We start from the raw sequence: 892,229 nt of genomic DNA, 5'->3' as shown, positions 1-892,229 counted from the left end.
AAAACAGGGACAAAACATGAAAGCTTCTTCATATAAACCTGCAGCACAGGAGCTGAGGACACGGAGATAGGTGTAAGGTTTCTGTGGAGAAATTGTGGAACTGGCAGCATTCTGTGTACAAATGTATGTATACTCGTGTGTATATATCTCCATACACAACCACCCACTCTGCCATGTATGTAATGTGTGTCTATACATGCAGAGAGATATATAACCATCTATGTGCAGTATGTATACAGTATCATACAATAAGTAGGGGGCTAGAGACCCCTCAGCACGGCCACAGACATTCCCTGCTCCTCTGATTTATGCCGCTTCCTCCGTGTCCCTCCATCATGTCTCAGCTCATTACTTGCCATGTTTTCATAGTGCGGCCCCTGATGTACTCGGGCTGTGCAGCAGGCAGTGTCCGCAGCAAGCAGGCAGTGTACGCACAACCAGATGTACACAGCCATCCGCACAGTCCGCACCACCAGGTGTACGCAGCCTTCCGCACCACCAGGTGTACACAGCCATCCGCACAGTCCGCACCACCAGGTGTACGCAGCCATCCGCACGACCAGGTGTACGCAGCCATCCGCACAGTCCACACCACCAGGTGTACGCAGCCATCCGCACAGTCCACACCACCAGGTGTACGCAGCCATCCGCACAGTCCGCACCACCATGTGTACGCAGCCATCCACACAAACAGGTGTACGCAGCCATCCGCACAGTCCACACCACCAGGTGTACACAGCCATCCGCACAGTCCACACCACCAGGTGTACGCAGCCATCCGCACCACCAGGTGTACGCAGCCATCCGCACAGTCCACACCACCAGGTGTACGCAGCCATCCGCACAGTCCGCACCACCAGGTGTACGCAGCCATCCGCACAGTCCACACCACCAGGTGTACGCAGCCATCCGCACAGTCCGCACCACCAGGTGTACGCAGCCATCCGCACTACCAGGTGTACGCAGCCATCCGCACCACCAGGTGTACGCAGCCATCCGCACCACCAGGTGTACGCAGCCATCCACACCACCAGGTGTATGCAGCCATCCGCACAGTCCACACCACCAGGTGTACCCAGCCATCCGCACAGTCCACACCACCAGGTGTACCCAGCCATCCGCACCACCAGGTGTACGCAGCCATCCGCACAGTCCACACCACCAGGTGTACGCAGCCATCCGCACAGTCCGCACCACCAGGTGTACGCAGCCATCCGCACCACCAGGTGTACGCAGCCATCCGCACCACCAGGTGTACGCAGTCATCTGCACAGTCCGCACCACCAGGTGTACGCAGCCATCCGCACCACCAGGTGTACGCAGGCTCCTACATGTGTCCCGAACATGTCTCGTACATTAGTAATTGCCCTCTGTGATCCGCCAGTCACTGGTTGGGGGGATACAGGGGGGATACAGTGACAATCGCTTACATAAGAGCCGGCGCCCATTCACACTGACAAGGGAAGATTACATCGGAGAAGTCAGTTTCAGATTATTCCCAGCAGATTTTCTGTGTATTTATCACAAGGGCTCAGGACTGTAATCTACTCAATCCGGTGTAATGGAGGACAGACTGAGGAAGGCCAGGGACGTGGTGTCCCTATAGTCAGTGCTAGGGGGACTCACAGGCAAAGGTGGAAGGAGCTGGGGACAAGGTGCATTAGTCCTCACACCCCATAAAATACATGTTTACACAAACATTTCCATCTACTTTTTCCACTTATTGCAATAATACCTTCTAAATACAAAAAAACAGCCCAAAAGGGTATTATTCATTACTTCTAGCAGTGATGTGTAAAATATAAATTAATTATTATTATTATTATTAATAATAATAGTCCCTGTCCAATTCTTCCTACTAAACTACATTGCAGGGACATGCAAATTTACACCTGAACAGAACTATAATAATGGCAATAATATAATTATCCATCTGAGGTATAAAACATTTTGTAAAAAACAAAAGTTTCTATTTATATACATACATATATATAATTATATATACACTAATGATTGCACTATTAGCCAGTGTAAATAGAAGAAACTTAACTATTTCAATTATGATTCATAGAATATTTATTGTTCCTGTACAGAAGTGATATTTATGTGTCTGATCATCTATTAAACTGTAAAGCGCTGCGGAATATGTTGGCGCTATATAAATAAAGATTATTATTATTATTATCATCTAGTGCTCACACACAGGTTTTGTTTTTTAAGGTCATGTGCACACGTTGCGGATTTGCCTCAGGAATATTTTGTGAGGCTTCTGCATCTTTTGGCAAAAAACACAGGTGCAGATGTGACGCATTTTTTATGTGGATTTTCTGCGGAGTTCTTGCCTTTTTACCCCTGCGGATTTCTATAATGGAATGGGTACAAAAACGCTGTAGATCCGCACAAAAGAAGCGACATGCTGCTACTTTTAATCCGCAGCGTTTCTGTGACGAATTCTTCACACCATTAGCACAGCAATTTTTTTTTCTCATTGATTTACTTTGTACTATAAATCACTTGCGGATCTGCAGCGTTTTTGCACGGGAAAAAAAGCTGCGGATCGACAGGAAATCTGCAACGTGTGCACATAGCCTCACCCTGACGTACCAGTAGACTCTGCACCAAAATCTACAAAAACATTTTTAAAATACATGTGAAATAAGCTAATTGATTCAATGGAAGAACATGCCTAAAGTGCATAAAGAGTATTTTTTTCTAAACAGAAAATGCCCCAAATTTGGTTATGGAATCAATTAGAAGCAGAGAAAAATGCCCCTCACACAAAAACTGCTTAAAAAACAGCACTTATTGTAAAGATATCTGTCAGACCCATGACAAAAACAACCCTGTGTGAACATCATTCTATATAAATCTTAGTGAAGATCACATACTATTTAGTATACTCAGAAATATTTTTATGGAAAATAGGTTTGTCTACACGGACACTAAGGCACAGTTCATATGTGACGTTTTTGTCGCTTTTTTTTCTGCAGGCAAAATCTGGCAGTCTCTTGGCAGAAGCTGCTTACAAGAAGCAGGTTTGCTGCGTGTTTTGCTGTGTTTTTGTTGTCTCTTGTGCACGCTGATAAAGTTTAATGTCCTCCCCAAAAATCATGATGCAACTTCCCGAAGACTTTTGCACCAAAAATGCAGGAAAACCTGATACCTGCGTTTTTTTGCACTTACTCATTGCTTTTTATGGCTATGTTCACACATTGCATTTTTGTAGCCTTTTTTTTCCTGCAAATTATAAGCTGCGTTTTACAGTACCAGTAAGTCTGTGAGATTTCAGAAATGTAATGCACACACATTGGGTTTGTTTTCCTGACTGAATTGGAAAACTACTGCGTTTTTGAAAACTGCACAGCATGTCCCTTCTTCACCCATAGGAAACAATGGGTAAGCGCAAAAACACAGCAAAAAACTCAAGTATAATTTTTTTCTGTGTTTTTGTTTCAAAAACCTAAAAAAGTTAAATCAGTATTTTTGGGGGTTCCACTAAACTTTATCAACATGCACAAGAGACAGCAAAAAAAAAAGCATGAAAATGCAGCAAAAACACAGCAAAATGTGCATTTGTAAGCAGCTTAAAATTTGCATTAAAAAAACGCAGCAAAATTGAACTTGTGTGAACAAGGCCTATAGGTAAAAAATTCTGCAAAAACACTGAAAGAAGTGACATGCTGCAGTTTACAAAAATGCAGCACTTTTACAATTCAGTCAGAAAAAACCCAATGTGTGCGCATGAGATTTCGGAAATGATAGACTTTGCTGGTACTGTAAAACACAGCTTAAAATTTGTATAACAAAAAGCAGCGAAAACGCAACATGTGACCATGGCCTAAAGACTCTTTCACATTAGAGTATTTGAGTCATTTAATATCGATTGAAATAAGGTGCTAGTTAAACCAATGATAATCTGCTCACATGGACTTTTTTCACTTCTGTTTTTATAAAATGCGGCATGTGCTATTTTGATCAGTTTTACAGACAGACTATGGCTATTAATTATTATCATGCAGATGCTTAAAATATGGATTTACCAGCATCTGATTAGTTTTTGCATCCATATTTGCATTTATTGCTATTATTTTCTATTGGGCAAAAACTGATCAAAAACTGGTGCATCTTATTAATTGCTCATCCATATTGCACGTATGTATTATGAATGTATAATAACGTTTGAAAGAGGCTTTACGCTACGTTCCCATGATGAGTTTTTGATGTTGCAGATTTTCTGCAGCGTTTCTGCATAACTTAGGTTACTTGCTTTTATCATCTTGTTTTTTAGTTTTTATTTTTTTTACATGCGTTTTTATCACATATTTGAGAACGCATTTTTCGTCTCATCATGGTTTGTTATGCTTTAAATAAAGCTGCTTTGTTGTTAAAACTTCCTGGTATTTGCATTTGACAAAGTTTTCTTGACATATGTGCAGATTACATGTGTTTTTGATATGTTTCCACCACGGGAATGTACTATAAAACATGTGTTTTTTTACTTTACACACACACCACGTAGCTTATTATTACCTGCATTTTTGTTCAATTTCTGACTGCATTTGAAGCATTGCAAGTGATCTCATTTTTAATGATTTGCAATATCAAAAACGCAACCAAAAATACAAAAAAAATGTTAACACAAGTTAAAAAAAAAAGACACCACCAGAAAAAAAAACACACACAGAACATACAGTGCAGTGCATTTTTCAGTTTCAACATTCATCACACTATTATGTCTTTTGACAAAGATGCAAAAAAAAATATTAATAAAAAATGCAATTTTTATTTTGAGAAAGAATTCATTGTTAATGTTTTAAAAACTATGGGTTCTGATTTATAATTTACGTTTTTTTAAGTCACGTTTCTTTTTTATCTTGTGGTATTCGTTGAGGTTTTTTTGCATCAAATCCATCAACGTGGTGCATGAGGTAATCATGCGTTTTGTACAAAATTAAAAATAGTATTTTTTATTTAGAACAAAAAATTGTGCAAAACAATTCTGGCGTAAAAAGAATCCCTCTAGAAGGGACTGGAGTATATTTGCAACAAATGTTGTGTCTTTTGAAAAGTCGCGAATGATGGATCAGGCGACAACATCTGGAAACGCTAAACTCTGCCCACAATGGCAAACTTAAAAAAGACAGACTTGGAAAGATAATTATGGATTTAACAAAAAAAGGGTGAAAAAATGGCAAAAACTCAACAAAAAACAGTAAAAAATGCAACAGTGAATCTGGACTATTATTTACAGAAGGCATAAATAAGAAGAAAAAGAATTTCTCAAGTTTAATTTTGTCTGAGAAAATGTCCCAGTTATTTACCATATGTGTAAAGAATATTTTGTGGTGAAAAAGGAATAAGTTAAACATTTTGCCAACGCATTAGTCAACTAATTAATGTGTTTTTCCATCCAAAACATTGAGGACAGATGTTTGTCCCTTCATCCAGACCAGATTTCCTAGGACAAATGTTCACTTCCACTATGTATATATTACATGCTGGCTATGTTCTCCGAGAAGACCAATCTGCAATTCGAGTCTTCAAAAGCTTTATCTGTCAGCACCCTGCATCCTCAGCTTATGGCATTTTCATCCATAGAGCTCAATATGATCATTAATATGCCTTAAAATGCATAAATACCCAAGAAAAAACTTACTTTACCATAAAAAAGCCACTAAAAGAGTCAGAAAACAATTTTAGAAAACTGCAAGCATTTTACATGTGTTTCTTGATGAACGTCTAATTATGGTTTGACAACATGTATAACATTTTGATGCATATTTCCGGTCATTGAAAAATGCAGAAACGTGTACATTTATGCCACGGTTTTGCTAAAGTCAGTCACTAAATAATATTTAAAAAGTTTAGTCAGGAGTGTCACAACAACATAAAATCTCTAAAACCGTTTGGATGCACATGAAGCAAGTCGATAAATCTTTTCTATCTGACCACTTTTTCCATATTGATTTTTTTTTAACTTGCTGACGTTTCGAAACTTTCAGCTCCGTCACCTCTGACCTGAATTAATCCCCTATCCTTGTTGATGGGGTCACAAAGCTGATGGTTTAATCAGCCCAGAGAGAAGTTATCCAAGTTCTCTCTGTGAAATTACGAGTACAGACACCTTGTAATGTCCTTCTCATCACAGTCCTCCTTCTCCAGACCATCATGTGAACAGTTCATATATGATGCTAGGGTTAATCGTCTCTCCTCGATTACTGCAGCTCTGAGGAGCTTATATATTTAGCAAGAAGACGCTGCACTGTGGACCCTGCAGAACCGTGGGCAATGTGGATTGGCACCCATCTAGTGGGAAGATGAATGGTGTTTTCTATTTACCCATCTAAATAAACAGAGCCGCCGTCCCGGGGCGAGTGTGTAAGGGCAGCTCATAGAGAGGTTGGTGCGTGGCGTAGAACTTTCTATTCTGCTCCTTTCTTTAAGAACAGTCCTGGGTGCTGGGGCCACAAAGCCTCATGATTTAATGAGGAGCAGAAACAAAATGTCTGATTGTTGCTGTTTGAAGCTTCATTCGAGGCCTCTGGCACCACAAGCTGATCCTGTGCAGCTTCAATACCCCTGGCCCTGAATATAAGAGTACACACTGAATAGGGGACAATGGCCGCTTGTTATGTTTATTTACCCTCACTACAAGCTGGGTTAACCTCTCCAAAACAGCTTGGCTAAGCCAGTTAACAAGACGCAGCATATGACCTGTGGTGGTATCTCCAGTGTCATGTAAATGCGGCTGCACAAGTTTATGGCAGTTCAGCCCTTGTCATCCTCTCTTACATTTTTATAGGAGGAAAGCAGGATAAATGGCGGTGCCCAGAAGAAAGTCAGGACTGAGAGCTCCTGGAGGTGACTTTTATTGTAATTAATGACATACATGTACAGAAAAAAATACAGCATGATCATTCTAGTATCAATGGCTTCCACTGTTCCTCAGAACATTTCTCAAGTCTCCCTCCGTCTTCTAAGACAAGCGCTGTATGGAGTGGGCTCCCGGCGAGAGCTTCATTTAACAGATGATTCGTTCTTGATGGCTGTGGCAAGCGTAACGATGTTCTGTGCCTGCTTAAGCAAGGGCATGTCTATCATACTCCCATGGAAAGTGAATGCCCCCTGCAACACATCAAAGGAAAAAGACCACAAATCAGGACTTAATATATCTCTTTCTGTAGACTACAGCAGCAGCCTTCAGGTGATCAACACATCCAGCTACCTCTATAAACACGCAACATCAGGTACATGGACAATAGGCCAGTAATGTAGTGCTTACAGGTCAGCAGGAGAAGACATGTCTTCTAATATTAAGGCGTTGAGCCATTGTGTCACAACTAGTCCCAGCATACCCTCCCAATAACATATTAGAGAGCCATAGATTGCTACACATATAAAAAGCTTTCATCTTGTACCAGTGACGTAACTTGAAGTTTAAGGGCCCCAATGCAAAATCTCCCACAGGGCCCCCAACTCTTAGGATATACTCTAGTATTGGTCATTTCAAATTGGTCAAAATGAACTTTTAGGCCTTTCCTTGGCTCCAGGTCCTGGGTGCAACAGCAACACCTGCAACCACTACAGTTATGACCCTATCTGGTACCAGTACCTTTAAGAAAAAAATAATAATCTGCACACACATTTCAATGTTTTTTTTAATTTAGATATTAGATTAGCAATGTAGGAATTTATGGAAAAAAATTGGATTACATTATGAATCACACTGGAAAAAGACAAATTTATAGTATTCCCACCAAAAAAATTCAGAAACATATAAAGCAATGGAAAAATAGCAGCAAAATCCTAATGTTGTTGGTATGATACTTTGGCAAGCAACCAGCCAAAAAGTCTCCAAGCATAGAAAAAATAGATTGGAAGCACCACTCCAATGGAAATAAGTGGAAAAAGTGGACCTAATTCACACACATACAGGCGACATTTCAGCTCCTCATCTGAAGCCTTTGTCCTTTATTTCCATTGGAGTGCAGATGCTGCTTCCATATACACAAAAATATATATATACATACAAAAAAAGTTCTACATATGGAGAAAACAACCACTTCAATTCGATATGCCACATGGCTATCTTTATTTTCAGGCTTTATGAGGTTTTCAGTAGTCGGAACACTACTGAAGACATTTCTGGGATAAGAAACCACTTGTAAAATGAACATGACAGTTGAAAAATGCTTCCCAATCCATGCACATGTAGGCAGAGACCCTACATTCTAGGTCAGCGGGTGGGGACCCAACTGTCCAACTAATCTACAGCGTGGTCTCTGTCCCCGGGGGCTTTTTTTCTGAAATGCTACAGTGCTTCAGTGTCAAACAGTCGTTGCCTGATACATGCTGCCCGTGGACTGGGCAGCATGTATCAGCTGTCAGGTTCCCTTTAACACACCAGCGCCACGGCAGTTCACTTTCCTGTCTATGGTGGGGTTATGTCAATCCCATTTCCCCTCTACAGTACACAGTTGCAGATGCCACATGCTTGGTTTGCCGAAATATTTGCACTTATTTCTACAGGCATAAAGCAGGCACAGCTCAATTTAATTGCATATTGCCTGCAATATTCTTCCTAATCACCATATTAATTTGTACGACTCATTCACAGGCAGACAATATTCATTCCTATTCATTCCCTGGAAGTTGCCTGTAACCGGCTTTAGTTTAGCCCAGTGACCATGTTTTGGGATGAAGTTGCAGGGGAGCATTATGTTTTCTTGCGATAACCGGCTTTGATCTGTCTGAATTTTTTTTCTCGCCAGTACATAAAGCCAATTTGTGAACAGGCTTAACGTATTCTCCAATCTCCTGTTATTGTAGAGGGTACACCCTATACCCTTAATACAACGAAAGCAAAGTCTTATTCATTTTCAAAGTGCCTCCTCAACTACATATATCTGAAAGCAATTGGTGTCAGCTGGGGTTTATGTAAAAATTAAACAATCTGAGGCCATGCCGCCTACAATAGTTCAATAACTTTGATGAGCAAGAAGCCGTTATCAATTTTCAGAACAGGATTACAGTCATGGCCAAAAGTATTGACACCCCTGCAATTCTGTCAGATAATACTCAGTTTCTTCCTGAAAATGATTGCGAACACAAATTATTTGGTATTATTATCTTCATTTAATTTGTCTTAAATGAAAAAAACACAAAAAGAATTGTCCTAAAGCCAAATTGGATATAATTCCACACCAAAAATAAAAAAGGGGGTGGACAAAAGTAGTGGCACTGTTTGAAAAATCATGTGATGCGTCTCTAATTTGTGTAATTAACAGCACCTGTAACTTACCTGTGGCACCTAACAGGTGTTGGCAATAACTAAATCACACTTGCAGCCAGTTGACATGGATTAAAGCTGACTCAACCGCTGTCCTGTGTCCTTGTGTGTACCACATTAAGCATGGAGAAAAGAAAGAAGACCAAAGAACTGTCTGAGTACTTGAGAAACCAAATTGTGAGGCAGCATGAGCAATCTCAAGTCTACAAGTCCATCTCCAAAGACCTGAATGTTCCTGTGTCTACCGTGCGCAGTGTCATCAAGAAGTTTAAAGCCCATGGCGCTGTGGCTAACCACCCTAGATGTGGACGGAAAAGAAAAATTGACAAGAGATTTCAACGCAAGATTGTGCGGATGTTGGATAAAGAACCTTCGACTAACATCCAAACAAGTTCAAGCTGCCCTGCAGTCCGAGGGTACAACAGTGTCAACCCGTACTATCGGTCGGCGTCTGAATGAAAAGGGACTGTATGGTAGGAGACCCAGGAAGACCCCACTTCTTACCCCAAGACATAAAAAAAGCCAGGCTGGAGTTTGCCAAAACTTACCTGAAAAAGCCTAAAACGTTTTGGAAGAATGTTCTCTGGTCAGATGAGACAAAAGTAGAGCTTTTTGGGCAAAGGCATCAACATAGAGTTTACAGGAGAAAAAAAAGAGGCATTCAAAGAAAAGAACACGGTCCCTACAGTCAAACATGGCGGAGGTTCCCTGATGTTTTGGGGTTGCTTTGCTGCCTCTGACACTGGACTGCTTGACCATGTGCATGGCATTATGAAGTCTGAAGACTACAAACAAATTGTGCAGCATAATGTAGGGCCCAGTGCGAGAAAGCTGGGTCTCCCTCAGAGGTCATGGGTCTTCTAGCAGGACAATGACTTACAACACACTTCAAAAAGCACTAGAAAATGGTTTGAGAGAAAGCACTGGAGACTTCTAAGGTGGCCAGCAATGAGTCCAGACCTGAATCCCATTGAACACCTGTGGAGAGATCTAAAAATGGCAGTTTGGAGAAGGCACCCTTCAAATATCAGGGACCTGGAGCAGTTTGCCAAAGAAGAATGGTCTAAAATTACAGCAGAGCATTGTAAGAAACTCATTGATGGTTACCGGAAGTGGTTGGTTGCAGTTATTTTAGCTAAAGGTTGTGCAACCAAGTATTAGGCTAAGGGTGCCAATACTTTTGTCTGGCCCATTTTTGGAGTTTTGTGTGAAATGATCAATGTTTTGCTTTTTGCTTCATTCTCTTTTGTGTTTTTTCATTTAAGACAAATTAAATAAAGATAATAATACCAAATAATTTGTGTTTGCAATCATTTTCAGGAAGAAAACGAGTATTATCTGACAGAATTGCAGGGGTGTCAATACTTTTAGCCATGACTGTATGTGTTATGAAAGGCAATTCAGTACCACAATGGACATAGCGGTCAGAGCACATACAGTGATCTGACAATAACCCAAAATCATAGAACGAGCTCTGAGACGTGGGAACTCTGCAGACCGCAATCCCTAATCCTCTCCAAACAACACTAGAGGCAGCCGTGGATTGCGCCTAACTCTGCCTATGCAACTCGGCACAGCCTGAGAAACTAACTAGCCTGAAGATAGAAAATAAGCCTACCTTGCCTCAGAGAAATACCCCAAAGGAAAAGGCAGCCCCCCACATATAATGACTGTGAGTTAAGATGAAAAGACAAACGTAGAGATGAAATAGATTCAGCAAAGTGAGGCCCGACTTTCTTAACAGAGCGAGGATAGAAAAGGTAACTTTGCGGTCTACACAAAACCCTAAAGAAAACCACGCAAAGGGGGCAAAAAGACCCTTCGTACCGAACTAACAGCACGGAGGTACACCCTTTGCGTCCCAGAGCTTCCAGCAACAAAATAGACAAGCTGGACAGAAAAAATAGCAAACAAATAGCAAAGAAGAACTTAGCTATGCAGAGCAGCAGGCCACAGGAATGATCCAGGGAAAAGCAAGTCCAACACTGGAACATTGACAGGAAGCCAGGATAAAAGCATTAGGTGGAGTTAAGTAGAGAAGCACCTAACGACCTCACCAGATCACCTGAGGGAGAAAACTCAGAAGCCGCAGTACCACTTCCCTCCACCAACAGAAGCTCACAGAGAGAATCAGCCAAAGTACCACTTGTGACCACAGGAGGGAGCTCTGCCACAGAATTCACAACAGTACCCCCCCCTTGAGGAGGGGTCACCGAACCCTCACCAGAGCCCCCAGGCCGACCAGGATGAGCCACATGAAAGGCACGAACAAGATCGGGAGCATGGACATCAGAGGCAAAAACCCAGGAATTATCTTCCTGAGCATAACCCTTCCATTTAACCAGATACTGGAGTTTCCGTCTAGAAACACGAGAATCCAAAATCTTCTCCACAATATACTCCAATTCCCCCTCCACCAAAACCGGGGCAGGAGGATCAACAGATGGAACCATAGGTGCCACGTATCTCCGCAACAATGACCTATGGAATACATTATGTATGGAAAAAGAATCTGGAAGGGTCAGACGAAAAGACACAGGATTAAGAACCTCAGAAATCCTATACGGACCAATGAAACGAGGTTTAAACTTAGGAGAGGAAACCTTCATAGGAATATGACGAGAAGATAACCAAACCAGATCCCCAACACGAAGTCGGGGACCAACACGGCGTCTGCGATTAGCGAAACGTTGAGCCTTCTCCTGGGACAAGGTCAAATTGTCCACTACATGAGTCCAAATCTGCTGCAACCTGTCCACCACAGTATCCACACCAGGACAGTCCGAAGACTCAACCTGTCCTGAAGAGAAACGAGGATGGAACCCAGAATTGCAGAAAAATGGCGAAACCAAGGTAGCCGAGCTGGCCCGATTATTAAGGGCGAACTCAGCCAAAGGCAAAAAGGACACCCAGTCATCCTGATCGGCAGAAACGAAGCATCTCAGATATGTTTCCAAGGTCTGACTGGTTCGTTCGGTCTGGCCATTAGTCTGAGGATGGAAAGCCGAGGACAAAGACAAGTCAATGCCCATCCTACCACAAAAGGCTCGCCAAAACCTTGAAACAAACTGGGAACCTCTGTCAGAAACGATATTCTCTGGAATGCCATGTAAACGAACCACATGCTGGAAGAACAATGGCACCAAATCAGAGGAAGAAGGCAATTTAGACAAGGGTACCAGATGGACCATCTTAGAAAAGCGATCACAGACCACCCAAATGACTGACATCTTTTGAGAAACGGGAAGATCAGAAATAAAATCCATAGAGATATGTGTCCAAGGCCTCTTCGGGACCGGCAAGGGCAAAAGCAACCCACTGGCACGAGAACAGCAGGGCTTAGCCCGAGCACAAATCCCACAGGACTGCACAAAAGCACGCACATCCCGCGACAGAGACGGCCACCAAAAGGATCTAGCCACTAACTCTCTGGTACCAAAGATTCCAGGATGACCAGCCAACACCGAACAATGAACCTCAGAGATAACTTTATTGGTCCACCTATCAGGGACAAACAGTCTCTCCGCTGGGCAACGATCCAGTTTATTAGCCTGAAATTTTTGCAGCACCCGCCGCAAATCAGGGGAGATGGCAGACACAATTACTCCTTCCTTGAGGATACCCGCCGGCTCAGATAAACCCGGAGAGTCGGGCACAAAACTCCTAGACAGAGCATCCGCCTTCACATTTTTAGAGCCCGGAAGGTACGAAATCACAAAGTCAAAACGGGCAAAAAACAGCGACCAACGAGCCTGTCTAGGATTCAACCGCTTAGCAGACTCAAGATAAGTCAAGTTCTTATGATCAGTCAATACCACCACGCGATGCTTAGCTCCTTCAAGCCAATGAAGCCACTCCTCGAATGCCCACTTCATGGCCAGCAACTCTAGGTTGCCCACATCATAATTTCGCTCAGCAGGCGAAAACTTCCTGGAAAAAAAAGCGCATGGTTTCATCACTGAGCAATCAGAAGCTCTCTGCGACAAAACAGCCCCTGCTCCAATCTCAGAAGCATCAACCTCGACCTGGAACGGAAGAGAAACATCTGGTTGACACAACACCGGGGCAGAAGAAAAACGACGCTTCAACTCTTGAAAAGCTTCCACAGCAGCAGAAGACCAATTGACCAAATCAGCACCCTTCTTGGTCAAATCGGTCAATGGTTTGGCAATACTAGAAAAATTGCAGATGAAGCGACGATAAAAATTAGCAAAGCCCAGGAACTTTTGCAGACTTTTCAGAGATGTCGGCTGAGTCCAATCATGGATGGCTTGGACCTTAACAGGATCGATCTCGATAGTAGAAGGGGAAAAGATGAACCCCAAAAATGAAACCTTCTGCACACCAAAGAGACACTTTGATCCCTTCACAAACAAAGAATTAGCACGCAGGACCTGAAAAACTGTTCTGACCTGCTTCACATGAGACTCCCAATCATCCGAGAAGATCAAAATGTCATCCAAGTACACAATCAGGAATTTATCCAGGTACTCTCGGAAGATGTCATGCATAAAGGACTGAAACACTGATGGAGCATTGGCAAGTACGAATGGCATCACTAGATACTCAAAATGACCCTCGGGCGTATTAAATGCAGTTTTCCATTCATCTCCTCGCCTGATTCGCACCAGATTATATGCACCACGAAGATCTATGTTGGTGAACCAACTAGCCCCCTTAATCCGAGCAAACAAATCAGATAACAATGGCAAGGGGTACTGAAATTTAACCGTGATCTTATTTAGAAGGCGGTAATCTATACAAGGTCTCAGCGAACCATCCTCTTGGCTACAAAAAAGAACCCTGCTCCTAATGGTGACGATGACGGGCGAATATGCCCCTTCTCCAGGGATTCCTTCACATAACTGCGCATAGCGGCGTGCTCAGGCACGGATAAATTAAACAGTCGACCTTTTGGGAATTTACTACCAGGAATCAAATTGATAGCACAATCACAATCCCTATGCGGAGGTAGGGCATCGGACTTGGGCTCATCAAATACATCCCGGTAATCAGACAAGAACTCTGGAACCTCAGAAGGGGTGGATGACGAAATTGACAGAAATGGAACATCACCATGTACCCCCTGACAACCCCAGCTGGACACCGACATGGATTTCCAATCTAATACTGGATTATGGGCTTGTAGCCATGGCAACCCCAACACGACCACATCATGCAGATTATGCAACACCAGAAAGCGAATAACCTCCTGATGTGCAGGAGCCATGCACATGGTCAGCTGGGTCCAGTATTGAGGCTTATTCTTGGCCAAAGGCGTGGCATCAATTCCTCTCAATGGAATAGGACACTGCAAGGGCTCTAAGAGAAACCCACAACGCTTAGCATACTCCAAGTCCATCAAATTCAGGGCAGCGCCTGAATCCACAAATGCCATGACAGAATACGATGACAAAGAACAGATCAAGGTAACGGACAGAAGAAATTTTGACTGTACAGTACCAATGGTGGCAGACCTAGCGAACCGCTTAGTGCGTTTAGGACAATCAGAGATAGCATGAGTGGAATCACCACAGTAGAAACACAGCCCATTCAGACGTCTGTGTTCTTGCCGTTCAACTCTGGTCAAAGTCCTATCGCACTGCATAGGCTCAGGTTTAAGCTCAGGTAATACCGCCAAATGGTGCACAGATTTACGCTCACGCAAGCGTCGACCGATCTGAATGGCCAAAGACATAGACTCATTCAAACCAGCAGGCATAGGAAATCCCACCATGACATCCTTAAGGGCTTCAGAGAGACCCTTTCTGAACATAGCTGCCAGCGCAGATTCATTCCATTGAGTGAGCACGGACCACTTTCTAAATTTCTGACAATATACCTCTATCTCATCCTGACCCTGACAAAGAGCCAGCAAATTTTTCTCTGCCTGATCCACTGAATTAGGTTCATCGTACAGCAATCCGAGCGCCAGGAAAAACGCATCGATATTACTCAATGCAGGATCTCCTGGCGCAAGAGAAAACGCCCAGTCCTGAGGGTCGCCGTGCAAAAAAGAAATAACAATCAAAACCTGTTGAACTGGATCACCAGAGGAGCGAGGTTTCAAGGCCAGAAATAATTTACAATTATTTTTGAAACTCAGAAACTTAGTTCTATCTCCAAAAAACAAATCAGGAATAGGAATTCTTGGTTCTAACATAGATTTCTGATCAATAGTGTCTTGAATCTTTTGTACACTTGCCGAGAGCTGATCCACAAATGAAGACAGACTTCTAATGTCCATCACCACACCTGTGTACTGAACCACCCAAATGTCTAGGGGAAAAAAAAGGCAAAACACAGTGCAAAGAAAAAAAAAATGGTCTCAGAACTTCTTTTTTCCCTCTATTGAGAATCATTAGTACTTTTGGCTTCCTGTACTGTTATGAAAGGCAATTCAGTACCACAATGGACATAGCGGTCAGAGCACATACAGTGATCTGACAATAACCCAAAATCATAGAACGAGCTCTGAGACGTGGGAACTCTGCAGACCGCAATCCCTAATCCTCTCCAAACAACACTAGAGGCAGCCGTGGATTGCGCCTAACTCTGCCTATGCAACTCGGCACAGCCTGAGAAACTAACTAGCCTGAAGATAGAAAATAAGCCTACCTTGCCTCAGAGAAATACCCCAAAGGAAAAGGCAGCCCCCCACATATAATGACTGTGAGTTAAGATGAAAAGACAAACGTAGAGATGAAATAGATTCAGCAAAGTGAGGCCCGACTTTCTTAACAGAGCGAGGATAGAAACGGTAACTTTGCGGTCTACACAAAACCCTAAAGAAAACCACGCAAAGGGGGCAAAAAGACCCTCCGTACCGAACTAACGGCACGGAGGTACACCCTTTGCGTCCCAGAGCTTCCAGCAACAAAATAGACAAGCTGGACAGAAAAAATAGCAAACAAATAGCAAAGAAGAACTTAGCTATGCAGAGCAGCAGGCCACAGGAATGATCCAGGGAAAAGCAAGTCCAACACTGGAACATTGACAGGAAGCCAGGATAAAAGCATTAGGTGGAGTTAAGTAGAGAAGCACCTAACAACCTCACCAGATCACCTGAGGGAGGAAACTCAGAAGCCGCAGTACCACTTCCCTCCACCAACAGAAGCTCACAGAGAGAATCAGCCGAAGTACCACTTGTGACCACAGGAGGGAGCTCTGCCACAGAATTCACAACAGTATGTTACAGAAAGAAGAAAAAAATGACATTAACTAACTAGTGGTCAAAAAAATCCAATCTGGCAAAAGTCCATAGCTGTCACTAAACTGAATCTATGAGAAGGGGCAACAAAAATCATCCTGAAGATTTTAAGAGCTTCACTGCCAGAGGCAGGACATTTCCCAGCAGACAACAGGCAGAGTCTCATCTTCCTGCTCTAAGCCAGAGAAACCAAGGAAAAACCTGCTCACAGGCCTGCCAGAAACACAAACATGTTCCTCATCATAGAGACAGACTGTTTGTACTTTGGGGCGGCCTGTGGGCAGGAAGATAAGACTCTGCCTACAGTCCCACCCCAGAACACAGGCATCTCATTAACTGAAAACGAACACTAATTACACAAGAACCACAAGACGGACTTCATCACCCCATGTATCATTTTAATAGCGACAACATGACAGTGCCTGTAGTTCACTTAGCAATTCTGCTGACAGGTTCGCTTTAAAGGGTTTTCCAAGCTTTCAATATTAATCTGTCATTCAATATCAGATGCTTTGGAAGCTCCTTTAACCCCTTCATGACCCAGCCTATTTTGACCTTAAAGACCTTGCCGTTTTTTGCAATTCTGACCAGTGTCCCTTTATGAGGTAATAACTCAGGAACGCTTCAATGGATCCTAGCGGTTCTGAGATTGTTTTTTCGTGACATATTGGGCTTCATGTCTGTGGTAAATTTAGGTCAATAAATTCTGCGTTTATTTGTGATTAAAATGGAAATTTGGTGAAAATTTTGAAAATTTCGCAATTTTCACATTTTGAATTTTTATTCTGTTAAACCAGAGAGATATGTGACACAAAATAGTTAATAAATAACATTTCCCACATGTTTACTTTACATCAGCACAATTTTGGAAACAAAATTTTTTTTTGTTAGGAAGTTATAAGGGTTAAAATTTGACCAGCGATTTGTCATTTTTACAACGAAATTTACAAAACCATTTTTTTTAGGGACCACCTCACATTTGAAGTCAGTTTGAGGGGTCTATATGGCTGAAAATACCCAAAAGTGACACCATTCTAAAAACTGCACCCCTCAAGGTACTCAAAACCACATTCAAGAAGTTTATTAACCCTTCAGGTGCTTCACAGCAGCAGAAGCAACATGGAAGGAAAAAATGAACATTTAACTTTTTAGTCACAAAAATTATCTTTTAGCAACAATTTTTTTATTTTCCCAATGGTAAAAGGAGAAACTGAACCACGAAAGTTGTTGTCCAATTTGTCCTGAATACGCTGATACCTCATATGTGGGGGTAAACCACTGTTTGGGCGCACGGCAGGGCTTGGAAGGGAAGGAGCGCCATTTGACTTTTTGAATAAAAAATTGGCTCCACTCTTTAGCGGACACCATGTCACGTTTGGAGAGCCCCCGTGTGCCTAAAAATTGGAGCTCCCCCACAAGTGACCCCATTTTGGAAACTAGACTCCCCAAGGAACTTATCTAGATGCATAGTGAGCACTTTGAACCCCCAGGTGCTTCACAAATTGATCCGTAAAAATGAAAAAGTACTTTTTTTTCACAAAAAAATTCTTTTAGCCTCAATTTTTTCATTTTCACATGGGCAACAGGATAACATGGATCATAAAATTTGTTGGGCAATTTCTCCCGAGTACGCCGATACCTCATATGTGGGGGTAAACCACTGTTTGGGCACACGGCAGGGCTCGGAAGGGAAGGCGCGCCATTTGACTTTTTGAATGGAAAATTAGCTCCAATTGTTAGCGGACACCATGTCGCGTTTGGAGAGCCCCTGTGTGCCTATGCATTGGAGCTCCCCCACAAGTGACCCCATTTTGGAAACTAGACTCCCCAAGGAACTTATCTAGATGCATATTGAGCACTTTAAACCCCCAGGTGCTTCACAGAAGTTTATAACGCAGAGCCATGAAAATAAAAAATAATTTTTCTTTCCTCAAAAATGATTTTTTAGCCTGGAATTTCCTATTTTGCCAAGGATAATAGGAGAATTGGACCCCAAATATTGTTGTCCAGTTTGTCCTGAGTACGCTGATAGCCCATATGTGGGGGTAAACCACTGTTTGGGCGCACGGCAGGGCTCAGAAGGGATGGCACGCCATTTGGCTTTTTAAATGGAAAATTAGCTCCAATCATTAGCGGACACCATGTCACGTTTGGAGAGCCCCTGTGTGCCTAAACATTGGAGATCCCCCAGAAATGACCCCATTTTGGAAACTAGACCCCCAAAGGAACTAATCTAGATGTTGGGTGAGGACTTTGAACCCCCAAGTGCTTCACAGAAGTTTATAACGCAGAGCCATGAAAATAAAAAAAAAAATTATTTTCTCAAAAATGATCTTTTAGCCTGCAATTTTTTATTTTACAAAGGGTAACAGGAGAAATTTGACCCCAAAAGTTGTTGTCCAGTTTCTCCTGAGTACGCTGATACCCCATATGTGGGGGTAAACCACTGTTTGGGCACATGCCGAGGCTCGGAAGTGAAGTAGTGACGTTTTGAAATGCAGACTTTGATGGAATGCTCTGTGGGCGTCACGTTGCGTTTGCAGAGCCCCTGATGTGGCTTAACAGTAGAAACCCCCCACAAGTGACCCCATTTTGGAAACTAGACCCCGAAAGGAACTTTTCTAGATGTGTGGTGAGCACTTTGAACCCCCAAGTGCTTCACAGAAGTTTATAATGCAGAGCCGTGAAAATAATAAATACGTTTTCTTTCCTCAAAAATAATTATTTAGCCCAGAATTTTTTAATTTTCCCAAGGGTAACAGGAGAAATTTGACCCCAATATTTGTTGTCCAGTTTCTCCTGAGTACGGTGATACCGAATATGTGGGGGTAAACTACTGTTTGGGCACATGCCGGGGCTCGGAATTGAAGTAGTGACGTTTTGAAATGCAGACTTTGATGGAATGCTCTGCGGGCGTCACGTTGCGTTTGCAGAGCCCCTGATGTGCCTAAACAGTAGAAACCCCCCACAAGTGACCCCATTTTGGAAACTAGACCCCGAAAGGAACTTATCTAGATGTGTGGTGAGCACTTTGAACCCCCAAGTGCTTCATAGAAGTTTATAATGCAGAGCCGTGAAAATAATAAATACGTTTTCTTTCCTCAAAAATAATTATTTAGCCCAGAATTTTTTATTTTCCCAAGGGTTACAGGAGAAATTGGACCCCAAAAGTTGTTGTCCAGTTTCTCCTGAGTACGCTGATACCCCATGTGTGGGGGTAAACCACTGTTTGGGCACACGTCGGGGCTCAGAAGGGAAGTAGTGACTTTTGAAATGCAGACTTTGATGGAATGGTCTGCGGGCGTCACATTGCATTTGCAGAGCCCCTGGTGTGCCTAAACAGTAGAAATCCCCCACAAGTGACCCCATTTTAGAAACTAGACCCCCCAAGGAACTTATCTAGATATGTGGTGAGCACTTTGAACCCCCAAGTGCTTCACAGACGTTTACAACGCAGAGCCGTGAAAATAAAAAATCATTTTTCTTTCCTCAAAAATGATGTTTTAGCAAGCATTTCTTTATTTTCACAAGGGTAACAGGAGAAATTGGACCCCAGTAATTGTTGCGCAGTTTGTCCTGAGTATGCTGGTACCCCATATGTGGGGGTAAACCACTGTTTGGGTGCACGTCGGGGCTCGGAAGTGAGGGAGCACCATTTGACTTTTTGAATACAAGATTGGCTGGAATCAATGGTGGCGCCATGTTGCGTTTGGAGACCCCCTGATGTGCCTAAACAGTGGAAACCCCTCAATTCTAACTCCAACACACCCCTAACCCTTATCCCAACTGTAGCCGTAACCCTAATCACAACCCTAACCCCAACACACCCGTAACCCCAACACACCCCTAACCCTAACCACAACCCTAATTCCAACCCAACCCTAGCCCTAAGGCTATGTGCCAACGTTGCGGATTCGTATGAGATTTTTCAACCCCTCAATTCTACCTCCAACACTAACCCCCCCACACCCCTAACCCTAATCCCAACTGTAGCCATAACCCTAATCACAACCCTAACCGCAACACACCCCTAACCCTAATCCCAACTGTAGCCACAACCCTAATTCCAACCCTAAACCCAACACACCCCTAACCACAACCCTAACCCCAACACACCTCTAACCCTAACCACAATCCTAATTCCAACACTAACCCTAAAGCTATGTGCCCACGTTGCGGATTCGTGTGACATTTTTCAGCATCATTTTTGAAAAATCCGTGGGTAAAAGGCACTGCGTTTTACCTGCGGATTTACCGCGGATTTCCAGTGTTTTTTGTCCGGATTTCACCTGCGGATTCCTATTGAGGAACAGGTGTAAAACGCTGCGGAATCCGCACAAAGAATTGACATGCTGCGGAAAATACAACGCAGCGTTCCCGCGCGGTATTTTCCGCACCATGGGCACAGCGGATTTGGCTTTCCATATGTTTACATGGTACTGTAAACCTGATGGAACTCTGCTGCGGATCCGCAGCGGCCAATCCGCACCGTGTGCACATAGCCTAATTCTAAAGGTATGTGCACACGCTGCGGAAAACGCTGCGGATCCGCAGCAGTTTCCCATGAGTTTACAGTTCAATGCAAACCTATGGAAAACAAAAATCGCTGTACACATGCTGCAGAAAAACTGCACGGAAACGCAGCGGTTTACATTCCGCAGCATGTCACTTCTTTCTGCGGATTCCGCAGCGGTTTTACAACTGCTCAAATAGAAAATCGCTGTTGTAAAACCGCATTGAAATGCGCAGAAAAAACATGGTAAATCCGCCATAAATCCGCAGCGGTTTAGCACTGCGGATTTATCAAATCCTTAGCGGAAAAATCCGCAGAGGACCAGAATACGTGTGCACATACCGAAACCCTAACCCTACCCCTACCCCTACCCCTACCCCTAACCCTAACCCTACCCCTAACCATACCCCTAACCCTACCCATAACCCTAACCCTACCCCTAACCCTACCCCTAACCCTAGTTCTTACCCCAACCTTAGTGGAAAAAAAAAATATATATATTTTTTTTTATTGTCCCTACCTATGGGGGTGACAAAGGGGGGGGGGTCATTTACTTTTTTTTTGTTATTTTGATCACTGAGATATAACCTATCTCAGTGATCAAAATTCACTCTGGAACGAATCTGCAGGCCGGCAGATTCGGCGGGCGCACTGCACATGCGCCCGCCATTTTGGAAGATGGCGGCGCCCAGGAAAGAAGACGGACGGTCCCCGGGAGGCCAGGTAAGTATAAGGGGGGGGGAGATCAGGACACGGGGGGGGCGTCGGAGCATGGGGGGGTGGATCGGAACACGGGGGGGTGGATTGGAGCACGGGGGGGGGATCGCTGTGCGGGGGGGGGATCGGAGTGCGGGGGGGTTTGATTGGAGCACGGGGGGTGTGATTGGAGCACGGGGGGAGCGGGCAGGAGGACGGGGGAGCGGAGCACAGGACCGAGGGGAGCAGACCACAGATCGGGGGGCTGGGGGGGCGATCGGAGGAGTGGGGTGGGTGCACATTAGTGTGTCCAGCCATGGCCGATGATATTGCAGCATCGGCCATGGTTGGATTGTAATATTTCACCATTTTTTTAGGTGAAATATTACAAATCGCTCTGATTGGCAGTTTCACTTTCAACAGCCAATCAGAGCGATCGTAGCCACGAGGGGTTGAAGCCACCCCCCCTGGGCTAAACTACCACTCCCCCTGTCCCTGCAGATCGGGTGAAATTGGAGTTAACCCTTTCACCCGATCTGCAGGGACGTGATCTTTCCATGACGCATATGCTGCGTCATGGGTCGGAATGGCACCGACTTTCATGACGCAGCGTATGCGTCAAAGGTCAGGAAGGGGTTAAGGCTACGTTTCCACAATGCGTTTTTGATGTTGCAGATTATCTGCACCTATTATGTAAATTAAGTTACTTGCATTTTTCATTGATTTTTGAGTGTGTTTTTGACATGCGTTTTTAATAGCCTTTTTTTACATTGCGGCTTTTGTCAATTCTTGAATGTAATGTTTTAAATAAAGCTGCTTTGTTTTAGATACTCCCTGGTATTTGGCTATGACAACATTTTATTGATACAGTTATATGCAGATTACATGCTTTTTTAGAGCTTTTGTAAAGCAGTTGTAGAGCAGAGCAAAGTACTGCAGTGCGCAGGCGCCGGGCCTCTCTGACCTTTCAGGCGCCTGCGCACTGCAGTACTTTCCTCTGCCCTCAACAGGGCAGACAAAGTACGCCTGCGCCGGAGCCGCGGCATGAAGACTAGAAGAGGACGTCATGGAATGAAGATGGGAGGCGCCGGGAGCAGACCTGAGACACCCATTTGACCAGACCTCAGCGGGACCGCCCCCCCAGGTGAGTATAATGTCTTTTTCTCCTCTTTCAGGTTACATCGGGGCTTATCTACAGCATTACAGAATTCTGTAGATAAGCCCCTGATGCTGGTGAGCTTACCTCACCATCGATTTTGGGGGTGACAGGTTCCCTTTAATGAGGCAAAAGGGAGGTTATTTGAACTTTTACTTTTTTTAAAATATTTTTAAAAACTTTTTTTTTACTTTTTGCAGTACTCTGATCGCTTCTGCTACATAGAGGTGATGATCAGATCGCATGTGTGTAGCAGAAATGCTCACTTGCTATGACAACCATAGAGGTCTGTTGCAGACTTCTGGTTGTCATCCAAACCCATCGGTGACCCGCAATCATGTGACGGGGTCACCGATGGGAGGATTAGTGACGCGCTTCTGGTAAGCACACGTTAGATACCGCCATCAGAGATTGACAATGGCATTTAACTGGTTAACAGCCACGGGTAGGGGATTCGGTTGTACACATGCTTGGGTAATTACCGCTCTATAACCTTTTCCTACCTCTATTTGAATTTGCACTTTACCATGCTACTTATCCAGCACATTTATGGAGTAGTAACTGTACTTTGTTTTCAGGCTTGCTGTAGGTACCATTACTTACTGTATTATACCATTACAATACCAACACACATAAGCTGGCTCATCATTCTTATACATATTGTTGTCCTATGTACTGCATCTATGTATTGAAGTATTATTACTATTTAATGCATGCCAAGCACTAGATCTGTGTTGTGCACCGCTGCATTGGTTCAGCTGGTCGACTTTTACTTTTAATTATTTTGTTACTTATTACATAACAAACTTTTGCATTTTATCTTTACACATGGTTTTGTTTGCAGATTTTTCTTATATGATTCACACTCAGACGTCGTAGTCTGTGGCCCAGTCGGTGCATATGTCTGGATCCCGTTTTGTGTGGGGTTCGGACGTATGCCCTGACAGGATCAAATAGCATGTACTGAACACAATTTGAAAGCACCCTAAGGGTATGTTTCCACGTGCAGGAAACGCTGCGTGTTTGACGCTGCATAGAGACGTGGCATCAAACACGCAGCGTCCAGATGTTACAGCATAGTGGAGGGGATTTAATGAAATCCCGTCTCCACTATGCGTGGTAACACGCACGCGGAGGCCCAGCGACTACGGACATGCGGCGCGTCTTTTAAGATCACAGCATGTCCGTATACCTTGCGGTGACGCTGCGTCGCCGCAAGGTATAACACAGGGCTCTATGCATGGGGTGCGATGATCCCGGATGTGTGCTATGAACACATCCGACATCATCGCGTCCCAGAAGGGGCGGAGCATAGCGCAGAGCGGGTTTGCCGCTCCGACTAAACCGCCGGCCATCCTGAAGGTGGACACATACCCTTGTATACATGAGTCACAGTGCCTCTGCAAACAATGGGAAGCAGTGCTCCTCGAATTTGCAAAACTGTGGCCTCTATTCAAAAAGGGTGGTCTTTATGTTTACAACCTATAAACAACAACAGCAACAGGAACTATACATTCTCAAATGTCGACATGCTATAATAAAATAAATTAATATAAATAAAAAATGAAAACAAAGCAAATTTGCATGAACCATTTGAAAGTCATGAAGTCTGAATCGACAGAGTTTTTAAAAGGCAACGCAATTTTTTTTTCTTCTAAAACTGTTTCGCCATGAACAAAAAATTCTTGTAATATTATATATATATATATATATATATATATATATATATATATATATATATTGTACAAATGTTCTGCATTTTTATTTTGGATCATTTTCTGTTTATTAAAATCCGACAACTCCTCTGGAAAAATGCCATCCCCTTTGATCGGGGTTTGCTTGCAAGATTCTGCCACATTTTCAATAAGCCACATTTTCAATAACAAAAATATATAACCAATGCATCATGTCCTATAGACTGGAATTTGTGTTTAACCCCTTAATGACCAGAGGTATTTTTGTTTTTTGCATTTTCATTTTTTGCTCCCCTTTTTCCCAGAGCCATAACTTTTTTATTTTTTTGTCAAAATGGCCATGTGAGGGCTTATTTTTTGCAGGAAGAGTTGTACTTTTGAACGACACCATTGGTTTTAACATATCGTGTATTGAAAAACAGGAAAAAAATTCCAAGTATTGTGAAATTGCAAAAAAAGTGCAATCCCACAGTTGTATTTTTTTTAATCATGTTCACTAAATGCTAAAACTGACCTGATTTTCCAGGTCATTATGAGTTCATAGACACCAAACATGTCTAGGTTCTTTTTTATTTAAGTGGCAAATTTTTTTTCCAAATATTAAAAAAAAAAAATTGCCCAATTTTCCGATACCCGTAGTGTCTTCATTTTTCATGATCTCGAGTTGCGTGAGGGCTTGTTTTTTGTGTGCCAAGCTGACATATTTAATGATACCGTTTTGGTGCAGATATGATCTTTTGATCGCCCGTTGCATTTTAATGCAATGTAGCGGCGACCAAAAAAAGTAATTCTGGCGTTTTTACTTTTTTTTTTATTGTTACACTGTTTAACGATCAGGTTAATTCTTTTTTATATTTATAGATCGGGCAATTCTGAGCTCGCGGTACCAAATATGTGTATGTTTGAATTTTTTTATTGGTTTATTTTGAATGGCGCAAAAGGGGGGTGATTTGAACTTTTAGATTTTTTACGCTTTTTAACCCCTTCATGACCGGGGGATTTTTCGTTTTTCCGTGTTCGTTTTTCGCTCCCCTCCTTCCCAGAGCCATAACTTTTTTATTTTTCCATCAATTTGGCCATGTGAGGGCTTATTTTTTGCGGGACGAGTTGTACTTTTGAACGACATCATTGGTTTTAGCATGTCGTGTACTAGAAAACGGGAAAAAAATTCCAAGTGCGGTGAAATTGCAAAAAAAGTGCAATCCCACATTGGTTTTTTGTTTGGCTTTTTTGCTAGGTTCACTAAATGCTAAAAATGACCTGCCATTATGATTCTCCAGGTCATTACGAGTTCATAGACACCAAACATGACTAGGTTATTTTTTATCTAAGTGGTGAAAAAAAATTCCAAACTTTGCTAAAAAAAAAAAAAAAATTGCGCCATTTTCCGATACTCGTAGCGTCTCCATTTTTCATCATCTGGGGTCGGTTGAGGGCTTATTTTTTGCGTGCCGAGATGACGTTTTTAATGATAGCATTTCGGTGCAGATACGTTCTTTTGATCGCCCGTTATTGCATTTTAATGCAATGTCACGGCGACCAAAAAAACGTATTTCTGGCGTTTCGAGTTTTTTTCCCGCTACGCTGTTTAGCGATCAGGTTAATACTTTTTTTTATTTGATAGATCGGGCGATTCTGAGCGCGGCGATACCAAATATGCGTAGATTTGATATTTTTTTTATTGATTTATTTTGATTGGGGCGAAAGGGGGGTGATTTAAACTTTTATGTTTTTTTTATTTTTTTCACATTTTTTTAAACTTTTTTTTTTAACTTTTGCCATGCTTCAATAGCCTCCATGAGAGGCTAGAAGCAGGCACAACCCGATCGGCTCTGCTACATAGCAGCGATCTGCTGATCGCTGCTATGTAGCAGAATTGCACGTGTGCTGTGAGCGCCGACCACAGGGTGGCGCTCACAGCGACGGGCAATCAGTAACCATAGAGGTCTCAAGGACCTCTATGGTTACAATATACAAGCATCGCCGACCCCCGATCATGTGACGGGGGTCGGCGATGACGTCATTTCCGGCCGCCCGGCCGGAAGCGGTAGTTAAATGCCGCTGTCTGCGTTTGACAGCGGCATTTAACTAGTTAATAGGTGCGGGCAGATCGCGATTCTGCCCGCGCCTATTACGGGCACATGTCAGCTGTTCAAAACAGCTGACATGTCCCGGCTTTGGTGCGGGCTCACAGCGGAGCCCTGCATCAAAGCAGGGGAGCCGGCATCGGACGGTATAGTACGTCCGATGCCGGTAAGGGGTTAATATTTTTTAAAATATATATTTTTTTTTTTACATTTTGCATGCTTCAATAGTTTCCATGGGAAACTAGAAGCTGCACTTATCCGATTGGCTCTGCTACATACAGGCAATGATCAGATCGCCTGTATGTAGCAGAAATGCTCACTTGCTCATAACAATCTGCCTATGACAACCATAGAGATCTGCTGAAGACCTCTGGTTGTCATGCCAACCCATCGGTGACCCACAATCACGTGACTAGGTCACCGATGGGCGGGATTTCTGGCGCACTTGCCGGAAGTACGAGTTAAATGCTGTCAGAAATTGACAGCGGCATTTAACTAGTTAACAGATGTGGATGGATTGCGATTCCACCCGTGGATGTTGCAGGCACATGTCAGCTGTATATATCAGCTGTCATGTGCCCGGAAAGGAACGGGCTCAGTGCCAGAGCCCACATCAAACAGAGGGAGTCTGACATTGGCGTAGCATTACCGCACATGTCGGAAAGGGGTTAAAAGCGCATATGTAAATTCAGAAAGCTTTTTAGACTAAGCTGTCATGTTTATTTCTGGCCATTATGTGACTTGCATCCTGTATTTTCACCAGTTTTCTTCTGCAGGTTCGTTCTGTAATTTTCATTTATTTCTGGGCTAGTAGGCAGAGGCTAGCTGCTATGATGTCTCACTTACACACCACTCAGAGAGAGATTTCTGCTCTTCTTCATCTATGTAGCACACAGACAGAAGCAGTAGTAGTGAGGACAACATGCAGCAATACTGAGCAGTGTAGCACTGAACTGAAAATCCTCCTTCTTTAACCTCGCTCTATAAACATAAAAAGGATACCCCATTTTGCTGGTAGTCTTATTTTGACCAAGAGGGATTTTTTTTTCTTCAAAAGAACCCCCACTGAGTTTAGGAAGCAAAGGGAGAAAAGAAATGGCTCTTAAATGGAGAAAGAAAGAGAATTCTATGATAGTAGATTGATTTTAGTCTATAAATTTGCATAGTCATGCCTTTTTTTCTGTCTACATCAAACCTCCCTTCTTTACGTCTGTGTTTTAATTTTCAGTCAACCACCAAATTTAAAGTCACTTATTTCAGCAGAGTTCACTTTTCATTTAAAATCTGGCACACGAGGTAGGACTTTTTGTGAGCCCTGCTTGATTGTTTAAGGGAGTCCAGTAACTATTATGAGGTACCGTGACTATCACTGGTAAGCAGCACACTGACAGCTCAGCCACAATGCCCCATTTTTATACCACACTTCTGCACTGTCTACATTCGCTGAGTAGCCAACTTGTGACAGGATCTCTGTCCTTAGAAGAGCAGCTATTGGTTGCTGGCATCACTTGTCACAACGCCGCAAGAGAGTCCCGGGAAGAGCGAGTGCCAACACCATGGGAACAGTGGTGGCATGGAAGGTTAGTATAGGCTTTATTATTTTATGGGGGCCAAACAATTAGATCAAGAAGGGTTTGTCCTGATAGTGAACAACCCCTTTAATGCACAGGGGTTACTGACTACATGGTGAAGGTAACCATATCCTATGCATTTACCTAATGTTTAGGTGATACGGAAGATAAAATGTCTTCAAACTATGAATATTGAACTGTATGCTGTATTGGTGGTCTTCTATATTAGGGTACCAGTCCTGTAAAATGTGCACTTTTAGATATTTGCTTACATATAAGTTATTAAAACCTGAAATTAGTCACTTTCATCATTTTTATTTTTTGAGCAACTGTTTGAAAACTGACTGACCAGGATAGTTTGGGGTACGGTGTATCTGAAATGATACATTGGTTTATTTTTTTTATTTTACACCAAGTTAAGGTATTTGATTTTTTTTTTTTCAATAAACTTTTTTATTGAAATTTTTCAACAGTTTTTTTTTAAATAATACATTATCAAAACTGTACAGAATAATAATAAAAAATATATATAGGATGGGAAAGGGATGGAAGGAGGAAAGAACACAAACAATCGTCACCTTATTGAGAAAACCTAACAAAGAAACATCTTTCTTTGGGTGTCATTGCAATATATACAAACTTATTACACCTGAAATATGCATAGTACCGATACCTAAGAATCTTTCTTCTTATCCATCCCAATCTATACCTCACCAGTTCCCTAGACGCTAGCCCTGACTCATCAATCCATGGAGCCATTTTGTTTAAATTTATTGATAGTCCCTCTTTTCTTGTATACCCCCTTTTCCATATTTAAAAAACCCAAACCCATTTATTGTGTTGATATCTTCCTTTTTTTGTTGAGCTCTTAGTAACTAACCAATATTGTGCCATTAGTTTACATGCCAAGTATAGCATACGCCCTATTGCTACTTTACCCCGTTCAGCTATCTGAATATCTCCCACATACCTACACAGATTAGTGGCGTTGTTTAGTTACGGTATTTGATTTTTATTGCATAAGCAACTCCTTGTTTTAAAATGGATTCACCAGGACAATGTGCGGTTCTGTGTATCTGGCTGTTCAATGGCTCAAATCTTTTAGGCAATATTTATCTGATGCGTTTGGGATCATCCTGCTGAAAAGGAACATTGCTCAGGTCCACTTTCTACAAATGATAGGGGGTATCATGGTTACGGTTACTTATATTCTACTATATGTTTCGGTAAATAAAAAAATAAACAAAAAACTTGCTATACAATTAAAAACTGATTAAGACCACGTTCACACATTCAGTACTTGGTCAGTATTTTAATTCAGTATTTGTAAGCCAAAACCAGGAGTGGGTGATAAATACAGAAGTGGTGACGTGTTTCTATTAAACTTTTCCTCTGATTGTTCCACTCCTGGTTTCAGGGCCGGCTCCAGGTTTTTGAGGGCCCCGGGCGAAAGAGTCTCAGTGGGCCCCCCCTTTTACACATACCCCGATTCATGATCGCATATAAACACAGCCATGTAGTATATAACACTGCCCACGTAGTATATAGCAGCCCATGTAGTATATAGCAGCCCACGTAGCATATAGCAGCCCACGTAGTATATAGCAGCGCAGCCCACATAGTATATAGCAGCGCCACTCACTCATGCACTGGTAGGACTAGGAGCTCCTCCTGAATCTGCCTCATAACTTCAGCAGCACGGCAGCCATCCAGGGGCGGAGAGCAGAGAACGTGCTCTCTCCCCCCACAAACAATGTCACGCTGGCTGCCTTCTCTTAACCCCTATGTGTGCCTGCCTGGCTGCACTCACTGAGTGATAAGATGCTTGTGTCAGAGCTGGCACATAGGGGTTAAGAGAACGCAGCCAGCAGTGACTTTGAAGGCGGAAAGAGCATGTTATCTCCTGCTCTGCTCTCCCAGCTGTGTCTATGACAGCATGACTGGGCCCCCCTCTCTCCCCAGGGCCCCGGCATTTGCCCGCTGTGCCGGGTGCTGACGCCGGCCCTGCCTGGTTTTGTCTTACAAATACTGATGTAAAATACTGACCAAATACTGATGTAAAATACTGACCAAATACTGATGTAAAAACTCCCCAAACCCTCATTGTGAGCGTGTGGCCTTATAGATTCTCCTCTGGCTTTCAGAGTGAGAGCGATACTTTGTATCATATGTCCACCCCGGCTCAAAGAGTAGCTAAGAGAAAAACATACAAGGAAAACCATTCCTGGGCAGTAAGTGAAATATGGACTAGAGTCTATTACGAAATTTATGCAATAACTTTCCATCCACAGAAACAGGCTGTACTCGAGCCTGCAGAAATGTGTTTGATCAAGTATTTTGTTTTATTTGGCCATCCAAGGGAATGTCAAAATTGTCCATTTGTCATTTCACTGAACTATGGAATTGATCAGCTCAGATGGTTTTATGGAGTGAAAATGTGTAATAAGAAAAGAAAATATTAGTCGCTCACACAATAAAGTGACTTTAGTTTGCATGTGTACTCAAATAAATAGCAACTTTCCTCCAAAAATACTTAAAGAATATCAAAAATTAAACTTGACTCAAATGCAATTACCCAGGATGAGAATGTGCACAGCTCTCTATATTATAAAGCTCCATCTCCAAATTCTCTTTCAGCAAGCATCAAGCGTCCTACTGGGAGAACGCAGGTGTGCACAGTAGCTAATACATATTTTGGCTAGAAAAACCATTCACTCTAAAATTTAGCCAGAAAAGAATCAAATGATGAAATGATGACCTAGATACATTCCGAGCAGGCTAGATTAGATTACTTGCTAGTACAATGGAAAACACACAGAAAACAGTTCCTATTCTAAATTCTGGATCTATAATGTTTTGCCCTAGAAACTATAAAATGCTTTACATAAAAAGGAGACAAAGGCATATGAATAAGCCAGAAAAATACTGGCAACCTCAAGGAGAGCTTGTAGTCCCACTTAGTACAAATTACGGCAGACTTAAAGAAAAATTCCTTTTTCCAAGGAAATATGTAATAGATGTAATAATAATAATATTGGCAAATGCCTTCATTTAGAAATGTAGTACAGTTCTTCTGATTTGCTATGTCGTTTACCCCATGTGTAGGACATTGCAGTAGCGTAGGTATCCATGGTTACAGCCATTAACAGCTAACCCACTAACTGTCACTATATGACTGGATACAACCATGGAATCCTAATCTACTGCAATCCCCTGCACATGTGGTAAACGACATGGCGAATCAGAAGAACTATACTATATTTCTAACTGGAGGTATTTTTTTTAAATATTATTATCATTACACCTACTACATATTAACACATAGAATCTTGGAGATGGATATACCCCTTTAAATGAGCGTTACAGACAGAATCATTACACAGGTGTACAAAAAAAATATTTTTTTTCAGTTGCCAAGGTTTTTTGAGAGGATTTTGAGGGTGATCAACAATAAAAGTTGTGGGGAGCGGTTCGCTGATATTCTTGGCCATTGAGCTATTTTATGGATTACTACTCAATTCAGCTAAATATAAAAAACACAAAAATCGTCTTCCCTATACAGAAAAACAGATCAGCTTGTGCCATCCTGCTGGTGGCCAAAAGAACACTTTTGGTTTACAATGGGTGAAAGGGGCCTATGGATATAGTCAGCTTATGTACTGGACCCTTTCCTGGCACATACACCGAGCATGTTCACCCACATGCGGTGTGAACGTAACCCTGTTCAGTATCCCAGTACTACTTGCCGGGATCAAAGGTATTTTTGTTATCTCTACAGAACTCTGATCCAGGGCATTTATTCCATTTACTGGCTTTTTCGGTAAAAACAAATCTCTCCAGAAAGGCACACGGTGAAACAATACATAGCATAAAGAAATTATGGCAGAATTGCTGTTTATTATTATTCCCCCTTATGAAGTAATACAACTTCAAAACAGTGTCATAGAAATAAACATGAATTTGGAAATAAAAAAGTTGCTTGGTACATTTCATCTTAATACTATTTCTTCCTTGTTTATTTAAAACTATATTAAAAAATGATTTGCAAAAATAATGAAAAAATAATGAAAAAAAGTAAAATGTCTTATTTAGTGCCAAACTTTGCTAATTATGACTTTTTATTTTACTTACAGAAACATTTTATATATCAAACTCACTAGGTACATGATAGTGTTAAGGTCGACAACAAGTTAATGAAGCCTCTCTCATTCTCGTAAAAATTACCATTAGCACCATCAGCAACACAAAATAATTAATTGATTAATCCCTGAGGAAGCAAGAGGGATTAAGTGAAACGCGCGTCAGGGCATAGGTTTCTTGGTCACCTAGCATAGCGCACCTTATGATTGATAAGACTGATCTTGTTGGGTTTAAATATTACTGATGAAATCACTGATTAAATTACTAATGACATTTTTTATGTAAACCGCCCATTGTTCTTACTCCACAGTACTGCACTGCTACTAATGAACTGTTGCCATTTTATGGCTTTGTAGCCTTTTTTATTATCTGTAAAATAAAATGTATTTATTTTTGGCTTCAAATCTCTGGTGTTATGTTTAATTTACAAAAAGTCTGCATTTATTTCAATCAACAGAAAAAGTCATCTTTAGCAAGTAACAATGGGAGGTGAAGCCATATTGGTTGTCACTTTCAATTTAACATTTTTTATTGTTAAGACCATGTTCACACGTTCAGTATTTGGTCAGTATTATACATCAGCATTTATAAGCTAAAACCAGGAGTGGGTGATAAATACAGAAGTGGTGCATATGTTTCTATTATACTTTTCCTCTGATTGCTCCACTCCTGGTTTTGGCTTACAAAGGCTGCCGTCACACTGTCAGTATTTGGTCAGTATTTTACATCAGTATTTGTAAGCCAAAACCAGGAGTGGGTGATAAATGCAGAAGTGGTGCATATGTTTCTATTATACTTTTCCTCTGATTGCTCCACTCCTGGTTTTGGCTTACAAATACTGATGTAAAATACTGACAAAATACTGCTAGTGTGAACGTGGCCTAAAACTGTCATTTTGTCAGTACAGTCAATCAATAGCAAATTATAAGAAGCTCATTCAAAAGTGACAATCAATATGGCTCCACTTCAAGTTGTCACTTTTGCAAAGATGGCTTCCACGAATAACAGAACATGTCAATATGTTTGTATGTAAATCATTTGATTATTATTATTTTTTTTTATTCCTTGGTACATCTCTAATTCTCCTAAAAGTTTGTGAGCGTACGGGCCATTTAATTGTAACAGAAGACTCTGTATAATATACTTCACACAAACAATCAGCCATATAAGAGGTTACCTTCTAACACTCTCGCACCCCTCCAGTCCATCCTTAACTCTGCTACCCGACTAATTAATCTCTCTCCTCGCTACACTCCTGCTTCACCTCTTTGCAAATCCCTTCACTGGCTCCCAATTTCCCAGCGTATCCAGTTTACTAACACTGACCTACAAAGCCATCCATAACCTTTCTCCTCCATATATTTCCACACTAATCTCTCAATATCTTCCCTCATGTAATCTCCGGTCCTCCCAAGACCTCCTCCTTTCCTCCACGCTTATTCGCTCCTCACTCAATCACCTCCAAGACTTCTCCCGAATATCACCCATCCTCTGGAATTCAGTGCCCCAACACATCCGGTTATCCACTACTTTTGGATCCTTCAAAAGAAACCTGAAAACCCACCTCTTCAAGGAAGCTTACTACCTGTAATGACCACATGGCCACCTCAACACCATTGGAGCTACTGCAACCCTCGACCTACTGTCTCCTTCCTCATAATCCTGTAGAATATAAGCCCACAAGGGCAGGGTCCTCTTCCCTCTGTACCAGTCTGTCATTGTTAGTTTTGTTTACTGTAAGTGATATTTTTTTTTTGATGTAACCCCTTCTCATGTACAGCACCATGGAATTAATGGTGCTATATAAATAAATAATAATAATAATAATAATCTGTGGGCCGTCTGCCTTTAATTTCATGTGTATTGCAGCTCACTGCCTACCAATCATTGGATGAAAAATGATTATATTAATGACTAGCATTGCATACTGGGTTTTTCAATACATAGAACACTCTCAAATTTGCTGTTGTTTCCATGAACGGCTACTTATTTAGGCTCAGTACAATACAATAGACCTGTCATTCTCTTATTAACCCTACAGCATCCATTATCACAGAAGCTTCTATATTTAATTAAAAAAAAATCTAATGGCGTATATTGGCCTACGACTTTGACCATTTACAGCTTGAAATATAGTTGGTACCTGCCTATTTGATTTTCTAAACTTCAGAAAAAAATAATTCAAGATTTTCATTTGAGGTCAATTTCATCACTGCAATCAATGTGAATACTTTTCTGCCCAATGATGACAGAAGTATTCTAGGAGTGATACCTTTATTGGCTAACCAGAAAATATGTTTGCAAGCTTTCAGAGCACATAGGCTCCTTCTTCAGGTAAGATTACAAATAGATTAATAAGAACAAAGCACAACATTTAAAGAATAGTACAGGAGGACATTTGTTAGGGGGTGGGAAGTGTGATGAGTCCATAGATAAGCCAAGGTAATCAAATTAGGCATTTTCTTACAAATGGAGAGGCAGTGGGAATAATGTTCTTAAGGTACCGTCACACATAACGATATCGTTAACGATATCGTTGCTTTTTGTGACGTAGCAACGATATCGTTAAGGAAATCGTTATGTGTGACAGTGACCAACGATCAGGCCCCTGCTGGGAGATCGTTGGTCGCTGAGGAAAGTCCAGAACTTTATTTTGTCGCTGGATCTCCCGCTGACATCGCTGGATCGGCTTGTGTGACGCCGATCCAGCGATGTCTTCACTGGTAACAAGGGTAAATATCGGGTTACTAAGCGCAGGGCCACGCTTAGTAACCCGATGTTTACCCTGGTTACCAGCGTAAACATTAAAAAAACAAACACTACATACTTACCTTCAGCTGTCTGTCCCCGGCGCTGTGCTTCTCTGCACTCCTCCTGCATCCTGTGTCAGCGCCGGCCAGCCGGAAAGCACAGCAGTTATGTCACCGCTCTGCTTTCTGGCTGACCGGTGCTGACAGTGCAGAGGAAAGCAGAGCGCCGGAGGACAGACAGCAGAAGGTAAGTATGTAGTGTTTGTTTTTTTAACGTTTACGCTGGTAACCATGGTAAACATCGGGTTACTAAGCGCGGCCCTGCGCTTAGTAACCCGATGTTTACCCTGGTTACCGGGGACCTCGGGATCGTTGGTCGCTGGAGAGCTGTCTGTGTGACAGCTCTCCAGCGACCAAACAGCGACGCTGCAGCGATCGACATCGTTGTCGGTATCGCTGCAGCGTTGCTTAGTGTGACGATACCCTTACTTATCTGGAGTCCCTCAGGTGGAGGTGAGAATTGTATCCATGTAGTGACTCATAAAGCCAGGTGTTAAATTGAGTCCTAGTGTCAACGTATTAAACATATTCATTAGTTTGTACTCCCAAATTTTTCTTTCCCTGTGGTCCTTAAAATTACCTTTTAGTATTAAGACTTTTAAATCTGTCATACTGTGTCCAAGTCCAGAGACATGTTTTCCCACAGGTGTGTCCACTTCATTCCTGATTGTGTGTCTGTGTAGATTCATCCTAGTTTGTAGTCTTTGCATAGTTTCCCCAATATAGATACTTCCAGGGCACCTCGTACATTGTATCACGTACACCAGGAGTGTCAAACTGCATTCCTCGAGGGCTGCAAACAGGTCAAGTTTTCAGGATTTTCTTGTACTGCACAGGTGATAATTTAATCACCAACTCATTATTTGTGTAGGTGATTAAATTATCACCTGTGCAGTACAAGGAAATCCTGAAAACATGACCTGTTTGCAGCCCTCGAGGAATGCAGTTTGACACTCCTGACGTACACCACATTGGAGGATGTACAAAAAAACAAAAAAAGGAACCCATGACCTTATAGTCCTGATTTGTGTTTGGTACACGGACTATATTTGTTGGTAATATGTGGGTATAAGTTTTGCATTTTTTATTGTTACAGGGGAATGTGCCAATCAAATATTTTGCTCTAAATTTTGCGGTCTTCAAACTTCAATAAAATTTCTACTTAAAGAAATCAAAACAACCAAGTGATCATAAGAAAAATAAAACTTAAAAAAGCATCAAAAAACAAAAACAAAGGCAATACAAGGATATTGTGCAAGAGCCCGAGTTTCCCAGACACACTATATGCGAGGAGGAAGAGCTACAGATGGAGGAGCCTCAAGACCAAGCAGACACCAAGACATTCTGAAAAAAATATTCATATGGTTGCCAAATCAACTTGGCACTTAGTAGTAATAATAAAGATAATAATGAAAGGAGTAAGGCATACAGTGCCAAAATGTGTGACATATGGATGGCTGTTAGCAGAGACCACCAATCATGTACTGCTTTGACAAGGTTAAAGCCAATTAGATCCATCTCAGCTTTGAAAGACGGCACTCCACTTTGAAGTGTAAAATATTGCTGTTTTAAGGTACTGTCACACTAGACGATATCGCTAGCGATCCGTGACGTTGCAGCGTCCTCGCTAGCGATATCGTCCAGTGTGAGAGGCAGCAGCGATCAGGCCCCTGCTGGGAGATCGCTGATCGGGGAAGAAAGTCCAGAACTGTATTTCGTCGCTGGACTCCCCGTAGACATCGCTGAATCGGCGTGTGTGACACCGATTCAGCGATGTCTTCACTGGTAACCAGGGTAAACATCGGGTAACTAAGCGCAGGGCCGCGCTTAGTAACCCGCTGTTTACCCTGGTTACCAGCGTAAAAAAACAAACAGTACATACTTACATTCAGCTGTCTGTCCCTTGCTGTCTGGTTCCTGCACTGACTGCTGGCCGTAGTGAAAGCAGAGCACAGCCACAGCGGTGAGTCACCGCTGTGTGACTCACCGCTGTGCTGTGCTTTCACTTTCACTTTACGGCCAGCAGGCAGTGCAGGAACCAGACGGCAAGGGACAGACAGCTGAATGTAAGTATGTAGTGTTTGTTTTTTTACGCTGGTAACCAGGGTAAACATCGGGTTACTAAGCGCGGCCCTGCGCTTAGTTACCCGATGTTTACCCTGGTTACCGGGGACCTCGGGATCGTTGGTCGCTGGAGAGCTGTCTGTGTGACAGCTCTCCAGCGACCAAACAGCGACGCTGCAGCGATCCGGATCGTTGTCGGTATCGCTGCAGCGTCGCTAAGTGTGACGGTACCTTTAGGCTTGTCTGGTTGGACTCTAAACGTTCTAAGGGTTTGTTCACAGTTAGCTTTTTCTCACTTTTTTCGTGCAGAATTTTAAAGTAACAGTAAAATGAATGAGATTTCTAACATTTCATTCACACGTGGATTTTTTTGTTCCATTTTCTGACTTGTGCATATTAAAAAAACAAGGCATTTCAATTCTTTCAAAGTCTTCACTGGAGATCAAAATTGGATAGCACCAAAATGCATAACGATAATGCATGAAAACCGCATAAAAATGCACCAAAAATGCATGTAATTTCTGACCATAGGCTATATTTTTCATGGAGAAGAAATAAGCTTTAAAAAGAAATGTGAATGAACCTTGAATATGAAAAAAAATAATTAATAATGTTCACCCTATACTTTCACTATTTCCATGAATTCACACTAAAAACTTAAAGTCTGTTAAGAAAATATACACAATCCAAATAAAAACATTGGAGCTAGATAGCATAAATAGATCTTAATTTCTAAGATTGGCAAACACAAAGCAAAGCAAGAGGGTCTCAGTGGTTAGCGCTACACTTGGGTCACATTACTAAAGGTACCGTCACATTAAGCCACGCTGCAGCGATATAGGCAACGATGCCGATCGCTGCAGCGTCGTTGTTTCGTCGCTGTGTGGTCGCTGGAGAGCTGTCACACAGACAGCTCTCCAGTGACCAACGATACCGAAGTCCCCTGGTAACCAGGGTAAACATCGGGTTACTAAGCGCAGGGCCGCGCTTAGTAACCCTATGTTTACCCTGGTTACCATTGTAAATGTAAAAAAAACCCAAACACTACATACTTACATTCCGGTGTCTGTCCCCCGGCCGTGGCGGTGATGTCACCGCTGTGCTTTACGGCCGGCCGGCGCTCACAGTCAGTGCGGGAAGCTGACGGCGAGGGGACAGACACCGGAATGTAAGTATGTACTGTTTTTTTTTTTTTTACATTTACAATGGTAACCAGGGTAAACATCGGGTTACTAAGCGCAGCCCTGCGCTTAGTAACCCGATGTTTACCCTGGTTACCAGTGAAGAGATCGCTGAATCGGCGTCACACACGCCGATTCAGCGATGTCTGCGGGAGATCCAGCGACGAAATAAAGTTCTGGCCTTTCTGCTCCGACCAACGATGTCACAGCAAGATCCTGATCGCTGCTGAGTGTCAAACACAACGATATCGCTATCCAGGACGCTGCAACGTCACGGATCGCTAGCGATATCGTTGTTAAATTGTTCAGTGTGAAGGTACCTTAAGAGACAGGAGAGACCTGTTAATCGAGTACATACTTATCTTAGCTCACCATAATACACTAACAGTATTTAAGAATTATTTTTAAAGGATTTGTCCCTTTTTTCCATAACTTGTATCTTTCTAAACCAGATGAAGTGATTTTTCTTATCATTTGTCTGCGTGTCTTCTTTGCTACTATGTTTCCATGTTTAAATTGATTGTTCGACAATGACATTTTTTTTGTAGAAAGGGATGTTGTCAAAATATCAAACAGAGGCTTACTCACCTACCATTACCCCAGTGGATCCAGCACAACCAACTTTGGAGGTCTACGCCAGCTCCAAAAATGCTCTCAATACTGTATGCATATCAACAGGACCACTGAAACCTGTGATTGTCTGCAGTAGTGAGCAAATACAATTGCACATCAGATGTTTAGTCAGCTGACCGCTGCAGCTATTCACAGGCTTCAGCGGTCCTGATAAAATCCAGATAGTACAGACATCATTTCCACTGCTGCTGCAGACATCTGGAGCAGCCAATGTTGGATCCACTGATCTTGATTATATTATTATTATTATTATTATTATTTATTTATATAGCACCATTGATTCCATGGTGCTGTACATGAGAAGGGGTTACATACAAGTTACAAATATCACATACAGTAAATAAACTAACAATGACAGACTGATACAGAGTGATGGTCATCTTAAAAACATCCATGCCTAAAAATGTATATATTTTTTAATTCTGCAGCCATGTGTTGCTCTTTTCTGTCTGTGTTCTTGCTAATTTACGTCCATAGAGTGAAGTTAGAAGTGAAGGACTAAACACATGAATCCAAGGTCAGACTGCATACATCATCTCTTTCCAGTAGCCAGGGAAACAGATCAAGACACTTTGCAAAGTTGCTCAAAGTGGTTGACCTCAGATCTTTTCTAATAGGCCTATGGAAAAAAAAAATTACTCACCAACCACACTATCGCTGTCCCTTGATACTACTGCTATTTCTGCTGCCGGTCTCTTTATTCTGTCATGTGTTGGAAGATCCTGACATCTTGCTTTTCCCTCTACTTTGGATGGCATGTGACGCTGCAGCCAATCTGTGCCTGCAGTGTTGACTTTGGATGCAGAAGCAAGGAGACTGGTGGAGACATTGGCACTAATATTGAGTAACTGCAGTGGTCTGCTAGGTATGGTTATTCATATTTGCAGACCATCATGTGACATTTTTTTAAAAAATGGCAACCTCTTAGAAAAATAAAAATAAACAGAGAAATACCCAGATAGTTGTCGGCGCTTCCGTCACAAGGTTCTCGTGGAAATCAAATATGATCATTTATTTAGGAGTTACAGGATAAAACAATGCTATTCGACTCCAACATCCCAGAGTCTTCTTCAGGTTATTTAAAATACATATCATATATAAAAAAGTGTACCACATTCTCTTTATATATATACCTTGCTTTACAAGAAACCAAAGGAGCAGAATGTTGAGGGAGCTCTATAGCCACACCCAACCAGATGAAAGGGAGGCTAATACTCCATTTAAAAAAAAAAAATCCCCAAAAATTTAAATCTTTTTTTTTTCCTTTTTTTATTTCCTTTTTCCTTTTTTTCCCCTAAAATTCAACAACAATGCATGATCCAGTTGGAATTATTAATCAAACTTTTTCAACCACATCATTCAGACCATTGGGAAATAAAGTCTGGAGTTGGTAAATCCAAAAAGATTCTTTCCTATTCAGCACTTGATTGCGATTCAATACATTTTCAGGGATGGATTTTAGAGGAATGACTGTGATATTAAATGTTTTTTGATGTTTAATGAATAAATGTCTAGATAAACTGTGTTGGACAAAACCAATTTTAGTATTATGGTGATGACCATTCATTCTAGCTCTAAGGCTGCCGTCACACCAGCAGTATTTGGTCAGTATTTTACATCAGTATCTGTAAGCCAAAACCAAGAGTGGGTGATAAATGCAGAAGTGGTGCATATGTTTCTATTATACTTTTCCGCTAATTGTTCCACTCCTGGTTTTGGCTTACAAATACTGATGTAAAATACTGACCAAATACTGCTAGATTGACGGCAGCCTTAGCATTTGGGTCGTACGACCGACATATTGAGCAAAATGAACAGATGACTACATAAATTACAAAAGTACTTTCGCAGGTTAAACGTTGTTGGCGGAAGCGCCGACGACTATCTGGGTATTTCTCAGTCTATTGATCCTTTGGTTTCTTGTGAAGCAAAGTATATATAAAGCAAATGTGGTACACTTTTTTATATGTGACATACATATATTTTAAATAACCTGAAGAAGACTCTGGGATGTTGGAGTTGAATGGCATTGTTTAATCCTGTAACTCCTAAATAAACGATAATATTTGATTTCCATGAGAATCTTGTGATGGAAGCGCCGACAACTATCTGGGCATTTCTCTGTCTATCGATTGCTTTCACCACGGTTGTCTGAAGCCTCCCGTGAGCCCAGCTGGTCGAGCTGCAGTCCGCCTCATCGGGATTCCGGTGGGATCCTGTTTATGCCTCATTTCGCCTGTTTCTGGTGAGTGCAAATATTATAGCATGCAATTTAGAAACAGTTTTTACTACACTTAGATCATGTGCGGCGCCTGTTCCCCTTTTTTCTACCTATCTCTTAGGGTCAGATTGAAAAAAAAAAAAAAAAAAGTTTAGACACATGTTTTAGGGTATGGTAACACAAGGTGGAAACACTATGGAACTTTTCAACTGGATTTTCCCAAATCTCGTCTGCATGACGAATAACAAAATCAAGATGCCATGCAGGCGGAAACTGACCAACGTTGCGGATTTTCAATCCATGTGAATTTATGTGGCAGATTTGTTGGTAATGTTCCATACTAAGTTTAAAGGGAAGTCAAAATCTGCAACTATTCCCATTTACTGTGAATTTAGGGACATATTACGCTCAGATCTGCAGCAAATCTGCAACGTCTATATGAAAAGAAAAAAAAAAAACTATTTTCACTTACCCTGACATTTCAGTGGTGCCCTGGCCTAGTTTTCTGCTGGTCTCTATTCAACCCCATGTGACAGCTGCAACCTGTAATTGTCCGCAGCGGTTGCATGAAATGGGACAACATTACAGGAGGCTGGTCTGTACAGAGACCAGCAGAAGGTCAGGCAATGAAGCTTTAAAAGAGCTAGGATGTGAGAATCAAGTATACATATTTTGTTTAGAACTATCTGCAGAGGCAAATATTGAGAAAAATCAGAAGTAAAATTGGTGTCGATTTGCTGCTGTAGCTGTTGCTGCAGATTCTAGAAGAATTGCTGACATTTTCCAAAACATACCTTAAAATTTTGAGTGTCTGTTTGAACAAATTATTTGTCTATTTGTATCCTTTCCATATCTTTTTCTTCTGATATGATATTGTAGAAAAATATATATTTGTCACCTTTACACATAGGACAGTGCCTACTATTACTCTGTGAGGATTAGTTGTCCAATGGAGAAAAATATATAAAATAACATTGTAATGTCTTATCTTCACCTTAAACACAACATAGTGATTGATATGGAAAGCAAACGATTGACGTTTACCGCAGACCTGTGATCACCGGGCTTTGTATGCCAAACACCACAGAGACAATTTACCTGGATAAAGACATCTCGGGAATATGGAAATCTATCCAGGTTTGCATGTTTTATGGGATTTTTAATATTATACTGTAAATAACAGGTATATCTTAATAATAGCCCCCTATGCCCCCAAGAGCGCTCCTTACATGACAGTCCGCCGGCAACCAATATGGGCTAAATACATTGCCTTGATTGGCATACTTAGCCAGTCTCTTTCACGAGCTCAGGCAGCCTAGCTGGAGTGCATACAGCGGTGTATTCCTATTTTTATAGAAACCCATTACTGTAGATACAAAGAGTTGTCGTATTGTGCGAAAGGAAATTACCGATGTGGTCTAAATTGTGATTCTTCGGAAATGATAGAAAATTGTAAAATAAAAAAAAAAGTACATTTAAGCTTGTGAAAACCTAAATTGTTATCTGGTACAAGTGGATAGTCTTTTGAGTACATTCTCTTTTGAAATCAGACCCCATATGCAACTAATTACTATACACAGCATGATGATCCACATTTACTAGCAATTTCTGTTTAACGATTTAAGGTATGAAGTAAGATACACTATGATGTGGATTGTAGTGCATTAAAACATGGCATTCTCCTAGTTTTTCATAAAGGGAAGCAAACTAGATTATATCAAATAAACTAAGAGATAATTAGCAGACGATGCTAAAATTGGCATAAAACCTTCCTTCGGGCGACTCCTAATTTAAGTATTACTGGCACAAAGTGGCGACAGATTGTGCTTCAACACTGCAATATTTACATAGCAGAAACCCACAGTGCAGAAAACGTGAGGCTCAATGATGCACTAAATTAGCAACAACCATTTTCCAGTGTTAATTTACTTGGTTGCATATATCTAAATCTCTGACTTTAAATCGCTATTCTGCTTAGACTTATTTCTTAATCATCACAATTAAAAAGAATTATACGGCCATCAAATCCTGACCTGGCATAACACAGGATTAATGTATCTAGCTGCCTCAAATGTTCTTTTCTTCTTTCAGAGTAGATTTCAATTTCATGAGCCGGGAACACTAATAATTTTACGTAAGCAGAATGCATGCTTTCTCTGCTTGAGAAGCAAGCAGCCGCACTAAAGACGCGTGGAAAGTTTCCAAGAAGGCAAAAAGAGAGAAAATGAAGGAGAAATAACAAGTGGCATATGAAAAGGATTAGAAAAAAAAAATAAAACAAGCACAAAAAAAAAAAGAATGGACTTAAACAAAAAATAATAATGAAAAAAGATTTTATTTAGCTTCTAGTAACATCCTAAACAAAAATGATTGATCATGTGTTCGTGTCACGCAAATGATCTGGGGAGATTTACAAAGTTATGTAGATATATATATATATATATATATATATATATATATATATATATATGTGTAAAAATTGGAACAGCATCTACAAAGTACCTGATAAAGTGCAAAGCTTCCCCAGTCAGTAGTCCAATGACTTCTAGCAATATGAAGAAAAAAAAGTGAAGCAGCACAAAAAATAAAAAGAAATGTGGACTTTATTGCCTGGATGGCGTGGCGACGTTTCGGATGCAAGATCCTTTTTCAAGCCTAAATATATATATATTCTTTTTACCTTTCCTAATCTCTGGTGTTCTTGAAAAGCAGAAATCAATTCGTAGGCCCATTTTATTTTGTCAGCACTCGGAGTAAACTGCTCCTGGACAATAGGAATCTGGCTTGGGTGAATCACCTGCTTACCTACAAGAAGATTAATAACACCAGAAACATGAATCAACAACAGATGTTCACGCAAAATGTGTCAAACATTCAAAGATGGAGAATGCCTCCCGGACTAGACATTAAATAATAACAAATAATTACTGTAATAGCGTTCTTTTTTTATCCCTGGCACTCCAGAGCAGCGTGAATCCTTTCCTTGTGCTCAGGCGGCATGGAAGGATAAATGCCGCCTTGACTCAATTCAGAGCGCTTTAAAAGAATACAAATAATCAGTTCTGTTTTAAAGCAAACAAAAAAGCCCCATTTTTTTTACTTTATTGTCTAGCTGGCAAAAAGGGGCCGAGAGAGCTGGAATAAACCCGAAAAGAAGCAGAAGGACCCTGGGCTATTAAACAAGCTAAATGTGAAGCCTGCAAGTGAAAAAAAATATATTACCGTATTTGTTTTTTTTTTAATTTAGGAAAGAACACAAACTAGTGAAAACCTATCATGCGGTTAAACAATGCAGGGCTCTGCGTCGTATGATGTCCGTGCCTCTCTTACGATGATCTTGTATAGTAAAAGTTACATTGTGTCTTCAAAAGTAGAAACTCTACAGCTAACATTTTCTTCGTTAACATAACAAAGATGCAACTTTATTGTCTACACCCTTTCAACATCTAAATCTGTAATCATTACATCTTAAAATATTGGGGGAAAAAAGACATGGTATTACTGGCACAGATGCCCTGCCAGATAAAAGTGTTACAACAGAAATATAAAAAAAAAGTCATGTGTTCTTCTAGCTATCTAATCTGTTCTTGCTATTTATTATTGTCTTTACTAATCTTTTATTTCTGTAGAAAAAGAAGGCAATTAACAGAGTTGGTGTATTATTATGTTTTTATATACCTGTTTTGTTTTGTTTTCCAAATAGTAAAATTAAATTCTAAATTTCATTACTCCTGCTTCAGTAGCCATTACACTGTTACTAAGAAATATAGTTTGAGCTTTTATTTGGTGTTCGCTGGTTTTCTAAGATTTTTGGCAAACTTTTTTGATCTATACTATTTGTAATATTTAAAAAAAATTCTGATAATCTACAATAATAATCATGTCAAAAATTTAAAAAAGAACAAAAATAACAGTTAAAGCTGTGTTATATTGGAAACATTGTAAGGCCATACACATCAATACCTTTCGGAAAAAAAAAATTGTCAGAGGAGCGATTCACCCAAATTAGCAAAATTTTATAAACAACCTTCACCCGGTCGACAGTAACCACTGCATGTAAAAGAGCTAAAAGAAATGTGACACTTGACAAAGGCTGCGTAATCTGTTTAAACTGAAACACTATATTGTCTGCTCAGGTATCCAGCAACACTTGACATATCATTCTAGGTCAATTTGTCGGCTATGAAGGGATTATGGAACATAATGCAAACCCTTCATGTGAGGGTCTCTACTATAACAAAGCAAGGTGCGCCAGTGTGATGCTCAGCGTCTCCCTCCATATAATGACCTTAAGTAGCTGTGGTATTTATTGGCATTTTGCAAATAAAACTTTAATGATTCTTTTGTGGATTTCTCTTAGTACAGCAAGGTAGGGATTATAATCATAACAAACTATTAAGAAAGTTTACCTGGAACAGCATTGTACTTTTGCTTAAGAGGATTAAACTCTCAGTTTTAAGTCCAATTTCGCACATTTTAACATACCTTGACAAACCTTTATCACAGCTCTAGGAGCAGACACCAATGAACTAAGCTTCCTATTGTTGGATTAGGATATGCATGAACTGGCCAATTAATTTACACAGAAGTAGCAGACCACCTGAGTTATAGCTATGCAGCCAGGCACGCTAGGGAGAGTCTCTGCTCTCTTATCACTGCCACACACTGGTGCTTACCACATGCTCGGCACTCTTACGTATTAGAGGTGTCTTACGGTAGCATTAGAAGATGATTTATAGAACTTTTACAATAAAGTTACTATATAGAGATGATTCGTTATCCTGTTACTATTGATATGATATATTCACAGATATTTTCATTCAGTTATCAATTGTTTTCCTTTAAAAAATGGCATATAATATATTTACTCGCAAGAAAGGCTACATTCACACAAAAGGGTGAATTTTACCATTTATGAGAAAAGGACTCATCTGTTATTCATATTGCCTCCATGGGCATCTGTTTTTATCTCATCCGTTATTTTCATTGAAGGAGTGTCTTTGTTCTCAAACTAATAAAACACCCCCTCTAAGGTCACGTTATTATTAAAATTGATAAATGAGCAATAGTTTGATGAGCAAAGGATGTAAATTGGCATCCTTCCAACTTTCATCCTTGTTTCACTGATCCCCGTAGACTTTTACACTGTGTGCACAATTATTAGGCAAATGATTATATTCTCCATATAATCTTTTTCATACATATTTTTGAACTCCAAGCTATGTAAACTTGAATGCTTATTGAACAAAGCAGATCAGGTGATGGGTATTTGTGTAAGGCCGGTTTCACACGTCCTGATATTTCTGGTACCGGAAAAAACGGTACGGGAGATATCCATGTCCATGTGTGTAATACTTGCAGCGCACGTGTGGTAACCGGGTGCCGCATCAGTACTACACAGATGGCAGCCGAGGAAGAAGAGCTACAGTAAGCGCTGTTCCCCAGCGGCAGGTGCTGAAGACGGCTCTCATCATTCTCCCCTGCTCTGCCGGCCATCGGCGCGAGCAAAGGAGAATGATGAGAGTTATATTAAAGTCAGAACGATGACAGCAGGTGGGGGCTTTTGAGACTCTTTCTCCCATCATCTGACACCTGCTTCCCCTAATAACAGTGACAGCAGGATTGGATGATTGGGGTATTCCTCAGCTGCCGCCTGCGATATAACAAAATAAATGAATGAAAAACCCGGCGTAGGTTCCCCCCTATTTTCTTGAACCAACCAGGCAAATCTCACAGCTGGGGCTGTAACCCTCGCCTGTCATCTTTAGAAAGGTTGGTTATCAAGAATAGAGATGTCTCCATGCTGTTTTTAAAAATTATTTAAATAAATAATTAAAAAACGGCATGGGGTCCCCCTCATTTTTGACAACTAGCCTTGCTAAAGCTCACAGCTGGGGGCTGGTATTCTCAGGCTGGTAAGGGGCCATTGATACAGGCCCCCAGCCTAAAAACAGCAGGCTGCAGCTGCCCAGAAAAGGCACATCTATTAGATGAGCCAATTCTGGCACTTTGCCCGACTCTTCTCACTTGCCCTGTAGCGGTGGCAAGTGGGGTTAATATTTGTGGGGTTGATGTCCCCTTTGTGACATCAAGCTAACGGCTTAGTAATGGAGAGGTGTCTATAAGAAGAATGAAGACACAGACAGAATAAAATCCTTTAATTGAAAAAATGACACAAACTCCTTTAATAATCTCAATTAAACCATACTTATAACCTCGCCTAAGTCCACCAAAGCCCCCGATCTCCTGTAATAAAAGTAAAATAAAAAAACAACAATATACCATACCTGGCAGTCGTTATGTCCCACCCTGTAATCCATGTCTGGGGGCTAGATTTCAACCTGGATGGTGCCAACATGCAACCGTCCAGGCTGAGAACCACTGGTGAATTAGCTGCTGTGAGCGCAACATCATTGACCAGTGGAAATAAGGGGGAACCCATGCCGGGTTTTTCATTCATTTATTTCGTTATATCGCAGGCGGCGGCGGCTGATTAATATCCAGATCATCCGATCCTGCTGTCACTGTTATTAGCGGCAGCAGGCTTCCGATGATGGGAGTAAGAGTCCCAAAAGCCCCCACCTGCTATCATCGTTCTCACTTTAGTATAACTCTCATCATTCTCCTTTGCTCACGCCGATCGCCGGCAGAGCAGGGGAGAATGATGAGGGCCATCTTCAACACCTGGCACCGAAGAACAGCTCTTACTGTAGCACTTCTTCCCCATTGCCGATGTGTGTCACACGGATCATGTCAATTTGTGTTCTCCGCGTGCACATGTATAAAACGGACATATAGAAGTGTGGGTCACTCGGACACACGGTCTGTGAAAAAACTCAAATATGTGCACAGACCCATTCATTTGAATGTGTCTATGTGTGTCAGTGTCTCCGGTACAAGTGAAAACTGTCACCAAACATAATGGACACACTGACATGTGAAAGAGGCCTAATAAAGGACGGTGTGGCCTAAGGATAACACCACCCTTTAACAGGATGTGCAGAATTATTAGGCAGCTTGGTTTGCTCAGTCAAAAGGGGCAAAAAAGATATTTAACGAAATCTGAAAAGTAAAAAATTGTTAACAGTCTTACAGAACGATGCAGCACTCTTGAAATAGTTAAGATATTGGGGTGTGATCACAGAAACACCAAAAGTTCAGTGGCTGGATCAGTAATGAGCACAGATCTCCACTTCAACCCAGTTGCCAGCAGATGGACTCAAAATCAACTCCTAAACCTACTGCCAGTTTTCAGAAGACCCTTTCTTCAAGCAATGGTACGGGAAAAAGCCTGCATCCTTCAATAAAACCATGATCTTTATGAAGGACAATGCTCCGTTGCATGAATCAAAGTTATTGAGTGCTTAGCTAGCCAGTAAAGGCCTTAAAGATTAAATAATAAAGACATTTCCCCTTTTGGACTCATCGTAACAAGGAGCGTTATGGTGAAGGAAAACCGTACACCTCTCTGAATAGTGTCTGGGAAGCTGTGGTTGGTGCCGAAACAAAAAGTGGATTGTTAACAGATTAAGAAACTGACAGACTCCATGGATGGACTGCTTATGACTGTTATTGAAAAGAAGGGTGGCTATATTGGTCAGTGATTTTATTTTTTTGAGATGTCAGAAATGTATTTTTGGACATATTGAGTTGTTTGGTTATAACCCTACTTTAACAGATGAAAATAAACAAGCAATTGAGATGGGAAAATTTACATTTTTCATGCAGTTGCATAATAATTCTTCACACAGATATTCTCCTAAGAAAGACAAAATGTATTTGGACTTTCTTATATATTCAGGTTCCAGATTTATTAACCTTTTGGATTAACTGACAGCACTGTAGTTATTCATCAATAAAATTAATCAACAAAAATACAAATTGCCTAATAATTGTGCACACAGTGTATGGCCAATTCTGATCTGGAAACATAGATCAAAATAGGACCTGCTCTCAGTCTCAGGAATCTCACATACAGATCTGTGATTTTCATGGATATGAGTATAGATCCAAGAAACTCTATGGGTCCATGTGCTGCTGAATGAGTGAATCCAGACATTTAGAGTATGTTTCCACGTTCAGGAAACGCTGCGTTTTTGACGCTGCGTTGTGCCACAGTGTCAAAAACGCAGCATCCAGATGTTACAGCATAGTGGAGGGGATTTCATGAAATCCCGTCTCCACTATGCATTAAAAGACACATTCAAGAAAAAACACCAAAAAACAGGCAAAGATGCTTACCTGTCTAAATAGGCCTCAATACAAATGCACAAGCAGGGTGCAGCGGACCCAAACAAAATAGCAAGTGCACAGGTGCAATACCTAATGAAACAGCCATCCTTCAATAAGGGTTTGGCCGTGTGGTACACCAATGCACTAAGATAAAATACTCTGTATGTGGCGTGTTCACACAAGGAATACAAAGCGTCTGGCTACAGCCTATTAATGACGCCATATGGCGGGCTGCCCAGTGCTAAAATGCATCCCGTGCGAACAGAGGCCACAGTGTACAGAACAATTTGGGCCCAGCTGCACCCTGCAAAAAATATACGTGCAAAAAAACATATAAATATATGTAAGATGAAAATAAACAAGCAATTGAGATGGGAAAATTTACATTTTTCATGCAGTTGCATAATAATTCTTCACACAGATATTCTCCTAAGAAAGACAAAATGTATTTGGACTTGCTTATATATTCAGGTTCCAGATTTATTAACCTTTTGGATTAACTGACAGCACTGTAGTTATTCATCAATAAAATTAATCAACAAAAATACAAATTGCCTAATAATTGTGCACACAGTGTATGGCCAATTCTGATATGGAAACAGATCAAAATAGGACCTGCTCTCAGTCTCAGGAATCTCACATACAGATCTGTGATTTTCATGGATATGAGTATAGATCCAAGAAACTCTATGGGTCCATGTGCTGCTGAATGAGTGAATCCAGACATTTAGGGTATGTTTCCACGTTCAGGAAACGCTGCGTTTTTGACGCTGCGTTGTGCCACAGTGTCAAAAACGCAGCATCCAGATGTTACAGCATAGTGGAGGGGATTTCATGAAATCCCGTCTCCACTATGCATTAAAAGACACATGCGGCATACCCGCGAAAACGCACATGCGGTGCGTCTTTTAAGAACGCAGCATTTCCTTACATTGCAGAAAAAACGCAAGGACAGCGCAGGTGACCTGCCAGTGACCTCAGGTGCAGATTTGGTCAGGATTTTACCTGCATAAAATCCTGACCAAATCCTGATGCAATCCTGAACGTGGACACATACCCTAATAAGTTGCAAACCTTTGGAAGCAATATGTTGGTAAACCAAGCACTACATTTATGGATAGAGATGAGCGGTGTTCGAATCGAACTGTTAGCCAATTTCAAATTCGAGTTGTTTTGGTCGGTGTTCGAGTCGTTCGACAAACTCGAAAAATTTGCTTAAAATTCGGCTGTTCGATAACTGTTCGTTCACCAAAAGCCTAACTTGATTTGCACATTGAAACGGTTTATAATTGTTAATAGACTGTTTCAGTGTATAGTGGGCGGGGGATAGATCAGTGCTGAAATAACGCCGATCTCCATTTTTTTTCTCTATCCCGCATTTACAGTGGGGCGGTGCAGTCTCTCAGCCTATCAGCAGTGCACACACACAGCAATGTGCATGTGATGCACACAAGCAAGGGCATGTGTCATTGGCTGTGTATGTCACATGACCTTGCCCTATAAGAACCAGCCATTTACCCTGTTGCCACCATTTCCTCACTGCTGCAGCTTAGTGTTAGACGGCACCGCTGCTGCTGTGGGCGCTATACAGTCTAAGAGTGTTTTTTTGGAGCGAATTTTCAGAGAGATAGGTTTAGGGAGTCGGGACTAGTTGTAATATCAGCCCTTTTCAGGGTAAGCTACAGCAGTTCCTAGCACTGTTTGCCAGGCAGGTCTGTGCCAGTGCTGTGCAAGTGTTTGTCACAGCATTTGGTGTAATCTAGCTCAGCCAATCCTTTTGGGCTAGTAGCATTGTCTGTTAGTCATCTGAGTAGCCCGCCTGTCAAGCTAGCTACACTGCCTGTGTATCTCAATTTTTACTGCATCTAATCCAGTTAATAGTTTTGGGCCTAGGAGCACTGTCTACACGTCAGCAGAGTAGCCCGCCTGTGAAACTAACTATACCGCCTGTGTATCTCAATTTTTACTGCATCTAATCCAGTTAATAGTATTGGGCCTACGAGCAGTGTCTGCACGTCAGCAGAGTAGCCCGCCTGTGAAACTAACTGTAACAACCCTGCCGGCATCACTGCATGGCCTTCCATTCCCCACCTGCCTGTTACATCAACTCACTCACCTAGTGCCATGCTGTGAGGTCTGTCTGCTGCCGGCTCCATGCCATGTGCTTCATGGTGGCTTGCTCTGTGTACACTTCCTGGCTGTGTGCATAGGGGGGCAGTGCCAGCCACTCCGGATTCTTATTGAGACTGTGTGCACCTCCCTTGGGTGTTCCTGGCCAATAGCCTTGAGGCCTCTGATACTTAAGGCATCCTCACCCATTGGAGGATGCCTGTGCAAACTATTCCCCTCAGTTAGCATTTGCTACTGAGCTGCCAGGTCGTGTCTGTTTCCTGTCTCAGAGGGCTGCAATACTTCAGGCCTTCATCTGTGTTCTGTTTGTGTATCCGTGTCCGTTCCTGTCTGAACTCTGCTCTATGTCCGTTCCTGTTTCTCCTTTGTCATTTCCCACTCTGCTGTGTGTACCTCCACATTATCTTTCTGCTCTGTTTGCCACTGTCTGTGGTTCTGCTTCTCTCTGCTCAGTTCTACTACAACCTGTGGTTCTGTGTCTCTCAGCTCTGCTCTCTGTAACTTTACTCTGCACTCTGACCTTGCTTTACAATCTGTGGCTATGCTCTGCGGCTCTGCCCTGCTCTCGCTCTGCTCCTTGCGGTTCTACCTGACTCCGCTCCTTGCATTTTTACGTCTTGGCGTTACCTCCTGCGCTTCTGGCTCTTGGCTCCGCCTCCAGCGTGTCCGCTCTTGGCTCCGCCTCCAGCGTGTCCGCTCTTGGCTCCGCCTCCAGCGTGTCCGCTCCGTGTCCGTTCCTGTCTGAACTCTGGTCTATGTCCGTTCCTGTTTCTCCTTTGTCATTTCCCACTCTGCTGTGTGTACCTCCGCCTTATCTTTCTGCTCTGTTCGCCACTGTCTGTGGTTCTGCTTCTCTCTGCTCAGTTCTACCACAACCTGTGGTTCTGTGTCTCTCAGCTCTGCTCTCTGTAACTTTACTCTGCACTCTGACCTTGCTTTACACTCTGCGGCTTTGCTCTCAGCTCTGCACTCTGACCTTGCTCTGCACTCTGTGGCTTTGCTCTGCGGCTCTGCCCTGCTCTCGCTCTGCGGCTCCGCTCCTTGCGGTTCTACCTGGCTCCGCTCCTTGCGGTTCTACCTGGCTCCGCTCCTTGCGGTTCTACATCTTTAGCTCTTGGCGTTACCTCCTGCGCTTCTGGCTTTTGGCTCCGCCTCCAGCGTGTCCGCTCTTGGCTCTGCCTCCAGCGTGTCCGCTCTTGGCTCTGCCTCCAGCGTGTCCGCTCTTGGCTCTGCCTCCAGCGTGTCCGCTCTTGGCTCCGCCTCCAGCATCTCTGCTCTTGGCTCCACCCCCTGCGGCTCCGTCCTTGGCTCTGCTCATAGCTCTGCCTTCTCCTTCTCTTCTCTTAGCTCCACCTCCTACTCTTACTCCGCCTCCTGTGATTCAGCTTTGCTACTACTCTTGTTCTATCTTCACTCTGCAACTTCCATACTGGTCTCTACCTGTTTCTTTATATTCTCCAGTCTGAACAGGTTCTTACCTGTTTCCATACATCCACCTGAATACCAGTTCCTACCAGAGTATCAGTCCTGTCTGCCAGTGCCAACCATGCCCGCCTGTCTGCCTGAGTGCCAGCCGCGCCCATCCGCCTGCCTGTATCTCCATCAAGCCAGTCCGTCCGTCAGGGCCTCTGCCATACCTGTCTGTCAGCCAGTGTCACAGCCATGCCTGCCTGCCCGTGTCTTGTCCCCAGTGGGATCAGCATCCACAGTCCGACTCCACCCTGGAGTGGTACCTGGTAGCTTCCTATTGCACAAGTCTGACCTCACCATCAGAGGCTCCAGCGAACACCTAGGAAGCTACTTAGTTACGCCCCTTCCAGGGAAGTTCGGTCTGTGGTCCAGTGGGGCCACACCCCCAGGCGCCCGCGCCAACCAGTCTCGGCGCGAGCGTTACAGATTGCACAGGCCATGGTCCCCGCTGAGTCCCAGGAGCCGCTGCTCTTAGAGCGAAATTAACTCTCTTCTAGTCTGTATCGGCCCCCGGATGGTTTCGTTGGTCGGTTGAGTGATTGGCCTTGTAAAGATCTGCCTACACCTACTCCAGGTGGTCCACTCATAATCTCTAGAGAGTTGTATGATTACATTGCCAGTAGAGAAAAACTCCTTCCGCCAAGATACTATGGGGATCCAGAGGAGTGCATGGAGTTCCTGGAGCGTAGTCTGATGTATATCGAAGCAAATCCTTCCGAATTTTCTTCTGACAGGTTCAAGGTAGGATTTATCTTGTCCTACCTAGCAGGAGATGCATTGAATTGGAGGAACCCTCTCTGGGAAGCAAGGGATCCGATCCTCTCAGACCTTGGGGCTTTCCTGGAAGCCTTCGTTAAAGCCTTCAAGGCGCCTAAAACCTGCTCCTCCTGCAAAGTCTTCCCTCACCAGATCCCAGAGACGGTCTAGACGAGCGAATCCTCCAAAGAAATCGTCACGTCTGACCAAGTCCGTCCAAGACCCACCTGTTCCTCTACCTGTCCCAGCAGCTACCCAAGCAAAACCCCAGAAGCTACTTAGTTACGCCCCTTCCAGGGAAGTTCGGTCTGTGGTCCAGTGGGGCCACACCCCCAGGCGCCCGTGCCAACCAGTCTCGGCGCGAGCGTTACACTAACTATACCGCCTGTGTATCTCTATTTTTACTGCATCTAATCCAGTTAATAGTTTTCGGCCTAGGAGCAGTGTCTACACGTCAGCAGAGTAGCCCGCCTGTGAAACTAACTATACCGCCTATGTATCTCAATTTTTACAGCATCCAACCCAGTTAATAGTTTTGGGCCTAGTACCACAGTTTGGCCACTCAGTTCTGCTCGGTTTTAATCCATCGGTTGTTGTGCCAACAACTACAGATACAGAGTTGCCAATTAGTTAAGCACGAAAATGAGTGGCAAAAGGCCTGCTGCTGATGGAAAAGGGAATAGGCGTGTTGGAAAGGGAAAAAAAGGTTGTGTCCGTGGGGTAGGTGGTAAAGCAACAGTGACATCTGCAGAAGAAAGACCATCTTTCAGCCAAAGTAAGATGTCCACTTCTTTTTGTGGACAATCTGATATGATCCCTTTCTTACGACCATCGCTACAAGCATCGCCAAAAATTCCAGATGAGGCACAAAAACAGCAGGTGCTTCAACGGATATCAAGTGCTCATTCAAGTGGACTCTCCTCCATGTCAATCACAACATCACAACTACTCCAGTCCTCAGAGTTGTCACCCCAATCGCACTTGCTTCCTCACAGCTCCCAAGTCTCCAGCCACCCGTCTGAGCATGGGGTAACACACATGGTTGAGTCTGTAGAGCTGTTCACGCATACTATAGCCTGGGAATCAGAGGTCTGCTCCAGAGCTTCTGTGAATCCAGATGAGGAAATGATCTGCACTGATGCCCAGAATCTTTGTGAGTTGGATCCAGGCCCAGATGAAGAAGATTCTGAGCAAAATGTAGACCCTCGTTCCCAAACTGTAACTCCTGTTGGTGGAGACAATGAGGAAGATGATGATGAGACTGAGATACCTGATTGGAACGAAAACTGACTTTTCGGTCAGGGCAGGAAGAGGTTGGCTCTGAGGACGACGGGTGTGAGAATACACAGGATGATGATGACAAGGTTGGAGACCCCACTTACTGTCAACCGCCAGTCCATGAGGTCAGCAGAGGAGGTGGAGGAGGATGCTAGTGACGAGTCTGATGACAAGGTTACGTTGCGCCTTCCTGGACAGAGAGGGAGTACTGGAAGCACATCGACAACTGCATCCTCAACCCCAACTGTACCTCAGACCAGAAGTCGTGGTGGCTCTTCAGGTCGCACGGACTCTAAGCCTTGCATAGCCTGGGCATTTTTTGACATTGCAAAGGATGACCCAACTCATGTTATCTGTAAGATTTGTCAACAAAATCTCAGTAGAAGACAAAAAAATGAGCTTGAGTACTTCATGCATGAACCGTCACATGGATATGAGGCATAAGTTGCAGTGGGAAGCTCACTGTGCTACAATGCAAGTGGGCCGGCTCAACCACCGTCTGCCCCATTAAGTGCATCCGCGTCCTCTTCATCCTCTGTGACTGTGGGGACAGCAGTCGCATATGGTTTTGGATGCAGACCTTACACCTTTTTACCCGCAACAGCCAGTGTGATTGGCAGGTTGTCAGGACATTTGCAAGTGGAAACACCTGCTGTTGCTGAGCGCTCTCCGACATCGACACCACATTTTGATCAAGGCAACATAACATCTCCGCCTGCACCTTCCTCACAGACCAGCAGTTTGCCGGGGACACCCTACTAAACTCCGTCTAAGCACGGCAGCCAGCCCTCAGTCCCCAAGATGTGGACAAGTAAAAGACCATTTCCTCCTAGCCATGACAAAGCTAAGAGGTTGAATTTCTCCATCTGCAAGCTGTTGGCTACAGAAATGCTGCCTTTCCGCCTGGTGGACACAGAGGATTTTCGAGACCTTATGTCCGTCGTAGTGCCCCAGTACCAGATGCCCAGTTGCAACTACTTCTCAAAGAAAGCTGTGCCTGCGCTACACCAGCATGTCACACACAACATCATCGCTTCCTTGAGAAACTCTGTGTGTGACAGGGTGCATTTCACCACAGACACTTGGACGAGTAGACATGGACAGGGGCGTTACATGTCTGTGACTGGGCACTGGGTAACTACGGCGACATCAGGAGAAGGGGCTGCTGTCCAGGTCTTGCCATCCCCACGAAGCAGTGTACTTCACCCATGAAGCAAGCTACACTGCCTGTTTACCGAAGTACTATTTTTTTAACGGCATCTGGCCCAGGAAATCCCTTTGGGCCAATTTCTGCTACTCAGCAGAGTACCCCACCCATGAAGCAAGCTACACCGCCTTCTTTCTTTCTCAATCTAACCCCTCGGCTCTGGGGTGTCCACTCTCCCTCCAGCTCTCTCCTTCTCACAGGTGGACTATCACGTGTTTTCACACTGTGGCGAGTCTTTTGGGCCCAGGCATAAGAAGTCGTTGAGGTAATGGATAATATGTGCCGCCTTACAAAGGTCCATGACGACACATTCGAGGAAGCAACTAAACACCTCAAATAATGAGCAGGATATGGAGCACCCCATGGGCAAACAGCGATCTATGTAGCATGCTCCTTCACAGAAGCAGCCCAATGGGAGGGCACTATTCGGAGGCACAGGTGGTAACCGGAACGCCCCCTCAATGTCTATTTTGGCCATTAGGGCGCCCCTTACCAACTTCTTGACCCGCCTGATTGCCTCATCAAAGGAGGTACACTACATAGTACTGTACTTGGTTCCGCGTCGATGTTGTCCTTTACTGACCTGCACCTTGGATATGACAAATGGTGGATTAGTCTGAATGTATTGGGTTCATTTTTTGGCACAACTCCCAACGGGGGTACCACTACGTCTTCTAAGGAAAGTGTTCTGAATGGACCCGCCGCCATTCTACCTAAAGATATTTCTTTTTTAATTTTTTTTGTCAAGACGTCTGGGTGTTGGTAGAGTGATTTTAGATTTTTACTCCAGCCTTTCTTGATTTTAGAAGGGCATGACATGCCTATATCTGTGTCTCCTCCTCCTTTTACTCCTCCACCTCTTTTCTTTTCGCATGACTATATGTAGTTGTGACTTTTCCATGTATTTGTTGTGTCTTCTGAGCAGTTTGTCAGCTTTTGGACACCTTTTAAGGTGTTTTCTATGTGTTTGTATGTGTTTGTGTTTGCCTGCCATTGGTTTCAATGGGGTTCGACGGTGTTCGTCGAACACGTCCCTGTTCGACGAACCGAACTCGAACACTAAGGAGGTGGCTCAATGGATACAACTCATTACTCTATACAATGTAAAAAATCCTAATAGCATTAGCTCAAGAACCACGTTAACCAAGAAAAATATACATATGCAGAATTTTAGACCTGCTTTTTCTATTTAGATAAAGTTTTGTTTTACGTTTTATACTGCATTTTTGTAAGGATTTTTTTTTCTAGCCAATAGATACTTTAGTTGTTAATAAGTACAATATTATTTGGATCATTGTTTTTTATTTTAGAATTTCATTGCATGTAAATATTCTTGATTAATTGTTTCCTACTGATTTCTGTACGCAGCTCCTATACAGACCTGGATATATTAAAAAAACGCCTGTCTGAACCAGGTATTTAGCAAACACAGTGTAGACAGCTTTTAAAGAGAACCTTTCTCCTGGGAGATCTGGGGTAAAAAATCATTATGTATTGTTAATCACAGGTCTTCCATTTAGCCTGTTTGTTTTGTGTCCCATATAAATTCGATTTAGTATCCTTTGGTGCTGAAGAGGTTAACGACCCTTTCTATGCTGGTTAGAAACATGCAGCTCCATCTTATGGCTGCTCCTGACCTGGTCATTTCCTCTCTCTACAAAATCTGGCCAGACCTTGTCTTCCTCGCCGGTGGATGTTTGCATCCTGGATCCCTGGAGTTGCTGTGCAGAGTTGGAGAATGTTTTTGCTGCTGGAAATTTTTGTATGCTGTTTTGGGTGTATGGTTTCCTCATCGCCCTACTCCCATTTGGTTTATACATTCCTACCCTTCCCTATATACCTCACTACCTTTGGTGATTGATTATTCGATGACCTGCCTCCTTTTTGAAATTCCATGCAGCCATGATTGGGGTGGGAGACAAATGCACAGTGTGTAATTCTATGGATGGTCTTCACTAAAATGGCGCTGGAGGTGGGGTATACGCAGATCGAGATTTCAGCTCAATGACTTCTTCATTAAGCTGAAACCTTGTTCTGCCCATTAATAAAATCATGCTGCGCACGTGCTGCCCACCTCAATGATGGGGGCGGCACAGAATTTTAAAAAGAAGGAGGTCACTGAATAATCAGTGACCTATAAAAAAAACACAGGAGGCTGATGGAAGGACGAAGAAGCAGAAGACGACCCTACCCCCAAGGCCCAGACCGATGCACAGAAGATGTCAGAAGAAAACTTTAGAGGATGATTATTCACAGCAGGTAATAGATTAATTAGCATCACAGTGCTGATTACATAGCCAACATCTGCCTCTAAAGGCCCCTTCACATTTAGCGACGCTGCAGCGATACCGACAACGATCCGAATCGCTGCAGCGTCGCTGTTTGGTCGCTGGAGAGCTGTCACACAGACCGCTCTCCAGCGACCAACGATGCCGGTAACCAGGGTAAACATCGGGTAACTAAGCGCAGGGCCGCGCTTAGTAACCCGATGTTTACCCTGGTTACCATGCTAAAAGTAAAAAAAAACAAACAATACATACTTACCTACAGCCGTCTGTCCTCCAGCGCTGCGCTCTGCTTCTCTGCTCTCCTCCTGTACTGTCTGGGAGCCGGAAAGCAGAGCGGTGACGTCACCGCTCTGCTTTCCGGCTCACAGCCAGTACAGGAGGAGAGCAGAGAAGCAGAGCGCAGCGCTGGAGGACAGACGGCTGTAGGTAAGTATGTACTGTTTGTTTTTTTTTACTTTTAGCATGGTAACCAGGGTAAACATCGGGTTACTAAGCGCGGCCCTGCGCTTAGTTACCCGATGTTTACCCTGGTTACCAGTGAAGACATCGCTGGATCGGTGTCACACACGCCGATCCAGCGATGTCTCCAGGGAGTCCAGCGACGAAATAAAGTTCTGGACTTTATTCAGCGACCAACGATCTCCCAGCAGGGGCCTGATCGTTGGTCGCTGTCACACATAACGATTTCATTAACGATATCGTTGCTACGTCACAAATAGCAACGATATCGTTAACAATATCGTTATGTGTGAAGGTACCTTTAGGCTAAGTTCACACTTACGTTTGGCTGGTCTGTGTGTGGCTGCGCACTTCCTCCCTTAAGCTCCGCCTAAGCTCTGCCTAATTCCGCATGCATCCTGCGTACTGATCTTTAACATTTGGTATGCAGGGACGTGCGTTGCCTGCGGATGCGTCCACATGCGGCGTTTTGATGTGCCCGCCGACCGCAAGAAAATGCAACATGTTGCGTTTGGCGGGCACATCAAAACGCCACATGCGGATGATCCGCATACAACACATGTTCCCTGCATACCCAATGTTAAGGATAGGTACTCAGGACAATGCAGGATGCCTACGGAAGTAGACGGTGCTTAAGGGAGGAAGTACACAGCCATACGCAGACCAGCCAAATGCAAGTGTGAACCCGGCCTAACAGCAGCGAATGGAGCTTGCTCTGATCACTGCTGTTTATCCATTTAAATGCCATTGATTATCACTGAATATGGCATTTAAATGAAGCAACTGCTTTTGCCAAAAGTCTGCTTCCTTTGTTCCCTCATTGATATCCTTTGAAAAAAAATATTTATTTTTAACTCCAATTGCAGAAGTCTCATTTATTAAAATATAAGATTTATTAACCCGTATGATAGACATAGTAAAAAGAAAAAAAAACCTAGAAAGACAAAATTGTGGTATTTCAATCACAACTCGCTCTAAAAAAAAGTATATGTACCACAAATTGGTATCAATACAGTTCCCTAAAAAAGTCTCAGAAAATGAAGTTACAAACCAATTTATTCTTTTATATATGCAAATGACTAAGAGGACTTGGAAGTCTAGTGCCTCCTATTGGATGTAGCAATCCTAAAAGTCCATATCAATCCTTTAATGAGCTTTGCCACAAGACTCAAACCAGAAACTCCATTTGCAGACATGTGTTTCAGGGTTTTTGCCCCTAATCAGTGCAATGTTCATAGCTTAATCCCCTTCTGCCATCGGACGGAATAGTATGTCTGATGGCAGAACCCCCGCTTTGATATGGGCTTCGGCGGTGAGCCCGCATCAAAGCTGGGACATGTCAGCTGTTTTGAACAGGTGACATGTGCCCGCAATAGGCGCGGGCAGAATCGCGATCAGCCCACTCCTATTAACTAGTTAAATGCCGCTGTCAAACTCTGACATCGGCATTTAACAAGCGCTTCCGGCCATCTGGACGGAAATGCGCGCAGCGGTGACTCCAGTCACGTGATCGGGGGTCATCGGCGCATTGGCATGACAACCAAAAGTCTCCTTGAGACCTCTATGGTTGTTGATGCCGGATTGCTGTGAGCGTCACCCTGTGGTCGGCGCTCATAGCTGTCACGTCACTGCCGCACTCCGCACCCTGTCATACTTACCTGTCTTCAGCATCCCGGCGTGTGTCCTCCTCTGCTGCGTCTTCCTCTCAGCGCTCGCCGCCGTCCTCTGCTGTCCGTCGGGCACATGCCAGGTTCAGCTCTGCGCGTGCGCACTACTAAACTTACCTGTCGGTGCTTTTCTTCTTCCTCTCTTTCACCCTGGAGGACTGTCATCCGGAAGTGCTGCATTGTGCCGGTATATTAATCTGTTTCCGTGCTCTCTTCCTTGCCTGGTGATCATTTGTGTCTTCGAATGCTCTTGGCCACACGCTTGTTTTGGTGTTCTCCTGTGCCTAACCTCGCTTCTTCTTTGGTTTCTTCCAGCGTCAGTTCCCGTATTTCTGCAGCTCTGTGTCTCCTCGTGACCCTGCAGTCCCAGTACCTTTGCAGCCCTGTGTCTCACTCATCCCACGGCTCCGCAGTCTCAGTATCCTTACAGCTCTGTGTCTCAGCCTTCCAGTGTCTCCGCAGTTCCAGTATCTCTGCGGTTCTGTGTCTCTACCCTTCTCGCCACTCCGGTGTCTCTTTTGTTTCCTCTGGTTCCTTGCCTCCATTTTGTCTCTTTGTTTGTCTTGGTCCTCCAGCTTCCGTGGCGATAGTCCTTCACGGGCCTGCCCCTAACTCTCCCTGTATAGGCGGCAGTCCATCTGGTCAGCTCGTCTGTGAGGGGATCGTCGTCACGGTCCAGAGGGTCCACTATTTCATTTTCTCTTGTAGAATAGTCACAATAGCAATGCTGTATTTCTACTACATAGAGGTGATCTGAGCATCGCCTCTATGTAGCAGAGCCAATCGAGTTGTGCCAGCTTCTAGACTCCCATGGAGGCTATTGAAGTATGGCAAAAGTTAAAAAACAATGTTTTTAAAAATATAAAAAATAAAAATTTCGCCCTATTCAAAATAAAATAAATCAAACATACACATATTTGGTATCGCCGCGTTCAGAATCGACCAAACTATCAATAAAAAAAGAACCTGATCGCTAAATGGCATAGCGAGAAAAAAATTCAAATCTCCAGAATTACGTTTTTTGGTTGCCGCGACATTGCACTAATGTAATAATGGGCGATCAAGAGATCGTATCTGCACCAAAATTGTATAATTAAAAATGTCAGTTCGGCACGCAAAAAATAAGCCCTCACCCAACCCAAGGTCAGGAAAAATGGAGACACTACGGGTATCGGAAAATTGCGCAATTTTTTTTTTTTTTAAGCAAAGTTTGGAATTTTTTTTCACCACTTAGATAAAAAAGAACCTAGACAGGTTTGTTGTCTTCATAATGACCTGGAGAATCATAATGGCAGGTCAGTTTCTGCATTTAGTGAGCCTAGCAAAAAAAAACAAACGAAAAACAAGTGTGGGATTGCACTTCTTTTGCAATTTCACCGCTCTTGTAATTTTTTCCCATTTTCTAGTACACGACATGGTAAAACCAATGGTGTCGTTCAAAAGTACAACTCGTCCCGCAGAAAATAAGCCCTCACATGGCCATATTGACAGAAAAATAAAAAGTTATGGCTCTGGGAAGGAGGGGAGCAAAAAACAAAAACGCAAAACCGAAATGAGATCCGGGGTTTAAGTGGTTAAATTAAAAAAAAAAAAAAAAACTTTTGAAAGATTGTTATCTTGTTATAATGTTATACCTGCATTTTTTTCATCATTTCATCACTTGCTGTTGTAACTCATCTACTGTTATGCAGTTTGAACCTCACGGTATAATATAGTCACAAAAACACTAATCATTTGTTCTGCTATGTTACAGGTGCATTTATTGCAGGTTTTCTATATTGTTGCTGTAACAACCCTGCCGACATCACTGCATGGCCTCCCATCTCCACCTGCCTGATACATCAACTTACTCACTCTGGACCATGCTGTGAGTTCTGTCTGCTGCCGGTTCCATGCTGTGTGCCTCATGTCCGCCTGCTCTGTGCAAGCTTCCTGGCTGTGTGCATAGGGGCGGCGCTGGCAAATCCAGATTCTTATTAGGACTGTGTGCACCTCCCTAAGGTGTCCCCAGCCAATTGCCTAGAGGCCTCTGATACTTAAAGGCATCCTCATTTATTGGAGGATGCCTAAGCAAACTATTTCCCTCAGCCAGTATCTTGCTACTGAGCTACCAGGTCCTGTCCTGTTCCTGCCTCTGGGGGCTGCAATATCCAGGACTAAATCCATGTCCAGTTCTTGTGTCAGTGTCTGTCCCTGTCTGACCTCTGGTCTATGTCTGTTCCTGTTGTTCTTTGCTTGTTTGTCTTTCCCTCTCTTCTGTATGCACCTTTATGGTCACTCCCCCTGCTCTGCTCAACCAGCTCGACACAACCTGTGGCTCTGTGCGCCTCTGCTCTGCTCGCCACCACTTGTGGCTCTGCGCCTCTCTGCTCCGCTCGCCACCACCTGTGGCTCTGCGCCTCTTTGCTCGCCACCACCTGTGGCTCTGCGCCTCTATGCTCGCCACAACCTGTGGCTCTGCGACTCTCTGCTCTGCTCGCCACAACCTGTGGCTTTGCGCATCTCTGCTCTGCTTGCTGTAACCTGTGGCTCTGCAGCTTTGCTCTGCTCTCTGCTCCACACTCTGTGGCTTTGCTCTGCTCTTGGCTCTGCACTCTGTGGCTTTGCTCTGCACTCTGTAGCTTTACTTTCTGCTCTGCACTCTGTGGCTTTGCTCTGCTCCCCCCTCTGCGGCTCTGCTTCTTGCTGTCCTGCCTTGCTCCGCTCCTTGCGGTTCTGCCTTGCTCCGCTCCTTGCAGTTCTGCCTTGCTCTGCTCCTTGCAGTTCTGCTCCTCTCTCGTTCTGCACATCGTGGGCCTTTGTCCTTCCTGTCTGTACAGGTTCCTACCTGTTCCCATACACTCTCCTGTCTGTACAGGTTCCTACCTGTTCACATATACTCTCCTGCTTGTATTCCGGTACCTACCTGTCCTGCCAGAGTTCCAGTCCTGTCTGCCAGTCCTGCCCGCCTGTTCTGCCTGTGTGCCAGCTGTGCCCGCCTGTCCTGCCTGTGTGCCAGCTGTGCCCACCTGTCCTGCCTGCCTGTCAAGTCCTGCCCCTTGACACTTGCCCGCACCCGTCCGAGTGTTCCATTCCCCAGTGGGATCAGCAGCCACAGCCAGACACCACCCCCGGAGTGGTACCTGGTAGCTACCTGCCGCACAAGCCTGACCTCACGATCAGAGGTTCCAGTGAACACCAAGGTAGCTACTTAGTCACGCCCCTTCCAGGGTAGTCTGGTCAGTGGTCCAGTGGGGCCACACCATGGGCGGACATACCACATGAGCAGCCTGTCCGGCTGCACCGGGGCCCGGAGGTGGAGGGGGGCCCCTGCAAAGTGGCTAATAATGAATGCAACCTGGCCCCTGGCCAGACTGACCTCATGTGCGGCGGGCAGGGAGAAATCTCTGCAGCTTCGCTGCCTACAAGAGAAAATAGCAACAGAGCTACAGCGATCTGTACTGCTTCCTGCCAGCGCTTCTTCTCACACAAAGAGCAGCACCGCTGGATGACGTCATTATTCAGTGGCCGGCTGTGCCAATGAGAGGAAGGTGACGGCAGAACACGCGGAGAGGTGGAAGGTGCTCTGTGTGTGCGTGCATGTCTAGTGCTGCAGGGGAATGTGCAGGGAGGTGAATGTTGCTGTGTGTGTCTGTGTGTGTAGGGGAGGAGAGGGCAATGATGGGGTGATGGAGAGGGCAATGATTGGGATGGTGGGGGAGGAGGAAATGGTGGAGGTGGTGGAATAGGCATTGATGGCGATGGTGGGGAGGAGGAAATGATGGAGGCCGTGGAATGGGCAATGATGGGGGTGGTGGGGGAGGAGGAACTGATGGGGTGATGGAGAGGGCAATGATAGGGTGCGGAAGAAGGCAATGATGGAGGTGGTGGAAATAATGGAGGTGGTGCAATGGGCAAGGATGGTGGAAAGGACAATGATGGTGGTGGTGGAAAGGGGAATGATGGGGATGGTGGGGGAGGAGGAAATGATGGATGGGAAAGGCGACTTATTATGGACTTAGGAACAGGGGGAGGTGGAGGACGACATTGTTATCACTTATTATGTCTAACAGTCCCTTAGTATATAGTATACTCACTAATTCTGTATAACACCATCCTTAGTTACATAGTTTCCTCTTTTATTATGTATAACATCGTCCCTTATTACGTACCATCCTATCTAGTTATACAGCTCTAGAAAAAAGACCACTGCAAAATGTTGTGTGTCTGATTTTTCGCTTTATAGTATATTTTTGAGTAAAATGTTAATTGTTCTTTTATTCTATAAACTTCTGACAACATGTCTCCGAATTTCCAAGCAATACATTTTGTATTTTTTTCTGACAAAGAAAAATGGTCAAAATAAAAAAAAAACAGTGCTTTCAGACCTCAAATAATGCAAAGAAAACAAGTTCATGATCATTTTGAAACAACGATACTAATGTTTTAACTCAGGAAGAGTGCAGAAATCAATATTAAGTGGAATAACCATGAATTTTAGTCACAGCTTTCATGCGTCTTGGCATTCTTTCCACCAATCTTTCACACTGCTTCTGGCTCAAAAATGTAAGCAGTTCTTTGATGGCTTGTGACTATGCACCATCCTCTTGATTATATTCCAGAGGTTTGCAATGGGATTCAGGTCTGGAGATTGGGCTGCCCATGACAGGGTTTTGATGTGGTGGTCTCTTAATTTTTGCCAGAGCTGTGTATGGTGCTGTCCCTTATTATATAGCTTCCTCTGCTGTTATATACAGTACTGTATCTTGCATACTGTATTCTTGTTAATTTTGTTATTCCTAGCGCCCTCTCTTTTTACCTATAAAATGACTGCTGATGGAGGAGCCGGTGACCAGATGACCAGTCCACCAGCTCCTCCATTAGAAAAGAAGCTTTCCCATGCTCCATCAGCCATCATTGCATTATACAGCCAACAAGACAGGACGGTATGCAATAAAAAACATGGCTCTATATAATCCAATATGTAAGGAACGGGAATGTACATAACAAGGGAGGGCTATATATATATATATATATATATATATATATATATATATATATATATATATATATACGGTATATATATATATATATACATATATACACATGTGTGTATATATATATATATATATATATATATATATACAGTGGGGCAAAAAAGTATTTAGTCAGTCAGCAATAGTGCAAGTTCCACCACTTAAAAAGATGAGAGGCGTCTGTAATTTATATCATAGGTAGACCTCAACTATGGGAGACAAACTGAGAAAAAAAAATCCAGAAAATCACATTGTCTGTTTTTTTAACATTTTATTTGCATATTATGGTGGAAAATAAGTATTTGGTCAGAAACAAACAATCAAGATTTCTGGCTCTCACAGACCTGTAACTTCTTCTTTAAGAGTCTCCTCTTTCCTCCACTCATTACCTGTAGTAATGGCACCTGTTTAAACTTGTTATCAGTATAAAAAGACACCTGTGCACACCCTCAAACAGTCTGACTCCAAACTCCACTATGGTGAAGACCAAAGAGCTGTCAAAGGACACCAGAAACAAAATTGTAGCCCTGCACCAGGCTGGGAAGACTGAATCTGCAATAGCCAACCAGCTTGGAGTGAAGAAATCAACAGTGGGAGCAATAATTAGAAAATGGAAGACATACAAGACCACTGATAATCTCCCTCGATCTGGGGCTCCACGCAAAATCCCACCCCGTGGGGTCAGAATGATCACAAGAACGGTGAGCAAAAATCCTAGAACCACGCGGGGGGACCTAGTGAATGAACTGCAGAGAGCTGGGACCAATGTAACAAGGCCTACCATAAGTAACACACTACGCCACCATGGACTCAGATCCTGCAGTGCCAGACGTGTCCCACTGCTTAAGCCAGTACATGTCCGGGCCCGTCTGAAGTTTGCTAGAGAGCATTTGGATGATCCAGAGGAGTTTTGGGAGAATGTCCTATGGTCTGATGAAACCAAACTGGAACTGTTTGGTAGAAACACAACTTGTCGTGTTTGGAGGAAAAAGAATACTGAGTTGCATCCATCAAACACCATACCTACTGTAAAGCATGGTGGTGGAAACATCATGCTTTGGGGCTGTTTCTCTGCAAAGGGGCCAGGACGACTGATCCGGGTACATGAAAGAATGAATGGGGCCATGTATCGTGAGATTTTGAGTGCAAACCTCCTTCCATCAGCAAGGGCATTGAAGATGAAACGTGGCTGGGTCTTTCAACATGACAATGATCCAAAGCACACCGCCAGGGCAACGAAGGAGTGGCTTCGTAAGAAGCATTTCAAGGTCCTGGAGTGGCCTAGCCAGTCTCCAGATCTCAACCCTATAGAAAACCTTTGGAGGGAGTTGAAAGTCCGTGTTGCCAAGCGAAAAGCCAAAAACATCACTGCTCTAGAGGAGATCTGCATGGAGGAATGGGCCAACATACCAACAACAGTGTGTGGCAACCTTGTGAAGACTTACAGAAAACGTTTGACCTCTGTCATTGCCAACAAAGGATATATTACAAAGTATTGAGATGAAATTTTGTTTCTGACCAAATACTTATTTTCCACCATAATATGCAAATAAAATGTTTAAAAAAACAGACAATGTGATTTTCTGGATTTTTTTTTCTCAGTTTGTCTCCCATAGTTGAGGTCTACCTATGATGTAAATTACAGACGTCTCTCATCTTTTTAAGTGGTGGAACTTGCACTATTGCTGACTGACTAAATACTTTTTTGCCCCACTGTATATATATATATATATACATGTATGTATATATATATATATATATATATACATACATAGTAACATAGTAACATAGTTAGTAAGGCCGAAAAAAGACATTTGTCCATCCAGTTCAGCCTATATTCCATCATAATAAATCCCCAGATCTACGTCCTTCTACAGAACCTAATAATTGTATGATACAATATTGTTCTGCTCCAGGAAGACATCCAGGCCTCTCTTGAACCCCTCGACTGAGTTCGCCATCACCACCTCCTCAGGCAAGCAATTCCAGATTCTCACTGCCCTAACAGTAAAGAATCCTCTTCTATGTTGGTGGAAAAACCTTCTCTCCTCCAGACGCAAAGAATGCCCCCTTGTGCCCGTCACCTTCCTTGGTATAAACAGATCCTCACCGAGATATTTGTATTGTCCCCTTATATACTTATACATGGTTATTAGATCGCCCCTCAGTCGTCTTTTTTCTAGACTAAATAATCCTAATTTCGCTAATCTATCTGGGTATTGTAGTTCTCCCATCCCCTTTATTAATTTTGTTGCCCTCCTTTGTACTCTCTCTAGTTCCATTATATCCTTCCTGAGCACCGGTGCCCAAAACTGGACACAGTACTCCATGTGCGGTCTAACTAGGGATTTGTACAGAGGCAGTATAATGCTCTCATCATGTGTGTGTCATATATATATATACATGTATATATCATATATATATATACATGTGTGTGTATATATATATATATATATATATATATATATATATATATATATATATATATATATATATATATATATATATATATATAGGTTTGTCGCCATAAAAAAGGGGGCCCCAGACACATTTATTGCACAGGGGCCCCAAGCTGTCAGTGTCCGCCCCTGGGCCACACCCCCGCATGTCCGCGCCAACCAGTCTGGGCGCGAGTGTTACAGTTGCCTTATCTGGTGGTTTGCTCTATCAGCACTTCATACGCTTGAGGTTTGTTTTTTATTCTTACACCACTTATTGTTTATCTTACATTTTTTAGATTGATTAAAAAAACCAACAAGCAAATTACTTTTATAAATTGTGAAACATTGTCACAGATTGTGTATTTTACACAATTTGACAGTTTCATTCTTGCTACCTACATCCGACCACACAACTTCATGGGTTGGTAGGCAATCTCCCTGCATACAGAACAGTGAATCTAATGAAATGGAAGGGCAGTGTTTTGGTAAACTCCGTCTTTCCATTGTTTTGATAGACCATCGTGTACAATATGGGCACATCGCATTTTCACTTCTGACATGAGCCTGTCCCACTCTTTGAGTGCATACTGTAAAGTCTAAACTTAAAAAAGAAATACAAATCAAGTAGTGAGATCTGTACTTATCTCGGCAACAAAAACAAACTGCTTAGATGTCTACACTTTTCCTGAGAAGGATTACACTCCTTTACTGTTTATAGCATAACCTTGTGGTCACCTGCCAACAATTCTTCCATTACCTACTGTATCTGTCTACACAGCTACACAATTCTTGCTCAATATAATAAAAGTTTCCCTCTAATGGCTACCAGAAGAAAACAAGGAAAGACAGAGACCAACCTGAAGTGTGAGTTGTGTTAAATAAGATCTACAGATAAGATATCACGCATAATGGATGCAACTTTTTGATTACTTTAATATGCCTATTGGTCACACTTTTTTATACTTTATTTCTAGCCAGTTTTTATATTGATATTTGATAGATTTATGATTTTTCTCATTACCGAATATTTAAGCTATGGTAACGACAGCAATCCACAGCTATTCTCCAACTAATCTAGAAGATTGAGCTAGGAAATGATAACGTAATTAATTACAAAAAAATGTGAAAACCTTTCAGGCATTGAAATAAGGATATAAGACTTGTATGATGGTTCAAAATATGGCAATATGGTTTATTTTTGTTGTGCACAATTAATAACGTGGGACATATTTGCAAGATTCACAGTGGGCTATGCTATGTGGTGTTTTGCCATTTCCCTTCATTACTGTACAACTGTCACTCATTAAACAGCAGAAATGGCTCTTTATATATAATTAGGAGTACATACCGGAGAATCCCATCAGGGCTCCTTCTTTTGCTTGTCTCTGCAGCCCATCTGCATCTTTGTAGTCTATGTAAACAAGATCAATTGCTTGCAGTCCAAATGCTTTGGCTACGACGACAATTTTCTGTCTGGCATATAGGACATCATGAGTTTCTTTGCTGCTTGTAGCACCTTTATTGTTAAGACATGACATCTTTATTAGTCATTAATTTCATCTTCACTTAAATTTCTTTCACATAATATAACTAGATTCTATAATAAACTGCATAGTACATCAATTACTGTCATATTATAAAGCCAATATTCAAGAGGTATCCAGGGTATTTTTTTTTTTTAATGAGTGGTAGCAGGGAGCCGGCACACTTCAAAACTTTTCAGTTTTCCTATATTGGGCAGAAAAATATCTTGAAACTAAATTTGAGTAATTGGCAATAGATTGAGGGCATAATTCCAAGGCTGAAACTGTGTGGTGAGTCTAGTACTAGTCAAGGCATCATCATATGATTTTTTTATATATCAGGTAAAAAATTGAAATTCACGAAACAAAATGCAGAATCTCTGTTGCTGTTGTTTATGATGTTAAAGCAAATCTGTCAGCTTAATATGCTGCTTTACATTGGCTTGAAAAAGTATTCATATCCTGTGAACTTTTCCATATTTTTTCACGTTACACCCACAAACATAAATGTATTTTATTGGGATTTTATTAGATATACCAACACAAAAGTAGCAAGTATTTGTGAAGTGTAAAGGAAATTATTCATGATTTAATCATTTTAAAAATATAAATCTGAAACTTGTGATGTGCATTTGTATTCAGCCCCCTGTGGTCTAATACCGCTAAATAAAATCCTGAGTGACCAGTTGCCTCCAGAATTCACATAATTAATAAATTGAGTCCACCTGTGTGTAATTTATTCTCAGTATAGCTACAGCTGTTGTGTGAAAGCCTCAGACGTTTAGTTGAGAGCATTTGGATCAAACAGCATCATGAAAACCAAAGAACAAGGCAGATAGGTTAGGGATAAATTTGTTGAGTAAAGTAAAGCAGAGTCAAGTTATAAAAGTAGCCCAAGCTCTGAACATCTCACGGAGCACGGCTCAATCCATCATCCAAAAATGAAAGGAGTACGGCACAACTGCAAATCTACCAAGAAATGACTGTCCACCTAAATTTACATCCCAAGCAAAAAAAGCATTAATTAGAGAATCAGGCAAGAGGCCCTTGGTCACTCTGGACGAACTGCAGAGACCCACAGCTCAGGTGGGAGAATCTGTCCACAAGACAACTATTAGCCATATGCTCCACAAATCTGGCCTTTTTGGAAGAGCAACATGTAGAAAGCCTTTTTTGAAAGCCATAAAATTCCCATTTGAAGTTTGCAAAAAGTCATGTAGGGCATACAGCTAGCATGTGGAAGAAGGTGCTCTGGTCAGATGAGATCAAAGTAGAACTCTTATGGCTAAATGAAAAACATATTGCCCTGAAAACACCATAACCTCAGTCATACATGGTAGTGCCAGCATCATGCGGTAGGGCTACTTTTCTTCAGAAGTGACTGAAAAGTGGATGAAGCTAAATACATTGCAATGCTGGAGGAAAACCTTTCAGAGGCTGCAAAAGACTTTAGACTAGGGTCTAGGTTCACCTTACAGCAGGACAATTACCCTAAATTTACTGCCAGAGCTACAATGAAATGGTTTAGATCAAAGCATATTCAAGTGCGTGAATGGCCCAGTCACAGTCCAGGCCTAAAACTCATTGAGAATCTGTGGCAAGACTTGAAAATTGCTGTTCACAGACATTCACCATGTAATCTCACTGAGCTAGAGCTAGTTTGTAAACAATAATGGGGAAAGTTTTCAGCCTCTAGGTGTGCAAAGTTAGTAGAGACATCTCCCAAAAGACTTGAAGCAGTAATTGCGAGAAAGGTGGTCCTAGAAAAGCACTGATTCAAGGAGGCTGAATACATAATTTTCAGATTTATATTTTTAAAATATTTAGAAAATCACCTCACAGCATGATGCTGCCAACCACCATGTTTGACTTTGGGGATGGGATTTTCCGGGTGTTGCGCAGTGTTAGTTTTCCGCCACACATAGTGTTTTGCATTTAGCCCAAAAAGTTCTATTTTGGTTTATTTTGACCATATAACCTTCTTCCAAATGCTAGCTGTGTCCACTACATTCCTTTTTTTGCCAAATGCAAACATGGCTACTTATGGTTTGCTTTCAAAAATGGCTTTCTTCTTGCTAATCTTTCAAAAAGGGATTTGTGGAGTATATGACTAATAGTTGTTTTGAGGACAGATTTTCCCACCTAAGCTGTAAATCTCTGCAGCTCCTCCAGAGTGACCATGGGCCTCTTGCCTGCTTCTCTAATTAGTGTTCTTCTTGCTTGAAATGTCAGTTTAGATGGACGGCCATGTCTTAGTTGGTTTGAAGTTGAGCCATACTTCTTCTATTTTTGGATGATGAAATAATCAATGCTCTCTGACATGTTCAGAGCTGGGCTATTTTTATAACCTAACCCTGCTTTACTCTACTCGACAAATTTATCCCTAACGTATCTGGTGAGTTTCTTGGTTTTAATGATGTGGTTTGCTCTCTAATGTTATCAGCAAACCATTGAGTCTTTTACAGAACAGCTGTAGCTATATTGAGAATTAATTGCACACAGGTGGACACTCAGGCTTTTATTTAGGGGTATCAAAGCACAGGGGGCTGAACACAAACACGTCACAAATGTTAGATTCATATTTTAAAAAGGATTATAAAACCATGTATCATTTCCTTTACACTTCACAAATATTTGCTACTTTGTGTTGGTATATCACATATTATCCCAATAAAAAAATTTTACATTTGTGGATGTAATGTGAAAAAATGTGTAAAAGTTCACGGGTTCTGAATACTTTTTCAAGGCACTGTAGTTAGCAAGTGTCAGGCTTGCTATAAACCTTAATTTCTGATCAGTGTATCCAACTGATTTTGAGGGGACTCACTGACAATTTAATTTTTTTGGGAGCTGTCAGACTGTTGGGTAAGCATGGATCACTCCATTGGGTATGATGTTTCCGATGCTATTATTACTCCTCTTTTTGGTTGGAAAAAGTCTTGCCTTGACAGATTTTAATTGTATTTCTTAGTAAATGATCAGTTCAGTATAAAAATAGGGTCATAATTGGAGAAAGAAGCATAATAATGATATTTTACATTTTTTTTGCTCGTACTGTCCATTTTGCGAAGTTTATTGAAACGAGAGTGACCCATGTACACATGAATTTTATAAATATTGTGGCTGTGACAGTTTACGAGTATTAAATAATAGAATATATCATCATATATATACATCAAGGAGTAAAACCTTTTAATAGATATAGTTAAAAAAAGCTGCAATGGCTTATACACAACAAGCAATAATAATGCTAATAATAAAGTGCTCTTAGTGCCAGTACTCATAAGTAAAGATGAGCAAACCTTTCAAAGTTCGGTTCGATTCGCTGACTGATTAGACGTTCACCGAACATGTTCGCCAAATGTAACTGAACCCCAGTAGATTCAATGGGAGGCCAAACCAAACGTATATACAACACCTTAAGGGGTGACAAAAAGCTACACAAACAGCTAAAATTAGGAGCAGACACCAGGAAAAGTGGCATCAATTGACCAACAGTAAAACTTGTTATAATGGCACAGAAGCAGTCAGCTATGGCCCATGCATGAGGTATCAGGGTCTGGCCCAGCATTTACAGGTTGGAACTTACGTGACGGTGTAAGCTTTCTTAGCTGGGAGACCTCACACCTTATGCAACACCTCCAATTTTTTTTTTTTATTTAGCCACACTTAGATAACACAAACATCAGTTTTATAGACTAATATTCACAGAAAAATGTAACAATAATAGCACAGGTAATTGACTGATCAATTGACCCACAGTAGAACTTGTTATAATGGCACAGAAGCAGTCAGCTATGGGCCATACATGAGGTATCGGGGTCTGGCCCAGCATTTACAGCTTTGAATTGAAGTTTCAGTTAAGATAGTGTCGAAGGGAGTGGTGTAAGCCTTCTTTGCTGGGAGCCCAGATACCTCATGCAACAGCTCAAATTGTATTAGTTTCCCAGCCACACTCAGATGGCACAAGCATCAGTTTTATAGACTACAATTGGTAGAAAAATGTAAGAATAGTAACAGATAGGTCACTGATCAATTGACCCACAGTACAAAAATTTAGAATGGCACAGCAGCAGTTAGCAATAGACCATGCCTGTTGTATAAGGGTCTGGGCCAACATTTAGAGCGAGTAATTGAAGTTTCAATTAAGACATGGTGGCTAAGGGAGCAGAGTAAGCCTTCTTATCTGGGAGCCCTGATATCTCCTGCAACACCCTTTTTTATTTTTCCCAGCCACACGCAGATGGCACAAACATCAACTTGGTAGAGGCCTAATATTAGAAAAATGTAAGGCTTGTAATACTGGTAGTTTACTAAACGTAAGCACAGGCCTGCCGGTCTGAAAACAATACTGCAACAGGCACCACACATGAAGGAGACCCAACTTGGAGTACAAATATTTCCAAAATTAGGGGGAGACAACAGGAAATGTGCCATCAATTTACCTACAGTAGAAATTCGATAATGGCACAGCAGAAATCAACCATGTGCCATGAATGTTGAATCAGGGTCTGTGCCAGCATTTAGAGCATTGAATTGAAGTTTCAATTAAGACATGATGACTAATGAAACAGTGTAAGCCTTCTTTGCTGGGAGCCCAAATACCTCATTCAACACCCTTTTTTATTTTTTTTCCAGCCCCACTCAGATGGCACAAAGATCAGTTTCACAGTACTATTGGTACACAAATGTAAGGAACATAGGTAGTTGACTGAAAGTGAGAACAGGCCTGCCTGTCTGAGCGCCCTATTTACATAGGCAACCCACCAGCTGGAGACCCAACTTGTAGTCCCCACATTTAAAACAATTATTATCACACACCATAAAAGTGGCATCGATTTCCACAGAGTAGAAACAGTATAATAGGTATCTGACACACCTCCCACTACAGGAAACACACCAGATGGAGACCCAACTTGGAGTCTCCCCATTTAAAAAAATAATAATTGTCAAACACTACAAAAGTGGCATCAATTTCCACAGAGTAGAAACAGTGTAATAGGCTTCTGACACATCTTCTACTACAGGCAACCCACCAATTGGAGACCCAACTTGGAGTCTCCCCATTTAAAAAAATAATTGTCAAACACCACAAAAGTGGCATCAAGTTCCACAAAGTAGAAACCGTGTAATATGACTGACACACCTTCCACTACAGCCAACCCACCAGATGGAGACCCAACTTGGAGTCTCCACATGTCAAAAATTGTATCCAACATCAGCAGCAGGACCAGAAGACACCACAAAGATGGTACAGACTTTTAGGTGTCGAGTTCCCGCCACTGCACAGGGGGAATCTTGAACCACCTCCGCTGTGGTCTCTCATTCTCCTCCAGCCGCAGTGGAGCCTGATCAGCAGAGATGTCAGTCCCAACGCCTGACTCAGGCAGATACAGTGCGTTTGGTTACTGCTGCCCTTCCAGGCTCAGTCATTGTAACCAGCACTGATCAGCGGTGAGCAGGCGCCCTTGGGACTAAATCCTGCTTTTCTTCTTCTGAGCATGCCCAAGGGACGACATCTCATTGGAGGTCAGGGGTACCATGCTCAGGTCCTGTGGCAGCTCCTATTGGACCACTAGGAAGGTCCCGGAGAGCTACATCTATAAAAGGTTCGCATGGCAGTTTTCATAGGTGAAATATTACAAATCGCTCCGATTGTCAGTTTCACTTTCAACAGCCAATCAGAGCAATCGTAGCCACGGGGGGTGAAGCCACCCCCGCCTGGGCTGAAGTACCACTCCCCCTGTCCCTGCAGATCGGGTGAAATTGGAGGTAACCCTTTCACCCGATCTGCAGGGACGTGATCCCTCCATGACGCCACATAGGCGTCACAGGTCGGAGTGGCACCGACTTTCATGATGCCTACGTGGCGTCACAGGTCGGGAAGGGGTTAAACAACACACAGAAATGACTTATGTCACTTACACTGCTGCTGCTAATGTTTTTTGTGATTACACCTTCACGTTCCTAGGGTTGGACATCTAAAACTGGGATGCACACTGTGTACCTCACTGCTATCTCGGGGAAAACCACTCTTAAGATAGTCTACAAGCGTGTTTTGATAATCAATCATGCATGCATCCCTTTCTGGGGAGAGGGAAAGCATCTGGCTAAATTTACTCTTGTACCGTGGATCTAACAGAGTGGCAACCCTGTAGTCATAATTAAGAATTATTTCTAACAATAAGAATACAGGCATCGATTTCGAGATAGTGCAGTAAGAAGTTGCCCATGTGTCGGGCGCTTCCATGAGGTCCAAGTCCATGGGGTGTTGGTGGTGGGGCAACACTCAGGGTTGCTTCTTTCGTCCCCTCTCGCCAAACCATGGACAACAGAGAGCAGATCATTATCCCCTTCATCGCTTGACTGTTGAGTGTCCATCACCTTGTCCTCCTCCATTTGTTCCTTGGCTCCTGCATCTTCACTATCAGATTATTTGATACCACGAGCCCCCCTTGATCGCTGTATAAGTCACCCTCACGTGGCATCCACCTGTGCGATGGCAGTCCAGAAATTTGAGATATTGTTATCCCTTACGCATCATCACCTTCTCATACAGACTGTTCAAAGTGTGCTCTAGCATGTAGATGACCGGAATAGTGATGCTGATGATGGTATTGTCAGTGCTAACCATCTTACTAACCATATCTGAACTGTGCAGAAGGGTGCAGAGGTCCTTCATCTGTGCCCACCCCACACCACAAGCGTCATTTGCACCACGTCCGGACTGCATTGGCCCAGGCTATGCAAATGGACATACTGCACCAGGGCTTGTTGCAACACGTGCAGAGTGGAAATACATTGTGTCAGAACTAGAGATGAGCGGTGTTCGAGTTGAACTGTTCACTAATTTCAAATTCGAGCTGTTTTGGGCGGTGTTCGAGTCGTTCGTTGAACTCAAACAATTTGCTTAAAATTCGGCTGTTCGAGTTTCTGTTCAATAACTGTTCGTTCACCAAAAGCCTAACTTGATTTGCACATTAAAACGGTTTATCATTGTTAATAGACTTTTTCAGTGTATAGTGGGCGGGGGAGAGGGGTGGGGGGAATAGATCTGTGCTGAAATAATGCCAATCTCCATTTTTTTTTCTTTCCCGCATTTACAGTGGGGCGGTGCAGTCTCTCAGCCTATCAGCAGTGCACACACACACAGCAATGTGCATGTGATGCACACAGGCAAGGGCATGTGTCATTGGCTGTGTATGTCACATGTCCTTGCCCTATAAAAACCAGCCATTTTCCCCGTCGTCACCATTTCCTCACTGCTGCAGCTTAGTGTTAGATGGCACCGCTGCTGCTGTGGGCGCTGTACAGACTAAGAGTCTTTTCTGGGAGCGAATTTTCAGAGAGATAGGTTTAGGGAGTTGGGACTAGATGTAATATCAGCCCTTTTCAGGGTAGGTTACAGCAGTTCCTAGCACTTTTTGCCAGGCAGGTCTGTGCCAGTGCTGTGCAAGTGTTTGTCACAGCATTTGGTGTAATCTAGCTCAGCCAATCCTTTTGGGCTAGTAGCATTGTCTGATAGTCATCTGAGTAGCCCGCCTGTGAAGCTAGCTACACCGCCAGTGTATCTAAATTTTTACTGCATCTAACCCAGGAAATCATTTTGGGCTTAGTAGCAGTGTCTGCACGTCAGCAGAGTAGCCTGCCTGTGAAGCTAGCTACACCACCTTTGCATCTAAATTTTTACTGAATCTAACCCAGTAAATCTTTGTGGGCTTAGTAGCAGTGTCTGCACGTCAGCGGAGTAGCCCGCTTGTGAAGCTAGCTACACCGCCTGTGTATCGAAACTTTTACTGCATCTAACCCAAAAAATCATTTTGGGCTTAGTAGCATTGTCTGGTAGTCATCTGAGTAGCCCGCCTGTGAAGCTAGCTACACCGCCTGTGTATCTAAATTTTTACTGCATCTAACCCAGTAAATAGTTTTGGGCCTAGGAGCAGTGTCTGCATGCCTGTGTATCTAAATTTTTACTCCATCTAATGCAGGAAATTGTTTTGGGCTTAGGGGCAGTGTCGGCATGTCAGTGGCGTAGCCCACCTGTGAAACTAGCTCCACCGCCTGTGTATCTAAATTTTTACTGCATCTAACCCAGTAAATCCTTTTGGGCCTAGTACCACAGTTTGGCCACTCAGTTCTGCTCGGTTTTAATCCATCGGTTTTTGTGCCAACAACTACAGGTACAGAGTTGCCAATTAGTTAAGCACCAAAATGAGTGGCAAAAGGCCTGCTGCTGGTGGAAAAGGGAATAGGCGTGTTGGAAAGGGAAAAAAAGGTTGTGTCCGTGGGGTAGGTGGTAAAGCAACAGTAATATCTGCAGAAGAAAGACCATCTTCCAGCTAAAGTAAGATGTCTACTTCTTTTCGTGGACAATCTGATATGATCCCTTTCTTACGACCATTGCTATGAGCATCGCCAACAATTCCAGATGAGGCACAAAAACAGCAGGTGCTTGAATGGATATCAAGTGCTCGTTCAAATGGGCTCTCCTCCATGTCAACTTCAACATCACAACTACTCCAGTCCTGAAAGTTGTCACCCCAATCGCGCTTGCTTCCTCACAGCTCCCAAGTCTCCAGCCGCCCATCTGAGTATAGGGTAACACAGATGGTTGAGTCTGCAGAGCTGTTTACGCATACAATAGCCTGGGAATCAGAGGTCTGCTCCAGAGCTTCTGTGAATCCAGACGAGGAAATGATTTGCACTGATGCCCAGAATCTTTGTGAGTCGGATCCAGGCACAGAAGAAGAAGGTTCTGAGCATAATGTAGACCCTCGTTCCCAAACTGTAACTCCTGTTGGTGGAGACAATGAGGAAGATGATGATGAGACTGAGATACCGGATTGGAACAAAAACTTGACTTTTCAGTCAGGGCAGGAAGAGGTTGGCTCTGAGGACGACGGGTGTGAGAACACACAGGATGATGATGACAAGGTTGGAGACCCCACTTACTGTCAACCCACAGTCCGCCAGTCCATAAGGTCAGCAGAGGAGGTGGAGGAGGATGCTAGTGACGAGTCTGACGACGAGGTTAGGTTGCTCCTTCCTGGACAGAGACGAAGTACTGGAACAACTGCATCCTCTACACGTCAACAACTGCATCCTCAACCCCAACTGTGACTGAGCAGAAGTCGTGGTGGCTCTTCAGGTCACACGGGCTCTAAGCCTTGCATAGCCTGAGCATTTTTCGACATCGCAAAGGATGACCCAACTCATGTTGTCTTTAAGATTTGTCACCAAAATCTCAGTAGAGGCCAAAAAATGACTAGCTTGAGTACTTCATGCATGAACCGTCACATGGATATGAGGCATAAGTTGCAGTGGGAAGCTCACTGTGCTACAAAGCGGCCTAGTGGGCCGGGTCAACCACCGTTTGCCCCATCAAGTGCATCCGCATCCTCTTCATCCTCTGTGACTGTGGGGACAGCAGTCGCACATGGTTTTGGACGCAGACCTTCCACCTCTTTATCCACAACAGCCAGTGTGATTGGCAGGTCGTCAGGACATTTGCAAGTGGAAACATCTGCTGGTGTTGAGTGCTCTCCGACATTGAGACCACATTTTGATCAAGGCAACATAACATCTCCGCCTGCACCTTCTTCACAGACCAGCAGTTTGCCGGTGACACCTTACTCGCTCCATCTAAGCACAGCAGCCAGCCCTTAGTCCCTCAGATGTGGACAAGTAAAAGACTTTTTCCTCCTAGCCATGACAAAGCTAAGAGGTTGAATTTCACCATCTGCAAGCTGTTGGCTACAGACTTTCCTCCTGGTGGACACAGAGGATTTTCGAGACCTTATGTCTGTCGCAGTGCCCAAGTACCAGATGCCCAGTCGCCACTACTCCTCAAAGAAAGCTGTGCCTGCGCTACACCAGCATGTCGTACACAACATCACCACTTCCTTGAGAAAATGTGTGTGTGACAGGGTGCATTTCACCACAGACACTTGGACGGGCAGACATGGACAGGGGCATTACATGTCGGTGACTGGGCACTGGGTAACTATGGTGCGATCAGGAGAAGGGGCTGCTGTCCAAGTCTTGCCGTCCCCACGAGTTGCTCGTCGATCCTCAGTATCTAGAAGTTCCTCCACTGCTTCTGCCTCCTCAACCTCCTCTCTGTCTTCAACCTGCACCCAAAGCCTGTCTGGTAATGCCACCCGCGTTGTAACTGCGCAGAAGGAATCCTGCACACCTCCTTACTATTCTGTCACCAGGGCTCAATGGCATCAGGCGGTGTTTACATTGAAATGCCTGGGAAATGTGAGTCACACAGTTGACGAGTTGTGGTCAGCTCTGGAGACCGAGTTCCATCAATGGTTGTCTCCACTCAACCTGCAGCCAGGGAAGGCCGTGTGCGACAATGCTGCAAACCTGGGTGCGGCCCTTCGCCGGGGCAATGTCACACACGTGCATTGTATGGCTCACATTTTTAACCTAGTTGTCCAGCAATTTTTATTCAACTATCCCGGACTAGACGGGCTTCTGCAGAGGGCACGTTCCCTGTGTGCTCACTTTCGCCGTTCGCATCCCGCAGCTCAACGACTTACATCTCTACAGAAGTCGTTGGGCCTGCCAGTTCACCGGCTGAAATGCGATGTGCCCACATGGTGGAATTCACGTCTGCACATGTTGCAGCGACTGTGGCAGCACCGACGAGCCCTGGTGCAATACGTTATTACGAATAGCCTGGGCGAACAAGATCCAGAGGTGGGGCAAATCACGCTACCTTGGGCCAGCTGTTTCCAAATAGACCGAAAGAGGGGTGCAGGGTGCGAGATATCCGTGCCTTCCTCGTGCGCCCCCTGCACCCCTCTTTCGGTTTATTTGGAAACAGCTGGTCCAAGGTATTTGATGATGCGTATATGTATATTGTACCTTGATTAAGGTTGGCACCCTTTTTTTGGGGACATGAGATATTGAATACAATATGCTGGGGTATATTTAAGACCCATGTAACCCATAATGGTGTTTACATTTTACATACTATGATCCCTAATGGTGCTGTAACTCTATAATACAACATACCATATCACCCTGGGTGGCTAAGTTGTTGTGGCCATATAACCCTCACTAGTACTGAAATTATATGAGATATTACAACATTCAAGTGTGAGGGTGTATTGATGCCTTAAACTTACCGTATCGATATATTTGTATCTTGGAGTGCGATTTATGGTGTCCTTCAGTAACACTCTGCTTTTGTGATGTCCTTTCTGTCTTGTGGAATGTTTTAATTTTGTGAAAATAAAGAATGGTAAATTTTATTTATGGTTCTCTTCTTGCGGCCAATATGATTTAAGTCCGCGGTGGTTGTGGAATAATTGTTTGAAGTGCCATAGCAGTGGATTAAGGACGAGATATAGAGGTTTTGAAACAGCGATCTATGTAGCATGCTCCTTCACAGAAGCAGCCCAATAGGAGGACACTATTCGGAGGCACAGGTAGTAACCGGAACGCCCCCTCAATGTCTGTTTTGGCCATTAGGGTGCCCCAACCCAACTTCTTGACCCGCCTGATTGCCTCGTGAAAGGAGGTACAGTACATAGTACTGTACTTGGTTCTGCGTCGATGTTGTTGTTTACTGACCTGCTCCTTGGATATGACAAATGGTGGATTAGTCTGAATGTATTGGGTTCCTTTTTATGCACAACTCCCAACGGGGGTACCACTACGTTTTCTAAGGAAAGTGTATTGAATGGACCCGCCGCCATTCTAAATAAAGATATTGGTAGGGTGATTTTAGATTTTTACTCCAGTCTTTCTTGATTTTAGAAAGGCATGACATGCCTATATCTGTGTCTCCTCCTCCTTTTACTCCTCCACCGCTTTTCTTTTCGCATGACTATATGTAGTTGTGACTTTTCCATGTGTTTGTTGTGTCTTCTGAGCAGTTTTTCAGCTTTTGGACACCTTTTAAGGTGTTTTCTATGTGTTTGTATATGTTTGTGTTTGCCTGCCATTGGTTTCAATGGAGTTCAACGGTGTCCGTCGAACATTCGACGAAGATTCGATGAACACGCCCCAGTTCGACGAACCAAACCGAACTCAAACACTAGGGGGGTGGCTCAACACTAGTCAGAACACAGGTAATCAAACGGTTAACCGGTAGGTCAAAAGACCTCTGTAGTGATGCATGTCAATGGCCTGCAATCATCAGAAGAAAGCACACAGCAATCGTGCTTTGTGCATCAGCGTATCCAGACTGGGATAGTGGCAGAGAAATTGCTTTACCACCAGGTTAAGGATGTGAGCCATGTAAGGCACGTGTAAGAGGTTGCCACGGCGTAGGGCCGCCACCAGGTTTGTACGTTATTGCACACGGCCTTCCTTGGCTGTTGGAATGTGTGTCTGATTAAAGGAGATGTTGAGGTCACAAGTGGAGGCCCTAGAGGAGGTGGAGGAGGCAGAAGCAGTTGAGGAACTGTTAGATACAGAGGTTTGTCCTGCAAGCCATGGGATTCAAAGACTTGTAGAGCAGCCCTTTGACCGCCTCCACCCACAGCAACCAGAATCACCCAGTGCTCAGTCAGTGAGATGTAATGCCCCTGCCCATGTTTGCTCACCCAGGTGTTAGTGGTGCATGCAGCCTGGCAGACATAGATTTTTTCAGGGAACAGTTGATGTTGTCGGCAACATGCTGGTGTACCGCAGGCACAGTTTTCTTAGAGAAATAATGGCAACTGGTTATGGGGACTGCGTTGCCCATCAACTTTCTGAAACAGTCAGTATCAAGCAGGCAGAAAGGCAGCATTTCTGTGGCCAACAGATTTGAGATGATGGAGTTCAAGCTCTTAGTTTTGGTATGTATAGGAGGAAACATTATTTTATGCAATCACAACTGTGGGACCGAGGGTTGGCTGCTGAGATGAGATAGTGTGGAGTACGGAGAACAGGACAAACTGCTGGACTATGAGTGAGGTACAGGCAATGATGTTATGTTGGATTGAGAAAGATGTGTTGTGCTAGGTGGCACAAAAACAGCAGTCATTTCCACTTCCGTAACAGCTAATGGGCTCTCACTCACCCCGACTGTAGGGGTAAACAAGTGTGGTTTCTGCGGCAGGAGACCTATGTGAGTAGACTTGGAATGGTGACGGAGGAAGAAGAAACAGAAGATTGGGTTGATGGGATGTCCGGTGATTCGTGAGGCCGGCTAGTCCGCAGCATACAGTTGTCAAACTATTGCAATTTTTTTTTCCAAATTTGACAGAAAACGTGTTGGGTTATCCTTTGTGGTATCAAAAAAGGACCAGGCAAGGTAACTATTGATGCCCCTGCGAACTGCACACTCATGACCGATGCTAGCCACAGCCAGAGTTAAGGCTGAGTGCTTGTCGAGGTTGAATCACTTCATGTCTGTGTAGGAAGCTGCAATGTAACCTCCTCATCTTCCGCCTCTGCTCAGCTATTCAGCTGCATACCTCTGGGTTCACACCACCTAGCCTCTACAACCTCATGGTGAACCTCTCTCTTCTCACATTCCTCACTCTGTGAGTAACCCTCCTCCTCTTTCTGCCCTGACAACACACTACAGTCCGCATGCACCTCTGGTATTGAAGTGTCATCAGAGTCACCTCCACCCTTGGTCGTTAACGTCTGGTAACAAGAGTATGGATTCTGCTTGGACCCAACTTCGTCCGGTTCCAGATGCAACATTAAAAATTTATTGTATTGGTGTTTGATGTTAAGGTGAAGGAAGTGGAGGAGAGGCCACTTGATGCAGTGCTTGCCATTCATTGTAGAACAAAATCTTTCTGAGCTTCATCTAAAAGGCATACCTCTATACAGCTGCCAAAGAAAGGGAATAAAGTAGCCCGACCAGCAACAGATGTCAGTGGTCTTTGGATAGGGTGAGACAATGCTTGTTGAGCTTTCGTTCACATTAACACCTAACCCATGTACACGTTGAACAATCAACCTATTCCCCCTTCCAACACGACCTCACTTTTTCCATACTCGTGTTGTAAGTAGCGTTCCCCTCTTGTAACCTGCTGTTTCACAACCTTAAGCCCACACTAAATGAACAATCACTATTTATTTTCTTAGATATCGTGCCTGAAGAACTCTGTTATACTTAACGATTTTTAAGTGGAAATCTGGCCTTCTGATTTGCCACTGAAACATAGTTTTATCACAAACGATTTGGAGTAGCAAACGGTGCCTCCGGAGACTACTACAAAGCTTTTTCACAATCTACTTCGATGCAGGAAGATCGATTCCACACAGGACATGATCTTATCTATTTAATCGAAAAGTTCACTTTCAGCAACAGTCCTAATGCAGGAGCGACCTCTCTGCACTGTGACACTGAGACAAGGGTGCCAGCAAAACAAGATGTCCGCTTTTTGTATGGCCAGGGACATGTGTCTTCGGCAGCCAATCACAGAAGATCTTGTGCCATGACGTTGTGGATGGTTTCTGCACCCTGATTGGCTGGCAGAATCAACACACAAAGTTAAGGGAAAAAATAACCTTTCCACACGCTCTTCTAACCTGTCCACACCCCCTCCCCTCATCAAATACTTCTCCCCATCCCATCATGCAGCACCACTATCCTAGCCAAAGTAATAACAAAAGCATTAGTGGAAATGCGATGATTAACCGAACTGTGATCGAATTTTGCAGACTTTGAGGAAAAATGCTTGTGAAAGTGAACACGAGTCCGAATGTGCTACATTTTTGCCAAATTTGAAATTGGCAAACTTTTTCCGAACGCGTTCGCTCCTCTCTACTCATAAGAAAATGTCACAGTCTCACCTAATTCGCTTATGGTGATTGAAGCAAAATCCCGAGCCTGTTTGTCTCCTGCCCAAGCAAGGGCAGTGCCCAACTCTTAGCTATATGCAGTACCCCAAGTACAGAACAAAAGAAGCCCACTAAACCCATTTCTGTCTCAATACCAAGGTCTCATCAGGAGAGTATACTTGTCAATGTAAAGACCAAAAAATCCATGAATCCATCCCATTTTCAGACGATGCAGCATTCTGCATGTTTGCCTGGAGGTGGTATCTGCCACTGCAGCGCCTTCCATCTCTATTCTTATAGTTTTTGATACCACCATATGATGGATTTTTGGTCCTTACATTGACAAGTACACTCCCCTGATGAGGCATCGGTATTGAGTCAGAAACACGTTGGGAGGACTTCTAATGCTCTGTATTTGGGGTACTGTATATAGGTAACATTTGGCACTGCTCTTATTAAGGCAGGAGACAAACAGGATATGACAGGGGTCTTTAGAAACATTTCAATTACCCTGTCTTGGACCATCTGTCTCTGTGCTCAGCATAAGTGAATTGGGTGAGACCATAACATTTTCTTATGAGCACTGGCACTATGAGCACTATATTAGTAATATCATTATTGTTGTTTGTTGTGTATAAGCCATTGCAGCTTTTTAACTATATCTACTAAAAGTTAGGTTTTATACTCTTTGCTGTATATACATCTATTTCTGAAGGAGTACAATCTGACCATTCCAACCGAATGGACATTTTTGCTGTGTAAATATAGTGGTTACGGAAAGTATTCAGACCCCTTTAAATTTTTCACTCTTTGTTTCATTGCAGCCATTTGGGAAATTCAAAAAAGTTCAATTTTTTTCTCATTAATGTACCCTCTGCACCCCATCTCGACTGAAAAAAACAAAAATGTAGACATTTTTGCAAATTTATTAAAACAGAAAAACTGAAATATCACATGGTCGTAAGTATTCCGACGCTTTACTCAGACACTCATATTTAAGATACATGCTGTCCATTTCCTTGTGATCCTCCTTGAAATGGTGCTACTCCTTTATTGGAGTCCAACTGTGATAAATTAAACTAATAGGACTTGATTTGTAAAGGCACATACGTGTCTATGTAAGACCTCACAGCTCACAGTGCATGGCAGACCAAATGAGAATCATGAGGTCAAAGGAACTGGCCAAGGAGCTCAGAGACAGAATTGTGGCAAGGCACAGATCTGTCCAAGGTTACAAAAGAATTTCTGCAGTACTCAAGGTTCCTAAGAGTGCAGTGACCTCCATAATCCTTAAATGGAAGAAGTTTGGGACCGCCAGAAGTCTTCCTAGACCTGACCGTCCAGCCAAACTGAGCAATCGTGGGAGACAAGCCTTGGTGAGAGAGGTAACGAAGAACCCCAAGATCACTGTGGCTGAGCTCCACAGATGCAGTAAGGAGATGGGAGAAAGTTCCACAAAGTCAACTATCACTGCAGCCCTTCACCAGTTGGGCCTTTATGGCAGAGTGGCCCAACGGAAGCATCTCCTCAGTGCAAGACATATGAAAGCCCGCATAGAGTTTGCTACAAAACACATGAAGGACTCCCAGACTATGAGAAATAACATTCTCTGGTCTGATGAGACAAAGATAGACTTTTTTGGTGATATTTCTAAGCGGTATGTGTGGAGAAAACCAGGCACTGCTCATCACCTGCCAAATACAATCCCAACAGCGAAACATTGTGGTGGCAGCATCATGTAATGGGGGTGTTTTTCAGCTGCAGGGACAGGATGACTGGTTGCCATTGAAAGAAACATGAATGCGGCCAAGTACAGAGATATCCTGGTTGAAAACCTCTTCCAGAATAGTCTAGACCTCAGACTTGGCAAAAGGTTCACCTTCCAACAATACAATGACCCTAAGCGGACAGCTGAAATAACAAAGGAGTGGCTTCAGAACAACTCTGTGACCATTCTTGATTGGCCCAGCCAGAGCCTTGACCTAAACTCAATTGAGCATCTCTGGAGAGACCTAAAAATGGCCATCCACCAACGTTCACCATCCAACCTGAAGGAGCTGGAGAGGATCTGCAAGGAAGAATGGCAGAAAGTCCCCAAATCCAGGTATGAAAAACTTGTTGCATCATTCCCAAGAAGACTCATCACTGTACTAGCTCAAAAGGGCGCTTCTAGTCAATACTGAGCAAAGGGTCTTAACACTTATGACCTTATGACCATGTGATATTTCAGTATTTCTTTTTTTAATCAATTTGCAAAAAATTCTACATTTATGTTTTTTTTTTAGTCAAGATGGGGTGCAGAGTGTACATTAATGAGAAAAAAATTTATATTTTTGAATTTACCAAATGGCCGCAATGAAACAAAGAGTAAAAAAGTTAAAGGGGTCTGAATACTTTCCGTACCCACTGTATATCATCATGATAATAGAATCTTCAGGATTATCCTCATAATTACTCTTCTGAATTTAGAATTATTCTGTACTTCCTATAATAGTCTACGTGCCCACGATCAAAAAGCAGTGTTTTGGACGCAGCTCACCTGTGCTGCATCCAAAACGCTACATTGCCCACAATGCTTCTATTTATCGCTGCATAAACTCCCCCGCGGTGTGAGTTTATGAGCCGCAGCATGTCAATTACCTGCAGTGGAGATGCTGTGTACTTTTGCTCATAGCTATTCATTAAATACGCATGATTCACTGAACACAAATGTTGATTTACCTGCGTGATTACAACGCAGCGTTTTGGATGCAGCAAAAATAAGCTGCGTCAAAATGCTGCTATTTCCTGATCATGGGCACATAACCTTAGAGATCAGCCATTTATATACACAGACTTCCTGATTAATTTATAATGGACTTGTGCTAATGCTCAATAGTCAATACGAACAAGCATAGCTGCAGTGTAAAGCCAAAGAACATATGTGAAAATCAGCATAATAGCCAACATTTAACAAAATAACATTGAAGACTTCCTCAAGTTAAGATTTGCACATATTTTTTTAAGATCACAATGTCAACATGAATTAACATTCTTGTACAAAATTTCAAACCTATGCTTGCTCTAAAATCTTCTGCTCCAAAGACAACTCCATCCAAGTGAAGACCGACCTTGGGTCCTCTTTGTATAGCTTCTTCACAAACATCCTGTGAGTGAAATAATATTGGATTTTTGTTCATTTTTAAAAATACCTCAAAGACTTTATACAATTAAATCGTGGCTTCTTTCAAGGCACAAGTAAGAAGGTGGTTTTACTTTCTGTAAACTATGTTGAAGAAAAATTGAGATAAACTACGGAAAGAAATTAGTATTCCATTTAGCTTTACATTTCCAAGAAGAACATTTTAAATAATTTTACAGAAAGGACTCAACATAAGAATGCCATAGATGTTAAATGTTTGTTCCCAGGTTTTGGTTTGAAATGCAGAAAATACAATGTCTATGGTTAGCCATAGACTGAAGCCCCATACAGAAGATAACTGTTGGCCAAACTATGGTTTGGCCAATTGTGCAGCAGGTAGCTATCATGACTCCTCCATACACAGCAGAGAGCACTCCTTGTACTATATTAGACACTGCTGCCAGACTCCTCAGGTGGCTTATCTCACCAAGGAAAAAACATGTTGGATCCTTATCTCTCTGATATAATCTATTGGGGGACAGTGAGGAAGATCTCATACACATTACATTGTCAGCTGTGCTCATTGAGATCTGTGTGTTCAGATGACATTAGTCTAAGGCTACTTTCACACTTCCGTCGTTTGGGCAACATTGCAATGCGTAGTTTTGGAGAAAAAACGCATCCTGCAAAGTTGCCTGCAGGATGCGTTTTTTCTCCATAGACTTGCATTAGCGACGCATTGCGACGTATGGCCACACGTCTCATCCGTCGTGCCACGGATGCGTCATGTTTTGGTGGACCGTCGGCACAAAAACGTTCCATGTAACTTTTTTGTGCATCGCGTCCGCCATATTTGACCGCAGATGCGCAGCTGAAACTCTGCCCCCTCCTCCCCGGACTGCAGAATGGGCAGTGGATGCGTTGAAAAGCTGCATCCGCTGCCCACGTCATGCAGTTATTTTCACAACGTCCGTCGGGACATCGGGCCGACGGTTTGCGACGGCCCCGAACCGACGGAAGTGTGAAAGTAGCTTAACGTGTATGTGGACCTTCAGGCTGGCTATATGATGGCACACATAAAGATAATAGTCTATTGAAGTTGCCAAGTTTGGTGGAATTGGCTGAAAATATAATGTGTGTGAGAGACCTCAGTGGCAGATATGGGTATAAAAGGGACTGAGCATGTTTTATTTTCAATATGCTACCCCTTTGTTCCTACAGGGGATATGCATCTCTGCTAAAGGCATTATTCTACTCTTCCAATTGAAATAAACATAAAAGCCCACCGCTGTGCTCTGCTTTACGGCCGGCTGGCGCTGACATAGTGCAGGGAAGCTGACGCTGGGGATAGACACCGGAATGTAAGTATGTACTGTTTTTTTTTTTTTTTAACTTTTACAACGGTAACCAGGGTAAACATTGGGTTACTAAGCGCGGCCCTGCGCTTAGTAACCCGATGTTTACCCTGGTTACCCGGGGACTTCGGCATCGTTGGTTGCTGGAGAGCTGTCTGTGTGACAGCTCTCCAGCGACCACACAACGACCAAAATAGCGACGCTGCAGGGATCGGCATCGTTGTCTATATCGCTGCAGCGTCGCTAAATGTGACGGTACCCTTAGAGTAGCACTTTATTTATTATGCACTTTAAAAGATAGTGGCATGGTTCCAATTTGTGGTAATCAGACACACTTCAATTTTATATGGTAACAATGTGTTATATATTTTGTAGTTCTCCCATCTACTATATAATTGTCTAAGGGTCACTTCCGTCTGTCTGTCTGTCTGTCACGGTTATTCATTCGCTGATTGGTCTCGCCAGCTGCCTGTCATGGCTGCCGCAACCAATCAACGACGGACACAGTCCGGAAGAAAATGGCCGCTCCTTACTCCCTGCAGTCAGTGGCCGGCGCCCGCTCCATACTCCCCTCCGGTCACCGCTAACACAGGGTTAATGCCGGCAGTAACGGACCGCGTTGTGCCAAGGGTAACGCACTCCGTTACCGCCGCTATTAACCCTGTGTGTCCCCAACGTTTTACTATTGATGCTGCCTATGCGGCATCAATAGTAAAAAAAAGTAATGTTAAAAATAGTAAAAAACAAAAAACCTGCTATACTCGCCCTCCGTTGTCCGGTGAGCCGCTCGCGCCTGCCGCCATCTTCCTTTCCCAGCGATGCATTGCGAAATTACCCAGAAGACCTAGCGGTCTCGCGAGAGTGCTAAGTCATCTGGATAATTTCGCAATGCATCCTGGGAATGCAAGATGGCAGCAGCCGCGCGCCGATCGGCACAGCACCATTGGATCACAGGAAGCGGAGAGACAGGACGCTGAGGAGCAGGTGAGTATGTTAAACTACAAGGGGCCCTCGGATCGTTAGGTGAGTATGTTTATTTTTTATTTTTTAACCTGTGACATACGTGGCTGGGTAATGTACTACGTAGCTGGGCAATATACTACGTGGCTCTGTGCTGTATACTACGTCACTGGGCAATATACTACGTGGCTCTGTGCTGTATACTACGTCGCTGTGCAATATACTACGTGGCTCTGTGCTGAATACTACGTGGCTGGGCAATATACTACGTTGCTGGGCAATATACTACGTCGCTGTGCAATATACTACGTGGCTGTGCTGTATACTACGTGTCTCTGTGCTGTATACTACGTCGCTGTGCAATATACTACGTGGCTCTGTGCTGTATACTACGTAACTGGGCAATATACTACGTGACTGGGCAATATACTATGTGACTGGGTAATATACTACGTGCCACTGTGCTGAACACTACGTGGCTGGGCAATATACTACGTGGCTCTGTGCTGCATACTACGTGGCTGGGAAATATACTGCGTGGCTCTGTGCTGAATACTACGTGGCTGGGTAATATACTACGTTGCTGGGCAATATACTACCTAACTGGGCAATATACTACGTGGCTCTGTGCTGTATACTACGTCGCTGTGCAATATACTACGTGGCTCTGTGCTGTATACTACGTAACTGGGCAATATACTACGTCACTGGGCAATATACTACGTGACTGAGCAATATACTACGTGGGCTGGGCAATATACAATATGGACATGCATATTCTAGAACACCCGATGCGTTAGAATCGGGCCACCATCTAGTCTATATATATAATTGTCTAAGGGTTTTTCCGTCTGTCTGTCTTTCTGTCTGTCTGTCCTGGAAATCCCGCGTCTCTGATTGGTCGAGGCCGCAAGGCCTCGACCAATCAGCGACGGGCACAGCGACGATGATGTCATAAAGGACGTAGAAATCCCACATTTCTGATTCAGCGACGGGCACAGTATCGACGTAGATGTCATAATGGTTGCCATGGCGACGATGATGTCATAAAGGTTGCCTCGACCAATCAGCAACGGGCACAGTCTGCCGCGAATTCTGGAATCATCATTGTCCATATACTACGGGGACATGCATATTCTAGAATACCCGATGCTTTAGAATCGGGCCACAATCTAGTCTACATATATAATTGTCTAAGGGTTTTTCGGTCTGTCTGTCTGTCCTGGAAATCCCGCGTCTCTGATTGGTCGAGGCCTCTAGGCCTCAACCAATCAGCGACGGGCACAGCATAGCGACGATGATGTCATAAAGGTTGCCTCGACCAATCAGCGACGGGCACAGTCTGCCGCGAATTCGCCTCAACCAATCAGCGACGGGCACAGTGTCGACGTAGATGTCATAATGGTCGCCATGGCGACGATGATGTCATAAAGGTTGCCTCGACCAATCAGCGACGGGCACAGTCTGCTGCGAATTCTGGAATCATCATTGTCCATATACTACGGGGACTTGCATATTCTAGAATACCCGATGCGTTAGAATCGGGCCACAATCTAGTTCATTATAATTGGCATCGCAGCCTTTGAGATTATTCAGATGAAATTTGTGTTTTTATTTATTCTATTTAACAAAATAAAAGAATCTTTTTAAACAGTACATATACTCTATTTCTTCTGTTGTTGCTCAATGTGATATTTTGAGTTGTGCAGGATTATCAACATTTGGGTGTTTTGTTGTTATCTTAAATGTGGGGTGTATTAAGAAGACAACATCTATAATGGCCCTTCAGTCCATCTAGACTGCTGCTGGGGACCTTTCTCCTTGATCTATCCAGTCTGTTACTAGTACACAACAAATAGGCAGTAAAAAATATTCATGCTCAAAGTAGAAGTAAAATGTTTATTGAGTCTAAGCATTTCATGGTCATACTGACCCTTTCGTCAGGACAAGACATTGACTTGTCCTGGTGAAGGAGTTGTTGCCATGCTGAAACGTGTACCACTCAATAGACAATGACCTTGAATGTCTGAAGATAGCAGGGCTACTACTAATCCCATTTTTCACTGCCTATTGGTAGGATAGAGCCATGTGACAAATTACAGGTGACCCCTTCATGGAAACTCCCTCGACTTGGTCTTCTCCCGACTTTGCTCAGTGGATGATTTCACAAACTCCCCTCTCCCGCTCTCTGACCACAACCTTCTTTCATTCTCTATCAAGAACTGCCATCCTGCTCAGGTCACCCCCACTTTCCACACTTATAGAAACATACAGGCTATTAACACCCAGAAACTTATGAAGAACTTGCAGTCCTCATTGGCCCCAATCTCCTCCATCTCATGTCCTGATTCTGCTCTGAAGCATTACAATGAAACCCTGAAAAGTAGCCTGGATGAAGCTGCACCTCCTATACATAGGACAACTCGGCACAGATGGCGACAACCGTGGCACACGCTGCAAACACGTTTCCTGCAGCGGTGCTCCAGGTGCGCCGAACGTCTGTGGAGAAAATCTAATCTACCCGAAGATTTCATCCATTATAACTTCATGCTAAAAACATACAACTCTGCCCTACACCTCTCCAAACAAAACTATTTCAACACCCGCATCACCTCGCTGTCCAATAACCCTAAATGTCTCTTTGACACATTCCAGTCCCTACTCAACCCAAGAGTGCAGGCCCCAACCACGGATCTCTGCGCTGATGATCTAGCCAATTACTTCAAAGAAAAAATTGACAACATTCGACAGGAAATCATCTCCCAATCTCTTCATACCATGCACTGTCCTCCCTCCCTCACTGCATCTAGTTCACTCTCTGACTTTGAACCAGTTACAGAAGAAGAAGTAATCAGGCTCCTTGCATCTTCTCACCCAACCACTTGCACCAGTGACCCCATTCCTTCACAGCTCCTCCAGTCCCTTTCCCCGGCTGTCACCTCTCATCTAACAAAAATATTCAACCTTTCTATCACTTCCGGTATTTTTCCATCCTCATTTAAGCATCCCATCATACATCCATTACTTAAAAAAAATCCCTCGATCAAAACTGTGCCGCTAATTATAGACCTGTCTCTAATCTACCCTTCATCTCTAAACTCCTCGAACGCCTGGTCCACTCCCGTCTTACCCGCTATCTCTCAGATAGCTCACTTCTCGACCCTCTTCAATCTGGTTTCCGCTCTTTACACTCTACTGAATCTGCCCTCACTAAAGTCTATAATGACCTACTAACAGCTAAATCTAATGGTCACTACTCCATGCTAATTCTCTTGGATCTCTCCGCAGCATTCGACATTGTGGATCATCAGCTCTAACTCACTATGCTCTGCTCCATTGGCCTCAAGGACACAGTTATCTCCTGGTTCTCCTCCTATCTCTCTGACCGATCCTTCACTGTATCTTTTGCTGGTTCCTCCTCCTCTCACCTTTCCCTTACTGTAGGGGTTCCTCAAGGATCAGTCCTAGGCCCCCGCCTTTTCTCTTTGTATACCGCCCCTATTGGACAAACAATCAGTAGATTTGGTTTCCAGTACCATCTCTACGCTGACGACACCCAATTATACACTTCTCCTGATATCACGCCAACCTTTTTAGAAAACACCAGTGATTGTCTTACCGCTGTCTCTAACATCATGTCCTCCCTCTATCTGAAACTGAACCTGTCAAAGACTGAACTCCTCGTGTTTTCTCCCTCTATTAACCTGCCTTTGCCTGACATTGCCATCCCCGTGTGCGGTTCCACCATTACTCCAAAGCAACATGCCCGCTGCCTTTCGGTCATACTTGATTCCGAGCTTTCATTCATCCCCCTCATCCGATCACTGGCTCGCTCTTATCTGCATCTCAAAAACATTTCTAGAATTCGACTCTGCAAAAACTCTTACTGTTTCACTTATTCATTCTCGTCTGGACTATTGTAACTCTCTATTAATCGGCCTCCTTCTTACCAAACTCTCCCCGCTCCAATCTGTCCTGAAAGCTGCAGCTAGGATCATATTCCTCACCAACCGTTACACCGATGCCTCTACCTTGTGCCAGTCATTACACTGGCTACCCATCCACTCCAGAATCCAGTACAAAACTACTACCCTCAACCACAAAGCACTCCATGGCTCAGCACCACCCTACATCTCCTCTCTGGTCTCAGTCTACCACCCTACTCGTGCCCTCCACTCCGCTCATGACCTCAGGTTAGCATCCTCAGTAATCAGAACCTCCCACTCCCGTCTCCAAGACTTTACTCGTGCTGCGCCGATTTTTTGGAATGCACTACCCAGGTTAATACGATTAATCCCCAATCCCCACAGTTTTAAGCGTGCCCTAAAAACTCATTTGTTCAGATTGGCCTACCGCCTCAACGCATTAACCTAACTATCCCTGTGTGGCTCATTCAAAACAAAAAAAAAACATAATCAGGTTCCTCGCATCATGTTCTCATACACATTATACAGTTATTAGCCCTCTGTGTCTGTACTGCTACATACTTAGGCAGTTAACTGGTTCATGCAGCTTTACATGAACATCCGAGCCTTACACTATGGCTGGAATAACTAAAGCAATTGTTATCCACCTCTCGTGACTCCCCTTTTCCTCATAGTTTGTAAGCTTGCGAGCAGGGCCATCATTCCTCATGGTATCTATTTTGAACTGTGATTTCTGTTCTGCTGTAATGTCAATTGTCTGTACAAGTCCCCTCTATAATTTGTAAAGCGCTGCGGAATATGTTGGCGCTATATAAATAAAATTATTATTATTATTACTTGACTGCAGATCTCCACGATCACTAATGGATCTGCTTACTGCTACCTTTAAATTGGAAAGCAGCTTAAAAACTGACCACTTCATGACCTGTAGCATGTAAAGGCCCCTTCACATTAAGCGACGCTGCAGCGATACCGACAACGATCCGGATCGCTGCAGCGTCGCTGTTTGGTCGCTGGAGAGCTCTCACACAGACAGCTCTCCAGCGACCAACGATCCCGAGGTCCCCGGTAACCAGGGTAAACATCGGGTAACTAAGCGCAGGGCCGCGCTTAGTAACCCGATGTTTACCCTGGTTACCATGCTAAAAGTAAAAAAAAACAAACAGTACATACTTACCTACCGCTGTCTGTCCTCCAGCGCTGTGCTCTGCTTCTCTGCTCTCCTCCTGTACTGTCTGGGAGCCGGAAAGCAGAGCGGTGACGTCACCGCTCTGCTTTCCGGCTCACAGACAGTACAGGAGGAGAGCAGAGCACAGCGCTGGAGGACAGACAGCTGTAGGTAAGTATGTACTGTTTGTTTTTTTTACTTTTAGCATGGTAACCAGGGTAAACATCGGGTTACTAAGCGCGGCCCTGCGCTTAGTTACCCGATGTTTACCCTGGTTACCAGTGAAGACATCGCTGGATCGGTGTCACACACGCCGATCCAGCGATGTCAGCAGGAGATCCAGCGACGAAATAAAGTTCTGGACTTTATTCAGCGACCAACGATCTCCCAGCAGGGGCCTGATCGTTGGTCGCTGTCACACATAACGATTTCATTAACGATATCGTTGCTACGTCACAAATAGCAACGATATCGTTAACGATATCGTTATGTGTGAAGGTACCTTAAGCCCGCAAGGGCAGGGTCCTCGCCCCTCTATATCAGTCTGTCATTGTTAGTTTGTTTACTGTAAGTGATATCTGTAACTTGTATGTAACCCCTTCTCATGTAAAGCACCATGGAATCAATGGTGCTATATAAATAAATAATAATAATAATCAGGCAGAGTACTGTTGAATATTATCAACAAGGGACCCATATAAAATCCATAGTAATGGATAAATGAATGAATAAAAAATATTTTATTAACTTAGGACACAAAGTATACAAATAGTAAAAGAACACCCAGAGGAGCATAGGCATATGTAGGAGGTGAAATGAATGAGAGGTATAAAATAATTATAACATGACCTCCTAAATATACTGTATCAGTTGGATATAGCTTTTCAAAACATATATAAAACAGAAGGGGGACTAGAGTATAAAAGTATCACTTATGGTACATGTCAATATCACCAGCTGCCTGCACAGTTTCCACAACCCCAGCGCATGTTTTGCTTATTACTTCATCACACATCTCCTGATGAAGAGATAAACGAAATGTGCGTTGGAGAGGTCCAACTGATTACATGCCACCAGTCATCAGGCTAGTAACATTAAGGCTGCCGTCACACTAGCAGTATTTGGTCAGAATTTTACATCAGTATTTGTAAGCCAAAACCAGGAGTGGAACAATTAGAGGAAAAGTATAATAGAAACATATGCACCACTTCTGCATTTATCACCCACTCCTGGTTTTGGCTTACAAATACTGAGCTAAAATACTGACCAAATACTGTTAGTGTGACAGCAGCCTAAGAAAAGGCAGAAAATAAAGTCCTTCTTACCTGTTGCAATAATGACCTGTTGACCTCGTGCACATGACTGCTGGAGCCAGTCACTGGCATCTTTGGTCACGCTGAAGCTAATGGCCAAGTGCCAGTGGCTGACATATCACCATTGCAGAAAGTTGACAGAGATCACAATTGTGGAAGGAGATTAAAGGGGAGAATATACAGTATATCTCTCTATTCCTCTTATTCCTCTTCTTTTTTTTTAATCTATTTTACCTCATTGATAAATTCCCTAAAATGCAAGAAAACTCCTTAGCTAATTATTGAAAATATTTTTTTCAGCAGTATTTATAAGCTGTTGTTTTGTTGCCTATTTCGAAAACTTGAACTCCCAAGTTCCTAACTTTCCCTTTCTATACAAAGTATTACATCTGACACTGTTCGGGGTCCTGAATATACGAATCCCTTCTATTACAGCCACATGACCCAACATAACATATGGATAATGGATTTTTCAAGAGCAGAAATGTATGTCCCATGGGAGGTGGTACCCACTGTTGCAGAAATTATAATCTATTCAAAGAAAAGCCACAAGGCTGTCATCAGAACCACTCATAAACTTCTTTATCTGTTGGCATGGATGACAGCCATTATATAGTCACACAAATAAAGAATGCAGATATATGGTTGTTTTAATAGCGCTGCATGTGAAGAACAGACTAAGGTACTCCACTATCCTATACCAGATGTAAGACCTCAGTCACACATCTTCAAAAAAATAAATAAAATAAAAACAGTGATTAAAGCAAGATAAATACACCCGTGTACACTGTTGTTTACGTTTCTTATCTCAAGATTTTGTCATCACGCATTTTTATTACATGTTTTGCAAAAATTATAGAAAAAAATACAATAAAAGCATAAACTGCAAATAAGCTCGAATAAAATAATCAGGTGAAAACTATTTAGAACATTATCCATTCATATAGACAGAAGGTAAAAGCCTAGGTTATTAATGACAATAATGCATTTGGATAGCTTTGTTATCTCTTAAACCCTCCGCATCTCCAAAACACAGAGTAATGTTGGCCTATTCCGTCGACAGCCTAACATGTAAGAGGGCCCCATAATTGTCGGGGAGTTTGGGATCAGGCATGTCTTATTTTGGACTGCCAATCCTTTTGTTTTCCGGGAGTAGCAGCACACTCATTGACAACAGTACAGTGTACGGGACAGACTGCCGAGATAGCTGCATGGCAAACCATTGGATAAACCATCATTTGCCCTACAGCCATCTAATGTATGGGGGTGACGCTTACAGAGAACATGTCAGCATCATTCTGTAATGTAAAACTAACACATGACTAAAATGGCGCTGTACACTAGGTCCTACCCGTCTGTGGTTCCCCTGCTCTTCTGCCGGTCTTTGAATGACAGGTCACTGCTAAAGGTACCTTCACACATAACGATATCGTTAACGATATCGTTGCTTTTTGTGACGTAGCAACGATATCGTTAAGGAAATCGTTCTGTGTGACAGCGACCAACGATCAGGCCCCTGCTGGGAGATCGTTGGTCGCTGAGGAAAGTCCAGAACTTTATTTCGTCGCTGGACTCCCTGCAGACATCGCTGGATCGGCGTGTGTGACACCGATCCAGCGATGTCTTCACTGGTAACCAGGGTAAACATCGGGTTACTAAGCGCAGGGCCGCGCTTAGTAACCCGATGTTTACCCTGGTTACCAGCGTAAAAGTAAAAAAAACAAACACTTCATACTTACCTACCGCTGTCTGTCCCCGGCGCTCTGCTTCTCTGCACTCCTCCTGTACTGGCTGTGAGCGTCGGTCAGCCGGAAAGCAGAGCGGTGACGTCACCGCTCTGCTTTCCGGCCGCTGTGCTCACAGCCAGTGCAGGAGGAGTGCAGAGAAGCTGAGCGCCGGGGACAGACAGCGGTAGGTAAGTATGTAGTGTTTGTTTTTTTTACTTTTACGCTGGTAACCAGGGTAAACATCGGGTTACTAAGCGCGGCCCTGCGCTTAGTAACCCGATGTTTACTCTGGTTACCCGGGGACCTCGGGATCGTTGGTTGCTGGAGAGCTGTCTGTGTGACAGCTCTCCAGTGACCAAACAGCGACGCTGCAGCGATCGACATCGTTGTCGGTATCGCTGCAGCGTCGCTGAGTGTGAAGGTACCTTTAGATTTCAAACAAAGGAGGTATGTCAATCAAAGACTGGAGGCAGGCCAGGGATTCACAGACAGGGAGGAGAAGACCCCCTGTACAGCCCAGCCACTTCCCCCCCCCCCCTCCGTGCACCGAAATCTAATTAGCAGAAATCTTCAAATGGTGTCTACAGAGGAACCACAAAGCAGATTTCTTCACCAAAGGCATCAATGTAATCAAAATATCAGCACCATTATAGCCAGGTCTTTACGTTATATTACAAAATCTTGCTGACAGGTTCTCTTTAATAAGACATCTGTTTAATAGAAATAGCTGCATTGCAATATTGCAATGTTACTTTATGAGTATTCCTGGATATGTTTGAATATTAAAACTGTGTCTTACTAGTTCACCAAGTAAATGGGCCATTGTCAAATCAAGTCTGAGAGTGTCAAAGGAGCACCCGATAATCAAGGAGAATTGGAACACCTAGTTGTTCATTTATCCAGGCATCCAGGAGAAATAACAAAAGAAAAACACAATACAGAGTTTTACTAAATTATGCATGTTTATAGAGCTCACAGAAACTGTTTTCCTAAGCAGAGGAAACTCAAAGGAAAATCTTAAAAGTTTTACATATCTGATTACTTGCATTAAGCCACTAAACCACTAAGATAGCGTCCAGGGACAAGATTACAAGACAATTAGCCACTGTATAATAAGCTAAAGGTACCGTCACACTTAGCGACGCTGCAGCGATACCGACAACGATCCGGATCGCTGCAGCGTCGCTGTTTGTTCGCTGGAGAGCTGTCACACAGACCGCTCTCCAGCGACCAACGATGCCGGTAACCAGGGTAAACATCGGGTAACTAAGCGCAGGGCCGCGCTTAGTAACCCGATGTTTACCCTGGTTACCATCCTAAAAGTAAAAAAAACAAACACTACATACTTACCTACAGCCGTCTGTCCTCCAGCGCTGTGCTCTGCACTCCTCCTGTACTGTCTGGGTGAGCACAGCGGCCGGAAAGCAGAGTGGTGACGTCACCGCTCTGCTTTCCGGCTGACCGACGCTCACAGCCAGTACAGGAGGAGAGCAGAGCACAGCGCTGGAGGACAGACGGCTGTAGGTAAGTATGTAGTGTTTGTTTTTTTTACTTTTAGGATGGTAACCAGGGTAAACATCGGGTTACTAAGCGCGGCCCTGCGCTTAGTTACCCGATGTTTACCCTGGTTACCAGCGAAGACATCGCTGAATCGGTGTCACACACGCCGATTCAGCGATGTCTGCGGGGAGTCCAGCGACCAAATAAAGTTCTGGACTTTCTTCCCCGACCAGCGACAGCACAGCAGGGGCCTGATCGCTGCTGTGTGTCACACTGGACGATATCGCTAGCGAGGATGCTGCAACGTCACGGATCGCTAGCGATATCGTCTAGTGTGACGGTACCTTAAGGGTCCCTTTACAAGGGCAGACCTGGGGCACAGAACAACTGTAGAACAGCTACTTATTTGCTGATCAGTGGTCATTTAGTGGCCTGTTGACACAAATCAGCCCACTCTTCTGCAATAAATTTTTTATTGTGCATAGGCTGCTATTGTTCTCGGCAGTTCACGTTCTGTTTGATGGGACAATGAGCTGCCAAGAACGTTGATCTTTTGCACAATCCAAAAGATAATTCCACCCAATAAAAGAGCATGTTGCTCTTAAGGTACCTTCACACTAAACGATATCGCTAGCAATCCGTGACGTTGCAGCGTCCTCGCTAGCGATATCGTTCAGTGTGACACGCAGCAGCGATCAGAATCCTGCTGTGATGTCGTTGGTCGGGGCTAGAGGGCCAGCACTTTCTTTGGTCGATGGCTCTGCCGCTGACATCGCTGAATCGGCGTGTGTGACACCGATTCAGCGATGTCTTCGCTGGTAACCAGGGTAAACATCGGGTTACTAAGCGCAGGGCCGCGCTTAGTAACCCGATGTTTACCCTGGATACCATCCTAAAAGTAAAAAAAACAAACGCTTCATACTTACCTACCGCTGTCTGTCCCCGGCGCTGTGCTTTGCTGTACTCACTGTGAGCACAGCGGCCGGAAAGCAGAGCGGTGACGTCACCGCTCTGCTTTCCGGCCGCTGCGCTCACAGCCAGTACAGAGAAGCACAGCGCCGAGGACAGACAGCGTTAGGTAAGTATGAAGCGTTTGTTTTTTTTACTTTTAGGATGGTATCCAGGGTAAACATCGGGTTACTAAGCGCGGCCCTGCGCTTAGTAACCCGATGTTTACCCTGGTTACCGGCTTCGTTGGTCGCTGGAGAGCTGTCTGTGTGACAGCTCTCCAGCGACCAAACAGCGACGCTGCAGCGATCCTGATCGTTGTCTGGATGGCTGCAGCATCGTTTAGTGTGAAGGTACCTTTATGTTGTGTGATCAGCAGATTATTTTGAATGGAACATTATCATGGAACGATCATTTTTAGGAATGCCGATTCATGATAACCATGAACTGTAAATGAACCTTAACCCCCTGCGTGACATATGACATACAGTTACGTCATTTGTGGGGTCCCAGATTTGATGCAGGGTTTCAAGCCGTGCCCGCATTTTTCCTGGCAAAAGAAAGCTGAATTATTCAACTTCTCTGGCAAAAAAAACCCTTATACAGCTACTAGATGGTGGCCCGATTCAAACGCATCGGGTATTCTAGAATATGTATGTATATAGCAGCCACACAGTATATAGCACAGGCCACGACATATTCTTGAATACCCGATGTGTTAATACAGGCCACGCAGTATATAGCAGTGGCCACGCAGTATATAACACATCCCAAACAGTATATAACACAGCCCACGCCGTATATAACATTGCCCACATGGTATATAACACTGCCCACATAGTATATAGCAGCCATGTAGTATATAACACAGCCCACGCAGTATATAACATTGCCCACATAGTATATAACACTGCCCACGTAGTACATAACGCAGCCCACGCAGTATATAACATTGCCCACATGGTATATAACACTGCCCACATAGTATATAGCAGCCATGTAGTATATAACGCAGCCCACGCAGTATATAACATTGCCCACATACTATATAACACTGCCCACGTAGTATATAACGCAGCCCACGCAGTATATAACATTGCCCACATGGTATATAACACTGCCCATGTAGTACATAGCAGCCATGTAGTATATAACGCAGCCCACGCAGTATGTAACACAGCCCACGTAGTATATAGCAATGTGGGCACTATATGCATGGTTATAAAAGACTTAAAATAAAAAAATAAACATATACTCACCTTCCAAAGGCCCCTTGTAGTCCTGGCGCCAGTGTGCGATGCACACAACAGCTTCCGGTCCCAGGGTTGGTATGAGCGCTGGAATGCTGTGGATAAGCCCCTAATGTCAGTGGGCTTAGCTCACCATCGATTTTGGGGGTGACAGGTTCCCTTTAATTTTCAATCCTTTGCCCCTGGGCTGTTTGTGGGACATCTTCACTGGCCACTAGTTCTGTTTAGTATCATCTTGTGTTCTGAAAGTTGGAGAATTCTCTTTTTTGTAATGAAACATATTTTACACAGAGTGAACTCTACAAAAGGTCTCCAGAAAGTAACACGAGGTATACTCATGACGAAGACCAGTGTTGGTGAAATACGTGTCGAGGTATTTGTGTGCCCTTCCCTCCTTGATTATTGTGCCTACATTCTTTTGTTATCATATTGCAAGGTATTGATAGATTATAGCCTTTATTGGCATATATCCCATATTATTTATCTGTTATATACTGGAAGATGTCTTTTTATACCACTTTTTCCTCATTTAACTAGCGTTATAGCTTATTATTTACTACCTACTCTTTGTTGCGCTCCAGACATCACCTCCCAGTTTGTGTAGCATATTTTGCTCTACTACTGTTGGAGACTAATATACCATCAATGTGTCTATATTGGGGTATATGCTTGTATTAATACTATATGTATATTACAGTTTTCCATTTTGCCTAAATACCATTGGGAGTGTTTTTCTCTGTCTCTGCATTAGCGGATTCTTCTTCTGAGGATGATTTGCATCCTATCCACTCTCCTATGCATGCCTTTTAGTCTTGTCTTCTCTGTACGATTCACTATTTTATTACTTCTTGCAACCACTTGGTGTGTGACCCAGCTTTCCACACTGACTTTCTCATACCTCAGCTTCTTGCAACCACTTGGTACGTGACCCAGCTTTCCACAATGACTTTCCCATACCTCAGCTTCCTGCAACCACTTGGTATGCTTTTCAACTGTCCAATGCAATACCCACAATGTTATTTATGACCTTGTTTCCTCTGCCTTGATCATATGCATCTGGCTCACTTAATTATCTAACCAAGATGAGCACAGACCACTCCTCTCTGCTTCACACCTGAATGCACTTTTTAGCACATTTATTGCAAACCATAAGTTTGCCAAGACATCAGTCTGCCCAGTGCATCATATGAGTGTATCATAGAAGTGTGTGGAGCTATGAAAGAATTAATACAGAATTTAACCAGAAGGTAACTGAAGGTAACTAGATAGTCACTGTAAACAATGTTTATGTTTGTTTTCAGTCTCACCCCTATAATCCTTCACTTTCTGCTATCAACCCTAATTCCTACACCTAGTAAGGAAATGTTCATCTCTTCTTCCATACTCCCCATAAATCTCACCTCAGAACTGTTCCTCAACATACAATCTTCTGTCTCCAAACACAGACAGCCCCCTCATGCCCTCTCCTGCTCCCACCTGCTATCACTTTCTCTGCTCCTCCTCACTGCTCGTGAGATTTCTCCAAATCCTGGCCCTCCTCACCATATCCCCACAGTAATTTCTACCTCCCATCCACGCTCTATCACAAATTTCCATAACCTCTCTAACCTTATACCCATTCACCCAGCCCCCGTGTCCCCAGTCCCACTAACAGGAGTTTATGGAACGCTCGCTTTGTCTGCAACAAACTTTCATACATCCATGATATTTTCATTACTAACAAACTTTCCTTCCTCGCTATCACCTAAACCTGGTTCAACCCCTCTGACACAGCCTCTCCAGCTGCACTTTCATATGGTGGATTCCACCTTTCCCATACACCCTGCTCCAGCATTAAACATGGTGGAGGAGTTGGTTTTCTCCTGTCAGATAGCTGCTCCTTCACCCACATCCCACTGCCTCCCTCTGAAACCCTCCCTTCCTTTGAGGTGCACTCTGTGCGCATCTACTCCCCCTCCAACTGGATGTCATTTACCACTCCCCAGGGCCAGCCATTACCTTCTTTGACCACTTCACCACCTGGTTATTTCCTCTCCACTGACATCCCCACTATCATCATGGATGACTTCAACATCCCCATTGACACTTCCCTCTCACCTGCCACTAAACTTCTATCTCTCACTTCCTCCTTTGGCCTCGCGCAATGGTCTTCTGCAGCCACTCACAAAGATGGCTGCACATTGGACTTCATCTTCACCCGTCTCTGCTCCCTGTCTAACCTCTCTAACTCACCTCTACCTCTTTCTGACCAGAACCTGTTTACATTGTCTTCCCTCGCCACTCGTCCACAATCCTCACTCCATAAACTTGCAAACCCTCACAGAACTTTTAAACACCTCGATCTACATTCACTGTCTGAATTCCTTCTCTCTCTTACAGACATAAGTTCCCTACACAATGCACATGCAGCTGCTGCTGCTCTATATAACACCACAATAGCTGCAGCTCTGGAATCGGTTGCACCGCTCACACATACCAAAGCTCGCAAAATCAACAGACAGCCCTGGCACACCAGCCTGACCAAAGAACTGAGAAGGGCTACCAGAGTTGCTGAGCAGAGAAGGAAAACATCCCACTCCAACGAGGACTTCATCGCATTCAAACAGTCCCTCACTACTTTCAAGAGACACCACCAACAGGTCATGTATTCAGGATTTCCTTAGTATTGCACCGGTGATTAAATTCTTGCCTTTCCAGGTAATGCAATGATTACCTGGGCAATACTAAGGAAATCCTGAAAACATGACCTGTTGGTGGCTCTTGAGGACCGGAGTTGGGGAACACTGCTCTACAGGATTGAGATCAGGGCTTTGTGATTGCTACTCCAAAACATTGACTTTGTTATCCTTAAGCTACTTTGTTACCATTTTGGCAGTATCCTTCGGGTCATTGTCCATTTGGAAGACCCATTTCTGCCCAAGCTTTAATTTCCCGGCTGATGTCTTGAGATGTTGATTCAGTATTGCTACATAATCTTCTTTTCTAATGATGCCATCTATTTTGTGAAGTGCACCTGTCCCTCCTGCAGCAAAAAAAGATCATATCATGATGCTGCCACTCCCGTGTTTCACAGTTGGTATGTTGTTCTTAGGTCTTCCAAGCTTCTCCCTTTTTCTTCCAAAAGTAATGATGGTCAAAAAGTTTAATTATAGTTTCATCAGACAACAGGACATCTCCAAAAATTAAGGTCTTTGTTCCTGTGTGCATTTGCAAACATTAATCTGGCTTTTTTATATTTCTTTTGGAATAATGGCTTCTTCCTGGCAGAGTGGCCTTTCAGCCCATGTTGATACAGTACTTGTTTCACTGTAGATATTGACACAATCTTACCAGTTTCCGCCATCATCTTCTCAAGGTCTTTTGCTTTTGTCCTTGGGTTGATATGCACATATAGGACCAAAGCACGTTCATCTCTAGGACACAGAACCTGTCTCCTTCCTGAGAGGTATGTTGGTTGGACATTCCCATCTTGTTTGTACTTGCGTATAATTGTTTGTACAGATGAATGAGGCACCTTAAAGTATTTTGAAATTGTACCCAAGAATGTGCCAGGCTTGTGCAAGTCCACAATTCCTGATATCTTGGCTGACTCCTTTAGACTTTCCCATGATGCTACACAAAGAAGCAGTGTGTTTCAGATGTGCATTAAAATATATCCACAGGTGTGTCTCTTATTAACTCAGATTATGCAAAACATCAGAAGCTTACAAACACAACACCATCATATGGGCAGTCCATAATTGTTTAAAGGCATAGTAATCTTAGTGTAAGTAAACTTTTGACTTTGCAGTAAGTAATACAAATGCCTTAAAACATTCTCTCTCTCTCATTATTCCGGAATTTGGCAAATAATTATAGTAATCCCAATTGACCTAAAATGGGAAAGGTTTATTCTGATTTAATGTCAATTGTATATATATTACCCCCTTTTTGGTCCGGGTCACATATTTTTAACTATTTGTGCAATTTCATGTATTGTGCACCCGCTGGTGCTATGCCATGTTGTTACCAATTCCATAAATAAAGTATTTTTACATTTTTCTCATTAACGTGTTGTACGTAATTGTGACCTCATGTTCGGTGTATCAAATACGTATTTTCCCCACTATTGCTGTATATTGTACCCTAAGTGGACTAACAAAGTAAAAAAAAAATAAGAAAAAAACAATAAAGGAATGTAAAAAAATAAAGAAAGATACACACTTGGTATCACTTTATCCAAAAAAAGTATGATGTATCAAAACATTAAATTAATTAAGCAGATTAGTAAGCATCGTGACGAGAGAAAAAGGATTAAAACATTCCAATTGCGTTTTTCCCGTCTCTGCAAAAACACTGAAAATGCAATAAGAAGTGAAGGTCCACTGTGTTTTATCAAGACCAAAGTCGACACGGCCGTCTACCAGGAAGTTTTAGAGCACTTCATTCTTCCCTCCGCCGACAAGCTTTTTATAGATGGAAATTTCATTCTCCAGCAGGATTTAGCACCGGTCCACACTGCCAAAAGTACCAATACCTGGTTTAAAAACAACAGTATCACTGTGCTTTATTGGCCAGCAAACTCGCCTGTTCTTAATCTCATGGAATATCTATGGGGTATTGTCAAGAGGAGATAGAGAGAGATATTGTCAAGATGAGAGACACCAGACCCAACAATGCAGACAAGCTGAAGGCTGCTATCAAAGCAACTTGGGCTTCCATAACACCTCAACCGTGCCACAAGCTGATCACCTCCATGCCACGACGCATTGATGCAGTATTTGATGAAAAAAGAGCCTCGACCAAGTATTGAGAGCATTTACTGAACATACATTTCAGTAGGCCAACATTTAGGATTTTAAAATCATTTTTCAAGCTGGTGTTATAAAGTATTCTAATTTAGTGAGATAATGACTTTTGGGTTTTCATTGGTTGTAAGCCATAATGGTCTGCATTAACAGAAATAAACACTTGAAATAGATCACTCTGTTTGTAATGACACTACATATATATAGGTGTCACTTTTTGCATTGAAGAACTGAAATAAATTAACTTTTTGGTAACATTTTAATTTTATGAAAAGTATACATATATATACACACACACACACACACACATATATATATATACACACACATACATACACACACACACACACACACACACACACACACACACAGTGGCTTGCAAAAGTATTCGGCCCTCTGGAACTTTTCAACCTTTTCCCACATATCATGCTTCAAACATAAAGATCCCAAATGTAAATTTTTGGTGAGGAATCAACAAGTGGAACACAAAACACAATTGTGAAGTTGAACAAAATTTATTGGTTATTTTACATTTTTGTGGAAATTCAAAAAATGAAAAGTGGGGATGCAATATTATTCGGCCCCTTCAACTTAATACTTTGTTGGGCCACCTTTTGCTGCGATTACAGCTGCAAGTCGCTTGAGGTATGTCTCTATCAGATTTGTGCATCGAGAGACTGAAATTCTTGCCCATTCTTCCTTGACAAACAGCTCGAGCTCAGTGAGGTTTGATGGAGATCATTTGAGAATAGCAGTTTTCAGCTCTTTCCACAGATTCTCGATTGGATTGAGGTCTGGATTTTGACTTAGCCATTCTAACACCTGGAAACGTTTATTTGTGAACCATTCCATTGTAGATTTTGCTTTATGTTTTGGATCATTGTCTTGTTGGAAGACAAATCTCCGTCCCAGTCTCAGGTCTTTTGCAGACTCCAATAGGTTTTCATCAAGAATGGTCCTGTATTTGGCTCCATCCATCTTCCCATCAATTTTAACCATCTTCCCTGTCCCTGCTGAAGAAAACCAGGCCCAAACCATGATGCTGACACCACCATGTTTTACAGCGGGGATGGTGTGTTCAGGGTGATGAGCTGTGTTGCCTTTATGCCAAACATATCGTTTGGCATTGTTTCCAAAAAGTTTGATTTTAGTTTCATCTGACCAAAGCACACTCTTCCACATGTTTGGTGTGTCTCCCAGGTGACTTGCTGCAAACTTTAAACAACACTTTTTATGGATATCTTTAAGAAATGGCTTTCTTCCTGCCACTCTTCCATAAATGCTAGATTTGTGCAGTGTACAACTGATTGTTGTCCTATGGACAGACTGTTCCACCCCAGCTGTAGATCTCTGCAGTTCATCCAGAGTGATCATGGGCATCTTGGCTGCATCTCTGATCAGTCTTCTCCTCGTTGAGATGAAAGTTTAGAGGAATGGCTGGGTCTTGGTAGATTTGCAGTGGTATGATATTCCTTCCATTTCAATATGAACGAATACACAGTGGTCCTTGGAATGTTTAAAGTTTTGGAAATAATTTTGTATCCAAATCCGGCTTTAGACTTCTCCAAAACAGTATCACGGACCTGCCTGTTGTGTTCCTTGGTCTTGATGATGCTCTCTCTGCATCAAACAGAACCCTGAGACTATCACAGAGCAGGTACATTTATTCGGAGACTTGATTACACACAGGTGGATTATATTTATTATCATTAGGCATTTAGGACAACATTGGATCATTCAGAGATCCACAATGAATTTCTGGAGTGAGTTTGCTGCACTGAAAGTAAAGGGGCCGAATAATACTGCACGCCCCACTTTTTAGTCTTTGAAAAAATTTCGTTCAACTTCACAATTGCGTTCCACTTGATTCTTCACCAAAACTTTACATTTGGTATCTTTATGTTTGAAGCATGATATGCTTGAAATAGGTTGAAAATTTCCAGGGGTCCTAATGCTTTCTCAAAGGCACTGTATATATATATATATATATATATATATATATATATATACACTGCTCAAAAGAATAAAGGGAGCACTTAAACAACACAATATAACTAAGTAAATCAAACTTCTGTGAAATCAAACTGTTCACTTAGGAAGCAACACTGTTTGACAATCAATTTCACATGTTGTTGTGCAAATGGAATAGACAACATATGGAAATTGTTGGCAATTATCAAGACACACTCCGTAAAGGAGTGGTTCTGCAAGGTGGGGACCACAGACCACATCTCAGTACCAATGCTTTCTGGTTGATGTTTTGGTTACTTTTGAATGTGGGTTGTGCTTTCACACTTGTGGTAGCATGGGGCAGACTCTACAACCTACACAAGTGGCTCAGGTAGTGCAACTCATCCAGGATGGCACATCAATGTGAGCTGTGGCAAGAAGGTTTGCTGTGTCTGTCAGCGTAGTATCCAGAGGCTGGAGGCACTACCAGGAGAGAGGCCAGTACACCAGAAGATGTGGAGGGGCTGTAGGAGGGCAACAACCCAGCAGCAGGACCGCTACCTCAGCATTTGTGCAAGGAGGAACAGGAGGAGCACTGCCAGAGCCCTGCAAAATGACCTTCAGCAGGCCACAAATGTGCATGTGTCTACACAAACGGTTAGAAACTGACTCCATGAGGATGGTCTGAGTGCCCAACGTCCACAGATGGAGTTGTGCTCACAGCCCAACACCGTGAAGGACGCTTGGCATTTGCCACAGAACACCAGGATTGGCAAATTCGCCACTGGCACCCTGTGCTCTTCACAGATGAAAGCAGGTTCACACTGAGCACATGTGACAGACGTGACAGAGTCTGGAGATGCCATGGAGAGCGATCTGCTGCCTGCAACATCCTTCAGCATGACCGGTTTGGCAGTGGGTCAGTAATGGTGTGGGGTGGCATTTCTTTGGAGGGCCGCACAGCCCTCCATGTGCTCGCCAGGGGTAGCCTTACTGCCATTAGGTACCGAGATGAGATCCTCAGACCCCTTGAGACAATATGCTGATGCGGTTGGCCCTGGGTTCCTCCTACTGCAGGGCAATGCCAGACATCATGTGGCTGGAGTGTGTCAGCAGTCCCTGCAAGATGAAGGCATTGAAGCTATAGACTGGCCCGCCCGTTCCCCAGACCTGAATCCGATTGAACACATCTGGGACATCATGTCTCGCACCATCCACCTACGTCACATTGCGCCACAGACTGTCCTGAGATCCCTCAGCAGACCATCCGCCGCCTCATCAGGAGCATGCCCAGGCATTGTAGGGAGATCATACAGGCACATGGAGGCCACACACTCTACTGAGCATCATTTCCTTGTCTTCAAGCATTTCCACTGAAGTTGGATCAGCCTGTAACTTCATTTGCCACTTTGATTTTGAGCATCATTCCAACTCCAGACCTTCAAGGGATATTAGTTGTCATTTACGTTGATCATTTTTAGGTTTTATTGTTCTCAACACATTACACTATGTAATGAATAAAGATTTACAACCGGAATATTTCATTAAGTGATATCTAGGATGTGGGATTTTAGTGTCCCCTTTATTTTTTTGAGCAGTGTATATACCATGTTCCAAATTATTATGCAAATGATATTTTTCTCGGATTTTCCTAAATGGTCAGTGCAAATGACAGTCAGTCTAATAAAAGTCATCACCAGTTAAGAGTATACATTGAATTGTATTGAAGAAACCTCCCAATGATAACAGTATAATTTCCAAAATGAATAAAAACTCAAAATGCTCTGTTCCAAATTATTAGGCACAAACTGAACTGAAAATGATCATTTGTTGAATTTGCAGCATTAGGAGGTCACATTCACTGAACAAAAAAGCTATTTAAAGGGAACCTGTCACCTGAATTTGGCGGGACCAGTTTTGGGTCATATGGGCGGAGTTTTCAGGTGTTTGATTCACCCTTTCCTTACCCGCTGGCTGCATGCTGGCCGAAATATTGGATTGAAGTTCATTCTCTGTCCTCCGTAGTACACGCCTGCGCAAAGCAAGATTACCTTGCGCAGGCGTGTACTACGGAGGACAGAGAATGAACTTCAATCCAATATTGCGGCCAGCATGCAGCCAGCGGGTAAGGAAAGGGTGAATCAAACACCTGAAAACTCCGCCCATATGACCCAAAACTGGTCCCGCCAAATTCAGGTGACAGGTTCCCTTTAACTCCAAAAACATCCTAACACACCAAGTTATGTGTTAACATAGAAACCCTTCTTTGATATCACCTTCACAATTCTTGCATCCATTGAACTTGTGAGTTTTTGGAGAGTTTCTGCTTGTATTTCTTTGCATGAAGTCAGAATAGCCTCCCAGAGCTGATATTTTGATGTGAACTGCCTCCCACCCTCATAGATCTTTTGCTTGATGATACCTCAAAGGTTCTCTATAGGGTTGAGGTCAGGAGAAGATGGTGGCTACACCATGAGTTTATCTCCTTTTATGCCCATAGCAGCCAATGACAGAGGTATTTTTTGCAGCATGAGATGGTGCATTGTCATGCATGGAGATGATTTTGCTCCTGAAGGCACATTTCTGCTTTTTATACCATGGAAGAAGGTTGTCGGTCAGAAACTCTATATACTTTGCAGAGGTCATTTTCACACCTTCAGGAACCTTAAAGGGCCCTACCAGCTGTTTCCCCATGATTCCAGCCCAAAACATGATTCCTCCACCTCCTTGCTGATGTCGCAGCCTTGTTGGGACATGGTGGCCATCCATCAACAATCCACTATTCCATCCATCTGGACCATCCAGGATTGCTCGACACTCATCATTAAACAAGACTGTTTGAAAATTAGTCTTCATTTATGTCTGGGCCCACTGCAACCGTTTCTTCTTGTGAACACTGTTTAGAGGTGGCTGAATAGTAGGTTTATGAACCAAAGCAAGTCTTTGCAGGATCCTACACCTTGAGGTTCGAGGGACTCCAGAGGCACCAGCAGTTTCAAATATTTGTTTGCTGGTTTGTAATGGTATTTTGGCAGCTGCTCTCTTAATCCAATGAATTTGTCTGGCAGAAAACTTCCTCTATGCCTTTATCAGCACCAACGCGTCTGTGCTCAGATTCAGCCAGAAATCTCTTAACAGTACGATGATCACACTTAAGTTTTCGGGATATATCTAATGTTTTCATCTCTTGACCAAAGCATTGCACTATTTAATGCTTTTCGGCAGCAGAGATTCTTTTTGTTTCCCATGTTACTTGAAAACTGTGGCCTGCTTGATAATGTGGAACATCATTTTTAAGTAGTTTTCCTTTAATTAGAATCACCTGGAAAACTAATTATCACATGTGTTTAAGATTGATTTCAGTGATCCATTGAGCCCAGAGACAATACCATCCACGAGTACATTGAAAAACAAAACAATCAAATCTTTATGACACTTAAATCCAATTTGCATAATAATTTGGAACACAATGTATATATCTAAATCTATGTCACCATAAAAGGAGGGGGGCCCAGACACATTTCTTGCACAGGGGCCCCAAGCAGTCAGTGTCTGCCTCTGCTCCAGGCTGCACCCCAATATTAGGCCTGATATTTAATATTTAACAATTTTTAAGTGGAAAATTGGCATTCTAATTTGTTAATGAAACACAGTTTTATTACAAACAATTTACAGTAGCGAATTGGGCCTTGCGGCTGCACCCCAGAATTGGGCCTGACTATTATTAAGTCGAAATCTGGCCCTCTGATTTGCTACTGAAACACAGTGTTACTACAAACTATTTGGATTAGCTAATTGGCTCTCTGGAGACTGCCACACAGTTTTTGCACAATCTAGTTCGATGCAGGAAGATTCATTTCACACAGGACAGAATCCTATCTAGCTAACTGACAAGTTCACTTTCAGCAGCAGAAGCATCAGTGACGGATTCTCTGTGCTGTGACACTGAGAAAATGGTGCCATCAAAACAAGATGTACGCTTTTTTTATGGCCATGGACATGTGACTTCGGGAGCCAATCACAGAAGACCCTGTGTCATGACGTTCTGGATGGTTTCTGTGCCTTGATTGGCTGCTGGAATCAAGACGCAAAGTTAAGGGTAAAAAAAAGACCGGGCTACTCCTCTAATCTTTCCATACCCCCTCCCCTCATAAAACACGTCACCCCGTCCCCCCAGCTCATCATGCAGCACCACTATCTTAGCCAAAGTAATAAAAGCATTAGTGGAAACGCAATGAATTACCGAACTGTGATCAAATTTTGCTGACTGAGTAAAAATGCTCTTGAAAGCGAACATGAATCGGAACGTGCTACATTTGAATTTGAGATTGGTGAGCGTTTTCCAAACAAGTTCGCTCATCTCTACATAGAAGGCAAAATGCAAGCACCGTTAGATGAAAGTGCGTGGATGGGGTTGAACAAATGATTGCCAATGCCCCAAAACACATCACAGACTACATTGATTAATACTGCAATTTTTTCTGCCTAATCATGGCCAAAAAAATCCAACACACCCAATCAGTGTTTTGAACAATTATGAATTTTCATTGTCTGGTCTTCATAAAAATTCAACACAATCAGCTGATGATTACTAATTGTGATTGCAATTGGCCATGTCGTTTAAACAAAACTCAATGTTTCTGGATTCCCTAAAAGTTTGGCTCTTGGCCCCTCTGCTGATTACTGGTTTGAAATTCAACGTAATATCCAGCAGATCGATACATACAGAAGTCATTGAAGAGCAGATGAGATTGGTTGGAGAGTGTTTGTTTACAAGAACCCCGGACACCACATGATTAAGGAATGCCCAACAGGTGCTTGGCATCACCAAGCATGATGCTGGTTTTATCTACTACTATAACCATCAGCACAGGTAGTTTTTTTTACTAGTTTCTATGTTACCCATACATTAGATGTATAAACCTATATATATATATATATATACGGTATATATACGGTATATATATATATATATGTATATATATATATATATATATATATATATATATATATATATATATATATAGATTGTGGCCCGATTCTAACGCATCGGGTATTCTAGAATATGCATGTCCCCGTAGTATATGGACAATGATGATTCCAGAATTCGCGGCAGACTGTGCCCGTCGCTGATTGGTCGAGGCAACCTTTATGACATCATCGTCGCCATGGCAACCATTATGACATCTACGTCGATACTGTTCCCGTCGCTGAATCAGAGACGCGGGATGTCTACGTCCTTTATGACATCATCGTCGCTGTGCCCGTCGCTGATTGGTCGAGGCCTGGTGGCCTCGACCAATCAGAGACGCGGGATTTCCAGGACAGACAGACAGAAAGACAGACAGACAGACAGACGGAAAAACCCTTAGACAATTATATATATAGATATACACACACACACACGACATGAGCATATTTGTCTATTTTTCTTGAGTGTGAACAAGTGAATACAGTAAAAATGCATTGGGTGTCTTATTGCAACATGGGTAAGTATTCATATATCTCTTCTTACCTTAAAGTTAAGGAGACCTATCGCAGTTTCCACAAATGTTACCAAGTTTATTGGCTGAGCTAATTTCCTGTTTTTCAAGTGGTGTAGGAATTTTTTTGCAAACTAAAATCAAAACAAATCCATAAATAAAGCAATATAATCAGTCATTTATCCCAAGATTCAAAAAACACATATACTAGAAATACATATGAAAAAAACTAAATGTAGAAACTTAAACAAATATTGAAAAATTCAATAAGCATAGTTATGTTGCAGGCTTTTTTTTATTGAATGCTTACGAAATACTTATGTGACGTGCATATAGTCTAAGGTTATGGACGTGCTTAAATGCAAATTAGCAAACGAATAGAAAACATGAATGATGGCGCAGAATGCATATCCTTGTAGCTTAATGTGTTCCGCTTGCTCATCCGTGGCACGGAGACAGTGACCCAGTCTATCATATTTAACAAAGTAGTTGTACTTTCCCCATTTGATCTTTTTACATACCTATAAAGGGCTTATGAAAGAAGTTACAGACTTTGAAGAGGACAGATGTCAGAGGAAGCCTTAAGCTGTAAAGAAGGGGTTAGTCCAAATTCTAAGTGATATCATCTAAGAACATTAAACAGCCTTGGTGCCACTTTGGCTTTGTCATGTAACAAAGTCTAATAAAGAAACAAGTAAACAGGATATATGTCAGATACACGCGTTTCACAACTTGTGGAAGATAATAAAATATCTCACAGGTAACATAATGCTATTTAAATGGGGAAAAAAAACACAAGCCAAAATGACAGGTTTGTCCAATTCATTTTTTTTAAAGAAATATTCTGTCATTGATGGATATCAAAGGAACTGGGAATTTTAATCATCTCTCTATTCAATCTCAGTTGGGTAAATCATATCTAAGAGATTTGCATAAATATAAACCATCAAAGACTTTTCATCTTCAAAGGGGGTTTCAAGACCCTATAAGCTTTGTACTGTAATCATCACAGGTCACAACCCTGCAGGAACAGGGCTGCTATGGCAACATAAAAAACTAATGCTTAAGGCTTAGCATAATATTCTGACTAATAGAAAGGAAACTCATTCTAAAAGCTGGCAGCCTATTTACCAGAAGCTGGATTAGAGGTGTTAGTTCTTCCCCTTTTAGCTTCTACCCACAGCCCCCTGTCCCCCACCCCAATCACTTGAACCCTCCCCTCCTTCACTACATCTAAATATCACATTTTTAAGGAATGCAAAGTATGACCATCCCCTTAAATAACATATGTTAAATAAAGCAAACCCCTATATATATTAATATATAAAACACTGTATTCATTGAAATATATATATCGAATGAATATGTGCTGAAAAATGTCACATAACAGAAGCACGTCACAAAGAACGAATATTCGTGAAAACTGCAAAAAGAGACATTTGCGTTTAATCAGTGAATTTTGTTACCTAGCACATAAACCTAAAAAAAAACGATAAATGTAGCACATGTTGTTTTGATGCTTTACAGTTTTGTTTCATGGTAGAAGGCCTCAGAAAGAACAAAATGGGCTCCTCCCTGCTGTTTTTAAGCCTGTACAACATACATTATCATACCACCTGGAAATACAAGAGCGGTTTACAGGAGGGAACATCTAAAATGTTACATTAGCCTTTCCACCAAAATCTTTCTACCTTACAAGTGATTTAACTCCTGCTTTCCTGTCACATAATATTTACTTAGTGAGAAAACTTAAAAGGTGAGCTCGGAGGCAACTTTCAATTAATATATTTTCTTTTCTCTGCAAAAAAAAAAAAAGGGACAATTAAATGTTTCCGGCCAAGCAAAGTGAGGAGGTGTTGGGGAGGGGGGCGAGGGAAGAAAAAAAAAAAAAAAACAAAGAGATTGGGGAGGGGATGAAGTAGCAGCCCTCAGCACTTCTTTCAATTCCAGTGCACACCCAATAGTGTGTAAGGAAGAATGCCCACTGTTCGGGATTTGTGGGAGAATTGTCCCATGACAAAAGAGGCCGAGTTACGCTTGTTATTCTCCAATAAGCCATGCCAGTCAAACAAGTACCCATACTTAGGACAAAAGCAATGCAAGGGATTGTAGCACAAAAGAAAACAAGTAAGCCCATCTTTCAGTTGTGCATCAGCTTCCAGGTTTTATGCTTTGCATAAATAAAAATGAGAAAGAATAAAAAAAAAAAGGATGTCTGGTGTAGTAGCAGAAAAAAAAAATCTCTTCACTTCAATAAAAAAAGAATTAGTTAAAAAAAAGGTGTTAAAATGTGTAACACAGTCTTTAGATGAAAGGCTTTTCATTGAAAAGAGTGGCGGAAAGAGAAAGGCGAGAGCATGGAGAGGAGGAGGCAGGCGCCCAAATGCTGATTTTTTTAAAATTTTCTTCACTAAAATCATCACCGAGAAAGAAGAAGGACATGTTTGTCTGTCAAGAAAAAAAGTGAGGATAAAGCTAAAAAAAAAAGGGGGTGGCTGATTTTTTTTTTTTTTTTAGAAATGCTAAATTAATTTCTAAACCCTTAACTACAACAAAAGGAGAACCATGGAAAGACACCGAGAGAGGCGGCAGGAGAACAGGAACAGGAGCAACCATGATAAAATTCTGTCAAGGTGAAAAATCTAAGCGATATAGTCTGGGAGTTCTGCAGTTAGTAAGTAACGCCATAGGTTGACTCGTAATATCTCCATATCAACTATGACACAGGCGAAAAAAAAAAAAGTATAGCGTCAAGAGTCCACTAAGCAGGAGTCTGTTATACTGATGACTATTATGTGTGCATTGCAGTAGGTTAAAGATGACAATGTAGCAAATGCTGCGATAGAAATAAGATAAAATCTTAGTTATGTTTAATGTATTTGTCTATATTTGCCCCGTATTCACATGTAAAGCGCCATGGAATAAATGGCGCTATAAAAATGTATAATAATAATAATAATAATAATAATGTTCTCAGGGACAAATATATAAATGGAGATGAACTCTTTATGTAGTGAATGGATTCTTGGTATTAATGAGTGAAAAGATGTTTAGTTTGTAGAATGACTGAAAAAGCTGTAAAATGAAAGGATTGTTAAGAAAAATAATAATAATAATAATAATAATGATAATAATGATAATAGGCTGTGTCAAAGTGTTTCCAATAAATGTGAAAATGCAGTTTTCCATAAAATATGATAAATATAAACTAATTTGCTGTTCCTATGTTAATGATCAGAACCACTGGCTCGTGGCTCATCATTGCACATTGCAAGTAGAAGCAACCAAGGAATACACAGAATTTCTACGTAAATGATATTTTAAGATCACTTTGATCATCAGCAGTCTGATTTTTTGTATAATTTTGACTCTATTAATATAAGAATAAAACTTTGTGATGGCTCAGTAAAACAGACTCGATGTAGGTCAAACTGCGCTCGTTTTTACGTTACAGTGCTCCATTACAAGTCAGGCTTTTTATGTCGAAATACAAAGACGTATAATCACCACACAGCACTTATTAATGTATCATTTCACAACAGGGATATTGCAAGCTATATGATGACATTATCAAAGACAGAATTTTACATCATTATCTTGTGATTAAATATTGGTAATTGTTTTTTTTTATAAAAATGTCACATTTTTCCTGCAATTTCGGCAGTGTCATTATCCATTCATCTTTCACACTAGGTGACTATTACATCATCCTGCCTAACAACCTACTTCTTATCTCACAAGCGTTCTACACTACAAGCAGAAGCATATAATGTGCAATGTACTATTTGCTGATAGACCCCGTAGTAATAGCCGCGGATGAATACAACACAAAAGAGGTTTTTTACATTTTCAATAGAAAAATGATGAACTATAAATGTAGCAAGATATATATTGAAACAATGACAATACACAGTAATATAGTCTATCTTAGAATCATAATATTTTACACTTTGCCAATGGTTTGGGAAATAATTTCATTTCTAATAGAAACCTTGTATTCATTTTAGTAAACCCAAAAAAAAATCTGGAGTGGTAACAAAATCTAAAAGCAAACCTGTATTCTTCCAAACCATATTGTAGAAAATAAATTACAATAAAATAAAAATAATTAATTACCTGGAAACTCCAGTGCCGGAGAGGCCACCATTTTACCCCTTGTCTTCAGTGCCCGGAAGTGCTGGTGGCATGTCTTACCAGCCCTACAGAAGCATAGCACAGAGACACATCCGGAGCTCCACAGGAGTGTGAAGACCAAGACGTGCCATCTGCTCCCTGTGGAGACCTTCAAAATTCAAAAGCCTCATCATATTTAGGCTACTAATAGCAGATACCCAAAAATATTTTTAAGGCCACGTTGACTGTTTGGTGAATTTTTTACTTCAGTATTTGTAAGTCAAAACCAGGACTGGAACAATCAGAGAGAAAGTATAATAGAAACACGTCACCTCTTCTGTATTTTTCACCCCCTCCTGGTTTTCACTTACAAATATTGAGGTAAAAAACTGATCAAATACTGACCGTGTGCACGACGTTTTAGATTGTGTGCCCACGATGAGTTTTTGGTGCGTTTCTGAAGTTGGGTATTTTTACCGCTTGAGTTCCAGCAAAGTGTATGGGATTTATAGAAATCTCCTGCCCCCTGTGCTATTTTTACTCAGCGTAAACTGAGCTGCGGTACGTGTATCAAATCCACAACATGTCATTTTCTCTTGAGGGTACGCTGAGTTTTATGTGTGGAATTTCCCCATAGAACTGCATTAGATGTGGAAAATCTGTAGGTAAAAAAAAAAACGCGTTGTGTGTTTTTAGTATGCACCCAAAAGCAAGTAATCTGCATATGATTGTATGACAAATGTTTTGTCAAAAACAAAACAGCTTTATTTAAAGCATAACAGAACAAGAAACAAAACACAGCGCCAAAAACGCATGTAAAAAACACACTCAAAAGCACAATGAAAAGGTGCAGAAAATCTGCAACATCAAAAACTCACTAAAACCTCATCTTGGGAATGTAGCCTTAATGATTCTGAAGGACTCTTTAATGAATAATATTACTGGGAAATTCCTTTTTTTTGTTGAGATTTCTTTGTAAGGCGCGTGGAGATGTCCAGAGTAATGATAATGGCTGAAGACTTGCACAGACAGGATGGACAAGGTGAAAATAATAGAATACCATTGGTAACTATCACTAACTTTACATTCTCCTAAGTGGTCTCGTTCAAAAAAGTGATTCTGTTTGAAAAAAGAACCATTCAGGATATTGAATAAATAATACATATTAAGTCGATCTACTTATACCTGTTATTTATAATACGGCAGTATTGCAGAATCTAGATATTCTTTGGTCCATGCCGCTTATAACTTTTTGAATCATTACGGACAACGTTTCACAAATGATGGTATCTGTATTTTCTAATAGGAGTTACTTATTATTTTGGATGAGGCCATCAGCTTGTCAGCATAGTCCCAATGATTACCCTGTAATACAACTGTAAGGTCAAGTGTGTAACGACGTATCTTGGTTATTCAAGAGTGCTCTAAATGCCTTAGATAGCATCATAAATGGTCATGCTGCAATTAATTCACTTTTCTATCATGCTTTTTATACAATTAGCTTATTTACAGGCCCGGTAAAGATATTTGACGTGCCACTTAACATTTCCAGGATTTTATTGGCTGAAAACACAGTCATGAAACACAAACACACCTGTCAGCAATTAAAAAAAAGAAGAAATAGAGAGCAGCTCAGGAAATAATATCTGTGCTAATTAAAAACACTAGTTAAACGCTTCCTGCTTGTTCTCTAAGGTGCCCTGAGAATTGACCTTATTCCTTTTTTCCTTTTTTATGGTCATTGATACTGAGCTGACTGTGATTATTATACTACAGTGCATACATCAATATTTGGGGTCATGACTACTGTAAATAAGGAAATCTGCTATGATAGCAGCTGAGTGATATTTAGCCATTGAATGTCTAGTCCAGTCGTGTGTCTACAGTAGTGTAAAGCATTCCATAGTAATTTTTGGTACCACAACCTGAAATCATTCATCAATTATATGGTTCTACCCTAGTGCTAGCAGTTAGTAACACGGTTCTGCTATGCAATGACATCCCTGGTGCAGTCAGTGAATGAAAGTAAGTACATCCGACAATAGCTAAGGTTTCACATGCAGTCGGTCAACACCGAGGGACACATTGGTTTTGGTTTAGAGGTTTAACACAGTCGGAAGTGGAGCTTGAGGAATACTAAGAGTGTGGAATATACACACCACTAGGATTCAGATTCGGGTCTGCTAGATGGTTTGAGCAGTTGTTTCTTGACCGCAAGTATGTGATTGAATTAATTACGGTCACATTTCGATTAACTTCTCATCCGCTTCTCTGAATAAAACACTGACTAGCTTTCATTCTTTCTCTCGATAAAACATTGAGAGAAGCAGATGAGTTGGTACGTGACCTCAATTACACAAATTGCATATTGGTGGTCAAGTAAAGACCTCTCAAACCAGCCAGCATAGCCTAAACCTATTAGTCAATGTTTACATTAAGCACTGCTTGCCGAAAGTTTACCCTGTGTATGGAAAACTCACATTAACATGGTTTGTAAGGTTAATCTCCTTAAGAGGTAATTATCAATGGTCTCAACAAGGGAAAGTAACAATGGATGAATGTTGTTCAAACCTGTTGATTGGAACTGGCCAATCACCTAATGTGTATGGGAGTGTCCCAGCTTTTCTATCAGTGGTAGATCTTACTGAAGGAACATTCGTAGTTTCCTATTAAATTCCCACACTGTCTGTGCCATATTAAAATTCGGCACCAATTTATTAAGGCTGGCATTTTGAACGCCAGTCTTGATGTTTCAGCTGCCATGCACCACTGCAATCCATGTACTCCAATCTTAGACTGGAGTAAGCATCTGTTAAAACTTTTGCCCGTTTTGTGGTGTTAATTAAGATGAATTTGTTGTCTTTTATCGGAGATGCATTCTGTGAATGACTTAAAAGCAGTTTATGACGTAGAACTTTATTAGGGCACTGTCAGACAGCCAAATAAATTGGACTGAGATTGGACCGCAGTGCACAGAATGGCCAGCAGTTCACCCAACCGGAGCGTGCATATATTTCTATGCAGCTGTCACACTCGTGTCAGTAGAGCCGTGGCCAGTCCAAGGGCTGCGGTCTGATCTCGGTCTGATTTATACAGCCGTATGACTGCACCATTAAGGGAATAGTCACACATCACAATTCCAGAACACAACTTCTAAAGTGGTTATTTTGAAGCCTCTCGGAAACAGCAATTCTCTTTGTTTTTCATCAATGCATTATGAGAGCCATAACTACTATATAATTGTCTAAGGGTCACTTCCGTCTGTCCTTCTGTCTTTCTGGCTCGGATATTCATTGGTTGCGGCCTCTGTCTGTCTTGGAAATGCAAGACGCTGATTGGTCTCGCCAGCTGCCTGTCATGGCTGCCGTGACCAATCAACGACGGCCACAGTCTGATTAGTCCCTCCCTACTCCCCGCAGTCAGTGCCCGGCGCCCACTCCATACTCCCCGCAGTCAGTGCCCGGCACCCGCTCCATACTCCCTGCAGTCAGTGCCCGGCACCCGCTCCATACTCCCCGCAGTCAGTGCCCGGCGCCCGCTCCATACTCCCCGCAGTCAGTGCCCGGCGCCCGCTCCATACTCCCCGCAGACAGTGCCTGGTGCCCGCTCCATACTCCCCGCAGTCAGTGCCCGGCGCCCTCTCCATACTCCCCTCCAGTCACCGCTCACACAGGGTTAATGCCAGCGGTAACGGACCGCATTATGCCGCAGGTAACTCACTCCGTTACCGCCGCTATTAACCCTGTGTGACCAAGTTTTTACTATTGATGCTGCCTATGCAGCATCAATAGTAAAAAGATCTAATGTTAAAAATAATAAAAAAAACAAAAATCCTGCTATTCTCACCTTCCGTAGTCCGACGATGCGCTCACGCCTGCCGCTAGCATCCGGTCCCAGAGATGCATTGCGAAATTACCCAGAAGACTTAGCGGTCTCGCAAGACCGCTAAGTGATCTGGGTAATTTCGCAATGCATCCTGGGAACGCAAGATGGCGGCAGCCGTGAGCGCATCGCCAGAGGTTTGCTGGATGTACGCTGGCTCCCGTGAGTATATAACTATTATTTATTTTTATTTTTATTTTTTAACAGGGATATGGTGCTCAGAGTGCTAAATACTACGTGGGCTGTGTTAGATACCGCCTGGCTGCTATATACTACCTGGCCAGTGTTAGATACTATGTGGGCTGTGTTCTATACTGCGTGGGCTGCGTCGTTATATACTACATGGCTGCTATATACTACGTGAGCAGTGTTATATACTACGTGGCTGTGTTCTATACTACGTGCCATATGCCACTGTTCGATACTATGTGGGCTGTGCTATATATTACGTGGCCAGTGTTACACACTACGTGGGCTGTGTTATATACTGCGTGGCTGCTATACACTGTGTGGGCTGTGTTATATACTACGTGGGCTGTGTTATTTACTGCGTGGCCTATATTAACGCATCGGGTATTCTAGAATATGTATGTATGTATGTATATAGCAGCCACATGGTATATACCACAGGCCACTTAGTACTCCTATATACTACATGGCTTGTGCTATATACTATGTGGCTGCTATATACATACATACATATTCTAGAATACCCAATGCGTTAGAATTGGGTCACCATCTAGTATACATATATATAATCAACTTAGTTTTATTAGCACTGCAGAAGTACATAAAACATATTAACTTTTATTCATTTTCTCTGCATTGTTGTTGGTTGCTGTAATACCAAACTTAACATATATTTTAACATTAACCCCTTTCTGACCTCGGATGGGATAGTACGTCCGAGGTCAGATCCCCTGCTTTGATGTGGGCTCCGGCGGTGAGCCAACATCAAAGCCGCGACATGTTAGCGGTTTTGAGCAGCTGACATGTGCGCGCAATAGGGGCGAGTGGAATCGCGATCCACCTGCTGCTATTAACTAGTAAAACGCTGACAGCGGCATTTAACTAACGCTTCCGGACGCGCGGCCAGAAAAGAGCGCATCACCGACCCAGTCACATGATCGGGGGTCAGCGATGCATCAGGATAGTAACCATAGAGGTCCTTGAGACCTCTATGGTTACTGATGCCGGCTTGCTGTGATCGCCACCCTGTGGTCGACGCTCATAGCAAGCCTGCAATTCAGCTACATAGGAGCGATCTGATGATCGCTGCTATGTAGCAGAGCCGATCAGGCTATGCCAGCTTCTAGCCTCCCATGGAGGCTATTGAAGCATGCAAAAGTAAAAAAAAAAATGTTTAAAAAATATGAAATAAATAAAAAATATAAAAGTTTAAATCACCCCCCTTTTGCCCCATTCATAATAAAACAATAAAAATAAAATCAAATATACACATATTTGGTATCGCCGTGTTCAGAATCGCCCGATCTATCAATAAAAAAAGGATTAACCTGATCGCTATATGGCGTAGCCGTTTTTTGGTCGCTGCAACATTGCAATAACGGGTGATCAAAAGAACGTATCTGCATCAAAATGGTATCACTAAAAACGTCAGCTCGGCACGCAACAAATAAGCCGCCACACGACCCCAGATCACGAAAAATGGAGACGCTAGGGGTATTGGAAAATGGCACCATTTTTTTTTCTTTTAGCAAAGTTTGGAATTTTTTTCACCACTTAAAAAATAACCTAGACATGTTTGGTATCTATGAACTCGTAATGACCTGGAGAATCATAATGGCGGGTCAGTTTTAGCATTTAGTAAAACCAGCAAAAAAGCCAAACAAAAAACACACATGGGATTGCACTTTTTTTTGCAATTTCACCGCACTTGGAATTTTTTTCCAATTTTCTAGTACACGACATTGTAAAACCAATCATGTCTTTCAAAAGTACAACTCGTCCCGCAAAAAATAAGCCCTCACATGGCCATAGTGATGGAAAAATAAAAAAGTTATGGCTCTGGGAAGGAGGGGAGCGAAAAACGAACACGGAAAAACGGAAAATCCCAAGGTCATGAAGGGGTTAAACGTTTTGAAAAACGAAAAAGGTTTTTATCGTCTTTAGAATTTTTTTTTACTTTAACATTTATTGAACTTTTTCTATTCCTCCAATTAGATATTTGAACTGTAAATAGTTTTATTGCTTCAATAATATACTGTAATATTCCTGTATTGCAATGCATTATGCCCGATAGGTCACAGACCAGCTTACTCCATCTGTGACAAAATGTTGATCAGAGTCATCTCTGATCCCAGTTGTATGCTAGCCAGAGGTATGCTTGCCTGTATATTATAGTCCTGCAGCTGATAGCACAGATGCAGCTACTGCACCTCTGACATTTATTCTCTCCCGACTGCAAATGTAAAGGATTAAAGAAATTTACTATTTTTATAACTATTAAAAATTACAGTTATTACAATTTAATTGGAAAGGCCTAACACAAAGGTGAGAAAATAAGAGATTTGGTTCAGTTTGCACTACCATTTTTCTCTGTGTGCAGCCACAGAAAGGAAAAAAAAGGCATGGCATTGAATTTTTTACCTTTTGTTGGATTAGAGTTTGAAATTAAGCCAGGCTTCACATAAAAAGAGGAAATAAATTGAATTCCAGGCCCATTGTGTGCTTTGTAGGAATGCTTAAAAGACTCACCCATTTCACTTCTTCAGAAGATTCAACCTTAGGCAGCATGACACAGGAAGGCAAGACTTTGGACTGTAGGATGGCTACCAGATCTTCTTCTGCCAGGCCACTGGACACAGAATTAATCCGAACACACTTTTCAGTTTTGCCAAGGTCATACTCTTCAAGTGCTTTGACAATAGTCTCCCTGGCTTGAACCTAACAATCCCAGAACAGAGAGATTTATGTTTACTAAAGTAGAATGCATAGCAAGTAATGAACATACACACTGAACACATCATCAAGGAAATTGTGTTAGTTTTTCTTTTAGAGAGCATTAAACACGAAAATTACTTTTTTTTACCAAAAAAATTATATTATGATCCTCTTAAAATTCACCTGCGTCAATCCATTGTTCTTGTGATGCAGATATGTCTATAATATGACACTCAAACATAACCAGTATATTTTCATCCCTATACATTTGATCATTTAAATTACTTATGAAATACACGAAAAATGACACCAAATACACTATATTCGGAAAAGTATCAGGGCACCTGATCATCACACCTATATGACCTGATTGAGCATCTCACTCCAAGTCAGTCATTAACATAGATTCTGGCTCTCTTAAGGTACCGTCACACTTAGCGACGCTGCAGCGATACCGACAACGATCCGGATCGCTGCAGCGTCGCTGTTTGGTCGCTGGAGAGCTGTCACACAGACCGCTCTCCAGCGACCAACGATCCCGAGGTCCCCGGTAACCAGGGTAAACATCGGGTAACTAAGCGCAGGGCCGCGCTTAGTAACCCGCTGTTTACCCTGGTTACCAGCGTAAAAAAACAAACAGTACATACTTACATTCAGCTGTCTGTCCCTTGCCGTCTGGTTCCTGCACTGACTGCTGGCCGTAAAGTGAAAGTAAAAGCACAGCACAGCGGTGAGTCACACAGCGGTGACTCACCGCTGTGGCTGTGCTCTGCTTTCACTTTATGGCCAGCAGTCAGTGCAGGAACCAGACGGCAAGGGACAGACAGCTGAATGTAAGTATGTACTGTTTGTTTTTTTACGCTGGTAACCAGGGTAAACAGCGGGTTACTAAGCGCGGCCCTGCGCTTAGTTACCCGATGTTTACCCTGGTTACCAGTGAAGACATCGCTGAATCGGTGTCACACACGCCGATTCAGCGATGTCTACGGGGAGTCCAGCGACGAAATAAAGTTCTGGACTTTCTTCCCCGACCAGCGATCTCCCAGCAGGGGCCTGATCGCTGCTGCCTGTCACACTGGACGATATCGCTAGTGAGGACGCTGCAACGTCACGGATCGCTAGCGATATCGTCTAGTGTGACAGTACCTTTATGGTGGCCATTCTTCTCAGGAGGCTTTACTCAAAGATTATGGAGTGTGTCTTTGAGAAAATGAGCCCAATTAGCCAAAAGAGCATTTGTGAGGTTCACCACTGATGTTGGATGAGATGGTCTGACTCAAAATTTACATTTCAATTTTGTTTGAGGGGCCCAGATCAGAGTTCTGTGCAGTCACTTTGGTTCCTTCACAACACTCTTACTAAACCATGTGTTTATGACCTCTACGTGAACAGTGGGCCGCTAGATTTTGTGCTTGGGTGCAGCTGCCCAACCATGGAAACTGATTTCATGATGAAGCTCCCGACACACAGATCTTGGCCTGATGACACATTGGAATTCTGTGCAGAGTGCTGAGAAATATGGTAGGTGATTTTCACCCACAAGGCACTTTAGCATAAAGTGACTTCATGGCAGCACTTGTTTGTCCTACATTAATAGCCCAAAAAACTCAATTTTTTTCACCTACCTAACAAATAAAATAGTGATTTATAAGTGATAATTGTAATTTATCTTTGGTAACAGTATTAAAATGAATTTCTGAATATCCATAGAGAAGAACATATTCAAGAAAACTGCTATAATTACAATTGCTGATAGCTACATATTTGTAAGATTTTGATTCCAATTCATTAAAAATTACATTTTATTTGCCAGTCTTAATGAAAGGACTACTGGAGTAAGATATGTCTCATTGAATAATTAGCACCAGTAACTTAATAAATTAGGCGGATCTTACAAATACTGCGCGTCTCTGCTAGTGATGTACTCAAGTCAGAAACTGGAGTACATTTATGGAATAATTCACATTACTAAATGGTGTAAATTTTGATGAATTTGCTGGTTGAGGTTTGCTCACTTTGGAAAAGCTGGCAGGGGCTGTCTGTACTTGGTTTGATTAGTCATCCTGTCCTGATGCAGCGCAGTCCATTTAAAGTCTAACTCAAGGAGCAAAAACAATTTTTTTTCTTTCAGAACGAATGATCAGTCCAGTAGGAAAAAAGTATTTTATATAATAAGATACAATACACATTTTCTTATCTTCAGTCCGTATTCACATGTAAAGCGCCATGGAATAAATGGCGCTATAAAAATGTATAATAATAATAATAATAATCTTCAGTTCTATTAATATACGAATAAACAATCAAACCATGTTTCACCAACTTGCATGGTCTTCAGGGGTCTATAGGCTAGGTCATTCACCCTCAGACCCTTGAAAATCCCACAAGCGTGATGTTATAAATAATAATTTATTCTCAACAATCACGACTCCATTGTTCTAATGGCTTATTCTGTTAGGTAAATTATTAAGAAGGCATTTAAATATATTAATTACATTTTATACTGAATTTCCCACAAAACTATTCATCAGTCTATTCAGTTATTTCTGCTGTGTAATAGCACACAATTCCAAAAAGAGAGGTTCCCTTTATGGAAGCAATAAAACTGGGCTTTGCATGGATATTTGAGTATAAGGCTGGAATCACACTAGCGATTTTAAAATCGGTCCGATTTTGATGCAGGAGAGTCGGACGAGTGTAATGCAAGTATCATGCATTTTTTTAAGCGATTTTAACATGAGCTTTTAAATAGAGAAATTCTCTATGTCATTTACACATCTTTTTCAAAGGAAATATTCTTAAAAACATATAGATAGATAGATAGATAGATAGATAGATAGATAGACAGAAAGATAGATAGAAGAAAAGCCGGCAATTCCTCTGTCGTGTACTGTAGGAAGGGGCCAGTATCCATGGCTATTTATATCAGCCCGCAGCTGTTTGCATAGACTTTGCTGGTTATTAACTATAGAGGGAACCCACATCATTTTTTTGGAGAGTCCCCCATTTTAATAGACAGTAAAGGCTAAGTATACAGTTGTGAGCTGATATTAATAGCCTGGGAAGCTCCATGGGTATTACCCCCTTCCCAGACTATAAACATCTGCCCCCAGCAGTCAGCTTTCCCTCTGCTGGTTACAAAAATTGCGCGGGAGACCACGCCATTTTTTTGGGGGAAAAATAATCTTTTAATTAAATACATGTACAGTAGTACAGTTAGCTGCACACACATTGTACTAATTGTATTTGACACAGACATCTATATATCTACTGTATTTGTATTTAGTGTATGTAATCCATCTCTTCTATCCTGTCGGCTCCTGCAGTGATTTTACATTACACAGCAGATGAATTGCCGGCTTTTCTTCTATGTTATATATTTGTATATATATATATATGTATATATATATATATATATATATATATATATATATATATACAGTGGGGCAAAAAAGTATTTAGTCAGTCAGCAATAGTGCAAGTTCCACCACTTAAAAAGATGAGAGGCGTCTGTAATTTACATCATAGGTAGACCTCAACTATGGGAGACAAACTGAGAAAAAAAAATCCAGAAAATCACATTGTTTGTTTCTGACCAAATACTTATTTTCCACCATAATATGCAAATAAATTGTTAAAAAAACAGACAATCAAGATTTCTGGCTCTCACAGACCTGTAACTTCTTCTTTAAGAGTCTCCTCTTTCCTCCACTCATTACCTGTAGTAATGGCACCTGTTTAAACTTGTTATCAGTATAAAAAGACACCTGTGCACACCCTCAAACAGTCTGACTCCAAACTCCACTATGGTGAAGACCAAAGAGCTGTCAAAGGACACCAGAAACAAAATTGTAGCCCTGCACCAGGCTGGGAAGACTGAATCTGCAATAGCCAATCAGCTTGGAGTGAAGAAATCAACAGTGGGAGCAATAATTAGAAAATGGAAGACATACAAGACCACTGATAATCTCCCTCGATCTGGGGCTCCACGCAAAATCCCACCCCGTGGGGTCAGAATGATCACAAGAACGGTGAGCAAAAATCCCAGAACCACGCGGGGGGACCTAGTGAATGAACTGCAGAGAGCTGGGACCAATGTAACAAGGCCTACCATAAGTAACACACTACGCCACCATGGACTCAGATTCTGCAGTGCCAGACGTGTCCCACTGCTTAAGCCAGTACATGTCCGGGCCCGTCTGAAGTTTGCTAGAGAGCATTTGGATGATCCAGAGGAGTTTTGGGAGAATGTCCTATGGTCTGATGAAACCAAACTGGAACTGTTTGGTAGAAACACAACTTGTCGTGTTTGGAGGAAAAAGAATACTGAGTTGCATCCATCAAACACCATACCTACTGTAAAGCATGGTGGTGGAAACATCATGCTTTGGGGCTGTTTCTCTGCAAAGGGGCCAGGTTGACTGATCCGGGTACATGAAAGAATGAATGGGGCCATGTATCATGAGATTTTAAGTGCAAACCTCCTTCCATCAGCAAGGGCATTGAAGATGAAACGTGGCTGGGTCTTTCAACATGACAATGATCCAAAGCACACCGCCAGGGCAACGAAGGAGTGGCTTCGTAAGAAGCATTTCAAGGTCCTGGAGTGGCTTAGCCAGTCTCCAGATCTCAACCCTATAGAAAACCTTTGGAGGGAGTTGAAAGTCCGTGTTGCCAAGCGAAAAGCCAAAAACATCACTGCTCTAGAGGAGATCTGCATGGAGGAATGGGCCAACATACCAACAACAGTGTGTGGCAACCTTGTGAAGACTTACAGAAAACGTTTGACCTCTGTCATTGCCAACAAAGGATATATTACAAAGTATTGAGATGAAATTTTGTTTCTGACCAAATACTTATTTTCCACCATAATATGGCGAAACAGCCGGTTCCTATATATAATAAAACTTAGCTTTTATTAAATACTCATAAAAGAAAAAATACCAAACACAATAGTGCAAAAAAGTGCCAGGTGCAAACAGACAGACACAAAATACGCTAAAAGATCACCGCCAAGAAATTATAACCGCTATAGTATTATTTTTCGGTTATTCCAATACCACATTTTTTTGGTAACTTACTATATATTTAGCAGGGTCCCCAGCCCTTAGTTTTCATCAAAATATATCTATATCTTTTCATGTAAGTACCAATAGGTCAAACAACCTTAATCTCATAAAAGGTATGGCCAAATGGGAATAAATCCTAAATCAACACTTCTAAACAACCTTAGTGGCGACGGTGATAATGATCAGTAGCAGCATGCTAATACAAAAAAGAGATCAAACAGTAACATATGGCAACCGTGCAGACTGAAGTAAAGTTTTTAGCACTCCTTTTGTCCTCAGATCCCAAAGGGTACATATCTTAATACATGCTGTCACGTGCACATTTTAAAATAAACATTCTATCATGTTATACTCATCTGCCTTCTACCGATCATTTGTCTGAACCGGTGTGGCCTGAGTCAGAAAGAGGACCTTCTTAGCGGTTTCTCCTTAGAAAGTATATCCGCCTTCTTTCTTATAGGTCCATCTGCATGAATAGTGCCTCCCAACGCGTTTCATTCTATTCCAAATCATCAGGGGATAGTGTCACCTTCATGAATCACACGTGAGCATTGTGCTGGCGCGGCATACATCCAGCCGGCCTTTTATGTCTTACTCACCGGCATCTCTAGCCATGTGCTTCCGGACGCCAGATGGCGAACTTCCGGTCTATTCCAATGTGTGCACCTTGAATTATGGCGCACACATTAGTTCCGGACCCCTAGACGCCGGCAAATCCTTCCGCAACGTCATGTCCGGTGTGTGCACCTCGGATTATAGAGCGCATATTGCTTCCGGACACCAAGACGTCGGCAGATCATGCCGTAACATCATGTCCGGTGGGCGTACACTCACAGCTTTGTACCGCCCCCTCTGAAGCAAAGTGCACTGAGCGTCTCACGCTCAAACAAATACAGACTTCCGATGGGACATTACTGTTATGGCTGGCAATCAGGCAACACAGCGTGCAGTAATCAGCGCACATACAGAGATCTGGCAATAACCTAAAACAATAGGACGAGCTCTGAGACGTGGAATCTCTGTAGACTGCAGTACCTGATCTATCCTCACACAACTGGAAGCAGCAGTGGATTGCGCCTATCAACTACCTATGCAACTCGGCACTGCCTGAGGAGCTGACTAGCCTGAAGATAGAAATACAAGCCTGACTTACCTCAGAGAAATACCCCAAAGGAATAGGCAGCCCCCACATATAATGACTGTTAGCAAGATGAAAAGACAAACGTAGGAATGAAATAGATTCAGCAAAGTGAGGCCCGATATTCTAGACAGAGCGAGGATAGCAAAGAGAACTATGCAGTCTACAAAAAACCCTAAAACGAAAACCACGCAAAGGGGCAAAAAGACCCACCGTGCCGAACTAACAGCACGGCGGTGCACCCCTTTGCTTCTCAGAGCTTCCAGCAAAAGATAATAACAAGCTGGACAGAAAAAACAGAAAACAACTAGAAGCACTTATCTAGCAGAGCAGCAGGCCCAAGGAAAGATGCAGTAGCTCAGATCCAACACTGGAACATTGACAAGGAGCAAGGAAGACAGACTCAGGTGGAGCTAAATAGCAAGGCAGCCAACGAGCTCACCAAAACACCTGAGGGAGGAAGCCCAGAGACTGCAATACCACTTGTGACCACAGAAGTGAACTCAGCCACAGAATTCACAACAGTACCCCCCCCTTGAGGAGGGGTCACCGAACCCTCACCAGAACCCCCAGGCCGACCAGGATGAGCCACATGAAAGGCACGAACAAGATCTGGGGCATGGACATCAGAGGCAAAAACCCAGGAATTATCTTCCTGAGCATAACCCTTCCATTTGACCAGATACTGGAGTTTCCGTCTAGAGACACGAGAATCCAAAATCTTCTCCACAATATACTCCAATTCCCCCTCCACCAAAACAGGGGCAGGAGGCTCCACAGATGGAACCATAGGTGCCACGTATCTCCTCAACAACGACCTATGGAATACATTATGTATGGAAAAGGAGTCTGGGAGGGTCAGACGAAAAGACACCGGATTGAGAATCTCAGAAATCCTATACGGACCAATAAAACGAGGTTTAAATTTAGGAGAGGAAACCTTCATAGGTATATGACGAGAAGATAACCAAACCAGATCCCCAACACGAAGTCGGGGTCCCACACGGCGTCTGCGATTAGCGAAAAGCTGAGCCTTCTCCTGGGACAAGGTCAAATTGTCCACTACCTGAGTCCAGATCTGCTGCAACCTGTCCACCACATAATCCACACCAGGACAGTCCGAAGACTCAACCTGTCCTGAAGAGAAACGAGGATGGAACCCAGAATTGCAGAAAAATGGAGAGACCAAGGTAGCCGAGCTGGCCCGATTATTAAGGGCGAACTCAGCCAACGGCAAAAATGACACCCAATCATCCTGGTCAGCGGAAACAAAACATCTCAGATATGTTTCCAAGGTCTGATTGGTTCGTTCGGTCTGGCCATTAGTCTGAGGATGGAAGGCCGAGGAAAAAGATAGGTCAATGCCCATCCTACCACAAAAGGCTCGCCAGAACCTCGAGACAAACTGGGAACCTCTGTCAGAAACAATATTCTCAGGAATGCCATGTAAACGAACCACATGCTGGAAGAACAAAGGCACCAAATCAGAGGAGGAAGGCAATTTAACCAAGGGCACCAGATGGACCATTTTAGAAAAGCGATCACAGACCACCCAAATGACAGACATCTTTTGAGAAACGGGAAGGTCAGAAATGAAATCCATCGAAATATGTGTCCAAGGCCTCTTCGGGACCGGCAAGGGCAAAAGCAACCCACTGGCACGTGAACAGCAGGGCTTAGCCCTAGCACAAATTCCACAGGACTGCACAAAAGCACGCACATCCCGTGACAGAGATGGCCACCAGAAGGATCTAGCAACCAACTCCCTGGTACCAAAGATTCCTGGATGACCGGCCAGCACCGAACAATGAAGTTCAGAGATAACTTTACTAGTCCACCTATCAGGGACGAACAGTTTCTCGGCCGGACAACGATCAGGTTTATTAGCCTGAAATTTCTGCAACACTCTCCGCAAATCAGGGGAGATGGCAGACACAATGACTCCTTCCTTGAGGATACTCGCCGGCTCAGATAACCCCGGAGAGTCGGGCACAAAACTCCTAGACAGAGCATCCGCCTTCACATTTTTAGAGCCCGGAAGGTATGAAATCACAAAATCAAAACGAGCAAAAAATAACGACCAACGGGCCTGTCTAGGATTCAAGCGCTTGGCAGACTCAAGATAAGTAAGGTTCTTATGATCAGTCAAAACCACCACGCGATGCTTAGCACCCTCAAGCCAATGACGCCACTCCTCGAATGCCCACTTCATGGCCAGCAACTCTCGGTTGCCCACATCATAATTACGCTCAGCAGCAGAAAATTTCCTGGAAAAGAAAGCACATGGTTTGAACACTGAGCAACCAGAACCTCTCTGTGACAAAACCGCCCCTGCACCAATCTCAGAAGCATCAACCTCGACCTGGAACGGAAGAGAAACATCAGGTTGACACAACACAGGGGCACAGCAAAAACGACGCTTCAACTCCTGAAAAGCTTCCACGGCAGCAGAAGACCAATTAACCAAATCAGCACCCTTCTTGGTCAAATCGGTCAATGGTCTGGCAATGCTAGAAAAATTACAGATGAAGCGACGATAAAAATTAGCAAAGCCCAGGAATTTCTGCAAACTTTTTAGAGATGTCGGCTGAGTCCAATCCTGGATGGCCTGAACCTTAACCGGATCCATCTCGATAGTAGAAGGGGAAAAGATGAACCCCAAAAATGAAACTTTCTGCACACCGAAGAGACACTTTGATCCCTTCACGAACAAGGAATTAGCACGCAGTACCTGGAAAACCATTCTGACTTGCTTCACATGAGACTCCCAATCATCTGAGAAGATCAAAATGTCATCCAAGTAAACAATCAAGAATTTATCCAGATACTCACGGAAAATGTCATGCATAAAAGACTGAAAAACAGATGGAGCATTGGCAAGTCCGAACGGCATCACCAGATACTCAAAATGACCCTCGGGCGTATTAAATGCCGTTTTCCATTCATCTCCCTGCCTGATTCTCACCAGATTATACGCACCACGAAGATCAATCTTAGTAAACCAACTAGCCCCCTTAATCCGAGCAAACAAGTCAGAAATCAATGGCAAGGGATACTGAAACTTAACAGTGATCTTATTAAGAAGGCGGTAATCAATACACGGTCTTAGCGAACCATCCTTCTTGGCTACAAAAAAGAACCCTGCTCCCAATGGTGACGACGATGGGCGAATATGTCCCTTCTCCAGGGACTCCTTCACATAACTGCGCATAGCGGTGTGTTCAGGTACGGACAAATTAAATAAACGACCCTTAGGGAATTTACTACCAGGAATCAAATCGATAGCACAATCACAATTCCTATGCGGAGGAAGGGCATCAGACTTGGACTCTTCAAATACATCCTGAAAGTCCGACAAGAACTCTGGGATGTCAGAAGTAATGGATGACGAAATAGACAAAAATGGAACATCACCATGTACTCCCTGACAACCCCAGCTGGTTACCGACATAGAGTTCCAATCCAATACTGGATTATGGGTTTGTAGCCATGGCAACCCCAACACGACCACATCATGCAAATTATGCAGTACCAAAAAGCGAATAACTTCCTGATGTGCAGGAGCCATGCACATGGTCAGCTGGGCCCAGTACTGAGGCTTATTCTTGGCCAGAGGTGTAGCATCAATTCCTCTCAACGGAATAGGACACCGCAAAGGCTCCAAGAAAAATCCACAACGTTTAGCATAATCCAAATCCATCAGATTCAGGGCAGCGCCTGAATCCACAAACGCCATGACAGAATATGATGACAAAGAGCACATTAAGGTAATGGACAAAAGGAATTTGGACTGTACAGTACCAATAACGGCAGAGCTATCGAACCGCCTAGTGCGTTTAGGACAATTAGAAATAGCATGAGTAGAATCACCACAATAGAAACACAGTCTGTTCAGACGTCTGTGTTCGTGCCGTTCTACTTTAGTCATAGTCCTGTCGCACTGCATAGGCTCAGGCTTACTCTCAGACAATACCGCCAGATGGTGCACAGATTTACGCTCGCGCAAGCGACGACCGATCTGAATGGCCAAGGACATAGACTCATTCAAACCAGCAGGCATAGGAAATCCCACCATTACGTCCTTAAGAGCTTCAGAGAGACCCTTTCTGAACAAAGCCGCTAGTGCAGATTCATTCCACAGAGTGAGTACTGACCATTTTCTAAATTTCTGACAATATACTTCTACATCATCCTGACCCTGGCATAAAGCCAGCAGATTTTTCTCAGCCTGATCGACTGAATTAGGCTCATCGTAAAGCAATCCCAGCGCCTGAAAAAATGCATCAACATTACTCAATGCAGAATCTCCTGGTGCAAGAGAAAACGCCCAGTCCTGTGGGTCGCCGCGCAAAAAAGAAATAATAATCAAAACCTGTTGAATAGGATTACCAGAAGAATGAGGTTTCAAGGCCAAAAATAGCTTACAATTATTTCTGAAGCTCAGGAACTTAGTTCTGTCACCAAAAAACAAATCAGGAATCGGAATTCTTGGTTCTAGCATCGATTTCTGATCAATAGTATCTTGAATCTTTTGTACATTTACAACGAGATTATCCATTGAGGAGCACAGAGCCTGAATATCCATGTCCACAGCTGTGTCCTGAAGCACTCTAATGTCTAGGGGAAAAAAAAGACTGAAGACAGAGCTAAGAAAAAAAAATGATGTCAGGATTTCTTTTTTCCCTCTATTGGAAATCATTGAAAGGCTCCTTGTACTGTTATGGCTGGCAATCAGGCAACACAGCGTGCAGTAATCAGCGCACATACAGAGATCTGGCAATAACCTAAAACAATAGGACGAGCTCTGAGACGTGGAATCTCTGTAGACTGCAGTACCTGATCTATCCTCACACAACTGGAAGCAGCAGTGGATTGCGCCTATCAACTACCTATGCAACTCGGCACTGCCTGAGGAGCTGACTAGCCTGAAGATAGAAATACAAGCCTGACTTACCTCAGAGAAATACCCCAAAGGAATAGGCAGCCCCCACATATAATGACTGTTAGCAAGATGAAAAGACAAACGTAGGAATGAAATAGATTCAGCAAAGTGAGGCCCGATATTCTAGACAGAGCGAGGATAGCAAAGAGAACTATGCAGTCTACAAAAAACCCTAAAACGAAAACCACGCAAAGGGGCAAAAAGACCCACCGTGCCGAACTAACAGCACGGCGGTGCACCCCTTTGCTTCTCAGAGCTTCCAGCAAAAGATAATAACAAGCTGGACAGAAAAAACAGAAAACAACTAGAAGCACTTATCTAGCAGAGCAGCAGGCCCAAGGAAAGATGCAGTAGCTCAGATCCAACACTGGAACATTGACAAGGAGCAAGGAAGACAGACTCAGGTGGAGCTAAATAGCAAGGCAGCCAACGAGCTCACCAAAACACCTGAGGGAGGAAGCCCAGAGACTGCAATACCACTTGTGACCACAGAAGTGAACTCAGCCACAGAATTCACAACACATTACATCCTGGGCTACTGTATCTAAATATAATTAAATGGAGCTATATATAGCTCCCGAGTCCCAAGGATTTATATGTGCAGGTAAAATAACCACATCATAAATTTATACCGCTACAGATCGAGAAACATTTAAAGCTAACGGATCAGGTCAATATCCAATAGAAAACCAACTTAAACAAAAAAGAGGACAAAAAAGAAAAGAAAATTTCTTGAGCTACAGTTCAGTGACACAGGGGACCTTCCGGGAAATGATAGGAAAGGGTGCAGCTGTAGAAACCCTAAACCTCCCTCTCTGATCTTTTACTCCTACCTAACGCGGAGGTTGGCACCCTATACCTGCGCAGTGGCGCCCCCACTCAACGACGGCTTTCCCTATGCTACCTGTGCCCTATTACCCCCTAGGACTACAGGAAGGAAGAAAAGCTGAGTTGGTCGTTTAGACCTTGTGGGGTCACTGTTTGAAGGCGAAAGATCCACTTGCTTTCTCTTTGCAGAATATTTTTGTCCCAATCACCCCCTCTTTGGGACTGGTACACTTTGTCAATACCCATGAAGTCTACCATTTTTAGATTACCCTGATGGATTCTGTTAACGTGGTTTGCAACCGGGGTATCTCTTTTATTTATAGTGTCCCGATGATGTTCTCCTACTCTTCTTCTCAGCTCCCTGCTCGTCTTGCCGATGTATTCAACCCCACATTCACATGTCATTTTATAAATCACACCCCTTGATTTACAGTTCATAAAGTGGTTAATGTGGAAGATTTTTCCAGTTACATTACTTCTGAACTCTTTTCCTTGCCGCATTGTCCCACAATACTTAGTTACCACATCTGTAAAAACCTTTAACCTGACTACCCAACCATGTGGGATGTGCCTGTGGGGGTGGGGGGGTAAAATGGCTGTGGACTACCCTGTCTTTTATGGAGCGGCCTTTCCTAAAGGTTATTTGGGGAACAGGGGTCAAAATTTTTTTCAAATCCTCATCCATTTGTAGGATGGGCCAATGCTTTTTGATGATTTCACGTAAATCCCCTGCCCCATTCGTGTACCTAGTAATTAGCCTTATATTGTTACCATCTTCCTTTTTTGATGTTGGAGTAAGAAGATCTTTTCTCTGTTTTAAGAGGGTTGATTTATATGCTTCTTTCAGGACCTTCCCAGGGTAACCCCGCTCAGTGAAGCGCATTCTAAGATCATCTGCCTGCCTTTGATACACGGCACTATCAGAGCAGTTTCTCCGTACCCGTAGGTATTGGCCCTTGGGGATCCCTCTCTTTAGTGGTACCGGATGGTTCGATTCCCATCTTAACAGTGAATTTGAAGCTGTTGGTTTCCTGAAAGTGCTTGTAACCAGCTGACCATCTCTCCCTCTCTCAATTAGTATATCAAGGAAAGGCAACCTTGTCTCGTTTACCTCAAATGTAAAATGTAAACCTAGATCATTACAATTGAGGCTTGCTACGAAGGAACCAAAACTAGCCTTACTGCCTTTCCAAATGATGAAAACATCATCCAAGTAGCGTAGCCACAGTATGATGTTATTCTCAGCCAATGAGGTGTCTCCAAAGATGACATTCTCCTCCCACCAGCCCAGGAGCAGATTTGCATACGAGGGGGCACAAGGGCTCCCCATCGCGGTGCCCCTGAGCTGGTGGAAGTACTTTCCATCGTATAGAAAATAATTCCTGGTAAGACAAAATTCTAGAGCTCGTAATACAAAACTATTATGTTCCTGGTATTGCCGTCCTCTCATACCTAGGTAATAGTCCACAGCCATAATACCTTTGTTGTGCGGGATTGAAGAATAAAGTGCCTCTACATCAATAGAGCACAGTAACATATCTGCATCCAAATCAACATTTTCTAATTTCAAAAGAAGATCCGCTGTGTCACGCGTGTAAGAACTCAAAGAGACCACAAAAGGTCGTAAAATCTGGTCCACATAGAGACTCAAGTTTTGGGTAAGACTTCCAATACCGGAGACTATAGGTCTTCCTTTAAGTGGGTTGGTGCCTTTATGTACTTTCGGCAAACAGTAGAAAGTTGCAACTACTGGATGTGCAGGTATAAGGAAATCTCTTTCATTCCCATCAATCAATTTTTTACGGAATGCTTCAAGTACAATTTCTTTAAGTTGACCAAGATACAACATGGTGGGGTTTGTCTCAAGTAACTCGTATCCCATCTCCTCATGAAGAAGGGAGTAACATAAGGTCCTATACTGTGTGACATCCATAACCACCACGTTACCCCCTTTATCTGAGGGTTTTATGACCCTTTCATGATCCCTTTCCAATTCAACCAAACCTTCCATCTCTTTTTTGGTCAAGTTACGTGGATATCTTTTACGATTTTTAAATTCAAGTTCCCTCAGTTCACTAGTTACCACATTAAGGAACACATCAATAGGGCCTAAATCTCCTGTAGTTGGGGGCATCCGTTTACTGTTATTTTTGAGTTTTGTAAATGGTCCCTCTCCCATATCATTAGGGTCAATATCACCTAAGTGGAAAAGGAATCTGACATCACTCAAAAGATCTTCATCTATACCTAATTCAGTACATCGTTTTTTATCCTCATTCATGAAAAACTTTTTCCATTTTACCCGTCGGACAAATAGATTCAGGTCTTTAACTGCTTCAAAACTTTCATAATCAGTTGTAGGGACAAAGGACATACCCTTACACAGAACAGACATTTGTTCCTCACTCAGTGGTTTTGAGGATAAATTAATAATATCTTTTCTTAATTGGGGTTCCGGGGGTTGAGCCTGTTCCTGAGGGGATAACTGAGGTCTAAAAAACGATCCCCCTGTGGTGAACCTCTATTTGCCCCTCTACCCCCTCTTGCACCCCCTCTTCCTCTTGATTTACCCCTCTGACTCTTATATCTAACTTCTTGGTCTGAAAATTCAGCCTCCGAGGATGATAAATCCGTATCCTGAGATCTGGGTTGTTTATGGTTAGGTGCAAAGTTTCGACTATCATAGGCTTTATTATCTCTAAAGTCCTGTAAATCTCTCACAAAGAATTTATGTTTCTTTTCTTTTAGATGGAATTGAAATTTTTCGATGGTATATTGCAGACTTTTTTCTTTTGCACTAAACTCTGGTTCCGTGGAAAATTTTTTTGTAATTTCTATTTGTTCCTTTAGACTATCGTTAAGTTTAGCAAGCATCAACTTCTCCTCCTCCAAAAGTAATCTCATTAATCTTAGTGAACTCTCAGTAACTTCTTTTTCCCATTTATTTAGAAGTTCTGTATTTTTATACCTGAAACCCGGAGGGATGTGTATTCTCAGATGTCTTGGTACAATCCCTGCCCTAATATAGTTGTCAAGACTTTGGACCTCCCACCATGAGGTAATCTGATCTTTATAAAGTTTGGTCAATTCCCTAAATGCCGAATTAAAAGATGGTGTATATTTCTTTTGGGTGAAGACCCCGTCCGAAAAAATGCTCTTAGCCTCGTTTATCCATACGCTAGTATCTAAACCAGTGGATAAAAAACCTGCCATACCAGATAATAAACAATTAACAGCTAGACTCTCAATGGTATAAGAACCAAAAATCTTTATAGCGAAACAGCCGGTTCCTATATATAATAAAACTTAGCTTTTATTAAATACTCATAAAAGAAAAAATACCAAACACAATAGTGCAAAAAAGTGCCAGGTGCAAACAGACAGACACAAAATACGCTAAAAGATCACCGCCAAGAAATTATAACCGCTATAGTATTATTTTTCGGTTATTCCAATACCACATTTTTTTGGTAACTTACTATATATTTAGCAGGGTCCCCAGCCCTTAGTTTTCATCAAAATATATCTATATCTTTTCATGTAAGTACCAATAGGTCAAACAACCTTAATCTCATAAAAGGTATGGCCAAATGGGAATAAATCCTAAATCAACACTTCTAAACAACCTTAGTGGCGACGGTGATAATGATCAGTAGCAGCATGCTCATACAAAAAAGAGATCAAACAGTAACATATGGCAACCGTGCAGACTGAAGTAAAGTTTTTAGCACTCCTTTTGTCCTCAGATCCCAAAGGGTACATATCTTAATACATGCTGTCACGTGCACATTTTAAAATAAACATTCTATCATGTTATACTCATCTGCCTTCTACCGATCATTTGTCTGAACCGGTGTGGCCTGAGTCAGAAAGAGGACCTTCTTAGCGGTTTCTCCTTAGAAAGTATATCCGCCTTCTTTCTTATAGGTCCATCTGCATGAATAGTGCCTCCCAACGCGTTTCATTCTATTCCAAATCATCAGGGGATAGTGTCACCTTCATGAATCACACGTGAGCATTGTGCTGGCGCGGCATACATCCAGCCGGCCTTTTATGTCTTACTCACCGGCATCTCTAGCCATGTGCTTCCGGACGCCAGATGGCGAACTTCCGGTCTATTCCAATGTGTGCACCTTGAATTATGGCGCACACATTAGTTCCGGACCCCTAGACGCCGGCAAATCCTTCCGCAACGTCATGTCCGGTGTGTGCACCTCGGATTATAGAGCGCATATTGCTTCCGGACACCAAGACGTCGGCAGATCATGCCGTAACATCATGTCCGGTGGGCGTACACTCACAGCTTTGTACCGCCCCCTCTGAAGCAAAGTGCACTGAGCGTCTCACGCTCAAACAAATACAGACTTCCGATGGGACATTACATCCTGGGCTACTGTATCTAAATATAATTAAATGGAGCTATATATAGCTCCCGAGTCCCAAGGATTTATATGTGCAGGTAAAATAACCACATCATAAATTTATACCGCTACAGATCGAGAAACATTTAGAGCTAACGGATCAGGTCAATATCCAATAGAAAACCAACTTAAACAAAAAAGAGGACAAAAAAGAAAAGAAAATTTCTTGAGCTACAGTTCAGTGACACAGGGGACCTTCCGGGAAATGATAGGAAAGGGTGCAGCTGTAGAAACCCTAAACCTCCCTCTCTGATCTTTTACTCCTACCTAACGCGGAGGTTGGCACCCTATACCTGCGCAGTGGCGCCCCCACTCAACGACGGCTTTCCCTATGCTACCTGTGCCCTATTACCCCCTAGGACTACAGGAAGGAAGAAAAGCTGAGTTGGTCGTTTAGACCTTGTGGGGTCACTGTTTGAAGGCGAAAGATCCACTTGCTTTCTCTTTGCAGAATATTTTTGTCCCAATCACCCCCTCTTTGGGACTGGTACACTTTGTCAATACCCATGAAGTCTACCATTTTTAGATTACCCTGATGGATTCTGTTAATGTGGTTTGCAACCGGGGTATCTCTTTTATTTATAGTGTCCCGATGATGTTCTCCTACTCTTCTTCTCAGCTCCCTGCTCGTCTTGCCGATGTATTCAACCCCACATTCACATGTCATTTTATAAATCACACCCCTTGATTTACAGTTCATAAAGTGGTTAATGTGGAAGATTTTTCCAGTTACATTACTTCTGAACTCTTTTCCTTGCCGCATTGTCCCACAATACTTAGTTACCACATCTGTAAAAACCTTTAACCTGACTACCCAACCATGTGGGATGTGCCTGTGGGGGTGGGGGGGTAAAATGGCTGTGGACTACCCTGTCTTTTATGGAGCGGCCTTTCCTAAAGGTTATTTGGGGAACAGGGGTCAAAATTTTTTTCAAATCCTCATCCATTTGTAGGATGGGCCAATGCTTTTTGATGATTTCACGTAAATCCCCTGCCCCATTCGTGTACCTAGTAATTAGCCTTATATTGTTACCATCTTCCTTTTTTGATGTTGGAGTAAGAAGATCTTTTCTCTGTTTTAAGAGGGTTGATTTATATGCTTCTTTCAGGACCTTCCCAGGGTAACCCCGCTCAGTGAAGCGCATTCTAAGATCATCTGCCTGCCTTTGATACACGGCACTATCAGAGCAGTTTCTCCGTACCCGTAGGTATTGGCCCTTGGGGATCCCTCTCTTTAGTGGTACCGGATGGTTCGATTCCCATCTTAACAGTGAATTTGAAGCTGTTGGTTTCCTGAAAGTGCTTGTAACCAGCTGACCATCTCTCCCTCTCTCAATTAGTATATCAAGGAAAGGCAACCTTGTCTCGTTTACCTCAAATGTAAAATGTAAACCTAGATCATTACAATTGAGGCTTGCTACGAAGGAACCAAAACTAGCCTTACTGCCTTTCCAAATGATGAAAACATCATCCAAGTAGCGTAGCCACAGTATGATGTTATTCTCAGCCAATGAGGTGTCTCCAAAGATGACATTCTCCTCCCACCAGCCCAGGAGCAGATTTGCATACGAGGGGGCACAAGGGCTCCCCATCGCGGTGCCCCTGAGCTGGTGGAAGTACTTTCCATCGTATAGAAAATAATTCCTGGTAAGACAAAATTCTAGAGCTCGTAATACAAAACTATTATGTTCCTGGTATTGCCGTCCTCTCATACCTAGGTAATAGTCCACAGCCATAATACCTTTGTTGTGCGGGATTGAAGAATAAAGTGCCTCTACATCAATAGAGCACAGTAACATATCTGCATCCAAATCAACATTTTCTAATTTCAAAAGAAGATCCGCTGTGTCACGCGTGTAAGAACTCAAAGAGACCACAAAAGGTCGTAAAATCTGGTCCACATAGAGACTCAAGTTTTGGGTAAGACTTCCAATACCGGAGACTATAGGTCTTCCTTTAAGTGGGTTGGTGCCTTTATGTACTTTCGGCAAACAGTAGAAAGTTGCAACTACTGGATGTGCAGGTATAAGGAAATCTCTTTCATTCCCATCAATCAATTTTTTACGGAATGCTTCAAGTACAATTTCTTTAAGTTGACCAAGATACAACATGGTGGGGTTTGTCTCAAGTAACTCGTATCCCATCTCCTCATGAAGAAGGGAGTAACATAAGGTCCTATACTGTGTGACATCCATAACCACCACGTTACCCCCTTTATCTGAGGGTTTTATGACCCTTTCATGATCCCTTTCCAATTCAACCAAACCTTCCATCTCTTTTTTGGTCAAGTTACGTGGATATCTTTTACGATTTTTAAATTCAAGTTCCCTCAGTTCACTAGTTACCACATTAAGGAACACATCAATAGGGCCTAAATCTCCTGTAGTTGGGGGCATCCGTTTACTGTTATTTTTGAGTTTTGTAAATGGTCCCTCTCCCATATCATTAGGGTCAATATCACCTAAGTGGAAAAGGAATCTGACATCACTCAAAAGATCTTCATCTATACCTAATTCAGTACATCGTTTTTTATCCTCATTCATGAAAAACTTTTTCCATTTTACCCGTCGGACAAATAGATTCAGGTCTTTAACTGCTTCAAAACTTTCATAATCAGTTGTAGGGACAAAGGACATACCCTTACTCAGAACAGACATTTGTTCCTCACTCAGTGGTTTTGAGGATAAATTAATAATATCTTTTCTTAATTGGGGTTCCGGGGGTTGAGCCTGTTCCTGAGGGGATAACTGAGGTCTAAAAAACGATCCCCCTGTGGTGAACCTCTATTTGCCCCTCTACCCCCTCTTGCACCCCCTCTTCCTCTTGATTTACCCCTCTGACTCTTATATCTAACTTCTTGGTCTGAAAATTCAGCCTCCGAGGATGATAAATCCGTATCCTGAGATCTGGGTTGTTTATGGTTAGGTGCAAAGTTTCGACTATCATAGGCTTTATTATCTCTAAAGTCCTGTAAATCTCTCACAAAGAATTTATGTTTCTTTTCTTTTAGATGGAATTGAAATTTTTCGATGGTATATTGCAGACTTTTTTCTTTTGCACTAAACTCTGGTTCCGTGGAAAATTTTTTTGTAATTTCTATTTGTTCCTTTAGACTATCGTTAAGTTTAGCAAGCATCAACTTCTCCTCCTCCAAAAGTAATCTCATTAATCTTAGTGAACTCTCAGTAACTTCTTTTTCCCATTTATTTAGAAGTTCTGTATTTTTATACCTGAAACCCGGAGGGATGTGTATTCTCAGATGTCTTGGTACAATCCCTGCCCTAATATAGTTGTCAAGACTTTGGACCTCCCACCATGAGGTAATCTGATCTTTATAAAGTTTGGTCAATTCCCTAAATGCCGAATTAAAAGATGGTGTATATTTCTTTTGGGTGAAGACCCCGTCCGAAAAAATGCTCTTAGCCTCGTTTATCCATACGCTAGTATCTAAACCAGTGGATAAAAAACCTGCCATACCAGATAATAAACAATTAACAGCTAGACTCTCAATGGTATAAGAACCAAAAATCTTTATAGCGAAACAGCCGGTTCCTATATATAATAAAACTTAGCTTTTATTAAATACTCATAAAAGAAAAAATACCAAACACAATAGTGCAAAAAAGTGCCAGGTGCAAACAGACAGACACAAAATACGCTAAAAGATCACCGCCAAGAAATTATAACCGCTATAGTATTATTTTTCGGTTATTCCAATACCACATTTTTTTGGTAACTTACTATATATTTAGCAGGGTCCCCAGCCCTTAGTTTTCATCAAAATATATCTATATCTTTTCATGTAAGTACCAATAGGTCAAACAACCTTAATCTCATAAAAGGTATGGCCAAATGGGAATAAATCCTAAATCAACACTTCTAAACAACCTTAGTGGCGACGGTGATAATGATCAGTAGCAGCATGCTCATACAAAAAAGAGATCAAACAGTAACATATGGCAACCGTGCAGACTGAAGTAAAGTTTTTAGCACTCCTTTTGTCCTCAGATCCCAAAGGGTACATATCTTAATACATGCTGTCACGTGCACATTTTAAAATAAACATTCTATCATGTTATACTCATCTGCCTTCTACCGATCATTTGTCTGAACCGGTGTGGCCTGAGTCAGAAAGAGGACCTTCTTAGCGGTTTCTCCTTAGAAAGTATATCCGCCTTCTTTCTTATAGGTCCATCTGCATGAATAGTGCCTCCCAACGCGTTTCATTCTATTCCAAATCATCAGGGGATAGTGTCACCTTCATGAATCACACGTGAGCATTGTGCTGGCGCGGCATACATCCAGCCGGCCTTTTATGTCTTACTCACCGGCATCTCTAGCCATGTGCTTCCGGACGCCAGATGGCGAACTTCCGGTCTATTCCAATGTGTGCACCTTGAATTATGGCGCACACATTAGTTCCGGACCCCTAGACGCCGGCAAATCCTTCCGCAACGTCATGTCCGGTGTGTGCACCTCGGATTATAGAGCGCATATTGCTTTCGGACACCAAGACGTCGGCAGATCATGCCGTAACATCATGTCCGGTGGGCGTACACTCACATCTTTGTACCGCCCCCTCTGAAGCAAAGTGCACTGAGGGTCTCACGCTCAAACAAATACAGACTTCCGATGGGACATTACATCCTGGGCTACTGTATCTAAATATAATTAAATGGAGCTATATATAGCTCCCGAGTCCCAAGGATTTATATGTGCAGGTAAAATAACCACATCATAAATTTATACCGCTACAGATCGAGAAACATTTAGAGCTAACGGATCAGGTCAATATCCAATAGAAAACCAACTTAAACAAAAAAGAGGACAAAAAAGAAAAGAAAATGGTAGACTTCATGGGTATTGACAAAGTGTACCAGTCCCAAAGAGGGGGTGATTGGGACAAAAATATTCTGCAAAGAGAAAGCAAGTGGATCTTTCGCCTTCAAACAGTGACCCCACAAGGTCTAAACGACCAACTCAGCTTTTCTTCCTTCCTGTAGTCCTAGGGGGTAATAGGGCACAGGTAGCATAGGGAAAGCCGTCGTTGAGTGGGGGCGCCACTGCGCAGGTATAGGGTGCCAACCTCCGCGTTAGGTAGGAGTAAAAGATCAGAGAGGGAGGTTTAGGGTTTCTACAGCTGCACCCTTTCCTATCATTTCCCGGAAGGTCCCCTGTGTCACTGAACTGTAGCTCAAGAAATTTTCTTTTCTTTTTTGTCCTCTTTTTTGTTTAAGTTGGTTTTCTATTGGATATTGACCTGATCCGTTAGCTCTAAATGTTTCTCGATCTGTAGCGGTATAAATTTATGATGTGGTTATTTTACCTGCACATATAAATCCTTGGGACTCGGGAGCTATATATAGCTCCATTTAATTATATTTAGATACAGTAGCCCAGGATGTAATGTCCCATCGGAAGTCTGTATTTGTTTGAGCGTGAGACGCTCAGTGCACTTTGCTTCAGAGGGGGCGGTACAAAGCTGTGAGTGTACGCCCACCGGACATGATGTTACGGCATGATCTGCCGACGTCTTGGTGTCCGGAAGCAATATGCGCTCTATAATCCGAGGTGCACACACCGGACATGACGTTGCGGAAGGATTTGCCGGCGTCTAGGGGTCCGGAACTAATGTGTGCGCCATAATTCAAGGTGCACACATTGGAATAGACCGGAAGTTCGCCATCTGGCGTCCGGAAGCACATGGCTAGAGATGCCGGTGAGTAAGACATAAAAGGCCGGCTGGATGTATGCCGCGCCAGCACAATGCTCACGTGTGATTCATGAAGGTGACACTATCCCCTGATGATTTGGAATAGAATGAAACGCGTTGGGAGGCACTATTCATGCAGATGGACCTATAAGAAAGAAGGCGGATATACTTTCTAAGGAGAAACCGCTAAGAAGGTCCTCTTTCTGACTCAGGCCACACCGGTTCAGACAAATGATCGGTAGAAGGCAGATGAGTATAACATGATAGAATGTTTATTTTAAAATGTGCACGTGACAGCATGTATTAAGATATGTACCCTTTGGGATCTGAGGACAAAAGGAGTGCTAAAAACTTTACTTCAGTCTGCACGGTTGCCATATGTTACTGTTTGATCTCTTTTTTGTATGAGCATGCTGCTACTGATCATTATCACCGTCGCCACTAAGGTTGTTTAGAAGTGTTGATTTAGGATTTATTCCCATTTGGCCATACCTTTTATGAGATTAAGGTTGTTTGACCTATTGGTACTTACATGAAAAGATATAGATATATTTTGATGAAAACTAAGGGCTGGGGACCCTGCTAAATATATAGTAAGTTACCAAAAAAATGTGGTATTGGAATAACCGAAAAATAATACTATAGCGGTTATAATTTCTTGGCGGTGATCTTTTAGCGTATTTTGTGTCTGTCTGTTTGCACCTGGCACTTTTTTGCACTATTGTGTTTGGTATTTTTTCTTTTATGAGTATTTAATAAAAGCTAAGTTTTATTATATATAGGAACCGGCTGTTTCGCTATAAAGATTTTTGGTTCTTATACCATTGAGAGTCTAGCTGTTAATTGTTTATTATCTGGTATGGCAGGTTTTTTATCCACTGGTTTAGATACTAGCGTATGGATAAACGAGGCTAAGAGCATTTTTTCGGACGGGGTCTTCACCCAAAAGAAATATACACCATCTTTTAATTCGGCATTTAGGGAATTGACCAAACTTTATAAAGATCAGATTACCTCATGGTGGGAGGTCCAAAGTCTTGACAACTATATTAGGGCAGGGATTGTACCAAGACATCTGAGAATACACATCCCTCCGGGTTTCAGGTATAAAAATACAGAACTTCTAAATAAATGGGAAAAAGAAGTTACTGAGAGTTCACTAAGATTAATGAGATTACTTTTGGAGGAGGAGAAGTTGATGCTTGCTAAACTTAACGATAGTCTAAAGGAACAAATAGAAATTACAAAAAATTTTTCCACGGAACCAGAGTTTAGTGCAAAAGAAAAAAGTCTGCAATATACCATCGAAAAATTTCAATTCCATCTAAAAGAAAAGAAACATAAATTCTTTGTGAGAGATTTACAGGACTTTAGAGATAATAAAGCCTATGATAGTCGAAACTTTGCACCTAACCATAAACAACCCAGATCTCAGGATACGGATTTATCATCCTCGGAGGCTGAATTTTCAGACCAAGAAGTTAGATATAAGAGTCAGAGGGGTAAATCAAGAGGAAGAGGGGGTGCAAGAGGGGGTAGAGGGGCAAATAGAGGTTCACCACAGGGGGATCGTTTTTTAGACCTCAGTTATCCCCTCAGGAACAGGCTCAACCCCCGGAACCCCAATTAAGAAAAGATATTATTAATTTATCCTCAAAACCACTGAGTGAGGAACAAATGTCTGTTCTGAGTAAGGGTATGTCCTTTGTCCCTACAACTGATTATGAAAGTTTTGAAGCAGTTAAAGACCTGAATCTATTTGTCCGACGGGTAAAATGGAAAAAGTTTTTCATGAATGAGGATAAAAAACGATGTACTGAATTAGGTATAGATGAAGATCTTTTGAGTGATGTCAGATTCCTTTTCCACTTAGGTGATATTGACCCTAATGATATGGGAGAGGGACCATTTACAAAACTCAAAAATAACAGTAAACGGATGCCCCCAACTACAGGAGATTTAGGCCCTATTGATGTGTTCCTTAATGTGGTAACTAGTGAACTGAGGGAACTTGAATTTAAAAATCGTAAAAGATATCCACGTAACTTGACCAAAAAAGAGATGGAAGGTTTGGTTGAATTGGAAAGGGATCATGAAAGGGTCATAAAACCCTCAGATAAAGGGGGTAACGTGGTGGTTATGGATGTCACACAGTATAGGACCTTATGTTACTCCCTTCTTCATGAGGAGATGGGATACGAGTTACTTGAGACAAACCCCACCATGTTGTATCTTGGTCAACTTAAAGAAATTGTACTTGAAGCATTCCGTAAAAAATTGATTGATGGGAATGAAAGAGATTTCCTTATACCTGCACATCCAGTAGTTGCAACTTTCTACTGTTTGCCGAAAGTACATAAAGGCACCAACCCACTTAAAGGAAGACCTATAGTCTCCGGTATTGGAAGTCTTACCCAAAACTTGAGTCTCTATGTGGACCAGATTTTACGACCTTTTGTGGTCTCTTTGAGTTCTTACACGCGTGACACAGCGGATCTTCTTTTGAAATTAGAAAATGTTGATTTGGATGCAGATATGTTACTGTGCTCTATTGATGTAGAGGCACTTTATTCTTCAATCCCGCACAACAAAGGTATTATGGCTGTGGACTATTACCTAGGTATGAGAGGACGGCAATACCAGGAACATAATAGTTTTGTATTACGAGCTCTAGAATTTTGTCTTACCAGGAATTATTTTCTATACGATGGAAAGTACTTCCACCAGCTCAGGGGCACCGCGATGGGGAGCCCTTGTGCCCCCTCGTATGCAAATCTGCTCCTGGGCTGGTGGGAGGAGAATGTCATCTTTGGAGACACCTCATTGGCTGAGAATAACATCATACTGTGGCTACGCTACTTGGATGATGTTTTCATCATTTGGAAAGGTAGTAAGGCTAGTTTTGGTTCCTTCGTAGCAAGCCTCAATTGTAATGATCTAGGTTTACATTTTACATTTGAGGTAAACGAGACAAGGTTGCCTTTCCTTGATATACTAATTGAGAGAGGGAGAGATGGTCAGCTGGTTACAAGCACTTTCAGGAAACCAACAGCTTCAAATTCACTGTTAAGATGGGAATCGAACCATCCGGTACCACTAAAGAGAGGGATCCCCAAGGGCCAATACCTACGGGTACAGAGAAACTGCTCTGATAGTGCCGTGTATCAAAGGCAGGCAGATGATCTTAGAATGCGCTTCACTGAGCGGGGTTACCCTGGGAAGGTCCTGAAAGAAGCATATAAATCAACCCTCTTAAAACAGAGAAAAGATCTTCTTACTCCAACATCAAAAAAGGAAGATGGTAACAATATAAGGCTAATTACTAGGTACACGAATGGGGCAGGGGATTTACGTGAAATCATCAAAAAGCATTGGCCCATCCTACAAATGGATGAGGATTTGAAAAAAATTTTGACCCCTGTTCCCCAAATAACCTTTAGGAAAGGCCGCTCCATAAAAGACAGGGTAGTCCACAGCCATTTTACCCCCCCACCCCCACAGGCACATCCCACATGGTTGGGTAGTCAGGTTAAAGGTTTTTACAGATGTGGTAACTGTAAGTATTGTGGGACAATGCGGCAAGGAAAAGAGTTCAGAAGTAATGTAACTGGAAAAATCTTCCACATTAACCACTTTATGAACTGTAAATCAAGGGGTGTGATTTATAAAATGACATGTGAATGTGGGGTTGAATACATCGGCAAGACGAGCAGGGAGCTGAGAAGAAGAGTAGGAGAACATCATCGGGACACTATAAATAAAAGAGATACCCCGGTTGCAAACCACATTAACAGAATCCATCAGGGTAATCTAAAAATGGTAGACTTCATGGGTATTGACAAAGTGTACCAGTCCCAAAGAGGGGGTGATTGGGACAAAAATATTCTGCAAAGAGAAAGCAAGTGGATCTTTCGCCTTCAAACAGTGACCCCACAAGGTCTAAACGACCAACTCAGCTTTTCTTCCTTCCTGTAGTCCTAGGGGGTAATAGGGCACAGGTAGCATAGGGAAAGCCGTCGTTGAGTGGGGGCACCACTGCGCAGGTATAGGGTGCCAACCTCCGCGTTAGGTAGGAGTAAAAGATCAGAGAGGGAGGTTTAGGGTTTCTACAGCTGCACCCTTTCCTATCATTTCCCGGAAGGTCCCCTGTGTCACTGAACTGTAGCTCAAGAAATTTTCTTTTCTTTTTTGTCCTCTTTTTTGTTTAAGTTGGTTTTCTATTGGATATTGACCTGATCCGTTAGCTCTAAATGTTTCTCGATCTGTAGCGGTATAAATTTATGATGTGGTTATTTTACCTGCACATATAAATCCTTGGGACTCGGGAGCTATGTATAGCTCCATTTAATTATATTTAGATACAGTAGCCCAGGATGTAATGTCCCATCGGAAGTCTGTATTTGTTTGAGCGTGAGACGCTCAGTGCACTTTGCTTCAGAGGGGGCGGTACAAAGCTGTGAGTGTACGCCCACCGGACATGATGTTACGGCATGATCTGCCGACGTCTTGGTGTCCGGAAGCAATATGCGCTCTATAATCCGAGGTGCACACACCGGACATGACGTTGCGGAAGGATTTGCCGGCGTCTAGGGGTCCGGAACTAATGTGTGCGCCATAATTCAAGGTGCACACATTGGAATAGACCGGAAGTTCGCCATCTGGCGTCCGGAAGCACATGGCTAGAGATGCCGGTGAGTAAGACATAAAAGGCCGGCTGGATGTATGCCGCGCCAGCACAATGCTCACGTGTGATTCATGAAGGTGACACTATCCCCTGATGATTTGGAATAGAATGAAACGCGTTGGGAGGCACTATTCATGCAGATGGACCTATAAGAAAGAAGGCGGATATACTTTCTAAGGAGAAACCGCTAAGAAGGTCCTCTTTCTGACTCAGGCCACACCGGTTCAGACAAATGATCGGTAGAAGGCAGATGAGTATAACATGATAGAATGTTTATTTTAAAATGTGCACGTGACAGCATGTATTAAGATATGTACCCTTTGGGATCTGAGGACAAAAGGAGTGCTAAAAACTTTACTTCAGTCTGCACGGTTGCCATATGTTACTGTTTGATCTCTTTTTTGTATGAGCATGCTGCTACTGATCATTATCACCGTCGCCACTAAGGTTGTTTAGAAGTGTTGATTTAGGATTTATTCCCATTTGGCCATACCTTTTATGAGATTAAGGTTGTTTGACCTATTGGTACTTACATGAAAAGATATAGATATATTTTGATGAAAACTAAGGGCTGGGGACCCTGCTAAATATATAGTAAGTTACCAAAAAAATGTGGTATTGGAATAACCGAAAAATAATACTATAGCGGTTATAATTTCTTGGCGGTGATCTTTTAGCGTATTTTGTGTCTGTCTGTTTGCACCTGGCACTTTTTTGCACTATTGTGTTTGGTATTTTTTCTTTTATGAGTATTTAATAAAAGCTAAGTTTTATTATATATAGGAACCGGCTGTTTCGCTATAAAGATTTTTGGTTCTTATACCATTGAGAGTCTAGCTGTTAATTGTCCACCATAATATGCAAATAAATTGTTAAAAAAACAGACAATGTGATTTTCTGGATTTTTTTTTCTCAGTTTGTCTCCCATAGTTGAGGTCTACCTATGATGTAAATTACAGATGCCTCTCATCTTTTTAAGTGGTGGAACTTGCACTATTGCTGACTGACTAAATACTTTTTTGCCCCACTGTATATATATATATAAATACACTGTATGTGTCACCGACATCTATTTATCTACCTATTCTATTTGTATTTACTGAATGTAATCCATCTATTCTATCCTGTCGGCTCCAGCTGTGATTTTACATTACATGGCAGATGAATTGCCGGCTTTTCTTGTATCTATCTATGTAATATAAATACATATACCGTATATACTCGAGTATAAGCCGAGATTTTCAGCCCACTTTTTTGGGCTGAAAGTCCCCCTCTCGGCTAATACTCGAGTCATATACCCGGGGGTCGGCAGGTGAGGGGGAGCGGGGGCTGTGTAGTTATACTTACCTGTTGTGAATTCTGTGGCTGAATTCACTTCTGTGGTCACAAGTGGTATTGCAGTCTCTGGGCTTCCTCCCTCAGGTGTTTTGGTGAGCTCGTTGGCTGCCTTGCTATTTAGCTCCACCTGAGTCTGTCTTCCTTGCTCCTTGTCAATGTTCCAGTGTTGGATCTGAGCTACTGCATCTTTCCTTGGGCCTGCTGCTCTGCTAGATAAGTGCTTCTAGTTTGTTTTCTGTTTTTTCTGTCCAGCTTGCTATTAACTTTTGCTGGAAGCTCTGAGAAGCAAAGGAGTGCACCGCCGTGCTGTTAGTTCGGCACGGTGGGTCTTTTTGCCCCTTTGCGTGGTTTTCGTTTTAGGGTTTTTTGTAGACTGCATAGTTCTCTTTGCTATCCTCGCTCTGTCTAGAATATCGGGCCTCACTTTGCTGAATCTATTTCATTCCTACGTTTGTCTTTTCATCTTGCTAACAGTCATTATATGTGGGGGCTGCCTATTCCTTTGGGGTATTTCTCTGAGGTAAGTCAGGCTTGTATTTCTATCTTCAGGCTAGTCAGCTCCTCAGGCAGTGCCGAGTTGCATAGGTAGTTGATAGGCGCAATCCACTGCTGCTTATAGTTGTGTGAGGATAGATCAGGTACTGCAGTCTACAGAGATTCCACGTCTCAGAGCTCGTCCTATTGTTTTTGGTTATTGCCAGATCTCTGTATGTGCGCTGATTACTGCACGCTGTGTTGCCTGATTGCCAGCCATAACAGTACAAGGAGCCCTTCAATGATTTCCAATAGAGGGAAAAAAGAAATCCTGACATCATTTTTTTTTCTTAGCTCTGTCTTCAGTCTTTTTTTTCCCCTAGACATTAGAGTGCTTCAGGACACAGCTGTGGACATGGATATTCAGGCTCTGTGCTCCTCAATGGATAATCTCGTTGTAAATGTACAAAAGATTCAAGATACTATTGATCAGAAATCGATGCTAGAACCAAGAATTCCGATTCCTGATTTGTTTTTTGGTGACAGAACTAAGTTCCTGAGCTTCAGAAATAATTGTAAGCTATTTTTGGCCTTGAAACCTCATTCTTCTGGTAATCCTATTCAACAGGTTTTGATTATTATTTCTTTTTTGCGCGGCGACCCACAGGACTGGGCGTTTTCTCTTGCACCAGGAGATTCTGCATTGAGTAATGTTGATGCATTTTTCCAGGCGCTGGGATTGCTTTACGATGAGCCTAATTCAGTGGATCAAGCTGAGAAAAATCTGCTGGCTTTATGCCAGGGTCAGGATGATGTAGAAGTATATTGTCAGAAATTTAGGAAATGGTCAGTACTCACTCTGTGGAATGAATCTGCACTAGCGGCTTTGTTCAGAAAGGGTCTCTCTGAAGCTCTTAAGGATGTAATGGTGGGATTTCCTATGCCTGCTGGTTTGAATGAGTCTATGTCCTTGGCCATTCAGATCGGTCGTCGCTTGCGCGAGCGTAAATCTGTGCACCATCTGGCGGTATTGTCTGAGAGTAAGCCTGAGCCTATGCAGTGCGACAGGACTATGACTAAAGTAGAACGGCACGAACACAGACGTCTGAACAGACTGTGTTTCTATTGTGGTGATTCTACTCATGCTATTTCTAATTGTCCTAAACGCACTAGGCGGTTCGATAGCTCTGCCGTTATTGGTACTGTACAGTCCAAATTCCTTTTGTCCATTACCTTAATGTGCTCTTTGTCATCATATTCTGTCATGGCGTTTGTGGATTCAGGCGCTGCCCTGAATCTGATGGATTTGGATTATGCTAAACGTTGTGGATTTTTCTTGGAGCCTTTGCGGTGTCCTATTCCGTTGAGAGGAATTGATGCTACACCTTTGGCCAAGAATAAGCCTCAGTACTGGGCCCAGCTGACCATGTGCATGGCTCCTGCACATCAGGAAGTTATTCGCTTTTTGGTACTGCATAATTTGCATGATGTGGTCGTGTTGGGGTTGCCATGGCTACAAACCCATAATCCAGTATTGGATTGGAACTCTATGTCGGTAACCAGCTGGGGTTGTCAGGGAGTACATGGTGATGTTCCATTTTTGTCTATTTCGTCATCCATTCCTTCTGACATCCCAGAGTTCTTGTCGGACTTTCAGGATGTATTTGAAGAGTCCAAGTCTGATGCCCTACCTCCGCATAGGAATTGTGATTGTGCTATCGATTTGATTCCTGGTAGTAAATTCCCTAAGGGTCGTTTATTTAATTTGTCCGTACCTGAACACACCGCTATGCGCAGTTATGTGAAGGAGTCCCTGGAGAAGGGACATATTCGCCCATCGTCGTCACCATTGGGAGCAGGGTTCTTTTTTGTAGCCAAGAAGGATGGTTCGCTAAGACCGTGTATTGATTACCGCCTTCTTAATAAGATCACTGTTAAGTTTCAGTATCCCTTGCCATTGATTTCTGACTTGTTTGCTCGGATTAAGGGGGCTAGTTGGTTTACTAAGATTGATCTTCGTGGTGCGTATAATCTGGTGAGAATCAGGCAGGGAGATGAATGGAAAACGGCATTTAATACGCCCGAGGGTCATTTTGAGTATCTGGTGATGCCGTTCGGACTTGCCAATGCTCCATCTGTTTTTCAGTCTTTTATGCATGACATTTTCCGTGAGTATCTGGATAAATTCTTGATTGTTTACTTGGATGACATTTTGATCTTCTCAGATGATTGGGAGTCTCATGTGAAGCAAGTCAGAATGGTTTTCCAGGTACTGCGTGCTAATTCCTTGTTCGTGAAGGGATCAAAGTGTCTCTTCGGTGTGCAGAAAGTTTCATTTTTGGGGTTCATCTTTTCCCCTTCTACTATTGAGATGGATCCGGTTAAGGTTCAGGCCATCCAGGATTGGACTCAGCCGACATCTCTAAAAAGTCTGCAGAAATTCCTGGGCTTTGCTAATTTTTATCGTCGCTTCATCTGTAATTTTTCTAGCATTGCCAGACCATTGACCGATTTGACCAAGAAGGGTGCTGATTTGGTTAATTGGTCTTCTGCTGCCGTGGAAGCTTTTCAGGAGTTGAAGCGTCGTTTTTGCTGTGCCCCTGTGTTGTGTCAACCTGATGTTTCTCTTCCGTTCCAGGTCGAGGTTGATGCTTCTGAGATTGGTGCAGGGGCGGTTTTGTCACAGAGAGGTTCTGGTTGCTCAGTGTTCAAACCATGTGCTTTCTTTTCCAGGAAATTTTCTGCTGCTGAGCGTAATTATGATGTGGGCAACCGAGAGTTGCTGGCCATGAAGTGGGCATTCGAGGAGTGGCGTCATTGGCTTGAGGGTGCTAAGCATCGCGTGGTGGTTTTGACTGATCATAAGAACCTTACTTATCTTGAGTCTGCCAAGCGCTTGAATCCTAGACAGGCCCGTTGGTCGTTATTTTTTGCTCGTTTTGATTTTGTGATTTCATACCTTCCGGGCTCTAAAAATGTGAAGGCGGATGCTCTGTCTAGGAGTTTTGTGCCCGACTCTCCGGGGTTATCTGAGCCGGCGAGTATCCTCAAGGAAGGAGTCATTGTGTCTGCCATCTCCCCTGATTTGCGGAGAGTGTTGCAGAAATTTCAGGCTAATAAACCTGATCGTTGTCCGGCCGAGAAACTGTTCGTCCCTGATAGGTGGACTAGTAAAGTTATCTCTGAACTTCATTGTTCGGTGCTGGCCGGTCATCCAGGAATCTTTGGTACCAGGGAGTTGGTTGCTAGATCCTTCTGGTGGCCATCTCTGTCACGGGATGTGCGTGCTTTTGTGCAGTCCTGTGGAATTTGTGCTAGGGCTAAGCCCTGCTGTTCACGTGCCAGTGGGTTGCTTTTGCCCTTGCCGGTCCCGAAGAGGCCTTGGACACATATTTCGATGGATTTCATTTCTGACCTTCCCGTTTCTCAAAAAATGTCGGTCATTTGGGTGGTCTGTGATCGCTTTTCTAAAATGGTCCATCTGGTGCCCTTGGTTAAATTGCCTTCCTCCTCTGATTTGATGCCTTTGTTCTTCCAGCATGTGGTTCGTTTACATGGCATTCCTGAGAATATTGTTTCTGACAGAGGTTCCCAGTTTGTCTCGAGGTTCTGGCGAGCCTTTTGTGGTAGGATGGGCATTGACCTATCTTTTTCCTCGGCCTTCCATCCTCAGACTAATGGCCAGACCGAACGAACCAATCAGACCTTGGAAACATATCTGAGATGTTTTGTTTCCGCTGACCAGGATGATTGGGTGTCATTTTTGCCGTTGGCTGAGTTCGCCCTTAATAATCGGGCCAGCTCGGCTACCTTGGTCTCTCCATTTTTCTGCAATTCTGGGTTCCATCCTCGTTTCTCTTCAGGACAGGTTGAGTCTTCGGACTGTCCTGGTGTGGATTATGTGGTGGACAGGTTGCAGCAGATCTGGACTCAGGTAGTGGAGAATTTGACCTTGTCCCAGGAGAAGGCTCAGCTTTTCGCTAATCGCAGACGCCGTGTGGGACCCCGACTTCGTGTTGGGGATCTGGTTTGGTTATCTTCTCGTCATATACCTATGAAGGTTTCCTCTCCTAAATTTAAACCTCGTTTTATTGGTCCGTATAGGATTTCTGAGATTCTCAATCCGGTGTCTTTTCGTCTGACCCTCCCAGACTCCTTTTCCATACATAATGTATTCCATAGGTCGTTGTTGAGGAGATACGTGGCACCTATGGTTCCATCTGTGGAGCCTCCTGCCCCTGTTTTGGTGGAGGGGGAATTGGAGTATATTGTGGAGAAGATTTTGGATTCTCGTGTCTCTAGACGGAAACTCCAGTATCTGGTCAAATGGAAGGGTTATGCTCAGGAAGATAATTCCTGGGTTTTTGCCTCTGATGTCCATGCCCCAGATCTTGTTCGTGCCTTTCATGTGGCTCATCCTGGTCGGCCTGGGGGTTCTGGTGAGGGTTCGGTGACCCCTCCTCAAGGGGGGGGTACTGTTGTGAATTCTGTGGCTGAGTTCACTTCTGTGGTCACAAGTGGTATTGCAGTCTCTGGGCTTCCTCCCTCAGGTGTTTTGGTGAGCTCGTTGGCTGCCTTGCTATTTAGCTCCACCTGAGTCTGTCTTCCTTGCTCCTTGTCAATGTTCCAGTGTTGGATCTGAGCTACTGCATCTTTCCTTGGGCCTGCTGCTCTGCTAGATAAGTGCTTCTAGTTTGTTTTCTGTTTTTTCTGTCCAGCTTGCTATTAACTTTTGCTGGAAGCTCTGAGAAGCAAAGGAGTGCACCGCCGTGCTGTTAGTTCGGCACGGTGGGTCTTTTTGCCCCTTTGCGTGGTTTTCGTTTTAGGGTTTTTTGTAGACTGCATAGTTCTCTTTGCTATCCTCGCTCTGTCTAGAATATCGGGCCTCACTTTGCTGAATCTATTTCATTCCTACGTTTGTCTTTTCATCTTGCTAACAGTCATTATATGTGGGGGGCTGCCTATTCCTTTGGGGTATTTCTCTGAGGTAAGTCAGGCTTGTATTTCTATCTTCAGGCTAGTCAGCTCCTCAGGCAGTGCCGAGTTGCATAGGTAGTTGATAGGCGCAATCCACTGCTGCTTATAGTTGTGTGAGGATAGATCAGGTACTGCAGTCTACAGAGATTCCACGTCTCAGAGCTCGTCCTATTGTTTTTGGTTATTGCCAGATCTCTGTATGTGCGCTGATTACTGCACGCTGTGTTGCCTGATTGCCAGCCATAACACTTACCTGCTGCGGCGCGGTCCCTGCAGTCCCTGGCTTCCCCGGCGCTGCAGATTCTTCCTGTACTAAGTGGTCACATGGCACCGCTCATTACAGAAATGAATAGGCGGCTCCACCTCCCATAGGGGAGGAGCCGCATATTCATTGCTGTAAATGATCGGTAACTGTGACCGCTCAATTACAGGAAGAAGCTGCAGCGCCGGGAAAGCCAGGGACTGCAGGGATCGCGCCAGGAGCAGGTAAGGGGAGCGCAGCGCTGCGCGATATTTACCTGCTCCTCGCTCCGGTGCGGCTCCATCTGCAGCATCCTCTAGCAGTGACGCTCAGGTTAGAGGGCGCGGTGACGTAGTCAGTGCGCGCCCTCTGCTGAGCGTCAGTGCTGGAGACGGAGCCGCACGAGGAGCAGGTAAATATTGAAAGCGCCTGCGTCCTGAGTGAAGAGAGGTGAGTATGTGATTTTTTTTTTTTTATGGCAGCACCAGCAGCATTATATAAGGAGCATCTATGGGGCCAAAAAGTACGGTGCAGAGCATTATATATGGCACAGCATTATATAAGGAGCATCTATGGGGCCAAAAAGTACGGTGCAGAGCATTATATATGGCACAGCATTATACGGAGCATCTATGGGGCCAAAAAGTACGGTGCAGAGCATTATATATGGCACAGCATTATATAAGGAGCATCTATGGGGCCAAAACGTACGGTGCAGAGCATTATATATGGCACAGCATTATATAAGGAGCATCTATGGGGCCATAAAGAACGGTGCAGAGCATTATATATGGCACAGCTTTATATGGAGCATCTATGGGGCCATAAAGAACGGTGCAGAGCATTATATATGGCACAGCATTATATAAGGAGCATCTATGGGGCCAAAAAGTACGGTGAAGAGCATTATATATGGCACAGCTTTATATGGCACATCTATGGGGCCATAAAGAACGGTGCAGAGCATTATATATGGCACAGCTTTATAAGGAGCATCTATGGGGAAATAATGAACGGTGCAGAGCAATATACCGTATATGGGGCACAGCTTTATAAGGAGCATCTATGGGGCCATAATCAATGGTGCAGAGCAATATACCGTATATGGGGCACAGCTTTATAAGCAGCATCTATGGGGCCATAATCAACGGTGCAGAGCAATATATATGGGGCACAGCTTTATAGGGAGCATCTATGGGGCCATAATCAACGGTGCAGAGCATTATATATATGGCACAGCTTTATAAGGAGCATCTATGAGGTCATAATGAACGGTGCAGAGCATTATATGTGGGGCACAGCTTTAAATGGAGCATCTATGGGGCCATAATGAACGGTGCAGAGCATTATATATGGCACAGCTTTATATGGAGCATCTATGGGGCCATAATGAACGGTGCAGAGCATTATATGTGGCACAGCTTTATATGGAGCATCTATGAGGCCATAATGAACGGTGCAGAGCATTATATGTGGCACAGCTTTATATGGAGCATCTATGGGGCCATAATGAACGGTTTAGAGCATTATATATGGCACAGCTTTATATGGAGCATCTATGGGGCCATAATGAACGGTATAGAGCATTCTATATAGCACAGTTGTATATGGAGCATCTATGGGGCAATAATGAACGGTATGGAGCATCTATTTTTATTTTTGAAATTTACGAGTAGCTACTGCATTTTCCACCCTAGGCTTATACTCGAGTCAATAAGTTTTCCCAGTTTTTTGTGGCAAAATTAGGAGGGTCGGCTTATACTCGGGTCGGCTTATACTCGAGTATATACGGTAAATGTATTCAATCCATTCTAACCTGTCAGTGTGATTTTACTGTACGCGGCATATGAATTACCGGCTTTTCAAATGAGATCGGTGTGTAAATATTGGACAGCATTCACATGATCCAAGCGCTGTGTGATTTTTTTCTCGCACCCATTGACTTCTATTGCAGGATGCGATCTCATTTCAGATTACAACCGCAACATGCTGAAACTGTTTATAGTCCGATAGTGATCAGATCCGAATTGGAAAAAAAAACGCAGATGAACGCACAATCATAGAATAACATTGGTCTGAATTCAATCCGATTTTTTTATTCGATTGAATTTGTCTGATTTCATCGCAAGTGGGAAAGAGTCTGTAGGCTATGTTCACATGTTGAGTTTTTGCTTCATTTTTTTCCTCAGGCAAAACATGCTCTCTTGGCAGTAAATAAGCTGCTCAAATCAGGTTTTGCTGATTTTTTCCTTCGTTTTTTTTGCAACGCTTTTTTTGTCTCTTGTGCATGTTGATAAAGTTTAGTGGCCCCCAAAAAAAGCAAAATTTCACTTCCTTAAGTATTTGCACCTGAGTTTTTTTCTGCATTTTTGAACTTATCTATTGTTTCCTATGGATGAAAAAATGCTGCAAATACGCTGAAAGAAGTGACATGCTGCAGTTTGCTAAAACGCAGCAGCTTTCCAAATTTCAAAATCTCATAGACTTTGCTGGCACTGCAAATATGCATAAAAAAAGCTGCAAAAACGCAACATGTGAACATAGCATAAGAAGACTTTCAATGCAAAAGATAGTTCCTGAAAGATAAATAGTTTTTTGTGTTAGTTTTTTTGTGCCAGGATGTCCTTCTTTTAATTGTTAGGAATTTTTTAAAGTACATATTGATTGAATAAAGTACAGCTGTTTCTCATATTTTCTGGAATTTGAGTGCCAGACTATCTACCCTTTGTCTCTTGGAATAAATTTTGTGTTTACCCAACTTTAATCCGGATTCTTTTGATCAACCACCATTTGTGGATCAGTCAGTCACTCATGGAGCTGCGAACCAGGTGAGCTGAACATGTATATATTTTTTTTTTTCAAGGAAAAGACGTATTTGATACTGGCCAGAAAAAAATATTAAGAAACAAAATAAAGAAATTGGATAGCTGGAAAGCATGATTGGAAAGATTACGTATAGTAAAAACTACAATGAGTGGAAATCAGAGAGAAGAACATTTGTGAGACACATTAAACAAGAAGGGCTATCACTCCATTTCTCATACTTTCTGGAAAGTAAGTGCCTGATTACAGCTATTTTTTTCTAACACAAAAAGAGCAATTACTTAGGGTCCATTTGCACAGGTCAATCTGGGAACTAAAAGACCACTGATCAGTTGGTTGTGTGCCGATTTGCGCTTAACCGCCTGTTTACACAGGCCTCCTCGATTTCAGATGAGCATTGAACGATCTATAATAGACCACTCTGTGTGAAAAGGCCACCATTGCTCTCAGCAAGGAGAGTCCAGTTTACACAGGATGATGTGCAGCTGTTGTAGCTGTTTTCGTTCTGACCAATGTCAGCTGATAGATCACCAGTGAGGGCCAAATTGTGGAATTACGCCCGTCATTTTACAAGCGCTTGGAGACAAAAGAATCGCACACGTTGTTCTGTGTGAAATTCACTTTTATCTGATGTAATGCAGCAAGAGGCAATATTTTATACCATTTACAACAAATGCATTTCAATGTAAGTCATGTAGCCCCCACCATCACCCAGGGTCATACTTTATTTACCATAACCCAGAACATGTTGTGACACTGACTATTAAGAACAAACATTGATAAAAAGTATGGTCTCCTTGAAAGGAGACCATCAGACTACTGCGTCAACAGATTCTAGCAATTCTAACAACTAAAGGCAAAAGGCACTTAAAGGCAAACTATTAACCCCCTTTCCCCCTTTTGTAAATGGTATAACCTCTGCTACGGGGTCAGCTGATATCCACAAAGGAGCTACTGTCTCATGGGTCTAGTACCCACAAGGGGACTTCCTACCTGCTTCGCCCATCCACCCTCAGTGTGGACACTCACCTCCCCCGTCAGCAGTGGCTACACGGGGCCTATGAAACACTACAGAAGGTTCAGCCTTAGATTTTTCACAATAAACAAGAAGGGCTATCACTCCATTTCTCATACTTTCTGGAAAGTAAGTGCCTGATTACAGCAATTTTTTTCTAATACAAAAAGAGCAATTACTTAGGGTCCATTTGCACAGGCCACCATTGTTCTCAGCAAGGAGAGTCCAGTTTACACAGGGTGATGTGCAGCCAAGATCAATTATCATTTATCCAGTCCAAAAGATCACTTCACCCGATGAACAAGAATATTGATCAAGTGGATGGATTGTTCGTCGGGTGATCAGAAGCCTGATTAGACTGCAATATTATAGTGAAATGAGCCTTCCCAAGCAGAGCCTGAAGCACTGAAACAAATCATACAAGACATATTTAGGAAAAAGTCAGTTGTCAAGTTGTGTGAGAATATTGAACATTTGGTAGGACAAAAAGTGCCCAGTAAGTAATTCCAACAAGTTGGAGTTCAAAAAGCATTGAATAAAATTCCTACAGTTGACTTCAAAATGGACATTCGAGATCTAATTCTGACATAGGGTATGTTTGGTATATCTTAATGTGCTGATTCTTAGTGTTACATTTTCCACTGCTCAAATGTAATCTACTCACAAGTTGTTAGAAATTCTTGTACAATGGCAGCAAACACCACTCCATACATTATAAAAAGAGCTTACTGTACTCATATACAAATATAACACAGGCAGTAATAAAATAGATGTACACAGATAAAAATGCAGTGAGCACACCTTGACATGGGCAAAGACACCACCATATTTGATATTACAGTTAATGTGTTCCAGGTATAATCTATATACATGTCAGACAATAAGCAATGAAATGTATATCTTGAGCTCTGAAGGACCTGTCACATATACAACACACACTTTTATGTCTCCCAGCATGTAAATGAATAAGATCAGCAGCAATATAAGAATACAAGGAAGACCCCACCAGATGCGTAAACAGGTAACACACAAGTCTAAACGTAACCCAAATTGAAACAAAATAACAGGAGATACATGACCAAAGAATAGTGCTTACCCACCCCAACATGTGTTTCTGCATTGCTTTCTCAGGGAAGGGGCGGTGTTGTCCACCAGATTTTGATAAAACAATATTTTTAAAATCCTTATAGAAATAATTTCCAGTATATTATTAAGAAGGTTGTCTGCTATTGGGACAAATTTTTCTTAAATGCCCATTGAAAATAAAACAGCTTATATTCACCTCCCAGACTGGCGCCGTTCCAGTGATGTTGGTGTCGCATCTGCTGGCACTCGCATGACACTGTTAGGTCACGTAAGCCCTGAAGCTAATCAGCGACAGCTAATGTACTGCTTAACTCACATTTTCCTTGGAAAAACCTCGAAGATCCTTTATATTCATTGTTTGTATATACACCAGGTGTTGATCATAAAGTTGGAAATCCTCTCAATTAGTCCCCTTAACCCCTTTGGTGATAAGTTATTAAGAATTACATATTTTAATATCTTTTGTATTGAGTGTGTCATTTGTTAGGCATGTTTCAGCTCTATTGTGGGTTGTTGTGTCATGTGTTTCTGACTTTTAAATGTTTTTAAGAATGGTTTGTGGTTCTTATGTACCAATAAAGCATTGTTATATTTTATGGTGATGCTTGGTTCAAGGCATGTTTCTTTTTCCTTCATTAATTTAGCTTTTGTCTGATATGCTACATGCTGATCCCAGCTTTCTGGTGGTGCCCTCAGTTTTGCTTTGTTATACTTCAAATACCATGCAGTTCTTCGGACCTATATGGCAAATGATGTTCTGTCAATGTTTATGTCACTCTGATGGCAAGAAAAGTACTGAATACAGCTCTATACTTGCCATCATATCTGATGGAACTGCCAGATCCAAGACTCAGGGAAATGGGCAAACCGTGCTATTGCCCAGGGCGCCCAACCACTTGGGGACTTCCAGCGTTTACAGTAAAAACTACGGTGATAATAGCAGTTCTGCATTATCAGTGTAATTTCTGATGTTGAGCGCGCTTCAGGGACTTTGGTGACATAATGATCATGTGACTATGATGTTACCACAGGTACAGTACCTTAGACTAGACTAGAAAAACTGAAGAAAAGGACGGAGACGTTTAAGTCCTCTGTAGTGTGTGAATGTATGCTCTGTGAATACATGTGTCTGTATGCATAAGCTCTGCATATAGACATGTCTGCATGTATGTGCTCTGTGTATACATGTGTCGTATGCATGTGATTGACGTATACTTATTTATCTGTAAGCACATATACATTATCTGTATGTACATACATGTCTATACATATGTATGTGGTCAGTGTATAAATGTGTCTGCATGTGTACTATGTATGCATGTGCCTGTATATATATGCTCTGTGTAAGCATATATGTCTAAATGTATGTGCTCTATGTATACATATACAGTGGTCTGAAAAAAATATCTGCCCCCTTCCTGATTTCCTATTCTTTTGCATGTTCATCACACATACTGTAAGTGTTTCACATCACCAAACAAATTTAAATATTAGGCAAAGATAACACAAGTAGACACAAAATGCAGTCTTTAAATGAAGGTCTTTATTATTAAGGGAAAAGGAAATCAAAACTTACAGTGCCCTGTGTGAAAAGTGATTGCCCATTAAACCTAACAACTGGTTAGGCCACCCTTAGCAGCAACAACTGCAATCAAGTGTTTGCGATAACTGACAATGAGTCTTTTACAATTCTCTGGAAGAATTTTGGCCCACTCATCTTTGCAGAATTGTTGTAATTCAGCCACATTGGAGGGTTTTCAAGCATGAACCACCTTTTAGGGTATGTGCACACGTCCGGATTTTTCGCGTTTTTTTTTGCGGAATTTCGCTATAAAAACGCTATAAATCCGCATAAAAAACACTCAAATTATGCATCCTATCATTTAGAATGCATTCCGCATTTTTTGTGCAGATGTATGCGTTTTTTTCCGCAAAAAAAACGCAATCCGCAAAAAGAATGGCCATGCTCATTCTTTTTGCGGATTTTTTGCGGATTTCATGCATTCAGGAAAAAAAAAAAAAAAACGCAAAAAATCCGCGCAAAAAACGCGCAAAAAACGCGAGAAATCCGCGCGGAAAAAAACGCGATTTTCTGGCAGAATTCTCCGGATTTTGTCAGGAAAAAAACCTGACGTGTGCACATACCCTTGAGCTCATGCCACATCATCTCAATCAGATTAAGGTCAGGACTTTGACTAGGCCATTCCAAAGTCTTAGTTTTGTTTTTCTTAAGCCACTCAGTGGTGGACTTGCTGGTGTGTTCTGGCTTATTGTCCTGCTGCATAACCCAGCACTTCAGCTTGAGGTCACGAACAGATGGCCAGACATTCTCCTTCAGGATTTTTGGTAGGTAGTGGAATACATGGTTCCATTTACCAGAGCAAGTCGTCCAAGACCTGAAGCAGCAAAACAGCCCAAGACCATGACAGTACCACCACCAAATGTTACTGTTGGTATGATGTTCCTTTTATGAAATGCTGTGATTCTCCTGATGTAATGGGACATGCACCTTCTAAAAAGTTCAACTTTTGTCTTGTCTTTTCACAGAGTATTCTCCCAAAAGTCCTGGGGAACATCAAGATATTTTCTGGCAAAACTGAGACGAGCCTTTATGATGATATTGTTCAGCAGTGGTTTTCATCTTGGAACTCTGCCATGCAGGCAATTTTTGCCCAATCTTTTTCTTATGGCAGAATCATGAACACTGACCTTAACTGAAGCAAGTGAGGCCTGCAGTTCTTTGGAGGTTATTGTGGGATCTTTTGTGATCTCTTGGACGAGTCGTCACTGCACTCTCGGGGTAATTTTGGTTGGTCGGACACTCCTGGGAAGGCTCAACACTGTTCAATGTTTTTGCCATTTGTGGAAAATGGCTTTCACTGTGGTTCGCTGGAGTCCCAAAGCTTTAGAAATGGCTTTATAACCTTTTCTATACTAATAGATCTCAATTACTTTGATTCTCATTTGTTACAGAATTTCATTGGGTCACGGCATGATATCTAGCTTTTGAGGATCGTTTTTGTCTACTTCACTTTGTCAGACAGATCCTATTTAAGTGATTTCTTGATTGAGAACAGGTGTGGCAGTAGCCAGGCCTGGTGTGGCTAGGGAATTTGAACTCAGCTTCTAAAGATGTGATAAACCACAATTAATTTATGTTTTAAGTGGGGGGCAGTCACTTTTTCACGCAGGGCCCTGTAGGTATGGATTTCTTATTCCCTTAATAATAAAGACCTTCATTTAAAAACTGCATTTTGTGTTTACTTGTGTTACTTTTGTCTAATATCTAAATTTGCTTGGTGATCTGAAACAATTAAATGCGACAATCATGAAAAATAATAGGAAATCAGGAATACTTTTTCACACCACTATATGTCTATGCACATATGTGTATGTTCTGTGTATACAGATATGCTTGTATGTACAGTACAGATCAAAAGTTTGGACACACCTTCTCATTTAAAGATTTTCTGTATTTTCATGACTATGAAAATTGTACATTCACACTGAAGGCATCAAAACTATGAATTAACACATGTGGAATTATATACTTAACAAAAAAGTGTGAAACAACTGAACATATGTATTATATTCTAGGTTCTTCAAAGTAGCCACCTTTTGCTTTGATGACTGCTTTGCACACTCTTGGCATTCTCTTGATGAGCTTCAAGAGGTAGTCACCGGAAATGGTCTTCCAACAATCTTGAAGGAGTTCCCAGAGATGCTTAGCACTTGTTGGCCCTTTTGCCTTCACTCTGCGGTCCAGCTCACCCTAAACCATCTCGATTGGGTTCAGGTCTGGCATAGCACCCCATCACTCTCCTTCTTGGTCAAATAGCCCTTACACAGCCTGGAAGTGTGTTTGCGGTCATTGTCCTGTTGAAAAATAAATGATGGTCCAACTAAACGCAAACCGGATGGAATAGCATGCTGCTGCCAGATGCTGTGGTAGCCATGCTGGCTCAGTATGCCTTCAATTTTGAATAAATCCCCAACAGTGTCACGAGCAAAGCACCCCCACACCATCACACCTCCTCCTCCATGCTTTACGGTGGGAACCAGGCATGTAGAGTCCATCCGTTCACCTTTTCTGCGTCGCACAAAGACACGGTGGTTGGAACCAATGATCTCAAATTTGGACTCATCAGACCAAAGCACAGATTTCCACTGGTTTGCTGTCCATTCCTTGTGTTCTTTAGCCCATACAAGTCTCTTCTGTTTGTTGCCTGTCCTTAGCAGTGGTTTCCTAGCAGCTATTTTACCATGAAGGCCTGCTGCACAAAGTCTCCTCTTAACAGTTGTTGTAGAGATGTGTCTGCTGCTAGAACTCTGTGTGACATTGACCTGGTCTCCAATCTGAGCTGCTTTTAACCTGCGATTTCTGAGGCTGGTGACTCGGATAAACTTATCTTCAGAAGCAGAGTTGACTCTTGGTCTTCGTTCCCTGGGGCGGTCCTCATGTGAGCCAGTTTCTTTGTAGCGCTTGATGGTTTTTGCAACTGCACTTGAGGACGCTTTCAAAGTTTTCCCAAGAATTCAGACTGACTGACCTTCATTTCTTAAAGTAATGATAGCCACTCGTTTTTCTTTACTTAGCTGCTTTTTTCTTGCCATAATACAAATTCTAACAGTCTATTCAGTAGGACTATCAGCTGTGTATCCACCAGACTTCTGCATAACACAACTGATGGTCCCAACCCCATCATAAGGCAAGAAATCCCACTTATTAAACCTGACAGGGCACACCTGTGAAGTGAAAACCATTCCCGGTGACTACCTCTTGAAGCTCATCAAGAGAATGCCAAGAGTGTGCAAAGCAGTCATCAAAGCAAAAGGTGGCTACTTTGAAGAACCTAAAATATAAGACATAATTTCAGTTGTTTCACACTTTTTTGTAAAGTATATAATTCCACATGTGTTAATTCATAGTTTTGATACCTTCAGTGTGAATGTACAATTTTCATAGTCATGAAAATACAGAAAAATCTTTAAATGAGAAGGTGTGTCCAAACTTTTGGTCTGTACTGTATGTTTGTGCTCTGTGTTTGCATGTGTCTGTATGCGTGTGCTCTGTGTATGAATGTCGCTGTATGTATTTGCTCTGTGTATGCATATGTCTAAGTATGTGCTGTGTTCTATGTATGCATGTGTCTGTGTGTATGTGCTTGGTGAATACATGAGTTTATATGTATGTACTCTGTATGATGGTCTATGCAAGTATGTGCTCTGCGTATACATATATGTGCTATGATGTCTGTGTATATGCATGTATGTGTTCTTTGTTTACATGTGTCTGTATGTATATGCTCTCGGTATGCATGTGACTATATGTATGTGCTCTATGTATACATATATGTCTGAATGTACATGCTCCATGTATACATGTCTTTATGTATGTGCTCTGTGTATGGATGCCTCTGTATGTATGTGCTATGTGCATACATGTCTTTATATGTATGTGCTTTGTGTATATGTGCTGTGTATGCATGTGCTCTATATATACATATGTTATGTGTATGTATGTGCTCGGTGTATACATGTGTCTTTATGCATGTGCTCAGTGTATATAAATATTTATATATCTGTACTGTATATATAGGTGTGTGTGTGTATGTGCTCGGTGTATACATGTGTCTTTATGCATGTGCTCAGTGTATATATATATATATTTATATATCTATACTGTATATATAGGTGTGTGCGTGTATGTGCTATGGGTATACATGTGTATATGTGTTTTGTGTATACATATGTGTGTGCATGCATTGTGTGTATCATACAATGTTTGTGTCGTACTGTGTCGTACTGTGTATGTAGCATCCACATTTATAAATATTGCACATACAAGAGTTCATAGGTGCGAACATGCTGGTAATCACCTAATGAACTAGCAAAATGATGCTCATTCATTGGGTGACTGGATTGTTTAGGCTGGAACAAAAATCACTGTTTTCAGCAGCACATCACCCTCTGTAAACTGGTTCTATGTTACTAACATGGAACTGTATGTGGACAGTTTGATCTACTAGTGATCGCTCTGTGCCCATCATTCTTCGGAAGCCTGTGTAAAGAGGCCAGTAAACCTGTGCCAAATGACTTGAATATTGTCGATCGCACTCATTTAACAGTATGAACTCAGCTCATGTAAAGCATTTAGAGCCCCACTTTAAACTTTTACCCAGGGACCCATTTTGTGAAAAAATTGGCCCTGTCAAGCCTCCATCGGTTGTGTGAACAGAACCTGAAAAACAAACATTAAAAAGTCAAATAGACTGCCTGGTAATTCCAAGGGAAAAAAAGGCAGGTGAAATAAAATCCAACTACCATACTAATCATCAAGACAACTCACATGACAGCAGATGTGAAACAGATGAACATAAAACTGGCCAGGAATAGTTTTCAAATGTGGCTCAAGTTATGAAGAGTGAGGAAACGGTAGCTTAGAGTTGTCAGGCTGAATCACAAAAACTATCCAAGATCAGGATCAGAGAACATAACAGCCTGCAGGGTAGCGATTAACAAGGCTTGACCTGCAAGCACTTACATTGAGAAATATGCCTTAAATGATCCTCAAGCATAATTCTTAAGTCCATAAAATAATAATGTCAAATACTTTGACTAAACAATAATTGTCTGTATGCCAGATATGTGGATCACTGAAGCATACAATCTTCCTCTGATTTATGTTAGAATTCATATTAGTATTTACGGGAAGAAAGTTAAAGTTAATTCCAGTGTCACAAGAGTATTCTCAGAATATCAGAAAAGTGGAGATCCAACTCTCAGCAACCCTATCAATTTCTCGCAAGAGACAAAGCTGCAATATGCAGTACATTTGCTATAAAGTGTATGGTGTACAGGTAGATGGAGAAATGTAAACAATTGAGGCACCTAAATGCTGCATAATGTGTCATTGTCATTAATGGAATCAAGACCCTACCTAATATTCCCTGGGGCGGAGGCGTGTTCTGGGAAGGTCTATCTACACTGCGGTGGGTACATGCTGATAATTACCCTATTTTTGTACATTTACTGTTGGGTAGATTGTCATTAGAATTTCTTATTGCTTATAGGGAATGGGGACTATTATCTGCAGTCTTCATTAGGGGTGGGATGTAGTGAATTCTTGCTAACCCCTGATTTGTAGGGACCTTTTGGTCGAGCATTAGGTATATGTGATTGCATGTTAGTACCAGTCTTTTTGGTCATTAAAATCAGTGTAGTATGATTATTGCAGAACATTGGTGTGCTTATGATTATATACTTATAGATTGACCTCCTGCCTACGTGCCTCTTGCCAACTCTTTCCTTACAGTACTGTTTTAGATTTTGCTCTGTGTATCACCTTTGTACACCTGTGGTCATTTTTTTTTAACAATAAAGTATTTATGTTTTATATCGTATATTTTGACCTAGTATCATCTGTTGCTTTAGTATATATTCTAATATTAGCCGGTTATTACCATCAGAAACTGTTTTTGTATATCAAAAATGTAAGCCATAAATGCCTGATAACAGTAAAGGAAATGGAACCTGAACCTATGTTGAGCATGGAGGGCCCTTTTTCTCCAGATTGGCACTCCAGAGAAGACAGATTAATGGTAGTCAAGGCCCCAAGCTGTTTAGAGCATGTGGGCTCCTTCAGCACCTGATGTATCACGTGACACATCACATGTTTTGGGAGGTCATGTGATAGGTCGTGCGATTAACACACAAAAGGAGAAGAGCGCATAGTGAGCCATTCCAAATTTTATCACTTACGTACATGCACAGAGCTATACACAACAATAGATTATACAATGAAATAAAGGACAGCGCTATACATAACAAGAGAGGACACTAAGTAATAATGGACAGCGCAATACATAAGAGGGAATACTATGTAATAAGGGACAGCACTGTACATAAGAAAAGGGGATAATATGTAATATGGGATGGCACTATACATGACAAGAGAGGACACTATGTAATAAAGGACACCGTTGTACATAACAAGAGGAGAAACTATGTAATAAGGGACAGCGCTATACGTATCAATAGAGAATACTATGTAATAAACGGCAGTGCTATACATAACAACAGAGGACACTATGTAATAATAGACAGCACTATACATAACAAGAGTGGATACTGTGTAATACGTGACATCGCTATACATAATAGAGTATACTATGTAATAAGGGACAGCACAATACATAACAAGAGTGGAAACTATGTAATAAACAAGAAGAGACACTACATACCAGTGATGGTGAACCTTTTAGAGACCGAGTGCCCAAACTGCAATCCAAAACCCACTTATTTTTCGCAAAGTGTCCTGAATACTGAGGTTTGGATTAGAAAGACAACTCATCATACATTAGTGTGCTATAGAGATAATATCAAAGAGCTTGTAAGGGCTGCAATCCAAGCCTAAGATACTAGCGACCAATTGTAGTGAAGGTCTGTTCTTGAGAATGGAGAGAATTTTAATCAAAAGTAAAATTGCAAAGTTGTTTGTTTTTACAACCTCTTTGCAATTGTAACCCTTTATCATGATGAGAACAAACCCTTTAAGGCAGGGATATCAAACTCAAATACACAGAGGGCCAAAGTTAAAACCTTGCAGAAAGTTACAGGCCAACCTTGATATTTGTTAAAAAAAAGTCTACAATTGAGGAAGTTTTTACTTATCAAATAAAGCGAGTAACTTTTGGAATTATAGTGGAAAAATGTAATATGTTATGTAACAGCAGTCAAAAGCATATGGTCCAATGGCCTAATTTAAATATGTAATAACAGGATAAAAAAACCTTCAATAAAACAGGTAAAGTATGATGCAAACAAAAGTGCTCCCAAACACAGTTTGATACCCCGACAGTGAACTCCTCCACACGCACAGTATGATGACCCTACTGTACCTCCCTCCCCCAGATCCCCCAACAAGGTATGGTGACCCTATTACAGCATGATTCTCCAACTGTAATCCCCACACAGCACTCCATACAGTATAACGGGCACATAAAGTCCTCCACACAGTACAATGGCTCCACATAGTCCTTCATACAGGGTAATGGCCCCCACATAGTGATCCAGGCAGTATAATTGCCCCACACCATGCTCCATACTATAAAATGGGCCCACATAGTGCTCCATACTGAATAATGGCCTCACATAGTGCTCCATACAGTATAATGGCCCCACACAATGTTCCATACAGTATAATGGCCTCACATAATGCTCCATACAGTATAATCACCTCCCATAATGCTCCATACTATATAATGCCCCACACGATGCTCCATACTGTATAATGGCGCTACGTGATGCTCCATACTCGAGTATAAGCCAGGTATGCATTGTCCCCTTATCCTCATCCTTCTCTGTATGGCTCATTAATCCCCATCCTTGTCTGAATGGCTCCTTATCCCCATCCTTGTATGCATGGCTCCTTATCCCCATCATTGTCTGCATTGTTCCTCATCCCCATCCTTGTATGCATGGCTCCTTATCACATCCTTGTCTGCTTGGCTCCACATCCCTGTCTTTGTATGTATGGCGCCCATGAGAAAAGCATAAAAAAAATCCCACTTACCTTCCCTGCGCGCCCTCGCAGCATCTTGTTCCTGTGCCAGCAGCATCTGCGGCTGAGCGATCACGTGTCCCCACTCATTAAGGTAATGAATATTCACCTCTATCTATGCCTATGGGAGTGGAGAGAGGTGAATATTAATTACCTTAATGAGCGGTCACCCGTGATAGCCCAGCAGCTGCTGGAAGCCGGCAGCTATGGCTGACACTGCGTGCTATAAGAGAAATGAATATTCATTGCCAGTGCAGTGAAAATTAATTTCTCTTTAGCAGCAGGCACAGACATTAGCTGCAGCCACTGGCTCCTGCCTCCTGTGACCCTGTGCTCCGCTGCTAAACATCCCCGCCGTCTTCTGGGACAATGACTCGTATAAAAGCCGAGGGGGGCGTTTTCTGCAGAAAAAAATGTGTTGTAAACTTGGCTTATACACGAGTATATATGGTAACTACTCACTTCTGCCCATTCCATCGCTGATCTGGTCTCTTCATATATCACAGTCCTACCTGTGGGTACTAGAGCAGCTACTCTCCTCAGCCCGCTCGCAGACTGATGGGAGGATGTGTGACCTGATGGTATGGAGCTCATGCAGAGGAGAGTGACCACATTGCTAGTGATGAGGGAGATGGCGAGGGGGCTGAGAAGAGTGGTGGTGGCACTAGTCCTGAGGTGATGGCACGCCTACCCACCGGGAGTGCTCTGGGTGCACACTCTGGTACATGTGCCATAGGTTTGCCGCCACTGCTATATCCTAAGAGTTGGTGCTATACATTATAAGGGAGATTGTTCTTCACAAACAAGAGATTAACTCACATCATCTCTCTATACAGTAAGTAAAGCTAAATTTACACTAAAAGATAACTGTAAACAAGCATTCCTATTGTAATATTCCTACTGCACGGTATTTTTTCCTTCAATTCATTATTAGTCACTTTCCTGTGTCCTTAGACCTCCACCTATGTGCTCCTCCAGTTCCCCCAATTCATTACAATTACATTTCCTCACCCCCCAAGTCTATACAATTACATGTCAGCTCCTCCAGTCAATTCTCTATAATTACATTTCCTCTCCCCCAGGGCCGTATTTAGAGTTTATGCTGCCCTGGGCACATTTAGTGCTGCCTTTCCCATTGGGGAGTATGACACTATAGGCAGTGACTTTGGCAAAAATCGCTGATGTGAGAATAGCCTTTTGCAGCAGATCCGGCAGTTTTTAAGCATCTGCCGCGTAACGGATCACTTACGGCAACACTGCGTTCGGCCTCATTCATTCCCTATGGGACTTGCAGACATGTGCGGCACTTGCGGTTTTGCCGCGATCCTGCAAATGCGGTACTTGCAGCAATGGAAAAAAATGCTGCTTTTTTGTCTCACCGCAAGTGCAAAACCGCAAGTGCCACACATGTCCGCAAGTAGCCATCACTACCTGTCCCTGCACCTTCCTAGCTCATCCCTAACCATCCGTCCCTGACCTAAAACTACAATGTAAATCTTTAGAAAAACAATTTATTACCTGACATATTCCTATGATAATGAGGGCTCCAGGCTACGGCGTAAACTGGGATGGGCAGTCTCCGGGTCTTCATTGTCTTTCTGTGCACACCCTCAGTCCTGCCTCACTGCCTGTGCTGCACTGTGCACACACATCCCTCCACCGGACCTGGTAATCACCGCTCGCAGTAGCATACCGGCAGAGGTGTATCTAGGTTTTCTGGCACCCAGGGCAAGAATTCAGTTTGGCACCCCCTCTTCCCAAGGACATATGCGATTTGCACACTTAGTCATTTACCCATAAGCTCCTCTCCCTAATGCCCTCAATGTTCAGTGAAAAACTGAGAGGAGCAGAAGAGAAGCTCATTGTCACAGGACCATAAATATGAAAATCACATATGAGTGAAGTGTCCATGTGATGACTACTGGAACCTGCAGAGCTGAATCCTGACATCGCAGGCTTCTGAATTCTCACAACTAATGCACTGCTCACTTTTAGGATTCTCCCTTGCCGGTGGACAGTCATGTCAGCCCAAGCATGTGATTTGTATACCTCTGACCACATTCCAACTAGACATGACGGCCTCACTCAGTTCATCTTCATTCAGTGAGGCCACACATGTCTAGTCAGCACGTGACCACATGTATGTAAATTACCGGCACGAGAGAATCCTGACAGTGTGCAGTGCGCACTGTGAAAATTCAGAAGTTTGCAGTCACAAAGAATGACAAACCTGGACATTCCGTTTAATGCTCCTAACATAAATAAAAACGTGCCCTACACATCTAACAGCATGCTGGGAATGTGACATGATTTTCCTGTAGGGTGGCAGAGCGGGCAGGAGCTACAGCTCGCCCACTTGGGCACCTTACACAACCTACAATCTTTGAGGAAATAGGGGAGACAAAATGTAAAAAGTGCTTGTAGTTTATGTTTCAGCCATCAGTCTAATAAATAGGAGTATTCAAATAATGGCTACATGAAACAGTCATCAGCCAGATTACATGTCCTCTCTCCCACCCTCATTTCATTTCATGTCTTGATTCAATAAAAAAAAAAAAAGAGGGAATCACTTGCCTCTACAGACTATTCCCGAGCAGCTCTGCTTTCCTCAGCAGTATAGGCCTTTTCTTCTGCCCAACGGGTAAGTGCTAAATTACATCATGGCATCTTCTTGCAGCTATACTGAGATTCTCTATTGTCGGCAGCGGAACTACAAGAATGCTCCCTACCCAGCAATGTACGCTGCCAATGGTGGTGAAAAAAGTACCGGAGCCTCAGACCTCAGGCAGTAGCCCAAACAGTCCTCATAATCTGCCCCTACTCACCACTGTAAACTAAAGCACCATAAATTACAATGGAGAGAGCCTCATGCGTAGACAGCCCCTTGTCACTAATATTCTAAAAACATCTATCTGTAGTGTCAAATGGTTCAAGGTACCCCATTCCACTATGGGGACACAGAGATAGCTGTATGCTACTTGTCTTTTCTCTTAAACTACATGTAAGCAGCCACTAACAGACAAGCATCTATGTAATCAAATAGGATGACTGTCACACAGAATGGTGCTTTGAAGGCAAAGTCTTACCAGAGATAGTGAAAGACCAGGGAGCTAAGGGCTCTCTGCTTTACCGCAGTTTATACTGTATCCGTGTCGTGTGAAAGTGGATAATGTTAAAAAGAGTGCCCGCCCAGGGGAGCCCTGTTTCTCTCTTTCCTGTCACAGAAGCAATCACTTTTGATCATGGTCATTACAATCCTGGCCCCCACAAAGCCCTCATTTTAACATCATTGAGTCTATCTGGATTCACAGTGTACAGACAAAAATTAATGCTCTCTGGAAGGCAAAGGGTCATCATTAGGGCTGATTGAATAGCTTTGGATAAATGCTTATCCAAATAGCCATAGCGCTTGCAAAACTGCTGCATCAGGAACCTCGATACCTGGAGCGCTCCCCGATAATCAGCTGTTCGGCGCTGCAGCTGCATGTGTCGTGGCTTTGTGGAGAGCCCAACAAAGAGGCTTTCCATGCATGGTTTGTGACTGTCACACAGCCACGACACATGCAGCTACGCACCGAACAGCTAATTATCAGAAGCGCTCCAAGTATCCAGATTACCGATCTACTGTAGCTATTCGGTAAGCACTATAGCTATTCGGATAAGCACTTATTCGAAGTTATTCGATCAACCTAAGTCGTCACATCCAATACTGATTTGATTTAGATTTTTCTTTTGTATGTTCACAATGTTTTGTTACTTGGCAAAAAAAAGTATTAAAATCCCTATTTTTTAAATAATTCTAATTTTGCAGTATTATACAGTATATATACACGCACATGCATACAGTACATACATACATACAATTGTGGACATGCTGCCACGAGAGGTGGTGAGTTCTCCTTCAATGGAAGTCTTTAAACAGAGGCTGGACTGACATCTGTCTGAGATGGTTTAGTGAATCCTGCATTGAGCAGGAGGTTGGACACGATAATAATAACAATAATAATTTTATTTCTATAGCGCAGACATATTTCACAGCACTTTACATTTTAAAGGGGACTTGTACTGTACATACAATAGACATTACAGCATAACAATAAACACATAGATCAAAACAGATACCAAGAAGAATGAGGGCCCTGCTTTCAAGCTTATAATCTATGAGGAAAAGGGGAGACACAAAAGGTAGATGGTAACAATTGCTTTCATTGTTTGGACCAGCCAAAGTGTAAGAATCGGATGTTCATGTAATGCTACATGAACAGTTTATCAGCCTAATTTTGAATGGGCCACACAGGGATAGTTAGGTTAATGCACTGAGATGGTAGGCCAGTCTGAACAAATGAGTTTTTAGGGCACGCTTAAAACTGTGGGGATTGGGGATTAATCATATTAACCTGGGTAGTGAATTCCAAAGACTTGGCGCAGTACGTGAAAAGTCTTGGAGACGGGAGTGGGAGGTTCTGATTATTGGGGATGTTAACCTCAGGTCTTAGCACAACGGAGGGCACGGGCAGGGTGGTAGACAGACGAGGGAGGAGATGTAGGGTGGTCCTGAGCCATGGAGTGCTTTGTGGGTGAGGGTAATAGGTTTGTACTGGGTTCTGGAGTGGATGGGTAACAAGTGTAATGACTGGCACAACGTAGAGGCATTGGTGTAACGATTGGTGAGGTATATGATCCTGGCTGCAGCATTCAAGACAGATTGGAGAAGGGAGAGTTAGGTAAGTAGGAGACCGATTAGTAGAGAGTTACAATAGTCCAGAAAAGAATGAATAAGAGAAACAGTGAGAGTTTTTGCAGAGTCGAAAGTAAGAAAGGGTCGAATTCTAGAAATGTTTTTGAGGTGCAGAAAACAAGAGTGAGCCAGTGATCGGATGTGGCGGGTGAATGAAAGCTTGGAATCAAGTATGACCCCAAGACAACGGGCGTGTTGCTGGGGAGTAATGATGGAACCACACACGGAAATGGCAATGTCAGGCATATGTATATTAGTAGAGGGAGAAAACACAAGGAGTTCAGTTTTAAACAGGTTCAGTTTTAGATAGAGGGAGGACATGATGTTAGAGACAGCGGTAAGACAATCACCGGTGTTTTCTAAAAAGAGAGACGAGATATCAGGAGAAGAAGTGTATAATTGGGTGTCATAAGCATAGAGATGGTACTGGAAACCAAATCTACGGATTATTTGACCAATAGGGGCAGTATACAAAGAGAAGAGGAGAGGGCCTAGATCCAATTCTTGAGGAACCCCAACAGTAAGGGGAAGGTGAGAGAAGGAGGAGCCAGCAAAAGATACAGTGAAGGAGCAATCAGAGAGATAAGAGGAGAACCAGGAGAGCACGGTGTTCTTGAGGCCGATGGAGCGGAGCATAGTGAGGAGGAGCTGATGATCCACAGTGTCGAATGCTGCGGAGAGATCCAAGAGAATTAGCATGGAGTAGTGACCATTAGATTTAGCTGTTAGTAGATCATTACAGGCTTTAGTAAGGGCAGTTTCAGTAGAGTGTAAAGAGCAGAAACCGGATTGTAGAGGGTCATAAAGAGAGTCATCTGAGAGATAGCGGATAAGACGGGAGTGGACCAGGCGTTCCAGGAGTTTAGAGATGAAGGGAAGATTAAAGACAGGTCTATCGCTAGCGGCACAGTTTTAGTTGAGGGATGGTTTTTTAAGTAATGGATGTATGATGGCCTGCTTAAATGAGGAGGGAAAGATACCAGAAGAGAGAGGTTGAATATTTTTGTTAGGTGAGCGGTGACAGCGGGGAAAGGCACTGGAGGAGATGTGACGGAATGGGGTCACTAGTGCAAGTGGTAGGGCGAGAAGATGCCAGGAGCCTGAATACTTCTTCTTCTGTGACTGGTTCGAAGTCAGAAAGTGAGCTACATGCAGTGGGGGAGGGAGGACAGTGCATGGTATGAGGGGATTGGGAGATAATTTCCTGTTGGATATGGTCAATTCTTTCTTTGAAATAATTGGCCAGCTCATCAGCGTGGAGATCCGTGGTTGGGGTCTGCACTCTTGAGTTGAGTAGGGAATGAAACGTGTCAAAGAGACGTTTTGGGTTATTGGATAGTGAGGTGATGAGGATGTTGAAATAGATTTGTTTGGATTAGTGAAGGGCAGTGTGGTATGTTAAGCATAAACTTAGAATGGATGAAATCTTCAGGTAGACTGGATTTTCTCCACAGACGTTTGGTGCACCTGGAGCACCGCTGCAGGAAATGTGTTTGCAGCTTGTGCCAGGGTTGTCGCCATCTGTGCCATTTTGTTTTATGTACAGGAGGTGCAGCTTCATCCAGGGCACTTTGCAGTGTTTCATTGTAATGCATCAGTGCAGAGTCAGGACAAGAGAGGGAGGAGATAGGGGCCAATGAAAACTGCAAGTTCTTCATAAGTTTCTGGATGTTAATGGCCTGTAAATTTCTACATATGTGGAAAGAAGGGGTGACCTGAGCAGGATGGCAGCTCTTGATAGAGAATGAAAATCATCCACTGAGCAAAGCCGGGAGAAGACCAAGTTGAGGGAGTTTCTGTCTTCATGCGTTGGAGAGTTAGTAAGCTGCAAAAGGCCAAAGGAGGAGGTTAGAGATAAAAGGTGAGTAGCAGATGGGGAGAGGGGAAAAGCAATGGGGATGTTGAAATCACCCTTGATGAGGGTGGGCAAATCACAGGAAGGAAAGAGTGGAAGCCAGGTGGTAAAGTGATTCAGGAACTGATGGGAGGAGCCAGGAGGACCATACACCATCGCCAATCGCATGGAGAAGGGGATGTAGAGTCTGACAGCTTGGACCTCAAAAGAAGAGAAGTGAGGGTACTTGAGGGATAACCTGAAAGGTACATTTGGGTGATAGGAGCAGACCAAAGCCTACACCTGCTCTGTTGTCCGATCTTGGGGTATGAGAGAAGTGTAGTCCACCATATGAGAGAGCAGCAGCGGTGGTGTCTGACTGCTGGATCCAGGTTTCAGTAAGAGCCAGAACGTTAAGAGAATTAAAAAGGAAGAAGTCATGGATGAAGGAGAGTTTCTTACACATTGAGCGAGAATTCCAAACGGCACAATTGAAAGAGACAGAAGGCATGCAGGGAATATTAATAAGGTTAGAGGGGTTTCTGAATGTAGCAGTTGGGGGGTTTGACTTGTTATATCAAGGGGGGCCGGGGTTGGGAGAGATATCTCCTGCAACTAGGAGGAGGATAGAAAGAGTGAGCAGATGGTTAAGTGTTTTGTGAGAGCGTCTCTTGTGTTGGATGGTGGGACTGAATAGATGTGTGCAATTTAGCAATATTAAAAGAGCATGAGTGCTATACATAGGAGAGGAGAGGAGTGAGGGGCTGATATGGATGGAGTATAAAGAGTTAATGCAAGGACAGTGGATGTGAGTGAATGCAGCAGCTATATATATATATATATACTAGCTATTGAACCCGTTCTAGGCCCAGGTGGCGAGCATTTATATTGGTATATGGTCTCCATCCTGTCATGTGCTGCTCCATCCTGCGTCCTCACCCTGTCATGAGCTGCTCCATCCTGCGCCCCCATCCTGTCATGTGCTGCTCCATCCTGCATCCCCATCCTGTCATGTGCTGCACCCATCCTGCGCCCCCATTCTGTCATGTGCTGCACCCATCCTGCGCCCCCATTCTGACATGTGCTGCACCCATCCTGCACCTCCATTCTGACATGTGCTGCACCCATCCTGCGCCTCCATTCTGACATGTGCTGCACCCATCCTGCGCCTCCATTCTGTCACTGGCTGCTCCCATCCTGCGTCCCCATCCTGTCATGTGCTGCTCCCATCCTGCACCCCCATTCTGTCATGTGCTGCTTCCATCCTGCGCCCCATTCTGTCATGTGCTTCTTCCATCCTGCACCCCCGTTCTGTCATGTGCTTCTTCCATCCTGCACCCCCATTCTGTCATGTGCTGCTGCCATCCTGCGCCCCCATTCTGACATGTGCTGCACCCATCCTGCGCCTCCATTCTGACATGTGCTGCACCCATCCTGCACCTCCATTCTGACATGTGCTGCACCCATCCTGCGCCTCCATTCTGTCACTGGCTGCTCCCATCCTGCGTCCCCATCCTGTCATGTGCTGCTCCCATCCTGCACCCCCATTCTGTCATGTGCTGCTCTCATCCTGCGCCCCCGTTCTGTCATGTGCTGCTGCCATCCTGCACCCCCGTTCTGTCATGTGCTGCTTCCATCCTGCACCCCCGTTCTGTCATGTGCTGCTGCCATCCTGCGCCCCCATTCTGACATGTGCTGCACCCATCCTGCGCCTCCATTCTGACATGTGCTGCACCCATCCTGCGCCTCCATTCTGTCACTGGCTGCTCCCATCCTGCGTCCCCATCCTGTCATGTGCTGCTCCCATCCTGCACCCCCATTCTGTCATGTGCTGCTCCCATCCTGCGCCCCCGTTCTGTCATGTGCTGCTTCCATCCTGCACCCCCGTTCTGTCATGTGCTGCTTCCATCCTGCACCCCCGTTCTGTCATGTGCTGCTGCCATCCTGCACCCCCGTTCTGTCATGTGCTGCTCCAATCCTGCGCCCCCGTTGTCATGTGCTGCTGCCATCCGGCGCCCCCGTTCTGACATGTGATGCTCCCATCCTGCGCCCCCGTTCTGTCATGTGCTGCTTCCATCCTGCACCTCCGTTCTATCATGTGCTGCTCCCATCCTGCGCCCCCGTTCTGTCATGTGCTGCTCCCATCCATATGCCCCATACGCTGCTCCATAAAGGTTTATGACCCCCATCAGGTGGCGTAAGTAACAAATAGCTGTGGCATGAAGTGCCACAGCCTCATGGCACAGCAATTTGTTACTTACGCTACCTGATTCTTTTCCGGCGCCATTGTCTTGCTCCTCCTGGTGCCGGAATCGGCGCCTGCGCAGTCCGCGCTTTCCGGCGCCATTTTCTTGAAGACACACTGCTTCCAGCACCGGGAGGAGCAAGACAATGGCGCCAGAAAGGAATGGCGTAAGTAACAAATTGCTGTGGCATGAAGTGCCACAGCCTCATGGCACAGCAAGTTTTTACTTACGCTATTCGTTTCGGGCGCCATTGTCTTGCTCCTGGTGCCGGAATCGGCGCCTGCGCAGTCTGCGCTTTCCGGCGCCATTTTCTTGAAGACACACAGCAGTGTGTCTTCAAGAAAATGGCGCTGGAAAGCGCGGACTGCGCAGGCGCCGATTCCGGCACTAGGAGGAGCAAGACAATGGCGCCCGAAACGAATAGCGTAAGTAAAAACTTACTATGGCGGCGGATTATTTGCATAATCAGGGCGCAAATATGTAGACGGCGTCCCCGTGCTCCCGACCCCTGCTCTCGGCGGCATTTTTTCTATAATGTAACGCTAGGAGCGTCGCACCTGCGCAGTCTATTAAGGCTTCGGACAGAGTGACGCTCCCAGCGGTATATTATAGATATATATATATATTATACAAATGCATATAGTAAATATTTGTTGCAATCCAAATGTACAGGGAATAGGTTTGTTTAATTGTCTTACCCGTCTCTTGCCCCGACTAACTGCCATGGTATAACTGCCAGTACTTTGATAAAATGTAGTTAAGATTAAGTGTACATAAATGCACCCCTGCATAAATGCGTCCCCAGACTATGTCTCAATATATAGGCTAGCTCTAAGATCTCTCACTATTTTACCTCGTTGGCAATCAAACTAAGTTGAGACAGCAGGACACAATAAATGTAGTGAACAGATAAACAAGTGTCCAGGCCTACATGGATCAAAAAACACCTACTTAACCTCACAGCATAAGGGGACAAGCAGAGTAAGTTGAAATAGCTTTATACCATTACATATGCTTGCTAAGTTGGCTAACAATGGCTGAACACATGCAGGATTCAGTGCAGGAGATTGAATAAGTTAAATACCAGTACATATGCTTGCTAAGATGGCTAACAATGGCTGGACACATGCAGGATTCAGTGCAGGAGATTGAATGAGTTAAACACCTGTATGAAGAGAATAGAGATGAGCGTTAGATTGTGCCATGGTATAACTGCCAGTACTTTGATAAAATGTACTTGAGGTCCCTTTCATCTCTAAAACTTCATGTATTCTGCATGCAAAGGTCATTGTGAAGGGAGGAGCAGGGTCAGGTGTAATATTGCCTATTGCGATTGGTGGATCCTATGTTATCAGCTGTGTATAGGGGTTACCTGTGCTCCCAATCCTGCCTCAGTTTCTTAAGAAAATACTGCAAACACTTCCTGAAAAAAAAAAAATAACAGGAAAAATGAACATAAAAAAGCCTTGGCTAGTGTGAAAATTAACCACCGCCCCATTCTGTCACAAAATGTCCCTGTGGTCAAATTATTTTAAATCTTTTATAGTGGTGCCCTCATTTTTGTTAGTTTGTTTTTTAGAATTTTTCTGTTGAACCAAAATTTAAAAGAAGGGGAGCAACATTTTTGGCAATGTCTATATATACAGTGCTCAGCATAAATTAATTTGCACCAATAGAATGGTCAGTGTCATGATCTGCTTAGCTTGTGGGATTAGGTAGTTCAGAGGTTAATCTGGACGGCCTCACTCTGGGATTCTGAGAGACTTCTTATAGCCTCATTGTGGGGTCATTCTTCGTCGCTTATACTTTGACCCTTGGCCGAGTGTGTGTGACCCTGTTGTGTCTTTGCCTGTGCTTTGTGCCTGTGCTACTTTATGCTTGTATGGTTCTGATCTGGTTCTGTCCCTGTTAGGCTGGAGTCACACTCGGCGTAAGACAATACGGTTTGTATATTACGGCCGTAATACGCCGAAAAGTCCCCAAAATAGTGGTCCGTAGCTCCTCCGTAGGCAGGGTGTGTCAGCGTCTTTTGCGCATGGCATCCTCCATATGTAATCCGTATGGCATCCGTACTGCGTGTTTTTCTCGCAGGCTTGCCAAACCAACATACGGCTATACAAGGGATCCATGTGTAAAAAATAAATAAATAAATATATATATATATATATATATATATATATATATATATATATATATATATACATATATATATATCAGTAGACACATATATGTATATATATTAATATTTATTCCAGCGCTAGATAGCTTAAAAGCCGGTAATTCAATTGCCGGCTTTTGCTATCTCCTTCCTAAACCCGACATGATTTGAGACATGGTTTACATACAGTAAACCATGTCATATCCCCATTTTTTTGCATATTCCACACTACTAATGTTAGTAGTGTGTATATGCAAAATTTGGCCGTTCTATCTACTAAATTAAAGGGTTAAATGGCGGAAAAAATTGGCGTGGACTCCCGCGCAATTTTCTCCGCCAGAGTAGTAAAGCCAGTGACTGAGGGCAGATATTAATAGCCTGGAGAGGGTCCATGGTTATTGGCCCCCCCTGGCTAAAAACACCTGCCCCCAGCCACCCCAGAAAAGGCACATCTGGAAGATGCGCCTATTCTGGCACTTGGCCACTCTCTTCCCATTCCCGTGTAGCGGTGGGATATGGGGTAATGAAGGGTTAATGCCACCTTGCTATTGTAAGGTGACATTAAGCCAAATTAATAATGGAGAGGCGTCAATTATGACACCTATCCATTATTAATCCAATACTAGTAAAGGGTTAAAAAACAAACAAACACATTATTAAAAAGGAAAAAAAAAGAGGCGCCCTCTGCTGGTTGTCCTCATATGAACTCAAGCCTGGGAGCTTTCTAGGAAAGTTCCCACGATCTAGGGACAACCAGCAGAAGGCGCCTCACCGCAAATGAAGGTAAATATAGGTCATTGACCTACTTTACCTTCATTCCCCGGGGTTTTGCAGCCAGGAACAACGCTGTATTAGCAGAGTTCGTGGCTGCAAAATATTTTAACCCCTTCAGATGGATTTACATTGTTGGACGTTACAGATCTGCGGAAGGTATGGATATTGTTGGTTTATTTTTTCTTTTTTGTTACAGATCGAGGGTCTTCAGTGATTGGATTGAGCGTAGAATAAATTATTACAACAACCTTTGTTTTTATTTCATTAAAATATTTTTAAATAATGTGTTTGTTTGTTTTTTAACCCTTTACTACTATTGGATTAATAATGGATAGGTGTCATAATTGATGCCTCTCCATTATTAATTTGGCTTAATGTCACCTTACAATAGCAAGGTGGCATTAACCCTTCATTACCCCATATCCCACCGCTACACGGGAATGGGAAGAGAGTGGCCAAGTGCCAGAATATGCGCATCTTCCAGATGTGCCTTTTCTGGGGTGGCTAGGGGCAGGTGTTTTTAGCCGGGAGGGGGGGGCAATAACCGTGGACCCTCTCCAGGCTATTAATATCTGCCCTCAGTCACTGGCTTTACTACTCTGGCGGAGAAAATTGCGCGGGAGCCCACGCCAATTTTTTCCGCCATTTAACCCTTTAATTTAGTAGATAGAACGGCCAAATTTTGCATATACACACTACTAACAGTAGTGTGGAATATGCAAAAAAAATGGGGATATGACATGGTTTACTGTATGTAAACCATGTCTCAAATCATGTCGGGTTTAGGAAGGAGATAGCAAAAGCCGGTAATTGAATTACCGGCTTTAAAGCTATCTAGCGCTGTATGAAGTAATAATATATATACATACATGTGTCTCACTGACATACATATATATATATATATATATATATATATACCTATTCTATGTGTAGACATTTATTCTACCTATTCTACTGTAAGCTGTCAGTGTGATTTTACTGTACACCGCACTGAATTGCCGGCTTTTCTCTCTAACACCGCTGCGTATTTCTCGCAAGTCACACTGCTGGTCCGTGTGTAGTCCGTAGTTTTCTGGCTTCCATAGACTTTCATTGGCGTTTTTTTTTGCGTAATACGGTGACAAACGCAGCATGCTGCGATTTTCTACGGCTGTAGAAAGCCGTATAATACTGATCAGTAAAATACGGCAGATAGGAGCAGGGGCATAGAGAATAATTGGGACGTATGTTAGGCGTGTTTTACAGACGTATTTTCTGCACTCATACGTCCGTAAAACTCACTAGTGTGACTCCAGCCTTAAGAGTTTTGCCTGTCCCTCTTGTACTGCGCTGCTATGTATGACCCCCGTTTGTACGACTTGAGTTCCCCTATCCTCTACTTCAGGGTCCCTGTAGCATCCTGCACTCATCTCCAGCAGCAGGACCCTAAGCCCCGCCCCCTGTGGTCACATGATCACGGGTCCTTCTGCTTTCTGCTATCCTCAGCATCTCTTCTCACTACGCTACCCATGTCCCGTCTGCCTGAGCTTTCACCGCGACATCTGACCCCGGGATCTCTACAGTATGGGTGAGTCACCCTGCTCAGCTGTGGCAGTTTGCCGCTGCCGACAGGATCCTGATAGTCAGAAAACCTTTAGTTTCTTTTCAGAATCAACATTTCTTATGGGATATCATACTATGAATCACTCCCATAAATATGGACACTTGATTGCAAACAAAAATTGTTATTTTACATATCCAAACAAGTAAATTTTCCTAGCAAACTAATTCAAGACCTTGCTGAAAAAACTTGTACTCCCCAAAGAAAGATTTAGAAGTAAAGCTAAATTTTAGACTACATGAACCTAATTAACAAGATTTCAACCACAGGTAAGACTAGTTATTCATTAACCATGTGTTCAGCAGAAAGTTGAGTATAAAAGGGTGTTGGTTAAAGAAAATCTGTTCCCACTTCATGCTGTTAGCAATGGCACCACATGAAAGAGAAAAGTCACAAGACCTGAGTAAGAAAATAACTTTTCGGCACAAGAATGGTATATTTATCAGTCAAAATACTGTAGCAAAAGTGATACAAACATATAACAAAGATGGAACTGCAACCATATGACAGACACATCCAGGCTGACCACGGAAGTTAACACCTAAACAGGAGTATCTTATGATGAGAAGAGTTGAAGAAAATAAACATGCAAGTTCACTGCAATTAGCTAAAGAAATAGAAAGCCAAATAAGCGTGATTATCTCCTGTGACATAGTACGGCATACACTACAAAGGAATGGCTTACATAAAGGAATGGCAAATGTACGGCCTACATAAAGGAAGTTTCTCCTAAAGCACATGCACAAAAAACCCCAACTACAATAAGCCGGGGATCATGCTGAAAAATATGAATACTATTGGGACTCTATACTCCGGAGTGATGAGACCAAGATAAGTGTTGTTGAAACTGATGGAGTCAAAAGTATATGACATCACAAAAGTGAGGAGTGCAAAGAAAAATGCATGGTACCTACAGTGAAACATGGTGGTGGAAGTGTTCTTATTTAATTGATGGTATAATGAATTCACAGATGTACTGCTCTATAGTGAAAGCAACGATGCTACCATCACTCCGTGCCCTTGGCAGACATTCATTTTTCCAACCTCACTTATGTAAACTATTCCAGTTCTGCCTTTCCAAAATTTTATCCAAATCTGGTCCCTTGTAAAATCTGCTTACACACCCTCCATGCACTTAATACCACCTTGTATCTGTACTGGTACTGAAACTGGCTGGTGACCGGTTCATACAGAAATAGCTGAATTCCCTATTATATTGATGGCTCAATCTTACAATGCAAGTACTTTTTACCTTCCACCTTTCGTGCCTCCCCTTTTCCTCATAGTTTGTAAGTTTGCGAGCAGGGCCCTCACTCCTCTTGGTATCTGAGTTATGTGTTACTCTGTAATGTCTTTAATGTCTCTACAAGTCCCCTCTGTAATGTAAAGTGCTGTGAAATATGTTGGTGCTTTTTTTTTACCATGTTCATGTAAAAAACAAAAAAAATTGTGTAACTTTCCGAGACCCATAGCATCTCCATTTTTTGGAATCTGGGGCTGCATGAGAGCTTACTTTTTGCACGCTGAGCTGACGTTTTTACTGACACCATTTTGGTGTAGATACAATGTTTTTATCACCCATTATTGTATTTTAATGAAATTTTGCTGCAACCAAAAAAAAACCGCAATTCTGACATTTTAATTTTTTTCTCATTGCGCCGTTTATTGATTGGATTTATTATTTTTATATATTGATAAATTGGGCGATTCTGAACACGGCAATACCAAATATGTTATTTTTTAACTTTTCTTACTTGTTTTATTTTGAATGGGGCAAAAGGGGGGTAATTTAAAATGTTCACATTTAAAAAAAAAAACTTTTTTTTTTTTTTTACTTTTACTTTCTTTAACCCCTTCATGACCCAGCCTATTTTGACCTTAAAGACCTTGCCGTTTTTTGCAATTCTGACCAGTGTCCCTTTATGAGGTAATAACTCAGGAACGCTTCAATGGATCCTAGCGGTTCTGAGATTGTTTTTTCGTGACATATTGGGCTTCATGTTAGTGGTAAATTTAGGTCAATAAATTCTGTGTTTATTTGTGATAAAAACGGAAATTTGGTGAAAATTTTGAAAATTCGCAATTTTCACATTTTGAATTTTTATTCTGTTAAACCAGAGAGTTATGTGACACAAAATAGTTAATAAATAACATTTCCCACACGTCTACTATACATCAGCACAATTTTGGAAACAAAATTTTTTTTCCTAGGAAGTTATAAGGGTTAAAATTTGACCAGCGATTTCTCATTTTTACAACGAAATTTACAAAACCATTTTTTTTAGGGACCACCTCACATTTGAAGTGAGTTTGAGGGGTCTATATGGCTGAAAATACCCAAAAGTGACACCATTCTAAAAACTGCACCCCTCAAGGTGCACAAAACCACATTCAAGAAGTTTATTAACCCTTCAGGTGCTTCACAGCAGCAGAAGCAACATGGAAGGAAAAAATGAACATTTAACTTTTTAGTCACAAAAATTATTTTTCAGCAACAATTTTTTTATTTTCCCAATGGTAAAAGGAGAAACTGAACCACGAAAGTTGTTGTCCAATTTGTCCTGAGTACGCTGATAACTCATATGTGGGGGTAAACCACTGTTTGGGCGCACGGCAGGGCTTGGAAGGGAAGGAGCGCCATTTGACTTTTTGAATGAAAAATTGGCTGCACTCTTTAGCGGACACCATGTCACGTTTGGAGAGCCCCCGTGTGCCTAAAAATTGGAGCTCCCCCACAAGTGACCCCATTTTGGAAACTAGACGCCCCAAGGAACTTATCTACATGCATAGTGAGCCCTTTAAACCCCCAGGTGCTTCACAAATTGATCTGTAAAAATGAAAAAGTACTTTTTTTTCACAAAAAAATTCTTTTAGCCTCAATTTTTTCCTTTTTTACATGGACAACAGGATAAAATGGATCCTAAAATTTGTTGGGCAATTTCTCCTGAGTACACTGATACCTCACATGTGGAGGTAAACCACTGTTTGGGCACATGGTAAGGCTCGGAAGGGAAGGAGCGCCATTTGACTTTTTGAATGAAAAATTATCTCCATCGTTAGCGGACACCATGTCGCGTTTGGAGAGACCCTGTGTGCCTAAACATTGGAGCTCCCCCACAAGTGACCCCATTTTGGAAACTGGACCCTCCAAGGAACTTATCTAGATGCCTAGTGAGCACTTTAAACCCTCAGGTGTTTCACAAATTGATCCGTAAAAATGAAAAAGTACTTTTTTTTCACAAAAAAATTTATTTTTGCCTCAATTTTTTCATTTTCACATGGGCAATAGGATAAAATGGATCCTAAAATTTGTTGAGCAATTTCTCCCGAGTACGCCGATACCTCATATGTGGGGGTAAACCACTGTTTGGGCACACGGCAGGGCTCGGAAGGGAAGGCGCGCCTTTTGACTTTTTGAATGGAAAATTAGCTCCAATTGTTAGCGGACACCATGTCGCGTTTGGAGAGCCAATGTGTGCCTATGCATTGGAGCTCCCCCACAAGTGACCCCATTTTGGAAACTAGACCCCCCAAGGAACTTATCTAGATGCATACTGAGCACTTTAAACCCCAAGGTGCTTCACAGAAGTTTATAATGCAGAGCCATGAAAATAAAAAAATAATTTTTCTTTTCTCAAAAATGATTTTTTAGCCTGGAATTTCCTATTTTGCCAATGGTAATAGGAGAAATTGGACCACAAATGTTGTTGTCCAGTTTGTCCTGAGTACGCAGATACCCCATATGTGGGGGTAAACCACTGTTTGGGCGCACGGCAGGGCTCAGAAGGGAAGGCACGCCATTTGGCTTTTTAAATGGAAAATTAGCTCCAATCATTAGCGGACACCATGTCGCGTTTGGAGAGCCCCTGTGTGCCTAAACATTGGAGATCCCCCACAAATGACCCCATTTTGGAAACTAGACCCCCAAAGGAACTAATCTAGATGTGTGGTGAGCACTTTGAACCCTCAAGTGCTTCACAGAAGTTTATAACGCAGAGCCATGAAAATGTAAAAAAAAATTTCTTTTCTCAAAAATGATTTTTTAGCCCGCAATTTTTTATTTTCCCAAGGATAACAGGAGAAATTTGACCCCAAAAGTTGTTGTCCAGTTTCTCCTGAGTACGCTGATACCCCATATGTGGGGGTAACCCACTGTTTAGGCACATGCTGGGGCTCGGAAGTGAAGTAGTGACGTTTTGAAATGCAGACTTTGATGGAATGCTCTGCGGGCGTCACGTTGCGTTTGCAGAGCCCCTGATGTGGCTAAACAGTAGAAACCCCCCACAAGTGACCCCATTTTGGAAACTAGACCCCGAAAGGAACTTATCTAGATGTGAGGTGAGCACTTTGAACCCCCAAGTGCTTCACAGAAGTTCATAACACAGAGCAGTGAAAATAATAAATACGTTTTCTTTCCTCAAAAATAATTATTTAGCCCAGAATTTTTTATTTTCCCAAGGGTTACAGGAGAAATTGGACCACAAAAGTTGTTGTCCAGTTTCTCCTGAGTACGCTGATACCCCATGTGTGGGGGTAAACCACTGTTTGGGCACACGTCGGGGCTCAGAAGGGAAGTAGTGACTTTTGAAATGCAGACTTTGATGGAATGGTCTGCGGACGTCACGTTGCGTTTGCAGAGCCCCTGGTGTACCTAAACACTAGAAACCCCCCACAAGTGACCCCATTTTAGAAACTAGACCCCCCAAGGAACTTATCTAGATATGTGGTGAGCACTTTGAACCCCCAAGTGCTTCACAGACGTTTACAATGCAGAGCCGTGAAAATAAAAAATAATTTCTTTCCTCAAAAAATGATGTTTTAGCAAGCATTTTTTTATTTTCACAAGGGTAACGGGAGAAATTGGACCCCAGTAATTGTTGCGCAGTTTGTCCTGAGTATGCTGGTACCCCATATGTGGGGGTAAACCACTGTTTGGGCACACGTCGGGGCTCGGAAGTGAGGGAGCACCATTTGACTTTATGAATACAAGATTGGCTGGAATCAATGGTGGCGCCATGTTGCGTTTGGAGACCCCTGATGTGCCTAAACAGTGGAAACCCCTCAATTCTACCTCCAACACTAACCCCAACACACCCCTAACCCTAATGCCAACTGTAGCCATAACCCTAATCACACCCATAACCCCAACACACCCCTAACCACAACCCTAATTCCAACCCTAACCCTAAGGCTATGTGCCCACGTTGCAGATTCGTGTGAGATTTTTCAGCATCATTTTTGAAAAATCCGAGGGTAAAGGGCACTGCGTTTTACCTGCAGATTTTCTGCGGATTTCCAGTGTTTTTTGTGCGGATTTCACCTGTGGATTCCTATTGAGGAACAGGTGTAAAACGCTGCAGAATCCGCACAAAGAATTGACATGCTGCGGAAAATACAACGCAGCGTTTCCGCACCATGGGCACAGCGGATTTGGTTTTCCATATGTTTACATGGAACTGTAAAACTTGATGGAACACTGCTGCTAATCCGCAGCGGCCAAATCCGCACTGTGTGCACATAGCTTAATTCTAAAGGTATGTGCACACGCTGCGGAAAACGCTGCGGATTCGCAGCAGTTTCCCATGAGTTTACAGTTCAATGTAAACCTATGGGAAACAAAAATCGCTGTACACATGCTGCGGAAAAACTGCACGGAAACGCAGCGGTTTACATTCCGCAGCATGTCACTTCTTTCTGCGGATTCCGCAGCGGTTTTACAACTGCTCCAATAGAAAATCGCAGTTGTAAAACCGCAGTGAAATGCGCAGAAAAACCGCGGTAAATCCGCGATAAATCCACAGCGGTTTAGCACTGCGGATTTATCAAATCCGCAGCGGAAAAATCCGCAGAGGAACAGAATACGTGTGCACATACCGAAACCCTACCCCTACCTCAACCTTAGTGGAAATTTTTTTTTTTTTTTTTTTTTTTTAATTGTCCCTACCTATGGGGATGACAAAGGGGGGGGGGCATTTACTATTTTTTTTATTTTGATCACTGAGATAGGCTATATCTCAGTGATCAAAACTCACTTTGGAATGAATCTGCTGGCCGGCAGATTCGGCGGCCGCACTGCACATGCGCCCGCCATTTTGGAAGATGGCGGCGCCCAGGAAAGAAGACGGACGGATCCCGGGAGGCTAGGTAAGTATAAGGGGGGGGTAGATCAGGGCACGGGGGGGCGTCGGAGCACGGGGGGGGGGGGGGTGGATCGGAGCATGGGGGGGTGGATCGGAACACGGGGGGTGGATTGGAGCACGGGGTGGGGGATCGCTGTGCAGGGGGGTGGATCGGAGCACGGGGGGGGGGATCGCTGTGCGGGGGGGTTTGATTGGAGCACGGGGGGTGTGATTGAAGCACGGGGGGAGCGGACAGGAGGAAGGGGGAGCGGAGCACAGGACGGAGGGGAGCGGACCACAGATCGGGGGGCTGGTGGGGCGATCGGTGGGGTGGGGTGGGTGCACATTAGTGTTTCCAGCCATGGCCGATGATATTGCAGCATCGGCCATGGCTGGATTGTAATATTTCACCAGTTTTTTAGGTGAAATATTACAAATCGCTCTGATTGGCAGTTTCACTTTCAACAGCCAATCAGAGCGATCTGTCCCTGCAGATCGGGTGAAATGGGAGTTAACCCTTTTACCCGATCTGCAGGGACGCGATCTTTCTGTGACACAGCATATGCGTCACAGGTCGGATTGGCACCGACTTTCATGATGCATACGCTGTGTCACAGGTCGGGAAGGGGTTAATAGTCTTCATGGGGGACTAGAAGCTGCGATCCTCCGAAAGCCCTGCTTTGTATAGCAGAACTGCTCACTTCCTTGAGCGCTGAGGAGAACTAGGTATGAATGCCGCTTAGCTGTCAGCGCTCAATGCCGCTGTCTGTCCCTCGGCGCTGTGCTTTCCTGCACTCACTGTGAGCACAGCGGCCGGAAAGCAGAGCGGTGATGTCACCGCTCTGCTTTCCGGCCGCTGTGCTCACAGCCAGTACAGAGAAGCACAGCGCCGGGGACAGACAGCGGAAGGTAAGTATGAAGCGTTTGTTTTTTTTACTTTTAGGATGGTAACCAGGGTAAACATCGGGTTACTAAGCGCGGCCCTGCGCTTAGTAACTCGATGTTTACCCTGGTTACCGGCATCGTTGGTCGCTGGAGAGCGGTCTGTGTGACAGCTCTCCAGCGACCGAACAGCGACGCTGCAGTGATCCGGATCGTTGTCTGGATCACTGCAGCGTCGTTTAGTGTGAAGGTACCTTAAGAATACATCCGGTATTTATTCTGTCTCTGTTGGTACTGTTGTGCCTGTGAATCGGGGCTTTTCTGTTGTTAGGAAAGATGCTGCTGTGGAGAGAACAGGGAGGCACTGAAGTGGGAGGCACCATAGTGAACAGCTGAGAGACTGAACGCGCCCTGACACATGCTGGGCGCCATCTCTCCCCGCCTTTCTGCTTGAGTCCTGCCACCAGCGATTACCTGTCAACGTCTGTCAGCGTCTGGGAGGCAGCAGCTGAATGAGTTGAGGAACTGGAGCTCTTCTGCTGCTGTGCGAGTGGTTGCCGTGGTGTGGAGGGGTGGACAGGAGCTGAGGTGGGAGGCGCTGAAGTTAATAGCTACAGTATTATTATTATTATTATTTATTGTTATAGCGCCATTTATTCCATGGCGCTTTACATGTGAGGAGGGGTATACATAATAAAAACAAGTACAATAATCTTAAACAATACAAGTCATAACTGGTACAGGAGGAATGAGGACCCTGCCTAGATGCGCCCCCTACCTCGAGGCTGACGCCATCTTTCCCCACCTTCCATTCAAAGCCTCAGCAACAGAGAATACAGACAGCTCCTTGAGAGACTACAGGTTGGTAAGAGTAAATTTGATTTAAACAGCGACTACTCAGTAACACTAAATGTGAATGCTGGATCTCTGCAGTATAAGAGCAGGTCTCCAGAGGAATAAATGACTCCTGGCTCTATCATTTACTTTCTCTTCCTATTCTTAATTGAAGCTACTGGGATTGTGTTTACCCATTGTACCTAAAAAGAAACTGGACTTTTCACAGCTGGGAAGCTACAGAGACTCACCAACTTGTGGAACTTGGATAATTTAGCAGTAGACATTTAAAGACCCTGGTTATATTAGAAGAATTACAGGACAATATTGCAAATTAAAATATAGATCAAGCTTGTAGATAGAGCTCCTTGATAACATTATATTAAGAAGGCACCGGAATACGCTACTCTCATATTGACATAGAGTGGGTAAGGTAATATAAGGTGCTCTTTTACTAAGTGCTGGTAGAAGACACTGAGTTCACTCTACTGTTGTTCTGGTGAATAATTTCTAGTTCCTTTTGCTGAAGGAGCTAACACCTAGGTGGACAAGAATATTGCAGATCATTTGGTACTTATGTGTGCACAGACGGAAAAGTGTATAATAATAATAAATAAATAATAATCTTTATTTTTATATAGCGCTAACATATTCCGCAGCGCTTTACAGTTTGCACACACTATCATTGCTGTCCCCGATGGGGCTCACAATCTAAATTCCCTATCAGTATGTCTTTGGAATGTGGGAGGAAACCCACACAAACACGGAGAGAACATACAAACTCCTTGCAGATGTTGTCCTGGGTGGGATTTGAACCCAGGACTCCAGAGCTGCAAGGCTGCAGTGCTAACCACTAAGCCACCATGCTATGTATAAGATTGTGTGAGTTTGCTAACAATAAGTGGTCTTAAAATAGACAGGAGATTTAACCTACTATATAGTTTAACAGCTCAGAGACCTGCCCTTAAGATCTAACATTTTTGAGTGGTGATATAAACAAAATACTAAGCTTCATTATGGAATCAGGTGGAGCCAAGCCTAAACCTTCTAATGAAACAGAGTAGCTGTAAGGCGGTCATTTAGGAGCGCTGAGGAGGCAGCCCCAGGGATAAGGGAAGTGCCAGGAACCACCGCAGCTGAAAACCTCAAAAGGAGGATAGACACAGGGTTAAAGGTAGAAATCAGTCACAGGAGCGCTGAAAGGAAACACTGACACTGGATGAAGTTTAGCCACAACGCATTTCAATGGACATGCCGTCTTCATCAGGTGGGAGTTACCACCGTATGAAGATGGCATGTCCGTTGAAACGCGTTGTGGCTAAACTTTATCCAGTGTCAGTGTTTCCGTTCAGCACTCCAGTGACCGATTTCTACCTTTAACCCTTCTAATAAAACAAAACACTCCACTAATAGAGCAAAAAACTCAAAAGGGAAAGAAACACCATGACAACTAACACTGAACCCTACTGAAGATGCACAAAATCTGCTTAGCACTCCAAGGTCTAAACCACTTCCTTAGAGAGAGGAATTGTTTATTAAACCAGCCAAATTTTCCTCAATATGAATCACATAGTGTCAAAATTCTGTCCTCAAAGTACCACTAATGGACAAAATGATGCTACTTTGGAAAGCAACACATCAGAAAGAATGGATCTCTCAAACACTACTAAAATGAAGGATTCAGACTCCAGAGCCCCAGATAAGAACTTCTTAAATGCTGATTCAGACAGCTTATCGGACAAGTTCTCCCCCAACATAAGTCCAAATAAACAATGTCCCAAAAAAATACGCTCATAGCTTAGGCTACGTTCACATTGGCGTTCCGCCAATGTGCGTCGCTGTTGCGCCGGCGACGCAGCGGCAACGCGCCCCTATGTTTAACATAGGGGACGCGTGCGTTTTTAGGGTGGCGTTTTTCAACACTTGCGTCGTTTCCGACGCTAGCGTCGGACGCAAGAAAATGCAACAAGTTGCATTTTCTGTGCGTCCGATTTTGGTCAAAAAACGACGCACGCGTCGCAAAGCGTTTTTTCGTGCGTCACGCGTTGCGTCGCCGACGCAGGGCGGCGCAACGCTAGTGTGAACGTAGACTTACTAGTCCACCAGACACTCTATTCCCTGTTATAAGGTATGAGGATTTTCTCTCCTCAGATAGACAAGTAACAGAAGGCTTTATGGCCAGACTATGCAAATCTTTCAATGACTCCATTAAGTTGGGTTTCGAAGCTCAAAACAAAACGCTCCAGGAAATGCAGGGTTTTTTCTCTCAAAGATTAGAAGATAACGAAAAAACAATCTCAGAGGTTGAAACAAAAACTAATTCCCTCTTAGATGAAAACACTGTCTTTTAACAAGAAATTCTCACTCTGAAGGTCAAACTTACAGACTTAGAAGACAGGAACAGACGCAATAATTTAAAAATAAAGGGGTTTCTGAAAGCATAATGCAGAACGATCTCTTTAGTTACATTAAAAATCTGTTTAAAAAAGCTATCCCAAGATTATCGGATCTAGACCTCATCATAGACAGGATCCATAGGCTCCCACGACCAAAGAATATTGCTCCAGACAAACCAAGGGACATAATATTACATATGCATTTCTTTGAAACCAAACAAAAAATACTGAATTATATTAGAGATAGGGGTACTTTGCAGGACCCGTATGTAAATATAAGAATCTTTGCCGACCTTTCCAAAGCGACGATGGAGGCTAGAAGGGATTTTAGAGAGGTTACCACAATATTGAGATCTATAGGAGTATTATATAGATGGGGATTCCCCACAAAAATCCTGGTTTGGCACAGGGGCAAAACTACCCCATTATACACTCCTGAAGAAGGAAAGTGTTTTATTTCTTTCCTTCAGGGGGTCCACAATAATAAAGATATTGGCTGAAGCTCTAAACTAATGGTTACCTTGTTTCAATAGGATTCCTCAAATAGTGGTTGCCATTTTAGATGGGTATGTCACAGGTTCATGCCCATTTTCTTTTTCCCCCAAAGTAGGAGAGACATCACTTTAGGTGATATCCTCCAGGGGAATTCACAAATTTTTGCTTTGTTCTGATTCTTTCATTTCATTTTATTTTTTTTTCTTAGTGATAAGTTTACTTTTCTTTATTCTCATTTTTAGCTGCTATTGTGTTATCAGAAGAGCCTAGAGTATTCCATATGAAACTAAACGTTCTCTCATATAATGTTAAAGGTCTAAATAGCCCATACAAACGATTTATCACCTGGAAGGAAATTAAAAATTACCAGGCTGATATCACTTGCTTGCAAGAGGTAAGATTTGCAAGAGATAATCATCCACTATTTCAACATAAGAACTATCCTCACATTTTCAAATCATTACGAGAAAACAAGAGGACGTGGGTTATCACTCTAGTTAATAATAATGTCCCATTCCAATTGATAAACGAAGTGATTGACCTGCTGGGAAGGTTCCACATCCTCATGGCCAACTTAAATTCTAAGGTCTGCACAATCGTAAATGTCTACGCACCAAATAGAAGACACATCAATTTTTTCAATAAGCTAATAAAAAAGGTCAATGAGGTCAGGAGAGGAGATTTGATAATAGCAGGGGACTTTAATGTGGTGGTAGTTGCTCTCTTGGACTCCTCCTCTTTGGTACGCCAACAGTCACGGTCCCTTAATAATTGGATCAATATAAATGAACTGTTCGATGTATTTAGTTGTCTCAACGCGTCTTCCAGGGAATTTACGTATTACTCTACAGTCCATAACTCATTTTCGAGAACTGACTTGTTTCTGACCAATATATTTTCGTTATCCAAATTTACAAAAATTGACATATTAGATAAATCCTTTTCGGACCACTCCCCAATTATGGGTGAATTTATCCTCGGACCCTCCCTCAATAATACCTTTCTATGGAAATCGAATCCAACCCTTTTTAAAATTCCTGAATACAAGGAAATCATAGATAAGACAATAGCCAATTATTTCAAAGAAATAATCCCTGGACCAGAACTGCACTGCTAACTATAGACCTGTCTCTAACCTTTCCTTCATCTCAACTCCTGGAACGCTTGGTCCACTCCCGTCTAATCCACTATCTCTCAGATAAATCACTTCTTGACCCCTTACAATCTGGTTTCCGCTCTTTACACTCCACTAAAACTGCCCTCACTAAAGTTTCTAATGATCTAATAACAGCTAAATCCAAAGGTCATTGCTCTTTGCTGATTCTCCTGGATCTCTCTGCCGCATTTGACACTTGAATCAGCCTTTCAAAATAGAAGAAATTACAAATGTCTTCAATAAACTCAAATCCCAAAAATCACCTGGGCGGATGGGTTCACAAACGACCATTTCAAGACTTTCTCTCACATTATCACACCTCAATTAAAACTCTAATTTGATCACGCTTCCACAACTGGATCCTTCCCTAGAGAAATGCTACAAGCCAACATAATTATGATTCCCAAAGATAAGGAAGATTCAGACAGGGTCCAAAACTACAGGCCTATATCCTTAACCAATGGGGATATCAAAATCTATTCCAAAATCTTAGCCGATCGAATGAAACATTTTCTTCCCTCACTCAATAAAGGTGACCAAATCGGGTTTATCACAGGAAGGCAGGCTTCAGATGGCACAAGAAGGATATTAAATATATTACACATAGTTAAATCCCTGAATACCCCCTCATTTTTTGTAACCTTAGACACAGAAAATGCCTTTGATAGAATTAATTGGAATTACCTCAAAGCAACTTTATTTAAATTCGGATTCAATGATAAATTTATATCTTCCATATTTGCACTATACTCAGACTCAAATGCCAAAATTTATACCAAAAACCATCTCTCTAAATTGTTCCCCATAACAAATGGCACAAGACAGGGGTGTCCCTTATCACCATTGCTCTTTGCCCTAGCAATGGTGCCATTGGCTGAAAAGGTTCGATTAAATAATTCAATTACAGGATTTAGGAATCACACTAACAAATAAATTCCACTTGTCAATCCCTACGAATAAAGACAACTTGACTAAAACCATATCAAAGACTTTGACTGCTTTAAATTCTTAAACTTGTCTCTATTAGGTAAAATCCTGGTGGTGAAATCCATCATTTTGACAAAAATTCCATACTTATTTTGAACCCTTCCTCTGATGATTCATTCCTCCTCCTTAATAAAGATATAAAACCTAATAAAATCCTTTATTTGAAATAACAGAAAGGGGAGGGTAGCTAACGACGTTCTTTATAAAAAGAAAAGCAGGGGAGGCATTGCCTTGCCAAATATCCTGGCTTATTACCAGGCTTCTATGATCAGGCATGGCCAAAACTGGTTTTGTGACAATTCCCAGGTAGTCTGGTTGGACCTTGAAATAACCCAAAACAATAACACGTCTTTGCAAAACTCCTTTTTTAGATATTTACTAGGACCAGCTCAAAAGGAGCATCATCAACCCATTTTTTCAAGAGGTTTTGTCAGCATGGAAGTCACTGACTAGGCCGGGGAGGGGAGGTTCGAGGCTAAGTCAAATTAAGAACTGTCCCATGTCTTTCATAGCTATAATTTATAAAATTTCAATCCCATCTATTTGGTCGGAAGCTGGAATAAACACTGTAGTCAACATTTACAAAGGTGAATCATTCTATTCATACAGCGAAATCAAACGTATTTATAACCTGCCTTCATCCCAATTTTTATTGTATTTAATCTTAAAAGAAAATATCCAAAAATTATCAAGTAGACCCCTAAACTTAGACATAATTTCTTCCCTATTCAAAAAACACCAATCATAAAAACAGATGGAGTCTTAAAAACCATCTATAGGCACTTCAATAAAGATAATAATGAGACTAAAAATATTTGATCTTCGAAGATGGAAATCTGACTTAAATAGAGTTTTTCCGACGGAAACATGGGAAAATGCTATCAAGCACACTTATGCGTCAAATATTTCCATTCCCCTCCATGAGTCCTTTTATAAACTGATCACAAGGTGGTATTTCACACAGATACGACTTTCATACATCAATGTAGATAACTCCTCCTTTGTTGGTGAGGATGTGGATCACCTGCTAACATATCACATGTTCTGGACATGCCAAAAAATATACTACATATCAATTCTCTTACACATATCAAACTCATAGTTACACCACACATGGCGCTCTTCTCGATAGGACTCGAGAGTGTTGACCCTTCAGTTAAATATATAATTATTCATATCTACCTGGTGATTAAAAATTCAATTGCATTGTAGTGGAAAAAAATCCCAAACACTAACATTTTCAGATATTATTAATACAATTCAACTCCACAACACCATTGAAAAAAGGTTCGCTTTGAACAACAATTTCCTCCATAAATACCATATAAAATAGGATTTGTGGAACGCAACATATCTTGCATTGTAGAATTGTAGAATCTTTAGTCGTATTAGACTTGTAATAAATTTTCAGCTTTATTTATTTTGTAACATTACGCTTGTTATAATTACTAATGTTCATATATGGTTATTCTTTGGTCTAAATAGCTATGTAAATAGTTTTAATTCTCTATTTTTTCTTTTAACCCCTTCATGACCTTGGGTTTTTTCGTTTTTCCGTATTCGTTTTTCACTCCCCTCCTTCCCAGAGCCATAACTTTTTTATTTTTCTGTCAATTTGGCCATGTGAGGGCTTATTTTTTGCGGGACGAGTTGTACTTTTGAACGACATCATTGGTTTTAGCATCTCGTGTACTAGAAAACAGGAAAAAAATTCCAAGTGCGGTAAAATTGCAAAAAAAGTGCAATCCCACACTGGTTTTTTGTTTGGCTTTTTTGCTAGGTTCACTAAATGCTAAAACTGACCTGACATTATGATTCTCCAGGTCAGTACGAGTTCATAGACACCTAACATGACTAGGTTATTTTTTACCTAAGTGGTGAAAACAAATTCCAAACTTAGCTAAAAAAAAAAAAAAAAAAATTTGCGCCATTTTCCGATACTCGTAGCGTCTCCATTTTTCATGATCTGGGGTCGGTTGAGGGCTTAGTTTTTGCATGCCGAGATGACGTTTTTAATGATAGCATTTTGGTGCAGATACGTTCTTTTGATCGCCCGTTATTGCATTTTAATGCAATGTCGCGGCGACCAAAAAAAGTAATTCTGGCGTTTCGAATTTCTTTCTTGCTACGCTGTTTAGCGATCAGGTTAATGCTTTTTTTTAATTGATAGATCGCGGCGATACCAAATATGTGTAGATTTGATTTTTTTTATTGATTTATTTTTATTGGGGCGAAAGGGGGGTGATCTAAACTTTTATATTTTTATTTTTTTCACTTTTTTTTTTTTTTTTACTTTTGCCATGCTTCAATAGCCTCCATGGGAGGCTAGAAGCAGGCACAGCACGATCGCCTCTGCTACATAGCAGCGATCTGCTGTTCGCTGCTATGTAGCAGAATTGCAGGTGTGCTGTGAGCGCCACCCATGTGACGGGGGTCGGCGATGACGTCATTTCCGGCCGCCCGGCCGGATGCAGTAGTTAAATGCCGCTGTCTGCATTTGACAGCGGCATTTAACTAGTTAATAGGCGCGGGCAGATCGAGATTCTGCTCGTGCCTATTACGGTCACATGTCAGCTGTTCAAAACAGCTGACATGTCCCGGCTTTGATGCGGGCTCACCGCCGGAGCCCGCATCAAAGCAGGGGATCTGACCTCGGACGTACTATCCCGTCCGAGATCAGAAAGGGGTTAACATACCCTGTCCTTGTCTTTCCTCTCCTTCTCCCATACTTCCCCTCCTTCTATACAACTGTTTGAAAAGTTAATAAAAAATATTTGAATAGAAATCAGCTGACGTGCTGTGGAAAAGATGTGGGCTCAGAACCGGAGCCCACTTCAAAGGGGAAATCCGACATGCGCCGTACATATATGGTGCATGACGTGAAAGAGTTAAAAGTCATGGAGGCAATACCAAACACTAGGTGTTGTAACTTCTTATTTGTGCATTCATTTTTGCATCAAAAGATTTAAGTAAAACTAAAGATTTAGCAAAGAAAATTGGAAAATTAACCTTATTTTCATGTTATGGGTGAAAAACATATTTTATGAAAATCAGTTTTCACTAAATCTTGGAAGCTATTTTTTTTGCTGAGGGACATACTGATTAAAATCTTACTTTTCAAAGAGTATAATATATATCTAACTATATATCTATATATCAATATATATGTGTATATATATATATATATATATATATATATATATATAATCTTTATTTATATAGCGCCAACATATTCCGCAGCGCTTTACAGTTTAACAGTTTCAAACAAAAACAGTAACAACGTTAACAATACAATAATTAAGAATTTATGTTTTTGGCATAAAAATGGGCACTGTAGGCGTTTTCCTGTCCTCCACTCACTACCGACTTTGATTTCCCATTGACTTGCATTGGGTTTCGTGTTTCGTTCGATCCACGACTTTTCGCATTAATCGGCCGATTTCACCCGACCCGACTTTTGAGAAAGTCGGGTTTCGCGTAACCCGACTCGATTTTTATATTCAAGAGCAGTATGGTCATCGATGTCAACTATGGCCATCAAAACTTTTCCTTGTTGTTTAGCAACCACCTTTTTCAAGCGCGTTCCCAAAATCTTGCATGGACCACACCATTGTGCATGGAACAATATATACATACACAGTACAGACTAAAAGTTTGGACATACCTCATTTAAAGATTTTTCTGTATTTTCATGACTATGAAAATTGTAACACTGAAGGCATCAAACTTGTGAATTAATACATGTGGAATTATATACTTAACAAAAAAGTTTGAAACAACTGGAAATATGTCTTATATTCTAGGTTCTTCAAAGTAGCCACCTTTTGCTTTGATGACTGCTTTGCACACTCTTGGCATTCTCTTGATGAGCCTCAAAAGGTAGTCACCGGAAATGGTTTTCACTTCACTGGTGTGCCCTGTCAGGTTTAATAAGTGGGATTTGCCTTATAAATGGGGTTGGGACCATCAGTTGTGTTGAGCAGAAGTCTGGTGGATACACAGCTGATAGTCCTACTGAATAGACTGTTAGAATTTGTATTATGGCAAGAAAAAAGCAGCTAAGTAAAGAAAAACGAGTGGCCATCATTACTTTAAGAAATGAAGGTCAGTCAGTCTGAAAAATTGGGAAAACTTTGAAAGTGTCCCCAAGTGCAGTTGCAAAAACCATCAATTGCTACAAAGAAACTGGCTCACATGAGGACCGCCCCAGCAAAGGAAGACCAAGAGTAATCTCTGCTTCTGAGGATAAGTTTATCCGAGTCACCAGCCTCAGAAATCGCAGGTTAACAGCAGCTCAGATTAGAGATCAGGTCAATGCCACACAGAGTTCTAGCAGCAGACACATCTCTACAACAACTGTTAAGAGGAGACTTTGTGCAGCAGGCCTTAATGGTTAAATAGCTGCTAGGAAACCACTGCAAAAGACAGGCAACATGCAGAAGAGACTTGTTTGGGCTAAAAAACACAAGGTATGGACATTAGACCAGTGGAAATCTGTGCTTTGGTCTGATGACTCCAAATTTGAGATCTTTGGTTCCAACCACCGTGTCTTTGTGCGACGCAGAACAGGTGAACAGATGGACTCTACATGCCTGGTTCCCACCGTGAAGCATGGAGGAGGAGGTGTGATGGTGTGGGGGTGCTTTGCTGGTGACACTGTTGGGGATTTAAAATTGAAGGCATACTGAACCAGCATGGCTACAACAGCATCTTGCAGCGGCATGCTATTCCATCCGGTTTGCGTTCAGTTGAACCATCATTTATTTTTCAATAGGACAATGACCCCAAACACACCTCCAGGCTGTGTAAGGGCTATTTGACCAAGAAGGAGAGTGATGGGGTGCTACACCAGATGACCTGGCCTCCACAGTCACCAGACCTGAACCCAATCGAGATGGTTTGGGGTGAGCTGGACCGCAGAGTGAAGGCAAAAGGGCCAACAAATGCTAAGCATCTCTGGGAACTCTTTCAAGATTGTTGGAAGACAATTTCCGGTGACTACTTCTTGATGCTCATCAAGAGAATGCCAAGAGTGTGCAAAGCAGTCATCAAAGCAAAAGGTGGCTACTTTGAAGAACTTAGAATATAAGACATATTTTCAGTTGTTTCACACTTTTTTGTTAAGTATATAATTCCACATGTGTTAATTCATAGCTTTGATGCCTTCAGTGTGAATTTACAATTTTCATAGTCATGAAAGTACAGAAAAATCTTTAAATGAGAAGGTGTGTCCAAACTTTTGGTCTGTACTGTATGTGTATATATATATATATATATATATATATATATATATATACACACACATATATACACATATATAACTTCAAATGACATTTAAAATTACATGTTAATGCTACATTTAAAGCTACCTATAATATGATATATATGTAGCTTTAAAATATAGCCTTAACATGTTATTTAAATATGTTGTTGGAATATATGTCTCATACCTTGTGTCCTAGGTAGGGTTTCCACGGGGAAAAATGATCTTTCCATATGGTTCTTTGTCATGATTGAGGTTTTTCGTGTATTTTAACACCAATTTTTTATGTTTTACTTCATATGCCATGGGACTCTATGCCGGAAGTAAGGGATCTCTTGCAATTCATTTATTTTATATTTAACTGTATTATTAATATTCCTAACATCACACATTAATAACATCTCATCTTTTAAAATTTTTTGTGTGGAATGTAATGTCCTTTTAAAACCTAGAGATCGACTCCCATGATATATGCGTTCTTTGAGGAACACAACCTTCATCTGATTGGTCACCATGGGACCATACGTTCCACTGTGGAATGCGGTGCTATATAATTTTGTCTCACTACTCATCATTTGTGTACGCCAGTGTTCATGTGATCATGAAGTCCACAGTGGAATGTTGAGATACACACTAACACCGCATCACTTATCAATGATAGGCCGCTGTCTTCTCATGTGTTCCAATGTGGAAAGCAACCCTAGACATTTCGGATTGTGAAATCATTGTGGATTGGTGTATGAGGCAGCAGTGGGAGGGTTTAATCTATTATTTTGCTGCTGATTGGTTCCATCAGAAAATACTCTGGAAATAACATGTGTCTGCGAATACCGGGAACGAGGCTCTTAATGGAGCAAGGTAACATTAGATACAGGTGTTACATTACAGTTTTGATTTGCATGGTGTGATATATAAAAAGAGGGCACTTGATAAATGGAAATTAACCCCCTGAAAAAGCAAATGTGCAAATCACGCATCAGGGAGTGTGTCTTTGGTGACAGGTTTGGGTAAATATGTGTCTGCTGTAATGGCAGTATGTGATATGATCATTATTTAAAACATTTATGTGATAAGTTACAGACCATATTTCTATCTTTGAAATTGTGCTATTTAGCATAAGGAAATAGGTATACCGATACATATTTATAACTTATGCACTTGCACTTTTACTCATATTGATTTATTTGTATACTTTAGCCAAAGTTATTTTATGATTAATTATATGATCTGTCAATTATCTATGCCTATATCCGTATTTATCTACTCTTTATATTAGTCCAATAACAGCTATGGCTAGGTCTATTATTCCTATATACCCATCCCCTCCCCCCATACCAGCTAATTTGTGCTCACTATCTCCCTGGAATCTTTTTCATATACATGAATAAAATGTATATTTTAAATTGTGCAATAAATACGTTTTTTTTTAATCTTCTTTTCAAGTGTGGTGCATCATTTTGTAGGTATCATATTTTTAGGATTTACTGTAGATACAGTAAAAACTGTGGTAAAACAAAGACACCTTGGCTTTCTGCTCTGTCACTAGCTCTGGTAAGACAAAAACTGCTTAAAAAGATTCTCCAAGAATTTAACAAAATGGCCCCTGTCTCGTATATAAAACATCAGCACCTCCTAAGGTACCTTCACACTAAGCGAGGTCGCTAGCGAGATCGCTGCTGAGTCACAAGTTTTGTGACGCAACAGCGACCTCAGTAGCGATCTCGCTATGTTTGACACGTAGCAGCGACCAGGCCCCTGCTATGAGATCGCTGGTCGTGTCGGAAAGGCCTGGACCTTTTTTTGATCGTTGAGGTCCCGATGGGTAGCACACATCGCTGTGTTTGACACCTTACCAACGACCTCTTTGACGACTCAGACACCGACACATAGGCGTGCATTTGTGTTGCCTTTTCCGCACCCCTCCGCTCCGATTGGTGGTCGCTACTGCGTTCTGATTGGCGGTCATGCCTTCAACAGAAGGTGACATAGTAGCGCTTCCATCCTAGGTGTCAGAAGAACCATTGAAGAATAGATAAATCGAAGAGGAGTCGCAGGCCGGAGAACTCTACAACGATCTGCAAACCACCACGCGGTCAGGAACAAAGGATGGAAGGGCTATTGTGTCGCCTCATAAGGCAAGGCCGCCACCAATCAGAACGCAGTAGCGACCACCAATCGGAACTGAATGGGCGCGGAAAAGGCAACGCAAATGCACGCCTGTGTGACTACAACGTCACATAGAACGTCCCTCATCGAGGTCTGAATCGTCATAATAGCTGCCATGTGACAGGGTCACAACGACCAACGACATCGTTGTACAGGTCGCTACAGGTCGCCGCATCGCTGCTGCGTCGTTGGGAAGATCTCACTGTTTGACATCTCACCAGCGACCACATAGCGACGCACCAACGATCCCTGTCAGGTCGTATCGTTGTCGGGATCGCTTTAGCGTCGCTAAGTGTGACGGGGCCTCTAGTCCCATGTCATGACATGCTGCATTCTGAATAAACTCTGCTCTCAAGACCTGGGTCTCAACTTACAGAGGAGCTGTATTGTAAGCACACACACTGTTAGCTGCTGAAGAAGGGCTGTGACAGAAGAATTTAATCTTCTGCTGTCATTGGCCTACTCCAGCAGCTCACCATTATGTGTGCTTATGATACAGCTCTTCTGTCATTGAGACCTGTATCTCAGGAGCATTGTTTCTTCAGACTGCAGCCCGCTTTGATACATGACTAGGATGGCCTTCGGTTTGAATTGCATCACAAGAATCATTTTATTACATTCTTGGAGAATGCCTGTATGGTATGTGGCCTACCAGACCCCAGAAGTGTACAAAGAAAGTCAGGCAACAGAATGACTTCACATCATTGTGCAGCTTATGCCTAGCATTGGCCTGCAGGGAGGAGTATCTTAATCATTTTGGGAATATATTGAAGCGAGTTTGAATTCATTTTTTAATTGAAAATTGGACATCACACTGATCCTACTCAAGTTATTATGGCATGGGGTGGTGGCATAATGTATGGTAACTGGACTCTTGTAACCTTCACTACAGGAACACTAATAGCTTGGTCTAACATTTATTTGGTAATTAAACCAGTAGTATGGCCATTTCTCCAAAGTGTCCCACAAGCTGTTTTCCAACATGGAAACACAATGTCAAATGCAGCCTATGTGGCCTAAACATGACTCAATGGCCTGCAACGCCTCCAGACTTGAATCCCATCAAGCACATCTAGGACGCCATTGTTCTACAATTGCAATGGGAGCTGTTAGCAGAAGGATCTAGATAATTTGTGTACTCAGGTCCATTCACTGTGGCAGAATATTTCTCAGACAACCATTAATAACCTCATTGATAGGATGAAATGTATGAATTTCTGTATGTGGCACTCATCCTCGATACTGAATAAGTTGAGAGGTTTTCAAATTTTGTTTGCATTTTTTCAGCATTTGCAAACTAAGAGGCCTATCAATCCTGTGATTTCCATAACTTCACAACTTTTCCTTCTCGGTGTTACAAATATACAAGCCCAATTTAACATTTTAAAATGCATTACAACAATTTTTTTTAATGTAAGATTTTTTTTAATTTAATTTCAAACTTTAAAACAAATTGATTTCTGTTGAATATATGGCACATTTTTAAAAGATAATAAAAATGCAATAAAACAACTGCATCTACATATAATACTCCATTTACTGAAAATAAAACTGGATCATTAGAGATTCTATCAAGATCAAAATAGAAATGTACATTATTGCAATGTAAAGTGTACACATACCATCTGCATAACAAAAATAATGGGAGCTTATTATACTAAATTAATAAAAATCACGAAAGAATTTTACAAAATAATATGCTGAATGAAATGTCAGTATTTGAATACATTTTATACACATACATTGTGTAAAATTTGTTCCACTTTCTAAAATACGTGCAGTGTCATCTTGTAATAACCTGCTTTCCCTAGCGAGTCATCAAGCAAGTGCAACCATTCAATGGGCACTACATACGCAGTAAGGTCCTGATGACATAGTGAGGGCCAGCCTATCAATCCGCAATGCACTTGCAACTCATTTGCATTAGATTTTGACTATGGATTTCTTTAAAACAGCAAAAAAAAGATTTCTAGAAGCAAAATATGGATTTTGGATTTATTCAGCATTACAGCGTCTTTACAGATATGTCTTTAGTTCTGAGTATAAAATCCTGATAACAGATTCCCTTTAAGAACATAAAAAGAGTTGTATAGTACAAAATGAAAAAAAAATCAACAAATCATTATCATGACTTCTGCATGCATGTTATAAAGTCACTAAGGAATCATTTCCCTCATAAGCAACATATACTGACGAGCAAAAGGCTCCATATCTCACCATCCACTACTGCTTTGAATGTGAGATTACCGATTACCATCATTTTATAGATAATCATCTTGGCTATTTCTTACATAAATTTTACTTGTAACTATTTAACATATGATTAGTTTTCTTCCTTGTGGTTGAAAAATCTTTTTCGTCCTGTATACTACAAATTACAACTGTTCACATTCCCTAATAGATCAGTGTGCTATTAGGTTGATTGCAGAGTGAAAGGTCATTGATTCGAATTGGGAAGCATTATCAAGTTAGTCGATAGCGGTCTATTGGCCATGAAAATTGCCAAACTGCAAAATCTGAGTGCCATGACAGTTGGAAAAACACAAAATAAAGTCTGTCCATCCATTAAAAAGCCAAGAGGTGGACATCCAAGCAAAATATTGTAGTCAACAAGTCAGCTTATCACAAGGTCTATCAGTTCAAGCGCGAAAATTGGTAAGTAGAAGATTGGAAGCAGATGATTTGGAGTGATCAGTCAAAAGTCAATAGACGAGGTACTGTTGGGTGCAAACAGATAGGTGTGGAGTGGCCCCCACAGTCCTTAGATCTCAAGCCAACCGAACACTTGTGAGTATAGTTAAAAAAACCTGTGCACATACCCAGTGTGCACCACCTTTAGGAACGTGTAGAAGAGACCTGGGATCAGATTTCGGTCAACACATGAATGTGATTGAGAGTATGCCAAGAAGGGTTCAGGCAGTGTTGAAAGCCAAAGGTGGATTTCCAAAATGTAAATTTAGATTTTTAGGAGCAAAACAGTAAAGGTACCTTCACACTGAGCAACTTTAGAACAATAACGGTAGCGATCCGTGACGTTGCAGCGTCCTGGATAGCGATATCGTTGTGTTTAACACGCAGCAGCAATCAGGATCCTGCTGTGACATCGTTGGTCGGAGCTAGAAGGCCAGAACTTTATTTCGTCGCTGGATCACCCGCTGACATCGCTGAATCGGCATGTGTGACGCCGATCCAGCGATGTCTTCACTTGTAACCAGGGTAAACATTGGGTTACTAAGCGCAGGGCCGCGCTTAGTAACCCGATGTTTACCATGGTTACCATTGTAAATTAAAAAAAAAAAAAAAACACTACATACTTACATTCCGGTGTCTGTCGCGTACCCCGGCGTCAGCTTCCTTGCACTGTGTCAGCGCCGGCCGGCCGTAAAGCTGAGCACAGCGGTGACGTCACCGCTCTGCTTTACGGTCAGCGCTTACTCAGTGCAGGGAAGCTGACGCCTGGGGACGCGACAGACACCGGAATGCAAGTATGTAGTGGTTTTTTTTTTTTTTACATTTACAATGGCAACCAGGGTAAACATCGGGTTACTAGGCGCGGCCCTGCGCTTAGTAACCCGATGTTTACCCTGGTTACCCGGGGACTTCGGCATCATTGGTCGTTGGAGAGCTGTCTGTGTGACAGCTCTCCAGCGACCACACAATGACTAAACAGCGACGCTGCAGCGATCGGCATCGTTGTCTATATCGCTGCAACGTCGCTTAATGTGACAGTACCTTAACAATGCAGCAATAGGACAAGAATCTGCCTACCTACAGTGCCTTGCGAAAGTATTCGGCCCTCTGGAACTTTTCAACCTTTTCCCACATAACATGCTTCAAACACAAAGATACCAAATGTAAATTTTTGTTGAATAATCAACAACAAGTGGAACAAAATTGTGAAGTTGAACGATATTTATTGGATATTTTTAATTTTTGTGGAAATTCAAAAAGTGAAAAGTGGGGCGTGCAATATTATTCGGCCCCTTTACTTTCAGTGCAGCAAACTCACTCCAGAAGTTCATTGTAGATCTCTGAATGATCCAATGTTGTCCAAAATGCCTAATGATGATATAGTCCTGTGTATAATCAAGTCACTGTATAAATGCACCTGCCCTGTGATAGTCTCAGGGTTCTGTTTGAAGCACAGAGAGCATCATGAAGACCAAGAAACACAACAGGCAGGTCTGTGAAACTGTTGTGAAGTTTAAAGCTGGATTTGGATACAAAATTATTTCCAAATCTTTAAACATCCCAAGGAGCACTGTACAAGCGATCATATTGAAATGGAAGGAGTATCATACCACTGCAAATCTACCAAGACCTGGCCGTCCCTCTAAACTTTCATCTCAAACAAGGATAAAACTGATCAGAGATGTAACCAAGAGGTCCATGATCACTCTGGATGAACTGCAGAGATCTACAGCTGAGGTGGGACTGTCTGTCCATAGGACAACAATCAGTTGTACACTGGACAAATCTGGCATTTATGGAAGAGTGGCAAGAAGAAAGCCATTTCTCAAAGATATCCATAAAAAGTGTTTAACCCCTTTACCCCCAAGGGTGGTTTGCACGTCAATGACCAGGCCAATTTTTACAATTCTGACCACTGTCCCTTTATGAGGTTATAACTCCGAAACGCTTCAACGGATCCTGGTGATTCTGACATTGTTTTCTCGTGACATATTGTACTTCATGATAGTGGTAAAATTTCTTTGATAGTACCTGCGTTTATTTGTGAAAAAAACGGAAATTTGGCGAAAATTTTGAAAATTTCGCAATTTTCAAACTTTGAATTTTTATGCAATTAAATCACAGAGATATGTCACACAAAATACTTAATAAGTAACATTTCCCACATGTCTCCTTTACATCAGCATAATTTTGGAACCAATTTTTTTTTTGTTAGGGAGTTATAAGGGTTAAAAGTTGACCAGCAATTTCTCATTTTTACAACACCATTTTTTTTTAGGGACCACGTCTCATTTGAAGTCATTTTGAGGGGTCTATATGATAGAAAATGCCCAAGTGTGACACCATTCTAAAAACTGCACCCCTCAAGGAGCTCAAAACCACATTCAAGAAGTTTATTAACCCTTCAGGTGTTTAATAGGAATTTTTGGAATGTTTAAATAAAAATGAACATTTAACTTTTTTACACAAAAAATTTACTTCAGCTCCAATTTGTTTTATTTTACCAAGGGTAACAGGAGAAATTGGACCCAAAAAGTTGTTGTCCAATTTGTCCTGAGTACGCTGATACCCCATATGTGGCAGTAAACCACTGTTTGGGCGCATGGGAGAGCTCGGAAGGGAAGGAGCGCTATTTGACTTTTCAATGCAAAATTGACAGGAATTGAGATGGGACGCCATGTTGCGTTTGGAGAGCCACTGATGTGCCTAAACATTGAAACCCCCCACAAGTGACACCATTTTGGAAAGTAGACCCCCTAAGGAACTTATCTGGATGTGTGGTGAGCACTTTGACCCACCAAGTGCTTCACAGAAGTTTATAATGCAGAACCGTAAAAATAAAAAATCATATTTTTTCACAAAAATTATATTTTTGCCCCCAATTTTTTATTTTTCCAAGGGTAAGAGAAGAAATTGGACCTCAAAAGTTGTTGTCCAATTTGTCCTGAGTACGCTGATACCCCATATGTGGCAGTAAACCACTGTTTGGGCGCATGGGAGAGCTCGGAAGGGAAGGAGCGCAGTTTGACTTTTCAATGCAAAATTGACAGAAATTGAGATGGGACGCCATGTTGCGTTTGGAGAGCCACTGATGTGCCTAAACATTGAAACCCCCCACAAGTGACACCATTTTGGAAAGTAGACCCCCTAAGGAACTTATCTAGAGGTGTGGTGAGCACTTTGACCCACCAAGTGCTTCACAGAAGTTTATAATGCAGAACCGTAAAAATAAAAAATCATATTTTTTCACAAAAATTATATTTTTGCCCCCAATTTTTTATTTTTCCAAGGGTAAGAGAAGAAATTGGACCTCAAAAGTTGTTGTCCAATTTGTCCCGAGTACGCTGATACCCCATATGTGGCAGTAAACCACTGTTTGGGCGCATGGGAGAGCTCGGAAGGGAAGGAGCGCCGTTTGACTTTTCAATGCAAAATTGACAGGAATTGAGATGGGACGCCATGTTGCGTTTGGAGAGCCACTGATGTGCCTAAACATTGAAACCCCCCACAAGTGACACCATTTTGGAAAGTAGACCCCCTAAGGAACTTATCTGGATGTGTGCTGAGCACTTTGACCCACCAAGGGCTTCACAGAAGTTTATAATGCAGAGCCATAAAAATAAAACAAAATTTTTTTCCCACAAAAATTATTTTTTAGCCCCCAGTTTTGTATTTTCCCTAGGGTAACAGGAGAAATTGGACCCCAAAAGTTGTTGTCCAATTTGTCCTGAGTACGCTGATACCCCATATGTGGGGGGGAACCACCGTTTGGGCGCATGGGAGGGCTCGGAAGGGAAGGAGCGCCATTTGGAATGCAGACTTAGATGGAATGGTCTGCAGGCGTCACATTGCGTTTGCAGAGCCCCTAATGTACCTAAACAGTAGAAACCCCCCACAAGTGACACCATTTTGGAAAGTAGACCCCCTAAGGAACTCATCTTGATGTGTTGTGAGAGCTTTGAACCCCCAAGTATTTCACTACAGTTTATAACGCAGAGCCATGCAAATAAAAAATATTTTTTTTTCCACAAAAATTATATTTTAGCCCCCAGTTTTGTATTTTTCCAAGGTTAGCAGGAGAAATTGGACCCTAAATGTTGTTGTCCAATTTGTCCTGAGTACGCTGATACCCGATATGTGGGGGGGGAACCACCGTTTGGGCGCATGGGAGGGCTCGGAAGGGAAGGAGCATCATTTGGAATGCAGACTTAGATGGATTGGTGTGCAGGCGTCACATTGCGTTTGCAGAGCCCCTAATGTACCTAAACAGTAGAAACCCCCCACAAGTGACCCCATATTGGAAACTAGACCCCTCAATGAACTTATCTAGATGTGCTGTGAGAACTTTGAACCCCCAAGTGTTTCACTACAGTTTATAACGCAGAGCCGTGAAAATAAAAAATCTTTTTGTTTTCCCACAAAAATTATTTTTTAGCCCCCAGTTTTGTATTTTCCCAAGGGTAACAGGAGAAATTGGTCCACAAAAGTTGTTGTCCAATTTGTCCTGAGTACGCTGATACCCCATATGTTGGGGTAAACCCCTGTTTGGGCACACAGGAGAGCTCGGAAGGGAAGGAGCACTGTTTTACTTTTTCAACGCAGAATTGGCTGGAATTGAGATCGGACGCCATATCGTGTTTGGAGAGCCCCTGATGTGCCGAAACAGTGGAAACCCCCCAATTATAACTGAAACCCTAATCTAAACACACCCCTAACCCTAATTCCAACGGTAACCCTAACCACACCTCTAACCCTGACACACCACTAACCCTAATCCCAACCCTATTCCCAACTGTAAATGTAATCTAAACCCTAACCCTAACTTTAGCCCCAACCCTAACTGTAGCCCCAACCCTAACCCTAGCCCTAACCCTAGCCCTAACCCTAGCCCTAACCCTAGCCCTAGCCCTAGCCCTAACCCTAGCCCTAACCCTAGCCCTAGCCCTAACCCTAACCCTAGCCCTAACCCTAGCCCTAACCCTAGCCCTAACCCTAGCCCTAGCCCTAACCCTAGCCCTAATGGGAAAATGGAAATAAATACATTTTTTTTTATTTTTCCCTAACTAAGGGGGTGATGAAGGGGGGTTTGATTTACTTTTATAGCGAGTTTTTTAGCGGATTTTTATGATTGGCAGCCGTCACACACTGAAAGACCCTTTTTATTGCAAAAAATATTTTTTGCAATACCACATTTTGAGAGCTATAATTTTTCCATATTTTGGTCCACAGAGTCATGTGAGGTCTTGTTTTTTGCGGGACGAGTTGACGTTTTTATTGAAAACATTTTTGGGCACGTGACATTTTTTGATCGCTTTTTATTCCGATTTTTGTGAGGAAGAATGACCAAAAGCCAGCTATTCATGAATTTCTATTGGGGGAGGCGTTTATACCGTTCCGCGTTTGGTAAAATTGATAAATCAGTTTTATTCTTCGGGTCAGTACGATTACAGCGATACCTCATTTATATCATTTTTTTATGGCTTGGCGCTTTTATACGATAAAAACTATTTTACAGAAAAAATAATTATTTTTGCATCGCTTTATTCTCAGGACTATAACTTTTTTACTTTTTTGCTGATGATGCTGTATGGCGGCTCTTTTTTTGCGGGACAATATGACGCTTTCAGCGGTACCATGGTTATTTATATCTGTCCTTTTGATCGCGTGTTATTCCACTTTTTGTTCGGCGGTATGATAATAAAGCGTTGTTTTTTTGCCTCGTTTTTTTTTTTTTTTTTCTTACGGTGTTTACTGAAGGGGTTAACTAGTGGGACAGTTTTATAGGTCGGGTCGTTACGGACGCGGCGAAACTAAATATGTGTACTTTTATTGTTTTTTTTTTTTATTTAGATGAAGAAATGTATTTATGGGAATAATATTTTTTTTTTTTTCATTATTTTGGAATATTTTTTTTTATTTTTTTTACACATTTGGACAATTTTTTTTTTACTTTTTTACTTTGTCCCAGGGGGGGACATCACAGATCAGTGATCTGACAGTTTGCACAGCACTCTGTCAGATCACTGATCTGACATGCAGCGCTGCAGGCTTCACAGTGCCTGCTCTGAGCAGGCTCTGTGAAGCCACCTCCCTCCCTGCAGGACCCGGATCCGCGGCCATCTTGGATCCGGGGCTGGAGGGAGCAGGGAGGGAGGTGAGACCCTCGCAGCAACGCGATCACATCGCGTTGCTCCGGGGGTCTCAGGGAAGCCCGCAGGGAGCCCCCTCCCTGCGCGGTGCTTCCCTGCACCGCCGGCACATCGCGATCATCTTTGATCGCGGTGTGCCAGGGGTTAATGTGCCGGGGGCGGTCCGTGACCGCTCCTGGCACATAGTGCCGGATGTCAGCTGCGATAAGCAGCTGACACCCGGCCGCGATCGGCCGCGCTCCCCCCGTGAGCGCGGCCGATCGGCTATGACGTACTATCCCGTCCAGGGTCAGATAAGCCCAGGGCACCTCGACGGGATAGTACGTCTAAGGTCACAGAGGGGTTAAAGTTTGCAACAAGCCACCTGGGAGACCCAACAACTATGTGGAAGAAGGTGCTCTGGTCAGATGAAACCAAAATCAAACTTTTTGGCAACAATGCCAAACGATATGTTTGGCGTAAAGGCAACACCGCTCATCACCCTGAACACACCATTCCCACTGTCAAACATGATGGTGGCAGCATCATGGTTTGAGCCTGCTTTTCTTCAGGAGGGTCATGAAAAATTGTTAAAATTGATGGGAAGATGGATGGAGCCAAATACAGGACCATTCTTGAAGAAAACCTGTTGGAGTGTGCAAAAGACCTGAGACTGGGATAATAATAATAATCTTTATATAGCGCCAACATATTCCGCAGCGCTTTACGGTTTAACAGACTGGGATGGAGTGTTGTCTTCCAACAAGACAATGATCCCAAACACAAAGCAAAATCTACAATGGAATGGTTCACAAATAAAAGTATCCAGGTGTTAGAATGACCAAGTCAAAGTCCAGACCTCAATCCAATCGAGAATCTGTGGATAGAGCTGAAAACTGCTGTTCACAAACGATCTCCATCAAACCTCACTGAGCTCGAGCTGTTTGCCAAGGAAGAATGGGCAGGAATTTCAGTCTCTCAATGTACAAAACTGATAGAGACATACCCCAAACGACTTGTAGCTGTAATCGCAGCAGAAGGTGGCGCAACAAAGTATTAAGTTAAAGGGGCCGAATAATATACTGCATGCCCCACTTTTCAGTTTTTGAATTTCCACAAAAATTTTAAATAACCAATAAATTTCATTCAACTTCACAATTGTGTTCCACTTGTTGTTGATTCTTCACCAAAAATTAACATTTGGTATCTTTATGTTTGAAGCATGATATGTGGGAAAAGGTTGAAACGTTCCAGGGGTCGAATACTTTCGCAAGGCACTGTAATAATCAAAATATTGCTACCTCTTTGTTCATCATGTAGTGTCTAGCTTCGTGTGTTGAAATTGCAGGAAAAAAATTATGTTGTTGTATGTTACTTTATCTCTACTATACCTGTATTTTTAGCAAAGTGAATATCAAGAAACAGAGTTTGAATTTGACTTTAATATTGATACTAAATCAACTCTATCTGTCCGGGAAAGCATTCCATTAGCAGGGGCATTAAAAGAGAATTTAACTGAAATAACAAGAAACAGATAACAAGTCATTCGGAACAAGTGTTTATGAGAGAACACCAAATTCTCTGCATGTAGTATATGTCACAGCTTTCACATCAAGTGCATTTGGTAATAACAATAGAGCCAGAGCATGCAGCAAAGTCAATATGTGGGAACATAAAAAGTTACCAAGGCTGAATTGTTCATTAAGATCAGAGGGGGAGCATCTAAAGATCTGGATTCACCACAGTTCACACCGGGGTAACCTTATGTCACTGTAACTACTGACGGATGCTCGTGTATATCTACAGCATAAGCTTTTTCCATCAGTGTTTTGTGAAAATCTTGCACAACAGACAAAAATGGTTCCTCTTTGTAGAGAATTGTGCAGATTATTGTTGCCATCAGTGAATTATTTCTCTTTGAGCCTAAACTCACATTCTTTCATGTATCTCTACTAAGCGATCCAGCAAATATAATTGGACAAGCTTCTATCAAATATTACATTAGGCCTTATTTACATTTTGTATCTGCTTTTGTTATTCTTATACATTGGGCAATCAAAAAAGGCAATTTTCAGATTATAGGCTCTGTTTACATCAGCGTTATAACTTTGGTTTTAAACGAAGCCATGACTACTGCAGGGATCTATTTTCAAGTGGATACAAGAAAAAAGATTGACCTAGTTAAATATCATTGGGTAGGCTGAAGTGCTATTCTTGATGTCCTAACTACTCGAAAACAGGAACAAAATCTGTTTAATGTAGGCCGGAACAGGGTCAAAAGATGGCTAAACCCTTAGGACAAATTTCAGTCTGAATCTCATGACCCTTTCTGATGTCTACAAAGATTTCACTGCTTTCCACATATGACTAAAGTTCATTGGAACGAGGATCAATCGTGTTGCTTATTAAGAAGCCCGATCCTTTGTTCAAATGGGAGCTGAAATTGCCGATGATATCTGATGGGGATGGATTTCCTTATTCCACTTAATTGAGTTCTAATATTTTGATTTCCAACTTACATTCAAAAGCAAATATATATGTTTTTTTAATACATGTACTGATGTCTTACTCCAATGACTTCAATAGACCGGGGTTTCCCCAATTTCTCATTTTGATTGTTGGACATGCCGGCAGTGACTGCTGAGATGGCTGAAGATGCACATCTCCACTTACCGCTAATGAGTTCCAATCACAGCCAAGCTGAATTTGTCGCCTGTGTTTGGAATTGTCATAGAATCCAATTAAGAAATACACAACATGCTGTCATGGCTGCCTCAGTGCCACTTGGAGAGATAGTGCCAATATAGTCAGTACTAGACCACTGAGCTCACTGATTGGTGTTAGGGCTGGCGGAACACACTGAGTAAATAGAGGGAGGTTATTTGGTGCGTTCGCAGCCCGAGGTCCACCGTGCAGGAGAGAACCTGCTGCTGGCAAATGGCGGCCCTATATGGCGGTAGAAGCGAACTCTTACTTCACAGAGTCACCTAAAGAAAGCACTGTGTCCTGTTTAACTCACAGGAGTACACAGCAACTGCCGAGCAGATAGCAGTTTGTGGTTACGCAATCAAAGAAGCAATCATACAAACTACTCACCGGAGGAGCCGGTATTCTAGGGGCTTATTTCAGACAGGGCCCTGAATCCATACACACAATCTCCTCACCGGAGGTGCCGGTATTCTAGGGGCTTATTTCAGCCGGGTCCCTGAACACATATACATGTAACCACACTGGCGCAAAACACATCACTTAGATTTGATACTTGCGTACGTGCGGCCTTGTGAACCTTTTATAGCTGCAGCAAGTACATGACCTTCCTAGAAGGACCAATGAGAGGCTGCCACAGAGCCTGAGCAATTTCAGGACCTTCCTGGAGAACCAATGAGTTTTGCTGCAGTATCTAAGCATGTGACCCTCGATCTCCAATGAGAGAACTTTCCCCGGGCATGCTGAGAAGGGAAAAAGCAGGACTTAGTACCAAAAGCGTCTGCTCGCCGCTGCCCAGCACTGGCTTCAATGGCAGAAGCTGGAAAAGCAGCAGTAACCCTTTGCACAGAGTGAGACTGAGCAAGACGCTGGGACTGACGTCTCCGCTGAGCAGGGTCCACTGTGGCAGGAGCAGAGATGGCTCGAGATTCCCCCTGTGCAGAGGCAGGAACTCGACCCCTAACAATTGGCTGCAGCAGTTGTGATGTCACTAATGTATCGGTGTTAACAAAGACCAGAATAGTGGCAGAGGCAGCTGCAGTTGAAGGGGGTAAGTACCACTCATTTTATTACTTTTACTAAGGCAATTCCAAAAGAAGTAATAAAAAAACCTTTTCATAAGAACGAACACAAATTTGGTAAAAAAGAAAAAAAATTGCCAAATGTTCCACTATGATAAATTCTTCTATGGTAGAATACCTGTTATACAGCACCTTATGGAGCGTGTACAGCACCACATGGAGTCTATACAGAGATACATTTTATACAGCTTTATTAGAACAGACTACTGAACAAACTACCACTGCTTTCCTTTCATTGGAGCAGACACGCTTTTTTGCCAGGCTGACGATACACATACACAACATGTAACAGGTTCTACACATAACTAAGTCACAATAATTCAGAAACATTTTTTTTCTGGTCCTATTGTATAATGTACATGATGCATGTATGCTGTTGCTCCGGGTACAGCAAAGTGCAAGTCCGGTCACATGCACACGTGGTGAATTTGTTGCATTTAGTCCAAGTGTACAAAAAATCATCAAGAGTTTCAACCAGAAAATGTGGGTAATTTTTTATCACTTTTCATTTATGTGCAATCCATTTTTTACAGCAGCTGTTAATAATTTACAAGACCTTTTTAATTTTCCTAAGAATTGCAATGTATCCATAAAGAACGGATATTATACTGTGGCTCCGTATGGCATCCAATTTTTTTTTGCGCCCCTAAAGGTTTAAATGGGCCATTGTCATCCGACAGAAGGAAGAAACTGCAATTTATTTTCACACGCAGATTCAGTCACTGATAAAAAAAAAATTGCTAATCTGCACTGCCCCATTTAATGACATTGATCCAAGTGCTGCACATTTTTTCATAGCGAGCACTCGGACTGAAAATACGGTTGTGTGAACTTCACCTTAGTCTGGCTGTAGATGAGCATAAGAAAAATTGACCAGGTTTCATACAGAACATTGGTACGATTTTAAACTAATTTTTATCTGATTTTCATCCCTGAGCCATCCATGTATCTGTCTTTTTACATCTGTGTGTGATCCGTTTTCGTACAACTACATTAAAAAATGTATATGATCAAATAGAGTTTGTAGGTTTATAATAGAAATAAATCTGTAAAAATCGGATACCACTCGGATGTCCTGTGTGGGATTCAATTTTTTTTATGCACCCACAGACTTGAATAGAATACAGCATGCTGCGTTTTTGTTCTTGCGAACAACCGAACCGAAAGAACAATCATTCACCTGAACAGGCCTGTTGAATAAAATTGGTCAGTGTGCTATTCGATCCCAAAACGGACAGCACACGTCCAATTTATATGCTCATCATTTACAGTGGGGAGAATAAGTATTTGATACACTGCCGATTTTGCAAGTTTTCCCACCTACAAAGAGTGGAGAGCTCTGTAATTTTTATCGTAGCTACACTTCAAATGTGAGAGACAGAATCTTTTAAAAAATCCAAAACCTCACATTGTATTATTTTTAAATAATTTGCATTTTATTGCATGAAATAAGTATTTGATACAATAGAAAAACACAACCTAATATTTGGTACAGAAACCTTTGTTTACAATAACAGAGGTCAGACATGTCCTGTAATTCTTGACCAAGTCTGCACAGACAGCAGCAGGGATTTTGGACCACTCCTCCATACAGATCTTTCAGGTATTGGGGCTGTTGCTTTGTTATCATTGAGTTACAGCTCCCTCCGAAGGTTTTCTATTGGGTTCAGGTCAGGACAAGGCTACCAACAGGAATTTCATGGACCCATACTGGTAAAATGTACAGGCTGCCCCCGGAGACTCTGGCCAGGCTCCAACCCAGCCCCGCCTCCAGCACTCAAACGTTCCACAGTCCCACTGCCCACTCTTGGAAAAACTCCACTTTTGCACCACGTCCTCACCAATCACTCATTAACAGTTCCCATGACCAGATCACAGACATAGCCAGCAGCTTTTGTTTTGGCCAAAAGATTTTTTTAATCTGCAACCATGACAAGATAGACTCTTTTGGCCGGGCTCTACTCTATCTACTATATAAAGCTGAATGTGTGTGTGTGTGTGTGTGTGTGTGTATGTGTGTGTGTATGTCCGGGATTGGCATCTGCACCGTCGCAGCTACAGCCACAAAATTTTGCACAGTCACACGTCTGGACCCCGAGAGCGTCATAGGCTATATTGTGAGGCGAAATTTTAACCCCGCGCGTTCCAATTCACCAAACAATTTTGCCCCTATCTACATAATGGGGAAAAAAGTGAAAGGAAAAGTGTTGGAGGAGTCGCAGCTACAGAAACAAAATTTTGCACAGTCACACGTCTGGACCCCGAGAGCGTCATAGGCTACGTTGTGGGGTGAAATTTTAACCCCGCGCGTTCCAATTCACCAAACAATTTTGACCCTATCTAAATAATGGGGAAAAAGTGAAAGGAAAAGTGTTGGAGGCGTCGCAACTACAGCCACAAAATTTTGCACAGTCACACGTCTGGACCCTGAGAGCGTCATAGGCTATATTGTGAGGTGAAATTTTAACCCCGCGCGTTCCAATTCACCAAACAATTTTGCCCCTATCTACATAATGGGGAAAAAAGTGAAAGGAAAAGTGTTGGAGGCGTCGCAGCTACAGAAACAAAATTTTGCACAGTCACACGTCAGGACCCTGAGAGCGTCATAGGCTTTGTTGTGAGGTGAAATTTTAACCCCGCGCGTTCCAATTCACCAAACAATTTTGCCCCTATCTACATAATGGGGAAAAAGTGAAAGGAAAAGTGTTGGAAGCGTCGCAGCTACAGCAACAAAATTTTGCACAGTCACACATCAGGACCCTGAGAGCGTCATAGGCTTTGTTGTGAGGTGAAATTTTAACCCCGCGCTTTCCAATTCACCAAACAATTTTGCCCCTATCTACATAATGGGAAAAAATGAAAGGAAAAGTGTAGGAGGCAAATTGACAGCTGCCAGATGAACTCACCAGGGATTCAAGCTTCAGGAGGCTAATTTGCATATTCCAGGTGCCTTCTGGGAGAAGCGAAGTCTCCCTAAGCTAGAAGATCGTTGGGTACAGCCGGGACCAGCTGCTTCGAAAGCATCACCAAACCAGGGATTCAAGCTTCAGGAGGCTAATTTGCATATTCCAGGTGCCTTCTGGGAGAAGCGAAGTCTCCCTAAGCTAGAAGATCGTTGGGTACAGCCGGGACCAGCTGCTTCGAAAGCATCACAAAACCGCGCGCCGTAAGAATTTTTGCCTGTAGGACATTATTGCAAGAGAGCTTGGCTGAGTAGATTACACAAGAAGGAAAACACACAGCAAGTCAGCAGGATCTAGGAGCAACATGGCAGATGTGACAACCTACATGGTGAGCTGCAGCATGTGCTACATGTTCACAGATCGACCAGAAGAAGAATCCAATTTCACCTGTCAGAAGTGTAGACTAGTGGCCCTTTTAGAAGAAAAGGTGCGGGGTCTGGAAGAAAGAATAGCAACTTTGAAACTCATCAAAGAGAATGAAGACTTTCTAGACAGAACAGAAGCATCTCTACTGGTCACAGAAGGTGCAAAAAGTGTCAGAGAACCTCCAAAAGCAGATGAGTGGAAGCATGTGACCAAAAGAAGCAAGAAGACCATGGAGAAATCACCAACCACACAACTGAAGAACCGATATCAAATCTTTGTAGAGGATGAAGATGGCACACCTAAGAATGAAGCAATACCAGCAAGCAAAAAAGAAAAGGGCACACAGCAACAAGTGACAGCAAAAAGTACAGCCAAGAAGCAACGAAGAGTGGTGGTGGTGGGAGACTCACTACTGAGAGGCACCGAAGCAGCCATCTGCAGACCGGACATAACTGCAAGAGAAGTATGCTGCCTTCCAGGTGCGATGATCAAGGATGTGACCGATAGGATACCAAAGCTCTTCAGCTCCAAGGACGTCCACCCATTTCTTCTGATACATGTTGGCACCAATGACACGGCAAGGAAGGACCTACCGACAATCTGCAAGGACTTTGAAGAGTTGGGGAAGAAAGTAAAGGAACTGGATGCACAGGTAGTTTTTTCTTCTATCCTTCCAGTAGACGGGCATGGCACCAGGAGATGGAACAGGATCCTTGATGCAAACAACTGGCTAAGACGATGGTGCAGACAACAAGGATTTGGATTCCTGGACCACGGTGTGAATTACTGGTATGATGGACTCCTCGCCAGAGACGGACTACACCTCAACAAACCTGGGAAACACACATTCGCCAGAAGACTCGCTACACTCATCAGGAGGGCGTTAAACTAGAAGAAGAGGGGACGGGAAGAAAAACATTAGACTCGAACAAAGACGACCCAGGAAAACATACTCAGAAGGGAGGTAAGAACATTTCTAAAACAATCCACAGTGAGGAGATTGGAACAAAACAAAATCCTCTAAACTGCATGCTCGCAAACGCCAGAAGCCTGACAAACAAGATGGAAGAACTAGAAGCAGAAATATCTACAGGTAACTTTGACATAGTGGGAATAACCGAGACATGGTTAGATGAAAGCTATGACTGGGCAGTTAACTTACAGGGTTACAGTCTGTTTAGAAAGGATCGTAAAAATCGGAGAGGAGGAGGGGTTTGTCTCTATGTAAAGTCTTGTCTAAAGTCCACTTTAAGGGAGGATATTAGCGAAGGGAATGAGGATGTCGAGTCCATATGGGTTGAAATTCATGGAGGGAAAAATGGTAACAAAATTCTCATTGGGGTCTGTTACAAACCCCCAAATATAACAGAAAGCATGGAAAGTCTACTTCTAAAGCAGATAGATGAAGCTGCAACCCATAATGAGGTCCTGGTTATGGGGGACTTTAACTACCCGGATATTAACTGGGAAACAGAAACCTGTGAAACCCATAAAGGCAACAGGTTTCTGCTAATAACCAAGAAAAATTATCTTTCACAATTGGTGCAGAATCCAACCAGAGGAGCAGCACTTTTAGACCTAATACTATCTAATAGACCTGACAGAATAACAAATCTGCAGGTGGTTGGGCATTTAGGAAATAGCGACCACAATATTGTGCAGTTTCACCTGTCTTTCACTAGGGGGACTTGTCAGGGAGTCACAAAAACATTGAACTTTAGGAAGGCAAAGTTTGAACAGCTTAGAGATGCCCTTAATCTGGTAGACTGGGACAATATCCTCAGAAATGAGAATACAGATAATAAATGGGAAATGTTTAAGAACATCCTAAATAGGCAGTGTAAGCGGTTTATACCTTGTGGGAATAAAAGGACTAGAAATAGGAAAAACCCAATGTGGCTAAACAAAGAAGTAAGACAGGCAATTAACAGTAAAAAGAAAGCATTTGCACTACTAAAGCAGGATGGCACCATTGAAGCTCTAAAAAACTATAGGGAGAAAAATACTTTATCTAAAAAACTAATTAAAGCTGCCAAAAAGGAAACAGAGAAGCACATTGCTAAGGAGAGTAAAACTAATCCCAAACTGTTCTTCAACTATATCAATAGTAAAAGAATAAAAACTGAAAATGTAGGCCCCTTAAAAAATAGTGAGGAAAGAATGGTTGTAGATGACGAGGAAAAAGCTAACATATTAAACACCTTCTTCTCCACGGTATTCACGGTGGAAAATGAAATGCTAGGTGAAATCCCAAGAAACAATGAAAACCCTATATTACGGGTCACCAATCTAACCCAAGAAGAGGTGCGAAACCGGCTAAATAAGATTAAAATAGATAAATCTCCGGGTCCGGATGGCATACACCCACGAGTACTAAGAGAACTAAGTAATGTAATAGATAAACCATTATTTCTTATTTTTAGTGACTCTATAGCGACAGGGTCTGTTCCGCAGGACTGGCGCATAGCAAATGTGGTGCCAATATTCAAAAAGGGCTCTAAAAGTGAACCTGGAAATTATAGGCCAGTAAGTCTAACCTCTATTGTTGGTAAAATATTTGAAGGGTTTCTGAGGGATGTTATTCTGGATTATCTCAATGAGAATAACTGTTTAACTCCATATCAGCATGGGTTTATGAGAAATCGCTCCTGTCAAACCAATCTAATCAGTTTTTATGAAGAGGTAAGCTATAGACTGGACCACGGTGAGTCATTGGACGTGGTATATCTCGATTTTTCCAAAGCGTTTGATACCGTGCCGCACAAGAGGTTGGTACACAAAATGAGAATGCTTGGTCTGGGGGAAAATGTGTGTAAATGGGTTAGTAACTGGCTTAGTGATAGAAAGCAGAGGGTGGTTATAAATGGTATAGTCTCTAACTGGGTCGCTGTGACCAGTGGGGTACCGCAGGGGTCAGTATTGGGACCTGTTCTCTTCAACATATTCATTAATGATCTGGTAGAAGGTTTACACAGTAAAATATCGATATTTGCAGATGATACAAAACTATGTAAAGCAGTTAATACAAGAGAAGATAGTATTCTGCTACAGATGGATCTGGATAAGTTGGAAACTTGGGCTGAAAGGTGGCAGATGAGGTTTAACAATGATAAATGTAAGGTTATACACATGGGAAGAGGGAATCAATATCACCATTACACACTGAACGGGAAACCACTGGGTAAATCTGACAGGGAGAAGGACTTGGGGATCCTAGTTAATGATAAACTTACCTGGAGCAGCCAGTGCCAGGCAGCAGCTGCCAAGGCAAACAGGATCATGGGGTGCATTAAAAGAGGTCTGGATACACATGATGAGAGCATTATACTGCCTCTGTACAAATCCCTAGTTAGACCGCACATGGAGTACTGTGTCCAGTTTTGGGCACCGGTGCTCAGGAAGGATATAATGGAACTAGAGAGAGTACAAAGGAGGGCAACAAAATTAATAAAGGGGATGGGAGAACTACAATACCCAGATAGATTAGCGAAATTAGGATTATTTAGTCTAGAAAAAAGACGACTGAGGGGCGATCTAATAACCATGTATAAGTATATAAGGGGACAATACAAATATCTCGCTGAGGATCTGTTTATACCAAGGAAGGTGACGGGCACAAGGGGGCATTCTTTGCGTCTGGAGGAGAGAAGGTTTTTCCACCAACATAGAAGAGGATTCTTTACTGTTAGGGCAGTGAGAATCTGGAATTGCTTGCCTGAGGAGGTGGTGATGGCGAACTCAGTCGAGGGGTTCAAGAGAGGCCTGGATGTCTTCCTGGAGCAGAACAATATTGTATCATACAATTATTAGGTTCTGTAGAAGGACGTAGATCTGGGTATTTATTATGATGGAATATAGGCTGAACTGGATGGACAAATGTCTTTTTTCGGCCTTACTAACTATGTTACTATGTTACTATGTTACCACACACGGGGATATGAACACACACAAAATGCGCCACACACTACCACGTGCTTGAACACATATTACCCTCAGCACACATTTCACCACAAATACACCAACCTCGCCACATAAAAGTCAAAACACAAAAGTCGCCACTCAAAACTCGCCACGCGCAGAACTCGCCACATGCAAAAACTAGGCTCTTGCAAAACTCGCCACAAGTGCAAAATTCTCCTCATGAAAAACTCGCCACACGCAAAACTTGCACACGCAGAAAAATTGCCACATGCACAAAAGTTGCAACACATGCAAAAGTTGCCTCACACAAAACTTGCACATACTCAAAAGGCACCACACATAATACTCGCAACGCGCAAAACTCGCCATGCGCAAAACTTGCTGCACACAACTTGCTACACTAACCTGTCACATGTAACTCGACACACAAAAAGTTGCTACACGCATGTTGCTACACAAAACTCATCTCACAAAAGTCACTACATGCATGTCGCCACACGCAACTCAACACACACAACTTGACAAACGAAACTCGCCCTAAAACACACACAAGTCTGGTATTATCCTTCAAAAATAAAAATCTGATTAATAAGCAGACAAACTACAACAATTGCACCATATAGGAAATACGGCAGCTGTCAGTCACATGTCCTGTCTATTATGTGTATGTGTGAGCTAATATATACTGTCAGGGGGAGGGCTTCCTGTTGGCTGGGGATTTATCAGGATGCCAATTTAGCTTACAAATACTGAGGTAAAAATACTGAGCAAATAACGTGTGAACGAGGTGTAATACAGGAGGAGATGACACACAGGTATATACTATATACAGGGGAGATGACACACAGATATATACTATATACAGGAGAGACATATAGGTACATATACAGTTAGGGCCAGAAATATTTGGACAGTGACACAAGTTTTGTTATTTTAGCTGTTTACAAAAACATGTTCAGAAATAAAATTATATATGTAATATGGGCTGAAAGTGCACACTCCCAGCTGCAATATGATAGTTTCCACATCCGAATCGGAGAAAGGGTTTAGGAATCATAGCTCTGTAATGCATAGCGTCCCTTTTTCAAGGGACCAAAAGTAATTGGACAATGGACTCTAAGGGCTGCAATTAACTCTGAAGGCGTCTCCCTCGTTAACCTGTAATCAATGAAGTAGTTAAAAGGTCAGGGGTGGATTCCAGGTGTGTGGTTTTGCATTTGGAAGCTGTTGCTGTGAGCAGACAACATGCGGTCAAAGGAACTCTCAATTGAGGTGAAGCAGAACATCCTGAGGCTGAAAAAAAAGAAAAAATCCATCAGAGAGATAGCAGACATGCTTGGAGTAGCAAAATCAACAGTTGGGTACATTCTGAGAAAAAAGGAATTGACTGGTGAGCTTGGGAACTCAAAAAGGCCTGGGCGTCCACGGATGACAACAGTGGTGGATGATCGCCGCATACTTAATTTGGTGAAGAAGAACCCGTTCACAACATCAACTGAAGTCCAGAACACTCTCAGTGAAGTAGGTGTATCTGTCTCTAAGTCAACAGTAAAGAGAAGACTCCATGACAGTAAATACAAAGGGTTCACATCTAGATGCAAACCATTCATCAATACCAAAAATAGACAGGCCAGAGTTAAATTTGCAGAAAAACACCTCAAGAAGCCAGCTCAGTTCTGGAAAAGTATTCTATGGACAGATGAGACAAAGATCAACCTGTACCAGAATGATGGGAAGAAAAAAGTTTGGAGAAGAAAGGGAACGGCACATGATCCAAGGCACACCACATCCTCTGTAAAACATGGTGGAGGCAACGTGATGGCATGGGCATGCATGGCTTTCAATGGCACTGGGTCACTTGTGTTTATTGATGACATAAGAGCAGACAAGAGTAGCCGGATGAATTCTGAAGTGTACCGGGATATACTTTCAGCCCAGATTCAGCCAAATGCTGCAAAGTTGATTGGACGGCGCTTCATAGTACAGATGGACAATGACCCCAAGCATACAGCCAAAGCTACCCAGGAGTTCATGAGTGCCAAAAAGTGGAACATTCTGCAATGGCCAAGTCAATCTCCAGATCTAAACCCAATTGAGCATGCATTTCACTTGCTCAAATCCAGACTTAAGACGGAAAGACCCACAAACAAGCAAGACCTGAAGGCTGCGGCTGTAAAGGCCTGGCAAAGCATTAAGAAGGAGGAAACCCAGCGTTTGGTGATGTCCATGGGTTCCAGACTTAAGGCAGTGATTGCCTCCAAAGGATTTGCAACAAAATATTGAAAATAAAAATATTTTGTTTGGGTTATGTTTATTTGTCCAATTACTTTTGACCTCCTAAAATGTGGAGTGTTTGTAAAGAAATGTGTACAATTCCTACATTTTCTATCAGATAATTTTGTTCAACCCTTCAAATTAAACGTTACAATCTGCACTTGAATTCTGTTGTAGAGGTTTCATTTCAAATCCAATGTGGTGGCATGCAGAGCCCAACTCGCGAAAATTGTGTCACTGTCCAAATATTTCTGGCCCTAACTGTATATACAGGAGGAGATGACATACAGGTATATACTATATACAGGAGGAGATGACATACAGGTATATGCTATATATAGAAGATGACATGCAGGTATATACTATATGCAGGAGGAGATGACACTCAGATATATACTATATACAGGGGAGATGACACACATGTATATACTATATACAGGAGGAGATGACATACAGGTATATGCTATATATAGAAGATGACATGCAGGTATATACTATATGCAGGAGGAGATGACACTCAGATATATACTATATACAGGGGAGATGACACACAGGTATATACTATATACAGGAGGAGATGACATACAGGTATATACTATATATAGAAGGAGATGACATTCAGGTATATACTATATATAGGGGAGATGACACACAGCAGGTATATACTATATACAGGGGAGATGACATACAGGTATATACTATATAAAGGAGATGACATACAGATGTATACTATATATAAGGGAGATGACAAACATGTATATACTGAGGTGATGAGGTGAAAATGAGAGGTGTGAGGTGAAAATGAAAAGGTGTGAGTGCAAAATGAGAGGAGTGAGGAAAAATAGTGGAGTGATCAGAAAATGACAGATGTGAGGTTGAAATGACAAGTGTTAGGGGGGAATGAGAGGAGTGAGGGAGAAAATGAGAGGTGTGAGGGAGAAAATGAGAGATGTGAGGGGGAAAATGAAAGATGTGATTGGGAAAATGAGAGGCGTGATGGGAAAATAAGAGAAGTGAGGTGCTATAACTAACCACAGATATTTACTATGCCCAGGCAACGCCGGGCTCTTCAGCTAGTCCTATTATACATTTGTTAAAATAAAATATATTGTTTCTGCATCCTGCTAAGTGTGCATTTGTCATCAGACAGGGTTTTGGGAAGGCCGTATCTCTTGGTACCGTATATACTCGAGTATAAGCCGAGATTTTCAGCCCAAATTTTAGGGCTGAAAGTGCCCCCCTCGGCTTATACTCGAGTCACGGTAGCGGTGGGGTCGGCGGGTGAGGGGGTGAGGGCGCTGAGGCATACTTACCTAGTCCCAGCGATCCTCGCGCTGTCCCTGCCGTCCCACGGGCTTCGGCGCTGCAGCTTCTTCCTCTCTTCAGCGGTCACGTGGGACCGCTCATTACAGAAATGAATAAGCGGCTCCACCTCCCATAGGGGCGGAGCCGCTTATTCATTTCTCTAATCAGCGGTGCCGGTGACCGCTGATAGAGAAAGAAGCTGCAGCGCCGAAGACAGGAGGGGACAGCGCGAGGATCGCCAGGACTAGGTGAGTATGTTATATTCACCTGTCCTCGTTCCAGCCGCCGGGCGCCGATCCATCTTCCCGGCCGGCGCCTCCATCTTCCCGGCGTCTGCGCTCTCTGACTGATCAGGCAGAGGGCGCGATGACGCATATAGTGTGCGCGGCGCCCTCTGCCTGATCAGTCAGAGCAGAGACGCCGGGAAGATGGAGGCGCCGGAACGAGACGCTGGGAGCTGCAATCAAGGGAGGTGAGTATGTGGTTTTTTTTTTTTTATTGCAGCAGTAGCAGCGGCAGCACAGATTAATGTGGAGCATCTATGGGGCACAGTGAACGGTGCAGAGCACCGTATAAGGCACAGCTAGGGGGCACAATGAACGGTGCAGAGCACCGTATAAGGCACAGCTAGGGGGCACAATGAACGGTGCAGAGCACCGTATAAGGCACAGCTAGGGGGCACAATGAACGGTGCAGAGCACCGTATATGGCACATCTATGGGGCACAGTGAACGGTGCAGAGCACCGTATAAGGCACAGCTAGGGGGCACAATGAACGGTGCAGAGCACCGTATATGGCACATCTATGGGGCACAGTGAACGGTGCAGAGCACTGTATATGGCACAGCTAGGGGGCACAGTGAACGGTGCAGAGCACCGTATAAGGCACAGCTAGGGGGCACAATGAACGGTGCAGAGCACCGTATATGGCACAGCTATGGGGCACAGTGAACGGTGCAGAGCACTGTATATGGCACAGCTAGGGGGCACAGTGAACGGTGCAGAGCACCGTATAAGGCACAGCTAGGGGGCACAATGAACGGTGCAGAGCACTGTATAAGGCACAGCTAGGGGGCACAATGAACGGTGCAGAGCACCGTATATGGCACAGCTATGGGGCACAGTGAACGGTGCAGAGCACTGTATATGGCACAGCTAGGGGGCACAGTGAACGGTGCAGAGCACTATATGGGGCACAGCTATGGGGAAATATGAATGGTGTAGAGCACTATATGGCACAGCTATGGGGAAATAATGATCTATTTTTATTTTTGAAATTCACCGGTAAATGCTGCATTTCCACCCTAGGCTTATACTCGAGTCAATAAGTTTTCCCAGTTTTTTGTGGCAAAATTAGGGGGGTCGGCTTATACTCGGGTCGGCTTATACTCGAGTATATACGGTATGTATTTTTAAAATATCCAATACTCTTTAGGTATATTTTTATTTAATTTTACATTTTTTAAATGACCAATAATATCACATACAAGGAACAAATACCGCCACCCCATGACCAGACCACATATTACCACCACATTGTGACATATAATACCACATACAAGGGACAAATACTGCCACACCATGGCCAGACCACATATTACTACCACATAGTTACTGAATAATACCATGTACAGTACAGACCAAAAGTTTGGACACATCTTTTCATTTAGGCCTCTTTCACACTTTCAGGTCTTTCAGCTCCCGTCACAATCCGTAGTTTTTTGAGACTGCAGGATCCTGCAAAAAAATTTGCAGGATCCCTCATTTTCTCATAGAGTTGTATTAGCGACAGATTGTGACGGATGGCCATCCGTTTCATCTGTCTTTCACTGGATTCTGCATAAAAAATGGTTCGTCGGGCAGAGAAAACGTTCAGAGGAACGTTTTTTCTGCACGTCGGAAAATCGGTCAGCGACGCATCCTGCGCTGCCCGTCACTGGCTACAATGAAAGCCTATGGGCGCAGGATGCATCACTGCCTGTGAAAAGCAGGAATCCAGCGACGGGTCCCGCCTTTTCAAAGATTGCATGCGTGGAAGAATTTCCCATCAGGGAAATTCTCTCTCGCTCTCTTTCTCTTTTTACTATTGATGCTGCCTATGCAGCATCAGTAGTAACAAGATATAATGTTAAAAATAATTTATAAAAAAAAAAAAAAATCGCAATATTCTCACCTACCAGCGTTCCCGCGCAGTGTCACCGATGTTCCCGGCAGTTAGCATTACTTCCTAGTATTACATTGCGAAATCTCATGAGATTTCGCAATGTATTACTAGGAACGCTAGCTGCCGGGAGCATCGCTGCGTGGGAACGCCGGTAGGTGAGAATACTGCAATTTTTTTTTTAACCTGGTTTGTGTTGTGTATGTGAAGACGCATACACAACAGGTGCACATAGGCTCGACCGATCCGTCAGAAAGACTGGCCCAGTGCACATGTTTTCTACAATCTGCACAGGATCCATCATTTCAACGTCTTGACGTATCCTGTGCATATTTGGAAGACGGAAGTGTGAAAGAAGCCTTAAAGATGTTTCTGTATTTTCAGGACTATGAAAATTGTAAATTCACACTGAAGGCATCCACACTATAAATTAACACATGTGGAATTCTATACTTAAAGGGAACCTGTCACCCCGTTTTTTCAGATTGAGATATAAATACTGTTAAATAGGGCCTGCGCTGTGCGTTACTATAGTGTATGTAGTGTACCCTGATTCCCCACCTATGCTGAGAAATACATTACCAAAGTCGCCGTTTTCGCCTGTCAATCAGGCTGGTCAGGTCGGGTGGGCGTGGTGACATCGCTCTTTTCTTCCCCAGCTTTCCGTTGGTGGCGTGGTGGTGTGCGCATGTCTAAGTTCCGAATTCCCTGCGCGCACGTGAAGACACAGCGCGCGATCTGCGCTGTCATCCCTTTCATCGGTGGGGGCGGCCATCTTCCTGGGGCCGCGCGTGCGCAGATAGAGTGCTCTGCTGCACGGGGCTTCAGGAAAATGGCCGCGGGATGCCGCGCATGCGCAGAAGAGATTGCGGCGGCCATTTGCCCAAAGCCGAGATGGCCGCCCCCACCGATGAAAGGGATGACAGCGCAGATCGCGCGCTGCTTGTTCACGTGCCCACAGTGGATTAGTCACTTCAACATGCGCACACCACTACGCCACCAACGTAAAGCTGAGGAAGAAACAGCGCTGTGAACACGCCCACCCGACCTGACCAGCCTGATTGACAGGCGAAAACGGCGACTTTGGTAATGTATTTCTCAGCATAGGTGGGGAATCAGGGTACACTACATACACTATAGTAACGCACAGCGCAGGCCCTATTTAACAGTATTTATATCTCAATCTGAAAAAACGGGGTGACAGGTTCCCTTTAACAAAAAAAGTGTGAAACAACTGAAATTATGTCTTATATTCTAGGTTCTTCAAAGTAGCCACCTTTTGCTTTGATGACTGCTTTGCACACTCTTGGCATTCTCAGCGTACCCATAAGAAAAACTGACATGCCGCGGATTTGAAAAACACACCGCAGGTGAGTTTACGCGTTAAAAAGACGCACAGTGGTCATTAGCAGAACTTTGTACAAATCGGTTAGACTAAGTTCCCAAGATGAGTATTTGGTGAATTTTTAACACTGCACAAAAAATAGAGCATCTGACAGTTCCAGCAAAGTGGATGGGATTTATAGAAATCTCATGCCCACTGTGCTTTTTTTATGCAGCATTAACTGACCTGCAGTGTGTTTTTGAAATACAAAATATGTCAATTTTTCTTGTTCTAAATATGCTTTTTATCTGCAATTTTTCGTAATAAACTTGAATGAGATGAGCGGAATTCGCTCATGACTTTTTAAATATTGTTTTATCAAAGATAACTGAAAGTGTCCAAAAACAAAGCAGCTTTATTTAAAATGTTAGGTAACAATATGAGACAAAATACGCAGCTGAAAAACGCATGTAAAAACTCACTCAAAAATGCAATGAAAAAACGCAAGTAACCTAGTTTACCTAATAGCTACACTATCATAAACTCACCAAATAGTCCTTGCGGAAACATAGCCTTAGGACATGTTCACAGGTGGTACTTCTGCAGCATTGATCAGATGATTACAACCTCAAGTGCCCCTAGGGGAACTTTAAAAAAGTTAAAAAATTTTTAAAAAAAAAGTATTTACAACCTAACAAATTAAAAAAAACATATTTGGTATTGCCGAGTCTGTAAAAGTCCAGGCTATCAAAATATTAAATCAAACCACCAATATTGTAAAAGCCTTAAAGCACTACTCCAGCTACCTAAAACACACAATAATAAATGATCAAAACATACACTGCCTAAATTGTTAGCAAGAAAACTTTCCATTGATGTCAACCTACTCCACTGATGTAAAAAAAAAAAATAAGTCTCAGAAAATGTTTATCCAAACCCAATTTTTTTTTTAAAACCTTTTGAATTTTTTTCCACCACCTAAATAAAAAAAATACATGCAAGTTTGGAATCGCTTTAATCATACTTTTTTTTTCACGGATATAGCATGCATCCATTATAATCTATGGTATTATTCTCATATCCGTGTTTTTTCACAGACAATGTGTATCCGTGCAAACCATACAGAGAAATGCCGGTTTTTTTCCGGCCGCACAGATGACAATACCCAATACAAGTCTATTGGTTTGTGAAAAACACATACAACACAGAGATGGCATCCATGTGCTGTCCATGTTTAACATTGCAAAGTATAGGAGAAACTTTGTCATGAATTTATTTTCTATAAATTCTTGAAAAACACTGATGATACACTGATGGTAAAACTGGACACAATGATGACATATTGATTTAAAGAAAACAGACAGTGATGCACAACAGTGATTAACACCAGTACCATTTTTTCACTTATGTGTATAAACACAAATGTGTGATTGAGGCCCAACATGGAAAATCATGATTTCAGGGTATTTTTACAATACAATGACTACCATAAAAACAACCTCCCCCACCCCACCCCCCCAAAAAAAAAACCCCAAAAAACAGAACTGCATTTTTTACCACCATTTCATTCATATAATTTAAAACTACAATTTGTCTTACAAAAAAAAAAGTTGATATCACTGGGAAGAAAAGTAAAAATTAAAATTGGCCGTATAGTTAAGGGGCTAAAAGACTACTCCCTATTTTTTCGTATCCTTATGCCACTAACTAACCACCAAAAGTTTGACAAACCCCTACCCCCCCCCAAAAAAAAACAAAAAACTCCAGCCTGATTTCTGAAATTGATGATTGAAATTGAAAGATATACGACATATAATATTCAGCATAATAAAGATAGGCTTTATTAATTTTATAACAGTAGTTATTGAATGTCATGTGCCGTCAATATTCCTTATGCCATGAAGTCATGATATAAACAGGAGAGAATTGCAGATGTGTAAATGGTTGTGATCTTTCTCTTTTCTTACAACGACGGGGATTATTCCCGGGATGTGATTGCATTCTCTATAATGGATAAAGCCGTAAACTGATGAGAAACAAGGGCATATTATTGTGACTGGTTACCATGAGCTACTACCACCTGGGGAAGACTGTGACTATTGTGACGTACTAGATCACAAACAGCTTCCTCCCCCATATCTAAACCAAAGACCTGTCCTAGCATGGAAATTAGTAAGGAAAATATGCGTGCAGTTTGTTCAATTGGCGCTCATTATAGCTAATAACTAATCATCCTCAGAAGATCCGAGCTCAGAATGATCAGATCTGCTAGGAAAACAACATCCGTCCACTTTCACACTCCACTGGATGAGGTGGTCCCTCACGGCAGGGCTGCATGGTCTCACCATCTGGAGATTAAATCGAGTGTGAAGTACAGTATAGTGTAGGACCAGGCTCCGTGGCGGCAGCTCAGCAGTTACTTCATTAGTTCTAAACTTCCAGGGATTACAGTGGCATTAGGTTGACTGTTGGATGGGAGAAAACAGAAGAAGGAACTCCGGAAAAGACATAATAACTAAGGACTGGGCCACAAGCTTAATGAATTTCTGAATTATCTATACATCCCAAGCCATACACTGCTTACAAACAGAGAAAAAAGGCCTCCCAGTGTGTTAAGAAAATAAACTGTAGTTTATTGAAAAGATGTGTCTCCCTTGAAAAGTCCATTCAGAAAATTAATATAACTCCCATCATGTATCACGTAGCATTCTCATTTTTTGAAGAACTGAATTTGTAAAGCTTTAATTCATATTTAATTACTATAATTTGAACAACCATATTTATATCTATCTATATAAATACATAATTATAAATATACATATCAATGTATATATACATATATCAATACATATATACATATGTATACACACACGTATATATATATATATACACACACACACATATATACACACACATTATATTATACATACATACATATATATATATATATATATATATATATATATATATACATATACACACACCCATAAGTGCCACATTAGTATTGGAAAGCGTCAATCAAGCAGAACAATAAAACCACTGACATATGAAGTAACCCACAGTAAATTATCTTGTTACATTGGAAACGGTTAATTGGTGGGATATATTAGGCAGAAATTGATCTGTCAGTTCTTAATGTCGATATGTTAGAAGCAGAAACAATTAGAAAATGTATGGGTCTTAGTTACCTTGACAAGGACAAAATTGTGTTGTCTAAATGACAGGGTCAGAGCATCTCCTAAATGGCAGGTCTTGTGGAGTGTTCTCTGTATGGAGTGGTTAGTACCAGCTGGTGAACTAAAGACCATGTCAAGGGCACTCAAGGCTCATTTCGGTAGTTAGAGAGTGATAGCCCATCTGGTCTGACCTCACAGAAGAGCTACTAAAGAAAGTCTGATCAGATGTATCACATTGTCTTTCACTTCAAGTGCACGCCCGAGTCTGTGTGTGTTTTCTTCATCTGGGGAAGAGATGGCACCAGGTTACACTATAAAAGTATCACTGTGATGCTCTGGGCAAAGTTCTGCTAAGATACCTTTAGTTTTGGCATTTGTGTAAATGTTACTTCAACACATTCCACTGAATAAAAGTTTTTGCAGACCAAGTACACCTCTTCATGGTAATAATACAGTGGGTGAAATAAGTACTGAATATGTCACCACTTTTCGAAGTAAATATTTTCTAAGTTGCTATCAACATGATATTTTCACCAGCTCAGAGTTCAAAGGAGTCCACGGAAACTTCAGGATTTGAAGAGTGAGACTGTTTGTGTGAAAGGATAGAACAAAAATCACACCTGAGCAATGCTTACGACTAGTTTCTCCATACAGCAGGCATTTTGAAACTGTTGTCAACAACAAAGGCTTTTGTACGAAGTGTTAATTACATTTCAGTAAGGGTGTTCAATACTTTTTTCCTGCGTTATTTCTCATTATTACACATAACTTAATTTATGGACATCTATGGTATGATTTATTTTCCTGTTTGGATTGGATGGATTGTTACTGACATCTGGTGAGAATTTCATGTGAATAGCACCTTTAGAAATATATTTACTTAGAAAATTGGTGAGGTGTTCGATACTTGTTTCAACTGTTGTATACCCTAATGGCAGTGGCCTCTCAGCAAGGTAATGAATCTGGCCACACTGTAAAATTGTTTAGGCATGGTTTACAGACTATGACAAACAGCATGGTGTTGACTTGACCCTTAAATTGTTCACACCTCAGTCCAATCATGCATGTGTGGTATGTACTAGAAAAAAAGCCTCATCTCTAGTGGCCCCACCTCACAGCTTACATGATTTAAAGATTATGCTGCTAATGTCTTGGTTCCAGGTGCCACAGGACACCAATCAGGATTGCCAACCATCTAGGAATTCCAGGACAGTCCAGAAAAAGATTGAAGACATTTCATCTTTCCCCAAAACTATGATGGCTTTAGGGTCCCGTTTTGTACCATAGAATAAAACTGCTCCAATAAGGTAGAGATCTGGTGACTGTTCTAGCCAATTCATTATAGACGTAGTGTCAGCTAACTCTTTATTACCATTATTAAATTGGTTCCAATCAAGCCCCATCCAGAGAGTATATCATGGCAATGCAAAAAAAAGAATGCAGGCCTTTCTCGTTTAACACCTTCCCGGTAGGACACTTATCCGTTTCTGTTTTTTCAGGTTTTTTCCCTTCTTCCAAGAGCCATCTTTTTTTATTTTTCTGAAAACATAGCTTTGAAAACACCCACAATTCAGCAATTTTTTTTTTTTACGATATTCAATATGAGGTATAAATTACCTGGTAACACGATTCTCCAGATCATTGTATATGATTTTTTTTTAAATTTAAGTGGTGAATTTTTTTTTAGAAATGCTTAAAAAAATAAAATAAAATAAAAAAAAGATTGCTTTTGTCGTAATTTCCCGAGACCCGTAAAGCTTTCATTCTTCAGTCGGTGGAGCTGTGTGAGGGCTTATTTTTTGCTCGCTGAGTTGACATTTTTATTAATACCATTTTCAGCTACATGGAATGTTTGATTACTTCTTATTGTATTTTTTTGCAGTGTTGCAAAAACAAAAAACCTCTCTAATTTTGGCATTTTCTTTGTTTTTTTTCCAGCGAAACCATTAACAAATAAGTAAATTCATTTTATATTTTGAAAAATCTAACTTTTACAGATGGAGATACCAATCATAATTTTTAAATGGGGTGAGAAGTTAGGTTATTAAATTTTATGCTTTTTTTGTAGTTCCCTTATTTGACTTTAACCTGCGATCGTCTGATCACTTGTACTTGTACCACAGTAAATAGTGAAAATCTCTGTCTCCTATGGATGCGAGCGACAGGCTGATCCTCATATGTGTACCATCATAGCAAACATGGGGGTCTTCAGCAGATCCCCAGATGCCAAATAGCAATTCACAATTATGTCACGGGGGGGGGGGGGAGGGGGGAGATGGGATTGTGCAATGATGCCTGGCCCCCTTCCCTATATCCATGAACTGTAATTGCTATCTGAGACTTAATAACACAGCCATCATCTGCCAGCAATAATGCAGGCTCAGATTCTGAGCTAGTTTCAAAGACTACGACTCGACACATGACGTAATAGAACGTCATATGTCAAGAAGGGGTTAAGATTACATTTGGTCTGTCAAGTTCAAGAGTCTCTGTTTCTAATAAAAGATCAGTATTATGAATAATCTGTTACAGTTAAGGGGACACATTTTGCATTAAAGGGACTTTAATAGCACAGAATGACTCCTCCCCCCTTCTATGGCCCTATGAAGCCAGAGCTGTCAATCAAGGAAGAGTGGGGTGGAGGTTGAGGGAAAACAAGCAGGTGGGAAGGTGTATATAAATAATTGGCCCTGCCCTGAAGCAACAACCGGAGGGGCTTAATGTTAACAGTCATACTATTGCTAAGCATATATAGTGTCCTGTGATTTCAATATTTTGATTTTATAATTTATACATCCAAAATTACATTGCTGCCAGGACTCGAGTAAAACTGTATGTGTCACTTCACAATCACTAACTGAAAGCTTTTTTTTGTATCAGTGTTCACAAAGAATGAAGGTAAAGTACTTACTCCCTGTTCTCCAGGTGAAGGGAACCATTCATCATTCATCCTAGAGCAGGGGTGTCAAACTGCATTCCTCAAGGGCTGCAAACAGGTCATGTTTTCAGGATTTCCTTGCACTGCAACAGGTGATAATTTAATCACCTACACACATAATGATTGCAGCACCTTGTGCAAAGCTAAGGAAATCTTGAAAACCCGCATGGTTTGCGGCCCTTGAGGAATGCAGTTTGACACCCCTGTCCTAGAGACTGGGGGAAGCGATAACATTTTTTCTCCAATACATTAAGCATTTTAATATATAAAATAAACACGTGCATATTTTTATTTTTGTGAGTCATAAATTGGGAAAAATATACTAACCCGCTCCCCCCCAAAAAAAACAAAACAGTTTTTTTTCCATCTCCATCCTATTCTAATCTAATCTAAAAATTAATCAATTTGTAATGAATGGGCACTTTATTACAACCATCCATATAGTGTGGTTTTGAACTTCTTTTCGTTTTTATAAACGCAGCAATTCTTTGTGGTATAGTTTTAAAGTACGGAAATTGTTCAGCAGCAATATTGGCTCATGCGGTCAAGATTGTTCCTTGCAATTGCAGCAAACTAGATAAAAAACTGATATGCCAGAAGCGGAAACAAAAAGAAGAATGCCCCTGTGCAAGAATAATATATGTGTCTCTGAAAAAAGCTGCTTGCAGCTCTGGTGGTGGAAATGGGCTTCCTTACTCCTTGGCCCCTGTGCGGTTGCACCAACGGTATGTTAGCCCTGTCATGCTTGTAAAAGCCTGATCTACCTTGTATCAGAGATATTCTATAGGATTAAGAACAAGGGAGTCTGAATTCAAGAGAACCAAGGAAAACTTGCTGCTGTCTGTTCCATCCAAAGGTATGCATTTATTCTGACATCATCCATAATAAATTCTGTTGGTTCTATCTTATAAAATGGCTTATCAGACAATAGCACAGATTTTTACAAAGTATAACCTTAGGCAAGAAAGTCTTAAAATGTGTCCAATTAATCACAGTGCTTCATACCGGATGATAAATTTTCATTAGATGAGCTAATCTTTTTTACACCCATTAATTGGAAAGGCCCTTTTCCTTTAAACCACAATCCTTGAGTGCCGGGCCAAAAAATGTCTACAAATGCTTCATTTAATACATGGCTCGAGACATTCAAATTATTTCCGAATTCTGCCACATTTAGCTTCATACATCCCCCTTTGTTCTTATCCTGAACTACAGGCTCACATTTGTCTTTCTATTAGAACAGGCTAATCCTGTCCTGAGAAGGGAGTAGTACACACCTTTAAATGATGTCTGCACTGTTTTGTGAGACTGTTACATAGAATAGTCCTAGTTCTTTTTTGAACAGACGGATCAGTTTCAGAAGAATGCTTTATCTTTCTAGCCTGATTGAGAATCTAATCAATCCCACACATGCTGATGCTCTAAATACTCAAGCAGCCCAAAGAAGGCAAGTTTAATTACTTTTTAATTAGAATTCAATTTTTAGCTATGCGATGATAATTGTACAGGGTTTTTTACTAATGAATTATCCTTTTAACATGATAATTTAGGATTAGCTGTCACAATGAGTCACTCCAGCATGGGAGACAGGATTGATGTAAATGGCTCTACGTAGATACAGTATAATTCATTCATTTCCGAGACTCTATTCCGGATCAATTTAATGTTATTTTAATGTAGAGCAAAAGTGATTTTTCTTGCATGCACAAATTTGGTTTTACTGATGTGAGTGTCTGGAGGTTACCACAATCACCAGCACAGCTGGATACCACTAGATCTAGAAGGGGTAGAAAGATCTCTGTCTATATTGGCCTAATTCTTCTGTCTTCCCAGAGGAAGCGTGTGTGAAACATGCACGGGAGGGTGAAGAGGACAGCATCCAAGGAGTCTATATTGCCTATCATTATTTCTATTCCTCATATCACCTATTACTTGATACAGCCATTTCTGTATAAATTGTGGCAGGTACTTTCTTTTAACTTTGGGACAGCATACCCCTATCATGCACTTTATTGTTCGAAACATTATTATGAATTGCTCTTTCATAATATTCAGTTAGTGCACTTGTATATAACCGGCCTTGTTACACTGTGCACTGTACTTGTGTTTTATTACATTTATACTACTTGCTACTTTGACATTTATCTATTTTGACACGTGTGATATTAATTTATTTACATCATTGTTATTTACAGTGGGGCAAAAAAGTATTTAGTCAGTCAGCAATAGTGCAAGTTCCACCACTTAAAAAGATGAGAGGCGTCTGTAATTTACATCATAGGTAGACCTCAACTATGGGAGACAAACTGAGAAAAAAAAATCCAGAAAATCACAGTGTTTTTTTAACATTTTATTTGCATATTATGGTGGAAAATAAGTATTTGGTCAGAAACAAAATTTCATCTCAATACTTTGTAATATATCCTTTGTTGGCAATGACAGAGGTCAAACGTTTTCTGTAAGTCTTCACAAGGTTGCCACACACTGTTGTTGGTATGTTGGCCCATTCCTCTATGCAGATCTCCTCTAGAGCAGTGATGTTTTTGGCTTTTCGCTTGGCAACACGGACTTTCAACTCCCTCCAAAGGTTTTCTATAGGGTTGAGATCTGGAGACTGGCTAGGCCACTCCAGGACCTTGAAATGCTTCTTACGAAGCCACTCCTTCGTTGCCCTGGCGGTGTGCTTTGGATCATTGTCATGTTGAAAGACCCAGCCACGTTTCATCTTCAATGCCCTTGCTGATGGAAGGAGGTTTGCACTCAAAATCTCACGATACATGGCCCCATTCATTCTTTCATGTACCCGGATCAGTCGTCCAGGCCCCTTTGCAGAGAAACAGCCCCAAAGCATGATGTTTCCACCACCATGCTTTACAGTAGGTATGGTGTTTGATGGATGCAACTCCGTATTCTTTTTCCTCCAAACACGACAAGTTGTGTTTCTACCAAACAGTTCCAGTTTGGTTTCATCAGACCATAGGACATTCTCCCAAAACTCCTCTGGATCATCCAAATGCTCTCTAGCAAACTTCAGACGGGCCCGGACATGTACTGGCTTAAGCAGTGGGACACGTCTGGCACTGCAGGATCTGAGTCCATGGTGGCGTAGTGTGTTACTTATGGTAGGCCTTGTTACATTGGTCCCAGCTCTCTGCAGTTCATTCACTAGGTCCCCCCGCGTGGTTCTGGGATTTTTGCTCACCGTTCTTGTGATCATTCTGACCCCACGGGGTGGGATTTTGCGTGGAGCCCCAGATCGAGGGAGATTATCAGTGGTCTTGTATGTCTTCCATTTTCTAATTATTGCTCCCACTGTTGATTTCTTCATTCCAAGCTGGTTGGCTATTGCAGATTCAGTCTTCCCAGCCTGGTGCAGGGCTACAATTTTGTTTCTGGTGTCCTTTGACAGCTCTTTGGTCTTCACCATAGTGGAGTTTGGAGTCAGACTGTTTGAGGGTGTGCACAGGTGTCTTTTTATACTGATAACAAGTTTAAACAGGTGCCATTACTACAGGTAATGAGTGGAGGAAAGAGGAGACTCTTAAAGAAGAAGTTACAGGTCTGTGAGAGCCAGAAATCTTGATTGTTTGTTTCTGACCAAATACTTATTTTCCACCATAATATGCAAATAAAATGTTAAAAAAACAGACAATGTGATTTTCTGGATTTTTTTTTCTCAGTTTGTCTCCCATAGTTGAGGTCTACCTATGATGTAAATTACAGACGCCTCTCATCCTTTTAAGTGGTGGAACTTGCACTATTGCTGACTGACTAAATACTTTTTTGCCCCACTGTATATGCTGTGATCCTCCTCTTCCATTAGATTTAAATGTTTTTATTGCGTCATTTTTATTTGTCTATGACCAGGCCACTGTGTTCATTTATTTAGTGAGTATACAGAAAAAAAGTAAAATGCTCACTCACTGGTCTGTAAATCTGCTTTCACACATCAGGTTTTTGCTGTCAGGCACAATCCGGCAAATTTTTTAAAAACGGATCCGGCAAAAGTTGCTGCCGGATGCGTTTTTTTCTCATAGACTTGTATTAGCGCCGGATGGCCTCAAGTTTCATCCGTTTTTTGCCAGATCCATTGAAAATTCATTTTCCGGTGGCTGGAGAAAACGGACATAGGAACGTTTTTTTCTGTTCGTCGAAAAAACGAACAGCGACGGACCGGAGGAAAACAGATTAAACGTGTGGTCAAATGATGGAATCCGGTGACGGATTCTGTTTTTTTAAACAAATCATGCATTTTCCATTCTGGAGTCTCTCTCTCTCTTCTCTCTCTCTCTCTCCTCCCCAGAATCCAAGATTGCCGGCAGAGCCACAAACTCGGATCCGGCGAAAAAAACGGATCCGTCGTATCAATTTTTCACAATTTCCGACGGATCCGTTTTTTTCAATATTCGCCGGATTGTGCAATTGAGATGAGACACAATTATATAAATAACATAGAAAATGTTATTAATTGCTCACTCACATAAAAAAATAGGGGTGTAATTAATAACATTTTCTATGTTATTTATATAACTATGTCTCTTCTCACTTCATGTTCCAGCGCATTTCACTCCAGTTTTTGTAGGATTCTATTACGTAGGGAGTGGCCCCGTCTAATGAACATTGTTTATTCTTTTCCATGTAGGGATTTGTATATGTACATGTGTATCCGGTATATCAGTTTTTGTTAATTATAAATCTTTCATTTTGTAGGCTTTATAGAAGAAACCTAAAAAGAAAAAATGTTGTCATTCTATTCTAGTCCAAAAAAATAATGATTTTACAGTGAACAAAAGAGACACCATCTAGCAGTTTGAGGACCTCCTTTGGTTTTCAGAACTGCGGCCATGTCATTGTGGCTTACTTTTCACTATATGCTTGCTTGAAGAAATATTGGCCAATGTGGACAAGTACGTTTCTTGCGGTTGCAACAAATTAGAAGAAGGTGCTGCCATGCTTTTAACAACCTGTTCCACCTCGCCCTGGAGATGGTCTACTGGATTAAAATCTGGGGGCAGCGACGGAGAGAGAAGCAAGGAGAATGTGCTGTTGTGTTCCTGAAACAAATCTGTGAATATATGACTCGTGTCATGGTGTATTGTCCTTCTGAAAGTAAACTTCTGCCACTAAGTAGAACTGCATTGAATGTATGAAACTACTTTCCACATGTCCAAGCACAGGACATCACCCATATTATTTCTCCATCTCCGCTAGCCTGAAGTTTTGAAACCTTAGGCTAGGTTAACACTACGTTAGTGCAGTCCGTTCAACATATCCGTTAAACGGACTGCACTAACGCAAGTGCCGGCGCTTGCACAGCGCTAGCACTGATGGAGCTTCTGCTAGCTCCATCTGCGCTAGCAGTGACGGACCCAGAAACGCTGCAGCCCACGTCTCAGGTTCGTCACTCAAATGACGGCACATCGCTAGCGCTAGAGATGGGCGTGCGCTAGAGATGCGTCCGACATTGCAGTCTATGGCAGCGAAAACGGACTACGTTACACCGCGGTATGCCGCGGTGTAACGTAGTCCGTTAAACGTAGAGCCATAGCGCAATGTGAACTAAGCCTTATATGGAGTTTTAATTCTTTCAAACTTGCAACAAATTCTGTTTTAAAGGCAGGGGACGGATTGGTTCAGGTATATGCACTCGAGCACAGTCATGCTGATCAATTCAATTAGCAGAGGGGGGATGCGCATTGCCAAAAGCATGTAAATAACAGGCTAATACCATGGTGGCTCTGGGGTTTGCACTGTAGACCTACAGTGCAGGGGCCAGAGTTTCAAATTCCACCATGATAACATCTGTATGGAGATCTCCCCGTTTTTGTGTGGGTGTCTTCCCACACTCCAAAGACATACTGATAGGGAACTTGGGTTATGAGCTCCAAAGGGGACAGTGCCGATAATGTCTGTAAAGCCGTATGAAAATTAAAAGTGCTGTATAAGTGAGTAAAATATATAGCATGGGAATGAAACCATTAGCACATTCATTTACACAGGGGAGAAAATGCATTAAAATTGAATTTGGAGGTATAATTTTGTTTTATATAATTTAATATGTAATTATTGACTGAAGTCTGGTATTTTGATCCCACCAATAGCCGAACTGAATGGATTGTGGAACTTTTTCTACCATTATGACCTCCCACTGAAGAAAGAATTTTTTTTTAAAATGATACGTGACACCAAAGGGAACTTTACTTAGGAGTGCAGCTTTGGGATGCATTGAACAGTTGGAACATCATTCATCAGATAATTGTGGCATATGCAATAAATATGGCATACATTTATCAGGAGGAAAAACACTTTTCATGTTTTACTTTCATTATACAAATAGAAGCGACCCAACAATAATCCTGAAGGGCTATAGGGAATCTTAAACTGCCCATGGTTACGCCGCAGTAGCCGCCAGCAGTTGTCTCTCACCATTGCTTTTTTATAGGGTAATTTTGTGTTTTGGCATAATAAAGCAATGCAAACATTGTTATCTTTGTCAGACAAAACGTCAAAGTTTTGAACAGTAGCTATCTACAAAAGGAATGAAAGTATTCATAAATAATTCCATAGAATATTCACAAATTCTAGGTTATACCTATGGATGTAAGAGACACAAATTATAGACTCTTTGGAGGTCTTGTGATGGTTATTAAAGAATAACAAAAAGAAAGAAGACTCTTCTTCAGCATGCTTCTCGGTGACGCTGCCACCTCCCATTGTACCACTGCAGCTACTGCTGTTCTAGAGTCTGGTAGAATAGTGTTCATTACATTCACCTGTGGATAAAGGAAATATAGTGCTGCTGAAAATGAAGAATGACTTTTTTTATGCTTGTGGCAGGCTGCAAAAATCACACGAATCTCACTTGCTATCCTTATAGCACTGCAAAGTATATTATATATAATATATTTATTATATATAATAAAGCTTTTGAAGTTCCAATCTAACATTTCTGTGATTTGTAAAAGATCTTTTAGGGTATGTTCACACGTTCCTGATTTCCATCCTTTTTTTTTCAGGACTGTTTTTTAAAAAACTGCAGCTCTTGGCAGAAAACGCAGGTCCTTTTTTTGGTCCTTTTTTTGTCCTTTTTTGATGCGTTTTTTGATGCGTTTTTTGATCCTTTTTTTGATCTTTTTATGCAGTTTTCTATGCAGAGTCTGTGTGTTTTCTAGGAAGTTTTTTAGGGTTAAAATGGCTGAAAATACCCTAACCCTACCCCTAACCCTACCCTTAACCCTACCCCTAACCCTAACCCTATTCTAACCTTAGTGGGAAAAAAAAAAAATCTTAATTTTTTTTATTGTCCCTACCTATGGGGGTGACAAGGGGGGGGGTGTCATTTACTATTTTTTTTTATTTTGATCACTGAGATAGATTATATCTCAGTGATCAAAATGCACTTTGGAACGAATCTGCCGGCCGATTCGGCGGGCGCACTGCGCATGCGTCCGCCATTTTGCAAGATGGCGGCGCCCAGGGAGAAGACGGCCGGACGGACACCGGGACGCCGGGTAAGTATAAGGGGGGGAGATTAGGGCACGGGGGGGGGGCATCGGAGCACTGGGGGGGGCATCGGAGCACGGGGCGATGGGATTGGAGCACGGGGGGCGGGATCAGAGGCACGGGGGGGCAGCCACACTCCGCCCACGCACTTCCGCCCGCTTCCCCGCACTTCCTGCTGCAGCGGTTCTGCACCACAAACCGCAGTAAAACCCGCAGATATTTTTTTCATCTGCGGGTTTTACTGCGGGTTTGACCTCACAATGGAGGTCAATGGGTGCAGAACTGCTGCGGCTCCGAAAAAAGAAGTGACATGGTACTTCTTTTTTCCCGCAGCTATTCAGCGCGGCTTTTTTTTTTATTTTCCGCATTGTGGGCACAGCAGTTCCTGTTTTCCATAGGGTACAATGTAATGTACCCTGCATGGAAAACAGCTGCGGACTCGCAGCGGGAAAATCGCGGCAATTCCGCATAAAAAAAAGGATCGTGTGAACATGGCCTTATTCTGCAGCTTGTCAGTAGCCCTAACTTGGATCCTCTAAATCAGGGGTGCACAACATTTTTTGGTCCAAGGGCTGCATTGTCATGCTGAACCTATCCCAAGGGTAGAAAAAAAGATGTCAAGGGGTAATTACATGAATACATCACCAGAACCACCATGTACGCATGTTATGGACTGCAATATGTGTACAAGATCAGAACCGTCTGAACATGAGCATGGAACCAGAACCACCATTAGTTCATGAATGCAGCACCAGAACCACTGTCAGTACATGAATGCAGAACCAGAACCACCGTCTGTACATGAATGCAGAGTAAGAACCACCTTCAGCACATGAATGCAGGGCCAGAAACACCAACAGTACATCTAAACAGCACTAAGTTTTGTACAGTGATCAACTGCAATGTCAGGTCAGCCCCATAGACAGTTGTATGGCATGAACCTACAACTCGAAATATGTCCATGACCAATGGTAAGGAGATGCTTGGAGTTGCTGTCATACAGGAACCACAGTACTGATGAGACACAGGCAGTATCACAAATATTTACATCCAGCTCCCTTAGAGATGACATCAGTTCTGATTGAAGTCATTCTTCATTCCTTCTCCATTTTGTCCATGCTGCGTCCCTGAATAAATAATTGCTCCTCATTGTGCTTCCTGCACAAAATATCCCCCCATACTGCCCTTCTCTATAATATACCCCCTCACACTGCTCATTCTCCATAATTGAAGTAAACCAAGATCACCAAGAAAAGGGATTGCTAAAAATGAAAAAAAAGTTTATTAATACAGAGACACAATTCTACAACATAGATACAGGTCCAAAAAGTTGAAATGCAAAGTACAATGAGCAGGCAAGCAAAACCAAAATAAACTCAATTCTTTGAGTGTATATTATATATAGGAGTACTTCCCCTTTCTAACTCACGATACTATGTGGGGTGGGGAACCGTATTGTGAGGATATGCTTCTAGCCTAATTACTGAGCCTTTTGTGCTGTGACCTTCTTTTGATAAACCGTTTCTCTGTCATTTCCACTCTCACAGCCCCTTTACATAATATACCTCCACTCTGCTACCTCTATATAATATATCCCCCCACTGCCCCTCTCCATAATATACTCCCACAATGCTCGACTCCATATTATACCCCCACACTGCCCCATTCCATCATATACCACCACACTGACGCTCTCCGTAATATACCCCCACACTGCCCCTCTCTATAATATACCCCACACTGCCCCTCTCCATAATATATCCCACACTGCCCCTCTCCATAATAAACCCCACACTGCCCCTCTCCATAAATTACCTCCTCAACGCCCCTTCTCCATAACAAACCACCTCACACTGACACTCTCCATAATATCACCCCAAACTTGCCAGTTCCAGATTCCTAAAATGCATCTCTGCATATTGTCCCCACTGCCCCTCACTATACTAGTCCCCCTTTCTCAATCTGAAAATTGCCCCATAATGTTTTCCAATGACTCATAACGTATCCATAAAGTCCTCTATTGCCTCTTTATGTGCCCTCGCAGTAAACCCACCCTTCCCTCCCCCGACCCTCTCATCTAATATTAAAGCACATTCTTCAGCAAATCCGTGGACTGTGCGGCCCTGGCGCTGGCAGCAGTGTGACCTCATCACACTGCTGCATGTCAGGTGCAGGACTGACGTGTGCATGTTCTGCCCCAGTATTGGCGCTGCAGTGTTCAAATGTATTTGCATCTGAAAAATGCAAATATGTTTGGATAGAGGAAGAATGGAGTTGCATTTGCGGGCTGCACAACATCACATGTTGCAGGCCTCTTCTAAATCATTGTTCCTCAACTCCAGTCCCCAAGAGCTACCAACAGATCATCTTTTCAGGATTTCCTCAATATTGCCCAGGTAATAACTCCATCAGCTGTGAAATACTAAGGAAATCCTGAAAACACGATCTGTTGGTTGCATTTAGACCAACACTATTGTTGTAAATCATAGCTAACTTCCAGTAATAAGTACCATATCAAGCAGTGAAAAGCACATGCCTTAAAAATAAGATTCTACTTTATATGCTCGATAACACAAATAAGTCATTGTTGTGATGTGTGAAATGCAATACATTTCTCTCCCTAAAATTTTATAACAGCTATTTCAGATGAATATCTGGCATGGTCATCTTGAAGCATACATGGGCATAAAAAATGCTACGATTACAGAAAACTGCGGCATCCAGATGGTGGGCCAAAGAGAGACCCTTAATTGGCTGTTTGGAGACAAACAAAATCTCAATAGTGTCCAGATAAAGAGACTATTCTTAGTTTCACAACAAAAACAGATGTGATCCAATGGCCAAAACAAAACCTGAATTAGACTTTGACTTGGCAGCACAATTCAGAAATATATTAATAGTAAATATAATTCTGCACACATTTCATTGTTCATTTGTTTGGAGGAGAGGTTATCGACAAATACATTTTTTTAACAAAAACTATTTACATAACAGCCACAAGATCGGTGAACAGAATAACTGGTAAGTAGTCAGCTTAAATGGAAAGTCATCAGAAAATGGCCCTTTGTATAAATTAGGTTTTTTTATGTTATGTGTATTTTATAAAAAATAAAAAAAAGCAATGTTTCTTTTTCATTTCACAGCCTTTATAAAAATAAGCAAGATTAGTAAACTTGCAATTTTCATGCTGGCCATTGGGGCTTTTTTTACACTCATACTTCCTGTCCTTTCAGGAAGAGTTTTCAGCAAGGTTCCATATTGTCAGAGGCAGGATTACAATGACAGGTAACTCCTCTATATACAGCTGATAATAAAGGATCCACCAATCAAAGAAGGCTGAACCTGCTCCCCCTCCCTCCACAACACCTGTGCACATGCTCATTGAATGCGTCAATACAAAAGATAGGGTCGGGATCTGACTACTGTGTCTATGTACATGTGTTGTTTCCTGAAACAAATGGAAGTAGGAATCTAAAAAAGCCCTGAAGGCCATTGTAAAAATTGCAGGATGTAGATTTTATATATTTAAACACAGATTGTGCTATGCAAAAAAAAACACATTGCAAACATTTTTAACAAATACATCTAATACAAAAACCTGATTTAATCAGTAGGTCAATTTCTGATGATAGCTCCATTTAATAGTTTTTTGAGACTTCAATACTGATGACTTTCTTAGGGCAGGTGCAGAAAACTGCGCATTCTCTCATTTGAGAGAATTGAGTTGCTGCAAATCAAACCTTGTTCAAAGTCTGATCAGAGTTTGATCAGAGTGTGATTTGATTCTCTTGGAAATACATTTCTCCATCTCCTCCATTATGTCGTCTATAGAAATCGGACTGCACTCAGATGCCAGTCTGATGGTTTCCATAGACTCATTGACCTGCATGGCCGAGTGTGATCCAAATAACGACTATCATGTGCGCACGGAGGCTCAGTCGTTAGCAATGTTGCTTTGAAGCGCTGGGGTCGGGGGTTCAGATCCCACCATGGACAACATCTGTAAGGAGTCTATGTTTTACCTCTGTTTGTGCGGGTTTTTCCTCTGGGTTCTCAGTTTTTTTCCCACACTTCAAAGACATACTGATAAGGAATTGTGAGCCTCATTGGGGACAGTGATGATAACGAATGTAAAGCGGTGTGGAATATGATGGTGCTGTATAAGACTTGCAAAATAATAATAATAATATTGTAGTTCATGCTCATTCACTTAAAGTGAGTCTGTCAACCCCCAAACACATTTTAAACCTAATATATGGCGCTTAGATACAGAGAGTAGTAAAACCAGGTCAATACAAAATATACAGCGCTGTGTTTAGGAAAAACTGAAAATGTAGCACCACTCGCATCATGGCTGCGACTCCTCAATTCCGCTAATAATCTGTCATCATTGTATGTTTGAAAGGTTTGAAGACCATTTTCTAATATAAAAAGAAAAGAAAAAAAATCACTTAGTAAATACTGATGAGGATGAATTTTCCCACTATAAATTTTGTCACTTCTGTGTAGAGCAGGGATGTCAAACTCAAATACACAAAGGGCCAAAATTAAAAGCTTGGACAAAGTCACGGGCCAAACTTGATATTTAAAAAAAAAAAAAAAATCTGCAATTGATGAAGTTTTTCTTTATAATCAAATATAATGATGATCTTTTTCATATGGAAACAAACTTAAAGGGGCTGTCCCACAAAGTACATTTTAACCTTTTAAGCCCCAAGGGTGGTTTGCACGTTAATGACCGGGCCAATTTTTGCAATTCTGACCACTGTCCCTTTATGAGGTTATAACTCTGGAACGCTTCAACGGATCTTGGCGATTCTGACATTATTTTATCGTGACATTTTGTACTTCATGGCAGTGGTAAAATTTCTTCGATATAACTTGCGTTTATTTGTGAAAAAAAATGGAAATTTGGTGAAAATTTTGAAAATTTTGCAATTTTCTAACTTTGAATTTTTATGCCCTTAAATCACAGAGATATGTAATGTAATAGAATTAATAAGTAACATATCCCACATGTCTACTTTACATCAGCACAATTTTGGAACCAAAATTTTTTTGTTAGTGAGTTATAAGGGTTAAAAGTTGACCAGCAATTTCTCATTTTTACAACATTAATATTTTTTAGGGACCACATCACATTTGAAGTAATTTTGAGGGGTATATATGATAGAAAATAACCAAGTGTGACACCATTCTAAAAACTGCACCTCTCAAGGTGCTCAAAACCACATTCAAGAAGTTTATTAACCCTTCAGGTGTTTTACAGGAATTTTTGGAATATTTAAAAAAAAATTAACATTTAACTTTTTTTCACAAAAAATTTACTTCAGCTCCAATTTGTTTTATTTTCCCAAGGGTAAGAGAAGAAATTGGACCCCAAAAGTTGTGCCATTTGTTCTGAGTACGCCAATACCCCACATGTGGAGGTAAGCCACTGTTTGGGCGCATGGCAGAGCTCGGAAGGGAAGGAGCGCCGTTTGACTTTTCAATGCAAAATTGACTGGAATTGAGATGGGATGCCATGTTGCATTTGGAGAGCCTCTGATGTGCCTAAACATTGAAACCCCCCACAAGTGACACCATTTTGGAAAGTAGACCCCCTAAGGAACTTATCTAGAGGTGTGCTGAGCACTTGACCCACCAAGTGCTTCACAGAAGTTTATAATGCAGATCTGTAAAAACAAAAAATCATATTTTTTCACAAATATTATCTTTTCGCCCCCATTTTTTTATTTTCCCAAAGGTAAGAGAAGAAATTGGACCCCAAAAGTTGTTGTCCAATTTGTCCTGAGTATGCTGATGCCCCGTACGTGGGGAAGAACCACTGTTTGGGCGCATGGCAGAGCTTGGAAGGGAAGGAGCGCCATTTGGAATGCAGACTTAGATGGATTGGTCTGCAGGCGTCACGTTGCATTTGCAGAGCCCCTGATGCACCTAAACAGTAGAAACCTCCCAGAAGTGACACCATTTTGGAAAGTAGACCCCCTAAGGAACTTATCTAGATGTGTTTTGACAGCTTTAAACCCCCAAGTGTTTCACTACAGTTTATAACGCAGAGTCGTAAAAATAAAAATTAATTTTTTGCCCACAAAAATGTTTTTTTTAGACCCCCGAATTTTTATTTTCCCAAGGGTAACAAGAGACATTGGACTTCAATAGTTGTTGTCCAATTTGTCCTGAGTATGCTGATACCCCATATGTTGGGGTAAACCCCTGTTTGGGCGCACGGGAGAGCTCGGAAGGGAAGGACCACTGCTTAACTTTTCAACGGAGAATTGGCTGGAATTGAGATCGGACGCCATGTCACGTTTGGAGAGCCCTGATATGCCTAAACAGTGGAAACCCCCAATTCTAACTGAAACCCTAACCCCAACACACCCCTAACCCTAACCACACCCCTAACCCTGACACACCCCTAACCCTAATCCCAACCGTAAATGTAACCCTAAATTTAGCCCCAACCCTAACCCTAACTTTAGCCCCAACCCTAACTTTAGCCCCGACCCTAACCCTAACCCTAGTCCTAACCCTAACCCTAGCCCCAACCCTAACCCTAGCCCCAACCCTAATGGGAAAAAGGAAATAAATACATTTTTTAAAAAATTTTTATGTTTCCCTAAGGGGGTGATGAAGGGGGGTTTGATTTACTTTTATAGCGGGTTTTTTAGCGGATTTTTATGATTGGCAGCCGTCACACACTAAAAGACGCTTTTTATTGCAAAAAATATTTTTTGCGTTACCAGATTTTTAGGGGGGGCGTTTATACCGTTCCGCGTTTGGTGAAATGGATAAAGCAGTTTTATTCTTCGGGTCAGTACGATTACAGCGATACCTCATTTATATCATTTTTTTATGTTTTGGCGCTTTTTATACGATAAAAACTATTTTATAGAAAAAATGATTATTTTTGCATCGCTTTATTCTGAGGACTGTAACATTTTTATTTTTTCGCTGATGATGCTATATGGTGGCTCGTTTTTTGCGGGACAAGATGACGTTTTCAGCTGTACCATGGTTATTTATATCCGTCTTTTTGATCGCGTGTTATTCCACTTTTTGTTCGGTATGATAATAAAGCGGTTTTTTGCCTCTTTTTTTTTTACGGTGTTCACTGAAGGGGTAAACTAGTGAGACAGTTTTATAGGTCGGGTCGTTACAGACACGGCGATACTAAATATGTGTACTTTTATTGTTTTTTTATTTACATAAAGAAATGTATTTATGTGAACAATATATACATTTTTTTATTTAGGAATTTTTTATTTTTTTTAATTTTTTACACATCTAAAAAATTTGTTTTACTTTGTCCCAGGGGGGACATCACTGTATAGTGACAGATTGCTCATCTGACACTTTGCAGAGCCCTGTGTCAGATCAGCGATCTGGCGTGCCCTGCTGCTTAGTTACCAGAGCCTGCTCTGGACCCGAAAGTACTCCCTGCAGGACCCGGAAGTAGCCCCGTGGCCATTTTGGATCCAAGGCCTGCAGGGAGGAGACGCTCGGTACAAGGTGAGCACTTCGCCTTGTACCGATTATCTCAGGGAAGCCCGCAGGGAGCCCCCTCCCTGCGCGATGCTTCCCTATACCGCTAGCACACCGTGATCATGTTTGATCGCGGTGTGCCGGGGGTTAATGTGCCAGGAGCAGTCCGTGACCACTTCTGGCACATAGTGCCGGATGTCAGCTGCGATAGTCAGCTGACACCCGGCCGCGATCAGCCGCGCCCCCCCCCCGTGAGCGCGGCCGATCGCGTATGACGTACTATCCCGTCACTGGGAATTAAGTCCCAAGTCACCTTGACGGGATAGTACGTCATATGGGATTAAGGGGTTAATTAACCCCTTCATGACCCAGCCTATTTTGACCTTAAAAACCTTGCCGTTTTTTGCAATTCTGACCAGTGTCCCTTTATGAGGTAATAACTCAGGAACGCTTCAACGGATCCTAGCGGTTCTGAGATTGTTTTTTCGTGACATATTGGGCTTCATGTTAGTGGTAAATTTAGGTCAATAAATTCTGCGTTTATTTGTGATAAAAACGGAAATTTGGCGAAAATTTTGAAAATTTTGCAATTTTCACATTTTGAATTTTTATTCTGTTAAACCAGAGAGATATGTGACACAAAATAGTTAATAAATAACATTTCCCACATGTTTACTTTACATCAGCACAATTTTGGAAACAAAATTTTTTTTTGTTAGGAAGTTATAAGGGTTAAAATTTGACCAGCGATTTGTCATTTTTACAACGAAATTTACAAAACCATTTTTTTTAGGGACCACCTCACATTTGAAGTCAGTTTGAGGGGTCTATATGGCTGAAAATACCCAAAAGTGACACCATTCTAAAAACTGCACCCCTCAAGGTACTCAAAACCACATTCAAGAAGTTTATTAACCCTTCAGGTGCTTCACAGCAGCAGAAGCAACATGGAAGGAAAAAATGAACATTTAACTTTTTAGTCACAAAAATTATCTTTTAGCAACAATTTTTTTATTTTCCCAATGGTAAAAGGAGAAACTGAACCACGAAAGTTGTTGTCCAATTTGTCCTGAGTACGCTGATACCTCATATGTGGGGGTAAACCACTGTTTGGGCGCACGGCAGGGCTTGGAAGGGAAGGAGCGCCATTTGACTTTTTGAATCAAAAATTGGCTCCACTCTTTAGCGGACACCATGTCACGTTTGGAAAGCCCCCGTGTGCCTAAAAATTGGAGCTCCCCCACAAGTGACCCCATTTTGGAAACTAGACATCCCAAGGAACTTATCTAGATGCATAGTGAGCACTTTGAACCCCCAGGTGCTTCACAAATTGATCCGTAAAAATGAAAAAGTACTTTTTTTTCACAAAAAAATTCTTTTAGCCTCAATTTTTTCATTTTCACATGGGCAACAGGATAAAATGGATCCTAAAATGTGTTGGGCAATTTCTCCTGAGTACACCAATACCTCACATGTGGGGGTAAACCACTGTTTGGGCACATGGTAAGGCTCGGAAGGGAAGGAGCGCCATTTGACTTTTTGAATGAAAAATTATTTCCATCGTTAGCGGACACCATGTCGCGTTTGGATAGCTCCTGTGTGCCTAAACATTGGCGCTCCCCCACAAGTGACCCCATTTTGGAAACTAGACCCCCCAAGGAACTTATTTAGATGCCTAGTGAGCACTTTAAACCCTCAGGTGCTTCACAAATTGATCCGTAAAAATGAAAAAGTACTTTTTTTTCACAAAAAAATTATTTTCGCCTCAATTTTTTCATTTTCACATGGGCAGTAGGATAAAATGGATCATAAAATTTGTTGGGCAATTTCTCCCGAGTACGCCGATACCTCATATGTGGGGGTAAACCACTGTTTGGGCACTCGGCAGGGCTCGGAAGGGAAGGCGCGCCATTTGACTTTTTGAATGGAAAATTAGCTCCAATTGTTAGCGGACACCATGTCGCGTTTGGAGAGCCCCTGTGTGCCTAAACATTGGAGCTCCCCCACAAGTGACCCCATTTTGGAAACTAGACCCCCCAAGGAACTTATCTAGATGCATATTGAGCAATTTAAACCCCCAGGTGCTTCACAGAAGTTTATAACGCAGAGCCATGAAAATAAAAAATAATTTTTCTTTCCTCAAAAATGATTTTTTAGCCTGGAATTTCCTATTTTGCCAAGGATAATAGGAGAAATTGGACCCCAAATATTGTTGTCCAGTTTGTCCTGAGTATGCTGATACCCCATATGAGGGGGTAAACCACTGTTTGGGCGCACGGCAGGGCTCGGAAGGGATGGCACGCCATTTGGCTTTTTAAATGGAAAATTAGCTCCAATCATTAGCGGACACCATGTCACGTTTGGAGAGCCCCTGTGTGCCTAAACATTGGAGATCCCCCAGAAATGACACCATTTTGGAAACTAGACCCCCAAAGGAACTAATCTAGATGTGTGGTGAGGACTTTGAACCCCCAAGTGCGTCACAGAAGTTTATAACGCAGAGCCATGAAAATAAAAAAAAAAAATTATTTTCTCAAAAATGATCTTTTAGCCTGCAATTTTTTATTTTCCCAAGGGTAACAGGAGAAATTTGACCCCAAAAGTTGTTGTCCAGTTTCTCCTGAGTACGCTGATACCCCATATGTGGGGGTAAATCACTGTTTGGGCACATGCCGGGGCTCGGAAGTGAAGTAGTGACGTTTTGAAATGCAGACTTTGATGGAATGCTCTGTGGGCGTCACGTTGCGTTTGCAGAGCCCCTGATGTGGCTTAACAGTAGAAACCCCCCACAAGTGACCCCATTTTGGAAACTAGACCCCCAAAGGAACTTATCTAGATGTGTGGTGAGCACTTTGAACCCCCAAGTGCTTCATAGAAGTTTATAATGCAGAGCCGTGAAAATAATAAATACGTTTTCTTTCCTCAAAAATAATTATTTAGCCCAGAATTTTTTATTTTCCCAAGGGTTACAGAAGAAATTGGACCCCAAAAGTTGTTGTCCAGTTTCTCCTGAGTACGCTGATACCCCATATGTGGGGGTAAACCACTGTTTGGGCACATGCCGAGGCTCGGAAGTGAAGTAGTGACGTTTTGAAATGCAGACTTTGATGGAATGCTCTGTGGGCGTCACGTTGCGTTTGCAGAGCCCCTGATGTGGCTTAACAGTAGAAACCCCCCACAAGTGACCCCATTTTGGAAACTAGACCCCGAAAGGAACTTATCTAGATATGTGGTGAGCACTTTGAACCCCCAAGTGCTTCACAGACGTTTACAACGCTGAGCCGTGAAAATAAAAAATCATTTTTCTTTCCTCAAAAATTATGTTTTAGCAAGCATTTTTTTAGATTCACAAGGGTAACAGGAGAAATTGGACCCCAGTAATTGTTGCGCAGTTTGTCCTGAGTATGCTGGTACCCCATATGTGGGGGTAAACCACTGTTTGGGCACACGTCGGGGCTCAGAAGTGAGGGAGCACCATTTGACTTTTTGAATACGAGATTGGCTGGAATCAATGGTGGCGCCATGTTGCGTTTGGAGACCCCTGATGTGCCTAAACAGTGGTAACCCCTCAATTCTACCTCCAACACTAACCCCAACACACCCCTAACTCTAATCCCAACTGTAGCCATAACCCTAATCACAACCCTAACCGCAACACACCCCTAACCACAACCCTAACCCCAACAGACCCCTAACTCTAATCCCAACTGTAGCCATAACCCTAATCACAACCCTAACCGCAACACACCCCTAACCACAACCCTAACCCCAACACACCCCTAACCCTAACCACAACCCTAATTCCAACCCTAACCCTAAGGCTATGTGCCCACGTTGCGGATTCGTGTGAGATATTTCCGCACCATTTTTGAAAAATCCGCGGGTAAAAGGCACTGCGTTTTACCTGCGGATTTTCCGCGGATTTCCAGTGTTTTTTGTGCGGATTTCACCTGCGGATTCCTATTGAGGAACAGGTGTAAAACGCTGCGGAATCCGCACAAAGAATTGACATGCTGCGGAAAATACAACGCAGCGTTTCCGCGCGGTATTTTCCGCACCATGGGCACAGCGGATTTGGTTTTTCACATGTTTACATGGTACTGTAAACCTGATGGAACACTGCTGCGAATCCGCAGCCAAATCCACACCGTGTGCACATAGCCTAATTCTAAAGGTATGTGCACACGCTGCGGAAAACGCTGCGGATCCGCAGCAGTTTCCCATGAGTTTACAGTTCAATGTAAACCTACGGGAAACAAAAATCGCTGTACACATGCTGCGGAAAAACTGCACGGAAACGCAGCGGTTTACATTCCGCAGCATGTCACTTCTTTTGTGCGGATTCCGCAGCGGTTTTACAACTGCTCCAATAGAAAATCGCAGTTGTAAAACCGCAGTGAAATGCGCAGAAAAAAAAGCGGTAAATCCGCCATAAATCCGAAGCGGTTTAGCACTGCGGATTTATCAAATCCGCAGCGGAAAAATCCGCAGAGGACCAGAATACGTGTGCACATACCGAAACCCTAACCCTGTCACACCCCTAACCCTAGCCCTAACCCTACCCCTAACCCTACCCCTAGCCCTAACCCTACCCCTAAACCCTACCCCTAACCCTAACTCTATTCTAACATTAGTGGAAAAAAAAAATTTCTTTATTTTTTTATTGTCCCTACCTATGGGGGTGACAAAGGGGGGGGTCATTTATTATTTTTTTTATTTTGATCACTGAGATAGATTATATCTCAGTGATCAAAATGCACTTTGGAACGAATCTGCCGGCCGGCAGATTCGGCGGGCGCACTGCACATGCGCCCGCCATTTTGGAAGATGGCGGCGCCCAGGGAGAAGACGGACGGGACCCCGGCTGGATCGGTAAGTATGATGGGGTGGGGGGGGACCACGAGGGGGGGATCGGAGCACGGGGGGGGGATCGGAGCACGGGGGGGGGGATCGGAGCACGGGGGGGGATCGGAGCGCGGGAGGGGTGGAACGGAGCACGGGGGGGGCTGGAATGGAGCACGGGGGGGCTGGAATGGAGCACGGGGGGGTGGAACGGAGCACCGGGGGGTGTGGATCGGAGTGCAGGGGGGGTGATTGGAGCACGGGGGGTGATTGGAGCACGGGGGGAGCGGACAAGAGCACGGGGGGGAGCGGAGCACTGGACGGAGGGGAGCCGGAGCAGTGTACCGGCCAGATCGGGGGGCTGCGGGGGCGATCGGTGGGGTGGGGTGGGGGCACATTAGTATTTCCAGCCATGGCCGATGATATTTCAGCATCGGCCATGGCTGGATTGTAATATTTCACCCGTTATAATAGGTGAAATATTACAAATCGCTCTGATTGGCAGTTTCACTTTCAACAGCCAATCAGAGCGATCGTAGCCACGAGGGGGTGAAGCCACCCCCCCTGGGCTAAACTACCACTCCCCCTGTCCCTGCAGATCGGGTGAAATGGGAGTTAACCCTTTCACCCGATCTGCAGGGACGCGATCTTTCCATGACGCCGCATAGGCGTCATGGGTCGGAATGGCACCGACTTTCATGACGCCTACGTGGCGTCATGGGTCGGGAAGGGGTTAACAGATCTTAGAATAAAATATTTTAATAATATGTTATGTAAGAGCAGTAAAAAGCATATGGCCAATGGCCCAATTTAAATATGTAATAACAAAGGATAAAAAACCTTGAATAACACAGATAATGGAGTATGATGTAAACAAAAGTGCACCAAAACACAGTGTGATGCCTCCACCGTGAATCCCTCCACATGCACGGCATGAAGACCCTACTGTATCCCCTCCCTCAATCCCCCCGACAAAGACTGATGACCCCATCACAGTATGATTCTACAACTGTAATCCCCACAAAGCCCTCCATACAGTATAATGGCCACAAAAAAAGTGCTCCATACAATATAATGGGCCCCATATAGTGCTCCACACAGAATAATGGGCTCCACGAACTGCTCCATACAGAATAAAGGGTCCCATATAGCGCTCCTTACAGTATAATGGCCTCAAATAGTCCTCCACACTGTATAATGGTCCCCACATAGTGCTGCATACTATATAATGGGCCCTATATAGCATCCCGTACAGTGTAATGTTCCCATCATAGTGCTCCATACAGTATAATGGACCTCACATTAAAAAAACCTCTGCCCATTCCCTCGCTGCTGCAGTCTCTTCATGGCTTCTTTAAATGATTTGTGAAACTCGGCAAAGCAGGCATGTTATAGTGACGTCATTGCACCTGCTGTGCTGAGATGTCAGATGTAGAGGGATAGTGATGGGAGAGGGAGTGTCAGCTCCCTTCTCCATCATTGCTTTCAATGCAATCGACATCTAGTTATGGATCAAGTATACCCACCCTGAGGGCCAGATTTGGCCAGAGTTTGACATATGGGATACAGAATGAGTTATAGTCTCATTACATAGGTGAAAACACATTACAGGTCCTTAAGAGGCAGTAACTTTGCTTTTATAAAGATATTGCCCTCTCTGGGCTAACATTCACATTTTTGTCACACTTTCTGAAAGTGCGATATTAGATAAAGCAATGTAAAAGCTTATCAATTTTGATCTTCCTGTATAAAATGTCTTATAGCTTTCATGCACTGAAAACTACTGTATATTATCTTTTTTAAATGGAAATTTTCCTTTAAAGGAACAGTCACAGGGCAATGCAATTCACTGAACACCAAAGAGGAAATCCCTGTGCCATGCACAGCCCCCTGCACTAGACAAAAAGCAATGTACAGCTTTTACACCTGGAGTTGCTTAAAGTAAATTGCTAAAATGATGTTTGTAGCTTCATTTTTCTTTTTTTTCTAAATGAAGCAGCTTGCATAATTTTATAGTCCTTTAATTGTAGCAATGCTTTAAGAATTGAAAACATCCTGCTGACATGAGAAGTTGTTACACTTTATTATGACAATAATTCCCAAAGAGCAAGTTCCCAAATGTATCAGTAATATGTGCAACACTGAAATATATCATAGCCTGGAGGAGTGACTGCAAGCATGACCGCAATGTAATCATACACTGGAGAATATGCGCCTTGATCAACACTTTAAGTACTGAGCCTACCAGCTCAGTGCATAATCAAGGATGAATTCTGGGCTGCACACTTTATCCATACCCTTTACTTGTGGTCTTTTAATTAAAGAAACAATACCCTTGAAGGCATATTCTGATATAATTCTTTGGTGCACAATTAAGTAAGCCTACAAGTAAAATATGCCTTCAATATATCATTTGGGAAATTCTAATTTCTGGCAGGTTTGCATCTCTATTATTAAACTGCTCCCACATGTAGACATATTGCAGGTAAACGAGGATTAAACTTGCTTTCAAAAATTTACGACAGTTATTTTACTTGCTCCCTGCCTTTTATGCAGCTTAGACCTGAGTTGCCATCTCAAAGTCTGTGGCCAATCTCTGGAACCACAGGTACCACTAGGGACTGAGGAGTCAGAAGATCTAGTATGTACAGGAACCGGCAGGGTAAGTTGCAGTTTTTTAGTGTATAAGGCTGAGTTCACATTATGCTGCTGGCGTCCGTTAGCCGGACTACATTACACCAATGTCGGATGCATCGCTAGCGCACGCCCACAATGGGCGTGCGCTAGCGTTGTGCCGTCATTGAGTGGCGGACCCTGGGATGCGGGCTGCAGCGTTTCCGGGTCCGTCACTGCTAGCGCAGATAAAGCATCTGCTAGCTCTATCTGCGCTAGCGATGTGACACATCGGCACTTGCATTAACAGCAGCCCGTTAATGCATGTGTTAAACGGGCTGCTGTTAACGCAATGTGAACCTGGCCTTACTCATTTTCCCGAGTGATTTGCTATACAGGCAGAGCTATAGTAGGAGCTGTTAGGAGAATTCAGGGTGAGCCGCCGTTGAGCGGGGACACCATTACGTTATCTTAGGGTGCCAACCTCTGCAATCAGGTAGGGACAGTAAAAGTAAAAAGTAAAGAATAATTGGTCCTCACTATTCTTTCGGCACTGGTTTCATAAAAATCTATTCCACAGAAGGAATTGTAGCTTGTACCTCACATCTAGCAAACTGCAATTTTGAGAAAAAAAAAATATATATTTTTCTTGGGTGGGCTGCAAAAGAGTTGAGTTCTTTCCCTTTATAATAACAAAACATAAAAAAGCAAAAATATACAGAAGACAGGTCAAACTTCAAGCCGATAGCACCACTGACAAACATGGAATCGTTAGTCGCAGTGTTAAACGGCAAGCACAAAGAAAAACGAAAGAGGCGACATCCCACAACAGCTTTGCCATTTTCACTTTATACTTTTTGCATTGCTTCTTTAGAGGCAACATATTCTGCAGCAGATGTAAGTAAAGTATGTCACACTGGTGGCACAAGTCTATCAGTCTACAATGGTTACGCCAAGAGATTTTCAACTTCTAGAAAATAGTTATCTGAGGACAACTGCTTCCAAAACATGCAACTCTTCTCCAAACTGTGAGTCCCCACTGCTGTACTACACTGTGACAGCTCATGCAATATATTACTATGCTGAGCAATTGTCACACAAGCTTTAAAAGCAATCACAAATTAACATAGCTGGATTGAGGAAACTATGGTGCATTTCTGGGATCACATTTTTACTGAAGTCATTATGAGGCCTTTGCGTTTAGTATTCATCCGCATGGTTCATTTTATCTCAGCTTAGTATGGAAGTGAATAAAAAGACAGTAATTTTACTCTTTGCACATGAGATAAGTGAACATCAATAGAAAACTCAACAATGAGAAATGAAAAATGAGAATAAAAACACATAGGAAACCATGACAAAAGTAAATCAAAGTGGGAATGATGTGGTCTCCTTAGACTGATGGAAGAACACAATTAAAATACAGCTACCTATGACTGAATATGGCTCCAGTTGAAATAATTCTTTAAAGTGCGGTAAAATACCCCTGAGACGAAGAAAAAGGCTGTTGCAGATAGTCTCCTTTGGCATACTGATTAAATAAATGTAATATAGTCAGACAGATCAATATATACATGAGAAGACTGACAAAGGGGCGAGAAGAAAAAATAGAAGTAAAGATAGGGTATTGGCCTTAGAAAAAGTGACTTGACTGCATCTTCCAGCAATGCCAATGCCGGAGTGTGAGACCTCCTGAAAGACCCATTTACAAAAGGTTGATCTCATCACATTTCTATTTTAAAAGAGGCCCCTCAATAGGTAGTGTTCATATAGAAACATCCATTGTCCTATTTCTAGCTTGTAACAATTCTAGTTAGACAAGAGGTTGACTGTGTCCTACAGCTGTACCACAAAATGACAAACCAAAGACATAATCCTTCTTAACACTTTTGTGTTGGGTAATCATTTGTTCTGACCATCAATATTGTCAATGGCTTTCCCGACTCAAATAGGATAATCCAAAGAGCGCACATGGAAGATGAAAAGGGAAGAGCTGGCGTGTTCGGTTGTATGTTTGATTTTCTTTCTCTGGATTAAGTGTTTTTCCAGACAGCCTTTTTGTTTGCTTATGAAAAATATCTTTATTTCCTACAAAAGGGACACAGTTTATTTAAATGGACAGTAATAATTTGGTTAACTTGACATACTTTGGTAAAATGCAGAAGATCGGAAGATCTGCACTTACAACTTACACCTTAAAATGCAATTAAGGAATTGTTTTGACTGATTCAACAAAAGAGTTGTTCTTTGTAGGGGAGGGACACTAGAAACAAATGGATCATTAGAACTTTGACTTAATTTCAGACAGCGGGCTCTATAGATACACTGCGTAAGCTCGATCTCATGCTGGCCTAGTTTTTTTTTTTATAAGATAATTGCACATCTGAGAGATGCAACTGCCTTTTCAATAGAAAATGAATAAGTATACAAATAATATATCCACAAGGAGCTCAGAATATGGCAGTTATGAGGGCACAGTATGTACATGTGTATAATCTATTTATTTTTGTACCAAAGAATTAACCAAATGTGATACCCTGTGTGTGGAGTTGGTTACTATTCAATGACCAGTCTCCCAGCGGCTCCACAACCAACTTCTGCAGAGGTTTATATAGCAGAGCTGCTTTAGCAATCATCCCCGATGCAGAGTGCGAGTTGCCACCAACAAGACCGACGTCTTGGCTTTTGCGACTTGATGGTGGTCTCCAAGTGCAAATAAGAAAATTTAACTTTTGCCCAGCTGAAGTAAAGACAAACTGTTATTCTGCCTTCTGACATTATTAGCAGCTACTTCGATGGCCTGGAAGAGGGCACACATTTTGGATCGGACAAGCTGGATTTTATCATACCTGACCCTTTGTACACCTAAGAGATAAATAGTGCTGCATAAAATAGCCTTCTATGAAAAATAATGACATGAAAGAGTTGATGGCCAACACCTTCGAATACGAATACATATGAACTCGAGGATCACTGCATATCTTGAAGTGAACAAGTCAGCATGTTTTTTTAAATATGGAAGTAGTGGTATAACTGAATAGTTACCCTTCTCCCAATAAAGATATACCTTTTACCTACGTATCCATTGTGGTAGTCATGACAAGCCATATGTATGTCAGGCTGAAAGTGCATTGGAGTGTCTCAATGCACATGACTGTTTCCAAGAGAACGGACATGCCCTCACTGCACCTTCAGATTTGCATATGGTCACTACACTAGATTTACCATGACTAGCATTTTTGATTTCTGGAAAAATAAAACATTTTTATTGGGAAGCAAAGAGCATACACAGCCACTACTTAAGTATGTAAGTTGCTCCAACTTTTGCTGATATAAACTGGCCCCCAATACCCATATTTTTCTGGTAAAATTTAGACTTTCCAATACCTCTCACACACAATTATCATTGTTAACTTTCAAGTTCTAAATGATAATATTTGAAATTTTTTTATGCTGAGACTTTACTGGCCAACTCTAACAAAATTTAGCTAATGTAACAGTTTTCAAAACAAAGTTATAAAACTAAAATTCTAGAAAATAGGAAAAATTGGAGAGACTTAGCACATCATTTGGCCAATTCATGCATGCCCAGCAGCCAACGAAAAGGCGTCCTCTAGTTGCTGAAGACCTATCCTAATGTGAATCCTCTCCCAGGCTAAATTCTACATTTATATACAACCTAGGAGAGGATTCACATTAGGATAAGTCCACAGCAACAGGAGAATGCCTTGTTGTTGGCTGTTAGACATGCATGAATTGGCCAAATGATGTGCTAAGTATCTCAATTTTTCCTATTTCCTAGAACAGTAATGCAATTCATATTTCATATATCTAATGTTTACATGCTGTAGCGCTACAGAATGCAACTTTATTTGTTAATTATGTATAGAGATGGCTACTGTTAGTTTGTATCTGTACACACTTGTTGGAAGTGTAGTCAGTCTTCTGTCTTTTACACTGGCAGACCAAAGTAATCGATGTACACTGAGCAATCTATACCAGTGTGAGTCCTGATTACACAGGACAAAGCATTGCTCATAATTGTGATTTTTTTTTGTGCTGTGCAAAAGATTGTGTTTCCGCCATCAATGAGCGTTTTGCTCATACATCAGATGATCGCCAGCCTGTTTACACAGCAAGATAATCGTGAATTGAGCATGTTTAACAACACTCAGTCACGATTATCTTGCCGTGTAAATGCAGCTTTAGTTCTACTGGAATACAAACAGTTGCACCAAGACAACTATGTATTGTGAATACAGAAAGGTTTCTCTTGAATTATTCAGTCACTAAAGGTCATTTGACACAAGTAAAAGAACAATCTAAATGGTCCTTTGTTAAGTTACTAACCAATATTTACACGTCTTCAGGGTTTTTCTGCAAAGTACACTGGCTTTGAAAGAATGAAGCCTCACTCCGCTGTAACAACATTTCGTAGCAAGTTCAGGACAAGAATTCGTAAGTGATCCTTGTGTCGTTTCCTACTTGACTTAGGGTACCGTCACACAGTGCAATTTTTATCGCTACGACGGCACGATTCGTGACGCTCCAGCATCGTAACAATGTCGCTCCAGCGTCGTAGACTGCTGTCACACTTTGCAATGTACGACGCTGGAGCGATAATTTCATGACGTATGTGCGATGTAGAAGCCGTTGGTTACTATGCGCACATCGTATACGATATATGTTACACCATGCGATCATGCCGCCACAGCGGGACACTAGACGACGAAAGAAAGTTTCAAACGATCTGCTACGACGTACGATTCTCAGCGGGGTCCCTGATCGCAGGAGCGTGTCAGACACTGCGATATCGTAACTATATCGCTCGAACGTCACGAATCGTGCCGTCGTAGCGATCAAAATTGCACTGTGTGACGGTACCCTTAGTCATTTAGCGATCTACATTTAATTTCCATTGCTCCCCTTCACTTTATTCTTTCATTCTCCACAGTAATCAGAGCAGAGGTGCCCCATTTGATGGTTTAAAGGGACACTGTCACCTGAATTTGGAGGAAACAATCTTCAACCATGGAGGCGGGGTTTTTTGGCGTTTGATTCACCCTTTCCTTACCCGCTGGCTGCATGCTGGCTGCAATATTGGATTGAAGTTCATTCTCTGTCCTCCATAGTACACGTCTGTGCAAGACAAGATTGCACCTTGTGCAGGCATGTACTACGGAGGACAGAGAATGAACTTCAATCCAATATTGCAGCCAGCGGGTAAGGAAAGGGTGAATCAAACACCCAAAAACCCCGCCTCCATGGCTGAAGATTGTTCCCTCCAAATTCAGGTGACAGTGTCCCTTTAAAATATATCAACTGCAATATCAGTAATTGTGGTTGGTGAGGGTGCGAGACTCTGCTCAACTGAGTGAACTTAGGCTCTAAAGACATCATCCACAGGGTACCAATTTTTACCAAAAGTTCAGTATAGGTAAAAAAAAAAAAATAAAACTATCAAACATACTATAAAAGTTCCCAAAAACTCAAACTATATTAAAAATATTCTTGTTCTTTATTTGAATACACACTAAAGACAAATATATCAAAATCCAGCAGTCCTGGTCGTTTCAACTGATCTCTCTATCTTAATCAAGGCAAATATTGTTATCTTATAATCATATACATTAAAATAAATAAATAAATAAAAGTAGAGCTCGGGGAAAACCAAAGACATAAATAAATCGGAACCCTAGAAGAATTCTAAACCCAAACAAAAAACAAGGATCCCTAAAATGTAACTTTTAATCAAACAGTTTAAAAAGACTCTTTATCAATATAATAAAAAAAGTACGTAATGTACCTAGAGAACCCAATATCGGACTACCATGAATCCTGCCTGCCAGTGGAGGTTGGCACCCTAATTTTCCGCGGTAGGCGCCCCCACTCCTCGACGGCTCACCCTTTAAATCCCTAACTGGACCTGCGATACAGGAAACCTAGTGAGCCCTAAAGTACAATCCTATACTGTAAACTACCTGACAGTGGAGGTAGACACCCTAATTTACTGCGGGAGGTGCCCCCACTCACCGGCGGCTGACCCTAGGGTCCCTCACAATCCCTATAGTAAAGAAAGACAAAGGATAATGTCCCAAATACACCTCCGATACCCGTGAAAAAAAAGAAAAAAATAGAAAAAATAAATGTAAAAAATCAATAAAACAAAAAGAAAAAATGGTTATGAGTACAACTCAAAATAGTGATACAGAGTACTATGACTCTAATTCAAAGTGATAATACAGAGTGCTATAACTGAACCCTCAAAGATAACCGGGTAAACAGAGTGCAAAGATACGCTTTGTCCAAATTAGATTTTTTGAACAGCACAGGAGTGCATTAATATGTAGGTATAAATACTGTACGATAAATATAATTCATACGCACTCCCCCATCTGCCGAGAACATCCCATCTTTCTTGTCCTATGACAGAATCTCTAGTAGCATACAAGTGCTCAATGTCAAGATATAGCCACTCAGGTGTCACTGGAAAAACATACACCTCTGTGCATTGATTATACTCCAATAATTGACAATATGGCACTCAATCATATTCTCGCAGTCACAAGACAAGAAGTTCAAGATATTCATACATGGATCTACCAGGTAATACAAAAATCCCCTTTATGGGAAATGATTTAACAGGAATACACCAGGATAGCAGTTTCAAGAAACAAAGACACAATCGTCTTGCCCATACAGATAATCAAGAAAATGCCACCGCTATACTCATCTGTTTACTGAGGTGTTCCATAGTCTTTTCCAATATACCCAGAAGTCCATATAATTAAGTAGATGTCATGCTGACCACAGTCTGTCAGAAAATCCCCAGGTAATACCCGACGCGTTTCCCCCCCATTGAGGATGACAGGGGTTCATCAGGGGTTAGGCAGCCACACAGAAGATACAGGAGCTGTAGGGATACGAGACACTCACCATGTTCCCCTTATATAATAATGCCGTGGTTGAAAACACCAGCACTCTCCCCACGTGGAGCAAACCGGAAACTACGCAATCAGGCTGCCTGGAGCGCAGTATGCGCTTCACAGTGGTGAGCCGAGAGCGACAGTGTTAGGACCGGATGTAATATCCACACACTATATGGTGCGCAGTCATAGAACAGGTTACAAGAAAATGGCCGATGTAGCCGCACCTGCGTGCTTCAAATCACATCGCTAAGAAATGATGCCAAACAATAAACAACGCAGAAGAGTCTAGCGATGTCAAACAGGACGCTCATTGCTCCAGAAAGCACTAATAAAGTCTACGTGCTTTAAATCACATCGCTAAGAAATGATACGCAACTCACAAGAGTCTAGCAATGCCAAACGATAAACAACGCAGAAGAGTCTAGCGATGTCAAACAGGACACTCATTGCTCCAGAAAGCACTAATAAAGCCTGCGTGCTTCAAATCACATCGCTAAGAAAAGATACCAAACGATAAACAACGCAGAAGAGTCTAGCGATGTCAAACAGGACGCTCATTGCTCCAGAAGGCAACGGCTAAACAGCGGCATCAATAGATAAACGCCAATAAACAGGTAAGCAACCATAATAAACATCAGGTTACTAAAAAGGCGTATGGAGAACCACCAAATAACGGGGATATCAATAGTGAATGACCATATGGACAAAAAAGGAAAGACATAAAGTCACATATATAGAAAATATACCAAAAAGTCAAACAGTGTGACCCTCAAAATATGAAAAGTATATAAATATACATGGCTTACAAAAGATATCCAAACTGACAAACCACATAAGACGGAGAAATGAAGCTAACAAAGGACAACTGCTCATTGAGACCCAAGGGGCTCATAGATTTTAATAGATAAATCCACCTCGTCTCACGCTGCCAAATCCTCCTATCCCAATCCCCCAGTCTCACTGAGGAAGTGATAACCTCGATAACTTTAAAGGATAGACACCCTATATCACCCCCATGTTCGGTGTTGATGTGTCACGCCACTGGGGTGTCTCTGCGATTTTTAATATCCCCAAGGTGCTCGCGAATGCGAACACGAAATTCTCGTTTGGTTTTACCAACATAATCCTTGGGGCAAGAACACGTACACAGGTACATCAACCCCACAGTCCTACAGTTGGCAAATTGTCTCGTCCAGAAAATCCTGCCAGTAGCAGAACTCCTAAACGTCTTAGACACCTCCACATGTTTGCAGAGGGAACAGCGTCCACATCTAAAGGTACCAGTAGACCTATTCATCAGCCAGGTGCTCTGTTTCCCTGGAGGGATAAAATGGCTGTGGACAATAGTGTCCTTGATGGACTTCCCTCTTCTATAAGTGATTGATGGGTGTGGAGAAACAAACCCCCCAATCTCAGGGTCTGATCTGAGAATCTGCCAATGACGTTTAAATATGTCATAGACCCTACTTGACTGGTCATCAAAAGTCCCGATCAACCGTGTAATGGACGAGTCTGTTTTGGCTTTAGGTACCATAAGAGTCGTTCTATTAGCCCCGAGAGCAGCAGAATATGCAGAATCTATCACGTCATCCGGATAGCCCCTATCCTTGAAACAATGTTTAAGTATGATTATCTGTATGGGCAAGACGATTGTGTCTTTGTTTCTTGAAACTGCTATCCTGGTGTATTCCTGTTAAATCATTTCCCATAAAGGGGATTTTTGTATTACCTGGTAGATCCATGTATGAATATCTTGAACTTCTTGTCTTGTGACTGCGAGAATATGATTGAGTGCCATATTGTCAATTATTGGAGTATAATCAATGCATAGAGGTGTATGTTTTTCCAGTGACATCTGAGTGGCTATATCTTGACATTGAGCACTTGTATGCTACTAGAGATTCTGTCATAGGACAAGATGGGATGTTCTCGGCAGATGGGGGAGTGCGTATGAATTATATTTGTTATCGTACAGTATTTATACCTATATATTGATGCACTCCTGTGCTGTTCAAAAAATCTAATTTGGACAAAGCGTATCTTTGCACTCTGTTTACCCGGTTATCTTTGAGGGTTCAGTTATAGCACTCTGTATTATCACTTTGAATTAGAGTCATAGTACTCTGTATCACTATTTTGAGTTGTACTCATAACCATTTTTTCTTTTTGTTTTATTGATTTTTTACATTTATTTTTTCTATTTTTTTCTGTTTTTTTCACGGATCTCGGAGGTGTATTTGGGACATTATCCTTTGTCTTTCTTTATTATAGGGATTGTGAGGGACCCTAGGGTCAGCCGCCGGTGAGTGGGGGCACCTACCGCAGTAAATTAGGGTGTCTACCTCCACTGTCAGGTAGTTTACAGTATGGGATTGTACTTTAGGGCTCACTAGGTTTCCTGTATCGCAGGTCCAGTTAGGGATTTAAAGGGTGAGCCGTCGAGGAGTGGGGGCGCCTACCGCGGAAAATTAGGGTGCCAACCTCCACTGGCAAGCAAGATTCATGGTAGTCCGATATAGGGTTCTCTAGGTACATTACGTACTTTTTTATTATATTGATAAATAGAGTCTTTTTAAACTGTTTGATTAAAAGTTACATTTTATGGATCCTTGTTTTTTGTTTGGGTTTAAAAGTAGAGCTCCTCACGTGGCTGATCACCTGTACTTATGACATCCACACAGCATCACAATGGGAGCGGTGAGCTGCTATCTTTTTTTTTATGTATTTTTTTAACCCGTTCTAGCCAACGGCATATATTTTTTCCAGCTGGCACTTTTGAGGAATCTGTAATACAGGATCCAACGCGGGCACCTCAAACAAGGATTCAAACTTGTATGAATCTGTACATTAAAATCCTCAAAAAAGAAACATCCCAATGAAAGTATAAAATATAATTGTAATACACTATACACAAAACCTCCATGAATTGGTAGGTTTGAAACTGGATGTGTCATCAGTATTTTGTACCTGTGCTGCCCCCGCCTTTGTCATGGGGTCTGCTGTATCTGGTATTGTGACTTAGCGATGCTAAGTAAGGCTGCTTTTTCTGTGATGTTTTTCAAATTTTATGTCCTCTTTAGTTATTGAACACCCTTGGCAGGGAAATCCAAAGTGCATGTAAACAGTGGTTTGCAAAATTATTCACTTCCTTGGCTTTTAACCTATTTTGTTACATTACAACCTGTGTTTAAATAGTTTTGTAATTCGATTTGTGCGCACTAAGTAGTCTAACTTGGTGAAGTGAAGTGAGAAAAACAAAAGCATAAATTAAAATTATTGGATCAAATAACTAAAAATTGGCAAGTGTATATGTATTCACCCCTTTTGCTATGAAGCCAATAAGATCAAGTTGTTGAGAAGTACAAGTCAGGGTGGATTTATAAAAAAAATCCCCATCCCTGATGATACACGGAGCACCATCAAATCCATTATCACCAAATGGAAAGAACATGGTACCACAATAAACCTGCCAAGAGTGGGCCTCCCTCCAAAACTTTCAGGCCTGTCAAGGAGGACATTAATCAGAGAGTCAGAACAAAGACCACAGGTAACCCTGAAGGAGCTGCAGAGTTCCCAAGCAGAGACTGAAGTATCTGTCCATATGACCACAATAAGCCGTACACACCATTTAGGTGGCCTGTATGAAAGAGTTGGCAGAAAAAAGCCCTTAGTTACACACAAAAATTGTAAGGTTCATTTTGAGTTTGCATGTGGGAGACTCCTCAAATTCATGGATGAAAGTGCTGTAGTCAGATGAGACCAAAATTGAACTATTTGGCCAAAAAAGGTAAACACTACATCCGGTGCCAAACCAAAAAAGCTCATGACCCCAATAACACCATCTTTACAGTGAAACATGGTGGTGGCAGCATCATGCTGCCATGGTGTTTTTTGGCAGCAGAGACAGTTAAAATAGTACTATTTGGTGGTGAGATTGATGGTGCAAAATACAGGGATATTCTTGAGCAATAACTGTTTCAGTCTGTCAGTGATTTGAGACTGGGATGTTTCACGTTCCAAAAACAATGACCCAAAGCAAGACTTGAGTAGTTTAATAGGAAATGTGTTAATGTTTTGGAGTGGCCTAGTCAAAACCCAGACAATAATCCAATTGAGAATCTGTGGTCAGAGTTGAAGATTGCTGTTCACCAGAGGAAACCATCTTAACTTGAAGGAGTTGGAGCAGTTTTGCCTTGAGAAATGGGCAAAAATCCCAGTGGCAAGATTTGTAAAGTTCAAAGAAACTTATCCAAAGTGACTTGCAGCTGTAATTGCCACTAAAGGAGGCTATACAAAGTACTGACTTTAGGGGGGAATATATAATTATGCACATTGAAGTTTTAAATTATTTTGTCCTGTTTGTTGCTTGCTTCACAATAAAAAAATGATCACAGTTTTAGGCATGTTCCTTACATGGACTGATGCAAACCCTCAGAAAAAAAAGCGGTGAAATTCCAGGTTGTGAGGTCGCAAAACACGAAAAATGCCAATGCAGTTGAATTCTTTTGCAAGCCACTGTAGTCCAACTATCAAAACCACTGGATTTAATTTATCATTACATAACCAGCACACAGCTTTTTTATGTAGGATGCAGCCTGCCCTTTAGTGTTGATTGGATGAATTGGGATGTCTGTCCTTGTGAGGTGCACTTAGATAGTTTTAGGCACACTGTCTGAACTAATATTATGGGTATCACTGATCAGTTATGAGACACTCTCCACTTCATATACCTGTGAGAATGACGACCTATGCAAACCTCATCTGTGTTCATAAATTATAATAGGCCAACCACCCACTCCATGATTGGTAGATGTGCAAGTGGTTGTTTCATTAGTATTTGGCATCTGTTCTGCCCCTGCATCATGCAGTGAATTGGTATTGTGACTTCACAATTTTAAGTAAGGCTACTTTTTTCTGTGATGTTTTTCGAATTTTATGTCCTTCTCGGTTATTAAGCACCCTCGGCAGGGAAATCCAAAGAGCACATGTAATTCCAACTATCAGAACCATTGGATGACTTATTATATAACCAGCTCAGAGAATATCTAGATATTTAAAAACCATGCACTTTTTCTTGGAATAGAATGAATAACTAAGTGTAAAACAAAAAGAAAAATCTGACCCAGATAATAATACAGCATCAAGTATTTGTACTCTAACTACTGATATATATTTCCTAACCTAAACCAATAAACCTATATCATATAGGTGTTGGTTTTCCAGGGGTTATAAACTACATTCCTAGAAAATACTGTAATATTAGACCCTCATTCTAGGATAAAACTGCCTTTTACTGCGAAATCACCAAATCTGATGACCAATAGGGATGTTCTTTAGCTTGTAATATACACAATGTTATGACTCCGATAGTTAAGAGACTGGATATCGACTTAAAGTAAAGTGAAACCTTAAATCACGTAATGCTACAAAACCCATGTAATTAAATATACCGGCCTATTAAAGGAAGACAGTTTCAATAGAAGTCTAATCTCATCGAAGCAGAATTTAAAAGAAAAAGGCAAAATAAAACCACTTTCTTGAAAACCCTGTCTTATGATTCTTCCTAAGGCTCTACAGCTTAAAACATGAAACAAGAAATAATAAACAGCTTCAAAGTGACACAAACAACTATCACCCTATGACCGTTTCCTATTGGTTTTAATGTCATGAAGCACAAAGACTGCAAATAGCCTCTCAGCGGAGAAGCAGATTGGAAGTGATATCGGACACATACAATCTGGAATTGGATTTTATGCAGTCCTGGAGGCTAAAATTAAGTTCTGCTGTTTAGAGGTTTAGAAGTGACTGGACGGCAGCAATCAGAGGCGAGCTCGGAACAGAAGACGCTAATACTTTTTGCTTAACTATTCTTTCAGTGGACTCAGGTAGCTGCAAATTATTTCATACTCACACAGCGGTATATGTCACGAAGGTATATAAAAAAAATGAGTCAGGCAGTAGCAATCTAAAAAGATATTTTCTCAGGCAGTAGTGATCTATAAAGTTGCATTCTGTAATGACTGGGCAAATAATTAGATAGATAGATAGATAGATATGGCATGGATAGATAGATAGATAGATAGATAGATAGATAGATAGATAGATAGATAGATAGATAGATAGATAGATATGGGATAGATAATAGATATGGCATGGATAGATAGATGGATAGATAGATAGATAGATAGATAGATAGATAGATAGATAGATAGATAGATAGATAGATAGATAGATAGATAAATAATAGTCCATATTTGTACAAAAAAAATGTATATATTTCCCCTATTTCTCTTTCAATAGGCAAAAAGCCTATTTTTTCTTTTTTGCTCGCACACCACTAACTACTCATAGTGTTGTTTACCGGTGAGAGAGGTATATAGGAGATATAAGGCATGTTAAATGATAACTAGATGTTAATTTACAAAGTCCATAAAAATGATTAAGAGACAAACTAAAGAGGTTATCCAAAACAAACAGTGAATTTCATACTATTAGTCTATTTAATCTAATATTCAAATCACTTTTCTAATAAACTTCAATTTAAAATTATTTACCGCTCCCGCTCTACCGTCTTATCTGCTTTTTCCCCCAACTTCTGATGGCGATTCATTCAGTCTCTCAGTATACACTAGGTATTCTCAGACAGAGAACCACCAGCTGGAGCTGCCGTCGATCCTATGGCTTCCATTTCTGCCCTGGTATGGTATGTCATCAGGGACATCCTTTTTAGAAACTGGACAATGTCTTTTCTACTATGCATTAGCCGGTTTTCATTCCAATGCATACGCATGCTCATCACCTTCTCTCTAGGCTCTGCGATCAACTAAATGCGCATGTAGTGCTCCATAGTTCACCTGTAAGTGTCTTATCAGCACAACTTACTGTTCCTCTTGCCTAGTCATGCTGTGACATAATTTTGACCTACACATCCAGTAAAGTGAACATTAGGAGTGAGGACCTACTCGCAAGCTTACAATCTATACGAAACAGGAGGGACACAATATGTAAAAAGTGCTTGTCATGTTTGATCCAGCCATTACTACAACCCCTGGAACAAATTATGGAATCACCAACCTTGGAGGATGTTCATTCAGTTGTTTAATTTTGTAGAAAAAGAGCAAATCACAGACATGGCACAAAACTAAAGTAATTTCAAATGGCAACTTTCTGGCTTTAAGAAACACTAAAAGAAATCAAGAACAAAAATGTGGTAGTCAGTAATGGCTTTTTTTTTAACCAAACATAGGAGAAAATTTTTGGAATCACTCAATTCTGAGGAAAAAATTATGGAATCACCCTGTAAATTTTCATACCCAAAAATAACACCTGCATCAAATTAGATCTGCTCCTTACTCTGCATCTAAAAAGGAGTGATCACACTTTGGATTGACATGAATCATGGCTAAAACACGAGAGATGTCAATTGAAACAAAGGAGAGGATTATCAAACTCTTAAAAGATGTTGGTTGTTCACAGTCAGCTGTGTCTAAAATCTAGACCAAATACAAACAACATGGGAAGGTTGTTAAAGGCAAACATACTGGTAGACCAAGGAAGACATCAAAGCTTCAAGATCGGAAACTTAAAGCAATATGTCTCCAAAACAGGAAATGCACAACAAAACAAATGAGGAACGAATGGGTGAAAACTGGAGTCAATGTATGTGACCGAACTGTAAGAAACCGCCTATAGGAAGTGGGATTTACATACAGAAAAGCTAAACAAAAGCCATCATTAGCACCTAAACAGAAAAAAACAAGGTTACAATGAGCTAAGGAAAAGCAATCGTGGACTGTGGATGACTGGATGAAAGTCATATTCATTGATGAATGACGAATCTGCATTGGTCAAGGTGAAGATGCTGGAACTTTTGTGTGGTGCCGTTCCAATGAGATTTATAAAGATGACTGCCTGAAGAGTACATGCAAATTTCCACAGTCATTGATGATATGGGGCTGCATGTCAGGTAAAGGTACTGGGGAGATGGCTGTCAATACATGTTCAATAAATGCACAAGTTTATGTTGATATTTTGGACACTTTCCTTATCCCATCAATTGAAAGGATGTTTGGGGATGATGAAATAATTTTTCAAGATGATAATGCATCCTGCCATAGAGCAAAAACTGTGCAAACATTCCTTTAAAAAAAAGACACATAAGGTCAATGTCATGGCCTGCAAATAGTACGGACCTCAATCCAATTGAAAATCTTTGGTGGAAGTTGAAGAAAATGGTCCATGACAAGGCTCCAACCTGCAAAGCTGATCTGGCAACAGCAATCAGAGAAAGTTGGAGCCAGATTGATGAAGAGTACTGTTTGACACTCATTAAGTCCATGCCTCAGAGACTGAGACTGTTGTAAAAGCCAGAGGTGGTGAAACAAAATACTAGTGATGTTTTGGAGTGTTTTTTTTGTTTGTTTATTTTTCATGATTCCATAATTTTTTCCTCAGGATTGAGTAATTCCATAATTTTTTCCCTATGCTTGGTTAATAAAAGTAACCATTACTGACTACCACATTTTTTGTTCTTGATTTCTTTTAGTGTTTCTGAAAGCCAGAAAGTTGCCATTTGAAATGACTTTAGTTTTGTGCCATGTCTGTGATCTGCTTTTTTTCTACAAAATTAAACAACTGAATGAACATCCTCTAAGGCCGGTGATTCCATAATTTTTGCCAGGGATTGTATAATAAATAGCGGATTCCAAATAAGCTGCATGATCCGGTCATCAGCCAGTATCTGTCTAAGTACAGTTACCGAGTGTTATTGGGTGCTTGAGGATGTGTAGACAGATGGATAGGAGGGACCAGAGTAAGATTAGTAAGGTGAGCTGTGTTTTTAGATCATGATTAAAACTGTTGAGACTTCACATCAGCACAATTTTGGAACCAAATTTTTTTTGTTAGGGAGTTAAGGGTTAAAAGTTGACCAGCAATTTCTCAATTTTACAACACCTTTCTTTTTTAGGGACCACATCTCATTTGAAGTCATTTTGAGGAGTCTATATGATAGAAAATAACCAAGTGTGACACCATTCTAAAAACTGCACCCCTCAAGGTGTTCAAAACCACATTCAAGAAGTTTATTAACCCTTGAGGTGTTTCACAGGAATTTTTGGAATGTTTAACAAAAAATGAACATTTAACTTTTCTTCACAAAAAATTTACTTCAGCTCCAATTTGTTTTATTTTACTAAAGGTAACAGGAGAAATTGGACCACAAAAGCTGTTGTGCAATTTGTCTTGAGTACACTGATACCCAATATGTGGGGCTAAACCACTGTTTGGGCGCATGGCACAGCTCGGAAGGGAAGGAGCGCCATTTGACTTTTCAAGGCAAAATTGACTGGAATTGAGATAGGAGGCCATGTTGCGGCGCTTGGAGAGCCCCTGAAGTGCCTAAACATTGAAACTCCCCACAAGTGACACCATTTTGGAAAGTAGACCCCCTAAGGAACTTATCTAGATATGCGGTGAGCACTTTGACCCACCAAGTGCTTCACAGAAGTTTATAATGCACAGAAGTAAAAATGAAAAAATCATATTTTTTGGGACAAAAATGATCTTTTCGCCCCCCAATTTTTTACTTTCCCAAGGGTAATAGTAGAAATTGGACCCCAACAGTTGTTGTGCAATTTGTGCTGAGTACGCTGATACCCCATATGTGGGGGTAAACCACTGTTTGGGCGCATGGCAGAGCTTGGAAGGGAAGGACCGCTGTTTGACTTTTCAATGCAAAATTGGCTGGAATTGAGATCGGACGCCATGTCGCGTTTGGAGAGCCCCTGATGTGCCTAAACAGTGGAAACCCCCAATTCTAACTGAAACCCTAATCCAAACACACCCCTAACCCTAATCCCAACCCTAACCATAACCACACCCTTAATCAGAATACGCCCCTAACCCTAATCCCAACCATACTCCTAACCCCAACACACCTCTAACCCTAATCCCACCCCTAACTCCAACATACCCGTAACCCTAATCCCAATCATAACCCTAACCACACCCCTAACCCTGACACACCCCTAAACCTAATCCCAACTGTAAATGTAATCCAAACCCTATCCCTAACTTTAGTCCCATCCCTAACTTTAGCCCCAACCCTAACTTCAGCCCCAACCCTAACTTTAGCCCCAACCCTAACCCTAACGGGAAAATGGAAATAAATACATTTTTTATTTTTCCATAACTAAGGGGGTGATGAACGGGGGTTTGATCTACTATTTATAGCGGGTTTTTTAGCGGATTTTTATGATTTGCAGCTGTGACACACTAAAAGACGCTTTTTATTGCAAAAAAATGTTTTTGCATCTTCACATTTTGAGAGCTATAATTTTTCCATATTTTGGTCCACAGAGTCATGTGAGGTCTTGTTTTTGCGGGACAAGTTGACGTTTTTATTGGTACCATTATCGGGCATGTGACTTTTTTTATCACTTTTTATTCGGATTTTTGTGAGGCTGAATGACCAAAAACAAGCAATTCATGATTTTCTTTTGGGGAGGGGCGTTTATACCATTCCACGTTTGGTAAAATTGATAAAGCAGTTTCATTTTTCGGGTCAGTACGATTACAGCGATACCTCATTTATATTTTTTTATGTTTTGGCGCTTTATACGATAAAAATTATTTTCTGTAATAAATTATTATTTTTCAATCGCTTTATTCTGAAAAATAGTTTTTCGCTAATGACGCTGTATGGCAGCTCGTTTTTTGTGGGACAAGATGACGTTTTCAGTGGTACCAAGTTTTTTTATATCCCTCTTTTTGATCTCGTATTATTCCACATTTGGTTCAGCGGTATGATAATAAAGCGTTGTTTTTTGCCTCTTTTTTTTTTACGGTGTTCACTGAAGGGGTTAACTAGTGGGACAGTTTTATAGGTTGGGTCGTTACGGACGCGGCGATATTAAATATGTGTACTTTTATTGTTTTTTTTTATATTTAGATAAAGAAATGTATTTATTGGAACAATTTTTATTTTCTTTATTTAGGATTTTTTTTTTTACACGTGTAAATATATTCTTTTTTACTTGTTTACATTGCCCCTGGGGGGGTCATGACTATATAGTGTCAGATCGCTGATCTGACACTTTGCAGTGCACTGTGTGGAAGCTACAGTGGCAAGATACACAGCCGCAAAAGGGGGAGCCATGTCCATGTATGTACAAAGTACAAAACACTAAAGAAAAACCAAAGAAATGAGCTGGAGCACATTAGTTGTATTGTAATGTTTAGGCCTCTTTCACACTTCCATCTTTGTAGTTCCGTTGAGATACGTTGTTTTTTGAGAAAACAGGATCCTGCAAAAAAATTTTCTCATAGACTTGTATTAGCAACGTATTGCAACGGATGGCCACACGTTTCGTCCGTCATGCACTGGATCCTGCAGAATCTGACAGTCCGTCTTTTGCAAAAAACGTTCAATGAAACGTTTTTTGTCTGCAGTGGAAAAACGTTCCCCGACGCCTCCTGCGGCATACGTCGTTCCACAGAATGGGAGCCTATGGACACTGGATCCTGCGCACACTGTTAAACGCAGAAATCCAGTGACGAATGCAGTTTTTAAATCTGAGCATGCCTGGAAGCATATTCCACCCCGGTGAAACGAGACTCTCGCTCTCTCTTTCAAATCTCATATTATAAAATTTGGCCAGGAACTCAGACGACACATCCGTCATAATACTGGATGCGTCACACACATTTTCCTCTATTTTCACAACGTCCGTCGACGCGTCATTTCACTGCACTGACGCATAGCCAACGGCAGAAGTGTGAAAGAGGCCTTAGGTGCAAATTCACACTATGGCCATTTAACAGACATAACCTAGGATAAAAACAAAATGAGCAAATACCTTGCAGTAATAAAATAAATAGTAGTCATACATGTAAATAACTTAGGGTACATGTACGAATACTATTTATTTATTGTATTGTTCGGACCATAAGATGCATCTAGGTTTTAGAGGCGGAAATTAGAAAAAACAATTGAAGCAAAAATGTGGTCAATTCTGTACTTAATATTCCCTCTCCTTGTAGATATGGCCCCTCATTCCCTTTCTGATATGCATGGCCCTCTCATCCCTATTCTGAAATACATGGCTCCCTCATCCCTATCCTGGTATGCATGGCCCCCTTCATCCCTATCCTGATATGCATGGCATCCTCATCCCTATCCTGGTGTGCATGGCCCCTCATCAATATACTGGTATGCATGGCTACCTGATCCCCATCCTGGTATGCATGGCCCCCCTCATCCCCATCGTGGTATGCATGGCCCCCTCATCCACATTCTGGTATGCACGGCCCCTACATCCCCATCCTAGTATGCATGGCCCTCTTATCCCTATACTGGTATGCCTGGCCCCCTCATCCCCATCCTGGTATGCACAGCCCCGTCATCCCCATCCTGGCATGCACTGCCCCCTCATTTCTATCCTGGTATGCATGGCCTCTTCATTCCTATCCTGGTAGGCATATTCCCCTTATACCTAGCCTGGTAGGCATGGCCCCCTCATCCCTATCTTGCAAGGCCTCAATCGTTATCCTGGTATGATTGGCCCCCATCCCTAACCTGGTATGCAGGGCCCCATCCTTATTCTGGTATAATTGGCCGCATCATGTATGGCCCCATCAGAAAAACATAAAAAAAACGCATAAACTATTATTCTTACCTTCCTGCGCTCCCTTGCAGCCTCTTGTTCCGATGCCAGCAGCTGCTTTATGCTTGAAAGCAGCGCATGGCAGGGACGTCATGCACTACTTACAAGCCGTGGACAGCTGAGAGAATACTCACTGCTCTCCACGCCGAAACTATGTGCGTGAAGAGCAGTGAATAGTCATTGCTAATTAATAGCGAGCACAGTGTTAGCTACAGCTGCCGGGCATTCACAAGTGCCACTACTAAAAGGAATGAATATTCATAGCATTCCACACCTATGGGAGTGGAGAGCTGTGAATATTCATTGCCTCGGGCACACAAGAATGCCTGGCAGCTGCAGGAAGCCGGCTGCTGTGGTTAACAGTGTGTCCGCTATTAAAGAGAAACGAATGTTCAGTGCCCTACACGCCCATGGGCATGTAATGCAGTGCATATTCATTTCTCTTTAGCAGTGGGCACAGGAGCTCTTGCCTCCTGTGACCCGCTGCTCCGCCGCAGCCGCTCCCTCACATCCCCATCCACAGGAGGAACATCTGGACTATAAGACGCACCCCCCATTTTCCTCCACATTTTTGGAGGAAAAAAATGCATCTTATAGTCCGGAAAATATGGTACTTACTGCACAGTGTCTTTTCATTGTCTTTATCCAAGGTTATGTCCATTAAATGGCCACAGTGTGAATGTGCACCTACACATTGCATTTATATTAACATGTGTACCGGCTCATTTCTTTGGTTTTGCTTTAATCTATAAAAAATGACTGCTTTCCTAAGCAAGGAGCGGTTGCTTGCAAACTCTCTGCTTTAGAACTAGCAAGCACTGCTCTCAACCAGGCTGTTTTGTTGTATCCTGCCACCTTCAATGTCCCTTAGCTCCTCAGATATTGTAAAGCTGCCTCTGCAATCAGAATCGGATAGACCACAATTGATGTCAGCAGCAAACATGCCTCTTTCCTGACCCGTCAATCTTCAGAAGCGCGCCACCCCTCACCAAACAGGAAGCAGGTAGGCAGGGGAGCAGTGCGTTCCTGAGGAAAGAAGAGGAAAAAACCCTTTAGGAGCATTCATACAGTTTAGAGCATGTCAATTACTGTATGTTCTGAAGCACTGATAGAAAGCAGGCATATTTAATATACAGTATTTGCAGTTAATCCATAAAAGTATGTTCAATCTTAAATCATTTTCTCTACTAACATGGTAATAGGATTAGATTTTCAATTATCAAAAAATCTTATTTGGCAGTTAAGAAAAAAACACATTTTTACCAACAGCTATAAACTCTAATATAATCCCTGTTGGTTTTGACTAAATAGCCAAGAAACAAATTCAACCTAGCTGTACTTAACACCCTCAATAAAATGTATATATTTCTCTTTGAAGTTGTAAAATGAAAATGTTGAACAGGATAAGCGGGGTCTCATGAGTCCAATCATTTTCCATCTCTAAGGCATCACAAACGTTGTTTACATTTCAGGAAGATTAAGCGGAAAGTTTAAACAGATTAAGGCTTGTTTGCATGTATTAATCCCAATTTAAGAGCTCATCATTTCTAACAAATGAAGAAAACCACTTGCTTTAACTTCAATGTGGTCCTTTTCCCTCTCCCACTGTTATAATCCTGTTTTTTCCACATTGGTAAACAGTGATGCAGAATATAAATGAAATCACAAACCCATAACATATAAAAAAGACAAAACAGAAGCTGAACATGTTGTCAGCAGATAAAAAGCTAGTTGACTATCTGGCATAGACACTTCAAATAACATTTTATTCATACTGATCCAGCAAAAGATTAAATCTGCCTATATATAGGCTTATATAGCATTATCTACGATAGCTCACACCATTAAATTGGTGTTTCCTAAACACCATTTTACAGAACCAGTTGAAAGAAGTAAACTCTGACCTTCTGACACTTGTCTAATTTTAGAGGAGGTCCATTCACATTAGGTAAAACCTACAACTTATTTGTACCATAACATATAGGGATGAGCGGATCCCTTCATGCAACCTCGGTTCACGTTCCAGGTCAGTTCCTGATGGCCATTGACAGAAGCTGCGCAAAGTTCCTTACCCTCCAGGATCCCTGACTTGGCTTCTGATTATTCAGGCTGGTGAAATGATACCTGTGCTCCACACAGATGTCACACCATGTCGGCTAATCAAATGCTGTGCCAGGTAGCAAGGAAACTCAGGGATTGGGCAAAGTGATCTGCTTATTTCTAAGACGATCATTGACTGGTTCTGTGAAATGAACAATTATTCATTTAGAATGAAGACCGACCAATGATGGTTAGTATTCAAAATTTTGGTTAGGTGTGTTGTTTTTTTTTCCAGTCAATAATCAGCACTGGATCATCAATCAAAAAATATCCAATAACGGCCGATGTAGACTGTGATGTTCTTTGGGTCGTGGAAACACAATTGTATGGTAAGCCCATTTGCATCTATTGCGCAAGGGGGTCTTAATCCACACAAGGACACAATGTTTGAGAGTGTCATTTGTTTAGGCATGACAAGTCAACCGCACTAGCTAAGGCTGGTTTCACACTTGCGTTTTTGAACGCATTCGTTTTAAAAAAAAAAAACGCATGGTGCAAAAACGCATGTAAACGCGTGTAAACGCTGCGTTTTTTTGACGCACGCGTTTAACGCATGCGTCAAAAAAACGCAGCGTTTACACGCGTTTTTGCATGCGTTTACGTTTTTTACAGCATTTCCCCCCCCAAAAAAAATACAAAAAAAAGGTAACCAGACACAACCAATGGGAATAGAGAGGGCGTATATGGTTGTCTCTCAATTTATTGACCCTAGGGGTACAGAAATTTTCACAGCTTGCTACTGTTTCCGGTGTCATGATGGATCTTTCAATGGAGAGCTTTTATTTCAAACTGGAGTTCAGCTTCAAGATTTTCCTTGCCTGTGTTTTTGCTTGGGAGCAAGACCGAAACCGCCAAAGATGGAGAAGGAGACAGCGTAGGCGTTTTTGGAGGCACCCCATCATTGAAGTGCGTGAGAGCTGTGGAGCATATCACACGCTCTATGCGGAGCTGAATGCCAACCCGGAGAAATTCCAGGATTACACGAGAATGTCTCAAGAATCTTTCCGGGATTACTGTCTCGTGTCGAAGGATCCATACGGCGACAGGACACACGGCTCCGTAGAGCGATTCCACCCGAGGAACGTCTGTTAGTGACATTACGGTACGTTCCAAAACTAAACCAATGACCGTCAAATTTTTTGTTATGACATGTATTTTATGTTGTTTTTTTCTTTTTCTTATTTTTAAACACACCATTAAAAGAGCCGATTTTAAATGTTTTTTTTTTGTTTCTTTTTCTTCTAGATTTCTTGCCACAGGAGAGAGTTTATCTTCCCTCCACTTCCAATACCGCCTTGGAATCTCAACCCTGTCCGGAATTGTTGTGGACACTTGTCGTGCGTTATGGAATGTACTCCGTGAGGAGTTTATACCAGTACCCACCGTGGAGATTTGGCGTGAAATTTCTGATAAATTTTTGAACGTGTGTGATTTCCCCAACTGTATAGGGGCGGTGGATGGAAAGCACATCCGCATTATAAAACCTGCCAGAACCGGATCTGAGTTTTTTAACTACAAAAAATATTTTTCGGTAGTTCTCATGGCAAAAGCGGATACGGAGTGTCGCTTCATCGCCGTGGACATTGGAGCTTTTGGCCGTGGCAATGATTCCCAGACTTTTAAGAGCTCGGATATGGGCCGTCGTGTGTATGGCAACAATTTTAATTTTCCCCCTCCACAGCCTCTCCCCAACAGTCAAGGCCAACCGCTGCCATTTGTTATGGCCTTCCAGATGTGTGAAAATCTCCTTAAGCCATATTCTAGTAGGGACTTGGACCACACTAGAAGAATATTCAACTACAGACTGACCAGGGCCAGAAGAACCGTAGAGTGCACCTTTGGCATTCTGGTTGCTAAATGGCGCATTCTTGCAACAGCCATCAATCTAAAAGTGGAAACAGTGGACGAGGTGGTCAAAGCCTGTGTGGTTCTACTCAATTACCTCATTGCTAAGGAGCGACCCCACATTGAACTTGATGAACCAGTTTCACACCCATTGCCTGATTTTCAGCATCACCCGATGTGGTCAACTGCAGCCGTTGGTCTTATGCGGGACCAATTTGCGGCCTATTTTGTTTCCGATATTGGACGGGTGTCATGGCAGGACAATGTTGTGTAAATGTCCTGTTGTATGTTTATCTTTACCAATTATTAAATACTGATACACATTTTTCAAATTAATAAACTTGAGTGTTGGTTGTGTTGACCATGTCTCCTATCTTTTTCCTCTCTAAACAAAGGTTGACCAAAGATGGGCAGTAGATATGTATATCATATTTTGTAATCCAAAACCAGGAGTGGGTGATAGATGATGAGGTAATAGTTTTATTTTTTTATCATAATTGACCTCTTATATTGTTGCACTCCCTATTTTGGTTTACAAATAATGATATAAAACACAGGCCGCATACTTATAATAATGGAAAAAAATGTTGATTTATTGGTAATCTTCTTGACGTCATTGCGTCAAGACTGTCACGCTCTCTATACCCATCAAGTCAAGTGTAAGAAATAATGAATTCATGATAAACATATACATGCCCATGAATTCACAATTTCTTACACCTGGCCAGGTGAGCATAGATATGTAGCGTGTGACAACCATTGTCCCATCAGTTTGACAAACATTGTCACATAATGTGCTATATAAATAAGAGAATATGGTGAATATACAAGGCAGTAATCAACTAAATAGGTCAGGTGTCTATTTTGACATCTGACCGCTTCAGTTGAGTACTGAACTTGATTTCCACCATTTTCTCTTTGTACAGTGACACTACACTAGGTACAAAAATAAGAGTATGGAAATAACTAATATTTTTTTGGCCAACTCATATCTGTATACTGAAGAAACACATAGATGTAGTCTTGTATTTTATACTACTGGAGATATGTTTTGGCCAAAAGAATAAGTGTGTGGCGAAGTTTATTGGTGTGTATTGAGAGCGGTGAAAGACACAATAAACCAAGCATAATTGTTGCAAATAAACTTTTTTTTTATTGAGTTAACAAACAAATTTATTTTTTTGTACCGCGACGGCTTGGGGTAGAGTGACGTAACCGGGGGGTGTTGAGAACTGAAGCCTCGCTCACCGTGGAGGAGGCAGAGGTGGCAGGAGAAGGGGCAATAAAACTGGAAGGGTCTGGAAGTTCGGGGATGGGGCTTAAAACATGAGGGGCTTGAGACACACTGGAAGGGTGAGACACAACAGACAATACAGACACATCGGTAGGTGATGGGGGAGGAATACTCAGAGTTTTTGTTTTTTTATGTGTTTTGGGGGTTTTCCTTTGGGTTTTCCTGGTAGGGGGATGTCTTCTTGGGCTAATAGGATGTTGAGTGTTGGCGGGAGACACATCAGGATCCGGCTCCACAATAACACAGTCCGTCTCCATTGTGGAGCGCTCGGCAACGCCAGAGTCCAACTGCATCGTAGTGGGGGGGAAAGATAAAGCCCTGCCAGGGTCCTGGTGCCTCGTTGGGGGGGGGGAACATAAAACCCTCCCAGGGTCCTGGTGCATCATTGGGGAAGGAACATAAAACCCTCCCAGGGTCCTGGTGCATCGTTGGGGGGGAACATAAGCCCATACCAGGGTCCTGGTGCATCGTTGGGGGGGGACCTAAACCCCTCCCAGGGTCCTGCTGCATTGCTGGTGGGGGGGGAACATAAAGCCCTGGCAGGGTCCTGCTGCATCGGGGTGGGTCCTGCCCGGAAAGCTATGGCTTGGTCCTGCTGCATCGTGGGGGGGCCGGTGCGATACGCCATGCCTGGGTCCTGCTGCATGGGGGGGGGCCGTCCTATATGCCTGGCCTGGGTCCTGCTGCATCGGGAGGTGTCCTGCCCGGAAAGCAATGCCTCGGTCCTGCTGCATCGGGGAGGGCCGGTCCGATATGCCATGCCTGGGTCCTGCTGCATCGGGAGGTGGCCGGGCCGATAAGCCACGCCAGGGTCCTGCGTCATCGTGGTGTCAGTGGAGGAGGTCCAAGCCGGAGCAGCGGTTGTCACGGTGGTGGCGGTGGGATGTCCAACAGCACTTGTCATCGTGTTGGCGCTGTAGTGGAGTACACCTGTGGATGGAATAGAGGTGGCCGTGCAGTGGTATGCAGCAGAGGTAGGAATGGTGGTTAATCGTGACAGTGACGGCACAGTTGGATATGCCGCCACATTACGACTCTGACTCTGCTGCATAGCCTGCACAAAAGCAACATTGCAGGCCTGCATCACACTCAGCTGGAGATCAGGGCTAAGGTGTTCCGACATGCCCTGTTGTATTTGATTAAAAAAATGATGAGCTGGCTTCTGGAGGTCGGCTTTAACTTGATCAACGCTTTTGGCGACATCCTGGATGTGGCAATCTAAGAGGTTATGGGACACATCCATTCTGTCACCTAAAGCCTTGATTGCTTTGTGTAAAACCGAGCTCAAGTGCAAAAACTCGGGCATGAGTGACCTATCCGAAGCCCTCTGTCGCTGCCGGGATGAGCCTGCAAAAATGGGTGCAGTGAAAGAGGACTGCGAAAGGGGAATACCTGATGGGCCAGCTCCCTGGTCTCCAGTGAGTGTGGAAGGCCCACCTGCTGCTGCGCTGCTGGATGGCTGGGACGGGTCCGTGGCTGCCGGCTGAAGGACCGCTCCAGAACCTGTTGCGACAGTCGTGCAGTGTGTGCTGTGAAAAAAGAAAACAGAAAATTAATACCAAAATATAACAAGACGGTACATCCTGTGGAATTTAAAATTACAGATTATGTCAAGGCAATACAACCGGAAGCATGTGAGAAATACTTACGTTCTCATGAGAAGGACCGGTCTTAAAAAGGCCAGCACACGGTGGTATTTGTACAGCCGGTGCCTTGCTCCGGAACCACTTGCTGCACGATTCTCTGCACGAAGGTCCTTGTTGAAGCGGTCCTTCATGGAACGCCAACGTGTTCTTATTTTGTCCACTGTGAAATAACAAAAACATATAATGGTCAGAAAAAGTACTTTTGGGCGTGCTCTCTTGACTGTGTGTGATGACAGAAACTCCGAAAAGTTTCTTTCATCACACACAGTCAGAGCCCGGCCAAGGTCTCTGCTGCTTCACACTGCAGTGCAATACTTACCAAATGCATTATGGACCCGTGGCGGGGCATTCTCCCAGCCATCCCACAACGCTTGGGCCACCTCACTCCACAACCGACGGAGCGTACTATTGACTGCGTGCTGTGGATCCCGGCTGTCCCACAATGGGACTCGCTCCTGGACCAGGGTGATCAGGAGGTCATTATCGATCCGGTCGTCGTCCCGTTGTGAAACCTAAAAGTAAAAGAAAATCATATAAGTTTGCTCAATCACATTGGGAAAAAAAAATACCAGAAGATGAGAAAGGGCAGGAATATGAAAGTCAACTTTCAGAAAAGGATCATACAAGATAAATTAAAAGAAAATCAAGGTTACAGAAAGGAAGATTCAAGAATATTACAATGAGGACAGTCTGCCTTGTATACATACCCGCTGCCGTCTTCCCACCGGACCTTGACTCCGCTGCTCCGTCCCTCTCTGTCCCTCAGTTGAAGTGCTCTATAAAAAAAAAAAAAATCAAATTGTCTCATGTGTCGATGTGACAGTCAATACTTACCAAGCTGAAGGACAAAAAACTAACCTCACTGACATGATCCACTTCTGACTGACATGGCTCAAACTCCTCATCAGATGAAGACTCCGCAGAAGACATTCTGATGCATGTTGAAATAAAAAAAAAGAAGAAATTAGGACATGTAGATCCAAAAAATTTAAAATAAATGCATTGGCTAGGGCAGGGGTCCCCAACTCCAGTCCTCAAGGCCCACCAACATGTCATGTTTTCAGGATTTCCTTAGTCTTGCCCAGGTAATAATTGCATCACCTGTGCAATGCAAAGGAAATCCTGAAAACATGACCTGTTGGTGGGCCTTGAGGACTGGAGTTGGGGACCCCTGGGCTAGGATATACTCACATTGCTCTGGGTCTTGTCCACCAATGCGTCCGGGCAGGGTCTTGTCTTCTTTGGAGTCTGATGAGAAGTGACCAGAAACTTCCCCCAACCTTCCTTTTATAACCCTGCTGCTATGGGGGAGGCTTATCAGTGTCTAGACAACCTTATCTACAGTCTATTCAACCTTTGTTAAAAAAAACGCATGCGTAAAAAAAAACGCATGCAAACGCATGTACAAAAAAATGCATGCGTCCCCATTGTCGCCAATGTATTTTTGGTCCCAAAAAAACCGCATGAAAACGCATGCGTTTTTATGTGTCCAAAAAACGCCTCTCAAAATACTACAAGTTGCATTTTTGAAAATGAACGCATGCAGTAAAAAAAACGCATGCGATTGAAAACGCGACCAAACGCGTACACAAAGAAACGCATGCGTTTTCAATGTTAAATATAGGGAAAAAAACACACGCTTTTTTTGTGCAAAAAACGCTGCAGACAAAAACGCAAGTGTGAAACCACCCTAAGACGTAGAAATACTTTGCGTACCAGCAGCATTCCATTATTTAGAGAGAGACAAATGTTAATTTAATATAGTGATAGCAGTAAATAATGTTGATATTGCTGCTGTGTTAGTGTCTTAATGTGACTATTGTTTGTGTGTGGAAGATATAGTTTCATGGTATGCTTCAAACACGATTCAAAAAAGTTCAACTAAGGGATGGGAAAGAATAAAGGAAATGAGGTGTAAATACATACAGTACATCAGGGGTGTCAAACTGCATTCCTCTAGGGCTACAAACAGGTCATGTTTTCAGGATTTCCTTGTACTGCACAGGTGATAATTTAATCACCTACACACATCATGATTACAGCACGTTGTGCAATGCTAAGGAAATCTTGAAAACACGCATGGTTTGCGGCCCTCGAGGAATGCAGTTTGACACCCCTGCAGTACATCATACAAGACCCAGTTTGCACAGGTTTTTCACTCCTGATCCCCCAGTGTCTATCAACTTAGTCAAAATTCAGAAGAAGAATTTTCTACATGTACCTAAGTATTTAATTTACTTTTGTCTAAAAAAAATCTAAGCTCTTTTTTTAAACGGACTGTTCCCACTGTGACCAGCCCTTGAGGTAGGCTGTTCAATAGAACAATAGTTCTCAAGGTAAAGGCTTTCATTCTTTGGAAACTGAACCTTTCTGCCTATAGGTGAAGGTAGTATCCCTTTGTCTCGAGGTGGTTTTACATGAAATAGTTTTTAACCACATTTTGTTTATAGGCCATTTATGTACTCGTACAAGTTATCCCCCCTTAGACATCTCTTCTCAAGACAATATAAATTTAATTATTATTATAAGTCTCAATAAATAAGTTCCTTCATGCTCATTATAAGTTTTCCTGACTATTCTTTGTACCTTTTCTAACTCCAGGGCATCCTTTCTATGAACTGATGCAAGATGAACTGCAAGTTAATGTCAGTATTAAAGTGTGGCTGTTGTATCGAGGTGCGTTGTTGAAGTCACTGTAATGAGAAGCCGGTTACACATTCAGCTACAGCTGATCCCCTCAGTGTTCCACTTTGCTATGCTTGTTATTCTGTGTATGTCGATGCATACATTGATCTATATCCCTTGATTTTGAATATTTTGGAGAGACTCTTGTCTAGGAGTTTCAAAAGTCAAAAATATTCACATTGGCAATGTACCCACCCCACTGGGATTTTTCTTCCATGAAGTCGTGCACTTTATAATATTCATCATGTTCTTCATAGTATTAATAGTTAGGTACATTTAGCACAAATAAAACAACCCTTAATACCACACTTAATAATTATCTAGTGAACTGGTTATTTAATAGTACAAAAAAGTATTTAAAGTTTTGGCCTTAAAGAGATTAATACCCGTATATACTCGAGTATAAGCCGACCCGAGTATAAGCCGAGGCACCTAATTTTGCCATGGATAACTGGGTAAGCTTATTGACTTGAGTATAAGCCGGACATCCATTGTCCCCTCATCCCTGTCTTGCTGTACATGGCTCCCCCCGTCGCTGTCCTGGTATGTGGCTCCCCCATCCTGTCCTGGTATGTGGCTCCCTCGTTTTGTCCTGGTATGTGCGGCTCTCCCGTCCTGCTATGTGTGGTGACCCCCCGTCCTGTCCTGGTATGTGTGGCTCCCTCTGTTGTATGCATGGCTCCCCCGTCCCATCATTGTATGCATGGCTCACTTTCCCCCCGTCCAACTCACCCTCCTCGCGCCGTCGCGGTGTCTCCGTTGTCCCAGCGCGGCAGCTCTCCTGTGCTGAGCGGTCACATGGTACCGCTCATTAAGGTAATGAATATGCGCTCCTATGGAAGTGGAGACGCGTGCATATTCATTACCTTAATGAGCGGTACCACGTGACCTCTCAGCACAGGAAGAGTCGCCGCCGCCAGGACGGACATGCAAGGATGGAGAAGCAGCATCCACGCGAGGAGGGTGAGTATGATGTCTTCTGTTAGCCGGCTCCTGCCGCTGCTCCCCCTCCCCCCACGGCTTCCTGGAAAATGACTTGTGTATAAGTCGAGGGGGGGGTATTTTCAGTACAAAAAATGTGCTAAAAATCTCAGTTATACATGAGTACAGAATATATGGTAATTGTTTTGTTTTATTTTATTTGTTTCTGAGTTCTGAGTTCCAACAGTTAGTCATAGCTGAAAGTGTTAGCACCCTTGAAACTGTTCCAGAAAGTGAAGCATTTCTCCAAGAACATTATTGCAGTTTCACATGTTTTGTTATACACATTTATTTATTTTGTCTGCATTGGAACAACACACACAAAAAAGCTAGTTGGACATAATATCACACAACTTTATTTCAAGCATGTGATGCTTGTTCAAGCTCACCTGTGGCAAGTAAAAGAAATATGAAAATCACACCTGAAAACAGATAAAAAGGGAGAAAGTTGACTCAATCTTTGCATTGTGTGTCTGTCTGTGCCACACTAAGAATGGGAATAGAAAGAGGAGAGAACTGTCTGAGGTCTTGAAAACCAAAATTGTTGAAAAATATCAACAATTTCAAGGTTACAAGTTCATTCCCAGAGATCTTGATGTTCTTTTGCTGATGGTGTGCAACATAATCCAGAAGTTTAAAACCTATGGCACTGTAGCTAATCTCCCTGGACGTGGATGCTTATAACAAGCTGACAATGTTTTTCTCTTATATGAATACAGCCATTGTTTTTCCACACTTTTTCATGTTTATAGGTATATTGGTGTTACTACAGATTTCTTAAAAGAATGAGAGGAGGTTCCATTGTCATGACCTCCACTTTTCTTCACCCATTAGGTTGGGAGCACTTGACGCCTATCTTCGTGACTTCTATGCTCCTGTGATACAAAGAGTTCTCTATAGTTAATACTGCAGTATCTATCCTGTTGTGAATTCAGCTTTTGGGCTCCCTCCGGTGGTTGTAGAGGGTAATGCAGTTGTGCCTGGACTGCAGGAGTGGACAGGTGTGTCTACTGATTGCAAGACTGACTGGGGTATATAGCTTTGCTGGATCCTTTAGTCAGTGCCAGTTGTCCATTGTTCTTGAAGGATTCACTTCCCTGCTGGTCTTTCCAGTTTGCTGTGTTTTTCTACAAAGATAAGTCCTGGCTTTGTTTTTGCTGTCCACCTGCAGTGGACCTTATAGTTCTGTGCATTTTCATGCTTTTGTCTTGTCCAGCTTGGTCTGTGAAGGATTTTTTGCAGCCTAGCTATTTCTCTGGAGATGCAGATATACCCCCCATGTCTTTAGTCAGATGTGGTGATCCGTATTTTCTGCGGTGGATATTTTTCTAGTGTTTTTATACGGACCGCATAGTACTCTGTTCCATTCTTTCTTTTTAGCTAGTATGGCCTCCTATGCTAAAATCTGATTTCATATCTGCGTATGTTTTTTCCCTCTCCTCTCACAGTCAATATTTGTGGGGGGCTATCTATCCTTTGGGGATTTTCTCTAAGGCAAGATAGGTTTCCTGTTTCTGTCTTTAGGGGTAGTTAGATCTTAGGCTGTGTCGAGGGGTCTAGGGAGTGTTAGGTACCCCCCACGGCTGCTTTTAGTTGCGCTGCTAGGTTCAGGGTTTGCGGTCAGTACAGGGACCACCTTCTCCAGAGTACATCTCATGCTGCTCCAAGGCCACCAGATCATAACAGTACAACTGGCCAACAATGAGTTAATTGCATCTCAGAAGAAGGGTGGAAAGCTTTTGAGCCATTTTTTTTCCTTAGTCTGTTTGGTCTGTTCCTCCCTCTTTACCTCTGGGTGGCTACGGAGTCTAGTATTAACATGAATGTTCAGGAGTTAGTTTCTCGTGTGGATCAGCTTACTGCTAGGGTACAGGGTATTTCAGAATATATTGTTCAGACTCCTGCCTTAGAACCTAAGATTCCCACTCCTGATTTATTCTTTGGTGACAGATCCAAATTTTTGAGTTTCAAAAATAACTGTAAACTGTTTTTTGCATTAAGACCCCGGTCTTCTGGTGATCCTATTCAGCAGGTTAAAATCATCATATCTCTGCTGCGTGGTGACCCACAGGATTGGGCATTTTCCCTGGAATCTGGCAATCCTGCTTTGCTTAATGTTGATTCGTTCTTTCAGGCATTGGGGTTGTTGTATGATGAGCCTAATTCTGTGGATCAGGCTGAGAAAATCTTGTTAGCCCTGTGTCAAGGTCAAGAAGCAGCAGAATCGTATTGCCAGAAATTTAGAAAATGGTCTGTACTGACTAAATGGAATGAGGATGCCTTGGCGGCAATTTTCAGAAAGGGTCTTTCTGAATCCGTTAAAAATGTTATGGTGGGGTTCCCCACGCCTGCTGGTCTGAGTGATTCTATGTCTCTGGCCATCCAGATTGATCGGCACTTGTGGGAGCGCAGAACTGTGCGCGCTGTGGCGTTATCCTCAGAGCAAATTTCTGAGCCTATGCAATGTGATAGAATTCTGTCTAGAGCTGAACGTCAAGCATTCAGGCGTCAGAATAGGTTGTGTTTTTACTGCGGCGATTCTGCTCATGTTATTTCTGATTGCCCTAAGCGTACTAAGAGAATTGCTAGTTCTGTTGCCATCAGTACTATACAACCTAAATTTCTGTTATCTGTGACCTTGATCTGCTCATTATCATCATTTTCTGTCATGGCATTTGTGGATTCAGGCGCCGCTCTGAACTTAATGGACTTAGAATTTGCCAGACGTTGTGGTTTTCCCTTGCAGCCTTTGCAGAACCCTATTCCTTTGAGGGGCATGGATGCTACACCGTTGGCTAAAAATAAACCTCAGTTTTGGACACAGCTGACCATGCGCATGGCGCCAGCCCATCAGGAAGATTGTTGTTTTCTGGTGTTGCATAATTTGCATGATGATATTGTGCTGGGTTTTCCATGGTTGCAGCTACATAATCCGGTGTTAGATTGGAAATCCATGTCTGTGACTGGTTGGGGTTGTCAGGGGGTTCATGATCAGTTTCCTTTGATGTCAATCTCCTCTTCCCCCTCTTCTGAAATTCCTGAGTTTTTGTCTGACTTCCAGGATGTATTCGATGAGCCCAAATCCAGTTCCCTTCCACCGCATAGGGACTGTGATTGTGCTATTGACTTGATTCCAGGTTGTAAGTTCCCTAAGGGCCGACTTTTCAACCTGTCTGTGCCTGAACATACCGCCATGCGGAGCTATATTAAGGAGTCTTTGGAGAAAGGGCATATTCGGCCATCTTCTTCACCGTTGGGAGCGGGGTTCTTTTTTTGTTGCCAAGAAGGATGGCTCCTTGAGACCCTGTATTGATTATCGCCTCTTGAATAAGATCACGGTTAAATTTCAATACCCCTTGCCTTTGCTTACTGATTTGTTTGCTAGGATTAAGGGGTCTAGCTGGTTTACTAAGATTGACCTTCGAGGGGCATATAATCTTATTCGTATCAAGCAGGGTGACGAATGGAAAACTGCATTTAATACGCCCGAAGGCCATTTTGAATACCTTGTGATGCCATTCGGACTCTCTAATGCCCCATCTGTGTTCCAATCCTTCATGCATGATATCTTTCGGAGTTATCTTGATAAATTCATGGTTGTATATTTGGATGATATTTTGATTTTTTCCAATGATTGGGAGTCTCATGTGAAACAGGTCAGGATGGTATTTCAGATCCTCCGTAATAATGCTTTGTTTGTGAAGGGGTCAAAGTGCCTCTTTGGAGTGCAGAAGGTTTCTTTTTTGGGTTTCATTTTTTCTCCCTCATCTATAGAAATGGATCCGGTTAAGGTTCAGGCCATTCATGATTGGATTCAGCCCACATCTGTGAAGAGCCTTCAGAAATTCTTGGGCTTTGCTAATTTTTATCGTCGTTTCATTGCAAACTTCTCCAGTGTGGTTAAACCTCTGACCGATTTGACCAAGAAAGGAGCTGATGTGACGAATTGGTCCTCCGCGGCTGTTTCTGCCTTTCAGGAGCTTAAACGCCGATTTACTTCTGCCCCTGTGTTGCGTCAGCCAGATGTTTCTCTTCCATTTCAGGTTGAGGTTGACGCGTCTGAGATTGGGGCAGGGGCCGTTTTGTCTCAGAGGAATTCTGATGGTTCCTTGATGAAACCGTGTGCCTTCTTTTCTCGGAAGTTTTCGCCTGTGGAATGCAATTATGATGTCGGCAATCGGGAGTTGTTGGCTATGAAGTGGGCATTTGAGGAGTGGCGACATTAGCTTGAGGGGGCCAAGCACCGTATTGTGGTCCTGACCGATCATAAGAATCTGATTTACCTCGAGTCTGCCAAACGGCTGAATCCTAGACAGGCTCGATGGTCCCTGTTTTTCTCCCATTTTGATTTTGTGGTCTCGTACATTCCTGGTACTAAGAATGTTAAGGCGGATGCCCTCTCTAGGAGTTTTTTTCCTGATTCCCCTGGGGTTCTTGAGCCGGTCGGCATTTTGAAGGAAGGGGTGATTCTTTCTGCCATCTCCCCTGATTTGCGACGGGTTCTTCAGGAATTTCAGGCTGATAAGCCTGACCGCTGTCCTGTGGGGAAACTGTTTGTTCCTGATAGATGGACTAGTAAAGTGACTTCTGAGGTTCATTGTTCTGTGTTGGCTGGCCATCCTGGGATTTTTGGTACCAGAGATTTGGTTGGTAGGTCCTTTTGGTGGCCTTCTTTGTCACGGGATGTGCGTTCTTTTGTGCAGTCCTGTGGGATTTGTGCGCCGGCTAAGCCTTGCTGTTCCCGCGCTAGTGGGTTGCTTTTGCCATTGCCGGTCCCTGAGAGACCTTGGATGCATATTTCTATGTATTTTATTTCCGATCTTCCTGTTTCTCAAAGAATGTCGGTTATCTGGGTTGTCTGTGACTGATTTTCTAAGATGGTTCATTCGGTGCCTTTGCCTAAATTGCCTTCTTCTGATTTGGTTGCGTTGTTTTTTCAGCATGTGGTACATTTGCATGGTATTCCGGAGAATATTGTGTCCGACAGAGGTTCCCAGTTTGTTTCTAGGTTTTGGCGGGCCTTTTGTGCCAAGCTGGGCATTGATTTGTCTTTTTCCTCTGCATTTCATCCTCAGACAAATGGCCAGACTGAGCGAACTAATCAGACCTTGGAGACCTATTTGAGATGCTTTGTGTCTGCTGATCAGGATGATTGGGTGGCTTTTTTGCCATTGGCCGAGTTTGCCCTTAATAATCGGGCTAGTTCGGCTACTTTGGTTTCGCCTTTTTTTTTGTAATTTTGGTTTTCATCCTCGTTTTTCATCTGGGCAGGTTGAGCCTTCTGACCTTCCTGGTGTGGATTCTGTGGTCGACAGGTTGCAGCAGATTTGGGCTTATGTGGTGGACAATTTGGTGCTGTCTCAGGAGGAGGCTCAGCATTTTGCTAACCGTCGTCGGTGTGTTGGTTCCCGGCTTCGGGTTGGTGATCTGGTTTGGTTATCTTCCTGTCATGTTCCTATGAAGGTTTCTTCCCCTAAGTTTAAGCCTCGATTTATTGGTCCTTATAGGATTTCTGAGATTATTAATCAGGTGTCCTTTCGCCTGGCGCTTCCGGCCTCTTTTGCTATTCATAATGTCTTCCATAGATCTTTGTTATGGAAATATGTGGAGACCGTTGTTCCCTCTGTTGATCCTCCGGCCCCTGTGTTGGTTGATGGAGAGCTGGAATATGTTGTTGAGAAGATTTTGGATTCCCGTTTTTCGAGGCGGAAGCTTCAGTACCTTGTCAAGTGGAAGGGTTATGGCCAGGAAGATAATTCTTGGGTTTCTGCCTCTGATGTCCATGCCGTTGATTTGGTTCGTGCCTTTCATCGGGCTCATCCTGATCGGCCTGGGGGCTCTGGTGAGGGTTCGGTGACCCCTCCTCAAGGGGGGGGTACTGTTGTGAATTCAGCTTTTGGGCTCCCTCCGGTGGTTGTAGAGGGTAATGCAGTTGTGCCTGGACTGCAGGAGTGGACAGGTGTGTCTACTGATTGCAAGACTGACTGGGGTATATAGCTTTGCTGGATCCTTTAGTTAGTGCCAGTTGTCCATTGTTCTTGAAGGATTCACTTCCCTCCTGGTCTTTCCAGTTTGCTGTGTTTTTCTACAAAGATAAGTCCTGGCTTTGTTTTTGCTGTCCACCTGCAGTGGACCTTATAGTTCTGTGCATTTTCATGCTTTTGTCTTGTCCAGCTTGGTCTGTGAAGGATTTTTTGCAGCCTAGCCATTTCTCTGGAGATGCAGATATACCCCCCATGTCTTTAGTCAGATGTGGTGATCCGTATTTTCTGCGGTGGATATTTTTCTAGTGTTTTTATACTGACCGCATAGTACTCTGTTTTATTCTTTCTTTTTAGCTAGTATGGCCTCCTATGCTAAAATCTGATTTCATATCTGCGTATGTTTTTTCCCTCTCCTCTCACAGTCAATATTTGTGGGGGGCTATCTATCCTTTGGGGATTTTCTCTGAGGCAAGATAGGTTTCCTGTTTCTGTCTTTAGGGGTAGTTAGATCTTAGGCTGTGTCGAGGGGTCTAGGGAGTGTTAGGTACCCCCCACGGCTGCTTTTAGTTGCGCTGCTAGGTTCAGGGTTTGCGGTCAGTACAGGGACCACCTTCTCCAGAGTACTTCTCATGCTGCTCCAAGGCCACCAGATCATAACACTCTCCTACTGCTTATGCTTTGTATCTTTGATATTTGTATTTTTTATGTCTCTCCCCTCCCATTCTGTTTCCAATGTGATCAGTTTGAACACGCAGCAGGTGTCCGCACCGTTAGAACCATATATAAACTTATCATGGAGGACCTAAACTTCCTTTAAGGCAAAGGGACTTAATACCCCAGAAAAACAGGCTTAGATCCTCCATCATTTCCACATCCGCAAGGCAAACCTTATTTGCTTTCAGTAAACTCAACTTATCAAAAATAAACACTACACAACTTGGACCTTTGCTAACAATCCCACCTCGCGTTCAAAAAGAGTAGCAATTGCGATCCACAGATCCTTGAACCATCAAATACTTCATTTTTCCACTGATATAAATGCCAGATTCATCATTCTTACCCTTTCTATAGAAGGCCAAATTCTCACCATCATTAACATTTATTCCCCAAACCAAGAATAACCCACTTTCCTAAAAAAAACAGGGCTGTGAAGTTGGTAAGCCAAACCTCCAACTCAGACTCTTCAATTTCCATGACACCGACTCCAATTGCACCAAAATGGGCTCCGACTCCACAGCCCTGAAAAAACCTTCTGATTTTGCAACTCTATGACACATGGAGATTACAGCATCCTGCTGACAAAGACTATAGTTTCTACTCCACTACTCGTACAGTTGCATAGAGTATATATTCCTCCAACATAACGCTCTACTCTGGTTGACTTCATCTAGTATAGGAAACATCCTATGGTCAGACCGTGCCACAATATATTGTTCTCTTAAAATTCCCTCGCTCACAAAAGCATCATGGTCTTCATCTCAATGAGTCAGTGCTACAGGACTCTATTTGTAGTGTAGACATCCAATGAACCAATATATAATCTTCCTGGGAGAGACCCTATCTCATCCTCACCTGCCTTCTCATCCCTTTTAAAAAAAACTACCAGAGGATGAGGTAAGGGAAGTTGAGACTTTCTTCTCCCAGGAGCTAGCGCTGATAATAAAAGGTCTCCCGGGAAATAAAAGCCCTGGCCCTGATGGCCTAACCTCCCGATTTTATAAATCTTTTCAGACTCAGTTTGGCTGGTTTTACAGTTGCGGTTGTGTCCGCAGCGTTTGTGTCGCATACATCTGCATGCGTCTTGATTTCCTATGTTTGATATTGTAGACGCAGGTGCGTGCCTTTGCATGCGTTCACCGGCGTTTGCTTACGCATTTGTATTTTGGCGGTGTCTGGCTGGGCGCGGCTGAAGCACCATGTTAGAATTATTTTGCCATCAAATTTCCATCGCCATACGCATGCGGACGCTTGCGGAAAGAGTGCGTCAAAAAACCCATTACAGTCTATGGGAACACATAGGAATGCAAGGACATGCATTCCCTTGCGTTTGCACTAGAGTCTATATACAGAAATCCCATGAGCCACGCCCACTGGGCGTGGCTTGTGTCATGGAAATTCTCCTTGAAAAATGTTTTCATAACAAACATATATGCATAAACAACACGAACGCATGCAAAAACGTATGCAAACACTTGCAAACATTGCGTTTTTTTTATCCGACATGCGTAAGTTGATACGGATAAAAAACGCAGCGTTATCATGCATTTGCATGCGTTTTGCCATGCGTTTACGGTTGTGTACGAAACGCTGCGGACACAACCGCAAATGTGAACCTAGCCTTATTATCCCCTTTCCGACATCGGACATAATATTACTCTGATGTCGGACACCCTCCCTTTGATGTGGGCTCCTGCGCTGAGCCCACATCTTTCGCGGCACATAGCAGCTGTTTTGAATCGCGATCCACCCGTGACATGGTGGAATCGCAATCCACCCGCTGCTATTAACCCGTTAAATGCCGCTGTCAAACGCTGACATGCTTAACATGCGCTTCCAGCAATCGTGACGGAAATCTGCCCACCGTTGACCCCCCGTCACGTGATCGCGGGTCACCGGTGGGTTGGCATGACAACCACAGGTCTCCTGAAGACCTCTATGGTTGTCATTGCTGGCTTGCTGTGAGCGCCCCCCAGTGATCTGCGCTCATAGCAAGTGAGTAATTCAGCTACATATAGGCTAACTGATTATCGCCTGTATGTAGCTGAGCTGATAGAGTTATGGCAGCTTCTAGTCTCCCATGGAGACTATTGAAACATACCAAAAGTAAAAAAAAAAGTTTTTAAAAATATAACAAAAATAATAAAATATAAAAGTTCAAATCACCCCCCTTTCGCCCCATTCAAAATAAAACAATAAAAAAAACACACATATTTCATATCACCACATTCAGAATCGCCTGATCTATCAATTAAAAAAAAAAAAAGATTAATCTGATTGCTAAACAGCGTAGCGAGAAAAAAAGGCAAAATGCCAGAATTACGTTTCTTGGTCGCCGCGACACTGCTTTAAAATGCAATAATGGGCGATCAAAAGATCGTATCTGCAACAAAATGGTATCATTAAAAACGTCAGCTCGGCACGCAAAAAATAAGCCCTCAACCAACCTGAGCCCATGAAAAATGGAGACGCTACAGGTATCAGAATATTTTTTTTAACAAAGTTTAGAAATTTTTTTTACCACTTAGACAAAAAGAACCTAGACATGTTTGATGTCTATGAAGTTGCAATAAAGGCACGGATGACTGACCTCGTGGAGACCAAAACATCCAACACCGCGGAGACACCATCATGTGTTTCTCAACGCAGTGATCCAGAACACTGCCCCCATCCCTTATGGGAAATATGGAAATGCATGTAAATGCTGTATCCCCGAAACAGCTGTCTGTGGATGGATACCATGCTTGGCATAGGTGGTTTTCCTTTATTGGATGTTTTCCTTTATTGGATGCTGCCCTTCCCGTGGTTGTTCCTTCCCGGGGAAAGGCCTGGCTATTCATTGCTTGCCTTTATATGAACTTGCAATGACCTGGAGAATCATAATGACAGATCAGTTTTATCACTTATTGAACTTAGTAAAAAAGCAATACAAAAAACAAGTGTGGGACTGCACTTTTTCGCAATTTCACCGTACTTGGAATTTTTTTTCAGTTTTATAGTACACGACATGGTAAAACCAATGGTGTTGTTCAAAAGTACAACTCTTCCCGCAAAAAACAAGCCCTTACACGGCCATATTGATGGAAAAATAAAAAAGTTATGGCTCTGGGAAGAAGGGGAGCGAAAAACGAAAACTCAAAAACGAAAATACCTCCAGGGGTTAATAGGCTGAACTTTCTCACTCAGTAAAGTTAAAGAAGCTCACAGCTCGCCAGATCACACAGAGGTTACCGTGAGAACCTCGGCTTGTGAACTGCAGCAACTTTAATGATTTCACCACTCGTCACTGCAGCCGAGTTCTCAAGCTACTCTTAGTGTGTTTTGGCTGCCGTTGTGAGCTATAACGTTACTGATGTCACTGCTCACCACGGCATTTGGATGTCAGGAATCATCGAAGAAGATCCTTATTATGGATTTATGGCAGACCTCTGTGGATTACTTTTATGGTAATAAATGGGTAAATGAGTATAATTGTCGGGGAGTGATTCTTACAATTCTGTGTGTTTATTACTTTTGACTATGGGGCTAGTGTTTGATAGACAACTCTACATAATTAATCCCAGGGCTTGATGTCAGCGCACGTTACACAGCTAACATCAATCCCAAAACCATTACACCGATTGCTCACACACTAGGGCCATAGGGAAGAGCCAAGGCTAAGTGCCAGAATTGGCGCATCTAATAGATGTGCCATTTCTGGGGGAGCTAAGGGCTGGTGTTATTCGACTGGAGAGGTTCAATATCCTTGGCCCCTTCCCAGCCTACTAATATCAGCCCGCAGCTGTCTGTTTAGCCTTTGCTGGTAACAGTGAGCTATTATTAATAGGCTAGCAATCTCCATGGATAGTGGCCTCTTTCCAGAATAATAACACGAACCCTGAGCTGTCTGCTTTTTCCTCAGATGTTATTAAAAAGTAAGAGAGCCACCATGCCATTTTTTCCATTTATGTAATTATTAGATAAATACAAGTACAAAAAAACTACACACGCACAGCACTGATTATATATAATTCACGGGCATATTTTACAGTATCTATCTTTCTCTACCTTTGCACATCTAACACTTAAACATCTGTCATTTGTAATCTTCATTCTATTCCAGTACTTGTAACGCTGATGGCGCACATGAACAGCACACGGATGGTACACAAGGACATGGACACGCATACATATGTATACCACACGAATGGTATCACACTGACAGATGGATGGCACAAAAACACGGACCTCACCGATACCGGTTGTTCCAGTATCAGAAATATCAGGACATGTGAAGGGGGCCTAATCTTGTTTTTTAGACTTCTAAAAATATTTTTAGGTTTTAATGTATTGGTTTTTTTTTTTCTACACAACATTTCTAGCACACATAGTAATTGCTTATAGGGAAATATCAGTCTTTTAATTTCTGAAAAATAATTCTCAGTATATTTTTGAAGTGCAAACGATTTATCTAGCAACAGTATAGGTATTAAAACAAAGCATCATAGAGGATTTTGGGGTGAACGAATAATTATTTTTATGATTTTTTTTTCTTCTGTGTTATATTTTTTAAAGTTTCATTTAATTATTTCAAAAAATCAGATATGATCTTTCCACTACAAAGTGTGGAGTAAGGAATGTACAATTTAAAACGCTTTTGCACAGTATCTTATGAGCGGTAGGGAAATTGTAAAGCTGTTGCATATCTCAAAGATATCTTCTTAAGATTTTGCTACAGAAATACTAAATTATCTGCTTACCTTTTTATTGATGGCTACTCCATCTTCACAGTCTAACACTGCGCAGTCCACAGTGAGAGTGGCAATTTTTTGTATTTTCCTTTCATCATTTCCAGGTATATAAAGTACAGCTCTACGAGGGACATACTTATGAGCATCTCGACTCTGAGAATATAAACAACTGTTCCTCAGTAGCCTCGGGAAACCATGTGCACGGAGCAAAGAGTTTCTGAAAAAAAAATATAACAATAAATTTATAATGTAGATGATAAATAAGAAAATAGAAAAATAGACATGACATCAAGGGAGGTCATTTACATTATTAATATTAAAAGCCCAATATTAGTTCTTCCTAAAATATTTTTTTTTCACAAAGTTAAGTTCATAGAATTCTATAATTTACATTTTGGGTCTTTCTGATTATCCAGACTATGACAATCTGTTCTGTTAAGGAGAAGTTATCGTGAGAACACTAAATATTTAAATTCGACTTATTGTAATTGTAAATCCGACTTATTACAAAAAGAAAAAAGTTTTGCCACTATTATAAAAGTTTTTACAAAAAAAAATAACGTACATTAGTCATCTTAAATTTTCCCACTAGCCACTGAGGCTTTTTTAGATTCATTTTTCCTGTTATTTTTTTTTTCAGGAAGTGTTTGCAGTAGTTTCTTAATAAACTAAGGCAGGATTGGGAGCACAGGTAACTCCTCCATACACAGCTGATAACACAGAATCCACCAATCACAATAGGCAATATTACACCTAACCCTGCTCCTCCCTTCACAATGACCTTTGCATGCAGAATACATGAAGTTTTAGAGATGGAAGGGACCTCAAGGGATATCGTGTCCAACCTCCTGCTCAATGCAAGATTCACTAAACCATCTCAGACAGATGTCTGTCCAGCCTCTGCTTGAAGACTTCCTTTGAAGGAGAACTTGCCAACGCTCGTGGCAACCTATTTCGCTCATTGATCACCCTCACTGTCAAATAGTTTTTTCTAATATACAGTATAATCTGTATCTTCTCCCTTTTAGTTTCAATACATTGCTTCTCGTGTTTCCATGTGCAAATGAGAATAAGGATAATCCCTCTACACTGACATGCTTTCAGACATTTGTAGACAGCTATTAAGTCTCCTCTTAGCCTTATTTTTTGCAAGCTAAACAATCCCAGATCCTTTAATTGTTCCTCGTAGGATATACTTTGCAGTCTGCTCACCATCCTGGCAGCTCTTCTCTGAACTTGCTCCAGTTTTTCAATGTCTTTTTAAAAATGTGGTGCTCAGAACTGGACACAGTATTCCAGATGAGGTCTAACCAAGGAGGAGTAGAGGGGGATAATTACTTTGCGTGATCTAGACTCTATGCTTCTCTTAATACATCCTAGAACTGTATTTGCCTTTTTTTCAGCTCTGGGATAAGCTACATCACACACTAACTGAAGTATATCTGCCTGTCTTGTCTGTCTCTCTACTTATTTTCTCACTCTGCTCTCTACTTTTCATTACCCCTCTCCTCTTCATACAGTAGAATAGAAGACATAATCTGACATCTGACTGTGTTGGCAGTCTGTCTTGCTTTGATCAAGAAGAAATTGAGCATTTTTTTTGTTCAGGAGAAAGGGGACACGAAGAAGTGGCTCATAAGTGAAGAAAGCAAATATATTCTCTGACAAGATATATTACAAAGTTTCTTAAACTTGCTTGTTTAAAAGTTGGTTTTTTTTTTAAAACAGTGATTATTTAATAAAATTTATTCTATTTTGCTATAAACACTGTGCTGACAATTACTGAAGAATTCACATCTTACATGGTATGCCTGGGTCTGTATTTGTAAATAATGTAAAGTCATTTTACCCAGAATACTGAGCAAATGTTGTTGGTAGCGACATCTGTAATAGGCATTGTTCTGTAGCCTATCACTCACCGGGCGGAACCTCACTACTCGCCAATAGTGAAGATGTTCTAATGTTAACGTTGGATGTTTAAAAGCCACTAATTGCCAATGGTTTAAATACTCCTTCTGCGTAAATAGCCTCAGAGTAATATTAATGTATAACTGTTTAGCCAGCTGTATTATTGAGTGTGGAGAACAAAAGGGGTACGTTCATTCGAAATATCAATGTTCACAGGTTACATTTCAGTTTAGTGTGCAACAAAGTATCTGTATGTGTTCATGTTAGGGTAACAAGAAAACTAAAATACAATGGCATTAGAAATATAACTAATAGATTGTGGACAGGGAAATAAAGATGTCCTGATAAAGTTTAATTGTACTGGTGTTGTAAAGATCTATGAAGCACTGTGATATTGCTGTCAGCGATATCAAAACATGTTCATCAATACAACATCACTCTGTGATCATATATATTCTAGTTCCTGTGACATAGCTCTGTATTCATTATCCATCAGAGCGCATTTCACCTGTATTCTATTTTAATTGTGAAATAACTTTTTTAACACTCTTTTTAGTCATTGTAACCACTGGCATCGGATGAAATCCTTATCCGGGAGTAGAGATTAGGCTTTTATAACCAACTGCTTTTAATTATTTTACAGACACAATTAAATACTTACCTTCTTCTGCACTGATCGTGCTTAGACATTGTAATTAGGATTTTGCAATCATGGGAAATCCTAAATGCATCAGGACTGAGAATAAAAGTAAGCCTTAGTTATAGCAGCAGTGCCAACTGCCACGTAGATAAAAGCAATTAGTCTGCCAATTTTCTCTGTCTACATTTATACACAGACATCTATAAACTGGGGCCTATTTCATTACCAAGGTAGCCTTATCTTTCCCAGATGTTTTAGGCTCTCTCCCTGCAGGATACAAGCCTAACCTCTGTTCTAGCATTTTACTTTCTCTTAAACAAGTCTACTTTACCAAACTAGCTTAATGGATTTCAAAGTTTCATTTACACCCAACTTTCTTGACACCAAGCTATACACATTAGGTCTTTAAAGCCCTTTGAGATAAATAATGTCCTCAGGCACCATTAAAGGTTAATCTGAACAAGGTCTAAAACCATAACTAAAGGGATTCAAAGCAGAAAGGATGAATTTATTGTCCGCCACTGCCTCAGGTACGAAGCAGGTGCCCCCTAAGGTCACTCACAGCATACACTAACTCTCATAGACAAATCTCACAGAGTTGATTTGTTTTCAAAGAAACTTATAAAGGCAACTAATCAGATGACTAAATACACAAGAAATATAAACGTACTATAAGTAAGCGAAAAGAGAAATGCCAAAATCAGAATGCAGGTCAAATAGCCCAATACAACAAGTAGACAGATTGCTGTTTATTATGGAAAGATTGGGTCATATATACAGTATTATTTATAGTAAAGAAATGATTAGAGAGATCGCGAGAGAGAAAGAGCCAGAAAAACTGCATTCCTTATATCCCTTAGATCTGTAGTCAAAGATTAAACTATATTCCATTGTCTGTTCCCGAAGAAAGGGAGGTCAATCACTAATCAAGTAATGGCATCTAAAAAGCATTTGTGTTCATTGCCATTGTCCTCTAATAATATCTAAAATATGAATATAGTATCCTATACAGTTGTGGCCAAAAGTATTGACACCCCTGAAATTGTGTCAGATAATACTACGTTTCTTCCTGAAAATGATTGCAAACACAAATTCTTTGTTATTATCTTCATTTAATTTGTCTTAAATGAAAAAACACAAAAAGAATTGTCCTAAAGCCAAATTGGATATAATTCCACACCAAACATAAAAAAGGGGGTGGACAAAAAAAAATCATGTGATGCTTCTCTAATTTGTGTAATTAACAGTACCTGTAACTTACCTGTGGCACCTAACAGGTGTTGGCAATAACTAAATCACACTTGCAGCCAGTTGACATGGATTAAAGTTGACTCAACCTCTGCCCTGTGTCCTTGTGTGTACCACATTGAGCATGGAGAAAAGAAAGAAGACCAAAGAACTGTCTGAGGAAGCATGAGCAATCTCAAGGCTACAAGTCCATCTCCAAAGACCTGAATGTTCCTGTGTCTACCGTGCGCAGTGTCATCAAGAAGTTTCAAGTCCATGGCACTGTGGCTAACCTCCCTAGATGTGGACGGAAAAGAAAAATTGACAAGAGATTTCAAGGCAAGATTGTGCAGATGTTGGATAAAGAACCTCGACTAAAATCCAAACAAGTTCAAGCTGCCCTGCAGTCCAAAGGTCAACAGTGTCAACCCGTACTATCCGTCGGCATATGAATGAAAAGGGACTGTATGGTAGGAGACCCAGGAAGATCCCACTTCTTACCCGGAGGCATTAAAAAGCCAGGCTGGAGTTTGCCAAAACTTACCTGAAAAAGCCTAAAACATTTGGAAGAATGTTCTCTGGTCAGATGAAACAAAAGTAGAGCTTTTTGGGCAAAGGCATCAACATAGAGTTTACAGGAGAAAAAAGAGGCATTCAAAGAAAAGAACACAGTCCCTACAGTGAAACATGGTGGAGCTTCCCTGATGCTTTGGGGTTGCTTTGCTGCCTCTGGCACTGGACTGCTTGACCGTGTGCATGGCATTATGAAGTCTGAAGACTACCAACAAATTTTGCAGCATAATGTAGGGCCCAGCGTGAGAAAGCTGGGTCTCCCTCAGAGGTCATGGGTCTTCCAGCAGGACAATGACCCAAAACACACTTCAAAAAGCACTAGAAAATGGTTTGAGAGAAAGCACTGGAGACTTCTAAGGTGGCCAGCAATGAGTCCAGACCTGAATCCCATAGAACACCTGTGGAGAGATCTTAAAATGGCAGTTTGGAGAAGGCACCCTTCAAATATCAGGGACCTGGAGCAGTTTGCCAAAGAAGAATGGTCTAAAATTCCAGCAGAGCATTGTAAGAAACTCATTGATGGTTACTGAAAGCGGTTGGTCGCAGTTATTTTGGCTAAAGGTTGTACAACCAAGTATTAGGCTGAGGGTGCCAATACGTTTGTCTGGCCCATTTTTGGAGTTTTGTGTAAAATGATCAATTTTTTGCTTTTTGCTTCATTCTCTTTTGTGTTTTTTCATTTAAGACAAATTAAATGAAGATAATACCAAAGAATTTGTGATTGCAATCATTTTCAGGAAGAAACTGAGTATTATCTGACAGAATTGCAGGGGTGTCACTACTTTTGACCACAACTGTATAATGCTCATACAAGTCTGCCTCTCACTAATATAATGCTATTACTAAAAATAATATATCACTATGATTTTCAAATTATACCGGAAATGTGCTGTTAAATGGGTTGTCCACTACTCAGACGACCCCTTATCAATCCTCTTGTTTCCCCCTAGTAAAAACCCAAGACAGAAACAAAATGAAAAAAAAAAATTCTATGAGTAAAAACAATAGTGCATATAAATAAATTCGGTACTTCGCAAACACCATTTTTGATTGAAAAAAAAAGCATTAGAACCATCCCACCAACATCAGGGTATAACCATGTTCAGGATGGTTCTAACCTCCAATATTAAAATTTTACCATGTGTCATAGTGACATCATATGTGAAAAGGGGCTGAGCAAGATCAGGTCCCAAACATGGATACACAGCTAGTGGAGAGCTTTTTAAATGTAAAATGCAGCTCAAAGAAAGAGAGGTCACACCCTTACCTTCACTAAATGCAGCGATCTAAAACTAAACCGAGAAAAAAAATGAACTGGAGTACAAGGTTAGGACCATCCAAACTTGGGAACACCTTGACATTGATGGGCTGGCTTTTCTGCTTTTTTTTTTTTTTTTAAACAAAATTGGGGTTTACTTAGTACCTAATGATATATGCACTATTATTTTTACTTATTTACTTACAGCAGAATATTTTTTTCATTTAGTTTCTGCATTGGGCTTTGTCTGTTTTAAGGCAAGTGTGAACATGATCCTATTTTGCATGCATACCAGCATGTATTCCAGTTCATTTTTTTCGGTTTAGTTCCCCCTAATAAAACAATAACAATTATAATCACTTCTGATATTGGCGCCATTCTAGCGGCGGTGTCAATGACTCTCCTGGGGATCTGTAACATTGTTATATCATGCGATCCCTGAGATCAATCAATGCTGGCTTCACTCTCCCCTACTATAGACAAATCACATACATCTGGAGGTAGTAAGAGCTGCTGATCTCTCATTTCCTCCTGATATAGGTGATATATCCAAAAGTAGGAAGTGCAGAAATCGCGTGACATAAAATGTTACGTGAACCCTAGGAGAGTCACACACGACACTGCTGGAACAGTATCGAAGTCAAGTATAAGTGTTGCTATTTGTCAATGGGGAAACATGAGAACTGAGAAGGGGCTATCCGAGTAGTTGACAACCCCTTTAAATTGCAATAGGGATGGTAATAAGCCTGTAAGGAAGTAAACAGGAATAGCAATGTTGGCCATTGGTTTTTTTTCAATAACGTTTTTCAGTTGGTTAATTGTCAAGATACTCTACTTGATATTTTGCACTCATTCAACATTTTTTTCTCGAGATGTACAGCATCTGAAACAATGGATACTGGCAGCCTGTGCTAGCATTTCTTCTGTGGTGTTGCTATCAGTATGTCAAGAGTGGGAGAAGAGGGTTGCATTGACATTCCAACACAATGGGCAGTACTTTGAACACATTTTATAAGTGGTCATAAACTTGTAAATAACCCATGAAAGAATAAATGTTAAAACCAAGCACACCATTGCTTTTCTTGTGAAATTCTCAATAAGTTTGATGTGTCACATGACCCTCTTCCCATTGAAAAAAAATAAAGTTGGATGCAAAATGGCCAACTTCAAAATGGCCGCCATGGTCACCACCCATCTTGAAAAGTTTTCCCCCTCTCATATACAAATGTGCCACAAACAGGAAGTTGATATCACCAACCATTCCCATTTTATTTTGGTGTATCCATATAAATGGCCCTCCCTGTATTGGTCTGCCACAATTTGTGCACATCTGAAAAAGACTAATACTACCAGCATGGAGACCAGTCAGTATTGTGAGAGGCAGTGAGGGGGATCATATGCAAGGGTCGATATGTATCCCCAGGATGTAGACAGACTCCTATTAGACCCACTGGAGTGCCTTGTGTTCACAGCAGGACATCTGTGAGTCACAAGGCAAAATAAAAGTGTGGACGTGGTCAAGCTAGTTGGCCAAGCCAATGTTCAGGAATACCTGTTAAGTGCTTTTATTTTTGGAGTGTACTACAGGATGGTAGTCTGGCGGTTCGCTCCCTCCAGACTGGGCCTTACAAGTGGCCCATGGCCACAGCTTCCATTTAAAAACCCTGCAGTAAAGGGGTTGGGTTTGTCAGTTTTGGTTTGCAAACTGAAGAAAAACAGGAAACTGAGCCACAGTATGACTTGAAAACATGCATGATGTAAAAGCATGGAAACAAACAAAACCAAAGAAAAGACAATGTGTGCATACACGAGGTAGGTGTTAACATTAGAGAGTGTAGTTACTGTCCTAATTGGGTACACCTTGTCACGGAGGGACAGCTTTATGCTTTTTTTTTAAAATCAAAAACAGTGTTTACTAAGTACCCTATGTGAATTATTTAATGCACTTGCTTTTGTACTTATTTATTTTCATTAGGGTAAATGCACACATTGTCTTTTCTTTGGTTTTGTTGGTTTGCAAACTGCAGAGCTCTGCAGCGTTCGGCTGGTGTGAAGTAACACGGAGCCACGTGAAGCAAAAACAGCTGGCACCACTTGGCGTGACATGGTAGTGTAGTCGCCCACGGCAACAAGTCTCGGATACGAACTATCTTGACGCCCAGGCTGCGATCAGGAGGATACCATTTGTTTTTCATTTGTAAATTTTGGACATTAATAAAGACAACTTTGCTTTGAACTTTCCGGTTTTCTCTGCCTACCTGTTGCACTGCACCAACCCCACTGCATTACAGTATCCAGTGACTCCATCGGCTTCACTTAAGTCAATGATCCTATCTGCGTTCCCAATGAATTACAGTTATTACAGTTATTAGGGCATACCAACAGAAAACCAGAAGTAGTGCTCGGTGGAGAACACTGTATTAATGTGAACCTTGAATAATACACATCGAAGTCCGATGTGGTATTTTGAACACATACTCATCACATTAAGAAATAATTGTTTCAGTATTTCAAGTAAATCATATATCTACCAGGATGTAACCTTATTGTAAAAGTAATTTACTTTTGCGTTGCACTGTAATTTTCTCATCCTTGGATTTATACAATTACTACATACATTGTAGCATTAGCTATTCTACATGTCTACAAGTCACTAGCATTTTTGGATGTTCTTATATCTATTTTACCCTGATTTTGTGTTTTTCTTAATATTGGAATAAAAGTATAATTTGCTACACCACTGTACTCATATATATTCTTTCCAAGCTAGTGGGTTATGTATTATTATTTGACCCCTGCGGGTATAATATTGTAAGGTCTTGGCTCTGTTTGTAGGTTAATAATATGATCCTGAAAATAAAACCCACAATACAAGTTAAAATTCCTTGACAAATAAGTCGTTTCTTGTGTTTTTCTTGTTCCTTTTCTAAACATGGAGACCTGGAGCTACTCTTTTTAAGTATTATTGATCAATTCTACTTCCTGTTAAGACGCAGTTCCCTGGTGCTGTGAAATGCAAAAGCTGCCATCTGTCAGGTCTATAGACCTCACAGAATCAAACTGGTTATTACAATTTAATCAAAACATTCTTCCTCATCCCCTAACAAATGGTTTTAGTGGCTTTAATATTTCCTTTTATTCTATGCTTAATTTTACTATAAAAGTATTGTTTCTGGTGAGCATAATGGTAAAAACATTACAAAATTAATATATATATATTCTCCTGTATAAATAAAATAAAAGGTATTATATGTTTATGTGTAAAGTAAATTACCAGGCCAGCCTTAACATTAAATTGCAACCACCTATAGCGGTGCAAGCTATTCCCTACTTAGTTGCTGCCTAAATTGTACATCATTTTTTCACTTAGAACATTTAGCTACCAATACAGGTAATCATGGCAGTGTAGAATATCACTGGAAATGTATCTTGTAGCTTCTTCTTAATATTCCAGTTACTACTCCTAGATATGAGATTCAAACAGCACAAATAAGGGAGACAACAGGGGACTGAATATTCAAGACACTGCAAATTTGATAAATATAGCCAGAAATAAAGTTGACTAATAGCCAACTTCTCAGCCTTGCAAAAACACGCTTCCCTGTAAACCCATTAAAATACCCAACAGTATGCTTATAGTAAGCCACTGAAACATGATAAATTTGGAGTCAAGCAGAGTACACGGTAAGGGACATATTACTTGTCAGCATTTGCACATGATATCTTGCTAAGCTGAGGTTGCGTCCAAATGCTACAGAATAAATCAATGTCCTGATGTACTGAAAGATGCTGTTCGATGGCACTCAGAAGCACAGCTAAGACATATATTGCAAAAACTATGCTGCTCTTAAATTAGATGTAGAAATTGCAAAATATAAATCAGCAATTGAATATTTAATTAGCAATTTTGCAAAATGGTATTTTCAAACATCTTACCCGGCGGATAGTCAAATTTATGGCCGATTAATTATGAAGCTTTGGAACAGCAACTGTGCTGGTACTTCACATAATATTATTGCATGATGTGCCAAATGAGGACAAATGCTATTCATCAGGTTAAAGGGAAATTGATCAAACAGATCAGTTATTTCTTTAAATAAACAACGTTACATATATTCCCAAGTTATTATTTAGGTCAGCGGTTTGCATTGCATTGTAGCAAAGGGGTCCTGGACTCAATTCTGACCAAAGACATCATCTGGAAGGAGATTGGAATTTGGGAGGAAATCCCAAGAACACACAAAGACATATTTTGGAATATTGCTTGTGAGCTGCAGACTAAGTGATGACATGTCTGTTAAAGAGCTGCAGAATATGTAGGCACTGCATAAGCAATAGAGATAAATATGCATTATTTATTAACTTGTTTATATAGGATTCTGAGAACTAGATTACACACTGTCAGATTCACATAGTTTCCTATCTTCCAGAATGTCCAGTCTGCTTGGTATTGATACAGAACATTCCATTTGCTTGTCAAATCATGAAAATGCAGAAGATTAATTTTACAACTAACATGATTTACCCTTCAGCACCCTAGAAATGGAGGTTTACACCCTGTGAGACCTGCAGTAATGACATTATAAGATGTCAAAGCTTTCTAAAACTACATAACAAAAGGTAAAACTTTGAAGACCTTGACAGAAGAGGATATCTTCTAAATGTTTAGACAAGATTGTTTGCACATTACTTTGATCAGTTTCCATTTTTACATGTCCCACAGGTATATGTATTATAAAGCAATGGTTGAACATTGAGAACTCATTTTGGAAGTTTGGTGTGAATTCCGTAAAGCAAAGAAAAATGGAAGTAATTAAAGTTACATGTATGTAGAGAAAATATAATGAAGACCCATTTACACGAGCAATTGGCAATATGAGCTTTACAATTGCCCTTCTAGCTATTATAGGCAAACATTTACCTACAAAGATGTCATCTTAATAATTTTTCCAAACTCATCATTTGCACGTCGACTATTGATCCACATATTCTTGCTGACATACCACACCTATGATCTACAAACGATTTATTGTGAATAGTTCAATCTCTTTACTTTTTTATATTAGGCAATTATCGCGCACGCTCACTCGTTTGCATTCAAATTTTATCAATTATCTTCTTGTGTAAACAGGTTTTAGTCCAGCCTGGTCCATGGCCTTTTTTCTGTGACGTACAAATTGGCTCCCAATGTACCATGCAGATCATAGCTGCCACAAACAGTGGAAGTGCTATATAACTGTTGGGACAATAGTAAAATGTGGCAAAGAAGTTTAGGACTTCTTAACGGAGAAATTATGCTGCCCGAAAGCAGCAGTGTAAGAATAATATCAGAAGACTGAAATAACTATATGACAGTAATATAAAATACACAATACACTCCACTTACAACAGGAAAGCCATCTCTTAACGATAGTGGAAATTAAATAAATTTAAAACTAAAAAAATAAATAAATAAAATTCCCTACAACATGAATCATGCACAAAGAATTCTACACTTGAGTGGCAAGCACATATCGCCATTAAATGCCTTCTATAAAGCTTCCATTAGAAAATTTTGATAAATACAGTTAACCCTAGTAATGCATTTTAAAAAGTTGTTTAAATTATAATAAAATTAAAATAATTAAAAGAATGGCAGGAATAAGAATATTGGCGTGAACTGGAAAGCGGCAAAGCATTTTTATTACCTAAACATTTGGACACGGACATATTATACATGTATAGTCCAAAAACCACAATCCGTTTTCAATATTGATAAAACTTTTCGACTTGTCCTCTGTATCTACCAATTCTCTTGGCTGCATTACCAGCATTTTATTTATATTTAAATATATCTATTTATATTTAAATATAATATATACATATTATATATGTGTGTATGTATACACACGTACATACACACAGACTGGCATATGGTAATAATTAAATTGAAAAAAAAAAATAGAATTTCTGCTATGCATATATGACAATGTAATATGCCAGAACAAAAGAAAAGCACAGCAAGGGAACAACAAATGAAATTACAAAGCACCAGGATTTGCAGAATAAAGGCATCTAATTAAGAAAAAAAAGATACAAGTTGTTTATAACAAACACCAGCAGGTCTTGTGCAAACACAGAGCTCACAACAGAGGATGGACCAAGCGCGTGCCTAAAATCCACCGTCTGATGAGCCGCTCCAGCTGCAGATCATACATTTTATCACACATGCTAATAACCACAGTTATGGTCTTAATTTTAATCGTTTCTTCTGTAGGCTTGTTTCTCAAACAATTAGCACTAATGAATGGCCCAAATAGCTTGGATCATATATGTCTAATTGCCGTCAAGAGCAGTTGTCGTCTGAATGTACATTTCAATTTCCCTCTGCGGGTAATGTTTGTTAATTGTATTTCTTTATATAGCACGTGAAAAAAAAAACAGCTTGTTGAAAAAGGAGACCGAGTGTTCTCTTCTCCCCCTTTGTTCAGACAAAAAGCTAAAGTCACTTGAAGAGCACTTAATCCCATCATCCGCGGTTACAATTGCCTTACAGCATCAATCAAAAAGAATCTGAAGTAAGATGATGCAGCTATATTGTGTAATTAAAAGCAATTCAGGTAGTTATGGCTCGGGGCACTTTGCAGGTCCAAGTACTTAAAATGGCACTGCAGGGATCCTAAATACTGTAGTGTTTTAAAGTTGGTCAGCAACAATATCTCACAGAGAAAAGGGGAGGAATATGCAAAAAAAACATCCTCTCACAGTGCGCTTTGTGCAGTGAAAGAAAAGAGGAGGATCAGCCGACAGATTCATGGCAAAAATTACAACACTCTTATTGATGACCAAATGAGAAGAAAACAGAAGACAAGTGTGGGTGCGTTACCCTCCAGACGAATGTTCAGAAGTCGCGTGTATTATCCGCTCCTTTGTTGCACAGTAATTAAGAATCACAAACATGCATTGTTAATTCAGCTAAAACAACTATTCCGTCTTCTTCATCTGACTGCATTGTTTCCATTATCACAAAGTAAAATAAGGTTTTTCACAAGATGTCATGCTTGTGAGTACAAATGTGAAGGTATATCTTGATTGAGCGATATTACTCTGTTCTTTGGATTCCAAAAGTAGTTTATAGTTTCACCACTTCATACACAGATATCTACAGATCTAGGAAGTGTTTTGTTGGCTAATTGAGTTAAAATACATCTAAGCCGATATCTTTTTGATACAAATGTATAGTTAAGCACCTCCGCACTATAAGTGGAGATGATACCATACATTGCTTTGGGTGAAAGATTCACCTTTGTTTTAATCTGATTCTATCACACCATGGCCTGTAAAATGACAGATGTCTGAAGTTCTACAATATGAGATGTCATAAAAGGATCTAGGGTCCAAGGGGCAACGTTTCTCCTTATGAAGAGTGACATTCTGCTCTGAAGAGGCAATTTGCATATTATATAAGGATCTAGTCAATCATCAGCCTAAAGGAAGCAACATCACAACATTCCCTGTAATTCTATTGTTTTTTTTATTCAATGTTTAAATGCTTAATTATTATGAGCAAATCAAGATGCATTTTGTGGATTTTCAAACATTTAAACATTGAAGTCCTGCCCCTTTGGAAAGTTCAACCTTACTCTGCTATTTGGAGGGATCCAGACATTGACTTATCAAATATTAATGGCCATGTCATTCTAATATGACTCTGCCTGGGACTGCAGTTCAATCCCTTTCACTTAAAAGGGACACCAGATAATGTCACCTGTAGTGATGAGCTACTATGCAGGTGAAAGGCCTTGTTCCCACCTACTGTTTTAGGCCAGGCTTGCGGATTCAAGAATTGGTCCCACAATTTGCAATTGGTTTGTTCACATTCATCCAGCGCATTAGTTGTTGTGCCAGAAACTTTGAAAAAGCCACATATAAAACAGTAAATGTTCCATTTCTTGAGCTGGTTCACCAGATGCACATTATTCACCCACTTGATCACCAGTAATTAAACAGTCTATACCGATGAATCACAGGGCATCATATATTAGTTACAAAACTTCATACTTTGGGGACACTATTTGGCAAGAGCATAGCAGGCTATACAGCATATAAAGTGGATGCAACAATGCTAAGTATACCTCCAAATGAAAAAAAGAATGGCTTCGCAAGAAGATCAAAGTTTTGGAATGGACCAGCTAGAGCCCCGGCCGGAATCCATATGAAAAACTGTGGATTGAGGTGAAGAATGCTGTACCCAGAAGATGGCCTCGCAATCTGACAGGACAGATTTGGAGCTGCAAGGAAGATTATGTGTGTAAAGCGCTGTCAAATTAATGGCATTATACTGTAAGAGTAAAAATATAAAAAGGTCTAAAAGCCCGTTAAAATGTCAGGTTTTCGTCTCAAAAATCATACCAAGAAGACTAATTTAGAATTTCTTGCTCCTTTAACGTCACCTATAATCTGTAAAAGTCCATGAAGAAAAAACAAATAATTTTGAGGGGCAAATAAAAATAACAAAATTAAAATAATGTGGTTGGTTAAGTGTGAACATCCTTTTATAATGGAGCAAAATTAGCCAATCACATTTAAACTCATGTTAAATAGTAGTCAGTACACAGCTGCCATCATTTAAAGTGATTCTGATTAACCCTATATAAAAGTTAAGATGTTCTAGTGGGATATTTCTGAAATTTTCTTAGTTATATTTTACAGCAAAAACCATGGTTCGCAAACATCGTACAACATAGCAAAGAGATCTTATTGTTCAAATTTATCAGTCACAAGAAGGGCACTCATTTTTTTCCACAAGGCATTAAATATATCATGGAGCACTGTAAAGACAGTCATCAAAAAATGACTCACTTTTGGCACAACAGTGACATTACTTAGAACTAGACATCCGACAAAAATTGATTAAAAAACAAGAATAAAAGTAGTCCAGGAGGCTACCAAGAGGCCTACAACAACATTAAATGCGCTGGAGGAATTTCAGGCAAGTACCAGTTTTGTCCTGCATGTAATAACAATCTCCTGTATTCTTCATAAGTCTGGCCTGTGGGCCGGGCGGATGGAAGCCTTTTCTTACAAAGAATAACAATATCCAAGCTCAGTTATATTTTTGCCAATTTTTATTTCATTAGACTAAGATTGAACTTTTTGAACATAATGCCAAAAGTTCATTTGGCACAACTGCAACTCTGCACATAACCAAAAGAACACAACACCAGAGAACGAAGCAAAAGAATCCCAAATACCATGATCATAAAATCATACAAACTTTATTTAGATCAATAATCACAAATTGTCATGTAACATTACTGCAATAACAGGCATCTAGCCCAAACAGATAGAGTGTAGAGGAAACTAGTGGTATGCCTGGGGAATATGAGGGAGTACACTATATAAAGTCCAGGGTACAACCATAATAAATCAACCTATTACATTATTAACTCATAGAGCCGTTACAAAGTATCAAAAAGATCTCTTTATCAGAGTCCATAGTATTATAAAATGCAAGGCGCCATCATATCAAACAAAATGGACACTAATATACCATCAATAGGCTTACCCATAGATCAGGACGGCTCCCTCAGATACCGCAGGCAGCCCCCTGACGCGCGTTTCGCCGTCTGCTTTTTCAAAAAAAAAAAAAGCAGACGGCGAAACGCGCGTCAGGGGGCTGCCTGCGGTATCTGAGGGAGCCGTCCTGATCTATGGGTAAGCCTATTGATGGTATATTAGTGTCCATTTTGTTTGATATGATGGCGCCTTGCATTTTATAATACTATGGACTCTGATAAAGAGATCTTTTTGATACTTTGTAACGGCTCTATGAGTTAATAATGTAATAGGTTGATTTATTATGGTTGTACCTTGGACTTTATATAGTGTACTCCCTCATATTCCCCAGGCATACCACTAGTTTCCTCTACACTCTATCTGTTTGGGCTAGATGCCTGTTATTGCAGTAATGTTACATGACAATTTGTGATTATTGATCTAAATAAAGTTTGTATGATTTTATGATCATGGTATTTGGGATTCTTTTGCTTCGTTCTCTGGTGTTGTGTATGTTATGGAGCACCCTGAATTGTCCTGAGGATTTGGACTATAGTACTGGGGGAGATATACGAGTGTACTCCTGGCCACAAACATACTATAAGGTTTTTGAGTTTCTTGTGAAACATAACCAAAAGAAGCCTGTACCCATAGAGAGTCATGACAGGTGCTGTTTTTCAGCAGCTGGAATTGGGTCTTTAATCAAGGAGGAAGGAATTATGAGCAATTCAAAATACCGTATTTTCTGGTGTGTAAGACGACTGGGCGTATAAGACGACCCCCAACTTTTCCATATAAAATATGGAATTTGGGATATGCCCGCCGTATAAGACAGGGGTCATCTTATACGCCCAGTCATCTTATATGGCGTGTGGTTCCCAGGGTCTGGAGGAGAGGAGACTCTCCTTCAGGCCCTGGGATCCATATTCATGTAAAAAAAAAAAAATATGGATATACTCACCCCTCCGAAGGACCCTGGCTCTCACCGCTGCAAGCGTTTGCCTCCGTTTGCCTCCGTTCCTAAGAATGCAGTGAGTGAAGGACCTTCGATGACGTCGCGGTCAGGTGACCGGTCACCTGACCGCTTACGTAACCGCGACCTCATTGAAGGTCCTTCACTCACTGCAGTCTTAGGAACGGAGGCAGACGCTAGCAGCGCTGTGAGCCAGGGGCCGTCCGAGGGTGAGAATATCCATATTTTTTATTTTCATTCTTTATTTTTTTACATGAATATGGATCCCAGGGCCTGATGGAGAGTCTCCTCTCCTTCAGACCCTGGGAACCATCCAGGATCGCTCCCTGCAGCCGTACCCGGCGTATAAGACGACCCCCGACTTTTGGGACAATTTTTAGGGGTTAAAAAGTCATCTTATACGCCGGAAAATACGGTATCAGTGAATTTTGTAACAAAACCTTCAGGGTTCGGCTAAAATTATGAAGAGGAATTTCACTTTTCAATACAACAATGACCAAAGGCATACCTCCAAATCAACAAAAGAATGTCTTCACCAGAAGAAGATCAAAGTTTTGGATTGGTCCAGTCAGGGCCCAGACCTAAATCCAATTGAAAAACTGGGGGTTGATCTGAAGATGGCTGTATACAGGACAATGTCCGCAAAACAAAAAGGTTAAAAAATGGCCTTGGAGGAATATATAATTCATTATTGACAAAATGGTTAGAACCACATATAGAAATCCCTCTCTATCATCTAACATAGCTTTTATTCTTATTTATATGCCAGTATCCCATCGCCTGATGACGCCGCACATGAGGTGAAACATGTTGGGGGAAGCATGCTATAATAAACAATTGTCCTATTTAACCATTAATGGTAGCACATCGGGATGACATCATATGAATATACAAGTGGCCACTTTAAACAGAATGAAATAGGAAAGTCAGGGACAATATATTAATACCCTGTATGCATTTTAAATATAAATAAGAAAAAAAGCTAAGGTTTAGATAGAGATGGATTTCTAAATGGGGTTCTCTACAACCTGACAGATTTGGCACTGCATCTCTAAGGGTTCATGCATTACAAGCATTGGATGCTTTTCAACATTGGTGGCTATAAAATTCAAAATATAGGTAATTGCCAATAGGCTTAGTAGATCCAATCGTAAAAATAATCTCCAGCCTATATTCTATGATGACACTTTAATTTTTATTTCCATAGATTGTAGAGTCACCAATCAAATTGAAGCAGAATGTAGACTAGTCAATCTGATTCAACTTAGATTGATTCATTTTGCAAACATTGTAGCAGACTATCAAAGAAAAACCCCTAATATTGTTATTATGAAGGGGCTGTAGTGCTTTTAAAGAGTGACCTCTGGTCATTCAAAGAACAGAGGTAGACAGAGGGGTAGAGGAAGGAGGAGAAGGACCAGTGTACAGTCTGTGCACCGAAATTTCATTAAAAGAAAAAACTTCCAATGCTGATTAACCCCTTCATGACCCAGCCTATTTTGACCTTAAAGACCTTGCCGTTTTTTGCAATTCTGACCAGTGTCCCTTCATGAGGTAATAACTCAGGAACGCTTCAATGGATCCTAGCGGTTCTGAGATTGTTTTTTCGTGACATATTGGGCTTCATGTTAGTGGTAAATTTAGGTCAATAAATTCTGTGTTTATTTGTGATAAAAACGGAAATTTGGCGAAAATTTTGAAAATTTCGCAATTTTCACATTTTGAATTTTTATTCTGTTAAACCAGAGAGTTATGTGACACAAAATAGTTAATAAATAACATTTCCCACACGTCTACTTTACATCAGCACAATTTTGGAAACAAAATTTTTTTTTGCTAGGAAGTTATAAGGGTTAAAATTTGACCAGCGATTTCTCATTTTTACAACGAAATTTACAAAACCATTTTTTTTAGGGACCACCTCACATTTGAAGTCAGTTTGAGGGGTCTATATGGCTGAAAATACCCAAAAGTGACACCATTCTAAAAACTGCACCCCTCAAGGTGCACAAAACCACATTCAAGAAGTTTATTAACCCTTCAGGTGCTTCACAGCAGCAGAAGCAACATGGAAGGAAAAAATGAACATTTAACTTTTTAGTCACAAAAATGATTTTTCAGCAACAATTTTTTTATTTTCCCAATGGTAAAAGGAGAAACTGAACCACGTACGTTGTTGTCCAATTTGTCCTGAGTACGCTGATACCTCATATGTGGGGGTAAACCACTGTTTGGGCGCACGGCAGGGCTTGGAAGGGAAGGAGCGCCATTTGACTTTTTGAATGAAAAATTGGCTGCACTCTTTAGCGGACACCATGTCACATTTGGAGAGCCCCCGTGTGCCTAAAAATTGGAGCTCCCCCACAAGTGACCCCATTTTGGAAACTAGACGCCCCAAGGAACTTATCTAGATGCATAGTGAGCCCTTTAAACCCCCAGGTGCTTCACAAATTGATCCGTAAAAATGAAAAAGTACTTTTTTTTCACAAAAAAATTCTTTTAGCCTCAATTTTTTCATTTTCACATGGACAACAGGATAAAATGGATCCTAAAATTTGTTTGGCAATTTCTCCTGAGTACACCGATACTTCACATGTGGGGGTAAACCACTGTTTGGGCACATGGTAAGGCTCGGAAGGGAAGGAGCGCCATTTGACTTTTTGAATGAAAAATTATCTCCATCGATAGCGGACACCATGTCGCGTTTGGAGAGACCCTGTGTGCTTAAACATTGGAGCTCCCCCACAAGTGACCCCATTTTGGAAACTGGACCCCCCAAGGAACTTATCTAGATGCCTAGTGAGCACTTTAAACCCTCAGGTGCTTCACAAATTGATCCGTAAAAATGAAAAAGTACTTTTTTTTCACAAAAAATTTATTTTCGCCTCAATTTTTTCATTTTCACATGGGCAATAGGATAAAATGGATCCTAAAATTTGTTGAGCAATTTCTCCCGAGTACGCCGATACCTCATATGTGGGGGTAAACCACTGTTTGGGCACACGGCAGGGCTCGGAAGGGAAGGCGCGCCTTTTAACTTTTTGAATGGAAAATTAGCTCCAATTGTTAGCGGACACCATGTCGCATTTGGAGAGCCCCTGTGTGCCTATGCAATGGAGCTCCCCCACAAGTGACCCCATTTTGGAAACTAGACCCCCCAAGGAACTTATCTAGATGCATACTGAGCACTTTAAACCCCCAGGTGCTTCACAGAAGTTTATAATGCAGAGCCATGAAAATAAAAAATAATTTTTCTTTTCTCAAAAATGATTTTTTAGCCTGGAATTTCCTATTTTGCCAATGGTAATAGGAGAAATTGGACCACAAATGTTGTTGTCCAGTTTGTCCTGAGTATGCAGATACCCCATATGTGGGGGTAAACCACTGTTTGGGCGCACGGCAGGGCTCAGAAGGGAAGGCACGCCATTTGGCTTTTTAAATGGAAAATTATCTTCAATCATTAGCGGACACCATGTCGCGTTTGGAGAGCCCCTGTGTGCCTAAACATTGGAGATCCCCCACAAATTACCCCATTTTGGAAACTAGACCCCCAAAGGAACTAATCTAGATGTGTAGTGAGCACTTTGAACCCTCAAGTGCTTCACAGAAGTTTATAACGCAGAGCCATGAAAATAAAAAAAAAAAATTATTTTCTCAAAAATGAATTTTAGCCCGCAATTTTTTATTTTCCCAAGGGTAACAGGAGAAATTTGACCCCAAAAGTTGTTGTCCAGTTTCTCCTGAGTACGCTGATACCCCATATGTGGGGGTAAACCACTGTTTAGGCACATGCTGGGGCTCGGAAGTGAAGTAGTGACGTTTTGAAATGCAGACTTTGATGGAATGCTCTGCGGGCGTCACGTTGCGTTTGCAGAGCCCCTGATGTGGCTAAACAGTAGAAACCCCCCACAAGTGACCCCATTTTGGAAACTAGACCCCGAAAGGAACTTATCTAGATATGAGGTGAGCACTTTGAACCCCCAAGTGCTTCACAGAAGTTCATAACACAGAGCAGTGAAAATAATAAATACGTTTTCTTTCCTCAAAAATAATTTTTTAGCCCAGAATTTTTTATTTTCCCAAGGGTTACAGGAGAAATTGGACCACAAAAGTTGTTGTCCAGTTTCTCCTGAGTACGCTGATACCCCATGTGTGGGGGTAAACCACTGTTTGGGCACACGTGGGGGCTCAGAAGGGAAGTAGTGACTTTTGAAATGCAGACTTTGATGGAATGGTCTGCGGGCGTCACATTGCGTTTGCAGAGCCCCTGGTGTGCCTAAACAGTAGAAACCCCCCACAAGTGACCCCATTTTGGAAACTAGACCCCCAAAGGAACTTATCTAGATGTGTGGTGAGCACTTTCAACCCCCAAGTGCTTTACAGAAGTTTATAACGCAGAGCCGTGAAAATAATAAATACGTTTTCTTTCCTCAAAAATAATTTTTTAGCCCAGAATTTTTTATTTTCCCAAGGGTTACAGGAGAAATTGGACCACAAAAGTTGTTGTCCAGTTTCTCCTGAGTACGCTGATACCCCATGTGTGGGGGTAAACCACTGTTTGGGCACACGTGGGGGCTCAGAAGGGAAGTAGTGACTTTTGAAATGCAGACTTTGATGGAATGGTCTGCGGGCGTCACATTGCGTTTGCAGAGCCCCTGGTGTGCCTAAACAGTAGAAACCCCCCACAAGTGACCCCATTTTGGAAACTAGACCCCCAAAGGAACTTATCTAGATGTGTGGTGAGCACTTTCAACCCCCAAGTGCTTTACAGAAGTTTATAACGCAGAGCCGTGAAAATAATAAATACGTTTTCTTTCCTCAAAAATAATTTTTTAGCCCAGAATTTTTTATTTTCCCAAGGGTTACAGGAGAAATTGGACCACAAAAGTTGTTGTCCAGTTTCTCCTGAGTACGCTGATGCCCCATGTATGGGGGTAAACCACTGTTTGGGCACACGTGGGGGCTCAGAAGGGAAGTAGTGACTTTTGAAATGCAGACTTTGATGGAATGGTCTGCGGGCGTCACGTTGCGTTTGCAGAGCCCCTGGTGTGCCTAAACAGTAGAAACCCCCCACAAGTGACCCCATTTTGGAAACTAGACCCCCCAAGGAACTTATCTAGATATGTGGTGAGCACTTTGAACCCCCAAGTGCTTCACAGACGTTTACAACGCAGAGCCGTGAAAATAAAAAATCATTTTTCTTTCCTCAAAAATGATGTTTTAGCAAGCAATTTTTTATTTTCTCAAGGGTAACAGGAGAAATTGGACCCCAGTAATTGTTGCGCAGTTTGTCCTGAGTATGCTGGTACCCCATATGTGGGGGTAAACCACTGTCTGGGCACACGTCGGGGTTCGGAAGTGAGGGAGCACCATTTGAATTTTTGAATACAAGATTGGCTGGAATCAATGGTGGCGCCATGTTGCGTTTGGAGACCCCCTGAAGTGCCTAAACAGTGGAAACATCTCAATTCTACCTCCAACACACCCCTAACCCTTATCCCAACTGTAGCCGTAACCCTAATCACAACCCTAACCCCAACACACCCCTAACCACAACCCTAACCCCAACACACCCCTAACCCTAACCACAACCCTAATTCCAACCCAACTCTAAGGCTATGTGCCAACGTTGCGGATTCGTATGAGATTTTTCAGCATCATTTTTGAAAAATCCGCGGGTAAAAGGCACTGCGTTTTACCTGTGGATTTACCGTGGATTTCCAGTGTTTTTTGTGCGGATTTCACCTGTGGATTCCTATTGAGGAACAGGTGTAAAACGCTGCGGAATCCGCACAAAGAATTGGCATGCTGCGGAAAATACAACGCAGCGTTCCCGCGCGGTATTTTCTGCACCATGGGCACAGCGGATTTGGTTTTCCATATGTTTACATGGTACTGTAAACCCGATGGAACACTGCTGCGGATCCGCAGCGGCCAATCCGCACCGTGTGCACATAGCCTAATTCTAAAGGTATGTGCACACGCTGCGGAAAACGCTGCGGATCCGCAGCAGTTTCCCATGAGTTTACAGTTCAATGTGAACCTATGGGAACCAAAAATCGCTGTACACATGCTGCGGAAAAACTGCACGGAAACGCAGCGGTTTACATTCCGCAGCATGTCACTTCTTTCTGCGGATTCCGCAGCGGTTTTAGAACTGCTCCAATAGAAAATCGCAGTTGTAAAACCGCAGTGAAATGCGCAGAAAAACCGCGGTAAATCCACGATAAATCGGCAGCGGTTTAGCACTGTGGATTTTTCAAATCCGCTGCGGAAAAATCCGCATAGGACCAGAATACGTGTGCACATACCGAAACCCTAACCCTAGCCCTAACCCTACCCCTACCCCTAGCCCTAACCCTACCCCTACCCCTACCCCTAACCCTACCCCTACCCCTAACCCTACCCCTAACCCTAGTTCTTACCCCAACCTTAGTGAAAAAAAAAAAATTCTTTATTTTTTTTATTGTTCCTATCTATGGGGGTGACAAAGGGGGGGGTCATTTACTATTTTTTTTATTTTGATCACTGAGATAGGATATATCTCAGTGATCAAAATTCACTCTGGAACGAATCTGCCGGCCGGCAGATTCGGCGGGCGCACTGCACATGCGCCCGCCATTTTGGAAGATGGCGGCGCCCAGGAAAGAAGACGGACGGACCTCGGGCGGCCAGGTAAGTATAAGGGGGGGGAGATCAGGGCACGGGGGGGGCGTCGGAGCACGGGGGGGGTGGATCGGATCATGGGGGGGGTGGATCGGAACACGGGAGGGAGGATTGGAGCACGGGGAAGGATTGGAGCACGGGGTGAGGGATCGCTGTGCGGGGGGGGGTGGATCGGAGCATGGGGGGGGGGTCGCTGTGTGCGGGGGGGGGGTCGCTGTGTGCGGGGGGGGGGGATCGGAGTGCGGGGGGGTTTGATTGCAGCACAGGGGGTGTGATTGGTGCACGGGGAAGCGGACAGGAGGACGGGGGAGCGGAGCACAGGACGGAGGGGAGCGGACCACAGATCGGGGGGCTGGGGGGGCGATCGGTGGGGTGGGGTGGGTGCACATGAGTGTTTCCAGCCATGGCCGATGATATTGCAGCATCGGCCATGGCTGGATTGTAATATTTCACCAGTTTTTTAGGTGAAATATTACAAATCGCTCTGATTGGCAGTTTCACTTTCAACAGCCAATCAGAGCGATCGTAGCCACGAGGGGGTGAAGCCACCCCCCCTGGGCTAAACTACCACTCCCCCTGTCCCTGCAGATCGGGTGAAATGGGAGTTAACCCTTTCACCCGGCCTGCAGGGACGCGATCTTTCCATGACGCATATGCTGCGTCATGGGTCGGAATGGCACCGACTTTCATGACGCAGCGTATGCGTCAAAGGTCGGGAAGGGGTTAAAGAAGAACCACAAAGTGGATTTCTTCACTAAATGTATAAATATGATCTGTTTATCAGCCCCATGACAGCCATATTTTTAATCTTAACTTGTAAAATCGTGCTGACAGATTTTCTTTGATGAGCATACGGGTTGAGCTGCAGGATATAGGACATCAGTTTGCACAATATGTAATTAAATATTTCAGATACGATCTCTTATAGTTTTTTTTGGCCACGTTTGCCTTCAGTTATTCAAAATTAAATGAATGGGGTGCAGCAACAGCTACCTATGTAGTATCTGTGCAATAGTACTCAGCACATTCTTGACAGTTCCTTTATTAATAATTTCAAGGGAAAATCACAAAAATGGACAACTGTTTGTCAGGTTCACAAAATACATTTTTAGGCCATGTTCACACAGTGCGTTTTTTACTGCGGAACCGCAGCGGTATTGCCGCTGCGGTTCCGCAGCTGTTTTCCATGCAGGGTACATAACAATGTAACCCTATGGAAAACAGTCACTGCTGTGCACATGATCCGGAATTTCGTGTAAAAAGCCGCGCTGAATAGCTGCGGGAAAAAAGAAGGAGCATGTCAATTCTTTTTCCTGAACCGCAGCGGTTCTGCACCCATAGACCTCCATTGTGAGGTCAAAATCGCAGTAAAACCCGCAGATCAAAAATATATCTGCGGGTTTTACTGCGATTTGATGTGCAGAACCGCTGCAGCAGGAAGTGCGGGGGAGCGGGCGGAAGTGCGTGGGCGGAGTGTGGCTGCCCCCCCGTGCTCCGATCCCGCCCCCCCCCGTGCTCCAATCCCACCGCCCCGTGCTCCGATGCCCCCCCCAGTGCTCCGATGCCCCCCCCCGTGCCCTAATTCCCCCCCCTTATACTTACCCGGCGTCCCGGTGTCCGTCCGGCCGTCTTCTCCCTGGGCGCCGCCATCTTGCAAAATGGCGGGCGCATGCGCAGTGCGCCCGCCGAATCTGCCGGCCGGCAGATTCGCTCCAAAGTGCATTTTGATCACTGAGATATAACCTATCTCAGTGATCAAAATAAAAAAAATAGTAAATGACACCCCCCCCCACTTTGTCACCCCCATTGGTAGGGACAATAAAAAAATTAAGAATTTTTTTTTTTTTCACTAAGGTTAGAATAGGGGTAGGGTTAGGGGTAGGGTTAGAGTTAGGGTTAGGGGTAGGGTTAGGGTTAGGGGTAGGGTTAGGGGTAGGGTTAGGGTATTTTCAGCCATTTTAGCCCTAAAAAGCTTCCCAGGAAACACACAGTCTCTGCATAGAAAACTGCATAAAAAAAGGATCAAAAAACGCCTCAAAAAAACGCCTCAAAAAACGCATCAAAAACGCATCAAAAACGCATCAAAAACGCATCAAAAAAGGACCAAAAAAAGGACCTGCGTTTTCTGCCAAGAGCTGCAGTTTTTAAAAAAACTGTCCTGAAAAAAAAAGGATGGAAATCCTGAACGTGTGAACATACCCTTACTATGCTTCATTAGTGATCCTCATCTTTCCAAAGACTGTCACTCTGGACAACTTGTTGTTAATTACACAAGCAACCCATTGATTCATATCAACACTGTAAAAAGTTGAATTTCCCACGTGGTGAAAAAAAAGGTGTATTTAAGAGGCACAGAGAGTAATAGTGATAAATAATAAAGCCTTCCTTGTTTTCCAAAACCCAAAACAATAAAAACAATCATGAGCCAATATATTCCCTATAACTAACCTTTCAAACATCTCACCAAAAGCATAGGGAAGGTCCTATTTGTACCACCAAAATGTATATTTTCCTTCTAAAATTGCCAAGTAAAATTAATAATCTTTCTATATTACAAAACATTCCAGAAACCGAAAACTATTTTTCACTTCTCACTCCTAGTCATTAATGAGAAACTCTAATCTACTTCTAAATCCAGTTCTATAATTAAAACATATCACGTATGGCTGAAATTAGAAACCCAGACATTTGCTAGTAGACATCTAAGAGCATAGCAAGAATTGAACATTTGCATTGCAAATTTCACATTTTATTTTCTCTTTGTACTCATTTTTTTTTTAAAGTTAAATTATTTTTCCACTTCAGTAAAAGCAAATTCTTAAGCGACAAGAAAATACGCCACTGACAGATGGATGACAACATGTACAGATAACATTACACTTGAAATTATGGAAGAACTTCAACAAAAATCAAAGCAATATGATTTCTGTAAAAATAATAGCAGCATATGGATCAACAATAAAAAACATTTGCTGTCAGATAATATGGTGATCCTTCCAACAGAAACTAAGAGAGAGCTGGCCAATTGCCACGTACTGGTGCCAGCTATAAAAAGCAGACTGGTGTTTCATTTTTAGCTGATAATCCACAGTAGACAAGGGACACAGTAGACAATAAGTTTTTTTCCATTTTTTTTCTCCCTTTTGGTTTCAAAACATTATTTTGTAACTTTGAACCTATATTATGACAAAAAAGATTACTTTTCATTGTCTCATCATAACCAGAAAAACCTCTTTTGTTGTCATATGTATAGTGCACTATATTTCCATCACATACGGGAAACTTTTTTAAGCGCATTGGTTCAGGGATATATCTGTCTAAAACTAACAGGGCCACTGTGACAGCCGTTTCTTTGCCTTGAAGACGGATACATTTTATCTGTGTGCACAATAATAAAGCTTTATATTAAAGATCCCCCTAAACCTCAGATAACTGTTGGCCGACCGCTGTTTTTCCAGACTCCCCAATGCACATGAAAAGTCTGCTCGGCGTCCAGCTGTTCTTTGTCGGAAAATAGGGGTGCACTACCGGCAGATGACTCCTGACATGTTTATCTGCCTACATAACAATAATAGGATAGGAAGAAAAATGTAAAACTGCCCGATATTCATATTCTTGGACATCACGCACTTCAAAAATAAGATAGACCAAACAAGGCAAATCTTTGTTGTCCAACCACCACAACCCCTTTGTATGAGAGTCCAATGCCCAAACCCCATAACTTCACTCTCCAAAATCTCTGAAGGGGAGCTTGCTCATCTTCTCTCCAAATCACACCTCACCACTTGTGCACTTGACCCCATCCCATCCCACCTCCTCGCTCCTCCCCAACCTCACCACCACACTAATCCCATCCCTAACCCATTTCTTCAACCTATCACTAACTTCTGCTACCTTCCCCTCTGCCTTCAAACATGCCACAATCACCCTATCCTCAAAAAGCCATCCTTTGACCCAAGCGGTATGTCCAGCTATCGCTCCATATCTTTGCTCCCATTTGCTTCCAAACTCCTTGAGCAGCACGTCCATGCTGAACTTTCCTCTCACTTTGCATTTAACGCTCTCTTCAACAACCTACAATCTGGCTTCCGTCCCCACCATTCCACTGAGACTACCCTGACCAAAATTACTAATGACTTACTTACAGCCAAAGCTAACAGACAATTCTCTATACTACTCCTCCTAGACCTGTCCTCTGCCTTGGACACAGTTGACCACTGCCTCCTACTACAGATCCTCTCTTCCTTTGGGGTCAAAGGCCTTGCCCTATCTTGGATCTCCTCATACCTTGCCAACCGCACATTTAGCGTTTCCTTCTCCCATACTACCTCTTCATCTCACCCCCTCTCTGTTGGAGTCCCCCAAGACTCTGTCCTAGGACCCTTACTCTTCTCAATCTATACACTCGGCCTGGGACATCTCATAACATCCTATGGCTTCCAGTACCATCTATATGCCAATGACACTCAGATCTACCTCTCTGGCCCAGATGTCACCTCTCTGCTCTCCAGAATCCCAGAGTGTCTATCAGCCATATCCTCCTCCTTCTCCTCTCGCTTCCTCAAGCTCAATGTGGACAAATCTGAACTTATTATCTTTCCTCCATCACGTATATCTTCCCTACCTGATCTATTATTCAAAATAAATGAAATCACTTTCTCCTGTCCCCAAAATCCGCTGCCTCAGAGTAATGCTCGACTCTGCCCTGTCCTTCAAACCGCACATCCAAGCTCTCGCCACCTCCTGACGCCTCCAGCTCAAAAATATTTCCAGAATCCGTCCTTTCTTCAACCCACTCTACTAAAATGCTCGTGCATGCCCTAATCATCTCCCACCTCGACTACTGCAACATACTCCTCTGTGGCCTACCTTCTAACACTCTAGCACCCCTCCAGTCCATCCTTAAGTCTGCTGCCCGACTAATTAATCTCTCTCCTCGCTACACTCCTGCTTCCCCTCTTTGCAAATCCCTTCACTGGCTCCCAATTTCCCATCGTATCCAGTTTAAATTACTAACACTGACCTACAAAGCCATCCATAACCTTTCTCCTCCGTATATTTCCACACTAATCTCTCATTATCTTCCCTCACGTAATCTCCGGTCCTCACAAGACCACCTCCTCTCCTCCACGCTTATTCGCTCCTCACCCAATCGCATCCAAGACTTCTCCCGAATATCACCCATCCTCTGGAATTCAGTGCCCCAACACGTCCGGTTATCCACTACTTTAGGATCCTTCAAAAGAAACCTGAAAACCCACCTCTTCAAAGAAGCTTACAGCCTGTAAAGACCACACGGCCACCTCAACACCATTGCAGCTACTGCAATCCTCAACCTACTGTCTCCTTCCCCATAATCCTTTAGAATATAAGCCTGCAAGGGCAGGGTCCTCTTCCCTCTGTACCAGTCTGTCATTGTTAGTTTTGTTTACTGTAAGCGATATTTGTATTTTGATGTAACCCCTTCTCATGTACAGCACCAAGGAATTAATGGTGCTATATAAATAAATAATAATAATCATCTGTCGGGGGATTGGGAGACCTCTAAATAGAGTTGACGGCCATGCTGAAATGGTGGGTTTGGGTGACTTATCTAATGTGTATGGGGGCACTTATTTAGAACAAATTATCATTACACTCATGGTCTAGCAATACAAAAATGGTGGGTCAACATAATGTAAAAGCTCCGCTGACCTGGACACAATGGACAAGTTACTCTGTGATGTTTATACATAAAATAAAATCAGAAAAACTGCATAGGGAATATCTGGATTGCCTACAATAGGCTTAATTTATACATGACATTTTTTGGTTATTCTGTATTAATGTGGTGGTCTATTACTTGGACAACCCTTTTTCAGCCTGAATGTTTGCTCCCATTAAAGTAAAAACACGTATACTCACCTCAGGTTGTTATGTCACGTGAGCCCTACGCCAGCCTGCCTTCGGATGTGTAAGTAATCAACAGGAAGTGAGAGCTGAGGCTGTCCGCTCACTTCTTCTTGATTACTTATAGTCTTAACACTAGAAGTCCCGGGAATTTCAAGATCCCCCCTGAAGTCCTGAGAGAGGGTCAAATGACCCTCAGTCCATAGTGACACCTTAATTAGCATCCTTTCATTTGTAAATGAGCTCTTGCCTGAGGAATCTGCAGGGGGGATTATCTAAGACAAGAGTGTGTAAACAGAATAATGCAAGCTATTCCTGAGTGTGGGGGTTGCTGCTCACAAGAAAAACCTATTTTGGTTTCTCCCTGAGTGTGGGGGAGAAACCTATTTTGTTCACAGGAAAGAAAATGGAGAGAAGGTACACCATTGAAGAGACATTGGAAATGATTCTGAGCAACACAAACCCTTCAGACTCAGATGGAGAAGACATAGTCCTTCAACCGGCACATGTGGGGTCTGTGCTGACACATGCCGTAGGCACGGACATACGGGACACATGTTCCCCTATGGCCCCATTCCGCACGAACTGTGTCTCTGTGTGGAGCACATGCGTGTCCGTCTGCTCCACACAGAGACATGTCCGTTGTTTTGCGGAAGCACGGACCGCTTTTTGCCGAAAACATCCATGCACACAGATGTCATCCGTGTGACTTCCGTGTGCATGGACAACGGAGGAAAGTGAAAAGCCTAAAAATAAAGAATTTCATATTCACCTCAGTCCAGCGCTGACGGTTCCTCTCACTTCCGGTGCCGCTCATTAGGCTATGAATATTCACTTCACTGAGCCCAAGAGTGAACCGGAAGTGAGAGGAGAAGAGGCGCTGGAGGGAGGTGAGTATGTGGTGACAGCAGACAGCGCTATCTGTGGATTCACGGATAGCACACGGACATCACCCACGGTGCACGGGGGCCAAAAGGGATCCTGTTCTGCTTGTTTCAAAAACGGACAGAACAGGATGCCAAAAAAGGCAGTGTGAGTTACCTATTTTATTTTCTGACTATCTTTTTTATTTTGAACCAAAACAAAATGCTTATTTGAAATTATTTATCTTGCAGATGAGGAGACTCCTCCTCTACCAAAAAAGAGAGCTCGGTTGGCGAGTGAGCCGACAGAGACCGCAAAAGATGGCACAGTGTGGCATGAAGTACAAGTGGGGAAACATCTCCATTTGACCCCAATAGAACCGTACCCTATAGATGGAGAGCCAAGTGCTAAGGCTAGACGAAGTGTCCAGAGTCGCCTTCCGAGCTTCCTCTGTTTTATCAGTCTTGACATGCTTCGTAGCATTGAAGAATGGACTACTCAACATGCACGTCACACGGAGCAGGTGGATTGGTTCATGGGTCTCCCGGAACTAATGGCATTTATTTCAGTCATTATCTTGCGGGGGGTGACCAAGATTCCATCACTACGTGACAGCTGGTCAGCAAACCTGGGAAACCCAAGGATCATTGCCACTATGACCCGAAACCGCAGAACTGTAACCACGGACAATTTCTTTACATCATTGTCACTTGCACAACGACTGCTTAGCCGGGAAACCACTATCCTCAGCACAGTCAACAAGAGTCGCCGGGAAATTCCTCAATCCGCTAGACAGATGGACCGCACTGAATTCACCACTCAGGTGTTTTCAACCACTGGTGCCACACTGACAGTGTATGTACCTCATCAGGAGGTCACTCATCACTCATCAGGAGGGCGTTAAACTAGAAGAAGAGGGGACGGGAAGAAAAACATTAGACTCGAACAAAGACGACCCAGGAAAACATACTCAGAAGGGAGGTAAGAACATTTCTAAAACAATCCACAGTGAGGAGATTGGAACAAAACAAAATCCTCTAAACTGCATGCTCGCAAACGCCAGAAGCCTGACAAACAAGATGGAAGAACTAGAAGCAGAAATATCTACAGGTAACTTTGACATAGTGGGAACAACCGAGACATGGTTAGATGAAAGCTATGACTGGGCAGTTAACTTACAGGGTTACAGTCTGTTTAGAAAGGATCGTAAAAATCGGAGAGGAGGAGGGGTTTGTCTCTATGTAAAGTCTTGTCTAAAGTCCACTTTAAGGGAGGATATTAGCGAAGGGAATGAGGATGTCGAGTCCATATGGGTTGAAATTCATGGAGGGAAAAATGGTAACAAAATTCTCATTGGGGTCTGTTACAAACCCCCAAATATAACAGAACGCATGGAAAGTCTACTTCTAAAGCAGATAGATGAAGCTGCAACCCATAATGAGGTCCTGGTTATGGGGGACTTTAACTACCCGGATATTAACTGGGAAACAGAAACCTGTGAAACCCATAAAGGCAACAGGTTTCTGCTAATAACCAAGAAAAATTATCTTTCACAATTGGTGCAGAATCCAACCAGAGGAGCAGCACTTTTAGACCTAATACTATCTAATAGACCTGACAGAATAACAAATCTGCAGGTGGTTGGGCATTTAGGAAATAGCGACCACAATATTGTGCAGTTTCACCTGTCTTTCACTAGGGGGACTTGTCAGGGAGTCACAAAAACATTGAACTTTAGGAAGGCAAAGTTTGAACAGCTTAGAGATGCCCTTAATCTGGTAGACTGGGACAATATCCTCAGAAATGAGAATACAGATAATAAATGGGAAATGTTTAAGAACATCCTAAATAGGCAGTGTAAGCGGTTTATACCTTGTGGGAATAAAAGGACTAGAAATAGGAAAAACCCAATGTGGCTAAACAAAGAAGTAAGACAGGCAATTAACAGTAAAAAGAAAGCATTTGCACTACTAAAGCAGGATGGCACCATTGAAGCTCTAAAAAACTATAGGGAGAAAAATACTTTATCTAAAAAACTAATTAAAGCTGCCAAAAAGGAAACAGAGAAGCACATTGCTAAGGAGAGTAAAACTAATCCCAAACTGTTCTTCAACTATATCAATAGTAAAAGAATAAAAACTGAAAATGTAGGCCCCTTAAAAAATAGTGAGGAAAGAATGGTTGTAGATGACGAGGAAAAAGCTAACATATTAAACACCTTCTTCTCCACGGTATTCACGGTGGAAAATGAAATGCTAGGTGAAATCCCAAGAAACAATGAAAACCCTATATTAAGAGTCACCAATCTAACCCAAGAAGAGGTGCGAAACCGGCTAAATAAGATTAAAATAGATAAATCTCCGGGTCCGGATGGCATACACCCACGAGTACTAAGAGAACTAAGTAATGTAATAGATAAACCATTATTTCTTATTTTTAGTGACTCTATAGCGACAGGGTCTGTTCCGCAGGACTGGCGCATAGCAAATGTGGTGCCAATATTCAAAAAGGGCTCTAAAAGTGAACCTGGAAATTATAGGCCAGTAAGTCTAACCTCTATTGTTGGTAAAATATTTGAAGGGTTTCTGAGGGATGTTATTCTGGATTATCTCAATGAGAATAACTGTTTAACTCCATATCAGCATGGGTTTATGAGAAATCGCTCCTGTCAAACCAATCTAATCAGTTTTTATAAAGAGGTAAGCTATAGACTGGACCACGGTGAGTCATTGGACGTGGTATATCTCGATTTTTCCAAAGCGTTTGATACCGTGCCGCACAAGAGGTTGGTACACAAAATGAGAATGCTTGGTCTGGGGGAAAATGTGTGTAAATGGGTTAGTAACTGGCTTAGTGATAGAAAGCAGAGGGTGGTTATAAATGGTATAGTCTCTAACTGGGTCGCTGTGACCAGTGGGGTACCGCAGGGGTCAGTATTGGGACCTGTTCTCTTCAACATATTCATTAATGATCTGGTAGAAGGTTTACACAGTAAAATATCGATATTTGCAGATGATACAAAACTATGTAAAGCAGTTAATACAAGAGAAGATAGTATTCTGCTACAGATGGATCTGGATAAGTTGGAAACTTGGGCTGAAAGGTGGCAGATGAGGTTTAACAATGATAAATGTAAGGTTATACACATGGGAAGAGGGAATCAATATCACCATTACACACTGAACTGGAAACCACTGGGTAAATCTGACAGGGAGAAGGACTTGGGGATCCTAGTTAATGATAAACTTACCTGGAGCAGCCAGTGCCAGGCAGCAGCTGCCAAGGCAAACAGGATCATGGGGTGCATTAAAAGAGGTCTGGATACACATGATGAGAGCATTATACTGCCTCTGTACAAATCCCTAGTTAGACCGCACATGGAGTACTGTGTCCAGTTTTGGGCACCGGTGCTCAGGAAGGATATAATGGAACTAGAGAGAGTACAAAGGAGGGCAACAAAATTAATAAAGGGGATGGGAGAACTACAATACCCAGATAGATTAGCGAAATTAGGATTATTTAGTCTAGAAAAAAGACGACTGAGGGGCGATCTAATAACCATGTATAAGTATATAAGGGGACAATACAAATATCTCGCTGAGGATCTGTTTATACCAAGGAAGGTGATGGGCACAAGGGGGCATTCTTTGCGTCTGGAGGAGAGAAGGTTTTTCCACCAACATAGAAGAGGATTCTTTACTGTTAGGGCAGTGAGAATCTGGAATTGCTTGCCTGAGGAGGTGGTGATGGCGAACTCAGTCGAGGGGTTCAAGAGAGGCCTGGATGTCTTCCTGGAGCAGAACAATATTGTATCATACAATTATTAGGTTCTGTAGAAGAACGTAGATCTGGGGATTTATTATGATGGAATATAGGCTGAACTGGATGGACAAATGTCTTTTTTCGGCCTTACTAACTATGTTACTATGTTACTATGTTACTATGTTACCCAAACGAAAGAAGGCCGTCTACATTCTCAGCAGCATGCACAGCATGGTTGAGACTGAGGATACCAACAAAAGGAAGCCAAACACGGTCACACAATACAACCACACAAAGTGCGGTGTGGATGTAATGGACCAAATGGTGCGGGAGTACAGCATGCGTGCAGGAACACAGAGAAGGCCAGTCGCCGTGTTCTACAACATGATTGACATGGCAGCACTCTATGCTCATGTACTTTATCAGGCATGCACTGGCGTGCGGGAGAGACGGGTGGACTTCCTGGTTGAGCTTGCAAAAGAGTTAGGTGGCCGTCATGTGACTGAAAAGAAGGCACACAAGGAGAAACTCCTTTGGCAACTTCCTTCCACACCCAGCCCTGGCAAAAGGGTGAAGTGTCAGGTAAACCATCGATGCACGAACAATTGTGCAACTGAGAGATGTGTTGACTGCTACAAATACACGTGTGGCAAATGTACCAGGGACATACCCAGGCAGTGCCAGGTATGTTCCGACATGTTCAGACAGACTGCTGAGTGAGTGCTGAAATGCTAGTCACACAAGGACATGCCACTCACACACACACAGCCCCCCACTGCAGCCTATGGAAAATATGTGTGGAATTGTTTTATTCCTTGTATTTTTTTAACATTTTTATAACAAAAATAAAAAGCATCCTTTGATGCGTGCTCCTTTACTCCCCTACCCCCATGTATTTGTCTTTACCCTTTCCCCCCTCCCCTCTTCCCACTCCTCCACCAACATCCCTCACTGTTGTATAATTTGATTATATTGTTTTCTTGTTCACTGTTTTATCACATTTGTTTGGCCATGCCGCTTATACACTGCTCATCTTGAAAATGTGACTATTTGTTTGATGTTGGTGTGAAATAACCCTTTAGTGAAAAAAAAAATCTTATTGGTTTTTAAAAAAAAATTAAAAGCATCAAAACAAATAACAGTTGTTCTTTTGTATATTTTTCACACTAAAATTTCGGTCCTCTTGTGGGAATTTTTTTCGCGCCAAATTTGCACAAGAATGAACATGCTGCGATTTTTTTTCGTTAGTGTGATTAAGGCCTAAAGGTACAGTTACACGTTACGATCTCGATGATATTGTTTGAAAACATCACATGATCACGTCGTTCGTGCAATGTCGTTTTCACATCGTTGCGTGTAACGTGAAGATATCGGACGAACACATCGTTGGATCGCTGATCGCAGATTTGAGGTCAGGATCTCAAATCTGACGATCCTCGTCCAATTATGTGTCAGAAGATGTGCAGCATCGTTCAGTGTAACGCTGAGATGAACGATTTTGGTGTAAATTCTCCTATTCCTGCCATTGTGAAAAATCGTTCTGCAAACGTTTGCAATGAGGCTAACGCGGAGCCAAAATTTACATCGTTAACAAGATAGTTGCATGTGACGCCTCTTGGCCGATGTGAAACTGATTGCACGAACGATGTGATCACGTGACATTTCTAACTATATCGTCGACGAGATCGTAACATGAGTTTACAGTACAATGTAAACTTATGGGAAACAAAAAACGCTGTGCACATGCTGCGGAAAAATCCACGTGGAAACGCTGCGGATTACATTCCGCAGCATGTCACTTCTTTCCTGCGGATTTTCACCTGCTCCAATAGGAAACTGCAGATGAAAATCCGCAGAAGAAACCGCAGTAAAAAACGCGATAAATCTGCAGTAAAACCGCAACGGGTTTTCACTGCGGATTTTGGAATTTCGCTGCGGAAAAATCCGCAGTGGAATCCGCAAAGTGTGCACATAGCCTTAGGGTACCGTCACACTATACGATTTACCTACGATCACGACCAGCGATATGACCTGGCCGTGATCGTAGGTAAATCGTAGTGTGGTCGCTGGGGAGCTGTCACACAGACAGCTCTCCAGCGACCAACGATGCCGAGGTCCCTGGGTAACCAGGGTAAACATCGGGTAACTAAGCGCAGGACCGCGCTTAGTAACCCGATGTTTACCCTGGTTACAAGCGTAAAACTAAAAAAAAAACAAACAGCACATACTTACATTCTGGTGTCCGTCAGGTCCCTTGCCGTCTGCTTCCCGCACTGTGACTGCCGGCCGTAAAGTGAAAGTGAAAGCACAGCCGCTGTGCTCTGCTTTCACTTTACGGCCGGCAGTCACAGTGCATAGGTATTTTATTTTAACTAGGGCAAACATTCAGATTAACAAGAGGTTGTCCTAGTGGTGGACACCATTTAACCTTCGTCAGGTTGCATAATGTTACAACGTTAACAGGCTGCAGAGGTACAATTGTACCTTCATATATATTTTATTGAAATTTGGCCAATATATTCTGGACCAAAACTGCAGAGATGTCATGAAATTTCAGCCCTCTACGGCTTTTCGAAAAAAAAAAAAAGTTATTGCAATTTTAAAACGGAATAGTTACAATTGTACCTACTCAGCCGGACGAAGGTTAATATGGGAACAGAATAAAAACAAATGCTGTATGTTTCCATCATGGTGGTCACCATTTTCCTGGGAAAAAATAATCCAGTATGCTGCCCTATTTGGCTAAACCTTTTTGGCAAAATTTGTCATAGAGGCTGTAAACGGAGTATTCCAAAACAAATGTGAACAGTGCTCTTCATATAGACAAACTATGAGCCCATTGGCAAATGACATGTACTCCAATTGCCCTGAAAAGACATTTATAACATTAAGGTCTCCTAGGACTGTATTCAGTCTCTTTCAAGGTCTTTAGAATAAAACACCGCCTTGTGCCTCATTCATAGTCAGTAATTTTTATTGTATGTGAAAAAGAAGATCATTGTTCACATATGTTTTGGATCAGAGTTTTATCAGCATGTCAAAACTTGTAACAAAAACAGGCATGTTTTCCATGATTTGGTCAAAAGAAAATATGGACATGTAAATTGCACCAGAACTTTAATGGGTACCTGTTCTATCCGTGTTAACAAAAGCTAGAACACATACATGATTACAGAACATCTGATTGAAACCTTAGTAATGTCCAAGCGACCTCAATATACATGGCTATGGGTAAATGGATAGTAACTGTACTTCACTGCTGTGCTGTCACATTGTCTGTTTATTCACCGCTTATTTATTGCTTTCCCTTCGTATCTCTATTGCCTAGCTGTGAGCTCTGATGTCCTCTCACTATCCAGATAAAACCCAAAATAGCTGTATCATTCCCCAACTTTGCTTTTATGCATTGTTTGATGGTCTCTCCTGATTGTCGGTGCTAGAAAATGGGATGTGATAGCAGCAAGGAATTATGGGGAAGCCCACCAGGCCGCATTGACAATCATGTAAGCCTTCTCTGGCCAATTTATTTATTTTCATTTATTTTACTCATTTATTGTCATCAATTCCACAGCACTTTACAGATATAATCATCGCTGTCACCATTGGGGCGCACAATCTAGATTCCCTATCTGTATGTCTTTGCAGTGAAGGAGGAAATTGGAGTAAACCCACACAAACATGGAGAGAACATGCAAACTCCTTGCAGATGTTGGGCATGGTGGGATTTGAACCCAGGGCCCTAGTGCTGTAAAGCAACAGTGCTTAACACTGAGTCACTGTGTAAAATGATGGTGGCCAAATCGAAATGCAATCTGAATTAGTCAGGTTCAACAAGTAGTAAAAAATTTTAAACAAATTCGTTTTACATTAAATGGATTTGATTAGCTCTTCTCTAATGATGAATAATGGCCAGTTGAATAGGAAATGTACATTTTATGGTCTAACATACTGTAATTCCCCTTGTAGACTTCAACCCTTAATATGGTGCATGAGCTGTGTATGGTTTTTTTCTTCATTTTAGGATGACATCTGCTGACTACTAATTTGAAATCGCAATGCTGCAACTTTTTTGCTTCCCATTCTCATAGTGTCAGACTGTGGGATGAGGCAGAGTAACAGAGGATATATACATTTAGATTACTATGGAATGGCTTTAATTGACTATCTTTGCCCTTCAATGACATACTATTTTGGGTTTAATATCACAGGTCTACAAAAAAAAATTTTTCAAGAGCTGTTTTGGTTACTCCACGCAATCTTTATGTTTTTAAGTGCGCTGAATCCGAAAATGACCTCCGTTTTGTCATAGGACATCACATTTTCTGATAATTTAATTAACTATGTTAAATAAGACAATACCTCAAAATAAATGAAAATAGACTCATAAAATTATTTTTTATTACAAATGTTTCATGAAAATCATTTTTTAGCTGCAATGAGCTCACTAACACACACTAAAATCGATTCTTCTTCCCTGTGAGGCTTCTCTTGGTACATTTACGCTTTGTGAGTAGCATCTGGAATGTCTCTCTGAAGCGTCCAACAGTAGTCTGCCATCATTGCAATGCTCCATCTTCCCTGGTATCTTCTTTCCATCTCTTTAATGTCCTGGTGGAATCGTTCACCTTGCTCTTCACTCACAGCTCCCAAATTTTCAGGAAAGTTGTCAAGGTGGGAATGGAGGAAATGCACTTTCAAACTAATCAGGCAAACTAAAGCTTGAAATGCTTTCAGCATTCGTCCGACGATTTTTTGTAGTCAGGGTCTTGTATATCTTCAATGCATTGATGTGAATTAATTAATAGTAATTTTGACTTTCAAAACCCTAAGATAAAAAAAAATACCAAAAATTGAGAAAAATATACTAACTTTGAAGAGAATTTTGCATTTTGTGGCAAATCCTGGCGTCCAGGATTTTTTTCAATATTTTTTTCGTTTTCAGCACACCAAAATACATGGAAATTAGATGAAAATAATAAAACAGCTTTTTAGTCGCAGACCTGTGTATGGAACCCTGTTCTATGTGGATTAATTAAATCCATAAAAACATAATATTTCCTGAAGTTGATATAAACTTTTCTTTTGTAGTATTTCAAAAGTAGCTGCAACAGAAATGGTCATAACTTCCACCATAGGCAACTTAACTTCTCTCATATCGAGGTTCATATAGCTCAGTAAATCTATAGAGGGAGCTATGTTACTAACATAGTAACATAGTTAGTAAGGCCGAAAAAAGACATTTGTCCATCCAGTTCAGCCTATATTCCATCATAATAAATACCCAGATCTACGTCCTTCTACAGAACCTAATAATTGTATGATACAATATTGTTCTGCTCCAGGAAGACATCCAGGCCTCTCTTGAACCCCTCGACTGAGTTCGCCATCACCACCTCCTCAGGCAAGCAATTCCAGATTCTCACTGCCCTAACAGTAAAGAATCCTCTTCTATGTTGGTGGAAAAACCTTCTCTCCTCCAGACGCAAAGAATGCCCCCTTGTGCCCGTCACCTTCCTTGGTATAAACAGATCCTCAGCGAGATATTTGTATTGTCCCCTTATATACTTATACATGGTTATTAGATCGCCCCTCAGTCGTCTTTTTTCTAGACTAAATAATCCTAATTTCGCTAATCTATCTGGGTATTGTAGTTCTCCCATCCCCTTTATTAATTTTGTTGCCCTACTGATCTGATCTGCCATTAGTTTTTTCATGAGGCATGTTAGAATTTGCACATGGAGCTTTTTACTACTGTACCTAGTGGAAACCGCTACAGAAAAGCTGCATCTTTTTATTTTCCAGATGCAGTTATGAAGATTTTTGAAGAGTTTATTTCATGAAATGTTTTTTTATAAACACAAACTAAAATCAATTAAAATTGCAGCAACCATAACACTGATATACATGATAATGCTGATGATATAGCAAGCACAATAGTAATTGTGTGAGTTCAAACAACTTCCAGATCCCTGGGTAATCAATACAATTGTGTGTATATGGCTATATCCTAAAACCATCCGAACCTGAGAAAAAGAATATAATGAATAATAAAAATGGAGGATAGAAAACCAATATCCAGGAAATGTTAAAATGAATCAATAAAAGTGTAAATGCAGTATGCGTGGCATATGTAGATGTAACACAATGAGACAAATTAGTCTATACTGCGTAAGAAGATAATACAATACAGTCAAAGCTATATGATCAAAGCTATATGAATAAAAATAGTGCCTCCAAACAACTGATCCATATGCCATCTTATTTTAAATCAGGTCCATAACATGGAATCCAGAGTCTAGGGGTCAGTGATGGGGATTTCAGTGGAGACAAGCCCCATACATTTTGCTGCTGTGGAGCATCTTCATCAGGGGAAGCGCAAAGGTTGAACTTGTTGTATCCAATTTTTCACAGATACAATACGTACCAAATAAAACCTATGCTGCTGTTCACATGTCCATTTTTTCACGGACTGTGTGTCCATCATGTAAAACACAGAGACTTGTCCATTTTTCCATTAGTACGGAAGAAAAGGGCCAATACAAGTCTGTGAGTTCATGAAAAACAGGTACAGGATCTGCATGTAATATGTACAGTCCTTGTTTAATATTACAATGTATAGGAGAAACTTTGGAATTTATTTCTTTATCCATCTGTGAAAAACACTGATGACACACTGATGGTAAAAATGGAGATACTGATGGTAAAAAACGGACACACTTATGATAAAAGCTGACACATGGATGATACTGATGAGAAAAAACAGACACGTGGATGACACACTGATACACAACACTGATGACACTGGTATTGTTTTTTCACATTTAAGCACGGACCCATGAATGAGGACTTAGGGATTTTTTACACGTCCCGATATATCTGGTACTGGAAAAACCAGTACCAGACATATCCGTGTCCGTGTGTTTAATACTTGTGGCATAAGTGTACCACCTCTCAGTGGCATTAGTATCACACGTATCGGCGCCTGAGAATCAGTGGTACTGTTCGTTATGTTCCCCGGCGCCGGGTGCTGAAGACAACTCACATCATTGTTCCCTGCTCGATGGGGCAATGATGAGAGTTGTATTCAACTATTAACAGCGAGACCAGGCGGCAGCTGATAGGACTATTTATCAGCCGCCGCTTGGCCTATAGATACACTACCGTTCAAAAGTTTAGGGTCACCCAGACAATTTTGTGTTTTCCATGAAAACTCGTACTTTTGTTAATCAAATGAGTTGCTAAATGAATTGAAAATCTAGTCCAGACATTGTCAAGGTTTGAAAAAAAGATTTTTATTTTAAATAATAATTTTCTCCTTCAAACTTTGCTTTAGTCAGAGAATGCTCCCTTTGCAGCAATTACAGCATTTCAAATCTTTGGCATTCTAGCAGTTAATTTGCTGAGGTAATCTAGAGAAATTTCACCCCATGCTTCCAGAAGCCCCTCCCACAAGTTGGTTTGGCTTGATGGGCACTTTTTGTGTACCATACGGTCAAGCTGCTCCTACAACAGCTCAATGGGGTGGAGATCATGGGACTGCGCTGGCCACTCCATTACAGATAGAATACCAGCTGCCTGCTTCTTCCCTAAATAGTTCTTGCATAATTTGGAGGTGTGCTTTGGGTCATTGTCCTGTTGTAGGATGAAACTGGATCCAATCAAGCGCTGCCCACAGGGTATGGCATGGCGTTGCAAAATGGAGTGATAGCCTTCCTTATTGAAAATCCTATTTACCTTGTACAAAGCTCCCTCTTTACCAGCACCAAAGCAACTCCAGACCATCACATTACTTCCACCACGCTTGACAGATGGCATCAGACACTCTTCCAGCATCTTTTCAGTTGTTCTGCATCTCACAAATGTTCTTCTGTTTGATCCAAACACCTCAAACTTGGATTCATCTGTCCACAACACTTTTTTCCAATCTTCCTCTGTCCAATGTCTGTTCTTTTGCCCATATTAATCTTTTCCTTTTATTAGAAAGTCTCAGATATGGCTTTTTCTTTGCCACTCTGCCCTGAGGGCCAGCATCCTGGTGTCGCCTCTTCACTGCAGACATTGCAACTGGTGTTTTGCGTGTACTATTTAATGAAACTGTCAGATGAGGACCTGTGAGGCATTGATTTTTCAAACTACAGACTCTAATGTACTTGTCTTGTTGCTCAGTTGTGCAGCGGGGCCTCCCACTTCTCTTTCTACTATGGTTACAGCCTGTTTGTTCTCTCCTCTGAAAGGAAGTAGTAACACCGTTGTAGGAAATCTTCAGTTTCTTGCCAATCTCTAGCATGGAATAGCTTTAATTTCTAAGAACAAGAATAGACTGTCAAGTTACACATGAAAGTTCTTTTTTTCTGGCCATTTTGAGAGTTTATAGGTTCTCTAATCAGCCAAACTGTTTTCAGCTGTGCCAACATACTTGCACAAGGGTTTTCAAGGGTATTCTAACCATCCATTAGCCTTGTTGCACAGTTAGCAAACACAAAGCACCATAAGAACACTGGAGTGATGGTTATTGGAAATGGGCCCCTATATATCTATGAAGATATTGCATTACAAACCAGACGTTTGCAGCTAAAATAGTCATTTACCATATTAACAATGTATAGAGTGCATTTCTTAATCAGTTAATCTTAGCTTCATTGGAAAAAACTGTGCTTTTCTATCAAAAATAAGGACATTTCTAAGTGACCCTAAACTTTTGAACGGTAGTGTACATTTAAAAAAAATGATGTGGGGTTCCTCAGTATTTTTGATAACCAGCCAGACAAAACTGAAAGCTGCAACCCCAGCGGACAGCTTTAGCAAGACTGGTTATCAAGAATAAAGGGGTCTCCAAGCTGTATGAATTTATAAATTCAATAAATTAAAAAAAATGATGTGGGGTCCCTCCATTTTGACAACCAGCCAAGCTAAAGCAGACAGAATAAAGTCCTTTATTTGAAATAAAAACAAAACAAACTTCTTTTTTATTTAAAAATAACAAACACAGATATACTCACCAAAATCCCATTCCATTGAAGCCCTCGTCTGCTGAAAAAGACACTAAAAAAACCCATATCCCTCACCTGTCCATTGGTCTGTCCTACGCCGTAATCAATGTCCGAGTTTTCAACCTGGACGGTGCTAAGATGTGACATCTCTCCATTACTAAGCTGTGGGCTTGTTGCCACCGGACAATACAAAGGATCCCAGGTGCAGATGTGTGTCACACTGATGACACATGGATGTCATCCATGTGCACGTGTGCGGGCCGTTTTGCGGCCCGTGCTGTTAAAAAGCGAACATGTCAGCATATTTTGCCCATGGACATACAGTCTGTGGGAACACACTAACATGTGCACAGACCCATTCACTTGAATGGGTCTACGTGTGTAAGTGTCTCCGGTACGTATGAAAACTGTCATCACACGTACTGGAGACACTGACATTCCAAAGAAGAGATCTGCACATTTCTACCAGGCATTTGTCAACACCTGAAATGAAAGAAAAACGCACAATATTCTGAACATTGACCAGCAAGATGATTTTACAATACAAATGAATAGGAAATGTCTTTCAAGCTTTTTTTCAGGCATCTTTTCTGTAAACAAATTTATCAAAAAGGTGCCTTCCTTCTTGACTATTCTAATGTAGACCACAAACACTTGACCTGACCTCCACGACATTTTTTTTTAATGTAGAAAGTTGGAGGCTTTAAAAAACAAAAACAAGTTGTCTACTTTAATAATAACAATTTTATTTATATAGCACCAACATATTCCACAGCACTTTACAAATTATAGAGGGGACTTGTGCAGACAATAAACATTACGGCATAACAGAAATCACAGTTCAAAATAGATACCAAGAAGAATGAGGGCCCTGCTCGCAAGCTTACAAACTATGGGGAAAAGGGGAGGTGGATGGTAACAATTGCTTTCGTTGTTCGGACCAGCCACAGTGTAAGGATCGGGTGTTCATGTAAAGCTACATGAGCCAGTTAACAGCCTAAGTATATGACAGTACAGACACAGAGGGCTATTAACTGCATAAAGTGTATGAGAACATGATGCGAGGAACCTGATTATGGTTTAAGTTTTTTTTTTTTTTAATGGGCCACACAGGGATAGTTAGGTTAATGCGTTAATACTTTGACTTCAAGTATATGGCACTCTCATAGCTATGTTTTAAAATGTACTTATGCCAGTCTGACAAATGGGAAAGCCACTGTAATCCATTTACCTTCAGTGTAAAAGAATCTATACAGGTCCCAGTGAGCTAAAAGAAAACTGGACAATTTAATGCAAGCTATGCACTTTGCTCCAATAGTGGTGGCTGCAGGACAACGGTCTGAATTCACATTAGGAGGTAGAAGCTTGGAGTCTGACCTCTTCCTCAGCAGAGGCCAACCAGCAGTCTAGTGGGCTGCTTCTTTGGTGAGTATACCACTGAAGGAGCAGTCCCATCTTATAAAGTAACACATGGCTAATCTTCCTCCACATGTGGTAGATGCTATGTTTCATAGCAAACATCTGTTTCTAATAGCACTATCGAAGCTGAGCTCTGATTGCTGCTGTTAATCATTTAGGTGCCACTGTCAATCTCTGATAGAGGCATTTAAATTGAGCAGTTGACAATGTGCTCATGGACGACTCGCATCCACCGCCTGTGACATGATCGTAACACACCGATGGATTGCAATGAATACCGAGTGCCTGCAGAAAGCTACCATTGCTGCCATCTTGGAACTATTGTGAAGCTCAGCCATATGCTGAGAGTAATATATATTTGTATATATGAAAAAAAACACCTTGGGGAAAAAAAAAAACATATTTGGTATCAATGTGTCCAAAAAGTCCAGTCTATCAAAATATTCAATAAAGTAACCCATACAGTAAATTATGTAAAATTAAGCAACAATATTCTGGGGCTTAGATTTTTTTTTTTGCCATCATGTATCCCGTATATAATAAAAAAATGATCAAAAAAATGAAATTATATCAATTAAAAGGTCAGCCTCCCAAGCAAAAATATATCTCTTAAAAGGCTGAATTAAGGAAAAAAGAAACATTACAAGTCTTGGAAAATGGCAACACAAATAATTTTTTTTTCAACAAACTTTAGCTTCACTACTTAATAAAAGGAAAAAATCCATGAAAATTTGGTATCACCATAATCGTACTACCCTGAAAATTCATGTAGTCATGTCATTGCTACCATACAATCAGTAGCATAACAACAAATCCCAGAAAGCAATGGCAGAATTGCTTTTTTTCACCATTATATGTCACTTTAAATTCATTTTTCCATTTTTCAGTACATTGTATGATGAAATGAATGGTGGTAATCAAAACTACAATTTGCTCGGCAAAAAAAACAAGTCCTCGGCGGAAAAATGAAAAAAGTTATTGCTCAAGAAACAGGGGTAAAAAATCACAATCCTTATTGGGTTAAAATGTGATTTCTCCTTTTGCAATTTATCATATTGCTCAACTAATTTAATTTTATTAAATTTTTCACAATAGTATTACAGAAAAGAAAAAGGCAGAATCTCATCAATACAAGAACATCTTTTCAATTGTGCTTTATTAATAACTTAGTAAAAAATGAAATATATTTCTTACTCGTCTCTAAAAAAAAAAAAAAAAACACCTGTTCTGTACACAAACAAAAAATATAAACTCAATGTGCGGATATTAATTTATAGCAAGTAACATGTTAATTATCAACTGAATGGCAGAAAAAAATGCTCTGCTAAATATTTGACCAATAAAGCACTGATTTAATAATGCGAGCTTTTGCAACTGCATATTTCCAATGCTGACCACTGCTTGCGGTTTATAAAGCCTGGAGAATTATTAATCTTTCCCTTTAAATCTATGGATTTCAGCAGATACACACAATACTGCAGTGCATGCAGATCATGTTCTTTTACGATCAATCTTACGGCTGGCAACCATGGAAACTGGCACACGCTGGTAACTACGCCACTCTGAACATGGCAGGGGCCGGATGGCAGAAAGCACAGACCGCATTCTTTGCACTGCTTTACTTGTGAATGAAACTCATGACTGCAGAAATCTCCAAAAGCTTTCTGGGAACGGCTCCAAATTTCATTTGCATTATTAAAGGAGCATGGTGTCTAGAAGACGGAGAGCGAGTCCTACTTTGTCTGTAATATACAGCGGAAACAAAGCCAAATTAGCTGTAAACACGAACTTTACATTTACACGCCAGAATTATTTTACTGATCATAAACTTTAGAGAAAAAAAAACCTTCCGCTCAATAAAATTCCAAAGATAAGAAAAAACACGTAGAAATCGTCCCATACCACAGTACTGTGATAAAGCTAAAATAACTAATCTACATATATTTTAAGTGCAACCGTTGGTTTATTTTTTATTTCTGAAACTAATAGTTCACATGAAAATATGCAATAGTAATTTTTCTTCTCAGAGAAATATGTTTAGCTCTCCTTCAGGACTGATCTTTCTCAAAATTCTCAATTCTGGGGTAAAACCTGTATTCAGTGAAGACAGATTGTTACATTACTGAGATAAGAAATGGCAGTTAGTTCTCATAAGACTCGATGCAGATAGGAGGGGCCAGGGGGAGGAGCTGGAGGCAGAACTCCTCCTCTTTTCTACACAGAAACTCATAAAAACCAATTGTCATCTTCTATCTCAATGTAAAAAATGTGTTTTCACTGAATACAGATTTTACCTGGTAATTGAGAATGATCAATACTGGCAAGGAAACAAGCAGATTTTTCTGATAAGAGAGTTTTTATTTTCATGTGTACTATTGATTTATGAAATAAAAATGAAAACGGTGGTTATTTTTCAAGGGAAACCGGTGAGCACATTTTTTTTTTGGCTTGACCCTTAAAAATAGTTATCCAGTTTTGTAGAAACTTAATGTAGCAGTCCCAAAAAATATTAAGTAGAAGCTATATGCAAATCACGCTGGAAGTGCATTGGGGGCATGTCAGTGCACTTGGACTTCTTCTTCTAAGTGCATTGATACGTGCCAATACACTTCCAGCATACCTTGTTAGTTTTTCCATGACTGTATTGCATATGCATCATTTTAAAAGCAAAATGGAACAAGAGACAGGTTAAAAACACTAAGAAACACAAAAGAAAGATTTGCATAGAAAAAAACAGCGTCAGACAAAATAATGGTTGTGCACCCTCCACGTGGAGTTAAAATCCACGACAGGATGAGAGCAAATACTAATGATATGTCAATAATTGTCCAAAGATCCTGCATTATGTATCTGTATAATTTCTGAATGCGACTAGATGTATCAGGCAACGGGGGAATAGCTGGGAAAACAAAATATAATCAGTGTAATCACCACATACAACAAAGCGTGCTCATCCTTATGTAGTCCATGTGAAAGAACAGTCCCCCCCTCTCCCCGCATATCACTAGGGGTAAACTATCCATGGTTTTATCCAGGTAGATGTGATCCCATTCCATTTGTATGTTACATATCTTGAAGGTCCATAACGATCCACATGCACAGAGTACTGAACATCAGGGGTGGACATTAGTGATGAGCGAGTGTACTCGCTCGGGTGACCTCCGAGTATTTGTTAGGTGTTTGGAGATTTAATTTTCATCACGGCAGCTGAATGATTTACAGCTATTAGCCAGGCTGAGTACATGTGGGGGTTGTCTGGTTGCTAGGGAATCCCCACATGTAATCAAGCTGGCTAATAGCTGTAAATCATGCTGCTGAGGCGATAAAAACTTATCCTCTGAGCAGTCATAAATACTCGGAGATCACCCGAGCAACAAGTACACTAGCTCATTACTAGTGGACATACTATTGGTGCAATCTGTGCGCCGGCACAGGGTCCCAAAAGATAAGGGGGCCAGTACCAATTTCAAAGCAGGTGGAATTGATGAGCTTTATCATCTGTTATTGGACTGTAAAGGGCCCATAGATTGTTCTTGCACAAGGGCCCACTTCTGTCGGTGTCCGCCCCTGATGCAGATAGAATATATCCCACTCTCCAGGGCCATATCATCAATGCAACTCTTGGTGCACAAATGTAAGATATGCCCGTGATCAGCGCATGTACCAAAGCGGTGTTACAATCTGCATGGCCTGGCTACTATTTAGGTGTCAACATATAGCTAAATCTTTTTGTGGTGATTAAACCTTAAATATTGTTCCTTTCCACTACTATATATGATTCCAAGGACCCACTGCTGTGATAATAACCTTTGTACAGCACAGAGCAAAAGTTTGGACACACCTCATTTAAAGATTTTTCTGTATTTTCATGACTATGAAAATTGTAAATTCACACTGTAGACATCAAAACTATGAATTAACATGTGTGAAATTATATACTTAACAAAAAAGTGTGAAACAACTGAAAATATGTCTTATATTCTAGGTTCTTGAAAGTAGCCACCTTTTGCTTTGATGATTTCTTTGCACACTCTTCGCATTCTCTTGATGAGCTTCAAGAGGTAGTCACCAGGAATGATCTTCCAACAATCTTGAAGGAGTTCCCAGAGATGCTTAGCACTTGTTGGCCCTTTTGCCTTCACTCTGCAGGCCAGCTCACCCCAAACCATCTCGATTGGGTTCGGGTCTGGTGACTGTGGAGGCCAGGTCATCTGGTGCAGCACCCCATCACTCTCCATCTTGGTCAAATAGCCCTTACACAGCCTGGAGGTGTGTTTGGGGTCATTGTCCTGTTAAAAAATAAATGATGATCCAACTAAACGCAAACTGGATGGAATAGCATGCCGCTGCAAGATGCTGTGGTAGCCATGCTGGTTCAGTATGCCTTCAATTTTGAATAAATCCCCAACAGTGTCACCAGTAAAGCACCCCCACACCTTCACACCTCCTCCTCCATGCTTCACGGTGGGAACCAGGCATGTAGAGTCCATCCGTTCACCTTTTCTGCATCGCACAAAGACACGGTGGTTGGAACCAAAGATCTCAAATTTAGACTCATCAGACCAAAGCACAGATTTCCACTGGTCTAATGTCCATTCCTTGTGGTTTTTAGCTCAAACAAGTCTCTTCTGCTTGCTGCCTGTCCTTAGCAGTGGTTTCCTAGCAGCTTTTTTACCATGAAGGCCTGCTGCACGATGTCTCCTCTTAACAGTTGTTGTAGAGATGTGTCTGCTGCTAGAACGCTGTATGGCATTGACCTGGTCTCTAATCTGAGCTGCTGTTAACCTGCGATTTCTGAGGCTGGTGACTCGGATAAAGTGATCCTCAGAAGCAGAGGTGACTCTTGGTCTTCCTTTCCTGGGGCGGTTCTCATGTGAGCCAGTTTCATTGTAGCGCTTGATGGTTTTTGCAACTGCACTTGGGGACACTTTCAAAGTTTTCCCAATTTTTCGGACTGACTGACCTTCATTTCTTAAAGTAATGATGGCCACTCGTTTTTCTTTACTTAGATGCTTTTTTCTTGCCATAATACAAATTCTAACAGTCTATTCAGTAGGACTATCAGCTGTGTATCCACCAGACTTCTGCACAACACAACTGATGGTCCCAACCCCATTTATAAGGCAAGAAATCCCACTTATTAAACCTCACAGGGCACACCTGTGAAGTGAAAACCATATCCGGTGACTACCTCTTGAAGCTCATCAAGATAATGCCAAAAGTGTGCAAAGCAGTCATCAAAGCAAAAGGTGGTTACTTTAAAGAACCTAGAATATAAGACATAATTTCAGTTGTTTAATACATTTTTGTTAAGTATATAATTCCACATGTGTTAATTCATAGTTTTGATGCCTTCAGTGTGAATTTACAATTTTCATAGTCATGAAAATACAGAAAAATCTTTAAATGAGAAGGTGTGTCCAAACTTTTGCTCTGTATCGCATATTATAGAGGAGACAGATTTGTATCTTATGACATTTTCCGACAATGAGCTTTTGATTTTCTGCACCTATTAGATCACTTGTGCTTTTTCATTCCATTTTGAGTGCATCATTGAGATGCATTTTATCTCTATTTTTTGTGTCTTGTTGATGTGTCATGTTATAAATAAAGCTGCTCTGTGTTTTACATTTCCTGGTATTTGGCTTTGACAAACCTTTATTGATACAGTTATATGTGGATTACACGTGCATTTGATGCGTTTCCGCTGCGGAAACTAAAAACGCCTACCTGTTTTTAACCGGCGGATGTTCTGCATCCAATACAAGTCTATGGGGAAAATCCGCACAGAAAACTCAGCGTACCCACAAGAGAAATTGGCATGTTGCGGATTTGATATAAACACCTCAGGTCAATTTAGGCTGACTAAAAAAACAGTACAGTGGGCAGATTTCTATAAATCCCATCCACTTTGCTGAAACTGTATGACGCTGCGGTTTTGAATCAATGTCAAAGATTCATCAAAATCACTTGGTGGACACACAGCCTTAGAGACTTATTGTTACCATCTGCTCTATTTCTCACTCATATTTTGGTCCTATTTACCATCAAATTAGGCGGCACGTTTTCTACGCAAATCTCCCGTTTGGATTTTTATGTGGTATTAAGCAGTCTCTTAGAATGATAAGTATATTATGGAGGTGAAATCCCCATTTTTCGTGTGTCGTTTCTGACTTTGTGCCTATCACCTTTTGGAAAATACACGATCAAGAAATGTGCAGTAGAAAATTAAACCTTTTACTTCATATTCAGCATTTTCCCAATACAACACTAGGGCTATTGCGTTTCTTTACCCAATAGATGGCTGATTTCTTACTGCTAATTACCATTGATTCTGAAGATCTTGTTAACTGCTGTCAATTGGTGATTAGTGATTTCTTGTAAAAAGATGTTGCTGCCTGTGGAATATTATCCCCAGCCTGTTATTTTTCCAAGTAGACACTCGCTCTATGAACTGTATATTAGCATTTGCAAATCCCAACCATCTGCAGAGAGCACGTTCGGCAATGACTGAGATGTTAGTGAAGCTTCGTAGACAACGCAGAGCAAACAATATTTTTGCATTCAGTAAAACTAGTAATATCAAGCATGAACGTGTTTTTTTTTACATTACCTTACAATCAAGAGCAATGATGGACTAACATTATTATTTTTACTTTTTTACTACCACTTAATATTGCATATATTAAGAAAATATTAAATATTATTGCACGTCCAAACATTGCAATCAATATACATCAGTCATGATTATTATCTTTATTTTGAATGGGGGAAGAAGCAAAAAAAAAAAAAAAGAGTGATTTGAACCTGTTGACTTGTGCCATACATGTATGGTAGATGTTGGTAAGCGGTTATCCTGCACTGTTATCACATTGCTTTGTTGGAGGTTAAAGGGTTTGGCTATTTTTAGGTGATGTTCAGACAGTTTTATTAGAAATCAGGCCAGTAGCATCCACAAATGGTGGGGAAGCTCCATGTTCTCATTTGCATCACTGATGTGTGCACGAGATGCTTTTATGTTGCACGCATTATTGCATTATTCTGGTCTTTAAAACAGATCCAAGTAGATTTTTTTTCCCATGTTGAGAACCGGTCGCTGTTTAAATCTGGCCATGTGCAATGACACACTGGTTCTAATGGGTCCGCGTGACTTCCTTATGTGGTTCGCTGTGCACATGGACAGCAAACCTACCGACTATACACTCATCTGATTGAGCCCTTATTCTGATGAAATGGCTCTGAAGAATGGCTCTTAGGATATGACCACACAATGTCTTTTTGAGGCAGATTTCACCGGGAACTCGCCTGAAAAAGTGCTGGGTAAACGTAAAAGATAATGAATAAGTGCACAAGCTATGTCCAAACTACTTGCTGTGCATATGCTGCATCCAACTGATTCAGGCTTCAAAAGTCGTGTAGCGCCTATAAGAAGTGGCATACCAATTCTTCAGGCTTCCATCACTATTTTATTAATAACATGTAAAAAGCTCTAAAGATCCCTGAAAAACATGCTGTGTGCACATACCCTAATATGTGTTTTTTTTTAAATAGAAAACTGTATAAGGAGAAGGTGCATTAAAAATACATCTACAAATTCGGCTAAAAACAACGCAACAGCAGAAACACATCAACTCTCCATGCAACCGGCTGAAAGCATTGCTATCTAGTAAGGTGTAAAGCGGGCGAATTTGGGGAAAGTCATTGAGGGTTTTATTGTCTGTAGGAAGATTTGTTTTGTTAAGTACGCCTTGATTGCCTCTGCACTAATTCCACCCAGGTTCACAGCTGGAATGTAATGAATTGACTTTTCATGAATTCTCAACAAAGTGAAAAATGCTTTCACAGGAGGGAACAAGCTAATGAGGATTGTTGTGGCCACCCCTTGCACCCTAACATCTATCTCTGCACTTTTCATCATTCAAGCAAGTTGGCTTTTAAGTAACTCAGACAAGATGTAAATGTGAAGGGGGCTAATATGCTGCACAAATACAAGCACACGTATGTTTATAGAATAAGAGTTTGCATCACTTCAAAAAGAAAAAAAAATACAAGAAGAAGCAGTCTACCTTCCAGGAAATGCATACTGTACAATAATCAGCAATATTTTCTGTTCTTACATGGAAAAATATTTAATTGGCTGATGAAGGCAATCCACGGTTCAAGGTCTGCAGCTTTTTTTGCATTTCATTAGTCACTTGACCATTTAAATTAGTAACAGTGTCACATTGTGTAAGTACTTCATTACGCTTTGTTCCTAGTCCTCATCATATTCATCAAACAGCCATAAATAAAATGCCTTTCATTTATATTTGATGGATTTAATCAATTGCATATAAAAGCAGGAAGGAGTTGGTAATGGGAAATTATAAAATAACCAGTGCCTGAAAAATCATGAAAAACAGTGATGAATGAAACTCAATTTTAGAAGAATTCAAGACAATATTTAATGATAAAAAGGGTCTTCAAACACAACCCCCTTTAATGCTCATAATTTCATGCATACTCGTTTCAAGACTAGGACCAGTTTCTAACAAGGGAAGAAAGACAACTGTTTGGATGTAAGAATATGTTCACACTAATGTATTTTACGTGGACTTTTGAGATGTTTCAAGTCCAAAATCCAAATAGAAAATACTTCAAATACTTTTTATTTGTAAGCCAAGACCAGGAGTGGGTGTAAAACACAGAAGTGGTGACCTGTTTCTATTATACTTTTCCTCTGATTGTCCCACTCCTTTTTTTCGGTTACAAATTCTGATGTGCAAATTGCCTCTTCTGAGAAAAAGAGGACTTAAACTCTATAGCGCCACCTGTTGGAAGTAGCGATCCTACAAGTCACAATCAACCCTTTAACGAGTCGTGCAATATGACTTAGGATAAAAGCCAAATCAATATCTCAATTCGCAGACACGGTATTTCGGGCTGTTTGCCCTCGTCAGTGCGAAGCATGAGAACTAATTTGGCTAGGTGAGAGGCTCTGGACTGGGGTCTAAGGGGTAATGTTTCTCCTTATGGAGAGTGACATACCAGCTATGGCTTGTCAAGGTAAGGAGGCTTATTCGCCGTGCAATGCTCCTCTGGGAAATATAATATGCAAATTGCCTCTTCTGAGAAAAAGAGGACTTAAACTTGACCAAATACTGAACGTGTGCCAAGCTCTATTGCCACAATGAGTCTTTCATGATGCGTATTTTTGCTGTGTGAAAAATGCATCGTCTTACCGTCCCAGCAAAGTGGCAATATACGGTAAATGTTTTTAAAAAATGCACTAAAAAATTAAATGAAAGAAAAGTAACCTTATTTACTTGCAGAAATGCTGCAACATCAAAAACTCACCAAAAGCTCATCATGGGAACGTAGCCGAACAGTAACCAGGTTCATAGACCGTGAAAATATACCCAAATGCTTTGGATGAAAAGTTCATGGCTTGCCTATTTTATGGCATGAATTTCAAGTTTGTCTTAAGGTCTGTTTATACAATGCTGCAGTTTGCAGTACCACCAAAGTAAATGACATTTCTGAAATCACATGCGGTTTTTCTTTTCCTTGTGGATTTGAACCAAAGCTCTTTTAAAAAAAAAAAAAAAAATCTGCAGCATGTCAGTTCTTTCAGCATTTTTCTCCAATTAAAATGGATTGGAAAAAAAACGAAAGTAAAAATGCATCAAAAAATCATTTTACACAGACAATATTATTTTTTAGTTTTTTTGCAGTCCAAAGCCAATGGGCCAGTAAAAAATAAAACTGATAGCAATTGGATGGCGTCCGTGTTCTGTGCATCTTTCTTTGAATGGCTGCTAGAAGAAACTTGGGATGGCTCCAAAATGAAAATGGACGGCACACAAATGGTAAAAATAGACACAAAGACCAAACAAGTATGGAAAACGGACCATCACATGGCTGAACACCAGTTTCATGAAATGAGAGTGAAATCTGCAGAAAGGTCAGTAACCAGGTCAGGCTTTTTCCTCGTATTTGAAAAAGAACAATTTTTTTTCTATTTTAAGCCCTTTTTGGTGTTGGTTAAGTTTTACCATCCATGTGTTAATTGTGTCTTTGGCCCGCTTCACACGAGCGTATAAAACATTGTCAGGGTTTCATCCAAAAAACTCAGACGATTTTTCTAATTTTTTTTCTCATATGTCCTCAATGTGCAGTCCGTACGCAATCTGTTTTTTTCAGCAGCAGCTATTAATCATTTACAAGATTATTTACAGTTTTTTATGTTACAGAATTGCAATGTATCCTAAAAAAAAATTAATGCCATACTGTACTGTGTCTGCACACCCATCGACTAGTGAACACTGCAATTTTTTTTCACATGCGGATTCGGTCAGTTAAAAAAAGAAAAACAGCTCAATTGAATAACATTGGTCCTAGTGCTGTTTTTTCCTGGACAGCACACGTACCAAAAGTATGCTCGTGTGAACCTACTCTTTTTACTATAAGTTATATATTTAAAAAAAAAAAAAAAAAAAAAAAAATCGATGGAGGTTTCCCAAGGTTCCCCTAAACACAAGTCAGTGACAATGGCAAGCTAACATCCACTTAAATGGGCGAGTTTGCTGTTAAAGAGTCAAAAGACCAGAAGCTAATGCATTTGTTATAACACACAAGTCGCATTGGGAGAATGCATCATTTTCATGGATGAATTTTCTCAAAAACTAGAACAAATTCTGCAAAAATAATGGGATTTTTGAATTCAGCACCTTCGAAATACCCTAAATCAATTCAAAAAACCTTGGCACCTGAATTTTTATTTTTTTTGTAGACCTGTGTTATCAAAACTGGTTGTGAGGAACATAAAAGAGGAAAACACAAGAGCAGTTTATAAAAGTGGCACACACAAAATATTCACATGTGTATGTTCAACAGTGGATGGAATACATGTTGGAACAGGAAGTTAGTCTAAAATGCAATGGGCACATGGGTTATGTCTAATATCTATTCTTTTACACCTCTAGACATTTTTACAGTGTCAACATTAAGGGGCAATTCCTCTAGACCAATGTTTTGTACACCAGTATTAAGCTAAGTACACACGCTAAGTATTTGGTAAGTTTTTTACATCAGTATTTGTAAGCCAAAACCAGGAGTGGGACAATCAGAGGAAAAGTAGAATAGAAACACGTCACCTCTTCTGCAGTTTTCATCCAGTCCTGGTTTTGGCTTACAAGTACTGAGGTTATCAAAAACCTCACCAAATACTCAATGTGCAAACTTGGACTTTTAAAAGCACTTCCATCATAGATTGTATCCTCTTAAGGCTGGAGTCACACTAGCGTATTGCATCCGATGCGAGAGCATTGGATGCGATATGCTAATGACCGTCGGCTCCTGCTCTGCTGCGAGCAGGAGCCGAGTGTCATGTGTCTGTGCTCCGAGCCTCTCGCACAAAAAGAATAGGAGCACAGCTGTGAAGGAGGAGGAGAAATGACTTTCTCCATCTCCTCCATTGCCGGGGTCAGCGTTTAGCGCACAGCACTCGGATGATATCCGAGTGATGTGCGCTGTCTAACTCGCATCCATAGGCTTATATGGGTGCGAGTGAGACATTTCTCGGCCGAGTGTCGGTGACAATCACAGCATGCTGCGATTTCACTCGCACACTGAAAACGGCCGAGGAAAAAACTGGGGATGTGAGCTGCCCCATAGCAGAATACTGGTCCGAGTGCTATGCGATTTTCTATCGCATAGCACTCGTCCGTATTACAGACTAGTGTGACTCCAGCCTAATAACGTATATTGCAAGCATCGTAGAAATATTACGACTTAGTTCACACTGGGTGTTTTTCCTGCATATTTATTCAGCAGCAAAACCTGAGATATTGACCAAAAAGAAGCTGAGGCAAAAACGCAGGTTTTGCTGCATTAGTTTGCAGCATTTTTTGTGAGTTTTTTTCATGCGTTTTTTCCCATTCAATTCAATGGGTGAAAAACACTGAAAGAAGTGACATTCTCGATGATCAAAAAAACAAGCAAATCACAAAATACTGATGACAAACAAACCAATGTGTGAGCATGAGATTCCTGAAATCTCATAGACATAGCTGGCACTGTTAAATGCTGCTGAAAATTAGCATAAAAAGCATTAAAAAAAGCTGCAAAAACACACAGTGTGAACTTAGTTTAAGTCTCTTTTTCCTGCATGAATCATTCTCCTTTTTAACTCCTGACCCAGATAGATGCTCCTCCTCCCCCTGTCCAGGACTTTGGCAGTGATGACTTATACAGGGATTTATACCTCCTGTTATTACATAGAGCTTAGAAGAATTCAGCTAGTCTGTTTTTAAACCCTTACCGACATCGGGCATAATAGTGCACCGATGTCGGTATCCCCCGCTTTGATGTGGGCTCCGGCGGTGAGCCCACATCTTTTCCGGGACATGTCAGCTGTTTTGAACAGCTGACATGTGTCCACAATAGCCGCGGGTGGAATTGAGATCCACCCACGGCTATTAACTAATTAAATGCCACTGTCAAACTCTGACAGCGGCATTTAAATCGTGCTTTTGGCTATCGGGCTGGAAACACGTGCACCGGTGACTCCCGTCACATGATCGGGGGTCATCGGTTTGTCGGCATGACAAACAGAGGTCTCCTTGAGACCTCTATGGTTGTCAGTGCAGGATTGCTATGAGTGCCATCCAGTGGTCGGCGCTCATAGTAACTCAGCAACTCAGCTACATAGAGGAAATCTGAACATCGCCTCTATGTAGCTGAGCCGATCGAGTTGCGCCAGCTTCTAGTCTCCTATGGAAACTATTGAAGCATGGCAAAAGTAAAAAAATGTTATTAAAAATAAAATAAAAAAAAATATAAAAGTTTAAATCACCCCCGCTTTTGCCCCATTCAAAATAAAACAATAAAAAAAAAAATCAAGCCTACACATATTTGGCATCGCCTTGTTCAGAATCGCCCTGATCTATCAAAAAAAATTACTTTTTTTGGTTGCCGCGACATTGCATTAAAATGCAATAACAGGCGATGAACAAAAACGTATCTGCACCAAAATGGTATCAATAAAAACGTCAGCTCGGCACACAAAAAATAAGCCCTGACCCAACTCAAGATCACAAAAAATGGAGAGGCTACGGGTATCGGAATATTGCGCAATTTTTTAATTATTTTTTTTAGCAAAGTTTGGAATTTTTTTCACCACTTAGATAAAAAAGAACCTAGATATATTTGGTGTCCAGAAACTCGAAATGACCTGTAGAATCATAATGACAGGTCAGTTTTAGCATTTAGTGAACCTAGCAAAAAAGCCAAACAAAAAAACAAGTGTGTGATTGCACTTTTTTTTGCAATTTCAAAGCACTCTGATTTTTTTTCCCGTTTTCTAGTACAAGACATGGTAAAACCAATGATGTCTTTCAAAACTACAACTCGTCCCGCAAAAAATAAGCCCTCACATGACTATATTGATGGAAAAATAAAAAAGTTATGGCTCTGGGAAGGAGGGGAATGAAAAACCAAAAAAAGCTCCGGGGGTTGAATGGGTTAATCACATGATGTCATAGACCGAATGGAAAAGAGAAGAATTAGCTGGGTAGAAGGGCAAAAAGAGCAATTGTACGTACACAGTGCTATACAATGTGATGACTGCAGTATATTAGGATAAATACTTTGATGGAAGGAGGGCTTCTTTAATGAATTGTCCACTGGCATAAGATATGTCAAATTTGTTAAAAGGCATGAACATGTTAATAAATTTGGAGAATATTTCAGATGCAGTTAATCAGCATATCAAATGCCATCCATGTGCAAAATCCAGTACATTTCTGTTAGGGCTCCTACTCACTTGTGCGAGACTCGGATGAGTCTCGCACGTCAATACCCAGTGCTGCTGCCGGCACAGAGGAGCGGAGCGTGCGGCTGCATGTAGTATTCCTATGCGGCCGCATGCTCCGATCTGAGTGCCAGCAGTAGCAACAGATACTCATCCGAGTCTCGCACCTGCGAGTAGGACCCCTTATAATTTGCAACAATTTTGTAGCATTGTGGAGTGCATGCAACCATGACCCCTCCACTAAGTTTTCAAAAAGTTGAAAACTTGCTAATTTTTTGTGCTATTTTGCAAAAAGCTTTATATAAGAATTCTGGCGTAAACAGATGAATTGACACTTTAGGCTATGTGCACACATTGCAGAATTGCCGCGGAAATTTCCGTGGCAATTCCGCAACTCCCTGCCGTGGGTATATCGCATGCGGAATTGGCATGCGTTTTCCCGCTAAACACTAGCGTTTTGCAAGCATAATTAGCTTGCAGAATGCTAGCATTTTCCAAGCAATTTGTAGCATCGCTTGGAAAACAGATTGACAGGTTGGTCACACTTGTCAAGCATACTGCTTGACAAGTGTGACCAACTTTTTACTATTGATGCGGCCTATGCGGCATCAATAGTAAAAGATAGGATGTTAAATATTATTAAAAAAATAAAAAATATGGTTATTCTCACCTTCCAATGGCCCCTGATCTCCCCAACGGCACTCCCGGCGGCTTCCATCCCCAGGGATGCATTGCATTGCGCGAAGGACCTTTGTGACATCACGGTCACGTGACCGCGACATCATCCTAGGTTCATCACGCAATGCATCTCTGGGAACGGAAGCGGCCGCGTGCACCGCTGAGAGGCCGGAGGACTCCGGGGGCCATCGGAAGGTATGTATATCCCTATTTTTCATTTTAATTCTTTTTTTTTTTTTTTTAACAGAAATATGGTTCCCAAGGGCCTGGAGGAGAGTCTCCTCTCCTCCAGACCTGGGTACCACCGCACATGAAGCGCTCACTTTACGCATGGTGGGCATAGCCACATGCGTAAAGTGAGCGTTTCAATGAATTCCTATGTGTGCAGAATCGCCACGATTCCACACCAAGAATGACCATGCTGCACATTTTTCCGCGATGCGATTCCGCTGCGGAAAAATAAGCAGCATTAGCACAGCATTGCGGAATCCCAATGAATTTAATGGGCTGTGTTGTGCATGCATTTTAGCAGTGAAAAAATGCAGCAAAAACGCATATAATCCGCAATGTGCACATAGCCTTAATGTCTAGAGTTTTATGAGGAAACCAGGGTACAGTAAAAATGGAATCATGCAGCTGATGAATGCTGCCTGAAAATGCAATTTCAGCCATGCATGTTTCACTTTAAAAGACTATAGCGTTTTAGAAAAAAACCTACTTTGAAAATCCAGCAAGGGTTATGTGTACCAGATAACTAGCTGGAGGACGGCTGATCAGCCTAATCTGATGCAACTTCTCCATACCCCACACACTGACTGGGTACTCCCTACACATACACAAAGCAATTGATCTCTCATTAAAGGTAAGGGGAAATGCCACCACAGGCCTGCTACAGACTAGCCATATGAGATGTATAGCCCCTTGCCAGCTTTTCAAAGTATGATTTGTCTGAAAAACGAAATGTATTAACGTAAAATATACACGGCCACAATAATGCAGCCAGTGTCCGATTCATTTTGCACATGGTTTGGGCAACATAAATCAGTTTACAGATTCCAATAACTAAACACGTGAAGGATCAGTAATCTGTGGAGACCACAAAATTAATAATCCAGGTGACCTATCCTCATTCTCTTTCCATTAAAGTCAATAGGACATAGGAAAACCACCACCAATTTGACTCCATGTAGAAGTTTCACTTTCTCTTCTTTTTTAATCCCTTCACAACCTAAGACGTAAAGGTACATCATAGGTCATGTATCCCTCTTTGATGCAGGCTCCGGCACTGAGCCTGAATCTTTTCCGGCACATGACAGCTGATTGGATAACAGATCCACCCGTGGCTGTTAGAGGCACATGACAGCTGATCAGATAAAGGTCATGAATGGTTTAAATTAACTAACACAAATAATGGCATTATATTAAAAGAAGCAATATATCTCCTATATCATGTCTCGTCATGTAAACGTTTGGGCACCCTTGATGAAAATTACTGTTATTGGGAACAGTTAAGCAAGATGAAGATTAAATGATCTCAAAAAGGCCTAAAGTTAAAGATGACACATTTCCTTTATATTAGGCAAAAAAAATTATATTTTCATCTATTACATTCATGAAAATTACAAAAAGGAAAATGGGCTGATGCAAAAGTTTCGGCACCCTTGGAGATGTGTGTGCTCAGATAACTTTTACCAAGGTTTCAGACATGAATTGGCACTCTTAAAATGGTGGAGACCCATAAAGCAGGGGAAGGCTATGCAAAGATAGCAAAGCGTTTTCAAGTTGCCCTTTCCTTAGTTTGAAATGTAACTAAGAAATGGCAGTTAACATGAACAGTGGAGGACAAGATAAGGTCTGGAAGACTAAGCAAAATTTCAGTGACATTTGCTCGTAGGATTCTTAGAAAGGAAAATCAGAACCCCAGCTTGACTGCAATAGACCTTCGGAAAGATTTAGCAGACTCTGGGGTTGCGGTATATTGTTCTACTGTTCAGAGACACCTGCACAAATATGGCCTTTATGGAAGAGTCATCAGAAGAAAACCTCTACTGCATCCTCATCATAAAATTCAGCATCAGAAATATGCAATAGGACATCTAAACAAGCCTAATACATTTTGGAAACAAGTCCAATGGGGATAAAATAGAACTCTTTGGCCACAATGATCAATGGTATGTGTGAAGAAAAAAAGGCACAGAATTTCAGGAAAAGAACATCTCGCCAACCATTAAGCATGGAGGTGGATCAGTCATGCTTGGTTGTATTGCAGCCAAAGGCACAGGGAACACTTCACCGGTAGAGGGAAGAATTGCTTCAATAACATTTCAACAAATTCTTGATCCAAACTTAACACCATCTGTAAAAATGCTGAGGTTGAAAAGAGGATGGCTCCAACAAATGGATAATAATCCTCAACACACATCAAAATCCACAACAGACTTCCTCAAAAGGCGAAACCTGAAGGTTTTACAATGGCCCTCACAGTCTCTTGATCAGAACATCATTGAAAATCTGTGGCTAGACTGAAATAAGCAGTGCATGCAAAACGACCCAGGAATCTCAGAGAACTGGAAGAATGGATGAAAGACTTTTGGCTGGCTACAAAAAACATTTACATGCTATAATACTTGCAAAAGGGGATGCTTCAAGGTATTAACCATGAAGCGATGCTTCTCTCATGCGAAAGAATAAGCTCGATTATGTTAATGACACTCAGCTCAAACTCTTACATAGTCTTGTATGGGTGTGTGTGATCCAAATTCTGGTGCCACTCGCAGCATGCTGCGATTTTTTAATCATGCTGAATCAGCATGAGAAAAAAAATAGCAGATCTGCACTGCCCCATAGGACAACATTGGTCTGAGTACTATCCGATAAAACACTGGATAGCACTCGGCCATACTATACGGTCGCATGAGCAAGCACATACTCTGAGGCTGGATGTGTGGATCAGGCCAGCTTCAGTGCCCAAATGTTTCTCTGATGCAGCAGATGTAAGCTGCTTCGGCTGGCAGGATCGGCGAACACAGTTACAGCCAGAGACGCAACATCTGAACTGCCGGTCATTCAGGAGCGCACGGCTACAAAATCGCCTAACTCTGGCAAGCAGGAAGCATAATACAACCTTTTAAAGTTATGTTTTTAACGTATATCATACAATTTTGTGGAGAGAAGGACACTAATATAATGTGCAAATATGAATTTTGTTGTACAGTCCCCACATATTGGCAACAAACAAAACCGAGCAGCTCTAGATCCAGGTGGGTATTCCGGCACACCTCATAGCAGATCGCACGTAGATCTGTCCGCCATATCTCTTACAGGAACAGTCCACAATGCAGAGCACAATTTACAGAGATGCACACTTTTCTCCACATGTCCTTGGTTTTACTCGGTGACTCACGCCATGGAAGCCTCTTGTTTCAGTTGACAGCTCAATTAGTGTCTAAGGTAACAATATTACTGGCCATAGCTCCTCTTTCAGCCACAAGTTTCAGGATCATTTTGCACTCAGACCACAGTTTCTAATGCGACACTCTCTCACTACAGTGGACTCAGGGAATGACCGCTGGTGCAGTCAATGGCTGCAAGTCATTTTTTAGCATCTCTCATCACTTCTAAAGTAACCAACTGTTAGTAAACGTGCCATAGCCACTTGCCATTTCCAAAGCCAGCTTTACTTTGTGTGACCCAGTGTGAGATTGCGGAATTTAACAGCAGTCCTAAGTTGGTCGCTCAGCCATCACTGTGCTAAGAAGACAACAGAGGTACCCTTCAGTTACCTGGCCTTAGTCGCATACTTTACCCAACTAACAGTCACTGCACCTGACAAATGGGAGATCTCTCAATATATACTCCAGACCCATCTAGAATTGGGCTTGTGTGGAGCCTCACTTTGGGTATTCTGCACAGGTGATCTGTGACCTCAACCAGTCAGTGTACCAACTGCACACCAATGAAAAGCTCAGTGCCAAAAGTGCAAATATGTTAAACTGGTCACGCAACATATAAACCATACATGGCAGTTTTCCTGACTTACTCTATAAGCATTGTGGTTAAGAATAGCATGCAAGGTGCTCAGTCACTTAAACAGCTAGTGCTCAAATTAGTCAATATAACATGTAATATAACAATTAAAAAAGCAGGAAAATAACATGGTGTGACATAACTCCAGTTAGTTACCTTACTGGTCCAACTCAACAATACCGTCCAATGATGTCTTCTGTAAGGGGATTAGCCAGTATTTCTTGATTCTACCCCCTTTCGTACAATTTTCCATAAATTAAAAAAAAAAGCCACAAACTGTCTAGACAAGTTGACTGCACAATGTTGCCTGACCTCCTGGCCCTCTCTATTCATGAATAATGCCCTCTCAGAAGAGGCTGATGCTTTATGTACCCATGTATCCTCTTCTCATATCTGTCACTGTGCCGCTATCAATTAATGTGAGAAGCAGGACCTTATAGCGGATCATTATACATGCACACAGAAACCTATGTTCTCTGTCAGATGATCTGTAGAAACAGCTGAAGGTGCAATTTCATAGAGCTGAGAAAACATACTCCATGACATGTAGGAAACAGAAGAAAGTTAGTGGGAGGCTGACAGTATGGAGTGATGTTGTGCTGTCATGACACATAGCTAGCACATTCAAAGCAGACATATAATACAACAGTATATGAGTGATTAACTCTTTCATAACTACTGTGCAATAGAGAAAAATAAAAACTTGATCACAACTAACTTCCTCACAAAACAAGCAGTTATGAAAGATGGCTGGCAGTATAAAATTGGGCTATTTAACCTTCGTCCGCCTAAGTAGGTACAATTGTAACTATTCCGTTTTAAAATTGCAGTAACTTTTTTTTCGAAAAGCCGTAGAGGGCTGAAATTTCGTGACATCTCTGCAGTTTTGGTCCAGAATATATTGGCCAAATTTCAAGAAAATATATGTGAAGGTACAATTGTACCTCTGCAGCCTGTTAACGTTGTAAAATTATGCAGCCTGACGAAGGTTAATTAACATTTAATTATATCCAGCTATATCCAGCTTCTAATTAATTAAGATTTTAACATAGATTTTTATTTGCAGGAAAGAAAATTTAGGTTGTGATAATAATCAGAATTTATCATTTCTGACACCTGAATAACGTAAAATATAAAAGCATATTCAGAAAAAAACAACCAAAACAAATAAAAGTCATAAAATGTGGTCATGATAGCACACTGAAAAAAGTTACATGAATTTCATATGTACAGTGACGTGGAAATTCTTAATGCTGCTAAATAACCAACATCATAACAAATTCAACATTATAAAGCGAAGGACTGAACATTTTAAGACAAAAAAAAATAACCTGCAGAAAACAAGAATATATTACTTAACACAGCAAAAGTTCATAATAAGAGAATTAATTGGAATAAGACTAAAAGTGTAAGTTTACCAGTAAAAAAATTACAAGAAGAAGTTCCAATCCACTTCACAAGTAAGAACAACACTGAACTTTTACTTAATGCATTTCACTAATGCTTAATTTCAAGGCGGACAATACAAGAGCAAGGAGCTCCAGAAGAGCTGGAGTTGTACAAGTACCACTTGTTCCGTTTCGTTTTTTCATTTTATTACCTTATTAAGAAAGGCGTTGGAGAAAGTTCAAACACATGACACAAGAGTAGACATCCTTGGCCTCCATCTCTTGTCTATGGCTATTTTCTAACAATCATGAGCTTGGCACCTTAAAACACTTGAATGAGTAAACTAAATTCAGTCAGTGTCCCTTGGACACTGCTAAAAAAAAAAAAGTTTCGCCAAAACAAATCCAAGATCACAGATATCTCCCCCCCCTTCTTCTTTCTATACACACACTCCACATTAATTAGATCTGGCTGAGACTTCACACTCTTATCATGACTGGTAAAGAGTGCCAAGTCTTTTGGTGTGAAAGTAGTCAACTGCCAGCTCAACTGTGCTAACTACAAGTTAACAGAGAGCCAGAATTTAATGCTTAGGATTATACCTCACAAACTGAAACACGCAGATTTATGGCTACACATAAAAAAAGCAAGCCAAGTAGAGCGAATGTAGAGGTTTTATTGACTTCTTCAAGACAAAATAACCTGGCATATTAGTTTGTGCATTCTGCAACAGACATTCAGACCCATTGTACTACTCAGAAGAGTGTAAAAAGAAACCCTACTGTTTGAAATCCAGCGGAACATCCCCACAACAGAGCACAACTGTTCCCTCATGCATGAATGGGAAGGAGATGAAAGGAAAGATGGACTTCTGAGGTATAGCAAAAACAAAGACAACAAAAGTGCTGATCATGAGGGAATGACACAACTCATTGCTGAAAAAGGGATGAGAGAAAGGAGCACAGACAATGGGGCAGACAGCTAAATGACACATAGAAGAATTGAAAAATCTACAGAAGTGTCCTTTCTCCTCGCACTTCATGAGAAACAATTAGATGTTGGTACAGCTGTCATAAAAAGATCACTGAAACCTGTTACCATCGTCCAATGTACATGCCATAATCCACACCAGCTTTACATTCATTTAATAATGCCATCTACCATTAATGCCAATTTCCCAAAAAATAAAAGGCTTAGACCTCAATTATGCTATGGGAGAAACATTTGCATGAAAATGGCTAAAACACTGTTACCAGGTTTTTAGACTTTTTTCAGGGACTTAAAGTGAAAATGTCATCAGTCAAATGCTGCCCTACTATAGAACGAATGGCGCCGTGCAAAAAGATATATACAAATTAAGATCTTCTGTGCAAGATTTTACAGGAAAATTAAGTCTAGGACTAGATCCATCATTTGTTTCATCTTTTACACATTTATTGTATAGTATAAAACTCAAACAGATGTCCTTATTAATTTAAAGGTTTTCAATGTGCAATTATGAATTATGGAGGATATTTACTAAGCTACATGCTCCAGAATTCTGCCTCAATTTGCAAAATACATTTTTTTTGTTTAACTTGTTTGCACCACATTTATTACTGGCACAAAGTAAGCCGACTAAAGGGTGGAGTAAAGTAAGAGAACATTTTCTGAAGGTGCACCAAATGTAGTTCGGCATGAGCAAGACAATTCTAGGAAATTGACCTTATTGCTTTTCTGTTCGTGGTGTTTTAGGCTTCGCTTTCCTACTCAATTTCAATGGGTCGTGGAGAGACCCATTATGCCTATAGTTCTTTTATATGGTATGAGTGCAATTTTCCAGTTTAAACAGGATGTCCAGGACTGACCTACTGATGACCTCTCCATAGGATAGGTAAACAACATCAGATGGGCGATGTGCCATGTGTTGGCCCGCCCTACCATCAGGTGTTTTAATCTCGGTTGGAGGCCGATGAAATCAATGTATGGAGCAAGAACAGCACAGCTCTGCTTACATTGTAGTGGTGTTCTCATGTACTGCAACTCAGCTCTCACTCAGTACCCAGGAATGGCCACTACAGTGTGCCATGCTGGAACAGATCAGATCCAGCCTCCAATGGAGCTAAAAACAGCTGATAGTGGAGGTGTCAGATGTTGTAACCCCCTGTGATGTGATATTAATGATTTCTTGTATGGATTGGTATTCAATAGTTCAGTCCTGCACATCCTCATTAAGATCATAACTATGAGGTCATCTGCAACAATGGAAATGACTTTGCAGTTGGAAAATTTATCCTACTGTTGCAGATATTTTTTGTTCTGTGTCAATGGTGTTTTATCCTATGATAGCAACTTAATAGCTACAATAATTTCATAATCCGTAAAAACAAAAATTCAAACCATTTCTACACTTCCTGACTTAAGGAATGGATACTTATTGTTACGATCAATAACCTTTTATAATTGCATTTTCACTCTTCTGAAACTCTTGGCTGAAAACATTTAGTCTGGATAAAAGACAAATAGTAGAAATACTTTAAAAAAAAAAACAAAAAAAACAAAAAAAAACAGGTTTAAGTCCACATACAGTATTTCAAAGCCTGGGAAAAAAAACTTCCAGTCTCACCAAGTCTATTGACTGTTATTATTTACAGAGTAACAGGGAAGAAGATCACAAAAGTGAAAAGCAGTTATTGACCCTGTCAAAATACCTGATTAATGAATAAACGCTGTAATTGATTAGCAAGGAAGTGTGAATTAAAACAGATCCCAGCATCAATAATGAGCCTGGTACAAAGGTAGCTGACATAAAATGCAAAACGATAGCCTGCAGCTATATCTCATCAAAGACATGCTTCCTTAAAAGGCAAATGGGGAAAACGGTCTCAGTGCCTTGTCCTTAGCAATTCTTTTGGTCTTTTCTTTTGGTAATGATGCAATCTATTAAACCACCAGCAAAATGTTATGGGAATTACTCATCAATCCACCTTCATACATCAAGTGAGGATGCTAAAGGGGTCTATTATCTTCCCACATCTTTATAATTTAAAGAATGCTCAGAGGTTTTTTCATATCACTTTAAATAAACTCATGCAACTTCCTGAAAACTCCGCAAGTCTGCCTTAGACCATTACATGTCAACACAGAAGCAATGGGCACTGCAGAATACCTGTGTTCTGCCTGTTCGTTTCAACTATGAGTCATGGCATTTACTTTTTTAATTTAGCTTTTGTATAAATGCACAGCTAGAAAATCAAAAATCGTAAAAACACTTAAAACACTATCAACACGCTAGGTTCTTTACATTTAATTATCTTGAATTATGATATTTTTTATCAACCTTTACAAAATTTGTAAAAACTATTTTTTTCATTTTAATTTCTTAACTTAAACATGTTCATAAAACATAATGCTTTGCTCGCAAAATCAATGTTGTAAAAGGTTAAAAAACCCATCCACCCATATTACTTGAATTACAAGGACATGTCTCTTAAGACATCTCTCTTGCCATATTGACTCATGTTTTTGCCAAGCTAGTCGTACATTTGGTGTCCCTGCTCAAGAGGCAGCTGTTGACGGACATAAGAGGCTGTGTTCAGTGGAAAACATACACAGTATTCATTCTGGTGCCTCCACAGCATGCCTACCTGTCTAATTAGCAGCAGTGTTCATGTTGGACCTGCTGCACATGTTCAGCCTCTGGTTGGGTTGTTGGCTCATTTTGATATTAAAGCTGATGACACTGCTAAACTGATTAACACGAGAATAGTGAAAAAAGGGCACAAAGCAGGAACAAAAAAACAAAGTCAGACATTTTGACTACAATTTAGGAAAAATACTTTATTAAAATTAAAATATTTTGGTTAAATAGAAATTATTTGGCCCTTACTGAGTAGAAAAATGTATTAGAATATTTGGTCTAAAAGTGAAAAAAAAGTTAAACAATTATAGAAAAATATATCCAAATAAATTAAGATCCACCAAAACGTAATGAGGCCAAGTGCAAATAAATATATTTCAGGATACGTGTTGCGAACTTACATCCTGATGAAGGTTAAGAACTAAAAAAAATACTATGATTAGATAGCTAAACTGGTCACCAACATAAATCAGAGAAAATAAACAAATTTGCTCTTTAGTTTATAATCCTTTATAATCATTATTATACAGCTGTTCTCGCAAAATTAGAATATCATCAAAAAGTTAATTTATTTCAGTTCTTCAATATAAAAAAATGAAACATTATATATATACACAGTACAGACCAAAAGTTTGGACACACCTCATTTAAAGATTTTTCTGTATTTTCATAACTATGAAAATTGTAAATTCACACTGAAGGCATCAAAACTATGAATTAACACATGTGGAATTATATACTTAACAAACAAGTATGAAACAACTGAAATTATGTCTTATATTCTAGGTTCTTTAAAGTAGCCACCTTTTGCTTTGATGACTGCTTTGCACACTCTTGGCATTCTTTTGATGAGCTTCAAGAGGTAGTCACCGGATATAGTTATCACTTCACAGGTGTGCCCTGTGAGGTTTAATAAGTGGGATTTCTTGCCTTATAAATGTGGTTGGGACCATCAGTTGTGTTGTGCAGAAGTCTGGTGGATACACAGCTGATAGTCCTACTGAATAGACTGTTAGAATTTGTATTATGGCAAGAAAAAAGCAGCTAAGTAAAGAAAAACGAGTGGCCATCTTTACTTTAAGAAACGAAGGTCAGTCAGTCTGAAAAATTGGGCAACTGGCTCACATGAGAACCGCCCCAGGAAAGGAAGACCAAGAGTCACCTCTGCTTCTGAGGATCAGTTTATCCGAGTTACCAGCCTCAGAAATCGCAGGTTAACAGCAGCTCAGATTAGAGACCAGGTCAATGCCATACAGAGTTCTAGCAGCAGACACATCTCTACAACAACTGTTAAGAGGAGACATTGTGCAGCAGGCCTTATATTCTAGGTTCTTCAAAGTAGCCACCTTTTGCTTTGATGACTGCTTTGCACACTCTTGGCATTCTCTTGATGAGCTTCAAGAGGTAGTCACCAGGAATGGTTTTCACTTCACAGGTATGCCCTGTCAGGTTTAATAAGTGGGATTTCTTGCCTTATAAATGGGGTTGGGACCATCTACCAATTCTACCACTGATTCGGAGATTCATGAGATTAGGTCTTTTGGAAGGTTTTGCTCATCTACTTGTCCATCTAAGTCTTTGGCGGCTATGAAATCTCATCTTCCAAGGTTCGTTCAGAATTTTGAGGATGTCTTCTCTGAGACAGAGTGTGAAGATCTTCCTCCACATAGACTGTATGATTGCGCAATCTAATTAAATCCTGGTTCCAAAAAGCCTTGCCTGTTTAACCTCTCTCTTATCAAAAGAGATGCATTGAAAGAGTATATTCAAGTGAATCTGGCCAAGAGGTATATAAGTCTATCCATCTCTCTAGGGGTTTTTTCTTTGTCAAGAAAAATTAGGTTTGCGTCCTTGGCTGGATTCTGGGGAGATTAATAAGATCACAATTTTTCAATCGAAAACATATTAACAAGTCAAGTTACATGTTAACATAAGACCCCTTCTTTGATATCACTTTCACAATTCTTGCATCCTTTAAACTTGTGAGTTTTTAGATAGTTTCTGCTTTAATTTCTTTGTAGGATATCAGAATAGCCTCACAGGCCTGCTGTTTTGATGTGAAGTGACTCCCACCCTCATAGATCTTTTACTTGAGGATGCACCAAAGATAATCAATAGGGTTGAGGTCAGGTGAGGATGCTGGCCACACTATGAGTTTCTCTCCTTTTATGCCTTTAGTAGTCTATGAGGTATTCTTTGCAGCATGAGATGGCTCATTGTCATGCATAAAGATAATTTTGCTACAGATGCAACGGTTCTTCTTTTTGTATTGTGGAAGAAAATAGTAAGTCAGAAACTCTATATACATTTTAGAGGTCATTTTCATACCTTCAGGGACGCTAAATGGGCCTATCAGCTCTCTCCTTGGCATTCCAGCCCAAAACATGAGTCCATCACCTTCTTCCTGATGTTGCAGCTTTGTTGAGACATGGTGGCCACCAACCTTCCTTCACTCCATCCTTTTGGACCATCCAGGGTTGCACGGTACTCATCAATAAACAAGACTGTTTTAAAATTAGTCATCATATATATCTGGGCCCAGTGCAACAGTTTCCGCTTGTGATCACTGCTTAGAGTTGGTGGAAAAGGTTTATGCACAACTGCAAACCACTGAAGATTCCTACACATTGAGGTTTGGAGGACATCGTCATTTACAGCTTCAAATACCCGTTTGTTGCTTTGTAATGGTATTTTACCAGCTACTCTCTTAAACCGCTGAATTTGTCGTTTGGCAGAAGCCTTCCTCATTATATCTTTATATGCACAAAATTGTCTATGTTCTGTGTCAGCCATAAATTTCTTCACAGTACGATGAGCATGCTTACGTTGTCGTGAAATATCCAATGTTTTCATACCTTGTCGAAAGAATTTCACTATTTGATGCCTTTCGGCAGCAGAGAGATCCTTTTTCTTTCCCATATTGCTTGAAACCTGTGGCCTGCTTAATAATGTGGAACGTCCTCGTTAAGTATTTTCCTTTAATTGGGTTCACCTGCCAAAGTAATTTGAGTGTTTGAGAATAATTTCAGTGATCCAAAGATCCCTGAGACACAATACCATCCATGAGTTTATTTGAAAAACAAATATTACATTTTTATTAAACTTAATTCTAGTGTGCATAATAATTTAGAACACAGTGTTAGGTGTCGAGTTCCCGCTGCTACACAGGAGTAATCTCGAACTATGTCCTCTGCAGTCTCCCATTCTTCCCCAGCCGCAGTGGAGTCTGCACAGCAGAGACGTTGGTCCCAGGGTCTGGTTCAAGCTGATACTGTGCGGCTGGTTACAGCTGCCGCCCCAGGTTCAGCCTTTGTAACCAGCATTGATCAGCGGCGAGCAGATGTTCCAGGGACTAAGTCCTGCTTTTCATCTACTGAGCATGCCAGTGAGATGACCTCTCATTGGAGGTCGGAGGTCACATGCTCAGGTCCTGTAGCGGCTCCGATTGGACCACTAGGAAGGTCCTGGAAGGCTACATCTATAAAAGGCTTGCATGGCCGCTCGGCCATGCGCTAGTATAAATCTGTAATCGTCTGTGTGTGGATCTATGCTTGAATCTGTAGAAATCTCCGAATCATACCCATTCCTAGTATTGTTGAATGTACTTGAGTGATTGAGCTACAGAGCACCAGATTGTGCCATCCAGCACCAGGCACGAGTTTTCTGCATCAATTTGCTGCGACCGCCAGTGCGGTGCCATGTGCAACTAGTGTGCTTTCCTAGCCCTAGTTAGGGTGGTTAGTGGCGTCTGCCAGTGCGGCGCTGTACGCACTTTGTGCGGTAAATCTTTAATTAGCCCTGACAACCGGTCAGTGTAGGGTGGGAACTCCCGCTTGATCTCAGCATCTGACTCAGGGCGTCCTCAGGCATGGGCTCAAAAGCCACCGAGGGTCAGAGCGAGATCAATCACCAGCATAGTGGGGGTGAATTTCAGGGATCCCACTGATCATGACTGCTAACAGGGCAAAGCATTTCCTTTGTTTCCCCTGAGACTCTGTGAAGCAACAGAGTTCACATCAGTTCATACCAGGTGACGGAACCCGTGTTTATTCTTGCGTAGTACCGCCATATAGTGCCGCCATTACCAAGCAGCAGGTTCCATCTCTGCACGGTGGACCCCGGGCTGCGAACACACCTTATTACTATCTTTATATTTATTCGGTACGTTCCGCCAGCCCTAACACACAGTTTATACAATGACTGTATCAGGCCGGTTTCACACGTCAGTGGCTCCGGTACGTGAGGTGACAGTTTCCTCACGTACAGGAGCCACTGACACACGTAGACACATTAAAATCAATGCATCTGTGCAGATGTCATTGATTTTTTGCGGACCGTGTCTCCGTGTGCCAAACACGGAGACATGTCAGTGTTCGTGGGAGCGCACGGATTACACGGACCCATTAAAATCAATGGGTCCGTGTAAAACACGTACCGCACATCGACGTTGTCCGTGTGCAGTCCGTGTGCCGTGCAGGAGACAGCGCAACTGTAAGCGCTGTCCCCCCCACTGGTGCTGAAGCCGCGATTCATATCTTCTCTGCAGCAGCGTTTGCTGTAGAGAAGATATGAATCGTGTTTAAAATAAAGCTCCATGTGTCCCATAGGGGTGGAGCCGCATATTCATTACTGTAAATGAGCGGCCCCACGTGACCGCTCATACAGTAGAAGGTGCGGCCAGGACAGGAAGCAGCGCCAGCCAGCGAGGGAGCCGGGTGAGTATTTTAATAACAGCGGGGGGGCGCACAGGGGGTGGGCACATGGAGCTTTATTTTAAACACGATTATTCATATCTTCTCTACAGCAAACGCTGCTGCAGGGAAGATATGAATCACGGCTTCAGCACCAGATGCAGGGGACAGAGCTAAACTTTAGCACTGTCTCCTGTACGGTGCGTGTGGTACCCAGTGGGCACACGGGCGGCACACGTGTGCCGCACTGATGTGCCACAGAAACGCACCGGCACACGAACACGGATAATTCCGGTACCGGAATTATCTGGACGTGTGAGACTGCCCTAAGAGGTGAAAAATTTAGCTGAGTTATAGGCCTCTCAAAAGAGAAATGCTGCAGTGTATGGAGCTGGGAAAGGACAAAGAAAAGGGTTCAATGGGATGTCTGAGCAAAACATGATGTAGCCTCAGAACAAGTCATGAATATCAGATCAGAAGCCTGTTTTAACAAACCAGTTGAAAATGTAAATGCACAGCATTCCTGTGACTACCTTGGTAAACAGCTGAGTGAGCCAATCTACCACACATGGTGGTTAGAAGTGTGGGCAAGATCCCTTAGAAGCAAGTGTGACAGCTGTGTACAAAAGCTGCATTTCCTGGGTGAAGGCGGCTACAAAGAGTTATCATCTGGACTTGGGGGTGGGGCAATTTCTCTCCTGCTGACCTCTCCTGCCTGGAGTTTCATCTGCCATTGCTGTTCAATCTATTGCATCAGGCGTTTATTTGCATCCTGCTAGGCTTGCTGGAGCTGCTGCTGGCTTTGTGTCACTGCTGTTTCAAGCAGTCAGACAAAATGGAGGAACTGATCAAACACCTGACACAAAGCCAGCAGCAGCTCCAGCAAGCCTAGCAGGATACAAATAAACGCCTGATGCAATAGACTGAACAGCAATGGCAGATGAAACTCCAGGCAGGAGGGGTCAGCAGCAGAGAAACCGCCCCACCCCCAAGTCCAGATGATAACTCTCACCTACGGAAGAAGTGCTATGCAAAAGATGACTCAGTGGGATGATGTTGAAGATTTATTGGTGACATCTGAAAAGGTCTCAGAGTGGGCAGAGGTGCTGGCACCCTATTTAACTAGTGAGCCCCCAAAGGCTTATTATGACCTCACCTTATAGGATGCAAAGGAACATGCCAAGCTAAAGACAGAAATATTAGCACGCTTGGGGGTGATTTTGTCTGTCTCCACCACCGTGTGTAATTTGGAGAAAAAACCCCCGCTACCAAATGTTTGACTTGATACGTCTTGTTCAGAAATGGTTGCAGCCAGAATTCTCCACCCCAGCCCAGATGGTCAATTGCATGGTAATGGACAAGTTTATACATGCATTTCATAGACTGGCCCCGACCTGGGTTGCCCAGGAAGATCCTTGAAATGCAGGCAAAATGGTGAGACTAGTAGAAAGGTAGAAGGTGGTAAAGAAGTCATTAAAGGAACCAGGAATCATCACCCCACTGTACTGGGGTACCCAAAAAGGTGACTGACTCTCAAAAAGGCATACTAGAGCAATGAATGGGGGGCATCCAATGGCCCACTGACAGGCTGCCAAGAGCAGGGGTTAAGGACTTAATGTGTTGGAGGTGTAAGGGTCTGGGGAACAGTCGCTTATTGTCTCATGTTCCCCGAACTGATGGACTGCAGCCAAGTCGGTGCGGTTTGTTTTACGCTTATCTGTCCTGCACTGTGGCCTGTCAATCCGGGAAGGGTCCGCAGACATGTCCCATGACCATAAATGGAGCACTGACTTATGGACTCTTGGACACTGGGATCCTAGTGACTCTTGTAAGGGCCACACTCCCTCACCACTTGATCCCTGGAAGGATTGTGGGTATCCGCTGTTTTCATGGGGATGCTACAGACTATCCTGTCACTCGAGTAACCATAGAAACAAACTGTTACACCAAGTCCCATGAGGTCGGGGTGGCCAAGGACCTGATACACCCAATTATAATGTGGGGGACCTTAGCTTATTCTGGGATTTAAGGCGAAAGGCTGGGGTGCCAAGTTACTCAGATAAGAACTGGATTGAGCAAGAAGAATGCCCATCACAGTTGGAGGTGGATGAATTCCCCTTGTGTCCTTGCTGGTGATGAGAAGAGATGAAGGGGGAATTTTGGGACTGCTCAAATGAGAGGTCTTACCTTAAAAGTGGCATCTGATAATATTACTGTTCTAAATGGGGTTGCTCAAGAGCCAGGGGCAAGCACCAGGTTTACATTCTTTGCAATAAATCAGGACTAAACTGCAGGGGGAGGTAATCGAGTACTGCTAGTACTGGGACCCTATAGGCATAATGTGTTAGACCTAGCACCCATTCTCATGTCTTGGGTGGGCATATGGAAGTAGACAAAATCCAAGAGTGGGTTCTACTGGCCTGGATGTCACCAAAACATTGTTAACTATTGCCAGTTCTGTCTCACCTATCAGCTAACTGCTCCAGTAACTAATTTCCATAATTCCCTATTGCCATGAGAATGTTGAGAATGGGCGTCATTCCGGAGTGACTGGTCCAGCCCAATTGTACTTGTGCCTAAGCCCGATGGAGAATGGCACTTTTTGTAATGATAATAGGAAGCTGAATGAGGTGTCCAAGTTCAATGCATATCCGATGTCCCAAATTGATAAACTCATTGAGAGGCCAGATACATCACCACACTTGACCTAACAAAAGGGTACTGGCAAATTCTACTATCCCAAAGTGCCAAGTAGAAGATGGCTTTCTCTATACCTGATGGATGCTTCCAATATAACATAATGCCTTTCAGGCTGCAGGCAGTGTAGCCACCTTACAAAGGGCGATGGACCGGATCCTAGACCATCCTATGAAGTATGCCGCAGATTACCTGGATATAAGGATCTTCAGCCCAGATTGGGGAAGTCATTTGTAAAAGGTCCAGGAAGTACTAGATGTGCTGAAGAAGGCGGGGTTTACCATAAACCCAAAGAAGAGCGCCATGGAGAAGTAGGAGACAAAATACTTAGGCTATAATTGTCAGAAGGAGCGAAATAAAACAGCAAGTGAACAAAGTAGAGGCAATTCAAAATTGGCAAATAACAAATCTCCAATAAACAGTTTAGGGCATTTCTGGCAATTGTTGGATATTATTCGAAATTTATCCCAAATTTCGCCATTATAGCAGCACCCGTGACCAATCTCCTTAAGGGCACAAAGATGTCCTTAGCCAAGTGGTCTTCCAAAGTGGAAACGGTGTTCGGAGCATTGAAGCTTTCCCTGTGTAAACAGATGGTCTTTGTCACACCTGACTTCAGTAAGGAGTTTGTGATCAAGACAGACATCTCAGAGGTTGCATTGGGGGCCATGTTGCCCCAGGAAATAAATGGTGAGAAATATCCAATCCTATACCTAAGTAGGAAACTCTCCTCTTGTGAAAAGAATTAGGCTATAGTAGAAAAAAAGGCTTAGCCATCAAATGGGCAATTGATACTCTGAGGTACTACCTGCTAGGCTGAAAGTTCAGGCTAGAGTCAGACAATGCACCTGAGAGGATGAGAGAAAGAAAGGGGAAGAATGCACAGGTGACCAGGTGGTTTATAATGCTCCAGAACTTCAGCCTCCATGTGGAGAATAGGCCCAGGAAACTACACGGTAACACACATGCCCTATCTAGACTTCTGTGTTTAGTGACTGAAGGTGCCAAAATCCCAGGCTTTGGGCATAGGGGTGGGGGTATGTGAGAGGGTCGGTCACTGGCAAAATACTGGAGGAAAGAAATACATCACTCAGGATGTTAGCCTCAGTGATATGAACTTGGAAAAATGCTCCAGCATACTAAGTGCTGAGAGGGGTTAATCAGCCATGTTAAGGGCTGGGTTTTAGTGAACAGCTGAAGAGTGGGTGGGAGTCTGTTCACCACATCTCCACCCACGGTGTGGTCTAGAAGCTAAATGTGGAGCCTTTGGGCTCATTCAGTGTTCTGTGTACTTTGGAGGGAGACTTGACTTCCAGAGCTGGGCTCTTGGTAAACAGAGCTGAAACCAGTTTTCCTGTGTGGGTGGATTCCCAAAGTTGCAAGATCTGTAGTACATTATTCTTTTTGTTTATGTCAAGAAGACTGAATATATCTACCATTGTTATCTTGTTTGCACTGGTTTATAAAGTCTTTTTTAATAAACCAGTTGAAAATTTAAAAGGAAAGTATTATATAAATCTCAGTCACACCTGTCTTCTGTGATAGGCAGATATTTGAAACAACAATGTTATTCTATTTCTACCCAGTTCCAATTAAAGACAAACATCTATGCACCTATGTAAGCTTACTGTAAAGAGGTATCAGGGTTATTTTCTGCTTGGCATTCTTTATAAACATTTTAAAGTATAGGCTAACACCTTCTGGTGTAGTGATAGAATATGGAGACATGTCAACAAATACAATATTTTAACACAATATTTCAATTTGTAACATAAAAAAACTAACTACTGAAATAATATAAAAGTACTAGCTATACGATCTTATGCAATTTTCGATCAGTGAGCTGAAAAAGAGAAATAGATGCTATCAACTAAACAAAATGTGAGATTCATTAATTTTGCATAATGCACTTGCAGCTGATTTTAAACATCTATAAAGTGTAAAATATAGGATAACACTGAAATCACTGAGCACACCAAGTCCTCATATGTACTAATATAGGCGGTCTACCAGCTATAGTTATATATCCAAAATCTAGTCCAATTGGTTATTAAGTACCACCATCTAGGTAAAAACAGGATGATAAATAGTAAATGAACAGGCAGGATTACTAGTTTGATAAACATAATAGACTACTGAAAAACAATCCCTATCTCAGAAAGGAGTAAGGCTACGTTCACATTAGCGTTTTGCGGAGTTGCGTCGGGCGCAGCCGCGGCGACGCATGCGTCCCTATATTTAACATGGGGGGGCGCATGGACATGCGTTGTGCTGCGTTTTGCGACGCATGCGTTTTTTTTGCCGCAAGCGTAGGGCGCAGAGGACGCAGCAAGTTGCATTTTTTTTGCGTCCAAAATTCAGCAAAAAAGGACGCATGCGTCGCAAAACGCTGCGTTTTGTTGCGTTTTTGTTTGCGTTGTGCGTTGCGTCTCCGATGCAACATCGCACAACGCAAACGTGAACATAGCCTAAGACTCCTTGAGCACTAAAGCATATTACCATCCAAAATATTGGAACTCTTGAGAGGATGAAGAAGTGTCTTTTGCACAAAAAACAAAAACAATATTTAGTTTATTAATTTATTTCAATAACACAAAACAACATATTTAATAAAAGGGTGTCTCTTGCCCAGACGGAACACAGCTCTAGATTGCCATATATCATTAAGATTAAGATATTTCCCAAATCAATGAATTGATGGAAAGTAATGCACCCAAAAGAAAACATGTTGAAAAAGTTGCACCCAGCAGAAAAAAAAATTAGAAGATACAATACACTGGGGCAAGAATATTCCCACTCATCATTACCATGAATGCCTATCTTTAATTGCAACATATGTAATGGAAATACCTATTAAATAGCGTGCACTCTCAAAATGCAGTCGGTCACACAGGTAAAATGCCAATAGAAGCTGGGTCTCTTCCCCCCGACGCGCGTTTCGCTGTTGCTATAGTAAAAAAAAAATAGGGTCGGAGTCTGTTAATTGTGGCTATTGTACTTGTGGATTTTCTGAATGAAAAAATGCAATGACCAGCCTGAAAATGTCAATATTTCTCATTTTTTATTAAAACAAACCCAAAACTTTATAGGGTTTATCATGCTTTTTAGGGGTTATCCAAGACGTTAACATTGATGGTCCATCTTTAGTATAGGTCATCAATGTCTGACTAGTGGGTGTGCGAGACATATAGTACCCCAGCGGATCAGCCGTTTCTCATGTCAACAGTGTCAATGGAGTAGTGGCCACGGCCAGCCATGTACTGTACATCTGAGCACTACTGATTTGAATAGGTGACGGATATGCAGTACCCAGCTGTGGCTACTACACAGCTGACAGAGCGCATCCATCTACCACAGGCACTGGAAACAGGTGATTGGCAAGGGTACTGGATGTCGCACCCCCAACGGTAAGACATTGATTACCTATCCTAAGGATAGACCCCCAATGTTAAAGTCTCAGACCACCCCTTGAAATAAAAAATGTATTTTAGTGTAAGACAGTATGGAAATAATTGAGAGAGAAGGACAGGACCTCAGATGAAACTTAAACTAGTAGAATCAGAGTTGGGAAAAGTAACTTGATATAACTAGTGGTTGTTAAAGATATGCAGATTATGTTTTTTCCTTACAGTTTGATTAATATTTTTGAATGCTTTTAGTAAAAGATAACAACTTTATTACATTAAGGGGGTTGTCCAGGCTTGCAACTACAGAATTGTTAAGTCTCAAAGTGCAAACATTGCATGCTCTCAGGGCTCTCCAGTGCCGGAATAATATGGACATGTGCCCGCCAGTACACTGGGTGACACAGACAGAAAAGGTCCCCTGTGCAAGAATAATGTATGGGTCCTGTGTAGCCCAAGAGCTCCTAAAAATGCAACATGGCACCTGCCTTGGAGGTAGAAATGGGCACCCTTACCTCTTGGGCCCACGTGCGGCCGCACAGATTGCACCAATGATATGTCCGCCCCTGCGCCAGTATGTAATTTGCATACTACTGCCCACATTCCAACTAAACGTGTCCGAAGTCACTCAATTCTTTTTTATTAAGACCATGCTTGGCTACTCAGCATGTAACCCCATGCTTGCACATTGCATACATGTGGTAACTCGCCCCTGCCTGCTCCCAGCACCAGAGAATCCTGACAGTGCACCCATTGCACATTTTGATGATTCACAAGTTTGCAGTAACATACAGTGCCTGCAGACTTGAACTTCAAGCCTTGACAACCGCTTTAAATGGTGCAATGAAGTAACAGTTTAAGAAATACATGTATGGCTACACTAGTTATTTCCCAAAGTAACTAAAGCGTGGAATTATGTCCTGCAAAAAATCTTTATGGAAAACTAGTTAAAGCTAATTCTTCAGTAAATGAAGCTGAGAATTGATTTTTTTCTAATAATTTTGGCTTTGTTGTAGGCATGGATAGTCCCACTTTGTGCCAAAATCACAACTTATTAACTATTTCCAGCAATTAATCAACTAATATGGCTTATCTAGCATGCCAAAACCATATAAAGTGCAATATGAGAATACTATTAAAAAACAAGCAATCCTTTCAATTCTCCAGCTGCTCCAGTACCGCTTGTCCTTGTAGGTCTGTGTTTTCTTTGCTGCAGCAATCATATACCATATATTCACATGACTGCTGCAGCCAATCACTAGGCTTAGCTTAGTGGTGATTAGGGTTGAGCGAAACGGATCGTTCATTTTCAAAAGTCGCCGAGAGAGAGAGAGAGAGAGAGAGAAAAAAAAAAAAAACCCATTGACTTTGCATTGGGTTTCGTGTTTCGGTCGATCCCCGACTTTACGCCATAATCGGCCGATTTCACTCGACTCGACTTTAGAGATAGTCGGGTTTCGCGAAACCTGACTCGACCCTAAAAAAGTAAAAGTCGCTCAACCCTAGTGGTGATACTTACATGTACTTGACACAAGATCGCTTACAACAACAGTCACTTAGATGCAAATAATAACCTACGTGGACAATCAGGTTAAACTTTTTCCTATTTTTTTTTTTTTTAAATGTAGGCTAAATCCTGTAATAACGTGGTATCCACTTGAGATGCCAAAAGGAAGACAATAGTAAATCTACTATATAAAGCTGAATGTGTGTGTGTGTGTGTGTGTGTGTGTGTGTGTGTGTGTGTGTGTGTGTGTGTGTGTGTGTGTGTGTGTGTGTGTGTGTATGTCCGGGATTGGCATCTGCACCGTCGCAGCTACAGCCAAAAAATTTTGCACAGTCACACGTCTGGACCCCGAGAGCGTCATAGGCTATATTGTGAGGCGAAATTTTAACCCCGCGCGTTCCAATTCACCAAACAATTTTGCCCCTATCTACATAATGGGGAAAAAAGTGAAAGGAAAAGTGTTGGAAGCGTCGCAGCTACAGCAACAAAATTTTGCACAGTCACACGTCTGGACCCTGAGAGCGTCATAGGCTACGTTGTGAGGTGAAATTTTAACCCCGCGCTTTCCAATTCACCAAACAATTTTGCCCCTATCTACATAATGGGAAAAAATGAAAGGAAAAGTGTAGGAGGCAAATTGACAGCTGCCAGATGTGAACAAGGGGGACTTAAAGAATGAGAGCGATGGCGCCAAAGAGTATATACCGTACAGTTGCTAAGGTGGGGCCTCGACATGGGATACTCACCACACACGGGGATATGAACACACACAAAATGCGCCACACACTACCACGTGCTTGAACACATACCGGTATTACCCTCAGCACACATTTCACCACAAATACACCAACCTCGCCACATAAAAGTCAAAACACAAAAGTCGCCACTCAAAACTCGCCACGCGCAGAACTCGCCACATGCAAAAACTAGGCTCTTGCAAAACTCGCCACAAGTGCAAAATTCTCCTCATGAAAAACTCGCCACACGCAAAACTTGCACACGTGTAAAAATTGCCACATGCACAAAAGTTGCAACACATGCAAAAGTTGCCTCACACAAAACTTGCACATACTCAAAAGGCACCACACATAATACTCGCAACGCGCAAAACTCGCCATGCGCAAAACTTGCTGCACACAACTTGCTACACTAACCTGTCACATGTAACTCGACACACAAAAAGTTGCTACACGCATGTTGCTACACAAAACTCATCTCACAAAAGTCGCTACATGCATGTCGCCACACGCAACTCAACACGCACAACTTGACAAACGAAACTCGCCCTAAAACACACACAAGTCTGGTATTATCCTTCAAAAATAAAAATCTGATTAATAAGCAGACAAACTACAACAATTGCACCATATAGGAAATACGGCAGCTGTCAGTCACATGACCTGTCTATTATGTGTATGTGTGAGCTAATATATACTGCCAGGGGGAGGGCTTCCTGTTGGCTGGGGATTTATCAGGCTGCCAATTTAGCTTACAAATACTGAGGTAAAAATACTGAGCAAATAACGTGTGAACGAGGTGTAATACAGGAGGAGATGACACACAGGTATATACTATATACAGGGGAGATGACACACAGATATATACTATATACAGGAGAGATGACACAGGTATATACTATATAGAGGAGGAGATGACATATAGGTACATATATATACAGGAGGAGATGACATACAGGTATATACTATATACAGGAGGAGATGACATACAGGTATATGCTATATATAGAAGATGACATGCAGGTATACACTATATGCAGGAGGAGATGACACTCAGATATATACTGTATACAGGGGAGATGACACAGGTATATACTATATACAGGAGGAGGTGACATACAGGTATATGCTATATATAGAAGATGACATGCAGGTATATACTATATGCAGGAGGAGATGACACTCAGATATATACTACATACAGGGGAGATGACACAGGTATATACTATATACAGGAGGAGATGACATACAGGTATATACTATATATAGAAGGAGATGACATTCAGGTATATACTATATATAGGGGAGATGACACACAGCAGGTATATACTATATACAGGGGAGATGACATACAGGTATATACTATATACAGGAGATGACATACAGATGTATACTATATATAAGGGATGCTTTGCAAAAAAAAAAAAAAAAAAGAGCATGAACCGCACATCCCAAAATCATACGTTGATCTAAAGCCGCTAGGCAAAAATTAATATAACTGAATATGAGGTTTTCAGTTTAACATTCTGATCAGACTGTATGAAGCCCACTGCCACTTCACGGCAAACCTCGTAGTGGGTCCTATCGCCCTAACGGAGCGGAGCCGTGCGGCGCCCACCACCACAGCAGCCATGCACCAGCAGGGCAGACGGCCTGTTGCCCCAGGCTTTAGATCAACGTATGATTTTGGGATGTGCGGTTCATGCTTTTTTTTTTTGCAAAGCATGTTCTAGTCTTCTTCTTGGACCAGCACTCCTCCCATTTGGCACAGGTGATTTTAATGAGCAGGAGACTGCAAAGTAAGGGGTCTAGCCCATTTTTGCTCTCACTGAAGAGCTGGAGGAAGGTGAGTTTAAGTGCTCCTTTCATTTTGGTGTTGGTGCTGTGTGGCGGCCATTGTTGCTGTGGCTTTGTGCTGGTGGGGCGGCGCGGTCTGGAGTCTTGGGGACTCAGTCTGGCAGCATGGGTGCTGTGGGGCAACAGGCCGTCCGCCCTGCTGGTGCATGGCCGCTGTGGTGGTGGGCGCCGCACGGCTCCGCTCCGTTAGGGCGATAGGACCCACTACGAGGTTTGCCGTGAAGTGGCAGTGGGCTTCATACAGTCTGATCAGAATGTTAAACTGAAAACCTCATATTCAGTTATATTAATTTTTGCCTAGCGGCTTTAGATCAACGTATGATTTTGGGATGTGCGGTTCATGCTCTTTTTTTTTTTTGCAAAGCATGTTCTAGTCTTCTTCTTGGACCAGCACTCCTCCCATTTGGCACAGGTGATTTTAATGAGCAGGAGACTGCAAAGTAAGGGGTCTAGCCCATTTTTGCTCTCACTGAAGAGCTGGAGGATGGTGAGTTTAAGTGCTCCTTTCATTTTGGTGTTGGTGCTGTGTGGCGGCCATTGTTGCTGTGGCTTTGTGCTGGTGGGGCGGCGCGGTCTGGAGTCTTGGGGACTCAGTCTGGCAGCATGGGTGCTGTGGGGCAACAGGCCGTCCGCCCTGCTGGTGCATGGCCGCTGTGGTGGTGGGCGCCGCACGGCTCCGCTCCGTTAGGGCGATAGGACCCACTACGAGGTTTGCCGTGAAGTGGCAGTGGGCTTCATACAGTCTGATCAGAATGTTAAACTGAAAACCTCATATTCAGTTATATTAATTTTTGCCTAGCGGCTTTAGATCAACGTATGATTTTGGGATGTGCGGTTCATGCTTTTTTTTTTTTTGCAAAGCATGTTCTAGTCTTCTTCTTGGACCAGCACTCCTCCCATTTGGCACAGGTGATTTTAATGAGCAGGAGACTGCAAAGTAAGGGGTCTAGCCCATTTTTGCTCTCACTGAAGAGCTGGAGGAAGGTGAGTTTAAGTGCTCCTTTCATTTTGGTGTTGGTGCTGTGTGGCGGCCATTGTTGCTGTGGCTTTGTGCTGGTGGGGCGGCGCGGTCTGGAGTCTTGGGGACTCAGTCTGGCAGCATGGGTGCTGTGGGGCAACAGGCCGTCCGCCCTGCTGGTGCATGGCCGCTGTGGTGGTGGGCGCCGCACGGCTCCGCTCCGTTAGGGCGATAGGACCCACTACGAGGTTTGCCGTGAAGTGGCAGTGGGCTTCATACAGTCTGATCAGAATGTTAAACTGAAAACCTCATATTCAGTTATATTAATTTTTGCCTAGCGGCTTTAGATCAACGTATGATTTTGGGATGTGCGGTTCATGCTCTTTTTTTTTTTTTTTTGCAAAGCATGTTCTAGTCTTCTTCTTGGACCAGCACTCCTCCCATTTGGCACAGGTGATTTTAATGAGCAGGAGACTGCAAAGTAAGGGGTCTAGCCCATTTTTGCTCTCACTGAAGAGCTGGAGGAAGGTGAGTTTAAGTGCTCCTTTCATTTTGGTGTTGGTGCTGTGTGGCGGCCATTGTTGCTGTGGCTTTGTGCTGGTGGGGCGGCGCGGTCTGGAGTCTTGGGGACTCAGTCTGGCAGCATGGGTGCTGTGGGGCAACAGGCCGTCCGCCCTGCTGGTGCATGGCCGCTGTGGTGGTGGGCGCCGCACGGCTCCGCTCCGTTAGGGCGATAGGACCCACTACGAGGTTTGCCGTGAAGTGGCAGTGGGCTTCATACAGTCTGATCAGAATGTTAAACTGAAAACCTCATATTCAGTTATATTAATTTTTGCCTAGCGGCTTTAGATCAACGTATGATTTTGGGATGTGCGGTTCATGCTCTTTTTTTTTTTTGCAAAGCTATATATAAGGGAGATGACAAACATGTATATACTGAGGTGATGGGGTGAAAATGAAAAGGTGTGAGTGCAAAATGAGAGAAGTGAGGAAAAATAGTGGAGTGATCAGAAAATGACAGATGTGAGGTTGAAATGACAAGTGTTAGGGGGGGAATGAGATGAGTGAGGGAGAAAATGAGAGGTGTGAGGGAGAAAATGAGAGATGTGAGGGGGAAAATGAAAGATGTGATTGGGAAAATGAGAGGCGTAACATAGTAACATAGTTAGTAAGGCCGAAAAAAGACATTTGTCCATCCAGTTCAGCCTATATTCCATCATAATAAATACCCAGATCTACGTCCTTCTACAGAACCTAATAATTGTATGATACAATATTGTTCTGCTCCAGGAAGACATCCAGGCCTCTCTTGAACCCCTCGACTGAGTTCGCCATCACCACCTCCTCAGGCAAGCAATTCCAGATTCTCACTGCCCTAACAGTAAAGAATCCTCTTCTATGTTGGTGGAAAAACCTTCTCTCCTCCAGACGCAAAGAATGCCCCCTTGTGCCCGTCACCTTCCTTGGTATAAACAGATCCTCAGCGAGATATTTGTATTGTCCCCTTATATACTTATACATGGTTATTAGATCGCCCCTCAGTCGTCTTTTTTCTAGACTAAATAATCCTAATTTCGCTAATCTATCTGGGTATTGTAGTTCTCCCATCCCCTTTATTAATTTTGTTGCCCTCCTTTGTACTCTCTCTAGTTCCATTATATCCTTCCTGAGCACCGGTGCCCAAAACTGGACACAGTACTCCATGTGCGGTCTAACTAGGGATTTGTACAGAGGCAGTATAATGCTCTCATCATGTGTATCCAGACCTCTTTTAATGCACCCCATGATCCTGTTTGCCTTGGCAGCTGCTGCCTGGCACTGGCTGCTCCAGGTAAGTTTATCATTAACTAGGATCCCCAAGTCCTTCTCCCTGTCAGATTTACCCAGTGGTTTCCCGTTCAGTGTGTAATGGTGATATTGATTCCCTCTTCCCATGTGTATAACCTTACATTTATCATTGTTAAACCTCATCTGCCACCTTTCAGCCCAAGTTTCCAACTTATCCAGATCCATCTGTAGCAGAATACTATCTTCTCTTGTATTAACTGCTTTACATAGTTTTGTATCATCTGCAAATATCGATATTTTACTGTGTAAACCTTCTACCAGATCATTAATGAATATGTTGAAGAGAACAGGTCCCAATACTGACCCCTGCGGTACCCCACTGGTCACAGCGACCCAGTTAGAGACTATACCATTTATAACCACCCTCTGCTTTCTATCACTAAGCCAGTTACTAACCCATTTACACACATTTTCCCCCAGACCAAGCATTCTCATTTTGTGTACCAACCTCTTGTGCGGCACGGTATCAAACGCTTTGGAAAAATCGAGATATACCACGTCCAATGACTCACCGTGGTCCAGTCTATAGCTTACCTCTTCATAAAAACTGATTAGATTGGTTTGACAGGAGCGATTTCTCATAAACCCATGCTGATATGGAGTTAAACAGTTATTCTCATTGAGATAATCCAGAATAACATCCCTCAGAAACCCTTCAAATATTTTACCAACAATAGAGGTTAGACTTGGCGTGATGGGAAAATTAGAGAAGTGAGGTGCTATAACTAACCACAGATATTTACTATGCCCAGGCAACGCCGGGCTCTTCAGCTAGTTTTCCATAAACCATGAAAAAACAAAAGCAATACAAAAGTTTTACATGCCCTTTATTACCATTCCCAGCATGATATGAAAGCACACTTTGTATACATCTTTCTGGCTGTGCAAACAATGTTTTGCATTGCTATATGTAGTAGTTTTTGCTCTACAACAGAATGTCTGTTGACATATACTGAAGCAGCCACAAAATTAAGACACAAGGCTTTCATGAAACACTATGTACATGGATATATTTTTCTTTAAATGGTCACTGCTCTTTGACCAAATTTTACATGAATCAATACTATAAGGCAAGATAAACAATAGCATAACATACTGTATTTCAATAAAGAGAAATGTTCTTTTCTCTTATAAGCCACTTCATCATCTCCCCTTGCATTCCACAATGATCATTCACTCCCAATTTATTACTAAAATCCATGTTGAAAGAGACAAAAATTAAATGAACTTTCAGCTTCACTGAGGGATCAGGTTAAATGGAAGAGAAAGAAAGGAAGGAAATAGTCACATAGAAAGAATTAGAGAGACAGATCCACAGTCTGCTGTTTCTAGTAAGTGCCCTACTGCCTGACCCCAGTGATGAATACAGGTTGCAAATTGTACATTGACTGCATATGCAACTATTCCCTATGTACAGACATATGACAGCTTAGCTGGAAAACTTGTGAGAAATGATAGGTGTATAACATGTAGTATGAATGTTTAAAGTGGTTGTCTGGTTTAATGATAAAAGTCTGCACTCAATCTGTGTAACTGCAGACTTACAGCGTGCACAATGCACACTGTCAGGATTCTCCAGTATAGCGCGTGACCACATTTTTGCAAGAAAGCTTTAAATACATGTGGTCACGCGCCGACTAGACATGCTTAGGCTTGCTGAATACAAGTGAATTGAATGAGCACGTTTAGTTGCAATGTGGCCGGAACTATGCAAATCGCAAACTTGGGAGTCATGTTACCACCCATTCTCGGTGGAGAATCCTCACAATGTGAGTTGTGAACACTGCAAGGAATAAAAAGTCTGTAGTCTCAAAACGACTTCAGAATTTCACCAGAAGACCGAATAACCTTTTTTAGCTGTATTATAAACATTTTGGTAGTGCCAAGATAATAATTTAAATATTTTATTAAGACATGTTATATCAAAATCCAGCATTTTTTATAGAAAGTCATAGGTTTTTATTAAATAATATTAAGGTTCTTCAGTATGTCTTGTGTATTCTTGTGTTTGTAAATATGTATTTTCCTTGGTTATATAAGTTAGATCTTTCTTGTAGATTGTAAGCTTGCGAGCAGTGACCTCACCCCTAATGTCACTGTTTAAATTGTCTTAACTTGTATTGAATTTATTGTCTGTACATGTCCCCACTTAGTTGTAAAGTGCTGCGGAATATGTTGGCGCTATATAAATAAAAATTATTATTATTTCTTCCCTGTGGAATGGTTCCCTTAATTCAAGTTATATTTCCAATAAAGATCCTGGTTTTACAAAGTCTCATTATATTGTACATTATACGCTCTAAGTCATATCTATGGTTAACAGTAACAGATCAATAATACAGAACTTCTGTCCCATACTCACAAGGCAGAGGCTAAGAGCTTTCCCATGTGTTGCATCTTCGGTCTCGCTCCCCTGCCTCCAGCTTGTGATAGGTCTAATCTGGTCAGCTCTTACATGCAGGAGGCAAAAGAGACCACCTGAAGCTGCAATTTATAGCAATACACTCTGGATTCTGGACATACAGTATCATTAACAGATTGCAGAGACAGGCAGTGTGAGTCAAGGAACATTGACAACTTTGTAGCTAATAAATGCTTGGACCTTCTATATCCTAGTTTTGTTATACATAAAAGAAAATGATTTTCAACTGCATTGGGCAACATACAATTGGGAAGGGTCTGAAAGCTAACAAGAGATATTCTGATGTTATCTGGAAGATTAGAAAGTCAAAGAATGAACTCAAGTCTACAGGCATGTACTGGAAAAATAGCCAGACTGAATATCACATGATCACATGACCTAGCTGTCCAAAATGTATGACACTGAGCTGGGGTAAACAATATTGCTTCAGAGCTAAAATTATTTTATAAAAAATTATCTTATAAATTTTAATTTTATTTTACAATTTCTTATATTGGTAATATAGTTTTTTACAAGCATATTTGCAGGACATAATACAAATAGTGCTGGATAATAAGGAAATAGTCACCTATTGTTAATTATTCAAAGATCCCTCTATATTTGGCCACAATTAAAGTATGCTTTTAGAAATAACATATATTGATAAGGTCCAAAAGAAAAAGGAAAAAATGTATTAAAAACCCCAATAGGGTAACTCATTATTGAAGTGATTGACTCCCAAATTAGTAATTACTTCTCTAGCTCAGTAATTGCCTTATTAGTACTTATTGTGGAAATATGTCAGCAACCTTGACTCCTACTTCAAGGATTCTGAGAACTTGATTCACTTATCAAAGACATTGGGAGCAAGAGTGAGACACCATGTTGGGCAAATATTTTGCAACAAGTTTTCCTAATTTGTACAATGATGATTCATATATCAATAATCTTGATCTGACAAGATTACTGTATATAAAGGAGATAGCTATGACACAGAATACTGAATACTTGAACGATATGGGGACTAGTTATCTGAGACAAATGTGTCACTGACAAGATAGAATATTTAGCCATCAAACCATCTTCTTAAAATGATATAAGATTAGATTATTTTACACTGTGGATAGCAAAAGATTTCTAGATTTCAAAAGTTCCATTACAGGAAATGACTGCTCCAAACACTTTAACCCCTTTCTGCCATTAGACGTACTATTGCGTCCATGTGGGGTGGGCTTTACTTCCCAAGGACGCAATAGTACGTCATATGCGATCGGCAGCGCTCACGGGGGGAGCGCCGCCGATCGCGGCCGGGTGTCAGCTGCCTATCGCAGCTGACATCCGGCACTATGTGCCAGGAGCGGTCAAAGATCGCCCCCGGCACATTAACCCCCGGCACACCGCGATCAAAGATGATCGCGATGTGCCGGCGGTGCAGGGAAGCTTCCCGCAGGGAGGGGGCTCCCTGCGGGCTTCCCTGAGCCCCCCGCAGCAACGCGATGTGATCGCGTTGCTGCGAGGGTCTTACCTCCCTCCCTCCCTGCTCCAGGCCCGGATCCAAGATGGCGGCGGATCCGGGTCCTGCAGGGAGGGAGGCGCCTTCACAGAGCCTGCTCAGAGCAGGCACTGTGAAGCAGCCTGCACTCCTATCAGATCGGTGATCTGACAGAGTGCTGTGCAAACTGTCAGATAACCGATCTGTGATGTCCCCCCCTGGGACAAAGTAAAAAAGTTAAAAAAAAAATTTTCAAATGTGTAAAAAAAAATAAAAAAAAATATTCCAAAATAATGAAAAAAAAATAATAATATTATTCCCATAAATACATTTCTTTATCTAAAAAAAACAAAACAATAAAAGTACACATATTTAGTATCGCCGCGTCCGTAACGGCCCGACCTATAAAACTGGCCCACTAGTTAACCCCTTCAGTAAACACCGTAAGAAAAAAAAAAAAAAACGAGGCAAAAAACAACGCTTTATTATCATACCGCCGAACAAAAAGTGGAATAACACGCGATCAAAAAGATGGATATAAATAACCATGGTACCGCTGAAAGCGTCATCTTGTCCCGCAAAAAACGAGCCGCCATACAGCATCATCAGCAAAAACATAAAAAAGTTATAGTCCTGAGAATAAAGCGATGCAAAAATAATTATTTTTTCCGTAAAATAGTTTTTATCGTATAAAAGCGCCAAAACATAAAAAAATGATATAAATGAGGTGTCGCTGTAATCGTACTGACCCGAAGAATAAAACTGCTTTATCAATTTTACCAAACGCGGAACGGTATAAACGCCTCCCCCAAAAGAAATTCATGAATAGCTGGTATTTGGTCATTCTGCCTCACAAAAATCGGAATAAAAAGCGATCAAAAAATGTCACGTGCCTGAAAATGTTACCAATAAAATCGTCAACTTGTCCCGCAAAAAACAAGACCTCACATGACTCTGTGGACCAAAATATGGAAAAATTATAGCTCTCAAAATGTGGTAACGCAAAAAATATTTTTTGCAATAAAAAGCATCTTTCAGTGTGTGACGGCTGCCAATCATAAAAATCCGCTAAAAAACCCGCTATAAAAGTAAATCAAACCCCCCTTCATCACCCCCTTAGTTAGGGAAAAATTAAAAAAATGTATTTATATCCATTTTCCCGTTAGGGCTAGGGTTAGGGCTAGGGTTAGGGTTGGGGCTGGGGCTAGGGTTAGGGTTGGGGCTACAGTTAGGGTTGGGGCTACAGTTAGGGTTGGGGCTAAAGTTAGGGTTAGGGTTTAGATTACATTTACAGTTGGGAATAGGGTTGGGATTAGGGGTGTGTCAGGGTTAGGGGTGTGGTTAGGGTTACCGTTGGAATTAGGGTTAGGGGTGTGTTTGGATTAGGGCTTCAGTTATAATTGGAGGGTTTCCACTGTTTAGGCACATCAGGGGCTCTCCAAACACGACATGGTGTCCGATCTCAATTCCAGCCAATTCTGCGTTGAAAAAGTAAAACAGTGCTCCTTCCCTTCCGAGCTCTCCCGTGTGCCCAAACAGGGGTTTGCCCCAACATATGGGGTATCAGCGTACTCAGGACAAATAGGACAACAACTTTTGGGGTCCAATTTCTCCTGTTACCCTTGGGAAAAAACAAACTAGGGGCTAAAAAATAATTTTTGTGGGGGAAAAAAAAGATTTTTTATTTTCACGGCTCTGCGTTATAAACTGTAGTGAAACACTTGGGGGTTCAAAGTTCTCCCAACACATCTAGATGAGTTTTGTTTTATTTTTACGGCTCTGCATTATAAACTTCTGTGAAGCCCTTGGTGGGTCAAAGCGCTCACCACACATCTAGATAAGTTCCTTAGGGGGTCTACTTTCCAAAATGGTGTCACTTGTGGGGGGTTTCAATGTTTAGGCACATCAGTGGCTCTCCAAACGCAACATGGCGTCCCATCTCAATTCCTGTCAATTTTGCATTGAAAAGTCAAACGGCGCTCCTTCCCTTCCGAGCTCTCCCATGCGCCCAAACAGTGGTTTATCCCCACATATGGGGTATCAGCGTACTCAAGACAAATTGTACAACGACTTTTGGGGTCCAATTTCTTCTCTTACCCTTGGGAAAATAAAAAATTGGGGGCGAAAAGATAATTTTTGTGAAAAAATATGATTTTTTATTTTTACGGTTCTCCATTATAAACTTCTGTGAAGCACTTGGTGGGTCAAAGTGCTCACCACACCTCTAGATAAGTTCCTTAGGGGGTCTACTTTCCAAAATGTTGTCACTTTTGGGGGGTTTCAATGTTTAGGCACATCAGGGGCTCTCCAAACACAACATGGTGTCCCATCTCGATTCCAGTCAATTTTGCATTGAAAAGTCAAATGGCGCTCCTTCGCTTCCGAGCTCTGTCATGCACCCAAACAATGGTTTACCCCCACATATGGGGTATCGGTGTACTCAGGACAAATTGTACAACAACTTTTGCGGTCCATTTTCTCCTGTTACCCTTGGTAAAATAAAACAAATTGGAGCTGAATTAAATTTTTTGTGAAAAAAAGTTAAATGTTCATTTTTATTTAAACATTCCAAAAATTCCTGTGAAGCACCAGAAGGGTTAATAAACTTCTTGAATATGGTTTTGAGCACCATGAGGGGTGCAGTTTTTAAAATGGTGTCACACTTGGGTATTTTCTATCATATAGACCCCTCAAAATGACTTCAAATGAGATGTGGTCCCTAAAAAAAAATGGTGTTGTAAAAATGAGAAATTGCTGGTCAACTTTTAACCCTTATAACTCCCTAACAAAAAAAAAATTTTGGTTCCAAAATTGTGCTGATGTAAAGTAAACATGTGGGAAATGTTACTTATTAAGTATTTTGTGGGACATATATCTGTGATTTAATTGCATAAAAATTCAAAGTTGGAAAATTGCGAAATTTTCATAATTTTCGCCAAATTTCCGTTTTTTTCACAAATAATCGCAAGTACTATCAAAGAATTTTTACCATTGTCATGAAGTACAATATGTCACGAGAAAACAATGTCAGAATCACTGGAATCCATTGAAGCGTTCCAGAGTTATAACCTCATAAAGGGACAGTGGTCAGAATTGTAAAAATTGGCCCGGTCATTAACGTGCAAACCACCCTTGGGGGTAAAGGGGTTAAAATCTGTTCTTATGTCACTTTAAAAAAAAAAGGGACGTCACCTGTTCCCCTAAATCGTAGAAACAACATAACACAGTAAAGACTAATATCACTTACAACTTTTTCAAACATCACTATGTTTAAATCATGTAATGCAATGTATATATGTATATTCAGCTCTGGCAAAAATTAAGAGACCACTGCACAATGGACAATTTATCTGATTTTTCTTTTTATTGGTATATTTCTGAGTAAAATGTAAATTGTTCTTTTATTCTATAAACTACTGACAACATGTCTCCGAATTTCCAAGCAATAAATTTTGTATTTTTTTTCTGAAAAAGAAAAATGGTCAAAATAAAAAAAACAACAACAATGCTTTCAGACCTCAAATAATGCAAAGAAAAGTTTATAATCATTTAGAAACAACAATACTAATGTTTTAACTCGGGAAGAGTTCAGAAATCAATATTGTGTGGAATAACCATGATTTTTAATCACAGCTTTCATGCGTCTTGGCATGCTTTCCACCAGTCTTTCTCACTGCTTCTGGCACAAAAATGTAAGCATATGTTCTTTGTTTGATGGCTTGTGACTATCCATCATCCTCTTGATTACATTCCAGAGGTTTTCAATATATACAACCCCTGGCAAAAATTATGGAATCACCGGCCTTGGAGGATGTTCCTTCAGTTGTTTAATTTTGTAGAAAAAAAAGCAGATCACAGACATGGCACAAAACTAAAGTCATTTCAAATGGCAACTATTTGGCTTTAAGAAACATTAAAAAAAAAAACAAGAACAAAAAATGTGGTAGCCAGTAATGGTTACTTTTTTAACCAAGCATAGGGGAAAAATTATGGAATCACTCAATTCTGAGGAAAAAATTATGGAATCATGAAAAACAAACAAAAAGACATTCCAAAACATCACTTGTATTTTGTTGCACCACCTCTGGCTTTTATAACAGCTTGCAGTCTCTGAGACATGGACTTAATGAGTGTCAAACAGTACTCTTCATCAATCTGGCTCCAACCATCTCTGATTGCTGTTGCCAGATCAGGTTTGCAGGTTGGAGCCTTTTCATCACTACCACATTTTTTGTTCTTGATTTCTTTTAGTGTTTCTTAAAGCCAGAAAGTTGCCATGTGCCTTGTCTGCGATCTGCTTTTTTTTCTACAAAGTTAAACAACTGAAGGAACATCCTCCAAGGCCGGTGATTCCATAATTTTTGCCAGGGGTTGTGTATATAAATATATATATATATATATACACACACACACACTTCTCACTTCAATACAAAAAGTGAAACTCATCAATTTTGATGGATTTTGACCTGATCTGGCAACAGCAATCAGAGATGGTTGGAGCCAGATTGATGAAGAGTACTGTTTGACACTCATTAAGTCCATGTCTCAGAGACTGCAAGCTGTTATAAAAGCCAGAGGTGGTGCAACAAAATACAAGTGATGTTTTGGAATGTCTTTTTGTTTGTTTTTCATGATTCCATAATTTTTTCCTCAGAATTGAGTGATTCCATAATTTTTCCCCTATGCTTGGTTAAAAAAGTAACCATTACTGGCTACCACACTTTTTGTTCTTGTTTTTTTTAATGTTTCTTAAAGCCAAATAGTTGCCATTTGAAATGACTTTAGTTTTGTGCCATGTCTGTGATCTGCTTTTTTTTTCTACAAAATTAAACAACTGAAGGAACATCCTCCAAGGCTGGTGATTCCATAATTTTTGCCAGGGGTTGTGTATATATATATAATATATATATTATATATATATATATATATATATATATATATATATATATATATATATATATATATATATATATATATACACACACACTTCTCACTTCAATACAAAAAGTGAAACTCATCAATTTTGAGTCATAACAAACAGAGTGATCTGTTTCAAGTGTTTATTTCTGTTAATGTTGATGATTATGGCTTACAGCCAATGAAAACCCAGAAGTCATTATCTCAGTAAATTAGGTCCCTTAGTCTGTTCCAGTAGGCTCCACAATCATGGCAAAGACTGCTTGACTTGACAAGACAGACAATGACACACTGCGCAAGGAGGGTAAGCCACAAAATGTCATTGCTAAAGAAGCTAGCTGTTCACAGAGTGCTGTATCCAAGCATATTAATGGAAAGATGGAAGGTTGAGTAGAAGGAAAAAATGGGGTAGAAAAAGGAGCACAAGCAAGCGGGATAACCGCAACTTTGAAAGGATTGTTAAGGAAATGCCATTCAAACGTTTGGGGGAGATTCACAAGGAGTGGACTTCTGCTGGAGTCATTGCTTCAAGAGCCACCACACCACATACAGACGTATCAGGACACAGACGTCGCAGGTAAGCCAAAGGCATCCCAAAATAACATACAGGCCGGATTGCGGCACTTAAATACTGCTGTCAGCAGTATCACTTTTAGAGGCAGATGCCAGTTATAAATTACTAGATGGTGGCCTGATTCTAACGCATCGGGTATTCTAGAATATGCATGTCCACGTAGTATATTGCCCAGCCACATAGTATATTGCCCAATTACGTGGTATATTGCCCATTTACGTAGTATATTGCCCAGCCACGTAGTATACAGCAGAGGTCCCCAGCTGCAGTCCTCAAGGCCCACCAACAGGTCTTGTTTTCAGGATTTCCTTAGTCTTGCCCAGGTAATAATTGCATCACCTGTGCAATGCAAAGGAAATCCTGAAAACATGACCTGTTGGTGGGCCTTGAGGACTGGAGTTGGGGACCTCTGGTATACAGCACAGAGCCACGTAGTATATTGCACAGCGACGTAGTATATTGGCCAGCCACATAGTATATTGCCCAGCCACGTAGTATACAGCACAGAGCCACGTAGTATATTGTCCAGCCATGTAGTATATAGCAGAGCCACGTAGTATATTGCACAGCGACGTAGTATATTGTCCAGCCACGTAGTATACAGCACAGAGCCACGTAGTATATTGCACAGCGACGTAGTATATTGCCCAGCCTTGTAGTATACAGCACAGAGCCACGTAGTATATTGCCCAGTTTACGTAGTATATTACTGAGCCACGTATGTCACAGGTTAAAAAAATAAAAAATAAACATACTCACTTAACGATCCGAGGGCCCCTTGTAGTTTAACATACTCACCATTCTGGTCGCTGCTTCTCAGCATCCAGTCTCTCCACCTCCTGGGATCCAACGGCGCTGTGCAGATGGGCGCGCGGCTACCGCCATCTTGCGTTCCCAGGATGCTTTGCGAAATTACCCATATGACTTAGCGGTCTCGTGAGACCGCTAGGTCTTCTGGGTAATTTCGCAAAGCATCGCTGGGAAAGAAAGATGGCGGCAGGCGCGAGCAGCTCAGCAGACAACGAAGGGTGAGTATAGCAGGTTTTTTGTTTTTTTACTAATTTTTAACATTACTTTTTTTTACTATTGATGCCGCATAGGCAGCATCAATAGTAAAAGGTTGGGGACACACAGGGTTAATAGCGGCGGTAACGGAATGCGTTACCCGCGGCATAACGCGGTCCGTTACCGCCGGCATTAACCCTGTGTTAGCGGTGACCGGAGGGGAGTATGGAGCGGGCGCCGGGGACACTGACTGCGGGGAGTAAGCAGCGGAGCGCCGGAGACACTGACTGCGGGGAGTAAGCAGCGGAGCGCCGGAGACACTGACTGTGGAGAGCGGAGCGCCAGGGACACTGACTGCGGGTAGTATGGAGCGGGCGCCGGCCACTGACTGCGGGGAGTATGGAGCAGCCATTTTCTTCCGGACTGTGCCCGTCGCTGATTGGTCGTGGCTGTTTTGCGGCGACCAATCAGCGACTTGGATTTCCATGATAGACAGAGGCCACGACCAATGAATATCCATGACAGACAGACAGAAGGACAGTCGGAAGTACCCCTTAGACAATTATATAGTAGATAGACAACATCTGCCTTGTGTGGCGCAAGCTGTGCTTTTGAGTCCCTAATATGTTCTATGATGGATATATCGGTCATGGGTCTTTAAGGTGTTAAAAATGGATTTATAGTAAAAAGAAACTGACTGGAAAAACTTTCTTTTGTTAATGTGTTTGGGTTAACCTTGCAGTCACTCCAGTATAGAGAAACCACGGGTACAGATCCAAAAGCCAAAGTAGAAAATGTCATAACCACAAGGCATAAAAAAGGCATGCTATGCAAGTTAGGCTACTTTCACACTAGCGTCGGAATCTCCCCGTCGCAATGCGTCGGGCAGAGATTCCGACGCTAGCGTTTAACGCACTGCACAACGGAGGCAGCGGATGCATTTCTCCGGCACATCCGCTGCCCCATTGTGAGGTACGGGGAGGTGGGGGCGGAGTTCCGGCCGCGCATGCGCGGTCGGAAAAGGCGGTCCGTCAGGAGCAAAAAACGTTACATGTAGCGTTTTTTGCTCCCGACTGTCCGCCAAAGCACGACGCATCCGTCGCACGACGGATGCAACGTGTGGCAATCCGTCGCAATATGTCGTCAATACAAGTCTATGGGGAAAAAACGCATCCTGCAAGCACTTTTGCAGGATGCGTTTTTTCTGCAAAACGACGCATTGTGACGGATTGCAGTTAACGCTAGTGTGAAAGTAGCCTTACGGAAACCGTTACACAATGCAACAAGGTTACGAAACATAATTACAAGTATTATAAACATGATATAACACTTTTAGAACTAAATTGTAAAAGATTTTTAACATATATAATATTATTTACTTGACACGCAATTATTAATAATTTTGTTACTAAAAAGTAAACCTGTCATAATAGGATCAAAAGACCATAAGTAAATCAATAGTCAACGTGGTATACTCTAGGACACAGGAACTATATATAGGTATAAAATGTATAACAATCACATAGAACCCAAGACAAAACAATTACTGGATTAAATAATTTTTAAAAGAGGATTACCTAACTAAAATACTGTCAGCTAATAGTAGACCATATTGGTTGCAAATTAACATATTTTTAGAGTATAATAGAAAGTTAGGGAGCAATAGAGCAGGTCACAAACCAAATAAAAAAGGTTTTTTGTGCCAACTGCATCCTATGTGCCACCAGCTGGACCATCTTGACCTGTGCCACAGTACCAATATAAGAAAGTTGGCAGCATGTTGTAGACCAAGTGCCGCAGAACAGCAGCTGTTAAGGCTTTCTTGCGGATTTGATATTATTAGTATGGTTTTAATTAGTGAGAAAAATAAATGTAATACAGGAATGGAACTATTTTTTAGGTAAATTTAGAATAATTAATTTCTATTTTTTTTTTTATATATTTTTGAAATTCAAGAAGAAAAGAAAAAAAACATAAAATACAAGACAAAATTTTACAACCACATATACCCTTCAGTGAATATTATTGAAAATCTTCCTTTACTATGACTTCACCGGCCTTCAATTCCAGTTCCCATAAAATAGTGGAATAAGTTTCTAACTTTTCCTACTACTATTCTAGCACATGTGAATATATAAATGTAGCACAATAGTAATGGCAGGATTTTTATTTTAGTGTGTAATTGCATTTTCTACGCTACAAATTGCCACAATTCTTTCTCAACTTACTGTGCTATATTTTGATTCAGAAAACGTGCCTGCCTCTGCAATAAAATTTTTAGTTCTAATGAGACAATGGCCGGCTCTTACTAATAAAAGAAATTTGATAATACAGCCGAGTTCTCCTTCCTACAATACACAACATTAAAGCGTGATTTAATTTTTCTTTTTTTCAGGCTTATTTATAAAAAAATAAAAAAAAACAAAAAACAAAACTAAAGATGTATTATTGAGAGAACTGAATCACATAAACTTTATTAAAATAAACTGTGCAGGAGGCCTGAGCATGTAACACCTGAAATCACAAGTATTAACATTGCAATGCCCACAGATTAAATTATGTGTACATTTTAGCTACGAGTCCAACAAGCTTAGAAACATTTCTTTACAGCAGCTCAAAATGGAAACGGATATAATTAAGAAACATTGCCTCCAACAGATTGACTGTCTTTAACAAGTTTCTCTCTTTCTTGCTACTCAAATATGCTATATTTCCTAATTATCACCTTTTAAGGGCCATCTGGTCCCCATTCCTTACCATCAGGGGGCAATTCCATTTGCATTGTTCATGAGCTTAGTCATGATCAAATAGTCTGGTAGTAAAGTTCATTAGAATGGAGAAGTGAAACATTAAAATAGAGTAAAGACTACAACTTTAAATATATAATCATTATCAATTTAAAACAAATGTTAGGGGGAAAAAAATCTGCCAAGGAAAATTAAAGATTTGATTAATTCGAAGTCTCATATACTAACAATTTCTTAATTATATAACCATTACAATTAACCATTATGTTTAAAGGTGAAAACCATCTATTAAAACACTTTAATGATTCTATTAATAAAGTGCTGTAAGGGAAAGCTCTAGATGTCCAATCATCAACAAACTAAATAAAAAGATATAGATATTTGTGGTAAGTAAAAGACCATTTAACATACTGTATATTCTAGCTCGGAAAATATACGTTTCAAGGATTTAAAGAGGACTTTCACCAAATTTTACATATTTAGCTAGACACACGATGTAATAGTGGCTACAGAGTGGAATAAAAGGCAATTTGCTATTTGAAGATGGGTCATGGCTGGGTCTTCCAGCATGACAATGACCCGAAACCCATAGCCAGGGTAACTAAGGAGTTGTTTCATAAGAAGTATTTCAAGGTCCTGGAGAGGCCTAGCCAGTCTCCAGACCTGTACCCAATAGAAAATCTTTCGAGGGAGCTGAAACTTAATGTTGCCCAATGACAGCCCCGAAACCTGAAAAATCTGGAGAAGATCTGTTTGGAGGAGGTGCCTAAATCCCTGCTGCAGTGTGTGCAAACTTGGTCAAGAACTACAGGAAACATCTGATCTCTGTAATTGTAAAATTGTAAACAAAGGTTTCTGTACCAAATATTAAGTTCTGTTTTACTACTGTATCAAATCCAAATTATGTAAAAATCATAATATGTGATTTTCTGGATTTTTTTTTTTTTTTAATTCTGTCTCTCACAGTTGAAATTTACCTACGATAAAAATTACAAACCTCTCCATTCATTAGAGGTGAGAAAACATGGAAAATTGGCAGTGTATTTAATACTTATTTTCCCCACTGCATTATTAGAGCTCATTCACATGTCTGATCGTCTCATACAAGTGCTATCCGTGGTTTTCCTGGACAGCACTTGTATCTACAATACTCTATGCAGCTGTGCACGTGTGATTTTTTTCCCTTGGATTGAGTGGTTGACGGAAAGTAGAGAAATGTCTGATTTTGATCGGAGCAAAATTGGGAACATAAGTCTATGGATCTGTGAAAAAAATCAGGCCACATTCGGATGATATCGGAATGCGATACGATTTTCACAGACAGAAGATTTGTCAGAAAGAAGTACGTGGAGAAACTTTTTTTTCTCTACCTATGAGAAAAACTGATGGCACTCGGACCACACTCTGATCAAAATAATGGGTCCATTTTTTCTTGTACAGGAGAAAATCGAACATGTGAATGAGCCCTAGTCACCGCACCTTTCAGACTCCGCTTCCCTTGACTGCAAACATGAGGGAAAGGGGTAGGCTGAGATTTGTGACACCCGAGATTAGATTTCAGCACAGAATAAGTGATTGGAGAAAGGGGACAACACTGGTGAAATCACTAAACATCACTCCATACTAACATTGCTCCTTGGAAACGAAACCTTGTGGTATCCAAGGAAGTTACTATCATTTTTTTAAATTATGAAACTAAACAATTGTTTCAAAGATTTGTTTCAATAACTCATTAACATTATCCTATTATTGCCACAATGAGTATAAACTTTCTATTATTAATTTAGGCCCTAAAGCTATAGACCTAAAAAGACTGAAAACACAACAAAATCACAGTAAAACTAAAAAATACTCTGTTGCAAAAAAAAAAATCACAGTAAACAGCAAGTACTAGTAGAAATATGGAAAAACACAGGGTATTTGATTGTTACGTTTTTGCAAAAAATGTATATTAAGCCGCTCTACTAAATGTCAAGATATACCCGTATTAGAGCAGTCTAAAGGCCCCTTCACATTAAGCGACGCTGCAGCGATACCGACAACGATCCGGATCGCTGCAGCGTCGCTGTTTGGTCGCTGGAGAGCTGTCACACAGACCGCTCTCCAGCGACCAACGATGCCGGTAACCAGGGTAAACATCGGGTAACTAAGCGCAGGGCCGCGCTTAGTAACCCGATGTTTACCCTGGTTACCATCCTAAAAGTAAAAAAAACAAACAGTACATACTTACCTACAGCCGTCTGTCCTCCAGCGCTGTGCTCTGCACTCCTCCTGTACTGGCTGTGAGCGTCGGTCAGCCGGAAAGCAGAGCGGTGACGTCACCGCTCTGCTTTCCGGCAACTGTGCTCACACAGACAGTACAGGAGGAGTGCAGAGCACAGCGCTGGAGGACAGACGGCTGTAGGTAAGTATGTACTGTTTGTTTTTTTTTTTACTTTTAGGATGGTAACCAGGGTAAACATCGGGTTACTAAGCGCGGCCCTGCGCTTAGTTACCCGATGTTTACCCTGGTTACCAGTGAAGACATCGCTGGATCGGTGTCACACACGCCGATCCAGCGATGTCAGCAGGGAGTCCAGCGACCAAATAAAGTTCTGGACTTTATTCAGCGACCAACGATCTCCCAGCAGGGGCCTGATCGTTGGTCGCTGTCACACATAACGATTTTATTAACGATATCGTTGCTACGTCACAAAAAGCAACGATATCGTTAACAATATCGTTATGTGTGAAGGTACCTTTAACTAAATGTATGTAATCCCCATCTGATGAATTTAAAAACCTGATCATATGTATAATACCTGTATGAGCAGGATTCAGAAAGGAAATGTCCAATGTGGACACGCTGCATAGAACGGCTCTTGTGCGCATGGCTCACAAGGAGGGGTGGAGAATTCCCTAGTTTTGTAGAAACGAGTAAACAATTATTTAAAGCAGGAACATATGAGACATAAGCACAGTGAAAAAGCCTGTAGGGACATGTTCACACCACCAAGAGACTGAAAACACAAAAAAAAGCACAGTAAAACCAAAAAATACTCTTGCTGCAAAAAAAAAAAAAAAAAAAAAATCACAGTAAACGGCAAGTGCTAGTAAAAAGATAGAAAAACACAGGGTATTTGGTTGATATGTTTTTTGCAAAAAATGTATATTAAGCCACTCTACCAAACGTCAAGGTATACCCGTATTAGAGCAGTTCTAACTAATGTATGTAATCCCTATCTGATGAATTTTAAAGCCTGGTCATATGTATAATATCTGTATGAGCAGAATTCAGAAAGAAAATGTCCAATGTGGACACGCTGCATAGAACGGCTCTTGTGCGCATGGCTCACAAGGAGGGGTGGAGAACTCCCTAGTCTTGTAGAAATGATAAAACAATTATTTAAAGCAGGAACACATGAGTTATGCGCATAAAAAGTCTTATAGCTGAGATTTTTCCACTGTGTGACCAGTCTAGAAAATTCCCTGTGAATTCAATAGCGTGGCCTCCAAGGACTTGTGCTAACATAGTAACATAGTTAGCAAGGCCGAAAAAAGGCATTTGTCCATCCAGTTCAGCCTATATTCCATCAGAATAAATCCCCAGATCTGTTATGACCTGGTGGTTAGGACAATAATGGACCTGGTGGTTAAGAGCACACGGAAAGACCTGATAGTTACAATAATACAGGACAAGCTCAGGGACATGGGAACTCTGCTGACCGCAATCCCTAATCCTATCACACACACTAGAAATAGCCGTGGATTGCTCCTAACGCTCCCTATGCAACTCGTCACAGCCTAAGGAACTAGCTAGCCCTAAAGATAGAAAAATAAAGCCTACCTTGCTTCAGAGAAATTCCCCAAAGGAAAAGGCAGCCCCCCACATATAATGACTGTGAGTAAAGATGAAAATCACAAACACAGAGATGAAATAGATTTAGCAAAGAGAGGCCCGACTTACTGAACAGACCGAGGATAGGAAAGGCAACTTTGCGGTCAGCACAAAACTACAAAAAACCACGCAGAGGCGCAAAAAGACCATCCGCACCGACTCACGGTGCGGAGGCGCCCCTCTGCATCCCAGAGCTTCCAGCAAGCAAGACAAAAATCAAAATAGCACGCTGGACAGAAAAATAGCAAACAAGAGAAAAACAAGCAGGAACTTCGCTTCTGCTGGAGAATACAGGTCACCAGAACGATCCAGGAGCGGACTAGACCAATACTAGAACATTATAACAAACCTTATGAAAACCAACATCACACAACAAAATCTATAGGATAAAATAATATCCCGTGATGTCAATAGACATAGACTGGAAATATGTCGCACAAAAGCTGAGCAACAAAGAAAAAACCACGACAAAAAATTCCAAATACAGAAAATAATTAGCAAAACATTATTTTATTAAAGTGACCAGGTATAGGTGACATGGGAGAACAAATAGAGGGGGAAGAAGAGAGAGAACAACACCCTCTCACACATGTCAGAGTTGAAACGCTCACAGTAAAACATTACATTCCAAATAGGTAAATGGGTATGGATATATTGTAAAATAAACTGGCCATTATTGCACATAAACCCATATAACCTAGGAAAGAAAATACAACACCCCTATATAGCGACTAGAAATGTAACCAGACGGCTAATATAATTACCAATAGAGCCAGGGGTGTAGCTGTGAGCGTCCTTACCCATATGAAAGACATGTCAGGAGAGGTTTCACGTCCTCTTTACATTCTTTAGTAGGTTTTTAGCACTGTAGCTGTGCAGCTCTGGGTTCTTATGTTCCAACCAGACCAAGGACAACATCTGCAAGGAGTTTGTATGTACAGAAGATTCAAGTCCAGCATCAAAAAACTCCTTTAACCCCTTAGCGACAGAGACAATTTTGACTTAATAAAGAACATTTCCCACATGTCTACTTTACATCAGCACAATTTTGGATACAAATTTTTTTTTGATAGGAAGTTATAAGGGTTAAAAGTTGACCAGCGATTTCTCATTTTTCCAGCAAAATTTACAAAACAGTTTTTCCAGGTACCACCTCACATTTAAAGGGAACCTGTCACCCCCAAAATGGAAGTTGAGCTAAGCCCACCAGCATCAGGGGCTTATCTACAGAATTCTGGAATGCTGTACATAAGCCCCCGATGTATCCTGAAAGATGAGAAAAAGAGTTTAGATTATATCCACCCAGGGGCGTTCCCGCTGCGGTCCGATCCGATGTGCGTTGAGGTCCGGTCCGGGGCCTCCATCTTCATCTGCCCTGTTGAGGGCAGAGCAAAGTACTGCAGTGCACAGGTGCCGGGCCTCTCTGACCTTTTCCTGCGCACTGCAGTACTTTGCTCTGCCCTCAACAGGGCAGACAAAGTACGCCTGCGCTGGAGCTGCAGCGTGAAGACAAGAAGAGGATGTCATCGTAAGAAGATGGTAGGCCCAGTACCGGACAGCGATGCCCATTGGAACGGACCACCCGCCAAGGTGATGCTGTAGATAAGCCCCTGATGTCGGTGGGCTTAGCTCAACTTCCATTTTGGGGGTGACAGGTTCCCTTAAAAGTGACTTTGGGGGTCAATATAGCAGGAAATACCCAAAAGTGACACAATTGTAAAAACTGCACCCCTCAAGGTGCGCAAAACCACATTCAAGAAGTTCATTAACCCTTCAGGTGCTACACGAGAAAAAAAATGAACATTTTACTTTTCTCCCCAAAATTTTATTTTGAACCAATTTTTTTTTATTTTTACAAGGGCATCAGGAGAAAATGGACCACAGAATTTGTTGTGCAATTTCTCCTGAGTACACCAATACACCGTATGTGGGGAAAGCCACTGTTTGGGTGCATAGCAGGGCTCAGAAGGGAGGGAACACCATTTGACTTTTTGAACGCAAAATTGGCTGGAATCAATGGTGGCGCCATGTCGCGTTTAGAGACCCTCTGATGTACCTTAACAGTGGAAACCACCCAATTCTAACTCCAACCCTAATCCCAAACCTAACCATAAGCCTAACCACAACCCTAACCCCAACACAGCCCTAACCCTAATACCAACTCTAACCATAACCCTAACCACAAACCTAACCCTAACCCCAACCCTAACCATAATCCCAACCATAACCACAACCCTAACCTTAATCCCAACACTAATCGTAATCAACCATAACCACAACGCTAACCCTAACCCCAACCATAAACGTAATTCCAACCATAACCCCAACCCTAATTTTAGCCCACTCACTTTAGCCCAACCCTAACCCTACTCACTTTAGCCCAACCCTAACTTTAGCCCAACTCTAACCCGAATGGAAAAATGGAAGTAAATTCATTTATTTTTAGCTAACAAAGGGGGTGATAAAGGGCGGTTTGATTTACTATTTTTTTTATTTTGATCACTGTAATAGGGTCTATCACAGCGATCAAAATGAACTATTAGGAAAAATTTCCTATTGTTGCTTGGTGCCGACCGGCAGATCTCGGCAGGCACACTGCGCATGCGCCCTCCATTTTCTCCCAAAAGAAGACGCCAGCAGCCAGGGGGACTTCACAGGGGGATGCAGGGACACCGGAGGTACCGGGGGAGGATTGGGGGACCCGATTTCTCTCTCCTCTGATGTGCAATCAGAACAGAGGAGAAATTAAATGGAAAATTGGACTTTTTTTTCTTTTTGCGGTCACCGTTATACCGTTAATAATGGCGATTGCAACCTCGGGGTTGGTAAAAGCCAGCCCGAATCAAGTTGTCTGGGGTCTCAGCAGCTGGTAGCCAAGACCCCAGAGAAATTCCAACTCTGGGGGGTGCTATACACTTAATCCTCAGTGCCATTAAAAACCGGTGCTGTGGTTTAAGTACCATTAACTGCCGCCGTTAAAGGCGTATCGGCGGTGGTCAAGAGGTTAAAAGTCCATGTTTATTTAAAAAGTTTAAAAATTATCATATCCATGAAGGAGTCATATAAAACATGAGTAAAAATCGATTGTTTGGTCTATTTGTACTCATGTTTTATATGAAACCATAATGGATATAATAATTTTAAAACTTTTGAAATAAACATGGACTTTTAATCCCTTCACCCCTAAGCCTGTTTTCACCGTCCTGACCAGGGCAAATTTTTTCAATTCAGACCACTATCACTTTATGAGGAAATAACTCTAACACTTCAATGGATTCCACTGATTCTGAGACTTTTTTTGTGATATATTGTACTTCAAGATAGTGGTAACATTTCTTTGATATGACTTACATTTATTTGAAAAATATTCAAAAATTTATTTTTTTGTGCCCTTAAATAAAGGAGTCATGTCATACAAAATTTCCTACATGTCTACTTTACATCAACACAATTTTTGAAACATAATTTTGTTTTGTTAGGAAGTTATAAGGGTTAAAAGTTGACCAGCGATTTTTCATTTTTTACAGAAAAAAAATTCATAAAACCATTTTTTTTAGGGACCACATCACATTTTAAGTGATGTTGAGGGGCCTATATGACAGAAAATGCCCAAAAGTGACAGCATTCTAAAAACTGCACCCCTCAATGTGCTCAAAACCACATTCAAGAAGAGTTTATTAACCCTTCAGGTGCTTCACATGAATTAATGGAATATGGAAGGAAAAAAAAACATTTCATTTTTTTTTCACAAAAATGTTCCTTTAGACCAAATGTTTTTTACTTTCAAAAGGGTAAACAGGAGAAAATTTATTGTGCAATTTCTCCTGAGTATGCCGATACCCCATATGTGGGGGAAATCTACTGTTTGGGTGCACGACAGGGCTCGGAAGGGAAGGAGTGCCATTTGACTTTTTGAATGTAAAATTTGATGGCATAATTAACGGACGCCACTCCATGTTTGGAGAGATCCTAATGTGCCTAAACAATAGAAACCCCTTCCAAGTGACACCATTTTGGGAACTAGATCCCTAAGGGATCTTATTTAGATGTGTGGTGAGCACCTTGAAACACCAGGTGCTTCACAGAAGTTTATAATGTTGAGCCATGAAAAAAAAAATTCACAGGAGAAAATCAACCACAAAATTTGTTATGTGTTGTTGTGTGAGGATTTTATAAATACACCTCTCAATGAATTCCTCTAGGGGTGCAGTGATCATATTGACACCACAGGTGTGTCACAGCCTTTTATACCATTAGGCAGTGAAGAAAAAATAATTAACATTTTTACCACCAAGATTGTGTGTTAACCCCAAATTTTATTTTCATACTGGGAAATGGGTAAAAATAGCAGCAAAATGTGTCCCACAATGTCTGCTCAATGTACAAATATCCTATGCATGGCTGTACAGTACTGCTTAGGCACACAGTGAGACTCTGGAGGAACAGAAAGCCATTTGACTCCTGGAGCGCAGATTTTTCCTAGAATAGTTTGCGGACTCCACATACAAAGCCCTTAAGTGCTAGAAAAGCAGAATTCCCCCTCGAGTGATGCCATATTGGAAATTATACCCCTTTCGGAATTTATCTACATGTGTATTGACGATTTTGACTCCATAAGCGTTTTCCAGAGACAAGTATCAGTGGACGTTGTTGACTGAAAATTGCGAACTGCCGTTGTAGTGGCTAGTATGTTGAAGTGACCAGTATGCTGTAGTGACCAGTACGTTATGCCCAGCTCATGCTTCTGGAGACACGCACCCGAATATTAGGTGTGCTCTCATCTGTACAGAAATGCCAAATATGTGGGCTCTAAATGTGGTTTAGACACAATGGAGCTCAGAAAGGAGGGGGCATTTGGATTTGTAGAGAAATGCCAAATATGTGGGTGCTAAATGTGGTTTAGACACAATGGAGCTCAGAAGGGAGGGGAAATTTGGAATTTTTTTAGTGCAGAATTTGCTGAATTTCTTTTGAGGGGCGAGGAGCCATTTGTCTTTTCCAGAGCCTTTCTACTATCAGTAACATGGAAGCCCCCTATATTTCCATTGACTGATGATGGACCTGAGTGGGCACTTGCTTTTTTTGTGGATTGAGTTGAAGCTTTTATTGGGAACATCTTACATAACATTTAGGATCACATTCATCCAGTATTCTATGCTGAGCACTTACTTTGAGCTTTCCATCTTAGGCTATGTGCCCACGTTGCAGATTCGTGTGCAGAGTTTTCTGCACCGTTTTCGTAAAATCCGCAAGTAAAACGCACTGCATTTTATCTGCGGATTAACCGCAGATTTCCTGCGTCTTTTGTGCGGATTTCACCTGCGGTTTTACACCTGCGGATTCCTATTGAGGAACAGGTGTAAAACGCTGCGGAATCCGCAAAATTAATTGACATGCTGCAGAAAATACACTGCAGCATTTCCGCGCGGTATTTTCCGCAGCATGTGCACTGCGGATTTGGTTTTCCATAGGTTTACGTGGTACTGTAAGCCACATGAAAAACTGCTGCGAATCTGCAGCAGCCAAATCCGTAACGTGTGCACATAGCCCGAATCACCAAGTGACGTAACAGATGAAACCCCGAGTGATCAATTCACTATAATGAGGCAGAAGAGTTACTCTGGGCTCCTTACTGCGATCTTTGTAAGGCACAATGTAAAAATCAACAGCATGTGAAGAATTGGTTTTATTTCTTTTTTATGCCATTCCTCATGCGGTATAAGTGATTATGCGACTTTATTCTTCGGGTCGGTGTGATTACAGTGATACCAGATTTTTATTGTTTTTTTAAGTTTGGTTACACACTAAAAGATGCTTTTTATTGCAAAAACTCATCGCCATATTTAGACAGCTATAATTTTTCCATATTTCGGCAGACAGAATCATGTTATAGCTGTGTTTTTGTGGGATGAGTTGATGTCTTTATTGGTAACATTTTCGGGCTCATTACATTTTTTGATCGCTTTCTATTCCGAGTTTTGGGAGGTAGATTTTTTTTTTTTTTTTTTTTTAATAGCGTTCCATGTGTGGTTAAGTTAATAAAACAGTTTTACCCTTCAGGTCAGCACGATTACAGCGATACCTCATTTATATAATTTTTTATCTTTTGGTAATTTTACACAATAAAAACTATTTTAGAGAAAAAATAATTATTTTTGCATTGCTTTATTCTGAGAGCTATAATTTTTTAAATTTTCCGCTGATGGAGCTTTATGGTGTTTTTTTTTGTGGGACAAGATGATGTTTGCAGTGGCACCACTTTGAATTACATTCGTCTTTTTGATCTCATTTTATTGCACTTTTTGTTCGGCGGTATGATAAAGCATGCTTTTTGCCTCTTTTTTTTGCGGTGTTCACAGAATGAGTCAACAACTGGGACAGTTTTATAGGTCACATCATTCTGGACGCAGTGATACCAAGTATGTGTACTTTTTTTACATAAATCAGTATATTGAAATATTTTTTTTTTATTCTTTATTTGAGATCTTTTTAATGTTTTTACACTTTGCAATAACTTTTTTTCTACTTATTTACATTGTCCCAGGATGGGACATCACTGTATAGTGGCAGATCGCTGATCTGAAACTCTTCAATGCCTCTGCACTGCCGGGCACCAGAGGAGCGCCGAAAAGGCAGGGAAGGAGGCCACCTTCCCTGCAGGAACCTGATCGACTGCACGGCCATCTTACGGCTGGGGATCACCATGGAGACCACCAGCACAAGGTGACTGCAACGCGTTGTGCTGATGGGAGCAGACAGGGAGCTCACTCCTTGTATGATGCTTTTCAATGTTGCTGTTACTATTGAGAGCGGCATCAGAGGGGTTAAATCTGCGATTGGTGTTACCACTGATTGTGGGCATTGCTACAGGGTGTTAGCTCTCACATAGAGCGGACTCCAGCACCAGATTACGGCAGCGCTCAGCAAGAGCCCGTGCGATCAAGGTGCCGTACATATACTTCTCTTTGTGGGAACGCAGCTCCCGTAGAGCAGTATGTGTACAGCACATGTCGGGAAGGGGTTAAAGGAGTTTTTGGATGCTGGACTTGAATCATCTTCTGAATTTCCCTTGCTGCATAGTGAGCGTGTGTGCAATCAAACATCTCCTGGAAGGGTGAGCAGACAAATATCTTTTTCTTCGAGTTTCTATGTTCTCCCCATGTTTGTGTGGGTTTACCCTGGGTACTCAGATTTCCCCGTACACTCCAAACACATACTGATAGAGAATTAAATTGTGAGCCCCATTTGGAACAGCTGATAATGTCTGTATAACAATGCGGAATATGAGGGCATTATATAAGCAAATAAAATAAATAAAATTAGATAAGAAAGGATCAGTGAATTTGTTAGATTAACCCTACATAATTCTGCTCAATTTATTTAGGCCCATTTGGGGCCTTTTTAGCCAAGCAATTGTTTTTGTTGTTCAATAGTCACATTCTATGTATTATAATTATTTATTGTTATTTATTATGTCGACGTGACCATCTGAGGACTGCTTTCTTGCTGGAAAAGTATCACAATTTGGGTGCATATAATGTTTTATATGAATTTTATTAGCTTGAGAGGCAGAAAAAAAATGTTTTGTTTTTAGAGGATTTTGTATTTAGGTGCATTTTTGTATATACTATTATAAAGATGTAATTTCCTAGAAGATTAGATATGCAGCAGTTTATGTGGGTGTAACCTTATTCTATGGTATTCATGCACTTGCTGGCACTCCAGAATTATGATTGAGCTGAACCCGGTTAACCATTATTATTAGGAAGGATTCATTAGGAGAGAACTTTAACAACAACTTTTGCCATTACATAAGAAAAATTGACAAATGTAAAGGAAAGTGAAGACAGGTCTTTGCACTTTTATTTTGTTCAAAATAACTACCGTATAAATCAGATAAATAGAAGAAGAATCATCTTCAGCACAATAAATTATCCTGGGAATATGTTGCAACATAAATTGATGTTTTATTAATTCATACAAATTTCGACTGGTGATACAGATATATGCATCCAAAGTTTTGACTCAGAGTCTTTATCAAGGTTATCTTTTGAATGTAAGGTGGTCAAAGTGAAGTGAGCATAGCTATGCTCACTTCACTATGACTATCAAGGTTATCTGTATGGTGAATTGCTGGTAAAGACCCTCTGTGTCAAAATGTTGGGTGCATATATCTGTGTTCCCAGCAGAAATTTAAATTAATCAAGTATCAATTTATTTAGCAACATATTCCCAGATTATTTATTGATCTGAAGATATTCCTTCTTCTATATGACCTTGGTGGTTTTTTCTGATCACAACACAATTTGGCAGATAGTTCACATCCTCACACTCTTTTACCCTGTCGTTACCCTGAAGACAACCACTGTCTGCATAAATGTAATGTGAACATACAACAAGTATCAGAACTTACATTTTTCAAATGGAATGGAATAATATCTAACTTTAAACTTCTGGTCTGTGTTCTATGCTCTGTTGTGAAAAATATACGGTGATAAAAAATTTCCAAATCATTGCACTTTTGTTTTCACACAACATCCAAACTTTTTTGGAATTGGGGTTGGACTATATAATACCATTAACATTATGTAAAACCCTCTAGTTCTTCAACCCCCTTTCCCCACAAATGAGACTATAAAAAATGAGATATATATATATATATATATATATATATATATATATATATATATATATACATACATACATACATATATATATATATATATATATATATATATATAATACTAATTATACATCTAATCTATACATATACGTAACTCTTCAATTTTGACCTTCAGGATATGGCAATTTTTGTTTTCTTTTTCTCTCTGAATTTGAAATCAACTTTTATTTATTCTTTCTGGCATGCAGTACGAAAATGTGTTAATTTTAAGTATGATAAGAGGAGTACCAAATATATATAATTTTTTTTATGGGTTACTACTTTTCCAAAATAAAAACAACACTGTGTGTCGCTATATGTTCAGAGTCATAAAATTTTATTTTACTATGAAGAGAGATGTGAAGACTTTTTTTCTACTGGAAAAAGCTGATGTTTTCATTGGTACTATTTTAGGGTATTTATGACTGATCGCTTTATATTTTTTATTTTTAAAGGAGATAGCTAAAAAACAACAGCAATTTTGAATTGGTTTTTATTTATTTTTCATAATGTATAGTCTGTGGTATCTTTAACCCCTTAATGACCGCCGATACGCCTTTTAACGGCGGTAGTTAAGGGTACTTAAACCACAGCGCCGTTAATTAACGGCGGTGTGGAAAAAGTGTATAGCGCCCCCCAGAGTTGGATTTTCTCTGTGGTCTCGGTTGCCGAGGATAGTCGAGACCCCAGAGAACATGATTCGGGTCGGTTTTTACCGACCCCCGGGTTGTGATCGCCAGTATTAACCGTTTACCGGCGACCGCAAAAAAAGCGCGATTTGCCATTTAATTTCTCTTGTCCTCTGATGTGATCGCACATCAGAGGACAGACAAATAGGGTCCCCGATCCACCCACTTCGCCATGGCCCTCGTGATTTCCCCCATGGGCGCCGACATCTTCTTCAGGTAAAAAAAATGGCCGGTAGCCGAGACCCCAAAGAACATGATCCAGGTTGTTTTTCGCCGACCCGTTTTGCAATTGCCGGTATTAACAGTATATATCGGCGACCGCAAAAACAAAAGTCCGATGTGCCATTCAATGTCTCTGTCCTCGGATGTGATCACACATCAGATGACAGAGAAAAAGGGTCCCCAATCCCTCCCGATACTTACCAGTGTCTCCTGGTGTCCCTAGGTCCTCCAGCTTCCCCTCACGGCTGCTGGCATCTTCCTCCAGTAGGAAAATAATGGGCGCATGTGCAGTGCGCCCGCCGAGATCTGCCGGCCGGAACCCGGCAACAAGAAGATTTTTACTATTTGTTCATTTTGGTCACCGTGATAGACTCTATCATAGTGATAAAAATAAAAAAAATAGTAAATAACCTCCCCACCTTTATCACCCCCTTAGGAAAAAAATAATAAAATAAATTTTTTAAATTTTCCAATTAGGATTACAGTTGGGCTAAAGTTAGGGCTGGGGATAAAGTTAGGGTTAGGGTTGGGGCTAAAGTTAGAGTTGGGATTAGGACTAGGGTTGAGATTAGGGTTAGGGTTGGGATTAGGGTTGCATTAGGGTTAGGATTAAGGGTTAGGTTTGGAATTAGGGTTATGGTTAGGGATTAGGGTTAGAGGTGTATTGCGATTACGGCTGGGATTAGGGTTAGGTTTGTGGTTAGGGTTGAGATTAGGGTTAGGGGTGTGTTGGGTTTAGGGTTTTGATTAGGGTTATGGTTAGGGTTGGGATTAGGGGTGTGTTGGGGTTAGGGTTGTGATTAGGATTTTGGTTAGGGTTCGGATTAGGGGTGTGTTGGGGTTATGGTTGGAGTTAGAATTGAGGTGTTTCCACTGTTTAGGTACATCAGTGGGTCTCCAAACGCAACATGGCTCCACCAGCCAATTTTGTGTTCAAAAGTCAAATGTGGCTCCCTCCCTACTGAGCTCTGCCGTGCACCTAAACAGTGGTTTACCCCCACATATGGTGCATCAGCATACTCAGGACAAATTAGACAACTTTTGGGGTCCAGTTTCTCCTGTTACCCTTGGGAAAATAAAAAAAAATTGGGGGCTAAAAAAAATCATTTTTGTGGAAAAAAATGATTTTTTATTTTCACGGCTTTGCATCAAACTTCTGTGAAGCACTTGGGCATTCGAAATGCTCACCTCAAATCTACATAAGCTCCTTGGGGGATCTAGTTTCCAAAATGGGGTAACTTGCGGGGGATTTCTACTGTTTAGGCACATCAGGGGCGCTGCAAACGCAACATGATGCCCACAGACCATTGCATCTAAGTCTGCATTCCAAAACATCACTACTTTCCTTCTGAGCCCCGACGTGTGCCCAAAAAGTAGTTTTCTCCCACATATGGGGCATCAGCGTACTCAGGACAAATTCGACAACTTTTGGGGTCCAGTTTCTTCTGAAACCCTTGGGGGGAAAAAATCATTTTTGGGGAAAAAATTTTTTTTTTTATTTTCACGGCTCTGCATTATAAACTTCTGTGAAGCATTTGAGCGTTCAAAGTGCTCACCACACATCTAGATAAGTTCCTTGGGAGGGGGTTTAGTTTCCAAAATGGGGTCACTTGGTGGTTTCTACTGTTTAGGCACATCAGGGGCTCTGCAAACTGAACATGATGCCCGCAGACCATTCTATCAAAGTCTGCATTTCAAAACGGCGCATCTTCCTTTCCGAGCTCTGCCATGTGCCCAAACAGTGGTCCCCCCCACACATATGGGGTATCAGTGTACTCAGGATAAATTGCACAATAAATTTTGTGGTCCAATTTCTCCTGTTACCCTTTTGAAAGTAAAAATTTTGGGGTGAAGAGATTATTTTTGTGGAAAAAATATGATTTTTTTATTTTCATGGCTCTATGTTATAAACTTTTGTGAAGCACTTGGGGGTTCATAGTGCTCACCAAACATCAAGATAAGCTCCTCGGGGGGTCTAGTTTCCAAAATGGGGTCACTTATGGGGAGTTTCTACTGTTTAGGTACATCAGGAGCTCAGCAAATGCAACATGATGCCCGCAGACCATTCCATCAAAGTCTGCATTTTAAAATGTCATTACTTCCCTTCTGAGTCCCCATGTGTGCCCAAACAGTGGTCCGCCCCACATATGGGGTATGAGCGTACTCAGGACAAACTGGACAACAAATTTTGGGGTTTAATTTCTCCTGTGAAAATAATAAAAATTGTGGGCTAAAAAAATCATTTTTGAGAAAATTTTTTTTTTATTTTCACGGCTCTACGTTTGAAATGCTCGCCACACATCTAGACAAGTTTCTAAAAGGGTCTAGTTTCTAAAATGGTGTCACTTGTGGGGGGTTTCTACTGTTTAGGCACATCAGGGGCTCTCCAAACGCAACCTGGCGTCCGATCTCAATTCCAGCCAATTCTGCATTGAAAAAGTCAAACGGAACTTTCTTCCAAGCTCTGCCGTGCGCCCAAATAGTGGTTTACCCCCACATATGGGGTATCGGCGTATTCAGGAGAAATTGCACAACAAATTTTGCAGTTCATTTTCTCTTTTTACACTTGTTAAAATAAAAAAAAATTCTGAAAAAAATGTTTGTAAAAAAAGTTAAATGTTAATTTTTCCTTCCACATTGTTTCAGTTCCTGAAATTCTTGAATGTGGTTTTGAGCACCTTGAGGGGTGTAGCTTTTAGAATGGTGTAAATTTTGGGTATTTTCTGTCATGTAGGCCCCTCAAAATGACTTTAAATGTGATATGGTCCCTAAAAAAAAGGGTTTGTAAATTTTGTTGTAAAAATGAGAAACCGCTGGACAACTTTTAACCCTTATAACTTCCTAACCAAAAAGTTGTTTCCAAAATTGTGCTGATGTAAAGTAGGCATGTGGGAAATGTTATTTATTAACTATTTTGTGTGACATATCTCTCTGATTAAAGGGCATAAAAATTCAAAGTTTGAAAATTGCTAAATTTTAAAAATTTTCACCATATTGCCACTTTTTTCATAAATAAATGCAAGTAATATTGAAGAAATGTTACCACTAACATGACGTACTATATGTTACAAAAAAACAGTCTCAGAATCAGCAAGATCCGTTAAAGTGTTCCAGAGTTATAACCTCAAAGTGACAGTGGTCAGAATTGTAAAAATTGGCTTGGTCATTAAGTACCAAATTGGCTCTGTCACTAAGGGGTTAACCTGCAGATCAGTGGAATTACAGTGCTCTGATTAAAATCTTTGAGGAATGTGGAGTCCAAAATGGTGTTAATGATTTTTCTTGACTCTACGTTATTAATTTCTGTGAAGTACCTGGGTGTTCAAGGTACTCAAAACAAATCTAGATAAGTTCCTTGGGGGTCTAGTTTCCAAAATAGGGTCACTTGTGGGGGTTTTCCACTGTTTAGGCACATCAGGGGGTTGTCAAACGCGACATGGTATCAGCTAATTATTCCAGCACATTTTACATTCAAAAAGTCAAATGGTGCGCCTTCCCTTCCAAACCCAACAAGTACATTTCCCCCACAAATAAGGTATTGGCGTATTCAGGAGAAATTGCACAACCAATTTTGGGGTCCATTTTCTCCTATTACCCTTGTAAAAAGAAAAAAGTTTTTGTCTAAAGTAATTTTTTTGTGAAACAAAAAGTTAAATGTTTATTTGTTTAACTCCACATATTGGGTATCGGCATACTCAGAAGAAATTGCACAACAAATTGTATGGTTCATTTTCTCCTGTTTCCCTTGTGAAAGTAAAAAAAATTGTCTCTAAAGGAACATTTTTGTGTCAAAAAGTTAAATGTTTATTTTTTCCTTCGACATTCCCTTAATTCCTGTGAAGCACCTGAAAGGTTAATAAACTTTTTGAATATGGTTTTGAACACATTGAGGTGTGCAGTTTTTTCGAATGGTGTCACTTTTGTGTATTTTCTTTCATTTAGAACCCTCAAAGTCACTTCAAATATGAGGTGGTCACTAAAAAAATGGTTTTGTAAATTTTGTTGGAAAAATTAGATATCGCTGGTCCAATTTTAACCCTTATCACTTCCTAACAAAATAAAATGGTTTTAAAAATTGTGTTGATGTAAAGTAGACATGTGGGAAATATTATTTATTAACTATTTTGTGTGACCTGACTCTCCGATTTAAGGGCATAAGAATTAAAAGTTTGAAAATTTCAAAATTTGTCAATTTTTTTTTCTTAAATAAATGCAAGTCACACTGAAGAAATTTTACCACTATCATGAAGTACAAAATGTCACGTAAAAAAACAACTCAGAATGAGTTGAAGCGTTACAGAGCTATAACCTCAAAGTGACACTTGTCCGAATTCTAAAATTTGCCTTGGTCATTAAGGTCAAAATTGGTTCTGTCACTAAGGGTTTAACGTAGAATATAACATAAAATGATACTGTTTCTTTGAGGGTTTTTTTTTAGATATTTCTTCAGCAAAAGCATGATGGATTAGATGTTGTCAGGTTGAATTGACTTATTGTTAACACTTTTTGGTTGCTTTTTATGTTGTAGTACAAGTTGTTGCAGGTGGAACAATGCCAATAACTTATACATTTTTATTTTATTCAATGTAGAGCTTCAAAGAGTCCACACTTGGAAACCTGAATGTCTATGAGTCAGATTGCTCATATAACACACTGCATCATGTTTGTCTGCGTAAGGTTGGTTTCACAACTTTGACCTAAATGGCCTAGGATGAACTAGGATGTCTGCACTAGTGGTGGGTCTCATCAACCAGCTTCATCAGTTTCATAAGCATAGATGAGGCGGTTGAGTTCGGAACAGTAGGCCCACAGTTGGTTTGAACATTTAAGTCCATTCTCTGACTGAATATTGGACATGTCAAACTAGCCTAAAGCGGATACAGAACTTATTAGGCTTTACCTTTGACATGATCCTGTTAACCTAATGCTGCCATACAGTATATTTTTTAGGAAAGATTTATCAATGCTTTCTCTGACACTTCGCAAAGAAACTGACAATACATAAAGAAAACCACAAATTCAGCACAGTAGTGCAAGTCAGTGATAACTTTGATACTTTTTTTCATTCCTGAGATCTGTTCCTTGCTAAAAATATTTTACACCAATGTTTTACAATATGTGTACCAAAATTATTGGGTGCACAATCAATTAATCTATTTTACGGCCCTACTTAGGTCTGCCTTTTTCTAAAAAGTACAAAACTGTCTAGTAAGGCATAAAAAGTGGCTTATTCAGCATTATAATTTTTCAACAAAATGGCCAAAATTCTGGCACATTTTCTTTAATAAAACTCGCTCATTATATTGCCTAATAGTATTCATACATTAAATATAGTCATGTAGTAAAAACAGTACTATAAAAATACAGTAGGTAAGTAGTTAAACAAACAACAACATACTATTCAGTAGAAAGCGATTATATTCAGCACCTATTAGGCAAGAAATAGAAAATGGATTATTAACCTATTCTAAGTACAACTGTCAAGTTGCAGAAATGTGGAGTTAAGCAATAAAAGGTAAGCTAGATAAAGTGGACCTATTTGGTTTAATGTAAGCAAAGAGAGAAATCAATCCATAATTAACTGCTTTTTTCTGAACACTTTTTCCATGTTTTAATAAGCCTTAATTAAATCGGAACAACAAATCTTTTATGTCGTCTTTCGTAATCCAAAGTAATTTCCCCAGCAGGATATCAAAGATTCCAGTTAATTAAACTTCATAAATGGAGTGGTTAAAATGGTGTTCAACATTTAAAATGTATAATCTAATATAGGTACCTAGGCAATATGAAGTAGAGCTTGTAGGACAAGCGATTATTCAGGAATTTCTCTAAAATGCAGAACCGTTTACCGAAATAACTATGTTTGGATAGAAGGACAAAGGTGCGTTGCCATTAAAAACCCAACAGTAATATGTAATAATCGCAACTAGACTTATTCTTATTGAAGCCATGAAGTCAAAAGTAATTGAGTGGTGAATAAAGGAAAATAAGGTAAGCTGAGAGATTTCTGTCTTTGCAAATGCAATTAGCCTTTTTTGTAGCCCTACAACCATGCCATTTAATGGCGTTGCTATAAGACACAAATGCAATATATGGGGGAATGGGTTCTGCATATGCCATAAGGCAACAAATTACCTGACTGAGGCTATAAAAGCCCATATCCTAGAACAGTACTTTCAAAACTCCATTCCTTACAGCAATCGTGTTTTTAGGTTTTCATTAGTATTGTACTGGTGAGTAAACGTTACAATTTCTGATGCCTTCATAATAATTGAAGAAGAAACTTGGCAGTAACGAAATCACATGGTTATAGTGATGAGCACCTTATCCGAGCACGCTTGGGTGCTAACCGAGTGTCTTCGGTGTGCTCGATAAATATGTTCGAGTCCCCGCGGTTGCATGTCTTCGGCTGTTAGACAGCTGTACCACATGCAGGGATTTCTTGTTTGGTAGGCAAAATATTGCATGTGTTGCGGCTGTCTAACGGCCACGAGACATGCAGCCGCGGAGACTCAAACATATTTTTCAAGCATGTCATAGAGACTCGGTTACCACCCAAGCATTCATGGGTAGCACCTTATCCCAGCACGTTCACTCATCACTAATTTTTGTTTGTGCAGGCAAACCATAAAAAAATAAACATTTCTGTTTAATCTGACTTTCATCAGTACAAAATCAGGAAATATGTGCTGCAATGATAAGCAGTGTGCACCACAACAGCGAATCAGTGCGTTGGGGCTGTAGTTCATTGTTAGGCGTGACCACACACAGGCTACCATGGGTGAGATTATCTCTTGTGTAGTTATATATATATATTATTGAATTGATTCTTTTGCACAACAGATTTGTGAGACAGTGTCTCTTTATAATAATGTTTTGCTTACCCGTATGACTAATTGGGCATTAAAACCTTTTTTTGTGTCATATGTACATCTTTACTGGTGAATTTTTATACAAGGAGGCCCATTTTAACAATGTTATACTGAGGTTGGCAAGATGCTTTGATTTATACCGTGCCTGTAATTTATATGTGTGGAACCGCACAATGGTCTCTTTTTTGACACCGTGCACCATCTATCTTATTCCTTTTCTGTGACTTAATGTTTATTATTATTACCTTAATTTGGTGTAATTAAAATTGATACTCTATGGCTCTTGTAGGTTGAAGGTTTGATAGAGTGTCCGTTTTTTGTTTTTGGTCCAATTACCATCAGCATGACATTTGGTGTCATAAGTGTTTTTTCTGTTTGGTTGATATTGATTATAACACTTTGGCAATCGGTTGTACTGATGACAATCAGATTAGACCGAAACTTATTTTTTTGTAGATTGCCTGCATAAATAAAACACAAAAGATATGATATGTTATGATATATATGTTATACCTGACCTATCTATTGCAATTAACGACATCACGCTCTCCCCCGTACCGGAAGTCCACTGCCTCGGAGTAACCCTTGACACATTCAAGCTCTTTCCACCTCCTGTCGTCTCCAGCTCAAAAATATCTCCAGAATCCGTCCTTTCCTCAACCGTCAATCTACTAAAATGCTTGTGCATGCCCTCATCATCTCCCGCCTTGACTACTGCAACATCCTTTTCTGTAGCCTCCCTGCTAACACCCTTGCACCTATCTAGTCCATCCTTAACTCTGCTGCCCGACTAATTCATCTCTCTCCTCGCTACTCCTCCGCTTCCCCCCTCTGCAAATCTCTTCACTGGCTCCCATTCCCTCAGCGTATCCAGTTCATCCATAACCTGTCTCCTCCATATATATCACTGAACTAATCTCCCGATATCTTCCCTCACGTAATCTCCGGTCCTCCAAAGACCTCCTTCTCTCCTCCACACTTATACGCTCCTCATCCAACCGCCTCCAAGACTTCTCCAGAATATCCCCCATCCTCTGGAAATCTTTGCCCCAACACATCCGACTAGCAACCACATTCGGATCCTCCAGAAGGAGCCTGAAAACCCACCTTTTCAGGAAAGCCTACATCCTGCACTGACCCTGCTGCCTCCTCACCACTACCGAAGCTACCACCTCACCAACACCGGAAGTCCTACAACCCTCAACCTATTGTCTCCATCCCCACCATCCTGTAGAATGTAAGCCCGCAAGGGCAGGGTCCTCGTCCCTCTGTATCAGTCTGTAATTGTTAGTTTGCTTACTGTAAGTGATATCTAATTTGTATGTAACCCCTTCTCATATAAAGGTGGTGCTATATAAATAAATAATAATATGTTGAGTGCCACCTTTCTTCTATATATTGAGGGACAGGACCCTACTTGGGCACCTACTCCAAAAACACCCGGAGTGCTGTGTTTATTCTGCAAATTGATAATTGCATTGATAATGAAAACATGATCTGTTGGGAGTCTGAGGACTGGAGTTTGGGAAACACTGGTCTAGAAGATACAGAGTCTAAGGCTGCTGTCACACTAGCAGTATTTGGTCAGTATTTTACATCAGTATTTGTAAGCCAAAACCAGGAGTGGAACAAATAGAGAAAAAGTATAATAGAAACATATGCACCACTTCTGCATTTATCACCCACTCCTGGTTTTGGCTGAGAAATACTGATGTAAAATACTGACCAAATACTGCTAGTGTGACGGCAGCCTAAAACAGATTGACCTTGCAGTAATGCAAAAAAAAATCAAGATATTCCATCAATTTGTGACACAACTTAAAAGGGTTGTTCACTTTATCTATATTTTATCAAATGTGTTGAGAATTTTGTTAATTATTAATATAGATGTATCTATAGATGTTAGTGCAGCCTTCCTGATCTCGATAGACTAGCATGTGACCAGATCTGTCTATCAGCCTGCAGCAAGAAAAAACACGGCACATGCGAAAATTGTTTTCCAACTGGAGGAGGCTGATGGTCAAGTCTGGCCAGATGCCTGTCAAATGTCCCTTGTGAGAAAAGGAGATATGGGCTGTCTATGAGGGGGCTGTGCTTACTAGTGGGTGGCATTTCGCCACGGAGAACTTTAGGAGGATTTGATTTGTGCAGAGCAATTTGCAGTTTTCATTTTCGAGTATCATTTTGGGGAAGTAATTTGTTGGGGGGTGAGAGGATAAGTGAATAAATAAAGATTTGAGTATTATTTTAGTCTTTTTTATGACATTCACATGCAGAATAAATAACATTGTAAATTTTTTTTTTTGGTCATTATGGCCAAGGCATTACCAGTAGTGATGAGCGAATATACTCGTTACTCGAGATTTCTCGAGCATGCTCGGGGGTCCTCTGAGTATTTTTTAGTGCTCGGAGATTTAGCTTTTCTTGCTGCAACCAGGCAACCCCCACATGTACTTATGCTGGCTAACAGATGTAAATCATTCAGCTGCGGCAAGAAAAACTAAATCTCCGAGCACTAAAAAATACTGGGAGGACCTCCGAGCACTAAAAAATACTGGGAGGACCCCCGAGCATGCTCGAGAAATCTCGATTAACGAGTATATTCGCTCAGTCATCACTAATTAGCAGTTATGTATAGATGTTTATTTTTTTCTTCTCAATTAAAAATAAATTAATGGGATAAAAGAGGTACTGACTTTTTTTAAGTTAATCATTTCTCTTTTTTCTTTCCCGTAAATCAGATTTGAACATAAAATCCTCCGTTAGCTAACACTTTGCTATACTTTTCTCAGGCCCTGTTGTGCAGCTTCTTTATTCTCTAAGGTCTCATTCAGGCGTCAGTGATTTTCTCATATGAGAGAATCGGTGCGAGTTTCATCAGCATTTTTGATCAGAGTTTTATCACAGTGTCAACAGTTCTTTAATTTTACACCGATAAGAAAGAAAAAAGTCTCTCCACCTATGGCATCGGAGTGCTAATTTTTTCATAGACACAGCCTTGCATTGCAGTCTGATCCGACACTCGGCACAACATCAGTGGTGTCTCCGCGATTTTTGCAGTCTGCTCGACCCGCAAAACATACAAGTGCTACTTGTGAAAAACATAAGATAGCACTTATACATGAAAAACTGATGTCTGAATGAGACCTAAAGCACTTAACGCCACAGTCTCCATTGGCCACAACATGAAAGGCTGAGTTTTCATATTCCATATTTGGCTTATCATTCTTCGGCATGGCAGTGAAACACCACAAAGAAATTCGTGCAACATCTGATCCTATAGTGTACTATAGTACCATTCATCTGTCATGCTACATGTTGTATTGATCAATGTGGCTCCATCAGTTTTGAAGTAGAACTGGTGAAAAAGCCTGATCCACAACTGATGCCGTTTTGACATTTTGCCATTAGCACATAAGCAAAGATCAAACATGGTAAGGAACTGAAACACAAAGTAACTTCGAAAAGGGTCAACCAATGATTCGTTTTTAATAAAACTTAACTTTCAAGAGGTTTGTTCCATGAAATATTTGCTAGGTATCCAAAAAAACGGGAATACACTTGTGATTTTACTCTAAGACCAGCTTGGAAATCCGCAAAAAAATAAATATTTTTTTAGAATGGATTTTATTTTAAATAAATGACAAATCATTTATCGATCAAGTGATTATAAGATTTCTGTCAGAATCACATGATTTAAAATGTGATAAAAGCGTCAAAATATGCTGGTACCAAAACACTGCAGGACAAATGCATTTTATGGAGTTATGGAAAGAAAAAACAATGGGAGGTTTATGCAAGAAAGTCACCACAAGCTAACTAACACAATACCAAACGGCTGCATTTAAAAAAAATAAAACTACTGATCCCAAAAAAATAATAGAAAGAGTACCACAGGAAAAATGCAATGTTCTAAAGGGTTATTCTCAAGTTATCTCTTGAGCAGCACAGACCTCTCCAGTCCTTTACATTTCCCGATTTCCAGTGGGGTGGTATCTCCTCCTTCAGTGACTGGTAAGCAGCAGAAATTTAGAATGAGCAGAACTATAAGGGTACCGTCACACTATACGATTTACCAACGATCACGACCAGCAATACGAGCTGGCCGTGATCGTTGGTAAATCATAGTGTGGTCGCTGGAGAGCTGTCACACAGACAGCTCTCCAGCGACCAACGATGCCGAGGTCCCCGGGTAACCAGGGTAAACATCGGGTTACTAAGCGCAGGACCGCGCTTAGTAACCCGATGTTTACCCTGGTTACCAGCGTAAAAAAAACAAACAGTACATACTTACATTCCGGTGTCTGTCCCTTGCCGTCTGCTTCCCGCACTCACTGACTGCCGGCCGTAAAGTGAAAGCACAGCACAGCGGTGACGTCACCGCTGTGCTCTGCTTTCACTTTACGGCCGGCAGTCAGTGAGTGCGGGAAGCAGACGGCAAGGGACCTGACGGACACCGGAATGTAAGTATGTACTGTTTTTTTTTTTTTACATTTACGCTGGTAACCAGGGTAAACATCGGGAAACTAAGCGCGGTCCTGCGCTTAGTAACCCGATGTTTACCCTGGTTACAAGCGAACGCATCGCTAGATCGGTGTCACACACCGATCTAGCGATGCCAGCGGGAGATCCAGCGACGAAAGAATGTTCCAAACGATCTGCTACGACGTACGATTCTCAGCAGGATCCCTGATCGCTGCTGCGTGTCAGACACAGCGATATCGTATGGATATCGCTGGAACGTCACGAATCGTACCGTCGTAACGATCAAAATGGCACTGTGTGACGGTACCCTAAAGCTCAGCAGAAGTTCTGCGCAAAACATTCCCCAATCAGTATTTTTTTTCCCCGAAGTGTACACTGCATTTATTCATAGAGATAACAGGACATTTATAAAGCAACCTGCTCCGGACAGCGAGAGCTTCTCAGGAGCTGAGCCGGAAGGGGAGGAAGGTGAGAACATAACTGGGGTATAGAAATCAATATGCAGGAAAGAGGTAGCTGATGTGTTAGGAATAAAGCTGTGTCTGGGAATAACACTACTGTGCACACTAGTGGCTGAGCTCCATGGCAACTAGCTGTACATTAAGAAAGATAAAAGCTGTCATTGCAGGAGAATGGTAGCAGAAAGAAAAAGCAAGTCATATGCAAACTTGCTAATTTTCATGCCGTCTAATCAAAGCGATTTAATAATTTCAGAATATCCCTTTGAGAGCTGCATTTTTTTTGCTAAGCTTCTCTTTGTGTGAAAAATCTGTTGCATTTAAAAGTTTAAGCAAAGTGCATGTTATTACTTGACAAATCAGGCCCACTGTGGGTTTAAAGAGGATTCAGAACTATAATTTTTTTTCTATTTTTAACCACTTCATCACCTTTGACGTATCCATACATTCAAGTCAGTACAGCTTGAATTCTGAACAGCCAATCACAACGTTTCTCAGTGTTTCAGGCAATGGACTGTAAGAGCTGTAATGTGCTATAAGAGCACCAATCATAAGCTAGAACCTAGCAACCACAGCATCACCAGAGCCAGGACTGACTGTTGCGATCAGACGATTACGTCAATCAGAGTGCAGAGATGAACTCTCAGTGACCGCTCTGCACTTCCTCACTCAGGCTTCCAGACATAAGAAGAGCAGTCATTGAGACTTCTATCGCGCTCTGCTGGGCCTTGTGGGGCCACAGACTTTTTCAAGCCTGTGCCATTACTGCTGGTGTTCGTGCTGCAGCTTAAGAAGAAAGATGTTTCTGATCCTTCCCCGATCTTTCCTAATCTACACCAATCGCCATTTTGCTGCCTAGCGCTGATCAGTACTTGATTGCTCGTTTTTTGGCATTTGCTTCTTTTTCATGTGTCCTGCAGCCGCCGAGCACTGATCTGTGATACAAATCACTGATCCGCACTCGTGCTCAGTGTTTTGCACAACCTTTTTTGACCCTGTATTATTTCTCTACTCTTTTGCACCACCTCCGTGTGTGCATCCTGCAACCTCCAACAGCTGTCAGAATTTGACAGGGGCATTTAACGAGTTAATAGCCTCGGTGGATCGTGATTCCACCCACGGCTGTTCTGGCCACATGTCAGCTGTTCAAAACAGCTGACATGTACTGAGAAAGATGTGGGTTCACCGCCGGAGCCCACAACAAAAGGGAGGGAACCGATCTGCGCAGTACTAGTACAATGGAGGACTCAAAGGGGTTAAAGGGTTCTCCGGTCTGAAATGAAAGGTATCAAGCCACTATATGTGAAAGTAAACTGGTTAGTCGTGACAGTGCAATGCATACACAGTCATAATTCCTCTGTATGCCCCAAAAGGAATGGGTGGTCATGTGACCGCATGTATGTGATTTCCATACTTGCAGTCATGTGCCGACTAGTTTCATCTGGCTTCTTTCATTTCTATTCTACTGAGAAAAACCTATATGAGCCTTATTGGTATACGACCATAAGTATGCAAATTGTATACATGAAGTCACATAACCTCACACTTGCTAAGGGCACACAGGTAAATCGAGACTGTGAGCACATGGCACACTTTCATGATTCAGCAGTCTGCACTCACACAGAATAACTGCAGACTTCATATTAGACAGGAAAACACCCTTAAAGAGGACCTTTCACTAAATGCTTCATGTTGAACTGGAGATATGACATAATAGGTGTTTTTTTATATCGCCTCTGTCGCGGACATATTAGCTAAGTATTTGGCATCTACAAAGTTAATGCCCACTTTGACTTAAAAAATTATCAGAGAGATTTCACTGGGGGTGTGTACTTTTTCCGCTTTCTAATGCTGACCAATCATAGGCAAACTGGGAAAAGAAGAACATACTTCCACAATAGCACTTATTAACTGTCTGAGAGCTTAAAGCCCTCAGTTAATCACACTTGGATCTGCTGTGCTCCAGACAGTCATCACTCAACACTGAGGAGTAGACTTTTTGTCAATGCTATTGTGGTTGTGTGTTCTGCTTTCCCCAGTACATGCCCCCAGTGAAATCTCTCTGGTAATGTCCACATTAAAATTAACTATTTCCCAATAACTTGACCACCTATATCTAGCAACTGAGAGGTGAAATAAAAAAACTGTTTTAATCTGCTCTACAGTGCTAATTATATTACGAGTCTAGTTCAACATGAAAAAATTTGGTGAAAGGTTTTAAGACTTTTTTACCCTTTCATGACATGTGCCGTACTAGTACTGTGCATGTCATGTCTCTCACTTTGATGTGGGCTCCAGCACTGAGCCCACATCTTTCCTGACACATGTCAATTGTTTTGAACAACAGACATGTGCCTGGAACAGCCACGGGTGGAACTGTGATCCACCCGCGGACATTAACTCATTAAATGTCGCTGTCAAATGTTGACAGCGGCATTTAACATACATTTCCAGCAATCTGAAAGGAAATCAGCCCATCGGTGACCCCATCACATGATCGGGGGTCACCGATGGGTTGGCATGACAACCAGAGGTCTCCTGCAGATGTCTATGGTTGTCACTGCCGAATTGCCATGAGCGCAACCCAGTGGTCGGCACTCATAGCAAGTGAGGTATTCTGCTACATACAGGTGATCTGATCATCGCCTGTGTGCAGCAGAGCCGATCGGGTTATGGCAGCTTTTAGTCTCCTATGGAGACTATTGAAGAACGTCAAAAGTTAAAAAAAAAGTTTTAAAAATCTAAAAAAAAAATAAAAGTTCAAATCACCCCCCTTTTGCCCTATTCAAAAAAAAAATAAAAATCAAACATACACATATTTGGTATTGCCATATTCATAATCACCCGATCTATCATAAAAAAGGGTTAACCTGATCACTAAACGGCAGAACAAGAAAAAAATTAAAAACACCAGAATTATGTTTTTTTGGGTCGCCGCAACATTGCATTAAAATGCAATAACAGGCGATCAATATATTGTATCTACACTAAAATGGTATCAATAGAAACATCTGCTCGGCATGCAAAAAATAAGCCCTCAGTCAACCCGAGATCATGAGAAATGAAGACGCTACACGTATGAGAAAATAGCGCAATTTTTTTTTTCAACAAACGTTAGATTATTTTTCACCACTTAAATAAAGAAGAACCTAGACATATTTGGGGGCTATGAACTCGTAATGACCTGGAGAATCATAATGGCAGGTCAGCATTTGGTGAACATGGTAAAAAAGAAAAAAACCAAAAAAGTTGTGGATTTCCACATTTTTTAATTTCACCACACTTGAAAATTTTTTCCCGCTTTCTAGTACATGATATGGTAAAACCAGGGCCGGCTCCAGGTTTTTGAGGGCCCCGGGCGAAAGAGTCTCAGTGGGCCCCCCTTTAACACATACCACGATTCATTATCGCATATAAACACAGCCATGTAGTATATAACACAGCCCACGTAGTATATAGCACAGCCACGTAGCATATAACACAGCCATGTAGTATATAACAGCCCACGTAGCATATAACACAGCCACGTAGTATATAGCACAGCCCACGTATCATATAACAGCCCATATAGTATATAGCACAGCCACATAGTTTATAGAACAGCCATGTAGTATACAGCACAGCCCACACAGTAGTATACAGCACAGCCCACAGTAGTATACAGCACAGCCCACAGTAGTATACAGCACAGCCCACACAGTAGTATATAGCACAGCCCACACAGTAGTATATAGCACAGCCCACACAGTAGTATACAGCACTGCCCACGTAGTAGTATACAGCACTGCCCACGTAGTAGTATATAGTACTGCCCACGTAGTAGTTTATAGCACAGCCCACACAGTAGTATACAGCACAGCTCACAGTTGTATACAGCACAGCCCACACAGTAGTATATAGCACAGCCCACACAGTAGTATACAGCACTGCCCACACAGTAGTATACAGCACAGCCCACACAGTAGTATACAGCACAGCCCACACAGTAGTATACAGCACAGCCCACACAGTAGTATATAGCACAGCCCACACAGTAGTATACAGCACTGCCCACATAGTAGTATATAGCACAGCCCACACAGTAGTATACAGCACAGCCCACACAGTAGTATACAGCACAGCCCACACATTAGTATATATCACAGACCACACAGTAGTATATAGCACAGCCCACACAGTAGTATACAGCACTGCCCACTTAGTAGCATATAGCACTGCCTACATAGTAGTATACAGCACTGCCCACATAGTATATAGCAGCCCACAAAGTATATAGCAGCCCACATAGCATGTAGCAGCCCACGCAGTATATGACACAGCCCAGGCAGTATAAGTATAAGAGCCCATACCTTGTCCTCCCAGCCAGGCTCTGCATCCCCCCGCAATCCTTTGCTCCAGGTGGCAGGTGCTGCACACTTCCTGTTTGGCGACGCGCGGCTCATTCTCCGGGCACTGGATGGTTAGAAGTCACTCTGCGTATCCATGGCGACGCATTGAGGGCGGCTCTCCAGCAGCTGCGAAAGTCCCAGAGCCCCGTGCTGCCTCCTCTCTTCTAGCGTGCACCTCGGACTGCAGATGCCTGCCTCAGGGGCCGCATGCGGGCAGCCTGCCCCTAAAGCCAGCCCTGAATGGGCCCCCTGTCTCGCTAGGGCCCCGGCGCTTGCCCGGGTACGCCGGGTGCTGACGCCAGCCCTGGGTAAAACAAATGGTGTCGTTCAAAAGTAAAACTTGTCCCGCAAAAAACAAGCCCTCACATGGCCATATTGACAGAAAATAAAAAAGTTATAGCTCTGGGAAGAAGGGGAACGAAAAACAGAAACGCAAAAACAAAAAAGGGCTTCGTCTCAAAGGGGTTAAGGACCATATATCTTCAAAGAGGATGTAAATTAAGTGAACAAAAAAGGAAATTAAATAACATGCCATTAGTCTTTTCTGCTGGGAATTAGAGTGAACAAAACTATAGTTTTAATTTGAGATATTACTCTACTGACCTAAAAGAGCGTCCTGAAAATTGGGTAGCTATGATTGAAATGTGATATTTAGGCAGGAGCAATTAAAACTTAAAGATGTTGCAGTTCCTGTGATAAATAACTATGGGTAGCCTTGCCAAATTTATCATAGTCAAATGCAATTAGACTAAATAATATGCTTTAATGAAAGGCATACAGTAAACATGCAGATGTAGAGAGCCCAAAACACTTTAGGCAAAGTACCAACGAAAGAAGAAAAAAAAGAATTAGCCTTGCCAAAACAAACCTCAAAACACATGAGTTTTAATATCCACAGCCAAATTGCCATTTAAACACTCATCAGAAGCACATACACAAGATTATGTTCTAATGGGTCTTTGAATTGTAACAAATTACACAAATTATGCAACTTCATATGTTTCCTTTATTGAAGCAGATAAGAGCCCTGGATCCTACAGGGAATATACAGCTTAAAATCACTTGGTGCATGCAGTTTGAAATAATCTCAAACATATAAACAATTACAGTATATGCAGCTATTCACCAGTTATTAAAGGGGATGCCCACTACCATATTAATGTCATGGGGTTACCGTGACGGTGTGGAGCCAGAAGACCGCAGTGTCCGATTGTTCCTACTCCGTCGCTGAGAAGAAGCACTTCTTCATTTTAATGGTGTTTATTCCTTCTGGCAGAACAGTGGTTAATATGCCAGGTTGGAAATCCCTGCTGAGCTTGGTTAGCCACTCCTTTCCCCTTTATAAACTGGGCTCTGAGGCAAATCCTTGTCAGATAGCATTTGCTGCATGGCTAACGGAGGGAGAAGTTAAAAGGGGAAGGAGAGTAGGAGGAGTTATCAGTGACTGTTGCTTGGTTTGAAAGCGTGGTAATTCCCTATCCTTCTCTATTTTGGTTTATTCCCCTAGCTCCATGCCCCGATGCATTTCTCTGTTATATGTGGGTGAATATTTTGTATGCCTGGAGTTTTCTGTTAACCCTTGTTTGAGTTGCCCTGTTTGTCGGGTTGGTTTACTACGGTGCACAGTAGCGCCCCTCTTCCCTGGGTGGGGGAAGAGAACAGATGGAAGGCTAACTCAGGAGATAAAGCAAGGGTGGAAACCCCGACATCTTCACCTTCAGAAGTATCCCAGGGAGTAGGGCGAGCTAAAGCGCCCCTTAGTGTTAGGGACAGGGAAGGAGCCCCTAGTCCTGAGTCAACCGAAAGATGTGCCATGACAATTAATGTCCAATCCTTAAGACAGGTCATCAAAGTCAGATTGGTGGGGTGTAACTCGAGAGACCCCCCATGGAACAGCTATTCTAAGCTCCAGTGGCTGCTGGATCCAAACAATGCATGGAGGGGACGAGCACGGCTCTGTACAATGTTTAGTGGCTGCTGCCTATAACTGCGAGTCAAATCCTGTCAAATGAACAGAAAGTTTATGGATCCATACTTCACTGTGCATGAGCTCATGCAAAAGCTTAGCTATTTCACCCTGTGGTTTTAAGTGATCGGTGAGTAACTCTGAACCCAGACTCCCAATGGTCTACAGGGTTTTTAAAGGGATATGACAAGTTGAAAAATTGTCAAATATTTAGGCATGCCTTAAATAATATATAATGAAGGCTGGTGGATCCTTACATTTTCAGGCTCAATGTAAGTAAAAACTACACTCCATTTGCAAGCTGCTAAATAAATCTGCATATATTTTAGGATTTGTTGCACATTTTCAAAACATGCTACATGTGAAATTGCATGAAATGCAAATTTATAATATAGCGTGCATAAAATGTGATATAATATGTTGGTGATCACAAAAAAACCTTAACAGTTTCAACTTAAACTTCTCTTTCTAAGGGCTCATTTCCACTTGTGAGAAAAATGGACGAGTGAAATCCGATAAAAAAAAAACGGATTGTACTCGGACCAATGTTATTCAATAGGCGACATCTCATTTGTGATTTTTTTCTCAGCCGAAATCGGACTGAGAAAAAAATCGCAGCATGCTGCGATTTGCTGCGAGTCTCGGACGATAAGTCAATGAATGCGAGAGACCGTCCGTATTCCGTCTGTTTTTTTACGGATACCTTACCATTCTGTGGCATAGAACACTGTAAATAGTCCTGTAAATGACTGTATAAAAATAGTTGCAGAAAAAAAAATGCATTGCATACGGATGTCATACGGATGTAAAACTGATGGTGCGATTAAAAAATCGCATTGAAATCGCATGACAATCGCATACTTTTCATCCCTTTTTTTCGGTCCAGATTACGGACCGTTTTTTTCTCGCAAGTGAAAATGAGCCCTAAAGTATCTCATAGTATGGAATATTGCAGCTTAAAGCTTAACATTCTATAATTGTATGAGTATTACAGCATGCACTGGGGATTCTGAAAGTAGATGTCATCAAACCTGCAGTAGGTGAAAGAAAAATAAATAAAACAGAGAAAACAGACCAAACGATAGGGACTTTTTTAATTACAGTATATTAAAACCTTCATATACTTGGAAATACTCCGTACATCTTGGTCGACTTGTACTTACTGAACATAGACGTACTGAGTATGTCCAGGCAAATGTGGGCGCACAGGAGCTGTGCTTGCCGGTGGGTGTCAGCTGATTCTGATGCTGACACCCGGAACTCAGTGCAGGAGCGGTTCCCGCACTGCTCCCGCCACTTTAACCACCAAATGCTGCAAGCGCTTGCGATCGCAGCATTTAGCAGGAGTGTAGAGGGACGGAAAATGTAAAATCTGGGACTAAAATATAAGAAAAAAATATAATTATTTTTTATTTGCCACCCAATAGTATAACATTCTGTAAGACATGTGGTGTCAATATAATCACTGCACCCCTAAAAAATTCATGGGGGAGTGTAGTTTGTAAAACGAGTTCATATATGGGGTGGTTCTGCTGTTCTGGCATTTAAGGGACTACCAATGTGACATGGCAACCTCAAACCATTCCAGCAAAATCTGAACTCCAATATGGCGTTCCTTCCCTTCTGATCTTTCGACTGTGCCTCAAAAGTAGTTTTCGACCACATATAGGGTATTGGTGTCCTCAGGAGAAATTGTACAACCTTGCTACCCTTGTGAAAATAAAAAATTGGGGCTAACATAAGTTTTGTAGGGAAGGTTTTTTTTTTTTTAATTTTCGGAGATCAACTGTCATGATCCGTTCCAGGGTTTATTAGTGTCTGCCCTTTTTTGGACGGATCATGTCAATGGTTCTCTTTGCTCTGCCTCATTCTGGGTTCAGGTTTGCTATTTAGCTCCCATGAATCTTGCTGGCAGTGTCAGCTATAGTTCTGTCTTCGGCTGATCCTGACTCTGGAAAACCTTGGTTTGTCCTGCTGTGAACCCTGACTTGTCCTGTGTCTGTTATCCTCCTCTGTCTGCCCTTTCCCTGCGTTTGTCTGTTCTGCTTGATTCTCTGATTCTGACCTCCTGGCTTGGCTGTTGATTCTGTCTTGATTTGTCCCTATTGTACCGTATTTTGCTCGCCCTGGTTTACTGATCCCTTGCTACGTCCTGACTATCCGTCTGTCTAATCCTATTATACTGTTGGGCTATCTCGTGCTTTTGACTCGGTTGTCTGACCACTCTCTCACCACTTGGTGGCGTCTGTTCTGCTGTCCTGTTTGTGCAGTCTCACTTTCCTCTCAAACTCCCCCTGGGGGAGGTTGCGCTGTACTGCACTGCAGCACCCTGACATCAACGTTGTAAAATTTTGAGAAGCACCTTGAACCCCCAGGTCAAGATAAATTCCTTAAAGGGTCTAATTTCTAAAATGGGGTCCACTGTTCAGGCACACCAGGGGCTCTCCAAACACGACATGACACCCGCACACAATTCCATCAATATTTGCTTTCCAAAATGTCACTCCTTCCTTTCTGAGCTCTGCTGTGTGCCCAAACAGTAGTTTCCCCCACATAAGGGTATCGGCGTACTCAGAAGAAATTGCACAACAATCTGTATAGTGCAACGTGAAAATAAAAAGATTGGGCTAAAATAACTTTGTGGGAAAAATGTGATTTTTTTTATTTTCACAGCTTAATGTTACAAACTTCTGTGAAGCACCTGGGGGTTCAAGGTGCAAAGTGCTCACCACACAACTAGATACATTCCTTTAGGGGTCTAGTTCCAAAATGGGGTCACTTTTGGGGGTTTTCACTGTTTAGGCACATCAGGGGCTCTCCGAAAGGGACAAGGCATCCACTTTCGATTCCAGGCAATTTTGAGTTCAAATGGTGCTCCTTCCGTTTCGAGCCCTGCCGTGCGCCCAACCGTACTTTTTCCAACATATGTGGTTTCTACGTGCTGAAGAGCAATTACACAACAAATTTTGGAGTCCATTTTCCCTTGTGAAAATAAAGAAATTTGGGTCTATATTAAAATGTTTGTGAAGAAAATTCCATTAATTCCTGTGAAACACCTGAAGGGTTAATAAACTTCTTAAATGTGGTTCTGAGCACCTCGAGGGGTGCAGTTTTTTGAATTGTGTCACTTTTGGTAATTTCTGTCATATAGGCCCCTTAAAGTCTCTTCAAATGTAAGGTGGTCCCTAAAAAAATGGTTTTTAACCCCTTACCGGCATTGGACGTACTATACCGTCCGATGCCGGCTCCCCTGCTTTGACGCAGGGCTCCGCGGTGAGCCCGCACCAAAGCCGGGACATGTCAGCTGTTTTGAACAGCTGACATGTGCCCGTAATAGGCGCGGGCAGAATCGCGATCTGCCCGCACCTATTAACTAGTTAAATGCCGCTGTCAAACGCAGACAGCGGCATTTAACTACCGCTTCCGGCCGGGCGGCCGGAAATGACGTCATCGCCGACCCCCGTCACATGATCGGGGGTCGGCGATGCTTGTGAATGGTAACCATAGAGGTCCTTGAGACCTCTATGGTTACTGATTGCCCGTCGCTGTGAGCGCCACCCTGTGGTCGGCGCTCACAGCACACGTGCAATTCTGCTACATAGCAGCGATCAGCAGATCGCTGCTATGTAGCAGAGCCGATCGTGCTATGCCTGCTTCTAGCCTCTCATGGAGGCTATTGAAGCATGGCAGTTAAAAAAAAAAGTTTAAAAAAATGTGAAAAAAATAAAAAAAAGATAAAAGTTTAAATCACCCCCCTTTCGCCCCAATCAAAATAAATCAATAAAAAAAATATCAAATCTACGCATATTTGGTATCGCCGTGCTCAGAATCGCCCGATTTATCAATTAAAAAAAAGTATTAACCTGATCGCTAAACAGCGTAGCGGGAAAAAAATTTGAAACGCCAGAATTACGTTTTTTTGGTCGCCACGACATTGCATTAAAATGCAATAACGGGCGATCAAAAGAACGTATCTGCACCGAAATGCTATAATTAAAAACGTCATCTCGGCACGCAAAAAATAAGCCCTCAACCGACCCCAGATGATGAAAAATGGAGACGCTACGAGTATCGGAAAATGGCACAATTTTTTTTTTTTTTTTTTTTTTTTTTAGCAAAGTTTGGAATTTTTTTTCACCACTTAGATAAAAAACAACCTAGTCATGTTTGGTGTCTATGAACTCGTAATGACCTGGAGAATCATAATGGCAGGTCATTTTTAGCATTTAGTGAACCTAGCAAAAAAGCCAAACAAAAAACCAATGTGGGATTGCACTTTTTTTGCCATTTCACCGCACTTGGAATTTTTTTCCCGTTTTCTAGTACACGACATGCTAAAACCAATGATGTCGTTCAAAAGTACAACTCGTCCCGCAAAAAATAAGCCCTCACATGGCCAAATTGACGGAAAAATAAAAAAGTTATGGCTCTGGGAAGGAGGGGAGCGAAAAACGAACACGGAAAAACGAAAAATCCCCCGGTCATGAAAGGGTTAAATTTTGTTGGAAAAATGAGAAATTGCTGGTCAACTTTTAATCCTCATAACTTCCTAACAAAAGAAAATTATGTTTCAAAAAATTGTGCTGATGTAAAGACATGTGGGAAATGTTATTAACTATTTTGTGTGAAATAACTTTCTAATTTAAGGGCATAAAAATTAAAAGTTTGAAAAATGTTAGCCAAATTTCCAATTTTTTCACAAATAAACAAGTTATATGGCAGAAATTTTACCACTATCATGAAGTACAATATGTTGTGAAAAACTGAAATAAACTTTTTGATGATATTCTAATTTTGCGAGATACACCTGTAATGTATGAGTGCATCACCAGAAATACAAGTTGGGCACAATGTATGGGGGCGCTACAATAAATGGGGGCTCTACACTGTATGGGGACACAATGTACGGGTACTAGAATGGCAGATTTGCAATTCTACAGAAAAAAACCTGGCAAGGATGTTACAAAATAGTCACTGCAGTCACAGACTAATTAATTAATTGAGTGGTGCAATTTCTTCCATGGGGTCACTTTTTGGGTTCTACTGCTGTTCTGGCACCTTAGGGGATCCACAAATATCACCCATAAACGATTCTAGCACAGTCTGTGCTCCAAAAGCCAAATAACGCTCGTTCCTTTTCAGCCCTGACATGCTGCCTAACAATCATTTCTGACAACATATGGGGCAGAACAGTGTTTGGGAGAAAAGAAATTGTGAGGTCTAGTTTCACCTATCCTTGTGTATCTGACAAATTTGCAGCAAATACAAAAATTATATTTTTACCACTAAAATGTCATATTTCCGCATCTCAATGTTATAAAACTTATTAAAGTTTCCAAGATGGGGTAACTTGTGGGTTTTCCTTTCACTGTTTCGGCACATGAGGGGCTTTCCAAATGCGACATGATGCCCACAGACCATTTCATCAAAGTCTGGGTTCCAAAAGGTCACTCCTTCCTTTCCAAACCCTGCCGTGTGCCCGAACAGTAGTTTTCCTCCACATATGGGGTATAGGCATAATCAGGAGTAATTGCACAACAATTCTCCTGTTAAAATCGGGCTAAAATAACATTTTTGCGGGTAAAGTGTGATTTTTTTATTTTCACAGCTCTACGTTACAAACTTCTGTGAGGCATCTTGGGGTTCAAGGTGCTTATCGCACATCTAAACACAATTCTTTAGGTGTTAAGTTTCCAAAATGGGGTCACTTGTGGGGGGGGGGGGGGGGGTTTCTGATTAGGCACATCAGGAACTCTCCAAATGCAACAAACCATCTGCTCTCGATTCCAGACATTTTTTAGTTCAAAAAGTCAAATAGTGCCATTTCCCTTCCCTGTCGTGCACACAGTCGATTTACCCCCCATATGGAATATCGGTATACACAAGAGAAATTGCACAACACATTTTGGGGTTAGTTTTCACCTGCTACCCTTGTGAAAACAAATTTTGAGCTAAAATAATTTTGTGTGTGAAAAAAAGTAAAATTTTTTCCCTTCCACATTGCTTTAATTTCTGTGAAGCACCGGAAAAGTTAGTAAACTTCTTGGATGTAGTTTTGAGTACTTTGAGGGGTGCAGTTTTTAGAATGGTGTCACTTTGGGGTATTTTCTCTCATATAAGCCCCCCACTTCAAATGTGATGTGATCCCAAGAAAAATGGTTTTGTAAATTTTGTTGGAAAATGAGAAATTTCTGGTCAATTTTTAACCCTTCTAACTTAAAAAAAGTTTAAAAAAAATGATACTTTGAGTGACAACGCTCTGATTTAAAGGTACAAGATTTAAAAGTTTGAAAACTGTGAAATTTCCACCAAAAAGTCATATCGAACAAATGTTACAAGTATAATACGTCACAAGAAAACAATCTCAGAACCAGTGGGATCTGTTAAAGCATTCCAGAGTTATTACCACATAAAGTGACACTGGTCAGATTTAAAAAAAATTTGGCTTGGTCATTAAGGTCAAAATTGATCGGTCTCAGTTACTAAGGAGGTAATAAAAACATTACACAATGTGTTTCACACAAAAAAAGGCAACATTTTTATTTTATGCTATGGATCTATCTACATTAAGAAAAAGCCTGATATTAGTCAGTTTTCATACTGAAAGGATTACCATGAAAAAATAAACTGGTTTTACAAGGTCAGATTTTTAGTTGTATTGATTTTCAATATGCCAAGTTGATCGCTGCACATTCAAGGCTGATGTAAGTTCCATATGGACGAGGAATGTTTAATAAGAGCATTCGTCTCCCGTACAGTTTGCATACTGTCAAGGGCTAATACCTTATTTACATGGGAGTTGTGCTGCAGACAAAGAGGCCTTCATGATTTCATCAGCCAATGCACAAGAGTTTTGCACATTCAGTAGGAGATCACTGCTATAATGTTGTTAAGATCTAGAACAGAGGTGGGCAATTAATTTTCCGGAAGGGCCACATGAGAGAACATGACTGTTGTGGAGGGCCGAACTAATAGCTTGAAATTAATTCTACTCATGGCATGATCCCCACATAGCCTCCCAATATACAGCATGAACCCCACACAGCCTCCCTATATACGGCATGAGCTCCACACTGCCTCCTCATGTACAGTATGAACCCCACACAGCCTCCCCATGTACAGCATGAGCCCCACACAAACTCCCCATGTACAGCATGAGCCCCACAAAGCCTCCCAATGTACAGCATGATCCCCACACAGCCTCGCCATGTACAGCATGAGCCCCACACAGCCTCCCCATGTACAGCATGAGCCCCACACAGCCTCCCCATGTACAGCATGAGCACCATAAAGCCTCCCCATGTACAGCATGAGCCCCACAAAGCCTTCCCATGTACAGCATGAGCCCCACACAGCCTCCCCATGTACTACATGATCCCCACACAGCCTCCCCATGTACTGCATGAGCCAACAAAGCCTCCCCATGTACAGCATGAGCCCCACACAGCCTCCCCATGTACTGCATGAGCCCGTTTCCCCATATACTGCATGAGGCCCCACACAACCTCCCCATATACTGCATGAGCCCCAGTCTCTCCACATACTGAATACACCCCACACAGCCTCCCCATAAACTGCATGAGCCCCACACACCCTTCTTATAAACAGCATGAGCTCCACAGTCTCTCCACGTACTGAATGAGGCCCCACACTGCCTCCCATATACTGCATTAGGCCCCCACAGCCTCCCATATACTGCATGAGGCACCCCACAGCCTCCCCATATACTGATTGAGCCCCACACAGCTTCCCTATAAATTGCATGGCAGTATACAGCCTTCCATAGCCTCCCCATGCTGCATGTCACCATCATAGAATCCCCATGTTCACCCCATATAATCCCCATGTTCACCCCCATAGAATCCCCATAGAATCCCTACAGAATCCCCATGTTCACCCCATTGAATCCCCCCATAGAATCCCCATGTTCACCCCCATAGAATCTCCATGTTCAACCCCATAGAATCCCCATCTTCAACCCCATAGAATCCCCATGTTCACCCCCATAGAATCCCCATGTTCACCCCCATAGAATCCCCATGTTTATACACATGAACAAAAAAAAAACACATACTCACCTCAGTCCCGTTTCCAGGCACCCTGCTTCTGCTTCTGTTGCTTTCTCCGAGGCGCTGACTCTCCTGCAGTACACAGCTGACGTGATGACATGATGTCATCGCATCAGATGTTTCACACGCTGATTGGTGGAGGAAGTGGCCAAAGGCTCCTCCTCCACCGATGCTTACTGCGGGAGACAGCGTGTGAGCGGGCAGGTACGCACCTCAGGTTTTCAGCCCCATGGCTGTCTTGGTCCGCGGGCCGGACTGAGACAGCCAGAGGGCCGATGTGGCCAGTGTGCCGCACTTTTCCCAGGTCTGATCTAAAACAATTGTTCTTATAAATGCTCATTTTGCTCATTTTGCCAATTATAATCCCACTAGATGGTGGCCCGATTCTAACGCATCGGGTATTCTAGAATGCACAGCCACGTAGTATATAACACAGCCCACACAGTATATAGCACAGCCACATAGTATATAAACACATTTGTTTAGAGCGGCCTATCACGTTCACTAATCAAAGTCATTTTATGTTTGTGTGTGTAGCCCATTCACTATCCCTATCTATCCCCCACCCCCTGAAGACGGCTGGACCATCATTGTAAATACTTCATTGTAAATACACACCTGTACTTTGTATCTCCCCCACCTCATTGTAGATTGTAAGCTCTCACGAGCAAGGTCATCTTATTTTGCTTTAATTATTGTATTGTTAACGTTGTTACTTATGACTTTTGTGTTTGAAACTGTTAAACTGTAAAGCGCTGCGGAATATGTTGGCGCTATATAAATAAAGATTATTATTATTATTATAACACAGCCACATAGTATATAACACAGACAGCCATGTAGTATATAGCAGCCAAACAGTATATAGCACAGCCACGTAGTATATAGCAGCCACATAGTATATAGCAGCCATATAGTACACGGTGTTCCAAATTATTATGCAAATTGGATTTAAGTGTTATAAAGATTTATGTGTTTTGTTTTTCAAATAAACTTGTGGATGGTATTGTGTCTCATGGCTCAATAGATAACTGAAATCAATCTTAAACACATGTGATAATTAGTTTTCCAGGTGATTCTAATTAAAGGAAAACTACTTAAAAATGATGTTCCACATTATTAAGCAGGCCAAAGGTTTCAAGCAATATAATAAAAAGGATCTCTCAGCTGCAGAAAAGTGTTAAATACTGCAATGCCTTGGACAAGGTATGAAAAAATTAGATATTTCACAAAAACTTTGTGATCATCATACTGTGAAGAGATTTGTGACTGAAACAGAGCACAGACAGAGTTCATGCAGATAAAGGCATAATGAGGAAGGTTTCTGCCAAATTCATTGGATTAAGAGAGCAGCTGCCAAAATACCATTACAAAGCAGCAAACAGTTATTTAAAGCTGCTGGTGCCTCTGCAGTTCCTCGAACCTCAAGGTGTAGGATCCTTCAAAGGCTTGCTGTGGTGCATAAACCTACTATTCGGCCACCCGTAAACAGTGTTCACAAGCAGAAACGGTTGCAGTGGGCCCAGACATACATGAAGACTAATTTTCAAACATTCTTGTTTACTGATGAGTGTCGAGCAACCCTGGATGGTCAAGATGGATGGAGTAGTGGATGGCCACCATGTCGCAACAAGGCTGTGACGTCAGCGAGGAGGTGGAGAAACCCTGTTTTGGGCTGGAATCATGGGGAAACAGCTGGTGGGGCCCTTTAAGGTTCCTGAAGATGTGAAAATGACCTTTGTAAAGTAAATAGCGTTTCTGACTGACAACTTTCTTCCATGGTCTAAAAAGCAGAAACGTGCATTCAGGAGCAAAATCATCTTCAGGCATGACAATGCCCCATCTCATGCTGCAAATAATACCTCTGAGTCATTGGCTGCTATGGGCATAAAAGGAGATAAACTCATGGTGTGGCCACGATATTCCCCTGACCTCAACCCTATAGAAAACCTTTGGAGTATCATCCAGCACAATATCTATGAGGGTGGGAGGCAGTTCACATCAAAACAGCAGCTCTGGGAAGCTATTCTGACTTCATGCAAACAAATACATACAGAAACTCTCCAAAAACTCACAAGTTCAATGGATGGAAGAATTGTGAAGGTGATATCAAAGAAGGGTTCCTATGTTAACATGTAACTTGGCCTGTTAGGATGTTTTGGAGTTAAATAGCTTTTTTGTTCAGTGAATGTGACCTCCAAATGCTGCAAATTCCACAAATGAGCATTTTCAGTTTTTTAAAACATATCAAATGTTTAGAAATTCTACTGTGCCTAATAATTTGGAAGAGTGCATTTTGAGTTTTTAGTCATTTTAGAGATTATACTGTTATCATTGGGAGGTTTCTTCAATAAAATTGGATGTATAATCTAACGGGTGATGACTTTCATTAGACTGACTGTCATTTGCACCGACCATTTAGGAAAATCCGAGAAAAATGTCATCTGCATAATAATTTGGAACATAATGTATATAGCACAGCCCACATAACACAGACAGCCACGTAGTGTATAGAACAGCCACATAGTATACAGCAGCTACGTAGTATATAACACAGCCCACGTAATATATAGCACAGCCCACGTAATATATAGCACAGCCCACGTAGTATATAACACAGGCCATGTAGTATATAACACAGCCCACGTAGTATATAACACAGCCCATGCAGTATATAACATAGCCCACGTAGTATATAACACAGCCCACGTAGTATATAGCAGCCAGGCAGTATATAACACAGTCCACGTAGTATATAACACAGCCCACGTAGTATATAACACAGCCCACGTAGTAATAGTATGTAAAAAAAATTTAAAATAAAAAAATAGTTATATACGCACACGAGACCGCTAAGTCATCTGGGTAATTTTGCAATGCATCACTGGGAATGGAAGCTGGCGGCAGCATCTCGTGCATCGGTGGACAGCGGAAGGTGAGAATAGCACAATTTTTTATTTTTTTTAATTATTTTTAACATTATATCTTTTTACTATTGATGCTGCATAAGCAGCATCAATAGTAAAAGGTTGGTCCGGGATGGGGCGACACACTGGCATTGACTGGAGAGGAGTAGGGAGGGGGCACTGACCGGAGGAGAGTAGGGAGGGGCCAATTCGCGGCCGGACTAAGCCTGTCGCTGATTGGTCGCGGCCGACAGTCGCAATCAGCGACGCGGGATTTCCGTTACAGACAAACAGAAGGAAGTGACCCTTAGATGATTATATAGATATATTTAAAGAGGACCTATCACTTATCGAAAAAAATTTAGTGAAATACCTTCCAAAAATCCTTGACTTCCTACTCATTTCCATTTTGTGCTGCTTTGTTCTATTGCAGTGATGTTCACGTTTGTTGTTTTTAGAGCAGAGTATGTGAAATCTCTGACTGTAGTGCAACTGGGCATGTCTTCAGAGTCTTCATGGGGGGGGGGGGGGGTGTACATTTTCACTCCTCCCTCCCAGATGCTACCAATCACAGCTTATAAGAATCTGAGACTGCTAGATTGCTAGCACCTGTGATTAGTAGAATCTGGGTCGGAGGAGTGAAATGCGCCCAGGGAAGACTCCTAAGAACAGCCCAGTTGTACAGCAAGCACAGAATTTAACCCCTTCACAACGGGTCAATTTCTGATCTATGTTTCATTTTTTTTCCCTTCACTTCTTCTCATAACTCTTATTTTTCTGTCCACTCAGACATATGAGGGCTTGTTTTTGGCGGTGACGATTTGTACTTTTGAATGACACCATTCATTTTACCACATAGTTACTGGAAAAAGGGAAAAAATTCCAAAGGTGGTGAAATTGTGTAAAAACATCCAATCCCAATAATTTTTGGGGAATTGTTTTTACAGTGTACATTTTGTGGTAAAAAAAATGACCTTGCAATATGATTGTCCTCATCAATGCGATTACGACTATACAGATGTCAGTTTTTTTCATTATTGTTATTTTAGTGTTGAAACAAAAAAAATCAGAAGTTTGCAAAAAAAAAAAAAGTTTGGGGTTGTGTGGCCATTTTCCAAGTCCCATAACATTTCTATTTTTCAGCCGATGGAGCTGTGTGATGGCTTATTTTTTGGAAGGTGAGACAACATTGTTATTAATACCATTTTGGGATAGATGTGACTTTTTGATGCTTCTTAAGGGGTTTACCGATTGGGTGAAATGTTTTTGTGTTTTGATAAAAGGGACATTTCTGAAAGCGGCGATGCAACATATGTGTATATTTTTATATCTTTATTTTCAATGGGGGTAATTTGAACTTATTTTTTATGTTTTTCATATTTTTTAAAACCTTTTTTTTACTTTTCACTGTTATTATAAGCCCCTTTAGTGGACTTGAAGATGCAATCGTCCGATAGCTTGTGCTACATAAAGTGATACCACAGCAACGCTGCATACAGCAAAAATCAAGGTCATCTTCGAAGTCCAACCACAGGCAGAGTGTAAAAGGAGCTCCGTAATGACAGTCACATTGGTCATCAGCTGACCTCATGGTGTCGTGACAACTCATTGGCGACCAGTAACTACATCACGGATGGGCCAATGGGTGGAGAGAATGATGCGCATGCATCCCAGCAAGTGTTAAATACTGCTGTCAGAGATTCACAGGTTAACAATCACGGGTGGAGTGCAGCTCCACCCAACATTGTTAGTGATAATTTCTGGCTGTAATATATAACTATCACCTGCCAGGTATGTGCCAGGTATTTGACTTGCGCCATACATGTACAGAGGATATCATGAAGGGGTAGGCATCATGGAATAGAGGCAGTACAGCTGAGTAAAACGTAGGTTTTATTTTCTCCTTTGTCCTCTGTTCCCAGGGATTTTTCTCTGGGGGTGTGTACGTCTTCCTCCTTTATGATGCTGACCAATCATAAGCAGGCAGGCGGTAACACACATGGAAAAGAAGAACAGGGACTCACAAAAGTGTAGAGCAGGTTTTCAGTGTGACACTGTAGAGCTGCATGTAATTACAATGTGCCTGGAGTAGAGCAGAAAGGAGTGTGATTACTAACGCCTTTCATCACAGTAGCTAATGTGGGTGGAAGGGCAGTACAGCAGAGCTGATTTTTGACACATTACAAACATTTAGCTGCTCAACTCACCTCTGCTGTACACCCTCACTGACTGCTTTTAGATGAAAGCTAAAGAATTGTTAGTAATCATATTTATGTCTGCTCTGTCTGTCCATTATGTAACAATACTCAGCTTATTACAACCTAAACTTTACAATACAATGTTTTACTTCCCTTTGCAGCCACTATTCCATGATGTGGACAGCTTAACTGGTGAAAGGTCCTTTCTAAAGAGGTTAGTAAAAACCTAATAAGGAGTCAACACAAATTTCCTTATTAAGTTAATCAATTATCAATGTTTTTTCAATTTTTGATATATATGCCAAGACTTAGGCTCTACACCATATTTACCAGTCACCATTACATAACAAAAGAATAAGACTTCAGCTGATGAGTGATAGTGATAGGTGAAGGCGGCAACTTCGCTTGGCTATCAGAAAGAACATCAAAAAGAAAATCAGAAAGAGCAGGAATTGGCTGCAATCACAAGAACCCTCACTCTCCTCAGAATTTTTTTTGAGGCTTCATGACTAATCATTCTACCAATAAATCAAACTAAAGTTAATGACATAAAAAACCAACAGCTCAAGCAATAATGTACATACTAAAATAACAATATACAGGTCAACTCCTAGAAATTTTGTTGCAGAGCAAAACTAAACAGTGTGCGGCCTTTAGATGTTTTAGAATCCAAACGTGTGGACTAGACTCTATTACTTGGTTTCACCTGTGTCTGGGCCTTGTCTCTAGCACTTTGCTTAATGTAGAGAAAATTAGGATAACAATAATCAACTCAAGCTATGAACAATTTATCACCTTTGTTGGGGAAAAGAGGTTGTGGGGGGCTGAAAGGTTATTGTTACTAGGTGGCTGATTCTTACTTTCCTTATTGTTAGGTCAATGATTCCTAAAATCTGAATAAAGTTCTTTAAGGAGGCAGCCACCTAGCATCAGTTGATGGACTGAGTAGCATACACCTAATGGTAGCCTTCATAGAGTCAGGGAATACTCAAATAGAGTGCCCAAATGATCAAAGATGTCTCATTATATTCTAAGGATCAGAAGTATAACCTCTTTCTATGCAGTAATATAGGAAGCAGATTCTCCAATAGAATAGGTTCAAAAAATTATGATACCTGTGCCCCAACTTCTAAATGCAAGATAAATGAAATAATAATTTTTGTACTAGTGTACCAGTTCTGAAACTTTGCTATAGAGACTATATTCCGGTTTCTTGTTCACAGTTTGAAGGGCAACAAGTCTCTATCAGTTTTGGCAAGAACCTCTTCCTTACCTCAATATGAAATGTAAGTGACAACTGCATCTGCCCAGCATATTTTTCAAGTGGTTGATCAGTAACATAACTGGAAAGAATAATCAAAGTGATTAAATACAGGGCAGAGTCTATTTCTGCCCACATGGAGAATGCATAAAAAAGGACTAGTGATTGTCATCATGATCCATCATACTATTATGTAGGGAATGGAGATGGCACCCAGATGGAGAGAGCCTCTGGGCGCCATCTCTCGTCACTACAAAATAGGACGATGCTGCTCTAATATGCTTGGCTGCAAAAAATAAAGGAAGATGAGAACTGGTGAGTGCCATCATATTTTTTTTTTTACAAGTGAGATGAATTGCTGAATCTTATTGTGCTGACAAACCACCACAAGTCCACCCAAACAATAGCCCCTATAGATGGGAACCAATTTAGGCTTATAAATGCTTATAAATGCTATAAAATATATTTTGCATGCTGATGGCATGTGGGGGCTATTTCTGGGACAAAAAGGGTCTCAACATGACGCGCGTTTCAGATGTCCTTCGTCAGGGTGCATGTCTGTTTCGGGGGACGCCTCCCGAAGAAGCAGCGCAAAACGCGCATCGGGGCAAAGGGACACCGAGAGGATTCCACGTGGCTGCACAACAGGTACTGATACACTTTAAAATTTATTACTGTTTGAGCTTTGTCACTGCACTATTGAGTACACATAGGCACAGGGGTATTAATACAGTTATGTCCTTCCATGTTGGAATGCCAAGGAGGTTCATTTGAGGCACTTGTACATACCCCATGTGAAATAGGGATTTTCTGCTCAAGCATACAGGGATATATTTGTCATTATTTATGCAGCCAATAGTTAGGAATACCATATGGTAATGAAGTCCCTCATCATAGGACCAAGCACCCTTATTTTAATGTAATTTCCTGTTTTTATAAGATTCTTTAATAAAAGTGATATTTTACACATAAGTACTACTTGGGGATCTCTTTCTTATCGTTATTTGATCACCATAAGTGATAAGTTACTTCTGTAATTGTAGTATGTCTGCGGCAAAAGCAACTCTATGAAGTAAAGACTGAAGGCTCCCATATACTGTACATTAAACTAAATTCATCTGAAACTGCCGTTGTCAGTGGCATCAGTTTTTAATCTCATGTGTAATCAGGGCTCCAACCTCTCCTGCAACAAATGACATAAGTGGACAGAAAAATCCAGCACTTTGTATTACCGGCAGATGATCGTTTTGTTGTCTGGTAGATAAGCAACTACCAGAGTATAAAATGCTGCTGAATATGGAGGCGTTGGGGCAGATAGCAGTCAGTTGAACTTTGGCTGATGGGAATCTAATGTTTATTGGGGAGGCTGAAGGGTGAAACACAAAATCCAACATCGAGCAAGGATACTCTGTATGAACGAGCCTCTGAAGAGTCATAATGGCTTTAGGACGACCTAACTCCTTATTGTTACAATCATTTTGAGGAGAAATAAGAATCCTGCTTTGCAGAGCCCCTCCGCTTTTTCTTTAACAGTCATCTCTTCACCTGCACAGGACTTAGAGGATGGGTAAGACTCTGCATCAGGAAATTCCCTTAATGTACTGGTCTGTTAGGATGCCCCAACCAAAATTAATGCTACCAGAAAACAAATATTTTCTTGTGTTGCCATTATACAAAACTGTGAGGGAACTGCTTAGGGCAGTGTTCCCCAACTCCAGTCCTCAAGAGCCACCAACAGGTCATGTTTTCAGTATTTCCTTAGTATTGCACAGGTGATAATTGCATCACCTGCACAGGCAATAATTCCATCACCTATGCAATACTAAGGAAATCCTGAAAACATGACCTGTTGGTGGTTCTTGAGGACCGGAGTTGGGGACCACTGGCTTAGGGCATTGGAAGAACTCTCTTTACATGAACACAGCTGCCTCTGGTCGTCAAGTGATCATGTTTTCTCTGATGGCAAAAGAAGCCTCCATCCATCAGCTGTCATGCACTGATCGGGCACTAACTGGCAGTAGATTTTCGACAAACTAATACGATTTTGACTTCATGGAAATATAGCTTAAAGCTGCTGGGTAACTGAGTTTTTGGAAGATGGTTTTTCCATAGTCTTTTTTGGACAGTTTAAACTGCAATTGCATTTTTCATTATGGAATGGTTGAGTTTCAAAACTAAAAAACACATTAAAAATTGCTGCTTCAAATCTGCATAAAAAATGCAATAAACAAGGCAGATTTCTATTGTGTATTTTGGAAAAAAAGCTTACATACAAGCAGGCCTTTATTACCAGCTTTGAGGATGAGATTTTATGAAATCACACCTATGCGCTCTTTAGACAACCCGTAGGTTGGTTTGACCAAAGCTGCGGATTTCCCACCAACAGCCTGTCAAATGTATAGCGTATATTCACTGCAATACATAGGATGAAGTCCATGGCATACCTTAAGCATTACCTCAGCAGAACACACTGTGGGAACATACCCAAACAATTGTAGCATGTAGTCTATAATAAAAACTTTGTGAGACACAATACGCTAATAATAAAAAGAGAAACCAAAAATAAGCTTTATGATTCACCGAGGCTAGCAACACGTTAACTGAATCCCTGTGGAGGGAATTTTCTCACTTCTTTGTGTCGAAAAAGGCTGGTAATCGCCCAAAAAATAAGCAAAATGGTCCTTAGTCAGGTGCCTGTTTTTTTCATGCTTAAAAAACATCGTTCTCGGCAGCACATAATCTTGTGTTATCAGGACATGTGCTGCAGAAATGTTCTGTGCACACAGATCGACTGGTTTAAAATGGTATTCCCATCTCCAAGATCCTATCCCTATATGTAGTAGATTCATGTACATGTGCTGCTGTGTTCTTTTATATCTATACTAGCTATTGAACCCGTTCTACGCCCGGGTGGCATTTATATTGGTATATGGTCTCCATCCTGGTATGTGCTGCTCCATCCTGCGTCCCCATCCTGTCATGTGCTGCTCCATCCTGCATCCCCATCCTGCCATGAGCTGCTCCATCCTGCGTCCCCATCCTGCCATGTGCTGCTTTATCCTGCGCCCCCATCCTGTCATGTGCTGCTCCATTCTGCATCCCCATCCTGCCATGAGCTGCTCCATCCTGCGTCCCCATCCTGTCATGTGCTGCTCCATCCTGCGTCCCCATCCTGTCATGTGCGAATCCTGTGCACACGCTACCCGATTCCTTTCTGCCGCCATTTTCTTGGTCCTCCTGCTGCCGGGATCGGCGCCTGCGCAGTCCGCGCTTTCCGGCACCATTTTCTTGAAGACACACTGCAGGAATCGGCGCCTGCGCAGTCTGCACTTTCCGGCGCCATTTTCTTGAAGACACACTGAGGTTTCCAACAAAATGGCGCCGGAAAGCGCGGACTGCGCATGCGCCAATTGCAGGAGCAGGGAGAAATTCATGGCGCCGATTCCGGGAGCAGGACCAAGAAAATGGCGGTGGAAAGGAATCAGGTGGCGTAAGTAACAAATAGCTGTGGCATGAAGTGCCACAGCAATTTGTTACTTGCGACACCTGATTCCTTTCCGCCGCCATTTTCTTCGTCCTCCTGCTGCCGGGATCGGCCCCTGCGCAGTCCATGCTTTCCGGCGCCATTTTCTTGAAGACACACTGCAGTGTGTGTTCAAGAAAATGGCGCCGGAAAGCGCAGGCACCGATTTCGGCAGTAGGAGGACGAAGAAAATGCTGGTGGAAAGGAATGGCATAAGTAACAAATTGCTGTGGCATGAAGTGCCACAGCGTAATCAGGGCGCAAATATGTGCACGGTGTCCCCCTGCTCCCGACCCCCTGCGCCTTCCGGCGCCATTTTTTTTCCCTGACACTCTGTAATGTAACGCTAGGAGCGTCGCGCCTGCGCAGTCTATAAAGGCTTCGGACAGAGTGACGCTCCCAGCGTTATATTATAGATGTAGTAGGTGTAATAATACTACCATTAGCAAATTCCTTCCAATTAGAAATGCAGCATAATTCTGCTGATTAGCTATGTCTCTTTCCTCATGTGCCGGCATTTCAGTAGCTTAGATATCTATGGCTACGACCACTAGCAACTAGATAATTAACAGTCACTATATGGGTGGTCATAACCATAGATATCTAAGCTACTGCAACATCTGCACATGGATCTTGGAGAAGGGAATACTCCTTCAATGATCGGTTGATCGCTTTCCATTAGTGATTAGCAGTTGTTTAATGGACGTGGGAGCCCAGTCTAAACGGGTCCTTAGTTTTAGGATGTGTGTACAAGTCACGTTTATGCCGCGCATATTTGTCACAAAACCTGAAAAAATTCCTGATGCCAGTGAAGTGAATGAGAATTCTGAAGTGTTATGCAAGTTTCTTATTTGTGACTTACAGATTTGGTGCAAATCTGCAGCAAAGTCAGTAAAAAAAATACTATAAAAGCAGAAGTATAAAAATAATTGCAAATTTGCTGCAGATTTGGTTTTGTTAGTTTCTTGCATAGGTTTTTAGACATCAGTGAATATTATAGAGATAGATAGATAGATAGATAGATAGATAGATAGATAGATACATAGATAGATAGATAGATAGATATGGGATAAATAGATAGACATGGAGATAGATAGAAAGATATGGAGATAAATAGATAGATAATAAAAAAAAATTAAAGTAAAAAACTGTGGCTTTACTGATCCATTAACACCAATGTTTCGGGAGATTTCTCTGCCTTTCTCAAGCAGTGGACAAGCATCAAGTGAGCTCTCACTTGATATATTTGTCCACTATTTGAGAAAGGCAGAGAAATCTGCCGAAATGTTGCTGCTAATAGGTCAGTAAAGCCACAGTTTTTTTACTTTTATTTTTTGGAGTGCTGCCTGTTTTTTCTGATTTTCTATTTTGGACATTACCATAGCTCCCGGTCCCCTTTGGTAGTGTTGCCAAATTTTCTTTAATTTTTTAGATAGATAGATAGATAGATAGATAGATAGATAGATAACCTATTTGGCCCCAGTGTCAACATGAGAGTCAAATTCAATGGGGCTACATCGGACCTGGTTGGGAACTTTTTTTCTTTGATAAAATGGTGAACCAGAGAACAGGGTACAATTTTATAATATGTTGGGGGATTGTGCAGTTATATGTCTATACCGTATGTCTGTTGCTCTGTCTATAGGTCTGTCTATATCTGTTATCTACATCCATTATCTATCTCTATAGCATTCATTGCTGTCCAAAAACGCAGGAAAAACGCATGCAAAAACACGCTCCGTTTTCACAGCCAATAAATGCAGAGATAGTGCACAAATGCATGTGTCCAAACAGTCTACGTGTGCACATACCCTTAAGATCAACAACAGAAGAGATACCGAAACATCAAGATCTACTGGTTCTTGACTCCTTAAATCTACTGGTAGATCACAATTTAATATTTGTCCATCACGGACCTAGACTATACTAGCCATGTATTATCTTCCAGATCCAACCCCCAACGCCTGTTCACTGAAGTGTAACCTGTAAGTAGCTCATCTGAGAGCAGCCCGATGTGGGCAAAGAGCAGCTGAATTCAACAACATATCATTTTGTTTACTGGGTACAGATGTTCTCTTTAAATTTAGCAATACAGCAGAGCTGAGGAAGCTAACCCCGCCCACACTAGACTATCTCTATACAATACCCATAGACAGTGAGGTGCCTATCACAAAAGGGGGTGTGTGGGGTTAGCATGCACTTGTCCCAGCAACGATAAGCTTCTAGTCCTAGAACAATGAAGACACAAAAGAGAATAGTAAAACCAAAAACACTCAGTTTGAAAAAATGTTGCAGTAATCCGCAAGTGCTAGTAAAAGATGTAAAAAACAGGGTATTTGGTTGATACGTTTTTTGCAAAAAATGTATACTAAGCTGCTCTACCAATCTTCACGGTATACCCTTATCAGAGCAGTCCTAACTAATGTATGCAATCCCTATCTGATGTATTTAAAAACCTGATCATCTGTATATAACCTGTGTGAACAGGGTTCAGAGAGGAAAAATCCATGTGTGCATACAGGGTAGAACAGCTTTTGTGCAGATAGCCCAAGAGGAGTGGTGGAACTCCCCAGTCTTGTAGACACAAGAGAACAATTATGGAAACAGGAACACATGGGCTACTTGCACAGTGAACAAGTCTGTTCACACAGGTTATATACAGATGATCAGGTTTTTAAATACATCAGATAGGGATTGCATACATTAGTTAGGACTGCTCTGATAAGGGTATACCGTGAAGATTGGTAGAGCAGCTTAGTATACATTTTTTGCAAAAAACGTATCAACCAAATACCCTGTTTTTTACATCTTTTACTAGCACTTGCGGATTACTGCAACATTTTTTCAAACTGAGTGTTTTTGGTTTTACTATTCTCTTTTGTGTCTTCAGGTTTCTTGGTGGTGTGTGAACATGATCATACAGACTTGTTCACTGTGCAAGTAGCCCATGTGTTCCTGTTTCCATAATTGTTCTCTTGTGTCTACAAGACTGGGGAGTTCCACCACTCCTCTTGGGCTATCTGCACAAAAGCTGTTCTACCCTGTATGCACACATGGATTTTTCCTCTCTGAACCCTGTTCACACAGGTTATATACAGATGATCAGGTTTTTAAATACATCAGATAGGGATTGCATACATTAGTTAGGACTGCTCTGATAAGGGTATACCGTGAAGATTGGTAGAGCAGCTTAGTATACATTTTTTGCAAAAAACGTATCAACCAAATACCCTGTTTTTTACATCTTTTACTAGCACTTGCGGATTACTGCAACATTTTTTCAAACTGAGTGTTTTTGGTTTTACTATTCTCTTTTGTGTCTTCAGGTTTCTTGGTGGTGTGTGAACATGATCATACAGACTTGTTCACTGTGCAAGTAGCCCATGTGTTCCTGTTTCCATAATTGTTCTCTTGTGTCTACAAGACTGGGGAGTTCCACCACTCCTCTTGGGCTATCTGCACAAAAGCTGTTCTACCCTGTATGCACACATGGATTTTTCCTCTCTGAACCCTGTTCACACAGGTTATATACAGATGATCAGGTTTTTAAATACATCAGATAGGGATTGCATACATTAGTTAGGACTGCTCTGATAAGGGTATACCGTGAAGATTGGTAGAGCAGCTTAGTATACATTTTTTGCAAAAAACGTATCAACCAAATACCCTGTTTTTTACATCTTTTACTAGCACTTGCGGATTACTGCAACATTTTTTCAAACTGAGTGTTTTTGGTTTTACTATTCTCTTTTGTGTCTTCAGGTTTCTTGGTGGTGTGTGAACATGATCATACAGACTTGTTCACTGTGCAAGTAGCCCATGTGTTCCTAGTCCTAGAACAATGTTGCAAGCAAACAAAATTATGTCTGAGAAGAGAGGCATTGCTGAAATCTGTTTTAACCCTTGCAGCATGCTGTCTTCTGATTACATAGCAAAAACTTGCTGACAGATTCCATTTAATGAAAAATCAGACTTCAGGTAATCAATTTTTATTTTAATGATAAGTATCCAGATAATGATTTCCTTCCACCAAACCAGGATACCAACACGTATATTACTTGATACTTTTAAGAGAGTTTTGTATATTGTATTACTATGACAATATGGAATTCTTTTTATTGGAAAGGTACAGCTGTGATGAGAAAACGGCAGGAAGTATTTATAGAAATTAAATCTGGCATGTGATATGCTTCCCTTGGCTACACAGATGGACCAATCATCATTTATGCAGAAAGTCTTTAAAAGTCAGCAGAAAATCTTACACTAGGCCTGGTTTGAACTTGGCAATCGATATTGCTATTTTTTTTCTGACCTGGTCATTTTTCTGTGATCGTATTGAATAGCTTTGTTCCTTGTGTTCCCTGAAAGCCCAACTTTAAAAATCACTGAAGGGTTAAGAGAAAATGAGTAATACTAGAATTAATACACTGCCGCAAAGCAGGCAAAAGCCAAGGCTCCTGCCGTTTCCTGGCCCACAGTGGACTCTGCAGGTGCAGCCAGTTTTATGCAATTACTGCGGCACAATTGAAGCACTCTTCTCTCATCCCAGCGTTATGAAACCAGTCCCAACAGCACAACTCACACTTAAAAGGAAAATCTGGGGATATTAGAGGAAAGGGTTGGCAGATGAATCATCATTTAACTCCTGCATACTGAGCAATTTTTCCATGTTTTGAAGCATGTCAGCAAGAGGACAAGAACGTATAATGGACCAGCAGATCTGTCGCAAAACCAGTATGATGCTTCATTATTTTCTATGGACATATTCTAGCTATTTTATTAGCGAGGATCCACATAAGAATTCTACTAGTATTTTCTTCTAATAGTATTCTGATTCCTAAAATGCAAACATCACCAATTGTCATACAGCTTGCAAAAGACTGCAGTACTCAGATCTAGAGCGGTGTACCCAGAAAAATCGAGAAGGTCAGGAAAAAAAACAATCATGGGGATAGAATAGCAAGCTATGACCTTCTGTTGTGCCCAATTGCCTAATATATGTAATAACATAGGAAGGTGGGTTTATTATTTAATAGTGTTCTGCTGTACCAAACCACTGTATCTGAATTTACCCAAATGTTGAGAAGGATAATAACTGGAGGCTGCAAAATTTAAAAAGGAAGGATTAAATGTGAGAAAAATATTGAAGAAGTGACAGATGATTAAATTATTATACTTTTCTCAAATACGTCTGATTAGTTAATCAAAAGATTTTGCCTAATATTACAGGATATCAACACAAGGAGAAGAGAAACAAAAAAAAAAGAAAGGCACTCATAGGGTAAGTATGTCAACCATGATACACCTTAGTGGTTGCGTACAATACAGGCATGCGCAAAACTACTGTAACGGATAAGGTAGGAAAAATGCAGCAGATATCCTTGTTCGAGTTGCTAAAGCTCAGCCACAGAGGGGGAAGGAGGTCAACAAATCAGTTGAATTAACCCCTTAGTGACAGAGCCAATTTGGTACTTAATGACCAGGCCAATTTTTGCAATTCTGACCACTGTCACTTTATGAGGTTATAACTCTGGAACGCTTCAACGGATCCCGCTGATTCTGAGATTGTTTTTTCGTGACATATTGTACTTCATGTTAGTGGTAACATTTCTTCGATATTACTTGCGATTATTTATGAAAAAAACGGAAATATGGCGAAAATTTTTAAAATTTTGCAATTTTCAAACTTTGTATTTTTATGCCCTTAAATCAGAGAGATATGTCATGAAAAATAGTTAACAAATAACATTTCCCACATGTCTACTTTACACCAGCACAATTTTGGAAACAAAATTTTTTTTTGTTAGGGAGTTATAAGGGATAAAAGTTGACCAGCAATTTCTCATTTTTACAACACCATTTTTTTTTAGGGACCACATCACATTTGAAGTCATTTTGAGGGGTCTATATGATAGAAAATAATGAAGTGTGACACCATTCTAAAAACTACACCCCTCAAGGTTCTCAAAACCACATTCAAGAAGTTTATTAACCCTTTACGTGCTTCACAGGAACTGAAACAATGTGGAAGGAAAAAATGAACATTTAACTTTTTTTTGCAAACATCTTAATTCAGAACCATTTTTTTTATTTTCACAAGTGTAAAAACAGAAATGTAACCATAAATTTTGTTATGCAATTTCTCCTGAATACGCCAATACCCCATATGTGGGGGTAAACCACTGTTAGGGCGCACCGCAGAACTTAGAAGTGAAGGAGCGCCGTTTGACTTTTTCAATGCAGAATTGGCTGGAATTGAGATCGGACACCATGTCACATTTAGAGAGCCCCTGATGTACCTAAACAGTGGAAACTCCCCACAAGTGACACCATTTTGGAAACTAGACCCCTTAAGGAACTTATCTAGATGTGTGGTGAGCACTTTGAACCCCCAAGTGCTTCACAGAAGTTTATAACGTAGAGCCGTGAAAATAAAAAATCGCTTTTGTTTACACAAAAATGATCTTTTTGCCCACAAATTCTTATTTTCACAAGGGTAACAGGAGAAATTAGACCACAAAAGTTGTTGTGCAATTTCTCCTGAGTACGCTGATACCCAATATGTGGGGGTAAACAACTGTTAGGGCGCACCGCAGAGCTTGGAAGAGAAGGAGTGCCGTTTTACTTTTTCAATGTAGAATTGGCTGGAATTGAGATTGGACGCCATGTCGCGTTTGGAGAGCCCCTGATGTGCCTAAACAGTGGAAACCCCCCACAAGTGACACCATTTTGGAAACTAGACCCCTTAAGGAACTTATCCAGATGTGTGGCGAGCACTTTGAACCCCCATGTGCTTCACAGAAGTTTATAACGTAGAGCCGTGAAAAAAAAAATTGCATTTTTTCTACAAAAATTATCTTTTTGCCCACAAATTTTTATTTTCACAAGGGTAACAGGAGAAATTAGACCACAAAAGTTGTTGTGCAATTTCTCCTGAGTACGTCGATACCCAATATGTGGGGGTAAACCACTGTTTGGGCGCACCGCAGAGCTTGGAGGAGAAAGAGTGCCGTTTTACTTTTTCAATGTAGAATTGGCTGGAATTGAGATCGGACGCCATGTCGCGTTTGGAGAGCCCCTGATGTGCCTAAACAGTAGAAATCCCCCACAAGTGACCCCATTTTGGAAACTAGACCCCCCATGGAACTTATCTAGATGTGTGGTCAGAACCTTGAATGCCCAAGTGCTTCACAGAAGTTTATAATGCAGAGCCGTGAAAATAAAAAATATTTTTTTTTTCCACAAAAAAGATTTTTTAGCCACCAAATTTTTATTTTCACAAGGGTAACAAGAGAAACTGGACCCCAAAAGTTGTTGTCCAATTTGTCCTGAGTATGCTGGTACCCCATATGTGGGGGTAAACCACTGTTTGGGCGCACGGCAGAGCTCGGAAGGAAGGAGCGCCGTTTTGGAATGCAGACTTTGATAGAATGGTCTGCGGGTATTATGTTGCGTTTGCAGAGCCCCTGATGTACCTAACCAGTAGAAACCCTCCACAAGTGACCCCATTTTGGAAACTAGACCCCCCAAGGAACTTATCTAGATGTGTGGTGAGAACTTTGAATGCCCAAGTGCTTCACAGAAGTTTATAATGCAGAGTCGTGAAAATAAAAAATATTTTTTTTTTCACAAAAAAGATTTTGTAGCCCCCAAGTTTTTATTTTCACAAGGGTAACAAGAGAAATTGGACCCCAGAAGTTGTTGTTCAATTTATCCCGAGTACGCTGATGCCCCATATGTGGGGGTAACCCACTGTTTGGGCGCACGGCAGAGCTCAGAAGGGAGGGAGCACCATTTGACTTTTTGAGCGCAAAATTGGCTGTCGTGTTTGGACACCCCCTGATGTACCTAAACAGTGGAAACCCCCCAATTCTAGCTCCAACCCTAACCCCAACACACCCCTAACCCTAATCCCAACCTCATCCATAATCCTAATCACTAACCCTAACCATAATCACAACCCTTACCCCAAAACAACCCTAATGTCAACCCTAACCATAACCCTAATCAAAACCCTAAATCCAACACACCCCTAATCCTAATCTCAACCCTAACCTCAAACCTAACCCTAATCCCAATACACCCCTAATCACAACCCTAACCTTAACCCTAATCCCAAACCTAACCCTAATCCCAAGCGTAACCCTAATGCCAACCCTAACCCTAATACGAACCCTAATCCAAACCCTAACCCTAATCCCAGCTCTAACCCTAACTTTAGCCCCAACCCTAGCCCTAACTTTAGCCCCAACCCTAACCCTAGCCCTAGGGCTACTTTCACACTTGCATCGTTTGGCATTCCGTCGCAATCCGTCGTTTTGGACAAGAAACGGATCCTACAAATGTGCCCGCAGGATGCGTTTTTTGCCCATAGACTTGTATTGCCGATGGATCGTGACGGATGGCCACACGTCGCGTCCGTCGTGCACTGGATCAGTTGTGTTTTGGCGGAGCGTCGGCACAAAAAAAGTTCAATGAAACGTTTTTTTGTACGTCGCATCCGCCATTTCTGACCGCGCATGCGTGGCCGTAACTCCGCCCCCTCCTCCCCAGGACATAGATTGGGCAGCGGATGTGTTGAAAAACTACAGCTGCTACCCACGTTGTGCACAATTTTCACAACGTGCGTCGGTATGTCGGGCCGACGCATTGCGACGGCCCCGTACCGACGTAAGTGTGAAAGAAGCCTAACCCTAAGTTTAGCCCCAACCCTAACCCTAAATTTAGCCCCAACCCTAACCCTAAATTTAGCCCCAACCCTAGCCCTACCCCTAACCTAACCCTACCCCTAACCTAACCCTACCCCTAACCTACCCCTAACCCTACCCCTAACCCTACCCCTAACCTAACCCTAACCCTACCCCTACCCCTAACCTAACCCTACCCCTAACCCTACCCCTAACCCTAACCCTACCCCTAATTTTAGCCCCAACTGCTGTTCTCCTGCCGGCCGGCAGATGGAGACAGATGGCGGGCGCACTGGGCATGCGTCCGCCATGTTCTGCTGCCGGCGGCCAGGAGGAGCAGCAAGAGGATCCAGGGACCTAGGTGAGTATGCTAGGGTCCCCGAATCCCCCTATTTCTCTGTCCTCTGATGTGCGATCACATCAGAGGACAGAGAATTACACTTTACTTTTTTTTTTTTTTTTTTTTTTTTGCGGTCGCCGGTAAACAGTTAATTACCGGCGATCGCAAAACAGGGGTCGGTAACACCGACCCCGATCGTGCTCTTTGGGGTCTCGGCTACCCCCGGCAGCCGAGACCCCAAAGATTCTCCCGGTGGCGGGCGCACTGCGCATGCGCCCGCCATTTTGAAGATGGCGGCGCCCACCGGGAGACACGAGGAGCATCGGGGGAGCTAGGTGAGTATTGGGGGGCCACCTGGGACCCCTTTTCTCTGTCCTCCGATGTGCGATCACATCGGAGGACAGAGAAATTAAAACGAGATCGCTTTTTTTTTTTTTTTTTTTTTTGCGATCGCCGGTAAACGGTTAATTACCGGCGATCGCAAATGCGGGGTGGGTTAAAAACCCCCCGAATCATGTTCTCTGGGGTCTCGGCTACCCTCGGCAGCCGAGACCCTGGAGAAAATCGGCCTCTGGGGGGCGCTATGGACTTTTTCCACAGAGCCGTTAATTAACGGCGCTGTGGTTTAAGTACCCTTAGCGGCCGCCGTTAAAAGGCGTATCGGCGGTCGCTAAGGGGTTAAACATTAAATCAGGAACAAATGGATCTCAGTACATATTGAATTCTCCAAAAACATCCTTATTGAAGTATATGAATAAAAAGTCTAGAACTATAGTAAAATAAGATAGTGATGACAATAAAAATGACAGAATATAAATATATGGATTCAAACAGGCATGAAAAAAATAATATAATAAATGAAAACAAATAATATGACTAAAGGATAAATAAGGAAGAGAGAGAGGAAGAGATTGCTTGAAAATCTATTGTTAAAACTATACTGAATTGTTCCAGTTAAAAATTATTTTTTAAATCTACTTTAAGATCATGTGGAGAGAGTTAAATTTAAAAATCCAAACATCAGACATCAGAATTGACTGTAAGATTTGCAAAATCAGTGAATTTGCCATCATGGCCTTGTAGGACATGCATCAAAACCCTATGTAGCCCCTTAATGACCACCGATACACCTTTTAACAGCTGCAGTAAATGGTACTTAACTGAGGAACAAGGGTATAGCGCCCCCCCCCAGAGTTAGAATTTCTCCAGGGTCTTGGCTACTGGAGGTAGCTGAGACCCCAGAGAACATGATTTGGGTTGGGTTTTACCAACCCTGATGTTGCGATCGCCGCAAAAAAAATATAAATTTCCAATTTTCCATTTAATTTTTTTCTTCTCTGATGTGATCGCACATCAGAAGAGAGAGAAATAGGGTCCCCCGATCCCCCCTCGGTACTTCCATTGTCCCAGCAATCCCCCGCGAAGTCCCCGGGCCACCGGCTTCTTCTTCTGGGAGAAAATGGCGGGCGCATGTTCAGTGCGCCCACCGAGATATGCTGGCCGGCACCCGGCAACAATAGGAAATTTTTCCTATTGGTTTATTTTGATCCCTGTGATAAACACTATCACAGTGATCAAAATAAAAAAAAAATAGTAAATCAAACCCCCCTTTATCACCCCCTTAGTTAGCCAAAAATAATAAAATAAAAAAAGTATTTATTTCAATTTATTCATTAGGGTTAGAGTTGGGCTAAAAGGAGTTGGGCTAGTTAGGGTTGGGCTAAAATTAGGGTTAAGGTTGGGCTACTGATATGGTTGGGATTACGGTTAGGGTTGGGATTAGGGTTAGGGGTGTGTTACGGTTAGGTTTGTGGTTAGGGTTATAATTAGGGTTGGGATTAGAGTTGGGGGTATGTTGGGGTTAGGTTTGTGGTTAGGGTTATGGTTGGGATTAGGGGTGTTTTGGGATTAGGGTTGTGGTTAGGGTTATGGTTAGGGTTGGGATTAGGGTTGTGGTTAGGGTTATGGTTGGGATTACGGTTAGGGGTGTGTTGGGCTTAGGGTTGGAGTTAGAATTGGGGGATTTCCACTGTTTAGGTACATCAGGGGGTCTCCAAACGTGACATGGCACCACCATTGATTCCAGTCAATTTTGCGTTCAAAAAGTCAAATGGTGCTCCCTCCCTTCTGAGCCCTGCATACACCCAAACAGTGGCTTTTCCCCACATATGGGGAATTCGAGTACTCAGGAGAAATTGCACAACAAATGTTGTGGTCCATTTTATCCTGATACCCTTGTGAAAATAAAGAAAATTGGTTCCACAGTAATTTTTTTGTGAAAAAAGTAAAATGTTCATTTTTTCCTTCCACATTGCTTTAGTTCTCATGAAGCACCTGAACATAGTAACATAGTTAGTAAGGCCGAAAAAAAGACATTTGTCCATCCAGTTCAGCCTATATTCCATCATAATAAATCCCCAGATCTACGTCCTTCTACAGAACCTAATAATTGTATGATACAATATTGTTCTGCTCCAGGAAGACATCCAGGCCTCTCTTGAACCCCTCGACTGAGTTCGCCATCACCACCTCCTCAGGCAAGCAATTCCAGATTCTCACTGCCCTAACAGTAAAGAATCCTCTTCTATGTTGGTGGAAAAACCTTCTCTCCTCCAGACGCAAAGAATGCCCCCTTGTGCCCGTCACCTTCCTTGGTATAAACAGATCCTCAGCGAGATATTTGTATTGTCCCCTTATATACTTATACATGGTTATTAGATCGCCCCTCAGTCGTCTTTTTTCTAGACTAAATAATCCTAATTTCGCTAATCTATCTGGGTATTGTAGTTCTCCCATCCCCTTTATTAATTTTGTTGTCCTCCTTTGTACTCTCTCTAGTTCCATTATATCCTTCCTGAGCACCGGTGCCCAAAACTGGACACAGTACTCCATGTGCGGTCTAACTAGGGATTTGTACAGAGGCAGTATAATGCTCTCATCATGTGTATCCAGACCTCTTTTAATGCACCCCATGATTCTGTTTGCCTTGGCAGCTGCTGCCTGGCACTGGCTGCTCCAGGTAAGTTTTTCATTAACTAGGATCCCCAAGTCCTTCTCCCTGTCAGATTTACCCAGTGGTTTCCCGTTCAGTGTGTAATGGTGATATTGATTCCCTCTTCCCATGTGTATAACCTTACATTTATCATTGTTAAACCTCATCTGCCACCTTTCAGCCCAAGTTTCCAACTTATCCAGATCCATCTGTAGCAGAATACTATCTTCTCTTGTATTAACTGCTTTACATAGTTTTGTATCATCTGCAAATATCGATATTTTACTGTGTAAACCTTCTACCAGATCATTAATGAATATGTTGAAGAGAACAGGTCCCAATACGGACCCCTGCGGTACCCCACTGGTCACAGCGACCCAGTTAGAGACTATACCATTTATAACCACCCTCTGCTTTCTATCACTAAGCCAGTTACTAACCCATTTACACACATTTTCCCCCAGACCAAGCCTGAAGGGTTAATAAACTTCTTGAATGTGGTTAGGCGCACGGTGAGGGGTGCAGTTTTTAGAATGGTGTCACTTTTGGGTATTTTCTGTTATATTGACCCCCCCAAACTCATTTCAAATGTGAGGCGGTCCCTAAAAAAATTATTTTGTAAATGTTGTTGGAAAAATGAGAAATCGCTGGTCAACTTTTAACCCTTATAATGTCCTAACAAAAAAAATATGTTTCCAAAATTATACTGATGTAAAGTTTACTTGTGGGAAATGTTATTTATTAACTAGTTTGTGTGACACCACTCTCTGATTTAAGGGTACAAAAATTAAAAATTTTGAAAATTGCTAAATTTTCAAAATTTTTGCCAAATTTCCGTTTTTTCATAAATAAACGCAAGTACACATCTCTAACATGAAGTACAAAATGTCACGAAAAAACAATGTCAGAATCTGTGGGATATGTTGAAGCGTTCCAGAGCTATAACCTCGTAAAACTGACAGTGGTCAGAATTGTAAAATATTGGCTTGGTCATTAAGTACCAAATTGGCTCTGTCACTAAGACGGTAGTATAGCCAGTGATGACATTCCAGCCAGCATATTAATTCAGGTGCACAATAATTCTTTGCTGCACCTAGTTATTGTAATCCGCATGTGCTCTCTAAGACATAAAGAACATAGTGTCACAGCGGTACCAAGACAGAGAGGGGCCAGAAGATTACAGCGCCTGGTTTCACAAACTCCTACTTTGATTAGTACCGCTTCACCATCTTATTAAAGTGCAGGTTTCTTCCTTCCTGGCAGTGCAAAGGATAATCAGGTCAGTTGATCAACTGGAGCTCTCCAACTTGGATTGTCTCAGCTGGTCACTCCCCTCTGGTATATACAGTGGGGCAAAAAAGTATTTAGTCAGTCAGCAATAGTGCAAGTTCCACCACTTAAAAAGATGAGAGGCATCTGTAATTTACATCATACGTAGACCTCAACTATGGGAGACAAACTGAGAAAAAAAAAATCCAGAAAATCACATTGTCTGTTTTTTCAACATTTTATTTGCATATTATGGTGGAAAATAAGTATTTGGTCAGAAACAAAATTTCATCTCAATACTTTGTAATATATCCTTTGTTGGCAATGACAGAGGTCAAACGTTTTCTGTAAGTCTTCACAAGGTTGCCACACACTGTTGTTGGTATGTTGGCCCATTCCTCCATGCAGATCTCCTCTAGAGCAGTGATGTTTTTGGCTTTTCGCTTGGCAACACGGACTTTCAACTCCCTCCAAAGGTTTTCTATAGGGTTGAGATCTGGAGACTGGCTAGGCCACTCCAGGACCTTGAAATGCTTCTTACGAAGCCACTCCTTCGTTGCCCTGGCGGTGTGTTTTGGATCATTGTCATGTTGAAAGACCCAGCCACGTTTCATCTTCAATGCCCTTGCTGATGGAAGGAGGTTTGCACTCAAAATCTCACGATACATGGCCCCATTCATTCTTTCATGTACCCGGATCAGTCGTCCTGGCCCCTTTGCAGAGAAACAGCCCCAAAGCATGATGTTTCCACCACCATGCTTTACAGTAGGTATGGTGTTTGATGGATGCAACTCAGTATTCTTTTTCCTCCAAACACAACAAGTTGTGTTTCTACCAAACAGTTCCAGTTTGGTTTCATCAGACCATAGGACATTCTCCCAAAACTCCTCTGGATCATCCAAATGCTCTCTAGCAAACTTCAGATGGGCCCGGACATGTACTGGCTTAAGCAGTGGGACACGTCTGGCACTGCAGGATCTGAGTCCATGGTGGCGTAGTGTGTTACTTATGGTAGGCCTTGTTACATTGGTCCCAGCTCTCTGCAGTTCATTCACTAGGTCCCCCCGCGTGATTCTGGGATTTTTGCTCACCGTTCTTGTGATCATTCTGACCCCACAGGGTGGGATTTTGCGTGGAGCCCCAGATCGAGGGAGATTATCAGTGGTCTTGTATGTCTTCCATTTTCTAATTATTGCTCCCACTGTTGATTTCTTCACTCCAAGCTGGTTGGCTATTGCAGATTCAGTCTTCCCAGCCTGGTGCAGGGCTACAATTTTGTTTCTGGTGTCCTACGACAGCTCTTTGGTCTTCACCATAGTGGAGTTTGGAGTCAGACTGTTTGAGGGTGTGCACAGGTGTCTTTTTATACTGATAACAAGTTTAAACAGGTGCCATTACTACAGGTAATGAGTGGAGGAAAGAGGAGACTCTTAAAGAAGAAGTTACAGGTCTGTGAGAGCCAGAAATCTTGATTGTTTGTTTCTGACCAAATACTTATTTTCCACCATAATATGCAAATAAAATGTTAAAAAAACAGACAATGTGATTTTCTGGATTTTTTTTTCTCAGTTTGTCTCCCATAGTTGAGGTCTACCTATGATGTAAATTACAGACGCCTCTCATCTTTTTAAGTGGTGGAACTTGCACTATTGCTGACTGACTAAATACTTTTTTGCTCCACTGTATATGCTCACCTCTGGCAGTTGGAAGTTGCCAGTGATCGTTCTTACTACATGGTTAGGAGTTGCAGGTGAAGTTTGTGTTTGGAGAGTTGGCCAGGAGACAGTTGCTTGGCGTTTGTGCATTCATCCTCATCCTCTCCTATTTGGTTTCACCTTCCTAAACCTCCCCTGTGTTCCACTCTGTTGTTTGTTGAGAGTATTTTGTATGACTGTAGTTTTCATATATCCCTGTCCGTCTTCCCTGGTTTTGTCTGGTTAGTGTTATCCTATACATTTCAACCTCACACATCCCTGGGTGGGAGAGGGAACAGATAAGGGTTAATATAGGAGTATAGCAAGGCACATGACTCCGATGTCTCCGCCTTTAGGAGTAATCCAGGGGACAGACAGGGATAGACTACGGTGTTCGAGGAATTGAGTAGGGGTCCACAGTCACTACGTGACACATTTTAAAAAAAATGTTACATTATATAAGAATGTCTTGACATGATTTTTTTAAATTAAAACTACATTTACAGTTATATACAATGCAATTTAAATTGCCTTTTAATTCCGGAATTAAAAGGACGCAGTCAGCATAGGAAGACTGTTTAAACTAAGCATTGGAACTCAGAGTTTCAATGCAGGGTCAATCATTTAAATACATTTTCACACCTGCTTGTTTTCCCCTGTATCTCCACCCCCCTCTTCTTTGACAGCTCTGGCTTCATAGATTACATACATTATAATTAATGTTAGAAGTCGCAATAAAATTGGTACCAAAGGTGATACTACAAGTGTCTTTTTGTAGCTCGGTCTATGTGCTGAGCCAATTTCACATATTCAGCATTTCGTCAGTATTTTACATCAGTATTTGTAAGCCAAAATCAGGAGTGGAAAAGTAGAATGGAAACAAGTCACCACTGCATTTTTCATCCACTCCTAGCTTTGGCTTACAAAGAGTAAAAAAACTCACTAAATACTGAATGTGTGAACATGGCCTTAAACTGCTCTCCTGCGTGCTTACAGATTCCTTCATATGTAAATTTATTCATTCGTGTTGGATAGCCCTTAGCCAAAAAACTACTCTATAGTGGGCAATCTGGAATATCCATCCTTTGGATTTGAACAGTGTACTAGCATCTCAGGTTGCTGGTTTAATGCCGAACGCATACACTATGGCTATCCGGGTGACAAACAGCCAGTGAGGAGCTACCTCAGATGTTGACAGAGACACGAGCTTCCTATGTTCCGATGTGGTTACTTGACAACTAGACATGCCCCAGTCACCAGCTACATTGCGCTACCCTACGGTCATCAATTTCTCTGTATACACTAATTAAATATATTTTTACTATATCTGTATTTATTAACCAATATTTTAAAAACATGTATGTTATTATGCACATATACATTTTATTCACGAATTTGGCTCTATATATTGTTTTATTGTAATGAAGGCGTGAGCCCTACTATATGTAAGTTTTGTTTTTGGCAACTCTTTTGGTGTATACGTATTTGGTCGATAACTGCTTTTGTATGTCTTAGGCCGGGTTCACATTTGCGTCTGGGCGTGCAGCGTACGATCCGCATGCGTCATACTTACCTATCTTTAACATGGTGTATGCATGGACATGCGTTTGTATGCGTTTGCATGCTTTTGCGTACGCATGCGTTCTTTCGCGGTGTGCAGCGGGGCGTGGCGAACGCAACATGTTGCATTTTTGGAAGCGTCAAAAATCTGTCAAATATGTGCAGGCATATGCATGCGGATGAGTGCGTTAAAAAAAACGCATTACAGTCTATGGGAATGCATGCGTACGCAAGGACATGTGTAAGCATGCGTTTGTTGTGCTTGCGTATTTCGGACTGCGCATGTCCAGGAACTGTTTTGAGACACACCCATTGAGACACGCCCTCCTGGAAATATTGAATGCATGCGCATAAAAAGAGAAAACGCATGCAAAAACGCATAGAAACGCTGAGTTTTTTTGCAGTCATGTGTAAGCTGATGCGGACAGAAAACGCTGCGTTAGCATGCGTTTTCAGTTGCGGATGATACGCTGTGCACATAGATGCAAATGTGAAACTAGCCTTAGTGGACTAGAAAAAGGGACCCTTAAGCTCTGAAACACTTTTTTTTACATATATTTATATATTTCACAAACGACATTTTAGGAGAATTCTTGGGATCCATTTGCCTCAAATATACTGATCCCATGCATTACCAGGATGCAGGTTTGTGATTTTATTTTACCAGAATGCAAAACTGTGGTGGCATTCTTTTCCTTGGGGGTTACTAACCACGAAAGGGTGGAGATGACTCTGCACAAGATCGGAATGGTAGCCTTGATCTCAGATCTGGCTACCATTCAGAGTGAACAAAATCAATTTTGCCGAGTCACTGCCCCATAGACTACAATGAAAAAAATAATTCTCTAAATTTCACCAAAATCAAAGTGCAACTGTCGTAAATTAATTAACCAATGTGCTGTGAATCAGTAAAACACAAAATCAGGAAAAAGATTCCTCATCTTTTACATAGTTACATAAGTTGAAAAAAAGACCTAGGTCCATCAAGTACAAGCAAAGCTGTTATAGTGTCTGCCGTTACTACCTCTTGTGGTCAGCATTCCACATTCTCACTGCTTTCCTATTTAGCTGCCAGAAATTACCCTTTTTCCCACCCATAATGAGTGCCCCTTGATCCTTAGTATGGTCTTTGGATCTTCAATCATAAAGAATATTGTTTTATATCAATCATGTAATAAGTCTGTGCTTTATGCTGCCAACATACTGGTATTTCGCAGCTCATAAGCAGGAAGTCTCACACAGCTGTCAAGATAGTACAACAGTAGAGAGAGTGACTTCAGTCTCTCTTTCTTAATTAAAGGGTGACAGTTTTAATACTAAATTAGTTTTTTTTTTATGATTCATAATTATATAAACTTGTTAAAGGGTTATAGTTTAGTTGTGATTTACCTCATGTAGTTTCCCCAAGGGTGTAAAAAAAAAAAAAGTGGCATATACAGCACTAAAGCAATATGGCCACAGGCTTACCTACCCAGCTGCCCAAGAAGCTAAAAGTAACGATTACTAGCTTATACAATTCATGAAAACAATGCAAAAACATGTTTAAAGCACCACTCCAGAATTTTTTTTGTATTTTTTCACCGCTGGAGTGGTGCTTAAAATCCAAGTCCCCTGCCCCGTGTAATGCTCAGCTTCCGGCATTTTCAACTGTTTTCACCGCCGCTTTGGGCTGTCTCCTGCAGTTTGTGACCTGCCAGATGCTCCGGTATTTCATGGAGGTAGCCGGAGGTCACTAACCAATAAATTTCTAAGAGCCTCGTTCTAGCTCTCATAGACTTGTATTGAGAGGTTGTGACATAACTTCTGACTTCCGACCAGTCAGGAGCTGTGGTCACAGGATGGTATTGGGGACCGAAGCAATGCCGAAAAATAGTGAAGATGCCGGAGAGTGGGTACATGACCCGTGGTATGAGACTTATATGTTTAACCCCTTAGTGACGGAGCCAAATTTTTGAAATCTGACCATTGCCACTTTATGTGGTAATAACTCTGCAATGCTTCAACATATCCCAGTGATTTTGAGATTGTTTTTTCGTGACACATTATACTTTATGATAATGGTAAATTTAGGTCAATATGTTTTGTGTTTATTTATAGAAAATATCAAAAATTTGAGAAAGATGTTAAAAAATTAGCAATTTTCAAAGTTTGAATGATTATTCCTTTAATACAGATGGTCAGACCACAGCAAACCATTAATAAATAATATTTCCCACATGTCTGCTTTATATCAGCACCATTTGTAAAATGTTCTTTTATTTTCTTAGCATTTTAAGAGGTTTAATAATGTAGCAGTAATTTTTCATTTTTTCAAGGAAATTTACAACATTTATTTTTTTAGGGAACTATCCATGTTTGAATTGACTTTAGGGGTCTCATATATTGGGAAACCCCCAGACGTGATACCATTTTAAAAACAGCACCCCCTGACATATTGAAAACTGCAGTCAGGTAGTTTATTAACCCTTCAGGTGCTCTACAGGAATTAATGCAAAGTGGTATGACAGAAATGAAAATGTGCATTTTTACCACCTAAATGCCTCTAACTTCTGAACAGGTTACAACAGCCGACAGACTCTAAGGCCGCTATTTGGTCATGAATTGCCATGGCAAACATCAGGACCACACAATCATGATCTGAGGGCACCAATTGGGATAAAGAGGAAGCCCCCACACTCTGTTAACCATTTATAATGATGTAGTCACTATTGACAGCAGCATCTAAGGGGTTAAACAGATATGTACAGTGCAAACACTGATCGTGGCTGATACAGCAAGTTGTCAGCTATAGTGCACAGCCGACAGCTGCTGGATTGTCACCTGTATGGGGAGGCTATTCTCTTATATCTCAGGTCAGTTAAAAGACGTATTGGCGGTCATTAAGGGGTTAAATCACTACTCCAGCTGTGAAAAAAAAAAAACATAACCCTGAAGTGGTGCTTTAACACTTCCTGCTAGTGATTTTCAACGCTTCTAATCACTTTATGCCATTACATACTCAAGCACGATCGGCAGGCATCATTATTAAGCTAGGCTTCACTTGTATAACACGATCATAATCCACAGCGCATACATACATTAACATCACTTTCCGCACTGGGGCTCACAAATTACATTTCCTATCAATGTGTTTGGAGTGAGGGGGGAGAAACACGAGTACATACAAACTCCTTGCAGATGTTGTCATTGGTGGGATTTGAACCCAGAACCCATCGCTGTACAGCAATGGTGCTAACCACTGAGCCACCATGTTGCATCATGAACATATCCCTTGCATAGTCATGCACAATATCTGCCAATGCAGAAAGAAGGGGCACCAGAGAACACATATTACAGTGACTGATAGCAACAAGCTTGCAGGGATCCCAAAGGTAGACATACACCCAAAATTAAAATAAAAAACAAACAATCCTGGATGATCAGCTGAGGTAATAAGCATCTTAGGCTACTTTCACACTAGCGTCGGACTCTCCCCGTCGCAATGCGTCGGGCAGAGATTCCGACGCTAGCGTTTAACGCACTGCACAACGGAGGCAGCGGATGCAAGCACAACGGAGGCAGCGAATGCATTTCTCCGGCGCATCCGCTGCCCCATTGTGAGATGCGGGGAGGTGGCGGCGGAGTTCCAGCCGCGCATGCGCGGTCGGAAAAAGCGGTCCGTCAGGAGCAAAAACGTTACATGTAGCGTTTTTTGCTCCCGACGGTCCCCCAAAGCACGACGCATCCGTCGCACGACGGATGCGACGTGTGGCAATCCGACGCAATGCGTCGTCAATACAAGTCTATGGGGAAAAAACGCATCCTGCAAGCACTTTTGCAGGATGCGTTTTTTCTGCAAAACGACGCATTGTGACGGATTGCAGTTAACGCTAGTGTGAAAGTAGCCTTACTTATCACTCAGGTGAAAAACAGGACAAAGGCATAGGAGATGCATACAAAGCCTTATTCTCCACTTATTGCTGCATAGTATTGCCAATTCGCCATACCCAGGGTCTCGAGCAGTGCAATTGAGCAGTCATTAAAACACAACATCTCTGATTTATCTTAACTCCTTATGTAGCACCATTAAATTCCACAGTGCTTTACAGACCTTTTCATGTCTCAGTTGGGGCTCACAATCCAAAATTCCTTATTGGTATGTCTTTGAGTGTAGGAGGAAACTGAAGTAACCAGAAGGAAACCACACAAACACAGGGAAAACATTCAAAAGCCTTGGTGGTATTTGAACGCAGTCCTGCAAAGCATCAGCGCTAACCACAGTCACTGTGGTACCCAGGACAAAGTCTATACAGCAAAGCTGACAAGTGACCTGCAAAAGCTTTTTACCGTAAATAAAAGCATGCTTTAGTTATGCTGTTTTTTTGTCCACTTTGTGGCATTTATTCCCTACAGACCTCCATTTTTATTGAACATGGTAAAAAAACGCATGTATTAACATGCATTGCATTTTTAACGTTAACCCTGCTGTTTTGTTCGCATTTACTATACACTTCTAGTGTTCCGGGTCACTATGACCCGGCTTATTAAACCTTGATTTTAGACACTCTAACTCCAATTTTTTTATACTTTTTGCTTACTAGACTGTTTGTGAACATGTTTGGTAGTAAAAAAAAAAAAAAGAAAAATGAACTAGAAATCTTTTTTTTTTGTTTTTATTCTGAAAAAACAGATCTATCCAATGAGCAAAACGAAATTATGCAGTTTGACAGGACAAGCCTTCCCCTCACACGTGTCACTGTACAGTCCCGCCCCCCCTATAATAAGTCTGGAGCTGTGAGACGGCCGGACAACATCGTTACAGAATACAGCCAGCGCCGATGAAGATGAGCACCGTGAGGTACTGACTGACGAGTTTCACCTCACAACCCATCGCCATGTCTGAAAGACATCAGCAGGGAGCCTCCAGGAACTGGTGTGGAGCGGAGCAATGTGCGGGATATGGCTATTAGCTAGCTACACTACAGCGCGGGGGTAGAGACTAGTGTCGCTACTTCCGTTCTTCTGGAAGCTGCATGATACAGGTTTTATTATGGCAGAAGTGAGAACTGCGCGATAGAAGTCTGTTATACGGGTCGCCGGTGATGATAACTGCGCAGTTCTGCTGCAAATTGCAATTGAGCCGACGACGACGACATACACTGCGGGCAATTTCGGCGGGAAAACACAGGACTCCGCCCACGAACAGTAAATGGCGGGAAAGCGGGCACTAAATGGCGGCAGTTCACCTCATTTTTCTATATAAAGGAATGAGCAGCAAATCCGACATATTTTCGAAGAAGAAGCTAAATAAATAGAGCATGGAGCTAATATAACGTACGTTTATGCAAAATGGCAGGCGTTATGTATTGCACTTATGAATGGTATCCATATAAAGAGGTGGAAATTAATGTGTGACCATCTTGGCAAATGGCCCATGCTAAGCTTAGTACTGCCCACAGATTAGTACAGCAGTTACTGTAAAAGTTGTGCAGAGTATTTGTTTAGCTTATTTCATGCTTTGTTATTTGTAATATATGTTGATTTATTGCATTATTTTACTTGACCCATTTTAAAAAATTTAATGGAAAGAAACCGTGAGAAGTTCCAGCAGTTTGGCCCAGGTCTAGATTAGCAAAGATCCTTATGTGCCTCCTTGTGGGACCCTGTGCAGAGGTCACTGAGGCTGGAAACTGTGGAAAGCCCTTTAGGTCCCTTCACCTGACAGGATTTTGATTAGTGTTCAGATGTAGCCTGTAACCTCTTTCCTGACCTGGTGGGTATTTGTTTGCGCTTTCGCTTTTTCCTCCTCTTCCAACAGTCATATTTGTATTTATTTTTTTCTGACATAGCCATACTAGAGCATGTTGTTTTCCAGGATGAATCACACCATCTATTTTACCACATAATGTAATGAAAAATTAGGAAAAAATGTCTGAAGTGGTGTGAAAAAATTATTCTGGCATTTTTTTTTAATAGCATTTAGTGTGATAAAGAAAACCTGGAAACAGGATTCTCCAGATCTGTAAGATTACTGCAATAACAATTATTTTGTAATTTTATTTTTTTATGTATTAGTATGCAAGGAGTTTGACAGTGGCATGTTCTGTTAGGGTGCCCGACCTTGTAAGACCCGTTCTACTGACTTTAGCCGCGACACATGTCACACGGCCAAAGATCACTGTGCTGTTACTATGTAGGGTACATCGTAGCGTAATTCAGGTGAATGGGTGTCGCATTACAATGCTCAGAATACCGCAAAGGGAAAGACTGTGAGTCTGACTTAGGGCAGTCCCACACGTCCAGATAATTCCGGTACCGGAAAAAATCGGTACCGGAATTATTCGTGTCCGTGTGCCCCTACGTTTCTGTGGTACATCAGTGTGGCACACGTGCGGCACACGCACGGTGCTGGGTGCCACACGTACCAGCATCTGGTGCTGAGGCTGCGATTCATATGTTCCCTGCGGCGGCGTTTGCTGCAGGGAGGATATGGGTGGTGGTGTTTGGAATGGGGATCTATCTGCCCCCCGCCTTCCACCCCCTGTGCGCCCCCCCCGCTTTTCTGTAAATGCTCACCGGGCTCCCTCGTTGGCTGTCGCTGCTTCCTGTTCTGGCCTGAGGCTTCTCCTGTGTGCGGTCGCGTGGGGCTGCCGATTAGTCGTGAATGTGCGGCTCCGCCCCTATGGGAGGTGGAGCTGCATGTTCATTGCTGTGGTCGGCGGCCCCGCGTGGCCGCGTGCAGGGGGGGCTGCGTCCGGGAGGGGGGGGCGGCGCCGGCAAGGGAGCGAGCCGGGTGAGTGTTTTCAGATCAGCCGGGGGGGGGGGGGGGGAAGGGGGGTGGCAGATGGATCTTTGTTTTGAACACTGTTGTTCATGTCTTCCCTGCGGCGGATGCTGCTGCGGGGTGCATATGAATCGCGGCTTCAGCATCAGTGGGGGGGGACAGCGCTTACTGTAGCACTGTCTCCTGCACGGCACACGGACTGCACATGGACAATGTCCGTGTGCGGTACGTCTTTTACATGGACCCATTGACTTTAATGGGTCTGTGTAATACGTGCGCTCCCACGAACACAGACATGTCTCCGTGTTTGGCACCCGGAGACACGGTCCGCAAAAAATCAATGACATCTGCACAGATGCATTGATTTTTATGTGTCAACGTGTGTCAGTGTCTCCAGTACGTGAGGAAACTGTCACCTCACGTACCGGAGACACTGACGTGTGATACTGACGTTAGGCTATGTGCACATGTCACGGATTTGTTGCGGATCCGCAGCGTTTTTACTGGACGGTAATGCACCAAATCGCAAAGGATTGCTCAAGTAAGGTTAATCAATGGGAATCCAGAATTGTTGTGCTGCGGAAAATTTAGTCCTGATTCACAGCGTTTTATTTTCCGCAGCATGTCAAGTCTTTTTTGCGGATCTGCAGGGTATCTGCACCCATTGACTTACATTGAGTCAGTCAAATCCGCAGCCAAACCGCAGGTGTAAAAAGGTTTGCAGATTTGCTTACTAAAAATGCTGCAGAAAGGAAGTGATGTTAGAAGAAGGAAGAGTGTGGGCGGAGAATATGTGCGTATCGCTGTGTCTGTCTGTCTGACGGTGTGTGTCTACGTGTGTGTGTGTGTACCCAGGCGTCGTCTTATGGGACTGCTACTCCCATCCAGCTATGTCTTCTGTTCTTCTGTTACATATAACAGTGACCGCATGAGCCGATGATGGCAGAGTAGTCCCATCATCTGGCACCTGTGTTTAATTTAACACCCCGCCCTAATGTCTTTGTCTTCTGCAAGCAATCAATAATAAATCAACATTATTGTATCATAGTATTGTATAACAATATTGTATCATACAATTATTAGGTTCTGTAGAAGGACGTAGATCTGGGGATTTATTATGATGGAATATAGGCTGAACTGGATGGACAAATGTCTTTTTTCGGCCTTACTAACTATGTTACTATGTTACTAAAATAGAAAACTACACATATTTTGTAAATTGTACCATTGTACATTGTACAATTGTACCATTACAATGTGAATATATTTACATGATCATATAAATTTACGGATTCTTGCATGAAAAACAATACACATGATTTTTGCATAGAAATGTTTTACAGCCAGAACATGTTATACTCGTCTTGTTGTCACAAGTAGAAGGGCAATAGCTGCATCTTTTTCTTTTGATGCCGGAAGAGGCCATGGGGGTAGAAGTACACAGCTGCTCTCCAAAGAAACTGAAAGGTAACATGTCTGGGCTAGCATATGTGTACTGATAAGAGCAGAGAAGATAAGAACCCTTCTGAAAACAAGCAGATAAGCCAGGAAGACAGACTAACTTAGAAAAAAAAATTATTTGCAAGACTTTACAGCTCAGCTTTACAAAAAAAAACGTCTTAGACAGTGCGTTCTGAGCAGTCTGTTCTGCGCATAATATACACGTGTAGTGCACACCTAGTGATCTCTCCGGATGCACTCTACATTTTAGAATAGACTGCAAAAATAATCAATATAAAGCCATTTTTATGGTGCGCAGATCTCAATGCATACCCCCGGTAAAGCGCGTGTACGACCCCATTGAAATAATTTAGGAAATAAATCAATTGATATACAATAGTAGATGCAATAAATAGACCCAACTGAGGTTATAGCTCCTTCATTTCACTGAAAATATGGCCTCACAGCTGTAAAAAACGATGTCGGGTCACTATGACCTGAATACAACAAGTATAACTTTTTTCGTGTAGCAAAAAGTAAACGAAAAAAAAATACTCATAGGTAGGTCCCCCCAAATGAGGAAAATTCAAGGAGTCTCAAGTTTTATAGACTTACAGAAAAAAATCTACAGGGCCGCAAAAAGTCTGTTCGGGTCACTATGACCCGAACAGAACAGCAGGGTTAAAACTGTCATTTAAAAGAGAAATCTTGGAATCATGAGGTTCCTGAACCACATGACTTGCTTTAGCAATAAAAATGCAACCAATTACCCTGTGGTGCAAAGGTTGAAAAAAAAAGATAATAGACATAATGTGTAATTAACATTGAAAGAATAAACCTCTATATATGTATATGTATACACAGACCAAAAGTTTGGACACACCTTCTCATTTAAAGAATTTTCTGTATTTTCATGACAATGAAAATTGTACATTCACACTGAAGGCATCAAAACTATGAATTAACATATGGAATTATATACTCAACAAAAAATGTGAAACAACTGAAATTATGTCTTATATTCTAGGTTCTTCAAAGTAGCCACCTTTTGCTTTGATGACTGCTTTGGACACTTGGCATTCTCTTGATGAGCTTCAAGAGGCAGTCACCGGGAATGGTTTTCACTTCAGAGGTGTGCCCTGTCAGGTTTATTAAGTGGGACTTCTTGCCTTAGAAATGGGGTTGGGACCATTAATTGTGTTGTGCAGAAGCCTGGTGGATACACAGCTGATAGTCCTACTGATTAGACTGTTAGAATTTGTATTATGGCAAGAAAAAAGCAGTTAAGTAAAGAAAAACGAGTGGCCATCATTACTTTAAGAAATGAAGGTCAGTCAGTCCGAAAATGGGGAAAACTTTGAAAGTGTCCCCAAGTGCAGTGGCAAAAACCATCAAGCGCTGCAAAGAAACTGGCTCACATGAGGACCACCCCAGGAAAGGAAGACCAAGAGTCTGCTTTTGAGGATAAGTTTATCTGAGTCACCAGCCTCAGAAATCGCAGGTTAACAGCAGCTCAGATTAGAGACCAGGTCAATGCCACACAGAGTTCTAACAGCAGACACACCTCTACAACAACTGTTAAGAGGAGACTTTGTGCAGCAGGCTTCGTGGTTAAATAGCTGCTAGGAAACCACTGCTAAGGACAGGCAACAAGCAGAAGAGACTTGTTTGGGCTAAAGAACACAAGGAATGGACATTGGACCAGTGGAAATCTGTGCATTGGTCTGATGAGCCCAAATTTGAGATCCTTGGTTCCAACCACCGTGTCTTTGTGCGACGCAGAAAAGGTGAACGGATGAACTCTACATGCCTGGTTCCCACCATGAAGCATGGAGGAGGAGGTGTGATGGTGTGAGGGTGCTTTGCTGATGACACTGTTGGGGATTTATTCAAAATTGAAGGCATAATGAACCAGAATGGCTACCACAGCATTTTGCAGCGGCATGCTATTCCATCTGGTTTCCGTTTAGTTGGACCATCATTTATTTTTCAACAAGACAATGACCCCAAACACACCTCCAGGCTGTGTAAGGGCTATCTGACCAAGAAGGAGAGTGAAGGGGCACTGTTATGACCTGGTGGTCAGGACAATAATGGACCTGGTGGTTAAGAGCACACGGAATGACCTGATAGTTACTGATAATAAAGGACGAGCTCTGGGACGTGGGAACTCTGCTGACCGCAATCCCTAATCCTATCAAACACACTAGAAATAGCCGTGGATTGATCCTAACGCTCCCTATGCAACTCGGCACAGCCTAAGGAACTAGCTAGCTCTGAAGATAGAAAAATAAAGCCTACCTTGCCTCAGAGAAATTCCCCAAAGGAAAAGGCAGCCCCCCACATATAATGACTTTGAGTAAAGATGAAAATACAAACACAGAGATGAAATAGATTTAGCAAAGTGAGGCCAGACTTACTGAACAGACCGAGGATAGGAAAGGTTGCTTTGCGGTCAGCACAAAAACCTACAAAAAGACCACGCAGAGGGCGCAAAAAGACCCTCCGCACCGACTCACAGTGCGGAGGCGCTCCCTCTGCGTCCCAGAGCTTCCAGCAAGCAAGACAACAATAAAAATAGCAAGCTGGACAGAAAAATAGCAAACCAAAGAAATACAAGCAGGAACTTAGCTTCTGCTGGGAAGACAGGTCACAAGAACGATCCAGGAGTGAACTAGACCAATACTGGAACATTGACAGGTGGCATGGAGCAAAGATCTAAGTGGAGTTAAATAGAGCAGCCAGCTAACGAATTAACCTCGTCACCTGTGGAAGGAAACTCAGAAACACCCACCAGAGGAAGTCCATGGACAGAACCAGCCGAAGTACCATTCATGACCACAGGAGGGAGCCCGACAACAGAATTCACAACAGGGCGCTACGCCAGATGACTTGGCCTCCACAGTTACCAGACCCGAACCCAATCGAGATGGTCTGGGGTGAGTTGGACCGCAGAGTGAAGGCAAAAGGGCCAACAAGTGCTAAGCATCTCTGGGAACTCCTTCAAGATTGTTTGAAGACCATTCCCGGTGACTACCTCTTAAAGCTCATCAAGAGAATGCCAAGAGTGTGCAAAGCAGTCATCAAAGCAAAAGGTGGCTACTATGAAGAACCTAAAACATAAGACATAATTTCAGTTGATTCATACTTTTTTGTTAGGTATATAATTCATAGTAACATAGTAACATAGTTAGTAAGGCCGAAAAAAGACATTTGTCCATCCAGTTCAGCCTATATTCCATCATAATAAATCCCCAGATCTACGTCCTTCTACAGAACCTAATAATTGTATGATACAATATTGTTCTGCTCCAGGAAGACATCCAGGCCTCTCTTGAACCCCTCGACTGAGTTCGCCATCACCACCTCCTCAGGCAAGCAATTCCAGATTCTCACTGCCCTAACAGTAAAGAATCCTCTTCTATGTTGGTGGAAAAACCTTCTCTCCTCCAGACGCAAAGAATGCCCCCTTGTGCCCGTCACCTTCCTTGGTATAAACAGATCCTCAGCGAGATATTTGTATTGTCCCCTTATATACTTATACATGGTTATTAGATCGCCCCTCAGTCGTCTTTTTTCTAGACTAAATAATCCTAATTTCGCTAATCTATCTGGGTATTGTAGTTCTCCCATCCCCTTTATTAATTTTGTTGCCCTCCTTTGTACTCTCTCTAGTTCCATTACATCCTTCCTGAGCACCGGTGCCCAAAACTGGACACAGTACTCCATGTGCGGTCTAACTAGGGATTTGTACAGAGGCAGTATAATGCTCTCATTATGTGTATCCAGACCTCTTTTAATGCACCCCATGATCCTGTTTGCCTTGGCAGCTGCTGCCTGGCACTGGCTGCTCCAGGTAAGTTTATCATTAACTAGGATCCCCAAGTCCTTCTCCCTGTCAGATTTACCCAGTGGTTTCCCGTTCAGTGTGTAATGGTGATATTGATTCCCTCTTCCCATGTGTATAACCTTACATTTATCATTGTTAAACCTCATCTGCCACCTTTCAGCCCAAGTTTCCAACTTATCCAGATCCATCTGTAGCAGAATACTATCTTCTCTTGTATTAACTGCTTTACATAGTTTTGTATCATCTGCAAATATCGATATTTTACTGTGTAAACCTTCTACCAGATCATTAATGAATATGTTGAAGAGAACAGGTCCCAATACTGACCCCTGCGGTACCCCACTGGTCACAGCGACCCAGTTAGAGACTATACCATTTATAACCACCCTCTGCTTTCTATCACTAAGCCAGTTACTAACCCATTTACACACATTTTCCCCCAGACCAAGCATTCTCATTTTGTGTACCAACCTCTTGTGCGGCACGGTATCAAACGCTTTGGAAAAATCGAGATATACCACGTCCAATGACTCACCGTGGTCCAGCCTATAGCTTACCTCTTCATAAAAACTGATCAGATTGGTTTGACAGGAGCGATTTCTCATAAACCCATGCTGATATGGAGTTAAACAGTTATTCTCATTGAGATAATCCAGAATAACATCCCTCAGAAACCCTTCAAATATTTTACCAACAATAGAGGTTAGACTTACTGGCCTATAATTTCCAGGTTCACTTTTAGAGCCCTTTTTGAATATTGGCACCACATTTGCTATGCGCCAGTCCTGCGGAACAGACCCTGTCGCTATAGAGTCACTAAAAATAAGAAATAATGGTTTATCTATTACATTACTTAGTTCTCTTAGTACTCGTGGGTGTATGCCATCCGGACCCGGAGATTTATCTATTTTAATCTTATTTAGCCGGTTTCGCACCTCTTCTTGGGTTAGATTGGTGACCCTTAATATAGGGTTTTCATTGTTTCTTGGGATTTCACCTAGCATTTCATTTTCCACCGTGAATACCGTGGAGAAGAAGGTGTTTAATATGTTAGCTTTTTCCTCGTCATCTACAACCATTCTTTCCTCACTATTTTTTAAGGGGCCTACATTTTCAGTTTTTATTCTTTTACTATTGATATAGTTGAAGAACAGTTTGGGATTAGTTTTACTCTCCTTAGCAATGTGCTTCTCTGTTTCCTTTTTGGCAGCTTTAATTAGTTTTTTAGATAAAGTATTTTTCTCCCTATAGTTTTTTAGAGCTTCAATGGTGCCATCCTGCTTTAGTAGTGCAAATGCTTTCTTTTTACTGTTAATTGCCTGTCTTACTTCTTTGTTTAGCCACATTGGGTTTTTCCTATTTCTAGTCCTTTTATTCCCACAAGGTATAAACCGCTTACACTGCCTATTTAGGATGTTCTTAAACATTTCCCATTTATTATCTGTATTCTTATTTCTGAGGATATTGTCCCAGTCTACCAGATTAAGGGCATCTCTAAGCTGTTCAAACTTTGCCTTCCTAAAGTTCAATGTTTTTGTGACTCCCTGACAAGTCCCCCTAGTGAAAGACAGGTGAAACTGCACAATATTGTGGTCGCTATTTCCTAAATGCCCGACCACCTGCAGATTTGTTATTCTGTCAGGTCTATTAGATAGTATTAGGTCTAAAAGTGCTGCTCCTCTGGTTGGATTCTGCACCAATTGTGAAAGATAATTTTTCTTGGTTATTAACAGAAACCTGTTGCCTTTATGGGTTTCACAGGTTTCGGTTTCCCAGTTAATATCCGGGTAGTTAAAGTCCCCCATAACCAGGACCTCATTATGGGTTGCAGCTTCATCTATCTGCTTTAGAAGTAGACTTTCCATGGTTTCTGTTATATTTGGGGGTTTGTAACAGACCCCAATGAGAATTTTGTTACCATTTTTCCCTCCATGAATTTCAACCCATATGGACTCTACATCCTCATTCCCTTCGCTAATATCCTCCCTTAAAGTGGACTTTAGACAAGACTTTACATAGAGACAAACCCCTCCTCCTCTCCGATTTTTACGATCCTTTCTAAACAGACTGTAACCCTGTAAGTTAACTGCCCAGTCATAGCTTTCATCTAACCATGTCTCGGTTATTCCCACTATGTCAAAGTTACCTGTAGATATTTCTGCTTCTAGTTCTTCCATCTTGTTTGTCAGGCTTCTGGCGTTTGCGAGCATGCAGTTTAGAGGATTTTGTTTTGTTCCAATCTCCTCACTGTGGATTGTTTTAGAAATGTTCTTACCTCCCTTCAGAGTATGTTTTCCTGGGTCGTCTTTGTTCGAGTCTAATGTTTTTCTTCCCGTCCCCTCTTCTTCTAGTTTCTAATTCCACATGTATTAATTCATAGTTTTGATGCCTTCAGTGTGAATGTACAATTTTCATAGTCATGAAAATACAGAAAAATCTTTAAATGAGAAGGTGTGTCCAAACTTTTGCTCTGTACGGTGTGTATATATATCCACATACATACATACATACACTAGATGGTGGCCCGATTCTAACGCATCGGGTATTCTAGAATATGTATACTTGTATGTTTGTATATAGCAGCCACATAGTATATAGCACAGGCCACGTAGTATATAGGAGCCATGTAGTATATAGCAGACAAATACTACGTGGCCTGTGCTATATACTATGTGGCTGCTATATACATGCATATTGTAGAATACCCGATGCGTTAATACAGGCCACGCAATATATTACAGTGGCAACGCAGTATATAACACAGCCCAAATAGTATATAACACTGCCCACGCAGTAAATAGCAGCCACGCAGTATGTAACACAGGCGACGCAGTATATAACACAGGCGACATAGTATATAACACAGGCAACATAGTATATAACACAGGCCATGCAGTATATAACAGTGGCCACGTAATATATAGCACAGGCCACGCAGTACATAACACAGCCCACATAGTATCTAACACTGGCCTCGTAGTATATAGCAGCCACGTGGTATATAACGCATCCCACGCAGTATATAACACTGCCCACGCGGTATATAACACTGTCCACAATAGTATCTAACACTGGCCACGTAGTATATAGCAGCCACGCTGTATATAACGCAGCCCACATGCTATATAACACTGGCCACGCGATATATAACACAGTCCATGCGGTATATAACGCAGCCCATGCGGTATATAACACTGCCCACACGGTATATAACACTGCCCACATAGTATCTAACACTGGCCACGTAGTATATAGCAGCCACGCTGTATATAACGCAGCCCACATGCTATATAACACTGGCCACGTAGTATAAAGCAGTGTGGGCACATATCCGTGTTAAAAAAAAATAATTAAGATAATAGTTATATACTCACCCGCCGGGATCCAGCGAAGCTGTCCCTATGCGCGCGGCTGCCGCCATCTTCCGTTTCCAGGATGCATTGCGAAATTACAGAGATGACTTAGCGGTCTCGCGAGACCGCTAGGTCTTCTGCGTAATTTCGCAAAGCATCTCTGGGAACGGAAGCTGGCGGCAGCCGCGAGCGCATTGTCAGACTACGGAAGGTGAGCATAGCAGGTTTTTAGTTCGTTTATTATTTTTAACATTACATCTTTTTACTATTGATGCTGCATAGGCATCATCAATAGTAAAAATTTGGGGACACAGGGTTAATAGCAGCGTTAACGGAGTGGGGTGCCCGCGGCCCGTTACCGCTGGCATTAACCCTGTGTGAGGGGAGTATGCGGGTGCTGGGCACTGACTGCAGGGGAGTAGGGAGGGACTAATCGGACTGTGCCTATCGCTGATTGGTCGCGGCAGCCATGACAGGCAGCTGGCGAGACCAATCAGCGACGCGGGATTTCCGTTACGGAAGTTGCAGATAGACAGACGGAAGTACCCCTTAGACAATTATATATATAAATATATACACACAGCCACACGCACACATACATGTATATATATTACTTAGTCTCCATTATGTTCATTGCCGTCCATTATTACACAGTTCCCTCTCTTGTTATGTACAGCATCTTCCCTTACATATCGGATGGTATAGATCCCTGTCTTTATTACATACTGTCCTGTTTTGTTAGATGTATAATGCAATAATGGCTGATGGAGCATGGGAAAGCTTTTCTAGTGAAGGAGCTGATAGACTGGCATTCTGGCCCTCAGACTGCTCCATCAGCAGTCATTTTATATCTAGCAAGAGATGGGACTATGTAATAAAAGAGGGTACCGTGAATAACAAGAACGCACTATGTAAGAAACAGCACTGTACATAACAGCAGAGAAAGCTATATAATAAGGGACGACACCAAATATAGTTAGAGAGGATGGTACGTAATAAGGGACTGTGTTATACATAATAAGTGAGTACACTATATACTAAGGCACTGTCCTATACATAATAAGTGAGTACATTATATACTAAGGGACTGTGCGAAACATAAGTGAGTAAACTATATACTAAGGGACTGTGCTATACAAAAGTATAGTAAGGGACTGTGTTATACATAATACGTAAGTACACTATATAGCAAGGGACTATGCTATACATAATGAGTACACTATATACTAAGGGACTGCGCTAAACATAAGTGAGTACACTATATACTAAGAGACTGCGCTAAACATAAGTGAGTACACTATATACTAAGGGACTGTGCTGTCAGACAGGGAAAGCGGGCAGAAAGCAAGATGGATCCCTACAGCTCCGCTGCCATTGTCTCCAGTAAGCAGCGGAGCTGCAGTCATCGCTACCTGCCCGCTGTACATGAGGGTAATCTGGCCAGGGGCCGATAAACAGTCCAGATTGCCCTCACTGTTAGCCGCCCTGCAGGGGTCCCCCTCCACCTCCGATGCAGTCGCACTGGCTGCACATGCTGTATGTCCGCCCCTGTTACAGAAGTTACTGCTGCTGGGTCACATGAGTGGAGCAAAAAGAGCTCATGTTCTTTCTTTTCTATGGCTGCTTGGAAAAAATCAAAACACTGGCCATTCGGGCCAATAAAGCCCTTGTATATCTAACATAATTTTGCTACATTATTATACCATTATTTGCCACTTGTTATCGGATGCGTCTGTGAGTGCTTGACCTGGATGTCTAGTTAGCAGAAGTGTTTATAGCCTCTTCCAAAAATCTCTTAACTAGTTTGTAGTTTGGCAGTCCTAATACTAAAGAATAAATATGAATATTTTTAGAGAAAAAATACAAAGTTATAATATAAATTAAAGACACCACTACTCCTGTCCTTGGGCTGTGTGTAGTATTTCAGCCTCATTCATTTTTATACATGTACAGGTACTAGTGTGCACAAAGATAAGGCGCGCTCCATCAAAAAATGGACTTGGCTTATGGTGAATGATTGAAATATTTTGTCTAACAAACTCTGGGCAAAAAAAAAAATGAGGAGCTTCAGTAAAACACAAAGTTAGCATCTGATTAATATCTTATTATTGAGAGAAATCTTATGTCAAGTGTTTAGGTTTGTCATCAGGATTCATTTTTGACCCCTCCAGTTATATTGTCATAACTTATATGGAATCTTACATTGACGGTAGGATAAGAATGGTTTTCTTTTCTTTTTTTAAGGCAATTTTTTTTAGCTATTATTTAGGGGGATACAGACAAGTTACTGTTCAATTTACATTACAGAGAACTGCCCCCCCAAAAGTACCGTATATTGTTTTAAATGTCTAAATTAAAAAGGACAGTAATTCACTGCATACAGAAACGTTCTGTAATTATCTAGTATATTTTGCGAATCAACTTCACACAGTTTTAAAGATTTCGGCTTGCACTCTTTGAATTTTAACCTTCATTTCCTTCCGGAGGATGAGAATCTGTCCTTGCCATTGATGATCACACGCAGCTCTGATAGTGGTTCTCTACGCTTGTGTGTCCCATCAAATAACCAGAACTAAAAGCAAAGATCAAAATTGTGAGGAAACGATTCACAAAGTACATTAGAAATATTTAGATCCTTCAATGAACAGGCTTTATTTGCTTAAACAGGAATATCCCTCCAATGCATTCATGGTCTACACAAAAAAAAAGCTGCCTATCAAAGAAAAAAGTCCAAAAGTTACTACATTAACATTGCTCTAATAACACTAGAAGCATTTAATTACTTAGAAAACGTATATCTAGCTAATAATTTGAAATATAGGACAACAGTTAATGAATTATCATATTTGTGGTACTAAAGTGATTGGTATCAACAACAAATCTAAAAACTTTTTTAACAGGTTTTTAAGCTTTGATTAATATTATCTAATTGTTAATTGTATGTAGTAGAGGCTAATTTATGTGATTTTATGAGAATCTAAGATATATATTATCGAGTTTGTAACTCAACCATTGAGTATGTCCGAATCTGTACATTTTATTAAAATAGATTTTTTTTTCCCCAGACATAGCTGTTATACAATCTAAAGCTTATGAGACTGATCATCCATTGTAAATTAAAATGAATGCCTTTCAGAACCATCCTGCCTTAATGCCTGCCTAAAATGAACATTAAAAAAATATATATTGAACATAAAAAAAACTTCAAAAGCCGTGATGAGAGGTTTTTTTAAAGGGCGATTTTCATTTAAAAAAGGTGCAATGACACAATGTTAACACAAGAGATGATTAAGGAGTGAGCATAAATCATGTGCGTAGGAGCACAAAAACCTTTTCTCTGGTTAGCTCAGCCCTTACAAGTCGTTAAAAAAAAAAAAAACTTTTCAAAGAGGAGTTAGAAATTAAGGTGAACCAAAAAGGAGAGAAATTAACTCAACATTCGATTTGAACACAACTATACTAAACATGATATCTTTCTAAATATTAAATAATCAGGATTAAGTGGTAATACAGTCAGATTGAAAGTTAAAGAATGTAGCTATAACATTAAATACATCTATAATAATTATGGTAAATTTCAATCATGTTTCTAAAATATAATAAAAGGAAAATATGGACATATAAACACAAAAGTTATAAAAATAAAACCCAAATGCTACACATACACACAAAATTCTTCCAATAGCTTTTTATGTCCAATGTAAAAAATGAAAAAAAAAAAAAAATAGTGTAGTTTCTGCCACAATATAAATTAAAGAAAAAAAAAATTAAGCAATATGGGTTGTTTGTGAGCTGTCTACCTGCAGGTCTTTAATACTAATAACTGTATCATTTTAGTGCCAATTCCAAAATTGTAGCCTTCAATACGGGGAATTAAGTATTAAAAATTACACTTATAAATGGATAATATATAAAGGATACATAAGGGAGCCAAGGCATAAAATGACAAGAAGTATAATAACAGGTTTAAGTTATGAAAAGCATTTTCTGAATAAAAAACATTTTGTGGACGGCCAGCTAAATAACAGAAAGGCCAACATTGATACCGGATTGTATGTGTTGCAGACTCTGGACCCCTGCAGATTTTTGGCCACTAAACTGAGAAGAGGTGAAAATTTATAAGCAGCAAGCACAAACATTGTTCTGAGCAGTCAGTAAATTTATGTCGAAATTGAAAGAATATGTTTAAATATATTGAAAAAAATAATGGGTTTAAGAAAAAATGTCTTTTATCTAGGAATATAAAACACAAAATAGCCACAGGAAGCACAAACATACTTTATATATTTAACAAACTATTGTATCATGATGAAATTACTGTATTAGTAACAGATTATTTATGAGTGTGTGTTATACTACTAAATTATTAAATCTGGCTAAGCTAATTGTAACATAGCTTGGTTTTTATGTATAAATGTGTTTTCTCGGTGTAGTCAGGGACATAAAAAAAATGTCATAAAATAATAAAGATGATGCTTCTAAAGTAGATAATTGGTTGTAATAAAATTTGTTATGAGGTTGCATTATTACATCTGCAGTCTGGGACACAATTCATTTGCTGCCATCTAAGAGGCTTGGAGATATGACAGGTAGTATAGTCTCCAAATTTTAGTTAATAAAGAAGCTAATAAAATAATTTGATTTATAAGCTTAGAGGCACAATCTATTGCAATTTAATCTTCTGAAATTCTCAACTATGAAAACAAGCTTTATTTTATTTCATTCTGGTTTCCATAAATTAGGAAATAAATTAGGAAATCATAGTTGCATGTGTTAAAAAAAAAAATCATAAACAAGACTATTTTTGGTTAGAAAATGTTATACAAGGGGCTGGTTAACTGATTAATTTAAACCTATTGTTTTTTAAAACTATTAAAACGATCATAAAACTGGTACAAAAAAGATTGAAATCGTTAATCATCTATAAAAAAAAAAAAAATTATGGAGTCTGGCAATTTTCTTAAAATGATGTGATTAAATATGTATTGTGTAGCCAAGATATCCTTATTTTATCATACAATTACAGTATATTAGTAAAACTTCGTTTTTTTAATAGAATATTGTATTATTCTGTGGTTATTTTTCAGTATTTGACTTGAACCTAACTCTTCAACTTGAACAAAATCTAGCATATAGGTCTCACAAAAATCATATAAATCTTTTTTAAAAATACACTTTGTAGATGATGGTCATCTACTGCAAATACAAACTCACTTTATGCGAGTACAATTGTACACAACGGAATACGCAAGTCAGGCCAAATATCTATGCAGCTCTACTTTATGACTAGCACTTGATATACAACACTATTAGCACAAATATTTTCTAAGATGTTGGTATCCGATTTACATACAAAATATTGAGCTCCAATTCAGAGTCCCCTACTTACGGGTATCAGGTTCAGTTGATGCATCTTCCCATACACAAATGTTAGAGTGACCTCCTCTGCCCAGTCACTAAACTACATGGAGATCGCAACAGAATTAACTCGGACAATCAAATATGACAATCAATCCATCTATTATTTTGGGGTTGTTGCTTTTGATGGACAATGTAATCTTTTATATATATGGTTTAGATGTCGTGTCAAATGTGGACTCAACGAAAAGCAGCTTAAAAGTGGTGTGGTGGGGGTTAGTAGAGAATTCAAGAAAATACTAACATTCTTAAATAAGGTCTACTACGAAAGACATTTTGGTCTAGATCTTTTATCTTATTTAACATGCATTACATTGTGCATTTTTGAATGTATACAAGTGTGACAGGAAAGAACGTTATAAGGGAGTCGTATTAGGTACTAATTATCAATGAAAATACTCAAATATTTCTAGAAATATTCAGCACATATAGAATATTTTACCATTTTTCTAATTCTATTATTGGCATATATACAATATGTGCATATGTTCAATTCACACAGACTATTCGATATATATATATATATAAAACTGATACATTTAGTCTCTCCCATTAAATGCTGCTTTTATAGCCCATCGCTCTGGAAACTACATTTACAAGATTATAAAACATTTTTATTTGGAATGTTTCTATAAAATTTAAATTGGATGACAATCTCCGCATAAAAACTTCCTGAAAGTGCTCTAACCAAGGTCAAGTTTTACTTCCATTTGCTCACTTACTGTAACTAATCTTGAAAGTAATTCCATTGTTGCTGAACAAAAATAAAATGCCATGCATTTCATGTAATTATATACATGTATATACACACAAACACACACTTTGTGCTCAGCATAAAAGAGTACATCCCCCAGATTTGACAGAATGTATATGTATAGATTTTTCAAATACTATAGGAAATATAATATATTATATTCATGTAGTATTTATATGAAAAATAGTATCTATATGAAAAACACCTTCATAGCTTGTTGAAAAAAAAAGTTTTAATATAGTTATACACAATGGTCTTTTTTTTTTTTTTATTTCAAAACATTTATTTCTAGCATTGTTGATCTTCTATTAAATGAAATAAGAAAAAAATCTAAATCTTGCACACTAGAAAAAAGAATTACTGTCCCCAAAAATGTTAACTAATCAAAGAAAACAGTTAAAAAAAAAATACTGTGCAAATGAAAATATGTGAAACTGTTGTGTATGAAACCAGACTTACTGTCCAGAATTCCCATTTATAAAACCAATTTGGGCAGTCTCTTTCTTTTTCCTTTGAATTTGTCCCACAAACTTGGGTAACTTCCATACTGAAGTATTGAAATTATTGGAGAGTTTTTTTTTAGCAATTTTATTAAAAAGATGAACATCTCTTAATAGATATGAGAGAGTCTATCAGTAAGAAAATAAAATGTACATCAACGATGAGCAGGTTGGCATCATATGCCTTATGCTTTCATCTTCATTAGACTTTTACGGAACATCTCCTATTTTTAAGTCACTTTCGAAGTTTGACATGCTGTAAGAAAAGTAAAAATGCTTGCACGACTTTGGAGAACTTTCTGACTTGCAACCTTTTCAAACAAAAGCGGTGTAAGCAGCTTCATAAATGTGGGCTAAATTTGTGCCTGAAGGACTGTGCAGTGCTCCGCTCAGTGGTAATTTTCTACTTCCTTAGCAAAATACCGTATATACTCGAGTATAAGCCGACCCGAGTATAAGCCGACCCCCCTAATTTTGCCACAAAAAACTGGGAAAACTTATTGACTCGAGTATAAGCCTAGGGTGGAAATGCAGCATTTACCGGTGAATTTCAAAAATAAAAATAGATCATTATTTCCCCATAGCTGTGCCATATAGTGCTCTGCACCGTTCATATTTCCCCATAGGTGTGAACCATATAGTGCTCTGCACCGTTCATTGTGCCCCCTAGCTGTGCCATATACGGTGCTCTGCACCGTTCATTGTGCCCCATAGATGTGCCATATACGGTGCTCTGCACCGTTCACTGTGCCCCATAGCTGTGCCATATACGGTGCTCTGCACCGTTCACTGTGCCCCATAGCTGTGCCATATACGGTGCTCTGCACCGTTCACTGTGCCCCATAGCTGTGCTGTGCCATATACGGTGCTCTGCACCGTTCACTGTGCCCCATAGCTGTGCTGTGCCATATACGGTGCTCTGCACCGTTCATTGTGCCCCCTAGCTGTGCCATATACGGTGCTCTGCACCGTTCACTGTGCCCCATAGCTGTGCTGTGCCATATACGGTGCTCTGCACCGTTCACTGTGCCCCATAGCTGTGCTGTGCCATATACGGTGCTCTGCACCGTTCACTGTGCCCCATAGCTGTGCTGTGCCATATACGGTGCTCTGCACCGTTCACTGTGCCCCATAGCTGTGCTGTGCCATATACGGTGCTCTGCACCGTTCACTGTGCCCCATAGATGTGCCATATACGGTGCTCTGCACCGTTCACTGTGCCCCATAGATGTTCCACATAAATTTGTGCCGCCGCTGCCGCAATAAAGAAAAAAAAACACATACTCACCTCCCTTGATTGCAGCTCCCGGCGTCTCGTTCCGGCGCCTCCATCTTCCCGGCGTCTCTGCTCTGACTGATCAGGCAGAGGACGCCGCGCACACTATATGCGTCATCGCGCCCTCTGCCTGAACAGTCAGAGAGCAGAGACGCCGGGAAGATGGAGGCGCCGGCCGGGAAGATGGATCGGCGCCCGGCGGCTGGAACGAGGACAGGTGAATATGCTATACTCACCTAGTCCTGGCGATCCTCGCGCTGTCCCCTCCTGTCTTCGGTGCCGCAGCTTCTTTCTCTATCAGCGGTCACCGGCACCGCTGATTAGAGAAATGAATAAGCGGCTCCGCCCCTATGGGAGGTGGAGCCGCCTATTCATTTCTGTAATGAGCGGTCCCACGTGACCGCTGAAGAGAGGAAGAAACTGCAGCGCCGAAGCCCGTGGGACGGCAGGGACAGCGCGAGGATCGCTGGGACTAGGTAAGTATACCCCAGCGCCCTCAGCCCCTCACCCGCCGACCCCACCGCTACCGTGACTCGAGTATAAGCCGAGGGGGGCACTTTCAGCCCAAAAATTTGGGCTGAAAATCTCGGCTTATACTCGAGTATATACGGTAGTTTATATTATAAAGAGTAGAATGTCATCATTAACTTCTTTATATTGATAACTACAATGGCAGGCTATGTTCACACATTATGTTCCCCTTAAATTCAGCATATTCACCAAGGATGGTTCTGGTGCACACATGAAACTTATCAACAAGTCACCATTCACCCAATGTAAGTGTAATAGTGTCTTATAGCCCACCATTAGGCTGAGTGTATTTCTACAACACTTTTCGATTTAGTCCGTCCTTACACAAAAATTGGAGGTGATATATGCCACTGCATGACTATACAGCAGCATGCAACATAGTAGACATGCAGCCCTCAGCATTCGCCTTCAAAAGGGACACATAGTCCAAAAAACCAAGGAACCCACTTGGAATAAAGTACAGCAGACAGCGTCCAAAACAGGAGGTAGCCGAACAAAACTATTTATCCTTCCATAAACAAAAAATGACGTTTCGACCTATGTCAGATCTTTATCAAGGGTTAAGACATAGACATTGGTTGGAACGTCAGTTTTTGTATATGACAGAATAAATGTCTTGAACGGTTATCACCTGATTTGGACGCTGTCTGCTATACTTACATTTATAAAGCAGCATACATCAGCAAAAACTGCAAACTTAGACATCTGGAAGGTAGAAACATTTTTTAAGACCATTCTAAGCTTTCTGATCCCGTTTTTTATCACATGGCTATGGGAATGTACTACTGTCTATAATGAAGTCACATCTCATTTGCTTCCATAGCACCTGAAAAGCTTGGTATCAATACATAAATTGTGTCCGGTTAGTTATTTTATGCCTGAGCCGCACACTACTGAAGCACAACTATGCATCAATCAGGCATTCATAGGCTCTATGACCAATCTGATGCAACAAATGCATAAGATGACCGGAAACAATACCATACAAACCTAGGAGATGACTTCTGGCATCAGAGTCTACCTGGCATTTCTGTACTACACCAGTGGAAAAAAATATCGGATAGTTTTAAATACAGAAACAAGAACCTTTTTTGTTGTCCTTTTAAAGAGACTACGCTGCGTAATAATTTTAATATATTGTAAAGTGTCACTCAATGATACAAGTTTATGAAGCCAAGTAAAGGATGTAAAATAAGTGATGTACCTTCACAATGATAATCACGGTCTTTCATTAGAAATGCCAGATAAACTGGTAGTTTTCAGATTTGCAATATTTTGATGTTCAATTATCGTAAACAGGAACCTGTCACTCAACCCATGCTGCCCAAACCACAGGCAGCATTTATCTGAGCCAGGCTGCACGATCTCAGTCAGGCACGTTTTACAGTGAATTGCTGCATTATTTCAGAAAAAATATAGTTTGAAGAGCCGGCCGGGGAAGAGAAGAGTCTTATACGGCACCAACCCTGGCCGTTTTGTCCACACTCCACTACAGGTTATCGACAAGTGTGTTCCCTATGGACACACATGGGTAAGACTCATCACTCAACTTGAGTCGGAAGTGGGTAGAAGCCAGCCGAGGGCAGTGCTGGACTAGTCTCATCAATACCTATAGTCTATGGCTGGATCTTCAAATTATGTTGAGACATCAGAGCATTACAGAGAAAAACATACCTGGCTGCAACCGTGCAGCCAGGCTCTGATACATGCTGCCTGTGATTTGGGCAGCATGATCCTATTAATAAAATATTGGTAGGTTATTGCCGTTTTAAGCCTATGCATTGGGTGTGTGCTATGAAATATTATCGGCTCAAAGCCCAATATTTTGCTACAAGCAAAATTTCTACAGGACAAACACGGTACAAAACAAATGAATCAATATTGTGGTCCAATTCTTATACATGACAACTAAACAAGTGCTTCGTCTGATTATCATCTCACCATTAGTATCAGTATTGGGCACACAATGTAACTGTGTATGGAGTCAACTATATCTGCCCTGACAGCTTTGGTAGAGCTACTACAGGTCCTTCTCAAAAAATTAGCATATAGTGTTAAATTTCATTATTTCCCATAATGTAATGATTACAATTAAACTTTCATATATTATAGATTCATTATCCACCAACTGAAATTTGTCAGGTCTTTTATTGTTTTAACCCTGCTGTTCTGTTCGGTCTGGGGAGACCTATTTTGAACTTTGGTATTTTTTGGGGTGTTCAAGATGCGGTTCTGAAACTTGTGGTTGATTGACTTAAATGAGGATGGGTCGGTCGGCCACGGGTTTCAGAGCCGCATCTTGAATATTTTAAAGAATATTGAAGTTCAAAGTCGGTCATTTTTGACCAACAGAAAAGCAGGGTTAATACTGATGATTTTGGCATACAACTCCTGATAACCCAAAAAAACTGTCTCAATAAATTAGCATATTTCACCCATCAAATCAAATAAAAGTGTTTTTTAATAACAAACAAAAAAACCAACAAATAATAATGTTCAGTTATGCACTCAATACTTGGTTGGGAATCCTTTGGCAGAAATGACTGCTTCAATACGGCGTGGCATGGAGGCAATCAGCCTGTGACACTGCTGAGATGTTATGGAGGCCCAGGATGCTTCAATAGCGGCCTTAAGCTCATCCAGAGTGTTGGGTCTTGCGTCTCTCAACTTTCTCTTCACAATATCCCACAGATTCTCTATGGGGTTCAGGTCAGGAGAGTTGGCAGGCCAATTGAGCACAGTAATACCATGGTCAGTAAACCATTTACCAGTGGTTTTGGCACTGTGAGCAGGTGCCAGGTCGTGCTGAAAAATGAAATCTTCATCTCCATAAAGCATTTCAGCCGATGGAAGCATGAAGTGCTCCAAAATCTCCTGATAGCTAGCTGCATTGACCCTGCCCTTGATGAAACACAGTGGACCAACACCAGCAGCTGACATGGCACCCCACACCATCACTGACTGTGGGTACTTGACACTGGACTTCAGGCATTTTGGCATTTCCTTCTCCCCAGTCTTCCTCCAGACTCTGGCACCTTGATTTCCGAATGACATGCAAAATTTGCTTTCATCAGAAAAAAGTACTTGGGACCACTTAGCAACAGTCCAGTGCTGCTTCTCTGTAGCTCAAAAGTGGCTTTACCTGGGGAATGCGGCACCTGTAGCCCATTTCCTGCACACGCCTGTGCACGGTGGCTCTGGATGTTTCCACACCAGACTCAGTCCACTGCTTCCTCAGGTTCCCCAAGGTCTGGAATCGGTCCTTCTCCACAATCTTCCTCAGGGTCCGGTCTCCTCTTCTCGTTGTACAGCGTTTTCTGCCACATTGTTTCCTTCCAACAGACTTACCATTGAGGTGCCTTGATACAGCACTCTGGGAACAGCCTATTTGTTGAGAAATTTCTTTCTGGGTCTTACCCTCTTGCTTGAGGGTGTCAATGATGGCCTTCTTGACATCTGTCAGGTCGCTAGTCTTAAGGTACCGTCACACTAGATATCGCTAGCGATCCGTGACGTTGCAGCGTCCTCGCTAGCGATATCGTCCAGTGTGACAGGCAGCAGCGATCAGGCCCCTGCTGTGCTGTCGCTGGTCGGGGAAGAAAGTCCAGAACTTTATTTCGTCGCTGGACTCCCCGCAGACATCGCTGAATCGGTGTGTGTGACACCGATTCAGCGATGTCTTCACTGGTAACCAGGGTAAACATCGGGTAACTAAGCGCAGGGCCGCGCTTAGTAACCCGATGTTTACCCTGGTTACCAGCGTAAAAAAACAAACAGTACATACTTACATTCAGCTGTCTGTCCCTTGCCGTCTATTTCCTGCACTGACTGCTGGCCGCAAAGTGAAAGTGAAATCACAGCACAGCGGTGAGTCACACAGCGGTGACTCACCGCTGTGGCTGTGCTCTGCTTTCACTTTGCGGCCAGCAGTCAGTGCAGCAAACAGACGGCAAGGGACAGACAGCTGAATGTAAGTATGTACTGTTTGTTTTTTTACGATGGTAACCAGGGTAAACATCGGGTTACTAAGCGCGGCCCTGCGCTTAGTTACCCGATGTTTACCCTGGTTACCGGGGACCTCGGGATCGTTGGTCGCTGGAGAGCGGTCTGTGTGACAGCTCTCCAGCGACCAAACAGCGACGCTGCAGTGATCCGGATCGTTGTCGGTATCGCTGCAGCGTCGCTAAGTGTGACGGTACCTTTACCCATGATGGGGGTTTTGAGTAATGAACCAAGCAGGGAGTTTATAAAAGCCTCAGGTATCTTTTGCATGTGTTTAGAGTTAATTAGTTGATTCAGAAGATTAGGGCAATAGGTCGTTTAGAGAACCTTTTCTTGATATGCTAATTTATTGAGACAGGTTTTTTGGGTTATCAGGAGTTGTATGCCAAAATCATCAGTATTAAAACAATAAAAGACCTGACAAATTTCAGTTGGTGGATAATGAATCTATAATATATGAAAGTTTAATTGTAATCATTACATTATGGTAAATAATGAAATTTAACACTATATGCTAATTTTTTGAGAAGGACCTGTATAACACAATATCCAGATGTGACCGAACTGTTAGCCATTCATAGCAGCAGAAACCAATTATAGGTGACTGATAAACTCTCTTCCAGTCAATATAATAAATAGAAAGAGGAAATCTTGATAAGGAAAATTAGATAAAGTGCACATTGACAGGGCAAAATTTAGGTCTCGAAAAGCCACATATGGATTTCATTCTCCTTCTGTTAAGTTCAGAAAATAAGGAGGAACTTCAGTAAACAAGAGTATAAACTGAGTCTGAAAAATCTATCAAAAGACAATATTTTGTGAAGACTGGTCGCAGCAGTGACACAGCAAAGCCATTGTGCTTTTGTTTTGCTATATACAGCTGTGTTTTCACAGATGCAAAGCCATGTGTCTTCTCCAAAAGATGCAGCCTTCCTTCAGATGTGATAGCAGATCAAAGCATCAAATTCAGAAGTACAACATGCTCTTTGCCGGTGGAAGATCCATTTTTGTAGTCGCTAAGAAACCAGCATTCCATCTGCTGTCCTTATGTCCTAGCAGCCAGGGTTATCAACACTAGGGACACAGAGGTGATTCATTTGGTTTACTTTAGGCCCCCACATTAAGGAATAATTCCAGAAAAATGGAAGTCTTCAAAAAATAAAGTAATAAAGCTGCAAACTCTTTAATGGTCCCTTTTTCACAACTATATAAAAACAGAGCCTGAAGAAATGGCTGTCCACATCAGATCACTGGGAATGAACTCACGCCCACCATCAACTGGTAAATTATTAAAATAGTTAAGAATTAAGGGGATATATTCCTTATCAGCTGATTGGTGAAAGTGCCAGGCACTGGACCCCCTAGGCAAATTCTTAGAAAAAGAGAATCTGTCAGTAGGATCAGCCCTCCAAGCTGTCTATATGAGCATACAGAGCATAGAAAACTAAATAAAATGATACCTTGATATCTGTGATCTAATGTTTCATCCCAGATAAAGTCATGTTTTTCTTAATACGAAAATAAGCAGATCTATGGGCTGGACAATGATCTCCCCGAGAGTTTGGCTCCAGAGCTTATTAAAAACGAGAAGCGTTACCAGTGTGAGACATGTAATAACTGACAGTCTGTTCTCCTAATTTACGTGTCCCACACTGGTACTGCTCCCTTCATTTACAATAAGCTATGGAGGCAAATTCCCATGCAGATGAGTGTCCAGCTAATGGATAAAATACCGGATTGCAGATATCAAGGCATCATTTCATTCACCTTTCAATTACCTGCGTGCCATAAAGTTGTATAAGGAGGACTGACCCTACTGCTAGATTCCCTGTATATGCAGTACTTGTGCAATATATACATATGCACCATTGGTTCCAGTTTCCCACAACCTGGAATATGTGATGGAAATGAGCTATATTAAATGGTTTTAAAACTTGTATTCCATTTCCATACTACGTGAAAAAATAAGCAACTTCTTTGAAAAGTTGATCAAATCTGTGAATCTAACAAGTTCAATGCCAGGACCCTGGCTTCCACATATGCTCACTGCATGAATGTTAAAAAACCTGATAACATTACTGAAGGTATTACTCCCCGGGAGCGTGCTCACGTGTAACCATGGTTACATATATCACTTTTTTTATTCTGACATCTTGTATCCAAATTATTTCCCACTGACCATGTTCAAATGCTAAATATGTATTACAGACTGTAGCCAGATGATACGGGCACTAAGTATAAATGAATAGGCTTAAAGATTTAGCACACTTTTTATTTTCCATCAGTTATTGAAGGAAAACTGTTATATTTCATTGCATTTTCCTCTTAAGATGAAATCCATGTACAAAAGGAGGCAAAAATTTCTACATCAAAGACACAACAAAATAGGTGTGAGACTTCTGTCCATGGATCACTGTCTTTGGGGCAAGCGAGACAGTGGTCATGGATGAAAATAAGCATCCAATTCTTAGTGTCCTATCTTTCCGCCTCTCACAAAGAAGTGAAGTGCCAAAAATATGTCTGTCAGTTGCTGGCTCTAAATGGATATAATATGCACAGACGGCCAAACTCATTCTAAGAATTTTAATAGGGTAATCAGCCCATAGCGTACCATTAGCAAAATATGCATAAAAGCTTGGTATAGCCCAATACTGCAAACAAAGAAATCCCGCACTTAAAAAAGCTGATGGACAATCAGTAAATGCATGTGGTCCTTCTACATACCCCAATACTCCAACTCATTGATGCTAAGGATAATGTGGATATTTTCCTGCATTACTGGAGAAACTCAAGGAGAGCATCAGTTTAATTCCTTTCCTTTTTTCGAGCCCATTACAACTGTTTCAGGATAAAAAAAACACAACACAATACACTTTATGAACCTGAAGAAGCACTCAGTCTAAGCCCAAAGCGTATTGTTAATAAACACAAAAACATTTTGGAGTGTTGCCAAAGATCCACTTTTATTCAACTTCAGTTCCATCATCTGTTCCCAGAAAAAAAGATGTGCTGCAGCAGTTCGAGTAATGCTGCAGCTCTCAAAAAGGTGAGTGCACTTGCATCTGAAGGCTACATTTTCACTTCTTTTCAGATATTCCATTTTTAGGAACAGACAAATGGAGTTGCTGTAAAAACAAAAATGGATCTGCTGCTTAACTAATGTAAAGGAAAGCAGAGGGGCTTACTGATATGGGGTCTGTTATGTGTCCAATTTAAGAACGGATTAAAACGTAAAGCATAAAGAACCTTTGCTTCTGTTCTAAAAAGTGAAAGCAGAATCCAGACAGACCCAATAACAATATTGCATATGAAAGACTACCCCTTATAACTAATAAGGAATTGACGCTATTAGCTATTGACCTTTTTTATTCAAAAGTTACTGGCACTGTCCAAAATTATATTTGTTATTGGCACTGTCCAAAATTATACTGGCTACTGTTAAGCCATGTTAAGGCTTCTTTCACACTAGCGTCGGAATCTCCCCGTCGCAATGCGTCGGGGAGAGATTCCGACGCTAGCGTTTAACGCTTTGCACAATGGGTGCAGCGGATGCATTTTTCCGGCGCATCCGCTGCCCCATTGTAAGGTGCGGGGAGGTGGGGGCGGAGTTCCGGCCGCGCATGCGCGGTCGGAAAAAGCGGTCCGTCGGGAGAAAAAAACGTTACATGTAGGGTTTTTTTTTCCCGACGGTCCGCCAAAGCACGACGCATTCGTCGCAAGACGGATGCGAAGTGTGCAAATCCGTCGCAAATGCATCGCCAATAGAAGTCTATGGGGAAAAAACGCATCCTGCAAGCACTTTTGCAGGATGCGTTTTTTCTGCAAAACGACGCATTGTGACGGATTTACAAAAAACGCTAGTGTGAAAGTACCCTAAGCAGTAAAAGTGTTCTAATCAGAAGAAGTGATGGCATTCACTTTATATTCGGCGGTAAGCCACTCTTTGGACCTGAGTGGATCACTTAAACTTAGGTTCCCCTTCTAGAGATTTCTCAGCTTTTGACACTCCTGTCCACCCACTGCACAGGGATCTACAACAAAGCTCCATATAAGTAAATGGGAACTGTTACAAAAAAGAGCAATTGATTTTCAGCACCTAAGACTCACATCAATGTAACTATTACATTTGGTGTTTAAAATCGGACAAAAAGTAGTGAAAAATGGGGTTAGGATCCTGTGTAAAGAAGTAGGGGGGTCTCACTGATTCACATTGGGTCCGTCAGGTTACTATTTGGCGTCAAATTTTTAGAATAGAAAAAAAAATTTCCCTACATGTAGAACTTTTCCTTTCGGGCTAAAAATAAACAAAACACAAACCAGACGGACTAATAAAAGGAGCGTAAAATTGTCACGGCATAACATTTTTAAAACTGTATAAAGAGAATACACGTTACATTCATACTAAGTTACTACCAAAAAGGAACAAAGGAACAGAGATCAGAGCCGAATATCGAGATTATCAATGTATAGAAGTCATTCTTGTCACCAGTGTAAGATCTGAGGAGACATTCCTTAACAATGTGCTGAATTGGTTGACGGTCAGCTCCACAGTCACAGGCAGGAGGGTCAGATTTTCCCCACTTATGCAGAAGATCTGCACAGACACCAAAGTTTGTTCTGATACCATTCAGAGACCCAGGATTTCTTTGGTAGATTGAAGCCTGGTGGTGGATTCTGTAAGTGAGGAAACGTTTGAGGCTAACCGTCTACTGCACTGACCCAAAGTTCTCGCCATTTCTCTTCTAAATTAAAATCATGCTCATACAAAGTAATTGCGGTTCGGATGGGTGGATGTCTTGATTTCAGTCACTGTATTTAAACATCTTTCACATTTTGATGTATTGGGAAGTTTTAATTGCTCACTACTTTGGTGTATTCTTTAAGCAGGATCTTTTGTCTTCTTGGGGTTGCAGGTGCGACATGGCTCAAGACAGGTAACCAGTGGACAGGCGTAAGTCTGATGGCACCAGATATTATGCGCATAGAGTTGTTCAGCTGAGTGTCGATTGCATTCACGTAATTCATTCTTATATGACGTTAAAATATATGTTCATACGATTAAACAAACTACCAAAAAAAACAAATCCAAAATTAAATCCTACAAATATGAAGCAGCAGTGATCTGGTGCTGGTGTCAAATTCTATTCTGCAATGCTAAAATTAGTGTTTGGTATCTTGTCCTAACCCAGATGGTCCTGACCCTGGAGTCAGCTTTCTGGAATCCTATGACCGATTTACAAAAGCATGGAAATCACATCCACTGGCAGTAAAAACACCAGTTAGGGCTCATGCAGAACACTGTATTTACGGTCCAAGAACTTCCGACAAAACATCGGATAGCGCTTGGACCAATGTTACTCTATGGGGCTGTGGACAAGTCCAATATTTCCCTCGGACTGTCAGTCCGATATAAGATAACCGCAGCATGCCCGACTGGCATGGCTGAGTGTGATCTGGTAATCAGATGCAAGTTTACAGGTGTGTGATCTCATTTTCACAAACTGACAGAATAGAGAAGATGGAGAAATCTTTTACCCAACTTTTGAGAAAATTGGCTCCCACTATGATCATAGTGTGATCAGCATAATCGGCCCGATTCTCTCGGATGATAGAAAATATGGTTGTGTGACTCTAGCCTTACTCTGCTAAAAAAAAATGCAGCAAGGATTTAGGTAACTCAGGCATGCTGGTACACAATTCTGCATCGCCATTGTTTCCATATACTGTATGCGCCAGAAGGTGACAAGACTTGCATCCACACAGCATATTCATACTTGACTTATTTTCTGGAACGTTGTATTGGCCTAAGCAATAAGAAATGTGTCTACTGTGTGGTATCTGATGTTAGCTTTTCATGCAAGTCTGCCAACTATTTGATAAATGCAGAATTTGCTAATATAAACATTTTCTCTGTTTACTCTGGCCACGGGAAAAATATGTGAAAACCCATGGGGAATGAGAGATAGAGTTTCGTGCTTTCATTATTTGGGGAGTAAGTCTACCCCGGAGCTATTAAAAATAAAATCAGTGCACTGTTATCATTAGAGATAACGCAGCATCAAAGCTCGATGGAAGGGACCAAGAACGTTTCCAAGGACTTTGCTTTATAAGTTTCATCAGGTCCAGCAATGAATTAAGGCATGGAGTGCCATCTAGTGGGCAAACTGCAAGACTGACGAAATGAGACCAAGTACGGTTTTTTGAAAGAATATCTGTAAGTCACCTTCAATTTAGCCTTATTGGAAAATAAGAAGAGAAAATTGGCATTAAGCATTCAACGCCCCGAGTCAATGGCAAGCATCAAACAAGAGCAGGTGTAGTTTTGCAAATTGGGTCATTTACAATTGGCTGCAGATTACTGTCATCTAGTGCGAAGGGTTTTTTTATTTAGCGGTACAGTGGCCTTCCAACTAAAAATGAACAGATGGTAATTTATTCAACTACTTCCTGTTTAATTAAAGCAGCTGTCCCATTGCCGGCACTTTCCATTCCCGTCCATGTTTGAGTGTAAAGAGTTGGTAGTGCCAAAGCTAATCTCCATTACTGGCAGATTGGAAGGCACACTTCAAAACTACAGATAAATATTACCACGCCACAAAATGGCCCACTACTGTTACCGCACCCCGCTGGTAGACGTTGGCCGAGACCGTGAAAGAAGAGACAATCTTCCCAAATAAAAAAGAATGCAAACAGCAACGTCATAGTAAATGTGTGTGCCGCCCGCACTTTGCCAGGCGCGCACTCACCGAAGACAATCATCCACATAATTCAGCAATTATTCGGCACACAATGGCGGGCCGCCTTACAAACAGTTTGTCAGTTTCATCTCAGTTCTACTTCAAAGTGCTGAACTAGCCAGGAAGATGAATGCAGAACGCAGAAAAAAAAGACGTGTCTGCGGTAATTGGCTCATTAGTCTGTCTATTCCCCGTCCTCCTGTCTGTAGTGGACTAGTAGGGGTGTTCAGACAGGAGAACGGCTGACACATTCCACTTGGGCTTGTGCTAAAGGAAGAGAAAAATGCTCCTTAGTTCTCACAGTGCAGAAATCCCCTTAGTCCCGTGTTCTGCTAGGATTATTGAAAGTCGGTCCACAAACTGTGTGTGTGCTAAAAGTAGGAAGCCTGAGAAACAAACAATAGCCTGTGACGTGATGGAAAAAGACAGAACAAGAAGGCCACCACCAACCACCCAGCGCCTTGGCAGTGCAATATTTCTGATTATATTCTCTGGCCTCAAAAAGAGATTTCAAGAATGTCAAGGAGATTTTACCATCCTCTATATAGATTGTAGCATATCCCATGTTGGGATCGGTGTGACCCCAGGATGCAGGGAACATCCGTGATGCTTCTCATCTTAACAGGAGTCTCACCAGGTGTTTGTCACCTAATCTGAAAGCAGCGTAATGTACAGAGACCCTGATTCCAGTGATTTATCACTTACTGGGCTGTTTACTGTAGTTTTAATAAGATTAGCAAACAGCCCAATAACTAACACTTCTGGAATCAGCGTCTTTGCCTCTACATCATGCTGCTGTCAGATGAGGTAGCAAAAACCCGGTGATAGATTCCTTTAAAGTTTTCAATGCGCAGCATCATATTTGCATGGGACTGTTCTGCAGCTCCCTGAGCAGTCAAGTATCTAGGGTGCTAGTGTGCAGGAAAAACAGTAAGGCTGGGTTCACATGTTGCAAATTTGATGGAGAATTCCCCACAATGAGCTGCAGACAAACTGTAGATGCAATCTGAAAATTAAATGCAGATTTTGCAATGGTTCTTAGTTACAGATTGCCTGAAAATTTGACCTTTTCCATTGCATGGTGAAATCCACATGGATTCTACATGAAAAAATTGAAATGCTGAAGGTTTTAAAAATAAAAACAAACTATTTCTGTGTCAATTCTTCCGAATAAAGAAGTGCAGCATATGGATGAGATGAAGTAAAAACTCATCCACTTTGTTGGCATTGTAAAATGTGGCAGATTTCACATTGTAAAAAGTCTGCACCAAATATGCAACGTATGAACCCAGCTTAAGGGGGATGCACAGGTTCGGACTGGCCCACATCAGAACTGGGGAATCCACCGGTGGGCCCCTTTACAGGAATGGGCTCTCCACTCCACCTATATGAGAAGTAGTTGGCACAATACATTGTTCACTACTACGGTAGTGATGAGCGAATAAGTACATGTGGGGGTTGCCTGGTTGCTAGGGAATCCCCACATGTACTCCGCCTGGCTAACAGATGTAAATCATTCAGCTGCGGCAAGGAAAACTAAAACTCCGAGCACTAAAAAAATACTCACAGTACACCCGAGCATGCACGAGAAATCTCGAGTAACGAGAAAATTCACTCATCACTATTCACTACATGCAGAAAAGGGCATCATCTCATCCCTCATTTAACAAACTAACCCGTTTATTATTATATAGAAAAATAGGCAAATTTGTGAATGAGGGTAATGTGATATTTGCTTGTGGCTGAACAGTGGACCACCAGAGTCAATGTTACTGGTGGGCTCTTGGCACCCTAGTATGGCACTCGGGATGCATCACTATATTAGCACTCTGGCCTCCTTAAAGATCAGTAGCAGTCACAGATTTCAGTGGTATTGGAGAACCTTTTAAATTCTCCATCTAAGACAATTTTAAATGTAATATACCACGTGCACCCATGGTACCAGCAACCACAATGGAAACATAAATAAAACCGAGAAATCATATTTTAGAAAGCCAAATACCTAGCCCTCTCTAAGAATCAGCTTGGCTGTTTTTTTCATTGAAGGGGGCGTTAAATCCAGTCCTGTATAATTAGGAGGTTATGGAATAAAATGGTTTGTTTATGAGTAAATGTTTCTCTAATTTCCTGAATAACAGAAAAACACCTGGAATCTGAAAACTGTTTTTATCCTAACATGCTAAATAAATTGTTCCATACCAACAACAAAAATAGGCTTATACTGGTGTTATAAAGTACTTCATCATGATCCAAGATAAGACATTAAATATACTTTTTTGTACAGTGGGTACGGAAAGTATTCAGACCCCTTTAAATTTTTCACTCTGTTTCATTGCAGCCATTTGGTAAATTCAAAAAAGTTCACTTTTTTCTCATTAATGTACATTCTGCACCCCATCTTGACTGGAAAAAACCCAGAAATGTAGAAATTTTTGCAATCTTATAAAAAAAACTGAAATATCACATGGTCATAAGTATTCAGACCCTTTGCTCAGTATTGAGTAGAAGCACCTTTTTGAGGTAGGACAGCCACGAGTCTTCTTGGGAATGATGCAACAAGTTTTTTACACCAGGATTTGGGGATCCTCTGACATTCTTCCTTGCAGATACTCTCCAGTTCAGTCAGGTTGGATGGTGAACGCTGATGGACAGCCATTTTCAGGTCTCTCCAGAGATACTCAATTGGGTTTAGGTCAGGTCTCTGGCTGGGCCAGTCAAGAATGGTTATTTTAGCTGTGTGCTTAGGGTCACTGTCTTGTTGAAAGGTAAATCTTCGGCCAAGTCTGAAGTCCAGAGGACTCTGGAAGAGGTTTTCAGCCAGGATATCTCTGTACTTGGCCGCATTCATGTTTCCTACAATGACAACCAGTCGTCCTGTCCCTGCAGCTGACAAACACCCCCATAGCATGATGCTGCCACCACCATGTTTCACTGCTGGGATTGTATTGGGCAGGTGATGAGCAGTGCCTGGTTTTCTCCACACATACCTCTTAGAATCATCACCAAAAAGTCTATCTTCGTCTCATCAGACCAGAGAATCTTATTTCTCATAGTCTGCCAGTCCTTCATGTGTTTTTTAGCAAAATCTACGAGGGCTTACATATGTCTTGCACTGAGGAGAGGCTTCTGTCGGGCCACTCTGGCATAAAGGCCTGACTGGTTGACTTTGTGGAACTTTCTCTCATCTCCCTACTGCATCTCTGGAGCTCAGCCACAGTGACCATGGGGTTCTTCTTTACCTCTCTCACCAAGGCTCTTCTCCCACGATTGCTCAGTTTGGCTGGAAGGCCAGGTCTACAAAGACTTCTGGTGGTCTCAAACGTCTTCTATTTAAGGATTATGGAGGCCACTGTGCTCTTAGGAACCTTGTTATGTTTGCTAATGACAGGTGTTATGAAGGCAATCCAGAAACACAGTGTGCTTAGCGATCAGAGCGCACACAGTGATCTGACAAATACCCAAAAATACAAGAACGAGCTCTGAGACGTGGAAACTCTGTAGACTGCACACCTGATCCTATCCTAAACACAACTAAAAGCGGCTGTGGATTGCGCCTAACAACTACCTAGGCAACTCGGCACAGCCTAAGAAACTAGCTAGCCTGAAGATAGAAAAATAGGCCTGACTTGCCCCAGAGAAATTCCCCAAAGGAAAAGGCAGCCCCCCACATATAATGACTGTGAGTAAGATGAAAAGACAAAACGTAGGGATGAAATAGATTCAGCAAAGTGGGGCCCGATATTCTAGGACAGAGCGAGGACAGTAAAGCGAACTTTGCAGTCTACAAAAAACCCTAAAGCAAAACCACGCAAAGGGGGCAAAAAAAACCACCGTGCCGAACTAACGGCACGGCGGTACACCCTTTGCGTCTCAGAGCTTCCAGCAAAACAAAAGACAAGCTGGACAGAAAAAAAGCAACAAAAAAGCAAAAAGCACTTAGCTATACAGAGCAGCAGGTCACAGGAACAATCAGGAGAAGCTCAGATCCAACACTGAAACATTGACAAGGAGCAAGGATAGCAGCATCAGGCGGAGTTAAGTAATGAAGCAGTTAACGAGCTCACCAGAACACCTGAGGGAGGAAGCTCAGAAGCTGCAGTACCACTTGTGACCACATGAGTGAATTCAGCCACAGAATTCACAACAGAACCTTGAATACTGCAGAAATTCTATTGTAACCTTGGCCAGATCTGTGCCTTGCCACAATTCTGTATCCGAGCTCCTTGGTCAGTTCCTTTGACCTCATGATTCTCATTTGGTCTGACATGCACTGTGAGCTGTGAGGGCTTACAGTATATAGACAGGTGTGTGCCTTTCCAAATCAAGTCCTATCAGTTTAATTAAACACAGCTGGACTCCAAAAATGTAGTAGAACCATCTCAAGGAGGATCACAAGGAAATGGATTGCATGTGACTTAAATATGAGTGTATGTTCAAAGGGTCTGAATACTTATGACCATGTGATATTTCAGTTTTTCTTTTCTATTAAATTTGCAAAAAATTCTACATTTCTGCTTTTTTTCATCAGTCAAGATGGGCTGCTGAGGGTACATTAATGAGAAAAAAAAGAACTTTTTTAAATATATCAAATGGCTGCAATAAAACAAAAAGAGTGAAAAATTTAAAGGGGTATGAAGACTTTCCGTACCTACAGTACAGACCAAAAGTTTGGACACACCTTCTCATTTAAAGATTTTTTTGTATTTTCATGACTATGTAGGCATAGTTGCAAAACCATCAAGCGCTACAAAGAAACTGGCTCACATGAGGCCACCCCAGGAAAGGAAGACCAAGAGTCACCTCTGCTTCTGAGGATAAGTTTATCCGAGTCACCAGCCTCAGAAATCGCAGGGTAACAGCAGCTCAGATTAGAGACCAGGTCAATGCCACGCAGAGTTCTCGCAGTAGACACATCTCTACAACAACTGTTAAGAGGAGACTTTGTGCAGCAGGCCTTCATGGTAAAATAGCTGCTAGGAAACCACTGTTAAGGACAGGCAACAAGCAAAAGAGACTTGTTTGGGCTAAAGAACACAAGGAATACACATTGGACCAGTGGAAATCTGTGCTTTGGTCTGATGAGTCTAAATTGGAGATGTTTGGTTCCAACCAGTGTGTCTTTGTGCCACGTCGAAAAGGTGAACGGATGGACTCTGCATGCCTGGTTCCCACAATGAAGCATGGAGGAGGAGGTGTGATGGTGTGGGGGTGCTATCCTGGTGACACTGTTGGGGATTTATTCAAAATTGAAGGCATACTGAACCAGCATGGCTACCACAGCATCTTGCAGACGCATGCTATTCCATCCGGTTTGAGTTTAGTTGGACCATCATTAATTTTTCAACAGGACAATGACCCCAAACACACCTCCAGGCTGTGTAACGGCTATTTGACCAAGAAGGAGAGTGATAGGGTGCTACGTCAGATGCCCTGGCCTCCACAGTCACCAGACCTGAACCCAATCGAGATGGTTTGGGGTGAGCTGGATCGCAGAGTGAAGGCAAAAGGGCAAACAAGTGCTAAGCATCTCTGGGAACTCCTTCAAGATTGTTGGAAGACCATTCCCGGTGACTACCTCTGAAAGCTCATCAAGAGAAGGCCAAGAGTGTGCAAAGCAGTCATCAAAGCAAAAGGTGGCTACTTTGAAGAGCCTAGAATATAAGACATAATTTCAGTTGTTTCACACTTTTTTGTTAAGTATATAATTCCACATGTGTTAATTCATAGTTTAGATGCCTTCAGTGTGAATGTACAATTTTCATAGTCAGGAAAATACAGAAAAATCTTTAAATGAGAAGGTGTGTCCAAACTTTTGGCCTGTACAGTACATATATCTGAGGATCTCATCTACGTACGTCATGGCAGTCAGGCTACTTCTGGCGAGCACATAGAGGACTGTGCGGCCCATCAAAGAAATGCCAACACACACCATTACTGACCCACTGCCAAATCGATCATGCTGAAGGATGTTGCAGGCAGCAGATCGCTTTCCACGGCGTCTCCAGACTCTGTCATGTCTGTCACATGTGCTCAGTGTGAACCTGCTTTCATCTGTGAAGAGCACAGGGCGCCAGTGGCGAATTTGCCAATCCTGGTGTTCTGTGGCAAATGCCAAGCGTCCTGCACGGTGTTGGGCTGTGAGCACAACCCCCCATCTGCGGACGTCGGGCACTCAAACCATCCTCATGGAGTCGATTTCTAACCATTTGTGCAGACATGCACATTTGTGACCTGCTGGAGGTCATTTTGCAGGGCTCTGGCAGTGCTCCTCCTGTTCCTCCTTGCGCAAAGGCTAAGGTAGAAGTCCTGCTGCTGACTGGTTGCTCTCCTATGGCCCCCTCCACATCTCCTGGTGTACTGGCCTGTCTCCTGGTAGCGCCTCCAGCCTCTGGACACTACGCTGACAGACACAGCAAACCTTCTTGCCACAGCTCGCAATGATGTGCCATCCTGGATGAGCTGCACTACCTGAGCCACCTGGGTGGGTTGTAGAGTTCGTCTCATGCTACCACGAGTGTGAAAGCACAACCAACATTCAAAAGTAACCAAAACATGAGCCAGAAAGCATTGGTACTGAGATGTGGTCTGTGGTCCCCAACTGCAGAATCACTCATTTATTGAGTGTGTCTTGATAATTGCCAATAATTTCCATCTGTTGTCTATTCCATTTGCACGACAGCATATGAAATTGATTGTCAAACAGCGTTGCTTCCTAAGTGGACAGTTTGATTTCACAGAAGTTTGATTTACTTGGAGTTATATTCTGTTTAAGTGTTCCCTTTTTTTGAGCAGTGTATAATTATTATAATTAAAGGGTTATTCTTAAGTTGTCTCTTGAGCAGCTCACAGCTTTCCAGTCTCCTCACTTCCTTATTTCGGGCAGGTGGGGCTCTGTTAACCCTGCTGTTCTGTTCGGTCTGGGGAGACCTATTTTGAACTTTGGTATTTTTTGGGGTGTTCAAGATGCGGTTCTGAAACTTGTGGTTGATTGACTTAAATGAGGATGGGTCGGTCGGCCACGGGTTTCAGAGCCGCATCTAGAATATTTTAAAGAATATTGAAGTTCAAAGTCGGTCATTTTTGACCAACAGAACAGCAGGGTTAATTGAGTTACAGTTCTGGTGAGTAGCAGAACTGTTAGTTCTAGTAGAGATCTAAAGCTCAGCACAAGTTCTGCTAGAACACATTCAGCTCTCAGTGGTTTGTTCTGGAGTGTACATTGCTATTACTGTCTTTACACATAAAGATAACAAGGCAGTTGAACAAGCGCAGGGCTCAGGACAGCGAGAGCCATGATTAGGAGAACTGATGTTGGCTGGTGATTTTGCAAAATTTATAACTGCATCATTTCATAAACTGAAAGGGAGGGATGTGAACAGATAACCACAGTATAGAAAGCAATGGAATGAAGAGAGCACACTCTCGACCAGGTTTTAGGATGGCACTGGTGGCCGAGCTCCATAGAAACCAGCTGTACAATACGAAAGATACAAGCTTTCATTGCAGGAGCAAGACAGCAGATTGAAAAGTAATCAATTTGCATACTTGCTTATTTTCATCCCAAATAAAGCAATTTAAGAATTTGAGAATATCTCTTTAATAACTTTACAATTAATAATTAAAATAATCCTATAGTACGTTGTTGACTGGACAAAAAAAGTCAGATGCCAGATTATGTCAAAAGCACTTTTCGTAAAACCTATCTGTTTAAACTTACAAATACAGAAATTTGAACAATTTTTTGCTTCTATTGTACTGTGGTTTGCGAAATATTCTCCCCCTTGCTATTTTTCATGTTTTGCTACCTCACAACCTGGAATTTCACTGTTTGTTGTGAGGGCTTGCATCAGTTCATGTAAAGAACATGCTACAACTGTGAACATTTGTTTTTTGTCATTGTGAAGCAAACAACAAATAAGACAAAATTACTGAAAACTTCAGTGTGCATAACTATTCACTGCCCTAAAGTCAGTACTTTGTAGAGCCTCCTTTTGCAGCTGAAAGTCACGTTGAATAAGTCTCTATGAGCTTTCCACTGGGATTTTTGCTCATTCCTCAAGTTAAAACTGCTCCAGCTTATTCAAGTTAGATGGTTTCCTCTGGTTCAAGTCTGATCACAGATTCTCAACTGGGTTAAGATCTGGGCTTTGACTAAGCCACTCCAAAACATTTACTTGTTTCCCATTAAACCACTTGAGTGTTGCTTTAGCAATATGCAACATTTGAAAGGTATCTTGTTGGATGGTGAACCTCCATCCCAGTCTCAAATCAATGGCAAACAAAGAGGTTTTGCTACATAATATCCCTGTATTTTGCAAAAATTTATCTTCCCCTTAACTTGTACCATTTTCCCTGACCCTGCTGCTGAAAAATATCCCCACAGCATGATGCTGTGATCACCATGCTGTGTTGGTTTGGTGCCAGACCTAGCGTTTACCTTGGTGGCCATAAAGTTACATTTTGGTCTTCATATGACTACAGCACCTTTCTCCTTACATTTGGTTAGTCTCCCACGTCTTTTGACAAACTCAAAACAAGCCTTTTTTCTTCCAGCTCTTCCATAATGGCTACCTCTATGGAGTGTACGGCTTATTGTGATCGTATGGACAGATACTCCAGATACTTCAGGGTTACCTTTGGTCTCTGTGCTGCCTCTCTGATTAATGCCCTCCTTGCCCAGGCTGAGAGTTTTGGTGGGCGGCCCTCTTTTTTGCAGGTTTGTTGTGGTATAATGTTCTTTCCATTTGATGATAATGGATTTAATGACAGACCATGTGACACTAGATTGCACACAGGTGGACGTCTCTTCACCAAGTATGTGACTTATGAAGGTAATTGCTTGCACCAGAAATTGGAGCTTCTTGTCAAAATGGGTGAAAACATACGCACATGCCAATTTTTAGTAATTTGAAGCCATAAATTTAATTTATGCCTACTAACTTAGACCATTTAGTGCCGAAGCATCACACACAAATTGAATTACAAAAAAATATGTAAACACAGGTTGCAATGTAACAAAATAAGTAAAAAGTCAAGGGGGTTGAAGACTTTTGCAAGCCACTGTATATTAGCATAACACATGGTTAACCCCTTCATGACCAGCGGTATTTTCGTTTTTGCATTTTCGTTTTTTGCTTCCCAGAGCCATAACTTTATTTTTTTTCTCCATATGGCCATGTGAGGGCTTGTTTTTTGCGAGACGAGTTGTACTTTTAAACGACGCCATTGGTTTTCACATATTGTGCACTGGAATAAAATTCCAAGTGTGGTGTAATTGCAAAGAAAGTATAATCTCACAGTTGTTTTTAAGGCTCTTTCTTACCATGTTCACAAAATGCCAAAACTGACCTGCAATTATGATTCTGCAGATCGGTATGAGTTCATAGACACCAAACATGTCTAAGTTCTTTTTCATTTAATTTAAGTATTGAAAACTTTGGTAAAAAATAAAAAAAGGTCACCATTTTCCAAGACCTGTAGCGTCTCCATTTTTCGTGATCTTGTGCTGGGTGAGGGCTTACTTTTTGCACGCCGAGCTGACGTTTTTATTGATAGCATTTTGGTGTAGATACAATTATTGCATTTTATTGCAATGTAGTGGCGACCAAAAAAAAAAAGTAATTCTGAGGTTTGAATTTTTTTCTCGTTACGCCGTTTAGCGATCGGGTTAATATTTTTTATCTTGATAGATCGGGCAATTCTGAATGCAGCGATACCAAATATGTGTATATTTGATTTATTGTATTGGTTTAAATTTTGAGTGGGGTGAAAGGAGGGTGATTTGAACTTTTATCTTTTTTTTTAAAACATTTTTTTTACTTTTTGCACGCTTCAATAGTGTCCGTGGGACACTAAGAGCTGCAGTTGTCTGATCGCCTCTGCTACACACAGGCGATGATCAGATCGCCTGTGTGCAGTAGAAATGCTCACTTGCTATGAGTGCCGACCACGGGGTGGTGCTCATAGCAATCCAGCTATGACAACTATAGAGGTCTGGTGGAGACCTCTGGTTGTCATGCCAACCCATCGGTGACCTGCAATCACGTGACGGGTCACCAATGGGCAGGATTTTTGGCACACTTCTGGTAAGCGCGAGTCAAATGCTGCTGTCAGGGATTGACAGCGGCATTTAACAGGTTAACAGCTGCGGGAGGATTGCGAAACCACCCACGGCTGGTAAAGACACGTCAGTTGTTCAAAACTGCAGACATGCGCTAGGAAAGATGTGGACTCAAAGAGAGGGATTCTGACGCCCTCAAAAATTCACAAAAAAAAAAAAAAAAAAGAAATACTAGCACTTTGTGTTAATAACCCAACTGCCCGCATGTGTTGGGTCCAAACCAGCAGCTCCAAGCAGTAACTCCATAATCCTGGTTAGCATACATTGTAACACACTCTTTAGTCAGAGACAGCAGACTGAACATTATTGAGATCTTTAGTCTTAGGCCACGTGCACACATTCAGTATTTGGTCAGTATTTTACCTCAGTATTTGTAAGCCAAAACCAGGAGTGGGTGGAAAATGCAGAAGTTATGCATATGTTTCTATTATGCTGTTCCTCTGACCGTTCCACTCCTGGTTTTGGCTTACATATACTGGGGTAAAAAAAACTCACCAAATAAATACTCAATGTGTGCATGTGGCCTTAAGGGGAATTTACACTGTAAACTGATCGTGAATGAGTGTTAACGTTTATTTCACAATTATCTATCTGTGTAGGGAGGCTGCCGATCACCCGATGAACAGGTAATTCTCCGCTGTGCACCGTCCTGTGCAAACTGAGAACAGCAAACTACGTGCACCGAGCGCACAAGTACAGATTACTCAGTGTGCTTCAAATACTTTTGTCTATGTTAACAGGCATTTAAACAATTGCAAATTGGTAAAAGTTTACAGATGGGCGGTCATATTGTGTTACCAGTGGGTCAGTGTAAATGGACCTTGAGGCCATGTGCACACGTTCAGGTTTTTTCGCGTTTTTTTCGCACTAAAAACTCATTAAAAACGCATGCAGAATGCATTCTGCATGTTTTGTGCACATGGATGCGTTTTTTTCCGCAAAAAAAACGCATCGCGGTAAAAAAATGAGCATGTTCATTATTTTTGCGGATTTTCTGCGTTTTTTCCGCAATTCTATGCATTTGGGAAAAAACGCACCAGAAACGCACCAAAAACGCGTCAAAAACGCATCAAAAATGCGGTAAAAACGCATGCGGATTTCTGGCAGAAATGCCCGGTTTTTGTCAGGAACATTTCTGCAAGAAATCCTGACGTGTGCACATACCCTTACTGTAGACTATGTGTATGTAGGTGGGGAAAGGCGTTGGGCATGAGGGCAACTGCTGGAAACAAAGTTTGTACCCGACATATGCAGAGAGTCGGGTTACTGTGCATACCACATACAATGCATTTCTGTTTTATTTCCATTTCTTTAGTTAGGAATATTTATTACAATATAGAGAGATGATATTGAAGTAAAATACAGAGACCATCCATAAGGCCTCATGTACAAAGCTGTTAAATAGACCTGCAATAAGGCAGTCTATGGGTCCATACTGTATCACATTGTGCTTCTCATGTTGTATGGAGGCACACGGGGTTTCTATTTTGACCACAGATTTATAAGTAATATGTATGAAAAAAAAATAATCATACGTTGCGTTGCATCCCATATTATGGAGATATTTTCCCTAGGAGGGTGCCATTCAGGGGCACCACAGAGAATTACACAGAGAGCCTTATCTCCATATAGATTAGTGTTTCATTAAAGACATTTCAAGCATAGATTGGTAGAATACACTGGCGCTACAACCAAAACTATAAACCGCACAAGTGCTGCCGGTATATCAGACAGATACTGCGCCCAATCCACCAGTAAAAAAACAGATTATGTAATAAGAAATAACGCGCTACAAGTGCCTGAGGCTATTCCCCAACTAAACAAATCCGTGGTCCTAAAGGGTCATAAAAACCATCCCATACACGGTGGTCATAAACAGTGGGTGGAATATAGGGATTTCCTTGTCTCCCTCCCTTACTTCTTACATGCTAATATTTGAGCTGGCATGCACATCATTATTGTGTAGTAGGTGATGTTTATAACCACCGTGTATGGGATGGTTTTTATGACCCTTTAGGACCACGGATTTGTTTAGTTGGGGAATAGCCTCAGGCATTTGTAGCGCGGGTTTCTTAGTACACATTTCAAGCATATTGCAAGTGAGAGTTTTTGTTCAATGGTCCCATCCACTGTGCGTGTATCGTAGAATGCAGCATTTTGGGTGCAGCATTTTGGGTGCAACGCAGGTGAGCTGTGTCCAAAACACTGCTATTTCTGATCGTGGGCACACAGCCTTACATTAACGGAAAGCAGCCAAAGAGAGCTGTCCGAGGTAATGCACACCAACATAAAATGCAAATTAACTGGTCTCGAAAATGGACATCTTAAAGACAATACAGCCAAACACTTTTTAGATTCAGTTATTCTCCATTCATGTAATGTTAAATGCAAGTCCTCAAAATAGACATATCTTCCCAGGAATGTCCATTTCTCTCAGATCTGCTTTATATTATCAGAAACATACTATGTTTGGCTCAGAAGGAAGAACAAAATCTGTCAACATGATTTCCTACCCAAGCGTCAGGTTCATATAAAAGTTTTGTTACTTAGGAAGGGGCAATAACTCACATCAGTGCTTCAGTTCTCATGCCAGGATAGGATTAATAATGGAAACACACTGTAGAGATATAATAAAACACTAATTTTTGGCATTCACTTATTTAGCACCGTACAACCTACAGTGCATGGAGCTGTCCCGGGCACTGTGCCCATTGTTGTTTTTTACAATGAATCAGCCAGGCCACATGGAAATGCTAAACAGACTACAAAAGGGATTCTCTCTGAATACATTGATTGCATCTGAACTCTAAGGGTACCGTCACACTATACCATTTCGATCGCTACGACGGTACGATTCGTGACGTTCCAGCGATATCGTTACGATATCGCTGTGTCTGACACGCAGCAGCGATCAGGGATCCTGCTGAGAATCGTACGTCGTAGCAGATCGTTTAGAACTTTCTTTCATTGCTGGATCTCCCGCTGTCATCGCTAGATCGGTGTGTGTGACACCGATCTAGCGATCTAGCAATGCGATCCAGCGATGCGTTCGCTTGTAACCAGGGTAAACATCGGGTAACTAAGCGCAGGACCGCGCTTAGTAACCCGATGTTTACCCTGGTTACAAGCGTAAAACTAAAAAAAAAAAAAAAAACAGCACATACTTACATTCTGGTGTCCGTCAGGTCCCTTGCCGTCTGCTTCCCGCACTGTGACTGCCGGCCGTGAAGTGAAAGCAGAGCACAGCGGTGACGTGCTTTCACTTTCACTTTACGGCCGGCAGTCACAGTGCGGGAAGCAGACGGCAAGGGACCTGACGGACACCAGAATGTAAGTATGTGCTGTTTGTTATTTTTTAGTTTTACGCTTGTAACCAGGGTAAACATCGGGTTACTAAGCGCGGCCCTGCGCTTAGTAACCCGATGTTTACCCTGGTTACAAGCGAACACATCGCTAGATCGCATCGCTAGATCGGTGTCACACACACCGATCTAGCGATGACAGCGGGAGATCCAGCGACGAAAGAAAGTTCTAAACGATCTGCTACGACGTACGATTCTCAGCAGGATCCCTGATCGCTGCTGCGTGTCAGACACAGCGATATCGTAACGATATCGCTGGAACGTCACGAATCGTACCGTCATAGCGATCGAAATGGCAGTGTGTGACAGTACCCTAAGGCTATGTGCACACGTTGCGGATTCCATTGCGGATTTTTCTGCGCGGAATCTACAGAATCTGCAGGGAAAAGGACCTGCGGGTTTTCTGTGGATTTTGTGCAGATTTTGTGCGGATTTCACCTGCGGATTCCTATAAAAGGAGCGGGTGTAAAACGCTGCGGAATCCGCACAGAGAATTGACATGTTTCGGATAATAAACAGCTGCGTTTCTGCGCAGTATTTTCCGAAGCACGTGCACTGCGGATTTGGTTTTCCATAGGTTTACATGGTACTGTACACCGCATGGAAAACTGCTGCTGATCCGCAAGGCCAAATCTGCTGCGCATCCACAGCCAAATCTGCAACGAGTGCACATAGCCTAAAAGCAGAAATAAGAGAAGTTATAACACGTATAGTGGCTTCTAATGCTGTACACAGTATAATCAATCTTCCATTGACCCCATTTACAGGTCCTTCTCAAAAAAATTAGCATATAGTGTTAAATTTCATTATTTACCATAATGTAATGATTACAATTAAACTTTCATATATTATAGATTCATTATCCACCAACTGAAATTTGTCAGGTCTTTTATTGTTTAAATACTGATGATTTTGGCATACAACTCCTGATAACCCAAAAAACCTGTCTCAATAAATTAGCATATCAAGAAAAGGTTCTCTAAATGACCTATTACCCTAATCTTCTGAATCAACTAATTAACTCTAAACACATGCAAAAGATACCTGAGGCTTTTATAAACTCCCTGCCTGGTTCATTACTCAAAACCCCCATCGTGGGTAAGACTAGCGACCTGACAGATGTCAAGAAGGCCATCATTGACACCCTCAAGCAAGAGGGTAAGACCCAGAAAGAAATTTCTCAACAAATAGGCTGTTCCCAGAGTGCTGTATCAAGGCACCTCAATGGTAAGTCTGTTGGAAGGAAACAATGTGGCAGAAAACGCTGTACAACGAGAAGAGGAGACCGGACCCTGAGGAAGATTGTGGAGAAGGACCGATTCCAGACCTTGGGGAACCTGAGGAAGCAGTGGACTGAGTCTGGTGTGGAAACATCCAGAGCCACCGTGCACAGGCGTGTGCAGGAAATGGGCTACAGGTGCCGCATTCCCCAGGTAAAGCCACTTTTGAACCATAAACAGCGGCAGAGGCGCCTGACCTGGGCTACAGAGAAGCAGCACTGGACTGTTGCTAAGTGGTCCCAAGTACTTTTTTCTGATGAAAGCAAATTTTGCATGTCATTCGGAAATCAAGGTGCCAGAGTCTGGAGGAAGACTGGGGAGAAGGAAATGCCAAAATGCCTGAAGTCCAGTGTCAAGTACCCACAGTCAGTGATGGTGTGGGGTGCCATGTCAGCTGCTGGTGTTGGTCCACTGTGTTTCATCAAGGGCAGGGTCAATGCAGCTAGCTATCAGGAGATTTTGGAGCACTTCATGCTTCCATCGGCTGAAATGCTTTATGGAGATGAAGATTTCATTTTTCAGCACAACCTGGCACCTGCTCACAGTGCCAAAACCACTGGTAAATGGTTTACTGACCATGGTATTACTGTGCTCAATTGGCCTGCCAACTCTCCTGACCTGAACCCCATAGAGAATCTATGGGATATTGTGAAGAGAAAGTTGAGAGACGCAAGACCCAACACTCTGGATGAGCTTAAGGCCGCTATTGAAGCATCCTGGGCCTCCATAACATCTCAGCAGTGTCACAGGCTGATTGCCTCCATGCCACGCCGCATTGAAGCAGTCATTTCTGCCAAAGGATTCCCGACCAAGTATTGAGTGCATAACTGAATATTATTATTTGATGGTTTTTTTGTTTGTTATTAAAAAACACTTTTATTTGATTGGATGGGTGAAATATGCTAATTTATTGAGACAGGTTTTTTGGGTTATCAGGAGTTGTATGCCAAAATCATCAGTATTTAAACAATAAAAGACCTGACAAATTTCAGTTGGTGGATAATGAATCTATAATATATGAAAGTTTAATTGTAATCATTACATTATGGTAAATAATGAAACTTAACACTATATGCTAATTTTTTGAGAAGGACCTGTACTATCTATTCAAAGAAAAACAAAATCCTAGGAACTACGATCGCCCTTTGTGAATGGTACTGAATGTTTGCACTGGTGCCACCCCCCATACATTTAAAGGGGCTCTCCACTGTAGCGTTCATGTGACATAATGTTATGAGATCACTGGGGGACATAGCGTTTAGAGTAGAGGAGTGGCGCCCTTCTGGGAGTCAAGTATGTTTTTTGTCTGGCATACTGGGGGCAAACAAAAGGGGCTGTCCAACAGCGGACAATTATTTAAAAAATGAATCATATCCCACTATAAAGCCCACAGAATACTACAATCAGCCTGGTGTCGACCAATAAAGCATATAATAACTGGTATGATCACACGCAGGGCAAGCGTTTGTTAGGTCACATCACTTACAGATGGAATAAAGAACACATTCTGGTCAAAGGGATAAACTTTGGCAGGAATCTATAAACCAATGTGGCAAGTTTTGTAGGATTTAGCACTGGATTGTGGTTTGTAGCTCATACAGTTCAAAACCTTTGGTAATTTTGCTAATCTGCTAATGCGTTATGGGGTCCTCACACTTGTTATAAAAATTGTAGTTGCTACATTTCAAATTAACTCTGACTCCACAGTTTTGGTTAGAATTAATCAAAAAAATATGAAGTCAAAGTTTTTAGAGATGACAGCTGCAAGTGTGAGTAGGATGCAGCTATACACACAATATACACAAATTACAGCAAAGGCCCACACGAGCGGACAGTCACTTCAAATTGGCAGGAATAGTGGTCACCCATTCATTTTGGAATTATCCTTCTAAAAAAAGAAAGGTGACATCTAAATGTGGGTAAAAAAAAAAAAAAAAAAGTTGAATTGTGTTTTTGATTAGGACGTGAGACAATTATTATTGAGGTTTTAGGGCATAATGCGGGAAAACATGAACAGATACAAAAGGGTAATGCGTTTCATAACAAGCTAAACTGGTCCTTTTAATTTCCATTCTCCATCAGGAAAAATGAAAGCCGAGAGCCAATCGTTGGGGTTTTTTATATACAAGGGCACTGATGTTGTCAGCACAATGAAGTCTTAACTACAGTTCTGTAAAGTGTATATATACAGCAGACCCCATATAGGTTTTAAAAGTAATAAAATATCTGCATATGGGGAGCTGCGTTATTGGAGATTTCATAAACATGTCACTTAATTACATGCACTTTAATGAGCAGTGGTTTATAAAGTGAATTAATTATTGTCTCATGGCAGGAACTGTCTGGCCAGTTTTGTAAAGAATCGTAATAATATCACCACAGAGCAGCAGGGTAGATTGGATTGACTTTTATAGGTCATGTTTAACTTTACTAAGCCATGTGCTACATGTCAGTCCATACTAGACAGGTCTTCACTCCTAATTTCTCTGCCTCCAAAACTGAAACCTAAGCAAGTCCCCATCATTTCTAACATGTAGCAATGTAGAATGATCCAAGGCTAGCCGAGAAGTGAGAAGAAACCTTGTGTAGTAATAGCGATATGATCTTTTCCAGCAGTAGGTAGACACATTATTACATATTAAAAGCTCAGAATGTTGATCCCTATGTAATCCCTCCTACACCACTCATTGGAAGCTTCCTGTGTATATTGTATATTGACAGAAAGCTGCTAATCAGTGCTGAGGGCTTGGTTGGACTAGGAGGCACGAGGCAGCTTGTCCTGTAGTGGTAATCTCTTTCTGATCAATCACTGATCACACTGTAATAGGCTCTCTTCCACTACATAATGGTGCTTTCAGATAACAGAGCAAAAACCCACCGACAGATTCCCTTTAACCCCTTCATGACCCAGCCTATTTTGACCTTAATGACCTGGCCGTTTTTTGCAATTCTGACCAGTGTCCCTATATGAGGTAATAACTCAGGAAAGCTTCAACGAATCCTAGCGGTTCTGAGATTGTTTTTTCGTGACATATTAGGCTTCATGTTAGTGGTAAATTTAGGTCGATAATTTTTGTGTTTATTTGTGAAAAAAAATGGAAATTTGGCTAAAATTTTGAAAATTTCGCAATTTTCACATTTTGAATTTTTATTCTGTTAAACGAGAGAGTTATGTGACACAAAATAGTTAATAAATAACATTACCTACATGTCTACTTTAAACCAAAATTCTTTTTTGCTAGGAAGTTATAAGGGTTAAAATTTGACCAGCGATTTCTCATTTTTACAGCAAAATTTACAAAACCATTTTTTTTAGGGACCACCTCACATTTGAAGTCAGTTTGAGGAATCTACAGTGCCCACAAGTAGTATTCAACCCCCTGCAGATTTAGCAGGTTTACACATTTGGAATTAACTTGGCATTGTGACATTTGGACTGTAGATCAGCCTGGAAGTGTGAAATGCACTGCAGAAAAAAGAATGTTATTTCTTTGTTTATTTATTTTTTTTAAATTGTGAAAAGTCTTTTCAGAGGGTCATTTATTATTCAACCCCTCAACCCACCAGAATTCTGTTTGGTTCCCCTAAAGTATTAAGAAGTATTTCAGGCACAAAGAACAATGAGCTTCACATGTTTGGATTAATTATCTCTTTTTCCAGCCTTTTCTGACTATTTAAGACCCTCCCCAAACTTGTGAACAGCACTCATATATTGTTGACATGGGAAAGACAAAGGAGCATTCCAAGGCCATCAGAGACAAGATCGTGGAGGGTCACAAGGCTGGCAAGGGGTACAAAACCCTTTCCAAGGAGTTGGGCCTACCTGTCTCCACTGTTGGGAGCATCGTCCGGAAGTGGAAGGCTTATGGAACTACTGTTAGCCTTCCACGGCCTGGACAGCCTTTGAAAGTTTCCTCCCGTGCCGAGGCCAGGCTTGTCCGAAGAGTCAAGGCTAACCCAAGGACAACAAGGAAGGAGCTCCGGGAAGATCTCATGGCAGTGGGGACATTGGTTTCAGTCAATACCATAAGTAACGTACTCCACCGCAATGGTTTCCGTTCCAGACGAGCCTGTAAGGTACCTTTACTTTCAAAGCGTCATGTCAAGGCTCGTCTACAGTTTGCTCATGATCACTTGGAGGACTCTGAGACTGACTGGTTCAAGGTTCTCTGGTCTGATGAGACCAAGATCGAGATCTTTGGTGCCAACCACACACGTGACGTTTGGAGATTGGATGGCACTGCATACGACCCCAAGAATACCATCCCTACAGTCAAGCATGGTGGTGGCAGCATCATGCTGTGGGGCTGTTTCTCAGCAAAGGGGCCTGGCCATCTGGTCCGCATCCATGGGAAGATGGATAGCACGGCCTACCTGGAGATTTTGGCCAAGAACCTCCGCTCCTCCATCAAGGATCTTAAGATGGGTCGTCATTTCATCTTCCAACAAGACAACGACCCAAAGCACACAGCCAAGAAAACCAAGGCCTAGTTCAAGAAGCAAAAAATCAAGGTGTTGCAGTGGCCTAGTCAGTCTCCTGACCTTAACCCAATTGAAAACTTGTGGAAGGAGCTCAAGATTAAAGTCCACATGCGACGCCCAAAGAACCTAGATAACTTGGAGAAGATCTGCATGGAGGAGTGGGCCAAGATAACTCCAGAGACCTGTGCCGGCCTGATCAGGTCTTATAAAAGACGATTATTAGCTGTAATTGCAAACAAAGGTTATTCCACAAAATATTAAACCTAGGGGTTGAATAATAATTGACCCACACTTTTATGTTTAAAATTTATAAAAATTTAACTGAGCAACAAAACTTTTTGGTTTGTAAGATTTATGCATCCGTTAATAAATCCTGCTCTTGTTTGAAGTTTGAAGGCTCTAACTTATTTGCATCTTATTAAACCTGCAGGGGGTTGAATATTACTTGTAGGCATTGTATATGGATGAAAATACCCAAAAGTGACACCATTCTAAAAACTGCACCCCTCAAGGTACTCAAAACCACATTCAAGAAGTTTATTAACCCTTCAGGTGCTTCACAGCAGCAGAAGCAACATGGAAGGAAAAAATGAACATTTAACTTTTTAGTCACAAAAATGATCTTTTAGCAACAATTTTTTTTATTTTCCCAAGGGTAAAAAGAGAAACTGGACACCAAAAGTTATTGTACAATTTGTCCTGATTACGCCGATACCCCATATGTGAGGGGGAACCACTATTTGGGCGCACGACAGGGCTCGGAAGGGAAGGAGCGCCATTTGACTTTTTCAATGAAAAATTGGCTCCAATCTTTAGCAGACACCATGTCGCGTTTGGAGAGCCCCTGTGTGCCTAAACATTGGAGACCCCATTTTGGAAACTAGACCCCCCAAGGAACTTATCTAGATGCATAGTGAGCACTTTGAACCCCCAGGTGCTTCACAAATTGATCCGTAAAAATGAAAAAGTACTTTTTTTTCACAAAAAAATTATTTTAGCCTCAATTTGTTCATTTCCACATGGGCAACAGGATAAAATGGATCCTAAAATGTGTTGGGCAATTTCTCCTGAGTACACCGATACCTCATATGTGGTCACAAACCACTGTTTGTGCACACGGCAAGGCTCGGAAGGGAAGGAGCGCCATTTGACTTTTTGAATGAAAAATTAGCTCCAATCGTTAGCGGACACCATGTCACGTTTGGAGAGCCCCTGTGTGCCTAAACATTTGAGCTCCCCCACATGTGACCCCATTTTGGAAACTAGACCTCACATGGAACTAACCTAGATGTGCGGTGACCACTTTGAACCCCCAAGTGCTTCACAGACGTTTACAACGCAGAGCCGTGAAAATAAAAAAATCATTTTTCTTTCCTCAAAAAATGATGTTTTAGCAAGCAGTTTTTTATTTTCACAAGGGTAGCAGGAGAAATTGGACCCCAATAGTTGTTGCCCAGTTTGCACTGAGTATGCTGGTACCCCATATGTGGGGGTAAACCACTGTTTTGGCGCACATCGGGGCTCGGAAGGGAGGGAGCACCATTTGACTTTTTGAACGCAAGATTGGCTGGAATCAATGGTGGCGCCATGTCGCGTTTGGAGACCCCTGATGTGCCTAAACAGTGGAAACCCCTCAATTCTAACTCCAACACTAACCCCAACACACCCCTAACCCTAATCTCAACTCTAGCCATAACCTTAATCACAACCCTAACCCCAACACACCCCTAACCACAGCCCTAACCCCAACAGACCCCTAACCCCGACCCTAAACATAATCCTAACCCTAATCCAAACCCTAACCCCAACACACTCCTAACCATAACCCTAACCACAAGCCTAATCTTAACCCTATTTCCAACCCCAACTCTAATTCCAACCCTAACCCTGTGCCCACGTTGCGTATTTGTTTGAGATTTTTCCACAACATTTTTGAAAAATCCGCGGGTAAAAGGCACTGCGTTTTACCTGCGGATTTACCATGGATTTCCAGTGTTTTTTGTGCAGATTTCACCTGCGGATTCCAATTGAGGAACAGGTGTAAAACGCCGCGGAATCCGCACAAAGAATTGACATACTGCGGAAAATACAACACAGCGTTCCTGCGCGGTATTTTCCGCACCATGGGCACAGCGGATTTGGTTTTCCATAGGTTTACATGGAAAGGTAAAGCTGATGGAAAACTGCTACAAATCCGCAGCGGCCAATCCGCTGCGGATCCGCAGCCAAATCCACACCATGTGCACATAGGTTTTATCACAGTGATCGAAATGTACATGGAACGAATCTGCCAGCCGGCAGATTCGGCGGGCGCACTGCGCATGCGCCCACCATTTTGGAAGATGGCGGCGCCCATGGAGAAGACGGACGGACACCAGGAGCCTCAGTAAGTATTAGGGGGGAGATCGGGGCACGGGGGGGGGGGGCGTCGGAGCACAGGACGGAGGGGAGCGGACCACAGATCGGTGGACTGGGGGGGCGATCGTTGGGGTTGGGGCACATCAGTGTTTCCAGCCATGGCCGATGATATTGCAGCATCGGCCATGGCTGGATTGTAATATTTCACCAGTTTTTTAGGTGAAATATTACAAATCGCTCTGATTGGCAGTTTCACTTTCAACAGCCAATCAGAGCGATCGTAGCCCCGGGCTAAAGTACCACTCCCCCTGTCCCTGCAGATCGGGTGAAATTGGAGTTAACCCTTTCACCCGATCTGCAGGGACGCGAACTTTCCATGATGCCACATAGGCGTCATGGGTCGGATTGGCACCGACTTTCATGATGCCTACGTGGCGTCATGGGTTGGGAAGGGGTTAATGATGAAATCATATACAATATACATGCAGTATGGTTTGCACTGATTTTTTGCAGATAGGAATACCAGCATACCAGTGGTAGATCAGTCGGAGTAGCTGTCACTTAAATTACTGCCGCCTGAATTCGCTTTATAGAAAACTAGCTGAAGAGCCCGGCGTTGCCTGGGCATTGTAAATATCTGTGGTTAGTTATAGCACCTCACTTCTCTTATTTTCCCATCACGCCTCTCATTTTCCCACTCACATCTCTCATTTTCTCCCTTACACCTCTCATTTCCCCTCTCACTCCTCTCATTCCCCCCTAACACTTGTCATTTCGACCTCACATCTGTCATTTTCCGATCACTCCACTATTTTCCCTCACTCCTCATTTTGCACTCACACCTCTCATTTTCCCCTCAGTATATACATGTTTGCCATCTCCCTTATATAAAGTATACACCTGTATGTCATCTCCCCTGTAAATAGTATATACCTGCTGTATGTCACCTCCTCCTGTATATTGTATATACCTATGTGTCATCTCCTCCTGTATATAGTATATACCTGTACAGTTAGGGCCAGAAATATTTGGACAGTGACACAAGTTTTGCTATTTTAGCTGTTTACAAAAACATGTTCAGAAATACAATTATATATATAATATGGGCTGAAAGTGCACACTCCCAGCTGCAATATGATAGTTTCCACATCCAAATCGGAGAAAGGGTTTAGGAATCATAGCTCTGTAATGCATAGCGTCCTCTTTTTCAAGGGACCAAAAGTAATTGGACAATGGACTCTAAGGGCTGCAATTAACTCTGAAGGCGTCTCCCTCGTTAACCTGTAATCAATGAAGTAGTTAAAAGGTCAGGGGTGGATTCCAGGTGTGTGGTTTTGCATTTGGAAGCTGTTGCTGTGAGCAGACAACATGCGGTCAAAGGAACTCTCAATTGAGGTGAAGCAGAACATCCTGAGGCTGAAAAAAAAGAAAAAATCCATCAGAGAGATAGCAGACATGCTTGGAGTAGCAAAATCAACAGTTGGGTACATTCTGAGAAAGAAGGAATTGACTGGTGAGCTTGGGAACTCAAAAAGGCCTGGGCGTCCACGGATGACAACAGTGGTGGATGATCGCCGCATACTTAATTTGGTGAAGAAGAACCCGTTCACAACATCAACTGAAGTCCAGAACACTCTCAGTGAAGTAGGTGTATCTGTCTCTAAGTCAACAGTAAAGAGAAGACTCCATGACAGTAAATACAAAGGGTATAACCAAAAAAAGAAAACAGAATGGACTATGAAACAGGCCCGCACAACCATAGAAAGTAGAAAAATAACAATGTTTATTGAACATCACAGCAAAATATAAAAACATTTAAAATGTACCAATAGTGTACAAAAACACCCCTATTCAAATGCCCTACAAATAAATACGAAGTCGACATGAAACATAATACAATGGGTCAGCATAATATATGTCACCTTATATAGATGAAATAATACCCCCTAGTTGAAAGGGAAACGCATCCATATATGCTTAGGGCATAAGAGGTCATAGGCGCAAAGAACCATAAGCCCCCTATTGGAAAAGCTAGAGCAAAAAAAAAAAAAAAAACTTGTAAAAAGGATGTCCGTATCAAATCTATAAATTGGTTTGGAAGTATCGCCGCCACAGCGGCTTTGTCAGGGGAAGCCGCTGTGGCGGCGATACGAGTGGGGCTCTCACACCCTACCCTACCCTGCCTTATGCCGTTCACATTTAGGCACTGGCTTCTATTTGACTTTGTGTAGTCGATATATTTTTGGGTTCAGCCTGTCTTTTTTCTCCCCGCCTCAGATGAGTATGCTGGGCATTATATTGCCCCCCCCCCCCCTGTAACTATAGGCTGTATTTCCTTGTTATCTGCTGGGCACTTTACTTCCAAACCAATTTATAGATTTGATACGGACATCCTTTTTACAAGTTTTTTTTTTTTGCTCTAGCTTTTCCAATAGGGGGCTTATGGTTCTTTGCGCCTATGACCTCTTATGCCCTAAGCATATATGGATGCGTTTCCCTTTCAACTAGGGGGTATTATTTCATCTACATAAGGTGACATATATTATGCTGACCCATTGTAATGTGTTTCATGTCGACTTCGTATTTATTTGTAGGGCATTTGAATAGGGGTGTTTTTGTACACTATTGGTACATTTTAAATGTTTTTATATTTTGCTGTGATGTTCAATAAACATTGTGTTATTTTTCTACTTTCTATGGTTGTGCGGGCCTGTTTCATAGTCCATTCTGTTTTCTTTTTTTGGTTATACATTTATATTGGACTAGGCACTGCACCCTATAACATTTATTTGTGTATACAGCTTGAGTGCACCCTTTACAAGTGTTTGTAGTAAATACAAAGGGTTCACATCTAGATGCAAACCATTCATCAATACCAAAAATAGACAGGCCAGAGTTAAATTTGCAGAAAAACACCTCAAGAAGCCAGCTCAGTTCTGGAAAAGTATTCTATGGACAGATGAGACAAAGATCAACCTGTACCAGAATGATGGGAAGAAAAAAGTTTGGAGAAGAAAGGGAACGGCACATGATCCAAGGCACACCACATCCTCTGTAAAACATGGTGGAGGCAACGTGATGGCATGGGCATGCATGGCTTTCAATGGCACTGGGTCACTTGTGTTTATTGATGACAAGAGCAGACAAGAGTAGCCGGATGAATTCTGAAGTGTACCGGGATATACTTTTAGCCCAGATTCAGCCAAATGCTGCAAAGTTGATTGGACGGCGCTTCATAGTACAGATGGACAATGACCCCAAGCATACAGCCAAAGCTACCCAGGAGTTCATGAGTGCCAAAAAGTGGAACATTCTGCAATGGCCAAGTCAATCTCCAGATCTAAACCCAATTGAGCATGCATTTCACTTGCTCAAATCCAGACTTAAGACGGAAAGACCCACAAACAAGCAAGACCTGAAGGCTGCGGCTGTAAAGGCCTGGCAAAGCATTAAGAAGGAGGAAACCCAGCGTTTGGTGATGTCCATGGGTTCCAGACTTAAGGCAGTGATTGCCTCCAAAGGATTTGCAACAAAATATTGAAAATAAAAATATTTTGTTTGGGTTATGTTTATTTGTCCAATTACTTTTGACCTCCTAAAATGTGGAGTGTTTGTAAAGAAATGTGTACAATTCCTACATTTTCTATCAGATATTTTTGTTCAACCCTTCAAATTAAACGTTACAATCTGCACTTGAATTCTGTTGTAGAGGTTTCATTTCAAATCCAATGTGGTGGCATGCAGAGCCCAACTCGCGAAAATTGTGTCACTGTCCAAATATTTCTGGCCCTAACTGTATGTCATATCTTCTGTTTATACTATATACCTGTATGTCATCTCCTCCTATATATAGTATATACCTGTATGTCATCTCCTGTATATAGTATATACCTGTATGTCATCTCCCCTGCATATACCGTATTTTTTGGACTATAAGACGCACCGTACCATAAGACGCACCCCAAATTTGGGGTGAAAATTGCAGAAAAAAAGATTTTTTTATAAGATGGGGGTCCGTCTTATTGTCCGAATTTAAGATCTCTTACCTGAGGGCAGGCAGTGGCAGAGCAGGGTCACAGGAGGCATGGTGGTGGCAGAGGTGAGGTGATGCTGAGGTGCGGTGGGCGGAACGGTGTGCACCTTAGCATGGTCCCATCCTGCTTAGGTGGGCGACGCCATGGCCTGGTGCCCATGGGGAGGTTGCGGCAGTGCTGTGGCGGCGGCAGATGTGCGGTCACATCCTCAGGTGGTGGCAGCCAGGGTCCCTTCCACATTTGAGGTGGCGCCACGGCAGTATTGAAGGAGAGCAGCAGAGCTGGGTGAGTCATGGTTTTCCTGGTGGCGGCGGGCATACCGACATTGTGGCGGCGACAGAGGTGCAGGGATGATGTGGCGCGGTGACCAGTATGGCGTGAGCAGTGTTCCGTCCACATTTGAGGTGAATCCGCGGCCCGGTATTGAAGGAGAGCAGCAGAGCTGGGTGAGTTACGGTTTTCCCAGTGGCGGCGGCCATCTTTCTGAGGCCGCGCGTGCGCAGATTCAGTACTCTGCTTCCCAGGGCTTCAGGAAAATGGCCGCGGGAATCTGCGAACTCGGCTTCAGGAAAATGGCCGCCGCGATCACCATCTGCGCACGCGCGGCCTCCCGCGGCCATTTTCCTGAAGTGCGAGGAAGCAGAAAACTCAATCTGCGCACGCGCGGCCTCAGGAAGATGGCCGCCACCACCGGGAAAACCGTAACTCACCCAGCTCTGCTTCTCTCCTTCAATACCGGGCCACGGATTCACCTCAAATGTGGACAGGACCCTGCTCACGTCATACCGGTCACCGCGCCACTTCATCCCTGCCACAATGCCGGTAAGCCTACGTTCCAACTAAAAGACGCACCCCCCATTTTCCTCACAATTTTTCGGGGGAAAAAGTGCGTCTTATAGTCGGAAAAATACGGTAGTATATACCTGCTGTATGTCATCTCCTCCTCTATATACCTATGTGTCATCTCCTCTTTTATGTAGTATATACCTATATGTCATCTCCTCCTGTATATAGTATATACCTGTGTGTCATCTCCTCCTGTATATAGTATATACCTGTGTGTCATCTCCCCTGTATATAGTATATACCAGTGTGTCATCTCCTCCTGTATATAGTATATACCTGTGTGTCATCTCCCCTGTATATAGTATATACCTGTGTGTCATCTCCCCTGTATATAGTATGTACCTGTATGTCATCTCCCCTGTATATAGTATATACCAGTGTGTCATCTCCTCCTGTATATAGTATATACCTGTGTATCATCTCCTCCTCTATATAGTATATACCTGTGTGTCATCTCCTCCTGTATATAGTATATATCTGTGTGTCATCTCCCCTGTATATAGTATATATCTGTATGTCATCTCCTCCTGTATTAGACCGCGTTCACACGTTATTTGGTCAGTATTTTTACCTCAGTATTTGTAAGCTAAATTGGCAACCTGATAAATCCCCAGCCAACAGGAAGCCCTCCCCCCTGGCAGTATATATTAGCTCACACATACACATAATAGGCAGGTCATGTGACTGACAGCTGCCGTATTTCCTATATGGTACAGTTGTTGTTCTTGTAGTTTGTCTGCTTATTAATCAGATTTTTATTTGCAGCATCAATAGTAATTACTATTGCAGCATCAATAGTAAAAAGATCTAATGTTAAAAATAATTTAAAAAAAAATCGTTATATACTCACTGTCCGTCGGCCCCTTGGATCCACAACAGGCCTTTCCCGCTCCTCGCGACGTTCCGGTGACCGCTCCATGCATTGCGATCTTGCGAGACCAAAATGCACTCTTGAGACTGGAGCGCGCGAGGAGTAACTGCTTTGCCATGAGTCGGGGGCCAACGGAAGGTGAGTAAATAACTATTTTTATTTTAGTTTTTTTTTTTAAACAGGGATATGATGCCCACATTGCTATATACTGTGTGGGCTGTGCAATATACTACGTGGGCTGGGCAATATACTACGTGGGCTGGGCAATATACTACGTGGGCTGGGCAATAGGCTGTGCAATATACTGCGTGGGCTGTGCAATATACTACGTGGGCTGTGCAATATACTACGTGGGCTGTGCAATATACTACGTGGGCTGGGCAATATACTACGTGGGCTGGGCAATATACTACGTGGGCTGGGCAACATACTACGTGGGCTGTGCAATAGGCTGTGCAATATACTGCGTGGGCTGTGCAATATACTACGTGGGCTGTGCAATATACTACGTGGGCTGTGCAATAGGCTGTGCAATATACTGCGTGGGCTGTGCAATAGGCTGTGCAATATACTGTGTGGGCTGTGCAATATACTACGTGGGCTGTGCAATATACTACGTGGGCTGTGCAATATACTACGTGGCCGGCCGCGAACAATCAGCGGCAGGCGAAATCCGAATCCTGTGTATTCAATGTATTATTCTAAAATCTTCATAAATAAACTACATACATATTCTAGAATACCCGATGCGTTAGAATCGGGCTGCCATTTAGTAGTAGTATAAGGCTATGTGCACACGTTCAGGATTTCTCGCAGAAAATTCATGAGAAAAACCTGAAATTTTCTGCAAGAAATCCGCAAGAAATCTGCATGCGTTTTTGCAACGTTTTTGACGCGTTTTCGATGCATTTTTTCTGGACATTTCCCAATGCATTCTGTAGTGGGAAATCCGCAAAAAAACCCACAAAATTAATGAACATGCTGCGTTTTTTACCGCGATGCGTTTTTTTTCGCGGAAAAAAACCCCATCATGTGCACAAAACATGCGGAATTCATTCTAAATGATGGGATGCTTATTGTATGCGTTTTTATAGCGTTTTTATAGGGAAAAACCGTGAAAAAACAGCAACGTGTGCACACAGCCCAAATGTCTTTTCCTTTCTAAGACTTTTGCTTGCTGGCAGTGGAAGGGGACATTCCTGCTTAGATCCAAAGGCTAACAAATTTTTACAGAGAAAATTAAGTAGTTTCCAGGACACCTTAAAAACCTAAATTTGCTTTCAGAATGACATATGCTTAGAAGATCGCGATAACACGTACACAACAGGCAGCAAATAGTGTTTTTACGAATAATATATGAAAACGATGCACAATGTAATGTGAGTTCTTGGTAATATTAAAAATATATAAGCTCTTTGTAATTGTGCCCCTGGAATGTCATCTGTCTTGAGTTATGCCCACCTGGGATCATGTTGTGATCAGCAATGTGGGCAGATTACTGGAACTGTAAAAACCCTACTCTCTTTGTAATTGACATGTAAACTGTTTGAAGTTTCTCATTAAGTCCTTTAAACAAATGAGGTGCAGATGTGTCAAGCTCAGAGTACAGTATAAGTAAATTAGGTCACAAGAAAGCCTTAATCTAAATGTTATCTAATATAAAATGCAGGAACTGGTAAAAATGCAATGTCTAGAAAACTAACTCTATATTCTGACTGCTACCTTTTTATGCTTCATTTCCCTCCGGAGCCTCCCTAAGAGATCACTTTCAGGAAAAAAGGGAAATTTTATCTAATAAAACCAAAAAGAACTGAGACCATGTATTCCCTTATGAGACTGAGTAAACAAGGCAGCTCTCTGTATAGTTCTACCAGATGAAAAAATAGAGTGCGACAAGTAGACTTCCTAATTCTAGTGAATAAAATTATTACACATACATGAATGTGAATATCGGTGTATAATGTGGCTAATCTAACTAATGGAGGAGATAAAGTAAATATAATAAAAAAATGCACATTATCTATTATCTGCTTGCGTGTGACATTCATACCATACAACCGTAAAAAAAAAAAAATACAGAACAATACATTGCAGTTATATTATCATCTATTCTCTGCCTGATCACTGGGATCTCCTCCACAGATCCCGAGAACAGCGCTGCGGCGCCATCTGACCTGAGTAGCAGCAGAGTATACGCACCACCGCTATATTTAAAGTCTATGGGAATGGAGCACTATATACTCAGCGATCCTCAGAAGTCACATAGACAATGATTGGGGCTCTGCAGAGCCTTGTTATCGGGATCAGTGTGTGTTCCAGCAGTGGATTCCACAGTGATCAACAAAGTATTAGGGTATGTGCACACGTTGCGGATTCTCTGCGGATCCGCAGCGTTTTTTTGAGGTGCAGAAACGCTGCAGATCCGCAATTGATTTACAGTACAATGTAAATCAATGAGAAAAAAAAAATGCTGTGCACACTTTGCGGAAAATCCGCTGCGGTTTAAAAGAAGTAGCATGTTACGTCTTTTTTGTGAATCTGCAGCGTTTTTGTACACATTCCATTATAGAAAAACCGCAGGGGTAAAAAATGCAGCAAATCCGCAAGAAAACCGCAGCAAAAACGCACAAAAAAACCGCAACAAATCCGCTGGTGCGTTTTCTGCCAGGAGAGGCAGAATCCGCACCAGAAATTCCTAAGCCTAATCCACAACGTGTGCACATAGCCTAACCAGGACCAAGGGTTATCCAGGACTATTTTAATTTTTCCTTCTAAGAATTTTCTGCCAGCTCCGAGTGCTCACGGACTGCCCTGGCAGCTTCCAGTGATGTCACGTTGACAGAGTACCGGCTTCTTCCCACTCTGCTGAAGTAGAATGACTGCCGATATTCTGATTGACAGCCAGCTTCCCGCTGCATAAATCAGGAAGCCGACTGTCAATCAGCAGGACATCGGTAGTCACGCCACGTCAACAGAGCAGCCCGGAAGAGGAAGAGCTGCAGAATTGCTGGCAAAAGTGGAAATTGTGGAAAAGGAAACGTTTTTTTGATGATGAAATAAAAGGCGGAAAAAGAGAAATGTTGAGCACCAGCCTCTGTCAGAAAAGCTCATAGCAGGCTTACATTTGGGAAATGGATGTAGGGCCCGCACTTCCACCCCATTGATAACACAGTACTGGCATGAAATAAAACCCAGGCCCGCTTTCTAGGTTATTTTTTTGTTTTTTGCTTTATTTTTTACAGAGGGAAGTTCATCCACTTTTTTTACTGGAAGAATATAAAGCATCAGAATTGCCGGCAGGAGTGGTATGTGATAGCCCTGAGCCAATGCCAGGCAGATAAGGCAGCCAGTTAGTAAATACCTGTCTATCAGGTCTTAGGCTCATGAGGACAAAAATAAAATAGTCCAGGATAACCCCTTCACGACATGTGCTGTACATGTACGGTGGGTGTCGGGTCTCTGAGCCCACATATTTCCGAGCACATGTCAGCTGATGAAATCAGCTGACATAAGCTCCTAACAGCTGCGGGTGTATTGCGATCCACCAGCAGCTGTTAACCTGTTAAATGCGACTGTCAATCTCTCACAGCGGCACTTAATGTGATCGCTCTGGAAGTGAGTCACTAATCCCACCCTTCAGCGTCCGTGTAACATGACCGCAGGTCCACGATCAGTTGGCATGACAACCCGGGGTCTGCAGCAGACCCCTGTGGTTGTCATTGCCAGATTGCTGTGAGCGCTGCCCAGTGGTCGGCGCTCATAGCAAGTGAACATTTCTGTATAGAGCAGGGCTTTAGTCCTGCTCTGTGTAGCACAAGCGATCGGATGATTGCAGCTTCTGGCATCTCACGGAGACTATTGAAGCAAAGTAAAAAATATGTTTTATAAAATGTTAGAAAAGTTAAAAAAAAATCTAAAAAGTTGAAATCATCCCCCATTCACCCCATTCAGAGTAAAACTATTTAAAAAAAAAAATACACATATCTGGTATCGCCACGTTCAAATTTGCCCGATCTATCAATATATAAAAAGAATTACCGTATATACTCGAGTATAAGCCGACCCGAGTATAAGCTGACCCCCCTAATTTTGCCACAAAAAAATGGGAAAACTTAATGACTCGAGTATAAGCCTAGGGTGGGAAATGCAGCAGCTACTGGTAAATGTCAAAAGTAAAAATAGATACCAATAAAAGTAAAATTAATTGAGACATCAGTAGGTTAAGTGTTTTTGAATATTCATATTTAAATCAGGAGCCGCATATAATGCTCCATAAAGTTTATGATGGCCCCATAAGATGCTCCATATTAAAATATGCCCCATATAATCCTGCATAAAGGTTAATAATGACCCCATAATATGTGCTTCTTGATTAATTGAAGGTACTGTGAAGTTCAGTGGACAGTGGAGGAAGCCTGATATATGGGAATAAGGACAGGTAAAAACAGTGGAGAGAGGATGTAGGAGGGGCTATTTGACCTTTTTGTGTTTCCTGTCCCTATTAGGGTGGGGTTTCATCCTTCTAAGAATTGAGTATTTCAAGGAACTGTGTTCAGTGAACAGTGGAGGAAGCCTGATATATGGGGTTGTTTCACAGCCAAAAGGTGTTGGACACTTGACCAGGATCAATAGGGGGGTCTCCATGCTAAGCTATGCGTAAGCATCCTACAAGACTAGTTACTTCGTACACTTGAATACTATGGGTATGAAAGGGACAACAATGTTCCAGTAGGACAATGACCCAAAACATGTCAAGATTGGAGAAGAAATGGTTCAATGACAATGAAACAGAGGTGCAGGATTGGCCCCCAAAGTCCCCAGACTTCAACACAATCCAACACTTATGGATAGAGTTTAAGAATAAGCTATATACATACCCAAGTGAGTGAACCAGTATGCACCAACTTTGGGAATGCGTAGAAGAGACTTGGGATCAGATTTTGGTTGAGACATGCTTGAATATGATCAAGAGCATGTCAAGAAGGATTCATGCAGTGTTGAAAGCCAAAGATGGATGTACATAATACTAACAAAATAATATAAATTTAAATTTAGACTTGTAGAAGCAAAATAGTAACAATGCTGTGACATCACAAGAATCTGCATAATTAATCATATGCTAAAATAGTTGCAAGTCATATTTATGTATGAGATAGCCGAGATGATTGGCTATAAAATAATGGTGGTCTCACATTCGAAGCAGTTGTGGATGGTGAGATATGGAGCATGAAAGTCAAACATTCAAAACATTGTTACCCTTTTGCTCATCAGTATACCGACTATCATGCCTTAATAATACCAAGTAACAAAAAGGTCAACACAATTTATCTAATTGCAGCAAACTATATCACACCTAACTTACACAAGGCTCCGCTAGTGAAATAGATGCCCAATTTGATACCTACCAGGCATACATACATATGGTTACCTGAAATTGTCATGTAAAAGAAATTTTATACAAAAGATACAGTGATCAAATATTTACTATTGTTGCAAAATGAAAATTCTTTAAAAGGCCCAGGTCCGTCCTGAATATTTGTTTTGATAAGAAATGCAAATATTTACTAAAATAAGAATTCTGGGGCATCTATTTTCTGGCAAACATATATATATATATATATATATATATATATATATATATATATATATATATATATATATATAAACAAAAAAACAACATACGGCTTTTGAAAACAGGAAACGACAAATTGGCCTGGTCATGAAGAGGTTAAACATGAAAAGAGATGAAAGAAAAGAAACGAAAAAAACTGGACTAGAGATCAGTCAAAATACAAATATAAATACAGATATACTGTATATGTTTTGTTGCGGCATGGAAATATAAAGTGGCCTGACCAGTTGCTCCAGTTCTATTGCAATATTTCTTTATCCCTCAGTTTTATTTCCTGTTCATGTATTATTATATATTAACTTGCGCATCAATGCGGTAGAAAAAAAAAAGGAAACAAATTACAGGAAATCTGAACAGAATCAATTTTAACAATTTTCTAGGAAGAAAAAGATAAGAGTAAAATAAAGATCAATCAATTGTAAAGGCTAATAAAAGTAAAAATCCATTGAATTGGCCACTGCCACAGCTGGAGATGTTTACCTTTGGCCTAATATTTTCTCTTACAGTCTTATCAATTTTCCTCCCCTCCAGTGTGAAACGATTATGACAAGAAATTGAAGGTAGTTGAGAACAATTCCAGTCTCCATTATCAGCCATAATCGTGCACTATTACCAGTAGAGGATCTTCCATATAGCAGCCATAACGGGAGCTCCCACTAGTCACCTTATGGCATGTAGATGCATTAGGCAGCTTAGCGCTGACCCGCATCCTGCTGGGAGCCCCACACACAGTTTAGCAATATATATGTGCAATGATGGAGATGCCAAATTAAATCCTTGCTCTCCTGGTTATTTTGTTTCCCAACCCTATCCAGTGCAGTCTCTTTCCTGGTATAATGATAGCGTAGGTCTATAAGAACTGGTCTAAATCCCCGAGCAGCGCTCACCTACAAGTTATTTGCAAAGAATTATGTTGATAAATAAAACAAAAATTCAGAGAGTGAAATCAAAGATCTTTATGAAAGCAGTGTAGCATGGCAGCTACAAAAATGCAACATTTTAGCCAACAAATGTGAAAGATGGTATTTTACTGGAGAGGTGAGAGCAGGAAAGGCTCCAATCTACCTAGTGAGGACTATCCAGGGTGCGGGCTGCCCAATCAAACCCATCATCTGACTCCTGGATTGCAATGAATCAGAGTAAGGCTATGTGCACACGTTGCGGATTGGGGTGCAGAATTTTCTGCACAAAAACCGCATCTCCTAGCAGAATCCGCAGGTGCAGATTTGACGCGTTTTTTATGCGGATTTTGTGCATTTTTGTTGTGGATTTTATGCGTTTTTTACCCCTGCGGATTTCTATAATGGAATCGTTCAGAAACGCTGCAGATCCGCACAAAAGTAGTGACATGCTACTTCTTTTGATCCACAACGTTTTTCATGCAGAATTTTCTGCACCATTAGCACAATATTTTTTTTTCTATTGATTTACATTGCACTGTAAATCCCAATGCGGATCTGCAGCTTTTCTGCGCAGAAAAAAACGCTGCGAATCCGCACTAAATCCACATCGTGTGCACACAGCCTTAGTTAAAGTCCCAAAGAGGGACTAAGTGCAAAAAAAAAAGAAAAATTTAAGTAGTGGGCACATGTGACCGCCTGGCGGTTGCAGCTGATACGGTGCACACTACGTAAAAGGAATGAATGTTCACTACTCTCCAAGCACATAGTTCCAGCGTGGGGAGTATTCCGGTAGCTGTCCTCTGCTTGTTTGCAGCGCATGATGTCACCATCATGGGCTGCTTACAAGAATAAAGCAGCTGCTGGCACAGGAACAAGATGCTGCGATGCGAGGGAGGTAGGTATAATGTTTTGTTTCTTTTATATTTTTTGATGGGGGCGGGGGCCAATCAAACCAGGATAGGGATGAGAAGGCCATGCATACAAAGATAGGGATGACGAGCCATGCAGACCAGGATAAGGATGAGGAGTCGTGCATACAAGGATAGGGATGAGGGGACAATGCATATCAGCTTATTCTCGAGTCAATACGTTTTCCCAGTTTTTTGTGGTAAAATTAGGTGCTTTGGCTTATACGCCAGTATATACGTATATAGATTTAACAATTATCACAAAGTAAAAAACAAAAATTATACCTATAAATATGTACATTTATGCATAAAAAATAAATTTAAAAAGTTCAAATATTTAGTATAGCAGAGTGTGAAGTCCTTTTTTCCTACTAGCCCTTAGAAAAATTAAAAATTTAGGGCTAAAACATTTTAGTTGGAAAAATGTAATAATTTTTTCTTAATCGTCCAATGGTATAAAATTCTGTGCGGCACATGTAGTGTCAATATGATCACTGCACCCCTACATTTGTTCATTGGGCATGTAGTTTGTAAAATGGGGTCACTTATGAGGTTCTGCTGTTCTGGCACCTCAGGGGCTCTACCAATGTGACATGGCACCCCCAAACTATTCCAGCAAAATCTGAACTCCAATATGGCACTTCTTCCATTCTGACCTTTGCACTGTGCCTCAAAACTAGTTTTCAAACACATAAGGAGCATTGGCGTACTCAAAGAAATTGCACAACAAATTGTATGATCCATGTTCTCACATTCTTCTTTTCGCAAATTAAAAACTTGGGGCCAAAGTAACATTTTAGTGGAAAAAAATGGTAGTTTACCATTTTCTCAGCCCAATGTTATACAATTCTGTTAATTATCTGAGCGATAAAAATGCTCACTACACCCCTAGATGAATTCCTCACGAAGTGTAGTTTCTAAAATGGGGTCACTTTGTGGGGGTTTCTGCTGTTTTGGCATGTCAGGGGCTCTTCAATTGTGACATGGCATCCGCCATCTATACCAGCCAAAATTGCACTCAAGAATTCAATTGACGCTTCCAGAGTTATTAATTCATAAAGTGACACTGGTCAGAATTGTAAAATTTGGCCCGGTCATGAGAGTGAAAACAGGCTGGAGGGTAAAGGGGTTAAAAAGGAGAGATGTGCCCACACAAATTCTCCCAGTTTGTGAGAGCTGATGTTCTTCATCAGACCTGACAAGCTAAAAGACGCAGCAAGTGCACACAGCTCAGTCATGTAACATTAGGTCACATACAGCTGATCCTTTTTTTGTCACTTAGGAAGTGAATTCTTGTAGACACAGTTGGTTCTACGTTGACTAGAATGAGGCGAAGAGATGGCGAAGAGAGGGGTGTCAATCTCACATACACAGAGGGGCAAAATTAAAAGCTTGGACAAAGTTGTGGGTCAATCTTAATAGTTAATAAAAAAAATAAGTCTGTAATTGAGGAAGTTTTTCCTTACAATCAAATATAACAATTAACTTTTGAATTTGGAAACAAACTTAAAGGGGCTGTCCCACAAACAAAGTACATTTTAACTTATAAGTCATAGAATAAAATATTGGAATAATACAAGCGCTTCTCACAAAATCAGAATATCATCAAAAAGTTAATTTGTTTCAGTTCTTCAATACAAAAACTGAATCTCATATTACAGTGGGTACGGAAAGTATTCAGACCCCTTTAATTGTTCACTCTTTGTTTCATTGCAGCCATTTGGTAAATTCAAAAAATGCTGGATTACTCACCGGTAATGCTCTTTTAGTGAGTCCACGACAGCACCCTACTGGAGAGAGGGATCCGCCCCACAGGAACAGGAAACCTACAGAAAGATAAAAGGGGGCGGTCTTCCTCTCCTCAGTTTTGATTTCAGAGTACCCGGAGGACCGCCAGTATTAGGCAAATATCATTATTTAAAATTTAAACTTATTTGCTCTATGTTTGGTTAAAAAGAATTTAACTCATATACACTATATTAACCTAGGGAGGGATGTGAGAGGGTGCTGTCGTGGACTCACTAAAAGAGCATTACCGGTGAGTAATCCGGCTTTTTACCCTTCACCACGACAGCACCCTACTGGAGATTTTCCAGAGACCATCACTTAGGGAGGGACCACTGTGCTTCTAGGTCAGAAGTTGATGATAGGTCAAGCCTATAGTGGTTATAAAAGGTAGAAGGATCTGACCAAGTTGCCACCTTACATATAATTTCTATTGGGACGTCTCCTCTTTCGGCCCAGGAGACTGCCATAGCTCTGGTAGAGTGTGCTGTTATGCCTTCCGGAGGGTTTTCTTTCCTCGAGCCCTACACTGTCGCCAGCTCCTGGTCCTTTCAATGTATTTTAACATCCTAACATCTAGAGTGTGATATTTGTGTTCCTCAGGAGTGGAGAGATTACTGAAAAAGGTGGGCAGGAGTATTTCTTGTGATCTATGAAATTTCTTTGCTCCCTTGGGAAGGTAGGAGGGGTCTGGCTTAAGGATCAACTTATCCTGAAAAGCCAGTAGAAAAGGTGGGTCTATAGACAGAGCTTGGATATCACCGACCCTTCTAGCCGAAGTCAATGCTACCAAGAGGACCATTTTGAGTGATAGGTATTTAATGGGTATTGAGTCTATTGGTTCAAACGGGGAGTCTGTTAGGGCTTGTAAAACTAAATTTAGATCCCAGGGTGGAATTTTAGGTATGTTAACGAGATTTATCCGTTCGCAAGCTGTGATAAATCGGGGCACCCATCTATTTCCCGCAATGTTATAGCCATAGAGGGCCCCTAGTGCCGATACGTGAACTTTTAGCATATTTATGGATAAACCTAGTTCCCTCCCTTTTTTAAGGAATTCCAAGATAGATTGTATTGGAATTTCTAATGTGTTGGGAGATGTATGGAATTGTAAGAATTTCTTCCATATTTTTGTATATATTTTTGTAGTAGAATGTTTTCTACTTTGGAGGAGTGTGTCAATCCCTTCCAAGAAACCCCTTAATTTTAGCATTTGCCTTTCAAATTCCAGGCAGTCAGATGGAGATTGTCCACCCGAGGGTGGAAAAACGGCCCCTGGAAGAGAAGGTTGGGTATCGAGGGGAGGACCCAAGGGTCTGAGACCGACATGGTTTGTAGCCACGAGAACCATGGCCTTTTGGGCCAGAATTGAGCTATCAGTATAATTCTCGCTCCCTCTTCTCTGATTTTCCGTATGATCTGTGGTAATATTATCGGAGGGAAGGCGTATGCCAGACTGCATTGCCACGGGGCTTGGAGAGCCTCTAGAATGTCCAGATCATCCGCTAAAGATAGGGAGGCAAATTTCCGGGCTTGCCTGTTTCTTCTTGTGGCGAAGAGATCTATTTGAGGACGACCCCATAGGGATACTATCTCTTGGAAGATATGATGGTTTAGGCACCATTCCCGCTGCCTCAAGGTGTGTCGACTTAAGAAGTCTGCCTGCTGGTTGTTTTCCCCCCTTATGTGAAGCACAGTGAGGGATAATAGATGTTTTTCTGCTAGATCTAAAATTTTTCCAGCTGAAGACATCAGAGTCTCTGATCGAGTACCTCCTTGTCTGTTTAGATACGCCACTGTGGTGGTGTTGTCAGAAAGGATTCTGACGTCTTTTCCCCGGAGCTGTGGGAGAAAATGATATAAGTTGTATTTTACTGCATTTAATTCTTCAAGGTTAGATGAGTGGCGGCATTCTTCCGTGTCCCATAACCCTTTGCAAAATAATTTCCCATATGGGCGCCCCATCCGTGAGGACTGGCATCAGTGGTTATAGTATGAGATGGTGTTATCACCCATGGAACACAATCCATCAAATGGTCAGAGTCTAGCCACCACGTTAAGGAAGTTAAAACTTCCTGAAACAAAGTTATTTTTGCATTCAGGTGACCAAGTAGTCGTCTTTCCTCTTGGAGGATTTGGTGTTGCAGTGTCCGGGTATGGTATTGTGTCCACTGGACTGCAGGGGTACATGAAATAAGAGATCCCAGTAACGACATAGCTCTCCTTAGAGACATGTGTGGGTTATCCATCGCAGCTGTGACTTTATGTCTGATGAGTGATATTTTTACCTGAGGGAGAAGACACTTGGGTTATGGAGTCTAGATGGAACCCCAGAAACGCTTGGAGTGACAGTGGAGTAAGTCTGGATTTGTTGATATTGATGATCCAACCTAGACCCTGAAGAGATGAAATTGCGTGAGCTAAACGGTCAGCACATTGAGAAACTGAATTTCCAATGACCAAAAAGTCATCTAAGTAGGGAACAATTAATGTCTCTTTTTGGCAAAGATAAGCCATCACCTCTAGAATTACTTTGGTGAAGATCCTTGGCTCTGTAGAGAGGCCAAAGGGCATGGCTGCGTACTGGAAATGATGAATCTTGCCTTTGATTGTCACCGCTACCCTAAATAATTTCTGGTATCTGTCATGGATAGGGAGATGGTAAGGAGCATCTTTTAGATCAATGCCCCCCCATCATGCAGTTTGGAAAAAGTAGTTTTATGGTGGATCTAATAGACTCCATTTTAAACGTATTATTTTTGATAAATGAATTAAACTTCTAAAGGTTTATGATTGTTCTGCATGAATCATCGGGTTTGGAAATCAAGACTAAGGGAGAATAGAATCCCTTACCTTCCTGTTCTTCAGGAACTTAGACTAAAACCCGGTTTAATAATAGGGTTTGAATTTCAACCTCAAGGGCCTCTTGTTGTATAGGCGAGCTGATGGATATTATAATATATGATTCTTGGGGAAAGTGAGAGAATTGTAATTTTATTCCATCTCTGATTATACTTAAAATCCACGAACTAGTTGTTATTTTTTCCCACTGAGTGGCAAAAAATTTTAGCCTGCCCCCTACTGGAATGGTTACATCGTCAGTATTTGTTTTCTTTTGGCGGGTTGGGTCTTCTCAACATGGTACCTCTCTGTCTTCTTTGGTGGCCCATGTTGTCGACCTGTCTGTTTGCCTTCTCTTGCCGAACGGCCTTCTTTTAAAGGCCCTCCTATAAAAGGGAATAGAGGAGTCAGGAAAAGCTTTTTTTCCTGTCTTTCGCCTTTATGAGTATTTCATCTAAGGTTTACCAAAGAGGAACTCACCCTCACATGGGATTGCACATATTTTAGATTTTGACTGTGCGTCCCTTTTCTAGATTTTCATCCATAACGCCCGTTTTGCGTTGTTTACAAGACATGCAGATCTTACTGCCAAGCGGAGAGAATCTGCGGATGCGTCTGCCATAAAGGCTGCTGCGCCCTGTATTAAAGGGATAGCAGCCCGTAATTTTTTCCTTGAGATTTTATTTTCAATTTGTTGGTCTAACTGGTCAATCCAGATAAGCATTGACCTGGCGGTGCAAGTGCTAGCTACTGCCGGTTTGAATATGCCTGTAGTTGCTTCCCAGGACCTTTTAAGGGAAGACTCAGCTTTGCGATCCAGAGGGTCAGAGAGTAGTCCCGCATCTTCTATGGGTAATGTGGACTGCTTAGAGGTAGAGGCAACAGCTGCATCAACCTTAGGGACTTTGGTCCACGTAAGTAGCTCATCGTCACTAAACGGGTATTTTCGTTTTGACGCTGAGGGTAGAAAGCTTCTCTGATCCTGCTTCTCCCACTCTCTTTTTATTAACGCTTTCACTGCCGGGATGACTGGAAAACATCTCCTTTTTATCTCTGCTAAACCCTCAAACATTATGTCCTGCATGGTTTGTGCGCCCTTTGTCTCCTCACACCCCATAATGTCTCTTATTGATTTTACTATATTGTCCACACTCTCTAAGGGAAAACATGAACGTCCTTCAATTTCTGATGACGATGACGATGATGATGATTGGGAGGCCTCAGAGTACTGCTTGGTCACTATCGGAGTCTGACAAAGGTGTTAGTATTTTAGATTTACTTTTCTGTGGCTTATCCTGGGACATAGCTTTTAACTCCTCTCTAATAAGGGCGCGTAAGTCCGTGATGGACACTGCTGCTCCCTGTGCTGTTTCCGCTATACAGTCCTTGCAAAGTTTTTTAGGGCATGAGTCTGGCAGGGACTGGCTACATAAGGCACATTCCTTATGTTTAGTCTTTTGTCGTTTCTTAATATGACCAGAATTAGACACAGCGAGAGAGGGAGAAGGCGTCAGCTTAATAGGCAGAGTTAACAACTCAACCAGTGTAGCTATTAGTACCGGATCAGAAGGCCGAGGTCCTGTCCTGGATCTGTCCACCGTGTCGCTTTTATGACCGGTATCTGAGGATCCCCTGCTGGGCCGATCCTTGTCGGGGGTACTGGGTCTCCTGCTGTAGAGTCCATGGCATCTGGGGATGACATCTTACATCGCCAGGTTATAGTGGTCGACTGATTTATATATTAATTTTTTTTTGGGGGGGGGGGGGGGGAATGGGTTTGCGGTACTGCGCATGCACGAACCCACGCTTCCCCCACCGCTGATTTCGGCCTGGATGCCCCAGAAGTTCAGTGTCTACTTCCGGGGCGAATTGATTTCTGGCGGTCGGCGCATTCGCGGTCCGGCATTCTAGCACCGGACCGTCATTGGAACGTCGCTCTCACTTACCCGACTCCTGTCGGACAAGGTTCTTCAGCGCCACTGCCGCCGCATAACGCAGATGCCGGGCGGCTTTCCCCGGACCCGGCCATCTGTGTGTCTCCCAGACGAGGAGGGAGCCGTCTAACGGAACTCCGACGCTGCTTCCAGGCTGAAGCCCCTGCTGTTCCGGAGACACTGCACAGGCGGCGTGCATAGCCCAGGTGTTTCCATAGTCCTAAAATTCTGTTGTTCCCGCAGGAACAGGAAACCTAAACTGAGGAGGAGAGGCAGACTGCCCCTTTAATCTTTCTGTAGGTTTCCTGTTCCTGTGGGGCGGATCCCTCTCTCCAGTAGGGTGCTGTTGTGGTGATGGGTTAAAGTTCATTTTTTTCTCATTAATGTACCCTCTGCAGCCCATCATGACTGAAAAAAACCCAAATGGAGACATTTTTGCAACTCCTCAATTTCCACGACACCGACTCCACCAAAATTGTCTCAGACTATACGACTCCGACTCCAACTAAACAGCCCCGAGCAACAGTCCAGTTGGCCCAGGTAAGATGCTTCTGCTGTTGTCTATTGGTCATGAGTGGCTTGACACAAGGAATGCGACACTTGTAGCCCATGTCCTGGATACATCTGTGTGTGGTGGCTCTTCAAGCAAAGACTCCAGCAGCAGTCCACTCCTTGTGAATCTTCCCCAAATTTTTGAATGGCCTTTTCTTAACAATCCTTGCAAGGCTGCGGCTATCCCGGCTGCTTGTGCACCTTTTTCTACCACACTTTTTTCTTCCACTCAACTTTCCATTAATCTGCTTGGATACAGCACTTTCTGAACACCCAGCTTTTTTTAGCAATGACCTTTTGTGGCTTACCCTCCTTGTGGAGTGTGTTAATGACTGCCTTCTAGACATCTGTCACATCAGCAGTCTTCCCCATGATTGTGGAGGCTACTGAAACAGACTAAGGGACCTTTTAAATGCTTAGGAAGCCTTTGCAGGTGTTTTTGATAATTATTCTAATATACTGAAATAATGACTTTTGTGTTTTCATTGGCTGTAAGCCATAATCATCAACATTAACAGAAATAAGCACTTAAAATAGATAACTCTGTTTGTAATGACTCTGTGATTAACCTTTTTATTACATTCTAATTTAGTGCGAAGCACCTGTACATGTTATGTAAGAGCAGGAAAAATCACATGGCCCAATGGCTGGATTTAAATATGTAATAACAAAGGGTAAAAAACCTTGAATAACACAAATAATAAAGTATGATGCAAACAAAAGTGCCCCCAAACACAGTATGACACCCCCAAAGTGAATTCCTCCAAATGCACGGTATGATGACCCACCTGTACCCCCTCCCTTAATCCCCATGACAAAGAATGGTGACCCCATCACAGTATAATTATCCAAATGTAATCCCCACACAGCCCTCCATACAGTATAATGGCAACAAAAGTGCTCCATACAATATAATGGGTCCCACATAGTCCTCCATACAGTATAATGTGGTCCCGTATTGTCTTCCATACAGTATTATAGCCCCACATAGTGATGCATACAGTAACATGGGCCCCAACACAGTTCTGTGCATGCTTAAAAAGATAGATACCACCAGAACAGATGCCAAACAGACTCCAAAGTGTCTTCATCGTTTTTGTGGGGTTAACACGGAAACCCCGATGTAAGTGCTGTGAAGCACCTATGAGGTCAAAATTCTTAACACACCCCTAGATTAATTCATTGATGGGCTTAGTTTCCTAAATGGGGTCACTTGTGTGGGTTTTTGCTGTTTTCGTACCTCTGGGGCTCCCTTATGAGACATGGTGTCTGCAATCCATTCCAGCCAAATTTACATTCCAAATATAAAATGTCACTTCTTCCCTTCAGAGTCCTGCAGTTTGTCTAAACAAAACTTTTTGACTACAGGTGGGGTATCACGATGCTCAGAAGAAACAGGGTAAGAAACTGTGGGGTTCACGTTTTCATGTTACCTCTAGCAAAAGTGAAACATTTGGGGCTGAAGCAACATTTTCATGAAAAAATTAAAATGTTTCAATATAATGACCTAATGTTATCAAAATCTGTTTAGTACCTGTTGGTTCAAAAAGCTCACTATACCCCTGGATAAAATCCTTGAGGGGTCTAGCTCCTAAAATGGGGTAACTTGTGGGGGTTTCTGCTGTTTGGGTGCATTAAGGGCCGTGCAAATGCGACATGGTGCCCACAATCTATTTCAGACAAATTTGTGTTCTAAAAATCAAATGGTGATCCTTCCATTCCGAGCTCTGCTTCTGCCCAGAGGCTTCTGGCCACTTGTGGTGGAACAGCACACTCAGAACTAAAGGTAAAATTATAAGGTTTTGCGCACCTTGAAGGGTGCAGTTTGGGGTATTTTCAGTCATATTGACCCTCCAAACTCACTTCAAATGTGAGGTGGTCCCTAAAAAAAAATAGTTTTGTAAATTTTGCTGTAGAAATGAGAAATCGTTGGTCAACTTTTAACCCATATAACTTCCTAACAAAAAAAAAAAATCCAAAATTGTGCTGATGTAAAGGAGACGTGTGGGAAATGTTATTTATTAACTATTTTGTGTGACATCACTCTCTGATTTAAGTGCATAAAAAGTTAAAAGTTGGAAAATTGAAAAATGTTCAAAATTTTTGCCAAGTTTCCGGGTTTTTTTTCATAAATACAAGTCATATCAATGAAATGTTACCACTAACAAGAAGTACAATATGTCACGAAAAAAACATTCTCAGAATCAGTGGGATCCCTTGAAGCGTTCCAGAGTTATAACCTCATAAAGTGACAGTGGTCAGAATTGTAAAAATTGGCCTGGTCACTAAAGGGTTAAGGTGTATTATTGCCAGAAGGGTTCCTCATTTATAACAAAGCAGCAAACTCCTATCACCAAGAATCAGGTCATCCAGAACACAGCAGACAGTCTGTGGGGGTGCCACTAGGACCACCTGGTTACCGCACCTTACATGTGGGGTCTGAGTTTGTGACCATACGTGCAGATAAGAATTACAGGAAATAATAATGAGACTCCAGTGATGGGGGAATCTGCCAGAACCCCAATCCTGCACACACTGCCTGATCCAAGGGTACCGTCACTGGTTATGGGGGCACTCTGGTGGTAATAGTCTAGAGGACCCTATATTCTGGGTGGGCACACTGCAGTCACTGGTTATGGGGGCACTCTGGTGGTAATAGTCTAGAGGACCCTATATTCTGGGTGGGTACATTGCCGTCACTGGTTATGGGGGCACTCTGGTGGTAATAGTGTAGAGGACCCTATATTCTGGGCGGGCACACTGCAGTCACTGGTTATGGGGGCACTCTGGTGGTAATAGTCTAGAGGACCCTATATTCTGGGTGGGTACATTGCCGTCACTGGTTATGGGGGCACTCTGGTGGTAATAGTGTAGAGGACCATATATTCTGGGCGGGGTACACTGCAGTCACTGGTTATGGGGGCACTCTGGTGGTAATAGTCTAGAGGACCCTATAATCTGGGTGGGTACATTGCCGTCACTGGTTATGGGGGCACTCTGGTGGTAATAGTGTAGAGGACCCTATATTCTGGGCGGGCACACTGCAGTCACTGGTTATGGGGGCACTCTGGTGGTAATAGTGTAGAGGACCCTATATTCTGGGCGGGGTACACTGCAGTCACTGGTTACGGGGGCACTCTGGTGGTAATAGTGTAGAGGACCCTATATTCTGGGTGGGTACACTGCAGTCACTGGTTATGGGGGCACTCTGATGGTAATAGTGTAGAGGACCCTATATTCTGGGTGGGCACACTGCAGTCACTGGTTACGGGGGCACTCTGGTGGTAATAGTGTAGAGGACCCTATATTCTGGGCGGGTACACTGCAGTCACTGGATATGGGGGCACTCTGGTAATAATAATGTAGAGAACCCTATATTCTGGGCGGGCACACTGCAGTCACTGGTTATGGGGGCACTCTGGTGGTAATAGTGTAGAGGCCCCTATATTCTGGGCGGGCACACTGCAGTCACTGGTTATGGGGGCACTCTGGTGATAATAATGTAGAAGACCCTATATTCTGGGTGGGTACACTGCCGTCACTGGTTATGGGGGCACTCTGGTGGTAATAGTGTAGAGGACCCTATATTCTGGGCGGGCACACTGCAGTCACTGGTTATGGGGGCACTCTGGTTATAATAATGTAGAGGACCTTATATTCTGGGCGGGCACACTGCAGTCACTGGTTATGGGGGCACTCTGGTGGTAATAGTGTAGAGGGCCCTATATTCTGGGTGGGCACACTGCAGTCACTGGTTATGGGGGCACTCTGGTGGTAATAGTGTAGAGGACCCTATATTTTGGGCTGGGTACACTGCAGTCACTGGTTATGGGGGCACTCTGGTGGTAATAGTCTAGAGGACCCTATATTCTGGGTGGGCACACTGCAGTCACTGGTTATGGGGGCACTCTGGTGGTAATAGTGTAGAGGCCCCTATATTCTGGGTGGGTACACTGCAGTCACTGGTTATGGGGGCACTCTGGTGGTAATAGTGTAGAGGACCCTATATTCTGGCTGGGTACACTGCAGTCACTGGTTATGGGGGCACTCTGGTGGTAATAGTGTAGAGGACCCTATATTTTGGGCTGGGTACACTGCAGTCACTGGTTATGGGGGCACTCTGGTGGTAATAGTGTAGAGGCCCCTATATTCTGGGCGGGCACACTGCAGTCACTGGTTATGGGGGCACTCTGGTGGTAATAGTGTAGAGGACCCTATATTCTGGGCGGGCACACTGCAGTCACTGGTTATGGGGGCACTCTGGTGATAATAATGTAGAGGACCTTATATTCTGGGCGGGCACACTGCAGTCACTGGTTATGGGGGCACTCTGGTGGTAATAGTGTAGAGGGCCCTATATTCTGGGTGGGCACACTGCAGTCACTGGTTATGGGGGCACTCTGGTGGTAATAGTGTAGAGGACCCTATATTTTGGGCTGGGTACACTGCAGTCACTGGTTATGGGGGCACTCTGGTGGTAATAGTGTAGAGGACCATATATTCTGGGCGGGGTACACTGCAGTCACTGGTTATGGGGGCACTCTGGTGGTAATAGTCTAGAGGACCCTATAATCTGGGTGGGTACATTGCCGTCACTGGTTATGGGGGCACTCTGGTGGTAATAGTGTAGAGGACCCTATATTCTGGGCGGGCACACTGCAGTCACTGGTTATGGGGGCACTCTGGTGGTAATAGTGTAGAGGACCCTATATTCTGGGCGGGGTACACTGCAGTCACTGGTTACGGGGGCACTCTGGTGGTAATAGTGTAGAGGACCCTATATTCTGGGTGGGTACACTGCAGTCACTGGTTATGGGGGCACTCTGATGGTAATAGTGTAGAGGACCCTATATTCTGGGTGGGCACACTGCAGTCACTGGTTACGGGGGCACTCTGGTGGTAATAGTGTAGAGGACCCTATATTCTGGGCGGGTACACTGCAGTCACTGGATATGGGGGCACTCTGGTAATAATAATGTAGAGAACCCTATATTCTGGGCGGGCACACTGCAGTCACTGGTTATGGGGGCACTCTGGTGGTAATAGTGTAGAGGCCCCTATATTCTGGGCGGGCACACTGCAGTCACTGGTTATGGGGGCACTCTGGTGATAATAATGTAGAAGACCCTATATTCTGGGTGGGTACACTGCCGTCACTGGTTATGGGGGCACTCTGGTGGTAATAGTGTAGAGGACCCTATATTCTGGGCGGGCACACTGCAGTCACTGGTTATGGGGGCACTCTGGTGATAATAATGTAGAGGACCTTATATTCTGGGCGGGCACACTGCAGTCACTGGTTATGGGGGCACTCTGGTGGTAATAGTGTAGAGGGCCCTATATTCTGGGTGGGCACACTGCAGTCACTGGTTATGGGGGCACTCTGGTGGTAATAGTGTAGAGGACCCTATATTTTGGGCTGGGTACACTGCAGTCACTGGTTATGGGGGCACTCTGGTGGTAATAGTCTAGAGGACCCTATATTCTGGGTGGGCACACTGCAGTCACTGGTTATGGGGGCACTCTGGTGGTAATAGTGTAGAGGCCCCTATATTCTGGGTGGGTACACTGCAGTCACTGGTTATGGGGGCACTCTGGTGGTAATAGTGTAGAGGACCCTATATTCTGGCTGGGTACACTGCAGTCACTGGTTATGGGGGCACTCTGGTGGTAATAGTGTAGAGGACCCTATATTTTGGGCTGGGTACACTGCAGTCACTGGTTATGGGGGCACTCTGGTGGTAATAGTGTAGAGGCCCCTATATTCTGGGCGGGCACACTGAAGTCACTGGTTATGGGGGCACTCTGGTGGTAATAGTGTAGAGGACCCTATATTCTGGGCGGGCACACTGCAGTCACTGGTTATGGGGGCACTCTGGTGATAATAATGTAGAGGACCTTATATTCTGGGCGGGCACACTGCAGTCACTGGTTATGGGGGCACTCTGGTGGTAATAGTGTAGAGGGCCCTATATTCTGGGTGGGCACACTGCAGTCACTGGTTATGGGGGCACTCTGGTGGTAATAGTGTAGAGGACCCTATATTTTGGGCTGGGTACACTGCAGTCACTGGTTATGGGGGCACTCTGGTGGTAATAGTCTAGAGGACCCTATATTCTGGGTGGGCACACTGCAGTCACTGGTTATGGGGGCACTCTGGTGGTAATAGTGTAGAGGCCCCTATATTCTGGGTGGGTACACTGCAGTCACTGGTTATGGGGGCACTCTGGTGGTAATAGTGTAGAGGACCCTATATTCTGGGTGGGCACACTGCAGTCACTGGTTATGGGGGCACTCTGGTGGTAATAGTGTAGAGGACCCTATATTTTGGGCTGGGTACACTGCAGTCACTGGTTATGGGGGCACTCTGGTTGTAATAGTCTAGAGGACCCTATATTTTGGGCTGGGCACACTGCAGTCACTGGTTATGGGGGCACTGGTTGTAATAGTCTAGAGGACCCTATATTTTGGGCTGGGCACACTGCAGTCACTGGTTATGGGGGCACTCTGGTTGTAATAGTCTAGAGGACCCTATATTTTGGGCTGGGCACACTGCAGTCACTGGTTATGGGGGCACTCTGGTTGTAATAGTGTAGAGGCCCCTATACCTGTAGAATGTAAGCCCGCAAGGGCAGGGTCCTCGCCCCTCTGTATCAGTCCGTCATTGTTAGTTTGTTTACTGTATGTGATATTTGTAACTTGTATGTAACCCCTTCTCATGTACAGCACCATGGAATCAATGGTGCTATATAAATAAATAATAATAATAATAATATTCTGGGTGGGTACACTGCAGTCACTGGTTATGGGGGCACTCTGGTTGTAATAGTCTAGAGGGCCCTATATTCTGGGTGGGCACACTGCCGTCACTGGTTATGGGGGCACTCTGGTGGTAATAGTGTAGAGGCCCCTATATTCTGGGTGGGTACACTACAGTCACTGGTTATGGGGGCACTCTGGTGGTAATAGTGTAGAGGACCCTATATTCTGGGTGGGCACACTGCCGTCACTGGTTATGGGGGCACTCTGGTGGTACTAGTGTAGAGGCCCCTATATTCTGGGTGGCCACACTGCCGTCACTGGTTATGGGGGCACTCTGGTGGTAATAGTGTAGCGGCCCCTATATTCTGGGTGGGTACACTGCAGTCACTGGTTATGGGGGCACTCTGGTGGTAATAGTGTAGAGGGCCCTATATTCTGGGTGGGCACACTGCAGTCACTGGTTATGGGGGCACTCTGGTGGTAATAGTGTAGAGGACCCTATATTTTGGGCTGGGTACACTGCAGTCACTGGTTATGGGGGCACTCTGGTGGTAATAGTGTAGAGGACCCTATATTCTGGCTGGGTACACTGCAGTCACTGGTTATGGGGGCACTCTGGTGGTAATAGTGTAGAGGACCCTATATTTTGGGCTGGGTACACTGCAGTCACTGGTTATGGGGGCACTCTGGTGGTAATAGTGTAGAGGACCCTATATTCTGGGTGGGCACACTGCAGTCACTGGTTATGGGGGCACTCTGGTGGTAATAGTGTAGAGGGCCCTATATTCTGGGTGGGTACACTGCAGTCACTGGTTATGGGGGCACTCTGGTGGTAATAGTCTAGAGCAGAGGTCCCCAACTCCAGTCCTCAAGGCCCACCAACAGGTCATGTTTTCAGGATTTCCTTTGCATTGCACAGGTGATGCAATTATTACCTGGGCAAGACTAAGGAAATCCTGAAAACATGACATGTTGGTGGGCCTTGAGGACTAGAGTTGGGGACCCCTGGTCTAGAGGACCCTATATTTTGGGCTGGGTACACTGCAGTCACTGGTTATGGGGGCACTCTGGTTGTAATAGTCTAGAGGACCCTATATTTTGGGCTGGGCACACTGCAGTCACTGGTTATGGGGGCACTCTGGTTGTAATAGTCTAGAGGACCCTATATTTTGGGCTGGGCACACTGCAGTCACTGGCTATGGGGGCACTCTGGTTGTAATAGTCTAGAGGACCCTATATTTTGGGCTTGGTACACTGCAGTCACTGGTTATGGGGGCACTCTGGTTGTAATAGTCTAGAGGACCCTATATTTTGGGCTGGGCACACTGCAGTCACTGGTTATGGGGGCACTCTGGTTGTAATAGTCTAGAGGACCCTATATTTTGGGCTGGGCACACTGCAGTCACTGGTTATGGGGGCACTCTGGTTGTAATAGTCTAGAGGACCCTATATTTTGGGCTGGGCACACTGCAGTCACTGGTTATGGGGGCACTCTGGTTGTAATAGTGTAGAGGCCCCTATACCTGTAGAATGTAAGTCCGCAAGGGCAGGGTCCTCGCCCCTCTGTATCAGTCCGTCATTGTTAGTTTGTTTACTGTATGTGATATTTGTAACTTGTATGTAACCCCTTCTCATGTACAGCACCATGGAATCAATGGTGCTATATAAATAAATAATAATAATAATATTCTGGGTGGGTACACTGCAGTCACTGGTTATGGGGGCACTCTGGTTGTAATAGTGTAGAGGCCCCTATATTCTGGGTGGGCACACTGCCGTCACTGGTTATGGGGGCACTCTGGTGGTAATAGTGTAGAGGCCCCTATATTCTGGGTGGGTACACTGCAGTCACTGGTTATGGGGGCACTCTGGTTGTAATAGTGTAGAGGACCCTATATTCTGGGTGGGCACACTGCAGTCACTGGTTATGGGGGCACTCTGGTTGTAATAGACTAGAGGGCCCTATATTCTGGGTGGGCACACTGCCGTCACTGGTTATGGGGGCACTCTGGTGGTAATAGTGTAGAGGCCCCTATATTCTGGGTGGGCACACTGCAGTCACTGGTTATGGGGGCACTCTGGTTGTAATAGTCTAGAGGCCCCTATATTCTGGGTGGGTACACTGCAGTCACTGGTTATGGGGGCACTCTGGTGGTAATAGTCTAGAGGCCCCTATATTCTGGGTGGGTACACTGCAGTCACTGGTTATGGGGGCACTCTGGTTGTAATAGTCTAGAGGGCCCTATATTCTGGGTGGGTACACTGCAGTCACTGGTTATGGGGGCACTCTGGTGGTAATAGTCTAGAGGACCCTATATTTTGGGCTGGGTACACTGCAGTCACTGGTTATGGGGGCACTCTGGTTGTAATAGTCTAGAGGCCCCTATATTTTGGGCTGGGCACACTGCAGTCACTGGTTATGGGGGCACTCTGGTTGTAGTAGTCTAGAGGACCCTATATTTTGGGTGGGTACACTGCCGTCACTGGTTATGGGGGCACTCTGGTGGTAATAGTGTAGAGGACCCTATATTTTGGGCTGGGCACACTGCAGTCACTGGTTATGGGGGCACTCTGGTTGTAGTAGTCTAGAGGACCCTATATTTTGGGTGGGTACACTGCCGTCACTGGTTATGGGGGCACTCTGGTGGTAATAGTGTAGAGGACCCTATATTCTGGGTGGGTACACTGCAGTCACTGGTTATGGGGGCACTCTGGTTGTAATAGTCTAGAGGCCCCTATATTCTGGGTGGGTACACTGCCGTCACTGGTTATGGGGGCACTCTGGTGGTAATAGTGTAGAGGACCCTATATTCTGGGTGGGCACACTGCAGTCACTGGTTATGGGGGCACTCTGGTTGTAATAGTCTAGAGGCCCCTATATTCTGGGTGGGTACACTGCAGTCACTGGTTATGGGGGCACTCTGGTGGTAATAGTCTAGAGGCCCCTATATTCTGGGTGGGTACACTGCAGTCACTGGTTATGGGGGCACTCTGGTTGTAATAGTCTAGAGGACCCTATATTTTGGGCTGGGTACACTGCAGTCACTGGTTATGGGGGCACTCTGGTTGTAATAGTCTAGAGGACCCTATATTTTGGGCTGGGCACACTGCAGTCACTGGTTATGGGGGCACTCTGGTTGTAATAGTCTAGAGGACCCTATATTTTGGGCTGGGCACACTGCAGTCACTGGTTATGGGGGCACTCTGGTTGTAATAGTGTAGAGGCCCCTATACCTGTAGAATGTAAGTCCGCAAGGGCAGGGTCCTCGCCCCTCTGTATCAGTCCGTCATTGTTAGTTTGTTTACTGTATGTGATATTTGTAACTTGTATGTAACCCCTTCTCATGTACAGCACCATGGAATCAATGGTGCTATATAAATAAATAATAATAATAATATTCTGGGTGGGTACACTGCAGTCACTGGTTATGGGGGCACTCTGGTTGTAATAGTGTAGAGGCCCCTATATTCTGGGTGGGCACACTGCCGTCACTGGTTATGGGGGCACTCTGGTGGTAATAGTGTAGAGGCCCCTATATTCTGGGTGGGTACACTGCAGTCACTGGTTATGGGGGCACTCTGGTGGTAATAGTGTAGAGGCCCCTATATTCTGGGTGGGCACACTGCCGTCACTGGTTATGGGGGCACTCTGGTGGTAATAGTGTAGAGGCCCCTATATTCTGGGTGGGTACACTGCAGTCACTGGTTATGGGGGCACTCTGGTTGTAATAGTGTAGAGGACCCTATATTCTGGGTGGGCACACTGCAGTCACTGGTTATGGGGGCACTCTGGTTGTAATAGACTAGAGGGCCCTATATTCTGGGTGGGCACACTGCCGTCACTGGTTATGGGGGCACTCTGGTGGTAATAGTGTAGAGGCCCCTATATTCTGGGTGGGCACACTGCAGTCACTGGTTATGGGGGCACTCTGGTTGTAATAGTCTAGAGGCCCCTATATTCTGGGTGGGTACACTGCAGTCACTGGTTATGGGGGCACTCTGGTGGTAATAGTCTAGAGGCCCCTATATTCTGGGTGGGTACACTGCAGTCACTGGTTATGGGGGCACTCTGGTTGTAATAGTCTAGAGGGCCCTATATTCTGGGTGGGTACACTGCAGTCACTGGTTATGGGGGCACTCTGGTGGTAATAGTCTAGAGGACCCTATATTTTGGGCTGGGTACACTGCAGTCACTGGTTATGGGGGCACTCTGGTTGTAATAGTCTAGAGGACCCTATATTTTGGGCTGGGCACACTGCAGTCACTGGTTATGGGGGCACTCTGGTTGTAGTAGTCTAGAGGACCCTATATTTTGGGTGGGTACACTGCCGTCACTGGTTATGGGGGCACTCTGGTGGTAATAGTGTAGAGGACCCTATATTCTGGGTGGGTACACTGCAGTCACTGGTTATGGGGGCACTCTGGTTGTAATAGTCTAGAGGCCCCTATATTCTGGGTGGGTACACTGCCGTCACTGGTTATGGGGGCACTCTGGTGGTAATAGTGTAGAGGACCCTATATTCTGGGTGGGCACACTGCAGTCACTGGTTATGGGGGCACTCTGGTTGTAATAGTCTAGAGGCCCCTATATTCTGGGTGGGTACACTGCAGTCACTGGTTATGGGGGCACTCTGGTGGTAATAGTCTAGAGGCCCCTATATTCTGGGTGGGTACACTGCAGTCACTGGTTATGGGGGCACTCTGGTTGTAATAGTCTAGAGGACCCTATATTTTGGGCTGGGTACACTGCAGTCACTGGTTATGGGGGCACTCTGGTTGTAATAGTCTAGAGGACCCTATATTTTGGGCTGGGCACACTGCAGTCACTGGTTATGGGGGCACTCTGGTTGTAATAGTCTAGAGGACCCTATATTTTGGGCTGGGCACACTGCAGTCACTGGTTATGGGGGCACTCTGGTTGTAATAGTGTAGAGGCCCCTATACCTGTAGAATGTAAGTCCGCAAGGGCAGGGTCCTCGCCCCTCTGTATCAGTCCGTCATTGTTAGTTTGTTTACTGTATGTGATATTTGTAACTTGTATGTAACCCCTTCTCATGTACAGCACCATGGAATCAATGGTGCTATATAAATAAATAATAATAATAATATTCTGGGTGGGTACACTGCAGTCACTGGTTATGGGGGCACTCTGGTTGTAATAGTGTAGAGGCCCCTATATTCTGGGTGGGCACACTGCCGTCACTGGTTATGGGGGCACTCTGGTGGTAATAGTGTAGAGGCCCCTATATTCTGGGTGGGTACACTGCAGTCACTGGTTATGGGGGCACTCTGGTGGTAATAGTGTAGAGGACCCTATATTCTGGGTGGGCACACTGCCGTCACTGGTTATGGGGGCACTCTGGTGGTAATAGTGTAGAGGCCCCTATATTCTGGGTGGGTACACTGCAGTCACTGGTTATGGGGGCACTCTGGTTGTAATAGTCTAGAGGGCCCTATATTCTGGGTGGGCACACTGCCATCACTGGTTATGGGGGCACTCTGGTGGTAATAGTGTAGAGGACCCTATATTCTGGGTGGGCACACTGCAGTCACTGGTTATGGGGGCACTCTGGTTGTAATAGTCTAGAGGGCCCTATATTCTGGGTGGGCACACTGCCATCACTGGTTATGGGGGCACTCTGGTGGTAATAGTGTAGAGGACCCTATATTCTGGGTGGGCACACTGCCGTCACTGGTTATGGGGGCACTCTGGTGGTAATAGTGTAGAGGCCCCTATATTCTGGGTGGGTACACTGCAGTCACTGGTTATGGGGGCACTCTGGTTGTAATAGTCTAGAGGGCCCTATATTCTGGGTGGGCACACTGCCATCACTGGTTATGGGGGCACTCTGGTGGTAATAGTGTAGAGGCCCCTATATTCTGGGCGGGCACACTGCAGTCACTGGTTATGGGGGCACTCTGGTTGTAATAGTCTAGAGGGCCCTATATTCTGGGTGGGCACACTGCCGTCACTGGTTATGGGGGCACTCTGGTGGTAATAGTGTAGAGGACCCTATATTCTGGGTGGGCACACTGCAGTCACTGGTTATGGGGGCACTCTGGTTGTAATAGTCTAGAGGACCCTATATTTTGGGCTGGGCACACTGCAGTCACTGGTTATGGGGGCACTCTGGTTGTAATAGTCTAGAGGACCCTATATTTTGGGTGGGTACACTGCCGTCACTGGTTATGGGGGCACTCTGGTGGTAATAGTGTAGAGGACCCTATATTCTGGGTGGGTACACTGCAGTCACTGGTTATGGGGGCACTCTGGTTGTAATAGTCTAGAGGCCCCTATATTCTGGGTGGGTACACTGCCGTCACTGGTTATGGGGGCACTCTGGTGGTAATAGTGTAGAGGACCCTATATTCTGGGTGGGTACACTGCAGTCACTGGTTATGGGGGCACTCTGGTGGTAATAGTGTAGAGGGCCCTATATTCTGGGTGGGCACACTGCAGTCACTGGTTATGGGGGCACTCTGGTTGTAATAGTCTAGAGGCCCCTATATTCTGGGTGGGTACACTGCAGTCACTGGTTATGGGGGCACTCTGGTGGTAATAGTCTAGAGGCCCCTATATTCTGGGTGGGTACACTGCAGTCACTGGTTATGGGGGCACTCTGGTGGTAATAGTGTAGAGGGCCCTATATTCTGGGTGGGCACACTGCAGTCACTGGTTATGGGGGCACTCTGGTTGTAATAGTCTAGAGGCCCCTATATTCTGGGTGGGTACACTGCAGTCACTGGTTATGGGGGCACTCTGGTGGTAATAGTGTAGAGGGCCCTATATTTTGGGTGGGCACACTGCCGTCACTGGTTATGGGGGCACTCTGGTGGTAATAGTGTAGAGGACCCTATATTCTGGGTGGGCACACTGCAGTCACTGGTTATGGGGGCACTCTGGTTGTAATAGTCTAGAGGCCCCTATATTCTGGGTGGGCACACTGCAGTCACTGGTTATGGGGGCACTCTGGTGGTAATAGTCTAGAGGGCCCTATATTCTGGGTGGGTACACTGCAGTCACTGGTTATGGGGGCACTCTGGTTGTAATAGTCTAGAGGACCCTATATTTTGGGCTGGGTACACTGCAGTCACTGGTTATAGGGGCACTCTGGTTGTAATAGTCTAGAGGACCCTATATTTTGGGCTGGGCACACTGCAGTCACTGGTTATGGGGGCACTCTGGTGGTAATAGTCTAGAGGGCCCTATATTCTGGGCGGGCACACTGCAGTCACTGGTTATGGGGGCACTCTGGTGGTAATAGTCTAGAGGGCCCTATATTCTGGGTGGGCACACTGCAGTCACTGGTTATGGGGGCACTCTGGTGGTAATAGTCTAGAGGGCCCTATATTCTGGGTGGGCACACTGCAGTCACTGGTTATGGGGGCACTCTGGTTGTAATAGTCTAGAGGACCCTATATTTTGGGCTGGGCACACTGCAGTCACTGGTTATGGGGGCACTCTGGTGGTAATAGTCTAGAGGGCCCTATATTCTGGGCGGGCACACTGCAGTCACTGGTTATGGGGGCACTCTGGTGGTAATAGTCTAGAGGGCCCTATATTCTGGGTGGGCACACTGCAGTCACTGGTTATGGGGGCACTCTGGTGGTAATAGTCTAGAGGGCCCTATATTCTGGGTGGGCACACTGCAGTCACTGGTTATGGGGGCACTCTGGTTGTAATAGTCTAGAGGACCCTATATTTTGGGCTGGGCACACTGCAGTCACTGGTTATGGGGGCACTCTGGTGGTAATAGTCTAGAGGGCCCTATATTCTGGGTGGGCACACTGCAGTCACTGGTTATGGGGGCACTCTGGTGGTAATAGTCTAGAGGGCCCTATATTCTGGGTGGGCACACCATTCTCTAGATCAGGGGTCCCCAACTCCAGTCCTCAAGGCCCACCAACATGTCATGTTTTCAGGATTTCCTTAGTCTTGCCCAGGTAATAATTGCATCACCTGTGCAATGCAAAGGAAATCCTGAAAACATGACCTGTTGGTGGGCCTTGAGGACTGGAGTTGGGGACCTCTGCTCTAGATGACACGAGATTTCGCCTCACGTGGCTGATAGCAGAGAACAACAGAACACATAGACTTGCAGCTAGACAGCCCACAGCTGGGAATCAACACCCACTGCACGTCTCTTCCGCCCACGCCTGTGACACGAGTGGTGCAGTCACGGACTGTGCTCAGTGTGTCACTTCCGCTCCCTCCCCGGCATGGAGTCACTCACAGTGTCCGCCCGCAGCTGAGCGCCAGGCCGTGCAGCGCCGCCATCTCCGCCTCCTCTCTGGTCACCGGTGCTGGCTGAGTCGGGTCGCAGGGGACGCGGTGTCAGAGGCTCCGCCTCCTCTTCAGCTGGATCTCGTGTAGGAAACTGACGACAACTTGTAGCAAAGTATCCCGGGAGTTGTGTCCGGGCAATAGTACGACTGACAGCCGCAGCCTGGTGGTCACATGACAGCACGGCGCAGAGAGCTTGTAGGTCACGTGACTCGCGCTCGCAGACGGATTGCCTGGTTGCTATGGGATACAGCACTGCTTTGTAATTAGGCCCAGTGTTTTCTTAGAAGTTTGCCTCCAGAAAACCCGTGCGTGCTAGGTGGGCATTGACAGCAGACCCCCGTACACTGCGCCCCCATCTCATGGCGCCATTCACACGTATTCTGGCTCTGGCTGAGCCCTGTTTAGAAACAAAGTATCAGAAACTGTTCTGCTGTATAACTCAGGAAAACAAAGGCCGAGGGTCCCGGTGTCATTATCTGGTCTGTCTGGTGGCCGGTACGTGTCCGTTTTTACAATGGAAGAAGAAATACCGCACAAGTTGGTTTTTCTTTGATTCTATAAACTGAACAGACCCCGGAGTCATCGTTCGGACCTCTGCTGCCCTTCACGTCAGTTACGCAGTGGATCCGTTTATGACATGAGGCCGGAATCACACCAGCGTATGGCATGGGATGCGAGGGCACAGGATGTGAGAGCATGGGATGAGAGCATGGGGTGTGAGGGCATGGGATCCGAGGGCACCGGACGAAAGCATGGGGTGTGAGGGCACGGAATGAAAGCATGGGATCCGAGGGCACGGGATGAGAGCATGGGGTGTGAGGGCACGGGATGCGAGAGCATGGGGTGTGAGGGCATGGGATCCGAGGGCACGGGATGAGAGAGTACGGAGTGCGAGAGGGCATGAGATGATAGCATGGGGTGCGAGGGCATAGGGTGTGAGGTGGGATCCAAGGGCATGGGGTGTGAGCATAGGATGCGAGGAGGGATGCAAGAGCACAGAGTGCGAGGGCATGGGATGAGGGCATGAGATGAGAGCGCATGGGGTGCGAGAGCATGGGATGAGAGGGCATAGAATGTGAGGTGGGATGCGAGTGCATGCAATGAGAGAGAGCAGGGGACGTGAGGGCATGGGATGAAAGATCACGGGATGAGAGGGCATGGGATGAGAGAGCTTGGGATGCGAGGGCTTGGGATGAGAGAGCTTGGGATGCGAGGGCATGGAAAGAGAGCTTGGGATGCGATGGCACGGGATAAGAGGGCAAGAGATGAGAACATGGGATGCGATGGCACGGGATAAGAGGGCATGGGATGCGAGCGCTTGGGATGCGAGAGCATGGGATGAGAGGGCACAGGATGAGAGAACATGGGATGAGAGGGCTTGGGATGCAAGGGCATGGGATGAGAGAACATTATGGTAAATGGCATCACGCTCTCACCCACACCTGAAATCCGCTGCCTCGGGGTAACTCTCGACTCTGCCCTGTCCTTCAAACCTCACGTCCAAGCTCTTGCCACCTCCTGTCGCCTCCAACTCAAAAATATTGCTAGAATCCATTCCTTCCTCAGCCCACAATCTACCAAAACTCTTGTGCATGCCCTCATCATCTACCGCCTCGATTACTGCAACACCATCCTCTGTGGCCTCCCCGCTAACTCTCTTGCACCACTCCAGCCTGTCCTCAACTCTGCTGCTCAGCTAATCCACCTCTCTCCTCGCTACTCCCCTGCTTCACCCCTCTGCAAATCCCTCCACTGGCTCCCAATTTCCCAATGAATCCAGTTCAAACTATTAACACAGATCTACATAGCCATCCACAACCTGTCCCCTCCCTATATCTCTGGACTAATCTCCAAATATCTTGCCTCACGTAATCTTCGATCCTCTCAAGACCTTCTACTCTCCTCCACACTTATTCGTTCCTCACACAACCGCCTCCAAGATTTCTCCCGAATATCCCCCATCCTCTGGAATTCCACACCTCAACACGTCCGACTATCCACCACCCTCGGATCCTTCAGACGGAACCTGAAAACCCATCTCTTCAGGAAAACCTACAGCCTACAACAACTGAGCCGCCGCCTCACCCCCGACCTTCTGTCTCTTCCCCACTATCCCATAGAATGTAAGTCCGCAAGGACAGGGTCCTCTCCCCTCTGTACCAGTCTGTCACTGTAAACCTGCTTACTGTAAACTATATCTATAACCCTGTATGTAACCATTTCTCATGTACAGTACCATGGAAATAATGGTGCTATATAAATAAATAATAATAACGTGATGAGAGGCCATGGGATGAGAGCATGGGAAGCGAGATGCTGATGATCCTGCTGCGCGGGAGCCGAGTGTTAGTGCTCTGTGCTCCAATCCTCTCACAGCACAGGTGTGGAAGATAATTTCTCCATCTCCTCCATGGCCTGGCTCCGCATATATCAGACTGTAGAGGGATGACACCTGAGTGCAGTCTGATGTGTCACTCGCACCCACAGACGAGTCTTGCTGCTATTGTTCTCTCATGCTGCTGTGATCTGCCCCATAGAGTAACACTGGGCCGAGTGCGATCTGATGTTTTATCTTGTAGCACTCGGCTGTGCTATACAGTAGTGCGACTCTGGCCTCATTCCATTTATCTGCTTCTTTAAGCAGAACAGTGTTAAAAAGTGTGAATGTGGTGGTAAAGGGCGGCTTACTCCTCAGCATCAGCGTGGAGCCCGGTGATTGGCTGCAGCAGTCATGTGCTGCAGCCCGTCAGCAGACACTGAGCAGTGGCAGCACAGGACCTGCACATAGGGCTCTGTGCACACGGCTGCATCTTTTGACAGATACCAGTCAGCATGTGCCTGAAATACAGGTCCTTCTCAAAAAATTAGCATATAGTGTTAAATTTCATTATTTACCATAATGTAATGATTACAAGTAAACTTTCATATATTATAGATTCATTATCCACCAACTGAAATTTGTCACGTCTTTTATTTTTTTAATACTGATGATTTTGGCATACAACTCCTGATAACCCAAAAAACCTGTCTCAATAAATTAGCATATTTCACCCATCCAATCAAATAAAAGTGTTTTTTAATAACAAACAAAAAAACCATCAAATAATAATGTTCAGTTATGCACTCAATACTTGGTCGGGAATCCTTTGGCAGAAATGACTGCTTCAATGCGGCGTGGCATGGAGGCAATCAGCCTGTGACACTGCTGAGATGTTATGGAGGCCCAGGATGCTTCAATAGCGGCCTTAAGCTCATCCAGAGTGTTGGGTCTTGCATCTCTCAACTTTCTCTTCACAATATCCCACAGATTCTCTATGGGGTTCAGGTCAGGAGAGTTGGCAGGCCAATTGAGCACAGTAACACCATGGTCAGTAAACCATTTACCAGTGGTTTTGGCACTGTGAGCAGGTGCCAGGTCGTGCTGAAAAATGAAATCTTCATCTCCATAAAGCATTTCAGCCGATGGAAGCATGAAGTGCTCCAAAATCTCCTGATAGCTAGCTGCATTGACCCTGCCCTTGATGAAACACAGTGGACCAACACCAGCAGCTGACATGGCACCCCACACCATCACTGACTGTGGGTACTTGACACTGGACTTCAGGCATTTTGGCATTTCCTTCTCCCCAGTCTTCCTCCAGACTCTGGCACCTTGCTTTCCGAATGACATGCAAAATTTGCTTTCATCAGAAAAAAGGACTTGGGACCACTTAGCAACAGTCCAGTGCTGCTTCTCTGTAGCCCATTTCGGCACCTGTAGCCCATTTCCTGCACACGCCTGTGCACGGTGGCTCTGGATGTTTCCACACCAGACTCAGTCCACTGCTTCCTCAGGTTCCCCAAGGTCTGGAATCGGTCCTTCTCCACAATCTTCCTCAGGGTCCGGTCTCCTCTTCTCGTTGTACAGCGTTTTCTGCCACATTGTTTCCTTCCAACAGACTTACCATTGAGGTGCCTTGATACAGCACTCTGGGAACAGCCTATTTGTTGAGAAATTTCTTTCTGGGTCTTACCCTCTTGCTTGAGGGTGTCAATGATGGCCTTCTTGACATCTGTCAGGTCGCTAGTCTTACCCATGATGGGGGTTTTGAGTAATGAACCAGGCAGGGAGTTTATAAAAGCCTCAGGTATCTTTTGCATGTGTTTAGAGTTAATTAGTTGATTCAGAAGATTAGGGTAATAGGTCGTTTAGAGAACCTTTTCTTGATATGCTAATTTATTGAGACAGGTTTTTTGGGTTATCAGGAGTTGTATGCCAAAATCATCAGTATTAAAACAATAAAAGACGTGACAAATTTCAGTTGGTGGATAATGAATCTATAATATATGAAAGTTTAATTGTAATCATTACATTATGGTAAATAATGAAATTTAACACTATATGCTAATTTTTTGAGAAGGACCTGTAGTGCAGCAAAAGTGCCCCGGAATATCGGCACCTTACTCAGCAATGTCAAAACGACGCAACGTTCCATATTATGGCCCATCTTTCAACCTCTCAGATTTCAGAAAACCTAACGTGATGACATGGAGCTGATTGTCTGCAGCCTGCACGTGACACTATTTTGTTACTGACATCACTGGGACGGTGCGCTGCACATTGTTTTTATTTTAATCCAGGTCAGCAATGGATTGCTCCAGGGTAGGCTGGTTGTGAATAATCCCTTTAACGCCCTGCTCATGGATCATATTGGGGCAGACAGGAGTCATATAGAGATGATCCCTTTTACAGAACCCCCTGTAACATTAAAGGGAACCTGTCACCTGAATTTGGCGGGACCAGTTTTGGGTCATATGGGCGGAGTTTTCAGGTGTTTGATTCACCCTTTCCTTACCCGCTGGCTGCATGCTGGCCGGAATATTGGATTGAAGTTCATTCTCTGTCCTCCGTAGTACACGCCTGCGCAAAGCAAGATTACCTTGCACAGGCGTGTACTACGGAGGACAGAGAACGAACTTCAATCCAATATTGCGGCCAGCATGCAGCCAGCGGGTAAGGAAAGGGTGAATCAAACACCTGAAAACTCCGCCCATATGACCCAAAACTGGTCCCGCCAAATTCAGGTGACAGGTTCCCTTTAAGAGCAGATCCCAATGTTGAGGGCTCGGCCCAATGCTGTATTAGACACAATGTATCATGGCAGTCGCTACAGAAGGCTGGGTGGATACAGTGTGGATTCTTTTGCCAAAGTAATGAAAAAGCAAAACTCCCCCAAAAATCCACAAGAAAATGACTAGGGATGTTCCCCCTGTTAAATGTACAGCATAAACAGACATGGGTGTTGGACGTTCCCGCTTGTCTGTAATGGGGCCTTGCCTGCAGATTGTAGAGGCTCAGCACAATCCACACCTCTGGGATTCATGGCCGGGTCCTTCACTGGTTTCTAGAAAACTCATCTGTGAATATCGCTTGTATAGATCTATAGAGCACCGCTGAGACGAGTATAGCGTTTCTGGCCCATGTGAAAATTCCCAAAATGTGTTTCGCTTACAGCAATCTATCCGACGATTTCAGCCATGTCTTTATTCCAACTTCTCCCCATTTAGGGGATAGTCAAATAGTCGTATTAATCTGAGTGATATCTGAACGCCGTGCACGGACGGGCCGGCGCCAATCCGGACCCAAGCATGTAAGCTGCATGTATTTTTTATGCAGCAGTCACACTCGGAACAGGAAAGCTGTCGGCCAGTCCGCGCACTTCTTTCCTATCTCGCTCCGATTTATACGGCCGACTGACAAAGGCTCTCCATATATGTGCTGTGACTGTGACACAGCCGCGACACATGCAGCGCCGGCCAGCTGATCAGCCGGCGCACTCCATGTTCCCTCTGCAGCTTATTCAGCAAGCGCTATAGTTTGCCGAATAAGGAGGGACCCGATCAAATTTGCGCAATTCTAGTCATAGTAACATAGTAAGGCCGAAAAAAGACATTTGTCCATCCAGTTCAGCCTATATTCCATCATAATAAATCCCCAGATCTACGTCCTTCTACAGAACCTAATAATTGTATGATACAGTATTGTTCTGCTCTTCATGTGAGTGCTCTACATATTCATCTATATGGCTCTTGACAGGTTACTGATACCTCAGTGACCTGCCCCCTATTTTATATACTGAATATGTTTTGGGGAAAAAAAAAAAATCACATTCAGCAGGCCGGCGTTGCAGCATGATCGCAGGTATAATATCCATTTATTTTATTTGGTGACATGAAATTTGGAGCCAATCACCTATCATTAGATTAGATCAGATGGTACTTCTCAACATTTGTGAGAAAAAGTAATACTGACCAAATGCATCCCAAAAACGTCATGGATCTTACACCATGTTTTACCGTTGCCTGCAGACATCCATTATATCGCTCTCCAGCCCTTCAGGAAACAAACTGCCTTCTGTTGCAGACAAATATTTCACATTATGACTCATCAGTCCCAAAATTATTCTGCACCCCAATTCCGGTTTTCATGCTTAGTTGAAGGCATGTTTCTTTGGCTGTAATTCTTCTATGAAGACAACTTCAGGCCAGACTTCTCCAAACAGTAAGTAGATGTTTCTGGGCCAAACCAATTCCGAGCTGATGGCACTGTCGGACATCTTCCAATTTCAAAGAGAAACAGGATTACCCCAGATTAATCATTTGTACAAATCACTTTTCTTTTTTCTGTTGCGATAGTCATTGCTGTTTTTTTGAGCCCATTTCTTCAAAATGGTGCATGAAATGCATGAATTTTGTATGATCAAAACAAGTTTTACTTTAAAAAATTATACAAATTTTGCACAAAAGAAGTTGCCGGTTTCACAAAATGATAAAAATTGCAATATCTGGTGTACCTAAAACCAGGCCAGGAAGCAACAAGTACTTTTCAAGCAGTGGCAAATGATTAATCAAGAGAAAATACCAAAGAACTCTCAACTGCACCCACAGTGGCGGATTAGAAAAACAAAAAGGGAAATAAAAAATAAACTTCAAATGAAGGCACAAATAGAAAGATGACTATGGCATGCAACGAAAAAAAAATGTTTAATACACTATAAACAGGCACAAATGCAGTTATGAATGGAGTTCAATGTGTCGTTCAACTGCCGCACCAAGTCTCCTCGGCCGACCACTTTACTTTCCTCAAGATTGCCCTCTTTTTGGCGCTTCTTTAAAAAAAAAAAAAAAAAAAAAAAAAAACTTAAAACACTTCTTGAAACTACAGTCTGCTTTGAAATATTTGCCTGGGAGAAACCTTGTTGATGCTGTATAACTACCTTGTGTCTTGTTGTTGTATACAGTATTGCCATGATGTTTATGTGATTAGAGTTTGCAGTTCCTCACCCAGTTTTAAGCCTTGCACATAGCTGTTTTTGTTTCAGTTGACTGCTTTAACCTACATATGGAAATATGTATTACCAGATTACAGCACTAGCTAACTGAAATTTCAACCTTCATAAAAGATAATGATAAAGTCAGAAGTATTAAACACATAGCTGCCAATGAATGAGGGGAAACTTCATACAGTAATGAATGGCAGAATCCAAAATAAACCCACAAGAGACATGTAGAATTTCAACCCAACTGAGGCACCAACTGCTTTACAATTTGTCCAGCTAGGAAACCTTATTATCCAATCATACTGAATGGAGCAATGCTGAAAACCTGAATTGATAAAAAAGGCTGAGAATTGGGAAGACAAACTGACTTCAGTCTGAAAATATCAGAGCTGTATTATAGAATGAGAAGAATTATGGAATCCGCCAACCCACCACCATACTACAGATATTTTATAAGCTAGTTTTAATCCAAGGTGTGCTGCAGTAAGATAGCCTCGTTACTAAATTTGGTATATGTGTAAACATTAAATAATTGCAGTAAGGGAACCGGTCACCCCGTTTTTTTCAAATTGAGATAAAAATACTGTTAAACAGGGCCTGCGCTGTGCGTTACACTACATACACTATTGTAACGCACAGCGCAGGCCCTATTTAACAGTATTTTTATCTCAATCTGAAAAAACGGGGTGACAGGTTCCCTTTAAAGAGAAACGCTATTGTCAAGTCTGAAGACCTCTGGACCAGGGCTGTGGAGTCGGTAAGACAAACCTCCGACTCAGACTCCTCAGTTTCCATGACACAAACTCCACAGCCTTCTGGACCTCATGGATTGAGAGATTCGGTTGTGTATCACGAGAACTGCAAAGATCGAGTTCAGGCCTATTTTAAGCTTCTAAAGTCTGTGAAACAGAAATCCCTGAAGGTGTACATGTGATGCTGAGGCTATTTGTATTGTATTGGCAAACTGACTCATTATACATTCTGACAAACTGAATGTCGTTGGCCAATCTCGCCATCTTATCCTTTACTGAAGCATGATCCTATAATTTACTGTTTAGGTTGTACTTTGTTGGGGTGGGTACTTTTGTGTTTTGTAACGTTTATATACAAAAACTTTCGTAAAAAAAAAAATAAAAAATATATATATATATATATATATATATATATATATATATATATATATATATATATATAATTATTTGCAGCAGAAATCTCTGCACCAAAATCCGCTGCGTGAAATATGCACTTTGTTTTGCGTGTGTATTCATCCCCCCTTCATTTGAATGGGGGAAAAAAACGCTGAAAGATGTGACATGCTGCAGATTTGAAAAGGTTTCAAACCTGTAAGAAAAAAAAAAAAAAGCAACATTTGCATGAGATTTCGGAAATCGCCTTCATTTTGCTGGTAATATAAAACGCTGAGACGTTCCTGCTACAAAACCGTAACACGTGCACATACCCTGTGTGTTATTAATTCTTCTCAGTTGTACAAGTAGTTGCCAGCACATGGCCAGTTCACCTATATCCATCCCTATCCGGAGAGCTTTACTGCCAAGATACCACAAGGGCAAACTGCTCCATTTTTAATCTGTTTATTAAGATTATAAATTTAAAAATCCAGAGACTTGGAGGCACATAGTTTTTATAGTCTTCAATCACTAAAGGGAATATAAACATTAAAAGAAACCGATGTCAGGACATTTCACCCAGTATAAAAAATAAGATTCAACCAGAATTAAAAGGTATACATTATAGAAAACAAATCTCACATTTTATCTTCTCGTTTGCATTCAAGAATAAAAGTCATCCCACCTAGAGTCTAAAAACAAAGCAGTATTTACAGGCATCTTTTATTAATAGTTGTGATATCCGTGTAGTACACACAGCTCCCCTCTGCGGACGTTAGCACGGTCAATCTCCATACAGTATAATTATATTTACATAAGCATACATGTGTCTGCCGCTTCTTCAGGTAGAACATTGCAATGGAAAGCGTCAGGAAAATAAGAAACAATGAAAGAAAATGCATTAGTGGACTGGATTCTGCCTTCCCATAAATAGATGACAATACTGTAAAGTAAAGAGGTCTTCATTCCTACTAAAAATCACTGTTCAGCACATTCTTCACCGAGGGGCATTTTCAGTCCACTTTCACAACGCTGTAAATCTTTGTTACAAACCAGAAACAGGCAAAGAAGCCGATTGTTCCTAAAATAAAAAAAACAGATCTCTATTAAAATAAAGCCCTAACATTCTGAATACGTGATCCATAGTTGCATTAATAAGCTGGTACTGCCATGCAAGTATACGCTGTCTATGGATGTTGGGCATGGTCTGTCTACATATACGTATTGCAGGCTCTCCTGTGAGTACAAGTGCAGGAGGAGAGCCTGAAATACTTCTACAGTAGTAATGCCACTTCATCATACCCCCAACACATAATAAAAGATAAAGTGATCAGACCAAGCTGGTGGACGTAAGGACATCAAAGGAAGGCGACAGGCCAGCTGTCACCCAAAACCGCGCTAAATTATAAAAGGAAAAAGACAAACATCAAACACAAGGTTGGGTCTGGTGTATCCATGAGAACACCTTCAGTGCCCCCTACGGCCATGACGGACGGCTTTCTTACATATTTCCCGATATCCCCACGTAAGCTACTTTTGAACTCTATGGTGCCAATGCCAGAAAACAGTAGCTCTGTGTACTGTATACTATACTGTACAAAATAAAAACTTACCAGTGAAAAGGAAGAAGATCAAAACCATGATCATAGTGTAGCCAAAGTACAAAATAGTGCTAGCTGTCCCTGTAATTTGTAATTTGGAGTAAAAGTAATGAATTGCGTATATAAGAAAATAAACTGCAGTAAAGCCACTTGTGAGGAACGAACGCCACTGCCAATGGTAGTCCTAGGTGGGGGGAAAAAAAAAAAACACAACTTGTCAGATCATTTGTCATTCACCGCAGATCATCAGCAACAATCCACTGGCATCCATCACCCTTGGGAATGTATGCTGTAGCCTATTACTTGGAAGTACAGGGTCTTACAGACAAGCCTAAATGGGATCGTCTAAGAAATCCCCCTCAGCCTGGCGTCCTCTGCTGAGACGCAAACCCCCCATAAGCCAGCATGTGAAGTCAGCATATAAAGCTGCCAAAAAGGCATGGCTGTCAGTGTGGCATACTCGCGCCAGCTGTCAGTTACATAGTGACTTCTCCTTTCAGATTAATAAATAATGACAGATGACCTCAGCACTAACATAACTGTGGCATTTCTGGAGCAGGACTGCACTTACAAAAAAGGTGATCTTCAATGTTAAAACCCTCCAATAGTCAAATACTGACATGACTATACCCCACAATGAGAGCATTTGTCAACTAGATAACCATGGAACAGTATAATCCTACCTCCGCACACAGATGGAAATAGCAGAGCAGTATTGTTGCTTCTGAGCATGTAATAACTAAAATAATGAATACGAGAAATAGGAAGCCAAACATGTAATACATCTGGTGAGACCTAGGAGAGAAAAAAAATATGGAGATTACAAAAACGTAATTATGGAGCAAACCCTGCCTCCGACTCTGCATATACCATGTTATAGCGATGGGCGAGCTTGCTGGTGTGCTTGAATAATATGTTCTAGTCGCTGTGGCTGCATGTCTCGCAGCTGTTTGGCAATTCCCCCCATGTGTTGTGGCTGTCGGACAGCCGGGAGACATGCAGCCACAGGGACTCGATCATAGAGTATCTTCGGCGTGCCCGAATACTATTAGCACACGAGCATGCTCGGATCACACCTCATCAGAGCACGCTCACTCATCCCTAACCATGTGGAAAGGATCACTAAATTATTCTAGAACTTCAGTTGTAATGACAAGTCTGCATGCAGTGGAAATGCTCACTGTTGTAGATCTTACGCAGAGCTGCATGCGTGGTGCTGCAGACTGTGCTGTGTAACAACTGCAGCATGCTAGACTTTCTGTGCAGTATGTGTCCACAGCAAGTGCACGAGATTTGCAAGATCACATCTACTTGCTTTGTACTGTGTTTAATCTGCTGTGGATTTCACAGCCAACCCACCACGTGTAAACTCGTCCTTAAATAAAGGATGTTTGAAGAAAGGAAATATGGCCAAAAATGAAAAGTCCTCATTTATTTTATAAAATCCTTTTTGATAAATATTCTCTTCTCCTTTAGACTAAAGCTCTATTTAGTTGCACACTCCTTATACTAATAAGGAGAATACACTTACATCATTAGCATGTCTTGATTGTTAACCCCTTCATGACTCAGCCCATTTTGACCTTAATGACCAGGCCGTTTTTTGCAATTCTGACCAGTGTCCCTTTATAAGGTACGGTAATAACTCAGGAACGCTTCAACGAATCCTAGCGGTTCTGTTTCCCATAGGTTTACATTGTACTGTAAACGCATGGGAAGCTGCTGCGGATCCGCAGCGTGTGAACATAGCCTAAGGGTTAAAATTTGACCAGCGATTTCTCATTTTTACAACAAAATATACAAAACCATTTTTTTTAGGGACCACCTCACATTTGAAGTTAGTTTGAGGGGTCTGTATGGCTGAAAATACCCAAAAGTGACACCATTCTAAAAACTGCACCCCTCAAGGTGCTCAAAACCACATTCAAGAAGTTTATTAACCCTTCAGGTGCTTCACAGCAGCAGAAGCAACATGGAAGGAAAAAATGATCATTTAACTTTTTAGTCACAAAAATGATCTTTTAGCAACAATTTTTTTTATTTTCCCATGGGTAAAAAGAGAAAGTGGACCCAGAAAGTTATTGCACAATTAGTCCCGAGTACGCCGATACCCCATATGTGGGCGCACAACAGGGCTCGGAAGGGAAGGAGCGCCATCTGACTTTTTTAATGAAAAATTGGCTCCAATCTTTAGTGGACACCAGGTCGCGTTTGGAGAGCCCCCGTGTGCCTAAACATTGGAGCTCCCCCACGTGACCCCATTTTCAAAACTAGACCCCCCAAGGAACTTTTCTAGATGCATAGTGAGCACTTTGAACCCCCAGGTGCTTCACAAATTGAGCCGTAAAAATGAAAGTACTTTTTTTTCACAAAAAAATTTCTTTTAGCCTCAATTTTTTTATTTTCACATGGGCAACAGGATAAAATGGATCTTAAAATTTGTTGGGCAATTTCTCCTGAGTACACTAATACCTCACATGTGGGGGTAAATGACTGTTTGGGCACACGGCAAGGCTCGGAAGGGAAGGAGCTCCATTAGACTTTAGAATGAAAAATTAGCTCCAATCGTTAGCGAACACCATGTCACGTTTGGAGAGCCCCTGTGTGCCTAAACATTGGAGTTCCCCCACAAGTGACCCCATTTTGGAAACTAGACCCCCCAAGGAACTTATCTAGATGCATAGTGAGCACTTTGAACCCCCAGGTGCTTCACAAATTGATCCGTAAAAATGAAAAAGTACTTTATTTTTCACAAAAAAAATTTAGCTTACATTTTTTTATTTTTACATAGGCAACAGGATAAAATGGATCCTAAAATTTGTTGGGCAATTTCTCCTGAGTACACAGATACCTCATATGTGGTCAGAAACCACTGTTTGGGCGCACGGCTGAGCTCGGAAGGAAAGGAGCGCCATTTGACTTTTGAATGAAAAATTAGCTCCGATCGTTAGCGGACACCATGTCGCATTTGGAGAGCCCCTGTGTGCCTAAACATTGGAGTTCCCCCACAAGTGACCCCATTTTGGAAACTAGACCTCCCAATGAACCAATCTAGATGTGCGATGAGCACTTTGAACCCCCAAGTGCTTCCAAGAAGTTTACACCGCAGAGCCGTGAAAATAAAAAATCACTTTTCTTTCCTCAAAAATAATTTTTTAGCCCGCAATTCTTTATTTTCAAAAGAGTAACAGGAGAAATTGGACCCCAAAAGTTGTTGTCCAGTTTGTTCTGAGTACGCTGATACCCCATATGTGGGGGGAAACCACTATTTGGGCACACGTCAGGGCTCGGAAGGGAAGTAGTGACGTTTTGGTATGCAGACGTTGATGGAATGGTCTTCGGGCGTTATGTTTGCAGAGCCCCTGATGTGCCTAAACAGTGGAAACCCCCCACAAGTGACCCCATTTTGGAAACTAGACCCCCCCAAGGAACTTATTTAGATGTTTTGTGAGAACTTTGAACCCCCAAGTGTTTCACTACATTTTAGAATGCAGAGCCGTGAAAATAAAAAATCATTATTTTTCCCACAACAATACATTTTCAGCCCATTTTTTTATTTTCCCAAGGGTAACAGGAGAAATTAGACCCCCAAAGTTGTGCAATTTTTCCTGAGTACGCTGATACACCACATATTTGGGTAAACCACTGTTTGGGCGCACGTCGGGGCTCGGAAGGTAGGGAGCGCACTATCTGACTTTTTGAACGCAAGATTGGCTGGAATCAATGGTGGCGCCATGTCGCGTTTGCAGAGCCCCTGATGTGCCTAAACAGTGGAAACCCCCCACAAGTGACCCCATTTTGGAAACTAGACCCCCCCAAGGAACTTATTTAAATGTTTTGTGAGAACTTTGAACCCCCAAGTGTTTCACTACATTTTAGAATGCAGAGGCGTGAAAATAAAAAATCATTATTTTTCCCACAACAATAAATTTTCAGCCCATTTTTTTATTTTCCCAAGGGTAACAGGAGAAATTAGACCCCCAAAGTTGTGCAATTTTTCCTGAGTACGCTGATACACCACATATTTGGGTAAACCACTGTTTGGGGGCACGTCGGGGCTCGGAAGGTAGGGAGCGCACTATCTGACTTTTTGAACGCAAGATTGGCTGGAATCAATGGTGGCGCCATGTCGCGTTTGGAGACCCCTGATGTGCCTAAACAGTGGAAACCCCTCAATTCTAACTCCAACACTAACCCCAACACATCCCTACCCTAATCCCAACTCTAGCCATAACCCTAATCACAACCCTAACCCCAACACACCCCTAACCACAGCCCTAACCCCAACACACCCCTAACCCTAATCCCAACCCTAAACATAATCCTAACCCTAATCCAAACCCTAACCCAACACACCCCTAACCACAACCCTAACCCCAACACACCCCTAACCCTAACCATAGCCCTAACCCCAACACACCCCTAACCCTAACTTTAATTCCAACTCTAACCTTAAGGCTATGTGCCCACGTTGCGGATTCGTGTGAGGATTTTCCTGCACAGCTTTTGAAAAATCCGCAGGTAAAGCGCACTGCATTTTACCTGCGGATTTACCAGGGATTTCACTTGTTTTTTGTGCAGATTTCACCTGCGGATTCCTATTGATGAACAAGTATACAACGCTGCGGAATCCGCACAAAGAATATAGATGCTGCGGAAAATACAACGCAGCATTTCCGCGCAGTATTTTCCGCACCATGGGCACAGCGGATTTGGTTTTCCATAGGTTTACATGGTACTGTAAACGTGATGGAATACTGCTACGAATCCGCAGCGGCCAATCCGCTGCGGATTCGCAGCCAAATCCGCAACGTGTGCACATAGCCTAACCCTAATTGCAAGCCTAACCCTAATTGCAACCCTAACCCTAGTTCTAACCCTAACCCTAGTTCTAACCCTAACCCTAGTTCTAACCCTAACCCTAGTTCTAACCATAACCCTAGTTCTAACCCTAACCCTAGTTCTAACCCTAGTTCTAACCCTAACCCTAGTTCTAACCCTAACCCTAGTTCTAACCCTAACCCTAGTTCTAACCCTAACCCTAGTTCTAACCCTAACCCTAGTTCTAACCCTAACCCTAGTTCTAACCCTAACCCTAGTTCTAACCCTAACCCTAGTTCTAACCCTAACCCTAGTTCTAACCCTTTAATTTATTATTGTCCCAAACTATGGGGGTGATAAAGGGGTGGTTGTTTATTATTTTTTTAATTTTGATCACTGTGATAGGTTTTATCACAGCGATCAAAATGTACCTAGAACGAATCTGCCGACCGTCAGATTCGGCGGGCGCATGCGCCACTTTGGAAGATGGCGGAGACCATGGAGAAGACGGATGGACACCGGGAGGGACACCGGAGGTCAGTAAGTATGTGGGGGGTGGGATCGGACAGGGGGGGGGGGGGGGGGGTGTGATATCGGACTGCAGGGGGGGGGGGAAGGGAGCGGACAGGAGGTTGGAGGGGAGCAGAGCACAGGACGGGGAGGTGGATCGGTGGCGGCGGCAGATCGCGGTCTCCAGCCATGGCCGATGATATTGCAGCATCGGCCATGGCTGGATTGTAATATTTCACCAATTTTCATTGGTGAAATATTGCGATTGCTCTGATTGAAAGTTCCACTCCCCCTGTCCCTGCAGGTGGGGTGAAATTAGTTAACCCTTTCACCCGACCTGCAGTAGCGCTATCCGACCATGACGCATATGCTGCGTCACAGGTCTTCATGATGCATACGCTGCGTCAAAGGTCGGGAAGGGGTTAAATGCATAAGTAACCTAATATGTAAAGAAGCCACACAAATTTGAAGGGTAAGAATAGGTACTCTGGTACCTGCCATAAATCTGCAATTTCTCTGTGGGTTACGGTGCGTAATATGACCTTGCTATGCTTGATTCATGGTTTTAAAGGAAGGTCTCTATGTAAAAAAGACATGTCTCCCTTTGTAACTAATTCACAACCCAATGCAGTCGCCCAAGTGTACTTTCTTCACTCACAGCTGAGTGGAATAGAAATGTGAACATGTAAGAGCAAAGAGGCCTTGTGATGATTGTGAAGGACATACACACAAAAAAACCTCACCAGATACTATTAAGAATGAAGAAAAGTTGTATGAAGATGCACCCAAAGGGCAAAATTCCTCCCATAATGATGCCAGGTAATGGCTTTGTGTAAAAGGACTGCTCAGGAATCTGGCGAGGAATCTGATTGGTGCGGACTGGGTGTTCAATAGCCTAAAGGAAAGAAGAAAAAGCAAATGCATCATTACAGGGCCATTTAAATCTCACTGCCATCCTATTTGCAAGCTTTTTCCTCTGGCATTCATGCTGACTCTAATGGTGGCAAATAACTACTGTAGACATCAAATAGCAATCCCAATAGGAAAAAGGGACAGAAAAACGGCACCCATTACAGCCAGTAGTTAAAAATCTATCTGCACCAAGGTGGCAGACCTTACCACAATGCTGGTTACAAATGACTGAATTTAATTTACATCTTAATTTCACTTGGTAAAAAAGGGTTAAATCTAGATAAGTCACAGGTGGGACAGTAGCTGTCAAAAAGCAAGATTAATAAGGGGGTTCGTGTTTAATGTATGTGCGGCTGTAATCCACGCTAGTAGACTGCTGCTACACGTCCCTTTATCTAGGGTTATGACAACAAGCGCTTATTTATGAAAATAACTGAGAAAGAACACGAGCTCTGGTTTATGATGAGGTGATAAAATCTGTTGGTCCTAGTAGTGGAACTGCAACAATTTGTCAGTAATTTGTTCCTCAATCATTGAGACCACACAATCAGAGGCATCCTGCTGGCAGCAAGAGCAGAAAATCTAATCCTTCTTGAGCATGGATAACAGAGTCTCTGCTTGTGGATGCCAAACATGTGCGCTAACTTGAGATTGTGAATGCCTTGTCCTATGCAAAATGTTTTATGTCCAAGTCCCGTGTTAAGGATTGCCACCAAGATATTATACTACAACTTCAATCATTGGTGACATTTACATATAATAAATTTTATCTGCAGTTCCAGGTGTTTTCAGACTCAGCCCTGGTATGTACAGTGGGGAAAATAAGTATTTAATATACTGCCCTTTGCAGACCCACCCTCCCCAAGAATGATGTTTCCCCCACCACGTTTCACGGTTGGGAAAGTGTTCTTGGGGTCATACTCATAATTCTTCTTCCTTTAAAAACACAGCGAGTGGAGTTGATAAAAACACGTTCTATTTTGGTCTCATCTGACCACATGACCTTCTCCCATGTCTCCTCTGGATCATCCAGATGGTCACTGGCGAACTTCATATGGGCCTGGACATGTGGTGGCATGAGCAGGGGGGCCTTGCGTGCCCTGAAAAACTTCAATTCATGACAGCGTAGTGTCTTACTAACAGTAACGTTTGAGACTGTGGTCCTACCATGTAGTTCTGGGCAGATTTCTGACCTCTCTCAGAATCATCCTTACCCCACGAGGAAAGATCTGGCATGTAGCCCCAGACCAAGGAAGATTGACAGTCATCTTGTTTTTCTTCCATTTTCTAACAATTATGCCAACAGTTGCCTTCTCATCAACTGCTTGCCTATTGTCCTGTAGCCCATCCCAGCCATGGGCAGGTCTACAATTTTGTCCCCCTGGTTTCCTTGGACAGCTCTTTGATCTTGGCCATGGAGAGGTTGGAGTGTGATGAAGTATGTGGACAGGTGTCTTTTTATACAGATACAAAAGTTCAAACCTATGCAATTAACACAGGTAACGAGTGCAGAGTAGGAGGGCATCTACAAAATCAACAGGTCTGTGAGCCAAAATTCTTGTTGCTGGTAGGTAATTAAATACCTTTGCATTTTATTGCATTAAATATTTTAAAATCATACATATGATTTTCTGTTTTTTATTTTTCAATTCTGTCTTCTCAAAGTCAAAGTGTACCTATGATAAAAATTACAGTCCTCTCCATTCTTTGTAGAAGGGAAAACTTCCAAAATCAGAAGTATATCAAATACTTATTTTCCCCACTGTATGTGAGCTATAACGTTTCTGACCCTGATATATATATTGCATTCTGTAGTTACTAGCAGTTTTTCAAAGCAGGCGAAGAGTAGCTAATAGGATACACTGCACACAGGCAGGTGGTGATCCTGCTCCCCTGTATTTCTCTGTATGCTCAGAACCATTTACTATGTTTACTATGTGGTGAACTCCTGGAAAATGTTTTGAACAGCTGACATGTGCCCACAATAGTGGCGGGTGGAATCACAATTCACCCGCGGCTATTAATTAGTTAAAAGTCGCTGTCAAACACTGACAGTGACATTTAACTACCGCATCCTGCCGGAAATGCGCTCATAGCTGACCCCCGTCATGTGATCGGGGGGTCAGCGATGCGTCGGCATGACAACCAGAGGTCTCCTTGAGAAGTCTATGGTTATTGATGCCGGGTTGCTATGAGTGCCACCCTGTGGTTGGCGCTTATAGCAATGCTGTAATTCTGCTGCATAGAGGCGATCTGAGCTTTGCTCCTATGTAGCAGAGGCGATCAAGTTGTGCCAGCTTCTAGCCTCCCATGGAGGCTATTGAAACATGGCAAAAAGTAAAAAAAAAAAAAAAAAAAAAAGTTTTAAAAAATATGAAAAAAAATATATAAATTACCCCCCTTTCTCCCCATTCAAAATAAACATATATAAAAAAAAATCAAATATACACGTTTGGTATCGCCGTATTTAGAATCGCCCGATAAAAAAAAAAAAAAATTAACCTGATCGCTAAACGGCGTAGCGAGAAAAAAAAAAATCGAAATGCCAGAATTACGTTTTTTGGTCGCCGCGACATTGCATTAAAATGCAATAACAGGCGATCAAAAGAATCGATCTGCACCAAAATGGTTTCATTAAAAACGTCAGCTCGGCGAACAAAAAAGAAGCCCTCACCCGACCCCAGATAACCAGAAATGGAGATGCTACAGGTTTCGGAAAATGAGGCCTTTTTTTTTTTTTTTAGCAAAATTTGGAATTTTTTTTTTTCATTACTTAGATAACAAATAACCTAGACATGTTTGGTGTCTATGAACGCGTAATGACCTGCAGAATCGAAATGGTAGGTCAGTTTTAGCATTTAGTGGACCTAGCAAAAAAGCCAAAACAAAAAACAAGTGTGGGATTACACTTTTTTTTTTTGCAATTTCACTGCACTTGGAATTTTATTCCCGTTTTTTAGTACACGACTTGCTAAAACCAATGATGTCGTTCAAAAGTACAACTCGTCCAGCAAAAAATAAGCCCTCACATGGCCATATTGATGGAAAAATAAAAAAAAGTTATGGCTCTGGGAAGGAGGGGAGCGAAAAACAAAAACATGAAAATACCCAGGGTCATGAAGGGGTTAATGGCTAACTGAAAAGATGGTACCTTTTTTATTTTTGCAAAGTTTGGTATTTTCTTTCACCACTTAGATAAAAAAAGAACCTAGACATGTTTGGTGTCCATGAACTTGTAATTACCTGGAGAATCATAATAGCAGGTCAGTTTTAGCATTTAGCCCTCACATGGCCATATTAATGGGGAAAAAAAAAAGTTATGGCTCTGGGAAGGAGGGGAGCGAAAAACGAAAACGCAAAACCGAAAAAAGCTCCGGCCGTTACATTAGAGTGATGTCACACAAAACAGTTAATAAATAACATTTCCCAAATGTCTACTTTACATCAGAACAATTTTTGAAAAAATTTTTTTATTTTTTTTAGTTAGGACGTTATAAGGGTTAAAATTTGATCCGTGATTTCTCATTTTCCAACAAAATTTACAAAACCATTATTTTAGGGACCACCTCACATCTGGAGTTTGTGGGAGGTTAATTTAACAGATAATGCCCAAAAGTGACACTATTCTAAAAATTGCACCCTTTAAGGCACACAAAACCACATTCAAGAAATGAAGGTTATCAACCCTTCAGGTGCTTCACGAGAACTAAAGCAATGTGGAAGGAAAAAATGAACATTTTACTTTTTCACAGAAAATTTACTTTTAGAACCAATTTTTTTTTTCTTTTTCACAAGGGTATCAGGAGAAAGTGGACCACAAAATTTGTGCAATTTCTCCTGAGTACGCCAATACCCCATATGTGGGGAAAAGCCACTGTTTGGGCGCATGGCACAGCTCTGAAGGGAGGGAGCACCATTTGACTTTTTGAACGCAAAATTGGCTGGAATCAATGGTGGGCGCCATGTCGCTTTTGGAGATCCCCTCATGTACCTACACAGTGGAACCTCCCCAATTCAAACCCTAGCCTCAACACACGCCTAACCCTAATCTGGTACCGTAACCCCAACTTCAGCCCAACCCCAACGGAAAAAAGGAAAAAAAATACATTTTTGTATTTTATTATTTTTAACTAACTACGGGGGTGATAAAGGGGGGGGGGGGTTATTTACTTTTTTTTATTTTGATCACTGTGATAGAGTCTATCACAGTGATCAAAATTAACCAATAGAAAAAATTTCCTATTGTTGCTGGGTGTCGGCCGACAGATCTCGGCGGGCACACTGCGCATGCCGGCCATTTTCTCCCAAAAGACGCCGGGGGACTTCACGGGGGGGAATGCAGGGACTCTCAGACTTTTTTTTTTTTTTTTGCTGTCACCGTTATACCGTGATATAACGGCGATCGCAACACTGGGGTCGCTAAAAACCGCCCCGAATAATGTTCTCTGGGGTCTCGGCTACCCCCGGTAGCAGAGATCCCGGAGAAATTCCAACTCTGGCGGGCGCTATACACTTATTTCTGAGCTCCATTAAAAAGCGGCGCTGGAGGTATAAGTACCCTTAACTGTCACCATTTAAAAGCATATCGGTCGTTAAAGGGTTAAAGAGGTCCTGTCAAATACTTGCTTCAAAATTGTTATTTTTTGGGAATGCATCCTCCAAGAACTCTTCCTAGAAATGTATGTATATAGTGACAACTGGGAGTAACAATTTGTCTTGTCAAAAGGGAATCTCTGCAAAAATACTGTCAAGCATTAATTGGACAGTGTTAGGGCTTGTTCTTCATACATTAGATTTTTTCCATACTTTTCCATAAGTTTGCACTGTTGAAAGAATGCAGCTAATGAAACTACACCTTGAGACAACCTCGTTCACAAAGGAACAGCACAATGCAGAGCTGTAAGTGTACAGGCCGCACAATTACAGATACAACAATTAGCAACAAAAACAAAGCGACGGACGTTTGTTTTAACATTCACTTAATTTTTTGCCCAAACCCAGACAGGCTTCCTTCACAGGCAATGCAAAACCTTATAGGCCATGTTTTGATATTCAGTTTGATTATTCTTAAAAACAGAAAGAACAAAACGGAATAAGTGTCATAAACAGGATTTTTGGTTGCTTACCGTAAAATCTGTTTCTCCGAGCCTTCATTGGGGGACACAGGAACCATGGGTGTATGCTGCTGTCACTAGGAGGCTGACACTATGCACAAAAAAAGTTAGCTCCTCCTCTGCAGTGTACACCCCACCGACTGGCATTATGCACTTCAGTTTGTGAGAAAGCAGCAGGAGACAAAACAATAAGGTTTAAACATAACCACAACTGTGAGAACTGTAAACATGAGTACAGTCATAGAACACAGAACAACCGAAACTGAGTAATATGGGAAGGTGCTGTGTCCCCAAATGAAGGCTCAGAGAAACAGATTTTACGGTAAGCAACCAAAAATCCTGTTTTCTCTATCGCTTCTCATTGGGGGACACAGGAACCATGGGACGTCCCAAAGCAGTCCCTGGGGTGGGAAAAACAGACTTCCATCAGGTCCGCGGACTCACCACAGCCGCCTGCAAGATCCTTCTTCATAGGCTGGCGTCCGCCTAAGCGTAGGTATGGACCTTGTAAAATTTAGCGAACGTGTGGATGGAAGACCAGGTTGCCGCTTTGCAAAGCTGTAGGGTGGAAGCCCTATGGTGAACCGCCCAGGAAGCGCCGACTGCCCGGGTGGAGGGAGCCTTTATCCCAGGAAGGGGCACTCTGTTCTTGACCCGTAAGCCTCCAAAATTGCCGATCTGATCCAGCGAGCAATAGTCACCTTGGAAGCCGGCAGGCCTCTACACGTGCCATCAGGAATGACGAAGAGAGAATCCATCTTCTGGAAACCAGCTATTCTAGCAAGGTAGATCATCACTGCCCTGACAAGGTCCAGCTTGTTTAACGATCGCTCCAGAGGATGAATCGGAGCTGGACAAAAGTAAGGTAAAACAATGTCCTCGTTGAGGTGGCCCGAGGACCACCTTGTCCTGGTGGATAACCAAGAACGGAGGTCGGCAAGAAAGGGCCGCCAACTCAAACGCGGCGAATCGAAGTGATGGCCACAAGAAAGCCCACCTTCCACGATAGAACCGACAGGGAAACCTCCCTGAGAGGCTCAAAGGGGGAACCCCTTAGAACATCTAGCACAAGATTTAAATCCCATGAATCCACAGGGGCCCTGTACGGAGGGACAGTGTGGGCTACTCCTTGAAGAAAAGTTATAGAACCAAAAACACATGGGCTACTTGCATAGTGAACAAGTCTATAGAAACCTGTTCACAACAAAGAACTTGAAGAAACAAGTGTGAACAGGTTTCTACAGACTTGTTCACTATGCAAGTAGCCCATGTGTTTTTGGTTCTATAATTGTTCTCTTGTTTCTACAAGACTGGGGAGTCCACCACTCCTCTGTGGGTCATTTGCATTGTAGCTGTTCCATCCTGCATGTCCACATGTATATTTTTTCTCTCTGAACCCAGCTTATACAGATGATCAGTTTTTTAAATACATCAGATAGGGATTATATACATTAGATAGGACTGCTCTATTATGGGTATACCTTAGCGATTGGTGGAGCAGCTTAACATACATTTTTTTGCAAAAAAACGTATTAACTAAATACCCTGTATTTTTTTAATTTTTTGACTAGCACTTGATTGTTTACTGTGGCTTTTTTACAACAGAGTATTTTTGACCTCTCTGTGCGTTTTTTGTGCCTCCTTGAAGAAAAAGATCTTAACCTGTGGCCGAGAAGATAACATCTTCTGAAAAAGGAAAGCGCAGAAACCTGGCCATTTAGGGAACTAAGAGCAAGGCCCGAATCCAGTCCTGCCTGAAGGAAGGCCAAAATGGAAGGCAGGGAAAAAGGACATTAAGTGAAATGCGGTTGGACTCGCACCAACGGAAGCCTTCCGGGTACGATAGTAGATCCTGGAAGACGAAGGCTTCCTAGCCTGGATCATGGTGTGAATCACCCAGTTCGAAAGGCCGGACGCTCTTAGAACTGCGGTCTCAACAACCACGCGGTTAAACTGAGCATCCGAGAATTCGGGTGGCAGATCGGACCCTGAGACAGCAGATTGGGTCTGTCTGGAAGGCGCCAGAGGGTGTCCGCGAGAAGATTGACGATCTCCGCAAACCAAGCTCTCCTGGGCCAATCCGGGGCGATCAGAATGATCGGCACCCCTTCCGCCTTGATCTTTTTCAACAGCTTGGGAAGCAAGGGAAGGGGTGGAAACAGATAGAGGAGCATAAATTGCGACCAAGAAATGGCCAGAGCGTCGACGCCCACTGCGAGAGGGTCGAAAGACCTGGAGACTAACCGAGGAACCTTCCACGTCTGGAGTCCCCCATCGAAGACAAATCTGATGGAAGACCTCCTGATGCAAGGACCATTCCCCTGCCGCGAGACCTTCGCGGCTGTGAAAGTCGGCAGCCCAATTGTCCACGCCGGGGATATGTACCGCGGATATCACCGGAACCATTGCCTCTGCCCAGAGGAGGATCTTGGACGCCAAGGAGCTCCGAGTCCCCCCCTGATGGTTGACATATGCCACCGCCGTGGCATTGTGTCTGGATTTGGATAGGTAAACCCCTGGGAATCCTTTCCCAGTGACGAAGGTAGAGAAAGATGGCCCGAATCTCGAGGATGCTGATCGGCAGATAAGACTCCTGCGTCGAACAACGACCCTGAACAGTCAGGTGGCGAAACATCCATCGTCACCACCTGCCAGTGACCTGGAAGGAAGGACCTGCCCTGGGAGATGAGAGGTGACGTCAGCCACCAGTTGAGAGACCGTTTGATCCGGGGAGAGAGTCGGATCGGACAATCCAGAGAGAAGACAGACCTGTCTCACTGTGACAGGATGGCCTGCTGAAGTGGTCGTGAGTGAAATTGGGCAAAGGGAATCACTTCCAATGTTGCTACCATCCTCCCCAGAACCTTCATGGACAATCAGGAGGGAAACCGAGGACCCTGGAGCAAGCATCCGTCCCGACGAAGGATGGATCTCTTGTCTTCGGGAAGGAAGACTTTGGTCTGACGAGTGTCGAAGAGCATGCCCAGAAAGATGAGGCGCTGGGAAGGAACAAGACAGGATTTCTTCCTGTTGACAAGCAACCCGAAACGGGCTAGTGTCAAGGAACAAACAGGCTCTCGTGAACCTGAGAAAAGTACCAGTCCCCAGACCCTCAAGATGGCTATCAGCGCCCCAATGATCTTCGTGAAAACCCTGGGAGCGGTTGCGAGACAGGGCGACAAAATGAAAATGGTCCTGGAGCACCGCAAAGCGCAGGAATCGGTGATGTTCCGGGAATATCGGGACGTGGAGGTAAGCGTCCTGAATATCTGTGGAACACAGAAATTCCTGGGCCTCCATGGAAGCAAATACTGAACAAAGGGATTCCATCCTGAAGTGTCTCAGACGAACTCTCTTGTTCAGCAATTTGAGATCCAGAATGGGACAAGCCTTGTCATCTTTTTTCGGCACCACAAAAAGATTTGAATAGAAACCTGTGAACCGTTCTTTTTCTGGGACGGGAACGATTACCCCGGCTTAGAGGAGGGGAGCAATGGCTGCGAAAAAACCCGGAACTAGAGCGGGGTCTCTTGGAGGTTGGGATTTGAAGTAACGATACTGGGGTCGTGAAACGAACTCTATTATGTATCCCGAGGATACAACGTCCCTGACCCATGCGTCCTCTACTGAGGAGATCCAGACGTCCCTGTAGAAGAGGAGACGGCCGCCCAGCCTGGGAAGTGGGCTGGGGTCTTGCCGCGAGTCATGCCGAGGTGGATCTTAAAGTCCTTGACCTGGAAGATCTACCCTGGGAGTAGCGGGAACGCCAGGAAGGGGTGGGTCTAAAGGATACCATCTTCTCTTGACGTGCCTGTGGCCTCTGCTGCTGCTGGGAAAAGGAGTTTGATGCCGCGAAATGACGAAAAGGCCGAAAGGACCAAAATTGCCGTCTAGGAGGAGAGAGACAAGGTTTAGACTGGGGAAGAAGAGAACTTGTGCCCCCGGTGGCGTCCTTAATGATTTGGTCAAGCTCAGAACCAAAGAGACGTGAACCCTGAAAAGGCAGGCTGGTAAGGGACTTTTTAGAAGACAAATCTGCCTGCCAGGCCTTGAGCCAAACGGTCTGGCGGATGGCAACAGCATTGCTGGATGCCTGAGCGGCACAAAATACGGCGTCCAGGGATGCGGAGACCAGGTATTCACCCGGGTGAGAAATCAGGTTGGCAAGCTCTGCCAACTGTCCAGGTGGATCCCTGTCCAGGATGCCCCGACGGAGATGTTTGGCCCCTTTGGATGTGGATTTTGAAACCCAAGTGGAAGCAAAGGTCGGGCAAAGAATTCTATGACCATCGTTAGAATCCTTTAGAGATGCTCCACCGGACAGTGGAAGGACTGTGTTGGTGGACAGCCTGGAGACCAGGCTGGATAAAAAACAATGTTTTTTTTTTTTTACATGGGGGGGGGGGGGGGGGGGGGGGGAATTCGGATTTTTTTTATTTAAATCGGATTTTTTTCAATAAACTGCTTTTTGAGGAAAATATTTTACCATCCAAAGGTTCTTCCATCATGAGATAAAGCGGAGTTGTTTAACTCAGTAGAATAAAGGCTGTATATGTGTAACATTCACAATGCCATGCTCTTCCAGAGGTTTCTGTAGGATTAGTGGGCAGTTTCTCTCCTATATTATCACAGACGCTCGCTTTACTTACGCAGTTCTCAAAACTGAATTTGACTCCGCAGAGGTCCCAGCCTCTTCTTCACGGCAAAAATGTTACAACATGAACAGAGTTGAGAAAAATACCTTAATCCTATTGTTCTACAAACCTATGAATACAGAATCAACCCCTTCAGTGCCAAGTCCAAGAAGTTAGACAATATGTTTCTGATTGTTTGGAGTGGAATAGATCTGCACAACACAAGAAGAATGTGAATCTAAGTGTGAGGAGGAGGAAGGGCAAGCAGACAAGAAAATGAAAGTGAAACTTTGAGCACAATACTGCAGCATAGCCACAGACAGACAAGTCTGGATCTGTTTGTGTGTACGATCTGAGGTTTATTACATTCTTTCCTTATAATGGCAGCAGGCCGTAAAAGAGACCCAGTTTGGGAATATTTTAATGAAGCTCCTTCGCCTATCGGTAAGGCAGGCATGCGTGCAAAATGCAAACGATGCAACAAAGAGATGCAAGGCCTGGTGACGCGAATGAGGCAACATCATGAGAAGTGCGGTGATGAAGATGACCAAAGAAACACTTCTGAACAGGCAGGATCTTCAGGTTAGTAAACATTTTTATTGAATCCTATTTCTAAAGACTGAACTGTCATGTGTGAGAAAAATTATATTTCTTATTATTACTGCATGTTACTGTCATTTGGTACAGTTATGAAGAAAAACAAATATTCCTTTTGGGGCAGGGGCAGTGATGTGTTGTGTACAATAAGCAGAAATTGTATAAACAATAAAATAACAGCATTGACTTTTTTTGTTTAGGGGAATTCATGGATTCTGGAAACTATCCACCTCCAAGATCACCATCATCCTATTCTACAGTTTCAGAGTTATCCATCCAGGATAGTGCTTCATTAGCAGCAGCATCATCATCATCAGACATCCACAGCCACATATCACCATCACCCAAAAGGAAGAAAAACCCTTTACCTCCTGGAACCACCATAGATAGCTTTGTGATAAGAAATAGCAGATTAGAAAAAGAGTTGATTGATGAAAAAATTGCCCAGTTTATTTATGCAACGAACTCTTCTTCCCGTCTGACTGAGAACCCACATTTCATTAATATGGTTCAGTCACTGAGACCAGGATACAGTCCACCCAGCAGAGCTGATGTTGCAGGGAAACTGCTGGATCAAGTGTATGACAGAGAAATGGAGCAATGTGCAACAGCTCTGGAGGGTAAAATTGTTAACCTAAGTATTGATGGGTGGAGTAATGTCCACAATGATCCTATTGTATATGCTTGTATAACAGAAGAAGGTAAAGTCTTCCTTGCACAAACAACTGATACGTCAGGAAATGCACACACAGCAGAATACTTACAAGAAGTGGCAGTAAAAGCTATAACGACATGTGAACAAAAATTCAAATGTCTAGTACGCAGTTTGGTCACTGACAATGCTGCAAACGTATCCAAGATGAGAAGAGATTTAGAAGAGCAGGGAAGGAATACAAAGCTGCTAGTAACATATGGTTGCAGTGCTCATTTGCTGCACCTCTTAGCCAAAGACTTAAGTGTTCCAGAAATAAAGGCTAATGTTGTTGAAATTGCTAAATACTTCCGTAATAATCATTTTGCTGCAGCAGCTCTGAAAAGGATGGGTGGAACCAAGCTAACGCTCCCACAAGATGTTAGATGGAACTCTGTGGTGGACTGTTTTGAGCAGTATATCAAAAACTGGCCTATTCTGATGACACTTTGTGAAGAAAATCGAGATAAAATAGATGGCACTGTCACGGCCAAAATCCTCAACATTGGGCTTAAGAGAAATGTTGAACATATGCTGAGCTTCCTGAAACCCATCTCTCAAGCTTTAAACAAAATACAGAAAAATAGCTGTTTTATTGCGGATGCTGTTGAAATTTGGAAGGAACTGAGTGAACACTTAAAAACAGAACTACACATGGACAGAATTAAATTACAAGCAGTAAACAAACGAATGGGACAAGCACTGACTCCAGCTCATTTTTTGGCAAATATTGTCAATATCAGGGTCAAAACCTAAGTGCTGAGGAAGAGGAGTTAGCTATGACATGGGTATCCAGCAATCATCCATCTTTAATGCCAACTATAATAAACTTCAGAGCTAAGGGGGAACCATTCAAGAAATATATGTTTGCTGAAGATATTTTAAGGAAGGTCACACCAGTAAACTGGTGGAAGTCACTTAAGCGCTTGGATTTAGAGACTGTTCAAGTAATGATTTCACTTTTAACAGCAGTAGCTTCTTCTGCAGGCGTTGAAAGAATATTCTCTTCCTTTGGACGCATTCATTCTAAATTGAGAAATCGGTTGGGACCCAATAAAGCAGGAAAGCTTGTTTTTCTTTTCCAGATTATGAATAGGAACAAAGAAGAAGATGATGATGATGAAGATGACGACAATTGAGCTACAGAGGACAGCAGGGACAGTAGTATTTAAGTTTTTCCATGTGTCGGCTGGGCTGACAGTCTAAGTTTCTTATAATATATATATATATTTTGTTTAGCCAAATTAGTTAACAAACATGGATGTTTGTTTAAGCAAATAACTTATGCTGTAATGTTGTTATTGTTTCAGTTGAATAAATTTATTTAAATTGTTATTAAGGTCAGGATTATTTTTCTCCTTCCTAAGTACAACAGAACAGTGGTGTCCAAATATGAATGATTAACCCATTAAACTGGGGAGAAAAAAGTAATATAAAAAGTGATTCTAAAAATCTTCATCTACTTGCATGTTAAAGTAGCAAGAACTAGTTTAGGTAGAAACTTTGATTTAAATCACTGATTTAAATCAAGCCTTACTGACTAGTGATTTAAATCAGTTAGATTTAAATCAAATCCACCCTGCTGGAGACTGGAGGATCCACCGAGGGAGAAACAGTCCAATTGGCGTTAAGTTCTGGAGAAAAAGGATATAAAACGCCAAGGCGCTTTCCCCTCTGAAAACGTCTGGTCGGATTCTCTCTCTGGTCATGATCTCCTCGAATTCAGGATGAGGAGCGAAAAACTTGGAAGGTGGTTTAGACCATCTAAACGAAACCGCCTGATCTGCAGGTTCTGTAGAGGAATCCTTGATGCCATAGGTCGGATTTAATCGCTCCAATGAGGTTCTGAACCATATCCCTCATGCTAGCGATTTGGTTAGAATCCAGCTCTGAAATATCCTCCGAAGGCGCATCAGAGAACGCCTCGCCTGACTCAGGGGAGACGGACCGGGGGGGATGAAGCGAGATGGAGCGAGAAGAGGACTCAGACCGGCGTTCCTGTCTGGACCTTTTGCGGCTTATAATGGAGGGCTCAGACGGAGGATCCGGTGACTCGCTGGCTACTGCGGGAGTCTGCAGGGGTAATCGATCCAGCACAGACACCAGAGTTTGAGACACCCGTGTTAGATCCGCTACCAATTGTGACAGACAGGAAGTCCAGCCTGGGGTGGGGGTATCACTCAAGCGGAGCGGCCAGGGGATCCTGGGTGGTGGGAACAATCGGGTTGTTGCAGGCCTGACAGAGTGGAGAGGACTGACCTGAGGGAAGTTTGCAGTTACAAGACAAACATGCAAAGTATTTGACTAAGGCAGAAAAATTAGAGGAAGAAGTAGGAGGGCGAGAGCGGCCTCCCTTAGAGGTAGACATTTTGAAAGGTCCCTGAAGAAAATGCCAGATGGTTAGGGGACAGAGGGGAGTGTCAGTCTGCAGTGCAGAGCTACTCACGGCTGAAAACGGATTCCAGGTGGAGGAAGCTGTCTGGCTTGCGTGTAGACCTCCGGGAAGGAGTAGCCCTTTAGGCAGGAAGGCTATGTGAGCTCTTGCCGCAATCCGAGAAGTGGAACCGCAGATGGCAACTGCTGAGAAGGGTGCCAGAATGCGCGCTCTGGAAGGGGGAGATGTGTGGCACCAAGCAGCGGAGTAGTGTAGAGGGTGGAGTTGGCCGTGCGCCCAGGGACACCAAGATGGCGCCGGTGGGTGGAGAGTGCAGGGAGATTGTCGAGCGGGAGAAAAGCCCTCACGATGAAAACCGGAAGTGGGCGGAGTGGCGGCACTGGAAGTAGGCCCGGGCAGAAGCTGGGGCCTAAATTATTAGAGGCCGGTGACCGCCGGAGAGGGCCGCTGCGCTAAAGAATGAGCCGGCGGGGAAGGAAGCAGCGCGGCTGCCTTCCAAGGCCGCAGCGCCGGAAAACAGAGGAACGTTCCCGCCGTAGGAAGGAAGAAGCGGGGCTGCCTGTAGAGGTAGCCGCGTCGGAGCAGGAGACAGAGCTGCCGCCAGCCGCCGGAATAAAAGGCAGCGCGGCTGCTGAAAAAGTCGCTGTGCCGGGCCAGAACGACAGCGCGGCCCCCCGGAACAAGAAGGGGAAGCGAGGCTGCCAGCAAGGCCGCTGCAGTGCAGCGACGATCCCTGCCCCGTGGGTCCCGCCGATAAGAGCGACAAACAGGTCAAGGTAGCCTGGTAAAACTGCAGACCTTAGTAAAATAAAAAGGCCCAGAGGGATCCCTCTCCTTTGATTTCCTATCTGGGACGGGTGGGGGAAATACTCACCTCAAAACTCCCACGCCGTCCGTTACTAACCTTAAACCGAGAAAGGTGTCAGACGTCCATGGAGCTGGTGATGGACGTCCTCGTCTCCTCCAACCGACAGGCTCTGGTGGGCGAGTGGGTGGGGGACGGAGCTAGGACTGGTCTTCTGAGCACGCTTGCGTGCTAGGTACTTGGTCCTGCTGTGGGAGCTATGAGGATATGGGGTGGCAGTACACCCCGTACACATAATCTGTATTGTGGGATTAAAGGTGTGACTGTTCACCCTGTATCCCTCCGGAAATCCTGAAAGAAAACGACGCACATTGAGGTAGATAAGGGTCTAATGAAAGACCCGTGTCCACCTCCTACTGACACTAAGCTATATTGAAGTGCATAATGCCAGTAGGTGGGATGTACACTGCAGAGAAGGAGCCAAGGTAACTTTTTTTGTGCATAGTGTAAGCCTCCTAGTAGCAGCAGCATACACCCATGGTTCCTGTGTCCCCCAAAGAGAGGCGATAGAGAAAAAATGATTTGCTGGGCAGCACGGTGGCGCAGTGGTTAGCATTGCGGCCTTGCAGCGCTGGAGTCCTGGGTTCTAATTCCACCCAGGACAACATCTGCAAAGAGTTTGTATGTTCTCTCTGTGTTTGCGTGGGTTTCCTCCGGGCACTCCGGTCTCCTCCCACATTCCAAAGACATACTGATAGGGATTCTAGATTGTGAGCCCCATCAGGGACAGCGATGATAATGTGTGCAAAAATGTAAAGCGCTGCGAAATATGTTAGCGCTATATAAAAATAAAGATGATGATGATGATGATATAACTGAGGCAAATGGAAACAGAAGGGCCCACCTATTGATTATTATGGGGTCAGCTTCGGTCTCCTTATGTGGCCGTTTTAAGAATGGAAAAGAGGGCATCATGTTCTAAAAAAGAGCCCAGACGGACCCCGAAATAATCCCCCTTTTTTATTTTTAACAAAACGATCAGAATTTACATACGGTATAAACATACAAAATGTTAAAATCTAAATGTGAAAATAGCATTGTAGGCTAAATAAACCAGAATTTAGTCTCAATTACGCAAAAAACAAAAAAGAAACAGTAGGAAAGACTGTGCAAAATTGACTGTTTTTAAGGCACTTCATCTAACAAAGCAATTTGGCTGTGAGGGATAGGGGTTCACTTAGAGGTGCAATGACTTAAAACCCATCACATTTTCATCTAGAATAATTATGGTAAAATGAGCCAACATACAGTTCAATGAAAAGGTCTAAAGATGCCACAGATTTGCCACATTCAGGCTAATGCCAAGTATAAAAAAAAGTTTCATCATGTACAGAAGAAATGCTAATCTACATTGATAAGTGGGATGTGGGGGAAGAGAATGCAAACCTGGCACATGGTGGCTAATCTAAACTGGTTAATATTGGTTTTAAAAATGTGCAAGTGTGTACACCGCATGTTTACCAGAATAAGGTGGACAGACAAACATATGAATGGTGGATGTAATACTTACATTCTTCTTAAATCCAAAATAAGCCCCAATGAAAGTGAGAGGGACAGAAATGCAGAACCACAATGCCAGAATGGCTACAAGGGTGCCAAAAGGAATTGCTGCAGAGGATCCTTCTCCCCAGAGAATTAAGTTCATCAAGAAGAAATCCGCAAAGACAATCCTAAGGGTTAATAAAAACATATTTCTTTAGATCTGATGTGTGGAAGCAAGCACTGTTCTTATCTTAACATTTAGATCAATTTATCAGCTACTTAGTAACAAAACATTACATTACAGCAAGTAAGGGTATGTGCACACGTCAGGATTTCTGGCAGAAATTTTCCTGACAAAAACCTGACCTTTCTCTGCCAGAAATCCGCATGCGTTTTTTTTCGCGTTTTTGACGCGTTTTTGCTGCGTTTTTTCCCAAATGCATAGAATTGTGGGAAAAATGCAGAAAATCCGCAAAAATAATGAACATGCTCATTTTTTTACCGCGATGCGTTTTTTTCGCGGAAAAAACCGCATCCATGTGCACAAAACATGCAGAATGCATTCTAAATGATAGAATGCATAATGCATGCGTTTTTAATTAGTTTTTATAGCGTTTTTAGCACCAAAAAAACGCGAAAAAACCTGAACGTGTGCACATAGAGTTACAATGGCTACTCACATCTGCATCTATAGGGACTCCTCAACAGTTACAAATGCAGTTTATTCACTTTGCTTCTGTTGAAGACAATGGGACAGATACATGAAAGCTTTTACGCCAGTACTGGGACATAAAAAGCTTTCAAAAGCAGCATAATTTTGGCGCAACTGGTGGCTGTGCTAAAATTATGCAACTTTTGGCATTCTCGCACCATTTTCGCCCCTTTCCAGCAAAGTGGGTAGGATTTGTAGCGAGGAATGAATAGTTTGACTCCAGGAGCATCCGACTGCAGCCCATCTCTTCATTAAGGCTACGTTCACATTTGCGGCTTTGGACGCAGCGGCGTCGCCGCAAAACAACGCACGCGTCATGCTTCCCTATCTTTAACATTGGGGACGCATGTGCGTTCGTTTTCATGCGTTTCGGTGCATTTTGCGACGCATGCGTCCTTTCGACGCACCTGGCAGTGCGTTGCAAACGCAACATGTTGCATTTTTTCTGCGTCCAAAATTTTTAAAAACGCTTGCGTCGCACTTGTGTTGTATTTGCGTCGTCGAAGCAAATTGAAGTGTATTGGCAACGCAGAAGACGCAAGTACTTGCGTTGTTGTGCGTTGTAGGACGCATGCGTTCTTAACTTTAATTAAAAAAAAATGAAAAGACCCTATATAGTAAAAAAGGGTTGAACGCATGCGTCAAAAAATGCATGCGTTCTACTTGCGTCTTTCGTGCGTCGTGCGTTGCGTCCACGACGCTGCGTTTAAAGCCGCAAATGTGAACGTAGCCTAAGACCGGCATGAATAACACAGATCTTCATGAATTGAGTCCAATGTACAGGTGCTTCTCACAGAATTAGAATATCAAAGGGTTAATTTGTTTCAGTTCCTCAATACAAAAATGAAACTCATTATATAGAGTCATTACAAACAGAGTGATCTATTTCAAGTGTTAATTTCTGTTAATGTTGATGATTATGGCTTACAGCCAATAAAAACCCAGAAGTCATTATCTCAGTAAATTAGAATACTTTATAACACCAGCTTGAAAAATTCTTTTAAAATCTGAAATGTTGGCCTACTGAAATGTATGTTCAGTAAATGCACTCAGTACCTGGTCAGGGCTACTTTTGCATCAATTCAGCATTGCATGGAGGCGATCAGCCTGTGGCACTGCTGAGGTGTTATGGAAGCCCAAGTTGCTTTGTTAGCAGCCTTCAGCTCGTTTGCATTGTTGGGTCTGGTGTCTCATCTTCCTATTGACAATACTGCATAAATTCTCTATGGGATTAAGGTCAGGTGAGTTTGCTGGCCAATCAAGCACAGTGATACTGTTGGTCTTAAACCAGGTATTGGTACTTTTGGCAATGTGGACAGGTGACAATTACTGCTGGAGAATCTCCAAAAAGCTTGTCGGCAGAGGGAAGCATGAAGTGCTCTAAAGTTTCCTGTTAGACAGCTGCGCTGACTTTGGTCTTAATAAAACACAGTGGACCTGGACCTACACCAGCAGATGACATAGCTCCCCAAACCATTACTGATTGTGGAAACTTCACACTAGACATCAAGCAGCTTGGACTGTGTTTCTCTCCACTCTTCCTCCAAACTCTGAGACCTTAATTTCTAAATGAAATGCAAAATTAACTTTTCGATAAAAACAACACCTTGGAGCAACAGTCCAGTTCTTTTTCTCCCTGGCCCAGGTAAGACGCTTCTGTCATTGTCTATTGGTCATGAGTAGCTTGACACAAGGAATGCGACACTTGTAGCTCATGTCCTGGATATGTCTGTGTGTGGTGGCTCTTGAAGCAATGACTCCAGCAGCAGCCCACTCCTTGTGAATCTTCCCCAAATTTTTGAATGGCCTTTTCTTAATTCTTTCAAGGCTGCGGTTATCCCGGTGGCTTGTGCACCTTTTTCTACCACACTTTCCTTCCACTCAACTTTCCATTAATGTGCTTGGATATAGCACTCTGTACAGCCAGCTTCTTTAAGAATTACCTTTTGTGGCTTACCCTCCTTGTGATGTGTGTCAATGACTGCCTTCTGGACATCTGTCAAGTCAGCAGTCTTCCCCATGATTGTGGAGCCTACTGAAACAGACTAAAGGGAACTTTTAAATGCTAAGGAAGCCTTTGCAGGTGTTTTTTGTTAATTATTCAAATTTACTGAGATAATGACTTTTGGGTTTTCATTGGCTGTAAACCATAATCATCAATGTTAACAGAAATAAGCACTTGAAATAGATCACTCTGTTTGTAATGGCTCTATATAATATATGAGTGTCACCTTTTGTATTGAAGAACTTAAGTAAATTAAGTTTTTGATGATTTTCTAATTTTGTGAGAAGCACTTGTATGTTATTTATACACTAGATGGTGGCCCGATTCTAACGCATCGGGTATTCTAGAATATGTATGTAGTTTACTTATGAAGTTTTCAGAATAATGCAATTTATACACAGGATTCAGCCGGCCGCGACCAATTAGCGAAGCGTGGTTCAAATTCCGAGCCAATTCGCGAGCAGACTGCGCCTGTCGCTGATTGCTCATGCCCGGCCGCGAACAATCAGTGAAGCCAGGGCCGGCTCCAGGTTTTTGAAGGCCCTGGGCGAAAGAAGTCTCAGTGGGCCCCCCTCTAACACATACCACGATTCATGATGCAGATACAGCAGAGAAATATTGCACAGCCGCGTAGTATATTGCACAGCCGCGTAGTATATTGCACAGCCGCGTAGTATATTGCACAGCCGCGTAGTATATTGCACAGCCGCGTAGTATATTGCACAGCCGCGTAGTATATTGCACAGCCGCGTAGTATATTGCACAGCCGCGTAGTATATTGCACAGCCGCGTAGTATATTGCACAGCCGCGTAGTATATTGCACAGCCGCGTAGTATATTGCACAGCCGCGTAGTATATTGCACAGCCGCGTAGTATATTGCACAGCCGCGTAGTATATTGCACAGCCGCGTAGTATATTGCACAGCCGCGTAGTATATTGCACAGCCGCGTAGTATATTGCACAGCCGCGTAGTATATTGCACAGCCGCGTAGTATATTGCACAGCCGCGTAGTATATTGCACAGCCGCGTAGTATATAACACAGGCCGCGTAGTATAGAGCACAGCGATGTAGTATATTGCCCAGCCACGTAATATATACCACAGCCATGTAGTATATAGCACAGCCCACATAGTATATGGCACAGAGATGTAGTATATAACACAGCCCACGTAGTATATAGCAATGTGGGCACCATATCCCTGTAAAAAAAAAAAAAAAAAAAAAAAAAAAAACTAAAATAAAAATAGCTATATACTCACCCTTCGTCGGCCCCCGGATCCAGCCGAGGCGTTTATCGATGCTCCTCGCGAGGCTCCGGTGACCGGTCCCACAATGCATGGACCAGTCACCGGAGCCTCGCGAGGAGCAGGAAAGGCCTCGACTGGTTCAGGGGGGCCGACAGAAGGGGAGTATATAATGATTTTTTTTAAATTATTTTTAACATTAGATCTTTTTACTACTGATGCTGCATAGTCAGCATCAATAGTAAAAAAGTAGGTCACACAGGGTTAATAGCAGCGTTAAGGAGTGCGTTACACTGCGGCATAAAGCGGTCAGTTAACGCTGCCATTAACCCTGTGTGAGCGCTGACTGGAGGGGAGTATGGAGCGGGCACTGACTGCAGAGGAGTAGGGAGCGGCCATTTTGATGCCGGACTGTGGCCGTCGCTGACTGGTCGTGGCCGTTTTGCTGCGACCAATCAGCGACTTGGGATTTCCGTTACAGACAGAAAGACAGACAGACAGACAGAAAGACGGAAGTGACCCTTAGACAATTATATAGTAGTTTATATATAGAGAGACACTAATGGTCCAATTCATCAAAACCAGCATTGTTCATGCCGGGGTTCACACCTCTTCATTAATCTGGAACGTTTGACGAGTGGCGTGCACTACATCAAATCTCACCCCAGTCAGGTGCTGCAGTGAGTGAGTTCTGAAGTAGTCAATGCCACAGCTTGACATAAAGTAGACGATTTGTGGTGTCTCACCTCACCCTGTCAGTCATCAGATCCACCCATTTCAGTGGACCTAGGAGAAACTGGCGCGAAGACACCGAAAGTCACAAAATGTAGGCACAACTTTAAGTTATGCCTAAACGGTGTGACTTTTCAAAGCTTTTATCAGCGATTTCTGGTGTGAAAGCCTTGATGAATTGGGCCCTATGCTTGCAAACAACCCTTATATCTTGTAACGCTATTGTAATAAATTATTTACCCAGGACAGAGAAATGAGGTAAGCAGGACATTTGTTTTCCATTTTTCTCCACCAAATGCTAAATTAAGAGAAAGAGAAAGTCTTGTTAGGCAAGCAAAATACAAACAAAAATATTGCAGCTCACACACTGGTCATTACTGCTGCTACAATAGTTTTTTTTTTAAGGTACCGTCACATTTAGCGACGCTGCAGCGATCTAGACAACGATCCCGATCGCTGCAGCATCGCTGTGTGGTCGCTAGAGAGCTGTCACACAGACAGCTCTCCAGCGACCAACTGCGAAGTCCCCTGGTAACCAGGGTAAACATCGGGCCCTGCGCTTAGTAACCCGATGTTTACCCTGGTTACCAGTGAAGACATCGCTGAATCGGCATCACACACGCCGATTCAGCGATGTCTGCGGGAGATCCAGCGACAAAATAAAGTTCTGGACTTTCTGCTCCGACCAACGATGTCACAGCAGGATCCTGATCGCTGCTGCGTGTCAAACTCAACGATATCGCTAGCCAGGACGCTGCAACGTCACGGATCGCTAGCGATATCGTTCAGTGTGAAGGTACCTTTAGGCACTGTTTAGACTGGGACATGCTCAACAGAAAGCCAGAGATTTAACAACAGGTCTATTGTATTGTTGGGGGCCTAAATAAGGTGTGATATCAACAAGACTCACTTAAAGGGGTCTGCATCTCCCCTGTCACTCCATGCTCTCTGGTAAAGGATAGAAGTAATCCTGGAGGCTGAATACATATTACTTACAGGCCTTTTTGAATCTGTTAGAGCACAGGCGATTTTTCATTTTTTGTGCATTTTTTTCCTTTTATTTGTCTCTCAACAGCCATGAGGGCTTGTTTTATTGTGGGAAGAGTTGTAGTTTTTAATTTTTGAATGACTCCATTCATTTAATCATACAATTGCTAGAAATTTAAATTCCAAGTGGGATGAAATGGTAACGAAAAAAAATCTCACAAGAACAAAATTCTGCACTAGGTTTTTGGGTTAGGTTTCTAAAGCATTCATTGCACTGTAAAGATGACCTGAAATACATATATTTTTATAATACATGTAATAAAATATAAACATTTATGATTACTTTAATTATAATTACAAATTCTATATTAATGTACATATTTTATTTATAGATATTTATTTGAAATATAGTATAAGTATGATATTAATGTATATTACACTTCAAATAAATATCAAATTATATAAAATACTAATAATACATAGTATAATTTATAATTACTAGATGGTGGCCCGATTCTAACGCATCGGGTATTCAAGAATATGCATGTCCACGTAGTATATTGCCCAGTCACGTAGTATATTGCCCAGTCACGTAGTATATTGCCCAGTCACGTAGTATGTCACCGCCGCATGTCCTGTTTCCTGCAGTCGCAGCCGTCATGAATAACCGCGGCCGTCATCACTGACCGCGGCCACAAATTTAGTCCCCGGCTTTTGGAGTCAGTAGGCCCAACAGCGCCCATGGTCCCCGGAAGCTCCATCTTTTTCACGGCGACTCCGCCCCCTTTGCAGCGCTTCTGGCCGGGTCTGTATTAGCTGGGCGCAACCCGCCGCCGCTAATTTAGTCCCCGGCTTTTTGCCGCGGTAGGCCCAACAGCACCCATGGTTCCGGCCGACTCCGCCCCCTTTGCAGCGCTTCTGGTCGGGCCTGTATGGAGTGGGCGGGGACTCACTCTGCATACTTCCTGGCCTCCCCTGCCCTTTTGTCTATGCCCACTGGCTGGCCTCGACCAATGAATATCCGGGACAGACAGACGTAAGTGCCCCTTAGATGGATTAATATAATATTAATTATATAGATGGATTAATATGCATCTATAGAGATATGGATATATATGTATATATAACGGCTCGGCTGTGCAGCCCATGGCACGAGATAGAAGCTATTGTAGTTTTACTTTATCACTTACATTTGTAGAACCTGGAGGCTACATAACCAGCTGGAGTTCCAAGCAACACCCACAGGACTACAGCACATGTCATCAGTGCACCTCTGTTGGCTGGAGACAAAAATCCCAGGCACGCAAAGACTGAAACAGAAAAATGTAATTATTATTTTTTTTTTTTTTTTCAATAAATGCCTTTCTTGCTAATGTTCTTTGGTCACATAACATCTCTTCAACCTTAACATAACCACCAAGACCAGTGACTAGCTGCAGAGGTCACCTTAGGTCTGAGTCAGAACTGCAACTTAAGAAACTTTCTTCTGGCTCAGACAAAACTGAACCACTGAATTCTGATACCCTCTGTTACAAGAGAAGACCTGTAAACTATCGACAGTATAAGGTAGTGGTAAGGGTCCAAAAGGTTTTTTTTTTTTGTTTTTTAGCTCCACCATGGGCACGTTAATCCAATTAAGTAAAGCAGTGTACAATCCCTTTAAGCTATCTAAGGAATCCATACTTACATAAAGTGATAAATGTCATTATTAAGATTTGAGCACCAGAACCAAGAAAAACAGAAAGCAGCATGCCCTTTCTTGGGGGCCTGAAAATATCGCCATGTACCAGCTTCCATCCAAACTCTTCCTGAGCATCTTCCTGTACAAGAAAAACAAAAAAAATTTGTGCCATATGAAGACATTTTTGTTTGTGAGTCAGAGATGCAGCCTGGTCCGAAGAGGAGACACATTCAGACTACCATGGATTAGCTCTAAGCACCGTAGGCACCGATAACAGCTCCGTGCTAACAGAGCAGAGATAAATAGTAGGTAGAGCATCGCTAATGGGTACAAACTTACAATACTCTAGCTTTTAATTCCTTGTTGAAAAAGCTGCATTAAATTACAGTACACATTAATAAAAACAGGATTTTTGGTTACTCGCCATCTATTTCTCGGAGCCTTCATTGGGGGACAGAGGAAACCATGGGTGCATGCTGGTGCCACTAGGAGGCTGACACTATGCACAAAAAAAGTTAGCTCCTCCTCTGCAGTGTACACCCCACCAACTGGCACTAGGTTAATCAGTTACTGAGAAAGCAGTAAAAGAAACATGTAAAAGAAACAAAACTCACACTGTAACAATATAACAAAGTAAAGCTGACAAACATGGGAGGGGGCTGTGTCCCCCAATGAAGGCTCCGAGAAACAGATTTTAGGGTGAGTAACCAAAAATCCTGTTTTCTCCATCGCTTCATTGGGGGAGACAAGAAATCATGGGACATCCCTGGGGAAGGGACAGCAGAAACTCCGTTCAGGTTGGAGAACTCACCACTACCATTTGCAAGATCCTTCTACCTAGGCTGGCGTCCGCCAAAGCGTAGGTATTGACCCTGTAAAATCTGGCGAACGTGTGGATGGAAGACCAGGTTGCCACTTTGCAGAGTTGCAGGGCAGATGCCCTATATGGTGTACTGCCCATGAGGCCCCCACTGCCCGTGTAGAATGGGCCTGAATCCCAGGGGGAGGTGCTCTGTTCTTAAACCGATATGCCTCCAAAACTGCAGTCCGGATACAGCAAGCAATCGCAGCCTTGGAGGCTGGCAGGCCTCTACGCGCACCCTCTTGAATGACAAAGAGACTCTGTCTTCCTGAAGGGGACAGTCCTAGCCAAATAGACCGCACCGCCCTGACCATGTCTAACCTGTTCAGTGAACGCTCCAAAGGATGAATCGGAGCAGGGTAAAAAGGATGGGTGGGACAATATCCTCAGCTAGGTGAAAAGTGGACACCACCTTGGGAAGTAAAAAGGGTAAAAGCCGCAAAACCACCTTGTCCTGGCGGAGAACAAGGAAAGGGGTGGGGCGGAGGGGCGTGGCCTGAACGTCCATGTGAGCGGACGTGTGACAGAACGCTCCCGCTGCTAACGCTCAATTTATCCTTATAAGCCGCAGCTGAGCGGCGATTCAAGGCGCTTACCGGCTGCAGGAGAGTCACGGGAGTGCGGCGGTGTATAGAGGCGGCCCCGAGGTCAATGAGTATGACCAGGAGAAGGCAAAGAGATGCAGGAGCCGGCGAGGCTGGGATCAGCCAAGATGGCGCCGACGCCAGAGAGAAGGCGGAGAAGGACAACGCGGCATGCCAGAAGAGAATGGCGGTGGCGGCAGTTTGCTAGAGTGGAGGCCGCAGGGAACTCAGGAAAAGCAGAGGAGGACGCCGGAGCAGACACAGACACAGAAGGAGAGGAGGAAAGCCCAACAGAGGAGCAGGAGGTACAACAGGGGAGCAGGGATGGTGACATGGCGGTGGTAGTAGGGGGATCTGAAGATAAGGAGTCAGGAGCAGAGCCCACCCTTAGAGATGTCTTTGCATTGGTATCATCATGCAAGCAATCCCTGACCCAGCAGATACAGGAGGTCAAGGGGGATACAGCCCAGATAAATGCAGCTCTGCAGAAGATTGACAAACGTGTGGGGGCTGTGGAGGAAAGAGTGAGCACGGCAGAAGACCATATAGTGCAGCTGCAGAAAGCGGAGAGGAAGTTTACTCAGGCAATATCGGAGCTGGCTGCAAAAAATGAGGATCTGGAGAATAGGTCCAGAAGAAATAACATTCGTATAGTGGGTGTCCCTGAAAAAACTGAGGGGAGGAATCCCACGGAGTATATTGAAAGCTGGCTCCTTGAGACTTTTGGTGATGCAGCACTGACAAAAGTATTTGCGGTAGAAAGAGCCCACAGGGTCCCACCGAAACCACCTGTCCCTGGAGCAAGTCCCCGTACCATGCTTGCCAAAATCCTAAACTACAGAGATAGAGACACTATCCTGAGGAAGGCTAGAGACATGACGGATCTGACAATTGGAGGTCAAAGAGTTGCTATTTACCCTGACTATTCCACCCTGGTACAGAAACAGCGGATGATGTTCACGGGTATCAAGAGACGGCTGAGAGAACTGGGAGTGCAATACTCCATGATGTTTCCGGCACGACTGAGAGTGGTAGCGTTGGATAAGATTCATTTTTTCCAGACGCCGGAGGACGCTACCCAGTGGATAGATCTTAACGCTAAAAAGCTTAAAGGGAAAGGAGATTGAAAATGTGGGGTGGGTTAGTCGGGAGGTATTTTAATTCTTGCAAAAAGGAGAAAAAGAGTTTGACTGACAGTACATTGATAATTGAAATGTGCAGGCTGGAGGGTGGAGCTGGGTATTATTCAGGGAATGCACTGGGAGTGCTGATACGGCGGAGAAGTACGAGGGAGGAAGGGTGTGCAGAGTACTAAAAGTTTATTTAGTTTCTTGTAGTTGTAATGTAATACAGGTTGAATTATATTGTTCTTCTAAGACTTGCGCCGAATTCTGTTATAAATGGTAGCGGGAGGCGGAAGGAGAAGGTTGTGTTAACAAGAGTGTTCGCAATGGGTGATGGTGCCCCACTCTTGAAAAGAGGCAGAATGTATAGTATTGGGGGGTGTGGGGGAAGGGTGGGGAGGGAAGTTAGACAGCTCAGAACCGGGAGTAACGACATAATTAAAGATGATGAGTCATATAATAGGAGACCGCTTTAAGATATTAAGTTGGAATGTGAGAAGTCTGGCGGATAAGTCAAGAAGAGCTGCGAGCTTGCAGTATGCGAAGGATCAGCGGGCTTCTATGATATGCTTGTTAGAGACGCACTTGATACAGGAGAAAGTGGATGTACTGAATAGACGATGGATACAGAAGGGGTATCACTCTACCTTTTCGACGTACTCAAGAGGGGTGTCAGTATTGGTGCCGATGGGAGTGCAGTATGAAGAGGTGAAAGTATGCGTGGATGCTGAGGGTCAGTATGTGGTGATACAATGTATATTGTATGGAGTGAGATTGTGTGTTGCGGCAATGTATATTCCACCTCCATATTCAAGTAAGAAGATCAGGGAGGTGTTGGAGAAGGTGGAACGATGGGAACCACTACCACTCTTAATTATTGGGGATTTGAACAATATCTGTGACGACTTTTGGGATAAAAATAAGAACACCCAGAACAGGTCGGAGGGGCACACTACAACATTTGGTACCTATGTGCGTGAAATAGGCATGATTGATTTATGGAGAGTTAGACATGTTGGGAAGAGAGGGTACTCATGCTACGCTATCCAGAATTGATATGGCGCTGGGTAACCGCCTGTTGGATACAATGGTGGGAGAGGTGCGTTATCTGTCGAGGGCCCTTTCGGATCACAGTCCAATTGAGGTGGAGGTTAGGTTGTTGGGGACACGGACCGCAAGTGGGAGAGAATGGAAGATCCATCCTAACTGGTTACAGAGTGTTGACTTAGACGGTATAGGGAAGGAGGTGACGGAATTCTTTGCTTTAAATGATGGGAGTGCAGATGCTTTAACTGTTTGGGATGCAATGAAAGCGTACCTGAGAGGGTTATTATTTAGAGACATTAGTAGGTGTAAGAGGAGGACAAGGGAGGCGGAGAGGGTGGCGATGGAGGAGCTGAAAGCCGCAGAGGATGAGATGGTAGTGCTGGGGACTTCCGAAGCAGAGAAAAAGTTGAGAACAGCGCAAAATTGTATGGAAAAGATTCTGCTGGGAAAAGCTGAAAGGAAGCGGGAGTTTCAGAGGGTGACTTATTTTCAGGAGGGAGAAACAGTGGGTCACATGCTATCGGTGGTAGTCGCGGCTCAGCGTAGTACCTCGTATGTGCACTCGTTGGTTTCAGATGGGGGGAGCAGGGTATCTGAAACACCTGAAATTATAAAGGTCTTTGCGGACTTCTACGCGGACTTATATTCCTCCAGGGTCAATGAGTCAGCCGGAGATACGGAGACTTTCCTTGAGAGTCTGGGTCTTCCGAAATTGAGTGAGGAGGATAGGGTGAGCCTAGATGCCCCTATCACCGAGGAGGAACTGAGTCGGGCGCTGAAGTCTATGGCCAACGGGAAGGCACCTGGGGTTGATGGGTTACCAGCTGAAATCTATAAAAGTTTGGTGGAAGTGCTGATTCCTAGATTAAAGTTAGTACTGGAGGAGGCTGGACGCCAAGGGTATCTCCCAGCATCTTGAGGGAGGCCACTATAGTGGTTATTCTGAAGGAGGATAAGGATCTGGGGAAGCCTGAGTCATATCGGCCAATCTCTCTGTTAACCATCGATGTCAAGCTCTTGGCCAAGGTGTTAGCTTTCAGTCCTTCCAGTGTCATTACTAATCTTGTACATCCGGATCAGTCTGGTTTTATGCCTGACAGATCTACAGCGGTTAATCTGCGGAGGTTGCATATGAACCTGCAGCTGAAGTCTGACAACTGTGGCCGAAGGGTTATTGCGTCCTTGGATGCCCATAAGGCGTTTGACAGTGTGGAGTGGGGATATCTCTGGAGGGTGTTGAAGTGTATGGGTATTGGTCCGCAATTTGTGGCGTGGACTCAACTGTTATATTCACTACCAACAGCTAGAATTAGAGTGAATGGGGAACTCTCTCAGCCTATAAAGTTGGCCAGAGGTACGAGGCAGGGTTGCCCACTGTCGCCCCTTCTGTTTGCCTTAGCTGTGGAGCCACTGGCCGCCAAGATACGACAATCGGATGAGGTCCCTGGGTTCAGATATGGGAGTGTTGAGGAGAAGATCGCGCTATATGCAGATGACATCTTACTGTTCCTGGCGGACCCGGATGAAGCTTTGAATGGGGCTATCGAGATCATTGGGAAATTTGGAGACTTGTCGGGATTGAGGATAAATTGGGATAAATCGGTCCTCTTTGAGGTGGATGGGGTGGAGGAGAGCAGAAGTGAGCCATTGGGAGAGGGGCGGCTTAAGGTGGCATCCCTTTTCAAATACCTGGGAATATGGATCTCGATGCCAGTTACAGAGTTTTTGTATAGGAATTTGACACCTCTCATGGGCGCCCTTAAAGCAAAAGTGGATGCGTGGAATAAATTGCACCTATCGGTGGTGGGTAGGGTTAATCTCATTAAAATGGTTCTGATGCCCAAATTACTTTACGTCCTACATAATGCGCCAGTTTGGATTCCACGTGGGAAATTCCGGCAGATTAGTGCTCTTTTTAGAAGTCTGATATGGGGGAGGCGGTACCCACGTATTCGCCTGGAGACGCTTCAGCGACCCAAGGAAGATGGAGGATTGGCTTTACCCAATCCGGAGTTATATTTTCTTGCAGCCCAGAGCCAGCATTTGAAGGGCTGGGCGCGGGAGGCGTCTGCCAGTGCGGTACAGCACTTGATGGAGAGGGTGACGGACCGACGACCGGTGGTGCAGTGTCTGGAGGATGGCTCCTTGAAAGTATTGGGGAAATTATACCCAACTATGTTTTTGATACATAAATTATGGACCAGACTGCGACAGATTCGGGGGGTTACGGGGCTGACTAAATTTACACCGATATGGCTTAATAATAATTTGGTTGAGTTTGCGGCCCTTGGAGTGCTGGCGGAGTGGCAGGCCAAAGGAATCCACTTGGTGGCTCAGATAGTTCAACAACGAGGATTAAAGTCCTTTTTGCAGCTGCAAGGGGAGTTTGGATTGAGACCGACTGGGGAGTATCAATATGCTCAGATGAAACATGCTTTTAAAGCTCAAAACAAGGGCGGTGGTATTGAGATCCAGGAGGACATAGTTCTGGAATACGTATGTGGGGAAGGATCCACAAGGGGAGTCATTACCACCCTTTATAAGGACCTTCTACATGCATATTTGTTAGACTTCCCCCTAAAAGCGAGAGCGAAATGGGAAAGAGATTTAGGCCCAATGGAGGATGAAACCTGGGAGTCGGTGTTGGAGTGGGTTCCACGAGTGTCACTGAGCGAGCCGTATAGACTATCGCAGCTGTACATCTTGCACAGAGTCTATAAATCACAGGAAGTGTTGTGCAGAGCGGGGTTGCGGGCTGACTCTGAATGCCCGAGATGTAGGACTGAGAATGCAGGAATATATCACATGATGTGGACATGTCCAAGACTGGTTGCTTTCTGGTTGGTGGTAATGAGCCGTGTGGAAGGGGCGTATAAATGCAGAGTGCCGAGAGATCCGATGGTGTGCCTACTGGGATATGTGGAGGAAATTAGAGTGGATAACATCTGGAAGATAGCAATAGCTAGGCTATTATATATGGCAAGGAAGGTAATAGCAAGGAACTGGATCAAGGAGGAACCGCCTACAAGGGGGGAATTTCTGAAATATGTTAAACATGGTCTCAATTTGGAAAAGGGGGTCTACAAAAGACGTGGGAAAATAGAAACGTTTGACAAAATGTGGTCTCCGTGGCTCGAGCTAGGATGAGTAGTTATGGGAAATGGGAGGATGAGGGCCTCTGAAAGGAAGAGAGTGCCAAAGGAACAAGCGGACATAAGTGAGTCAAATGGCTCAAAGAACCATCAATACTGGTAACAAAAGTATAAATGGCTATGAGCTGTCAGGGGAGGGGGAGGTTTGGGTTTTGTTGGGATTGTTGGGGATTTGGAAAATGTAAAATTTTGTAAAATAATGGAAAAATGCATAAATTGTATTGTTCATATTCGACTTTAATAAAAACCTATTTAAAAAAAAAAAAAAAAAAAAAAGGGTTCGACAGGAAAGAGCTGCCAATTCAGAGACACACCTAATGGAGGTGATGGCAACAAGAAACACCACCTTCCAAGACAGAAAGGACAGAGAGACCTCTCGGAGATGTTCAAAAGAAGAACTCTTAAAGGCCTCCAGGACCACATTGAGGTCCAAAGGGTCCACGGGTGTCCGGTATGGGGGCGCCGCCTGCGCTACTCCTTGGAGGAAAGTTCTGAACTGAGAACGGGAGGATAGGTTTTTCTGAAAAGGAATAAAAAGAGCGGACACTTGGCCCTTTAGAGAACTAAGAGCCAGACAAGCGTCAAATCCCACCTGCAAAAAAACGCCAGAATGGAAGGGAGAGCAAAGGACATAGGCGGGATGTGATTAGGTTCACAAGGCTCTCCAGGTCCGATAATAGACATGGGACGACGACAGCTTTCTAGCCTGGATCATGGTCTGAATCACACGATCTGAAAACCTAAACACTTTCAGAACCGCGGTTTCAAAATCGAGCGACCGAAAATTCTGGTGGCAGATGGGTCCTTGGGACAGAAGCTCCAATCTGTCTGGAAGCCTCCAGGGGGCGTCCGCGAGAAAATTGATGATCTCTGTGAACCAAGACCTCCTGGGCCAATCCAGTCCAATCAGTATAACTGGCACCCCTTCCACCTTGATCTTTAACACCCTTGGAAGAAGGGGGAGGAAACAGATTGGGAAGAGCAAACTGTAACCAGGGTACTGCCAGAGCGTCAGCATCCATCGCGAGAGGATTGCAGGACCTGGAAACTAACAGTAGAACCATCCTGTTCAGTCGGGACGCCATGAGTCGCACATCCGGAGTACCCCATCGAAGGCAAATTTTATGGAAGTTTTCCTGATGCAGATACCACTCTCCTGCTGAAAGACCCTCCTGGCTGAGAAAGTCGGTGGTTCAGTTGTCCACACCGGGGTATGTACTGCGGAAATCGCCGGAACCATCGCCTCTGCCCAGAGAACAATATTTGATACCTCGGCCATATCCAAGGGACTTACAGTTCCTTCCTGGTGATTGACGTGGCATTGTCCGTTTGAACTTTGACTGGCAGACCCCTGAGAAGCCTCTCCCAGTGGTGCAGGGATGGAAGAATGGCCCATATCTCGAGGATGTTGATCGGTAGAGAAGATTCCTCTGCCGACCATCGACCCTGGACAGGTCAGGTGGCAAAAAACTGCACCCCAGCTGAGAAGGCTGGTATCCGTCGTCACCACCTGACAGTGAACGGGAAGAAAGGACTGACTTGGATGAGAGGGGATGACAGCCACCAACTGAAAGATCGTTTGACTCGCTTCTGACGCAGCCACCATCCTTGGCAGGACCGCCATGGCCGAACGGAAAGAAGCAGAGGGCCCTGCAGAGAGCGAACCCCTTGCTGGAGGATTGCTCTCTTTATCCTTGGGAAGAAAACCCTTGTCTGGCGGGTGTCGAACAGCATGCCTAAAAAAATGAGGCGCCGAGTCGGGACAAGGCAAGACATTGCCCTGTTGATGACCCATCCGAATCGGGACAGGGTGTCTAGAACGATAGACAGACATCCCTGGGCATGATATAAAGATGGAGCCTTGATAAGGATGTTGTCGGGGGAAAAGGAGGAGCACTAGACCTCCGATCTGAAAAATGGCCATTAAGGCTGCCATGATATTCGAGAAAACCCTGGGAGCAGTTGCAACCCTGAACAGCAGGGCGACGAACTGACAATGGTCCTGCCGCACCGCAAAACGCAGGAATCTCTGATGCCCTGGAAAGATAGGGACATGGAGGTAGGCGTCCTGGATGTCTATGGAGCACAAGAACTCCTGCGACTCCGGGGTAGCAATTACTGAACGAAGGGACTCCATCCTGAAATGGCACAGGCGGACCTTTTTGTTCACTAACTTTATATCCAGGATGGGTCGAACAGCGCAGTCCTTCTTTGGCACAACAAAAAGATTAGAATAAAACATTGTGAAACATTCCTGGTCTGGGATGGGAACGATGACACCTGAACTATGACGGAGGCAATGGATGCAAAGAACCCAGGAACCAGAGAAGCATCGAGATTGGAAGAATCGTTCTCGGGGCCGCAAAACAAAATCTATTTTGCATTCTGAGGACACGGCTTCCCTGACCCATGCGTCCTCTATCGAGGAGAGCCAGACTTCTCTGAAGAAACAGAGACAGACTCCCAGCCTGGGAGATTCCTTGGAATATGGAGAGGAGTCAGGCAGAGGAAGATCTGCCAGGTCTAGACCTGGTGGTTCTACCCTGTGTGTTATGGGGACATCAGGAGGGGGTGGGTTTAAAGGAAGCCTGTGGCTTCTCTTGGAAGGAAAAAAAACCTCAGACGCAGAGAAACGGAGAAAGGGCCAAAAGGACCGAAACCTACGCTTCAGAGGAAGCCAGCGAGTTTTGAACTGAGGAAGTAGGGAGCTCATCCCTCTGGTGGCCTCCTTAATTATTTGGTTTAACTTGGAGCTAAATAGATGGGAACCCTGGAAACCCTGGATAAGTCCGCCTGCCACACCTTAAAGGGAATCTTTCACCCAATTTTTGTGATAGGATGTAAAACTTTCATTAAATATAGTGTCACATAAGCATTATAGCATTACTTTTGATACCCCTTGACTCTCCACCTTTGATAACTAAATACCGTTTTTATCTCTCCTGCGGTGTATGTAAATCTCCTCGGTCCGGTCCGATGGGCGGGCAGGGCTTATTCTCCTTCTCTCCCCCCCTCCTGGCTTGCTCTATGCATTTCTTTCTGGTCATTCCTGCGTTCACGTAGAGTTGCTGCGCGTGGGCATTGAAACGGCCTCTTGCGCGTGTGTGCAGTGTACTGTGGGCAAAGCATAAAATCAGTATTGCGTATGCTCCGGCATTTTTCATTAAGTTCTATGCCCCGGAAGTATTGCAATGCAAATTTGGCCCAGAGGTTTGCCAATTCCACCGGACAGGCTCCAGCAAGAATGCCCTGACGGAGTTGCTTAGTCCATGCACCTATGGACTGACACCCAGGTGGAGGCAAAGACAGATTTAGGAAAAGACCATGATCCCGTCATTGGAGTCCTTGAGGGATGCTCCATTTGTGAGCGGGAGAACAGTGTTAGTGAATAGTTTGAAATCTAGAGGGTCCACAGTTGGAGGATAGGTCCAATTCACCGTGAGCTTAGGGGCAAAAGGGATACAGGATGATGATGCACTTTCCTCTTTGGAAGAGTCTGGTTGGGTTTTCCTGTTCTCTGGGAAGTACAGTGGGGCAAAAAAGTATTTAGTCAGTCAGCAATAGTGCAAGTTCCACCACTTAAAAAGATGAGAGGCGTCTGTAATTTACATCATAGGTAGACCTCAACTATTGGAGACAAACTGAGAAAAAAAAATCCAGAAAATCACATTGTCTGTTTTTTTATCATTTTTTTTTCCTTTTATGGTGGAAAATAAGTATTTGGTCAGAAACAAACAATCAAGATTTCTGGCTCTCACAGACTTGTAACTTCTTCTTTAAGAGTCTCCTCTTTCCTCCACTCATTACCTGTAGTAATGGCACCTGTTTAAACTTGTTATCAGTATAAAAAGACACCTGTGCACACCCTCAAACAGTCTGACTCCAAACTCCACTATGGTGAAGACCAAAGAGCTGTCAAAGGACACCAGAAACAAAATTGTAGCCCTGCACCAGGCTGGGAAGACTGAATCTGCAATAGCCAACCAGCTTGGAGTGAAGAAATCAACAGTGGGAGCAATAATTAGAAAATGGAAGACATACAAGACCATTGATAATCTCCCTCGATCTGGGGCTCCACGCAAAATCCCACCCCGTGGGGTCAGAATGATCACAAGAACGGTGAGCAAAAATCCCAGAACCACGCGGGGGGACCTAGTGAATGAACTGCAGAGAGCTGGGACCAATGTAACAAGGCCTACCATAAGTAACACACTACGCCACCATGGACTCAGATCCTGCAGTGCCAGACGTGTCCCACTGCTTAAGCCAGTACATGTCCGGGCCCATCTGAAGTTTGCTAGAGAGCATTTGGATGGTCCAGAGGAGTTTTGGGAGAATGTCCTATGGTCTGATGAAACCAAACTGGAACTGTTTGGTAGAAACACAACTTGTCATGTTTGGAGGAAAAAGAATACTGAGTTGCATCCATCAAACACCATACCTACTGTAAAGCATGGTGGTGGAAACATCATGCTTTGGGGCTGTTTCTCTGCAAAGGGGCCAGGACGACTGATCCGGGTACATGAAAGAATGAATGGGGCCATGTATCGTGAGATTTTGAGTGCAAACCTCCTTCCATCAGCAAGGGCATTGAAGATGAAACGTGGCTGGGTCTTTCAACATGACAATGATCCAAAGCACACCGCCAGGGCAACGAAGGAGGGGCTTCATAAGAAGCATTTCAAGGTCCTGGAGTGGCCTAGCCAGTCTCCAGATTTCAACCCTATAGAAAACCTTTGGAGGGAGTTGAAAGTCCGTGTTGCCAAGTGAAAAGCCAAAAACATCACTGCTCTAGAGGAGATCTGCATGGAGGAATGGGCCAACATACCAACAACAGTGTGTGGCAACCTTGTGAAGACTTACAGAAAACGTTTGACCTCTGTCATTGCCAACAAAGTATATATTACAAAGTATTGAGATGAAATTTTGTTTCTGACCAAATACTTATTTTCCACCATAATATGCAAAAAAAAAAGTTAAAAAAACAGACAATGTGATTTTCTGGATTTTTTTTCTCAGTTTGTCTCTCATAGTTGAGGTCTACCTATGATGTAAATTACAGACACCTCTCATCTTTTTAAGGGGTGGAACTTGCACTATTGCTGACTGACTAAATACTTTTTTGCCCCACTGTACCTCCTCCAATTCTTTGTGTGTAGCAAAGACCTTGGGAGCTTGTCTAACAGTTAAAACGAAACCGCCTGTTCTGAGGGTTCCATAGCGGCATCCGTAATGTTAAAGGTCTGATTGACCAAAACAATGAGGTTCAGGACCATGTCTCTCATATTAGAGGCCTGGTCAGAATACAGGTCCGAGTCATCCTCTGATAGTCCGAAATCGCCTCGCTTGACTCTGGGGAGGAGGACGGGGAAGAAGCAGTCCGCCAGGAAAGAGACAGAGCGGTAAGGGGACCTAGAACGACGCGCCAGTCTGCATCTCCTACGGCCCATATTGGTAGACACACCCGGTGAGTTCTGCGATCCGCTGGCAAGAGCGGAGAAAGGAAGGGGTAACCATATTAAAAGCGGACACCAGGGCCTATGAAACCTTGGTGGGGTCCGCCACAGATTGGGACAGAGGTAGCCCACACTGGGATGGGGTGCCGCTCTTTCCTGGGGCAGTAGGGGTAGCAGGCACGGAGGGAAGGGGGGTTGGCTGATGCAGTCTTGACAGAAGGCAGAGGACTGGCCTGAAGGGAGCTTGCAATTACACGAAGAGCAGACAAAGTGCCTGACAAAAGCAGAAGAAGAGGGAGCAGGAGAGCAAGAGCGCTCTTCTTTTGGATTAGGCATGATAAGAAGCCTAATCCAAAGGCCTAATCTGGCTAATGCCAGAAAGTTAGGGACAGAAAGATATATGCTGAGGAGAGTCAGTCTGCAGAGCAGAGCTACTCACAAGAAGATGCAGGTCCTGTCTGGTTCCAGGCTGTAGATGGAGCTCCAAGACAGTTGCAGGAGTAAATGCAGAACTTCCTGCAGAGAAAAGCCACCTTCTGGGGTCCGATGCAGGCAAATGGTGACCGCAGGGAGGAAGATGAGGGTCCGCAGTGAAAAATGCGGGAAGATTCCACTCCACTGGAGGAAAGGGAGACATTTGCTGAAGAACTTGAATGAGGAGGATGAGGAAAAGGGGCGGAGCTGTCAGAGTTCCGAGAAGGGGCGGAGATAACCGTGGGAGCCCCAAGAAGGGGGCAGAGCTATTAAGATGCGTGTCTACAACAGGCAGGGAAAAAGCCAGCCTGAGGATGCTGGGGAGAGGGGCGGAGCTACCTGCCGATGCTAGGCCATGCTGAAGCCAGGGACTAAAGTGAAAAACACTCACATATAAAGCAGGGGAGGGCGGCGCGAGGCCCCAAAGTTAACGGTACCGTAACCCTGTGCCCATCATCCCTGCTGCGCTGCTTGTCCCCAGTGCCTGCCCTTAATAAAATAAAGGAAAGCTATATCTTCCTTTATCTTCATTCTTTCTTCATCTTTACCTTCTCCTCAACACCTCTGGACAGGAACCCGAGAGGGAGAGAAAAAGAAATGTACCTCTCCATAGAAGACCATGATAGACGTCCAAGCCTCTTAGATTGAGGGACGTCCATGTCTCCTGAAGCAGACAGGCTCTGGTTGGAGAGTGAGTAGGAGACAGGGGCCAGAACTAAAGTTAGGGGTCACCTAAACACTTATGTGTTAGGGGTTGCAGTCCTGCTGATTAGACATAAGAGGATACGGGGTAGCAGTACACGCTGTAATCAGTCTCTAGGTGGGAGTACATTTGTGACTGTTCACACTGTATCCTTCCAGAGGCAAGGAGAAGATCCATCTGAAAAGGACGTTACTGGAAAACGCTGGAAACAGACAAATATGGGTCTAGTGAAAGACCCGTGTCCACCTCCTACTGACACTAAGCTAAAACGGATTAACCTAGTGTCAGTCGGTGGGGTGTACACTGCAGAGAAGAAGCTAACTTTTTTGTGCATACTGTCAGCCTGCTAGTGGCAGCAGCAAACACCCATGGTTTCCCGTGTCCCCAATGAAGCGATAGAGAAAACATCCTTTCTGAATCTTTGAAAAAGTTTCATTAAGGCTATGTGCACATGTCAGGATTTCTTGCAGAAATTTCCTGAACAAAACCGGACATTTTCTGCAACAAATCCGCAAGTGTTTTTTCGCGTTTTTTGCTGCGGATTGCAATAATATAGTGGGAAATCTGCAAAAAAAATCTGCAAAATTAATGAACATGCTGCGTTTACCGTGATGCAGTTTTTCACGGAAAAAAACGCAACATATGCACAAAAATTGCGGAATGCATTATAAATGATGGGATGCATATGAATGCGTTTTTAAGCGCTTTTATAAATCGAAAAAACGCGAAAAATCCTGAACGTGTGCACACAGCCTAAAAGTATCGCTATTGTTACCATGCTCATTCTGTACTGATAGCCAACGGCTTGGATGTGTAAATACTTACAGTAGAATCTATCTGGTTGTATCTTGCAATATCTTTGTGCAGCGTTCTCAGCATAATCATGGCAACCATTCCAGACAAGAAGAGAACAATCACTAAAGAATTCATTATACTAAAGAGAGAAAAAGGAAACCAGTTAGTAAGACAGTGATTTGTGCAACATCATAACATGGAGTGTTCCTTTAGACCACATATATCAAACTCTGGCCCTCGGGTCATATCTGTCTCACGACGCCGGGCGGGTCCTAGAGTATGTTTGGTCTCCACTCGGCATCAAACTTTTGACTATATCGACTTGGTCCAAGCTTTGAAATTTGGCCCTCTCTCTATTTGAGTTTGACATCCCTGCTTCAGACCAAAACACACCACCAGTCAGAAAACAAATCTTTAAATGGTGAAAATCCTCAGTGTCAAGTACCTACATTTAATTACTAGGAAGTCGAGAAAAAAGGTACACTGTAATCCAGGTGTGGGAAAAGTCTTTTTTCCGGACCCTGGGCAGATTTTCATGAACCACAGTGCTTGCGCCAATGGCCAGCAAGACGCCAGCCCCTTATTTGCTCCTGACACAGCTTGCACACAAACGCAGCATTCACTACGGCACGTGCAATGAGGCTTGCGTGTGCCATTATCGATGTCCTAGGTGGGTGAAGTCATTGCACTCTGCGCTACAATACCACAGAAGGTTACAACAGCATTGGCAGCCCCTCTATGTGATGTATATCCTGCAGTCTCAGAGTTTCCCATGTTATGTATATGCTACAGCCTCTGTCTCACATGTGATGGAAAAATATAGTTAATTACCGATAACTGTATTTCTCTGAGCCCACGACGGCACCACGGAGAGAGGGGATCCGCCCACCTAGGACAGGAAACCTACAGATAAAAAGGCGGTACCTCTCTCCCGCATCAGTTGTTTACAGAGCATATGAGAGAGAGAGAGAGAGAGAGAGAGAGAGACTAGATTGTGGCCCGATTCTAAAGCATCGGGTATTCTAGAATATGCATGTCCCCGTAGTATATGGACAATGATGATTCCAGAATTCGCGGCAGACTGTGCCCGTCGCTGATTGGTCGAGGCAACCTTTATGACATCATCGTCGCCATGGCAACCATTATGACATCTACGTCGATACTGTGCCCGTCGCTGAATCAGAAACGTGGGATTTCTACGTCCTTTATGACATCATCGTCGCTGTGCCCGTTGCTGATTGGTCGAGGCCACCAGGCCTCGACCAATCAGACGCGGGGTGTCTACGTCCTTTATGACATCATCGTCGCGGGCGGCCTCGACCAATCAGACGCGGGTTTTCCAGGACAGACAGACGGAAAAACCCTTAGACAATTATCTATAGAGAGAGAGAGAGAGAGCGAGAGCGAGAGCGAGAGCGAGAGCTATATATATAGAGAGATAGACGATATATATAGATATATATATATATATATATATATATATAGATATATATATATATATATATATATATCTATATATATAGAGAGAGAGAGAGAGAGAGAGAGAGAGAGAGAGAGATGCCGCATGACTATTTTCATAAGAACTAGCATAATTTTAACTAGTGTACACACCCACACGTGAAGGGTGGGAATGTACAGGTGCAGTCATGGGCTCAGAGAAATACAGTTATCGATAAGTAACTATTTTTCTATGTCCCTCATGATGGCACCATGGAGAGATTTGCAGAGATTGTACATTAGGGAGGGATCACAGCTTCCAGAACCGTACTCCCAAAGGTAAGGTCTGAAGAGGCTAGATTCAGCCGATAGTGATTAAAGAACGTAGAGGGGGGAAGATCGCGTAGCAACTCTACATGTCTTTCTGCCCAGGAGGCTGCCACCTCTCTTGATGAATGGGCTCTTAATTTTTCTCTGGGATAGCCGCTTCATGCGAGGAGTATGCCAGGGAGATGGCGACCCTTGTCCATCTTGCCAGCGTGCCCTTAGAAGCTTTTTCGCCCCGGAGGACTCTGAAAGCACACAAAGGGAGACCTATGCTTCCTACACTCCCGTGTGGCCGCTAGGTACTGGATTAGGCATTTCCCCACGTCTAGTGTGTGTAAGACTTTCTCTTCATTATCTTTGAGATTGGGACAAAAAGCAGAGAGGGACATCTCCTGAGATCTTGAGAAACAGTGGTGCCACTTTTGGAAGTTAGGCCGGGTCAATCTGGATTATCCCCCGCTTCCCAGCCAGGTCGTAATTGTACAGAGCTCCTTAAGCCAAGACTGTTCCAATCCCTTGTGCAGAAACTCTAATACAGCTGTTATTGGAAACTCCCTCTTCTAACTTGGAACCTGAAGCAGAAAAGAAGTTCCTCCAGGTTTCCCCCATGCAGTTTGGTGGTTCCTATATGGTCTTCTCCACTCCTGGAAACATTCACAATCATTATTATGGTTAATATTCTGAGGAGTTGCACCAGTGAAGTCTGGGTGACCAGACTTTTGACCATTGACACATATTAGGGCTCAGAGTACTGGCCCCCGACCACCTGCACCATATTTCCACAAGTAGGGAGAAGCGACGCGTGCCTGTTCAGACTGGATCACCCAGTCATGCACCGCAGCGTCTGCTTGCGCCATAGGGGCGCGCTCACACCGCGCGTGCGCACTAGCCTTCGTTCCAGGACTGTGGGAAGATCAAACCAATAACAGTTAGTACATGGATAATAGCAGAGCATTGGGATGTTCACACATTACTCATCAAGGAGATCACATCTATTCCGAATCCTTAGATGTCTAAACCCTAAGCAAGGGTTGGATATTATTGAAACTAAAAAATACACCATCCAGCAGCTAATATTTCCTGACATTACCAGAGTTGGGCTTCTCATTAGAAGCGCTGAAATTGAAACGTGGACCATCACTCCTATTTTACCGATATTACACATATACATATCCTAAAAGGCAATCTTGTCAGTGATATTTATACACCCAGACAGCCATGGAGGGAGTAACCATACTCTATGGCAAAAAGCAGGTTTCTTCCCACCACAGAGGTAGGTTATCTACTGTGAGGCAGTGGAACTATGGGTTCTCAACTATAAGAGTCCTGGATACAGTTTCCTTTATTTTAGGAGCCCTAAGAGCAGCGAGTATGTGAACCTCTGCCACCTGACAGTGCTGCTGATTCGCCACAAGGTACCAAAGGCAGAGATGCCGTCCCTGGTAACCATAATACATAAACATAGTACAATAGACTTATGGGACGAGAATCTGTCTACTGGATGTTGATCAAGGAAGCTAGCCTGATTGCCGTATGTGGAGTCAGGAAGGATTCTTTCCTTCCACTTTGTGGTATTTTCTGCTCCCAGGACAGTGGTATGTCCTTTTATAGGCTGAACCGGAGTGTGACAAATCATCCTGGAAGCTCCCACTTGGATGGACTGTGAGGATTCTTCTTAGGAGCAGCAGCGTTCTTGCTACTGCTCCCCACGCACCATAGAAACCTACTGATTCCAGTGGTGGCGCTTCGGGAGACCATGCCAGCCGAGGCAGGGAACCCCCGCTGCCTGAACCGGTCTGACTGGCCCCGGAATTCCAACGACGATCTGAGGTGAGACTTGCTGCAGGTTCCCCCATCAAGGACAGGAAACCAAACTGATGCGGGAGAGAGGTACCACCTTTTTATCTGTAGGTTTCCCATCCTTGGTGGGCGGATCCCCTCTCTCTGTGGTGCCGTCATGGGGGACAGAGGAATACAGTAGCCTGTCTCCCCTATGGGATTTTTATAGAGCAGTCAGTGCCTCCTATGTAATATATTCACTGCAAACCCCTACCCCACTGTTTGAGGTCTAGAAATGTTACAAGAATAAGCCGGATTACGTACCGGTAATGCTCTTTTAATGAGTCCACGACAGCACCCCACATGAGAGAGAGGGATCCGCCCATAGGAACAGGAAACCTACAGAATAAAAGGAGGCGGTCCCCTCTCCTCCTCAGTTTAGTTACAGAGTATAAAAAGGGAACCGCAAAAGTGTTAGTATTCATTCTTATTCAGTCACATAAATTTCTTAACTCTATACAACCATTATTTGTGACCTTAAAGGAAAGAGCTGTGCATAATTTAGGGAGGGTAATACATGGGTGCTGTCGTGGACTCATTAAAAGAGCATTACCGGTACGTAATCCGGCTTTTTACCCTTCGCCACGACAGCACCCCACATGAGAGATTTTCAGAGAGTCATTATTTGGGTGGGATTACTGTATTAAGAACAGCTCTACCAAAGGTCAGATCAGAAGACGTGGACAGATCAAGTCTATAATGGTTGTAGAAGGTAGAAGGTGTAGACCAAGTTGCAGCCTTACATATTAAATGGATCGGTACATCTGCTTGTTCCGCCCAGGAGGAAGCCATGGCTCGTGTTGAGTGCGCTTTTATACCCACTGGAGGAATCTCGCCTTTTGACGTATAGGCCAAGCAGATAGCATCTCTGATCCACCGAGATATGGTAGCTCTCGTGACCCCATGTCCTTTCTTGTGGCCCTGAAAGGAGATAAACAGAGCCCTACTCTCCCTCCATGTCGGACACCTTTCTATATAAGTCAGGATGGCTCTTCTGACATCTAAGGTGTGGAACTTATGATGTTCTGGAGTTACAGGTGAATCAAAAAAGGAAGGGAGAAATATTTCTTGTGACCTGTGGTAGGTGGACGCTACCTTAGGGAGGTATGAGGGGTCTGGTTTCAGGACTATCCGATCATGAAATATCAGTAAGAAAGGTGGGTCTACTGATAGGGCCTGGATGTCACTAACCCGTCTAGCTGAGGTTAGGGCTACTAGTAAGGCTACTTTATATGTTAGGATTTTTAAAGGTATTGAATCTAATGGTTCAAATGGAGAGCTTGTTAAGGCCTCTAATACTAGATTTAAATCCCACGGAGGTAGACGGGGAATATGGACCGGTTTACTACGTTCACAAGATTTTATGAATCTGGAGATCCACCTATTAGCTGCTATATTGCATCCATATAGGGTTCCTAATGCCGAGACCTGAACTCTTAAGGTATTTACAGATAGTCCTAACTCTCGGCCTTTTTGCAAGAACTCTAGGATAGGTGTGAGTGGAACTTGCTTAGTGAACGGTACCGTGTAGAAGTCTAAAAATTTATTCCATACCCTACTATATATTAGGGTGGTAGATCTTTTCCTGCTCAATAAGAGGGTGTTTACTAGTTCTGTTGAGAACCCTCTGGAACTTAATAGTTGCCTCTCAAATTCCACGCCGTCAAGTGAAGACTTTTCACTTGCGGGTGGAAAAAGGGGCCTTGGTACAGCAGCTCCTTGTCTGATGGGAGAATCCAAGGATCGCATAGGCACATGGTCTGGAGACAAGAGAACCATGGTCTTTTCGGCCAGAATGGTGCAATGAGGATTACTCTTGCCTGTTCCCTCCTGATCTTTCTGATCACTAGAGGAATCAGAGACATTGGAGGAAAGGCATATGCCAGTCTGAACCGCCAAGGATGGTGGAGAGAGTCCAACATATCTGGGTGATCCCTGGTGTTCAGGGAAGCGAACCTTTGTACTTGCCGGTTGTCTCTTGTGGCAAATAGGTCGATTTGTGGTATCCCCCATGCTTCTGTTATCCTTCTGAATATGGATTTGTTTAAGGTCCATTCTCCTTGACGCAACTCGTTTCTGCTGAGGTAGTCTGCCCTGATGTTCTCTACACCTTTGATGTGCAGGGCTGTTAAGGATGTTAGATGAGCCTCTGCCAGCTGAAAGATGTTTGCAGCTATGGTCATCAGACATCCTGACTTTGTACCACCCTGACGGTTCAAGTATGCCACTGCGGTGGAATTGTCTGAGTAAATTCTTACATTTGTTCCATGAATCTGCGGAAGAAAATGATATAAGGCACATTCTATTGCTTTTAACTCCTTCCAGTTGGAGGAACATATTAATTCTGTCTGATCCCAAGTATTTTGGGCCAGATTGTCTTCCATATGTGCTCCCCACCCAATAGGGCTGGCGTCGGTGGTAATTATTTTAGACGGGTCTATTATCCATGGCACACCCCGTGATAGGTGGTCCATGTCTAGCCACCAGGATAGCGATTCTAAGACATTACTGGAAAGAGTTATTCTACTTTCTAGATAACAGTCTTTCCCCTGAGCCGACAATACTTCGTACTGCAATTGACGGGTATGGAATTGTGCCCAAGGTACAGCAGGGATACATGATGATAATGACCCCAGTAAGGACATGGCCTTTCTTAGTGTCATGTAGGGTTTGCGTATTGCGTCTGATACCTTTGATTGTATAGTCAACCTCTTTGACTGAGGAAGAAAGCATTTCTGACTTACGGAGTCTAGCTGGATTCCTAGAAATGTCTGAACGGTTTCTGGATTCAGCCGAGATTTTTCGAAGTTGACGATCCAACCTAACTCCTGTAGGGACGAGATCGTATTAGATAAACGAGTTTTACATTGAAGTGCAGAGCTTCCTACCACTAGAAAGTCATCTAGGTAGGGTATTATCAAGGTATCTCGTTGGCGTAGATGAGCCATCACTTCTAGTATCACCTTAGTGAAGACGCGGGGAGCCATAGAAAGCCCAAATGGCATTGCAACATACTGAAAGTGACGAACCTTTCCCTCCAGGGTGACTGCTACCCTTAGGTACTGCTGATGTTCGGCATGTATAGGAAGATGGTAATAGGCGTCCTTTAAGTCTATTCCGGCCATGACACACCTAGGGAATAAGAGTTTTATGGTAGAACTAATGGATTCCATTTTGAAGGTATGATTACGCAGGAAAGAATTTAATTTTTTAAGATTTATGATGGTTCTAAATGAACCATCTGGTTTATTAATCAGGAATAAAGGGGAGTAGAACCCTTTCCCTTTTTGATCCTGGGGAACTTCTATCAGGACTTTTTTAGATAGAAGAGATAGGATCTCTATTTCTAGAGCCCTCTGTTGGTCCTGACCTTTTGGAGATGTTATTATGAAGGAATCCCAAGGGATTCGATCAAATTCTAATTTAAGGCCGTATTGCACAATGTCCAGAATCCACTGGCTGGATGTTATCTGTTCCCATTGGGGAAGAAAAAATTTTAATCTGCCGCCTACTTCCTGGTTAGCGGTATTTACGTCTCGGATTATGGGACCCGCTAAAAAAGGCACCTTTTTGCTTTGGGTCCTTCGACTCCCATCGCTCTCTTTGTTCAAGCGGCTTGTTCCTAGTAAAGGGGCGTCTCCTGAAGGCTCTCCTGTAGGATGGGAGATATTGGTTAGGGAAGCCTTTCTTCCTTTCACCTGCTTTATTCAGGAGTTCATCCAGCGTCTTCCCAAAAAGGAACTCACCCTGACAGGGAATCGCACAAAGTTTCGCTTTAGCTTGTGCGTCCCCCTTCCAATTCTTTAGCCAGAGTGCACGCCGGGCTGTGTTGACTAGGCCGGCTGACCTGGCTGCAAGACGTAGCGAGTCCACTGAGGCATCAGCTAGGAATGCTACTGCTTCTTTAATTTGAGGCAATTTCAGCAGGATAGATTCCCTCGAAGTTTTGCCTCTAATCTGTTCCTCCAATTGCTCCGTCCATACTAGTAGAGATCTTGCAGTACAGGTACTAGATATGGCGGGCCTGAACGCCCCCGTATTGACTTCCCATGACCTCTTTAGTAAAGCTTCTGCTTTACGGTCCAGCGGGTCTGTCAGGACCCCTGAATCCTCCACTGGTAGGACCGACTGTTTGGTTGTGGAGGCTACCGCAGCATCAACTTTCGGCACCTTTGACCAGGTGTTTAGGTCTTCATCGCTGAAGGGATAGCGCCTTTTAGAGGATGATGGTAAAAACCCTCTATTCTGCTTGTCCCACTCCTTTTTAACAATAACTTTGATGGTTTGTATGACGGGGAAGGACCTACGTTTCCTCTGTCCTAACCCCGCAAACATTATGTCCTGTGCTGATTTCTTTTCTTTCCCATCTGGGCACCCCATCGTGCTCCTGACAGATTTTATTAAATTGTCCACATTACTGTTGGGAAGACAAAGTCCCCCTTCAGTCTCGGATGAGCTTGGCTGAGATCCCTCTTCGTCTGAAGAAATACATACACCCTCTGACTCCGAACTAACCGGAGACCAGGACCTGCTAGGCTGACGGGTACTGGCGCTACTTGTCTGCGCCAAACCCTGCATCTCTTCTCGGATAATAGCTCTGACATCTGAGGGAGTCATGATATTTTCCTGCCGTAGAGTTTGCATGATACACTCTGCACACAGTTTTTTGGCATAATCATCCGGGAGGGGCTGCGTACATAAAGCACACTCTTTATGCTTAGATTTGTGTGTCCTTTTCTTAGTCTAGAGGAAGGATACAGGAGGAACATATATCAGCATATAGGAAGAGACTCTTTCAAAAACTCACCCAGTGAAGCTGACAGGTACCGGTTCTGGAGGCGGAATTCGTTTGGTGGTAGAACTCTTCTCTGGAGGTCGGCCACCACTCTTTGTGCTGCTCCTCGTGCTTCTCTCCCTGCTGGGAGAGCGCTGTTGCACTGCGGGCAGGTGCGCTTCGTCGGCCGGTGAAGCCATTTCACACACACCGGCCCGACGCTAGCGCTGCATTTTTAAAACTGCCGCCCATTCTCCTGCCTCCCCGGACCAACCCGGAAGTGCTCCCGCGACTTCCGGGTTAGACGCGCCGCTCTCACTCACCATGCGGCAGCCGGAGGCTATTAAGCCGGCCGCTGCAGCGCGCGCGTCCTCACAGTGCCGGCCGGACCTACGGTGACCGGACCCGGACCGTGGATGTTTGGCCAGACGAGGGGGGAGGCTGCAAGCAGGGGCTCCCCCGCCGCTGCTTCTGGTACCGCAGCCCCTGCCGTTCCCACAGAAACCGGCGCAGGCGGGTGCATGGCCCAGGGATCCTCTTCATCTGTAGGTAAGCCGGGTCCCTGTAGGAACAGGAAACCTAAACTGAGGAGGAGAGGGGACCGCCTCCTTTTATTCTGTAGGTTTCCTGTTCCTATGGGCGGATCCCTCTCTCTCATGTGGGGTGCTGTCGTGGCGAAGGGTAAAAGAGATGACTTTCATTGTCTGGAGACCTGCAGGGTAATACATCTGGGTGCAGAAATTACTGCTGCTAGCTCTTTTCAAAAGTCAACGCAGAATCCATTGCGCTCCAGAACAACACAAATCTGAAAAACCAGTTGCAAGCAGCAAAATCATCAATACCACCTAACATCGTTGCACCATAGTGTAGCTATTGCAGTTATATTATGGGTGAATTAATTAAAATGTTTGATCAAATATAGCAGCATAAATTTCAAGTTGATAATTTTATATGGTGACGGTACAAGTACCCAAATGGCACCAGGCAGATAATAAAAAGGTGTCTCCCCACCACTTTTGTAATCAATAGATTATGTAAAATTAAGATGTTCCACAATTGGATGTGTTTTAGATTTAAAAAAAAAAGTTTCAAAGTCGAAATAAACAAATAAAGACGTCCCAGCTGTCTCCTATGTAACAAGCTGAGTCTGATCATGTAGAGGTGCTGCAGCTGATGGCTGTGCACACAGCTTCTGCCAAGGGGAGTGAGTCATTCAATACCCTATACTGGTGCCACAGGCAGCGTCTCTTCTAGCTTTTTTTTTTGCATAGGTTTCCTCCTTTTCTGGCTTGTTTGTTCATCAATAGAGCAGGTGCATCTTCCGTTTCATCTGACCTTTGCAATCTATATAAATCAAACCAGTTAAGTAGGAGCTCCACAGACCGACGATGAAAAGGAGCACACAGCAAATCATTCCTGTGAAAGACATCACTGCGCAGCACGAGTGAAAGAGAAGAGTAACATCAATCACTTAGGGCTGCATCGATCGACATATCAGGTTTCATTGTAACGGAGAGCTGCATGTTCAGTATAGGTTGTGAGGCACTGACAGGTGTCACTGTGTCCCACAAGAAGCATATGGAGGCCAGGGAGTGAATTGCAGTCACAGTCATAGCGGTGATTGCAAGGCAGAATAGAAGCCAGTGTCAGTCTTCAGTCTTGGGGTAGCTATTTGTCCAAGGCAGAGTTAAGAAAACCCGCCATGGGTTTTTAATTTTGAGAAGGACTACAGGGTGGTAGTGGGATAGTCCATTTCCTTCACCGGCCCCAGGTTTTCCATGTGGCCTACAGCCACAGGTTTGTTTGTAAAAACCCCTGCAGCAGAGGGTTGGGTGTGTCCGTTTTGGTCTCACAAGCAGGCATAGCAGACAGCTTTGCAGAGTTCAACCTGCGTGAAGCAACACAGGGCCAATCAGAGCCAAAAGTCCTGGCACCCTCAGCGTACACGGCGGTGCAGTCGCCCAAGGTAACCGGTCATGGACTGTATTTTTCCCGGCTGCGATCCAGAGGATCCGATTTACTTTCATGTTTTGTGATTACGCGGTTTATTAAAAGAGACTTTACTTTGAACTTTTCCTGGGTCACTGCACAATGTGAATACCACTGCACTACAAGGTGTTAAGGTCGGCCATGGAGAATATAAGTCATTGGTTTGATATGTATAGATGAGCACAAAGGTCTGATGGAAAAGCAGATGTACCTTCTCCTGTGATGAAGCAAACAGGAGTGAAACAAAGAAATTTCAGGTTTCCCACTCCATATATGCCATGTAAGCTATCCATTCTAATAGACATTTTCAGTATTATGAAATATGATCCAGACAGTCATACACAGGTAGATGTCTCTCCAACTAAAGTTATAAGTATCGTTATATTTACTTACCTAAACCACTGAATGTGTGTATGCGGCATGGATTCTAAGATGTAATCCCATCTGGAGGCCCATCTGAGGTCAGGTTGTTCCTGAACAGCAGTAAACATTAAAAGTATTATCAGGGGGAAAAAAATGGTGACCAAAATTAAACTTTATAATGTAGCTGCATACACATAGTGGCGAATTAGGCCCATGAAAACGCAAAAAATACCCTACAGATTGGTGGGGGTCCGCGTCTTGAGCTTCCACCGATTGCACTGATGTGCAGTTCTTAGGAATGAGCATTCTACTACTGCGTTTGGCACATCGCTCGTGAGACAAGTGATTTAAGTAATCTGTGAAGGCCTTCAAAGAGTTGGACAACCACATTTTTTTAAATCACTAATTAGATTGAATTGACTATATCTGTTCTCTGCCATAGAGTAATATTAAAATCATCTTAAAAAAAAAAATAATAATCCACATCAGTGTACATCTAAAATTAAAATGGCTGTATACCCTATATGTGAGCATGCTCTGAGGCCTGTGCAGAGGCCACTGTGCAGGGAGGGCAAGGGTGGGAGTTGCAATCACATTTATAATGCTGGATCATGTGTAAACGGTCACCATCTTTATAATAATGAGGTTATGTTTTTTTGTTACTGGATACTCAACAGTAATTTTTCTGGACATAGACAATTCTGTGCTGTAATATAAAGCAGTATATCAATGAAAATATTATATATATATATATATATATATATATATATATATATATATATATATATATATATATATATATATATATATATATATATATATATACACATACATACATACATATACACACACACACATATATATATATAACATATACACACACACACACAAATACATACATACATACATATAGAGAGAGAGATAGAGAGATAGATAGAGAGAGAGAGATAGAGAGATAGAGAATGAATTGTACTGACCAGAAATTTAACAGAATACGTGTATTGGATTTTAATTTCTCCTCCTTGAGTATTCTTTATTTCCATTGGAGGCCCAGAACAATCAGGTTTGTCAGCATGTGTATGCTTAAAGCTGTCAAAAGAGTAAGGAAATTTAATAAGCAAAAATAATAAAAACATATGCAAAAATACGCATCATAGAACAAAATAATGGATATAAAATTTACTGTAAGATAGCATATACATCTGCAATTTTTCTTTTAAGCCGGTGTTATTAATTAAGCAATACGGCAGTTGTTATAGTATAGTCAAAAAGAAATGAATATTGTGAGGATTTTTTTTTGTCTTTTATTTCTTTTTTCAATTAAAGGACACTGAAAAATCTGCACTAATCAGAGGCTTGAAGCTTGGCATGTAGGAGAAAATCAACAAGAACAGCACTTTGCTTACCTTTTGGGTTCTAGTTTGGCAGCTACTAATCTTGACCCTTGCCCTTCATTCTCTACAACATGGTAATAGATAGTAATGTCCACATGGTTGAATATATAGTATGTATCCCGCGCATTAAATTCTGACTGTGAATAAAATATTTTCATTACAAACAGTATTAACTTCATATGAACAACTTTAACCCCTTCATAACCCCAGCGTTTTGCGTTTTCATTTTTCGCTCCCCTCCTCCACAGAGCCATAACTTATTTATTTTTCCGTCAATATGGCCATGTGAGGGCTTATTTTTTTGCGGGATGAGTTTTCTTTTGAACAACACCATTGGTGTTACCATGTCGTGTACTAGAAAACGTGAAAAAAATTCCCAGTGAGGTGAAATTGCAACAAAACTACAATCCCAGACTTGTTTTTTGTTTGGCTTTTTTACTAGATTCTGGTTTGGTTATTATCCTAAGTCATGTGACAAGGCTCGTTAAAGGGTCGACAATGACATTGACTGTTAGGATTGCTACTTCCAATAGGTGGCACTAGAGTTCTAGTCCTCTTCCTCTCTGAAGAGACAATTTGCATATTTCCCAGAAGAGCATTGCGGCTTTAAGTCTCCTCACCTCGACATGCTTATCATGTCACTCTCCGCAAAGAGAAACTATACTTCTTGGATTACTAGTTTCACTAAATGCCAAAACTGACCTGTTATGATTGTTCAGGTCATCACGAGTTCATAGACACCAAACATGTCTAGGTTCCCTTTTATCTATGTGGTGAAAAAAAATTCCAAACTTTGTAAAAAAAATATATATATATATGCACGCAACCTCCGATCCTCACAAGATCTCCTTCTCTACTCCCCACAATCGCATACAAGATTTCTCTCGCGTATCACCCCTACTCTGGAATTCTCTACCACAACACATCAGACTCTCGCCTACCATCGAAACCTTCAAAAAGAACCTGAAGACCCAGCTCTTCCGACAAGCCTACTGCCTGCAGTAACCACCGATCGACCAAACCGCTGCACGGCCAGCTCTACCCTACCTACTGTATCCTCACCCATCCCTTGTAGATTGTGAGCCCTCGCGGGCAGGGTCCTCTCTCCTCCTGTACCAGTTGTGACTCGTATTGTTCAAGATTATTGTACTTGTTTTATTATGTATACCCCTCCTCACATGTAAAGCGCCATGGAATAAATGGCGCTATAATAATAAATCTATATATATAATTGTCTAAGGGTTTTTCCGTCCGTCCGTCTGTCTGTCTGTCTGTCCTGGAAATCCCGCGTCTCTGATTGGTCGAGACTGCCAGGCCTCGACCAATCAGCGACGGGCAGAGTATCGACGTAGAAATCCCGCGTCTGATTGGTCGAGACTGCCAGGCCTCGACCAATCAGCAACGGGCACAGTATCGACGTAGATGTCATAATGGTTGCCATGGCGACGATGATGTCATAAAGGTTGCCTCGACCAATCAGCAACGGGCACAGTCTGCCGCGAATTCTGGAATCACCATTGTCCATATACTATGTGGACATGCATATTCTAGAATACCCGATGCGTTAGAATCGGGCCACAATCCAGTATGTATTATAAAATATATATATACACATACATATACTAGATTGTGGCCCGATTCGAACGCATCGGGTATTCTAGAATATGCATGTCCCCGTAGTATATGGACAATGATGATTCCAGAATTCGTGGCAGACTGTGCCCGTCGCTGATTGGTTGAGGCAACCTTTATGACATCATCGTCGCCATGGCAACCATTATGACATCTACGTCGATACTGTGCCCGTCGCTGAATCAGAGACGCGGGATTTCTATGTCCTTTATGACCTCATCGTCGCCGTGCCCGTTGCCGATTGGGCGAGGCCTGGCAGCCTCGACCAATCAGAGACGTGGGATTTCCAAGACAGACAGACAGACGGAAAAAACCCTTAGACAATTGGCCTCGACCAATCAGCAACGGGCACGGCGACGATGAGGTGATAAAGGACATAGAAATCCCGCGTCTCTGATTCAGCGACGGGCACAGTATCGACGTAGATGTCATAATGGTTGCCATGGCGACGATGATGTCATAAAGGTTGCCTCAACCAATCAGCGACGGGCACAGTCTGCCGCGAATTCTGGAATCATCATTGTCCATATACTACGGGGACATGCATATTGAAGACACAAAAGAGAATAGTAAAACCAAAAACACTCAGTTTGAAAAAATGTTGCAGTAATCCGCAAGTGCTAGTAAAAGATGTTCTACCCTGTATGCACACATGGATTTTTCCTCTCTGAACCCTGTTCACACAGGTTATATACAGATGATCAGGTTTTTAAATACATCAGATAGGGATTGCATACATTAGTTAGGACTGCTCTGATAAGGGTATACCGTGAAGATTGGTAGAGCAGCTTAGTATACATTTTTTGCAAAAAACGTATCAACCAAATACCCTGTTATTTACATCTTTTACTAGCACTTGCGGATTACTGCAACATTTTTTCAAACTGAGTGTTTTTGGTTTTACTATTCTCTTTTGTGTCTTCAGGTTTCTTGGTGGTGTGTGAACATGATCATACAGACTTGTTCACTGTGCAAGTAGCCCATGTGTTCCTGTGGGGACATGCATATTCTAGAATACCCGATGCGTTAGAATCGGGCCACAATCTAGTATATGTATGTATACATTATATATATATATATATATATATATATATATATATATATATATATATATATATATATATATATATATATAATATATATATATATATATATATATATATACATATATACATATATATATATATATATATATATACATACATACACACACATACATATACTAGATTGTGTATATATATATATATATATATATATATATACATATATACACTATATATATATATATATATATATATATATATATATATATATATATATATATATATATATATATATTATATTAAAAATTGCGCAATTTCCGATACCCGTAGCGTCTTTATTTTTTGTGATCTGGGGTCAGGTGAGGGCTTATTTTTTGCATCCCAAACTGACGTTTTTAATGATACCATTTTGGTGCAGATACGTTCTTTTGATCGCCTGTTACATTGTAATGCAATGTCGCAACGATCAAAAAAACTTAATTCTGGCGTTTTGACTTTTTTTTTTTTTATCGCCACGCTGTTTAGCGATCAGGTTAATCCTCTTTTTATTGATAGATTGGGCGATTCTGAATGCGGCGATACCAAATATGTGTAGGTTTGAGGGTTTTTTTTTTAATTGTTTTATTTTGAATGGGGCGAAGGGGGAGCGATTTAAACTTTTATGTATTTTTTTATTTTTAAATTTTTTTTTTTAATTTTGCAATACTTCAATAGCCTCCATGGGAGGCTAGAAGCTGCCACAACTTGATCGGCTCTGCTACATAGGTGTGATTCTCAGATCGCCCATAGCAGAATTGCTGAGTTGCTATGAGCACCGACCACATGGTGGCGCTTACAGCAATCCGACATCAACAACCGTAGAGGTCTCAAGGAGACCTCTGGTTGTTATGCCGACATGCCGATGACCCTCGATCACTTAACAGGGGTCACCGATGCACGTATTTCCGGCCGGATGCACTTGTTAAATGCTGCTGTCAAGAGTTTGACAGCAGACTTTAACTAGTTAATAGGTGCGGGTTGATCGAGACTCCACCCACGCTATTGCAGGCACATGTAAGCTATTCAAAATAGCTGACATGTCCCGGCTTTGACGCGGGCTCACCGCCGGAGCCCGCATCAAAGCGAGGGTTCTGCCCTTGGACATACTATTCCATCCGAGGGCAGTCCCAGGCTGCAGTATTTATAACAATGCTAAATTATCCCTAAGTGAAGTTTAAAAGTGATTTACAGCATTCAGCAGCTCTTCATGAATCAGTTTTCTTTATTGCACTTTATTTTTCTAATAATTTTAGGGTGACATTTGAAAGTTTTGGAAACAAGTAATAGTTCTCCAAACCAGTTGTAGGCTCAGTTACAATAAGTTAGAATTGTTTATATTGTAAATGTAAAGCACATAACTGCAGTATCAGAAATACTTACATTTATCACACAAGCATCCTTAGGATGGCCATCCTGAGTTACGTAGCAACCAATAGGAAATCCAGGATTGCAAAATTTCTTTTTATCCTCTACCTCATAACACCACGTCACTGGCATGTTGTCAACAATCCTGAATGGATAAATATAGAAAAACAATGAATAATTCAATTGTTAAATTGGTCAATGGCTTAAGGATCCCTTTTAATTCAATTTTTGAGAAGAAAAACATTTGGCGTGTTCACCATGTGGTTTAAATAATGTCTTATAGTCAAAGGATCTACCAATGAGAAACTTTTATCTAAAAAGTTTTTTTTTAAAATGACAATGAAAGAAAGAAAAGGGATCCCCTTTCCATCAACAGGAAAAGGGATACGATGCTGATCACTGTGGGATCCAGTGCCCTGTAATGACACTGTGAATGGAGCAGAGGTGCACATGCTTGAGCTCTATTCATTGTCCATGGGTTTCCAGAACCCTGTGCTCAGGATCTCTGGGGATCTCAGCAATTAGCAGGTTATCTATAGAGCATAACGTTATTCCCGTAAACTCAAGTTAATGGGGTTGGCCAGGCTGCAGTTACTCTGTGACATCAGGATTGTGAATCCTCACAATATGTACAGGCAAAATTCTCCGATGGCGGGAGAGGGTGGTCATTTGGCTGCAGATATGTGATCTTAACACCTCCTGCCACATTCTGATTTGAGGTGTCTGGTCTCGCTCAATACGTTTGGATAAAGTGAGGTAGGGCATGACAGTGTGTGCAAATCACATACTTGTAGTCACACACACGTCCCTCCGCTCACAGTGCTGGCACCGGAGAATCCAGACAGTGCACATATTGCACTTATGAATCCCCCACAACACGCAGTAACTCTCTGACTGCAGACTTGCTGATCCTTATAGCGCACAGTATGTGACTACAGACTTGATCTCCAAACTCGGACAACCCCTTATTCGGAAAGCGCTATAGCTTGGCGGATAACCAGGGAGACAACCAAATTCACTCAACTCTAATTACAACCCAGATCCTGGGCACAGATGACTGGAATAGAGGGGTGCACAATGACGAAGGGTGGCCTTGCGAGTTTGACTCTGTGACCTTTCAACTGCTGGGTACAATACTGCAGTACCACTTTATTGCAGCATATGGTCAATGATGAGGTTACAGGAAGGTGTCCACTATTTATTACAGCCAGCATCTGTGTATGGAGTGTGCTCGACGTCTGAGCCCAAATGCCTACACAAGCAACCACGTGACAAACAAGGGATGGCCTCACACCGCTGATTCTGCCACGGCTAGTGGCCTTGGCCTATGCAGTGCGTGTATATTCCATGCTCAGTCCTTCAAATGATCTTTATGAGAAAAGGACTTTCAAGGAAATCAGCATGCAGTAAAAACAATAACTTACAATGGTATCGGACACAAAGAATAGAGGCCTATTGCCATTTTAGACCAAAAATAAAGGGAACCTGCTACATCAGATACCACTACTACCCTGCAGATGTAGGGTTCATGTGCAGGGCTGCATACTGAAAGCACGGCTAGCAGGAGAAAATTATCTATTTCTCGGAGAGTCACCGGCTTTCAGTCAATGTGGCGTCTGGGCCATTTAACGCCAGTAACCAGCAGATAAACCCTATATGCATGTTAATAACTATCCAACATGATAGGTTCTTTTTTGGAGACCTCAGAAAACCCCCTAGAGAGAAGCAATCAGAAAACCTGGTAGAATGTGCTCACCAGTGGTGCTGATAGTTCAGCAGCATGCTCTTCTTTAAGAATTCCAACCTCTGCTTACTCAGAGCGTCTGAAGTTTGGTAGGATTTGGAACAAACATCCTCACATTTCTTTTCTTCCTTAAATTTAAACTACAGAAGGAAACAAAAACAGGATTTTTGGTTGCTTACCGTAAAATCTGTTTCTCGGAACCTTCATTGGGGGACACAGGAACCATGGGTGTATGCTGCTGCCACTAGGAGGCTGCCACTATGCAAATAAAAAAGTTAGCTCCTCCTCTGCAGTGTACACCCTACCGACAGGAAGTAGGATATTCAGTTAGTGAGAAAACAGTAGGAGAAGCAACGTGTAAAAGAGAAAGAATAATAATATAATAATAATAAACTTTATCTACATAGCGCCAACAAATTCCACGGCGCTCCATAGATTAACAGTTTCAAACACTCAAAGAGTGTTCAAAGAACTCAAACGTAAACGGTAAACAGAGCTGTTCAACCTGGGAGGGAGCTGTGTCCCCCAATGAAGGCTCCGAGAAACAGATTTTACGGTAAGCAACCAAAAATCCTGTTTTCTCTATCGCCTTTCATTGGGGGACACAGGAACCATGGGACGTCCCAAAGCAGTCCCTGGGGTGGGAAAAAACAGACTTCCATCAAGTCCGAGGACTCACCACTGCCGCCTGCAGGATCCTTCTGCCCAGGCTGGAGTCCGCCGTAGTTCGGCGAAACGTGTAGATCGAAGACCAGGTAGCCGCTTTGCAAAGTCGTCGGCGAAGGCCCCATGACGTACCGCACTGGAAGCGCCGACTGCCCGGGTAGAGTGAGCCTTTCTCAGGAGGGGGCACTCTTGTTCTTGACCCGGTAAGCTTCCAAAATAGCCGTTCTGATAGAGCGAGCAATAGTCGCCTTGGAAGCCAGCAGACCTCTACGCACGCCATCAGGGATGGCGAAAAGAGAATCCATCTTTCAGAAAGCAGCCGTGTTAGCCAGGGAGATCCTCACTGCCCTGACGAGGCCCAGCCTGTTCAACGATCGCTCCAGAGGATGAGTCGGAGCTGGACAAAAGGAAGGTAGAACGATGTCCTCGTTGAGGTGGAAAGATGAAAACCACCTCGAAAAAGGAAGGAAGGTGGAGGCCTGGGACCACCTTGTCCTGGTGGAAAATCAAGAAAGAAGGTCGGCAAGAAATGGCCGCCAACTCAAAAACGCGGCGGATCAAAGGGATAGACCTGAGAAAAGCCACCTTCCGAGATAGAACTGACAGGGAAAACTCCCTGAAAGGCTCAAAGGGGAGAACCCCTAAGAACAACCAACACAACCTTTAAACCCCATGAATCCACAGAGGCCCTGTACGGAGGGACCGCGTGGGCTACTACTTGAAGTAAGGTCAACCTGTGGCTGAGAAGATAATGTCTTCTTAAAAGGGAAGAAGAGCGCAGGAACCTGGCCCTTTAGGGAACTGAGAGCAAAGCCCGAATCCAGTCCTGCCTGAAGGAAAACCAAATGGAAGGCAGGGAAAAAGGACATAGGTGAAAAGCGGTTGGACCCGCATCAACGAAAGTAAGCCTTCCAGGTACGATAGTAGATCCTGGAAGAAGACGAAGGCTTCCCAGCCTGGATTATAGAGTGACCCATCTGGGCCGAAAGACCGGACGCTCTTAGAACTGTGGAGTCCACAGCCACGCCGTTAAACTGAGCGACCGATAATTCGGGTGGCAGAATGGACCCTGAGACAGTAGATCGGGTCCGTTGGGAAGGCACCCGGGGTGTCCGCGAGAAGATTGACGATGTCTGCAAATAAAGATCTCCTGGGCCTATCTGGGACGATCAAAATGACCGGCACCCATCCAGCCTTGATCTTTTTTCGACAGCTTGGAAAGCAAGGGAAGGCGTGGGAACCGATAGGGGAGCACGAACTGCAACCAAGGAATGGCCAGAGTGACACCACTGCGAGAGGATCACGGGACCCTGGGCCGACCCGAGGGGCCTTCCTGTTCAATCAGGACGCCATGAGGTCCACCACTGGAGTCCCCCATGGAAGAGCAATCCGATAGGAAACCTCCTGAAGGGCCATTCCCCTGCCGCGAGGCCCTCGCGGCCTAAATGTCTACGCCGGGGACATGCACTGCAGAGCTCACCAGGACCGTTGCCTCTGTCCAAAGGAGGATCCTGGAATCTCGGCCGAGGCCAGAGAACGCCAAGTCCACCCCTGGTGGTAGACATGCCACTGGTGTGTCATTGTCTGGATTCGAATTGGCAGGCTGCTGAGAATCCTTACCCAGTGAAGGAAAGACAGAAAGATGATCCTGAACTCGAGGACATTGATCGGCAAAGAGGACTCCTGCGCCGACCAACAACCCTGAAAGAACAGGAGGCAAAGCCCCGCGCTTCCGCCGAGCGGGCCGGCGTCCGTCGTCACCACCTGCCAGGGAACTGGAAGGAAGGATATGCTGTGAAGGATCCACTCTGGCATAAGAGAAGTGACCTCGGCCACCAGTCGAGGAACCGTTTGACCCAGAAAAACCGGATCGGACGATGCAGGGAGAAGACAGACATGTCCCCTGTGATAGAATAGCCTGCTGAAGAAGTCTTGAATGAAACGGCGAAGGTAAAATTGCTTCCGATGTTGCAACTAACCTCCTTAGGGCCTTTAAGGCCCATCGGAAAGGAGGGGAGCCGAAAACCCAGGAGCAAGCGAACTTCCTGACAAAGGAGGGATATCCTGTCTTCGGGAAGGAAGACTCTGGTCCGACAAGTGTCGAAGAACATGCCCGGAGATACGAGGCGCTTAACAAGACGGAACTTCTTCCTATTGACGAGCCACCTGCAACGGCTAGAATGTCGGGAAAGGTGGATAGACTTTCGGGAGCCTGAAGCCGAAATTTCTGAGCCTCCATGGAAGCGATTACTGAACGAGGTAATATCATCCTGAAGTGTCTCTGACGAAACTTCCTGTTCAGCAAATTGAGATCCGGACTAGGACGAACCTTGTCGTCCTCTGTCAGTACAAAAAGATTCGAAGAGAAGCCTGTGAACTGTTGAACCGTTCCTGTTCTGGGACGGGAACGATTACCCCGGATTTAAGGAGGGAAACAATGGCTCTAAAGAAACCCGGGACCAGAGCGGGGTCTCTTGGAGGTTGGGATTCGAAGACAACGATCCCAGGACCGTGAAATTAAGATTTTGTATCTAGAGGATACAAGTGCCCTGGCCCATGCATCCTCTACTGAGGAGACCCAGACGTCCCTGAGGAACAGAAGACGGTTGCCCAGCCTGAGAAACGGGCTGGGGTCTAGTCGTGGGTCATGCCTAGGTGGAACTTCCAGTCCAGGACCTGGAGAATCCACCTTAGGAGTAGCGGGCACACCAGGAAAGAGTGAGTCGAAGAATACCTTCTTCTCTTAACGTGCCTGTGGCCTCTGCTGATGCGAAGAAGGATCTGATGCCGCAAAACTTACGAAAAAGGTCGAAAAGACCGAAGTAGCCGCCTAAGGGGAAGTAGGCGAGGTCTGGAGAAGGGGACTGGTGCCGCCAGTGGCGTCCTTAATAATTTGGTCCAGCTTGGAACTGAAAGGACGTGAACCTTTAAAAGGCAGGCTCGTAAGGGACTTCTTTGATGACTCTTGAGCCAAAACGGTGCGACGGCTGGCAACAACATTACTGGGCGCCTATGCGGCAGAAGACGCGACGTCCAGGGACCAAATTATTCCCCGGCGTGAGTAATCTGGGTGGCAAGTTCCGCCAGCCGGCCTGATGGAGCTCCAGCTTGAATGCCCCAATGGAGTTGTTTAGCCCCTCGGATACAGACTTCGAAACCCAAGTGGAAGCCAAAGCCGGGCATTGGGATGATGCGGCAGTTTCGAAAGCAGACTTCACGAAGGATTCCATGATCATATCGATGGAATCTTTCAGAGCCGCCCCACCGGACAGCGTAAGGACTGTGTTGGTGGCAAGTCTAGCAGCCGACGGATCCACAGGGGGAGAGGTCGTTCTCTAACGCCTCTCATTCCGGTTGGCAATGAGATCCGGAGGAAAGAGACATGAGACTCCAAGACGCTTGTCTCCTTGAGAACGTCTGGTCGAATTCGCTCTTTCTCTGGCCAGACGCTCCTCGAATTCAGGATGAGGAGCAAATACCTTGGGAGGTAGTTTAGACCGTCTAAACGAAACCGCCTGATCTGCGGGTTTCGTAGAGGAATCTTTGATGCCACAGGTCTGATTGGTCGCTCCAATGAGGCTTTGAACCATATCCCTCATGTTAGCGATTTGGTTCGAATCCGGACCCAAATTATCCTCTGAAGGCGCATCAGAGAAAGCCTCGCCTGACTCTGGGGGGAAAGACCAGGGGGAAGTCGACCACAGAGAAGGACCGTGGGGCGAAATGGACCAAGAAGAGAACTCAGACCGGCGTTCCTGTCTGGATCTTTCGCGGCCTGTATTAGAAGACTTGGACGGAGCTTCTTGCGACCCGCTGGCTACTACGGAAGTCTGCAGGGGCAACCGATCAGGCACGGACACAAGGATCTGGGACACCCGTGTGAGATCCGCTACTGATAGAGACAGAGAGGATGGGGACTTTGCTCTGAGGAGGAGCAGCAGGGGGGGGTCCTGGGCGGTGAGCATAATGTGGGTTGCTGCAGGCCTGCCTGAGAAAAGGTAGGAGGTCGGAAGCGACCTCCCTTAAAATTAGACCGAACGGGTCCGAGGAAAAAAATCAGAAGGGGAGAGTATCAGTCTGTGGTGCAGAGGTACTCACGGCAGACGCTGCGGTGGGCCTAAGGTGAACACGCAAAGTGTTAGACTAAGCCAGAAGAGGGAGGACAAAAGCGACTTCCCTTAAGATTAGACATGGCGAAGGAACCCCTGAAGAAGCCAGAAGGTTAGGGGACAGGAAAGCAGAGGAGAGAGTCAGTCTGCATCAGAGCTACTCACAACAGGTGATGGATGGAAAGCTGCACTCCATGATGTCGATGGTCCTTAACGCAAGGGTGCAGGCAGACAGAGCAGACTTCTGGGACACTCTTCTGTCCGGGATCGGCTGCAATGCTGAACCGCAAGGGATGAGGACGCCAGGCTATGCGCTTTGAGGAGCCAGCGCCAGGTGGTCCTGATGCCGAAAAAACCCTTTCAGGGGCGCAGGAAAAAGTGGGCGGGGCTAACCGCCAGGCCAGGTGCACCAAGATGGCGCCGGGGGCGGAGCTCGCCGATGAAAGCCGGGCGGGAGAAAAGCCCGCCTGAGGGAAAGGAAGTGAGGAGACGCGGCGCCGGAAGTAGGCCCCAGAAGAAGCCGGGGCCTAAATTTGGGGCCGGCAGCCGCCGGGGAGGGACGCGGTCGTCGGGAAAAAACGGTGCGGTGACCTTGCAAATACAGGCGCAGCGCGGCCGCAGGAGAAGGCGGCGCTGTTGCCTGCAAGGCCGCCGCTGCGGGAGAGAAAGTGCGGCCACAAGAAAGCGGCGCGGCTGCCTGCAAGGCAGCCACGCTGTGATAGAAAAGAAGTGCGGTTGCAGGAGGAAGCCGATGCGGCTGCCAGAAAGGGGGCAGCGCCGGGGGAGGAAATGGCGCGGCTGGCTGCACGGCCGCGGCGCAGCGTCAGAACACAGTGCGGCAGGAAAAAGGCAGCGTGGTTACCTATAAGCCAGGCTCAGAGATGCGGCCACCAAAGTAGCGCGGCTGCCACACGTGGGGCCAATAAGGCGCCAACCAGGCCAAGGCAGCCTGGGGAAAAACTGCGCAGCACTGAACTAGGACTGCTCCAGTGACCACCCCGGATTAGTGGAGGCTCTCAGGCGGAACAGCATGGGGGGGGTATGTGGAATACTCACCTAAAATATCCCACGCCGTTCTGACTAACCTCAATCCGGGGAAGATATCAGACGTCCAGGGAGCTGGTGGACGACCTCGTCTCCTCCAACCGACAGGCTCTGGTGGGCGAGTGGGTGGGGGACGGAGCCAGGACCGGACTTCTGAGCACGCTTGTGTGCTAGGATCTTGGTCCTGGAGAGGGATCTATGAGGATACGGGGTGGCAGTACACGCCGTACTCATAGTCCGTATTGTGGGAGTACAGGTGTGACTGTTCACCCTGTATCCCTCCGGAAACCTGAAAAGAAACGACGCACATTGAGGTAGATAAGGGTCTAATGAAAGACCCGTGTCCACCTCCTACTGACACTAAAAGCTAAACTGAATATCCTACTTCCTGTCGGTAGGGTGTACACTGCAGAGGAGGAGCTAACTTTTTTATTTGCATAGTGTCAGCCTCCTAGTGGCAGCAGCATACACCCATGGTTCCTGTGTCCCCCAATGAAAGGCGATAGAGAAATAATACTTTAAATTTGTATTAAACGGTTTGTCCAGTGTTCTGTGTCCAGAAGCACATCCATCATTGCCTGCCGGCTACCTGCTCACTGTGGCACTGGACCAGCAGCACAGTCGTGCCAGTGGTTGAACTCCACTCTTTCCCCAAGGTGTAAGCAGAGGCAGCTTGGCTAGTGCAGCGTCAGTGAAGCGGGCACTGAAGGAGTCTGGATACAGCGATCTGGCCAGCGTCAGAGCATTCAAGTTATATAACAACTAGATGGAGACCCGATGCTATTTCACCGGGAGGGCGGTAATGTCACGATGGGGGCAGGATTTGCAGCGTTGAGAATCTTTCCCCCCCCCCCCCCCATGTGCTCACCCACCTATTCACTCCCTCTTTCCCCATATGCTGACTTCTCCCGTCTGTGCTCTCTTCTTTGACCTGTCTACCCCATGTGCTATCCCCCTTGTCTGATATCTCTCTCCTTCCTGTGCGGTGTTCTCCCCTCAAAGACAATACTGACATTCCAGCAGGAGATAGCGGAGGATATATTTTGGGAGGTAAAATATTGTTTAAAGTCAGTAAAATATTTTACCTGACAAAATGAATCCTTTGTGATCCCCTGCTGTAATGTCAGTATTGTCTTTTGCTTCCTCCCCTGCTCAGGAGATATGGTATGCTCAGTCCACGGTCAGACAGACAATTTTTAAAATGAACTTTCGCTCATGGGAAAACTCCTTTAATGTGACCGGCTTCCTCTGCCTGTAGACACGTCGCGCATCTGCTGCCGGGATCAGCTGAATAATTCACTGCGCCTGGGCAGAGTTCGCGCAGGCGCAGTAAATCATACCACCGCCATCTTTGTGCAGACAGATAGCGGCGGTCACATTAAAACTGTGCATGAGCTCCTCCTGTACAAAGATGGCGGTCGGCGAATCATTAGGCTGATACCGGAAGTGGCGTGTTCGCAACAGTGTTCAACAGTGGTACCATGCAAGAGGCTGCGTACGGCATATACAGTGGGTGCATGTGTGTGTTGCATGTGTGTGTGTGGTGCGTGTTGCGCGTGTGCGTGCGTGCGTGGCGACGGTGTTCCACTGGAGGTACCACGAGCAGTTTTTATATTGAGACACCCATCACTTGGGTGTCCCAATATGGAGGTCAGTGAACTTCCACCGCTTGGAATTCTGGGATCCGGACACATCTGGACAGAACAGGATGTGAAGACATTACAAGGTTAGTATATATTAAGAGCTTGTAAGCACTGCACTTCTATCCTAGTACATTAGCCACTAATAGACTGCAGAGGTGGCCAGTAACCTTGGCAACAAATAGTAAACTAAAAAGCTCTGTTCTTATGTAAAAAAAATTATTAATAAAATAAAAAAAGCTGTTTTCACAAGCACTTTGCAATTTTACCAATTTAAGGACCAGTTTAAGCTTCTAAGCTAAAAGGGGCCATTCTGAATCCACCTTCCTCCTCAATATGGCTCACTAAAAGGCCCAAAAGCTTATATGTACAACATACAAATCTGATCTAGATCAGTTATTTCCTGTTGACGCATTCGCTCTACAGCACTGTCTGTACTTTATTAGAGGGGTGTGCCCACAGGATAGCCCCAACGGACAGGGCACGTAGGTACAATAGATGAAGATCTAAGCAGTACAAAGTTTACTCTCCCTGTATGCTCCAGTTACGAATTCATAGCCGCCAATAAACGAGCACACCGCATAATTAATCATGGCATGTCTGAGAATTATCACGTAAATCTACATTCAGTGTACATACATACACTCTACACCAACCTTGTACGGAGATGGCTCAATTCTCTCACCAAACAACACCTGGCCCAGATTTTCAGACGGCCTTTTTTCCTTCTCGACTTGACAAAAATCAAACCTTAAAAATAAAATTATAAACTAATGTTACCATTACAGTCAAAACAATACAGTAAGACAAACCCACGGGACAGTTGCTAATAATCAAACCACAAGTTTAGGACAATCCCTTTTAGTGAGGGGACCCTGAAAATAAGCTGATCATAGGGTGTGTGGTGGCTCTAATCCCCGATCCACAGCTGTGAACTCAGGGAACGCCAGCAGCAGACATGGTTACCTCTGCAGTGCCAGACAGAATGCATCATATAGAGACATGTTGTCCCAAACAGCCAAAGCAGATCTCTTGCCCTTTACTGATGAGGGGCAACAACCCGAAAAATGTGTCTGCAAACAGATTCCAGTTTGGAATTTCTTTTAGAGTCATATGGCAAGGCTTGTTAACCCATTAGTGACCAGGCCAATTTTTACAATTCTGACCACTGTTCACTTTATGAGGTTATAACTGGAACGCTTCAAAGGATCCCAGTGATTCTGAGTATTTTCTTAACACATTGTACTTCAGGTTAGTGGTAAAATTTCTTCTATTTGACTTGCGTTTATTAATGAAAAATAATGAAAAAAAATAAATTTGGCAAATTTTGAAACTTTTTAAACTTTATTTTTCTAAAAACTGCACCCCTCAAGGTGCGCAAAAGCACATTCAAGAAGTTTATTAACCCTTCAGGTGCTTCAAGAAAACTAAAGCTATGTGGAAGGAACAAATGAACATTTACGTTTTTCACAAAAAATGTACTTTGGAACCAAACTTTTTTTTATTTTCACAAGGGTATCAAAAGAAAATGGACCAAAAAAAAGTTGTTGTGCAATTTCTCCTGAGTACGCCAATAACCCATATGTGGGGGTAAACCACTGTTTGGGCGCATGGCAGTGCTCAGAAGGGAGGGAGCACCATTTAACTTTTTGAACGCAAAATTGGCTGAAATCAATGGTGGCACCAAGGCGTGTTTGGAGAACCCCTGACATACCTAAACCGTGGAAACCCCTAATCCTCAGAATCGCCCGATCTATCAATTAAAAAAAAGCATTAACCTGATCGCTAAACAGCGTAGCGGGAAAAAAATTCGAAACACCAGAATTACGTTTTTTTTTGTCGCCACGACATTGCATTAAAATGCAATAACGGGCGATTAAAAGAACGTATCTGCACCAAAATGCTATCATTAAAAACGTCATCTCAGCACGCAAAAAATAAGCCCTCAACCGACCCCAGATCACGAAAAATGGAGACGCTACGAGTATCGGAAAATGGCACAATTTTTTTTTTTTTTTTTTTTTTTAGCAAAGTTTGGAATTTTTTTTCACCACTTAGATAAAAAATAACCTAGACATGTTAGGTGTCTATGGACTCGTACTGACCTGGAGAATCATAATGTCAAGTCAGTTTTAGCATTTAATGAACCTAGCAAAAAAGCCAAACAAAAAACAAGTGTGGGACTGCACTTTTTTTGCAATTTCACCGCACTTGGAATTTTTTTTCCCATTTTCTAGTACACGACATGCTAAAACCAATGATGTCGTTCAAAAGTACAACTCGTCCCGCAAAAAATAAGCCCTCACATGGCAAAATTGACGGAAAAATAAAAAAGCTATGGCTCTGGGAAGGAGGGGAGTGAGAAACGAACACGGAAAAACGAAAAATCCCACGGTCATGAAGGGGTTAAATGCCACTGTCAATCTCTCACAGCGACATTTAATGCGTGCTTACAGGAAGAGCATCATAAACCCCGCTCATTGTACCGGTCACATGATAGTGAGGAGCCCATGGGTTAGTATGATCCCTCATGCTTGTCATTGCAGGTCTATGAACGTCGGCCCGTGTCAGGCATTCATAGGAAATGAGGACTCCTGCTTTTGGAAGATTGCAGCTATAAGTCAACTTGGGGGGGACTACTAAAGTTCATAAAAAGAAAGGTTTTTAAAAATATAAAAAGTTCAAATCACCCCCCTCTTCCCCCTTGTGTCCTATAATATGTGTTTCCTATTTTATGTTATTTTTTTAATTCCTACAGTGGGTACGGAAAGTATTCAGACCCCTTTAAATATTTCACTCTTTCATTGCAGCCATTTGGTATACTCAAAAAAGTTCATTTTTTTCTCATTAATGTACACTCTGCACCCCATCTTGACTGAAAAAAAGAACAGAAATGTAGAAATTTTTGCAAATTTATTAAAAAAGAAAAACTGAAATATCACATGGTCATAAGTGTTCAGACCCATTGCTCAGACAGTCATATTTAAGGCTAGGGTCACATTGCGTTAGTGCAATCCGTTTAGCGCTAGCGGATTGCCCCAACGCAATGTTTTTAAAGGGTCGCGTTTCGGGGTCGCGTTAACGTCCCCGCTCTCGCAGATCTCCGATCTGCGAGAGCGGGGAACGGACCTCGGGCGCGCCGCGGACGCTGCAAGCAGCGTCCGAGGCGCGCTACAAAAGACCGGCGCGTCGCTAGCGTGTGCCGAAAATGACACGCGCTAGCAATGCGCTGGTACATTGCGGGCAATGGGAGCGCTAACGGACGCGTTGCATGGCGTTAATTTCGCCGTGCAACGCTGTACGTTAGCGCTCTGACCAAAACGCAATGTGACCCCAGCCTAAGTCACATGCTGTCCATTTCCTTGTGATCTTCCTTGAGATGGTTCTACTCCTTCACTGGAGTCCAGCTGTGTTTAATTAAACTGATAGGACTTGATATGGAAAGGCACACACCTATATAAGACCTCACAGCTCACGGTGCATGTCAGACCAAATGAGAATCATGAGGTCAAAGGAACTGGCCAAGGAGCTCAGCGACAGAATTGTGGCAAGGCACAGATCTGTCCAAGGTTACAAAAGAATTTCTGCAGTACTCAAGGTTCCTAAGAGTGCAGTGACCTCCATAATCCTTAAATGGAAGAAGTTTGGGACCGCCAGAAGCCTTCCTAGACCTGGCCGTCCAGCCAAACTGAGCAATCTTGGGAGAAGAGCCTTGGTGAGAGAGGTCACTGTGGATGAGCTCCAGAGATGCAGTAGGGAGATGGGAGAAAGTTCAGCAAAGTCAACTATCACTGCAGGCCTTCACCAGTCGGGCCTTTATGTGTCTCGACGGAAGCCTCTCCTCAGTGCAAGACATATGAAAGCCCGCATAGAGTTTGCTTAAAAAAAAAAAAAAAAAAAAAAAAACACACATGAAGGAATCCCAGACTATCAAAAATAAGATTCTCTGGTCTGATGAGATGAAGATAGACCTTTTTGGTGATAATTCTAAGCGGTATGTGTGGAGAAAACCAGGCACTGCTCATAACCTGCCCAATACAATCCCAACAGGATCTGCAAGGAAGAATGGCAGAGGATCCCAAAATCCAGGTGTGAAAAAACTTGTTGCATTATTTCTAAGACGACTTATGGCTGTCCTAGCTCAAAAGGGTGCTTCTACTCAATACTGAGCAAAGGGTCTGAATACTTATGACCATGTGATAATTCAGTTTGGTTGGGGCTTTTTTTTTTTTTTTTTTTTTTTTATAAATTTTCAAAAATGTCTACATTTGGGTTTTTTTTCAGTCAAGATGGGGTGCAGAGTGTACATTAATAAGAAAAAAAATGAACTGTTTTGAATTTACCAAACAGCTGTAATGAAACAAAGTGAAAAATTTAAAGGAGTCTGAATACTTTCTGTACACACCGTATAATGTATATATAATCTCCGGATCAAAGCATAAAAACAATTAATTCAATCAGTAAGTCGCGTTACGAGAAAAAAAAAAAATAAAAAAAAAAACAGAATTAAGTTTTTTTATTTTTTGGTTGCATCAACATTGCAACAAAATGCAATAACAGGCACTCAAACCATTGTATCTACCCCAAAATGATATAAATAAAAAACGTCAGCTCGTAGCACAAAAATAAGCTGTCACCCAGCCCAAGAAAAATGGAGACGCTACAGGTCTCAGAAAATGCTATTTTTTTGACAATTTAAATAAAGAACCTATGCTTGTTTGTTATCTGTGAACTCAATGACCTGGAGAATCATACTGCCAGGTCAGTTTTAGCATTTAGTATATATATATATATATATATATATATATATATATATATATGTATATGTATATGTATATGTATATGTATATGTATATGTATATGTATATGTATATGTATATGTATGTGTATATATGTGTATATATATATATATATATATATATATATATATATATATATATATATATATATATATATATATATATATATATATATATATATATATATATATATATATATATTTTTTTTTTTTTTTTTTCCCCAATTTTGCAGTACACTATATGGTAATATCAATCGGGTTGTTCAAAAGTACAACTCGCCCCGCAAAAAAAAAAACAGGCCGTAATATGGTTATATTGATGGGGGGAGGGGTTAATAGTGTCCATTATAATATTCATTTTGCTATATACGTAATGAGCTACCCATGTTTGCAACTGCTTGGATGTTTTCTGATCTTCAAGAGGCAACCTCTTATGTTTATATTTTTGTCAACAATATCTGTATTTAATTGTAATTGATTATTCGAATAAAACAGGATTTTTGGTTGCTCACCGTAAAATCTGTTTCTCGGAGCCTTCATTGGGGGACACAGGAACCATGGGTGTATGCTGCTGCCACTAGGAGGCTGCCACTATGCAAATAAAAAAGTTAGCTCCTCCTCTGCAGTATACACCCTACCGACAGGAAGTAGGATATTCAGTTAGTGAGAAAGCAGTAGGAGAAGCAACGTGTAAAAGAGGAATAATAATAATAAACTTTATTCACATAGCGCCAACAAATTCTACGGCGCTCCATAGATTAACAGTTTCAAACACTCGAAGAGTGTTCAAAGAACTCAAACGTATACAGTAAACAGAGCTGTTCAACTTGGGAGGGTGCTGTGTCCCCCAATGAAGGCTCCGAGAAACAGATTTTACGGTAAGCAACCAAAAATCCTGTTTTCTCTATCGCCTTTCATTGGGGGACACAGGAACCATGGGACGTCCCAAAGCAGTCCCTGGGGTGGGAAAAACCGACTTCCATCAGGTCCGAGGACTCACCACTGCCGCCTGCAGGATCCTTCTGCCCAGGCTGGAGTCCGCCGTAGTTCGGCGAAACGTGTGGATGGAAGACCAGGTGCCGCTTGCAAAGCCGTCAGTGATAACCCTGTGACGTACCGCACTGGAAGCGCCGACTGCCCGGGTAGAGTGAGCCTTTATCTCAGGAGGGGGCACTCTTGTTCTTGACCCGGTAAAGCTTCCAAAATTGCCGATCTGATAGAGCGAGCAATAGTCGCCATTGCCGATCTGATAGAGCGAGCAATAGTCGCCTTGGAAGTCGGCAGGCCTCTACGCACGCCATCAGGGATGGCGAAAAGAGAATCCATCTTTCGGAAAACGGTTGTGCTAGCCAGGGAGATCCTCACTGCCCTGACGAGGCCCAGCCTGTTCAACGATCACTCCAGAGGATGAATCGGAGCTGGACAAAAGGAAAGGTATAACGATGTCCTCGTTGAGGTGGAAAGATGAAAAACCACCTCGAGAAAGGAAGGAAGGCAGAGGCCTGGGACCACCTTGTCCTGGTTTAAAATCAAAAAAGGAGGTCGGCAAGAAGCGGCCGCCAACTCAAAAACGCGGCGGATCAAAAAGATGGACCTGAGAAAAGTCACCTTCCGAGATAGAACTGACAGGGAAAACTCCCTGAGAGGCTCAAAGGGGGGAACCCCTAAGCACAACCAATCCAACCTATAAATCCCATGAATCCACAGAGGCCCTGTACGGAGGGACAGCGTGGGCTACTCCTTGAAGGGAGGTCTTAACCTGTGGCTGAGAAGATAACGTCTTCTGAAAGGGAAGAAGAGCGCAGGAACCTGGTCCTTTAGGGAACTAAGAGCGAAGCCCGAATCCAGCCCTGCCTGAAGGAAAACCAAAAGGAAGGCAGGGAAAAAGGACATAGGTGAAAAGTGGTTGGACTCGCATCAACGAAAGTAAGCCTTCCAGGTACGATAGTAGATCCTGGAAGAAGACAAAGGCTTCCCAGCCTGGATTATAGAGTGACTCATCTGGGCCGAAAGGCCGGACGCTATTAGAACTGTGGAGTCCACAGCCACGCCGTTAAACTGAGCGACCGATAATGCGGGTGGCAGATCGGACCCTGAGACAGCAGATCGGGTCCGCCCGGAAGACACCAGGGGTGTCCGCGGAAGATTGGCGATGTCTGCAAACTAAGACCTCCTTGGCCAATCCGGGACGATCAGAATGACCGGCACCCATCCAGCCTTGATCTTTTTCGACAGCTTGGAAAGCAAGGGAAGGCGTGGGAACCGATAGGGGAGCCCGAACTGCGACCGAGGAATGGCCAGAGAGACAACACCACTGAGAGGATCACGGGACCCTGGGCCGACCCGAGGGACCTCCTGTTCAATGGGGACGCCATGAGGTCCACCTCTGGAGTCCCCCATCGTAGAGCAATCCGATAGGAAACCTCCTGAAGTACCATTCCCCTGCCGCGAGACCCTCGCGGCCGAGGAAGTCGGCAGCCTAAATGTCTACGCCGGGGACATGCACTGCGGAGCTCACCAGCACCGTTGCCTCTGTCCAAAGGAGGGTCCTGGAATCTCGGCCGAGGCCAGCGAACGCCGAGTCCACCCCTGGTGGTAGACATATGCACTGCTGTGTCATTGTCTGTCTGGATTCGAATTGGCAGGCTGCTGAGAATCCTTACCCAGTGAAGGAAAGACAGAAAAGATGATCCGGGACTCGAGGACATTGATCGGCAAAGGAGGCTCCTGCACCGACCAACAACCCTGAAAGAATAGGAGACAAAGCCCCGCGCCTCCGCGAGTGGACGGGCGTCCGTCGTCACCACCTGCCAGGGAACTGGAAGGAAGGATATGCTGTGAAGGATCTACTCTGGGATAAGAGAAGTGACCTCGGCCACCAGTCGAGGAACCATTTGACCTGGGAGAAAGCCGGATCGGACGATGCAGGGAGAAGACAGACCTGTACCCTGCGATAAAATAGCCTGCTGAAGAAGTCTTGAAAGAAACGGGCGAAGGGCAAACTGCTTCCGATGTTGCAACCAAACCTCCTTAGGGCCGAGAACCCTGGAGCAAGCGAACTTCCTGACAAAGGAGGGATATCCTGTCCTCGGGAAGGAAGACTCTGGTCCGACAAGTGTCGAAGAACATGCCCAGAGATACGAGACGCTGAACAAGACGGAACTTCTTCCTGTTGATGAGCCACCCGCAACGGTTAGAATGTCGGAAAAGATGGATAGACTTTCGGGAGCCTGAAACCGAAATTCCTGAGCCTCCATGAAAGTGATTACTGAACGAGGGAATATCATCCTGAAGTGTCTCCGACGAAACTTCCTGTACAGCAAATGGAGATCCGGACTGGGACGAACCTTGCTGTCCTCTGTCAGTACAGAAAGATTCGAAGAGAAGCCTGTGAACCGATGAACCATTCCTGTTCTGGGACGGGAACGTTTACCCCAGATTTAAGGAGGGAAACAATGGCTGTAAAGAAACCCGGGACTAGAGCGGGGTCTCTTGGAGGTTGGGATTTGAAGAAAACGATCCCAGGACCGTGAAATGAAGATTTTGTATCTAGAGGATACAAGTGCCCTGGCCCATGCGCCCTCTACTGAGGAGACCCAGACGTCCCTGAGGAACAGGAGACGGTTGCCCGGTCTGAGAAACGGGCTGGGGCCTAGTCGTGGGTCATGCCTAGGTGGAACTTCCAGTCCTGGACCTGGAGAATCCACCTTAGGAGTAGCAGGCACGCCAGGAAAGAGTGAGTCGAAGAATACCTTCTTCTATCTAACGTGCCAGAGGCCTCTGCTGTTGCGAAGAGGAATCTGATGCCGCAAAACTACGAAAAAGGTCAAAAAGACCGAAGTAGCCGCCTAAGGGGAAGTAGGCGAGGTCTGGAGAAGGGAACTGGTGCCGCCAGTGTCGTCCTTAATAAATTTGGTCCAGCTTGGAACCGAAAAGGACGTGAACCCTGAAAAGGCAGGCTCGTAAGGGACTTCTTTGATGACTCTTGAGCCAAACAGTGCGACAGCTGGCAACAACATTACTGGACGCCTGTGCGGCAGAAGACGCGACGTCCAGGGCACAAATTATTCCCCGGCGTGAGAAATCTGGGAGGCAAGTTCCGCCAGCCGACCTGATGGAGCTCCAGCTTGAATGCCCCAACGGAGTTGTTTAGCCCCTCGGATACAGACTTCGAAACCCAAGTGGAAGCCCAAGCTGGGCATTGGGATGATTCGGCAGTTTTGAGAGCCGACTTCACGAAGGATTCCATGATCCTATCGATGGAATCTTTCAGAGCCGCCCACCGGACAGCGTAAGGACTGTGTTGGTGGCAAGTTTAGCAGCCGACGGATCCACAGGGGGAGAGGTCGTTCTCTAACGCCTCTCATTCCGGTTGGCAATGAGATCCGGAGGAAAGAGATATGAGACTCCAAGACTGTCTCTTTGAGAACGTCTGGTCGAATTCGCTCTTTCTCTGGACAGAAGCTCTTTGAATTCAGGATGAGGAGCAAATACCTTGGGAGGTAGCTTGGACCGTCTAAAGAAAGCGCCTGATCTGCGGGTTTCGTAGAGGAATCTTTGATGCCACAGGTCTGATTGGTCGCTCCAATGAGGCTTTGAACCATATCCCACATGTTAGCGATTTGGTTCGAATCCGGCCGCAAATTATCCTCCGAAGGCGTATCAGAGAATGCCTCGCCTGACTCAGGGGAGGAGGATCGGGAGGACGCCGACTGCAGAGGAGGACCGAGTGTCGAGATGGAGCGAGAAGAGGACTCAGACTGGCATTCCTGTCTGGACCTTTTTCAGCTAGCCTTGGAGGGCTCGGACGGAGCCTTCAGCGACCCGGTGGCTACTGCGGGGGTCTGCAGGGGTAACCGATCCAGCACGGACACCAGGGTTGAGACACCCGTGTTAGATTGGCCACCGATTGAGACGGAGAGGAGGCCCAGCCTGGGACTGGGGAATCACTCTCGGGCGGATCGGCTGGGGGATCCTGGGCGGTGGGCACAATCGGGTTGCTGCAGGAGTAGGAAGACGAAAATGGCCCCCTTTTTTGCCCGAGTGGATAGAGGGCAGGGGGGGGTGGGGGCAGAGGGGAGTGTCGGTCTGCAGAGCAGAACTACTCACGGTAGACGAAAAACGGGATCCGGAGGACGCTGTTCGGCTTGATAGGATGGGCCTCCGGTAAGAAGTCGTCTTTTAGGCAGGAGGGTGATATGAGCTCCTGCCGCAAATTGGACCGATCTGCGGATGTGACCGCGGTATGGGCTCCTGAGATGTGGCGACGGATGAGAGGTGCATGTAAAGGAGTCCCAAGATGGCGCCAGTGGGCGGATAGAAGGCGGGCCGCAGTGAAAATGTCGGGCGGGAGAAAAGCCCGCCCGATGAGAGAAGAAAGGGGGCGGAGTCCGGCACCGGAAGTAGGCCCAGGCAGAAGCCGGGGCCTAAATTAGCGATCGGTGCCGGCATGGAAGGGCCGCAGCGGTGAACAGTGCGCCGCAGAAAGCGATAGGTGAGCGGCCGCCTACAGCGGCGGGAGTAGCGCAGCTGCCGGTCCAAAGCGGTGAGGCGGTCTGGCAAGCCGCCACGCTGAGGAGGATGCGCGGCGCTGTAAGCGGCCAGAGGGACGCAGCTGCAGGGGGCCCGATTAGCGATGCGGCGGCCGTGCTGAAAAGAAATGAACAGCCGCATACAGCGGCCGGAGCAGGGAAGCCGCAGCAATGCGGCGGCTGGTAAGCCGCCGCGCTGAAAGGAAATGAACGGCCGCATACAGCGGCCGGAGCACGGGAGCCACTGAGGGCCGCGCTAAAGCTGGGGCTGGATAGAGGGCGAGGGGGGGGGGGGGAAGCCTGCAGGACCCGAGGCGGGAATGTCCCCCCATGAGCACGGCCACGCAGATAGCGTGCCCGGACAAGAAGCGGCGCGGTGTTCCGTAAAGGCAGCCGCGCCGGAACAGGGGACAGGGAGGCCGCATCCACGGAAGTGGCGCGGCTGAAAAGAGATGCGATTCGCATCAGAAAACCCCTAAATAGGAACCCCCTTTTTAGGATCCAGGGAAGCCACAGGGTGGGGAGGGAAAATACTCACCTAAACATCCCCCGCCGGTACTAACCTGGAAGGAATGAGACGTCCACGGAGCTGATGGACGTCCTCGTCTCCTCCGACCGACAGGCTCTGGTGGGCGAGTGGGTGGGGGACGGAGCCAGGAACCGGACTTCTAAGCACGCTTGTGTGCTAGGATCTTGGTCCTGGTGAGGGATCTATGAGGATACGGGGTGGCAGTACACGCCGTACTCATAGTCCACATTGTGGGACTACAGGTGTGACTGTTCACCCTGTATCCCTCCGGAAAAACCTGAAAGGAAACGACGCACATTGAGGTAGATAAGGGTCTAATGAAAGACCCGTGTCCACCTCCTACTGACACTAAGCTAAACTGAATATCCTACTTCCCGTCGGTAGGGTGTATACTGCAGAGGAGGAGCTAACTTTTTATTTGCATAGTGTCAGCCTCCTAGTGGCAGCAGCATACACCCATGGTTCCTGTGTCCCCCAATGAAAGGCGATAGAGAAAACATTGTATCTTAATCTTGCAGATATAGTACTCCAGTGTGTGGCTTTCATAGATTTAATACCTGTAAAGTGCAGTTTGAATGATGGGGGTGCCTGGACCTTAACCCCTTCCCGACCTTTGACGCACCGTATGCGTCATGAAAACCTGTGCCATTCCGACCTGTGACGCAGAATATGCGTCATGGCCGGATTGGGCTCCTGCAGGCCGGGTGAAAGGGTTAACTGTAATTTCACCCGCCTGCAGGGACAGGGGGAGTGGCCTCCCCCCCCCCCCCCCCCATGGCTAAGATCGCTCTGATTGAAAGTGAAACGTCACTTTAAACAGCCAATCAGAGCGATAGTAATATTTCACCAATGAAAACTGGTGAAATATTACAATCCAGCCATGGCCGATGGTGCAATAGCTTCACGCCATGGCTGGAGATCGTGATCTGACCCCCCCACCGCCACCGATCGCCTCCCCTCCGGTCCTCTGTCCTGTCATTTGATGTCCTCCGCTCCCCTCCGTCCTCCTGTCCGCTCTCCCCTCTGTCCTCCCCCCAGGACTTAGGGTTAGGGTTTGGGTTACGGCTAGAATTAGGGTTAGAACTAGGGTTAGGGTTAGAATTAGGCTTTGTGCACACGGTGCGGATTTGGCTTCGGATCTGCAGCAGATTTGGCTGCGGACCTGCAGTGGATTGGCCGCTGCGGATTCGTAGCAGTTTTCCATCAGGTTTACAGTACCATGTAGACCTATGGAAAACCAAATCCGCTGTGCCCATGGTGCGGATAATACCGCGCGGAAACTCTGTGTTGTATTTTCCGCAGCATGTCAACTCTTTGTGCGGATTCCGCAGCGTTTTACACCTGTTCCTCAATAGGAATCCACAGGTGAAATTCGCACAAAATACACTGGAAATCCGCGGTAAATCCGCAGGTAAAATGCAGTGCCTTTTACCTGCGGATTTTTCAAAAATGGTGCGGAAAAATCTCACACAAATCCGCAACGTGGGCACATAGCCTTAGAGTTAGGGTTGGAATTAGAGTTAGGGTTGGAATTAGGGTTAGGGGTGTGTTGGGGTTAGGGTTGTGATTAGGGTTATGGCTAGAGTTGGGATTAGGGTTAGGGGTGTGTTGGGGTTAGTGTTGGAGTTAGAATTGAGGGGTTCCCACGGTTTAGGCACATCAGGGGTCTCCAAACGCAACATGGCGCCACCATTGATTCCAGTCAATCTTGCATTCAAGAAGTCAAATGGTGCTCCCTCCCTTCCTAGCCCCGACGTGCGCCCAAACAGTGATTTACCCCCACATATGGGGTACCAGCATACTCAGGACAAACTCGGCAACAACTATTGGGGTCCAATTTCTCCTGTTACCCTTGTGAAAATAAAAAATTGCTTGCTAAAACATCATTTTTGAGGAAAGAAACATGATTTTTTATTTTCACGGCTCTGCGTTGTAAACTTCTGTGAAGCACTTGGGGGTTCAAAGTGCTCACCACATATCTAGATAAGTTCCTTGTGGGGTCTAGTTTCCAAAGAGGGGTCACTTGTGGGGGGTTTCTACTGTTTTGCCACATCAGGGGCTCTGCAAACGCAACGTGACGCCCGCAGACCATTCCATCAAAGTCTGCATTTCAAAAGTCACTACTTAGCTTCCGAGCCCCGACGTGTGCCCAAACAGTGGTTCCCCCCCTCCCACATATGGGGTATCAGCGTACTCCGGACAAACTGGACAACAACTTTTCGGGTCCAATTTCTCCTGTTACTCTTGTGAAAATAAAAAATTGTGGGCTAAAAAATAATTTTTGAGGAAAGAAAACGTATTTATTATTTTCACGGCTCTGCGTTATAAACTTCTGTGAAGCACTTGAGGGTTTAAAGTGGTCACCGCACATCTAGATTAGTTCCTTGGGAGGTCTAGTTTCCAAAATGGGGTCACATGTGGGGAAGCTCCAATGTTTAGGCACACAGGGGCTCTCCAAACGCGACATGGTGTCAGCTAACGATTGGAGCTAATTTTTCATTCAAAAAGTCAAATGGCGCTCCTTCCCTTCTGAGCCCTACCGTGTGCCCAAACAGTGGTTTACCCCCACATGTGAGGTATCAGTGTACTCAGGAGAAATCGCCCGATACATTTTAGGATCTATTTTATCCTGTTACCCATGTGAAATGAAAAAATTGAGGCTAAAAGAAATTTTTTGTGAAAAAAAAGTACTTTTTCATTTTTACGGATCAATTTGTGAAGCACCTGGGGGTTCAACGTGCTCACTATGCATCTAGATAAGCTCCTTGGAAGGGGGGGGGGGTCTAGTTTCCAAAACGGGTCACTTGTGGGGGAGCTCCAATGTTTAGGCACATAGGGGCTCTCCAAACGCGACATGGTGTCCGCTAAAGATTGGAGCCAATTTTTCGTTGAAAAAGTCAAATGGCGCTCCTTCCCTTCCGAGCCCTGTCGTGTGCCCAAATATTGGTTCCCCCCACATATGGGGTATCGGTGTACTCAGGACAAATTGTACAATAACTTTTGGTGTCCAGTTTCTCTTTTTACCCTTGGGAAAATAAAAAAAAAATTGTTGCTAAAACATCATTTTTGTGACTATAAAAGGTAAATGTTCATTTTTTCCTTCCATGTTGCTTCTGCTGCTGTGAAGCACCTGAAGAGTTAATAAACTTCTTGAATGTGGTTTTGAGTACCTTGAGGGGTGCAGTTTTTAGAATGGTGTCACTTTTGGGTATTTTCAGCCATATAGACCCCTAAAACTGACTTCAAATGTGAGGTGGTCCCTAAAAAAAAATGGTTTTGTAAATTTCGTTGTAAAAATGAGAAATCGCTGGTCAAATTTTAACCCTTATAGCTTCCTAGCAAAAAAAAATTTTGGTCCCAAAATTGTGCTGATGTAAAGTAGACATGTGGGTAATGTTATTTATTAACCATTTTGTGTCACATAACTCTCGTTTAACAGAATAAAAATTCAAAATTTGAAAATTGCAAAATTTTCAGAATTTTAGCCAAATTTCCATTTTTTCACAAATAAACGCAAAAATTATCGACCTAAATTTACCACTAACATGAAGCCCAATATGTCACGAAAAAACAATCTCAGAACCGCTAGGATTCGTTGAAGCGTTCCTGAGTTATTACCTCATAAAGGGACACTGGTCAGAATTACAAAAAACAGCCAGGTCTTTAACCCCTTACCGGCATCGGACGTACTATACCGTCCGATGCCGGCTCCCCTGCTTTGATGCAGGGCTCCGCGGTGATCCCGCATCAAAGCCGGGACATGTCAGCTGTTTTGAACAGCTGACATGTGCCCGCAATAGGTGCGGGCAGAATCGCGATCTGCCCGCACCTATTAACTAGTTAAATGCCGCTGTCAAACGCAGACAGCGGCATTTAACTACCGCTTCCGGCCGGGCGGCCGGAAATGACGTCATCGCCGACCCCCGTCACATGATCGGGGGTCGGCGATGCTTGTATATTGTAGCCATAGAGGTCCCAGAGACCTCTATGGTTACTGATGAGCGGTGGCTGTGTGCGCCACCCTGTGGTCGGCGCTCACAGCACACCTCCATTTCTGCTACATAGCAGCGATCAGCAGATCGCTGCTATGTAGCAGAGCCGATCGTGCTGTGCCAGCTTCTAGCCTCCCATGGAGGCTATTGAAGCATGGCAAAAGTTAAGAAAAAAAGTTTAAAAAAATGTGAAAAAAATAAAAAAAACATAAAAGTTTAAATCACCCCCCTTTCGCCCCAATCAAAATAAATCAATAAAAAAAATATCAAATCTACGCATATTTGGTATCGCCGCGCTCAGAATCGCCCGATCTATCAATTAAAAAAAAGCATTAACCTGATCGCTAAACAGCGTAGCAGGAAAAAAATTCGAAACGCCAGAATTACGTTTTTTTGGTCGCCGCGACATTGCATTAAAATGCAATAACGGGCGATCAAAAGAACGTATCTGCACCAAAATGCTATCATTAAAAACGTCATCTCGGCACGCAAAAAATAAGCCCTCAACCGACCCCAGATCATGAAAAATGGAGACGCTACGAGTATCGGAAAATGGCGCAATTGTTTTTTTTTTTTTTTTTAGCAAAGTTTGGAATTTTTTTTCACCACTTAGATAAAAAATAACCTAGTCATGTTAGGTGTCTATGAACTCGTACTGTCCTGGAGAATCATAATGGCAGGTCATTTTTAGCATTTAGTGAACCTAGCAAAAAAGCCAAACAAAAAACCAATGTGGGATTGCACTTTTTTTGCAATTTCACCGCACTTGGAATTTTTTTCCCGTTTTCTAGTACATGACATGCTAAAACCAATGATGTCGTTCAAAAGTACAACTCGTCCCGCAAAAAATAAGCCCTCACATGGCCAAATTGACGGAAAAATAAAAAAGTTATGGCTCTGGGAAGGAGGGGAGCGAAAAACGAACACGGAAAAACGAAAAATCCCCCGGTCATGAAGGGGTTAAGGTCAAAATAGGCTGGGTCATGAAGGGGTTAAGGCTATGTTCACACATTGCATTTTTTATGTATTTTTGGTCCCGCAGACAAAACCTGCTCTCTTGGCAGTAAGAAACTTGCTGAAAAGAAAAGCAGGTTTTGCATAGTTTTTGTTGATATTTTTTTTAGTGTGGTTTTGTCATGGTACATTTGTCTCTTGTTCACGCTGCACCAAAAATAAAAACCATTATTTTCAGCATTAAGACCCAAACTGATCACTGATTCATCACCAATCTCTGGAGAGGTAATACTGTACACTCCTTCATGGCCCAATTACTTTAGTTTGGGAGAAAATTACAAGGCCCAGGCACCCCAAGTACAAGTCTGTATTTAGAGCAGGAGCAACAATATTAACTAACATGTAAAAATACACAAAAAAAAAGGAAAACTGAAAGATGTAAAAGCAAAGCAACATAGAAAACTAAATCAATGAGTAAATGAGAATATAAGAAAATCACTGATGCCAGTTTATAGACAGGGAAACTTACGCAGCATATTCATAAGGGAGCACAGATTCTACGGAGTCAAGTCTGTTCACAAAGAGCTCAATGTCGGACTGGAAGAAATGGAAACTGCGATTAGTAGGAAATATGAAATGCACACAGCACATTGTAAACCTATGCAATTTAGATGCTCAAAGAAAAAAAAAAAAAACATTGGCACATACATATGACAAAATGCAGACTGTGGAATATATTCATTGGTATACTGCCCATAGTAGCAGTCGTACATGCATCCAGCACAAATTTTGGGATCCACCTCTTTATCATGCGTCCGAATGTATTCAGGCTGTGCCCCACCAGACAGGCTGCTGCAGCCTGTGCTGAGTAACACGAGATCCCAGCAGCAACAGGGACACTGCGGAGCTGTCAAATTACATAATAATATTTATTTTTATATAGCGCTAACATATTCCGCAGCGCTTTACAGGTTGCACACATTATCATCACTGTCCCCGTTTGGGCTCACAATCTAGGTTCCCTATTCCTCTTTGGAATGTGGGAGGAAACCGGAGTGCCCGGAGGAAACCCACGAAAACACGGAGAGAACAAACTCTTTGCAGATGTTGTCCTTGGTGGGGTTTGAACCCAGGACTCCAGCGCTACAAGGCTGCAGTGCTATCCACTGAGCCACCGTGCTGCCCACATGGGCAGAGATTGGGTTTAGCTCATGATTGCCACAGAATTCATGAGCTCTGACTGTCCTGCTTGCCTTTCAAAAAGGAATAGAAAGTAGATAGTAACACATGTATAATAAAACACCAAAGGGTACTTACGTAGCATTTTTGATCAAAATAGCATAAAAGCCATCCCACTGCAACAAGGTGAACCCAATCAGACTCGTCCCTAAGTCTAGTAACTCGCCTTGTTATAAATAAATGGGGGGCAGAGCAGGACCTCTGTCTGACTGTTTAACATCTGCCTGTGAGAAACGGAGCAGATGAAGGTGTATAGGCCAAGAGGAAGGTACAACACCTGCCTGTGGGAAGCGGAGCAGATAATGGTGCACAGGCCAAGAGGAAGGTACAACACCTGCCTGTGGGAAACGGAGCAGATAATGGTGCACAGGCCAAGAGGAAGGTACAACACCTGCCTGTGGGAAACGGAGCAGATAATGGTGCACAGGCCAAGAGGAAGGTACAACACCTGTCTGTGGGAAGCGGAGCAGATAATGGTGCACAGGCCAAGAGGAAGGTACAACACCTGCCTGTGGGAAACGGAGCAGATAATGGTGCACAGGCCAAGAGGAAGGTACAACACCTGCCTGTGGAAAGCGGAGCAGATAATGGTGCACAGGCCAAGAGGAAGGTACAACACCTGTCTGTGGGAAACGGAGCAGATAATGGTGCACAGGCCAAGAGGAAGGTACAACACCTGCCTGTGGAAAGCGGAGTAGATAATGGTGCACAGGCCAAGAGGAAGGTACAACACCTGCCTGTGGGAAGCGGAGTAGATAATGGTGCACAGGCCAAGAGGAAGGTACAACACCTGCCTGTGGAAAGCGGAGTAGATAAAGGTGTACAGGCCAAGAGGAAGGTACAACACCTGCCTGTGGAAAGCGGAGCAGATAATGGTGCACAGGCCAAGAGGAAGGTACAACACCTGCCTGTGGGAAGCGGAGTAGATAATGGTGCACAGGCCAAGAGGAAGGTACAACACCTGCCTGTGGGAAGCGGAGTAGATAATGGTGCACAGGCCAAGAGGAAGGTACAACACCTGCCTGTGGGAAGCGGAGTAGATAATGGTGCACAGGCCAAGAGGAAGGTACAACACCTGTCTGTGGAAAGCGGAGCAGATGAAGGTGTATAGGCCAAGAGGAAGGTACAACACCTGCCTGTGGAAAGCGGAGCAGATAATGGTGTACAGGCCAAGAGGAAGGTACAACACCTGCCTGTGGGAAGCGGAGCAGATGAAGGTGTATAGGCCAAGGGGGATACCCCTACCCAAATGTACTGAACACAAGAAACTAATGCAAAATCAAAAGAAGGGCCAGAACACCTATTGGTATACGTGTAATATGCAACCATTAAACATTTTTTTGTGTGTGTTACTATTTACTGTACTTACTACTGCAGTGAGCCTAAGCATTATGGTTTTTTTCTAGGCTATATTTGTCCATTAATGGCCACAGTGTACTTGTGCACCTGCATATTAGCCTTATACTAACAGGTGTGCCAGTCCTTGTCTTTGGCATTGCTTTAATTTCTTGTGCTCAGTACATTTGGGTGGGAGTATCCCCCTTGGCCTGTACACAGTTATCTGCTCAGTTTCTAATAGGCAGGTGTTAATACAGCCAGGCCCAGATCCTGCTCTGTCCCCATCTATTTTGAGGCCTGGGGCACATAGCAAGATGAGTTACTAGAGTTAGGGACCTTCCTAATTAGGCACACTTTTTTTGGACTATATACTGTATGCACTAAAACCAGCTGCCTCTAAAGAGATCATGACAACAATACATGTCACTGTCATAAGCCAGGAAGCAACATCCTTTTTTTTCTCCACATGACACCAAGATAAGAATGCTGACATGATGAAATATCCTGTGCTCAGTGGTAGGTGTGAGCCTTTACAGATTCCTCACCAACTACAGCACCAATATTGGACACCTATCTGATAATGACTATATCACCTCGTTTCATTTATGAAGTAGAAATCCATACAAATATGGTAATTGTGGATTTTCTCCCTACTTTTAGTGTAGATTCAAGTATTTTGCATAAGTAATTCTAAGGAAAAGACGCTACACGTACAAAGTCTTCCTAAGATACATTTCTTGTATTTCTATGAGCTTTTGTTTTTACAAGTATTGTACCAGCAAAAAAACAGAACTGCATCGAAAACACAACATTATTAGTATCTAGCTAGGACATGCCCTCTTTATGTTTAGTGGGGTACCGAGAGTTATACAGCGGAATAATGCTATGCCAGTGCTACAGCCACAAGATGTGTGCCTACACCGATCAAAAATGGAAGGCATATCTAGTAATATGCCCTTAACACAGGAAAACTTTTTTTTTTTTTTTTTAAGAGTCTGTATGGGACAATAGAAACATAGCTTTTCTTCTTAAAGAAACAGCACCAAAACAGTCCAAATGTGTTCGGCATCGCAGTTGTGCTACATTAAGGTGAACGGGGCAAAGTCAAAAACAAGTAGGGCATATGACATAGGATCCATACTGATTTTATCTGTATTTGTACATTAGGGCAGGATGCCTCATAGGACTACCATCTATGGTGTGATGGAAATATATATACATTTCATATAGATCTCACTTGCATATAAACTCATAAATACTCACAGCTAATATATACAGTATAATCAATTGCATAAAATGGCTGACAAACTGATATAAGCCAGACACACTGGGGTATTCCAAGCAAAAGCGGAACAGCACCAGATGTATTAAGTGATGATCAGAGGTCTCAACTTTGTCTTAGATGCAGAAAGGTGATGATAGTTACACTTTAGTTGCTAAATCAGCTTCATATGTGCATTAATCACAATATTCCACATATATTTAGATAACCAATAACAGAGAAGCTTGACAATATGGTAATTAACTAACCACCCCTAACAACCTCCTTTCTATATGCAATTATAAAACCATGTATGTACAATAAACCATCAGTATTGGTGGAATGTTATTCTGTCACCATGGTGTACAATGCCATTCTTGATGAGCACTCGAAATACTCCGTCTTATTGGGAACGGCCGCAGCACACACAGGGATAGATTTATCCAAACCAAATTTCCATAACAATGGTCCTCAGATGAGGTGTTATCCGAGCATGATCGTGTGCTAATCGAGTATCTTCGGCGTACTCTAAGGCTATGTTTCCACAGTCAGGAAACCTTCAGGATTTGCTGCGGATAGGACGCTGCGTAAATCCGCAGCTTCCAGATGTTACAGCCTAGTGGAGATTTTATGAAATCCCATCTCCACTATGCGAGCAGGGCCGCATCCGGCAGCCCTGCATAACCGGACATGCGGCACATCTTTCCGGACTGCAGCATCTCCATCTATCTTCTGGAGACACTCCGTCTCCGCAAGATAAATAACCCAGTCTATGAATATGATGCGTCTAAAGCGCAGGAATTCCTGAACTTGAAGACATAGCCTTATACTATGTTCGAGTCACCACGGCGTCATGTCTCAAGGCTGTTCGACAGCCGAAATACATGCAGGGATTGCTAACAAACAGATTGTCAAACAGCCGTGAGACATGAAGCCACAGCGACTCGAACATAGCATTCGAGCACACCGAAGACACTATCAGCACACGAATATGGAAAACACCTTATCCGAGCACGCTCACTCATCATTAATGAGCAGATATCTTTCTGGCGAATTTCTATTACAAGAATGCACATTCATCTCAATCAGCTTGTCTCTGAGGAGAGTGAAAATCTGCATAGACACATAGGGTTACTAGAATAGTGACCATTACTTGTTTTTATTCTACGTCATTATTTCTTTGGTTTTGCCTCAGTTTCTTGTACTCTTGTAGCCCTTCTTCTTTGGGCACCTTTATCTACTCTGCTTCCCACAGTCAGGTCCAGCTGGCATAGCGAGGTGAGCGTGTAGGGACCATCCTTAGTGGGTATGCCGTATCGCAGTGGGATGGCTTTTTTGATTTAAAAAAAAAAAAGTCAAGTACCCCATGTGTTACCATTTACATTGTTTTTATTCTAGGCTAGATTTGCATATCACAGTTGTAGCACTGTGGATGAAATGCCGTGGAATCTCATCCCCGCCCCACAGAAAAACTCTAATGTAAATTAGATGTGACACACAGAAATTTCACCATCGTCAACAATCTAGAGGGGTTCTTGGCACAGCAGAAAAAAAAAATCCATATGCACACATGCTTAGTGCGTCTCCTACAGTTCAGGATTGATTATACGTACCCCTGTGTAACAAGTGGCCTGGATTATGCATATTGACTCATGGTCCCAGTGACAGCACTCTACCAGGCAGGGTGGGGGAATGATACATCCTCCATGTTGTACAGATGTTAACCTGCTTCCCTGCTTATAAGAAATGTGTTGGCAGGTTTTTGTCACGTAACCTAAGGGTATGTGCACACGTAGAAAGCTCCTCTGCGGATTTAACGCGTTTTCTATTGCGGATTCCGCTGCGGTTTTACATCTGCAGTTTTCTATTGGAACAGGTGTAAAAACGCTGCGTTTCCGCGCTTTTTTCTGCAGCATGGGCACTGCGGATTTAGTTTCCCATAGGTTTACATTGTACTGTAAACTCATGGGAAACTGCTGCGGATCCGTGGCTGCGGAAACGCTGCGGATCCGCAGCAAAATCCGCAACGTGTGCACATACCCTAAGTGTAGCATGATGTAGGAACGGAGACTGTGATTCCAATGATGTGTCACTTCCTAGGCAGCTTTTGTAGGGTCAATATAATCAGAATTCTATCATCAGGAGATTCACTAGAGAACTAGCTTTCTAGTGCCCTGTAACCCTGTGCTGTGTAACCCCACCCTCACCAGTGATTGACAGCTTACTGCCTATGCACAGTGTACACAGAAAGCTGCCAATCATGGGTGTGGGAGGGAGTTATACAGGGCTCAACATTTAGACAGCTGCTTCATCTGTAGTATAAAAAATGAGGATTTTAATAAAATGACAGGAAGTAGCCCATCAAGTGACATCCCTGGAATCAGTGTCTCTGCCCCTACATCATGCCGTCAGTCACCGGTGAGAGATGGTGGAAGCCCCCACCTTGTGAATACACAGGATCCAGAATTCAGAGTGCTGTATCCCTCCACAGCTGCTATAAGCCAAATGGCACAATGCTATTTCTTCAAATTTTGACTATCAGGACAATGGACCTGTCTGCACAATGTGAATATATGTACATTATCACAAGGAAGCAGAAAAGACAATTAAATCAGGCAGCATGGTGCTTGTTAAACAGGACATGGTGACATGTCAGCAACAGGTTTGTCAGGTTTAATAGCCGGGATAGGTCACTCTACACAATGAGGCATTACCACCACCAGTGGGTGTGAACAGCAGAGTAAGGGCCATTATAGGAAACTTATATATTCAGGGACTGTATATGGATCTTCAGTTTATCTAGAGAATAAAAGCACATCAATAATGCAGTTTCTTTACAATTAACACTGTACTCTTACAGCTGTATAGCAAGCCTAAATATACTGAGATTTGTAGCAGAATTCAGTGGTAGAAGTGGCTGAACAAAGCTTTTTCAAATAATCTTGATTCTGAAGAGTCTCATTTCTATTGGGCACTACACCGAGTAGTAGCAGAATTATAAATGCAGCTCTGGACTACAAGCGCACACACCAACATAGCACACAGGCTGTACCGGCCCAATGGTGAACAAGCTTTTGTAAGGCCCCATTCACACGTTCAGTATTTTACATCAGTATTTCTGAGCCAAAATCAGGAGTGGGCGATAAATACAGAAGTGGTGACGAGTTTCTATTATATTTTTCCTCTGATTGTCCCACTCCTGATTGTGGCTTACATGTAGTGACATAAAATACTGACCAAATACTGAATGTGTGACCGTGGCGTAAGAACACTTGTTCCTGACTATCAGCCAGTCTCTCCAGGCCAGCAGTACAATGATTTATATGCCTATATAGAGATTATATATAATATACATATATATCATTATTGAGAGACGTGCTGCTAATAAGAAGATATTCTAAGCACACAGAACAGTCATATTCTCTGTGCATAGTACACTTGTCAGCCTGTATTAACAGCGCAGTAAATGACCGCCAAATACACCGGATTAGGGGTCTTTTTACCACCTATATCAGCTTGTGTAGAGGGACAGAGCCCATTTCCAGACAAGCCCCTCTTATGCATCTGGTACTGACACACTGGTTATACAAGATCCCTCTCACTGCAGTGTCCTTTACCTATTTGCAGGGTGCTGGGAGAGCTTGGACGGCCAGTGTTTCACCGCTCACATTTCTGCAGAATTGAGTTTGCCATTACATACGATATACTCTCCTAACATGACAACGTACAGGTGTCAGGTGTGCGGCATCCACCGTAGACCGTACACGCGGGCGTCATTCATTGTGCCAGCTAATATAGCGCAATCACTTACTACAGAGCAATACACTCATCATCATCATCATCGCTCTCCCATAAATCCCCCTTCAGCTGGTGCGAGGGAGGAGATCGGAGAACCCGGAGGAAGCCCCCCAAACACAGGAGAACATAGACTGCTTACAGCTGGGCTGTGAATCCAGGACCCCCACACTTGGAGGCCTGCGCTGCCCTAGTCATATATATGATCACCATCTATGGGGGGCTCGGCCAGGGGACACTACAGAGGGATGTGCAGGAATACATGGCGGCCAGTCAGAGGAACAGTCCTGGGCAGCCCTCTCAGTAATGGGGTCTCACAGGGTGATCCCCCCGGCACATGAGAACACACAGCCTGCGCTCACTCCTGGAGATGGCCATGGAGCACAAGCCCCGCATCGCCGGTGGTCACATGACCAGGGAGGCCCCGCTCACCTTACACTCCGCCGTCTCTTTCCCCGGCTCACAGAAGCTGACAGGAGCCAGGCCCGGCAGGTAGAAGGCAGCCCCGGGCCTGAGGACGGCCGCCAGCAGGAGAAGCAGCAGCAGCGCGGAGCTCGCCATCACTGAGGGTCACCGTACAATCGCTTCCTGCTCCTCAGACACGTCACCCGCTCTGACGTCCGCCTCAGAACTGCGGCCTGCACAGCAGTCTCCGCCCCCCACTTCCGGGTCCGGTGTCACGTGACCGCGCCTGGAAGCTGCAGTCACAGGGTTTGCGATAGACCGGTTTCTATGGAAACGAAGCTGCGACCCAGAGACGTGTGACTGTCCCCAGCCCTGCGGGCCACTGTTCCTGTCACACCTACACCCGGCGTGTTCTGTGCGTGTCACCCAGGTTGTCAGAGGAATGGACTGCCAGGTAGCCCCCCGGCAGGCAGGGCAGGGACGTGGAGGGGTCTCCTCTGTACTTCCTGATGGAAAAGACCTCAGCAGATGTGAAGATGGTGCAGGCCATAGAGCAGATGTGGCATTGTCCGTACACTGCACTTGGTGGCTGTGGAGTGCCCCCTCTGAGTGATCCGGGACCACCTTCCTACAGCTCAGTCCCACCCCACTATATTGCTGACACTGGCACTTCCCCCTGTAAGTGACTCTGCTGGCACAGAGGTGCCAGGGCTAATGGGAGCGCGAGGAGGTGGCCGCCATAACGGCACATACTGGTAATACAAGGGTTAACCGCTTTCTGGCCAAAGAGCCGCAAAGTGCTGGATCCGCGGCGTGACTGCTCCAGAGCGGTGAAGGGGTTAAAGGGCCATCTGGCCGGTGATAGTGGTAGTCAGGATCCTGGTGGCCTGTGCTACAGAGTAGCCACATCATCAGCCCGGACAAGTCCTTATTGTGACCAGCCAGGGTGGCGATGGACTAACACGGGCACATTGGCCACAGACTGCGCGTATAACGTACACACGCCACATCCCAGGCCAGAAGGCGGACAGTTATTGTTACCCATGGTAGTGCGGCAATCTGTCACAGCCTGTATGAAGGTTGTAGTTAGGGGCCATGGATCTGGGCATTGGGATTAGAATTTGTTTTATTGAAGGATAAAAAAGGACCATACAATCAGATCTGCAGATTTCCAGTGGAAGCCGAAGGCTCTGTGCACGTTGTGTCTTGGAAGGGAGATTCCACCCGGAGTCTGACGAAAAGGATCACATAAAATAATAATTATGGCGCCAACATATTCTGCAGCACTTTACATTTTAGAGGAGATGTAAAGTGGGTCCTGCTCACAAGCTTACAATCTATGAGGAAAAGGGGGACGCGGTAAAATGTGCGTGTATTGTACGATGCAGCCATAATGTACTATATAGGGTGTGCACATAACGCTGGACGAGCTGGTCACTAGCCAGTATGTGTATAGCACAGGCACAGAGGGCTGTGGAGTGTATGGAGGGTGTGAACAGATGCTACAGGGGTCATGATTTTCCACAAAATTTTGTATTGGTGAAACAGGGATAGTTAGATAAGTGAGGTGGGGAGATAGGACAGTCTAAAGAAATGTGTTTTTAGGCGACACTTGAAACTATGGGGATTAATTGAATTGTCCTGGGTAGAGCATTCCAAAGAATCGGCGCAGCACGTGAGAAGTCTTGGAGACGGGATGAACATAATGCACAGGAATGTCAAAACAGCTGTGCATATGTTCCGTCTTATGTCATGTCTTGTAGAAGTGACGTGCTCATTCCCGGGCAGCTTCCACTGGGAACCTACCCACTCTCTATACTTGACAGTACAGAGTCAAAGCCACAGGCGGTGGAGCCACCAAAAAAATGATAGTATAGGCGCCATCTAAATTGGCTTTGGGTGACAGAGTTCATCTGTAAAGGCAGACATAGCCAGATCCCTCAGGAACCTAACAATTGGATCCTCAGGTAGGGCTATTTTACTCACATATAATTCTTAATAAAAGGAAACAGAATGATTTAGAACTCTCTCATTAGACAGTAAAATATCACCATCGTGGGAAGCAATGTTTAAAATAGCCGAGGATGACTTATTCTGGTTTATTACGCAGCCAAAAGACTACTTGATTGATTATCCATCTCAAAATGTTTTTCATTACTAAAGGAAAGGTGCATTTTATTATTATTTATTATTATAGCGCCATTTATTCTATGTCGCTTTACATGTGAGGATTATTTTTTTCCCTGTAGATGGAAAAGATATTCTCTACCAGACTGCTACCAGGACGCTCTGCTGTCATTAGATGGGTTAGATATGGAGGTAGATTCTAAGGGGGAGCAGATCTCCACAAGTACACGTTCTGTCATCAGGGACTCTTTAGGCTGCCGTCACACTTGCAGTATGTGGTCAGTATTTTACATCAGTATTTGTAAGCCAAAATCAGGAGTGGAACAATTAGAGGAAAAGTATAATAGAAACATATGCACCACTTCTGTATTTATCACCCACTCCTGGTTTTGACTTACAGATACTGATGTGAAATACTGAGCAAATACTGATAGTGTGACGGCAGCCTTAGAAGAATGTGGGCAGTGATGTAAGAAAGCTTTTAGAGGGTCTACATACCAATGGAGAGTCATGTGGGAAATCTCTAATCAGGGATAATGTAGTGGTGGTCCAATAACGTAAGCCTGACTACTGTGATGAGGACAGGGTGGGTGATGGTGAACTATCGTTGGGGACTGGTTGGATATTGCTCCAGCGACAGGAGATATAGAAATTAAGGAGTACCATGGGATTGTCGAGCACGCAATCAATTCTAGAAAGGGAGTAAAACAGGAATATTCTCCAGTGCTAGTATGGTGAAAAAGCTACAAATCATGCCAATACTAGTGATGAGCGAATATACTCGTTACTCTAGATTTCTCGAGCACGCTCTGGGGGTCCTCCAATTATTTTTTAGTGCTCGGAGATTTCGTTTTTCTTGCCGCAGCTGAATGATTTACATCTGCTAGCCAACAAGTACATGTGGGGATTCCCTAGCAATCAGGCAACCCCCACATGTACTTATGCTGAATAACAGATGTAAATCATTCAGCTGCGGCAATAAAAACTAAATCTCCGAGCACTAAAAACTACTCGGAGGACCCCCGAGCGTGCTCGAGAAATCTCGAGTAACGAGTATATTCGCTCATCACTAGCCAATACGTCTCTGACAAGAATTCAGCTTATGAGGATGGAGTAAAGGTCTGGGCAGGTGAAGTCTGTGGGTGAGACTGATTAGATAGGAATCTCCCATACATATTGTGGTATGAGGATAATTATTGGATGTAAAGAGAGCAGCTTCATACAAGAAAGATATGGGTACAGGCAGGGGATAGATAAACGTACAACAGGTTATCTATCCAGAGCTGAATGAATGTATATCTCCTGTCAGGATCTCGCCTCCCACCTCACTGACCTGTGAACTAGAAAGGACACCCATTTAGATTAATGAGTATGCGGGCATGTGCAGACCACTGTATTCATGGTTTACTGACTAATCTGATAGTGAAAGGCTGTAAATGGGTCTTCTGTAAACGGATAATGCCACAATTAAATGTAAGCAAATATTAAATTACGTCTACTAACCTCTCCTAGACTCCTTACATTAGGAGACAATATACAAAAAGTCATGAATTCAGACAATCATGAGAGCTCCCTTGATATCCACAATGCACAAATAGAAATGCTGTTTTATCTCTACTCCACAAATATAGTACTATACTGCCCTAAAACAAAAGAAACGTTAACTGACCTACTATTGTGGGCTGCCTAACTAGAAGGCCGTACAAAGGGTATCAAACAAAAGAAAATTACTTGGGACAATGTATTTCTGCTATCTTTGGCAGATTTCAGGCCTGAGACCACTGAGAACATCTCAAAAGCCAACCTTTATGTGAAACACTAATAGCACATCTATAATTATAGCTAAAGGGGTTGTAGCTACTCAGTCTACCTCATTTAAACTAAACAAGGAGGGCACTACCGAACAAATTTTTATATAAATATATAGAGTCTTAAAGGGCTCAACCTGCAGTATGTCTGTATGTAGACAATCAAAAAACCAAGGCCAGAAGACATACAAGAAAGCAGGGCTCAACTTTATAAAGTGTATCAAATTTTATTTAGCATATACAAACCACAAAAAACACACACAAAGGGATATTTAAAAACATTTAAAATACACAGAAAAAGTATACTACCACTTGATGTGGCCTAGCCCAACAGAGATCATGGTTAGCCTATTAACATCAAACTATCTTATTTATAGAAATCCAGTCTAATATAAGGGTCAATATATTAATACGAGGGTGGTCAGACAGTCATGAATACAATATATAATGATGTTGATAAATCCAGTGCACATTTAACAACTGGAGATTGGCAGACTGACAGACTGGTCCATAGGGTGAGAGGACCTTGCCCTCATGGGCTTGCAATCTACAGGGTAATTGGAAAAAGTAGGTCGGGAGATTGCAGCTGCTCCATTGGTAGTGATGTAGTAGTGGAGTTGTAGGTTCTAGGCTTTCCTGAAGAGATGTATTTTTCAGGTGGCATCTGAAGCTTCCAACTGCGGGAGACAATTGGACTTACTGCGGCACTTAATAACAGAGGACTTGGGATTCTTGGAAGAACTCTTGGAGATGATTAGGTGAGGAAAGTACGAGAGCAGAGGCGAGACAAAGGTCTAGTGAGGGCTAGAAATAACGTGGGGAAAGGTATCAGGTAATTAGTTTGGAGATGCATGGAGACGATATATTATGGATGACTGTGTAAATCATGGTAAGGCCCCTTTCACACATCAGTTTTTTACTATCAGTCACAATCCGTTGGCTCAATGGATCCGTCACAGATTGTGAAAAACTGATGTGACGGATTAGTTTTTTCGACGGATCCGTCTAGCGGATCTGGCTAATTGGATCCTAAATTACAGTAATTTGGAGCATGCTCAGTTAAACAAAAAAACAGAATTCGTCGCCAGATTCCGTCATTTAAAGGGAACCTGTCACATGAATTTGGCGGGACCAGTTTTTGGTCATATGGGCGGAGTTTTCGGGTGTTTGATTCACCCTTTCCTTACCCACTGGCTGCATGCTGGCCGCAGTATTGGATTGAAGTTCATTCTATGTCCTCCGTAGTACACGCCTGCGCAAGGCAATCTTGTCCCGTAAAGAACGAGCCCCCATACAGCATCATCAGCGAAAAAATAAAAAAGTTATAGTCCTCAGAATAAAGCGATACAAAAATAATTATTTTTTCTATAAAATAGTTTTATCGTATAAAAGCGCCAAAACATAAAAAAATGATATAAATGAGGTATCGCTGTAATCGTACTGACCCGAAGAATAAAACTGCTTTATCAATTTTACCAAACGCGGAACGGTATAAACGCCTCCCCCAAATTCATGAATAGCTGGTTTATGGTCATTCTGCCTCACAAAAATCGGAATAAAAAGCAATCAAAAAATGTCACGTGCCCGAAAATGGTACCAATAACAACGTCAACTCGTCTCGCAAAAAACAAGACCTCACATGACTCTGTGGACCCAAATATGGAAAAATTATAGCTCTCAAAATGTAGCATAAAATATTTTTTGCAATAAAAAGCGTCTTTCAGTGTGTGACGGCTGCCAATCATAAAAATCCGGTAAAAAACCCGGTATAAAAGTAAATCAAAACCCCCTTCATCACCCCCTTAGTTAGGGAAAAATTAAAAAAATGTATTTATTTCCATTTTCCCATTAGGGTTAGGGCTAGGGTTAGGGTTGAGGCTAGGGTTAAAGCTACAGTTAGGGTTGGGGCTAAAGTTAGGGTTAGGGTTGGGGCTACATTTATGGTTGGGAATAGGGTTGGGATTAGGGTTAGGAGTGTGTCAGGGTTAGAGGTGTGGTTAGGGTTACCGTTGGGATTAGGGTTAGGGGTGTGTTTGGATTAGGGTTTTCAGTTATAATTGGGGAGTTTCTACTGTTTAGGCACATCAGGGGCTCTCCAAACGTGACATGGCGTCCGATCTCAATTCCAGCCAATTCTGCGTTGAAAAAGTAAAACAGTGCTCCTTCCCTTCCGAGCTCTCCCGTGTGCCCAAACAGGGACATATGGGGTATCAGCGTACTCAGGACAAATTGGACAACAACTTTTGGGGTCCAATTTCTCCTGTTACCCTTGGGAAAATACAAAACTAGGGGCTAAAAAATAATTTTTGTGGGAAAAATTTTTTTTTCTTTTCACGGCTCTACGTTATAAACTGTAGTAAAACACGTGGGGGTTCAAAGTTCTCACAACACATCTAGATAAGTTCCTTGGGGGGTCTAGTTTCCAATATGGGGTCACTTGGGGGTTTCTACTGTTTAGGTACACTAGGGGCTCTGCAAACGCAATGTGACCCCTGCAGACCAATCCATTTAAATCTGCATTCTAAATGATGCTCCTTCCTGTTATGAAAGGCAATTCAGAATCACAATGGACATGGAGGTCAGAGCACATACAGTAAACTGACAATAACCCAAAATAATAGAACGAGCTCTGAGACGTGGGAACTCTGCAGACCGCAATCCCTAAGCCTATCAAACCACACTAAAGGTAGCCGTGGAGCGCTCCTGACCAGAACCTAGGCGCCTCGTCACAGCCTGAGAAACTAGCTAATCCTGAAGATAGAAAAATAAGCCTACATTGCCTCAGAGAAATTCCCCAAAGGAAAAGGCAGCCCCCCACATATAATGACTGTGAGTAAGATGAAAACACAAACATAGAGATGAAACAGATTTAGCAAAGTGAGGCCCGACTAGCTGAACAGAACGAGGATAGGGAAGATAACTTTGCGGTCAGCACAAAAACCTATAAAAAACCACGCAGAGGGGACAAAAAGACCCTCCGCACCGACTAACGGTACGGAGGTGGTCCCTCTGCGTCTCAGAGCTTCCAGCAGGCGAGAAAAACCAATAAAGCAAGCTGGACAGAAAAATAGCAACAAAATAACATAAGCAAAACTTAGCTTTGCAGAGCAGCAGGCCACAGGAATGATCCAGGGAAAAAACAAGTCCCACACTGAAACATTGACAGGAAGCATAGATCAAAGCATCAAGTGGAGTTAAGTAGAGAAGAAGCTAACGAGCTCACCAGATCACCTGAGGGAGGAAACTCAGAAGCCGCAGCACCACTTTCCTCCACAAACGGAAGATCCCAGAGAGAATCAGCCGAAGTACCACTTGTGACCACAGGAGTGAACTCTGCCACAGAATTCACAACAGTACCCCCCCCCTTGAGGAGGGGTCACCGAACCCTCACCAGAGCCCCCAGGCCGACCAGGATGAGCCACATGAAAGGCACGAACAAGATCGGGAGCATGGACATCAGAGGCAAAAACCCAGGAATTATCCTCCTGAGCATAACCCTTCCATTTAACCAGATACTGGAGTTTCCGTCTTGAAACACGAGAATCCAAAATCTTCTCCACAATATACTCCAATTCCCCCTCCACCAAAACCGGGGCAGGAGGCTCAACAGATGGAACCATAGGTGCCACGTATCTCCGCAACAATGACCTATGGAATACGTTATGTATGGAAAAAGAATCTGGAAGGGTCAGACGAAAAGACACAGGATTAAGAACCTCAGAAATCCTATACGGACCAATAAAATGAGGTTTAAACTTAGGAGAGGAAACCTTCATAAGAATATGACGAGAAGATAACCAAACCAGATCCCCAACACGAAGTCGGGGACCCACACGGCGTCTGCGATTAGCGAAAAGTTGAGCCTTCTCTTGGGACAAGGTCAAATTGTCCACTACCTGAGTCCAAATCTGCTGCAACCTGTCCACCACAGTATCCACACCAGGACAGTCCGAAGACTCAACCTGTCCAGAAGAGAAACGAGGATGGAACCCAGAATTGCAGAAAAACGGTGAAACCAAGGTAGCCGAGCTGGCCCGATTATTAAGGGCGAACTCAGCCAAAGGCAAAAAGGACACCCAGTCATCCTGATCAGCAGAAACAAAGCACCTCAGATATGTTTCCAAGGTCTGATTGGTTCGCTCGGTCTGGCCATTAGTCTGAGGATGGAAAGCCGAGGAAAAAGACAAGTCAATGCCCATCCTACCACAAAAGGCTCGCCAAAACCTCGAAACAAACTGGGAACCTCTGTCAAAAACAATATTCTCTGGAATGCCATGCAAACGAACCACATGCTGGAAGAACAAAGGCACCAAATCAGAGGAGGAAGGCAATTTAGACAAGGGTACCAGATGGACCATCTTAGAAAAGCGATCACAGACCACCCAAATGACTGACATCTTTTGAGAAACGGGAAGGTCAGAAATAAAATCCATAGAGATATGTGTCCAAGGCCTCTTCGGGACCGGCAAGGGCAAAAGCAACCCACTGGCACGAGAACAGCAGGGCTTAGCCCGAGCACAAATCCCACAGGACTGCACAAAAGCACGCACATCCCGCGACACAGAGGGCCACCAAAAGGATCTAGCCACTAACTCTCTGGTACCAAAGATTCCAGGATGACCAGCCAACACCGAACAATGAAGTTCAGAGATAACTCTATTCGTCTACCTATCAGGGACAAACAGTTTCTCCGCTGGGCAACAATCAGGTTTATTAGCCTGAAATTTTTGCAGCACCCGCCGCAAATCAGGGGAGATGGCAGACACAATTACTCCTTCCTTGAGGATACCTCAGATAAACCCGGAGAGTCAGGTACAAAACTCCTAGACAGAGCATCCGCCTTCACATTTTTAGAGCCCGGAAGGTACGAAATCACAAAGTCAAAACGGGCAAAAAACAACGACCAACGAGCTTGTCTAGGATTCAAGCGCTTGGCAGACTCGAGATAAGTCAAGTTCTTATGATCAGTCAATACCACCACGCGATGCTTAGCTCCTTCAAGCCAATGACGCCACTCCTCGAATGCCCACTTCATGGCCAGCAACTCTCGGTTGCCCACAACATAATTACGCTCAGCAGGCGAAAACTTCCTGGAAAAGAAAGCGCATGGTTTCATCACTGAGCAACCAGAACCTCTCTGCGACAAAACAGCCCCTGCTCCAATCTCAGAAGCATCAACCTCGACCTGGAACGGAAGAGAAACATCTGGTTGACACAACACAGGGGCAGAAGAAAAACGACGCTTCAACTCTTGAAAAGCTTCCACAGCAGCAGAAGACCAATTGACCACATCAGCACCCTTCTTGGTCAAATCGGTCAATGGTTTAGCAATACTAGAAAAATTGCAGAAGAAGCGACGATAAAAATTAGCAAAGCCCAGAAACTTTTGCAGACTTTTCAGAGATGTCGGCTGAGTCCAATCATGGATGGCTTGGACCTTAACAGGATCCATCTCGATAGTAGAAGGGGAAAAGATGAACCCCAAAAATGAAACCTTCTGCACACCAAAGAGACACTTTGATCCCTTCACAAACAAAGAATTAGCACGCAGGACCTGAAAAACCGTTCTGACCTGCTTCACATGAGACTCCCAATCATCCGAGAAGATCAAAATGTCATCCAAGTACACAATCAGGAATTTATCCAGGTACTCTCGGAAGATGTCATGCATAAAGGACTGAAACACTGATGGAGCATTGGCAAGTCCGAACGGCATCACGAGATACTCAAAATGACCCTCGGGCGTATTAAATGCAGTTTTCCATTCATCACCTTGCTTAATTCGCACCAGATTATACGCACCACGAAGATCTATCTTTGTGAACCAACTAGTCCCCTTAATCCGAGCAAACAGATCAGATAACAATGGCAAGGGGTACTGAAATTTAACCGTGATCTTATTAAGAAGGCGGTAATCTATACAAGGTCTCAGCGAACCATCCTTCTTGGCTACAAAAAAGAACCCTGCTCCTAATGGCGACGATGACGGGCGAATATGCCCCTTCTCCAGGGATTCCTTCACATAACTGCGCATAGCGGTGTGCTCAGGCACGGACAAATTAAACAATCGACCTTTTGGGAATTTACTACCAGGAATCAAATTGATAGCACAATCACAATCCCTATGCGGAGGTAGGGTATTGGACTTGGGCTCATCAAATACATCCCGGTAATCAGACAAGAACTCTGGGACCTCAGAAGGAGTGGATGACGAAATTGACAGAAATGGAACATCACCATGTACCCCCTGACAACCCCAGCTGGACACCGACATGGATTTCCAATCTAATACTGGATTATGGGCTTGTAGCCATGGCAACCCCAACACGACCACATCATGCAGATTATGCAACACCAGAAAGCGAATAACCTCCTGATGTGCAGGAGCCATGCACATGGTCAGCTGGGTCCAGTATCGAGGCTTATTCTTGGCCAAAGGCATAGCATCAATTCCTCTCAATGGAATAGGACACTGCAAGGGCTCCAAGAAAAACCCACAACGCTTAGCATATTCCAAGTCCATCAAATTCAGGGCAGCGCCTGAATCCACAAATGCCATGACAGAATATGATGACAAAGAGCAGATCAAGGTAACGGACAGAAGAAATTTTGACTGTACAGTACCAATGGTGGCAGACCTAGCGAACCGCTTAGTGCGCTTAGGACAATCAGAGATAGCATGAGTGGAATCACCACAGTAGAAACACAGACCATTCAGACGTCTATGTTCTTGCCGTTCAACTCTGGTCAAGGTCCTATCACACTGCATAGGCTCAGGTTTAAGCTCAGGTAATACCGCCAAATGGTGCACAGGTTTACGCTCACGCAAGCGTCGACCGATCTGAATGGCCAAAGACATAGACTCATTCAAACCAGCAGGCATAGGAAATCCCACCATGACATCCTTAAGGGCTTCAGAGAGACCCTTTCTGAATATTGCTGCCAGCGCAGATTCATTCCATTGAGTGAGCACTGACCACTTTCTAAATTTCTGACAATATACCTCTATCTCATCCTGAGCCTGACAAAGAGCCAGCAAATTTTTTTCTGCCTGATCCACTGAATTAGGCTCATCGTACAGCAACCCAAGCGCCAGGAAAAACGCATCGATATTACTCAATGCAGGATCTCCTGACGCAAGAGAAAACGCCCAGTCCTGAGGGTCGGCGCGCACAAAAGAAATGACGATCCTAACCTGTTGAATTGGGTCACCAGAAGAGCGAGGTTTCAAAGCAAAGCCAGAAATAGTTTACAATTATTTTTGAAACTCAGAAATTTAGTTCTATCTCCAAAAAAACAAATCTGGAATAGGAATTCTCGGTTCAAGCAAATAATTCTGGACCACAAAATCTTGAATATTTTGACCTCTTGCCGTGAGCTGATCCACACATGAAGCCAGACCTTTAATGTCCATTGCTACACCTGTGTCCTGAACCACCCAAATGTCTAGGGGAGAAAAAAGACAAAACACAGTGCAAAGAAAAAAAAATGGTCTCAGAACTTCTTTTTTCCCTCTATTGAGAATCATTAGCACTTTTGGCTTCCTGTACTGTTATGAAAGGCAATTCAGAATCACAATGGACATGGAGGTCAGAGCACATACAGTGAACTGATGTTGTCGCAGGTCTCAACCTACTCTTTGATGAGTCCACCGTAGAGATGACGTTCACGGCACCGGAGAGATAAGACACAACACACCAAGGCTGTATCTGAAGTATCTCTAGTTTTATTAAGCTTACACACACTTTTTATGCATTCTTGTGTTGGAGGCGGATTCTCCATATTATGGGCTAAGCGTCGGAGTGTATTACTCCCTTGCCTCCTAATAGTTTCGCAAACCTATTTTTACACAGTACATTATTCGTTATTTTACCAAGGACATTCCCTGCTACAATTTGCAATAACAGCTAAAATGAAGAATAGTGAATAACAACGTGTTTATCTGACCTATAATAACACTTACACAAAATGGAGGCAAGCAGTATAAAATGGATCCTGCTATAACAAATTCCCCCATTTTATTCACTATTCTTAATAAACTGTACTGGCCGTAGGATTTGTTAGTATATATCATCATCAGCTGTGTGAGTGCAGAATTTCCCAGTACATACAGAGATACACTTAAAAACTATTTTGAACACTATATATGCAAAAAGGATAATCGCAACTATATGCAATAAGCTTTGTAAAATCCCAACTACCCAGCCCCTGATCCCCTTAAACCAATTGGCTGGGTTGAGGAAAGAGAAAGTATCTGACCACCAGCTGTCCTTAGTGCGATCATTATCTTTGTCATATTGGTCTCTGAGTCTTTGAACATCTTCTAACTTTAGCTTCATCTTTATAGTACTATTCAGATCTATATAATGACAGCAAGTGGGTCCAATAACCTGACACATACCACCTTGTGCTGCTGTTAGATAGTCTAATACTATAGTATGCTGGTTGGTTACTATAATGAGTTGATTTTGGACAGCAATGGTGGTATTTAGTATATCCAATATATCCCAAATTTGGTCATCTAGATAGTCTGTGGCCCTAACCAATTTATCCCACATTTGTGTAATCATAGGGTAAATAAAAATAGAACTGACAATTTTATTGGCTATACCCATTTGCACTATGTGTGGTCTCCCTGAAGGGCGGGGTGAGTTATCTGCAGCTCTTTTATATAACGTATGTTTAGGTATTGCCTGCGTATCTCCAATTTATGAACCAAGTCTATAAATGCAGACATATTCTGAAACGTGCACCAAGGTGGAGACTAGAAAATTTCCATGACGTATTATGTATCATTCTTTCTAACAGTATTGGTTTGAAAGCATCAGTAGAGTATGAAGTCACATCAAAACTAATTTGCAAACCATATGTTGGAACTTGCCCTAAATCAGTTAGTCCAGTCTTATTCCTAGGTACCCAGGCCCCAACCTTATAGGCCAAATATTGTGGATGTGTTCTACTTCCTGAGAGATTACCTTGCCACCAAGGGTATCCCACCCATCCTACAATCGGTATACCGACGGTAGTGTTCCATAACTTAACATTGTTCGTGGCGTTGTTGGCAAGTGTGTCAGAACAAACAGTCCAGGCAAACAGTTCCTCAGGTGACACAGGGATGGCTAGGAAGGGAATACTTGTGGCTGATGTCGGTGAATGCGTACAGATCCAACAGTTTGATAAGGGCTGGGAATTTCTCAACAAGTCCTCTATCAGTTTTCTGTGATGTTGCACAAACTTATTGTTCAAGGATGTTGGAGAATTCAAACTGTCCCATGCGATTACGCATAATATCATGGAAATCAAAACCAGCCAAAACATTGTTTCTTTTATCGGCTATCGGGTTCTTTAACTCGCTTGCAGTGTGATGCGTGGATCCAACTAGGTTTTCCTTCGAGCTTGACAGCTGTGGCTGTGGTCAGGAGCACTTGGTATGGTCCGTCAAATCTTGGTTCCAGGCTCTTCCGGACGTGCCGCTTTATCACTACCCAGTCTCCTGGCTCCAAGGGATGGTATCCAGGAACCTTGTCTGGGTCTGGAAGAGAACTGAAGACAGTTAAATGCACTTTAGCAAGGTGTCCATGTAAGGCCTGTACATAGCTAGTCAAGTCCTGGTACTTGAGCTGCAACTGTTGTGGAAAGAAGCATCCAAGATTGGGGCCCCTGCCAAACAGAATCTCATACGGTGACAGTCCTGTCTTCCTGTTTGGGGTATATCTTACTGAAAACAAAGCCAGTGGAAGGCATTCTGTCCATGGTTTACCAGTCTCTGCCATTGCCTTCTGGATTTTAAGCTTAAGAGTTCCATTTAGTCTCTCCACTTTTCCACTGCTCTGTGGATGGTATGGAGTATGCAATGCTTGACTTACCCCCAGTGCTGCCATTACCTCTGACATGATCTCTCCAGTAAAATGGGAACCCCGATCGCTTTCAATGACTTCAGGAACTCCATACCTGCATATGATCTCAGCCATCAGTTTCTTCGCCGTTGTCTTAGCCGTAGCTTTGGCAACTGGGTAGGCTTCTGGCCAACCTGAAAATAAATCAATGCAGACCAACACATACTCATACGTCCCTACCCTAGGCAACTGAATATAATCAATCTGCAGTCTCTGGAATGGGTAAAGGGGCCGGGGAGTGTGTTTGGATGGAGTCTTCACTGTCCTACCCTGGTTATGTGTGGCACATATCATGCAGCTCTGTACCTGCCTTTCTGCACAGGTGGAAAACCCGGGGGCAATCCATTGTTTCTGTAGGGTGTCACACATGGCCGTCTTCGAGTGGTGCACATTCCCGTGCAGAACCTGTGCCATCATTGGGTACAGTGCCTGTGGTAGGCAGACCTTTTCACCCCTCCCCCATAGTCCAGTGACTGTATCAGAGCAGGCTCCTATCTTTTGCCACCCATCTTTCTCCTCCTTACTTGCCTGTTCTTGTAACCGGGCTAAGATGTCTTTTGACACAAGTGGAGATGGTGGGGTGTCCAGGTGACGTACTTTAGAGGCTACAGGACTGCTTGCTGCTTTCTTAGCAGCCTGGTCTGCCAGTGCATTACCCTTCGTCTGTCCATCAGTGCCTTTGGTATGTGCCCTTACCTTTATGATGCCTGCTTGGGTGGGAAGCTGTAGTGCATTCATAAGTTGCTGGACTGCCTCAGCATGTTTAATGGGGTGGCCATTTGCTGTCAGGAAAGCTCTGGCTCTCCAGATAGGCCCATAGTCGTGTGCAATGCCAAAGGCATACCTGGAATCAGTGTAGATATTTACAGTCTTACCTTCTGCTAGTTTGCACGCTTCTGTAAGCGCCTTGAGCTCTGCTTCTTGTGCAGACATATGAGCTGGCATTGACTCTGCCTTGATTATCTCATGTTCTGAGACCACAGCATATCCGGTACAGAAGCGTCCTTGGTCATCTTGGTGACGGGATCCATCTACAAAAAGCTCAAAATCAGCATTAGGTATGGGCACACTAGAGACAGTAGGGAGACCAGCTGTTTCCTGAGACATCAGTTCTAGACAATCATGTGGTTTGGAAACCTGATCTTGTTCCTCTGGATCCATTCTAGAAAGAAAAAAGAGTGTCCTTTTCCATGTCACCTCCCCCTCCCCCATTTGGATCCATAGGAACTGGTAGAAGAGTAGCGGGGTTTAGGACAGTGCACCTTTTCAAAGTCACATTAGTAGGCATGAGAATAGCACACTGAAGTCGCAGCTGTCTAGCCATGGACAGGTGGCTAGGTTGTACTTGGTTAAGGATACTATGTACATCATGTGGGGTATGGACCGTCAGTGGGTGATCCAAAACAATCTCTGAAGACTTGTGTAGCAACAGCTGGACAGACAACACAGCCCGAACACAGGAAGGACTTCCTCTTGCCACTGTATCCAAGCGGGCGCTGTAATAAGCAACAGGTCTCTGTTTGTCTCCATGAAGCTGAGTCAGCACACCCGTAGCATGTCCTGCATTTTCATGAAGAAAGAGGTTAAAGGGAAGGGCATAATTGGGGATGCCCAAAGCTGAAGAGGAAACAATGCATAATTTCAGAGAGTAAAAACAGTCAAGTGCCTCTGGTGTAAGGTAGAAGGGGACAGGTTGCATACAGTCATATAGAGGTTGCATTAAGATGGAGGCAGAACGAATGCATGGACGACAGTAGGAAGTTAATCCTAGAAATACGCGGAGGCCCTGCACATTCCGTGGGGGCTGCATGTCCATGATAGCCTGTTTTCGCTCAGGGGTGAGGTGCTTTTTCCCTGGAGAGAGACAATGTCCTAAAAACACAACAGTACTTAAGCAAAACTGTAATTTTTGTTTGGATACTTTGCACCCCTGTTCATAAAGAAAAAAGAGTAAAGAGATTGTGGCCATTTTACAAAGAGAATGAGAAGGAGCACACAGCAATAGGTCATCAACATACTGAATGAGAACTACTCCTTTAACATGCCAGTCTTGTAGGACTTGTGCCATGCACTGTGAGAAGATAGTAGGAGAATTCTGGGCTCCTTGTGGTAGGACAGTCCAAGTATACTGCTTGTTGCGGAAGGTAAAAGCAAAAAGATACTGGCAATCTGGGTGCAATAGAACACTGAAAAAGGCATTTGCCAAGTCAATCACTGAAAAACAAATACTATTAACAGGTATGTGTGCCAACAAGGTGTGTGGGTTAGGAACCAAGGGAGCAAGCAGTTCTGTTGCGGAATTGACTGCTCTGAGGTCATGGACCATTCTATAATTCACCGGCTCCCCAGGCCTAACCTTCTTCTTTACTGGATACAGGGGAGTGTTGCAAACGGACTGTGTAGGCACAACAGCCCCTGATTCCAGCAATTTTTGTAACTGTGCGTCTATTGCAGCCTCCTGAGCAGCACTCAGAGGGTACTGACGCAATAGGGGCGGTGCTGCCCCTGGTTTCAATTTGACCATTATGGGAGGAACTTTGAGTTTTCCCACATCAGTTTTGTCTTTTGCCCACAGATCAGTGGGGAGTTGTGTTGTGAATTCTGTGGCTGAATTCACTCCTGTGGTCACAAGTGGTACTGCAGCTTCTGAGCTTCCTCCCTCAGGTGTTCTGGTGAGCTCGTTAACTGCTTCATTACTTAACTCCGCCTGATGCTGCTATCCTTGCTCCTTGTCAATGTTTCAGTGTTGGATCTGAGCTTCTCCTGATTGTTCCTGTGACCTGCTGCTCTGTATAGCTAAGTGCTTTTTGCTTTTTTGTTGCTTTTTTTCTGTCCAGCTTGTCTTTTGTTTTGCTGGAAGCTCTGAGACGCAAAGGGTGTACCGCCGTGCCGTTAGTTCGGCACGGTGGGTTTTTTTGCCCCCTTTGCGTGGTTTTGCTTTAGGGTTTTTTGTAGACTGCAAAGTTCGCTTTACTGTCCTCGCTCTGTCCTAGAATATCGGGCCCCACTTTGCTGAATCTATTTCATCCCTACGTTTTGTCTTTTCATCTTACTCACAGTCATTATATGTGGGGGGCTGCCTTTTCCTTTGGGGAATTTCTCTGGGGCAAGTCAGGCCTATTTTTCTATCTTCAGGCTAGCTAGTTTCTTAGGCTGTGCCGAGTTGCCTAGGTAGTTGTTAGGCGCAATCCACAGCCGCTTTTAGTTGTGTTTAGGATAGGATCAGGTGTGCAGTCTACAGAGTTTCCACGTCTCAGAGCTCGTTCTTGTATTTTTGGGTATTTGTCAGATCACTGTGTGCGCTCTGATCGCTAAGCACACTGTGTTTCTGGATTGCCTTCATAACACCTGTCATTAGCAAACATAACAGTACAAGGAGCCTAACTAATGATTCTCAATAGAGGGAAAGAAAAAGTTCTGACATCATTTTTTTTTTTTTTTTCTGCTCTGTGTTCACTTTTTTTTTCCCCTAGACATTTGGGTGATTCTGGACACAGGTGTGGACATGGATATTCAGGGTCTGTGCTCTTCAATGGATAATCTCGTTATAAATGTACAAAAAATTCAAGATACTATTGATCAGAAATCTATGTTAGAACCAAGAATTCCTATTCCTGATTTGTTTTTTGGAGATAGAACTAAGTTTCTAAGTTTCAAAAATAATTGTAAGCTATTTCTGGCCTTGAAACCTCATTCTTCTGGTAATCCTATTCAACAGGTTTTGATTATTTTTTCTTTTTTGCGCGGCGACCCTCAAGACTGGGCATTTTCTCTTGCGCCAGGAGACCCTGCATTGAGTAGTGTCGATGCGTTTTTCCTGGCGCTCGGATTGCTGTACGATGAGCCTAATTCAGTGGATCAGGCTGAGAAAAATTTGCTGGCTTTGTGCCAGGGTCAGGATGATATAGAAGTATATTGTCAGAAATTTAGGAAATGGTCAGTACTCACTCAGTGGAATGAATCTGCGCTGGCAGCTTTGTTCAGAAAGGGTCTCTCTGAGGCTCTTAAGGATGTCATGGTGGGATTTCCTATGCCTGCTGGTTTGAATGAGTCTTTGTCTTTGGCCATTCAGATCGGTCGACGCTTGCGCGAGCGTAAATCTGTGCACCATTTGGCGGTACTGCCTGAGGTTAAACCTGAGCCTATGCAGTGCGATAGGACTATGACTAGAGTTGAACGGCAGGAATACAGACGTCTGAATGGTCTGTGTTTCTACTGTGGTGATTCCACTCATGCTATTTCTGATTGTCCTAAGCGCACTAAGCGGTCCGCTAGGTCTGCCGTCATTGGTACTGTACAGTCCAAATTCCTTCTGTCCATTACCTTGATATGCTCTTTGTCGTCGTTTTCTGTCATGGCGTTTGTGGATTCGGGCGCTGCCCTGAATCTGATGGATTTGGATTATGCTAAACGTTGTGGGTTTTTCTTGGAGCCTTTGCGGTGTCCTATTCCATTGAGAGGAATTGATGCTACACCTTTGGCCAAGAATAAACCTCAATACTGGGCCCAGCTGACCATGTGCATGGCTCCTGCACATCAGGAAGTTATTCGCTTTCTGGTGTTGCATAATCTGCATGATGTGGTCGTGTTGGGGTTGCCATGGCTACAAACCCATAATCCAGTATTGGATTGGAATTCCATGTCGGTATCCAGCTGGGGTTGTCAGGGGGTACATGGTGATGTTCCATTTTTGTCGATTTCGTCATCCACCCCTTCTGAGGTCCCAGAGTTCTTGTCTGATTATCAGGATGTATTTGAAGAGCCCAAGTCCGATGCTCTACCTCCGCATAGGGATTGTGATTGTGCTATCAATTTGATTCCTGGTAGTAAATTCCCTAAAGGTCGATTATTTAATTTATCCGTGCCCGAACACGCCGCTATGCGCAGTTATGTGAAGGAATCCCTGGAGAAGGGACATATTCGCCCATCGTCATCACCACTGGGAGCAGGGTTCTTCTTTGTAGCCAAGAAGGATGGTTCGCTGAGACCGTGTATTGATTACCGCCTTCTTAATAAGATCACTGTTAAATTTCAGTATCCCTTGCCATTGTTATCTGACTTGTTTGCTCGGATTAAGGGGGCTAGTTGGTTCACTAAGATAGATCTTCGTGGTGCGTATAATCTGGTGAGAATCAGGCAAGGAGATGAATGGAAAACTGCATTCAATACGCCCGAGGGTCATTTTGAGTATCTAGTGATGCCGTTCGGACTTGCCAATGCTCCATCTGTGTTTCAGTCTTTTATGCATGACATCTTCCGTGAGTATCTGGATAAATTCCTGATTGTTTACTTGGATGACATTTTGATCTTCTCAGATGATTGGGAGTCTCATGTGAAGCAGGTCAGAATGGTTTTTCAGGTCCTGCGTGCTAACTCTTTGTTTGTGAAGGGATCAAAGTGTCTCTTCGGTGTGCAGAAAGTTTCATTTTTGGGGTTCATCTTTACCCCTTCTACTATCGAGATGGATCCAGTTAAGGTCCAAGCCATCCAGGATTGGATTCAGCCGACATCTCTGAAAAGTCTGCAAAAGTTCCTGGGCTTTGCTAATTTTTATCGTCGCTTCATCTGTAATTTTTCTAGCATTGCCAAACCATTGACCGATTTGACCAAGAAGGGTGCTGATTTGGTTAATTGGTCTTCTGCTGCTGTGGAAGCTTTTCAGGAGTTGAAGCGTCGTTTTTGTTCTGCCCCTGTGTTGTGTCAGCCAGATGTTTCTCTTCCGTTCCAGGTCGAGGTTGATGCTTCTGAGATTGGAGCAGGGGCGGTTTTGTCACAGAGAGGTTCTGATTGCTCAGTGATGAAACCATGTGCTTTCTTTTCCAGGAAGTTTTCGCCCGCTGAGCGTAATTATGATGTGGGCAATCGAGAGTTGCTGGCCATGAAGTGGGCATTCGAGGAGTGGCGTCATTGGCTTGAAGGAGCTAAGCATCGCGTGGTGGTATTGACTGATCATAAGAACTTGACTTATCTCGAGTCTGCCAAGCGCTTGAATCCTAGACAGGCCCGTTGGTCGTTATTTTTTGCCCGCTTCGACTTTGTGATTTCGTACCTTCCGGGCTCTAAAAATGTGAAGGCGGATGCTCTGTCTAGGAGTTTTGTGCCCGACTCTCCGGGTTTATCTGAGCCAGCGGGTATCCTCAAGGAAGGAGTAATTGTGTCTGCCATCTCCCCTGATTTGCGGCGGGTGCTGCAAAAATTTCAGGCGAATAAACCTGATCGTTGTCCAGCAGAGAAACTGTTCGTCCCTGATAGGTGGACTAATAAACTTATCTCTGAACTTCATTGTTCGGTGTTGGCTGGTCATCCTGGAATCTTTGGTACCAGAGAGTTAGTGGCTAGATCCTTCTGGTGGCCATCTCTGTCACGGGATGTACGTACTTTTGTGCAGTCCTGTGGGATTTGTGCTAGGGCTAAGCCCTGCTGTTCTCGTGCCAGTGGGTTGCTTTTGCCCTTGCCGGTCCCAAAGAGGCCTTGGACACATATTTCGATGGATTTCATTTCTGACCTTCCCGTTTCTCAAAAGATGTCAGTCATTTGGGTGGTCTGTGATTGCTTTTCTAAAATGGTCCATCTGGTGCCCTTGGCTAAATTGCCTTCCTCCTCTGATTTGGTACCTTTGTTCTTTCAGCATGTGGTTCGGTTGCATGGCATTCCTGAGAATATTGTTTCTGACAGAGGTTCCCAGTTTGTTTCAAGGTTTTGGCGAGCCTTTTGTGGTAGGATGGGCATTGACCTATCCTTTTCCTCGGCTTTCCATCCTCAGACTAATGGCCAGACCGAACGAACCAATCAGACCTTGGAAACATATCTGAGATGTTTTGTTTCTGCAGACCAGGATGATTGGGTGTCCTTTTTGCCGTTGGCTGAGTTCGCCCTTAATAATCGGGCCAGCTCGGCTACCTTGGTTTCTCCATTTTTTTGCAATTCTGGGTTCCATCCTCGTTTCTCTTCAGGACAGGTTGAGTCTTCGGACTGTCCTGGTGTGGATTCTGTGGTGGATAGGTTGCAGCAGATCTGGACTCAGGTAGTGGACAATTTGATCTTGTCCCAGGAGAAAGCTCAACTTTTCGCTAATCGCAGACGCCGTGTGGGTCCCCGACTTCGTGTTGGGGATCTGGTTTGGTTATCTTCTCGTCATATTCCTATGAAGGTTTCCTCTCCTAAATTTAAACCTCGTTTTATTGGTCCGTATAGGATTTCTGAGGTTCTCAATCCTGTGTCTTTTCGTTTGACCCTCCCAGACTCCTTTTCCATACATAATGTATTCCATAGGTCGTTGTTGCGGAGATACGTGGCACCTATGGTTCCATCTGTTGAGCCTCCTGCCCCGGTTTTGGTGGAGGGGGAATTGGAGTATATTGTGGAGAAGATTTTGGATTCTCCTGTTTCTAGACGGAAACTCCAGTATCTGGTTAAATGGAAGGGTTATGCTCAGGAAGATAATTCCTGGGTTTTTGCCTCTGATGTTCATGCTTCCGATCTTGTTCGTGCCTTTCATGCGGCTCATCTTGGTCGGCCTGGGGGCTCTGGTGAGGGTTCGGTGACCCCTCCTCAAGGGGGGGGTACTGTTGTGAATTCTGTGGCTGAATTCACTCCTGTGGTCACAAGTGGTACTGCAGCTTCTGAGCTTCCTCCCTCAGGTGTTCTGGTGAGCTCGTTAACTGCTTCATTACTTAACTCCGCCTGATGCTGCTATCCTTGCTCCTTGTCAATGTTTCAGTGTTGGATCTGAGCTTCTCCTGATTGTTCCTGTGACCTGCTGCTCTGTATAGCTAAGTGCTTTTTGCTTTTTTGTTGCTTTTTTTCTGTCCAGCTTGTCTTTTGTTTTGCTGGAAGCTCTGAGACGCAAAGGGTGTACCGCCGTGCCGTTAGTTCGGCACGGTGGGTTTTTTTGCCCCCTTTGCGTGGTTTTGCTTTAGGGTTTTTTGTAGACTGCAAAGTTCGCTTTACTGTCCTCGCTCTGTCCTAGAATATCGGGCCCCACTTTGCTGAATCTATTTCATCCCTATGTTTTGTCTTTTCATCTTACTCACAGTCATTATATGTGGGGGGCTGCCTTTTCCTTTGGGGAATTTCTCTGGGGCAAGTCAGGCCTATTTTTCTATCTTCAGGCTAGCTAGTTTCTTAGGCTGTGCCGAGTTGCCTAGGTAGTTGTTAGGCGCAATCCACAGCCGCTTTTAGTTGTGTTTAGGATAGGATCAGGTGTGCAGTCTACAGAGTTTCCACGTCTCAGAGCTCGTTCTTGTATTTTTGGGTATTTGTCAGATCACTGTGTGCGCTCTGATCGCTAAGCACACTGTGTTTCTGGATTGCCTTCATAACACCTGTCATTAGCAAACATAACAGAGTTGATCCAGGGCAGGTGCAGTGGGAGGATCACTTTCTGCAGTACTTGCAGCTGCATCCAGGGCCATGATCTTGCAGAGGGTACTGGGTTTAAGTTGAGGGGTCATAGTCACTGTTCCGTCATCATGGTAAGTAATAACTGCCTGTAGTTTCCGTAAAACGTCAGCACCTAGCAAATTACATTGTCCCCTGGGGGCTACCATTAACTGAGTCAGAATGGTCTTCCCACAAATGGAGAGGGGGATGGGTTCTGTCAGTCCCAAGGTCTGGGTCGGTGCATTGAGAGGTGTGGCCATGACAAAGTCAGTGGTGTCACGGAAGGGTAATGGACAGTCTGAAAGCGTGATAACTGAGTTGTCAGCTCCCGTGTCAACCTGAAAGTCTTCTGTAGTTCCTCCTGGCAGGCTCACCTGTACTGTACAGTCGGGGGTGGGAGGTAGAGTGACTAGAGGACACAGTTGCAGGCTGCCAATTACCTATTCGTCGGTCTGGGGGGTAGCAGGGGTGGGAACCTTATCTGGGTATGGGTTTGTGCGACAATCTTTCCTAAAATGTCCTGGTTTCTTACATCCGTAACACAATCTAGGACCCGTAGTGGGTCCTCCACGTCCTCCACTTCTCTGTGAGGGTCCACTCCTCTGAAAGTGAACCTTAGTCTTTTGCTTCTGCGAGTCCAAACTGACTCCATGTGCAATCTTAGCAAGATCGCCTGGGGGGCAGGATCTCCAATCTGGTCTACTTGCCATCACCTTCTCTCTCACATACTTATCAATCCCTTGCATATATGCATGACTTAACAAACGTGTCGCAGTTCTATCATCTTCACCATAACCCATATCAGACCATCGTTGTTGCAACCTGTAGAAATAATCAATGGGAAGCTCCTTCGGGTCCTGTACACAGTCTTCCAAATGCACCGATACTTCCTCCTGTCTAATCTTACAGGCTTTTTCTAGTGCCTCAACAAAGTCAGACCCTGACCTGGCATTGTTAGGTTCTCCGCCTTGGGGACCATTTCCCCCTGGGTACATTTTAAATGTCTCAGCTGTCAGTCGGGTAGAAGGTGCTTCCCCCAGGGCTGAACGCACTAACTGTTGCATATCCTGTCTGGTTGCCTGGTAAGTGTGCTGTATCACCCCACACTGTCTGGCAAAAGTCATAGGTCGTTGGTTAATGTCTGGCAGCTGTGCAGTCAAAGACATCTGTTCTGTGGGAGACCATGGCTGATACCTACTAGCAACATGGTAAGTCGGAGGTCCACTGTCAGCTGCACCGTCCTCTACTTTGGATTGTGTACCACTTGAGACTGGTTTTCATGAAGTCATGCCATTTACCTGAATCTAATTCCCCTGAGGGGTGGAAGCCTCCTGCCTTCAAGAGCACACTAACCTGCTTCTGGGAATACTTTCCCTGGACTAATTCTCTGGGATTACTTTCACTGGACTAATTCTCTGGGATTACTTTCCCTGGACTAATTCTCTAGCACTATGGAACCCTGTACTTGGTTCCCAATTCTATTGCTAGTATACGTGCAGGCTGAAAACTTATCAGACGGACCTTTCCTTCTCACCTAGAGTAGGCTATGTCCTCCTACGATACGTGCAGGCTGAAAACTATCAGACAGACCTTTCCTCCTCACCTAGAGTAGGCTATGTCATCCTGCGTTAGTCCTATACATGCAGGCTGAAAACTATCAGACGGACCTTTCCTTCTCACCTAGAGTAGGCTATGTCCTCCTGCCTTAGTCCTAAACTATAGGTTTACTGTGCTCACAGGTTACTGTATTAACTTGCTTCCAAGATTGATAACACAGGTATATGAACAGACCAACAACAAACACTCCACAAGCACACCACACAAAGATCATGGGGTCAATCATTTTAGTCTAACAGTGGAGTCATCAGTAACCACACAATGAGGGTCAATATCTGGGTTCAAGGGTACCTGAGCCGGGCAAGCCCGTGATTTTACCTGATCCTGGTCGACTAGAAGAAGGGGAGAACCCATCCACAAGTGGAATGACATAGGCAGAATATAATCAGTATTCTCACCCCAGCGCTGTGTGATGCCACTAGTCCCGGGAAGTCCCCTGGTCCATTACTGGAGTCGGCCGGGTCTCAGATGAAGCACTCAGGTCCCTGTTCGGGCAGCCAGAATTGTTGTCGCAGGTCTCAACCTACTCTTTGATGAGTCCACCGTAGAGATGACGTTCACGGCACCGGAGAGATAAGACACAACACACCAAGGCTGTATCTGAAGTATCTCTAGTTTTATTAAGCTTACACACACTTTTTATGCATTCTTGTGTTGGAGGCGGATTCTCCATATTATGGGCTAAGCGTCGGAGTGTATTACTCCCTTGCTTCCTAATAGTTTTGCAAACCTATTTTTACACAGTACATTATTCGTTATTTTACCAAGGACATTCCCTGCTACAATTTGCAATAACAGCTAAAATGAAGAATAGCGAATAACAACGTGTTTATCTGACCTATAATAACACTTACACAAAATGGAGGCAAGCAGTATAAAATGGATCCTGCTATAACACTGACAATAACCCAAAATAATAGAACGAGCTCTGAGACGTGGGAACTCTGCAGACCGCAATCCCTAAGCCTATCAAACCACACTAAAGGTAGCCGTGGAGCGCTCCTGACCAGAACCTAGGCGCCTCGTCACAGCCTGAGAAACTAGCTAATCCTGAAGATAGAAAAATAAGCCTACCTTGCCTCAGAGAAATTCCCCAAAGGAAAAGGCAGCCCCCCACATATAATGACTGTGAGTAAGATGAAAACACAAACATAGAGATGAAACAGATTTAGCAAAGTGAGGCCCGACTAGCTGAACAGAACGAGGATAGGGAAGATAACTTTGCGGTCAGCACAAAAACCTATAAAAAACCACGCAGAGGGGACAAAAAGACCCTCCGCACCGACTAACGGTACGGAGGTGGTCCCTCTGCGTCTCAGAGCTTCCAGCAAGCGAGAAAAACCAATAAAGCAAGCTGGACAGAAAAATAGCAACAAAATAACATAAGCAAAACTTAGCTTTGCAGAGCAGCAGGCCACAGGAATGATCCAGGGAAAAAACAAGTCCCACACTGAAACATTGACAGGAAGCATAGATCAAAGCATCAGGTGGAGTTAAGTAGAGAAGAAGCTAACGAGCTCACCAGATCACCTGAGGGAGGAAACTCAGAAGCCACAGCACCACTTTCCTCCACAAACGGAAGATCCCAGAGAGAATCAGCCGAAGTACCACTTGTGACCACAGGAGTGAACTCTGCCACAGAATTCACAACACCTTCCCTTCCGAGCTCTGCCATGCGCTCAAACGGTGGTTCCCCCCCCACATATCGGGTATCAGCGTACTCAGGACGAATTGGACAACAACTTTTAGGGTCCAATTTCAACTGTTCCCTTGGAAAAATACAAAACTGGGGGCTAAAAAATAATTTTTGTGGAAAATAAAATATTTTTTATTTGCACGGCTCTGCGTTATAAACTGTAGTGAAACACTTGGGGGTTCAAAGCTCTCACAACACATCTAGATGAGTTCCATAGGGGGTCTACATTTCAAAATGGTGTCACTTGTGACGCCTGCAGACCATTCCATCGAAGTCTGCATTCCAAATGGCGCTCCTTCCCTTCCGAGCCCTCCCATGTGCCCAAACGGTGGTTCCCCCCCACATATGGGGTATCTGTTATGGACCTGGTGGTTAGGAGCACCCGACACGACCTGATGGTTAAACTCACACAGGATAAGCTCTGGGAAGTGGGAGCTCTGCTGACCGCAACCCCTAATCCTATCACACAACTAGAAATAGCCGTGGAGCGTACCTAACACTGCCTAGACACCTCTTCACAGCCTAAGAGCTAACTAGCCCTAGAGACAGAAAATAAAGCCTACCTTGCCTCAGAGAAACTCCCCAAAGGAAACATATATTGACTGTGAGTAAAGATGAAAGACACAAACACAGAAATGAAACAGGTTTCAGCAAAGGGAGGCCAGACTTACTAAACAGACTGAGGATAGGAAAGGTATCTTTGCGATCAGCACAAAAAACTACAAAAAGACCACGCAGAGTGTGCAAAAAGACCTCCGCACCGACTCACGGTGCGGAGGTGCCACTCTGCATCCCAGAGCTTCCAGCTAGCAAGACAAAATCATGATAGCAAACTGGACAAGGAAACAATGAACAAATAATTAACTAGCAGGGACTTAGCTTCTGCTGGAGTAGACAGGTCACCAGAAAGATCCAAGAGCGAACTGAACCAGTACAAGAACATTGACAGCTGGCATGGAGTAACGATCTGAGTGGAGTTAAATAGAGCAGCCAGCCAAAGAATAAACTACGTCACCTGTGGAAGGAACCTCAGAAGCAGCGGCTCCACTCACAGCCACCAGAGGGAGTCCATGGACAGAACCCGCCGAAGTACCATTCATGACCACAGGAGGGAGTTCGATAACAGAATTCACAACAGTACCCCCCCCCCTTGAGGAGGGGTCACCGAACCCTCACCAGAGCCCCCAGGCCTATCAGGATGAGCCAAATGAAAGGCACGAACTAGATCGGTAGCATGAACATCAGAGGCAAAAACCCAGGAATTATCTTCCTGACCATAACCCTTCCACTTGACCAGGTACTGGAGTTTCCGTCTCGAAATACGAGAATCTAAAATCTTCTCCACCACATACTCCAACTCCCCCTCGACCAACACCGGGGCAGGAGGATCAACGGGGGGAACCATCGGCGCCACGTATCTCCGCAATAACGACCTATGGAACACATTATGGATGGCAAAAGAAGCTGGAAGGGCCAAACGAAATGACACAGGATTGAGAACTTCAGAAATCTTATACGGACCAATGAAACGAGGCTTAAACTTAGGAGAGGAAACCTTCATAGGAACATAACGAGACGACAACCAAACCAAATCCCCAACACGAAGTCGGGGACCAACACAGCGCCGGCGGTTAGCGAAACGTTGAGCCCTCTCCTGGGACAATGTCAAATTGTCCACCACATGAGTCCAAATCTGCTGCAACCTGTCCACCACAGTATCCACACCAGGACAGTCCGAAGGCTCAACCTGCCCTGAAGAGAAACGAGGATGGAAACCAGAATTACAGAAAAAGGGCGAAACCAAAGTAGCCGAGCTGGCCTGATTATTAAGGGCGAACTCAGCCAAAGGCAAGAAGGACACCCAATCATCCTGATCAGCAGAAACAAAGCATCTCAGATATGTTTCCAAAGTCTGATTAGTTCGTTCGGTTTGGCCATTTGTCTGAGGATGGAAAGCCGAAGAAAAAGACAAATCAATGCCCATCTTAGCACAAAAGGACCGCCAAAACCTTGAAACAAACTGGGAACCTCTGTCCGAGACGATGTTCTCCGGAATGCCATGCAAACGAACCACATGCTGGAAAAACAATGGCACCAAATCAGAGGAGGAAGGCAATTTAGACAAGGGTACCAAATGGACCATCTTAGAGAAGCGATCACAAACCACCCAAATGACCAACATCCTTTGAGAGACAGGGAGATCTGAAATAAAATCCATGGAAATATGCGTCCAGGGCCTCTTCGGGACCGGCAAGGGCAAAAGCAACCCACTGGCACGAGAACAGCAGGGCTTAGCCCGAGCACAAGTCCCACAGGACTGCACAAAAGAACGCACATCCCGTGACAAAGAAGGCCACCAAAAGGATCTAGCCACCAAATCTCTGGTACCAAAGATTCCAGGATGACCAGCCAACACAGAACAATGAACCTCAGAGATAACTCTACTAGTCCATCTATCAGGGACAAACAGTTTCTCCGCTGGACAACGGTCAGGTCTATCAGCCTGAAACTTCTGCAGCACCCGCCGCAAATCAGGGGAGATGGCAGACAAAATTACCCCCTCTTTGAGAATCCCCGCCGGCTCAGGAACACCCGGAGAGTCAGGCACAAAACTCCTTGACAGAGCATCAGCCTTCACATTCTTAGAGTCCGGAAGGTACGAAACCACAAAATCAAAACAGGAGAAAAATAGCGACCATCGAGCCTGTCTAGGATTCAACCGTTTGGCAGACTCGAGATAAGTCAAATTCTTGTGATCCGTCAAGGCCACCACGCGATGCTTGGCTCCTTCAAGCCAATGTCGCCACTCCTCGAATGCCCACTTCATGGCCAACAACTCTCGATTGCCAACATCATAATTGCGCTCAGCAGGCGAGAATTTTCTAGAAAAGAAGGCACATGGTTTCATCACCGAGCCATCAGAACTTCTTTGCGACAAAACCGCCCCTGCTCCAATCTCAGAAGCATCAACCTCGACCTTAAACGGGAGCGAAACATCTGGCTGGCACAACACAGGGGCAGAAGAAAAACGACGCTTCAACTCCTGAAACGCCTCTACAGCCGCAGAGGTCCAATTGACCACATCAGCACCTTTCTTGGTCAAATCAGTCAACGGTTTAGCAACACTAGAAAAATTAGCGATGAAGCGACGGTAAAAATTAGCAAAGCCCAGGAACTTCTGCAGGCTCTTCACAGATGTCGGCTGAGTCCAATCATAAATGGCCTGAACTTTTACAGGGTCCATCTCGATAGTAGAAGGGGAAAAAATGAAACCCAAAAATGAAACCTTCTGAACTCCAAAGAGACATTTTGACCCCTTCACAAACAAGGAATTCGCACGAAGGACCTGGAACACCATTCTGACCTGCTTCATATGAGACTCCCAATCATCCGAAAAGACCAAAATATCATCCAAATATACAATCATGAATCTATCCAGGTACTTTCGGAAGATGTCATGCATAAAGGATTGAAACACAGATGGAGCATTAGAAAGCCCAATGGCATAACCAGGTACTCAAAATGGCCCTCGGGCGTATTAAATGCTGTTTTCCATTCATCGCCCTGTTTAATTCGCACAAGATTATACGCCCCTCGAAGATCTATCTTGGTGAACCAACTAGCTCCCTTAATCCGAGCAAACAAATCAGCAGCGGAAAAGGGTACTGAAATTTGACTGTGATCTTATTAAGGAGGCGGTAATCAATACAAGGTCTCAAAGAACCATCCTTCTTGGCCACAAAAAAGAACCCTGCTCCCAACGGTGATGACGACGGGCGAATATGACCTTTCTCCAAGGATTCCTTTATATAACTCCGCATAGCGGCGTGCTCTGGCACAGATAAATTAAACAGTCGGCCCTTAGGAAACTTACTACCAGGAATCAAATTAATAGCACAATCGTAATCCCTATGAGGAGGTAGGGCACTGGATTTGGGCTCATCAAATACATCCCGGTAGTCTGACAAAAACTCAGGGACTTCAGAAGGAGTGGAAGGCGAAATTGACAGCAATGGAACATCACCATGTACCCCCTGACAACCCCAGCCGGACACAGACATAGATTTCCAATCCAATACTGGATTATGGACCTGTAGCCATGGCAACCCCAAAACGACCACATCATGCAGATTATGCAACACCAAAAAGCGAATATCCTCCTGATGTGCAGGAGCCATGCACATGGTCAATTGAGTCCAGTACTGAGGCTTATTCTTGGCCAAAGGCGTAGCATCAATTCCTCTCAATGGAATAGGATACTGCAAGGGCTCCAAGAAAAAACCACAGCGCCTGGCAAACTCCAAGTCCATCAAATTCAGGGCAGCGCCTGAATCCACAAATGCCATAACAGAATAGGGCAACAAAGAGCAAATCAGAGTAACGGACAAAAGAAATTTTGACTGTACCGTACCAATGGTGGCAGACCTAGCGAACCACTTAGTGCGCTTAGGACAATCGGAGATCGCATGAGTGAAATCACCACAGTAAAAACACAGCCCATTCCGACGTCTGTGTTCTTGCCGTTCAGCTCTGGTCAAAGTCCTATCACATTGCATAGGCTCAGGCCTATGCTCAGAGAATACCGCCAAATGGTGCACAGCTTTGCGCTCACGCAAGCGCCGATCGATCTGAATGGCCAAGGACATAGACTCATTCAGACCAGCAGGCGTGGGAAATCCCACCATGACATCCTTAAGGGCTTCAGAAAGACCCTTTCTGAAAATTGCCGCCAGGGCACACTCATTCCACTGAGTAAGCACAGACCACCTTCTAAACTTCTGACAATACACCTCCGCTTCATCCTGACCCTGACACAAAGCCAGCAAGATTTTCTCTGCCTGATCCACTGAATTTGGTTCATCATAAAGCAATCCAAGCGCCAGAAAAAACGCATCTACATCACGCAATGCAGGATCTCCTGGCGCAAGGGAAAATGCCCAGTCTTGAGGGTCACCACGCAACAAAGAAATAATGATTTTTACTTGTTGAGCGGGGTCACCAAAGGAGCGGGGTTTCAAAGTTAGAAACAGTTTACAATTATTTTTGAAATTCAGGAACTTAGATCTATCCCCAGAAAACAAATCAGGAATTGGAATTCTAGGCTCTAACATCGGATTCTGAACCACAAAATCTTGAATGTTTTGAACCCTTGCAGTGAGATGATCCACACAAGAGGACAGACCTTGAATGTCCATATCTACACCTGTGTCCTGAACCACCCAGAGGTTAAGGGGAAAAGAAAGACAAAACACACTGCAGAGAAAAAAAAATGGTCTCAGAACTTCTCTTATCCCTCTATTGAGATGCATTAATACTTTGGGCCAGCTGTACTGTTATGGACCTGGTGGTTAGGAGCACCCGGAAAGACCTGATGGTTAAACTCACACAGGACAAGCTCTGGGAAGTGGGAGCTCTGCTGACCGCAACCCCTAATCCTATCACACAACTAGAAATAGCCGTGGAGCGTACCTAACACTGCCTAGACGCCTCTTCACAGCCTAAGATCTAACTAGCCCTAGAGACAGAAAATAAAGCCTACCTTGCCTCAGAGAAATTCCCCAAAGGAAAAGGCAGCCCCCCACATATATTGACTATGAGTAAAGATGAAAGACACAAACACAGAAATGAAACAGGTTTCAGCAAAGGGAGGCCAGACTTACTAAACAGACTGAGGATAGGAAAGGTATCTTTGCGATCAGCACAAAAAACTACAAAAAGACCACGCAGAGTGTGCAAAAAGACCTCCGCACCGACTCACGGTGCGGAGGTGCCACTCTGCATCCCAGAGCTTCCAGCTAGCAAGACAAAATCATGATAGCAAACTGGACAAGGAGAGAATGAACAAATAATTAACTAGCAGTGACTTAGCTTCTGCTGGAGTAGACAGGTCACCAGAAAGCTCCAAGAGCGAACTGAACCAGTACAAGAACATTGACAGCTGGCATGGAGTAACGATCTGAGTGGAGTTAAATAGAGCAGCCAGCCAAAGAATAAACTACGTCACCTGTGGAAGGAACCTCAGAAGCAGCGGCTCCACTCACAGCCACCAGAGGGAGTCCATGGACAGAACCCGCCGAAGTACCATTCATGACCACAGGAGGGAGTTCGATAACAGAATTCACAACAGGTATCAGCGTTCTCAGAACAAATTGGACAACAACTTTTGGGGTCCAATTTCTCCTGTTACCCTTGGGAAAATACAAAACTGGGGGCTAAAAAAGAATTTTTGTGGGAAAATTTTTATTTTTTTATTTTTACGGCTCTGCATTATAAACTTCTGTGAAGCCCTAGGTGGGTCAAAGTGCTCACCACACATCTAGATAAGTTCCTTAGGGGGTCTACTTTCCAAAATGGTGTCACTTGTGGGGGGTTTCAGTGTTTAGGCACATCAGTGGCTCTCCAAACGCAACATGGCATCCCATCTCAATTCCTGTCAATTTTGCATTGAAAAGTCAAACGGCGCTCCTTCCCTTCCGAGCTCTCCCATGCGCCCAAACAGTGGTTTACCCCCACATATGGGGTATCAGCGTACTCAGGACAAATTATGCAACAACTTTTGGGGTCCAATTTCTTCTCTTACCCTTGGGAAAATAAAAAATTGGGGGCAAAAAGATAATTTTTGTGAAAAAATATGATTTTTTATTTTTACGGCTCTGCATTATAAACTTCTGTGAAGCCCTAGGTGGGTCAAAGTGCTCACCACACATCTAGATAAGTTCCTTAGGGGGTCTACTTTCCAAAATGGTGTCACTTGTGGGGGGTTTCAATGTTTAGGCACATCAGTGTCTCTCTAAACGCAACATGGCGTCCCATCTCAATTCCAGTAAATTTTGCATTGAAAAGTCAAATGGCACTCCTTCCCTTCCGAGCTCTGCCATGCGCCCAAACAGTGGTTTACCCCCACATATGGCGTATCAGCGTACTCAGGACAAATTGTACAACAACTTTTGGGGTCTAATTTCTTCTCTTACCCTTGGGAAAATAAAAAATTGGGCGAAAAGATAATTTTTGTGAAAAAATATGATTTTTTATTTTTACGGCTCTGCATTATAAACTTCTGTAAAGCACTTGGTGGGTCAAAGTGCTCACCACACCTCTAGATAAGTTCCTTAGGGGGTCTACTTTCCAAAATGGTGTCACTTGTGGGGGGTTTCAATGTTTAGGCACATCAGTGGCTCTCCAAACGCAACATGGCGTCACATCTCAATTCCAGTCAAATTTCCATTGAAAAGTCAGACGGCGCTCCTTCGCTTCCGAGCTCTGCCATGCGCCCAAATAGTGGTTTACCCCCACATATGGGGTATCGGCGTACTCAGGACAAATTGTACAACAACGTTTGCGGTCCATTTTCTCCTGTTACCCTTGGTAAAATAAAACAAATTGGAGCTGAAGTAAATTTTTTGTGAAAAAAAGTTAAATGTTCATTTTTATTTAAACACTCAAAAAATTCCTGTGAAACACCTGAAGAGTTAATAAACTTCTTGAATGTGGTTTTGAGCACCTTGAGGGGTGCAGTTTTTAGAATGGTGTCACACTTGGTTATTTTCTATCATATAGACCCCTCAAAATGACTTCAAATGAGATGTGGTCCCTAAGAAAAAATGTTGTTGTAAAAATGAGAAATTGCTGGTCAACTTTTAACCCTTATAACTCCCTAACAAAAAAAAATTTTGGTTCCAAAATTGTGCTGATGTTAAGTAGATATGTGGGAAATGTTACTTATTAAGTATTTTGTGTGACATATCTCTGATTTAATTGCATAAAAATTCAAAGTTGGAAAATTTTCAAAATTTTCGCCAAATTTCCATTTTTTCCACAGATAAATGCAGGTAATATCAAAGAAATTTTACCACTATCATGAAGTACAATATGTCACGAGAAAACAATGTCAGAATCGCCAAGATCCGTTGAAGCGTTCCAGAGTTATAACCTCATAAAGGGACAATGGTTAGAATTGTAAAAAATGGCCTGGTCATTAACGTGTAAACCACCCTTGGGGGTAAAGGCAGGGGCGTAACAACTGCGGTCGCAGGGGTCGCAACTGCGACTGGGCCCGCAGCGTTTAGGGGCCCGCCCAGTCCAGCAAACAAGCAGACAAGCCATGCACCCTGCTGGTCACGCCCACAATGGGCAGCTTCCCCAGACTTCCAGCAGTGTGCGGCGAGTGGGCGTGTCCGTGAAGGACATGTGACCTAGCAGAAGGGCTGGGTGTGTCACTGAAGCTTGACAGAGATGGAAGGCAGCAGCTGGTGAGTGAAGCAGCTGTAAAGTGCTGATGTGCTGCTTACACCTGACACATGTGCGTACACACACACACACACACACCTACCTGTTCCGTGCGCTCAGGACCTGTGATGAGGTCACAGGAGGGGAGGATTCAGGGGGTCACATGATCAGTGGCCTCAGTGTATGCAGGACTCTGCTGTGCTTGATTGTCATGATGCTGAATGAGGGGAAGTTTATGTGTGGGGTCAGGAGGGGTTTACAGTGTGGATGTAACAGAGCCATTTGTGTACAAGGTGTACAGAGCGGAGCCGTGTATGTGTGGTGTGTAGTGGAGCAATGTGTACAAGGTGTACGGAGCGGAGTCAGGTGTGTACGAGGTGTACAAAGCTGAGCCGAGGGTGAAAGAGGTGAGCGGAGTCGTGTATGTATGGGGTGTATGGAGTGGTGCTGTGTGTTTATGAGGTGTATGGAGCGGAGCCGCGTGTGTACGGGGTGGACGGAGCGGAGAAGCGTGTGTATGGAGTGTAAAAAGTGGAGCTGTGTGTGTGAGGTGTACGGAGCAGATCCGCGGGTGTAAGGATCGGAGCCGCGTGTGTACAAGGTGTAAGGAGCAGAGCCGCGCGTGTACAAGGTGTAAGGGGCAGAGCCGCGTGTGTGCAAGGTGTAAGGGGCAGAGCTGAGTGTGTGCAAGGTGTAAGGAGCAGAGCCGCATGTGTACAAGGTGTAAGGAGCAGAGCCACGTGTGTGCAAGGTGTAAGGAGCAGAGCCGCATGTGTGCAAGGTGTACGGAGCAGAGCCGCGTGTGTGCAAGGTGTACGGAGCAGAGCCGCGTGTGTGCAAGATGTACGGAGCAGAGCCGCGTGTGTGCAAGGTGTACGGAGCAGAGCCGCGTGTGTGCAAGGTGTAAGGAGCAGAGCAGCGTGTATGCGAGGTGTATGGAGCAGAGCCGCGTGTGTGCAAGGTGTAAGGTGCAGAGCCGCGTGTGTGCAAGGTGTAAGAAGCAGAGCCGCGTGTGTGCAAGGTGTAAGGAGCAGAGCCGCGTGTGTACAAGGTGTACGGAGCAGAGCCGCGTGTGTGCAAGGTGTAAGGAGCAGAGCCGCGTGTGTGCAAGGTGTACGGAGCAGAGCCGCGTGTGTGCAAGGTGTAAGGAGCAGAGCCGCGTGTGTACAAGGTGTACGGAGCAGAGCCGCGTGTGTACAAGGTGTAAGGAACAGAGCCGCGTGTGTACAAGGTGTACGGAGCAGAGCCGCGTGTGTGCAAGGTGTATGGAGCAGAGCCCTGTGTGTACGGGGTTCTCGGAGCGAAGCCGTGTGTGCAAGGTGTACGGAGCAGAGCTGCGTGTGTGCAAGGTGTAAGGAGCAGAGCCGCGTGTGTGTAAGGAGCAGAGTCGCGTGTGTACAAGGTGTAAGGAGCAGAGCCGCGTGTGTACAAGGTGTACGGAGCAGAGCCGTGTGTGTACAAGGTGTACGGAGCAGAGCCCTATGTGTATGGGGTTCTCGGAGCGAAGCCGCGTGTGTATGGGCTGTAAATTTCCGAGTCAGGAAGAATGGTACACGGCTGTGGGCAGAGCCCAGCATGTGCACTGTGGGAGAGTATTGGGTGTACTCGCCAGCGTCAGAATGTGCAGTGAGCATGCTCCGGAGCCAACCAGTACACCCAATACACTCCCACACTGCACAGGTCCGGAAATGACGCACTGCAGCGTCATACCAGGAAAAAACAGCACACAGATTTCAAACCCCGGGAGTGCGCTTGGAATTAGAGCGAGGGAGGACATGAACGCCCAGAGTCTGCACTTCCGAAGACATCGCCCTAATTAGTATAGAGACATGTTAGTTATAAAATCATTTTTCTCAGCGATTACAGGGCAGTATTAGGTCAGACTACACAACATTGCAACAAAACTATAGTGTGCGAAATGAAAAGGGAAAATGTGAATTTCGGTGGGAAATATTTTGGCGCGGGGGGGGGGCCCATTTGAAAGTTTGCACCGGGGCCCCTCACTTTGTAGTTACGCCACTGGGTAAAGGGGTTAAACTGGATTCACTGGGGAATTGTAAACCAATAAAAGTATTGACAGGGAGGAGAGGCAGAGTAGAGGGTAGATCACAACATTTTCTCTGCTGATGTCACTCAAGAGCATGCAGCACTGTCCTCTCTTCTGATATCACTTCAAGGCAGGAGGAATCCAGTACACATATAACTTGTCTGCTTTGCTGATATCAGTCTAGGCTAGGTCTGCACAACATACAGCCTGTAGGCCGCATGCGGGCTGCCTAAGAATGTTGTGTGGCCCGCGGGGCTACCCGGGAAATGCCGTTCTTTCCTTCCTAATTTCCAACGTGTGTAATTCAGATGCGAATACAGTACATTTTGAACACTGCAGCGCTGTGACAGAAGCAGCTCTTGTCACCCCTGGCCCAGATGTACATCAGCATGATGAGGTCAGTACGTTGTCATCACACTGCTGCTGGGACAATGGGGGACACTATGTGGGCCATGGCGGAGCAATGGGTAACATGAAGCAATGGGGGACACTACTGAGGGCCATTATTGGCAATGGGGAACATTATGGGACAATGAAAGACACAATGGGGGCAGTTGCGAACCTTATAGGGCAATGAGTAACATCATGGAACATGGGGAACATTATGGAGCTATAGAGGACACTATGGGAGCCATTATGGGAAAATGGTCAACATTTTGGGCAATGGGAGACACTATGGTGGACATTATGGGGCAATGGGAACGTCATGGGGCAGTGAGGTGCACTATTGGCCAATTTGGGACATTAGTGGGGATTGTGAAAAGGGGCATAATATAGTGTACGGTAGGGGGACTTTATGCAGAGAGTCTCTGGGGGATATTATGGAAAGGGGCAATATGGGGTGATATGAAGAAGGGCAGTTTGGGGGGACATTATGAAAAGGGGTAGTGTGGAGGCACATGGAGAGGGGAAGTGAGTTGGGGACATTATTGAGAGGGGTAGTACAGGGAGGATACAATGGGGAGGGGAAGTGCGGGTGGATATTTCGTACAGGAAGCACAGTGAGGAGCAATTTATTCAGGGGCGCAGCATGTATATATATATTTGTCTAAGGGGTACTTCCCTCTGTAGCGGAAATCCCGGGTCGCTGAATGGAATTGGCCCCTCCCTGCTTCCGTCCAGTCAGTGCCCCCTCCTTACTCCCCTCCAGTCAGCGCCCACATAGCGCTTTAGGACTGCGTTACACCGCGGCATAACACGGTGTAACACGGTCCGTTAACGCTGCCATTAACCGTGTAAGTGTGCCCAACTTTTTACTATTGATGCCTATGCAGCATCAATAGCAAAAACATATAATGTTAAAAATAATAATAAAAAAAACCCTATTATATTCTCACCTTCCGCCATCCGCGCCAGCCTTTCCCGATCCTCGCGACGCTGCGGTCCCAAGAATGCATTGCGGCAATGACCGGACATGACGTAGCGGTCTCGCGAGACCGCTACATCATCACGTGTTATTGCCGCAAGGCATTACTGGAAACTGAGCGTCGCGACGAGCATCGGTAAAGGCCTGGCCTGGATCTAGGGACCGCCGGAAGGTGAGTATATAACAATTTTTTGTAAAGAGAAAAACACCAGCGCTCCCTTGTGTGAATACTGTCCTTAACAGCTGGAATCAGACAGGTGCCAAGGCTGACACAAAAGTAAACAATAATACTGAAAAAGAATTGATACCGCGCTTCAGGATAGACTTCCAATCAACAAATGTGGTGGTGTAATGCGAAGAAACTAACTAATAAAAAATAAGAGGATAAATACCGCACTTCAGGGTGGACTACCAATAAACAAATGTGATGGCAAAATACAAAGACACTGCCCGCTACCACTCATAGATATGCCCAATTGAAGTACATCCTAGTAAATGCAGTGCGACATGCAATATGAGCCAGCACGGCACTGTATAGTGTATTACACTAAGGGATCCTGGTGAGTCAGATTGTAGCTACGAATATCATTATTTTTTATTTTAATTGTTTTTTTAACAGGGATATGGTGCCCACATTGCTATATACTACGTGGGTTGTGTTATATACTGCGTGGGCTGTGCTATATACTACGTGGCTGTGCAATATAGTACGTGGCCTGTGCTATATACTACATACATATTCTAGAATACCCGATGCGTTTGAATCGGGCCACCATCTAGTGGGACATATTTTTATTTATGGGGCAGTGTAATGATACATCTCAGGAAGTGCTGTCTGCAGAGATGAGCTTTGAGCATGAAATCTCATCATGGCGCTTGTACTTCTTGGAGCCGAAAAAAATGGGAACGAGTCGAATCACAGAAGATGTCACCTATAAGGTACTGTACCTGAATGTCAATGTTTATTTGTTATATTGCCTGGTTCTCATTAGTGCTGTTGTTCCTCTATGGTCCATGGTCTGATGATGGCTGGTAACAACAATCCCAGCTTCTCCTTACTACTGTTAAGGACATACTGGGGATTGTAGGTTCAAGCAATACAATTATATATGGGACTGACCTAATATTACAATTGATTGCTGTACTTAGCTTGTTGCTGTATACATGTACTGATGGTGGTTCTGGTGCATTCATGTACTGATGGTGGTTGTGACGCTGAATTCATGTACTGACGGTGGTTCTGATGCTGAACTCATGTACTGATGGTGGTTCTGATTTTGCTGTCATGTACTGACAATGGTTCTGGTATTGCATTCATGTACTGACGGTGGTTCTGACACCACATTCATGTACTGATGGTTATGGCACTGCATTCGTGTACTGACACTGGTTCTGGCACTGCAATCATGTGTTGATTGTGGTTCTGACTCTGCATTCATGCACTGATAGTAGTTCTGATCTTGAACAAATGTAGTAATCCAAAATGTGCTTCATGGCTATATTAAAACTTAAAAATCCTCAAAACTTAGAGTTTTGAGATTATGAAGAGGATTTTGTGAGATTTTGCTCAGTTTCTGCTCCAAAAACTCAGTGTAAGTTTGTGTATGCTTACCCTTTATTTTACAGCAAAACCTGAGCAGAATATCTGCAAAGCCCCATCAAATACTGAAAACTTGGTGCTGGTGATTACAAATTTTTGAAGCTCTTGGGATTGGTTTAGCATGGCATTGCGGCCCTTGGACCAAAAAATGTTGTTCACCCCTTTAATTAAATAAATATTTGTCTGGGATCACAGAAGAGCATATCTCACAACTTTCCAGCCATTACAAAGTAATTTTACTCCTGCTGAAATCCTAGGTTTTTCTTTCATTGCCCCCATAAAGTATGATGCCAACAAAAGTGCCCCAAACACAGTATGATATCCCCATGGTGAATTCCTCCACATGAACAGTATAATGACCCTACTGTAACCCACATGAACTCCCAAGACAAAGTATGGTAGCCACAACACTGTATGATCCCCCAACTGTGACCCCCGCACAGCCCTCCATGCAGGATAATAGACCTACATACAGAATGATGGCCAAAACTGTATAATGGCCTGCACTAGCCCTCCATACAATATAATGGCCCACACACAGTAAGGCTATGTTCACACTTTGCGTCCTGTCCCTGCGGGTTCTCCCGCAGCGGATTTGATAAATCTGCAGGGCAAAACAACTGCGGTTCTCCCTGCAGATTTATCGCGGTTTGTTCCGCGGTTTCCGCTGCGGGTTTCCGCCTATACTATTGATGCTGCATATGCAGCAATATGCAGCATCAATAGTAATATTAAAAATAATAAAAATCAGTACACTCACCCTCTGATGTCCGGATCTCCTCGGCGCTGCACCCGGCGGTCCGGTTCCAAAGATGCTGTGCGCGAAGGACCCTTCGTGACATCACGGTCATGTGACCGCGACGTCACCGAAGGTCCTGGTCGCACAGCAACTCTGACCGGACGGCCGCGTGCAGCGCTGAGACTTCAGAGGGTGAGTATACATGATTTTTTATTTTAAATTTTTTTTTTTTTAACCACAAATATGGTTCCCGGGGCCTGGAGGAGAGTCTCCTCTCCTCCACCCCGGGTACCATCCGCACATTATCCGCTTACTTCCCGCAACGTGGGCACAGCCCCATGCGGGAAGTAAGCGGTTCAATGTATTCCTATGCGTGCAGAATCGCAGCGATTCTGCACAAAGAAGTGACATGCTGCGGGTTGTAAACCGCTGCGTTCCCGCGCGGTTTTTCCCGCAGCATGTGCACAGCGGTTTGCGGTTTCCATAGGGTTTACATGTTACTGTAAACGCTATGGAAACTGCTGCGGACCCGCAGCGGCAAAATCGCTGCGGTTCCGCGGTAAAAACCGCAACGTGTGAATATAGCCTAAGATGGACCCCACACAAACCTTCACACTGTATAATTGCTTTAATACAGTATAATGGCCCTCACATGGCCTTCCATATAGTATAATGGGCCCCATATAGTCCTCCGAATAGTATAATGCACCCCATAATCATCCATATAGTATCATGCACTCCCCATAGTCCTCCATATAGTATTCTGTACTCCATAGTCCTCCATATAGTATTCTGCACTCTCTGTAGTCCTCCATATAGTATTTGCACTCCATATAGTGTAATGCACTCCCTATAGTCCCCCATATAGTATAATGCACTCCCCATAGTCCTCCATATAGTATACTGCACTCCTCATAGTCCTCCATATAGTATAATGTACTCCCCATAGTCCTCCATATAATATAATGCACTCCCCATGGTCCTCCATATAATATAATGAAGTCCCCAGTATAATGGCCCTCACATGGCCTTCCATATAGTATAATGGGCCCCATATAGTCCTCCAAATAGTATAATCCACCCCATAATCATCCATATAGTATCATGCACTCCCCATAGTCCTCCATATAGTATTCTGTACTCCATAGTCCTCCATATAGTATTCTGCACTCTCTGTAGTCCTCCATATAGTATTTGCACTCCATATAGTGTAATGCACTCCCTATAGTCCCCCATATAGTATAATGCACTCCCCATAGTCCTCCATATAGTATACTGCACTCCTCATAGTCCTCCATATAGTATAATGTACTCCCCATAGTCCTCCATATAATATAATGCACTCCCCATGGTCCTCCATATAATATAATGAAGTCCCCATGGTCCTCCAAAGAATACAGTATATGCTCTCTCCATGGTCCTCCATAGAATATAATGCACTCCTCATGGTTCTCCATAGAATATAATGCACTCCACATGGTCCTCCATACTGCATTATGGTCATCTGTCACTGCTTAAAAAAAGTAATACCTCTCCTCATCCCACCCAATGCTCTGGTCTCCTGAGCATGTGCACGCTGTAATGACATCATCACGTACGCCACGCTGAGACGTCAGACGCCAAGGAAGAATTGATGTGGAAGGAAGCCTCAGCTGTCGCTCTCTTCTCCATCATCATTTCTTGCGATGACAGACGGAGGTGGGCCCAGTGTGGGTGCTGGCATCGGGCCCGATAGTGGTCAAGTGGCCTGCTGCCTGTATGCCACTGCCCCTGGTCTAGGGCAGACAATAGTGAATGCACATATCACTGATGTTTCTGCTGACATTGCTCGCTACACCTGAACGATGTAAGCAGAAAGGAGAGAGTGAGAATCGGGCCGATATTGTTCACCAATGTTACTGGATTGGATCAGCAAAATCAGATTACAAGTAGAGAGGAGCGAATTTGATCAGGTCCCTGCTTATTCGGCAAGCTATAGCGCTTACCGAATAAGCTGCACATGCAGCTGCGGAGCTGAACAGCTGATTAGCCAGCGCGCTCCATGTATCTGGATCCCCTCTGCAGCTTATTCTGTAAGCACTATAGCTTGCTGAATAAGCAGGGACCCAATCAAATTTGCTCTTCTCTAATTACAAGGCTACGCATTTCAGTATTATACTAACGCCTTTCTCAGGCCGAGGACAATCTCACAATTGAAGAAGGTGTCACTACAACGCTGAAACGCATAGCCTTGCAATCTGATTTAGTTGATCCAATAAAAGTGGTGAACAATACTAAGAACTAATTCTCTACTTCAGGGCTGCTTTCCCCTCCCCCCCTTTTTTATGACGTCCCATAGGCTATAAACATCTGGGCGGTCCCACTTCTATTCTTCAGTTATATAGTAACACAGCTACAAGTGATCAGAGACAGCCAGATTCCCCATAGAGAATGCACAGGTGGCTTATTACTGTCTGCACATTCTCGATCTCTGTATACACAGCGCTAAACAAGTGTTGTGCATGCAGTAATGGTAAGCACTGACGGCGCTTCCTATTCCATACATATGATCTCTGTGTATAGGGAGGTATCAGGAGTAGGGTTGAGCGACCTTGACCTTTTTAGAGTCGAGCCGTGTTTCGCGAAACCCGACTATCTTAGAAGTCGAGTCGAGTGGAATCGGCCGATTATCGCGAAAAGTCGGGTATCGACCGAAACACGAAACCCAATGCAAGTCAATGGGGGAGCATAGTCGGCAGTGAGTGGAGGCCAGGAAAACACCTACACTGCCCATTTTAATGGCAAAAACATCCATTCTTGTTACAGAAGCTTGTCAATCTTAATTTACCTTATAATAATAGTTAGGCATTGGAAATTGGGGGTCATTTGGCTAAAGTTGTGGGGGGTAGGGCTGGTTCAAGTAATTAGTGGGCCCAGGAAATCTGGACCACGTCACGGCAGTGGAGCAGGGAGAGGTAAGTATTTCAACTTTGCAAGTGCTGTGATCCTGAGCAAGCAGGGGGGCCCACTCATTGGCATTGGCACTGGCACAGGGCCCCTCAAAGTACAGCGGTGTGTTTGCACGGCGGGGGCGCCTCCCACCGGCAGCAAAACTTTTGCGTACTATGAGAGGCCCTGTGCCAGTGACGTCGCCAACTAGTATTCCTCCCCCCACCTGATGAAGGAACCTGCACTTTCATCTGCACCTTCCTCTTTGTCCCCGTGTAAGGTGGTATGGTATGCGGGAAGAGGAACCTGACTTTCAGCAGGGTCACAATCTTGCTGTGTAGCGTGCACGGGGAATTTTGCGTTATGGGTCAATGTACCAGCAGACTTATCTATCACTGGCTGGGCAATGGGCAGGATGAGGAGGAAACACAGATATAGGCCCAAAGAATAAAGTTGGCTAAATGCAGTTCAAAATTGGTAACACAGGACTAACCAGGGGGCATTGCAGTGGAGGACAACAGGAATGACAGGCTGACACAGAGAGTAGGCCCAAATCAGTAAGTAGTCGAAATGCAGTTCAAAATTGGCAACCGTAGTAAACAGGCGGCACAGCTTTGTTCAGTGGAGGAGAACAGCAAGGAGTGGCAGACACCGATAGTAGGCCCCAACCCAACTAGTAGGCCAAATGCAGTCTAACATTAACAACTTATTAACGAGAGCCTGAAAATGGATTTTCAGGACAGGAAACCAGGAGAGCAGCAAGGAGTGGCAGACACTGTTAGTAGGCCCCAAACCAACTAGTACGCCAAATGCAGTTGTTCCATTTAAGCACTATTTAACAGGAGCCTGAAGATAGAAGCTCAGGAAAGGCAACCTGGAGAACACCTTGGAGTGTAAGACACCGTCTCTACACCCCATACCAAATGTGTAGGCCTAATGCAGTGTAGTTTCCAACAACTACTAAACGAGAGCATTAAGATCGAAGCAATAGCGAGGAAACCTGGGGAACACCTTGGAGTGGAACACACCGTCTCTACACCCCATACCCAATTTGTAGGCCTAATGCAGTGTAGTTTTCACCAACTACTAAACGAGAGTAGGAAGATCGAAGCAATGTGGACGAAACCTGGGGAACACCTTGGAGTGGAAAACACCATCTCTCTACACCCCATACCCAATTTGTAGGCCTAATGCAGTGTAGTTTCCAACAACTACTAAACGAGAGCCTGAAGATAGAAGCTCAGGAAAGGCAACCTAGAGAACACCTTGGAGTGGAACAGTCTCTACACCCCATACCCAATTTGTAGGCCTAATGCAGTGTAGTTTTCACCAACTACTAAACGAGAGTAGGAAGATCGAAGCAATGTGGACGAAACCTTGGGAACACCTTGGGGCGGCAGACACCGTTAGTAGGCCCTACCAAAGTTGTACCCCCAATGCAGTTTTAAAATTCCTAGAGGCTGAAAACAAGACTATTGACGCTCAGCTTTTTTAAAAGGAACACAGCTGAATTGAGTGTCGCAGACAGACACAGGTAGTAGGCCTTAAACCAAAAATGTGGCTCACTGCAGCTTAAAAAAGGTTACAGGGGTACACAGGCAGCATTGCTCTGGCAGTGGAGGACAATTTCAATAGTGGACCGCAGACAGACTTTGTACGCCTACTATTAAAAAAAGGATGCTCTATGCAATAAAAAATAGGTTCCAGGGGTACACAGGCAGCACTACACTGGTCAGTGTAGTAGTAATAGAAAGAAAGGGCCGCAGACAGGCTTCGAAGGCCTAACTTAAAAAAATATTGGACTGTAGGCACTTTAACATTGGTTCCAGGGGTACACGGGCAGCAGTACACCGGTCAGTGTAGTAGTAGTGGAAAGAACGGGCCGCAGACAGGCTTCAAAGGCCTAACATAAAAAAAAATTGGACTGTAGGCACTTTAACATTGGTTCCAGGGGTACACGGGCAGCACTACACTGGTCAGTGTAGTAGTAGTGGAAAGAACGGGCCGCAGACAGGCTTCAAAGGCCTAACTTAAAGAAATATTGGACTGTAGGCACTTTAACATTGGTTCCAGGGGTACATGGGCAGCAGTACACTGGTAAGTGTAGTAGTAGTGGAAAGAACGGGCCGCAGACAGGCTTCAAAGGCCTAACATAAAAAAAAATTGGACTGTAGGCACTTTAACATTGGTTCCAGGGGTACACGGGCAGCAGTACACTGGTCAGTGTAGTAGTAGTGGAAAGAACGGGCCGCAGACAGGCTTCAAAGGCCTAACATAAAAAAATATTGGACTGTAGGCATTTTAAAATTGGTTCCAGGGGTACACGGGCAGCACTACACTGGTCAGAGTAGTAGTAGTGGAAAGAACGGGCCGCAGACAGGCTTCAAAGGCCTAACATAAAAAAATATTGGACTGTAGGCACTTTAACATTGGTTCCAGGGGTACACGGGCAGCACTACACTGGTCAGTGTAGTAGTAGTGGAAAGAACGGGCCGCAGACAGGCTTCAAAGGCCTAACTTATAAAAAAAATTGGACTGTAGGCACTTTAACATTGGTTCCAGGGGTACACGGGCAGCAGTACACTGGTAAGTGTAGTAGTAGTGGAAAGAACGGGCCGCAGACAGGCTTCAAAGGCCTAACATGAAAAAAAATTGGACTGTAGGCACTTTAACATTGGTTCCAGGGGTACACGGGCAGCACTACACTGGTCAGTGTAGTAGTAGTGGAAAGAACGGGCCGCAGACAGGCTTCAAAGGCCTAACATAAAAAAATATTGGACTGTAGGCACTTTAACATTGGTTCCAGGGGTACACGGGCAGCAGTACACTGGTCAGTGTAGTAGTAGTGGAAAGAACGGGCCGCAGACAGGCTTCAAAGGCCTAACATAAAAAAAAATTGGACTGTAGGCACTTTAACATTGGTTCCAGGGGTACACGGGCAGCAGTACACTGGTCAGTGTAGTAGTAGTGGAAAGAACGGGCCGCAGACAGGCTTCAAAGGCGTAACTTAAAAAAATATTGGACTGTAGGCATTTTAAAATTGGTTCCAGGGGTACACGGGCAGCAGTGGTCTGGTCAGTGGAGGCCTAGTGGAAGGAGGGACCGCAGACAGGCTTCGAAGGCCTAACATAATAAAATGGGTTGGCTGTAGGCAATTTAAAATTGGTTCCAGGGGTACACGGGCAGCAGTAGACAGGTCAGTGGAGGCCTAGTGGAAGGAGGGACCGCAGACAGGCTTCGAAGGCCTAACATAATAAAATGGGCTGGCTGTAGGCAATTTAAAATTGGTTCCAGGGGTACACGGGCAGCAGTAGACAGGTCAGTGGAGGCCTAGTGGAAGGAGGGACCGCAGACAGGCTTCGAAGGCCTAACATAATAAAATGGGCTGGCTGTAGGCAATTTAAAATTGGTTCCAGGGGTACACGGGCAGCAGTAGACAGGTCAGTGGAGGCCTAGTGGAAGGAGGGACAGCAGACAGGCTTCGAAGGCCTAACATAATAAAATGGGCTGGCTGTAGGCAATTTAAAATTGGTTCCAGGGGTACACGGTGTTGTGAATTCTGTGGCTGAGTTCACTTCTGTGGTCACAAGTGGTATTGCAGTCTCTGGGCTTCCTCCCTCAGGTGTTTTGGTGAGCTCGTTGGCTGCCTTGCTATTTAGCTCCACCTGAGTCTGTCTTCCTTGCTCCTTGTCAATGTTCCAGTGTTGGATCTGAGCTACTGCATCTTTCCTTGGGCCTGCTGCTCTGCTAGATAAGTGCTTCTAGTTTGTTTTCTGTTTTTTCTGTCCAGCTTGCTATTAACTTTTGCTGGAAGCTCTGAGAAGCAAAGGGGTGCACCGCCGTGCTGTTAGTTCGGCACGGTGGGTCTTTTTGCCCCTTTGCGTGGTTTTCGTTTTAGGGTTTTTTGTAGACTGCATAGTTCTCTTTGCTATCCTCGCTCTGTCTAGAATATCGGGCCTCACTTTGCTGAATCTATTTCATTCCTACGTTTGTCTTTTCATCTTGCTAACAGTCATTATATGTGGGGGGCTGCCTATTCCTTTGGGGTATTTCTCTGAGGTAAGTCAGGCTTGTATTTCTATCTTCAGGCTAGTCAGCTCCTCAGGCAGTGCCGAGTTGCATAGGTAGTGATAGGCGCAATCCACTGCTGCTTATAGTTGTGTGAGGATAGATCAGGTACTGCAGTCTACAGAGATTCCACGTCTCAGAGCTCGTCCTATTGTTTTTGGTTATTGCCAGATCTCTGTATGTGCGCTGATTACTGCACGCTGTGTTGCCTGATTGCCAGCCATAACAGTACAAGGAGCCACACCAATGATTCCCAATAGAGGGAAAAAAGAAATCCTGACATCATTTTTTTTTCTTAGCTCTGTCTTCAGTCTTTTTTTTCCCCTAGACATTAGAGTGCTTCAGGACACAGCTGTGGACATGGATATTCAGGCTCTGTGCTCCTCAATGGATAATCTCGTTGTAAATGTACAAAAGATTCAAGATACTATTGATCAGAAATCGATGCTAGAACCAAGAATTCCGATTCCTGATTTGTTTTTTGGTGACAGAACTAAGTTCCTGAGCTTCAGAAATAATTGTAAGCTATTTTTGGCCTTGAAACCTCATTCTTCTGGTAATCCTATTCAACAGGTTTTGATTATTATTTCTTTTTTGCGCGGCGACCCACAGGACTGGGCGTTTTCTCTTGCACCAGGAGATTCTGCATTGAGTAATGTTGATGCATTTTTCCAGGCGCTGGGATTGCTTTACGATGAGCCTAATTCAGTGGATCAGGCTGAGAAAAATCTGCTGGCTTTATGCCAGGGTCAGGATGATGTAGAAGTATATTGTCAGAAATTTAGGAAGTGGTCAGTACTCACTCTGTGGAATGAATCTGCACTAGCGGCTTTGTTCAGAAAGGGTCTCGCTGAAGCTCTTAAGGATGTAATGGTGGGATTTCCTATGCCTGCTGGTTTGAATGAGTCTATGTCCTTGGCCATTCAGATCGGTCGTCGCTTGCGCGAGCGTAAATCTGTGCACCATCTGGCGGTATTGTCTGAGAGTAAACCTGAGCCTATGCAGTGCGACAGGACTATGACTAAAGTAGAACGGCAAGAACACAGACGTCTGAACAGACTGTGTTTCTATTGTGGTGATTCTACTCATGCTATTTCTAATTGTCCTAAACGCACTAGGCGGTTCGATAGCTCTGCCGTTATTGGTACTGTACAGTCCAAATTCCTTTTGTCCATTACCTTAATGTGCTCTTTGTCATCGTATTCTGTCATGGCGTTTGTGGATTCAGGCGCTGCCCTGAATCTGATGGATTTGGATTATGCTAAACGTTGTGGATTTTTCTTGGAGCCTTTGCGGTGTCCTATTCCGTTGAGAGGAATTGATGCTACACCTTTGGCCAAGAATAAGCCTCAGTACTGGGCCCAGCTGACCATGTGCATGGCTCCTGCACATCAGGAAGTTATTCGCTTTCTGGTACTGCATAATTTGCATGATGTGGTCGTGTTGGGGTTGCCATGGCTACAAACCCATAATCCAGTATTGGATTGGAACTCTATGTCGGTAACCAGCTGGGGTTGTCAGGGAGTACATGGTGATGTTCCATTTTTGTCTATTTCGTCATCCATTCCTTCTGACATCCCAGAGTTCTTGTCGGACTTTCAGGATGTATTTGAAGAGTCCAAGTCTGATGCCCTACCTCCGCATAGGAATTGTGATTGTGCTATCGATTTGATTCCTGGTAGTAAATTCCCTAAGGGTCGTTTATTTAATTTGTCCGTACCTGAACACACCGCTATGCGCAGTTATGTGAAGGAGTCCCTGGAGAAGGGACATATTCGCCCATCGTCGTCACCATTGGGAGCAGGGTTCTTTTTTGTAGCCAAGAAGGATGGTTCGCTAAGACCGTGTATTGATTACCGCCTTCTTAATAAGATCACTGTTAAGTTTCAGTATCCCTTGCCATTGATTTCTGACTTGTTTGCTCGGATTAAGGGGGCTAGTTGGTTTACTAAGATTGATCTTCGTGGTGCGTATAATCTGGTGAGAATCAGGCAGGGAGATGAATGGAAAACGGCATTTAATACGCCCGAGGGTCATTTTGAGTATCTGGTGATGCCGTTCGGACTTGCCAATGCTCCATCTGTTTTTCAGTCTTTTATGCATGACATTTTCCGTGAGTATCTGGATAAATTCTTGATTGTTTACTTGGATGACATTTTGATCTTCTCAGATGATTGGGAGTCTCATGTGAAGCAAGTCAGAATGGTTTTCCAGGTACTGCGTGCTAATTCCTTGTTCGTGAAGGGATCAAAGTGTCTCTTCGGTGTGCAGAAAGTTTCATTTTTGGGGTTCATCTTTTCCCCTTCTACTATCGAGATGGATCCGGTTAAGGTTCAGGCCATCCAGGATTGGACTCAGCCGACATCTCTAAAAAGTCTGCAGAAATTCCTGGGCTTTGCTAATTTTTATCGTCGCTTCATCTGTAATTTTTCTAGCATTGCCAGACCATTGACCGATTTGACCAAGAAGGGTGCTGATTTGGTTAATTGGTCTTCTGCTGCCGTGGAAGCTTTTCAGGAGTTGAAGCGTCGTTTTTGCTGTGCCCCTGTGTTGTGTCAACCTGATGTTTCTCTTCCGTTCCAGGTCGAGGTTGATGCTTCTGAGATTGGTGCAGGGGCGGTTTTGTCACAGAGAGGTTCTGGTTGCTCAGTGTTCAAACCATGTGCTTTCTTTTCCAGGAAATTTTCTGCTGCTGAGCGTAATTATGATGTGGGCAACCGAGAGTTGCTGGCCATGAAGTGGGCATTCGAGGAGTGGCGTCATTGGCTTGAGGGTGCTAAGCATCGCGTGGTGGTTTTGACTGATCATAAGAACCTTACTTATCTTGAGTCTGCCAAGCGCTTGAATCCTAGACAGGCCCGTTGGTCGTTATTTTTTGCTCGTTTTGATTTTGTGATTTCATACCTTCCGGGCTCTAAAAATGTGAAGGCGGATGCTCTGTCTAGGAGTTTTGTGCCCGACTCTCCGGGGTTATCTGAGCCGGCGAGTATCCTCAAGGAAGGAGTCATTGTGTCTGCCATCTCCCCTGATTTGCGGAGAGTGTTGCAGAAATTTCAGGCTAATAAACCTGATCGTTGTCCGGCCGAGAAACTGTTCGTCCCTGATAGGTGGACTAGTAAAGTTATCTCTGAACTTCATTGTTCGGTGCTGGCCGGTCATCCAGGAATCTTTGGTACCAGGGAGTTGGTTGCTAGATCCTTCTGGTGGCCATCTCTGTCACGGGATGTGCGTGCTTTTGTGCAGTCCTGTGGAATTTGTGCTAGGGCTAAGCCCTGCTGTTCACGTGCCAGTGGGTTGCTTTTGCCCTTGCCGGTCCCGAAGAGGCCTTGGACACATATTTCGATGGATTTCATTTCTGACCTTCCCGTTTCTCAAAAAATGTCGGTCATTTGGGTGGTCTGTGATCGCTTTTCTAAAATGGTCCATCTGGTGCCCTTGGTTAAATTGCCTTCCTCCTCTGATTTGGTGCCTTTGTTCTTCCAGCATGTGGTTCGTTTACATGGCATTCCTGAGAATATTGTTTCTGACAGAGGTTCCCAGTTTGTCTCGAGGTTCTGGCGAGCCTTTTGTGGTAGGATGGGCATTGACCTATCTTTCTCCTCGGCCTTCCATCCTCAGACTAATGGCCAGACCGAACGAACCAATCAGACCTTGGAAACATATCTGAGATGTTTTGTTTCCGCTGACCAGGATGATTGGGTGTCATTTTTGCCGTTGGCTGAGTTCGCCCTTAATAATCGGGCCAGCTCGGCTACCTTGGTCTCTCCATTTTTCTGCAATTCTGGGTTCCATCCTCGTTTCTCTTCAGGACAGGTTGAGTCTTCGGACTGTCCTGGTGTGGATTCTGTGGTGGACAGGTTGCAGCAGATCTGGACTCAGGAAGTGGACAATTTGACCTTGTCCCAGGAGAAGGCTCAGCTTTTCGCTAATCGCAGACGCCGTGTGGGACCCCGACTTCGTGTTGGGGATCTGGTTTGGTTATCTTCTCGTCATATTCCTATGAAGGTTTCCTCTCCTAAATTTAAACCTCGTTTTATTGGTCCGTATAGGATTTCTGAGATTCTCAATCCGGTGTCTTTTCGTCTGACCCTCCCAGACTCCTTTTCCATACATAATGTATTCCATAGGTCGTTGTTGAGGAGATACGTGGTACCTATGGTTCCATCTGTGGAGCCTCCTGCCCCTGTTTTGGTGGAGGGGGAATTGGAGTATATTGTGGAGAAGATTTTGGATTCTCGTGTCTCTAGACGGAAACTCCAGTATCTGGTCAAATGGAAGGGTTATGCTCAGGAAGATAATTCCTGGGTTTTTGCCTCTGATGTCCATGCCCCAGATCTTGTTCGTGCCTTTCATGTGGCTCATCCTGGTCGGCCTGGGGGTTCTGGTGAGGGTTCGGTGACCCCTCCTCAAGGGGGGGGTACTGTTGTGAATTCTGTGGCTGAGTTCACTTCTGTGGTCACAAGTGGTATTGCAGTCTCTGGGCTTCCTCCCTCAGGTGTTTTGGTGAGCTCGTTGGCTGCCTTGCTATTTAGCTCCACCTGAGTCTGTCTTCCTTGCTCCTTGTCAATGTTCCAGTGTTGGATCTGAGCTACTGCATCTTTTCTTGGGCCTGCTGCTCTGCTAGATAAGTGCTTCTAGTTTGTTTTCTGTTTTTTCTGTCCAGCTTGCTATTAACTTTTGCTGGAAGCTCTGAGAAGCAAAGGGGTGCACCGCCGTGCTGTTAGTTCGGCACGGTGGGTCTTTTTGCCCCTTTGCGTGGTTTTCGTTTTAGGGTTTTTTGTAGACTGCATAGTTCTCTTTGCTATCCTCGCTCTGTCTAGAATATCGGGCCTCACTTTGCTGAATCTATTTCATTCCTACGTTTGTCTTTTCATCTTGCTAACAGTCATTATATGTGGGGGGCTGCCTATTCCTTTGGGGTATTTCTCTGAGGTAAGTCAGGCTTGTATTTCTATCTTCAGGCTAGTCAGCTCCTCAGGCAGTGCCGAGTTGCATAGGTAGTGATAGGCGCAATCCACTGCTGCTTATAGTTGTGTGAGGATAGATCAGGTACTGCAGTCTACAGAGATTCCACGTCTCAGAGCTCGTCCTATTGTTTTTGGTTATTGCCAGATCTCTGTATGTGCGCTGATTACTGCACGCTGTGTTGCCTGATTGCCAGCCATAACAACACGGGCAGCAGTAGACAGGTCAGTGGAGGCCTAGTGGAAGGAGGGACCGCAGACAGGCTTCGAAGGCCTAACATAATAAAATGGGCTGGCTGTAGGCAATTTAAAATTGGTTCCAGGGGTACATGGGCAGCAGTAGACAGGTCAGTGGAGGCCTAATGGAAGGAGGGACCGCAGACAGGCTTCGAAGGCCTAACATAATAAAATGGGCTGGCTGTAGGCAATTTAAAATTGGTTCCAGGGGTACACGGGCAGCAGTAGACAGGTCAGTGGAGGCCGATTGTAATGAGTGTCTGCCAGTTAGTAGTCCAAAACAATAAATAAATGTGAATGTCTCGCATTAAAACAAAACAAAAACACTAAAGGGTGCAATCATTAGGTTCAGGGGTGGGATCCTCTGCGTAGTTTCAGACCTACTAATTTAACGCAAAGTATTTACTGTGGTAAATAGAGGACACTGCCCCTGACTATGTTAAGTACCATCATACATGTCAACACAATGGTATTGTCAGTGGCAGGAATGGAAGGATGTCAGCGCATAGACTAAACATTGGTGGAAGTGTGAGAGATAACTGTGGAAGTGGTAGAGCAATGTTTGACCTGGGGGTGGGTGAACTCTCTTGTGGCCGGCGGTACAGGCCCAGGGCCCCTCATGTTACAACAGTGTGTCTGACGTTGGGTGCGCACCACCACCGCCAGAGACACTTTATTGTACTATGAGGGACCCAGTGGCATTGCCGTCGACCAAAAGCGGGCACACCCACCTCTTAAGACAAACAGCACTCTCACGGTTGCTTGCGCCAAGTCGCGATACCACGGCCCCTTGTGGGGAGTTTGGCCATTTAGGGAGGTGTAAACATGTTGTATGCTGGACAATCAGCTGCAGCAAATTAGACATTAGAAAAGTAATTCACAGTAGTCCACAGGCAAGAGCTTTTCATAGGAAAGCTAGGTGTCGGCCGGGCAAGGTGGGGCAAAATAATTCGAAATCCAGTTGTGGTTCATTTTAATGAATGTTAGATCATCAACATTTTGGGTAGCCAGACGAGTCCTTTTTTCGGTTAATATTGAACCTGCAGCACTGAATACTCTTTCTGATAGGACACTAGCTGCCGGGCAAGCAAGCTCCTGCAATGCATATTCTGCCAATTCTGGCCAGGTGTCTAATTTTGATGCCCAGTAATCAAATGGGAATGACGGTTGAGGGAGAACATCGATAAGGGATGAAAAATAGTAACCATACTGGACAAATGTTGTCTCCTGTCACTTTCAATTGATGCAGCAGTACCTGTCCTGTCTGCGGTCATAGCAAAATCACTCCACAACCTGGTCAGAAAACCCCTCTGTCCAACGCCACTTCTGATGTGTGCACCCCTAACACTCCTGATCTGCTGCCCCCTGGAGCTCGTGTGAGAACGATCACGTGCGCTGTGTGCTGGGAATGCCTGAAGCAAACGGTCAACAAGAGTTGATTGTTTGGTTGCTAATATTAGTTCCAAGTTCTCATGTGGCATAATATTTTGCAATTTGCCTTTATAGCGTGGATCAAGGAGGCAGGCCAACCAGTAATCGTCATCGTTCATCATTTTCGTAATGCGTGTGTCCCTTTTGAGGATACGTAAGGCATAATCCGCCATGTGGGCCAAAGTTCCAGTTGTCAAATCTGCGGTTGTGATTGGTTGAGGGGCAGTTTCAGGCAAATCTACGTCACTTGTGTCCCTCAAAAAACCAGAACCCGGCCTTGCCACGCAACCAATTTCCAGTGCCCCCGGGAAAGCTTCCTCATTAAAAATATACTCATCCCCATCATCCTCCTCGTCCTCCACCTCCTCTTCGCCCGCTACCTCGTCCTGTACACTGCCCTGACCAGACAATGGCTGACTGTCATCAAGGCTTTCCTCTTCCTCTGGTGCAGACGCCTGATCCTTTATGTGCGTCAAACTTTGCATCAGCAGACACATTAGGGGGATGCTCATGCTTATTATGGCGTTGTCTGCACTAACCAGCCGTGTGCAGTCCTCAAAACACTGAAGGACTTGACACATGTCTTGTATCTTCGACCACTGCACACCTGACAACTCCATGTCTGCCATCCTACTGCCTGCCCGTGTATGTGTATCCTCCCACAAAAACATAACAGCCCGCCTCTGTTGGCACAGTCTCTGAAGCATGTGCAGTGTTGAGTTCCACCTTGTTGCAACGTCTATGATTAGGCGATGCTGGGGAAGGTTCAAAGACCGCTGATAGGTCTGCATACGGCTGGAGTGTACAGGCGAACGTCGGATATGTGAGCAAAGTCCACGCACTTTGAGGAGCAGGTCGGAGAACCCAGGATAAGTTTTCAATAAGCACTGCACCACCAGGTTTAAGGTGTGAGCCAGGCAAGGAATGTGTTTCAGTTGGGAAAGGGAGATGGCAGCCATGAAATTCCTTCCGTTATCACTCACTACCTTGCCTGCCTCAAGATCTACTGTGCCCAGCCACGACTGCGTTTCTTGTTGCAAGAACTTGGACAGAACTTCCGCGGTGTGTCTGTTGTCGCCCAAACACTTCATAGGCAATACAGCCTGCTGACGCTTGCCAGTAGCTGGCCCATAATGGGACAACTGGTGTGCAACAGTGTCAGCTGCCGATGGAGTGGTTGGCCGACTGCGGTCTGTGGAAGAGCTGTCGCTTCTGCAGGAGGACGCGGAGGAGGAGGAGGGGGTGCGAATGCCTACAGCCAACTGTTTCCTAGACCGTGGGCTAGGCACAACTGTCCCGAAATTGATGTCCCCTGTGGTCCCTGCATCCACCACATTCACCCAGTGTGCCGTGATGGACACGTAACGTCCCTGGCCATGCCTACTGGTCCATGCATCTGTAGTCAGGTGCACCTTTGTACTCACAGATTGCCTGAGTGCATGGACAATGCGCTGTTTAACATGCTGGTGCAGGGCTGGGATGGCTTTTATGGAAAAAAAGTGTCGACTGGGTAGCTCGTAGCGTGGTTCAGCATACTCCATCAGGGCTTTGAAAGCTTCACTTTCAACTAACCGGTAGGGCATCATCTCTAACGAGATTAGTCTAGCTATGTGGGCGTTCAAACCCTGTGTACGCGGATGCGAGGATAAGTACTTCCTTTTTCTAACCAGAGTCTCATGTAGGGTGAGCTGGACTGGAGAGCTGGAGATCGTGGAACTAGCGGGTGTGCCGGTGGACATGGCAGACTGAGAGACGGTTGGAGACGGTATTGTTTCCGCCTGTGCCCTAGATGCAATATTTCCTCCTACAAAACTGGTGATTCCCTGACCCTGACTGCTTTTGGCTGGCAAAGAAACCTGCACAGATACTGCCGGTGGTGCGGAAAATGGTGGCCTTACAGTGACGGAAGGGATGTTGCGTTGCTGACTAGCTTCATTGGCCGAGGGTGCTACAACCTTAAGGGACGTTTGGTAGTTAGTCCAGGCTTGAAAATGCATGGTGGTTAAATGTCTATGCATGCAACTTGTATTGAGACTTTTCAGATTCTGACCTCTGCTTAAGCTAGTTGAACATTTTTGACAGATGACTTTGCGCTGATCAATTGGATGTTGTTTAAAAAAATGCCAGACTGCACTCTTCCTAGCATCGGATCCCTTTTCAGGGATTGCAGACTGAGCTTTAACCGGATGGCCACGCTGTCCTCCAACAGGTTTTGGCTTTGACACGCGTTTTGGGCCAGATACGGGCCCAGCAGATGGAACCTGTTGCGATGTTGATGCCTGCTGCGGCCCCTCCTCCACCTCCGCTTCTGAACTACTGCCGCCTGTACCCTGTTCCCCCAATGGCTGCCAATCGGGGTCAACAACTGGGTCATCTATTACCTCCTCTTCTAGCTCGTGTGCAACTTCGTCTGTGTCACCGTGTCGGTTGGTGGTATAGCGTTCGTAACGGGGCAGCATAGTCTCATCAGGGTCTGATTGTGGATCAGTACCCTGAGAGGGCAATGTTGTGGTCTGAGTCAAAGGACCAGCATTGTAGTCTGGCTGTGGCTGTGCATCAGTGCACTCCATGTCAGAATCTACTTGTAATGGGCATGGCCTGTTAAGTGTTTCACTTTGTAAGCCAGGGACGGTATGTGTAAAGAGCTCCATGGAGTAACCCGTTGTGTCGCCTGCTGCATCCTTCTCTCTTGTTGTTGTTTTTGCTGAAGAGGACAATGAAGCGACTTGTCCCTGACCGTGAACATCCACAAGCGACGCGCTGCTTTTACATTTACCAGTTTCAGAAGAGGAGGCAAAAGAGCTAGAGGCTGAGTCTGCAAGGTAAGCCAAAACTTGCTGTTGCTGCTCCGGTTTTAAAAGCGGTTTTCCTACTCCCAGAAAAGAGAGCGTTCGAGGCCTTGTGTAGCCAGACGACGAACCTGGCTCCACAGCTCCAGACTTAGGTGGAATATTTTTTTCCCACGACCACCTGATGCTCCACTACCACTACCATCATTACCAGCTGACAATGAACGGCCACGGCCACGACCTCTTGCACCAGACTTCCTCATTGTTTTAAAAACTTAACCTAAGTAACTTTATTTGTTGCTGTCAAACAACTTACACGGTGAGCTATAACTTCAGTATGATTTCAATATCCCTTTACAGGTTGGTGAGACCACAAGGAAAATCAGGCACAATGTTACACACTCTGTTTTCTGTGGCACCAAATCACAAAGATGCCACACACGCAGGACTGTCACTCAAGCACAAATGTCAATATTAATCTCCCACCTATTTTATTTTTTTTTTCAGGGAGACTTTAGAAACAAAATAAAATAAAATGATTTTTTCAGGAAGAATTTAGAAACAAAATAAAATAAAATGATTTTTTCAGGGACAATTTAGAAACCAAATAAAAAAAAAAAAAGGCTTTCTATGGCCCACTGAGTGAGAGATGGCACACACAGGAGTCAGGAGTGGCACACAAGCCCAGAGGCCAATATTTATCTCCCACTGATTGATTTATTGATTTTTACAGGTAGATTTTAGAACCCAAATCAAGCAACAAAAAAAATAGGCTTTCTATGGCCCACAATTTGAGAGAGAGAGAGAGATGGCACACCCAGGAGTCAAGACTGGCACAGAAGCAGAAAGGGCAATATTAATCTCCCACTGTTTTTTTTTTTTTTGTTTTTTTGTTTTTTCAGGGAGACGTTAGAAACAAAATAAAATAAAATGATTTTTTATGGAAGAATTTAGAAACCAAATAAAATAAAATGATTTTTTCAGGGACAATTTAGAAACCAAATTAAAAAAAAAGGCTTTCTATGGCCCACTGAGTGAGAGATGGCACACACAGGAGTCAGGAGTGGCACACAAGCCCAGAGGCCAATATTTATCTCCCACTGATTGATTTATTGATTTTTACAGGTAGATTTTAGAACCCAAATCAAGCAAAAAAAAAAATAGGCTTTCTATGGCCCACAATTTGAGAGAGAGAGAGAGAGATGGCACACCCAGGAGTCAAGACTGGCACAGAAGCAGAAAGGGCAATATTAATCTCCCACTGGTTTTTTTTTTGTTTTTTGTTTTTTTCAGGGAGACAATAGAAACACAATAAAATAAAATGATTTTTTATGGAAGAATTTAGAAACCAAATAAAATAAAATGATTTTTTTTCAGGGACAATTTAGAAACCAAATAAAAAAAAAAAAAGGCTTTCTATGGCCCACTGAGTGAGAGATGGCACACACAGGAGTCAGGAGTGGCACACAAGCCCAGAGGCCAATATTTATCTCCCACTGATTGATTTATTGATTTTTACAGGTAGATTTTAGAACCCAAATCAAGCAAAAAAAAAAAAAAAAAGGCTTTCTATGGCCCACAATTTGAGAGAGAGAGAGAGAGAGAGATGGCACACCCAGGAGTCAAGACTGGCACAGAAGCAGAAAGGGCAATATTAATCTCCCACTGTTTTTTTTTTGTTTTTTTTCCGGGAGACGTTAGAAACAAAATAAAATAAAATGATTTTTTCAGGGACAATTTAGAAACCAAATTTAAAAAAAAAAAGGCTTTCTATGGCCCACTGAGTGAGAGATGGCACACACAGGAGTCAGGAGTGGCACACAAGCCCTGAGGCCAATATTTTTCTCCCACTCATTGATGTAGTGATTTTTTCAGGTAGATTTTAGAACCCAAATCAAGCAAAAAAATAAATAGGCTTTCTATGGCCCACTGAGTGAGAGATGGCACACACAGGAGTCAGGAGTGGCACACAAGCCCTGAGGCCAATATTTTTCTCCCACTCATTGATGTAGTGATTTTTTCAGGTAGATTTTAGAACCCAAATCAAGCAAAAAAATAAATAGGCTTTCTATGGCCCACTGAGTGAGAGATGGCACACACAGGAGTCAGGAGTGGCACACAAGCCCTGAGGCCAATATTTTTCTCCCACTGATTGATGTAGTGATTTTTTCAGGTAGATTTTAGAACCCAAATCAAGCAAAAAAATAAATAGGCTTTCTATGGCCCACTGAGTGAGAGATGGCACACACAGGAGTCAGGAGTGGCACACAAGCCCTGAGGCCAATATTTTTCTCCCACTGATTGATGTAGTGATTTTTTCAGGTAGATTTTAGAACCCAAATCAAGCAAAAAAATAAATAGGCTTTCTATGGCCCACTGAGTGAGAGATGGCACACACAGGAGTCAGGAGTGGCACACAAGCCCTGAGGCCAATATTTTTCTCCCACTGATTGATGTAGTGATTTTTTCAGGTAGATTTTAGAACCCAAATCAAGCAAAAAAATAAATAGGCTTTCTATGGCCCACTGAGTGAGAGATGGCACACACAGGAGTCAGGAGTGGCACACAAGCCCAGAGGCCAATATTTTTCTCCCACTGATTGATATCCACTGATTGATGTAGTGATTTTTACAGGTAGATTTTAGAACCCAAATCAAGCAAAAAAATAAATAGGCTTTCTATGGCCCGCTGAGAGAGAGATGGCACACCCAGGAGTCAAGACTGGCACAGAAGCAGAAAGGGCAATATTAATCTCCCACTGTTTTTTTTTTGTTTTTTTTCCGGGAGACGTTAGAAACAAAATAAAATAAAATGATTTTTTCAGGGACAATTTAGAAACCAAATTTAAAAAAAAAAAGGCTTTCTATGGCCCACTGAGTGAGAGATGGCACACACAGGAGTCAGGAGTGGCACACAAGCCCTGAGGCCAATATTTTTCTCCCACTCATTGATGTAGTGATTTTTTCAGGTAGATTTTAGAACCCAAATCAAGCAAAAAAATAAATAGGCTTTCTATGGCCCACTGAGTGAGAGATGGCACACACAGGAGTCAGGAGTGGCACACAAGCCCTGAGGCCAATATTTTTCTCCCACTGATTGATGTAGTGATTTTTTCAGGTAGATTTTAGAACCCAAATCAAGCAAAAAAATAAATAGGCTTTCTATGGCCCACTGAGTGAGAGATGGCACACACAGGAGTCAGGAGTGGCACACAAGCCCTGAGGCCAATATTTTTCTCCCACTCATTGATGTAGTGATTTTTTCAGGTAGATTTTAGAACCCAAATCAAGCAAAAAAATAAATAGGCTTTCTATGGCCCACTGAGTGAGAGATGGCACACACAGGAGTCAGGAGTGGCACACAAGCCCTGAGGCCAATATTTTTCTCCCACTGATTGATGTAGTGATTTTTTCAGGTAGATTTTAGAACCCAAATCAAGCAAAAAAATAAATAGGCTTTCTATGGCCCACTGAGTGAGAGATGGCACACACAGGAGTCAGGAGTGGCACACAAGCCCTGAGGCCAATATTTTTCTCCCACTGATTGATGTAGTGATTTTTTCAGGTAGATTTTAGAACCCAAATCAAGCAAAAAAATAAATAGGCTTTCTATGGCCCACTGAGTGAGAGATGGCACACACAGGAGTCAGGAGTGGCACACAAGCCCTGAGGCCAATATTTTTCTCCCACTGATTGATGTAGTGATTTTTTCAGGTAGATTTTAGAACCCAAATCAAGCAAAAAAATAAATAGGCTTTCTATGGCCCACTGAGTGAGAGATGGCACACACAGGAGTCAGGAGTGGCACACAAGCCCAGAGGCCAATATTTTTCTCCCACTGATTGATATCCACTGATTGATGTAGTGATTTTTACAGGTAGATTTTAGAACCCAAATCAAGCAAAAAAATAAATAGGCTTTCTATGGCCCGCTGAGTGAGAGATGGCACACACAGGAGTCAGGAGTGGCACACAAGCCCAAAGGCCAATATTTTTCTCCCACTGATTGATGTAGTGATTTTTTCAGGTAGATTTTAGAACCCAAATCAAGCAAAAAAATAAATAGGCTTTCTATGGCCCACTGAGTGAGAGATGGCACACACAGGAGTCAGGAGTGGCACACAAGCCCTGAGGCCAATAATTTTCTCCCACTGATTGATGTAGTGATTTTTTCAGGTAGATTTTAGAACCCAAATCAAGCAAAAAAAATAAATAGGCTTTCTATGGCCCACTGAGTGAGAGTTGGCACACACAGGAGTCAGGAGTGGCACACAAGCCCTGAGGCCAATATTTTTCTCCCACTGATTGATGTAGTGATTTTTTCAGGTAGATTTTAGAACCCAAATCAAGCAAAAAAATAAATAGGCTTTCTATGGCCCACTGAGTGAGAGATGGCACACACAGGAGTCAGGAGTGGCACACAAGCCCAGAGGCCAATATTTATCTCCCACTGATTGATTTATTGATTTTTACAGGTAGATTTTTTAACCCAAATCAAGCAAAAAAAAAAAAAATAGGCTTTCTATGGCCCACAATTTGAGAGAGAGAGAGAGAGAGAGATGGCACACCCAGGAGTCAAGACTGGCACAGAAGCAGAAAGGGCAATATTAATCTCCCACTATTTTTTTTGTTGTTTTTTGTTTTTTTCAGGGAGACGTTAGAAACAAAATAAAATAAAATGATTTTTTCAGGAAGAATTTAGAAACCAAATAAAATAAAATGATTTTTTCAGGGACAATTTAGAAACCAAAAAAAAAGGCTTTCTATGGCCCACTGTGTGAGAGATGGCAAACACAAGAGTCAGGAGTGGCACACAAGCCCAGAGGCCAATATTTATCTCCCACTGATTGATTTATTGATTTTTACAGGTAGACTTTAGAACCCAAATCAAGCAAAAAAAAAAATAGGCTTTCTATGGCCCACAATTTGAGAGAGAGAGAGAGATGGCACACCCAGAAGTCAAGACTGGCACAGAAGCAGAAAGGGCAATATTAATCTCCCACTGTTTTTTTTTGTTGTTTTTTTTTTTTTTTTCAGGGAGACGTTAGAAACAAAATAAAATAAAATGATTTTTTCAGGAAGAATTTAGAAACCAAATAAAATAAAATGATTTTTTCAGGGACAATTTAGAAACCAAAAAAAAAAACAGGGACTGTCCTACAATTACTATCTCCCTGCAGTAATCTCAGCCAGGTATGGCAGGCAACAATAAGGAGTGGACTGATGCACAAATTAAATAAAAAGTGTGGACAAACAAAAAAGATAGCTGTGCAGAAAGGAAGGAACAAGAGGATTTGTGCTTTGAAAAAAGCAGTTGGTTTGCACAGCGGCGTACACAGCAATGCAGCTATCAGGGAGCCTTCTAGGGCAGCCCAATGAGCTACAGCGCTGAGGAAAAAAAAATGTAGCTACCACTGTCCCTGCACACCGAAGGTGGTGTTGGACAGTGGAAATCGCTACAGAACAAGCGGTTTGGTGGTTAATGGACCCTGCCTAACGCTATCCCTGCTTCTGACGAAGCGGCAGCAACCTCTCCCTAAGCTCAGATCAGCAGCAGTAAGATGGCCTTCGGCGGGAACGCCCCTTTATAGCCCCTGTGACGCCGCAGACAGCAAGCCAATCACTGCAATGCCCTTCTCTAAGATGGTGGGGACCAGGACCTATGTCATCACGCTGCCCACACTCTGCGTTTACCTTCATTGGCTGAGAAATGGCGCTTTTCGCGTCATTGAAACGCGACTTTGGCGCGAAAGTCGCGTACCGCATGGCCGACCACGCACAGGGGTCGGATCGGGTTTCATGAAACCCGACTTTGCCAAAAGTCGGCGACTTTTGAAAATGAACGACCCGTTTCGCTCAACCCTAATCAGGAGCTGTTGGGTCATAGGAGACGCAGATACCTTTGCTATGGTGCCAGCAGGCTGCATTTCCCTTGTAAATGGAGCTAATATACAAACCCAAGTTACAAAAGAAATGAGGTGAAATTGAAAATATTTAACGCCTTCACCCCGAAGCCTGTTTTCACCTAAGTGACCAGGCCAATTTTTACAATTCTGACCATTGTCACATTATGAGGTAATAACTCTTAAACGCTTCAACGGATCCTGGTGATTCTGACATTGTTTTCTCGTGACATATTGTATTTTATGTTAGTGGCAAAATTTCTTTGATATTACTTGCGCTTATTTGTGAAAAAAACGGAAATTTGGTGAAAACTTTGAAAATTTTGCAATTTTCAAGCTTTGAAATTTTATACCCTTGCATCAGAGACTCATATCGCACAAATTAGTTAATAAATAACATTTCCCACATGTCTACTTTACATCAGCACAATTTTGGAACGAAATTTTTTTTCTGTTAGGGAGTTATAAGGGTTAAAAGTTAAACAGCGATTTCTATTTTTTCCAACAAACTTTACAAAACCATTTTTATTAGGGACTGCCTCACATTTGAAGTCACTTTGAGGGGCTTATATGATTTAAAATACCCAAAAGTGACACCATTCTAAAAACTACACCCCTCGAGGTACTCAGAACCACATTCAAGAAGTTTATTAACCCTTCAGGTGTTTCACAGGAACGTGGAAGGAAAAAATGAACATTTTAACTTTTTTTTCACATAATGATCTTTTAGCAACAATTTTTTTTATTTTCACAAGAGTAAAAGGAGAAAATGGACCACTAAAGTTGTTGTGCAAGTTCTCCTGAATACACTGATTCCGCATATGTGGGGGAAAACCTCTGTTTGGGCACAGGGCAGGGCTCAGAAGGGAAGGAACGCCGTTTGACTTTTTCAAACCAAAATTGGCTGGAATTGAGATTGAACGCCATGTCGTGTTTGGAGAGCCCCTGATGTGCCTAAGCAGTGGAAAACCGCCAGAAGTGACCCCATTTTGGAAACTAGACCCTTCAAGGAACTTATCTAGATGTGTGGTGAGCACTTTGAATCCCCAGGTGCTTCACAGAAGTTTAGAACGTAGAGGCGTGAAAATAAAAAATCACATTTTTTCCCCAAAAATGATCTTTTAGCAACAATTTTTTTATCTTCACAAGTGTAAAAGGAGAAAATGGACCACTAAAGTTGTGCAATTTCTCCTGAATACACTGATACCCCATATGTGGGGGAAAACCACTGTTTGGGCACACGGCAGGGCTCGGAAGGGAAGGAGCGCCATTTGACTTTTTCAAACCAAAATTGGCTAGAATTGAGATCGGACACCATGTCGCGTTTGGAGAGCCCCTGACAGGGGCGTAACAACTACGGTCGCAGGGGTCGCAGCTACGACCGGGCCCGGAGTGCTTAGGGACTTGCCCAGTCCAGCAAACAAGTAGCACTAGCCGGGAAACTCAGCAGACAAGTCACACACCCTGCTGGCCACGCCCTCAACAGCCAGCTTAGACTTCCAGTGGTGTGAGGCGAGTGGGCGTGTCCGTTAATGACATCTGACCTAGCAGAAGGGCTGGGCGTGTCACTGAAGCTTGACAGAGATGGAGGGGGAAACAACAAAGCTGAGAAGCCTGCAGCAGCTGTCACAGAGTGCGGGTGAGGTGCGAAGGCAGCAACTGGTGAGTGAAGTGCAGTCGCGGCTGTAAAGTGCTGATGTGCGGCCAGTGTGCTGCTTACACCTGTCGTTCACCTACCTCCACCCGCAGAGCCACACACCACACACACACACACACCTGTTCTGTGCGCACAGGACCTGTGATGAGGTCACAGGAGGGGAGGAGTCAGGGGCCACATGATCAGTGGTCTCCATGTATGCAGGACTCTGCTGTGCTGGTTGTCTTGGTGCTGAATGAGGGGAGGTTTATGTGTGGGGTAAGGAGGGGTTTACAGTGTGGATGAAGCAGAGCCACGTGTGTACAAGGTGTACAGAGCGGAGCCGTGTATGTGTGTAGTGGAGCAATGTGTACGAGGTGTACGGAGCGGAGTCAGGTGTGTACGAGGTGTACAAAGCTGAGCCGAGGGTGAAAGATGTGAGCGGAGTCGTGTATGTATGGGGTGTATGGACTGGTGCGTGTTTACGAGGTGTACGAAGCAGAGCCGCGTGTGTATGGAGTGTACGAAGCGGAGCCACATGTGTACGGAGCGGAGCTGTGTGTCTGAGGTGTACGCAGTGGATCCACGTGTGTATGAGGTGTACGGAGAAGATCTGCGGGTGTAAGGAGCAGAGCCACGTATGTACAAGGTGTATGGTGTAGAGCCGTGTGTGTACGGGGTTCACGGAGCGAAGCCGCGTGTGTATGGGCTGTAAATTTCCGAGTCAGGAAGAATGGCACACGGCTGTGGGCAGAGCCCAGCAGGTGCACTGTGGGGGAGTATTGGGTGTACTCACCAGCGTCAGAATGTGCAGTGCGTATGCTCCGGAGCCAACCAGTACACCCAATACACTCCCACACTGCACAGGTCCGGAAATGACGCACTGCAGCGTCATACCAGGAAGAAACAGCACACAGATTTCAAACGCCGGGAGTGCGCTTGGAATTAGAGAGAGGGAGGACATGAACGCCCAGAGTCTGCACTTCCGAAGACATTGCCCTAATTAGTATAGGGACAAACCCCAAAGTTGATGGTTACCCACAGTACCGTAGATGCAGTACTGGGAAAACCAAAACGCAAGAAATCGACAATAGATGAGTAGTTCCATACAACCCCTATATATTACTCAAGTACAATTGCCATATCAGTGCTGAGATATGTTCCTCATTAAACAGTGTTAAATATCTTTTCAAATATGTATACAAAGGACATGACTGTGCCAATATCAAGTTTGATACATTAAACTGGAATGAACCAGCCACGTGCCTAGAATCTCAGTATATAAGCGCCCCTGAGGGTATGTGAAGAATCAGAAAAAATAAAATGCATGATGCTTCACATACCATTAAAAGGTTTGCTGTTCACCTTGAAAACATGCAGCAAGTGTTTTTCGAAGATGGTAATGTGGATATGGTTATTTTGGACTCAGAAGCCTCTACTCTGCAGACTTATTATGACCTAAACAGAGTTGACGCTTCCGCCCATCAGTACTTGTACAGTGAAATCCCTGAACACTATGTCTGGGATAGAAAAGCTGTACCAGAAGGATGGAAAAAATGACGGGCTCAATTTGGGAAAACAATTGCCCGAATGTATACAGTCTCTTTAACAGATGGTGAGCTGTATTACCTAAGGGTACCGTCACACAGTGGCATTTTGATCGCTACGATGGCACGATTCGTGACGTTCCAGCGATATAGTTACGATCTCGCAGTGTCTGACACGCTCCTGCGATCAGGGACCCCGCTGAGAATCGTACGTCGTAGCAGATCGTTTGAAACTTTCTTTCGTCGTCTAGTGTCCCGCTGTGGCGGCATGATCGCATCGTGTAACAAAGGTGTGCACGATATTGTATACGATGTGCGCATAGTAACCAACAGCTTCTACATCGCACATACGTCATGAAATTATCGCTCCAGCGTCGTACATTGCAAAGTGTGACAGCAGTCTACGACGCTGGAGCGATATTGTTACGATGCTGGAACGTCACGGATCGTGCCGTCGTAGCGATCAAAATGCCACTGCGTGACGGTACCCTAAGACTCCTTTTACTTCACGTAAAAGGAGCAAAGTCTTATGCTGACTTAAGGACTGTCAATGGAGTCGTACATGACACGTATAAAAATACGTGCATTGATCTTCATCTTTTGGAAGATGATTCCCAATGGGAAGACGGTATAACGGATGCAATCACTTTCCAAATGCCCTACCAACTTCGCAAATTATTTGCTATAATTTGTGTATATGGGGAACCAGCTAAACCATTGGCATTATGGCAAAAATATAAAATTTATGGAGGATTACACCAGGCGGTATGCTCCAGAAATTGCTGAGCAACTGGGTCTTTGTGATATTAATGAAGTGCTCTTAAGCAATAAAAAGTCCTGCGCTGACTACAGATTGCCAACTCCAGTAAATGTTCCAGATGAAATACTGGACCAACTGTATTATGCTGTAATAAAGCAGGAGGCTGAGCAATTGAAAGCTATGCTTAGTGAAGCTCAGAAATCAGCTTTCGATGCAATTATGCAAGCAGTCAATGCTGCATCACAGCCAGACGACACTAGCTCACACTGTTTTTTCTGGACTGCCCAGGAGGCAGTGGGAAGACATTTTTGTACAACAGCTTACACAAGACACTACAAGCAGAAAAGTCTATTTGCTCATTAGCCTCCACTGGATTGGCGGCTACATTACTACAAAACGGTAGCACCTACCACCTACCATTCCAAGTTTGGCCTTGGAATTACAACAAATGAGACCACAGTGTCAAAGATTAAGCCAACCTCACTTCAAGCAAAGGAGCTTAGGAAGTCATCTGTTGTTATTTGGGACGAAGTAACAATGACTCCCTGTTTTAATATGAACGCAGTGGATAATTTGTTTCAAGACATATGTGGAAAAAAAGTTATTTGGTGGAAAAGTTTTCATAAACGGTGGTGACTTTCATCAAACCCTACCAATAGTGGAAGGTGGAAAAAGTGCCCAAATTGTACAGTCCACCATTAAATACTTAAAATCCTGGAATCAGTTTTATGGTTCCAGTTACAACAGAATATGAGAACGTCTCAGGACGAAGTTGAGTACAACTCATGGTTACTGAAACTTGGCAATGGAGAGTTGTCAAATGTATATGGTCTACCAGAAGACACAATTGAAATCCCAAATTATTTTATTGAAGAGGGTGATTTAATTACAGCTATTTTTGGCGACTCAATTGAGATTACTGATGCAACGGTAGAAGCAATTGCCAGTAAAGCAATTCTTACGCCTCTGAATGATGACGTTCACGCCTTGAACGACAAAATTCATAGTCAAGTTCAAGGTTAACACTCAACATATCACTCCCTGGACACAATTGCAGAAGAGGAGGATGTGATTCTTACGGATTACCCTGTAGAGTTTCTTAACTCTTTGAATCCCACTGGGATGCCTCCTCAGGAACTAAAGCTGAAACCAGGAGCTGTAATTATGTTCCTGCGTAATCTTAACAGAAAATGTGGCCTTTGTAATGGCACAAGGCTTTATGTGAAAAGCTTAAAAGCAATCGTTATTCATGCCGTTGCTTTAAACGGAAAAGCAAAGGGTCAGACAGTTCTTATTCAAAGAATTGACCTGATTTCCAAAGCTAAAAACTTGCCAGTCCAGATGCGATGGCGTCAGTTTCCTGTCAAGTTGGCTTTTGCAATGACCATCAATAAATCTCAGGGACAGTCCTTGGATATTGTTGGAATTTATTTGCCTCTCCAAGTGTTTTCACACGGGCAGTTATATGTGGCTTTCTCCAGGGGAAGGAAAAGCCAACAAATAAGGGTCAAAATATTTGAGACACAGAAGCAAGGTAAACTTATTCCTAATGCTGACAAATAGTTTACTGTCAACTGTATGTACAAAGAAGTCTTTTATTAAGTTTTTTAACAATTGTAAAAGACAAAAAATGTTGTACACAAAAGCGGGACTTAAGGTACCGTTACACTAAGCGACGCTGCAGCGATATAGACAACGATCCGACCTAAACTAGATCGCTGGAGCGTCGCTGTTTAGGTCGCTGTAGAGACATCAAACACAGCAACTCCAGAACGATGCAGGAGCGATCCAGTGACGTAACAGTGACTCACTTATCGTTCTCGCTCCATGTAAAAACGTTGCTGGCGTCGTTGCTTTTGATGTCAAACATGACGATACACGCTGATCTAATGACCAAATAAAGTTGTGGACTTCTAGCGACGACCAGCGATATAACAGCGGGATCCAGATCGCTGCTGTGTACAAAACACAATGAGATCGCTATCCAGGACACTGCAGCGTCACAGGTTGTTGTCGTTCTCATTGCAAAGTTGCTGAGTGTGACGGTTCCTTAACTCCTAGCCGCAGTCTACGAACCAAACATTGGGCATGGGCAGGGCCTTGGGGGCCCAAGTGCACTCAACCATTTGAAATAGCTTACGCTCAGGAACATTGAGGAATAGCGCTATCGGATAGCTCTACCCTTTCATTTCCTTTAGGAATAGGGCTATGGGATAGCTCTACCAGTTCACTTTTTTCATGGATAGCGCTATCGGATAGCTCTACCCAAACAGTATTAACTACAAGCATTACTTGTAATATAACTACTTGCTATTAGTCTGCACATACACCAGTCTGGTGCGTGGGTACACCCCATTGTGAGGTTAGTCTGCTGCGTGGTTACACCCCATTGTGTGGATCGTAATCACAGCACGCGCCCGGCGCTGAATCACTCGTGAAATCTATGTCCATACTACAGTTCCTCATGATTCTTTTGTATCAGTTGAGTGGAATATTCTTCAACCATTTGGTGTAGTGTCCACTTTGATAATGGACATAACTGTTCGCATCCACAGGTTTGAAGTAGGTTCTTGTGTGAATTTTTATAGTGTCATGAAAGAAAATGAGGTCAAGGAAGTCAACTGTGTCAGGGTTTATTATGGGGGTGAAACCCAAACCCCAGGTGTTATGTTCAATGCTCCAGAGGAAGGACCCCACATCATCATTTGTATTATCAAAAATAAAGAATAAATCATCTATGTAACGTTTGTAAATGATGATGTTGGGTGCATGTATACTGCTGTATATGAAGATGGACTCGAAGATGGCCATGAGAAAATTTCCATAAGTTGGTGCCACCTTTGAGCCCATCGCTGTCCCAAGTATTTGATGGTATAGGGCAGGGGTGTCAAACTGCATTCCTCGAGGGCCGCAAACCATGCGTATTTTCAAGATTTCCTTAGCATTGCACAAGGTGCTGCAATCATTATGTGTGTAGGTGATTAAATTATCACCTGTGCAGTACAAGTAAATCCTGAAAACATTACCTGTTTGCAGCCCTTGAGGAATGCAGTTTGACACCCCTGGTTGTTGTGAATTCTGTGGCAGAGCTCCCTCCTGTGGTCACAAGTGGTACTGCGGCTTCTGAGTTTCCTTCCTCAGGTGATGTGGTGAAGTCGTTAGGTGCTGCTCTATTTAACTCCACCTAGTGCTGTGCTCCTGGCCTCCAGTCAATGTTCTAGTATTGGTCTTGCTTCCTCCTGGATCGTTCCTGTGGCCGTCTGCTCTGCATAAGATAAGTTTTTGCTTGTGTTATTTTTGTTTTGCTATTTTTTCTGTCCAGCTTGCTTATTTTGTTTTTCTTGCTTGCTGGAAGCTCTGGGACGCAGAGGAGCACCTCCGTACCGTTAGTCGGTGCGGAGGGTCTTTTTGCCCCTCTGCGTGGTTGTTTGTAGGATTTTGTGTTGACCGCAAAGCTCTCTTTCCTATCCTCGGTCTATTCAGTAAGTCGGGCCTCACTTTGCTCAATCTATTTCATCTCTGCGTTTGTATCTTCATCTCTACTCACAGTCATTATATGTGGGGGGCTGCCTTTTCCTTTGGGGAATTTCTCTGAGGCAAGGTAGGCTTTATTTTCTATCTTCAGGGCTAGCTAGTTTCTCAGGCTGTGCCCGAGGCGCCTAGGTCTGGTCAGGAGCGCTCCACGGCTACCTCTAGTGTGGTATGATAGGATTAGGGATTGCGGTCAGCAGAGTTCCCACGTCTCAGAGCTTGTCCTATGTCTTTTGGTTATTGTCAGGTCACTTTGTGTGCTCTGAACTTCAAGGTCCATTGTGGTTCTGAATTACCTAATCATAACAGTACTGGAGGCCCAAAGTACTAATGCTTCTCAATAGAGGGAAAAAAGAAGTTCTGAGACCATTTTTTTTTCTTTGCACTGTGTTTTGCCTTTTTTTTCCCCTAGACATTTGGGTAGTTCAGGACACAGGTGTAGTGATGGACATTAAAGGTCTGTCTTCTTGTGTGGATAATCTCACTGCAAGAGTACAAAATATTCAGGACATTATGGTTCAGAAATCTATGTTAGAACCTAGAATTCCTATTCCTGATTTGTTTTCTGGAGATAGAACTAAGTTTCTCAATTTCAAAAATAATTGCAAACTGTTTCTGGCTTTGAAACCTCGCTCCTCTGGTGACCCAGTTCAACAAGTTAGGATTATTATTTCTTTATTACGTGGTGACCCTCAAGACTGGGCATTTTCCCTTGCGCCAGGAGATCCTGCATTATGTAATATTGATGCGTTTTTCCTGGCGCTCGGATTGCTGTACGATGAACCTAATTCGGTGGATCAGGCAGAGAAAAATTTGCTGGCTCTGTGTCAGGGTCAGGATGAGATAGAGATTTATTGTCAGAAGTTTAGAAAGTGGTCCTTGCTCACTCAATGGAATGAAGGCGCGCTGGCAGCTATCTTCAGAAAGGGTCTCTCTGAAGCCCTTAAGGATGTCATGTTGGGATTTCCTATGCCTGCTGGTCTGAATGAGTCTATGTCTTTGGCCATTCAGATCGGTCGACACTTGCGTGAGCGTAAATCTGTGCACCATTTGGCGGTATTATCCGAGCATAAACCTGAGCCTATGCAGTGCGATAGGACTTTGACCAGAGTTGAACGGCAAGAACACAGACGTCAGAATGGGCTGTGTTTCTACTGTGGTGATTCCACTCATGCTATCTCCGATTGTCCTAAGCGCACTAAGCGGTTCGCTAGGTCTGCCACCATTGGTACGGTAGAGTCAAAATTTCTTTTGTCCGTTACTTTGATCTGCTCTTTGTCATCTTATTCTGTCTTGGCATTTGTGGATTCAGGCGCTGCCCTGAATTTGATGGACTTAGAGTATGCTAGGCGTTGTGGGTTTTTCTTGGAGCCCTTGCAGTGTCCTATTCCATTGAGAGGAATTGATGCTACGCCTTTGGCCAAGAATAAGCCTCAGTACTGGACCCAGCTGACCATGTGCATGGCTCCTGCACATCAGGAGGATATTCGCTTTCTGGTGTTGCATAATCTGCATGATGTGGTCGTGTTGGGGTTGCCATGGCTACAAGTCCATAATCCAGTATTAGATTGGAAATCAATGTCTGTGTCCAGCTGGGGTTGTCAGGGGGTACATGGTGATGTCCCATTTCTGTCTATTTCGTCATCCACCCCTTCTGAGGTCCCAGAGTTCTTGTCTGATTACCGGGATGTATTTGATGAGCCCAAGTCCAATGCCCTACCTCCGCATAGGGATTGTGATTGTGCTATCGATTTGATTCCTGGTAGTAAGTTTCCTAAAGGTCGACTGTTTAATTTATCTATGCCTGAGCACGCAGCTATGCGGAGTTACGTGAAGGAGTCCTTGGAGAAGGGTCATATTCGCCCGTCATCGTCGCCATTGGGAGCGGGGTTCTTTTTTGTGGCCAAGAAGGATGGTTCGCTGAGACCTTGTATAGATTACCACCTTCTAAATAAAATCACGGTCACATTTCAGTACCCCTTGCCGCTGTTATCTGATTTGTTTGCTCGGATCAAGGCGGCTAGTTGGTTCACCAAGATAGATCTTCGTGGTGCGTATAATCTTGTGCGTATTAAGCGGGGCGATGAATGGAAAACTGCATTTAATACGCCCGAGGGCCATTTTGAGTACCTAGTTATGCCATTCGGACTTGCCAATGCTCCATCGGTGTTTCAGTCCTTTATGCACGACATCTTCCGAGAGTACCTGGATAAATTCCTGATTGTATACTTGGATGATATTTTGGTCTTCTCGGATGATTGGGAGTTTCATGTGAAGCAGGTCAGAATGGTGTTCCATGTCCTGCGTGCTAATTCTTTGTTTGTGAAGGGATCAAAGTGTCTCTTTGGTGTTCAGAAGGTTTCATTTTTGGGGTTCATTTTTTCCCCTTCTACTATCGAGATGGACCCTGTTAAGGTCCAGGCCATCTATGATTGGACTCAGCCGACATCTCTGAAGAGTCTGCAAAAGTTCCTGGGCTCTGCTAATTTTTATCGTCGTTTCATCTGTAATTTTTCTAGTATTGCTAAACCATTGACCGATTTGACCAAGAAGGGTGCTGATGTGGTCAATTGGTCTTCTGCTGCTGTGGAAGCTTTTCAAGAGTTAAAGCGTCGTTTTTCTTCTGCCCCTGTGTTGTGTCAACCAGATGTTTCGCTTCCGTTCCAGGTCGAGGTTGATGCTTCTGAAATTGGAGCGGGGGCTGTTCTGTCGCAAAGAGGTTCTGATTGCTCGGTGATGAAACCATGCGCCTTCTTTTCCAGGAAGTTTTCGCCTGCTGAGCGAAATTATGATGTTGGCAATCGAGAGTTGCTGGCCATGAAGTGGGCATTCGAGGAGTGGCGTCATTGGCTTGAAGGAGCTAAGCATCGCGTGGTGGTCTTGACTGATCACAAGAATTTAACTTATCTCGAGTCTGCCAAACGGTTGAATCCTAGATAGGCTCGTTGGTCGCTGTTTTTCTCCCGTTTTGACTTTGTGGTTTCGTACCTTCCGGGCTCTAAAAATGTGAAGGCGGATGCCCTGTCTAGGAGTTTTGTGCCCGACTCTCCGGGTTTGTCTGAGCCGGCGGGTATTCTCAAAGAGGGAGTAATTTTGTCTGCCATCTCCCCTGATTTGCGGCGGGTGCTGCAAAAATTTCAGGCTAATAAACCTGATCGTTGCCCAGCGGAGAAACTGTTTGTCCATGATAGGTGGACGAATAAAGTTATCTCTGAGGTTCATTGTTCGGTGTTGGCTGGTCATCCTGGAATCTTTGGTACCAGAGAGTTAGTGGCTAGATCCTTTTGGTGGCCATCTCTGTCGCGGGATGTGCGTTCTTTTGTGCAGTCCTGTGGGATTTGTGCTCGGGCTAAGCCCTGCTGTTCTCGTGCCAGTGGGTTGCTTTTGCCCTTGCCGGTCCCGAAGAGGCCTTGGACACATATCTCTATGGATTTTATTTCGGATCTCCCCGTTTCTCAAAAAATGTCGGTCATTTGGGTGGTTTGTGATCGCTTCTCTAAGATGGTCCATTTGGTACCCTTGTCTAAATTACCTTCCTCCTCTGATTTGGTGCCATTGTTCTTCCAGCATGTGGTTGGTTTACATGGCATTCCAGAGAACATTGTTTCTGACAGAGGTTCCCAGTTTGTTTCGAGGTTTTGGCGAGCCTTTTGTGCTAGGATGGGCATTGATTTGTCTTTTTCCTCGGCTTTCCATCCTCAGACAAATGGCCAGACCGAACGAACCAATCAGACCTTGGAAACATATCTGAGATGCTTTGTTTCTGCTGATCAGGATGATTGGGTGTCCTTCTTGCCTTTGGCGGAGTTCGCCCTTAATAATCGGGCCAGCTCGGCTACCTTGGTTTCGCCATTTTTCTGCAACTCTGAGTTCCATCCTCGTTTCTCTTTAGGGCAGGTTGAGTCTTCGGACTGTCCTGGTGTGGATACTGTGGTGGACAGGTTACAGCAGATTTGGACTCATGTAGTGGACAATTTGACCTTGTCCCAGGAGAAGGCTCAACGTTTCGCTAATCGCAGACGCTGTGTGGGTCCCCGACTTCGTGTTGGGGATTTGGTTTGGTTGTCATCTCGTCATATTCCTATGAAGGTTTCCTCTCCTAAGATTAAGCCTCGTTTCATTGGTCCTTATAGGATTTCTGAGGTTCTTAATCCTGTGTCTTTTCGTTTGACCCTTCCAGATTCTTTTTCCATCCATAACGTATTCCATAGGTCATTGTTGCGGAGATACGTGGCACCTATGGTTCCATCTGTTGATCCTCCTGCCCCGGTTTTGGTGGAGGGGGAGTTGGAGTATATTGTAGAGAAGATTTTGGATTCTCGTGTTTCGAGACGGAAACTCCAGTATCTGGTTAAGTGGAAGGGTTATGGTCAGGAGGATAATTCCTGGGTCTTTGCCTCTGATGTTCATGCTGCCGATCTTGTTCGTGCCTTTCATATGGCTCATCCTGGTCGGCCTGGGGGCTCTGGTGAGGGTTCGGTGACCCCTCCTCAAGGGGGGGGTACTGTTGTGAATTCTGTGGCAGAGCTCCCTCCTGTGGTCACAAGTGGTACTGCGGCTTCTGAGTTTCCTTCCTCAGGTGATGTGGTGAAGTCGTTAGGTGCTGCTCTATTTAACTCCACCTAGTGCTTTGCTCCTGGCCTCCAGTCAATGTTCTAGTATTGGTCTTGCTTCCTCCTGGATCGTTCCTGTGGCCGTCTGCTCTGCATAAGCTAAGTTTTTGCTTGTGTTATTTTTGTTTTGCTATTTTTTCTGTCCAGCTTGCTCAATTGGTTTTTCTTGCTTGCTGGAAGCTCTGGGACGCAGAGGGAGCACCTCCGTACCGTTAGTCGGTGCGGAGGGTCTTTTTGCCCCTCTGCGTGGTTGTTTGTAGGATTTTGTGTTGACCGCAAAGCTCTCTTTCCTATCCTCGGTCTATTCAGTAAGTCGGGCCTCACTTTGCTCAATCTATTTCATCTCTGCGTTTGTATCTTCATCTCTACTCACAGTCATTATATGTGGGGGGCTGCCTTTTCCTTTGGGGAATTTCTCTGAGGCAAGGTAGGCTTATTTTTCTATCTTCAGGGCTAGCTAGTTTCTCAGGCTGTGCCCGAGGCGCCTAGGTCTGGTCAGGAGCGCTCCACGGCTACCTCTAGTGTGGTATGATAGCATTAGGGATTGCGGTCAGCAGAGTTCCCACGTCTCAGAGCTTGTCCTATGTCTTTTGGTTATTGTCAGGTCACTTTGTGTGCTCTGAACTTCAAGGTCCATTGTGGTTCTGAATTACCTAATCATAACACCTGGTATAGGGTATCTTTGAAAGGTAAAGAAATTATTATGGAGTATGAACTGCATGCTTGCATACAAAAAAATCTTTTTGTATGGGTGTCAATCATGTATCAATGTCTATGATTGTTTTAAAACACACCAGTCCCGGACTTCGGGTTCCGGCACTGAGGATGTAGCACGCTGAAGGAACAGTTCCCACACAGAAATCCTACTAACAAATCTGCCGACATCTACAGCTCCTACACAAGAGAAAGACAGATTATGGTCACCACTCCACATCACCTATAAAGGTCAGTCACTATAATCCTGGACCACTCCTGAGACCTGGAGGGTCTTGGCCGGCTGCCCACGTGCGCAGCAAGGCCTGGAGGGGCCGCTCTCCCCACAGCAAAACCCACTATGACTAAAGGCTACAACTACACGTACCTGCTTTGTGTTATAGGGAGAGCTATTTCTATAGCTGCCATGAAACATAAAAACTGTTAATTCTCTGGAGAAAGGATAAACTGCAACAACAGAGGGCTCATACGCTGACTCCATTTACATCACTAATTCAGTAAATAGATCTCTACATGTTACGTAGCTCACAAAAGCCAGAGAGCCCTAGGCAAACAAGCAGTGGGAACCACAGTAAGAGAGAAGACATCATGGACCCAAGCCCCACAGGAGAGGATGCTACTGCAACACACTCGCAACAGAAAACCTTTGGTAGGGAGGGCATTGAAGACCTAACTGAGTGTAGCAGGGAAGACCCTTCAAGATTGATAACAATAGACTAACAAACTGGTGGCTGACATGGCAAGTAGCATCATGCCAGGCATCCAAAAGACCCTGGAACAGGCTATCAAGAAGGCCCTCCAGCACATTTAAGAGGAATTGAGCAAACATAATGGACAGATAGAGGAGCTGGAGCAGAGGGTCTCACAACTGGAGGGTGATAATATGCAGCTCTCACAGTTGAAAGAGACAACTACAGAAACAAAACACCTGTCTGAGAAGGTCGAGGACCTGGAAAACAGGTCAAGGCGCAGCAGCTTAAGGCTAGTGGGGCTCTCGAAGTCGATCCCTGCAGCTGAACTGCAAATCAAGTTATCATGAAATTCCTGGACTATAATGAAAAGTTTGATATAATGAGAGCATATAGAAGATGTTCCCAGACAGTGACTTTGAGAGTGTCACGCACACGCCCTGACTGGTGGGCATGAGCTCGGGGGGTTTGTGGCCCCACTGTGTCACAAACCAGACTACCCTGGAAGGGGCGTGACTATGACAGCTACCTGGGTTTTCACTGGAGCCTCTGATGGTGAGGACAGGCTTGTGCAGCAGGCAGCTACCAGGTGCTACTCCAGGGTGGTGTCTGGCTGTGGCTGCTGATCCCACTTGGGAGACAGGAACACCAGGATTGGTGCGGGCATTAGGCAGGACTGGCAGAAGAGCACGGCTGGAACTCAGACGAGTAGGCTGGCACGGCTGAGACACAGGGTTGGCAGAGACACGGCAGAGAACACAGTGCTGGCAGAAACACGGCAGGAAACACAGGACTGGCTAGGACAGCAGGAACACAGGACTGGAAGGCAGGGCAGGAACGACAGGACTGGCAGGAACACAGGATTGGGAGGCACGGCAGAGAACACAGGACTGGTTGATGTGGTATATGAAGGAACAGGTAGGGACCTGTTCACACTGGAGGTGCAGGAACAGATATGAAATATGAAGGAACAAGCAGAAAGGAATGAGGTATGAAGAAACAGGTTGGGACCTGTTCATACAGGAGAGGAGTGCAAGACTGCAGATAGGAGTGGAAAAGCAGCAAGAGATAGCGTAGCAACAAAAGCTGAGCAGAGCCACAAAGAATGTGGAGAGAAGCTGCAGCAAGAGATACTGCAGAAGCTAAGCAGAGTGGAACCGCAAGGATTGCAGAGAGGAACTGCAGCAAGAGGTTTCTGCAGCAACGGGAGCGGAGCAGAGAAGAACGGAGCAGAACCGCAGGAGTGCGGAGCAGCGGTAAAGCCACCAAGATACAGAGCAGGCAGAGCCGCAAGAGTGCGGAGTGTTAAGCAGACTGAGAACACAAGGAAAGACACAGCAGGGAAGGAAGCCACAGACAAGGAGACCGAGATAAGACTAAGTACAGACAAGGCAATGGAACAAGACACAAGGACAAAGACACAGGGACAAAGACACAGGGACCAGGATATACAGCCTCCTGGAGGGCGGACAACAAGATCAAGGCAATAGCACAGAGAAAAGCCTCCAAAGAGGGAGTAACTCAGAGCAAGGCCTGGCAAACTCAGAAGCAAGAAACAAACTGAGCTAACACATTGCACAGGCCCAGACCACAGGGTGGAGCTGCACTATATACTGGAGGCCTCTTGGTAATTGGTCAGGACCAGATTAGACAGATGCACCTGATTCCTATAAGAACCAGAGAGTTCAGGCGCCGGCCCCCTATACACAAAGCCATGAAGCATGAAGACACAAAAGAGAATGGTAAAACCAAAAACACTCAGTTTGAAAAAATGTTTGCAGTAATCCGCAAGTGCTAGTAAAAGATGTAAATAACAGGGTATTTGGTTGATACGTTTTTTGCAAAAAATGTATACTAAGCTGCTCTACCAATCTTCACGGTATACCCATATCAGAGCAGTCCTAACTAATGTATGCAATCCCTATCTGATGTATTTAAAAACCTGATCATCTGTGCAGAGAGCAGAGACACAGAACATGGAGCTGGCATGAAACAGAAACCACATCATGACCTGGAGCAGTGGGTAAGATAGTGTGAGAGATGCGAGGCCATGCCGTGAAGCCAGCAGAGTTGTTACAGAGAGGGATGAAAGTCCTACTATTTGAAGACTATTTTGCGGAAGTGGCAAAATGCAGGCGAGCCTTTAGTAAAATATGTGCAGCACTCTATCAAGCAAAGAAAAGCTTTGCACTGCAATACCCAGCGACACTGAGGATTTTCCAAAACGAAGGTGATAACCTCAACTACAACTCGCCGAGTGATGCAGAAAAAGATATGGAAAAAATACTGCGCAGCGCAAAAAACATCGAAGAAGAGGCTGTGAGGAAGACAGCTTCTCCTCAACACCAAAGCCTCAGAGGACATCTGGCCAGCCCATGTTAAGCACCATAGAAATGGACTGCAGCATATACATTTTGCTCTTGACGGTTCTCCCCCCACCACCACGCACACTTTTCCTACAAACAGGACAATGTCTCCCCAAGATAACAGAAGTGTCCATCTGCTCCATATTTGGGGGATTGGACCCGGGTTTTGGCAGGGTGGAGGGAGGGCAAAGAGCTATGCAAAGGTGCTGCCCAGGGCGGAGGAGAAGATGCAGATGACATCTTGACAATTATTTATGACATGTGGTGTGGGATATGTTTCTTCCCACAGGTTTTTTTTTCCTCTTTTTTTTTTTCTTTGGTGGTTTTTACTTCCTCAGAAAAAAGCAAAGTACACAACGATATTAGTGGTGTAAGAAGCTAGAAAAACACTACAGCGTATTGAGAACTCACTGCTTACTTGCTTTAAGGTTTAAATCTCTATCCCCTTTCATATCTTTGTTGAGTCTTTTTTCTTTCTTTTCTACCCTTCTCTAACCACCTGAGAATCTCCCTTTAATCCCAAGAACCCTTAGAAGGAAAACAAAGCAAAAGGCAATAGGCAGTAGTGACAGTGATTATGAAGATCATCTCCTGGAATGCGAAAGGCCTAAGATCCCCGAATAAAAGAGTAAATATACTGAGATATCTGAAAAGGTACTCTCTAGATATTGTATTGCTTTAAGAAACCCATCTAAAGCAAGAGGATTTTTCTAGGCTCAACAAGCTGTCGTTAGGGAAAGTAGTGGGCTTGGCAGCTCAAGGTAGACATGCAGGGATAGTGATACTATTCCATCGTAATTTTGTATTTAATCTGCTGTCCCAGGATTGAGAAGATGGGTTTGGGTCACCATAGAGCATGGAGGAGAAGTCTATTCAATCTACAATGTATATGAACTTAATGGTTCAAACAAAGTCTTCTTTGATGACTTGGAGAGGAAAATTGTCTTGGACAACTCACCTCCGATAATTACGGGGGAGACTTGAATATGGCTCACAATGGAGAGGAGGACAGAAAGAGCCATAGTCTGATCCCTTCAAAAAAGACTATTCTCCCTTCTTTCCATTAACAAACTGGATTGAGAGATATTGGCGTTGGCTCCATCCAGAGGATAGAGAGTTTCTCTCATGCCCACCAATCTTGGTCAAGGATAGACTATCTTTTGATCTTGGAGAGACTATTAAATAGAATGAAGTCGGTGGAGATCCATGACCTGGTCATATCTGACCATGCTCCGGTGGGTATGGAATTGGTGGATAAGCAGATAAAAGGAACACATTACATATGGAAATTTCCAGCTTATCTTACAAAAGATGAGAGATTTAATGACAAACTTGGGGGCTGGTGGGAGGAATTTGAATGGGACAACAAACCAACACGCTTTGTACTGGAATACAGCAAAAGCGGTGCTAAGAGGCAAAATTATGATGTTTGTGGCCTCACTCAAGAAAAGAGTAGAATACTCAGATTCTAGTGCGAAGCTTAGAAATCTATATACAGAATTCTTGCAGAGCCCCACAAGTCAAAACAGGGAACAATGGAAGCTGGCCAAACAAGAGTTTGAAACCTGGATTGATAGGAGGGAGCAGATATTCTGCTCTAAGCAGGAGGCTGAATTGCTGAGATATGGGAACAGAGCGGTGAAATTGCTGGCAAGACTGGCAAAAGGGTGACTGTAGGTGAATCCAATAGGTAGATTACGAGATGGCCAGGGAAATATAACCTCCAACCCCAGGAAAATCAATGAAACACTACAAAAGTTTTACAAAGAATTGTATAAACTCTCACATACTAATTTGGCAGATGGTAAAAAATTCCTCCAACAAGTCACTCTTGCAAAACTAACACAAGAACAACAAGATGCAATTAATGCAGAAATAACAGAAGAAGTGAGACAAACCATAAGTCATCTTCAAAATGGGAAAACATCAGGCCCAGATGGATTTGGCTTCATAGGGCCCTAATGGAACATATCTCCCCACTGCTAACAAACTATTACAACACCATTCTCTTACCGGGAGTCATACCAGAAAGATCTAATGAAACACGTATTAACCCCTTTCTGACATCGGACGTACTATCCCGTCGAGGTGGGGTGGGCCCCTATGACCACGGATGGGATAGTACGTCCAGCGCGATCGGCGGCGCTCACGGGGGGAGCGCGGCCGATCGCGGCCGGGTGTCAGCTGCCTATCGCAGCTGACATCCGGCACTATGTGCCAGGAGCGGTCACGGACCACCCCTGGCACATTAACCCCTGGCACACCGCGATCAAAGATGATCGCGATGTGCCGGCAGTGCAGGGAAGCATCGCGCAGGGAGGGGGCTCCCTGCGGGCTTCCCTGAGCCCCCCGCAGCAACGCGATGTGATCGCGTTGCTGCGAGGGTCTTACCTCCCTCCCTGCCTGCTCCAGACCCGGATCCAAGATGGCCGCGGATTCGGGTCCTGCAGGGAGGGAGGTGGCTTCACAGCGCCTGCTCAGAGCAGGCACTGTGAAGCCTGCATCGCTCTAAGTGAGATCAGTGATCTGACAGAGTGTGTGCACACTGTCAGATCACCGATCTGTGATGTCCCCCCCTGGGACAAAGTAAAAAAGTTAAAAAAAAAAATTCCAAATGTGTAAAAAAAAAATAAAAAAAATATTCCTAAATAATGAAAAAAAAAATATTAATCCCATAAATACATTTCTTTATCTAAATAAATAAAAAAAACAATAAAAGTACATATATTTAGTATCGCCGCGTCCGTAACGGCCCGACCTATAAAACTGGCCCACTAGTTAACCCCTTCAGTAAACACCGTAAGAAAAAAAAAAACAAGGCAAACAACAACGCTTTATTATCATACTGCCGAACAAAAAGTGGAATAACACGCGATCAAAAGGACAGATATAAATAACCATGGTACCGCTGAAAGCGTCATCTTGTCCCGCAAAAAAACGAGCCGCCATACAGCATCATCAGCAAAAAAACAAAAAAGTTATAGTCCTGAGAATAAAGCGATGCAAAAATAATTATTTTTTCTATAAAATAGTTTTTATTGTATAAAAGCGCCAAAACATAAAAAAATGATATAAATGAGGTGTCGCTGTAATGGTACTGACCCGAAGAATAAAACTGCTTTATCAATTTTACCAAACGCGGAACGGTATAAACGCCTCCCCCAAAAGAAATTCATGAATAGCTGGTTTTTGGTAATTCTGCCTCACAAAAATCGGAATAAAAAGCGATCAAAAAATGTCACGTGCACGAAAATGTTACCAATAAAAACGTCAACTCGTCCAGCAAAAAACAAGACCTCACATGACTCTGTGGACCAAAATATGGAAAAATTATAGCTCTCAAAATGTGGTAACGCAAAAAATATTTTTTGCAATAAAAAGCGTCTTTCAGTGTGTGACGGCTGCCAATCATAAAAATCCGCTAAAAAACCCGCTATAAAAGTAAATCAAACCCCCCTTCATCACCCCCTTAGTTAGGGAAACATTAAAAAAAATGTATTTATTTCCATTTTCCCATTAGGGCTAGGGTTAGGGCTAGGGTTAGGGCTAGGGTTAGGGCTAGGGTTAGGGTTAGGGCTAGGGTTAGGGCTAGGGTTAGGGCTAGGGTTAGGGTTAAGGCTAGGGTTAGGGTTAGGGCTAGGGTTAGGGCTAGGGTTAGGGCTAGGGCTACAGTTTGGGTTGGGGCTAAAGGTACAGTTAGGGTTTAGATTACATTTACAGTTGGGAATAGGGTTGGGATTAGGGTTAGGGGTGTGTCTGGGTTAGAGGTGTGGTTAGGGTTACCGTTGGAATTAGGGTTAGGGGTGTGTTTGGATTAGGGTTTCAGTTATAATTGGGGGGTTTCCACTGTTTAGGCACATCAGGGGCTCTCCAAACGCGACATGGCGTCCGATCTTAATTCCAGCCAATTCTGCGTTGAAAAAGTAAAACAGTGCTTCTTCCCTTCCGAGCTCTCCCGTGTGCCCAAACAGGGGTTTACCCCAACATATGGGGTATCAGCGTACTCAGGACAAATAGGACAACAACTGTTGGGGTCCAATTTCTCCTGTTACCCTTGGGAAAATACAAAACTGGGGGCTAAAAAATAATTTTTGTGGGAAAAAAAGGATTTTTTATTTTTACGGCTCTGCGTTATAAACTGTAGTGAAACACTTGGGGGTTCAAAGTTCTCACAACACATCTAGATAAGTTCCCTGGGGGGTCTAGTTTCCAATATGGGGTCACTTGTGGGGGGTTTCTACTGTTTAGGTACATTAGGGATTCTGCAAACGCAATGTGACGCCTGCAGACCATTCCATCTAAGTCTGCATTCCAAATGGCACTCCTTCCCTTCCGAGCCCTCCCATGCGCCCAAACGGTGGTTCCCCCCAACATATGCGGTATCAGCGTACTCAGGACAAATTGGTCAACAACTTTTGGGGTCGAATTTCTCCTCTTACCCTCGGGAAAATACAAAACTGGGGGCTAAAAAATAATTTTGGGGGGAAAGATTTTTTTTTTTATTTTCACGGCTCTGCGTTACAAACTGTAGTGAAACACTTGGGGGTTCAAAGCTCTCACAACACATCTAGATGAGTTCCTTAGGGGGTCTAGTTTCCAAAATGGTGTCACTTGTGGGGGGTTTCTACTGTTTAGGTACATTAGGGGATCTGCAAATGCAATGTGACACCTGCAGACCATTACATCTAAGTCTGCATTCCAAATGGAGCTCCTTCCCTTCCGAGCCCTCCCATGCGCCCAAACAGTGGTTCTCCCCACATATGGGGTATCAGCGCACTCAGGACAAATTGGACAACAAATTTTGGGGTCCAATTTCTCCTGTTACCCTCAGGAAAATACAAAACTGGGGGCTAAAAAATAATTTTTGTGGGAAAAAATTTTTGTTTTATTTTTACGGCTCTCCATTATAAACTTCTGTGAAGCCCTTGGAGGGTCAAAGCGCTCACCACACATCTAGATAAGTTCCTTAGGGGGTCTACTTTCCAAAATGGTGTCACTTGTGGGGGGTTTCTACTGTTTAGGTACATTAGGGGCTCTGCAAACGCAATGTGACACCTGCAGACCATTCCATCTAAGTCTGCATTCAAATGGCACTCCTTCCCTTCCGAGCCCTCCCATGCGCCCAAACAGTGGTTTCCCCCCACATATGGGGTATCAGCGCACTCAGGACAAATTGGACAACAAATTTTGGGGTCTAATTTCTCCTGTTACCCTCGGGAAAATACAAAACTGGGGGCTAAAAAATAATTTTGGGCGGAAAGATTTTTTTTTTAATTTTCACGGCTCTGCGTTACAAACTGTAGTGAAACACTTGGGTGTTCAAAGCTCTCACAACACATCTAGATGAGTTCCTTAGGGGGTCTAGTCTCCAAAATGGTGTCACTTGTGGGGGGTTTCTACTGTTTAGGTACATTAGGGGATCTGCAAATGCAATGTGACACCTGCAGACCATTCCATCTAAGTCTGCATTCCAAATGGAGCTCCTTCCCTTCCGAGCCCTCCCATGCGCCCAAACAGTGGTTCTCCCCACATATGGGGTATCAGCGCACTCAGGACAAATTGGACAACAAATTTTGGGGTCCAATTTCTCCTGTTACCCTCGGGAAAATACAAAACTGGGGGCTAAAAAATAATTTTTGTGGGAAAAAATTTTTGTTTTATTTTTACGGCTCTCCATTATAAACTTCTGTGAAGCCCTTGGTGGGTCAAAGCGCTCACCACACATCTAGATAAGTTCCTTAGGGGGTCTACTTTCCAAAATGGTGTCACTTGTGGGGGGTTTCTACTGTTTAGGTACATTAGGGGCTCTGCAAACGCAATGTGACACCTGCAGACCATTCCATCTAAGTCTGTATTCAAATGGCACTCCTTCCCTTCCGAGCCCTCCCATGCGCCCAAACAGTGGTTTCCCCCCACATATGGGGCATCAGCGCACTCAGGACAAATTGGACAACAAATTTTGGGGTCCAATTTCTCCTGTTACCCTCGGGAAAATACAAAACTGGGGGCTAAAAAATAATTTTTGTGAGAAAAAATTTTTGTTTTATTTTTACGGCTCTCCATTATAAACTTCTGTGAAGCCCTTGGTGGGTCAAAGCGCTCACCACACATCTAGATAAGTTCCTTAGGGGGTCTACTTTCCAAAATGGTGTCACTTGTGAGGGGTTTCTACTATTTAGGTACATTAGGGGCTCTGCAAACGCAACATGGCGTCTCATCTCAATTCCTGTCAATTTTGCATTGAAAAGTCAAACGGCGCTCCTTCCCTTCCGAGCTCTCCCATCCGCCCAAACAGTGGTTTACCCGCACATATGGGGTATCAGCATACTCAGGACAAATTGTACAACAACTTTTGGGGTCCAATTTCTTCTCTTACCCTTGGGAAAATAAAAAATTGGGGGCGAAAAGATAATTTTTGTGAAAAAATATGATTTTTTATTTTTACGGTTCTACATTATAAACTTCTGTGAAGCACTTGGTGGGTCAAAGTGCTCACCACACCTCTAGATAAGTTCCTTAGGGGGTCTACTTTCCAAAATGGTGTCACTTGTGGGGGTTTCAATGTTTAGGCACATCAGGGGCTCTCCAAACGCAACATGGCGTCCCATCTCAATTCCTGTCAATTTTGCATTGAAAAGTCAAACGGCGCTCCTTCCCTTCCGAGCTCTCCCATCCGCCCAAACAGTGGTTTACCCCCACATATGGGGTATCAGCGTACTCAGGACAAATTGTACAACAACTATTGGGGTCCAATTTCTTCTCTTACCCTTGGGAAAATAAAAAATTGGGGGCGGAAAGTTAATTTTTGTGAAAAAATATGATTTTTTATTTTTACGGTTCTACATTATAAACTTCTGTGAAGCACTTGGTGGGTTAAAGTGCTCACCACACCTCTAGATAAGTTCCTTAGGGGGTCTACTTTCCAAAATGGTGTCACTTGTGGGGGGTTTCAATGTTTAGGCACATCAGGGGCTCTCCAAACGAAACATGGCGTCCCATCTCAATTCCAGTCAATTTTGCATTGAAAAGTCAAATGGCGCTCCTTCGCTTCCGAGCTCTGCCATGCGCCCAAACAGTGGTTTACCCCCACATGTGGGGTATTGGCGTACTCAGGACAAATTGAACAACAATGTTTGGGGTCCATTTTCTCCTGTTACCCTTGGTAAAATAAAACAAATTGGAGCTGAATTAAATTTTTTGTGAAAAAAAGTTAAATGTTCATTTTTATTTAAACATTCAAAAAATTCCTGTGAAGCACCGGAAGGGTTAATAAACTTCTTGAATATGGTTTTGAGCACCTTGAGGGGTGTAGTTTTTAGAATGGTGTCACACTTGGGTATTTTCTATCATATAGACCCCTCAAAATGACTTCAAATGAGATGTGGTCCCTAAAAAAAAATGGTGTTGTAGAAATGAGAAATTGCTGGTCAACTTTTAACCCTTATAACTCCCTAACAAAAAAAAATTTTGGTTCCAAAATTGTGCTGATGTAAAGTAGACATGTGGGAAATGTTACTTATTAAGTATTTTGTGTGACATATCTCTGTGATTTAATTGCATAAAAATTCAAAGTTGGAAAATTGCGAAATTTTCATAATTTTCGCCAAATTTCCGTTTTTTTCACAAATAAACGCAGGTACTATCAAAGAATTTTTACCATTGTCATGAAGTACAATATGTCACGAGAAAACAATGCCAGAATCACTGGGATCCGTTGAAGCGTTCCAGAGTTATAACCTCACAAAGGGACAGTGGTCAGAATTGTAAAAATTGGCCCGGTCATTAACGTGCAAACCACCCTTGGGGGTAAAGGGGTTAAAGTCATACCCAAACCAGGCAAGGACCCCCATGTAGACCAGAAGATTATGTCAAAAATAATGTAGAACTGATTGGTAGTAGTATTACCCCAACTGGTGAACCCTGCAAAAGTTGGATTTGTTAAGGGTAGGGCGGCGGAGAAACACATACGAAAGGTACTAACTGTGTTGGACGGAGTGGGTTGCCGCAGCTAGTCGGGAGAGAAACCGGCTTTGCTGGCTCTGAATGCATAAAAAGATTTTGATAATGTTAGCTGGGACTGGCTGAGGGCAACTCTGGACTCGTTCAACATAAAGGGCAATTTTAGAATATACCTGGAGGGGGTGTATAGGGACCCGACAGCTAGAATACACACGCCAGGCTTCCTCTTTGAGCCATTTCATTTATATAAAGGGACCAGGCAGGGGTGCCTGCTGTCACCACTACTGTTCAACTTAGCTTTGGAACCCTTTGCTCGGTATATGGAAGAGTCAGACTTATTTGAGGGAATCGGGGTGGGCGCTAGCAGCACTAAAATATCATTATTTGCAGATGATGTCATCTTGTTTTTGTTCTGGCCACTGGAACAATTAGGAAATATCTTTTCGGTGAATACTCAGGCTATAAGGTCAGTATCGCCAAGAGCGAACTCTTGGAATTGGGGGACAAAACGCCTGCAGAACAATGGAAGAAACTAGGTTTACAACTACATATTGCAAAGACATATATCACCTACCTGGGAATTAAGATAGGCAGGCTCCCGACAACTATTTTCGCTAAATTATAGACCTCTCATCGAAAAAATGCTAGGAGAACTTCGGAGATGGCAGAATCTACCGCTATCTTTTCTGGGAAGATGCCATTTAATTAAAATGATCAGCTTTGCCAGACTACTATACCCATTACAGACATTACCCCTGATACTCAAACATCTAGATATAAACAAAATAAATAGAGCCTTTACCCATTTTTGTATGGGCGGGTAAAAGGCCCAGAATCGCATTGGGAAAACTGATGCTAAGTAGGAGTGAAGGTGGGATCAATTTTTCGAATGTCGGAGCCTACAACATAGCAAGTCTTTTTAGACATGTGATAGATTGGCTACAGGAGACTAACTGCTACTCTAATACTTAATAATCAGCTTTTGGTATTAAAGCGTTCTAAGTAATCACAGCATTATTATATTGAGTTTTATCAACCTTATTGTAAAGGTACCTTCACACATAACGATTTCGTTAACGATATAGTTGCTTTTTGTGACGTAGCAACGATATCGTTAACAAAATCGTTATGCGTGACATGACCAACGATCAGACCCCTGCTGGGAGATCGTTGGTCGCTGGGAGTGATCAGGACCTTTTTTTTGGTCGCTGATCACCCGCTGTCATCACTGAATCGGTGTGTGACGCTGATCCAGCGATGTGTTCACTGGTAACCAGGGTAAATATCGGGTTACTAAGCGCAGGGCCGCGCTTAGTAACCCGATATTTACCCTGGTTACCATTGTAAAAGTTAAAAAAAAAACACTACATACTCACATTCCTGTCACGTCCCCCGGCGTCAGCTTCCCACACTGACTGTGTCAGCGCCGGCCGGCCGTAAAGCAGAGCACAGCGGTGACGTCACCGCTCTGTTTTACGGCCGGCGCTTACACAGTGCAGGGAAGCTGACGCTGGGGGACGTGACAGGAATGTGAGTATGTACTGGTTGTTTTTTTTTTACTTTTACAATAGTAACCAGGGTAAATATCGGGTTACTAAGCGCGGCCCTGCACTTAGTAACCCGATGTTTAGCCTGGTTACCTGGGGACTTTGGCATCGTTGAAGACAGTTTCAACGATGACGAAGTTGTTCCCCTGATCGTTGGTCGCTGGAGAGAGCTGTCTGTGTGACAGCTCCCCAGCGACCACACAACGACTTACCAACGATCACGGCCAGGTCGTATCGTTGGTCGTGATCGTTGGTAAATCGTTTCGTGTAACGGTACCTTAAGTCCTGGGGTCAGATAATAGTCTAAATGCTTCTGCCAGATAATCCCCCCCCCCTCCCGTTCCTGTACCACTATCCCCCTCCCTCATCTGCCATGTGGATGACAAGGTCTGGACTGCTCTTTAGGGATTTTAGGGAATATTTACTTATAACGCTTTAATATCAAAAGCTGATAGACAGAATATTCTGAATAAATCAGAAAAAATTTTTAAGAGTTGTCAATCCCCTGATTGCCTTTTTCTATCACCTCCCCAAAATCCACAAGGATGCTAAAAGACTCGGAGACCCATAATTTAAGGGATAGGGTCCCTGACATCAAAACTTGAAAATTATGTGGATGTAGTGATGCGCACACATGTAGACCAACTACCCAGTTACTTGAGGGACTCCAGTCATCTAATCCGACTTACGAAGGACATCCCATATAAGAACACTTTTGTTTTCATTTCCATTCATTTCCGCCCTCTATTCCAGCATCCCACATTATTTGGGACTGGTGTGTTCTAAAACATTCAAAGATACTAAGTACTGCTTCAATTTCATTGCCACTTTTTCAGCCCAGAACAAGAGAATTCGTCGGGTTCTGAAAAAACATTGGGGCATACTTCTTAATGATCCCATATTGGGGAAGCTTCTTCCCAACAATCCCCTGATAACTTTCCAAAGGGCCCCAACATTAAAAAACATGTTGGCCCCCATCCGGCTAAAGAAAAATGAGGATTTGAATCCCTCTGCAAAAAGCCCAGACAAGGCTCCTATAGTGTAGATGTGGCATCCTGAGATGCCTATGTTGCTCCAGCATCAATCATGATGCAAAAACTTTTTCATCAGACAGTGGAAAGTTTCAAAATTGAGTTTCAAATCAATTACCATTTGACTTGCCAATCCAGTTTTGTCATCTATGTCATTACATGCAAATGAAAGAAATTATATGTGGGCAGGACAAAGCAACAGCTGCATAAAAGAATAAACTCGCACAGATATAATATAAAAGATGGATTTTTACAGCATGGCCTTTCCAGACGTTATGTGATATATCACAACAAAAGGATCTTCTTCAGGGTGATCCCTATTGACCATGCCCCCCTTGATAACCCTAATCGAGTCCAGACTCTTAACAGGAAAGAGATCTTCTTGATTCACAAGCTGAACACTATAAATCCCCATGGACTCAACGAAACAACTGATTTGTTCAATGGATTTGGATTTTTCTGTGGATTCTGCTCAATTCCCCTGTAGAACCTCATTTTTCCTTTGCACTTTATAATGGTAAAGATCTGACAAACAACTGCTCCTTGTTATGAAGAGCTTGTATCCATTCATTGTGGTTATTCTCGGCTTGCTGTTATTTATTATTATTATTATTTTAATTTTTGCAAAAACATTTTTAGAATTTTTTTTCAAAAATTATTATTATTTTTTTCCACTTTTATCTCTTTGATTTCACGGACTCTTGTGAAACTACCACAAAATAAAGTGATCCAATCAAATCCACCCACGGCTCAATATTTTAAAGCATCAGTAGCAGGGTCCTGACAAAGAATAAATGGGTTAACACCATAGGTTCAAGCACTCCCCCAGCTTGAAAAATGTATTCATTTATTTAACTAATTTTTTATTGTGTTTCTCTGTATTTAGATTTTTAAATGTATGAGCAGTGGTTTTAAGTGATATACTTGTTTATGTTTTACTAGATGGTGGCCCGATTCTAATGCATCGAGTATTCTAGAATATGCATGTCCACGTAGTATATTGCACAGCCCACGTAGTATATTGCCCAGCCACGTAGTATATTGCCCAGCCACGTGGTATATTTCCCAGTCACGTAGTATATTGCCCAGTCACGTAGTATATTGCCCAGTCACGTAGTATATTGCCCAATGACGTAGTATATTGCCCAACCACGTAGTATATTGCCCAGTCACGTAGTATATTGCACAGCCACGTAGTATATTGCCCAGTCACGTAGTATATTGCCCAGCCACGTGGTATATTGCCCAGTCACGTAGTATATTGCCCAGTCACGTAGTATATTGCCCATTGACGTAGTATATTGCCCAGCCACGTAGTATATTGCCCAGTCACGTAGTATATTGCACAGCCACATAGTATATTGCCCAGTCACGTAGTATATTGCCCAGCTACATAGTATATTGCACAGCCACGTAGTATATTGCACAGCCATGTAGTATATTGCCTAGCCACGTAGTATATTGCACAGCGACGTAGTATACAGCACAGACACGTAGTATACAGCACAGACACGTAGTATATTGGCCAGTCACATAGTATATTGCCTAGTCACGTATGTAACAGGTTAAAAAAGACTTAAAATAAAAAATAAACATATACTCACCTTCCGAGGGCCCCTTGTAGTTCTGTCGCCTGTGTGCGGTGCACGCAGCAGCTTCCGGTCCCGGGATTGGTATGAGCGCATGACCTGTGATGACGTCGCGGTCACATGACCGTGACGTCATGGCAGCTCCTTCTCGCATAGCATCCTTGGCACCGGAACCTGCCGCTTGCACTGCCGAGGACAGGGCGAGACGTAGGAGGGTGATAAAACGTTTTTTTTTTATTATTATAATTTGCAACATGCTGAATACGCAGCATCAATAGTAAAAAGTTGGTCACACAGGGTTAATATCTGTGTTAATGGAGTGCGTCACACCGCGGTCTATTAAGACTGGCATTAACCCTGTGTGAGGGCTGACTGGAGGGGAGTATGTATTTAAGTCTGATTCCCCACCCATTGGGTGCGGCGTTTTTTTGAAAGGAGGTGTCTCCATGTGTTTTCTTTTGCTATAAATACCAGATCCTGTATGTGTATGTGTATAGACTGTCCTGAGGAAGTGGTGTGATCACCACGAAACGCGTAGAAATAAAGTCTATTCTCTATTAGATCTATTTGGACTTCTCTGGTACATTATCCTGACAGGCGAGCAGTGCAGTCTGATGCCCCATTCACTTCATCTAGCAAAGGAGCAGCATTCACCGAGCGCCCCCGGCAATCGCGCCGGAAATACGCCCACCGGTGACCCGCATCACGTGATCGCGGGTCACAGGTGTGTTAGAATGACAACCGGAGGTCTCTTGGAGACCTCTATGGTTGACAGTGCCGGATTGCTGTGAGCGCCACCCAGTGGTCAGCGCTGATAGCAAGTGAGCAATTCTGCTATATAGAGGCGATCTGATCATGGTCTCTATGTAGCAGAGCCGATCAGGTTGTGACAGTTTCTAGTCTCCCACGGAGACTATTGAAGCATGCCAAGAGTAACAATGTTTTTAAAAATATAAAAAAATAAAAATATATAAAAGTTCAAATTACCCCCCTTTCTTTCGCCCCATTCAAAATTAAACAATAAAAAATTCAAACATACACATATTTGGTATTGTTGCGATCAGAATTGCCCGATCTATCAATAAAAAACGATTAACCTGATCGTTCAACGGAGTAGCAAGAAAAAAAGTAAAAAAAAGAGAATTACGTTTTTCGGGTTTTCAATAAATTGTATCTGTACCAAAATGGTATCATTAAAAACTTCTGCTCAGCATGCAGAAAATAAGCCCTCACCCAACCCGGGATCATGAAAAATGGAGACGCTGCGGGTATCGGAAAATGGTACAATATTGTGGGGGTTTTTTTAGCAAAGTTTGGAATTTTTTTTCACCACTTATATAAAAAAGAACCTAGACATGTTGGGTGTATATGAACTCATAATGATCTGGAGAATCATAATGGCAGGTCAGTTTTAGCATTTAGTGAACCTCGTAAAAAAGTCAAGCAAAAAACAAATGTGGGATTGCACTCTTTTTGCAATTTTACCGCGCTTGGAATTTTTTACCCATTTTCTAGTACACAACATGGTAAAACCAATGGTGTTGTTCAAAAGTACAACTTGTCCCGCAAAAAACAAGCCCTCACATGGCCATATTGACAAAAAAATAAATAAAATATGGCTCTGAGAAGAAGGGGAGCAAAAAACGGAAAACCGAAAAAAGCTGTGGGGGTTAAAAACCGCCAATACGCCTTTTAACAGGCAGCAATTAAGGATACTTATGCCTCAGTGTTGATTTTTAATGGTGCTGAGAAGTAAGTGTATAGCGCCCCCCAGATTCGGAATTTCTCCGGGGTCTCGGCTACCAGGTGGTACCTGAGACCCCAGAGAACATGATTCGGGTCGATTTTTACCGACCTCAGTGTTGCAATTGCCGTTATTAACGGAATAACGGCAACCACAAAAAAAAAATCAGATTTCCCATTTAATTTCTCTCTCCTCTGACGTGATTGCACATCGGAGGAGAGAGAAATTGGGCCCCCCAATCCCCTGCCCTCCCTGTACCTCCGGAGTCCCTGCATCCCCCAAGAAGTCCCCTGAGCAGTCAGCTTCTTTGGGGAAGAAAATGTCGGGCGCATGCGCAGTGCGCCCCCCGAGATCTTCCGGCCGTCACCCGGCAACAATAGGAAATTTTTCCCGTTGGTTCATTTTGATCACCAAGATAGAACCTATCACAGTGATCAAAATAAAAGTAAATAAAACCCCCCTTTATCACCTCCTTAGTTAGGGAAAAATAATAAAATAAAAAGAAGAATTTATTTCAATTTTTCCATTAGGGTTAGGGTTAGGCTAAAGTTAGGGTTGGGCTAAAGTTAAGGTTGGGGTAAAGTTAGTATGGTTAGAGTTAGGGGTGTATTGAGTTTAGGGATGTGGTTAAGGTTGGGATTAGGGTTAGGGGTGTGTTGGGGTTGGGATTAGGGTTATGGTTAGGGTTAGGGGTGTGTTGGGGTTAGGGTTGTGGTTAGGGTTTGGATTAGGGTTAGGGATGTGTTGGGGTTGGGATTAGGGTTAGGGTTGTGTTAAGGGTTGGGATTAATGTTAGGGGTGTGTTGGGGTTAAGGTTGTAGTTAGGGGTGTGTTAGGGTTGTGGTTAGGGTTTGAGTTAGAATTGGGGGGTTCCACTGTTTAGGTACATCGGGGGTCTCCAAATGCGACATGGCACCATCATTGATTCCAGCCAATTTTGGGCTCAAAAAGTCAAACGGTTCTCCCTCCCTCCCGAGCCCTGCCATGCGCCTAAAAAGTAGCCTTCCCCCACATACGGGGTATTGACGTACTCAAGAGAAATTGCTCAACAAATTTTGTGGTCCATTTTCTCCTGATACCCTTGATACAGAGGATGGGTCGAGGGAAAGCTTTTTGAGGATGGGTGTGATTGAGGCATGTTTGAAGGATGAGGGGAAGACACCATTTGCAATTGAAAGGTTGAACAGATGTGTTAAGGTTGGAATGAAGACTGCGGCAAGGTTAGGGATGAGGTGGGACGGGAGCGGGTCAAGCATGCAAGTGGTGAGATGTGATCTTGACAGAAGCGTGGAGAGCTGATCTTCTGTCATGGTGGAGAAGCTGGTTTTGGAAGAACAGGGCTGAGCAGTCAAGAGGAGAGGCATTGGGCGCTGTGGGCCAAAGATTTATCTGATGTTACTGATCTTCTGCTTAAATCGAGAGGCAAAGTCTTCAATGAAAATGAAAGGAGAGAGAGGAGTTGCTAGGGGACAGAGTAAAGAATTGAAAGTGTTGAAAAGCTGTTTAAGGTTGTGAGACAAGAAGGATATGAGAAGTAAGTTTGTTTTGCGGCACTGAGCGTGGACTTGAAGCTGGCCAGCAACCCTGGAAGCCCGTCTCAGTTCTTTGGTTCGGCTTGTCAGTCAGGGTTGCCTGTTGATTGTACGAGTTTTGTTGTGCATGAGGGTGGTAGCTGAATCGAGTGCTGCTGGTATTGTGGTGATGTATAAAGTGGCAGCAGCATCTGTGTCAGGTAAGGAAGCTATGTCTGTAAGAGGGAGAAGGGACTCAGAGAATGAGTGTAAATTGAGGTATTTGAGATTTCTGTGAGGGTGGGTGAGTTTCTGGAGTGGGGTTGCGCACTAGGAGAGGAGAGGGAAGAGAATGCCAGTAGGTTGTGGTCAGACAGGTGGAGGGGTGAGTTAGTGAGATTAGTAAGGGAACAGAGGCGAGTGAAGATAAGGCCCAGCGTGTGGCCATCTTTGTGAGTTGCTGCGGAGGACCACTGAATGAGGCCAAAGGAGGCAGTCAGTGATAAAAGTTTACAGGCAGCTGAGGTGGAAGTGTCAATGGGGATGTTGAAGTCACCCATGATGATAGTGAGGATGTCAGCAGAAAGGAAATGAAGTAGCCAGGTGGTGAAGTGGTCGAGAAAGGTGGAGATGGCTAGTTCTGGGGCGCAGTAGTAAAACAAAAGTGTGAAACAACTGAAAATATGTCTTATATTCTAGGTTCTTCAAAGTAGCCACCTTTTGCTTTGATGACTGCTTTGCACACTCTTGTCATTCTCTTGATGAGCTTCAAGAGGTAGTCACCGGGAATGGTCTTCCAACAATCTTGAAGGAGTTCCCAGAGATGCTTAGCACTCGTTGGCCCTTTTGCCTTCACTCTGCGGTCTAGCTCACCCAAAACCATCTCGATTGGGTTCAGGTCTGGTGACTGTGGAAGCCAGGTCATCTGGCGTAGCACCCCATCACTCTCCTTCTTGGTCAAATAGCCCTTACACAGTCTGGAGGTGTGTTTGGGGTCATTGTCCTGTTGAAAAATAAATGATGGTCCAACTAAATGCAAGTCGGATGGAATAGCATGCCGCTGCAAGATGCTGCGGTAGACATGCTGGTTCAGTATGCCTTCAATTTTGAATAAATCCCCAACAGTGTCACCAGCAAAGCACCCCCACTCTATCACACCTCCTCCGTCATGTATCACAGTGGGAACCAGGCATGTAGAGTCCATCCGTTCACCTTTTCTGCGTCGCACAAAGACACGGTGGTTGGAACCAAAGATCTCAAATTTGGACTCATCAGACCAAAGCACAGATTTCCACTGGTCTGATGTCCATTCCTTGTGTTCTTTAGCCCAAACAAGTCTCTTCTACTTGTTGCCTGTCCTTAGCAGTTGTTTCCTAGCAGCTATATTACCATGAAGGCCTGCTGCTGCCCAAAGTCTCATCTTAACAGTTGTTGTAGACATGTGTCTGCTGCTAGAACTTTATGTGGCATTGACCTGGTCTCTAATCTGAGCTGCTGTTATCCTGCGATTTCTGAGGCTGGAGACTCGGATAAACTTATCCTCAGAAGCAGAGGTGACTCTTAGTCTTCCTTTCCTGGGGCGGTCCTCATGTGAGCCAGTTTCTTTATAGTGCTTGATGTTTTTGCCACTGCACTTGGGGACACTTTCAAAGTTTTCCCAATTTTTCGGACTGACTGACCTTCCTTTCTTAAAGTAATGATGGCCACTCATTTTTATTAGCTGCTTTTTTCTTGCCATAATACACATTCTAACAGTCTATTCAGTAGGACTATCAGCTGTGCATCCACCAGACTTCTGCTCAACACAACTGATGGTCCCAACCCCATTTTTAAGTCAAGAAATCCCACTTATTAAATCTGACAGGGCACACCTGTGAAGTGAAAACCATTCCCGGTGACTACCTCTTGAAGCTCATCAAGAGAATGCCAAGAGCATGCAAAGCAGTCATCAAAGCAAAAGGTGGCTATTTTGAAGAACCTAGAATATAAGGGTATGTGTCCACGTTCAGGATTGCATCAGGATTTGACGCAGGTAAAATCTGCACCAAATCTGCACCTGAGGTCACTGGCAGGTCACCTGCGTTTTTCATGCGTTTTTTTACGCGTTTTTCATGCGTATTTTGACTCTTTTTCATGCGGATTTGTGTGTGTTTTTGTAAGCTCAATAAAGATTTACCAAAAAAAAAAGGTGATGTCATTTCTTGTCCAACCTCTTCATTTACATACTCCATTGAAGTATAATGTTTACACACACAGACAGATAGATGATAGATAACAGATAGATAGATCGATAGATAGATAATAGATGATAGATAGATAGATGATAGATATGGGATAGATAGATAGTATATAGATAATAGATAGATCTATCGTATCTATCTATCGTATCTATCGTATCTATTATCTATCTATAAAAATATCTATCGATAGATATATCTATAGATAGCTGGATAGATATATTGATAGATAATAGATAGATAGATGATAGATAGATAATAGATAGATACGATAGATAGATAGATAATACCAAGCCCGATGTTTAGTATATCTATGTATCTATAGATATATCTATCTATAAATATATCTATAGATAGATTATTAATCTATCTATATAATCATCTAAGGGGTACTTCCGTCTGTTTGTCTGTCTGTAACGGAAATCCCGAGTTGCTGATTGGCAGTCCGGCCGCGAATTTTGGCTATGCAGCATCAATAGTAAAAAGATATAATGGTAAAAGTAATACAAAAAAAATAAAAAATCATGCTATTCTGACCTTCCGTTGCCTCCGCAGCTTTCCTGCTCCTCCCGATGCTCTCGGCAGCTTCCGTTCCCAGAGATGCATTGTGAAATTACACAGATGACTTAGCGGTCTCTGGCAAAGACCACTAAGTCATCTGGGTAATTTCGCAATGCATCTCTGGGAACGGAAGCTGCCGGCCGCATCGCGAGGAGCAGGACAGCTTCTGTGGACGACGGAAGGTGAGTATATAACTATTTTTATGTTAATTCTTTTTGTGGGCTGTGTTATTTACTACGTGGCTGCTATATACTATGTGGCTGCTATATACTACGTGGCTGCACTATCTACTGCCTTGGCTGTGCTATATACTACATGGATGTGCGATCTACTGCATGGGCTGTGCTATATACTACGTGGGCTGTGTTATATACTACATCGCTGTGCTATATACTACGTGGCTGTGCTATATACTACGTGGCTGCTATATACTACATGGCTGTGCTATCTACTGTGTGGGCTGTGTTATATACTACGTGGGCTGTGTTATATACTACATCACTGTGCTATATACTACGTGGCTGCTATATACTACGTGGCTGCGCTATCTACTGTGTTGGCTGTGCTATATACTACGTGGCTGTGTTATATACTACGTGGGCTGTGCTATATACTACATCGCTGTGCTATATACTACATCGCTGTGCTATATGCTACGTGGCTGGGCAATATACTACGTGGCTGCTATATACTACGTGGCTGTGCTATATACTACGTGGTTGTGCTATATACTACGTGGGCTGTGCTATACACTATGTGGCTGTGCTATATACTACATCGCTGTGCTATATACTACGTGGCTGTGCTATATACTACGTGGCTGTGCTATATACTACGCGGCCGGCCGTGACCAATCAGCGATATTGGCGCGGAATTTAACCCCCACTCACAGTGCGACGTACATACATACATACATATTCTAGAATACCCAATGCCTTAGAATCAAGCCACCATCTAGTATATATATAATCGTTTAAGGGTCTGTTTGTCTGTAACAGAAATCCCGCGTTGCTGATTGGTCGCAGGCGGCTGGCGCGACCAATCAGCGACAGGTGCAGTCCAGCCGTGAATTGGCGCCTGATTTAAACCACGCTTCGCTGATTGCTCGCGCCTGGCCGGCCGCGACCAATCAGCGATATTGAAGCGAGATTTAAACACCACTTCGTAAATAAACTACATACATATTCTGGAATACCCGATGCATTAGAATCGGGCCACCATCTAGTAGATATGTAATAGCAAGGCCGATGTTTATGAATGAACGTTTAATTTAAAAAAAAAATGTCGTGGGCTCCCGCGCAATTTTCTGCATCAGAGGGGGAAAGCCGACGGCTGGGGGCCAATATTTGTAGCCTGGGAATGGGGTAATACCCATGGCCCCTCTCTAGGCTATGAATATCAGCCCGCAGCTGTCTGCGTAGACTTTACTGGCTATAAAGATAGGGGGACCCCCCCAAAAAAAGACGTGGGGTCCCCCTATATTTTATAGCCAGGAAGGCTACGCAGACAGCTGAAGGCTGATATTCATAGCCTAGAGAGGGGCTATGGTTATTGCCCCCCGGCTACAAATACCAGCCCGCAGCCGCCCCAGAAATGGCGCATCTGTAAGATGCGCCAATTCCGGCACTTAGCCCCTCTCTTCCCACTCCCGTGTAGCGGTGGGATATGGGGTAATAAGGGGTTAATGTCACCTTGCTATTGGAAGGTGACATTAAGCCGGGTTAATAATGGAGAGGCGTCAATAAGACGCCTATCCATTATTAATCCTAGAGTAGAGAAAGAGTTAAAAAATAAAATAAAGACACAGCCAGAAAAAGTATTTTAATATTCTTAATTTAACTATACTTACCAAACTCAATCACCTGCAAAAAATTAAAAATAATAAACCGTATACTACCTGTCCGCCGTAGTCCAATTAATGACGAGTGGCCCATGATGATCTCCCCTATAGAACAGTGACATCTCGTGATGTCACCGCTTTATAGACCTCCAGTGACACACTGACAGGAGACAATGGCTCCTGCAGTGCATCACTGAGGTTACCTGAGTTCAGGGTCTCACTGTCACGCTGTAAGCGGCGTTAAAGGGGCAGGACGGCGTACTGGGACCCGCACCTGACCCTACCACTTTAATGGGGCCCTGGCTTTCCCTTATCTCGGGGGTACCTATGAAGGTTAGGAGGCCCGAGCCGCCATCGTATCCCTGTCTCCTGTGCAGGCCCTATCAGTGGCCCCCTTTCCCCCCAAAGGAGGTGGAGTGCACCCGTGTAATAATACAACAAATAACAGGGTAAACAGACAAGGTAACTAAAAGATTCAAACTCACTAAATGCTCACACAATCACAGAGGAAACAGAGAAGGGAAGAGAAGGAATAAACTTAGGAAGGAAAACAGGTTTAACAGGCAACCAAAACTGCAGACACCAATCTCTTTAAATAAACCTCCAACACCAACACCTCTCTCCATCAACCTCCAGCCAGGCAGTAGAACTGATCACTGACAATAGCTGAAGTCAGGACTGGGTCTATATAGAGGATCAGATTACAAAATCCAGTTCAGTTGAGAGAGACTTAGCTCTCAGCAATAAGGTTAACTCCTGCACTGCTGGCACTAAGCAGCCAGGTCAGAATATAGGTGAAGAACTTCTGTTCACAGTGTGTGAATGAGGCCCAGAGCGCTGCGGTTCTCTGGAACCTATCTGTCGCGGTAGCCCCGTGACACTCACTTTATGGCATTACTGCGTGGAAACTTTCTCACACAGCGGTGCCAGAAGTGAGACTAGGGACAATTTTCTCACAGGGGCGTAGGAATAAATTGTGGGGAATACTGTTGTGAATTCCGTTCTTGGGCTCCCTCTTGTGGTTTCAAGTGGTATGGCTGCTCCTTCAGCTGCTTCCACTGATTGTCTTTTCTGCTCGGCTATTTATGCCTGGCTCTTTCTTCAGCCAGTGCCACTTGTAAATGGTTCCTGGTTGGATTCACATCTCTTTGGATTTCCCTGTTATCCTGACCAGTTCAGCAAAGCTAAGTCCTTGCTTGCTCTTTTCTGTCCACAGGTTGTGGACTTATCCGTTCTGTGCTTGCTATGTTTGTCCAGCTTGTCAGTATGATTTCATTCTGTTGCTGGAAGCTCTGGGAAGCAGATTTACCCTCCACACCTTTAGTCAGGTGTGGAGATTTTTGTAATCTCTGCGTGGATTTTTGTAGTGTTTGTTACTGACCGCACAGTAGTCCATCCTGTCCTCTCTATCTAGCTAGACTGGCCTCCTGTGCTTATTCTGGTTTCATTCTGTGTATGTCTTTTTCCCTCTCCTCTCACAGTCATTATTTGTGGGGGGCTAATCTATCCTTTGGGGATTTTCTCTGAGGCAAGATAGCTTTCCTGTTTCTATCTTTAGGGGTAGATAGCTCTTAAGCTGTGACGAGGTGACTAGGGAGAGTTAGGAGCATCCCACGGCTACTTCTAGTGTTGTGTTGAGCTTAGGGACTGCGGTCAGTACAGATACCACTTCCTTTAGAGCTCGTTCCATGTTGCTCCTAAACCACCAGATCATAACAGAATACATTGTGGAAGGATACCTTCCATCTTTGTATTCCTGGAGAGCGGTCGCATCAGCTGATGCTGATGCTCTCCACGGGAGATTGTCGTGGGACACTCGTTTTAATTGGATTTGTGTGGAGCAGGGAGTATAGTGTTTATTATTTTAATATTTTTTACAGGTGACACTGGCTTCGGGGATCAAAGTGACAAGTGATGGTGAGTATGTACTCTATGTTATATGTACTGTTTGTCTATATGTATTGTAGCGTGGCTAAAGGGTGTGTAGTCGACGGGAGGTATGTATCACATAGGTGGCTTGTCGCTGTGATGTAGCCCGGAGTGTTTTCTTTATTTCACATAACAATGTATATTTATGTTTTTCAGGACCTGTGGTGATGTCAGACCACATGTCTACTCATGTGATGAGTTCCTGAGTGTGGTTAGCTCTATATAAGACAGGCTAATGCTTTACACAAGAGATATGTGTGGAGGTGAAACCCTCCTGAGTGTGTTAAGGCTTTAGGACTGAGCCTGAAGGACTGGACCTTTGTTTTCTTCCCTGAGCCAAAGGCTATTTGTTTTCTGTTATTTTTGCCATGTGGTTTATGAAGCAATAAACCCTGTGAACTTTTAAAGGAACGTGCCTCCTGAGTGTCAGCCGTTGCACCTGAGTGAGTGAAATCCCTACAATTGGTGGTAGACGTGCGGGCAGCGTTCCCAGTGGAGACGTAAGTCTATTATTTAATGTCCTGGGTCAAGTCTGTTGCAAGCCAGCAAGCATTGCCGGGGAAAATGGAGGACCTGCTGAAACACTTGGTCCAGTTGCAGTCACAGCAGGAGCAGCGGTAGCAGATACAGCAAGAGACCAACAAGCGGTTGATGCAGCAGATACAACAGAGCCAGCAGGAGCAACGGCAGCTGATACAACAGAGCCAGCAGGAGCAACGGCAGCTGATACAACAGAGCCAGCAGGAGCAATGGCAGCAGTTACAACAGAGCCAGCAGGAGCAACAGCAGCAGATGCAGCTTCTGGCAACCGCCATCCAGGGCAAGACGTGCGCCCCAACCCCAGGTCTGGCTGATGACACCCACGTCCGGAAGATGGTAAGACGCGCATTGCAGAAAATGACCTCCGGGGATGATGTTGAGGCCTTCCTATCGGTGTTTGAGAGGGTCGCTGAGAGGGAAAAATTTCCGCCAGAGCAGTGGGCAGAGGTACTGGCGCCATACCTGACAGGAGAACCCCAGAAGGCGTACTATGACTTGACCTTGCAGGATGCCAAGGAGTATCACAAATTGAAAGCCGAGATTCTCGCACGTTTGGGGGTGACACTGACTGTCAGGGCACAGCGAATTCACTGCTGGGCCTATCACCAGGACAAACCACCTCGCTCCCAAATATTTGATCTGTTGCACCTGGTCCAGAAATGGCTGCAGCCAGAGTCATCTACAGCTGCACAGATGGTAGAACGGGTGATGATGGATCGGTTTGTCCATTCCCTCCCGAGGCCTATACAGTCTTGGGTTGTCCAGGGTGATCCCCAGAATGCCGACGAGCTGATCGGACTGGTTGAGAGATACCAAGGGTTGGAAGGCTCCTTCGGGAGGCAGCCCATGCCGTACTGGGGGTCCCAGAAGGGAGTTGAGTCACAAAAAGGGGTGGGGCGTCCAAGGTCACAAAGGGCGGGGGAGGTGGTGCCCAAGGTCCCTACGGGTGATATTATTTGCTGGAGGTGCCACAAGCCAGGACATATAGCTGCCCGTTGTTCCCAGACCACTGAGCAGATGGACTGCAGCATGGGACGCTGTAGTTCATACTATGCGTATCCAGCCTGCAGTGTGAACTCTCCGCCCAACGAGCATCCTCAAGCGTGTCCCGTAAAGGTGAATGGTCGAGCAGTAACGGCGCTGTTAGACTCGGGGAGCTTAGTGACCCTGGTGAGGGCCACTTTTCCTCTTCACCTGCTCCCGGGAAAGAAGGTCGGAGTGCGATGCATACATGGTGATGCAAAGGATTACCCTGTGGCCAGGGTGGACATTTAAACGGCATATGGCACTGAGTCCCATATAGTTGGCGTCGTTCGGGACTTGTTGCACCCTATAATTATTGGCTGGGATTTCTGTTTGTTTTGGGATTTGTGGGGAAAAGGTTCTGAGCTCCCTAGCAAGAGTAGGGAACCAATGAACCCTGGAAGGGTGTCACCACACCCAGAGGCAGACAGGTTTCCTTTTTGTGTTCTGGTTGGGGATGAGGAGGAAGTGTCCCCTGCATCTGGCATTCTGGAGTTAGAGGTAACCGGTGAAAATTTTGGGACTGCCCAACATAGGAACCCCACTCTGAGGGAAGCCTTTAATAATGTCACAGTTATTAATGGGGTTGTACAGGAGCTGGGGGCAGACACAAGAGTTCCATATTTTCTGATGAGTGGGGAGTTGTTGTACCGGGTCACGAAAATAAAGGAGCTGGTAGAGCAGTTGGTAGTGCCGGGTCCATATAGACGGAAGGTGTTGGACATGGCCCATTCACACATCTTGGGTGGACACCTAGGGGTGGAAAAAACGCAGGAACGGGTTGTGCAGAGGTTCTATTGGCCTTGGTGTCACCGGGAAATAATGAACTATTGCAGGTTCTGCCCTACATGTCAGCTAACTGCTCCCACTCCTCATTTCCGGAACCCCCTTGTGCCATTGCCCATTATTGAGGTGCCGTTCGAGAGAATTGCCATGGACTTGGTCGGTCCCTTAGTTAAATCAGCCCGGGGCCATCAGTATATATTAGTCATCCTGGACTATGCCACACGCTATCCTGAGGCAATTCCCTTGAGAAATTCTTCCTCGAAGAGTATAGCCCGTGAGTTGGTCCATGTGTTTTCCCGGACAGGTCTGCCGAAGGAGATCCTGGTGGACCAGGGGACACCTTTCATGAGCAAAGTGATGAGGGAGTTATGCAAAGTCTTGAAAATCTCCCAGTTGAGGACTTTGGTGTACCATCCCCAGTCAGATGGCCTTGTTGAGAGATTTAACAAGACACTGAAGAGCATGCTGAGAAAAGCTATAGAGAAAGACGGTAGAGACTGGGATTGTCTCTTACCATATCTGATGTTTTCCATTCATGAAGTTCCACAGGCCTCCACAGGGTTCTCACCGTTTGAGCTTCTATATGGCCGACATCCGCGAGGACTCCTGGATATAGCCAAGGAAACCTAAGAAGCCAAAGTCACGCCCCACAGAAGCGTCATTGATTATGTGGCCCTGATGCAGCAGAGGATTGCAAAGGTGATGCCTATCGTGAAAGAACACCTCCAGGCACAAGAAGCTCAGGCCAGGGTCTACAACCGGTCTGCAAGAGTTAGGCAGTTCAATCCGGGAGACCGAGTTCTTGTGTTAGTTCCGACGGTGGAGAGCAAGTTCTTAGCCAAATGGCAAGGGCCATATGAGGTCGTCGAGAAACTTGGTGAGGTAAATTATAAAATTCACCAACCAGGAAGACGGAAACCATTCCAAGTTTACCATGTCAACCTCATCAAGCCATGGCAAGATAGAGAGCCGGCAGTAACTCCATCTTTGTTAAGCAACCCAGAAGGTGAGGTTGAAGCGGTTACTATAGCGGAGACGCTATCGAAGACCCAGAAACAGCAGTGCCGGGAGTTACTCCAGAAAAACAGGGACCTGTTTTCAGAGTTGCCAGGATACACGAAGGTCATAGAGCACGAGGTCCTAACAGAGTCACATGTGCGGGTGAACGTGAAGCCCTATCGTATTCCTGAGGCTCATCGAGAAGTAATCTCCAAGGAGGTGGAGCGTATGTTGAAGCTTGGAGTCATTGAGGAATCCAAGAGCGGTTGGTCGAGCCCAATTGTCCTGGTCTCAAAACCTGATGGAGAGTGGAGGTTTTGCAACGACTATCGGAAGTTGAATGAGGTCTCCAAGTTCGACGCTTATCCCATGCCCCGCGTTGATGAGCTCATCGAAAGGCTTGGGCACGCCAGATATATAACCACCTTGGATTTGACGAAGGGGTATTGGCAGATCCCCATGGCACAGGAAGCCAAGGAGAAGATGGCGTTTTCTACACCAGATGGATGCCTCCAGTATGTCCGGATGCTGTTTGGCCTACAGGGAGCTCCGGCGACCTTCCAGAGGGCTATGGATACAGTCCTTGCACCCCATAAGCCATACGCTGCTGCGTACCTGGTTGATATCGTCAACTTTAGCCCGGACTGGGAGAGTCATCTGGAAAAAGTCCAAGCGGTGTTTGATGCTTTAAGAGAGGCGGGGTTTACAATAAACCCAAAGAAGTGTGCCTTGGGTAAGGAAGAAGCTAAGTACCTAGGATATATAGTGGGTCGTGGAGAAATAAAGCCCCAAATCAGGAAAGTGGAGGCAATCCAAACATGGCAAGAACCACTCTCCAAAAAGCATGTTAAAGCCTTTCTGTGGATCGTGGGATATTACAGGAGGTTCATCCCGAACTTTGCCACAGTGGCTGCGCCTCTGACTGATCTGCTAAAGGGGACAAAATCAGTGATGGTTAAATGGTCCGAAGAGACAGAGTCAGCCTTCCAAGAATTGAAAGGGGCTCTATGTAAGCAACCTGTTCTGATGGCCCCAGATTTCAAGAAAGAATTTATTCTTCAGACTGATGCCTCCGATGTTGGGGTAGGAGCAGTCCTTTCCCAAGAGCTACATGGGGAGGAGCATCCTATTCTCTATCTGAGTAGAAAACTGTCCTCATCTGAGAAGAACTACTCAGTCGTAGAAAAAGAGTGTTTGGCCATAAAGTGGGCGGTGAACACGTTACGGTACTATCTGCTGGGTCGTAAGTTCAGACTAATATCCGACCATGCTCCACTTAGATGGATGAGGGAAACAAAGGGTAGAAATGCTAGGGTCACCCGTTGGTTCTTAGCCCTGAAGGACTTCAGTTTCCATGTGGTACATAGGGCCGGAAAGCTGCACGGTAATGCGGATGCCCTATCAAGAATCCCTTGTTTAGTGGGGGAAAGTGCCAAGCCCCACGGCTTTAGGCAGAGGGGGAGGTATGTAGCGTGGCTATAGGGTGTGTAGCCGACGGGAGGTATGTGTCACATTGGTGGCTTGTCGCTGTGATGTAGCCCGGAGTGTTTTCTTTATTTCACATTACCATGTATATATATATATGTGTTTCAGGACCTGTGGTGATGTCAGACCACATGTCTAATCATGTGATGGGTTCCTGGGTGTGGTTAGCTCTATATAAGACAGGCTAATGCTTTACACAGGAGATATGTGTGGAGGTGAAACCCTCCTGAGTGTGTTAAGGCTCCAGGACTGAGCCTGAAGGACTGGACATTTGTTTTCTTCCCTGAGCCAAAGGCTATTTGTTTTCTGTTATTTTTGCCATGTGGTTTATGAAGCAATAAACCCTGTGAACTTTTAAAGGAACGTGCCTCCTGAGTGTCAGCCGTCGCACCTGAGTGAGTGAAATCCCTACAGTATGTACTGTATGTATGTGTTGTATGGTGTATGTTGCATGTTGTATGGTGCATGTTGCATGTCGCATGTTATAGCATGTTGTCGCATGTCACATGTTGTCACATGTCACATGTTGTTGCATGTTGTCGCATGTTGCTGCATTTCGCATGTTGCTGCATGTCGCAGCATGTCACATGTTGTCGCATGTCACATGTTGCATGTCGTCGCATATCTTCACATGTTGTCGCATGTTGCATGTTGTCGCATGTTGTCACATGTTGTCGCATGTTGTCGCATGTTGCATATCGCATGTTGCATGTCGCATGGTGCATGGTGCATGTTGTCGCATGTTGCATGTCGCATGTTGTCGCATGTTGCATGTCACATGTTGTCGCACGTCGTCGCATGTAGCATGTCGCATGTTGCATGTCATCACATGTTGTTGCATGTTGTTGCATGTTGTCGCATGTTGCATGGTGTATGTTGTATGGTGCATGTTGTGTGTTGTATGTTGTGTGTTGTATGTGCAAACAGTCTAGACAAGTCCAGCTCTGCTACATCTGGATGCCTGACATCCAGATGTAGCAGAGCCGGTAGATGATCGCCGGAGATAACTCTCCAGCGATCACCTACACTACAGCGTTCTCACAATCAGCTGATCATCTGTTTGCGAGAACCAGACTAGTGACCGGAGATAACTTCCGGTCATGTGCACGGCAGTTCTCGCGATAACATAAGTTATCGCGAGAACTGCAGTGGACGAGGGACTTCCGGCGGCGGGACCGGTGAGCCGGCAGACATGCGTAGTAAGCTGTGTTTACGCAGTTTCTACGCATGTGACTAATCATTAGATGCGATTTTATTGCATCTAATGATAGTCTATGGTAAATTTATGGCGCGGCGACGGAGCATCGCCGCTTTGTAAACAGACATGCTGCGTTCTGAAAAGACATGCCGCATGTCCGTTTACGCTGGTCTGCCGCCTGCATGTTTTGCCGCATTTGTGGAGACGGGATTTCATGAAATCCCCTCCACTATGCTGTAATGCAGCGTCAAACACGCAGTGTTTCCTGAACGTGGAAACATACCCTAAGACATAAGTATATAATTCCAAATGTGTTAATTCATAGTTTTGATGCCTTCAGTGTGAATGTACAATTTTCACAGTCATGAAAATACAGAAAAATCTTTAAATGAGAAGGTGTGTCCAAACTTTTGGTCTGTACTTGTACATTAAAATGTAAGTGTTCTGGGTTCGGTATCGGACCTCGAACTTTACTGTTCAGGTTCACTCTTCCCTAATGGATGCCTTATGCTAATTGTATTGCTTTCCCACTTACTGTAGTGATTTAGCTTTTGAAGTTGATGGAGACAGATCTTGCTGATAAATCTGTAGTCATTATAACTCATCTAAATCTTAAGAAAAATATGTTTTCTTTTCAGATACTGTTCTTTCCAGTCTTGGAGTTTTGCCCAATGAGTTCACCATTGTTCTGCTTTGACATGTGGCTTGGTGATTACAGAATATAGGACTTAATTACATGTGCAGTTCTGAAAACTGGGTAATTATGCCACCGGTACACCAGCCAATGACAGGCAGCTATCCCCATGACTGTGAGTGCTTTCAACAGCAGGGAATGAGCTTCAGATCAGTGAATTAGAGGCACATAACAGAGTTGTAACTCAAATTACATCCAGTAATGTGAGCTTCCTGGCTTTTGAGAATGTCCTAGGGAGAAGATGGAATGGAAGAAAACATGATTGGCTGCATGGAAATGTTCAAACAACGGGGTGTTCATTAACTGTTATCAGAGCTGTTAGGATGCTGCGTATTCCAACTATCATCAAACATTGAACATGTTAACAGTCACCTCATCCTAATAAGACATAAAATTAATATCTTGATTTTCATTTGTGCAAATAGTAAAAAGCAGACTCTTGTGTCTGACTTTTTTAAGAGAATTCAATCAGTATGTGTCCTCCTTTCCAATGTGTCTTTCAACATCTATGAACTATATTCCACCACCTATCATCTGCAAAGAGAAATGTATTCTTAAATGCTGAATATTAATAACTAGGGTTGAGCGAAACGGATTGGACAATTTAAAAAAATCACGACTTTTGGCAAAGTTGGGTTTCGTGAAACCTGACCCGATCCTAGTGTGGGATCGGCCATGAGGTCGGCAATCTTCGCGCCAAAGTCGCGTTTCGTATGACGCTGTCAGCGCCATTTCTCCTCCAATGAAGGCGGACGCAGAGTGTGGGCAGCATGATGACATAGGTCTCGGTTCCCACCATCTTAGAGAAGGGCATTACAGTGATTGGCTTGCTTTCTGCGGCGTCACAGGGGCTGTAAAGGGGTGTGCACGCCGACCGCCATCTTACTTCTGCCGATCTTAGCATAGGGAGAGGTTGCTGCAGCTGCATCAGAAGAAGGGATATAGTTAGGGAGGGAAGATTAACCCCGAAACTGCTTGTGCTGTTGCGATTTCCACTGTCCAACACCACCTTTTCTTTGCAGGGACAGCGGAGTTTTTTTTTTGTGCATCAGCCCTGTAGCTTATTAGGCTGCCCTATAAGGCTCCCTGATAGCTGCATTACTGTTTGTACGCCGCTGTGCAAACCAACTGCTTTTTTAAAAGCAAAAATCCTGTTGCTCCTTTCTGCACAGTTCTCTTGTTTCTTTGTCCACACTTTTGTGTGCAGCAGTCCTTTTTATTGCTGCCATACTTGTCCTGAGATCATTGTAGGGAGATTAAAATTGTACTACAGCCCTTGTATTTTTTGATAAATCTGCCAGCCACGTTGTGCCACTTACATTGTGTAGTGTAATACACAGGGCCTGTTTTTTGCTGCAGTCTCCCCCCCCAAAAAAGGGAGATTGAAATTGACAACAAGTTTCTATACGTCAGTTCTGTTTGTCGTATATCTGCCAGCCACGTTCTGCCACTTACATTGTGTAGTGTAATACACAGGGCCTGTTTTTTGCTGCAGTCTCCCCCCAAAAAAAGGGAGATTTAAATTGACAACAAGTTTCTATACGTCAGTTCTGTTTGTCGTATATCTGCCAGCCACGTTCTGCCACTTACATTGTGTAGTGTAATACACAGGGCCTGTTTTTTGCTGCAGTCTCCCCCCCAAAAAAGGGAGGTTTAAATTGACAACAACTTTATATACACCTTCTACTTTGTTTAACAGTACCATATAATGGTTGTTATTTTGGTTAGATTTTCCAAAAAAATGAGGAATTTTGATGGAAGAAGCTGTGGGCGGTCGTTGCCAGCTGGTACTGATGGCGGTGGTGGTGGTGGAGCAGCATCTGGTGGTAGTGGGAAAAGCAAAATAGCACCTAAGGCTGGAGGTGTTGAGCCAGCGTCATTGTCTGGCTACACAAAGCCTTGAAGGCTCCCTTATCTGGGAGTAGGAAAACCGCTTTTAAAGCCGGAGAACCGGGAAAAAGTTTTGGCTTTCCTTGCTGACTCAGCCTCTAGCTCTTTTGCCTCCTCTTCAGAAAGTTCGAAATATAAAAGCAGCGAGTCGTCAGTGGATGCTCCCAATCAGGAACAAGTCGCTTCCCTGTGTCCTTCACCCAAAGCAAAAGTGAAGGATGCGGTAGGCGACACTACAGTTTACTCCATGGAGCTCTTTACACATACTGTGCCAGGGTTAGAAAGGGAACTAGTTAACAGGCCATTACAAGATGAATCGGACATGGAGTGCACAGATGCACAGCCACAGCTAGATTATTATGCTGTGCCATTGACTCAGATCACTACATTGCCCTCGCAGTGTATTGAGACAGAATCTGACCCTGATGAGACTATGGTGCCCCGTCCCGAACGCTATAGCACCTTACATGGTGACACAGAGGAAGGTGCACATGACATTGAAGAGGAGGTGATAGATGACCCAGTTGTTGACCCAGATTGGCAGCCATTGGGGGAACAGGGTGCCGCTGGCAGTAGCTCTGAAGCGGAGGAGGATGATCTGCAGCAGGCATCTACATCGCAACAGCTTTCATCTGGCAGGCCCGTATCTGGGCAAAAATGTTTGACAGGCCTGGATCTCTGGCAGGGAAGACGTGGCGTGCTACAGCTCCTGCTCCCAGTCCACAAAAATCTCCTTTCCACCACAGGAGAAAGCTTCCTAGAGGGTGTGGAGGACACCCCAACACCGAGAGAATGTGCAGGCTTGAATTTCGAGTGCGGAGGATCGGGCACACCTGAGGAGTGCAGGACGGGTGCAGGCGCGCCTCTTCACAGAAAACAACAGGCGCCATCTTTGCCTTACCTTTTCCCGCCTGCGGCCTCGGGGGCTCCTGTGATCGTGGCCGGCGGATCGCGGAGGAGGCGGAATTACCTGTGGCCGTGACACCCGGTGTGGGGGAGACTGTCTGGGAGTGTGCTGTCCCGCTTGCCGGAGAGAGAGGCAACATCGCTGGGAGCGATGTGAGCCAGCGCTCGTGTACCTGCGGAGGCGCAGGAGAGCTGCAGGGGGCCTGGAGGGCCTGGACGGAGCGAAGGAGGACAGGGAGACGTGTGGTTAGTCTCCCTGCATGCCTTGCCGGCTACACACATCGCAATCACCGCGCTTACCACCCCCGCCAGTGCTCTATATAGACACACTTGTTGCACCCTGGAGTGTCCTGCTTGCTGGTCCCCAGTGGAGAGTGACTAGCTGAGGGCATGTGAAATCACCTGCTACCGGGAGTGGACCTTGTGAGGTGGGGGGAGATTGATGCCTGCCTGCACACCTATTTAGATAAAGAGGACCCCCGGAACGATCCCTGGCATAGCTGGTACTGCCATATAATAACACCCACATGCGCTGACTGTGTGTTCTCCTTCGCTGGGTGCGTTCTGGTTCTCCCTGACTCCCACCATGACAGAACGCTGAATGCACCATAACACCTGTACCACCATTTAGGAACTCTGCTTTCATTATTTAGTAATCTAATCTTCTACCCAGCCATTTGGTGGTAATCCCCACCATTAATATGCTCACTTAGCTCTTCTCTTTCCCTATGCACGAGTGGTGACCCTATCAGCACACGCTATAAGTATAAATGATGGCTAAAACAAATAAAGAGCATGTTACAAGCTTGGAGACAGCCCTTTACCAGGGCAAACAGGGTGAGATGGAAAAATTTTTGAAACATAAATCTGAATCAACCCGGGCTACCCCAAAAAACTCTCACTTAAATACAGGCACGGATGAGCGCGTTGATGACTCAGACTCGAGTGACGAAGCCTCAGGCAGTGATCTTGCCCAATCTGACTCGGGCAAGCTCTCTAGATCTTTCCTGAAAAAATCGTTAGCCCAAGCCATGAAACCACTGGTCGCTGAAATATCTGGTATGAGAGCAGATCTACTACAAATTGGTAACAGGGTGGAGTCTCTGGAGACATCTCAGACCTCCCTGATTGCCCACTCTAATCACATGAAGGACCACTTAGACTTCCATAGAGCACAACTAAATACTTCGCTTCTGGCCCTGGAAGACCAGGAGAACCGGAGTCGCAGGAAAAATATTAGAATCAAGGGTCTACCTGAGAGTGTCTCCACAGAAATATTAGAAAAGGCAACAAAAGAGATCTTTGCCCTAGTTCTCCCACAGGAGAGATGCAACCAGATTGTTATAGAAAGAGTGCACAGATCCCTCAGTCCCAAACCAAAATCTGCCGATCCCTGTTGTGATTAGGTAATTCAGAACCACAATGGACCTGGTGGTTAAGAGCACACAAGTGACCTGATAGTTACAAATGAAATAGGACAAGCTCTGAGACGTGGGAACTCTGCTGACCGCAATCCCTAATCCTATCATACCACACTAGAGGTAGCCGTGGATTGCGCCTAACGCTCCCTATGCAACTCGGCACAGCCTGAGAAACTAGCTAGCCCTGAAGACAGAAAAATAAGCCTACCTTGCCTCAGAGAAATTCCCCAAAGGAAAAGGCAGCCCCCCACATATAAAGACTGTGAGTAAGATGAAAATACAAACACAGAGATGAAATAGATTATAGCAAAGTGAGGCCCGACTTACTGAATAGACCGAGGATAGGAAAGAGAGCTTTGCGGTCAACACAAAAACCTACAAACAACCACGCAGAGGGGCAAAAAGACCCTCCGCACCGACTAACGGTACGGAGGTGCTCCCTCTGCGCCTCAGAGCTTCCAGCAAGCAAGAAAAACCAAAATAGCAAGCTGGACAGAAAATATAGCAACAAAAATAACAAGCAGAACTTAGCTTATGCTGAGCAGACAGGCCACAGGAACGATCCAGGAGAAAGCAAGACCAATACTGGAACATTGACTGGAGGCCAGGATCAAGGCACTAGGTGGAGTTAAATAGAGCAGCACCTAACGACTTAACCTCATCACCTGAGGAAGGAAACTCAGAAGCCGCAGTACCACTCACATCCACCAACGGAAGCCCATAGACAGAATCAGCCGAAGTACCACTTGTGACCACAGGAGGGAGCTTGACCACAGAATTCACAACAGTACCCCCCCCTTGAGGAGGGGTCACTGAACCCTCACCAGAGCCCCCAGGCCGATCAGGATGAGCCATATGAAAGGCACGAACAAGATCAGCAGCATGGACATCAGAGGCAAAGACCCAGGAATTATCTTCCTGACCATAACCCTTCCACTTAACCAGATACTGGAGTTTCCATCTCGAAACACGAGAATCCAAAATCTTCTCCACTATATACTCCAACTCCCCCTCCACCAAAACCGGGGCAGGAGGATCAACAGATGGAACCATAGGTGCCACGTATCTCCGCAACAACGACCTATGGAATACGTTATGGATGGAAAAAGAATCTGGAAGGGTCAAACGAAAAGACACAGGATTAAGAACCTCAGAAATCCTATACGGACCAATGAAACGAGGCTTAAACTTAGGAGAGGAAACCTTCATAGGAATATAACGAGATGACAACCAAACCAAATCCCCAACACGAAGTCGGGGACCCACACAGCGTCTGCGATTAGCGAAACGTTGAGCCTTCTCCTGGGACAAGGTCAAATTGTCCACTACCTGAGTCCAAATCTGCTGCAACCTGTCCACCACCGTATCCACACCAGGACAGTCCGAAGACTCAACCTGCCCTGAAGAGAAACGAGGATGGAACCCAGAATTGCAGAAAAATGGCGAAACCAAGGTAGCCGAGCTGGCCCGATTATTAAGGGCGAACTCAGCCAACGGCAAAAAGGACACCCAATCATCCTGATCAGCAGAAACAAAGCATCTCAGATATGTTTCCAAGGTCTGATTGGTTCGTTCAGTCTGGCCATTAGTCTGAGGATGGAAAGCCGAGGAAAAAGACAAATCAATGCCCATCCTAGTACAAAAGGCTCGCCAAAACCTCGAAACAAACTGGGAACCTCTGTCAGAAACGATGTTCTCTGGAATGCCATGTAACCGAACCACATGCTGGAAGAACAATGGCACCAAATCAGAGGAGGAAGGTAATTTAGACAAGGGTACCAAATGGACCATCTTAGAGAAGCGATCACAAACCACCCAAATGACCGACATTTTTTGAGAGACGGGGAGATCCGAAATAAAATCCATAGAGATATGTGTCCAAGGCCTCTTCGGGACCGGCAAGGGCAAAAGCAACCGACTGGCACGAGAACAGCAGGGCTTAGCCCGAGCACAAATCCCACAGGACTGCATAAAAGAACGCACATCCCGCGACAGAGACGGCCACCAAAAGGATCTAGCCACTAAATCTCTGGTACCAAAGATACCAGGATGACCAGCCAACACCGAACAATGAACCTCAGAGATAACCTTATTCGTCCACCTATCAGGGACAAACAGTTTCTCTGCTGGGCAACGATCAGGTTTATTAGCTTGAAATTTTTGCAGCACCCGCCGCAAATCAGGGGAGATGGCAGACACAATTACTCCCTCTTTGAGAATACCCGCCGGCTCAGATAAACCCGGAGAGTCGGGCACAAAACTAGACAGGGCATCCGCCTTCACATTTTTAGAGCCCGGAAGGTACGAAACCACAAAGTCAAAACGGGAGAAAAACAGCGACCAACGAGCCTGTCTAGGATTCAACCGTTTGGCAGACTCGAGATAAGTCAAGTTCTTGTGATCAGTCAAGACCACCACGCGATGCTTAGCTCCTTCAAGCCAATGACGCCACTCCTCGAATGCCCACTTCATGGCCAGCAACTCTCGATTGCCAACATCATAATTTCGCTCAGCAGGCGAAAACTTCCTGGAAAAGAAGGCGCATGGCTTCATCACCGAGCAATCAGAACCTCTTTGCGACAAAACAGCCCCCGCTCCAATTTCAGAAGCATCAACCTCGACCTGGAACGGAAGCGAAACATCTGGTTGACACAACAAAGGGGCAGAAGAAAAACGACGCTTTAACTCTTGAAAAGCTTCCACAGCAGCAGAAGACCAATTGACCACATCAGCACCCTTCTTGGTCAAATCGGTCAATGGTTTAGCAATACTAGAAAAATTACAGATGAAGCGACGATAGAAATTAGCAAAGCCCAGGAACTTTTGCAGACTCTTCAGAGATGTCGGCTGAGTCCAATCATAAATGGCCTGGACCTTAACAGGGTCCATCTCGATAGTAGAAGGGGAAAAAATGAACCCCAAAAATGAAACCTTCTGAACACCAAAGAGACACTTTGATCCCTTCACAAACAAATAATTAGCACGCAGGACCTGGAACACCATTCTGACCTGCTTCATATGAGACTCCCAATCATCCGAGAAGACCAAAATGTCATCCAAGTATACAATCAGGAATTTATCCAAGTACTCTCGGAAGATGTCATGCATAAAGGACTGAAATACTGATGGAGCATTGGCAAGTCCGAATGGCATAACTAGGTACTCAAAATGACCCTCGGGCGTATTAAATGCAGTTTTCCATTCATCGCCCCGTTTAATACGCACAAGATTATATGCACCACGAAGATCTATCTTGGTGAACCAACTAGCCCCCTTAATCCGAGCAAACAAATCAGATAGCAGCGGCAAGGGGTACTGAAATTTGACCGTGATTTTATTTAGAAGGCGGTAATCAATACAAGGTCTCAGTGAACCATCCTTCTTGGCCACAAAAAAGAACCCTGCTCCCAATGGCGATGATGACGGGCGAATATGACCCTTCTCCAAGGATTCTTTTACGTAACTCCGCATAGCGGCGTGCTCAGGTACAGATAAATTAAACAGTCGACCTTTAGGAAACTTACTACCAGGAATCAAATCGATAGCACAATCACAATCCCTATGCGGAGGTAGGGCATTGGACTTGGGCTCATCAAATACATCCCGGTAATCAGACAAGAACTCTGGGACCTCAGAAGGGGTGGATAATGAGATAGACTGAAATGGAACATCACCATGTACCCCCTGACAACCCCAGCTGGACACAGACATTGATTTCCAATCTAATACTGGGTTATGGACTTGTAGCCATGGCAACCCCAACACGACCACATCATGCAAATTATGCAACACCAGAAAGCGAATATCCTCCTGGTGCGCAGGAGCCATGCACATGATCAGCTGGGTCCAATGCTGAGGTTTATTCTTGGCCAAAGGCATAGCATCAATTCCTCTCAATGGAATAAGACACTGCAAGGGTTCCAAGACAAACCCACAGCGCCTAGCAAACTCCAAGTCCATCAAATTCAGGGCAGCGCCCGAATCCACAAATGCCATGACAGAATAGGAAGACAAAGAGCAGATCAAAGTAACGGACAAAAGAAATTTCGACTGTACCGTACCAATGGAGGCAGACTTAGCGAACCGCTTAGTACGCTTAGGACAATCGGAGATAGCATGAGTGGAATCACCACAGTAGAAACACAGCCCATTCCGACGTCTGTGTTCTTGCCTTTCAGCTCTGGTCAAAGTCCTATCGCACTGCATAGGCTCAGGTTTATGCTCAGATAATACCGCCAAATGGTGCACAGATTTACGCTCACGCAAGCGTCGACCGATCTGAATGGCCAAAGACATAGACTCATTCAGGCCAGCCGGCATAGGAAATCCCACCATGACATCCTTAAGGGCTTTAGAGAGACCCTTTCTGAAAATAGCTGCCAGCGCACATTCATTCCATTGAGTGAGCACGGACCACTTTCTAAACTTCTGACAATAAATCTCAATCTCATCCTGACCCTGACACAGAGCCAGCAATTTTTTCTCTGCCTGATCCACTGAATTAGGCTCATCGTACAGTAATCCGAGCGCCAGAAAAAACGCATCAATATTACATAATGCAGGATCTCCTGGCGCAAGGGAAAATGCCCAGTCTTGAGGGTCGCCATGTAATAAAGAAATAATGATCTTAACTTGTTGAACTGGGTCACCAGAGGAGCGAGGTTTCAAAGCCAGAAACAGTTTGCAATTATTTTTGAAACTCAGAAATTTAGCTCTATCTCCAGAAAACAAATCAGGAATAGGAATTCTTGGTTCTAACATAGAATTCTGAGCCACAAAGTCTTGAATATTTTGTACTCTTGCAGTGAGATGATCCACACATGAAGACAGACCTTTGATGTCCATCACTACACCTGTGTCCTGAACTACCCAAATGTCTAGGGGAAAAAAAGGCAAAACACAGTGCAAAGAAAAAAAAATGGTCTCAGAACTTCTTTTTTCCCTCTATTGAGATGCATTAGTACTTTGGGCCTCCAGTACTGTTGTGATTAGGTAATTCAGAACCACAATGGACCTGGTGGTTAAGAGCACACAAGTGACCTGATAGTTACAAATGAAATAGGACAAGCTCTGAGACGTGGGAACTCTGCTGACCGCAATCCCTAATCCTATCATACCACACTAGAGGTAGCCGTGGATTGCGCCTAACGCTCCCTATGCAACTCGGCACAGCCTGAGAAATTAGCTAGCCCTGAAGACAGAAAAATAAGCCTACCTTGCCTCAGAGAAATTCCCCACAGGAAAAGGCAGCCCCCCACATATAAAGACTGTGAGTAAGATGAAAATACAAACACAGAGATGAAATAGATTATAGCAAAGTGAGGCCCGACTTACCGAATAGACCGAGGATAGGAAAGAGAACTTTGCGGTCAACACAAAAACCTATAAACAACCACGCAGAGGGGCAAAAAGACCCTCCGCACCGACTAACGGTACGGAGGTGCTCCCTCTGCGTCTCAGAGCTTCCAGCAAGCAAGAAAAACCAAAATAGCAAGCTGGACAGAAAATATAGCAACAAAAATAACACAAGCAGAACTTAGCTTATGCTAAGCAGACAGGCCACAGGAACGATCCAGGAGAAAGCAAGACCAATACTGGAATATTGACTGGAGGCCAGGATCAAGGCACTAGGTGGAGTTAAATAGAGCAGCACCTAACGACTTAACCTCATCACCTGAGGAAGGAAACTCAGAAGCCGCAGTACCACTCACATCCACCAACGGAAGCCCATAGACAGAATCAGCCGAAGTACCACTTGTGACCACAGGAGGGAGCTTGACCACAAAATTCACAACAGATCCCCCAAGGGATGTGATATGTGGCTTATTGAATTATCTTGATACTTTCACCATCCAATCAGCTTCCAGAGACACCAAATCTATCTCTTATGAGAGGGCTCCTGTTCAGATAAACCAGGATATAGCTCCGTCAACTCTAGCAAAACGAAGGACCCTTAAATCACTTCTAGATGTTCTGCGCTCCAATAAAATACTTTATAAATGGCTGTTCCCGTTTGGTCTGACGGTATATGGAGGTGGGAAACAGGTTACTGTTAGGAGCCCAGAGGATCTGCCCAGAGTGTGGGATACCTTTAATATAGCTGAAATGGACATTCCCTCGTGGTTGCCCTTAGACATGGACCCTCACTCGCCTTCTTCCCTTCATGCCTTTACGGGGGGACAGGGCAACTGGTCGCCAGTGAAAAGACACCTGTCTCCTAAACAAGGGAGAAGCGGAATGAAGAAGAAACCTCCCCCCTGAGTTGGTCCAGCAATTCTTGGATACATCACATAATGCGTGGCCTTATGAGATCCTCCTCGCCGTAAACATACTTTGGATCTGTTTCGTTCAATATGTTAACTGTTTGCTTAATATTACTTGATAATATTTTTTCTTCATAATTCACAGACTGCAACTCGTGCATCCGTTACGATTCTGCCTATCTGCTATGGGAGTAAGTTTTCACCCCTATCTCTGCAGCGGATGGGTATTCCCTTTGTATATATAAGTTGTTTTGCCTTCCTAGTTACTGTTAATACTACTGTATTGTTCTCATTGGTTTGTTGGTATGGAAAACATACAAAAGTCCTTCTACCTTCTATCTTTTACAGCATGAGCAGTAACAACCCACTAGCCACAATAAGAATAATAATAATAATCTTTATTTATATAGCGCCAACATATTCCGCAGCGCTTTACAGTTTAACAGTTTCAAACACAAAAGTCATAAGCAGTGGCGTAACTACAAAGTTAGGGGCCCCCCCGTTCCCCCGTCCCCCCGTCCCCCCGTCCCTCGTCCCTCATACTCACCTGTCTTCCCACTGCACGGCCGTGCCGACATCCCTCGCGCTCTGTCCCGACTCCAGACGGCGGCGCCGGCGCAGCACCTTCTTCCTGCTTGAGCGGTCATGTGACACCGTTCATTAAGATCATGAATATGCGCATATTCATGATCTTAATGAGCGGTGTCACGTGACCGCTCAAGCAGGAACGAGCTGCAGTGCAGACGCCGAGACCATCGCTGGAGCAGGGTGAGTATTCAAGGCAGCGGCGGCGGCGGCGGCGGGGAAGGGGGGGGAGGCCCTGGAGCGGGGGGAGGCACTGCCAGTCCGAGCCTGCCTGCCTGGCCCGGGCCCCTGACCTGCCGGGCCCGGTCGCACTGGCGACCGCTGCGACCGCGGTAGTTACGCCACTGGTCATAAGTAACAACGTTAACAATACAATAATTAAAGCAAAATAAGACGACCCTGCTCGTGAGAGCTTACAATCTACAATGAGGTGGGGGAGATACAAAGTACAGGTGTGTATTTACAATGATGTATTTACAATCATGGTCCAGCCATCTTCAGGGGTTGGGGAATAGATGGGGATAGTGAATGGGCTACACACACACAAACATAACATAACTTTGATTAGTGAACGTGATAGGCCGCTCTGAACAAATGTGTTTTGAGCGAGCGCCTAAAACTATGCAAATTATGGATGGTCCTAATATCTTGGGGTAGAGCATTCCAGAGGATTGGCGCAGCACGGGAGAAGTCTTGGAGTCGGGAGTGGGAGGTACGGATTAGTGCAGAGGTTAGCCGAAAGTCATTTGCAGAGCGCAGTGGTCTGTTAGGCTGATAGACAGAAATGAGGGAGGAGATGTAAGGGGGTGCCGCACTGTGGAGTGCTTTGTGGGTGAGAACAAGTACTTTGAATTGTATCCTGTAATGAATGGGCAGCCAGTGTAACGACTGGCGAAGAGCGGACGCGTCCGAGTAACGATTAGCCAGATGGACGACCCTGGCTGCTGCATTAAGGATGGACTGGAGAGGGGAAAGTCGAGTGAGGGGGAGGCCAATTAATAGAGCGTTACAGTAGTCCAGGCGGGAGTGGATCAGGGCGACCGTGAGGGTTTTAGCTGTCTCCATGGTGAGAAAAGGGCGGATTCTAGAGATGTTCTTTAGGTGTAAGCGGCACGAGCGGGCAAGAGATTGTATATGGGAGGTGAAGGAGAGATCGGAGTCAAACATAACACCCAGACAGCGCGCCTGCTGCCGGGGTGTTATTATGGTGCCACCCACGGAGAGGGAAATGTCAGATTTAGGGAGGTTAGTAGATGGTGGGAGCAGAAGAAGTTCAGTTTTGGAGAGGTTGAGTTTCAGATAGAGAGCGGACATGATGTTGGAGACTGCGGACAGACAGTCAGTGGCATTCTGTAGTACAGCGGGGGTAAGGTCAGGGGATGACGTATATAGTTGTGTGTCGTCGGCATAAAGATGGTACTGAAAGCCAAATCTGCTGATGGTCTGTCCAATTGGGGCCGTGTAGAGAGAGAACAGAAGGGGGCCAAGGACTGAGCCCTGAGGTACCCCAACAGTGAGAGGAAGAGGAGATGAAGTGGAGCCAGAGAACAGAACACTGAAGGAGCGGTCGGAAAGATAGGAGGAGAACCAGGAGAGAGCAGTGTCCTTAATGCCTAGTGACTGGAGCCTAGAGAGCAGGAGAGGGTGGTCAACAGTGTCAAAAGCTGCAGAAAGGTCGAGAAGAATGAGCAGAGAGTGGTCACCATTACGTTTTGCTGTCAGAAGGTCATTGGTCACTTTGATGAGTGCAGTTTCTGTCGAATGTAGGGGGCGGAAACCGGACTGTGAAGGGTCTAGGAGGGAGTGAGTGGAGAGGTAACGGGTAAGGCGGGAGTATATCAGGCGCTCCAAGAGTTTAGAGATGAAGGGGAGATTGGAGACCGGTCTGTAGTTGTTTGTGCAGGATGGGTCGAGGGTGGGTTTCTTTAGTAATGGAGTAATGATAGAGTGTTTGAAGGAGGAGGGGAAAATGCCAGAGGAGAGGGAGAGATTAAAGATTGTAGTTAGGTGACTTGTGACAACTGGAGAGAGAGACTGGAGGAGATGTGAGGGAATGGGGTCGGTAGTGCATGTAGTCGGACGAGAAGAGGAGAGGAGCTTGGAGACTTCTTCTTCTGTGATGGGATCGAATGTGGAGAGTGAGCCAGAGGCAATGAGGGGAGGGATGGGAGTCACTGAACTTAGTTGTTGGGAGCGGATTTCCTGACGGATATTGTCTATTTTCTCTATAAAGTGGGAGGCCAGGTCACCAGCACAAATATCTGTGATAGGGGCTTGTGCTTTTGGCCTGAGGAGGGAGTGAAAGGTGTCAAAAAAGTTTCTTGGGGTTGTTGGATAGTGAGGAGATCAGAGTGGTAAAGTAGGTCTGTTTAGCGAAGTGAAGGGCAAAGTTATAGGTCCTTAACATAAATTTGAAGTGTATGAAGTCTTCTGGTGTGCGTGTTTTCCTCCATAAGCGTTCAGCACACCTAGAGGATCGCTGGAGAAATAGTAGTTACCTCATATAATGTTAAGGGCATACGATCACCATGCAAGAGAAGTCAAATCATGAATCTTTTACACTCCAAAAAATCCCATATTGCCTTTCTGCAAGAGACACATTTTAGGGGGGCAGGGTCCCGGACATGTCCAGATCTCGCTACCCAACTTGTTTCCACAACACAGGGGGCTCGGCCTCCAGAGGAGTGAGTATAGCCATAAAAAAAAATGTACCCTTTGTGTCGGATGATAGCCTATCGGATCCAAAGGGTAGATATATCATGCTAAAAGGCCTCTTAGCAAACACTAAAGTCACTGTTGTGAATTCTGTTGTCAAGCTCCCTCCTGTGGTCATGAATGGTACTTCGGCTGGTTCTGTCCATGGACTTCCTCTGGTGGTTGTGAGTGGAGCTGCTGCTTCTGAGTTTCCTTCCACAGGTGACGAGGTTAATTCGTTAGCTGGCTGCTCTATTTAGCTCCACTTAGATCATTGCTCCATGCCACCTGTCAATGTTCCAGTATTGGTCTTGTTCTCTCCTGGATCGTTCTTGTGACCTGTCTTCCCAGCAGAAGCTAAGTTCCTGCTTGCTTTTCTCTGGTTTGCTATTTTTCTGTCCAGCTTGCTATTTTGATTTTGTCTTGCTTGCTGGAAGCTCTGGGACGCAGAGGGAGCGCCTCCGCACTGTGAGTCGGTGCGGAGGGTCTTTTTGCGCCCTCTGCGTGGTCTTTTTGTAGTTTTTTGTGCTGACCGCAAAGTTACCTTTCCTATCCTCTGTCTGTTCAGTAAGTCGGGCCTCACTTTGCTAAATCTATTTAATCTCTGTGTTTGTAATTTTCATCTTTACTCACAGTCATTATATGTGGGGGGCTGCCTTTTCCTTTGGGGAATTTCTCTGAGGCAAGGTAGGCTTTATTTTTCTATCTCTAGGGCTAGCTAGTTTCTTAGGCTGTGTCGAGTTGCATAGGGAGCGTTAGGAGCAATCCACGGCTATTTCTAGTGTGTGTGATAGGAATAGGGATTGCGGTCAGCAGAGTTCCCACGTCTCAGAGCTCGTCCTATATTATTGTAACTATCAGGTCTTTCCGTGTGCTCTTAACCACCAGGTCCATAATTGTCCTTACCACCAGGTCATAACAAGTCACCTTATGTAATCTTTATGCACCGAATAGGGACCAGGTTGGCTGGCTATGTAAAACACTAAACACGTTAAAATTATTTTCTGAGGGTCTTTTAATAGTGGGAGGGGATTTCAACGTATCTCTTAACCCATTTTTAGACACAACATCTGGCAGGTCTGCTATCTCCCAAAAAACTTTGAAAAAATTACACCTCTCCTTACAAGCCTTAAATCTACTAGATCCCTGGAGAACTCTTTTTCCCTCCTGTAGAGACTATACCTTTTTCTCTCACCCGCATAATAGTTACCATAGGATCGACTATTTGCTAACACAATCATCAAATCTCCCATTGGTAAAATCTGCAAAAATTGACATTATCTCCCTTTCGGACCACGCTCGCATTTTTCTTGAGTTAACCATCTCGACTTTACCGCTACCAGCTAGGACTTGGACTCTAAATGAGACTTTGCTTGATTCTAGTTTTCAAATTACAAAATTGTCAGACACTCTTGACCCTTATTTCCAAGAAAATATACAATCAGGCCCACATATACCTATGGTGTGGGAGTCTCATAAAGCGGTTATGAGAGGTGAGCTCATTGCTTTGGGTTCATACTTAAAGAAAGAGAGGTTAAAACAGACAATGTCTATCTTACACCAAATCAATTCTCTTGAAAAGATACACAAAAGGTCTCAGGTGAGTAGGACCCAAGGGGAATTGATAACTCTAAGGGTACCGTCACACAGTGGCACTTTGGTCGCTAGGACGGCACGATCTGTGACGTTCCAGCGATATCCTTACGATCTCGCTGTGTCTGACACGCTACTTCGATCAGGGACCCCGCTGAGAATCGTACGTCGTAGCAGATCGTTTGAAACTTTATTTCGTCGCTGGATCTCCGGCTGACATCGCTGAATCGGCGTGTGTGACGCCGATTCAGTGATATCTTCACTGGTAACCAGGATAAATATCGGGTTACTAAGCGCAGGGCCGCGCTTAGTAACCCGATATTTACCCTGGTTACCAGTGTAAATGTAAAAAAAACAAACACTACATACTTACATTCCCGGTATCTGGTCATGTCCCTCGCCTTCAGCTTCCCACACTGACTGGTGAGGGCCGGCCAGCCGTAAAGTACAGCGGTGACGTCACCGCTCTGCTTTCCGGCTGTCCGGCGCTCACTGTCAGTGCAGAGAAGCACAGCGCCGAGGGACGCAACAGGAATGTAAGTATGTAGTGTATTTTTTTTACGTTTACGCTGGTGTTATGTAGGCAATCCAGTGACACAGTGTGCCAGCAATCAGAGCACATACAGTGATTTGATAATAACCCAAAAACAATAGAACGAGCTCTGAGACGTGGAATCTCTGTAGACCACAATACCTGAACCTATCCTAAACACAACTAAAGGCAGCTGTGGATTGCGCCTGTCACTACCTATGCAACTCGGCACAGCCTGAGGAGCTGACTAGCCTGAAGATAGAAAAACAAGCCTGACTTGCCTCAGAGAAATACCCCAAAGGAAAAGGCAGCCCCCCACATATAATGACTGTTAGCAAGATGAAAAGACAAACGTAGGGATGAAATAGATTCGGCAAAGTGAGGCCCGATATTCTAGATAGAGCGAGGATAGCAAAGAGAACTTTGCAGTCTACAAAAAACCCTAAAGCAAAAAACCACGCAAGGGGGGCAAAAAGACCCACCGTGCCGAACTAACGGCACGGCGGTGCACCCCTTGCGTCTCAGAGCTTCCAGCAAAAACGAATAGACAAGCTGGACAGAAAAAGTAGCAACAAAAGCAAAGAAACACTTATCTAAGCAGAGCAGCAGGCCACAGGAAAGATCCAGAAGCTCAGGTCCAACACTGGAACATTGACAAGGAGCAAGGAAGACAGAATCAGGTGGAGTTAAATAACAAAGCAGCCAACGAGCTCACCAGAACACCTGAGGGAGGAAGCTCAGAAGCTGCAGTACCACTTGTGACCACAGGAGTGAATTCAGCCACAGAATTCACAACAGTACCCCCCCCTTGAGGAGGGGTCACCGAACCCTCACCAGAGCCCCCAGGCCGACCAGGATGAGCCACATGAAAGGCACGAACAAGATCTGGAGCATGGACATCAGAGGCAAAAACCCAGGAATTATCTTCCTGAGCATAACCCTTCCATTTAACCAGATACTGGAGTTTCCGTCTAGAAACACGAGAATCCAAAATTTTCTCCACAATATACTCCAATTCCCCCTCCACCAAAACCGGGGCAGGAGGTTCAACAGAAGGAACCATAGGTGCCACGTATCTCCGCAACAACGACCTATGGAATACATTATGTATGGAAAAGGAGTCTGGGTGGGTCAGACGAAAAGACACAGGATTGAGAATCTCAGAAATCCTATACGGACCAATAAAACGAGGTTTAAATTTAGGAGAGGAAACCTTCATAGGAATATGACGAGAAGATAACCAAACCAGATCCCCAACACGAAGTCGGGGATCCACACGGCGTCTGCGATTAGCGAAAAGTTGAGCCATCTCCTGGGACAAGGCCAAATTGTCCACTACCTGAGTCCAGATCTGCTGCAACCTGTCCACCACAGAATCCACACCAGGACAGTCCGAAGACTCAACCTGTCCTGAAGAGAAACGAGGATGGAACCCAGAATTGCAGAAAAATGGAGAGACCAAGGTAGCCGAGCTGGCCCGATTATTAAGGGCGAACTCAGCCAACGGCAAAAAGGACACCCAATCATCCTGGTCTGCAGAAACAAAACATCTCAGATATGTCTCCAAGGTCTGATTGGTTCGTTCGGTCTGGCCATTAGTCTGAGGATGGAAAGCCGAGGAAAAAGACAGGCCAATGCCCATCCTGCCACAAAAGGCTCGCCAAAACCTCGAAACAAACTGGGAACCTCTGTCAGAAACAATATTCTCAGGAATGCCATGCAAACGAACCACATGCTGGAAGAACAAAGGCACCAAATCAGAGGAGGAAGGCAATTTAACCAAGGGCACCAGATGGACCATTTTAGAAAAGCGATCACAGACCACCCAAATGACTGACATCTTTTGAGAAACGGGAAGGTCAGAAATGAAATCCATCGAAATATGTGTCCAAGGCCTCTTTGGGACCGGCAAGGGTAAAAGCAACCCACTGGCACGTGAACAGCAGGGCTTAGCCCTAGCACAAATCCCACAGGACTGCACAAAAGTACGTACATCCCGTGACAGAGATGGCCACCAGAAGGATCTAGCCACTAACTCTCTGGTACCAAATATTCCAGGATGACCAGCCAACACCGAACAATGAAGTTCAGAGATAACTTTAGTAGTCCACCTATCAGGGACGAACAGTTTCTCCGCCGGACAACGATCAGGTTTATTCGCCTGACATTTTTGCAACACTCGCCGCAAATCAGGGGAGATGGCAGACACAATGACTCCTTCCTTGAGGATACTCGCCGGCTCAGATGAATCCGGAGAGTCGGGCACAAAACTCCTAGACAGAGCATCCGCCTTCACATTTTTAGAGCCCGGAAGGTACGAAATCACAAAATCGAAGCGGGCAAAAAATAACGACCAACGGGCCTGTCTAGGATTCAAGCGCTTGGCAGACTCGAGATAAGTAAGGTTCTTATGATCAGTCAATACCACCACGCGATGCTTAGCTCCTTCAAGCCAATGACGCCATTCCTCGAATGCCCACTTCATGGCCAGCAACTCTCGGTTGCCCACATCATAATTACGCTCAGCAGCCGAAAACTTCCTGGAAAAGAAAGCACATGGTTTCAACACTGAGCAACCAGAACCTCTCTGTGACAAAACCGCCCCTGCTCCAATCTCAGAAGCATCAACCTCGACCTGGAACGGAAGAGAAACATCTGGTTGACACAACACAGGGGCAGAACAAAAACGATGCTTCAACTCCTGAAAAGCTTCCACAGCAGCAGAAGACCAATTAACCAAATCAGCACCCTTCTTGGTCAAATCGGTCAATGGTTTGGCAATGCTAGAAAAATTACAGATGAAGCGACGATAAAAATTAGCAAAGCCCAGGAATTTTTGCAGACTTTTCAGAGATGTCGGCTGAGTCCAATCCTGGATGGCTTGGACCTTAACCGGATCCATCTCGATAGTAGAAGGGGAAAAGATGAACCCCAAAAATGAAACTTTCTGCACACCGAAGAGACACTTTGATCCCTTCACAAACAAAAAATTAGCACGCAGGACCTGGAAAACCATTCTAACCTGCTTCACATGAGAGTTCCAATCATCTGAGAAGATCAAAATGTCATCCAAGTAAACAATCAGGAATTTATCCAGATACTCACGGAAGATGTCATGCATAAAAGACTGAAACACAGATGGAGCATTGGCAAGTCCGAATGGCATCACTAGATACTCAAAATGACCCTCGGGCGTATTAAATGCAGTTTTCCATTCATCTCCTTGCCTGATTCTCACCAGATTATACGCACCACGAAGATCTATCTTAGTGAACCAACTAGCCCCCTTAATCCGAGCAAACAAGTCAGATAACAATGGCAAGGGATACTGAAATTTAACAGTGATCTTATTAAGAAGGCGGTAATCAATACATGGTCTCAGCGAACCATCCTTCTTGGCTACAAAAAAGAACCCTGCTCCCAGTGGTGATGACGATGGGCGAATATGTCCCTTCTCCAGGGATTCCTTCACATAACTGCGCATAGCGGAGTGTTCAGGCACAGATAAATTAAATAATCGACCTTTAGGGAATTTACTACCAGGAATCAAATTGATAGCACAATCACAATCCCTATGCGGAGGTAGGGCATCGGACTTGGGCTCTTCAAATACATCCTGATAATCAGACAAGAACTCTGGGACCTCAGAAGGAGTGGATGACGAAATAGACAAAAATGGAACATCACCATGTACCCCCTGACAACCCCAGCTGGATACCGACATAGAGTTCCAATCCAATACTGGATTATGGGTTTGCAGCCATGGCAACCCCAACACGACCACATCATGCAGATTATGTAGCACCAGAAAGCGAATAACTTCCTTATGTGCAGGAGCCATGCACATGGTCAGCTGGGTCCAGTACTGAGGTTTATTCTTGGCCAAAGGTGTAGCATCAATTCCTCTCAACGGAATAGGACACCGCAAAGGCTCCAAGAAAAACCCACAACGTTTAGCATAATCCAAATCCATCAGATTCAGGGCAGCGCCTGAATCCACAAACGCCATGACAGAATACGATGACAAAGAGCATATCAAGGTAATGGACAGACGGAATTTGGATTGTACAGTACCAATGACGGCAGACCTATCGAACCGCTTAGTGCGCTTAGGACAATCAGAAATAGCATGAGTGGAATCACCACAGTAGAAACACAGACCATTCAGACGTCTGTGTTCTTGCCGTTCAACTCTGGTCATAGTCCTATCGCACTGCATAGGCTCAGGTTTAATCTTAGACAATACCGCCAAATGGTGCACAGATTTACGCTCGCGCAAGCGTCGACCGATCTGAATGGCCAAAGACATAGACTCATTCAAACCAGCAGGCATAGGAAAACCCACCATGACATCCTTAAGAGCCTCAGAGAGACCCTTTCTGAACAAAGCTGCCAGCGCAGATTCATTCCACAGAGTGAGTACAGACCACTTCCTAAATTTCTGACAATATACTTCTATATCATCCTGACCCTGGCACAAAGCCAGCAAATTTTTCTCAGCCTGATCCACTGAATTAGGCTCATCGTAAAGCAATCCGAGCGCCAGGAAAAACGCATTTACATTACTCAATGCAGGGTCTCCTGGCGCAAGAGAAAATGCCCAGTCCTGAGGGTCGCCGCGCAAAAAAGAAATAATAATCAAAACCTGTTGAATAGGATTACCAGAAGAATGAGGTTTCAAGGCCAGAAATAGCTTACAATTATTTTTGAAATTAAGAAACTTAGTTCTATCACCAAAAAACAAATCAGGAATAGGAATTATTGGTTCTAACATAGATTTCTGATCAATAGTATCTTGAATCCTTTGTACATTTGTAACGAGATTATCCATTGAAGAGCACAGACCCTGAATATCCATGTCCACACCTGTGTCCTGAAACACCCAAATGTCTAGGGGAAAAAAAAGACTGAACACAGAGCTGAGAAAAAAAAATGTCAGAACTTCTTTTTTCCCTCTATTGAGAATCATTAGGTCGGGCTCCTTGTACTGTTATGTAGGCAATCCAGTGACACAGTGTGCCAGCAATCAGAGCACATACAGTGATTTGATAATAACCCAAAAACAATAGAACGAGCTCTGAGACGTGGAATCTCTGTAGACCGCAATACCTGAACCTATCCTAAACACAACTAAAGGCAGCTGTGGATTGCGCCTGTCACTACCTATGCAACTCGGCACAGCCTGAGGAGCTGACTAGCCTGAAGATAGAAAAACAAGCCTGACTTGCCTCAGAGAAATACCCCAAAGGAAAAGGCAGCCCCCCACATATAATGACTGTTAGCAAGATGAAAAGACAAACGTAGGGATGAAATAGATTCAGCAAAGTGAGGCCCGATATTCTAGATAGAGCGAGGATAGCAAAGAGAACTTTGCAGTCTACAAAAAACCCTAAAGCAAAAAACCACGCAAGGGGGGCAAAAAGACCCACCGTGCCGAACTAACGGCACGGCGGTGCACCCCTTGCGTCTCAGAGCTTCCAGCAAAAACGAATAGACAAGCTGGACAGAAAAAGTAGCAACAAAAGCAAAGAAACACTTATCTAAGCAGAGCAGCAGGCCACAGGAAAGATCCAGAAGCTCAGGTCCAACACTGGAACATTGACAAGGAGCAAGGAAGACAGAATCAGGTGGAGTTAAATAACAAAGCAGCCAACGAGCTCACCAGAACACCTGAGGGAGGAAGCTCAGAAGCTGTAGTACCACTTGTGACCACAGGAGTGAATTCAGCCACAGAATTCACAACACGCTGGTAACCAGGGTAAACATCGGGTTACTAAGTGCGGCCCTGCGCTTAGTAACCCTATGTTTACCCTGGTAACCGGGGACTTCGGGATCGTTGGTCGCTGGAGAGCTGTCTGTGTGACAGCTCTCCAGTGACCAAACAGCGACGCTGCAGCGATCGACATCGTTGTCGTATCGCTGCAGCGTCGTTTTAGTGTGACGGTACCCTTAGGAATGACCTAAAAAATCTACTGAATGTCCAATCGGCCAAGATCTACATGAGAAGTAAACAGAGGTTCTACCTCCATGGCAATCGAAGCAGCAAACTTATGTCTTCTTTGCTCAAGAAACGCAAAGATAAGACGTTTATCACACAACTTAAAACCGAGAATGGTTCTTTATTGCTAGAGACTGCCGAAATTGCCAGGGAGTTCAGATCCTTTTATGAAAATCTTTACAACTTAAGTTTGCCGGATATTGACCGGGACCCTGTGTCGGCTGTCGAGAAAATCAATGAGTTCCTGACCCCTTTAAAACTTCCCAAAATAACTAAAGAGGGACACCCCCTGTTGACGTCCCCCGTTACCTCCAAGGAGATCCTGGATACCCTTTCTACAATCCCTAATGGCAAGGCCACGGGCCCAGACGGTATCCCTATTATTTACTACAAAAATCTTATAAAACCTTTTTGCCCCAACTGGTCACTCTATTTAACTCTTATCTTCAAGGTCAACCTATACCTAAACAATCTTTGGAAGCCTTTATCACTGTTCTGCTGAAGGAGGGTAAAGACCTTAACCTATGCTCTAGTTATAGACCAATACCGTAACTCAATGCGGACATTAAATTGTGGGCTAAAATATTAGCGGGAAGGCTCAGCAACATTCTGCCCAAACTGATCCACTCGGACCAGGCGGGTTTTGTCAAGGGAAGGGAGGGTAAAGACAATTCGACCAAAATCATACAATGTACGATGTTCGCTAGAAGTCGCAAGGTTCCCTTAGTTCTCTTGTCAACAGATGCTGAGAAAGCGTTTGACAGGGTGAGCTGGAGGTATATGGAACAAGTTATGATCAAATTTGGCTTCCCAGTGCAGTATATCTCAGCAATTCTCTCCCTCTATTCTCAACCTACAGCTAAAGTTCGGATTAATGGCACCCTATCTGATAGTTTCAATATTCATAATGGCAATAGACAGGGCTGTCCGTTATCCCCGTCATTATTCATACTAGTAACAGAGACGCTGATACAGAGTATTAGACAAGAAAAAGAGATAGAGGGATTGAAAGTTGCTTCCGTGGTACTAAAAGCATTAGCTTTTGCAGATGACCTACTCTTCCTCATCTCTAACCCGTTCCAGGCCTTTCCAATTATTCTCAAGATATTTCATCAATTCGGCCTTCTCTCAAATTTCAAAATTAATACAGGGAAATGCGTAGCCTTAAATATTACTCGAGATCTCAAATGATTGCCCTCTGCACCCAAACCCCTTTCTCATGGGCCCCGTCCTCTATAAAATATTTGGGGATATTAATAACTGGAAATCCTCTAGACCTCTTCCAGGCTAATTACCCTCCATTATTAAAGAGGGTTGAAGCTTTGATGAAGTCCTATAGTTTGCCCACATTATCTTGGATGGGACGTATTAATGTGTTTAAAGCATATCTTATGCCAATAATACTATATACTATGAATATGGTTCCTATTCAGATACCTTTGACCTACTTTAAGGGTTTAAAATCAATTATTTCTAAATTCATTTGGAAGTCAAAACCGGCCAGACTACCCTTTAAATCACTATCTTACTCCATCTCCTTGGGAGGGCTGGGAGTCCCTGACCCATACCTTTACTACAAAGCTATACATCTTAGCAGATGGCTGAAAGTGATATCTTGTTGTGAAGAGGGAGTTAGAGACAATATCGACATGGCTTTGCTGGGCCCTCGCGATGTCCCTTTCCTTTGGTCCGGAGACAAGCCACTGGCTGCTCTTGGACTTGATGAGGTGACCCTAACAACTTTGAGAATTAAAAGACTACTCAATAAGGAGCTTCCACCAGACACCTTCCCTTCTACGCTGACACCAATTTGCTCTATACCATTCTTAATCGATCCAACTTTTCGTGACCCATATAAATTATGGACGAATCTACCCAAAGAAACCTTAAATAGTCTCTATAACAATATAATTCTCCAGAATGGGATATGGCCTCCAAACACACCTGTCCAGCCAAAAAATTTCATTCAAATACAACACGTCAAACGCACAGTCTGTTACGAAGTATCCGACCAGGTCAAATTGGTCTTGGTTGGATGTCTTGGCCAAATTTCTGCTCCCACGACTTAACATCATATCCCGTATATATTCCCATCTTTCCGCCCCCCCCTTTACAAAATAAACCCTCATTTATTCACTAATGGGAGTTAGAACTTAAGATCTCCTTTTCAGAGGCCCAAATTACTAGGATGTTGTCTAGTGCTAGAGGTTTTTCCAGGTGTATACTCCTGCAGGAGTACGCATATAAAATCCTGACTAGATGGCATTTGACCCCAGCAAAACTCTTTCAGAGAGGTCTCGCAGACAACGATACCTGCTGGAGATGCCAAAAATCGTCAGGACATCACACACATATATTCTGGGATTGCCCCAAAATAAGAAACTTCTGGGAGAATATTGGTTACATCCTCAAAAAATTAAGCTTAATTAAATCAAATTTATGGGCGGCAGAGGCTCTCCTTTCCTGTCCATCCTCTCATTACTTACCAAAAAAACATGGCCTTCTCCCTCTTCTGATAGGTGCCGCTAAACATCTGATTGTACTACACTGGAGGGATGCCTCCCCCCCCACTATATCAGAATGGTATACTAAAGTGGACCAAATCTCATGCCTCGAAGAACTGTCGAGTTGGGAGGTTTCTAACCATGATACATATATGTCCATACGGGCTTCCTGGAAAAAATTTCGAGAGGACAGCGTCTCTTGATTGCCCTTAATATCCTGTTTCGCTAGAAGGTCATTCTTACATCCAAATATACCTAATCTTGACAGTATGTACCCATGCCAATAGTTAATTTATTTTGTTCTTATGTAGTTATATGTTTTCTGCCCCTTCTCTCCCCCTCACCCTTTCTCCGCCCCTCCTTATCTTCCTTCCCTGTTCCTGCTACCCTCCCTCAAACTCCTACCTCTCCCAACCCCTCACCTTCCTCCTTTCCTCAACTCTCGATTTAATGTCGATTCACGTCTTGTAATGCTGTTATCACATGTACAACAGACAGGATAATAATTTGCTTTATTGTTGTACTGTTTATTGTTCCTTTCATAAATAATTAAAAAAAAAATGTTTGACAAAACCAAAAACACTTTTAGGACAGCGTGGCTATCCGGTGAAAGGAGAACAGTGTGCAATGCCTGAAAAGGTATTCGATAGTAGGAAGAGTGCAGTGTGGGAATTTTCTAACCAAGATCCGAATAATCAGCGCAAAGTTATCTGTAAGAAATGCTCAAAGACCTTTAGCAGAGGGAAGAATGTCCAAAATTTAAATACAACGTGAATGCATAGACATTTAACCAGCATGTACTTGCAAGCCTGGACTAACTACCAAACGTTCCATACCGTTGGTGCACCCGCTCAGAATGAAGGTACTCAGCAACGCTACATTGCTTCCCTCACTGTAAGCCCACCAGTTAGGACACCACCAACAGCAAATATGGAGGTATCGTCGCAAGGCCAAAGTAGTCAGGGAATCACAAGGTTCTTGGTAGGAAACACTGTAGGTAGGCCAACATCAAGAATACCATCACCAACCCTCTCTCAATCTGCCATGTCATCCACCACCCCCGCTAGTTCCACCATATGCAGCTCTCCAGTCCAGCTCACCCTACAAGAGACTCTTGTTAGGAAAAGGAAGTACTCATCCTCTCATCCGCGTTGTAGCATAGCGACTGGTCATGTGAATGATGGATGGTATGTATCGCAGAGGTGGATGGCCCTGTGATTGAAGCCTGGGTATGTTTTGCTAAAGCAGATCTACTGCTTAGGGGTTTGTTTACATTGGGAAGGCTTCCAGGTGATTGGAGAGACAGGTGGGTTCAGTCACCTACAAACCCAGCCAAAGAGGCGTGTCTGAACACGTAAGATGGTTTTGTGTGTAAGGACCTGTGGTGATGTCATGCTCACCTGACTAGCCATGTGACAGGTACTTGGGTGTGGTTACACCTACTGTATGTAAAGGAGGTGTGTGTAGCACATGAAAAGAGAGATTGAGTGAGTGTGTGAGTGTCTGTCAGGGTGGACACACTTCCATGTGTCCTGGCAGGACACTGCAGAATGGCCTGTGTGTTGGACGGTTCCAAGTGGTGACGTCCTGGAAGCACACAGAGACCATTCCAGGCTGGAGAGCCTGCATGCTGGACATAGCACCTGGACGGTCGGTGTTGGAGGCTCCTGTGAGTGGAGTTGTCCTGGAAGCACCTGGAAACCGTAGACCTGGACGGTCGGTGTTGGAGGCTCCTGTGAGTGGAGTTGTCCTGGAAGCACCTGGAGACCGTAGACCTGGACGGTCTGTGTTGAGGACCTGGGACTGACCTGAAGTCAGTGTAAGGAGTGGAACTTCTGAGAGGTAACCCCGGACAACGGGATTATAATATACAGCAGAGAAGTCTATCTGCTACGTGAACTGTGCAATGTTTCATGGCTGTAATGAAATGGACTGTACCCTGTCTGGTTTATGCGGAGTTTGAATAAACCATATGGACTGATATGTGTGAGATATCGTGCCTGAAGTGTTTATCCTGCTGCCAAGCGATTATCCCCAAGGCCCGTAGCGGGTGAAATGCTACAGCGTACACAGGGTTTGAACGCCCACATTGCTAGACTAATCTCGTTAGAGATGATGCCCTACCGGTTGGTTGAAAGCAAAGCTTTCAAAGCCCTGATGGCCTACGCAGTACCACGCTATGACCTACCCAGTCGACACTTCTTTGCGAGAAAAGCCATCCCAGCCCTCCACCAGCATGTCAAAGACCGCATTGTCCATACACTCAGGCAATCAGTCAGTGGAAAGGTGCACCTCACAACAGATGCATTGACCAGTAGGTATGGCCAGGGACATTACGTGTCCATCATGGCGCACTGGGTTAATGTAGTGGATGCAGAGTCCACAGGGGACAGCCATAGTGGGACAGTTCTGCCTAGCCCACGGTCTAGGAAACAGTTGGCAGTAGGCGTTCGACACCCCCCCCTCCTTCTCCAGAAGCGAAAGCTCGTCCACAGAGCGCCGTCGCCCGACCACTTCATCTGCAGCTGCCAGTGTTGCACACGAGGTGTCCCATTATGGAACAGCAAGTGGTAAGCGTCAGCAGGCTGTGTTGGAAATGAAGTGTTTGGGCGACAACAGACACACCGCGGAAGTACTGGCCGAGTACTTGCGGCAAGAAACTCAGTCATGGCTGGGCAGTGTACATCTTGAGGCAGGCAAGGTAGTCAGTGATAACGGAAGGAATTTTATGGCTGCCATAGCTGTTATGATACAGTGGTCTAGGAGCAACATGGAACGAGCTCTGAAGGAAGTGGTAACTGTACTGACCACCGTCCCTAAGCTCAACACAACACTAGAAGTAGCCGTGGAATGCTCCTAACTCTCCCTAGGCATCTCGTCACAGCCTAAGAGCTAACTACCCCTAAAGAAAGAAGCAGGAAAGCTATCTTGCCTCAGAGAAAATCCCCAAAGGATAGATAAGCCCCCCACAAATAATGACTGTGAGTGGAGAGGGAAATGACATACACAGAATGAAACCAGGATGAGCACAGGAGGCCAGTCTAGCTAAATAGATAGGACAGGATGGAATACTGTGCGGTCAGTATAAAACACTACAAAAATCCACGCAGAGTTTACAAAAAATCTCCACACCTGACTAAAGGTGTGGAGGGCAAATCTGCCTCCCAGAACTTCCAGCAAGACAGAATTAATTCACACTGATAAGCTGGACAAACATAGAAAGCACAGAATGGATAAGTCCACAATCTATGGACAGAAAAGAGCAAGCAAAAACTTAGCTTTGCTGAACTGGTCAGGATAACAGGGAACTCCAAAGAGATGTGAATCCAACCAGGAACCATTTACAAGTGGCACTGGCTGAAGAAAGAGCCAGGCCTAAATAGCCGAGCAGAAGAGACGATAAGTGGAGGCAGCTGATGACAGCTAACTCCAAGGAGCAGCCATACCACTAGAAACCACAAGAGGGAGCCCAAGAGCAGAACTCACAAAAGTGCCACTTACAACCACCGGAGGGAGCCCAGGAGCGGAATTCACAACAGTACCCCCCCCTTGAAGAGGGGTCACCGAACCCTCACCAGAGCCCCCAGGCCGATCAGGACAAGCCAAGTGAAAAGCACGAACCAAATCGGTGGCATGGACATCGGAGGCAACAACCCAAGAATTATCCTCCTGGCCATAACCCTTCCACTTGACAAGATACTGAAGCCTCCGCCTCGAAAAACGAGAATCCAAAATCTTCTCAACCTTATATTCCAACTCTCCCTCAACCAACACCGGGGCAGGAGGGTCAACGGAGGGAACAACGGGCACCACATATCTCCGCAACAATGATCTATGGAAAACATTATGAATGGCAAAAGAGGCTGGAAGAGCCAAACGAAAAGACACTGGATTAATAATTTCAGAAATTTTATAAGGACCAATAAACCGAGGCTTAAACTTAGGAGAAGAAACCTTCATAGGAACTGTTATGCTGTGCTATCAGGCAACACAGTGTGCAGTAATCAGCGCACATACAGTGATATGGCAATAACCCAAAAACAATAGAACAAGCTCTGAGACGTGGAATCTCTGCAGACTGCAATACCTGAACCTATCCTCACACAACTAAAAGCAGCAGTGGATTGCGCCTAACACTACCTATGCAACTCGGCACTGCCTGAGGAGCTGACTAGCCTGAAGATAGAAATACAAGCCTGACTTGCCTCAGAGAAATACCCCAAAGGAATAGGCAGCCCCCCACATATAATGACTGTTAGCAAGATGAAAAGACAAAACGTAGGAATGAAATAGATTCAGCAAAGTGAGGCCCGATATTCTAGACAGAGCGAGGATAGCAAAGAGAACTATGCAGTCTACAAAAAACCCTAAAGCAGAACCACGCAAAGGGGGGCAAAAAGACCCACCGTGCCGAACTAACGGCACGGCGGTGCACCCTTTGCGTCTCAGAGCTTCCAGCAAAAGAGAATAGCACAGCTGGACAGAAAAAACGGAAACAAAAACAAAGTAACACTTATCTAGCAGAGCAGCAGGCCACAGGAAAGATGCAGTAGCTCAGATCCAACACTGGAACATTGACAAGGAGCAAGGAAGACAGACTCAGGTGGAGTTAAATAGCAAGGCAGCCAACGAGCTCACCAAAACACCTGAGGGAGGAAGCCCAGAGGCTGCAATACCACTTGTGACCACAGGAGTGAATTCAGCCACAGAATTCACAACAGTACCCCCCCCTTGAGGAGGGGTCACTGAACCCTCACCAGAACCCCCAGGCCGACCAGGATGAGCCACATGAAAGGCACGAACAAGATCTGGGGCATGGACATCAGAGGCAAAAACCCAGGAATTATCCTCCTGAGCATAACCCTTCCATTTGACCAGATACTGGAGTTTCCGTCTAGAGACACGAGAATCCAAAATTTTCTCCACAATATACTCCAATTCCCCCTCCACCAAAACAGGGGCAGGAGGCTCCACAGATGGAACCATAGGTGCCACGTATCTTCTCAACAACGACCTATGGAATACATTATGTATGGAAAAGGAGTCTGGGAGGGTCAGACGAAAAGACACCGGATTGAGAATCTCAGAAAACCTATACGGACCAATAAAACGAGGTTTAAATTTAGGAGAGGAAACCTTCATAGGAATATGACGAGAAGATAACCAAACCAGATCCCCAACACGAAGTCGGGGACCCACACGGCGTCTACGATTAGCGAAAAGCTGAGCCTTCTCCTGGGACAAGGTCAAATTGTCCACTACCTGAGTCCAGATCTGCTGCAACCTGTCCACCACAGAATCCACACCAGGACAGTCCGAAGACTCAACCTGTCCTGAAGAGAAACGAGGATGGAACCCAGAATTGCAGAAAAATGGAGAGACCAAGGTAGCCGAGCTGGCCCGATTATTAAGGGCGAACTCAGCCAACGGCAAAAATGACACCCAATCATCCTGGTCAGCAGAAACAAAACATCTCAGATATGTTTCCAAGGTCTGATTGGTTCGTTCGGTCTGGCCATTAGTCTGAGGATGGAAGGCCGAGGAAAAAGATAGGTCAATGCCCATCCTACCACAAAAGGCTCGCCAGAACCTCGAGACAAACTGGGAACCTCTGTCAGAAACAATATTCTCAGGAATGCCATGCAAACGAACCACATGCTGGAAGAACAAAGGCACCAAATCAGAGGAGGAAGGCAATTTAACCAAGGGCACCAGATGGACCATTTTAGAAAAGCGATCACAGACCACCCAAATGACCGACATCTTTTGAGAAACGGGAAGGTCAGAAATGAAATCCATCGAAATATGTGTCCAAGGCCTCTTCGGGACCGGCAAGGGCAAAAGCAACCCACTGGCACGTGAACAGCAGGGCTTAGCCCTAGCACAAATCCCACAGGACTGCACAAAAGCACGCACATCCCGTGACAGAGATGGCCACCAGAAGGATCTAGCCACTCCTCGAATGCCCACTTCATGGCCAGCAACTCTCGGTTGCCCACATCATAATTACGCTCAGCAGCAGAAAATTTCCTGGAAAAGAAAGCACATGGTTTCAACACTGAGCAATCAGAACCTCTCTGTGACAAAACCGCCCCTGCTCCAATCTCAGAAGCATCAACCTCGACCTGGAACGGAAGAGAAACATCTGGTTGACACAACACAGGGGCACAGCAAAAACGACGCTTCAACTCCTGAATAGCTTCCACGGCAGCAGAAGACCAATTAACCAAATCAGCACCCTTCTTGGTCAAATCGGTCAATGGTCTGGCAATGCTAGAAAAATTACAGATGAAGCGACGATAAAAATTAGCAAAGCCCAGGAATTTCTGCAGACTTTTCAGAGATGTCGGCTGAGTCCAATCCTGGATGGCCTGGACCTTAACCGGATCCATCTCGATAGTAGAAGGGGAAAAGATGAACCCCAAAAATGAAACTTTCTGCACACCGAAGAGACACTTTGATCCCTTCACGAACAAGGAATTAGCACGCAGTACCTGGAAAACCATTCTGACTTGCTTCACATGAGACTCCCAATCATCAGAGAAGATCAAAATGTCATCCAAGTAAACAATCAGGAATTTATCCAGATACTCACGGAAAATGTCATGCATAAAAGACTGAAAAACAGATAGAGCATTGGCAAGTCCGAACGGCATCACCAGATACTCAAAATGACCCTCGGGCGTATTAAATGCCGTTTTCCATTCATCTCCCTGCCTGATTCTCACCAGATTATACGCACCACGAAGATCAATCTTAGTAAACCAACTAGCCCCCTTAATCCGAGCAAACAAGTCAGATATCAATGGCAAGGGATACTGAAACTTAACAGTGATCTTATTAAGAAGGCGATAATCAATACACGGTCTTAGCGAACCATCCTTTTTGGCTACAAAAAAGAACCCTGCTCCCAATGGTGATGACGATGGGCGAATATGTCCCTTCTCCAGGGATTTTTTCACATAACTGCGCATAGCGGTGTGTTCAGGCACGGACAAATTAAATAAACGACCCTTAGGGAATTTACTACCAGGAATCAAATTGATAGCACAATCACAATTCCTATGCGGAGGTAGGGCATCAGACTTGGGCTCTTCAAATACATCCTGAAAGTCAGACAAGAACTCTGGAATGTCAGAAGGAATGGATGACGAAATAGACAAAAATGGAACATCACCATGTACTCCCTGACAACCCCAGCTGGTTACCGACATAGAGTTCCAATCTAATACTGGATTATGGGTTTGTAGCCATGGCAACCCCAACACGACCACATCATGCAGATTATGCAGTACCAGAAAGCGAATAACTTACTGATGTGCAGGAGCCATGCACATGGTCAGCTGGGCCCAGTACTGAGGCTTATTCATGGCCAAAGGTGTAGCATCAATTCCTCTCAACGGAATAGGACACCGCAAAGGCTCCAAGAAAAATCCACAACGTTTAGCATAATCCAAATCCATCAGATTCAGGGCAGCGCCTGAATCCACAAACGCCATGACAGAATACGATGACAAAGAGCATATCAAGGTAATGGACAGAAGGAATTTGGACTGTACAGTACCAATGACGGCAGAGCTATCGAACCGCCTAGTGCGCTTAGGACAATTAGAAATAGCATGAGTGGAATCACCACAGTAGAAACACAGCCTGATCAGACGTCTGTGTTCTTGCCGTTCAACTTTAGTCATAGTCCTGTCGCACTGCATAGGCTCAGGTTTACTCTCAGACAATACCGCCAGATGGTGCACAGATTTACGCTCGCGCAAGCGACGACCGATCTGAATGGCCAAGGACATAGACTCATTCAAACCAGCAGGCATAGGAAATCCCACCATGACATCCTTAAGAGCTTCAGAGAGACCCTTTCTGAACCAAGCCGCCAGTGCAGATTCATTCCACAGAGTGAGTACTGACCACTTCCTAAATTTCTGACAATATACTTCTACATCATCCTGACCCTGGCATAAAGCCAGCAAATTTTTCTCAGCCTGATCCACTGAATTAGGCTCATCGTAAAGCAATCCAAGCGCCTGGAAAAACGCATCAACATTACTCAATGCAGGGTCTCCTGGCGCAAGAGAAAACGCCTAGTCCTGTGGGTCGCCGCGCAAAAAAGAAATAATAATCAAAACCTGTTGAATAGGATTACCAGAAGAATGAGGTTTCAAGGCCAGAAATAGCTTACAATTATTTTTGAAGCTCAGGAACTTAGTTCTGTCACCAAAAAACAAATCAGGAATAGGAATTCTTGGTTCTAGCATAGATTTCTGATCAATTGTATCTTGAATCTTTTGTACATTTATAACAAGATTATCCATTGAGGAGCACAGAGCCTGAATATCCATGTCCACAGCTGTGTCCTGAAGCACTCTAATGTCTAGGGGGAAAAAAAAAAAAAAAAAACTGAAGACAGAGCTGAGGAAAAAAAAAAAATGATGTCAGGACTTCTTTTTTCCCTCTATTGAGAATCATTGGTTGGGCTCCTTGTACTGTTATGCTGTGCTATCAGGCAACACAGTGTGCAGTAATCAGCGCACATACAGTGATATGGCAATAACCCAAAAACAATAGAACAAGCTCTGAGACGTGGAATCTCTGCAGACTGCAATACCTGAACCTATCCTCACACAACTAAAAGCAGCAGTGGATTGCGCCTAACACTACCTATGCAACTCGGCACTGCCTGAGGAGCTGACTAGCCTGAAGATAGAAATACAAGCCTGACTTGCCTCAGAGAAATACCCCAAAGGAATAGGCAGCCCCCCACATATAATGACTGTTAGCAAGATGAAAAGACAAAACGTAGGAATGAAATAGATTCAGCAAAGTGAGGCCCGATATTCTAGACAGAGCGAGGATAGCAAAGAGAACTATGCAGTCTACAAAAAACCCTAAAGCAGAACCACGCAAAGGGGGGCAAAAGACCCACCGTGCCGAACTAACGGCACGGCGGTGCACCCTTTGCGTCTCAGAGCTTCCAGCAAAAGAGAATAGCACAGCTGGACAGAAAAAACGGAAACAAAAACAAAGTAACACTTATCTAGCAGAGCAGCAGGCCACAGGAAAGATGCAGTAGCTCAGATCCAACACTGGAACATTGACAAGGAGCAAGGAAGACAGACTCAGGTGGAGTTAAATAGCAAGGCAGCCAACGAGCTCACCAAAACACCTGAGGGACGAAGCCCAGAGGCTGCAATACCACTTGTGACCACAGGAGTGAATTCAGCCACAGAATTCACAACAAGGAACATGACGAGAAGACAACCAAACCAAATCCCCCACACGAAGTCGGGGACCCACACAGCGTCTGCGATTAGCGAAACGTTGAGCCTTCTCCTGGGACAAGGTCAAATTGTCCACTACATGAGTCCAAATCTGCTGCAGCCTGTCCACCACAGAATCAACACCAGGACAATCAGAAGGCTCAACCTGCCCAGAAGAAAAACGAGGATGAAAACCAAAATTACAAAAGAAAGGTGAAACCAAAGTAGCCGAACTAGCCCGATTATTAAGGGCAAACTCGGCCAACAGCAAGAAAGACACCCAATCATCCTGATCAGCAGACACAAAGCATCTCAAATAGGTCTCCAAGGTCTGATTAGTTCGCTCAGTTTGTCCATTAGTCTGAGGATGAAACGCCGAAGAAAAAGACAAATCAATGCCTATCCTAGCACAAAAGGCCCGCCAAAATCTAGAGACAAACTGAGAACCTCTGTCAGACACAATATTCTCCGGAATGCCATGCAAACGAACCACATGCTGAAAAAATAATGGAACCAGATCTGAGGAGGAAGGCAACTTAGGCAAAGTTACCAGATGGACCATTTTAGAGAACCGGTCACAAACAACCCAGATAACAGACATCTTCTGGGAAACAGGAAGATCCGAAATAAAATCCATGGAAATATGCGTCCAGGGCCTCTCAGGGACCGGCAAAGGCAAAAGCAACCCACTAGCGCGGGAACAGCAAGGCTTGGCCCGGGCGCAAGTCCCACAGGACTGCACAAAAGCACGCACATCGCGCGACAAGGAAGGCCACCAAAAGGACCTAGCAACCAAATCTCTGGTACCAAAAATCCCAGGATGACCAGCCAACACTGAACAATGAACCTCAGAAATTACCTTATTTGTCCATCTATCAGGAACAAACAGCTTCCCCACTGGACAGCGGTCAGGCCTATCAGCCTGAAATTCCTGAAGCACCCGCCGCAAATCAAGGGAGATAGCAGAAAGAATCACCCCCTCCTTAAGAATGCCAACCAGCTCAAGGACTCCAGGAGAATCAGGCGAAAAACTCCTAGAGAGGGCATCAGCCTTAACATTCTTAGATCCCGGAAGATACGAGACCACAAAATCAAAACGGGAGAAAAACAGGGACCATCGAGCCTGTCTAGGATTCAGCCGCTTGGCCGACTCGAGGTAAATCAGATTCTTATGATCGGTCAGGACCACAACACGGTGTTTAGCTCCCTCAAGCCAATGTCGCCACTCCTCAAACGCCCACTTCATAGCCAACAACTCCCGATTGCCGACATCATAATTGCGTTCCGCAGGCGAAAACTTTCTGGAAAAAAAGCACACGGTTTCATCAAAGAACCATCAGACTCCCTCTGAGACAAAACGGCCTCTGCCCCAATCTCAGAAGCGTCGACCTCAACCTGAAAAGGAAGAGAAACATCCGGCTGACGCAACACAGGGGCAGAAGTAAATCGGCGTTTAAGCTCCTGAAAGGCCTCAACAGCCTCAGAGGACCAATTCGTCACATCAGCGCCTTTCTTCATCAAATCAGTAAGGGGCTTAACCACACTGGAAAAGTTGGCAATGAAACGGCGATAGAAATTAGCAAAGCCCAAAAATTTTTGAAGACCCTTCACAGATGTGGGTTGGATCCAGTCATGAATAGCTTGGACCTTAACAGGATCCATTTCTATAGATGAGGGAGAAAAAATAAAACCCAAAAAAGAGACCTTCTGAACTCCGAATAGGCACTTAGACCCCTTCACAAATAAAGCATTATCACGAAGGATCTGGAACACCATCCTGACCTGCTTCACATGAGACTCCTAATCATCGGAAAAAATCAAAATATCATCCAAATATACGACCATGAATTTATCAAGATAATTGCGGAAAATATCATGCATGAAAGACTGGAACACAGATGGAGCATTAGAGAGCCCAAATGGCATCACAAGGTATTCAAAATGGCCTTCGGGCGTATTAAATGCAGTTTTCCATTCGTCACCCTGTTTAATACGAACAAGATTATATGCCCCTCGGAGGTCAATCTTAGTAAGCCAACTATCCCCCTTAATCTGAGCAAACAAATCAGTAAGCAAAGGCAAGGGGTATTGGAATTTGACCGTGATCTTATTAAGAAGACGATAATCAATACAGGGTCTCAAGGAGCCATCCTTCTTAGCAACAAAAAATAAACCCGCTCCCAATGGTGACAAAGAGGGCCGAATATGCCCCTTCTCCAAAGACTCCTTAACATAACTTCGCATGGCGGCATGCTCTGGCACAGACAGATTGAAAAGTCGGCCCTTAGGGAACTTGCAACCAGGAATCAAGTTAATAGCACAATCACAGTCCCTGTGCGGAGGAAGGGAACTGGACTTGGGCTCATCAAATACATCCTGGAAATCCGACAAAAACTCAGGGACCTCAGAAGAGGGGGAAGAGGAAATTGACATCAAAGGAACGTCACTATGTACTCCTCGACAACCCCAACTAGTCACCGACATAGTTTTCCAATCCAGCACCGGATTATGTTCCTGTAACCATGGAAATCCCAGTACAACAACATCATTCAGGTTATGCAACACCAGAAAACGGCAATCTTCCTGATGTGCAGGAGCCATGTACATAGTCATCTGTGTCCAGTACTGAGGTTTATCCTTGGCCAAGGGTGTAGCATCAATACCCCTCAAAGGAATAGGGCTCTGCAAAGGCTGCAAGGAAAAACCACAGCGCCTGGCGAATTCTAAGTCCATTAAGTTCAGGGCAGCGCCTGAATCCACAAATGCCATGACAGAAAAGGACGACAATGAGCAAATCAGGGTCACAGATAAGAGAAATTTAGGCTGTATAGTACTAATGGTAACAGACCTAGCGACTCTCTTAGTACGCTTAGGGCAATCAGAGATAACATGAGCCGAATCACCACAGTAAAAACACAGCCATTCTGATGTCTGAATTCCTGCTGTTCTATTCAAGTCAAAATCCTATCACATTGCATAGGTTCAGGACTTTGCTCAGAGGATACTGCCATATGGTGCACAGCTTTGCGCTCGCGCAGACGCCGATCAATCTGAATGGCTAGAGACATAGATTCGCTCAAACCGGCAGGCGTAGGAAAGCCCACCATAACAAGGGTTTCAGAAAGACCTTTTCTGAAAATAGCAGCCAGAGCCTCTTCATTCCATTTAGTGAGCACAGACCATTTTCTAAATTTCTGGCAGTGTAACTCTGCCGCTTCCTGACCTTGACACAAGGCCAACAGGGTTTTTTCTGCATGATCCACAGAATTAGGTTCGTCATACAATAATCCGAGCGCTTGAAAAAATTCATCTACATTCAATAATGCCGGATCCCCTGTTTCAAGAAAAAAAAGCCCAGTCTTGAGGGTCACCACGCAGCAAGGATATGATGATTTTTACTTGCTGAATGGCATCACCAGAAGAACGGGGTTTCAAAGCAAAAAACAATTTGCAGTTATTTTTAAAGTTCAAAAACTTGGATCTGTCCTGTTGTGAATTCTGTGGCAGAGCTCCCTCCTGTGGTCACGAGTGGTACTGCGGCTTCTGAGTTTCCTTCCTCAGGTGATGTGGTGAAGTCGTTAGGTGCTGCTCTATTTAACTCCACCTAGTGCTTTGCTCCTGGCCTCCAGTCAATGTTCTAGTATTGGTCTTGCTTCCTCCTGGATCGTTCCTGTGGCCGTCTGCTCTGCATAAGCTAAGTTTTGCTTGTGTTATTTTTGTTTTGCTATTTTTTCTGTCCAGCTTGCTTAATTGGTTTTTCTTGCTTGCTGGAAGCTCTGGGACGCAGAGGGAGCACCTCCGTACCGTTAGTCGGTGCGGAGGGTCTTTTTGCCCCTCTGCGTGGTTGTTTGTAGGATTTTGTGTTGACCGCAAAGCTCTCTTTCCTATCCTCGGTCTATTCAGTAAGTCGGGCCTCACTTTGCTCAATCTATTTCATCTCTGCGTTTGTATTTTCATCTCTACTCACAGTCATTATATGTGGGGGGCTGCCTTTTCCTTTGGGGAATTTCTCTGAGGCAAGGTAGGCTTTATTTTCTATCTTCAGGGCTAGCTAGTTTCTCACGCTGTGCCCGAGGCGCCCAGGTCTGGTCAGGAGCGCTCCACGGCTACCTCTAGTGTGGTATGATAGGATTAGGGATTGCGGTCAGCAGAGTTCCCACGTCTCAGAGCTTGTCCTATGTTTTTTGGTTATTGTCAGGTCACTTTGCGTGCTCTGAACTTCAAGGTCCATTGTGGTTCTGAATTACCTAATCATAACAGTACTGGAGGCCCAAAGTACTAATGCTTCTCAATAGAGGGAAAAAAGAAGTTCTGAGACCATTTTTTTTTCTTTGCACTGTGTTTTGCCTTTTTTTTTCCCTAGACATTTGGGTAGTTCAGGACACAGGTGTAGTGATGGACATTAAAGGTCTGTCTTCATGTGTGGATCATCTCACTGCAAGAGTACAAAATATTCAAGACTTTGTGGTTCAGAATTCTATGTTAGAACCAAGAATTCCTATTCCTGATTTGTTTTCTGGAGATAGAGCAAAATTTCTGAGTTTTAAAAATAATTGTAAACTGTTTCTGGCTATGAAACCTCGCTCCTCTGGTGACCCAGTTCAACAAGTTAAGATCATTATTTCTTTATTACGTGGCGACCCTCAAGACTGGGCATTTTCCCTTGCGCCAGGAGATCCTGCATTATGTAATATTGATGCGTTTTTCCTGGCGCTCGGATTGCTGTACGATGAACCTAATTCGGTGGATCAGGCAGAGAAAAATTTGCTGGCTCTGTGTCAGGGTCAGGATGAGATAGAGATTTATTGTCAGAAGTTTAGAAAGTGGTCCGTGCTCACTCAGTGGAATGAAGGTGCGCTGACAGCTATCTTCAGAAAGGGTCTCTCTGAAGCCCTTAAGGATGTCATGGTGGGATTTCCTATGCCTACTGGTCTGAATGAGTCTATGTCTTTAGCCATTCAGATCGGTCGACGCTTGCGTGAGCGTAAATCTGTGCACCATTTGGCGGTATTATCCGAGCATAAACCTGAGCCTATGCAGTGCGATAGGACTTTGACCAGAGTTGAACGGCAAGAACACAGACGTCAGAATGGGCTGTGTTTCTACTGTGGTGATTCCACTCATGCTATCTCCGATTGTCCTAAGCGCACTAAGCGGTTCGCTAGGTCTGCCACCATTGGTACGGTACAGTCAAAATTTCTTTTGTCCGTTACTTTGATCTGCTCTTTGTCATCTTATTCTGTTATGGCATTTGTGGATTCAGGCGCTGCCCTGAATTTGATGGACTTGGAATATGCCAGGCGTTGTGGGTTTTTCTTGGAGCCTTTGCAGTGTCCTATTCCATTGAGAGGAATTGATGCTACGCCTTTGGCCAAGAATAAGCCTCAGTACTGGACCCAGCTGACCATGTGCATGGCTCCTGCACATCAGGAGGATATTCGCTTTCTGGTGTTGCATAATCTGCATGATGTGATCGTATTGAGGTTGCCATGGCTACAAGTCCATAACCCAGTATTAGATTGGAAATCAATGTCTGTGTCCAGCTGGGGTTGTCAGGGGGTACATGGTGATGTCCCATTTCTGTCTATTTCGTCATCCACCCCTTCTGAGGTCCCAGAGTTCTTGTCTGATTACCGGGATGTATTTGATGAGCCCAAGTCCAATGCCCTACCTACGCATAGGGATTGTGATTGTGCTATCGATTTGATTCCTGGTAGTAAGTTTCCTAAAGGTCAACTGTTTAATTTATCCGTACCTGAGCACGCCGCTATGCGGAGTTACGTGAAGGAGTCCTTGGAGAAGGGTCATATTCGCCCGTCATCGTCGCCATTGGGAGCGGGGTTCTTTTTTGTGGCCAAGAAGGATGGTTCGCTGAGACCTTGTATAGATTACCGCCTTCTTAATAAGATCACAGTTAAATTTCAGTACCCCTTGCCATTGTTATCTGATCTGTTTGCTCGGATTAAGGGGGCTAGTTGGTTCACAAAGATAGATCTTCGTGGTGCGTATAATCTGGTGCGAATTAAGCAAGGCGATGAATGGAAAACTGCATTTAATACGCCCGAGGGTCATTTTGAGTATCTCGTGATGCCGTTCGGACTTGCCAATGCTCCATCAGTGTTTCAGTCCTTTATGCATGACATCTTCCGAGAGTACCTGGATAAATTCCTGATTGTATACTTGGATGATATTTTGGTCTTCTCGGATGATTGGGAGTCTCATGTGAAGCAGGTCAGAATGGTGTTCCAGGTCCTGCGTGCTAATTCTTTGTTTGTGAAGGGATCAAAGTGTCTCTTTGGTGTTCAGAAGGTTTCATTTTTGGGGTTCATTTTTTCCCCTTCTACTATCGAGATGGACCCTGTTAAGGTCCAGGCCATCTATGATTGGACCCAGCCGACATCTCTGAAGAGTCTGCAAAAGTTCCTGGGCTTTGCTAATTTTTATCCTCGCTTCATCTGTAATTTTTCTAGTATTGCTAAACCATTGACCGATTTGACCAAGAAGGGTGCTGATGTGGTCAATTGGTCTTCTGCTGCTGTGGAAGCTTTTCAAGAGTTAAAGCGTCGTATTTCTTCTGCCCCTGTGTTGTGTCAACCAGATGTTTCGCTTCTGTTCCAGGTCGAGGTTGATGCTTCTGAAATTGGAGCGGGGGCTGTTTTGTCGCAGAGAAGTACTGATTGCTCGGTGATGAAACCATGCGCCTTCTTTTCCAGGAAGTTTTCGCCTGCTGAGCGAAATTATGATGTTGGCAATCGAGAGTTGCTGGCCATGAAGTGGGCATTCGAGGAGTGGCGTCATTGGCTTGAAGGAGCTAAGCATCGCGTGGTGGTCTTGACTGATCACAAGAACTGGACTTATCTCGAGTCTGCCAAACGGTTGAATCCTAGACAGGCTCGTTGGTCGCTGTTTTTCTCCCGTTTTGACTTTGTGGTTTCGTACCTTCCGGGCTCTAAAAATGTGAAGGCGGATGCCCTGTCTAGGAGTTTTGTGCCTGACTCTCCGGGTTTGTCTGAGCCGGCGGGTATTCTCAAAGAGGGAGTAATTTTGTCTGTCATCTCCCCTGATTTACGGCGGGTGCTGCAAAAATTTCAGGCTAATAAACCTGATCGTTGCCCAGCGGAGAAACTGTTTGTCCCTGATAGGTGGACGAATAAAGTTATCTCTGAGGTTCATTGTTCGGTGTTGGCTGGTCATCCTGGAATCTTTGGTACCAGAGATTTAGTGGCTAGATCCTTTTGGTGGCCGTCTCTGTCGCGGGATGTGCGTTCTTTTGTGCAGTCCTGTGGGATTTGTGCTCGGGTTAAGCCCTGCTGTTCTCGTGCCAGTGGGTTGCTTTTGCCCTTGCCGGTCCCGAAGAGGCCTTGGACACATATCTCTATGGATTTTATTTCGGATCTCCCCGTCTCTCAAAAAATGTCGGTCATTTGGGTGGTTTGTGATCGCTTCTCTAAGATGATCCATTTGGTACCCTTGTCTAAATTGCCTTCTTCCTCTGATTGGTGCCATTGTTCTTCCAGCATGTGGTTCGTTTACATGGCATTCCAGAGAACATCGTTTCTGACAGAGGTTCCCAGTTTGTTTCGAGGTTTTGGCGAGCTTTTTGTGCTAGGATGGGCATTGATTTGTCTTTTTCCTCGGCTTTCCATCCTCAGACTAAGGCCAGACCAAACGAACCAATCAGACCTTGGAAACATATCTGAGATGCTTTGTTTCTGCTGATCAGGATGATTGGGTGTCCTTCTTGCCTTTGGCTGAATTCGCCCTTAATAATCGGGCCAGCTCGGTTACCTTGGTTTCGCCGTTTTTCTGCAACTCTGGGTTCCATCCTCGTTTCTCTTCAGGGCAGGTTGAGTCTTCGGACTGTCCTGGTGTGGATACGGTGGTGGACAGGTTACAGCAGATTTGGACTCATGTAGTGGACAATTTGACCTTGTCCCAGGAGAAGGCTCAACGTTTCGCTAATCGCAGACGCTGTGTGGGTCCCCGACTTCGTGTTGGGGATTTGGTTTGGTTGTCATCTCGTCATATTCCTATGAAGGTTTCCTCTCCTAAGTTTAAGCCTCGTTTCATTGGTCCGTATAGGATTTCTGAGGTTCTTAATCCTGTGTCTTTTCGTTTGACCCTTCCAGATTCTTTTTCCATCCATAACGTATTCCATAGGTCATTGTTGCGGAGAAACGTGGCACCTATGGTTCCATCTGTTGATCCTCCTGCCCCGGTTTTGGTGGAGGGGGAGTTGGAGTATATTGTGGAGAAGATTTTGGATTCTCGTGTTTTGAGACGGAAACTCCAGTATCTGGTTAAGTGGAAGGGTTATGGTCAGGAAGATAATTCCTGGGTCTTTGCCTCTGATGTCCATGCTGCCGATCTTGTTCGTGCCTTTCATGTGGCTGATCCTGGTCGGCCTGGGGGCTCTGGTGAGGGTTCGGTGACCCCTCCTCAAGGGGGGGTACTGTTGTGAATTCTGTGGCAGAGCTCCCTCCTGTGGTCACGAGTGGTACTGCGGCTTCTGAGTTTCCTTCCTCAGGTGATGTGGTGAAGTCGTTAGGTGCTGCTCTATTTAACTCCACCTAGTGCTTTGCTCCTGGCCTCCAGTCAATGTTCTAGTATTGGTCTTGCTTCCTCCTGGATCGTTCCTGTGGCCGTCTGCTCTGCATAAGCTAAGTTTTGCTTGTGTTATTTTTGTTTTGCTATTTTTTCTGTCCCATATTATTAAGGCCATTCCTACGGGCCAGTTTTTACGGTTGAGGCGCATCTGCTCGAGTGAGGATGATTTAATCAACCGGGCAGGTGAACTCACGTCTCGTTTCCTGGCAAGGGAATATAGCAGGCGTGCTCTAAAGAAGGCCTACCATCGGGCGAAACATGCGGACCGTGATAGCCTTCTTTATAGAAGTAATTCTGGTAATTCTGGTAGTAGTAATCAAATAAGGTTTATAACATCCTATCACTCTCAGCATGCAGATATGCGAATGGCGATGAAGAGGGCCTGGCCGATATTACAGGCTGACCCTACCATTAAGAAATTTCTCCCTAAATATCCGCTAATGACATTCCGGCGTGCGAGAAATCTAAGGGATCAACTTACCCATAGTCATTATGTTGGGCAGACTATGCCTACGTTCCTCGACGGCGCTGCCGCACGGAGTGGTTGTTCTCCATGTGGTAAATGTGTTGCGTGTCCTAATATTGAGCGTTGTTCATCGTTCTCTAACTCTGACGGTAGTAAAAACTATATAATAAAAAAACGTATCACATGTACGTCCAGATATGTGATTTATCATGCTACCTGCCCGTGCGGCCTTATATATGTCGGTTTGACCACGAGGCAATTAAAAGTCAGAGTTAGAGAACATGTTCTCGGTATTCAGGCAGCAACTACATGTCTTGATGTTACCACTCTTAAAACACTACCGAGACATTTTAGAGACTTCCACTCCTGTGACGCGGCGTCGTTGAGGGTGCGTGGCATAGATCTGCTCAATATTAACATTCGTGGCGGCGGGTTGTCCAAACGCCTTGCTCAACTCGAGTCAAGGTGGATTTGGACATTGCGTACTATTTACCCAGATGGGTTAAATGAGAATATCTCCTTTGCCCCATTCTTATGATCCACACCTGTATGTGCATTGTATATGGGGTATGGTGCTTATGGTTTTGGTTTTATCACTTGTATTTTAATGATTTTTTTCTTGTTGTATTTTTAGTACGGTTATGGTGATATGTTGGAACTGTGCGTGTATATACGGTGCTGCCGGCAGAATGGTTCGTCGCGTCAAGATTTGGAGCCCAGTATCTATGTGTTTAATATCTTGTTTATATTAGTATAGCCTCATGCTCATACACATGTGTGTATATGTGTATGTGTATATATATGTATATATGTGTGTATGTATATGTATGTGTATGTGTGTGCAGTTTTTCTTTACTGTATATATATATATTTTTTGTACATTGATGCCCCTTAACATGCGGAGGATATGTATATGCACATTATGTAATTGTGTCTTGTATTGTCTATTCTGTTTGTTGTTTATGTTATCCATGCATTTTGACTTTTGTTGGGGATTTAGGTTTACCAGTGGTATATATAATTTGTTTTGGGTATACATGGATGGGCACTCTTCGTGTGCATGTTCGTATATACCAATTCCATTGTTTACTGTTGTATTGTATTTCTTTTATTTTTGTATTTGTTTTCATATATTGTTTGTGGTTTACATTTGTGCGTCCTTACACCTATATATTGATACATAATGTCCGTATATATGTGGCATCGGTATTATTAGTGGTGTGCCTTTTACTGTTGCCCTTAATGTATCCCAGTTCCAATATGGCGGCGCTGCGCTGGATTTCCTGTGCGCATGCGCCGTGGCCTTTTGTCAGTGTGCGCGCCTGCGGCTGCCGTCCGGCACCGATCACGTTGGGCCCTGCGTGTTTCCGGTGCCGGCGGCCATGTTGGAGGTGGCGCGCACTGTCCTTAGTGCCTTCTGTGGGATGGGCGTCAGTATTGGCACTTCCGGGTTCCGGTCGGTAGCGCTTATATGCGCGCACTATTTGCTTTATGGGTACCCCCTGATGAAGGAGCGGTATGCTCCGAAACGTGCGTCGGGGTCAGATCTGCGTGTCCGGTTCTTAGACCACCGCCATTTACTGTAAGTACTATGATGTATTGTTCATGCATTGTCTATGTATGATAGGAATCCCTGTGTAGGGGTATTTGCCCTATGTATTCAGCATACTTATGCTTACTATATGACATGGGGGTTCTCTCTTTTTGTCTAGCCTTGTGCTAGTCTAGCAGTGTGGTCTAAATTATCGGCTCGCAGTTCTGGTTTGTTATTACCATTTGTGTGCATACTTCCATTTCCCCTTCCTGTACACCTCTTTTAGCCTGGTGTTTTTTATATATATATATATTATTTAATAAAGTGTATTTTTATGGGACCATATGGCTGCTTGTGTCTTTGTTCGTGTTTCATATGTTCTTAGTGGCAGCTGGCCCCCTACAGTTATCCATATATAGCATATATGATTCTCTTATAGTACATCTCGTATTTATGTTATTGGTTTAAATATGCTGGCTTTGATATTATTATGAAACATTGACAGGAAGCATGGATCAAAGCATCAGGTGGAGTTAAGTAGAGAAGAAGCTAACGAGCTCACCAGATCACCTGAGGGAGGAAACTCAGAAGCTGCAGTACCACTTTCCTCCACAAACGGAAGATCCCAGAGAGAATCAGCCGAAGTACCACTTGTGACCACAGGAGTGAACTCTGCCACAGAATTCACAACAGAACCCCCCCTTGAGGAGGGGTCACCGAACCCTCACCAGAGCCCCCAGGCCGACCAGGATGAGCCACATGAAAGGCACGAACAAGATCGGGAGCATGGACATCAGAGGCAAAAACCCAGGAATTATCTTCCTGAGCATAACCCTTCCATTTAACCAGATACTGGAGTTTCCGTCTTGAAACACGAGAATCCAAAATCTTCTCCACAATATACTCCAATTCCCCCTCCACCAAAACCGAGGCAGGAGGCTCAACAGATGGAACCATAGGTGCCACGTATCTCCGCAACAATGACCTATGGAATACGTTATGTATGGAAAAAGAATCTGGAAGGGTCAGACGAAAAGACACAGGATTAAGAACCTCAGAAATCCTATACGGACCAATAAAACGAGGTTTAAACTTAGGAGAGGAAACCTTCATAGGAATATGACGAGAAGATAACCAAACCAGATCCCCAACACGAAGTCGGGGACCCACACGGCGTCTGCGATTAGCGAAAAGTTGAGCCTTCTCCTGGGACAAGGTCAAATTGTCCACTACCTGAGTCCAAATCTGCTGCAACCTGTCCACCACAGTATCCACACCAGGACAGTCCGAAGACTCAAACTGTCCAGAAGAGAAACGAGGATGGAACCCAGAATTGCAGAAAAACGGTGAAACCAAGGTTGCCGAGCTGGCCCGATTATTAAGGGCGAACTCAGCCAAAGGCAAAAAGGACACCCAGTCATCCTGATCAGCAGAAACAAAGCACCTCAGATATGTTTCCAAGGTCTGATTGGTTCGCTCGGTCTGGCCATTAGTCTGAGGATGGAAAGCGGAGGAAAAAGACAAGTCAATGCCCATCCTACCACAAAAGGCTCGCCAAAACCTCGAAACAAACTGGGAACCTCTGTCAGAAACAATATTCTCTGGAATGCCATGCAAACGAACCACATGCTGGAAGAACAAAGGCACCAAATCAGAGGAGGAAGGCAATTTAGACAAGGGTACCAGATGGACCATCTTAGAAAAGCGATCACAGACCACCCAAATGACTGACATCTTTTGAGAAACGGGAAGGTCAGAAATAAAATCCATAGAGATATGTGTCCAAGGCCTCTTCGGGACCGGCAAGGGCAAAAGCAACCCACTGGCACGAGAACAGCAGGGCTTAGCCCGAGCACAAATCCCACAGGACTGCACAAAAGTACGCACATCCCGCGACAGAGAGGGCCACCAAAAGGATCTAGCCACTAACTCTCTGGTACCAAAGATTCCAGGATGACCAGCCAACACCGAACAATGAAGTTCAGAGATAACTCTATTCGTCCACCTATCAGGGACAAACAGTTTCTCCGCTGGGCAACGATCAGGTTTATTAGCCTGAAATTTTTGCAGCACCCGCCGCAAATCAGGGGAGATGGCAGACACAATTACTCCCTCTTTGAGGATACCCGCCGGCTCAGACAAACCCGGAGAGTCGGGCACAAAACTCCTAGACAGAGCATCCGCCTTCACATTTTTAGAGCCCGGAAGGTACGAAATCACAAAGTCAAAATGGGCAAAAAACAACGACCAACGAGCTTGTCTAGGATTCAAGCGCTTGGCAGACTCGAGATAAGTCAAGTTCTTATGATCAGTCAATACCACCACGCGATGCTTAGCTCCTTCAAGCCAATGACGCCACTCCTCGAATGCCCACTTCATGGCCAGCAACTCTCGGTTGCCCACATCATAATTTCGCTCAGCAGGCGAAAACTTCCTGGAAAAGAAAGCGCATGGTTTCATCACTGAGCAACCAGAACCTCTCTGTGACAAAACAGCCCCTGCTCCAATCTCAGAAGCATCAACCTCGACCTGGAACGGAAGAGAAACATCTGGTTGACACAACACAGGGGCAGAAGAAAAACGACGCTTCAACTCTTGAAAAGCTTCCACAGCAGCAGAAGACCAATTGACCACATCAGCACCCTTCTTGGTCAAATCGGTCAATGGTTTAGCAATACTAGAAAAATTGCAGATGAAGCGACGATAAAAATTAGCAAAGCCCAGGAACTTTTGCAGACTTTTCAGAGATGTCGGCTGAGTCCAATCATGGATGGCTTGGACCTTAACAGGATCCATCTCGATAGTAGAAGGGGAAAAAATGAACCCCAAAAATGAAACCTTCTGCACACCAAAGAGACACTTTGATCCCTTCACAAACAAAGAATTAGCACGCAGGACCTGAAAAACCGTTCTGACCTGCTTCACATGAGACTCCCAATCATCCGAGAAGATCAAAATGTCATCCAAGTACACAATCAGGAATTTATCCAGGTACTCTCGGAAGATGTCATGCATAAAGGACTGAAACACTGATGGAGCATTGGCAAGTCCGAACGGCATCACGAGATACTCAAAATGACCCTCGGGCGTATTAAATGCAGTTTTCCATTCATCGCCTTGCTTAATTCGCACCAGATTATACGCACCACGAAGATCTATCTTTGTGAACCAACTAGCCCCCTTAATCCGAGCAAACAGATCAGATAACAATGGCAAGGGGTACTGAAATTTAACTGTGATCTTATTAAGAAGGCGGTAATCTATACAAGGTCTCAGCGAACCATCCTTCTTGGCTACAAAAAAGAACCCTGCTCCTAATGGCGACGATGACGGGCGAATATGCCCCTTCTCCAGGGATTCCTTCATATAACTGCGCATAGCGGTGTGCTCAGGCACGGACAAATTAAACAATAGACCTTTTGGGAATTTACTACCAGGAATCAAATTGATAGCACAATCACAATCCCTATGCGGAGGTAGGGTATTGGACTTGGGCTCATCAAATACATCCCGGTAATCAGACAAGAACTCTGGGACCTCAGAAGGGGTGGATGACGAAATTGACAGAAATGGAACATCACCATGTACCCCCTGACAACCCCAGCTGGACACCGACATGGATTTCCAATCTAATACTGGCTTATGGGCTTGTAGCCATGGCAACCCCAACACAACTACATCATGCAGATTATGCAACACCAGAAAGCGAATAACCTCCTGATGTGCAGGAGCCATGCACATGGTCAGCTGGGTCCAGTATTGAGGCTTATTCTTGGCCAAAGGCGTAGCATCAATTCCTCTCAATGGAATAGGACACTGCAAGGGCTCCAAGAAAAACCCACAACGCTTAGCATATTCCAAGTCCATCAAATTCAGGGCAGCGCCTGAATCCACAAATGCTATGACAGAATACGATGACAAAGAGCAGATCAAGGTAACGGACAGAAGAAATTTTGACTGTACAGTACCAATGGTGGCAGACCTAGCGAACCGCTTAGTGCGCTTAGGACAATCAGAGATAGCATGAGTGGAATCACCACAGTAGAAACACAGACCATTCAGACGTCTATGTTCTTGCCGTTCAACTCTGGCCAAGGTCCTATCACACTGCATAGGCTCAGGTTTAAGTTCAGGTAATACCGCCAAATGGTGCACAGATTTACGCTCACGCAAGCGTCGACCGATCCGAATGGCCAAAGACATAGACTCATTCAAACCAGCAGGCATAGGAAATCCCACCATGACATCCTTAAGGTCTTCAGAGAGACCCTTTCTGAATATTGCTGCCAGCGCAGATTCATTCCATTGAGTGAGCACTGACCACTTTCTAAATTTCTGACAATATACCTCTATCTCATCCTGAGCCTGACAAAGAGCCAGCTAATTTTTTTCTGCCTGATCCACTGAATTAGGCTCATCATACAGCAACCCAAGCGCCAGGAAAAATGCATCGATATTACTCAATGCAGGATCTCCTGACGCAAGAGAAAACGCCCAGTCCTGAGGGTCGCCGCGCAAAAAAGAAATGACGATCCTAACCTGTTGAATTGGGTCACCAGAAGAGCAAGGTTTCAAAGCCAGAAATAGTTTACAATTATTTTTGAAACTCAGAAATTTAGTTCTATCTCCAAAAAACAAATCTGGAATAGGAATTCTCGGTTCTAGCAAAGAATTCTGAACCACAAAATCTTGAATATTTTGAACTCTTGCCGTGAGCTGATCCACACATGAAGACAGACCTTTAATGTCCATTGCTACACCTGTGTCCTGAACCACCCAAATGTCTAGGGGAAAAAAAAACAAAACACAGTGCAAAGAAAAAAAAATGGTCTCAGAACTTCTTTTTTCCCTCTATTGAGAATCATGAGCACTTTTGGCTTCCTGTACTGTTATGAAAGACAATTCAGAATCACAATGGACATGGAGGTCAGAGCACATACAGTGTTCTGACAGTAACCCAAAATAATAGAACGAGCTCTGAGACGTGGGAACTCTGCAGACCGCAAACCCTAATCCTATCAAACCACACTAAAGGTAGCCGTGGAGCGCTCCTGACCAGAACCTAGGCGCCTCGTCACAGCCTGAGAAACTAGCTAGTCCTGAAGATAGAAAAATAAGCCTACCTTGCCTCAGAGAAATTCCACAAAGGAAAAGGCAGCCCCCCACATATAATGACTGTGAGTAAGATGAAAACACAAACATAGAGATGAAACAGATTTAGCAAAGTGAGGCCCGACTAGCTGAACAGAACGAGGATAGGGAAGATAACTTTGCGGTCAGCACAAAAACCTATAAATAACCACGCAGAGGGGACAAAAAGACCCTCCGCACCGACTAACGGTACGGAGGTGGTCCCTCTGCGTCTCAGAGCTTCCAGCAGGTGAGAAAAAACAATTAAGCAAGCTGGACTGAAAAATAGCAACAAAATAACATAAGCAAAACTTAGCTTTGCAGAGCAGCAGGCCACAGGAATGATCCAGGGAAAAAACAAGTCCTACACTGAAACATTGACAGGAAGCATGGATCAAAGCATCAGGTGGAGTTAAGTAGAGAAGAAGCTAACGAGCTCACCAGATCACCTGAGGGAGGAAACTCAGAAGCTGCAGTACCACTTTCCTCCACAAACGGAAGATCCCAGAGAGAATCAGCCGAAGTACCACTTGTGACCACAGGAGTGAACTCTGCCACAGAATTCACACCTGTCTAGGATTCAACCGTTTGGCAGACTCGAGATAAGTCAAGTTCTTGTGATCAGTCAAGACCACCACGCGATGCTTAGCTCCTTCAAGCCAATGACGCCACTCCTCGAATGCCCACTTCATGGCCAGCAACTCTCGATTGCCAACATCATAATTTCGCTCAGCAGGCGAAAACTTCCTGGAAAAGAAGGCGCATGGTTTCATCACCGAGCAATCAGTACTTCTCTGCGACAAAACAGCCCCCGCTCCAATTTCAGAAGCATCAACCTCGACCTGGAACGGAAGCGAAACATCTGGTTGACACAACACAGGGGCAGAAGAAAAACGACGCTTTAACTCTTGAAAAGCTTCCACAGCAGCAGAAGACCAACTGACCACATCAGCACCCTTCTTGGTCAAATCGGTCAATGGTTTAGCAATACTAGAAAAATTACAGATGAAGCAACGATAAAAATTAGCAAAGCCCAGGAACTTTTGCAGACTCTTCAGAGATGTCGGCTGAGTCCAATCATAGATGGCCTGGACCTTAACAGGGTCCATCTCGATAGTAGAAGGGGAAAAAATGAACCCCAAAAATGAAACCTTCTGAACACCAAAGAGACACTTTGATCCCTTCACAAACAAAGAATTAGCACGCAGGACCTGGAACACCATTCTGACCTGCTTCACATGAGACTCCCAATCATCCGAGAAGACCAAAATATCATCCAAGTATACAATCAGGAATTTATCCAGGTACTCTCGGAAGATGTCATGCATAAAGGACTGAAACACCGATGGAGCATTGGCAAGTCCGAAAGGCATAACTAGGTACTCAAAATGGCCCTCGGGCGTATTAAATGCAGTTTTCCATTCATCGCCCCGCTTAATACGCACAAGATTATACGCACCACGAAGATCTATCTTGGTGAACCAACTAGCCCCCTTGATCCGAGCAAACAAATCAGATAGCAGCAGCAAGGGGTACTGAAATTTGACCGTGATTTTATTTAGAAGGCGGTAATCTATACAAGGTCTCAGCGAACCATCCTTCTTGGCCACAAAAAAGAACCCCGCTCCCAATGGCGACGATGACGGGCAAATATGACCCTTCTCCAAGGACTCCTTCACGTAACTCCGCATAGCGGCGTGCTCAGGTACAGATAAATTAAACAGTCGACCTTTAGGAAACTTACTACCAGGAATCAAATCGATAGCACAGTCACAATCCCTATGCGGAGGTAGGGCATTGGACTTGGGCTCATCAAATACATCCCGGTAATCAGACAAGAACTCTGGGACCTCAGAAGGGGCGGATGACGAAATAGACAGAAATGGGACATCACCATGTACCCCCTGACAACCCCAGCTGGACAAAGACATTGATTTCCAATCTAATACTGGGTTATGGACTTGTAGCCATGGCAACCCCAACACGACCACATCATGCAGATTATGCAACACCAGAAAGCGAATATCCTCCTGATGTGCAGGAGCCATGCACATGGTCAGCTGGGTCCAGTACTGAGGCTTATTCTTGGCCAAAGGCGTAGCATCAATTCCTCTCAATGGAATAGGACACTGCAAGGGCTCCATGAAAAACCCACAACGCCTAGCATACTCCAAGTCCATCAAATTCAGGGCAGCGCCTGAATCCACAAATGCCATGACAGAATAAGATGACAAAGAGCAGATCAAAGTAACGGACAAAAGAAATTTTGACTGTACCGTACCAATGGTGGCAGACCTAGCGAACCGCTTAGTGCGCTTAGGACAATCGAAGATAGCATGAGTGGAATCACCACAGTAGAAACACAGCCCATTCTGACGTCTGTGTTCTTGCCGTTCAACTCTGGTCAAAGTCATATCGCACTGAATAGGCTCAGGTTTATGCTCGGATAATACCGCCAAATGGTGCACAGATTTACGCTCACGCAAGCGTCGACCGATCTGAATGGCTAAAGACATAGACTCATTCAGACCAGCAGGCATGGGAAATCCCACCATGACATCCTTAAGGGCTTCAGAGAGACCCTTTCTGAAGATAGCTGCCAGCGCACCTTCATTCCATTGAGTGAGTACGGACCACTTTCTAAACTTCTGACAATAAATCTCTATCTCATCCTGACCCTGACACAGAGCCAGCAGATTTTTCTCTGCCTGATCCACCGAATTAGGTTCATCGTACAGCAATCCGAGCGCCAGGAAAAACGCATCAATATTACTTAATGCAGGATCTCCTGGCGCAAGGAAAAATGCCCAGTCTTGAGGGTTGCCACGTAATAAAGAAATAATAATCTTAACTTGTTGAACTGGGTCACCAGAGGAGCGAGGTTTCAAAGCCAGAAACAGTTTACAATTATTTTTGAAACTCAGAAATTTTGCTCTATCTCCAGAAAACAAATCAGGAATAGGAATTCTTGGTTCTAACATAGAATTCTGAACCACAAAGTCTTGAATATTTTGTACTCTTGCAGTAAGATGATCCACACATGAAGACAGACCTTTAATGTCCATCACTACACCTGTGTTCTGCACTACCCAAATGTCTAGGGGAAAAAAAAGGCAAAACACAGTGCAAAGAAAAAAAAATGGTCTCAGAATTTCTTTTTTCCCTCTATTGAGAAGCATTAGTACTTTGGGCCTCCAGTACTGTTATGATTAGGTAATTCAGAACCACAATGGACCTTGAAGTTCAGAGCACGCAAAGTGACCTGACAATAACCAAAAGACATAGGACAAGCTCTGAGACGTGGGAACTCTACTGACCGCAATCCCTAATCCTATCCAACCACACTAGAGGCAGCCGTGGATTGCGCCTAACGCTCCCTATGCAACTCGGCACAGCCTGAGAAACTAGCTAGGCCTAAGAAAGAAAAACAAGCCTACCTTGCCTCAGAGAAATACCCCAAAGGAAAAGGCAGCCCCCCACATATAATGACTGTGAGTAGAGATGAAAATACAAACGCAGAGATGAAATAGATTTAGCAAAGTGAGGCCCAACTTACTGAACAGACCGAAGATAGAAAGAAACTTTGCGGTCAACACAAAACCCTACAAACAACCACGCAGAGGGGCAAAAAGACCCTCCTCACTGACTAACGGTACGGAGGTGCACCCTCTGCGTCCCAGAGCTTCCAGCAAGCAAGAAAAACCAATTAAGCAAGCTGGACAGAAAAAAAAGCAAAACAAAAATAACACAAGCAAAACTTAGCTTATGCAGAGCAGACGGCCACAGGAACGATCCAGGAGGAAGCAAGACCAATACTAGAACATTGACTGGAGGCCAGGAGCAAAGCACCAGGTGGAGTTAAATAGAGCAGCACCTAACGACTTCACCACATCACCTGAGGAAGGAAACTCAGAAGCCGCAGTACCACTCGTGACCACAGGAGGGAGCTCTGCCACAGAATTCACAACAAGAGACGATAAGTGGAGGCAGCTGATGACAGCTAACTCCAAGGAGCAGCCATACCACTAGAAACCACAAGAGGGAGCCCAAGAGCAGAACTCACAAAAGTGCCACTTACAACCACCGGAGGGAGCCCAAGAGCGGAATTCACAACACATAGCCATTTCAGAACTGAAACACATACCTTGCCTGGCTCACACCTTGAACCTGGTGGTGCAGTGCTTCCTGAAAAATTATCCGGGGTTACCAGCCCTGCTCCTGAAGGTGCGAAGACTTTGCTCGCACATATGCCAGTCACCCGTACACTCCAGCCGTATGCGGAAGCATCAGCGATCGCTGAAGCTTCCCCAGCACCGCCTAATAATCGACGTTGCAACAAGGTGGAACTCCACATTGCACATGCTTCACACATGCATGCAAGGTGGAACTCCACACATGCACATGCGCGAACAGAGGCGTGCTGTAATGTATTTGTGGGAGGATACACATACACGGGCAGGCAGTTGGATGGCAGACATGGAGTTGTCTGGTGTGCAGTGGTCAAAGCTACAAGATCTCTGTCAAGTCCTTCAGTGTTTTGAGGAATGCACGCGGCTTGTAAGTGCAGACGACGCCATCATAAGCATGAGCATCCCACTAATGCGTCTGCTGATGCAAAGTTTGACGCACATAAAGGAGCATGCGTCTGCGGCCGAGGAGGAGGGAAGCCTTGATGACAGTCAGCCATTGTCTACTCAGGGAACTCTCCTGGACAAGGTGGCGGACAAAGAGGAGGAGGATGATGGGGATGAATATTTATGGGAGGAGGAAGCTTCTCGGGGCAATAGAAACTGGTGGCATTGCAAAATCAGGTACAGGGTTTTTGCGGGAGACAAGTGATGTTGATTTGCAAGAAAGGGCTCCTCAACCCAGCACAAGCAGTGAACTGACACCTGGAACATTGGCCCACATAGCTGATTGTGCCTTGCGTAACCTAAAAAGGGACCCCCGCATTATAAAAATGATGATCGATGACGATTACTGGTTAGCCTGCCTCCTGGATCCACGATATAAAGGGAAATTACAAAATATCATGCCACATGAGAACCTTGAGCAAATATTGGCTACCAAACAAGCAACTCTTGTAGACCGTTTGGTTCAGGCATTCCCAGCACACAGTGGCGGTGATGGTTCTCACATGAGCTGTAGGGGGCAACATGGCAGAGGTGTTAGAGGTGCACAAATCAGAAGTGGCATTGGACAGAGGGGTTTTATGACCAGGTTGTGGAGTAATTTCGCAATGACCGCAGACACGACAGGTACTGCTGCATCGATTCAAAGTGACAGGAGACAGCATTTGTCCAGTATGGTTACCAACTATTTTTCCTCCCTTATCGATGTTCTCCCTCACAGGTCATTCCCCTTTGATTACTGGGCATCCATAAAAGACACCTGGCCTGAATTGGCAGAATATGCATTACAGGAGCTCGCTTGCCCAGCTGCTAGTGTGCTATCAGAAAGAGTCTTCAGTGCTGCTGGTTCAATACTGACCGAAAAAAGGACTCGTCTGGCTACCCGAAATGTTGATGATCTAACCTTCATTTTTCATTCAATTATGGATTTCAAATTATTTTGCCCCACCTTTCCCTGCTGACACGTAGCTTGCATGAAAAATGTCTTGCTTTTGGCCTCCTCTTACTGACTGCTCCAATTCCTCCATTTGCAGCTGCTGAATGTCCACCATAGGCCATTTTTATACCTCCCTAAATGGTCTGACTCCCCCCACAGGGCCGTGGTCACCACTTGGAGCAAGCACCCGTGCGAGTGCCGTTTGCCTGGACAGGTGGGTGTGCCCACTTTTGGGCGACGGCACTGGCACAGGGTAAAAAAAAGCGTCTCTGACGGTGGTGGTGCATACCCAACGTTAGACACACCGTCGTAATATGAGGGGCCCTGTGCCAGTACCACCGCCCATGAGAGAGGGTTCCCCCCCAGCTCGAACAGTGCTCTACCACTTGCAATACTTACCTCTCCCTGCTCCACCACTGTGTAGTCTGTGATGTTAAATCCTTCAATGGCACTGCCAATACAAATTTGTTGAAATGATAGATGATAGTTAAAATATACAGGGGCCCTGGCCTCCATTTAGACCAGTTAATATTTTGCGCCTACTACCACTGTCTGCTACTCAGCAGAGGAGCCCACCCCAGTACCTAGCTATGCCGCCTGGTTAGTCCTGTTACCAATTTTGAACTGCATTTAGCCTACTTTATTATTTGGGCCTACTAACTGTGTCTGCGCCACTCATTACAGTTGTCCTCCACTGAACAAAGCTATGCAGCCTGTTTAGTCCTGTTACCAATTTTGAACTGCATTTAGCCTACTTTTTTATTGTGGGTCTACAAACTGTGTCTGCGCCACTCATTATAGTTGTCCTCCACTGAACAAAGCAATACCACCTGTTTAGTCCTGTTACCAATTTTGAACTGCATTTAGCCTACTTTTTTATTGTGGGCCTACAAAGTGTGTCTGCGCCACATATTACAGTTGTCCTCCACTGAACAAAGCAATACCACCTGTTTAGTCCTGTTACCAATTTTGAACTGCTTTTAGCCTACTTTTTTTATTTTAGGCCTATTAAGTCTGTCTGCGCCACTCATTACAGCTGTCCTCCATTGAACAAAGCTAAGCCGCCTGTTTACTCCTGTTACCAATTTTGAACAGCTTTGAGCCTACTTTTTTATTTTAGGCCTACTAAGTCTGTCTACGCCACTCATTAAAGCTGTCCTCCAATTTTGAACTGCTTTGAGCCTACTTTTTTTATTTTAGGCCTACTAAGTCTTACTGCGCCTGTGTACTCCAGTTACCAATTTTGGACTGCATTTAGCCTACTAACTGTGTCTGCCTCCCATTACAGTTGTCCTCCACTGAACAAAGCTGTTCAATTTTCATCCTGTTTCGGATATTAAACTGCATTTGGCCTACTTGTTTGGTTGGGCCTACTAACGGTGTCTGCCGCTGCTTGTTTTTCTCCTCCACTGTACGAAGCTGAGCCTCAATTTTCATCCTGTTTCGGATATTAAACTGCATTTGGCCTACTTGTTTGGTTGGGCCTACTAACGGTGTCTGCCGCTGCTTGTTTTTCTCCTCCACTGTACAAAGCTGAGCCTCAATTTTCATCCTGTTTCGGATATTAAACTGCATTTGGCCTACTTGTTTGGTTGGGCCTACTAACGGTGTCTGCCTCTGCTTGTTGCTCTCCTCCACTGAACAAAGCTGAGCCTCAATTTTCATCCTATTTCGGATATTAAACTGCATTTGGTCTACTTGTTTGGTTGGGCCTACTAACGGTGTCTGCCGCTGCTTGTTGTTCTCCTTCAACTGTACAAAGCTGAGCCTCAATTTTCATACTGTTTCGGATATTAAACTGCATTTGGCTTACTTGTTTGGTTGGGCCTACTAACGGTGTCTGCCGCTGCTTGTTGCTCTCCTCCACTGAACAAAGCTGAGCCTCAATTTTCATCCTGTTTCGGATATTAAACTGCATTTGGTCTACTTGTTTGGTTGGGCCTACTAACGGTGTCTGCCGCTGCTTGTTGTTCTCCTTCAACTGTATAAAGCTGAGCCTCAATTTTCATCCTGTTTCGGATATTAAACTGCATTTGGCCTACTTGTTTGGTTGGGCCTACTAACGGTGTCTGCTGCTGCTTCTTGTTCTCCTTCAACTGTACAAAGCTGAGCCTCAAGTTTCATCCTGTTTCAGGTATTAAACTGCATTTGGCCTACATGTTTGGTTGGGTGTTATGGACCTGGTGGTTAGGAGCACCCGGAACGACCTGATGGTTAAACTCACACAGGACAAGCTCTGGGAAGTGGGAGCTCTGCTGACCGCAACCTCTAATCCTATCACACAACTAGAAATAGCCGTGGAGCGTACCTAACTAGGCCTAGACGCCTCTTCACAGCCTAAGAGCTACCTAGCCCTAGAGACAGAAAATAAAGCCTACTTTGCCTCAGAGAAATTCCCCAAAGGAAAAGGCAGCCCCCCACATATATTGACTGTGAGTTAAGATGAAAGTCACAAACACAGAAATGAAACAGGTTTCAGCAAAGGGAGGCCAGACTTACTAAACAGACTGAGGATAGGAAAGGTATCTTTGCGATCAGCACAAAAAACTACAAAAAGACCACGCAGAGTGTGCAAAAAGACCTCCGCACCGACTCACGGTGCGGAGGTGCCACTCTGCATCCCAGAGCTTCCAGCTAGCGAGACAAAATCATGATAGCAAGCTGGACAAGGAAACAATGAACAAATAATTAACTAGCAGGGACTTAGCTTCTGCTGGAGTAGACAGGTGACCAGAAAGATCCAGGAGCGAACTGAACCAGTACAAGAACATTGACAGCTGGCATGGAGTAACGATCTGAGTGGAGTTAAATAGAGCAGCCAGCCAAAGACTAAACTACGTCACCTGTGGAAGGAACCTCAGAAGCAGCAGCTCCACTCACAGCCACCAGAGGGAGTCCATGGACAGAACTCGCCGAAGTACCATTCATGACCACAGGAGGGAGTTCGATAACAGAATTCACAACAGTACCCCCCCTTGAGGAGGGGTCACCGAACCCTCACCAGAGCCCCCAGGCCGATCAGGATGAGCCAAATGAATGGCACGAACTAGATCGGCAGCATGAACATCAGAGGCAAAAACCCAGGAATTATCTTCCTGACCATAACCCTTCCACTTGGCCAGGTACTGGAGTTTCCGTCTCGAAATACGAGAATCCAAAATCTTCTCCACCACATACTCCAACTCCCCCTCGACCAACACCGGGGCAAGAGGATCAACGGGGGGAACCATAGGCGCCACGTATCTCCGCAATAACGACCTATGGAACACATTATGGATGGCAAAAGAAGCTGGAAGGGCCAAACGAAATGACACAGGATTGAGAACTTCAGAAATCTTATACGGACCAATGAAACGAGGCTTAAACTTAGGAGAGGAAACCTTCATAGGAACATAACGAGACGACAACCAAACCAAATCCCCAACACGAAGTCGGGGACCAACACATCGCCGGCAGTTAGCGAAACGTTGAGCCTTCTCCTGGGACAATGTCAAATTGTCCACCACATGAGTCCAAATCTGCTGCAACCTGTCCACCACAGTATCCACACCAGGACAGTCCGAAGGCTCAACCTGCCCTGAAGAGAAACGAGGATGGAAACCAGAATTACAGAAAAAAGGCGAAACCAAAGTAGCCGAGCTAGCCCGATTATTAAGGGCGAACTCAGCCAAAGGCAAGAAGGACACCCAATCATCCTGATCAGCAGAAACAAAGCATCTCAGATATGTTTCCAAAGTCTGATTAGTTCGTTCGGTTTGGCCATTTGTCTGAGGATGGAAAGCCGAAGAAAAAGACAAATCAATGCCCATCTTAGCACAAAAGGACCGCCAAAACCTCGAAACAAACTGAGAACCTCTGTCCGAGACGATGTTCTCCGGAATGCCATGCAAACAAACCACATGCTGGAAAAACAATGGCACCAAATCAGAGGAGGAAGGCAATTTAGACAAGGGTACCAAATGGACCATCTTAGAGAAGCGATCACAAACCACCCAAATGACATCCTTTGAGAGACAGGGAGATCTGAAATAAAATCCATGGAAATATGCGTCCAGGGCCTCTTCGGGACCGGCAAGGGCAAAAGCAACCCACTGGCACGAGAACAGCAGGGCTTAGCCCGAGCACAAGTCCCACAGGACTGCACAAAAGAACGCACATCCCGTGACAAAGAAGGCCACCAAAAGGATCTAGCCACCAAATCTCTGGTACCAAAGATTCCAGGATGACCAGCCAACACTGAACAATGAACCTCAGAGATAACTCTACTAGTCCATCTATCAGGGACAAACAGTTTCTCCGCTGGACAACGGTCAGGTCTATCAGCCTGAAACTTCTGCAGCACCCGCCGCAAATCAGGGGAGATGGCAGACAAAATTACCCCCTCTTTGAGAATACCCGCCGGCTCAGGAACACCCGGAGAGTCAGGCACAAAACTCCTTGACAGGGCATCAGCCTTCACATTCTTAGAGCCCGGAAGGTACGAAACCACAAAATCAAAACGGGAGAAAAATAGCGACCATCGAGCCTGTCTAGGATTCAACCGTTTGGCAGACTCGAGATAAGTCAAATTCTTGTGATCCGTCAAGACCACCACGCGATGCTTGGCTCCTTCAAGCCAATGTCGCCACTCCTCGAATGCCCACTTCATGGCCAACAACTCTCGATTGCCAACATCATAATTGCGCTCAGCAGGCGAGAATTTTCTAGAAAAGAAGGCACAGGGTTTCATCACCGAGCCATCAGAACTTCTTTGCGACAAAACAGCCCCCGCTCCAATCTCAGAAGCATCAACCTCGACCTGAAACGGGAGCGAAACATCTGGCTGGCACAACACAGGGGCAGAAGAAAAACGACGCTTCAACTCCTGAAAAGCCTCTACAGCCGCAGAGGACCAATTGACCATATCAGCACGTTTCTTGGTCAAATCAGTCAACGGTTTAGCAACACTAGAAAAATTAGCGATGAAGCGACGGTAAAAATTAGCAAAGCCCAGGAACTTCTGCAGGCTCTTCACAGATGTCGGCTGAGTCCAATCAAAAATGGCCTGAACTTTAACAGGGTCCATCTCGATAGTAGAAGGGGAAAAAATGAAACCCAAAAATGAAACCTTCTGAACTCCAAAGAGACATTTAGACCCCTTCACAAACAAGGAATTCGCACGAAGGACCTGGAACACCATTCTGACCTGCTTCACATGAGACTCCCAATCATCCGAAAAGACCAAAATATCATCCAAATATACAATCATGAATCTATCCAGGTACTCTCGGAAGATGTCATGCATAAAGTACTGAAACACAGATGGAGCATTAGAAAGCCCGAATGGCATAACCAGGTACTCAAAATGACCCTTGGGCGTATTAAATGCTGTTTTCCATTCATCGCCCTGTTTAATTCGCACAAGATTATACGCCCCTCGAAGATCTATCTTGGTGAACCAACTAGCCCCCTTAATCCGAGCAAACAAATCAGACAGCAACGGCAAAGGGTACTGAAATTTGACTGTGATCTTATTAAGAAGGCGGTAATCAATACAAGGTCTCAAAGAACCATTCTTCTTGGCCACAAAAAAGAACCCTGCTTCCAACGGTGATGACGACGGGCGAATATGACCTTTCTCCAAGGATTCCTTTATATAACTCCTCATAGCGGCGTGCTCTGGCACAGATAAATTAAACAATCGGCCCTTAGGAAACTTACTACTAGGAATCAAATTAATAGCACAATCGCAATCCCTATGAGGAGGTAGGGCACTGGATTTGGGCTCATCAAATACATCCCGGTAGTCTGACAAAAACTCAGGGACTTCAGAAGGAGTGGAAGGCGAAATTGACAGCAATGGAACATCACCATGTACCCCTTGACAACCCCAGCCGGACACAGACATAGATTTCCAATCCAATACTGGATTATGCACCTGTAGCCATGGCAACCCCAAAACGACCACATCATGCAGATTATGCAACACCAAAAAGCGAATATCCTCCTGATGTGCAGGAGCCATGCACATGGTCAATTGAGTCCAGTACTGAGGCTTATTCTTGGCCAAAGGCGTAGCATCAATTCCTCTCAATGGAATAGAATACTGCAAGGGCTCCAAGAAAAAACCACAGCGCCTGGCAAACTCCAAGTCCATCAAATTCAGGGCAGCGCCTGAATCCACAAATGCCATAACAGAATAGGACGACAAAAAGCTAATCAGAGTAACGGACAAAAGAAATTTTGACTGTACCGTACCAATGGTGGCAGACCTAGCGAACCGCTTAGTGCGCTTAGGACAATCGGAGATCGCATGAGTGGAATCACCACAGTAAAAACACAGTCCATTCCGACGTCTGTGTTCTTGCCGTTCAGCTCTGGTCAAAGTCCTATCACATTGCATAGGCTCAGGCCTATGCTCAGAGAATACCGACAAATGGTGCACAGCTTTGCGCTCACACAAGCGCCGATCGATCTGAATGGCCAAGGACATAGACTCATTCAGACCAGCAGGCGTGGGAAATCCCACCATGACATCCTTAAGGGCTTCAGAAAGACCCATTCTGAAAATTGCCGCCAGGGCACACTCAATCCACTGAGTAAGCACAGACCACTTTCTAAACTTCTGACAATACACCTCCGCTTCATCCTGACCCTGACACAAAGCCAGCAAGATTTTCTCTGCCTGATCCACTGAATTAGCTTCATCATAAAGAAATCCAAGCGCCAGAAAAAACGCATCTACATCATGCAATGCAGGATCTCCTGGCGCAAGGGAAAATGCCCAGTCTTGAGGGTCACCACGCAACAAAGAAATAATGATTTTTACTTGTTGAACGGGGTCACCAGAGGAGCGGGGCTTCAAAGCTAGAAACAGTTTACAATTATTTTTGAAATTCAGGAACTTAGATTTATCCCCAGAAAACAAATCAGGAATAGGAATTCTAGGCTCTAACATCGGATTCTGAACCACAAAATCTTGAATGTTTTGTACCCTTGCAGTGAGATGTGTCATGATCCCAATGGCGGGGGATCACAAAAGGACAAGCACAAAAACAAAACAAGCTCTAGGGTGATGGAACCTGAGCTGACCGCGATCCTGAACCTAAACACACAACTAGCAGTAGCCGGGGAACGTGCCTACGATGATTCCTAGACGTCTCGCGCCAGCCGAAGGATAAACTTCCCCTATAAGAAGAGACACAGACCTCACTTGCCTCCAGAGAAACACCCCACAGAAATAGCAGCCCCCCACATGTAATAACGGTGAAATGAGAGGAAAGCACATACGTAGTTATGAAAATAGAATCGGCAAAAATGAGGCCCGCTAAAGCTAGATAGCAGAGGATACAAAAGTGAACTGCGCGGTCAGCGAAAAACCCTTCAAAAAACCATCCTGAAATTACTTGAACTCATGTGCCAACTCATGGAACATGAGGAGTAATTTCAGCCCACTAGAGCAACCAGCAGCAAGGAATCACATCTCTGCAAGCTGGACTAAGACAAAAATTAAGCAAAACGTGGAACAGGAAAATCAAAACTTAGCTTGTCCTGAAGATAACAGACGCAGGGAGCAGAGGTAAAAAGACACGCTGATTACATTGATAGCCGGCGAGGAAATGACAAAAAAGCCAGGTTAAATAGGAAACTCCCATAACCTGATGGAACAGGTGGACACCAGAGACCGCAGAGAACACAAGTCACCCAGTACCATCAGTAACCACCAGAGGGAGCCCAAAAACAGAACTCACAACAGTACCCCCCCCTTGAGGAGGGGTCACCGAACCCTCACGAGAACCACCAGGGCGACCAGGATGAGCCCTATGAAAAGCACGGACCAAATCGGCAGCATGAACATCAGAGGCAATCACCCAAGAATTATCCTCCTGACCATAACCCTTCCACTTGACCAAATACTGGAGTTTCCATCTGGAAACACGAGAATCCAAGATCTTCTCCACAACATACTCCAATTCACCCTCCACCAGCACCGGAGCAGGAGGCTCAAGCGAAGGAACGACAGGTACCTCATACTTCCGCAACAACGACCGATGGAACACATTATGAATAGCAAACGATGCCGGGAGATCCAAACGAAACGACACAGGGTTAAGAATTTCCAAGATCCTATAGGGACCGATGAACCGAGGCTTGAACTTAGGAGAAGAGACCTTCATAGGAACAAAACGAGGAGACAACCACACCAAGTCCCCAACAAGAAGTCGAGGACCCACGCGGCGACGGCGATTAGCAAACTGCTGAGCCCTCTCCTGGGACAACTTCAAATTGTCCACCACATGACTCCAAATCCGATGCAACCTATCCACCACCATGTCCACTCCAGGACAATCAGAAGGCTCCACCTGACCAGAGGAAAAACGAGGATGAAACCCCGAATTACAAAAGAAAGGAGAAACCAAGGTAGCAGAACTAGCCCGATTATTAAGGGCAAACTCGGCAAGCGGCAAAAAGGAAACCCAGTCATCTTGATCAGCAGAAACAAAACACCTTAAATAAGTTTCTAAAGTCTGATTAGTTCGTTCCGTCTGGCCATTCATTTGAGGATGGAATGCAGACGAAAAGGACAAATCAATGACCATCTTAGCACAGAACGTCCGCCAAAATCTAGACACAAACTGGGATCCCCTGTCAGAAACGATGTTCTCCGGAATGCCATGCAGACGGACCACATTTTGAAAAAAACAGAGGGACCAACTCAGAGGAGGAAGGTAACTTAGGCAAGGGTACCAGATGAACCATCTTAGAAAAGCGGTCACACACAACCCATATGACGGACATTTTTTGAGAGACAGGGAGATCCGAAATAAAGTCCATGGAAATGTGCGTCCAAGGCCTCTTCGGGATAGGCAAAGGTAACAACAATCCACTGGCCCGAGAACAGCAAGGCTTAGCCCGAGCGCAAACTCCACAAGACTGCACAAAAGAACGCACATCCCTCGACAAAGAAGGCCACCAAAAAGACCTGGCCACCAAGTCTCTAGTACCAAATATTCCAGGATGACCTGCCAACACAGAAGAATGGACCTCGGAGATGACTCTACTGGTCCAATTATCCGGAACAAACAGTCTTTCCGGCGGACAACGATCAGGTTTATCCGCCTGAAACTCCTGCAAAGCACGTCGCAAGTCTGGGGAGACAGCCGACAAAATCACCCCATCCCTAAGGATACCAGTGGGCTCAGAATTTCCAGGGGAGTCAGGCACAAAACTCCTAGAAAGAGCATCCGCCTTCACATTCTTTGAACCTGGCAGGTATGAAACCACAAAATTGAAACGGGAGAAAAACAGTGACCAACGAGCCTGTCTAGGATTCAGACGCTTGGCAGACTCAAGGTACATCAGATTTTTGTGATCAGTCAAGACCACCACACGATGTCTAGCACCCTCAAGCCAATGACGCCACTCCTCAAATGCCCACTTCATGGCCAAAAGCTCCCGATTACCAACATCATAATTCCGTTCAGCGGGCGAAAATTTTCTAGAAAAGAACGCACATGGCTTCATCACTGAGCCATCGGAGCTTCTCTGTGACAAAACCGCCCCCGCTCCGATCTCGGAAGCATCGACCTCAACCTGAAAAGGAAGCGACGTATCTGGCTGACGCAACACAGGAGCAGAAGAAAACCGGCGCTTAAGTTCCTGAAAGGCCTCCACAGCCGCAGGAGACCAATCAGTAACATCAGCACCCTTTTTAGTCAAATCCGTCAAAGGCTTAACAACACTAGAAAAATTAGTTATGAAGCGACGATAAAAATTTGCAAAGCCCAAGAACTTCTGTAGACTCTTAAGAGATGTAGGCTGCGTCCAGTCACAAATAGCCTGAACCTTGACGGGATCCATCTCAATAGTAGAAGGGGAAAAAATATACCCCAAAAAAGAAATCTTCTGGACTCCAAAGAGACATTTAGAACCCTTTACAAACAAAGAATTGGCCCGCAGGACCTGAAACACCTTCCTGACCTGCTGAACATGAGACTCCCAGTCATCAGAAAAAACCAAAACATCATCCAAATACACGATAATAAATTTATCCAGATATTCACGGAAAATATCGTGCATAAAAGACTGGAAGACAGAAGGAGCATTAGAAAGTCCAAAAGGCATCACCAAATACTCGAAATGGCCCTCAGGCGTATTAAATGCGGTTTTCCACTCATCACCCTGCCTTATCCGCACAAGATTATACGCACCCCGAAGATCAATCTTCGTGAACCATTTAGCCCCCTTAATGCGAGCGAACAAATCAGTCAACAATGGCAAAGGATACTGATATTTGACTGTAATCTTATTCAAAAGACGATAATCTATGCAAGGCCTCAAGGAACCATCTTTTTTGGCCACAAAAAAAAAACCTGCTCCCAAAGGGGACGAAGATGGACGGATATGTCCCTTTTCCAAGGACTCCTTAACATAATTCCGCATAGCAGTATGCTCTGGCACTGACAGATTGAACAAACGACCTTTAGGGAATTTACTGCCGGGAATCAAATCTATAGCACAATCGCAATCACTGTGAGGAGGAAGCGAACTGAGCTTAGGCTCCTCAAAAACCTCCCGATAATCAGACAAAAATACCGGAACCTCAGAAGGAGTAGATGAAGCGATAGAAATCGGAGATGCATCATCATGAACCCCCTGACATCCCCAGCTTAACACAGACATTGTTTTCCAGTCCAGGACTGGGTTATGAGTTTGTAGCCATGGCAGACCAAGCACTAAGACATCATGTAAATTATACAGTACCAGGAAGCGAATCACCTCCTGATGAACGGGAGTCATACGCATGGTCACTTGTGTCCAGTACTGAGGTTTATTCATAGTCAAAGGTGTAGAGTCAATTCCTTTCAAAGGAATAGGAACTTCCAGAGGCTCCAGACTAAACCCACAGCGATTGGCAAATGACCAATCCATAAGACTCAGGGCAGCGCCTGAATCTACATAGGCATCGACGGAAATGGATGATAATGAACAAATCAGCGTCACAGACAGAATGAACTTAGACTGTAAAGTACCAATGGCAACAGACTTATCAACCTTTTTTGTGCGTTTAGAGCATGCTGATATAACATGAGCTGAATCACCACAATAAAAACACAATCCATTTTTCCGCCTATAATTTTGCCGTTCACTTCTGGACTGAATTCTATCACATTGCATTATCTCAGGTGCCTGTTCAGAAGACACCGCCAAATGGTGCACAGGTTTACGCTCCCGCAGTGGCGTAGGAAGGGGGGTGCGGGGGGGGGCGGTCCGCCCCGGGCGGCACAATGCGGGGGGCGGCCGGCGCTGCAGGAGAAAGAAAAAAAAAAAAAAGACGCCCCTTTAAATCTTCGGGCGGCGCCGTCCGCCGCCACGACCAGGCTCCCCCCGCCCCTGGGCCCCCGCCCCCCGCTCTATACTCACCTCTCCTGGTTCCTGCGGCGCCGGCAGCTACAGCGTCCTCTGACTCTGCGACGTCTCAGAGCAGAGGGCGCGATGACGTCACTACTGTGCGCGCCGCTCAGCCTCTCTGTCCTGAGCGTCGCAGAGCCGGAGAGACGCTGACTGCACCGGACCTGCGCTAGGAACGGGAGAGGTGAGGATTTTACTTTTTTTTTTTTTTTCTTTATGTCTGACTCTGGGGGCAATGCTGGAGACCATTGGGCAGATTGCTGGACACACCGGGGCAATACTGGAGACCATGGGGCAGATTGCTGGACACACCGGGGCAATACTGGAGACCATGGGGCAGATTGCTGGACACACCGGGGCAATACTGGAGACCATGGGGCAGATTGCTGGACACACTGGGGCAATACTGGAGACCATGGGGCAGATTGCTGGACACACTGGGGCAATACTGGAGACCATGGGGCAGATTGCTGGACACACTGGGGCAATACTGGAGACCATGGGGCAGATTGCTGGACACACCGGGGCAATACTGGAGACCATGGGGCAGATTGCTGGACACACTGGGGCAATACTGGAGACCATGGGACAGATTGCTGGACACACTGGGGCAATACTGGAGACCATGGGGCAGAATGCTGGACACACTGGGGCAATACTGGAGACCATGGGGCAGAATGCTGGACACACCGGGGCAATACTGGAGACCATGGGGCAGATTGCTGGACACACTGGGGCAATACTGGAGACCATGGGGCAGAATGCTGGACACACCGGGGCAATACTGGAGACCATGGGGCAGATTGCTGGACACACTGGGGCAATACTGAAGACCATGGGGCAGAATGCTGGACACAATGGGGCAATACTGGAGACCATGGGGCAGAATGCTGGACACACTGGGGCAATACAGGAGACCATGGGGCAGATTGCTGGACACACTGGGGCAGATTGCTGGACACACTGGGGGTAATATGCTGGACACACTGGGGGTAATATGCTGGACACACTGGGGGTAATATGCTGGACACACTGGGGGTAATATGCTGGACACACTGGGGGTAATATGTTGGACACACTGGGGGTAATATGCTGGACACTGGGGGTAATATGCTGGACACACTGGGGCAGACTGCTGGACACACTGGGGCAATGCTGGACACTGGGGCAGATTGCTGGACACACTGGGGCAATGCTGGACACTGGGGCAGATTGCTGGACACACTGGGGGTAATATGCTGGACACACTGGGGCAGATTGCTGGACAACATGGGGGTAATATGCTGGACACACTGGGGCAGATTGCTGGACACACTGGGGGCAGGACTTGGGGCATGATTGGAGACATGGGGCAGGATTGGATCATGGGGCAGGACGGATACGATGGAGGCTGGTGGGGCAGGATGGGGAGATCATATGGGGTAGAATGGATAGTCATGAGTGCAGGATACGAGAACATATGGCTGGAGCCAGGAATGAGATAAACGGGGCCAGGGTGGGGAATAGTGTTACCATAGGGGCTAATTAAGGGATATTATTACTGCAGTGATGTATTTATTTTATTTTTTGAGTATACTGTTTTAAATGGGGGGGCGGTACTGTTATTGTGCAGAGTGACACTATATCGCCTTTTTGTCTTCATGTGGTGTAATGTAGAAGTTGTGAAAAATTAAGTAATGTGTTCTGCAAGCGGAGCTCGAGATAACTGTGTTATTTCCTGCAGAGACGAGTCCTGGCTGGAAGGAATGATGGCGGTCTGTGCTGGATGAAAGATGAAGGACTTCACCTAGAGACGTCACTGGTGAGTCAGTGTTACCTATACACTGACACTATACACTGTATACTATATACAGCGGTCCTGTGTACAATGTCACCAGTGATCACTGTATTACCTATACATTATATACAGAGTTCCTGTGTATAATACCACCAGTGATCTCTGTATTACCTCTACACAGACACTGCATACTAAGTACAGATCTCCTGTGAATACTGGCACTTATGGTGATAGTATTGTGTTTTTTTTTATTACTGATCAGTATTGTAGTATTCAGTCACTATGTGGTGGTAATATGTGGTCTGGAAATGGTGTTGTGGTATTTGTCCCTTGTATGTAGTATTATTCGGTCACTATGTGGTCTGGTCATGGTGTGGTGGTATTAAGTCACAGGTTTGGCATGTGGGGGTGACACCATTAGGCCCAGTTTAAGTTCTACAAAACAGGAAAACCATTTTTGGTAACCTTTGTGTGTATTGAGCCGGGGGGGGGCGCCAAACTCGGGAACAGCCCCGGGCGGCAAAAGCTCTAGCTACGCCTCTGCGCTCCCGTAAACGCCGATCAATCTGAATAGCCATAGTCATGGACTCATTCAGACCTGTAGGCGCCGGGAACCCCACCATAACATCTTTAATGGCCTCAGAAAGGCCATCTCTGAATTTTGCAGCCAGAGCGCACTCATTCCACTGAGTAAGCACCGACCACTTCCGAAACTTCCGACAATATATTTCTGCTTCATCTTGCCCCTGAGAGAGAGCCAATAAAGCTTTTTCAGCCTGAATCTCTAGATTAGGTTCCTCATAGAGCAAACCCAATGCCAGAAAAAACGCATCCACATTGAGCAACGCAGGATCCCCTGGTGCCAATGCAAATGCCCAATTCTGAGGGTCACCCCGCAGGAAAGATATAACAATCTTGACCTGCTGAGCAGGGTCTCCAGAGGAGCGAGATTTCAAGGAAAGAAACAACTTGCAATTGTTCCTAAAATTCAGAAAACTAGATCTATCTCCAGAAAAAAACTCTGGGACAGGAATTCTAGGTTCAGACATAGGCGTATGTACAACAAAATCTTGTATATTTTGAACCTTAGCAGCAAGATTATTCAGGCTGGAAGCCAAACTTTGAACGTCCATAATAGACAGCTGAGGTCAGAGCCATTCAAGGATTAAGAGGAGGAAAGAAGCAGTCAAGCTGCAATTAAGGCTAGGCAGCAAACACTGAGGAGGAGGAAAAAAAAAAAAAAAAAAAAACCTTCCCCAGACTACTTTTCCTCCTACTTCAGCCAAAACGATGACCAATTTTTTCGGGCCGGCTATACTGTCATGATCCCAATGGCAGGGGATCACAAAAGGACAAGCACAAAAACAAAACAAGCTCTAGGGTGATGGAACCTGAGCTGACCGCGATCCTGAACCTAAACACACAACTAGCAGTAGCCGGGGAACGTGCCTACGATGATTCCTAGACGTCTCGCGCCAGCCGAAGGATTAACTTCCCCTATAAAAAGAAACACAGACCTCACTTGCCTCCAGAGAAACACCCCACAGAAATAGCAGCCCCCCACATGTAATAACGGTGAAATGAGAGGAAAGCACATACGTAGTTATGAAAATAGAATCAGCAAAAATGAGGCCCGCTAAAGCTAGATAGCAGAGGATACAAAAGTGAACTGCGCGGTCAGCGAAAAACCCTTCAAAAAACCATCCTGAAATTACTTGAACTCATGTGCCAACTCATGGAACATGAGGAGTAATTTCAGCCCACTAGAGCAACCAGCAGCAAGGAATCACATCTCTGCAAGCTGGACTAAGACAAAAATTAAGCAAAACGTGGAACAGGAAAATCAAAACTTAGCTTGTCCTGAAGATAACAGACGCAGGGAGCAGAGGTAAAAAGACACGCTGATTACATTGATAGCCGGCGAGGAAATGACAAAAAAGCCAGGTTAAATAGGAAACTCCCATAACCTGATGGAACAGGTGGACACCAGAGACCGCAGAGAACACAAGTCACCCAGTACCATCAGTAACCACCAGAGGGAGCCCAAAAACAGAACTCACAACAGAGATGATCCACACAAGAGGACAGACCTTGAATGTCCATATCTACACCTGTGTCCTGAACCACCCAGAGGTCAAGGGGAAAAGAAAGACAAAACACACTGCAGAGAAAAAAAAATGGTCTCAGAACTTCTCTTATCCCTCTATTGAGATGCATTAATACTTTTGGCCAGCTGTACTGTTATGGACCTGGTGGTTAGGAGCACCCGGAACGACCTGATGGTTAAACTCTGGGACAAGCTCTGGGAAGTGGGAGCTCTGCTGACCGCAACCCCTAATCCTATCACACAACTAGAAATAGCCGTGGAGCGTACCTAACTAGGCCTAGACGCCTCTTCACAGCCTAAGAGCTAACTAGCCCTAGAGACAGAAAATAAAGCCTACCTTGCCTCAGAGAAATTCCCCAAAGGAAAAGGCAGCCCCCCACATATATTGACTGTGAGTTAAGATGAAAGTCACAAACACAGAAATGAAACAGGTTTCAGCAAAGGGAGGCCAGACTTACTAAACGGACTGAGGATAGGAAAGGTATCTTTGCGATCAGCACAAAAAACTACAAAAAGACCACGCAGAGTGTGCAAAAAGACCTCCGCACCGACTCACGGTGCGGAGGTGCCACTCTGCATTCCTGAGCTTCCAGCTAGCGAGACAAAATCATGATAGCAAGGAAACAATGAACAAATAATTAACTAGCAGGGACTTAGCTTCTGCTGGAGTAGACAGGTAACCAGAAAGATCCAGGAGCGAACTGAACCAGTACAAGAACATTGACAGCTGGCATGGAGTAACGATCTGAGTGGAGTTAAATAGAGCAGCCAGCCAAAGACTAAACTACGTCACCTGTGGAAGGAACCTCAGAAGCAGCAGCTCCACTCACAGCCACCAGAGGGAGTCCATGGACAGAACTCGCCGAAGTACCATTCATGACCACAGGAGGGATTTCGATAACAGAATTCACAACAGTTGGGCCTACTAACGGTGTCTGCCGCTGCTTGTTGTTCTCCTTCAACTGTACAAAGCTGAGCCTCAATTTTCATCCTGTTTCAGATATTAAACTGCATTTGGCCTACTTGTTTGGTTGGGCCTACTAACGGTGTCTGCCGCTGCTTGTTGTTCTCCTTCAACTGTACAAAGCTGAGCCTCAATTTTCATCCTTTTTCAGATATTAAACTGCATTTGGCCTACTTGTTTGGTTGGGCCTACTAAATGTGTCTGACACTCATTACAGTTGTCCTCCACTGAACAAAGCAGTGCCGCCTGTTTAGTCCTGTTACCACTTTTGAACTGCATTTAGCCTACTTTATTATTTGGGCCTATATCTGTGTTTCCTCCTCGTCCTGCCCATTGGCCAGCCACTGCTAGATGAGTCTGCTGGTAGATTGATCCAGACCACTACATTCCCCTTGCACTCTACACAGCCAGAATCTGACCCTGCTGAAAGTCAGGTTCCCCTTCCCGCATACTATACCACCTTACACGGGGACAAAGAGGAAGGTGCAGATGAAAGTGCAGGTTCCTTCATTCAGGTGGAGGGAGCATACTCGTTGGCACTGGCACAGGGCCCCTCATAGTACGCAAAAGTGTCTCTAGACGCCGCCCGCCGTCAAACACACTGCCGTACTATGAGGGGCCCTGTGCCAGTGCCAACTAGTGGGCCCCCATTGCTTGCTCAGGATCGCAGCACTTGCAAAGTTGAAATACTTACCTCTCCCTGCTCCACCGCTGTGACGTATTCCGCGTTACCCGGGCCCATGAAAATCTTGAGCCAGCCCTACCCCCCACAACTTTAGCCAAATGAGCCCGTTTTCAATGCCTAACTATTATTATAAAGTAAATTAAGATTGACAAGCTTCAGTAATACGAATTGATGTTTTTGGCATTAAAATGGACACTGTAGGTGTTTTCCTGTCCTCCACTCACTGCCGACTTTGATTCCACATTGACTTGCATTGGATTTCATGTTTCGGCCGACCCCTGACTTTTTGCAATAATCGGCCGATTTCACCCGACCCGACTTTTGAGAAAGTCGGGTTTCGCGAAACCCGACTCGATCCTAAAAAAAGTAAAAGTCGCTCAACTCTACTCTGGTCTCTTCAGTTCCCACTCCAAGTTGTCTTGCCTCTTCTCACGGAACCGTCCAGACCTTGCTACCGGTGAGATTAACCTTTCTGGATTTCATGGAGTTTCTGGGATTCTCTCCACCAGCAAGTCCAAGTATTCTACAGTATTGCTAGTTTTTCAATACGGGTCATCCACTGGTCCTGGCTTCGCAGCATTCAGACCACCTGGTGTTGTGACGGGGGAATCCCTGTATAGGGGTACACCTTGCTCGGTGCTCCACCACGTGGTACAGTGTCATGATCCAGAGGTTCCTCCCTCTGACACCTTTTCCCTTTTTGTTTTACCTTGTTAATAAATATATTTTAGTTTATGAGATCCACTCTCCTGTCTTTTGAGTATCGGGTATACAGTCGCCACTGCACCATCAGTGGTCTAGTGAGTCCATTATACCCTGTAGGCGTTACAATTCCCCACTAATAATGTTACAAGTGTCTGTGTGTAAAATTTGGGAGCTGTAGCTGTTAAAATAAAGGGTTAATTCACGGAAAAAAATGGCGTGGGCTCCCGCACAATTTTCTCCACCAGAGTGGGAAAGCCAGTGACTGAGGGCAGATATTAATAACCTTGAGAGTGACCATGTTTTTTCCCCCCCCGGCAAAAACATCTGCCCCCGGCAAAAACATCTGCCCCCAGCCACCCAAGAAAAGGCACATATGTAAAATGCGCTGATTCTGGCACTTAGCCTCTCTCTTCCCACTCCCGAGTAGCGGTGGGATATGGGCTAATAAAGGGTTAATGTAACCTTGCTAATGTAAGGTGACATTAGGCCTGGTTAATAATGGAGAGGTGTCAATAAGACACCTATCCATTATTAATCCAATAGTAATAAAGGATTAATAATACACACACTCAATAGGAAAAAAGTATTTTAATGAAATAAATACACAGGGTGTTGTAATATGTTTATTATATGCTCAATCCAAATGACGACCCATGTCTTCTGTAAAAAAACAAAAAAACAAACAACAATATCCCATACCTCTCCACCGCTACAGTCATGTCCCACGATGTAAATCCATCAGAAGGGGTTAAATGATTTTACAACCAGGAGCTCTGCTAATGCAGCTGTGCTCCTGACTTTAAAATCTGGGGAATGAATGGAAAGCAGGGGAACGTAGCTACCTAGATTTGCGGTGCTCTGCCCCCTGCTGGCATAACCTCATACGAACTTGAGCGTGAGAAAATATTCTCAAAAATTCCCACGCTTGAGTTAATATGAGGTTATGCCAGCAGGGGGCAGAGTATATATATATATATATATATATATATATATATATATATATATATATAGATATAGTCTCTCACTGATATGTATATATATATATATATATCTACTATATAATTGTCTAAGGGTCACTTCCGTCTTTCTGTCTGTCCTTCTGTCTGTCTGTCACGGATATTCATTGGTCACGGCCTTTGTCTGTCATGGAATCCAAGTCGCTGATTGGTCGTGGCAAAACGCCCATGACAATTGCCACGACCAATCAGCGACGGCCACAGTCCGGCGGCAATATGGCCGCTCTTTCCTCCCCGCAGTCAGTGCCCGCTCCATACTCCCCTCCAGTCATCCAGTCAGCCCTCACACAGGGTTAATGCCAGCATTACCGGAGCACGGTGTAACGCACTCCGGTTACGCAGCTATTAACCCTGTGTGACCAAATTTTTACTATTGATGCCGCGTATGCAGTATCAATAGTAAAAAGATCTAATGTTACAAATAATAATAATAAAAAAAACAAAAACGTTATGCTCACCCTCCGGCGTGGCATCCTGTCCTCGGCAGTGCAAGCGGCAGGTTCCGGTGCTAAAGATGCTATGCGAGAAGGACCTGCCATGACGTTACGGTCATGTGACTGCGACATCATCACAGGTCCTGCACTCATACCAACCCTGGGACCGGAAGCTGCCGCGTGCACCGCACACAGGCGACAGGACTACGACAGGACTACAAGGGGCCCTCGGAAGGTGAGTATATTTTTATTTTTTAACCTGTTACATACGTGGCTGGGCAATATACTACGTAGCTGGGCAATATACTACGTGACTGGGCAGTATACTACGTGTCTGTGCTGTATACTACGTTGCTGTGCAATATACTACGTGGCTGGGCAATATACTGCGTCACTGGGCAATATACTACGTGACTGGGCAATATACTACGTGACTGGGCAATATACTACGTGACTGGGCAATATACTGCGTGACTGGGCAAAATACTATGTGGCTGGGCAATATACTACGTGACTGGGCAATATACTACGTGACTGGGCAATATACTACGTCACTGGGCAATATACTATGTGACTGGGCAATATACTACGAGGCTGGGCAATATACTACGTAGCTGGGCAATATACTGCGTGGTTGGGCAATATACTGCGTGGGCTGTGCAATATACTACGTGGACATGCATATTCTAGAATACCCGATGCGTTAGAATCGGGCCACCATCTAGTATATATATATATATATATATATATATATATATATATATATATATATATATACACCTATACTATGTGTAGACATTTATTTTATCTATTTTATTGCAACCTGTCAGTGTGATTTTACTGTAAGCGCACATGAATTGCCGGCTTATCTACTGTATCTATTTATTTATCTATCTATGAAGTCCAAAAATCAGAGGCAGCACACCATTCTGGATAAGGTGCCTTTCTCAAGCTCTCCACGGGCCGAAACGTTGCCATTATGGGCTATTAAATTTGAATACCTTCATAACCTTATCCAGAATGGTGTGCTGCTTCTGATTTTTGGACTTCTATGACAAGGTTTGGTACATGCCTGAGGGGCCCTGCACCCTGATTTTTGTTTTTCTTTTCTGTGCTGCTCTCACTTTTTTGCAACTATCTATCTATCTATCTATCTATCTATCTATCTATCTATCTATCTATCTATCTATCTGTCACATATATATATTATAACGTTTCCCTTACTTCAGGTCTTGGGGGACACTCGCTTGGCATGGGAATAACACATACAGGCTCGGTTTTCTTACAAAACACAGTCTCTTAGGTTTATTTCACATCCACATAAACAAAATCTTCAGGAACTTGACAACAGCATGAACACCGTCTGTACATATTCAGCTTTATCTCAGTACCTCACTGATCCCGATCAGCATAAGGTCTTGTTTTCACTTGCGAGGGACACGTCCGTGTCTCGCATGTGGAAACGAAGCTCTGGTGTCGGCACTCCGGAGCGGAGCGTGCAGCTCCATGTGTTCCTATGCGGCCGCACGCTCCGCTCCACAGTGCCGGCACCAGAGCTTCGTTTCCACATGCGAGACACGGACGTGTCCCTCGCAAGTGAAAACAAGCCCTAACACACTTTTTTCAGACCGTTACCCGTTGGCAACCTACACGGGTTCCTGGACACCTCTTGGCCTCAAAGGTGCCCCAGACAGAATGTCTCTCTCTTTCTTTCACTCTGACCCCGGTCAGCATACCTCCCAACTTTTGAAGATGGGAAAGAGGGACAAAGTTTGCGGCACGCAACGTGCGGCGCGGCAAATTTTAGGTCACGTCTCTGACCACACCCATTCATAGCTAGTCACACCCATATCCACGTCCCAACCACACCCATTTAGCACTGCTGATCACACTGTTTCATAAAGAATAATTATAAACAAAAAAATATGGCTACACAGTGCTCCATACTGTATAATGGCCACACATGATGCTCCATCTAATATATAATTGTCTAAGGGTCACTTCCGTCGGCGCCTGCGTACTCCCCTCCAGTCACCGCTCACATAGGGTTAATGCCGGCGGTAACGGACCGCGTTATGCCGTGGGATAGGCTACTTTCACACTAGCGTCGGTACGGGGCCGTTGCCATGCGTCGGCCCGACGTACCGACGCAAACTGTTTAGAAAATGAACAATGGGGGCAGCGGATGCAGCTTTATAACGCATCCGCTGCCCCATTGTAAGATTCGGGGAGGAGGGGGCGGAGTTGCGGCCGCGCATGCACGGTCGGAAAAAGTGGAACCGACAGACAAAAAAACTTTCCATGCAACGTTTTGTGGTCCCGATGGACTGCAAAAACACGTCGCATCCGTCGCACGACGGATACAACGTGTGGCAATCCGTCGCTAATGAAAGTCTATGGAGAAAAAACGCATCCTGCGGGCAACTTTGCAGGATGCGTTTTTTCTCCAAAACAACGCATTGCGACGGAGGCCAAATGACGATAGTGTGAAAGTAGCCTAACTCACTCTGTTACCGGCGCTATTAACCCTGTGTGACCAAGATTTTACTATTGATGCTGCCTATGCAGCGTCAATATGTTAGTAAAACATCTAATGTTAAAAATAATAAAAAAAATAAAAAATCATTATATACTCACCTTTCGCGACGCTCCGGTGACCGCTCCATGCAACCGGCAGGTTCCAGTGGCAATGATGGTATGCGACAAGGACCTGCCATGACGTCACGGTCATGTGACCGCGACATCATCACAGGTCCTGCGCGTCTGCGCGAGAAGGACCTGCCATGATGTCATGGTCATGTGACCGCGACGTCATCACACCCTGGGACCGGAAGCTGCCGCGCGGTGACAGAAATACAAGGGGCCCTCGAATTGGAAGGTGAGTATGTTTATTTTTTCTTTATTAACCTGTGACATACGAGGCTGGGCAATATACTACGTAGCTGGGCAATATACTACGTGACTGAGCAATATACTACGTGGTTCTGTGCTGTATACTACGTAACTGGGCAATATACTACGTGGCTCTGTGCAGTATGCTACATCGCTGTGCAATATACTACATGGCTATGTAATATACTACGTGGCTGGGCAATATACTACGTCACTGGGCAATATACTACGTGGCTGGCCAATATACTACGTCACTGGGCAATATATAACATAACTGGGCAATATACTACGTAACTGGGCAATATACTACGTGGCTGGGCAATATACTACGTGGCTGGGCAATATACTACGTGGCTGGGCAATATACTACGTGACTGGGCAATATCCTACGTGGGCTGTGCAATATACTACGTAGCTGGGCAATATACTACGTGGCTGGGCAATATACTACGTGGGCTGTGCAATATACTACGTAGCTGGGCAATATACTATGTGGCTGGGCAATATACTACATGGGCTGTGCAATATACTACGTAGCTGGGCAATATACTATGTGGCTGGGCAATATACTACATGGGCTGTGCAATATACTACGTAGCTGGGCAATATACTATGTGGCTGGGCAATATACTATGTGGCTGGGCAATATACTATGTGGCTGGGCAATATACTATGTGGCTGGGCAATATACCATATGGCTGGGCAATATACTATGTGGCTGGGCAATATACTATGTGGCTGGGCAATATACTATGTGGCTGGGCAATATACTATGTGGCAGGGCAATATACTATGTGGCTGGGCAATATACTATGTGGCTGGGCAATATACTATGTGGCTGGACGCAAGTTTAAAATCACGCACACAATAACCTGCTCCACAAGTGCAGTTGTTTATTATGCCTATTGTACTTGTACAAAAATTTATGTTGGCTTGACAACAAGGGCTTTAAAAGTCCGCGATAGGGAACACGTTAGGGACATTCTTGCTGCTAAGGATAAGGATAATTTGGATCTATTAAAAAGTGTTCCTAGGCACTTTAAACAGCACCACGCATGTGACCCCTCCCAGTTCCGCGTGAAGCGTATTGATTTTATCTCTGTAAGTCCAAGAGGGGGCAATGTGAGTCGGGTTTTGGCCCAAAATGAATCTCGGTGGATCTGGGAACCACGGACCCTGAAACCAAATGGGTTAAATGAGGCCTTGAGTTTTGCACCCTTTCTTTAAATGGTCGCTTTTTAATTTTTATGTTGGTTTCATTGGGCTCCCTGTTTTTATTGTGTTATGATTAAGCTGATTTTAATGATATATTGTTATATTTACAGCCACCAGTTTGTATCCCCGCTATGAATCTTTGGATGGATGTTGCGAGTACGGAAAGACTTGTTATCATCTTAATGCATGTTCAAGCACGTTGCACTTTATCAGCTATTGTCTATTCATTAATATGTATTTAATCACATTGATTAATATATAATAAGTTATTGTATAATTCTAAGGATAAAGAAGTATTTGTAACACATATTGGCACTAAATGCACTAGGCACATGTGGCACAGTTTTTTTGTTTATTAACCCCTTAGTGACAGAGCCAATTTGGTACTTAATGACCAGGCCAATTTTTGCAATTCTGACCACTGTCACTGTCAACGGATCCCGCTGATTCTGAGATTGTTTTTTCGTGACATATTGTACTTCATGTTAGTGGTAACATTTCTTCGATATTACTTGCGATTATTTATGAAAAAAATGGAAATATGGCGAAAATGTTTAAAATTTTGCAATTTTCAAACTTTGTATTTTTATGCCCTTAAATCAGAGAGATATGTCATGAAAAATAGTTAATAAATAACATTTCCCACATGTCTACTTTACATCAGCACAATTTTGGAAACAAAATTTTTTTTTGTTAGGGAGTTATAAGGGTTAAAAGTTGACCAGCAATTTCTCATTTTTACAACACCATTTTTTTTTAGGGACCACATCACATTTGAAGTCATTTTGAGGGGTCTATATGATAGAAAATAATGAAGTGTGACACCATTCTAAAAACTACACCCCTCAAGGTTCTCAAAACCACATTCAAGAAGTTTATTAACCCTTTACGTGCTTCACAGGAACTGAAACAATGTGGAAGGAAAAAATGAACATTTAACTTTTTTTTGCAAACATCTTAATTCAGAACCATTTTTTTTATTTTCACAAGTGTAAAAACAGAAATGTAACCATAAATTTTGTTATGCAATTTCTCCTGAATACGCCAATACCCCATATGTGGGGGTAAACCACTGTTAGGGCGCACCGCAGAACTTAGAAGTGAAGGAGCGCCGTTTGACTTTTTCAATGCAGAATTGGCTGGAATTGAGATCGGACACCATGTCACATTTAGAGAGCCCCTGATGTACCTAAACAGTGGAAACTCCCCACAAGTGACACCATTTTGGAAACTAGACCCCTTAAGGAACTTATCTAGATGTGTGGTGAGCACTTTGAACCCCCAAGTGCTTCACAGAAGTTTATAACGGAAACAGGAACACATGGGCTACTTGCACAGTGAACAAGTCTGTATGATCATGTTCACACACCACCAAGAAACCTGAAGACACAAAAGAGAATAGTAAAACCAAAAACACTCAGTTTGAAAAAATGTTGCAGTAATCCGCAAGTGCTAGTAAAAGATGTAAAAAACAGGGTATTTGGTTGATACGTTTTTTGCAAATAAAAAGTATACTAAGCTGCTCTACCAATCTTCACGGTATACCCTTATCAGAGCAGTCCTAACTAATGTATGCAATCCCTATCTGATGTATTTAAAAACCTGATCATCTGTATATAACCTGTGTGAACAGGGTTCAGAGAGGAAAAAATCCATGTGTGCATACATTAGTTAGGACTGCTCTGATAAGGGTATACCGTGAAGATTGGTAGAGCAGCTTAGTATACATTTTTTGCAAAAAACGTATCAATCAAATACCCTGTTTTTTACATCTTTTACTAGCACTTGCGGATTACTGCAACATTTTTTCAAACTGAGTGTTTTTGGTTTTACTATTCTCTTTTGTGTCTTCAGGTTTCTTGGTGGTGTGTGAACATGATCATACAGACTTGTTCACTGTGCAAGTAGCCCATGTGTTCCTGTTTCCATAATTGTTCTCTTGTGTCTACAAGACTGGGGAGTTCCACCACTCCTCTTGGGCTATCTGCACAAAAGCTGTTCTACCCTGTATGCACACATGGATTTTTCCTCTCTGAACCCTGTTCACACAGGTTATATACAGATGATCAGGTTTTTAAATACATCAGATAGGGATTGCATACATTAGTTAGGACTGCTCTGATAAGGGTATACCGTGAAGATTGGTAGAGCAGCTTAGTATACATTTTTTGCAAAAAACGTATCAACCAAATACCCTGTTTTTTACATCTTTTACTAGCACTTGCGGATTACTGCAACATTTTTTCAAACTGAGTGTTTTTGGTTTTACTATTCTCTTTTGTGTCTTCAGGTTTCTTGGTGGTGTGTGAACATGATCATACAGACTTGTTCACTGTGCAAGTAGCCCATGTGTTCCTGTTTCCATAATTGTTCTCTTGTGTCTACAAGACTGGGGAGTTCCACCACTCCTCTTGGGCTATCTGCACAAAAGCTGTTCTACCCTGTATGCACACATGGATTTTTTCCTCTCTGAACCCTGTTCACACAGGTTATATACAGATGATCAGGTTTTTAAATACATCAGATAGGGATTGCATACATTAGTTAGGACTGCTCTGATAAGGGTATACCGTGAAGATTGGTAGAGCAGCTTAGTATACATTTTTTGCAAAAAACGTATCAACCAAATACCCTGTTTTTTACATCTTTTACTAGCACTTGCGGATTACTGCAACATTTTTTCAAACTGAGTGTTTTTGGTTTTACTATTCTCTTTTGTGTCTTCAGAAGTTTATAACGTAGAGCCGTGAAAATAAAAAATCGCTTTTGTTTACACAAAAATGATCTTTTCGCCCACAAATTCTTATTTTCACAAGGGTAACAGGAGAAATTAGACCACAAAAGTTGTTGTGCAATTTCTCCTGAGTACGCTGATACCCAATATGTGGGGGTAAACAACTGTTAGGGTGCACCGCAGAGCTTGGAAGGAGTGCCGTTTTACTTTTTCAATGTAGAATTGGCTGGAATTGAGATTGGACGCCATGTCGCGTTTGGAGAGCCCCTGATGTGCCTAAACAGTGGAAACCCCACACAAGTGACACCATTTTGGAAACTAGACCCCTTAAGGAACTTATCTAGATGTGTGGCGAGCACTTTGAACCCCCATGTGCTTCACAGAAGTTTATAACGTAGAGCCGTGAAAAAAAAAAATTGCATTTTTTTCTACAAAAATGATCTTTTTGCCCACAAATTTTTATTTTCACAAGGGTAACAGGAGAAATTAGACCACTAAAGTTGTTGTGCAATTTCTCCTGAGTACGTCGATACCCAATATGTGGGGGTAAACCACTGTTTGGGCGCACCGCAGAGCTTGGAAGAGAAAGAGTGCCGTTTTACTTTTTCAATGTAGAATTGGCTGGAATTGAGATCGGACGCCATGTCGCGTTTGGAGAGCCCCTGATGTGCCTAAACAGTAGAAATCCCCCACAAGTGACCCCATTTTGGAAACTAGACCCCCCATGGAACTTATCTAGATGTGTGGTGAGAACCTTGAATGCCCAAGTGCTTCACAGAAGTTTATAATGCAGAGCCGTGAAAATAAAAAATATTTTTTTTTTCCACAAAAAAGATTTTTTAGCCACCAAATTTTTATTTTCACAAGGGTAACAAGAGAAATTGGACCCCAAAAGTTGTTGTCCAATTTGTCCTGAGTATGCTGGTACCCCATATGTGGGGGTAAACCACTGTTTGGGCGCACGGCAGAGCTCGGAAGGAAGGAGCGCCGTTTTGGAATGCAGACTTTGATAGAATGGTCTGCGGGTATTATGTTGCGTTTGCAGAGCCCCTGATGTACCTAACCAGTAGAAACCCTCCACAAGTGACCCCATTTTGGAAACTAGACCCCCCAAGGAACTTATCTAGATGTGTGGTGAGAACTTTGAATGCCCAAGTGCTTCACAGAAGTTTAGAATGCAGAGTCGTGAAAATAAAAAATATTTTTTTTTTCACAAAAAAGATTTTGTAGCCCCCAAGTTTTTATTTTCACAAGGGTAACAAGAGAAATTGGACCCCAGAAGTTGTTGTCCAATTTATCCCGAGTACGCTGATGCCCCATATGTGGGGGTAACCCACTGTTTGGGCGCACGGCAGAGCTCAGAAGGGAGGGAGCACCATTTGACTTTTTGAGCGCAAAATTGGCTGTCGTGTTTGGAGACCCCCTGATGTACCTAAACAGTGGAAACCCCCCAATTCTAGCTCCAACCCTAACCCCAACACACCCCTAACCCTAATCCCAACCTCATCCATAATACTAATCACTAACCCTAACCATAATCACAACCCTTACCCCAAAACAACCCTAATGTCAACCCTAACCATAACCCTAATCAAAACCCTAAATCCAACACACCCCTAATCCTAATCTCAACCCTAACCTCAAACCTAACCCTAATCCCAATACACCCCTAATCACAACCCTAACCTTAACCCTAATCCCAAACCTAACCCTAATCCCAAGCGTAACCCTAATGCCAACCCTAACCCTAATACCAACCCTAATCCAAACCCTAACCCTAATCCCAGCTCTAACCCTAACTTTAGCCCCAACCCTAGCCCTAACTTTAGCCCCAACCCTAACCCTAGCCCTAGGGCTACTTTCACACTTGCGTCGTTTGGCATTCCGTCGCAATCCGTCATTTTGGACAAGAAACGGATCCTGCAAATGTGCCCGCAGGATGCGTTTTTTGCCCATAGACTTGTATTGCCGACGGATCGTGACGGATGGCCACACGTCGCGTCCGTCGTGCACTGGATCAGTTGTGTTTTGGCGGAGCGTCGGCACAAAAAAAGTTCAATGAAACGTTTTTTTGTACGCCGCATCCGCCATTTCTGACCGCGCATGCGTGGCCGTAACTCCGCCCCCTCCTCCCCAGGACATAGATTGGGCAGCGGATGTGTTGAAAAACTACAGCTGCTGCCCATGTTGTGCACAATTTTCACAACGTGCGTCGGTATGTCGGGCCGACGCATTGCGACGGCCCCGTACCGACGTAAGTGTGAAAGAAGCCTAACCCTAAGTTTAGCCCCAACCCTAACCCTAAATTTAGCCCCAACCCTAACCCTAAATTTAGCCCCAACCCTAGCCCTAACCCTACCCCTAACCTAACCCTACCCCTACCTCTAACCCTAACCTAACCCTACCCCTAACCCTAACCTAACCCTACCCCTAACCTAACCCTACCCCTAACCCTACCCCTAACCTAACCCTACCCCTAACCCTACCCCTAACCCTACCCTACCCCTACCCCTAATTTTAGCCCCAACTGCTGTTCTCCTGCCGGCCGGCAGATGGCGGGCGCACTGGGCATGCGTCCGCCATGTTCTGCTGCCGGCGGCCAGGAGGAGCAGCAAGAGGATCCAGGGACCTAGGTGAGTATGCTAGGGTCCCCGAATCCCCCTATTTCTCTGTCCTCTGATGTGCGATCACATCAGAGGACAGAGAATTACACTTTACTTTTTTTTTTTTTTTTTGCGGTCGCCGGTAAACAGTTAATTACCGGCGATCGCAAAACAGGGGTCGGTAATACCGACCCCGATCGTGCTCTTTGGGGTCTCGGCTACCCCCGGCAGCCGAGACCCCAAAGATTCTCCCGGAGCCGGCCGGCGGGCGCACTGCGCATGCGCCCGCCATTTTGAAGATGGCGGCGCCCACCGGGAGACACGAGGAGCATCGGGGGAGCTAGGTGAGTATTGGGGGGCCACGTGGGACCCCTTTTCTCTGTCCTCCGATGTGCGATCACATCGGAGGACAGAGAAATTAAAAAGAGATCGCTTTTTTTTTTTTTTGCGATCGCCGGTAAACGGTTAATTACCGGCGATCGCAAATGCGGGGTGGGTTAAAAACCCCCCGAATCATGTTCTCTGGGGTCTCGGCTACCCTCGGCAGCCGAGACCCCGGAGAAAATCGGCCTCTGGGGGGCGCTATGGACTTTTTCCACAGCGCCGTTAATTAACGGCGCTGTGGTTTAAGTACCCTTAGCGGCCGCCGTTAAAAGGCGTATCGGCGGTCGCTAAGGGGTTAAATATATTATAATTATGCCTGTAGATATATTTTATATTGAGAAGTCTAGGCAATGTTATTTATAACAATGTATATCACTATATTTTGATATTTGTATGAGTCTTGTATGTATAGGTATCCCTTGTGCTTATAGATGTATTGAATTTGTGGGATAAACTGATTTCAAGTGGGTATACTTACAATGTTTGCGGTGGCTGGCCCGGTCTGGGATCTCCTCCTGTGCGCGTTCGCTTCTGTGGGGTTGCGCGTTGTTGCCGTCGTCTCAGTCGGGTTGGCGCTCACGTGACCATCCTTAGGGGCGTTCCCGTGGGCGGCGTTGCCCGATGACGCCGGGGATGACTCGGGCCTCGCCGGGGTGGACTGCGCATGCGCCGCAACAAGGCGGTGATCCCATGACGCGGCAAATTTTTAATTCTGATGATTGCTCAGTTGTTGTATATAACGTATGCTGAATCTGATGATGCCACTCCCCCGGAAGAAGGCACACGCAGCCGAAACGCGTGTAGGGGTCGTGGCACCATCAGACCAGAGGTATAGTAGCATTTATATTGTATATACTTACTTGTCTACTGCGCCGCAATGTGGTAATATAGTTTGGGGCAATATATTGTACTATGCCGTGCTGGCAAGAGAGACTTTCTTACCCGAACAATTTATTATATCTATATGGCGGTGAGACATAATGTTGTAACATGCTTACCTCTGGCCTGGGGTGTCTTTATTTAGTACCATCTCCATCATTGTTGTTTTCAAGCATTTTGTACATTGTTCTAAATAAAATTTATATGGTTATTGTACGATGAGGTTCTTGTGCAAGTTTTTGTAGGTCATTATGTGGCTGGGCAATATACTACGTGGCTGGGCAATATACTACGTGGACATGCATATTCTAGAATACCCGATGCATTAGAATCGGGCCACCATCTAGTACTGTATAATGACCTCACATGATGCTCCATACTGTATAATGGCCACACATGATGCTCCATACTGTATAATGGCCACACATGATGCTCCATACTGTATAATGGCCACACATGATGCTCTATACTGTATAATGACTGCACATGATGCTCCATACTGTATAATGACCGCACATGATGCTCCATACTGTATAATGACTGCACATGATGCTCCGTACTGTATAATGGGCACACATGATGCTCCATACTGTATAATGGCCACACATGATGCTCAATACTGTATAATGACTGCATACTGTATAATGGCCACACATGCTCCATACTGTATAATGGCCACACATGATGCTCCATACTGTATAATGTGTTATGACCTGATGGTTAAACCGATACAGGACAAGCTCTGGGAAGTGGGAACTCTGCTGACCGCAATCCCTAATCCTATCACACACACTAGAAATAGCCGTGGAGCGTACCTGACATGGCCTAGACGCCTCGTCACAGCCTAAGAACTAGCTAGCCCTAGAGATAGAAAATAAAGCCTACCTTGCCTCAGAGAAATTTCCCCAAAGGAAAAGGCAGCCCCCCACAAATATTAACTGTGAGTAAAGATGAAAGTCACAAACACAGAAATGAAACAGGTTTTAGCAAAGGGAGGCCAGACTAACTAAATAGACAGAGGATAGGAAAGGTATCTTTGCGGTCAGCACAAAAAACTACAAAAGACCACGGAGAGTGTGCAAAAAGACCCCCGCACCAACTCACGGTGCGGAGGTGCCACTCTGCATCCCAGAGCTTCCAGCTAGCAAGACAAAATCATGAAAGCAAGCTGGACAAGGAAACAATGAGCAGAAAATAACAATCGGGGACTTAGCTTCTTGCAGGAAGAGACAGGTCACCAGAAAGTTCCAAGAGCGAACTGAACCAGTACAGGAACTGTTATGACCTGGTGGTTAGGAGCACCCGGAATGACCTGATAGTTAAACCTCATACAGGACGTGCTCTGGGATGTGGGAGCTCTGCTGACCGCAAGCCCTAATCCTATCACACACACTAGAAATAGCCGTGGAGCGCTCCTGACCAGACCTAGGTGCCTCGTCACAGCCTAAGAACTATCTAGCCCTAGAGATAGAAAATAAAGCCTACCTTGCCTCAGAGAAATTCCCCAAAGGTAAAGGCAGCCCCCCACATATATTGACTGTGAGTAAGATGAAAGTCACAAACGCAGAGATGAAACAGGTTTCAGCAAAGGGAGGCCAGACTTACTAAATAGACAGAGGATAGGAAAGGTAACTTTGCGATCAGCACAAAAACCTACAAAAGACCACGCAGAGTGTGCAAAAAGACTCACGGTGCGGAGGGGCCACTCTGCATCCCAGAGCTTCCAGCTAGCAAAACAAAATCATGAAAACCAGCTGGACAAGAAAACAGAGAACAAAATAAGACTATAAGGAACTTAGCTTCTGCAGGAGAAGGCAGGTCACCAGAGAGATCCAGGAGCGAACTGAATGAATGCAAAAACATTGACAGCTGGCATGGAGTAACGATCTGAGAGGAGTTAAATAGAGCAGCCAACCAAAGGATAATCCACGTCACCTGTGCAAGGAACCTCAGAAGCAGCAGCTTCACTCAAAGCCACCAGAGGGAGCCCATAGACAGAACTCGCCGAAGTACCATTCACGACCACAGGAGGGAATTCGACAACAGAATTCACAACAAGGAACATTGACAGCTGGCATGGAGTGTTGTGAATTCTGTGGCTGAATTCACTCCTGTGGTCACAAGTGGTACTGCAGCTTCTGAGCTTCCTCCCTCAGGTGTTCTGGTGAGCTCGTTAACTGCTTCATTACTTAACTCCGCCTGATGCTGCTATCCTTGCTCCTTGTCAATGTTTCAGTGTTGGATCTGAGCTTCTCCTGATTGTTCCTGTGACCTGCTGCTCTGTATAGCTAAGTGCTTTTTGCTTTTTTGTTGCTTTTTTTCTGTCCAGCTTGTCTTTTGTTTTGCTGGAAGCTCTGAGACGCAAAGGGTGTACCGCCGTGCCGTTAGTTCGGCACGGTGGGTTTTTTTTGCCCCCTTTGCGTGGTTTTGCTTTAGGGTTTTTTGTAGACTGCAAAGTTCGCTTTACTGTCCTCGCTCTGTCCTAGAATATCGGGCCCCACTTTGCTGAATCTATTTCATCCCTACGTTTTGTCTTTTCATCTTACTCACAGTCATTATATGTGGGGGGCTGCCTTTTCCTTTGGGGAATTTCTCTGGGGCAAGTCAGGCCTATTTTTCTATCTTCAGGCTAGCTAGTTTCTTAGGCTGTGCCGAGTTGCCTAGGTAGTTGTTAGGCGCAATCCACAGCCGCTTTTAGTTGTGTTTAGGATAGGATCAGGTGTGCAGTCTACAGAGTTTCCACGTCTCAGAGCTCGTTCTTGTATTTTTGGGTATTTGTCAGATCACTGTGTGCGCTCTGATCGCTAAGCACACTGTGTTTCTGGATTGCCTTCATAACACCTGTCATTAGCAAACATAACAGTACAAGGAGCCAACTAATGATTCTCAATAGAGGGAAAGAAAAAGTTCTGACATCATTTTTTTTTTTTCTGCTCTGTGTTCACTTTTTTTTTTTCCCCTAGACTTTTGGGGTGGTCTGTGCTCTTCAATGGATAATCTCGTTATAAATGTACAAAAAATTAAAGATACTATTGATCAGAAATCTATGTTAGAACCAAGAATTCCTATTCCTGATTTGTTTTTTGGAGATAGAACTAAGTTTCTAAGTTTCAAAAATAATTGTAAGCTATTTCTGGCCTTGAAACCTCATTCTTCTGGTAATCCTATTCAACAGGTTTTGATTATTATTTCTTTTTTGCGCGGCGACCCTCAAGACTGGGCATTTTCTCTTGCGCCAGGAGATCCTGCATTGAGTAGTGTCGATGCGTTTTTCCTGGCGCTCGGATTGCTGTACGATGAGCCTAATTCAGTGGATCAGGCTGAGAAAAATTTGCTGGCTTTGTGCCAGGGTCAGGATGATATACAGGTCCTTCTCAAAAAATTAGCATATAGTGTTAAATTTCATTATTTACCATAATGTAATGATTACAATTAAACTTTCATATATTATAGATTCATTATCCACCAACTGAAATTTGTCAGGTCTTTTATTGTTTTAATACTGATGATTTTGGCATACAACTCCTGATAACCCAAAAAACCTGTCTCAATAAATTAGCATATTTCACCCATCCAATCAAATAAAAGTGTTTTTTAATAACAAACAAAAAAACCAACAAATAATAATGTTCAGTTATGCACTCAATACTTGGTCGGGAATCCTTTGGCAGAAATGACTGCTTCAATGCGGCGTGGCATGGAGGCAATCAGCCTGTGACACTGCTGAGATGTTATGGAGGCCCAGGATGCTTCAATAGCGGCCTTAAGCTCATCCAGAGTGTTGGGTCTTGCGTCTCTCAACTTTCTCTTCACAATATCCCACAGATTCTCTATGGGGTTCAGGTCAGGAGAGTTGGCAGGCCAATTGAGCACAGTAATACCATGGTCAGTAAACCATTTACCAGTGGTTTTGGCACTGTGAGCAGGTGCCAGGTCGTGCTGAAAAATGAAATCTTCATCTCCATAAAGCATTTCAGCCGATGGAAGCATGAAGTGCTCCAAAATCTCCTGATAGCTAACTGCATTGACCCTGCCCTTGATGAAACACAGTGGACCAACACCAGCAGCTGACATGGCACCCCACACCATCACTGACTGTGGGTACTTGACACTGGACTTCAGGCATTTTGGCATTTCCTTCTCCCCAGTCTTCCTCCAGACTCTGGCACCTTGATTTCCGAATGACATGCAAAATTTGCTTTCATCAGAAAAAAGTACTTGGGACCACTTAGCAACAGTCCAGTGCTGCTTCTCTGTAGCCCAGGTCAGGCGCCTCTGCCGCTGTTTATGGTTCAAAAGTGGCTTTACCTGGGGAATGCGGCACCTGTAGCCCATTTCCTGCACACGCCTGTGCACGGTGGCTCTGGATGTTTCCACACCAGACTCAGTCCACTGCTTCCTCAGGTTCCCCAAGGTCTGGAATCGGTCCTTCTCCACAATCTTCCTCAGGGTCCGGTCTCCTCTTCTCGTTGTACAGCGTTTTCTGCCACATTGTTTCCTTCCAACAGACTTACCATTGAGGTGCCTTGATACAGCACTCTGGGAACAGCCTATTTGTTGAGAAATTTCTTTCTGGGTCTTACCCTCTTGCTTGAGGGTGTCAATGATGGCCTTCTTGACATCTGTCAGGTCGCTAGTCTTACCCATGATGGGGGTTTTGAGTAATGAACCAGGCAGGGAGTTTATAAAAGCCTCAGGTATCTTTTGCATGTGTTTAGAGTTAATTAGTTGATTCAGAAGATTAGGGTAATAGGTCGTTTAGAGAACCTTTTCTTGATATGCTAATTTATTGAGACAGGTTTTTTGGGTTATCAGGAGTTGTATGCCAAAATCATCAGTATTAAAACAATAAAAGACCTGACAAATTTCAGTTGGTGGATAATGAATCTATAATATATGAAAGTTTAATTGTAATCATTACATTATAGTAAATAATGAAATTTAACACTATATGCTAATTTTTTGAGAAGGACCTGTAGAAGTATATTGTCAGAAATTTAGGAAATGGTCAGTACTCACTCAGTGGAATGAATCTGCGCTGGCAGCTTTGTTCAGAAAGGGTCTCTCTGAGGCTCTTAAGGATGTCATGGTGGGATTTCCTATGCCTGCTGGTTTGAATGAGTCTTTGTCTTTGGCCATTCAGATCGGTCGACGCTTGCGCGAGCGTAAATCTGTGCACCATTTGGCGGTACTGCCTGAGGTTAAACCTGAGCCTATGCAGTGCGATAGGACTATGACTAGAGTTGAACGGCAGGAATACAGACGTCTGAATGGTCTGTGTTTCTACTGTGGTGATTCCACTCATGCTATTACTGATTGTCCTAAGCGCACTAAGCGGTCCGCTAGGTCTGCCGTCATTGGTACTGTACAGTCCAAATTCCTTCTGTCCATTACCTTGATATGCTCTTTGTCGTCGTTTTCTGTCATGGCGTTTGTGGATTCGGGCGCTGCCCTGAATCTGATGGATTTGGATTATGCTAAACGTTGTGGGTTTTTCTTGGAGCCTTTGCGGTGTCCTATTCCATTGAGAGGAATTGATGCTACACCTTTGGCCAAGAATAAACCTCAATACTGGGCCCAGCTGACCATGTGCATGGCTCCTGCACATCAGGAAGTTATTCGCTTTCTGGTGTTGCATAATCTGCATGATGTGGTCGTGTTGGGGTTGCCATGGCTACAAACCCATAATCCAGTATTGGATTGGAATTCCATGTCGGTATCCAGCTGGGGTTGTCAGGGGGTATATGGTGATGTTCCATTTTTGTCGATTTCGTCATCCACCCCTTCTGAGGTCCCAGAGTTCTTGTCTGATTATCAGGATGTATTTGAAGAGCCCAAGTCCGATGCTCTACCTCCGCATAGGGATTGTGATTGTGCTATCAATTTGATTCCTGGTAGTAAATTCCCTAAAGGTCGATTATTTAATTTATCCGTGCCCGAACACGCCGCTATGCGCAGTTATGTGAAGGAATCCCTGGAGAAGGGACATATTCGCCCATCGTCATCACCACTGGGAGCAGGGTTCTTCTTTGTAGCCAAGAAGGATGGTTCGCTGAGACCGTGTATTGATTACCGCCTTCTTAATAAGATCACTGTTAAATTTCAGTATCCCTTGCCATTGTTATCTGACTTTTTTGCTCGGATTAAGGGGGCTAGTTGGTTCACTAAGATAGATCTTCGTGGTGCGTATAATCTGGTGAGAATCAGGCAAGGAGATGAATGGAAAACTGCATTCAATACGCCCGAGGGTCATTTTGAGTATCTAGTGATGCCGTTTGGACTTGCCAATGCTCCATCTGTGTTTCAGTCTTTTATGCATGACATCTTCCGTGAGTATCTGGATAAATTCCTGATTGTTTACTTGGATGACATTTTGATCTTCTCAGATGATTGGGAGTCTCATGTGAAGCAGGTCAGAATGGTTTTTCAGGTCCTGCGTGCTAACTCTTTGTTTGTGAAGGGATCAAAGTGTCTCTTCGGTGTGCAGAAAGTTTCATTTTTGGGGTTCATCTTTACCCCTTCTACTATCGAGATGGATCCAGTTAAGGTCCAAGCCATCCAGGATTGGATTCAGCCGACATCTCTGAAAAGTCTGCAAAAGTTCCTGGGCTTTGCTAATTTTTATCGTCGCTTCATCTGTAATTTTTCTAGCATTGCCAAACCATTGACCGATTTGACCAAGAAGGGTGCTGATTTGGTTAATTGGTCTTCTGCTGCTGTGGAAGCTTTTCAGGAGTTGAAGCGTCGTTTTTGTTCTGCCCCTGTGTTGTGTCAGCCAGATGTTTCTCTTCCGTTCCAGGTCGAGGTTGATGCTTCTGAGATTGGAGCAGGGGCGGTTTTGTCACAGAGAGGTTCTGATTGCTCAGTGATGAAACCATGTGCTTTCTTTTCCAGGAAGTTTTCGCCCGCTGAGCGTAATTATGATGTGGGCAATCGAGAGTTGCTGGCCATGAAGTGGGCATTCGAGGAGTGGCGTCATTGGCTTGAAGGAGCTAAGCATCGCGTGGTGGTATTGACTGATCATAAGAACTTGACTTATCTCGAGTCTGCCAAGCGCTTGAATCCTAGACAGGCCCGTTGGTCGTTATTTTTTGCCCGCTTCGACTTTGTGATTTCGTACCTTCCGGGCTCTAAAAATGTGAAGGCGGATGCTCTGTCTAGGAGTTTTGTGCCCGACTCTCCGGGTTTATCTGAGCCAGCGGGTATCCTCAAGGAAGGAGTCATTGTGTCTGCCATCTCCCCTGATTTGCGGCGGGTGCTGCAAAAATTTCAGGCGAATAAACCTGATCGTTGTCCAGCAGAGAAACTGTTCGTCCCTGATAGGTGGACTAATAAACTTATCTCTGAACTTCATTGTTCGGTGTTGGCTGGTCATCCTGGAATCTTTGGTACCAGAGAGTTAGTGGCTAGATCCTTCTGGTGGCCATCTCTGTCACGGGATGTACGTACTTTTGTGCAGTCCTGTGGGATTTGTGCTAGGGCTAAGCCCTGCTGTTCTCGTGCCAGTGGGTTGCTTTTGCCCTTGCCGGTCCCAAAGAGGCCTTGGACACATATTTCGATGGATTTCATTTCTGACCTTCCCGTTTCTCAAAAGATGTCAGTCATTTGGGTGGTCTGTGATCGCTTTTCTAAAATGGTCCATCTGGTGCCCTTGGCTAAATTGCCTTCCTCCTCTGATTTGGTACCTTTGTTCTTTCAGCATGTGGTTCGGTTGCATGGCATTCCTGAGAATATTGTTTCTGACAGAGGTTCCCAGTTTGTTTCAAGGTTTTGGCGAGCCTTTTGTGGTAGGATGGGCATTGACCTATCCTTTTCCTCGGCTTTCCATCCTCAGACTAATGGCCAGACCGAACGAACCAATCAGACCTTGGAAACATATCTGAGATGTTTTGTTTCTGCAGACCAGGATGATTGGGTGTCCTTTTTGCCGTTGGCTGAGTTCGCCCTTAATAATCGGGCCAGCTCGGCTACCTTGGTTTCTCCATTTTTTTGCAATTCTGGGTTCCATCCTCGTTTCTCTTCAGGACAGGTTGAGTCTTCGGACTGTCCTGGTGTGGATTCTGTGGTGGATAGGTTGCAGCAGATCTGGACTCAGGTAGTGGACAATTTGATCTTGTCCCAGGAGAAAGCTCAACTTTTCGCTAATCGCAGACGCCGTGTGGGTCCCCGACTTTGTGTTGGGGATCTGGTTTGGTAATCTTCTCGTCATATTCCTATGAAGGTTTCCTCTCCTAAATTTAAACCTCGTTTTATTGGTCCGTATAGGATTTCTGAGGTTCTCAATCCTGTGTCTTTTCGTTTGACCCTCCCAGACTCCTTTTCCATACATAATGTATTCCATAGGTCGTTGTTGCGAAGATACGTGGCACCTATGGTTCCATCTGTTGAGCCTCCTGCCCCGGTTTTGGTGGAGGGGGAATTGAAGTATATTGTGGAGAAGATTTTGGATTCTCGTGTTTCTAGACGGAAACTCCAGTATCTGGTTAAATGGAAGGGTTATGCTCAGGAAGATAATTCCTGGGTTTTTGCCTCTGATGTTCATGCTTCCGATCTTGTTCGTGCCTTTCATGCGGCTCATCCTGGTCGGCCTGGGGGCTCTGGTGAGGGTTCGGTGACCCCTCCTCAAGGGGGGGGTACTGTTGTGAATTCTGTGGCTGAATTCACTCCTGTGGTCACAAGTGGTACTGCAGCTTCTGAGCTTCCTCCCTCAGGTGTTCTGGTGAGCTCGTTAACTGCTTCATTACTTAACTCCGCCTGATGCTGCTATCCTTGCTCCTTGTCAATGTTTCAGTGTTGGATCTGAGCTTCTCCTGATTGTTCCTGTGACCTGCTGCTCTGTATAGCTAAGTGCTTTTTGCTTTTTTGTTGCTTTTTTTCTGTCCAGCTTGTCTTTTGTTTTGCTGGAAGCTCTGAGACGCAAAGGGTGTACCGCCGTGCCGTTAGTTCGGCACGGTGGGTTTTTTTTGGCCCCTTTGCGTGGTTTTGCTTTAGGGTTTTTTGTAGACTGCAAAGTTCGCTTTACTGTCCTCGCTCTGTCCTAGAATATCGGGCCCCACTTTGCTGAATCTATTTCATCCCTACGTTTTGTCTTTTCATCTTACTCACAGTCATTATATGTGGGGGGCTGCCTTTTCCTTTGGGGAATTTCTCTGGGGCAAGTCAGGCCTATTTTTCTATCTTCAGGCTAGCTAGTTTCTTAGGCTGTGCCGAGTTGCCTAGGTAGTTGTTAGGCGCAATCCACAGCCGCTTTTAGTTGTGTTTAGGATAGGATCAGGTGTGCAGTCTACAGAGTTTCCACGTCTCAGAGCTCGTTCTTGTATTTTTGGGTATTTGTCAGATCACTGTGTGCGCTCTGATCGCTAAGCACACTGTGTTTCTGGATTGCCTTCATAACACCTGTCATTAGCAAACATAACAATGGAGTAACGATCTGAGTGGAGTTAAATAGAGAAGCCAGCCTAAGAATAACCTAGGTCACCTGTGGAAGGAACCTCAGAACCGGCAACTCCACTCACAGCCACCAGAGGGAGTCCATGGACAGAACTCGCCGAAGTACCATTCATGACCACAGGAGGGAGTTCGATAACAGAATTCACAACAATAATGACTGCACATGATGCTCCTTACTGTATAATGGCCACACATGCCTCCGCTCCGTACACACGCGGCTCCGCTCCGTACACCTCGTACACGTTCAGCTCCACTCCATACACCTCATACACACACGGCTCTGCTCCGTACACCTCGTACACATTCAGCTCCACTCCATACACCTCATACACACACGGCTCCGCTCCGTACACTTCGTACACATTCCGCTCCACGCCATACACCTCGTACACATTCAGCTCCGCTCCATACACCTCGTACACATTTAGCTCCGCTCCATACACCTCATACACATTCCGCTCCGCTCCGTACACCTCGTACACATTCAGCTCCACTCCATACACCTCGTACACATTTAGCTCCGCTCCATACACCTAGTACACATTTAGCTCCGCTCCATACACCTCATACACACGGCTCCGCTCCGTATACCTCGTACACATTCAGCTCCGCTCCATACACCTCATACACACACGGCTCCGCTCCGTACACCTCGTATACATTCGGCTCCGCTCCATACACCTCGTACACATTCAGCTCCGCTCCATACACCTCGTACACGTTTAGCTCTGCTCCATACACCTCATACACACATGGCTCCGCTCCATACACCTCGTACACATTCAGCTCCGCACCATACACCTCATACGAAGTGTACTGAGCGGAGCCGTGTATGTATGAGGTGTATGGAGTGGAGCTGAATGTGTACGAGGTGTATGGAGCAGAGCTGAATGTGTATGAGTCGGTGCGGAGGGGCCACTCTGCATCCCAGAGCTTCCAGCTAGCAAAACAAAATCATGAAAACTAGCTGGACAAGAAAACAGAGAACAAAATAAGACTATAAGGAACTTAGCTTCTGCAGGAGAAGGCAGGTCACCAGAGAGATCCAGGAGCGAACTGAACGAATGCAAAAACATTGACAGCTGGCATGGAGTAACGATATGAGAGGAGTTAAATAGAGCAGCCAACCAAAGGATAACCCACATCACCTGTGCAAGGAACCTCAGAAGCAGCAGCTTCACTCAAAGCCACCAGAGGGAGCCCAAAGACAGAACTCGCCGAAGTACCATTCACGACCACAAGAGGGAATTCGACAACAGAATTCACAACAGTACCCCCCCCTTGAGGAGGGGTCACTGAACCCTCACCAGAGCCCCCAGGCCGATCAGGATGAGCCAAATGAAAGGCACGAACCAGATCGGCAGCATGAACATCAGAGGCAAAAACCCAGGAATTATCTTCCTGACCATAACCCTTCCACTTGACCAGGTACTGGAGTTTCCGTCTCGAAACACGAGAATCCAAAATCTTCTCCACCACATACTCCAACTCCCCCTCGACCAACACCGGGGCAGGAGGATCAACGGAGGGAACCATAGGCGCCACGTATCTCTGCAATAACGACCTATGGAACACATTATGGATGGCAAAAGAAACTGGAAGGTCCAAACGAAATGACACAGGATTAAGAACTTCAGAAATCTTGTATGGCCCAATGAAATGAGGCTTAAACTTAGGAGAGGAAACCTTCATAGGAACGTGACGAGATGACAACCAAACCAAATCCCCAACACGAAGTCGGGGACCAACACAACGCCGGCGGTTAGCGAAACGTTGAGCCTTCTCCTGGGACAATGTTAAATTGTCCACCACATGAGTCCAAATCTGCTGCAACCTGTCCACCACCACATCCACACCAGGACAGTCCGAAGGCTCAACCTGCCCTGAAGAGAAACGAGGATGGAAACCAGAATTAGAGAAAAAAGGAGAAACTAAAGTAGCCGAGCTGGCCCGATTATTAAGGGGCGAACTCAGCCAAAGGCAAGAAGGACACCCAATCATCCTGATCAGCAGAAACAAAGCATCTCAGATATGTCTCCAAGGTCTGATTAGTTCGTTCGGTTTGGCCATTAGTCTGAGGATGGAAAGCCGAAGAAAAAGACAAATCAATGCCCTTCTTAGCGCAGAAGGACCGCCAAAACCTCGAAACAAACTGGGAATCTCTGTCCGAGATGATGTTCTCTGGAATGCCATGCAAACGAACCACATGCTGGAAAAACAATGGCACCAAATCAGAGGAGGAAGGCAATTTAGACAAGGGTACCAAATGGACCATCTTAGAGAAGCGATCACAAACCACCCAAATGACCGACATCTTTTGAGAAACAGGGAGATCAGAAATAAAATCCATGGAAATATGCGTCCAGGGCCTCTTCGGGATCGGCAAGGGCAAAAGCAACCCACTGGCACGAGAACAGCAGGGCTTAGCCCGAGCACAAGTCCCACAGGACTGCACAAAAGAACGCACATCCCGTGACAAAGAAGGCCACCAAAAGGATCTAGCCACCAAATCTCTGGTACCAAAGATTCCAGGATGACCAGCCAACACTGAACAATGAATCTCAGAGATAACTCTACTAGTCCATCTATCAGGGACAAACAGTTTCTCCGTAGGACAACGGTCAGGTCTATCAGCCTGAAACTTTTGCAGCACACGCCGCAAATCAGGGGAAATGGCAGACAAAATTACCCCTTCTTTAAGAATACCCGCCGGCTCCTGAACACCCGGAGAGTCAGGCACAAAACTCCTTGACAGGGCATCAGCCTTCACATTCTTAGATCCCGGAAGGTATGAAACCACAAAATCAAAACGGGAGAAAAAGAGCGACCATCGAGCCTGTCTAGGATTCAACCGTTTGGCAGACTCGAGATAAGTCAAATTCTTGTGATCCGTCAAGACCACCACACGATGTTTAGCTCCTTCAAGCCAATGTCGCCACTCCTCGAATGCCCACTTCATGGCCAACAACTCCCGATTGCCCACATCATAATTGCGCTCAGCAGGCGAGAATTTTCTAGAAAAGAAGGCACAGGGTTTCATCACCGAGCCATCAGAACTTCTTTGCGACAAAACAGCCCCTGCTCCAATTTCAGAAGCATCAACCTCAACCTGAAAAGGGAGCGTAACATCTGGCTGGCACAACACAGGGGCAGAAGCAAAACGACGCTTCAACTCCTGAAAAGCCTCTACAGCCGCAGAGGACCAATTGACCACATCAGCACCTTTCTTGGTCAAATCAGTCAACGGTTTAGCAATACTGGAAAAATTAGCGATGAAGCGACGATAAAAATTAGCAAAGCCCAGGAACTTCTGTAAGCTCTTCTGTTGTGAATTCTGTGGCTGAATTCACTCCTGTGGTCACAAGTGGTACTGCAGCTTCTGAGCTTCCTCCCTCAGGTGTTCTGGTGAGCTCGTTGGCTGCTTTGTTATTTAACTCCACCTGATTCTGTCTTCCTTGCTCCTTGTCAATGTTCCAGTGTTGGACCTGAGCTTCTGGATCTTTCCTGTGGCCTGCTGCTCTGCTTAGATAAGTGCTTCTTTGCTTTTTTGCTACTTTTTCTGTCCAGCTTGTCTATTCGTTTTTTGCTGGAAGCTCTGAGATGCAAAGGGTGCACCGCCGTGCCGTTAGTTCGGCACGGTGGGTCTTTTTGCCCCCTTTGCGTGGTTTTTTGCTTTAGGGTTTTTTGTAGACTGCAAAGTTCTCTTTGCTATCCTCGCTCTATCTAGAATATCGGGCCTCACTTTGCTGAATCTATTTCATCCCTACGTTTGTCTTTTCATCTTGCTAACAGTCATTATATGTGGGGGGCTGCCTTTTCCTTTGGGGTATTTCTCTGAGGCAAGTCAGGCTTGTATTTCTATCTTCAGGCTAGTCAGCTCCTCAGGCTGTGCCGAGTTGCATAGGTAGTGACAGGCGCAATCCACAGCTGCCATTAGTTGTGTTTAGGATAGGTTCAGGTATTGCGGTCTACAGAGTTTCCACGTCTCAGAGCTCGTTCTATTGTTTTTGGGTTATTGTCAGATCACTGTATGTGCTCTGATTACTGGCACACTGTGTCACTGGATTGCCTACATAACAGTACAAGGAGCCTACCTAATGATTCTCAATAAAGGGAAAAAAGAAGTTCTGACATCATTTTTTTTTCTCAGCTCTGTGTTCAGTCTTTTTTTTCCCCTAGACATTTGGGTGTTTCAGGACACAGGTGTGGACATGGATATTCAGGGTCTGTGCTCTTCAATGGATAATCTCGTTACAAATGTACAAAGGATTCAAGATACTATTGATCAGAAATCTATGTTAGAACCAAGAATTCCTATTCCTGATTTGTTTTTTGGTGATAGAACTAAGTTTCTTAATTTCAAAAATAATTGTAAGCTATTTCTGGCCTTGAAACCTCATTCTTCTGGTAATCCTATTCAACAGGTTTTGATTATTATTTCTTTTTTGCGCGGCGACCCTCAGGACTGGGCATTTTCTCTTGCGTTTTTCCTGGCGCTCGGATTGCTTTACGATGAGCCTAATTCAGTGAATCAGGCTGAGAAAAATTTGTTGGCTTTGTGCCAGGGTCAGGATGATATAGAAGTATATTGTCAGAAATTTAGGAAGTGGTCAGTACTCACTCTGTGGAATGAATCTGCGCTGGCAGCTTTGTTCAGAAAGGGTCTCTCTGAGGCTCTTAAGGATGTCAGGGTGGGTTTTCCTATGCCTGCTGGTTTGAATGAGTCTATGTCTTTGGCCATTCAGATCGGTCGACGCTTGCGCGAGCGTAAATCTGTGCACCATTTGACGGTATTGTCTAAGATTAAACCTGAGCCTATGCAGTGCGATAGGACTATGACCAGAGTTGAACGGCAGGAACACAGACGTCTGAATGGTCTGTGTTTCTACTGTGGTGATTCCACTCATGCTATTTCTGATTGTCCTAAGCGCACTAAGCGGTTCGATAGGTCTGCCGTCACTGGTACTGTACAATCCAAATTCCTTCTGTCCATTACCTTGATATGCTCTTTGTCATCGTATTCTGTCATGGCGTTTGTGGATTCAGGCGCTGCCCTGAATCTGATGGATTTGGATTATGCTAAACGTTGTGGGTTTTTCTTGGAGCCTTTGCGGTGTCCTATTCCGTTGAGAGGAATTGATGCTACACCTTTGGCCAAGAATAAACCTCAGTACTGGACCCAGCTGACCATGTGCATGGCTCCTGCACATCAGGAAGTTATTCGCTTTCTGGTGCTACATAATCTGCATGATGTGGTCGTGTTGGGGTTGCCATGGCTGCAAACCCATAATCCAGTATTGGATTGGAACTCTATGTAGGTATCCAGCTGGGGTTGTCAGGGGGTACATGGTGATGTTCCATTTTTGTCTATTTCGTCATCCACTCCTTCTGAGGTCCCAGAGTTCTTGTCTGATTATCAGGATGTATTTGAAGAGCCCAAGTCCGATGCCCTACCTCCGCATAGGGATTGTGATTGTGCTATCAATTTGATTCCTGGTAGTAAATTCCCTAAAGGTCGATTATTTAATTTATCCGTGCCTGAACACGCCGCTATGCGCAGTTATGTGAAGGAATCCCTGGAGAAGGGGCATTTTCGCCCGTCATCGTCGCCATTAGGAGCAGGGTTCTTTTTTGTAGCCAAGAAGGATGGTTCGCTGAGACCTTGTATAGATTACCGCCTTCTTAATAAGATCACTGTTAAATTTCAGTATCCCTTGCCATTGTTATCTGACTTGTTTGCTCGGATTAAGGGGGCTAGTTGTTTCACTAAAGGTACCGTCACACTAGACGATATCGCTAGCGATCCGTGACGTTGCAGCGTCCTCGCTAGCGATATCGTCCAGTGTGACAGGCAGCAGCGATCAGGCCCCTGCTGTGCTGTCGCTGGTCGGGGAAGAAAGTCCAGAACTTTATTTCGTCGCTGGACTCCGCGCAGACATCGCTGAATCGGCGTATGTGACACCGATTCAGCGATGTCTTCACTGGTAACCAGGGTAAACATCGGGTAACTAAGCGCAGGGCCGCACTTAGTAACCCGATGTTTACCCTGGTTACCATCCTAAAAGTAAAAAAAACAAACACTACATACTTACCTACAGCCGTCTGTCCTCCAGCGCTGTGCTCTGCTCTCCTCCTGTACTGGCTGTGAGCGTCGGTCAGCCGGAAAGCAGAGCGGTGACGTCACGGCTCTGCTTTCCAGCCGCTGTGCTCACACAGACAGTACAGGAGGAGTGCAGAGCACAGCGCTGGAGGACAGACGGCTGTAGGTAAGTATGTAGTGTTTGTTTTTTTTACTTTTAGGATGGTAACCAGGGTAAACATCGGGTTACTAAGCGCGGCCCTGCGCTTAGTTATCCGATGTTTACCCTGGTTACCGGCATCGTTGGTCGCTGGAGAGCGGTCTGTGTGACAGCTCTCCAGCGACCAAACAGCGACGCTGCAGCGATCCGGATCGTTGTCGGTATCGCTGCAGCGTCGCTAAGTGTGATGGTACCTTAAGATAGATCTTCGTGGTGCGTATAATCTGGTGAGAATCAGGCAAGGAGATGAATGGAAAACTGCATTTAATACGCCCGAGGGTCATTTTGAGTATCTAGTGATGCCGTTCGGACTTGCCAATGCTCCATCTGTGTTTCAGTCTTTTATGCATGACATCTTCCGTGAGTATCTGGATAAATTCCTGATTGTTTACTTGGATGACATTTTGATCTTCTCAGATGATTGGGACTCTCATGTGAAGCAGGTCAGAATGGTTTTCCAGGTCCTGCGTGCTAATTCTTTGTTTGTGAAGGGATCAAAGTGTCTCTTCGGTGTGCAGAAAGTTTCATTTTTGGGGTTCATCTTTTCCCCTTCTACTATCGAGATGGATCCGGTTAAGGTCCAAGCCATCCAGGATTGGACTCAGCCGACATCTCTGAAAAGTCTGCAAAAATTCCTGGGCTTTGCTAATTTTTATCGTCGCTTCATCTGTAATTTTTCTAGCATTGCCAAACCATTGATCGATTTGACCAAGAAGGGTGCTGATTTGGTTAATTGGTCTTCTGCTGCTGTGGAAGCTTTTCAGGAGTTGAAGCATCGTTTTTGTTCTGCCCCTGTGTTGTGTCAACCAGATGTTTCTCTTCCGTTCCAGGTCGAGGTTGATGCTTCTGAGATTGGAGCAGGGGCGGTTTTGTCACAGAGAGGTTCTGGTTGCTCAGTGTTGAAACCATGTGCTTTATTTTCCAGGAAGTTTTCGGCTGCTGAGCGTAATTATGATGTGGGCAACCGAGAGTTGCTGGCCATGAAGTGGGCATTCGAGGAATGGCGTCATTGGCTTGAAGGAGCTAAGCATCGCGTGGTGGTATTGACTGATCATAAGAACCTTACTTATCTCAAGTCTGCCAAGCGCTTGAATCCTAGACAGGCCTGTTGGTCGTTATTTTTTGCCCGCTTCGATTTTGTGATTTCGTACCTTCCGGGCTCTAAAAATGTGAAGGCGTATGCTCTGTCTAGGAGTTTTGTGCCCGACTCTCCGGGTTCATCTGAGCCGGCGAGTATCCTCAAGGAAGGAGTCATTGTGTCTGCCATCTCCCCTGATTTGCGGCGAGTGTTGCAAAAATTTCATGCGAATAAACCTGATCGTTGTCCGGCGGAGAAACTGTTCGTCCCTGATAGGTGGACTACTAAAGTTATCTCTGAACTTCATTGTTCGGTGTTGGCTGGTCATCCTGGAATATTTGGTACCAGAGAGTTAGTGGCTAGATCCTTCTGGTGGCCATCTCTGTCACGGGATGTACGTACTTTTGTGCAGTCCTGTGGGATTTGTGCTAGGGCTAAGCCCTGCTGTTCACGTGCCAGTGGGTTGCTTTTGCCCTTGCCGGTCCCAAAGAGGCCTTGGACACATATTTCGATGGATTTCATTTCTGACCTTCCCGTTTCTCAAAAGATGTCAGTCATTTGGGTGGTCTGTGATCGCTTTTCTAAAATGGTCCATCTGGTGCCCTTGGTTAAATTGCCTTCCTCCTCTGATTTGGTGCCTTTGTTCTTCCAGCATGTGGTTCGTTTGCATGGCATTCCTGAGAATATTGTTTCTGACAGAGGTTCCCAGTTTGTTTCGAGGTTTTGGCGAGCCTTTTGTGGTAGGATGGGCATTGACCTGTCTTTTTCCTCGGCTTTCCATCCTCAGACTAATGGCCAGACCGAACGAACCAATCAGACCTTGGAGACATATCTGAGATGTTTTGTTTCTGCAGACCAGGATGATTGGGTGTCCTTTTTGCCGTTGGCTGAGTTCGCCCTTAATAATCGGGCCAGCTCGGCTACCTTGGTCTCTCCATTTTTCTGCAATTCTGGGTTCCATCCTCGTTTCTCTTCAGGACAGGTTGAGTCTTCGGACTTTCCTGGTGTGGATTCTGTGGTGGACAGGTTGCAGCAGATCTGGACTCAGGTAGTGGACAATTTGGCCTTGTCCCAGGAGAAGGCTCAACTTTTCGCTAATCGCAGACGCCGTGTGGGTCCCCGACTTCGTGTTGGGGATCTGGTTTGGTTATCTTCTCGTCATATTCCTATGAAGGTTTCCTCTCCTAAATTTAAACCTCGTTTTATTGGTCCGTATAGGATTTCTGAGATTCTCAATCCTGTGTCTTTTCGTCTGACCCTCCCAGACTCCTTTTCCATACATAATGTATTCCATAGGTCGTTGTTGCGGAGATACGTGGCACCTATGGTTCCATCTGTTGAGCCTCCTGCCCCGGTTTTGGTGGAGGGGGAATTGGAGTATATTGTGGAGAAAATTTTGGATTCTCGTGTTTCTAGACGGAAACTCCAGTATCTGGTTAAATGGAAGGGTTATGCTCAGGAAGATAATTCCTGGGTTTTTGCCTCTGATGTCCATGCTCCAGATCTTGTTCGTGCCTTTCATGTGGCTCATCCTGGTCGGCCTGGGGGCTCTGGTGAGGGTTCGGTGACCCCTCCTCAAGGGGGGGGTACTGTTGTGAATTCTGTGGCTGAATTCACTCCTGTGGTCACAAGTGGTACTGCAGCTTCTGAGCTTCCTCCCTCAGGTGTTCTGGTGAGCTCGTTGGCTGCTTTGTTATTTAACTCCACCTGATTCTGTCTTCCTTGCTCCTTGTCAATGTTCCAGTGTTGGACCTGAGCTTTTGGATCTTTCCTGTGGCCTGCTGCTCTGCTTAGATAAGTGCTTCTTTGCTTTTTTGCTACTTTTTCTGTCCAGCTTGTCTATTCGTTTTTTGCTGGAAGCTCTGAGACGCAAAGGGTGCACCGCCGTGCCGTTAGTTCGGCACGGTGGGTCTTTTTGCCCCCTTTGCGTGGTTTTTTGCTTTAGGGTTTTTTGTAGACTGCAAAGTTCTCTTTGCTATCCTCGCTCTGTCTAGAATATCGGGCCTCACTTTGCTGAATCTATTTCATCCCTACGTTTGTCTTTTCATCTTGCTAACAGTCATTATATGTGGGGGGCTGCCTTTTCCTTTGGGGTATTTCTCTGAGGCAAGTCAGGCTTGTATTTCTATCTTCAGGCTAGTCAGCTCCTCAGGCTGTGCCGAGTTGCATAGGTAGTGACAGGCGCAATCCACAGCTGCCATTAGTTGTGTTTAGGATAGGTTCAGGTATTGCGGTCTACAGAGTTTCCACGTCTCAGAGCTCGTTCTATTGTTTTTGGGTTATTGTCAGATCACTGTATGTGCTCTGATTACTGGCACACTGTGTCACTGGATTGCCTACATAACACTCTTCACAGATGTCGGCTGAGTCCAATCGTAAATAGCCTGAACTTTAACAGGGTCCATCTCGATAGTAGAAGGGGAAAAAATGAAACCCAAAAATGAAACCTTCTGAACTCCTAAGAGACACTTTGACCCCTTCACAAACAAGGAATTCGCACGAAGGACCTGGAACACCATTCTGACCTGCTTCACATGAGACTCCCAATCATCCGAAAAGACCAAAATGTCATCCAAATATACAATCATGAATCTATCCAGGTACTCTCGGAAGATGTCATGCATAAAGGACTGAAACACAGATGGAGCATTAGAAAGCCCGAATGGCATAACCAGGTACTCAAAATGGCCCTCGGGCGTATTAAATGCCGTTTTCCATTCATCACCCTGTTTAATTCGCACAAGATTATACGCACCACGAAGATCTATCTTGGTGAACCAACTAGCCCCCTTAATCCGAGCAAATAAATCAGACGGCAGCGGCAAAGGATACTGAAATTTGACTGTGATCTTATTAAGAAGGCGGTAATCAATACAAGGTCTCAAAGAACCATCCTTCTTGGCCACAAAAAAGAACCCTGCTCCCAATGGTGACGACGACGGACGAATATGACCCTTCTCCAAGGATTCTTTTACATAGCTCCGCATAGCGGCGTGCTCTGGCACAGATAAATTAAACAGACGGCCCTTAGGAAACTTACTACCAGGAATCAAATTAATAGCACAGTCGCAATCCCTATGAGGAGGTAGGGCACCAGATTTGGGCTCTTCAAATACATCCCGGTAATCTGATAAAAACTCAGGGACTTCAGAAGGAGTAGATGGCGAAATTGACAGCAATGGAACATCACCATGTACTCCCTGACAACCCCAGCTGGACACAGACATAGATTTCCAATCCAACACTGGATTATGGACCTGTAGCCATGGCAACCCCAAAACGACCACATCATGCAGATTATGCAACACCAAAAAGCGAATATCCTCCTGATGTGCAGGAGCCATGCACATGGTCAATTGAGTCCAGTACTGAGGCTTATTCTTGGCCAAAGGCGTAGCATCAATTCCTCTCAATGGAATAGGATACTGCAAGGGCTCCAAGAAAAAACCACAGCGCCTGGCAAACTCCAAGTCCATCAAATTCAGGGCAGTGCTTGAATCCACAAATGCCATTACAGAATAGGACGACAGAGAGCAAATCAGAGTAACGGACAAAAGAAATTTAGACTGTACCGTACCAATGGTGGCAGACCTAGCGAACCGCTTAGTGCGCTTAGGACAATCGGAGATAGCATGAGTGGATTCACCACAGTAAAAACACAGCCCATTCCGACGTCTGTGTTCTTGCCGTTCAGCTCTGGTCAAAGTCCTATCACACTGCATAGGCTCAGGCCTATGCTCAGAGAATACCGCCAGATGGTGCACAGCTTTGCGCTCACGCATGCGCCGATCGATCTGAATGGCCAAAGACATAGACTCATTCAGACCAGCAGGCGTGGGAAATCCCACCATGGCATCCTTAAGGGCTTCAGAAAGACCCTTTCTGAAAATTGCCGCCAGGGCACATTCATTCCACTGAGTAAGCACAGACCACTTTCTAAACTTCTGACAGTACACCTCCGCTTCATCCTGACCCTGACACAAAGCCAGCAAGATTTTCTCTGCCTGATCCACTGAATTTGGTTCATCATAAAGCAATCCAAGCGCCAGAAAAAACGCATCAACATCACGCAATGCCGGATCTCCTGGCGCAAGGGAAAATGCCCAGTCTTGAGGGTCACCACGCAACAAAGAAATAATGATTTTTACCTGTTGAACGGGGTCACCAGAGGAGCGGGGTTTCAAAGCTAGAAACAGTTTACAATTATTTCTGAAATTCAAGAACCTAGATCTATCCCCAGAAAATAAGTCAGGAATAGGAATTTTAGGCTCTAACATAGGATTCTGAACCACAAAATCTTGAATGTTTTGTACCCTTGCAGAGAGATGATCCATACAAGAGGACAGACCTTGAATATCCATATCTACACCTGTGTCCTGAACCACCCACAGGTCTAGGGGAAAAGAAAGACAAAACACAGTGCAAAGAAAAAAAAATGGTCTCAGAAGTACTCTTATCCCTCTATTGAGATGCATTAATACTTTTGGCCAGCTGTACTGTTATGACCTGGTGGTTAGGAGCACCCGCAATGACCTGATAGTTAAACCTCATACAGGACGAACTCTGGGATGTGGGAGCTCTGCTGACCGCAAGCCCTAATCCTATCACACACACTAGAAATAGCCGTGGAGCGCTCCTGACCAGACCTAGGCGCCTCGTCACAGCCTAAGAACTATCTAGCCCTAGTGATAGAAAATAAAGCCTACCTTGCCTCAGAGAAATTCCCCAAAGGTAAAGGCAGCCCCCCCATATATTGACTGTGAGTAAGATGAAAGTCACAAACGCAGAGATGAAACAGGTTTCAGCAAAGGGAGGCCAGACTTACTAAATAGACAGAGGATAGGAAAGGTAACTTTGCGATCAGCACAAAAACCTACAAAAGACCACGCAGAGTGTGCAAAAAGACTCACGGTGCGGAGGGCCACTCTGCATCCCAGAGCTTCCAGCTAGCAAAACAAAATCATGAAAACCAGCTGGACAAGAAAACAGAGAACAAAATAAGACTATAAGGAACTTAGCTTCTGCAGGAGAAGGCAGGTCACCAGAGAGATCCAGGAGCGAACTGAACGAATGCAAAAACATTGACAGCTGGCATGGAGTAACGATCTGAGAGGAGTTAAATAGAGCAGCCAACCAAAGGATAACCCACGTCACCTGTGCAAGGAACCTCAGAAGCAGCAGCTTCACTCAAAGCCACCAGAGGGAGCCCATAGACAGAACTCGCCGAAGTACCATTCACGACCACAGGAGGGAATTCGACAACAGAATTCACAACAAGCAACATTGACAGCTGGCATGGAGTAACGATCTGAGTGGAGTTAAATAGAGAAGCCAGCCTAAGAATAACCTAGGTCACCTGTGGAAGGAACCTCAGAACTAGCAACTCCACTCACAGCCACCAGAGGGAGTCCATGGACAGAACTCGCCGAAGTACCATTCATGACCACAGGAGGGAGTTCGATAACAGAATTCACAACAATAATGACTGCACATGATGCTCCTTACTGTATAATGGCCACACACGCCTCCGCTCCGTACACACGCGGCTCCGCTCCGTACACCTCGTACACGTTCAGCTCCGCTCCATACACCTCATACACACACGGCTCCGCTCCGTACACCTCGTACACATTCAGCTCCACTCCATACACCTCATACATACACGGCTCCACTCCGTACACTTCGTACACATTCCGCTCCGCTCCATACACCTCGTACACATTCAGCTCCCCTCCATACACCTCATACACATTTAGCTCCGCTCCATACACCTCATACACATTCCGCTCCGCTCCGTACACCTCGTACACATTCAGCTCCGCTCCATACACCTCGTACACATTCAGCGCCACGCCATACACCTCGTACACATTCAGCTCCGCTCCATACACCTCGTACACATTTAGCTCCGCTCCATACACCTAGTACACATTTAGCTCCGCTCCATACACCTCATACACACACGGCTCCGCTCCGTACACCTCGTACACATTCAGCTCCGCTCCATACACCTCATACACACACGGCTCCGCTCCGTACACCTCGTATACATTCGGCTCCGCTCCATACACCTCGTACACATTCAGCTCCGCTCCATACACCTCGTACACGTTTAGCTCTGCTCCATACACCTCATACACACACAGCTCCGCTCCGTACCCTTCGTACACATTCAGCTCCGCTCCATACACCTCATACACACACGGCTCCGCTCCGTACACCTTGTACACATTCAGCTCCGCTCCGTACACCTCGTACACATTCAGATCCACTCCATACACCTCATACATACACGGCTCCGCTCAGTACACTTCGTACACATTCCGCTCCGCTCCATACACCTTGTACACATTTATCTCCGCTCCATACACCTCATACACACACGGCTCCGCTCCGTACACCTTGTCACATTCAGCTCCGCTCCATGCACCTCATACACACACGGCTCCACTCCGTACACCTCGTACACATTCAGTTTCGCTCTATACACCTCATACACACACGGCTATGCTCCGTACACCTCGTACACATTCAGCTCCACTCCATACACCTCGTACACATTCAGCTCCGCTCCATACACCTCGTACACATTTAGCTCTGCTCCATACACCTCATACACACACGGCTCCGCTCCATACACCTCGTACACATTCAGCTCCGCTCCATACACCTCATACACACACGGCTCCGCTCCGTAAACCTTGTACATATTCAGCTCCGCTCCATACACCTCGTACACATTTAGCTCCGCTCCATACACCTCATACACAAACGGCTCCGCTCTGTACACCTTGTACACATTCAGCTCCGCTCCATACACCTCGTACACATTCAGCTCCGCTCCATACACCTCGTACACATTCAGCTCCGCTCCATACACCTCATACACACATGGCTCCGCTCCGTACACCTCGTACACACATGGCTCTGCTACATCCACACTGTAAACACCTCCTGACCCCACACATAACAGGCAGCTTACTTACATCATGCAGCAGCACCATGGCAAGGAAGTTGGCAACCAGCACAGCCGAGTCCTGCAATCCACGGAGGTCCCGATCATGTGACCCCTGACTCCTCCCCTCCTGTAACCTCATCACAGGTCCTGTGCGCACGGAGCAGCCAATAAGTGGTGTGCTGTGCTCAGGCTGCTCTGCGGGTGCGGGGATAAGGCTGACCGCCTGATATTGCAGCACACCTCCCAACCACTGCAGGACAACTAATGTCCCGCCCGGGATCGCGGGGCTGACTGTCAAAATCGGGACAGTCCCGCTGGATCTGGGACGGTTGGGAGATATGCCGGTCAGTACAACACGGATCTCCATCCGTTACCTGTTGGTGCCGCACAGGTTCTCGGATACCTCTCTTCACTGGAGGCATCCTTCAGACATTCTCACTCTGACCCCGGTCAGTACAACACAGATCTCCATCGTGTACCTGTCGACGCTGTACAGGTTCTCGGATACCTCTCTTCCTTAGGGTATGTGTCCACGTTCAGGATTGCATCAGGATTTGGTCAGGATTTTATGCAGGTAAAATCCTGACCAAATCTGCACCTGAGGTTACTGGCAGGTCACCTGCGCTGTCCTTGCGTTGTTTCTGCAATGTAAGGACATGCTGCATTCTTAAAAGACCCGCTGCATGTGCGTTTTCGCGGGTATGCCGCATGCGTCTTTTAATGCATAGTGGAGACAAGATTTCATGAAATCCCCTCCACTATGCTGTAACATCTGGACGCTGCGTTTTTGACGCTGCGGCTCAACGCAGCATCAAAAGCGCAGCGTTTCCTTAACGTGGAAACATACCCATAGAGGCATCCTTCCGACATTCTCACTCTGAGCCCGGTAAGTACAACACGGATCTCCATCCGTTCCACAGTCTGGTCTGTGCGAGGTCCAGAGCCCCCTAACATGTGCTCTTCAGGGAGATGACACTCCCAACACATGGGGCCCTTCAGGACCTTCCAGCACAGACTACTCAGGTCCACACTCAGAGACCATGTGACCAAACCACAGTCACATTATATAGTTGTAACCACTCGCCTAGATGGGAGTGTGTGTGGCTAGTTTGATCCTCCCTCTCTCAGAACTAGTCCTGCCAGCCTCCCTAGTTAAACAACACACTTCACTTGTAGGACTACAGGTCCCAGAACATCCTTACTTCAGGCTGACAGTGCAGAGTGTCCTCCTCTGCGACACACATACCGGCCATTCACAATAATGCCGGACTTTGACTTATCACCACACTTATATCTGTGATTGCCATGCATTCCTATGGCCTCCATACGCCTCCATGCGCACTCTGGGAAGCCCATACAGCGCCCCCTACCTATAACATAGGTCACTATACTACTATATATATATATATATATACTAGCTGAAGAGCCCGGCGTTGCCTGGGCATAGTAAATATCTGTGGTTAGTTATAGCATCTCACTTCTCTTATTTTCCCATCACGCCTCTCATTTTGCCCCTCACATCTCTCATTTTCTCCCTTACAACTCTCATTTTTCCCCTCACTTCTCTCATTTTCCCCCTCACTCCTCTCATTCCTCCCTCACTCCTCTCATTCCCCCATAACACTTGTCGTTTCGACCTCACATCTGTAATTTTCCGATCACTCCAGTATTTTCCCTCACTCCTCTCATTTTGCACTCACACCTTTTCATTTTCACCTCACACCCCCCATTTTCACCTCACACCTCTCATTCTCCCCTCAGTATATACATGTTTGTCATCTCCCTTATATATAGTATACACCTGTATGTCATCTCCTGTATACAGTATATACCTGTATGTCATCACCCCTGTAAATAGTATATACCTGCTGTATGTCATCTCCTCCTGTATATTGTATATACCTATGTGTCATCTCCTCCTGTATATAGTATATACCTGTATGTAATCTCTTCTGTATATACTATATACCTGTATGTCATCTCCTGCTATTTATAGTATATACCTGTATGTCATCTCCTGTATATAGTATATACCTGTGTCATCTCCCCTGTATATAGTATATAACTGCTGTATGTCATCTCCTCCTCTATATACCTATGTGTCATCTCCTCTTTTATATAGTATACTAGATGGTAGCCCGATTCTAACACATCGGGTATTCTAGAATATGTATGTAGTTTAATTATGAAGATTTTAGAATAATACATTGAATACACAGGATTTGGCCGGACTGCGCCTGTCGCTCATTGTTCGCGGCCGGCCACGTAGTATATAGCACAGCCACGTAGTATATTGCACAGCCACAGAGTATATAGCAGAGCCACGTAGTATATAGCACAGCTCACGGAGTATATAGCACAGCCCATGCAGTACATTGCACAGCCCACGCAGTATATTGCACAGCCCACTCAGTGTATTGCACAGCCCACGTAGTATATTGCACCTCCCACGCAGTATATTGCACAGCCCATGCAGTATATTGCACAGCTCACGCAGTATATTGCACAGCCCGCGTAGTATATTGCACAGCCTGCGTAGTATATTGCACAGCCCGCGTAGTATATTGCACAGCCCGCGGAGTATATTGCACAGCCCGCGTAGTATATTGCACAGCCTGCGTAGTATATTGCCCAGCGCGCGGAGTATATTGCCCAGCCCGCGTAGTGTATTGCCCAGCCCGCGTAGTACATTGCACAGCCCGCGTAGTACATTGCACAGCCCGCGTAGTACATTGCACAGCCCGCGTAGTACATTGCACAGCCCGCGTAGTACATTGCACAGCCCACGTAGTATATTGCCCAGCCCACGTAGTATATTGCACAACCCACGTAGTATATTGCCCAGCCCACGTAGTATATTGCACAGCCCATGTCGTATATTGCACAGCCCACGTAGTATATAGCAATGTGGGCATCTTTTCCCTGTTAAAAAAAGAATTAAAATAAAAAATAGTTATATACTCACCTTCCGTTGGCCCCCGGATCCAGGAAGCGTTTACCGACGCTCCTCGCGCGCTCCGGTCTCAAGAGTGCATTGCGGTCTCGTGAGATGATGACGTAGCGGTCTCGCAAGACCGATACGTCATCATCTTGCGAGATCGCAAAGCATGAGCGGTCACCGGAGCGTCACGAGGAGCGGGAAAGGCCTGTTGTGGATCCGAGGGGCCGACGGACGGTGAGTATATAACGATTTTTTATTTTTTAAATTATTTTTAACATTAGATCTTTTTACTATTGATGCTGCATAGGCAGCATGAATAGTAAAAAGTTGGTCACACAGGGTTAATAGCAGCGTAAACGGAGTGTTACACCGTGGCCCATTAGCGCTGCCATTAACCCTGTGTGAGCGCTGACTGGGAGGGAGTATGGAGCGGGCACTGACTCTGGGGAGGAAGGAGCGGCCATGTTGCCGCCGGACTGTGCCCGTCGCTGATTGGTCGTGGCAATGGTCGTGGGCGTTTTGCCACGACCAATCAGCGACTTGGATTTCCATGACAGACAGAGGCCGCGACCAATGAATATCCGTGACAGACAGACGGAAGTGACCCTTAGACAATTATATAGTAGATATATATATATATATGTGCGTGTGTGTTTTGAACAATATTTTGTTGTAAAACGATGTGTAAATGTCAGAGAACTGCTGTATGTAAAAGCTCATGTTAAAATCGAATTGTGCACGGATTGCATACGGATGTTGCGATAAAAATTGCATTGACATCGCATGACATTCGCATGTTTTGCCTCCGTTTTTTCGGTCCAGAAATCGGACCATTTTTTTTTCACATATGGGTATGAGCCCTTAATCTGATAACAACAAGAGACGAGGGATTCGATGGAATGGGTGTTAGGTGAGTATAAGGCTGTGTGCACACGATGCAGATTTGGTGCAGAAAAATCTGCTGCAGTTCTGCACTAAATCTGCATCTCCTGGCAGAATCTGCAGGTGCGTTTTTGATGCGTTTTTGTGCAGATTTGTGCACAAAAAACGCATAAAAAACACATCAAAAATGCATAAAAAACGCATCAAAAACGCACCTGCAGATTTCTATTATGGAGGGGTGCAGAAACGCTGCAGAACTGCACAAAGGAAGTGACATGCACTTCTTTGAAATCTGCAGCGTTTCTGCACAGCTTTTTTTTTCACATTGATTTACATTGTACTGTGATCACAGTGCAGTTCTGCAGCGTTTCTGCTGCAGAAAAATCTGCTGCAGTTCTGCACTAAATCTGCATCGTGTGCACATACCCTTACTGTGTTTGTTATTTTTAAACAAAAAAGGGAAAGTGTTTTGTTTTTATTTCAAATAAAAGACTTTATTCTGGCTGTCTTTATTTACCATATATCTATAGGATTAGCAATGGATAGGTGTCTTATAACGCTTCTCCATTACTAAGCTGTGGGCTTGATGTCACCTGACAATACAAAGGTGACATCCACCCCACAAATATGAACTTGCCACCGCCACAGGGCAAGTGGGAAGAACCGGACAGAATTGGCGCATCTAATAGATGGGCCTTCTCTGGGGCGGCTGCAGGTTTCTATTTTTAGGCTGGGAGGGGGCCAATATCCATGGCCCCTTACCAGCCTGACAATATCAGCCCCCAGTTATCTGCTTTAGCCTGGGTGGTTGCAAAAAAATGGGGGACCCAATGCCGTTTCTTTAACCCCTTCACTCCAAAGCCTGTTTTCACCTAAGTGACAGGGCCAATTTTTACAATTCTGACCACTGTCACTTTATGAGGTCATAACTCTGAAACGCTTCAACGGATCCTGGTGATTCTGACACTGTTTTCTCGTGACATATTGTACTTCATGATAGTGGTAAAACTTCTTCGATATGACTTGCATTTATTTGTGAAAAAAACAAAAATTTGTCGGAAATTATGAAAATTTAGCAATTTTCAAACTCTTAGTTTTTATGCCCTTAAATTAGAGAGTTATATCACATAATATAGTTAATAAACAACATTTCCCACATGTCTGCTTTACATCAGCACAATATTGGAAACATAACTTTTTTTTGTTAGGACGTTATAAGGGTTAAAAGTTGACCAGCGATTTCTCATTTTTGCAACAAAATTTGCAAAACCATTTTTTTACGGACCAACTCACACTTGAAGTGACTTTGAGGGGTCTATATGACAGAAAATGCCCAAAAGTGACACCATTCTAAAAACTGCACCCCTCAAGGTACTCAAAACCACATTCAAAAAGTTTATTAACCCTTCAGGTGCTTCACAGGAATTTTTTGAATGTTTAAAAAAATTGAACATTTAACTTTTTTTTCACAAAATTTTTACTTCAGGTCCAATTTGTTTCATTTTACCAAGGGTAACAGGAGAAATTGGACCACAAAATTCGTTGTACAATTTGTCCTGAGTACGCCGATACCCCATATGTGGGGGTAAACCACTGTTTGGGCACATGGCAGAGCTCAGAAGGGAAGGAGCGCCATTTGACTTTTCAATGCAAGATTTGCTGGAATTGAGATCGGAGCCCATGTCACGATTGGAGAGCCCCTGATGTGCCTAAACAGTGGAAACCCCCACAAGTGACACCATTTTGGAAAGTAGACCCCCTAAGGAACTAATCTAGATGTGTGGTGAGCACTTTGAACCTCCAAGTGCTTCACAGAAGTTTATAATGTAGAGCCGTAAAAAAAAATTTTTTATTAATTTTCACAAAAAATGATCTTTTTGCCCCAAATGTTTTATTTTCCCAAGGGTAAAAGGATAAATTGGACCCCAAAAGTTGTTGTGCAATTTGTCCTGAGTACGTCGATACTTCATATATGGGGATAAACCACTGTTTGAGCGCATGGCAGAGCTCGGAAGGGAAGGAGTGCCATTTGACTTTTCAATGCAAAATTGGCTGGAATTGAGATCGGATGCCATGTCGCATTTGGAGAGCCCCTGACGTGCCTTAACAGTGGAAACCCCCCACAAGTGACCCCATTTTGGAAAGAAGACCCCCTAAGGAACTTATCTAGATGTGTGGTGAGCACTTTTAACCCCCAATTGTTTCACTAAAGTTTAGAATGTAGCATTGTGAAAATTAATAAATCATTATTTCTTTCCACAAAATGATGTTTTAGCCCGCAATTTTTTTTTCCCAAGGGTAACAGGAGAAATTGGACCACAAATGTTATTGTCCAATTTGTCCTGAGTACGCTAATACCCCACATGTGGGGGGGAACCACCGTTTGAGTGCATGGCAGAGCTCGGAAGGGAAGGAGCACCGTTTGAAATGCAGACTTAGATGGAATGGACTGCAGGTGTCATGTTGCATTTGCAGAGCCCCTGATGTACCTAAACAGTAGAAACCCACCACAAGTGACCCCATATTGGAAACTAGACCCCCCAAGGAACTTATCTAGATGTGTTGTGAGAGCTTTGAACCAACAAGTGTTTCACTACAGTTTATAACGCAGAGCCGTGAAAATAAAAAATATTTTTTTTTCCACGAAAATGATATTTTATCCCCTATGTTTTTGTTTTCCCAAGGGTAACAGGACAAATTGGACCCCAAAAGTTGTTGTCCAACTTGTCCTGAGATCGCTGATACCCCATAAGTTGGGGGGAACCACTGTTTGGGTGCACGGCAGAGCTCGGAAGGGAAGGAGCGCCATTTGAAATGCAGACTTAGATGGATTGGTCTGCAGGCGTCATGTTGCATTTGCAGAGCCCCTGATGTACCTAAACAGTAGAAACCCCCCACAAGTGACCCCATATTGGAAACTAGACCCCCCAAGGAACTTATCTAGATGTGTTGTGAGAGCTTTGAACCAACAAGTGTTTCACTACAGTTTATAACGCAGAGCCGTGAAAATAAAATTTTTTTTTTTTTCCACGAAAATGATATTTTATCCCCTATGTTTTTATTTTCCCAAGGGTAACAGGACAAATTGGACCCCAAAAGTTTTTGTCCAACTTGTCCTGAGAACGCTGATACCCCATATGTTGGGGGGAACCACTGTTTGGGTGCACGGCAGAGCTCGGAAGGGAAGGAGCGCCATTTGAAATGCAGACTTAGATGGATTGGTCTGTAGGCGTCATGTTGCATTTGCAGAGCCCCTGATGTACCTAAACAGTAGAAACCCCCCACAAGTGACCCCATATTGGAAACTAGACCCCCCAAGGAACTTATCTAGATGTGTTGTGAGAGCTTTGAACCAACAAGTGTTTCACTACAGTTTATAACGCAGAGCCGTGAAAATAAAAAATATTTTTTTTTCCACGAAAATATTTTTTCCCCTATGTTTTTATTTTCCCAAGGGTAACAGGACAAATTGGACCCCAAAAGTTGTTGTCCAACTTGTCCTGAGAACGCTGATACCCCATATGTTGGGGGGAACCACTGTTTGGGCACACAGGAGAACTCGGAAGGGAAGGAGCCCTGTTTTACTTTTTCAAAGCAGAATTGGCTGGAATTGAGATCGGACGCCATGTCGCGTTTGGAGAGCCCCTGATGTGCCTAAACAGTGGAAACCCCCAATTATAACTGAAACCCTAACACCAACCCTAACCCTAGCCCTAACCCTAACCCTAGCCCTAGCCCTAACCCTAGCCCTAACCCTAGCCCTAACCCTAGCCCTAACCCTAGCACTAATGGGAAAATGGAAATAAATACATTTTTTTACATTTTATTATTTTTCCCTAACTAAGGGGGTGATGAAGGGGGGTTTGATTTACTTTTATAGCGTTTTTTTGGCGGATTTTTATGATTGGCAGCTGTCACACACTAAAAGACGCTTTTTATTGCAAAAAATAGTTTTTGCATCACCACATTTTGAGAGCTATAATTTATCCATATTTTGGCCCACAGAGTCATATGAGGTCTTGTTTTTTGCGGGACGAGTTGACGTTTTTATTGGTAACATTTTCGGGCAGATGACATTTTTTGATCGCTTTTTATTCCGATTTTTGGGAGGCGGAATGAACAAAAACCAGCAATTCCTGAATTTCTTTTAGGGGGGGCGTTTATACCGTTCCACGTGTGGTAAAATGGATAAAGCAGTTTTATTCTTCGGGTCAGTACGATTACAGCGATACCTCATTTATGTAATTTCTTTTATGTTTTGGCGCTTTTACACAATAAAAACTATTTTATATAAAAAAATAATTGTTTTTGCATCGCATTATTCTGAGAGCTATAACTTTTTTATTTTTCTGCTGATGATGCTGTATGGCGGCTTTTTTTTTGCGGGACAAGATGACGTTTTCAGCGGTACCATGGTTATTTATATCCGTCGTTTTGATCGCGTGTTATTCCACTTTTTGTTCGCCTGTATGATAATAAAGCGTTGTTTTTAACCTTGTTTTTTTTTTTTTTTTTTTGCGGTGTTCACTGAAGGGGTTAACTAGTGGGACAGTTTTATAGAGCGGGTCGTTACGGACGCGGCGATACCAAATATGTGTACATTTATTGTTTTTTTTTTTTTTACATAAATAAATGGATTTATTGGGAAATGTTTTTTTTTTTTGGGGGGGGGTTTTTTTTATTTTTTTTTACACATTCTATTTTTTTTTTTTTTAACTTTCTAACATTGTCCCAGGGTGGGACATCTCTGTATTAGATCAGATCGTTGATCTGACACTGTGCATAGCACACTGTCAGATCAACGATCTGACATGCAGTTTAGCTGGCTTTCCAGCGCCTGCTCTCAGCAGGCGCCGGCTAGCCAGGTCACTTCATGACCCGGAAGGAGTCCGGCGGCCATCTTGGATCCGGGGACTCCTTCCGGGTCACCGGAGCAACGCGATCTCATTGCGTTGCTCCGGTGGGAGAGCTCAGGGAGCCCCCGTCCCTGCGCGATCCCCCTCTATGCCGCTGTCACTACTGACAGCGGCATCAGAGGGGTTAAATGCCCGCGATCGGCGATAGCGCCGATCGTGGGCATTGCTGCGGGGTGTCAGCTGTCATATACAGCTGACCCCCGCACCCGATCACCGCGGCGCTCAGCGCGAGACCGCGGTGATCGGTGCGCCGTACTAGTACTGCTGCTGGCACTAATGCAGTGCCGGCAGCGCAGTACTAGTACGGCGCATGTCGCGAAGGGGTTAAATTATTTACCTAAATAATAATTATTATTATTATAGCGCCATTAATTCCATAGCGCTTTACATGTGAGGAAGGGTATACATCACAAAAACAAGTACAATAATCTTGAACAATACAAGTCACAACTGGTACAGGAGGAGAGAGGACCCTGCCCGCGAGGGATGGGTGAGAATACAGTAGGTGAGGATAGAGCTGGTCATGCAGCGGTTTGGTCGATCGGTGGTTACTGCAGGTTGTAGGCTTGTCGGAAGAGGTAGGTCTTCAGGTTCTTTTTGAAGATTTCGATGGTAGGTGAGAGTCTGACATGTTGTGGTAGAGAGTTCCAGAGTAGGGGTGATGCGCGAGAGAAATCTTGTATGCGATTGTGGGACGAGGAGATAAGAGGGGAGTAGAGAAGGAGATCTTGTGAGGATCGGAGGTTGCGTGCAGGAAAGTACCGGGAGACGAGGTCACAGATGTATGGAGGAGACAGGTTGTGGATGGCTTTGTATGTCATGGTTAGGCTTTTGTACTGGAGTCTCTGGGTAATTGGGAGCCAGTGAAGGGATTGACAGAGGGGAGAAGCCGGGGAATAGCGGGGGGGACAGGTGGATTAGTCGGATAGTTGAGTTTAGAATAGATTGGAGGGGTTCGAGAGTCTTAGAGGGGAGGCCACAAAACAGGAGGTTTCAGTAGTCGAGGCGGGAGATTATGAGGGCATGGGCTAGGGTTTTTGCAGATTCTTGGTTTAGGAATGTACGGATCCGTGAAATATTTTTGAGTTGAAGGCGGCAGGAAGTGGAAAGGGCTTGGTATGTGGTTTGAAGGAGAGATCAGTGTCAAGGATTACCCCAAGACAGCGAGCTTGTGGGACTGGGGAGAGTGGGCAGCCGTTTACTGTAATGGAAAGGTTCGTTGGGGGGGTCACGTGAGATGGGGGAAAGATGATGAATTCTGTTTTGTCCATGTTAAGTTTTAGAAATCTAGAGAAGAAGGATGAAATAGTGGACAGACATTTAGGGATTCTGGTTAGTAGGGAGGTGATATCTGGTCCAGAGAGGTAGATCTGTGTGTCATCAGCATAGAGGTGATACTGAAAGCCATGAGATTCTATGAGCTATCCCAGGCCAAAGGTGTAAATGGGGAAGAACAGTGGCCCTAGGACTGATTTTATAGTGCTGCCCCTTATTACATTGTGTCTTCTTTTGCTATGCATAGTGCTGTCCCTTATTGGTATCTTCTTGTTATGTATAGTGCTGTCTCTTATTACATAGTGTCTTCTTGTTATGTATATAAAGGCACGGATGATTGACCTCGTGGAGACCAAAACATCCAACACCGCGGAGACACCATCACGTGTTTCTCAATGCAGTGATCCAGAACACTTCCCCCAAATATGCCAATGCATGTAGAGGAGCTGCGGAGACACCATCACGTGTTTCTCAGGCCTTTCCCCGGGAAGGAACAACCAAGGGAAGGGCAGCATCCAATAAAGGAAAACATCCAATAAAGGAAAACCACCTATGCCAAGCATGGTATCCATCCACAGGCAGCTGTTTCGGGGTTTTTGCCCCTCATCAGTGTGGAGTAGGAAACTGGCTATCAGGAGCAGCGCCTAGTAGAAAGTCTATAAAGGCACAGATGATTGACCTCGTGGAGACCAAAACATCCAACACCGCGGAGACACCATCACGTGTTTCTTAACGCAGTGATCCAGAACACTGCCCCCAAATATGCAAATGCATGTAGAGGAGCTGCGGAGACACCATCACTTGTTTCTCAACGCAGGCAGTGAATAGCCAGGCCTTTCCCCGGGAAAGGCCTGGCTATTCACTGCCTGCATTGAGAAACAAGTGATGGTGCCTCCGCAGCTCCTCTACATGCATTCTTGTTATGTATAGCGCTGTCCCTTATTACATAGCATCTTCTCTTGTTATGTATAGTGCAGTCCTTTATTACAGTATTATAGTGTTGTCACTTGTTATGAATAAGGCTAGCTCTTATTAGTGTCTTCTCATCATGTATAGTGCAATCCCTAATTTATACTGTTCTTACTTGTTATGTATAGGGCTGTCACTTATTACACAGAGTCTTCTTGTTATGTATAGTACAGCCTCTTATTACATAGTGTCTTCTCGTTATGTATAGTACTGTCCCTTAGGACAGTCTTCTCGTTCTCTTTGGTGCTGTCCCTTATTACATAGTATCTTCTCATTGTGTATAGTGCTGTCCCATATTACATATTGTCTTCTCATTATGTATAGTGCTGACCCTTATTACATAGTATCTTCTTGTTATGTATAGTGCTCTCCCTTATTAGTGTCTTCTTATCTTTGGTGCTGCCCCTTATTACACTCTCCTCCCGTGTTATGTATAGTGCTGTCCCTTATTACTCTGTCCTCACGTTATGTATAGTGCTGTTCCTTATTACTCTGTCCTCACGCTATATATAGTTCTGTCCCTTATTACACTGTCCTCATGTGTTATGTATAGTGCTGTCTCTTATTACACTGTCCTCATGTGTTATGTATAGTGCTGTCCCTGATTACACTGTCCTCACATGTTATGTATAGTGCTGTCCCTTATTACACTGTCCTCACGTGCTATGTATAGTGTTGTCCCTTATTACACCATCCTCACGTGTTATGTATAGTGCTATCCCTTATTACTGTCCTCATGTTATGCATAGTTCTGTCCCTTATTACTGTCCTCACGTGTTATGTATAGTGCTGTCCCTTATTACACTGTCCTCACGTTATGCAGTTCTCTCCCTTGTTACAAGGTCCTCACGTGTTATGTATAGTGCTGTCCCTTATTACACTGTCCTCACGTTATGTATAGTGCTGTCCCTGATTACACTGTCCTCACGTGTTATGTATAGTGTTGTCCCTTATTACACTGTCCTCACGTACTATGGATAGTGTTGTCCCTTATTACTCTGTCCTTACGTTATGCATATATCTGTCCCTTATTACACTGTCCTCACGTGTTATGTATAGTGCTGTCACTGACTACACAGTCCTCACGTGTTATGTATAGTGTTGTCCCTTATTACTCTGTCCTCACGTTATGTATAGTGCTGTCCCTGATTACACTGTCCTCACGTTATGCATAGTTCTGTCCCTTATTACACTGTCCTCACGTGTTATGTATAATGCAGTCCCTTATTACTCTGTCCTCACGTTATGCATAGTTCTCTCCCTTGTTACAAGGTCCTCACGTGTTATGTATAGTGCTGTCCCTGATTACACTGTCCTCACGTTATGCATAGTTCTGTCCCTTATTACACTGTCCTCACGTGTTATGTATAATGCAGTCCCTTATTACTCTGTCCTCACGTTATGCATAGTTCTCTCCCTTGTTACAAGGTCCTCACGTGTTATGTATAGTGCTGTCCCTTATTACACTGTCCTCACGTTATGTATAGTGCTGTCTCTGATTACACTGTCCTCACGTGTTATGTATAGTGTTGTCCCTTATTACACTGTCCTCATGTACTATGGATAGTGTTGTCCCTTATTACTCTGTCCTTACGTTATGCATATATCTGTCCCTTATTACACTGTCCTCACGTGTTATGTATAGTGCTGTCCCTGATTACACAGTCCTCACGTGTTATGTATAGTGTTGTCCCTTATTACTCTGTCCTCACGTTACGTATAGTGCTGTCCCTGATTACACTGTCCTCACGTTATGCATAGTTCTGTCCCTTATTACACTGTCCTCACGTGTTATGTATAGTGTTGTCCCTTATTACTCTGTCCTCACGTTATGTATAGTGCTGTCCCTGATTACACTGTCCTCACGTGTTATGTATAGTGTTGTCCCTTATTACTCTGTCCTCACATTATGTATAGTGCTGTCCCTGATTACACTGTCCTCACATGTTATGTATAGTGTTGTCCCTTACTACTCTGTCCTTACGTTATGCACAGTTCTGTCCCTTATTACACTGTCCTCACGTGTTATGTATAGTGCTGTCCCTGATTACACTGTCCTCACGTGTTATGTATAGTGTTGTCCCTTATTACTCTGTCCTTATGTTATGCATAGTTCTGTCCCTTATTACACTGTCCTCACGTGTTATGTATAGTGCTGTCCCTTATTACTCTGTCCTCACGTTATGCATAGTTCTGTCCCTTATTACTCTGTCCTCACGTGTTATGTATAGTGCTGTCCCTGATTACACTGTCCTCACGTGTTATGTATAGTGCTGTCCCTGATTACACTGTCCTCACGTGTTATGTAGTGTTGTCCCTTATTACTCTGTCCTTACGTTATGCATAGTTCTGTCCCTTATTACACTGTCCTCACGTGTTATGTATAGTGCTGTCCCTGATTACACTATCCTCACGTGTTATGTATAGTGCTATCCCTGATTACACTGTCCTCACATGTTATGTATAGTGCTGTCCCAGATTACACTGTCCTCACGTGTTATGTATAGTGTTGTCCCTTATTACTCTGTCCTCACGTGTTATGTATAGTGCTCTCCGTTATCACACTGTCCTCACGTGTTATGTATAGTGTTGTCCCTTATTACTCTGTCCTCACGTGTTATGTATAGTGCTGTCCCTGATTACACTGTCCTCACGTGTTATGTATAGTGCTGTCCCTGATTACACTGTCAAGAGAAGCAATAGTGTGCAATAGTCACACCATACAAGTATCCTCTGGCTCAAGACAGAATCAGCTGTGGAGGATATCCACTAAATAAAACATAACCTTTAATAATAAAATGCTAAAAAATGCGCACCCAACAGGACACAGACAACGAATAAAGTGCTCAGGTGAACCAGTGCTCAATATAAAAACAAAATGGTTTGATCTCACCCAAGCTGCCGGACACCGTATACTTCCAAACGACACAAAAGAGATCCAGGGTTTGTAAAGCAGAGACAGGGTTAAGGTTCAAATATCTACCCTGTAGCCCCTGTGTAACTCCTGTCCTAACAAGGACAGGCCCCAAATGGACCTCACTATAGGGGACCAACACACCCAATGTATATAAAGGCAGAGTCCTTAATCCTTTAAAGTCCAATTTCTTCCTGCCTACGCGTTTCAACTCCGGTCATGGAGCATCATCAGGGGTGTCACATAAAAGGAGGTGCCAACAGGCACATAAATTGTCAGAAAAAGTCAGTGCAAAGTAAGGGGCCTACAGTGGCTAGGTCTCCCAAACCGGAAGCGACCATCTGTGTCCACAGTCTCTGGTAGACTCTGGTGCCTGTTGGCACCTCCTTTTATGTGACTCCCCTGATGATGCTGAATGACCGGAGTTGAAACGCGTAGGGAGGAAGAAATTGGACTATAAAGGATTAAGGACTCTGCCTTTATATACATTGGGTGTGTTGGTCCCCTATAGTGAGGTCCATTTGGGGCCTGTCCTTGTTAGGACAGGAGTTACACAGGGGCTACAGGGTAGATATTTGAACCTTAACCCTGTCTCTGCTTTACAAACCCTGGATCTCTTATGTGTCGTTTGGAAGTATACGGTGTCCGGCAGCTTGGGTGAGATCAAACCATTTTGTTTTTATATTGAGCACTGGTTCACCTGAGCACTTTATTCGTTGTCTGTGTCCTGTTGGGTGCGCATTTTTTAGCATTTTATTATTAAAGGTTATGTTTTATTTAGTGGATATCCTCCACAGCTGATCCTGATTACACTGTCCTCACGTGTTATGTATAGTGCTGTCCCTGATTACACTGTCCTCACGTGTTATGTATAGTGTTGTCCCTTATTACTCTGTCCTCACGTGTTATGTATAGTGCTGTCCCTGATTACACTGTCCTCACGTGTTATGTATA

The 892,229-nt window shown here is 43.4% G+C and overlaps 2 protein-coding genes across 2 annotated transcripts; both read right to left on the bottom strand.

Annotated features, from left to right (window-relative positions):
* Nucleotides 1-6,853: 6,853 nt before the first annotated feature.
* Nucleotides 6,854-559,801, bottom strand: CLYBL (citramalyl-CoA lyase). The gene is made up of 8 exons (XM_069757968.1): nt 559,570-559,801; nt 303,889-304,096; nt 124,681-124,869; nt 114,000-114,101; nt 87,532-87,625; nt 69,557-69,724; nt 43,946-44,070; nt 6,854-7,125 (listed from the first exon to the last, which is right to left on the bottom strand). Exons 1-8 carry the CDS (start codon nt 559,611-559,613, stop codon nt 7,018-7,020), a joined length of 1,038 nt encoding a protein of 345 aa, XP_069614069.1. The 5' UTR covers nt 559,614-559,801; the 3' UTR covers nt 6,854-7,017.
* Nucleotides 559,802-568,517: 8,716 nt separating this feature from the next.
* Nucleotides 568,518-663,127, bottom strand: TM9SF2 (transmembrane 9 superfamily member 2). The gene is made up of 17 exons (XM_069757967.1): nt 662,527-663,127; nt 654,991-655,058; nt 639,314-639,407; nt 631,211-631,338; nt 629,470-629,599; nt 625,388-625,512; nt 624,959-625,070; nt 624,012-624,091; nt 613,283-613,391; nt 599,062-599,194; nt 598,565-598,684; nt 596,628-596,685; nt 591,719-591,878; nt 575,744-575,895; nt 570,353-570,464; nt 569,682-569,853; nt 568,518-569,149 (listed from the first exon to the last, which is right to left on the bottom strand). Exons 1-17 carry the CDS (start codon nt 662,653-662,655, stop codon nt 569,082-569,084), a joined length of 1,950 nt encoding a protein of 649 aa, XP_069614068.1. The 5' UTR covers nt 662,656-663,127; the 3' UTR covers nt 568,518-569,081.
* Between the last annotated feature and the right edge of the window lie 229,102 nt (nt 663,128-892,229).

Source organism: Ranitomeya imitator, chromosome 3 (assembly GCF_032444005.1).
Source record: "Ranitomeya imitator isolate aRanImi1 chromosome 3, aRanImi1.pri, whole genome shotgun sequence".
Classification (NCBI taxonomy): Eukaryota; Metazoa; Chordata; class Amphibia; order Anura; family Dendrobatidae; genus Ranitomeya; species Ranitomeya imitator.
Note: the sequence above shows the minus strand (reverse complement) of the source record. Positions and strands in the feature narration are given on the sequence as shown.

Excerpts from the sequence above, each read along its gene's own strand:
- TM9SF2 (XM_069757967.1), bottom strand. The coding sequence starts at position 662,655 with ATGGCGAGCTCCGCGCTGCTGCTGCTTCTCCTGCTGGCGGCCGTCCTC. Across the intron at positions 591,879-596,627 it reads ACCTCATTTCTCTGTCCTGG|GATTGTCTTTGCGGATTTCT; the intron begins GTAAATAATTTA and ends ATTAACCCTTAG. Across the intron at positions 575,896-591,718 it reads ATTTTGGATTTAAGAAGAAT|GCTATTGAACACCCAGTCCG; the intron begins GTAAGTATTACA and ends TCTTTCCTTTAG.
- CLYBL (XM_069757968.1), bottom strand. The coding sequence starts at position 559,613 with ATGGCGGCGCTGCACGGCCTGGCGCTCAGCTGCGGGCGGACACT. Across the intron at positions 124,870-303,888 it reads GAGTAGCCATCAATAAAAAG|GTTCAAGCCAGGGAGACTAT; the intron begins GTAAGCAGATAA and ends TGGGATTGTTAG. Across the intron at positions 7,126-43,945 it reads AACACCAGAGATTAGGAAAG|GGGGCATTCACTTTCCATGG; the intron begins GTAAAAAGAATA and ends GATGTGTTGCAG.